A 1,153,433-nucleotide genomic window follows, 5' to 3' on the forward strand; every position below is an offset into this window, starting at 1 on the left:
GTCAGGAAGGGCTTTTAAATGTTCACTCATCAAGATTAACCCTTGAATAAATTCAGATTCATTTTAAACAATCTATTTGTCACCGTCCAGTACCCAAACTGATTTTTTTGCGTTTCCACTGAAATTGTATTTTTTTATCACTTTTTTGGCTTTTTATATTGATTACATCTCAGAAATGTTTTTTTCAACTTTTGTAAGGAAAGCGTTTTAAGAACCTGAAAACCTGTCATCTGTGATTGTTTCATAGATAGGTTAAAACTAACAAATTATTGTGCAGAGGCAAATTCTTCAAATCAATTAAAAGCAAGTTCTTCTTTATAAGCAAGTCATAAATTTCATCTCAAATTTTGGAATAATTAACTTTTAAGGTGATTTTTCTCTCACATAAGATAACTATGGTAAACTTGAGATTCCGTATGGGAGAGATCTCAGTAGACATTAGAAAACTGGGGATGTAAAATACCTTGGGATTCAACTGCTATGCACTTTCAGAGTTTATTTTCCAAGACACTATGTTTGTGTAAATAAGCCTAACACAATAGGTCAACTTTACAATCTACTTTCAATCAGTCTCAAAAACTAAACCAAACACTCTGTCGCTGTTGGCATGCAAATGAATGGTATTATTTTAAGGTACCAATAAACGTGAATGGATATTTGATTTGATAGCTGAAAGTTAAATGGTCAACAAATGATTTCAACTCTAACTTTTTCTCATTCTGCATTTTACATGGTAATGATTAAGGATACCTCTTGAGAATTATGGTTTTAAAATCATGTACTTATAACAAAAAGATTACACAGTTTACCCTGGTATTTTGCATCATATATAAGCAAATGTAGAGCCAGGCATTCTATACCCATTTTCCTAAGCACAATACATTCTATTACAAGCAGAGTATATTTAGCAAAATGTAAATGTCATTGGATATTATAAATAATTGGATTTCCAAGGTCTACAAAAGATAACAAACTCTAAACATTATTTAAGAGTAAAGTACCATGAAGTATGTAGATACTTTTAACCTGGGGTGGTCTCTGTAGGCGCTTGCATATTTTAAAAGCCAGTCTGATGAGCTAGCTACAGACCTAAAGGTTTTTCTAAGGGTGCTATAATATACCTTTGGAATCCTCTTTTACTTTCATCCAGAATTGAAATAACTAGAAAGTAAATAGCAGCTTTTATATGTGTTATCTAATGGTAGGGTTCCAGAAAAAGTAAATGTGATGCATTTAATTTTTATTACAAATATGTGGCTACACTCATGCAACTGAAATTCCACTTAAGATTGTGCAGAGCCTGTCCTAACCCTAGTAAGGAGCTGAGGCAATGTAAGACGTTACAACCATTTCATTAGGGCACAGAATTCACACCATGAAATCTTGATGCAGGGATAAAGGTTACGAATGTTAGTTACATACATATAGCTCTACACCAAGATTCATCTTCAGTGTTTACATGTCATCCTTCAGATAAGGTTAGGACCTTTTGAAGTCTGGGCCGGAATAATGAGCTCCTTTGGATTCCTCAGAAATGTGCTTTGGTTTATCCCTCCATCATCAATGTCATTGCTTATTCCCTTTAACTCCTTTCTATGTCCTTCTACCTTTCTCTCTAGTCTCTACAGAACATACAGATGATGTCCCCACAAAATGACTCTTCAAAATACTAACCATAGCCTCAGCTACCCCCATGTGGCTCTAGCCACTAGCAATGGAATGAAGGGTCTTTGGGACCAAATCACTCATTCACGTCATAAAATAAAACAAGAAGAGTTCTCAGGAGCAGGGTCACCATATAAGTTATCATCCAAACAGAACATTTTTTAAAAGTAAAAGAGTCTTCTATTAATAATCACAGACAACCAAGACTATTACAGACAAATCAGGACATCAAAGTCACCCTCCTTGGGAGGGATTTCTAGACTCCCTTAGAAAACGTGGAAATGGAAAAACAAAATTAAATAACAAAACTGACTTACCACCAACAGTGAACTAACGAGGAGCTTCAGTAAATGGAAGAGCTTTGGAACTAGCAATAATACCTATTGATTTTATTATATTTGATCTGAGAGGAGTGAGACTGCCAGTTTGAACAACCTTAGACAACATAGAAAACCAGGTAAGAAGGAAAATGGCAGCTCTGAAGGTATTGCCTGCCAGGTCAGATGTTTCTGTATAAAACCTTAACCCTTTGTGGTTAGTGTCACACACAGTAGTGAGGAAAAAAAAGGGGGAACTGAGTACTCATCAGGAGTTCCAGGCTCCCTAATGGTGGGTTCTGTCCCTGGTTCCCCAATTTTAACAGCAGAAGAGCAACTGGCCTCTGAAACAATTCTTCCCAGCATGTGGTCCAAGACTATCTGCTGCTGAATCACGAAGGGTATAGGGTATTTGTTAAAAGAGCAAATTCTAATGCCCCACCTTGTACTCCCAGTTTACCTAAAGTTTTACGTACTAAAATTTGAGTTTTAGAGTGGTTCTTTTTGGTCAGTGTTATTAAAACATTAGACATCTGTTTGGCACTTTTTACCATTTTTATCATAAGAACACAGTGTCTGCAATTAAAGTTTAAATTTATATAAAACGAAGCCATGACCTCATAGGCATAGTGTGCTACTTACATTTTTCAAACACATGTTGAAAACAAGCAAAAATTATACAAGTTTATTCTCTGCACCACTTAAAATTATCTCACATATTGTGGGACACAGTATTTACTAATGGCCTCGAGAATATCCATTCTTTCTTTTCTTCCTACCCAGGAAGACAGAAGATAAATATGGGAGCCTACCCTTCTCAGCCCCTAGGCAGTTATGTTAAGCCATGTGACAATTTCTGACCAAATAAATGTGAGCAGAAGTGACGTGTATCACATCTAGGCTGATGCAGTGAAATACTCGTAAGCAATTCTTCTGTCTCTCTCAAGTCCTGGAGGAGGCCTTACACTGAAATGGTGAAACTATGAGACTGAAGCATCTTGGATTATGAATCACCACACTGAGGACAGATGCCCTGGAAAGTTACCCTGACCTACAGCAAATTTAGTACAAGCAGGAACTAAACATATGTTAAACTATTTGGTTGATTTATTACCACAGCATACATAGTCTCTCTTAACTAACTGTACACACTTTACTTACTGTGATTTGGGAAACAGGTTCTTAGACAAACATAAAGCATCAGTAAGTCACTGATATTGTATTCCTTCCTATCTGTCACTAAAACTTATTTCAGCCAGAGAGAGATGCAGATAGTTGAGGGCTAAGTAAAAGGTAACATGATTCCCTATGTCACTTAGAATGGGAGGAGACATGCCCTTAGCTTTTCCAGTTGAACATTGCACACAAAAATGATGTTATGAACAATATAGGTGAACAAATAAGTACTACATCTCAAGAACATTATGATTAAAACTATTAACAACCAACATATCACAATAGCAATGATGATGATCCTTTTTAGAACTAAAGATAAACTTTCTCTACAATGGTCATGGCCTTTCAGGTTCACTAATCCTTCCTCTACTCCTGTTAGCCCTGCAATCTAGAGCATCTCAAATGCTCCACCAATACTGCCAGCTACTGCTGCCGCTGCCACATCACTGCTGATGGGTTTTACAACCAAGACTGTTGATGTGTTTATTGATCAGTCCATTCAGATGATGAACAGGATCTGTGAGGATTCCAGAAGTCTGGATTCACTATTTCTCACATTCAGTGATTCAAGAGGATGACGGAAAAGAGACAACTAAATTATTCCTGGTTTGTATGTAATTGAGAGTAGTTCAGAGAACGGCATCCTGTCAATCAGTACCAGCCAGGAGCCAATCCAGTCGCTTGCCTGATGCCATTCTGATGTCATCATTTAGATAGTTAATAATTCAATAAATTGGCCTTTTATTTTTCCATTTTTTTTGTATTAGTAAAAAAAAAAAGACAAAATTTGAGCAAAATTTACATTTTATAGAATTCTGAAGTTCTTTATTTCTGACTGACACTAGGTTTCCTCTAATTTTCTTTTAGGTCTTTGATAATAAGGAAAAGCAGAAGCATTGTGACCAGGTATCAGCTTTAATTGACTTTAATCAAAGAGCAGTGCTATTTCTCATGCCCTTTTAATGGCAAAATGAAATTATTATGTGTCATTAACTCTAGAAATCCTTTAATTTGTAGGTCCTGAGAGGTTTCCCTATATACTCTTCGTTATAGGCTATAGAGAATTCCTTAAAAAGGCAGCAATGCAATTAGTTATCTTAAAAAAATGTAAGAGAAACCTCCATAATACATTTTAATTTATTGGTTTATATGCCTGTTTTAACACATATTTGGGAGTTAATGGTGGCACTGATGGTGACCTGTTCTTAATACTTGATTAGTGTCCTCAACACCTAGCACTGCACTTCAAACTGTTTCCATTTCAATAGAATAAAAACAATTACTATAATAATAACAAAAATGTTCATTTGTTGTTTTCTGTATACTAGGCACTGTACAAGGCACATTCACATATAATCCAGTTTAATCCAGACAACAGCCCTACGCAATAGAAACCAATTTTACTGCCATTTACTCAGAAAAAGAATCTGGGACACAGATGTTAAGTAACTTTCCTGAGGTGAAGTACTGATAAGCAACAAATCTGCTCTCTTACACTCAGACTCCAGGGCCCGTGTTCCAATCATTACACTTGCCTTCTTGGAGAATATTATTTAGATAAGACTTTGTAATGACTCTTCCAAATTATTACACTAGCAGGAACTTATCTTTAATAAATGTTAGTAAGGAAATATACACAGTTTAACAATAAAAACCTTTCAAGGCAGTTCGTGCTTTAGTCGACAACCAGCCTCTATGACTGAGATTGAACTCACCAGATAAAGCCCTCCATCCCAGGTTGTGTCAGATGGCAGCGCATACTCTGTTCATTCCATTCCAGGCAATAGTGTCCAGCTGCACAAATTCTAGTGACTTGTTTCGTTGACTAGATACTGGCCCTTGTAAGCTGTTAGGTTTGACTGGAGTCTTCTGAGCTTGGTAATCAGGCACAACACTGGAGCTAAATACAGTAGGCAAAATTATTAAAGATTCAATTTCTAAGGGAACTAAGCAAGTAGGGTTTTTTCTATTAATAATTTTTATTCCATATTGAAAAGTACAATAGTTTTGTAACAAATAGATATTTTAAGAAAAACTGTCAGATAATAATAGTTACTCTTATTTGTGGAAATACATATACATATGTATGCATACGTATATACACACACACACACACACATTTCTAGTTATGGTTACAGGAGAAGAAAGAAGTTTCCAAGAAAGGATTTAGAGGTAGTAAATCACTTACCAATATAAACTGATGTTTAGATTATTTTGTCCAAAAGATTCCAACATTTTCAAACAACGTTACCACTAATGTACCCAAATGAAAAAAAACATTTCATAGTTCACTTAAGAAAGGGACTCAGTATGAGACCAATAATAAATGCCATAAACTGCAGTAAAGGAGTCATTCATCCACTGGCTTCTTTAATCTCATTCTAGAATTTAAGACCACCTGTATTTTTTGTCTTCCTGGCAAGAAGTGGTCTAAATTTTTCAAGGTCAGTTTCTAGATTATTTATTTTTTTAAAGAAAGAAGGAAGGAAAGGAAGGAGGCAGGGAAGGAAGGCAGGAGGAAAGTAAGTGATAATTCAATGTATTTTTTTTCAACTTTATTTCAAGTTTTGAATCCTCTTTCATTTTCTTTATGATCTCCATTGTTGTTTAACTACCACTGCTAAAGCCAGGCCCAAACCAGTTGGCATGGAGTAATTTATTCAATAAATATTTGAGAGTGTGATAGTTGCAAGGCACTCGTATAGCTTAAGCTATCTAGAAACCAAAGATTAGTTTCTTTCTGTTAATTTTTTGGATCATTTTTGTAGTTGTTCACTTTGACTCTACAGAGGACAAATGGCCAATACGTAAGCATAAAAGGAAGAAAACAATTGTATCCTATTATGAAAGAATAAAAGGAAGGATTTATATAAAGCCAATGCAATTAACCATTAGTCAGTTGGCAAGAAACTAAGCAAAAAGGCCAAATATTTTGCAATATTTTATAGTATCTTCAATTGTCAAACAGTTGGCAGATGGATATAAAATTTTATATATCACATAAAGCTGCCATCAACTAAATGAATGTTTCACATTAAAAGAAATGGAAACAAATACTAAAGTTGTGAAGAATCTGACAGAAAATCAGAATATTCAAAATAAATCACATTTTGGCTATGAAGGTGAATCTTAGACTTCAAAGGAATCACAATGACCAAAATAAAAACCTGGCAGAAGTCCTACAAAGCCTCTTTTCCCCCAAGGACTTCCTTTCCTTAACACCATTCCAAATAACTATATATGGAAGAGAGAAAACAATCCATAGAAAAAAGAACATGATCTTGAACCCACTGGTGAGATCCCAAAGATGAAACAAGAAATCTAAACTCATTTCATGTCACCTTTTGTTTAGCTTTACTACAATTTCCACAAATGGTTTGCCAAAATTATTATTGTGCATGAGCCAGATTTTAAAGAAGGCAGGATTTCAGGTATAGTGTCTTTTTATTTGAATCTGTTGTTTCATTATTGGAATTATTTTTGACGGGCAGTGTGAGTGGTTATTTTGTGTTACCAGGTAGTTCTGGCTTGTGATGTCCCAGTACATAACACTAGCACCATGTGGAGGCCAAGACTGGTACTACATGCTTTCAATTGTAAACGAAACCACAGTACAAGCCTACCCGTGCTCGCAGTTTGTTTACTATTACAAAATAAAGAACGTGCTTTATCTAATGATAATGTGACACTTTATATTCTGAGCATGGTCACTTTTCATGGCTGATAGAAGGGGTCTTGAGAGTTAAGGATAAATAATTTAAATGTTCTTTATACAACATTTAATTTAAAAAACACTAAGACTTCTGTTAAGAAACTATTTCTTAACAAGAGGCTTAGAATTTGAAGATATGACCATAAATGTGTCAGAAACAAAGGTATTAAATAGGAAAATATCTCCTGTGAAAACGTGTTGACGAAAATTTAGCAAACTCAGTTGAAAATTTAATAGTTTGGAGATCTCTAAATTTAATCATCCCTGATTTTATGACTACTGTGTCTTATAACTAAAGCATCTCTAATATTACTATTACTATGAGACAATGATATAATTGCATATAAATATTTCTTTATATAATCCCATGTTTATACTAGGTAATAAATAATGCAAAAATATGAACAGAAAATAACAAGTAAATCCCAACCTCACTCTATTTGCTTGCCAAAAAAAATCTAACCACATAAAACAAAGTCTTTCCCCAGAGACCTAAAGAGAAAGAATATTTCAAGCTAGAATTTTACTTTGTATTAGATACAAGTAAGAAATTAGCATGTTTTCAAGGATAAATTAGTGTATGTGCATTAGAGCTCCGCCTAAAATTAATTACAGGAGAATTTTAATAAATTGCTTAATGATCTGAAGATGGATCACTTATCATTGTTAAAGTGGTGTAAAAGTTGAACTTGAATAAAAACTATACACTTTGAATGAAATTTTAATAGCATGAAAAGCTAATTGGTGCATCATATCCTCACAATAACTTGATAAACTCTATCTAGGGCTAAAATACAAGAAACAACAATGTGTGTTGCAAATAAAGGAGGAAATAAAATTAAACATTTTGATTGATCTACATTTTAAAATTAAAAGTCTACCAATTATTTTCAATGAAGTAAGATTTACACCACTAAAAACATGGCATATCATCCATTTTTTTCCTGATTGCCTGATTGAAAATTATGCCAATTTGCTTGAATTCCAAGAATGCTGTTTCTTACAGTTTTTAACTATAACAATATTAACATCTATATAAGAGAAGAATTCAAATATAATTTTCCCCCAGACAAGTAAATCTTTCCCCTAGAATTTTCAGTTCACAATTCCTTGCAACAATTTAATCTTTTTTCTAGAAGATTAATAATACCTCTCTAAAAGATAATCCCCAATCTTATAGAAAAATATGGTAACATTTCCCATCTTAAAAGAAATCTCCCTCTGTCCTCACTAATCCTCCAACTAGGGACCCATTTCTGAGTTCCAACTTATAGTTAAATTCCTTCAAAATATTGGCTATAGTCTGTCTTCATGTGTTGGCCTCTCATTTTCTCTTGAATCCACTCTCTCAGTTTGAATTAGGTTTGGTTGCAGGTGGTAGAAAACTCAAAACAACAGCAGTTTAAATGTGACAAATTTTACTTCTCCTTTTTGTAAACACAGTCTGGGGGTAGGGCCAGGCCTGAAGTGGCAGAACAAGGAGTTAACTAATCCATAACTAATAGAAGCATTTTCTATCTTGTCGCTTATTCATCCTCAATAGGCGGACTCCATCTCACAGTCCAAGCTCCAACCATCACATCCTCTCTGCAGCCAAAAATAATTAGGAATTAATGAAGAAGGACGTGCCCTCTGCACTTAAGGACATTTGCTAAAAAACTTCGTATTCCTGACCTCTAAGTTTTTGAGTGCCATGGGATTCAAACCTACAACCTCATCTTTCCTCTACCTATGCTCACCCCCTCTGGTGGATTTGCAGCAGGTCAACCTGGCTAAGCTGAGCTCCCTTTCCCAGAACTCCCTTTCTTGCCTGTTTCTGTTTAGGTTGAGCCAAAGGGGAAACTTGGGAGATTTGGAGAGCAGAAGGGAAACAGCAGTCATTTTGTAACATACATATTTTCTTATATTTGCATCTACAACTACCCCACCTTCTTAGAAACCTCCTTCAGCTTTTGTCTCCTGGGACAGGTGTATGTGTTTAACTCCACCACCAAGGGCCCTGGCTTTTGCTGGACACCCACAACGTCAAGGTCAGAGGCAACAGCTGCTGACAGGGGTTTCAGCCTTTCCTCACTGAGTTCCAGTTCATACTTGTGGATTCCAGCTTGTAATTCCTCTCCAACTTTATATTCTTCTTCTCTTCTTACTGCCTGCCCTGTGTGCTTCAAAGTCCAGCATCAGACATGAGGACAACAGCTTTAAAGAGACTTATTAACCAGCTTCCACAAATGCATAAGGTTAAGTTTCTGGAACAAAGCCATCTATATGTTCTAGAGGTTTTCCTTCTTCCACTGTACATCCTCTGGTCCTCTCACCCAAGACCATGATTTTTCATAACATCTATGTGCTGGGTATCAAATTTACATCAATAAATCCAACCCCTCATTCCCTCCATGAGACTCAGACAGATTTGTATATCCAATTGTCTTCTAGAGATTTCCACTTGTATGTCTAATAAACATTCTTACCTTACCATGTTCAAATAGAACTGTTGGTTTCTACTTGCCTTTTGCCTCCTCAATCTGCAAACCTGCTTCTCCCAACCCAGTAAATGGAAATGTCTAGGTCCCTTTCCATCAATGCTTTTCTGCTCCATATCAGTTCGAATAAAAGTCAAATCCTTGTAGTGGTCTCTGAGGTCCATCTTGATCTGCCCCCTGCTGTGTTATCCACCTTAGGTATCATTCCTCTTCTCCCTCACCCCAGTGGAATCACAGTGAGTTCTCGGATAGTTTCCATCCTAGCTAAGCACACTCCCACTTCAGAGCCTTTGCATTTGCTGTTTTCCTCTGCCTATACAGCTTTCCCTTCAGAAATCCATATCTTACATTATAATAGCTCTAAATTTTTATTACAAGTCAAAAGCTAACAAGACATAATTACTAAGAAATAAATGCTGAACATAATTAATTTATAATGTATAATGCTAAACACCAATTTCTTGTATTTCAACTCTCTACACATTATCTATCGTTATATTTTTAAGTGGAAGGTTTTTTTCAGACCTATATTTAGAGTAAAAAGGCATGCTTTAAATCCTGCTTTAATACTATGTAGCTGGGTCCCCTTAACCAAAATATTTTTTCTGAGCATCATTTTCTAGCATCTATAATAGAGATAGTTATAATAAGTAAGCTTAAATAGAATAAGCATTTTGAAACTAATATGATTACTGTCAAAGTTTTAATATACAAACATTTCTATATTTTTCTATATTGTTTTTATATTAACATTGTATAGTAAAATATTTAAATAAGTTCCATTTCAATTTTGGGGGGTATGAAAAGATCTGCATGAAGGTCTATAAATATTGATATGTTAGTTTTTTTCCCTACCATTTGAATAATGGGTTAAATTTTAAGAACTATCTCTAATCAGGTACTTCTAGAAATAACATTACAAATGAAGAATTGATTTTTCAGGATTTAAATAACTTAACTCTTATGTGATTCCTAATGTTCCATGCATTCAGAGGCAGTGCTGTATATACCAATGTCTCCTGTGTACGGTTGAAGAGATGTGGGTACTAGGCAACCCTATACTTCTCCATTCCTACTAACGAAATGAATGACTTTGCAGAAAGACAATCTCATCTCTCAGAATAAAAGAGAGCTAATATCCTACAATCAATATAGGAATAGTCTTTAACACATTTCAACAAGGTCAGAATTTAACAGAGTATAAAATGCTTTTGAAAACTATGCTGAACAATTCAATCTGCAGAGCAAAATATTTTATAAAATATGTATCTTACAGTCATTTAATTCATTTTAGGGATATGTTTCTTTGTAAAAATAAGTTCATCCACAGATTTAAAAAAGAAAATCCATTATTTACATGTTGGGAAAATGATATTTCTTCTGACCAAATTTATACTCCTTGCTTAGGTGACATTACCCTTAAAAGCCTGGGCATATACTCATATCAATATATTCATCTCAATGTACTCATTTATTCCTTACTGAAGAATGTAAGAACAAATGAATGAAAGAAAATATATCAAATACTTCAAGTTAAAATAAGGTTATGTTTTATAATATGACATTATATTATAATAATATACTAATAATTAAAAATAAAGAAATTTTGGGGGTGATGGATATATTCACTATCTTGATTACAGTAATGGTTTCATGAGCATATACATGTGTCAAAACATCAAATCATATATATTTTCTTGTATGTCAATTATACCTCAATAAAGCAGTTTAAAATTAATAATTAAAATATTAGGTATACATTTTGGAAATTATAAAAATTTTTTAGAATATAATCATTCAAGGTGAGCCTAGTATAGAGAAATTTTGAAAAGAAAAACATCTTCAATCGTCATGCTCTGCTCTGAATATAAGATGATCATTTAAAACTATATTTGGCACTAACATAAACTCTTTACATAATAAAGATTTTGTCTAAAAAATATTTTTTGGTTCCTTCTGGCTGTGACCAAGACCTTGATTTGTCGAGAATAAAGCTTCAAAGCTCATCCCTTCCTCTCCCAACGGGATTCTTTGGGTTTCCCACCACTCTGGTCTAGAAGCTGAGACAGCAGCACAGACTGACCATGTTCAATCCCCATCCCTCCCAAAGGCAATAGTTCATTGTCCTTTTAAAAAGCTCTGCTATTTTGGAGCTTCTACCTTTCGAACTGACCACTCTCTCCCCATGGATGCCGCTACAACCTCATCATTACCTCCAATCTTTCATCAAAGACTATGGCACTAGCTCATGGCATTCAAATGACTTCACTATCAAATGAATGACTTGCCTAGCAGCCCTTTCAATTCCTTGACCTTCTAATCACTAATGATTTGCATCTCCCTAAGCAACAATCTCATGGCTACAACCTGGGTATTTTCACTACCAAATTGCTCGAGTTTCAAAAGCATTAATTTAGTAATCATCCGCTGAGCAAAAATTCCTCCACCCCAAGTTTAATTTCTCAATCCTTCCATTGCTAATCCTTCTGGCCTCTCAGGGACGAGAATTTTAGGTTTTGCACCAATAAGGTCTCTGCGGCAACTACTCAACTCCGCCTTTGTAATGCAAAAGAAGCTGTAGACAATATGTAAACAAATGGGCATGGCTCTGTTAGAAACAAAACTTTTTTTATGGACACAGAAGCTTGAATTTCTTACCATTTTAACATGCCTCAAAATATCCGCCTTTGATATTTTTTCAACCGTTTTACAATGTAAAATGCTTTTTTTTTTTTTAGCTGCGGGCTGTACAAAAACAGGGCCAGATTTGGCCACATCTCATCAGGACCTTTAGGTTACTAACATTTTGACTTCCAATTCATCAGCCCTCTAATGTCTTTATTTCCCTCTTTATCCTGCTTTGAACTAAGATTGCCTTATTTTAATAATGCTATTGCCAATAAGTTAACTCCGTAGTCCCTCTCTTTTATTCTTCTACCATCTGGCAAAACTCCAGCCTTGGATTAACTTGATTACCTGTTTTCTCCATGACTAAACCCAAGGTAGCTGGGCATTGCTGCAGGAAGTCATAGAAGGGTGGAAAGATGTTCCACTAAAGATACAAACATTACCTCAATTGGTCTCTCTATACTCTCTGGCAGTCTTCGGAGGTTTTACTGTTAAACTCAAGGTCCACTCTTCTCAGTACTTTCTTCCAAAGATTTTCTTCCCAAAAGTGTAATCAACACTTGCTTCAAATCTCTAGTTAGTCATAGCAGATTATCTGGATGTTTATTTCACAGAAAAAGCTGGAAATTTACTGCACATATGCTTTCCTTTTTGTCTGGTGAAATTAGATGTGGTGTCCTTCCTTCATCTGCCTTTAGCACATCCAGCTGTACATTGGACTCTGTCTCTTTCAACCTCATGAATTTTACATTATCAATTGTTCCTTCTCTCTCTCTTTCAATCGTTCTCAAGTGTTTAAATGTGCTCAAGTCTCTCCATCTTAAAGAAAGAAACACATACACATCAAACTACCTTCATAAACCTCATTCCCTCTACTAACTCTTCATCATTCTTTTTCTTGTTATAGCAATTATTTTAAGTCCCTTTTACTCTCTTTTTCTGTTCTTCATCTTTCTTTACAAATTGCTACCTATAGTCAGGCCACCCCTCCCATCACATCACCAAAGCTAAGTGATGTTCTCCATATCACTAAATCACTGCTCATTTCAACTCTCATTAAAAAAAAAAAAGAAGAAAATAAAAACAAAAAATTAAGCATATAAGAGACCAAGGTCATATAACTCTTATATCAAGATTTACCATGGGGTAATAAAGTCTTCCGGACTTCCCTGGTGGTGCAGTGGTTAAGAATCCGCCTGCCAATGCAGAGAACACGGGTTCGAGCCCTGGTCCGTGAAGATCCCACACGCCGCGGAGCAACTAAGCCCGTGCGCCACAACTACTGAGCCTGTGCTCTATAGTCCGCGAGCCACGACTACTGAAGCCTGCATGCCTAGAACCCGTGCTCCACAACAAGAGAAGCCACTGCAATGAGAAGCCCATGCACCGCAATGAAGAGTAAACCCCGCTCTCCGCAACTAGAGAAAGCCTGCATGCAACGAAGACCCAACTCAGCCAAAAATAAATAATAAATAAATTTATAAAAAATAAAAAAATTAAGTCTTCCAAGATTTACCACGGTCTCTAACCATTCCATTCTGTCCATTTACAGACCTACTTTCTCAATCACCTATTTTATAAACATTTAATTCTCAATGGAAGAATGCTCTGAGCATGTATTTTTAAAAAAATCATTATCAATATTCTTTTCAAACCATCCTTAGAAATAGTGACACATCACCATGGTTTTCTAGGTAAGTATATTATCTGAGGAACAATATTATCACAAACTCAAGGATTTAAAACAACACATTGTCTCACAGCTTCTGTGAGAGGAGTCTGGCATGGCTTCACTGGGTCTCAAAAGGCTGCAATCAAAGTTTCTGCCAGAGCTGAGGTCACATCTCAGATTCCATTAGGGAAGGATCCACTTCCAAATTCACTGTTGGCAGAATTCAGTTTCCTGCGACTGTAGGACCATGGCTTCAGTTTCTTACAGTCTGTCCCTGAGGGCTGCCCTCACTCCTAGAGATGCCCCCATAGGTTCTTGTCATAAGGGATTCCCCAACATAGTCACTAGCTTCCTCAAATTGAGCAAGGGAGAAAGAGACTCCAACAAGATGCGCAGTGCAATCTCATAAAACACAGTCACCTATAATATGGAAATGCACCCTGAGTCAAGAGAGGCACGCTATACTTAAAGGGAAACTTTCAATGTCCATTTCATATTATGTCAGTCACTTCCTATTTGACATCTTATTCTTTTTTTTTTTTTTTTTTTCTTTTTGCGGTATGCGGGCCTCTCACTGTTGTGGCCTCTCCCATTGCGGAGCACAGGCTCCGGATGTGCAGGCCCAGCGGCCATGGCTCACGGGCCCAGCCGCTCCGCGGCATATGGGATCCTCCCAGACCGGGGCACGAACCCGTATCCCCTGCATCGGCAGGCGGACTCTCAACCACTGCGCCACCAGGGAGGCCCTGACATCTTATTCTTAAACAGCTGTTTTGCAATAATTTATCACTTGAGAGGTACTTTCCATTTTAAAGTGTTCTCAATTAGTTATAAGTAATCTTTTGAAAAAAAGACAACACAATACAAAAGATCATTTCAAGACCTCATTGTGTTAAAAAAAACTAGTTTGGTCATACTCACTTTGGCTATTTCTATAATTTTGTTGAGACAATATCTCTGCAAAGCCAGTATGGTAGTCCAGGCAGTCTGCTGTTGTCTTTCATAGGTACACTCTAACCAAGTTGTGACTACAGTTACAGCTGGCCTAATAATTTGCTATTCGTATACATAAAATGACACTCTTGTAAAAGTATTTGTAATTGTACCTTGCACACCATTGTAGAGTGTTAGCTTACCCACTTACTGAAGGATATTTTATTAAAATATGATTTATCTATAAAGCAATCCTCACAAAATAAATCCCAAGAATAGCTTTATATTAAGGAACAAATTATGCATATGCATGCATGCACACAAACAGACACACTGTCTCTCAACAAACTCAGGGAATTCAAAGGAATACTTACAACGTGTTAGGTAAAAATAAATGCTTATACTTTGCTAATTCTATAAAATAATTACATTTTTGGAATTTAAATGATTACAATTTAATATTCTACTCTGGTTCTTTCCATCTCTAAGTTGGAAGACAATAAATTACTTTTATAATAAAAATATTATCATGAAATATGAGTGTGGTATTTTTCACTAATAACAATAAGTGAAGGAAAGTCAGAATTGCAAATGGTACAATTTTAGGCAAGAAGCCAACACAGCTACAAAATTCATTTCAGTGTTCTTGTATTTAATGTATTATCTTTGTCATCACATCACTATAAATAATTTTGTTAATTTCAAGCAGGAGGAACCATTCTATTCTCACTATTTACTTTTGTTTTTCTTCAGGCAGACATTGTACATTGAACATCTTAGCAGCATTTCAGTATGATCTCAATAACTTTTTGTCTTGAATTATGATTAGAGTAGGTTTGAAATTGCTTTCCTTTGTCTAGTTGTGTAGTACTTCTATTTTATATTTCAGAAACATATTCAGAAGAAGTAAGACTTTTCAAATATCTTAGGCCTACTTAAAAAAATGCTTTTCTATAGAGGCACTAACTTTACAATAAAAAAATATACTCAGGTGTCTTCCCTTCATATATCCAAGTGCCCACCCTTCCTTGAGGTGATTCCTCAATTGAGGCCCTTGTTCATCTTCTGAAATCTATAATTAGGTATGCCTGTAGCCCTTCTTATTTTAGATTTAACATGTTAAGCTGAGTAATTGTTACTCATTCTCCAAACTTTGAGTTATCCTTACTGTGTTTTCCACTGGTCTCTTAAGATACGAAGGCCTTATAAAATATCACAGCTTCATGCTAGAATATTAGGCTGCAATTTATTAACATGTAAAAGTATCATGAAATAGTATTAGGTTGGGAAATTGGAATACAAAATTGTACATGTTTGTATGTGTACAAAAATATCTTGCTAAACTGAGAGTTTAACAGCTTCTGTTCCTGAAGGAAATAGTTTCCATAACTTTAAATTTCTCCTTTATAATTTTCAATATATTCTGTAAGCATATGCTACATACATAACAAAGGACATTTTCTTTACATGACTGCCTTATTTTATTATTGTCTTTAATATAATTTGCAGATGTTTGAGACTAGAGCCATTCTATTTGCAACTCTATGTTTTGCTTCTCAAATATCCTATTACTTCTGCATAAAAAGTCATCTTATGGAAGATTACTGTGCCGTAGAATAGAGGTCACCAAATTATAGTACCATGGGCCAAGGCAGCCCACAGTGAGCTATGAATGATTTCACATTTATAAATGGTGGGGGAAAATATCAAAAGAAGAATAATATTTTGTGATACATGAAAACTAAATTAAATTAAAATTTCAGTGTTCATAAATACAGTATTACTGCAACACAACCATACGCATGTTTCCACATTATCTACGACTGCTCTTGCACTACAACTGCAGGATCGAGCAGTTGCAACAGAAACTAAATAGCCCACAAAGCCTAAAATGTATACAATGGGGTCATTTACAGAAAGTTTGCTAACCCTTGATCAAGATTTTGGCTTCTCAAATTTTATGTCATACAAATCACAAAGAGGATCTTCTTGAAGTACAGATTTTGATTCCGGGGGCTGAAACTCTTCCTTTTAAACACGTTCCAGGTGATGTTAATGCTGCTGGTCCATGAGTCATACTCTGAGTAGTAAAGCTCTGGATTACCACTCCAGTATAATATGTAAAATGTACTAGTTATATTAAAATTAAAAAAAAAAAGTTTCCAGGGCATTTTCCATTGTATTTATGCATGTGTGTGAGACCTCAGATCACCCTTTTATCAAAAATTAATACAGGGCTTCCCTGGTGGCGCAGTGGTTGAGAATCTGCCTGCCAATGCAGGGGACACAGGTTCGAGCCCTGGTCTGGGAAGATCCCACATGCCACGGAGCAACAAGGCCCGTGAGCTACAACTACTGAGCCTGCGCATCTGGAACTTGTACTCCACGACAAGAGAGGCCGTGACAGTGAGAGGCCCGCGCACCGCAATGAGGAGTTGCCCCGGCTCGCTGCAACTAGAGAAAGCCCACGCACAGAAACAAAGAGGCAACACAGCCAAAAATAAATAAATAAATAAAAGTTTAAAAAAATTAATACAAATGGATGTGGACACATTATAAGTAAGGATAGAGAAAAAGTTTAATAAAATAGTTACAGAGCATTGATGTACAGTAAACTTTTAATGAAAAATTTCTAAATGTTCTAGCATATATAAAGTATTCAATACACTGACATATTCCAGTAGATTGTATTTTCTAATATAGTAATTCACGTAATAATAGAAGAATTAAACATTCTACATTCCTACAAAGATATTAAAATGTTCAATTTTAATACAGTAGTAATAAGTGTGCATATAAAGTCTATCATAATTGTTAGGTTATAATTGCTTAGTTCTTTTCCCTTTTTTTCATAAAATTATCTCAAACTATGTTAAAAGTCACAAAGAAAATAGCTCTGGTAAGTTACTGTAAGTACTGGCTTACACCACAGAGATGGCCCTAAGCCTACATTTCTCAGTAGGGACAAAGTAGGCCATTGTGTTGGAAGAGCTTTCCCAGTGAGGAACTTAGGGGTTACAAGCTGTTGTGTGGAGTGTTCTCTGTTTGGATTCTCCCTTCTCTCTAAATTGCTTCCTTTCCCCTTAGGCTGGTGTGGCAAGGAAGAGTTTGTGATTACCTCTTCTTGGGAGGTCGCTTTGTCTTTGTAAGATCTAGTAAAACCAGGGAAAGGACACCTGGGGTGGCCAATTTATAGCACCTCTTCTCTAAATCTTAGGGAGAAATATTCTTTTACTTGGGTGGAGATTCTTTGCCTCTCTGTCAACAGGGAAAGGTGCTCCGAGGAACAAGATCAGGAAAAAGGCAGGTAAGCCTAATTTCTAGTCTAGACCTTATAGAGAAATAGTGGAATTCCCAGAGTATTTGGGGATTAAAGCCCCGGTAATAAAAGCAAATAAACACATAAATTTACATTTCCATCTACACGTAGTTTCATTCCTAGAAAATCTGGTACACTTAAAAACATGTCCCCCCAATTTTTTTGCCTATGTATAAAACAGAATGAGATTCTAGATTCAGATAATTATAAGTAAGTATTTCAAGTATATGAATGTTAAGCAAAATATTTCAAAGTTATGTGAGAAATTTTTTCTTGCGCCGAACTATTCTTGTACTGCAGTATGGCTATCATCCCTGGCTGTAGCGTCCCTCAATCACTGTGAAAACCAAAAATGCCTCCCCAAATCCCAAAAGTCCCCTGGTCATACAAAACCCCTTAAGGTTTGCTGCTATAGTGCAAAAAATCAGAATAACTAACGATGATGATGATAATAGTAAAACAGATTTTCAGGATACATTACCTTAATTCTTCCAGCAATGAGTTTATCTCTGCTATTTAAATTATGTACCCTTTTCAAAAGCACAAGACTGTACATTCAGTGTATTCCAGTCCAGTGCTTGGAGACCGCTTTTGGGATGATGGCGGAAAACAGCAACCTCACATTTCCTCCGACAATCCCGGAAAGAGATGAGGCGGCCACCGCAAGCAAGGAGATGCCGCAGGACCTGCGAAGCCCAGAGAGAACCTCGTCTTCGGAAGAGGACTGAGACGGGAAAGAACTGAGCAGATGAAAGTAGAAGACTTGGAAGCTGCCGTGAACTTCTAAGGAAAAGCCATGGAGCTCAATCCCGCCGCCAGCTACTTCTGTAACCGAGCTACAGCCCTGGGCCAACTCAGGAACTGCGGGCAACAGAATCCACAATAGACGGAACAGCTCCAAAGTCGGATCCGAAGTAGGACCCACAGTGTCAGCATCATCGACCGGCATGAATGACTGTCCACCCATCCCAGGGCCATCGTGTTCTTCCAAGCCGATTGGAAGCTTTACCGCATTTTGCCATTTTCTCCCGATGGACTGCCCAAGACAGAAAAAGAAAAAGAAATTGGGCTTGCACGTTAAAAATAAAAAAACTAATAATAATTTGAATATACTTAATATCAGCTTACCTACCTGTTCAATTCATTTCAGGTTAGCTTCTCCATCTTCTTTGCCTGTCTCATTCTGAGTCTGGTTAAAAGCTACTTTCCTTCATTCATTCAGCATCTACCAAGCATATGTCTGTGCCCAGCACAGTGATTAGTATTTTCTTAATGTGGTTTAGCCTTTAAATCAGAACAGAATTCTCTGATTATGTTACCTATGAGAGTGAAATTGAGCTCATTTTTCCTTAATGAGTATGTTCTAATTCTATAAATCTATCAATATCATTTTACAGTTAATTTCCACTAATTTTATGAAAATTATACATTTCATGCATCTAAAGTTCTTCTGCACAGGAAAATGCTTCACCTACTCTTGGTATCTGGTCTTATTCCTTTACATTTTAAGTAGATTTCTCTTTGAAGATCTGGTTTACATTTCTCCTAAACACAAGACACCTGAATGTGTAGCATAAGAAACCGATTATAATGCTTTCTTTATAGAATATTATATTTTCTGGGAAATAAGCCAGAGTCTGATCTAACTCATCTCTAGCACTTTTAGCTTTGAAAACTTTACCACGTACTGACTTGCAAAATCTTCTGCTAACAGTTATAAAATACATTCTTCCAAAATAAGTTGATTTCCGTTTAGATATATTTACTAACAACCCAATAGGACTATCTGTTAGGATAAGAAGAATTTTAAATCCTTTTTTTTCAAGTCCTAAATTGTGACCAAAGGCTTTTTTGAGAAATTACCATTTTTACTGAGTTTAATGCTTTTCCTCTTTTCTTTTTCCTCTATGTTAGAAAGTGCTAACAAATCAAAAGAGGCACAGTCCAAGAGTGGTTTCTAAATGGAGAGTTGGAGTACTTTTTGTCCTTTTTGTAATTTAGGAATGGGCTCCCAGGTTGATTCACAAGTCTAAAAACAGGGCAGAAGTTATTTTTTGCTTTTCTAAGGTGAAGCCACTTCAACAATTTCAAAAGCACTGTAAATGACTACCTTTGACAACCTGGAGGGCAAGGAGGTTCTCACAGCTCCGGAAATGGAAACAGCTGGACTGGTTAAGTGGTAATGAATCAGCCTGAGTCACAAGCCCACACCCAGATGGAAAAGGAAAACCCTGGGGGTTTTCGGGGATCCCTAAGGACTGGGATCCCCTAGGAGACCTATCATTGTGTCTGGACTGGTCCGGGTTTCAGAGAGTATTTCTAGCTCCTTTAGTTTTTGTTATGGTTCCCCATCCTATTCATCATAATTTATAGGATTCTTTATTTACATTTCTAATAAGTACTGGTGAGTATGAGTAATTGCAGAATAAATTAAAATATGCTCAGTAAACACTTGACATGACACACAGCCCCAGACATCAACCTTCTCATACCCTCCTTTAGTGTGGAGGAGCCCAGATATTTCTGGAGTCCCCAAAAGCAAGAGCACTTCATGTCTAACATTCAGGCAAGCGGATTTAATGAGATACAGCATATAGGATCTATAGTACTATTTCCCTGCCCACCTAACCCATTCTACTTAAAGCAATAGCTAACAATTACCAGTATTTACTCTGGCCAGAAATGCTACAAAACACTCTACTTGCTTGATCTCCTTTAATAGATCACAGCTACTCTGTGAAGTAGACATTGTTATTACACCCGTGGTCATGCATTGGGTATCTGGTGGAGCCAAAAGTGAACACAAGATCTTTGATCCTAGAGCATAAGCTCTTACCAATTATGATGGTTAAAAATGAATTGTATTTTCTTTTCTGGATAAATAATTTAAATTTTAAGAAGGAAGATACATAATCACTATGGAAGAGTCATAATCTATATAACAAGCATGTATTAAGAAAAAACTATACTCAAGCACTGTTTTAGTTACTAAAAAAAAACAACAGTGAATAAAAGACAAAGGACCTAAATAAATGAGTAAGTAGATTGTATTATGGTGGATAATAAATGCAATAAATAAAAAAAAAGGAAAGGAGCATGGATTATGGAGATATTAAAATTTAAATCCTGTGCTCAGTGATTATCTCCTGGGAAGGTGATAATTAAAGCTAATTAAAGACCTGAAGGAGGTAAGGGAATAAGTCCTTTTCTATCCTCAGGGACAAGTTCAAAGGCCCTGAGGAAAATATGATGAAGAAAGAAAGAGACAAAGGAGTTGAAAGAGTATGCAGAATGATCATAAGGACTGACCACAGAATGTAACTAGGATAAGGACGAGTGATAAAATGAAGGTGGGCTGTGAAGGACAAGAGATGGTAGGATCAAGGACTGTAGACCCTAGTGAGGCTGTAGGACTGTTGGAGTCCATACTGGACAGGTGATTAATCAACATAAACCATGGCTCCCTCATATCAAACGTTTATTAGAACATGCCCTAGCCAGAGTCCCTACTGGAGGCCAGTTCCTGGGACTCTCTTACATTCCATTTCCGTATTAGCTTTAGATAACCAAGATTCCTTAAAATGTTTAAGAACTGAATAGTTTTCCAATTATCTAGATATTAAAATCTCCAACACAATATTTGAGTACTTATAAGATTTGGCTATTTGGGATATATTTGAAAATTCGTGGACTAAAGTAGACCGTCCTTCATTAGCAGTCAAAACACATGTGGGCTATAAGTCATTGCATTATAAAAGGATTAAATAAAATGTATTAGTATAGAGATTTAAAGTTTCATAATTAATCCCATTCATTACTTTTTCACTTTTTTTTTTTTTTTTTTAGCGGTATGCAGGTCTCTCACTGTTGTGGCCTCTCCCGTTGCAGAGCACAGGCTCCGGACACGCAGGCTCAGCGGCCATGGCTCACGGGCCCAGCTGCTCCACGGCACGTGGGATCTTCCCGGACCAGGGCACGAACCCGTGTTCCCTGCATCGGCAGGTGGAGTCTCAACCACTGTGCCACCAGAGAAGCCCCCCATTCATTACTTTTTAAAATGGATTGAACCGATCTTCAATACTTAAAATCTTAATATTAGTCTAATGATTGGCAAATGTATATGCAAACATTTTACAAATATTACTTAATTCTTAAAATGTAGATTATGATAAAATTATACTTTCTTAGAGGATTTTTTTTAAAGAAGAGGAATATTACTAGCTGCAATTTTGGTCATACAAATTATTTCATTCCTCGATGTCATAAGTAAATGTGGCATTGCCAGTTTAAATAAAAATTCTACATGACAGATCCCCCTGTTTTGAGATTTGCCATTTGTTTGGAAAATACCTGGTAGTACCATTCTTCAGGGAGGTGACTTTATTTTCTGTAAACATTTGCATGCTCCATTCCCGAGCTTTTGAGTAAATATAAGTAGGTTTTCATTGCAAAAAAGTATGAGTGTACCCCAAAACATTTTTTACAATGCTAATTAATCATAATATAGAATTTGTATGGCCAGTATGCATTTTAATTTTTTAATTTATTTTATTTATTATTATTATTATTTTTTGTGGTACGCGGGCCTCTCACTGTTGTGGCCTCTCCCGTTGTGGCGCACAGGCTCCGGACGCGCAGGCTCAGCAGCCATGGCTCACGGGCCCAGCCGCTCCACGGCATGTGGGATCCTCCCAGTCAAGGGCATGAACCTGTGTCCCCCGCATCGGCAGGTGGACCCCCAACCACTGTGCCACCAAGGAAGCCAGTATGCATTTTTAAAACAATCACAGCTATTTATCATTGGCTAATATTTTACTCTTTTATTATTCTCTTATTGTCAAAATGATTTCCTTTCTCACCACCCTACCAGCTCATCGATGATGGAAGCATGTTTGAATAGCAGTACATATTCTCTATGTTGTGGCCATCCATCCCATGACACAGTTTCTAGAAATATTTCTCCATAAAGGTAGAGGTTATTCATATAAATTATTTATGATTTTTCAAATGTGGAAGAATTTAAAGCTTTTTTCCCTATTATTATGAAAGATAACAGAATATTTTATATTAATAGAATTGATGTCATATTGGGAGGATGGAGAAATTCACTTGTCCACCTCCACATATGTTCAAAATTGAGATGCCACACAGCTTACCTTTCCAAAATATGACCTTCCCAACCCATTGAGAGACTTGTCATTATGCCCATTTCTATTGCGTGTCTGAAGACACCTACCATAAAATATATATATACACATTACTTTTGAGGTTTAAGGTACTGACTCAGAAGCTTAAATTGTCACTATCCAATCATAAAAGCGGAAAAGTCATGGACAGAATAAACAATGATCAGGAAACGATCCTTTCCAATATGGAAAGGAAACGATATTGAGTAAGGGGAGTGGGCCTAAGGGAGATAGGTCCAGGTGAGGTGACAAAGGGACAGTATGCTGGCACTTTGTATCTATCAGTTGAAATACTCATTCATAAGAAGGAAAGGAAGACAACTTTTCCACTTTAACAATTAATCACACACTGATACTTATATTGCTTTTGATTAAAATACAGATAGCCTTTTCATTGTAAAAGATCTTGTTTTTGTTTTTTATTTTTTGAGATAAGATAATTATATAATACCTACAACAATAAATAAAAGTATAAGTAGAGGTTCAGTGATGTACATTTCTGGGACAACGTAAGTGATTTTTTTTTAAGGAAAAGATATGTTTTTAGGGAGGAGAACAACATGCAGGTTTGAGTTTATGAATCAGGAATGTAGTGCAAAGGCCAAGAAAACTTGATATTATGTATAAAAATGTTATTTCAGAGTTATTATGTTATCTACCAAAACAAAATGATTTAAGATGGACAAGAAAATACATGTTTTAAATGGGAGAATTTCCTTGTGTCTAGAGAATAAACTAGTTACATATATGTTTATCTGTATTATTGTATTATATTCCAAAATTATTATTATACTGTCATTCTTTAGAAGGCATCCTGGCTTAATAAATGACAAATGTATATCTGGCTTTACATCTCCACTGGGGTCAGTTCTTCAAGATAACATTTATTCTTTTCAAGTAAACTTGTAAACCTACACAGACACATTTATTATGTATATCAGCTCAATGATAATAAGGATGGGCCAGAAACTGTTGTAAGCAGTTTCCATGTATTAATGCATTATACAAACTTTCAGATGGATTCCATTATTATACTCATTTTACAGATGAGGAATGCAAGACAGAACCATCAAATATCTTGCTAAAGATTGCATAGAATAAGCAAGAAACTCAGCTGTTATTCACATGTGATATGAATATACTGTGTAGGTGCCAACACAGTGAGATGCCTCAGACAGTCCATTTCTAACAAGTCTAAAAACTGTCGGTTGGCTTTTCCTAATAGCTTCAGTGGGATGAAGCAGTAAAAGCCAGATTTTGGTGGGTTATGGAATGAAGTGAAAGTTAGAAAGTGAAGGCATTAATTTTCATAAAGTGACAGATAATAATAAAATTTACTGATTGCTAAAGGTATCAATCCCTGCTGGGAAAGGAAGTGGGGGATGGATCAGAGGTTGCCAAGAGGAAATAGGACATTTTTTTAAACTTAAAACACAAGTAGGAGTTTTTCTGAAAGATGAAAGGCTGGAGGCCAGGGCCAATGGGGGCTGAAGGAGTGGGCTGAACAGACACGGGGTTTAGAGTGGAAGGGAAGAAGGGAAGGATGAGGGTGGAGATCCAGGAAAGGGTAAGATTAGGGAGGCCTTGGACGGTCTGCCAAAAAGGTTTATCTTTATCCTGTATATAATAGGAGGCTTTTCTGGATTTGAAACAGAGGCGCAATATGTTTCGATTTGGGTTTTATATAAATCACTTTGGCAGCTTAGAAGAGAATGTATCTGAGAACGGGAGCCTTGGTATTAGAAGGTTGCTACAATGAACTAGGAAAAAGAAAATATGATTTTAAGGGAAGTGGCAACAGTGACTGGGAAAAGGAGACATAATTATAAACATGTAAAAAGTGAAAAGAGCAAGTTTTGGTCGCTATTTGGAGAAGAGAAAAAAGAGTAGGAGTCATCTGGTTTTCTTGGCTGGATTGTGGGTGCAAGTTGGCATCAAAAATAAGATAGAAAACACAACAGGAAGTGCAAAATGATGCACTGAATTTTAGGCAAGTTGCATTTGAGGTTCCTGTAGGACACACAGTGGAGATGTGAAGCAGAAAATGGGATGTGTTGGAATAGGCCAGGAAGCATGGACTGAAAAGTTGTTTGGCAGTTAGCAGTCTATGGATTCCAGGTAGAACCACAGATTGGAGCTGTGAGAATGGATGTGAATACTCAGCAAGAGAAAATTCGAGAACAGAAATTGGCTGAGGAAAAAACTCTGGAGAACAGTAACATTTAACTTTCAGAAAGAGGAAGAAGAGCCCAGGAGGGATAAAGAAAATATAAACCAAAGTTAAAGCATAGAGGATCCAAGGGAAGAAAGAGAATTTCAAGAAGGAAGTAGAAACTCACTTGAAATACACACTCTAAATAAAACCAGAAGCTTTGGCTTTGTCAATGAGGGTGTTGGGAGTGGTCATTGGTTTGCTTCATGGTGCAGTCACTGTCCTTAGACAGAGAAGCCAGATCATAGTTGTTTGAAGAGGGCGTGGTGGAAAGTTTAGGATCCCAAGAACCCCATCTTTCCCCAAGCGATTCTCACCTTGATCCTACCCTGTAGATGACTATCTCTAGTTTCTGCGGTGGAGGGGAGGGTCATGATTCCTATCACAACCAAAGCTTTTGAACTTAATATGCAAGATAACTTTAGGTTGTAAATGTAATGTGGTAATTTATCAATTGGTAGTAAATTATGATATTCTTAGAAACAGTTATCATTTAATAGAAAATTATGCATAGAATCACGCTCTGTAATTTCTACCACTAGGAGAGGAAAAATGTTAGACTATATACTTAATTGTAGGATTGCTTATTAATATAAAATATATAAACATATTAGAAAATAATTTCCACTATTTAAAAAAGGAAGGCTTATAATTTTGTTTTTGCTCCTTTACAATTTAAAGGAGGTGATTATGTCAGGTTCTACAATTTTTATTGTCTTAGAAATAACCAAATCTGTGCAACTGTCATTGTTGCACTCAATAATTGTCCACCTTTATTTTATAATCTGAGAACTATGAACATCTAAAGGCAGAAATCAAAATCTTTCAAGGATGGTTTTTATGGTTCCTATTAGGAAAACTTCCAGCTCAAAATTCAGCTTTCGGGGCTTCCCTGGTGGCGCAGTGGTTGAGAGTCCGCCTGCCGATGCAGGGGACACGGGTTCGTGCCCCGGTCCGGGAAGATGCCACATGCCGTGGAGCAGCGGGGCCCGTGAGCCATGGCTGCTGAGCCTGCGCGTCCGGAGCCTGTGCTCCACAACGGGAGAGGCCACAACAGTGAGAGGCCCACGTACCGCAAAAAATATATATATATATTAAAAAAAAAAAAATTCAGCTTTCTTGGGTCCTTAAACTAGCAGTGGAGACTGAGAGAAAGTCCAAGGGTAAGAAAACATTAGAGTGGGTTACTTAGTAAGGCTCTATGTTACATAACATCAATTTCCTTTTTAAAGAAAGGCTGTCAAGAACATGTAGCCCCTTGCCATCATTTTTAATAACTAGCAAACTGAATGCAAGTACACACATCTTCAAGGAAAGAGGAAAAATATAAAATCAAGGTGGCTATTTTAGCCAGAATTTCTTTCTATCTGATAAAAGATTTAGAAACTATAAATAATTATTTCACTGCTTCATTCTTTTACAAACAGTGTGAAGATTATCATTAAGAACAGTGGAGCACCTACTGACACTATTTAATATTGCAACAATATGTCATTGAATTAAAGAATTATATTTCAAAAAGTTTTCTACTTTTTCACAGATATTAGACTGTTAGGATGTGCTCATCTGTGCATTTTAAATAGATTTGGTGAGAATAATTGCCTGTTTGTGTATTTTCTCAAGGAAAAATTAAATTGGTCTTAGCTGTCGAATTATTTAAAATCCTAATTTTCACCACAGTGTGAGTTAGTGCCTATCTTCATAAAAATCTCAAGGACTTCTTTAAGAAATATAGGGAATCGGACTTTCTGCCATCATTCTGACTCCATTACTATTTGATTTCAAATTTCTGGGCATTTGACACATCTGAAATAAGAAATGGGGTGCGGAGTACTTGTTTGCTTAAATGACCGTGAGAAATGCGGTCACAAAGCACCCTGGGTTTTTATCTGATTCACAGGAAGGTGGGTGGCGGAAAAGAAGCAGGTGCTGAGGTGAGATGCTGGGGTGGGGCCCTGGGGGAGAGCGCCTGGACTGATAAGGTCTAGGACTGTGGGAATCTCCGCTGTGGTCTCAGCAGCTGTGCTCTGTACTGAAGGCCTGACAAGCTCCCTCCTTAGAAGGAATGGGTGGAATGTGGATTCTCCACTTTACCTTGGGCTGTGAAACCGCAGGGAGCTCTTTACCATTTTGAAGACCTCAGCCAGTGGAAGGCATTCGGGACTCATGGGGAGAGGGTCCAGGGCTCCCCCATAAATCATAGTGAGGACTGCACTTTTGCAATCTCAGTGATCACATAATCCTTGCATTATTTCAACATATATTTTAAAAATGAAAGCGAACAAACAACAAATTGAGGAATGGGGAGGAGGTAAAAGAGTACGTTATCTAAAAGCCTATCTTACAGACTTGGCATGGCCAGGTCTTTGAATCAGATTATGGTGTTGCACAAAATTGTGCTGTAATCTTTAAGCACATAAATAATATAAGCATGTCTAACATCTACTTAATTATTTGGAATGAAGAAAGCAAACTTAAAAGCATTACAGAATCACAGAATTGGCATGCACTGGGTACTTAATGAACTACATAAAGAAGATAATTTTACCTCTACAGGCTTCAGTTTCTTTATGTGAAAAATAAAGACATTTGACTAGATATTTAAAATTTTATTATTTCAAGTTCTTGATTTTAAAATTATAAGTATTGGTCTGTTTTAAATATCATAAGTTTGCTGCATAGCACAGGGAGATCAGCTCAGTGCTTTGCGACCACCTAGAGGGGTGGGATAGGGAGGGTGGGAGGGAGACGCAAGAGGGAGGGGATATGGGGCTATGTGTATACATAGAGTTGATTCACTTTTTTATATAGCAGAAACCAACACAATATTGTAAAGCAATTATACTCCAATAAAGATGTTAAAAATAAATAAATAAATATCATAAGCTTTGCATGATTCATAAATTGTCATTTTACCCTTTATTTTTCCAAGTATTGATAGAAAATCATTTATGATCAATGCCAAAAAAAAAAAAAAAACAGAGAGCTATTAAAAAATTAAGAAAACTTATAAACCCATCACCCTGAGAAATCTACAATAAACTTTTTTGTGTTTCTAAGTACAAACTTCTTGTTAAAAAAGTATATATAAAATTATAATAAAGTGGGATTATACTGTACATAAAACATGCTATTTTATTCATTTTTTGTCTTAAAATATATTGTGTATGTTTTCAATGACTATATTGGTTCTCTATTTTTAATGGCTGCATATTTTACTGCACGTACATTTTGTACATATCACTTATTTAAGAAATCATCTTAATGCTGATCAACATTATATATTGATAATATTCAACATTTCTATTGATGAACAATTCAGTTGTTTCTTTCTGCTATTGTTTATAATGTTTCAGTAGGTATATTTATACACTTCTTTGAATATTTCCCTAAAATAAATTCCAAGTAGAATTGTTATAACAAAGGGAATGTGACATAATTTGAAAGTTACTTTTAAATTAAAGAACACATTGAAAAATCTTGTACAATGTATAAAAATCATGATTAGTCATAATTTTGGTTAACATTTCATTGAACTTTCATTAAGTGATTTTTCTATGAATATATTTTTAACATGGCTGAAATTAAATACTTGGCAAGAATATATTCTGAAAGCAACAGTGTGTTTCCCACTCCACAGACAGGTTTGGAGAAAGGAAGAAGTCTTAAAACCCAAGCTATAAATTCTCCGGCCCTGGACTTCTCACAGGGCAATTAGCAGAGAGACATACACGGAGCAGGTCCCTCCTTCTGCACACTGGCTGCGGTGGCTGTGAAGAGCACTGGGGTGTTGCCCCTCTGAGCCCATATGAATTTGCTTCTCCCTCTTTTTCAAATGGTGTGAGTGATCCTAGACCATTTCAGTAGTCTAAAGTTATAGAATCCATCTAATTATTTTATAATTTTGATTGGTACCAACCTCGAAATGTCTACTTAGGTACAAATGAATGAAAACTGTTTTTAAACAACCTTTTATGAGACGCAATGCTCTGTACTTTAAATGCATTTTCATTAATCCACAAGAAGAGGACATTAGTGCCGTAATTTAGGTTTTGTCATGCCTGTGTAGAGATTAGCCAATTGAGGCAAAGGGTTGTTAAATAACATTCCCAAGTCAAAAAACTAGAAAACAGAGGACTGAAACTAGGTTTGAAGCATTTCTATTCATTATCCCATTATTTTTCTTAGATCATGTTTTATTTATAGCAGATACACTGAACATCATAAATTCATCTCAACACAAGAATCACTGAAGCTCATCATTGGTACCACAGGAGTAAGGAGAGTTACATTCTTACGCTTCACACACGTTTGTTTTGGTCTCATACTTGACCCTAAAAATAAGGTTTGGGGTAAATTCTGTTCCTTACCCTTTCTCCTACCAAACCTGGATGGATGAGTTCCTCTAACTTCTACTTCTCCCCTTCCCCAGTTCCCTGGTTTCTCAAATAAAGTAACATTACCTATCTCACTCTTATTTATTCAGTGATGTGGGGCTTTGGGGTTTTTTTGGGGTCACTTATTATGTAACTGATAAGCCCTTTCCCCTAAGAACCCAAAGCATATCTCAATATTATTAATGATCAATAAGATTTTTCTTAAAGTTGATGGGGGATTTGAGGAACTACTAAATAAGATTTTAATTTTGTTTTACAAAAGATGCATATATAAAATATATCTTCTATCATGTAAATCTTAATATTTTATGGAGCCTGTATATCCTCTCTGTGACACATGGATTAGTTACCCCTTTTTAAATAGTTGAGAGAAATGGAATCACAGAAGTCTATTACATGACTGCCCCAAGGATATTTAGAAAACCAGCTGCAAAACTGTAGTTTTGTTCAAATCAGCTACAATTAACACAAGGGAGTACTTAAAAAAAAATGAAGTCATAGAAGCTTTAAAAAAAAACCCAGCAGAACAGATTAAAACTACTTAATATACACTAAACAACCAATGAGGTTGTTTTATTTTCAACTAAGGGCGGATAGATATCTAAAAGCATGTTGAGTTTTCAGTCATAAAATACCCTTAGATAAATAAGATTCACACAAGGGATTAAATCTATTTAGTCCTGCTCAAGGTTATGGAGAAAGTATAATAAAGAAAGTGTAATAGAGAAAGACTTTGAGAAATCTACTTCAGTATGCCATTTTGATCTTTTTATCTTGATTGCTCTTTATGTCCTGATAGTTTACTTCTCAGCTTTAGTGCAGGTTAAAAAAAAGTTTGTCAGCCCTTACTTTGTGCTTGTCTGCTTGTTGTAATGAGGATTGTGTGTCTGTAATATTCATTCCACAGTGTACTGTGTATACTCTTTGTTTAAATGGTTAGTTCCAGAAATATTTAAGAAGCTTTCTCTACCTAAAGTAAACATTTTGAAGAGCCATTAAGGAGTTAGAGAGATGATGAGTGGTGTGTTTTGTGTTAAGCATAACTGTGGCTCAAAGGGTGAAATCTTTGCTACTGTTGTAAAAATAGTCTCAATTCCTCTTCATTAAACCAAATAATTTGGTTGCCTGAAAGTCTTAGACACCCATACCATCCAAACAGAAATCCAAGGACTGAGGCATGTGTGGCATTTGTTATTTGAATTCCTACACCTTTTGGTGCTAGAGTGCTAACTGGCAGGTAAATTGTGAAATGTAATCAAAGGCAAAGCTTAAAATCAGGTCATAAGTTGAAATATTTACAAGTTGATATAATATTAACAAATTCTTACTGAAATTTTTATGACATTTATTTAGCATAGAAGATAAATCAGTCTCATTCTGAATAACTAATACATGTAACAGATACTTCCATAAAAACCTGATCCCTTAATGTGACACGTTAATATTTGAAAAGTTTTTGAGTAAGGCCAAAAAAAAGAAATAGAAATATGTCATATACTAAAATACTTCAGATCAAGAACCAAATTAATTTAATAATGTTTTTTCAAGAAAAGATCTCTCTCTGTATATATACATGTATATGTGTGTGTAATATATGTGTATATATACAAAGAAAATGAAAAATAATTTATTTTTTATTTTTTATTTTTTTTAGTACAAACAGTTATATAATTGTCTTAAGCACAATTCATTTTAGGGCAATCTGTCTTAAGACTCAAACTTTCTTGACTCTTATTTCATGGCAGTGATCACTATGAAATTCTGGAAACATAAAAAAGAACATATTAAAAGTCAGTCTTATAAAATGGACTTTCCAAGTAATCTGGTAGTTCCATGATTCTAGAGATATCCAAATTTATATAATATACATTTGCATGTGTGTGTGTATACATGTCTAGAGAGAATTCAGTTGTACACTAAGTTTACATATGAACACTTCCAGAGTTTATGATTAGCTTTGGCAACTTTAAGGGTCTATTTAATCTAAAGAAAATAGCTGCTTATAAAAATCCATATTATACAGAAAGAATCTTGTATTGATATTAAAAAATATTATAAATATGTAATTTGGAATATAACACATATAAGTTGAAAATCAGTGTTAAGCTTTATAAATGTCAGGTAAATTTTTTTAAAAACATTTTTATTGGAGTATAATTGCTTTACAATGGTGTGTTAGTTTCTGCTTTATAACAAAGTGAATCAATTATACATATACATATATCCCCATATCTCTTCCCTCTTGTGTCTCCCTCCCTCCCACCCTCCTTATCCCACCCTTCTAGCTGGTCACAAACACCGAGCTGATCTCCCTGTGCTATGTGAATGTCAGGTAAATTTTAATTTATATTATTATTATTATTTACCAAAGCAACAACTTTCAACATATTCTTTGCCAGAGGAAATAAAGACAAATATCTAATTACAATGAAAGATTAATAGTAGGTAGTATAAAGATATTAATGCTATTACTTTATAAAAATCTCTAAATTCATTGACTGTAAGTTAAAATTACATACAGCCAAAAAATAACATAGCTGGTAATAGCATCACAATTTCTAACTACAGCATAAAATTACCAATTCCCACATGGCTGCAAAATTTCACACCATCACATGTTCCATATATATATATATATTTTTTTCAAATGACTGTAATGTATTGGGTATTTATTGTCACACTTCTGACCCTATTAAGGTAGAAATATATGGGAAGTTCTTAAAGCCCAGATTTTTCACTCAGCAAATAGAAATTACTCAGTTATATTAATGTCAATCTCAAAGTAATACAAATGGTACAACAGACCTAATTTTTTCTTAGGAGATTATATCTTGAAAATTTATATTATCCTGATAAAAAGTCAATTTAATTTCATCATTAGTTTAATAATATACTCATCAAATATTTTAGACATGTTACTTGAAATTCTCTGTGTGAATAAATGTTACCAAGAATCAGAAAATATGGGATTCAGTCTCAGTTCTGCCAGGAAGTTATTGTGCTACCTTTGTCAATCAACTACTCTTTCTCTACTTCACTGCCCTCATTTGTGTAAAAGATATTTTGGAGTAAATAATCCCTCAAGTCTCTGCCACCTCTAAAAATCTCAATCTACAAATGAGATGTGATTTCTACTCTTAAGGAGTTTATATAGTGTTGTAGGAGAGAAGACAGTAGTGTTCTAATCGTAGGGGAGGAAAACTGTTTTCCATTTATCCTTCTAGATTCTTGGCTAAGACACCCCCACCCCCAACCCTACCATAATAAAAGAGAGGTGAATGGGACAAAAACAAACAGAAGTTTAATAACATACATAGCTCCTGTATACCTAGGAGAGGCCTAGGAAAACTGAATTGCTCCCTGAATGGCCCAAGCTACCACTTAAATATCATCTCCAGGTAAAGACAAAAGAAGTTGGAGGTAGGGAGAGCCAGTTATGGGAGTTTGTCAGGCAAAGCACAGTAAACAAGGGTATAATTGTCATGCAGATTTAAGTCCAGGCCTTCTTCACTGATAAATCTCTAGAGATTTAGTCATTCTCCTCTTCCTGGTACAGAGAGGTCCGTTTGTGACCCTCGTAAATGGAGACTTCCCTATAAACATAAATGTCCCTTACAAATGAGTAACCTGCTCAGTTTTCAGAGCTTGTCCTGTGTCTGCTGTTTCTTAAAAATAACCAGCCTAAAATAATCCTTATGTCAAAAAGGTACATTTTGGGGTGGCAAATTCTGCTCCCCTTTATATTAGACCAAAAGTTCAGAGAATGGAGGCAGGGAGGTCAGTAGGTATAAGGGAAGTCTTTCTGGAGGAAGGAGCATTTGAAACTGAATATGAAAATTAGTAAGGAATTATATTTCAAATAAAGATGGGGAATAAATTATTTAAGGTGAAATGAAAGCAATGGGAGAAGGAATGAAACTTGGAAAGCTTACAGAACTTTCTGATTCATGACCCTTCATGTCTCAGTCATTTTTTCATATCAACTGTAGGTCAAAAGAAATTCATGACAGATCCATTTATTAGGTAGTTTAAGTCCAAACAAATTATAGTAGTAGTTCATATGGTATGCAACAAATATAAGTGTATTTCCCTTGAATATTTAAAAGACCTGACAATGCCTCTGAGAGTTTACTGCAGTGCCCCATGGTACCCTGAATCAGAGTTTGAGAGCCATGGTTATAGCATGTTTGGTTATAGTGTATTCTGGAAATGGCAAGAGGGCTTTCTACAGTGTGAGCTGCATGTAAAGACTGTAAAATCCTAATAAAAGCAGGGCCTACATGGTCTAGTCTATGGATTAGCATGTAAGCAAATCTAGAAATCAGAATAAAAAAATTTCCAATACACTATCCTCCTTTATCCAAGGTTTCACTTTCCATGGTTTCAGTTACCCATGGTCAACTGCTGTCTGAAAATATTAAATGAAAAACCAGAAATAATGCATAAATTGTAAATTATGCACTATTCTGAGTAGCATGAATGAAATCTCTCCCTGTCCCACTCCATCCCACCCAGGACATGAACTATCCTTGTCCACTGTATCCATGCTGTATATGCTGCCCACCTGTTAGTATAAGTAGTGATCAATACTACCCTCGATTTGGGGCATCCACTGGGGGTCTTGCAATGTACTCCTCTCAGATAAGGGGTCATTATTGTATTTAAATGCAACTTCTAAAGAAAGATTAAGAGATTCAGTTCATTACAAACAACAATGCTTCTCTGAACCTCCACCCAGCCCCCCACGCTCCCAGCTTTCTTTCCCTTAATCTTTTGTGCTAAATCTTTCTCTACACTCTCTGACCTCTAGTCTACCTCCAATACTCTCCACATTCTCAATTACAGAAAAATCCTGGAATGGGTTGGCAAAGCCAAAGCCATAGAAGAGGGAAGGGTCATAGACGTAACACGACAAACAAAAATTACAGTCTTGTTAGCGTGGAAGTAAGTGAAATACAGGTCTTATGCACATGTTAAACAAATCTTATCCCTGTTACATATTCTCCCATCTCATGAACCTCCATAAGCGGGCTCCAGTTTTAATTACCCTGTTTAGATACTCTTTCTATTTATGGTCTAATCCCATTCCATTTTTCCATATTTAACGTGATGCCTCTGGAGGTTCTTACTTGGTCTAAAAAATTTCCTTCTTACAAAGAAGGAATGTAAGAAGGGGTGCAGAATTTGCCACTCCCAGATTATATCTATGCAGCATAAGGTTTATTTTATTTTATTTTATTTATTTTATTTTTTTTTTTTGTGGTATGCGGGCCTCTCACTGTTGTGGCCTCCCCCGTTGTGGAGCACAGGCTCCGGATGCGCAGGCCCAGCGGCCATGGCTCACGGGCCCAGCCGCTCCGCGGCATATGGGATCCTCCCAGACCGGGGCACGAACCCGTATCCCCTGCATCGGCAGGCGGACTCTCAACCACTGCGCCACCAGGGAGGCCCCAAGGTTTATTTTAGACTGGTTATTTTTATGAAACTGCAGACACAGGAGAAGCTCTGAAAATTGGGTTAAAAGGGTGAAAGCTTTCCTTTGTAAGGTCCATTCACATTTATAAGAGAAATCTTCATTTGTGAGAGTGTCTCCCTCTCTGTGCCAGGAAGAGGAGGAGACCAAATCTCTAGAAACTTATCAGTGAAGAAGGCTTGGACTTAAATCTGCATGACAATTATACCCTTGTTGACTATGCTTTTCCTGGTAACTTCCCACATCTCCCCGTACATCTTTGGTTTTTAGCTGGAGATGATATTTAAGGTGGTGGCTTGGGCCATTCAGAGTTACGCAGTTTTTCTGGTCTCTCCATGTATACAGGAGGTATATACATCATTAGACTTGTTTTTTTTTTTTTCCTATCAATCTATCTTTTATTACGGGTGGGTCTCAGCCAAGAACCTAGAAGTGTAGGGCCTAAGTTATTTTTCCTCCCATACATGGGCTTCCCAAAAAATAAATGCCTCAATGTTAGAGTTTAAATATCATTTTTTCCCCTCCAATATCTTTTTTTTTTTTTAGCAGAAGGAGAAAAATAGTGTATACTGAGTTATTTTCCTCATAAAGTCAAATTACCATAAGATATTCCTTGAGGTCACAAGTAAGGAAATGCTGAGCCCACTCAAAGTTTTCAGCTCTCTAGGGATAAACACTGGATTTGGCCTACACTAATTATTGTTTGTAAAGCAGGAGCAGATGAGAGCACAATTGCTAAGAGGCACCCACCTGTTACCCTCTTCATCACATTGGAACTAAATGAGTGGGAACAGCCTCCCACTGTAGCTCTTGCCTTTCTTGGGGAGGGGTGGGGAGAGGGAGAAGGAGAGTTCTCTTGAACAATAATGCAAAATATATTTAATTCCAGTCACGAGGACCTTGCTTGTAGGACTATGCCTGAAGCATCTATTATCACTACCCACACTACCAGAGAGGCAGATCTTAGCTCCAGTATTTAGCCCTGATCATGGAGCAATATCATGGTAGTCATTCTCTTTCTTAATCCTTGTTGGACTGCATCCGTAGGCCTGCAGGCCTTGTAGTTGCCCAGCCACGAGACTGAAGAAAGAGTCTGGATACAGAGACAAAGACATCAATGGTTTATAAGATAGGGGACTTTACACATCTGAAGCAAAAGGTCCTGGAGCAACATCCCACCGAGGATGGCAGATGGTGGCAGGCAGAAGATGAAAGCAGTTTTTGCTACTCAGGGGAGAAGGAGGCTACCGTTTATAGAGGGAATTGACATCAGGTTGGCTCATTTGTTGCCAGGGAAACCAGCTGCTGGGCAGGGGGCAAGCACATAGACAGTTTCTGATTAAGCCCTATAATTCAGAGGACTGGATAGTCATGTGAGTGACCCGTCAAGCATAGCATGTACAGAAAGCAAGAAAACAGCCATCTTGAATGGCCTGACCATAGAGTCCTTATTAATTTCAACAATGATAGGAATTCAGAGTCCACTCAGTTTATATGGAGGGCCACTCCTATGGTCACACCTTAGACATCCTTCATAATTTTAAATATCTTTAATCTCATTCTCAAATATTTCATGTCCAAATGATACCTCCCAACTTCCTAGCTCCAAATTAGAACCAAATAAAACAATCTTTAGACCCTGCTCAGACATAGCTTTTATTAATCCTGCCATCTTTTTTTTTTTATTATTCCTTCTTCCATCACTTCTTTACTTTCCTCCTATTACAGCTTAAATTTCAGTCAATCCTTATCACTCTTTAGTATGCACACTCAATTCCCTTGAACTTCTCCCTTCCAAGCGTTTGCTCAACCAAACTACAATATTGGTTCATTCTACCCTTTGTCTAATCTTAGCCAATATGCACACAGTTGAACAAGGCTAGTGAAAAACACACAACCACTTTCAGTTTGCACTTTAAGCTCATGCCAAGAACTTGGAAGCTACCTGATGATCATGTTTTATTTCCCCAGTACATTCACTCTCCCAGTCTCCTGGACCAGTGGTTCACAAAGTTTGGTCCACAGTCTCCTAGAAGTCTCCATGACCTTTGCAAGGGGTCTGAGAAATCAAAATTATTCTCATAAAAATACATGTTGTTTGTCTGTTTCACCATGTTCTTCACATTAGCTCCAAAGATACAAAAGCAATAGAGGGTAAAATTGTTGGTGTCTTAGCACAGCTAAGGTACTGGCACCAAACTATCATAGAAGTCATCAACAAGCACTTTCATTTTAAAAAATAAGTTTCTTTTTCTTTTTTGCTGTACATGGGCCTCTCACTGTTGTGGCCTCTCCTATTGTGGAGCACAGGCTCCGGACGCGCAGGCTCAGCGGCCATTGCTCATGGGCCTAGCCGCTCCACGGAATGTGGGATTTTCCCGGACCGGGGCACGAACCTGCGTCCCCTGCATTGGCAGGTGGACTCTCAACCACTGCACAACCAGGGAAGCCCGTGTGGCTACCCCTTTTGAAACTGTAGCTGTCTCTGTCCCAATGTTTATTATTCTTGTTCACAGATCTATTTTTTCCCATAGCATTTACTAACATCTAGTGTACTATATCATCTGTTTTTACTTTTTATTATAAGTTTCACCATTCTAGAATGCAAGCCCTATGAGGGTAGGATTTTTTTATTTTTGTACACTGCTCTAACACATTACCTAGGGCAGGGCCAGGCAATGAATGGGACTCAGTGACTGGATGAACTGAATGAACATCCATGAGTGTCTATTCTAATAGGCCCTGTGCCAGACTCTGGAGACCAAATGATGAAAAGTATACAGACTCTAACTAAAGAGTTCAAATACAATGAGGAAAGAGAGGATATAGGGTATGTAGTAGGAAGATAATTGGACAAAATTGGTTTACCCTAAGTTACTATTTTTTATTCAAAGTTTCCCATTAACACTTGTATACTGCTTTCCTAAGTGACATCTGGTTTGACATAATAGCTTTATGGTAAAGAACTCTATAACTGTATTCCCAAGAACACTTATAACTATGTCTAATATATAGAATTGCGTTGATATACAGAATGTATAAGTTATTTCCAATAGAGTTCTTTATAGAAGAGTGAACTGACATTAGCACTATTTTTTTTTTTTTTTTTTGCGGTACGCAGGTCTCTCACTGCCGTGGCCTCTCCCGTTGCAGAGCACAGGCTCCAGAGGCGCAGGCTCAGCGGCCATGGCTCACGGGCCCAGCTGCTCCGCGGCACGTGGGATCCTCCCAGACAGGGGCACGAACTCATGTCCCCGCATCGGCAGGCGGACCCCCAACCACTGCGCCACCAGGGAAGCCCACATTAGCACTATTTTGATTAGAATGATGATATAATAAAAATAATAGAAATTTTAAAAAAAGAACTATAATGGTATAAAGTAGCTATTTGAAGCAGAAACTGAAGTACTAAATCTTCAGCATCCACCAGCCTAGTCCAAAATAATGAAATGTTCCTATTTGGAAACATAACTTGGTTGACACATTTAATCCTTCTTCTAACACATTACTCAAAATTATGTGTGAATTATATATGTAAAGCATAAATGACTTGGCTTAAGAATTTAAAATGTCATCCTCATTTTTTTTTTTTTTTACCTGCAATATGCTAACTGTGGGAACTACATTAGCTATAATGGCACTGTACGTGCTGAAGTGAGGCTGCCTTATAATAAGGATTTGAAGGAACCATATCTGGATGTGATACTGAAAATAATCATGTCTCTTACTAAATTCTTTATACAATAATAGAAAGAAATTGCTGAATACTGAAATGCATATGGATCAATCCAAGCAAAAACATGTTAGAGAAAGTTTTGTTAGATGAACAAAATAAATGGGGAGATTTTCCTTCTTGGCTAAAAGTTTACAGAGAATGGTAACAAATTGTAAGAAAGTTGGTAGTGATTTTCTATTTCTTTTCATTTATATAATGCAATTCAAGATGTGAAAATCTTTATAACTTTTCTGTATTTCCATGTAAAATATATTTTTAACTCTTGTTTTATAATAGCTCAGTATTTTAATTGGACTGTTTATCAGTTCTCACTTTGACTTCTTTTAAATTAAAATTTTAAATATATGTATGTGAGTTAAGTATTTAGTTTGTTCTTTGCTCTGGAGTTTGGAAAAAAATATCCTGAATCTGAAATTTAAACGTGTTTTTGGTTCACATTTGTAACCCAGAGGATCAAGGTCTGCTATTGATCACCTTTTACTTCTAATTACAAATGTATCTCCTGTGCCAAAGCTGTTGCAGAAGAAAATTGGAAAGTATCAAGTATTCCATGAAGTAGCTTGAATTTTTAGAGAAGGGAGAGGAATAAGAATTACCAGGAGGACTAGGCATTTCTTCCCATTGATTTCTCATCTTACCCACTGATGTTTGGAGGTTACTACATTGTTATTATGAATCAAGTGATTTTTTTCAGATTTTCTCTAATGAGAATATAAGTTTGATAATGAATGACTACACATGACTCCAATACTGTAGTAAATAAATACTGTAACATAAAAAGCATGAATTTATTTATTTTTGGCCATGCCGCATGGCATGAGGGATCCTAGTTCCCCAGCCAGGGATCGAACCCGTGCCCGCTGAAGTGGAAGCACGGAGTCTTAACCACTGGACCGCCAGGGAAATCCCAAAAGGTGTTAATTTATATTCAAATAAATAGAGTACTGCCCAAATCTCACATTTCTGTGTCCTTGCACATGCCAGCTCCTGACTGGACTATCCATTCCCACTTGTCTCACACCCCACTATCCTTTGTGTTTGTTTGTTTGTTTGTTTTTCACTGAAGCCAAAAGGGATATTTTATTAGAAGGATGCTGGAGTATTTTACAAAATGCAGGACTGCCAGGCCTGGCAGCAGGAATAAGAAAGCTATCAGTAACCCAGTAGTACTTGCTTTTCATTTCTTATCTCTGCTTCTCTCTGGGTATCATTTTTTTTTAAATCCATCTTCCCAGCCTGGCTTTCTCAGCCCTTACATAGAGATAACAGAGGATGGCAGATCCATAATTCCTAAATTTATATCCTTCAGTTCAAGTTATACCTATCTAGACTGATTAAGTCCAAATTCCTAATTCCTAGGAGAGAACATCTGGAGCAGTTTGGGTCAGGGGTTTATTTATGGTCTAGTCCATTGTGGCCAGCAGACAGGATCTAATAATAACAATATGCCTGTCAAGGACAAATCCCTGGTGGAGGGCGCGGGGAAGGAAAGGGCAATTCTCAGAATATACGGTAACTTTTACTTGGCTAACTTCCTATGCAACTATCAAGGTCTAATTTTTGTGTCATCTTTTCTGGTTAAATCCTTATATCCCCCTCACTCTCCCCACATCTGGGAATACATTCATAGTATTTAGTGCTACTTATCCAGCTCTCATCTTGTCTCTCTTACCCACTGCACAGACACGTTTTTCAACTTCATATCTCTAACCCTGCTTTGTATTAATTGTTCCATGGTAAGCACCTTGGAATTGTTTGTTGAATAAATCTACCAGTATATGAACAAAGATTCATACTTAACCATGGTTATTTGCTTACCTTCCCAGAATCCACAGCAGTCTCATAAGAAACATAAATGATTTGGAAATACAGAAAGTCTAGGATTTTTAAAGACATTGGATTCTATCCTCTCTCTTATTAGAAAAACAGCTTTACTGGGATACAATTTGTGTATGACCATTCACCCTTTTAAAGTGTACAATTCAATGGTTTTTAGTAAGTTCAGAGTTGTACCACCATCACCACAATTTTACAAAATTTTCATTACCTCTCAAAGAAACCCTGTCCTCATGAGCAATCACTCCTCATTTCCCTTCATTCTCTCAGTCCCAGACAACTACGAATGTACTTTCAGTCTCTATGAACTTAGCTATTTTGGAAGTTTCATGTAAGAAGAATAACACACTATGTGATCTTTTGTAACTGGCTACTTTCACATGGCATAATGTTTCCAAGGTTTATCCATGTTTGTAACGCGTATTAGTAATTCATTCCTTTTTACTGCCGAATCTTTTTCTATTATAGGGATATACTGTATTTTATTTTTTCATTCATCAGTTGATGAACATTTGGGTTGTCTCTACCTTTCGCTATTATGAATATTGATGCTATGAATATTCATGTGATTTTATTTTTCTCAGGAACCTGGAGGTGGAATTGCTGGATTATATGGTAACTCTATGTTTCACTTTTTGAAGAATGCCAGACTGTATGCCAAAGAGCTACATACACCATTGTATGCAAGGGTCCGAAGAGATATTTGTCCAAGGAAGAAATACAAATTGCCAAAAAGCACATGAAAAATACTCAACATCAGTATTCATTAGAGCAATGCAAATTAAAACCAAAATAAAATACCACTTTACATTAACTAAGATGGTCATTATTAAAAAAACAGAAAATTACAAGGGTTGACAAGGATGTGAAGGAATTAAAAGCCTCTCTTTATCTTTACAAACACTCACTCTTGCATTGTACTCCACATTTTGTGCTACCCAATGATGATATTTATGAATCTACTCAATGATCAGCTCTCCAGAGCTATCCATTGTACTGTCTTATTTATTATGACTTTTAAACTTTTGATATTAATTTTTTTAAAAAATAAATAAATGTATTTATTTATTTTTGACTGCATTGGGTCTTCGTTGCTGCACGTGGGCTTTTTCTAGTTGCAGCCAGTGGGGCTTACTGTTCTTTGTGGTGCTCGGGCTTCTTGTTGTAGAGCACGGGCTCTAGGCACGTGCACGGGCTTAGTTGCTCCGTGGCATGTGGGATCTTCCTGGACCAGGGCTCAAACCTGTGTCCCCTGGTTGGCAGGCAGATTCTTAACCACTGCACCACCAGGGAAGCCCCTGATGTTAATTTTAAAAGAATAATACCCATTAATGGTATAGATTGATAAGATGGTAAAGAAATACAAACATTATAGTATCATAATTTTTAAAAAAAATTTAAATTGTTTTTGAAGAAATAATACCTGTATTTGGTTAAAAAAAATAGCATACAGTCTAGAGTCCAAATAAGTTTCTTTATTTTCCTGACCACCAATCCCTCAATTACCCTCCTTACAAAAATTCTCTTCCAGTTTCTTGCTTTCCAAAAATTTTCAATCTCACAAGAATCTAAGTATATGTTAATCTCTTTTATAAAGTTTACACCAATAGTAGCATACTATTCAGTCTATACTGAACCATGCTTTTTTTTTTTTTTTTTTACACACACACACAAATATTTTTTTTCAAATACGGAGAGTACAAGATTTGCTATTCTTAGAAATTGTAAAGGTAATTGCAAATAAGACAGCAGATTTGACTATATTAAAAATTGTATATGAGAGGGGAAAAGATGCAGGATTTTAGAAATCAGCAAAACATTTGTGGTAAATGTTTTGCTTTTTTCATTAATTTATCTTGAGGATTATTCTATATTATTTCTACTTTATTCTTTATAATGGCTGTAAGATATTCTTATTTAAAAGTGTGCCATAAAAAACTTCACTGTAATTTCAGTACCATACCATGAGACCATTTAGTTGGTCCAGCTGGTCTATAAATATATTTCAATGGTTTTTATATATTCATCTTCCGTTCAGACCTATTGATATATATTTCCTTTGTATTTTTATCTTGTATTTTTCTTTATTAAACTATTTATTGTCTGATTTTCTACTTTTTTTTCTCAATGAGAATATACTGACACATCCCTTCCAGTAGGAGAGGAAGAAAATAATTTTTCTTTGTTTTCTCAAAAATATAGAATATAAGAAATAATTTAAATATATATGTAGATATATATCTATCCATATAAAAAAGTTTCTAAAAATAATAAGTTCATGTACACATGTTTGCAGCCTCAGACTTTTAAAAATTTAAGCTATACCTACCAACATTTTGCTTGTTTTTATATTCTTCCATAAATTCAACACATAAGAACTATTGGTCATCTACCAAAAACAGAACACTATGGACATTACTCAAAGAGATTACTTAAGGGGGAGAATAGGAGAAGGTGGTGGGTGGAATACTAGGGAACAATGACATTGAAGGACTGTTTTATGGGGAGAGGTGTAAGAAAATGAAAAGCCCACGAAACCCAGAGAGGAGAGTTTCAAGCAACTCCACCTTGGCCCAGTCTCCAGGTCACTGGAACTCACTGCCTTTTCACCTCAGGCAAAAGGCCACATTGCCTCTCGCGTGCCTAATCCTTCAGGTCATTAAATGTTCTTCCACAGTCTTTCCAGTCCCCTAGTGATGTAAAATCAACCCATCTTGAGTTTCATGACCTCAGTACACTGCTGGATGACTGGATAATTAATGTATTCAAGAAATTTGAACTGCTAGGTTAACGATATAACAGGTAATACTTTTATTATAACAACTGCATGCTCTCAGAGGAGCGCTAATGTCAGAAATCGTGCCCCTCAGCAGTTCCCTTGGCAGGAGGGTATAGCATGACCTCTCTCAAATTGGACCAAATAAGCAATGAGTAACTTCACTATATTATGTTCAAATTTCATATAATCTTTTGCTGTCTTCATGATGAAGATATTTCTCGATAAATTTATGTTGAATTAAAGTCTCTGCTAATACCAAGATGTTACAACTTGATATTTATAATTTGCAGCCTGATTTTCATATGTTTAGTATTGCAGTGCAGCGATACATAGCGGAAAATCCCTTTTTATGAGAACTCAAACATATGAACAAATTATTTAATTTACACCTAGAAAACTTTTCCCACGATATGATATTTTCCCATTAAATTCACTGGCCAAAGTATAAATACATGCCCATAAGTGTTTTGGTACTAAAAGGACAATTTCAGGATGTTATAAAGATGTTAATATAATTTTCTAAGAGTACTGTGGGAGAATAATCTCTCTTTCTTGCTCTTTCTTTTCTAAATTTGTGTTTAGAATGATTACAATGATTATTTCTATGAGAAGTAGAGTATATACTTTTTATCCTCCAAGCAATGATATCTATCACTGAAATCAGAGACCTTCTATTATTTAAAAAAATTTCTTAGAATTTTAAATTACAAACACCATAATGTGCTTTGTGACATAAGCGAAACATTACAATGTAAAAATGTATGTATGCAAGATGATCATCTCCACATTCCCCTACAGCTTCACACCCCAGATGCAGCCAGTGTGAGAAACCTGCTGTGACACTCTTCAACGCCTTTTTCCTTGTTCATTCAATGTTTATAGGTGTGTATACACATATAGAGAGGTGTTTGTTTATCTGACTTTTAAAATTAATAAATAATTATACTATATATCTTACTCTGCAATTGCTTAGTTTTAACTGACAATATGTCATGGATATTCCTACAATTCCGTATGAATATCGGCTATACTATACACAGGCGAAAGCAACTCAAAGAGAACGCACAAAGGCTATGAATTGGAAATACATGGAGAAACAAATGTAAACCCGAAGCATTGATAAACATGAAAAAAAATCTCAAAAAACAACAAAAAAAATCTCAAACTCACTGATAATAATGGAACTGCTTGTAATACTGGCAAGTATTTAAATGAATTAGGATGCCTGTAAAGAGGAAGATACAGAAAAAAGAGTAAATTATGTTCTTTAAAAATTGATCTGGCAATATCAAACTTATGTATTAAAAAGATACCAATTATCTATCTAATCATCTATCTATTTTTTAAAACTTTAATCCAGACATTCTATACATTATCTAACCTAAAGATATCTCTTCCATAAAAATGAAAGCATTGGTATTCAAAACTACAGGCACAAGATGTTCCTGTGAGGTGTTACTTCAGGACAGGGAGACATGTTACCTGAGAGGGACGAGGAAGGTAAAGGACAGAGTCAAGTAGAAGAAAAAAAAAAAGACTACCATAAAAGAGTAAGCATGTTATGATCACATTTATGTAAAATTATATTACATATATACATGTATTTCCATTAGTACTTTAGAAAAAAGTTATTAAGTTCCATATGAACCTAATATTTTATATTACCCAGGACAAGACTATCTTAAGTGATTCTTTAACATATCTGATTTTAACTAACTGAAAATGATTATAGTAAATATAAGTTTATGACTGCAGCTGACAGTGTCTTATTGGTGCATAATATCATATATAAAAGTTTTCCAAGGCTCACACAGTCAGGGTATTTACTGTTTCATTGGTGAAAATGAGTTCTGTCTGTTAGTTCCAGTAAATGAGAAACTGAAGCAAGTTTTTACTTAGGCTATTTTATTCAATAAAGTGAAATATTCTCAAGAGCAAACAGGAGATGTCTCTTAAATGTTTAAGGAAGATGAGAGTAATTAACTTAATAGGTGGAAGTATATTTTCTTTTCTTTTTTTTTTTTTTTTTTTTGGCCCCACACCACACAGCATGCAGGATCTTAGTTCCCCAACCAGGGATCAAACCTGTGCCCTCTGCAGTAGAAGTGCAAAGTCTTAACCACTGGACCGCCAGGGAAGTCCTAGAAGTATATTTTCATTTTCTTTCCCCTCAATTTTCCCCCAAGGAATGTCAATATATGTACTTTAAAGAAAACATGTAAAGAATCTATGCTTCTGAAAGTGTGATTGTATTTTAATTAAAAAAAATTTTGTATTAAGAATTTACTTTTTTAGAGCAGTTTTAGGTTCACAGCAAAATTGAGGGGACGGTATAGAGATTTCCCATATACTCCCTGCTCCCACACATGCATAGCCTACCCCATTATCAACATCCATCATCAGAGCAGTACATGTGTTGCAACTGATGAACTTACACTGACCCATCATAAACACCCAAGTCCATTGTTTACATTACGGAGTTGCATATCATAAGTAATAAACACATTTTCTCTACTCTTCTCTATTTCTAGGCAACCTCTGGTCCCTTAAGATCTCTTGCACTTTTTTTTCTGAGTGCGCTTGTGGGGCATTTCATGCATGCACATTTAAAACTGGCCTTCATCAACTGTGCCACTAGCATCCACTTACTGTGGGTAAGGGCTGATGTTCGTGTTTGCCGTGACCACTGTTGTGCCAGCCTCCCATTGCTTTGGATGCAGTTGCCCAAGTGCCACTACTATGTTACTGCTTCAGACTGGGTGCTAATGAAGAGACTGAGGTTACCCACCACAGGCTGGGGAAATATTCTGGAGTGTGTGCTCTAAGAATGCTGTGCTGTGTTACCCATGTGCCAAAGACACATGGCATTACTCATCACAGGAGGCTATGACTCTCAATGCTTTCTGTGAAACTTCCAGACAACTCACACTGATTTCTGTTTGAAAATAATTCTTGAACCTTTTAATTTATAGCTCATCTGACCTTAAAACGCAATATGCAAATCTGTGGGAGGCTTGGAATAGGATACAAACTAATGTGAATATCAGTGAGGTATATTCAGAATTTCTATTGCCTCCTAGGATACTGTAATCCATCGATCAAGTCTCCCAGACCCAGAGGTTCTCTGTTTCTGGTGAAAATTAAATTCACTGAGACAACCTGCATAGTTAAGCTCAAGCTTGGCCCCAGCTAATAGGGAATGGTAGCAACGTTTCTTTGTAAGAATCTGCTGCCTATAAAATACCCCAAGCCACACAGAAGGGTTTAAAGCTCTGAACAGAGACATTCTTATTACTTTGGGGTAACTTTGGGATTTATTGCCATAATGATTGCCTAGTATTTTACAAAAGGCAGATCCTGATTAAATTATTCTAAACTATATGTGCATTTTAATAGATGTTTTCACTGATGTCATAAATTTTAATATGATTTTGCCCATTTCTAGGGCAAGAAAATAGTTAACTTCCTACTGGAATGAGTTTTAAAATTGGTTATTACTTATTGGTAAATGAAATACTAAACGTTTTCTGAATATTTTAAAATTTACAAATTTTGAAATGGAAGTAGGAAATGGGTCATTTAAGAAACAAATAATATAAGATTAAATTACAGAGCATATTGAGGTAATACATGCTTTTAACTTTTCATATGAGTATTTTAAAGATTCTATTTTTCAGCCTTTTGGTTTACGACATCACAGAAACTTTCAATGAAATTAGAACCTTGTAATTCTACACAGGGTGCACTTTTTCACTGCATAATAAATATAAAACTGTGCCTGTAACTTGCGTCCTTTTGCAGTTCGGTGAGAGGAATAATTGTCCCAACAAAAACTTTAACTGCTTAAAGTATGGAACTGTTTAGGTTCGTTTTTGTAGGAGCAATAAAACTAATTGGGAAATTAAGCCAATGAAACTTACCACACACTCAGAGTTACAAATAATTTTGTTTAATGCTAATGTAAAGCCAAGCATTTGTTACCATGAAAAGACTATTTGTTGAACAGCCAATAAAGTTCAAAGAACTTGGGTTTTGCAGCCCAACACTTTCTCTATGGAGAAAGGTGTTTACTGCAAACTGCCTTCTCTTTTGCTAATTAGCACCTGCCAATGATTCAGAGTCACAATACCGCCCGACAAGCAAAGTGTTTGCTGAGAATTTATTTCTTCCTGATAAAATGGAAAAGGTTATACAAATTTTGTATTGTGTTTTTATTGAAAATGATCCAATGTGGCATTTTAAGTAATAGCATTTAATATGGAATATATAGTGGTTTAAAGGAAATGAGTTTCTCCTAAGTTTTTTCATTAATTAAAAAAAATTGATAAACTAAAATGTAAGCAGATGTTTTAGAAACATATGATTCTTTTCACAAAAATATTTATGAATGCATTGGTTTTTACGATGATATCAGTGAAAATGTTATAGCAGTGTGTTACGGTGTACCTAATTATCTGTAAATGTCAAGCAATTAGTATTGCAAGTGACTGTCTGCAATGAGATTTTCTTTTACCTGAGTCCTAAAAATTTCACACTTGTTCTCTCACAAAACAAATTTTTCTTTCATTTGGTTGACACTTTTTTGGGGGGAAGCCTGAGTTCATCATTATCATAATTATAGTAGGCAATATGTGTAATTCTACAGTTACAGAATAGCTGCGCTATGCAATAGTAAATCATAAATCATAATCATGTAAGAGTAGACTTTAATGCACATAACCATGTTTTTATAATATTTTAAATTATGGAATAATAAAATCTGTTTAATAGCGACTTATTATATAACAGGGTTCCACTGTCTTACAGCCACTTTGCACTGCTTTCAGTTTCCATTTCCTGTTTAATAGATGGCTGGATTTCAAATGGAAGAGAGTGACATTTAGGCGATTTTTTTTTTTTTTTCTTTTTGCGGTATGCGGGCCTCTCACTGTTGTGGCCCCTCCCGTTGCGGAGCACAGGCTCCGGATGCGCAGGCCCAGCGGCCATGGCTCACGGGCCCAGCCGCTCCGCGGCATATGGGATCCTCCCAGACCGGGGCACGAACCCGTATCCCCTGCATCGGCAGGCGGACTCTCAACCACTGCGCCACCAGGGAGGCCCCTAGGCGATTTAAAAAAAAAAAAAAGAGATATATAAATCTACCAGATGGAATCAACAAAGTTGGAAATTTCTGAAATTGTAGTAGTCCAAAGTATTGATTTATTTAAAAGAACTAAATTTAAAATTAAATGTATTTTCTTTCAAAAGACCTTGCTAAATTTGTCAGTTACATTGGTGTGTTTCAGTGACACTTTATCATGAACATAACAGCACATCAAATATCTCATAATCTATACTGTATGTTAAATATTTAACTCACATAATAAAGGGGGAATTTTTATTCAACTGTTAACCTATTAACAGAATATAGCCTATTTATTTGTTGTATAGCTTCACTAATTCTTTTTCTCTGATTTGGACATTCTGGTATATGTTCCTTCCTGCTTAGGAAATCTGCCAAATTTTGGGTGGTGATATAGAGAAATTATCAAATATACTCATGAAGCATTTCTCATGGGAGAAACCAAAAGTAAGTTGGCAGTGTTCCAAATGTAATTTTGATAGTTGTAATTATTTTTTCCAGACTTTCGTTGCAGCAAGAACAGGCTTTCCAGAAAACTGATCTGTCATATTTTGGAGTAAGCTTGGTACAGAGAGGATGTTGAAACTTCGAGTCATGTTAGTGTGGAATGTGTACGTTTAAATCCATGTAACTTGAAACCTATCCATATATTCAACATTTGGCTTCTGTTTTTTCATATTATGTATAGTAACTTTGTATTTCCACTTTTAGTGTTATTAAATATTAAAGCTATTAATAATAATTAACTCCTTAATATGAGTTAATTAATTTGTTCAATAAACATTTATTATCATGTATTATTTACCATGCTAAGCATTAGGAATATAAAAAGAAACCACAAACTCTACTGTCAAATGCTCACATACACTTTAGTAAAGAAAATAGATATTAAATAATTATGAAAAATCTATATGGTCGTTCATAATAAAGATACATACAAAGCAGGGTGCCTGAGTGGGAGAGAATAAACAAAGATATAGCCATGAGAAATAGCAAGGGGGTAGAGCGAACTGTATGATAACCCATACAGTTTGGTACCATATATCAGATGTAAGAAAAAAAATGTTTAAACAACTTTACTGAGATATAATTCATACACCTTATAATTTACCTATTTAAATTGTAAGATTGAATGGTTTTTAGTATATGTAGAGATTTATACAACTATCATCTCATTCTAATTTTAGAGCACTGAAAGATATACTTATTTAAAGATAATACAACACATAAATATTTGAAATTTAAATAATTTGCAATTTAGAAGAAATACCTGAATCACAGATTGGGCTAACTGCATAAAATCTCTATTGTGAATTACTTGGCATGTTTCAAAAACAACTATAAATGACACATAACTTGAAATTTATTCTCCTTTGGGTTAATACTGACTAGATAGACTGACTTAAAAGAAACAGTTTTCCAACTTTAGTAACATTCAATGTCACTTCTGATAAAAATGGAATAAAGTGAGGTAACAATAATTAAAATAAATTTTTACAGGTATACGTTTTCTGTGTTTTTTTTAGAAAAGAGATGAATTACTTATGAGATATGCAAAATAATATCAAATTCACTTCAGAAACAAAAGCACACCTCACTTAATGATCAGTTATTTATTGATTAATTAAAATATTTTATCACAACGTGTTCATATTCAAAATTCAAAGGAATTTTCTTTTGTATGTTATTCTGGCTTAATTTAGATGTTTCTGTGTTTGTTATATAAGTGCAAACTTTAAGTTTTACTGGTTTGGAGCACAGGTTTCACACACACACACACACACACACACACAAACATACACACACACAAAATATTCAATTTATTTTGTTTTACCAGTACCTTGTTGACCTGATGTAAAATGTAGTGGTACAAGCCCAGTATAGATACATTTTATTTCTATACTGTAGTCCAATACACACTTGGGAAACTATACCTAGGTCACATCAAACCCAACACACTGATGTAAATCCTACCCCCTCCGCCTTTTCTTTGAGAAGTGAAGTATAGGATTCAAGTTTGGAGGGAAACAGAAACTGAACTGTACTTTAGCTAAAATTGGTATAATTCAAAAATAACGTGAATTTGAAAAAAAATTTTTTGAGATTTGAATTGTCTTTTAATATATCACTCTTACATAATATATCACTTCATTCAAATTACATTTTGTTGAATGAGGAAATACAGATATAGCTATATTACTTGCATAGATTATCAAGTGACTCATCTAATGATTCATAAAATTTCTACTACTGGAAGGTCAAAGTGATCTTATAAGCCATCTGTTGTGTAGCATCTGGCTTGTCAGTTAAAACGGATTAACTAAAAAAAAGTATATAGTGCCAATAATTGTGTTGACATACTTAACTCAAAAATTTACATTTAGAATATGAAAAAGAAGCGAATATTTGTATAATTGAAAAACTGTACTTTAGGAAATTATTATAGTTATAGTGTTACTAAACATTTTAAGGAAGAACCACAGTAGATTCCTGAAATTTTCTTTGCTGTGAAATACATCAAACAATGGATTTTAGTAACACCTATATTAAAAATCATAGTTATTTTTCAGCAGCCCAAAACAATGAGAAAGTGATAGCATATGAATATTGCAAGGAGTCCTAAAACATATCTATTAATGCTTGTAGTCCATGCATACCTCTTTGGCAATTATTCATTCTACCTCTACTTGACTACTTTTAGTTGCAGGAACACCTCTGACTCGTAAAATGGTCTAATTTTTAAAATTTTGATTAGAAACATGCTCTAGTTTATCCATGATGGTTTAAAAATATGGTTCTGAGAACTAAACAAATTACTCCACATCACTCCCATGACTATGAATTTACTATCAATATTCACTATCATTACCACAACTTTTCTTACTGAATGTAGCACCAGGGAAAGGAAAATCTTGCTCTTAATTCTCAGTTGTGAACATTTTAATTAGTGTTTTTCAAGATATAATATACCTACTAAGGGTATTATGTAAGTGATCTTAGATGATTTATACAGTAATCTTCTATTAATAATCATGTGTTAATGGTCATATATATTAGAAAATAACTAACACAGTTTACTTGTCATTTCATAAACATTATTGTTTAGAATGAGATTAATGTAGGATTAATTTTAAGAAGTGAGTCAGTTTACAGAAAAAGATTGTTAGTACAGTTGATTCTCATATAAGGTGGTATATGAATAAATGAAATTTGGCATGATGGTTCTCTGCTTTTAATTGTAATCTACATGTGAGATAGAAATGCGTTATTTTTCTCTTCAAAGCAGTGAATGGTTGGAGCAGAGAATTTTTAATTTTCTATACAGGAACATCATTTCAGCCTTCTTTAACTTTTTACACAGTAATTTTCCAATGAGTTTTGCTGCCTCAGAAATTTGCAACACAGTATGAAAGCAAATTCTTCAGTGAAGAAAAAATCCTGACTAATAAAGAATTCTCTATGACCAAATCATAGTAGAATCTTTCTGTAAAGCATGAATTGGCAGTAAGTACCACAGAAGAAAGAATTTGGTGCAAAAATTTTAGAGGACGGAAAGAAGCTTCTAAAAGAAGCAACCCGCTCATCAAAATTAATTTATTTAATGATTCTTAAGGCAACAATTTATTTTTCTTGTTTCTGTTTAATATTGTTTTATTAGACTTTGGATGGTTGATCAATGAATATTTCTCCTTTGTTAAAAACCATGGTGTTTTTGAAAGATTATTCTCTTTATACAGATAATTGTCTCAAGTCATCAAGTCACATTAACTGTGAGAACTTCTTTGCCTTCTCTCTGCAACTAAGTGGAAATTAAAAGCTTAAATTGAAAGGAATTAGGTGTTTGGTAAAGTATCAATTTTATATTAAGCATGTAATTCTAGTGGCATGCATGTCTGAGAAACCAGCCCAGACCAAAACAACTGCCCAGCTCAGGCAACCCAATTACCCAACAAAACAATCAGGAGCTAAATAAACCGTGGTTGTTTTAATGCCCTGATTTGTGAAATGATTTGTTACTCCATAAAAGCTAACTACTACAAGACTTAAACTTAACCTGGTTGATTTCAGACCCTGAGAGTCAATTAAATGTCTGATCTGCTCAAGTGTCTGGAAGCAAGTGAAAGCCTTACAATATCTTAACTTGTACAAAATATAAACAAATAACACCCATTTATGATAAAAACTCTCCAGAAAGTGGGCATAGTGGAAACCTACCTCAACATAATAAAGGCCATATACGACAAACCCACAGCTAACATCATTCTTAACAGTGAAAAACTGAAAGCATTTCCTCTAAGATCAGGAACAAGACAAGGATGTCCACTCTTGCCATTTTTATTCAACATAGTTTTAGAAGTTCTAGCTATGGCAATTAGAGAATAAAAAGAAATAAAAGGAATCAAAATTAGTAAAGAAGAAGTAAAACTGTCACTGTTTCCAGATGACATGATACTATACATAGAAAATCCTAAAGACACTACTAGAAAACTACTAGAGCTCATCAATGGATTCAGTAAAGTGGCAGGATACAAAATTAATACACAGAAATCTCTTGCATTTTTATACACTAACAACAAAAGATCAGAAAGAGAAATTAAGGGGAAAAAATCCCATGTACCATTGCATCAAAAAGAATAAAATACCTAGGAATAAACCTACCTAAGAAGGCAAAAGACCAGTACTCAGAAAACTGTAAGGTCCTGATGAAAGAAGTCAAAGATGACACAAACATATGGAGAGATATACCATGTTCTTGGGCTGGAAGAATCAATATTGTCAAAATGACTATACTACCCTAAAACAATCTACAGATTCAATGTAATACCTATCAAATTACCAATGGCATTTTCCACAGAATTAGAATAAAAAATTTTACAATGTGTATGGAAACACAAAAGACCCTGAATAGTCAAAGCACTCTTGAGGAGGAAAAATGGAGCTGGAGGAATCAGACTCCCTGACTTCAGACTATACTGCAAAGTTACAGTAATCAAGACAGTATGATACTGGCACAAAAACAGAAATATAGATGAATGGAAGAGGATAGAACTTCCAGAGATAAATCCACGCACCTATGGTCAACTAGACTATGACAAAGGAGGCAAGAATATACAATGGAGAAAAGACAGCCTCTTCAATAAGTGGTGCTGGGAAAACTGGACAGCTATATATAAAACAATGAAATTAGAATACTCTCTAACACCATACGAAAAAATAAACTCAAATGGATTAAACACCTAAATGTAAGGCCAGATACCTTAAAACTCTTAGAGGAAAACATAGGCAGAACACACTCTGACATAAATTGCAGCAATATCTTTTTGGATCCACCTCCCAGAGTAATGAAAATAAAAACAAAAATAAACAAATGGGACCTAATTAAACTTAAAAGCTTTTGCACAGCAAAGGAAACCATAAACAAAATGAAAAGACAACCCACAGAATGGGAGAAAATATTTGCAAATGAAGTGACCAACAAGGGATTAATCTCCAAAATATACAAACAGCTCATGCAGCACAATATCAAAAAAACACACAAGCCAATCAAAAACTGGGCAGAAGATATGAATAGACATTTCTCTGAAGAAGACATACAGGTGGCCAAAAAGCACATGAAAAGATGTTCAACATCACTAATTATTAGAGAAATACAAATGAAAACTATAATGAGGTATCACCTCACACCAGTCAGAATGGCCATCACCAAAAAATCTACAAACAATAAATGTTGGAGAGGTTGGAGAGGGTATGGAGAAAGGGAAACCCTCCTACACTGTTTGTGAAAATGTAAATTGGTACAGCCACTATGTAGAACAGTATGGAAGTTCCTTAAAAAACTTAAACATAGAGCTACCATATGATCCAGCAATTACACTGGAGAAAACCATAATTTGAAAAGATATATGCACCCCAATGTTCACTGCAGCACTATTTACAATAGCCAGGACATGGAAGCAACCTAAATGTCCAATGATGGAGGAATGGATAAAGAAGATGTGGTACATATATACAATGGAATATTACTCAGCCATAAAAAAGAACAAAATAATATAATGCCATTTGCAGCAACATGGATGGACCTAGAGATTGTCATACTGAGTGATGTAAGTCAGACAGAGAAAGACAAATATCATATGATATAGCTTATATGTACAATTGAAAAAAATGATACAAATGAACTTATTTACAAAACAGAAATAGAGTCACAGATGTAGAAAACAAACATGGTTACCAGTGGGAAAGGGAGGAAGGAGGATAAACTGGGAGATTGGGATTGACATATACACACTACTATATATAAACTAGATAATTAATAAGGGCCTACTGTATAGCAGAGGGAACTCTACTCAATACTCTGTAATGATCTATATGGGAAAAGAATCTAAAAAAGAGTGGATATATGCATATATATATATAACTGATTGACTTTACTGTACACCTGAAACTAATACAACATTGTAAATCAACTATACTCCAATAAAATTTTTTTAAAAAACAACAAATGAGAGAAAAAGGTGTGATAACAAAAGAATAATGATGTAGCATCTGGATTTTTATTTTGCATTTTACTGTAGTTAGAAATAAGGATTGACTATATATAAAGCTAAAGGAGGATAACAGTGAATCTGTACAGAAATATAACTAAGTTCTATATTTACATTGCACCTAATTTAGGAAAACAGATCTATGATCATGAAAACCAGCAGTTATTGAAAGAAGATGGGGGACTTCCCTGGTGGTGCAGTGGTTAAGAATCCGCCTGCCAATGCAGAGGACATGGGTTCGAGCCCTGGTCCAGGAAGATCCCACATGCCACAGAGCAACTAAGCCCACGAGCCACATCTACTGAGCCAGTATGCCACAACTACTGAAGCCCGTGCACCTAGAGCCCGTGCTCTGCAACAAGAGAAGCCACCACAATGAGAAGCCCGCTCACCGCAATGAAGAGTAGCCCCCGCTCTCCAAAACTAGAGAAAGCTCACGCACAGCAACGAAGACCCAATGCAGCCAAAAATAAATTTAAAAAAGAAAAAAAGAAGATGGAGGCATTTTAAACCAATAATTCCATCGAGAAGAACATTACATAGAATAAGTTAATGGAAATTATAATAAGGAAGCACAATTTTTTTAGGGAAGAACTTTGACAGATAAATAAAGAGCTACTTACTTTCAGCAAGAAAAATATAGAATAAATCATATTCTTGCATCCTGATCTCAAGTAGTAGTGCTATTCTAAAAGTATATTATAAAAATAGAGAAATGGTAACCTTGAAATCACAGCAATTATTGATATTAATAACATAAGGAAAACAAACGATAATATTTCCACTGTTGGAAAATAAATTATGTCAGCATCTACCTTGAATATGTTTTTATTATTAGGTTGACATCTAATTTATATGAGGTTATATGGTAATTCTGCTTAGCAGTGTGAGAAAGTGTTATTATTTTACATTCACCTACAACGAGTATGCTAATTTTATCACATACTGATCTTTCTACTGTTGTGTAACAAGCCATCCTAAACAGTGGCTTAAAAGAATAACCACCAATTATTTTGTTTGCAAATCTGGGATTTGGACTCAGGTAGACAGTTTGCTCAGGGTCTCTCACTGGATTGCAGTCAGATAGTGGTAGGGGTCATCTCTGGATTCGTCATTCAGGTATCTGGTACTTGGGCTGGGAAGACACAAAGAGCTCTGTGGGTCTCTCTCTTTCTCTCTCTTCATGGGCTCCAGGCTCTGAATGCAGTCTTTCCACGTGGTGAGTGAAGGCTCTCAGAGCAGGTGTCTCCAGAGATGCCAGCCGCATTACATGGCCTTTTCAAACCGAGCCTCAGAAGCCACAGCATTACCATGTCCCTTGTGTTACATTCTACAGTATTTGAAAAGGCAGTTATAAAGCCCCACACAGTTTGGAGGGGAGGGGACATAAGTCCCAATTCTTGATGGAAGGGCTGTCAAAGAATCTGGGGAAATGTTTTTTAAACACTATAGATTTATTTTGTGTTTATTTTTAGTTTCTATACCTTTCCTTTTTGCCCTCTCCCACCTCCAATACGCACACCACAAATATACTTTGGGTTGTACAGATCAAAGGTCATGGGTTCATTTAAATTTATTGCTTTAACTGTGTGCAAAACTTTTTGGTATTGTTCTTCAGTGACTATTTAAAAGAATTACTTAACATACCTTTCTGGAATGGCACCTTTGTTATGTATGTCTTTGTTTTCATCAACATTTGTAAAAATAATTTTCTACCTTTACTTTCCAAATATTTTGTGAAATATAAGGAAGGCTACTTGGAAAAAATATTAAGTTGGAATATTTTCTTTTATAAATGTAGTGATTAAAAGAGGCAAGAGAAAATTAATATATTCTGTCCTAGTGAAAAGAACAGGGATATGTTTTACTCACAGAACAAAATCCTTACCTTTGTGTTGAATAAAGCTTGTCTAGTGTGAAAATGAAAATACAGCTATTTCCTTAAGTACATGATTATTATGACTGATTAGGTCAGTAATTTCAAGGCTTTTAGATCAGTGATTTCGAAGCTTTTTGAAGTATTGCTTTGATGTACTGTACTTCTAATATCTTCCACTGGCATTTTTCTCTTTATTTAAAATTAAAGAAATAATTTATGATTCGTATAATAAGGAATTGGTAAATAGAATAAAATGTTACTTAAATAGGGAGTTATTTTCAATTTTATCTTAAGCTTATGTTTGGTCAGTCAGTCTCTAGGAGATTATATTGAGGAAATAGTAATAAATCTTTCCTCCATTTTCTGGCATTCGTGTAGTTGCTTGCTAATGTAACTAAAATTTTGAAGACTCCAAGTAAATACTTTAGAAAGTGAGCATTTTTTAGTTAATTGTCAAACAAAGAGTGATCCTAACTTTCCTTGATCTAAGTCTTCGTTTGTATTAATAACCAGAGTGAGAGAAAAAAAAAGGATAGGGGGATTTTTTTTTTTTTTTTTTTTCGGTATGCGGGCCTCTCACTGCTGTGGCCTCTCCCGTTGCGGAGCACAGGCTCCGGACGCACAGGCTCAGTGGCCATGGCTCACGGGCCCAGCTACTCCGCGGCATGTGGGATCTTCCCAGACTGGGGCACGAACCCATGTCCCCTGCATCGGCAGGCGGACTCTCAACCACTGCGCCACCAGGGAAGCCCGGGGGGATTTTTTATACTTTCCCCATCCAGTCTAGAACTATGTGAACAGTTAATTACCAATATGTGAGTCAGGTTTTTTTTTTTTTTTTTACATCTTTATTGGAGTATAATTGCTTTACAATGCTGTGTTAGTTTCTGCTTTATAACAATGTGAATCAGCTCTACATATACATATACATAAATCCCCATATCTCCTTCCTCTTGTGTCTCCCTCCCACCCTCCCTATCCCACCCCTCTAAGTGGTCACAAAGCACCGAGCTGATCTCCCTGTGCTATGCTGCTGCTTCCCACTAGCTATCTGTTTTACATTTGGTAGTGTATATGTGTCCATGCCACTCTCTCACTTCGTCCCAGCTTACCCTTCCCCCTCCCTGTGTCCTCAAGTCCATTCTCTACATCTGACTCTTTATTCCTGTCTTACCCTTAGGTTCTTCAGAACTTTTTTTTTTTTTTTTTTTTTAGATTCCATATATATGTGTTAGCATACGGTATTTATTTTTCTCTTTCTGACTGACTTACTTCACTCTGTATGACAGTCTCTAGGTCCATCCACCTCACTACAAATAACTCAATTTCGTTTCTTTTTATGGCTGAGTAATATTCCATTGTATATATGTGCCACATCTTCTTTATCCATTAATCTCTGGATGGACACTTAGGTTGCTTCCATGTCCTGGCTATTGTAAATAAAGCTGCAGTGAACATTGTGGTACATGCCTCTTTTTGAATTATGGTTTACTCAGGGTATATGCCCAGTAGTGGGATTGCTGGGCCATATGGTAGTTGTACTTTTAGTTTTTTAAGGAAGCTCCATACTGTTCTCCATAGTGGCTGTATCAATTTACATTCCCATCAACAGTGCAGGAGGGTTTCCTTTTCTCCACACCCTCTCCAGCATTTATTGTTTCTAGATTTTTTGATGATGGCCATTCGAGTCAGGTATTTTTAATGAGAGAAAAAAATCCTTAAAGAACTTAGCTGAGAAAAGTACTTTGTACAAATGCAGTACTTTAGGGCTCTTAGGAAGAGGCAGTTTTGCCGTACCCATGAGTAAAATCCCACAAACAGTAAAGTCCCAGGAGCTTGAGTTTTCTCTACCTTGAACTTCCTGAGAGAATATTATTGACGTAGCTGGCTTCCGAGCCAGAAGCTGCTGGGTGAAAATAGAAAACTAAAACCAAACCATACCATGTCAGGCAGCCTCCCACTCTCACAGCATTTTTGCAGAGAGCTTCTTCTTTATTACCAGCTGTGTCCTTTGTAAACAGTATATATGGCTAGGGGTCGAGGGGGTTTCATTTGTTTCTTTGCCTTGCTTTTAATCTGTAGAAGGGATAGGTTTACAGTATATGGTTTCTTCCAGATCTAAGTTCAAGATTTCTTCTTCTGTAGGTAATAGAAAGTGGTGATCTACATGGCATTATCACCCCTTAGCTAACCTTCCTCCAAATTCAACCCAGTTTTCAATGCAACTTTTCCTGAAAAAGGAAACCCTGGAGAAAGTTCACCCTGAGGTAAGACTAAAAGGTGATTTGTGGTAGAAATAACTGAATCAAAGAATATTCATGCTTAGGTGGGCCCTGATAAAATTTCTTTATAATATCCCCAGTCATGTCAGAGAGACCCAATATTGAAAGAGACTAAAGAACAAGATAAATCAATAAATAAAAAGGCTAAAAGGACTCCTGATTTGCCTGGCTTTCTCAGCTTGTACTTCAGTTTTGCAAAAAGCTACCTTTAGGACTCAGCCAACTGCAGACCTGCACACATACACAGGTAAGCTAACTCAGGAACCCTACCACAATGACATCCAATTAATAACATGAAGGCTGGTGGGGCAAAACTTTATCGACAAGCACAAAGACCTCAATAGATGAATACATGTAGGGATATGAAGTGTAATAAATATATCAATTCTCCCTGTATTGATCTATAAAAATATAATGAAATTCTAATAAAAAAACCAAAAAAAGGGGCTTCCCTGGTGGCGCAGTGGTTGAGAATCTGCCTGCTAATGTAGGGGACATGGGTTCGAGCCCTGGTCTGGGAGGATCCCACATGCCGCAGAGCAACTGGGCCCGTGAGCCACAACTACTGAGCCTGTGCGTCTGGACCCTGTGCTCCGCAACAAGAGAGGCCGTGATAGTGAGACGCCCGCGCACCGCGATGAAGAGTGGCCCCCGCTTGCCACAACTAGAGAAAGCCCTCACACAGAAACGAAGACCCAACACAGCAAAAATTAATTAATTAATTAATTAACTCCTATCCTCAACATCTAAAAAAAAAAAAAATCAAAAAAAGACTCTGAAAAAGAATATATGTATATATATAACTAAATCACTTTGTTGTATACCTAAAACTAGCACAACATTGTAAATCAACTATACTTCAATAAAAAAATCAAAAATAAAATAAAAATAAATAAATAAAGAAAAAAGTCATTTTTAAATCCATATGGAATATTAAAGGTCCAAAATTAACTAAAATATTTTTAATGTAAAGAAAAATGGTGAAGGACACCATTCCAGATAACAACTTTGTTTATTTATGAGCATTTAGCAATGTCTAGTGAAGTTTCTACAGGTGCCTAGAATGCGGAGTACACAGCTCTAGGGGGCAGTGTTTACATAAATGGAAATGTAAATTGTAGCCCTTGGAGCTGTGTTTGTGGCAGGCCTGCACATATACCTCAAACTAGATTTTATATCTACAATTATTATAAATTATTTTAAATATTAAGTATTTAAAATAGAAATTTTTAATATTTTCAATATTGAACATTAAATATTTAATACTTAAATGTAATATTAATAGCTATAATAGTTAAATATTATATTTAATATGTATTAAAATATTATAATATGCCATATAAATATAAAATATTTATAATTATATACATAGAAACATATATATTTTTTAGAAAACATGACACAGGTACATACAAAGACAATTCCAGGAATGTTTATTGCAGCATCATTTATTAGAAAAAAAATGAATTTCTACCAGTAGAGAATTGATAAAAAATTTAAAAATAATTGTTCATAATATAAAACAGTATATAACATTTAAGAAGAACAAACTAAATTGCAATATATGTTCATCGGCAGATTTCAAAAACATAATTTTGAGTGAAAAAAGAAAACTGTAAAGATTTGTTTAGATAAAAATTTAAAACACACTAAATCATTCTATTTATTTATGGACATATACATAGGTAATAAAGGTATAAAAACATGTATCAAATGGATGTACACACATTTAGGATAGCAATTACCTTAAAAAGGAAAGAAAAGGTTTGGGGTAAGATAGTGGCTTTCACCAGAATCTGAAGCATTTCTTTTCAAACAATTATTTGAATAAAGTATGGCAAAACTTTTAATGTGTGTTAAGTTGCAAGACTGAGGGCATGAGTATTTTGTATTATTCTTATACTTCTGAGATATTTCATAATTAAATAAAATTTTTTTAAGTTGTAAGTTGTCGATTGTGACATTTCTTGCTGAAAATCAAGTAAGATGAAGAGGTGATGTTGACCACTGGCTTTCAACAGAGCCTGGTTTTCAAACTTCAGTGTCGTCAAGGACGTCTATAGGACAGGCTAAAACATAGACTGCTAGAACCCAGGCTTTCTGATTAAGTCTGAGAGTAGCTTCAGAATGTATATTTCCAACAAATTCCTTGGTGATATTGATATTGCTGGTCTGGGGACCACACTTTGAGAATCACTGGTGTAGGTTATAAGTGACATTGATAACAGCCTTTTCAAGAGTGAATGGAAGAGAGAATGCATGAGTATTTTCTTCTGAATTAATGAATAGTTTTTTTTTATGGTACCACTGTCAAAAACTAACTTAAATGAGGATAGAAAACCGTGTGGTCATTGCCTTAAATACTGTGTGTGTGTGTGTGTGTGTGTGTGTATATATATATATATATATATATATATATATATATATATATATATATTTATTTATTTATTTTGCGGTACGCGGGCCTCTCACTGCTGTGGCCTCTCCCGTTGAGGAGCACAGGCTCCAGATGCGCAGGCTCAGCGGCCATGGCCCACGGGCCCAGCTGCTCCGTGGCATGTGGGATCTTCCCGGACCGGGGTATGAACCCGTGTCCCCTGCATCGGCAGGCGGGCTCTCAACCACTGCGCCACCAGGGAAGCCCCCAAATATTGTATATTTTGAATATTAGAATCAGAATTTACTTATTATATTGAACAGAGTTGATACTGACAAATTATACCAATTACTTATCTCTTGATATGAAACGTTACCAAACAGGATTTTACAAACTTAATGTCATAATTTCAAAGGCATTCTGAAAAACAAGGTAACATATATGTATATACATATATACACATACATTTATTCATACACACATATATTTATAAAAATATATTGGCCTTCAAAATTAAAGTGGTATTCGACATTTAGGAAATTAATAGCAAATGGATATTTGATAAGCAATTTAAATAAGTCCTTTAAATTGAGATCCAAATTTCAATATCACATCAGTTTCAAATACTAAAAGTATTTTAGGATTATTTGCATTTAACTTGATAACTCTGGGCTATCTGTGTCCTTTGGGAATTTAATATGAATTAGAATTACTCTATGGCTTTCCAGCAAAATCCATTAAGGGAAATTAAGCCCAAAGAGATTCTCTTACATCTGACATTGCTTAATGTGCTTATAGTATTAAATGGACACTCTACAACTAAAGATTAATTTGTTATAAAGAACTCACTTTATAAAACTCACTTAAAAACTCACTTATGTGGGTTTGTCTTTTCTTGAAATTATTTTCATACCTAAAGCTCTTCATAATGAAGTAGAATAGAATTCATATACCTATTGATTTCTTTTTAATTGGAAGAGTTTTAATTGGGATTTCAAAGTAATTTTTTAAAGCGATTTTTTACTGAATTAACACTTTTTTCTCTAAAAATTTAGGTTAATAAGTTATTGTCACTTTCTGGCTATCCTTCCAATTTATGTCTTTTTATCGTATCAAAGAGGCAGTAACTACATAGAATGAATTTGAAACAATGGCTACGTTTGGCAAAGCATCAAAATTACCTGGGGGAACTTGTTAAAAATATAGATTTCCATATCACATCTCTAATTCTTATCAATTCTAATTCCCTATGTCTAAGGAAGGACCCAGCAGTGTGATTTTCATTCCAAAGTTGCATGGCTACCCTTGGAACTGATCTTTTCCTATAGAGAAACCTTAGGGAACACAAGGAGCCTTTGGGAACATGGCAAATATTTCAAGGAGGCCCTGACCTACACCAAGGACGCATGCTACTATTTTCTAATTGCTGAGGCCATGTGAAAGTTTCACTTTTGCTTATTCTGTGCCCTAATAAACTCCCAGCCCCTGCAGGACAAGAAAAATTTCTAAGAAGCAAGTCAGGCTTGAAAGTTTGTAACATCAAGGATAACACCACCTGTCTTCATAAAAACCAGTCTTGCTTCTCTATGTTTGCAGTTATGTTTCTCTTTTAGAAAAAGGGTTAAATACGTCTCCTTCCTCGCCTAAGGCAATACACCTGCTTGAATTTTTGTTACCAAAGCCTTGTATTCCTCATGCTTATAATCTCTTGACAGTTTCATTATTGCCATTGTCTCTTCAGGCTTAGTAGTAACACAGCTAATATTGTGTTCCCCACATACATTCTAGCTGCTTTGCCAGTTTTGGCTTTTCAAGACAAAAAGATGCAGAAATATGCAAGAAGACAATGGTTAGATGATCCAACAAATTGACTCTTTCCTGACTTCACTTTTAAACTAAGCCCAGAGCAAACCAAACGTATGAATGCATCTGTGTGGAGCTTCCCTAATGCTCTGTGCACATCTCAAGTCCTTGTACTATGTCATTTTTTAAAAATGATCTGGGTGTGTGTTTGCAGTCTAGGTTGGACAAAGACTCTTTGAAAGTACAGGCTGTCATCAACGTCAGAAACAACATCAGTGGTAGTATCATCGGGAAATTATTAGGTAATATTTGTTGAGTACTGAGTAATGTTTTACGTTATTTAGAAATAGGATGTCATTTAAAAATGTCCTTTACAAACAGGATGCCATTTAAATCCTTAAAACAAACGCTGCCATCAACGTTAGAAACAACATCAGTGGTAGTATCATCGGGAAACTATTAGGTAATATTTGTTGAGTACTGAGTAATGTTTTACGTTATTTAGAAATAGGATGTCATTTAAAAATGTCCTTTACAAATAGGATGCCATTTAAATCCTTAAAACAGACCTGTGGGATAGGTACTATTCTGCTTTATGTAGGCTCAGTTATTTCTCTCAGCAGCTATCTAAAATATAGATTAATATTATTCCCATTTTATTCCCATTCTATAGATGTGGAAAGGGAACTTCATAAAATGGTTTTAGAATCCCTTCTACTTCTGACCTGCCCTGGTTTATAAGTATAAATGCCGGAGATCACAATGTAAATAAATAATAGCACCATATTTGTCCTCTGGACCAAGCTCGATGCTGGCAACATGAAACCAGAATGTGTATTGGTAGACTATTTAATGTGTTAGGAGTGAATGGACTGTTGAGCAACAGTTTTATGGGTATACACCAGAACTACCCTTTTCTCTGCCTTGAAAATAATTTAGTTCCCTTTTAACCACAGTGTTGTCCTTTGATCTAGGGAGGGAGCCTGAGGGTAAAGAGGCACCAGGGCAGAACTCAGCACCTTCAGTGTCTGTGTTTGTGTAAACACACAGGAGAAAGACACACCATCAACAAAGGAAAACAGCCCCAGAGAAATATGTATGCTAAGGAATATTCAATCCATTTTGGATTCATTAATATGAATGCTTCTTCTGCCTCCACAGATTTGAGATATGACAAAGCCCAGAGCCCTTCTGCAAAGCATCTCTTCACTCCAATTAGTTTGCTATTTTTCTCTGAGGTCGCTGATATTTCTAAATGAGTTTTAGTTAGATGAATTACCTTCATACTTTGAGAACTATTGTGAATTCTGAGGGCCTTTGTGCAAAAGTTTAAAGATAAATAAAGTTTCGTCAATTGTGCAGTAGAAATGGGAAATATCCTAAGGGAACAGTAAGATAAACTTTGTTCTTGAGCTCTTCTTTTGCTCTCTCTCTCTGTCTTTATACGTTGCTCCACAATTCCATGGATATTATTCCCTAATGTTTTTAGAATACACTATTTTTTTAAAGCAGAATTACAGAACAACATTGCACTCATCCTCAGGTGGCATTTCTCACTCTACTTTCAAAATAAATGATGGAAACACACCCATCCATATTCTAATACAGTATTGTAAAGTTTGGTGGAGAGCATAAAAGTAAATAGTTAAGATTCCTTTTAATAACCATATTTTCAGCATTTTTTCCATGTACAGGACCAGTTTTAATATCGACTACTAATTCTCTCTGCTATCCACAACACGCACGAGCAGAGCGCTAGGACATGTAAAATATAGGCATCACACCTACCCACCTTCCATTATATTATTCATAAATTCTTAAGTCATTATATTCAATTTAGGTTCTACAGTTAAGGGAGCATGGGGAAGAAAATTTTTAAAAAACAGAGGAAATGAGGTAATTCAGGTTGCCTAGGAATATCGAAGGATAAATTTAGCAATGATTTTCAAGCACACAGAGACTGTGATCTCCATCTCCCCGGAGGTTAGAAAAGGAAAGAGGAGACCTACACCACAGCCTAAGAGGATTAAGTTGGATATATAATCATAGCAGGCCAGAGTGAAAAAGACTATAAGATCGTTTGGTGCATCGTCTCTCTTTCAGAGAGCAGGAAACTAAAGCCCACAGAGGGAGGCTCAGTGTGTAAAGTTATATTGTAGGCAGCAGGCTAAAACCTGTGGCCTTCGAGGACTCAGCCTCTTGTGAGTGAAGAAGGATAGATATGGGAATGGATTACCAACAGACAATGGGCTTTCCTTCTCAGAGTGACAAGATTTTACAAACAATCCAACAGACAAATTATCATCTTCATTGTTGCACTAATCGGCACAGAACATTTTCAATTATTTTCACATGGCCCCAGTAAAGGAAAAGAGATGACTTTATCTTTTTTCTCTTTGGGTGTAGATTTTTCTTTGGGTGATTCAGTCATTCAGCAAATATATCTTGAGCATAGATGCTTTGCTAAGGAAAACAATATAGTGGGCCTTCCCTGAGAAACACATAGCTGAGTACAGCGATTCCCAAAAAATGCTATGCGGATAAGGTGCCTGCTTCTTTATGAAAAATTTTAAGCGGTCTGGGAAGACAAAGTTGCGAGACTTTCACAGATCTAAATTCTTTAAAATATACATAGGTAGTCATTTCTACCTTTTTGCTGTTAAAATACCTTTTATTTCATTCATGAAATGATGCTAAGAAGTAAATTTGATGTTAGGATATTTTTATTACCTGATTTATTAAAGAAAAAAATATTGCTCATGAAATTAAAAATCTGGTCTAGTACAATGAGTCGGTAATTTTAACACTGAAAAATGTACTGTGATAAAGGTACTGGTATTGTAGAAAAGCAGAGGAACACTGTATTAGTATTAAATTTAGACACATTTGACAGAAAACAACACAACATTACAGGAGATGAAAGAAGTCTAGAGCTAGGAAGTACGGGGTAATAGGATGATTCCCTGTCTCTTTCCAGCTCACCGCTCTATCATCTTAAAGTTTGGTTTAAAACAACTGTTGAACTCTAACCGTTCCATTCAAAGAGAGAGGGAAAAAAAGAAACAGGTTTTTAATCTTTTTATCACAAACTTACACAAGATACTTCTCTCAGAAGTCCCAGTCAATACACTTCTTATATCTCACTGGCCAGAACTATGTTGACTCTTAGATACAAGAGTGTTTGGGGAATTGATCATTTTCACCTGGGCCAACTGCTGTCACAAACAAGACTGGGATTCTGTTAGATGGCAGCAAAAATCAATTAAGAGCATCTTATTTAGTTTTTAAGTATAATACAATAGTTTGAATAGGGAAAAGAGAAAGAAAAGGATTGGGGAATGACAGCAGTTAGCAAAGAAAGTTTATATATTATTATTTTCAAACACGGTTAAGTAACCTTTTTTTCTTTAGGAATGCTTTTCTTTTTCTGTATTTTTCTAGAAAAAAAAAATCTGATTTTTTTCCAAGTAAGGATGACTAGCAGGTGTTTCATATTCTGTACATGGATGAGGCTTAGAAATGCAGTTCTGTGTGTTCTGGAGTGAAATAAATGTTAGCTTTGGTAGAATTAATAGTTTCTCCTTCCTGCTGATGCCTCTTAAAAACAAATAAATTGTTAGCACAACATCAGTTAATGGTAACTTGTTTGAGGATCATTCTTTTTTTTTTTTTTTTTTTTGCGGTACTCGGGCCTCTCACTGCTGTGGCCTCTCCCGCTGCGGAGCACAGGCTCCAGACGCGCAGGCTCAGCGGCCATGGCTCATGGGCCCAGCCGCTCCGCGGCATGTGAGATCCTCCCGGAGCGGGGCACGAACCCGCATCCCCTGCATCGGCAGGCGGACTCCCAACCACTGCACCACCAGGGAAGCCCCCTTTTTTTTTTTTGATCATTCTATTTTTGCATATACTTAAGCAAAGTTCAACCTTTGCCTTTGTAATTAAAGAGCAAAGTTTTAGTAAACCCTTTTCCTGGTTTATTGTTAATAATTAAATTTAGTGTTTTAGTTAAAAAATGAACTCTCCTTCTTTTATTAAGTGTATGGTCTATAGACACATATTATTTTATTATACCACTTATGTTCTATTTAGAAGTCATGTTTTAAACTTGAAATTTCATTGATTTTAGCAATTTTCTATAGCTGTTGCAATGCCTGCTGAAAAGTAGATAGAAAACTCTTCTTCACTGTAGCAAAGCCACGATCCTTAGCAATATTTTCTTTCTGTCTTATAGTTCCATGTCCAGATTATGTAAAAGGTGTCACGAGTGAAAAATTTGTTCCAGAAATAAAATACTAATTTTACCGTAGACCGATTCTCAACTTCAAAGAGTTAGGGGTAAATATCTAAATTACTATTAAATATTCTCTGTTTTTTAGATTTGAAGTACTTAGGCACATTAATCTTCAAAATTTGATGAACAGTTTAAGTCACAAAACTTTTAAAATTTTGTAGGTGGAATACAGAATCAGGTTAATCCTCAAGTTTTTAATATGTTTCATAATTGTATCCATAACTAAAATTAGATAAAGAAAAATATTGATTGTTTTAATTTTCTGAGTTTCATGACTGACATGTGGAAGTGTTTAAACTCCACTTTTGTTTTGTCTAATTATTTGTTTTGAAAATCACAATTCAATTTAACCACAGTCAGGTAACCTAAGCTCACTGCAGTGGGATCTCCATATTAAAGTAGTTTGATATAGATGTTTCTGTTCTATTATAGCAATTACTATATATAATTTAATTCCAAGAAAAATGGTTCCTTCCTATTCAGTTCAAAGTAAGTGTGTACAGATATACCTGGGAGACATTACAGGTTTGTTTCCAGACCACTGTAATAAAGCGAGTCACACATGAATTTTTGTTTCCCAGTGCATATAAATAATGGTTCTACTATCCTGTAATCTAGTAAGTGTGCAATAGCATTATGTCTAAAGAAAAGTATACATCTTAATTAAAAAATCTTTTATTGCTAAAAAATGTTAACCATCATCTGAAGCTTCCAACTAGTCATAATCTTTTTGCAGTAATAACGTCAAGGATAACTGGTCACAGATCATAATAAAAAATGTAATAATAATGCAAGAGTTGGAAATATGATGAGAATTACCAAAATGTGACACAGAAACACAAAATGAGCAAATGCTGTTGGAAAAATGGCACCAACAGACTTGCACCACACAGGGTTGCTCCAAACCTTCTATTTGTAAAAAACTTAGGATTTGCGAAGTGCAATAAAGCAAACTGTGCTCAAAGGAGGTAAGCCTGGATGGCGTGTAGTGTTTATATATGTGTGTGTGTGTGTGTGTGGGTGTGGGTGTGTGGCAGGGAGGGAGTCCCCCACTTACTTTTTGATAGCCATAGTTCCAGTCTAGTAAATTGAAAATACTGTGTGGTAAACCTACAAAATCCAACTTTGATCTCCTTTTTGTGAGCCATCCGAATTACTCAGAAGGACAAAAACAACAGGGAAGAATGAGTCATTTCCTTTCATTTACAGTAAACTCAGCCTTTCTGGTTTTAGAAAGTGGCACACCTTGTCTTTCCTGCTTAGAAAACTACTGAAGTTTGTAATTCAGACCTGTGTTTGGGTTTCCTAGTCAACTTAAAGTTTACAAGTTAACGTCACGTGGAAAACCCATCTTATGGTAAAGTTACAGAAGGCACATTAATCATGAAGTGAATAAAATGAGCTTCTTATTAGGGAATTTGGGGGAGAAGAAAACCAATCAAAATATAAGGTTTATGACAAGTTTGACTATATAATTGTAATTCTCTTTAAGAATGACCTTTTCATAATTGCATTATCTGGTAAGAAGTTTGGCTTTGAAAATGTGGGCTTTTGAACAGCTTACAACAAATGAAAGACAAATTTCACTAGGTAATATATTTACAGGGTTCAAAAACAATAAACTGTAAAAAGATGAACAGTGAAAAAAGTCTTCCATTCATGCCCGTCTCCCAACTAGACATTAGCATTATCTACCCTACTCTTACCCATAACTGCTCTTATTAACTTCTTATGTATAATTCATAAGTCTATCCTTCCTGTTTAAGCACATACAAATAAGCATAAATATATATCATTTGCCCCCGCTCCCCCCCCTTTTTTTTTTTTTTTACAGAAAGTTTAGTATGTGTGTTATTTTAAAAACTATTTTTTCTCCTTAATATATCTTGGAGATTTTTCAACATCACTCTATTCATGGAACTTTTTTTTAAATTAAGGTATAATTGAAATACAGCACTATATTAGTTTCAGGTGCACAACATAATGATTCAATATTTGTATATATTGCAAAGTGATCACCATAATGTCTAGTTAAGATCTGCCACCACACATAGTTACAGAATTCTTTTCTTGTGATGAGAAATTTTAAGATCTACTCTCTTAGCAACTTTCAAATACGCAAGACAGTATTATTAACTCTGGTCACCATGCTGTACTTTACTTGTGGACCTTAATGCAAAGTCATTAAGTACATAAAGTAGCACTGTGGCTAGAGAGAAATGAATTAGGATAACTTCTGGGCCATACATAGATATGATCCTTAAATTATAACCCCTAGGAGAATAAAACTGTCTGTTATCTTTTTTTTTTTTTTTTTTTTTTTTTGTGCGGTACACGGGCCTCTCACTGCTGTGGCCTCTCCTGCTGCGGAGCACAGGCTCCGGACGTGCAGGCTCAGCGGCCATGGCTCATGGGCCCAGCCGCTCCATGGCATGTGGGATCTTCCCGGACCGGGGCACGAACCCGGGTCCCCTGAATTGGCAGGCGGACTCTCAACCACTGCGCCACCAGGGAAGCCCTGTCTGTTATCTTTGCATTTAACAAAATGTAATATATACATAGATTTTTCTCTAATATATAGATTTTTCTCTGATCTATATACATAGATTTTTAACCTGAAACCAATATTAATCTTAATTAGCTAATAATAAAATTATATGTTAAAGTTATTTAATTGTATCATAAATTTAATTTAAAACTAGATAACATTCTCTATTATTTTAAGGTACTTATAAAGGAAGAGAATGGGAAGGGATCGCATGGATACATCACACAGAATGGGAATCTCTGTACAGCTAAAACTAAAAATGGAGGGAATCAAAGTCTTCCTAATAAGAGTCTTCATTTAAAAGATAATCATTATTTAAATAATTCATTATTTTGTACTAATGCTTAATATGTTGTGTTTAATTTTTACCATGTGTATTGTTATAATTTTTAATGAAGAGGCAGAACTATAAGAAAGTTGTTATATGTTAATTCTTAAAGAATATACCTCCAGTTTTGCTGTTTAAGCTTAATTAAACCTATTGTTTTAAAAATTGTTTTTAAGCCATTCTAAAAGAGTAAATAAACATATCATTAAGTGTATAAAGACAAATTTCAGATACCAAACGAAGCTAAAAGTAAAGATTAGACCTCAAATTATTCAAATTGGAAAATATAAACCATTTGAAAGGCTGTTTAATAAAAACTAAATTAGGATTTTAAATAACCTTTTTTCCCTCACTCCACTTCTAAATATACCAAACACAGTTTGTGAATAATACAGAAAAGGTAAAGGGTATTTACTCTAAATGATCAGGTAGTTTCTTAGATGTTACATTTTGTTACATCTCGGTCCCCTCACCATACACACACACACACACACACACACACACACACACACACGCATACACATACACAGTGGTCATGAGGAGAGAGTGCTAAAAATTCTTCAGCCTCAAAAGAAAAAAAGAAGTTCCTCAAAAGTTAAACATGGCATTTACCATTTGATTCAGCAATTCTACTCATAGGTATATAGCCAAATAATTGAAAACAGGTACTCAGATACATGGACGCTCATGTTCATAGCAACTTTCTTAACAACAGCCAAAAAGTGGAAAAAGCCCAAGTGTCCATCAATGGATTAATGCATAAATACATTGTGATATACACATACAATGAAATATTCAGCATAAAAGGGAATGAACTACTGATACATGTACAGCATTGGATGAACCTTGAAAGCATTACACTACGTGAAAGAAGCCAGACACAAAAGGTCACATATAGTATGATTCCTTTTTTATGACATGTCCAAAGAATATAAATCCCTAGAGACAGAACACAGTTTGGTGGTTGCCAGGGGCTGGGGAGAGGAGAGAAGAAAATGGGGAGAAACTGCTTATGAGGTATGGGGTTTTATTTTGGAGTAATAGAAACGTTTTGGAACGAGATAGAGATGGAGAGTGTACAGCATCATAAATGTACTAAATATCACTAAATTGTTCATTTTAATAGACACTACCAAATGTAAAACTGATACCTAGTGGGAAGTAGCCGCATAGCACAGAGAGATCAGCTCAGTGCTTTGTGACCACCTAGAGGGGTGGGATAGGGAGGGTGGGAGGGAGGGAGATGCAAGAGGGAAGAGATATGAGGATATATGTATATATATATAGCTGATTCACTTTGTTATACAGCAGAAACTAACACACCGTTGTAAAGCAATTATACTCCAATACAGATGTTAAAAATAAATAAATATAATAAGTACAATAAAATGATTAAATTTTTGTTATGTGAATTTCACCTCAATAAATTAAAAAGTCAATTTTAGAATCTTGGCCACAGGTAAAATAAAGCTTACTGGTATGAAAATATATTTTACTTTTTTCTCATTTATAGTAAGCAAAAGGCTAGGCAACCAAATAAGTATACAGTTTTACACATTCCTTTATTAACTTTTATTTACTTTTTCCACCTAGTTCAAAGTAACGTAAAACACTGATAAGTTGCATACTAATTTGTAACTTATTAGCACCAAAATGCTTTTGATTTCAACACAGTGTTTTCTCACTTAATATTATGAATATCAGGAATTGATAAATATTGTTAATTTGTGTGGTAAAGGCCCTGACTGCATTTGTACTTGATACCAACCGGGTATTATTAGGTGTTTATAAGGTAGTTTTTAGAACAGATTTGAGAATATCTGTTCACTGAATTTAAAAATATATACATATCTCCTCTGTATAATATTTTAAAATGATATCTTATTTGAATTCATGGAAACAGAAGTTTTGTACATGAGCTGAGGAAGGTACAAACTGAGCATAATCATTTGGAGTGGGGGTAGGAGAAACGGCTTCTAACCTTTTATATGCCAGCCATAGTTGATTCATTTTCTTATTTCTGGACACGGCTTTTTTATATAAGAATAATCTTTTTCCAATTTATCAAAAATTTTCTAAGCTAGACCATATCCACTTTTTTTCATTATAATGAAGTTAATAAATCTATCAAAAAACAAGAAGAAATCACTTAATCACTGAAGTTACTAAAATCACTAAGTCAAACAATCTAAAGTAGTAAACCTCAAATTTAATTTTGTGAATTTGGGTAAAATTTTGCTATAGATATTGACTTATTAAAATTAAATATTGGAAGTTAATAGAAGTAGACACTTGAAAAAACAAACATGTTGAGACATCTGGGAAATAGCTGTTATTTTTCTGTGTTCTGGGTGTAAAAGAGGGTTGATAATTTGGGTATTGGAGACTGTCCTTGGTTTTCAATTAAATGTGTGTCAACATTCAGGCCCTCCTATAATGTACAGGATTTCAAATATAAAGCTATAATTTGGATCTCTTATGGTTCAGGAATCTGGAGAGAAATCATGTCTTGCTTCCCAAATCCCTAACATATAAAGGATTCTGGAAATTTCCCTATTTTACCCCCAGGGAATGTAATCAAGCCCGGTTTGGGGGCCTGAATTTTAAAACCTCATATGCAAGGTAAATATTCTTCATAAGGATCAGTTAGGACACTTAACGGTGAAACAAAATTTTTATCTCAGACTTTGACAATGTCTGGTTCAGCATTTTAAGTTCAACTAGCAGTGCAAGGAATTTATTTTTCCTGGAAAGATTAATACAGGTGAGAATGTGGTTTGCTGAATTAAATATTTCGCTTTGGCAAAGTAAGTGTTAGTTTTTAGCAACATTTTTTTCCTATTTTTATAATTTAATTTATTCACCTCATGTGGCTTCTTGACTATCTAATGGTATGGTTTGTGTGTATTAGACTAGCTGGCATATTATTCTAATTTATATACTATTCATGAATTTTATATACACCTACTTTATATTCTTATTCTTACACGTTATTTTATTAAAATAAGACTATTGCCTTCTCTTAAAATACCAGAAAATTTTGTCTCTAGAAAAATTTCCTACTATTCATTAATCTATGCTTAAATCTCTAGTAGCATATATTGGCTTCAAAATGCCATTCCAAAATTTGTTAACCAACATTGATTTATAAACTTTTAAGGAACTCAATTTTATCTAAGGGTAAAATTGTGTGATACTTAGATACTGACTTCTACAGGCCATTATCACATAAATGCAAGTAAAAGGGAGCAAGGACGGGGAGTGAAGCAGAGAGGGAAAGAATGGGAAAAGTTTTTCCACCTAGTTCAAAGTAAGGTGTAACACTGATAAGTTGCATACTAATTTGTAACTTATTAGCACCAAAATGCTTTTGATGTCAACATAAGTGTTTTCTCATTTAATATTATGAATATCAGGAATTGATAAATATTGTTAATTTGTGTGGTAAATGCCCTGATTGCATTTGTACTTGATACCAATTGGGTATTTTATAAGAATCATCTTTTTCTAATTTATCAAAAATTTTCTAAGCTAGACCATATCCACTTTTTCTACCCACAAAACAGAAAAGTCGTAAATATAAATATTCAAGTCCACAATTTTCCCATCTTCGTATGCTCTCTACTCTCATATTACAGTGACTGATTTTCCAGCAGACACTTCTAACCATAGCATTAAAACCATGTTCTCATGTGTATAATTAAGTTCTTCCTACTTTAAATAAATGCCTTTGGTGTTGTGAGACTTGACCTGGTCAGTGAAGTTAGACTTTTGTTCCAGAAGCAAGTCTATTTTTGAAAACCATCCAGCAGCCTGGCAGAGCCAGCAGCAAGCTTCCTTGCTTTTTTGAGGAAAACAAAACAAAACTCAACCAAAAGCTGACAAATATGCACAGCCCAATATAGGCTGCGGTCCTAAAGCAGTTAGTGTGTTGAATTACAGGACTCATTTTCCAGGGAGGAAATTCCAAACACCACCACTCAATATTGAGTACAAATGTACAATGAAGACTATCAGACAAAAAGTCTGTACTCTTGCACTGTTTCCACAAAATATAAGGAAAATTTTCTATATAAAATTTCTTCTCTGTGTTATATAAATAACTGGTATATGTAACTCATTACATCTATTTAAAATATGTTTTGCTCTTTGCTGTGAGTAAATTGCAGTCTCCTATTATATACCACTGGGTTGTTTATGTATTCTTTGTGAATTTTTACTTATTACCACCTTTTGTTGCTAAGAGTAGAGGTGAACCAGCATTGCAGTACACTGACCACTGTCATTAGCAATCAATGCAAGGCTGCTCTGGTTTCATTTTATCTCATTTTATTTGTCTCTTTCTCTCTGCTCCCCACTCTTATTCTACTTTCTACCTAGCCATTTTATTTGATATGTTTACTATATGTCCCTAAACTTAATAAATTACTAGATAATATTTGTTAAATTTCTGTTTCTTTAAAATTTACATGTTTATCTACCTTATTCATGCAACACTTTTTGAGATACGTTTATGCTGTTGTCTAGTATTTGGTTTCTTACTTTTACTATAGCACTGTATTCCATAGTATGCAACAATCCTCCAGTTTTTCCATTTCCCCAGTGATTTCCTCTAGGTAATTCCAACTCCCAGAGCCACAAATAATACCATGATAAACTTACTGAACAAGTGCCCATGTGATGCCATGTGAGAATTCTGCTTTCATTTTGATAACAGCACATTATTTATTTATTTTTAATATCTTTATTGGAGTATAATTGTTTTACAATTGTGTGTTAGTTTCTGCTTTATAACAAAGTGAATCAGCTATACATATACATATATCCCCATATCCCCTCCCTCTTGTATCTCCCTCCCACCCTCCCTATCCCACCCCTCTAGGTGGTCACAAAGCACTGAGCTGATCTCCCTGTGCTATGCGACTGCTTCCCACTAGCTATCTACTTTACATTTGGTAGTGTATATATGTCCATGCCACTCTCTCACTTTATCTCAGCTTACCCTTCCCTGTGTCCTCAAGTTCATTCTCTATGTCTGTGTCTTTATTCCTGTCCTGCCCCTAGGCTCTTCAGAACCAAATTATTTTTTATATTCCATATATGTGTGTTACCATACAGTATTTGTTTTTCTCTTTCTGACTTGCTTCACTCTGTATGACAGTCTCTAGGTCCATCCACCTCACTACAAATAACTCAATTTCATTTGATGAGAGCATATTAGATTTTAACTTGCTCCCCATATATATTTCAGAATTGCAAAAGACCAATAACTGCTGCATCCATATCATTCTTGCACCTTTGTGAAGAAGAGCATTTAACGTGACTCCTTGTTCCACCAGGGTATACTGGCAGTGTAGAGGCAGCTAATCTTTTTATTTCTCTGAACTGAGAAGAGACACATCTGGGTTTGATGTAGAGACTATCAGACATCACCCAGAGATCCTGGACTTCAAGGTGATGCCTATGACCAGATGCAAATTTGGACTGAGTGTAGTTTGCCTGTAGGAAGGAGAGTGGGCCAAATGACCAGAAGGGCAAACCGTGGTTACCATTAATACTGCTCATGAAATATTTCTGCCTCTCTGCCTTTGGGGCAAATAATGGAGTGGGACAGTGGAACAGAGTGACATCTGTCAGTTCTGGCCCAACTATTGAATTTTTGATGGGAGAACTCCTCCAAAACACTCTTTTTATCTGCCACATTGACCAGGAATAGTACAGATGGTATTTCTTGGTCATTCTGCATCCAGACATGAGGATAACACCCTCCACAAGTTCCATAATGGACACACAGTGTAAGAATAAATCAGCGCTGGTTTGAGATTTTGAAAGTATCTGTTACCAAAGCATTACCTTACCTAAAAGTGATACAACCATATATACCTAAGTAAGAGCACTAAATCATTGGGTATCCACACTCATAATTTTGCTAAAGACTGACAACTGTACTCCATAAATCCTTGCTAACACTTGATATTAACCTTTCCTAATTTTTGCCATTCTTTCATGTATAGGGTATAATGATTTTCTGCATTTTCTGTTAGGTTGATTCCTAAATACTTAAAAGTTTTTCACTGCCACTGTGAATTCTGCTATTATTAAAATCTCACATACGTTGTTGCTAGTCTAGAGGAAAGTTATTAATCTTTGTAAGTTGGTCTGGTACTGGTTGTCATTTCTTGGTACTCTTATTAATCATGTATGTTGGGGTGTTTTTAAGTAGGTGACTATGCAACAATAATGACAGTATTATCTCTCTCTTCCAATTAATAAATCTACCATTTTCTTATCTTGTAATATTAATGAGAAATTCTAATATCATACCAAACAGGTGTTCAGTTCCTGAATTTAATGTGAATGATGCCAAAGTTTTGCACGAAATGTAATGTTTGCTATGGGATGGCAGTTGCCTATATTCCCATTTTTCCAAATTTTCTTTAAATGAAACAACTTCAGTTTTATTGAAATACAGGTGACTCACAAATTATGTTCATTTCAGGTGTACTACATAGTGATTTGACAATTGTATCCATTATGAAATGGTATTTCATCATGATAAGCCTAGTAACCATCTGTCGCCATACAAAGTTATTACAATATTATTGACCACTTTCCTTATGCCATATACTACATTCTTATGGCTTATTTATTTTATAACTGGAGGTTTGTACCTTTTGATCCCCTTTACCTATTTCACCCCACCACCAGCCCCGTCCCCCCTGGCAACTGCCTGTTTGTTCTTTGTATCTATGAGTCTGTTTTCATTTTTTTGTTTGTTTGTTTTGTTTTTTAGATTTAACATATAAGATCAAATGGTATTTGTTTTTCTCTGTCTGACTTATTCTATTTAGCATAATATGCTCCAGATCCATCCATGTTGTCGCAAATGGCAAGATTTCTTTTCTTATGGCAGCATAATATTTTATTGTGCAACACGCTCCCCCTCTGATCTCTGGAGCTATGTGCTGTAGGGGTGCCCCCTATGTGGGCTGCATGCAACCTACTGTTGTGGTGGGGTTGACAACTGGTACACAAGCCTGGCCCCCTGCCTGGCTGGCTACGAGGCCATACTTGGTATAGTGGCTGTAGGCCTGCTGGATGGTGGGGTAGGCTTTCTGCATGGTTGGCTGCACAACTGGTGGGTGGGGCCAGGAGCCTGCAAGGCTGTCTGTATGGTTGGGGTGGGGGGGATACTCGCCTAGTACGTTTCTAAGCATAAATAGGAGACCTCCAAGATGGCAGAGAAGTAAGACGTGGAGGTCACCTTCCTCCCCATAAATACATCAGAAATACATCTACATGTGGAACAGCTCCTACACAACACCTACTGAACGCTGGCAGAAGACCTCAGACTTCCCAAAAGGCAAGAAAGTACCCATGTACCTGGGTAGGGCAAAAGAAAAAAGAATAAACAGAGACAAAAGAATAGGGATGGGACCTGCACCTCTGGGAGGGAGCTGTGAAGGAGGAAAGGTTTCCACACATGAGGGAGCCCCTTCACTGGCGGGGATGGGGCGTGGGTGGAGGGGAAGCTTCGGAGCCATGGAGGAGAGCGTAGCAACAGGGGTGCAGAGGGCAAAACAGAGAGATTCTCGCACAGAGGATCGGTGTCGACCTGCACTCACCAGCCCGAGAGGCTTGTCTGCTCACCCGCCGGGGCGGACGGGGCTGGGAGCTGAGGCTCGGGCTTCGGAGGTCAGATCCCAGGGAAGGACTGGGGTTGGCTGCGTGAACACAGCCTGAGCGGGTTAGTGTGCCACAGCTACCCAGGACAGCGCCCGGGAGAAAGCTGGACCTGCCAGAGAGGCAAGAGACCTTTGGGGGCACGTGAGGAGAGGGGATTCCTTCCCCGTGTGCCCAAAGAAGGCAGAGCACCGCCTAAATGAGCCCCAGAAATGGGCGCGAACCTCGGCTATCAGCTTGGACCCCAGAGATAGGCATGGACTGCTAATGCTGCTCCCACTGCCACCAAGAATCCTGTGCACAAGCACAGGTCACTAGCCACACCCCTTCAGGAGCCTGTGCAGCCCGCCACTGCCAGGGTCCTATGATCCAGGAACAACTTCCCTGGGAGAACACATGGTGTGCCTCAGGATGCTGCAACATCATGCTGGCCTCTGCTGCCTTAGGCTCACCCCACATTCCAATTATGACTACCGTGCCCCTCCCTCCCCCAACCTGTGTGAGCAAGAGAGCCCTACTCAGCTGCTGCTTTAACCCCCTCCTGTCTGGGTAGGGAACAGACTCCTGAGAGCAGCCTACATGCAGAGGCGGGACCCAAACCAAAGCTGAACCCCAGGAGCTGTGCGAAGAAAGAAGAGAAAGGGAAATCTCTCCCAGCAGCCTCAGGAGCAGCGGATTAAATCCCCACATGCAACTTGATAAACCCTGAATCTGAAAAATAACTGAACAGACAACGAATGTTCCCAAAATTGAGGCAGGGGACTTCAGGAGCAACTGTAGACCTGGGGCTTGCTTTCTGTGTCTAATTTGTTTCTGGTTTTATGCTTATCTTACTTTACTATTTAGAGCTTATTATCATTGGTGGATTTGTTTATGGGTTTGGCTGTTACCTTCCTCCTTATATATATACATTTATATATATACATATATATATATGTATATATATATATATTTTTCCTTTTTCTCTTTTTGTGACTGTGTATCTGTATGCTTCTTTGTTTGATTCTGTCTGTATAGGTTTGCTTTAACCATTTGTCTGAGGGTTCTGTCTGTCTGTTTATTTGTTTTTGTTTTTTTTTTTCTTTCTTCCTTTTCTTCTGAGCCATGTGGCTGGCAGGGTCTTAGTGCCCCGGCCAGGTGTCAGGCCTGAGCCTCTAAGGTAGGAGGACTGAGTCCAGGATATTGGGCCACCCAAAACCTCATGGCCCCACATAACATCAATGAGCAAGAGGTCTTCCAGAGATCTTTGTCTCAACACTAAGACTCACCTCCACCAACAGCCAGCAAGCTCCAGTGCTGCACACCCAATGCCAAACAACTAGTAAGACAGGAACACAACCCCATCCATTAGCAGAGAGGCTGCCTAAAATCATACCAAGTTCCCAGACACCCCAAAACACACCACTGGATGCAGCCCTGCCCACCAGAAGGAAAAGATACAGCCCCACCCACCAGAACACAGGCACTAGACCCCTCTACCAGGAAGCCTACACAAGCCACTGAACCAACCTCATCCACTGGGGCAGACACCCAAAATAATGGGAACTACTAACCTGCAGCCTGCAAAAAGGACACCCCAAATACAGTAAGTTAAACAAAATGAGAAAACAAAGAAATATGCAGCAGATGAATGAACAAGGTAAAAACACACCAGACCAAACAAATAAAGAGGAAATAGGCAGGGTGCCTGAAAAAGAATTCAGAGTAATGATAGTAAAGATGATCCAAAATCTCAGAAGTAAAATGGAGAAAATACAAGAAACATTTAACAAGGACCTAGAAGAACTAAAGAGCCAGCAAACAATGATGAAACACAATAAATGAAATTAAAAATACTCTGGAAGGAATCAATAGCAGAATACCTGAGGCAGAAGAATGGATAAGTGAAGTGGAAGATAAAATAGTGGAAATAACTACCACAGAGCAGAAAAAAGAATGAAAAGAATTGAGGACAGTCTCAGAGACCTCTGGGACAACATTAAACGCACAAACATTCAAATTATATGGGTCCCAGAAGAAGAGAAAAAGAAAGGGACTGAGAAAATATTTGAAGAGATTATAGTTGAAAACTTCCCTAATATGGGAAAGGAAATAGTCAATCAAGTCCAAGAAGCACACAGAGTCCCATACAGGATAAATCCAAGGAGAAACAGGACAAGAAAAATATTAACCAAACTATCAAAAATTAAATATAAAGAAAAAATATTAAAAGCAGCAAGGGAAAAGCAACAAATAACATACAAGGGAAACCCCATAAGGTTAACAGCTGATCTTTCAGCAGAAACTTTGTAAGCCAGAAGGGAGTGGCAGGACATATTTAAAGTGATGAAAGGGAAAAAGCTACAACCAAGATTACTCTACCCAGAAAGGATCTCATTCAGATTCAACAGAGAAATTAAAACCTTTACAGACAAGGAAACGGTAAGAGAATTCAGCACCACCGAACTAGCTTTACAACAAATGCTAAAGGAACTTCTTTAGGCAGAAAACACAAGAGAAGGAAAACACCTACAATAACAAACCCAAAACAATTAAGAAAATGGTAATAGGAATATACATATCGATAATTACCTTAAATATAAATGGATTACATGCTCCAACCAAAAGACATAGACTGGCTGAATGGATACAAAAACAAGACTCATATATATGCTGTCTACAAGAGACCCACTTCAGACCTAGGGACACATATAGACTGAAAGTGAGGGGATGGAAAAAGATATTCCATGAAAATGGAAATCAAAAGAAAGCTGGAGTAGCAATACTCATATCAGACAAAATAGACTTTAAAACAGACTATTACAAGAGACAAAGAAGGACATTACATAATGATCAAGGGATCAATCCAAGAAGAACATATAACAATTGTAAATATTTATGCACTCAACATAGGAGCACCTCAATACATAAGGCAAATGCTAAGAGCCATAAAAGGGGAAATTGACAGTAACAAAATCATCATAGGGCACTTTAACACTCCACTTTCACCAATGGACAGATCATCCAAAATGAAAATAAATAAGGAAACACAAGCTTTAAATGTTACATTAAACAAGGTGGACTTAATTGATATTTATAGGACATTCCATCCAAAAACAAAAGAACACACTTTCTTCTCAAGCGCTTATGGAACATTCTCCAGGATAGATCATATCCTGGGTCACAAATCAAGCCTTGGCAAATTTAAGAAAATTGAAATCGTATCATGTATCATTTCTGACCATAATACTGTAAGACTAGATATCAATTACAGGGGAAAAAAAACTAAAAAATACAAACACATGTAGGCTAAACAATACACTACTAATAACCAAGAGATCACTGAAGAAATCAAAGAGGAAATCAAAAAATACCTAGAAACGAATGACAATGAAAACATGATGACTCAAAATCTATGAGATGCAGCAAAAGCAAACTTCCAAGAGGGAAGTTTATAGCAATACAATCCTACCTCAAGAAATAAGAAACAGGGCCTCCCTGGTGGCGCAGTGGTTGAGAATCTGCCTGCCGATGCAGGGGATACGGGTTCGTGCCCCGGTCTGGGAGGATCCCATATGCCGCAGAGCGGCTGGGCCCGTGAGCCATGGCCACTGAGCCTGCGCGTCCGGAGCCTGTGCTCCGCAACAGGAGAGGCCACAACAGTGAGAGGCCCGCATACCGAAAAATAAAAAAAAAATAAAATAAAATAAAATAAAAAGAAATAAGAAACATCTCAAATAAACAACCTAAACTTAATCCTAAAGCAATTAGAGAAAGAAGAACAAAAAAACCCCAAAGTTAGCAGAAGGCAAGAAATAATAAAGATCAGATCAGAAATAAATGAAAAAGAAATGAAGGAAATGATAACAAAGATCAATAAAACTAAAAGTTTGTTCTTTGAGAAGATAAACAAAATTGATAAACCATTAGCCAGACTCATCAGGAAAAAAAGGGAGAAGATTCAAATCAACAGAATTAGAAATGAAAAAGGAGAAGTAACAACTGACACTGCAGAAATACAAGGGATCATGAGAGACTACTACAAGCAACTATATGCCAATAAAATGGACAACCTGGAAGAAAGGGACAAATTCTTAGAAAAGTACAACCTTCTGAGACTGAACCAGGAAGTAATAGAAAATATGAACAGAACAATCACAAGAACCGAAAGTGAAACTGTGATTAAAAATCTTCTAACAAATAAAAGCCCAGGGCCAGATGGCTTCCCAGGTGAATTCTATCAAACAGTTAGAGAAGAGCTAACACTTATCATTCTCAAACTCTTCCAAAATACACCAGAGGGAGGAACGCTCCCAAACTCATTCTATGAGGCCATCATCACCCTGATACCAAAACCAGACAATGATGTCACCAAAAAAGAAAACTACAGACCAATATCACTGATGAAAACAGATGCAAAAATCTTCAACAAAATACTAGCAAACAGAATCCAACAGCACATTAAAAGCATCATACACCATGATCAAATGGGGTTTATCCCAGGAATGCAAGGATTCTTCAATATATGCAAATCAATCAATGTGATACACCATATTAACAAACTGAAGGATAAACACCATATGATAACCTCAACAGATGCAGAAAAAGCTTCTGACAAAATTCAGCACCCACTTATGATAAAAACTCTCCAGAAAGTGGGCATAGAGGGAACCTACCTCTTTTAACCTACCATAACCTACCATAATAAAGGCCATATACCACAAACCCAAAGCAAACATCATTCTCAATGGTGAAAATGGTGAAAAACTGAAATCATTTCCTCTTAGGTCAGGAACAAGACAAGGATATCCACTTTCCCCACTATTATTAAACATAGTTTAATATTAACATATTATTATTAAACATAGTTTTGGAAGTTCTAGCCATGGTGATCAGAGAAGATAAAGAAATAAAAGGAATCCAAATTGGAAAAGAAGAAGTAAAACTGTCATTGTTTGCAGATGACATGATACTATACATAGAGAATCCTAAAGATGCTACCAGAAAACTACTAGAGCTAATCAATGAATTTGGTAAAATTGTAGGATATAAAATTAATGCACAGAAATCTCTTGCATTCCTATACACTAACAAGAAAAGATCAGAAAGAGAAATTTGGAAACAATCCCATTCACCACTGCAACAAAAAGAATAAAATACCTAAGAATAAACCTACCTAGGGAGGTAAAAGACCTGTACTCAGAAAACCATATGACGCCAATGAAAGAAATCAAAGATGAAACAAAAAGATGGAGAGATACACCATGTCCTTGGACTGGAAGAATCAATATTGTGAAAATGACTATACCACTGAAAGCAATCTACAGGTTCAATGCAATCCTTATCAAGCTCCCAATGGCATTTTTCACAGAACTAGAACAAAAAATTTTACAATTTCTATGGAAACACAAAAGACCCCAAATAGCCAAAGCAATCTTGAGAAAGAATAATGGAGCTGGAGGAATCAGGCTCCCTGACTTCAGACTATTCTACAAAGCTACAGTAATCAAGACAGTACGGTACTGGCACAAAAACAGAAATATAGATCAATGCAACAAGATAGAAAGCCCAGAGATAAACCTATGCACATGCGATCACCTTTTCTTTGACAAAGGAGGCAAGAATATACAATGGAGAAAAGACAGCCTCTTCAATAAGTAGTGTCAGGAAAACTGGATGGCTACATGTAAAAGAATGAAATTAGAACACTCCTTAACACCATACACAAAAAGAAACTCAAAGTGGATTAAAGACCTAAATGTGTAATGCCAGACACTATAAAACTCTCAGGGAAAACATAGGCAGAACATTCTATTACATAAAGTCACAGCAATATCTTTTTTGACCCATCTCCTAGAGAAATGGAAATAAAAAGAAAAATAAACAAATGGGACTAATGAAACTTAAAAGCTTTTGCACAGCAAATGAAACTACAAACAAGATGAAAAGACAACCCTCAGAATGGGAGAAAATATTTGCAAAAAGAGCAACTGACAAAGGATTAATCTCCAAAATATACAAGCAGCTCATGTACCTCAATATCAAAAAAACAAACAACTCAATCCAAAAATGGGCAGAAGACCCACATTTCTCTAAAAAAGTTATACAGATTGCCAACAAACACATGAAAGGATGCTCAACATCACTAATCATTAGAGAAATGCAAATAAAAACCACAATGAGGTATCACCTCACACCAGTCAGAATGGCCATCATCAAAAAATCTACAAACAATAAATGCTGGAGAGGGTGTGGAGAAAAGGGAACCCTGTTGCACTGCTGGTGGGAATGTAAATTGATACAGCCAGTATGGAGAACAGTATGGAGGTTCTTTAAAAAACTAAAAATAGAACTATCATATGACCCAGCAATCCCACTACTGGTCATATACCCTGAGAAAACCATAATTCAAAAACAGAAATGTAGTTCAATGTTCATTGCAGCACTATTTACAGTAGCCAAGACATGGAAGCAACCTACATGTCCATTGACAGATGAACGGATAAAGAAGATGTGGTACATAGATATAATCGAATATTACTCGGCCATAAAAAGAAATGAAATTGCATTATTTGTAGTGAGGGGGATGGACTTAGAGTCTGTCATACAGAGTGAAGTATGTCAGAAAGAGAAAAACAAATACCATATGCTAACACATATATATATGGAATCTAAAAAAAAAAGAAAAAAAGTTCTGATGAACCTAAGGGCAGGACAGGAATAAAGACACAGATGCAGAGAATGGACTTGAGGACATGGGGAGGGGGAAGGATAAGCTGGGACAAAATGAAAGAGTAACATTGACATATATACACTTCCAAATGTAAAATAGCTAGTGGGAAGCAGCTGCATAGCACAGGGAGATCAGCTTGGTGCTTTGTGACCACCTAGAGGGGTGGGATAGGGAGCATTGGAGGGAGAGAGATGCAAGACGGAGGGGATATGGGGATATATGTATACATACAGCTGACTAACTTTGTTATACAGTAGAAACTAACACACCCTAATCCAATATGATCTCATCTTGATCATTAATTACATCAGTAAGACCCTATTTCCAAATAAGGTCACATTCTGAGGTTGTGATATGACATGAATTTTGAGTTGACACTCTTTAACCCACTACAGGTATGGGAAAATACTTTATTGGTAAATATTATTGAGAAATCATATCCTCTGTTTCTAGACATTAAGAATATCTAAAGTTACTGAACCTATATTATGAGCCAGGCATTACTCATTCATATTTTAACTTTTTTAATACTCAGGAAAAACCCTAAGAAGTAGGCACTGATATTATTATCCCCAATTTACAGATGAGAAAACTGAAGAAAAGAGGAGTGAAATATCTTTTCCCAGTTATTAGAGCTGCTAAATGACACAGCTACATTTACTTGTAAATATTCTAAACAGAGGTCACATTCTTAAGCACCAACATATTGCCAAGGAGAAAAGAGAAGGGGAAAGAAATGAAAAGCAAATAACCCAACAGTTTTGTAGGACTAATATGCCCAGGTGCATGTGTTAGTAAGTTTAACCTTAGTAACTTAGGTTTCATCATTATAGCCCATTTTCCTGATAAAAGAATGACAGTTAAGAGATAGGAAGTTGTCCAAAGTTCCACAGCTGTGGCTGCTTTAAAGCTCACTCTGTTTCCCATGTATGTGGCCTTCAATGTTGTAGGGATAATGGATTTCAACAGCCTTCTCAGAATTAGTGTGTATATTTCCAGATGAATTAACTTCCAAATTTGTGAAAGCAATGTGCTGTGGAATTGATAGATCTCATTTCTCCTCAATTTATTAATGCTTAATCATATTCTTCAAATGTGTTTGGTCAGTAAATATTTTACATTAAATACTGTGGATGTAATGCCAGGATATTTAAGTGGGAAAGAACAATTAATATTTTATAGATAGTAGAGAAATATAAAATTAATAGAATTAAATGGATTTGGAAAAAATAAACATATATCTCATTTGAATATATTACTGAATATACCATATATATATAAATTTCCAAGGAATGAAGATATGCATGCCTAAATTATAAAACTTTAAAGTAATGATTTAATTTTGCAGCAGTACAAAAATGAATATGCTTTTGGGCCAATTTCTAGTTTCATTCCCCAAAACTTAAACTTGGAAGTAAGTGCTCAATGATATTCCCAGACTGACTATTTTAGAAACCAAATGGAAATCATGGAAGGCTAAAATCTGACTGACCTTTTATAATGAGATTTGTAGCAGGCGACACTGGAAAATAAAAAATGTTCAGCAATATTTGCTTTAAATCTCTCATGCCTCATAATTTTTTTAAACAAAAAGCAAAGCCCTAATTTTTATCAATCTGACAAGTTTTTGATTTACCATATATTTTATATCCAACTGGCACTTTTACCATACAACATATTATTCTGTCTTTGCATTCTTGGCTTTAAAACCATCTTATACATTTTGTGGAGAATGGTGTATTAATAGAAGCCATGCAATTAATTTGAAAAAAAATAGCCATTAATTTGGTTGAAAAATTCCTAAAGAATCATGCCAATCATTTATAAAAAGGAATAAATGAAAATAATTTTATAGAAGTTGAAAGAAAACAAAATAGAACTGCATATTTATAATTTCCACTTTAAATTGAACATTTATAAAAGGCTGCAAGTTTATGTCATATTCTCCTGAACAAAAAATGTGCTTTGCCATGTATCTAGTTTGAGATTCCAATGAAATGCTAATAATGGTGCATTCAGTATTATGGTCACTTATAGAAATAATAAAATTACTGAAAATCTTCAGGAGAAATTTCTATATAAACGATACTTTGTTCACAAAGAAGATTCTGACAAAATTACAATTCTTCTTTGTCATATGCCATTTAATCTGTTATTTACCATCTCTGAAACTACTTCTAAACTTCATTAGCAATGTTCCCCAATAGGGTCTATCAGCAAATTTGTAATGGGAAATACACACGGAGAAAAAATCTCTCAGTATTACATCATATGATCATTTATTAAATCAGTAAATATTTACTAAGCAGCTACTTGGGGTAGTTTTTTTTTTAAGCTATGCAATGGAGACGTTGTTTAGGGGAAAAAATAAAGGGAGACGGTCTTTGCCTCACTGCGGGCACATGATCACACAGGTTGAAAACATGTGGGAGTGGTATCCAAAAATTTTTGTTCACTAAGGATAGCATAAACAAGGAAGAGTTAGATCAGTAATTCAGGAATTCAAGTCAAAGGCCAAAGAACACTTGGCATTTAACTTGACATCTTCCACACAGGGTTGTTTTGCAGCGAGGGTTTTCATTATTTTCCCCTTTGTGAATGAGTATGTGCATCAACGAACAAATATTGACTCTTGCCCTTTTTTTTCCCTTAATGAGCATGATTAGCAACGATTATGTAAGGGAACAGATGCCCTTTCAATTAATATCAAATTTATAGATGCATGTCCTTATCCAAGCTTAATCCTAGTTTTTTTTTGCGGTAGGCGGGCCTCCACTGTTGTGGCCTCTCCCGCTGCGGAGCGCAGGCTCTGGACGCGCAGGCTCAGTGGCCATGGCTCACGGGCCCAGCCGCTCCGCGGCATGTGGGATCTTCCCGGACCGGGGCACGAACCCGAGTCCCCTGCATTGGCAGGTGGACTCTCAACCACTGCACCACCAGGGAAGCCCTCTAGTATATTTATAATAACCTAAATAGAAAAATCAGAGGTCGGATGAGTCAATATATGACACTATCAATACCTGTTAGAGGGGGACCAGGGAACCATGAATTTGCCTATTAAGCTTTGAACTCTGAGAGGGAAGTAAAATTTGCTTTTTTTTTTTTTTTTTTTTGCGGTATGTGGGCCTCTCACTGTTGTGGCCTCTCCCGTTGCGGAGCACAGGCTCCGGACGTGCAGGCTCAACGGCCATGGCTCATGGGCCCAGCCGCTCCATGGCATGTGGGATCTTCCCAGACTGGGGCACGAACCCGTGTCCCCTGCATCGGCAGGCGGACCCTCAACCACTGCGCCACCAGGGAAGCCCTAAATTTTGCTTTTGATATTGACTTATATGTCAAATTAGTGATATATTAATATTGATACTGTTTTTGTTCATGCATTTTCCAGGGAGAATTGTATGTTTTGAATTAATTATGCATGTTAAAATAAATCTGTAATTTAAGGGAGAATGTTTTCCTTCTATTATTTCACCTCCAGAGCTTTGTTCACTCTTTTCCTGATGTCTGCAGACCTGCGATTCTCACACACACACAATCACATTCAGTTTTGAAACCCCCCGACGTCCCTTTTCACTTCAAATTCATATCAGTACTTTAAGACACAGGTCAAATCATTAATCCCTCTTGCTACCTTTCACAATCCATCTAACACCTGAATTTCCATAGCAATCATTCTCTGTACAAATCATTTGGTTTAAAGACAGGGTTAAGTACACTATGCTGTGATTCTACATTAGACTCTCTGGAGACAGACTGCTTAGGTTCAAAACTGAGTCTTATTTTACTAAATATGACACCTGGAACAAATGACTTAAATTTTGGTTTCTTGGGAGGACAATATGAGATAAACATACAACCAAATGCCTAGAACATTAAAAAATGTTCAGTAAAGAGCAAATTTCCCGCCTTATTTTCCATTGTCTATCTTTCCTTTTCCTTTTCTTTTTTCTATTTTTATCCAAATATTTAATGCAATGATTTTTAAAAGTAGCATTAAAAGATTTTTAACAATAACACTAGAACAAAATGGTCCTTCTCTGTCCACATTCCAACTCACGCAGCTCATTCCTCTCCCCAAATGCAATCACTTGACGATATTCTAGTGATCAATGGCACATATTTGGGAGATTTGGCCAATATTACAGTAAGGTATTTGCTCATAGAACTATACAGGAATCACTCATTAATGCCAGACTTAATCACAAAATAGTCGTTACATGGTAAGTATTATTTAGTAATAAAATATAATGAAAATAATGTCATTATAATCAATAGATAAGATTAAAAATATTTACTAATACTATCATAGTACTTAAAGATTGTTTCTTTTTCTCTCATTCTCTAAAAAACTTATACTATAATTTTCAAATTTCATTAGAATTTTTATTCTGTGACTATTAAATTCCAAATATTTAAAATTTCTGGCTTTTTCTTCCTATTATATGTACTGTAACAGCAAGGTAATGAAAGGATATTCAAAGACTGTCTTATGTTGGGTTCTCTTGATTGCAGACTCTGAAGCAGAGTTTAGCCTATAGGAGGCTTATTAGGGAATTCCTTCTGGATTGATAACTTTGGAAGGGAAGAAGGGAGGGGACACAAGCTGAATTTGACAGAAGCAGAGGTTGTGCATCCACTGATGTGCCTTGGCTGATCCCATAGGGAGCCCTGGAACTAACACACTAGAGTTGTTCTGAGTTGGGCCAAGACTGTGAGTTTCTTCTACCTTCCACATCCAGGCTGACTGACGTACCCCCATAACAATCACTCATTGGATAAAGGCAGACTTGGAAGAAGCATAACCTTGGGCAAGTGGTACATTGCAGCTGAAGCAATCCTGAAGGAGCTTGCAGCTGAATGTGGTCCACTGACAGCACTCCCTGAAGCTCTGACAAGAAGTCTTTCTTTGAAAAGGATAGAGCCTCTCTTTGTCCATCGTAGTGGTCTATGTAAACTTTTGGAAAAACTATATTAGTTCAAGAAACATTTTCAGACAATGAGAAATATCTTGACAAGGTCTACTGAACATTTAATAAGAAATGCTGACAAGTGATAAAATTAATGGAATTTTTGTGAAATGTGTTTGTTATTTTTGAAGGTCATTATGTGATTAAGGAAATAGATTTTTAAATTTATGTATCTAGTTTATATAACAGCTAGAAATAAATATACCATAGAAGCCTAGTTGTTTAGATATTTGGGCAAGTTTAAGAATTTGTAGGGTAAAACATGAGATTGTGTGTTTGTCTTGACTTTTCAGAAAAGAATTTTAATTCTAGTTTTGTTAAATGATTACTCATGATTTATGGTTCAATGATTCTTCCAACAAGGTCACCAAAGGCTATTGTGGAGTTCTGCTTCTCCAATTTTTCAGGGAACATTGAAAGGCTTATAGCTGCAATTCACTACATCAATTGTATTTTTTGGTTCAGTGAATTGGAGACTATCAATCATATAGTTTTAGAACCAGAATTTAAAACTAAGGAGCGTGAAATAAAGTTTACAAGATGGTAGCCCACAAGCCAAATGTGGTTCACTGGCAAGTTCTGTTTGTACCACTTTGTTTTCATATAAATTATGAAGTAGTTGCTATAGACTGAATTAGTTGCTATTCTCTGCCCCGTTGCAGGACGAATTATACTTACTGCCTTCATAGACATTGGTCTTGGCCATGTGACTTTTTTAGTATGTGAAATGTTACTGATTTTGGCTTTTAGGACCACTGGATGCTTTGTCATATTCTCTTTGTCCTCTGCTGCAACTCAATCAGCCTCAAGAGAATATGACACGTAGCAGACATGCAGCACAGCTGCAGCAAAACTGTGATGCCATGTAGAATGGACAGGAAATAAACTTTGTTGCTGTAAGTCATTAGAATTTTCAAATTGTTCATTACTACAAAATAATCTTGCCTATCCTTTACAATTTGCCAACATTTATACATAAAAACTGTGATTTCTGATTTAACCAGAATATTTGACAATTTCAGTACTGAATATTGGTTGCTTCTTTAGGTAAACAGTGCATGATCCAGTTTACCAAGGTGCCCGTGAAGTTTTTGGTTACATATTAATATCTATCTCTGGTAGAAAATCATGTTTGCTGCTCTGACCTAAGTAAGACTTTTCCTGCCAATCCAACCACATTGCATATGACGTGAATTTAAGCTGTATGTGTGATAGCCCACGTAAGCAAACTGAAACCTAAGCCAAGGTCAATTCCTGCAAATGCCTCAAGGTTAGGAAGAACAGACACCTTGCTCCTCGCTCCTGTGGCTGGAGTGTTCTAACCATTTTCTGTTTGGCACTGCCTGACTAGAATTCATGTTTGCTCATACAAGCTTTTAAAAATTGTAATATGCCTCAGTTTATCTTTTAACAATATATAAATCACATGCATATACATACACTTACAGTCATCACAATATTACTGGCAACTCAAAGTATTTCCATTAATGTCAGAAATAAAACAACTATACTCATCACCAGTAATATGTAATATCTTGTTGGAAATATTAGCCAATTCACAAAGGAATAAAAAGAGTTATCTATACTGGAAAGGATGAGTCAAATTATTAAGGTTTACAGAAATGCAACTCACTACCAATTAATCTCCAAAGATTTAGTTAAATAATTATTAAAACTAATATGAGATGATTAATATATCTTATAAAAATATGCCAGAACCCATAGTTTTCTAATATATTCACAATACATACAGTAATACACTCTAATGGAAAAAAATTAATTTCCAAAGTAAACACTATAGAGTTCCTTGGGGAAAAATTAGAAGATGTGCAGGCCCTCTTTAGGAAATACTGTAAAATATCACTGAGAAAATTTAAATAACAGCTGAGATATGCTATGCTCTTAAGTGGAAAAGTTTAATATTATAAAAATAGGAATTACTATCAATTAATTTACATATTTAATACAATTGCAATCAAAATACAAATATTAATTTAAGGAACATGATATAATGATTGTAAAATTCTATCTAGACACTACAAGTATAAGAACAGCAAGGAAAATTATTGAGGGACAAAAAATTTTAACAAGTGTTAAAAGATAATATGGCCAAAATGAGTGTGGTACTATCTTAAAAGATAAAGAAAGGAATGAAACAAAAGAAAGGCCTGCAAAAACAGGGCAATTTACTGTGTGTTGCAGGTGAGAATTAAAAAAAAATAGGTGAAATGAATAGGTGTATTATGATTTTATAAACAGGGAGTCATGCCAGGAAGAAAGTAAAGGTTAGACTTAATAAAAATGTAAAAATGTAAAAATCATCAAAATTCTGTCAAAAAATACCATAAACACGATGAAAAGTAAAGAGCATTTTTACAAATCAATGAAAAGATGTACACCCCAAAAGAAACAGGGACAAAAAACATGGATTACTGTATCAGTCAAGAATCTTTCAGTGTTGATATCAAAAACCCAACACAATTGGCTCAAATAGAAAGAAGGATACATTTGTTCATTTAACTGGAAAACCTATGTAAAGCTAGATTCAACTGTTTAAGCTATAGCATCTGAACTCTTTTTCCACCTCTGAATTATGTTTTCCTATATATTGGCTTCATTTTCATACAAGCCCCTTTCTTCTGGTGGCAAGGGGACCATGGGCAGTTTCAGGGTTACATCCTACTTTCTCAGCTACCCCAAACAAGAAAGGAATCCCACCAGCAAAGTCTAAGATAAGCTTAAATTTGCTCTGATTGGGACATGTACTCCAGAATAAGTATAATCAGGAAGTCAGAGATGAGTTCTGTGATTGGTCATCCTTGGTCACATGAACCTTTTTATGTGCTATTAGCTCATCCAAGCCACACAGAATATGGCACAGAGATAATTTCTCATAGAAAATAAGTTCTGTTCCTGGAAAGTGAGGGGTAGGCCAGACTACAAAGAATTGATCCAAATTTGAATATGGACAAGAATGACAACTGAGTTGAAATTATCTTCACTTTGATTTATAAGCAGAACTAGGATAAAAAAATCTCAAAGGATGAAAGGAGCTCCCTCACGCCTCTGGAGTTCCTTGCAGAGGCATGCCTGAAGTTTTTATATAATACTACATGTGTGGCAAGCTGCCAATCAGAGTGACTGTGAGTTTCAGGTCCATTGCCAAAATTATATCGTTATCCTGTTACAGGAGACACGTCCGCACTCTTCGGTCTACCTACCACTATGTAAGGGAATTCTTGCTGCCCTAGGTTGACTTCTAGGGCTTGTGTCCTTGGTCTAAAGGTGGACTGGATGCTGGGCCTTAAATGTATATCATTTAATATACTTAAAGAGAAAAGTCACAAAAGCCAAAGAGAAAACCAACTATAAATAGATAAAAGACAACAACATGCACTAGTAATGAAATAATTGTAAACTAATGAAACATAGCAGGTATTCTTTACCTACCAGATTAGCAATGGTTTTACAATTTATACTATTCTAATTGGAAGGGGGCATGAAGAAATGCACACTTTAATATACTATTCAATATATTTTAAGTTGGTAATATTTCTACAAGGCAATCTGGTATCAATTTATCAAACTTTTAAAGATGCAGTTTTTTCTTAAAATAATATTTATTTCACTATTCTTTACTCTTGGAAAAAGTTATAGAAATATATACATATGTGGACATATAGAATACATGTATTATTTCAACAATCTAGTAATCAAAAGGAAAATTAAACATGGATATAATTAACACTTGATTGATCTACATTATATTTCCATGGCAGAGATGTTATTATTGTCTTAATTTTGAATCTCAGTCTTTCAATTTTTTTTTTTTTTTTTTTTTGGCAGAGCCAGCTGAAGCTTTATTCTGAAAAAGACACTTGAACTGGCTTTTAGTTGGGGGCGTGGGCAAGAGAGGGAGCCCCAGGCAGTTGACTCCCCCAGGGGTGTGCTAAGGACGGGACTGAGCCTCAGGTCTTTGGTTCCAGCACTCCCCTGCATAACTCCTTCTTGCAGGAGCAAGTGAGTGGGGAGGCTGGGAGGGATCTCAGGAGCCTTTCACTTAGGCAGGATGTCAGAGGACTCAGACACCAGCTTCCCATCACGGGTCTCAATCTTCTTCACAACCACAGCCTTGGAACTGCTATGGCTGAAGGAGCCAGAGCCCCCTCCAGAGCCCAAGCTGGACTGGTAGGAGCTCAAGCCGTAGTTGAGGCCAGGGGTCCCACAGGCTGAGGTGAGTCCACCTGAGTACCCGCTGATGGTCTTGGTGTGGATGCTCATCTTCTGCATCCCAGACTCCAGCCGGCTCTCCTCGCCCTCCAGCAGCTTGTGGTAGGTGGCGATCTCCACATCCAGGGCCAGCTTGACGTTCATCAGCTCCTGGTATTCGCGCAGCTGCCGTGCCATGTCCTGCCTGGCGGTTCTCAGAGCAGCCTCCAGCTCCACCAGCTTGGCCCGAGCATCCTTGATGGCCAGCTCCCCACCCTGCTCAGCATCAACAATGGCGGCCTCCAGGGAAGCCCTCTGGCCTTTGAGGCCCTCGATCTCAGCCTGGAGTCAGTTGATGTTCCGGTTCATCTCAGAAATCTTCGTGTGATGGAGGTCATCCCCGTGCTTCCCAGCCAAGGTCTGCAGCTCCTTGTACTTGATCTGGTACATGGTCTCAGCCTCAGCCTGGCTGCAGTTGGCGATCTCCTCATACTGGGCCTTTACCTTGGCGATGATGCCATCCAGGTCCAGAGAGCGGCTGTTGTCCATGGACAGGACCACGGAGGTGTCAGAAATCTGCAACTGCATTTCACGGATCTCCTCTTCATACAGTTGCCTGTAGATGTTGATCTCGTCAGTCAGCCCTTCCAGGCGGGACTCCATCTCTACTTTGTTCATCTAAGCTTTATCCACATCCTTCTTGATGATGACAAATTCATTCTCCATGTCTGTGCGCTTTTGGATGTCTTCCTCATACTTGGCCTTGAAGTCCTCCACCAGCCCTTGCATGTTGCCAAGCTCCACTTCCAGCTTCAGCTTCTCCTGGGCCAGGGTTTCCAGCTGTCGCCAGAGGTTGTTGATGTAGCTCTCAAACATGTTGCCTACGTTGCTCCGGGCTGTCTTCTGCTGCTGCAGGAGGTTCCATTTGGTCTCCAAAATCTTGTTCTGCTGTTCCAGGTGCCGTACCTTGTTGATGAAGGAGGCGAACTTGTTGTTCAGGGTCTTGATCTGCTCCTTCTCCTGGGTGTGCACAACCTGGATGTCGGGGTCCACCTCCAGCTTGAGGGGGCTCAGCAGGCTCTGGTTCACCATGACAGCTGTGATGTCCCCCAGACCTGGGGCCCCACTGTAACCTGCAGCCAGACTCATGCTGCTGCCCAGGCCGCCCTGGAAGCTGCTGCTGCTGCCCACCCGGGAGAAGGCCGAGGAGTTGATGCGGGCGCCCGGCCCACTGGTGTACGAGCAGCTGCTGAAGGACGGGGGGCCAGAGGTGGACACCCTGTAGGACTTCTGGGTCACCCTGATGGACATGGTGGAGGCTGGAGAGGAGGCGAGGAGGCCAAAGCACACAGAGACTCGAGGAGTTGTGAAGCTGCTCCTCAGTATTTCAAATTTTGATCATGGGTATTTAGAGTTCATTTTGGAGAATGAGTTTTTATCCCTAATTATATGTAGATTTTTGCAAAAACATTTTCTAAAGGGTCTTAATTTTTTTAAACTTAAAAATATGCACATCATTAGTTGATTATCCTCAATGTACTTTGAGAAAGGCTACATTGTCAAAATTTAAAAGATATATACTAAAAGAAGTGTATTGTTAGTGGACTTCTACATTCTGAAAAAGAGAGTGTCTGGGTAATATAATATCTTCTTGTTTATAAATTTATGAAGTGATATTGAAAATATAATTCATGTTCTGGCCTACAAAGTACTGAAATCATACATATTTTAATGAAACAAATATATTGTGTAATGTAGCCCATATATATTATTTGGTCCCTGCATAGTAAGCCCAAATCACCAATATTTTTTTAAAATATATTAACAGGCAAATGTAAATTACACTTATATCTATTATGGAAACACTAACTCATAAACCCATAAAATTACATAAATACTACCTTAACAGTTCATTTTGCATTAAAAAATTGATGATTAAATACAGATGACAGTTTAATCATAGGGTACTCAATTAACTGAGACAAAAAAGTGAAAAAATTAACATAGTCACAAAGCACTCTTTTAGTGGATACTTAAAATGGAAAATTGATAAATTTGAGATGAACAATTTTCTTTAAAACTAAAGTGAAATCTACATTATTTTATACCAAGTGAAGTTGCCTTTCATTCATTTTTCCATTAAAAAGAGTGAGTCTAAGAATCCTGTGACATAATTTAACTTTTTCTGGAAACATTAAAAAAAAATTCCTTTGTTTCTAGGAGGCCGAGGTATCTTCATATCAATTTTAGTCTAAAGTGAAATAAATTACTAAACAAAATTAATTTCTCCAATCCATGTTTTGAAGATCAGGTTATCATTAACTTGGAACAAAAGTAGTTTTAAGAATTTTCTTTCTCCTCTGCACAATTCCTGAAATGACAGTCTTCCGATTTAGGTATGATTGTAGGGTATGTTGTTACTTTTTGAACAGCCAGGAGGAAGTAGATTGAGTTGTTTGCCTTGACATTGCTTCTAGGTGGCAATCTGGCTGAATGATTACCGTGAATATTTACAAATACTACCACCCATACAGAGCAAACTTGCTGCTCCAAATATTGCTCTCCATGATCAAAAGACCACATTCTACTTATTGGTCATTATATTCTTACTCAGCTATGTTGTTATTTCACAGTGCCAGTTGAAACTCTTCCCTCACTAGACAAATGATTTCTTTCTCAAAAAAAAAAAAAATTGTTTTTGGAAGCCATTGGAATTAGCGTAAAATCTAGCTTTGAATGAAAAACTAGAATGACATCTAACTTTAAATTTCAGTTCAGGTCAGCAAAAAATTTTGAGACACCTGCTTTATACAAAAAATGATCTGCACTTATGAAGATTCAAAATAATTAGTGTCCTTGACTTCAAGATCTAGAACAGTGGCTCTCAACTACTCTTACTATAATAGGGAAGAACACATCTGACCCCATGCTGGATCTGTTTCTTTTACTTTAACCTTTGTGTTCCGTTGCCTGTGCTTAGCCATGCTGGCTCTGCACCTTTTGTAGAAGAATGTTGCCTACAGCCTGAAATATATAGGATAGCCTATTCTCGAGGCTCTGACCTTTAAAGGTATAACACTCTCATTCACATAGAGATAAAAAGTTGCAGAACAGAGAATAACATTTGTCCTGTTGGAGGTTTACAGGAACAACATGACCTACGTGGAGACATGCAAGAACAAAGGATTCTGACACCAAGAAGTTCACCACAAGCAACCATATCCCCTCCCCTTTTAGTATAAAAGAAGCCTGAATTCTAACTCAGGTAAGACGGTTCTCTAGGATATTAGTCTGCCTTCTTCTGGGTCTGCTGACTTTCAGAATAAAGTTGTTATTCCTTGCCCCAAAGACGCATCTCCCGATGTACTGGCCTGTGGTGAGGAGAGAATGCGTTTGGACTAGGTAACATTATCACTTCAGTGTTCCTTCCAAATGTGAGACACCCCTGCTTCTCAATGCAGCCATGCCCTTGTGGGAAGGGCATCTCAGAATTGCCAGAAGTACTGGAGGAATGAAGTAGAGCATGGCTGATTTTCCACCAATTTTCCCATTTGAAAGAGGCACAAATCCTCTAGCAATTGTAACATCTATTGAAAATTTATCATCCTCTGGTATTTTGTTAAGTACTTTAAAAAGGTTGTGTCTTTTAATAAGCACAACACACATAAACAATCTCTGAACTTAGGTACTAATATGAAATCAGTTTTCTCAGGAAACTGAGTCTTAACAAAGTTAATAGGTGATTCCTGTTACATTTCCCAAGATTTTGCTCAGTCCTCACTAGATTTACCCTCATATAGACAATCCTTCTATCATTTCAGGATAGTCATAAGCCCCAAAGAATCGGAAAGTAGATCCTGGACCCCTAAGTGGATGGAAAGGAAAGCCTATCACCAACTTCCCCACTCAAGTATTGCTAGAGAAATCTGTTCAATATTTCTCCCTGAATGAAGACAATGGAAAGGCACTCCTATATTGAATTCAAATAGTAATGGATCTGTATAAAGGGAGGTATAGTTCTATCCTATAATTCTATATTCTACCTTATATAGTTTCAATGATGACCAATTGATACTTGGTCACCAATTGATATAAAAACAAAGATACTTTAGCATACTAAGCGAAGTAAGTCAGAAAGACAAAGACACATACCATATGATATCGCTTATGTGTGGAATCTAAAATTTGACACAAATGAACTTATTTACAAAACAGAAACAGACTCACAGACATATTAGAAAACAAACTATGGGGGGTGAGGGATAAATGAGGAGTTTGGGATTAGCAAATACAAGCTACTATATATAAAATAGATAAACAACAAGGTCCTAATGTATAACACAGGGAACTATACTCAATATCCTGTAACAAACCATAGTGGAAAAGAATATGAGAAAGAATATGTATATATATGTATAACAAAATCACTTTGCTGTATACCAGACTAACACAACACTGTCAATCAACTATACATCAATTTAAAAAAAATACTTTAAATAATTATAGAAACATAGTGTTTTGTTATTATCACTCAATTGGCACCTCTAATGCATTGGCTTATTTTGCTAGTTTTGCTCCAACTAAACTGAAAAGTCCCAGGATGTTAGCTGGTATGTGAATTGTGCTGCATTGTAGCTCTTTGCTTTTGCATTGCAGCTCTATACTTTTAGCATAGTGCCTTATATTATAGGTTCACAGCTTTCATTTTCTGACTTATCATAGGAAACTTTAAATGTGTTTGGTGGCAAAATATCTTGAAAGCTAAATAAATGAGAGGAAATGTGAAGGAAAACTTTGACTTCAACTGTCACTATTATGAATACTGAGTCATATACAAAAATGTTCAAGGCAAGTCTCTGACATTGCCAAGGAAATAAATATAGTGTGAGCATAAAATTATTGCTGGTTTCTAAAGAATGACACCTTATTATAAAATTCATTTCTAAGTTAGAAAGTGAGCCTGTTTTGAATTTCTTTCTTGATGAGGTCTAAGAGACATCACTTGCTGGCAGAGCAGGGATTTATAAATGATTTGATCTCATCTCACTGCATAGTGACAAGGAGTTAGAAGTTAATTTTTATAGTGTAATTCAAAGCGTTTAATAATTTAATCAGAAGTCAATTTTCAATTTTCAGTAAGAATAAGACAAAAATAGACGTGGGTTTATAATTCTAAGCCCAACATCTCCTATAAAATTAATGATGTGATTTGATTTTTGAATACAGTTTAGACTACCAATTTAGCTTTGTACTAACAATCTACATCAAAGACTCATTCTAGTTGTGTCTGGGGGAGAAGGATGAAATAACTACTGTTTTTCCCTTTCAGAGTGATGGCTTCTCAGACTGTTTGAAACGTGACTATTAAAACTACCATGAAGAAAGTAAAAGAACATAATAAAATACAATACAGAAGCTTTGTGCTAAATAGTTTATTAGGTGAGAAGTCCAACAATAATGAATAACAGCTTATAAAAATATGTTAGGAAAATATATGATAGAAGAAATTCCCTAAGTATGTTCTTCAACAAATCTACTTTTGTCAATGAATTGGCTGAATAAACTGGCCAGCATGGATAATATATCTGTTGGTACTTTTTCATTGATTATGTTTATTATTTATGTAAGACATTAATATGTGCTATGAATTATGCCAGGGAAGGGCAATATGAAGGTAAGTTCACTTGTTTTTCAGGAGATATCCACAATTAAAGACAGACATAGCAAACATTTATAATAAAATAAAAGTGATATGTGGGACTTCCCTGGTGGTGCAGCAGTTAAGACTCTGCACTCCCAATGCAGGGGGCCCAGGTTCAATCCCTGGTCCAGGAATTAGAACTTGCATGCATACCTCAACTAAAAGTTCACATGCCACAACTAAGAATTCACATACCACAACTAAGGAGCCTGAAAGCTGCAAATAAGGAGCCCGCCTACCACAACTAAGACCTGATGCAACCAAGTAAATAAATATTTAAAAAAATTAAAACAATGGCAGTGAAATAAACTATAAAGTGCAAAAAATAAAAAAAAGTGATATGTAGCATGCACTGAGGAATGGAAGGAATAGCAGAAAAAACAACTAAACATGCCCCCCACCCCAGCCCTGCTGAGATGACTGAAAAATCTTCATTTACAAGAAGCCTTGAGAAATGAACAGAAAATTTCCAGAGAAATGAAATTAGGGAGTGATTCAAGGACTGTAGAAAAAATTGAGGTATATCAGTCAATAACAGGCAGTTTGAATCCTTACAGTCTATGTAACTAATTTGAAGGTGATGCCATAGTCAGTGAAAATTTATAGAATGTTTACAAACAAATACAGTCATACCTATAATATTACCCTGTGATTTTTGTTGATAATGTTTTAGAATGAAGAGATTATGTAGATTGAATAGAAATAGTAGCGATGGAAGAAATGGATCAATGATATATTTCATAGAATGCTAGCTACTCTAACCCATATATTCAATGATGTTTTATTTCTCATGGCTTCCTCTTGTGACTTCCCTATAAGGAGGGATTTGGAGGTGCTTCCATCTTGTACTACCTGTATCTTGAACACATGACCACAGATCACAGCCAAAAGGCAAAAGAGAACTACATGACACTCTCAGAAGAAATATTAACAGCCAGGTGTTCATCATTTTCTCATTTTCTCCCACTTTCCATTAAACAGAACTGTTCATGTGAAAGTTAACTGCAAAGGAGGCTTGCAGGTATAATCTTCCTATTTGCCAAGGAAGAGGAAACAGTTTTGATGAATATCTAACCATTTTCTAACACAGTCTAGTCTTCTGATCATTCAGTATCAAATTTACTTGTTTCTTTTCATATACAATCCTCCCCACAGGGGAAAAATCAAATGCTTTCCAGTAACTGCATTGAACTCAAAGTGCTGTACCTTTTGGTGAGGCGCAGTCCTCTCCAATAGTCCATAGATGACTTCTTTTGTATTAGAACCTATGAACCAAATAAACAAGTTCTTTAGCTACCTTCTCTCTCTCTGTCTGTATGTCTCACTCTCTCTCTCTCTCTCTCTCTCTCTCTCTCTCTAACACACACACACACACACTGCCCAATGCTGGAACATAGATTGTAATTTCTTAGTCAGAAAGAGAAAGAATAAAAGACAGTGGACTTGCCCATTACAGTTCTGAAATCCCGCTGAGAAGACTTTGTGAAGGTCCCCCACCTTGAGCATGGGGTGGAGGGTAGTACCTGGATTAAGATCCAATTCATTGCTCTAGGAGAAATTATTACATCTATTTTCTCCATGGCCCCTTGGTCCACCCATTTGGAGACCCCTCTTAATCCATTACTCTCCATGGTTACATTGGAAGTGAGTGTTAGAGAGAATACCTTTGGGGCTCTACAGCCTTCAAAGTTTGCTTCACGCTGATGGAAAATTGGGGGTTCAAGGTTTTATTATTATTACTCATTTGTTTAAACCTGAAACAGTCAAAGTCTTCTTTACTTCAAATTTGTGATTTTTGGCAATAAAATTCTCTCAAACCAGTAGACCACTGATTTGTTTTATTCTAATTTTACATGTACAAGTAATCACATATGCAAAGTTCATTTCCAGATGTAGTTCTCAAATATCTTTATTTTATTGCTTTTTACCAGCTTGTTTCTCCCTTAATTTAATTGGGACCACCTATCTAGGGTGGGAAGACTGTACATACACTTTATTGATTTTAGCCTTGATTTACATTATTCACTTGACACATTTTACTGGATCTTTGTTGTTCAGTGCTTTAAAAATACCACCACCAACTGCTCAGTATCTATAAGCAGCTACCTTTTCCAACTTTACAAGGCACAGAATTTCAGGACTCTATATTCTCTTTCATTTCTGCTTGCAAAATGCCCAATTTACTCCTGAGTTTCTCTCTTAAATGGTAATACCTTGTTGAAAGTAGTCAATAGTGTCCAAAACATAGTAATTCTGTGATATTTTTCCCCCAACCACATCCCCTAAAGTTTCTGACTGAATAGGCAAATAGCCTCATCTGCCTTTCAGTTTACTGCACACAACAGTTTTACCAAATGTTTGCCTCTACATAACAGGGATCATCATCTTTCTAAATTTCAATGTCATTTTCCTTGCTATCACCTGATCTCTAAATCTTTAACAAATATTTTAGGAACACTCATATAATGCCAATTTATGAATTAGGGTAGACTAAGTTATGCCACGGTTAAAAATAAAGCATGAAATCTTAGGAGTTTAGTAACAGTGAAGGTTTATGTCTCCCTTCTGTCACAGTCTGATGTGTATTGGGATTGATGTTCTTTGGCAATTTGCAGCTCTAAGTGTATGAAGTCATTCTGTGTGTTCAGGAAGAATTTGGTAAGCATCTAGCCAGTATATGCAACATAGTTCCTACTGTTTTTGTTTTTTGTTTTAAACATAACAAGAAGAATCTCAATATGTAGTCTGGAAAATACTTATTAAGGATTATTTAGTTAATTTAAAAGACTGGCCCCCTTTACCCCTCACACATTGTCATTAAAATAATGTCATTCTCCTTACATACTCAAGGTTTGTCCAAATTTAAAAAAAAATGCCATGAACCTATGGTCCACCTCTAGCTAGGACCTACTTCACATCTCCTTTACTTTCTGTGCAGCCAAGTTTCTGGAAAGAGTAGTCCACATCAGCGGTTCTCAAACTTTAATGTGTAAACAGATCAATTAAGGAGCATGGTAAAATGCAGATTCTGATTCAGTAAGACTGGGGAAGCACCAGAGATTCTAAATTTCTGTCTAACAAGTTCCCAGGTGATGCTGATGCTGGTCTGCAGGCCACACTGAGAAGTAGGTTTCTACACTCTAGTTTCACTGATGCTATTTCTGCTATTAGAACCAACATCCATTCTTTAATGGGATTCTGGGAATGGAAAACTGCCTGATTCTGTTCACTTATGTTCTTTGAGTAAGAGCACCTTTCTCCTGGAGGCCTCAAATAAATATAGCACAGCCTTATTTATCCTTTGTATGGAGATATATATGTACGTATCTCCATAAGAACAATGGCAAATAGCATATCAGTGCCAGGGTTTGGACTGGATGACTAACAAGCTTTATCTCAAGAAGAGGGGACCTCTGTGTATAAACAAGTGTGCTGAATAGCAAGTAAAGTTTTTCAACAAATGATGGAACCATCATTTTGCAAATCTTATCAACAAAGGTGGGTTAAATTCTTGAAGCCCTTGTGAACCTAAGGCAAGAACCACTTCTGCACATCTAGCTGAAGTTTTTAAGAAATTATCTCACCAAAAAAAAAAAAAAAAGTCATGCTCTTCCAATTTCCTAAAAATAAAACTTCTTCCCTGTTTTCCCCAGTAACATCAGTTTTCATTTCTTTCAACTTCCATCTTTCAGCATATCATTATGAGTACTTTGGTCTTACTGTTTAATTCATTCTCTTGCATTTGGGGGAAAAAGATTCCGCTCTTCTCCCTTCTGTGGAATTTCACAGATCACAATTTCTCCTATGGAGAAACCACGCCTGCCTAAGAGTTGATTCCTTAACCCCCTTGGTCCTTTTCCTTCATTGCAGAGAATAAATGATTTCATGGTAGCAGTATTCCCTATCCCGATTTGCCAGAACCAAAGCTAGTGCTGGACCACATTCACTGCCCAAGGTTTTGAGGAAAATGGGAGGACAATTTGAGGATGGTTTTTAGGTTTATCTCACTCCATCTGGACTCTGATATCTGAGAAATGTCAGGATAAGTTGTCCAATCAATCATGATTATGAAGATGAGATCTGAATTCCTGTCATTTCCATAGGATGGCAAGAGTCACCTGTACACAGTGTGATTTCTCACAACTTCAAGTCTGTAAGTTTTCTTCAGTGTAAGGCCTTAGAGATGTTTGCAGAAATTGGAGCGTCATTCTAGCTTCAAAACTACGTAAACTTTCTGGGTTCTGCTGCATATCCTAACCACCCTCAAAGTTCCAAATTTTGGCTCCTGGAATGGAGTTTCCAAGAATTTCTCAATTTTCTATTAGCAATTACTCTGCACCAGCAGTTGCAAATCCTGCTTACTTCTAAGATCCCAGGCAGATACCCAAGGATCTGATCTCTCCTGGTGGCACAGGGCAGAGAATCTGAACTAGCCCAAATGTAGTTGCACTTAAGTCTTCCTTTGACTACAAAGGACTCTGATTTTGTAAGAAATTGAATTTCTGGAGATGTGTAAAAACCAGTTCAGAGTTTGGTTTTACAAGGGATTTTTTAGATGTCTTCAGTCTAATGGACTCATCATTTCTAAGTGCTTTGGTATAATCTGTTCTCAAACATTACGTTTCCACCAATTTAGAAACTTCAACTTAGGTGTCATCCACAAAAGCCCTCTTTGGCTTTCTAATGCTCTTCTAAGAGTCATGATGACTTATTATTATTTGTTAATGAATCATATATTTTTCCAACAGATTCCCCTGGCTCCCCCAAAAAGACTGGAAATTGTAGTAAAAGTGTACCCTCAGTTTAGGTCTAAAATTATGATTTTAATCTTAGGCCCTAAATCCTAAAGGGTAACTCTCAAAAATGTAATAGTTATAAACAAAAGAGATTAAGTTTTTCAATATGAAAAAGAAACACTCTAACAAATAATTTGAAATAGTAAAATTCTTTACTAACTTGCCATACTACTTGGGTCTAAGAGAACACACTGAATTTTTTGATGTATGATTAGGTGTTCGTCAAAAATGAAAAGTCATAAGGTTTTTATTTTTAAATTTTAAAGTAGAGGGTTTTATTTTTCTTTTATGTTTTCACTTCTGATTTTTACTACTTAACTCATGTGACATACTTCATTACATCATTTTATAGTACAAGTAACTGAGAAGTGTATTCTGAGAGTATGAAAACTTTTAAACCAAGTTTTATTAGAGATCACAATATCCTTAGTGATCTTGAATCCTTGATAGGAAAGAAGAATCCATATTCTTTTATAATTGCAAAGTACATAGTCATTTTTTCAAATTCAGCCACATGTATCAATTTGTCTGCTAAAACTGAACTGAAAAGAATAGTGAGAAACCTCTCTTTTTAATATCTACTTTGCCAGATTAAAAACAACAGTGCTGAAATAGCACATTAGTTGCACAATTCTGAGGCTTTCTGTATCTATGAATTGAATGGCCAATATCAACAACATGGCATTAAACAAGACTTCCTTCCATACCAGTGAACTTAACATTGGGTTCTCTATATTACTATTCAATGAAAAGATACTGAAAATGATTTTCAATGGTCACATCTGCTGTACATTTAGAAGAATATTGATGTTGAAAGCTGCTTATTTCCTAGAGAAATACCTTTCACTGGGCAAGTGTAGGCATGGCCTGAGAGGCAATGTTAATATTATTCTTTCAAGTGTTTGTAACGTATATAAACATGACCTTTTATTGACTCATTTAAGACTCTTAGTGGAAATCTTATAGTTCATGTTACAATAACTGATCTTTAGGGATTCAAGTGGGCAATTACTCAGCTAAATAAAGGGATTGCTTTTCTAATCTGTTCTTGTAATATTTAGTTAACATGTTCAAAACAAAGAACATGGTGACACTATTTCTTGTTTCTTTTTCCTTATGAGTCATATGGGATTATCAATGAACTCATGCAGTGCCATTATAAACTGGATTCTAGAAACACATTATGTTAGAAGTTCTGTGCAAATCTTACAAATATGAAGCAGACAAAAAAATGTGGAAAATGGTATTTTACTATTCCAATTGGCAGAGCAAATTCTTCAAGACTCTGAGAGGGAACATATTTCCCCCATGATTTTAAATTTATAATTAAAAGCCATGCTTCCCCTTTTAGTCCAAGAAAACATAAAATACTCAATTTGAGAACAAAAGCATCATAGATATTCTTCATGTATATCTGAGAGACACATTCTGGGCACTTCAGGTATCATACTGAGTATGATTTTTTTTGTAATGAATATTGTGGAAGTATATCATAACTGTCACTGATTATCCAATATCAATGTAGAGATATCAGTTGAGTGTGAGGCTGGGAGTTTGGGGTTGTGATGCTAGAGTAGAACCCAATGAGAGCTTGCAACCCTTTTCTAACACTTGTTCAGAGGCACATACAACAAAATAGTTTCCTTTGGTAAACTCCAGACAGATGGTGACCAAGATGAAACATCAAAACAACAAGGGCACGTGAATATAAACAACTTGATTCCTGAGACGGGGTATTCACTCAGGATAATTCTGGAAAGTCTGAAAAGTGAGTATCATTGTGTTCTCTTTCAGTACTACAGACCCAGCGAGCCTACCTCCCATGTCCCTAGGGCTTGAGCATTCTTCTCTTTTTGTATGTGCTCTCGTGAGAACTATCTACTTACTCATGTGGTTTTCACTACTGTTTGTAAACTGATGACTTTCAAGCCTTTCTTCCAAGATTGACCCTTTCCTGAACTTCAAGCTAGGTCTTTTCTTTGGTGTCTCACCACACTTCAGAATCAATATGACCCAAACTGAATTCCTTATGCCCACTTCTGCTTGTCACCAAATCTAACACTTCCCAGCCACTCAGTTTCTGCCCCTCCTATAATCCCCAGCTCTGAGGGTAGCAAAGCCATCTACACAATCACTTAAGTATAAGTCCTAGAACTAATTCAGTGGGGAAAAATGTCCAAGGCCATAGACAAAAGAAATTTTAAGTGATTGTTGGTGTGAATAACAGGGATGTATTATATGTATATGCAACATGTTTAAAACTTATGGATAGAACAGAACTTCTAAACATATAATACAACATAGTAAGATAACAATTCTAAGCAGAGATTCTAAAGTTGACAAATATCAAACAAATACATGTAAATTCCCACCAAAGACTTGTTCTTGCAAGTCCTCACCCCAATAAAAACTCTACTGTTTGCCTCCCCAGGGCAGGGACTGATGGGCACTTGACCTTTTGGGCTAGACAGAAAGCCTTTAAGCGAGGCTTCTATCTTCAGAGAGGATTTTCTAAATCCTTCCTCTTCTCTTTTAGCATTTCAAGAACCAAGCCTGGAGGGCTCAGCTCAAAACATTCTTCCACATTATGGAAAAGCAACAACTGAATCTAAGGTTTTCTATTCTACCTTGGAAAATAGTCATTGGGATGGGGGAGGAAAATGGAGGGAGAGAGAGATAGGGAGTTCCATCCTCAGTGTTTAGAGTTTAAAATATTCAGGGATATTCAGTGTTCAAATCCATGTAGCCAAATTGTATTCTCTGGGCTTTCATGGGAATGAGGCATAAGGCCTAAGATTTAGGCCCAGTATCATGTATGCCTTGAGATCTGGGGAAAACGAAGAGGGATTTGACTGGCCTAACTACAAGTTCCCCTCCCCACTCTGCTCCTGTGGATAAGGCCCACTAGCCAAACAACCTCTTATCACAGTGACCAGGTACAGTTCCCACTCACCTCTGAGTAGTGGACTTCCATTCCCTGTAAGCTGCTGGAATTATTCACACACCAATCACTCTTCCATGGGAAATGGGGTACCACATCCTCCTGATGCTATAAAATCGGCCTCCCACAGCCCAGGGTGCAACCCCCATTGGCCCTGTGTGGTGTGACCTTCTCCTCCTCCAGGCTATGAGTACATATGACTTATCAACTGTGGTCCATCTCATCTGCCCAGGGTTGGGTGTCCTGTGTTCAGCCATCCCCATAACCCTCAGAAAAGAATCCCTTCCTCACCAACAGGATGAAGAGAAGGCAATTAAAATAGGGAAGTATGTTTAATATGTCTGGGGACTCCACAGGAATACAGGTTTCTGCCCTTTTTCCATTTAGGGTTTTGGAAAGTCATCTGTGCACCAAGAATGAACAAAGTATAAGCAGATAGGGTCCCGGGTGAACCAAGCATTGCTTTCTTGACATAAGAGAATCCATTTTTGGCCTAAGTCATGCTTGTCTTTGAACAGGTCTCAGTAATTAATGATCTTCAGGGAACAAAAGCATGCATGAACAAAGGACTGTTATCAGTCAAGAGAAGTAACAATAGCAAAGAAAACAGATCAGTTGTAATGACTCCCAGTTCTGTTTCAATGGTAAAGATTAGCCTGAAGCGCTCAACCACTAAATCAACTGGAGCCTAAGAGAGGCTGACGTTGACCTTTTCTGACCCTTGTAACTTCAAAATCAACCACAGCTTGGACTCTGTAGACCTTTGCCCCAATTTTATGCTGAACTCTGCTCTGCTCAAGCCCCTTCATGAATATGCATGTACCCTTAGTTTAAAACTTCCCCAATTTTGCTGTTGGAGGAGACCCTGCTTTGGGAAAGATCCCTGGTGTTCTTACTTGCTGCAAGTAATAAATCCTTCCTTCTCCCGCTCTTTGGCTTGGTTGTGTCTTCTGGCTCGACACTTACCAAGAGGTGAACTCAGGTCTTTGGGTAACAAAAGTAGCTCAGAGTGAACTTGGTGGCAGAGTGTGGTAAAATCAGAGAACCTTATATTGTTTATTTAGGCTGAATTCCTGGGTGGCATGCAAGGAAAAAAGGACTTGTGCCCTGCTCTCTCAGACCTCCTCGCCCCCAGTCTGGTTTCCTTGAACAAAGTGTGCCACAGTGATATTAGCATTTGCAATGTGTGCCATGACAAGAAAATCTGTGGTAGCACTGATTAGAGTGAGGAAGCATTTAAAAATGTTAGTTACTGTTTGTCAATATTATTACATTGTTTTCTATTATTTTTTTCTCTAAAATGTCTCTTTCTTGGACTTTCATGACACTACAACTGTAGTATGTTTCCTACTTTAAAAAATTCTCGTTTCCTGGCTTTTCCTCTTGTATATAATCCTTTTATAGAAGAGCGCATCATGGCTCCATCTTATGCTCTTTTCTCTTCCTCTACATGCTTTCCTTCCAGTCTTATTCACTCTAGTGGCTTCAATTACTATCACTGTAATGTTTCTCTCAAAGGAATATCTCTCTGGCCCAGATGGCTCTCCTGAGCTTCAGCCCATCAATCCACTGCCCACTGAACATACTCAGTTAGACATTTCACAGGCACATCAAATTGAGTATTCCTGTCTCTAAATAACCCTTTGCGTCCACACTACCACAATCCTTGCCCAACGCAAGAACATCTTCTTAAACTACTATATTAGCCACCTAACTGGTTTCCCTGAATCTACCTCCATTTGGTTCTCACATTATTTCCAGAATTTTTTGTTAAATATGCATATCTGTTCATATTATTCCCCAGCTTAAAACACTGGGATGTCTGCTTGCTGATACCTTTCAGCTGGATTAGCAAAACTTACAATGTCCTCCATTACCTGCCTCCTTCTCTCCCCTTACTTATTTCATGCTATCGACTTGTTTCTTCTCTTTCCTCCAGTTTTGCTTAGTTTGTTGAGCAGACTGTTTTCTCTCCTTCCAACCCTCTGGATACAACCTCCCCTCTTCTTCCCCATCATGAGTTACTTGAGTAATAGGTACTGCTCATTCAGGACTCAGATTAACTATCGATACTTAGAGAAGTCTTACTTTGATGCATCGGACTAAGTCAGGCTGCTCTGTTAAGCATTACCAAAGGCTTCTACACTACCTTTGTGAGACCATCTGTTACCTTTGATATTGTCTACTTTAGGGCTGTATTCTCTCCCTCTCATCTCAAGCTGTAAAATCACAAATCACAGGACAGAGACTATGTCCATCTTATATCCCTGATGTCTTGCCCATAGTTAAGTTTTTAGTATTTAATACTTAGTGAGTTATAATTGAAAAACTATGACATGCTCTATATAGAAGGGAAATGAAATGATCAATGTTGCAGATTTAGGAGTTCAGGGAAAAGACCACAGTAAAGTACCTGACAACAAAAGCAAAGAATCACTAGGAAGAGAGTGTCATAGGAGTAAAAGGCGGATCCACATTGGAAGGCACTTCTCTACCTTTTAGGTAAATCCAAATATTTTTAACTCATTCTGCAATCTCAGTTTCTTTTCTCTTCTTGATATTGTCCTTAGGAAAATAAATTTTGTAGGAGAAAAGGATGCAAAATGTCCCTGTTAACACGTTTCTCTGGTTTTCTTTACCTTTTTTAAGGTCTCCCTTTCCCCTCTTCTCCCCTTCCCTCCAGTCCTGTAAAGCCATTGAGTTAAGTTGCTCTCTCTCCTTGGTTTACCTATTTATTACTTGACAGCATTTACTGGGAAAAAATTTTTTTTGAGGTAGGGATGCCAGTTCTACGTTATGATGTGTACTCTATTATTCATTATTCATTTTAAATACAATTGGATGAAATATGTATTCACACTGAAAAGCAGAGAGTTAAAAAAATTTCAGCTTCCCCTTTGCTAACTTTTTAATGTACTATTTTCTCAATTCTAGAGTAGTGTTGCTATATTATGATACTTAATAATAAAGATATTTTTAATTGTTATTCATCAAATTTTTGAGCTTTATAATTTATAAGTATATAGTTTTTAAAATTTTTCACATTCTTTTAAAAATTAGATCTTCATAAAAATCAGGTGGGGTAAATAGTGCAAGAACTTAATAGCTATACAATATTTTCACAATACAGGATATATAATTTTCCAGGCCATACATGGATGTGAAAAGAACGTTTCTATTTTCTAAATTGGATATAGGGAAAAAAGCCTTATAAGCACAATAAACGCTCACACATACACAAACGTACCACACTAAGGCTCTCCTGATTATAAGTAGATAGTAATTCTCTATCTTGTAACAAGTTCCCAAACTGAAACAATATTATACATCCAAATCTTACTAAAGAATTTTGTGCTTAATGGAAATTTGGGGTGATACTTATATTTTTGCACATGTTATAAAATAAATTCAACTAAAATCATCTGTTTTCTCATTCAGAATTGCGAAAAGTATCTTTTTTCTTTGAGTAACTGAAAACAAGTAATCGGGGATCCTAAGCCATAACCATACAAGACTTTTTTTGAGCATGTAGTGTTTATCCCTTGAGATCCATAAGCCTCTACAAACTGTGTTTCATGTGCGTAAGTGCACTCTGAAAGAAAGGGGAATTTTAAAAATTCATGGAGTAGGTAAGTGCATTCCATGTTGAAAAATCACTGTTAGTACAGTGTGTGTGTTTTTTAAAGCACTTGGGCACTTGGGAAAAAAAACAACATTGGCTTTTAAGATTATTCTATACATAGAGCCATTTCCACCTAGAAGTTGAACATATGAAATAATCAGCGTTGTCTTTTTAATCTGTCAATATCACATTAAGAAAATAAAGAACACAGTGTATTACACATACCACAATAATTGAACCAAGTTTTCAGTTCTTCTTTATATTCCCTTTAAAGACCTTGTCCAACCTTTTATCAGTTGAAATGAAAACTGGATATTGTATTTTTAATTCCTTTGGAAAAAAGAAATGAGAACAAAATGGAAGAATAGAGGGAAAAGGAAAACAATCTATTGAGTCAGATTTAAGATTGATACAAATGTATTCATACTCAAAGCTCCTGACCTGATTTTGTAGTTCTAGTACAGCTCTTGGATGGTTATTCTTTCTATTATAGTCAATTTGTTATCTGTCTGATTCTTCTTTGCAAGCCAGGAATTTATTGTCTTCACACTTAGGCATTTGTACTATATAACATTGTCCTCAGCATGCAGATGCTTCTCAATAAATATTTGTTTGTACTGAACTCGGTTTATGGCCATTGCAGGTTTGGAGTTGTGGGATTCCCAACTTTTTGCTTCTCATATTGTGAGAGAAATAGAACGAGACTCTCCTATTCATCCCTTTAATCAAGGATTAATCAATGACTGTTGCCAAAAAAGAACACCTGCTTGACAGAGTGGTGATTTGGGTTAACTTAAAAATGTGAACAAAATATTTTTGGGGATTTTACCTTACGTTTAACAAAGGAACACAAGGAGAAGGCTGCTCATTTGCATACTTTCTTGATAGTATACATAATACAACACTGTTCTCTTTGGGTGATTAATACTAAAATACGTTATGAATTATGTCATTTTTTTAACATCTTTATTGGAGTATAATTGCTTCACAATGGTGTGTTAGTTTATGCTTTATAACAAAGTGAATCAGTTATACATATACATATATCCCCATATCTCTTCCCTCTTGCGTCTCCCTCCTTCCCACCCTCCCTATCCCACCCCTATAGGTGGTCACAAAGCACCGAGCTGATCTTCCTGTGCTATGCGGCTGCTTCCCACTAGCTATCTATTTTATGTCTGGTAGTGTATATATGTCCATGCCACTCTCTCACTTCGTCCCAGCTTACCCTTCCCCCTCCCCATGTCCTCAAGTCCATTCTCTAGTAGGTCTGTGTCTTTATTCCCGTCTTACCCCTAGGTTGTTCTTCATGACCTTTTTTTTTTCCCCCTTAGATTCCATATATATGTGTTAGCATACGGTATTTGTTTTTCTCTTTCTGACTTAACTTCACTCTGTATGACAGACTCTAGGGAACTATGTCATTTTTAAATCGAATTGACAGGTTAGTCGACTCAAATTTACTTTATATAATTTACTTTGATATTAGTAGAAAAAATAGAGTTTTAATAAAGACTACAATTTATATTTAAAGAGCTTTCATTATTTGCTAAATGCTTAATTTATCAATTTTATAAATATTTTAAACTTGTTATAGAAATATTTTTTAACATGTCATAAAACTTGGACATTTTAAAATCTTAAAACTCACATTGTTATCACTTAGAGTAAACTGATACTTGTGGTCTTTTCATTTTAACTCTAGTGCATTTTAAAACATATAATTATCTTTGCTACTCCTTTTGTTAACTTCAATTTTTACCAAATATGATATATTTAAATTACATTCAAATCTGGCCATGAAGTACATCAAGGTAAGGCTGGATGAAACTGAAAGATTTTAGGGTACTAAATTAGTTGCATATTTAGGTGTGACAACAAATATTTATATCATTGGTAGGGCACGAAGAATGTCATGAGAACGCTCTTCAAAACAGGCCAGAATGATTCATGACTCTCATAGGAAAATGCTACTGAAAATAGTAATTCACTTCTGGAAAGAGAGAAAATGAAGAAAAAAACAAGACAGTTTTTCCCTGTCTTTTTCATAGATTTTTCCGTGTTTTTAAGACATAGCTATAAAAGAGTGAGTGAGTTGAAAAGAACAAGCTAATTTTAAGAAAGAAAAAAAGGCATTCAGGCTGAAATATTTTTCAAAAGCTTTCTAATTTACATTCTTTTTCATTATTTGGTGACCTTCAGATGTAACTTGTAGAGAGAAATCTTGCAAAGAAGGGAAAGTAGTAACAGGAAATTACTACTATAATCCTTTAAAAGGTAATAGAATTGTATACTTTTGCAAGTAGCAATGTTGAGTTTTCACACAGCATTTCCTGCTGGGTCTATATTTTCTTTTTTTCTTCTTCCTTTCTTTCCTTCCTCCCCCTCACCCCACTTTCTTTCATGCTTATGAGCAATGCAGCATATGACAATTTCCACTCCACCTGTCCAGCTGCCTGTGGTGATATTGGCATCATAGGCTGCAGTTGTCCCCACCAACCGTGTTTAGACTGCAGGGACACACCTCAGAGCTGTCAGTGCCACATTCCACCAGCCCTGAAACCGCCAGAGATTTATACCACAACCTCGTCCCTGAAGCGTCACCCAGAGAGTAAAGTGCCAAAAGGCTTCCAGGTGTTTTTCTCTTTTCTATTCTTACCCATGTTTAGCCATCCATCGAGAATATACCATGAAGACGGGACCAGAAGAAATTTTGAACAGCAGATACAATTCTTTCACCCACACCAGCCCCATGTCCATGGCTCTTTACTGGAGGTTGGAATCTTCCTTCCTCTACTTCATAGTAAGTCTCACATTCCTTCATGCCAACTGAATCCTAGCAGACCTCAAGATAATCCTTTTGAGGCACACTGTGATCTCTGACACCTGTGATCATTAGTTTTGTCTTTCAAGCTGGGACTCCTACTAGAAGTTAAATAGTTAAACCTCTGTAACTGAAGGAGCAGGGTGTTTGAATACGATGTAAATCACCATTGCATTAATGAGAGTATGTCTCAGTTTTGACTCAATTTGCCTACTACCTTCTCCTTTTAAGATGATATCCTCTTCCTACCTATAGTTCATGATATTTCAGTAAATACACAAGTAGTAGAACAATCCTTCAGAAAAGAGGAAGATGCAAGACAGCTTCATACAGCTCCACACAGAGACAAATTGGTCCTAGAAAATGGTAACTAGCACTGGCATTTTTCAGACTATATTGGAAGTAGAAAACCTCAGATCTGTGTAAGTAAATGCAAAGATTCCTAGAACAATAAAAATCCAGGTGATGGAAACTTACAAATTAAATCGGAACTGAGAATGATTGTTTGTGGCTGGGTGGGAGGGTGGGAGCGTGTGGAGTGGTGTGTGTAGGGGAATGACTGAGGATTTTTTTTTTTTTTTTTTTTTTTTTTGCGGTACGCGGGCCTCTCACTGTCGTGGCCTCTTCCGTTGCGGAGCACAGGCTCTGGACGCGCAGGCTCAGCGGCCATGGCTCACGGGCCCAGCCGCTCCGTGGCATGTGGGATCTTCCCAGACCGGGACACGAACCCGTGTCCGCTGCATCGGCAGGCGGACTCTCAACCACTGCGCCACCAGGGAAGCCCTGGCTGAGGATTTTTTACAGCTAGTTTTAAAGGCTCCAGTAGAAAACAACTTTCTTTACATTCATCTAGCTAAGTATTCTGAATTTTCACTATTTCCTGAATTGGGAAGCATTGAAAATTTATGTGAGAATGATTTTATAATTTTTTTCTAGTTTGCATTATCTATATCTCTGTCTACATGAAAACTCTACAAAATATTGACTACTCTCTGAGTAAACTTGTACAAATATACATATACACATAATCTTGTTTTAGTTTTTGTAAAGTCCTGATTAAAGAAAACCTGTTCATATATTTTTACCTATTATAACCAAATATGGAACTTAACTAAAGATTATAGTCATGACTTTTAGGCACTAAGTAGCCTGAACAGGTAAATGAAACCATTTCCAGTGTTCTAAATTACTACACTGAACACACACTTGCTAACGTTTTCATATATTTAATGTTTCTTTCAATGGTATCAAATTACTGGATGGCGAAGGATATTTATGAAAGTAAGTCATATATCACATTAATAGTAGAAAGTGTAGCCTGTATTACCAAAATATTTTTTAAAAACCTTATTTATAATTCCCAACTCACATTTCTAGAGTACTGGAGACTAGTTTATAGAAGGTCTTTTGTTTGCTGAGAAGGAACAAATTTGATGTTTACAGTAAATATACTTTCAGGTATGTGAAGACAAGATTAAGTAAAGGAGAGAGGATCCAACTTTGTAGAAGCTGAGACAAAGCTAAGTTCTGTGTAAGAAATGGAGCAATGGAAAGCTATGATTGGTGTGGGATGCAATTCTGGACACAGGGGGCTAAAGCAAGTAAGCCTGGTGAAGACCAAAAAAAAAAAAAAAAAAAGTATGCTGAGGGCACTCAGAGGAAGCTGCAAGAGAAGAGCCCGAAAGAGAAGTAAGAGGGGGTGTTTGAAGGAGATGTGTGTACATGATGCAGTGATTGCACAATGTGTGTTTTCCCCACACGCAAGACACAATGGTAATAAGGATAGCTTATGCTCATGTAGCACAAATTATGTGCCGAGCCCTGTCCAAAGACTTCACATCTATTTAGTCATTTTAGTCATTAGTCACAATAAACCTATGAAATGAGTAAATTATTTCTATTTTACAGGTGAGGAAACTGAGGACGAAGAGGTTAAACGATTTGCCCAATGTCACTCAGCAAGTAAATTGCAGAGCTAGGATCCCAAACCAGGTTCTGAAATTAGTGTACTGCATTTTCTTTTGGGAAAAGAAGAAAATGGTTATGTGGTGCTACAAGGTTGGCATATCATATATCTCACGATGTAATTAGAGGCTGGTCTCCCAGCCAAGCATATCTTGGTGTTAAGTACATAATACAAAGGAAAGATTTACAGATGAGCTCTTTGTGTTTCAGTTGTTTAAGAAGTTTATTTCTGTGCCAAATGGTTTGCTGCCACCTCAAAAACAATCAGAACCTTGTTTCTTCTAAACAGCTCTAAACTTGCTTTCGGTTTCATTATGCTATGTCTCTGAAAAATTCAGAGTGTGTCGGAAACACGCACATATCTGAGGGGACACAACTTTTAGAGATTGCCAACTTAACGTAAAGTTGGCAACTGACCCTTCTTATTGTGTTCCACTGTATTATTAAATAAGCTTACAGTTGGTCATAAATGTATTGGGAACTAACTGTACTCAGTGCATATTAATTGCTACAATGTTTGTTTATAATCTGTGGCTTTATTAATTTTAATCATCACAATAGGTAGACATCTGAGATTGTTTTTCTTTTACAAAACCGTAATTAGCTCACTGTGCATAAATATGTATGTGCTCACATTTACTTGCTTACTTTCTCTGCAGGTAACAGAAAGTAATTATATTCAGTTCCCTGAAAATCCTCTCTCTCACAAACAAATATCACAGATACTTTTCTGGAAGATTGATCTCTTAAAAAATAAAAGTACACTATTGGATTTTACAAGTAGATATGAAATCCTAGGGTTAAGATTCCTGCAGTAGGTTTTTTTTTTTTCTTTTATCACCCCCTCCCCCCCATTTTCTATTAACTGCCTGGCTAAATACGATATGATTCAGAAAAGTGACTTTATTCACTATAATTCTCTTGGGAGACAGACTCTTTCAATACCTATCTGAGGGGAAGTGACCTGCCCAAGAGAAGGAACTCAGGAGGAACACCATTTTACGAGACACTGACTGCTGAATGGAGCCTATGTGATCTGTGATCGGATGGCAGATGTTGTGAATAAATCATTGGGAAGTCTACCATCAGCCACCTGAGTATTTTTCAGTTCCCACTGAATGGCCATAAATTAGGAGGAGTGCTGAAAAGTCTGTCGACAATGCCGCATGCCTGGAGTGACCAGGCTTTCATCTTTTCTTAGATAAACAAAATAAGGATCAACCTTAATATGATTAACAGTTTGAAGGGACTACTTTATTTCTTAACTTGGAAAATAAACGGAGGCTGCCTTTATCAAAACTTTATAATGTAAAGATCCTATGTCCCATAAAATTTTGTTATATATCAATCCCTTCATTCAAAATAATATTTAAATAACTAAGATCTACAGAATGAAATATCTTAAAACATCAAGTTAGTCTCAAACTAAATACAGGTAACATAGAAAAAAACAACATATATCCACAAAATGTAAGCTTTACATACAAATAAATAACACAGTCCAGTTTGTCAATTTTGCTACCTAATTCTAAGGGTTTCCAGGCCTTAGGTGCATTTCCATTATTTAACAGAAAAAAAAAAAAAAGGCATTCCTCCACCCTCTTATGACTATTAGAAGGTTGTTTTCAATTTTTATAGTTGAAGACACACCTGTGCTGCTACTCATGTAAGTAAATTTAATATATTAGTCATAAAATACCTCTGATAGTTGGAATTTGGTTCCCAAGAGATTACCGAAATACTAAGTTTCAGAATTTGTTTACCAGAAGTTGCTGCTGCTACTTTACCCCTCTCTGCTTGTCTTTTGCTCAGAGCCCCTAAACTTGTTCTAGTGGGATTAGCCTGAAAGTCCCAATAATGACTTTAAATTATAGGCCCAGGAGCAGAAAACTGTTTCAGCCATCAAATTCATTTAATATTGGCCTTGCTTCTGTTTAGTGTTATACTGCTCTTGAAAGCTGCCCTACCAATGAGCAATTCCCCCAGAGTCAGGAAGAAATGTCTGCTCTTTGGTTAACAAAATTTGCAATATTATTTTGTCAGTCTAGTTTCTATACTGTGACTTGTTTGGCATTGACCTTTCCTTCAACTCCCACGGCACTTTACTTATGGCTCTATTACAGCACTCACCTTATTTTGCCTTATATTATAGTTATATTTTTACTTATTCCACCATTAAGTGTTATGATCATAGAGGGAACACAGCATCTTTCTTTCTCTATAACTATCCCTCAGCATGAACTAAATGTCTGTTACTTTCCATTAACTCTTCTTTGGTGATGAGCTTAATCAGGAGAATTTCAGTTTTAGTAATTCATTCCTCTTCCTTTTTTTTGGTTCTGAGTGGATAGTTTCTTTTCTCTTACCATGTAATTACCCGATTCTCTAATTTTGAACCTAATACATTGTAAAGCACTTTGATCCAAGTTCACCCCAAGTTTTGTTTTTTTTTTTTTTTTTTTTTTTTGCAGTGTGTGGGCCTCTCACTGCTGTGGCCTCTCCCATTGCGGACCACAGGCTCCGGATGCGCAGGCTCAGCGGCCATGGCTCACGGGCCCAGCCGCTCCACAGCACGTGGGATCTTCCCGGACCGGGGCACGAACCCGTGTCCCCTGCATCGGCAGGCAGACTCTCAACCACTGCGCCACCAGGGAAGCCCGACCCCAAGTTTTATATACCAACTATGACATTCTGTTCCCAAACACGGTGGTGGTCTCATATCATATTGTTCCTGTTTTAGGTTGCTCTAACGTTTGTCCCAACAGTTTGTTACCCAAACAGGTTCATTTTATCTGAAGAACAGCAAGCCAAAACACTGAGACGCCGAGGTTTTAAGCAAAGAGAGGTTTTGGTTTTTTTTCCACAAGGCAACCAAGCAAGGAGACAGGAAAACAAGTCTTGGGTTAGCCTCCCTGAAGACAAGGGGCTAAGGGTACTTATGGGGTAAAGAATAAAGAATCAGGGTGGTCTGAGGCATGGGGAGTGTGGGGAAAAGAGATTAGACAAAGGTGCAATAATCGCAGGCATAACTAAGCTACAGGTCTCTGTATATTAAAACTTGGAGGCATTTAGCAGGATCTGAGCATGGAGTTCTTGGCCCTCAGACATCAAAAGGTCACCGAGCGGACATCTGCGCATGCCCAGGTGGAAGGTCGGTAGTCCTATACAGTCTTAACCAGCTCAACTCGAACTAGACACAACTGACTCCAAGTTCCTGGAAAACAACTTGGGCAAACATCTTATTGTAGGCACCGTGCTGTTTGGAGGACATGCAAGTCTTTTGCAGGAGCAAGGAAAACAATCTTGATTAGTGAAGGCAGGTGAAATGGATTTGACTAATGATTACCCACGGTTTCAAGTTTTGTGATAAGCATGGCTATGGATCATTGGACAAAACAAGGAAAATACCGCAGGCTCAAGAGGGCAGCAGAATCCTGATGCCTCACAGATGAGTGATGAGTAGCCCCTCAGTCATAAAAGCGGAGGACAGGTGCAGAATTTGCCCCAAAGACAGGCATCTTTGTTTCATAGAAAATTAAGAGAGTTCTGGGGTCTAATTTGGCTCTCACTAACTAAAGAATGATAAGATTAAATATGTGGTCTTTTTCATCTATAAAATGGAGATAGTAAAACATACCTCAAAAAACTGCTGTAAGTATTAAATCAGATAACAGTCATTCAACCCATTTACTGAGGTTCAGTCACATGGCAGGCTCTGGTCAAACCATGTCTGGACAACTGTGATAGATTTTGGGTTAAATCTGGGTCCAGCTGGATAGGACCAGAGGGGACAGTAGAGGAGGGTAAACATAACAGAGGAGCTATAGATTAGAGAACTGGAAATGTTAATCTTGTTAAAATAAATTGCATAAAAGGATGTGATAGCTGTCACATGGCTAGCTTCCAATTTTGGAAGCTAGACTGGAATACCTATCTCTGGTAAATAAATCATTCATGCTCAGAAATACCTTTATAATAATCAAGGAGTCTCCAAATAAAGCTCTGTGGTTAGGACTGGGTATCTAATCTATTTTTGATCTGCAGAAAGAATATGTTGGAAAATGAGTCATTTTTCAAGTACGACTTTACATATATATATATGTATACGTACACACACACACATATGCACACTCTGCAGTGTTTTTCAACACCAACAACCAATACTCCAATTCTCCAGACAAAATCTGGGTGTCCAACAATTCAATTCAGTTCTGACACTAACTACCTAGAATTTGTACAGACCCCATAGGTTAACGGCTCAGTCCCACAGGCTGCCCCAACTTGAGACACTAGTCACAAGTCCTGGGACTCTTGTACTTCTGATCAACTGGCTATTAATTGATATTCCCATGACTCCCTCCTCAGGTGCAAAAATTTGCTAGAATGGCTCACAGAGCTCAGTCAGTCACTTGACATATTATTACTATTTTATTATAAAGGATACACCTCAGGTACAGCTAATGGAAGAGATTCACAGAGCAAGGTATGGGGGAAGGGTATGGAGCTTCCATGCCTTTTCCCAGCATGCTACTCTCTCAGTACCTCTATGTGTTCACCAACCTGGAAGTTCTCCAAACCCCATCATTTAGGGGTTTTTAAAGAGGTTTCATCATGTAGGTATGATTGATTATTAACTCAATCTTCTGCCCTTTCTTATTTCTGGGGATTGAGAAGATGTGGCTGAAAGTTCTAGACTTCTAATCAAGGTTTGATCTGTCTGGTGACCAGCCCCCATCCTGAAGCTGTCTGTCTAGGAGCATGTTAGTGGGAAGTAGCCACATAGCACAGGGAGATCAGCTCGGTGCTTTGTGACCACCTAGAGGGGTGGGATGGGGAGGGTGGGAGGGAGACGCAAGCGGGAGGAGATATGGGGATATATGTATACATGTAGCTGATTCACTTTGTTATTAAGCAGAAACTAACACACCACTGTAAAGCAATTATCCTCCAATAAAGATGTTAAAAAAAAAAAGTCACCTCATTAAAACAAAAGATGCTCTTTTATCTCAGGAAGTTCCAAGGGATTTAATAGCTGTGTCAAGAACTAACGATAAAGACCAAATATATTTCTTATTATGCCACAGGTACACACACATACACACACACAGGTTATTCCATACGTATATATGTTGTCATTAGGATAGGTCTAAACACGTGTCTAACATTACATGTGACTGGCTTTCACCTGAACTACAGAAAATAAGAACACCAAGCCAGATTCATCAGTAAAGAGGCAGAGAACAAGGAAATTCTTGACAATATCTACAGAGGCAAATGTGGATGATTGTATTTTTCTAAATGATGCAACATTTCTCATCTCATCTCACTTGCTCTTCTTACAATGTAACTCTGATACTCCCTCCAGGAAGAGGTGTGTCTGTGTTCCCTCCTTTTAAACCTGGTAGGAGTTTTATGACTGTTCAACCAATAGAGTTAGTGAAAGTGATACTATGTGACTTCTGAGGTTAGGTCATAAAAATGTTATGGTTTCTATCTGGCTTGTTCTTTTTGGCATGCTTTCTCTGGGGAAGCCAGCCACCACACTGAGAGGCAGCTCAAACTAGCTTTTCTGGTGACACCACAAGGAGAAAAAGCCACCTAGAAAGGACCTGAGTCCTTTCTAGGATAGTCCTTTCTAGGATAGCCAGCATCAACAGATTTGCAGATAATTCTAACATCCAGCCTTTAGCACTTCCATTTGAGGCTTCAGACATTTTGGAGTACACACAAGTCATCCTTGCTGTGTGCTGTCAGAATCCCTGATCCATAGAGTCAGTAGGTATAATAAATGGTTATTTTATGCCACTAAGCTTGGGAGCCACTTTTTTAACACAGTTATATGTATTAATCAGGGTTCTCAAGAGAAACAGAACCAATAGGATATATAGAATGTGTACATACATATAAAATAAATATAAATAGGATATATATACATATATACACATATATTTAAAATAAATCTTCCTCTATTTATATAGCTCTATCTATCTATTTATCTATCTATTGAGGGGGACAGGGAGGGGAGATTTACTGTAGGAATTAACTCACACAGTTATAGAGAACAAGAAGTGCCACAGTCTGCCATCTGGAAACTGGAGAACCAAGAAAGCTGGTGATAAAATTTAGTTCAAGCTCAAAGTCCTGAGAACAAAGTAGGGACAGCTGGTATAAGTCCTTGAGTCCAAAAGCATAAGAACCAGGAGCTCTGATGGCCAAGGGCAGGGGAAGATGGAAGTTCCAGCTCAAGAAGAGGAAAAATTCACACTTACTCCACTTTTTCTATTATTCAGGCCTTCAGTGGATTGAATGAGGCCTGCCCACATCAGCGAGAGTGGATCTCCTTTACTTTGTTCACTGATTCAAAGGCTAATCTCTTTCAGAAACACCGTCACAGACACACAGAGAAATCATCTTTTATGGGCTATCCTGCCATCTCTTGGTTAACACATAAAATCACAAGTTCACCCCTATCAACTTGATGCCTATATGCATTTCCTTAAGCCATACATGGTCTCCAAATAAAGACAATAATAAAGTCATAATTCTATCTAACATGATACAACTCTCCTGCATACAGCAGAAAAAGCAAAAATCCTTTCCCTAGAAGAGGAGGTAAAGTCCTTGAATAATGTTTATTCTTCTCTTGATGTCCTATAACTTGAAATCCATGATGTAAAATTAACAATACTTAAAGATGCTATAAAGCCAATGTGTTATGTTACATAATAAAGGAGTAAAAGAGGAAAGAAGACAAAGATATTTGCCATACACACACACACACACACACACACAAACATATTCATTAAAAAAAGAAGGAAATGCTCAAGACAATTACAGTCCTTCTTACTGTAACTGGTCACATCCCTTGTGGATGGAGAGGAAAAGGGTCAGTGTAGAAATGGGAAATTTGTTTTCAGGGATGAAGATAGTTTATTTACGGTAATGGCAGAAAGGCAGAATATAAGGATACAGATGTAGAAAAGGGACAGATTTGGTGGTGAAAAATCTATGGAACTTCTGGTAGTTCAACATTCTCAATGAGAAAAGCATGATCATCAGCTGAGAATGGGAATGGAGAGGAAGCATACCAAGTTGTAACATGAGATGAATGATATAATGAAGTGCAAAAAAGGAAATAGAATTACCAGGCAGGAAAATGGCCTTCTCCAGGTTAAAGGTCACAGATTTAAAGTGAGATGACTTATCATTAATTGTGTGTTCTTCCATAGTCATGTTTAGCTGTGCCAGTACAGGCATGGAGAAAGAAAGAAGTTATATTTAACCAGGCTTGTAATTGTTTTGTCAATAGGGATGGTAGAACATGTTAATCTGAAACAAACAGACTGCCTCTTATTTCTTCAGCAAAGACGATTTATTCAGGATCAGCAGGAAATTGCAATTCAGGGTCTGCAACCATGGCGAGCCACGGGTTAATCCCCCCATGGCAAGGGAAGGAGAACAATTTTATAGAGAGAAAAAGGAAGTTGGAAAGGCTAAGTAAACAAGGAGTCCATTGCTTCCTATTGGCTGAGCCCTTGCCAGGAAAGAAGAGCTGTCTTTTTCCTTCCTGTTGGGCTCTGCTTCCTCACCAGGCATGAGAGCTCCCCCTTCTGGTCTCCCAACTCCGTTTAATTGAGATTTCTGTTTATTCATTTTTTTACAAACATGAGATGAGAGGGAGTTAAAAGTTTTCAAAAGGAAAAGATGATAAGGCTTAGTCATGGAGTAGAAACTGGATTAGAAGGCTAGAGCAGACATGAAGGGGGGTGAGGGAAAGTGAAATGGTGAGAGTGTCAATGAGTTGGAGACCTCGGTACTTTTGCAGTCAGGATATTAGGAGAAAAATGGAAAGAGGTGGTGGTCAAAAACTGGTAAAGCTTGGAATTAAAACTACAGAATGGGTACAGCTACTGGTAATTGCAAGCCTAGCTTATGACTGTTGAAGTAAGTGGCTGAAGTTGAATGAGGAAGATAATTTGGAGAGGAAAAGGTGAAGGGACTCAAAACCTGGAGAAATGAAAACAAAATCTATATGGATATTGAAACCACCTAGAAATGTAACGGAAGTCATTTTGGCATGAGTGATGCTGTATTAGTCACTGTTCTCCAGAGAAAACAGACCAATAGGATATACATATAAACATAGATACATAGATAGATAGATAGATAGAGAGACAGATAGATAGGGGTTTATTATGAGGGGTTGGTTCATGTAATTTACAGAGGCTGAGAAGTCTCATGATCTGCTTTCTGCAAGCTGGAAATGTAGGAAAGCTGGTGGTATAATTCATATCCAGTATACTTCAAACCTGGATTCCTGAGAACCAGGGGAGACAATGGTGTGTCAGTCTAAGCCCCGAGGCCTGAGAACTAGGAGTATGCCCAATGGTAGAAGAAAATGGATGTCCCAGCTCCAGCAGAGAGCAAATTTGCCCTTCTTCTGTCTTTGCCTTCTATTCAGGTCCTCAGTGGATTGAATAAAGGTAACCTTTACTCAGTCTACTGGTTCAGATGCAGATCTCTTTCTGAAACACCTTTACAGACACACCCAGAAATAATGTTTACCAACTACTTGTGCATCCCTCTGCTCACAGAAAATTAACCATCACAGACAGTAAGCCAGCAGTTAAAAAGGGATGTCGGGCTTCCCTGGTGGTGCAGTGGTTGAGAGTCCACCTGCCGATGCAGGGAATGCGGGTTCATGCCCCATTCCGGGAAGATCCCACGTGCCGCGGAGTGGCTGGGCCCGTGAGCCATGGCCGCTGAGCCTGCGCGTCCGGAGCCTGTGCTCCGCAACGGGAGAGGCCACGACAGTGAGAGGCCCACATACAGCAAAAAAAAAAAAAAAAAGGATGTCACCAAGAGATCCTTTGCTTCTAATGTTCCAGAGAAAAGGTGTGAACGTTTTTGTGTGAAAGGAAGAGAAGCTGTGTGTGTGTCTGGGGAGAGGTTGGCCAGCAGGGCTTTTGAAGAACTTAATTGTCTGATTTGTACATTAATGTGGCTTGTTGTCCACTAAACTCTGTGACCTTGTTTATTATGACCAGATTTGGAGTAAAAGCTACCAGACTCACAAATGCTTGAGCACATTAAAAAAAAAAAATTAATACTATTTTGGAGAATCTTGTGAAGCGGCTCTGTCCACATTTTGGTTGATATAGGAGTGAATGGAGACTAACAGAGAGAAGCAAGAGCTCAGGAGGTAGAGAAAACCAAGACAATATAAGCCTCCTATCAACTCAGAGAAAGTTTGGGGAGTGCTTTGGAGACAGCAGGTTGGGAATTTGGTGGGCTGTGAGTGCGGGATAGCCAAGGTTCCTTATCAAGCGGCAGGGACAGGCAGGTCCAGTGCTCTTCCTGTCTTTATCTCCATACATACATGCTACAGTTGACTTACAGCAGTGTTTCTTAACCTTTTTTTTTTTTTAAGCAGTCACTTCCTTAAGGAATCTTTGTAGTCAAAATGTTCCTAATTACCCGTCACCCCCACTCCATGAAACTGTAACACCACAGATATCTTGTAAGTCTGTTTATGTACTGTGGTCTTTTGGAGGGCCACAAACCACTACAGTATTTAAAAGTTTTACACTCTCCCCAAGAATCAATCCCCCTGTCCTGCCATGGGGGTGATATCAGCCCTATTGAGCTTGCATGATCTAGAGGTATAAATTTTCAGATACCGAATTTCTCTGTCAAGTGTTCTTTTTACTGCAATCATGTTTTCTTGCTCTAGGTAAACTTACTGCTTTCTAAAAAATTTATTTAGGGACATGTGTCCCTGTCACAAATCGCATCCTGCCATGTGACTTTTTTTCTTTATAGCTACCTCCAATGAGGATTTCCCAGTAGTTTTTCCAAAGCAATTTAATTCCTTATTAGAGCGGTTGATTCATGATCACTTAAGCAAGTTTCCACTTTTCCTTGAGGAACATGTTAAATGGCTTTGTATCATTATGGTCTAATCCTAAGTAATAAAACATGATCCAGGAACAGCTGGTTAAATGACTTGGCCTCCTGGTAGACCTTTCAACTTTTCTAGGACCATAAATCTGTGATCATTTGTAGCAAACGTTCTCTCCACTCACACCAGATGTAGGTGGAGGAACAGGGTGAAGATGAAGGAAGTGAAAATAAGGAAAATAATTGCATAACATTGGTCTCTTTCACAACTTGACTTTCCAAATTCTATGCACAATGTATCTTACCATTCTTTTGGTGTCACGGGTTAGGGGACAAATTTTTACCTGAACATCACAGGGTAGCTTTTATTTTAATGAATACAGTGAGATTGTTTTACGTACCCTTACACATTTCTGAGTCTTTGTATAAATATAAAACATATTACTTTGATCTTGGACTTTCCAGCCTCCAGAACGATGAAAAAATAAATTTCCTTTGTTTAAGCTACATTGGTATTTCGTTAAGGCAATCCTAACACATATATATGTATGTGTATATATATGTATATACAATATAACAATAGTTTATTGTATGACAATATATATAACATGTTTTATTATAAAGCGTGTTATAGATGTATACCTGTTAGGGCTTCCATAACAAAATACCACAGAGTGGGTGGCTTAAGTAACAGAAATTAATTTTCTCACCATTCTGAAGGCTGGAAAGTCCAAGATCAAGGTGTTGGCAGGTTTGGTTTCTCTGGAGGCCTCTCTCCTTGGCTCACAGGTGGCCATCTTCTCCCTTTGTCCTCACATGGCCTTTGCTCTATGTATGTACATCCCTGGTGTCTCCTTCTCTTCTTATAAAGACATCAGTCATATTGGATTAGGGCCCACCCTACGACCTCATTTAAACTTAATTACTTCCTTAAAGGCTCCATCTCCATATACAGTCAGGGGGTTAGGGCTTCAACACATTTCAGTCCATTGTATTTATTTATTTGAAACAATAGCACATCTAGTTACTATGAGTTTGGCTATGAATAAATGCCATTTAATGACTCTAAAAATGACAAAATGATAACCTCACATACAGGAATCATAATATCAATTTGTATCTGGAATATGCATCAAATACACACTAGACCATGTCTTATATTAATAGGACTATTGGAAAGATGCAGTGATATGAACTTACTAGTTGTCATATATTATTCTAATTTTCTAGGACGAAGAAGCATTTTCCCTAAGGTGAGCAGGGATCTTAGGAGTATAAGAGGAAGGCAAAAATTGGTGACACAAGTTGAACAGCTACGCATCTTCTCTCTGACTCCATTGTTTCCCTTCTGGTCAGAGATATTGGTGAAGAGAAGTATACATTTTTTCTGGATACTATCAGGGGAGTTGAATTTTAGGAAGTACTTGTAGTCACCTATTACTTATTTTAGCACTTGAACTTTCCTTTTTAAAAATCAGTGAACCCCAAGGGAATAATTTACTCCTGTGTTTCTCCTGTCTGAAACACTAAATACTTAAACAAAATGTCTGAATCACAGCAATATAGAGTGTTAAACCAATCCAGATGCTTAGATCTTTTTATATGTGATTTGACTTAAAATAAAGCTTAGGTAGCATAAATTTGGCCTTAAATTGTAGCTATACACACCATTATATATTGCCCCTGCTGCCTCGTTCTTACAAAATGGTATCTCACTACACACATTAAAACAAATTTTGCTTTTTTCTCCTCTAAACAACATCTTGAAATTACTTGCTTTTCAGTTCAGTATCTACAGATCTAACTCACGTTTTTAAAAATGTAATAGCTCCATAATATGGATATTAAATAATTTATTCAGTTTTTCTAATAATGGTCATTACTGTAATGGTCATTATTTAGAGTTTTTGTCACTCTAAATAATGATGCAATAAATACTATCATAATATATTCTTATTTACTGTTGTATTTATTTAGAAGGCAAAGTCTTACAAATAGGACTGCTTTGTCAAATGTGTGCATATTTCACATTTTACTAGAGCTGACAAATATCTTTATAAAAATATGTTAGCAAAGTTTGTACATACACCAGTGGTTTTTAAGTTTCTCAGTTTCTTCCACCCCACCATTTGATATTATCAATTGTTTCATGTGTTTTATTTTTTTCCACTTTGCAAATTTTTTAATTAAAAAATTTGTTGTGAGACATATCATACATATAAAAAGAATATATGATAAAAGTACAATTTATTTACTTACTTAAATTGAGGTATAATTGACATACAATATATTAATTTTAGATGTACAATATAGTGGTTGAACTTTTGTATACATTGTGAAATTGTCACCAAAATAAGCCTAGTTACCATCTGTCACCTTACAAAGTTAATATTCCGGACTATATTTCCTATGCTGTACATTACATCCCCATGTCTTGTTTATTTTCTATTTGAAAGTCTGTACCCTTTGACTAACAGCTCTACATTTCTTCCACTCCCTGCCTCTAACAACCATCATTCTATTCTCTATTTCTATGAGTTTGGCTTTTTTGGATTCCACATGTAAGGGTTGCCATACAGTGTTTGTCTTTCTCTGTGAGACTTATTTCATGAAGCATGATGCCCTCGAGGTCCATCCATGATGTTGTAAATGGCAGTATTACCTTCCTTCTCATGGCCGATTAACGAACATTCCATTGTATGTGTGTATGTATGTGTGTGTATATGTGTGTGTGTATGTATGTGTATATATATATATATATATATATATATATATATATGCCACATCTTCCTTATCCATTCATCCACTGACACTCACTTAGGTTGCTTCCATATCTTGGCTATTGTGAATAATGATGCAACTATTGTTTTAAAATTTGTCCATCTAATGGGTAAAATGTGATATCCAGTCACACTGGCATTTTCACTTCCTCCAGTTGTTTACTGGTTCATAGATTTGTTGTCCATTTTTACTTTTATCTTCTGTCAAAATCATTTGTCATAAACCTGTTTTCACATTAAATTTAAATGCAGCTTTTATTATGTAGTAAATGCATATTTGGATATGTTTATGTACTTTATTCTGTTCCAGCAACTTACTAGTGGTGTGTGGATATGTTTATATGTCTTCTAACACTGTTTTGATTACACAGCCATATAGCAAGTTTGAATGATTATGATTTAATGCTTATAAAAAAATAGGTTTCTACTGCCCAAATGTAGTGACAATGAAGTAATTATCTTATCTGGATGATTTATGAAAAATATGCTCATGTTGTAGCCTTAATTCTTAGGTAATTACTTTGTTCTTCCAGGTCTTCAATGCTGGTGATATACTCAGGATAAATGGGAAAATCCTTTCCTTCAATATTTAATATGATGGCATTGTGCAAACTGCCACAATTAATTTTTCAACTACAGTGTTATTCAATTTGAAGTAGGCTCACTTAGCTTAAAAAAATCCTTCTATTATAAAACAGAATAAATTTCTGTTTTAAAATTTAACTCAATTTGTGTAATACATAAATATGCATAACAAAATAAACTTTGAAAGCCAAAGATCCATTTCAGCTTGACAGAGAAAAGAACTTGCTTCCTTCCATGTACAGAACGGCTGTCATGTCAGAGGCACCTTGTCCTGGTGGGGAATTTGATGATGGCTTTAAAAACCTTGAAGTTTCCAAAGCAATTTAAATATGATCTTTAATGACTTTGGAGTGGATTAGCCCTTGACCTTTCTGTTCCCATGGTACTTTTCCCATCTAGCTTTGACATATGTAACAGAAAATTGTGCTCTTCAGATCACTTTGAAACTTCCAATTATGTCAAGGGGCTTAACTTGATTTTTGATTGACTTATAATGGCAAGAGTTGATATTTAAAGGGCATTACAGATGCAAATCAGTGCTCTCTGGGACTCTATCTTATTAGCTGTAATTCTGTTAACACTAAAAGGACACATTTAAAATAATAAAGTTGTGATATGATTTATGTTTATGTGATTTTAGAAAAAAATGTAATTGATTTCCAAAGGAGTCCAAATTATATTACTTGATATGATGTCTGTTCCTACGTTACTTTTTATCATTGCCCATTTACTTTTAAAATCTATACAAGAAGTCTAAAAAATACAGTGTACCATAAATGACATAACTTCAAAAGACAAAAATTTTATACATTATAATTTGGGGAAATGTAATTATAAGATAGAAAACACACTTTTCAAAATAAATAACAGGAAAACCATATGAAAACTTGATAACTGACAAATGAAGCTCTTATAAAACAGTGTTTCAAATGCAAATACAAGAGAAAGGAAGCAAATATGGAAAGTAAGTTGAGACATGGAAAAGAAATGTAGAAAATTCTAAGATGGTAAATATAATAGAAACAATTAAAATGGTCATTAAAGTACTCTGTGCTTTAAAAGAATAATGTCAGTTTTATATAAACATTGTTGAAGAGGGGAAAAGAAATTTTATATGTATATATATTTACTGAACTTTAAAAAAGAACTTTAATAATTTAATTGTTTATGTAGCTCTAAATAGGAAGAGAGTATAAACTATGAAAAACTCATATTAAGGGGCCTCCCTGGTGGCGCAGTGGTTAAGAGTCCACCTGCCGATGCAGGGGATACGGGTTAGTGCCCCGGTCTGGGAGGATTCCATATGCCGCGGAGCGGCTGGGCCCGTGAGCCATGGCCGCTGGGCCTGCGCATCCGGAGCCTGTGCTCCGCAACGGGAGAGGCCACAACAGTGAGAGGCCCGCATACCGCAAAAAGAAAAAAAAAAAAAAAACTCATATTAAGAATGTGTGATTTGAAGGTATTGATGGTGGACAGTATATTTTCATTCATGTTTATAACTGCTGAATATAATTCTAAATGAAACATTCTAAATGAAACACAAATTAGAAGGAAGATTTGCTTTCATTCCTGTGAATGAGGAATTTAGATTAAAAAAAAAAATCTAGTTATTTTAGCCAAGCATAAATCTGTTAGGTCATGGTGTTTTTTTTGGATTTTCATTCTTGTGTCCTAGCAATATTAAGCCTTTACCTCATTTATGGGATTTACAGTGAAGGTGTTAGACAAATGTATGACAATTTCTCCTAGTTCAAATTATACATTTATTTAAGTTCTCTACAAATTCTTTTTTTTTTTTTTTTTTTTTTTTTGCGGTATGCGGGCCTCTCACTGTTGTGGCCTCCCCCGTTGCGGAGCACAGGCTCCGGACGCGCAGGCTCCGGACGCGCAGGCTCAGCGGCCATGGCTCACGGGCCCAGCCGCTCCGCGGCATATGGGATCCTCCCAGACCGGGGCACGAACCCGTATCCCCTGCATCGGCAGGCGGACTCTCAACCACTTGCGCCACCAGGGAGGCCCCTACAAATTCTTGTATTCAAAGATAATAACTGATGTGGGTTGAATTATGTACTTCAAAAATTCAGATACTGAAGTCCTCAGAAGTACCTCAGAATGTGACCTTATTTGGAAATAGGTTTTTGTAGATATAATTATTTAAACTAGGATGAGGTCATATTGGAGTAGGGTGGGACCCTACTCCAGTATATAACTGGTATCCTTATAAAAGAATGCCACATGAAGAGACAGATATACACACAGGGAGAATGCCTGAGAACATACATAAAGATGGAAGCAGAGATTTGGGTGATGTTTCTACAAGCCAAGAACCATTAAAGATTTTCATCAAACCACCAAAAGCTAGGCAAAGAGGCATGGGATATATTCTTTCTCATAGTCCTCTGAAGAAACCAAGCCTGTTAACACCTTGATCTAGCCTTCTAGCCTCCAGAACTGTGAAATAATACATTTCTGTTGTTTAAGCCACCCATTTTGTGGTATTTTGTTACAGCAGTGCCAGCAAACTAACATACTAAGTGCCCATTAATCCTTCTTTTTCTATAATGCAGTTAAAACCAATAGAAATACATAGTACAGAGTAAATCAGTAAGCTTAGAGCAGAGCAAGTATGAGTTATAGTGCCAACGTGAGACAAGAAGACTAGTACAAGTTAAACAATTCAAGTGGATATTTACCAATAGATTTGCAAAAACGTAAATTAACCAATGACATGTGATAAATAAGGACCAATGCGGTGGTAAGAATTCCTTGTTCCTGTGTAATAGGGAAGAACAAATCTGACTCCATATTAGATCTGTTCTATTGCCTGTGCTCAGTCATGCTGGCTCTGCACCTTTTGTAAACGAATATTACCTATAGCCTGAAATATACAGAATAGCCTATTCTCAGGGCTCTGACCTTTAAGAGCCCATTCATACAGAGATAAAAAGTTAGAGAACAGAGAATAACATTTATTTTATTGGAGGCGTACAGGAACATCGTGACCTGGCCTACATGGACAGCTAAAAGAAAAAAGGATTTCGACACCAGGAAGTTTGCAACAACTAACCACGCCTCTCCCTCACCCTTCCTATAAGAGTGCTTCGCTGAAACCCTTCAAGGAGTTCAGGGGTTTTTTGGGTATGAGCCGCCTGTCTTCTTGTATGGCCCTGCAATAAACCTTTCTCTGCCCCAAATTCCGACGTTACAGTTTGTTTGGCCTCACTCTGCACTTGTGTTCAGTAACACCTGGGCTAATAATTAAAATTACATCAATTCCACAAATATACACCATTTCTTATTCTACTAGTATAATATATAGTTCTTTAGTTCATCCATAATCTATGTATCTTTCTTCAGATACCCTACTTATTTGCTGGCAATGATAAATTCTGCTAAAACTCAGCATATTGAATGTGTTACAGATATATTAGTCTAGCCTAAGACTTTAGGCGTACAAATAACTGTTGCAGTATGGAGTTTTTTTCACCCTGTCCCTTCTTTCTGCTACAACTCCTTGCTGGAAGAAGGGGCGTTTAGATAAGATGAGAAAGGAGAAGGAGACTAGTGGTATCATGAGCCATTAAAATTCCAACAAAAGCTATTGTAATTTACCTCACCTTAACCAACTCATGAGATTGATTAACATAGTCTGCAGAGTCTATTTGTTCACTGAGATTTACAATATGCTGAACTGTCTAGGTTACTAAGCTGTTCATTAAAATATCTGGCCATTTCTCCTAACCTGTAGAGCTATGTTCTTATTGAAAGTCAGGTGTTAACTTCTCAAGCCTGTTTATGCTAATTTTACTTGTTAACGTAATTATAGAATTCAGTTAATATTATGCAAACCAATGAAGTATGAATGCAAACAGAGTGAGAAAAAAAAAAAGATGTGGTTTCCACTAATGGAATGCTTTGGAAAATCTTAATAAGGACAAGCCAATCAAAAAATTGCTGTCAAACCTAGTAATGTTGAAACAACTGTTAAAAATTAGGAGAAAAAGTTTCAAAATCTAGAATTACTATTCACTCAGACAGCTTTAAGTATCCTTAAGTTCTAAGTCTCTTTAACAAATTTTTTTTTTTTTTTTTTTTTTTTTTTTTTTTTTTTTTTTTTTTGCGGTATGCGGGCCTCTCACTGTTGTGGCCTCCCCCGTTGCGGAGCACAGGCTCTGGACGCGCAGGCTCCGGACCCGCAGGCTCAGCGGCCATGGCTCACGGGCCCAGCCGCTCCGCGGCATATGGGATCCTCCCAGACCGGGGCACGAACCCGTATCCCCTGCATCGGCAGGCGGACTCTCAACCACTTGCGCCACCAGGGAGGCCCTCTTTAACAAATTTTGAAGTGAAAATCATAGATGATTATGGGTATGCTTTAATATAAAATACTCTGAAAAACTTCATTTAATGGACACGTATTCAAAAGAAGAGACCTGGGTCTATATCACAAAATTGGCGAATGAACACATATGTTTACTCTTTACATTAAAACAAGATGTATAGATTTTTTAAAATTCCACACTTAAACAAAATATTTTACTTAACCAAAGAAACTACTAGCTCTGATCTAGTCAGATAGGAGGATGTCAACAATTTCGTCTTCAATCGAAAATGATCTGCAATCCCCTTCTTTGCATTCACAGAAAATTGGATGGAGCCAAATGACTGAGAATCTGCATCTTGTTGGGAGGACTGAGAGATAAAAATGATAGAAATAAACATAAGTGGAGAAAGAAGAGGGCAGGAACTATGTAAAAGGAAACCTCTGCATGGACGGTAAAATTGCTGAAAGGCAAAACAAAAAACAAGCACTTTGCATTTCTTCTGAACTTTAGATGTTTTTGTAGTGAGATTCTAAAATGCACATTTTTATTTCTTTTGACTAAAACTCCCTGTCCACCTAAAGTTAAATGTTAAGGGCATAGGCTGTTACAAAGTAAAATTAATCTTATTTGGCGGAGAGACCAAAATGGACTGACCTCTGAGGTGAAGCACTGAGCAATACGTGATAGTTCTGAATGAGGACAGACAGGGTCTGGTTCAGAGCCCATGCTCTTAACCATTCTGCTCTGCTTCCTCATCAACAATGGCTTTCAGCTAAATGACACAATATTTAAATTGGCTAAAAGGTTGCACAGGTGATCATAATGTAAGATTTTTGTTTGTTTCTTTGTTTATATCCACAATGTAAATTTTTTGTTTTCATTTTGGAGGCTACAAAAGGCCTGAAGTTAGAGTACTCTGTTCGTAAGAATGAGGAAGAAAGGGAAGAAGGAACTGAATTGAGACTCTCTGAAAAAGAACTATAATTTGATTTGAAATGTTTTGGAAGAGAAATAAAATGAAAAATCACATCCCCAAAACATCCTTAAAGTGCTTTTAAATAAAGCTGTATTTTGAATATTTTATTTGCTTTGGCCAGCTGTGCTCAGATACCAAGAAATAGGTCTAAAGATTTGCTTCAATTTTCCCAGAGCGGAGGAGACAAAATACAGGTCTGGAGAGATAAAGTGCTACACAATTATGGAGCTTATTTCTATTACATTTGTACATCATTAATAGTGCCAAAATAATAGGGTCTCCCATTTGTCCCACAGGTCATTTAATGCTACATAGGTCTTTCACAGACCAGCTTATATTCTGAAATATTAAACTTATATCTTGTTGCAACATGACCTATCCCGTAAGCTTCTTAGATACACAGGACGATATGCGACTTTACAGGACAAATTGTTTCCTTCAGATAAGCATGTCTTATGGAAAATCACTATAATTATATTGTTTAGAAATACATTTTCAATATTTCCCAAACTAAGGACAAAGAAATATACAAAAACAGCAAGAATATTGTGGCATCATTCTACCTAAATTAGAATAGGCTATACTATATTGACCTTGAAACTCTGAGTCCACTAGAGAGTCAAATGAAATCAGGCACATGAATTGAAAGGAAAGCTCCATTTTTGTGAAATAATTTTTACCTTTTTAAAAGAGTCGTATTGTATTGAATTAATACAGGTTGACCAGTGAGAAACCTAACCAAAGGGCAGGTTGCAGTCATCCTGGAAAGAGAAAATCCTAACCTGAAACTTAGTTTGTTTAGATATTAGATATATTTTGAAAAATTTCCTGATTAATTTTCTGTGAAATGTGAGAAAAAGCAAATCAAGAAAACCCTAAGATTGTTAGTAACCAGAAGTATGAAGTTTGGGGGAAGATAATGTATTTAGTTTTGGACATGATGTTTGAGATGCTGCGATTAGACCTCCAAATAGAGATGTCAGATAGGCATTTGAATATATGAATTTGGAGTTTGAGAGAGAGAGAAAAACAGATATGGGTAGGAATATAAATTGGAAAATTCCTGGCATAAACATGGTATTTAAATCAGGAAATCTGACAGTATCACTAAAGGAATGAATATACACAGAAAAGAAAGGAGGAGCAAGCCTGAGACTGGGACACGCGAATATTAAGAGATTGAGATTGAGGAGAGGAGGAATTGACAAGGTTGTTCAGGGAGATGGAAAAGAAAACCAAAAGAAAGGTGCTCTGCAAGCCAAATGAAGAAAGGGTTCAAGAGGAGACATTGAGCAACAGTGTCAAATACTTCTCATAGGCCAAGTATGATAAGTACTAAGAATTGGCCATTGGACTTTGCGGAATGGAAGACATTGGTGATTTTGACTAGTTTCTATGGACCAAGGAGAGCAAAGCCCTCACTGAAGTGGGTTTAAGGAAATGGGAGGACAGGATTGGACAACTCTTCTAAAACCAAAGAAATTTAGTGGTAGGTGGTGGTAGAAGTGGAACAAGAGAAGGTTTTAAATTTTGTTTTGTTTTATTGTGTTTTCAGATGGTAGTGACCACAGTATATTTGAATGCTGATGAAAAGCATCCAGTAGATTACAAAGCACTGATGATTTAGGAGAAAAATCCTGGATTGTTGTTCTTGAGCAGATGAGAGGTGATGAGTCCCACATCACATGTGGAAGGATTAGCTTTAGACAGGAGCAAGAATAGTTCATTCATGGTTATATAGGCTTTTAACTCCTGATATTTCTGAAGTACAAATCAATACAAATCATCTGGTTCTTTGTAGACTTTTGTGCATATTTGAGTTTCTTCTCTGGTAGATTACAAGGATTTTCTTTAATGATTTGTTTTAACTTTAAAAATTTTGTTGGTATCTTTTACCTGTCATTATCCCTCTCTCCAATTCTATTTTTTCTTGTCAATTTTTAATCTACTATAATTTTCATGAGATTTACAGAGAGAGAGAGATTGGACGAATTTAAAAAAAGCATTCATAATAGTTGATCTTTTAATTTGTTATTTTGGACTGCCATAAGATGGTTTATCTTTTAAATAATAGAAGGTAGATGATTTCATATTTCATTTTTTCAATGTGTGTGATATTTTAGGCAGTGCATGAATAAATATTTTCATATTTACTACCTTTTTAAATGGATGTTAATCTTTACTACTTATGGCAAGTGACACTGTTTTTCATTTATCATTGTGATATACATTTCCTATTGTAAATAAATTTATGAGTCAAATAATGAGTTGACTTAAAATTTTAAAAGTAGCTAAATAGTACATGTGACATGTTGATATGGGAAAACTCATGAAGGTAGACTGCAAGTGATGTTAGTTTTGAAAACATATGTATTAGTGATGGTGGTTAATTCTATCTGTCAACTTGATTGGGCTAAGGGATGCTCAGATAGCTGGTAAAACATCATTTCTGGGTGTATCTGTGAGGATGTTTCTGGAAAAGATCATCATTTGAATCAATAAAGTGAATGAAGAAGATCTGCCCTTACCAATGTGGGCAGGCATCATCCAATCCATTGAGGGCTCAAATAGAGCAAAAGGATGGAGGAAGGATGGATTTAACCTCTCTTCTTAAACTGGGTTGTCCATCATCTCCTGTGTTTTGACATTAGAGCTCCTAGCCTCTGGACTCGGACTGAATTACACCACCTGGTTTCCTGGTTCTCCAGGTTGCAGGAAGCATACTGTTAAACTTCTAGGCCTTTATAACCTTATGAACCAATTTCTACAATAAATCTCCTCTTATATATAGCTATATATCATTTTGGGTTTGATTCTCTAGAGAACCCTGACTAAAACAGTATGCTTAGGCTATAAACACATTTCCTGCCCTGAAAACAATACCTTTTCCATGGACATCTCTCTGTTCCCTGGACACTAATAATAAGGTATACACAAAATGAAAGAAACAAATATTTGCTTCTCATGTTGTATAGCATGATCATCTTCATGCTACCATACAAAGTTGTTAATACTGATGCTAGCTATGAACCAAACACTTTGGTGTAAATAAGATCACCAATCTTTTCTCAAGCTGATTATCAACTAAGGAGGACATGCTAAAAATCAAACAGACTATTGGACATTTTACATGGAGGGAGGTGCAACAGATCCAGGGGAATATTAAGAACAGATGAGCTGAAAGAAATGCAGAAGGTAGAAGTGTTTTGTGGTAGCAATAGGGTTGGTGGTAGGAAAAGTGTAGATAGACTGGGAGTAAAGATGATAAGAGGAATGGTTAAAGTGGTCATGAATGAGCTTGGTTTATTTCAACATTTTTGTCAATATCAATACTGCCAGTAAACACTAATGTCAATTCATACATCTTGTGAACATGAATCCTGTATGTTATTTTATAGTCTAATTCTCTTATATAGGTGAATGAGGATGGCAGTTATTGGAAGTTATCTGTGCTTGTTTACCAGCTTTGCGTAAGCTCTCAGAAACTTAATTTTTAAGCACACATATTTCTAAGAAAATCTTTCAATTTAAAACAAGTATTTATAAAATTCTTTTTAATCAATTATATAACTTTCTTTATACTCCCCTATGATATTTCACTACTTAGTAATGACAATTGTGCAGCAGCATTTAAACCAAGTTGATAACATAATTTAACCAATTCACGTGGTGATGGTTTGAAGACATTAATTATTTAAGTAAAAGTAACAAAAATAAAGAGCTAAAGAAAATATTAATCAGGGAAAATGGGTGCCTGCAATTAAAGGTGATTTTCTATTCTCCATCATCTAAATTAATTACATTGCCTGAAATTTATGGAACATATTTCCTTGGCCCTTAGAGACACCTTATTAAGTTATCATGAATTATTTGGATTTTACAGTGTATTAAAATTACTTTATACATTTAAATATTTATAAGAAATAACCCCAAAAATTAAAACATCTTTTCAATTAAAATCTATTAGGCTTGCAATGCTGTCATTGGAAATTTAACTGATTAAATATTCATACTAGTATTAAACATTTATTGTGCAAAATTTGAAACAATATTAGGTGAATAACAAGACACAGTTTTGCTTTTTATTGAAGCACCTGATTGAACTACGATGTCTAAACAAGTTAAAATACTCAAAGGGAATCTTAGATTTAAAACGTCATGCTTTTGAAGTTACGTATTTTTACTCCCAAAAGGCTTACTCAAAACCCATGTTTCTCTTCAGATCATACAAATCTTGTGCCTTTTACAAAATGGCTTACTCACTACTCACTGCTCTTCTTTCCCCAGTTCCCATGTTTTTTTTCTATATTGCTTAAGAAATTGAACTTATTCTAAAACTGTAAACTAATTAGCAAAATCTATATTTTAAAATTATAAAATTAACATAAATTATAATAAAACAAGATATTAAATATTTATGTCTTTGTTAGACTAGGAAAGGATGGTTTATGTTTTTGTATTTTTACTCCCTAATGTCTGATCTGAGATAAATGATGCTGAGGATGTGAAAAAATACACAAAGTCTATGCTCAACTTATGAAAAAATTTTTGTTATTTAATTATTACAGAATAGTTCCAACACTGCCACTTCAACAATGTAAGTAAAAAGGAATAAAAAATAACAAATACTCAAAGGGACTTTTTGGCAGAGTTTCAAGGTCAATATTTTTTACTCTAAAAGACAATTTTCTTGGGAGAGGGTGTGGAGAAAAGGGAACCCTCTTGCACTGTTGGTGGGAATGTAAATTGATATAGCCACTATGGAGAACAGTATGGAGGTTCCTTAAAAAACTAAAAATAGAATTACCACATGACCCAGCAATCCCACTACTGGGCATATACCCTGAGAAAACCATAATTCAAAGAGAGACATGTACCACAATGTTCATTGCAGCTCTGTTTACAATAGCCAGGACATGGAAGCAACCTAAGTGTCCACCAACAGGTGAATGGATGAAGAAGTTGTGGTACATAGATACAATCAAATATCACTCAGTCATAAAAAGAAACAAAATTGAGTTATTTGTGGTGAGGGGGATGGACCTAGAGTCTGTCATACAGAGTGAAATATGTCAGAAATAGAAGAACAAATACCATATGCTAACACATACATATGGAATCTAAAAAAACAAAACAAAAAATGGTTCTGATGAACCTAGCGGCAGGACAGGAATAAAGACACAGAGGTAGAGAACGGACTTGAGGACACGGGGAGGGGAAGGGTAATCTGGGACGAAGTGAAAGAGTAGCACTGATAGATATACTACCAAATGTAAAATAGCTAGTGGGAACAGTTGCATAGCACAGGGAGATCAGCTCGGTGCTTTGTGACCACCTAGAGGGGTGGGATAGGGAGGGTGGTTGGGAGACGCAAGAGGGAGGGGAGATGGGGATATGTGTATACGTATAACTGATTCACTTTGTTATACAGCAGAAACTAACAGAGCATTGTAAAGCAATTATACTCCAATAAAGATGTTAAATAAATAAATAAAAGACAATTTTCTGGCATTAGAAAAGTAGTCAGAGTGATTTAAGTTGCAATATTACTACTAGAATCGCTCAATCTTATCACCAAGGGGGTGATAAGGGGAAACCTATGTGTTGTATTTGGCTTTCCTATTCTGTTTTAAACCTACTCTGATCAAATTTTCATCATCATCATGACAATGAAACTTCTCTTATAAAGGAAACCAGTGATCTTCATGTTATTAAATCCAACTGTCAATTCTCAGTCCTCATATGATTTGGCTGGCAGCCACAATGAACATTTAGTCACTCTACAGTACATTAAAAATGGCTATGAATTTCTTAACACTCCACTCAGAGTTGAGGTCTATGTCTCCTTCCCTACATGGGGGAGGTCATGTTGGTCCAGTTTCTGGACCCAGACCCTAAGGCACAGGCACTTTCTACTTCTTGTCTTGAAGAACACTTTCCATCTGGGAGCCCTAAGCCACCATGTAGTAAGTCTGATAACACTGAGACTGCCAGGTTGGAGATGCCATTTGTAAGTGCCCTGCAAGACCATCCCAGTTGAACTCAGCCTTCCAGACACCCCTGCTAAGAAGCCAGACATGTGAGGAAACTGTATTAGATCCTCCAGATAAGCCCTCCACCAGCTCAATACCACTGAGGATCTTAGTCAAGCTATGAAGAGCAAAACGATCACCTGCTTGAGCCCTGCCCAAATTTCTGACAACTGTAAGGTATATGTTAAAGTTGTGAAGTGAGTAAACCCTAAAGAGTTCTCATCACAAAGAGAAAAAAGTTTTTTTTTTTTTTTGTAGCTATATGAGAGGACGGGTGTAACTAAACTTACTGTGGTAATCATTTCACAATATATGTAGTCATGACATTATGCTGTATGCCTTAAAATTATACAGTGTTGCATATCAATTATATCTCAATAAAACCAGGGGAGAGAAAAGACTCAATATCTAACTGCCTACTCAACCTTCTAACCACAATTCCTATGGGCAAATCAAAGTGAGCACTTCCAAAACTTAACTACTGACCTTTCCTCAAAATTCTGCTTCTTGCCAGTATTTCATTGACCACAGGAAAAGCATATAACTAGGTACTTTCAAAGTAAAAGGTGTACTATATTGGATTACAGGCACACACTGAGCTGGAGGAACCTGGAATGTAGGGCCACCCTAGAAATCCATCCTTCAATACTCAGGTTAAAAGAAACAAGCAAACAAACCAACAAACAAGAAACCCTCCTTGGAGTCACCTCTGACTCCTATCTTTCTCTTATACAACCATCACCCAATTCTTCTCCAGCTATTACAGTCACTCATTTGTGCCAACTCTCCCAATTTCACTCAAAGTCAAAGCCAAAGTCCTTAATGTGACTTACAATACAACATATATTCTGGCTTCCTTCCCACCTCTACTGTGTTTCTGACTTTTCTTCCTCTCACTCAGGTTGCTCCAGCTGCCCTGGTTTCCTTGCTTTAGAGTCTATGTAGTGGCTCCTCCATTGCCTAGATCTCTAGATAGATATCTATCTTGGTTTGTGTTCTCAACAAACCAAGAGAGAGGTTTGTTGAGAGAGGTCTTGTTGCTCCATTGTCATCCTCTCAATGGGGAAAACTCTGACCACCCTGTTAACATTGCATGTGGTCCCTCAAAACCCCTCTTGACATTCCTCATCACCTTTTAACATGCTATACAATTTACTCATAGATTAATTTTATTTTATTATATCAGTCACCCCCTGATAAATGCAAGCTCTGTGCATTTGCCAATACACTTAATGTGCCCAAAGTGATCCCTCATATAGAGTAGATGCTAAATACTTATTTATAAATGAATGGATGGTATTTTACAGATTGTACACAGACCATAAGAATTGCAATGATCAAATTTAGGTATAGTGAGTAAGAGAGTTTAAAAATTATATTAGGATTCATTAATGTTTGAGCCAATATTGTTTGGGGTGTTTTTCTCCTGTAGTTAATGTTTTAATATGTATGAATGCTATTTACATTTTAAGCAACTTTTTTATTTTCTTTACATTTTAAGCAACATATGTATTTTCTTTAAGAAAGCTTTTTGATGTTTGTTTTTCTCACATACTTATTCTCTGGGCCTGAAATTATCAGTAATTCTTAGAGAAAAGTGAAAGATATGCAATCTGTTACATTATGCTTCCAGCTTGACAATTTTATTGGCTCTGTGATTTGCAGTCCTGTACATGTTTTGATATCTTTAAATCACACATTGAACCATTTTTGCCTTTACCATTTGATATAAAATTAAAAATAATTGTCTCAAATATAAGTTAGTTTTAAAAACATAAAACTGCTATATCTTTAAACAGAACCTTATCACTTATTTTGTGGTTGTGAATAAATGTTGTCCTGATCTCTCCCAACGTGATCAGGCTGTGATATGCCCTTATCATAGCACCACTGTTACTTCATAACAGATTGATTATCATATAAATTAATTTCTTAGTCATCATTTTAAATATAATCTTTTCTGAAAATATTTCTTGGCTCTGATTAAAATGTACTAGAGTCAGGTATTTACCCTGTGGAAGGCAAATTAATTATTCATCTTATAAAAGAGTGCAAATAATGTAGGCTTCACAACTGCTTTCTTTTTAATCCTTTAAAAAATTTATTTAAAAATAATGATGTTCATAAAATTTATTTTTTGGTGAAGTGTGGTTTTAAACGATTACTGAAGAGGTTATTAAAACTAATGAAGAAACAAATAATGTGGTATGTGTATATTTTTTTCTTATTATGTTACCCTTAATCAATCTTATTAAGAAATAAAACAATTCATTATTTATACTTTACAACAAAAAGGTAGCCAACTACGATCCTTTAGGTTAATTATATATTTTTGACTCTGATAGCAGTTTGTGCTTAACAAATTGAATTGATATTTCTAGCTTTCTGATGTTTTTTTTCCAACTAAACTGTAAACTTCCAAATACATAACCATTGAACACATTTAAAAAGTAAATACCTCGATTTATATACTATAGGTGCTCAAAAACATTAGTCAATACATGGAATTTTTATAATGTGTATGTTGGGAATCATAAAAATATACTTGCCAAAATGCCAAAAACCTAACAGAAAACACGTACACACAAATATATGTATAATCAAAAATTTCCCAAGATATGCTGAGTGATGGAAGCCTTACACAAAAGAGCATAAACTGTTATGATTCTAATTATATGTAGTTCTGTAACAGGCAGATTACTCTAAGGAAGGGAAAAGAAATTAGAACACTGGTTGTTTACTAAAGGGTAGGAATGAAGATTGAGTGGGACAGAGTATGAGGGAACTTTTGGATGGATGGCAATGTTTAATAGATAGTTGTATTACATAGCTGTGTGTATTTATCAAAACTTACAGAATGGTACAATTAACATTTGTGCAGTAAACTGTATGTAAATTTTACATCAAAGAGAAATGTTAGACAAATACTGAAAAATTTAGTTAATGATATGCATGCTGAAGTGTTTACGGTTATTTACTGTAGTATTGTTTTTGACTTATATAAATGTAAATTTTCATAATAAAGAAACCTGAAAAATGTGTATATTAATTTTTCAAATTGTTTCCTCAAAAATTTTTAATGGAATTATACTTTTCTTGCTTTAAATATTTGAAAAATCATGAGATATGTTGTGAAAGGTTTGATAAAATTCTACTAAGACTAGAATCTGATTACATAATTTTAGTGTTAGTTACATTTTTATATTATAAGCTTTCTCAGTCTCTATTCGTTAAGAAAATTGATTTGAGTCCTCAAATAGAATAAAAATGAATTACAATTTTTTTTGCTATGAATTACAACATAAGAAAAATAACTCTATTTCCTGTTAAAAAAACCTGTTATTTTTTGATTCTCTATCCCAGAAAATGCCATTGTATGCATTCCTAAAATTATAATATTTTGACCACAGTGTTTTATATAATTCTTGATTCTCATGTAAATAGCTGTCTTAGAGAATTCTCTTGAATCTCAGGGAAATATTGGTATAATATCTATATAAATAGAAAATACTAAGTATGAATTTGTTCTAACAGTTTTGACTTGATGCATTGATCTCTGATCAGAAACAATGCAGTGTACTAAGTTATTACTTTTGCACCAGTTTGTTGAAAGGCCATAGGGAGCATAGTAAGACTTTTAAATAACTAATCATTTGCCTTTAGAGTGAAAGGCAAATCAATGCAATAAACCAATGGTGGGGTCCAGAAGGATGATGTGATAGTTACTTTTATGTATCAACTTGGTTATGCTATGGGGTCTACTTGTTTGGCCATATACCAATCTAGATACTATTGTGAGGGTATTTTTTTAGATGTGATTAACATTTAAACCAGTAGACATTGAGTAAAGCAGTTTATACTGCATAATGTGGTGGGCCTCACTGGAGACCTGAGAAGGAAGTGATTCTGCCTGCAGACTGCCTTTGGACTTAAGAATGCAACATCAACTCTTGTTGGAACTTTGAATTGCCACCTCCCACTAGCACAAGGGCCAATTCCCTGAAATAAATCTCTCTTTCTCTCTATGTACACATCCTACTGATTCTGTTTCTCTGAAGATCTCTGACTAATACAGATGATGAAGGTCTAGAAAAAATGTGATGAAGGTAGCAGACTCGGTACTTTCTCAATGTCCTTTTTTTTTTTCCCCACAAACTTTACCTGCATTTCTCTGCATTAACTGTGAATGTGTAAATATTTTTCCATAAGGCAAAGCTCTCAAAAAATTGTATACAGTACAAGAAGCAATACAGACTAGTCTTTAAATACAGCCTTTGAACTGGAGATATGATAATTGAACACAGAATGTTTAAAAGGAATACTTTTTACATTCAACATTGGGTTGTAGTCCAGTAATGTAAAGAATGCAAACTGTCAGAGTCAGTTTGGGCTGCTGTAACAAAGTACCAAAGACTGGGTGACTTAAAAAAGAGAAACATTTCTCACAGTTCTAGGGGCTGGGAAGTCCAAGATCAAGGTGCCAGCCAGCATGGTCAGGTTCTGGTGACAAGCCTCTCTGGGTTATAGACTGGCTACATCTCTTTGTATTCTCACATGGCAGAAAGAGCAGAGAGAGAAAGCAAGCTCTCTGGTGATTCTTGTAAGGCACTAATCCCATTTATGAGGGCTCCACGCCCATATAATCCTAATTACCCCACAAAGAACTCAACTCCTAATACCATCATATCGAGGGGTATGAATTCTAGGGAGACACAAACATTCAGTCCAAAACATAGACTAAACAGTGAGATGAGAAGCTTTATTTAAGAAAGTATTAGATGTTTTTGTAAGTCATTAACTTTTCCTTGGGATTTACAGGAAAATTCTGTTTCAATGTGTGTATATGATAAGAAAATTTATATTTAGGCAAAACACTCAAATTCAATAAATCATCCATTCAATAACTCAGAGCAAGTTACTGTTACTGTCAAGTTACTGGGAGTTACTGTCAACTCTTGCCTCTTCCAATATCCAAATTTATGAAGTAAAAAGTTCCACCAATTTTATCCCCTAAATATTTCTTGAATATTTTCCCTCATCCCTTTCTCTATTACCACAATTCTTATTTAGACTTCCATCAGCTTCCACCTAGGTTATTTTAGCGGTCATTCTTTCTCTGCCTTTATTCTGGTCTTACATCTAGCTTCACAGAAGTGTTGTTTCTCATTACTCTGATCTTGGCCTCTTTTCTTCTATCAGCAGTATTCTATTTCTGCATCCTAAGAAGTAGGCATTTTTAGTATGAAATTTTCAACTGAATTAGAAGATAATTTTACGAATTGTGTTCTATGTGTCAGCCTAGCGTAGAATTAAAAGATGTGGGCTCTGGGATAAGAAAAGTATTTCAGTGCTGACTCTGACACTTAGTTGCCTGATCTAAATAGACTGGGCAAGATTCATAATTCCTTTAGGTCTCAGTTTCCTCATCTCTAAAATACAGATAATAAAAGCCCCTACTTCATGCTGTTGAGAGGACTACAAAAGGTAATGCGGTAAGGAATGAAGGTGCATATTTACTACAGTTCGTGACACAAGTAAGCATACAATAAATGCTAGGTGTTGTTATTTAATTGAGAATATAGAGAAGGATTTGCTCTCATAGATTATTTCAATTTTTAAAAATTTTACTTTAACCAATTTAAATGTGCTTTTATCAGAAATAATTTTTTTAAGTATGGCCATTCATGTTAACTCCTTAACCTACTAGAATGTAATTTATTTGTTCTTGCAAATGATTATTCATTTCTATGTCTTAGTCCAATACTTGTTTCCTTCTGATTCTTTCCTTGTAACATCTTTAGATAAATCTGTGAAAATTTTTCCTAGAAATTATTTTAAAATGATTTTAACTCACTTCTAAAATTTTTACTAGTAACAATAGACCTTAAAAGATGAAAATGCATAGTGAATAACTACATTTCTAGTAAAATCATCCAGCAAAATACTAGGTAATTTTATTTCATTTTGATGACTTAATCAGAAAATATGTCTTTAGACTTCTGGTTATTGATATACTTATTGAGTATGAACTTTTCAACAGTTTTTGTAGGATAACATTTAAATTTATAAAAGATGACTTTGGGCCTATTTCTCTTGTGAAGTCATTTGGGTGTACAATATACACATAGTTACACAGTTACAAAAGAACTCTAAAGAACAATTTTGAAAGAAAAATGACAATATTTCCTTCTGCTTTATTTATTCAGTGATATCAAAATTAAACTTAACATCAGGTAATATTTTTGGTTAAGAAAAAGAATTATGTTAAAAACAGGGAAAATCTGCGTGACTAAGCTTAGAACACTTATTTAGCATATAAGATGCCTTTATGTTCTGAATTTTGTTACTTGGTTTAAAACATTTTTAAAAATTTGACAATAGTATGAAAACTAATAATGTGAGAAATGGTGAATTACATAAAATAAAATATACCTTATTCTATAATTAAAAATTGGAGAATTAAAATTTGTAAGTTTAAGAAAATTACATTAAGTTTTTTAAAGTTGGGTTGTTAAAAGCAACGTGTCATGAAGTTATACAGTTTTTCAATTACTCAGCATTTAAAATAAACTAAAATTAATTCATGAGCAAACCTTATTTCAATTTCTAATTATTTATAAGAAATAAGAATACATTTTAACATGTTATATAGATAATATAGTTGTATAACTCATGCTAATAAAAGTTGTTAATAAATGTTAATCTAAATCTGATCTCTGAGTTATCCCAGACTATTTTATCCAGTAACCAATTTTGACCTTATAAAAGTTTGTCAACTCTAAATTTACTGGATGCCTTATTCTATTACTTAGCTATCATTTTGGTCTTTCATAAGAAACAGTTTTATTTTCTCTAGAGTATCCAAATTTCAACAAGTTGATTATATGCACCACAGGAAAGGAGAGCCTACAATTTGATGAAGAACATTTCTCACTTGGGAACAATATCGATGAACAGTATACATAGTAATGTTAATCCAGAACCATATGGTAAGAGGATTTTTTGTTAAATTTCATACTTAGAATAGAGAAAGGCCTCTCCCTGTATCTCAGAATGATTTATCAAAGCTCACAGCAGCCAAGCTACTTGTAATGTTTATTATATTTATACTATACCAGATGTTTTACTAGAAGAAAGATCCTTTGGTTGATTAATCATTTTTATTCACTTGAAGAATAAGATCAGCCCACTTTTGCATATAAGTTTTTAGTGTGGAAAATTGTCAAGTTTATGAGTTATGAATTTCTGTGTTATGAAAATCTGTGAACTTTGAAAAAAATCATTCAACTAGTTAGATACTACATTTTTCTACAGGGATATAATTATGATTAGTAAGTATTATTACCTTAAATATTTAACCCTTTTGCAATGTTTTATAGAATATGATACAATGACATGTTTTAAATTCATTTTCTTAATGATAATCAGACATTCAGTCAGCTTCATGCAAAATATGTTCTGATAATAACCAACAAACTTCAGACAGCCAGGAATATGGACATGTACATGGATTCAAAACATGGGGTTTGAAGTCAGAGTAACGTGGCTTCCTTCAGTTACTGTGTAACCTTAGACAAGTTTCTTAACATCTTGGAGCCTAATCTTCCTTATTTGTAAAGTAGGCATAGGCATAGCTCGTCATAATGTTTTCTCAATTAAATAAGGCATCATGTCAAAAGCCCAACACAGTAAACTAACTCAGTAAATTTGAGTTTCTTCTCCCTATCATTTGACTAGTAAGAGAAAAAAAAGCAAAAGGAAAACAAATCTCTGAGTATAAATAATTTTAGGTTACCTTATTCAGCATTACTCAGGATTGGGCCATTTTTCCCCTGTACACTCAAATTTTAATTGCATTCCCTACCTGGAACAAGCAAATTACAGTCACTTTAAACAATGCACTTGTTCAAAACCATTTCAAAAAGTACTTAAGCTAATTATTTTGCAGTCAGGCTCAGACCTTCGGGGTATGGTTGGCGTGTCTCATTATGTAGTTTTTGTCTATGGTTCTCTCTTTCTAGAAACCACACAACCTCAAAACTTGGATGTGGTGTTTCTACTCAGTCATGAATTACATAGGATGACCTATTCTCTACAATTTCTATAACATATAACATGGGAGAAGAGCTCAGATCCACCATTATTAATTAGCATTTATATCCTTGGTGTTTTGGAGAGACTGCAAACTCTTGAGAGACTCTGAGGTATGTATTAACATAGTTCCTTGCTTTTTTTTTAAGAAAAAATAAGATGAAAAGATATAATTCATATCCTTAAGGTACTACTCCTTATCTCTCACTCCCTGTTTCCATTTTTTTTTCTTTTTCTTGCTCAATTGAGTTGGATGCCAGATCCCATGATTCAGGATATATGTCACTGAGAAAGTCACCTAATTTAATGTTCCTTCTTCCTCATTTATAAAATGGAATTTATCATGATTGCCATTTATTGATTACCAACTATTTATTAAGCACTTGCCATATATTATCTCCTGTATCCTCACAAGAACACTTTTAGATAACTATTGTTATTCCCACTTTTCAATTAAAAAAACTGAAGTTTAGTGATTGCTCATGGTATGACTAGTAAATTGAAATTTAAACTCATTTGAGTCTAGTGCCAAATTTCTACTATGACTTTCCTTGTTATGCATTTTATTACTGAGATTTCAAGGGTTTTATTAAGAAAACTGAGATAGAAAATGCAAGATTTGATTTAATAATAACAGAATACACACTGTCCACAATAGGAAACTGGATGCCTAACTGAAAAAAAGGATCAGTCAGATTTTTCAGTGACTGAACTCACAGTTGACTAAGGTAAAGAAACATCTTGCACTTTTATCAGGGTTACATTATTTTATATAAATTTAGCACCTATTCTTCCTAATAATTTCTAAATACAGGGAGAAACTTGGGGAGTTTCTTCCCTTCAGCTTGAAAAGGTGCAAAAATCTCTCTCACATCCACATGATCGCCACACTTTCCTTTTTTGAGGCAGTATGTCCTCGGAAAGATCACATGGTTGGAGTCCGTCAAACGCGGTTACGCTCTCTGGATCTCAATTCCATCGTTTACAAAGTGGGGTAAGTAATCCTAGCTTGCAGGGTTGTATTTAGTATTCATTGTGGATTAGATAAATAGCAGTATGTAAAAGTGGTCACTATCACAGGTCCACAATTCTGAAATCCAAAATACTCTGAAAGTTATAGACTTTTTGTAATTCATTTGGCAACAATATTTAACCTGAATTGATATAAGGCTGCTTACAGAATGAATAATTTGTTTTCACTGCAAGCATTCAATGAGTTTAATTGTATATTGTAGCCCCAGACTCTAGAGGAAATATGACACAAGATACGGTATATGTGCCATTTAACTTTTTCAAATTTCCAAATCCTGAATTCCAAAAAACCACCTGGCCCTAAAGTTTTGGAAAAAGTATAAGGACATATTATTATTGTTACTAAATATAAATTAAATTCTAGACTAAAAGTTCTAGGTAAAATACGAAATGGCTATAAGTAGTAATAGTTATTAAGTTTTACACTGAACTTTCATCAAAACACTTTTGACTTGAAGTGACAAAATTATCCTTATAAGTGGCACTTGGTAAAATTAATATGACATTTTCAAAGATGAAGAAATTGAATTGTAGAAAGATATATTTAATTTAAGCAAAAATAAGGTAAAAATTAAGATCACAGTTGGGATCAAGAATACTTAATTTACTCCCTTTGTGTTGAGCTCCTTGATTAGATATCTTCCATTTTTAGCTCAAGTACTTCTGGAAATGATGAGTTTTACCAAAGAATCTCATTGCCAACAAGAAAATAGCAGCCCTTCTACCTTTTTTTTTTTTTTTTTTTTTTCCCTAGTTAAGGCACACAGCCTAAAATTTTTGGAGAGAAATGTTTTTACATGTCCTTTCTATTTGCAGTTTTTTCATACAAATTTGCTCTAGCACATGGTTTGGAAAATACATGATGTGAATATGTATATGTAAGAAAACAAACATACATGCAAATCTATACATCTATGCTTGTTAGATATCTAGTGGCTTCAAAATAAAATTCATGGCAAAAGTAGAAATTACTATGTTATCTTAACTACCACTATGGAATATTTATTGTTTAAATTATATGGCATTTTTTAAATACTTGCACATAATCATTTAGATACATTTTGAAGTCAAGCTTCATGTAGCAAATCTTGCTTTCGATTTTTTATGAACTCTACTCATTTTACTCTTAACTTTTAAAGAACAAAATTTGAGGCACTTGCTATTTTAACTTAGTTTCACTCCTTACTGAAATCTATGTCAATGGTAAAATAAAAGTTTTGCTCCTTTTTCTTATGCTAAAAAAATTTGCCTTTCCTGCCGCAGAATTGCTGTAGAATTGAAGAACCTTAAGGGCTGTGTTTTGTATCAGTATGGAGGACAGGAAAATGGAGTCATAATTTGGAATTTATATAGTTTCTCATCATCAGACTTCTTATCTTTGTATGGAGTATTATTTACTGTTCAGTTTTAATATATTATAACATCAAACAGCAAAAGATACATTGACATATCAAATATAAAGGGTATTTTAGAGTACTTACTCTATTGCTAAGTTCTTGGACTTGCCTAATGAAAGTTTTTTTAGTCTTGCTTACCCCTTATTTTGCGATTTGTTAGATTTTGTGGGTGTGTATGTGTTGCTTTTTAAAACTTGGCAGGCTTATGTACTCAGAGATGGAAGAATTAGATCACTGTGCAGTCTATTTTATTTTCCTTAAAGGTTTGCCATCATTTACTCTTTAGCTATGTTGACACATCGAGGAAAATGCTGTTATTAACAGTGTCACGTGTCTGGAGACTCTTCATTAATTGAAACCAATTTATTTTTAAATTTAAATGGAGCAGAAAAAGAATCCTGTGGCAAAAAATCTTTATATTAATGTAAGCCAATCTAGCAAAAGCTATTGTTTCATTCATTGCTAACTATATTTATAAAGCATCACTGAAAAAGTGTTGATTTGTAAGTTCACTTATTTCTTAGCCACTATCCTTGAAGACTTAAGGACTAGTGTGTCTAATGTGGGGATCAAAAACAGTCACCACATCCCATGGAGGCCTCTGTGTCATATTCCTTTGGGGCTCCACTGGTGCAACCAGCTCTGCTTGGTCAAAGTCACTGAGCTTCTTCATCTTAAAAAGGGAACACAGCCTCAGCTCCATTGCAAGAATTTAGATTCCAGATAAAAAGGAACTAAAAACATTCCTATATTTTGTTCCACCAAGTGCTATGCACAGAGTGACCATCTATTTTATTGATCACTTTATATATTATTATTTTTACCCACTGACATTTGAGCCCGCCTCAGTATGATAGTCTTATTAAATCAGAATCAGAACTGAACACTTTTTATAGCAATTTAAAAAGTTTCAGGGGAGTTGATAAGTGCTTTATTCTTATAAATTTTCTAAATTTGTGTTAATCTATGTGAAGGACTTTTTATTCTTTAGGAATTCTGAGTTATAATGCATCCATTCTCTGAGGGTAACAACTTATTATAAAAGGATGTTCACTGATGATTTTTCCAGAATGGAAAGATAATATGTCTGAAATCTTGATTTTTTTTTCTTTTCTATTATTTTCTGGGATGTCATTAGATTATCAGTACTCACTGAAAAATAGAAGTCAAATGAACAGATGCCTTCAGCAGTAAAATGAGTCTTTCTTTAGTGTCCTTGTGGATATGATTTTTATCTTTCTTTAATGGGAATTTAAATCTTCATATCTCAGTTTAAATTAAATTTAAACACTTTTAAAAGTTAGAAAGCTTAATTACCTATATTAGGGATTTTTATATTTAAATTACTTAATTCCTTTTACAGAGAACTTACATGCATGTCATTTCTTAAAAGAATACAGCCTGTGAGCTAATTACATGAATTAGATATTTATATTCATGGTTTCTTGGTGTCCAAATAGGATATTAGGTGAGAATTATTTTGAGGGTTTAGAAGACAGATACATAAGAAACAAATTAAAATTTAATGCCTCCATTCAGGTAGAGCAGAACCTGGCAAGCCTCTACATCTGCAGATGAACCAAAGGATTTAGGAAATCAGAACCCTATGTAGGAGAAAGAAATACAAACTTAGATGGTAATTATCTTGGAAGGTTTCCCTTGCTTCTACCAAAAAGTAAGGCTCTTTATCTAATTACAGAAGTGGAAAAGAATAAAAAGGAGAGAATTTGCAGTACATCGAGAACACTGTGGCAAGAGAAAAATAAAATTCCTGTCCCTTTGAAAAGCATTGAAAAAGTCGGGACATCATTTACTTACTAATTATAGCCAGTTAATATTGGTGACATACTGATTAGCAGAAGGCATCATCACAAGGTGTTCGATGCTATGTACTCCCACTGAGCTAATTAATGCACCTCCAGGCTTTAGCTATGGGCTCCATCTTCAACAGAAGGAAAGATCCAGGCCTTCATATCCTTTGATTCCTCAGTGCTCAAACACCTGAGTGAAAAGCTGAGCATTGAGATTGGGCAGAGTTGGCAGCACCTGTTACACATTCTCACATCCTCCTCCATTAAATATAATAGTTTTAGAAACTAAGTGTTAGAGTGACATTTGGCAACAGACCGTCAGTGCTGTCATTTGGGCGTTAAAATAATCAGCTGATTTTTCGAGTTTAATTAGCTTGCTTTTCCTCTTCTAATATCAATTGAAATTTGGAATTTAAGAAAAATTATAATTATGAGCCATGTTAACATCTGTCTGTTTTTCTCCTTGGTGAGCTGAGCTGTTGGAAGCGGTTTCATTGTTATAAATATACAATAACTTTCATTCCATGGAAAGTATGTATGTGTCATCTAAAATAATTTAATTATATTGGTGGTGCCATAAGATAGGAACTCTGATGTATCAGGTGACATACTGAGTGATTTCATGTGGGAGTCAAAATATAATCTTTTAAAATGAGATTTGTGCAGTGTTTGTTATTTCTAGGAAGGATGCAATGTTTAAGTAGGTGAGACAGAGATATGTCCACTGAGATCATTTTAGAATTAGCATACTTTGGTTTAGATTCCAGTTGCTCCACTCACTAAGCAAGGAAATTAATGTATTAATTTCCTTGTCTGTAAAATGGGAATGATAAATCAGAGGTTGTTTTGAGGATAACATTAGGTGCTGTATAGTACTTAACCCAATGGCTAACAAAGAGCAAGTACTCAATAGGGCTTTTAATGCTATAATATTAATGTGACGATACTAAATGTAATGTAAGTAAATAATGCACTCATGGTTAGTTATAATCAATACAATTATATAATATAAAATAATAGAGTGCATTAAATTAGTTAACATTTTTATTTTATAATGAATATGTCACATTCCTTTAAAATATATTAATTATAATATATATTTTAGAGTACCACATAATATACTATTAACATACTATAGTCATATAAGATAAAATCATATAAATTATATTTCATATTATATTAAAATTGGATTTTAAAAATTAAATGATATATACCAGCTTGTTTTTAGTGAAATTAAATAAATAAGAACAGATTGTAAAATAATGTAATGAATTTTTGTTTTTAACAAAGTATATAAGTTTGTTACATACCAAGTATCACATTACTGCTGGGAGTACAATGTAAATTTCAAACTGCTAATTTGGAACTTGGGGAACCTACAGGGGAAATAGGATATCTAAATTACAGAGGAACAAAATAAGGCATATTTTGGAACATCTTATTCTTTCTTCCAGCTAAAATTCTCTTAAACCCCAATTAAGAATCTGTCTTCAATGACCTCCACAAGCCCAGACGGAGACTGGCAGCTTGCTCTGAGGAATCTAATGTTCACTGTGAATTCAGCTACGAGGATGAACTGGGGCAAGAAAACACAGTCACAGCAAGATGGATGTTCCTCGAGATCATTTCTGTTCTGTGAATCAGGAATTTCCCTCTTCAGTGTTATTCTCTCAGTTTATATGAACCGTGTCTCTAAACTAGTTTGTATTATTTAGTTCACTGAGCTTTCTGACTTTCTTCTGAACTCACAGCTAACCTTTAAACGGCTACCAATGACTTCAATATTAAGCAGATCTGAAACATGAAGTGTTGGCAATTAATACATTAAAGTTCGTGTTGATCTGAGTTGGCACTGCTCTGGGCTCCTGGTATTTGTTAGGCGACATTGTCACAAGTCTTGGCATTTGGGCACAGTCGTCTGACCCATATTGATAGCACTTATGTTAGACAAAGAAAAATATAGAATATTTGATTCAGAATTTTCTTTTAGTAAAGTACGTAATTTTTTTGTAGTTTTTACTATAAAAATAACTTTCTTAGAAACCCGTTTGAAAAAAATTTAACAGTGATCAAATATATATCTGACGTTCTGGCCTAGTATCTGACTGGCAACTCCTCTACACAGCTGCTTGCTACCTAAGACACAGTTTATTAGATAGCTGCCCCTTCTTACCCACAGGAAATTAAGAAAATATCAAAATATTACTCCCAGAACACTATCCTATTTGTCAGTTACAAGTACCCTCCAAATTCAGGTTCAGTCAGCAAAGTGAATACAGGTAGTCGAAACCATGTGACTAGCTGAGATCTCTTCATGGATTTAGGTTTAGAAAAATAAAATTTGATTCAGGAAAGGGTAATAAGAAATCACTGAAAATTAAGAATCTCCGTATGGATGAGAATCAGTGCTGGGAGAGATTCCATTTGGTTGCTCAGCTCTGACCTGCAGTGAGTCTTTAGCACTTTGGCCAGTCCCCTGTGTCCTACCCTCTGTCCCCTGTACTGTATGGGACAGTACCACACTGTACTGTACTGTACCATCCTCAGCCAAGGAGAAGTGGTGAGCATAACCAGTAAAGTAGATAAAGAAAGCTCATAGTCTCAACAAAGATCTAATGAGAGTAATATCAATCACTGTATATGCCAAGCATTGTCCTAAACAGGCTATGATTTTTGTTATTCAGTAAGAAAAATAGTTTCTCTAATTTGACTGTTGTTAGCAACTATAATGTATAGAATCTGTTCTGTAGAAGCCCCAATCTCCTATTCCCTTAAACTCCTCGTAAGCATTGCTTATCAAAGAAGAAAACTCTTCAAAGTAGTAGCGTCAGTAAAACGAATATAACATAATAAAATGAATTACCAGTGTAAGGTTAAAGGGCATGAAAAGGTTAAATATCTATCTATCTATCTATCTAGTGCTTGTGAAGTGTTAAAAGCATAAGTTAAATATATATAACTTGTACATAAAAAATAAATTAAAATGTCAATTGCAAAGACAAATAATGAAATCTTTCAAGTTATTCAGAAATTTAGAGATTAAGTATATGTTGCCCATGGAAAATTTCCAAATATATAAAAAGTAAGCTATCTGACTATAAGGAGAAATGCTTCCATATGAGGATTTTGTTTGTTTGTTTATTTTTACTGATAGGGAATGAAGAACTAAATAAACCCTAAAACAGAGAAAAGATACAAGAAGCTTAATGCACAAAAAGGGAGATTTACATTGTTTTCTCTTCCAAAAGTAAGTCACCCCACTTGTGATTTTAAAGAGATCGCTAGTTGATAATCTTTTCATAACTGGATGCAACTGTCATAAAATAAAACTAAGGCAAAATATATTTTAACTTTTAAAATTGTAACATTCATTAAAATACAAAAAGATGACAATCTTCATGGAGTTTAGATGATGGAGAAATGACAGAATGTTTTCCTCCTTTGTGTGATTGTGATGTGATGCTGGGATTTGCTAACATAGATATTGTGATAAGTTAGTAAGATGTGTCCTTAAATGGAGAAGGTGAACAGCATCATAACTTGCAAACATTATGTGCAAGGCCCTTTTATTTTGATCTACTATCACAAGATAGTATGTTACTATCCCACATAAGCTTTCCTATGAAGAAGAGGTCAGCTGATCAAACAACATGAAGATTTTAGGCTGATTAGCAATGCAAATTAAAAAATAAATATCATCATAATAAAATCACCTCTTCAGGGTTTGATTACCACTAGCTCCAATCACACAATAAATAAGGTACATATACATGAACACATACGCACACACACAATTAGGAAACTTCCAAATAAGCAGGCAAAACCTAGATGACCAAAGGAAACCACTCTACTTTGAGAGCAAAATATCATTTTCACAATGGAGTTCTAAAACAATAATGAACTAAGTCAAGTATGGGCTAACTATATTTCAGGAAATAGCCACAACAAAATGAACAGTAATAGAACATAACTGATAGATCTAAAAATGACAGCAAAAATCATTCTGCTCATGAAAATCAATAATGAAATATATTTTATTTTCTATACACTGTGATGTTAATTTTACTGTATTGTATCTACTATACAATATGATTATATTATACCCTTTATTTCATTTTTCTTGCTTCTTCAATTAAAATTTTAACTTTTGGATCACAGGAATCATTTGTATATTCTTCTGTATTCTTCACATGAGCTAGACTTTAGCTGTATACCTAGTAACAAATATATATTTGTTGAATGAAATATGTACATAATGGTTCACCAAGCTATATATTACAGAGGAAATGAAACAAGTATATTGCTCCGATAAAGAAGCAAAAATGGTGCATCATTTGTTTTAGTAACCAGAGTAGTGTCATGTACACAGTCAGACAGCTTAAGAAACTAGTAATATTTATATAGCAACAGATTAGAATGTTTACTTCTAAATAAATGTCATAGCTGGAAACATCTATTTGAATCATAGATAATAATGCATGTTCTATATGTTGATATTCATAATAAATACATTGTAGCAATAAAGTTTGCCAAACCTGTAGCAGCATCAAACTGTAATGGTAATAAAAAAAATTTTCAAAGCTCTTTTAAAAGCATGCATGGCTCGTTACACCCTCGAGAATTGTTAACTGATATGAGTGAGTCATTATGGTAATTTGACAGATAGAAAAATAAAAGGCTCAAAGAGTTACAATAACTCCTGATGTCACACTAGAGACACTGAAAATACAGAGTACATTATTAGTGCGTTAAAGACTGTTTACTATATATACAAACCTCACATTTCTTTTGACCAGCTTCTCCTAGAAACTACTCTAATTAAGAAAAAGTTATATAGTGGTATTTATGAGATTTGTCTTTATTTTCATAACTGTTCTTCACGATCAAATATTTTATTCTTCATAGAAGTTTGAATATTTCAGGTTCCTTTAATTTTCTAACACTATATGCTGTGGTGACTTGAAAGCAGAGACAATGTCTGTGTTGTTCACCTCTGGATGCTCATCAGTTAGGATGGAGGCCAGGACACTGCAGACCCTTGACCAATAGTTATGAATTCACATATGTTAGCCTCAGCCACTGACTTTAACTTTCAGGAATACTACTTTTTAATATTAGCACTATTTTTGTAGTAATGATTCTTATCTACATGATTTTATTGTTTAGAGTCTAATTCCACTAGGACTGCCCATGTTTTGTGCTTGCATGCTTTCACCCAAGCCTTCTTCCTCTCTGAATAAATAAATTTTAGATGTTAAATGCTTAATAAAAGATATAAATAAAAGTAAATAAAATATTACCTTCAAAGTAATTAATATGTCTACCTTTTTCTTAGTTTAATAAACACTTTAGTAAAAGGGAGTTTAAACCTTTTTAAACTGTGTTATTTTATTCTGTTGCTAGAGTTGTTTAATTAATTATTAATACAAATGTATTTATAAGAAAAATGCTATATTCTCAATCTATTATCATTGGTATTGATAAGGATTTGGTAAAGTTAGTGTGACATTACCTCTTGTCCTGACAAAGAAATGTCCCTCCTACCCTGGAGATATTTAAATGTACCCTGAAAAAAAAGGCCTATTCAGTGTTTCCATGTTATCATCATAAATACCTACTTAAGTGTTTATAGTTATCAGCATTATGGAAATAGCCAAGAGGGCTAATTAGCTCAGTTGGAAAATATAAGTTCATAAAGATTGATATCTGCCTTTATAAACTAAATTTTAGCCATCAATACACTTCAGGGGGTGAGGTTCAAAAATGTATTGAACATTTGCCAGGCCACAACTGTCAACTATTTATATAGTATATTTTCTATCATAAAACTTGCTTTAGTTGCATCACACACCCTTTTAGTATGATTCCTGTCTTAGCAACTAGCACAGAGTGTATCTGGTGTAAAATGACCTATCTGCATATTTAGAGAAAACTTTAAAAGATTACCAACCTCAAATAAGAAAAGCAGTATAATGCTCTAAGAGTGGACTCTGAAGTTGGAGCACCCGGGTTTAAATCTCCCTCAGCCACACAATATCTTGTACGACACATTACCTAACAGCCATATGCCTCTGTCCCCTCATCTGTAAAACAGAGATAATAATAGTACCTAAATCTCAGGACTATTGTGACAAGTAAATGAATAAATACGTGTGAAGGTATCAGCCCGGTACATAAAGTGCTCTATGAATATTAGTCATTTTGATGGTTACTATGTTAATTCTTGATGATTTCAACGTGCAAAATGCACTTATGGATAGATAATCCTGCCAACACTTTGGCCTCTCTCAGTTGGCTGAATTCTTCTTCTGCAATAATCTTGTTTTCCAACCTATTTCAGCTGTATAGTCTCACAGTGATACTGCGTTCAATATGGTAGATACATGTGGCTATACATATTTAATTAAAATTAAAATTAGATACAATTTACAATTAAAATTTCATTCGTTGGTTGCACTAAACACATTTCTGTGCCTAATGGCCATTATATTGTACAGCTCAGATATAGAACATTTCTATCATCACAGAAAATTTCATTAACTAGTAGAGCTGTAGACCTTGAATTCAATAACTTTAATCCCTCCCCAAGCTCAACTGCATGCCTTGTGCGTTTATCAACACCTCCTATCTTTTCAGCTCACTCTCTGTTTTAATATGACTTGAACAATAGTTTCACTCTATCACTTCCTCTAATTCATCAATTCTCCAACTTTTAAATCTCAGAACACTTTACACTTCAAAAAATTACTGAGGATGCCAAAAAGCTTTTATTTATGTGGCTGTCTACTGCTTTTTGTTGAATCATAAACGAAAGTAAAAAATTAAAATTATTTAAAAGTTTATTAAAAATAGCAAAAATAGACTTATTTTATATAAACATAAATACACATTTTAGCATCAATTTCCACGTTGGGGAAATTACTATATTTCCCAAGCAAAAATAAACTTTAAGAGAAAAGTAGCACTGTTTTATATTTTGAAAATCTCTTTAACATCTAGCTAAAAGAAGGCAGATGGATTCTCCTCTGTTTCTTTAGTCAGTGCTTTGAGCTTCTATAAAACTCCACTGTAGATTTATGAGATAGTAAGAGTGAAAAAGGCAAGTAACATCTTAGTAGCATTATGAAAATAGTTAGGACTCCCTGAAAGGATGTTGGAGCACTTCCAGGGTTGCCCAGACCACACATTGACCACACTACCATTCTAGATGCTACCATCTTTTCCTTGTCCCTTACTCCATGAGGTCCTCTATCCCCTTTTACCCAGCTTACATACTCCTTTGTATATAAAATTAATTTTCTTGCCTAGATTTCTTTATCATACTAGTTTTAGCCACAGCTGTGGTTAAATACTTTTCTGCCCTATTCCACAGCTACATCTGTGAAGATGAAAGCTGGGGAAAAGTCACACAATCATGTGGACTGATCTCATTTCACGCCCTTTAACCTCAAAAGGATTCTCAGGGACTTCCCTGGTGGTCCAGTGGTAAAGAATCCCCCTTACAATGCAGGGGACTCGGGTTCGATCTCTGGTCAGGGAGCTAAGATCCCACGTGCCTCCGGGCAACTAAGCCCACACACCACAACTACTGAGCTCGCGCCCTCCACAAGAGAGCCGGTGTGCCGCGACTACAGAGCCCACATGCCCTGGAGCCTGCGCACCACAACTAGAGAGAGAAAATCCGCACGCAGCAATGAAAGATCACGCATGCCTCAATGAAGATCCTGCGTGCCGCAACTAAGACCCGACACAGCCAAACATAAGTAAAAAATAAATCTTCAAAAAAAAAAAAAAAAAAAAGGACTCCTAGTATTGCCGGACAACAATACTATGCATCATAAACTCTTAAATGTCTATCTCCTACTTTCTTCTTTAACCCTTAACCCCCCAAATCTCTTCCCTTATGCTTACTCTCAAACAACAACCTCCTACCTCGGTGAGGAAAGCAAGCATTCAGAGAAGATTCCACAGACCCCCACCAGCTTATGTGCCTCCTCCACATCTATCCTTTCATGCATGATCTCTGCTACTACCCAAGACTATGGAAGAGCACCCCACAAGTCTGTCTAAAGTCAATGCATCCATGGGAGCACAGATCCTATCCCCTCTCCTCTACCCCAGTAATTCTCCTCTTTCCCCTTGACATCACCAATACTCCCTCTTTATTGGATCATTCTCATCTCCATCCACACGAGCTGTAATTTCTTTATTTTAAAAGTTCTTTCTCTTGATCCCATTTACCTGTGAGCTACTATCCTGTTCATAGCAAAAATCTTCAAAAAGTCAAGTATAAGCCCTGTTTCCAAACTCCCTCTCCAATTCACTCTTAAACATACTCTAATCAAGCTTTCACTCCTACCTTCCTCAGAAACTGCTTCTGTCGGTTGCATCTAGGTTGCTAAATCCAATGGTTAATTTCCAGTTCTCCCTATAGTTGACTTATCAAAGTATGTGATACAATCGATTACCTTTCCCCTTGGTTGCACACCCTTTCTTGGCTTCCGGGACACTGCTCTCCTACACTCTTTCCTCAGCTTCTACTGGACATCTTCCTTTTGTTGTATGTAAATTCTCAGTCCTTCATCTTCTCTCCTCTATCTATACTTGTTATTTTGGCGATCTTATCTAGGTTTTAACATCACCTCCATGTTGGTATTTCCAAATTAAAATCTTCAATTCAAACCTCTCTGTTGAACACTAGATTCGTATACCCAAATGCCCTCTTCACATCTCCACTTAGAGATGTGAAGATACATAACTTCCATTAACATGTTCCAAATACAATTACTGATCTCTATCTACAGGCTTTCTCATCTCAGTAGTTAGCAAATTCATCCTTAGCAGTGCTTAGGGCCAAGTCCTTGGATCCTCATTGATGGCTTGCTTTCTCTTCATCTCTCCTGCAGTCCATCATCAAATCCTGTTAGCTCTGCTAAAATGTGGCTAGTGAGGCTGAGGAACTAAACTTTAAATGTTATTTATTTTTAATTAAGTTAAATTAATAGTTGCCTGTAGCTAGTGGATGCCATTGGATAGCACAGATCTAGACTAAAATAATAAACACTGTGTAAGTACTGGGAAAAACAACTGATAATAACAGTAAACATAAACAAAATAATGTAATACAGGAAAGAAGAATATAAACCAGTCAAGGCAAAGAGAATGCAACAGGATCCTTGAGTGCTAGATTCACTTATACATTGTAAGCAGTGCTTGGCACAGAATAACTACTTAGTATATACTGAGTGGATGTTACCATTAATTGTTTTATATGTTATGCTTTCAATTAGTAGACCAGAAGACAGGTTAACATTTTGCATGTTTTTTTGGTGATTTCTCTTTTATTTCTAATATTTTCAAATCCCAACACTTAATGTTTTATGTCACAACTCAGAAAAATAGCATCATCCTTAGTCATTATTCAGAAAAATGTTGGTGTTAGGTGGCTTTATGTCCCATATTAAGTGTTTTCTTAACATACAACCCTTTGCATAGAAATTGAGATGTTGTTTACATGATAAAGTTCTTTGCTGCTGACTCTTGGGACTGTAAATATCCACAGTCAGACAGAGAATGTACTCTCCATCTCTGGAGAAGGACTAAGTTTCTTTATACATTATTTAGATGATTTTAAGACTCTGGATACATTATAAATAAGTGCATTTTATCTAACAAAAATATTGTTGTCAGTGGAACTTATACTTCCTATGGCTGTGCCAATACATTTCTGTCTACTAATTAGAAGGAGCTATGCTTCCTGAAGTTTTCTGTTGGTTGAGCATGATGAGTTTTATTTGATTTTAAGGGATTTATGCCAGAATAAAAGCCATATATAAAAAAAGTACCTGTATTGCCTTGAAAACTTTAAGTTTTCCGACCACCTAAAATAAAAGAGAATAATAAATACCTAGGGGAGATTCTGTTACTTCATTCACTGATATAATTAATTCAGGGAAACACTCTTTGCCTCTGTGTGGTAGCATTAAGAACTGCTTTATAGGGACACACTTACAAATATCAGAACTATTAGGTGGCAAAATATGTATCTTTTACCAAAATAAAAATTTTTCAATAATGGTCTGTAATGATCCATGCTATAGAGTAATGTATATTAGGTGTTCTAGTGTGGTTTTTTCTTCTTTATTACTTTTTATCAAGCTTAGTTTCTTCCTACAGTTCCCTGCTTAAATTTGAATGATTAAAATTCAACATTGGGAAAAGGCTTAAAATTAGCATGTTTAAAATTCAACAAATTCTGGAGAAAATAGTCTATATCTTTAATTTTGTTTTACCTTTAGTCAAGCCTGTCCTCTTGGTTCTCTGGAAAAGTGACGATTCTGCTTTTTACATTACTGATCTAGTAATCACATCTACCTAATCTGTGTGTGTGCATGAATGTGTGTGTGAGTGTGTGTGTGTGTGTGTGTGTGTATTTATATCTACCTATCTCTGGCACTTTCTAAAGTCAAAAAAATCAATCCACAATGTGCTCTTTAACTGTATTCAATATCATATCCGTAATCATGGAAACAAAATGTGGATTATTCTCTCTTGGATAATAAACAGATACCACTTCTCTTAACATAAAATAAGAGCCTCCTACACATAAAATTTAAAGCCTCCTAAAAGTCTCAGCATGGACTATATCCTCTGGGTTGTAAATTATCCTTAATAAAATAAAGTTAACTTATATTGAGACCAAACCATGTTTTACTTTACAACATGCGAAACTCATCCCTCCTATGAGACAACAGTCTCCTCTTTCTTCTTGCTCCTTTATGACTCTTTAAAGATTATTTTTAAAGTTCTAATATATACAGGCTCATAGGATAATTTCACCTTTCCAACCCCATCACATTTAGTTAAAAACAATTTTTGATGCCAGTCTATAACCCACAGTAAATAACTTCATTACATTTCTAGAAGAAAATGGTCAAAACATAAGATTATGATCACATCATAATTGTGATCAGTGGATGAATTACTAGAATTGAAGGTGATGTGATCATGTTGCTAAGCTGACATAACATTTAAAAACTCGGAGTCCGGGGCTTCCCTGGTGGCGCAGTGGTTGAGAGTCCGCCTGCCGATGCAGGGGACACGGGTTCGTGCCCCGATCCCGGAAGATCCCACATGCCGCAGAGCGGCTGGGCCCGCGAGCCATGGCCGCGGAGCCTGTGTGTCCGGAGCCTGTGCTCCGCAACGGGAGAGGCCACAGCAGTGAGAGGCCCGCGTACAGCAAAAAAAAAAAAAAAAAAAAAAAAAAAAAAAAAAACTCGGAGTCCTTCCTTGCTTTGGAGCATAATCTATGCAGATGTGATTCTGCTTACACCCACACATGTTCATCTACTCACTCTTAGGAAATGTAGTCACTTCGGTCTTGTTTAGATTTATCTGCAGACGTTTTAAAAATATATTGCAGAACTTGAATATAACTTTAGTGTTTGTATAAAAAAACTGATACGATTTAAAAATAAGATTTTTATTTAAAAACATATGCTTAGGGCCTCCCTGGTGGCGCGGTGGTTGAGAGTCCGCCTGCCGATGCAGGGGATACGGGTTCGTGCCCCGGTCTGGGAGGATCCCATATGCCGCGGAGCGGCTGGGCCCGTGAGCCATGGCCGCTGAGCCTGCGCGTCCGGAGCCTGTGCTCCGCAACGGGAGAGGCCACAACAGTGAGAGGCCCACATAACGCAAAAAGGAAAACAAAAACAAAAAACAAAAAACATATGCTTATAAATCTAAATTGGAATTTACCGAAAATATCCTTATAAATTTCTAAAATATTATAATTCTATCACATAGTGAATTATGGAAACTTAGACACAAGTTGTATGCTATCTTTTAACCAAAATTGATCAAGGCAAATGAGAATAAGGCTAGGAGTGTTGGTTACAGCACTTCTAGAATTTCACATTCACTGTTGGATGCTCCTCTTAAAGTTGTGTCTATAAGCTAGAATGCATTAGAAGACAGTGACAGGGAAAATGAGGTGACTCCAAAGCAAATTAATTTATATATTCATTTCTTTATATACTTTCCCTGTGTTTCATCCCACAATTGTTTTGAGGTAGCATATATAGATATATGTAAGGTAGAAATTCAAATAGAATGAACTGTCAAGAGAAGGAGAAAAATGAAAACATGTAATGAGTCCATAGTAACATAAGCTTTAATGACCATGTAGGAAGTTGTGAACACATGGCCTCCTTTAGAGTTCTACAGTTGCCTAAAATTCACTTAAGAAATATGGTTATTAATCTGACCCACAATGTTCCAAAAGAAAAAAATGCATGCGTATTACTTAGGCTCTTCCTGGCACTGGGCCTCAGGGAAATGATTCATGTGGTTCTTTATACTGGGAACACTGAGGAATGTCGAAGGCAATGTCCTCAACAACATATCTCCAATAAATAAAGTAACAGTTTCCACATGGCACTTATGGTATCTAACCGTGTAAGCCCAGGACAGAATACTGTGAAAAGCTTCCTCCAAGGAGCCAAGACCATGTTACACACACAGAGAATTTTCTGCACTTTAACTTGATTCAGAGATAAAACCTAACTAGCAAAACCTGGATGACTTGAGACCAAGGCACTGGGTATGTTGAGGACATTTAGGCAGTGGGGAGAGAGGAGGCACTTGTGTGAGCTGTACAGCTGAGCATCTGTTTACTTGAACAAGTATGGGGCTAGGCTGTTTGCTTTTAATTCCACCTAGGCTACTTACTGCCTGTGTAACCTGAGCAAATAATCAAAACTCTCTGTGCTCGTTGAGTGCTTTATAAAATAAAGATGATGATCATGGTATCCCTACCTCATAAAACTGTTGTGAGAATCGAAGAAGTATATACAAGTGAAGTCCTGTGAAAGGGGCCTGGCAACCATCAAAGGCTACATAACTGTTAGGTCTTACTTTAGCCTCGAAGTTGAGAAGGGCTAATACAAGAAGAGATAGGCTTGTTCTGTTTGAGAAGTGGCATTAGAGAAATACAGTCAACCCTCAGTATTCAAGGACCTAGAATTTGCTAATTTGCCTACTTACTAAAATTTATTTGCAAACGCAAAATTAATACTAGGGATGTGCCCCTGTGGTTACTCACAGACATGGGCAGAGCAGCAAAAAATTTGAGTCACCTAATGTGCATGTTCCCAGCTGAGGCTGAACATAGCCAAGCTCTGCCTTGTTTCAGCATTCATGCTATCAACAAGTGTCCTTTTCACTATCTAGTTACTACCATGTTTTTCTTTCTATTTTTTTTTTTTTTTGCATTTCCGTGTTTTGCTGTTTAAAATTTGCAGCAACATGGATGGAACCGGAGATTATCATAGTAAGTGAAGTAACTCAGACAGAGAAAGACAAATATCATATAATATTGCTTATATGAGGAATCTTAAACAAAATGATACAAATTAACTTATTTACAAAACAGAAACAGACTCACAGACTTACAGAACAAATTTATGGTCACCAGGGGAAAGGGTGCAGGGGAGGAATAGATTGGGAGTTTGATATTGACATACATACTGTTATATTTAAAACAGATAACCAGGACTTCCCTGGTGGTACAGTGGTTAAGAATCCACCTGCCAATGCAGGGGACACAAGTTCGAGCCCTGGTCCAGGAAGATCCCACATGCCGCGGAGCAAATTAGTCCATGTGCCACAACTACTGAGCCTGTGTTCTAGAGCCAGAGAGCCACAACTACTGAGCCTGCATTCCACAACTACTGAAGCCCGCACACAGGTGTGCTGCATCAAGAGAGGCCACCACAATGAGAAGACCACACACTGCAACAAAGAGTAACCCCCACTGGCCACAACTAGAGAGAGCCTGCACGCGGAAACAAAGACCCAACACAGCCAAAAATAAATAAATAAATGAATTTGTATAAATAAATAAAATAAAATAAAATAGATAACCAACAAGGACCTACTGTATAGCACAGGGAACTCTGCTCAATATTCTGTAATAACCTAAAAGGGAAAAGAACTTGAAAAAGAATAGATATATGTATATGTATAACTGAATCACTTTACTGTACCCCTGACACTAACAAAACATTGTTAATCAGCTATACTCCAAAATAAAATAAATATTTTTAAAAATAAATGAATAAACAAAAAATAAAATGGTCCCCAAGGGTAGGTTGGAAATGCTGTCTGGTGTTCCTAAAGCAAGACGGCTGTAATGTGTACCTGGAAGAAACGCTGGCAAGAAGGACAAAAGAACAAAAGGGAGGTGACAAGAGTCTGGAGACTGAGCTGCTTTAAGAGTCAGTGTGTCCTTAGTTGTGACACTGAAACACATTAAATGACCACTTAACCCTAATCATACAGAGAGGAAGCAAATAGGATTCAGGATTCAGGCATGAATCTAATAGCTATGAGGAAAATTAAGACACATATAGAAAACAAGTATCTTTCTTTAGAGTAAAAATATTTGGGAATTATAAAATATTTAAGAATTTTGCTTTTTAAAAAATAATTTCTAGTTTGGACAAAATTACTGCTGTTTTTTGGTTGTTTTATTTTGCTTTTTTGTTGTTGTTGTCATTGGTGCTTAACTGATTTTTCAACTATTTGCTCTTACAGCTGCATTAGGGCAAGTTGGGTTTGCCTGATTTTATATGTAACTTCTATGATGTGACAAACTCTAAATTAACAAGGTTTTACTCAATGAGTTTTTATTTTCCTTAAGTAAATCAAATTGTACTTGCTATACTCATAACACCTTCTTATATATCTATCACCAGTTCTGTTGAGAAGGAAGAATTATCTGAATATGTAAATATTATAGCTCCACACCAGGTTGTAGGCCGATTTCCTGGTCTACAGCTTAAACAATGTATGCCCACGTGCCCACAGATGAGGAGGAGGGTGCTTCAACCTACTGTAATGACATTCTCTATGCTTCTAGTTACAAGGCTTTTTTAGAAAACACATTTTTTATAACTAAAAATTCCTATGGAGTTGCAAGATTGTTTGCTCAGTCTGAACGGCAGGAACTTCCCCTGAAATGAAATGTTATAAAAGAAGTAATTTAGGGTACAGAGTCAGAGAGATGATTTTTCTCTCCATAAGGAATACATTTCCTATCATTCAAAGGAAATGTTGACTCTTTATTTAAAGCTATCTCAAAATTGATTTATTTTTGAATTTATTTTTTCCTGCTGGCTTTGTAAAAAAAAAAAAAAAATTACAAACACTTTGTGGAAACCAGCCCAGCTCTGAATCAAGTTTAATTTCTTTTTAATGAACGATAAAAAAGTATTCCTGTGTCTTAGAAAAATGTTCTAGTATATACATACATACATACATATATATACATACATACATACATACATACATATATATATATGATTCTACCCGTGACCGAGTCATCCACCCGTGACCGAGTAGATACGAATCTATGATAAGATCAACTAGAATCATAAGCACTGACTCCCATCACTGGAGTCAAATGAATCAAAGTTTGCATTAAGGCCTAGGGTGAGGTACCACTGCTTTGTTGTACTTTTTGAACAAGAACTTCTCCTGATTGCTATTATATATATTTTTTATATATATATATAGTGTAGTTATATTTTAAGCCCATACCTCAGTTGACCTTGCCCAAATTGTCTTAGTTTCAATTCCTAGCACACTGAGGGAACTCCCCAAATAGCAATTTTCTATTCTACAATATTATCTGGGAAGACCTAGCCAGAGCAGGGCTGGCATGAGTAAACCACTGGCTTCCAAAGTCTATTTTCCTCATAAATCAGTAAAATGTAGTTGAATCTTCCAGCTTTTAGCATAACTGGGCCAAAGAAAGAGAAGACTCAAAGACTGCACAAGTCATCCACCCGTGACCGAGTAGATACGAATCTATGATAAGATCAACTAGAATCATAAGCACTGACTCCCATCACTGGAGTCAAATGAATCAAAGTTTGCATTAAGGCCTAGGGTGAGGTACCACTGCTTTGTTGTACTTTTTGAACAAGAACTTCTCCTGATTGCTATTATATAATTTTTTAGAAAGTCTAAAATTGAGAATCGATCCTGATTTTTATTCCTATATTTGGATAGAATAAGCTTTAGAGTTGAATTTTGTATAGTTTGGATTTAATCTTTTGAAAAATAAATTCTTTATTTGCTTGGCTACAATTGTCTTTGTTATCTTTAAAAGAGGTAAAACTGCAAGGTGACTAATGTGTTCTCTGAATCTGCCATTCCCTTAAATTTTATAAATACTTGATATATTTTATTGGTAATTAATCACTGCAATAAATGGATATTGTGAAAATGTATCCACGCTACACGTAATTCCTCAGGAAAAAAACAGGTAGTATTCACAGAAGTTAAGAAACTGAATAACAAAGCATACATCTTTTATTGTCACTACCCAGTTTTGAATCTAGAACACCGCCAATCCCTTATACCCAGCTGTGTATGCTTCTCAACTACATCCCACTGTCTCACCTTCAGACTCCACCATTATTCTGAATTTTGGGCTAATCATTTCTTTTCCTTTTTTTTCTGTTTAAATTATTTTATCACTTTACGTATGTATAGACAACCTATATGTGGTTAGATTTTGTTTGCTTTTGAGCTCAATAAAAATGTTATCATACTGCTGTAATTCATATCTTTCCTCAAATATATATTTCTAATATTATTCTGTTTTTGAATATAGGTATATTTCATTTATTTTCATTAATCATTTCAATAATGGCTATATAATACTTCGTTAGTTATATACCATGATTTGTTTATATATTGTCTTCTTCAAGGACATGTGAATTGTTTCCGGTTTTAGCTATTGCAGTATCCTGGCACATCTTGCAAGAGTAAAACACTGGGTTGTGGAAAGTGCTTATGTTTATCTCCACAAGGCAATGCTAAGCTATCTTTCAAAATGGTTGTATAATACACATACTTTCCAACTGTATAAAAGAGTTCCATTGATTCCCATGCACACAAGCCTTCAGCATCATCAGATATTTTGACTTTTGCTCATTTGGGGGAATAAATGGAAATGGTGATTAATTGCTGTCTGAACATGCACATTTCTAATCAATAGCAATCTTCCCATGTTTAAGATCTTTGATGTTTCCTTCTCAGTGAAATGCTTGTTCATGAGTTTTTAAAATAGACTTTATTTTTTAGAGCATTTTTAGGTTCACAGCAAAACTGAGGAGAAGGTACAAAGACTTCCGCATACTCCCCACCCCACACATGCACAGCCTCCCTCAGCATCAACGTCCTGCTGTTCGTGAATTTTGTGCACTTGTCTAGGGATTGGTATGGGTTCTTTCTGAAGTCATATATTTCAGAGTGTCTGGCTTGTCTTTTCATTGTTTTACAGTGTCTTTTGAAGAACATAAGTTCTTAATTGAATTTTGTGGCTTATCAATCTTTTCTTTTATGGTTATCACTTTTCTGTTTTGTTTGCAAAATCTTATTCTGTCCCAAGTCCATGTAAACGTCTTTCTATATGTTCTTAGAAAAGTTTTTCTACTTTTGCCTTTCACACAGGAAGCTTTAATCCACCTGGAACGCATTACTGTATACAATAACGTAAGGCTCTACTATAATGCTTTTTGATAGCAATAATATAGTCCAAGTTTAATGAGTATCTTAAATCCTCCCACTCAGAATAGAAGGGCTTTAATAAACTTTCATGGAGGTGGAAAGAATAAATGCAATGTCCTAAATGGGTCAATAGTGGGAATCAAGCAATCAAAATAAGTAAGATTTGGATACATAACCACAGTCACAGAGATCTTCAAAATAAAGGCCCTAAGTGCTAAACCAAGTGAATACCATGGAAAGAATGAGAGCCTGTACACACAAGGGCTCATACAAACTTCTGCTTGGCAGAGTTGTAGTGTGCTCTGGCTGCCTTTTATCCTTGATTGTGGATGTTTTCATCCCTGGCCTTCAAAATTCTAAGATTTATCTTAAAAGTGGTAAGTGCCTTGTACGTAATACTTAGTATATGTTTATCTAACTGAATTAAATTGCATGATATAACAAAATGAGGAATATGTGTTATACATCAGTAGATGATGGACAGGAAGGAAAGAAGAGAGAGAGGGAAGAAAGGGGAAGTGAAAGAAAGAGAATAAAAGACTCATTTTTCTAAGTCCTCTTCTCACACTGTCATTCAAAAAAGTTTTTTATTTTTCTTAAATTTTTGAGTAAGAAGGCTTTTCGTGGAAGAGTAGAGGAAAGAATCACATGACAAGAATTATTTGCAACTCCCAACTGGAATACATCTAGAGAATGCAGGGTGAGTGTGTAGCAGGGGCAAGGGAATTTAAGGACCAGAGAGGTAAAGGCATATCTCATGAGACACTGTAAGCTATTCTTCCTTCCCTTCCCTTTCTTTTTCCTTTCCCTTCCCTTCCTTTCCCTTTCCTTCCCTTCCCTCATTCTTTCTTTCTTTTTCTTTTTGGCACAAGAGAGCTGTCTTAAACAATTTCTGATTATCTTGGTGCTCCTTCCCTCCCATGCTCCCATGGGTTGTGAGACAACATTCTCTTGTTGCTTTTCTACCATTACCCATAATGTTTTTTTAATGACCTTTTTCTACCTTCAGAAAATGGAAATGGCTCGACAGTGAATGTTCCATGACTTCTAATGAATTCCTTCCCCCTTAGTACTGAAAGAAAGTTATCTGGAAAAAGAAACTCACTTACCCTAAGCAATTCTGTCATAAAATGTTACTCATTTGAACTGCTTACCAGTACTAAGATGCGTGTACCATTCAAGTGCATTATGACTAATGATGTAAAAGACCTAAAAACAATTGTAGTTGTTAGTGGTATTACCCAATCCTCGTGACACAAATACCATACTTAGATGTGCCTCTATACAAATTCACTTAAAAATTTTTAATCAAGTATTTTCACTGATGTATAACTAAGACATTTCCTTTTCATTATTCCATGGACTAATGCAAGCTTAGAAAATTAGAGCCCATGGAGAGTGAATATCGTATTTTCCTTATGTTTCTAATTGGAGTAGATGAGTGATATTAAAAAAAAAACTGTTGAAATTGAGAAAGCCTATTGCTCCTGTTGGTTAACAGAAACAAAGCTTTATTCTGTTAAGGTTCTCTGCCAGTTATACTCACACTGCTGCTTTGTACATGGAACTGAAAAAACATCCCATGAAGACACACTCCTTAGAGATATTTGAGGGTATTTCAGAATGCGGGAAAACTGTGGTTAAATGTCCATGAATACTGGTAGTGGTTCAAAATTAGATACATTTTGGAAAGTTCTCTATGTTTATCTTTAAAATATAGATGAAACTGAAAGGAAAGGCAATAAATCATAATGCAATATCACACTGAATAATAATTAGTTATTCCTTAGCTGTGGTATGCTCTTAAAATGACAAAAGGTTTGGGATACAATTATCTAGAATGGAAAAAATGAATATATAATGGCCTTCAGATAAAGGGGAGATGATTGAAATATGACCATTCTTGCTAAGAATAGGACAAGAAGGAATGAGTTAGGTTCCAGTAAAGTGGGGGGATAGAAGTAAAATGGAATGGGAGGTGTCTGGGAAAACTAAGTTTAACTGTTTCATCCATCAGGATTGTAAAACCAGTACATGTTTACATGCGTGAAAAGTTGAACTGGCTGGGCAACTGGAATGAAATGATGGTAAAGTTGTGCAGTCTGGGGCTCTTGTCATAGCCGAATAGACAAGAGATTATGCTCATCATGAACCATGAACAAAGAGCTTAATAAAATAAGAGTAGCTGGGTTTCCCTGGTGGCGCAGTGGTTGAGAGTCCGCCTGCCGATGCAGGGGACACGGGTTCGTGCCCCGGTCCGGGAAGATCCCACATGCCGCGGAGCAGCTGGGCCTGTGAGCCATGGCCGCTGAGCCTGTGCGTCCGGAGCCTGTGCTCCGCAACGGGCAAGGCCACAGCAGTGAGAGGCCCGCGTACCGCAAAAAAAAAAAAAAAAAAAAAAAAGTTGCTGGGAATGAAGCTGGGGCTTGCTTTGACTATCATTTTAATACATTCCTTACAGATCTATTTGTGTATCACTGTTGTTGAGCACAGTGCTAGGTATATAGGATAGATGCAACAAATACATTCTCACAAATATACATAAGACATTATATACAGCAGAAGAATTGAGACTTTCCTCCACCCCCGACAAACACACATTCCCTCAGGAGCCATGTTAGAAGAAAAACACTATCTAAATTGGGCTCATAGCCGAGCCATTTTTTGCTTGGTAGGATAGGAAAGCAGAAAAAAGTAGAGGCTGAGGGAGGAGAGAAAGGGAATTTTGGTAGGACGGGCCTGTGAAGAAGGAAGTCTGGGCAGAAGGAGAGAATGAGAACAAGATGGAAGTCATCAGCCTTAGGGATTAGAAATTGTAACAAGCAAGGGATGCCCAAGGAGGGTTTGGGGGAGGATTTGTTTGTGATATGTGATGACAATTGCCTCCACCTGCATATTCCCATGACTCATTCAGAGAAATCCACATTATCCTTTAATGCTTTGGGTGCTGAATTTCTGATTTTTTTCCCCTCAGATATAACCAAGTTGCTTAAAAGATCACAAGCAGCTTTTACTATGCCCCCCTCTTCTTCCTCTTCCCCTCAGAGCATGTCTTACATCTGTTCCCTGCTTGAGAAAATGCACAATTTGTTTCATTAAGGTAAAGGGAATCAACTAAATTTGCTACATAATTTTATAAACTTCTGTTCCTCCTAAAGATACAATATGGACTTCACGCTGATTAAAATATCTAAGTATAAAGACAAAAATATATATCATTATAGACAAGTAGAGTGACATATTTTGAATGGCCAACATAGAATTTAATACTTAACAAAATAATTTAATTGTTCTACTAAGTTCTACATTAAATATTTCATGTAATTCTGGAAAATGAGACCCTAAATATTTGTGAAATTTCATAATTTCTGAGATGCCATTTCCACTGCAAATAAAATGGTTCCAAATTCCATCTAGATTTTACAAGGTTTTGGAAAAATGTATCTCAAACTCTAGTTGCATGAAAATAAATTTACATAAGAAGTATGATTTGGCCATAAATGAAATGGCAAAATGAAGGAATCAGTCCTTAATACTCATAATTTAAAATATATATATAGATATATATACACACACATATATATATTTGGATATTGGTTGACATAGAATTTTCCAGTTTCAGGCTATACTATTGATTTCATGGCAAATGAGTATTTACAGTACAGAAAATTAGAGCTAGAGAAGTAATTCATAGTCTAGTAAATTAATAATTTTAATCAGCTTTTTGATTGATTACAACTGGTTCAGACATTCCTAACAGAAATCTTTACTTACATTTCTCTTTGTAAATTTTACAGTTAATTCTTCTGTTACATACAAATAGTTTAACAATCTGTCAGTTGGTAGCATCACTTGATTTAGAGAAAAACAAAATTGTTGGGATTTTTTTTTAGTCTATAGAATTGAAAACCTAAAAACACATTTTGCTTAGAATTTAAATTTATTGAGTTTATAAGGCAGTAGTAACTCTGAAAGGGTTTCATAGGATCATAGATGAACTGGATTTTCGTAGGTTAATTGCTGGTTAGTGGATAACTTAGGAGAGACCACTAATGTTATTCTGCTTTGAATGATCACTATTTTTAGGGGTCTAAATGACAAAGAGGTGCTGACACCTGAAATAGAAAAAATCAAGAAAGATGTAAAACTCAGTGTTACCTTTGTTCATTGAGAAGCTATTTTCTCGAATTCCACATTCATTCAGTAAACTATATTAGCATCTGTTATGCCCACAAACTATATTTGATGGTGAGATTAAAACCGTATTTTTTTTTTTTTTTGCGGTACGCGGGCCCATCACTGTTGTGGCCTCTCCACTGTTGAGGAGCACAGGCTCCGGACGCACAGGCTCAGTGGCCATGGCTCACGGGCCCAGCCGCTCCGCGGTATGTGGGATCTTCCCGGACCGGGGCACGAACCCATGTTCCCTGCATCGGCAGGCGGACTCTCAACCACTGTGCCATCAGGGAAGCCTGAAAACTGTATGTTCTTAAAACCACACAAGTAAGGAACGGTGTTGCTAAAGCAAAGCAATGCACACCTATAGAAAATTGCAATGTTTGCATCTTCTAATGCTCTCTCGCCCTCTCTCACTTCTCTAATTTTCCACTTTTGACCTGTGGAGAGCAGTTACAAACATAACTTGAAGTTGCTCTATTTATTAGCATTTGATCTGCTTTCTGAGAAACTTCAGGTATCAGAATGCTTACAGCTATAAATAAGAATACCCAACTAAAAGTGGCTAAAAGACAGAGATGTCCTTTACATATAACACAAAATCTGAAAGCATGGCATTTTTAGCTTGTTCCTTATGGTCCAAGATAGTTACCACAGTCAAAGGTGTCATATGGAGTGGAAAATATTCTCCATCTGTGTGTTCCTTTCTATTAGAAAGGGGGAATAACAACCCCAAATCCCAGACATCCTCTCAGGTTCTGTTTGTCTCTACTAGTTTATATGCCCATGCCCTAACTACACATTGCTGGGAAAGCAAGTAGCTAATATGTTCAGCTATTACAGTGGGAGGCTCTGCTGGAAAAAAAAAAAAAAAAAAGAAAGGAAGAAATAGGTGAGGATGTTGCTATATAGTAGGCAGACAACTTATACTTCTGCCAGCTATGTACAAGTGTCTATTTCCAGAGAGCCTCAACAATACTGTGAATTGTCAAATTTTAGATTTTCCTTTTCTGATAAATGAAAAATGGTATCACAGCATGATTTTAATTTGAAGTTTACTTATAATAAAAAGGTTGAACAAACGTATTACTTCACTGCTCCTCCAATGATGGAACAACTCTCTAATTAGGTTTTATTTGTTGTGAGTACTATCATAACTTCTCTAATTTTTAAAATTTAATTTTCTGAATAGGTGATGCATTAACATGGTTGAAAATTCAAAGTGTATAAAAAGGTATGTAGTAGATATTTTTCACTTAAGAGATCTTTCCATATAATATTTGTAGATTGTTTTATATAGCTTCATACAGAATATATAAAATATTTTCTCATTCTTTTGATTTACCATAATTTATCTAACTGGTCCTTTGTTGATAGACATTGAACTTTTTCCGATAATTTGCTATTTAGAAAATGATATACTATAATAAGAAAACACATTCATTTCACATACATGCAAATAAATCTGGATGAAATGTAGGATCAAATTTATATGCATTTGTATTTTCAAGAGACATTGCTTAATAGTCCACGGGGTTTGTAAAACAAAAAACTATACTTCCGCCCATAATATATGAGAGTGTGTGTTTCTCCACAGACTTGCAAACAAAGCATGTTGTTAGATGGCTTATGACATGAGGATACAATTTATATAATGAGGCTGGGTAAATTTTCCAAAGTTCTTTTCTGTGACTAATCTTGAATCATATGTCTTTTGGGCTGTATGTTTTTATTCTTACTCATTTTTATGAGCTTTTTATATATTGAGGAGATTAGTCCTTTTCTGTGAAACACATTACAAAGACTTTTTCTCAGTGTTTTGTTTGTATTTTGACTTTGTTAATGGTATAGTTACAGAAGTTATAATTATATGTAGCCAAATTAAATAAACTTTAATGGCCTTTTGGTATTTTGACTTTATTTATGATGCTTTTTGCTATGAAGAAGTTTTTATGCGAAAAAAAAAAAAAGATAAAAACTGAACTTAATTTGTTTCTTGAGTCCCCATTCTGCCTGACAGTGAAAACTCAGCTGCTGCATGCTAACTCAGTCAAGTCAGGATACCTCAGCTAATTCAGGCCTTTTCTTCTCCCTCAAGTCCCTAGTTTTAGGTTTAAGTTCTAGAAGGCTAACACACTGCCATATCTTTGTGGGCATGTCCTTGATTTGTATGTATACATATACACGTAAAAATCAATGGAGTTATCAATATTATGAGTTTTTCTCTTTTACTTGCCAAATGTTATTGTATGTAACAGGTTTTTATTTCATATAACTATTTTTTTTTTTTTTTTTTTTGCGGTACGTGGGCCTCTCACTGTTGTGGGCTCTCCCGTTGCAGAGCACAGGCTCCGGACGTGCAGGCTCAGTGGCCATGGCTCACGGGCCTAGCCGCTCCGTGGCATGTGGGACCTTCCCGGACTGGGGCACAAACCCACGTCCCCTGCATTGGCAGGTGGACTCTCAACCACTGTGCCACCAGGGAAGCCCTGATATAACCACTTTTATACTTTTTAAAAGGACAAAACATCTTGCTGACTTGTAACTGATACATACTAAAGTCACAGAAAGAAAGACTCGATGTAGAATTTTTGTGCAACATAAAATAAGCCACCAATTTGAATGTGTTTGATCTTATATGAACCTTATTTCATGGATATTCTGTACTACGTGCTATTTTGTTCAATGTTACTCTTAATTCACTCAGTTGTTCCCTGTCCCACCCCTTTTTTGACTCAGTCAGTTTATTAATATTTTATGTTAAGGGATAGCTTTTTCTAAAAGTAAGTATTGAAGGGATAATTGCCCACAGGTAATAAAATAAATGTCACATTGTCAATAAATAGGTTATTAGTGTGATTACCTCTTATTGAGTGCAGTTACACATGCCAGGTACTACATACACTTTGTATTCCTTAACTCCAACAACAATCCTCTACAGCAGGAATTAATATTATCCCACCTTATAGCTGAAGAAAGAAGAGACAGGGAGAGATTATGTTTCAAAAAAGTACTGCAAGCAAATGGAGGAACTGGGACTTGAACTCATGACGCCTGGTTCCAGATTCTGACCTCTTAACCACTATAAAATCCCATACTAAAGAGTAACTTGCTCAATCCCTGATGACTTTCCAGCAAGCATTTCTTATCCTAAGCCAGCCCAGCTGTGCTTCTTTCTTTAGTGTTTCATGAGATACCCCACATGAGCTTGCAGAAAATCCCCCTGAGACCTGCTTGAGCAGGTTTCAGTTACTTGCTATCAAACATGCTCTGATGAAGATGACAAGAAAGACTGCACCAAAGCCTGCTTGTCTCACTTGCCCTGCCCTCTTTAGAACGTAGTGCAATAAACAGGTACTCATACTGAGTTAGAGGCTTCCTTTGGGAAGAGAATATTTCACTCAGAACTAGAGGTCATGGGTACTTCTTTCATTTCCAAAAACCAGCACTGAGTCAACTGAGTGCTGTCTTCTGGGAAACAATATACATAGAATGAGATTTCTTTTTTTCCAAACTTCATATTGTTTCATTGCTGAGAATTGTGAGAGACCCGTAGGGCCTTCAACTGACACAAGAACACTGCCATTAGTGTTTAGAATAGAGGCTTTGTGCATGGGTCTAAATTGGATATGTCAATACTTCCCAGTGAGATCAGAATCTGGCTCAAGTTTCAAACCTTAGAGATCAGTTAGGTTTTGGCCCTGGTAACAAGTTTGTTTGATGTGCTTGAAGAAAGAACTATCATTGTTCGTCTATGCTTTTCTGCAAATGAAGACCAAATTGGTGGATGTGAGTTGACTCTGAGGTCCTAAAAGACCTGGGAGAAACCAATACATCAAAGATTGTGCCTATAAATTCATTATACTTAGAACACCTAGTCCAAGGCACAGTATCCCATTTAGATAAATGTAGGAGAAATAGGAACCTGGTTGTACTGAGATTGAAACGTCAAAAACAAATATGTTTTCTCAATTTAATTGATGTATATATGGCTATAGTAAAAAGAAATTTCTTATGATGTCTGTAAAAACTGAGGTATTGAATTTTGAACTGAGGTATCAAGTGCCAAGCAGCATGTTCTAAAGAAGAATTAAGGCAATGGCTATGAAGAAACGGCTCACACAGAAGGCACTCTTGCACCACAATTTAAAATAAACTTGTGAATGGGATTCCTGATATGAGAAAGAGCAGAGCCCACAGGGGCAATTCTGGAAGCCTGCATCAATAACCCAGAAGAAAACCCTGACTGAGAAGTGAGGATAAATATATGTAATAACTGTAGCTGGCCACATGTCTATGTGAGCCTCACTTCACTGAGTTTACCTGGGACATGGTTCCTGCCATTTAGAAACTTCTTCATATTGTATTTTCTGTCTCCCATCTGATTTTGGAGAACCTAAAATGACTTGGGTCCAAAAAATACAATTGATTTCTCTGTTTCTTTCCAAGATTCAGCACTCCATTAGATACCTCTTGAAAACAGAGTCCCCAGTCATTTCCATTGTAGGGACTGTTTGCTAGTAGCACCATACAATCGCCAGGACTCAGTAAATGTGCACTGAATTGATTTGATTAGCAGAACCATGTACTTAGAATGTCCCTCCAAATTGTAGCTTGACAAGCCACTATCTTGTCTTCATTTAAAAATAAATCTCACAGATTTCTCTTTCAGCTATGGTAGAAAAAAAGCTCTCAATTCCCCATCCATATCTCTCTCTCATTACAGATATTGACTTGGTGTGTCTATGGTTCTTCTCCAGCTAAGTATGCAGTCTTGAAAAGAACAATGCACCTTGTGGTACATTGTACATTCTGTAAATATTATTAATATTCTTTTTTAGGAAGAATGAATGAACTTATCTCACTATGTCCGTGAATTATTTATAAACTCCCAGAAAGGAGAGACTGGATCTTGGTAGCATTTTATGGTACATTATCACATACAGACAGTAACTAATTTTTGGTGACACTGAGGATTTGTATTATGGTAAAGTTTTTTTTCTTTTATTCTAACCTAGTGATTGTTTTTCTGCTTTAAATACATTTAAATTTTAAACTAATTGTAGACATGTTAATAGCATATTGACCACTCAATATGGAGTGTGATGAAACCTGTAATTTGTTTTCTGTATGTATTTTCCCTTAATTTCTAAATGCATGTATAATTTAAAGGAAAGTAACCCAGATGGTTTCATTCATTCATATTTAAATTGTGAAAATGTTCATTTAAGAGCTCTTTGACATTCAAGGAGACTTTTAACAGCCCAGTTAACCCTTTTTATCTCTAAACTAGGATTGCATTTTGCCAAGAATAAACAAAGACAAATGCCTAAAGGTTAGGGTTCAGCTAAAAATTCCAAATTCTCATATTTTCCCCCATGTGTTCTTAACAATTTAGAACAAAATCTCTTTTCTCCAGTACCAACTGGAGAAATGAGCAATTGGACAAAGAGCAATTGGAATGTGGTAAATGCCCTCTTTCTTTGACTCTATTCATCCACATCTAAAGATGTTATTCACTTATTTATCAACAGTATTTTATAGGTGATAATGCTTTGTACTACTGGAATAATGTTTTATTTTGGATACTGTCCTGACTGAAAAGAATATTTAATACTATAATTTTGTTTATTTTAATACAGTTCAAAGTCATTATTTTTATAGTTTTATTCCCATGGTACTAAGTGCCAAGTATAAAGAGAGAAATCCAGCTTAGTAGGGAAGACAGTCAACAAGAAGAAAATAGTAAAGATCTAACAGAGGTGAAGTACACTGTGCCATTAGATAAAGCAGGACATGTTAAGATCATAGACCCTTGACTAATTAATTACAAAGTATTAATCAAGATGTATTGCAAGATACAACATATGCATTCACTTTTCCTTTGCTTTTGCTTAATCCATTACTCATATTCCCGTCCTTATAGCTCACCAAGTGTTCATTATTCTTCTCTTTATTTTATTTTTTTTATTTATTTATTTTTTTGCGGTACGCGGGCCTCTCACTGCTGTGGCCTCTCCCGCTGCGGAGCACAGGCTCCGGACGCGCAGGCTCAGCAGCCATGACCCACGGGCCCAGCCGCTCCGCGGCATGTGGGATCCTCCCGGACCGGGGCACAAACCCGTGTCCCCTGCATCGGCAGGCAGACTCTCAACCACTGCGCCACCAGGGAAGCCCTCTTCTCTTTAAATTAGCCCAAGAGGGACTTCCCTTGTGGTGCAGTGCTTAAGAATCTGCCTGCCAACACAGGGGACACGGGTTTGATTCCTGGTCTGGGAAGATCCCACGTGCCACAGAGCAACTAAGCCTGCGAGCCACAACTACTGAGTCCATGTGCGGCAACTACCAAAGCCCACACGCTCTAGGGCCCGCATGCTGCAACTACCGAAGCCCGCACGCTTGGAGCCCGTGCTCCACAATAAGAGAAGCCACAGCAATGAGAAGCCTCTGCACCACAATGAAGAGTAGCCCCCACTCACCGCAACTAGAGAAAACCCGTGCGCAGCAATGTAGACCCACTGCAGCCAAAAAAATAAACAAAATTAAAAAAAAAAATTAGTCCAAGAAAGACAATGGCAGTACCAGAACTTGCATAGATATTGCTCTTGGTTAACAGATATATGCAATATTGTAGATGCATTGGTGCACAGGCATACCCATAACATGTCAAAATGTCAGTGGTATGACAGCCACTTCAGCTGTATGGGTATGAGGTTAGTATAGAGATAAAATGATATAGTTGTGTTGTCTTGTTGATGCCCACGGTCATTGCAAGCAATTAAATTATAAAATATACTCAAGGTAAGTGCATCTGATAAAAAAGTAGAATGACATATTAATAGGAAAAGCTGTTACTTTTTAAGTAATGGTAGGTTTGCAACATTACATAATAGCCGCCCAATTATGTAATGGATGGAGAGTATCAATCAAACCCCTCCATATATCATATCTAAAATTTATTCAGCAATAAGTTTTCATCCTTATTACCACAGTACTTCTGAGGCTTGTAATAAAATTTGACAACATTTAACTACGAACATAAGTGAAAAATATCATAAGTGGATATGACACAACTCTAATGTGACATTTTATAATCTACATTTTTCTTAAATGATTTTGACACGGTCCATTTTAAAAGCTATGCAAATTTTGAAAGTCTGTAACTGTTTGGAGTGGTACTAATAAGAGCACTGTTTCTAGTTACTCCCCTTTATAACAGTGCCAAAAATGGTATTTTTTTAAAAAAATAAGGCTTGTTTTCTAACATGTAAAATAATTATGCTTTTATATATAAAACATATATCTTACTATATAACTCCACATGTATGTTTGCTTCTACTATCAGAGAAATGGGAAATCACACTGCAGTTTACACTGGGTTTTGCTATTAAGAAAAACACAGTTGCAAATCACTGAGTTGAGCCTTCTTTTTTCCTTTCCCTTGTTTTATTTTCCTCTCCAATATTTTTAGTCTTTCGTAATTTACCCTGCAGGGTGTATTTTTTTCCAAGATAACACACCACGGCCTAACTCTCACAGAAAGCAGGTTTGTCCATACTTAGGAAGTTCAGTCCACTATGGGCTTAACTATGTGAGTGAAATGGTTCTCTTATGTGCATTAGCAGAACAGCCATCTTTTTTCATTTTTTTTCATCCATATGTTTCTACTCTACTTATATAAAGAGACTTGGAGTAGGGCAAGCATGCTGATCTCTGTGAACCTATATTTGGAACTCACCTATTAAGAAAAAGTGCCCTCACTGTGGAGACTAGTGCATGTTGGCACTTTCTCAACTACTCACTACCTAGCAACTTTATGATCAAAGAGGAAAGAGTCCCTATGGAGTTTTGAACTGAGAGTCCCAAAGTAGATTGATTCATTGTTCTAAGTGAAAATTTGTGATCCATCTCAAGATACATAGGTAACAGTAATTAAAATGAAATTTTTCTCATCTTAGTTTATCTGAGGCATTCAGACCAGAGACGGTACATCCCAACGTGAGAAAACTATACAGAAACATCAAATATAGGTGGGTGAAAACCTGTCTGAAAACTCTTAAACCTTTACCTATCTTTAGGGTATCAAACGTTCAGGATAGGAAAATCAGGGAAAAGAGTATCGAAAGGATTTGTAAAGAAAGCTATTGGTGTACTGTGAGCCCCACCACACTCTTCACCTCACGAACAGCTAGTGACAATGGCCTCAATAGAATTAGGTATGGACTCAATCAAGTGAGGAATATGGTGGTGGACCAACGTCGGGCATCTGACAGAAATGTATAAAGAGTGAGATGCAAGCTTGTTAAGTGCTACTGGATTAGCTGGCACGTGTGTGATGAAGGTCACTGATCACTTTGCCAAAGTGGTTTTAGTGTAGCATGGGGACAAAATCCTGGTAAAATTACATTGAAGTGGTACAGATTGGTGAGAAAGTATAGACAGTGAGTACAGACAAATGCCTAAGTGTGATTTTCTATAAGGGGTGCTGAGAAAATGGGGGAATGAGTTTTTGATTCTTTAATATGTGATCTCTTATGGTGTATTCATATTTTTATAGAAATGATCCAGTAGGGGGGAAAAAAGATTCAGGAGAGAGAGTATTGATTGCAGGAATAAAGTCTTTGGAATGCTAGATGAGATGGCTTTTGATAACCGCAGGGAGAATCTGTTCTTTGTAGGAGGAAAGAAGGTAGAGCTTCTAGGATCAAGTCCAAAATTCTGAAGCCAACTAGAAGACCTCAAATTATTTTGTCCTTATCACTAGCTTTATATATCCTATTATTTCTTTCATTATTTCCTCTGCAAAAATGCTGACTTCTTTTCATTTCTTCCATAGTCCCTCAGACAGAAGTGTAGGCTTCTAAAGTCTACACATATGATATCGTTCCCTCTACCTCAACTACTCTCTGTCATCCAAAAATACCTCCCCCACCTCTATTATTCTGTTCTGCTAATTCTAAGTTGTGTTTTAAAACTATACTTAAACATCACTTTTTAAATGATACTTTTCTTATCCTTAAAACTAGGTTGTAAGCTCGAGTTTTGCAAATACACAGCATTATTCTGTAACACGTACCTCACCTACACTTAGATGTTTGCGTTCCTTACTTCATTGTGAATTCCAGGTGGATAGTGGTTAGGGCTTTCTTTTGACACTGCTGTATCCTATGATGGCGGACACATAACAGATACTGAGTTTGATGACTGACCTCGCATGGTCAGTGTAAGGGAAATCCAACCCTTAGTTTATCTTGAAGTGAGTCTCTAAATCAGAAAGCTCTAGGAAACACACATTTAATATAAGGGAAAATAGTATACTAATGTCCATTAACACAAAATTTAAGGTGAGTAAGCAACTACTGTGCAGAGAACAGAGCAAGGCAGTAATGACACAGGGAAAGAGGTAGTACTGATAAAGTACTGATAAAGATCTGAAGCATCAGCTAAAGTTTGGCACAAAATTGGCTTAACGAGGAAATAAAGGCACCCAGTTCTCCAAGGGAAGAACACAAATTTCCCCACACTCTGTTTTCAATTCAGTCAAAATAACAGTGGTCTTTTCTTTTTTGTTAACCTGATCATGCTTCAGACTTATGCTCAATTTAGAGAACTTGATTACCCTTAAATATGGTTTGGCAATAGCCTTTTCCATCTTGCTCCCATTAACTGAGTATCTGCTTCATATTATTTTTTTCCAAATTTGTTTTTAGAAGTTGAATGCCAACCAATTCTCCAGTGTAAATATTAAGTTTTTGTTTCCCTTCTGTATTTCTGACATAGCTACCTATTTCAAATTGTCCTTGAGGAGTCATTAAGTGTTCAATCCACATTTTGTGCATATGATATATTTATTGAGAACGTCTTACACACCAGGCATTGTTCTTGGTATAGAGGAGAGTGCAAGGCCTTCACTCCCTACACAGTGACACAAGTAGGTATACAACTAGGTATAAAATACAGTGGAGGATGATTAGAACTATTGGAGGGTTGTAAGTGGTGTGCCTTTGGAGCACAGATAAAGGAAAAATAAACTGTCCCAAAAAACTGAACAGGCTCCATAGAGAACTTTTGAATGGAGCCTGTGGCCAGAGTAGTTAGCCAGGAGGGTAACCAAGCAGCAAGAAAGGCAATGGTTACCAGCCCAGAGGTATCAAAACGTGTTTGGATAAGTGACTTCTCAGGTGTGACAGGACCAGTATGTGTGTAAATGAGAAAGAGTGGGGATGAGAGGCAGAAAAAGGAAGCGAGGACCCAAGTGCACAGGACCTCCAATGGCTCCCTAACATGTACAACTTTATCTGTAAGTGACAGAGTATAATTCAAATTTAGACTTTGAACTGTAGCTGATTTGCAGTATTGGTTAAAATATTGGGAAAGAAAGAGCCTAGAGAGATGGCCATAGTCTAGGAAAGAAAGTGGACCAGAACTTTGGAGGGAAGTAATTCACATTCATTGATTCAGGCGCCTGGCACGGAGTTAGATGTTTTATAGAAAGCCAGAGTTAAGACCTGCAGCACTCTTACAAAGTAGGCATTTCTACTGAGAAGAGAACGTAATAAAAAGAAGATAATGATATTTACGTGCTCATTATCTAAGTGCTGTTCATGTGTGTTTTTTTTTTTTAATCTTCTCAGCAATGCAAATGGAGGCCCAAAGAGGAAACATAATTTGCACAAAGTTACATGGTTTGTAAGTGGCAGAATCAGGAATGCAAACTCAAAAGCATGGCTCCAGCAGCCTCCTTCCTTTAAAACCTATGCTTTGCTGCTTGATAAAAAGAAAGTTAAGTTACTGGGCATTGGGCTGTAGCGTTTTATGGGTTCACAGTGTACATGCTGCGGCCACTGTGAGTGACTGTAGGAGAAGGAATGGAGAGGGGAAACAGTGAACCAGGTAGAGTTCATTTAAAATGATTTTAATTTTTGCTATGAATTTGAAACATAGAATTTAAGAATTTCTAGCTTTATAATTTATCTTTTCACTAGCATGTGCAATGGTTAGGAGTATGGACTCCAGAGAGAGAATTCCTGGATTAAATTCTGGTTTTGTCAGTTACTAGCTGTGCGACCTTTGGGAAATTATTTAACTGCTCTGTGCCTGTTTCCTTTTCTGTAATTTAGGGATATCAAATGGTGCCTATTTCAATGTACTGGGGATTAAATGACAATATTGGTAAAGCATTTAGAACAGTGCCTTGATTATACCATAATTAGCACTACATAAATGTTCATGAGATAAAATGACAATAAAATATCCACCAAAAATCTCAATTACAGCAGTCAGTTTCATTAAATAAAATCTTAATTTAGAGCAAAATAACAAAAATTCTCTATGCACAGCCTTCACTAATGTACAACCTGCTGTGGGTGAAGGTGAAATTTATATCTTAATAAAGAGAGGGGGTATCCAAACAGAGGTAATTTCTCTGTTTTTTTGATTCTGAAATGACTTTTCCTTAGAGGGCCTAGGACTAATCTTCCTGCTTGCCTAAAATGTTTAACAAAGGTAAACATGATATAGAAATGCCTACTTTTGTAAATATTTACAGGCCTCTGATGAATTTCTGCAAACAACTTTCAAAGAATGAGTCTGAACTCCTCATTGGTACTGGATTGAACTTTGCGATAGATATAGATATAAGCCCGTCATTTTCTTTTTCTTAAACTGTAACTGAATAGAGTCAGACTGCTTTGCTAAAGATGGAAAATCTAGTAATTTTCATTTTATAAAATTCTTGAGCTTATCCCAATTTCAGCATCTTTGGAGAAATAATCATATACATGAAATAGCCTGATAGGATTTGAGTGGAAATTTTGTTCTGGAGTGTTTATCTTTAGACTTTGATTCAACCCAATTAACATCATAATCTCTATAATGTTTTTATTTATTTATTTTTATTTATTTTTTTTTCTATAATGTTTTTAGAGCTCATATCTAAATAACCAGATTTCGTGGTGAATACTTGCATTATGTTTGAGTGGTATATTTTTATAATCTATTGCCAAAATTAGTACAAATGCAGTGGATCAAGTATGAAGCAATCCTTGTTTTGTGTAGAATGATGGTGCAATTCATTGGAGAAAGCCTGTAGTCTTCTTACAAATTATTTGGAATGGTCCCCAATATTATAGATTTTTTTTTCCCCTCCTCAATGTGTTTCTCTTACAAAAGAGAGCTGACTTTGGATTGGTAAATAAATCATGAAAGAAAACCTTGGGTGGGTCCAAAGGAGTGCCAAAGCAGCTTACCAGAGGCCCTGAAAGGATGAGAAAAAGGACACTGAAAAAATTCCCCTGGGGACCTTTGATAAGCAGCCTACCCTTGTGCTGGAGAGGAATGCTTACCTACCTGGCTTATTTTCTCAAATTAGTGTCTGGTATCATGACTCCATCTAATACAAGCAGTTTATTGTTAGTAATTTCTGATTTTCTCTCCTGGCATAAAAAATTCTATCCAAATTCACCTATAGGTTAATAAATATGTCTTATGGCTTTTTTAAAGTAAATAAGATAGTATGTCAGGCAGAGATCAGATAATAGTTTTACAACATCCCCAAGAGGAGGTATCACTCTGATTTGCAATCACTCTTTAAAACCGAGTCTTAGTGTGAGTTGTATTATCTGCCGTTTAATTGAAATATATATATTTAGAGTGAAGCCGATACTCTTTCTACATATAATAAGATAGTTTTGCTTAAAATATTCTTAATTTTTGATATACAGTTAAAATATGCTTCTGCGAAAAATGCAGTATCTTTTGAGGATAGCTTTCGAATTGCTCCTGCCAATTCGAGTGTTAAAAGTTGCAGCCTGGGCCTCCCTGGTGGCGCAGTGATTGAGAGTCCGCCTGCCGATGCAGGGGATACGGGTTCGTACCCCGGTCTGGGAGGATCCCATATGCCGCGGAGCGGCTGGGCCCGTGAGCCATGGCCGCTGGGCCTGCGCATCCGGAGCCTGTGCTCCGCAACGGGAGAGGCCACAACAGTGAGAGGCCCCAAAAAAAAAAAAAAAAAAAAAGTTGCAGCCTTTGGTTAATTTCACACTGATGACTTCTGATTTTTCTTCCTTATCATAATCGAGATCATTTGTCATTTTCAAGTAAAATACTAAAAGATTTTATTTTCACTGTGGGGAAAGTTTGAGAGCTGTAATTATCATATGCAGATAGGAGAGGATAAAATATTCAATACAAAGAATTTATTACCTCCAGTCTTGACTGTTCTAGGGCAGGTGGATCCCAAAGAAGATCCCTCATTAGTAAAGTAGATCAATGGATGGGGCTGCATACAGCAAAAGCTGAGAGAGCCAAATTATCTTATAAGAAAGAAATGGTCAGAGAAAATATGGATGCAGATAAAAAGGGAGAACTCAGCCCAAGGTGGTGTTGGAAATGCTCCAAGAATAGTTAAATCTGCAAACAGAATGAGAGTATAGAAGAGATGTAGCAACTGTTTTGAGGAGTGGGATGTTGGGCAAAAAAAGAGTTTTAAAAAGGATTTTAAAGAAGTTTTGTTTTATATGTTCTCTAACTCTCCCTTTTATCCTATGAGCTCTTCAGAAAAATCTTCATTCTCCTTTTCTGATGTTGTTTTAAAATTTTTACTTGCTTGTAATAAGAATAAAAACATGTTCCTCCTTGTTTGTATTTTAAGGTATGACTTGAAAACAATGAAATTTACCACTTTTAAGAGTTGTGGGAGGAGGTGGTAGTGAACAAATGCCTGATGCCTCATTGCCTCAAGTTGGGATGACTCTGAAGGGCCACACCAACGCTAAAGCTGCCCGTGGGATCAGCTGAAGTACTGGAGCTGAACTGCAGTTCAGCTTCTTTCCCTCCTCAATCCTGCTTTCTTCCTTCACAGCCTTGCAGGAGAGGCCCAACATGTGTTCCCAAAAAACCTCTTGTACCCTAATCTCGACTGCATTTTGTTTCCAGGAAACCTGACTCAAGAGAGTTGGAGTTAGGAATGGCCTTGGAAGCCAACCCTGAAATGAAAATTGGCGTGTTGACTCACCTGTCAGCCAGGTGATAGTGAAGAAACTGCCTCTGATGGCCAGTAGAGTATCGAGAGCCCACAGTGTTCTCCAGTGAGGCAACTGTGAAAACCCTCCCTGGTGGTAAATGGGGACGGATGCCTGTGAAAGGAATATAAGCTCTGGTGGAATATTCCAAGCATTTGAGAGGGGAAAGTAGTAATTCCACTAAATATAAAATTGGGTATTTGCTGCTGGGAATTTTTGATGTATTAGATAAAAATGAAAAGCTAGAAGTGAATGATCACTAATTTAAGGTGAAATGTGAAAGAGTGCTTCTTTTGTTGCCCATAAAACGATTCCCATCATCTGCAGCTAGAGGGCAGAAAAAAAGATCAGACAGAGAGCTTAACCATAAGTATAGGAGGGTTCTAGAGAGGCTTGATTTCTCAACGCTGGCAAGTTTGCTACACCAAGATGAGGCACAGGTTGGGACAGAATAGAGACTGTGACCCAAGATTTGAGTTAGGGGCCATCTTCGTTTATGAGTCTGAGAGCTCTGAAACTCCAGATCTCCCTGAACCTGCAGAAGTAGCTCCGTCTCTTAAATATTAATATTTCCCCTTGCTTGCAGGCAATGCAGAGGCCTTTGCCTTGCAAGACATTATGTTCTGCCATTCAGAGTGCACCTTTCTTCCCTCCTTGGCCACAAGCACCATAGTTAGGGCCAAATATCAGCATAACCCAATTCAAGTAGTCTTGGACCTGTTAAGGGAGGAAAAGGAACATGTTCCAAAGAAGCTTCAGAGTCTAAGTAACATACAGACCAAAGAAAGATAAGAGAACATCTATGGTTGCAGGATCTAGAAGAGAGGCATAAATTTGGATAACACAGTTCTCCCATAATACGAGGTTTAGTATTTTGGCAGGAACCCCATGAGACAGTGCTAACAGACTATGAGGATGGCCTTGGAAGTTTGGAGAAAGTGATGACCTAAACTACATGCTAGAGGAAAGGCTAAGTCTTAGTTTGCTTGGGCTACTATTAAAAAACATCACAGACTGAGTGACTCAAACAGCAAACATTTATCTCTCACAGCTCTGGAAGGTGGATGCCCAAGATCAAGGTGAAGGCAGATTGATTTTTGGTGAGGCCCTCTTCCTGGCTTGCAGACAGCCACCTTCTTGCCATATCCTCACACAGCAGAGAGAGGAAGCTGTGGCATCTCTTCCTCTTCTTATAAGGGCACTAATCCCATTTTGAGGACTCCACCCTCATAACCTCACCCGAATCTCATTACCTCCCAAAGGCCCCACCTCCTTATAACATCACACTGGGAGTTAAAGTCTTGAACATATACATTTTGAGAGGACACAAACATTTAGTCCTTAACAGTCTCCCAAGGCTCAGACAGGTGTGTATGCTGCAATGGCTATACTAGGTAAGGCTGAAAAACCCATCAGCCAAGTATGTTCAGTGGGAGAGCCAAAGGACACCTTATTTATCAAAGCAGAAAGGAAAAGTGAGTCAAAATCATTGAGATGCTCCCTGGAGTTTGTCCTCTATAGGCTAGGCTCATCATAGAAAATGCTGATTCAGAACAAAGGTCCCTGAAAGTAATAAGGATCCTGAAATAATAGAGTCCAGCTGGTCCACTTAAAGCTCAGCATTCAGGAATTCGGGGCGGGGGGAGAAATTATCATGATGAGTATCAAGGTCTAAGTGGCAGCTGTGATCCTGACTTAAAGAGAGCTATTGAAAAAATAGAATACAATGTTCCGAGGCACAAGATAGTAGGGAAGCTAACAGGAATACTGCTTAATCAATAAAAACAAAACAACAACAACAACAAAAAACTGAAGACGGATGATGAGGAGGCTGAGGGCAGCACCCTTGCCAATGTCACATTCTCAGATTCCATTTTCAGATATGAGCTAGGTCTACAACTGGAATCCACTGATGGAGGGAGAGGCACCAGGTGCCCATAACAAAGAACTCTACAGTACAACTGCCAAGTGTGTATGGTAATAATATTTCTAGTGCTTTTCTAAAGAGACTCATGACCATCTACTTGGCAACTATGTACTGGGAGAGAGGAATACGGATTTTAGATCCAGGACACAGGGTATGAGTTGATACTGATAACCCAGGACCCAAAATGGCATCATGTTGCCACTGTGCAACAGGTGTGTGAGGACTTGGTAATGAATGAAGTCTGTGGCAAGGTCTGGCTTGCAATGTGTCCACTAGGCCCACAGAACCACCAGGTGATTTCCCCCCTGGCCCCTGCACTGCCCTGAGGCTCTGTATTCAGAACTAGAGGGAAGGTGGTCTTTTGAAGATTCAGCTGCAAGGCCAGTTTACAGAAGATACCCTGTGCCATTCTCCATGAGGACACAGTATACACACTGAATTAATGAATATTAGTTTGTACTCGAATACTAGGGTGAATGGGTACCAGAACAAAGGGATAGTAATGGTGTCACTCCCAATAGGGAAGCTGGGAAATTTGTGCTCTTCATTCCCTCAAATTTAGGCTCTGTGGGCCTAGACCAATTGGAGATGATTTTGCTGCCCCTGCTGGGGTGGGCTGGGGGGAGCATTTGGCAATGTCTATTTATATTTTTGGTTGTCACAACTGGAAAATGCTACTAGTGACTAGTAGCTAGAGGCCAGGGATGCTGCTAAATTTCCTGCATTGTACCAGAAAGTCCCCCACAACACAGTATCTGGCCCAAAATGTGAATAGTGCCAAGGCTGAGGAACGCTGATCTAGACATCCTGGCTCCCAGAGGGGCAAATGCTCCCACCATGAGACAGAGGAAGAGTTCTCTTGAACAGTAAGATGTGGTTGCCACCCATTCACTTCAGGATCTCATGCCCAAAGTAAAGCATACAAACGAAAGAAGCAACACTCCATCTGGAGTTACTGACCTGATCAGCACCAAGGGGCTCCTGTGGTACCACAGGACAGGGAGGGTTATCTTAGGCACTCAGGTGATCCAAGTGTATCTCTTGGTTCTCTGGTGACCAAATATGATGACAAATGAAAAAAATACAGCGGCCATGGCCTGAGAAGGATGTGGTGCCTGGGGGTTTAAGTCTGGATCACTTCACCAGGTATGCCTCATAGAGCAGCAGAGGTGCTGTCCACGGGAATGAGGGATCCAAAGGAAGGGGATGATGAGTTTTTAGATCAGCTGCAACAACAGATATTGTCATCCATTCTACAAACCTTAACTTTTAAGTTTCCCCAGGAAATGAGACAAGTCAGAATCCTGAGAAAGTTGTCCCCGGCAGGCTGAAATTACAAAAAGAAGCAATTGGATCTGAGAGAACAGTAGCAATCCTTTGATGCACTATCCTTAAGGTCCAAGGCACCTAATCTCCCAGCTGATAGGTCTTTAGCTGCTGAGGTCTCAAAGTTGCATCCACCCCAGGAATTGCTCCTTCTTATTAAGGCAGGGGTGGGTATACAAGGCCTGGCACCCTTGCCTCCACTCCAGACTACTCTCAAGGTAAACTGTGGCACAGTTGAAGTCACTTTTCTAACTGCATTGTAACACTTTCTCCCTCTGCCCAATTTTCCTCAGAAGTGGTGTTCCTAAGGGTGCTCTTCAGGGAAACTCTGAATAAAAATTTCCATCTCAGACTCCATTTGCAGGAACCCAATCTAAGTCAGAATCAAGGAAAAGATTCTACAAATTAAGATGAGAAAAAGAATGCCCTGAAAATGCACATGTAAGAGAAACATGTAAAAATAATTTAGTAGATAAAATGAAAGTTTTAAAAACTCATTTTCATTGTCAATAAAATAAAAAAAACATACTCAATACCAAATGTCACAATAAGCTGAACAAAGCAAGGCGTGATGGGCCTAAGAAAAGAAAGCAAATAAGCTAAATAGCAATAGCAGAATTAGCAATACCATCAATAATACTGAAAGCAAAATTCAACTGTTTTATACTTCACTGGTGATAGTAATAATATCAAAAAGCTTTGGAAGAATAACAAAAGTAGAAGATGAGAGATAAAAGTTATATGAGAGAAGATTAAAAATGTGTAAACCAAGTATGGACACCAAATTACAAAGAGTAATCACAAAGGGAAACCATAAATTAAAATATTTATGAAAAACTGGGATTAGAAGTTGAAGGAAGGAGTTTCAGGCAAAAAAGAAAATGTAGTCCCAGAGCTGAAAAGCATGTCACAGGATGTGCAAATAAATCAACTTAGAGAAGCTCAGAGAACGAAGAGGGACATGGTATAACATGAAGTTGAAGAATTAAACAAAGGAGAGAATCTGTAGGGCATATGAGCTGAATTAACTTGTTTAAACTTTGAGAGCAATGGAACTACCAAAGTCTGTGAGAAGGGAATAAATATGACAAGATTTTCCTTTAGAAAGATTTTTCTGGCTCTACAGGTATAGTGTGATCTAATTTTTTTTACATTTTATTGAAGAAAATTTTAAACATATATAACAGTAGATAGAAAAGTATAATGAGACCTCACATGTCCTTCATCCATCTTCAACAGTCATTAATTCATGGCCAATCTTGTTTCATTTCTATTCCCATTGCTCAACCTCCCATATTATTTTAAGATAAATTCCATATCATTTCATCAATAATATTTCAGTATATATTTCAAAAAATAAAAGGACCCTATTAAAAATACAGCCATAATGCTTTTGTCAGATCTAAAATTTAAAAATAATTACTTAAGGTATTATCAAAATTTTCTTTTAAAATGTATGCACATAAAAAGTAATGGAAGGGGGCTTCCCTGGTGGCACAGTGGTTGAGAATCTGCCTGCTAATGCAGAGGACACGGGTTCGAACCCTGGTCTGGGAAGATCTCACATGCCGTGGAGCAACTAGGCCCGTGAGCCACAACTACTGAGCCTGCGCGTCTGGAGCCTGTGCTCTGCAGCAAGAGAGACCGCGATAGTGAGAGGCCCGTGCACCGCGATGAAGAGTGGCCCCCGCTTGCCACAACTAGAGAAAGCCCTCGCACAGAAACGAAGACCCAACACAGCCAAAAAATAAATAAATAAATAAACAAATGTGGGTTTTAAAAAAAAAGGTTGGCCCAGTTTAAAAAAAAAAAAAAAAAAAGTAATGGAAGAATATCTGTAAAAATTTCATTGGGTGATAGGATTATGCCTTTATTTCTCTATTAATACTGTTTGAGTAAAATGATATGGAGTAATATTGAAACTAAACTATTAGATTTTTCAAATTCAACAGTACTTTGAAAATAAATAGATTAACATCTTACATTAAGAAACCTGGCACATGATGGGATTAGCTGCCCTGGAAATTCTGCCTCAGACCCAAGCCTACTCTGAAGTGCTGTGAGAAGACAGAAACAGGTAGGAGTGGTGAAGAAGAGCACTTTGAGACCGTCTTCTGGCATCACAGTGTCCACATGCTTCTAGAGCCTTGCTCTGAGAAGCTTTCTACCTTGGATTGAGGGGACAGTTGAAAAAAGAGGTGTCTCCTGATTGAGCACTGCATTCCCAAGCAGCCTTCTCCTTTAAAAGCCTAATTCTCAGGAGTGCTTAATTTGATGAGCTAACTACAAGGTTTAAGAGGAAATTACATATTAGAAAAATTAATTAGAAATCACACTCTGACTTACCCCGTTGAGTTCTTTACATTGTGTCTCATGGTTTGAGGTTTATAACTTTGCTATTCATTGGAATTAATAGAGGAATTAAAGAAGGAGAATCAGATTTCTATGGAAATTCCAATTTAATAAGTGAGGTACAGAGCCCAAGAATCTGGGTGTTAAGCCAGTTCCCTAGTTCCTTTCTATTCAAAGTGTAGTTCTTGGACAAGCAGCATGGGTATCACTGGGGAGTTCTGAAAAATGCTCAGAATCTCAGGCCCCAGTCTAAACCTTCTGAATTAGAATATGCATTTCGGGCTTCCCTGGTGGCGCAGTGGTTGAGAGTCTGCCTGCCGATGCAGGGGACGCGGGTTCGTGCCCCGGTCCGGGAGGATCCCGCATGCTGCGGACCAGCTGGGCCCGTGAGCCGTGGCCGCTGGGCCTGCGGGTCCGGAGCCTGTGCTCCACAACGGGAGGGGCCGCAGCGGTGAGAGGCCCGCATACCGCAAAAAAAAAAAAAAGAATATTCATTTTAGTAAGATCCCCACATATTTTGTATACACATTAAAATTGAGAAGCTCTGGTCTGTGTTGTCTAATAAACACCCAACTTTGTTAGTCTCATGATGGAAGTTCCAGGGAAGGCCTGACATCGTTTTTTTGTTATGATTTGGTTCATGTGCCTCAAACATATTTGGTCTATAAACTGTTTTATCAGTTTAACCAATTAACCAATGCATAATTAAATTTTGGGAACTGTTTACCAATACAAAAAAGTCTTAGCCCTAGAATGAACCCATGTGTCACAACCACAGAAGCAATAACTATTGTACACAATTCTTTATAGGATATTTATGACCATGTAAATATGGAACACATCAAGATATCCACAGAACTGCTTGACTGAACTAATGTGGAGAAGCTAAGCTACAACACAAAAAAAAACTGCTAGGACCTAACTCAAAGCAACATGTCTTAGCTCTGCTATATCTGGCAGTAGTAGCAGCAACTAAATCAAGCTGGTTGGAGGCTCTTTATAACACACAAATGTAAAAAGTTCAAGAAGCCAAAAGCAACTGACTTAGAATTTTCAGTAACAAACCCCTGTATAATCTACTCATGCTTATACTCTGTTTAAAGGAGTGTCATGTATCCCAAAATAGTACCAATACAATTAGCCCCATTTTCTATTACAAAAAAAATAAAAGAATAATAAGCAATAGAAATAGTATGATGGGACAAATTTCTTAAATCATTTCAATGGGAGCAAAATGTTGTTATTGCATGATTAAATCCTGGCATCTTTTAGGAGAATAATTAGCACAATCAGTCCAGATCTGATAACAACACCATAAAATCTGACAAATCACAGCTGGAATCCTGCTGGAAGGATGAAGACACAGGCTGAGAATCAAACTGCTTAAAGGTTTTGTTTGCATCATCAAAGGGTTTAAAGATGCATTGTCAGCTGATCTGGAAGTAAATCTGAGTCTTTTCATATCTCAGGCCATGCTCTTATATTCAAGTTTCCTAATTATTGGTGTCACATGATTTATTTACACAGAGGTAATTTAGTGTTGATTTGCTTCTCTGCCTCACACTAAGGAATCTACATTTCCCCAAGGGCAGAGGATATAAGTGAGCTGTGTGGCCCATTTCCTTATTGTTTAATGAGACCAGATTTCCTTTAAGCTCCTGGAGAAGCTGCTTTCCTCTGTTTGACTGGCCTGTAGCCATTACTGTGAGAACTGGGAGAGACTGAAGGGGTCATTGTGCCAGCACTTTGGCAGAAGATAAGGAACAGAGAGATGTGGAAACTATTTTCTGAGAAGTTCCCCTGTACCCTAGAAGAAGAGACAAATAGAGACATAGCAGTGTTGGTCAAGGGATGGTGTTAAGTAACACTTGAGTATGATATTCTTACACATCTGTTAATCACGGGCAAGAAAGACGCTTTCAACAGATAAGTACTATGACAAACAATATGTTTGCTTGATAAGAAATAGTAACAACCGGGTTTCCCTGGTGGTGCAGTGGTTGGGAGTCCGCCTGCTGATGCAGGGGGCGCGGGTTCATGCCCCGGTCCAGGAGGATCCCACGTGCCGTGGAGCGGCTGGGCCCGTGAGCCATGGCCGCTAAGCCTGCGCGTCCGGGGCCTGTGCTCCGCAATGGGAGAGGCCACAACAGTGAGAGGCCCGCGTACCACAAAAGAAAAAAAAAAAAGAAAGAAAAGAAATAGTTACATCCACATCTAATAGTTGAATGGGAAACAGTTATAAAAACAAAAAAATGGTTTCATGTTTCTTGAAGATAAAGTCTAACTTTTGAGAGGTTTTGCTGCTTTTTTAGTAGGAAACTATAAATTAGGGTAGCACACATGATCATGGATTTAACGCAGATAATAACTTCTAGTTAAAAACTAATGCTGGTGTATTGTTTATTATTGTAGAGTTTATGTAACTTCAGGTGGATTTTTCTCTGCAGTAACATCAAACATGATTTGTTAATTATATCAAATTACCAGATCTTACAGAAGAACTTGGATCTAATTGGTAAAGCAAAAACCCTCCAAATATATTTCCAGTCAGATAATCCTTGCTGCCTTCAAATAACTGCATACAAACACACATACATATGTATCTCCATGGTACATACAAATATACATGTAGACATGTTCTGGAGTATATATTTGCCCAGGAAAATACCTAGGACAAAACAAGACAAATATTAAGCTACCGCAGTGGTTTTCAATGTTGGATGCACATTGAGATCACCTGGACTGCTCTTACAATTATCCATGCTTGTGCCCCACCCATTCCAGACATGCTGATTTCACTGGCTTGGAGTACAGCCTAGGCACTGGGATTTTTTCAAAGTTTCACAGGTGATTCAAATATACACCTAAAAAATTAGCAGCTATTGAGCTAGTATGATTACTCAGTGCTTTTATTTTCCTTCCTTTGAACAAAGACACCAACCAGCCTTCTCTGTTTCACAGAACTTGTATCCCTCCTTCCAAAACAAGAGCTTCTGATCCCTTCTTGAAGACTTTTTCTCCTCTAAGACTGTCTTGACTGCAGTTTGAGTGAGGAAAGTCAGGGTAAAAAACACCATAGAATGTCGATGCATGAGTGACAGTGGTCTGTCTTGGTGATCACTGCACATGCAGTATCTCCAGGCGCCTAGACATATCAGCCACTTAAAAAATATTTATTGAATAAATAAATGAATGTATGTTGCTTCTATAGTTACTCTGGCTCCAATCTTGTCTCCCAAGAATCTCTATTTGTGGCCAGAATTCCAAGATCTTCTTCTATTTTTATCATGTCTTTTGCTATGTGTCTCAGTCTCTGTCATTGAAGAAGAGATTTTTGCAATGGCTGTCTTGCTAAAAATTTTCTCCCCCATCAGTTGGAAAAGCTCCAAATGCAGAGGACCGGACCTCTGTCTCATGGCTTACTGCTTTGAGGATGCGACAACTGGTAATTCCCCTAGTTTTTTGTTCATATTTATTTGGTAGTGCAAGCTGCGTTTGGCAGTAATGTCTCTTAAGTGTGGACAGTGCATGGTTTTCAGAGTTTTTTGACTGCATACAAGAGACAAAAGAAGGTTGCCTGTGATCATATAGCTAGATTATTCCATGTGAGTGATTCAGATAGAACTCCTAAATCACTTAGGGTCACTCAGCAGTCACTAGTAGCACCACTCCCTTGGTCTCGGGGTCACCAAAGCCTTTTGAAATTCCACAGTACCCAGCTCCAGTGTAACCGTCACTTAAAAGATGACAATGACAAAAAATGGCAAATCAACTATCTTTCTATTTTTGAATTAATCCCTAACATTCATGGTCCTAGATGTGACTTAATACACATATGCTATTTTGGAAAAGAGCACATATATTTAATGTTTTAAATACGTGCTGAGTTGACTCTCACAGTGTAAATCATGTTTTATCAGTGCACGTTTTATCAGTGCAGTAATTCTATTTTAACCATTATAAGCATTGCGTAAGTCAGATTATGTCTCAACTGACTCCAGTCTTCCAAAGGTTTATCATCATACTCAGAATATAACCTAAAATTCTTTATGTGACCTGCACAATCAGACACCTGACCACATCTCCAACCGTACTTTCTGCCACATTTCCCCTCGCTCAGGTAGTGTTAACTGTACAAGGTCACCTACTATTCCTTAATCATCCCAAGCAGGGTCTATGCTCAGGGTTTTTGCACTTGCTGTTTACAGTTCTAGAACTTTGTTCCCTTGAATAGCCAAATAGTTTACTTCATTTAATCCTCTTAAATATAACCTCATCATGGAGTCCTTTTTTGAACGTGTGTAAATTAGCACCTGTATCTGATACCCTCTACCCCCTTAATTACCTTGATTTACGTTTTCTTCTCTTACTTGTAACAATTTGACATCTTAAATATTCACTACTGACTCATGCTCCAACACACAAGCATGCACGCACACACATACACACAGAGGAATGTAAAAAACTCTAAGTTAAAGACTTTTTTTTCACTGTGGTATCCCATGTACTTATGAAATTACTAATTTATAGTATGCACCCAATAAATATTAATTAAAAGCACATGCAGAATGGCAATAGAAAATCACTAGAGATGATTTTTTTTTTTCTTTTTTTTTTTTTCTTTTTGCGGTATGTGGGCCTCTCACTGTTGTGGCCTCTCCCGTTGCGGAGCACAGGCTCCGGATGCGCAGGCCCAGCGGCCATGGCTCACGGGCCCAGCCGCTCCGCGGCATATGGGATCCTCCCAGACCGGGGCACGAACCCGTATCCCCTGCATCGGCAGGCGGACTCTTAACCACTTGCGCCACCAGGGAGGCCCACTAGAGATGATTTTTGAAGATGTAAATAAAATTGCCTTTGGAATCCATGTTTCTTGACATTCTAAATACTTTGGTCTTTCAGTTCAAGAACCTAATGATTAGATCAGTGAATATTATACACCTGACAGACTGAATGCCTGGTAGGTTTCCAGGTAGGTTTTTATGATAAATAATGATAAATGATTTTTGATGTACATGTAATGCACTTATTTGGAAAAATTACATATAAACAAACAATGTTTGTGGTATTTGACTTGTAAATTATGGTGTAAGGTCAAAAAAGATGAGTGAAATTTTCAATTGTAATTAGTATTTTATTTGCATTATCACAATATGTCACAAGTTAAAATACAGAGCAAGATATTTACATAGAAAAAAATCATGTGATGTGTTGAGGAAATTTATGTTGCAAAACTTTGCCAAGAGTTAATGAATGAAAGACTCTTGAGGAAGTGGGGGATATAAAGAGATCTTAGAGAAATGCCTGACTCTCAGGTAGCTTAAATATGTTTGTGGAGATAATACATGCATAGGCTGAGGAAATTACAGTGCAAGGTAGAAAGTGACAAATTAATGGTAGAGAAAGTTAAACTCTGAGCAGAGAAGACAGCTTGCAGTCAGAAGAGGCTTCATAGAGGAGGCAGGATAGCGTCTGTGTTGGCAATGAAATAGAAACAGTCTCCTAAACTACCCAAAATGAAAGCCAACTCAAGAAATTAATACCATGTTAACTATTCAAAGCTGAAATAGTTACAAAAAAGAATGAATATTATGACTAAAGCTTTCTACCCCAGCCAGGATCACATGTAAAACTCCAGGTGATTAATTGACTACCACAAAAGACATAATACATTCCTACTTACTCTAGACATGAAAAGTTACTGCTTGCACAGCTTCTTTTCTTTTGAAGAGGAACACATAACTTTAATGTTTTAAATGCCTGCTGAGTTGACTGTAACTCACAGGTATAAACCATGTTTCTTTCTAATGAACCCCCAAAAGTGATGACATATCCGAATAATGTGAACAAGCAGTTCTTTTAATGCTTACAATAGTGAATGGGTCTGAGAAATTTGCATTCCAGATCAAACTAGAAAGGGAACTAATGAAAAGCTGCAGGGATTCAGTGACATCAATATAACTTCGAATTTGATCCTTGTTATTCAAAGAATCTGAAAGTCACTTAGTATCAGGCTGTATTATGTTGCTATCTTTTTATTAAAATCCTCATGGATTACATAAATAGGACAGTTCTCTTTAGGAACTGCTTATTATATATCCACCTGAATCTATTTGCTGGGTGATTGCTACGCTACACTGTCTTTTTCACCTGCCTAATTTAGAAGTATTTCTTTTCTCTCTTTCCTCCTGCCTGTTCCAGCCTTCATTCAGCCCCAACTACACGTACCGGGACACACACACACCACACAAACATACACACACACACACCCTGTACATCACAGCAACAGATGAGCAAATAAGATTCTATCATCTTCCTTAAATAGAAATTAGCCTAAGTTCAGGCTCAGATTCCCATTAACCAGCGACAATCACGTTAGATACTGCACATAATGCTTCTCATGGAAATACGAACAAGCAGATATGAAATCATAAGGTGAAGTGGTCTCTGCTCATTCCCTTCAGGTTTCGAAAAGTATTTGTCCACAGCCGACTCCAAATGAACGATTTTGACAAGTTGTGTAATTTTTTTCTCCTGTCCTTCTCTTACTATCTTAAGTATAATTTGTAACAAATCTTCCTCATACCCCAAATCACAACAAACAAGTAGGGTCAGGAAAGAGTAAAAGTCTAACAAAGAAATACGAGATTAAATCTAACGAAAACTTTCATTTGAAAGACAAAAGGAGGTGCTGGCTTAAGATGGCGGTGGAGGTCTATCTCGAACTCACCGCCTTGCACGGACACACCGACTCTACCGCTACCTATGGCACAATTTCCTCTAAAATAAAACCTAAACGGGGGATGTGTGACAACTTCACACTGGGCACACAAGAAACACATCCCACTGACGCAGGTGAGAGAAGCCGGGCCACAAGCTCGCCGAAACCCCATATCCCTGGTGCAGCGACTCACAGTCAAGACCGAACTCAAGCCGGGAGTTACTCCCTGAGGAGCAAAGGCTTTGAACCCCGCGCCAGGCAGCCCCGCTTTGAAGACCTGCACCTGAGAGACAAGCCCCCCAAACATCTAGCTTTGCAAACCAAAGGGCCTTGTGTCCAAGAGACCCCCAGTCAGTGACAAGCTGAGCAGTGGCTTGCAAAGGGCCCAGCGCTCGTACTCACCCGCCTGAGGTCCAGCGCTGACGCAGCTACGACCAGACTTCCCGTGAAGCAGGCTCGTTTGCTGATATAGAAGCGGCCTGAGGGGCGGGCATCTGACTTAACTAGCACGTCCCGGAGCCGCTGGACGCCCTCCAGGGAGGACACTAGGGAGCGCCAGCCTTGGCCTCCCCCCTCCCCCCGGGTTGCTCTAGCCGCCAGACGCCATCATGTGGGGGTATTTTTGGTAGAAACCACCTCCTTCGCCCGTCTCCGCAGGTGCCTTGAATTTCTTTAAATTTAATTGATTAATTTCTTTAATAAATTCCAGGTGTTTTTCTCTTTTTTCCTCCACCCTCCACACCACCTGCAGGCACCCTTCCCCCCCACCCCGCCTCAGGACACATCTTCCGCAACTCCTCATCTGTGGGCACCTTAAAAGGTTTTGTTTTTAAATCGAGGCTTGTTTCTTCTCCTTCCGCCCTGCCCCCCTCCTGTGAGCGCCATCCTCGCCCTCTCCCGCTGCCATGCTCCAGAGGACATGTATCCCCAGAAGGGAGCTTTTATACACGTCTGGCCCCTGGCTTTTGCAGCTGCTTCCCAGGGGACACCCCTTAATGCCTGTCCCTAGCGGCCAGGGGAGCTTGTGTTCCTGGGGCCCATGGGAATGTAGCAATGTGAGAGGCAGGTCTTGGCAGGCTACCAGCCCCAGGACACTGTACAGGGGGCACACTGAAACACAGCCCAGTCTTTCTGTGCAAGAGGCCCATGTGCTTGTCTAGGCCTTGGCCTGAGGGGCAGGCTTCTTGTCTGGCACACACCTAGGGGCATACACAACTGCTCTCAGGAAACAGAAGCTGGTGGACACCATCTTTGTGATCTCCTTCTGCCTCACTCCAGCTTGCCGGTGTCTCCTCGAAAGGAGCTGATACCCTTGTCTGGTGCCTCAATTTTTGTGGCTGCCACCTGGGGACACCTTACCGTGGCCTGGCTCTGGTGGTAAAATTTCAGATTTGGGGGAGAACTAGCAAGGCCTTATATATGGACTCCAATGAAGACATTCAGATGTTACAAAATTATAGCATTTAATGTGTGAGGACTTTTGTTCAGGAGTTTCCAAACTGTCTTCCCCATATCCTAAAACATGTCTTAAAGATATTTCAGGAGCTTCCACTGGAGCCGAAGGCGGGGTGAGAGTGGCAGTGAAAAAGAAGCTCTCTGGACCCCAACTCTTGCTTCAGCCAGGAGAGACCCGTTTTATGACTTCTAAGATTAAGCTTTCCTGATGAATTTCATTCAAAGAAAAAATGTGTGTCAGTTTTGCATCTCCAGAAAGCATATACAAATATGGAACTAAGAGTGTAAGATATAGATTGGGCAAAACACCTGTGAAAGATGAAGGTGGAAGGAGCCGGAATAGATGGAATGAGATCTCTGAATCCTCAGAGATGCAGATGCCAAGATGGAATTTTAAATATCAGGACTTTATGGTGGAAATCCCTGTATGAAAGAAAACGGACAGGTGGCTGGAGAAGGCTGGGAGAGCCATCAGACCATAATGAAAGTCCTATCCTAAGGGAAGGAGAGAGGGAAGGTTGAATGGAAGACTCTCAGACAGCTGTGCAATCTTACAAGAGGGTCAGCAAGGTCTTCAGGGAGTTTGCAAGCTCAAGTTAGCCTTCAGAGGAATCCTGTGTCTACCAGGAATGGGCCTGCCTTAACATCTGTTAGTCATTGGCAGGAAACATCCCATGGAAAGTGTAGTCTCCTTGCAAACTTGGCAATGGATGTCAGAGCACAGCAGATGGAGCCCTTGGTCCATCATTCTCCCTGCAGTTGGAGATGTGTGAAGTACATTCTCATGGTTGCCACATGGGTGAGCTCCAGACCACAATGTTGATCTGATACCTGTGAAGAAAGAGAAGGAAGGGGAAAGGATTGAGGGGTAAGACCCTCAAACTACAGTAGAGCTCTGAGAAACTCCTGCTAGCCTGATGGAGAGACTGAGCAAAGGTTTCCTGGTAGAAGAAATTACCCTCCTAAGGCACAAATGGCACAGTTCTTAAACCCCCATTCTTCTCAGTCGCTGGCAGTAACCCAGGAAGAAAGTGGCCTTGGCATAAATACTACATCAGATTTTAAAGCTGCAGCAGTTGGGGCCTGTCAGCTAATTACATTCCTTGGAGAAAGTTTTCTCTTAAAGAAAGATCTGGGTGGTGCCCCTTCATGGCTGAAAAAGAATTTCATGAGCAAACACTGTTTGCAAATAATGTATCTAGTAATTACCTCATTTTATAGACTATGAGATTTAATGACTAAATGAAATGACATTCCAATGTCACATACTTAGTTGTTATACAGCTAAGACCCAAACCAAAATATCTTTATCTTCTACCTAGAATTATTTCTACCATACTTCCATGCATTAACAGAATCCAGTTCTACAATAGAGAAAATTACATTTCTCTCTTTTACTCTCACTAAAAAAGCTTCAAATAATTATAGGATGAAGAGAAATCACAATTTGACTTGCACCCTACCTTAATCTTTTACTTCCTTCTTTACAAATTTTAAAATTGAAAATAAAATTCTTAATCAGAAAGGACCTTAAGGTTAACAGGTAAGAATGGTTTCTTTTGGCTTGAGTTTTTTGTTTGTTTGCTTTTTAACGAAATTCTGTTTCATTGTAAATGAACAAATAAAATCATTTTTGGAATTAAATTGTCTGACCTGGTCTGAATAGTGAGTGAATGTACAGAGTAGTCCAACTTGTCTAATCAAAAGAACATCAAAGGACACTGCTCACTTCTTTGGATGTGCTCATTTTCATATATTTGAAGGTGCTTCGTTGACGAGACTTCTTGTTATCTGTTAACAAAAAGAGGGTCATAAAAAATCACTCATCGCCAGTCCATTGACCAGTGTGTGACTCTTCAAGCCGTGCTTCTGGAATTTGAAATCACGATTTTGTGAAAATACAGTTTTCTTTTTAACATTCAAGACAAATAAGTACAATGCTGAACTTTGCATGAAGCAAGTTCAAGAAATAAAATTAGGTTAAAAAGGTGAATTTTGGTGCTGCTATTTCTGTGATATTGAGTCTAGGAAGTTATAAAACTATGGTCTTTGTTCATATTTTCATCTTTTCTCTACATTTTTTTTTTAGTTGTCGAACAGTATACATGCTATTTGTTTATTAAGTTGAATTTCTTTTTGTGCATGCTAGGGAAATGTTTATAATTTATTGCCAAAACGTAAAATATCTTATCTCCCCTATGAGGGATTTTCTGACTGCACATTCAATGATGTCTTCTCAGTGCTTTCAGAAGAAAATAGAGTGAAACAAGTCAGCAACATAAACTAAAACTGCAATTAGCTATGTCAAAAGAGCCAGTTTTATAAAAGGATAATATACCATTTTTTTCTGATGTTAGAGTTCTGGCTTAACAATCTATATCATCAAACGGTAAGTATTAATAAAATACTGGGAGCTGTGCTACATAATATCATTTTGAGGAAGGGATTTAAGACTCCCTTTTGGCTCATGAAAGGCTTAATCACCAGGATCTCAGATCTCAAGTGAGCTTAGAGATCATCCAATTCAATTTCTTCCCTGTGCATCCCTCTAGAAAACAACCAATAAATTAGCAACTGCTTGGGTCAGGAACAACTCTAATTGTGAGACATCTTCATTGTATACGCTATGCCCATCTCTCCCATTGGTTTAATTTATTCTCTGAAAAGCAGCTCAAAACTGTTTCAATCCTTTTTTCCATGTGGTAGCACTTTAATATTATTGCCAGCTTTCATGCCTCTTGTCCTCATGCCTTAGCCACATAATTTTACTTAAATGTATACTAATATAACTTTCTTTTAAAATTAAATATTTTTGCTACTGTGGCTTTAAATGCAACCTGGCTTTCATTAAGAGCCTTGCCTAAAGGAAGAATGTTTGGAGAGTGGGTAGGAGTTTTTATTTCCTTGACTGCTTTAAAAAATGAGATTTGATGAGCATCAAAGAAGAAGGAGGAGTTTAGCTTCTTCAAATCCTTTGGATTCCAGGGTAAAGTCCCTGAGGAAATTGCAGGAGAAAAGGAAAGAAGAATGAGCTTCAAAAATAATGGAATCTGATAATTGGATTTAATTGGGTCACCTCCTTACTATCATCATAAGCTAATCTTGCATTTAGTGTTATTACAGATACCAGGTGAAATGAGACCACTTTTGTAGTGAACAAACTGAAAGTCTGTAAATTAGTAAAAAAAAAAAAAAAAAAAAAAAATTTAAGATGAAAAACTTGTTATTGTAGCTATTTTAAAAATTAGCTTATATTTTTGCTTGTATTCATCTTAGTTTCCATTATGTAAAAATCAGACTACATTAGGTAAAACCTAGTAATGGTGAATGGGATTTTACAATTCTAAGCAGAGGTAAAACTAAAACTATAATTTAACCTTTTAAATCTAAATGTTTTAATTATTTTAGATAATAAAATAGAGTCATATCTAAGTTCTACAGAAATTAAATTTACACTGGCATATATGAAATCTTCTAAAAGCCAAGATTCACTTTCAGTCGTGTTGGAATAATATCCCTTTACAAAATGACTCTTCAAAAATAGCTTCTAGGAAGCTGTATTTGGTTCCAGATACATAGGAACTTATGGTGAAGTTAGAAACATCATTTACAAATGTCTTTATGTACAAAGGAACAATATGGTATTCCGCCAAAGTGTATACTATACAAACTGCTCAAGATTTTTATTTTTTTTATTGTATGTTACCTTGTGGCAACGTTATTTTTAACCAGTTTTTGTGATAATGTTACTATTTAGCCCTTCAACCTAGTTAACTCTTAAAATTTATTAAGGTGCACAACAAAAGTGAGATTTTCTTTGTTATACTAGAGTTATTATGATTGTATATAAATTTGCAAAATCTACCGGAACAGCAAAAAAAGAATAAATGCTCAGATGAAGCAAAATTATTTTCTATATTATTATACCAGTTTCCTACTCCATAAATGCAAGCTTATTCCATTAAAATAGAAAAATTTGCACAAAATAAAGTAAAAAGCTTATTAAGCTGGAGATTGAAAATTTTGAATACATTCACTCCTAGAGCTGTGTATAACATTTCCTATTTTTATTTTGCTAGATTTCTCCTTCATCATATTCCTCTGGAAATAACACCCGGGCTTAAAATAAGGGAATCTGCCTCCTCCACCCATGTGGCTCTAATGGGGTCCAAAGTGCTGAATTCTGTTCTAAATTTTAAAGTGAGAATTTAACTCAGGCTTGGCCAATAAAATTATCTTATCTTTCACGCCACAGTTATTGGCACAGGGACCTGATAAAATATTGAGTTTTTAATATAAAATATTGGGAAAGGGAAAAACTTTCTTTCCTCCAGGATGACTACCTGAGCTGATGTAAGCCTGGATCTGTTGGAGGCCATGTACGCCCAGGGTACGAAGTAAGTCTTTCTGCAGAAGCAGAAGGAATGAGGGCCACTTACAGGGAGGAGTCTAGGAGACAGACAGATGAATGGCGACCTGAGGACACCATTTAAGCTTGGGGTTCTTTGATAAAACACCAATAAATCTCTTTTTCTTCTTGCTCAGGACAGGTTGACTTTTTTCTCTGTGTTGCAACTGCAGAATCCTCACAAATACAAGGTGCAAGGAAGTAACAGCCTGCAGAGGTACAGCAGTGCATGGTAACTCACTCTGCTGGAAAGTGTATAGTAAGATTGCAATGAGTAAAACAGTGAGGTGTGATGTTTTGGTAATAGAATTGACAAAGGAAACCAATGAAACAGAAGATATGATACGTAAAGGCTGTGTATGTATGCTCACATGTGCATCAGAGAGAGAGGGAGGAGGGGGAAGTGGAAATTGTCACATACTAATAGAGAATCAGTTGACTATTTACTTTCCTAAAATTTCTTGTTAAAAATTTGTTGTGGCTTCTTTATTATCTTCAGAATCCATACCACTATTGCTGCTACTATTGTTATTACTACTACTGCTACTACTAGTGACACTAGCTAACACTTAGTGAATTTTTTAAATATTCTGAAACATAAGTGCTAGGTCACTGATTTCTCAGGACAATTCTATCACGGAGGGACAATTGTTATCATACCCATTTTCCAGATAAGAAAACAGGGATAAATAACTTACTCCATGGGACACACATCAACTAAACGTTGGAGTTACGATTTGGATGAAGCTAGTCATGCTTCACGGTTATTAACAAATAACAAACAGTTATCCATGAAGACACCAGAAGCCCCTAAGTATTCTGGTGAATTCCAGGGGTAGAGGTACAGGGGTGTCACATTATGGTTATTGTCAAACATATTTTCATAGTGGCTACTTGTCTCTTTTTACAATGCACCTGCATCATATAGCTATTCCTCTGGTAAAATGTCTATAAATTCCTTATTATTGCCTCTCAACAGGGTTGAAAAGTATTTAATACAATAATTAATTACAATGGTAAATGTTTTAGGGGCCTTATGCAACCAAACTATATATGTAAATATATTTCAATTTGGCATACACATGCACACATATACTCTATTAAATAAATGTGTTTATGGCAAAATAAATTTTTAAATATATGGCCACTTCCCATGTAAATAATGTGATTCAGATGTGATAAATTAATAATGAATGCCAGTTTCTTCAAGAGTATTAGTTTCGGTGATTCAGGCTTCTGTAGCTAGAGCCGACCGACCGTGCCATCTGGTGTACAGAGTGGGTGCTGGCATGAACAGTGAGACAACAAACTCATGAACCCAGAAATCCATAGTCTCAGAATTCAATTAATTTTACTCATTACATTTACTTGATGAGATCAAACATCATGAAAGAATGTTAAGTGTTGGGGTTTTTTTGTTTTCTGTTTTCAGATAAGAACTGGAAGGTTTTAGCTGTCTTTAACAATAGAGGCATTGGTAATTACCTGTAGCCATGGTATTAGGTATTAACCCCTCTTTTCCTTCTTCCCTTCTCCCCATCTCGCACCACACACATGCATGTATGGTATCACCTCAAAACCTTGTCCACTGATAAGGCATTACAATTATTTGTTCAAGTGATTGTCCCGAAACATACCAAATGAAACGTTAAAAACAGCAGTAATAAACAGAAAGAACATTTGGTCTTCTTAAGAGGAAAATCATAGAGACATGTCCACTCTCACCACTTTTATTCAACATAGTTTTGGAAGTCCTACCTAATGGCAATCAGAGAAGAAAAAGAAATAAAAGGAATCCAAATTGGAAAAGAAGAAGTAAAACTGTCACTGTTTGCAGATGACCTGATACTATACATAGAAAATTCTAAAGACGCTACCAGAAAACTACTAGAGCTCATAAATTAATCTGGTAAATTTGCAGGATACAAAATTAATACACAGAAATCTCTTGCATTCCTATACACTAACAACAAAAGATCAGAAAGAGAAATTAAGGAAACAATCCCATTTACCATCACATCAAAAAGAATAAAGTATCTAAGAATAAACCTACTTAAGGAGGCAAAAGACCTGTACTCTGAAAACTATAAGATGCTGATCAAAGAAATCATAGATGACACAAACAGATGGAGAGATATACCATGTTCTTGGGTTGGAAGAATCAATATTGTCATAATGATACATTGACTATTAAGCTATATTTGGACTCGATAGATAATGACCAACTTCAGCATCATGAAATATTCTCCTAGACATTTTTCTCTCCAATCTTGATCGTAACTTAAACAAAATAATTGTCTAGAACAATGCAGACACTTGTCTGTTCCCTATCCCCCAATTTTCACCTCAAAATGCACACACAGTCTGCCTTACACTCTGAAAGCAAACTGTGTAGTCACTCATTTCCTGGGAAATAAAGCAAGGTTTAACAGACAGAGCATCAATACATTCTCTTTTTAAATACAGAAAATCTCTGCCGTTCTTTCAGCACCTTATAAAGTTATAACACATCATTCTATCAGAATAGCCTTTTCCCTTTTATTGCAGCAAGGGTGTCAGTCTCTAGAATGTCCTCTATAAAAACATTGGGTTAGGGGATATTTAATAAAATACCTAAGTTCTGCAGATAGGATGAGAGCAATTGTTGGTAGAAAAGAACAGGGCACAAAATAAGAGTGGGGATGAGGGTCAGGAAGAGAATATAGAAAAGGAAGAAAGGAACTAAGGTGAAAATGAAGGAGTAAATTCTCTCATTTCTCAAGCTGGCCTCAGTGTAGCTGACCGTGTGGTACCCTAGTTTAAGGAAGCTGCTCCATGCTCTGCCCTGTGTAATAAATTTGAGCCACACTTAGAATATTTGCTCTTAGGAACTCCTCTGCTTTTTGAGTTTTTAAGGCTCTTACTGTGTGCCTTTTTTTTTTGTTTTTTTCTTGCAGAAATAACTTTCTCCATGTTCTCTATGTGGTAAACTGTCACTAATGCTTTGAATCACAGCTCAGGTTTGGGAGTTATGCAACTCCCATTCGATGCCCTAAAGCACATGCATGTAACGGGTCCCCATGCCAGTTACAGTCGCATCACTTGGGAGCTTGCTAGAATATAAATGATTCAGATATACTAAATTAAAATCACATTGGACAAGATCTTCAGATTTGTATGTACATAAGAGTTTAAGAAACATTTGTATTATGTTTTAAAAATTTATGTACATAGAATCCCTTCCATTTTACTGTGAGCAACTTTTGGTAAAGTATTGTGATTTATTTATATTTGAATCAAAATCTCCCATCATTATATTTGTTCAATAAATATTTTACAAATAAAACAATATGACTAGTATGTAGCAAAGAAAAATTACTCTAAAGAATTCTAAATTTCAAATGCTGATCGAGAATTATTACCAATAGATACTTAATGAGTATATCTTATTACTTAAAATTTTCAAAGCAACTAGCAGTAACATCATTTTTCTAACATTTCTAATCAACTAAGACATATTAATCCTGATACGTTTATTAACTGTGAGAATAAAATTATTCCTTTGACTTTTCCAGGATAGACATTTTTTAAAATGAGGACTCTTTGGTAAGATTACACCTTAATCATAATTAGGATGACTGTCTCATAGCCTTCCTCTCTATAGCCAGGAGACAGCACTAAGAAAACCATACTTCAGCAATTGTCTACTATCTTGTTCTCTTAGGTCTGAGAAAGCATACTAAGCTCAGTTCAGAAAAAATAAATTACTACCTTTATTGTAAAGAAGCAGCTTGTAAATTATCAGAAAGTTAGAAAATCAATTTTCTTCCTTCTCATGGATTAAAATCATATTGTCTCTAAAAATTAGTATTTAATTTTCTTTTGGAAAAGATGTGTGTGCATTTGTGTGTGTGTGTGTTTGGTCCAACGACTATGCTCTGGATGGCTGAAATAATAAACAGATGTGCCTACACCTCCCATTGAAAGAGAAATCTTTAAATAAACCTGCTTTGGAAGGACTAAGCCCTTACTGGACTTTATGGTGAGATTAACAGCAGCCACATGCCCTAGACCTTGACATTCCAAGTTTCTAACATGATTTTACATGTTTTGCTGCAAACCAGCTCTTGTGCTACTTTTAAAGGAATGTCTCAGAAATGAGGAAATGCACTACTGGTGAAATGAAGTACAGGAGGATGGGCATAGGGTAAGACTAACCTTTTGGATAGAAGGGTTTTAAACAATGGGTGGAGTGCAGAATGCTAGAGATTAGGAAAATGTTTGAAGTTTACTTCTTTAAAAAATTGAAAGTTTAGAAATTGTAGTTTATATCATGTTTTGTAATCACACACCAATTTTTGTGGCCCATGAAATAAAAATATGGGACATATTTGATCTATTTTTAAAATATACTTCTAAAAGTAGGGAATAAAAATTTGTAAATAAAATTAATCCATACAAAACAAGGTAGAGTCACCTCTAAACTTTGATTCACATTATCTCTTGGCATAATAAATATCAAAGGAATTCCAAGAAATAAGTGTGCCAAGCTCAGTAATTTACTGTGTTCATTCATATATCTGATGAATTTGCACATTATATAAATAACATTGTACTTTACTTGTGTGAACTCTGTGCTGATTATCTAGCATCCCCACCATCACCTTGAAGTTTGAAAAATTTCAATCTTCCATCATAGTTGTCAAATTTTCAGCTAAGCATGACAGCATCAATGAATTCTCTTTATGCTCTGTTATTCTCTGCCTTTTTCACTTTTCACTTGGAAGAAACAAGCGCAGGTGTAGAAATAGACTCACAAAATTTCTAATAACTGTCAGCACATAATTAAATGGTCCAAATGTTAATGCCTGAGATTGCTGGTGAGTAAATTCAAATATTGTTTCCATTAAAAACAAATGTGAACATTTAGCATTTTGAGATAGAGTAAATAACAGAAAAATAATTAAAATATCTGAATTGTGGCCTTATTAAAATAATATTTGCTCAGCATCGCTAATTATTAGAGAAATGCAAATTAAAAGTACAATGAGTGTCACCTCATACTGGTCAGAATGGTCATCATAAAAAAATCTACAAACAATAAATGCTGGAGAGGGTGTGGAGAAAAGGGGACCCTCTTGCACTATTGGTGGGAATGTAAATTGGTGCAACCACTATGGAGAACAGTATGGAGGTTCCGTAAAAACTAAAAATAGAACTATCATATGATCCAGCAATCCCACTCCTGGGCATATATCTGGAGAAAATCACACTTCAAAAAGATATATGCACCCCAATGTTCATTGCAGCACTATTTACAATAGCCAGGACATGGAAGCAACCTAAATGTCCATCGATAGAGGAATGGATAAAGAAGATGTGGTACATATATACAATGGAATATTAGCCATAAAAAAGAACAAAATAATATAATGCCATTTGCAGCAACAATGGATGGACCTAGAGATTGTCATACTGAGTGAAGTAAGTCAGACAGAGAAAGACAAATATCATATGATATCACTTATATGTGGAATCTAAAAAAAAATGGTACAAATGAACCTATTTACAAAACAGAAATAGTCACAGATGTAGAAAAATTACTCACAGTTTCCAAGGGGGAAAGGAGAGGAGGGATAAATTGGGAGACTGGGATTGACATATACACACTACTATATATAAAATAGATAACTAATAAGAACCCACTAACTATAGAACAGGGAACTCTATTCAATACTCTGTAATGACCTAGATGGGAACAGAACCTAAAAAAGAAAAACAAATCCTCTCAGGAAAGATCTAACACATTTCTCTCAGAAAAGCTGTAACACATTTGATTTTAATGATATTGTAAATGATATTTACAGTTGTTTGTTGCTAGTATATAGAAACATATTGACCATGTATTGCATGCTCTTTCTAAATTCACTTATTAATACAAATATTTTATAGAGTCTTTTGAATTTTCTAGACATACTTATGTCACCTGCAATAAAATAATTTTACTTCTTTTTCTCCAGTATTTATAGCTTTAATTACCTTCTCTTTACTTCTCTTCTCTTCTCATTGGCAAGGGCTTTCAGTACAAAATTGAAAAGAAGTAGTGAGAGTGGATATCCTTATCTTTTTTTCCAGTCTGAAAGAGAAAGCATTATATAGTTCACCTTTTAGGATGATAGCTATAGATTCTTTGGTAGATAACCTTTATGAGATTAAAAAAGATCCTTTCAATTTCTAGTTTTTTTGAAAATGTTTATAATTAATGGTTGTTGAATTTTATTAAGTGCTTTTTCTGGAGATGATCATATCATTCTTCTTCCTTATTATTAACATAATAAATTATATTGATTGCCTGGGAAATGATAATTAATTTCAAATTCATGAAAAAACTCCTACTTAAAACATGGTGCTATATATACATGTGTGTGTGTGTATGAAGATAGGATTATAAGTGTTTTGTTTGTGGTTTTATATCTAAGTACATGGGAAATGTTATAATTTTCCATTCTTGCAATGGTCATACCACATATGACCATAATCACATTATGATTATGCTAGTTTCAAAAAAATTAACTGGGAGGTATTTCTTCCTTTTCTATTTTCTAGTATAGCTTGTATAAAAGTTACATCATTTATTCATTTAATGTTTTGAGAAGTTTAGCTGTGAAGACATCTGGGCCTGGAGTTTTCTTTTGGGAAAGGTTTCAAGTTATGATTTCAATTTCTTTTAAATTATTTTCTAGATTGCAATTTTTATATTCTATCCTCAAGTCCAACTAAAGTTAAGAATAATAGCATAGGCTTCCCTGGTGGTGCAGTGGTTGAGAGTCCGCCTGCCCATGCAGGGGACACGGGTTCGTGCCCCGGTCTGGGAAGATCCCACATGCCGCGGAGCGGCTGGGCCTGTGAGCCATGGCCGCTGAGCCTGCGCGTCCGGAGCCTGCGCTCCGCGGCGTGCGAGGCCACAGCAGAGAGGCCAGCGTACTGAAAAAAAAAAAAAAAAAAGAATAATAGCATAGAGTAGGTGTTGACAGGTGAAACTCAGGTAAACATAAAAACTCAGGGCATGTGGGAAGGGTATCACTTCATATAGAAGTTCAACTTATTGATGTTCAGAAAATATGGGGTGATATGGGGGACTCATGTTCCACTTACAATGAACATGAATTATACTTATGATTTTAAAAACAGTACATTTTATTAAGAAATGGAAAATGTTATGAAATGTCAACAAATTTTAGAAGTTTGAGGAAATTATTGATATGCTTTTCCAGATTATTTTTATATTTAAATGTAATGATTTAAATTCACCTGTGCTAAAAACTATCAGTTGTCAATATGCTTTCCTCCCTCTCTGTCCACACACACAAACAACCTACATATTTCACAAAGCTTAATAAATTTCTTTGCATTTGGTTTTAATTATGTCCCCTGATTGGCCCTTCCATGTCTGAAAATCAAGGATTTTCCTTTTGAAATAATTTAAACAATTTGTTTTATATTAAGTACATCTACCATAAGTTTGCTTGATTTTTCTTTGAAAGCAGTCATGCCTTTCTAATTTGAACTGGCCTGAGAGAGAGAGAGAGAAACATACTTACTTATTCTTTATTTATTGAGTCCAGAATTTTTACCAGGGTCATCCATGAAACAGTTCCATGTGCCACTGCTCAAAATAATACATTTTTATTAAATGACCTAGTTTCCTTGTAGTTGGTGATATGATATTAACTACCATTTTCCTAAAGCACGGTAAAGAATACAAAATTGAGTAATTATTTGTATTGGTATCCCTTTCCCAAACATACAATTAAGCCTTAAGAAAGTTATTTTTCCACTTTGTGTATTGCTTAGTATAGAAAATAGATTTTAAATGCTTTCTCTTGACTTCATTTATTTAACAATTTTTTTTATTAAGCACCTACTATATATTATATGCTGAGTTTTGTGATGTGATGAGGATTGGTAAATGTCTAATTACTCTCTTGGACTAAAATAATGCTAGGTGTTTATTTTTACACAACATGATTTAGCATACAACTCATCAGTTTTAAGTAAAGAATCCTAAATTATGTATTTCACATGTTAATCTATAAAAAGCCATAGGAGAATAATGTGCTAAATATTATTTTTGTGAGACAGAATTTTTATGACATAATTGCATCTAAGTATTTCATTAAGCATCTGATTAAATCATTAGGCAGATTTGTTTTTAATTTAATGTTCATTGGGTAGTATATTTCACAAAGAACTTTTAATACAAATAGATTCATCATCTCAGTTGAGCAGATAACCTTTTGCATTTTGCTTAAAACTCTTAGCCTAGTTTTAACTATAACTTCATCCTTAGAAAATATTAATAAGCTATTATCAAGTTTTAAAACATTGTTTAAGTCTAATATGGTTTTTGTACTTCAGAATCAATATTTTATCCACTAAATTGTAAGTTACTTTTATACTGGGCATATATCTTATTCTCCTTGGAACCCCTGACACCAAGAAAGGGTTAGACATTCAAGAAATATTAATTGAAGGAGTTAAAAATGTAATATACTTTCTTTTCTTTGTCATTAATTTGGAAATTAATGACAAAAAAATCATAATTTTGTAATGTCACCAATTAAAATCTATTCAATGGTGGAAAAAAAAAACTTGTAATGGGACATATTTAAAATAAACCAAATAACTTGGATGCACTTGTATTTAATTTCAGTGTAAACTTTCCCTATTGTGAATACTGAAAATCTATTACCTCATCTTCTACTTTCCAGTTGTCTTTTTGATCAGAAGCTGAGACTCCTTCCAGATTTTAGCTACTGAACAAGGGGACCTCATTTAGGGACTGTCTCATCAGAAAGTTAGTTCCAGGGAATCAAATCTCCCCTAAGTTTGTCCCTTCATGACAAACAATTTACATAAAGCAAGACTTTTCCATTTCTCACTTCTCCTTACTTAAATCTAAACCAAATGAAACCATCTTCTAATTAGAAAATGGAGACTGATACTTTCATTTTGTTCTAGTCAAGGCAATTTTAATTTCAAGGATTCATGAGTCACTTAAAGAAAGACTGAGTAGGGGGTTGTTACGTAAGAAAACAAGACTCAAGATACTTGGAGGAATGGACATAGGTAGAGACTGGTTTTACAGAACCTGGAAAGCTGTCAGAAACTGAACTTAACCTATGTCTCTCAGTTTTCAGGTCTCCAATTTCTGCCTCTCCCTGCTTATTTGCTATACTTTCCTGTTTCTGTCAGCAGAATGGCTTCCTCTGCTTATTTATCACCCTTAAATGACTCTAAGCTAGCAGCCTTTATCCCAAAATATATCATTTGGCTGGCATCCATTATTGGTTGATTACATTCTGTGTTCTTAAAATTCTTAAGAGAAATAATCTGATTGGCTCAATTCAGCCTATGAGTCCCTCCTCTACCTGTGAATTCTGTGTCTATCCTAATGTGACCAGTAATGTTCAGGGCTATGGATTTATGTGATACCAGGACAGCCAAATCCAGAAACTCTACATGGGATAAATGCTCTGCAATGGGCTATGAATGAGGCAGGCAAATATACCTACATGATTGGTACAATACTGTGTCAATTTAAAGAAAGCAGTTGCCAGTGTTCACTGCATGGTGGAATGTGAGGCTGTTTCCTTTCTTCTGTTTTTATTTTATTGCTCTCTGTTTAGAAGCTTTTCAAGGTAAGCTAATTTAGCACAACATTCAAATGGTTTTGAAATGATTATTTCTGTTTCACTTGTCTGCCTAGATTGCTTCTTTTTCCTCACTCATCTTTTTTCTCCATTTTCAAATGCCCACAACCTGAATGATGATGACATGAAAATAATTAAGAAATAATTATAAAAACAGATTTTAAAATGTAATATTTCTAAAGACTTTGTTTATATCTTTTCCTTGCTCTCATCCTCCAAATGGTGATGATACACAAACGGAGGCAGTATAACATGGTGGCCAATAGTACAGGCTCTGGAGTTAGAGACTATTTAGTTTCTTATTCTAGCTCCACCTCATTCAAGCATTATCATCTTGCACCACCTGCTTAACCCATGTAAATTGCTTAATACATATAGTTTACAACATATATTAGGCACATAGTAGGTGCTTAATAAATATCGACTATTACTACCACTATTAGTACTAGTGTTCATTACTACCATAACTGTTATTACACTACTACTACCAGTAGTAATAAATTATCTTTAAAGTTTATTAGTTCCTTAGAGTTTGCAAATTAAACATATTCATTCACAGTTTTGTGGCTTTTCTATGAAGAAGAATATGTACAATTTTAACTGAGCCTTGTCAATAACTTTCTGTAAACTTTATCTTTACTGAAGATTTGTCCATTGGGAAAATTCTATCTGCTAAACTGAGATGCACTCAACAATTTTTGCTCTGTTCATCACATGAAATTTGTCATTTTGGGGGCTATATCACTGCATTTACCATACAAATATTCCCTTCTAATGCTTCGTTCTAATCTTATTGACATTTTAGAATACATCAAGGCTTTTAAGGGAGTGGATTAAATTATCTAGCTTTTACTTTTTTACAACTTTCATTTTTATATAAATTATATTGTTTTCAATTGTCTTACAAAAGAATAAAAAGTAATTGAATATAACATTCAATTTGAATGAAAATTGTATTCTTTTATTGGTTAAATGTTTTACTGTAGCCTAGGAAATGAAGCTTCTCGATGGGTAAATTTCCAACATGAATTCTGCTATCAGAGGTCTATGTGGCTTATAGGTTCTACATTTTTGATTGTACCCATCATATTCTTAGGGAAAAGAAAGTACAAATGAAGCGAGGATATTGGACAATGTTTAAAAGAAAGCACACATCAATTTCTTTATAAAACCCGGGTGAAATATTATTAGAATAGTAGACATGAGTAAAATATGAATCAAGCATGCACATAAATTATAAATGCTGAACAATCTTTTCCATTGAGATAATTCATATTGTGGCAACCTTGATTTGCCTAAAATCTTGGTTTCATGTAAATGTTTATATCACAAGTGCAAATCAAGGGAAAGATCTTGTTTAAATTAGTGTTCCATTTGAGGATCCAAGACAGCTCAACTGCTGCAAAAGAACACTTTCTGGTGCCTCCCATCTTACTTCCAAGAATGGCATTCTTTACGCCTGTTCACTAAACTCTTTCCACGAAGGGCTCTTTCAGCATGGCAGCTGGTTTAGAGCCGTCATGACATTTAAATTCTTTAGCTAGCCATCCTTGGGAGGAGGATTATGAAACAGATGTACGGGAAACCTTATATTTACATGTGACATTAGTAATTCAAGTGGAGATGGTAGAGATTAGACTTTTCTTTCACCTTATAAAAGCCTAATGTTATGTAACTGAAATAATTATACATTGCTCCAAATAGATAAGATAAAATTCACCAGTTATAAATATTTGAATATTTCAAAATAATTGAAAACAAATAGCTGTTTTCTTTTACTCCAGCTAAATTATCTTTGTTTTTCTCTCTTTTTTTGCTTCTCTGGTCAGTAATGCTTGTATTATGAATTAAGTGTTTTTGACCAAAAAAAAAGCCACCCCAAAACCCAACTGTGTTTTTGTTGTTTCTGTTTTCACAGCAGAAATAATGCTTTTTGTTGCAAGTGAGTGATTTTAGAAACTAAGCAATTAATTGTTTTGATATCCCTGGTTCATTATAAATTTGATACTCTGGCAGAGTGTGCTCTTTATAATACTTTAAAGGAAAATGATAGTTATGTAAATCTACTATACTCTGTAAAAGTAAAATTAAATAGAATGTAATGAAACTATACTTACATGGCACTCAACTTATTTACAAAAAAGGGAGACTATCATATTTGCATTTGCACTGCCACACATAACAGAAAGCACATTTCAGATACATCTTTAGGACGGTAAGTACCAGAGCCTACTATTGGTTAGGAGTTGTCTTTTAATTGGAGGCTCAGAGGACAAGAAACATGGCTAAGAGAAAGGGTATAAGGGCTATTTTCAGAAAATGGGAATCAAGTTATTAACTTGATTACTCATTCAATGTGTCTTTGCAAAACACCATGCTAAGTTCTACTGGATATAGAGGGAGTAAAACAAAGCAAGTAAAACAGTATGCCTTCCTTTAAGTCATTTGAATTATAGAAGAGAGAATGCCCATTTGCATGATTAGTGTAAAGGACTGTACTGAGATGAGTTATGAGAAACATTTTGAGTAATGAGTTAAGCTGAAAACTGGAAGCCTGAGTCCCACGTTGCTGCAGTATGAGCTGCTCTGAAATTTCATGTCAGGAGCAAGTCTAGAAAGACTGCCAGATGGTGGGGTAACTTTTCAATTCCATCCCTGGGTCAAAGTGGTGACCAGATGTAACAGATCTGAAAGAAGGCATTTAAGCCGATAGAAAGGGATTTTTAAACACACACACACACACACATACACACACAAATAACACTTTTACTCTGGGTGTTTCAGGGAGGCTAGAATTCTGGTGTGTCTTTAGTAAGCCATGACCATTGTGTCTATTTTCCAAGTAAAGTCTTTAAAAATTAAAGGGATTAATATTAAGAGGGCTACTAGTTGCATACTTATGTTAACAAAAATTATAGAACTCTATTTATTTTTAAAACACTGTAGCAGGGCTTCCCTGGTGGTGCAGTGGCTGAGAATCTGCCTGCTAATGCAGGGGACACGGGTTCAAGCCCTAGCCTGGGAGGATCCCACACACCACGGAGCAACTAGGCCTGTGAGCCACAACTACTGAGCCTGTGTGTCTGGAGCCTGTGCTCCGAAACAAGAGAGGCCGCGATAGTGAGAGGCCCATGCACCGCGATGAAGAGTGGCCCCCGCTTGCCACAACTAGAGAAAGCCCATGCACAGAAACGAAGACCCAACACAGCCAAAATAAATAAATAAATAAATAAACTCCTATCCCCAACATCTAAAAAAAAAACCACTAACATACTAGCTTGATTATTAATCGAGTCAGTGACAGTCAGTCTTGATGTGTCAGTACCAATGACCTCGAATCAAACTCCTCATTATAGTATAAAAACATCCAGAAGATTTTTCTCCCAAATCCCCATCCCCTTTTGAGGCACTTGCTCCTTGACCTCTCAGTCTCCTGTGTGGACTTTGCTCTCTAGTTCTCACGTCACATCCATAAATAGCCTTCTCCCTGTTAACCTGCTAGTCATGCAAACCAATACATTCTGTGATAACCTTCCTCTGAAGCACGTGGTCTGAATATCTGAATAGTCCTCTGGAAATAAAACAGTGAGATCTTAAATCAGTGAAAACACACATACTTTTAATTCATTACTGCGCTCATAAGAAAACTAGGAAATTTTTAGGGACAAATGAAATAAAACAATCAACTAAAACAACAATAATAAAAATAATAAAAAGAAAATGAAGAAGAAAATAGAAACCAAAATGAATAAATGTTCAAATAAGAGTTTACATCTGCAGTAAAGGAATTTTTATCAGATATACTTAAGGAAGAGGAAAAAGGACCTGAGAGGCAAAAAGGAATAATGGGCAAAGAAACAAGTAAATCCATAAGTAAACTGAAATATATATTGTCTATATAATAACAGTATAGCCTAATTATATATTTAACAAGATATACAAATAATATTCTGTATAACAGTAACATATAAATCAGTAAATGAGAGATCAGAATTAAAGTGTTCTAAGTACCTTGTATTATTTGGTAGGGGCTTGAGATATTGAATCACTTTAGAAAACTGTTAAGTTAAATATATGGGATAAAATTTCAAAGTATTTCTAGTCAAAGGGAGATTAAAAGGAAGAAACAATCAGTATGCCAAAAAAGTAAAATACAAGAAAAATGGAAACAGAAAAGTGACACATTAAGAATGGTAAATAATGGTGGTAGAAATAAAGTAAAATAAAAATGGTAGAAATGAGTCCAAATGTGTCAGTTATCACAGTAGATGTAACAGGCTAAGCTTGACAGAAGATAGAGGTTATCAGATAGAATAATGAAGTAAAATCCATCTGTGTGTATAATACCTGTATAAGCATAGTATCGAGATGCAGAAACATATTCAGTGGCAAAACTATGAAGTAATTAGTCACTGTCAGAGTATAGGACATTCTAAGGACAGCTGTCCACAAGCCAGTGCCATGAAAATGGTAGTGAAGTTGCAGTGGGAGAGATCAGGTTGAGAGTAAAATCTATTTATGTGTGTTCTGGGAGACGTACAACTAAATTCAATAATTGTACCTTGTTTCAATCATGATTTAGATAAACCAACTGTAAAGAGACACAGTTTAGGCAATAAGGGGAAATTTGAACAGGAGAATAATGGTAAAGTCAGTTTGAGTTGGATAAGTTAAGTTTTGAGGTCTGCATTTCAGAAGGTTCAAGGGTTGGTTGAGAAATGGAGTTTATGCATTTAGGGTACAAGTTTTGCAAAGTTACAGTCTGCATTTTCAGTGAAAGACAAAGGGATCATAACCCACAAGGTTAACTATTTCATGTAATTGGTGTGTACATCTGAAACATTTTATATGTTTCTTTGACTCTGTGTTGTTGGCTTAATTCTATATGGGTTCTGAATCAATGTAATATAGTAAATTTCTTTAATATTAAAATGAAAATGTATAATCTAGTCTACTACTACATAAAAATCAACTATCCCAATATATTTCCTCCATTATAGAGTTATTTTAATGTCATAAAATACAAGCAGAAAGCCTTGATTTTATAAAACTCCACCACCAACACATTGTGTCCTTAAGGGCTCCCTCCTTACCCACAGATTAAATCACCACCATTCATTACAACTTTCCTCCCATCCCTTGTTCTGGGTGTGTTTCCAGGCTGGATTCCAGGATCCAGCACACTCTTCCTGCATATCACTAAACCTTAAATCTGCTTCCTGACTTTTCCTTTGGGTTTGACATTTAACATTTTGAGAACTCATTTATGTCTCCACATGACACTCCACCTTTATTTTACTCTTTGTGTTTGCATCATGCAAAACTCAACCCCAATTATAGCTACCATAATGCTCTGGTCTCAGGTTCCCAGACCAGATAAGGGCCCAGATATTTACTCGTCCAGTGGAAGAGACTGTGCATCTATCTTGGAAGAACGGAATTCTAAGTCTATTCTATACTATGATCAGTCCTTCCAGACATATTATTACAACACTCATATATCATGACCAGACGGTCAAATATGTGCGACGTGTGATTAAACAAAATTAATATTGACCATGCAAGGGAACATACAGGTGAATACTGGGTTTTTGCTATATCTGTGACATGAATCAAGTCTCTTTACCTTTCTGGGACTTTTCTTTTTCTTACTTATTTATAAAGTTTGTTAATACTAGGTTTTTTCTAAGATTCCTGCCTATTGTATCTTGCTTCTGTATCTTTCTTCACGATGCGTCCTATGTCTGGAAGCTTTTCCTGAGTGGTCAGTACTGTCAAACTGACAACCACATTTGTGTTCCAGCAGCACCTATGTTATGACTCTTTTACAATGACTACAACGTTGTCATTGTTTTGTCTCTTACTGAACTGAAAGTCTCTGATCCATCTTTATTTTCTCCGTGTTCATCATGGTGTCAACACCTAACGTGCATTCATTAAATATTTATTGCAAGTATGAATGCCTAAAAAATTATAAAGAATATTTTTTTATAATTTGTATCATTATGTTTGTATCATTATGTAGTATAGTTTTTTTGGGTTTTTTTTAACTGTGCTGTCTTGACCCAGTTTTGAGGCCCTGATTTGAGGTCGATCAATTTTTTTTCTTGAGCAGCTAATCAAGTTCGTATCCAACTGAGCACTTCCCTTACTAGGCTCTCACACTCCAAGCCACAGTGCATCAGCCCTAATCACTCCAAGGCTAGGTAAGTGACTGGAGACAGCCTCTAGGCCTAGGATCCCACAAAATCATTCAGGTTAGCCGATCTTCAGGGAACCTGAGAAATCTTGCTAACCCCACCCTGCTAGCCATACCTAAGCTGCCTCTTACAGCTCCAGTTTGCTGTAACTCTTCCCCTGGGTACAACCCCCTGTTGGCCTTACCTGGCAGCCTTCTCTAGTTTGGAGCTGTAAGTAACAACAAATTCTGCCTTCCATCTTTCCAAGTGTTAGTGCGTTGTGATATCCTGCCATCAGAAGAATCTTTAAGTCTTATAAAGCACATGACAACCCTTACCTAAAAGCTATGTGCATCACATAAAAACAATTCAATTAACATTTACATTCAGGACTCTAGATAAGAAGTGCTCCTTAGCATTTGGGAACAAAAAAATTCATAATCAAAAACCTTGAAATAACTGCCCTGAAGTGGACAAAGAAAATGTTGCCAACTATCACTTTTTGCTAGCTTTCAAACCCCTGAAAAGAAGAAGTTATGCCTTATTCCCCGCTTATATGCCTCACATATACCTAGGTGAATAATAGGAACATAAAGACAATTACCAACAGATTGAGCTCAGGACAAATCATAAATCTTTTTTAGATTGGCCTTTCCAAGGAAATAATTCTTAGTCTTATATTTTTTCTGTGTGAACAATATAGTAGAATCTAATTATGTTAATTTAATGTGGTCTTAATAGACTAAATAACATAGATAAAATAGATCAAATAACAGAATATACCTACAATCAAATTCAGACATAAATTGTATGTTATTTTAAACTAAGCTGGCTGCAACGAGTGTTCTTTTTTTGCAGTTTACAGAATCTGCTGAATTTACTGTATAGGTTGTATTGTCCTTACATTTTGGCAGAAACATAAGAGAAAACATATTTTCCTCACTGCCCCTCACACCCTTTGATTGGAAGGTTCCACTACTCTATTTGTACATTTTCCAATATACTTCTTATAGCATCCATATGCTAGCTTTTTATGCCTATTAATGCTTTCTTTACTCTGGGCACCCTTCCAAACACACTACTTTGAAATATGGAACTCCTTATTTAGTTATATAGCCAATATCTAAAAACCTCAACTAAGAAAAGATTTCCACCAGAATTTCTGAAGGTACTGCTAAGATCAATCAAGGCAGCCACTCAATAAGTGTGGAAAAGAATCTTATAAGAGCTCAGGAAACCACCTCATAAAGCCTCTACCGAGAACACATCAGAAGACAGAGACTACAAACCACCAGAAGGGAAAACTGTAGCCTAACTCCACAGCAACAGATGGAGAAGAAACGCTATTGATTTAATATATGGGACAGCTCTATACCCCACTGTAGCCCTCTGAAATACAGGGATGGAATAGAAATGTAAACTTCCTTCTCTAAGATATGGAAGATAACCCATAGATTATTCAGACACTTTTGCTCAAGAAAGGCTCATGGCTAAGAGGAACTTGTATATAAGCTTTCAGAAAAAGTATAGACATGAAGCAAAAATACACTTTGGATGGGGATAAGTGATGCTGCTTCTTTTCCAGATGTCTGCCTATTTTCCTTGCCAGAAATTTTAAAGATTTGTATAAAATTTTCCTTAAAATGCTTACCAATGCTCTGTGAAAGAAAGAGCAAGGCACATAATGACTTCATCTCAGAGTGAATCGTAATGAACAAGATACTGCATCATTAGAAAATATGAGTCTAGAGAAAGCAGAGACCAGGGCTCTCTGGACAATGGCAAAGCCTCTGCTAACATGAGTAGAGGCTTTTGATCCAATTGTAAGTTTTCTCCTTTGTAATGATGACGTTCCATCTCCAGCATTCAGGAGGTAAACATTTTAAAGTAACTGGTTGTGTCACTTGGAAATCAAATCCCAGAGATGCTGGCTGGAAGCCAAAGAGTTACTCCCAGATACACAAGGAAGTGGTTGCAGCATATAATTAGGTTAATGCTGGACTACACTCTGCTTTTAATGAGTTGGCAACTCCAGTGACTGCTGTGCTTTAAGTAGGTTGGTGCCTGGGAGGAAAATATACCTTATGGGACTTAGCAGGAGACAAGCCCCAGAAAGCAATTGAAGGGCTAGGATTTCACAAACCTTTCAAATAATGGAATCATAGAGCAGAAAGGTTGTCTGTTTGGGTTCCTGACACTACATAGGTTTTAAGTTTGAAAGGTAAAATCCAGTCTACATTTTCATTTAGGTCTCCAAAAAAGGAGGCTCCATCTTCTTCTTTGGCAAATGTTTTAAGGTATATCAAAAAGTTCTTCCATATGACTCCTCAAAATCTCTTTGTTGTAGTTAAGCCCCAGTAAATTTTTTTCTCATAACATCCTTTCATATACACACGTATGATTCCTACATATTAACTCAAAATATCTGTATGTCTTTTATTTAGAGTCACTATGTCTGAAACTGTTAATTATTTTTCCGTGGTTTAAAATCGATCATAATTCTATAAATTCCAAATTCTAACAACATGGAAAGTATTACCATGGTTCTTGGATTTCCTGTTAAAGTTCTGGTCACTTGCAATAAACAATAAATTCTGGTTTATTTGACACTTTTGTTAATTGAAAGATACTATGAGGGGCATGAAATACACATATTACTCAATGTTAAATGATTAAGTTACTTAAAATCAAATTTGGCTGAAAGTGAGAAGAAAAAAATTAACTTACAGAAGGAGTTTCTGCTATATAAGACGAAATGCTGATTTTTTAATGTAAAGGAATACAACATTATTATTTAATTTTATTATTAAACCTATAGAAACATAGTTTCTAAAGTTTTCCATTATAATTCAAGAACATAAATTTTTCAAAAATTTAAACTTCTATAATTGCCTGAGTCATATGCTAATACTAAAATATTAAACAGGCAATCACTTTCAAACAGTACATTTAATAATATAGCTAAGATTTTTTTGCACTGTAGAATGTAATTCAGGGAAATATTTTTCAGTAGCATGTTTTCCAGAAGGAATTTTAAACCAAGGAGTCATACTTGAGAAAAATCTCAAGAATATACTGACCTGAAATGCTCAAAATGGTTGGACAAACTATAGTAATCATTTGACCAGTTTTTGTTTAATATATTAGCCTTCACAGACAGAAAAGTAAAAGGAATCTTCCTCTTAAATCTTTCTTATAATTTTATCATTATCAACTTTTGATGAGAAAGAACAAAGTAAGCTATGGGTGCATACTTTTGCACTTTTTTTGTTTCTTCAAACATTACATTCTTTAACATGTTGATATCCAAGTTGATTTATCAAAGATTGTATGGATATGACTTTGGATTTTTTCTTCCTACTGAATTTTTATGTCTATTTTGGCATTGTGCTTTCAATTTATCATCATGGGAAGAATAACCAAATAGGTTTAGGGGTTTTTTTTCTTGAAATGATAATGGCCTAAATTAAATGAAGTAACTAAAAATTAAATACTATTATTAAAAAATTAAATACTGTTTGTTTGATGTTATAAATGTTAAAATACAAACAATTCTATAATGATTAAAACAACTTTATAATTTCTATAGTTTTGTTTTTTATATTATTTGTATGTCATAAAAATCTATTACCTTAAAAGGATATATTTTTCCTCAAATGACCTAGTTAACACATTCAGTCTTTAAATATTTCTGTGATTTCTTATCTATTTGAAACTTTTCATGACTTTTGTTTATGCATGTGAATATCTTTCAAAATCATCAATTGTTGTAGACTTTTACTTAAACAAAGATAATGTGCACTTCTGTATGTGTGTGTGTTCAGAAAAATATTGATATCTTGAAATGAGGTATTCTTAGAGAAATTCTAGCCACATTTTAATAGACTGACCAGGGGCTACATATTTGGTCTGTAGTGCAAACAGTGAAAAAAACAGATTTCACTTATTTTCTAGAGTAGTCCAAGCATGCCAACTATAGTGACCTTGTCTGCCTGGTTTGGTTTGGTTTTCTTTTTTCCTTTCTTCCTCCCTCCCTCTCTCCCTCCTTTCCTTCCCTCCTCCCTTCCTTCCTTCCTGTGGTCCTTGTCCCAGGAGACAGGGAGGACGAGTTACAGCCCCTCAAACACTGCTCAGATTTGAGCCAGTTTACAGACCCAGAACCTCTTGAACAAAGGGGAGGCCAGGTCCCCTTGAGGAAGAATCTGGCTACACTGCCAAAATTTATACTGTTAGTCTTTCACCCAGCCTTCCAAAAAGGGAACTGCAGAATTTTCCACCTTGACTGGCACTGGTGAAAAAGAAATAAGCAGATTTGGGGGGATTTCTGGACATTGGCTCTGAATTGACACTAATCCCAGGAGACCCCAAAAGTTACTATGTCTCACCAATAGAAGTAGGGACTTACGGAGGTTAGGCGATCAATGGAGATTTAACTTGGGTCTGTCTCAAGGTGCTTCAGTGGGTCTGCAAACCCACTGTCTACTCATTTCTCCAGTTCTGGAATAGACATACTCAGAAACTAGCAGAATCCCCATGTTGGTTCCCTAATCTGTGGAGTAAGGGCTATTATGATAGGAAAGGCCAGGTGGAAGCCACTAGAATTGCCCTACCTAGGAAAATAGTAAGCCAAAAGCAATACCACATTCATGGAGGGATTGCAGAGATTAGTGCCATCATCAGTGACTTGATGAAAGCAGGGGAGGTGATTCCTACCACATCCCCATTCAACCCACCTATTTGGCTTTTGCAGAAAATGTATCTTGTTAGAATGACAGTGGATTATCATAAGTTTAATCAGGTGTTAACACCCACTGCAAATCTATCAGATTTTATTTCATTGCTTGAGCAAATTAACACATCCCCTGGTATGTGGTATGCAGCTGTTGACTGAGCAAATGCTTTTTGCTCTATGTCTACTGGTATAGACCACCCTTGCCTTCAGCTGGCAAGGCCAGCAAAATACCCTCACTGTCCTATCTCAGAAGTGTATCGACTCTCCAGCTTGATGTTATAATTTAGTTCACATTAGGGATCTTGATTGCCTTTCCCTTCCACAAGAAATCACATTAATTACATTGATGATATTATACTGATCGGACATTGTGAGCAAGAAATAGCAACTACTCTAGACTTATTGGTAAGACATTTGTGTGTCAGAGGGTGGGAAATAAATTAAACAAAAAATTAGTGACCTCTACTTCAGTGAAATTTCCAGGTGTCCAGCGGTATGAGGCATGTCAAGATATCCCTTCTGAGTTAAAGGATAAATTGCTGCATCTGGCTCCTCCTGCAACCAAAAAGAGGCATAATGCCTAGTGGGCCTCTGCATTTGGAGGCAACATATTCCTCGTTTACATGTGCGACTCTGACCCATTTACTGAGTAACAAAAGCTGCTAGTTTTGAGTAGAGCCCAATATGAGAGAAGCTCTGTAACAAGTCCAGGCTGTTGTGCAAGCTGTTCTGTCATTTGGGCCAGATCCAGTGGCTCCTGAAGTGTCAGAGGCAGGGATGCTGTTTGGAACTTTTAATAGGGCCCTATCGGTGAACCACAGCAAAGACCCTGATGATTTTGGAGCAATGCCCTGCCCTTCTTGTGGATAACTATTCTTCTTTCGGAAACTACTTTTGGCTTGCTATTAGGCCTTAGAAGAGATCAAGCTACCATGCGACTTGAGCTTCCCATGATGAACTGGCCATGTCTGACTCCCCAAGCTATAAAGGTGGGTGTGCATGGCAGTGGCACTCCATCATCAAATGGAAGTGTTATATGTAAGACTGGGTTGTAAGAACACAACTTAGTTACATAAGAAAGTGGCCCAGATGCCCATGCTTCCCGCTCCTGCTATATTACTTTTTCTCTCCCAGTCTGCATCTATGTCATCATGGGGAGTCCCCTATGATCACTAGACTGAGGAAGAGAAACCTCAGTCTTGGTTTACATCTTGTTCTGGGAGATAATGTAGACATCACCCGGAAGTGTAAATCTGTAGCACTACAGTTCTTTCTGGGACATCCCTGAAGGGCAATGGTAAAGCGAAATCCATGCAGTGAGCAGGACTTTAATTTAAGCACTGCACTTGCTTGCTTAGTTTGTTTGGAAGGAGAAATGGCCAGATGTGTGAGTGTATACCAATTCATGGCTGTGGCCAGGGAGTTGGCTGAATGGGGAGGGACTTGAGAGTAGTATGACTGGAAAATTAGCGATAAGGAAGTCTGAGGAAAAGGTCTGTGGACAGACCTTTCTGAATGGGCAGAAAATATGAAGATATTTGAGTCCCACGTAAGGAGGATTTTAATAATGAAGTGGATCTGATGACCCAGTTTGTGGATATGAATCAGCTTCCTTCCTGAGCCACTCCTGTCATTCCCCAATGGGCTCATGAACAAAGTAGTGATGGTGGCAAGGAGAGAGGTTATACGTGGGCTCAACAGCATGGACTTCTACTCACCAAGGCCAATCTGTCTACTGCCACTGCAAAGTGCCCAGTCTGCCAAAAACAGAGATCAACACTGGCCCCAATATGGCACTGGTCCTCAGGGTCACTGGACTGCTACCTCGTGATAGATTGATAACGTTGGACTGCTAATCATCATGGAAAGGATAGCATTTTGTTCTCACTGGAAGCCACACTTCTGTGGATATGGATTTGCCTTCTTTGCATGAAATGCTTCTTCCAAAACTACCATCCATGGATTTAGGAAATGTCTTATCCACCATATAGTATTCCACACAGCATTGCTTCTGATCAAGGAACTCACATCACTGCAAATTAAGTGCAACAGTAGACCCTATGTTCATGGAAGCCATTGGGCTTACCATGTTCCCCATCATCCTGAAGCAGCTGACTTAACAGAATAGTGGAATAGCCTCTTGAACATTCAATTACGGTGCCAGATAGGTGGCAATATCTTTCAGGACTGGGTCAGTGCTCTCCAGAAGGCTGTATATGTTCTAAATCAGCTACCAATAATGGTGCTGTTTGATTCCCACAGCCAGAAATCAAAGGGTGGAAGGGAGTGACACCACTCACTATTCAAGCTGGTGGTCCATTAGCAAAACTTCTTTTTCCTATTCCTGATACCTCATGGTCTGCTGGTCTAGAGGTCTTAGTGTCAAAAGGAAGTATGCTTCTATCAGGAGGTTCAAAAATGATTCCACTGAACTGGAATTTAAGACTGTCTCCCAGTCACTTTTTGCTCCTCCAGCCTCTGAGTCTACGGGCAAAGAAGGCAGTTAGTGCACGTGTGCCGAGGATACTGATCCTGATTGCCAAGGGGGAAAACTGGACTGCTGCTCCACAGTGGAGATAAGAAAGAGTAGGTCTGAAATACAGGAGATCCCTTAGGTGTTTCTTAGCATTACTACACCCTGTCATTACAGTCAATGGACAGCTACAACTATCCAATTCATGAAGGACTGCTAATAGCCCAGACCCTCCAGGAATAAAGGTTTGGGTCACCACACTAGGCAAAAAAACACAACCAGCTTAGGTGTTTGTTTGGGGTAAAAAGAATACAGAATAAATAGTGGAAGAAGGTAGTTATAAATACTAGCTATAATGTCTCCATAGTTTTGCCTTTTCCAGAATGTCATAAAGTGGGAACCACACAGTATGTAGCCTTTTCAAATTGGCTTCTCTTACCTCGTAACATGCATTTAACATTCCTCCATGTCTTTTTGTGGCTTGAGAGCTCACTTCTTTTTAGCCTTTGTCTGGATGTACCACAGTCGATTTATCCATCACCTACTGAAAGACATCTTGGTTGTTTCAAAGTTTTGGCAATTAAAAACATTCATGGGGCTTCCCTGGTGGCGCAGTGGTTGAGAGTCCGCCTGCCGATGCAGGGGCCACGGGTTCGTGCCCCAGTCCGGGAGGATCCCACATGCGGCGGAGCGGCTGGGCCTGTGAGCCATGGCCGCTGAGCCTGCGCATCCGGAGCCTGTGCTCCACAATGGGAGAGGCCACAACAGTGAGAGGCCCGCATACCGCAAAAAAAAAAAAAAAAAAAAAACATTCATGAGCGGGTTTTTGTATCAATATAGTTCTCAACGCCTTTGGGTAAATACCAAGAAACAGGATTGCTGGGCCATATGGTAAGATTTACCTGGAGATAAATCCCACAATATTGTGGCAGCCCCTATGACTAGGTCCCGCAGAATTTTTAACTCTCAGACTTGTCTACATGAGCCTTCAGCAATTCATCAGTTAGAGTTCAGGTTTTCATACCCGGGCACTGGTTTCTGTTGCAGAGACTCACAGGTCTCTGATCTAGTGATGAGCTGAGACTCCCTGTATTTATTTGCCTGTCTCTTCAATCTTGAAGGCAGCAGTTTGCCATGTGTCCTGCTCTTTCTTCTGGATCCATGTAGAGTTGGTGACTTTTTAGTCTGCTCAGCTTTTCACTTGTTAGGATAAAGTGGTGACTTCCAAGCTCCTTACATGCAGAAACAGAAATCTTCATTTTTTTTGAAATACTGAAAAAAGAGTTTCAGTTATACATTTTGAGGCAAAATATGTTTGCCTTCAGTGGTCAAGATGAAAACTGATGTTCTACAAAAAATGAAAACTTTATATGAAGTATTGAATTAGAGTTGAATATGGTTCATTTTTGTATGAGCACTTGGAAAGCATTAAAGCGAAAAAAAATGTAACTAATCTAAAAAATTATTAAGATTAATAGAAGTTATGAGAGCGTATATAATACTGGTCCAAATAAGTAAACCAGAAACCAATTATTACTCATAGCTGTAGATTTTGCATCATGTAATAAATCTTAATCATTGATAATTACTGTGTCCTACTGCTACAAGGGAAAACCCTCTGCATGATTTTTTTGACCATTGTATCACCAGAAAAGTAGCATGATTGTAACCTACCTATGAATAATATTCACAGTCTGTTATATGACAATGTTACTTTTAAGACCTGCAAGCATTCCATAAAAACATCACTAAATACACAGAATATGTGCCATGAGCAGCTCCTAACCTTGATGTCATTAAAGAAAAAAGCTATTGCCATAGTACCAGAAATATTGCTTTGGTATTTTTCCACAATTACAAGTTTTCTCTTTGGTTTATCTTAAACACATTTGACAACTTGGATTTTTGTCTAAAGAGAAAAGTCTGCTCCTTATTATAAAGTGTAAATGTATTTTTGAAGATTTGAGAGTGAAACTAGAACATAAACGATATGCAAAAAATGTATTTAAAGGTTGATAAAGCGTAAGTGTGTTATTTTAATTGCAATTTGGAAAGATGGTTTGGAATGCTTAATTAAACAAGAGAGAAATTACAGATTCTTGACTTGGATATATTTGAAGTGTACCTTCTTTTGTCACTTTAAAATGTATTTATTAGAACCTGAGAGAAAATTCAGATAAAAATGAAATATGAAACAAAATGATAGGGATGCACAACATCAATAGAAGTCATTCTGATAATTAGAAGTGAATTATAACAAAAATTTTTAGATCAACAGTAAAAGCAGTAATGTAAGAGGAAGAGTGTAAGTAATGAATAGGCTCCTTGATTATATGATGATCACGTTATTGAAGAGACATGAATCATATGGACACATTTGAACATACCTTAGATGAAAATAATATAAAACCTATAATACACTACTATAATGAGGGTAGACTCCTGCAATATTACGGCTTATGTGGGAAGAAACTTGATAGTTTTTTTTCCCCCAATTTGACAACAATCTTAAAAACTTACATGATATTAAGTGATAACAAGTTGTGAGGCTGAAATTGTCCCAACAGAAGTATATTTTCTATTATCTCTAGTAAATCCTATTAGAAACTATTGTTCAATTAAGAGGTAATCAAAATGTATTCAACCAAAAATGTAAGAAAAAAGTGTTATTAAACATGTGTCAGACAATTAAAACCTGCACAACAAAACTTTCTAGACTTTCTTGCTAAGGTGGATTTAGACAATAGGATTGCTTTAGATTACTTATTGGCTGACCAAGAAGGAGTCTCTGCCGTAGAGAATAACTTTTGCTGTACCTGGCTCAAAACCTCTGGTATTGTAGCAAATACAAGAAGTTAACAAACAAGGCACTTGGCTAACACAGCTTAATCCCCCTTCAGGTACATGCTTTGACTTATTTGATACTGACTAGTTTGGTTCATGGGGGCCCTGGCTACAGAGTATACTTCAATCTCTTGGTGTTATCCTTCTAATAGTCATCATTGGAGTCTCCTTGTTGTGCTATGCTTGCTCAGAGGTCTTAATTGCCTCTTCACAGTCATCAACGTTACCTCAGATGGTCTCACTGTTCTTAGAGAAACAGAAACGAGATGAACCAAAAGATAAACAGCAAAAATAATTCCTCCAGACCTGACCCCATAACCTGAGAGTTTCACAATGAGACAGGAACAGCTTAACTATGATGGTGACTGGGAGTAGGGTTGATACCAAATTGTTGGTCAATCTCTCACATATGAAAGGATGAGCAAACAGGGGGAATTGTTAAATTAGCTAAACAAGGAGGCCACCAATTCCATGATGGCTTGTGTAAGCAAACCAAAATCTAAGCGTGTAAATGCCTCAAGGTTACAAAATCAAAACACTCAGGAAAACCAATCACAAAGAGCACTCTAGGCATTGTACTCTAGCCAGTCAATAATTTCCTTTCTCTGCTTCCACTTTCTCTTTCTAACTTGTTCCCTTGGCTCCAGAGGTTTAAGGACCTCTGGTTTGGTGCTGCCTGGTTCAAATCAATTTTCACTCAAACTCTTAAAATTAAAAAAAAAAGTGTGTCTGACAGTTAATTAATAAAACCGAAGTTTACTGGATTTTATAATGTTTGTATTATTGCAGCTTTAAAAACTAATTTATTTGTGATTTCTTTCTGATTCTAAATATTCATTTTCTTAATTTTATACATATAATTTTTTGATTTTTTTAAAAAAGAGGATCCCCAAAGTGTACAAGCTTCAGGACTCCAATGAATCTGTACTGCAGATGGTGTTCAATGCCTGTATTATATTACCTTAAAGGATTCTATTGTGAGTAAACAGGAATTTACTATATATGATAGTTCTATTTTTGTATTTAGCTTTGGCATAAGATTGACTCCAAGTAGTTTTCCTCTCCATTAAAATACAAAATAATCTTTTAAATTGCTCTGTGTATTTTCTGTTTGTTTGTTTTACTTTTTGCTTCTAAATTCAATATTTAGTTCTTATAGGGAACTTGCTTTTGTTTATAAAGTAACATTTTTTCTAATTTATTAGTATAAGCAGCAATCCTTTTCTGCTTTTCATGATGCCATTACCTCTGTGTAATATGAGACTATGAGAGAAACCTTTTAAATCAAGGATTACAGAATAAATGTTAGCTTTATAAAGTCAGTTTTATATAATCTGCTCAGCAATGTTACTGAGACACAGATCAGAACATTTATTATTAACTCAATAGACACATTCCTCATAGCACCCTTTAATATGAATGAGATTAAAACCTATTTTAACCTGCCATAAACAGAGCATCTTCTTTACATTTCCTATGCCAAAAAATGTATTTATAAAATACCAATCTATATAACTGCACATATTTTACCAAAGAGTATATGCTTTCTTTACCTCAAAATGTCTCACTACTATTCTTCTGTAAATATTTGTTGAATATATATTCTTTATATATAAAAATATGGGACTAGTTATTTCCCTAGTCACTGCAACAAATTACCAAAAGTTTCCTATTGTCACTGCAACAAATTACCAAAAGTCTGTGGCTTAAAATAACACCCATATATTATCTCTCAATTTCAGTGGGTTGGAAGTCCAGGCACTGTATAGTTCAGCTGCTTCTTTGTACTGGGTTTCACAGGGCAACTTCAAGGTGTCAGCAAGACTGTTCCTTCACAGAGGGTCTAGTAATGAATCCACATCCAAACTTATTCAGGTTTGGCAGATTGCATAACATTTGTGTTGTTTTACACTTTATCAAATTTCTAAAATGTCTGACAGTAGAAAATGGCTGGATTCTCCTATCTGCCTCTGAAATAATCCACTATACACTTATGTACTAACTAGAGTGAAAGGCAAATAACACGTTGTTGTTATTATTATTATTTTGATCTTGTGGATCCCCTGAATGGGGCTCGGGGTTCCCCAGGAGTTCACAGTAAACATTTTGGGAACCACTGTTCTAGTGGAACAATAGAAAAAATTATGTAACAGAGTGACAAACAAGGAAGAGAGTGATAGAAAGTGTTCATTTGTAACTAAGTACCCAGATTATCATGTTACGGAGGGCATCATTCTCAATGTTAAATTGTCCTTCCCAGTTCCGGGCATGAGAGGAAAGGATAATAAACTCAAGCATGTATTTTAATTTACTTTAGAGTAAGTTTAATAAATTCTAATTTCTTAACAAGTAGTTGTGTGAGGAAATGCATCAAGATTTCATTTCTTTGATCTTTAGCCACTTATTGTTTAGGTTTCTGACGTATAGTTTGGAGATACTGATGCTTTAGGCTCTTATACTTGTTTAAAACCATTGTTTCTCACAAAATTCATAATAACAGGAGTCAGGTTTTCCATTAGTGGCTGGTTCAAGCTGCCACCTACCATCTACTTATAATAAGGTTTGGCATAATTTTCTTTGAGAAACCTTAGGATCATTTTTTTTTATAATTTTATAATTATGTTTTTCATAATTTTCTTTGAGAAATAAGTTTTTCATAATTTTCTTTGAGAAACCTTAGGATCATTTCCTTTTCCTCTGCATTAACAAAGGAAAGAAACTGGGTGACTGGACATGATATTTTAGTGGGTGTGTATGTTAAATAATTTTCTTCATGATCATTGACAAAATGGTCTCTTCCCTAAGCTCTGTTAGTCAGAGTCCAGTTAGAGTATTTAGTTCCTGAATATGATTCCCTAAATTCTTTTTTTTTTTTTTTTTTTTTTTTTTTGCTGTACGCAGGCCTCTCACTGCTGTGGCCTCTCCCGCCGCCGAGCACAGGCTCTGGACGTGCAGGCTCAGCGGCCATGGCTCACGGGCCCAGCAGCTCCGCGGCACATGGGATCTTCCCGGACCGGGGCACGAACCCGTGTCCCCTGCATCGGCAGGCGGACTCTCAACCACTGCACCATCAGGGAAGCCCTGATTCCCTAAATTCTAAGGGGAAAAAAATGGATTTAAAAAATTTGATGCCCATATGCATTCTATTCCAGTGTTTTTGCACCCATATTACTTTGCCAGGCTTTGTACTTCACACTTTCTTTTATCTTCAGCTGTAAGAATTTGTGTTGTGAATTATTTATTTACCTGAGCTAACACCAGAATTCTGTGTTTTATTGAATGTTTTATAAACTAGAAAATTTGGAGTTGCCTAGCATCCTTTGCAAATCATTAAAAAAAAAATGATGCTCTCATTCAGAGCAGATGGGAAAAGAGCAACATTTACGAAGAAATGTGCATGATGTTGGACAAAATACGTTCCAAAAATAAAAATATCAATTACTCTTTCGACGTTACAAGAAACTCCTTCCCCCATGCATTTTCATGGATTCATCAGTCATTTACTTATTAAGAGCTATCAGTCCTGGATCAGGCACCGGGCTGAGCACTGAGATTACATTTGTGAGAAGACATACAATTAGGTCTTGCTACCTTAACCTTGATGAAAGAATACCAAGCTGGTAGAATTCAATCTAAATCTAGCCTAAAGACATCCTAAAACAGAGTGCTTTGTTCTTATTAGTTTTCTTAAGATTTTAATTTTCTACATCAGTTTTAGTTTAACAGCAATATTGAGAGAAAGGTAGGTATATATTTCCCATATATCCCTGACCCAAAACACACATAGCCTCCTCCATTTTTACATCCTCCACCAAGGTGGTACATTTGTTGCAATTGATGTACCTATACTGATACATCATTATCACCTGAAGTCCATAGTTTACACGAGAATTGACTCTTGGGGCTGTATATTCTATGGGTTTGGACAAATATATAATTTCATATATCCATAGTATCATATTGCATAGTTCCACTGCCCTAAAAATCCTGTGTCCTCCACTTTTGCATCCCTCCTCTCCACCCCCCAACCCCTGGAAACCACTGTTCTTTTTACTGTCTCAGTAATTTTGCCTTTTCCAGAATGTCATATATTCGGAATCACACAGTATATAGCCTTTCCAGATTGGCTTCTTTCACTTACTATTAGTATTTAAGCTTCTTCCATGTATTTTCAGGGCTTGATACCTCATTTCTTTTTAGCACTGAATAATATTCTACTGTCTAAATATACTCTAGTTTACTCGTTCAGCTACTGCAAGATATCTTGGCTGTTACCAAGTTTTGGCAATTATAAATAAAACTACCATAAACACCTGAGTACAGGCTTTTATGTAGACATAAAATTTCAGTTCCTTAAAGTAAATTCCAAGTAGCACAATTGCTGGTTTGTATGGTAAGACTACATTTAGTTTTGTAAGACCCCACTAAACTGTCTTCCAAAGTGAATGTACCATTTTGCATCCCCACCAGCAATGAATGAGAGTTCCTGTTGCTCCGCATCCTTGTCAGCATTTGGTGTTGTCAGTTTTCCAGATTTTAGCCATTCTAATAGGTGTGTAGTGGTTTCTTACTGTAGTTTTTATGTGCATTTTCCTGATGTTATATGTTGTGGAGCATTTTTCAATACACATTTAGCCATCTGTATATCTTCTTTGGTGAGGTGTCTGTTAAAGTCTTTGGTCTATGTTTTAATTGGGTTGTTTGTATTCTTATTGTTGAGTTTTAAGTGTTCTTTGGGGAACAGTCCTTTATCAGATATATCATTTGCAAATATTTTCTCCCAGTAGGTGGTTTATCTATTTTATTCTCTTGACATTGTCTTTTACAGAGCAGAAGTTTTTAATTTTAATGATAGTAACTTGAAGTAGGTACGGTAGTATCAGTCTTCCAACTTTGTCATTCTCTAAGATTATGTTGGCTATCTGGGCCTTTTGCCTCTCCATACAAAATTTAGAATCGGTTTGTTGATGTCCATAAAATAACTTTCTGGGATTTTGATTGGGATTGTATTGAATCTATAGATCAAGTTGAAGAACTGACATCTTGAGAATAATGATTCTTGCCTACCCAGTTTTGTTTTTGTTGTTGTTTGTTTTTTTAATTTAAGTACCCATAGGTGGGGATGGTCTCTTTCTTTCACTTAAAGTGTGTTCTCTGGACCAGCAGCATCAGCTAGGTACTTGTTAGAAATGCAGAATCTAATAGACCACATCACTGTGGAAATGTGTTTGGGGAGATCAAAATTGTCAGGGAGCAATTTGTGAGCAGCATGTTGGGTCTAATCCTGGAAGAAAATTTGAAAGAGGCCAGGGAACATCAATAACAAAGGCAGTGGGATCTTGTAGGATCTTGAAGAAGTTCATTTTTCTTTTGCTCAGTGCTCATATAATTGATACAATTATGAGGATTTCCATAAGTTATTATTTCTTTTTACTGGTGAGATTATGTTCTTGTAGTGAGACGAAGACTGAATTATTATATATTTGTGAAACCCTTCTACTGGTAATACAATGGGTTTCCTCTTACTTCTTTGTTATTTTGCAAAACCTGTACAATTGCTACATAACATTTTAGATGTTGTGTACATGAATTAGTATTTCAGGATGTCTCTAGACAACTATTTTAGCTTTGAGTTCTTTTTCGGATTTGAGATTCTAGTTTCATACACTCACATGCCTCAAATTTTTAAAACAAAGCAAAAGCAACAAAGACAACCATCTTTATTCCACAAAATATAAATGAGAAGATTGAAGCTTCCTAGAAATGAAGGAGTAAGTAGTATTTGACAATAAAGCAAGTTTCCCCTTAACTGTTCTCTATCTCAAAATCCCGTTCGTTCCCTTTATCATGTTCACTAAATACACAATTCTTTTAATTATTTTCTTTTTAAAAATTTGTCTTTCTTACTAGAATGCATATTAGAAGAGGTTTTGTAATCTTTCTACTTTATTCATAATTCTATCCTGGGCTTAGCTCATGGTAGACACTTAACTATGCCTATACAAGGCATTGAGTTTAATGCTTTAAAAATAAAACTTATTAATATTTACCACTAGAGGGCATTTTCCTTCCACTTAAAAATACTAATTCTAGTCCTTTTTTTTTTTTAAACTAGAGGGACTGAGTACACTTTATTAAGTTGCAAGGATAAAATATTTCAATCAATCTATCATCTCAAATTATTAAGATCTCAAAGTCTTTATGGCACATATTATATTAAAATACATATTTTAAGCATCCATGATCTATAGTTAAACTAGTTAGAATTTAAAACATTAATCCAACAAACTGTTCAGGATTTCAAACTTAGATGAACATACCAATATACACACATACATATGTAATACACATACAGGATTATGTAAAATATTTCAGTGATATAAAACAGACATAATGGCCAAAAACCATGCATCTCACAGTATTTGATAAGATTTGATAAGAGATAAATCATTTTGAAGTTAAAAATAACATCTTTTTCCATAGAAGAGGACAAAACAAAGTACCTGGTTATAACGAGGCTGTCCTTCAACTGGAGTGGCTGTTTGAATTCTCCTGGAAGCAGACGCTGAGATGGAGTGAGCCTGCAAACAAGTTGTTCATTAGGGAATGCCGCTGGGATTAACCTGTGTCAGGGAGGGTAAGCAAGCAGGATTGGGAAGAGATGGAATTCATGCTGGAAGGCTGACTTCTGTCAACCTTACAAGTTGCTCTGGGGCCAAGGTGGCCCATTAGAGTGGTACAAAATTAGGCAGAAATAGCAGGTCTTGATATTCCTGTATCCACCTCTCATTGGATGTTAGCCATGGGGGAACTGGAGCCATTGGAAGAGTAAGAAAGTGCAGCTGAGGAATCAATCCCTAAAGAGGCTGGAAGCTAAAGTTTGGGATAACAAGCCCTTCTTTGAAGGAAGATCTGGGAAGTGCTAGGCTATGTTGATCACAGCTAAATTTTATGGAGAATTTATGTGAACCGCTAGTTAAGTGAGGACTCTAGAACTGTTAAATGTAGTTGGGAACAAAGTACATTTTGTAGACCAAGTAGAATTATTTCAATGTAATGATTCAAATAAAGATTAAAATATGGATGTTTAAAGCATACTGTTTAAAGTATAGGTCAGGGGCTTCCCTGTTGGCGCAGTGGTTGAGAGTCTGCCTGCCGATGCAGGGGACACGGTCCCCTGGTCCGGGAAGATCCCACATGCCGCGGAGCAACTGGGCCCGTGAGCTACAACTACTGAGCCTGCGCGTCTGGAGCCTGTGCTCCGCAACAAGAGAGGCCGCGACAGTGAGAGGCCCCCGCACCGCGATGAAGAGTGGCCCCCGCTCGCCGCAACTAGACAGAGCCCTCCCTCAGAAACGAAGACCCAACACAGCCAAAAATAAATAAATTAATTAATTTAAAAAAAAAAGTATAGGTCAGAAGTTGAGAGAAAGGTGCAAACTTACCTCGCATGAGTGATGTCTTAAGTGGAACAAAGAAATAATTGCAATAATTTAACATTAATAAAGCTATTATGCTTTTTTATTATTTGATACATGCTTGCTATAATTCTAAATGTTGACATTAATGTCTTGAGCAGAGAACATTATGTTTTAACTATCAAGAGTTTCCAAATTATATAATAGCTAATTTACCTGAAGGTATTTACAAGAAGGGGGCTTCCCTGGGGGCACAGTGGTTGGGAGTCCGCCTGCCGATGCAGGGGACACGGGTTCGTGCCCCGGTCCGGCAGGATCCCACGTGCCAGGGAGCGGCTGGGCCCGTGGGCCATGGTCGCTGGGCCTGCGCGTCCGGAGCCTGTGCTCCGCGGTGGGAGGGGCCGCGGCGGTGAGAGGCCCGTGTACCGCAAAAAAAAAAAAAAAGAAAGAAAAAATTAGATAGGGGGAAATAACACTCAACCCTAAAACTAGAACTTCTCTGTTAATGTTCTCTGTCAAAAGATACTCCTTTGTCCTTTTTCCTCCTTCTTCCCACTTTACTTCTTAGAGTGTATTTTTACTTCATTTTATGCAGTTGAGAGTGGGATAAAATCCTGAGGAGGAAATGATATGTTCAACAGTTCTGTAATTCAGCTTCAAAGAAATGAAAATTCTTTATTTAATAACATTCTTTCCTAACAAGTTCAAGAAAAGCCTTCCCTATGTTCTCAGTCTCTTTCACCAGAAGATGGCACTCTTGCTCCTCGCCAGGGAATCTGGAGGCTTTGCACATCTTCAGGAGTATCAGTCACAGATATCCCCTTGAAAGCAGTATAATAAAGCAGGCGCCTTCAGCCTGTTTATCTGAACCGACTGAGATTCTTTATGTGCAGGTGCAGCTAATCCTTTCAAGATGTAATGAAGCTCAATAAATCCTCTTTTGCAATATCGTCACTGGTCTTTGAGGCTGATTTTGCTTTCTGTGAGAAGGCAAGTGCAGAACAGTTCTGCATAATGCCGTATGTTTAAGCAATAAGGAGACTGCTCCATTGTCTCATGTCAGGCTGCCTGGGACACAATTTCCTTTATCCTGTTCTCAAAATTAGCTGACGAGAGCAAGTTCCCCAGGTGAGCACAAGTTCCCCAGATTTTTTTTTTCTGAAGTAGGTGACCAAAGAACCATGCCTCCACTAGCTGTTATTCTCAACCATATGTGCTGGGAAATTCACCGGGGCACAACATATTATCTGTCTGTATTTCTACACTGTTTCTTATTAGTAGAACAAAGTACTTACCTGCTATTCATTTCCTTTTTAGTGACTGTATAAATACCGAAGCTATACACTGGCAACTTTCAGAGTTATTATAAATATTAGAATCACTAGCATTCAAGTTTATACACATATATACAGGTAAGTTGTTACAGCACTTCTTTCTTTATGTAATACAACATAACTCACCTTTTGGATTGGATATCCAGTAACCATCATTCCAAGTTAGCATTCTTTTGGTCATTTCTTAGGAAATCTCAAATTCTCAGGTGCAGTTAATTAGAAATACTACTGCTGCTTGGCTCTTTCTGTGAGAAATAGCACACATAATAAAGAAACAGGACTTCTCTAAATTATTCTTATCTTGAGCACATTACAGTAATATCATCTGATAAGCTATGGGTCTTAGCCCTTCACTCTTCAGAAAACCAGTAGCTGCTAATGAGAGTGGATGAAAAGCAAATGCAGAAGCCTGCTACTTGTGACAATTATTTAGTGTTGTGATCTTTCTCCTTTAATATTCTTCAGCTTTCCTACTGACATTTCATTGATACTAAAACATGCTACCAGTGACTGGACAAAGAGCTAGATCTAGAAATGACATGTTGTTTGTATCCCGTTATCCCTCACTGTGACCATATGCTAGTTGTCAAAGGGTTAACTGAAAAAAATACATTCTCTCCACAGCAACCAGAAAGATCTTTTAAAATCCTCAATCAGGGGCTTCCCTGGTGGCACAGTGGTTTAGAGTCCGCCTGCCGATGCAGGGGATACGGGTTCGTGCCCCGGTCTGGGAAGATCCCACATGCCGCGGAGCGGCTGGGCCCGTGAGCCATGGCCGCTGGGCCTGTGCGTCCGGAGCCTGTGCTCCGCAATGGGGGAGGCCACAGCAGTGAGAGGCCCACGTACAGCAAAAAAACAAAAAAACAAAAAAAATCCTCAATCAGATTGAGTCCATTTTCTGCTTATTTTAAGATTTTCCAACATTTTCAAATTGCACTTGAAATTAAAATCTATATAATTCCTTATGTTACATGCCTTTTGATTTCCTCTGTAACCTGGTCTCCTACCTTTCTGCCCTCAGCCCATGGAACTCTAGCTGCACTGGCCTAATTTTGGTTTCTGGAAGGCAGCACGCTTTTTACGGCCTTAGAATCTTTGCTGTGGCCATGTCTTCTATCTTGAGCATTATTACTATCATTTGTTGGTGGTTTGCTCTTTATTCTCATTTCAATCCCAGAATCAATGTCATTCATTGACTTTCCGTCACACCGTTGTCTTTTTAATTCTACATCTACAGAGGATCACTGCTGTATTAGTTTCCTGCAGCGACCACAACAAATCACCACAAACCAGGTGTTACATTCTGAAGACTGGAGGTTGAAACAACGGTGCTGGAGGGGCTGTGCTCCCTATGAGGCTGTGTGTGTGTTGGGGGGGGAGTTACTTCCTCTCCTCTTCCAGCTTCTGGTGGCTCCTGGCATTCCTTGCCTTGTGGAAGCACAACTCCCAATCTCGGCCTCCCGCCATCTTCACATGGCTTTCTTCTCTCTGTGCCTCTCTGTACCCTCTCCTCTTTTTATAAGGACACCAGTTATTTGATTTAGGGCCCAATCCAAACAGTGTGACCTGTGCAAAAGCCCTGTCTTCAAATGAGGTCACACTCTGAGTTTCTGGGTAGACATGGATTTTGCTGTGGGAGGGTACTGTTTAACCCACTGTACTCAGTTTGATATTTTTATTGATCTATGTATTAATTTCTTTATGGTCTTCTTCATCCCACCTACCACTAGAATGCCATCTCCCTGAGACAAGAAACGTTGTCTATACATTTATGTGTCATACTGACACAAAAGAGGAATTCAGTCAATCCTTATTTTTAACAAATGAACGAGAAAGTGCTTCCAATAATTACAGCTGAGGCCCTCAAACATTTGAGGCATATGACTAATTCCTTTTGTTCTGATTCCATGCTAAATGAAAATCTTCCTCTGCATGCTTTTCTATCTCATTCACAACTACATTTCTCGTTGAAAATTAATAAATTGTCCATTTTCTTTCCGAATTGCATTTTCTAGTCTGGAGACAGCATCCCTGAGTACACTGGATCTTGAAATCTGGCAGATCATGTTTCTGAGCAGGTAAGAACCAGACACTGGACCTTGTTGAATACAAGCAGGTAATTCTACTTTACGCGGCCTTTGTTTGGTTAATCTCTAGGAAATCCCTTGGAGATACCCTAACTCAACACAGCCTCCCTTTATTCAAACCTCTCTCTCCCCCAATAATAGTCAGTGGTAACAGAGGAAAACTAGCAGAGGATAAAGATAATATCATAAATCCTAAAAGGATCTTTGAATATCATAATAGGCATCATAGACATGTAATCTCTCTTTTAACTCTATGAAGGTGCATATGTGTTTTAAATTCCTGTTACGGCTGCCCTATCACAAAAGATTTCATCTTTAGCTGCACATTAATATCACTTGGGGAACTTTTAAAAAAAACCCTAACCCCCAGGTAGCACCTTGGACCAAGTACACCATAATATCTGACCCTCAGATATTGAGGCCTCAACACATTTTAAAGCGATTCCAATGCAGCAGTGGTTGATAATCACTGCTCTATCTGATCGTTTTTCTCTGGTTTAAGTTCCCCTGATTGTTGTTTCTCTTTCCTGTGGCTGGTTCTCCTAAGGTGTCTTGTGATCTCTGCAAATGGTCTTATCTGTAGTTCAGCTTCCCTTTCAGGTCTTTGGCTCTTTTAGTTTATGAAGTCTATCTGAGGGTACAACACTCAAACTACAACTGGCTCTTTTACTACTCAGTTTTCAGTGACTCTGGTAGAAGGGCAAGATTAGCCTTATATAGAGGTGTTTCTGTCCTTTTATTTTGGGCTTTTTTCCCCCCAATTTTTCTCTAGCATTGCCAGCTGCCTAGCTCCTTGTCTTCTGTATCCAACCTGCAAGTCCACCTTGAGATAAACACTAATGTTACAGCTTATCTTGGTGGAGAGGGATGTGTCATATGCGATGGCAGAGGGACAGGAAATGTGCTTGAGCTGGCAGATAGACTATCCTTAGTGGTACCCTAATTTATCATACTACAGTTGTTTCAGCTCCCTCCCACTCCAGGCATCCACCATGAAATTTCTGTGGCTTTGCTCCTGTCAGGTTTTAAAAATCATACTCTTCCAAAAGTTTATTGAGCTCACATTCTTCTATTTGATCAAAATTTGTCTCCTTTCAGTCTGTCAGGAATAACTCACTTTTGATCTTCTGAAACTTACCTTATTTCTGAGTATGGTTCTACATTTATGCAATTAAAAACATATATATGCAGTTCTAGGGTGCAATGTGAGGGTAGAAGACTATAGTGTGTGCTCACTAGGCCTTTTTGTCCAATGCTGTGGTATATTACATTACATACACTTGATACTATATCTATACAAGCACCACATTTCTCATTCATACTCAAAGATGGCACTGTTGATTTTAATATACTTGATAAGAAAATTTAACATGTTTCTAGTAGTACATTAACTACAAATCAATCAGTTAAACATCTACTGAGTACTTTCTACTATAAGTTTGGAACTAAGCTAGAAGCTGTGGATATAAAGATCAATAGAGGATTTTTTCCTCTCAAAAAGCTCAACATCTGGCTAAGATGCCGGTCAGATAAAAATATGGAGAATATCTCTATACAGATATATAATATAATGAGTGCTAGAATAGAAGTACATAAGGAAGTTTTTCTGAAGGTAAGAAAAAGATTAAATAAAATAAATAATATGACCTACGCCTTTGAAGAATCAAGATTCAATAGTTGCCTTTGCTTTTTTGACTTTGTGTTCATTGTCAATTTCCTCTGTGTTCCTCATCTGAGTTCAGGGACTCTCTTACTGGGAGGATAGTGGTGCTTTGGTTAAGGGTTTGTGTTTGAGTCTCTTGGCTTCTTATGGTTATGGTTATCTGAGCACACAAGGCCTTGATGCTGGTTTTTCATTCTTTACACATCTGCTGTTGACTTCAGCTCTTTGTCTTGTGAGCTGTGTGAAATCTTGCTTAAAATATGTCGCTCTATCTTAGCTCAGTGTCAGACTACCCTGCCTGTTGCCTTTGTTTTGCTGGAGACAAATCTGTGTGGCAGGTGCGTTTCTGAAGCAACTTTATTATATTTTTATCTGCCTGGGTTCACTATTATATGATTTTAGAAACCATTCTGTTACTGGTATTCTTCATAAACACTTGGACCAAAATAGCCTGAGTAAAGAATCTTAATTAGATAGAGCTAAAATGGGTTTTCCTGAGCCAGATCTTATTGAAGAAACCTGTTTGTGTTTTCTCATCTGTGGCATAGATTTCTAATGCTTCTATTGTTTATGAGAAGAAAAATACATTTTAAAAGATTGTTACAATTTAATTATATAAAAGCATTAAGTTGAAGTTCCCTTATATATCTTTTAGATAATTTAGGGTATTCATTAGATAGCAACTTTTGGAAAAATGGAAATTATTCACATAACATCATTGTAGATTGATGTGTTTTTAATGACATTTTACATCTTTCTAAAAATTGTATTTGATCATCTATAATACTTCTGAGATTATTTTCTGCATATTTTTACACAAATATTTTAATATTCTTCCATTTTCCTGTTATATCATTTTTTTGCTTTCAATATACTGCATTAAAGGTAATAAAACCTTAAGGCAATAACACCTATTGAATTAATTAGAAAGTACTGATAAAACTGAGAGATGGTTGAGGTATTGTGAATTGAAATTTATCCACATAGTTTAATTCCAGGTTCAGCTTTTGCCCAAGTATTTCAGATAGTTGATATTTTTGTTATGTAGCTGACTCCAGATGTATAACTGGGTAGCTTTCAGAGTTGAGTTACTTAGCAATGAATAAGAAGACAATATCTTTTAAATAAAACAAGCTTTAAATACTTCGGAGAAAAATTCACTATATTTAAAACATAATTTTGTTGTATCCTAATGGGAAAGTCTTATTTTAAAAAAGTTTGATTTTACTCTTTTTAAAGTTACTCCTCAGTTTTAAAATATTAGGTGCTATAATAATATGTAATTAAGATTAATAGTCTTCTCATTTCAAAAGTAGAGGAATTAAAGTTCTTTTTAAATGTACTTCTCATTTGAAACCACAGTCATTTGGAGAATTCATGCAATATCAGCTTTCTCAATTAACAAAGAATTTAGGGAATCAATTCAAATAAAAAAAATATAATATTCAATTCCGCTGGGATTTCAGAGTTAAGAGATAGCGGCAGAAAAGAGCTATTGTTAAGAAAATGTTCCTGCATAAGTAGATTATCCACATTTCTCCACGTTAATCTATCCCATGTATTCATTGGATTTTATATTACTTCCTTTCCCCTATCCAACCAGGTTTTATTCTCTATAGCTCATGAGAAAGTTTAGAAAGAAAAGCATACTTTCTCATGGTATGTTTTCTAACAAGTAAGGCTTTAGAGGCTAAAGAAATAATTCTGGGGTGTAGGTTTAATTATTCGGCATTTGGTAGTGCACTTATTCACTTGTTTATTTTGGTTCTCCATTAGTGAAGGATTATAATTTTGTGATTTATGGCACCTTCTTACCTTCTAATAAAAATAGGTGAATTTACTGCATGAACTAAGTTTGTGTATGGAATCTACACATGTCAAACACCTTGACTCTATTCATGTAATTAGAACCTCAAATAGTATTAGTTAAGTTCTATCAACTGACACTGATTGAAACTACCATAGATTTATCATGTGTCATTCCCCCCACCCCGAGTTTTTTAATTTGAAGAAGGACAGATGAGATCCAAACTGAGTGGTGCCAGTTCCCACTTGATTCTATGTTCATGGCACAAAATATGCAAGTGAAAGCTCTTATATGGTTGGACAACAGGAATCCATTTAAATGGAAGGATTTGAAGGGTCAGTTAGCTGAGAATTTCTATTATGATAACTTATGGAGAAGTTTTTTTCGTATTAAAGGATTTCTGTGTGGTATTCCAGTTTAACGTATTCACACATTTTCTGGCACATTAGAAACACTCAACATTTGGTGAATTAATGAACTATGGTGTATATTATAATCAAAACTTAATTATTAATAATGATAAAAGGGAGGGGACATCGTGCAAATAGTGCACTATCAAATAATATAATCAGTTTTAGTACTTGTAAAACATTTTTATTCTCCAAGTTACATCTGCCCTTCTGAGTACTTTTGCCACTTCAGTTTGTATATTAAAGCCACATGGAAAAGACTAATTTCTAGCCACAGCTGTGGAACTGCCTGGTTAACCATTATGGCTTTCACATATACACTGACCTATTTCCCGTGTTACAAAGCTATTGCCATCACTAGTCAGGCTGATTCAAATTATTAGCTGAAATCTCTTTGACTCCTTCATATCTTTTGTTTTCAATTGTAAATTGTCAAGTACCATTCTTGAAGGGGAAGAAGGAATAACATGTCTTTATTTCCATCCTTTATGATGTATTTAGGTCCAGCCAACCCCACTTATCTAACCACCTACCAGAACATCACTAACTTCTTGCCTTCAGTTTCCATAACATTTATAATATATTGTGCATAATTTTGTGAACTGATACTTTCCGCCATTTACTATATACAAGATACAGTGACTCACATATTAAATACTTTTTTTTTTTTAGTGTTAGCATGGTATATTTTTCTCCATTCATTTATTTTTATTTTATTTTTTTTTATTTTTTATTTTTTGCTTTATAACAAATTTAATCAGTTATACATATACATATGTTCCCATATCCCCTCCCTTTTGCATCTCCCTCCCCCCCTCCCTATCCCACCCCTCCAGGCGGTCACAAAGCACCGAGCTGATCTACCTGTGCTATGCGGCTGCTTCCCACTAGCTATCTACCTTACGTTTGGTAGTGTATATATGTCCATGCCGCTCTTTCACTTTGTCACAGCTTACCCTTCCCCCTCCCCATATCCTCAAGTCCATTCTCTAGTAGGTCTGTGTCTGTATTCCTGTCTTACCCCTATGTTCTTCATGACATTTTTTTTTCTTAAATTCCATATATATGTGTCAGCATAGAGTATTTGTCTTTCTCTTTCTGACTTACTTCACTCTGTATGACAGACTCTAGGTCCATCCACCTCATTACAAATGGCTCAATTTCATTTCTTTTTATGGCTGAGTAATATTTCATTGTATATATGTGCCATATCTTCTTTATCCATTCATCTGATGATGGACACTTAGGTTGTTTCCATCTCTGGGCTATTGTAAATAGGGCTGCTATGAACATTTTGGTACATGTCTCTTTTTGAATTATGGTTTTCTCAGGGTATATGCCCAGTAGTGGGATTGCTGGGTCATATGGTAGTTCTATTTGTAGTTTTTTAAGGAACCTCCATACCGTTCTCCATAGTGGCTGTACCAATTCACATTCCCACCAGCAGTGCAAGAGTGTTCCTTTTTTTCCACACCCTCTCCAGCATTTATTGTTTGTAGATTTTTTGATGATGGCCATTCTGACTGGTGTGAGATGATATCTCATTGTAGTTTTGATTTGCATTTCTCTAATGAGTAAAGATGTTGAGCATCCTTTCATGTGTTTGTTGGCAGTCTGTATAACTTCTGTGGAGAAATGTCTATTTAGGTCTTCTGCCCATTTTTGGATTGGGTTGTTTGTTTTTTTGTTATTGAGCTGCATGAGCTGCTTATAAATTTTGGAGATTAATCCTTTGTCAGTTGCTTCATTTGCAAATATTTTCTCCCATTCTGAGGGTTGTCTTTTGGTCTTGTTTATGGTTTCCTTTGCTGTGAAAAAGCTTTGAAGTTTCATTAGGTCCCATGTGTTTATTTTTGTCTTTATTTCCATTTCTCTAGGAGGTGGGTCAAAAAGGATCTTGCTGTGATTTATGTCATAGAGTGTTCTGCCTATGTTTTCCTCTAAGAGTTTGATAGTGTCTGGCCTTACATTTAGGTCTTTAATCCATTTTGAGCTTATTTTTGTGTATGGTGTTAGGGAGTGATCTAATCTCATACTTTTACATGTCCCTATCCAGTTTTCCCAGCACCACTTATTGAAGAGGCTGTCCTTTCTCCACTGTACATTCCTGCCTCCTTTATCAAAGATAAGGTGACCATATGTCCGTGGGTTTATCTCTGGGCTTTCTATCCTGTTCCATTGATCTATCTTTCTGTTTTTGTGCCAGTACCATACTGTCTTGATTACTGTAGCTTAGTAGTATAGTCTGAAGTCAGGGAGCCTGATTACTCCAGCTCCATTTTTCGTTCTCAAGATTGCTTTGGCTATTCGGGGTCTTTTGTGTTTCCATACAAATTGTGAAATTTTTTGCTCTAGTTCTGTGAAAAATGTCAGTGGTAGTTTGATAGGGATTGCATTGAATCTGTAGATTGCTTTGGGTAGTAGAGTCATTTTCACAATGTTGATTCTTCCAATCCAAGAACATGGTACATCTCTCCATCTATTTGTATCATCTTTAATTTCTTTCATCAGTGTCTTATAATTTTCTGCATACAGGTCTTTTGTCTCCTTAGGTAGGTTTATTCCTAGATATTTTATTCTTTTTGTTGCAATGGTAAATGGGAGTGTTTCCTTGATTTCACTTTCAGATTTTTCATCATTAGTATATAGGAATGCCAGAGATTTCTGTGCATTAGTTTTGTACCCTGCAACTCTACCAAATTCATTGATTAGCTCTAGTAGTTTTCTGGTAGCATCTTTAGGATTCTCTATGTATAGTATCATGTCATCTGCAAACAGTGACAGCTTTACTTCTTCTTTTCCAATTTGGATTCCTTGTATTTCCTTTTCTTCTCTGATTGCTGTGGCTAAAACTTCCAAAACTATGTTGAATAAGAGTGGTGAGAGTGGGCAGCCTTGTCTTGTTCCTGATCTTAGTGGAAATGGTTTCAGTTTTTCAACATTGAGGACGATGCTGGCTGTGGGTTTGTCATATATGGCCTTTATTATGTTGAGGAAAGTTCCCTCTATGCCTACTTTCTGCAGGGTTTTTATCATAAATGGGTGTTGAATTTTGTTGAAAGCTTTCTCTGCATCTATTGAGATGATCATATGGTTTTTCTCCTTCAATTTGTTAATATGGTGTATCACGTTGATTGATTTGTGTATATTGAAGAATCCTTGCATTCCTGGAATAAACCCCACTTGATCATGGTGTATGATCCTTTAAATACATTTTTTTAAATCTTATGGAAACCCAGTAGAACTCTATTGTTATTCCCATTTAGCAAGGATAAGTAGCTTGCTAGTAAATAACAAAGCCACACTATATCTTTCATTTAGCAAATAGTTACTAAACACTTACTATGTACAAAATACTTTGCTTGGTGCTAAAGAAAATTGTGAGCTACTAGATACCAAAGATCTAATTGTTTAATGTTGCATTGTCTGTTTCACAAACTGAATTGTAAGAGCCTTCAGTATAGCAATTTTGTCTTTTTTTACCTCTAAATATTCAGCACCTAGGACCATGCTTGGCATACATTAGTGCTCATCAAATAGTTACTGAATGAATGAATGAATGAAAGAAAAATGTTTTCTTGGAGTGGTGATAAGTGAATCAGGGGTATAGAAGCAGACATCATGTGCAGAAGCCATTCCTTCCCCAGGAATGCCAGCCCAATCCCAAAAGAAGAGAGAATAATTACTTTACAATCTCCTTTCCATGCTCATTATCTAATTTCATCACTTGGGTTTTTCAGAAAGACTAGATTAACTTGAGATTCCTTCAAATTTTCCCAAAATGCTAGAGGTGGAAGGCAAAAATCTCACAATGAGAGGGTTTTGCAACTGCATAACATCTGGGAATTACTGCAGTATGATCTCTAAGAAGCTTTTACTTCATGTAAGGAAACCACACAGGAGTGGGTCTCCAGGGAAGATGGCAGGTGCAGGTTGGCTAAAATCATGGAACTTTTGTTAAGTTTCTGTGCTCATCTGGACTCACGTAATGTTACATTCTTCAAGATAATGACACACTGAAATGTCTTTGATTTGAAAAATAAAATGTCAAAAACAAAAGTTGCCAAGAAATTCAGATTGAGACATTTTATCATGTGAAAATGGCCTTTGCAAAATCCCTGGATACTCATATCCTGAGAAGTCTTTTCTTGAAAAGTTGACAGCCTCTTAGTGCCTGTTGGTGCTTTCCCCCAGCATGAACCCATTCTCAAGATTGAACTCTTCCTAAGTATGTTTTTAAAAGTGAACACACTTAGCTAAATATAAATTGTGCGTAACATCAGTTATGTGAAGGAAATTAGTAATCTAAACACCTAGGATCTTTCTACATAAAAATATAACAATTATTAAGGAGGGATTAATAGGTATGAAGTCATAGAAGCTACTAGTGGGAAAGTTGAAAAAGCAGAAAGTTACCAAGCTGAAATATTTATTCCTCAAATTTCAGAAATATGTACACAAAAACATTTTATATGGGTAAATTTGTACAAATATTTAAGTTACCGTGGAGAAATACTTATGTTAACTTCATACACCATAGAGACAGTGATAATTAGTATGAAAAGCAATCTATAATGAGACATGAACTCTAACATCAAAGCCTTCCACTATTTGTCCATTTCTCTGTATAACGGGGTTAAGAATGCTGAATCTCCCTGAGAGAGCGAAGTTGTTCCAGAATTAGTTCTGAGATTCTTTTTTTAACAATGTGATCTATGAATTGCAGTAGTATGTAAATAACTTGTTTTCTTAATATGTTTGTAGCTTTCTATTATATATTTCAGTATCAACTCTTATCTCAATTATAGGTTATAACCCCCCCCAGAAGTCAGATTTATATCTTGTGTCTATCACATAATAAAGACTTGATAAATATTTTTCAGGTGTATAAATAAGATACTTCAATCTTTTCTGGTCTTTCTGAGTGCAGTGTCAATCCTTCCATAATGTAATATTATGAGTTTTTACGTACTGTAAGCGTGTGATAAATATCTGTCATATGCATTTGTTTCTGATTAATAGAGCTCAAAGGTAACACAATCAGAGTATGGTCATGGTATGAATGTATTATAGAAGACAGGATTTTTCTAAAAAGTTGGCTCGGATTATAACCATAATCCAAGGGCCTCAGTATCCACAATTATGAGCAAAAATAAAGAGGTCTCTCATGGAAAGAGAAAGTGGAAGTAAAGTGAACTTTGTAGGCAGACAGAAGAGGCAGTAATCTGGATGAGATTTGGGGCAGAGCCTTCCTGCACCTCGAATACTTCCCTTTTAATATTTAATATTGTCACTTAGATTTTTGTAATTCCCTCACATATAGCATTTATCTTATGTTACTATGTACAACCTGGGAGGTTGAGTCACATTTTCAAATCTTTTTGGAACAGTTCTAGGATATTTATTTGTAGCATATCCTAAGGTGCTTACTTGGTTTACCTTCTTTCCTCTGTAATCAATGGAAGGAGTTTGAAGAAAGATTTGGAGGCCTCCTTTCACCTTCTCCTCTAAAAACTACACTCCTAGAAGTGAGGGAGAAGAGTTGCATTTGAGTACTCGCATGTGAGACAGAAGAAAGAGTTTGTCACAAACCTTCATCTTGCCTGAAGTGTGTTTGGGTTTAAATTAAAACTCTTTTAAAAGAGATTATTGAGGAAAATTTTTTTTAAAGTATGTGTAGATGTATTTCTTCTATTGTTCAAGTCTATGAGACATACCAGGAGCTAGTATATGACAGCAGTAGCAAGATTGGGGTACTAGAGGATTGGGGATGGCAACAGTGAGTGGCACCAGGGACTGTTGTGGTTTCCCAGGGCGAGTGTCTGGGGCTGGATGTGTGAATATCTGCAAAGATGAGCTCAAAGGAGTTTAGGTAAGAGTTTGATAGTCAGCTTGGGCTGAGTGCAGACGTGTATAGTAGAGGCTTGGAGTTGGGCTGGATGTAGAACAGCAGCAGGCACTGAAGGTGGGTTGCAGCAGGGGCACCAGTCACAGCTTGATGGACAAGGCTTTATAGGAGGAACCTACGACTGTGAGGTGCTGTATTTTATTTTTCCAAATGAATTGCCTGTAAATTTGGTGATAAATTGTGGGGCCATTGAATTTCTCCTTACTCAAGTGTACACTCCTAGTGAAAGTGGAGCTATAACCTATTCTATTAGCTAATGGTGTATAAAATGCAAAGATGGGGAAAGTGGATAGGTGCTTGAGACCTAAACACTGTAGATTCCCAACAAGCAATTTAAGCTTTGAAAATAAGAGTTCTACAGGTTACCTTCTTTAAAATTTGAATAAATAGAGAGAAGGTTATTAGTCAGTTTGGATATGTTTGAACTGACACACACACACACACACACAAGCACATACACACAGCTCTTTAGAACCTAGATAAAACAACCCAAAACTTGAGAATCTGTATTTCCAGCTAGACAAGCAGCTCCCTGAATCAATCCTTTAATCATGTCGTTTCTCAGATTAACCCAAATTCTAAAATTATCTTCCTGTAGCTTCACTGTAAATTTCCTTTTGAGAATTTAGATTTCCTAAAGGAAAGAAGGTTAAGTTAGCTCCCTATCCACCTTCTTTTCCACTTCTCTTCCTACTTCCACTTTCTGGTATCTCCTTTGACCTCTCACCCACATGTAGCTATTGCTTTTGCTTGGGGAGATATACTTTTTCTCTGAAAGTGGTCAGAGTCCTCTAACCTTGTCCTATGTGGTCCTCTCTTCAGCCCTAAAGTGGAAAGGACAATGAGCCTCCTGGAAAGTGTAGTTCTTCTAATTTGCCAATACTTCTGACTAATTAAAACCTTGAGCACTTTACATAACATTTATATGTTATAAGTGGCCACTATTCTATGGTGATCAGCACCGGAACTGACCAATAAAAAACATGGATTGTTCACTGTACCTGGCCAAGGAAACAACTCCTAAAGGTTCAAGGAAACTGTCACAAATGTAACTTAGGACAACACATTTGCCAAAGTGACCTGAGACTGGAGTAGGTTATTAGCTATCAATGGAGATTTGGGGTTTTAAATTCTTTAACACTGGGTTTTGGCTAATGACATAGCTGTTGATGCTATATGAGATTTTATCCAAGGGTTACCCTTTTATGTTAAAAATATAAAAATATAACCTGCTGTTAAGTCATATCAAGAAGCTGATACTCAGCTGTACAAAATGCAATGCTTATGTTTCATGACTCTGGGACTGTAAACTAGCACCTCTTTGGTAGTGACTTCATTTTGTCCTTACAACTGTTCAAAAACTGCTTTGGAAACATTCCTGTACCTCAAATTGCCCCCAGGCTCCATTCCCATTGCTCCCAATTTATCCTTTTTTACCCAACAAAAATCTAGAAGTCTGTGTTACACATTAGCAAATCAGCAGTGTTTTAAGATGATTTACAGAGAGCTTAAGAGAAAACTGTACTTTTTAAACTCCATGACCGGAAACTCCCTTGAGCTTTAATTTAAAGTCCCCACTTCCTGAAATCTCATTGACATAAAACATCCAATACTTCAGTCCTAAATGTTTTTTTTTTTTTGGAAGTGATTTTTAATAGGCTCACACACTGCTGCTAATCAATAAACTATTTTCATAGAAAAAATAGCATAGAGACTTTCTCTTAAGGACAGACATTCTTTCCTTAAGAATGTATAGATCTGTGACAATGGGTAGTCCAACAAGAAGTTCAAGGGCTGCTTTAAACAGATAGTATCTGCTGCTTTGACATGCAACAGTGAGTGTAACATAAATAATATAATTCTCTCACAATCCTACTAGAATTTGCCAGGAAAGATTATCGGGGTGAATTCAACCTTACAAAAACATTTGTGATTGTACAACTAACGGTAGAGATCGGTAATTTTTGCTGGCAGTGAACTGGCAAAGTTGCTGAAACCTTTGTAAATATCATCTGGTACTTAAACAATGCACACATGGATTTTATTTATGATGCTTTTCAATAACCCTGAACTTTGGGATCAGTTGGTTGTAGTGTAAAAGGCAGTAGTAGACCACCCAAGATGAAGTGAAAAATAAATCTTGGAAATATATGGCATGTACACATGCGTACACTATTAAAGCTGGTTATGCTTTTAAGTATTAGCTCTACACACACTACTGGGATTTAATGGCACCAAAATATTCTACGGAAATAGCCTTTGATCACTATTTTGCTAAATTGCATATTTAATTTTAAGAAGTCTTTCTGTTGGTAATCTGAGTAGTTCTATTTATAGGAAGTATTTAAAGTACTGTATTTTCTTCATAGAATTTAAATACTATAAGATTAATGGGAAGAAATGGTGGAGAAATTCAAGAAGTCACTCATACTGCTGCCAAATTTCAGGAAGCCTAATGCTGAAATATTCCAGGAAAATTTGTACCTTCGTTATCCTAGGGAATCTAAAGGAAACGAGATGACGATATTATCTATAAAGTATACACTCTCATTGCATTACACTCCCTCTCCTAAGAATGTTACTCAGAAACTAGATAAAACTATTTATACAGTTGAAGTTTTGCATACTTTTTTTAAACTAAAAAACAAAACAAAAAAAACAAACTAAACAAACACAGGGAGCAACACTTTAAAAAATCTGAATAGTAGAAATATCTTCCAAGTAAGATTCTCCCACCTCCAATTTAGCCTCTATCGATAGGTAAATATTACTTAAAATACAACAAGTTTCTGTCAATTTCCACCACAGTTATTCTTGAAATATGTAACAGTTCCTCTTAAATAGTGGAATAAGTAATTTTTACCTGATATCCCAGGGATGAGACATATTGGTGACTGGTCTCAGGCCCCTGGAGCCCATAGACCCTGGAAGCAGATTAGCCTTCGTAGGACAAAGACAGGATAAAGCCTGTGTGGAGCCACTGGGCCAGTGAAGTCTTGAGAAGTCAGCCATGAAATACAGGAAAAGCGAGCTAAATGTGTGTGCCTGAAAGAGAATGAGATCCAAATCTATAGAAATGAGTCAGAGTACTGCTGATCAAACACGACCTGGGGATTGAGCTAAAATGCTAGTTCGGATTCAGTAGGTCTGGGGAGTATCTTAGGTATCTGTAGTTTCATAAGCTCCCAGGTGATGCCAATGCTGGTAGTCCACACTTTGACCATGTGTTTTGAGTAGCTGGACTTAGTGAATGATTGACCAAAGTAGACAAGTTAAATACAGATGGAGACCACATAGGACTGGGATCCCCAGAAGGATAAGAAGAGAAAGTAGATAGGAACCCAAGCATTCGCACTCTTAATAAAAGAGATGATACTGGTGTTCCTGTATGCTTTTACTTCCTTTGAAGATCCATGCACTTTCTTCCCTTGCCTTCCCAGCTCCCATTCTCTCTTGCATCACACTCTCACAACATTTGAAATTTCTCCTCCTTATACTCTTAAAATTTCTTATTTTGGAGCAGTATCTTCCCATCCCTTAATGTTATGTTAAATATGTTAAGTCATCATGTGGTCAATAAATGAAAGCTGAGAATACAAGGTAAGCGGTGTTGTATTCAGTGCAAGGCATTTAAACATAGCAGGACTGATCAGATACTGAGAAACACAGAGCCTGGAGAGATGTCCAGAGAGTAGACCTAAACTTAAGCATAAAAGAAATTCTAGACTTGAGGACATGGGGAGGGGGAAGGGTAAGCTGGGATGAAGTGAGAGAGTGGCATGGACATATATACACTACCAAATGTAAAATAGCTAGCTAGTGGGAAGCAGCCGCATAGCACAGGGAGATCAGCTCGGTGGTTTGTGACCACCTAGAGGGGTGGGATAGGGAGGGAGAAGCAAGAGGGAGGGGATATGGGGATATATGTATACATATAGCTGATTCACTTTGTTATACAGCAGAAACTAACACACCATTGTAAGGCAATTATGCGCCAATAAAGATGTTAAAAATAAATAAAATAAAATAATAAAAAATAAAATACTTGTTTTGCAATTTATAACTCCAAAAAAAAAAAGGAAGTCTAGTTTTCTCTGAAAGTCATCTTCAGTTCTACCATGAATATATATACTGCCCATTGAGTTTTGAACTTACTGCTTTTTTCATTTAGGGACAGTATAAAACACTTTTTTACAGTCCTTATTCTTTTCCCCCTTCCAGCTTGTCTAATATATACAGTAGTCTTTTCTAGGGACCAGCCCAAATGTTCTCTTGAAGTTCATATGAATAGAATGATTCTACTTCAAAGCCTACACTGTTATTTCAACCCTTTATGCTGCTTTTTATCAATTTCCAAGATAGAGTTGAAGGAGGACAGTGCTTCAAACAAAAAGCAGCTCTTTAAGAAGAATTACCAAACAACTGAACCCGATCAGTGTCCACACTTTCGGAACTTTTATCCGTTCCTATCAGACCTCGAGGCCCGTCAGATGCTTCTGAGAACCTCATGTTAGTGGGCCTCTGGACCACATCACAGCGTGGTCTTATTTTTGCCTAACAGTTCCTCTGTGGCTTTGCCTCCCACAGTACATGTGGTTTACTTATGTTCATCCTTAGCTTGGCAGGGTTTCGAGGTCTCACGTCTCTTTTCATCTCTACTTTCTAAAGGGAGTAATTTTGCACAATTATCTTTGGATGTGCGAACTATGGTAGTGCTCTCTTTCATGTGTTCTTTAGAGACTATAAGTAAATGCCTGTTCTTGTATTTTAAATTATATCTTACTACAAGAAATATAATTTCTTCTATACAATGTATTTTCTAACTCTGATTCTATTTTTGAAAGTTCTTTATCAGCACATGTGATTGCTCAGACCACATCTCAAGGATTTTTCATATATAGAGGCACACAATGCAATATGGTTTATTTATTTGAGCCTATATAAAAAGAATTATTTTGTTTTCTGGAAGAGGGTTCATGAAATAATGTATAGAGAAATGTCTTCTTTCCAAGCTTGAAAATGCTAACTGTGGAAACTGTATATAATATATATATATATATATACACACACACACAAGTGATTACTTAGTACAGAACAATTGGGTAATTCACCTTTAGAATACATCTTTTGCGATGATGATGGCAGACAGACAGTAGCCCTAAAAATTGGGAATTAAAAGTTGACCTAGATGGAAACTAAGATAAATCTGGTGTATCTTAATTTAATGAGGTTTTACAAGAGGATGAAAGTCAAACATATAAATTATTTATTTTTAATTGAGAGTCCCTTAGAATATCTTTTGAGAATTCTTATTCAAAAAGGCAAGTAGAAAACTGCTCAAATGAATAGTATAAATGAGAGAAATTATTGTTATTGTTATAATTATTACATTAGAATGGAAGAGGCAGAAACTGTAAGTACAAGAAACCAAGAAAAGAAGTGGAGGGATGAATGACTAGAGAGGGTGGCATTAGACATAATCAAGGGCATTTTTAAATTCTTTTATTTAACAAGGAAGAGTGTAATTATTTTTTTATCATTGTCAGGACAGAAATAGAGAAAAGTGAATAAATGTCAGTGTTAGCAGTAAGTGTCATATATCAATGTTAATTATTACCCCAACTCTATGAATAAGCTATCACCTCTTTTATACTGATGAATAAAACTGAGGAATTATCTATTTTATAGATAGGAGCACTGAGGCCTAGGGAAGTATTGATTAAAAAAAAAAAGTCCAGGGCCTCCCTGGTGGCGCAAGTGGTTGAGAGTCCGCCTGCCGATGCAGGGGATACGGGTTCGTGCCCCGGTCTGGGAGGATCCCATATGCCGCGGAGCGGCTGGGCCCGTGAGCCTGCGCGTCCGGAGCCTGCGCGTCCGGAGCCTGTGCTCCGCAACGGGGGAGGCCACAACAGTGAGAGGCCCGCATACCGCAAAAAAAAAAAAAAAAAGTCCAAAGACACCCACCAAGTAAAGGAGAAGACCCGGCCTCTAAAGCCCCTTGATTATCTATTTTGCCTTATGAAAAAGGCGTTCCCTGCTTCCTTAGTCAACTCAGATCCTGTCCCCTCCTTCATCTTCTAAAACTTTTGGACATCATAATCTTTCTTTGTTTCTGTACAGCATGGTATCTTAAATAATATTTACAATAACTACTTATCTTTCTAGAAACACAAGTAATCAGGAATTGTACTTGGGTTAGAACTCTATTTCTATAGCTTTTGGTTGTGTGAGTTGGGTAATTATAATAGTTATCTAACCACTCTGTGCCAGAGTTTCTTTATTGATTAAATAGGGATAAAATATAGGGTTTGTGGAGCTGTTGTGTTAATTATATAAAGCAATACAAATAAAGCACTTAGTAAAGAAAACAGTATGTTATAAACACTTAATATCACTATTGCTAGTACTACTGTATCTATGACTACTACTTTTAATATTAGTTATTTCTGATGCTGTATAATATTCACCAGGTAATAAATTTAACCTTCTTCCTGAACCAAATACAGTAAAAATAATTTCAACAAACATACACTTAGAATCAAAAGTAATGCAAAGAAAATGAGCAATGTTTCTGAAATTGGTAGATGCCAACAATGCAACATAGAGGTACCATCTTTAGTCAGTATCTAAATTCAAGTAGAATTTATTAAATGGTATGTGAAGATCTGTATTAATTTGTTGACATTTACCAGCAATTCAGACCATTGCATATAAAATATTTGAGGACTTAACAAAATTCATTCTTTTTTAGAAATTCAAAGGTGCAAACCCCCTAAAAATTGATGTGCAGTAGTAAACAAATCCTAAAGTGCAAAAGATGTTTAATTTTTGACACAAAACTGTCTAAAAAAGTGTAAGCCACTCTGGACTTAGTGATTAACAAAACAATCAAAACATTAAGAACTGGGCTACACAAATAACATGGATTTTAAAAAACTGTATTTACTTGAGATCTAATTCTTCAGTGAGGTTTACAAAGAGAGGATGGAAGTTGAATCTTCAAAATTACCCAAACTGTGATGACTTGAACACATTTATGAAAACTTTTGCTTAGGTACTGTATAAATAAACACTGTGTCTACAAGTATAATGTTTAGATTAAGGGAAATAAAATACATTCTTTTTGTTATAGAAGAAAAACCTTGACAGTATAATATAATGGTGGGGTGGATTTGACGGATTCAAGATGTGACTTTTTAAAAAAATTTTCTTTTTTTTGTTTTAAAAAAGTAGGAGTCTTTTCCTGTCAAGTATGTGTGCTAACTTCACCTGCATCATTGTTTAGCTGTGAAGTACTCTATCTAGTGCATCCACAGAACAAATACAGGCTTCCTATTTCAATGCTATCTTTAGTGAAGTCTTTTTTGTGAGGCTCCTTGCTAATTAGCTAGGCAATGTTGGACCCTGTGACCTAGCAGTCTAGTATTAGATGGGTGAGTTAATGCTGAAGGTAGGTGAAATATATAAGAAAGAGAGGGGCCAACCTGATGAAGCTATCTTCTCTCAGCCATTCATCTGTGGAATTCCAAATTTCAGCTGACCTGTGGTCACTTGAACTAGCAAAGAGATTATGGCATAAAGATTAATTTGAAGGTGATCATGGGAACACAGGCCAGTGCTATGACTCCAGCTGAGTAAAGACAAAAGAGGTCAACGTTAAGAGGGAAGATAGGTAGGGAGAGCGAAGGGTGGGTAGGGTGTATAAAGAAGCAGACTGAATGACACCATGTGCCAGTGATGAGAATATGAGCTACAAATAGAGGACAAAAAACCAAAATCCAGTAAAAACCAAACAAATTGAACTATTTTAACTCATAATAGTGGGACATTTTACTTTTCTTTATGAATTCCATGCTCTTTCCATTTGGAATACTTGTTCTCAAAATAAAAGCATTTTTCATAACTTTCTTCCAATCTCCTTATTCCTTCTGCCCAGACTGACTTCTTTTACTTCATCTGGGCAAATCTGTCTTATATTTCATTTCATAGCTTGTGTCACTTCTTTTCTGAAGCTTTCCATGATCTCTCTCACCAAATTAATTCTTCCCTCCTCTTTGATCCCATAACACTTTTAAAAAAACCCAAAAATCTGAAGTATATTTGTTTACAATATTGTGTTAGTTTCAGGTGTACAGCAAAGTGATTCATTTTTATATATATATTTCAGATTCTTTTCCATTATAGGTTATCACAAGATGTTGAATATAATTCTTTGTGTTATACAGAGAATCCTTGTTGCTTATCAATTTTATATATAGTAGTGTCTGTTAATTCCATACTCCTAATTTATCCCTCTTCCCCCCTCCATTTCCCCTTTGGTAACCGTAAGTTTGTTTTTGAAGTCTGTGAGTCTGTTTCCGTTCTGTAAATAAATTCATTTGTATTATTTTTAGATTCCACATATAAGTGGTATAACACTTGTCTTTTCTGTTTGATTTACTTCACTTAGAATGATAACCTCTAGGTCCATTCATGTTGCTGCAAATGACATTATTTCATTCTTTGTTATGGCTAATATTCCATTGTGTGTGTGTGTGGGTGTGTATGCCATATCTTCTTAAACCAATCGTCTGTTGATGGGCACTTGGGTTATTTCCATGTCTTGGCTATTGTAAATAGTGCTACTATGAACACTGGGGTGCACGTATCTTTTCGAATTAGAGTTTTCATCTTTTCTGGATATATGCCCAGAAGTGGGATTACTGGATTATATAGTAACTCTATTTTTAGTTTTGTAAGGAACCTCCATACTGTTCTCCATAGTGGCTGCACCAATTTACATTCCCACCAATAGTGCAGGAGGGTTCCCTTTTCCCCATACGCTCTCCAGCATTATTTTTAGACTTTTTGATGATGGCCATTCTGACTCATGTGAGGTGATACCTCATTGTGGTTTTGATTTGTATTTCTCTAATAATTAGCGATGTTGAGCATCTTTTCATGTGCCTGTTGACCATCTCTATGTCTTCTTTGGAGAAATATCTACTTAAGTCTTCTGCCCTTTTTTTTCAGGGTGGGGGCGGTACGTGGGCATCTCACTGTTGTGGCCTCTCCCGTTGCAGAGCACAGGCTCCAGACGCACAGGCTCAGCAGCCATGGCTCACAGGCCCAGCTGCTCCACGGCATGTGGGATCTTCCCGGACCGGGGCATGAACCTGTGTCCCCTGCATTGGTAGGCAGACTCTCAACCACTGCGCCACCAGGGAAGCCCATCTGCCCATTTTTTGATTGTTTGCTCTTCCAATATTGAGTTGTATGAGCTGTTTGTATGTTTTGGCTATTAACCCATTGTTAGTCACATTGTTTGCAAATATTTTCTTCCATTCCATAGGTTTTCATTTTGTTGATGGTTTCCTTTGCTGTGCAAAAGCTACTAAGTTTGATTAGGTTCCGACTGTTTATTTTTGCTTTTAATTCTTTTGCCTTGGGAGACTGATCTAAGAAAACATTGCTATAATTTATGTCAGAGAATGTTTTGCTTATGTTCTCTTCTAGGAGTTTTATGGTGTCATGTCTTATATTTAGGTCTTTAAACCATTTTGAGTTTATTTTTGTATACAGTGTGAGGGAGTGTTCTAGAAAAGGAAATAAAAGGTGTCCAAATTGGAAAGGAAGAGGTAAAACTGTCGTTATATGCAGATGACATGATACTCTATACAGAAAACCTTAAACACCACACATTAAAAACTATTAGAATTAATAAATGAATTTAGCAAGGTAGCAGGATACAAGATTAATATACAGAAATCTGTTGCATTTCTTTATACTAACAATTAATATGAGAAAGTAAAACAATCCCATTTAAAATTCAGGTCAAAAAATAAAATACCTAGGAATAAACCTAACCAAGGAGCTGAAAGACCTACATGCTGAGAACTATAAAACATTGATAATGGAAACCGACAATGATTCAAAGAAATGGAGAGATATCCCATGCTCTTGGATTGGAAGATTAATATTGTTAAAATGGCCATACTACCTTAAGCAATCTACAGATTTAATGTGATCCCTATCAAATTACCCATGACATTTTTCACGGAACTGCAACAAATAATCCTAAAACTTATATGGAACCACAAAAGACCCAGAATTGCAAAAGCAATCCTGAGGAAAACAAAGCTGGAGGAATAACCCTCTCAGACTTCAGACAACACTACAAAGCTACAGTAATCAGAACAGCATGGTATTGGCACAAAAACAGACATGTAGATCAATGGAACAGAATAGATAGCCCAAGAATAAATCCACACACCTATGATTAATCTTCAAAAAAGGAGGCAAGAATATGCAATGGAGAAAAGACAGTCTCTTCAGCAAATGGTGTTGGGAAAGCTGGCCAGCCCCAGAGCACTTTTATTATGAGTTTGCATTTGGCACTCATCACAGTGTAACCTGATTCTTTCCTGCAACAATATTAAGAGATCCTTCCCTGTGTCAGTCATCATGCTAGACACTGAGGGCAGAGATAAATTAGATACAAACCCTGCCCTCAAGGAGCTCACAGTCTAGAAAAGGTGACAGGGCTGTAAACAAAGAAGTTACACTCTTGTGATAAGTGTGGCAATAAAAATTGTATACAAGGCACAGATTCAGTGCAGAGAAGATGGTTAGTTCAATGTAAGAATGGGAGGATCTGGAAAGCTTGGCCAGATAAGACGATGGTAAGTCATATTACAATCTGTTTTCTTTATTTCATTGGGAGCTCTTGAGGACAAGGGTTATGCCACATTCATGTTAGCGTCCTAATCACCCACCAGTGCTTAGCACATAGCAGGTAGACAAGACCTATTAGTAGAATTTAATAGAAAGGGTAGGAATCCAGTTCTCAATAACAAAATGTCGAAAGCCCAAGTAGGAGAGCTTTGGAGTTGGTGAGCATGTCCACATGCTGGGAGTGTGGTTTACCCCAATTTCACAGAGTCAGAAGTTCCTCTGAACAGGACCTATCCTGATCTCTCCCTGTATACTTCTTTATTATCAGCTGGGTCTTGGTGCTCCAGCTGGGTGTCAGGTCTGTGCTTCTGAGGTGAGAGAGCCGAGTTCAGGACACTGGTCCACCAGAGACCTCCTGGTTCCAAGTAATATCAAATGGCGAAAGCTCTCAAAGAGATGTCCATCTCAATGCTAAGACGCAGCTCCACTCAACGACCAGCAAGCTACAGTGCTGGACACCCTATGCCAAACAACTAGCAAGACAGGAACACAACCCCACCCATTAGCAGAGAGGCTGCCTAAAATCATAATAAGTTCACAGACACTCCAAAACACACCACCAGATGTGGTCCTGCCCATTAGAAAGACAAGATACAGCCTTATCCACCAGAAAACAGGCACCAGTCACCTTCACCAGGAAGCCTACAAAACCCACTGAACCAATCTTACCCTCTGGGGGCAGACACCAAAAACAACAGGAACTATGAACCTGCAACCTGCGAAAAGGAGACCCCAAACACAGTAAGTGAAGCAAAATGAGAAGACAGAGAAACACACAGCAGATGAAGGAGCAAGGTAAAAACCCAGCAGACCAAACAAATGAAGAGGAAATAGGCAGTCTACCCGAAAAGGAATTCAGAGTAATGATAGTAAAGATGATCCAAAATCTAGGAAATAGAATAGAGAAAATACAGGAAATGTTTAGCAAGGACCTAGAAGAACTAAAGAGCAAAAAAACAATGATGAACAACACAATAAATGAAATTAAAAATTCTCTAGAAGGAAACAATAGCAGAATAACTGAGAAAGAACGGATAAGTGACCTGGAAGATAAAATAGTGGAAAAAAATAACTCAGCAGAATAAAGAAAAAAGAATGAAAAGAATTGAGGACAGTCTCAGATACCTCTGGGACAACATTAAATGGACCAACATTCGAATTATAGGGGTCCCAGAAGAAGAAGACAAAAAGAAAGGGACTGAGAAAATATCCGAAGAGATTATAGTTGAAAACTTCCCTAATATGGGAAAGGAAATAGTCGATCAAGTCCAGGAAGCGCAAAAAGTCCCATGCACAATAAATCCAAGGAGAAACATGCCAAGACATATTAATCAAACTATCAAAAATTAAATACAAAGAAAAAATATTAAAAGCAGCAAGGGAAAAGCAACAAATAACATACAAGGGAATCCCCATAAGGTTAACAGCTGATCTATCAGCAGAAACTCTGCGAGAAGGGAGTGGCAGGACATATTTAAAGTGATGAAAGGGAAAAAGCTACAAACAAGATAACTCTACTCAGCAAGGATCTCCTTCAGATTAAACGGAGAAATTAAAACCTGTATAGACAAGCAAAAGCTAAGAGAATTCAGCACCACCAGACCAGGTCTACAACAAATGCTAAGGGAACTTCTCTAGGCAGGAAACACAAGAGAAGGAAAAGACCTACAATAACAAACTAAAAACAATTAAGAAAATGGTAACAGGAACATACATATTGATAACTACCTTAAATGTAAATGGATTAAATGCTCCAACCAAAAGACATAGACTGGCTGAATGGATACAAAAACAAGACCCGTATATATGCTGTCTACAAGAGACCCACTTCAGACCTAGGGACACATACAAACTAAAAGTGAGGGGATGGAAAAAGATATTCCATGCAAATAGAAATCAAAAGAAAGCTGGAGTAGCAATTCTCATATCAGACAAAATAGACTTTAAAATAAAGACGATTACAAGAGACAAAGAAGGACACTACATAATGATCAAGGGATCAATCCAGAATGAAGATATAATCATTGTAAATATTTATGCACCCAACACAGGAGCACCTCAATACATCAGGCAAATGCGAACAGCCATAAAAGGGGAAATTGACAGAAACACAATCATAGTAGGGGACTTTAACACCCCACTTTCACCAATGGACAGATCATCCAAAATGAAAATAAATAAATAAACACAAGCTTTAAATGATACATTAAACAAGATGGACTTAATTGATATTTATAGAACATTCCATCCAAAAACAACAGAATACACATTCTTCTCAAATGCTCATGGAACATTCTCAAGTATAGATCATATCTTGGGTCACAAATCAAGCCTTGGTAAATTTAAGAAAACTGGAATCATATCAAGTATCTTTCCCAACCACAATGCTATGAGATTAGATATCCATTACAGGAAAAAATCTGTAAAAAAATACAAACACATGGAGGCTAAACAATACACTACTAAATAACCAAGAGATCACTGAAGAAATCAAAGAGGAAATAAAAAAATACCTAGAAACAAATGACAATGAAAACATGATGACCCAAAACCTACGGGATGCAGCAAAAGCAGTTCTAAGAGGGAAGTTCATAGCATTACAATCCTACCTCAAGAATCATCTCAAATAGACAACCTAACCTTACAGCTAAAGCAATTAGAGAAAGAAGAACAAAAAACCCTTCAAAGTTAGCAGAAGGAAAGAAATCATAAAGATAAGATCAGAAATCAGTGAAAAAGAAATGAAGGAAACAATAGCAAAGATCAATAAAACTAAAAGCTGGTTCTTTGAGAGGATAAACAAAATTGATAAACCATTAGCCAGATTCATCAAGAAAAAAAGGGAGAAGACTCAAATCAATAGAATTAGAAATGAAAAAGGAGAAGTAACAACTGACACTGCAGAAATACAAAGGATCATGAGACATTACTACAAGCAACTATATGCCAACAAAATGGACAACCTGGAAGAAATCGACAAATTCTAAGAAAAGCACAACGTTCTGAGACTGAACTGGGAAGAAACAGAAAGTATAAACAGACCAATCACAAGCACTGAAATTGATACTGTGATTAAAAATCTTCCAACAAACAAAAGCCCAGGACCAGATGGCTTCACAGGTGAATTCTATCAAACATTTAGAGAAGAGCTAACACCTATATTCTCAAACTCTTCCAAAATACAGCAAAGGGAGGAACACTCCCAAACTCATTCTACGAGGCCACCATCACCCTGATACAAAAACCAAACATGTCTCAAAAAAGGAAAACTACAGAACAATATCACAGATGAACATAGATGCAAAAATATTCAACAAAATACTAGCAAACAGAATCCAACAGCACATTAAAAGGATCATACACCATAATCAAGTGGGGGTTATCCTAGGAATGCAAGGGTTCTTCAATATACGCAAATCAATCAATGTGATACACCATGTTAACAAAATGAAGGAAAAAAACCATATGATCATCTCAATAGATGCAGAAAAAGCTTTTGACAAAATTCAACACCCATTTATGATAAAAACTCTCCAGAAAGTGAGCATAGAGAGAACCTACCTCAACGTATTAAAGGCCATATACAACAAACACAAACCAAACGTCAGTCTCAATGGTGGAAAACTGAAATCATTTCCTCTAAGATCAGGAACAAGACAAGGATGTCCACTCTCACCACTATTATTCAACATAGTTTTGGAGGTCCTAGCCATGGCGATCAGAGAAGAAAAAGAAATACAAACTGGAAAAGAAGAAGTAAAGCTCTCACTGTTTGCAGATGACATGATCATATACATAGAGAATCCTAAAGATGTTACCAGAAAACTACTAGAGCTAATCAATGAATCTGGTTGCAGGATACAAAATTAATGCACAGAAATCTCTTCCATTCCTATACACTAATATTGAAAAACCTGAAAGAGAAATTAAGGAAACTCTCCCATTTACCACTGCAACAAAAAGAATAAAATACCTAGGAATAAACTTACCTAAGGACACAAAAGATCTGTATGCAGAAAACTATAAGACACTGATTAATTTCTTTAGAAGTTAAAGATGATACAAACAGATGGAAAGACATACCATGTTCTTGGATTGGAAGAATGAACACTGTGAAAATGACTATTCTACCCAAAGCAATCTACTGATTCAGTGCATCCCTATCAAACTACCAATGGCATTTTTCACAGAAGTAGAACAAAAAATCTTAAAATTTGTATGGAGACACAGAAGACCCCGAATAGCCAAAGAAATCTTGAGAAAGAAAAACGGAGCTGGAGGAATCAGGCTCCCAGCCTTCAGACTATAATACAAAGCTACAGTAATCAAGACAATATGGCTCTGGCACAAAAACAGAAATATAGATCAATGCAACAGGATGGAAAGCTCAGAGATAAACACACACACATACGGTCACCTTATTTTTTATAAAGGAGGCAAGAATATACAATGGAGAAAAGACAGCCTCTTAAATAAATGGTGCTGGGAAAACTGGACAGCTACATGTAAAAGAATGAAATTAGAACACTCCCTTACAGCATACACAAAAATAAACTCAAAACGGTTTAAAGACCTAAATGTAAGGCCAGACACTATAAAACTCTTAGAGGAAAACATAGACAGAACACTCTATGACATCAATCACAGCAAGATCCTTTTTGAGCCACCAATTAGAATAATGGAAATAAAAACAAAAATAGACAAATGGGACCTAATGAAACTTAAAAGTTTTTGCACAGCAAAGGAAACCATAAACAAGACGAAAAGACAACCCTCAGGACTTCCCTGGTGGTGCAGTGGTTGAGAGTCTGCCTGCCGACGCAGGGGACACGGGTTCGTGCCCCGGTCCGGGAGGATCCCACATGCCACGGAGTGGCTGGGCCCGTGTGCCATGGCTGCTGAGCCTGCGCGTCCAGAGCCTGTGCTCTGCAACGGGAGAGGCCACAACAGTGAGAGGTCCGCGTACCACAAAAAAAAAAAAAAAAAAAAAAAGACAACCATCAGAATGGGAGAAAATATTTGCAAATGAAGCAACTTACAAAGGATTAATCTCCAAAATTTAGCTCATATGTATCAGGAAACCAAACAGTTCATGTAGCTCATACATGTCAGGAAACCAAATAACCCAATCCAAAAATGGGCAGAAGACCCAAATAGACATTTCTCCAAAGAAGATATATAGATTGCCAACAAACACATGAAAGGATGCTCAACATCACTAATAATTAGAGAAACGCAAATAAAAACTACAATGAGGTATCACCTCACACCAGTCAGAATGGCCATTATCAAAAAATCTACAAACAATAAATGCTGGAAAGGGTGTGGAGAAAAGGGAACACTCTTGCACTGTTGGTGGGAATGTAAGTTGATACAGCCACTATGGAGAACAGTACAGAGGTTCCTTAAAAAAATAAAAATAGAACTACCATACGACCCAGCAATCCCACTGCTGGGCATATACCCTGAGAAAACTATAATTCAAAAAGAGTCATGTACCACATGTTCACTGCAGCTCTATTTACAATAGCCAGGACATGGAAGCAACCTAAGTGCCCATCAACAGATGAATGGATAAAGAAGATGTGGCACATAGATACAATGGAATATTACTCAGCCGTAAAAAGAAACGAAATTGAGTTATTTGTAGTGAAGTGGATGGACCTAGAGTCTGTTATACAGAGTGAAGTAAGTCAGAAAGAGAAAAACAAATACTGTATGCTAACACAAATACATGGAATCTAAAAAAAAAAAAAAAGGTTCTGAAGAACCTAGGGGCAGGACAGGAATAAAAATGCAGCAGTAGAAAATGGACTTGAGGACATAGGGAGGGGGAAGTGTAAGCTGGGATGAAGTGAGAGAGTGGCATGGACATATATACACTGCCAAATGTAAAAGAGATAGCTAGTGGAAAGCAGCCACATACCACAGGGAGATCAGCTCAGTGCTTTGTGACCACCTAGAGGGGTGGGATAGGGAGGGAGGGTGGGAGATGCAAGAGGGAAGAGATATGGGGACATATGTATATGTATAACTGATTCACTTTGTTATAAAGCAGAAAGTAACACACCATTGTAAAGCAATTATACTCCAAAAAAGATGTTAAAAAATAAAATAAAAGCCCAAATCCTTTATATTCAAAATCCTTTTTTTTTTTTTTTTAGTTTAGTTTGATTTGGTACCTCTGCCTCTGCCTGTGTGTGCTTGCATGTTTGAAATGAAAACCAAGCTGTCTTCTTTGGTCAGGTTGACTGTGAAAATGGCCATACTATATGAGGCACCATTTCTGTAGCTTCTTTCTCTCTTTCATGTATAGGTCCTCTTAGTATATTAACTTTAAAAAGTATGTTTATTTAATTACTTTAATTAAAGTAATTAAATTATTGTTTAATTAAAAAATTGTCACAAATCAAACTAATAGGATTTTGCAGACTTTTCGAAAAATGTTTTCTTCTTTATGGAAACATGTATTTTGCAAACATTAACATTGACTTTAAATAATTATTACAAACAAAATTAAAATAAAAAGCATGATGTCTTTGGTATTAGGCCAATTTATCTCTAACACATTTTAACATTGATGTTGAATCCAATTTGTTACGTGTGTCTTTGAAACCATGAAACCTGATAGATTTCCATTAAAGTGAACACAGATTGTGTTTAAAAAATGAATTCATAAAACAAAGATTTCAAAATGTTTCACTAACCACTCCATATTAATAAAATGCTTACTTATGACCTTCAGGATAGGCAATTTCAGTAACAATTATCAGGCGTCTTTGTAGATCCAGAATGAAACCAAACTGATTATGATAATGATACACTATAGAATTTCATCCCCACATTTGCTTTTTAAGTATGGCACAAAATAACAGTATTTAATTTAAAGGGCATTAAATTCACATCATCTCCATAAGTATAGAGCCCAGTTTACAGATGACTACAATGAAGAAATCTGCTAGCAACCTGACTTTGCTTCTCAACCTTTTCTAAACTTATGTGTCTTGACACTATACGCTACATGGAATAGTAAAGACATCTGAATTCAAATATTTTGAAGAAATGTGTATTTAGCAACTGAATACATGCTAAAAGGAATAATTTACAGCAGCAGTTTCATTACATTTTTCTCTCCAGTTTTCTAGTTCCCATCTGAAATGCAATGATAAATACAGATATGGAACATATTTACTACCTGGCAAAAAACATGCTGATTGAATGGGCACACAGCTTCTGCCCTTAAATAGCACATAAGCCACCTTGTTACCTATGTGGGAAAATCTTGCATTTTAGGATGATGTTGAACACACTGAAATGGAGTACCTATAAAAAGTTGCATTTTACACTGTCCTTCCTCTTCTTTTCAAAATTATGTACATCTCTTTTGCCTAATGTGTAGGTAGCAAAAATATTAAACACATACCATTGAAAATCACTAAATAATACATAAAATGTAGCAGTAAGTGTACATTTACATTTTGCGTTTGATTTCAAATGGGCCATAATTTCTCTGCTGTGCTGTACCTTTTCCCTATTTTAAGATTGCTGTAATAATCTGTTCAAGGTCACATGAGTCTCTTAACAAAGTTTCAACTCTGATGATACATGCATAAGCCAAAGTCTATTGGAACTGAATTAAATGGGACATTAATTACTTTTTGTGCAAACTGCCCACCTCAGTACACATTGGCAGAAGATTATGACTATAATAAGACTTATTTACCTGCATGTTATATCTATAATTTTCTTCGAAAACTCAGACCTGATGATTTATAAAGACATGTCAGTGGATTTGCTTTTGTTTCTGTTAGTTGAAATCTACACATTCTCTCTATGGGTATTTCATAATGCTAAACAAAATGCATTCAGATATTGGAAGGCACCCCTGAAGTTATACAATCTCTACCCCTTCAAATCCTTTATTTTTGAGGATTAATTAGAAATGATACTTCTGTTATTGCAAATAAATGTTTCAGTTGCAAATTTAGAATAAAATGCAACACTGAATTTTAGTAAAGATAATCTATGAGAAATTTTTAAATGACCTATTTTTGGAGCACTCTTGGTTCTTTGATTTATATCTCAAACATTTTTTTTTTCCTCTACAGGAGTCTGTCCTTCAAATAATTTAAAATTCAGCTACGATTTGAGGATGTACTTCTAAAAGTAACACTGTATTAATCATTGGAGCCTAAAATTGAATGTAGAATATTTTTAGGCTCCCATTTGAAACAAACGTCAAAAAATCATTTATTCAAAGTAATCATTAAAACTGAAACATGAGCTTCCATCTGTGAAATATTTCAGCTGATAGAGAATTTTTAAAGAATTCACTATAGTCTGAGGTGAGAAATTAATGCTGAGTTAATTAGAATCCCAAGACAGCTAGAGTTAGAATTTCAATGCTGCTTTCATTAATTAGCAATAAGATGTTTCCTTTGCATTTTTGTGCGTGACGAAGGACCCAGAGAGGGATTCTTGGAAAGATGAGTGCAGTGCAAAAGAAACTGCATTGCAATGCTGAAGGTCTTACACATCTTGAAGTCAATGATTCTCAAAGGATCGTCTTAGGACAATGAAGCAGGCAAGCCCTTAATTAATAATCTTTTATCTTATTTTATAAGTTGTTGCAGGAGACAAAGAGCTTTACATGTTTTAAGTGTGAGCCATGTCCTGGAAAATAGTTTGTATAAAAGTCACTCCCACTGACCTGAAAAGAGTCATGTGTTCCTTAGACAGATAATTGTCTTAAACAAGGTGAGATAAGGGGCAGCTGATAAAAATGTAAACAGAGTTGGGAAATTTGCTTTTAGGAGGTTGTTCTGAGTATTACTGATCTCCCTCTTCTCAAAAAAATTAAGTGACAGATAAAATTCCAAATGGAGTCACGAGAGAGAGTTTTTATGTCTCAAATATCAGGCAGGAATACAAGCGCAGAATTAAGACATTTTCTATTAACATTAAATTAAACCAATGCTTACTAGTTGCATGAAATATGCAGTTCCTTTTCTCTTTGTTGATCCATTAGGTACAAGAAAATGCATTTACAAATCTATTTCTTTCTTCTCTTTTTTTTCCAGTTAAATGCTCTGTTTTTCTAAGAACATTATGCAGGTTCTAATTAATTTAGATAATATTTGAAGAAGGGAAAGTGTTTTTTTTTTAAATTCCTCAGAGAAATAAAGCATAATTTATATCCAGATTTTAGGAATTAGTTGTTAATGATGTATATATGTTTCTAGGACAATATTGGTTATTCCTCTTGCAAAACTGAAAACGTTTTAAAAAAAGCAGCACACAATTGGAGTTTTTAAAAACAAAAACTACATAGCACAATAATTGTAAGACAAAAACCTACTCTAGCTTAGAAAAGAGCTAATTTTTTCTGCATATTTGTCATGGTACATTTAAATTATAGTTTTAATAAAATACATCTTTAGATCAAAGCTGGAAGAAGACATCAGTAGTAGATCAGTGTATTCCATTTTTCTTCTGGATGATGGATGGTTTATGTTTTTCATATTTCCACAGACCGTTTAATTCAGTATCATTTTACTCCTCCTGTATGTATAAACACGAGTGCTGGTAGACAAAAAATATCCTTGAATCCAACAGTGTTTTGGAATATTCATCAGCTTAGTAAATCCATGCAGTTTAAAACTTCTAGTTCAATAAAATGGCTTTGCTGATGCAGTTTTTCTTCTTTAGATGGCAACATGGCAAATGACATTTTTATTTCTCAGGCAGAGAAGAAAGCGAAACCTGTATAGTGAAATCTCATAGGAAATATTAAGTCACTAGTGTGAACATCTGCATTCACCTGACCTCTAAAAGTGTTGGTATTAGGAAGAAAGCCTGTTAGTAAAGTTACTCATGGACTTAACTTATAATTGGTGGAATTCAGGTGCACTTCCCACCATTGTAAACATCCACATAATGCCATGAAAAAAGTTCATGTATATTGCATTTTTTCCAGTTATTGTCTAGGCAAGTTTCTACTTGTTTGAGGTTTCTAGAGGTAATGCAGCTCAGACACTCCTGGGTGCCCTCTCAAATTCGTGGGTCCTCCTGTTTCTACCTTTCTTATTTTCCTGTAAGTGCTTCCATTTGTTACTGTTCCCTTGAGTATGTCCTGGCCTTTGCCGTCGCTGTTTTCGGTCCCTTTTCCAAACTTGTTCGCAGAACTCATCCATTGTGTTCAGATTGGGGTGGTTGATTAGTTGCATGAAGTCTCTGTACCAGACCTTCTGGCTAGGTGTCATGCTGTTGGAAATTTCTTTGGTCTTAGAGCCATCTCCATCATCATCTTTATGAAGAAGTTCTTCCAAATGCTCTGTGTCGATGACTTCCAGGGTCACTTTAAGAAGGGTTTGCATGAATCCGTGTTCCACAGCATGACAGAGGTAATTGCCTGAATCCTTGCGCTGCAGACTACGCAATAGAAGGCCTTGTTCGGTCCTGATGATATGATCATCCACTCTGATCTAGCAAAAGAAAAGATGTAGTAAAATCATACATATTTACAAGAAATATAGGCTCCAAACTCTGTCTCAGCAAAAATTTAGGCTGTGTACTGAGACACATTTTCATAGTTAATAAAATTTCTAGTTTAAGAGAAATGACAGCATTTTCCTATCAGGGAAAAGAGTTATAAATTTCTTCCAATTATTTTTAAGAAGTATTGCAAAATATTGCTGTCTATTGTCTTAATAGAATTTCTCATAATAATTTAAAGTGATCAAGATAATGGGATGAAAGGACAAAGATATACTTTATAAATTTGAAATAAGCTATATAAATATAGGAGAAAGTTAACATTGAATATTGTAATTGGAAATACAGAAACATGATACTAGAAAACAATGCATTAGAATAATAAGGTTTGAAAAATAGAAGAAGTTCAGCAGTTGAGCAACCAGAAAAAACACGGGATTGCATGCTTACTTAGTTATTCAGTTTCCTAAGTCTTAGATGTGACATGAAGATAGGCTATTTAATGTCTAATCTCACTTTTATTTTGAATACAGTTTACAAAAGAGATCTCTGAAAGCCAAAGCTGGTAATATATAAAATCAACCTTAACATTTATATGATGTGATTACATGTTTGAAGACTGCTTCAACTGTCAAAAGAGATAACGGAAGGACTTTTACTTCCACATTCAGATTATGTTTGTAAAATTGTCTGCACACTGTACATTCACAAATCACCTACATACTATGGTTACCCTATTTAATGCTTTTTAAAAAGTTTTAAAGGCTCAGAGTCCTCACTGAGATTTTCTATGTATATATTTTTTAAAATTTTACAGAGGAATAAATGGATCCATTGAGTAGGAAGATTTGTGTAAAACTACATGCACAGTTCACATCAGAGTTCATAACTGGACCTCAGATCCTTTATCCAAAATCTACTACTCCTTTCCCTTAACTGCCCCTTCCCATTTGAGAAGGAAGTTAATGGAGAAAGGAAAACATGTTTGGAGAGAATTAATTGAACAAAAGTTAAAATTAGTAGAAGGATTAGATTTTTTTCTTGTATACGTAGATAACATAATTGTTTTGTAGATAACTCCAGGAAGAAAAAAGAAGTCTAAAATATATCCGCAAACAGCTTCTGAGACAAAACTCTTACCAGTTCACCTTTGTTTCTCTAATTCCTATCACAAAACCTGTCATAAAATCAGCCTTCAATTAATACTTGTTTAATGAATGAGTACTGGTATGTTAAGAAAAGAATAAATATTCACAGTACTTTTTTTCCCCTCTCAAGTCAACCATGCTGGGATCTCTTAACGGCATATGTCATATAGAATTAATCCAGTCAGTTTCTTTCCTATACCTCTTCTTTTCGCTCTTCATTTCGCCTCTGGAATTGCCAATAGACCAGAGCTCGCTGTGATTTTGGACTGCATTCCAGGAACGTGCTACTATTTTCTACTCCATAGATGATTCTTTCTTCAAAGCTGTGGCCATGGTGATTATCTGGCCGGTGATGAGGAAATGAAATGAGAAAATGTTAGAGAAGTAAACTCAACTTTCCAAAGTATTTATTCAGAAATTCAGGAGATGAATTTGTTGCCAAGTTGGAAGTCTTTTCCAATTTGATTGAAGATGGCAGAAATGACAAGGTTTCAGAATTCAAGTGTCTACTGAATAGACTAATTATTTCGGTATGGGTTATATAAAGCATATACAGAGATTTGTCTACCAGAAAATAGCATTACATTAACAAAATCAGTCATGTGTGCAGTATAACTATACATTTATATGCCATGATAATACTCTCCAAGATATTATTTTCATTGTAAAACTCTATGCCCTGACTAATGGTGCCAGTGAATTTCTGCCACAATTCTCCAGCAGAAAAGTTATTCGATTGGGTTTTTGGAAATAAGAGTCCATTTCTGAGAACTTAATTTTGCCTTTTTGTGTTTGTTTTTCATCTGTAAAATTAAATTTACCAGCCAGTAATATTTATCTAGTATTTTACAGAAGGTAGAGTTCAGGAAGTTTATACTCCCCACCAACAACCCTTAAATAATCCACAAGTTTGATCTGAAGATCAATTGGTGTGAAATGTTTGGGATGGTTCAGAAGAAAGATGCACAATTATAATGCAATGTGGTTTCAATTGTCCTTATTTTAAAATGACACATCTTTTATTATTTTCAAGAATTAGGCTAAAGAATATGGCAAGAGTATATAATAAAATGCAGCAATAGAAATTCTGTTTCCTGATTAAGTTTCTATTATTTTACCCTTTATGTAACCTCCTTCAATGTGGTAAATGAAACACAGTTAAGATCAAAAGTACACCACGGGGCGTCTAGGTAAAACTCATTTAGAGAAAAAAAACTCCTTATTTTGTTTAATCCTGTTTCCATTATGACATCCTGTACAATCTGGAACTCATTAAATTAATTTAGAAAATAATAAATATATTTTCACATGCATAGAAGGCTGACAGTGTAGACAGATGAAAAATTTTTGTTTTCTTCTTCAAACTCAGCTAGATTTTTAATTAAAAAAATGTTTCCCCCTTTTTTTGCATCACTTTGACAGTTTTACTCTTGTTATAACTATCTGAGTACTTCTGTCTGTCATAGACAGTATGATTTGCTCTAAGTTTAAAGCTTTCCAAAATCCTGCTTCCATCCAATTCCCGTACACAGCCTATGGCCATCATCTCCTATTCTCACCCTACCTATAGTCAACCTTCTGCCTGCATTTGCTATCTCCAGGGATGTCAATCCCAGTGTTTTTTCCTTTATTATTCTAGGTGTGAAACAAAACTCTTCTAATACTGGGAAGTATCTGTCTTTTTATTTAAAAGATCAATACTCTAGAAATAATAAAAAACAGGAAATGAGTGAAATGTAAAGAAACAATATTTAACTGATTCCAAGTCACAGTTTATTTCATGTTGGAAATATGTATATCTGTGTGTCAATATATACATACACTATAGTAGTGTTTTTCTTTTCCCTCTGAAATTATTAGTGTATCTTTGATTGAATAGATATGGCACATGTTGCTGTGCTAGTTTGCAAGACATCTGCTTCCTTGGATAGAGATGAATTGAGTGTCTATGTCCAACACGAGCTGGAAGATCTGCGATTCAGGAGCTACCATGAATAATTAGAATGCCTTGTCACAGAGGTCTTTAGAGTTTACATAAAATGCATTTTTTTCTGCTAATGGTTCTGCAGTTTAAACTTCTTTTGATTTAGAAATTATTTTACTTGTAATATTATGGAACCTTAAAAAAGGTGGAACTCTTCAATATGTAACAACATAGATGAAACTTGAAGACATGCTAAGTGAAATAAGCCAGTCACAGAAAAACAAATAGTGCATGATTCCACTTAGATGAAGTATTTAAAGTAGTAAATACTCGTAGAAGCAGATAGTAGAATGGTGGTTGCTAGGGGTGGGGGGAAAGGGGAATGGGGAGTTGCTAGTCAATGGGTATAACATTTTAGTTATGCAAGATAAATGAGATCTTGAGATCTGCTATACAACATTATGCCTACAGTGAACAATACTTCAAATTTTATTAAGAGGGTGGATTTCATGTTGTGTTCTGACTCCAATAAAATAAAAATATAAAAAAATATTTAATTAAAAAAAGAAATCCTATTACTTTTTGGAAGTAACTTTTCATTCAATATCTACATATTACTGAATCATCAGATATATGACAGCATGATAACACAGAAGAAAATCAGCTGGATCTAGAGACAAACAGTATGGTTATCCACCAGTATCTTCTGTCTTGCCAGCCATGCCTCTCAGGTCTAGTTTTCTTGTAGAAATTTATGATAATACTTGACTTGTCTCTCATCTAATTTGTCCAAGTTACTATAGATATCTATAGAAATCTAAGGTATAAATAAGTTATTGTTCTCAAACATAGAGATCTGTATAAATCCTTCAGTACATTAGTTGATACACAGATAAGAAAAGCAATGTAACTTGTATAATAAGAAATAATAGAGCTTAATATAAATGAAATTATTAGGTACATTGTCAAAGAAGTCACTGTTTGTATTCTCAATTAAATTAATCATTCTAACTGATCCATAGAGAGCTTTCTGTCACCTCTAGAGTCTTGGGAAATCTGCTTAGTTTTTAGCTTCTCTCCAAGATCTCTGGTGACTGCAAATGTTTCCCAAAGCCCATTAAAGAAAAGAATTCTCTTAGTAGTAAATGTTTCTTGAATTTAAGAAATATTCATCTGTTACTTATCTATAGTAGAATCTAATACATTTATACCAAGTTGTTTTTGGTTTAATATAGCAATAGGCCATGGACTTCAAGAAATATCACGACATTCAGATACTTTCCCACCTGAATAAGATAAGAAGCACAACTGGTGAATTTGGTTCATTGTCTTGGTGCCTTAATAACTACTCTTGCCAATACCTTAAGGATTCATTCCCCTCTAAGTTGGCCCTTTCTTTCTCTCCTTTGTCGAAACTGAAAGCAAAATAAAATCTTCTAGTTAGTAAGCAGTGAAGCTAAAAGTCCTGTCATATTAACTATCAGTCTTAGTATGCAGAGGTACTACTCTCTTTCTTTGGTTTGAGAGTCTCCTACTGTATGTTCTGTTAGATTCTGCGACCATTGCCAAAAAATGGAAAAAACTAAATATCTTCTGAATACACTTGTTTCTCCTAATTCCTCTGCAGTAAAATGTTTCTATCAGCAACTTTTAATTTAGGACCAGAACTTTCATTTAAAGTGGCCTCAGCCAAGCATTCATATATTTGGGTGCTTTGATGTCACACACTGTAAACATTTTTTTCTGTTAATTTCTCCACACCTGACACCTTATAAACAGATACTCAATAAATATCTTAGTTAATTTTTAATTTTAAATTTATTTTTATACAGTTCTTACCAGTTACACTCCATTTACAGTTATTACCAAATATTGGCTATATTCCCCATGTTGTACAATATATCCTTCAGCCGATCTTACACCCAATAGACTACTGGAAGGCACTCAGTAAATATCCATTCCCTTTTCTGACCCTTCTATCCCAACCACTTGAGTAAATTTTGTACAACATAGGAAACATTAGGGGTCTAATAACAATATGTTTTTCTCTCTCTTCTTCTCTCCCTCCTTTCTTCCCCCCCATGCTCCTTTACCCCCATCTCTGTCTCGTTCTTCCCCTTTCTCTCAAAATTTTTTTTTAACAAACAGGAACAACATTTTGATTCTTGACTTCTAAACTTATTAGATTTTCAATTTTTTTGGATGCCAAATACACTATCATTTTGACTGTTATTAAAGCAAACAGCTCTGCATAGAAATGGTGGGATAGAATATAGCTGCATTGTAAGTATTTTTCAGAGCATATACTGTTGAACTCATAAATACACAATATAAATCAAAAGCTCACCTGAGAAAACATTGTTGATTAAAGATTTCCTGAAGGACATGAAATCTTGCACATACAGATAAATCTAATCTAAAATCTCTCTCTGGATTATAGTTGAACCAAGAGCAGTTTACATGAAACACATTGTGTTAATCCCATGATATAACTGATTTTATTGAATCCTGTTGAGTGGGGTCCCTCTTATCTATGTTGAGGGAACCCATAAGCAATACTCTACGGATTCGCTCACTGTGTTTATGTCCCAATGTTGCTGACTATGGTGTTCATCTTTGGGAAATTTTTCTAATGTTAGTTTTTAGGAATTATTGAGATTCGCTTGAACAACTGAATTTTTAAATGAACTTTGTGACTCACCACTTGATCATATTTCTCCCCCCACATTGGCTGAAAAAACCCATTCGACAAATTTATGTCTTACCCTTATAACTTCTTAGTAAATATGTTCTTGTCACATGTCTGGCTTTGTTCTCTGTCAGTATATCTGCTTTGCCTGTGTGACATTATTGCTGCCTTTATCCTATCTTTGCTTTTAATCAAACAATTGCAAATTGTCTGAAATATATTAGGTCACTTATCAATTACAGATAGCATATACTTTTTATAATCCCCTTAAATATTTTTTGTTATTAAAATATATCTACATACAAATAATAGTACATTGCCTGGATACAGAGGTAGTCATAAATATGTGAGGTGATATTATTGTTATTGCTGTTCTTGTGATAGTTTCAACTGTTTATTCAAAAATTAAAATCCTTTACTGAGAAGCCCTAATAAGACAAATTATGAACTCCTTCCCAGCATCAATTCTGCTCTCTCATCTGTATCAAAAAAAAGTACTGCTTCTATGCTTTCAAAAAATCTCTTTTTACATGTATCTTTAGAGCACATGTAGTCTTGTTACAATTTTTTATTAATCTGATTATCTCCCTCATACTTTGCGTTCCACAATTTGGGCACAAGGTAAGTCGTAAACCCTTAGCTGATGTTTGCTAAATGGCAAATCCAGGTAACAATTTACTCTGCATTTAAAAGCTGAAATCTCATGTAACTTTGACATTTTCAAGACACAGTTATCATAATTACCTAAATGATTAAGAGTTTAATCAATTAAAAATGGCATAGGGTTTATAACCCTCATTATGACAGAATACATTATTGCACTGTAAACATTTCAAGTCTTCTAAATTTGTTAAGTTTTATAATGTTAAAAGAGTTGACTTGAGATATGGTAGAAGATGATGATGACTAATCAAGTGTACTCCAAAATCAAAAATTTCAAATATGGGATAATAAGAGAAAGATATTTGAGAAATTATATGAATGTATTCTCATATCTCCAGGGACACCTATATCTCTAAACGATGTCTATGCCAATAAGTAATTTTTCCAGAAAGAAAGCAATCTCATTGTAATCAATTTAAAACTACTTTTCATACTTAGAAAGCAATGATTTTGAATACAAACTTTTGTCATGAATATTACTAGTAGACAAGAACGGTGAGTTGTTAAATTGGCATAATGAATTCTTATGGGTTGAAGTGAATAGTTAGAGCAAAATAATTGAGAACATTAAAATTATTTTTAAAGCATCACAGTGTGTTTGGATAACACATATTACAATATGTTGCAGCTGTTAATGACAAGAAATAATGTTTTTAAGGAAGCAATCTTCAATTAACGATTTCCTTTTTCAGTGGGATAATTTATGAAAATGAAATGAGGCTAATAAGGCAGAAAGAATGGGAGGAAAGAAAGAAGTTAAATAAATTGCTTCCTTTTGTAACAACAAAAAGTCAAGATATCCATCATTTGGCCAGAAATATCACGTTGCTAAAGGCCTTATTTAGTATTTGATTCTCTTCCAATATAGCAGAAACAGAAGGCATCACATTTCAGCTTTCCATTTATTTCACTCTCCATTTTAACCCCATAAACGTCTCCCAAGATTGAAATGCTAATAATGTAAAAAATCTTAGAAAATTTGATTTCATGTAGAAAAGACAGAGATAGGTGAGGTAGTGAACCATATATGATTTCAACTATTTGATCTCTGCTGTCATTTTTGATATTCTCCCCCTTTAGGTTATTAAAACGCTGAATTTCATAAATAATGAAACAAGTTGGGAGAGGGAAAATAGTTGCAAATTATTTTAAATATTTAGCAAATTCAATTAGTTGCCAAACTACATAAAGAGAAATCTAATTCTACTTGTTTTCATCACACTGTAATTTTAATAATTTACACTGTAAATATTTTCCCAATATTATTCAATGTAAAAGGTCAAGCAAAGGAGGAAAGGAAATGTTGTCCACCAACTCATGGTGACACAGAAAGCTGGAGATATGCACTTCTTATTATAAACAACATTACTTAGATTTTTCTTACTGGATTCTAGATTATTTTCTCCAGAAATACAACAGGTACTTTATCAATAGAAAAGACTCCAGTTTGACTTCAAGTGGATGAATAATAAATATCTCCTAAAGCAGCAGTAGCTGAAAAGGCATTTCATGGATGAATCAATAACTCTTGGGAAGCTATAAAATATTTAAAAATAAAAAAAGAAGACAAAAGTTTCATTCATCCTTAACATTCATCCTTGACATTCATGTGTATTTTGGGCCTGACTGAATACTAAGATGGTTAACAAATGATTTAATAATCTCATACTGTAGTGCACTTAACACAAATTTACAGCTATATAACAGAGGTACTAGTTGTTTATTCATCAAAATAATGCTTAGTATAATATTTCTCCAGTGTTTTGTGTGATGCTTATACCAGCTACTTTCTCAGTAAATGTTTGTTGCATGTGAGTTTGCATGCATACATGTGCCTAGAAATGTGTGCATATGTATTAAAGTCCATATGCTCAATATATCTATTTCTCAAGTGCAAAAAAGACTCAATTAATGAAACCTTAGAGAAAATTTAAACTTATAATTTATCAAATGGCTAAAATAAGTTTAAATTTTAAACTATTTTGTTTTATGCCCTAAATTAAGATCTGTCTCTGGTGCTGGGAAATAATTATTAACCAGAATACAACACTTCGAATTTTACAATTCAAGGAGTTTCCAGCTTTCCTTGAATTCACAGATACCTGTGGATTTGTGTTTAAATGCTCTTATCAGTGTATAGATAGGTAGATGGATAAACAGAGAGATATGACTAGGATATTTTAATTTTATTGTTCATAGGTAATTATTGTAGAGAGAATCGCTAGTATCTTATTTTTAAGGTATATATTGATTTAAAATACAAAAATTAAATTGACATGTTTTGAAGTTAACTATGAAGCCATTTTAATAACGTGCTTAATAATCTTGGGATATCAGAGGCTTCAATGCTTCTTAGTATAGGGAGGGCTGAAACTCAATTATTTTAAAAAGCAACACCAATATGAAGATATCTACTGTACTGTATAGTCTATATTAAATGTCTGATATGTTTTATTTTCATGACTTTATAGCAAATTCTTTACCAAGAAAACACATATAATTTATATGGCAGAGTAGAATTACCATGGGAATTTACACCTTTAAAAATAAGGAAACATGAACTTTAATGTTCAATTTACGTTTTCCCAAGAGATATGATAGATGATGGAAAAGACCCATTTGCTGAAGTAGAAACCTTCCATAAACAATAATAAAAATACCATCTTGTATTTTATTTAATGTTTTCCTTATAACTTTTGGAATTAAAAAAATACAGCATGTTTAAGAACTTTTCATTTACAATAGTTAAATTATAGGTGTATAAACAGTTGGGTGATCTCTGATGACATATTTAAAAGCTTTAATAAGGAACAATGATAGCACAAAATATTTTAAACCTCTTATTCTTCTTATTCAGGATGTGTGTGCAGGTCTCGCATACATTTACTATGAATAAATGGATTATTGGCCTAACGTAATGTCAGAAGACTACTGTGGTGATGATTGATTTTCTCCAGTGAAAACAGTTTCAAAAAAGGTTTACAAAAGTTATGGAAGACACTACTATAATAATTTCATTCTAGGATGCATGCTTCTTTATATTTTAACATCTCTGGTATCAGAATGTCTTACAGTTGTTCTCCGAGTTGAAGTTGCTTTCTTCCAGAAATAATTTGTTCTTACTTCTTCCAGACACGTGAGACCCTACTAAGTTGATAGCTCCTTAAATTAAAGTTTTGTCTGAAGATTTTAGTCCACCCCGTTGGTGTGAATTCAGAAATTAAACCTTCATGAGGACCACCTTTGTGGTTCAAGGAGTAAAACAGGCAAATTTCTTTGTTATCTTCTTTCGGTTGGGAATTTATTTCTCCTTTGTGCCAATACTGAAACATATTGCGTTCTGGCTTGATGCTGGGACCATATATTAGGTTGTCCATTTGGGGCAGTTTTTCTATATAAGCAGTACATAAAATAATGGTGCATCTTACATTCAGTGACGTCTTAGACTTCATACAATTTGGTAATTTATTAAAGTTAGGGATTTTTTTTTTAGGACTGACATCAGCTCATCTATCAAATCTTGAGGCTTCTCTTGGGGCCAAATGCTCAGACTCATAGTTGGATTTTCTACATGTATAAAAGAAGCTAAAGCACAGACCAGATTAGCATTGCTCCAAAATACTAAATTTACAGCTCTGCACACCATAAAGATGACACTGCCAGAGATATTTTATGAAATTTTGGAACAATTTTGGAATGATTTCATTTAAATTATGCCAACCAAGACATAAATTGAGATGAACTAGTTGTGGAGATAATGAAGAAGGTTGAATTCTGCCAACATTTTACTGTGGGTTGTTGGAAAGGAAATGCATGTATGTAAAACAGCCAAGAGAACTATTACAAAGTGAAATTCAATGATGGCATTAATGTAGAAGTTAGGACGTAAAATATTTCAAAGATGCAAAAATCTAAGATGTTAATTTTCAAAAATTGTTACTTCTGGTATAGCTTTTTCCTTTCTGGACATGTAGATCATAGTACAGCTTGTTTAGTAAAGAAGGAAGAATGAGAGGTAGTTTAAAGGTAAATTGACTCAACCACTTATGCTCTTGAATGCAAAGTCAGAGAAGCTCCAATTCTGTGCACAACAGTTATTTTAAGAAAGGGAACATACTGGCGGTTTCTCATTAGCATTGTGCATGAGTGAATGGGAAGACAAGAAGATCTGCTAGCAGATATATTTAGGGTTTTATATGGAAATTTCCCAAGGCAAAAGGCTACCAGTGACGGGGGAGAGTGTGCTGGACCAAGGGGAAGTGGAGCTGGATTCTTCTGTTTCACCCAGTCCAGCTCACCATTAGTGCTGCCTTTACAAGACAGCGAACAGAGCACTGAGTAAGTGTTAAAGGTTTCATCGAGAGTGAAATGTCTTCCACCTTAATTCTGAGTTATTTTATACAGTCCCTCTATTAAAACCTCAAGGGATGTAAAATATAGAGTTTTACAGAATATGTTTACCATTACAGCTGGAACTGATGGTCCTGAAGTGTATAATTGGCTTCAGGTTGCTTAGCAGTTTCTGTGAAAACATCTCATATCTTTATATGTTTCCATATGAGCACATATATTTTATTCAATGTGAGATGGGACATTAGCAAGGCAACATACATGATTTAACAGGGCTGAGCTCTGGATTACTGCCCATTTTACTTTCAAAGATTGACATCACCTATTCCAAGATAATTCAATGATTCCTAATGGTAAGACTCAGTCTGACCATATGGGAATGCCTGACTTAGTTTCCAAACATTTGAAATTTACTGTAATCTATGGTGTGTATTTTTTATGTCTGGTCAATTAGCAAGACAAGCAGACAAGGAATAAAGAGGCCTTAAAAAAAGGAATGTTTTTACTACTGCAGAGCTTCTTGAACTATTTTACCATTTCCTCCCATATATCACAAGCATCTACTTGGGGTTGTTTTTATACACATACACAGACTCAGTAACATTGAAACACAGCAATTATTTTTCCTCCCTACAGTATGTATTCCAACTGAAGAATCAGGAGAAAAAATTTATTCACATTCATTTTACTTTCTACAGCTAAGCAATTCTATATTCCCAAAGTTTATAAGGTTGCACCACTTTAATTTCATCAAAACATAACTTTAAAATCTGAAGCACTCTCCAAAGCCCATTCATTCAACTGTTAATAATATTTATTTATCCACAGCCTCACTTAAAAAAAATGACTTCAGTCAACTTTTCCTTGTATATATGTACACTCACAATTGCAGCATATATATCACTTTGAAAAAACACTAATTGGGTCTATGAAGGGACTGAATTGCTAAAAAAATGGATGTATTAATAAGATATATATATATATATATATATATATTTCTCTAGCGATCTTCAAAACATAGCACGGTATCCTACATAAAGTGGTTTGCAACTATAATTTATTAGTTAATTGGTTTATGATATTTCTTAAAGATTCTACTTCTGAATACAATGGTATTAATAACAATGTATGACAAATCATTTTCACAATAAATAACGGATGCTATTTAGATCAAATTTCCATTGAGAAACAAAAGTATGTAAGTATTATGCTATAGCTTGAAATATTTAGATCATTCATTCAACAAATATTTATTAAATATCTACAATATTCACAATATTGCATCTGTTACAGACCTAGAGATTAAAAAGTGAGCAAAATAGCAAGGTCCATATTGACATGGAGATTAAATCTGATTGGAAATGAGCTCTACTTACATCATCTTGTTTCTTTTACTTCTAGTTAGTATCATTAGCCTCTCTATATCTAAGCAAATATACTCTTTAATAAAAGGAATTAATATTTCATAATGCTGTATTGTTGAAAAGCTGCTGATTATAATTCAATATTTCTACATGAAATAAATGGAAAACTAGTGAATATTTTGTTGTCCAATTGAAATATGCCATCCGAAAAATTAAATGAGGATGTGTCAACAATGCACTAAATCCATATAAAGACAAAAACTTATATGCTCCAATCTAGTGGTTTTTTTTATAATGAGAGTGATAACAGACAGGAAAGCAAATAATAGATAAGGAAATTGTGCAAGCAAAATGAATTCAAAATATAGGCCCAATTTGTGGCTACCCGTCTCCTGGTATTGGCATCCCCCAAACAACCGTGCGGACATTCATGAATCACATACCAGTACATATAGGATACACACAGGGACTTTCAGAAAGTCAACTACGTTTTGGAATGTTGCTGGGTGCTATTCGTGCAGTGTGTTTTCTTTCTTAACATTCATGAACCATGAATGTTCTACACACAGAATTAGTAAATCAAATCCAAGTAAATGATAAAAAATAGTATACCTGCTTTTAAGATTAATGTAAAACGCACCAAAAAAGTTAAAGGATAATTACGTTCAATTACATGTAAAATGTTTAATTTGATATTTTAGCCATTTTTAACTGAGATGTTCGTTAGCACTGATGTCATTGCTGAGTTTTCCCAGCAGGGGGAAGCATAGCCTAATTATTGTTTTTGTAAAGGGTTGAAGTGGGGATGGGGGGGATGAGCTATACTACAATTTGACTGCGTTTTAAATGAAGACTGGCTGATATTGCATCATTAAATAAGCAACTTGACATTAAATAGGCATTGACATCTTTTAGGAAGCATAAAATGAACTTGGTCCAAAATCCCCAGTTCAAGGCACTATCCTAGTAAATCAGAGTGAAGACATCCAAACTATCTTCTACTTGAGTAGGATACCCAGGAATAATATACTGGGTCTGTATTATGAGCATACTAATGAGTAATTTGCATGGCTTATTTTAAGGCTGCACTTTCTTCTTTGATATATTTAAATGAATATATTTGCTGCCTACTACTCTCCGGTTGCTACCACATACAAAAGCATGCACTTAAACTTGACTCCTTTTGGTTAACATGAGAAAACTGGGCGTTAAGTCTCATAAGGGTCTAACATCCTGAATTTTATCATACCTAAATAATAATAAAACATAATTCAGTGCTTTGTGTTCACTGGAATTTTCTTTCTACAAGATTTTCTTTCTCTTCAGTTGCACTTCTCTAAGTATTCTGGCAGAGGTGTATAACTTGCATACATGTGTGCGTATATGCATTATTGCTTATGGTTCTACCCTGGTGTTAGCAAGTTGAAAGATTAAAAATGCTATAACTTACCATGGTGTTGTAAGTCTGAACAGTGAGTCAGTGGATCTCCATTTCTTATATCTTGTCGTCTTGTGCGTCTAAAACAATTATATTTTAAAAATATTACTGTATCTCTATTCCCTCTTGGGAATTTGTCATAAGAACTGAGAAGAGTCAAAAGACCCTGGAAGTTTATCAGAAGAGATGCATCTACATCTGCCTAAAAGATTTTTTAAAAGCAGCTCATTATACCTATAACAGCAGTCTGCAAGATGATAAAAATGGAAAATAGTATATAAATGTACTAACAATACACAAAAAGTCTTTCAAAGTATTGATAACAGAAAATTCATGGTTTCTTTTTGCTACTGAATGTCAGTCAGTAAGAATCTAACATCTAGAATATCTAAAATTCTTAATATCTTAAATTCTGAGGAAAAAGCACAAAATATAGAAGAGCAACCCATTTATTCAATGAATAGAATTAAACTTTTCCTAATCTCTAATGAGGGAGTAAGCTTGAAAATTAAAACTCACATGAATGTTCTCCTTCTCTTAATACTTAACACATAATTCCTTAAATAGACTTTTGTTAAATTATAGTATTAAGACTATGAATTCTATTTGTAAGTTAGTCTTTAATTTTTCTTTTTGGTTGCTATACCAACTTTTTTTTATAAAACATTTCTTTTATGATTACATAGTTTTGATTGCAAAGCAATTTACCTGCGAAGTGAATAAAAGGACAAAAACAACAAATACCGTGGAGCAAGGCTCCTCCTTTTATCAGAGGAAGGTGAGAGAGAAGACGAACTTACCTCTAAAAGAAAAGCTAAATTTGCTATAGAACTCGAAATTAATTTCTCCTGCATTCTACTGCTCAGATCATGTTACTTACAGTGCATTCTGGGAGTCCTCTCTCTACACTTGGCTACTGGTTGACTGGGAGGAAGGAGGTTGGCTCCAGCCATTGTGGTGCCAACTAGATGTGTAGTTGGAGTAGAAGGCTAAAACTGGAGATTGGTTCTGTGTGACTGGCTCGAAAAGACTGGGGACACTTGCCCATCTGTTTTCTGCATCTATTTTAATGGGTATTGTCTTGCTGCAAAGTTAGTTACCATCCTTGAAAAGAGCTCTCACAAAGGCCACTGAGAACTGCAAACATGGAATTTGTTACTGTATTCATAAATTTAGAAGTCCCAGGTATTTATAGATTTCTATTTGTAGAATTGGTGAGACTATCAAACAGATGTTACACATTTCAAAATTGAGCCAACAAGGGAATTTGTGAAACACGAACCACAAAGCATTTGGGAAGGCATTTTTTACTGCCATTGAAGCTTTTGAAAAATGCCGTCACAAAGAATATATAAATTGTGAGGCCTCTAAACATCCTTTTCAAAGACACATGAAATTGAATTAAGTAAAATCTGCAAGGCACAACAAAAATGTGTTAATGATAATTCCTTCAATCTTGGATTCTAGGTATGCAATAAACATGTTTCAAATGTATAATAACATCCAGCTTTTTAATTTATTATAGATGTAGTTATGATCTTATTTTTATCTTCTTTCTCATTAAGAAAAGCTTAAAATTCAAATGGATTATTACTAAATTAGGCAATGTTATACATTTTCACATGGAAAGGAAATAATACCCATTTTTAGTTCAAACATGAATTCCACACTTTCAAGCAACATTAAAAGCCCTTTAGAGCTAACTGATTTTAAGAAGCATAAAACCTTATTCTTAATTAATTTAATTTTATTGCTGTGAAAACAGCATATTCCTATCTATTAAATTATCCATGGTTTCTCTGATCAATAACACATTATCTCCACACTAAGTTCTTGTTTTAAATTTAAACTGCCAACAAAGTCAATAGGTATATGAAAGTAATACTAACATGTTGTCTTAATTCTGAATATTGAAGGCTTAAGAAAATTGCATATTTATTAAATGGAATAAGCTAATACTACGTTTATATTTAATATTAACAAGGTAACTGTGTTTTAATCCATATGGACTGACTATAAGAAAGATTTAAGTTGTAGATGATATAACACTACAGTCAATATTATCTAGTGTGTAATCAAAATATTTAAGTAGATATTAGGGTTATTTCTTTTAGGTAATATTTTTCCAAAACCTTTAAAATGACCCGTGTTGTAGAACACATCTCATTAGCAATGAAAAAAGCCACGTTCTTACCTTCTTGTAAAACATTAGCTAAGATAAAAAAACAAAACAAATTTTACTGCTCCTATAATGCATTGGCTTAATAATGTTAATTTCTATTAAATGTTTCAATATGTTCATGTGCATACTGTTAATCTTTAGGTTTATATTAGCAAGTATTGTATATTACTTCACCTATTATTGCTTGTTTCTTAAATACTGGTGAATATCAAGGGGGGAAGGTAGCCATAAGTGAGTAGTAGAGAATACGTTGAAATGACTATTTTGTCAAATTAAGAAAGTGTTTTTGTTTTTTAAAACAAAAGTAAACCAAGTTTGTGTACAACGTTTAGGAGGTGTCTAAGAGTTCCCTGAAGTATAACACCTCATTTTATTCATCAGAAAAAAGATGATGTATTTATATGAAGAAGTTGTTCCAAAAATGGAATCAGATAAGATGAATATGAAACACTGTGTTTATTTCTAATATTCCTCCTACCTCTTTGCAGTAGGAAAATAGCGAGAACATGAAGAGCCATCCCAGGCACAGTAAGGGTCTCGGGCAAGGCAGCACTCTGCACAGGCTTTCCCGTAAATATCACATCTGTGTAAAGGGAGCTGTGTGACTCCCACAGTAGAGCCAATATATAGTTGTTGCTGTGGAAAGAGTTTACTGTTATGACAAAAACTACCTTGTTTTTCAAATCTTTTTATTAAAAACAACAACAAAAAATGTTCCAGCTTAGCAAAGATACGTTTATATTTGTAGGTTTAAAAACATTCCACTATTGGTAGTTTCTTCAAAGGCCTGGCAGGAAATGTGACCATTTAAAATAGAGCAAGATCAAAATCTAAATAGTTGACTGAAACAGGTGTAATTTATAAGTGTAAAACCAAAGGAAGATAAAGGAAGACAGCAATAGTTGTATGTCAATTAAATCTCATAAAAATAAAAAATTTTAGACAGTAAGACACTGAGCAATGTAAAGTTCAAACCTTCAGTTTTTGCTCTTAGGTTGCTTTTTAAATTTCTACTGTTTATAACTTTGATTAATCAGATTATCTACACTGCCAAGTATTCTGATTGGTCTTGAGGCAGGGATCTTTTGCTTTTGACTCTTGGGTGCCCTATTGCATTGCCTGTGATGCAGTCTGCCCTCCTATAAGAAGGGAAAGTGTGACGTTTTGGCACTTGCATTGGTAAGACGTTTTGCTTAACGCTAGCTAAATGTCTTGCCTTTGCACCACCTCCAGGAAGATTACTTTAATCAAAAGTACTCAATTACTTCTCATTCGAAAAATCATCAGATAGGGGAATCAAGTACACTCTGGCTGGTGCAGTGGACTTGAACAAAAAACTCAGGTGTTGTGGGAAAAAGTGGGGTACTGGGCATCAACATACCTGGATCCTAGGTCTTCCCTGACACTAACTCTCTTGTGATCTTGGGCCTTTCACATAATTTTTCTAAGACTTAACTTCCTTATTCATAAAATGAGCATGTTTAACTAGATCTTTAAAGTATGCATCTAGATAAAACGTCTATGCTGCCACTATCTTCAGTGAATTTGAAATTATCAAAGGAGCCAGAATTGGGGGGGAAAAGCTTTCTAACAGCAATTACTTCAGCATTTCAATACAAGTTAAAAAATACCTTTAACAAAGTTGAACCAATATAGCATACCGGTTGCAAATTTATGTAAATACAAAATGACATACAAATAAGACTGTTTTGTGATTTTTCTACATTTTACTGTAATTGGTGTCATAGCTCCCTTTCTTGCTCTAGATGATTGAATAATTATAATAAAACATTAAATAAAAGTTGTGAAAATACTGAAACTTGACAGTACATATGAAAAAGACCTCAAAAGTGTATTTTAATTTTCCACTATATAAATGAAAGTAAGTTACAGAAAAGCCAGTCTCTGAACCATGGTGTGCTCTTTTACTATAACAAATTGTCTAACAGGCAGCAATGGATATAATTAAAACTGCATTTCCAAAAGGCTCTCAAAGATGGGACTACATATGTAAATAAATGTTTAAATGAAGATATAAGTAACTATTAGAATCTATGAAATTATTGAGGGTATAAGGAGTACTTTTAGAAAGTAATTATATGCTGAAAGCTAACCAACTTACTTATATCTTAATATAAGAAAGGGAAAAAAAAGGGGGAAGAAATAATACAATAAAAACTAAATTATTATGGAGGCAGATACACTGATTGCTTATTCCATTTCAGTAAGTGAAGAATATTTATAGTACATGAACATAGTATAGTATAGTATATAGAATATACAGTATATAGAATATAGAATATATTACAGAAAATCAACTTCTTACTATATTCACCTTGTATTATTATATTGAAAGATGCTACAAACCATGGCAAATTAAGAAATGGTAGTTAAAGTCTCTGGGAGGAAAAGATGAAGTATTATTAAGTATTTTGGTTGAGAGAAAATTATATTGATTTGTACCCCTCTTAAAGCATCTATAGAACCTGCATGTGATAACAGCTGATCATAATTTGAAAAATATTAACAGGGAACTTAACTAATGGAAAGAAATTCATTATTCTTTTTTTTTCCCTCCTATTCTTTCTCTCTTCCAAAAGCACCTTTAAAAAAAAAAAAACATCGATTGTATTGAAGGCAAGCAATCTCAATATGATAAAAAAGGAAACAAACATAATGTTTAAACAACAATTAAATTAGTTAAAATGGGGTAGCAGTATCTAGAAGCATGGTTGGCATTGGTGAATACAGACATGCCAAACCATATACTGTGGTCATAACTATTTAAAAAGCTACTGACCAAGCTGGTTATACCTAAGAAAAAGATTTCTATGTTTGGCCAATAACTTTTAAGAAGCATGAATGAAATTCATACTTATAGATTTCTGTAAGAATATGGTATTGAGTAGTAAAGGAGTTGTTATCCAAATGATAATATCTAAATCTGTCAGATCCCTTTAGGAGAGTATCAGAGAAATAATACATGAGAAGAATATGAAACCAAAAATATGGCAACTGAAATTATTGTAATGAAAACCTAAAGTGTGATAAAATGCCCCAAATTAAATACAATTCAATGTAGTTTATATTTAACGATTATTCTGCAGTACTATTAATGATTTTCACAATGAATTATGCTATTTAAATGAAATATGGGGGACGCTTGCAGGCACCATTGAGCATAATCCAGTCACCAGCAAATAACCTGACATGTTTTTTCTGCCCAATTTAACATCACCACAGGCTTTCTCACTAACCTCCTTAACAAGTTGTGGTTCATAAGCAGGAGATGAGTCCATTTAACCAGAAAATTAGTTGCAACACTGCTTGTCCCTCTTGAAACTACTGCCTCACTTTAAAAATTTCCATGAGCATAAATGAAATTGAGTCACATCTGAATGAAATCAAACTCCAGCCACATCTGAATGGAAATCAAACTCCATCTCATGTTGTGAAAATTTTCCAGTAATGGAAAATGAAGGCTAGGGACACTTTCTTTTAACATAGTATTTTAGGTTGATAAATTGTTTGTGTTTGTTTTTTGGTGAAATGTGTTGCATTTAATAGGCAATTCTTAAGGTAGGTTTAAACACGTTAAAACAGAAAGAAATGTTTTACAAAACTAGATGCAATGTAATTAATGCTGACAAAGAAGTCTAGCAGAAAATAAATAAATAATTTAAAAAATCATTACAGGAAAGAATATCCTGGTCTAGCTACTATCCTGGAAATCCCCGGATTTCCTTGCCAACATTTGACAATTTTTAGATTACAAGAAAAGGTGAACACACACTTATGAAGTGTAAGATGACAGTATCAGGTCAATAATATCTGCACTTTGGATTTCTCTAAATAACTTGGAGATTATCAATCTATTTTGATATGAATGTGTGGAAAGGATATATACTAAGTTTCAGTGGCACAGTATTTTAGCATACTGTATGAGGAATAATGTATGGTCAGAGATAAAACACGTAAACAGTTAAGAAATAAGATTCACCAAATCATTCTCAGATTCAATAATTTTGTATGTAAGTTTTCATACAAAACTTGTATGTAAGTTTACAGTGAGTAAAGGGCTCCCTACTCCTTCCTAGCTTTTTTTTCTAGGTTATTTAATAATTAATTTCAACTCAGGATCCAAGCCATTTTTTTCTTTTTAGTTACCTTTGATATACTGGATAGAAAGGCTAGGTAACATTTATGTGGAAAAGGTAATTCATTAGAAGTTAAAATTATATTTGTTTTGCCCATATCATTTAGCATTTAGAAGTCATTTGTGTTTCTTAAGAGTCTTGCCAAAGCATTCATTCAACGTGAATGAAAAGACTATTAACACGCTGCCCTTAACCTTTGAATACACGGAGTTTAATAACATCATTTGGCAGCGACCATTTTGCTGCTTCCCTTTTATATTTAGCCAAACTAAATGTTTTCTCTAGCACACAATACTACTGAAAAAGTAAAATTAACTTTTAAGTAAAAATCCTCCAAAAATATATAGTCCAGTGCATAATTTTATTAGCCTATATAATGTATTTTGTTTATACATACAAATTAAATTATAAATTTATTTATATTCTGAAATATTCACCAATGCTATTTTAAAGGATAGATAGATGAAAATAATTACTGAGTAAATTATATTATAATGACCAAAAAAGAAATGCTATAAATGAAAATTTACAACAAATAGTGATCTAAGAAATATATTTATAGGACATATATGAGACTGGTCAAAAGCATGAGGGCAATGAAAATTATCTTTAGTTTCCTACTAGTTATTGTTAAGAATTTTTTCTCTTGTTTTTTTGAACAATTGTTAATAAATCCATAAAATCTGATGGAACATATTTATCTATTTGAAACATAAAATTAACAAAATATAGAATATTGTATATACTGTAATATATAATGATAGTACCTGCTTAGTGGAAAGCTCCATTGCTGAAATAGCAGTTGGTTCCTAAAGAAGAAAAACAAAATGTGGTTTGGTCAATTAGAAAAGTCATAAAATACCAACATAAATTTCAGAAAGATAACTTCAGTGCCTGTAAGAAGCACTATAATTGGGAAATAAGACATGTAAAAGAAATTGTACAGACAAGTGTTGTACGTATGGAGCAGACAATAAGTGCATCCTCCAGTTAATGACCATCAGGAACATACCCATGAATCAGGTTGGGTTTATTGCCCACTGTGCATGGGAGGCTCAGTAAGACAGGGATGGAAAGGACTTATATGTTTTGGGCTTGTGTTAGGTGATTTAAGGAAGGGTTCCAGGAAGTAGGGCTTTGCTTTGCATTGGATGCTGTCAAAAAGCAGAGGTAATTCTATGATTAGGTATCTTCATAAGTCTTATTTAGGAGGGAAAAACAGAGTGAAGCTAAAGTAGTGATAGGTAAATTAGCAATCACTCACTAGGGCAGGGTGGGGAGATATTTGGTCATTTTTATGGTTTGGACAACGTTTACATTCTTTCCTGTGTTCAGATATTCAGACATGATTACAGAATGGTCTTGCTTTTTTTTTTTTTTTTTGATTCATAATGGTCTGAGAATGGCCCCATCTGATGTTGGGGATCTGTAAAAATTTGTATGTTCAACTGGAGAACACCACCATGGCATAGGTGAGACTGTCAGGCCAGCTCCTAATAGTGCCAAGGATGAGCTGAGAGTACTGGGCTGGTTTCCAGCTGTCAAGAACTGTGAGAGCTCAGTTGGGATGAGACTATTTCTTTATTATTAAAATGACTAAGACCTACAAAGGCCTACACTTCAGGTCTCTGCTGGAGAACATAATCTCTTTAATTTCTATCAACAGGCTAATCTAGAGCAGTCATGACTAGGGAAGTAATAATCACCAATACACTTTGCTAAAGGGTTCTGCTAAAGCTTATCAAACATATGTAGGTTGCATAAATAAAGGCTGTTCTTTGATGAACTTAGACCACCAAAAGGCTATTCACCTGAATGCATTCGCTTATACTCTTAGATTCACTTTCATTTAACTGTGCACCATCCTATGTCTCATCAATGACAAACATAACTCTAAGAAGAGATGGCTGGGGGGTTTCAGAGACAGCTGATGACAAAGAGGCTTAGGTGGGAAGAACAAAATCCTAAAAGGTCTCTCTGTGTAGGTGACTGAAGTTAAGCCCTGAAGAAAGGGTAAAGAGTTGCACTCTGGGGTCAAATGTATGGGTTCAAATAGCAGTACCACAAACTTGGCCAGAAGTGTGATATTAGGTGTGGTATAGAATTTCTTTCTAATTTAGTTTTCTCATCTGAAAAATGAGTACAATGGTACCTTCCTCATAGGATTGCTGAGACGATTAAATGAATTAATGAATATAAAATACTTTACAAATGTGCTTATCACATAGTGTTTATTCAAATCTCTCCTCTCTTCCACATGCACAACATACACTCAACACAGGTGCAAACACACACACTCCCATATCCTTTCCTTGCTTTACTTTTTCTCTTGAGTGCTTATCACTATCTAGAAATACACATATATGACATCTATGTATATGTATGATTTATATATGACATTTATCTTGAGTCATATAGGTATAGGAGGTGAGTTTCCTCCTATACCTCAAAGCTCTTATCTGAAAGTAGGGAGTAGGAGTAAGGAACTAAGGATTGAGAGGAGGGAGGAAAAGTCAATAAAATGTAGGTCATGTAAGTCACCACTGAGACAAAATCTGAGGATAGTAGACAATGACTCTCAAAACTATCCACTGAGGCTTGTACCAAGAAAAGTTTTATATATATATAAATATGGAAATATTTCATTATGCTTTGGATGCCCACAGGGTTTTTAAATCTCCCACACCCTCAGTTGTGACTCTTGCTTGCCCTTTTGCCTGTCAGGGAAGTGCTGGGGCAAAAACTGAAAGACACACAGTGGGAATTAGAGGTAAGGTTGACACCTCTAATTTATGAATTTTATATTTTTATACAGCAGGTTCTTATTAGTCATCCATTTTATACACATCAGTGTATACACGTCAATCTCAATCACCCAATTCATCACACCCCCACCCCCAGCCCCGCTGCTTTTCCCCCTTGGTGTCCATACGTTTGTTCTCTACGTCTCTGTCTCAATTTCTGCCCTGCAAACCGGTTCATCTGTACCATTTTTCCACGTTACACATATATGCACTAATATACGATATTTGTTTTTCTCTTTCTGACTTACTTCACTCTGTATGACAGTCTCTAGATTTATCCATGTCTCTACAAATGATCCAATTTAATTCCTTTTTATGGCTAATATTCCATTGTATATATGTACCACATCTTCTTTATCCATTCATCTGTCTATGGGCATTTAGGTCGCTTCCATGACCTGGCTATTGTAAATAGTGCTGCAATGAACACTGGGGTGCATGTGTCTTTTGAACTATGGTTTTCTCTGGGTATATGCCCAGTAGTGGGATGGCTGGGTCATATGGTAATTCAATTTTTAGTTTTTTAAGGAGCCTCCATACTGTTCTCCATAGTGGCTGTATCAATTTACATTCCCACCAACAGTGCAAGAGGGTTCCCTTTTCTCCAAGCCCTCTCCAGCATTTGTTGTTTGTAGATTTTCTGATGATGCCCATTCTAACTGGTGTGAGGTGATACCTCACTGTAGTTTTGATTTGCATTTCTGTAATAATTGGTGATGTTGAGCAGCTTTTAATGTGCTTCTTGGCCATCTGTATGTCTTCTTTGGAGAAATGTCTATTTAGGTCTTCTGCCCATTTTTGCACTGGGTTGTTTCTTTAATATTGAATGGCATGAGCTGTTTATATATTTTGGAGATTAACTCTTTGTCTGTTGATTCGTTTGCAAATATTTTCTCCCATTCTGAGGGTTGTCTTTTCATCTTGTTTACGCTTTCCTTTGCTGTGCAAAAGCTTTTAAGTTTCATTAGGTCCCATTTGTTTATTTTTGTTTTGATTTTCATTACTCTAGGAGGTGGATCAAAAAAGATCTTGCTGTGATTTATGTCAAAGAATGTTCTTCCTGTGTTTTCCTCTAAGAGTTTTACAGTGTCCGGTCTTACATTTAGGTCTCTAATCAATCTTGAGTTTATTTTTGTGTATGGTGTTAGGGAATGTTCTAATTTCATTCTTTTACATGTAGCTGTCCAGTTTTCCCAGCACCACTTATTGAAGAGACTGTTTTTCTCCATTGTATATCGCTGCCTCCTTTGTCATAGATTAGTTGACCATAGGTGTGTGGGTTTATCTCTGGGCTTTCTATCCTGTTCATTGATCTATATTTCTGTTTCTGTGCCACTACCATGTTGTTTTGATTACTGTAGCTTTGTAGTATAGTCTGAAGTCAGGAAGTCTGATTCCTCCAGCACCATTTCTTTTCCTCAAGACTACTTTGGCTATTTGGGGTATTTTGTGTCTCCATACAAATTTTAAGATTTTTGTTCTGGTTCTGTAAAACATGCCATGGGTAATCTAATAGGGATTGCACTGAATCTGTAGATTGCTTTGGGTAGTCATGTCATTTTCACAATATTGATTCTTCCAATCCAAGAACATGGTATATCTCTCCATCTGTTGGTATCATCTATAATTTCTTTCAACAGTGTCTTATAGTTTCTGCATACAGGTCTTTTGTCTCCTTAGGTAAGCTTATTCGTAGGTATTTTATTCTTTTTGTTGCAATGGTAAATGGGAGTGTTTCCTTAATTTCTCTTTCAGATTTTTCAGCATTAATGTAGAGGAATGCAAGAGATTTCTGTTCATTCATTTTGTATCCTGCAACTTTACCAAATTCATTGATTAGCTCTAATAGCTTTCTGGTGGCATCTTTAGGATTCTCTATGTATAGTATCATGTCATCTGCAAACAGTGACAGTTTTACTTCTTACCAATTTGTATTCTTTTTATTTCTTTTTCTCCTCTGATTGCCGTGGCTAGGACTTCCAAAACTATGTTGAATAATGGTGGTGAGAGTGGACATCCTTCTCTTGTTCCTGATCTTAGAGGAAATGATTTCAGTTTTCCACCACTGAGAATGTTGTTTGCTGTGGGTTTGTTGTACATGGCCTTTATTATGTTGAGGTAGTTTACCTCTATGCCCACTTTCTGGAGAGTTTTTATCATAAATGGGTATTGAATTTTGTCAAAAGCTTTTTCTGCATCTATTGAGATGATCATATGGTTTTTATTCTTCAATTTGTTAATATGGTGTATCACATTGATTGATTTATGTATACTGAAGAATCCTTGCATCCTTGGGATAAATCCCACTTGATCATGGTGTATGATCCTTTTAATGTGTTATTGGATTCTGTTTGCTAGTATTTTGTTGAGGATTTCTGCATCTATATTCATGAATGATATTGGTTTGTAATTTTCTTTTTTTGTAGTATCTTTGGTTTCGGTATCAGGGTGATGGTGGCCTCAGAATAAATTTGGGAGTGTTCCTTCCTGTGCTTTTTAAATTTTATTTATTTATTTATTTATTTTTGGCCGTGTTGGGTCTTTGTTTCAGTGCATGGGCTTTCTCTAGTTGTGGCGAGCGGGGGCCACTCTTCATCACGGTGCTCAGGCCTCTCACTGTCACAGCCTCTCTTGTTGTGGAGCACAAACTCCAGACGCGCAGGCTCAGTAGTTGTGGCTCACGGGCCTAGCTGCTCCGTGGCATGTGGGATCTTCCCAGACCAGGGCTCGATCCCATGTCCCCTGCATTGGCAGGCAGATTCTCAGCCACTGCGCCACCAGGGAAGCCCCCAGTGCAATTTTTTGGAAGAGTTTGAGAACGATGGGTGTTAGCTCTTCTCTAAATGTTTTAGAGAATTCACCTGTGAAGCCATCTAGTCCTGGACTTTTGTTTGTTGGAAGAATTTTAATCACAGTTTCAATTTCATTACTTGTGATTGGTATGTTCATATTTTCTATTTCTTCCTGGTTCAGTCTTGGAAGGTTATACCTAAGAATTTGTCCATTTCTTCCAGGTTGTCCATTTTATTGGCATAGAGTTGCTTGTAGTAGTCTCTTAGGATGCTTTGTATTTCAGCCATGTCCATTGTAACTTCTTTTTCATTTCTAATTTTATTCAGTCCTCTCCCTCTTTTTCTTGATGAGTCTAATGGTTTATCAATTTTGTTTATCTTCTTAAAGAATGAGCTTTTAGTTTTATTGATTCTTGCTATCGTTTTGTTTCTATTTCATTTATTTCTGCTCTGATCTTTCTGATTTCTTTCCTTCTGCTAATGGGTTTTGTTTGTTCTTCTTTCTCTAGTTCCTCTAGGTGTAAGGTTAGATTGTTTGAGATGTTTCTTGTTTCTTTAGGTAGGCTTGTATAGCCATAAACGTCGCTCTTAGAACTGCTTTTGCTTCATCCCATAGCTTTTGGATCGTTGTGTTTTCACTGTCATTTGTCTCTAGGTATTTTTTCATTTCCTCTTTGATGGCTTCAGTGATCTCTTGGTTATTTAGTAACGTATTGTTGAGCCTCCATGTGTTTTGTGTTTTTTACGTTTTTTCCCATGTAATTGATTTCTACTCTCATAGTGTTGTGGTCAGAAAAGATGCTTGATATGATTTCAGTTTTCTTAAACTTACTGTGGCTTGATTTGTGACCCAAGATGTGATCTATCCTGGAGAATATTCCATGTGCACTTGAGAAGTGTAATCTGCTGTTTTTGGATGGAATGTACTATAAATATCAATTAAATCTATCTGGTCTATTGTGTCATTTAAAGCTTCCGTTTCCTTATTTTCATTTTAGATGATCTGTCCACTGGTGTAAGTGAGGTGCTAAAGTCCCCCACTATTATTGTGTTACTGTCGATTTCCTCTTTTATAGCTGTTAGCATTTGCCTTATGTATTGAGGTGTTCCTATGTTGGGTGCATAGACATTTATAATTGTTATATCTTCTTCTTGGATTGATCCCTTGATCACTATGTAGTGTACTTCCTTGTCTCTTGTAACATTCTTTATTTTAAACTCTATTTTATCTGATATGAGTATTGCTACTCCAGCTTTTATTGATTTCCATTTGCATGGAATATCTTTTTCCATCCCCTCACTTTCAGTCTGAATGTGTCCCTAGGTCTGAAGTGGGTCTCTTGTAGACAGCATACAGATGGGTCTCGTTTTTGTATCCATTCAGCAAGGCTGTGTCTTTTGGTTGGAGCATTTAATCCATTCACGTTTTAGGTAATTATCTATATGATGTTCCTATTACCATTTTCTTAATTGTTTTGGGTTTGTTTTTGTGCGTCTTTTTCTTCTCGTGTTTCCCACATAGAGAAATTCCTTTAGCATTTGTTGTAGAGCTGGTTTGGTGGTGCTGAATTCTCTTTGCTTTTGCTTGTCTATAAAGCTTTTGATTTCTCCATTGAATCTGAGTGAGATCCTTGCTGGATAGAGTAATCTTGGTTGTAGGTTCTTCCATCACTTTAAGTATATCATGCCACTCCCTTCTGGCTTGTAGAGTTTCTGCTGAGAAATCAGCTGTTAACCTTATGGGAGTTCCCTTGTATGTTACTTGTGATTTTCCCCCTGGTTGCTTTTAATAATTTTTCTTTGTCTTTAAATTTTGCCAATTTGGTTACTTTGTGTCTCGGTGTGTTTCTCCTTGGGTTTATCCTGCCTGGGACTCTCTGTACTTCCTGGACTTGGGTGGCTATTTCCTTTCTCATGTTAGGGAAGTTTTCGACTATAATCTCTTCAAATATTTTCTTGGGTCCTTTCTCTCTCTCTTCTCCTTCTGGGATCCCTATAATGTAAATGTTGTTGTGTTTAATGTTGTCTCAGAGGTCTCTTAGGCTGTCTTCATTTCTTTTCATTCTTTTTTCTCTATTCTGTTCTGCAGCAGTGAATCCCAACATTCGGTCTTCCAGGTCACTTATCCTTTCTTCTGCCTCAGTTATTCTGCTATTGATTCCTTCTAGTGTATTTATCATTTCAGTTATTGCATTGTTCATCTCTGTTTGTCCTTTAATTCTTCTAGGTCTTTGTTAAACATTTCTTGCATCTTCTCGGTCTTTGCCTCCATTCTTTTTCCAAGGTCCTGGATCATCTTCACTATCACTATTCTGAAGTCTTTTTCTGGAAGTTTGCCTATCTCCACTTCATTTAGTTGTGTTTATGGGGTTTTATCTTGTTCCTTCATCTGGTGCATAGCCCTCTGCGTTTTCATCTTATCTTTCTGTGAATGTGGTTTTTGTTCCACAGGCTGCAGGACTGTAGTTCTTGCTTCTGCTGTCTGCCCTCTGGTTCATGAGGCTATCTAAGAGGCTTGCTCAAGTTTCCTGATGGGAGGGACTGGTGGTGGGTAGAGCGGGCTGTTGCTTTGGTGGGCAGAGCTCAGTAAAACTTTAATCCACTTGACTGCTGATGGGTGGGGCTGGGTCCCCTCCCTGTTGGTTGTTTGGCCTGAGGTGACCCAACACTGGAGCCTACCCAGGCTCTTTGGTGGGGCTAATGGTGGACTCTGGGAGGGCTCATGCCAAGGAGTACTTCCCAGAACTTGTGCTGCTTGTGTCCTTGTCCTCACAGTGAGACACAGCCACCCCCACGCCTCTGCAGGAGACCCTCCAACACTAGCAGGTAGGTCTGGTTCAGTCTCCTATGGGGTCACGGCTCCTTCCCTTGGGTCCTGATGCACACAGTACTTTGTGTGTGCCCTCCAAGAGTAGAGTCTCTGTTTTCCCTTGTCCTGTCAGAGTCCTGCAATGAAATCCCGCTAGCCTTCAAAGTCTCATTCTCTAGGAATTCCTCTTCCCATTGCCAGACCCCGAGGTTGGGAAGCCTGACTTGGGGCTCAGAACCTTCACTCCTGTGGGTGGACTTCTGTGGTCTAAGTGTTCTCCAGTTTGTGAGTCACCCACCCAGCAGTTATGGGATTTGATTTTATTGTGATTGCACCCCTCCTACCGTCTCATTGTGGCTTCTCCTTTGTCTTTGGATGTGGGGTATCTGTTTTGGTGAGTTCCAGTGTCTTCCTGTCGATGATTGTTCAGCAGTTAGGTGTGATTCTGGTGTTCTTGCAAGAGGGAGTAAGAGCACGCCCTTCTACTCCGTCATCTTGAACCAATCTCTCATATGTTTTCTTAATTGTTTAACTTCCCCTGGCCCCAGCCCTCCTTACCCCTCTACCGCCCGACACAGTAATTTAGGCATGGGATTTTGGGCTGTTTCGTGCACTGCCACATACCTAGGATTGTTGCTCCTACAGTTCACCCTTGAACAAAAGGGTTTGAACTTTGTGGATCCACTTAGACGTGGATTTTTTTCAATTGTAAATACTACAGTACTACACCATCAGCGCTGGATGAATCTGTGGATGCAAAACCACAGATATGGAGGGCCAACTGTCAAGTTATACTCAGATTTTCCCCTGCCTGGAGGGTTGGTGCACCTAACCCCCAAGTTGTTCAAAGGTTAAGTGTAATTTGCAAGTTGTATGTTAAATAATGAATGAGTGAAAGAATGAAGAAATGAATTCCCTACCATTTTCCCCTTTCTCTCCTATCTCTTTTACTCTCCCCATTATACTCTGTTCCTTCAACTGAATTTGTATATGAGATGAAGGAGGCCATCCTTTAAAAGAAGTTTTTCCTTAATCCTTTAAAGTTAGCTGTAATTTCTTTGAAAATAATCTGAATATTCTATACTCACCATCTTTACTTCTTCATGTCCCATTCAGTGCCTTTCATCCCTCAGCCCACTGAGTCTAGCCCTTACTCTAGAGAGGTGGCCTACGATTCTCAGAAAGAGAAATCACTGATGCTGAATGGAAGCTTTCAGTCTATTATTATTGCTGGACTTCTTGTTTGATATGGCACTATTGACCACTCATTTCTTCTTGACTGCTTCCTCCTTTAGATTTCATTATGTCTTGAAACTCTTTATTGACTATTCTTAGCCTTTTTCAGTCTTTTCTATCTCCAGCCATTCCTCATATATTTGCCTTGCCTTGCTGACTCCTTTCCACTCTTCTTTGGGTGCCACATTATGTTCCTGGTGGGCTTATCCACTCTTGTGGCTTTAATTACCCCCTGAGTACTGCAGAATTGCAAATTTCCACTTTGAACCCTGACATCTAAGCTGAGCACAGAACTTTGTTAACAAATTTAAGACAACCTGCCTGAGACACAAATGAGACAAATGATTTAGAATGTAAATTAATTTGATGGGATAAGTTAGAGATTTCCCATAATTTCCCATTTTCAGAGTTTAATGATATTAAAAATAATTTTCTATAGGAACTGTCAATCATAAAGACAACTATGATGAAAGAAATATCTACCAATTTTCTCTATACAGAAATAAGATCTTTGGAATTTAGTAGCATCAAATCACAAAAACCAAGGGGCCAATTCATCATAGACTTTTAGTTTCAAAAGATAAAATTGACTATTGTATTTAGGTTTACGTAATATTGGAAAAAGTGAACCCGCAGAATTTAAAAGAGTTAGGAAAATATTCCATAGCAGCTTCTTCCATTCCAAGAGTTTCACAGGATAAATGGTTATGTGGTTATGTAAGCAGCTAACTTCATAGGGACTTTCATGAAATAAGTTTTATAGCCAAGGTACAAGGAAAGTACTTTTTAGAGAATCAACTGCTAGTATAATTAAAATGAAAGTTAACTATGTCTCAGTTCTTTTAAAAACTTCAGTGAAACTATATAAAAGTGAAGCTGGTGAATTTTCAGACATTTCACATTCACTGACAATACAAAAAATTAAATGTCTGTAAGGTAGATGGAAATGATCACTTCATACATAAATTGTAAAACAAAACAAACCCTAATACACAAGAAACTCCACTGTGCCATATTATAATTTTAATGTTCTTCAATTAAGATCCTAGAATCTCTTAATTAAAAGAAACTTATTTTTCAGACCAGGAAATTAGTAGCAGTTTGGAATAGGATGTGCTATATGCTGCCTGTGGTTGAATTTTAATAGACAATATATTAAGATGACATCCATTTAAATATGCTATATTTTTTTCTGAGCCCTAGTTGATGATGAAGATAACTTTCATTTAAAACAGATGTAGCTTCTTAAGCATTTTCATGAAACTGGTTTCAAGTGCAAATTTAACTGGAGTTCAAGTAAAAATGAAATTAAAAACTTAGCATCTTTTCAAGATTTTCTATGACTCTAATTTGCTATACATTTTTTTCAGATATTTTAATCTAGTCCTTATTAAACTTGCACACTTGCAGAGCTTTTCAACCTGCTGATCCCAGGAGAATCTGACAGAGCTCCCTGGATGCTACGCATGCTGATGCTCCTTTAGAATGAGTTAATAGACTAGATTTTGGAAAGCATCAATTATGATTTACATTTGAATGAAAATTAAACTCTTTCATTTATTTGCTCAGCTGTTCATGGAATATTGCATAAATTGGGTTTAAAATGCATGCATTATCAATGTAACTGCCTTGCAATCCTTTGCAGTCAATAGGACTATAAATAAAACCCACTGTACTAAATGCATTGCGACTTAACACCCCACTGTCTCAAAAATAAAACCCTCTTTGGACTGGAAAAAGAAATCTCAAAGTGAGTAAAGTAAAAATCAGCATACGTCTGGTTTTCATACCTTTTGAATATTTTTTTTAACAAGGTATAGGTGTAGAATTTTCAAGCATTTATTTAAAATGAGATTTTCATTTGTATAACTAGTTAACAATAGCTACAATTTACCAGTAATCTTCATTAAAAAAAAAAACAAAAAAATTATGAAATGAAGAAGTGGAGGCTCAACTGACTTTAACCAACTTGTTTGGAATCACATAGTAAATGAGATTCAAACACAAATTTATGGTTACAAGTAATATTTGGAATCAGGTTTGTGTCTTAGTACTTTGATACCATTTTGAATATATAATGGCTATTTAAAGTCATTTCTAGAGTCCTATACCAAGGCCAATTTTATCTCACATCTTCTTACCTACAAAAATTTTACTCTAAAATGGAAATTTTATTACTGAGGAGTATTTTTCTTTCTATACTCTGATCGGGATTTGATTTCACCCAGAAAAAAAAGTATCTTAGATGTAACTGGAACCACTGGAATGTTCTGTGATTAGCCAGGGTGTTTTCCTAAAACCAACCTCAAGATGGCAATGCACATAGTACTGGCTTTAATTCCAGATTTTATATGAGGTTTGGTTATTCAGTCTAGCAAAGACACATAATGAACATGGTCTCCTGGAGATGATATTATGGTAAAATTAACTGGTTGGTTGACATTAAATGTCTTTCTTTTTAAAATCCAAGAGTATCAGATACCACCAGGACCCTAAATCTGTTCCTTGTCTATTTACCTTGTCAAAGTACCACAGTGCTCAAGTTAACCCTTTTAAATTTTATGTTAAATGGAATGACTTGCAAGGCTCAAATAAAAATACAGAAACTGTAACATTTCTCTGCTTGTTTCAGTGTATATAGAAATTGCTTTAATGTGTTTTTTGTCCTCCTTCTGCAAAATTAAACAAAGTTTGACAGTGAAATATTCCAATTGCTAGACCACAATATATGTATGAACTTTGCCTGATAAAATAGAATGTTGAAAGAAAATATTTCTCTAAACTCTGCCCAAATACGTTTTGTCTACTTGGGTGCCAAAGAAATAACAATGACAACAATGCATAGCACAGAATATGGAAGGAAAATGGAACATTTATCTCTGGAAGATGTGTCTCACGTTGCAAACAATCAGTTAACAAAATTATAAACTCATAAACAATCATTTCCATGAAAGCACAATATTACGTATTTATACCTAATTGTTAAAAACTGAATAAAGAACCTCTCTCATGATATATTAAAAAACCACAAAAAAGTCATTCAATAGTTATCATAGGTATAATTCGGCTGTATATTTCTCTGGAAACTGCAAAACACTAACAAAATCTAACAGACATTAAATATTTGTGTTGGCAAGACGGTTGGCTTCCAACCTCTCAAGATTTTGTTAAAAGTCGTTTAATAGATCAGCTTAAAGTAATATTTTTAAACTAAAATTTGATTTACTATTAAGAAACATAGATAAGATGTGAAACGTAAACTTAAAATCCCAGAGATGTAGGGAATGAAAATTAGGTAGAACACAGTATTACTGCAAAATTATACATATTCTGATTCATAAAATCCTGGAAAATAATTAAATAATAGATAAAAAAGAACCTTATTTTTTAAAATGGCATGACATAATGATATACAATTCTACAAGATAAAACTTAATTGTACTAAAAGATAATAAATTAAGTACTTGAAACTATGAAGGATAACATGGAAGAGTCTCTAAGCTCCACAAGGTCAGGGACCATGTTTATAGTGTTCATCTCTGAATCACCAGAATTTAGCATTGTGCCAGGACCATGGTAGACACGTTTGTTTACAGTTGGATTAGTAAATGGAACTTGTTATAATCATATACTATAACTGAAGGGGAATATGCAAAGGAACCATGACAAATTCAAAAGTAAAAGATTCTGGAAATAGTTAAGAAATTCTTAATAATATTTTAGTACTCCTGTAACTTCATTTGCTACAGTGGTGGTAATATAGATTTCCAAAAATACAGAATTGGTAAATTTTTTTTTCTACTAGAATAATATGGGATATAATCAGCAGGATAACTTTTTGCTGTCATCGGTTTATCTTCCTCATACTCTGGCACCTCACTTTAAGCGGGGTCTCCCTAAGAAGACCTTAAACTTTTTAATTTCTCACTTTTCATTTTTGCATAAATACTGATTCCTTTATTCATTTAATAAATGTAGGTTGAAAACTCACTTTAGGCTCTGGAGACACAACAGTGGACACAAGACAGCAATATATGTATCTGTCCCTCAGTGCCCATAATTTGTTTGCTAGACCTAGATGGGCTCTGTATTACTGACAGTCTATTTGCATAATTGTATTTTTGAATTTGTAAGTATCAATGTGTAAATAATGAAATGGGACTTGGTGAAAGATAGGGATTAGTCATCATTCTACACCAGACAAGTAAGGTCCAAGTGCCTGATTTTAAAAATCATACTAGAATTATGATGATTGTGTTATTTTAAGACTTAAACCAAGGATTAGTAGAGAAGGCTACTGAGAATGTGGCTTATATTCAGTATAGACAAACTAAAACAAGTAAAATTATATTGACAATAAGATTCTGAGCACAGGAGCTGGCACTGTCCTGGATGTTCTACATACAGTGTCTCTAATTCTTCTAGCTTTCTTGTGAGGTAGGTATTATTTTTCCTACTAGGGAAGCCCAGAGGGACTATATGGGTTCCAAACAGAACTGCCATGTAGCTATGACTGAAGAACCTAAGCCCTTCCCATTAGAACATTGTTTAGTTATTACAAGATGTCTGTGTCATGATGTACCAGTTATCTGTTTCAAAGCTAATCATAATTTTACTTGAATCAATATATATATTAAAAGCTTGCCATATTTTACTTTATTTTCTCTTCAAAGTATTACTGAATAGTGAGCAAGAGCTCTATTGTGTTAAACTGGTCTAGAAGTATGGGGCTAAAAGAAGTCTTGGGAAGACTTTCCTTACAATCAAAATATTTAATCAACTGAAAACTTTAATCCATCCACTTCATGTTATAGATAAAGTGTCTGAGATTTCTGGAGACTAAATGAGATAATTTTAAATTGTGAGACTAGATCCAATATCTTCTCATTTTCTGTCCATGAAATTCTTCTAATTCCAGTTATTTTGCAGTTATAAATGTCTCAGATTTTTGCCTCCTTTTTTATCAAAAACTGAAATAACACCTTTGATAGGCATCTATTTCTCTGTTGTATTTCATAAATGATTTATATCAAGGTGTGCTTCAATTCAAACTCTTCCTCCTAGCTGGCTTTCTAAAAGGAACAACAGAACACTGTGGTGTATGCTACATTACTTCAGTTTTCCTCCCTCACTTCAATCCATATACTGCTGCCTCTACCCCCAATCCTATATAAACCTACTTGGGCCATCAGTGATTCAGGACAAAAAGACAACTAACTATCTGTACTCTTCTTAATTGTGTAGACTAGGAATTCATAACAGATTTTCCACAAGTGATATAAAAACCTCAGAAACTTTTTTTTGCTAACAAATGATTTCTTTAGGAAAATATGATAAAACAATTTACAAATAAGCTAAAAAATTATTGAAATGTCTTCATTCCGTTATCATTCTGAATGTATTTCCTTTAATACATTCATGGAAGTTACCTATCATCCCAGTTATACCATTAAGTGTGAAAGAGGGGATTTGGAGGGTAGGAGGCACACAGGGTTTGTTCATTGAGGTAACTTATATAAATAATATAAAATGTAAATCATATAATTTATCACTGAGAAAACAAAGTATGAGCCAAGGATATATTTCTTTACATTTTTTTATTTAACTAGCATTGAAAGTTTCAAGGTTTATTTTGACTAGTGTCTGGCTTTCTAATTGACAAGCTAATTAGAAGGGTATGCTAGACTGCTTGTCCATACCAAGTTCACTGTGCAGTTGTCCTGGGGGAAAGACATACAAGGGAACTTGTTGACACTTGAAATTAAGCAGCACTCACCCGAAAAACTGTCATTTCTTCCAGCAGAACTTCTTCTAAATCATGCCAAGTCTCCTTAGGAATTGAAACTACTTTAAGAACGGTTCCAACATCTTTGAAAGAAAGTGGAGAAGACCACAACTTAAATAGATCTGAACAGAGTTTAGTGTTAATGAATGAAATCAGTATTTGACCAGAAAGAACATTTTGACGTCAGCATTTTAGAATTTATTTTATTGTTACAGCATTAGTAATATATACAAATGCATTTCATGAAACTAGATAAAGTATAAACATAGCTATGGAATAAAAACAGTTGAATTTTTAGAAATATCTGAAGCTTTGGAGATGATTTTATCCTAAACCTGGGTAAATAAAAAATATATATATATAATAATCACTAGGTTGGATTATTTGTATTTTTAATCTCAACTATCAGGTGTCTCAAAAACAAAACAAAACTAAACTAAAAATAATACCAGTTTGACAGTGTTGAGGTTTCTCAAAAAAACTAAAAATAGAACTAGCATTTGACCCAGGAATTTCACTCCAGGGTATATAGCCAAAAACAAACAAACAAACAAACAAAACCCCCAAAACACTAATTCAAAAAGATACATGTACTCCAATGTTCCTAGCAGCACTATTTACAACTGCTATCAACAGATGAATGGATAAAGAAGATGTGGTACATGTATATACAATGGACTACTACTCAGCCATAAAAGAGAAAGAAATGTTGCCATTTATAGCAACTTGGGTGGACTTGGAGGGCATTATACTAAGTAAAATAAGTCAGACAGAAATACAAACACTGTACGATATCTGTTATATATGGAATCTAAAAAGTCAACAAATTAGTGACTATAACAAAAAAAGAAGCTGACTCACAGATACAGAGAACAAAATGAGTGGTTACCAGTGGGGAGGCAGAAGGGGGAGGGGCAATATAGGGATAGGGGAAAAAAAGGGTTATTATATGAAATCATCTGTGTGAAACTTTTGAAAATTGTAAAGCACTATAAAATTAATTTAAAGAATCTTTCATTCTATAACAAAATAAACTAAAAAAAGAAAAAATTACCATCTTGACATTACAGGTTTTTCCCATTTTTGTTATGCAACCAGGAACTACTATGAATACTTCATATATAAGCAAAATGGAAGGAATGTTGTCAAGCAACAAAAGTAGTAGACACTCAGAGCCTGGCTGCTCATCTTCTTCCCACGAGGAAGACTTTGGTAGTTAGAGGCCCCTAACAACAGCTCAATGACCATTACCTGATAAATCACAATAATCTGATTTCTCAAAGTAAACACCTTGGATTACTTATTACAGTGGTTTTTCAACAACTGGCTAATCAATTTTGGTTAGCAAAGTGGTTTAATTATGCTGTTCAATCAACTTCAGAGTACTAAAAAATTTTTAAATTCAGAACCAAGGAAAACTGTTAAAATGAATGCATTTTATAGAGATTTAAAGCACTGTTCATTCATTGTTAAAAGAGACAAATTGTTTTAATGATAAGAGCTGGCACTTTTACTCTAAGTTGGGTTAAGAAGCTACTATTTTCCAGTATTTACAGATGGGTTCCTATTCTTGATAGAATAAAGAACAGGGATTTATTAAATTCAAAAATTTGACTCTTCAACATACCATTTCTGATCAGTTGATCAATTATTTTTAGCTTCAACTGGCTCATTTTAATCAAATTAAACAGTCTAATTATTCAAGAAGAAAATCTTACCAGTAAAGTTACACCAGAAAAATAATTCAATGTATTCATACCACAGATAACCATTTTCAGGGGATCAATATGATGTGCTATATGAGACCAAGAAAGGTTGCTAGTGTATCCCTTGTAAAGTCAAAAAAAAAAAAATCCCTCTTTTAAGCAGATCCTTCTGTTTACAGGACCTTAGACTACTCATAACACCAAAGATTAAAGGTAAATTAGGTTAATATACTCAGTGCCTCTGATCAGTCTCCAATACCCCAAAATAACTTTATGTGTTCCAGATCAAGTTTTACTGAGTAGTATTTCAAACAATTTCACACAAATTGAATCAGATTACTCAACTAGGATCAATGTGTAACTTACTTAAAAGATAAAATTACTGTAATCAATTTACTTTGTTGACAGATGACCCTGTTCTGTGCTGACCGATAGCCATCCACATCATCAGACATTCAACGTGCTCATGAAATTGGTTCCTTTAAAGACGGCTTGCGGCCAAGGAGAACTGAAAATTCATGATTAGGTTTCTTTGGTCAAATAGCCGGAAGCAAGTTTTTGTTGCATTGACAATGAGTGGGGGACTTCTCAACATGTTTAGGCCAGAGGTGAAGAAAAAGGTAATTGTGACATTACTGAACAAGTTTAATTACTCTGGAGATCTAATTATAATTTGACATTAGTGATAAACTAATATTTATTGAAGAGAAATCCTATCATCTTATAATTTCTCAAGATATTTATAACCAGAAGTTGACACTTGCAATTCATTGACTTTTATTGAACTCCAGGTCTCCCTGGGATTCTGTTATTTGATAGAGAAACTTTCTCACTCATAAAAGCAGACTGTAATGTATTGCTCAGAACCAGACACTTACACTTGATAACGTAAGTATTTCACAATTTTGTTATAAAACTTTAAGTCTTTAAAGCACTTACTGCGCAGTTGCCATTCCCCTGTACTTAATGCAATTTCTTTCTCTGTTCTCACCAAGGGAAAATAAATGTTATTATACAGGTTCCAGTGGAGCACTCACTCTGTTTCCCATTGATTTATTTCAGTTAACAACGTTAATGGAGACTAGGAATTTATTACCTTGGAATCTGACCCTAAGTAGCAAGTTTCAGATTTGTAACTGGTGCTTTTAAAATAGTATTATTAAAGAGAGTAGGGAAAAAATAAAATAATACGTCATAATAGCAATGGAATTCATCCTGAAAATATACCTATAAAATGTTTGTTTCTAATCATGGAATTGGTAAAAATACGTCATTAAATGTCTATAGAAATGTTTAAAATGTATCTGACGATTCATGGAATTGGTAAAAATACATCATTAAATGTCTATAGAAATGTCTAAAATGTATCTGACGATTCCTTAGGTCCACTTTGTTGGTTTTCTGATAAAGTTTTGTTTTGCTTTGTTTTGTTTCTCATTGTATGGTAAAAACACTTAAATTTTGTTGCCAAAATTTATTTTCTGGAAGATTTGCACTCTATGATAATTTTAAAGTTCAGATAATTTTGCGTCAATATATTCTAGAACTTTTATTGAATGTCTTGGGATTTGAGCAATGCATTTTTGTCCTGAAAAGCCACTGTTCAGTCAAGAGTTATGATTCAATTACAGACATTGATTGTTCACCTAATCAATAGCTTTACCTGATTACATTTATCAACTGTTGATTGAAAAGGAAATTTAATTTAAATTAATAAATATATGTCAACTTGCCTAAAAAACTAACACATTGGAATGGGAGAATGTTCAGGTTTTTTAGTCATTTGTTAGAGGTTAACTATACCTTGAGAGTGACTATAAAGTCTTCCTTCAGTTCTTAGTATACTTAATTAGTTAGATGCAATATTCTGGAAGAACATTTAGAGCTGAAGTTAAAACATTTACCTGTTCCAATAAACATGACATCATACTGGCCATCTTCTGCATCCACTCGATCTACTACAATTTGTGTAAACTGGTAATTTACATCTGTTTTGATCATTATCGGCCGGTTATTAATAGGAAACACTGGATTGTACATGGCTGGATGACTTCTGGCAAATGTTATAACATCATCAGGAAGGTCTTTTGTAGACTCAAATCCACCAAATGTTTTACTGGGACACTATTAAGATAAAGAAAATATTATCTTTTGATTAAAATATAGTGAATAGGATTTTAATTTATATAACATATGGCCTCAATGAACTAGGAATCTAAATCTGTAATTTTTAAGTAACTGTTAGACTAAAAAACAAAATAATTTTACTTAAATTAGTAGATGTTATAATATACATTTTCTAAACATATTTTAAGTCTCGATGGGATGTCATCATTTCTTACCAAAAACTGCAAATGCATCTAATGAATTCAGTGTACAGGAGAAGTCTGATGACTCTATTAGTGACAACACCATATACTTTATGTTTAAATGAAGTATTTGAAATAATGAGTGGAATATGTTATAACTAAAGGCTATTAATCATTAGATTAGAGAAAATCAAAATTTTTCTTGAATGCATTTCATTTTTCCCTATGGTATTATGCTAAAATATAAATGCTCTCTTCAAACTAAAAGACAATATAAACTATTCTTTATTGCTTTATTTTTAACATAACCCTGAAAAAGTACCACAAAAAGGACCAAAAGTATTATTTCTTTAATAATTACAGTAATTCTAGGGATAAGGAGATGTGTTATTCAAGGTGTTTAACAACTTGCATGGCACAGAAACTGACCAATCAGAATGGACCAAGCAGAACAGATGATGGCCATAGGGAGAGCCAGACAGGATGCTGTGCTGTACACTGTCATAATATCACCTCTGGATTTAAATGCTCCACGTAAGGCAATAAAACAAAAACAAGAAAATTCAGATTTTACTGTCTCTTTTCACTGCATTTAATTATGTGGTGGAAGCATTCAGAGTACAGTATCTCCAGTCTCTTGCTTTTTGTCTTACACTTAACTAATTTCTTCCATTTAATGTAAGTTTGAGAGCTGAAAGGCAGTTGAGTGGTTCTTGATCTAACAAGAGGCTTAGAAGGTGAAATCAATTGTCTCTGCCATTACCTTAACACAGATCATTAATAATTCATGAGAAATGAAATAAAGCTATTTTGAAACGGGAAGAGTATCTCTTTATGAATATATATGTATGTAGTATACAGATACACACACAATAATACACTAATACAACAGTTAAGGGATTTAGGGAATTACTTTTTATTTAAGTAAATTAAAAAATTATTTAATGTTATAGACATATCAAATAGCTGTATAAACTCCTAGAAGAAATGATATAACATATTTTATAACATTAATTTTTTTTGCTTTTCTACCACCATTTAAAAACTACTTGCAAAAATTTAGAAATGATTGAAAATAAAGAGATTTATTTTAGAATTTTATCTTACAATTTGTCTCACTTTCTTGCCTTACTTTTATTTTTGTATTTAGTATTACTTAAGCTGTAGGTTTTTCTTTAAAAATAAAGAAAATGCCCTTCTATTGACACACTGCTTGAAGGCCTCTTAATATGTTTTTCTCCAGTAGTGTTGATGGAACTACATATTCTCAGCTGCCTCCTTTTGGGATTAATAGATTGATCTAAGTGAATTTTATTCACAGGAGCAAGGTGTTGCCTCCTCTTGGCAGCCCCTCCCTAATTCCTAGCTTAGGCAGTGCTTTCTGTCTCCTGCCTCCAGCACTTGGTTCACACTGCTGACTTAATGGACCATGTCATAACAACACAACTCTCTATGAACAATGGGTGAGAATTCAGGCTCTAGAATCAAACTGCCTGGAATGAATCTTGGCTCCTCTCTTTGCCTCAGAGTCTTCATCTGTGAAATGGGAACAATTATTGGGCTAATGTATATACTATTTTATATATATATACACACACACACACACACACACATACATATACATATGTATGTATGCATAAATCTGTTAAAACAGGCTTCTTATAATCAATGGATAGTCTATCTTGTTCATTTTTTCTTCTGAAAGCCTATTTAGATTTTTTACCTACAAGCTCCATCAGCTAGAAGTAATCTTTATGAAATGCTCATAAATAAGTTTAGCAAAAAATTTTACAGAAAATAAAGATTAAAAACATCCTTTGCCTAATAAACTCAACTAAAAACATCATTTACTTGAATTTAACAATAAAACTGACATGAAATTAAAATAATGGTTAAACGTAAAGAACAAGTTTTTTCATCATATGAAATTATTTCCTTAAAGATTCTTAGGGTTATCACCTTCTAGAGAAATGGAAATAAAAATGAAAATAAACAAATGGGACCTAATGAAACTTAAAAGCTTTTGCACAGCAAAGGAAACCATAAACAACACAAAAAGACAACCCTCAGAATGGGAGAAAATATTTGCAAATGAAGCAACTGACAAAGGATTAATCTCCAAAGTTTACAAGCAGCTCATGCAGCTCAATATCAAAAAAAACAAACAACCCAATTCAAAAATGGGCAGAAGATCTAACCAGACATTTCTCCAAAGAAGATATACAGATTGCCAACAAACACATGAAAGGATGCTCAACATCACTAATCATTAGAGAAATGCAAATGAAAACTACAGTGAGGTATCACCTCACACCAGTCAGAATGGCCATCATCAAAAAATCTACAAACAATAAATGCTGGAGAGCGTGTGGAGAAAAGGGAACCCTCTTGCACTGTTGGTGGGAATGTAAATAGATACAGCCACTATGGAGAACAGTATGGAGGTTCCTTAAAAAACTAAAAATAGAACTACCATAGGGCCCAGCAATCCCAATACTGGGCATATACCCTGAGAAGACCATATTTCAAAAAGAGTCATGTACCACAATGTTCACTGCAGCTCTATTTACAATAGCCAGGACATGGAAGCAACCTAAGTGTCCATCAACAGATGAATGGATAAAGAAGATGTGGCACATATATACAATGGAATATTACTCAGCCATAAAAAGAAAGGAAATTGAGTTATTTGTAGTGAGGTGGATGGACCTAGAGTCTGTCACACAGAATAAAGTAAGTCAGAAAAACAAATGCCGTATGCTAACACACCATTGTAAAGCAATTATACTCCAATCAAGATGTTAAAAAAAAAAATTCTTAGGGTTAGGAAATGTTGCACTGGATGGTTCCATCCACATATTCTAGAACATCTGATGTCATATTCACTCACTTTCTACCTTATCAGTCTATTCTTTTTTTCTCCCTACTTTAAATTGCAGACTTAAAGCTGATTTTATTTTGAGCTCTGTCCACCTTTTTATAAGCCTGAATGTGCACAACATTGCTGGAAGGAGAGAGGTCAGCGATAGTAGACAGCATCTATTAATACACCTAGGCCCTTTCCATGAGGTTTTTGTTTGTTTCTTCCTTGCATATCTTCTTTACCTATTTGAGAGATGTGTCTCACTTCCACAGGAAGATAATATTGATTTAAATTTGTTTCCTCCTATTTAATGTGCAATTCTTGAGACTTTGCCACAATCAGAGAGAGCAAGTCTATGTGTATCCTAATTGTTTCAACTCTCCATGAAAGCCATTTTTACTATATCTCTTTCAGAAAAGAAGATAAATAAGGCTACCTGCTCAGTTTCTATTTCTCATAAATTATTGGTATTAACTACTGGTAAGCGTTGAACTTAAGCATTGATGGCTGTGAGGAACATGTCTTTAAATGTGGAATTTCATGGTTATCAGAGAAAAATCCTTGCCTTTCTTTCATTTATAGTCTTGGAATTTTTCTTTTACATTATCTAAATTTAATATGTATATAGCTGCTTTTTTTTTAATCTTCAGCATAAATTTATTCATTTCCTATCTTAAACACCTAGGCCACTTACAGTTCCTGGTCGTGGGTAGGGGACTCTTCCTTGATAAGGCACCCACTGGTAGTTGGGACCATCCCTGTGAGCATATGGACCCAGGAACACCCTTCTCACATCACTCATGCTATACATGCACACGGCTGACCCCTTGAAGATGTTACTAAAAAAGACAGACAGAACAAAAACAGACTTTCATCTTTACACAATGACAGAGCTATTTATACTGAGTTTTTAGATTTCAGATAGCAATTATCAATACTTGAACATAAATTCTCAAATAGTGTTTGGGATTCTTTAAGTCACATGTTTATATATATTTTAATAGTACACAAGAGAGCAAAATTATGATTGCTCAAAATTAGAAGGCATGGATGAAAACACCTTTAGTACTCATAGAACATATACATATTCATTTCATAAATAGACAATATACGATATAAATATATACATTCATATCATATGTAAACAGTGATAGGGAAAACATACATACAAAATCTAAAAGGTAATGATTAATTCTGATATCAGATAAAATAAAAATATGAACTTTGGTATTATGTTAAGACTTAAGCATCATTGCTGAAACCAGGAAATGTTTAAACAAGAAAGAATGTTTAAGAACTAATTTTATAAACTGAAACTGGTGCAGAGGATGAATAGTCAGTGTTATAACTTTTAACTCCCAAACCAACAAAAGTATTTGATCAAGTAACAGAGCTCGATTTGTGTGAAGGCATTTAAAATCATGTCTTTCCAACACAGAAAATCATTTTAAGTTAATAGCTATTACACCCTAGCAAAAGTGGAGTATTATAGCAATTATCCCCATCATTTTGTTGGACAAAAAAAATCAGATAATTGAAGCAAATTGGAAGTTTACCATGAGATGCCACTATTTCCCATTTTATTTTGCTTATATAAATACAGCTTGAGGGATTTATTTATACAAAGATATAAAACAGTTGTGCACATTTAAAATATAGAATGTATACCTTTTAATCAATCTCTACCCATAGAAAATTACATAAAAATTAGACCAAATGAAAAACATGTGTAATAAGAGTTTATTATTGAAAACTGCTGCGTCTAGACAATGTCTGGTAGAGTGCAAGCTTCATGAGGGAAGGAAGCATGCCTGGCTTCTTTTCTGTAACATAAATTACATATCGCATGGTACTTGACACACAGTTAATTTCAGTAAATACTTATAGAATTTAACAACAATATTTTCATAATGGAGTAAGTAGCAAATTAATACATATTTGACACATCATAGTAGTTTGTAATGTTTATGTGTCCCTTTTTCATTGTTATACACTTTGCTTATCTATTGATGGAACCCATCATCATCAAAAGATCTTTTTAGGATTTACAGCTGTTAAGACTAACTCATATGACAACAATCTCGCTGAAGCAGACAGGTGAAATTATTTTACCCACTAAGCCAGTGATTCTCAAAGTGTGGTTCCTAGACCAACAGCGTGGGCATCACCTGGGAATGGTAGAAATGCGTTCTTAGGCCCTACCTCTTCCTACTGAATCAGAGACTCTGAGGGCGGGGCCTAGCTTCTGTATTTTAACAGGCTCTCTGAGCGATTCTGACGCAAGCGTAAGACTGAAAACTGCTGTACTAAACAATGAGGAAGCAGAAGAAATTGATTAATATTTGTTTACTTTGAGCCTCCCACATTCTTTTTTTTTTTTTTTTGGTACACGGGCCTCTCACTGTTGTGGCCTCTCCCGTTGTGAAGCACAGGCTCCAGACATGCAGGCTCAGCAGCCATGGCTCACGGGCCCAGCTGCTCCACGGCATGTGGGATCCTCCCGGACCGGGGCACGAACCCGTGTCCCCTGCATCGGCAGGCGGACTCTCAACCACTGCGCCACCAGGGAAGCCCAAACCTCCCACATTCTTTAGCGGTCATTCTGTTTTTATACCAAAGGGGAGAAATATTTAGGTATGGGAAATTGCATCTGGTTTTACTAATATAGTTTTCCTAATTTTTACATGTTATTTTAAAAATTAAGTAAAAATGTCCAATCAGTTTGTAATGGCTTTAATATTTACAGAAAAAAATCAGTGTTTGGACATTGTAGTTAATCTTTCTTTATGCTATCACAGTCCCTTGTAGCACTTTTCCTGACTTTTGATTTTAAATTATTTTTCTTTTAAACATTTATACATATCCAAATGCATATCCCTCTTTATATGCATTTAAATATATGTTTCTTTTAGCTATTTCAGGTAATGTAAACTTTATGCTGAATGTAATAGTCAGGAAATAATTACTGCTTGACTGACAGCAAGAGCTTTGAGGCAGATGGGGAATGATGAAAGGAGGAGGGGGGAGAGGGGGAAGAAGGAGGAGGAGAGAGAGAGTGTGAGAGAGGAAGAGGGTTAGGGACAAAGAAGAAGAGAAAGGAGAGGGGAGGGAAAAAGATTTTTCACCCTTAGTTTATATATCACTACAAACTTTTAACAAAACTCAGAGCTCTATGTTTATAATATTTTACATTTCACTCAAATTTTTAAAGTCAAAGCTATACATAGGGCATGGCATACATTTTTCATCATTAAATTTATAGTAGTGAATTCTTTGCTAAAATTTATGTAAAAAATGATTTAGGTCATGACTTATTTCAGGCACCCAAGGATGCACAAGAGCTCAAAGGTTTAGCTGACGTTGTTCTTTCAAAAATATTTTCACAAATTATGGACACTTGGAAAGCATCTAAAGGACACGAATTTTCTATGATAATAAGAGAGCAAAGTGTTATTTACCTGGAAGTTGTAAACACTCCATATACAATTGGATTTTTAGGATCTTTAGAATTCATTAGGAATACATCCTCTGTTTTAAAACAAAATTGGAGAAAGTTGCATTTTTGAAGGTAATGGCAAAGTTTGAATATTTTCTATATGACATCATCAGCTACTTACGCAATTCATCAAAATGAGTGTCAATGCCATTTGGACCTGGCACTGAACAAATAAGACGAGATTTGAGGAATGTTGTCCATTTATTCACCAGACTTCTGTGGCCCCCGAAGTCATTCTGAAAGGAGAGAATAATGGTTTTAGAAATTGTGCATGCAAATGATAATTTCAAATATCTTATCTTCTCATATCTTGAGACAGATACAAAACACAATTCCTCGTTTTTCAAATTGAGAAATGAATTTTAAATGACTAGATACAAGTAACTACGCTTTCTTATTATATTTTTGGTGAAATCTATTCACTCCAACCTTGTTCAAGGAATGAGTTACAGTAAATATGCCTTAGCATTAAAAAGTCACTGTACTTTTTCCATTCTGTTACCACTTGGCAATGAACGATATTACTCTTGTGTTTGTTTTGGTTTGCTTTTAGTCTCTCTTTCTTATGTAAGTTTTCCTTAAGATTTTACTCACCTCAGTAGGCTGGTTCACACAGGTAAGCACATTGGCACATAGTAGGCACTTAATGAGTATTTACTGAATGAAAGAATAACTGCATGCCTTATAACCCATACTGAAAATACACCACAAACAAAAGCATGCTAGTATCAAATATTTTTATAAGCTCAGTTGACGCAATGCTGACTACAAACAGCATGCTGAAAAAACATTTGCATAAATCTTAATAAAGAAAACTCATTCTAGAGCAAAAATTTTGAAAAAGTATCTTCTCACTGAAAATGAAACTTAACTGTAACCTGATGTAGCAATAAATTCTATTATGATGGTATGGATTCACCAGTAACTTATAGTCTTATAAAATAATATTTATGTGCATATGTTTGAAGGAAAATAACTTTTTCTTCAAAAATATAACACTGATTTATATTTTGTTTATACGATTTTATTTAGTATAAAGATTTTTTTAACCCTTGTAAGTACTGCTTTTAAATATGCCTTATATTTTGTGGAGAAAAGATTCTCATATATTGCATATATCATTTACATGTTTCCAGAGCATTAAAACTTTTAATTTTCCAGTAATTTAATATACTACAGATAAATAATTAGATCATGATTGGGATAGGAAAGAGGATACCCCTGCCCCCAAGACAGGGAGTTTTAAAATTTCATGATTATTTTTTAAAAAGAAATAATTTCATTTTAAGACAGTAACTGGATTTGGCCTTGTGATTTTTCTTGAGATGAAAGGTGCTTTAATATATAATAAGTTAGCTTCATTTATATTTCATATATACTGTACTATATAGAGCATAAGCATAGTATTATCATATTTTCACACTGATACTAATTAATCCATAAGTATTTACTGACCAATTTTTTATTCTATATATCTAAAATTATAATACATATCACATCTGAATTTGTGCCACACAGTATATGAAAGTTCAGAGCTTCAAAATTATGTGTGTGTGCACATATGTGTATACAGGATGCTATAATCAATTCATAAGAACAAGCTTTAACACTTGTCTCTTTTATATTCATACTTGAGTTATTTCCAACAAAAAATATTCATTGAAAACTTATACATTGTAGGAACCTATGCTAGGTCTGAGAATACAAAAATTATATTTTCCCATGTAATATGAAAAAAATTATTTCTCTAGAATTTCAAACTAATATTATTTAATGTAATTGTGAAATAACACCTCACAACCTGTACCTCTATGTTTGACTATGAAGTTATTCATAAGCAACTATAATATGTTTTCAATCTTTTTTTGCTATTTAAATATTTATAGTGATCAGTCAAGCTTTTTAGCCATATTTTTCATTATATCTGTACAAAGGTGGAAAAGGAAAAAACTGCGATTGGACAATGATACCCTCCTCATTTTTTTCTTTACCTCACCTTGCATATCTGACCTATTCTAGCGTGAGTGGCTTTTCCAGTGTGTTCTCCATCTATCGCATTTTCACGGAAGAAAAAATACACTTTGTCATCTTCAGGGTTGTCACTTTCTGGGATGAGGTGGGCACTAATGAACCTTGGATCTGAGAGACAAATTATAGCATATATATTAATTCACAGTTGGGTAAATAAGACCATTCATTACAGTCCATTTTCAATTTTCTCTTAACCCCTTTGTGACATATTTCAAGACCTAATCTCTCTTTAGTTCACTCTTTTTCAGTAGATGTGAACTGCTCTTTATGTATTTTAAAGTATGTTACAAATCACCTTATGTCTCAAAAATAATTTTTTTTCCGTAAAGTTAGGAGTACGTACAGAAATCCTCCATGTGACCATATAGTGCAGATGCATTATTGGATATTAAAACATTTTGCAAAGTGTAAGGGCTATCAAATATTACTTATTGTCATCACTACTGTTATTCTTTCTTTCAAGCATAAAATAATTTAAATCAAACTACCAATTGGTCTATTCCATTTTCCAGCAAAAACTAGGTGGGAGGGGAGAGATGAGATTCATAGAAAGCAAAAGAAATTTTCTCAAGTTGTACCCCATCTCATTAAATGGCATTGTCATTTATGAAGTACTCAAGCCCCAAACAGTGGAGTTACCCTTGAGTTCTCTGAGTCTCCACGTAACAGTGTGTACCTCTGATATGTCAGTTCAGACATATCTAAACCCTCCTATATCTTTTCAAATCACACACTATAAAATGCAAACTCCTTCCAGTGACCAGAAGTCATTTACCATCTGGTCCCTGCTACCGCACATGACTTTTCTTCTTCCTACCCTTCCCTTCCCTAACTTACTCTTAGCCAGACATACCAAACCCCTTCCTGGTTCTCAAACAGGTCAAGCACTCTCAGTACTGCCTCAGATTTTTCCTCACTGTGTAACTCTCTGCCCTCATATATTCTAATGACAGGATTCTTATTTTTACTCAGGTCTTTGTTCAAAGTATTATGTTATTAAAGACATCTTTGTTGACTACCCTAATTTAAAGTGCTGAAAGCCTAACTCCTACTCACATGCATTACTTTTCTTCCTAACATTATGAAACACCTGCTATGCTACATCTCTCTGTTTCTTTGTCTCTCTTTAATCTTCATTTACTTATTGTCTGTCTCCCTCTCCATCCCAGTGAATATCAGTTCGATGAGAACAAGGACTTGGCATGTTTTGTTTGATGCTATGATCCTAGAGCTTAAAACACTGTGGGCATTCAATGAATATCTGTGCAAGAAGACAAGGAAAGAGAAAAGGAAAAAACAAGACTGCCTAGATTATGCAGAAGGTGTATTTGTGATGTCTAGAGTCCCACTTGAAAACATACTTCCGTAAGTACCTGGCTTCATATGGCTGTGGGCTCATATAATCTATTTAACAATATGCATTGCTTCACGGCTTTAACAATGTAACATACTAAGAAGCTGAGTTTGTTTCACTGAAAGCACTTAGGATGGTTGCAGGTATTTAATTTCTGACAATAACCTACTTTTACTCCCATGGTGTATTATGTTATCAAGTTAACAATGAAATACACACACCTAGGTCAGCACCATACTTAAGATACCAGGAAAGGGATCAGAATATTGAAACCAGCTTTATCCATCTTATTTAGTCCTAACCTTTTCACCTGTGAATAATCATGTTGTCATGTGTACTACACTTGTAACTTTCCTTTAGCATTTGCTCTGGGACCATGTACTTAGTATATTTCACAGGGCTACACTCCATTATCTTTTTCAGGCAAATTATACAGACCCTGTAAGTAATGGGAAACATATGAAAAATTACCTATTCATATATAAAGTTCAGTATGCCAGTGGAATAAGGGAAGGAGAATAAAACCTCAAAATTTGGAATCAGGACTAGAATTTTTAATAATACATTACTTCAACTTTAAAAAATGTTGCAAAGGTGGTTTTTCTTCATAAATTTCTACTTAATCATATTCATAAACATATTTGTATACATGTTTTTGTCTCCTGAAGAATGGTGAGTGGATTAATGTGACAATAGTATGAATTATGTTACAAACCCAATAATTACCACCCCAATGATGAAGTCAGATATCTAGGTTCAGAAATTCAGCATGTGCATGTATGTGTGCGTGCATGTGCATGCAGATACATAGCACAGACCTACACGTGACAGAACTCAGTTCAATCACTTACAACTTTTGTGGCATTTTAGCAAGACTCTTCTTACCTCTCAGATCTCAGTTGTCTAATTTTCAAATTGGGTTTATTTCATGTTAAGTTCAATTCACCTTGTGTCATAAACAGTTCACATACAAACAAGTATTTTAAACTTAAATAGTACATGTGAAACAACTCTGTAAAATATTAACAAATATACTATGTTGTTATGATGATGATACTAAAAGGAAGCCTCAATCACATGTTAAGTTCTCATTATAAGATCTCATTATAATCCAGCTGCAGAATTAAAGTGAAAAATCATACTTTCTTCTGCTTTAATGCTGAAAAAATGGAGAAGTCGCTTTAATACTACCTACCATATTAAGGAAGTTGTTCATATAAACACTTGAATAACTTAAAGGATTTCAAGTAATTAAATCCAACTACCTTTTATTTGATCACAAATACATACAAGGCACTATGTAGAAAACAAAATGAATATATATCCCTTGTTTTCAGAAAGCTACAATCTAGCAAAAGTGATGTTAGAAGCATACAAATGACAACAAAGCAAACAATATTTTATACCTATAGATATTCTCTTAAGTTAGTATTTGGGCATGAAAAAAGGAGTTATCAAGCATCATGCTTCCATCTCCAAAATATGTGAAGATAATTATCATCTTACAAATGTGGACTCTAGTAGGAAATAATTCAAACAAGTTATCACGTACATTAATTGTTAAAAGGGTCTTCAATTCTAGTCTCTCCTTTAGTATCTGATACTACAGACACAGAAGGTGTGGTAGGTGAATTAACAGTTTGACATAGCTTCAGATACAGACAAAAAGTACCATTAGGCATAGAAAACAAAAGCCAAATATATCAAAAGAGTAAAAGAGATTATCAAAGAAAAACAATGTTTACTTGTCTTCAAGAAATTTAGGTTATATCTTATACTTGAAAAAACATTCACTCTAATTTCAAAATAAATTAGGTCTTTAGTTGATGTCTTCCAAAAATTTAAAGAAGCCATTCTTCTAATATTTCAAATTTAGAAAATCTTTTTTTTTTTTTTTGGCCAAAATCTCTGCTCACTGTTCATTTTCTACTTATGCTCCAAAGTCTGCCTCTCCCTTCCTTGCCCATCTTATTCTCTCAGTCTATTCCCCTCCCCTCTGGTGAATTCCCCTCTTTATCACATGAACATTCTAACCAGTCATTCTAATTGTCTTCATTATCACCCTAGAACCTCTTGGCCTCCTAAACCTCCACTTACCTGCCTATGAAATCCCAGAACTTTTTTTTCCTTTGCTACCATACCTAAGCCAGGATGGAGAAAACCATATAATTGTAGTAAATGGATTTGCCATAAATTCAAGTTATTTATCCTCAACAAGAATTCTAGTGTTGCTAAGTAATTATTTCATTTACTTTTAGTGGCTCACCTTAGACTTATTATCAGCTACTGTTTAAAATCATTCTAATTGTCTTCACAACAACTAATGTGCCATCTCTCAATCTACCCACCAAAGATGGACTTTCTAATTTGTTATACTGCTGAGACCAAGGCCATTCAGTAAGAACTCCCTCCTTTTGCTTCCTTCACACCCCCCACAATTGTTCTTTTCGTCCTTTTGTGGAAGAATTATTTCCCTTCCATTATATATATAAGGCCTCTCTCTATTTGCTCTCAATCTAATAATCCACAGAATGTTGCTCCAATAAGCAATCTCTATTCTTCATGTAATCACTTACATTTATATTTTCATTTATCAAATATCTCTTAATCATTTACTCTATGCCCTGAATTGTGGAAGATTAGGGGATATTGTGATGAAATGTTTTCTGCCTACATGATGCTATCTGTGAGGGAATACTAACAGTTAAACAGAGCAATTATCAAATTGCACATAACAAGCAAAAATGAGTTTGGAACGAATGCAGTGAGAAATAAAAGGGACAACTGATCTTGCTTTGAAGGAATTAGGGAAAGTATTTCTCAGAAGATATGACATGTAATTCGAGACCTGAAGAATAAGAGTTTCCCAGGTAGAAGAAACACAGGTGCAAGGTCACAGAAACAACAGAGAATGTTGTGCAACAGGAGAGAGAGGTGGTCAGAGAGGATGACAGAAAGTTAAGCAGAGGTCAGCAGAAGGACGTTTATTGTTCAGGAGTTTATTGTCCTAATGGCTAAAAGGGAAACCAATGAAGTATTTTAAACCTAGTAATGACATTACCAGGTTTCTATTTTAAGAAATATTATTAAGAAAATATTATTAATATAATATTATTTATAAATATAAATAATATAAAATATATAAAAAATATTATTTAAGAAATATCTATTACTGGCTGCTGTAGGAAAAAAAATATATACTGAGGCAAGAATGAAGGCAGGAAGATTACTTAGAAGACCGGTGAGAAATGACAGTGATGTGGACTTGTATGACAGAGGAGACATATGCAGAGATTATGGGAAAGTAGAACCAATGGATTACGTTCACTGATAAGAAGTTGAATGTGAGAAGCAGTAAGAAAAATCATGGTAAAATTAAAGGAAAGACCAATTTAAACAACTGGTGGGATAGGAATCATTTATCAAGAAGGAACACTTGAGGAAGAATAGATACGAGATGTGGAAGGAAGACTAGCTCAGTTTAGTGCATCTTTAGAGGCAGATGCTTGTGAAGTTATACCTTAGATCAGGAAATACAAGAGCTTGGAGAGGGAGGAACCAAGATGGCGGAGTAGAAGGATGTGCTCTCACTCCCTCTTGCGAGAACACCAGAATCACAACTAGCTGCTGGACGATCATTGACAGAAAGACACTGGAACTCAACAAAAAAGATACCCCACATCCAAAGACAAAGGAGAAGCCACAATGAGATGGTAGGAGGGGTGCAATCACAGTAAAATCAAATCCCATAACTGGTGGGTGGGTGAATCACAGACTGGAGAACACTTAGACCACAGAAGTCCACCCACTGGAGTGAAGGTTCTGAGCCCCACGTCAGGCTTCCCAACTTGGGAGTCTGGCAACGGGAGGAGGAATTCCTAGAGAATCAGACTCTGAAGTCTAGTGGGATTTGATTGCAGGACTTCAACAGGATGGGGGGAAACAGAGACTCCACTCTTGGAGGGCACACACAAAGTAGTGTGCACATCAGGACCTAGGGGAAGGAGCAGTGACCCCAGGGGAGACTGAACCAGACCTACCTGCTAGTGTTGGAGGGTCTCTTGCAGAGGCAGGAGGTGGCTGTGGCTCACCGTGGGGACAAGGACACTGGCAGCACAAGTTCTGGGAAGTACTCCTTGGCATGAGCCCTCCCAGAGTCTGCCATTATCCCCATAAAGAGCCCAGGTAGGCTCCAGTGCTGGGTTGCCTCAGACCAAACAACCAACAGGGAGGGAACCCAGACCCACCCATCAGCAGTCAAGCGGATTCAAGTTTTACTGAGCTCTGCCCACCAGAGCAACAGTCAGATCTACCCACCACCAGTCCCTCCCATCAGGAAACTTGCACAAGCCTCTTAGATAGCCTCATGAACCAGAGGACAAACAGCAGAAGCAAGGAGAACTACAATCCTGCAGCCTGTGGAACGAAAACCACATTCACAGAAAGATAGACAAGATGAGAAGGCAGAGAGCTATGTACCAGATGAAGGAACAAGACAAAACCCCATAAAAACAACTAAATGAAGTGGAGATAGGCAACCTTCCAGAAAAAGAATTCAGAATAATGATAGTGAAGATGATTCAGGACCTCAGAAAAAGAATGGAGGCAAAGACCGAGAAGATGCAAGAAATGTTTAACAAAGACCTAGAAGAATTAAAGAACGGACAAACAGAGATGAACAATGCAATAACTGAAATGATAAATACACTAGAAGGAATCAATAGCAGAATAACTGAGGCAGAAGAATGGGTAAGTGACCTGGAAGACAGAATGGTGGAATTCACTGCTGCAGAACAGAATAAAGAAAAAAGAATGAAAAGAAATGAAGACAGCCAAAGAGACCTCTGGGACAACATTAAATGCAACAACATTTGCATTATGGGCCTGTCAGAAGGAGAAGAGAGAGAGAAAGGACCCAAGAAAATATTTGAAGAGATTATAGTCAAAAACTTCCCTAACATGGGAAAGGAAATAGCCACCCAAGTCCAGGAAGTGCAGAGAGTCCCATACAGGAGAAACCCAAGGAGAAACACACCGAGACACACAGTAATCAAACTGGCAAAAATTAAAAACAAAGAAAAATTATTGAAAGCAGCAAGGGAAAAATGACAAATAACATACAAGGGAACTCCCATAAGGTTAACAGCTGATTTCTCAGCAGAAACTCTACAAGCCAGAAGGGAGTGGCATGATATACTTAAAGTGATGGAAGAACCTACAACCAAGATTACTCTATCCAGCAAGGAGCTCATTCAGATTCCACGGAGAAATCAAAAGCTTTACAGACAAGCAAAAGCAAAGAGAATTCAGCACCACCAAACCAGCTCTACAACAAATGCTAAAGGAATTTCTCTACGTAGGAAACACAAGAGAAGAAAAGGACCTACAAAAACAAACCTAAAACTATCAAGAAAATGATCATAGGAACATACATATAGATAATTACCTAAAACGTGAATGGATTAAATGCTCCAACCAAAAGACACAGCCTTGCTGAATGGATACAAAAATAAGACCCATATACATGGTGTCTACAAGAGACCCACTTCAGACCTAGGGACACATACAGACTGAGAGTGAGGGGATGGAAAAAGATACTCCATGCAAATGGAAATCAAAAGAAAGCTGGAGTAGCAGTATCAGATAAAGTAGACTTTAAAATAAAGAATGTTACAAAAGACAAGGAGGGACACTACCTAATGATCAAGGAATCAATCCACGAAGAAGATATAACAATTTTAAATATATATGCACCCAACATAGGAGCACCTCAATACATAAGGCAACTGCTAAGAACTATAAAAGAAGAAATCGACAATAACACAGTAATAGTGGGGAACTTTAACACCTCACTTACACCAATGGACAGATCATCCAAAATGAAAAAAAATAAGGAAACAGAAGCTTTAAATGACACAATAGACCAGATAGATTTAATTGATACTTATAGGACATTCCATCCAAAAACAGCAGATTACACTTTCTTCTCAAGTGCACACAGAATATTCTCCAGGATAGTTCACATCTTGGGTCACAAATCAAGCCACAGTAAATTTAAGAAAATCAAAATCATATCAAGCATCTTTTCTGAACACAACACTATGAGATTAGAAATAAATTACAGGGGAAAAAATGTAAAAAACACAAAACATGGATGCTCAACAATACGTTACTAAATAACCAAGAGATCACTGAAGACACCAAAAAGGAAATCAAAAGATACCTAGAGACAAATGACAGTGAAAACACGATGATCCAAAACCTATGGGATGCAGCAAAAGCAGTTCAAGAGGGAAGGTTATAGCTATAGAAGCCTACCTAAAGAAACAAGAAACATCTCAAATAAACAATCTAACCTTACACCTAAAGTAACTAGAGAAAGAAGAACAAACAAAACCCAAGGTTAGCAGAAGGAAAGAAATCAGAAAGATCAGAGCAGAAATAAATGAAATAGAAACAAAGAAAACAACAGCAAAGATCAATAAAACTAAAAGCTGGTTCTCTGAGAAGATAAACAAAATTGATAAACCATTAGTCAGACTCATCAAGAAAGAGGAAGAGGACTCAAATCAATAAAATTAGAAATGAAAAAGGAGAAGTTACAACGGACACGGCAGAAATGCAAAGCATCCTAAAAGACTACTACAAGCAAATCTATGCCAATAAAATGGACAACCTGGAAGAAATGGACAAGTTCTTAGAAAGGTATAACCTTCCAAGACTGAAACAGGAAGAAACAGAAAATATGAACAGATCGATCACAAGTAATGAAATGGAAATTGTGATTAAAAATCTTCCAACAAACAAAAGTCCAGGACCAGATGGCTTCACAGGTGAATTCTATTAAACATTTAGAGAAGAGCTAACACCCATCCTTCTCAAGCTCTTCCAAAAAACTGCGGAGGAAGGAACACTCCCAAACTCATTCTATGAGGCCACCATCACCCTGATATCAAAACCAGACAAAGATACTACAAAAAAAGAAATTACAGACCAATATCACTGATGAATATAGATGCAAAAATCCTCAACAAGATACTAGCAAACAGAATTCAACAACATATTAAAAGGATTATACACCATGATCAAGTGGGATTTATCCCAGGATGCAAGGATTCAATATACGTAAATCAATCAATGTGATAAACCATACTAACAAATGGAAGAATAAAAACCATATGATCATCCTAACAGAGGCAGAAAAAGCTTCTGACAAAATTCAACACCCATTTATCATAAAAACTCTCCAGAAAGTGGGCATAGAGGGAACCTACCTCAACATAATAAAGGCCATATAGGAAAAAACCACAGGAAACATCATTCTCAATGGTGAAAAACTGAAAGCACTTCCACTAAGATCAGGAACAAGACAAGGATGTCCACTCTCACCACTATTATTCAACATAGTTTTGGGAGTCCTAGCCATGGCAATCAGAGACGAACAAGAAATAAGAGGAATGCAGGCTGGAAAAGAAGAAGTAAAACTGTCACTCTTTGCAGATGACATGATACTATACATAGAGAATCCTAAAGATGCCACCAGAAAACTATTAGAGCTAATCAATGAATTTGGTAAAGTTGCAGGATACAAAATTAATGCACAGAAGTCTCTTGCATTCCTATACACTAATGATGAAAAATCTGAAAGAGAAATTAAGGAAACACTCCGATTTACCATTGCAACAAAAAGAATAAAATACCTAGGAATAAACCTACCTAAGGAGACAAAAGACCTGTATGCAGAAAACTATAAGACACTGATGAAAGGAATTAAAGATGATACAAACAGATGGAGAGATATACCATGTTCTTGGATTGGAAGAATCAATATTGTGAAAATGACTATACTACCCAAAGCAATCTGTGATTCAATGCAATCCCTATCAAATTACCAATGGCATTTTTTATGGAAGTAGAACAAAAAATCTTAAAATTTATATGGAGACACAAAAGACCCCGAATAGCCAAAGCAATCTTGAGAAAGAAAAACGGAGCTGGAGGAATCAGGCTCGCTGACTTCAGATTGTACTAGAAAGCTACAGTAATCAAGACAATGTGGTATTGGCACAAAAACAGAAACACAGATCCATGGAACAAGATAGAAAGCCCAGAGATAAACCCACGCCATCTATGGTCAACTAATGTATGAAAAAGGAGGCAAGGATATACAATGGAGAAAAGAGAGTCTCTTCAATAAGTGGTGCTGGGAAAACTGGAGAGCTACGTGTAAAAGAATGAAATAAGAACACTCCTTAACACCATACACAAAAGTAAACTGAAGATGGATTAGAGACCTAAATGTAAGACTGGACACTATAAAACTCTTAGAGGAAAACATAGGAAGAAAACTCTTTGACATAAATCACAGCAAGATCTTTTTTGACCCACCTCCTAGAGTAATGGAAATAAAAACAAAAATAAAGAAATGGGACCTAATGAAACTTAAAAGTTTTTGTATAGCAAAGGAAACCATAAACAAGATGAAAAGACAACACTCAGAATGGGAGAAAAGGCAACCCTCAGAATGGGATTGCAAAGGAATCAACGGACAAAGGATTAATCTCCAAAATATATAAAGAGCTCATGCAGCTCAATATTAAAAAAACAAACAACCCAATCCAAAAATGGGCAGAAGACCTAAATGGACATTTCTGCAAAGAAGACATACAGATGGCCAAAAGGCACATCAAAAGCTTCTCAACATCACTAATTATTAGAGAAATGCAAATCAAAACTACAATGAGGTATCACCTCACACCAGTTAGAATGGGCATCATCAGAAAATTTACAAACAACGAATGCTGGAGAGGGTGTGGAGAAAAGGGAACCCTCTTGCACTGTTGGTAGGAATGTAAATTGATACAGCCACTATGGAGAACAGTATGGAGGTTCCTTAAAAAACTAAAAATAGAACTACCATATGATCCAGCAATCCCACTACTGGGCATATACTCTGAGAATACCATAATTCAAAAAGAGACATGTTCCACAATGTTCATTGCAGCACTATTTACAATATCCAGGATATGGAAGCAACCTAGGTGTCCATCAACATATGAACGGATAAAGAAGATGTGGTATATATATATACAATGGAATATTACTCAGCCATAAAAAGGAAAGAAATTGGGTCATTTGTTGAGACATGGATGGATCTAGAGACTGTCATACAGAGTGAAGTAAGTCAGAAAGAGAAAAACAAATATCGTATTTTAGTGCATATATGTGGAACGTAGAAAAATGGTACAGATGAACTGGTTTGCAGGGCAGAAATTGAGACACAGATGTAGAGAACAAATGTATGGACACCAAGGGGGGGAAAGCAGCGGGGGGTTGTGGGGGTGGGGGGATGAATTGGGAGATTGGGATTGACATGTATACACTGTGTGTATAAAATTGATGACTAATAAGGACCTGCTGTATAAAAAAAAGTAAAGAAAATGCAAAAATTAAAAAAAAGAGCTTAGAAAAGAAAAGAGGCCTATAGTTGAAGCTATTTTAAAGTAAAGTCAATGGGGGTGATTAGGAGGGTATAGAATAAAAAGATAAAAGAGGATAGAATGGAGTCCTGAGAAAAGTGATGAAAAGCAGGAAGAAATCTAGCAACTGGGGAGCTGTAAAATGAACGGAAGAAGGCAATCTTTTGTTGAATTTTCAATATTTTAAATCTTTTTATCCTGAGAAAGAAAAAGAAAACCAGAAAACTTCCACGGACACTCCATGGAATCTATTGTGGTTTCTTGCACCCAGTAAGCCAAAGAACTTCTTGGGACAGTACATATACTTCCTGCCCCAGTTACCACTTGCTTCTCAACACTTTGCTGTCTATAGATTTTGGCAACTTTCACCATTGGTAGTGTTCTTAATGAGAAACAATAGAAACCACCAAATCAGAAAATTGGTAATCATCCTCCTTTGGTTGTCTTTAGCCACTGACACAATGAAATATTCAGATCTTCCCCCAAATTTTTATTGCTTCTCTGGTTTGTGGCTTTTTTGTCTCTGAGCCTGAATTGTTAATAATCAAATCTTCATAATTTCCTTTAGGACTCTCTTTTCCTAAATCCCTAAATATAGACATTCCTTAAATTTTGCGGGGGCACTTTTATTTCTTTCTACTCCTATAAATAAAGTCATCTCCTAGTATTGCTACCAATATTTTAATATTCTTAATTTTCTTTATTTTTAAAGTTTTTTTTCTTTGGGGATTTATACACTTATAATGCTTGAATATCACCAAACTATATAAACCTTTCTTTTCTTCCTACATCCAATTCTGCACTTCAAAATTTTGGCAAAAATTTTCTACTTAGATATCTCACTGCAACTTTAATTCATCATGCCTAGCAAAGAACTTGTCAACTTTTCCTTAAAAACTGTTTCTGCTCTTACCGTTCCATTTTGGTTAATGTCGAGAGCAGCACACAGATATAAAATGTTTTTACCTTACATTGCCCCCATCTCCTGCAGGACTTCTGTTCTCTACTCTAAATTTATTATCAAACTTATACCTGCTATTGTTTTCACTTCTTCTCTCTGTTTTTTTTTTTTTTTTTTGCGGTATGTGGGCCTCTCACTGTTGTGGCCTCTCCCGTTGCGGAGCACAGGCTCCGGATGCGCAGGCCCAGCGGCCATGGCTCACGGGCCCAGCCGCTCCGCGGCATATGGGATCCTCCGAGACCGGGGCACGAACCCGTATCCCCTGCATCGGCAGGCGGACTCTCAACCACTGCGCCACCAGGGAGGCCCCTTCTCTCTGTTTTATAGTCTTAAATTTGCCAGCACAATTCTTATTCTTTTCACTTAACAGTTATATTTTGGAAATCATCTAACTGGTCTTCCACATGTATTATCTATTTCTTCTAAGCCATCATCCATGCATTGCTACAGAAATAAATACAAATGCATCTACACCATATATTTTCTAGAACAGATTTCAAGTGTCATAGGATATGACAAAGTAGCATAAATTAAGATGTGGCAAGCAGAAAGGCCAATAGGGCTGATATTACTCTGGGTCAGTAACAGGGCTAAAAGGAGATACTACATTCATCAATACACCTGCTTAAGATGGGCCACGGTTTTGGTTCAGAACTTTCTAGCACAAGAGGAAAGTAAGAAACCTTGTCAGTTTCATTATTCACACTGTCTCTGATATAGAAAATAAACTAAGGGCAATCCACATCATCCACCAACTAACCTTGACTTACCTTCCAGTAGAACTGACCACAGTTTCCCTTCTTTAGCCCCTTAGTGAACCTGCATATCATTCTAGAAGACAACACATCTACCATCTTCACAGGCATTTATCTCACAGAACATGGAGGAAAGTTTGCTTCTACCTCTTCTATATCACTTAATTCTTTTTCTATTGTGTTCATCTTCATTTTTGTTATGATAGGCATTTGTCCTATATTTCTCCCTCTCTTACGTTCAGCTTCTATATATACTAAACATTTATTTTGAATCTATCTCACTGCAGCTACCCAAATGTAGGCCCTTATCTCTTCTCTCCTGGCAGCCACATTCAACGTTTTCCCTGCTTCTGGCCTCACCTTCTCCAAACCACCTTGTATGGTCTACCACCCTTTAACATACAAACCGTTCCCTGGCACCTGGTGCATATTCCTCAATCAGAATCCATAAAACTCTATTTAATAATTTGTTTTCTTTCCCCTCTATTCTTGTAAGCTGATCTCTCTATATTTTCCTAGTTCTTCCAGTATAAGTATCATTTCTGAAATAGAACATCACTCCTAAATAAATGAATTAATTAATAAACGAATGAATTTGCTGAACTAAAATGTGTAATTTTTTTTTTTTTAAAGAATCACATTTTCTTGCTTTTTGACATAGTTCATTGAAGCTTTGGGGATGAACAGAACTCATCATAGCCTTAACAAAGGTTCCTGGTTAAAGAAATGCTTAGACATGCTTCTCTAAATTGCAACTATTTCTAAGAGTTATTATGCAATAGTGGGTTTTCAGAATGTTCTTCTGAAATGTTATAAATGTTCTTTGAACTTGGAAGAAGCTTTTCTTTTTCTGATTGCATCCTTTTGTATTAGGTAATTAATGCAGTAAAAAAAGATTATCTGTTTGCAATTTTTCAAAATTAGATTTCATCAATTAGATTAAAATATCAGAAAGCATGTCTCTCCTTTTTATGAAGCTAAGAACAATGCATATGTTAGGGGTCAGAGATTACCACTGTCCTGAGAAGCTTCAAGCAATTCAATAACTTGCTGTGTGATCAAAAACTCCGCATGGAAAAGTTTTACCAAAATTCATTCAGATTGACCTACTTTATTAGTTTTCCTTAGGAATCTAAGAAAATTCATGGTATTCACAAAGGAAGTTATTCTACTTCCAGTTACTCCCAGCAAATGGCAAGCAGCAATGAAAAACCCAAACCCACTAGTTACTTTTTCTTTTAAAATTTGTGTTCTGTAACCCATTAAATCAGAGATTGTCTATTTCCAGTCCTCAGATAAAATTCCTGATTTCAATATGGCCCAAGTCCATTGAAACTAACAGACACATATTTACAGATTTTTTAATAATGTAAACAGTTACAATGCCCCTAGATACCTCTCCACATTGCAACCCTGTACAGTTCTCTACTTTGTAAAGTTCACAGAATCCCAAGTGACAATGATTTAACAAAATCTTTGACCTTGTACAATTTGAAAATATTTCTTGCAATGTGAAGCAGGAAGTAGATGTGGATGTGTATTCATAGCTGAACATCAAAAGAAAAGGGCAAAATCCATTTAAGCAAGATCAAAGTGCATTAATCTTGCCAGTACACAACTGCAATGTAAACACTACAAAGGGTAAATAGAGTGGGAAAGATTCTCTCATCTGGACAGCTTAAATGGTATACCTTTGGGGAAGAAACTTTGTCTTTACAGGTACTGTGCTACTTTTGCAATGCCCCTGAGCACAGGGTAGAAGCTGAACAAAGAACCATATTTAATACTCTTGGGCCAATGCTATCATGCGAAGCATGGCATCTTTAATCATAATAGCAATAAATGGTGAGTAAATACACTTCTCTTTTCTTTCCCCCTTTATCTCTGTTACTACCCCCTTGACATTCTTCTACACCTCATCCCACAGATGGCATTTCTTGCCAAAGTCCCGTTTGGGCACCACCTGCTACTTGTAACAGTACCACTCTGTCGAAATATTTTTAGCACCTGCAAATTAAACTGTCCTTCAGGTGCAATCTCACACTTAATGAAAATGACACGCTGGCACAGGACATACGGCTGCCTTTATGATTCATTTGGCAGCTTGAGCTTATTTAAATAATGAACACATTTTGCTGCTCTCAGCATTAGGATCAATCGGATTCACTAGTATGGCAAAATTCTGACCAGCATTTGACTGGACTTCTCCCTTCCACCGACAATCCCCAAAGAACAAAAACATCCAACTAAAATTGTAGAAATATTTTTTCTGAAAATGAATCAAATCTACTGGATGATTAATTAAGGCTTTTGGAGTACCTATAAATTTAAAAGGTAGGACATATATTAGTTTTCTAGTTCATCTGGATAGAGGATGGAATTAATGATTATAAACTCTCTTGTGCAACTTTAAGAGGAATAGTTAGTTTCACACCATGAAACATTTAGACAATCCTCTTGTAAAGCATGTTAGGGGGTTCTAGACCAGAACAGAAGGAAAAAAACCCCACTGCAGAACAGCCCTAATTATCTAACTCTGTGAATCAATCCTAACACCACCTATGAGAGGAAAGGAAGGCTTGAAAATTCACACAGTTCACAAAAAAACATATACATTCGTGTTCTCGTCACACTTAAAAGGTGATTTCACTGACATTATAACTATGTAGGAAGGAAAATCCTTACTAAATATATACCTTGAATTAACAACATAAAAATAAACAAATTCTTACTTCATTGTACATATATAAAAACTTCTGTGATAGGAGTCAAAGAAAACTTGATAGAAACGAGGCTTCTCCCACTCACTAGACTTGTAACTTCAAAAAATTAATTAACGTCAACTAGCCTCAGTTTCTTTATCTGTCAGAAGCCCATGTCTCTGAGGGGTGCTGGGAGAATTACATTAGAAAATATATATACATCTACACCTACATATACACATATGTCTGTCTGTCTGTCTATCTATCATCTCCCTCCCTATCTATACCACTATATCACAGGGCTTCAAAATTGCTAGCTGTTATTATTTTAGAACACTGTTTATAAAACTTTGAGAAATATCCTATGTAAATATATGTTTTTTTTTTTTTTTTTTTTTTTGGTGGTACACAGGCCTCTCACTATTGTGGTCTCTCCTGTTGCGAAGCACAGGCTCCAGACACGCAGGCACGAACCGGGGCACGAACCGGGGCACGAACCCGTGTCCCCTGCATCGGCAAGCGGACTCTCAACCACTGCGCCACCAGGGAAGCCCTAAATATATGTTTTAAAGTTAATGGTGGGAATTCCCTGGCGGTCCAGTGGCTAAGACTCCATGCTTCCACTGCTGGGGGCCCGGGTTCGATCCCTGGTCAGGGAACTAAGATCCTGCAAGCTGCGTGGTGCCACCAAAAAAAACCCAAAAAAACAAAAAGGGAAAAAAAATAGTTAATCATAACAGAAACTTAGATTGCTAATGAAAGCAAGCTGAATCAGAAGCCAGCTGATAAGAAAGCTATAAACCTGTTAAAGACAACTGAGAAGAACAAAGACCAATTGTATTATGTAAATCATATAACTTCATTTTTACAATTAAAAACAATATTTCCAGTATCACAGCCTTAGACTTCAAAATACTTACAAGTTGCTGATGGGGAAAAATCCTCACCAGATGAAGGCCAGTGCACCAGGATGGCAACCATAGTAACTAGTTTCTTCCCCTTTCAGCTTTGATGCAACATAAGGGGGAAAAAAGGCCCCGAAGAATCAGAAGACCATGAATGGGAACTTCCAGCACATTGGGAATGCAGGGAATGCAGCATAAGGTCATCTCACATTCTTAGCTAACAGCCTAAGCATAATGGATATATCATTTTTGGCTGTGGAATAGAAAAACCTCTGGCTGCCAAGGAACAGGCCTGGAAAAACTTTTGATGCTTAGCTGGCTGGGAAACTATGAACAGCTCTTGGGATAGTTTAACCCGAAGAAAGGTTCAGAATGAATCATGCCAGGAAAGAGAGAAGGGCTGATTAGAATGGAAGATGAGCACAAATGGTAAGTGAAAATAAAAAGTACTGTTTATTTTGCCCCTTCCTTGTCCTTCTTATACATTATTTTAAGCCACACTCATCCCAGAAAGAAACTCTGACATTAAGACTCAACAAATGCTCAAAATGCAAACTAGAAACTGGCAAAGCTAGGATGTGAACAAGAGCTGAGTTTTTCTACTGCATCAAGCAGCATCAAATATTTATACCTATGTATTCTGTAATTTTTGTAATATGTCTCTAGGTTGCATATACACATACACTATTTGATTATTATTTACTATTTTAATAAAGAGATCAGCTTTTAACTTTAATAAAAAATTAGTGGAAAACCTTGATGCTTTCTACCACTTCAGACTCCTTTAAAAGGCATTCAAGGTCTTCACTATCCAGTGCCCCCCTGTATAATTCTAGGCTCACCTCCCATTGCATTTCCCTCTGTATCGTCCTCTCTTATCACTCTGGATTCTCAGAACTTTCATTCTTTCATGCAAATTCTCTATGAAGAATCATGCCAAGTTTTCAAGATCCTTTTCAATGATTTTCCAAAAGTACTTTCTTTAAATTCTTCCAGTGGAAATCTGTCTTCTGGGTTTCCACAATATTTTGTTTAGACTTCAATTAAAGTAGTTATATCGTCTCACCTGCCCTGAATTATTCTTTACGATATAGGATGTTTCTTCACAAAGTTCTTTTGAGGCAGGGCTTTGTCATTTATCTTCAAATCTTTTCTGCTTCTTAAGATAGTACATTACCCTTTAAAGTCTAACTCAACTCAACTGAACATTACCTATTTACATAACTGTCTTACAGTTTGTAAACTGCCTTCACATAGGTGATGGCAGAGTAACTGCACAGAGGTTTAGGTTACGGGGCTTTTGCAGCATTCAGCTAAGCTCTATCACTTACTAACTGTGTGACCCTGAGCAAATTATTTAACATATCTGTGTCTCATCATAAGGTGAGAATATGGAGATGTTATAAGTATCAAATGACCTAATAGAGTTAAAACACATGGACGTAGAACAACAATAACTGTCATTATTTTCCCATGGTTCGTTACCTCTGCTTCATTGTTTATCCATGTGCTGTTCATCAGAAATCATTTAAGAAGAAGTAAACAAAAGTATCTTTTTAAAAAACTAGGAGTGGAAGATAAAGGGCAGAAACAAAGGGCAAATAAAGAGCCCCTTTTTTCACGTCAGGTGGCCATAATGCAAGAGAAGGTCAAAATGAGTCAAAAACTAAAAACATCAGCAGCCGCATTGTTCTTCATACCGACTGAGATAAAGACACATGGACTTAAAATATTCAAAAGGAGGTTTGATTCTCAATGCTGGGGCTTGCCTAGCCAAGCAAGACTAGATGTGCTGCAACATTTATAGGTGCTTTCCTTGTATATTTTCCTTGTATTAACAAATGTATACCATGAGTGTACTCATCATGTTTGCATTATTTAAATGATTATTGTTTTTAATTACATTATATATAAGTAAGATTACATGGGTGTGTATAATCATTATGAGGTAATTAAAATTATTTTGATTGTTAAAAGAATTTTTTAAAGTAGAGAAAGGAATCCCTCAAGAACATATCACTCCCATGGTTGCTGCCTCTCCCTTTCCTATAATTTTTTTTCCAACTTAATCAATTTGATCCCCCAATTCCCAGGATACTCTATGCTTGAGCAGCACTTTTTGGCTGACTTTTGACCGTGTTCATATAGTACTGCACATTTAGCTCCACAGAATAACTATCTCCATCATTTCCACACCTGCTCCATCTGGAATCTCATTTTTCTCAATGCCATACTATTTCTTTCTCCTTACTCTCCATCAACATTCTATCAACCATCAAGTTTTATTTCCATCTTTCTCCTAAATATCTTTTATGTCTGTTTTTATTATTCATGTCTTAGTTTAGGTCCTTAAAGTTTTCCCACACTTTAATAGCTTTCTGAGTTTCTTGTTATCAGTCTTACCTTCCTACATTTTTTCTTCTACGTAATACCAAAAGTGACTTCATCAACATTCAGTTTGTTTATGCCAATCCACTGTGTTTTTGTTTGTTTTTTAAAAACTTTTTAATAGATCTTTATTGGAGTATAATTACTTCACAATACTGTGTTAGTTGATGTTGCACAACAAAGCGAATCAGCCATATGCATACACATGTCCCCATAACCCCTCCCTCTTGAGCCTCCCTCCCACCCTCCCTATCCCATCCCTCTAGGTCACTGCAAAGCACTGAGCCCATCTCCCTGTACTATGCAGCTGCTTCCCACGAGCCAACTATTTTACATTCGGTAGTGATTATCTATGTCAATGCTACTTTCACTTCGCCCCAGCTTTGCCCTCCCACCCCATGTCCTCAAGTCCATTTTCTATGTCTATCCCTTTATTCCTGCCCTACAACTACGGTCATCAGTACCATTATATATATATATTTTTGGATTCCATATATATGCATTAGCATACCGTATTTGTTGCATTCTCTTTCTGACTTACTTCACTCTGCATGACAGACTCTAGGTCCATCCACCTCACTACAAATAACTGTTTCATTTCTCTTTATGGCTGAGTAACATTCCATTGTATATATGTGCCACATCTTCTTTATCCATTCATCTGTTGACGGACATTTAGGTTGGTTCCATGTGCTGGCTATTGTAAATAGTGCTGCAATGAACACTGGTATGTGTCTCTCTCTTTTTTTTTTTTTTTTTGCAGTATGTGGGCCTCTCACTGTTGTGGCCTCTCCTGTTGCAGAGCACAGGCTCTGGACGCGCAGGCCCAGTGGCCATGGCTCACGGGCCCAGCCACTCCATGGCATGTGGGATCCTCCCAGAGCGGGGCACGAACCCGTGTCCCCTGCATCGGCAGGTGGACCCTCAACCACTGTGCCACCAGGGAAGCCTGGTATTTTTTCTTTGAATTTAATTTTTGATAGTTTGATTAATATATGTCTTGGTATGTTTTTCCTAGGGTTCATCCTGTATGGGACTGTCTGTGCTTTCTGGACTTGACTATTTCCTTTCCCGTGTTAGGGAAGTTTTCAACTATAATCTCTTCAAATATTTTCTCAGACCCTTTCTTTTTCTCTTCTTCTTCTGGGACCCCCTATAATTCGAATATTGGTGCGTTTAGTGTTGTCCCAGAGGTCTCTGATATTGTCTTCAATTCTCTTCATTCTTTTATCTTTATTCTGCTCCTTGGCAGTTATTTCCACCATTTTGTCTTCCAGCTCACTTATTCATTCTTCTGCCTCAGTTATTCTGTTATTGATTCCTTCTAGTGTATTTTTCATTTCAGTTATTGTGTTGTTCATCTCTGTTTGTTCTTTAGTTCTTCTAGATCTTGTTAAACATTTCTTATATTCCCTCAATCTGTGCCTCCATTCTATTTCCAAGATTCTGGATCATCTTTACTATCATAACTCTGAATTCTTTTTCTGGTAGATCCCCTATTTTCTCTTCATTTTTTTGGTCTTGTAGGTTTTTACCTTGCTCCTTCATTTGTGACATATTTTTTTGTGGTCTTTTTAAAAAAATTTTTTTTTTAATGAGTGGGATTGTGTTCCTGTCTTACTGGTTGTTTGGCCTGAGGCTTCCAACACTGGGGTTTGTAGGCTATTTGGCAGAGTTGGGTCTTGGTGCTGAGATGAGGAACTCTGTGAGACCCCCCTCCAATGAATATTCCTTGGGGTCTGAGGTTCTCTGTTAGTCCAGTGGTTTGGACTTGGAGCTCCCACCACAGGAGCTCTGGCCTGACCCCAGGCTTGTGAACCAAGATCCTGCAAGCCACCTGGGAGCCCAGTAGGCTTCCTGGGCTTGAGTGGGGCAATCGCCCTCCACTCCTCTCCCGCTCTTCCTGGATGGCTCTTCCCGCTTGCCTCTCCTGATCTCCCCAGCCTCCCTCCTATGCCCTCAAGGACCCATGCGGTCTGGAGGGATCTTGGAGGTCAGGGGACTGGCCTGGGAGCTCAGCAGGCTCTTCGGGTCCGAGTGGGTGGGGCAATCACCCTCCGCTTCTGTTCCGCTCCTCCTGGGGGGCCCCTCCCACCTGCCTCTCCTGATTTCCCCAGCCTCAGGGGCACCGATCCTGTCTGGCCTCCACTTCTCCTCCCCCCCCTTCAGTCCCCCTACATCCTACTGGTGTTCCTCCCGTCTCCTTGGGTGTCAGAGTCCCCCAAACGTGGCCAGCAGGCACCTTGGTTGTGGGGAGACCCTAACTCCGCGTCTTCCCACACCACCATCTTGACTCCTCCTCTCCCAATCCATTGTTTAACATTCTCCTTCATACAGTTTTGGTTGGAATATAAATTGGTCTGGCAGTTTCTTATAAAACCAAACGTATATCTACCCTACGATCCAGCCATTCCACTAATTGCTATTTAATTGAGAGACCTGAAAGCTTATGGCCACAACTGGACTTGAACAAGAATGGCTACAGCAGCTTTTTTAAGCTGAGGTGCATATCAACAGGAGAACAGATAACACAATGTGGTGTAGCCATACAGTTAAATACTTCTCAGAAATAAAAAGAAACAAATTACTGATAGATGCAATGACATGGATGAATTTCAAAAACATTTAAACAAAGGAGCATCTATTGTATAATTCCATTTATGTGAGTTTCTAGAATAGGCAAGAGTAATCTATTGTGGAAAATTCATAACAGTGGATTCCTCTGGGAACAAGGTGTAGGGATCGATTAGGAAAGGGCAGGAGAAAACTTCCTGAGGTGTTTCTGACCTTGACTGGCATTTGGGGTACAGGAGTATATCATTTGTCACAACTCAGTGAATACTACACTTAAGATTAGTGCATTTCATTGTATATAAATTTCATCTGAATAGAAAAAATACACAAATATTGAACTCATATCATTGTTAATCATGAGAATGGTGTGATGGTGTCTGAAATCTACTTTGAATTCATAAAAAAAGATGGTTGATGGATGAAGAGGAATGGATGGATAGATATGTGATAAATTATAGAAAATTATAAATTTGTAGAATATAGATTGAGGACCAATATGTATCACTGTCAAATTCTTTCATCTTACCTGAATTTGAAATTTTTCATAGAAAAATAATTTAAAAATACTTCTATGCCTCCTGAAACAACAAGTAGTTATGTTTTTACTAACTTTCAGCTAAGGTGAGCTAAGGCACGTGTAAGGATTAAGACAAATTAAGAAAATACAGCCTGTAAATTACTATAGGTGGTGAATAAAAACATTTACTTTTTTTCTTTACTAATACTTATCTTTATGGCTTAGTCTTACATTCAAACTGCAGCAAAATAGAGAAATTCAAACAATATAACTGAGTCTGAGCTCCAAACATCACTTAGATTTTCATAGAGAAGCAAATTTGATCTGATAAAATCTTCAATGTATGGTTGATTTTCTATATCTAGATAGCATGTTATGTTCTTTTTACTTAAATATTATGGTTTTTAACATCTTGTATTCAAATAGGAACTTTTTCATATTGTAATTGTCTACATGCTGTAGAACTATGTTTGGAAAGTAAATTGGTAATAAATATTTAGTTTGTGGGTTTTTTTTAAGAAAATACATATTGCTGTATTTTGGTTTTGTCTTTGTCTTGCTGATTGATTTATTTCTATCATGTATATCTTACAATCATTTCTCTATTTTGGTGAATTTCTCAAATTACAGAAATATAGTGTTGTGCACAAAGTAGGTTTTAAGAAGAGTGACTGGAATATTAATCTAATTTAAACCAAATGGATCTATCATGAGTTCATATGACTATTTGTCATCATTACTTATGATTTGATACTTATCTACTAAAATGTGGTCTATTTCCACTCTCTTATCTTGTAAGATGTGGTCTTTTTTATTGATTGCTTGTAAGAGTTCTTCAATATTTAAATATGGGAATGATATAATTATGTGCTTTATTCATTGTATATTAGAGTGCCTTTTTCCACTGCAGATTTTGAGAGTTGTATGGTGATGTCCTTTCATTTACAAGTACAATGTATAATGATTTATAGGTCTGTGTTTTATCATGATAAATATACATTAGAAATATTTTGATATAATACTTTAGATTTAATACAGTTACCTCAACTATAATATTTGTAGGCATTTCTATAATTTTGGACTATTTATTACTTCTTAAATGCAGGAAGCTGAAATATTTATAAGTGATTCCTTGAATTAGGTTCTAAACAAGTAAGTTCATACCCATCCATCATCATAAACTGTCCTTTTATCATTTACATTATGTTTTTAAATTATGTTAAGTATAAACTACTGTATGAACAGACTAGATGATTTGTTATTTGAGAAAATCAGAGGAATTTCATGAAGGAAATAATTTCATAGAAGAATTTTTCATTACCTCATAATGGTTATACATGCATATACACACACATATAATGCACATATTCTTGAGGTAATAATTTGGATATTGATTTTGATTATACTTAAACCTTAAGGACTCAATACAGATTTTTTTCCCAATGGATTTCTATAAAATTGAAAAGGTTTGGGAAAAAGAGAATTTTAAAAAATATTTTTTCATTACAGGAGAGGTCAACATTAAATGGAATATGTATAATGTAAACGCTGCTCTCTAAAAAAATACCATGCTATCAATAGAGTCCATGTTCATAAAGTAATTACAATATTTTTTCATACAATACAAACTAAAAATAAATTTTGAACTTGGATGAGGAAAACCAAGGCAGCACACTTCCATTTCCTACATCCAAAGAAAATAAAACTTTCTGTTTAGAAAAGTCATTGCTCCATGATAAAAAGTAATTTGTATGATCTTACTTAATCGATGACTTCACACTAAAACTTTCCCATAAAGAGAAAACTGGTAGTGGTTCAAGAAACATGGTGTTTCCTAACTCACCTCATTTTAAATTAGAGCACGTTTTTCTTCCCTTTGCCAGAAAGTTCATCACATTTTTTTACACAGCGAACTTACTCTACTTTATTAAACGAGATGAAAAAGTGCATTTAAGTGAATGTGATTTATTTTTTAAAAGTTTCAGTGCTTGAGCAAGGAGCTAAATAAAAAAAAGTAAAACCCACACCAGAGATATAGTACAGGAGTGATTTAAATTCTCTTAGAAGGAAGAAAAACATAGCAGTAACTCCTTTCAACTCTTTCTCCAATCTGCAGTCATATCTCACTCATTTGGTAACATTTAAAATAAGAGGAATGATGTACGTTTAAGAGACATTTCATAGAAATAAATACATCTTTTGAAAAACATTTATATAAAGAGAATGAGAACACAATTCTCAGATTATGAGAAAATATTTGCAAAAGACATCTGATAAAAGACTGTTATCCAGGAGACAAAGAACTCTTAAAATTCAATAAGAAAACAAACAACTGAATTAAAAAATGGGCTGAAGACTTTAATAGACATCTCACTAAAGAAGATATGCGGAAGGCAAATAAGCACTGAAAGATCTCCACATCACATGTCATTAGGAAAATGCAAATTAAAATGAGATACCACTACACATCTATTAGAATGGCCAAAATCCAGAACACTGACAATACTAAATGCTGGCAAGGATTTGGAGCAGTGGGAACTCTCATTTATTGGTGGTGGGAATTCCAAATGACACAGCCACTATGGAAGACAGTTTGGTGGTTTTTACAAAACTAAACATACTCTTACCATATGGCCCAACAACTGTGCTCCTTGGTATTTACCCAAAGGAGTTATAAAGTTATATACACATAAAAACCTACCCATGATGTTTATAGCAGCTTTATTCAAAGTTGCTAAAACTTGGAAGCAAACAAAATGTGCTTCAGTAGGTGAATCCAGACAATGGAATATTATTCAGAGCTAAAAAGAAATGACCCTATCAAGCCATGAAAAGACATGGAGGAAACTTAAATGCTTATTAGTAAGTGAAAGAAGCCCATGTGAAAAAGGTTACACACTGTATGGTGTGATTTCAACAACATGACATTCTGGAAAAGGCAAAACTATGGAGACAGTAAAAAGATCAGGGGTTGTTGGGATTAAGGGGAAGAAAAGAATGAATAGGTGGAGCACAGAGGATTTTTGGGTCAGTGGCTACACTGACAAACTTTGTATGATACTATAATAGATCATACAAAGTATATATATGTCATTATACATTGATCCAAACACCAAGAGTGAACCCTAATATAAACTACAGACTTTGGGTGATAATGATGCATCAGTGTAGGTACATCAACTGTAACAAATGTACACTCTGGTGGGGGATGTTGATAATGGGGAAGCTAAGCATGTGTGGGAGTAGGGCTATGTGGAAAATCTCTATCCCTTTCATTCATTTTTACTGTAAACCTAACTAAAAGTGCTCTAAAATACAAGGCTTATTATTTTCAAATAATTATAATAACATATTACCCTAAATTAACAGTATTCTTCTATGCATTAAGAACTCTAACTGCAGTTCAATCCTTTCCTATCATGTTAAGAACACTTTTTTCTACTCTTAGCTAACATATTTTAATTAGTCAGAAAAAGTCATTTATTTTTCAACCTTAAAAAGGTAACATATATTTTATTTTTAAAATATTAAGGTAATGAATTAAGAGGTTTCCTACTTACTGAATCATCCTTGCAACACTAGAATTGATTTCATGCATTTATTTGAAATATCTGGATACTCATAAATGTATTTGTTTTCTAGTTTTCCTTTTGTTTGATGTTATTATTGGTGATACTATAGATCCAGATGACTTGAATGGCTTGAAAGCCTTTTTATCTTTGTCTATGCTCTCAGACATTTCTTAGAGGTTTCATACAATTATCTCACCCACATATTTTATACATGATTCAAAGTTAAACTGATAGATTGAAATCTTGCCAACAAATGAACAAAACCACTTAAGCAACACAAAAATAAAAGCAAATATGTAATACCAATTTATTTCTTTTAAATTCTCTTAAAATTCAGGTGGTATACTCAATTTTTTTCTCTCTGAAAAGTAGTTCAGAATCTACAGATGGCAAAACTGGTATTTGTGAATTCTAGTAACAGTTGTATTCAGAAAAAAGCCAATTTTATACAATCATAAAATTTACTTTGCCAAAATATTTCTGAATATGTAATCACACAAAAAAATTTTACTCTGTGAAATAAAAAGTCAATTTTGTAAGTGCAATGGAAAAAGTTTCATCTTGCTATCTGCCCATTTCCTAGGACTTGGTTACAGCTCAAGCTCTTTTTCAAAGACTGCATTGACTGGGAGGCTTTTCCTCTGTAGTTAGGCCCTTGAATTCTAGGGAAAGGAAATATCTATGACAATGTGCCCTGATTCTTAAAATAAAATAATGATTTAGGGACCAGGGAGTATTTAGGTCAATTTTTACTTGACACAGACCTTGGCAACTTTTTAATGAGTGTTATTATAGGTAGAAACTAATTATCTTGATTGCAAAACTAGCAAAGCTTCAGCATTTATTTCTATCATTCCCTGATCAGAAAGTGTTCTAAAAATGCCGGAAATATAGCATCTCTTCAAAGAAGAAAAACATGTTCAACTGTGATATAATTAGCAGTTTCTATGGCTTTTGTTCTTAAGAGACAATAATAGTTTTGATTCTTGAAAATGTCTAATTATGTGGGGAAGGAAATTCAAGGCAGAAAAGAAGATAATTTACAGCATAATTTTCGAAGTAATTAGAATTTGCAGAAAACAATTCTTATTACACACTGTTTAATCTTCAAGATTTTATTATCCCTTAAGAAATAATAATTCAAATTTAACATTAGCTACCATTTTTTGTACTTTCCTAATCTCACTGTATTGAAAACAACTTATTGTTACTTTAATAAAACAACCTGAACTTATTTTGAGATTTTTTTTTTTAGGATTACATCTATATGAACTGGAGACTATTGAGTTTTTTAACATTGGAAGTGCTCTATTATATGTATAAAATTATATCACATCCCTATAATTTAAAATTTAAGGTTGCAATACAAAATTTAAAGTTGTAACATAAAATGTATAATTTTTGGTCTTATATTTGAATTTTACCTGTATCTTTGCACTAAGAATCTATCTAGTTTTTCTTTACTGGATGCTTTGGACAAAAAGATATTTACATGGAAATAATAGTTATCACATATTTTAAATACTATGATGCTGTTTTATCATCCAGTTTATTATTTAAAATAAAACATTATTAGTCCTAGTCTAGTTCAAGTGTAAAACAGTTGATTCATATTAATCTATTCTGAAAACAACTTTTTTTTTAACTACCTGAGGCTTTTTGAACCTATAAGTCACCATCTCTACCACTATTTAAAAAAAATTCTTAACATTTAACAGGACATGTAGTTGTGGGAGATTTTATGGCCTATTATAAAGGTGCTAGCAGTTGTACTAACTTAACACTGTCCGCGCAGAATGAGTCAAGCAGAGTAAGATGGGTCTTACTAGCCTTTCATAGAGATCTTATCAGTTACTGTTGCTTAAAATTCCAACCAACCTGTTCAAAGGATACACTAAGGTAGTGTTTATAATTCCCCAATTAAAATGGAAGCAAAAGTTACTGATTTAAGAAGGCCAATATTAGAATAATTTCAAAGTCTGAAGTAGACCACATCACAGTAAACTGAGTCTAAATAATGAACACACACATACACACACACCACACAAACATTCTTGCATACTAATGTCAATTTAGTTGAGATATAAGATAGTCCACTCACAGAATGGAACAAAACTGTTCTGTCGCTATGTTTCTTCTTTTACAATCAAAGATGTACTATGTTTTGGTAGTTTAGCCTAGTCCTCAGTTTTAACATAGGATTAGAGTGCAGACTCTGATTAAGTAGGTCTGGGTGGGCTCTGAGATTCTGCCTTTCTAACAAATTCCCAGCAGATGCATATGCTGCGAGTTCCATGGCCAAACTCCTGGTAATAAGGGTTTATACCAGCTAAGCTTTCAATGATTTGAGCTATGCATAAATAATATAATCCATTCTGTGAACCATTGTTGGACAGAATCCTTTAACTGTGGCAAATCTTGGCTTTTTAAAAAGTATGCACCTGTATTTTCTAAAGTCTATAACTTGGGAGGAGCTTCAAGATGGTGGAAGTGTAAGACGCGGAGATCACCTTCCTCCCCACAAATACATAATACACCTACATGTGGAACAACTCCTACAGAACACCCACTGAACGCTGGCAGAAGACCTCAGAGTTCCCAAAAGGCAAGAAACTCCCCCACGTACCTGGGTAGGGCAAAAGGAAAAAGAAAAAACAGAGACAAAAGAATAGGGACGGGACCTGCACCAGTGGGAGGAAGCTGTGAAGGAGGAAAGGTTTCCACACACTAGGAAGCCCCTTCCTGGGCAGAGACTAGGGGTGGCGGAGGGGGGGAAACTTTGGAGCTGCGGGGGAGAGCGCAGCCACCGGGGTGCGGAGGGCAAAACAGAGAGATTCCCGCACAGAGGATCTGTGTGACCAGCACTCACCAGCCCAAGAGGCTTGTCTGCTCACCTGCCGGGGCGGGCGGGGCTGGGAGCTGAGGCTCGGGCCTTGGTCGGATCCCAGGGAGAGGACTGGGGTTGGCAGCATGAACACAGCCTGAAGGGGACTAGTGTGCCACGGCTGGCCGGGAGGGAGTCCGGGAAAAAGTCTGGACCTGCCGAAGAGGCAAGAGACTTTTTCTTCCCTCTTTGTTTCCTGGTGTGAGAGAAGAGGGCATTAAGAGTGCTGCTTAAAGGAGCCCCAGACGGGCACGAGCTGCGGCTATCAGCGCGGACCCCAGAGACAGGGAATGAGATGCTAAGGCTGCTGCTGCCGCCACCAAGAAGCCTGTGTGCGAGCACAGGTCACTCTCCACACCTCCCTTCCGGGGAGCCTGTGCAGCCCGCCACTGCCAGGGTCCCGGGATCCAGGGACAACTTCCCCGGGAGAACGCACGGCACGCCTCAGGGTGGTGCAACGTCATACCGGCCTCTGCCGCCACAGGCTCGCCCCGCACTCCATGCCCCTCCCTCCCCACGGCCTAACTGAGCCAGAGCCCGCCAATCAGCTGCTCCTTTAACCCCGTCCTGTCTGAGCAAAGAACAGATGCCCTCAGGCGAACTACACGCAGCGGCAGGGCCAAACCGAAAGCTGAACCCCGGGAGCTGTGCGAACAAAGAAGAGAAAGGAAAATTTCTCCCAGCAGCCTCAGGAGCAGAGGATTAAATCTCCACAATCAACGTGATGTACCCTGCATATGTGGAATGCCTGAATGGACAATGAATCATCCCAAATTGAGGAGGTGGACTTTGGCAGCCAAGATATATATATCTTTTTCCCTTTTTCTCTTTTGTGTGTGTATGTGTATGCTTCTGTGTGTGATTTTCTCTGTATAGCTTTGCTTTTACCATTTGTCCTAGGGTTCTGTCTGTTTTTGTTTTACTTAAAAAAATTTTTTTCTTAATAATTATTTTTTATTTTAATAACTTTTATTTTACTTTATTTTAATTTAATTTATATTATTTTATCTTCTTTCTTTCTTTCTATTCTTTCTCCCTCTTATTCTGAGCTGTGGGGATGAAAGGCTCTTGGTGCTCCAGCCAGGCATCAGGGCTGTGCCTCTGAGGTGGGAGAGCCAAGTTCAGGACACTGGTCTACAAGAGACCTCCCAGCTCCATGTAATATCAAACGGCAAAAATCTCCCAGAGATCTCCATCAACGCTAAGACCCAGCTCCACTAAACGACCAGCAAGCTACAGTGCTGGACACCCTATGCCAAACAACTAGCAAGACAGGAACACAACCCCATCCATTAGCAGAGAGGCTGCCTAAAATCATAATAAGGCCACAGACACCCCAAAACAGAGCACCATACATAGACCTGCCCACCAGGAAGACAAGATCCAGCCTCATCCACCAGAACACAGGCACTAGTCCCCTCCACCAGGAAGCCTACACAACCCACTGAAACAACTTCAGTCACTGGGGACAGACACCAAAAACAACGGGAACTACGAACCTGCAGCCTGCGAAAAGGTGACCCCAAACACAGTAAGTTAAGCAAAATGAGAAGACAGAAAAACACACAGCAGATGAAGGAGCAAGGCAAACACCCACCAGACCTAACAAATGAAGAGGAAATAGGCAGTCTACCTGAAAAAGAATTCAGAATAATGATAGTAAAGAGGATCCAAAATCTTGGAAATAGAAAGGAGAAAATACAAGAAACGTTTGACAAGGACCTAGAGGAACTAAAGATGAAACAAGCAATGATGAACAACACAATAAATGAAATTAAAAATTCTCTAGAAGGGATCAATAGAAGAATAACTGAGGCAGAAGAATGGATAAGTGACCTGGAAGATAAAATAGTGGAAATATTTACTGCAGAGCAGAATAAAAAAAAAAGAATGAAAAGAATTGAGGACAGTCTCAGACACCTCTGGGACAACATTAAATGCACCAACATTCGAATTATAGCTGTCCCAGAAGAAGAAGAGAAAAAGAAAGGGGCTGAGAAAATATTTGAAGAGATTATAGTTGAAAACTTCCCTAATATGGGAAAGGAAATAGTTAGTCAAGTCCAGTAAGCACAGAGAGTCCCATACAGGATAAATCCAAGGAGAAACATGCCAAGACACATATTAATCAAACTATCAAAAATTAAACACAAAGAAAAAATATTAAAAGCAGGAAGGGAAAAACAACAAATAACACACAAGGGAATCCCCATAAGGTTAACAGCTGATGTTTCAGCAGAAACTCTGCAAGCCAGAAGGGAGTGGCAGGACATATTTAAAGTGATGAAGGAGAAAAACCTACAACCAAGATTACTCTACCCAGCAAGAATCTCATTCAGATTTGATGGGGAAATTTAAAACCTATACAAACAAGCAAAAGCTAAGAGAATTCAGCACCAACAAACCAGCTTCACAACAAATGCTAAAGGAACTTCTCTAGGCAGGAAACACAAGAGAAGGAAAAGACCTACAATAACAAACCCAAAACAATTACGAAAATGGTAATAGGAATATACATATTGATAACTACCTTAAATGTAAATGGATTAAATGCTCCCACCAAAAGACACAGACTGGCTGAATGGATACAAAAACAAGACCTGTATATATGCTGTCTACACGAGACACACTTCAGATTTAGGGACACATACAGACTGAAAGTGAGGGGATGGAAAAAGATATTCCATGCAAATGGAAATCAAAAGAAAGCTGCAGTAGCAATTCTCATATCAGACAAAATAGACTTTAAAATAAAGACTATTACAAGAAACAAAGAAGGACACTACATAATGATCAAGGGATCGATCCAAGAAGAAAATATAACAATTGTAAATATTTATGCACCCAACACAGGAGCACCTCAATACATAAGGCAAATACTAACAGCCATAAAAGGGAAAATAGACAGTAACACAATCATAGTAAGGGACTTTATAACACCCCACTTTCACCAATGGATGGATCATCAAAAATGAAAATAAATAAGGAAACACAAGCTTTAAATGATATGTTAAACAAGATGGACTTAATTGATATTTATAGGACTTTCCATCCAAAAACAATAGAATACACATTCTTCTCAAATGCTCATGGAACATTCTCCAGGATAGATAATATCTTGGGTCACAAATCAAGCCTTGGTAAATTTAAGAAAACTGAAATCGTATCAAGTAACTTTTCAGACCACAACGTTATGAAACTAGATATCAATTACAGGAAAAAATCTGTAAAAAATACAAACACATGCAGGCTAAACAATACACTACTAAATAACCAAGAGATCACTGAAGAAATCAAAGAGAAAATAAAAAAATACCCAGAAACAAATGACAATGAAAACATGATGATCCAAAACCTATGGGATGCAGCAAAAGCAGTTCTAAGAGGGAAGGTTATAGCAATACAATCCTACCTTAAGACACAAAAAACAGCTCAAATGAACAGTCTAACCGTACACCTAAAGCAATTACAAAAAGAAGAACAAAAAGCCCCAAAGTTAGCAGAAGGCAAGAAATCATAAAGATCAGATCAGAAATAAATGAAAAAGAAATGAAGGAAATGATAGCAAAGTTCAGTGAAACTAAAAGCTGGTTCTTTGAGAAGATAAACAAAATTGATAAACCATTAGCCAGACTCATCAAGAAAAATAGGGAGAAGACTCAAATCAATAGAATTAGAAATGAAAAAGGAGAAGTAACAACTGACACTGCAGAAATACAAAGGATCATGAGAGACTACTACAAGCAACTCTATGCCAATAAAATGGACGACCTGGAGGAACTGGACAAATTCTTAGAAATGCAAAACCTTCTGAGACTGAACCAGGAAGAAATAGAAAATATGAACAAACCAATCACAAGCACTGAAATTGAAACTGTGATTAAAAATCTTCCAACAAACAAAAGCCCAGGACCAGATGGCTTCCCGGGCAAATTCTATCAAACATTTAGAGAAGAGCTAACACCTATCCTTCTCAAACTCTTCCAAAATATAGCAGAGGGAGGAACACTCCCAAACTCATTCTCTGAGGCCACCATCACTCTGATACCAAAACCAAAGATGTCAGAAAGAAAGGAAACTACAGGCCAATATCACTGATGAACATAGATAAAAAAATCCTCAACAAAATACTAGCAAACAGAATCCAATAGCACATTAAAAGGATCATACACCATGATCAAGTGGGGTTTACCCCAGGAATGCAAGGATTCTCCAATTTATGCAAATCAATCAATGTGATACACCATACTAACAAATTGAAGGAGAAAAAGCATGATCATCTCAATAGATGCAGAGAAAGCTTTCGACAAAATTCAACACCCATTTATGATAAAAACCCTCCAGAAAGTAGGCATAGAGGGAACTTTCCTCAACATAATAAAGGCCATATATGACAAACCCACAGCCAACATCGTCCTCAATGGTGAAAAACTGAAACCATTTCCACTAAGATAGGAACAAGACAAGGTTGCCCACTCTCACCACTGTAATTCAACATACTTTTGGAAGTTTTAGCCACAGCAATCAGAGAAGAAAAAGAAATAAAAGGAATCCAAATTGGAAAAGAAGAAGTATAGCTGTCACTGTTTGCAGATAACATGACACTATACATAGAGAATCCTAAAGATGCCACCAGAAAACTACTAGAGCTAATCAATGAATTTGGTAAAGTAGCAGGATACAAAATTAATGCACAGAAATCTCTAGCATTCCTATACACTAATGATGAAAAATCTCAAAGTAAAATTAAGAAAACACTCCCATTTACCATTGCAACAAAAAGAATAAAATATCTAGGAATAAACCTACCTAAGGAGACAGAAGACCTGTATGCAGAAAATTATAAGACACTCATGAAAGAAATTAGAGATGATACAAATAGATGGAGAGGTATACCATGTTTTTGGATTGGAAGAATCAACATTGTGAAAATGACTCTACTACCCAAAGCAATCTACAGATTCAATGCAATCCCTAACAAACTACCACTGGCATTTTTCACAGAACTAGAACAAAAATTTTCACCATTAGTATGGAAACACAGAAGACCCCGAATAGCCAAAGCAATCTTGAGAAAGAAAAACGGAGCTGGAGGAATCAGGCTCCCTGACTTCAGACTATCCTACAAAGCTACAGTAATCAAGACAGTATGGTACTGGCAGAAAAACATAAAGATAGATCAATGGAACAGGATAGAAAGCCCAGAGATAAACCCACGCACATATGGTCACCTTATCTTTGACAAAGGAGGTATGACTATACAGTGGAGAAAAGACAGCCTCTTCAATAACTGGTGCTGGGAAAACTGGACAGTTACATTTAGAAGTATGAAGTTAGAACACTCCGTAACACCATACACAAAAAGAAACTCAAAATGGATTAAAGACCTAAATGTAAGGCCAGATACTATCAAACTCTTAGAGGAAAACAAAGGAAGAACACTCTATGACATAAATCACAGCAAGACCCTTTTTGACCCACCTCCTAGAGAAATGGAAATAAAAACAAAAATAAACAAATGGGACCTAATGAAACTTAAAAGCTTTTGCACAGCAAAGGAAACCGTAAACAAGACGAAAAGACAACCCTCAGAATGGGAGAAAGTATTTGCAAAGGAATCAACGGACAAAGGGTTAATCTCCAAAATATATAAAGAGCTCAATATTAAAAAACAAACAACCCAATCCAAAAATGGGCAGAAGACCTAAATAGACATTTCTCCAAAGAAGACATACAGATGGCCAAGAAGCACATGAAAAGATGCTCAACATCACTAATTATTAGAGAAATGCAAATCAAAACTACAATGAGGTATCACCTCACACCAGTTAGAATGGGCATCATCAGAAAATCTACAAACAACAAATGCTGGAGAGGGTGTGGAGAAAAGGGAACCCTCTTGCACTTTTGGTGGGAAGGTAAATTGATACAGCCACTATGGAGAACAGTACGGAGGTTCCTTAACAAACTAAAAATAGGGCTTCCCCGGTGGCGCAGTGGTTGAGAGTCTGCCTGCCGATGCAGGGGACATGGGTTCGTGCCCCGGTCTGGGAAGATCCCACATGCTGTGAAGAGGCTAGGCCCATGAGCTGTGGCCGCTGAGCCTGCGCGTCCGGAGCCTGTGCTCCGCAACGGAAGAGGCCACAACAGTGAGAGAGGCCCGCGTACCGCAAAAAAAAAACAAAAAACAAAAAAACACCTAAAGATAGAACTACCATACGACCCATCAATCCCACTACCGGGCATATGCCCTGAGAAAACCATAATTCAAAAAGAGACATGCACCAAAATGTTCATTTCAGCTCTATTTACAATAGCCAGGACATGGAAGCAACCTAAGTGTCCATCGACAGATGAACTGATAAAGAAGATGTGACACATGTATACAATGGACTATTACTGAGCCATAAAAAGAAACGAAATTGAGTTATTTGTAGTGAGGTGGATGGACCTAGAGTCTGTCATACAGAGTGAAGTAAGTCAGAAAGGGAAAAACAAATACCATATGCTAACACATATATATGGAATCTAAGAAAAAAAAAGAGGTCATTAAGAACCTAGGGGCAAGACAGGAATAAAGACACAGACCTACGAGAGAATGGACTTGAGGATATGTGGAGGGGGAAGCGGAAAAAAAAAAAAACCCAAAAACCAAAGTCTAAAACTTGATAAAAATTTCCTACATGAAAAAGCTTTAGCAAAGAACAGAAACATGCAAGTTTTAGTAATGGTAAATAGTAAAATGAACATGTTAGAAAGAGAACAGAGAGTCAGAAGGTATGAATTTCATCTCAGTTTTCACTGGATACAAGGTTACTTCTGACCTCTTGCAGATTACTTAAATTTTATTTCTTGCAGTTTTCTATTTCACAGGTTTTTTTGGGAGGCTGAAATGATCTTATAGGAAGCACTTTGAAGAATATAAAACACTATACAAACATAGGATTTCAGTTGTGCATGATTATTTTAATTTCTTTATGTAAAAAACATCAATTTCTCAAATTATTGCTTTAATTATTAAATCTTTCAAATATCCTGGGTAATAACACTAAATGTCAAGCATTTGCAGTGTGGTGGATGCAATTTAAAATTGGTGCTAATGCTTAATTCAATTTGTGGTTTCTGTTCACTGCAAGCATTCCATTTCCTTTTCCTTTTTTTTTCTTGCAACTTTTCCCTATTGTTTCTGCTTTAATAATGCTTATATATTTTGAGGGCTAATATAGAGTTGTTTCCATAGATACCTACTCAAGACTAATAAAGGTATTTTCTAAACCAATTTGATACTTTCAACTTCGTTTTTAATAAATACAGGGTTTGTTTCCCTTTACTTCAGTAACACTAAGAAATGGTTTCTAATGTCTTTAATATAGACTAAGTTAGTTTAACTTTCTAGTGGACCTACGATTTCTACATTTTTCCATGGAATAAGTTATTAAACTATAAATACCACCATTGTCTGAGCCACACTCTGAGCCTTACATAATTACATGTTATTGGAATAAATTTCTTAGACCATATAATAAGAAATGTTTACATATATTAGTTTGAAACATCGAGAGAAAGATTTCCTCATCTTTTTAAATAATATTCCTCCATTTTTTACTGTGACGCCCCCCACTAAAATGTTTACAGAGCAGCTGTAAAGAGAAAGGCAGAGGGCCTCCCTGGTGGCGCAAGTGGTTGAGAGTCCGCCTGCCGATGCAGGGGATACGGGTTCGTGCCCCGGTCTGGGAGGATCCCATATGCCGCGGAGCGGCTGGGCCCGTGGGCCATGGCCGCTGAGCCTGCGCGTCCGGAGCCTGCGCGTCTGGAGCCTGTGCTCCGCAACGGGGGAGGCCACAGCAGTGAGAGGCCCGCATACCGCAAAAAAAAAAAAAAAAAAAAAAAAGAGAAAGGCAGGTAAAAGTATGACAACAACACAATTTATAGATTTATATAATAAAACCCAAAGAAACTGAAAATTACACTTTGTGTTTAATGATAGAAAAGAAAGGCAGTATAACTATTGATATGTAAAAATTCTATAGCAAATAGTATGTTAAATCCATGAAGACAATAAATTTACCTAAGAAAACTGTTCAGAACATGCATTTTTAAGCTCTTATTCAATAATCAAATTAGAAATTAAAATTTTAAAACAAATTAAATGATTTTACTCTTAGAAAACGGGTCAAGAACCATGATTGTTGCTAATGATTAATTCGTAATTTTTTATGTATGTCTTTTAAAGCTCAGAGACCAGTTGAAGTGACCTTATTTACTTACTGGACAGAAGCCCAGAACATCTAGAATTTCTAGAACATCTAGAAGCATTTAGAACTTCTGCTAAAATACTTGAATATAAAAGAAAATTGTTTCTAGTTTCTCTCCACTCCTTAACTAATTCTCTCTCACCACCAATCTTTTTTTGGTCTCATTATTTTCGAGATGACCTCCCTTCTTAAAAATTTATTTATAATTAGAAATGTATGCCATTAAAATAATACCTTCTAAAAATCTATAGTCATATTACATACAGTTTTTCTGATTCCAAAAGATTCCCATCCTTTTCCTCAAAACTTAAAAAAAGGGTGTTTCCAATTTCTTGGATTTTGAACTGTCTTATATACATATTCTCTAACAGAAGACCGCAGATATATGGACAAAAAATAGCCTCCCTCATAAGCTGTCAAATCATTTTATAGTAAAAACTTCAGACAGTCAGTGGTTCTGATACTCAAAGCCTGAAAATCAACTGAATCAAAAAATTCATGTTTCACTGAAAGAAAAATGGATAGTACCTTCTCTCTTACATTATGAGTTAAACAATGTTTTTAAGATATTAAGACTTCTTGGACATATATGCATATAATCCCATAGATGTGCTAAGACTTCCAGGGTTTTCCATTGATAAAGAGTTCTATTAGTATTATCCTGGAGGGCAGGGATCTCTCTTACTCAGCTGTTTCTTATAATAGTTCTTGGTACCTAGAGAGCACTTAATGATAATTCTTGGTACCTAGAGAGTGCTTAATGTGTACAGAAAATGGAAGTTGGCCAGAATAATGTTAGTAGCTAGCAAACGTAGCTAACTATTCATTGTGTTAATATCAGTTATCTAGGAGCACTTCCAGTAGAACTGTAGGGTACAGAGGAAAGAGTAGCATTCTACGTTAGTAACTGTGTTGACTGATATACTTAAGTTATATACAGAGAAACAGAAAACACTGCTGAATGAGATGAGAAGGGACTAGGCTTGGGGAAACTAAAAATGCTCATTAAAAACCAGAAAATAAATACATTGTAAATAGTAATTAAATTTGACAGTTTAGTTCACCTAAAAGTGATCTATTCTTAACTTCTCATTAATAACGTTGCTATTTTACCTTTATCATATTACATGGAATTTCACTGTTTTTACTGGTCAGATATAAAATGGCCCAGGAATTAATATATGTTCAATAATATTTTGTAATGTTCTGAGACTGTAAAAATTATTTAATATGTATCACATCTAACTTACATTATAAACTTCAGGGTTAGACTTTTAGATACGAGGCAATGGTATAGTTTAAGGATTTTAATTTCAGTTTGTGATGTCATAAATTTTCTTATAGTAACAGATGTTATTACTATGGTTAAGTGATAATGACAGAATCTATTCAGGAAGTTATTATTAACCATTAGGAATTACTCTTTTCTTTTCTCCCTTTATTCCTCCATAATTATAATCTTTCTTTTCTGACTCCATACGAATAGTGGATAGATATGTTTTTTAGAAACTTTTCTTTCCTTTTAATGATAACCTATGTTTTCCCATCCTAGAAAATATGTAATAGTTACAAGTAATCAAGCTTAATAGCAATGACATACTCAGCTTCCTTAGTTGTATTAAAGTGTATTAAAGTTAGTTTCATTTTGCTATTCTTAACAGAATATTCTTTACTAACATATTAATGACATCTATTGCTAACAAAGTGTGATCCTTCCGAGGACAAAGAGTTTGGGAATTCATGAGTAGCTAACAGGCAGAATTGACTAATGGAGTTGCAGCACATTTATACAAAATCGAGATGACAAAATTAGTCAAAACTATTAAATTTAGTAGAGATTTTGCATATCTTTATGACATGGCTGCCCTCTTTTTTGGCGCTGCCTCTGCTCTATCACTACCAAATGACCTCAGCATTGTAGGACATTAAAACTGATGCTCTAACGGTCTGCCATTCTTATTCTATTTCCTGCTGTCAAATTCCTAGCTCCAGCCTGTCTTTTCAACTGCCTTCTACAGGTTGCTCTTACTCAGGAATTAGAAACAAACCAGAAAGAGAGTAAAGGTAGTTCCAGTTTGGAAAAAAGTGGAAAATCAGTTCACATTTTAAGATTCATTAACATACAATCATCTCAAGGGCTTTCACATCCAGTTATACTACAATTTTCTTAATCTAGGCACTGATTGGTTGATCAGAGTTGGCTGTATATTTACCTTGATATTTATAAAGAATGTGATTTTCCCTTTTATTTAAAGGAAATCAACAGAAGTAACAACAGGGAGGTCAGTCATCAGCTTTCTTATGGCAAACAGCAATATTCCACTACTTCAATAATTTCTCTTCCGTCAAAATATTTAATATGATTACTGCAAATACATAAAAGTCATTGATCAAAGATGTTCTGTACCTTATTGGTTCATCCTAGCCTTATAAGCCCAAATTTTATAATTTGAATTATTAGTATGACTAGATGTCCCTTTAGTTCATCCCCAAATGAGTAAGGTTTTGTGGTAATTTCTATATTTTGTTTCCTATTTTCAGAATACTGTCATTTGTTTGACTTAGATTACTTTCTTGTCCTGCAAAACGTGAGTATAATTTGTTCATTCATTCTTAAATGTGTTTAGAAAACACACTGATAAATAAACTCTATAGGTGTTAAGCAATTAAGTGGCAGTAATCATTTGATATCAGTCTTGGCATTAATAACTTTCAGGATCACTGAGATTCAAGTTTACTAAATTGTAAATGGGTCAAAACACAACATACAAGCCCCCAAATACAGCTCTGTACTGTCTGTCACTTCAATCCTATTGTATGCTAAGCAGAAGAAGGCAATGTGGGTTTCAAAGGGAAAGCTAAATTGGCTATCACGAATTTCCCACACACATTCAGGTGAGGATTTTAAATGTACAAAAAGGGATGGTTCTCTTTGATATTGAAACTCTAACATTTTTAAAATTAGTAATTATGGCTGAGTAATATTCTATTGTATATATGTACCACATCTTCTTTATCCATAAGTCAGAGAAAGACAAATACCATATGATATCACTTATATGTGGAATCTAAAAAAATGGTACAAATGAACTTATTTACAAAACAGAAATAGAGTCACAGACGTAGAAAACAAACTTATGGTTACCAAGGGGGAAGGCGGGGAGGGATAAATTGGGAGACTGGGATTGACACATTACTATATGTAAAATAGATAACTAATAAGAACCTACTGTAAAGCACAGGGAAGTCTACTAAATACCCTGTAATGACCATTATGGGAAAATAATCTAAAAAAGGGGATATATATATGTATATAACTGATTCACTTTGCTGTACAGCAGGAACTAACACCACATTTTAAATCAACTATACTCCAATAAAAATTAATTTTTTAAAAAAAGAAAGTAAAACTATTAGTAATTAAATGAGGCAAAAGATTATTTACACTTATATGAATTTAGACAAATTTATAAACATATTGAAGAGACACATTTTTGATGAATCCCTTATGCTAACAGCCTACATGAAATGCCAAAATAGTTATGATTTAGTAAATCATCACAAAATAAAAATTATACTTCTAATGAATAAAAAATTTATACTTATCAATTTACAAAATTACTACTACTAATGAACTATAGTTTTCAAATGCATATCTTTATTTTTGTATAAATATATTTTAAAATAATAATATTACCATATGTAAAATGTTATAGTGTTTAAAATGCAGAATTTATGTGTTGATCCAAAAGTGCCACAGGAAGTTGACAGATTGCTGAAAGGAAGGTGGGGGAGGCCGGGGTGGGAAGTGAAGGTATGTGATTTTCTCTTGTCTAGTTACTTAAAACATATAGTGACACAAACAATTTTAAGTTAAAAATATTTCTTTTAAGGGCATCTAAACACATGCAAATCTTCTTTACTAATATTACCAGGAAAATATTTTAAAGACTCTTCTTCTGCATAACATTTTATAATTTATGTTTAGTTGATATATGAAGTTTAGAGCATTTCAGTGTCATATGTAAGTAACTTAGTATATATCTAAACTTAGGGAAAAAAATCCTTTTTCCCTTTCTTGAAGCAAAAGAGAGTAGTAGATCTATTTTATCAAAATGTACTCACATCGTTAGACAAGAAATCCTGTATGTATAGACTCGGTCTAAGGAAAGGGCATAGATTACTATCACTTCACCTTGTCTTGTTTTCCTTAAGCCATTTTCATTGCTTTCCTAGAAATACATGGCTGTTCAGTTAAGTGAGACTGTACATTCTACTACATCTTTAGTGAGTTGACATATTTAGGTATTTTTATTTTTCTATTATTTAATATTCTTACATAATGCTATGGAATAAGCTAATATCAACCGAGTTGTTTTGTTTTGTTTTTGGTAAGAATAGTCTCTTTTCCAAGTGCTTTATAGAAATTTACTTATGCATAATTCTCATAACAATCCAATAGGGAGGAACGATTATCGTTTCCACTTGAAAAAAGGGACGTTGAGCACAGGTAGCTTACAGTAGATGTCTCCAGCTGCTCAGTTAGTGCCCAAGTCAGGTGGTCAAGTTCCATAGACTCCATGCTCTTAACCACCACCCCAAAGGTTACAGACGACGTCTTCATATGAAAAAAATTAAAAGCTAAGCTGTGATACGGCAGGATAAATGAATATCCTAGGTGCAACAATGCAGTCAATGTTTTTTTTTAAGTTATATTGGAAAAAAAGAATTAACCTAATCATTTATTTATTTAAGTGGTAAGTATTGTACTTAATAGAGCTAAAATAATACTTAGGAAAACACATTTTATTGAAATTTACCCTTGGTTCACCATTTCATTGTTTCATCTGCAAATTTTGTTAAGCCCAATTTGACTAAAAAGTTTATATACTATTTTAATACTAAAGACAAATATTTTATATATTTTTGATGTATTAAGTGCCCATATATTGACAATAATCAATTAAATAAGACAAAACAAAATAGCCTGAGAAGAGATTAAGAGAGGCAAACAACCTTCAGGCTGGTTCTTTGTATTAATTCTCCAAATGTGCACTGTGTTCTATGTATAGAGCTGGTATGCAAACGCCAGCAGCAACCACAGTTATAATGAGCATCTACCATATTATTAGACACTGTTCTTAGTACTTTATGAGGACTGTCTCATGCATCTTCAGAAAAACAGTGTATTAGTTATTAACCCTATTTTACAAATCATAAATGGGTGATGAAAATAAGTAACATAAATTACCCCCAAGTCACGAGGGTGGTAGATGGAGGACCTGGGACACAAACTCAGGCCATCTGACCCCAGAGCCTGCAAAGCAGATTCACTGAAGTTTCTTATTTGGCATATCCTAGATTGCAAGGCAAAGTGGTAGGCCCTGTGATAAATCGAAACATGCATATATGTGCTCTTGGGATTCAAAGGTGGGAAAGATTAAAATCCATAGAGAGAACGGTACGGTTAAATGAAAATGATAGTAAATTTAAGGGCAACCCACCCTATTTGAGTCTGTTAGTGTTTAATATTGGAGAGGTCATTTAGGATTGCATGACAAAGAACGTGACAGGCAGCAAAATCTGGATTCAATTCACTTGTAAATTTAGAGATATAAATGATTTTTGAACGGGAAGGTATTGTGATAGCCATCAGAGCTGTATTTAGGGAGACATCTGCCAGTGGTATCTAACAAAGGAAGAGTATATATGGCTTATTGTGTTAGGTAATCTTACAAAATGAAGCATAAACAATAATTTATTGACTAAAATTTTAATCATCAAAAACTGTATGCAGAATTTTTTCGTCCTAAGATTGCAGACATCATTCCTTGGCACGGTTACCTAATTTGATATTTGCAAAAGTAGATAGCAGAATATGTATTATCATGAGCCAACATCTCTCTTTGACTCAGGATTAATTTTATTGGGCATGTGAGGATTACACCTGAGAAAGCAGCTGAGGTAAATATATCAACAAAAATTTTATCAACATAAAAAGGCAGGTTACTTCATAACAGTTTTTCATTTAGATGTTATCATATTAGCCTTTGAGACAAATTTAATTAAAACCTTCCCATCTGAAAACTTCTGAAATTTTCTACTGTGAAAGTATTTGTGTCAAACCTACATTTAATAATATTGTAAACTTATTCCTTCTACTCAGAGGGATTAGAACAATGTAACAAGTGGTTTTTTTTGGGGAGGGTTGTTTTATTTGGTCAGAACTGTCCATGCTATTAAAATTGAATGGCATTGCTTGCCATCATTCAGCTTTATCTGGCTAAAATCCTTTAATTCCCCCACCCCTGCTGTTGGGAGCTCCAGGCTCATCACACTTAACCTCTGCCTAGGTTTCTCAGAAAAGAATTTGTTTCAGTCCATTCATGGTTTCAATAGTCGAGCAAGCCACACGCAACTGCACACTGGTCTTTTACCCTGAGCACACTAATCTGATTGTTTTTCCCCTCTACAAACTCTGGGTCAACAATCAAGCTGCCGCCAGAAACTAATTAATTTGCAAACAGGCTTCTGTTTTCACAGAGGGAAAGCTTTTGAGAGCCATGTCAGAGAGGCCAGTCACACCATGGTTACACGCATTGTCATGGCATCCACTCCTCAGGGTAAATCTCTTGCTTGATGTCACTGCACACATGAACCCAGATTACTCAGTCAGCAGTAAATCCCTACTGAGGCCCACCAAGCTCTGAATGTAGTGACTCTAGAAGAGGAAATTGGTATAGACAGGCTCTGTATTCATTAAGCTGATGGTGAGATGAGAGAAAAATAATGTTAAGAATCAAGAGAAAAAAGAGAGCTGGCTGTAATTTAAAGAATTTTCCAAGATATTGTCTCACTTTTACACATTTTCATAAATTTTAATTTAAAAAGTAGAATTTTCTTTAGTAAATGTAATCATACCCTTAAATATTATTTTCTACTCTCACCATTCAACTATAAATTCTGAAATAAGTGGTTCAAAATTTGTGATTAATGTGCCATACTTGAGGGTTGTACTTTTTAGCCCATCATTAAAAAATGTTAAAATAGCATATCCTAACAATTTTATTCAGCTACATTTTCTCAGAGGCCTGAAAAAAAAATCATCTTCCAAACATTGCCACTAATGAGTTTATTTTTATTCCGAAGTTTTATTCATTTTTTTTTCTCATAAGTGCAAAGTAATTTAAAACAAAACTGGTTAAAAGTGATTATGGTCCTTAGATAAAATGTGACACAGAAAAGAGGTCCTCAGAAAAGAAGAGCAAGTAAAGGTATATTTTGGTAACTTTTCTCTTTATGAGAAAAGGGCATATTTAGTGAGTGTATTAAATTTATCATTTAGAGAGTAGAATAATTTCATGGTACGTATTTTTTGAAAAAAATGTATTTCTGGCAGGTGGGCATTCTTGATCAGCATGAAAGTTTTTCTTGGTAATAGATTCATAAGGAAAAAACCATAACTAATAGGTTGTGTTTAGATATAGTTATGGATACTTATTTTAAACTATTACATATCCATGTTTCAGCATGATTTCACCAAAAATACAAACATTTTTATTTGTGACTCTATGCACTGATACTTCAGAATTGTTAACTAATTAATACAGAATGTAATTCATAGAATATGTAATTCAAAAGTTAAAAAAGACTCTATCTTTGTTGCTTCTTTCATAGAGGATGTTTGTGGTTGCTCTTGTTGTTTCAACTGAATGGTCACTCAACATCTATAATACTCATCTGCTCATGTAACCACAGAGTAAGGCTTCCAGAGGGCTTTTTTCCTCAAGGTCAGCAAAATATTACTAACTTAAGTCAGAGAAATAGTTCAAAATGCCATCATTAATAGGTCTGACATTATGACAAACTAGATGATTAATTTTATTTATTAAAAAAATCCAGTTAGATACTCTGATACAGTTCATGCCTTTAAAGATGGTAGAATTAAAATAGTATATCAAAAGAGTTATATAAGTGATTTAAGATTAGATATCTGGTACCATGCAGTATTAATTTGTGCTCTCAGAATTTATTTGTGGTTACATTTCTTGGTTCTATTTTCAAAAAAATATATCTTGTGGAGAAATTTGAATCTTTAGAGAACGTGAAATATCCTAGTGCATGACCACAGAGGAAGCTATGCTGATTCCAATAAGGGCAAGCCATCCTGGTATGAGTGTTACAAGTGAGAGGAAGTGGAATGATGACTCGCATACCATTTCAATTACAGGAAAAAAAGCAAGTGAGTTGGTCTATCCACAGGCACAATCCTTTTAGGAAATTCCACTAAAAGAAAACAGGTCTTCCTGAAATGAGTAGGAAGGTCTCACACTCTGGGCACTGTAATTAGGTCTGTTTGTGTGCACCGGGCCTTGGCTCTCTCAAGGATCCATGTGGTTTCATGTATTAAACCCAGCTCTGACTGCCCTTTCACCCTGACTCAAATATAATCACTCACAGAATGAGTCTGACAAAGCTTACTAAGCATGCTCCACCCAATGGAAGTGGGATAAAGGATACAGAAAAAACTCACATTTATTAAGTGCTTACTACATGCCAATCACTTGCTTAGTACTCTATATGCATTATCATGCAGTCGATTTTTTCACAACTCTAAGAGGTAGGTAGTATTATAAACCCATGAATAGGTACAAGGTCAAGGTAAAACAGTGACTCACTCTAAAGACTGTAGTCTTTCCTTCTATTATATAGCATTCCAATGTTAGTCCAAGACATAAATAAACAATGTTAGAAATAGTGTCCATCAAATAGAAAAATAAATGTGGGTTAGCTATCCATCTGCTCTAATGAATGACTAATATGTACAAGAACTAGGTGATACTTACACAATAAATGATAAGAAATCATTACTATAACAGCAGGGTAAACTTGGTTTTTTACTATGAATATACAGAGAGAAATTTTACCTAATTTTTACACTGTTAGTAAACCAAAACTAGAAATGAAGTTTAAAGTTATATAGTATCAAGAGAATTTATGAAGCAAAAAGAGAAAAACAGTGAATTTTGGCACATCAGGTCAAACTCATACCAGTACATTTTCTGGAATCAAAAGTTGTTCTAACATCTAGCAATCTTAAACTAAGGGCTAGTGTAAAGGATGATTTTTAAAAAGCAGTTATGGAAAAAATCAATAGATTCCACCTCTCAGGTTTCTTCATCTAAAAGTTTGTTACTTAATTCCTAATGTTTCCTGGTAAAATGAAACTGAATTTAAGCCTTTATTGCTACTATAATAAAAATGTAAACTTTAGTAGTTATGAAAATAGTGAAATTCCATAAAAATTGAGACATTTCAAGATCCAATTCTACACAACAGTTTTGTTTTTTATTTTTGTTTAGCAAGAACACAAATTGAAAGTCATCTGAAATAGGCCAACTAATTCTTCCAAAATAACTGAATTGGCTTGAATTGATTTGATAAAAGTAAAGTAAGTCCTGTGCCAAAATTAATTTCAATAGCCCAGAAGACCTTTCAAAAAGTACCTTGCAAAGTAATTTATTACTTCTGGCAGCACAACTGATTGTGTAGTCTATGCTGATGCCTCAAAATTCACTTATTTTATGCATGCATGTGTAAACATTATGTTTCCAATTCTGTTCTTCAGTGGTGTTTAATTTCATGAGGCTTGTGAATCACACAGAGCCTTGGTTCAATCTCATATGTGTCTGCATCCTCCATCTTGCCGTAGTTCTGGTTTCTGCACCCTGTCAAATGTAACCTTTGTGCTAATTTGGCAAAATCAGTTCTCACGTTTAGTGCTGAGAGACTGATAACTGAATTCTCAAATGAACTACACATTTGCAGAGATGAAGTACAGAGCTGCGGACAATGACTGTTTTCCCACAGTGTAAATTCTTCAGACTCAGCTGTCAACATGTGAGTGTGTAGCACAAAAGCAGCTTTAACCTGATGACTTTTTTCCTACAAGGCCATGAAAATGAAATGGATACTATACTCTCCTTTATGTTTTTCCATCTTCTAATGAGATTTTCTTTCTCATGGACAGTGAAAGCCTGTATGCCCTTTAGAGTTCTTAGTAGATCAAAGTCTCATTCTTGCTGAACAAAAAAACAAACATTTTCCCCTTCTACATAAATATTTCCATTTGAGAGTAGACCAGATAGCCACATTGAAAGAGGTTTTTTCCTACTAATTTTGAGTCCATACAAAGCCTAGGTTTAATAATTAACAGTGGATATTCCAAAACTGTCCTCTGGGATTTCAGAGTTTGGGTCTTCAATGGCTTTTCAAGAGAGCCTTACCGTGATCTCAGCTCAGCATTTTTCTTTTCCTTAGTGAGGCTTCTAATTTCTCAGATGGTCTCCTGGGCACCATTCTACCTCCTCTACCCCCAGAGGTGGGTATTTGACTATATGTCCAGTCCCTTTTGATTGCCACAGTGTTTGTACTCAATCATGAATTATTTTAGGCATCATCTGCATTTAAAGAACAGCAACTGGGAAGTAATGTCAAACTTATGAGAAAATTGGGAGAGCAGGAAATGCAGGAAACTGAGAGAACAGACCCTTTTAAAGAGAAAGGGCTAGTTAAGTGACAAATACCACAGGAGAGGTTGTCTAAATGGAGACTGATAAAAAAAAAATAGGAAGTCATTAGTGGAGGAGCAGTTTCATGGGATCAAAATCAGGTTGAAAATGGCTAAATCTGGTGAAAATGCTGAGAAAACAAGTTCCTAACCAGGCTATGGACTTAGATATCTAGGGACTTCGTGGTACACCATGATTAAAGGGAGAGTATGGATAGGGTAGACAAACATGTTTGCAGGTCAGGGAAGAAATCAGTGGTGGAGAAGAGATAAAAACAGCAAAAACAGTAAATTGGGTAAATTTATGAAAAAAAATCAATGCAAGTAAGAGCAAAAGCAGTAGGGTCAAAGGTGGAAGTTAAGGGGCACATCATTTTCACTAATACATGAAAAACAACAGGACAATCAGAAATGTTGTTACAGGAGGAATGAAATGCTGATTGAGGTAATCTGAGGTATGTTTTATGATTTAAATAGTCATTTTAGAATTGGGATATAGAAGAACAAAGACACACAGCTCATGGTCGCCTGAAATTTCAGCAAGGTTTTAGAGCATATTGTGATTGTTCTCTAACAAACCAGTGAAAGACAGAGGTGAAATGAATTTTGGGTACCCCCCAGAAGTGCAGGAGAAGGAAGTGTGGCAGAAGTTCAAAGAGTGAGATAATCAAGCATCTTATTGAGTACATAGATGGACTGTAAGCCATGAGCTTCGTCCTTATTAATGAGGCATGTAAAACCAAAGGAGAGTTCATGAATGCAAGATTAGGGACTGGGAGGCTTTATTTTATAGGACTGAAGGCAGATATAAATGGAGACCATTATTTAATAATAAAAAATAACCATGAAAATATGGTGGGGATGATTATAAAAAATCTTTGATGAATACATAAATGAACAATCCAAAAAAAAAACGCTCTACATGGAACACTTATATAAGGATTATTTGGTTCAAAATCTGAATGAAAATAGTATTTATTTATTTTTGGCATATAAATTTTATAATTTTCTTCTATGGTAAATTTATTTATGTATTAAAAAGAAAAAGAGAATTAAAAAAGTATCTGCCTTGCAAACTATTATATATTGAATGGATAAGCAACAAAGTTCTACTGCATAGCACAGGGAACTATGTTCAATATCCTGTGATAAACCATAATGGAAAATAATATGAAAAGGAATGTGTGTGTGTATATATATATATATATATATATATATATATATATATATATGTAAAATTGAATCAGTTTGGTGTACAGTAGAAATTAAAACAACATTGTAAATCAACTTTACTTCAATAAAATAAATTTTTTAAAAAAGTATCTGCTTCATCAAGTATGACACTAGTGACTAAAGGTCAAGAAACTGGGTTCTTGCCCCAAATGTACTATTGGGTTAGATGTAATCTTAGATAAAATATTAGTGTTAATTTCCCAACCTATAAAACGGGAGAAAGAATTTTAGGAAGCTTAAAGGAGAATCAAATGAAATGATACAAAGTCCTTTCAAAAACATGTTCAAGGTAATGCTTTTAGCACAACAATTTTTTCAAACATTTAATAACTTATGCTCTCAAGGCCACATGAGAGGTGTGGAGGAAAAAAAATACTACATCATGAGATTTGTTGTGGTGTCCCTGAAAGACAAGACTGGTAAGTCATCTTATCTTTTTCCATTACCTCCCTTCCGTAGCTCCAGCCCAGATCTATTTCTTTCCATAGTTAACTACTGAGAAACTTTAGTTTTGGCACAAAACAAATATTTTCTTAAATTTTTAATCTCTCTTTTATCTTTTTGCCCCACTTTCTCACACACACAGCCATGAAGTCACCACCATGAGTTTATCTGCACACTAAATCTCAACTCATGCTGTTTGCACCATATAAGGAAAGCTCTCTACTGACTTACTATAGATGCCCGTGTTTTGTGCTGCACTCTGGCACGCACCACCTACCATTGAGCCATCTGGAATCGTGCTGCTCTGTCCTGATTGGGTGGTGGTGCCCAAGAGTTCGGAAGATAGCAAAGTCTCGCCCCATAAAATCAGCTGCCGTTCCAGAGTATAATTCTCCATCTGTGTTGTGACAAAATAAAACCACATACACATACTTTAATTCAATTGAGGCAAGAGAAACAAAACACACAAAATACATGTTAAGACCACGCTAATGCTCTCTGCATCATTATGCAAAACTATGTATGTTTATTCTGTGTCTTTGTTGAAGGGAGTATCTCACTATTCATTTAGCACTAACTTTGAGAAACTGAGTAAAGTATGATTCAGCGCACATTATTAAAACATGAACTTTTATATTTTCTATTATGACCAAAGACAAAGTACAAAACACAAAATATATGCATCACATTGTCTGCTTTTATATGTTTCAAACTACTATGGTTCTAATATCTTTATTTTTTAGGGTAAAGTCTCATTGCAAAATCTTGCTTATAGTTTTGATTTTAATGGAAATTAAATTTCTAATATACTTCCTTTTTGGTGAGATCTAAATTAATGAGATTTTGCTATAATTTAGAGAAAACTAATATTTTCCTTGCCAAAAATTTTTCTTGACTTTCATTTTTTAGTATATCAAGTGGGAAAAATGTTCTAACTTGGTATGAGCTATCACACAATCTAAAAACAAGTCCACCACATAGTTTCAGATATAACAGAAATGTGTTTGAAGAAGGGGGTATTTTGATAAACACAGGCCATAATCACTACAGCTCAAGATTCTGTTGTGCTTTGACTCATTTCTACTTAAGTTGAATTAACTCTAGGTCAGAGTTTAATAATGGGAGAATCATAATCAGAAGGCTGGAATAGAAAGGAAAAAGAAATAAGGAGAAAGAGAAGTTAATATTTACTGAATACCATTTGTGCTTGCAGGGTAGTCAGGTGCTGGCCTGACACTTTCCAATTATCTCATTTAGTTCTGTCAACAACCCCATGATGTAAATGTTATCCCTATTTTACAGCTCAAGAAACCCAAGATTGCTCAGATAATGACTAGGCAAGTCAAGGTGAAAGTTCAAACCCAGGCCTGTTTAACCCAAGCCTCTTATACTAAATATATACCATACCACTGTTCAATAAACTGAAGTTTGTAAAAATGACATTTTCTTTCCTTTAAACAAAAGGTGCCTCATATTATTCCATCCAGAAAATGCATTATTGCCTGCTTGCTTACAGTGAATTATCAGCAAAACAAAACAACAATAAATGTAACATTTTCTCCAAATAATCTACCATAATGACAGTAAAACTTATTATCTTGTTGATTATTTGGATACACTAACGTTTCTGAATTCACTGACTCGAAAAATACTTAGAAAACAAAGTAGGCATACATAAATTATAACTTAAAACATTTGTATACCACTATAATTTCCAAAGGACTTTCTTGTGTATCAATCAGAAACTTTCTGTGCATCTTCAGTTATCAATACCTTTGGGAAAATCTAATTAGTCTGATCCTTTATGTGATATCTTTGTTCACACCCACAATTCTCACTTGCAAATAAAGGGCTTTGAAACGAAAATAGACATTTTCAGTGGTCCAAACTAAATTAATTCCTCTGGGAGAACCTCTGGTTCTCTGATATGTTTGAAGGTACCAAGCTTTGGAAAACTTCCAAAGCAGTGCAGAATACCTACATAGACAGAATCACTGAGAAATGCCAAGTTATAACTTTAAATATTAATAGAAAGACACCTTATCTTAGAGACTGAGTTTTTAAAAACTGATCACTTATTTTGAATTGTTGTGAATCAAGACAAACAAAAGTGATGGTTTGACAATGTATTAAATACAAATTACTAGCTAAATGGATGGTACTCATATGACACCATAAATTGCCATATTATGCTATCTTTGGGATTCATCTTGTCTTGTCTTTACTTAATTAAATATCAAGTTACTCAAATCTGAGTTGCTCTCACCATAATATGCTACGATAATGTTCTATATGCCCACAAGGTAAAGAAATAACCCTTTTCAAAAGGCACAAAAACACTATGAACAAGCTATCTATAAGTTTCAAAGGTACTTTGAAACACTTTAATGCATATGGTCTACTTAATTTTAACCTATATCCAATCACTGTAACATTTTTATTAAGGTTGACACCTTATCTTTTTTACAAATAATTTATTGATAGAAGTGATGAATTTTTAAACTTCAGGTGAATCAGAGAATGTTAGTTAAAAACATGTTGTGAAAGCAGCCTAAAATGTTCATGTCAATTTCCAATACTTTGATGTTGGAACACCTGTCTGTCATAGGGTGACCTGTATCCTCTTTACCTTGAAAAATCAAAAGTATTAAATTACTAGTTGAACCTCATTGCCCCCTCAACCACGTTAGGTGATGAAAATCATGAAAGGTGAAAACAGAACAACCAAAAGGTGAAAACTGAGCAATTTCATATCAGACTGTGGCCAGACAATGCCTAACAGTAAGTATAATCAGAAATGGAAGAGTAAAGAATATCATCAGTTAATTGTTTTTTTCATTTAGCTTTTTCAGTGTGAGTAAAATTCATAATTACGGTTGCTATTATATGTAAACTCTATTCCAGATAGAGTTGAAATGACAAAAACTGTAACCAAATAAACATTATTTGGATATTGATAGGTATTTGTTTCTCATATTCATTTGTTTAGCTGTTTTATAACTTATGACTCTTTTTTGATCCATTCCCACGAGGAAGGCAAAAAACAATATAAATGAAGGCAAAGGCAGAAACGCTGATTTCCTTTCTCTTTTGACAGCAGATAAGTAGGTCACTCAGAGAATGTAGAAGAGTTAGAAGAGTTCATCAGTAGAAGAGCTAGTGACTGAACTTATTACTAAAGACAATTTTTATTATAAAGAGTTGACTTAGAAACCAAAGGAAGGTTGTAGTTAAGGCACCAGTTGCCTCCAGTCATAGGAAATTACCTCCTACTCAAATATTATTTTTAGCAAGAGTCAACATGATATCTATGAGCTGGAGGGCACTAGATGATTAGGTGGGCATGAGGGCACATTCTCATGATGTCAATGCTCAATATCACTAACTGTTCCTTTACACCAGGCCTTAGATCAGATTTTCTGCTCAGATATCTATAAGATTCTTATCCAGGATGACTCCTCCAGAAATTGTATGACGTATTTTTTATTTGGGCCAACTGTATAGGTGGTAGAATATCCTACTCTCGCATTCTCTTTAAGCAGATATATAATATCAACTCAGACTATACTTCATTTAATGTAATTGTGTATTCTACCCTGTATTAAAGACTTATTACATTCTTTGACTATCTGAAATGATCTGACAATTTCTGAGTTTAGGGCTTCCCTGGTGGCACAATGGTTAAGAATCCTCCTGCCAATGCAGGGGACACAGGTTTGAGCCCTGGTCTGGGAAGATCAGACATGCCACGGAGCAACTAAGCCCGTGCGCCACAAATATTGAGCCTGCACTCTAGAGCCTGTGAGCCACGACTACTGAGCCCATGTGCCACAACTACTGAAGCCCGCACGCCTAGAGCCCATGCTCTGCAACAAGAGAAGCCACTGCAATGAGAAGCCCGCGCACCACAACGAAGAGTAGCCCCCACTCGCCGTGACTAGAGAAAGCCTTCACATAGCAACGAAGACCCAACACAGCCAGAAATAAATAAAATAAATTTATTAAAATATATATATATATATATATATCTGCGTTTAAGCAATTTACATACCTTAGTTGGCTTATATTTAGAGAACAAATTTTTTTTTATATTCTTAAAAAAGCCCACTTGCCAAACTTCTTTTGTATGTTCGAGGGCATTTATGAAGTTATCAAATTATGCGTGTTAATTTTCCAATTTTATGACCGTAAGTATAGGTAAATGTTAGCTTACAATGATTCAAATTGCATTATGGCTAAGATACATACTTTTGGGTTTTCCCATATATACTAAGTTCCTAGTGAAAGAAAATATATCTGTCCAATTTTATTAAATTGATGGTAGAATAATATACACAAGGAATTGTTATATACATCAAAAAGTGGTTGCGGATACTCTGTCCAACAAAGTTGTTAAGTCTTTCTACAAAAATACCATATAGGCAGTTTGATGTCTCAAAAATAATACATCAGACTGAGATAAATTAGTGCTGACAGATGTAACTAACAAGCTAAAAATTGTCAAATATGAAAGTTGCTCTTTCATATTTGAGTACAGTGCCATTCTTTCTGAACTGTAAGCTTTCTTAACTGTATCTAAGGAAAGCATTCTTTACTGAGATGAACAAAAAGTTTAGTGAACTGCATTTCTACCATGGCAGCGTTACCTGAGAAGCATGTGTTAAAAACAGAAGTTCATATGTACTCTGTACTTTCTGTTCACAGCTCAAAATGAAGTAAAAATGTGGCTTAGATCAGTTAATGTATTGGATTACAATTCCTAAAAAGGGTGTGGTGAGAAGAAACAGAAGGTGGAAAAAAAATTCCTGATGAAATCACAGCATTACTAACACAGGTATAAAGTGTATCATGGATGTGAGCAAAAATCAAACAAACCTAAAGACCAAGTCATTATGTTGTTAACACCTTAAGCAAATTCCACTCACAGCGTAGCAGAGTAATTAGAAACAGAGGGAAAAAAATATGTCTCTCAAACACACACACACACACACACCCCCGACATGGCATGGATGAAAGCTACTTCTTGAGAGTGGAGGGGTATGGGAATACTTTTACATTTTCACATTTGTTAAGCAACCTTTTCTGTAACAATAAATATACTGGCTTTGTTAATACTGTACTTTTTAAACTAATATTTTTTGAGTAGTTGTAAATGATACAAAATTAAAAATGTAAAATTTATACATTACCAAATCTCTCTCCTAGCCTCCATACAGAAAACCACTATTACCAGTACCTCTTTTTTCAGTTTCTACTTCCAAATATATGCCAGAAATATGTATGCACCCAAATGTAGTATGCTATTACATTGTCTTATTTAGTTCTCACAACAAACTAGTGGAATTTGCATAGCCATGCCATTTTACATACACAGAAACTGAAGCTCAGAGAGGTTCAAATAATTTTCTCAATTATAGTTAATTAATTTGGGGAGTACCTTTAACACCAAGTGAGAGCGTATTCTAATGTCAAATTATGTTCTTTCCTGAGGCATGGCCGAATTATAGCATAGTTATAAAGAAGCAAGTAACCTCAATAAAGGAAGTCACAGCTTTTGAATTAAAATGGTGCTGCAAATATTTTGAGGGATTTTACCAGGTCTAGTATGGCCTGCTCATTTTTCTGTATCTTGCTATTCAACTGATCCAGAAATTAACTTAAGTTGGCTTTAATAATCTCCTCTGTCAATAAGCACTAAATATCTCTGAAAATTATTCCATTACTTTACAGTACTGGCTAGGTGAGATCTGGACTTTCATTTAAAAGCTGTTTTCTCTGAAATGCCTACCGTTCTTTTCTAGCCATACATCCTCTCCTTGACTCATGCAACTTCCCTCATCCTCTTTTCCTTTTCACAAACCTATACAACTGTTTCAAGGAAGTTCTAATATAAAACCCAAACTGCGGCGTTTCATATTCTTTGTGGACATTGTGTGGTTGCACACCGTATGAACTATGTAATACTTAGTTGTCATCATTCTTTCTCAGTGGAATATTAAAACAAATAAGCAAATCCCTACTGAGAAACATACCACAAAATAAAGCTGCTCTAGGTACACTTTTACATACTGCTTTTTTGAGGAATATCTATCTTTTTTTGTTTAGTATGCAATTTAAATAAGTATAGCCTGCAGGTTCAAACAAGATAGGACTCCTCCCCTTTGTTTAAGACAGTTTTCAAATTTCTGTGTGTGCACTTAAGGAAGTCATCCACACGTAATCACTAGGCCATCTGTGAATAGGAAAATTATAAGTGTGTTACATTTGCTGCATTCCTTCAGGTCTTAAACTTTTGTTAAAGTGCTCCATAAATGGATCAAATGGACTGAAACTGTCTACATTTCCAAAGCAATAGAGGAGATAATTCATGCTGTAATGGTTTTATTCTTAATAGTAAAAGGATCAGAGAAACAGCGATAAAGTAAACACTAGAGAATACTGGAAAGAATATATTTTCAAGTTAATGCTGTAATCAGTATGACTAGAGTCTTAGTTTGTTGAATAGAAAAAAAGACTATTTTTTAAAATAAAAAGGCTAAACTTTATGAAATTATTACATGTCAAATAACAGCCCAAATTTACCTTTTAAAAGCCTAGATGTATTATTCAAAATTTTATTAGAAAGTTTTCCCCTGAAAAGTTTCACTTATTTTTCTTTTGTGTTATCAAATAATTACTTTCTATATTTTATAAAAAAGAAAACAAAAGGAAAAAGAAAAGGAAACAAAAAGCTACATAATTTCTACATGATTATATAAAAACATATATTCAGGAGTAAGGTAATGACCCAGAATCTTCTGTACTTTAGGTTGCTAGCATACTCAAAAGTTAAAACAAGAAAACAAAAAAAGAAAAAGAAAAATTGTTTAATAATATATCACTTTTTGTGTATTATTTAATCCCAGTCCAGAAGTGGTTTAAAGAATGTGGAAAGAATTCTCTATTTTTCAATACAAACTTAAGTTTTCTCCTTCTGCCTACTTCTATCTTCCTCTTTCTATCCTTTTGAGCTATGGCTAAGCATTCACCACATATCTTCAATGTTGAAGTAAAAGAAGAAGAAAACTAGAAAGGAAGATGGCTAAAGAAAAGGGCACAGGAAATACATAAAATGTTTTGTTAGATTAAAAAAAGAAGACGAAGCAGCCCTAAAGTCAGAAAAGATGAATACAGAAGGACTTTGTCAACTCAAGGTGACACAAGGGGTCTCTGTCAGTTGTACTACCATTTAGTTGGATTGTGCTGATTAAGCTGACCAAATGCTGAGAGTGTGACAAATCTTGGGACTACAATTAACAACCTCGAGTGAATCTCATTCTTTCCTCTGACCTGTCAAAATTCCCCCTTGAAACGCCTCTTCCCCAAAAATGAAAATCAAAACCATATTTTTACAAAACAAAAATTGTAAAGTTCTAAGGGGATGTATAGTGATTGAGCAGCCAATTTTAAAGATACTATTAAACCATTCTGATTAAAAAGAATCATAGACTAGATAGTACAATAATCAAATCAGCATTTAGTGTTTCTTCTTCATTTTCAAAATATTTGAAAATATCTCAACTGACATACTCCTAAAATATTTTATGATTAATAATGAAAAATCTTGGTATATAACAAGGAACATGCAATCTGGCTATTATCTATAGAAAATTCACTGTTTAGCTGACTGTTGACTGAGTACCTATTAAAAGAGATGCCGTCAGCAGTTTAGGGTCATATGGGCTCTTCCCACGGCCATTTTCAAAATGTGAGTCTTCCAGCTTAAAAATGTTGTCCTGTAGAAAAGAAAAAGAATAATTCAATTTATTTATAATAAAAAGTATTTTTAACATGCCAGTTAATCAGAGAGAGGTTGAGTATTCTTCTGCACTATCAAGGTGTATTATTATTTGTGTAAACTTTAGAGATGACAGAATAACTTAAGGGGGATAAAACCTAGCTATTACTAGACAAATATCTATTTAGCTTGGTGATTTTTAGTAGCATTTAGCATGTTGCAAGTAATAGTGTATAAGTGAACTCTAAAGGACAAGCACGCTATGATGAGTGATCATTTTATCACATAGGTATGCTAAGAGCTACCCTAATGGCTCTTGAAAGAATGTTAAATTTAAACAAATAACTCCTTTACTTCCTTCACATAGAGAAAAAATAACAACACATATATTAGATGTCTGCAAGAAGATACGCTATCTCACTTTTCTGTATGTACTTTCCAGAAGGAAATAGTCACAGCAGTCACGTCCTCCACTCTGTCATTCCTACAACTTTGATGCTTACAAGCTCCTCAAGCATTTTAAAATTACTCACCTTGTAAGGTGGAAGGTACCTGAAACTATCCTTATCAATTTCTCTAGGTGGGAAATATCAAACTGTTTATTAAGATGGGTGTGCCTGGAGTTAGTGTCCTTAGGACAACAAGCACAGAGGTGACACATTTTTATCAAAGGGAAGTCTGCTCAGTTGAGGCTCAAGCACCCAGAAACTTAAGTGAACATTTGACTATGGTAGAAAGTATGCCAGAAAGCATTGCAACAAAATCCTTAAGAAGGAGATAACTCATGCCTAAGACACTGTCCTCAGAATGTGAGGCTTCTATATGACAGTGGAGTAAACTGGGGGATTTCTGAGCATTCTTTTCAGAACCAAGTGCTCTGGAAATTAATTAGGTCAGAATATGTATGCATTTTCCAGTAGCACATTAACTTGTCCACAGACTGAAATAAAATGCCTTTTTTGGCAATTTCTCTACTATTCACATAAAAGCATTTTCTATATTCTTAGGAGAGTAAATGGTGTTCATTTTATGGCCAATATGGGTCACTTTATTTAACATTTAATATCTCTGATGGAGCTAATGGCAGAGTTTCAAATTATGACTCTTAAAATTCATTTGAGTTAGGGAAGAAGAGTGAAAAAGGAAGTAAACCAAAAATGTTCTCCATCTTTACTACTGTAAGTAAGAATTACCAAGTCTCCTGTTTCCTTGCATTGATTCTGTACTTGGTAAATAGCTATCCCCTAGCAATGATGGTTCTTTAGCTGAATTCTAAACTTTACACTGTGAAAAATTTACGGGGTTTCTCAGAATTGTGCTAAGTTGGAGTAGGAAGGGCAATGAGTCAGGAGGCAGGCCCAGTGGGGCCAATGATTAGCTCTGGTTCTTTGGTGGCCAATTAATATCTCTGAGCCTTTGGTTTCTAAAAGTTAATGTTGATAAGGATATTTAATCTCAAATGTTTATTGTGAGGGTTAAAGAACTGAAGTAAAGTATTTTTAAAGCAGCAAAATAAAAAACAGACACTATTTTTATTCTATTAATACTGCTCATATTACTACTACAACAAGAATATGAAAATTTAACACAAGTTGTTACCATTGTTGTAAAATTTCCTACCAGAACTTGAAAGAAATATTACTTTAAAACAGTTACATAAGTCACCAAATTATAAACTTATTTACAAATACACATCTGTCATAGACACTTGAATATTAAAATTACAATATGAAATTTATTGCCATACACTAAGAAGCATAGAATAAATCTTAATATTTAGGTATATTTTGATAAAAATTAGGAAACAATCCAAAATAAATATGCTCAGTAGATGATATACACTCTACTGCCACAATGATAGAAAATATTAAAATTTGTCTATGTGATTAGTCCTCACAGGTTACAGGAAGCATCAAGGAGAAGTGGTAGTGTGGCTGAAAATATTGTTATCAACATTAGTATACATTTCTTGTCCTCATAAGACATTTTACAATACTGACAAAGATAGAGGAGCCATCTGTCAAAGTGTGAGACACTTGATGTCTGGGATCATGTATCCACGTTAGTAAGACAATGCCGAGGTATATGAGAAGTACTTGCAACCTCGTGTTTAACATTTGATTTACAAGGTAAAGGATTAAACTTCATAGGAAGAGAGGTTAAGCATGTCAGTTACAGTTTAAGAGAAGATGAAAAACTATCCTTTGTCATGGTGTCAGGTAATGTGTTCAAAGCTGGCCTTTTTCCTTTCTGTCTTTTTTCCTTTAAATGGAACTCTTGCCCAAATTTCTGGGTTTCTACAGTGTAATTATTCTATATTCTTATAGGATTCTACTGAAGGGTAAAAGATTGAATTTCCTTTCCAGCCTAGTGATATGGGGCCTGGAATAAATATAATTTGCTTTCTGAATAGGGAAGTAAAAGATATTTCTTACATAGAAATGTTTGTCGTGTAAAATTCATACCTGTTACACATAGTAATGCAGTCTAAGGCTGTTGAAATCAGACAGAAATGGATACTATCCCTGGCTGTGCCTTTTATTATCTGGGCCTCAGGCAATCCCTAAACCCTTCTGAAACTCAGTCATCTATAAAAGGAGGATAGGAAAATCTCATAGGGTTGATTGGGAATATTTACTGCAATAATGTACATAAAACAATACTTAGTATGCCCTCAAAAATATTAATTTATTTTTTCATTGTTTACAGTTACCAAAATAAGATCATTCTTTCCTATACTGATTAATATCTCTCACGCTACAGTGGAAATGCCTGCCTATATATTCATCAGTAGAAATTAAGACATATGTTTAAAAATATGTAAATACTTTGGACTCCCAAAATGCACTGAAAATTGTTCATTTCTACAGCTAGACCACAGTCCAGTTCAAAAGCTTTTCTGACAAAAAAAAAACATTAAATATAATGTGTATAGGAAGCAACCTAAGTGTCCATTGACAGATGAATGGATAAAGAAAATGTGGCACATATATACAATGGACTATTACTCCGCCATAAAAAGAAACAAAACTGAGTTATTTGTAGTGAGGTGGATGGACCTAAAGACTGTCATACAGAGTGAAGTCAGAAAGAGAAAAACAAATACCATATGCTAACACATATACATGAAATCTAAAAAAAAAAAAAAAAAAAAAAAAAAGGTTCTGAAGCACCTAGGGGCAGGACAGGAATAAAGACGCAGCCGTAGAGAATGGACTTGAGGACATGGGGAGGGGGAAGGGTAAGCTGGGAGGAAGAGAGAGAGTGGCATGGACATATATATATACACTACCAAATGGAAAATACATAGCTAGTGGGAAGCAGCCGCACAGCACAGGGAGATCAGCTCCGTGCTTTGTGTCCACCTAGAGGAGTGGGATAGGGAGGGTGGGAGGGAGACGCAAGAGGAAGGAGATATGGGGATATATGTGTATGTATAGCTGATTCACTGTTATACAACAGAAACTAACACACCATCGTAAAGCAATTATACTCCAATAAAGATGTTAAAAAATATATAATATGTATAAAAATTCTCAATTAAAAAAGGCTACCCTTTTAATACGTCTGATGAACTTAATGTGATTGAGAGACACCAATATTGCTGTTTCTGTTATCTTGTGCACGAGACCTATTAGATGTGTGAAAATACTGACCCCTTGGAAAAGAAGTCTGTGTTAATATAATTGAACATTCTATTTGTCATACGTAGCATATCACGTAGACAACTGTCTGGCTGTACTTGGAAGACTTTTTGAAATCTGATTGCTACTCAATGATTTTCTGTTTTAAAGAGTGTTAAACAGATCACATATGCAAGTAATAAGACCAAAAATCTTAAGACCAATGTATACAATTAAACCACATAGCTTATATTCTTACTTGGGCTGAAATACTTTTCATTTTTAGTAATACATGAACAGAAATCTAGCTGCATGGATTCTAATTGCTTTAGCAGATACTGTGAGCATATCATATAAGTTATTATGCCATATTTTATTACATGATTGCATCAGTTTACAGCAACTATTTTTAGCTTTCAAGACCACTCTATCCCCTTTGTCTTCTGGATTTCCTGAATGTTATTAGACTGTGGTGAGGTAAGACATTAGAGGAAATAATAACTGTGCTAATGTCTAATCCAAAGTTTTATAAATTATAAACCAGTGGTGACATCATGGCAATAAATTTCCTAAATCTCAATCTTGTCCAAGTAATAAATTTAGGGAACAAAGCTGCAATTTTAGTTGTTTTATTTAATGATTAAAACATAAACGATGTTTGTAAAAAAGAAATGAAAAGAAAAGAAAATTCTATGTATATGTGATAGAATAACCATTTTGGGTGGGAAACTATATAAACTTAATCAAACCCAACACTTGGACAGTATTTTAAAACATATATTATTAATTTTTTTTCAAATTGCTCTTTCCCCTCTCCTGCTCTTTACAAAGATACTTTGTTTGCCAGTTCTAATGAATTATCAAGTATTCCTTGGTCACACCATATTTTTCTCATCTCTGCCTGAACTATCCCCAGCTCACCCGTCCTCAACCCCAGGGTGAACTTCCTTTCCTTTAAGACTAAATTCAAAAGTTACTTCCTAGGAGAAGTCTTCAGAGCTTCCTGGATATATAGTTTATTAGTTTCCTTTGTGCATATCCTAATTAACAATAGTACACAAGCAATGACAATACTGGGTAAAACTACTGGCTTCAGCAATGAAGGGACGTAATAGGATCTCATAGGAAATACTATGACATACTATATTTCACCCAAAGGAGATCCACTTGTGGATAAAATTCATCCGGATTTACTTCTCTTAAAAAGGTGACTCTAGATCTATGCTGTGCAATTCTAATAGCCATGAGGTACATGTAGCAATTTAAATTAATTAAAATTAAAAATCCAATTTCTCAGTCACACTAGCTACATTTTAAGTGTTTAATAGTCACATGAGACTTGTGAATACAATATTGCACAGATGCAAACATTTCCACTGTCACAGAAGTTCTATTGGTCAACACAGCTCTAGATCCTATTCCCTTAGCAGCAAAGAGCAGAACTGAAAATTAGAGGCCCTCTAGGGAAAGAAAATTTGTCCTCAGACCACAATCACAGTAGAAAAAGTTAATGAAATCTACAAGGAAAGATTATAGTAAAATCACTAGTTTTTAATTTTTATTAGCTAGGGATTACCCTAAGTAACTTTTAATGGCAGGACAGATGAACAAATACATGTCCTGTATTTTTTTTTATATGCCATCCTTCTTCCATTCAAATTACTTTTCCCTAACTATGCAGGCAAAAATTCTACTCATTGTTTAAAGCTTAAGTCATAATACCAGTCCATTAAATGTTCACTAATTTTCCCCAGCAGAAAAAATATTTTCTCCCTGAAACTTGTATAGAAATCTATTCATAATCTCTTTGTGCCATTTGTTACCTTCAACCTTGCTATTCAATAATGCACATTTTTCTTTTCTTCCTATTAAATACTTTTTTTGTTTCGTTTTGTTTTTTGTTTTTTTGCAGTACGTGGGCCTCTCACCGTTGTGGCCTCTCCCGTTGCGGAGCACAGGCTCCGGACGCGCAGGCTCAGCGGCCATGGCTCATGGGCCCAGCCACTCCGCGGCATGTGGGATCTTCCCAGATCGGGGCACGAACCCGTGTCCCCTGCATCGGCAGGCGGACTCTCAACCACTGCGCCACCAGGGAAGCCCCCTATTAAATACTTTTGAGGCGAGGGAAAAATCTGATTCATTATATTTCTCCCAAATACTAAGACAGAACTTTTCACTGAGTTAAAGCTCAATGAAAGAAAGAATGAATAAATGAGTGACCGTGTGACTGAGTAGAAGAGGCACTAGAGAAAAACTATATCCAAGGAATAGCAAAGGCATTGCCCTGGACTCTAGGAGCTAATACTTCAAGGATATGACACAGATATGAACACAATTGTGCACAGAGGCCAGACTACAAGATTCAAATATTAAACCTAGCTTTAAAGTGAGTTTTAAGATACATGATAATCTTTAACTTTTTAGTGTTGTATGTGTCACTATTAATAGATTATTGATACTTGTTATACACTTGAAATACAAGTTTACTCTTAATATAAAAGATAAAAAAATTTAATGACAAAGAGCATAACGTTACAAGCCCTTTGCTTTTACATCCCTGTTCCTCTTTAACTTTCATTGGACCTTGTAGTTCATCAGTTATTATTAATATTAAGCTTGTTAATAAATATTACTCCTTTCAATAGAGCCATTTTATTAAGGGAAACGTTATCAAAATTGTCCTTTGTGGAAATTCAAAAATCTTTCTTATCAATGTAATAGCTCCATAATTCCAGGATAACTGTTGTACCTGACCATTTTTTACTTACAGAAATTACTCCATGTATCTCTGGGATGTTGGCTAGTGGAACATCAAACTGGAGAAGCTGTTTGGGCTTTTGCCAAATACAATTTTCTACTTATAAAATATATATAATTTCTTATCGGGATTTGCACTTCTATATTTATTTTAGAAACTTTCTAATTTATATGTTTTCTGAAACACTATATAAGTATTAATATGTACAGTAAATTTATATTGATCTGTGACTATGTAAGAATTATGTTTGGAATATGAACGTGAAAGGTTTAATTATTTAATTCAATGAGCAAGATATTACAATAAAAATTACATAATAATAATAACATTGCATACATATGCTATTACAATGTTTATAAAGTATTTGGTAGCTACTTCACTTAACATTGAACACATACTAAGTGTTAATAATGTCCTAAGAGTTCATCTATGTTTCTTCACTTAATCTTCAAACAACCCTACTATTATTGTGCCAGTTTTACAGATGAGAAGCAGAGACATTTTCCATTTAATACTCAAAGTCATAAAGACAATAAATGATGGAGTAAGAATTTGATAACAGAACTCTTTCCAAATCCATGTTTTTAACCACTATATAAAAAAGTGGGCTTACCATAAATATTACGTGAAAAAAAAAAACTGCGTGAGATGTACCCTATGATAGTAGAAACTGGAAACTACAGGAGTTCAAAGTGGGGATAGATAATTCTATGTTTCAGCATATAAAGAAAAGCTTTATTTGATTTAGTCCTTTAAAAATGTATTTTGATGGGAGGTGAGTGTATCTGGGAGTACGCATGTGTGTGTTTGTGTGTTCATTGGTTATGGGTGCAGAGGGCCAGAGGAGCTCATAGAGAGAGGGCAGAGGAAAGCACAGATGCAGGTTAGTCCATCTAGACGAAACAGCATGAACAAAATCCCCTCAAAATAGATATAATTCATATGATAAGTAACATAAAGTTGAGTTTAGACAATGAAGACTGTATACATATATTAAGAGATAAGGTGGATAAATAAATTTGAAATCAAACTGTGGATAGTTTTCTGTGCTAGAATAAGCAATTTAGCATGCATTCATGACACACTGATAATTTTAGCTGGAGAACAACAGCATCAAAGAGGTGCAATGTTATGATGAATCTGACAGTGACGCATAGGATGATTTAAAGATACATGAGCCTTGTGACAGGAAAAGACCTATTGCCATAGCCTGGGGAGGGGAGAATTAGCTCTTCTTACACATTACGGCAGTTTAAAGGAATTTTTTATGTTGTGTGTTATGATGGTCAAGTCATTTAGCTTCTTTGTATTTCACGTTTCTTGACTTCAGTTGCATCAGAATTCCCTTAAATATTCCAGTGAAGCTACGGATTCTGTTCCAGAAAATTAAAGCTAAGCATACATATGTTTTATAAGCAATCTTTAGGGTTTATTGACTTTATGTAGTCATGGCAAGTTTCCAAATCGGCTATTCTACAAAGACCTTTCCATTTCTAACTTGGTATGATTCTCTAATCCTATCCCTCTGAATTTGGACATTTGCTTCTGTTGTTCTTTGGCTCTGTCCTTGAACATAATACAGGGATTATCCAGACTTTTAAAACCCATTTTTGTTTTCATTCTCTACATACTATTATTTGGTATTCATTTATTTTTATAAATTCAGCTATTGAACTTCAGCCCCAATTCCTCTGCTATTCTAATCATTCAAACTTGGTTTCCTGGCCTGTATGAAATCTTCCATTTTTCCATGGTTATTTCAAAATTGAGAGCTATTAAGAGGCCTTGGCTCTTCAAAAGAATATAAAAGCAATTACAAATAATAAACTTCATAAAAATTAGACTGTCAGAAAGAGTTATTTAACAATATACATTGTGGGAAGATACAAAAGAAATGTAACCCTGGTATCTGTCACTGAGGGCTGGGAAATTTAAAAAGTAGTGCTATGTGAATAAAGCAAGTATAATTTTCTGCCCTAATTATAATATATTAGCCCTGTCTTTGATTTCACTATGATTGCAGCCATACTACATTAGAATTTTATTTTTCTCTACAATTTAATAAAACATTGCTGCAAGTAAATGACTGACTGCTAATTGAAAAAGAATCTCAGTGAAAGATAAGCTCAAGGAAAAGCTATATACTTGTAAGGATTTTTAGAACTGAGTATACTAATACCTTCTTCTCATATTATTGATAATTAATATTTTTGAGTAGTTTTAGCTGTACGATAATTACAAGATTTGGTTTTAAATCCCAAATGTAGTCATTTGATGCTAAAATGTTTAGAATCAATAATTACAATTATGCTTATTTAATAATTGCCAATAGTTTTCAAATATACACTTTGGAAAGTAAATTTTTCTCAGCAAAAGCCAATTATATGATAATTGTTTTGACAAAAATGTATTTTATCTATTAAATTAAATAAAAATATTCCAGTTATATAAAATATAGTCCAATTTAATATTCATGACATGTGATCCCTTTCTAGTTACATCTATGCAGACTTTTTTCACTGAATATAATTTCTGTTCCTGAGGAATTCTGAGGATCCAAAATAGAAAGAAGGATAATATCATCAGGGTACACAACATTTCTATAAAGTTTATCTCTAGATTAAATGTAAGTAGGAATGGTTAAAGTCATTGATTTCAATTTCTATAGTCTGTTCAAGCATTGCTTTAGTAAAGCGGAAATCTTACCTCTAAAATTTGTCTCCAGAGATTATATGGCTTTTCTGTGACCCAGATTTTTTGTTGTTGTTATTTGAATTTGAAGGTAGATGTGGTCAAAAATATTATTAATAATTATAAAATCTAGATTATATAACCCCTTGTGCCAATTACTGATTGTAAGCTCTAAAACAATTTTCAAAAAGCTCTTTGATGTGTCAACATTCTTATCTATGAAAATACTCCACATAATTGAAATGAAAATACTCCACATAATTGCCTCAAGGATTCAGTGAGATACATGAATTAACATAGGAGAGCATACTTAAACCATATAGAAATTTAGTTCATTATAATTTTAATTATCCTAAATTCACTATTAGTGGTACATCTTTATTATGATAGCATGTTGATAACTCATTATCTATGATAATGTAATAGCTAATATGTGTTAAGCAAATATTAGCCAAGCACACTCTCCTAAGTGCTTTATAGGTATTTACTTTGTTATCATTACAATACCCCTTGAAGTACATAGTGTGATAACACTAATTTTACAGATGAAGTAACAAAGACTGAGAAAAAATGACTTGCCTAAGGTCACATAGTATATAGCAGAGTCAGGTAAACAATTTACATAACCAGTAATAAATGGAGAGATTCTAAAAATCTTATTTTTTGTGTTTGATTTGCACACCATGTTACTTTATAAATACACATCATACATAAAGTGTTATAATAATATCTCTTAACTCAACTGTGTTTTCCTTGTATTTCAAGCATACGTTAGGTCCTGAATTAATCTTAACTGAATTGACCATGACAGAAAACACTGTATTTAATATAGTCCCCACATTATTCTCTAATACAGTAAAGAAAAGTAGAAAAAAACTAACATAATTCTAACTTTATTTGCAGAAAAATATATGAAATTACTTTCATTCCAAGTTTGTGAGAAATTAGTATCACTTTATTCATTGTCCACCCAGTAACAGCATACACTTCTTACAGCTGGATTAAATAGGATTTCCCTCTAAATTTAAGGGATCTGAATTTATCTGGGTTCCTCAAACAAACATCAATGACATAATTCATCTGCTTTTTGTCATCATTAAAATTAATGGTATAAACCAAGGAAAACAGAAAGCATATGTGTTCATACTTCATGCAGATTATGTTTTTAATAGGAGCTTAATTTGAGTTTATGCAGATATCTCATACCTGTCATGGTTTAATCATTCAGCTATGAATGCCTGTTAACTCCCAAGGTATATAACAATGAAAGGGAAAATTTTATATTGGCTAGAATGAGAAATTCCAGAACATGAACAATTTACTCTAAAATATTTCGCCCCAGTGAGACCTGGTGAAGTGAGGTCAGTCAAAGAGCAAATCAAAAGTCTCCAAAAAGTAAAATAATGGAACAATTCACTTGATCTTTCCATGTGCATTTTAAGTCTTCTATGTCCAAAACATAGTTATTTTGTATTTGCCATCTTATAATTTCACAAAGCATCAGTGTTTTTTATCCTAAACTGTGAAAGTACAGCTATTATTTTTAACCACTTCTTTTTATAAATGTGTTTGTCACATCCATGATTAGACACCACTGGGAAATTTTATTGACCTAAATGTAAATATGTCAATAGAAAGCAGCATATGCTCTGAAAGAAGTATTGGAATCTACTCATATGGTTTCTTTACATTTCAAGATTTTTTCATAGATACCATCTGGGAAGCAATGAGGCCAAAAGAACTAACATTTTATTTATACCAAGCTTTGTTTTAACAAAGCTTTGTCATTCAAGTGTTGTTATAATCATATGACATAAATATATGATTTTCTTTTAGCAAATTAGCAAAGATTACAAAAATAATTTTTATTTTTGGCAAAGGTATTTTAGGAAAGAGACAATCCTGTCAATTCTTGGGAAGAACATAAATTTTAAAGAATAATTTGGGAATTAGAAAGCTCTTTAAAAATGTCCATATACTTTAACTTGATTATTTTACTTTTGGAAAAATATACAAATGAAAATAAAAACTTAAAAATTAAAGCGAGAAGAGGTTCACCATGGTATTTAGAAGACTGAAAAAAAATTTAAATGCCAATAAGAGGAGGGTAGTAAACTATGACCTATCTACAAAATATATGATACAGATATTAAAATAAATGTTTATATTAAATATGTTATAATATCTAGAATTAATACCTTTGTTAAGTCATTGTGGAAGCAATATGTAGTAATACAACAATTATGTAAGATACATGGAAAAAAAACTTGAAGAAAATTCATCAAAATATTGAATATCTAGTTTGTTATTTAGATATTTTTTCTATATATATTGTTTTTATCTACTTTTAATATTGTATACAATGATCATGCAGCCCATGTATTAAAAACAACCCCCCCCCCAAAACTCCAGGGCTACTATATCTTAAGTAAACTTTCAAATTGGCAGTGCATGAACTGAATCTGGCCCAGAGACATGCTTTATTTAGTTGACATGTGGTTTTGAAATCTTTAATATGAAAGCCTTTTCATGAGATTTAGAACTTTTCATAGGACAATTCAACGTTTCCGTTGCTCCCCATTTTTTGTGTGTTTCCATTTTCATCTTTTTATGTCACCTGCATGGTACCGTAGGTATTTAAGTTTGCAACCCCTATAAAGCATTGTGAATTACTTAATTACCAAAAACTACATTGCATTATCATCTTATTGTCTCCATTTTTCAGATTTACTTCAAATAAAGTTTAGCAATTAATCATGGTTATACACAGAAGTTAATGGGAACTTCAAAGTGATTTGAAATTCAAATTGTCATAGTATCATAAATCTCCATAGCTCTTCACTCATTCTTTTTATATAATTAAATAAATCTATACATGCACTGCTGTTTAACAATGTCTGTTTTATTTAGAAAAAATTAACTGCTCCAAATATTTATATCTAAATTAATTAACCAGAATTCATAAGGCTTGATCTTTAAGGCTGTGTGGTTAACTATTGCAAAATACAGGCAGAGTAGTCCTTAGAGAAGTATCCAGATAGTGGGTGGCTTCTTTTGCTTTCAAATTAATGACGAGGAAGACATTCTATATCACATGTTGAGTTGACTTTTGGGTCATTATTTCTAATCTACTATAGTGAACATTTGTATTATTTATAAATGTATCTCTCTCACTGGTAGAAGTCAGTTTCTGGCTATAAAGCAAGATTTTTTTTGTTATCAAATAAGCAATCATAATTACACAACCTAGAACAAATCAAGCATTTTTACTTGGTTTATTTTTATTTATTTATTTTTTATGACTAACTTATTACTTTCCAGACAATGCAAGAACCTTAGAATATATCATATCCATTTATTGCTGCTTCCTCTGGCTGGTGAGCAATACATTTTTATTCCATTTTTCATGGATAGGTGCATCTGTCTTTCACAGCCCCTGGTTTTATGCAAGGAACTCAGCTCCAAAATTCTGCTTGCATGGGTCTGAGGCTGTGCACCCTGTCCTCTCTGTGTTTCTTAAGAATTTCTAATTATATAAATTTCATATTATAATTTCATTTAAGAACTACATTTTGTTACAGCTGTCTTTTATAAAATTTGATAAGCTGTATGGCAGTTTTCTTGGACTGTTTTTCCCAACTAGAAAATTCCTAACCAGGAATTCCATGTGGATTCCTAAACCAATTGTTTTAGGAAATGATCTTTTACCTAAAAAATAACCTCATTTTGTCTTCAGTTACTGTTGAGGCTTTCTACCACATTCTAGAACCTGGGCTAATTTTATAACACAGATCTTTTTTAAGCTTTCTGTGTCCATCTTATTATCTTGTCCTGACGTCTATGATAAGTCTCTACTGTGAATCTTTCATTGTATCTGTAATTCACATATACACAGATTTCAAGAAGTTCCCTCTTCAGTAAGACTTCTATGCTACCTTCTTGTATAAAAATGTACTTCCTTCCTGTACATTCACATCTGCCCTGGTAGGTCCGATAGCTGGAATCACTATATCATACTGATCCTTTCCTACCATCTAAAATGCTAGACCCTCAATTTCTGTCAAATATTCCAATCATCGTTGTATTACTTACTCTTCTACCACCGGTAAAGATCATTTTCACCACTGGTAAAAAGCATCCTTTTCTAGCCTGAAATCTAAAAGCCACTATTAGGTTGCTACAAGAACATCAATCACACTACTTTAGAAATACATCTTCTTAAGGAATATTTCTTATCTATCTACCTATATGAGTTTTCTATTGCTATGCAACAAATTACCACAAACTTAGTGGCTTAAAACAACACCTCTTATAGCCCAGTTTCTGTGGGTCAGAAGTCTGGGCAAAGTTTAGCAGGAACCTCTGCTCGAGATCTCATAAGGCTGAAATCAAGATGTCAGCTGGGGCTGCAGTGTCTTCTGATGCTCAGGGTCTTCTTCCAAGCTCATTCAGTTTTTGCCAGAATTTAGCTCCTTATAGCTAAAGAACTCATAGTTACTACCATCTTCTTTGAAGCCAGGGGAACTCACTTTTCTCTACTTGGTTTATTAACTAGAATGTTTGCTGTTGAAAATCATACCTTACACCTAAAATTACCATTTGCATGGACTGGACATTTATGCCATTGTAGATGACATTTTCAATTACAGAAAACATAATAAGTCATCATTATAAATTATTTTAAGAGTAGTTGAAAGCTCAATTAGTATCTTGCTCAGCTTGTTGATGCCCATTTATTACTCTTAAAATAATATATTTTAATCCTTGTCATTAAGAACTGTAAAATTCTAGGTGTGGAGAGAATAGTAACACATAAAGACCGAGAGTAGTATAAAATTGAATACTGTAAGATATGACATATATTCCTACATACTTTGTAGTATACAAATTCAAAATGAAGAGATGTTTTTAATAAGTTGAAGAAAGCACATGATACATTTGTGGCATAATTAGAAGAATGAACCAACTTGAACAATGAACTGGGAATAACAGGAAAGAAAAATTTAGCAAAATTGTATTTTCTAAGTGTCTTGGCATTGTTAATTTTTTTAAAATTGTCAATATTTTCCAAACCTATGTTTGATCAATATTGATGTGTAATATACATAATTACAGTTAGAAAGCCCCTAAACATATACATATGTTTATATATATGTATATACATATATATACAAAAGGAAAAACCGGAAATATGCAGATAGCATAACAAAGTTACGCTAGACTACTATTTATATGGATATGTAGTTATAAATATGAATGCATATATGTACATATAAACACATTTGCATATATTCTATATATTTGATCTCATATATTATATATTACATATAAATATATATATATAACTTAATATTATATATATTTGAAGGTACTTCTTAACCATGATACTGGGTTTACAATTTTTTAAACATACAGATGTACACAAACTATATTGTATATTTTAAAGGTTAAGAGAACAAAACACTTTTTTCCATTTTTAATTATGAGATTGACTAAAGGTTCTCTGTTTTAATTTCTGCTCTCTTCCTTGTTTTTTCTTTCTAACACTGAGAGCAAGATTGAGGATGGCTTGCCACATGATGGTAGGAGAAAAGTACTTAAAAAAGGAGTCTACCTTTTGGGGTAGCTTTTCAGTTTGCCTTGCAGTTTTGGTTTCATGTTGCTTCCTTAAAATTATTTTATCATCATCTTAATTATCCATGCTACTGCTGTATGCCAACAGTAATGAATAGCACTAGCCCATTGTTAATGCCCATTTATTACTCTTAAAAAATATATTTTAAGCCCTGTCATTAAGAACTGTAAAATTTTAGATGTGGAGAGAATAGTAACACATAAAGACTGAGAGCAGTATGAAATAAATACTAAATACTAGCAGTATAAAATAAAATAAATACTAGTAGTATAAAATTGAATACTGTAAGTTATGACATATATTCCTACATACTTTGTAGTATACAAATTCAAAATGAAGAGATGTATAGAGAGGCAAGAAGTATATGCTCTTGAAAGACTAGGATATATTACATATGTTTCATTCATTTTCAAATTATGAATTATTTATTTGGGCTGAATTCTAGATACAAAGCTATATAACAAGGATGAGCAGCAGGAAGGGGAAAGTGGAAAGAACTCAAGATGATAACAATAGAGTGTAAAAGATAATGAAAATGGCAGTCGGTACACTGTGGAGTGGAAATTTAGGTAATTTCTAATATTATTGTCATCACTGAAGAATCCTGTATTACTAAATAAAGGAAAGACTATTTGAAAAAGAAATACTTTTTTTGGTCATCTTTATTTTTAATCTTGCATACAAGTGGTGTTCCTTAATTTAAAAAGAAAAGGTTATACGTTATACTATATTAAATATTGTAAGAATTTAGTCCTGAGGTCCTTTTTAAGATATGACCAAGGAAAATCTAGGAGCATCTTGATTATAAAAAATTCTACAGGTAAAGTCCATAGTGGTATTAGCTTTTGAGCTCAAGGAATTCCTGTATCAACCAGTTATGAAGTCTAACAAGAAATTCAAGCCCTCCAAAACCTGCACATGGATAGAAAAACTAAATTTTGGCTGTATTAAAACACTGCAGGTGGCATGCTCTCAGAGTAGTCATCCATACCTAAAAGTACATAGTCAAATCTTGTCTGAAGTGTACAGGATCATTTAAATAACATATAAATGCCAATTGCTAGTGCTATTCATTACTGTGTCATTATAGTTATATTCAAAAGAGAGGTTTCATCCTTAAAATTTGATATTAGAATTTAATCAGTAGGATACAACGTCACAGAAACATATAAAAACATTTATAAAGAATGTCAAAATGCAAAGGAGGTCCAAATTTGACTGAAATCTAATCACTTAAAATTATTTTGGTAAATAAACCAATTTCTGATAAGATTTTCTATATTTATATAGAAGGGCATTAAATTATGATTACCTTATAAGAGATAGTTCACCATATCTATTTACTGTATGTATATTTTTACTGATATTTACTAATATAATCAACTAAATACAAATGTAATTAACTAAATAATAATTTGAAACTACATTTATTTAAAAATACATACTTTTTTAGTATTGTATGTAATAAATGTAAATAAAACCAAAACGTTGACTGACTCAAATAAGGGATAACCATGGCCTCTAGATAGTCTAGATTTATTAATATTACTATTTTATGCAATCTATCAAAATAAATAAAAACACTGAAGTTCAGAGAGATTAACTGATTATTTAGTATCTCAGTTTTAGAACCTTTCCACCAAATAATTCTGCCTCTTTCCATGGTCACCTTTGTGTGTTACTGTTACAACATTTATTCTTAAATCCATAGTTAATTCTGTAAAAGACATTATTCTATATACAAGCTACATTTCAAGTGCCATTACTAATTATCTTATGTTTATTTTTGTTGGCCTGTTTCAAGTCCAGATTTCTCCTTGGCTGAGCATCAGTGATCATACAAGTGGTGGGTATATAGTAGGCTTAGAACCACCAACCATTTCAATGAAATTTCATTTGGTTACACATTTAATGGCTTGATTTCTGAGTCAGATTTAATTTTATAGACTCATTCACAGTTTTGCCACAGTTCTTAATTTCTTTATCTCTTTCAAGTCCCTAAGTGTTATTTATTTATTTATTTTGATGCTTTAAAATGCTTAAAAAAAAATTACCGTAAAGACCAGGAAAATGATGACCTGGTTATTGTTTCAAGGCAGTTTTTGAAATTATTGTACATATTTTGAATAAATGATCAAGTAGCTATAAGATAAATGATATTTATACTATATTTGAAAATAATCCTAAAATTAGGTTAGATAATAAAATAACACAGTAGGGAAATTATGTCTGATTAATGAATTGTAATTCTGTACATGTTTCTTTATAAATTTTCACTCAGAAAATCTGAAACACTAAAGGGACCAATCAGCTCTCTGGATAGTTGAATTGAGACAGTGAGTTGAGAATAAATGTATAAAAATTCAGATGAAATTGCTTACGGCACGATCTGGTTATTCCAATTTTCCATAAATCATAAAATAATCCCCTAAACCCATTTTGCTTAGAATGCCTCATAGCTAATTTGGAATATCAAGGATATGGGGGCAAAATTCATTTAGTATCTTAAATAGTTAGCAGTACAACTGTTGCTTATCTATGTGGTATTATAAAAAAGTCCTCCCAAAAGAGGCAAGATACTTTTTTTTAGAGAGTTATTTTGTGGTTTTTAAACATTTCTGGAATTTGAGCATAGTCTCCTATCATTGAAATTTATGCTCCCAGATATGGAATGTATTAGAAATCTAGCTCCTCCTTATTTGAAGACACTCAAATTTTGCTAATGCCAAGGTAAATGGCAAGGAAAAATGTAAAACTAGGCAGCTTTCCAGCTGGTTAATGAAAAGCCACAGCACCCATTTGCTTCATATATCCCATATCTTAAGTCAAAATTTCTGAATATGAGCAAAATAAAGTAGGAATCTGTCCTCAACAGTAGGTGAATTACTTTTGTCTTTATAGATACAGACTGTCCAATCTTCTGGAAACCTGCTTGTGAGGTTTTCACTATTCACTGATATTATACATTGTCAAAGACAATGCCATTAGGAAAAATAAAGTTACAGTATGTTGAAACCTAAAAATGCCTATGAAATGTGATGCCTAACCATGTGGGTTTCTCAAGGGATGTTAAGAATAAAGGATAAGAATATGTCAGTATTAGTGAGGGAGGATGCTACATGTGGATTTTTTTTTTTTTTTTTTTTTTTTTTGCTAACTGCACGAATGGACTGTATTGAAGTTTAGGAGGAGCAAAGGGAGGATGAGAGGGGGTGTCTAGGAAATGAGAACAAAGATGTAGGAGGATATCACATTACAAAGAGCATAGATATAGGAGGATATCACATTACACAGAGCATAGATGTAGGAGGATATCACATTACACAGAGCTTTGAAACTGATCATAAACTCTTAGACACTGTTCTGGGGGGGAAAAAGTAACTGGTGGGCTGAGATGAGGGCAGTGAGTGAACACAGATGGAAATGGAAAACTGCTGCAAGATCAAGAAAGGAGAAAATACGATAGGAACTAAGTTGAGGAATATTCTGAATCATGTGCTAAAGTTATAAACTGTAGCACAATTGGAAAATTTGAAAACTAGAATTTTTTGTAGGTAAAATTCCAATAACATTTAACAGAGAAAAAATAATTAGAAAACATGAAATAAATTTGTTGAGCTATTTACACCATAAAATTAATTTTATTTTAAGTATACCCTTATATTACTCTAACTTTTTGTATCTTCTCTAACCTTTTAAAAGTAAATGAAGCCATCCTCTATTTTGTATCCCCTTTGCATTTTTAAAAATAAAAGAGGCAAAATGGAAAAGACACATATGAGTGGATTATCATGAAGACATGACTGTTGTGAGTCCGAAGCTTTGACACATACAATATTTTGGAAGACGGAAGTACAACTGAACCTTGAATGTATAATCAAACCAGACTGCTCACCTTCCACTAAGTTTTTGGTTTTATTTTCCCCATCTTGTTGTTGTTTGGCACTTTATAATTGCTTCAGTGCCCAAACATAGGTGCCACACAGAATCAGGGAAGAGGCCAGAGCAATGCTGTTTTTACTGTTTTCCTACCCCTAGAGCTATTATAAATTGTAGGTGCTCTGTGTGATCACTTTGCAGAACCAAAGGGTGAACATCAAAGCCTGCTGGTATTGATGTGGCTACTACAATTACTATTACCACAGTCCCCTTTGCCTGCCCTCTCTCTGATACTAGCATTAAATTACAGCAGCACAAGTTGAGAACATAGGAAGATGTGAGTCCTGTGCCGGCTACTTTCACAGTCTCTGGGATTAGAGCACCTGGGTTTGAGCCCAGGCTCTGCTGCTCTGTAGTTGTGTGACTCTGACTTTCACCTAAGGCTGTTTTCTCCTATGTGACTAGACCATATAAACTCTTTGCTATTAGATTTATTATTGTTATTTTCAAATCATATTTATATTCCCCACAAACTTGCTAGGAGGCAGATATTATTTTATTCACTTGACAGTTAAGGAGAATGCCTATGCTCCAGGGGGTACAACTAATAATTAACAGAGCTGGAATTCACAATAATTGTGTTCATGGCCAAGGTATTATGGTAGAAGATAGGCTTAACTGTTCAGGTATTGCTACATGAAATGTGCGATTGTAAAAATTCATACCAAAAAAGTTGTGGTTTGTATACTGAGAAAAATTCCTGGGAACAAGGAACTATTATTTCTAATCTTGTTCTACCACAAGTTGTCTTAACTTGTTTCTTCACATGTTCAAAATGATAACCAGGGGCCTGTGTAACAAATGATAGACCTGAGAAAAAGAGATAAGTTTTGTTTTTTCCCAAGGATTAATTGGGAAATATATTTTAAACACATAAAGATAAATTTGGCTGGCTGCATAATTTGTTTTTCTTGTTGACTGACACTGCCTTGAATTTGATTCCTTTCACATATTCCAAATTTCACATGTAAACTGTTTTATTCTTATCCCTTGTTCTCAACGATCCCTTCCACATTAACATTTTGTTCTGAATTCCATTCCCACTCTTCTACTTACAGGGCCATTAACGCCAATGACTTTCTTGTTTCAACTCCCCTGGAGTGTTCCCAAGGCTTTTTGTTGTTGTTGTTCCTTGGCATTTTCATTCACTATGGAAATTCTGAGTGCCTATTACAAGGTAAGGTTTTCTGTTTTGACTCTGTTCTGTGTTTGTTCTACCCCTGTCTATTTCCTCTTTCTTCATCATTTCTTATGTAGCTTCACCAAAAGTACTTTCATTAAAGTTTAGTCTTTGGCTTTTTTATATTTTATTTCCCCTTAATCATCACTCAAAACTTCACTGTCACGACTCCCTCGTCTACATTTTACTCCTTTTTTCCCTTCAGCTTAATATCTGCCTAAGTGACATACTGCGTGGATGTCTCATCCAAATCATAACCTCGATAGAGTGGAAACCAAGCACTGTAAGTTCTCTCTTAACACCAGGATCCTATAATCAAGCCAATTCTCCTAATGATGTTCCAACTCTTATCAATGAAATCATCATTATTACACATGTTCAAAGCCCAGAACATACTTTCGTTTATCAGTTTCATGTATTCTTTACTAACTATCAATTATCAATTTGTTTATCCTTTAACCAAAAAAGCTCTTATATTTTTTTCTTCTACCTTTACCGTTAAAGTGTTGGCTATGCAATAATCTAACTGGTCTTCCACATGTATTATCTATTTCTCCTAAGCCATCATCCACGCAGTGCTACAGAAATAAATACAAATGCATTTACACCATATATTTTCCAGAACAGATTTCGAGTGTCATAGGATATGACAAAGTAGCATAAATTAAGATGTGGCAAGCAGAAAGGCCAATAGGGCTGATATTACTCTGGGTCAGTAACAGGGCTAAAAGGAGATACTACATTCATCAATACACCTGCTTAAGATGGGCCACGGTTTTGATTCAGAACTTTCTAGCACAAGAGGAAAGTCGGAAACTTTATCAGTTTCATTATTCACACCGTCTCTGATATAGAAAATAAACTAAGGGCAATCCACATCATCCACCAACTAACCTTGACTTACTTTCCAGTAGGACCACAGTTTCCCTTCTTTAGCCCCTTAGTGAACCTGCATATCATTCTAGAAGACAACACATCTACCATCTTCACAGGCATTTATCTCACAGAACATGGAGGAAAGTTTGCTTCTACCTCTTCTATATCACTTAATTCTTTTTCTATTGTGTTCATCTTCATTTTTGTTATGATAGGCATTTGTCCTATATTTCTCCCTCTCTTACCTTCAGCTTCTATATATACTAAACATTTATTTTGAATCTATCTCACTGCAGCTACCCAAATGTAGGCCCTTATCTCTTCTCTCCTGGCAGCCACATTCAACGTTTTCCCTGCTTCTGGCCTCACCTTCTCCAAACCACCTTGTATGGTCTACCACCCTTTAACATACAAACCGTTCCCTGGCACCTGGTGCATATTCCTCAATCAGAATCCATAAAACTCTATTTAATAATTTGTTTTCTTTCCCCTCTATTCTTGTAAGCTGATCTCTCTATATTTTCCTAGTTCTTCCAGTATAAGTATAATTTCTGAAACAGAACATCACTCCTAAATAAATGAATGAATAAACGAATGAATTTGCTGAACTAAAATGTGTAATTTTTTTTTTTTTTTAAAGAATCACATTTTCTTGCTTTTTGACATAGTTCATTGAAGTTTTGGGGATGAAAAGAACTCATCATAGCCTTAACAAAGGTTCCTGGTTAAAGAAATGCTTAGACATGCTTCTTTAAATTGCAACTATTTCTAAGAGTTATTATGAAATAGTGGGTTTTCAGAATGTTCTTCTGAAATGCTATAAATGTTCTTTGAACTTGGAAGAAGCTTTTCTTTTTCTGATTGCATCCTTTTGTATTAGGTAATTAATGCAGTAAAAAAAGATAATCTGTTTGCAGTTTTTCAAAATTAGATTTCATCAATAGGATTAAAATATCAAGATTAGATTTCTGCTTAGCTTCCTAGATTTCTTTGATGCTCTGTCCCTTTTTATCCAATTGCATTATCACATGCTCCACTAGCCCTTTAAAGCTGTATAAAACCTGCTTTCTTCATATTAATTTCCCATTCAGCCATCCTCAGTAGCTTTCTTTTTCGTATATATAACTTTCTTTCAAGATTCCTCATAATTTGGCCTAATCCTAAGGTCCAACACTCTATTTCTTCTTATTTTCTAATATGCAAAATGGCTTATTCAGCATATTTTCTTACCCCCACTCCATACCCCAAAATAGTGCATCTGCTATTAATTTCATGACTTTTGTTTTTCTGGTTTCCTTTTGTAGTGAAAATATTTACCTTGTTCTATCCTTTTATCCAAACTCTTGCAGGCCATTATCAGAATTCACTTTCAAGTAACTTACCACAGCTACTGTAATAGGAGGTTATAGTAGTTATAAAGACCCGGGTTCAAAACGTGATCTGGAATTCCCTAGATCAATGAACCCCTCTAATTCCCATTCTTCTCATTATAACATGGAAATAAATTCCATCTGCCTAGTTCGACTGTTGGAGTGATGAACTAAGATAACTACTTGGCACAGTGTTTGGACATGTAATCATTAATTTTCAATGATCCTACCTCATGCCAGGAGCTGTGGTTGCAAAGCTAGATAAGACAGACACTGTGGTTGCAAAGCTAGATAAGACAGACACAGTAGCAGTGTTCTGGCGTTTATAGTGTTATAGGGGATACAGACATTAAACATATGTCTGTATTCCCTATTTATATATGTATGTATATATGTATACACACACATATACAATATATATGCAATTTTAATGTATGTTTCTAAAGACAATATATTAAAAATACAAGGGTGACTTTACTTAGGTGGGGACTGGGAATGAAGTAGCCAGAGAAGGCTTCCCTTAGAGACGGGCATCTCAGTGGAGATCTGGGAGATAAACAGAAGTTATACAGAAAAGTGTTCAGGAGTAACTCAAAATAGTAGTTTATTATTATTGTTTTACTGGTAGCACTGTTATTACTATCCTCTTGAAATCTTTCATGAACACTTCATTACCACTGACCTCTGTTCTCTGAAAATCTACTGCATTGTATTATATTCTTTTACTAGCATTTGCCTTCCTCTACGTTTCTGCATTTTGTCTTAATCTTGTTCCTCTGTGCCTTGCAAGGTCCTTCCCATTTTCTGAAATGTCTCTATTCTTGTCTTGACCTGCTTTGGAACTAGCTTAAAGATTCTTAGGCAAAACTAGATACTCCAAAATAGGGGCTTCCATGACACCTTCTACATAACTGTATATAACTGGCCATTGTTGTATGTTAAAAATGATTTCTTTCCCAAATGCCCTTGCAGTCCTGAGGACAGAAAACATGTTAAATTTATCTTTCAACTATATAAATCCATGAAGTTGGTATCATCATAAAATGAGCACCAAAAAACTGTCTGTTGAAAATATGTTTTTTGACTTTGACAATTTTATGTCATGTCTCTAAGTAAATTCTAAGTTATTTAAGGCAGGATTCCTTAGTTCAATTTTATTTACCACTATCATACTATGGCACAAGTGGTATTCTGTGAGTTTTATGCTGACTGATTATGAAGACATTTTTCATATCTATTTAAAGATAATAGAATATTTTATTATCCTTTGACTATAAAATTTGACATACTTAGAAAAATGATATGAAATGCACCATCCTACTCATTTTTCCCAACTTCCTGTCCAACAAGATGAAAACCACTATAATACGAAATATTAGCTTGAGAATTTAAAAGTAAATAAGATAGAATTATTCTTTTGCTGGTGAGAAGTCTTCGTTGCTGCTCTAAATGTTCTTACATGCTACTTATTTTTTTCAGGATTTCAAACAATGGAAAGGGTTTTTTTTAAGTTATTTAAAGTTATTTGCATAGTTTTTGAGCTTATACTAAGAGTAAAAGAGGCACTGAAGTAATAATTCTCCTAAGACCCAATGATGAGTCAATTTAGAGCTTTTAGGGGAAAAAAATACCATTTGGTGAAAAATTATATGTAAACACTCATCTCAAGCACCACTTTGCAACACGTTTTCCTAGTAGTGCAAAATACTTCCCCTTAAATAGGAACAGAAATCTCAAGACCTCAGTTCAGCTATCAGTTTGGTACTCCACTGGCAGAAGAATATGTGCTACACATGTTGCTATTAGTATAACTGGTACAAATTTTGCCTTTTTAAAAATAAATCAAGTCCTTATTGATTGTAAATTCTTCAACAAGAATATTTTTAACTTCATATATACAAATCTATAAAAACTTGTCAACTATTGATATTTTGACATATACCAGACTGCAAATATTATTTCATAGATAAAAATAGAGGTTAAAATTACTGATTTAGTGCAATTATAGTTTTAAAGATAACCATTTAACAGTCTGTAACCTTCAATCACTTCATAGAAATGATACATATCTAAATCACATAAAGTTATAATTTCAAAATACCTATATATCTGATGAAACATAGTCATTCCTTCAAAGTAGTTATTAACATTTCTTATGGTAAATTCATTATAGGGCTCATTTTACAAATGAGTACTTTTTTAGAAATAATTATGCAGCTTCTAAAGGGTGGTATATATATTTATATATATTTATCTTATACATAAAACTATTATAATACAAACTCATAGTTTAAGTATACTGGGTATTACTTTAAATACCTAGATTTATGAAGTAGCAAGGAAACCTTCTGTGTTATCAAACTAAGTTTTAAAGGTTATGAAATGTACTGATGATGCAAAATTGCTGTATAAGCTTGAAATATTTAACAGATATATAGAGACTAAATAAATAAGACATTTAAAACATTCATTCTTAGGACAATATATTTGTAAAGCTCATTATTATAATATTAGGAAGGATTTGAAGTTAGATCTGTCCTATTATAAGAAATAAACAAGAGAATTATGTTTGTGAATATTTGAAAGATTTTGAAGTTTGATCTCATATATTCTCTGGGTAATAAAATAATACCAATATTATAAAAGACTGTTTTTACTTTTTAGATTACAGTGGAGGTGTGAGTGCACGCACTTCTTGGATTTAAAATTTGATTTGGAAAGAACTTGGTAAGAACTTTAAAAGTAAAACCATGGAAGTTCAGGGGATAAGTCAGTTGGACTATCTCATAGGAAAAAATCAACATGTGTGTTTAATAAAAACTTAGGAATTTGACAATCAGAGTACTAACGGTTGCTAAATCTATTCTTGAAACATGTATGCTTTAACATCTGCTCCTTAAACAATGGACAGGTAACACAATGTTTGCAGATGATTTGCCTAAATATGCGCAGAAATAGCCTATAGCATGGCAATAGCATGTTTTCTCTGCAAGGAGGAAAGATTTAACCCAAATGCAAAGAAAAGGAATCACACAACACAGAGTTGAACAAATAAATGCAAAATAGAATTTAAGCTTACACCTAGAAGCCAAGAAAATAAATCGAAGTGGGACTGAATGCACGATATTAACTGATTGTTTTCCTATTAAAAATAAGAATATTTAAAGTTGATACTTTTAATGTCATAATAATTATGCTACTAGTGGTTATTCATTTTTAACTTAACAAATGTCTGAAGTATGTCACACTGTGTGCTGTAGAAAACTGTGTAGACTGATAAAAAGAGTATGCTTTTACACAAAATGTTTTATATTTCAGATCTAATCTGAATAAAAAAACTCCAAACTGAAAGTACACACCTATCATCAGAGTGTTGGGCCGGGGAAATGGGAGGAGAATTAGAATAAGTAGTATTTACTGGTACAATTCAGAATCTATTAGGCAGAATGCCTTACTAGGTAAAACACATTTGATCACAATATCCCTTTGAGGTAAAATGATAAAATTAAACCTTAATCTAGCTAACACTATGGTTAATCCAAAGTGGTTTCTAAAAAGTCAGTCAGGCTTAGGGAAAACTGCTTTACTTTGACTCCATGTTTTGGGCAATATCTTCATACTTTCCTCACAATGAATATCCAGAAATTTATTGATCTATTAATAACTAAGAAGAGTCTGTCATTTTCAGTTTGTCAAAAATAGGCAGTGATTTTTATTATAATGTTCTTTTTTTCTAACCTGCCAAACATTACAGAATTCTGAGATGATTTCTCTAGAATTTAAATCAGTATATTATGAACACAATTAAATGCCATAATATTACAATGTCTCATTTTTCCCAAGAGATAGACATGTAGGCCACATTTTTTCATAACTTTGTACACTCTGCTAAATTCTAAAGTTGGAATTCTTGTCAACCCACGGTCTACTCTCTGAGAATATTAGTGAATTAATGTTTTACAGATGCCAGATACATGCTGCTCACAAAGAGGAAAAAAAAGGCATTTAAGGAGAGTCAAGGGAATCTTGCTGCCTGTCAACTGGGAACCTCTGAAATACCTGATCGTTAAGCAGGTTGTGTCGCCTCCTGCCAATTACATCCTGATGGGGGGAGATGAAAGGCAATTCTCTGACCAAAATAGAATTTGCCTTTATCCTCAGAGAGCTTTAATTCGAAACTCAAACAATGGAGCGTAGTTTTCTGGTAATGCTACCTTCAGTTATTATCTTTTTAATGTTAGTGTGAACGTATTTCTGCCTTTTTAATGTTAGTGTGAATATATTTCTGCCTTTGCCCTCCCCTTGTCCCTTTGGCCCTCTCACCTTAAAACTCCCACTTCCCTACACTGCCAGGAAAAGCTGCTGCTGAACATTACATTGCTAAATATATTTATTGCTTCCTCTGTGTTAGTCTTCAGGACAGAAATGTAGACGTCAACATAAACGTTATGTTACATTACAAGTGACAGCACTCACAGAATCGTAAGTGTCATACTTGATTCAGAGCACTGAAATCTGCAAAGAATTTCTATTCTATTTTAAACAAAGGGCCCAAAATAAAAATTAATAGATATGGTATTATCATTACTGTTATTATGCAATAAATTCCACTGTTAGCTCAACCTATTTTAACAAAATGGATTTGGAGGCATATTACTTCAATCCTTTCTTCTCTTAGGCCCCCTTCCCTCCTTTAAGTTTAGTCATGTGTATCCTTCATCTACTTCTTTTCTGACTTGCTACATAAGGGCCCTGACAGCAGAATAACTTTCAACTGCAGATCAAATGTTACAGTGAAAATTGTACTTAAATCTGTTCTCTGCTTAGGGTCTTATGCGTATGAGAGATAAAACAATTATACCAATGACAAAAAGAATCCAAAGTGCTAAAATTTCAGCATACTTGTATGTTAATTGATATGGATTATTCCTGACATGAAAATGGGGATATATGTCAAATTTATAAAATGGCTTGTATTAAAATATGGAGTACCCACATTTTAAAAAAGAGACTATTTGGTGTTATTCAAGGGTTCAAACTGGCTGGGGATCTTTATTTCAGGTCCTCATTCTGATCTACACCCTGTGGCTTTTTGCACAAAAGAATCACAATTGTTAATCACAGTTAACCCTTGAGAGATGAAGAAATTACCCTTAGCAGTTCAGAGTTTATAATGTGAATCCTTCCTGCAAATATATATCCTAGTTCAGATAAATTTCTCTAATCCCTATTATAGGACTTAACACAATATATGCATCTATTTATTTGTCTGCCTTTTCACCTGTGTTGCTATGACAGCACATATAATAGTAGTATTATCTACAATACAAGAGAAGTGATGGAAACTTGCTCTAAGAAAGTAATGCTTGAGTTGGGAATCAGAAGGATGAGGTTGATTTATTAAAGCAAATATCCAAGGGATCCAAGGAATAGGCACAATAAGTGCAAAGACCTAAAAGAAAAGAGACAGGGAATTAAAGGAACCAGAAAAAGAAAAGGAAGTCCAGAATGTTAGTAGAGGGTAAGGGGATAAAGGTCCAGAAAAGGATTCCGAGATAGAAAGGACCAAGACCAAAAAGTAGATTTTCCTAGTTGCTATCTTTAAACAGAGGCGATAGGCTACTGTTTGCTTCCTGAGAAGATTGATCTGGCTTCAGTGTGATAACCTGATTGGACAGGCCAAGTGGTGAGCAGCAGGCAGGGGGCAGGATCTGAGTTAACAGCATTGTTGCACCAAGTAGAACTGTAGTCATGGTGACCTTTACACAACTTGTCTGGTGTCCAGCAGAAGAGTCCACTTAGTCTATTACCTACAGGCATGATCTTAGAGGCAAATATCTTTCTTTTCATATTTCCTAAATACTTTCTCACACATCTAAGATCATGGCTTCTTGTCATTTTTGCCCATGATTCACTTTCTCTAACCTCAAACATGGCTTCCTTCCCTGAACTTAAATGTGTACATTTTCAATAGTTTTCTTTTTACTTTATTATTATTTTAAAGAAACTATGGCCAGTTCAAACTTAAGGCTCTTATGTCATTATTTTTCAAAGTTAAGGCTCTGATGTCATTATTTTTAGCTGCTCATATTTCAGAATATTCTTATGCATATAATGATGGGTGTGCCCAGGAGAGAATGTCACATAGGTACATGTCATCTGCCAGACATAAGGTTGGGAACGGCTGGTGTAACAGTCAGAATCCTAGAAAATACTAAATCACATGATAGCAGAATCTATACTTATAACAGCATATGATGCCAATCATAAAAAAGAAAAACCATCACCACCACCCTTTGGGATACAAAAACTCACAAGCCTAAAAGTCGCCCAAATTTACAGAGTACCGATAAAATATTTTTGCTTTGGATAGTTGCAACAGTTGAATGATGGACAACGCCTAGGCAAATTCTATCCCTATAGAATTGATCCATTTCAAAACACCCACTTTTCCCACAACTTCCTTAAGTTAAATGAAAAACAGACTAAAATTTATATTTACAAATATATTTTCAGGCAGTTTAAACTGACATTCCTTATATTACACCTTCACATTTTTGTCTAAGATGTTGTCATCACTATGGTTATAAACACACACATATATAATAATATATAATATATAGTTTTATATATAAAAGTTATATACATATGTAATATATATATATTTCCTATTGAAAACATTTGTAGAGAACTCACTACAGGAATTATAAATACTTTACATATAAATCAAACTGCATTTAGTTTAATATCTTTTTTCTAAATCAGACTTTCTTTGGATCTATTGAAGTCTATGACTATAAATTTGTTTCTGCATTCTTTTTCTTCTCTCATGCTCTATGTCAACACTCAGCTGGTCTCCACCCTGTTCATTAAACCCTTTTTCTAACAGACGCTGCTTTTTTTCCCCCTTTTACTCTTTCATGTCGTCCAGGAGAGATCAAAGAGTTTAGTCGTTCTTGTCCATTGTATGCAGAGGTGTGTGGGTGAAATTTTGCATGATTCTGGTGTTCACAGTGTTCAGGTTGCCTTCCTAATGTTTCAATTATTTTCTTTGATAATATTTGATACATGTTGACTGTTTCAACTAATAGAAATCATCTTTAATCTAGCTACCTTAATGAGAATAAAGGAAAATAGTATGAAGTATTGAAACAACATTCAAATTTTATCTATTTTGAAGAAACAAATGACTCATTTTGAATAAGGAAATATTATTTTGTAAAAGAAATCATACAATTTTTCCCTGACATTACATTATATAGTTTATAATCAGACCATGAATGCATGGAGAAATAAAGTAAAACTATATTTTAAAAGTAATTATCTAATGTTATTTACTTATTCACTTTATTTTAATAAAACTTATACACAGTTTGATGTAAATGAAAAATTGTGCCTTTAACGTCCTTTTCCATGTTTGATAGTGAGAGTGAAGGCAGTGTAGTGCAATGGAAAGAACTCTGAATTGGCTGTCAGGAGAGCTGAGTTTAAGTTCAGCTTTTACCACTAAGTAGCCATGGGATTTGAGAATACTATTTAAGCAATCTGAGTTTAAATTTCCTATATTATGAAATGAAGGATAGGAATTAGAGGAGCTATGCAGTAACTGTAAGATATAGTATTTTATAAACATATATTTTTAAGCAAAAATTCATGGAAACTGTGGTCACAGGTTAACTCTGGACACACCATTTCTTAAAAAGATATCAAAAAAAAAGTAAGATATCAAACATTGCTGAGCTTTCTGCTTAGGATGGTATTGGGCTTCAGTAGTCCTGTGTATATCAAATCTTCCAACCTAATTTTTTGTACTAAAATCTTCCAGATCAAAATATTTTTCTTAGCAGCACAGGTGAAAAGTACTTTTCATTTCTTTCTTAGGACCTTATTAAAAATTTCAGACTCTGAGTAGCATAAGGTAGAAAAGTGAATGGGATTACATTTTTGTCATCCATGTGGCAAACACATCATTTCATTTTGTTTTCTCATTTTACCTTAAGTTGATTTTAATCAAGAGACTGGAGGGCTTCTCTGGTGGCGCAGTGGTTGAGAATCCACCTGCCAATGCAGGGGACACGGGTTCGAGCCCTGGTCCAGGAAGATCCCACACACCGCGGAGCAACTAAGCCTGTGCACCACAACTACTGAAGCCTGCACACCTAGAGCCTGTGCTCTGCAACAGAAGAAGCCACGGCAATGAGAAGCGTGCACACCGCAGCAAAGAGTATCCCCTGCTCTCTGCAACTAGAGAAAAGCCCACGCGTAGCAATGAAGACCGAACGCAGCCAAAAGTAAATAAATAAAACAAATAAATTTATTTTTTAAAAAAGGAGGGCTTCCCTGGTGGCGCAGTGGTTGAGAGTCCGCCTGCCAATGGAGGGGACACGGGTTCGTGCCCCGGTCCAGGAAGATCCCACATGCCACGGAGCGGCTGGGCCCGTGAGCCATGGCTGCTGAGCCTGTGTGTCCGGAGCCTATGCTCCACAACGGGAGAGGCCACAACAGTGAGAGGCCCGCGTACCGCAAAGAAAAAAAAAAAAAAAGAAAAGGAGACTGGAAGCTATTGATTGCCTCTGATGAATTTATGAACAAAGGGGTGTCAGTTCACATCTAGTTTTCTGGTCGTTTGTATGGCAAAAATGGAAATATTTTGCTTATCAATGGCATAATATTTTTCTATTCCTCTGTCAGATAACTTATTACATCTTATTCTAGAAAAAAATTCATATATGTCTAAGAGACTGTGCAATCTTAGCATGAACGTTTAAAAATTCCATACTGTTGTTAGGAAAAATTTGCAAAAATGTGATGTAGTGTTAAGGTAGTACCTAGGACTGCCATCTAGCATGACATAATAATACAGAGAATAGGTGTTCCTCCCTGCAAATCTTCCATTTGCCTCCAAGATTTAGGCCAGCAAAGGGCAAGTCGATACAGGACACTAAACATCCATCTTTTCCAGGTTAATTTAAATATGTGGTACAACAGCTATTAAATGCCAACAAAATATAAATCAAAAGAAGAAAAGTTTGCCAGGATAAAAGCACTTAAAAGGAGCTTGAACCCTGGCATGTATACAAAACCCCATTTGCAACACTAGAAATATCCAGACTTTTAGCCTCTGTATAAAGCTCTGTGGTAATCTCAAGTGAGGTAACTTGTTAAAACAGAAGCTAGTCTTGTAGTTCTTCATCATCACCTACTTTTTAAAGTATATATCCATATTGCATATTAGATAGGTATTTATTTATCACAAGAGAAATCCTGAGGTATAAAAATGTTGAGGAGACCAGTTTAATGTCATTTCAGTGGCAGCAAAAGTCACACAATGAATCAGTGACAGACCTGTGAATTGATTTTAGATCCCATTTGACTCCCTTTTTAACCACTCAGCAATTCCTGAGATTGCTTTCAGTGGCCGGAGATGCACAATCGAATTAAAACGGCAGACTGGAAAAATAAAATAAAATAAAAATGGAAAGTAGTCATTCTATGTGGTTTGATTTCTGACAATCTGAAACAATATATTTCCTGCATGTAAACATACAAATCTCAAAACTGTACTCAGGTACTAATATAAAATTTTCTATCATTTCTATAGGAATGGATTGAAATTACTAAAGTATCTGAGTAAAATAGGCAAAGATAGAAATAATTGTGTTAAGTGAAAGCTGAAAGCCTATGTCATTCAATTTTTGAGGCAATGATTAAAAGATGTCCTTTCACATAAATATATATTTATCCAAATACATTTATTCTAGCTGGAAACTCTAAAGACTCATAAGTACAAAATTAATTTTGAGTAAAAATGTAGCTTTTTAAAAAATATGTTAATATTTCAATATCTTCACAGACAGAGATAGCTTGATAAGGTCTATTTACATTAAGGAAAATGAAATAAAGACTATACCAATTTTCTGTTATTTGATAATTTGTGTGCCATGTAAAATTAAGTGTTTTCTGTTTATTAGATAATCTAAAATTCTATGTATAGTAATATCCAGATTCTTCTGTCTTCCTGAAATATTTATTACGTGATCAAAATATTGAGAAATAGTAAAAGGGCATGTTTCATTGCTAAACTTACTTTGAGAATTGGGAAACATTAATTTTTAAAATATTTTAAGAAATCTATTTCAAATATATTTCTATATGTTAATGCTACAGATTCTGGTTATCCTTTTTGCGTAAAAAAGAGTCACAACTCCTGGGCTTCCCTGGTGGCACAATGCTTAAGAATCCGTCAGCCAATGAAGGGGGCATGGGTTCAAGCCCTGGTCCGAGAAGATCCCACATGCCGTGGAGCAACTAAGCCCATGCGCCACAACTACTGAGCCTGCGCTCCAGAGCCTGTGAGCCACAACTACTGAGCCCACGTGCCACAACTACTGAAGCCCACGTGCCTAGAGCCTGTGCTCCACAAGAGAAGCCACCGCAATGAGAAGCCCACACACCGTAACGAAGAGTAGCCCCTGCTCACCGCAACTAGAGAAAGCCCGCACACAGCAGTGAAGACCCAACACAGCCAAAAATAAATAAATAAATTTAAAAAAAAATAAAATAAGAATCACAACTCTCTTTGATTGTAAAACATATTTGAACTCTCCTGTGTGTCTAAGTGGAAATACCAGTAGGCAGGTTTTGTTTATTTTTGTTCAACACCTTTCTTACACAGAGAGGGAATCAGTAGAAACAGAAAGTAACTGTTTTGTGGGTATCCAAGCACTTCTTTTATTGAACCATGACTTTCAGATTATATTATTATCATATCCTTTTAAAGTACGTCATGAATTTGCCACTGCCATTTTACCAAGTTGACAGTCACTGTCACATTTTCAGCACCAAGAACTTAATGCTTCTTTTAAGTAGGTTCCTACTAATGCAAGTTGTAATTCATTTTACTTGAAATTCACTATTTTGAGAGTGTTTACACCTGAGTATCAATGAACACATAGTGCATGTTATTGAATATGGCAGGATTTCCTTCTTTTTTAAGGCCTAATCATATTTCATTGCATCTGACACATTTTCTTTACCCATTCATCTGCTGATGGACATGTAGGCTGTTTCCCTATCTTAACTATTGTGAATATTGTTGCAATGAACCTGAAGGATATTATGCTAGGTAAAATAAGCCAGGCACAGAAGGGCAAATGCTACATGATTCCAGATATGTGAGGAATCTAAAACAGTCAAACTCACAGAATCAGAGAACAGAATGGTCGCTGTCAGGACTTGGAGGTGGGGAAAATGGGGAGTTGCTGCTCAATGGGTATAAAGTTTCAGTTATACAAGATGAGTAAGTTCTAGCGATCAGCTGCACAACACTGTGCCTGTAAACAGTACAGAATTGTGCACCTAAAAAGTTGTCAGGACAGCAGATCTTGTGTTAAGTATCCTCACCACAGTAAAAAAAAAAACTAACAAAAAAACGCACATGGGACAGCATCCTACCAATGAGCATGCTACAATATTGGTACAATATGAGACTAATATTGATGCCACTAGGAAGGTTGTATGTTATTGATGGTATGACAACAAATTTACTAGTTGTGTGATGATAGGTAGATTGTTGACTCTCTCTGAGACATAGTTCCCTAAAATGAAAAATGGAGATAACACCTGCATCACAGGGTTATAAATACAAAATGCTATAATAGTCATAAAAGCATCAAATATGTCAACGATGAGTCATGAATAGTAATAAAATTAATGAAAAAATCATGGAGAGTAGTTACAGCAGGATGGAAATTGGGCAGAATAACAAGGGATACATTGGATACATCATCTGCATAAAAGTTTCACAAAATCAGTAAAAGCTATAACCTAATAATGAAATTAAAATTAAAGCATGGATTTTTTTTCATTTAAAAATTACTATTTCTAAGTACAATATATCTTGGGTTTTTTTTGTTTAGTTATTTGTGTTTTCTTATTTTTATTTTTTAAACGAAGTATGTTTGAATTGCTTTCACATATGCATTACACAAAATAGCATTCTCTGGATTTACAAGTGTGGAGAAACCATGTTTTTGTGATTCACTGTGGGCGAGAAATTCACATAACTTTGCATATGGTAGCTTAATGTTTTATGCACAGTATAAATTCAGCTTATTTGTAGACTTAGGAGTGAAAATTGAGTGTGCATAAGCCACAGTATGCTACAAAACATGTTTATCTAATTGTCCCCAGACAATTGGGAAACCATCTTTTCACTGGGGAGTTTAAAAAGTATCATCATGTCAGTGTACGTCATCTAGTGGTTTATGAAATTTAGATGTTATTTTCTTATTGTTTGTTATGAGAACTTTAAACAGTACTATCTTTCCCTCATTATCAGTCCAGGTTCTCATCATGTGACACTACTCAACTTTTGCCATAATCTCAACATAGATGTACCTATATGTCTATTCTCCCCTCCACACACGGATTTACACCAAAAACATGCTTCAGAACCAATCATAGCAATACTAGTAGTTTCTTCCTAAAATCTTGTATAGCTCTTGGCTAGCTTCCCTAAACTCAACTTGATCCTAATTTTCCAGCCTCATTTTTGAAAATCAGTGTACTAGATGCACACTGGGGTATTTGCCATTTCCCCAGTGGACTTTAATGTCTCTGTTTTTCTATTCTATCCTTCTAGGCTTACTAATGGATCCTCCACAACCATCAATACTTCACCCATTTTTCAAAACTCAGCTTAAATGTGATGGCCTTTCTTCACTTCATCAAGTGTTCCCTTATTTACAGTCATCACCTTGTTCAAACTAGGCACACGTTAAGTATTTTTGGAATATAAAATAAATACATGAGAAAATCTCTGACTTAATCCCCTAAATCAGAATTAGTGATTTTTTTTTTTTTTTTTTTTTTTTTTTTTTTGCGGTACGCTGGCCTCTCACTGTTGTGGCCTCTCCTGTTGCAGAGCACAGGCTCCGGATGCACAGGCTCAGCGGCCATGGCTCACGGGCCCAGCCGCTCCGCAGCATATGGGATCTTCCCGGACCGGGGCATGAACCCGTGTCCCCTAGATTGGCAGGAGGACTCTCAACCACTGCGCCACCAGGGAAGCCCAGAATTAGTGATTTTAACCCTTCTCTTGCTCTGTACCGGGCTGGTACTTCCTTTTAAAGGAGCAGGTTCTCCACTCAGACATAAACCAATGAATAGCAAGATTGCCTCAGGCCCATTATAAAATACCTATGAAACCCTTAATTATTCATCAGTACAGTGAGGATGTGAAGAGTGCCTACCTCATCAGATTTTGTGAACACTGAGTAAGGTAATACATTCAAAGCAGCCAGTACAGAGCATAATTATTGCTTAGTAAATACTAGTTGTTTGGAGTATAGTTGTTATCATTACTGATGTTTCATCATGTTGAAGTTACATACTTATGTATACGTTAAATCTTTGAGGGCAGACATTTGTGTTTAAGTTCCTCACCATTATTGTGAGAACCTTGCTTAGGAAAAATGTTTCTTATATTTTTATTAAAGTCAATTTTATCTCTATTGAATATAAATTGCTTCTGAATACAAATTGCTTCCAAGATCACTTGGGCATTGATTGTAGCAGTTGAACAGAATTGCAGCTACAAAGCTGAAGAGCCCTAGATATAAATGTTAAGCCTCCATTATCTCCTAGTATTCCCCAAATCTATTTAATAAATAAAACCTTTATTCCAGAACTTCTGGTTTTCTCATTATGTCTTTCCTTTTCACTTCAGTGCTATATGCTCATCACCTCACGCTGATTCACAGCACCAGCCTTTGCTCTTTCTATTTCCCCAGCTTGCATCACGTCCAAATTGACTACATTGGTAAGCCTGGAGCAGCTGAGAGCCATGAGGAACCTAGACCAGAGGCCATTACACTAGATCAAGGGGAGTGTCCTCAGATGTGAAAAACAGGTGACACTATCTGCTTAAAAGCTACCCCAAGGTATCTTCTTACTGTGCCACCAGTTACCTTACATAGCATATTTTCTAATAGTAACTAAAATTATAAAGCTAAATATAGGTTCTTCCTGGTTAAAATTAAGTACCAACAAAACTAGAAAGCAAATACAATTGAAATTAGCAACAGCAAAGCAAAGGGACAATAATATCTTTGTGTATCTTGAAAAGTAAATACCTTCTTGCAATATGAACATGGTTCTAGTGACCAGAAGCTAGTCTTTGAAGCTAGCAGTTCTACCTTCCTTTGTGCTCTGGGGTAATTTACTTTTCTCTTTTTGAACCACAGCAAGATCTTCCTTCACATAGCCCACTCTGACCTCATTTTGGCCTTTACTTGGCAGGAAGACAGTGTTTGCATATCAACTCAACCTTTGTTTCCTTCTTATTAGCCCAAGAAAATTAAAGGTATATCCTTGGCACTCACATGCTTATAAGCCTTAAGCAAACAAGAGCACTAAAATCTTAAGATTTTACATGATTATGAGGTAGTTATCCAAATAATTTAGAATGGACTTGTATCATTTCCTCAGGTTATCATCAAAGTGAACAATCATGATTTAAAACAAATCTACAAGATAGCTTGCTGAGGCCTATTTGAAACACACTCCAAGAGGAGGTAAACATATTCTGATTTGTGGAAATTCAGTCTAAATTTATTTTGGTATTTTCCTCAAGTTTCAAATATATTAAACTAATGCCTTCCTTCTCACCTATATATCCAAGCTGTATTTCCACTACCTTAAACTTTGGTTCCAAATGAAGTAATTTAGGCAAGAAGACAAAGAGATAAAGGAAGAAAAACAGAACTAGAGTTCAAGGGCAAAGAAAGGGTCATGAAGAGGAAGAACAAAAGAGAAGATGAAAACAGCCCAAACAGGTGAGCAGGCAATGGGGTTTAGCACTACTCTTTGTGTTTTTTGAAAAATATAATATTGATAACAAACAAATTACAGCTTTTATAAACAGAAACTTCCTTTTAAAATAGATTATATAGGGAATGAGTGCAAAGCAATCAATCAAAAAGGGCACAGTAAGAGAAAGATTTAAGTTGGAGTACACACCTCCAGTGACAGATTAGCTCCAGGAAATATAAAGTCTTTGATCCAAACTAGCTACTAGTAGTTATGAAGAAAAGAAAAATATATATTGGTTAATGTGCTGTTTATGATTTAGTCCTTATGTCTGTATTGATTGTGAATGAAGATGTCACTCAGAAATTGAGTACTACGGATAACATAGTCTTTTAATAAGTAATTGATAATGACATCACTGCACCAATACGGCCTTAAGAAAACTGTTTAATTTTGTTCAAATTCTTTTTCTGGCATTAGGTGAACCAGATCTGACAAAACATGAAACTAAATACCCTGCAAGTTAAGAACTGAATGCTAACATTTCTATTTTTTCTGTCATTGTTCTTAGGAATAAAAAGTGATGAAATACTATGAGGGGGGAAAAAAGAAAATGTTTTACAATTGAGCCAAATAAGTGTAGAGGGTAAAAGTGTATTAATCTCATAACTATGGTGTTTTCATACCCTATATTTAGAGCAAACCAGTCAAAATGTAAAATGGTGATTTGCAATCTTTTAAATAGGGTATAGGAGGTGCTGGTTTGGATTTCTGGTTCTCTCTCTCTCTTTCACCATTTGTGATTTTTTTTTTTCCTAAACTTGTTTCTAATCATAACTTAGGTCCCCCTACTACCTCACTTGGCTACTAGTTCTGTTGATTTTGAGAAACAGCCTCACTGATAATATCTAGAGTTTAGAATGTGAATAGCTCACAAGAAATACACTGGTGAGCTGTTAAGGTCACAGAATTTATGAACTGTGATTCTTTTTCTCAAATATAAACAGCAAAGCATTTAAAAATTTCATCTGCAATATAAACGGTGGTATTGTTTATTCAGCATGGTAACTTGTACGGTCCACCTTCCAACATGATTCAAGTATTGAAAGATTAGGGAAGAAAAACCTGGAAACCATAATGGTCTTGCTCTAACCACGCTTGGCTCAGGTTGAGAGTGCAAATGAGAGACACCCACCTCTGGTGGAAATGATGAAGCTGAGAAGAAATCACCAAGGAATCCTGACTTTTCCCACCTAACCTACTAACATTAAGTGGGAGAAGTCAGACTCCAAGACACGATCTAAGAAAGATGGAATGGTGTAACCAACCCCAAAACAACGCCTCATTGCTTTACCAAGATATCTAAATTTCTTAGCTTTAGCATTTCCTCTTAGAAATAAACTTGTACTCTATTGGACTCAATGACATAATACACTGAGAGAGATAACTCAATTAGAAAAAGTTAGATTAGATGTATAAATTAGCTACCACTTAAGTAGTATTTGGCCCTGGAGACTGTTACTAAGAGCATGTGATTAAAAGTTTTACATAAAAGCAAACTCTTATTCTTGGTGGAAGAGAAGAACCAGACAAAACATTTTATTTTACATCTTGATATATTAGTTGTCATTGTAGAAATGACCTTAGAGATAGCCATTAAGCTTCACTGCATTTCTTAATGTCCCTTTGGTTCTATCATAAATTGAGATGATGACATTATGAGAGTATTTATAGAGTTAATATTTTCCAGCTCTCATCTGGGTCCATCTTTCTTTAGATTTCCTTCCCAGTATAAGGAGGAGGCCCGTTTAGAATTTGAGAAAACATCCAGACACTTCTTCGAAAAGCTATACTCCTCCTAAATTCATACATTTTTTTTTATTAACAGATGTAAATTGGAAAGGGAAATACCATATACTATAAGCCTTTTGGGAATATTCTGTCTCGTAAGGATGACTTACACTTTTCATTTGAATGGCATGGATGCTGAAAGCTTAAACACAAAACTCATCTGTACTCTAGCTCTGAATCATTCCTTCCGTGAACTCTGCATGCATTTTAATAATAAACACACACATACGTATAGAGCATGTGACCTCACTGGCAGTTATCTGCGATGTCAAGTACTACTGGAGGATAACCAAGAATTGACTGACACATCTTATAGAACTGGAGTTAATTAATAGGTCTACCAATTCCCAATTGTACTACAGGAAACACAAACACAAAATCTGCTTAATACAGCAATAAATGACATACCGTGTGTGGTCATAAGGCATTCACTATACAGCAAGAGTAGTTTTGGAATACAGTATTCAGGAGTTTAAATATTGCTATTAAAATGCTAGAAGAGCAAAACTGGGTCTATTTTCATAATTAGAAGGCTAAACAAGGTTTGTTTTTTTTTTTTTTTGCAAACTGTTCATCATTATTTAAAAGGAATTGCTAATTTCCTCGTATAAGATCTGAAGCTATTAAATGATGAAGGGAGTCTTGCTTTGTTTCAAAAGTGATGTCGTTACTTCTGTGGCATCCAGCCATCTAGAATGGTAAGTCCATAATTTCTAACAATGGATTTCAACAATCTTGGGGACTCAATGTTAAGACAAAGAGTTATTTTAAAGGAAGAGCACTGCAAAGAAAAAACTGGATGTTAAAATGTCCATGAAGTCATGATAAAAGCAAAAAGCAAAATGTCTTTTTTGTATGATAAAATTATTTGTAATATTTTAAGGCTGGACAGAAGTTTAAAAAGTAAACTATTTCATTATTTTATGTAGAATGGGGCAGGAACAGCAAAGTATACATGCTATTTTTCAACCAGAATATAGGAGAAATATTTGTCTTGGTTCTCTCTGAAAATCCATCCTTGTAAATAAAAGTTACTAAATTCAAACTTCATAAGACCTTATGAACTCTTATCCAACAATCCTGGCCTCAGTACTGATTGTTATTTTATTTCTTATTCTTCCAATCTTTCCATTACCAACATTATTTTCCTAACGGCATGAAGCACATATTGTCTCTTTTTTCTCAACTTCAAAAACAGCATAACTGTTTAAATCCGAGTGTAGTATTTTTAGTACCAATATAGATCAATTTAAAGCAGATTCTTTCTTAGGGCAGCTTAAGCATTGAAAATTAAATTTTATGTTGTCTAGACAAGCCATCGTGATAATATCTTTTCCAGAATTTCCTAGATTGACTGTCTAGACTGCTCCAAATTCCCCCAGGTAATTGCATAATCATTTTCCCTCTGACCCCCTAAACAGTCTGGAACAGTATCTCCCCATGTATAGTTGCCATGCAAATCAAGATCACTGAGCTTCTGAAGGAGGACTTCTCTCAAAGGTTCTGAGTTTTAGGATTTCAGGAAAATACTTGTACGTCAATATCCCACCTTAAGGAGATTGGATAGGAAGCTTTATTTATTTCAGTGGAGGAAATGGCCTCCTTCATTTTCCCGGGTAAATGGCCTGGCTCCAGAAGCTGTATCTCTGCATCCCCCCACCCATCCATAAAGCAGCAATAAAGTAGTTGATGAGATGAGAAGGAAGGAGCTTTGCTAAAGAGCAACTTCAAAAAGAAAAAAAACAAAACAAAATTACATTTTGGGGAAAATGGTAAAAATACAGGAACAATATATGATATGTTAATTTAAATGGCCACCAAGATCATCTAAGCTTCAAATTTAAAAATGGAGGAAATTAAGCTAAGTACAGAATGACCTGGCAGCAATGAGAGCCCAGTGCAGTAACATACAACCTCTGATGAATGAGGTACATTTAACAGCAAGGTGATAATTATCACCATAAAACCTGAAACCCCTTTCAGCCTGAGATACATATTTCTATTTTAAAAATAATAATCCACATTTTTTTTCAGTATCTACTACCTATTAGACAACGTTAAACTCTTACAACAACTGTATGAGGTAGAGACCATTCTCATTACCACTTTCTAGAGTAGAAACAAAGACACAAAGAAAGTTAGTAGCTTGCTCCTTATCAAGCATCCAGTACTGAACTGAGGTTGGACCAAAGCCCTGCAGTGTGAGGCCAGGTGACCTGACTTTAACAATGATGGGATTAGAACTCCCTGAGTTTCTACAGCAAAAAATGTCAGTGGGTCACGCCCTGCTGGGAGGGTTGGAAGGCAGTTGGAGGTAGTAAGTCAATTTCTCATTTGAAACATGTGGACACTGCGAATCACAGAGGTTTGTTTTGTTTTTACATATTATGAGACAGAGTCTCAGAGAGGTTAAGTAATTTTTCCAGTGTTCCACAGCCAGTAAGTTGTCGAACATGATCAGAAGCCAGATCTGTCCCTAAAGCCCATGTCTTTTCCACCAACCTGTGCTTGGAGCTCAGCTGTCCGGACCCCACTGTCTTATACAGCATGATGCCTGGCAGATGTAAAAAGTGCAATACGACATGGGGAAAGTTCTCCAGAGCTGTCTCCAGTAAACAGAGAAGTGAGACCCAATTTTAGGGTGCCTGACTATAGGAAATAGCTGAGAAGGAAAGAAAGAGGGAAAGATTTATCCAGAAGTTACTGAAAAGTTAAGTATGCAAAGTCTCCAGGACCGTGTGCAGGAAATTATTCCTAATTTCATCAGTATGAAACAAGTAGTTTAAGTGGAACTGCCCTTCCTTAAAGTTAATTTTTACTTAAAACTCTTGGGTATGTCAGCAAGAACAGTATGCATACTTGTGAAGGAAGGAAGAAGGATGCAGTGGGAGAAGAGGCTGATGAGGGCAAATGTCTATGCCGGTGAGACCTTGGTAAAGGGTTTTTATCTTCCCAGGATCATCAGGAAAGTCATAATAACTGTGTTCAGTCTAGAAACCACATAGCCTCGAAGGTGTCTTCTCATACAAAGAAGGCACAACACAAACTGTTTTGATTTCTAGGTCTTTGGGTTGAAAGAACATATTTGTAACACTTTTGTACCCATTAAGAAAATATAGAGAAAGGCTGTAGAGTTTAAGTTATAAAGAAGTGGCTAACATGTAAATTATAATTTATCTTTAGGATTCCAGAAATATTGTGGGAACAAATTCTTTATCTGTTGAGTATTTCTAAATTCCAGTTTGAAAGAAAATTCTGTCACAAATGATTTTCTCACCACATGAACACTTTTGTTCTTCTTAGGATTTTGTGCCAAAAATTATAAAAGGGCTTATAATTTAAGGCTATTGATAAATCCAATTCATGGAACTGCTTTCCTACTAGTAACGTTTCCTTTAAATACATTCCTAATTGCAAGTTGTACTTAAATTTACCTAACTTTAATTTCCTCACTAAATTTTCTCACTAAAACATCTTGTAGGAGTAATAGACAAATAAACATTTTTTTCCTTTTTTATACTGACAAAATAAGAGCCCAAAATATAAAAGCAAAGCCTAGCTAAGCAAGAACATAAATGTGAGTAATTTAGGTCACACATGAGATCAGATCATTGTGCACATGTATGGCATCCTTTCTTAATCCCTGGGCAGAAGAAAACAACTGCGGTGGCAGACACTTCTGGCTAAGGATGGAAATGGAGGGGAAAGCTGGCAACATACAAATGAAGGAGAAAACAGTACACATTCAGCCTGCTGACATCTGCTGCACATGCAAAATGGATTGGATTCTGTAATCCAGAGCGAAAGCAAATGCTTTCTTCCGTCCTTCCTCCTGTTCCACAGTTATTGTTAACTGATGGTCTCATTCTTTTTGCATTCACAGATTAAAATTAATAACGGCATCTGAATTCGAAGTAGGTCCCAATGAATAGCAACTAGAAGCTAAATGAACTGAAGAAATTAGTAATGAAGCATTTAAATAGGAAGGGGTCATGGACAAACACCGTTTTTTAAAAGCCAGCTTTACCTCAGGATGATGTCCAATTTCAACGTAGGTGCAAACTGGATGAAAAGCCCCTGTTCCACAGGCGTACAAGTGAGTCTGATTATAAGCCTTAAGCACCTTGATGAAATTAGCACATTCTTTCTGTAAAACAAAAGGAAAACCAGTGAGTTCTAGTGGTCAGCATGGCTGAAGTATCCTCTAGGGTGCTAGGCGTGTTTGAACAGATTTCTTCTGTGTCCTTTCACATAATTTTTAGGGCTTATTATTCTATTGTTTGCTCACATTATTACATGAAATACAGAAGGTGTTCGCTTGCATTATTACATGAAATATAGAAGTTCTTATTTTTTGGGGGGCAAAATACAATATTCTCTTTAATGTTTTTATTAAAACTATAATTTATTTATACAAAAGTGGAATAAAGTTATAGATAACCAATTATCATATGTGACTTTTCTAGAAATGAGGGAAACAGCAAATTATATGGCTAATTAATGAATTATTTAAATCATAACAATGGTGAAAATTTCAAAAGTCAGCTCTGAGTTTAATTTTGGAAAAGTAAATCAAAAATAAAAGATAATACAACCTTCTATTAAATATGAATTTGAAACATCATTAGTAACTCATAATGATGGGTAACTGACTTTGAACTTCAGTAGTGCTTCTTACTAGTGAGCTTTATAGACCCTAAAAAGACAAAACCACCTTCTCTTGAAAAAGTCGTTTAACCCCCAAAGACAATTTGGGTATAAGATGAGATAGAGAAGGTGTTAGAGTGTGGGATGTCTAGAGGCTGAAGGGTCTTTATTAGAGTGGCTATAATTAATAAATATTTTCATGCAGTTCACGTACATCCTAAACCCATACGTGCATCCCCTGCCCAATGAGTCATGGATCCCCCAGGTAAAAAAACAGTTACTTATAAGAGGGAATTATAGTCATATCTTATTATTATTTATAGAAGTTTAGACATTCCTGCCATTTTATTACCCAAATAAAATGTCACCTAAGAGATAAATGGACAGAGCTCTTTATATTTTTTCTATATACTCTATTATATCTATAGATCCTGTGAAAGAAAATGTAGTTCTACAAACAAATAGGAATCTTAGCCTTTTGTTCCTGTTAAGGAAAGATTTAGGGGAAAAAATCAGACAGTCAAAATATAAACTAGATAATTTTATTGCCAAAGAAATCCAGAGCAGAAAAGACATAATTTTTGCCAACTGTTTTTAAATAGATGAGTCCATATCAATACTGTAAAAATAAAACAATGAAAAGAGAAATTCAAACTATCAAAATATTTTCAAATAAAATGTTATGGTCTATTAACCATACAGAAAATCTTAAAAATTAAATAGAAATTTTAAGTGGAAAATATGAGTTTGTCATGGAATATACAATACCTATTTTTTAATATCCAATTGAGTATTCATATGGTAAATAATAATTACATTGAAAATTATTGTTATTGATCATAGACTTTCTTATACAGTTTTGTGTTTTTGCCTATTAAACATTTATAAATAAGAGCCAAATATGTAACTAAAAATGCAGATGAAGATCAAAAGCAGACTATACTGCAAGTAATGCTGGCAAACATAACGGTGGATTGGGTTTGTCCTTGCGCCTCTAAGTGTGTAACACTCCCAAAGTCACTCTCTACATGCGACTCTTCAAGTAAAAGCTCAGAATACATTTAGACTTATGTAGTCCGTTGGTGTTTATAACTGAGGTGTTACAATTATTTAAGTACATTTCCACATGATACTTGTATTCTGTGATTGTAGCTGATGATTTTTATATTAACTTTATTGCCTCCATAAAATAAAGAGCAGACCAAATCTGAGAAGAGTAATTGTTATGTAAATTCAAATACTTGCTTTCCATCATCACTGATTTTTCTAGGATGACACCTGAGGATGACCTATAAACATATCATCCCAAAGGTGAATTACATCTTTTTAAGGAAAAATATGAAACTTGCCAGTTACGACTCCTCATGCTTTCTTATCATATGCTGAGTAGTTTAGAGGAGTAACTAAAATACACATCTAATTTCTCCCACTGTTTTGCTACTTAGATCCTGAATCCTTCTTTTGTCTAGCAAGGTATTATAACATAGAAAATTAAACACTGAAATCAACTGATTTTGCAAGTTTCTATGTAGAAAAATTTCCTAGCTTAAAGAGTACATGCATCTTATCCATGTACCACTTTCAACACGCTACACCTTAGACATAACCTTAGATAAGCTCAGATATAACCTAACTTCCAAGACTTTTAGTCACAAACTCCCCATTCTGTAGCAGTTTCTCCTCCTTCCCCAAGAGGATAGGGCATGGATTCTTGGGCAGAGGAAAGAGGCTGTGGACAGGGAAACATCTGATAAACTCATTTACAAGTAAGACATTCATGAGTCTTACCCAAAGGCCTTACCTTGTAGTCTTAAGAAAATGCAGTCCTTTGGAAATAAGTCATTTTCAGGAAAATGTTTTATGGCACCTCTTTCTTTGAAACATGTAGGTGGTCACATACTCTGCTCTTACGTACAGACAGCTATCCATGACTATGGACTCAATATTATAGCATTCAAGATTATAAACAACCAGTTCCAGCACCATATGTTGAAATTAAGAAACTGGATGTGCACATACATATTGGTAAGCAAACGGATATTCTAATAAAGAGTAGTGGCACACTCAGATGGATGTATCATTCATTTTAGAAAAGAACAGGGTTTTAGTTTGCCCACAGTCATACCTATAAAGATATGCAGGCAATTTAAAATACAAACCCAATTTCTCTAATCTCATTACTAACACCTAAGGGCATCCTAGAAATTTGAGAATAGACCCTAGTTCTCTGCAATAAAGGAAAAAAAAGGAAGGAAATATTTCATGAGCAAAGATACTTGTGCATACAAATGAAGGCTATGTCACTTCTGCAACTGTTATGAATTCTAAGATTATAGAATCTGTGGGTTCTTATCTCATAGATTGGGTAACTGATTAGCAATAATTATTGACTGAAAAATTCTCAGGATTCTTGAGAACTAGGGAACTGAGCCACACTGAATATCCTAATTTTATTTTGTTCTCTATTAACTGTCAAAGAAGCACCACTCTAATATGACAACTATTCCTCTACAGAGCTGCTGGAAAAAATCACAGGACTATAGTTGTGAAACCTGGAAAAGGGTTCTACTGAGAATGTTGATAAGGATTCTATCTGTCCTACAAAGCAGCCAGACCCAGCCTACTGGCCTGAGGCCTGGAATGATTTTCCCAGTGAACTTTCCCAGGTGGCAGCAGGTTGTACTGTCTCTGTGCCTCAGGGCTAGCTCAACATTATTTTGAAGTGAAGATTGATGCAAATAGAATGGAGAGAAATTTCTGGGGTTTAGAGAGTATGTTAAGACACTTGAACTGAAACAAAGAAATTGAATGAAATACTTTCAAAATTGGTTTAAAATAGCTGCAAGGAAACTCATCAATAACAATTTAGGAAGAAACAGTGAATTAAAAGAACTGCACAGAGAAGAACCCAAAACTTGAAAGAGACATTGTGAGTAATAACTGTTCTTTAAATAGAAAACCTACATAAAAGAGTATCAATCCCTGTCATTCATTTGCCTTCATTCTCCAGCTTGTTGCTGCCAAGGTTTTTGAGTGTTCCAAAACGGGATATTCATTTTATTTGGAAGCAGCCTGGACATTCCTCTAAAAAAAAAAGGAAGCATGGCAGAAAAAGGAAACACACTTCACACATTTCTGCTCTAGGGAGACAGAAGAAGAGTGTTTCTGACCTTTGCTTGAACCATGACGATTCTTAAAACTCAGAATGTAATGTACTTTTTGGCATTCAACTACTGCACTGCTTTGCTCAGCACTGGTGGATTTACAACGTAATAAAGAGAATGTAATCAGTTGAAAATGAATTCATTTTTCAAACCTGGATCCTTTTTGGAATTTAAGTTGATACACACAGACAAGTTTAGCCACGAGTTGGCTTCCCAAGAGTCAGGCAACCACAGTGACCTCTTATTTTACTGAAATGTACTCCAGAACAACAGCATTATAAATTGTTAACTTAGCCTAGTAGTCAAAGTAAAGGCAGTTATAAACCAGCAAACCTAAGGCCACACGTGACGAGCGATGATTCATCATCCTTAGTGACAAACCATTTACACTTATTTTTTAAGAGTTTCTAGCGCCTTCAGGTCAAATGTAGAGAGGAATTACACACAGAGATATTAGCCTGGAAAAATAACTTAGAAAGAAAATGTCTACCCCCAGAAAAGGATATAGAAGCCAAATGCACAGTGATTCAAAAACAAACATTACAAATATGCAGCACTGATTAGACTGTGTTACAAAGACTTTTCCCGGACAGTTACAAAAATAAAGTCCATCCATCTGTCAAAACAACTGCTCCATGCATGAAAATTAAAACAGAATAGAGGTGTTTTTAACTAACTTCTGATAATTACACTTTCTATAAAAGAATGTAATTTACCTCCAATTCCAATTACCTCCTTGCATGTTCTTAAATTATGGATGGAGCAGTGAAATTTTACTCTAAATAAAAGAAGAGAAAAGAGGAGAGAAGGCTGTGAAGATGAACAATCTATATTTAACTATATTCAGTTCATGATTAAATCAAACAACTTGTTCTAGTTCAAATATAAATCAGCTCAACATTAATGGATATAGTACAACATTGCCTCAGGTCAGTGAACATTCATTTAAAAAGGAAAAAAGTCTCTATCCCATCAGCAATTTATGTTGAAATATTTTAATGTATAATGTAGCAGCTGGGAAAGCAAAGGAAGCCTTTTCCTATCATGGTGGGTGGATGCATTTCTGCATGAAAATCCATTAATAAGCTTAATTCCTGAAGTTAATCTGTTGACTTTCTTTTTCTCTGGTCAATTTATTTGGCAAGCTGGCTGAATAGGAGAATCTTCGTGCCAAAGCAGTAATCCGTGAGATTGTTCCCATCAATCACTTCATCCCTCTCTGTATTTAAGCTGTTCCATGCTTACCTAGCAATAATGTTTTGTCTTTTTTTCTTTTAACACTGTGCTATTACAGCTGTGATCAGATCATCCATAATCATGTCTTCCTAATACCTCAGCATTCACTAAAGGATGTCAGAAATCTCTTCTTCAAAGAGGCATGTCTAATAGAACTGACTTAACTGTGTCCTATTTATAGTCTTAGCCATCTAATGTTGAATTTGTGACTTGGAACTTTTTAATATCCACCTGATGAAATAGTGAGTAGCCTGTTCTGTCCATCTGGGGAGACATTTTCCCCTTCCTTTTTAAGAAGAATGATGGTATAATCAAACCAATGGACCTTTCCACTTCAATGTTTTGTTTTGTTTTGATTTCAGAGATTTTTTTTTTTTTTTTTTCTTTTTGCGGTATGTGGGCCTCTCACTGTTGTGGCCTCTCCCGTTGCGGAGCACAGGCTCCGGATGCGCAGGCCCAGCGGCCATGGCTCACGGGCCCAGCCGCTCCGCGGCATATGGGATCCTCCCAGACCGGGGCACGAACCCGTATCCCCTGCATCGGCAGGCGGACTCTTAACCACTTGCGCCACCAGGGAGGCCCCAGAGAATTTTTTTAAACATACTGATTCAACTAGGACAACTAAGATGGCATTACTTCATGGCTAGTTATTTAAGTATCTGAGTCTATTCATATTACTTGAAGTATATCATCTTCAAATCCATGACAATTAGAAAATAAATTCTAACTTGGTTTCAACGATGTGATAGACTAAATGAAGACTCCTGCCCAAGGATACCAAAACATTTTACTTAAATGCTCATTTCAATTAAGCATCCCATTTGACTGGTTTTTCACCTCTGGATTGACTATCTGTTTTGAAGTTCTAGAAATTCTGATTAAGATTCTATAAACATGTTTCTTTCAAATTACTTGAAACCTTCAAACATGGTCAAAATTATATGCCTAAGCACTACAGACCATGGTATTAGCAAAAGTTAGCCAATGTGATTCTCTTCTACTATTTAAAGGAGCTTTGAGCAATTTCACTTTGAAATGTCATATGGACCAGAGAAGTTGATAATGTCTACTTTTGGCTTATATTTTATTTTACATTGTGCTATCGATCTAATTAATTATTACATTTGTACCACTCACTGGAGTTATTTGACTGTGGGTGGTCCATACAATATGTACTTAGCATAACCTTTCTTCATCTCATATTCAAATGAATGCAAACAATTGTAAAATACTACGCGAAACCAACCTGAATATTTTTTCCTGCCAGATCAGAACTATTATGTAGTCAAAAACCTTACTCTGATTTCAATAATGACATTCTGTGGTTTCCAATATTATGCAAGGTTGTTGAATACTTAGTGCTCATGCCTTAAAGCAACTAAGTCAATGGTTTACACCAAGTAGGTAGATTTACAATCTAAAGAGATTTATTGTGGACAGAATTAGCTGGCATATTAATTCTCACATATATGCATTTATCATGAATGAATTTAATACTCAAATAAGGGAGATGAATTGCATCTTTAATCACATATGAGATGTAGCTTTAAGGAAGGAGAAAAAAAAATGAAATCCAGATTTTAGAGGAATGTTTTTTTTTTTTTTTTTTTTGCGGTACGTGGGCCTCTCACTGTTGTGGCCTCTCCCGTTGCAGAGCACAGGCTCAGCGGCCATGGCTCACGGGCCCAGCCGCTCTGGGGCACGAACCGGTGTCCCCTGCATCGGCAGGCGGACTCTCAACCACTGCGCCACCAGGGAAGCCCTAGAGAAATGCTTTCTTAAAATTCATATATACCTCTTTTCTACCCTCTGCCTTGTTAATATCAAAAGTAAAAAAATTTTGGTTGAAATCCTTAATGTCCAAAGTACTAAATGTTATTATATAATTAATTAATAATATAAAATGTTCTCTTAGCATATATTCTAATAAATGGAGGCTCTTTAACCATTTACAATAATCCATTTACACATATACTCCATATTTATAATATATGTGGATTACACACACATTTATATGTATATATATTATGTATACACATATATTAATTTTAGAAATAACTTCTGAATACAGTTAAAAGTTTAAACTTTAGAATTTAAAAATTAGTTTATATTCATTAATATTTAATGAAAATGTTACTTATTCTTAGGTATGTATTTACATTTGAAAAGGTATTCTTGAAGAATTTAAGAAAAACATAGAATAAAAGTAATAAAATCAAAATGATAAAACAGAAATACCATGAAGGTAGTTACCTATACTAATCTGATGCTTTAAAAGTCAGTCAGACAGGGGTTAGAATTATTAAAGCATCATTTTCCATTTGCTATGTGACTACAAGAAAGTTACTTAGGACTTCTGAGCCTCAGTTTCTTCAACTAAAATTGGTATTAATGACATATGCGTGTAAAGTACATAGTATGATGCCTAGCACTTATTAACGGAAGAGTAACATCTTATTCTTTAAATAATCAATCATTTATTGGTTAGAATATTTTCACGTCCACTTAACTCTCACACCATTCCACACACTGTGCCATAACTTGGGCAAGAAGTCTATTATGAATTGTTCATTTCTTCTTAAGTACAGTTAAAAGAGGTTAAGCCCATAATTGGTGGTAATGAGAGGTGGATTTAATAAAACTGGTTTTGAATATTAATCTGTGCTCATTCCTGTTACAAAGGCGAGTTATATTTTGTTCATTAGAATTTTCAAAAAATTCCAGTCCTCCAACAGTAAGGACTATAAATTATAAACTTATAATCACTCTTTTTATCAAAGTGGTAGATGGTATGAATCATTGTCACAGTCAAACAGCAAGTACAGCAACTGTTTCTCAATAGCTGTGGCAGAATTGTGGTGTATCATTTAGGTAAGCTGGAACTACATCCTTTGAAAGGAAATGTGTATCTTATAACCAAAAAGGAGTTACATAAATGAGTTAATAAAAGAAATGATTTAGAATAATACCTAGTATACATAGTAAGCTTCAATAGATGTTAGCTATCATTATTCCTAGTATTCTTTGAATATTGAATTTAAACTGTTACCAGTTTGCCTGTTATTTACCTCCAAACTGAAATAAACATACACACATGAATGCACATGAAAATTTGAATGCTCATTTCTGTGACATTTAATAAGAAGTCTTTCACTTGCTCTCATCAGGAAGCAGTTGTCTATAAAGTATCATCAAATTTCATCATGGAATCATACTTAAAAATGAATAAAGTGACCAGAGTCTTTCATTTGTGAGGTCATCTAGGGTGCCCACAAAAACTTATAATCAATATTTTCAGGAGCAGTAAAGGGTCTATGATTCTGCTCTACTTGTAAGATAACCAGCTACCCTGACAGTTTTGCAGATGCTGGCAGAAGATATACAGCTCCTGAATCAGAGATAAATGACTTTATTATTTACAGAAATATCAGTAGTCAAAGTATCAGCATTTCTCATGCCAGTTACCCAAGCACCAATTCCCACTGGGCAGTGAGAAGAGGGCCCTGGGTTGAGGGAACCTGAACAGTTTATATACTAGGCATAAGCATCCTGGCCATTACATTTTGAGGAAGATGTTATGTTCATTGTACTTGCAGGTGAGCATAACTGACCTTTGCTCTGAGGGAGACACTGTCTCTACTTCTCAAGGTTATTTTAAAAGTATCCTTTTGCTTAAGAGCGCCTCTGTTCATCAGATGTACAGAAGTGTGAGAGATCCATGAAAAATTATCTCCAAACAATTAAACATCAGGGTTTTGAGATTTAATGAAACCTTATGATTTTTATAGAATCAGAAGGTAATTCTAATTATCCATTTAGAGTTTTAACATGCCTTGAAGTCCCTAAAATAAAATTTAAAAAATTAAGTTGATGTCAACTTTGACCTTTGAAAAAGTAAATGAAATTCAAGGACTAACACACATTTTAGACTGTACTGCAATTTCAGATGAATGTGTAGCTTCAAATTCTCAGTTGCATTCACTTGGCAAAAATTAGTGTTGTTGAGGTCCTGCAATTTGAGTCATGATAAATTTGACAGGCATGTAATAATATATATGTTAAAAATGAATAACAACTAAGGATAAAAATATAAAAATAAATCTCTCAAGAACTGCAAAAATGTCCCAAAATTCAGGTGCAAGATATTGCACTTTGAAATGTATCCAACAAGAGCAATTTTATGAGAATCTGGTTCTTTTTGTTCATCTCAGATGGTTGAAATTTTGATTTCCAACGATGTTCAAAATATTTCTAATAGTCATACGGTTGCCATTTGGTTTTACTGAAACTTAGTACAAAGAGAGATGGTTTAGTAGGATAAACAAAGAAGATTCAGAGAGCTATTGATTCGAAACAGATTCTTTTACCAGCTTAGCATGTATTCAGTTTTCATTTGCAAAACAGGGTCAAGGAAGTTAATCCCTCAATAGAAATGTTATTGTGAATACAAAGTGGATTTTAAGCACCAGAAAAATATCAAAAATAAAAGTAAATGCAGCTAATAGCAGTCAGAATAGAGATATCTGGATTGCATTTATGTCCTTATTGAGGGTATCTGTACAATAATATATATCATGTAATTTTTTTTCAAATTACAACTCTCAAGTAACAACAATGGAAAAGTTCATGAGCATTTCACTCCTCTAATATAAAAATATCATAACAATGTAAATGTTTAGAACTTACAACACCAAGAAAAGAAGGCAACGGTAGTATATATATCCTGCATATTCACTTCTGGAAAAAAATACGTTTAGAGTAATCTTATTGTCAGAAATGCCATTATCAGCAGCCTAAGGCACATTTGTATTCTCTCTCTCTTTTTCTGTCCATCTATGTATATATGAAGAAAGAGAGAGACTATACATGTCTTAGGCTGTAGATTCCCTCTTACCACAAAGTCCTTTTATTGTGGACTAGTTGCTCAAATCCCAGCAGCTGATTTAATATATATGTATGATGCAAAATTGAGCTGTGAGAAATGATGGTTTGTATCTTCCCAGCTGCCTGGGAGAATGGGGAATACTTTCTGTATAATGCTACACTTAGTGACACAGGAACTATGTAGGTTCCATCAAGTGGCATATCCTGACTTGCCGGGTGGCTGTACCATGTTGACCATCTTAACCGGACTTAAAAATGACCTACTCTCAAGATACATAAAAACAACAAGTGTCTTTGTCCTGCTTTTCCTATTGTATTCTTGCATCTGAATCTAATACCAAGAAGACAGCACTTCCTCCCAGATGGTTTGTTTAAAGGAGATTTACTTGCAGAGGACATTTAGAGAAAACACTAAAACCAGTAGGAAAAGGGTAAACTTGGGTTCTAGAAACCACGGAGAGCACTCAAGCAGGTTGTTAGTTTACTTTTCTATAAATGTTCAGGTCAGTTCCTATTTTGGTTACAATTCTATGTTGAAGTCCTGATGGCTGCAAAAAACACTCAAGGCCTCATTCATGTGGTTTTGAGCATCACAAGAGGTCTTTGAAAGGAATTATTGTCCATCGGTCACAGCTGAATATTATTTATTCAAGAGACAGTGCAGAATTTCCTTCAAACTGTCCATGTATCACTTCACAAATATGGTGTTGAATGAAAATTTTAAAAAAAACCAAAAAAACCTCTTTACCCTTAATCTTTCTTTTTAAGTGGTTATTTAAGAAGTTTTTGGTAAAAATACTAATTCTATTTTTTATATTTATCAAGGAAGAAATGTTACAATCCCAATAAATCAACTATTTGCTATTTTCTAAAATCATATATTAAGAAAGAAAAAAAATGCATCTGTATGTTAAAGTCCAAGCATAACCAATAAATGCCATGTATCCTATTTAAATTAGTTATGTAAATTGAGATACATAAGTGAGGTCTCCTGAAAAGTAAAATAAATTTTAATAAAATTTGTGCATTTCAAATGCACAAAATGTATTTTGCATAACAGTCAATGAAAAGCAATATTAAAGGAATGAGATGGGTTACCAGAAAAATAGTACAAAATATATTTTATTATTTAAATATACTTTAGTATTTGGTGTTTAGTGTTAAGAGCTAAAGGAAAAATACATTTTTCTTTGAACTAAAATATATGGAAATTGTTGTTTTCCCTTCATTAAATAAGTGTTAACAAAGAAAAATAAAAATTCACAATGACTGAATTGATTTAATGTAGAATGTAGAGGAGTAACAAAAGCATGAGCATTTTATCAGGTTACATTAATTAGCTGGCTTAAGATCTGTATGACTAATATTTCCATACTGTTAAACTTTGAAAAATTTACATCTTTCAGTGCACACATAATTATCTATCTCTGACATAATATATAAGATGTAATTTATAAGTTTTCAGAATCCTTATTAAAAGGTGTTATGAAATAATGAGGTGCCATTAATACCCTGTATCAGACTTAGCAAACACCGTATGTTTTAGCTCCTTTTAATTTAGTTCTATCAAACCCATAAGCATTTTCAGTACGCCTGAAAAATATAATAAAGTTGCTTTTCTTAGAGAGGAAACCTCTGAGGTCATGATTAAGGTTATTCACAGGGCACTGTGGGGATCTTGACTTTATTGCAGCTGCTGAAATAACTGTGTTTGGGCTATCACCAGAATCCCTGTGTTCAGTATTAATAGCGGAGCAGGAGTGGGAGAGGAGGGAAGAGGAGGGAAGGGGAGGGAAGGGGAGGGGAGTGGAGGGGAGGGAAGGGAAGGGGAGGGGAGGGGAGGGGAGGGAAGGGAAGGGGAGGGGAGGGGAGGGAAGGGGAGGGGAGGGAAGGGAAGAGAAGGGGAGGGGAGGGAAGGAAGGGAAGAGAAGGGGAGGGGAGGGAAGGAAGGGGAGGGAAGGAAGGGGAGGGGAGGGGAGGGGAGGGGAGGGAAGAAAGGGGAGGGGAGGGGAGGGGAGGGGAGGGGAGGGGAGGGGAGGGGAGGGGAAGGAAAGGGAGAGGAAGAGGGAGAGGAGCAGGGGAGGCAAGGCGAGAGGCATAGAAGATAAGGGAAATGTACTGAGGTGAATTTTGGAAACCACAAACACAAAAGAATATCTGCTATGTTAGCAACTGAAATATGCTCAGTACTTGGCTCAGTGCTTTTTACAAAATCCAGATAAGTTGCCAGATAAGTATGGTTATTATCTTCAGTGTTCAGATGGAACTGAATTCAGAACAGTTCCACACTACAGTGGCCATGTTCATTAGAGAGGACCAAACAAATTTCATTAATGATGTTTTCACTTAGAAATTGTCTAAGCAACTCTGTTACAGATACTAATAGTTAATTTTGTATCATGCATTACAGTCTATGTAATAATTTCATTTGTGATTGAGTCTTACAAGAATGTCACGAGCTGTTTATTATTACATCCACACACTTAAAAAGATCAGAATAGGTAAGGTATTTATTTATTTGAATCTCTACTGCTTATTATCTGTGTGTTAATAGCTAAGTTCAAATCCATACATGCCACACAACACCAAAAACTTCAGCAGAGGCACAAAAATTTTGATCTTGACTTCTAGCATAGTACTCAAAATGTTCCAAAGTTTTTGAATGAAACAATTCTGAATGAATATGCTGAATCATTATATTTCTTAAGAAAACGGTGGTAATGATACCCACTTGACAAAATTATTGTTAAAACTACATATATAAAATACTATTTAAATTATCAAAGTACTTGGCACAGGATAGAATTCTCAGTAATTCTAAGTTTCCATGTCTTCACCTGTTATACTTTAACAGAAAGAGAAAAAAAAAATCTGTTTTTAAAAGTCACAGCTGTATACAGGTAAAACCTCCATTTCTCTCCATCCTTAGTTATTATCACACTGAAGTCTTTCAACGTAATTTGTTAATGGTAAATATAGCATTTTGATGTTAATAAATTTTTGTGTATTCAGTCATATTTTTTGCCTACATTTATGCAATATTACCTACTTCTAAATAATGTTCACAAAATCTATTGAACTTCTTTCTCACAACTGCAAAATGTATAATGTCCCATTTAATGGATAAGATACTAAAACCCCCCAAAAGTTAAGGTACTTACTCAAGTAAAATTAATGAGTCAGTGGGGAATCAACATAAAATTCTTGACTTCTTTGGACTCCTACTTCATTTTTCTTTCTATTTACTCCTTTTCAATCATCCCAACCTATGTGTTAACTTGGGTAGTATAAGATTTGATAGAACAGAATTTTTTGTCCACTTTCACATAATCAGAAAAATGTTTACTGTACTATGGTTTAATGTGACTTGTAATCACTATTTAAATTGAAATTTTTAAGGATGAATTTCCCATGTTTGCTGATATGTATTAATCATGGATGGGAGATACCTGTGCTTTGTGCTCCTTTATCTGCCTTCACCTGTAGCCAACTCTGCTACCAGATTGAGACATTCTTTTCCATGAACTCCGATTTCACTTCTAAATCCTTCTAAACCTACACATCATCTTAGGCAGCTGCCACCAATCAATCAGATTGTCCCTTGAAAATATCTATATGTCTATATACATACATACAAGTTGATTTATGTCTTTATGCACATAGAATAAATTTCTTCTAAATGCTAATAATATAGAGACAAAACTTTTAAACTTATTTCCTTGTGTTTGGGATCCAAAAATATCTGATAAGACATAAAATAGTACAAATTATATTTAAAATCCTGAATTCATGTTAACTTATTGATTTAAATGATTATAACTGCCTTTCATGATCTGTGCAGATTCTTGGCTATACTTCAAACCAGCGGCCCACCTAATTTTACTGACAAAGTTTACCTCAGGAAAAATGGCCTCTACCTACTAACAGTGGTAAAACCAGTGTAGGGACTGCTTGCCATTCACTCATCTTTTGTCCGCAGTACCCAGGACAATGTTTGTTGCATAGTCATTTCTCAATCCATATTTATTTAAGGAATAAGTGCATGAAGTGTGAGAAAGGAGGAGGGAAGGGAAGAGAGAAGTTCTAAGGGAGGAAGGAGAAAAAAGAAGAAATGTAAGAAGGAAAGAAGGGGAAAGGAAAAGAAAGAAAACGCATAAAATGAAATGGAAAGGAGGGGAATTTAATCATGATGACTCAGAAGAAGAAAAATTTCAATTCATTCAAAAGGAATTCAAGAGGAATTAACATGAAAACAAATCTGCACAAATAAGTTGACTTATTGAGTATAAGTACATACGCTAAAAATGTTAATTACCTTTTGTGTATATAAATCATCAAAAGGAACACATTTTTGCTTTATTCAGGTGTATTGTCATTTTCTACCCACTTGCTTTACATAAGATTTTCAATGCTTTACATAAAAATGTCAATATTCAAAATCAAATATCATTAATTTGTTTCTAAGTCCAGAAGCAAAGAATGGTGTTTAATATAACACTGAGCAAAAATGATGATAGAGAAATGCCTTATGCAATTACTAAAATAACTTAGTAGATTGATACTTACCAGGATATCTTTTCCAGCCCACTTGCATTCATCCCTTCTGGTGTAAGACACTGGCCACACAATCTAAGGGCAGAGAAGAAACATTATTTTCTGCCAATTAAGCTTTCTAAGAGATCCAACCTTATAGTCTGTTAGAACAAGTGGAGCAACTGAGATAAAGAAAGTTCCATAAAGCATTATGTGGCAGGAACCTCTTAGTTTAGACTTTGCAGTGGCATCAGTTAATTGGCATGAACTTAACATCTTTCACTCTCTGTCTACCCATTAGGCTTTGCTGTATAAATGAAAGTTGAGCAACACAGAAATTTATGTAGTCAGTAGATGTAAGCAGTGTGTAATGTAAAGAATTGTAAGGCATGTTGGGAAAGGGAGATCATCCTGAGACCACGTGAGAATCTAGTGAAGAGAGATAGAAATAAGCATAGAATGTGGCTTGCAGTCTTCTAAATGAATTGGTCTTTATCATAAAATAGTGATTTGGAAATTCTGACATCAGGTGCTCTGGATCCATTTCTGTCATTCAAATCTCAGCATGACATGCTAGAATGAGCAACTGACAGGGTCAGAAAAACCCATTTTAGAAAGGAATTTTTGGGGGGACATGGAAAATAGGTAAGAGTAGCACTACATAATTTCAGGAGATAAAGGAGGAAATGAGGAAGCAAATAGATAGCTCTAAAAAAAAAAATCACCTTCCCCACTGTGGGCAAAACTCAGACTAACTGTGTAATAACTGTATTTTCATCCCTGATATTTGGTCTTCATCTTTCCAGAGGTTCCTGTATTGTCTGAATACAGTGACAGTGGTAGATAAATCAGGTGACAGTGGTAGATAAATCAAGGCATGACTCATGGCTTAGAGGATCGTAGATGCATTTCCCTCAATAATATTAATTCAAATACCCTTATCTAAATTTTAATATAAAATTTTCCAGTCCCCTGAGCGATTCCCATGACTCCTATCTGTACTGGAGTAGAGCACTTTGAATTTTTTTTATTCCTCTTTCTTTTCTGGTAACATTAGTTAATTTCAGGGGAAAAAAAAGTCATATGTAAAAGAAAAATCCAGAGATGATGGCAGTTAATCATCCATCTCTGCTAGAAAGCTTTTAGTCTCGAAATGACTGATTATCATTCATTTGGGAACCTCTAGATAATTCAGTATAAATGGTCATAAACTTGGGCAAAGGCTGTGATAGTCAATCTAGGGAATTAAAAAGCAAAATATAACACATTTATAAACAAGAATTTAGGACATATTGAAATAACCTATGATGACATGGCAAATGCATTTCAGGTCCATATCACAATAAAAAGCCCTAAAAATTTTTGGACATACATTTATTTTTACCATTTGAAGCTCTTAATTTATGTATTCTTTTCCTTTTCATGTACTTTTCTTTTCGTGTGTGTCTATGTATGTAAAGTAAAACATACACAGGAGGATCAAATATAAATTTTCTCTGGGACACAAAAATAATATATAGAAGAGCTAAGATTTATTGACTGTATATTCAGCTTTCCAGCTAGATTGTGCAAAACTCACAGATTATTAAAACAGATAACTTTTTAAATTGAAAAGGGCAGGTTGTTTTCTCATAGTCTCCTAGCTCTTGATTATCAGCATTGACACAACATGGGCCTCATTCTGTGATTTCTCTCTTATAACAAATATTAATAAAAAGTAATTTTGCTAACATTCATGCTAAATTCTCTCATATTTAGAGGGGTGTATACTCCCAACTTGTTACAGATCAGGGTAAAAAAATATTAGCTTAAAAATCTGGCATGAGTAAAATAAATTCTGGTGTAGAAAGTGCTCTTTTGGAAAGCAATTTAATGAGACTAACTATAAGTCAATGGAACAAATATATAAATTGTCCTTCCAATAGCATCTATTTCCATGAAGAATAATTCCTACCTTTTGGTTAGATTTGTTAACTTGTTGATATGTTTTCTTCTTGCTCAAAAACTTCTTAGTTAACAGTGCCTAAATTTCTTACCCTCATATTCAGAGTACTTCATGATCTATTTTAGACTTTCCCTTCTTTATGCTTCTATACATCTACCCATGGTAGCTCTTCTTACTCATTATTGAATAAGCATTTATGCCTTAAGGAGACTGAGCCCTTTACCAAGGCCAAGAATCTTTTCATGGTCCTTCCAAGCCTGAGACTGTGTTTTTGTCTCTAACAGGGATTGGCCTAGTATTTACCTTTATGCTCATACATCTTTAGTATTATCTTGTAAGTTCCTCAAGAATTATTGATGACATACCCTAATGCCCCCTATAGAGTTTATCACAGTAGTAGATGCTTAGGAAAAAGTTGTTGAATAACATTACATATAGGTTAAAAATAGACAATATAGACAAACAGATATAATCCTTAAGTAAACTGTATTTACCCTTAGAAAGAGTGTGATATAATTAAAATTAAATAATATGTTGAAACAAATGCTTTAGAATTAGAAATATGTCTTCCATTATTAGAATAATGATTTGAATCAAGAGCCTATAAGAAGAACACTGTGACACTGGGCAAGTCACCTTTTATTTAACACATTATTTCAGTATATATTTATTACAAGTGATGCATCCTGGGCATACAAACGTCTCTAGGATTTTTCTTACCTATAAAATAGTAGGTTGTTTATATGACAATTTAGTTCTTTTCAATCTTAGAGCCAACTGAATATATAAACCAAATTAAGAATATTTATTCAGAAAAAATGTTGAATACATTAAACATATATCCTGAGGTGAGATGTGCTCAAATATTTTCTATTTATAGATACACAGATATATACAATAGATACATAGATATAATAAGTATATACATATATTCATATATATGGATTTCATAAAATGATGAAATGTCTATAAACACTGAAAATTTGAACTGATATAACCTCCTATTATTAAAATATGTAGTTTTCCTAATCATCTTAGATTTTTCATTCATTTTATAAAGGATGATTGTCTTTCACTAAAACAACAAAAACTTGCTTATTTTTTGACCTTTACAAAAGATGCTAAGATAAATATTTTTATCATTTCAGAAAAAACAATGGATAATCAGTTTTCTTAGATAATATAGATAACCTTAGGGATATTGTTAATCTGATGAGGCTTCAAAATCTAATATATTGAAAAATCAAAAAAAGAAATATCCAAGGTGATTTTTAAATATTATATCTTAATTCCAAAATATATCATTAAGGGCATTGCCATTTTATTTGACTATATGTTATGAATCAAATCTCTTAATATATAGTCAGAATTTTAATGTTTGGGTAATAGAAGAAAAGTAAAAGTCTTAGATTTAGCGGTATACTCTATTAGAGATATGAATCAGCCCTGAAATTAAATCTTCACTTTATCCCAAAACATTCTCCAACCAGAAAAAAAGCTTTTTACAATTCTGCTACTTTCTAAAAATAACTGTCCAATATGTTACAGTTTATAAGAAATTGAGGCACATGACTTTAAAACCCTGAGTGTTAAGAAGCAGCAAAACTAATACATATATATATATATATATATACACACACACTAAAGTGTATGCACCCTAAAAAGCATGTTATATTATCACTCTTGGGAAAGCTGTTGCATAAAGATCTTTGTTCCTCAGAGAACTGACAGGAAATACCGACTGAAAAAAAAATGTTTGACTTAGAATACAGCATATAGACTCAGTAGCACAATTTCCACTCATCTGTCAACCCATATTTTCCAAACTGTATAGCTTATTAATTAAATAATCCAGAAACACAATAAAGTATATTAAAAATACTGATAGAAGGTTAGTGTCTAAATGTCCATATTTGCAAAAACCTGACACTGAAAACTGATCTTTGTGATCAGGGTTTGGCCAACTTTTTTGTTTAAAAGGCCAGATAGTAAATATTTTAGGCTTTGTGATCCAGATGATTTCTATCACAACTACTCAGCTCTGCCATTGTAGAATGAAAGCAGATATAGACAATATGTAAATGAATGAGAGTGCCTGTGTTCTAATAAACTTTCCAAACTCAGGGGACATTCAGATGAGGCATGTGTATGATGACTGATGAACTCTGCAAGTGCTGGCAATACAGAGAGATATATAAATTATATATAAATATATATACCTAGTACATGAAGTCAATTATGATATATTTCTATAATGCTTTAGGTATTTAATTTTATGCAGGAAAAATGGCACAACTGTGGAAGAATAAGCTAAAGTTAGTATTTCTTATAATGATCACTGAAAATACTACAGTTTCCTCCCTGATAGTGTTGATGGTTTACTGCATCCATTGATTTGTGATAGTCAGATCAGTGCACTATTTTTATTTGTGTCTGAAAAGATAAAATATTTAAACAATTTTTTTCAGTTGTCACACTGTTAAATAGCTAGAAAATTCTATATAACTTGAATTGTTTCAAAAGAATTATAGTACATATATGAGAATAAAGATACCTTTTGAAAATCCTTGATATTAACCAGGTTGAATGAAAATATGTGATCCTTTGCTCCAACATACAGCCTACTCCGTTCCTCATCCAAAAGGAAGGTATGATAACTGGAGCTGTTGGCCAAGCCATTGAAAGTGATCACATTGTTGGATTCCAACATTTCTGCAAGGTAACAAAGCAAGACATTGGGTGTTAATGTGAGGTCCTATATGAGCACAGACTATTGGTACATGGTAATGTGGCTACTGCCTGCTGTAGTTACCAATCAGTGGTTATTCTTTGTGGTTAAAAAATATACAGGACTTCTTTACATTTCATTGAAGTGGGAGTTATACTCCCATTAGTTTGCTGATTTCATATTCAAGACCACACACTCCTACAGAAGAAAGGAGAAAATACCTTGTCCAAACAATTGGGCTGGTACAATCTCTGCATGTAGTAATAGATTACAATGGTCACTTTGTATACAAAATGTCTTTAACTTTACTAAGATTTGTTCAAGTGGTTTCATTTGCTCCAAGTCATTGCTAGAAGGATAAACATAGGGGCCAACAGAGCAGAGGTAGTGTGGGGAAAACATTGTTTAACCTCCTAGGTTGTTTGAGGCCTCTTTTTATTTACGTCTTTTTGAGCATTAAATCATTAACTTCACCATCTAAATCCTTTGCAATATTTTGTAACTGACATATGTAATAGATAAACTGAGTTAGGCTTTTATGAAAACACTGAATTAAATAAATTTTACTATATGACCCCAATTTTTCAGTTTGTTATTGATTTCCAATTTGCTTTTGCTGTGAACAGGCAAATACTGAACTTTTTTAGACCTACACCTTAAGTGAGAAAAACATCTTCAGATAGAAATAACAGTAAGTCCACCTTTGCACTAGAGAGGTAAGTGCTGATCATCACCAAAGAGGTTTTCTTTATCTGCTTCAATTGAAGTTAGGTTTATATATATATACATACACACATACCACCACAACCCATCTCTCATGGGAAAGAAATGTTGAGGAGTCTCCAGAAATGTGTCCTGAATCAATGATTAAGATTTTTACCATGCACACATAGAACCTTTTCATCAGCCTCCATAAAATGTAGAATGTGCCTTCCAAGGAGAGAAGCCAAAATAAAGACCCTTCCTCTTCAATGTCCCAGCCCTATCCCAGGACATTAGTCATTTGAAAGTTGCCTGCTTTATTTCTCTTATTGCCTTTTCCATCTTATCAAAAATATTATTTTAATAGAGAATAAAGTTCAAACTCCTTAACTTAGCCTTCAAGGTCAGATCAACACCATTTGCGTTTAGACCCCACCTCAGTACTCTTTCTCGTGTCCACAACCCTCCAGGAAAACGTGCTCTGTGGGCATCCGCTTATTAGCCTTTCCTGCCATTGTTCCGGACACCTACAACTGTATGCCACCTAGAGAAAACAGTATCACTCTTCCAAGCTAGTTCAAATGCGATCCCTAAGAATTCTCATAGAATTAATTTCTTGTAATATTTTGCTTGAATTATTCATAATCTGCATCACACTGTCAATTATTACAATCACTCCTATAAATGACTTACCTACCAGAATTAACATTCCCTCACGTAAGGAGATATGTAGTTAATAGCTCATCATCCACAACTCACATGGTTTCTTTTCCATATTAGCAGGCCATAAATATTAAACTGAATGCTTGCCTATCTATCTACCTACCTACCTACCCATCTTACACACAGAATTACAAGAATTAATTGTTAATAAATTGTTAAAAGATGCTTTTCTAATTTCTTCATGAGAAACAGTACAATACTGGGCTTATCTTATTCTCTACCTCTGACCAAAAAAAAAAAAAAAAAGAAAGGAAGGAAGGAAGAATAGAAGGAAGTAGGGAAGGAAGAAATAGATCAAGGGAGTTTCATTCATGCAAGTCACAGAAATAAATGAGAGCTGTTAGTCTCCAGAGAGAAAGAACAGAGAATCCACCACATGATATCTGAATGTAAATGCCATTCCTCTCACGAAATGATTGTAAAGGATCAATGCTACAGAGAGTCAACGTAAGACTGATATTTCAGGCACCCTGAGCTGTGTGAGGATGGAAAGGGCTATTACCAGAGACAGGGGCTGTATCACTGGATATATTCATGCATTCACTGAATGGTTGTATAAAGAGATCTGTTTAACAAATAGACTAGATTAACCTTCACTCTTCTTTCCAATTCTAAATGCTATAACCCTACCCTAATACCAGAGAGACTAAACTATAGGTAGCTAGGCAAACTAAAAAAATTTAAAAAGCCAGCTGAGTTTAAACCAAGAAAATTACATAGAGATATTAATAATTGGGAGGGTCATTTAAGAGACACAAGGATTGATTTTAATTTGAAATGCACAGAAACCATGTAAGAGAGGCCTAAGCATAATGTGGAAGAAGTTATAGGAAGACAACTACTACAGCCATAGAACATGGAGTCCAGTTATAGGTGAAAACACAAGCACCACCTCAGTACGTACAAGGTGTGTAAACTAGCATGAGTTCCTTACACTACCTGGGCCTCGAGTTCTGGAAGATGGGGTTAATAATAAATCTCCCAAGAGTTATTATGAAGGTGAAATTAGATAATTCATAAAAAATTACTGCAATAGTTTGCATAGTAAACACTCAGTTAAAGATTACCTGTTTGTATAAGTAGAGGTTAAATATTAATATGTTTGATCTTCTTGACTACAAGTAGGAAATTAGGGTCCAGATGGAGCTGAATGAAAAAAGTACTTTTCTACTATCTTACCAAGTGTGCTAACTTGTTAACATCAGTAATTTTGTATGGTGAAGGGATAAATAAGAAGAGAACTATGCTCCTTGATTTACATTAATATTAAATGTAATGTTCATATTAAGAACAGTATTCTTTTTTTGTTTGCCAGTTTCTGTACGCTGAACTTTAAATAGCAAAAATAATGACTTTCTATATCACAATTTTAAACAATGAAAATATTCATACAATTGAAAATATGTTACAGGTTGAGTTCAGGGAGAATTATTGGTTTAGGTACCGACAACTTCGAGAAAGTCTTTAGTCATTTACATGTGAAATCATTCTAGAAACAAACTACACTTTAAAAAATGTTACTGCTGGATCATTTCATTAAACAAAAAGGCAATTTTTCCTGGAGTACAGGTTAGCAGCTATTCTACATTCCTTTCAAATGTACTTAATTTTGCCTCATCATTCCTTTTGCTGCTATTTCTTTAGATGTTCCTCTGTATCAGGGACTTTACACATTGCTTTGTAACTGAGAGAGGAGCCTTTTTGAGATCTTGGCAGTCAACCAGGGCAAATTCTGGATTGCTTAGATTATCTCACCACTTTTCAGGGTGAAAAAACCTAGGTTAAAATCAGAGATTTTTTTCTCGAAGTCTAGATTTCACATTTTTAAATATTGTTTTCCTTTATGATTTTTAACTTAAATGTATAATTTTATTTTCCCTATATGTAGACATGTTCAGCTGCAATTGATATTAAATAACTTCAACTTTGACTTTACTCCTTTAGAGTCAAAGAATTTTAGGTGTTTCTTTTCAGCTTCTGTTATGTAAATCTTACCATTACACAAATTGGTATTGGAACTAAAATTAATATTCAGTAATATGAGATGTTTAATACTCCACTACTTTCTTACATCTTGCCTATGTTCACATTTAGTCAAACAACAACAAATGTTATTTTAGAAAAACCTAAATTTCTATAGAATCAGCTTGACTTTGGTGAATCCTAGTAGACTAAAGCATACAAAGGCACTAATTCTTCTTGGGTGCAATTCAGTTTTTCCCTTGTTGAGACATTACTTCAACTTCTACATGCCGTGTCAACTATAGAGAAAAGTAAATGTAGGACTGTAATCAAAAGTGCCATTTCAGACAAGCACTCTTAATGAACTATGTATTCTTAAATTTGAAAGATAATTAAGCAAACATTTGGTTTATTCCAGATTCACCAAATGATTTAGTGTTTCTATAATTTGCTTAATGACAAAATGAAAGATAAAGTGGTCACAAGGCCAAGCAAATAGTTTGTGTTCAATAAATGCTACCTATTATCACCATTATTATTATGACAGGCTATAAGACAATGAAGACAGTAAGCATAAGTGTATAGATGTTCTGGAAGGGAAAATCAATTCATATAATTTCAAGCAGCACTGTTTTCAATTATAAATAGATTGCATTCTCTTGTGATGTAATACTAAAAAATCTTATGAATCTTATGACATTCAAGACACAAATAAAGTGCATTTGATAGATTTTTTAAATCTAATATCATGCAGCAAAAGGAGAAAAGAAATTTTAATTGATCTGTTCTTTAATCAGAATATCCTATCAAATAATCATGGGAGAAGAACTGTGATTCTTTTCTAATGAGTCAATTGTCATTTTCATCATACTTATTTATTTATAAATTTTCAGATTTGCCTTTTCCCCCTCAATTCATCAGGATCTCTAATGTAGCTCTATCTGAATAAAGAAAAAGGAAAAGACATTGTTAGCAGTCACTATCAGTATGTTATTTAAGATAGTGAAAATTATTTTATAAGTTAATGCTCTTCTTGTATATTTAATATATGAAAAGAAAAAAAGGTGACAAAATTTACATCAAAATCACATATGTAGATTCAGCTCTACATAAGAAAGTTGTATAGTTCCTGTGGTATCCTGATTATCTTTAGGATAAGCACAGATTTATACAGATGATTATATTACAATGATCGAATCAGATTTCAAAAAGGCAATAAAGTCAATACTGCTTTCTAGAAAGCAAGACCGCCCAGAACTAGACTTTTTCATAGTTGGATAGAGAACTGCTGTACACTTGACCTCAAATCCAAACAACAGCCATCCTGTTCTTTATATTTCTGACTTCCATGACATTTCTATTTCTATTTCTCTCCTCCTTCCTTTCTTCCTCCCTTCAATACCCTCCCTTCTCTAAGTTTTATAGCATGAAAGGTAATAGGACCCCACCAGTTGCTGGACTCTACTGAATTGCCTGTATTCAATGATGGCTTTAGGCTTATGTCCTTTTTCCATGACTTGAACTTTGTCCTTTTCATAGAACAAAGATCCTATTTAAAGTAGTCAAAGTTTGGGTCTATATGATGCCAAAATATTTTGACTAAATGATAATCACATCTAGATATTTGTAAATATTGGAAAGTTCATCAAGGTCCCCAAATTTTGAGATTCTGTATTTCATCGCTTCCTAGATTACTATTTAAATTTCCAAAACCAAAATAAGGGCTGAAAGGAAAGGTTGCACTATAAAAACAAAGCAACAAAACAAGTGCTATTTACTATCATTATCATTTCATACTTAATCAGCAAAAAGTTTAGAAAGGACCAAAAAACACATATAAAGAATAATTTTTAGAGATTAATAAAGTTATATTGTGGGAAAATTCACCTTATTTTTCTGACTTTATTTTGTTCATTGACGACTAGTTTTTTAACCTTCTTACACGGAAGTGTAAGAGGACATGAATAAAAACCAGTAGACAGAAGAGAAAATACAAAGGAAATAAGTTTTCAGTGCCTACTATGTGCCAAAAAAAACTGCTGAATGATTTATTAGTATATTTATGTAAGGCCCACAACAACAGTTAGAGGTGGAAATTTTCATTTCCATTTTTTCTCATGAAGAAATTGACTCAGATAGATATTGGGAATATCCTAGGTCATAAAGCTTGTGAGATGTAGAGTCAAGATTCTAATTCCTGACACCAGAGGCCAGGCTCTGTCCTCCTCTGCACTACCTCTAAGAAGGTTGAATTTTTGAGAATACTAAGGAATGATCATTGAAAAGAAAAAGTGAGAAATATAAGAATATACTTTTGAGAACACTAAGAACTGATTGTTGAGAAGTTTGGTTACCTCTCACTATCACATAATTCACCTTAGTTAAGAGTTTCTTAAATACTTACATTATTTTATTTGCTCTGTACTTGGTCTTTTTATACAATAATAACTCTGTGTATAATCTTATCCACAACTATGGCTTTCGTCACTAGCAGTATTTTGACGTCTCATACGTATGTCTTCAAAGATAGATTTTCCCCCCAAAAGCCAAACAAAGGCTTACTAGTAACCTCTATTTACATATTGCACAAATATCTCAGAGTCTGCAGGAATTGATCAGAACTCACTCCCTTTTCTTTTTTCCATTTACATCATCACCTTTCTGTACATTTTTAAATTGGTTTCAAGTATCACTAATCCAAAGAATTGTACAAACCAGAGCCTCATCACCCAGAGACCCATTCCATCACTTCAGTTCTATTCAACACTATAATTTCTCCTGTAACTTGCTTTTGCTTATATCCTCACTGCCACTGTCATAGTTCAATTCCTTATCATTTCTTCCCTTGATTATTGTAATTATCTTCTAACAGAACTTCCTTTCTAGGTTTATTCCAACAAGCCATGTTATGCACTGCCTCCAGAATAATCTTTCTACAAAACAAATATCCCAGGTACGATGTAATTAGTAACTAAAATGTAACAAATCACAAACCTTCCATCCATAAATCCTTTATTACATAAACAAGCTGTAGGAGTCTATATGGCTATAAAATTACTGGAAAATGTCCATTAAAAGCAGAAGTACAGCTAAAGTAAAAAAGCAGCAGCAACATCATAACAAACACTTATATGCCAAGTACTGTTCTAATAACACACACATGCTCAATATTTATTGTATGTGCATTATCCTTCTACTAAAGGAAATCACTGTAGGTAAACTACAGTGAAGGCAGGAGTAGAAGGTGTGAACCCCAGACTACTCCACAGTGTCTTTGATGGAGTTTCACAAGACACACACCAATCGCCAAAATATGAAAGAATAAAGAATATATTTTCCTAGAAGAAAATATATTAAAAATTTTGAAGCTTGTTTTCAAGTCAAAACTACAATTGTATACTCCAACAGTGAGAGAGTGAACTCCTCCAGCTCACTCTCTGTCAGGAGATAAAAAGTTGACCAAAATGCAATTGAAAAGCATAGGAAAGAGGAATTGACAGAGAAGAGAGGATTGAGTCTTGTTGCCAAAGTTCCAAACTAAGTAATAACAAAATCAAATTTTCATTGAAAGAGATGAAATTGACTGGGAAGATAACAAGAATAAAAGATAGGAAATAAAATCTAAAAATAAACATATCTGCAGATTGAAATGTCACCATCTTCCAGGAAAATCTAATCTTACAGAGGATCAGTTATAGAACTTCCTAAATAAAGGAAGAATATATTTGGAATCCATGAATAAAAAGCCAGTCACCTATTGAAGGAAAGTTATCAGGTGGGCTTTATCCTTATTGAAAGCAAGATTACTTGCCAGAAAACAAAAAAGGAATTTGTGCAAATACCCAACTGAAAACATATGTGACTCAATAAGTTTATACCCAGCAAGAAAGAGAGGCAATATCAGACATTCTGAAACTTGCTAGGTTTAAGGATACAGACCACCCACCCATTCAAGAAAATACAGCGATAACAACTTCTTAGTAATATATTCATTCAAACAAGGAATGGGTCAAACTTAAAAGCACAGATATTATATCACTTGCCTCTTTAAAACCTGCCTAGAAATTTCCAACATATCATTTGAGCCCTTTGTATTTTCCACATGTTTTGGGGCTCGTTCACCAGTAGATTGTGTTTGTGTATGTACCTATATATAACGACTTATAAATACATATATTTACACACACACACATGCATGGGTAGAATTGTTTCCAGTTACCTCAATGGTCCGCTACCTATAGTTACCACAGCTTAGAATGTGGTCTATCTCCCAATGGTTTCCGTGTTCACTTACTGTGTGAACCTACTCAGATTTCATGATCTAGGTTAAGCCTCTCCTGTGAATTCTCCAGCCTTCTAAGGGACAGTATATCATGCCTTCTTTTGTGAAATAGTACCATGTAATAATGTAGGTTAATCACTGCTTTATCTTTTTGGATCCCTTTCTAGAGTTAAAATATGCTGCTTTTACCTATATTTGTATTCCTAGCCCTAGAACCTTTTCCTGGTATATACCTAGTCTTGGCACATAGAAGCAAGTGTCTCAATAAATAGTATTTGAAACACCTTTTTAAAAAAAATACAGCAAAAACTCAGAAAAAGTAAATGTAATAACATCTAGGAATAAGTAAATGTTGTGATATGTATTATATGTCAGACTATAGACTAGATTTTCTAATTATATATTACATTCAAATAACCAATAAAATTATGCCATCTAAACCCTAAATTATTTATAATGTGGCTATAAAATGGCTATTTTAAAAAATTCTATGTGTTAAGCACTCCTATAGTCATTTTATATATAATAATCATATGAATAAAGTTTTTCAGAGTTTTGTTTAGTAACATTAAACACAGAAATTATTGCAATAGCAATAGTTTATTGCTATAGTTTATAGCAATAGTTTAACTGGTCCCTTATCTTCAGTTCCTCTCAATTTTAACATATTGTTCAAGGCATTATTATAAAAATTGACCAGAGCCAATTTCAAAAATGTAATGTTTTTATTTTTAAAAAGAGCACCTACACCCACCACTATCACCTTCGCTCAGTCTCCCTAAAAAAGTCACAGTCCCTAATCTTCCTTTGCTACCTTGTTCTATGCCTATTTCTATAAGCTCCCACAATTCTATCAGAAATGGCCAGTTTACTCTTCTCTAAATCTAGCCTCCCCCCTCTTGCTTCTAGTTTATTTTCCATGTTCTCATGCTTCAAGGTACAGTTAGAAGCCATCTCTCCTATGAAAGCCTTGAGAATTAGTAGGTATTACTTCCCTCCTCTGCTGCCCCACACACTTTGACCATTACACACATGAATGCATTATTAACTGCATGCCATTTATCTGCATGGGCATTAGACTATGTGTTTAGTTCTTTTAGATATAAAGTTACCACAGTGGCATATGGGTCTAATTATCTGTAGAGGAAATGATTAACTAGATAATTAATTATTGAATTTGAGATCTAGAAGGATCTTTAGATTGTAGTCTGATTGCCTCCATTTGCAAAAGAGCATGAGTGACTCTACCATTAACAGTTGCAGAGGCCAGGTTTAAATTCAGGTCTCCTAGCTCTCAGTTCAATGCTCTTTCTAAATAAATTTCTAAAAAATTGTGACTTTAATTTTTTCTCCTTATTTTTGCTGCCTGATCACTGATGGCAGTAAGTTTAGGGCACAAGCATATAATCAAAAAAAAAAAAAAAAGTTGGAAACGATTTACAAAATAACTAATGCATAATGTTAATTTTTACTTCTTGGAAGAATAACAATGAAAGTTTAAATGTCATTATTACATAAATCAACTAAATGTTTCAATGTGGACAAAAATTATTAATACAAACATATATTTTAACTGATCACTCATTTCTGTGCGAGATGATTAGTAAAAATTTAGAATTGAAATGTAGATACTTCTTTTACAATTCAAATCAGTTTAATTTGGTGCTTTAAGTGATGGGCTAGTGATCTAGGATTAAGGTTTGTTTCCAGATTCTGTCTTTTGTCTTATTTGTAAAGCTCCTTTACAGGCAGGTTTCCATCATCAATCAGTTCACCAGCAACTGTGCATTAATTGCCTATGAGTGGTAAGCATTGTATCATTAGCGAAGTAAAAAAAAAAAAAAGGACGCTTATCTGATTAATATAATCGAAAGTTTGATTTTTCAGGCAGTCTTGGTCATTCCATTTACATACATCACAGCATATGTTTCAGTGTGTTCTTCAAATAACTAGCATTTCCCCACATGGCTAAAAGAAAGCAAACTTATTCTGATACTTACAAATTGAATATTTCATTTCTCCAGTAACAAAACTGTGTAAAATATTCACATATGGAGAATTAAATAGTTATAAATCATTTAGTCACCCATTATCTGTTGCATATGCCCACTATAAGAATTTTTTAAAAACTGGTTAAGGATGATTTATTTGAATTGCCTTAATGCTGAGCAAATGATCTTTTACTGAAGAAATAAATTGAGTATTTAATCAGTATTTTTCCATTATTTCCATCCCAAAACACATTTATGGGAGCAAAAAAAGTTTTCCTTAATCACTGACAAAAACTGATATGTCCAAGCGTGAACTTACTAGAGAACATATGTAATTCAGTGTTTGTGGGTGTCCCTTTGTAACTGAGACAAGAATCTATTTAATTCTTAAAGCTGGGAGGGAGAGAGAAGGTCACAAGGAAGTCCAGGAGATGATGTGAATATTCCCAAGGATAAATCAAGTAACCAAATCCAAGAGGCAGCTGTATGTGGCTGGGGATAGGAATTACCTAAACCCCAGATTTGGCTGACAAAGGTGTTTACTGTATGCTTACTGAATGAATGAATGGATGGATTTCCAATTAGGTGGATAAAATGGATATGTTTATCATGTATAATAGTGCATATGGGTTAGATAACTCATAATTTATCCTGCTGCCCTTACTACTCCTAGTCTCTTCATTCTCTAAACTACATAGTATCTGAGTGCCACAAACAAATGCAATTTAAGTTTGTCAGTTGAAAAATAGAAGTTGTTCACCTGAGATTTTTTTTAATAGTCTTTTTTGGGGGATGGGGGAGGGAGGGCATTCACTTGTCATGTCCCACCTCTATAACTAGAATGAATACATTTTGATCATGAAGGCTTCAGGCTTACTTATAAAAGGATTTTGTTGGAATCAGATTTCCCTGCAGAGGGGTAGGAGGGAGATGAGAGAGGATGGTGCTGAAAATCAATGAACTCAAAGAGTCTCTAGATGAAACCACACAATGTGTTCTGGGGACATTCTAATCTTAGTGACAATAATATCCTATTTATGATGGAACTCCACAAGTATTTTTCCCCTAATAATGTATTTAATTTTGAAGTGAACACATTTCAGAACTAATTAAGCAATGGAAGTCAGATGCCCTAATGAAATTAGTTCATAACAATTCATTGACATTATATAATTTTTCTACATACATAAATGAAAAGGGGGTAAATAGGATTATTATGTAGATAATTTGGGAAAAATTAAGTTTTCCTATATTCTGCTCTGCCAAAATAATTTTTTTGTAAAGTTATCTGATAGTATTACTTCTAAAATTAATTTTGTATAGAAACAAAATAATTTAAGAATTTTACCTTATACATAAAATGAGACAAGTTTAAATTATTCTATTCTCTTTTCCAAAAACATTCTACTGTAAATGTATTCCAAGATTGGGTCGTGTTTAGAACTGTTCTGGGATTGAAATTAAATATAATGTGAGCCAGGTTTGGTTTAAGAGCCCAAAGGACAACTAAGTGATTCCCTAGGACGAAGCTAAAAATCCAGCTTGTTTGTGGAAAATCCTTGCTCTCCCAGGGCCCATTAAATCAAGCACATCTCTGGGCTGGACAGGACAGCAGACACTAAAGATTCTCTAGACCAATACAGGACACAGAGACGTTTATCCCCACAAGATAAACATCTAATTCAGAACCAGATTTACCTCTTTTTCAAGAGTAGGCAAAAAAAAAAAAAAAAAAAAAAAAAAAAAAACCCAGCTTAAGTTCTTTTTAAACTTCCTTCTATACTTCATCAAGAAATGTGGTTGTTTTCCTTTCAAAAAAGCAGCAAAAGAAAAACCAAAACAAAGCACTAATAACAATGTTAGAATGATAAGTAATAAACCTCGTTTAGAGCGAAACATGATCTCCCTTTAATCCCTGCTGGCCACAATACACACTCAAAATTAGACGCTCCCATTAGTCTGAATGCAGAGAATAACAGGGGTAAAATTTGCCTTTAGACCTGCAGGGAGAGAAAGTGTGTGTTAGTGCTATTCAGTCCTAATAAAACCCTCGGAGTAGTTCAATGTGAGCAACTAGAGTCCTTTAACATTATCTAAGGTCACTGATATCTTAATACTTAATACTTTCATTTTCCTGATACTTGTTTATTTTGTAAATAGTTAATAGATTATCTTTGTGGATCATGTCTTTATAACAATATTGTTATCACTAAACTTCGGATTAAATAATAGAAAGTAATTTTATATACTTAAAATTGGAACATATTTATTTCTTCAAAGACACATATTTTAACTTTCTATTCAAATTAATCAATTGTTATGAAAATAGCAACTTATGTACTTCCACCTCACAAAACTTGCTTTAAAAGTTGAGGTTATGTATTTGGCTGTGTCCCTAAGCAGCAATGCATTTTTAACAAGATTTCCAAGGTTTTTAAAATTTATTTTAATTTTATATTAATGTTGTAAGGGTGTTATTTAAAACAGGCACTTGTTTCTTATTAGGCTAAATGCCACTGCTGATAAAACTCAAAAAGTGGTAGAAACTAGTATAATTACAAAATTGAGAAAGATTTTCTAGTTTTTCCCAATGTAACTGTTGCTTTACCATTTCTAAGTACTCTATAAGAAGAAATTACTTCTCCTTAAAAAAATCAAGAAATTAGTTTAAAAGTTCATAGTTGAGTTTGTTTGATGAACATAATGACTTCCACCTCATTTAGTAAATCAGAATCTAAAAAATGCTACACTTGGTCCTCTTGATAGGCTCTGGAGTTTATCAGCCCTGCTTTGACACTTCATTAGCTGTCAAGAACCAGTAAGTGATATTATGAAAGTCTTGATTCAGGTAGTTGAAAATGCTCTTATTGCAAAAGGAGCAATCAACAGACTTTAAGTCAAAAGAGGCTCTATCAGGAAAGGCACATCATCCACATCCGTACAGTTGGTTATCATCCTTGCAGACATCAGAGAGAGAGAGCGTTTGAACTATCAGTAGTTGACTTGTAACATTCAGAAAAAGTACACACACTGATTTAATATACATTACAGCAGAGTTATCACTGACCTTAGAACTCTTACCTTATACTCATGTGAGGACAAAATGGGGATTAAAAAAATGCCTATTTTTTTCCCAAAAGAAAGACCATAAAAAATAAAAACGTGCATGTTTTAATCTCTGCTTAAATGGATTCTTATACTTGGCCTTATACTATTTTTGTGGCCAATCTTTTCTTAAATGTATTTTTTGGTTAATTAATTCTATCATGAACTTCCTCTTTAAATACTCTAGTTGACGTTCAAAATAATACTGTAGTGAAATTTAATTTTAATCATAAAGTCTTTTATTTTCTTTCTACCTTCTACTATATTTCTTATGATTAGTAAACAGAAAACTAAACAGGAAAAGCATGTAGGTATAAAATCTTAAGTATCCCAGACAAAAGTTAGAAAATATTTTCTGTGACGTTTACTTGACATTATCTATATATTAAGAACTGTTGATCCTGTCTCTTTGCCTAATGAAAGCAAACATACATGTAGATGAATGAATGAATGATGCTATAGTGGTAAATTTCTATAAAACAACAGTTTCTTCTGATGCTTCATGGAATAAAGGATTCCATGAGAAAACGAGCTTGAGAGAATACTACATATATCATTATATTATACTTCAAATTAAGACATTGAAGACTTTTGCAGGTAAGGAAATTTGCTTAAGGAAACTCTATTAAACCCAATGTTTGCCTACCTTGTATGACACTGAGTCTTTTTTTTTTCCTTTTAATATAAAAGCATTCTTTTTCAAGGAATATTCAGGGAGATGCTATCATATTAATGGCAGAAATTGATTATTAAAAATATAACATGAATAAATAATGGGATGTTAAAATATTTGGGAAAAAGTTTGGGGGGAATTTTCTTGAAATCATAGACATTATCTACCTAGGCTAATTATTCTGAAAACTGAGTACAGACCAATTCCTCTTTGTGCACTAGTGTTGTCTTCAATTCCTTTAATTATTGGAGAGTAACAGTACTGTAATAACAATACCCCATGTTTTCCGTAGATTCCTTAGTATAATTTTAACTTGTAAAAAAATATACATTTCCAAATTTAAAAAAAAAGGATCTATTTAAGTAGAACACTGAGAAAGGCCATAAAATTAGTGAAACACATACTTAACAAATATTTAATATCGAATTCAGCTAAAATTGATTAATAGCCATTGTCTGAATAAAAAATTTGGATGATTTCCCAGAATTTAAATCATACGTCTAGAATTGAAAAATAAAACAAACTCACTTTGTTTTGTTTCAATAGACCATTTTTTTGTTTTTGTTTCTTGGTTTTAAAATATATCTATATCTGTACATTTCAGTCAACTCATTTGTTTGTAAAATGGTATATTTTTTAAAAACTTTGTATGTATTGTAATATATATCAGGCACCCATATATATATATGTGTGTGTATATATATATATATGTGTATGTATATATATATATATATACACACACACACATATATATATATATATATATAGTCAATTCTCTGATATATATAATCGGACTTAGGGCAGGAAAGGCGTCCATATGTCCTGGTGGGAGGGTGGGGAGTCTTCCTGGAGGTGGCCCAGTGGGTGAGGGTAGCTGCTCTCATGTATTCAGGCCAGCTGGGTCCTCATGGCCACTCATAGGGCTGTAGCCACAGGCTGGCGTGTAGCCATCAGCTGACACCTCTGTCTTGTGATGCTTTTCTGGGTGAGTAGAATCTCTGGGGGGACCTCGAACAGGCATTTAGATGAGTGATGACAAATTCTGGGCACATATGTAGCCATTCCTCCCTCCTGCACCCACTGCATTCAGGATCCTCCTGCCAGGCAGGCCTTTCTGAAGGATGAGCATCATCCCTGCCAGCCAGGTGGGAAAGTGAGCCTCATGGGCAGCATGAGCTGATAGCCAGACCCCAAGCTAAGAGGACAGTGCCCGCTCTCAAAGGCAGGCAGGGGTCCGGTCAGGCCTAAAACTCACATTTGGGTGGTACTTCCTGCCCAGCTCCTGCTCTCGGCCCCTTCAGACACAGACCAAATTCTGGGACCCCTAATCCTAACTATGAGGGTGCTAGCTGGCTTCCTTGAAATGCTCTTTAAATAGAGTGTTGCTCCTGGCACGATAAGGATTTGCTGTACAAAATCTCCAGTGAGGCTTGCGCAGGGCGAAGCTTCCAAATCCCTAAGCACTTTGTCAGCACCTACTGTGTGCCCAACCGGGCATCTCCCCAGCCGGGCCCCAGGTCAACCTACCTGTTTCCCTTCCGCGCGCCCTGTGCAGTGGCTTTGCAGGTCCTGTGAGTCAGGGATCTCCACCAGGCCAGGCCCCGGAGCCATGGGTGCAGCATGACAGCGCATGGGGCTCCATCTGGGACCAGCTGCGAAGGCTGAATTATCGACCAGTAAATTGCCTGGGGCTCTCTGACGGGGTCCTTTTGTCCCCAGAAAGAGACCCACGCCAGTACAGAGACTAATCTACTTTCTTTTCCCCACACCACAATCCGCCAGCCTATGCCCACAGCTGTGCCAGTTTAACAGAAACTAAGGCAGATGCCACAGAAGCAAATCCGCAGAACCTGCAGCCGCCAGACAGGGCCAAGATGGCGACAGACAACCGCCCTGAACCGGCTCCAATCTGACAACGAGGGCCGCGCCTGCGCAGACAAGACCCAAAGGATTGGAAGGTTTCCTTTGCTTCCTTACCACCCTGAGACCTCCGCTCAAATGGGGGACCTGCACTTTGCTAGGTACAATTAGTGCCTGCCATGTGCAAAGGACTGCACATGCTCCAGCTATTTCTGTAAGTCTTCTCCCCTTAACGCTTTTTTTTTTTTTTTTCTTTTGTGGTACGTGGGCCTCTCACTGCTGTGGCCTCTCCCGCCGCGGAGAACAGGCTCCGGACGCGCAGGCTCAGCGGCCATGGCTCACGGGCCCAGTCGCTCTGCGGCACGAACCCCTGTCTCCTGCATCTGCAGGCGGACTCTCAACCACTGCACCACCAGGGAAGCCCCCCTTTCCGCAATTCTGATGGCATACCCACCCCTTAAAAGTTTCCCGCCTCCATCCCCTTCGCAGAAGGGGTCTTTCTCCCTTCCCATACCTTGATCAACAAATAAAATTTCTGCTCTGCCGAACCTGGTCTCCTTAAATTGGCGTGAGCAGCACCAGGCAAGGAAAGGACCCAGCTGGCGTCCACCCAATCCCAGGGGGTTGGTGTACGGTCAGCCACTCAAGATGACTGTCCTCTTGCTGTTTGTACATCCACTCTGGACCAGTCCCTGCTTCATCTGCACCCTACTCACATGAACGTGCCTGCCCCATGCCCTTTAGGCCAGAACAGCTCCACCTGCTAGTTTATTAAAGGGAAACATCTGCCCTTGTGATGCTCGTTAACCTGAGGGGCTGTGAGGGACGTGCCCCAGCTCCTGGTTTCCCTGGTAACTGATGAGCCAACCCGATGTCAATTCCCTCTGTAAATGGTAGCCTCCTCCCCCTGGTAGAGAAAACTGTAGACATGTCCTGCCTGCCCTCTGCTGTAAATAGTGGAGTGTCGCTCCAGAACTTCTTTTGCTTAAGATCCCCTGTCCAAACGGATGTATATGTATGACTGATTCACTTTGTTATAAAGCAGAAACTAATTTTAAAAAAATTTAAAAAAAAAAGATCCCCTGTCCAATAAATTGATGTCTCTGTCACTGTCTCTGGGTTTCTTCTTCGGTCTGGAGGCTGGGCAACTACAGGCTTGCAGGCCTGTGGGGTGCGGCTCAGCAGTCGGTAACTATCTTCGCTATAGGAAACACAACTTATAAGGATCTGAAACTGGGGGGGAGGAGTAATGTTTCTGTTTTTAAACATTATTTTTTGTTAAAATGATAATATATCCCTGTAAAAATATTAAACAATAAGAGTGGTATTTAAAAAAGGAGGGGTAGGGTGAGCGTGGGTGGGGTGTGCTGAGATTCAGAGAATGGTGGAATCAAGCCCAACTCCCCTACTCCCATAGTTGGGAAGACACTTCTCAGTGAAAGTCAAATATGATCTTGGGGGATCTCTGAAGTTCTACAGAGCTGGCAGGGGAAAACAACCTACACTTTTTTAAAACTAAGTGGACATAATAATAGAAAATGTTTATTCACCTAATAAGAGGGATTCAAAATACTCAAAGCAAAAATTGACAGAACTACACAAAGAAATATTTTTATATTCAGAGATATCAACAATCCTTTTCAAATAATTGATAGTATATATATATATATATATATATATATCAGCAACGTTACAGAAAACTTAAACGACATTGTCAACCATTTTGACCTAGTTGACATTTGTAGAACCCTCCACCAAACAAGAATACAATATACATTCATTTCAAGTAAACATGAAATACAAGATAGCCCCTATCCTGGGCCATAAGTCATGTCTCAATAAATGTAAATAATTCAAGTCATAAAGTATATACTCTGACTGAAATGTATTTTTTTGTTATTGATTTATTTCAAGGAAAATTATACTTTCGTGCTGAAGCAGCAAATCTGAAAGGCTTGAGTCCAAACATCCACCTCTCTTGGAGAGTTGTGGAATCCTTAAAATGACAGTAGCTAGTTTAATTCCACTTGTGTGTAAGACATTACATTTTACTAAAGCAGCTGTTTTTCATGGAATATGTCCAGGTTTTCTCCTCAGGATATAAACCAGTGACCTCATACTTCCAACTCAAGACCTATCTATCAACACTCTTTCCCATGCAACATTTTCCTTATGCAGGATTCTTCCTATGGTTGGATCAGTATATCCAAGGCTACAAAAAATAGTGTCTCTCTTAATTAGACTCAAATGTTCTCAATTCCCATTAGATTTTCATAGCTTTTTTTTTTTTAAGTTACTCCAAAGTTTCTGGGAGAATCTGAATATATTTTAGCTTTCATCAACTCTATGCCTTCCCAGTCCAGAGCTTCTACATTTTACGAAGCTGATGTACTCTGGGCAGGTGTGCCTTGTTCTTCCCAAACAACCTGACAAAAACACTGGACCTCAAGTAGGCCATCTTTTTCACTTTGGGAATTTCTCTAGGGTAGGGGATTAGAAATTGTGTCAACTTGTATCAAATATTGCCTTGAGGGGTTACCAAATACAGACTTCTTGGCTTCATTATTGTTTTGTCTTTACACGCATTAGGCTATTTTAATTATGTAGGGGAGAATGAGGAAAGTCAAAATCAAAATGTTTTAAATATACTTCTACTCTAACTTATCCAGTAAAACAGCTTTTAAAGCATATATTCTATTTGCTGATAAGATCTGAGATTTTGGTAAAGTTACATTAATAACATTGTTCTTATATTTAAGCAACATAATATCATATTATTTTCAAATGTATCTAGATTAACTGTAGAGTTAAGGAAGATTCAGAAAGCTTAGGTTTTGTTCTGAATACCATATTTAATGCTACAGCTGATTTATGATGGAACTTATGCCTTGCCAAAATTTGTTCTATGTCTTTCTTTGTCCCTGTTAGACCACATTAAAATACCTGCCCCTAAATATTTCTCAGTCAAACTTAAGAAAAATAATGATGTAATGTCTGAATATCTTTAAGCCCTTTTCTTTCTGAAGACATTATGATTCCAATTTTTTTAAGATTTTTATACAATTTTCCCAGGTGGAATTTTGTAAATTATAACTAAAACTTTTTTTTGTATTTTTTCTTCTCAGTTTTTGGTATCATCCTCTGGAATCAAAGGTTACCAATACTTACATGATGCACCAGGAAGAAAAAAGAAATGACGAGGTTTATACTCTGTGACTTCCTTGGGTGATGAAAATATGCCATTTTTGCTCATGCTATGACAACTACTTAGTTATTTGGATTTAGCTCCTGTTTGAAGTCTCCACCTGTGAGCCTTATAGCAGAAAAATACTCTTTCCAAAACTTTCCTCATGACAGGTAATCATAAACCCCTGAAAATGTAACACAAGAAAATGCTATTGGGAGAACTATAACAGCATTCATTCTTGGTCATTCTGTGACTTGAAAGTACCTTCAAAATAATCTATTAGAAAAAAAAGATTTAGATTAATGTTGCATAATTAGTGAGCCACAGAAAAAGATAGTTTTATCATTTCACTTAGTATTTATTGCCTGGATTGTCTGTGAAGGAATTATTTGTAAAATACACATTCCATTTGTATGTATGTGGCATGTTTCTGTGGGAAAGTCTGTATGTATATAAGTCTGTATACAGTGAAGATACACATGTCAAAAAGACATGAAATGTATGTGGGAATATTATGTTTTTCACCAGCTGTGTATTCTATCCATAGGCTTTTCCCCCTATATATTTATTTGAATGGAAGTCCTAGTCCTCCATCCTGACTCATAAAATGTTAATCCTTTGAAGAATGTCTCTATTTCTTTTGTTAAAGGAACTCTGTATAACATTATCAAGCCCAAATCTTTACTGTAACTAAGCTTTCCACCAAACGGTGGATAAGCAGACTTGAAATGTCTATTACGCATGCCAGCACTGATTTAAAATACTTGTATGCAACGCTTTTTTTTTTAATTTCTGAAAAATTAGCAATCAGCAGTGTAATTTTCAAGATTAGTACATTTTGAGCAAGTGACTGAATGCTCTATCAATTGCAACACTACCTGGAACATATGAATGGACCAAAATGTACTCTTTTGAATGGTATTAGAAGGGATGCTGATCATTAACATTCCTTTGAGTATTAAAATCTTCTATTTTGCCTTCACACTGGTACCTCTAATTCTCCAAAATCCTTATATCATTATTTTACAATATATATATGTTTACGTGCAAAAATGCAGGTATAACTATTAGCTATCAGTTGTTTTCCAAATATCTACATCTGTTGAAATAACATACTTGATTATTAAAAGACGACTAACATCTGTAGGGATCTCAAAAGTCTTGTGTTTAGGACCTGTTGACTGGTAATTTGAGAACTCACATAAAAGGTTTTGTTGATAACCACACACTGACTAATATCTAAAAAGGTTAAGGGGATTGTGGAGTGCAGATGTGCTAGGAAAAAGTTAAAAGGTGGGTTTTGAATTCTTACCTACTTTAATGAAGTGAGTGTGTGTGTGTGTGTGTGTGTGTGTGAAAATAGCACTAGGAGTCCTTTCTGAGGATCTAGGGCTACGAGCTAGTTCCAGCAATTTTAATATTGTGACTAAGATATCTTTGAGATTTTAACTACTAGGGAAATTGATAGAAATTGACAATAAAAATACCTAGAAACAAATGATAATGAAAATGCAATGACCCAAAAACCTATGGGCCACAGCAGAAGCTGTTCTAAAAGGGAAGTTTATAGCAATGCAATCCTGCCTTAAGAAACAAGAAACTTCTCAAATAAACAACCTAACATTACACCTAAAGCAATTACAGAAAGAAGAACAAAAAAAAAAAAACAAAGTTAGCAGAAGGAAAGAAATCATAAAGATCAGATCAGAAATAAATGAAAAAGAAATGAAGGAAACGATAGCAAAGATCAATAAAACTAAAACCTGGTTCTTTGAGAAGATAAACAAAATTGATAAACCATTAGCCAGACTCATCAAGAAAAACAGGGAGAAGACTCAAATCAATAGAACTAGAAATGAAAAAGGAGAAGTAAAAACTGACACTGCAGAAATACAAAGGATCATGAGAGATTACTACAAGCAACTCTTTGCCAATAAAATGGACAACCTGGAAGAAATGGACAAATTCTTAGAAATGCACAACCTTCCGAGACTGAGCCAGGAAGAAATAGAAAATATGAACAGACCAATCACAAGCACTGAAATTGAAACTGTGATTTAAAATCTTCCAACAAACAAAAGCCCAGGACCAGATGGCTTCACAGGCGAATTCTATCAAACATTTAGAGAAGAGCTAACACCTATCCTTCTCAAACTCTTCCAAAATATAGCAGAGGGAGGAACACTCCCAAACTCATTCTCTGAGGCCACCATCACTCTGATACCAAAACCAGACAAAAATGTCACAAAGAAAGAAAACTACAGGCCAATATCACTGATGAACATAGATGCAAAAATCCTCAATAAAATACTAGCAAACAGAATCCAACAGCACATTAAAAGGATCATACACTATGATCAAGTGGGGTTTATCCCAGGAATGCAAGGATTCTTCAATATATGCAAATCAATCAATGAGATATACCATATTAACAAACTGAAGGAGAAAAGCCATATGATCATCTCAATAGATGCAGAGAAAGCTTCTGACAAAATTCAACACCCATTTATGATAAAAACCCTCCAGAAAGTAGGCATAGAAGGAACTTTCCTCAAGATAATATAGGCCATATATGACAAACCCACAGCCAACATCATCCTCAATGGTGAAAAACTGAAACCATTTTCACTAACATCAGGAACAAGACAAGTTGCCCAATCTCACCACTATTATTCAACAGAGCTTTGGAAGTTTTCCCCACAGCAATCAGAGAAGAAAAAGATATAAAAGGAATCCAAATTGGAAAAGAAGAAGTAAAGCTGTCACTGTTTGTAGATGACATGATACTATACATAGAGAATCCTAAAGATACTACCAGAAAACTACTAGAGCTAATCAATGAATTTGGTAAAGTAGCAGGATGCAAAATTAATGCACAGAAACCTCTTGCATTCCTATACACTAATGATGAAAAATCTGAAAGTGAAATTAAGAAAACACTCCCATTTACCATTGCAACAAAAAGAATAAAATATCTAGGAATAAACCTATCTAAGGAGACAGAAGACCTGTATGCAGAAAATTATAAGACACTCATGAAAGAATTTAGAGATGATACAACTAGATAGAGAGATATACCATGTTCTTGGATTGGAAGTATCAACATTGTGAAAATGACTCTACTACCCAAAGCAATCTACAGATTCAATGCAATCCCTATCAAACTACCACTGGCATTTTTCACAGAACTAGAACAAAAAATACCACAATTTGTATGGAAACACAAAACACCCTGTAGAGGCAAATCAATCTTGAGAAAGAAAAACGGAGTTGGAGGAATCAGGCTCCCTGACTTCAGACTATACTACAAAGCTACAGTAATCAAGACAGTATGGTTCTGGCACAAAAACAGAAATATAGATCAATGGAACAGGATAGAAAGCCCAGAGATAAACCCACACACATATGGTCACCTTATCTTTGATAAAGGAGGCAAGAATATACAGCGGAGAAAAGACAGCCTCTTTAATAAGTGGTGCTGGGAAAACTGGACAGCTACATGTAAAAGAATGAAATTAGAACACTCCCCAACACCATACGCAAAAAATAAACTCAAAATGGATTAAAGACCTAAAGGTAAGGCCAGACACTATCAAACTCTTAGAGGAAAACATAGGCAGAAAACACTATGACATAAATCACAGCAACATCCTTTTTGACCCACCTCCTAGAGAAATGGAAATAAAAACAAAACTAAACAAATGGGACCTAAGGAAACTTAAAAGCTTTTGCACAGCAAAGGAAACCATAAACAAGACGAAAAGACAACCCTTAGAATTGGAGAAAATATTTGCAAATGAAGCAACTGACAAAGGATTAATCTCCAAAACATACAAGCAACTCATGCAGCTCAATATCAAAAAAAAACGAACAACCCTATCCAAAAATGGGCAGAAGACCTAAATAGACATTTCTCCAAAGAAGATATACAGATTGCCAACAAACACATGAAAGAATGCTCAGCACCATTAATCATTAGAGAAATGCAAATCAAAGCTACCATGAGATACCATCTCACACCGGTCAGAATGGCCATCATCAAAAAATCTGGAAATAATAAATGCTGGAGAGGGTGTGGAGAAAAGGGAACACTCTTGCACTGCTGGTGGGAGATAGATACAGCCACTATGGAGAACAGTATGGAGGTTCCTTAAAAAACTAAAAATAGAATTACCATATGACCCAGCAATCCCACTACTGGTCATATACCCTGATCAAACCATAATTCAGAAAGAGTCATGTACCAAAATGTTCATTGCAGCTCTATTTACAATAGCCAGGACATGGAAGCAACCTAAGTGTCTATCAACAGATGAATGGATAAAAAGATGTGGCACATATATACAATGGAATATTACTCATCCATAAAAGGAAACAAAATTGAGTTGTTCACAGTGAGGTGGATGGACCTAGAGTCTGTCATACAGAGTGCAGTAAGCCAGAAAGAGAAAAACAAATACCGTATGCTAACACATATATATGGAATCTAAAAAAACCAAAAACCAAAAACGTGGTCAGAAGAACCTTGGAGCAAGATGGGAATAAAGACACAGAGCTACCAGAGAACGGCCTTGAGGACACAGGGAGGGGGAAGGGTAAGCTGGGACAAAGGGAGAGAGTGGCATGGACATATATACACTACCAGATGTAAAATAGTTAGCTAGTGGGAAGCAGCCGCATAGCACAGGGAGATCAGCTCGGTGCTTTGTGACCACCTAGCGGGGTGGGATAAGGAGGGTGGGAGGGAGGGAGAAGCAAGAGGGAAGAGATATGGGGACATATGTATATGTATAACTGATTCACTCTGTTATAAAGCAGAAACTAACAAACCATTGTAAAGCAATTATACTCCAATAAAAATGTTTTAAAAAATGAAATAAAATAAAGATGGCTTCACTCAAAAAAAACAAAGAAATTGACAAGAGTATTATGAAACACAGTTGTTTGCGATTTGCTATCCAAATCGAGAAAGTCACAGTCAATTCTACCCTTAAATACATCTCAAACAACCACACATCTTTCAACGGCCACCACTACCACCCTAGTTGAAGTACTCTTCTCTCTTACCTTGACTAATACAACAGAATTCCAAATAAGTCTGACTCCACTCTTCAATGCATTGGACACAGAATAATCAATGGAGGATCCTCTTCAAATCTGGACCATATCATGCAACTCCTTTGCTCAAGTCCCTGCCATGTTAGGCCCAATATCTTATTAACTCCTCCCTCCCTTGTCACACTTAGAACTATAGTGCTCTTTTGTCTGAGGTCTTTAGCAGATGTTATAACTTTGGTCTGGAATATTCTAATCCCTCCTTCCCCTTCTACTTGGCTAACCTGAATTTTGATTTCAATTTAAATGCCTTCCCTGATGTGAGAATCTACGATAGGTCTCATTATTATATTTTTCATAATATTCTTTTGCCTCATAGCATTTGTCATAGGGTGAAAGTCTATATGTTTACTTTTGCTATACTTTAGTTTACTATCTCTCTCCCCGACTAAACAGTAAGTGTCATTTGAGCAGCACCATATATGTTTGTGCCTCCTTGCAACTCTTCTATGTAACACAGTGCATGTAGCACAGAGTAGGTGCTCAAAAAATATTGATTGAATAAATTATGAATAAAAAATTATATACAATTCCATTGCTAGTAGTTATTCCATTGATCATTGCATATTGTTGTGATACCCTGAATTTTACCTGTTTTTCTACAATTTTTAATATTATGGTCTCTATAGAATGTAGTAATTCTACAAGATCACAGTAAGGTAGAAAATTATACATATTAGTTTCTATAGATGACAAGTGACTCCAAAATTTGTGTAACAAGTCACAGTTCAATCTTAAACTAAATTTTATGGATTAATTTTTAAAGCTTGCCTCTGTAAGAGTTTGCAATTTTAAAAACAAGCTTCCTTTGACTTGCTGGACCTGGTAGGCAATGACCTTTTGCATTATAAATAACTTAAAATGTTTTGCTTTCTCATTTTTTCTTTTTTTCTTCAAAGAAAGGGACTGTATCTTTTGCCTGCCTTCCCCTCTTTACAGAAACCCATTAGGATAATCTGTCAGTGAGCATAGTAAACAGCAACTTCACGTTGTTTACCAAGGTCTTAAAGGTACAATATTCATAAATTCTAATTTATATTTTAGTGCTTGATACAGTTATGGTAGTACTGAAGGACTGTTTCTACACCCACTGAAGTAGTGAATCCATCTGAGACTGCTACACCCTACACTAGGAGCAAATTAAAAAAAAAAAAAAAGTCTTTTGCAGTACATTTGTTATTTTACACTAATTTAAAAGAAACAGGGTGATGTTTTTCGGAAGCACTCATCTTAACAAATGTATTCTTCCCTAGCAAATATTACATGCAGATCCTGTTAAATAGTAAAACATTAGATGCAAAACTCCTCCATGAAGCTCTATCACTCTACCTCTGCTATATTTCCCAGGGAGTTGACATAGTAATAGTGGGGGAAATAAAATTAGAACACCACATCTCTTCACACAGGTTAGAGAAAAGCATTCCAACATTAAGGCAATTTTCAGTTTGAGAAGTGTGTTACCTAGTGATACTGTAACTCAATCACAGAATACACTGTCAAAAATATTGTTAGGCTCTTTTAGCTCTTGATGTATGTAATCTAAGCATTAATGCTTCTAGTAATTTGAGGGCTGGAAAGACCCAATTTTACCATTAGCTGTAGATAATGACTTTCATGCAAGCTGGGTGTGGACAACTGTGTCCTAATGGGTTTAATATTGTGACTTTCATAATTTGGACATTTTGCTGTTCGAAAGCCAGAAAAGAAACACTGCAACCATAAGAACAAGAGTCCCACAATGGAAAGCATCAATTTTCACACATTAAAGTATAAAAATAAGCATAAAAATCTTAAGTTGATCCTCAAAATATGATTGATTTGTTATGCAATTTTATTCTGAAATAATTTATGGCTTTTTAAAACCTCAGGAGACAGCTATGGGGTCTTAGTAAAATAAAATAAAATCTGAGGTACTCTAAACTTAGATTAAAATATATTCTTAAGGAGTAGAGTGATCTCATTTATTCTCACTGACAAAATTGCACCCAATATTGGTGCTGAAATATTTTTAACCATGGACCATATTGAGGGGTAGAAAAATTAATATTTATTTAGTAATATCCTGTGTTAGGGGCTCTTTCACACTCTTTATATACATTATCCTTATAATAAATTCGTGAGGTAGGCAGTGTTGTTTCAGATTTACAGATGAGAACACTAATGTTCAAAGAAGTAAAGAAAGGAGGCTAAGACCTCAGAACTAGCAAGTGTCAAGGCTGTCTGAATTTAAAGTCCTCACAGGCCCCTTATCACAACTATTCTTTCTGCTTACTTCAACAGAATTATCTACCAGAAATAGGACAAAAGATTGTTCTTTGGCAACCTTCTGAGTAGAAGAAGAGAATGCTTTTCATTAAAGTATTTTTTAATTCAATCCAGAAATTAAAATGTGAACACACGATCTTTGCACTACAAACGTGACTTACAGCACAAATCATACCAAGCACGCTCATGGGACCCTAAGAGTCCCGACTTTACTACACTAGGAAAACCAGTCATTGAAGGTTTTTACTAAACTATAAAAGTAGCTGGCAAGCCCATGAAATAGGTGGTTTAAAGTGATGTGTGAAATGATTTCACTGTATCGTGTATATCTTTCCCTGCTTCGGAGGTTGTAGAAGTACCTTGATTTATGGAGAGAACTGCTAGATCTCTATAGTCTAATTTTGGAACTGGTGTAGAGAAGATGCAGGACAGGCAGGCTCATTCACATGTGAAATACTTTTGCATATTGACTTTACTTAAGATCAAAACCAAATAGATATTTAACATGTTGACAAGCCAATTGTCAAAAAAGAGAATATGAATAGTATATTCTTTTCTAAATGCCTTAGAAGAATTAATATTTAAATTCATTTAATGCTACTAATGTTTCATTTTTCTAGCACATTCATATAAGCTTATCATTAAAAATAGCAACAATATACCCCAAAACTGCTTTGCTCAGTACTCATTTTAATCCTGACCCTAATTCAGGTCCTGAGAGTTTAGCCTGCTTAAGTATACAGCATTTAACATATGGTCTTATTGGATTTACTCTGAATAAAATGTTTATATTTTGAGTTTCATATTGCTGACAGAACAAGAACATTCAGCTTCATGTCGTGCATACTGGATACTATAAATATAATATTTTAATAACTGATTTCTGTAGTAGTGTGCAGAAGCTCCTGTATACATGGAGTTTTCTCCAAAATGTCATTTCTTGAGTTCATTTTTCTCTAATAAGGAAGAGTCACTATAGGAAGAGTGAGATGCTGTTATTATCTGTGAGTGGCTAGTAGTATTAGTGCCATATGTATACTCTAGTAGGATTTTACAAATGTAGATGTGAGGAGGGCAAGAAAGCATGGGGGAAGTGAAGCAGAGTGCCCCACTGGAGCCAAACATGAGATCCAAACTCGGCTACATTCCAGGAATTGGAGTTGGGGACCCCTCATATGTTTTAGGACCTGGGAAGAGGGAGACAAGAGAGAGAAATTTCATAACAAATCTCAGGGATAAAAACTGAATATGATTCTAAGTGTGGTAAATGGTCTTCAAATTGTCTTTTGGCCCATATTCTTCTGGACTGGAATTGAGTTTTTAGAAAAAGAGAGGTTTAAGGAAAATTTGAGAGATGTGTTTCATTTAAAATGTTCTTCAGAATCCAGGTAGAAGCTTTACTCCTTCTATAGCAGAATGTTAGGTTGGGAGGGAACCATTACTATCAACTTACCTACAAACAACCAAAGTGCTTCGGCACCTCAAGGTCTTAGAGATAATCCCTTGCTAAGGAGTTAAAAAAAGAAAAAAGTTCTCAGTACTGGGTGGCTTAGCAAAGTTGTAGCTATGTCTACCCATTGCCACAAGAACCAAGGAGAATAGAGCTGCACAGCTAAGTAATAGCATTTCCTGGCTGATAGTTCAAGCTAACTGGATTAGATTTGTTACTGAAATGAAGGGAGACAGACTCGGAATTCCTATTAATACTTAGGGAGAGAGCTGCTACGCGGAGGCTGAGATCTTGCATTAGAAATTATGTACCAAAGTCAAAAACTACTAGTGATTAATTAATGTAATTGCTTGGTGAGTCCTTTAGAAATTCAGATTCTGAGTACTTGGCAAGATGAGGACCATTAACCTTTATTTTATAGGTAAGCAAAGAGAGGCTATTAATGATAAAGTAGCTTGTCAAAAACCACACAAGTTGTTGGAAGGGTGTTTTAACCTAAAGTTGTTGATTCCAAAATCCAAGCTCTGCTGTATTTATATGCTTTGTATAGAATTATGTTAAATCCTATAAATTATATGTAGAGGTATAAACTTATGACTTCAAGTTATGCATATGTGTATGTTATATATGTTATACATATATATGTATGTATATACATATGTGTACTATGTTATACACATATATCTTTTAAAGCACATTAAAGAAGCAATACAATGAGTAGATGGTGAGAACGTATATATATATATATATATATATATATATATATATATATATATATATATATATACCAATGGGCAAAAAAACACTAACTGTCCTTATTTTATATGAGCATTTTTTGATTAGCCTTATAATTTTCAGGGCAAGAAAAGTTAAAATGATGAACTTTGGTGACTCCAAATTCAGCTTAAATAATGTTGAAGATTCTGATATCAGAGATGCATGGAAATACTTCAAACAAAGTATTTTCATAAAATGAGACTGGAAAACAGCATCATCCCTCAATTAACATATTTTTATATGTAATTTTAAATAAGTGACACTCAGTTAATAAAATTAATAGTATAAGTATATATTTTTCTATATCCCTAAATTTTATAAATTCCTGTTGACCAATATTTGAGAGGAACTTTATCTGTAAATTTTAAATATCTATTTGTTTAATCACCTTCTAATTGAATCATCTTTTCCAATGGCCTGTATTTATGCTTTTGAAAAAAATTATTTTATATGGAAAAATGGCAATTAATTTCATATAATGCTATTTTAACGAGATGTTAAATCAGAAAACCAAGGCAAAATACTTGTAAAAGATACTTGAATGAAGCTTGGGAACTATTTCTTGTAATTCTGCTTATATACTAATTCACTGATAAATCTATTGCCATGACTTAATCTTAATTGTTATTAAAATAGAACAAAATTCCTAGAATATATTTGATATTTTTATCTCTACATTCTTACACAATTGTGAAAATTAGAATTGTATTTAGACAATGTTCAGGGGCTAAGTAAACAGTCCTCTTTTGTGCTTTACCCAAGAAAGGATCATCTTGTATATTTGTTGATAATACCTGATAACTACAACTGCTTCAATTTGTGTCATTTTTATAGAGACCAAGTAGTCTCATATTAGCATATTCAGTCCTAGCAATGACCCTATTTGGTCGATTCTATTATTATTCCTAATTTATAGTGAGAAAACTTATAAATAACTTGTATGTAGTAAATAACTTGAGAACAGAATATGGGCAGCTTGGTTTAACAATCTTTGCTCTTGTTCATTGGACTGCACTGTCTTTATACCTTGAAACAATAAATCAAGAAAATAGTTCTTAATTCTTAACACATGCCTAATTCCCATGGCTTTAGGCCCAGGTGACAAAGAATCCTCCTTTTAATATATTTTAAATATATATTCATATCAAGACCCTCCAGTTTAGTCTATATTTGTAGTAAACATGAGTATATGTGATATGTGATTATATAAAATATGGAAGATGAAAAGTGTTAGGACAAGAAGAATAAGATGGGTAGTAGCAATGTTAAGAATGGGCAATATATTCTGTGAACTTTTTTGGTCTATTTTATTACTGTATCCCTAGTGCCTAGAACAGTGCCTATCATGTAGTAGGTACCCCACAATTTTTTGCTGAGTGAACAAATACTGCAAAAGCAATTTGGATTTCCTGGATCATGGGAGTGACTGACAGAACAAAATGATGTGATAATGAAAAGGCAGGCAGATTTGAAAACATAATGCATCTTGTAAGACATGGTAAGAAATAAAGAATGTATCTGGATGATGAAGGGGAATCATCAAAGAGAAAAAAAAAAAATAGAAGGGGAGGAGACCCAATCAGGATTGAACTGTGGAAAGGCCATAGGAAGCACATGTAGTCCTCAAGCTACCTATGGGACATGTGGTGGGGTGTCCAGGTGGCACTCAAATTTGGATTTAAATCATTAAAACTGTGTTCACCACACCCAAAGCCTCCCTTTGAATAATAGGAACAGTAGTTTGCTGTCATGCTTTATATCATGCAGCCACAATTTAATGGATTAGAGATCTCTGCCTGCGCCAAAGTCTGTACTTGATATGCCTCTGACATGCCTGGCACGCTAACTCTTTTCAGTAGGAACATTTTGTTATCGAATCTTGAAAGAAAAGATTAAATGTACTCTCCTTGGGAGTTTGAATACTAGAGACACGGAGAAGTGAGTATGGCAAACACCCAGACACATAGAGAGAAGGCTGTAAGAAGAACTCATGACAATAAAAGTCATGAAACAACAAAACTATGAGGTGGAGAGTAAAGAAGAATCTGTAAGCAGTATTAATAGAACAAGACAGAGAGAAATGACAATCATCTGGTGCAGATTTTTCTGCCATTTAGTTTGAGAACTGCCAATGTCTTCATTTCAAGCTTAACATCACTCCAAGAAGGTAAAAATAAAAGTTACCATAATATCCCTTCTCAAACACAAGTGGAAGAAGCAAATAAAAATATAGCTCTTGAAAAAGAACTATACACATTGAGATTATTTGTTGAAATGGCTTAATTTTGCATTGCAGTGATGATTGCAATGTTTTGAAGCTGAATGAAATAGAGAAGTGGGCCACAGGCTAAACCAACAACTAGTGGTTGTAAGTTATTAGAGGAAATAGGTCACAGAGTTCAGTCATATTTATTTGACTACATTTACTATTTTCACTCCCGTAGATTATACAATCATATCTCACTCAATAAGTAAGGTGTTACTTAATAACAAAGTCACCATGGTTTAAGGTCAAAGATAATTCATATGTAAGTGGAATAAAATTCTGGAATTCCACGTTCCAGGCTGATACTCAATTAGAAAACACTGTTTTTGAAAAAGGACAATGAAGAATAAACCAAGAGGTAGTAAGACAAAATATCTGTCTCCTGGGTTGTTTTCTCCTCCATTCGAATGACTTTTACTAGAATCAAATTAAGTTAATGTGCATATTCCCTCCTTTTACTCGTTTAGTGTATGGTGTATTTACAAACTCTTCTGTTGGCAGCCCACGTGCTGACACAGCAATCTATGTTCTCTTTTGTTTTCGTTTCTAACACTTACAAAACAGCTAAGCTTCTGCAGTATCATTAATAAAGATAACAACAATATTACAAATATACATGTGTATTAAAAGGAAAGAAGAGACTTTCTCAAACAACTGACAGAAGAAATACACGTATGCTGAAGCAAATAACAGTATCACATTGTGGTAAACAAAGAGGGAAATGAATGATGGCTACCAAGTTATGGAAATCATATCCTTTATTAAATTAACTTATATTTCATAAGCAAATTAGATGATTTACAAAATGGATTTTATTTCAGAACATGACGAGAAGCAATTAGGATACCTAACATAACACCTACTAATTCACAAAATATATGAGCCTTTCTGCCATTTGAGTTAATCTTTTAATATACATTTTAAAGATTAACTTCATTATCTTAATTTGTCAGATAAAGGTTTAAACTTCTTTCCTACTTGGCTTTAATATGTAATTTTAATTTCTTGAGGGTTCAAGTTTATATTGAACTATATAAACTAAAGCAGTGGTCCCAAATCTGACCATACATTAATATCAACTGACATGCTTTAAAAAATATTGAGACTGTTATTACTGATCCTGTGTTGAGCTCAGGCATCATTAATATATTTTTAATCAGTCTCACCAGGTGATTCTAATGTGTAGTCAGTGTTTCAAACGCCAAATTGTCCTCAAATACTTTAAGTATTGTGATAAAAATAACAAGTATTGTAAATTGTAAATAACATTCCTATTAAATAAAAACACTTCTCAATGTGGAAAAGAAAATAGGGGCATTAAGTTTTTCCACTACTTATGTTGTCTATGAAAATAATGAACCATCATAAAATGTTGAGAAAACTTTATGTAGATACAAGCCCTGGGCCCTAGTCCTCTCCCTGCTGCAAATCTTCAAGAGCAAAAGCCAGTGAATTATCTTAGGATTCAATTTTATAGTTAATAAAATTAATAAATTGGCTTACAGCATGTCTAGTATCATTGGATTACCGTTGTAAAGGTTGGGCATTGCAGATAATCATTATCATTGATGTATCTATTAAATGCTCTTCTTTGTAATCCTTGTTTACTGGAGTAAAATATAAATGGCTGTGAAGGATTTTTAAATTAATTATAATTAGCTTATTGCTCTTTAATATAAATTATTGTAATTTCTATTCTTCAGATATCGGAACTAAGATTCATAAATTTAAGAAAGGAGATATTTTCCAGAATTTTCTTCTTTGCTTTAAAAAAACAAAAGACCATCTTTTGCTTTTTTCTATTGCTAGGTCACAATGAATAGTCTATAATCAATCACAAAAAGAATGACACTTTCTTGGGAAGTAACATTAAATAATGCCAACACGAAGTGCAATGTTGTTAATACACATAATAGAGATGAAATCAATTTAAAAAATGAGATACTATTTATTAAAAATGACCATAACTGGTAACAATTCCTTTGTATGAATATTTAAAGCTTTTCTGTAGAGAAGATATCATTCGTCTCATTAAATAGCTTCATATTTAACAGTTATTAAGACCTAAAGCTCTATTTTTCTTGCAGGCTACTTTTATAAGTGCCTGTAACTAATGAGAGTTCCAGTAAGAAAAGTAAAAAAAAAATTTTTTTAAGAAAAATGCAAAGAAAGAAAATGACAAATATAAGTGTCACCAAGCACTCTGCAATTTCAGTTTTCAGGTTGCAAAGATGAATGAGACATCAGATGAAAACAGCTTTGTTAACACAGCCCTGACATAAGTTATGGAAGGCGGACACATCTTGGTACTCTCAGTTACGCTGACTCACTGCCTTGTAATGATAAAACATTTTTATATATGTACTGTTTGACATCTTTCTCATCTTCCTACTTATAAAAACATTTCATTTAAAAGTTAAAAGGACTTTGTGTAATATATAAAGTGCACACAAGTAAAGTATATATAGAGCGCAACTTCTGCAATTTCTCAAGGTGCTTAGCATTGCAGTGACTTCTAAAATGGAATTTATGAGTCTTTTACTGTGTTTTTTTATGCTAATAAGCTACACAATAGCAAATGCTGTGACAATTTTGGATTATTAGAAAATGTCATCAGACTTTTTCCTGCTCTTTGCTGTATTTATATTTGTGACAATCATATGAGATTAATTTGATATGTGTGTAAAAAACTTTATATGGCATTTTCAAATGGAATAGAGCAGCTGAAACTTATTTGAGGATTTTCTGAGTATTGTGATAGACTTATCTTCAGCGACATACTTATATATATGTTAAAATCTCTGATAAGAGTTTCAGACTTCCTTGCATTTAAAAATTTAGTTATCTACTCTCCTTGGATGTGTACAATTGATCCTCATGAAAAGCTCTTGCTGCATGGATTTCCAAGCTGAAAGCAGACAGTGTATGGCTTTATGTTTGCCAAGTATTGCCAACTTAAAATCTTGACTGTTGAAACAATAACATTTTGGCTGCTTTTATAACACTCATTTAATGTTTACAGTTTAGTAAATGTGCATTTTTATAAACAGAGGGCTTACCTAATTAAACTGGACCAGTGTAAGAACTAGGTCAATGTATTGTGAACAAAATAATCCCAATATGGTTGGGTTATGGAACAGCTCAATTTTGCTCATTGAGTTCTATCGATTTTTGGCAGAGAGAAAAGAAAGAAAGAACAGATGGTGAAAGAAAGAAATTGAGCTGCCGGGTGATGGAATACACTATCACACTGAATTATAAAGAACGGTGCTCCAATCTCCTGAATAGTTATGGTGCTCCAATCTCCTGAATAGTTATTTCAATTAGAGTATAAAATCAACAAATACTGCTTATTTCTGAAGCAAGAAAAAAAATTCAACAAAAATGAATATAGAGTTCAGTTTCAAGTTTTGATGATCCTGTGTGAAAATATGACATCACAAGAAGGGGAAAGGTTTTTTCTGCAGTTGGCTCAATGAAACAGAAAAATTATATATATTTTTTTGGGCTGGAGAGTGGGAAGAGATTTGCACTTACTCATTGACAATTTGAGTGTGCAGATCTGAGGGATTTATACTACTTTCAAAGAGGTGAAGCTTTTTTATATATGTAAATCACATGTAAATATGTAAATTAACACCTTTGCCAAAGATTAGAAAGTGTTCTAACTTTAAATACACAAAATCACTAGAAAAATTCATTCTTTTCAAAATAATAACATAGAGATATTACTTGGTCATTAATTATTAATTAATGGCCAATTAATTTAATGTTGATATTGGTATACCCTTCAATTGTTTTCTATTGTTTTCTAATATAAATCTAGATAAATAATATCTTAAATAGCTAAACAGTGGCAAAGTGTAAGATTTGTAGAAAACAAAAAAACCAAAAATATTAATGAACAAAATAAAATTATTATACTTTTTTTGATTTAAAAAAGTATCATATTAAGAGAGAACCAAATTAGTTTAATACTAAACATTCTAAATGTTTTTAACCAAATATTATATTTTATCCTGCTTATATGGAAACATGATTATTTTTACTTTCCTCCATTTGCTGTACCATGAGGATAATAATGTAAGCCACCAGGCTCCTTCAAACAAGAATAAAAAAGAAAGAGCAGCTATTAAGTTACATGTTCAGCAGTAGAGGAAGGAAGCTAAATGATCAAAAGCAAGATTTCACTGCATTTTTTCAAATCTCAAACACACTATTTTAAGTTTTGAATCAGAATTTGTCAATGTTTTGTGAGTTTACCAACTAATATATTCATTTGGTATACCTCCATATTGACAGGGTATTTGGCCTATTTTTGTCATATCATCTTTTAAGGTACCATTACTAATCATAGAAAAGTAAGAGACTTCCACTGAACAATTTGAACTATATTTAAAAACTCTTATAAAATTGCTATTTATTTATTGGAAATATGTAATCAAATCCATTTACTATCATGGAGAAACCCAGCATGACCCAAATTCTCAACTCAGCTGCATGGATGATGGTGCCATACACTGAGGGTGGAAGATAAGAGAAGGACTCTGAGAAAGAAGAGGACCTGATGAGCACAAGTTGTCATTTAAAGTCAAGTTGGTACATTCAGAAGGACAGACCCAGGATACAAAGAGATATTTGGATCTGAAATTCACAAGCAGAAATATGAAACAGAAATCAAACCCTGAGGTACAGAAATACTGAGATAATGCATAATTGGTCCCTTTACTAATTCTTTATAAATTTCCAGGTTCATGATAGTCAAGGCAAGCACTTTATTACAATTAAGTATTCCAGCTGTTCATCTGAACAACACTGGAAACATGTTTTTGAAGTGAAAGAGCTAAATAAAAAACAAAAACATAACCTGTGGTGTTTACAGTTGACACTTTGTTGTTATCTCTAAACAGAAGAACTTATCACTTACTGTAAAACTAGAGAAGGCACATTATCTAAATACCATTTTTCTCTTTCTTCTTAAAAGATTGGTGAGTCTCTTAACATTTCATAAATCTGCCCACTTCATTAATTCTGAGAGGTAATGCCTCCAATAAAGTATCTGCAGTAGAATGTGGCAATTGACTCCACTCTGTGATTTCATTCATTTGTCAAAAATGTTGCCAAAATTTAGGAATCTTTATATGAACCAGGTTCAACATGCCAGCAATGCTGGGGCAATATTTGGATGTTAGGAAAGGATTTATGTTTTAGAGAGTAAATCTTGTGGAATGCAGAGGTTTTGCATTATTTCAGCTTCAACCAGGCATATTATAGAAGTTTCATTTGAGTTTGCTTAAAATTTTCTTGAAATCTGAAATAATGGTTTGTATGCTGAAACATCTTGAACATCAAAAAAAAAAGAGGCTAGAACTGTTTGCTATTGCAAAAATTACTTTATATATATATATATATATATATATATATATATTTTTTTTTTTTGAGGTACGCGGGCCTCTCACTGTTGTGGCCTCTCCCCTTGCGGAGCATGGGCTCTGGACACACAGGCTCAGCGGCCGTGGCTCACGGGCCCAGCCGCTCCGCAGCATGTGGGATCTTCCTGGACCGGGGCACGAACCCATGTCCCCTGCATCGGCAGGCTGACTCTCAATCACTGCGCCACCAGGGAAGCCCTATATTATCTTTTTTATTTCAGTAAACTTAATTACATAATGGTACATGATTAGCTACGCATTAAGGGAAAACTATGCATTATGATTCACTTCTAAAAAAATGAAAGATTTTATGGAAATCTACATCATTTTCGAAATAAAGATACAGAATGAATGAATATCTATGATGGGAGTAAGTCTTCTTATGGGACTAAGTGTTCATTTTTATAAGTAGTGCATATGCTTAGAAAAAAAGATTTCATTTTTTCCCAAGGATTTTAGGTATTAGGGTGTGTTTTGAGTTAGAAGAAGATGAACAATCTCTGGTTAACTTCTTGGAAATGTAGTAGTCTCTGAAATGTTTCACCCCTCAAGCCGAGCAGCAATAATTTATATCAAGAATTTTAATATGGGGCTTCCCTGGTGGCGCAGTGGTTGAGAGTCCGCCTTCCGATGCAGAGGACACGGGTTCGTGCCCCGGTCCGGGAAGATCCCACATGCCGCGGAGTGGCTAGGCCCGTGAGCCATGGCCGCTGAGCCTGCACATCCGGAGCCTGTGCTCCACGACGGGAGAGGCCCGTGTACCGCGAAAAAAGAAACGTGCTCAAGTTCACAAGGCTAGAAAGATCGTGAGCCTAAGATTCAAACCTGGGTCTATTTGACAACAAAATCTATGTTCTTCTAGTTAAATCACCTGCTATAAAAAAAAATACAAAAACTGTGAGGTTTTCTATACAATAGCCTATCTTATAAAAAAAAAAAAGAATTTTAATATGATCCAGCAATTTCACTACTTGGTATTTACCCAAAAGACTTCAAAAATGTAAGTCCACACAAAGACCTGCACTCAGATGGTTATAGCTGTTTTATTCACAATTGATGAAACTTGGAAGCAATCAAGATGTCCTTCAGTGCATGAGTGGATAAATAAACTGTGGTATATCCATAGTATTCAATTCACTTTGTTATAAAGCAGAAGCTAACGCACCATTGTAGAGCAGTTATACTCCAATAAAGATGTTGAAAATAAATAAATGAATGAATTATCAAGCCATGAAAAGACCTTAAATACATATTACTAAGTGAAAGAAGCCAATCTGAGAAGGCTGCAAACTGTATGATTCCAACTATATGATATTCCAGAAAAGCAAAATTATGGAGATTAAAAAGATCAGTGATTGCCAGGGGTTAGGGAGGAGGGAAAGATGAATAGTCAGAGCAGAGAATTTAGGACAACAAAACCATTCTGTATGATACTATAATGATGGATATGTGCATTTGTCAAAACCCATAAAATTGTAAAAAAATTAAAAAAAAAGAATTTTAGGACTCTGTGATTGTGACATTGTTATTTTTAAGCCACTTTTTGGATCATAATGATCACGTAAAATTGCACGGTTGTAGCCTTTGAGTAGTGTTCTGTTTTTTCAATCACCTGGAATCAGATCTTCTTCAATGGAGAGCCAATGATTAAAAATAATCATTTCATTTATATGAGGTATCTAAAATAGTTGAATTCATAGAATCAAGGAGTGGAATGGGTGGTTACCAGAGGTTAGGGGAGGGAGAAATGGGAGGTTACAAATCAACTGGCATAAAGTTTCAGTTAAGCAAAATAAATAAGCTCTAGAGAGTTGCTATACAACATTATACCTGTAATCAACAATAATGTATTATACGCTTAAAACTTATTAAGAGGGTAAATTTCATGTTAGGTGTCCTTACCAAAATAAAAAAAAAATGTAAAGGCTTTGGTATAAGACAGACATGAAAATTTTGTTTTCCCTTCTACTTGTTGTACTTTGGGCCTTGGTTTCCTCATCCATAAAAGGATGGAAAATGTCCACTGATTAGAATGGCTGTAATGATTACATGACATGGTTTACCCAAAAATCTTAGTACCATTTCTAGCCAATAATAAATATTCATTAAGTAGTGATTGTTGATATTAATTTTATCATCACCATTATTTACTTCTAACATAAGGAGTTATTTATTTTAAGTAACTTTAAAAACAATTGCTTTAGAGCTAACATTATTTCAAATATCAGGATACATCAATGTTGGGGAATGCCAATCAACCTCAGTAAAAAGGAATACGAAGGTTGATCTCAAACCAGCACCTCACTGTATTACTTATGCCAGTTGAGTATCCGTGTATCAGCTCCCCTTTGCTTTAGAAGCATGAGGGTTCACCACTTGGAGGTACATGGGCAAGTTTAGTAATCAGCATTCTGTGTTAGTTGGGACCCTGCTGCTAGGGTTGAAAGTTAGAATTTTCTTGAGAGTAAATTCCACTCCTTTCTTTCAGAGTCATCTGGATGACTTAAGGGCAGAGCATGAAACCAACAGATAAATGGTTTTCGTTATCTAAATGATAGCTAACAAATGTTTTGATTAGAAACTTACATCAGTCTTTTTACTTTTTCTCTATATTATTATATCCATCGTTTTGAATAAAACAGTCTGATAAACATTCCATCAAGTAGATGTACATACTATTAAAAGCTGGATATGTGAATCCTAAATGTCTGGAAATAGGCATCAGAGCAGACTCTACGTGAACCTTGCTTGCCCCACAAAAGAATGTTCTGAAGTTTTATAGCAGTTTTTATTTATGGTCACAGTGATTCTCCAACACTAACAAGCATTAAATTTTCACAGCACTCTTATCACTTTATTTGGCATGGAAATGGTAAATCTGTGACAGCCTAAATAGGCAATTATGAATTAAAACAATATTTTTTTCTAAGAACGATTCTTTCTATTTAGTTGCTCCCTTTTTAATACATGCAATATCTTATTTCGTTGAATTTATAAATTATTTAGGATGCAGTTCTTATATTTCAGTAGATACAAATCTTGGTACTAAATGCACATTAAGAGGTTATTGTGCAGTGTGTTGCAAATTGCTGAAAGCCATTTAAATAAAGGCCCCAATTAGTATGAATACTAAGAACTTTGAAAAAAGGAGCAGACAAATCATAAAATTATTATCCAGACTGGAATAAAGATCAGAGGGGTGTAAATATGTTTTCTATTGGAATTTCTACCACAAATGGTTCTCTCTTCCTGTGTTTAATGGAAAACATACCATGAGTTTATATATACCTAACAAAAAGAAAAATAAATCATCTACTATCTTCTAAGATGTATGAGCTTATTTATTTGTGAAAGATGGCATGGCAAACCACTAAGGTGCCAGATTACTACCCATAAGAGTTTGGAACAGTGGCTTAAGAAGAACTCTTTTTCTCCAAAGATAACAGTAGAAAAATCAATATTTGTAGACCAAGCAAACAGCTGGTATTCCTATGCTTAATCTAAGACTGAAGAGTAGTGTTTAAGAATGCTTATTTCTTTAAGCATTTAAAAGAAGTTTCCAACCTGACAAAGAACAATACTAGTATTTCCTATTCACTCGCATTTCCTAGCCTCTCTGACAATGTTTGTGAAACGAAAGTAACGACTTTGATTTACTTTGGCAAATAATTCAAATAATTTAGTCTGGAGTCATCTTTCCTAGTAACATGCGTTAAGTTTAGAGTGTGCAACATTCAATTCCAGTAGTGAAGATAACTGACTCTGGAAATTGGAAACAACAGCGCCATCTAAGCCTTATTCATTGTTGCATAATAATGTCTAGCCTTGGGCCATAATATTGGACAACTTCAGTAGTGCTATCGAGTTCTTGAAAATATTTTTGGAACTGTCCTCTATTATTAGGAATACACAGGGAAAAAGTTAAGAAAATGTTACTTCAAAAAAGTTAAAAGAAAATGATGAAACATGTGCATTCAAATAAAGCTCATTCTTCTGTATGAGTTAAGAGAAAATAGTTAATCGAGCTATAATCCAATGGCATGGCTTTAGAATTGTGGTATCAGAACTAAAGGGCATACAACACACAGCCTTTACTGTGTATAGCTGTTATGCTTCATAAAGGATATTTTGATCCATAACCTATCAGAAGGCACATTATAAAAAATAATCTACTCGTAGGTTACCTGTCTTTACTTCCCCTTGATAGGTCATGCATTTTATTCTTTTAAATGATTATGACATAATATCATCCCAGTTATTTAGCTATAGCACCTGCCCATTATTGTCACATAAGGTAAAACTCTCTGTTCTTTTCCTGAACTAAAAAGAATCACAGATTGTTAGGCACAAGTTCAATAACAAGGGAAATATAATGAGATTATGAAAACAAGCTATTGTTTAGTAACAACACATTTTATAAGTTTTGTTCTATATATGATATTTATTATGTTCACTTTTTATAAATCACTTAGAAAAGATTCCACTTAGTGATCATGGTTAAACAATTCAATATTCTTTACAAAACTTTAAATAATTTTGAGAGTTAGAGTTGTTTCCTGTCTCAAATGAATGAGAGATATAAGAAAAAGTAAAGCATTAACCAATAAAATTTTAAGTAGTTTCCTCTTCCCCAATCCCACCTCACAGCATCTATTTCCTCCCCCTGATTCCACTTGTCTGATTTTATTGACTTGTAGACTTTTAACTGTCTTGATAAACTTCTGGATAGATCATTACATCAAACAACTCTATTGTTAGCTATAACTGCTGAGATATCTAGACATCTTGCTCTTTCAATTCTCTTCTATTTTATACATCTTGATGTAGTCATTGCTTATCAATCTTTTCAGAAGACAGAGAGAAAATAGAAAACCAGTCACAATAATTAGCACCTACATCAACAAGGGTAGCCATATTTACTGAAATGATTTATTTAAACCAATGTTTAATACAATAGAGGGAAAAGGCAGTCAAACAAATTATTTCCCCTCCAAATACAGCTTACGTTTTTACCTAATTGCTCACAGCACTATCTCAACTCTCGACTTATCTTACTTGTACCCATCTTTGACTTCTCAGCTCTCATCTCAATCCTTTGTAAAGAATGCCTTCTCTGATTCTCCATTACACTTATTATCTTTCTACACTTTTATCACTTGACCTGATACCTCATTTTATGAGCCATTCCTACATTTTCTATCAAAATGCAATATTACTGGGCACTCACCATGCCAACTGCTTTGCTAGTACTCCATGTGTATCATCCATGATACATTTTAAAAGGGTACCAGCTAAACCTCATGTAATCTACAAAAGAATCCAAAAGGGTAGATCTTTTATTATCCCCATCTTTTCAACAAACACTGAGTTTTAGTGGGGCATATTGTCCAAGGTCACAGAGTCAAGTGCCAGATTTGAGCCCCAAATTCCTGATTACTAACACCATGTTCTTAACTACTATGTCCTACCGATTCTAAGTAGATTATTGTTCTGGACTTGGTACCATGAACCTAAAATGTACTTAAACATATGAATTAAAAATAATGACGGGAACTTCCCTGGTGGCGCAGTGGTTGGGAGTCTGCCTGCCGATGCAGGGGACACAGGTTCGTGCCCCCGTCCGGGAAGATCCCACATGCCGCGGAGCGGCTGGGCCCGTGAACCATGGCCGCTGAGCCTGCGCGTCCGGAGCCTGTGCTCCGCAACGGGAGAGGCCACAACAGTGAGAGGCCCACGTATAGCAAAAACAAACAAACAAACAAAATGATGTTGACATATTTTATGGTATATTTAAACATTTCCATTGGAAATTGAAGGATAAAAGACTGAATAGGTACTAAATACCTCTTTTGTGTCACGTATCGTGTGCTCAGAGAAATCAAGTTAACTGCCCATGATTATTCAATTAGTACCTGAACATACCTCATATGATTTTTTATAATATGGTTAAGCAAACTAATATACTAAACACTTCATGAACTACCCTTAATACTTTCTCTTCTGTTTATTGTTTATTTACTTCCATCGCCTAGAATGTTTTCTGTTCTTCCTCTCTCCTCCACACCTGCCAAAAGGCTCTTTGAGGCCCACCTCAAATTCTTCTTCTCACAAGAGGACTTTCCTGATCCATGGCCTCTGTGATATCTTAATTTTCCGAATTCTCACAGTCCTTTGTTAGGATACATTACTCTTTGCACATTTGTGTCACAATGGGTGTTTTAACAAACTCTTCCCCTTGGGGCAGGATTCACGTTACCTTTGTACATATTCCACAATGTATAGTGTACTTCACTGCATACCGTATTAGTATGAGGGATGATCAAAGATTGTAAAGAATCACTGATCATTGACATACTCAGATTTTCAGAACTGGCTCCCATTGCCTCACTATCTGCTACCTCTTTCCATAAAGATTAAATTAATTTTCATTAATGTTGTGGCTCCTTAGATAAGCTATACACATTAATGCCTCATGTCTCCAGACTGTGCTTCTACCAGAAAGGCCTTCCCCATTCTTCCTTGGAAAATTTTCTTCATCCTTATATGTCTAGCTTAATTTTCACTCCCTGTAAAACATATTTTCTCTATGCTCAATAGCATACTGCAGCATAATTAACAAGCCACTGTCACCTCTAAATTTCATAGCATTTGTTTTATATCTAACTGATGGACCAATTTGCCTTATTGTTGGGTGGTATACTTTCTCGAGCACTATGTTGTGAGGTTCTTGAGAAAAGGGATTAACCCTATATGATTTTCTTTTCATAGTAATCATTATAATGATTGGTGCATAGTTATACTTAGTAAATTTTTGTCCATTTGAAATGAGTTTGTTTTAAAAGAACATTTTCTGGATGAGAAAAAGAATACTATTTAAAGAAGCAAGAGCATAATAGCATGGACATATGTACTGAGTAATCAGAGTTACAGTAAAACCCTAGACCAAACTGCAACAACAGCAACAACACATGGGCACATGCATCTGAGTTGAAGAATTTGTCTTTCTTTTAGGACTGTTCATATCCAGCAGCTGAGTCAATGTTTCTCCATTCCTGGTCATTCTCCCTCTCCTCACATTCCTCTACTATTGCTCTAGGAAATAAACTCCAAATGACAACTGGCATTTGTCTAGTAGACTGAGGAATTAATTCTATTTTGTAAAACTTCCATATTTTTAAAAATTAGCCCAATGATATACTAAACCCTAATTAATCTGGGTTGATATAGGAGGGTAGGATTCTTCTGCATGGGGACTGTGTCTTTTATCTCTGTCCCATCTGTCAGAGATCCTGTACCAGAATATGCCTGCTGAATGAAATATGGCATGTAGAGCCATTCTATATTGGTGAATTTTATTTAAATATTTAGTATAATGATTGTTTCTTGGTTCTCTCAAGTACATATGTTAGAATGAGTTTTGTTTGTTTTACTATGAGTAAATTGGGGATATAACAGACCTGATTTCAGTCTAATAAAATATGATCTTTTTTTTTCATTGAAAAGATGATAAATTAATGTTTAAATATTCATCTTTGATTTATTTTATTTTACTTTCTTTCCCTCTACTAGTTATGTGTGTGTGTCTAATACTACTTTGAATTCCTGTTATTTTAATATCCAGTTTTATATAGAGCAGATGGTAAAAAATATTTTAAAAGAGGCACAGCACCATCATATTGAGACTAAGAGTTTCATTGTTTTGAATTTAAAGAAAGGAAAACATTTATTTTTATTATATCTGTTTCCTTTGCCGGGAGATTTGATTCAGGTTTATATGTTCAAAATGTACAAAATGTTACGAAGCATAGGAATACATATATACACACATATATATAAATATAAAAAGTATATTATCGGCAAAAACCAAATTGATATAATGTTAACAGAAAAAGGGGGGCATTAATATTAATACAGGGCAACTGGAGTTAATCTAAAATGCAACCCTTGGCAAAAAAGTAGTTTTTTAGAGATAGAATGATGTAATTTTGTCTAACTACAGCTATTTACATTTTAATAATTACTTAAGGCAAAAAATATTTGCCTTTAAATGTTGTGTCCTAAAAATAATGTAACAGCACAAAGTAGCACTATATTTTACATTTATTGTACTTTACTAAGAAAACACTAGCAGTTTTAAGAATTCATCGCTGATTATTTTTACATTTAAGTTACTATTAAAAGGCGAGTAGCTCTTTGTGATGTGGTTATAATTTATAACCACAGACAGTCTAAGTTTTTAAGCTAAAACTATGCCTCACCTTCACATATCATTTACATATACTGATTGCTTCCACATGTCTGGCATAAGGTAAAAGGGCTTATGAGCATTGTAATATTGCTAAAGCCACAAAGAAATAAAATTCATCTTTGTCTAGAGTACCTCAGAAACTTATTCATGCTGGTGCATAAAGTGTTTTCCAAAGGAATTCTGTCTTACAGAAGAGTCCTTTAAAAGCCAGCTGTGGTTAGTGTCACCTCCCCTCCTGACAACGTCTAGATTTCCCAGTCTGGATTCCCAGTGTCTTCTGTTAGACAAAAGCCCCTTTAAGTGGCTCCCAACGTGTTCTTCATTCTATTTACTAGCTTCAGACTGCAAGTTTATTTTCTCAAATGACTGCATATCCTTTTTCCTGCAAGTGGGTTATTCGCCATCACAGGAGGTTCATAGAATTGGTCTGAAAGACTCAGACTTCATATCTACAATGTTTCATTCAGACTCGGGGACATATTAAACGGGAATATTGTGTTAATTCCTCTGTGGATTCAATACTTTTTAAGTTGACATGATGGATGTTGTGTCTTCATGGACCAAGTCATAACAAAATAATATTCAAGGCAACCATTACACCATTTGACAGGATATGCTATAAGTACAGGAGCTAATAAAACTAGTCATTTCCTGGTTATTTTTACTGAATATTAAATGGCTGACATTGGTTCATGTTGAAAACACAAACTGGAACTTATAATCTGCGAGATGCAGGCAACTCTTTTCTTAAGAAACAGGTGCTCCCTTGCTCAGTCTAGCTCACTAAGTATTGAGAGCCAGAACACCTAAAAATCATGGCTGCTTTCATCCCCATAATTAGTGTTTTTTAAATTAATTAATTAATTTATTTATTTATTGGCTGTGTTGGGTCTTCGTTGCTGCACATGGGCTTTCTCTAGTTGCGGCGAGCGGGGGCTACCCTTCGTCGAGGTGTGCGGGCTTCTCATTGCGGTGGTTTCCCTTGTTGCGCAGCATGGGCCCTAGAGCATGCAGGCTTCAGTAGTTGTGGCACGTGGGCTCAGTAGTTGTGCCTCGTGGGCTCTAGAGCACAGGCTCAGTAGTTGTGGTGCACGGGTTTAGTTGCTCCATGGCATGTGGGATCTTCCCAGACCAGGGATCCAACCGGTGTCCCCTGCATTGGCAGGCAGATTCTTAACCACTGCGACACCAGGGAAGTCCCCCTGTGGTCAGTATCATGTATACTCTCATCCATAGTCCACACTTAAAACTGTGACAAGCAACAAGTCAACACCAAGACATTTAAGGGCACTTATGTAGGACTGAAAGGCTGAATGTTAGACTCAGCTTTTTAAATTTTTTTACAACTGTTTACTTGCAACACTAGCTTTTCACAAAGGGTTCTCCTGTATTCACTGACCAGCCGACACTGACAAACTTCATGTTTTCAAAGATTTGCACTATTATGCTACGTGTCTCTGAAAGAAGCACATTACAAATATAATAACTGTGATTTTCTTTGTATTATTAGCATTTATTAATTTGGTTCACAAAATAAGCGTAATAGCTAGAGAATGCATGCATGCATACCCACTCTGAATGAGCAAAACACTGTAACCTAGAACCTATGCAGTTATTAATCTGCCATAAGGAATTAATAGTTAATGAATCTCTTCCATGTACCAAGCACTGACTGAACACCTTACACGTGTATTGTCAATATCCCAGTAAGAGCTACTGTAAAGTAACTATTCTCCCCATGTTAGAGAAGAGCAACCTGAGGCTAAAATACATGCCAGAGTCCTAACACCTAGAAAATGCCAGAGTCAATTCACTGCTTTCTTTGCTATGCTTAGATTCCTCTTGTATTGGTGAAATTTTTGTTCCAACAGCTGAATTCAAAAAGGCCACTAATTTTCAAAAGGCCAGCAAATAGGTACCTGAACTCTGTAAACACAGCACGACTTACTATTCAGTAATACAAAATAATGACAACACATATGATCAAATATATATAATTTTAATTGAATATGTTCTATCATTTTGTATACTCCAAGAATGTGAAATTTTATTCTTTAGTAAATGTGAAAAGGCAGTAAATCTGCTATTAACTCTATACAGAAAACTAATTTGTATGAAAAAGATGGTGTAATATGTACAATGGAGAATCTATTTGGGAGACTATGACCCTTATTGTATGCTGCTTGCGGTACAGTTCAATATTCTGGACTGAGACCTGTACTAAAGAAACCAATCACTATAACATTTCTCATTTCACTCCCTTATATGGCATCTGCTTAGAATAGACTAAACAGATTCTTTCAGCATTAATGTGCAGAGGTTTATATAGATGGGAACAGAAGTACTGTTATAGAGTAGACAGTTTTTTTCCAATTTGACAGCTAAAGAGCAAAGCCAATCAGATAAGTAGTCATCTCGTTTCTGATGAAACAGTAGGCACAACGAACACTGTGCCTTGCTAAGTGATTTCATGCGTGCCAGAAAGAAACTATTTGTTTGAGTCACTGGGTCTTATTTTGTTGTTATGCTAGAAATCTTTCTCAAGAATCTGTCTAGATTAGGGGGTTGAATGATAGAGAATGGATGTCTGCTCTGTTAGAGTGAGCAGAGGGAACCTTAATTCTGTTCTGAATAAGCACCTTGGGAAGCAAGAGAAGGCTGAGACCCTATTGAACATGAAAAACATGCAGTGAAAGTAAGAAAACTCCATGGCTCCAGGTCAGCATGTGAGAGCCCAACAGGGAATCTGAGTCTTAGGAGTAGCTGCTCTGAGTACAGCTTCTAATTTTATCTAGTTAGAATCAAATGCAAAGGAGTGAATCTCTGCTTTCCAGCCCAGGAGAAAACAAAAAAATTCATCGAAAGAATGATGAACTCATATAATATGGTGATCGGGGGGAAAAAAAAGTCACCTTTGATATCTTGCTTTGCCTAAATAGTGACTTTGTGACAGAGTAAAATGCATGTATCATTCCTCATCAGAAGTTTTACATGTATAGTCTGCCATAAACTTAAGAATATTTGAAGGAATTAGTACATAATGTAGAATATTTTTAGGTAGCACTATATCCTAAATGACACTCAACTGTTGGAATTTACAATTTTACATGAAATCATGAATATCTGCAGTTTTTCTTAAGTATAACTTATATTTTTCTGGACATGTGAAAATATATGCTCTATGTAGATAAGGTGAGCTACATGCCCACATATGAAGTCTCTGTACCCCAGGATAACAAGGTCATTACGTGAAGCTTAACCTGAGTTATAAGTCTTGTTACAGAATCTTGCTTCTGCATCTCAGATGATGCCTCAGTAATTCAGAACTGAAGCCCTACTCCCAGGATTCAGGATGCCTAAAGCATTGCTTTGCACGTGCCACTCACTTATAAACTTAAAAAAATTTCATCATCTATTACTCTAATCTAAATTTTAAATCCTGTAAACTCTGTTTCAGAGTTCCCTACCATTTATCAGTACTTGAACTGCTTCTGTAGCCTTCAATTATTTTTCTTCCAATCAAATATTTCACTACTTGATTTTACAAACCTTTAAACTGGGCTATGTTTTGTTCTCAAATCCATTGTTTGTATGGTCTCAACTCTGCCCCTTAGCCCTCTCACCTGGAATGGTTACCAGCCACCTCCTCACTTATTCCTTCAATCACTTCATTCAAGGAGTATTGAGTAAGGCTCTGTCATGCACAAGACTCTGTACTTGACTGAGAATATAAGATAGATGAAGAGCAGGTGTGATCTTATAAAGTTGACAGTCTGTGTTTTCTCCCCTTCCGAATGCTAAGTTTCTTCAGGACAGGTGCCATATTATGTTTCCTACCTATGTTTCTCTGCCTCTTCAAAAGCCTTGCCAAAGGGGATACTCAAGTCGATGTCTGTTTGAGAGGACAGTGTCAGTACACAATTGAGAGGGTGGGAGGACATGCAGCAGCAAGGTCACAGGTGTGATGTGAAGGGAGTACTACATTGGGGCATGGTTGGGCTGTAAGGTGAAGAGAGGTTCATTTTCCAGATACTATCAATTGTTGTATAATACTCCTAGTTGCCGAAAATTGAAAACTTATTGTTCTCGAATTCTCCAGATCCTCCCTACGCACGATCATTCACCAAACCCAATTTTTCTATACGTTCAATGTGTCTCATTTCCAGCATTTCTTTCTCATTTCAGTGATCATGATCCTTATTCCGGCATTAATTTCCTCATAGCTGAACCATGGCAGGCCCTCCAAATAGCTCCTCTGTGCCCTAGACTACTTTAGGTTAGTCATCCTTCTAGGTAAAACTAAGGAGTTTGGCTTTAATCAGTAGGAACTTTTTTAAAAAGAAAGGCATAATTAGATGTGAATTTCAGAAAGAGTTGTAGCCAGTAATGACAAAAGAAGAGATAATTATAGGCGACTGCTGTCATAGCAGGGCAAGTAATGATAAGAGCCTGACTTAACCTGGAGGAGAGAAGAGGAAAGATTTGAGGGATGAACTCAAGAGGGAGAATCCACAGCACGTTGAGACTGGTTAGATATGGGGAGAGTCAGCAAGGGGAAGGCAAAGATGCTAGTGGTCTGAACAATTAGGACAAAATGACAACAATCCCTGAAACTGGGAACAAAGAGAATAAACAAGTTTGTAGAGAGGACTGTGAGTATAGTTTTGAACAAACAAATTGAGTTGGGGTTCCCTGTGACAGATCCAAGTGTAGATTTTCTGTGGCCTTTGCTATGTAGAAGGGGTACATGCAAAAGCCCCCAGCTTACCCAGCAAATCGTTCCCAGAACCTGTAGCATCTGGGAAAGTCATTTTCCCAAGCAGGGGCATGGGCAGACTGGGAAGAGTTCCCTGGGCAACCCTGGCTCATGCTCTCCAGCTGTCAGCTTACTGCTGTGCCTTCCTACCCCGTCATCAGTTGTGGGACACTTCTACATCTCAAGCGTCAAGAAGACTAATTTGTTTGTCCTTTAATCAGCACATTTGATGGATGTAAAGTTGAGACATTTAGACTAAAATATATGAGCACCACACTCTCTGTTCTAGGCACGATGTCTAGCTTTAGGTGCATGTGTGTAGAAGAGAGCCCTTAGAGAAAAGTTAAAGTGGCAAAGTTACCTAATTAAGAAATTGCCATTTAATTTCTGTAGATTAATCTGCTAAAAATGAAAGCTTCCTAGCCTCTTCCCAAGAGAGACGGAAAGACTTTTAATTTTTGAGGCCTAGAGACTTTTTCTATACCCACAGGGGAAAATTAACAGATTTTGTTTTCCAAATGATAGACTTAGAGGAGATCTATTTGGATAGGATAAGAAGGTATGGGTCGAAGACTTTGTACTTCCAGAGAAAAGGGGTAGAGGAGGGTGGCCAGGATCAGTTAAAAAGATCATTTATTTCAATCTGGAAAGATGAAAGTCTAGTGTAATAGCAGGACCTGCTCACACACTACATTCTGGAGGTGGAAGGACCTGAGAGGACCTGCGTGCTTTTAGAGGAAAGACACTACATGACTTGGAGCCAAGATGCTGAGAAGTCTTAATGGAAGGGCTACTGAAAGAGGCAATTTGGTAACTTCCCAGAGCGCTAGTGCCTAAGAGAGAGCAGAGAACTTGGCTAGGCAGCAGCACTGCACAGTAGAAGATGCTCTGGTAAGGTCAACCACTAAAGGGCAGAAAATCATGGCCAGTCCTGAACCACTCAAGACCTGCCATTGAGCAAAGGGAGAGACAGTCTCCCATGACCTTTTGCCTCAGTCTGTGTTCTAGTGATTGGCATTCCATTTTCCATAATTCTCAAACATGATGTGATTTAGAAAAATAATGAGTTGAATGTAACTTTTCTTGTATTTGTTATGGATACACACACATATGAACTATGTATAAACCCATTGATTTGTGTAGCTCTTCATCTATATATAATTCTGCAAGTACAAGGGATTATTCTATTATGACCAAAATTCCAGAAGTAACTTTTTGCAGTTTGTGTTGCAAAATACCACGAACCTACAACTTTGTCTAATATGTTATGAACTGTTCCAAGATTTTACTAGCCTGTTTGTTCTGAAACTAAGTTTCCTTCTTAAGTGAGCCAGAGGAACATCCTGAATGATACAAAAGTGCTAAGCAAGTTAAAACATATGTAATATATGACTTTGCATTTAAAGACGTGGCACATAACAGGAATTCACAGTTAAAGGGACATTTTAATACTTGATGATCATCATATAGATGATATGGGTGTCTTCACATGAAAAACAAATATGATTTATAAAATAGCAGTTGCTCTTTTCAAAATTGTTGGTGGATTGGTTACAGAAATAATAGAGCAAAACAGAAAAAAATAGGAATTAACTAGGAGAACAAGAAGAAACATGCATTCTAAACCAGTATATTTTATAATTTCAAGGAACAATAGTCACAGTGTTTTTTATATTGGATAACAAGACTCAACTTTCCTCTTTTCTCCATTGGTTGGAAAGAAGCTTGTCTCATATACTTTACAGATAAATCTCAAAGGAGAGATGGAGTAAGCCCAAATGACCACTGTGACCACTGTGGAAAAGTCTTTCAAGGATGTGCCACTTGTCCGTCTTGCTCTCATTTTCAGTCAAACATAGACAAACACCTGTTAACTAGATGACATTCCTAGCCTGACATACTGCAACTTTAAGTTCCCCTTGTTAAAGGACACACGTGTTTCCATATCACATTTGAATGCATAAAAATATATATATAACTGTATTATTACATACTTCATAAAATATATTGCTTTTGTAAAAAAAATACCACCAAAATATTTTTTGATAGTGGTAATTGTCACTTTTTTCTATTTCTGCCTTCTCACATACTTCTTGTCTTTCAAGGCCCACCTTCCTTAAGCCTTATTTTACAAAATTCCCTGAAGTCTTTTGGTAGATGTGATACCATCTTCCTCAGAAGTCCCATTAGATATTCACTTTATTTATCCAAGAATCTACTTATTTATGAAGAAATCTGCCACTTGCCTTTCATGGTTTTATGTGTTTGTCTTACATATAAAATACAAGTAAGAAATGCTTATTATTTACCATAACTTATTTTTGCAAATAGTTGAAGTTTGCATGGCTAATGAAAACCTAGGTTCATTTAAACTAATTCTTAAAGGATGATTACAACAGAGCAGAGTGTATTCTCTTGAAATTTCAAATTTGAAGGTAAAAATTCAAATTTCTGCACATATTATAAAGACTCACAAATGCTTGTATAGTTTTGATTTGACCTCAGGCATAAAGAACTTGGTTTTGGCTTTCCCCAAATATATTCCGTAAGGGTTTGGATTAGGACTTAATCATTTTTAAACACCATGAATAACTATGATTTGTATGTAATAGCACTCTAGGTAGCTGTATTATTTCCTTTCCTATTGATACTTCTACCTTGTCACAAGACTAACATATGTTTTATAAGACTGTAAAGTCAACCATTGTACATTAATTTATATTCTAGATATCAATTATAGATCTATAAGTGGACTAAGGAAAGTAGCCTACTGTTCTCTCTCATCCTCTCAATTATATAAGATTGGGATCTTAAACAACAAACTCAACATATATATATATATATATATATATATATATATATATATTTTTTTTTTTTTTTTGCGGTACACGGGCCTCTCACTGTTGTGGCCTCTCCCGTTGTGGAGCACAGGCTCCAGACGTGCAAGCTCAGCGGCCATGGCTCACGGGCCCAGCCGCTCCACGGCATGTGGGATCTTCCCGGACTGGGGCACGAACCCGTGTCCCCTGCATCAGCAGGTGGACTCTCAACCACTGCGCCACCAGGGAAGCCCTCAACATATATTTTGCACATCACACTTCAACAAAGATTCCTGTGGCTCTTTCTTATCACATCTACTCTCCTGGGCAGGTGGGGTTTGGGAGCAAAGGCTGAGGATGGAAGCAGGTGGTTGTCCCAGGCCATAGAGCACAGAGCCAAAGTAAGACAGAGGCTTACTTGGAGATGAAAAGCAAGGGGCAATGAGTAACTGCTGCTCTTGATAAGTGGAATCAAGGGTAAGAAGCAGCAAGGAAAGCTCTGCAACACTAATCTTAGCAAGTTGTCAGAGAGCAAAGCCAGGATTCTCCCCAAAGTGTGGACAATGAAATCTAGTCAATTTAAACTTTTAAACGATTGTATTTTCAACTTTGTTTGGTAGGACTGGTTTGTTCCACACAAAAATCCAGATACAGTAAGAGTGATGAAGAGACAGTATGTGTTTAGCCACTATTTGATTTTAGAATCGTCTCACTCACTTTCTTTTCTTGTTGTGTGTACTGAGATACAATAATAAGGAAACTCAGCGTATTTGTTGAAAGGAATGAAATAATTTCTCTCCTAGAGTCTTCTAACATGCATTTATTGTTATATATTTTCCATCTCCTACTTGCAGGCAAACAAAGGTGACCCAGACACTTTCTGATTCAGTGCTGGAATAGGCTTGGCTCAGAGGAGACTATTTGTGGAGATACCAGTGCCCTTTGCGTGCATCTAAATGCCTCCACTGATATCCTCCTACCTTAGCATTTAGAACTGACTTTACTTTCTCTACCACATTATAATGTACTATTCACTTATAATGAATTGATTTATTACAGATTTGCATTAATTTTGTACTCACTTATAAACAGGTATAATTTGCGTTTAAAAACAAGGTGTTAGCATACGGAAGCAGCCGCATAGCACAGGGAGATCAGCTCAGTGCTTTGTGACCGCATGGAGGGGTGGTATAGGGAGGGTGGGAGGGAGGGAGACACAAGAGGGAAGAGATATGGGAACATATGTATATGTATAACTGATTCACTTTGTTATAAAGCAGAAACTAACACACCATTGTAAAGCAATTATACTCCAATAAAGATGTAAAAAAAAAAAGAAAAAACAAGGTGTATCCAATGAAGCACAAGTTCATTCAATGAGTGACTGTGCTAGCCTTTGAGATAATACCAATGAAAAAGCATACAATCTAGCCTTAGAACCTCACAATCTGACACAACAAAGATGATCCACATAAGTAGTTTTCTGGACTAAAGAACTCATTGGACATATTCAATAGAACTACACTTCATTTAGTTTGCTGATGAAGACTCAAGTGGGTGATGTTATATTTTATCCAAAGACATGTTTATGATTGCAGTAACAAATTAAGTTACTGTAAAGTTTTGGTCAACATTGTTTCCCACGGCACATCTCTTCAAGCAAAGGAAACCTGGAAATGTAGTTTTAATGACTCATTCAAGAGACGACAAGACTCCCTAAATTCGTGGTCCCTTTCAGTTTTACTCTAAGCTTGTAGAAAATACTAAGACCAATTCATTCTTCATATTTATTCAACAGAATTTTATTTTTACTTATCTTTATTCCCTAATTCAAGTATAAATTGTATATCCTCTTATCCTGGGTTTGACAGAGTCCAGCTTTGTTACTGTCTGGAAATAGTGTGCAAATTCTCTATTTATACTGATGTTTATGTTTTGGCAATAGAAGGAGATAGTAACTGAAGACATTTAGACTTCTTTGTGTCAGATAGAATTTATTGGTTCTTTGGTATGTTTAATTGTGATAATAATTTTAAATAACCTACAAATCTAAAGGAGTCATTCTTTTAAAAATATACCAAATGTAATTTTCTAAACATTATTTTACCTTCTCAACTAGCCACTCTCCAATTATAAATGATGGTGATAATGTGCCACAGGCAGGCTGCCTCGCTCCTGTTAAGTGCACTTTATGATTCAGGCTTAAAATAATTATATATGTATTATTTATTCATATCCACAGGACATTGTCCTTCCATCACTCCGACTGTCTGTTACTACTACTTCACTCATTATTTTGTTTACATTTTATAGACCAATTGCACATGTAAATTCTCATTTAAGTTAAATTACATTATTTATTTAATTTTGGTTACAACAATCTACCTTTTGAGGGTCAGAAGGTACCAATAAATGCAAAGAGCACATCAAATTCTGTAGCAAATTCCATTTTAACTAATGCTTCTGCTTTGTGCTTGTTACGTATCCTGACTCTCGTGCCAGTTTTTCCAAGCTTGACCTCCACACACTACTCTGTGTGTATTTATCCTAGCAGCCTTCCCATTTCCAAACTAATGAAAGAACTGTCTCAAATTGCTAGTGCCACCTATTAGTGGAAGCATAGAACTGCAAATCATGGTAGTTCCTTTAAACAGCACCTTAGAAGTCATGAAGGGTAAAATCCATCCCAAGATTCACACTGGTTCTAACTTATGTTTACAACTGCTGGTCTTTTTAAAATCAGCTTTCACCGCATGAACTAAGATACTGTCATGAGTTTTGGAGATTTTACTTAGAGCTTTGCATTAATGGATCATTTTATCATAGGTTTTTCTTTTCATGAAGGTTTGATAAGTGCCATGTCTTCATCAATTAATATGTAACTCTCTATGCTATAATATCATGACTTTGTAAATGAATGCTATAGATAACGATCAGTTAAAAATTTATTTCAGTACTGGAAGATTTTTAAAAACTCAAGTATAAATTCTATTTAAAATAGTCCTGACTTTAGATTTCACAGTTCTCCAAAATGATGTAAAGGTGTGTGTGATATTTTGATCTTGGGAACAGTGATACGTAGGTGTACCACTGAAGTTTAAATGAGAGAAACTGGGATAAGAAGTTAAACCACACACTTCCTTACAGCTGACTTTAAGTTCTTGATAACTTTATAAGTTACTTAAAGCTCACATCTCAAATACAATTATATATTCACACTAAACAGAAATACATTATGCTCTGAAACCAACACTTTAACTTTTATTTTGTTACTAGGATCATATGCAATCATACTGATGGATTCCAATTAAATTTATTCCTGAAAAATCCTTTAATAGCATTAATTCTTCAATATAGAATTTAAATATAATAGACTGAAAATCACAACATATTTTAAATCATGTTTGATTGATGTATGATAATGAAAAAAAGAAAACAAAGAAAAATTAGTTATCACAGATCTATACCTCTATTTAGTTGCCTAAATATTTAGGCATTTCATATCACTGACAATAGTGGAGTCTAGGAAACAATTTATATGAAGAGAAATAACAACCTAAAAAAGTTAGAATTGGAAAATTCATCTCTTCAGTATTCAGGTTTCCTTAAGCTATTAAAGACTGCACATCATTATCAAAAGTTGGTGGGTTATCTTACATGGGGTGGTTTTGTGGTCTCAGTCATTTTCTTACTTGCCAAAGTCTGCACTGATAAGTTATTATTTCAAAGGCCAATCTGGTTGGCAGCTCCAAACAGAGAAGCCTCAAACTGGGGACTTTCACTAGCTCTCATTTGATCTGACCCGCACTGGATCGCAAGATGTGATACTGTGCATTTCGTTTTATTTTGTTTTTTATTATTTTGCCTGGATATACTTGTCAAGTAGATAAATAAAAAGTTCTTGTTTTCAGCATGCTCAAATCGAAGACTTCAGAACCAAAATATGATTTTTTAAGTTAATAGAATTTGGGAAGAAAAGGCCATGCTAAATAAGAATCAGCAAATAAGAGATCTGATGCCATATATGCAGTGACTACTGGAGATAAGGTATTGCAAAGAATTTATAATGTCTTTGCTCTGTGAAAATATATATGTTATTACCCTACTTTTCAAAGACACATTCCATTTTAGCTATGAGGAGATTTCCAGTATAAGACAAATTCCATTTTATATTATTATTTGAATACTTGAGATATTCATGAAGACTTTTCATGAGACTCAAAAGATCATGCCTGGGGCTTCCCTGGTGGCGCAGTGGTTAAGAATCTGCCTGCCAGTGCAGGGAACACGGGTTCGAGCCCTGGTCCGGGAAGATCCCACATGCCGTGGAGCAACTAAGCCCGTGCGCCACAACTATTGAGACTGCTCTCTAGAGCCCGCGAGCCACAACTACTGAGCCTGCATGCCACAACTACTGAAGCCCGTGCGCCTAGAGCCCGTGCTCTGCAACAAGAGAAGCCACTGCAATGAGAAGCCCGCGCACCACAACAAAGAGTAGTCCCTACTCGCTGCAACTAGAGGAAGCCCACGCACAGCAGTGAAGACCCAATGCAGCCAAAGATAAAAAAATAAATATTAAAAAACTATATCATGTCTGCTATAATATACATATGCAATTTAGCATATGACTCTTTAAAACCAATAACAATTTTATTTGTAAAGTATTTTATTATAATTTACCACCTGTAGATTGCCAAGATTGTTTTTATTAACTCTAAAATATTAACATAAATTTTGTCCTTCATGTATATTCACCTATTCATATATGTGTGAATATGTAAATATATGTTGGTGCTTTGGCAGACTAATGAAAATCCCAGAAAAGTCAACAAGTTTAATTAGTAAATCATTATTCATACAAATTAAATTTTGAAGTGGTCATAATATATTGAATAATGGCAAATAAAAAAGGTTTTGCAAGTTTTAATTCATAATTTTTAATTAAACATTATCATCTATCAAAAAGATATGTCTGAGAATTTTGATTTAACTAATAATCTCATTCTTACAATAATTAAACAATTTGACTCTGGAAGAAAAACAAAACACAAAAACCTTTACAAAGTATGAAAAGAAAGCCTCTGAAATGTCTACCATTTATTTAAGGGCTGTTTACTAAGTCCTCCCTATGAAGGTAAAGTTAAAGGCACTGATTTAATCTTTGGATTCACATGGTCACCGTCACATTCAGACTTGCATGTGTCTTTGATTTCTACTAAAACTGAAGCACACAATGTCCTGGAAAAGCTCATTACACTGAGTGATGGAATGTTTGTCATTTGTTTAAAACCCCAGACCTAATTTATTTCCTTGTGACTTCCATAGGTTTTTCTGAAGTCTTCACTGTACCACACATTCCAAAAGGAAGATTTTATGATAATCTGGTATTTCATGAGAAAAGTGAAATTTGACTAGTTTTGTCAGGCAAATAAACAGTTATTCATCAATTTCAAAAAGAAGCATTACAACATTTAGCTATATTACATGAATTTAAGGAAGGGAAAAGTATCTCTGAGTGAGTGTTTCTTGAGGATAATTTGTATGTGACTGCTGAGATTTACAGAGTTCTCACATTTGCTTCCCCCGCAAGGATTCTAAATCAGATTGGTTCAGAGGAAAAGCCAGCCTACCCCATTTTTCGAATATTATCACTTCTCCAGATGGTCCTGAAAACACCTATTCAATTCCTGTTCCTAGAAAGTAAAGAGGTACCTTATTAGATATGTATGTATATCCACTACAAAGGCTGCCTTCTTGTTCTTACTTCTCTTTCTTTCTCATTTAACATATCAAATCTCTTTTATCTCCTACCAGGCAAAATGACAAGTAGAAAGTAAGCACAGTGATTGCCTGAAACTTCATCTTGGCAACGTGAGCAATGAGAGGGTTAATGGTGGATCTTTGAAAACAAGTGACCATGGGAAATTAGGGTTGGCAGGGATTTAACTCTTCATGAATCATGCTGGAATATTTTTAAGGGCAAAGCAGTGGATGTTTTAACTGTGTTTGACATCTAATTAAGGAGGAAAAAGAAGTATCTAAAAAAAAAATTCTCTATTACAGCTTAGAAACAAAGTAGTGACAATTGGCTACCAGGCAGTTGCTTTGGAAAAACATGTGTACACGTAGAGACAAAAAGGTAATGACAGACCAATAAAATGACAGAAGAAAAATTGCTTGGGCCATCCCTATTATTCTTTTTGCTGTTCATTTCACAGCTTGTTTTACCAAATTGCCAAGCTCTAGGTATATCAATAGAATTGTTATGTAGCTGTAGGACAGTTTTTGGTTTAAAGGAAAGCAGAATAATTCTAATGGATACCATTGTTAAAAAGAACTCATAGAGACAGTTTCAAATATATACATCTTGTCAATATATACAACTCACTTCATTAGACAAGTTTAAAGCATGTGTATATAACAAAGGGCTATTCTAATTAAATGCTATCTTTTAATATGTAGAAAGAACTGGTGCCTCTGCTATTAATGGAGAGTAATCCATTACCATGCAAATAGAATTCTTGCAAAATAAATAAGTATAATTCTCAATTCCTACTGATTTTGCAATTTATTTAGCACTTAGACAAGTATCTCCAAATATAGTAGATTTAAAAAATGCATGTCATGTTTCAAACTTACTCCAAAATTATAGCATATAGCTATTCACATCTTCATGAAGTAAACTCGTATGTAAAACTTACTCATGAGGAATATAAACTTGAAGAAAGTGGACGATTAACCTAAGAATCATTGGATGAAGTACTCTCAAAGAGTAAAAATAGAAAACAAAAACTGATGAAAACACAGATACCATAATATCATATACCAGGAAAATAATTTAAAGACAGTTACTATATAAAGACACAATTGGGATTTAGTTAAATATTTAATGGGTGCCATATGATTATTTTTAAAAACCTTATATAATGAGTACAGTTGCAATTCTGCTTGCTAATGTTTAAAATTCATTCTCATTTTAATAACCAAAAAATTACACCAAAAAATATATATTTTCCAATTCAATGTATTTTATCTAAGTACTAAATACAAACAAACACATTTAGTAGGTGTTTAATTTTCTAATCCAAAGTGTGAAAAATTACATCTATCTTTCCTATTTTGTGGTTCTCATTCACACTAGAGTACTCAGAAAGAGATGTTCCCCATCATGTGAAAATTAAAGAATATCTTTTCTGGCATAAGAGCAATGTATAGTAGACAGACATCTCTACAGATAGATGCAATAATTTTCTTTCACATTATAGGCTAAAAATGAAATATAATCGAAGTTTCTTATTGCCCCACCCCCAACTGTAGAAATTTGAGAATCATAAGAAAGCAACACCCTAGGGAGTAAAACTACTTGAGTTAAAACAGTTTAATCTTCAACTCCATTTTAATAATACCTCAGTTATATAAATATTCTCTTCCATTAAAAGTTATATATATCATGTTGGAATCCATATTAGCATGATATTATACATCTATCTATAAAATCTATCTAAACAAATATAGAACAAATATTTTCTTTAAAATCCTCATTAAAAAACAGGCATACACATTAAGATGTAACCAGACCGATCATGTGATAAGGCTTTTTTTTTCTTCTTAAATTTATACTTTTTTTGAAAAGAAGTTCACACAGCTAGCTGTACAACTAGAAAGTAGTATCTCTTCAGTTCTCACTGAAGTACATATAGAATCAAATAACATTACATTTCAAAGGCTTTAGCTTTGCACCAATTAGCCAAATACACAGTCTTTTGTACAATCATAACACACTGTGGAAAAACTAGTCTGTTCTCTCCAGTTTATATTCTCTTGGCAAACCATGATCTACTGCTTATGTTAAGCATCTGATTGTCAGATTTGAACAAACTGAATATTCATGATGACAATTAACCATTTACTGTCTAAAACTAAGAAAATACAATTTATCATAATAATTATTATAGGTGAGGCACTCACATCTACAAAGAGACCATTGTTGCAATAGTGGTTTTTAAAAATATTTTAATACGAGTAGAGTCAGAAAAATTATCAGGATATATGATCACATATATAGATCAGCATTTACCAGGCATTCAGCTTTTCTCTGCAAATGTGATTAAATGTTCTTTGTTTGCATTTAAATTGTCATATATCCAAAAGAAGCCATGCTTTTATAAAAAAGTGTTTCAATCATCTCCAAAAGACATACACGATCACAAAGGTTTCCCAGGTTAAACTAAAGGTTTTACGGTTTAGGTTGGGAGGGAGTTCAAGGAATGAAAAGGCAGGGGGCAGGGGGGCATTAGAAAGCTAGCCAAATAAAAGGAAAAGAAAAACTTACCTTTGTAGGATAATTTCAGCCTTGGCACATTGTTCTTCCCATTTTGATAGTTTGCTCTTGCTGTAAGTAATACTCCCCAGAAAAGACAGACAATCCTAGCGAACCAGCCCATGCTGCAGACGCTGTGGGTCCTATGCTGCTTCAGTCTCGGGTCCTGTATTGTGCGGCCACAGAAGTTCAAACAATCTGGAAACTGGAGGTAACAGGTGATTTAGGTCAGTTTCATTCATAAATGCAGACAATCAAGACCTCCAGGCAACACTAACACCTCTTCTTCTGTAACAGTCACTGAAGCCCAGAAACTTCAAACCCTCCAAAAAAAAAAAAAAAAAAATCGAGCCAGGCACCGGATAATGAGGCACAACTGTTGTGTGGAAAGAAAAAAAAAATCAACAAGGGCTGCAGCAGTGGTGCTTAAGAAGCAGTTCCTTTTATCTAGACTCTTCTGATAGCTGGCGGACTCTAATCCTGCTGCCTGCTTCATTCGGCTCCGGGGAAGCAGAATGAAAGGGGAACAGAGAGAGCGAGAGAAAGAGAGAGAGCGAGAGAGAGAGAGGAACCGTGAGCAGCGCGGACTTTTCCTGTACACATGTAGGGAGAGATGACACAAGATCCCACAGACAGGTTTTCCCAACACTCACTAGACTGGCTGACAATGGGAGAACAGGCGAGCTCAGCCCACTCCTCTTCCCTCCTGTCACACAACACATGCAAAAAACATCTCGTAGAGATTAGAGCCGGCAGCAGAACACTCCAGCGTGCCTGTGAAAGGCATGTAGCTATAAATTTACTTCCCAAGGCAAGCGTTGCTTTATAGCCATTTTTAGGTGCAATTTTGATGAAAAAAATCTGAATTCTGCTACCTACATAATTTCCAACTCATGCTCATTATATAATTCTGCTTGGACTTGTGCGTTGTATGTTATACGTATGTTTATGCTTATATACGTATATGGATACGCATATATATGTCTGTCCTTTTCATCAATATAACTTTAACCACTGGAGGTTTTAAAGCCTTGTTAGCAATCATTCCCTCCTCCCAACAAACCCCCTCGGATCAACCACCCCCTTCCCCCGCCCCACTGCAATTTCAGCGAAGAAATTCCTAGTAAAGCCCATTTCAACAATCAGCTCAAGACAAATATAGGTCCACTGAGAATTATAAATTACAACAGGGGATTCTCAAAAGGACACTCAGAATTTAAAAACATGTATGGTTTTCCAGCTCCTGGAATGCTCTGGCTAACGTTTTTAATGCATCACATCTCATTAATTAAAGCCACTTCCCTAGTTTTGGTTTAAAGGGCAGAGGAAGATGACAAAGTTCACAAAAGTCCCTGCTGGGCGTCAAGGACCAACATAAAGAGAATATCTCTGTGTCTTCATGAGCTGGTGAAGGGCTACTAAATTTTCTGTGGACATATATGCATGTATTCAGGCAGTCATACAAACACCATTAATTCTTTTCTAAACAGGCATGTTGTCTGAGGTGTTTAAATTTCCTTTCGTATTTTCTTTCAATTTTTCTCAAAGCTGATATCCTTATGGGTTTTTGTTTTGTTTTGTTTTGTTTTTTGAGGAAGAGTGTATGAAGATCAACAGGACAGAACTTTCCCTTCTTTACTCCCAACTCTCTCTACTCTGCACCCTCCCCCCAACTCCACATACAGCACACATTAGAAATTTGGAGGAGAGAGCTCTATTTCAGTAATACGGAAATTTCTTGGCTGAAAGGAGAGGGTGAGTCTTACAATTAAAAACATGAACACTTATTGAAAGTGGTTTAGTATTCTTATAAAATATGACCTAAGCATTGTCACTACAGCTTTCATTACTTAATGTCTATAGACCAATAGAGAAAGAGCAACTCCCTCTCTCCCTCTCTCCCTCCCTCTCTCCCTCTGTGTGTGTGTGTGTGTGTGTGTGTGTGGGCACGTGTTTGTGTGAGTGTAGGTGGACGAGGAGGAAGAGAATGAAGAGGATTTAAAGGGGGGGGGGGAATGGGGGAGGGGGAGGAGGGATTCTCTTTCTACTTCACTAGATTGATTCATCAAACAGACCCTATTGTATTTGTCAGTTTCCGTCAGCCTATTGATCAGTCAGTATTGTTAAGAAAATAAAATCCAAAAATAATGTTGATTTTACTGATTCCCACACTTGTTATCCTGAGCACTTTTCACGCTCTAGGCAATGGATTAAGGCTGCGAATGACAAGAGGCTTGTCTGTCTTCCATGGATTACTCTCTATAGACATTCATTCTGCAGAGGAATTCATGTCACTTTGGGATTATTTAGAAAACTGGACTAATGAATCATCCTATTGAAATACCACATATGATTAAATACTTTAAATACTTGTACCATTTTCATTAATATATATTGTAAATATTTATTTTTCTCCAGCTCTTGTTACCTAGACTAGGAGAGCAAGTTTATATTTGTCAAAACTAAACAGGATAAGCAAATTTAGAAATGTATCCATTTCACTTGCATAATGTCTAATCCTGAAACATTTTGATGTTGTCTAGGAAAAATAAAAGGTTGTAGGTAAAATTCAGATAAAAGAGGGTCAGAATTGACTCCATGGAGAAGAAAGATATTCAATCTGGAGTTTGAACCACAAAATCATGACAGAATTACTTTATTTTGTAAAATAAATAACTTAATGTTGAAGCCTGGAATTTGGTAGCACTGACACCCCATGTTTATATACACATAAAAATTTTTAAAACTTTAATATACTTACTTACATTTGACATTTTTCTTACCCTCTAAAATTTTTATGATCTTTGGGTCTTTTCAAACAATTGAAAGTTTAGTGAATTCACATTTATATTTACTTATTTGTAGTTTTTTTAATTAAAAAAATGTGAGAATAGGAAATTCTTTACGTAAACATAACTGTTCTAGACTGATTAAATTATAAATAGTAGAAAAGTGTGACCACAGATAGAATTTTTTTAATTGTGGAAGGAAAGAAAGAGAGAGAGGGAGGGAGGGAGGGGGGAAGAGAGGAAGGAAGGAAGGAAGGAACTACTTCCTGAAAAATTCTTACCAAAGTATTTGTAATATTATATTTCTACTGCTTTCTCAATTTACTTTGGTCAGGGTTAAATAAAGTTATTTTCAATGTTTTTCTTATACACCCAAACATGTGAGGGATAACCAAGGTTAAACCTATTTCTGAATTGAGGTAAATGCAAAGTTGAGGTGGACTTGGGTGGATGTCATCAGAATCTATCAAAATCCGCATGTGTGAAATGTGAATTTTGATTCACCTCCCAAGGAACATCGCTCCCTACTCTGAGAATCTGTGACCTCAGCCCTGACACAGTCAAGCCTGCTGTATTGGCCACATTAACCGTTGATTTTACTGCATCATTTACATTTTTAAAAGTCATACATAGTATATTGACCTTTTAACATTGAGTTTTTTTAAGGTAAAAGTGAAAAATCTTATTTTGCAGTATCAAAGCAGTATCTCTAAAAGCAGTATCTCTATTTTCAATTATTTTCTAACCCACGATCTACATCATATGCTATAATTTACTTGCAACTGAGTTTATAATATCTTCTTAAATTTCAGGTTTTCAGATGTGATTAAGTCCTGCTACAGAGTCAAATTTAAGCAGGTGTTTAATATGATGATCATGCTGTTGTATATATTTCTGTCAAATAAATCAGTAGTTTTTAATCTCACCTCACTCCATATTGAGATGGATTACAGAGACTTCCAAGTATAAAACTCTTGACAGGCAGTTTTCTGGGTGGCGTGCTTGATTTTCTAGAGAAACAACTCTTCCAACTTCACAACAGTTTGGTTAACTCTTCTTTTTCAGTAAAGACCAGTACAGTCAAAGAAGATACATGTTACAGCAATTCTCCATTGGAAATGTATTTTTGATCTTTTCATATGTTAGCTAAAACTGTGTACATTTTTTAAATGTCCACTTTCTATAATTTGTTATTTATTAATGAAACAAACTGGGATGGCAATAAACATTGCAGTTTAATAGCAGAAATTGTTCTAATTTGTGAGATGGTATTCCAAGTGCTTCCCCAGGTTATAGACAGCCTGAAACTTTCTGTGAGCAGTAGGTAAAAACACTTGCTATATTTGTGCATAAAAGAATATAAGGAGAAACACAGTTTAGATATATTTAAGAGATTGAGTGGATTAAGTGTACTTGATGTTATGATGCACTTCATTAAACATACCTGCCTCTCCCTGCAATCCCACTCCACCCCCGTTTCACTATGGTTAGATAAACACCCCCAAAGGGTGTACCAGCCACAAAAGTAGATGACCTCTTTAAGAGAAATTATGAAGTTAAGAATTTCAAAAGGAGTTGGTTAACCAGCTCTCCTAACAAGCAACACCAAGAAGGAAACCAATACTAAAAAACAAACACAGGGCCTCCCTGGTGGCACAGTGGTTGAGAGTCCGCCTGCCGATGCAGGGGATACGGGTTCGTGCCCCGGTCTGGGAGGATCCCATGTGCCGCGGAGCGGCTGGGCCCGTGAGCCATGGCCGCTGGGCCTGCGCGTCCGGAGCCTGTGCTCCGCAACGGGAGAGGCCACAGCAGTGAGAGGCCCGCATACCGCAAAAAGAAAAAAATAAATAAAATAAAATAAAAAACAAACACAAATTTCCATACTCTTGCCAAGGTGTTATTCAATTGAGTCATGTAAAAAAAATCTATATTAGTTTCCATTCAACATCTGCTATCTCCCTTTTTTTCCTTCAAGAGAATGCTTCATTAGTATATGAGAAAGGCCTATGATAACAGAATTACAGCAAATATCAGAGTAGAACATTTGCCCTTGCTCTGACATCTCATGCTGGAAATTCATTTTTAATGAGGGTTTTTCTGGTACAGGGAAGTTGAATTTTTTTTTTTTTCTAAAAAAGGATTGTGTGGGTGAAAACATTCTTTAGAAGATCAAAAGACATCTTATTAATTGGGAAAACGAAATAGTTGATGTACTATTCATTCTAGCCAAAAAATGGTAGTTATTTAAGAACTATTGCCATAGTCACTGAGAATGGGGGGGTGGGTGGTAGCAGGTTAAAAGCAATATTTAAGAAATTAAGTTAAACTTTTTAAAAAATCTGACCCCTGTGAATGCTTTTGGGACAAGCAATGCGTGAAAGCATGAGTTGAGAGGAAGGATTGGTAAAAAGCAGAGGGAATTCAATCTCTAGGGAAGCATTAACTCTTCTCTTTCCCTCTTACCCACCCATGAACAGCGATCTCAGCAAAATAAGCTAGCCCCTCCTCAGAACTGAACTTGCAACAGTTTAAGAAAAAAACGTTTTATGTCTTCTCTTGTGACATCAGTGTTCATCATGAGATTTAAGGTAAATAGGGACTCAAGATAAAAGCCTTTTTGTTTTTCAAATGAATTAACATGATAGATGTTAAATCAATGCAGGGGTGCAGAAACTGGCCAGTCACATTAGCTGTGGCTCTAGATTTTAAGAAAAATTTAAACCATTAAGGGGTATCAGAAATTACAGGGGAAGTTCATTAGCAGTAAGGTGAGGCGGTAGCTTCCCTTTCCTTGAGAATTTGATTCGAAGGGCCAGCAGGTGAATTTTTTTAAGTTTGTGGGGGGGAACCAAAGAGAGTGACAAAAAAGGGATGCATAAAATTTTATGTTTAGTGTCTGTGTAGCCAAAAGTGGCTAAAATCCAGTTATAGGAACAGGATTTACCATTTCCACAGTCTCTCTTTTCTTTCGACTTTTAAAATCGATCGTATTTTTCAACATTTCAAAATGTTTTAAACATGGGACTTTTCCTTTTTCACCTAGTTAAGCCATGTAATCACTACAGCTTCTTTATTAGACTATCTGATAAGTGAATGCAGTTTTCCAGAATATTAATCTATTGCAATAATTAAACACTGAAAATACCAGAATACCTGTTTGGGTTTTTTGTTATTGTGGTGGTTGTTTTGTTTTGTTTTTAAGTGAGAGTGTCTCCACCTCAACTCAAATGGAACAAGAAAGTTTTCAAGTGAGACAAAAATCCCATTGTTAATACTGATCAGTACAGGCTAGGCAGTGAGGAGGAAAAAATGAGGCGTCCCTGGAATACAAATGAAATGAGCAGGTTGGCTGTTGAGTGTTTCAGGACATGAAGTTATTAGTTATTTGCTTTCAGCAAAGGTATAGCACACAGTTTCTCACTGAATAAACAAATAAGCAGATCTGTACTAAACAAAACAAAGTGAAGAAACTAGGCAGTATTGTTTAAAGGACTACTTTCCATCTGACTCAGGCAAAGTGGATGCATACAGTTTCCCTCTGTTACCACTGAAAAGAATGTTGCACCTCAGATGTAGGTTTACTAAAATCTGTATGTTCTAAGAAGCAGCCTATTTTCTTTTCTTAAAAATGTTTTTAAAGAGTTTGAAATTGATTACAATAGGTAACAGAAGTGCTGAAGCCTAGAATTAAAGCTCCTTAAAAGTGTTTATTATAATGGCAAAACCAACTGTTTGGCGGATGGTGACTCAAAAACTACAGTGCATTCTGCTTTTCAAGGGCACAGATTTCTCCAAATTGCAAGAGTTAGGAAGAAAGGACTTCAATTATTTTCTTCCCTATTCTGTATTGTTTCAAGTGTTAAATATCATTTGGTCTAGTCTATGCTCTCCATTTTTTTCTTTTGTGATGTGGGGTTGGTGTTAGAATTAGACGCCAGGTTTCATTTCACTGCCTTAGTTACAGAAGCAGCTGTCACCTTATGGGAGAGATTAGGAAACTCCTTGTTTATTAGTTAGCAGTTATTATTTACAAGTGATTTATGAAGAAAATTCAAGTCTCCACCATTTTTCCTCAGGGCATATTCAAAGAATAAGTCTCTTTGCAAATCAATCAACATAAATTCATTTTCTCATGCCGTGTTGATAAGAGAAAATAACATCCAATATGCTCAGCCTTGAATCTTCTTAAATTACAGATCTAAGTTGAAAATGGTTTGACTTGAGGAGGTAAATGGCAATCTGATTAGTCTCTTGCTTGTTTGTTCAAAGTTGATGAATAACTTTAGTAACTTAAAGCACTTGAAAGGCCCTCAAATATCTAATAGACAGAATATTATAAAACACCCTTTGTGGCATAAAAATAATGTCCACTACAACAAATAGTATTCTCACACAGTTTTTAACTCTATTATCTCAAAGTTTAGCAATTAACTGTAATAATGTGCTGATGATACATAAGAAAAAGCCCACTAATTTTTGAACTTAAAATTTTAAAAGTGTAATCCTTGCTGTGTAATTTTGTAGAAACAACATTTGATGTTTTTTGATACAATCAGATAGTTTGGTGGTCTTGTTTTGACATATTAAATAATTACTGCCAATTTAATAATTATTTAATTAATAAATAATTTACTGCCAATAATTACTGTGAAACCTATTTCAATTCCGTTAAGCTAAAATAAAAACACTTAGAGAAATAAGAAAACTAAATTTGAGTGAATCAAACTAAATATGGTCATCTGTTTCTTGGGCTGTCAACGTGAGTTTGTAGGTGTTTGCTACTGTGTGTAACCCAGCACACCTTATTTGGTTCCAGAGATGCAATTTTAGATACGTATACTCTTTCTTTACTCTTAAATCCAGTCACATGTGAAACCATTTTACTTTATTTCTTGAATTGTTTCTTTTATATTTACCCATTTATTCAGCAAGATTTTGAGAATTGCCTAGGTGTCAGTCATTGTGTCTTGTAAAACAAATTACAAGTTTTTTGAGAATTAGTGATATATAGTCCTGATAACCAATGCCAATTTAGCTTTAAAAAAATTTTTTTCTACCATAAAGATAAAAAACATCTACAAAGCTTTCTGTACCCATTTTGGTCTAGGGAGAGAGATTTATTTATTCATTCATTCATTCATTTATTTATTTACTTACTTACTTATAATACATCTCTCCTGCTCTTTTCTTTTCATCAAATCCTGTACCTGTTTTCATTCTGTCTAGTAATATTTTCTCTATTGCTGTGGAAGACCCTACCTGATGACAGATTGTCTATGTATTTTGCTGGATTACTCCTGATTATAGGCTATTGTAGTCCCCTAAAGTTAATATGCCTATATCAGGATTTTGCATTAGGGACTCAGGATATAAGATTGCTTTTTAAAAAAAAAAAGGTGTGCATACTTTTTTCACAATGTTTTGTGAGTCTTCTAGAAGCTCTCTCCCCTATGATTCTGTGGTGCTAGGTGCATATATCTAGTTTAGCTCTTATTACTTTATATTATAATAAATTTCCTCAACAGACTCTAATCTCAAAGAGAACAGAAACTTTTTCTCATTATTTTATTTTCAGTGCTCAGCATAATCTCTGGCACAGAGTAAAGTTTAACCTATTAATTAATGGATTAATTAATTAATTAAAGGGGCAGGGGAAATATATGTTAGATAGGCCCAGAAATCTCACAATTTGAATAAATAGTTTGGTAGAAATAGCTTTTTTGCAGGTACAATTATACTAGTTTTCCACACTCTTATACTAAACATGGATTGGAGTGTAGACAGTAACATTGATAGAGTTCTAATTTGTTCATTTAAAATGCTGCTAAAGTAACCACATTATAGTCCACAAAATAAAATATGTTTGGTCTTTTCTTCAAAGCATGGAAAATTATTTTTGTTATTATTATTTTTTATTCAATTATAGATTTCTTTTCAGATTAAAGACCTCTCTTCAGATTTCTTATAGCCTGCAAATTATTACAGTACGTTGCTAATATGGACATCAATCAAAATGAACATTCTACAGTATTACCAAATATATAGTGTTTTCAAATGGCAATAAGTTCTTATTTTTTTATTTTAAAAATTGAGTGGTGTTTATAAAACTCCCGGAAAGAAAGCTACCACAATTGTGAAAATGCATATATTATATGAGACAGGACACCTGGGTTTAAATCACAAGATCACAATTTGTAGCAATATAATTGGCTACAAATGAGATTGGGCATCTCCCAGCTTCCCAACGGCTGTTAGGACCAAACCAGTTATCATATCTGACACTGCCCGGTAAAAGGACATTCAGAGAGCCAGTGTTCCTAGGCAGAGTCTCCACCTTCACAGAGCATGGAGCCAGACTCTGCAGTCAGAGTTTGACCAAACCTCTGGACATCAGAATTGAATACGGGGGGCCAGGGTATCGTGTAAATATTGTTGGTAAAAAACAGTGATTCTAAAATGCCCTTTTGCAGACAGAAAAGACAACCCTTTGAGAATCATTGCAAATGTTAGATGAAAAAGAGGAAGGGAGAACATAGGCTACTATTACTTCCGTGTGTTGAAAAGTTGTCCTTTAAGTATCACATGTTCGATTTTAAATGCACCAAATTTACATATCAGGTGCAGGAGGTTTGATCACAAAGAATAAGATAGCTAAATGGGAATATGAAGAGTAGAGAAGGCAGCAGCAAGTGGAGAAGCCCTGTCTTAGACTAACAAGCATGAAGTTGCCTTCGCTAATCAGCCCTGCAACCCTAGGCAGCTGCAAATTGAAGGAGAGTGGCATTTCACATCTTAACGAACTGCCAGTGACTCACTTGGCTAGATGTGGTTTTGAGATCTTCCACCTTTCACAGCTTACACAGTATAGAAAGAGTTGTATCTTTTATGGTAACTCAAGCCTTAAATTAGTAGAGGACCCACTATTAGCACTAAATCCTCAACCTGCAAGTGGTTTTTTAAATAACCTAAGTTGCAAGCTTCATGAATCAGTATTTACATTTCAGAGCAAATTTTTTCCCCAGATAAGTGTCATACTTAACTTTAGGAAGCAGAGAAGTTTAGGTCAACAGATGAAACACCTGTACAACTATTACGGGAATATTTCCTACTACTATTTGTATTTTAAGTCATTATGTCTCATAGGTCAACAGCACTATTTAGTATTTTAACTGTTCGAATTGTTTTTCATGCTGTTTTCAGAACACTAGGGAATCTTGATTGGCTGGTAAATAAGTTAATTTTCCATTCCAGTGGAATGTTTTACTATAATAGCTTCGACAGAAACATTTCCCCTTTACCTTTATTATTACTGTTAAAATACACTGGCAGAAACAGGACAATGATTAACGTTATACCACTATCTTTGAACAGTTTCTTAAATCTACAAATGGATACCCCCAAAATATCATTTAGAGTCACAAATTGTTATGGATATATTAAACTACAAAATAAGTCCATTTTCATATTTATTTTTGTTATAATTGCCAGATTTCAAAACATTATGAAATATGAAAATACAATTGTCACAATCTGAATAGAATTACAATTTCTATTTTTGCATAATTATCAGTCCATGGCAAAACTTTCTAGATTCACTGGACATAAGTTTTAGGATATGCTAAGCAGATTTTAAAGAAAGACTCATGTTTTATAAACCTATATGGAATTTAAAAGATCTGTCCAGTGTATTCCCTCAAAAAATGCTGTTTCAAATGTATTTAGCAGCATTTTCAAATGTGCATTCAAAAAATGTAGGAAGCCACTTAGACTCCCACTAAATTGAGTCTATCAGAAAGTGGTTCAAATGTCACTAATTGTTTTATAGGAATAATCATATTGTAGCTTTAAACAAACTTAAGCTTTAGTCTACTTTAAGACTGGAGTGCCCGGATGAAAATAAAGACCCTTTTGCTGAAATAGAGACGACTGAGTTACATTTAACAAGATGCAGGATGTGGCACTTGAGGGACCTAACACTGGCGGGCTGCGCGCCACCCCAGCAGCTAGATCACGTTTCCTTTGCCTCAAACGATTTCAGAATAATTTCATAAAAATGACATGATTGACACTCTAGCTTTCTTCCCATTCTGATTTATTTAAATGTTAATATCTCTGCAATGCATTGATACCTTAAAAGTATTAGAAAAGAAATAGAAATAAGCCAGCAATTTTAATTGGGTAAATTTTATTATACAAATTAAGACGACCTTTTATTTACTCTAAAGGTTTTCCCTAATTGCTCTTACTTTTCTAATTTTCTGTGCATGTTTTCATTAAATGGGCTTTGGGATACTTTCCACAGTCCTTTCCGTCAAGTATAAAAATGAGTGACTGGGTACTGTAACAAATATGGGTAAGATATCTTTTTCTATATACATTATGTAAACATAACATTATAGTAAGTGTCCCCTTCCCTAGTTCATTCTACCTCTAATTTGGTTAGTCCCCTCTTTAAATTCAATTCCCTACAAAGTCTTCCAAAATAAATTATTTTAACTCTAGTCAGCCCAACACTCATTATGCATTATGAGCTAAATCTCTATACATATGTATTGTGTTTGGGGCATGTTTTTATGTATTCATTCTGTCAGTGAAGTGCACAAATCATGAATATATTTGTCTTCAACAGCACTTTAATTACAGGACAACTTCAATGGTGATGGTCCTATGGCCTATTTCCTGTGAAGTTCCTAGTGCAGTTCTTTTCCCACAATGGGTCCTCCATAAATGTAAGTGAATGACTTCCTGACTATTGTCAAGGATGCCGAGAGAATGAAGGATGGTGTCGGCAGCAAGAGACAAAGCTGGCTGTCAAAACTGTTATATTCAGACGAACAGCAAAAAGTTGAAAGAGATCTGAAAGTTTTCGGAAGCACTCTGCCCATTTTGTCAAAAACTGTTTCAAAGAATTTTATGTATCCTGAACTCATGGAGATTGGCTTGAAAAACAAATCCCAGAACTCAAGAAACTGGTCAATGACTAATTTGCTTTATTAAGAAAGAAAACAGAGTAAAAAATATGGTAGTTTAAAAATGATATTTACCTGAAGAGATTACTATGTTCTAGTGTGGGATATGCAGAAAAGTATTTTGTAGTAGGTTGATGAAATATCCTTAAATAATAGAATTTCATTAGGTATAGGTTTGACACAAATGGCTTTCATCTTGCCCAGTTCTCTGACCCATAAGCTAAATATATCAGCTATTATAACATTTAAGAGGTAAGCCTTCTTCCTGTGTAAGTAGGTGTGGGAAAAATGTGTCGCCCTTTTCCTGGGAGGTCAGTGGGGTGCTGGTGGGTGAGGCAGGTTTCCATTCAATGGTTCTGAACTAAAGAAGTACTGCTATGAGAGAATAAGGCTGGGTACACATGTAAGGAGGGCCTTAAAACAGTGAGACCGCGAGGAGTTTGAGGTTAAGTGAACACCTTTTCTACCAAGATTTTAAAGCAGTGTAGTCTTATGTATTTTATATATGCATGCATGTATACAGGTAAACCTGTGTATATACATGTTTATGTATATATACATTTACACACACATATATACACACACTGAATGTAATTCAACAGAAATTTATTGAATTTCTGTGCCAGGCATTCTGTGCTAAAACTGTAAAAATTCAAAGACAAATGAACGCATTCCTTACCATGAAGGATTTGCAATTGGATTGGAGAGGCAACGTTAAGACTAGCCTTTTAGAAATATACACCTACAATCTCCTAGATGCCATTCAATTATAAACTTTAAAACACAGACAAAAGATAATTCCTCTCATTTTTTAGAAGTACTTAGCTATGCTGAGGTAGTTTTCAATAATGTGTAATAAAATATTTTTCTTCTTTCTCGAATGATACAAACTCATGCGTGATTTCTGGCATGTTAAGTACAAGTGGAACAGTTGGCTTTGACCCATATCCTTATTCTGAAGAATTACTACTCTCAGATGTTAGTCTTGGAAAAAGTGATAAAGGCTATTCTCAGAAATCAGACTCAAGATATAGAAAACTGCAGCTTTCTGATTAGTGCATTTTAAATGGGTCTAAAGGTAAATACTGTCACCTGAGTCTCATTACAAGCAATGGATACCATGTATATTAAATGCTCTAAAAGTAATGTTCAACTTCTAAGTAGTATGTTTTATACAACTAATTGGCTAGTGGCTTACACACCTTGATTCAATTTTAAATATCAAAGAATTTTCTTTGTGACTAATATTTGCGTTTTAAAATTATTTTTCTTCTGAGTATTTTATTTCGTGTTTACTGGAGATGAAATGCACTTTTCAGACCTCTATTTAGTTACTTATACCTGGAAAGAATCTAGAATGAAACAGGAAAGCAGAGATGCACATTCTGTAACACCTTCTCATTGATTCTATTAATTTTAGAGATGAGCCTTGTACATTCCTCAGTGGTCCAAGTAGGAATGACAACAACAAGAACACTCCACTGTTTAACTATTCCACATAGTGGGGTGTGCGTGCGTGTGTGTGTGTTGCAGGGGAGCTGTGTGTAGGCTCACATCTGACCCAAGTACATGGATTACAATTTTAAATAGCAAGTAAGGAGGCAGTAGAGTGTGATGAGAGAAATCCAACCTGAGTCCTAGCTCCGGCTTGGGCACTAACGAGTTATGTGTTATTAGATAATGAATTTCTTGGGGCCTCCTCTAAAAATGAGTTACCTGGACGAGATACACTCCACCCCTGGCTCATTCTAGTGCTGAAAATCCTATATCCTAAAGTATATTTCCAAGCCATAGTATGATATTTATCACTTAGATGTTTAGCAATATTTAATTATTTTAGTTAGAAATAAAAATTTAATAATTCATTTTGCTCCATATAAAACTGTAATTTCACTTGGGGAATAGAACAAAATTGTTATATAACACTGTGTCATTAAAATATTTGAAAATATCTATGATGGTCCCAATGTCAAATTATTACTTTATTAAATAGAACTCAGTTATAACATACCTACTATACTAGTTTCTGAAGTAGGTATTTAGGATAAAATCAGTTATGTCATTCTGATGTTAAATGTAATTGGCATGATGCAGAAGAATTTGGCTGAAGTTAAGGTTTTTGGAGAATGTTTACTGTTCCTATCATTTGAGGAAGAAAAGTTAAATTTCTTCTTCAGAGAGGGTTAATAGAGACTATAATGCACATGTTCAATTTATATTCTTCTCATTTGGTTACATTAAGATGTGCATTTAATAGAAGGGAAAACACTACTAATGATGATAATTTTAGCTTTGCTTATTATTTCAATGGCTATTTATCAGTCATTTTCAGATACTGAACTAGTTGCTATGGGGAAGAAAGGAAATGAATTAAATGTGATTCCTGCCCTTGAGAAGGTCCCAATCTAGTGAGGGAAAGTTACAGCAAAAGAAGATACAAACACAAAATGCTAACTGCTCAGATAGAGCAGATGACAGGCATTTAGCCCAGCTGGGACATTATAGAGGCTTCCTGTGGGAGATGGTGCCTGCGGCCGGGTCTTAAATGATAAGTAAGAGCAGGTGAAGAAAGATGAGGAGGTCATGCCAGGGCTTCAAGCAAAACACAAAGCCACACAGACCTACTAGAGAATGGACTTGAGGATATGGGAAGGGGGAAGGGTAAGCTGGGACAAAGTGAGAGAGTGGCATGGACATATATACACTACCAAACGTAAAATAGATAGCTAGTGGGAAGCAGCCGCATAGCACAGGGAGATCAGCTCGGTGCTTTGTGACCACCTAGAGGGGTGGGATAGGGAGGGTGGGAGGGAGACTGCAAGAGGGAGGAGATACGGGGATATATGCATATGTATAGCTGATTCACTTTGTTATACAGCAGAAACTAACACAACATTGTAAAGCAATTATACCCCAATAAAGAGGTAAAAACAAAAAAAAACAAAAAACACAAAGCCACAAAATAGGAAAGCATGTGTGAGTGCAGGAAGTGGGAGCAATTTTGCCATTAAAAGGATGTAAATAGCAAAGAGAAGAGGGAGGAGAAATCGTCAGGGGCCAAACGAAAAACGTGTCTATAGAGTCACGCTTGTAATTCTAATATAGGTGATGAAAAGACACAGAGGACATCCAAGAGGATAAAGCCATTGATAAAAGATTTGCTTTTTAGGTAAATGAGCCTCGTTGCAGTGGGAAGGATGTAATGGCTAGCAACAAACCTGAAGGTAGGACGGCCAAGTAGGTTTCTCTTGTAACAGCCTAGATCAGAGGTGACAAGGCACCTAATTATGGGAGTAGATCATGAAAAGGCGAGAGAAATGGCAAAAGGGAGATACAAACAGGCATGCTTTGATGCTTTCCTAATGAAAGATTTGACAAGCAGAAGGATGGTGAAGTGGAATTTTCCATTTCCTGTGCTTTTATTACAATATTGTAAATGTTGTATTGTAAATAATGCAATTATTTACAATGATTCCCATGCTTATGGCATGGATGAATAGCACTATTAACTGAAACCAGCAAGAGAAGAAGATGAACAGATATGTTTGAGGAAAAAGAACAGTGTTCAATTGTGCACTTATTGGTTTTGGGAAGATTACTAAGTATATATTTTAGGTACACATAAGCAGTTTGGTAAATTAGTTGAAAGCTTGCACATCAGAGACAAAGATTAGGGTTTATCTAGAAATTAGGGTCAATATAGAGAGAAAAACTGGGCTGAGGAGAGAACCATGGATGGCAGTAAGGAACAGGCAAAAGAGGAGAACCCCAAACAGGGGAATGTGACAACTAAGCATGGAAGGATAGGAAAAACAACAACACGAATACCCAGGTAGAAACTCTTTAAGGAAGTCAGCCAAATGTGAGAGAGGGATGTGGAAGCTGGCCTATGCAAGTCCTATTTGAATAGGTAGTTTTAAAATCATTCTTACTCCTTACAAGAACTGATTCAGACGTGGGAACAGAAGCCAGATTGCAGTGGGTTTTGTGAAGACCAATTACAAGAGAAATAGGTAATAATTAGTTGATTTTGGCTAATCAGCTTTCTCCCTTTCTCAAATATAAAACGACATTTAAAAATTCTTTACCTTCCTAGAATCCTGAATTCACAATGAGATTTTAAACATCTACTCTGCAAATGGAAACTATTTAGAACACATAACAGTCTTCATTTATCATCACCACATTGGGGAATTTGATTCCCTTTTCTTTCAAATAATTTGGTTTAATTTATTTCTTTATTTTTCCCCAAGTGTTATTACAGGCTCCTCATAGAAGTTGATTCACTGATCACAATGTAATATTATGTCCTTAGCTTTTATTGTAGGATGATATAACAAATGATCTCAGGAGGAATACTCTTCCAACATCTGCAAAACCACTATTCATTATATGAGTCAACATCTCAAAGAACGATACACATGATAAATTCCTCCCAGGATTTAATGCCAGGAAGTCTTTCTCTGATGAAGAACTGATATATTCCTTTTATCAGTACGTGGGAACTTATTTCTTTTCAACCTTGGTTGATGGGAAGTTTAAAATGAAATTTAATGCTCACGTGTAGAAACCAGCTATTTCTAGTTTCCTGGTTAGTTCCTGGAGGGCATCTTTTCTATTCTTTTTGAGTTTTCTTCTTCTGTACTATTTTAATCATATGTGTATGTCCATGTATATGTCTATTTACTGAAGTCCTCTTAAAACGTTATTAAAATAAGGAGTTCAATGAACAACAACAATAAAAATCATAGTAATAAAGTATTTGGTCAGCATTTTATTCCATTTTCTCTTCATTCCTTTTGAAGGTTTCTTTTCCCTCCCACACAAACCCACGTTAGAAGAAAAGCATATTTTTGGTATTATTTTAATTAAAGATAAACTTCTCGATGAGTATTTAAAATCAATCATTTCCTTTTTTTCATATACTTAATTTCAAGAAAAGCAATACAATAGAATTTAATTCTGGCTTGAAGGACATTATTAATTTACTACACTTCTCTTATTTTTAATTATATAATCCTTAAGCCTAGTACAAATATCCGTGGTGATTTTTCCTACAGGACATTTAACTACACTTAGAACCACTTGAGACTGTAACCTAATTCTAACCAATTGTATGACCTTCTCTTCTAATAGAATACTTCTGGTGGGCTGCCCTTCTGCCTCATTTTCCTTCAACAGAATTTCCTAAGAACAGTGTGAAGAGTGGCAGGTACAAATAAAGGAATACAAATACTGAAACAACGAATACCATTTATGGAATGTTTACAGTTCGAGTGTAGGCATGAGAATTGTAGAAGGGGATTTGATATGAGAACTAGCAAAACCTGCCTTTTAATTTTTTTTTTTACAAGAAATACCCAAATATACTTCATAAGATAAATCCCTTCCCATCCTCATGACCCATCTCAAATGCCACTTTTTCTTTGAACACTTCCATAAAGCTCTAGACAGTTATCAGTGCCCTTTTTTGGATTCCTGACACACTCTGTTCTTAACGATTTTAATGGAATCTCAAAATACATTGTAATGATTTCTTTAAAGTTCAGCTTCCTTCCTCTCTTCACAGAGAGGAATTATACCTTATTTGCCTTATAACCTAAGCAGTGAGCACTAAGCTCTCAAAAAAGGCTGGTTTTGAAAGCTAAAATGCATGAAGGAAGGAAGGAAGGAACGAGGCAGACATATGGGTTGAAAACTGAAGAGTAATGAGGCACTGCTCTGGAATTTAAATATTTCACTTTCTGGATAGTCAGGATGATTATAGAATTGGTGATAACATTTCTACTGATGGCATGAGGTAGCAAGAATAAGAGTCCTAGTAAGAATGTAAGAAGCTGGGAAAATAAACCTGTCTCTTACGAAGTCAATATTAAATCAACACAGTGCCCTGGAGTTGTGACGCAGAATTACCCTTCAAATATCATCTAACTCCCAGAACAAAAAAAGCTTGAATTGAACCTGCCTGACACTATTTGCAGAGTGAGCATAAGAAGGTGCACATCACAAGGAGGTAGAATGACCATGAAGGCACCAAGAGAAAAGACCCCAAGCCAACTCGTGGCAGTGCACAGCACTTACATTTCCCCTGGATTTTCATTTTTTGAAAAGGGGAGATTGTCCCAACACCATCATGAAAACAGATGCATCCAGCTATGCCCTCAACATGATGTTCTTCAACAACAATCTTCTTTACCTTTTTCTGGCTCCAAGCAGTATGCTTACAAGGAGAGAATGTGACTGTCATGAAAATATGAGCATTATGGGTTTTGTGACATTTATGTTTCTTATTGTACCTTGATAATAAATATTCTGATTGATTACACAGTAATAACATGGATTGCTTCTTGATTGTCCACAGTAAGTCAGATGTGCTTGTCACCATCTGACATATAATATATTTTAATTGTATGGATTTTGATTGTCTTCTCCCTTTTAGAAAATATTCCCCATGCCTAGTCTGTTTTATTCTATATCCCCAACACCTAGAATAATACCTGGTACATGGTAAGTGTTACTAATTAGTTACTGAATGAATGAATTTGTAACACATCCAGAAGTATAGCTATGAAAAGCTAATGGACTCAGTTTTTTCATTCACTCTGAAAGAAATATATTTTTTCTATGCCATATAGAAAACATACAATATTTTATAATAGGGCTGATAAGACTGTGGTGTCAGTTTTTAAAAATATATTGTTATTACTACTACTTTAAACCTACAGATGAACTATTAAATACTAATATTCATTGAGCAAATACTTACTGATAATCATCCTTTTTGTCCTTTATTTAAAAGTGACTCTGGTAGTAAAAGATAATCTAACCTTCAAGTTTTCTTATAGACATAAGAGCAGTTGGAAAAGTAGCTCGTTGTATTAAGGATTTAAGAATCTATGGTAAATATATTTTTAAAATATTTTTTCAAACTCTGACCCCTTCTCAAGTTTAAATTATACTGACATTTTTTGTCAGATGAAAACAGCACAACAGAAGACTAAACTCAAATTATGCCACTGAGAATAAAAAAGAAACTGTGTAATAGCCATTGCCTCTGAGTCATGTTAGGCAGAATGACAAATGGACGATAATACACGTAATGACATGGCAGTCTTTGGCTTTGCACAGAGGTCCATAAATATTTTGCACATGCTTGGAATACATGGACGTCCAGTTGACAGACTCTCCAAGAAAATTCTAAAGTTAGATACCAGATCTAAATTGGTATCAGGAATTTAATAAAAAGGGATGTACTCGGAGGCTTTTAGTTCATCACACAAAGTGGTCTTCATTGTGTTTTATTTGGCATTGTCATGTTTGGAAAAACAGAGTACACAGAACTGAACATTAAGGCAGTGATTCTCTTTCCCCCCATATTGCAATCATTTTGATTAGCAGTGGATATGCGATTTGTGTTAATTGTGCCAAAACAGCAGCAGCATGAATGCTAAATTATTCACCATGTTCACAAACTGACAAATGGGGCAAATAGCCAACTATTCAAAATAATTGCAAAAAGATTGGCACAGCTGTAATGTGTTTTCAGTGTGTATTCCGTATCCTCCTGAAACCAATATTCAATGTAGTGAAACGAAGGCTTCTCTTTGATAGACTCAGAAGAATTCAGATTTCATTCATAAATACTCCAAGTAAAAATTAATTTATTTGTACTATAATTTTCTCCTCTCTAATAATTTAAAAATACCAAAATATATCCGGATAAGGAGAAGTTAGCAATAAAAAGTGAACTGTCAAATATATATTGATGATGTGTTGAGATGTGCTTTGTCTCCTATCATTAAAAGAGAACAAAGTTATCATTTCTAAATTGCAGGACTATTTTTATGGTAATGAACACACTTGTAAAAAATTCAAGTATGTAAGAAATTTAGCTTCCATTCTAAATTTTATGTTATAATAATATTGCTTGCTAGTTCTACCATGTGCTACAGTATGTAAATGCAATACTTTTTAAAAAGCTGAGGAAGGGGAGGTGCCAAGGAGGGAAACAGAGAAGGGAAGGAGAGAGAGAATAAGGAAGAAATTAAACAAGGTAAGGTTTAAAATCTCTCTTTTTACATATCTTCCCCTGGGAGCTTAGATCTGCCCCTTATCTTTTTTAAGTACTCATTCTTCTTGCCAGTAAGAATAGATTTATGAATAAATTCACATCTAATTTTATGATTTTGAACGGAGCTTCTAATTTCCATACTTGCTAATAGTCAGTTACTATTATTTAATATAAATAACTTCAATATATTTCCCATTCATATGGGCTATGCAAATAGCCTAAAATTAAAAATACTAAAATATTTTTAAAATTATTTTTATACAGAACTTTTGAAATTTGCTGAAGATTTTATAGCCCTATACTGGTTAATAATAAAGGAATATTTGAATGATGATGAATATTTATTTAATGATGATGGAAAATGAAGAGGGATTTTTATGCAGTAAATTTTCATGAAAGAGTGATCTCAAAAAGGAATTTAAATTTAATCTTAGAGAAATGTTAATAATGAAAAATATTTTCTATAAACTAATATGATAAGATTATGCTTTTACCTCAAAAATATAAACATGACATTTACAGGCAAATTTACCTTAATCCCAAATCTGATATTTAAATATATAAAATATTTATATATTTTTATTAAAGTTGCTGTCTCCATGTATGCATATTATTATTATTATTATTATTATTGATGTTTGTGTCATGCTATAGTAATAATTGTACATTTCAGAGGAGCAATATATCAGATTTCTGCTTTATCTCAGAGTGTTAATAAATTGAGATAAACATAGTTCATTAAATAAGCTCAGATAGTTGTACATATATTTTTGAAGCTTCAAAATATAACAAAGATTTTTTTTCCTGCATCAGGTTAGGAAAAAACATTTTTCTCACACAATGTTAATTTATTGCATTTATTTTTATATAAAAATGTCCAGGTGTCATTTAATGTATAATATCATTTTTACTTGAGAAAAACTTTTCTGAAATGTATTTTTATGACAGAGATATAGATAAACTGTGTATTTCAGAATACCATCAGGAAAAAATATTTTCAGAAAGTAAACTGAAACATGGTTTTTAACTATTAGCTGCCTCTTCCTTCAGGAGAATTACAGTTGACCTTAGTCTTAGTCATATGATTTGTTTTGACAATGAAAAATGAACAATACTGCTGCAACCTCTGAACAGCAGCTTTCAGGACCATTCTATGGTCCTACCGTGTCTCTTTCTCTCTACCATGTCTCAGAGGAGGTTGCTACTTCAACTTGTAACCCAAGTTGAAGACTTGGATCAGAGGCAGAGGCAGCTCACATAAAGGTATAAAGTGAGCAAGAAATAAATCTTTTGAGATTTGGGGTTGTGTATTACAGAAGCATTTTTAAGCCTAAGATGACTGATATATTGTTACTTGCCATCTTGCCCTACCTGAGGATCACCTTATAGTTCTTAAGGCCTATTTTTACATTATTTCCATTCAAAGTCCTCATAGTTTGAAATATTTATGTTATGACTCCTAGATCTTTGTTCCTCACTGAGATTTTTCTAATATTGAGTAGAAAATTTAGGATGCTTTATCATAAAAGAAGAGTTGTGTTCCAACAACTAAGTTGTATCTATTACTTCCATCTCAAAACCTAAATAAAGAGAATTAGTATTCTTAGACCTGGTAAAATTTGTATGGGATTATATGATCATGCCTTCTGCATTTGAATGAGTTAAGGATTACTATTAAGTAATCAATAGTTCTCTTGCTTTCTAATTCAAAATGATGTATACTAGAGATAAAGTCTAGGAAAAACTAGTTAACTTTAAGGAGAGGAAGTCATTTAACATTTTATAAACTTGAGACTATATAATTTCTAGATATTTTTAGAAATATCCAATTGAATATTAAAAACCCCAAATCTACTAATTATTTTGTGGCCTTAATGAAATCATTCAATTTGAATTTATACTAATCATCTGGCCTTCAGTAAATCATGGAGATGAATTATTTAATTTCTTAAAAAGAAATAAGGCAAAATGAAAAAGAAATGAAGCATTGGTGATGTTTAGGGATTCAAACAGTATAGAGTAATACAATTGCCACTTTAGGTATGATCTCACTTTCCTATGACTTATTCCTTTAAGTTTCATGACTGAAGAACCAACTCTATTTTAAGTGGTGAAGAAATACTATATTTTGTATTTAACCTCCTTATCATATTACTCTGCACCCACCTATCTTCAATGACGTTTGTCATGCCTCCCTGTCTTACGATCCCAACAATTAATGACATATTCAAAATAAGATAGGATTTACTTACAAAAGAACTATTTACAAATATGTTGGTATAGGGCTTCCCTGGTGTCGCAGTGGTTGAGAATCCGCCTGCCGATGCAGGGGACACAGGTTTGTGTCCCGGTCCGGGAAGATCCCACATGCCATGGAGAGGCTGGGCCCGTGAGCCATGGCCACTGAGCCTGCGCATCCGGAGCCTGTGCTCCGCAACGGTAGAGGCCACAACAGTGAGAGGCCCGTGTACCGCAAAAAAAAAAAAAAAAAAAAAAAAAAAAAAAGTTGGTATAGAGGACCCACAAAGTACTCAATGCTCCACTCAAAGAGGCTGACTCTACATAATTTGTTCCCTTTGTGTTCTACTAGTGGGTCCACACTACTAACAGAAGACTGAAAACCAGTGAGGGTGATATTCGATTAAGATTATCTTCAATGGAAAGTAAAAGTACTTTCACTAAAGATATTTAAGTAACTATTTCTTGCCTCTAAATTCTATATTCTCAACTACTTCCTAATAAAATGAATTAATTACGTAGGGCCTGGCAAGAAATAAGAAGTCTTTTCTGATGTCTGGTAGAATGGCCCTAAAACTAGTCATCAATGTGGTATAAAGAGCGTTTGTGAATGGATGTTGAAGGTGTATAGGGATACTATGAAAGTTCTAAGCATATTAGCCATAGTTCCCAAAAAAGCACTCACAGACCTAGCCACGGAACTTCCTTTGTCATGCATGTCCATACTATGAAGCTCTGCCATGATGATAGGATTCACTAGTGTTACTTACTAATACAGTGTAGTCATTTCTGTCAAAATTCATTTTTATTGTTCTGAGAAACTTCTCAAGATAACAAGATATATGTCAAGAAAAAAGAACTGTAAGTTATTGATTCTGATACTTAGGTTCTTTATAGTTCAATGATAAAGTGATCAAAAAAATTAAACTTAGATATGTAAAGGGAGTTCGATTTCAAGTTTTGTACCTGTGACACTAAGTATAACCTCTAACTATGAATATCACATCATACTTCCATATCTTCTTATACTTATGGATAAAGTAGAAGGGCATATCACCAATAATAAATACTTAGATGCAAATCAGGTTACCAAGACTTTTCGTATGCACAACGAAATAAAATATGTATGTCCAGACACATGAGAATAGATCCAAGTAGGACAATGCATCAGTTGTAATATAATGAGCAGACAGGATAGGATGTCAGGAAAAAAATTAAAATCTCATATTGCCTTTGGCAATTTGGCATAACTGAAAGGGTTGGAAATGACAATTGCTGACAAAGCAACCTACAAGTAATTAGTTTTACTTTTATTTCAAAATTTAATATGAACTGTGAACACAGGATAGATTTTCCCAAAGAATAATGTAAAAATTTTATATAAGTAACAGTCATTTTTTAAAAAATGCATCATATTTAGTTTTAGTATAGAAAGGTTTATTGATTCTAAATTAATATTTTCATCCTTATTCATTTCCCCACTAAATCATTCTTTAAGCACATAATACCTACCATGTGTGACACCTGTGCTAGGGCAATGATTTTCAAAATTGGCTGTGCATTGGTATCACTGGAGAAACTTGTTCAAAAAACAAATATGTAGAAATCACTCTAAACTTTCTGATTCAGGATTCAAAGGTATGGGGCATAATCATCTGCGTTTTCAATAAATTTTTCAGATGATTCTTTTTTTTTTTTTTTTTTATCAGTACGCAGGCCTCTCACTGTTGTGGCCTCTCCCGTTGTGGAGCACAGGCTCCGGACGCGCAGGCTCAGCGGCCATGGCTCACAGGCCCAGCCACTCGGCAGCATGTGGAATCTTCCCAGACCAGGGCACGAACCCGTGTCCCCTGCATTGGCAGGAGGACTCTCAACCACTGCGCCACCAGGGAAGCCCCAGATGATTCTTATGCCAGAGATATACATCACATAAATTGAAAATGTTTCTGAAAATAAATATTATCATAACAGAATCTTCATGCATTATGCAACAAGTATTTTACAGCAGACTCCTTCAGCTTGGCAGCCTAGGAAGCAGGCATATTGTAGTAAGAGATATGCACCTTCATTAACGTTGAGAAGTAAAGACAGGGGAGGGAAAATAGAATGCTAACAATAAGAAAACTATCATAGTCACAGCAAACAATGATTTCAGAAGTGCAGTAGGAAGAAAACCCTTTGGAGTATTAAAGAAAACTCGTTTGTCATTTTTATATACATAGGGATGTGTGTGTGTCTGTGTGTGTATACACTTGTCCAGCTAACACTGATCTGTAAACTGTTCCCCTTGTTGATTAACACAGAGGTTAACCCACTGAGGGAGTTCAAATCGTACTACTAATCTGTTTCCAAATATCATAGCACCTTCATATTTTCAAGGAAAATAAACTCCTTTGATGGGACTACATATAATTACATCACAAAAACAAAAATTGAAGTTACCTAGGTTTCAAAATTCAATTCAACATGTAGTGTGTTTCCATATGTAAGAGACAGCCAATTAGAATACGGGTTTTAAAAACCAAATAACACAGGCTCTGAAGGGGAACACTTTAAATCTATGTGAAAAGTTAAGCCTTTGCCATATGAAACCAATAGGGGAAAAAAAGATAATAAAATTAACATGACCTCTAGAGAATTTCAGATATTATGAACTTTAGAGCAGATAAGATCATATCCTAGATTAGAAATAAAGTAAAAATTTTATCTTAACTAGACCCAGTTAAGGTTAACCAGTAGAAAATTTTGAGACCTGTAGGACATTCTTCTAATGAAATAAATGTCCAGGTATACATAAAGCTAATTATAAGAATGAAATCTTGCCAAAAACAAGGATCAATATGTGGATAAAAGTACATAGCCAAGAAATATCTTAACAGGCTTCAATAGAAATATATAAAAAGTAAAAGCAGGTAACAGAAAAGTTTATAAAAAGTAAAAGCAGATAACAGAAAAGTTTACCACAACTGTACATTTGTTCAGATGTTAACCATAACAAAATGGATGGTAATTTTCTCCTATACTTTTGCCCATTTTTAACTCAATCACTCATTTGAAGACAACATTTACCTTCTGTTCTTTATGTCTATCCAACATTAATTTAAAGGTGACTAATACCAAAAGATAGAGGAGAGCATAAATGTGATCTATGTAAGAGGTGATGACCCTAAACCAATTATTCTTGCTTTTTCTATCTGAAGGTTTAACTCAAAATACATGGGTTCTGCATACTGCTATTTTGCTACTTTGTAAATTGTACAAAAATTTTAAAATTTCAAGTATTGCAGTACTAATTGTATTCTCTTTATGACAGAAAGGAATTTTAGGTGATTTTTACAACCACTCGAATTCTCCAGACTTAATTATTTATAAAAAGTTGTCTGGTAAATATACCAAAGAGCAAAAGATTACTTAATCTTTTGGTCTATTTAGGTTTTAAAAAAACAAGCAACATCATGATGAATGAGCATTGACACAGAGCTAAAACGTTCCCATGAAAATATACATTATGAACTCTACACAGTCCATTAAACAAGACAAAGTCCATTCCATACTAGTCCCTTCTTAAGTAGTTGCAAGTATTGAGAAAAAGAGATTTAGGACACCTTGAGCCCCCTTTCAAGTACCACTAATGAAATAAATAGTATCTGTTGTCACATCGCTCACGGGGCAGTAGATGTGACTTCATGCTTACTCATTTGTCACTCTCCAACAGAATAATGTGTCTCTTAATACACAGACCTTTTCCCAACAGCTGGTAACTACTCAAGTAGAAGTTAATTGAGTCATTGGTTTCCCCTTGAATCTGTGAATGTTTGGGGATTGTGAGCCATCAATACTGCATGTAATAAGGTAATAGTCCAATTCCTATTATGAAAATAAATGAGCCTGCTTTATATTCTACTCAGGTATATGTACCGGAACTATAAGTCATTAGAAGGAAGAAAGTGGAGAAGAGAAGAATCCGGAAGTATAGAATGAGAATGAGTGTCTTGTAGGCCTAAAAGGAAATATTTAAAAATAGTATTTCTTGTGCTTCATGGAAAAGTTCAAATTATTTTTTCTGATTTATAGTCACTGATTTACAATCAGTGACTTCTAATTTTATACCTTATCATTCTCAGTTTCAGATTTAATGTAATTCTTGAAAAGCATCATACATATTGTGAGGAGAGATAAGCCATGATCAGCAGATCTGGGTTTGAGCTGATAGCTCTGTACAATGTGTAAAACACATAATTATTTAATTAAACACTTTATCATGTTTCGCACATTGTGCTTGATCTCGATATGGCACAGGCTTTTCTTCTGAGAAACTAGAAGAATACATTGAAAGTGGTAGTAAGAAATTAAAAATCTCCAGACAACTTTATCTATTTGGAAAGAGGAATTTTACTTTGGAGTGACCCGTAAGAAAGTAACGAAGCAGGTCTTTAAGGTTTGTTGTTCTACTTTTAATGGACTATCCCTTTCACAACCAGCAAACACTGAACACAGAAGGGGTGTCAGGGCTTCCTTTAAGAGAAGTGAAGCTCTGTTTACAAACTAGAGAGATCAGCTTCAAGGACTCAGAGACACGCAACTTATTCAGTGTGTCTGCCTGCACCAATCATGTGCCTCACCCTCCAAACAGAACTTGCAGGGCCAGGGGTGAACTTCCTGTATCATCTCACGGAAGGGAGGACAGACGCTCACGCCATGTGTGCTCTACTCTGCAGAGAAGCATGGAAGGAACCTGCCTCTCACGATGTAGGCCCAACAGTATAGAATTCTAGGCAGCTGAAGTGGGTAACAGAGGAAAGTGGGAAGAATAAGATAACTTGCTGTCTGCTTTACAAGCAGCTGCATGAAGATTAATGGGCTAATTTCTGAGAAGCACTTAAACAGCCATGGATGCCAAGTTTAAGCAATATTATTTATTAGTTGGCTATGTGGTAAATTTCCCCTGAGAACACAACTGAAAGCCATATAAAAGTGTATCTTCTTATTCAATTTAAATACACATTTTGCATATAAGGTAGATTTTAGTTGCACAAGAGCATTTGGAAAGATAATAAATCACCTTAAAGTAAGTCTAAGGGTGAAACGATATGTCTCCAAATATTTAAGAATATTCAGTATTCAAAGGGTAGCAGATTAGAAATTAACCATTGAATGAGACATTCTGTTGTCTCTATCCCTAGAGGACAGGATTCAGGACAGGGAACATAAGTTCAGAATGGTGCTGTTGGGAACAGGAAAGGTGGCAGAAATCACACATATTGCCATGGACCCCCCTATAAGAAAGTCTTTAAGGAAAATGTTTTTAAACGTACAAGCTGAGCCCATAAAGCTTTACTGAAAACAGGGGCTGGGAGAACTCAGACTTGCAAACGTTCCATAAAATTTTTGAAGCACTTTAAAAAGTTGTCTACAATAAAGTTCCAAGACATAGCTTACAAGAATAAGTATTCATGCAGTAAAAATCACATCTCTAACTTTTTCAGTGTAGCTTATTGCCCACTAGAGTAACCAAGATTTTTTGATATATTATTATTATTTAAAATAAGTGTGATTTTTAAAGTACCACCCCAGGGTTGAGTTAAGATTTACAGTCAATATCATGGTGGTGATATCATTTTCCAATTAAAAGCAAAGACTCAAACACAATCATTCTGCATAGTATATTTATAGCTATGTACTATAATAAATATCTGATACTCTCTCCACAGTAACCAATATTTGAAGCTAAAAGAAAGCAAGGTGATTTGGACATAAGGTTCTTAAAAACATCTAGTACAAATTACAAATCATTCTATTCCTAATGCTGTGGCATTTGGGAAATAAAGATTTATAGTCAGTTATCAATGCCTATAATTATAGAAATGTCATTAAAATCCTCTTTGCATTAAATATGCCTCACAGATTCAACTCATTATTTAATGCTTGAGTTTTATTCTTCCTAGGACAGAAGGGCAATGGAAATGAGAGCAGCTTTCCTGTATAAGGTTAATCTGTGAATGACAGATGAGTGCTTTAAAATGAACTACACTGGTTATAATTTACACAGGCCTTGGTAAAAAAAAAAAAAAAACAAAGTTTTCTCCATTCAGGTGTTTTTTTTTAAGGAGAAGATTCAACAGCACAGAAGAAAACACAAGTGATTGCTGCACAAAGTCTTTCTCGAGAGAGATTAAAGAGTTCATCCAATATCATTGCACCACCAGGGTATTTTCTTTTTTTCTTTTTTTTTTTTTTTTTGCGGTGCACGGGCCTCTCACTGTTGTGGCCTCTCCCATTGCGGAGCACAGGCTCCGGACGCGCAGGCTCAGCAGCCATGGCTCACGGGCCCAGCCGCTCCGCGGCATGTGGGATCTTCCCGGACCGGGGCACGAACCTGCGTCCCCTGCATCGGCAGGCAGACTCTCAACCGCTGCGCCACTAGGGAAGCCCAGTACCCTGACTCTTAACACTATAATACATGTGTTGTACATAACTTACTTTTGACATTTTTAGAATTGTCTTTCATATCACATTTTTGGGTTTTTTTGTCACTTGTAACTAGCACCATAGAGACTCACACTAAAAACGGTTGGTCCAACTCATGTTTACCAAGTTACAAAGTTGCTTTAAAATTATGGGTTAAACAAACACATGAAAGAATGCTCAACATCATTAATCATTAGAGAAATGCAAATCAAAACTACAATGAGATATCATCTCACACCAGTCAGAATGGCCATCATCAAGAAATCTAGAAACAATAAATGCTGGAGAGGGTGTGGAGAAAAGGGAACACTCTTGCACTGCTGGTGGGAATGTGAATTGGTACAGCCACTATGGAGAACAGTATGGAGGTTCCTTAAAAAACTAAAAATAGAACTACCATATGATCCAGCAATCCCACTACTAGGCATATACCCTGAGAAAACCATAATTCAAAAAGAGACATGTACCAAAATGTTCATTGCAGCTCTATTCACAATAGCCTGGAGCTGGAAACAACCTAAGTGTCCATCATCGGATGAATGGATAAAGAAGATGTGGCACATATATACAATGGAATATTACTCAGCCATAAAAAGAAACGAAACTGAGCTATTTGTAATGAGGTGGATAGACCTAGAGTCTGTCATACAGAGTGAAGTAAGTCAGAAAGAGAAAGACAAATACCGTATGCTAACACATATATATGGAATATAAGAAAAAAAAATGTCATGAAGAACCTAGGGGTAAAACGGGAATAAAGACACAGACCTACTTGAGAATGGACTTGAGGATATGGGGAGGGGGAAGGGTAAGCTGTGACAAAGCGAAAGAGAGGCATGGACATATATACACTACCAAACGTAGGCTAGATAGATAGTGGGAAGCAGCCGCAGAGCACAGGGAGATCAGCTCGGTGCTTTGTGACTGCCTGGAGGGGAGGGATGGGGAGGGTGGGAGGGAGGGAGATGCATGAGGGAGGGGATGTGGGAACAGATGTATATGTATGACTGATTCACTTTGTTATAAAGCAGAAACTAATAAAAAAAATGGAAAAAAAAATTATGGGTTAAATTTGGCAAAAAAAGGTATTGTATTTTTATAAAGTGAAAAGCAGTAGCATTTTCACTTGATAATAAGCCCAAATAATTCAAACATTTATTGGCCATAGACAACTGGAAAGCATTTTTAAAGTTTAATATTACAAAAATCACAAATGTAATTCACAAAAAGTACTCCCTATGAATAATTTTCTTTTATACATAGAATTAGTGAAACAGCAGTTACTAGAGTCTCATAGATATAACATACTCTTTTTCTTTCCAGTTTTGTTATCAATCCAATTTAATCTTGGATTGCTGGTTAAGTACAACATGTACATATTCAGTAGAATACGGTTTCCCAGATAAATCCTTAGAAAATATTTCTTAATTCTGGTGACTACCATATAACAAAGTTTTGTGGCTACTGTAATTTTTTAATATCTTCAAGTCCTATGTTTCTAGGATTATATCAGTGTTAGTCCCTAATTGAAGGTTTCTTGTAGCATGGAGACAAAATCATAAAATTTTGCCTTGAATTTTGCAATGTAACATCACTGACCTCTAGCCCCTAAAGTATGCCATTAGAATGAAGTCACATTAACTCATTTCTGTGACTTCTGCTGTAACTCCCTTCTCTCACTTTCCTTTAGTTCTTTTCTTTCCAGTCAACAAACATGCTCAGTTTCCTCATCTTATGGAAAGAAAAAATAAACAAATAACAGCAATAAATAAATAAAGAACAAATGCCCCATTCTCAGACGCTACCCTTTTGCTATGAAGCAATCTCCATTTCCCTTTACAGCCAACCTTCTCAGAAGAGGAGTCAACTGCGACTATCTCCAATCTCACCCTCACTCATTACTCAGCTCTCTGCAGCGAACAAAATGCTCTAAGTAGGTCACTAACAATGTCCTAATTATCCAGTTATCATCTTATTTCAAATGTCTGGCATTTGATACTCTTGATCAATTGAAATTCCTGCTTGAAACCTCTCCTTCTGTGTTTTTCATCACAGAGCCCTCTGAACTCTCCTACGTCACAGGTCTATAACCCATCCCCCAACCCCCATCATCTTTGTTGACTCAATCACCTCCTCATATCCTCGTTCTTTATCAAAGTTTTATCCCTGTGTCTCTCTCTTTTTAGCCTAACCATTTTTTAAATGACATTTCCCCTCATGACCTCATTAATGATAAGCTATCATTATCATAGCTTCAACAATTATGTATATTCTGATATTTTCCAAATCAATATATCTTTGACCTAAGACTCTCTTCAAACCCCAAAACTCAAATTTCTATGTGATTTGGAGACACAGCCCCATAGATATCTTCTATCGAACTCAACTTCAACAGAGACAAAGTTAAAAATCACTTCTCTTTCATTTGTACTTTTCTCTAATGCATATAATAATCCTGAAATCTCAAAGTCAACCATGTCTTTTTGGTTATCTTAGCTCTTGCATCTTCCAGTATTTTTTACCTAGTCAATCACCATATTCTTCTGATTTCACAGTCTAACCTTGCCTTGTCTGGTTCTGCTCCTATCCCTCCTACCACTGGCTCGGTTTGGTGCTCACCATCTTTTGCTTATACTTTTACAATAATCTCAAAACTTATAGACTTGATTATACAGTTATCTAATTAAAAACAAAACTCTTTAATATTATTCGCATACACAAAGCCTTTCAAAGCCTTCTCTTTCCTTAGCGTTCTAAAAAAGGCTTTTAATAATCTAGCTACTTGTCAGTGTTTCTAACTTTATTTTCTATTTTCTCTCTGTTAGTGGTCTCTCCTGGTTATTCCAGTGTATTTACAATTTACCCCAAATCTTAGAGTATCACAGTGAAATATATATGCACAATCGAATCCTTTGACTGGATTGCTATGCTGCTCTTTTTCTGTCTGGGAAGTCCTAATTATATTTTAAAAATCTCTTCACCCAGAACTTCTTCTCTGAGGCCATTCCTGAATCTTACAGATAGAGTGAATCATCACACCAACCCTGGTGCATACAACATATACTTATTTGTACATATCTCACTGTACTGAAATGATTCATTTACACATATTATTTTCCAAATTATCCTTTGGCCTTTGTGACCACAGGAAATGTGTCTTAGTTGCCTTAATACCTCAGTTCTAAGCACAAGGTCTGGATCATAGTAAACAGCAAATAACTATGTGTCTACCCATAGGGTATGAGTATAGGAAAAAGAAGGAGATAGATCATAATCTCATAATAATATATAATGTAGACCAGGAATAAGAATCCATGAGTTTAGACAAAGAGACCATGAGTCACCATCAAAAGGAAGACAGTCAGAAGGAAGAGAAGCTTTTATAGGATCATTTATCTGGGAGTAGAAATAATAAACAAAGTGGTACCAGCATCCTAAAACTCTAAGATAGGTTGAGATTGCATCTTCCCCATTTAGTTTTTTAAAAGAGCCCTATTACACTATTTAAATGTTAACTGACATGTCATACCAGTTATCTATAGGAAAGTTTCCAGTGTTGCACAGCTACAAAAAAAATGTCCTGGGAAGAATGAGAAAACTTCTGAGTCCAGAAAGGACTGGAAAGTCTGAATCCTGTGAGATAAATTAGCACCCTGAGGACATCAGTCTATCCTTGCTAAGCAGAAGCATGCACTTTAATGGGGGAGTGTAGGGGAGAGGAGACAAAGCCAAGGCCAAGCTGCGTAGGAAATCACTTCAGAGCCTGAAAAGTGACCCTCTCACCTTGGAAAATAGAAAAATACCCTCCCCACAGGGGATATAATGGAATTCTTAGCCTTGGTTCTTACTAGAGAAGAAAGACAAAGAGAAAGAAAAGCATTGAAAACAAAAGGATGTAAATATATATATACATATGTATATACATATATATTTAAATATATTAAATTAAATACTAATTAAAAGAAAGCTGGTATAGTTTATTAATATTTGACAAAGTAGTAAAACTCATCACTTAAGATGTTCCACAAAATAGTTCAATAAATATAGTATTTTTTTAATGCCTGCAACTAAAAGCACAGTTTCAAAATATAGAAAGCAAAAATATCCAGTTTTCCAAACAGAAATGTAAAAATCCGTAGTCAGAATAACAGATTTGTACACATCTCTCAGTGATATATTGTTCATTCAGACACATACATACACACACACACAAATCAGTAAGACATAGAAGATTTGAACAACAAAAGTAACAAGCTTGTAGAGACCAATTATCCCTTTGCAAGTAGGAGCCATGTCCCTTCTTTCTTAATTGCCCTACGCTTTTTTTTTTAACATCTTTATTGGAGTATAATTGCTTTACAATGGTGTGTTAGTTACTGCTTTATAACAAAATGAATCAGCTATACAGGTACATATATCCCCATATCTCTTCCCTCTTGCGTCTCCCTCCCTCCCACCCTCCCTATCCCACCCTTGTAGGTGGTCACATAGCACCGAGCTGATCTCCCTGTGCTATGTGGCTGCTTCCCACTAGCTAGCTATTTTACATTTGGTAGTGTGTATATGTCCATGCCACTCTCTCACTTTGTCCCAGCTTACCCTTCCCCCTCCCCGTATCCTCAAGTCCATTCTCTAGTGCCCTACTGTTGACATGCTCTTTTCTTCATTTTGACCCCAGCACCTAGGGAAACTACATTCAATTGCACAGAACTTGTCTGAGAGACAAATGTTCCTTCCAATTTTTCCCTTCTAAGTTTCTTTCAAAAGTCAGTTGATGTTTGTATTTTCATCCATTTTCTTGAAATGCTTCCAAGTTCTGTTTAAATGCAAAAGAATGCTTTGTACAAACACAGATTCACATTTCACAAACATTTAGTCATCTTTGCTGTTCTAGGTGCTTTCCCTTCTGAGCACCACCTCAGATTCTTTTTTTTTTTTTTTTTTTTTTTGCGGTACGCGGGCCTCTCACTGTTGTGGCCTCTCCCGTTGCGGAGCACAGGCTCCGGACGCGCAGGCTCAGCAGCCATGGCTCATGGGCCCAGCCACTCCACAGCATGTGGGATCTTCCCGGACCGGGACACGAACCCGTGTCCCCTGCATCGGCAGGCGGACTCAACCACTGCACCACCAGGGAAGCCCCCCACCTCAGATACTTTCCAGGAGTCTGAACCAAGGGTCAGCTTTTTCCTTAGGACAGCCTCTGCGGCTTTTGATATTATCAAATCCCTTCCCAGTAGGCATTGAGTAACAAAGAATTAATTTAATGAAGAATATTGTTTTAGACTTAGCAAAATGACAAATGATTAAGTTGGAATTGATTTTAGAATTGTTCTATTTTTTTTTCAGTTTATCTCGGTAACTTTGTAAGGTTTCCATACCTCATTTGCTGACCTAAAGATTTGGTCTGACCAAAGTTAACCGTCAGGGCAACATGGAATTTCTCAATCATACAACATTTTCTTCAGTTTAATTAATCTATTCTCCTTTATTGTTGATACAGTCATTGGTCAAGAACAAAACTTTTCTTGCATACATTTATTCGTCTGTGTAAAAACCATGTTCCTGGTGAATACTCTTGCAAAACAGAAATGCTCTTAAACATGTTTTAAACCCCAAACCCATCTGCTTCTGGGTGTTTGACTTTTGCTACTGATTGAACCTCTCTGTATGTAATTTTCTCATTAAAAAAACACAAGGAAAACAGTATTTACTTCATAGGGTCTTATATTCTGTGTGGTAAAATTTCATAGACAAATTCACAAGTATGAAATTTTTGCACATGACAAAAAAAAGGACTTCTTGTCAATAAATATGATATAAATTAATGGGGGAATTTTCACATAAAAGATAATTTAGAAGTAAGCCAGGAACATCTAAAAGCCTTGAGAAATATTTCAATCACAGAAAGATATATACAACATCTAAAAGCCTTGAGAAATATTTCAATCACAGAAAGATATATACAACAATACCTTAATGCTGTCTCATTCCCTGAACACTTGTAGTAAGCAGAGTAGATTTTTCTATTTTCTCTTAGATTTACTTACATTACACTAAATCAAGAAGTAAAACATTTTTAAAATAATATATTTTGCTGTATTTTCTAAGTCACCTGATGGTCTGTCTGGGGAAATTCTGCCCTGCAGAGGCACAACAGTACATTTGGTGAAGTTTGGCCCCAGTAGGAACGCAGCATTGTGTTTGCATGCATAAGATATTTAATAAATATAAAATATTGTAGGTATCAAGTACTCTGTACTAAAAAATGTCTCATTTCATAATGTATTATAGAAGCATAGCTACTGGTCTTGCTTGTTCATCTATTTGTTTTAGTGGTGACTTTATTGCCATAATGCAGCATAAGAAATCAATAAAAAGCTGAACAAAAGGTAAATACATTGATTTGGGGAAGGTTGTGGCGATAATCAAACCATTTCGTTTCCATTCTCTGGACACTGCTCAACTGGAATTGCTTTCTAGATATTTTAGAGAAAAAAAATCCTATGATCTAAACTCTTTCTAGAACAGTGTCTCCAAGTCCTCACCTGAACTGAAATTCAGCCTAACCCTGATAATTCTACCTCCCCTGAAAACCTCTCCAACACTCATACCCATGAATGCACAAGGAGGGGCCAGTGTTCTCCTTACTCCTCACTGCTGTATTGAGACCATTGTCCTGTCATCATTTATCACTAACTGCTCCGTTTATGATGCCTGTGCCACTCAGTTGTGATATATATCTCAGACTTCATGGGGGTCTTCTCTTTTCGCCATTGACTTAAACCTACTTTGATCATTATGTTCTTTGATTACTCTTCTCTGGTCTGGTTCTCAACATTCAAGTTAATGAGCCTTTTAACTATACTCTCATAGGGCCTAGATCTCTTCAGTTCCAAACGATCTTCATTTTTATTAGACACATGCATTTCTTTATCCAAACGTGTCTTGTTCTTATGAGCTTTATCCCTTCCAATTCACACCCATCCCTCACTGCATTCTTACCCCTTTTAGATGTATTAGCCAGCAGTTCCATCATTAAGTTCACATATCTGTAGATTTGCCCCTTACTCATTCTGACCTTCTACTTGCCCTGTGTGCCATTTCAGTTTTCAAATCTAGGACAATCTATTGCTTTTTTGTTCCTGAGTGCTGAGTATTGCTGAAAAGGGTCAAGTAATGGAAAGTAATGGTATCCATTACAAACAAATGCTAATTAACAGTTAATATGCTGATGTTATGCTGTCCTTTTAGTCTACATTTGACATATGGGAAAACTTTACTTCAACTTGCCTAGAGTGGAACGTGATGAAAACATTCTGGAGAAGCATTTGGTAAGCTATATGAAAATGATTTAAAAATGTATAATATTCAAAACAGGAATGCCATTATTAGCACTTATTCAAAGGCGATTATTAAGACAAGTGCAAAAATATGTATGTTATTTTCTGTACATAATGAATTTGTTAAATAAATTATTTTACATAAGTATAGTGGACTAGCATGCATCCATTAAATGCATTTTATATTAATAAGGCAATATCTTTACTATATTATGGAATGGAATGAAATATAAACTGGCATATTATTGATACATGCAATCATATATGTGAGTATATATCTAATATTATATGCAATCATATATATGTGTCTTGTGTTATATGTAACTACATACAAGTTTGGAAAAAATGTTTGCTAAATTATTAATCATTGATTTTTTGAAATTTTGCACGATTTTGATACTTTTTTCTTTATTTCTTTATTTTCTTCTTCATACTTTTTGGTGTTATGTGAAATTTCTGCATGAATATATATTACTGTCGTAAGAAAAATAACAATTAAACTACATTAATTTTGAGGAAAATAGTAGTTAGATATAATTGTTTTAATTCCTCATCTCCCTTTTGTCTCTAAACAAAATGGAATCTAGTTCCTTGACCCCAACCATTTTACTAAAACGGTGCTTGTAAAGATTAATCACCAAGGAACTAATCATCAAATCCACTGATCCTTATTCTTGAACAACAATCTGAGGCATCTGACATGGTTGAGTATGATATCTTTATTAACAGCATGGCTACTTTAAACCACATTTTATACCATTGCATCTTAAGATCTTTCACCAGCTTATTCCACTTGTCCCAAAGTACATTTTCTAGGTCCCGTGTTCACAGTGCATTCCATTTCACACTACGTATCTTCACTAATTGACTTCCCTCCCACAACTTCAAACATCACCCTTATTGGATGATTCTACAATTATTTTCTTAACATCAAAGCTACACACCTAACAGCCTTCTGTTTACTGCACAAAACAAGCCTGAAGTTACATTCAACTTCACCTGAGTAGATGAAAATTCATTAGTTTCCCTTCCAAATTTTCATGCTCCTATGCCTTCACTTTTAAATGCATCACTATCCTCTCCTTTGCTTGGACTTAAAACTCCAGACTTCTTGAACTTACTGTTCCTCACACCTCATAGCTAGTCACGTATCTGTATTGATTATGTGCCTCCCACATATTTGTCAGTGGGAAAGTGAAGTAAGGTTTTGGATGAGGTGTCATTTAACTTTCTTTCCTTCAGTCAAATAATCATTAGCATTAAGTTGCTGCAGTTCTGATCATGATGACCTCCTTTTGCAATCACAAGTTATACTCTAGGACCCACAAATCAATAGCCACATTCTCCTAAAGTACCTGAATATCTCCATTGATGACATTAATATGACCGAGAAAAGGAGTTTGGCATTCACTTGGAATACAGGTAATTATTAGTTTTTCACTATTCTCTTGATTGTTATGAGACAATAGACTGAAGTCTATTGTCTTTAGTCACTATGGTGTACTATGGTGTACTAAAATTAAAACAGCACTGAGACTCATATACGATCAATTCATAGAAACATGCTTCAGAGATGTTTTTTTAAAAAGTTCTATGGCAATGCAGATGAGAGTGGGAATTATTGCTGATCTAAGTGCTATCAGAAAACTCATCTATAAAATAAAAGATAGTATCACAGGTCACTAGGTGGACTAATAGCAAGGCTATATGGAAAATACTGAGGAAGCCAGATTTGGTGGAGCATTGGTTATTTTGGGGGAATAGTAGATGAAGAGTACCTCAGAGGGATGTTGATTGCATTTTCAGTTGAACTTGACTACAGGACAGTGGGTAATCTATAGTAGCCATAGTAAAAGTCTACACCACAGAAGACAGATAAGAGCAGGTACTAAAATTCTAGAAGAAATAAACAGGAAATGATTTGCCAGGTATCAGTGACCAATGTTTCTCTGAAAGCTGATTACTGAGAAAAGGAGCAACCATTTTACAGACAACTACCTATAAATTAAAAATATATATACTCATAATTATTAAAATATCAATGTATATTCTACTTATATGTCTATGCTGTAATGAAGGGAAATGAAATACTAGCTAAACAGAAACACAGGCCAAATTGGGGTCTTATGTCTTCAAATTGCATATTCAAATATAGTTCAACTAATGTTAAAACAATTCCTCTACAGTCAGAAGACCTTGAAGCTCTGTGCTTTCTGGCAATCAGAGTTTCAGTAAGTTCTAGTAACAAGACTATGTCAGAGACTAAGTGGTGTGGTTTTCGAATCAAGTGACAAGGGTTTAACACTGGCCCACAACTTACTATATGTGTGACCTAAAAGGCAAGAAATCAGGGTTCCAGCTTTCCATCACTCCTAATTGGCTATATCATAAAAAATGAGTCAATAATCATCTTTTTATTTTGGATTTCTCATCAGTTTAACAGGTGTAGCCTGATTACCTCAGCTCTGGGGAAGGATAAGCAAGCATCATTTTCCTCTTTGGTGGAAAAATAAGACATCTAAAATAACGTGATTCGTATTGGAAAACATGAAATACTGGACCACGTACTACTTCAATAGTAAAATCTTGTTAAAAGTCAGAAGGAACGTGTAGTGAAGTGAGTTTTTTAGTGGAGCAATAACTGAGTTGAATATAAACCTACCAGAGAGATCAGCCAAGATGGCAGATTAGAAAGAGCCTGAGTTCACTTCCTCTCACGGGCTGACCCAAATTACAACTATTTACAGAACACCTCTAGATGAAAAAGACTGAAGCCTCAGAAAAGACCTTATACGACTAAAGATATAAAGGACCCATACTCCCAGGTGGGTGATCCACAAATGAGAGAATAATTACAATTGCAGTGTTTTCTCCACAAGGAGCAAGGCGTGTAAGCCCCACATCAGGCTCCCCAGCACAGGGCTCTTGTTCTGGGAAGACAAGCTGCTAGAACATTTGGCTTTGAAAGCCACCAGGTCTTACTTTCAGGAGACCTAGCGTGCTGTGGGAAATAGACTCTACTCCTAAATGGCACACACAAAATTTCACATGATCTAAGACTCAGGGCAGAAGCAGGAATTTGAAAGGAGCCTGGGTTAGATCTACCTGTTGACCTTGGAGAGTCTCCTGGAGAAGCAGGAGGCAATTAGAGCTCACTCATGGGGACACAGACACTGGAGACAGCCATTTATGGCAGCTTGTTCTATCACATGGACACTGGTACAGGCAAGGACCATTTTGGAATCCTCCTTCTAGCTTATTAGCCTCAGGACTTAGTCCTGCCCATACTCACTATTCCATAAGCAACCAAATTGAGAATTCTCAGGGCAAGCAACTAATTGGGTGGGGACACATCCCCACCTACCAGTAGCAGACTGCCTTAAGACCCCCTGTGCCCACAGCTGTGCTCAGAAAGAGCCCTGCCTACAAGAGGACCCAGGACCAGGCTCCATACATCAGCACATGGGCACTAGAGCCAGAACCCCACAGGGCCCGGCAGCCAGACACCCTGGAACCCAGCTCCACTGAGCAGTTGCAGGAATTAAGGCCCGAATTCCTGGCCCTAGTTACCAGCAAGTCTACTCTAGCCTTAGGACCAGCCTCACACAGCAGTGAGTGAACATCAGCCCCAGGAAAACTGTAGCCTCCCAGCCTGTGGATGTAGCTCACCCATGAGCAGGCCAGAACCAGTCCTGGGTCTGGCTGGGCCTTGGCCATGCCCACCAGCAAGCCAACACAAGCTTCAGGACATCCTGGACTCCATAGCCAACTGTGATGTGAATGAGCACCACCCACCAGTGGTCCTATACAAGCTCCAGGACACCTACGCCCTGCAGCCAGACCCCAGGATCCAGCTCTGACTGCCAGTGGACCAGCACTAGGCCCAGGTCCTGGCTTTCCACCCACTGGTGGGTAGAAATCAGCTTTGGGATCTCCTGGACCCTGACACGACCCACTAGTGAGCCAGCACTAGCCCACGGCCCCACAGGTTCTGAAGCTAGCTGCCTCATGACCCAGCCACACCAAGCAGTGGCCAGCAGCCTCTGCACAAGGCAGGACCTGGAAACCAACTAGACCAGGGGCCACATAAGCTTACCAGACTTCCCACAGGAGGTAGCCTGCCATAACAGAAGGACCTAAGAAGACCACATAGGGGGCACTTGTAGAGAATATATCTCTAGATATAAAAACAAAGCCTGTGTATATGCTACCTAAAATAAACTCACTTCAGATCTAATGACACACACAAACTGAATGTGAGGGGATGGAAAAAGTTATTCCATGCAAATGGAAATCAAAAGAAAGCCAGAGTAGTAATACTTATATCAGACAAAATGGAATTTAAAACAAAGACTGACTGTTATGCAAGTCAAAGAAGGACATTACATAATGATCAAGGGATTAAACCAAGAAGAGATATAACAATTATAAATATATATGCACTCAAAGTAGGACCATCTAAGCACACAAAGAATGTATTAACAGACATAAAGGGAGAAACTGACAGTAACACAATAATAGTAGGGGACTTTAAAACCTCAATTTTGTCAATGGACAGATCATCAAGACAGAACGTCATTAAGGAAACCATGGCCTTAAATAATACATTAGACCAGATAGACTTGATATATAGAGAACATTTCATCCAAAAGCATCAGAATACACATTCTTTTCAAGTGCACATGGAAAATTCTCCAGGATAGATCACATGATAAGTCACAAAACAAGCCTTGGTAAATTTAAGAAAACTGCAATTATATCAAGCATATATATCAAGCATACTACGAGACTAGAAATCAACTACAAGAACAAAACTGCAAAAAACACAAACATGTGGAGGTTATATAATATGCTACTAAACAACCAAGGGATCATGAAGAAATCAAGAGGAAATTAAAAAATACCTGGAGAAAAATGAAAACAAAGACACAATGATCCAAAATCTATGGGACTCAGCAAAAGCAGTTCTAAGAGGGAAGTTTCTAGTGATACAGGCTTACATCAGGAAACAGGAAAAAATCTCAAACAAACAACCTAAACTCACAACTAAAGGAACTAGAAAAAGAAAAACAAACAAAACCCAAAGTTAGTAGAAGAAAAGATATAAAGATGAGAGCAGAAATAAATGAAATGGTAATACCGTCCTTCCCCACGAAAAAGAAAAATCTCAAATAAACAAACTAACCTACCACCTAAACAATATCCTACTCAAAAAGCAATGGGTCAATAATTAAATCAAAGAAAAAATCAGAAGATATCTCAAGATAAATGAAAATGAAAACAAAATCTTACAAAAATCTATAGTATACAGCAAAAGCAGTTCTAAGAGAGAAGTTCATAGCAATACAGGCCTTCCTTAAGAAACAAGAAAAAATGTCAATTAATCAACCTAACCTACCACCTAAAAAATTAGAAAAAGAAGACAAAACAAAACCTAAATTCAGCAGAAGGAAGGAAATAATAAAGGTCAGGGAGGAAATAAATAAAATAGAGATAAAAAATAGAAAAGATCAGTAAACACCAGAGCTGGTTTATTTGAAAAGATAAACAAAATAGACAAAACTCTAGCCAGGCTCACCAAGAAGAAAAGAGAGAGGACCCAAATAAACAAAATAAGAAATGAAAGAGGAGAAATAACAACAAATAACAAACAAATACAAAAAACAATAAGAGAATACTATGAACAGTTATATGCCAACAAATTGGACAACCTAGAAGAAATGGACAAGTTTTTAGAAACATACAGCCTACCAAAATTGACTTAAGAAGAAACAACTTGAACAGGCTGATAATCAGAAGTAAAACAGAATCTGTAAAAAAAAAAAAAAAAAAAGAAAGAAAAAAAAATCCCTGCAAACAAAAGTCCAGGACTGGACAGCTTCTTTGGGGAATTCTATTAAACATACAAAGAAGAAATTATACCTATCCTTCTCAAACTATTCCAAAAGATTGAATAGGAGGGACCACTACCAAATTCATTCAATGAAGCCACCATCACCCTGATACCAAAACTAAACAAAGGCACTACCAAAAAAGAAAATTACAGCCCAATATCTTTGCATCCATATTCAATAGATGCAAAAATTCTCAACAAATATTAGCAAACTGAATACCACAAGACATAAAGAGTATTGTACACTGTAATCAAGTTAGATTCATTCCAGTGTAGCAAGGACAGTTCAACATATGCAAATCAATCAATGTGATACACCACATTAACAACAGAAAGGACAAAAATTACATGATCATCTCAATAGACACAGAAAAAGCACTGGATAAAATTAAACATCGATTCATGATAAAAACTCTCACCAAAGTGGAACATATCCCAACATAATAAAAGCCATTTATGGGGAGGAGGAATAAATCAGAAGCCTGGGATGAACACACACACACTAATATATATAAGGTAGATAACCAACAAGGACCTAATGTATAGGACCTACTCAATGTTCTGTGATAACACATATGAGAAAAGACTCTAAAAAAGAATGAATATATATACATGTATAACTGAATCACTTTGCTGTACACCCGAAACTAACACAATATTGTAAATCAACTATACTCCAATAAAAGTTTAAAAAAAGAGAAAAGAAAAATAAAAGCCATTTATGACAAACTCAGGGGCAACATAATACTCAAGGGTGGAAAGCTGAAAGACTTCTCACTAAATTCAGGAACAAGACAAGGATGCCCACTCTCACCACTTCTATTCAACACAGTATTTAAAGTCCAAGCCACAGTAATCAGAAGAGAAAAAAGGAATAAAAGGTATCCAAATTGGAAAGAAAAAGGTAAAATATCACTATTTGCATATGACATGATACTCTATATAGAGAACCCTAAAGAATCCATACAAAAACTATTAGAACTAATAGATGCATACAGCAAGACAGCAGGATACAATATTAATATATAGAAATTTTATTACATTTCTAACAATGAAATATCAGAAAGAGAAAGTTTAAAAAATGCTATATAAAATCATTTCAAAAAAATATCTAAGAATAAACCTAACTAAGGAGATGAAAGACCTATATGCTGAAAAATATAAAACATTGATAAAGGAAATTGAAGATGGGTTAAAGAAATGGAAAGCTATCCAATGCTCTTGGATTGGAAGAATTAATATTGTTAAAATGTCCATACTACCCAAAGTGATGTACAGACTTAATGCATTCCTTATCAAAATATCCATGACATTTTTCACAGAACTAAAACAAATAACACTAAAATTTATATGGAACCATGAAAGACCTAGAATTGCCAAAGCAATCCTGAGGAAAAAGAACAGAGCTGGAGGCATAACCCTTCCAGACTTCAGACAAAACAACGGTAATCAAGACAGCATGATTCTGGCACAAAAACAGACATATAGATCAACAGAGAGCCCAGAAATAAACCCACACACTTACAGTCAATTAATCCATTGACAACAGGGGGGAAGAATATACAACACAGAAAAGACTGTCTCTTCAATTGGTGTTGTGAAAGCTGGACAGCTACATGTAAATCAATGAAATTACAACACTCACTCATACCATATGCAATAATAAACTCAAAATGACACAATAAAACTCCTAGAAGAGAACATAGGCAGAAGATTCATGGACATAAATTGCATCAATATTTTCTTAGATCAGTCTCCCAAGGCAAAAGAAATAAAAGCAAATCAAACTGAAAAGCTTTTGCATAGCAAAGGAAACCATAAACAAAACAAAACAAAATTAAAAGACAACATACAGAATGGGAGAAAATATTTGCAAACAATGCATCTGACAAGGGGTTAGTATCCAAAATATACAAACAGCTCATACAGCTCAATATTGGAAATTATAAAAAGAAAACTCAATCAAAAAATGGGCAGAAGACCCTAACCCTAACCTAAATGTAAGACCTGAAACCGTAAATCTCCTAGGGGAGAACATAGGCAGAAGACTCTTTCACATATATCATAGTAATATTTTTTTGGATCTGTCTCCTAAGACAAAAGAAATAAAAACAAAAAGAAACAAATGGGACCTAATTAAACTGAAAAGCCTTTTGCACAGCAAAGGAAACAATCAATAAAATGAAAAGACAACCTTTGGAGTGGGAGAAAATATTTGCAAATGATGTGACTAATAAGGGGTTAATATCCAAAATACACAAACAGTACATACAGCTCAATACCAAGAAGACAAACAACCCAGTCAAAAAATGGGCAGAAGACCCAAATAGACATTTTTCCAAGTAATACATACAGATGGCCAACAGGCACAAGAAAAGATGCTCCACATTGCTAATTATTAAAGAAATGCAAATGAAAACCACAATGAGGTATCATCTCACACTGGTCAGAATGGCTATTACCAAAAAGTCTACAAATAATAAATGCTGGAGAAATGGGAATCCTAAACTGTTGGAGGAAATGTAAATTGGTACAGCCACTATGGAAAGCAGTATAGAGATTCCTTAAAAAACTAAAAATAGAGCTACCATATGATCCAGCAATTCCATTCCTGGCATATATCCAGAAAAGATGAAAACTCTAATTTGAAAAGATATATGCACCCCAATGTTCATAGCAGCATTATTTACAATAGCCAAGATGTGGATACAACCCAAGTACCCATCAATAGACGATTGGTTCAAGAAGATGTGGTATATGTACACAATGGAATATTACTCAGCCATTAAAAAGAATGAAATATTGTCATTTGCAACATGATGGACCTGAAGGGTATTATGCTTAGTGAAATAAGTCAGGCAAAGACAAATACTGTATGTTATCACAGGTGGAATCTAAAAAATAAAACAAACTATTGAATATAACAAAATAGAAATAGACTTACAGATATAGAGAACAAATCAGTGGGGAAAGGGAAGGAGGGAGGGGCAAGACAGGGGTAGAGGCTTAAGAGGTACAAACTACTGTGTATAAAATAAACATGTTACAAGGATATATTGCACAGCACAGGGAATAGAGCCAATATTTTACAATAAACATATGTGGAATATAATCTATAAAAATTTTGAATTACTATGCCATACACCTGATACTAATGTAATATTTTAAATCAACTATACCTCAATAAAAAATAAATAGTTTAAATAAAAACAGAAAACAAACCTTATATCTTTACTTTGTAGTATCCTGATGAAGCAAAATACTTCCAATGAATCACATTCTAATATATTTGAAATTATTATATGAAATCTGAATAATATAAATGCTTTAAAGCATATTTTAAAAGAGCATCTGAAATATAATAGCTGCTTTTGTATAAAAAATTTTTAAATCAACTAGTCATATTACGCTGAGTAAAATTAACAAATCAGTATGAACTGTGTTTGGTTAAAAACATACTATCGGATTGGACAACAGCAGTAAGCATACTTCTCATTTTGGATTATACATTAGTAGTTTCTGATATATATCAATATACCTATTTCTAGATATATAGATCTATATATTTATATGTATCACTTATCTATTTGCCAATCTATATAAGTATATTAGTAGTTATTAATATAGCAATCAACCTTAACATCTTGTGATTTTTAGACTGGTTAGCTTTGTAACAATGCCTCTGTATCACACCTCTGATAAAGTGTTATGATCAGCATACTATTCAAAGCAAAAAACTGCAGAATCAAATACATATAAGTGAACACTTCAAACTTAAACACTTTTAACCCTCTCCTCCATTTAATTTGTATTTATGTATCTCAGTCAGCTGCCTCAAGTCCCTTGATTTGGGGAAAGGAGGGGTGGTTGCTTATGAATAGGTTACTTGTAATCATTCACGTGTCATATTTAAAACCTTAATTTTTTACAAGTAAAATAGAAATGCGAAGTTTTTCTATGCTAATTTTGTTTTCCTAAAAATTTTAAGTGTTTCTCTCCATAAATAAACCTGCTTGCAAAAGTGTATATATTGTCATTTCTCTACTTTGACTCTATCTGTGAAAATTACAACGATTTAAAGCCATGTTTCAAATCCAAGAACTTTAGGAATGTAGACCAAGAAAAGTGTACTATAACAGTAATAGTAAAATAAGATTTTTTTTTCAATTTTAATGAAAGATTTCAGAGTAGTGTGCAAGATTCCATAATTGTGAAACTACACAATTTGCCTTAGGCAAAACAAAAAAATATATTAATAGTTTATTAAGTATCTACTTAATGAAAAGTTTAATTATAATTATAAATTATTTTTCAATCTATAAAACATTAGACATTTTATCTAAAAAAATTGAACAAAAATTTTTTGCAAATAAACTAACTCCTTTGTCCACAGCCAGTTGCACCCACTAAACACTTTATAAGTAATGCTTTTTATGTAGCCATGTGGCATATTCATTTTACACTCAAACATCAAAGAAAAATGGAACACACGAGTAATATTTTTTAAAAGATCTGAACTGTTATTTGATGAAATAATTACTCAAAGAACAAGTTTTGAGAACTTTTATAATGAATTCATTTCTTAAAGCATCTGGTTATCTTTCTGACTAAAAATGCAATGCCAATTATATTTTATAGGTAGCAATTTCTTTTTATAGTCTACAAATTGGATCATAAAAGGAAAACAACTGTGGTTAGAGTATTTTTTACGTATTTTGAGGAATATAATGAGATCTGAGGCACTAAATGCGAGTTTGAATTAAAGACAAAACCACATTACTGAGTTTAATCATTTTTGGATGCCATCTTTGGATGAAGTTGCTTCCACAAAGGACAGAGTTTCATACACAATCACTACTTCTATCATGAGTCTAGGTAAAGACTATTGTGATTTTAAAAAAATGATAGCAGTTATAAAAAAATTTACCACATCCAAGTAAATATTAAGGTTTGATATAATATAGTAGAATAGTTATTTTTTCTATAATTTTATAGGCAGAACCCACATTTTCTTCCAGCATTATTAGTCTGTATAATGAGTGATTTAATCAAAATCAGAATGTATAAACTATAATTTTAAAATATCGTATATATTCTTAAGTGCTTTAAATCACCATTTTCCACCTAAATGAACTAGATATTCAGGATCCTAAAATGAACAGTAATATTTTTTGTAAATATTATCAGAAAAACCCCAAGGCTAGTCTAGATATATCAGATTCAAATGCAGAGCAAGGGTCGGAGAATTATCAGAGGACTGAAAAAATATAGAAGTGAACATTTCACTTATAAATGGTTTTTAAAAGATGATTGTAGTAGGCTAAATAATGGCCACCAAAAGATATCAGGTCTCAATCTCTGGAACCTGTATATGTTACCTTAAGTGTAAACTTTTTGCAGATGTGATTAAGCTAAGGCTCTTGAGATGAGATTTCCTGTGTTATCCCAGGTGGGCCCTAAATGCCATTGCAAGTGACCTTTTAAGAGAGAGGTAGAGGGCCTCCCTGGTGGCGCAAGTGGTTGAGAGTCCGCCTGCCGATGCAGGGGATACGGGTTCGTGCCCCGGTCTGGGAGGATCCCATATGCTGCGGAGCGGCTGGGCCCGTGAGCCATGGCCGCTGAGCCTGCGCGTCCGGAGCCTGCGCATCCGGAGCCTGTGCTCCGCAACGGGGGAGGCCACAACAGTGAGAGGCCCGCATACCGCAAAAAAAAAAAAAAAAAGAGAGAGGTAGAGGGAGATGGAGCAAAGGGCCATGAGCCAAGGAAGACAACTCCAGAAACTGGAAAAGGCAAGGAATGTATTCTCTCCTATAGCCTCTAGAATGAGCATGGCCCTGCCGACCTTGATTTCAGCCCAGTGACTTGACTACATAAAATTTTAAACTTATTTATGCCAAAAATAAAATTCAAACTGTTACTCTTGTTTTGTTACAGATATAACATAGGATTAATAATATATATAATAACAAATAACTAACAAATTACTAACACCCTAGATTATAGCAAAGCTATCTCTAAAATGAGAAATCAAGGGACCATATAATACACACGTATATTTAATGTTTAAACTGAAAAGCAATCAAATAAAAGTGAGCTGATACATTTTTCCCCTAAAGTGACAAAAAGCCAAAACCCTGTTTATTTTTTTTTCAGTTTAAAGGAGGGTGTGATAAATTAAGCACTAGCATACTCTTCCTGCAGGAGAAACTATACCATCCTAGAAAACGGCTTGATATGTATATATGTATAAGAACTAAAAGTATGTATTGCATTTGACCCTGTAATTTAACTACTAAAAATTAGTCTTTGGGAAGTCATCAGAATGAGTTATTTATGGAAGTGCCATTTTCAGCAGAAAATGGTTGAAAACAATGCAAATATTTAATGATCAGAGAACAGATTACTACAAAATGATACAGTACAATATGATGATATGATTACATACCATGATTTTTATGTATAATTAATGACGTCAGAAATGCTTTTTTAGTGGTAGAATTTGGTGAAATATGAATGTTGAAGAAAAAACTAAAATATCAAACTGCACACAGCGTATGAAAAAAATTGCGGCAAGTAAAACAAGCCAACAAAATAGTATGAGAATGTTTACTTAAAAAGTAAACCTAGAAAGCCTTATTCTAAAATTTTAAGGTAATAAATTCTGTGTATAGCTATATAAATGAATTAATTTTCTTATTTTTAATTTCTAGTGGTTCTACATTGAGGTTTTTTGGGCTTCAGAAAATTTAAATATAAGTATTTTAACTTTTCAGAAAAAAGTTATATAGCATTTGCTCAGATATCCACCATCAATGTTAAACCAACATCAGCATATTGATATATTTGTTCCTGGTCTCTCCATTATATTTTACATTTTAGAAAAATGAAAAAAGTAACAGTATAAAAAACTAACAAATCTCTCTCTCTCCTTCTGTTTTTAGAGTTACCTGATATCCCAAAGTTGGTGTAAATAACACTTGTATTTGGAAAAAAAGTTATCCAATTTTTAACCAAAATAAATTTCAGTAACAAAACCCTTCAGTTAAGAAGAGCTCAGTCAATAAAGAGTGATCAAAATTTCCAACCTACAACAAAACATTTTGACTGGCCAGTAAAAAGAGGAAGAAGAGAAGGGAAATATCTGCAAGATATCAGCTGTTCTGCCTCCAAAATTCTTTGAATAAACTCAGTGAACCACCACACTCATGACCATTACATCCACCACCACAAAACTACTCCCACCAGGTAGCTGTCGAGAAGAGAGTGCTGCTATTCAGGCAGCATGAGTCTTAGAAGAACTTAAAACTACAGATGTTGTCGACTCAGTGTTTAGAAGGTAAAATATGTGTTGAGTTTAAATTATTTCTTCAAGGCATGATTTATGTTCTGGATTACATCAGCACAAATTGACTAGGCTCTTTTTACAGTTGAAAAATAATGATGCACTGAACTACTTTCTGCTTTGTGTTGGGCAGAATAAAGCAGTCATTCCCCTGTCACCCACCATCCAATAGATAGATAGATAGATAGATAGATAGATAGATAGGTACCATACATACTGCCTGCCTTTATCACTTCAAGATAGAAACTGGAATCTGTGGTCTCTTTTCTAGTAATGACAGATGTGACTAACTCTTAAGGCATATAATTAATCTTAGTTTTCTCATGTATACTTTTTCCCACCAATCCTCTGCTTTCACTTCAAATATTGTCTAGCGTGTCCTTTAAAAAGCCTGTTAATATTTTATGTGATGGAAAATTACTGAAAGAAAATTAAAAAGTACTTCAAGTTCTTGACCACACCATTCTGACAAATGAAGAATCACGAATGCTTTCTGCAGCACTCATGCGTATGTGTGGCATGCTCCAGCAAGCAAACACTTCACAGCAACAAAAGGGAACCATGAAGGGTATACCCTTTGGCTGGGAGATTGTGGCATGTGGTCAAGAAAATATTTTACTGTAAACTGAATACTTGTCTTTCTTGAGAGTCAGCAGATATGCACTGAGGTTCCTCTAAGAATCTGTCTCTACTTATTTGGCCCAAAGATAAAAACTGCATTCTTTGGCCCAGTTATCTATAAGAGTTAACATATTTTTTCAGACACGTTTCAATAAACAGCATGTCAATGACTGTTTATTGTGCTAAAAGGTTTTCTTTAGGCATACCACCTAAAAAACTCCACTCTTTGATGTCTTCTTTTCTTTTTAAATTACACAGTGTGGGTTGGGAGGTTCTCCATCTAGGAGACACAACAAAAAGGCTCTTTAAGCCCTTTAATACCTCACTGTTCCCACTCTAAGGGAGTGTAGGGCTTCAAGGAACAAAAAAAGAACTGCTCCTCAGAATGACTGATCCTTCTCTGGTGGCATGATCTGGGTCAGAGCAAGGCCACATTTGGCGGAACATCTGTGATCCAAGCTCTAACCTCATGTGGAACAGAAAACCTGGGTGTGTCCATACTTGGCAAACCAGTGCAATAGTTCATGCAGCTCAGTTTCTTCCCCTCCCTGTTTCAGAGGAATAAAGTGCTTCTCTATACCTTGCTGGATGCCAGGCCTCTGGTTCCTTAAGGGAGTCATGTTCCCAAAGCCCACCTCCCCCAATCCTTCAGCCCCTGCACTTGAAGACTGCCCAGGATCTAGAGAATATCTGAAAGGGTCATTCTTCAAATCCATACTTCCTCTTTTATTAATCCTCTACTGAAACTCTTTTCAATTAACCTACAGCAGGGGAGTATTTGTTCTTAGAATAGCAATGAAGACCAAGCTGGAAAAGGAATTTAGTAAGAAAAGGACTTGCGTTGGTCACAGTCCAAATTGTTTTTAACTTATTTTTGCCAACATATGCAGATACAATCAACTCATCCAGGTCTCCTCTTCCCCATGGTAGCAGGTTAAGATATTTTTTCAGACACACAGATTCAGTAAGTAGTATAACTATTGATTATAGTGCTAAAAACTTATTCTTTAACAATACCACCAAAATATTTTTTATTAGAGATAAAGTATTCCATGATACTTAAAGAGACATGATTCCAGTTTTGATGTACTGTAATGTATGGAATTAGTGGTGAATTGGAGTCTAGTTCCAACTCTTAGTAAACGTGGTCTTAGGCAAGTCACATAATCTGAGTTTTGTTTTGGTTTCCTTTTTTTTTCATTAGTCAAATGTCCTTCTGCCTTATAAAGCTATTTTAGAAGTCAAGTGCGATAATAAATATTGAAATGATTTGTATAAAATAAAGTAGGTTATGCTTGCGTAATGCTCTCAGGGAGGAAAAACAGTTACATCCATGTCTTTTGACTCTGTGACTGTTTTTTTTTCTAACTGACCATACTCAAACAAACATAAAGATTATTATCGCATTTCAAGAAACTTGATTGTTTTTCCTGCCTAATCGAAAATTATAGACTTCAAAAGTCCTTACACACCCTCTTGCAAAAAGAGAATTCTTATGATCAGTTACTGGCTGGATATATACATACTATTCTGGTGTGATTTTTAGTGAAAAAAAAATAGTGTGTGGAGGCATACAATTAAGCATAAAAGGCAATTTCTTATGTATCATTTGTTACTTAAAAATATACAAAAATTTACATTTTTATACTTTTTTGGGTCTCTGGATTAAAAACAAACAAACAAAAATAAATCAACATTATTTAACTGTTTAATTGCTTCCATTTTGTTTGCGAAACTTAACCTCAGTTTAACCTTTGTGGCTACTGTGCAAGTCAAAATCAAATGACTTAGACGATCTCAGCCCCAGAATAATAAACTCTTTGGGGGCTCTAAGCCTCTTTACCTTTAACAGGGGGAACTGAACAGTCTTCAACTTGTTTGTGTTCGTTGATTGATAATGAACAGTTTCTCTGTCTACATCTGTGTAAGACTATGTGAGGTCTGCTTTAGCCTGCTGGGAGTTGAGTGGACGGAGAAGCAATCACAGTGGGTTTAAAAAATCGTTCTAAAGATGACATTTGGGAGGCAAATATTTTGGCCCTACGCCAATGTTTTTTTTTTCTTCTAACTCTAAAACAAGCTTGGCACTTTACATTTTCATTTTAATCTGTTTTCACAATTCAATATAAGTTGACAGTCCACTATTCCTTAAATAAAGGAAACTTTCTTCAAGTGGCTACCTTTACCAATAGATTACCTAAAAATATATATATATAATGAAGGAAAAATTCCAGAGTTACAGTATTTTATTCTGATTTCATCACTCGCTACAAAACCCATTAGGAATCAACTCTCATCAGTTATGGAATATTTAATTTTTACTTTTGTTTTCTGTTCAATTTGGCAACAATGCCCATGTCTAGCAGGTAGGTAATCTCCTGAAGAGTTAACTATTTCTTATTAAATGGAGATGAGATAGCAGTGATAAAATTCATAAAGATTACTCTTCCTATAGGGTTTTTCTTACCATAAGAACTTCACAGTATAAATAGGTTTAAATATAACCCCTGCCTTTTAAAGCATTTATGCAGCAAGAGAAATTTTGTCAAAACTCAACATAGTATAGCTCTGATAACACTATTGATTTCTTTATTCTGTGCAACTGGCTACCTTTAATCCTATCAGTGTTATGGTGTCATGGGTTTTCAGGAACATTGGTTAAAATGAAAAGTATCATTTGCTGATCCAAGGTGCTATGCTTTGGTAAATGATCAGGAAAGCAGCTGGGTTGGTATTTCTGACTGAGAAACAGCAGGTTAGAAGCCAGGAGGACTGATTTACATGATTGGGAGCCAAAAGTCTGCTTCCAAGTGGACAGGAGGACTTGAAGCCAGTGCACATGGTCAGAAGAACTGCCTCCAGGATAAGCTGTGGATTCTCATTTTTCCTTAAGTGAGGACATCTATGCTTAATTGAAGACAGAGAGACCATTTTCGAGCTAGAAGGCTGACTCAAGTAAACTATATTTCTTTACAGCTTGAAAGGCTATCCATGGAGCAGAGTTCCCACAGAAACCATGCTACACGGCTAGTGACTGTGACCCAGTACTCTTTACACAGAACGTATTATTACATGACTCATCCAGCCTCACCACATACTGGGCTTCCCCTGAGCAACAAAAGCAGTTTTATCCGCAGATCAACTGTTAGGATTTCCTGGGTCTCTGAATCTACAGGCTTCCTGTAAGAATTAGGAGTTCTCTAACCTAGAACAGCAAGAGAACCTAAAACAACAAGAGAACACAGGCTTTTTTTTTTTCCCACTTGAAGTAGCTGCTCTACTTATATAAGAGGGTTAATAAAACCAAGAATGTGATTCCATGTCCACAAAACCAAATAAACCAATTGCAGAGAACATATCATATACCTATTCCTAGTACTGAGACTAGAGAAATTTATTTTTAGGATCCTGAGAAATTTGATGTCACACATTCTTACAATAAATAAAACCATAAGAATAATATGGTTTTTAAAAACAATATTCTATGATTCAAGAAAAGTTAATAGGAGGTCAAAATGATGTGCAACTGTTTGAATATGCACATCAATTTAAAAAAAAAAAAGGACTCTTCTTGAGTATGTGTTAGAGGGGATGGAAAGCAAATGCTCCACACTATCCCCTTCCCTGAATGTCATTTTTCTCTGGAGAAATGTTGGTAAGTATTGAGCAAGAATAAGATCAGTCTTAGACCACTTGACTGTTACTAGGTGGGCAGTGATTCTGTGGTGCTGCTAAAATGTAGTATCACATAAGTTAAAAGTCAGCCATGCAAGATAGGCTTGATAATCATTTATGAAAGATGAAAGATGGAAAAGCCATTCATACTCAAATACAAGAATACTAACCTCCATAGAAAGGCAAACCACAGGATAACACAGGAGGAATAAGATTTCCTTTCCAGATGTGATATTGAGTCTGCTGCAGCATATACAATAAAATGGGCTATACATGTAAGATCTGTTGTTGAAAGTGAAATCTCCTTCATAAGTTATGAACCTGTCAGAAATATTACTGTTTACTAAGACATTTCCATAATTCTCAAAAAATATTTATCATTTATGAAAACCAAATTTCCCTGTACATATATATTTAGAAAACAAGTCTTCACCTGTAGAGTAATTCAGGATGACATACAAACATTAAGAGCCTCTGTTATACAGTGAAGAATCAAGATATATTAGATGATATAATATAAAATACTTTATTTTACTCTCCTGTTCATTTACAGAAAGTGCATTATATAAACTCATCAATTTAAAATGTTAAAAGTGTGAACTTAGGTAAAGTTGAATAAAAGAGCCTTACTCTGAAAGCTTTAGTAAATATTTCCTTTGTGCTTAAGTAACAAAATTATGCTTTCTACAGAGGTCAATGTTCTTCTGAATGCAAGTTCTGATAAAGAGTATTACATGACTTTTTATAATATTAAATCACACAGTAAATATTTACTGAGCACCTACTGTGAGGGGGTTGGAGATACAAGTGTAGCAAGACAGATTTAGTCCCAGCCCTCATAGGGTTTCTAGTCTAGTGGAAAGAAAGTTCAAAAGACAAAGTGTATGACAATAGTTGCAAAGTGTCTGTTAGATTAAGTGAAATAGTTATCACTTATTTTCAACTTTAATGAGATCAATTACATAGAGATAAACAGTGTGCAGAATAGATATAGATATACAATTTATGTGTTATATATGTAAGTATATTATACATTATAGTTAGATATAGATGTGTAATGTGTTATTACACATGTATGGATTGTATATGCTTTACATATTAATACATGTATGTATACATCTACATATATATGTGGATATTTATCTGTGAAAGGAAGAAGAGAAAAAGGGGAGAAGAGCTAGAGAGGAGGGTGGGAAGAGAGAAGTTTTAGGTGGAAGACATCTTATTGAAAAATCATGATAATGGGCCTCCCTGGTGGCGCAGTGGTTAAGAGTCCGCCTGCCGATGCAGGGGATACGGGTTCGTGCCCCGGTCTGGGAGGATCCCATATGCCGCGGAGCGGCTGGGCCCGTGAGCCATGGCCACTGGGCCTGCGCATCCGGAGCCTGTGCTCCGCAACGGGAGAGGCCACAACAGTGAGAGGCCCGCATACCGCAAAAAGAAAAAAAAAAAATCATGATAAGAATTATCTAGTATAGAAGTAAGAGCTGAAGCTACAGGAGTGAAGAAATAAGACAGAGTGAGAGCTCCAAGAAGGAAATAGAGAATGAGGTCCAGAACACAAGTGGAATAGGAGGAAGAAAACATCTTCTTCTGTATTGAGAGAGAATACAAAAATTATAAGTGATGAGACAGCCACATTTATTCATCAGGTGGCAAAAGTTGGGATAGTTCTCATTTGGTGGTTATTTTCCCCATTGCAATTGGTGGCTAAGTTATCTCTCAGAGGACGGGATGGAGGAAGGGAAGGCTGAAAGTGAGAAAGATAAATATATCCTGACATGATTGCTGTGGAAAACTTCAGAGAGAGGTGATGAGGAAGACTAAGAATCAGTGGGCTGCGTCAGGGCCCAGTTGGTGCTCGTCATCATGTGTACCATTAAATAAATTTCACCGTTTTGTCATTTTTCTCTAGTACTTCTGGTGGAAGCATGAAGATGACAGGTGATACAAATGATCCAAGAAAGATGCAAAGAAGTTCAGTTAGCCTGCAGAAGTGATGCATTACAATACTAAATTCTAAACTAAACAAGGAAGATTGTAAAGAAATGAAAAAAGTGATAACAATTGAGAAACATCAGGCTATTGGATGTGTGGATGAGACGAATAACTGAACTGCTTAACTAGGAATAGCTGAATGAGAGTGCCAAAGGAAGGAGGCTGTGATAGATTGAGTTGCCTCAATCTTTTATTCCAAACCCCTCATGGTGATGACAAGGCACAGATGTGACTATTAGATTTAGTCACTGAGGTTGAGTCAAGTGGAGATGAGACCAAGGAAATGAGAGGGCAAGTTGTCAGTTGAGTAAAAATAATGACACTGAATTTGCATAAGAAAGCAAGAATATCTGGACAGGGAAAAAAACACTTGAGTTGGGTCCTGAAGTTTTCAGCAAATAACAAGAAATGATTTGAAGATCTGTGAAGCTAAGTAGGATGAAAAATGAAGGGAGATAGAGCTGAGTGCATAGCCTAAAATTAGATGGGCTTTTACCTAAGAGTTGAGGTGCAATGGCTTAGGGACTTCTTTGAGAATTGAAATCAGAGGACAACGAACCATAACACTCCAAAGTAAATTTTAAATAACATGACATTCATGAAAATCCTTACTCCTAGATATCTCTTCTTCAAACATTTTTAAACATTTTTATGTACTCTGACAATTGCAAAGTGCACACAGTTTAAGTGCCAGGTGACAAATCTTTACATACCATGTAACCACCACCCAGTCAAGATAGAAAAGATCACCAACACCCCAGAAGCTTGTCTTCTGCTCCTTCCTAGTCATTGCACACCCATCTGAACAGGTAATTACTAATTAGGCTTTTATCATCATGGATTAGCTTTATCTATTTTACATGCCACTATCAACAGCTTGGCCATGTCTGTTGGCCTACATATGTGTACCAAAGACATTTATAGGAGGTTCATGACAGCACTATTTCTAATATTCTTCTTCAAATTTTAATGAAGTAAAATTTGGCAAGTACTTCATCTATGAAGCTTGTGTGTTTTGTCAAGTTCTATTTTTGATGGCTGGAGACAAAGTCCAAGTGAAAGATAGAATTAAGATGAGGTTCCAGGGCTTCCCTGGTGGCGCAGAGGTTGAGAGTCCGCCTGCCGATGCAGGGGGTGCAGGTTCGTGCCCCGATCAGGGAAGATCCCGCATGCCGCGGAGTGGCTGGGCCCGTGAGCCATGGCCGCTGAGCCTGCGCGTCCGGAGCCTGTGCTCCACAACGGGAGAGGCCACAACAGTGAGAGGCCCGCATACAGCAAAAAAAAAAAAAAAAGATGAGGTTCCAAAGCTTGAACTTGAAAGTAGATAACCATCATGGAATGAAGTACCCGGGAACATTAAGAATCTGGCTTGAGCAGGCCTTGGCTCGAAAGTGAAAAATAATATAACAAATAGAAATAACAGTGAATATTTTTGAACACTGATCATAATAAGAGCAGTCTTTTAATACCTGAGTATATACTACCTCGTCACAAACATTCTGTATGATTGGTATTCGTTTACCCCATGTTATAGATGACTATACAGAGGCATAAGGAAGTGAAATTGTGGTAAGTTTGTGCCTGTCTCCACGTAGGTTTTCCAGTCAGGCTGTCTGCACTCAAAGACAACTCTCTCTCAAGGCCATCCTTCCACACTGAGCCTTGACCCTCTCACAAAGACTGTAGAATTCCAACCAGAAACGTACGGGAACACATCTGCTACACCACAGCAACTCTGTTGAAACCTGAAACCTGAAGAATTAATCAAATTTATAGTCCTTGGTGAATATCTCTGGAGTCTACATTCTCCTTTTTCTTTGGTCTAACCTAGAAAACTTCAGAGGTTTATCTCCCCTGTGTCCTTGTTGTATTTCCATTGATTGCAAAACTCCTATGATTTTATTCCGAGTTCACGTTCATCATCAGCCTCATTAGGAGAACTGATACTGCTAATGAGAAAAGGAAAGATGGCATAGAGATTAGTAGCTATACCCTTTCAAAAATAAGAACAGAAAATTCTGCAACACTGCACTGATGTTTTCTGATCCTTTGAACAATTGCCAACTGGTAAAACAGGCAAGACTTCAAACTGTAATGTCTCTTTTTTTATTGTGATGACAGATGAATCCATTCTGCTTCTATCACTTTTTATTCAACTTTATTGAGTATCTAGAAATTTATAATCCTTTCCCAAAGTACAAGAATAAAATGCAACATGCAGTTAGCATTTGGAGTTTTTAGAACACAATGTGGGTGATGGGGGTGATGATGATGTGATGATAGCAACATCACATCCAGACTTAAGCCTCTGTATGGTTGGTTTTGCACATGTGCAGTCCCGTTATCTGTATAAATATATATACAAAATGTAAAGAAAAAACTACAAAAGTGACTTTCTTTGACAAGAAATGACATGCTAAGGTTAACTTGAAGAATATTGCTTTGTCATATTTAGGACTCAATAAATGGTACCATGAATTTGTGAAATGAAGTTATTTCATGTGGCTACCCTATATGCCTTATAATACTAAAAGTTATATCATTATCTGAAAATAATGATTTAACTTTAACTCTTTTATTTCTGAAGGATGAAATATACTCTTAAAGCCCTGTTAAAATTCATTATAATTGATCACTGCTCTGAGACCTACGCATCTTTTGGACATTTTTTAACCTATGATTTCCATCATGATTTTATCTAAAAAGTATTTTTTAAAGGCAAATAAGGAAAACAAAAGCCTAGTAAATGTAAGCATCTGTTTGAAAGTACTCTAGTTAATTACAGTAATAAACATGATGAGAGGTACTGGGTTTGTGGAACAAAGGGAGCCTACCACACACTCAGAGCAGCATCGAAGGGGTTACTCTTTAGCATATTGTACAATGGAATGGAAAATACACACTGGCTCTCAAGTTCAAAGGGCTGGAGGGAACTTTGCTAACTTTATCCCCTTTAGTCACAAACTGTGAGATGGCATATGGTTAACATCCTTTTTTTGGTGTTATTTTTAAACTTGTTTATGAGACATAAATAAAAATATTCTGAACCCTATGATGACTTTTCTCGCTGAATGGAAACTCCTCCGGTTGTGATGGGCCAGGGAGCACCTCTCCCAATTTGCCTATCTGACAATTTTTCTCTTCACTGGAGAAGCAGGAATGGATGCTGGAGAAACCAAAATCAAAAAGGGTAATATGTTTTATTCTTGCTCTTCTCATTTCCCCTCTGACTTTTCCCATGGCATAGGTAGTCCAGACACAGAGAGCTAACATAGTTGAAAGGGGGATTTAGAAAACTGTCAAAATCATTTGGGGAAAGAGAGTGTCTCCACAGTTTTCCATGAATCAAATGATAACAAGGGAATATCATTTTCTAACTTAATTTCTGACTCTGTAACAGCTAGAGGTTTGGTTTTCCTAAATCACACAAGACTTTTTTAAGGAAAAAAAAAGGCAAAGGAAGTAATAAATGTCAAACACTCATCAAAAACAGGCTGGTCACTTTAATTTTTTTTTAATTTTATTTTAGTCTCAACTGGAGTTCTTTGAACTTGTAACAAGTAACCCATCTGCAGTTCAAATCTACTGTAAAGCTGGTTTGCCATGCTACCTGTTTTAAAACTTACACCTTTCCCCCCAGGACATTAGGAAACTGGGGCCAGCCATAATACATTCTGAAATATAGACCTCAGTTCTCTTTAATTTTCCTCAGTATGTATTTAGAATTTCATACAACATAATCAGGTAACATTTAAAGTATTAAGATGTATAAACATGTGGGCACTGGCATAACACTCAAGTCATTTGTTTTAGGACAAGAATGTGTACCTGCTCTGAAACAGTAATCCTCACAGGGGATGGCCAGGGCCTCCCAGTAGAAATTAGAGCCTGCTGTGATTTTCCCTAATCTGATTCATCAGCAGTGTGTACATTAGCTCTCCATAAATGAAACTGAAAAGCAATAAATACCCCAAACAAAATTTTATAAAGACATATTTTTGCTAGTGTTTAATCACGGCAAAAATGGTTGTGTTTATATTCATAAACATAAAGAGCATGGTTTGGATAGAATAAGTGTCACTACTCAAATAATAAACCAGTGAAAGAAAAACATGTGGAACAAAATCAGATAAAACATGATGAAAATTTCTTGTCCTATTTTAGACATGTTAAATAGAATGGTATTTCACTTCTTGTGTTCATAACTTTCCTGTGATCATTTAAAAGCAGTTGCAAATACTCATACTTTATCTGCTATGAGAGAGAACCACTTCTCACTTTAAAGCTCTGAGATCAAGTCTTTATGTTCAGTGCTTTGTTCTCTGCCTTTCTTCGGACACCACTTTCTTATGTAACATCAGAGTATGACAGGTTCCACCTCCTTCATCATGTAGACTCACATCCAGCACTTCATTTACTTAGTTTGTTCTTTCCTAAGGGGTCAGTCGATGGATGAGAACTTCAGGTTTCCTTAAGAGCTAGTCTTCTAGTTATAAGCTCCTATATCCAAAGGTCACACGCTGCCCTTGCTTAGTTGTGATTACTTTGTTACATTCACCTCAATTCCTGTGTACAATGGGTTTTCATAGATGGATGAATGTTTAGTAATGTGTGGTTTCTACTGAACTCTTGAGGAACTCTTTTCCACGGTGTGAAAGTTCAGAGGAAAGAGAAAATGTGATATGGAAATCCCCAGAAACAGTTATATGCTGTATTTTGAGAAGATAATTCTACGCTTTTCAATATAATTCTTTCAACCTTGTGGAAAAAACAAAACAAACAAACAAACAAACAAAAACCCAGAGACAATCCATGCTTGGTTTCTGTAGGATTTTACATATTTTTAGACTGGTAGGAATAATCTCTCCTGTTTCATTTTTCTTACCATCTGATATTTGAATAATAATATTTTAAATACTTCTGGTGACAATGAATATTTGCCTAGTGTGCTTTTCACAGAGCCCTAGAAACAGTCTGCCAATATTTATTTATTAATCAGTGCTACTTCACTGCTCCAAGAGACAATGAATAAATGGTGCACGCAAAATTACAACCTAGGCGTCCTCACTTCTAGTCATAAATTCCAACCACAAAACCTCATTCTTCTTTTTTAAGGTATTGCTACAGGAAACTAGTCTTATTCCAAAGGCAAAACTCTAGGGGTTATCTAAACCAGAAGGGATGATTATTTTTTTCTTTTCTGAGCTGTGGCTTTGCCATCTGTTATATTTCCCTTGTTGCCCAGAATTGGTTTCTATGACCAAGAAACTAAAGTTCTGGCAGAGAAATAGGATATCTTATGATGATCTGACATTTTAGAGACCGGTATGTTTAAACTACTTCAATTTTGAGATACCTGTATTTTATATATTTTCATATAAATTAGTTTTTCCAAGGAGATTAAAATAAAGCATTGGAACATTTAAAAACCACATTGTATTTTGAACTAATCAATGATGATTATCAACAACTTTTTGCTCTCAGTTTATACCACAGAAGATAGATTAGGCAGAATACTATTTTCCTATTAATTCTAGGTAGCTTATATAATTTTTTGAGACAGTTTATTTCTTATGTCCTTTATCTGGATACCAGCATCAGGATAAATTACCACCAAGGAGATGAGTAAATTTTCTACTCTACCTCACTCACTCTGAGAATGGAAATTGGTTCTCTAAAGCCTTGGAGGATTGACTTCTCAGGTGAAAGATATTTAAGGTATATATATTTGTTTATGTGTGTTGTTGGGAGGGGTGGGGAAGGATCTGGTGAAGGGTTTGGGGAAAGTGTGACCTGAATATGCTACTGAGAAAAAAAAAAAGAGCATGAAAATGAACAACTATTATTTAATTTTCCTACAATAAATCCTAGGTACTTATTTTAGAAAAGAAAACAGAAATATTTATGGTGCTGAGAAAGAAGTAGAATCTTTCCTTGCTAAGATCAAATGTTACCCAAGAGGAGATACAGATGCCATAAATTAGTTAGTTAGGAGAAGACATTAGTTACGAGAAGACATTAAAGGAAGATGCAAGCAAAGAACTGGGAGATTAGCCCAGTAAAATAGGAAGTGGAACACTTGGAAGTATACTATGCCATAAATCTAGGGCAAGGCCTACTGCTGTTTCTGGTGGAAAGGCAGTGGTTTAGAGCAAGGGCCACTGAGGATACCAGCAAGAGTTCTTGATGCTCTATGTCATTATTGGCCTAAATTTTTTTCAAAGACATTTTCTATATTTCATTGCATCTACAGCAAATAGAATGGTGCCTAAGATTTTGCTCTTAGTCAGTAAATACATGTTAAGTGAACACGTGAATGAATGAATAAAATGATATGAGAATGACTGAAACTTTTAAACCTAGCATATGGTTAAGAGCTTTATGCGGGAACAATATAAATAAAATATCACTTTCTCCATAATAACAATAATACTCACATATGTTTAATAAATAATCTGTACTAGACACTATAATGGGTACAGCAAGATACTACTAATACTCCTTATAACTCTCACAGCCATTCATTAAACTGAATACCGTTATCTTCTTTTAACAGGGGAGATCTTTTCACAAATATACAGCGTCCTTTGAACTAATAACGTCTATAAAAGCAAGTTTATATGTTTTTGGCCTTGTCTGTGAGGACTTTGTACATTTACATCTCTAAGTTTAATCCTACTTTGATCCCATTACTGTTTTACATCAATTATGAAACCAGGGCAAGTATATCTTTTATGTATCGGCCATCACACCTCTCAGGATTGCTATATTTTCAATACATAATCATACTAATGTATGAATTCAATAAAACATATTCAACATTTTGAAAAGATGGTAACTCTTCTACATGAGATTACTTCCCATAAGAGGAAGAGTTAAGGAAATCTATATCCATATCCATAACTATAGTTATACCTATAAATTGATCTATAAGTATATGGGTGATGAAACAATTTTTTTACAAATATAACCAAAAGAAACATTTACATTTAAACTGATTTTTAATTCACCATTACTAGCCTGAATGTATGGCAAGCATCTAAATGCTTTTTTTTTTTTTTCCTGTTTATGTTCCATCAGTCTTACAGGTCAGATAAGTATTTCACAAAGTGTAGACTAAGAGCTTGTGGAAACTCTTCCAGAGTTTATTCAGAGTGTCAAGGTCAAGCTTACAGAGAGAGTAGATGTCTCATGGATGATCCATGGGAAGAGGAAAACATGTGTTTGATTTGTGGAGGAAGTGGAAGGGGTTGTCTTTAAGAAGCTGTAATGTTAGGTATAAATTAGAAATTTATAGGTCTTTTAAAATGTGGCTTAATTAAAAATAAATTATGGCAATTATATGCTTTAGCATATGGAAAGTTTTCATTTACTTATGGTATCTTTCCTTTTTATAAGCCCTTGTGCAATATATTTTCCCATTGACTCAATTTTTAAATAAATTCCCAAATTCTAAAATATATTTCTTTATACAGTTCTCTGATGGAATTTGGGCTTCTAATCTTGTGGACCACAACCAGGCATGTGCAGGCAGGAGCACTCAAGGTCTGGAAGTCCTAGTCAGTCTCACTTGGAAAATACTGTAGGTAGTGCAGAGCACAAGGTCAGGAGTGCTTGCCTCAGAACTAGAAAATCCCCATCTTCTAGAACTTATATAATTTTAATGTTGGCAACAGGACACATGCTATCTTTTTCTCAGCTTGTCTTTGCATTACTTTTCGTTTCCCTCATTGGGATATTTTATAGTGTATGTCCCTCTGTGTCTATGAAATGGGTTTAATAGAAGTATCTAACACATAGTTTGTTATAGGATTAAATTACTATTAAATTATATATATTTATATATGAAGCATTTGTAGCATGTCTGGTACGCAGTCAATGCTGTATAAGTGTTTGCTGTTATCATTCTCTATCTTTCTCTCACTTGCTTGCTCACATGCACACATTACCTTTAATAGCTATCTCTAGAAATGATGTTCCATACTCAATATTTCCTGCATCAGTCTGTACAGTATTTAAAAGCAGGAGATCTATCCTACATCTCTCCAGTGTTTATTGAAAAGAAAGTGCATATTAGATATACATGACAATCGTCATCATGACTCTTGATCCCAAACGGAAATAACACATCTTAATATGAATTGTACTAATAATTAGTGAACTTTTTCTTTAAAGTGTCAGAACCAACAGTTGAATAATGGGAAAAAAATGTATTCTGGCATACCTGAAACTGTTAAATGTAAAACACAGCGTAAACTAATTTCTATTTAAGTGAAATTTGTAAACAAATTATGAATGAGTCAGCATTGTCACTGCTTCCATCAAAGAAAGACGTGGATGATTGATCCTCCATTACTGTTTATGACATTATTTTTTCTTTTTCTTGTATTAATTCAGTCTTATTTTTGTTTAATCAGATAATGGATATTTTACATGCTCATCAGTCTGTCTTCCTGCCAATACAAGTTTACAAATATCTTCTCATCTCCTCACATAGATGGAATACTTTAGAAAATTCAACATGATCATTCCAGTATGTGTTAGGAGAGAATGTAAATATTTGAGGAAAATAAATAGTAACCTGAAGCAGACTACTTGGGGGGCCTACAACAATATGGGTAACTCTTTCCCTCAGTTCTTTTTAATTTTGTTGAATATTTATGTATTTTGCTTCTGGCTAAGCATGGCAGTAGAAGAGCCAAAGTTCTATAAGAAAAATTACTCCTGTGGCTTTTTTTTCTGGCTCCTGTAACAGCAATAAATTCAGGGTTACCTGATATATTAAGATAACATATTTTTATTAGATTTCTAACCCAGTTTTGGATCCATGTGGTTCAGATAAACTGCATTCATGTACACAGATCTGAGATGCTCATCGAATCCAAACTGATCTCTAGTGCAATGAAGCATTATTCATCCTGAGAATGAGCCACATCCATGACTAAAAAACAAAATTTAGCTTTTAATTTGGAGGGGAGAGGGTTTGGGAGCTCTTTCCCACTCTGCTTAGGCCAAGATACACTCCTTCTTCTAGATTTTTGCTTGGCTCTGCAGTAAAACTTAAGATGGCAAGTCACTGTCTCTTGTAAGTTGTCCTGGGTCACAGTATCTCAATGTTGACTAGTTTGTTCTCAGATTCGTGTAAGAGTTGAAGTTGTCCAAACTTCTCGCCCACTTTTCTGAACCAGGTTTCTGGCATGGTCTCTATTTTGAGTTCCTGTCCCAGTCATCAGACTACCTGCCCCTTTTCCCTAGCAACCTAAGGTTCTGCTGATGTCTGAACCCAATAGCACCTATTTCCAATCCCAGACTAGCCTATGTCATAGTTGAAGACTTCTATTTGAGTTTTGTTTTGAAGTTTTCAAAACTTCAAGTAAGGTTCAGAAAGTTAATGAACTACACCAGGAATGAGGGCTAATAAACAGTAAAGCTGAGTTTATAGTCACATCTAATCATATTGATTACAAAGCTCATGCACATATTCTCTAAGCTATTGTTTTTGCTTTAGCTTGTGTCTCTTTTTCTGTGAACACAAAAAGACAGTCTTCTGAACCTGATCCCAGAATGGAAACTTGCAACCATGGAGTGGCCCCTTAGACACTGTCTAATGCCTCATTGAAGAAGCAGTACTTAACATAAATTCATTGCAACTGTGTTCTGCTCTTTCCTTTGGGTATTCAAAGGGTTGGACTACTCTGTTAGGAAATAATGTGAATGAACAAGAACTAAATACTTACATTCTACTATGTCTGCCAGGCCTGCCTGACTATTTGAAAATCTCCCTTTACATACCTGTGTCTGCACTACTCAGTTCAACCTAGTAGACAAAACTAATAACAGGTCCCATCCTTGCCACCTCCCCAGTCACCTTGCCTCCCCAAACTCTGACCACTTTGCCTCCTCTAAACAAGCATTCTTGCTTAGATGAAGCCCACCATATGTTTTAGTGCATAAGTGACATAATTGATATATGGACTATATATAATAAACAGTAAAAGCATTGCTACAAAATTATTAGGATCACAGCATGGATGATTTCTCTTCAATGCTGGACTAAGAATTTGGACATACTTTAGTAAGAAATAAGGGTACACTGACCATTTATGGATAGGTCAAAGTGGTGTTTTAGAAAACTTTTTCTACTAGTATCACAGTAGCAGAAAAACAAGAGGCCACTTCAACATTAGAGAGTATAGGTGGGAATGGATATGAGAAAGTGACTTTGAAAATTAAACAGCTTTGGAGTGAATCTGTAACTACAGAATATGAATTCATTATCTTTTGGCAAATTTGGGGAATTTACAGTTTTGAGTTAAAATTTAAAAAAAGAAAGACTTATGAGTCATCTAGTGAGAAAAAGGTACTACCTAAACTTGCAATGAAAGTGGAGGCCAAATACAACTCAAAAAATGTAAAAACATAATTGAAAAGAAACTTGAAGTGCCAACTGGCACACAAATGGGAGGAAATTGCTCGAGCTGGTGAGCGAGAAAATAGGAATGATGAATTAGCTGAGGTTTGGTCACCGCAGGACTTGTTAGAACATTTCGAGAATGTTGTGAATGTTATATATAAGAGCTTATTAAGAATATTTACAACCTTATATATAAGCATTACCTAATCATTGATGTGTCTATCAAATCACAGTTACAGGTTGTTTATCATACACATTGAAATAATAGAGATTATAAGTGAAATATAGACAAATTTATGCAAGTCACTTCATATTACATAATTTTATTTTCAATATATTGGGTAAAAATACCTGTCAAGTGAATTTCACCAATTTCAGAGAAGATATGACATCTTTTAAAATACTTACACATTTAAATATATCATTTTAAAAATATGTTTTCAAGACTCTCTTATCTCTATCCAACTTCCCTACAAATGTGCATGTGCACACAAAATATACAATTATCAACTTCAATGGGAGGAATTATTAATTTTATTTTTTAATTCTAAGAACCTAGTTCTTTTGCCTAACACTGGGTAAATTTGTTAGAATATAGTAATAAACTACATCCCTTACCTAATCCCAAAAAAGTATAAATATTGTTTGTAAGCAACAGTTCATGGGTCTTTAAAAATGGAACTTTTTCCTCTAAGTATCTCCTGATAGGAAGACCTATACTTAAAAATACATACACTTTTACTTGCAAGTCCTTAATAAAAAAAGAAGGTATTATAATGTTACAATTAACAAGATGACCTTTATTTATTTATTTTTATTTAAGTATAGTTGATTTACAATAGTATATTAGTTTCAGGTGTACAGCATACAGTGATGCCATATCTTTGCAGATTATACCCCATTACAGGTTGCAATTCCCTGTGCTATACAGTATATCCTTGTTGCTTAAACAAAATGATCTTTAGCTTTGTGACTGTGACTGCACAGAACAGTTTGAAAGTTAAAGCTAAGATAAAAGTGATTCAGTGGTCATTTAAATGTCTGAAATATTTAACAAAATCACCAAATATTCTTTAACATACACACATACAAACACACAGGTGGACTAATTATCCAAATTAAATCAACATTTTTTTAAGTCATAGCCATGAAGTGCAAGTTGTAATTTTAAGGCAGAAAACGCTTTTTTTCTTTTCTAAAACATATCATGTGCTTGCTAATATTTCTCATGGTTAACAGCCTGACTGGTGTGTAAATTTCTATTTTTGTTTGTAAACTGTCTGACTCTTTTATAGCAATACATATGCAAAATGCAAACTGTATGTGAACTTCATTGGGGCAGCTATAAAATTAAAAATGGTGATTATGTAACTCTATTACTTGGTTTCTATTTTCTAACCATTATTGAAGGGAATAATTGAATTCATTATACATAAAAACTTCTATGCATTCAACTCAGCAGAGAACCAGGGCTTTTGGACACTCCTTCCTTATTAGTATCCTGTTTATTTGGGGAGGCTGTATATTATTGTAATGTGGTCCTCTGGATATAGTACCTTTCTTTATGGACATGGTGATTTGTCTATAACGTTTAAGTGATACCAGCCTACCCAACTGAGTGAAACAGAGTTTTCCCTTGAGAGATATGTATATCTATCTATCTATCTCTACCTATCATCTATCTATCTAAAGATAGATGATATATGCATACATATATCATCTATCTATCTATCTATATATATATATATATGCTCAGTATATATATATACGCTGAGACAGAGAACTCTGCTTTTCCCTTTGAGTCCCAAGCTAGGATGAGGCTGATTGCAATGTCTGCCCTCACACCTCCCACTTAGTGGAATACATGATCTTCAGTAGAGGAGTGAAGCCAAGATGAGCCCAGATGAAAATGAAAGAGAAAGGCTCAGTATTTGACTGCCTGCTTCGTTAAACCTGAGACAAACCTCTATCCCTGTCCTTTCCAGTATTTTACCTCTTTCTTTAGGTTAAGTTAAATTCAGTTTCTGTAACTTTCATCCAAAGAGTTTCCTTGACTTTCTTAGCTAGAGGGGCCCTCACTATCAGAGTCATGAACAACTGACAGCCCTCTATTACTCTACCCTTTCGCTCCTCTCTAGATAGAATGTCAGAATGGAAGCAAAGGGGTTATTATTATAGGCTTAACCTAAATGTGTTCTGATTTACTTTAAAGAAAATCATTTGCAAAGTTTGCTCCTTTAACAAATATCAGATTACTTGAAATTCGCCTCCAGCTAATTATGACCCATCAGTATATCCACACCACTCGTGAGAATTGCAACTCCAGCTCAAGAAAAACGAATGGTTCTAATTTGCTGCTCACACATATGGCTGATCAATGAGCAACTTCACAGTGCCTCCTCTTGCTAACAAAATAAACCTTACTGTACAGCTAGTAGAAGGCTTTTCTTGCTCTTACAATTCCTTCCTTCCTTCCTCTCTCCCTCCCTCCCTCCCTTCCTTCCTCCCTCCCTTCCTTCCTCCTGTCCTTCCTTCTTTTCTCTCTCCTCTTAGAAACATTTTCTTCTTTCTTCTGGCATCCTGGATCAATAAATAGCCTGAAATTGTCAACTGGCTAAAAACAGTACACACACACACACACACACACACACACATTCGGGATTATATAGCAATTCTTATTATCCCAGAACACTGTTCCTAATATATATTATTTGGTTTAATTGTTGTAGTTAAAATTCTACTTATTTGATACATACATTTTAAAACATATTTTAAGAAAACCTAAGAAGTGAAACATAGCTTTGAAGTAGTTTATCCTTGGACACAGTACTCATGTCATTAGTTCATATAACCCTGATCAAAACTGGGCCAGAGAGAGGCATTTAAACTGAAGGAGGTGGAAATTTTATGATATTGGCCTTTTCAGCATCATAGAGATTTTAGAGCTTCCAGGGACTTAGGAGATAATATAGTCAATTTCTCCAATTTTAAGGATAATTGAATTTAACCAAGAGAGGTTAAGGGAATTACATAAAATAAAACAGCTAATTGATCGCAGAGCACAGATTAAAATCGGGGTCACCTATCTCACAAGTCAAGCATTTTGCTTCTGGAACACGTTCTATGTTAGTCTAAAATAATGTTAAGGAGATAAGCATTTTATTAATATTATTATTAATTGAAGTTTGCACAGACAACTATTCATGCAGCATTTTACTTTCTTAAAAAGCACTTGGTCTTTTAGTTCACTGCTATTTAACTCCATGGCAGAAGTTACTTTTGGCTAAAATATTTACTTTGGTACCTTCGGAAATATGCATGTTTTTCTTTATGAGTATATAAACACATTATAGTTATCATTTTATAATAAAAATTAACTTTTTAAAAAGGCATAATTTACCTTCTGAAAATAAGAATAAAGCCTTTTCCTTATAATGAATTCATATTGTTTCAAAACAAAAACAATTTTTCTCCCCTACAAAACTTGTTGAGCAAGTGTGGTTTAAAGCAGGAACATTTAGATGGAGAGTATGATTTGGTATCCCCCTGAGGTGAGACCAATTTTCAAAGGATTAAGCTTGGAAATCTTTCTCAAATGATTTACCTGCTTGTCTGACTGGCCATGAGAGTCAAGGTGGTACTAAGTCTTGTTTTACTTGTCAGCCTGGGTGGGCTTAATTCTGTGAACCAGGTATAGAAACTTTTGTAAATTATTTTCTTTTAAAAATTTGCTCTTAGCATGATGGAAAATAAAGACTGAAACATCTTTGTGCTAAATGCAAACACCTGTGTGCCTTGCAGAATCTCTGTGGCATATACCCCATATCAGACTTTTATTTGACCTGTTGTGAGAGAGGATACAAGTGAACGGGGCGACCAAGGGAAGACGACAAAACTGAGAAATAAATCCCCTCCCCCTGGTTACTCCCAGCAAGTTTGAATAGCTCTGACTGTTCTTTAGGATCTAGTTTGCTGTTTATTGGCCTTGGGTCATAGGCTTTCTTTTTTCTATTCTTATATACATGCATCTTTTACTGTAGCTTGCTTTCTTGTTTCGTAACTCTCAGGGATACATTAGGATTGTGTTATTTCTTAGAGGAATAATCAATAGTTGCAAATATTAAATTTTAAAATAGTCTCTAACAGAAAACTTAAAAAAAATAAATAGAAGCACAATTTGTAGACAGAAATTGTGTTTCATGAGCCCTATCAACAGGGTAATCTCTAGAAAATGGAACGTTTCAGGTAGATTATTTCTCTTAATCCCTGGGGCTGCCTAGTTTACCTGGTGACTATGTTGGGATTTTTCATTAGTAGGACCTGATTTCATTCATATCTCTGAAGCAATTTCCTACTGGACAAATTTAAGGATCATTAACTTTTGTCAGAAATATATATTGTGGACAATATCATCTTTCTTCCTAACCTCATTCTGATTTCCTTTCTCCTCTTTCTCTCTATTTTTTATTTACCTCCTATGAAGTATACTAATTTCAAAGACCCAAATATACACCCATTTAAAATGCTAAGATAATGGGACTTCCCTGGTGGTGTAGTGGTTAAGAATCCACCTGCCATACAGGTTCGAACCCTGGTCCAGGACGATCCCACATTCCGCGGAGCAACTAAGCCCGTGCACCACAACTACTGAGCCTGCACTCTAGAGCTCGCGAGGCACAACTACTGAAGCCCGTGCCCCTAGAGCCCGTGCTCTGCAACCAGAGAAGCCACCGCAATGAGAAGCCCACACACCGCAACAAAGAGTAGCCGCCGCTCACCACAACTAGAGAAGGCCCGCACGCAGCAACAAAAACCCAACGCAGCCAAAAATAAATTAATTAATTAAATTTAAAAAAAATTTAAATGCTAAGATAATGGACCCACAAGACAAAAGTGGTTCATCAGTTTTCAACTCTAGTCAGAACTGCTTCTCTCGAGTCAGAATTACAACTTCTGGACAATCATATTCACTAAATCGTGAAGAGAAACACAAATGTGAATAAAGGAAAAATCAGATGATCAGCCTTACAGAAACATTTCATCTGGTTCTGAGTATTATTATAAACTCCTTGTGTCATATGTCCATGTAATTCTGATACTTGAGTGGATACTAACAAACATAATCACAAGCAAACTTACAAGCCATTGACTGTCCTTAATTTTACAACTAGGACCTGCACCTTTAACCTTAACCATGAAAGATACAGGAGGGTCTGATGGAGTGGGCACAAATCTGTCAACAGTCTTCAAAGGTCACGTCCCACTGGAACCCAGTCAGAAAATCGTCCTCGGAAATTCAGAAACACATGCTACCAAAAATGTGGACATTATGATTATAGTAACATGCTTCCCATAATTCAGTCTTTGTCTTTGATGTGATATAATAACATGTCATACCTCATTGCACTCCTTTCAATTACTAAATGCAATTACTTAGTCTGTTTACTTGTCATTGCCTTTCTCACCAGTTTACAAACTTCTTTAAGACAGGTACCATGTATGTCCTGCTGATAGATACACCCAGAGTGTCTAGCACCTTGGCTGGCACATTTGGATACTTGATGGAATGAATGAACAAAAAAAAAACTAAAATGAAACCTTCTATTAGCTTGGTAAAAGTGATCTCATAGTTTATATCAATAGGGCCATTACAATTAATTACAGAACAAGACTTAAAATCAAAGATAATATAGAACTTGTGAAAAGAAAGGAAGATGTAAAGTAATTTCATATGCACCTGTTGCAGATTTTACAAAATTTGAATTTTTTTTGATGACAGTTAAGGATATAATACTTCTAGATGCTTGCCTCTCTACTAGTTTGTTAATCCAATTATTTTAAATTGTTTATTATTAGATAATGGCCTATTTATATTCATTATTAGCAGTAATTAATACCAGATTCAGCTGAAAAATAGCAGTAATTAAGTAAAAATATTTGTTTTTCAGTTTAAATATATTAAATAATTTTGGCTAAAAGAACTTGGTTCTGAAGAACTAGGCAACAAAATAAGATTGTATTGGTAATGACATCTTGGAACAGTTTAAAATATCATTTTCTTTAACCAATACTATTGGCTTTACTTTATTCCTCAAGCCGAATCACTTATATTGATAGTAAATGAGACTAGATTACAAAGTCCAGTGCTGAAAGATATTTTCCCACACTTCCACCAAGTTAACCATTGTACAGGCTGGTCAGGTTACACCATTATCTCTGAGCATCTGGAAAACCTATACTATTTGGTCCCTAAACACCAACAAGAAATTCTTTAGGGAATTTTCTGTTTTTACAGATCAGCTTTTTCTGTTCACCTTAAGAAATAAATAACTTTAGCTGAAACTTAAATGCAATTTTTTTCCAATAGTATATTTTACCATCTAAACAGTAACAATGATGATTTTCTACATTGTACCACTGAGGGTATATCTACCTCATTTCAGAAATATGCAGTTTGATTAAAATAAATAATTAAATACACACATACATACATATTAATACATATTTTTATTATACCCTGGCATTTATAGAATCACAAGTTTCACATCTGAGAACAGTTCAATATTATTTGTCAGGTTTCTTGTTAACCAAGTCTTTCGCTAAAGCGTTGATGTAGGAGTGAAAATAACACTGCTATTTCAGACACAGAGGAAGGCTCAAATAACTGAGCAATGGAAATCTAAATTCAACTAAAATATTTTGAAATGCTGTTCCAATACTATCTTTGATTGTTTTGAAACTTAGCTATTCATATAAAGCCCAACAGCATGCTAGTAATAGTAGTACATCAGCCACATGCGTCCAGCCCAGCAATTCCCAAAATGTTTTCTGTAGGACACTAGTTTCTAGAATATTAATAGATGCCACTCACAGTAAAGTTTCTAAAATTTAAGATGCTTAGGTAATGGTGGAATGAACAAAGTTGAACAACTAATTTAGCTCCTGCAAGACCATTAAGACTATTAACTCTAAGGCCATTAAGTATGTGAATGTGCAATGTGAATTTTAGGACAGTAATAAAATGTGAATGTTTTCCTATGTTTATCTGAATGTTGTACCTTTTTCCCAAGGCATATTGGAAAAACTAGTGTTCCAAGGAACACACTTGAGAAAAGTTGCCCACATCTAAACCTTCATTGTGTGAAAAATACCAAAGTCTCTTGTAGTGCTGGGGACGCTGAGAAAGCAATTGCTTATGCCTGGACATTCTCTAAGTAGAATACACACACCTGTAATTTAAATGTTTGACGGCATTCTCTGCCAAACGTCTGCTAGGTTTTGGCAGGCTTTGTGTCCTGCTCCAATTTCTTCCTCCATAACGAAGAGTTATATTTAACAAGTAACTTTATATTTCTTTGATTTCCACATTTCAGGGGCATTTAATCCATTTAATTGCTGGTTCAGTTGACCCCTCCCCAAATGCCTTGCCGGTTTCATTATACGGGCACTCAAATACCATCTCATTCTCTAGAATCATCCTATTCCCTTCAGCTTAAACTAAAAAAATATATATATATATATATCGACGTGGAATGGAAGACTACACCTATGTAAGTCTTATTTTCTTAATAAAGACTCGTAGAGTGCCAAAAGATTTTCAGAGATCATATAAGCATCCATTTATTTAGGGTACTGTCCATTTTTAACCATCTAAATTTTATCTTTTACTTTATCTGCTCAAATATAAAATTTTCCATTTACAGGTATCTTTAACTTACCCCAGGTGCACCATGAGTGGATGAGCCACTTTGCAGTTTGCAAATTTGCCTTCAAAGCTCACAGGCCACTCTCACTCAACTTGGTTAAGTTGCTGCCTCCCGTTGATTCTGCCTTTCCTTGGGTCAGTAAACAACCCGCTATGCAGGAAAGACCTTTGAAATTCCTAACAATTATTTCTCCCTCTTCCCACAATTAGGGAGGAGAAAGAAGAAAGAGAGGAGAAAAAAATACACAGCTCTGCTTAGACTGTCACTTTGCATCAGTCTGAGAGGGAACACATATTCCTGGCCTGAAAGAGGCTGCCGAGAAAAATTAAGCATGGGACTAAGAGTGAACCTGGGAAACATTCCAGCTTCTCGCAAGCCATGTCTTCACAGTGTGGTCTCCAATGTAACAAAAATAAATAGATAAATAGATTTCTACCAGTATATATGATCATTCATCTTAAAATTAGGCACATGTACTATTTGCTGTACTTATACATTACATACATTAGAAGACACTCAAAAGACAAATTTTGAGTGCACGTGATAAACAGGGTGACCTAATGACTTCTTTTCCAAACAGAGCCTCTTCTGAGAGCAAAAGGTGGTGCTATTTATAATTATATTGAGACAAGTGTTATGAATTGGAACTCTCCTAGGCAAAGCTGCCTGTAGAAAACACCTAACGAAGATTAAATTAAAAATATTTCAAATGTCTTACTAATTATAATGGCTTTTTACTATTACCAGGTAATATCTCAAAGTACAATATACTCTGGGGGCTAAATTCACCATTAATCTTAGGGGTGTTAATCTATATTTCAAGTGGATATTTTGATAACTTTAGAGGTTTTTCCTCACTGCTTAGTAAGTCTGATTATATCATCATTTTTTTTTCTACTTATATTTGAGACTAAAGAAGACTTTCTGTGAGAATTAGAATGGTTAGCTCTGGCACTTTTCTGTTTTGTTTTCTTTTATTTGAAAAAATTCATTTGCAAAACTATTTTACAGTCTTCATTTTGTTACTTAATTAATACCAGGAAACATAAGAGACAATAAAACTCATGAATCCATTTAACAGGCAAAGATAACAGGCACAGTACTTGTTCCCTTTGCAGAACTTCAACTCTTACCTCAGGTTACCAGACATTAATGACATGAGATAATCTGACATTTGGACAAAATAAAGGCTCTAATGTGGATACAATATTAAATATATGTGAAGCTTAATTTACTTTGGACTTCTAAAATGTAAAGTAATGTAAATGATAGATCTAATCTTTCTGCACTCCAGTAGCATGTATCTTTATCTTCTGAACTCCTTGGGATGTACACACCTAACGTTAGAGCTGGTTATCTAGACCAGCATTTCTCCAGCTGTCATGTACATAAAACTACCTGAAGTTCTTAAGAAAATGCAGATTTTAATTTAGCTGGTCTCCAGTGCAGCCCAGGATTCTGCATTTCTACCAGCTTTTTAAGTGTTGCTTGTCTAAGGACCACACTTTAAGTAACCAGAACCCTAGACCTGTTCTGCTTAGTACACTAACCACTGCCACATATGGCTATTGAGCAGTTAATGTGTGGTTAATCTAAGTTGAGACTTACTGTCAATGTAAAATACACACCAGATTTCAAAGGAGTACGAAAAAAGAATGTAAAATATTTTATTAATAATTTTAAAACTGATATGTCAAAATAATTTTGATCCTTATGATATATAAATTTCATTTAATGTAGAGTAGGGATACATTACTAATTTTTAATGTGATTACTAGAAAATTTAAAATTATTTGTGTGGCTCACATTATATTTACTTTGGTTGCTGCTGTTCAAGATCAGAGAACAATGTCCTGATTACGTAAAGTGGTAGTGAAAACATTCACTGTGTGCCTCGATTAATATTTCCAAATTTGCCTTCTGCCATTCCCCATCCCATAATCTAAGTTTCAGCTATATGGTGCTACTGGATATTCACTCAATATTTATTCTTTCATTTATTTATTAAATAAATATTTATTGAGTGTCTACACTGAAGCAGGTAACACTAGTAGGTATAGGGGTGTAAAAAAGATAGATGTGGCCCAGCTTCATTAGACACACTATCTCTGATTAATGCTTCTCTTTTCATAAAAAGAAAAACTGCTTTTATTCCTTACATCCCTCTCTTTTTTTTTTTTTTTTTTTTTTTTTTGCGGTATGCGGGCCTCTCACTGTTGTGGCCTCCCCCGTCGCGGAGCACAGGCTCCGGACGCGCAGGCTCCGGACGCGCAGGCTCAGCGGCCATGGCTCACGGGCCCAGCCGCTCCGCGGCATATGGGATCCTCCCAGACCGGGGCACGAACCCGTATCCCCTGCATCGGCAGGCGGACTCTCAACCACTTGCGCCACCAGGGAGGCCCCCCTCTCTTTTTTGAAGGTACCTGCTGGCTCCTTAATCTATACTTCTATAGTGTTTTGTATATATTTCACAAAAAGCATTTCCTTATATTATGCTTAATATATATTTTATTAACTGTATGTTTTCCCACATATATGTTATTAATTGAGTCTTTGATGGTATGATTTAATCACCATTTAATTGTCCATTAAAAGTACAAATTCCAGCACATAGTAGGTGCTTACTAAAGTAATTTTTGAGTGGACTCATTATTTCACAAGATGGTAAAAATAAATTAAACATCAATCACTTCCACTATCTAATTTAATTTTAAAAATTATTGATTATTTTAATTTGATTGCCATTTGGCATGGTTCACTCCAGCCCTCTTTCTATTATTACAGATGTCTTAGGCAGTAATGTACTATCAAGCTCAGCAGATTTAGAATCAATTCAGCAAAATTTGAGCCATACTTGATGATCTTATTTGACTTTAAGCAATTCATTAATTCTTTCTGAATAAGGGTATCCTCATTAGTAAAGTGGATTTTTAATTACTATTGCATGTTTTTGTTGAAAAGATTGAAAGATTCAATTTACGAAAGAGTGCCCAGTTTATAGCAGTCCCTCAATAAATACGAAATCTAACTAGCTAAGTCTTAGTCATCTTATTTTCTTTTTAGTAAGTAAATGTAAAATAATGTTTGGTGGATAAAGCATCAGACAACTTACATGTTCTGAGTAAAATGTATGACTTTACCTTTACCTAAATGTGCTGCTTTGCAAGTAGTCCCATTTCCCTCTCAATCATTTTAGGCATAAAATGAGGGGACGAGACAAAACGACATCCTTCCATCGTCTCAAAGTCACTGAATATTAGGAGATGACAAGGAAGCCTTAAAAAACAATATCAGCAAAAACAAAGGCTTTTTAATACTTGCCTTTCTTTTTCTTCTTCCCTCAATCTAGTTTCAGTCTAAAAGTCATTGCACAGGCATGACGAATGATAGGTTAAAGTTGAATCTATTTTATAGATCCAATGGACGTTAAAAGGATAATAAAAGAATACTATGGAAAAGTCTGTGCCCACAAATTTTGTAATCTAGATGAGATGAACCAATTCCTTCAAAGACATAATTTACCAAAACTCACATGAGAAGAAATAGACAATATGAATAGGCCTGTATTAAAGAATTTTAATCAATAATTAATAATCTTCCAAAACAGAAAGCACAAGACCCAGATGGATTCACTTATGAATTCTACCGAACAGTTGAAAGAGAATTACACCAATTCTCTATAATCTTTTTTAAAGGATAGAAGCAGGGAGAATATTTCCTAAGTCATTCTATGAGGTCAGCATTTCCCTAATAACACAACCAAAGATGTTACAAGAAATAAAAACTACAGATCAATATCTCTCATAAACGTAGATGTAAAATTCTTTTAAAAAGTATTAGAAAATCAAATCCTATAATGTATAAAATGAATTACACACCACAATCAAGTGAGATTTATCCCAGGTATGCAAGGCTGCATCAACATTCGGAAATCAAGTAATGTAATCAATCATATCAACAGGCTAAAGAAGAAAAAAATAACACGATCAAATCAATATATGCAGAAAAAGCATCTGACAAAATCCAACATTCATTCATGATAAAAAAAAAAACACTCAGTAAATTAGGGATAGAGAAGACCTTCCTCAACTTGGTAAAGAATATCTTAAAAAAACCCTATAGTTAACATCATGCTTAATAGTGAAAAACTCAAAGCCTTGTCTATGTAACAAATTCAAAAGAGAAAAAAAAAAAACCTCCTGGAACTAATAAGTTATTATAGCAAGGTTGCAGGATATAAGGTTAAAATACAAAAGTCAACTGCTTTCTTTTATAGCAATGAACAAGTGGAATTTGAGATGCCATTCACATTAGCACCCCAAAAATAAAATACTTATATATAAGTAATAAAATATCTATAAGAAGTATATGAGGAAACCTACAAAAGTCTGATGAACAAAATCAAACAACTAAATGGAGAAATATTCCATGTTTATGGATAGGTAGACTCAATATTGTCAAGATATCAGTTGATCTATTGATTCAATGCAATCCCAATCAAAATCCCAGCAAGTTATCATACTAATAGTGACAAATCAATTCAATAGTTTACACAGAGATCCACAATATCCAATACAATATTAAAGGATAATAACAAAGTTGGAAGTCTGACACCACCTGACTGCAAGACTACAGTCTTAAAGCTACAGTAATCAGAACAGTGTGCTATTGGTGAAAAAAATAGACAAATAGATCAATGGAACAGAAGAAAGAGGAAGCCCAGAAATAGAACCCCACCTCATAGATATACTCAACTGATCTTTGATAAAGGGGGAAAGGCATTACAATGGAGAAAAGACAGTCTTTTAAACAAATGGTGCTAGAACAACTGAACTGAACATCCACATGCAAAAAATGAATCTAGACACAGATTTGTACTCTTCACAAAAATTAACTCAAAATGGACTACAAACTTAAATGTAAAATTCAAAGTATGAAACTCCTAAAAAATAACATAGGAGAAAACTTAGATGACTTTGATTATGTCTATGACTTTTTAGATAAAACGCTAAAGTCAGAATCCATGTGAGTAAACTATGGACTTTGGGTGATTATGATGTGTCAATACAGGTTCATCAATTGTAACAAATGGCCCACTCTGGTGGGGAAATGTTGATAATGGGAGAGGCTATGCATATGTGAGGGTAGGGGGTACATGGGAAATCTCTGTACCGTACCATCAATTTTGCTTTAAACCTAAACTTCTCTAAAAAATTAAAGTCTTAAAAAATTGGATTTATTAGCATGAAGTCATAGTTTAATATATAGATATAAGTATAGTTACAGATGTAGATGAAAAGTTCTGTATGTGCATGTGTGTAAGTGTAAACACATATATTTCCTAGCTCTGTCCACTGAGAGGGCCTATGAGAAGCAAAATCCCAATAATAAAAAGCACATGTGCCACTCCGATCTTGGTTTCTACATGGTATTTTCCTATGAAAGGAACCAGGGTTTCCTGAAGAAATGGCTAATTTCTGTGCTGCGACAACTCCAAGATGATTCTAGAACATTGTGTGTACCAGATAGTAACGAAGTACTCAAAGAATGATCTAGACATGTCAAAATGATAAAGGATCTAGCTTAAAGGACTCTTGCTGATCAACTCTGAACAATTATAGTAATGGTTATAACACACTGAATAAAATTGGAATTCTTTAGTTCGCACTGATATAAACAAATAAATAAATGAATTATGAGAAGAAAAATCTCTCCCTTACAGTAGAGTATCAAATAATAAATGCATTGTGATAAATGAAATTAGAAAATAATCATCAGGAATCATCAAAGTAATAATACAGGTAAGAAATATCAAGTTTCTAAAATTAATGAATGACACAAAATTGTAAATCAACCATACTTAAATTTAAAAAATAAAAGATAAAAAATAAAATAAAATTAATGAATGAAGTGGAAAAAGAAACAGGATATTTATTTAATCTCAAAATAGCTCCCTGAAAAATACTTAATAATTACAAAGAGAAAAAAGAAATGCAACTTTCTAGTGGAAAAACGTGGCAGTGACCACCTTAATCAAATTATCAAAGGCAATATGACCGTAATGAGACACAAATATCATAGGCAAACTGACAGGACACAGTGAGGACACAGAATGACTCCTGTGCATTCCTGACAAAAATGCATAACCTTATAGGTATATTCCTAGGTATGACCTTGAGGAAACACTGGACAATACTGCACGGACGGACATTCTACAAAATGAATGCCTTGTAATCTTCAACCATGTTAAGGTTGTAAAGGTCAAGGAAAGACTGAAGAACTGTTCTTTTTGAAGGAGACGAGAATGATGTGACCCCTGAGTGCAAGGCACCAGGCTGGATTGTATTCAGTTGTGATAATTGCCTGGGCAGTTGTCAAACCAAATGGTGGTAAAGGATACATGGGAGTTCTTTGTACCATTCTTGACATTTTTTTGTAACCTTGAATTTTTTCCAAATAAAATTGTGTTTAATAAAAAGGATGAGGCTTCCCTGGTGGCGCAGTGGTTGAGAGTCCGCCTGCCGATGCAGGGGACGCGGGTTCATGTCCCGGTCTGGGAAGATCCCACATGCCGCAGAGCGGCTGGGCCCGTGAGCCATGGTCGCTGAGCATGTGCGTCCGGAGCCTGTGCTCTGCAACGGGAGAGGCCACAACAGTGAAAGGCCCGTGTACCGCAAAAAAATAATAATAATAAAAATAAAAAAATAAAAAGGATGAAAGCAAACAAAGCAGAACAAATTTTTTTTTTTTTTTTTTTTTTTTTTTGCGGTATGCGGGCCTCTCACTGCTGTGGCCTCTCCCGTTGCAGAGCGCAGGCTCAGCAGCCATGGCTCACGGGCCCAGCCGCTCCGCGGCATGTGGGATCCTCCCGGACCGGGGCATGAACCCATGTCCCCTGCATCGGCAGGCGGACTCTCAACCACTGCGCCACCAGGGAAGCCCAGAACAAATATTTTTATATGAAACAATAGAAGATAAATGAAAATTTTTTTGCAGTTAGTCAAACGCATCATAATTTGAAGCCAGTGTGCACGGGAAATGTGTGATACTGGCCTGCTATATGCATGGTCTTTGTGGTTTATAATATTTCTCTTCTGTATCTGGACAAGTACTGTCATATTTATGTAACTTATTCCTAATAAAAATCACCTCAGTATTGTCTGATCTCCCAGTCTATTTAGATATTATTCAGTATATATCTCCACAGCATTCTGTATATACCTCCATCGGCATGAATCACATGGCCCCTTGAGCTCAAAATATGAGCTCCTTGGTTGTAGGAAGCTTAATGTGAAAGATCACTATACCACTGCAATGTGTGGCAGAGTTAAAGTTACATTATGTCCATATTATGAATTATGTGTTTTCCAATCACTGTAACTCTTTGTCCCATTTAATCGTTTTTTTGTTGAAATGCCTATATAGAAATATTAAAATTGCATTGTCACTTTTCTTCTAATTTTAATGACTTGATAGAGTTTCACCCATCGTTTGGATTTTCATGTTTCTGTTAAAATTTTAAAAATCTTCATGATACCAAATTTTAGGCATTTGATCTTTCAAATGGTATATCACTGAAACTTGTTTTTTCCCCTAAGTGAGAGAATGTATCTTTTAAGATGGAATTTTCCCAGTTTACTACCATAACAGATGTACTTCTTCTTTGTCCTTTTCTTTAATTTCATGTGTCCTTGACATCTATATTTTTGTTATATTGACTGTGTTCAATTTGATTTTAAATTTACTGCTATGTAAGAGGATGCATGTCATGTTTAAAATTTGCCAGTGATTGCTCTTAAGTTTTTCAAAAGCATTTTTCAAGCCACTAGCATTTTCTCTAATTGTTGAGATCAAAGATTTATTACTTGGAAAACTCAATTCTGATATAAGGATTATATTCTCTTTGCCTCCTTACTTCTCCACTACTGTAAGAGCTGGACCAAGCAGGGTGAGATTAGCGTAACAATCATCCATAGAAAAAGTCTGTGGTGCTAAAAGGAAAGGCCAGCAGCCCTAGGAAGACCACCTGAAGAAAAGAATGGGCAGCCTGGGGAAACTGCTGAGCGTGATTCATTGCTAAGTCCCAGGGAGTCACCTGGCAGCTCTGTGGAAGTTAGATCTGGTGTTAGTGTGTTGATAATTAAGTGGGCATCACACATGAGCTGTACTTAGATAGGATTAGAAAGGGATCACCGAGCTTCCCTGGTGGCGCAGTGGTTGAGAGTCCGCCTGCCGGTGCAAGGGACACGGGTTCGTGCCCCAGTCCGGGAAGATCCCACATGCCGTGGAGCGGCTGGGCCCGTGAACCATAGCCGCTGAGCCTGTGCGTCTGGAGCCTGTGCTCCGCAACGGGAGAGGCCACAACAGTGAGAGGACCGCGTACCACAAAAAAAAAAAAAAAAAAAAAAAGAAAAGAAAGAAGGGATGACCTACACCTCTCTCCAAGAAAAAAAGGGGAAAACAGTTTAGATCATCAACAGAAGCCTGGGTTTCTCTCATTCCAATTGTATTCTCACCTTGTTGCAACTTGAAATTATTATCATTTCTCATAGGTTTTGATGTTAAACAATATAATGTGGTGTTTAAAAGAACAGACTTTGTAGCCACATTCACTAGGTTCAAATCCAACTCTTGTTCGCTAGCTATGCAAACTTGAGTATTTTACTTAATTTCCCTACCTCAATTTCTTCAGCTGCAAAATGGGAATAATTTATGGATAATAATAAAATATTAGCAAAGATAAACTGAGTCAATACATATGACTATACTGGGTTGACATAGTAAGAATTCAATAAATGTTCACTGTTATTATTACAATGTTTTTTGATAGTGTTGAGACATTTTCTTTATCTTTCATATCTTCATGGATATTTAAGGAAAGAGAGAAGGTAGCCATTCGGCTGCCATCCAGAAGCTATGTGGAAGTGGGATTTCTTTATCGTCCATTTTAAATGATCTCTTTCACATTCAAAATCATCTGAGCCCTTGATGGCACGAAACTTGCTTTGCCAAAGGTGACACACAGAAATCCCTGTCCATAACCGTATCAGCTCATCATCCTTAACTGGAATAAATCTACCACTTTCAACCAACTTCACAGTAAATTCACATTTTTCCACCACTGCTGGACTCTCAAAGCTGACTTACAATACTTTTATTTATCCTCAATTTCCTAGTGGGTTTTTTTTTTGCATTTCCTTTTGTGGCTATTACAAAATATTTCTATTCTCCTTAAACTTGCCACATCATTTCTCAAAACTCCAGAATGCTACCAGCCAAAAGCTTTTTAAATGAATTCATTTTTAGGTTAGTGATTAAATTGATATTATCTATTTGTATCGCCTTCATGATTTTTCTTATCATCCTTATAATTTCTTGAAATTTCATGCTACCACTATTGACTTTCCCCCATTATCTATTAATAAACACAATTAACTCTTTCTTATCCTAAAACATCTTCTGTCATCTCTCTGTCCTTAAAGTTTAGAAACCTCTTCTTTCATCCTTTTTTGCAGACTTATCTATTCAGATAACTTAAATCAGTGTTTTCTAAGGGAAAAAATGTTTGCATTTCTATATAGTAACAGCTGTGCTCTCTCGCTTTCTCTTTTAAAAAATTTTTTTAAAACTATCATAATGAAATAAATTTTAGAAATAATTATATAAATAAAATAGTAAAATTATGTAAGGTATTTAATAGTTTAACGTGAATTGTTAATCTTCCAAAATTGTGTATGTGTGTAAGTTTCATGTGTTATAATGGGTAGCTTGCCTTGCAAACCTACTTAATCTTTCAAACCTTAAATCTTTGTACTCCTAACACCCAAGATTATCAAAACATACATGCTGACCTTTTCCATGATACATTCAAACACAGACACGTGCATGCATTAAACTGTGTGCTGGTAATTCTGAACGAATGTATCAAGCTGAATCTGGTCAAAACTAAGCTCATCTTTCTCTTCAATTTTTAAAATTTTAACTATTACTTTTAATGTCATCTTTCCAGGCTTAAAATTCCAGAAAATACTCAAAATAATCTGTAATTCCTTCCTTGTGCTGTAATTTACTAAGTGAAAGGTTAAAAGGGCCTAAAGAAAAGTAATAGCAGTGAAAATAAAATAATAAAATTATAGAAAAATATAATATTTTAGAGAAGAATATAGAAAATTTGGCAACTGACTGGATATGGTAGAAAACTATCACTATTCTAGATTGGGAGAGGAAATTTTGCTACAGTGTATAGAAAATATTTAAATAAGAGTGTTATGATTAATATCACTTCCAAAAATGAGCATTATTTTCTTTTTTAAAATCCAGATGGTTGCATTATACAAGGAAAGCAGATTACTGATTTATAATAAAGTCTAAATTTAAGAGAAATTGAGCACCTCCATTATCTTCTAAAGTAAATGCCATGTGTACCTGTCTCTGAGCAGGTGTTTACTTCAAGAGCTGGCTGACACTGATGAGTAGGAAGAGCAAAGGGGCTATCTATTAAGGAAATATTTAACCTGGTTCTCCTGATTTTCAAAGACTAGCTTCTCTTACCCTTCTCTATGTATTGCAGTCTCCTTTCTCTCAAGAATTATGACTCAGGAATTATCTGAAAATTAGATTCTGAGATACTGAAACATAGAAGAGCAGATGCAGCCCTAAATCTATCCTAGTTGACAATATCACCATCTAAGATCGTTAGACTTTACCTACAAAATTTCAGAGTGAGAGCAGACAAGGCTAGGTAGATGGTCAACCTTAGGATGTAAAAATCTGCTTCATTTCCTTACACTCATCAAAAACTAAAATGACTCTTGAACTTCAACTTGAGCATCCTATGCTGTAAAGAGTATTGAACAATTCAAACAGAAGTTTGGATCACCTTTAATCACTGTGTCTTATGAATGGAATGACTTTTTCAAAGTTATTAATAACAAAGGTCATGAGGAAGGAGAATATGCTTATTTTTTAATCTCCCTATCAAAACACTTTTTCCCTTTTTCTAGATGATATTTCTCTTTTGATTGATGGGACGGTTAAGTTTCTGGGAATAAAAGCCAAACAAACATATCATACAGAAGTTTTCTTTAGGCACTCAAATTCAAGTCCTATTTAACACAGTGGGGTCACCAAAACTCGAGTAAAGCTTTTGCCAATGTTTGTGTTTTCTTGTCATTAGATGAAAATCAAAGTCATGTGGACACCCACAGGGAAAACAGCAGGTCTCAATGTGTGCTTGGCGGGGCACATTTTATGATTTATTCTCTTGTACTCTTTTATGTTTGACAATGTAACTACAGCTTCATTTTATTTTATTATTTGTGTTGTAATGGTGGAGGTCCTAAGAAATTTTCTCCCACTTTACATATACCGTTTATCTGCGGTTGCCAGGTGGTTTCAGAGAAGAAAAACAAACTTCCCTCTGCAATGAGTCTACTTCCCTTACTGTTTAAATACAGAAGACAGTGGAGCAGGTGCCTGAAAACCTGAGGGAAGACATGAATCAAAAGGCAAATCCAAAGAATTTTGACTTCATGCTCTACTAAAAGCCTTTCCAGGGCTTCCCTGGTGGCGCAGTGGTTCAGGGTCCGCCTGCCGATGCAGGGGACACGGGTTCGTGCCCCGGTCCGGGAAGATCCCACATGCCACGGAGAGGCTGGGCCCGTGAACCATGGCCGCTGAGCCTGCGCGTCCGGAGCCTGTGCTCCGCAACGGGAGAGGCCACAACAGTGAGAGGCCCGCATAGAGCAGAAAAAAAAAAAAAAAAAAAAAAAAAAAAGCCTTTCCAGGAAATGAAAGCAATACAGGTATAACAAAGGTATACAAGAAAAAATTATGTATGTTCATATGCATGCATACAAACATCCACACACGATGGAATTCCTAGAAAATGTGGTTATGGCAAGAGGAAGTAATAAACCCAAATCATTTAATAGTAAAGTTATATTTCTTTTCAACTAAATATTAAGATGTAAAGGCTGGTGATGTCAAACATTTTAACCAACAAATATAAAGGCTAGCCTAAAAACCTTTATTATTATTATTTATCTTTTGAGAATTTCATTGAATATTTTGTTCATTTTTCATTTAACTAGCAAGATGGTTCTCACAAAAGAAGCTGCATACAAAGAGAGATTTTCTCTGGTAACAGGCAACTTGTTGGGAAAGAAAAAAAAATAGCTGTTTACATTAGCAAGAGCATAGCCCTCAGTAAATATGTATAAACTATAATGATTGAAATTCCATTCAAGTCTTGGCATGTTAAATTTTGTTTAAAACATTTTAATTCACCTCCTCCCCCATCTCAGCTAAAACACTGCAGAGCAGCGGATTTTTTTACTTTAAGAGGAAAAAAAGGAAATAAATACAAGGCACTGCAACGTAGTAGTGGTGGCTTTGGTTTGACACTCATCCAAATCAAACTCTCATTCACATTTTGAAGTCTCATTGAATTCAGTGCCAGACAGTGAGGGAATGTAGAACAGATAGAAAGTAAAGCAGCTAAAGGAAGGAGTGGGCTTAGAATTTCATTTTGGTATATTTATTACCTCGCTTTTCTAAAAAAAAAATTACTCAAGGACGGCTGAAAACTTTTATCGAAAGTTATAGACTCTGGTTAAAAAATAAATAACAAATATGACTCTCTAGGAAAGTAAAAAGAAAACAGTATTTAAAGCTCTCCATTTACAACCTTTAGTTTGACAGGATTCTTATATTATTAGATAATGGTAGCTAACATTTCTTGAAAAAACTGTTACTACTTCAACTCATTTCCTCAGAATAGCTCCGTGATACAGAAACTATTGTTTCTTCCCATTCTGTAGGAACAGGCCTTAGAGAATTTGAGCAAAAGTTTATCAAAATAGCAGATAGAATTCAAAGAAATAGCCAGCCCTCGAAGGCAGGCAACTTTTGAACTCTACTGCTACTCTCCCTTTGCACTGAAGACTGATTCTTTAATGCTATGCTCTGCTGTTTTAGGCTCCTGACTATGTTTTACATGCTTCAACTTTTTAAATGCAAGGAATTACATTTGCACTACTTAAGAATGCAATAATAATGTATTTCCAAGGTTCTTAATATTTGACGCAACTCATATCATCAATAATTATATTTAATATTTAAAAGAAATAAGTTATACATTGTATCTATACTTACACAATTTTTAGAAAATATAAGTATTTTCTCTAAGACACACAAACACAGAGCAAAGAAGTTCCTTAAGCATTTAACTCAGCATCTACTGAAATTAGTGGGATAATTCAATTAAAAAATGACTGACCCTGACTACATACCAGGCACCATCCCAGGTTCTGCTCCATCTAAGTTACACCAGAGTCAAGGTCTTTTTATCCCTCAATGAATATAATAACTCAATAAAGTTCGCATTATCTTACTTTGTTATGAATAACCAAACTTGCCATGTTCTCTTAATTTTTCATGCCAAATCATCTAAAGCCTAGAATCATAGCATTTTTAAAGCTGAAAAGGATCATCTATTTTGCTTTTCCAATGTATCATCATCTCTCTTTTTCTTTCATCATTCTCTTAATCCAAACTCCACTCAGAAAATGTATTTTCAAATTCATTCTGCCAAATAATATCACTGGAAGAGTGTTCCTCTTCTACCAGGCCTGATTCTTTTCTGTTCTTCATTGCTTTTCCCTAGCTTATTTGGTTTCTGAAAACCCATAACCTGCTATATCTGTTATTATTATTATTATCTTGCTTTACTTTAAGGTGACATTCCATTTGATTCAAATGTGAAGTCTTCTTTTCCATTTTTCAATAATTTCAGAAAAGCATGTCTTTGAGAAGTCTTTCTAATTGGATTATTTTTCTAAGAATGAATTGTGAGGCACTGTCAGTTCCAGTCACCATTTTAACCAAAGCTCTTACTTCTCAAATAATGCAAATCTTCATCTTATTTACTAAATGTTTACGACAATTTCTTCAATGTGTTTATTTTAATCCTTGTCTATGTATATCTTTACCTTGAAAAGTAGGCCAAAAACAATTTTTTTCAGATTTATGATTATGTATATTAAATGGAGGCAAGTTTGGAAAAACTAGTACCTGCGGTATTCTGTCCAGTGCGCCGTTGTGTAAGCCAGCTACAGCAAACGCTTCAAATGTTCTTTGTTCGCAACAGGCTTGCCATAATATCTGCAGGCTCAGAGTGTGCCTCTGCAGTTTGCCTTAAATAGAAAGTCATTATAGGACACTGAGAGTGAGTACTTAACTAGATTAATTATATTAAACTCATGACACTATACAAAAACTATAACAAGGATCAATGCTGGCTTTAGAAACATGAGAAGGAAAGAAAAATTTATCTTCTGTATTCCAGTATTTCTCTTTGAGAATCATCACCCCCTCCACACATAAATGCAATGTGGAGTCTTATTTTTCTATACTTCAGGCAATGGAAACTTCCATCTTGATCATTATAAAAATGTAATACACAAAGTATTATCTATTCATTTAGAGATAATTTTTATTTTTCAAATTTTTTTCTTTATAGGTTATTATAAAATATAGTTCCCTGGGCTATACAGTAGGTCCTTGTTGATTATCTATTTTATAAATAGTAGTGTGTATATGTTAATCCCAAATTTAGGTCATCTAATACACCCAATAAGAGGCACCTAGGAGATCATTTCTATTATTTAAAAATAGGGGGGCTTCCCTGGTGGCGCAGTGGTTGAGAGTCCACCTGCCGATGCAGGGGGCGTGGGTTCGTGCCCCGGTCCGGGAAGATCCCACATGCCGCGAAGCGGCTGGGCTAGTGAGCTATGGCCGCTGAGCCTGTGCGTCCGGAGCCTGTGCTCCACAACGGGAGAGGCCACAACAGTGAGAGGCCCGCGTGCCGCAAAAATAAAAAAATTTAAAAAAATAAAAATAGGACTAACCCACTTATTTTATGAATAAAACAATAGTGTCACAAAATATTAAAGAATATGCCTGCATCCATGGCTAATTCAGAATCCAAAGATCTCTTCTCTGAGCTCAATACCCTTGGAGAAGGATTACCATTTGTAATAATTTCAGCATAGCTCATTCCATTCACTATATTTTTTAGATTGTTCTATAAGCTAAAATGTTATTCTTCCTATTTATCTATTATGTCTAAGGAGCCAGGGAGTATTCCAAGTATTCCCTGGTGGATTTATACAGCTGAAACTTCATCTTCCTTTCATGTGATAGCCTTCAAATTGCCTCTTTTCCCCAATTTTCCAAGTGAGTTTTTTTTTCCCCATATGGCATGGTGAGTCCCCTAAACATGGCAACAGTTCTCTTCTGAATTAAGTCCTTTTTTTAAAAATTAATTATCCATTTGGAATTTGAACATAATTCTTTGGAAGTATTAAATGGGACTGTCACCATCCTTATTATATGTACTAAACTATTTCAAGTTAGTATGTTACCTCTACTAATTTAGAGATTAATATTTAACTGTGGATTAGATGAATGTTCCTTTTTGAAAGGATTTTGCATGAGCAGATTGAGGAATGATTTGGTACAGGAAACCCTTTTATATGCCCCTATAATCTTAAAGAGTATTGTTTGCTAATCATTGTAATTGTATTCCTTTTTCCTAGAACAGGTCAGGCAGCAGAATGAAACCTGATGTTCCTGATAAATTTGGTTATTAACTATAAACACATTATCTATCTTAAATAAAGGAAGAAAAAAGGACTTCAAAGGGTTCAGGCCATTTACCAGATATTATTCCAACTAGTGCCAAGGAATTAATGACAAATTATTCTCAATAAATTTCTTTCTGTGTGATGCATTACACCGGATGGTTGTTCATACCATCTCATTACATATCATATCAAATTTAAAGAGCTAGAAAATGGAAAGTTTCATATAACTAACATTACTAATATTCCTTTGTTTAAAGTATAAAACAGAATTTATTAATTTATACTATATGGATTTACATTTCAAATTATTTTACCTGCCTTTAATATTTTATTCATTGTTCCTACACATAACTTTTGCAAGCAACAGTGAAGAAACCTATTGAGCATAAGAATCTAAGGATTATCGGTAAGGTTTCTCATATTCAAATTTTGTTGTAAATTCATTTGACCGAATTCTTTTTCATTCTTTGTTGCCAACTAATTTGTATGGCCTGTAAGAAAAGCTAAACAACTTAAATACTTGTTAATGCTCTTACATTTTGATATGAAATTATAATCTTTAAAATAGTGAACATTTCCAACTTGGAATTTGTATTGTCATGTTCTTTCAAGATACACAGTCAGGTAGTCTTATGCAATAAAATTTTAAACATAAGAAAGTGTCATCCAGACATATAATACAGGATGATTTCCTTCTCATAAGTTGCTTAGTCTTTATTTGTTATTGGGCTGACATTACTGACATCTGACACTGTTCATTCTTCAGTTTAAAAGTGAAAAGCTTCTTAGGAAGAAAAGCCTCTCTCATCCACTTTAATTCCCTAAAGAGTTTATTCCTTTGGGAAAAATAATTGTATGCAGCACCTGTGGTGCAAGTGCTAAGGAACTATCAAGCAAAACCCAGCCACAGCTGTGCTGTAATCACTGAAGTGTGCCCAGTGCATAATGGCACATTAGGTAGGCATTGATCTCTGCCAGTTTATGAGGTCTCTTACAGAATCAGGTATACTTTTGCACTGAAGCCCATGGAGCAGAAATCACTACTTCTGAACTAATCCATTTTCAAATTACTACCCCATTGTGACTGATGACCTCACTACAAATCCGCTTATCTGCCTCCAAACACTCAAAGCAAAGGCGAAGCAATTGTTATTTTCCTTTATTTTCTACTCTTTACAAAAAGCTGTTCTCGCCATTCCTAGTCACCTTTAGTGTCACTGCAACTGTGATGATAAGCATGACAAATGTCAAATGGTGCCTAATTGTCAGTGCTTATTTGGAAGGTAAAATGGGAAAGTAGAATATGTGCTTAGTATGATATATGGTTTAACTAAGATTTGATATAGAAATCGCTGCTATAAATTATAGCTAATTTCATGAATGTATTTAAATAATTTATTCAGATTGCGGTATAATGATGCCTGACTTAAAAAAAATGTCTATCACTACGATATGCAGGGTTTTCTTGATGAAAACCCTGGGTCCCGTTTAATTACCTGAGTAGATATAACTTAAAATACTTGAGATCCTTTATTCTGAAAATGAAGGAGATGCTCAAGAGTTTACTTTCTTGAAGGCAATATCATATAAAAATGCGCAGGAAGCATAAAACATACAAATCAGAAATATTCCTAATTTCTTCTCAGCAAACTTTATCACAGAAGACAGAATTTGTCACTTTGTGATCCACAAAATTTGGTAGGTGCAAAAGTGTGTAAATAAATATTGTATAAAAGTCACAAGAGGTAGAATATTGAGATACTACAAACTACTATGTATAAAATAAATAGCTACAAAGATATATTGTACAGCACTGGGAATATAGCCAATATCTTATAATAAGTATAACTGGTGTTTAACCTTTAAAAATCATGAATCACTATGTTATACACCTGAAACTTATGTGACTCTATACTTCAATAATAAATAAATAAAATTTTTAAAAAGGATGTATATAAGTGATATGAAGTTGCATCTATTTCTATTAGAAAATTGGAATTAGCCATAACAAAGACCTTTGGATGTATTTTTAAAGTCAAATATTAGTGTATGTTTTGTAGGTTATTTTGTTGTGAAAAATATCTTCTCTGGTTCTCTGAAAGTTTTTTCATGTGGACCAGATAGTACAGAAATAATCGGTGAATATATTAATGTATGTATGTGAGTATTCATTTACATATTTCTTGAAGCAAATTATATACAAGTAGTAATTTGAAAACAGTTCTAGCAGAATTGCAGAATGTCTGTTTACAGATGCATTGGACAAAGCAGTAGTTTAAAAATCTCAGGCTTGGCAGGGTGATGGATGAGGCAGAAAAATAATTATTTCCATGTCTATAATTAAAGCACATATTTTTGAATGTTTCCATCTCAAACATAATCAAAATTCAAACATCTGGGCCAATCACTGCTGTGAAGCATCATCCTCGCGGTTTTATGCACAGTGCCTTGAGCAGTGGACTGACAAAATTACTTATTCAGACCCAAGTCAGGAGCACTTCAGTTTCATGAAAGAATATCTTCTCAAAGGAGCTGGAGTTGCTTTCTCACAATTGCATGTTGATTTATGTAGATATGTCAGGGCTTCTTTCTGAACATTAATCAATGGTGTTTCTTACATTTCATGTATGGACTATTCGTGTATGTACAATAACACATTTATAAAGTGTTATTGTACAATACTACCTACTCCAACCTATTAGTAGGTGGGATGAAAGATAGAAAAATAATTCAAAAATTAGTGTAAAAAACCCTAACGATTTTATTTTGGTTTATAATATTTTAATTTTAGAAGTAATATTATTAATCTCTTGATTACCTGTACAAATGAATGGGCAAAAGCCACAGGTCTATAAATTACAAACAATTAATAATCCAAAAAAATATTTCAAGTGCATTCATCTCACTATTTTCCAGAATATCTATGTTTTGTTATAATAAATATTTTCAAACAAAATCAACATGTGTTCACCTCAACTAGTGAAAATATAAGAAGCTATGAAAGGGGAAAATTTTACATTAAATCACCTATATTAACTCCCTTCCTCATGCCCCAGACTGCCAAGATCAGCACCAGCCTCTTCCACAGCTTTCTTCACACTAATGAACACATACATATGCATATGTATATGTATATACATATATCATATCGATTGAGTTCTATGTAATCTGTTTTACAAAAAGCATCACAACATAAACATTGTTCAGCAAAAACGGTTTTTCATGAAACATACACCAATGAATAGGCCTCCAGTCAAATGCATAGATCTGACCCGTGCTGTTAATTAACGTGTAATAGTCAATAGTCCAGATTAAAACCGCATTACTTAACTCTTCCCCACTAGTGAACGTTTGGATACTCTTGGAGGAGTTTTCACTTTTGTCCTTGTTGATCTGCCCTACTTGTTTGTTAGCTGTTATTTTATTAAAATATATGCATTTTCATTTTAGTACCTATTTCTTGATCAGTTTTCATGAATTCATGGCCATTTGGATTCTCTCCAGTAATGAGTGAGCCTACTTCCTGGAACCCTAGAAATCACTGACTTGATTTCTTCTTTTTAATTTTCACCAACTTGATGGAAGAAAAATGGCATCTCATTACTGCTATAGTTGGCAGGTTCCAACTAGTAAGCTTTAGCATCCTTTCATATGCTTGCTGAACATTATAGTCTAGTCTGATATAATTTCCTATTTATATGCTGTGGCCAGTTTTATATTAGGTTATTTGCCTATATTTATCACCATAATTAAATAAATTAAATTCCTATATTCTTCTCATGGGAGTTATATGAAGGCTAAGCAAATACTGAGAAGTGGGCACCCTGCCATCTTAGCACTTACCATATTTTAATGAAAATTTTACTATATTGCTCCCGTGATGACATTCCTCTGATTATAGGGCACTTATTTTTATTCCTCTTTTACCAATGATTTATCATAATACCTGAATGCTCTAAATATTCAGGAAATGAATGCTGAACTGGTAAAATGGTGAGAAAAGTACATCTTCAATTAAATTGCCAGATACTTGAGGGAAAGAATCACATCTTGTATTTATGTGTCCCCAAGAGAAATCTGTTCACACAATACCTCTGAATTAATTGGTTACTCAATCTTTCTTTTCCAGCTTTATTTGATATAACTGACAAATAACATTGGGTAAGTTTAAGGTTTGCAACATGATGATTTGATACACATATGTATAGTGAAATGGTTGTCACAGTAAAGCTAGTTAACACAGCCCTCACCTCACATTACTCTGTGTGTGTGTGTGTGTGTGTGTGTGTGAACATTTAAGATCTACTCTCAGCAACTTTCAAGTACACGATAAAGTACTGTTAACTATAGACACCATGCTGCACATTAGATCCACGGAACTTTACTCATCTTGTAACTGGAAGTTTGTATCCTTTAACCAAATTCTCCTCACCTCCTCCACCCCCAATCCCTAGCAATCACCAATCTACTTTGTTTCAGCTTCTTACAATCCACATATAAGTGAGATCACACAGTATTTGTCTGTCTGTGTCTGACTTATTTCACTTTTGGTTGCTCAGTCTTGAAACTCTTTTCCCTACCTTCAGAGTTTCTTCCTGGAGTTAAGAATAGTTCAACTTCAGGTTTACATCTGTGAATGGAGAATGCTAGGGGCCCTTCTCCTCTCACTGCTGTGTGTAGGACCTTTGTATAATATTCATTTTTTAATGTTAATTTTTCTTAGCTTCTTTGCTTTTTGTATCATGTTCAGTCCATTCAAACTTGGCAACTGAGGACTGCATGGAATTTCAACTAACACATCTCAGATGTGCATGATCGCAGCCTGTGGGATATGAAAGGATTTAATTTAGAAGGCACCTCCATCCAACTTCAGAGTCTAGACTAGAATTGCTCTAGAATTTATCTATAAGACAATGGTCTCTTGATTCAAAAGACATTAATCAAAATGCTGACAGTATCATTTTGTTGTTAAATGAGTGGCATTAGGTTTGTTATTTTTGTTGGATATTCTTACATTAAGTGACCAGGCTATAGAGGTAAAGATTTTACTTCATTCACGAAACATGAATGGTATCATTTATTTTTTGCTTGAGGCACAACTTTTCTAAAGAACACAATTCTTAAGGAGGGAAATAACTAAAATGAAGTCCACATGTTTGCAATAGAAAAAGTGTGTTTATAGCTTTCAAAAATTTGTCTTCTATATCTACACTTTCTATTGACTCTGGTTATTTGGGACAAATCATTGTGCTTTTCTCTCCTCACTTCTTTCATTCTTACACCTAAAAGAATTCTGCAGAATAATTTTTAAAAATTCTTCCTGTTCTAACTTTGTTTTCTTTGGTAAAATGAAGCAACTAGTAAGTAAAGAATTATAATTAATTCCTTCTGATACTCAAGCCAAAGTTTTAGACATCTTTTTTTGTTTGTTTGTTTATTTTTTTTACTATATAGTGTACCCCTTCTTGGTTGCACTTAAATTTAAGTTATAATCAAGGATTTTTATTATGATTTTGAAAATAAGTCAACAATACATTTAGGATAACTTTGCAAAAGCTTATGATATAATAGTCATTATCATGGTTTGGATTTGATAATTAAAACATGTCCATAAATCCATAAGTGAAAGCCACTTTCATAGGTATTCTCATATTTTACTGAAAGCACTAAGAAACCATGATAATAATTAAGCAAAATATATAATGTTTAAATATAAGCTCAACTAATCAGATAATAAATATATTAACGGAGCAACTACTAGTGAATAAAACAGTAAATAGAGAATCACAATCACTAACTTAATAGAAAATATAACATATAAAAGATAGCATTGAACAAGAAGTTTTAAGCATGACAAGACTGTAAAACATGAAGGCTTTTCTTATGGAAGTAGTATTGAGCCGAAATGTGAAAGTTTATACGGAGTTAGCTAGATGAATGGATGAGATTGAAATGAGGCATTTTGGCAGACCAACTGATAAAACCATTTCATGTAGTTTCTTCAAAACAGCCACTTCAACATGTGTATCTTCTTTTTAATTATGAATTCGAGCATGACACTCATCCACTAGTTTAAAAATTGGATGAGATTCATGGTAAGGGATGGATATGTTTTGCATATTACCTGGTAATAGCAATGTGTTTCAATCCATTTGATATCATTGTTTCCTTACCAACTGAATCTATGGCAGAATGGCAGTCTACATAGCAAGTTATAGTTGTCGTTGTGTAGAGGAACTTCTTGACTGCTTAACAGGGAAATTTGGGGTGTTCTTAAATAATCGTAGAATGCAACTGATTTTTCTATTGATGTGACAGATCTTAGATATCCTGGGAATATTTTATGATTAAGCATGCTTTTATTTTATTCATCTTTGTATCCCCATACTCCTTTTGATAGCTTTTTAATCACTATACAAGGAGAATTTAGTATTGTGAGTATTGTTGGGTGAAAAATCTTTTAAATGCCGTCATTTAAAAAAATGTATTTTCACTTCAAAATTCCCAACTCCCCCCCCCACAAAAAAAATCACAATTTGACAACGTATTTACAGCTTTAACACCATTTCAAATCATGTCAGTTGTTATATTACTCAGTAAGATGGCTTTCTGAATACCATTTGATATACATTTTTGAGATTTTTAATAATATTTATAAAAGCACTACTTAAAATACAGACTGTCAAATAATTTCATCTGAACGTCTCTGCTTTTCTGATTACAAATTAATTCTGTTTTGGTCTGAATTTTTTAGACTTCACTTTTAGAAACAAAACATAATTGTGCTTGACAAAGAAAGTTCAAGGAACTTGTGACCACATGTTTAGAATGATGTGGGACAAAGTTCCTCAAAAACTTGAGGATCTGAGCCATAATGTTTATAGTGTTGACTAAAATTAATTGTTCCAGAAACTCCATTCATAATAACTAATCTACATGGATCTATGTACAACAGTCTATAAATTCAACTAATGTTAATACCAGTTTCTTTTTGCTTATTTCTTCACTTTTTCTTATTTTCAGTTCTGGCTAACTGCTGTTGGTTGAGGTTTCACTAAAGAAGAGTGGAGTGGGATAGTTTCCACAGCAACTGTCTCAGACCTCAGGCAAATCTCTGATGACTCTGGGTAGTACTTCCAGACATAACTTGTTTCAAAGTCCAGTTGTGTCCCAACAGGGATACAGTTTTGATGAAACCCAGATGAGCTGTAACTGTATTTTAGTCTATACTCTCACTTAAGCTATAGTCAATTATCTATGGTAATAGGAGAACAGAAAAAACATGAGTAATGAAATCTGCAGATAATCTCTAAGCATCATTTTAGCCAATAATTTCCAATCCCTCCTCTACTGAATCTCTTAGTAAAATTTCTTAGTATGTATTAGAATGGAGACATGTGAGTTTTCTTCTTTTCATATAGTAAAGGTGCCAATAAGTTATAAAATTATTCTCAAGATATGGCCACAAGGGAGGAAAGTGTAATTAATCATTGGTCTAGATATCTGTTCCTGAGAAACTTAGGAAATTCTTCTGCCTATCAAACCTCTGGAAACACATCACCATCATCCATAATCATATTTAAGTTTATAAACTATTTACACAATATCTGATTATTTGTTAAGAATATAATATGAATTCCAATTAAACCAGGAAGATTAAACATACAAATCCATCTCTTCTCCCTCCCTTAGCCCAAGTAGAGGTATAAGAGAGTTAACAAACAAGGAAACAGAAGTATATTCATCCACTAGGACCAAGAGAATGATAAAAATGATCACAGCAATATAAGACTTTAAGGAAATTTGAGGATAAGAAATTTGAATAAACTAGACAAAGTGGAGTTAGAAGACCTCTGAAGAAAAGCAAACCCACTCACTCTAAGGAAACTGGGAGATGATGAGCGCTCAAAGGCATACCTTACCAGGATAAAAATCAGGAGATCAACATTTCCCCCATTTTGCTCCCAAAATATCAATGACCAATTTCAGTATTTTCCTTCTGCCAACTACTGGAGAAATTAAAGAGCACTAGAGAAAGTACCCCACATATCATCATTTGGTGGTCCACTGCGAAAAGACTGATTTGCTTACCTTTCAATACAAAGTGCAATCTAATGATCCACAAAATATACTCTAATCCCTCCCACCCCGATCCTACCCATACAATGTTTCCAAAAATGGTTTGATATCTTACCAATGTACAGCTCAGAATTACCTGACTAAAGAGGAAATCTGACAACATGAATGGAAAACAAAAACCCTCAAAATAGAAACTGAAAGAACTAGGAGAAAACAAAAATGATGAAAGACATGAAGAACATCTCAAAACTATAATGAACATTTTCCAGAAATAAGAAAATATATTTAATTTATTAAAAATAAATAAGTAAACAAACAAGACTATAAGAAAAAAGAAATTGAGAACCAAAAAAGAGCTCTTAGCATTTAATACTATGATAACTGGAATAGGAACTATAATACAATGGTCGGAAGACAAAACCAGGAAAAATTCCCACAAAGTATGACAGCAAGAACACAAAATGGAGGAATATAGGTTAAAGAAAATTAATGGATCAATTAAAGCTGTCAAATATCAGGTTTTTAGGGCTAACAAAATGAAAAGACAGAAAACTCAGGGAAGAAATACATATTATATATTATATATAATTTCTTATATATATTTCACAGATTTCTCTCTATATATATTGATAATTACTTTATACATGTATATCAATCTATCTGTATCTATCTGTATTTATATATCTATATATAGATATAAAGGTATAAAGATCTTTATATATATCAAGAGAATTTCCCATAACTGAAGGGCATTAGTCTTCAGATTAAAAGGGTCTGCTTAGTGCTTAGTGCAATTATCACAAAATAAAACAAATCCCAAATCTGACATAACTACATGTCAGAATATCAGGGACAAATGTAAGATCCTAAAAGCTTTTCTTTTTCTGGTGGGAAATAGGGAGGATATATGTGACAAAACAACAGAAATCAGAAAGCATTAAATGCTCAACTTCAGCATTAATTAAACAAATGACTTGAAAATAAATAGATGCAAATATTAAGCACAGGAATGCTGGGTTGACCATGTTAATATCATCTAAAGTAGACATCAAGGCAAAAGCATCACCAAACATAAGAAGAAACAGTACATAATGATGAAAGGGGCAATTCAGCAGGAAGACATACTGAGCATCAATGTGTACGAGCTTATAAAAGAACCATAAAGTACAAGAAGCAATAATTGACAGAACTAAAGGAAGAGAAGAAAATTAAAATTGACTAATCATAGTAAGGGATTTTATTAGAATCACTAGACAAAAATAGATCAGTAAACACATAGTGAATCTAAAATGCAGTATGAAACACATACAGTGGGCCTTAAGACAATTCTCAGTAGATTTTAAATGATTGATATCAGAGTATGTTCTCTGGCCACAATGAAATTAAACATCAATAATAATGAGAGATCTAAAGAAACACAAGTTGATTTATAAATTCAACAAAATTCTAATTAAAATTTCAGGAGGCTTTCTTTTGGGGGGGGATGTTTTATGGGAAAGCAAACTACCTAGAAGAACCAAAGAAATTTTAAAATTCGAAATATAGCTGAGTTGGTCATCTGATAAAATTTAATTTTAAGACTACAAAAATCGGGCTTCCCTGGTGGGACAGTGGTTAAGAACCCGCCTGCCAATGCAAGGGACATGGGTTCGAGCCCTGGTCCAGGAAGATCTCACGTGCCACGGAGCAACCAAGCCCATGCCCCACAACTGCTGAGCCTGTGCTCTAGGGCCCATGAGCCACAACTACTGGGCCTGCAGGCCACAATACTGAAGCCTGCACACCTAGAGCCCATGCTCCACAACAAGTGAAGCCACCGCAATGAGAAGCCCACGCACCGCAACGAAGAGTAGTCCCCCCTCGCCACAGCTAGAGAAAGCACATGTGCAGCAATGAAGACCCAATGCAGCCAAAAATAGATAAATAAAATAAATAAAATTTTAAAAAAAGAATACAAAAATCAAGACAGTGTGTTATTGGCAAAAGGGTAGACAATGGAGAAAATCAGACAATCCAGAAATAGGCTACTGTTTTTTGATGAATTTCCTAAGATAAGTCAATGGAGAAAAACATGTCTTTTCAGCATATAGAACAACTAGACGTTGACATGGAATAAAAGATTAATTTTGACATTTACTTACACTACATGCAAAAATTGACCCAAAATGGGTCATAGTCCTTCAAAACTAAACAAGTAAAACCCTTAGAAGAAATACTGGAGAAAAAAATGTAACCTTGGTATAAGCAAGATTTAATATCCAACAATCATGAAAGAAGAAAAAAATGATATATTGCACTTGATCCCTACTAAAATTTTTGCTATTCAAAAGAAACTTAAGGAAATGAAAAAGAAATTTATAAAGTGAAGGAAAATATTCACAAAACATATATATCTACAAAAGGACTTATATCTAGATTATATAAATGCTCTTAGAACTCAAAAGTTATTAATAAGACAAAATGCCAATTTAAAAATTTAGCAAAATATTTCAATGGACATATTAGAAAAGAAGGTATACAGATGGCAAATAAACAAATTAAAAGATGTTCAATATCATTAGTTATGAGGGAAATGCAAATTAAAGCCCCACTGAAATACTATTCCATATACATGAAAATGGCTAAAATTTAAAAACCGACAACATGAAGTTTTGTAAGGATGCAGAGCAGGGATCAGCAAACTTTTTGTTTAAAGGACGAGATAGTAAATATTTTAAGCTTTGAGGGCCATGTGGTTTTTGTCACAATTACTTAATTCTGCTTTTGTAGTATGAAAGCAGCTCATTCATAAACAAATGAGTGTGGCTATGTTCCACTACAACATTTTTTTTTTTTGCTTTAAATAGTATATGTATTTTAAAGAAATTAGAAGAAATTTACAATCATCCAGATATTTACCGAATTTTGATGCTATTTATTTTCTCCTAAAGTGCCAAATTTCTATCTGGTATCATTTCTGTTCAATCTGAAGGACTTTCTTTTAGCAATCCTTGAAGTACAGGTCTGCCAACAATGAATTCTCTTACTTATCTTTTATTTCAAAATATCTTCATTTTGCCTCCTACATTACAGAATATTTTCATTGTATATAGAATTCTGGGTTGAAATTTATTTTTTAACATCTTTATTGGAATACAATTGCTTTACAATGGTGTGTTAGTTTCTGCTTTATAACAAAGTGAATCAGTTATACATATACATATGTCCCCATAACTCTTCCCTCTTGCATCTCCCTCCCTCCCAACCTCCCTATCCCACCTCTCTAGGTGGTCACAAAGCACCAAGCTGATCTCCATGTGGTATGCAGCTGCTTCCCACTAGCTATCTGTTTTACATTTGGTAGTGCATATATGTCCATGCCACTCTCTCACTTTGTTCTAGCTTACCCTTCCCCCTCCCCATATCCTCAAGTCCATTCCCTAGTAGGTCTGTGTCTTTATTCCCATCTTGCCCCTAGGTTCTTCAGAACTTTAAAAAAAATTTTTTTATTCCATATATGTGTGTTAGCATACAGTATTTATTTTTCTCTTTCTGACTTACTTCACTCTGTATGACAGACTCTAGGTCCATCCACCTCACTACAAATAACAATTTCGTTTCTTTTTATGGCTGAGTAATATTCCACTGTATATATGTGCCACATCTTTATCCATTCATCTGTCAATGGACACTTAGGTTGCTTCCATGTCCTGGCTATTGTAAATCGAGCTGCAATGAACATTGTGGTACATGACTCTTTTTGAATTATGGTTTTCTCAGGGTATATGTCCAGTAGTGGGATTGCTGAGTTGTATGGTAGTCCTATTTTTAGTTTTTTAAGGAAGCTCCATACTGTTCTCCATAGTGGTTGTATAAATTTACGTTCCCACCAACAGTGCAAGAGGGTTCTCTTTTCTCCACACCCTCTCCTCCACTGCAACTTTATAAGTACAGCTGAATTTGGCTCAAGAACTATAGTTTGCAGACCCATGACACAGAGCAATGGGAATCTCATATGCTGATCAGGTGAGTACCAAATGGTACAACCACTCTGGAAAACTATTTGTCATTTCTTAAAAAATTAAACATACACCTACCAAATAACTCTGATATTCCAATCCTCCATATTTTCCCAGGAGAAATGAAAACACAGTCCACACAAAGGCTTGCACACAAATGCTCAGAGAAAATGAATTAAGAAAAGTCAAAAGTTAAAGACAACTAAATATCCACCATCAAGTGAATAAACAAATGTGTATCCATTCAATGGAATACTGTCCAGCAATAAAAATAAATGAACTCCGGACACAAACAAGTAAATCTCTAAACCATTATGCTAAGTAAAAAAAAAATACACACAAATATGTATACTTATTTCGTATAAAATGCAAACTAATGCATAGTACGAAAAAAGTAAAAGGTCACAAGGAATCTTGTCAGGGCAGAGAAATACTCTATACCTTGCTTGTGCGGGTGGTTTCATGGGTGTACAGCAATGTCAAAACTCATAGAATTGAGCCCTCTAAACCAGGTGCAGTTTCTATTACCTAAATTATCCCCTCAGTAAAGTTAGTAAGGGAAAAATAAACTGACAGAGAGCCTTCACCCAAAGAAGTTGTACACATCTCAAAGAGTTTAACAGAGACAAATGTTCTATGCAACATTTTGCCATATATATATGCATATAGGCAAATATTTATATATATATAGACATATATTTATATATATATATGAAGACACATATATAGAGACATATATTTAACCAGCCATAAAATTCCATTCCCCCAAAAGGGTTGTTCCTTGAGGTAGTGTAGTACATATGTCTTTCTCTTATTACCCAATCTTTTTTGCTCAATTATTTCCACCCACTGACAGACTTCTCTTTGTGAAAGAAGAGAATGTCACCTCTTTATTTTGTTCACACAAATATCAATTGCAGTTGAAGACAATGCTGATAAATAATGGAAACTGTCAACAGACAATCCCAAAATGAATAAGGAAGAAAATCCAGCAAAAGCAGTATTTTGGAAGCAAGATATGATGATATAAAGAAAAGAACTGTAGAATGAGAGCTTGGAGTTTACATTCTTAGTCTCTGTAATTTGTATTTAATTTTTCTTGGCCTTGGTTTCCTTATGTAAACAATAAAATGATCTCCTAAGTCCCTGCAGGCTCAGAAATTCTGTGGACCTAAAATCACTTAGCACAGATTATCAAAGACTGAAGAAAAAAAAATCACAGTTTAGGGAAAGAAGGAATTATTAGCCAGAAAAATAAATGACTCAGTCTGAATCTGAAGCAGACTTTGTGCAAACATGCAGACAATGAAGTTTTTTAAAGAGGTAGGTAACATTCCTCTCCTACTCATGGCCACTCTGATCCCACCCTCACTGAGTGCAGAGGAAGGTAGGCATGTACTAGATTCCCTCAGGAGGAAAGTCATGCCTCTAAGCATTCCTTCTGACTCTGTAGTCACTAATACGTAGCCAGGGTAATGAGGTAAGAGCTTCCTAGTTGCCCAGGTCACCAAGATTCTTGTCACTACAACTAAGCAGGAGCTCAGTTCCAGGATGATTTTCTTAGCTCACCTTTCTCTTCTTCTTTAAAAAATGTCTCAGGACTTCTCTGATAAGAAAAAAATATTTTAATTCCTTGAAAAATCTTAGAAGTGAATATTGAATATTATTCAATATTAAATATTGAGATATTATTCAATATTAAATATTGAAATACTAATATGCTATAAGCTAAGAGAACTTATTCAACAATCAAAATTAAATAACAGCTAAATTAATACAGGAACATTTTGAGTTATTCATCATTTTTAAAAAGCCTTTATCTATTAAATATTGACATCCCTTAGAGAATTTTAAATGTTTTAAATGGTTTTGTTTTAACTCAATTCACCAGCAACTTATTTATATAAAAAGGTTCATACTCTTTCCTTCAGTCACTCACTAAATAAATATTGTCTGTTCCTTAAATTGGTGGGAGGGGGGAGGCATATAGAATAAAAAATATTTTTTACCTTAAAAAAGCTTACGATCTAGAGTAGAAAAATGACATACTTAAATATCCATGAAAAAAGTAGAACTCTTTTGAAAGATAAGGTAAATTAAAAAGTACTTTGTAAAGTATTTAAAAAGAAAGGGAAAACTATACTGTACATTTCAAAATTCAAGTTTTAAAATAAATCATAAAGTGTTTCAAAATATGTAAAAAATGTAAGCAAAAAAAAATGTAAGCAAGTAAAATTAGGTATTGTCAGTCCCAACATAAAAATGAGAAAATTAGATAAAAGCAAGGTAATTTTCTCAAGGCCACAACTTGCAAATTCAGCTTGCAAATCCATAACTATGTGAGTCTGGAATATAATTTCATTCTAGTATATGAGAACTTCCTACGAAACAGATCAAAGTTATTCAGTAGTCATAAGAGAATGAACTGTGAAAGGAATAACAAATTATATATACTACTCTTAATCTTCTTAGAATTCTGAATTGTATCTTCTTCTTCCTTCTTATCCACACCTTTTTGATTTTTCTTTTTTAGTTAATGTAGAATTTTATCTCGTATTCCTCTCTTCCAAAGTCAGCACATCTTTTTCTTAACTACAGTCTCTTTTAATTGCCTTCTACTTTTTTTATGGACACTTAAAATTTTTTTCATGAGCTTCCTAGTAAGGTATTTGTATATATTCAATCTGGAATTTGTTTAGAATCAAACTTATATGAAGCTATGCCTAGGAAACAGTCTATATTTGCAGAACTGTTTTCAGATTCAGGAGAGGAAAAAAATGCCATGTATCTTGGCATTCCCTAAGCAAATAAGCCATTAAATACTAGAATTAGCAGGACAAAAAAAAATACACTGATTGTCTACTCTTTAAAATAATTATTTATATTAAATATTTTAAATAAATTTACATGCAGATATTCTCCTTCAGGTTGCTTCTGTTTAAAAAAGAAAAAATAAAAAGGAGAAAATAAGGGATAAAGTAGCACTGTCACTGAAATGGATATTGGTAAAAAACAGGTCTCAGGCCTCCCACTTTGGGATGGCCAGATCGCATTTTCCAACAAACTGATATTTATCTACCCTAATTTGTATTTGTATCACTCAAAGCCTAGAGTCGTAAGTTCAATTCTGCAAACAGTTCTATTAGATGCAATACCTGGAAGTAAGTTTCATCAGATTTTTGGTGAATTTACTACTCTTTTATAAATATTCATGAGTTGACAACCAGTCACTGTCTCATTTCAATCCAACGTATACATTGTTAATTGCATTCAGTGATTTAAGACTCATCCATATGGACTGCTAATGTTTTTACAAATTAATTTTGAAAAACTGGCTTGTCAAGTATACATTAAAGATGATGATGGCAATGACATAGAAATCAAGTCTATATATGACTTTGGCCTTCATAAATTTGGGACAGATTTTAATTAGGACCCAGGAAATTTACTTTGTGAACGACGCCTCCTTTATTTGTGTCCTATAAGGCAATTGTAATGGGAAGATCTGAAGGTTCTTATTTGCTGAAAAAGAAAGCAAATGTTTACTGTTTATGTACATGACGCACTAATGGAAAATATCGTCCAGGAAATTAGTTTTGTGGAAGGCTAAAAATTAATCTAGCCAAAAATGAATATGTATACATATGCATACAGATGTTGACATGCATGTATATATGCATACGTATGTATTAGAGAACTGGCAATACAAAAGCCATATTTTGAAGTCTTTATTGCCCTACCAATACTAAAGATATGAGATATATCTCCTATAAAAACTTAAAAATCCATATTGACTTGATATTAACTTTAACAGTTCCAATGTACACCTCAAGTCAGTGAGTTTCCACCTTATGTGGTAAATGATTTGAATATATAAGTGAAGCTTCCATATAGCAATTATAATATAAATACTTTTCATAAAATTATTTTTCTTAATACTAAATATGAAAAAAAACCTAGGGAAAAAAACAGTTGTTCACATTAAATAGAAATAATCATCTAGTTAAATCCAAAGGGATTCAATAAAATTGGATAATCTTTAGTCTTACTAAAATAAAAATTAAACTAAAACTGATAAGTGAAGTTTATTTTACTCAAAGACCCATAAGGGAAAAAAACACAATTTTTTTCCCTTACCAATCCCATACACTACTCAGATGTTTAGTGTATGTTTTCACTCCTTTGTTCATTTCTTCTAATAGCAATATATATAATACAGTGGGAATGGTAAGCCTAATGCTGGTAAATTTTCTTCCTACTTCATACCATGAAATGAGTCTCGAGCAACAATTACAGTTAAAGAGGGTTTTTTAAAAAGTAATATGTAGGGCTTCCCTGGTGGCGCAGTGGTTGAGAGTCCGCCTGCCGATGCAGGGGACACGGGTTCGTGCCCCGATCCCGGAAGATCCCACATGCCGCGGAGCGGCTGGGCCCGCGAGCCATGGCCGCGGAGCCTGTGTGTCCGGAGCCTGTGCTCCGCAACGGGAGACGCCACAGCAGTGAGAGGCCCGCATACAGCAAAAAAAAAAAAAAAAAAAAAAGTAATATGTATACATTCAGATTTCCTAACCATATTTTATTTTAAAGGTAATATTTCAGTCTCTCACATCTGAGGTCAAACTTAAGACAGCATAACACATTAAAAACTGACTCCTTCTTCTGTATTTGGCACTTAAACTTTTGCATGGCTTCGAGTTGATAATAACCGTATGTGGTCCAGGAAATGTAGAAGGGGCAGGCTAGCCAAAGGATCTTTCTGGATGGCAATCTGCCCACACACCATCTACCTCTGCTCTGTGGCTCCCAGGGAACATGGAAAACCCAGTCTAATTCCGAAGTATAGCAAACTTTTTAAAAAAAGAAAAAAAAAGAAAGAAAGAAGAGCAAAATAGTAGCAATCCAGATCCTGACATTTTAAAGTGGTAATGTGGCTTCCCTAAACACTATTTTTTTTTAATGTTGGAGCCCTCTCATATAACCAAATCATTCCACAGAAGACTATACAAGTGAAAACAGAAAGTGCCCTTAATTTTTAGAAATTACCTTCTAAATTATGTGCCAAAGAAATGTACTAGTAAATCTAAGTTTTCACCAAAACTTATTAACATACAAACATGTGCCTATTTTCAAATCTCTTACCTCTTTCCAGGAAGAATTCTTAATTCCTGAGCTACATTTGTTCAGTCCAACTGTTTAAGTACCCGGACACAATAAGTACCCTATAAAAATAAACAAGGTCATTCTTAGAATTCAATGTAAATAAAGCAATTAGCTGTTAATTAATAGGTGCTTAAAAGTCAGTATAAATTTTTTTCAAACCACTTTAATTCCTTGCACTGGAAAATGTAATGTAAGAAGGGAAAAGGTATTATGGGAGGCAGACACTGAATTTGACAACCTTTTCACTCTGGCTCCTTCAAACAAATGACGATTTGTAATCACTAATTGGATTTGAGATACTTTGAAATAATTCACTATTTAGTCTCTGACTCTGCTAAAGAATACCTGATTTATTTGAGAGTTAGTTGAAACTCTAACACGCTCTATTGATTTGTCCCTAATGCTATGATGTCATTAACATTTTTCACTACTGATGATGAAAGGCTCAAAGTGACAACGCAGCTAAGAAGTAATTTCATGGCACTGCTAGCAAGTAACAGGATTTCATTTTAACAAAAGCTTTTTCTTTTTTCCCAAATAAAGAAAATATGGCATATATGTAAAGTAAATATAATTTTAAATAACTGAATCTTTTTAAATATGAAATTTAAAATATGCTTTGAATAGTTTTATTTTACTAAAATAGATGCTTCGTAACATTAGTGTTTCGCTATTTCATATTTGAATAAATAATAAAAACAATGTAGAAAACAAAATAAAGACAATTCAAATCTGGGCCAAAAACCTAATATTATCTCAAAAAAAAGGAATGTAATGGAGATTCATTAGCTAAGTATTAGTCTTATTAAACAATCTTAATCTTATTTGTCAAAAAAACTACAGCAATACAGAAGTAGTGTTCTCACAGTTATTTCCAATCCTGTTTCTTTTACTGTACATTTTTGGGAAATATAGACGATTTCTATAATAATATTTTTTCAGAAATGGAGAACACATTATCCCACATGCTTCTTTGGATCCCTTACTATGTGATGGTATTAGGGATAACTTAAGAGTTGATTTAAGCAAAGGATTTATGATAGGTATATAGATAAAAAACAGAAAATTTACTACCCTAAATATATATGCACACATTGAAACTCAAATGTCAATACCATGTTCAATATTCCTTGTACACATACATTACAAGGTGGTGAAATTGTTTCACGGTGGAAAATGAGATCTTTGCAGGAGAGGATTCAAGTAACTGAGAGACTAGTGGTTTTGAAGAGTCATCTCTTTGAATGTTAAAATTATCATACTGTATGGCAAGGAAGAAGTTGGAGAGAGTAACAGTAAGCTAAAGCTAAAATCTTAAAAGAAGAGGGGAAGTGACCAAAGGTTGGTGGAAGACTTCTACAAAGAGGAGTATCAGGTGATACCTACCAATGTCATGAGATGACATGAGATGACAGCTAGGGAATTTAGTGAGGAAGCAGGAGACTGCACTGGAAGTGACACTGAGGAACAACAGAACATTACCCTCCCTCCAATCCCAGTGATTTAAGTGATGTGACAGGAATATAGCACTCTCTGGAAAGCGGGCATGAGAAGCAGTGTCATCAGGGAAGAACCAGGCTTCATTTAGAGACAAGAAGAAAATACACATAAGCAGTTGAAAATAAAGAGGCCTGGTTGGTGAGTTCCAGAGAGCATAGTGAAAGAGCACCAGGAAACAGACAGAACTTGAGGATGAGAATTAGAGCCTTGAGAATCAGGAATGACTTGAAAGTTCTGGTTACTGACATAACAGGAAAAAACAGGCATGAAAAGTCAAATCCTCATTTTCCCAAGACAGACCACAAGGATGAGGCTGTGCATGTCAGTGAGGGCAAAGGGATGGTTGTGAGGTTTTGTCAGGCGTGTTCAGGACTTTAGGGTGACCACTTGACCCTTGATAATAGTGCTGTGTGATACAGCAAATGATGTGTGAATTCCTCTTGATTTCGGATGGACACCTTTAGACTAACATAGGGGGAGTCTTTCTTCCATGACCTCCATCAGTAATGGCCTGTACGTGAGGAACGTATACCACGTGTGGGCTTCGCTTTGACTTGTGCAGAAGAAATTCTAATGGCCAGTCTAGAGGTCAACTTACTTTGAGGGCATTGCCAGTCTCTTGAGCCCAGCTGATGGTGGCCATACCTACCATGTGGTTGAATATTCTGCATATGAACACTTAAAGGCCTGCAGAGGGGTGGGTCAGAATATTTCAGCATTCTGATCTCCTGAATTTCACTACTGGAAGCCTCAAGAAAGGGAAGTTTTGCTCCAAATATAAGGTCTTCTGCTTTTTATGTCTGTGAATTTTCTCTTATCCCGATGTTACAAAAGTTTTAACTATTTCGTGAAGAGCTTCATAAACTTTAACTGGACTGATTGTTCATAAACCATAGACATTTTTTATTAATTCAATAAATATTTATTGAGTATGTACTATGTGCCAGACAGTATTTTAGGCAGTAGTGACAAATAATTAAAGTGCCTGGCCTTAAGGCACTTAAATTTTATACAAACAATAAGCCAAATAACATACAAACTTGTAATACAATGTCAGGCAATGTTATGTGCTATAAAACAAAAGGATAGAAGGTGGGTGGGTATTAATTTGCTTGGGATGGTCAGGGAAGTCCTCTCTGAGTTGGTGACATTTTACCTTAGGTCTGAAGGAGGAAACCATATGCATATCTTGGGAAAGAGTATTTACGACCAAAGGAGCAATAAATACAAAGGTCCTGAGGCCAGACTGTGCACTGATTTCTCCAGAAAAGGCAATAAAGTCAGTGACTAACGAGTGAGGAAGGACTGACTTGAAGGAAATGGAGAGGCAAAATATAATATGGTTATAACTGTAAATAAATTTGAACTGGTAAAACAATGTACTATAAAAACTGGTAAAATCTAGGCCACAAACACAATTTTCTAGTTAATAACAATACAGTGGTCAAATCAAAATATTGTAAAACAAAACAAACAACCAAAAAAAGAAAAAACCCAACTGCAGATAAAGTAATTAAAATTGCTTACTTACACAATGGAAGTTTTATTACTTCATTTATCTCTATATCAAACTGACCACCATGGAACCATCATGTTGGTCAAAAAAATTTACTCTAACACATAAGATATTGTTTAAACTATGATTAAATACTTGTTTGACAGAATGAAAATGTGCCTCTTCTCTGATAAAATAGAGAAGCTTCTGGCACAGGTGAGATTTTCCACATATCTTTGGGAAGATTATATGAGCCAAGTAAGTACCTGCAGATACAGAATAGTGGATCCAACCTGACAGTTCTTTTTTTCATTCACACCATGTAATTTTTCAATAAATTATCTGTCAGAAGGGGTTCCATTAGTGTCAGGTAAACATTTCTAACCAGCATACTTTCAACTTGTTCTAAAATGATAGTAACAAGTAAAACTTAAATGGGAAACTCCTATTGCAAAGAGATTGTAACTCTTTATCTTATCTATTTCTTTTCTTTGATCCTGGTGTTCTCCTGGAAACTCTAAGGAAGTTGTGACATTGACAAATCTTATGTCTGCTAGTTCCTACCTGGATGTACTAAGAACAAATGTAACGTTTTACTTTCTGTGGTTCTTGTTTTCATTAAGCAATGATTTACTAGGAGTCAGCTGAATTAAAACTTGCATTGGTCATTTTCTTTAAAAATAACATAGCAAATTTATTGCAAAGACTTAAAACTTGCTTTATATTTCTAGAAAAGTTCTTTCCAAATTTAATCCCTCTCTTTCCATTTTTCTCCTTTCCTTTTTCCATCTCTCCTTCTCTTTCTCAAAAGTGGATGAAAAGATGAAGTAATTTGGGAAATAGGTATGAAAACATTTAAAACTAATCAATTGAAATTTAATTTCATTTATGATGTAGAATTCAAAGTGATTTTGATTAGAATTAGTAGATATATTCCAAATAACTTAAAGATATGTGTTGTCTGTTCTGAATGTTTAAATTGTTCTAAACTGTGTAAATTTAAGTAACTTCAAAGATTATTATGTTTAATTATACAAATTCCATATTTTACTTATTTATTAATACATTAAAATACTTATTAAATTTATCCAAGTACTACCCTGGTTGGCACAGTGGTTGAGAATATGCCTGCCAATGCAGGGGACATGGGTTCGAGCCCTGGCCTGGGAAGATCCCACGTGCTGTGGAGCAACTAAGACGGGCACCACAACTACTGAGCCCCTGTGCCACAACTACTGAGCCCCTGTGCCACAACTACTGAAGCCCACGTGCCTAGAGCCTGTGCTCCACAACAAGAGAAGCCACCGCAATGAGAAAACGTGCACCGCAAAGAAGAGTAGCCCCCGCTCACTGCAACTAGAGAAAGCCTGCGTGCAGCAACAAAGACCCAACACAGCCAAAAATAAATAAATAAAATTTATTAAAAAAAAAATTGTATCCAGTATGTCAGGCCATGTTTTAGGTGTAAAATTAAATTAGGCATGCAGCTAAAATATAACCTCTGGGAAAGAAGGACTTGCTTTTTATTTGTCACTATATCCCCAGTTAATAGAACAATGTCTGGTAGAGAGTAGTGTTCAAATAGAGATGAACTTATTTGCAAAGCAGAAATAGAGACACTGATGTAGAGAACAAACTTATGGATACCAAGCGGGGGAGGGGGAGTAGGATGAATTGGGAGATTGGGATTGACATATATACACTACTATGTATAAAACAGATAACTAATGAGAACCTACTGTATAGCACAGGGAACTCTACTCAGTGCTCTGTGGCGACCTAAATGGGAAGGAAATCTAAAAAAGAGGGGATATATGTATACGTATAAGTGATTGATTTTGATGTACAACAGAAACTAACACATTGTAAAGCAACTATACTCCAATAAAAATTAATTTAAAAAACCAACAAATATAAACAATGAATATGTATTTTAAGTGAATGTATATATTTGAATGAATGTATATATTTGAGTCAATGACAGAATATATGCTCCTGTCTTCCATCTTTTATTTTACTGAGAGACAACTAAGTTAATGATGAAGTTCAATATGATGAATATAATGATGGTCATATGTACTGAATGCTTAGGAAACAGAGATAAAAATCTGAGTCAGACTATAGGGGTGTTCAGGGCTCCAAGTCTCTGAACAGAGGATTAAAGACACACAGTCAAGATTTAGAGTATACATATCTGGGGCTGATATATCATTAAGAAATATAGCAAATTGCTCAGGGAAGACACATACATCTTTCAAGGTCCTAGATTATGTAAGTTGTGAAAAATTGAATGACTTCTAAAATATGAAAAAAGATGCAAATTATAAATTAAGAAATGTTCAAATAAATTCCTGTTAAATGTAGACTCTCAGCCTTATTTTTTTAATTAGTTTCTGCTTTATAACAAAGTGAATCAGTCATACATATACATCTGTTCCCACATCCCTTCCCTCATGCATCTCCCTCCCTCCCACCCTCCCCATCCCACCCCTCCAGGCTCTCAGCCTTATTAATTATTAAACTGAAAGCTTTTTTATATTTAAGATTCTTTTACTCTGCGAGTATCCCTAAATATGCATAAAAATTGTTAGAAAAAAATCATAGAAAATGATAATGAAAGGGCACATTTATAAAGACTTTTCAAATTTTTAAAACAAAAGCAAATGCTAAATGAGGAACAAAGGTAGAATTAATATATTTGAAGTAATATGAAGTGAGGCATCTGAAACAAAAAAATGACATGTGGGGCTTCACACGACCTAAAACAGGTCGTATTACCCAGTCTTTCACTGGCTGAAGATAAATATAATTTGATCAAAATATTTGCACGGCATCTATCCTTTCAGTAAACAAATTCTAAATCCCAAAGTGTCATTGATTATCTCACGTTTAGAATAGAGACCTGAAGCTAAAAACTTTTTTATTTTTATTTTTCAGTGAGAATACGAAGTAACAGAAAATTAGCATATTTGCCCTTAGTTTAATACCCTCCAGAATAATTGTTACCTTAAATAAACTGCTTAGTGTCTTTTCAGGTGACTTTAAATCAGCCTGGACAAATTACTTGGGACAGTTTTAGATCATTAAAAGGTGATGAAGAGAGCCCCAGTGGTAACAGATAATTCCTAAAAGCTTTTAAATAATTACACTGAAAACAATTTTCTCCCAATAAAATAAATTCTATGAACTATTATAAAACTAATCACCTACAGCTTAAATACTTGAGTTTGCTCATATTAATAATTCTATCTTGGGCCTCCCTGGTGGCGCAGTGGTTAAGAGTCCGCCTGCCGATGCAGGGGATACGGGTTCGTGCCCCGGTCTGGGAGGATCCCATATGCCGCTGAGCGGCTGGGCCCGTGAGCCATGGCCGCTGGGCCTGCGCATCCGGAGCCTGTGCTCCGCAACGGGAGAGGCCACAACAGTGAGAGGCCCGCATACCGCAAAAAAAGAAAAAAAAAAAAAAAAAATTATATCTTGTAAACTTTTACTCACATATATCTCCTAATATATATATATATATATAATTTACATTAATATGCACTGTATAAAATTATATATAACACATATTCACAACACATATGCATATGCAAGCACGTGTGTGTTTACTCATATACACACACATACACCAACTCTCCTTGGAGAATCCTTAGCTGATTTGTACATACTTTGCAATGTTTTAATTAAACTTTAAACTTAAATCATCTAACGGCTTAGTACCACCACAATTTCCGTACTCCCTATTTCCATCTGAATATATGTGATCACCTATTCTAAATATACATAATCCCTTATTCTGGATATATATGATTCCTTACAAGACTTTGAATTTTTCTATTATTTCTTAATCATAGTTACAAACATGACTGGTACATTTTTTTGAAGCTTTCTGATGTTTGCAACACCTCCTATTGTAAAGTTGTTTGCAAAGTAGATTTATTATTTTTCTCTTTGAAACATTGTGAATAACATATCAGACTTCTTTAATCACACTGGCCACTTGCCTCTAATTAAGTCATGCACTGTTATTTATCATTATTTTTTCAGAGTATCAGCTCCGATACATTTAAATGCTTATTTTCTTTGAAGTTCTATTGCCATACAAATCAAAAGAATCCAATTTTGAGAGTAAAACAGTAAAAATTAGGAGGAGAATGAAACTGTAAGTCTATAAATCTTTTCACTTATTTATTTTGCAATTCTGTAAAAACAAAAATATTGATTCATAGTTATTTGGGAATAAATCAAATTAATTACTTATTGTCCTCTTCTGTGGTCTCAAATATTTTAACAATAGGTTTCATCCTGTAAATTACCTGTTAAGAAACTTTTTTTCTTTCCTCTTAGCTTGAATGCTACCATATTCAGTTTTACAATTAAAGTAATAGAAAAAATCATGCTTGTTGAGTGAGTTTGTGATAGAAAGGTCTAGAAGTGTATGCTGTGTCTCCAGATGTGCGCTTATGGTGAGTGAAGAGAGATAATCATTTCTGTAAATATGACACCCAAATTTTCTACCCTTCTCAAGTTCATTCTAGACCTGGCCCTTGTCCTAAAACATTTTGATAGTCTTAAACCCCCCTTAAAATTTACTCAGTGAATACATCTAGTTTTATAATTAAAGAGGTAAAATTTTAATTAAGACAAAGAGTGTTATAAATCTATCATCTTATTCCTTGGAAACATTAGGGAAATAAAAATTATAGACAAACATTTAGGTATCTTATATACTGCATATTACAAAGCACTCCATTTTTTCACCAATGAGTATCTAACATTCCATTAGTGAAGCTAATGTATTATATTATATAATATTGCATAAGTGAATTATATCTATATCATGCTAATCTTACTAACAAATCAAACATTTATATGCAGCATCAGCGTTATTAGCTCCATTAGGGGAAAAAACATAATTATCTAAAAATGTCAAGCAACTAACATATTAGTATACTGAGTAACATAACTTTAAGATAAATGTTTAAGATTGCATTATTGTGAAAATATTTACATCCCCTCTCCACTGTGTCCCTACGAATGAGGAAGATTATACTTCCTACTCCTTTGATGTCAGTCTTGGTGATGTAACTTGATTTGGCAAATAGAATGTGAGTGACAGTGCCAGGGCCTATTTCTTTTTTTTTATTTTTTGCTGTACGCGGGCCTCTCACTGTTGTGGTCTCTCCCGTCGCGGAGCACAGGCTCTGGACGCTCAGGCTCAGCGGCCATGGCACACGGGCCCAGCCACTCCGCGGCATGTGGGATCTTCCCAGACTGGGGCACGAACTCGTGTCCCCTGCATCAGCAGGCGGACTCTCAACCACTGCGCCACCAGGGAAGCCCCGCCAGGGCCTATTTCTGAGCAGAAGTTGCAGGACCATGGCATGGTTCTGCCATCACTATTTTTCCTGGGATATAAGCTAATTCTTAAGTCTGGGTACAAAATAATAGAGCAGAGCTGAAACCATCACACAAAATATATATAATGTGAATGGTATTTTAAAAAGCTTTATTCTTACTGAGATCAAGCCATAGTTGGTGAGAAAATTTTATTGGAGGTTGGAAAGATGGTGACCCATATAATGCTACAGAGCAATATTTGGCAAAATTGTAAACTGCAATAACTTGGGGAGCATATAATGTTTTAAATTAGCTGTGGCTTCAAGTTGCTGTCATTATTCAGTTGGTACTGGCCAGTTTGTAAGGAGAATCAAAAAAAAAAAATAGAGGGAATCTAGAAATTTCAGGCCTTACACCACTGAAAGATGAAACTGCTTCTTTTCATTATTTAGTAAAAGAAAAACTGTGAAAAGCTTTAAGTCACAAAAGATAATTTCAACACAGCCTCTTAGCAAAGAGCAAATCGAGAGTGTAACTTTCACTCCCTTTGTTAAAATCTCTGCTGATTAAAAAAAAAAGAAAACAAACAAACAAAAATCCTCTGATTAAGGTAGCAGCCAGCAAATACTTTCCTTTGGAAACAATGGCTCAGAGAAAATAGAATAAAGGATACAAGTCTTCTAGAATCCCAGTAAGCTCAAGGTACCAGAGTTTAGATGGGTATCATGGGTGTAGCTCTTGGTACATGATTGTGAATAAAATAAAATACTATTAGTAAAAAGCCTACTATGTTTTGAGAAAGTTGTACTGCCAAATGAACCATCAGCCCAGAATAAAAGAGACTGTGAGTGTTCAAGATTTAAGATAAACTTCAGGCCTACCAAATTTCTATTGGTAGTAAAATCAGGCTAAGATATTACTTAGCCTGATAGTAGGGGGATTGGGGGGATATTCCACAATGCCCTCTTCAGATAATGCCAAGGAGGGAGTGTAATAGAAAAGATCTGCCAGAGGGCAGAACTAAGAGCCATGGAGATAATAGGGTCCACAACTGCAGACAGGCATCAAACCTGGGGACCATCAGGGAACATTCGCCATAACCAGGAAAGGGGCATTTCCACTATCATTTCAGATTTGCTATAATCTACATGGTGACTGCTTTGTGTCTCACTTCTTCCCCTTTCTGTTTAAAAGTGTCCACCACAGTATATTAGAACTGTGTATTTGTGTGGTGCCGGACGAAGGGGGAGGCATAGAGTATATAAATTATCCTTTTTAGTTCCTGGTTCTCCAGATTAAGATCCTCATCTGGGCTATCATGAGGTTCTAGACTTTTGAGTCTGACACTGTGATTAGATGGGTTTTTTTGTGCATGTAGGAGAGGAACATGAATATACGTGACCAGACTTTGGTAGGTTGTATTATTGTCAAGATATGTGCTGCTGCTCTCAGCTGGGCCAGTCACTGCAAGAGGATTAGACTTCTAGCACCATCGACTTTACATGTGGTCATATGACTTGCTTTGTACAATGACGTGTGACTGCAAGTAACGTGCAGAAGCTTTAAAAGCCAGCTCATGGTTCTGCCGTTGTCCTTGTCCTTCTGCTATGAGATAAGCATGCCTCAGATAGGGCCTGCTTCTTTATTTTAGAATAATGAAGCAGAGCCTAAACTGTCCCATGATGGCCATATGACATGTGTAATATATAAACTTTGTTGTCATAAAGCCACCTAGATGTTGAGATCATTTGTTACCATAGTACAACTCAGTGTAGCCTCACTCACTGAATAATACAATAGAAAGTGCCCAGAAGCAAACGGTGTAGAGAAAACACCATGTCGGAGACAATAGTCACTTTTGCTCAGCCAAGCAATGTCTGCTTCAGAAAGAATTCACTTTATGCCCTGTCTGCCTTAGTACAGCAGGAATTCCAGGGGATTGGCTGACAAGACTTGGTCAGAGAGCTATTATTCTGAGTAAAAGCTGATTTTCCCTGAGTATAAAAAGAAGAAAAGAATGTTGTAACAGTAATGGAGAAAGTGGTTTGATTTGTTTTAATCTCATAATAAATCCTTCACAGTGCTGTAGAATTATGAAGAATAAGTAAATAATAAACTAACTGAAAATAATATTATCTGGAGAAGTTTTTGTTTGTTGTGAATAATTTTCTACTAATTGTTCTAGCTGGTGGGATTGGATGGGTAAGTCATTCATTTCCAAATAGGGAGTCAACCTTACCAGAATAAAACTGCAGGAGACTCCAAAGCATCGTATCAAGCTGAAATTTTAAGATATATCACTTTAATTAGTAAATTTGTCAGCTCAGTGAACAGGTAAGATATGCAAATGTAATCTGTTAGGCTGGAGAGAGTATGAACTATTTTCCTCTAGATATTTTTAACTTTTGAAGAACTTGGTATGTTAATGATACGACACTGAAGACAACAGCCCTGGGGAAGAAAGACCCCAAGAAATGAAAGTCTAGACACTTTCTACTCTCCTTGGATGATCGGCATAATAATAATAGGTACAATTGTGACCTCTGTTTTTAAGATACCAGCTATGGTTATTGTAATCAAATTAAAGAATAGAAACAAATAATGAGAAATCATCTAAATTGCCTTTGTTAAAACTAGTCTTGTCATAGTTTATCTCCTTCTTAAATAGTTACGTAAGCAATTTTTGGTGACTGAAGTTTTTCTTACATTTCATCCTTAACATGAACCAATAACACATAAAAACAACCAGACAACATTGAAAGTAATAAGCAGCTATATATTCTTGTCATAAATAAGTAAGTTTAGCAAATGTTTCGGGTTTATGGTTACGAACTCCTTCAAAAATTTCATATAAAAACTTACTTTAATTACATTCAAATAGCTTACTCTGATACCTATATCGTATGATATTAAGACATTTTGCTAGTGATTTTTGAATATAAAGTTACCAAAAATCTGATTATTCATGTCTAAATATATTCATTGGTTAAAACTGTAGGGACTACTCCATCTTAGTTATTTTTGTATTACTAATTTTCTTTCTTTTTATAATTTTGGGTCCTTTTCCTCTAACTTTATATTTTTCCTTTTATTATTTAGTTTAAAAAGTTCTCCCTGTTTTCATACTAAACATTTTTCAAACCATCTTCTTACATATTTTTTTCAGTTCCATTTGAAAGAAATTAACTGAGTTAAAATTGTTCGAATTAAAAGGACCACTGCCTTAAGTTCTATGTACCATTTTAAACTATCAGTATCACTGTAACCAAATTAAAACCAAAATTACCACTGTTATAAAGAAGTTTTACCAGGCAAATCAGTTAATAATTTCAAATAATAATAATTTAAATCAAACTTGGAAAAAAGATTTATTTAACAACATAAAGAATGTAGGTACACAAAGCAAAAATCCACTAATTTACATACAAAAAAACTCCTTTGTTTTTGCATCACACAGAGTACATTACTACTGTACTATCCCAGTCCCTAATAAGATAAAAGAGGTATTCTATGTCTATATATTAAAAGTATACTTGGAAACATTGAGAGACAGAGAGAAAATGAGTTACCATTTCAGAGCTCCCGTGAGTCTTCTTTTCCTATTGTTTGCTGATGATTTTTGACCAAGGAGATTTTTCGTTTTCAAGAATCACATTCTTTTACTTTCTTTTAAAATTATAATCCAGTAGCAGAAAATTTTCACCAGTGGTCAAATAAAATAAGGGACAGGGAGAGGCATGCGGTGCCCACAATCAAGCTGATTAAACTCTGCAGGATCTGCAGTTTGTCAAAAACCATTTTGCTGCCTCACATTTTCTAAAAATGGAAAACGTGAAGCTTTCACAAGTAACGGGCTCCAAATAAACCAGTACGCCCAGCACAAAGCTCGTGACACCAGCAAAAATTTTTTTTTCACACATTAGGAAGTTCTACTAGCAGCAGGTACCCATCATCCTAATAGGACACTTCTCCATATTAATGTGAGAGTCAGCTTTTGGACCCTAAAATCTCTTTCCATCCCTCAGGCTGCATTTGTCCCAAAGAAGAATTAGTCACATGTAGCCTTGAGGGACTTTTATACAAAACTTGTGGAAGTAATGTACAGATTTTTTGGAAGGGAAAAAGACAAAACAAAACTGGGTCACTGATGGTGATAAAACAGTAAACCTAAGAATGCACTATTACTTCTTTCTCATTTAATTTCCTACTTTTACCCTTATTTTCTAGAGATAAGAGTGCTGTGTATAGAAAATTAAATATGGGCTACATGACAGTTATCCATGATATTATGTATTCACTGACAGCATACTCTATCACAATTCATTTATTTTTGCTTCTCACCCTATCTAGGTGTTAAAGGTAATAGATTAATACATTTTCTTTTTTTTTTTTTTGGCATAGAGCTTTTTTTTTTCTCTTTTATTTTTAACTTATATTTTAACAAAGTTTGTCTTTACCTAAATATCACTATTTCTTCAGTTTAAAAATGCAAAAAGAAAAACAAATATAATCTTACTATTCTATAGGTATTATTTTTCATTTTTCTTGGCATATGCTCTTCCTATTCTAAAATTCGCAGTACATTTCACATTCACTATACTTGACTACTCCTTGTCTCAACATATTTCATCAGTTATTATGGTCGCAGAGTTGCCAATAAATTATTTAACTGAAATATCTGTACTCTGGCGGACAGCATTTCTTGGGACAAAATCCATGAAAATGCAACTACTTCAGAAAGTCCTGAAACTGTACAATTGTATTAAAAATTCCTGGCTTCTAAAAAAACTTTGAAACAAATATCATTTGAAAAGATATATTTGTTTCTTAAAAATCAATTGATCTAGAGATATTTACTATATTTTTATACAGTAAAAGATGCAAAGCATGAATGGTGAAATAAGCAAAACAAGTTGTTTGTCACATAGCTTTTAGGTCATATCTGAGCCTTCTTTTCCTGTTCATTAAAATAAACAGGTGATAACTAATACTTGAGCATTTAATATGAAAGTGATATGGTAGCATTAAAAGTGACTGGTAGTAGGGCTTCCCTGGTGGCGCAGCGGTTGAGAGTCCGCCTGCCGATGCAGGGGACATGGGTTCGTGCCCCAGTCCGGGAAAATCCCACATGCCGCGGAGCGACTGGGCCCGTGAGCCATGGCCACTGAGCCTGCGCGTCCGGAGCCTGTGCTCCGCAACGGGAGAGGCCACAACAGTAAGAGGCCCGCATACACACACACACAAAAAAAAAAAAAAAAAAAAAAAAAAGTGACTGGTAGCATTAAAAAATATGGATTTTTTAATATTTAGTCCCATTCTTTCTTTAACTATTAAATATTAATACTAAATTGATAATCACCAACTGTTAAGAAAAAATGACTTATCATAATTTTGAAACAGTTTAAATAAGGAAATTGTCCACAGATCTGTCTTTAGCATTTATTGTGTGAATAAATGATTTCTTTATTTTTGTACCCATTAAGATATGTAAAATAGAACAAATTGGTCAGTTGGCATAAAACAATTTCTATGTACCACTGCATTGCTCAATAACATCTTTTATATAGCCACCTTTACCACACCTATGTTTTTTTTTTGAGATTTTTTTTTATTAGTTTCTGCTTTATAACAAAGTGAATCAGTCATACATATACATCTGTTCCCACATCCCTTCCCTCATGCCTCTCCCTCCCTCCCACCCTCCCCATCCCACCCCTCCAGGCGGTCACAAAGCACCGAGCTGATCTCCCTGTGCTATGCGGCTGCTTCCCACTATTTATCTACCTTACGTTTGGTAGTGTATATATGTCCACGCCTCTCTTTCACTTTGTCACAGCTTACCCTTCCCCTTCCCCATATCCTCAAGTCCATTCTCAAGTAGGTCTGTGTCTTTATTCCCGTTTTACCCCTAGGTTCTTCATGACATTTTTTTTTTTAATTCCGTATATATGTGTTAGCATACGGTATTTGTCTTTCTCTTTCTGACTTACTTCACTCTGTATGACAGACTCTAGGTCTATCCACCTCATTACAAATAGCTCAGTTTCATTTCTTTTTATGGCTGAGTAATATTCCACTGTATATATGTGCCACATCTTCTTTATCCATTCATCCGATGATGGACACTTAGGTTGTTTCCAGCTCCGGGCTATTGTGAATAGAGCTGCAATGAACATTTTGGTACATGTCTCTTTTTGAATTATGGTTTTCTCAGGGTATATGCCCAGTAGTGGGATTGCTGGGTCATATGGTAGTTCTATTTTTAGTTTTTTAAGGAACCTCCATACTGTTCTCTATAGTGGCTGTAACAATTCACATTCCCACCAGCAGTGCAAGAGTGTTCCCTTTTCTCCACACCCTCTCCAGCATTTATTGTTTCTAGATTTCTTGATGATGGCCATTCTGACTGCTGTGAGATGATATCTCATTGTAGTTTTGATTTGCATTTCTCTAATGATTAATGATGTTGAGCATTCTTTCATGTGTTTGTTGGCAGTCTGTATATCTTCTTTGGAGAAATGCCTATTTACGTCTTCTGCCCATTTTTGGATTGGGTTGTTTGTTTTTTTGCTATTGAGCTGCATGAGCTGTTTATAAATTTTGGAGATTAATCCTTTGTCAGTTGCTTCATTTGCAAATATTTTCTCCCATTCTGAGGGTTGTCTTTTGGTCTTGTTTATGGTTTCCTTTGCTGTGCCAAAGCTTTGACGTTTCATTAGGTCCCATTTGTTTATCTTTGTTTTTATTTCCATTTCTCTAGGAGGTGGGTCCAAAAGGATCTTGCTGTGATTTATGTCATAGAGTGTTCTACCTATGTTTTCCTCTAAGAGTTTGATCGTTTCTGGCCTTACATTTAAGTCTTTAATCCATTTTGAACTTATTTTTGTGTATGCTGTTAGGGAATGATCTAATCTCATACTTTTACATGTCCCTGTCCAGTTTTCCCAGCACCACATATTGAAGAGGCTGTCCTTTCTCCACTGTACATTCCTGCCTCCTTTATCAAAGATAAGTTGGCCATACGTGCGTGGGTTCATCTCTGGGCTTTCTATCCTGTTCCACTGATCTATCTTTCTGTTTTTATGCCAGTACCACACTGTCTTAATTACTGTAGCTTTGTAGTATAGTCTGAAGTCAGGGAGCCTGAATCCTCCAGCTCCCTTTTTTGTTCTCAAGATTGCTTTGGCTATTTGGGGTCTTTTGTGTTTCCAAACAAATTTTGAAATTTTTTGTTCTAGTTCTGTGAAAAATGCCAGTGGTAGTTTGATAGGGATTGCATTGAATCTGTAGATTGCTTTGGGTAGTAGAGTCATTTTCACAATATTGATTCTTCCAATCCAGGAGCATGGTATATCTCTCCATCTATTTGTATCATCTTTAATTTCTTTCATCAGTGTCTTATAATTTTCTGCATACAGGTCTTTTGTCTCCTTAGGTAGGTTTATTCCTAGATATTTTATTCTTTTTGTTGCAATGGTAAATGGGAGTGTTTTCTTAATTTCACTTTCAGATTTTTCATCATTAGTGTACAGGAATGCCAGAGATTTCTGTACATTAATTTTGTATCCTGCTACTTTACCAAATTCATTGATTAGCTCTAGTAGTTTTTCGGTAGTATCTTTAGGATTCTCTATGTATAGTATCATGTCATCTGCAAACAGTGACAGCTTTACTTCCTCTTTTCCAATTTGGATTCCTTTTCTTCTCTGATTGCTGTGGCTAAAACTTCCAAAACTATGTTGAATAAGAGTGGTGAGAGTGGGCAGCCTTGTCTTGTTCCTGATCTTAGTGGAAATGGTTTCAGTTTTTCACCATTGAGGACAATGTTGGCTGTGGGTTTGTCATATATGGCCTTTATTATGTTGAGGAAAGTTCCCTCTATGCCTACTTTCTGCAGGGTTTTTATCAGAAATGGGTGTTGAATTTTGTCAAAAGCTTTCTCTGCATCTATTGAGATGATCATATGGTTTTTCTCCTTCAATTTGTTAATATGGTGTATCACATTGATGGATTTGCGTATATTGAAGAATCCTTGCATTCCTGGAATAAACCACACTTGATCATGGTGTATGATCCTTTTAATGTGCTGTTGGATTCTGTTTGCTAGTATTTTGTTGAGGATTTTTGCATCTATGTTCATCAGTGATATTGGCCTGTAGTTTTCTTTCTTTGTGACATCCTTGCCTGGTTTTGGTATCAAGGTGATGGTGGCCTCGTAGAATGAGTTTGGGAGTGTTCCTTCCTCTGATATTGTTTGGAAGATTTTGAGAAGGATGGGTGTTAGCTCTTCTCTAAATGTTTGATAGAATTCGCCTGTGAAGCCATCTGGTCCTGGGCTTTTGTTTGTTGGAAGATTTTTAATCACAGTTTCAATTTCAGTGCTTGTGATTGGTCTATTCATATTTTCTATTTCTTCCTGAGTCAGTCTTGGCAGGTTGTGCATTTCTAAGAATTTGTCCATTTCTTCCAGGTTGTCCATTTTATTGGCAACGAGTTGCTTGTAGTAATCTCTCATGATCTTTTGTATTTCTGCAGTGTCAGTTGTTACTTCTCCTTTTTCATTTCTAATTCTATTGATTTGAGTCTTCTCCCTTCTTTTCTTGATGAGTCTGGCTAATGGTTTGTCAATTTTGTTTATCTTCTCAAAGAACCAGCTTTTAGTTTGGTTGATCTTTGCTATCGTTTCCTTCATTTCTTTTTCATTTATTTCTGATCTGATCTTTATGATTTCTTTCCTTCTGCTAACTTTGGGGGTTCTTTGTTCTTCTTTCTCTAATTGCTTTAGGTGCAGGGTCTGGTTGTTTACTCGAAATGTTTCCTGTTTCTTAAGGTGGGACTGTATTGCTATAAACTTCCCCCTTAGAACTGCTTTTGCTGCGTCCCATAGGTTTTGGGTCATCGTGTCTCCATTGTCATTTGTTTCTAGGTATTTTTTAATTTCCTCTTTGATTTCTTCAGTGATCACTTCGTTATTGAGTAGTGTATTGTTTAGCCTCCATATGCTTGTATTTTTTACAGATCTTTTCCTGTAATTGATGTCTAGTCTCATAGCATTGTGGTCGGAAAAGATACTTGATACAATTTCAATTTCTTAAATTTACCAAGGCTTGATTTGTGACCCAAGATATGATCTATCCTGGAGAATGTTCCATGAGCACTTGAGAAAAATGTGTATTCTGTTGTTTTTGGATGGAATGTCCTATAAATATCAACTAAGTCCATCTTGTTTAATGTATCATTTAAAGCTTGTGTTTCCTTATTTATTTTCATTTTGGATGATCTGTCCATTGGTGAAAGTGGGGTGTTAAAGTCCCCTACTATGATTGTGTTACTGTCGATTTCCCCTTTTATGGCTGTTAGTATTTGCCTTATGTATTGAGTTGCTCCTATGTTGGGTGCATAAATATTTACAATTGTTATATCTTCTTCTTGGATTGATCCCTTGATCATTATATAGTGTCCTTCTTTGTCTCTTCTAATAGTCTTTATTTTAAAGTCTATTTTGTCTGATATAAGAATTGCTACTCCAGCTTTCTTTTGATTTCCATTTGCATGGAATATCTTTTTCCATCCCCTTACTTTCAATCTGTATGTGTCTCTAGGTCTGAAGTGGGTCTCTTGTAGACAGCATATATATGGGTCTTGTTTTTGTATCCATTCAGCCAGTCTGTGTCTTTTGGTGGGAGCATTTAGTCCATTTACATTTAAGGTAATTATTGATATGTATGTTCCTATTCCCATTTCCTTAATTGCTTTGGGTTCGTTATTGTAGGTATATTCCTTTTGCTGTGTTTCTTGCCTAGAGAAGTTCCTTTAGCATTTGTTGTAAAGCTGCTTTGGTGGTGCTGAACTCTCTCAGCTTTTGCTTGTTTGTAAACATTTTAATTTCTCCATCAAATCTGAATGAGATCCTTGCTGGATAGAGTAATCTTGGTTGCAGGTTTCTCTCCTTCATCACTTTAATTATGTCCTGCCACTCTCTTCTGGCTTGTAGAGTTTCTGCTGAGAGATCAGCTGTTAACCTGATGTGGATTCCCTTGTGTGTTGTTGTTTTTGCCTTGCTGCTTTTAATATGATTTCTTTGTGTTTAATTTTTGACAGTTTGATTAATATGTGTCTTGGTGTATTTCTCCTTGGATTTATTCTGTATGGGACTCTCTGTGCCTCCTGGACTTGATTAACTATTTCCTTTCCCATATTGGGGAAGTTTTCAACTATAATCTCTTCAAATATTTTCTCAGTCCCTTTCTTTTTCTCTTCTTCTTCTGGAACCCCTATAATTCGAAGGTTGGTGTGTTTAATGTTGTCCCAGAGGTCTCTGAGACTGTCCTCTGTTCTTTTCATTCTTTTTTCTTTGTTTTGCTCTGCATCAGTTATTTCCACTATTTTATCGTCCACCTCACTTATCCGTTCTTCTGCCTCAGTTATTCTGCTATTGATCCCATCTAGAGTATTTTTCATTTCATTTATTGTGTTGTTAATCGATGGTTGATTCATCTTTAGTTCTTCTAGGTCCTTGTTAACTGTTTCTTGCATTTTGTCTATTCTATTTCCAAGATTTTGGATCTTGGAGATAGAATCTTGGATCAGCTTTACTATCATTATTCTGAATTCTTTTTCAGGTAGACTGCCTATTACCTCTTCATTTGTTAGGTCTGGTAGGTTTTTATCTTGCTCCTTCACCTGCTGTGTGTTTTTCTGTCTTCTCATTTTGCTTATGTTACTGTGTTTGGCGTCTCCTTTTTGCAGGCTGCAGGTTCATAGTTCCCGTTGTTTTTGGTGTCTGACCCCAGTGGCTAAGGTTGTTTCAGTAGGTTGTGTAGGCTTCCTGGTGGGGGGGACTAATGCCTGTGTTCTGGTGGTTGAGGCTCGATCTTGTCTTTCTGGTGGACAGGTCCACGTCTGGTGGTGTGTTTTGGGGTGCCTATGGCCTTATTATGTTTTTAGGTAGCCTCTCTGCTAATGGGTGGGGTTGTGTTCCTGCCTTGCTAGTTGCTTGGCATAGGGTGACCAGCACTGTAGCTTGCTGGTCCTTGACTGAAGCTGGGTGCTGGTGTTGGGATGGAGATCTCTGGGAGATTTTCGCTGCTTGATATTATGTGGAGCTGGGAGGTCTCTTGTGGACCCGTGTCCTGAAGTTGGCTCTCCCACTTCAGAGGCACAGCACTGACTCCTGGCTGCAGCACCAAGAGCCTTTCATCCACCCAGCTCAGAATAACAGGGAGAAAAAGTAGAAAGAAAGAATTAGTAGAAGAAAGAAAGAGAGAGGGAAAGAAAGGAAGAAGGGAAGAAAGGAAGGAAGGACAGAAGAAAGAAAGGAGGGAGGGAGGGAGGAAGGATGGAAAGAAAGAAGGAAAGAAAGGAGGGAGGGAGGGAGGAATGAAAGCAAAAGGAAGAGTGAATGGAAGAAGGGAGGGAGGGAGGGAGGAAGGAAAGAAAGAAAGAAAGACAGGAGGGAGGGAGGGAGGAAGGAAAGAAAAAGAAAGTGGAAAGAAAAAGGGTGGGAGGGAGGGAGGGAGGAAAGAAAAAGAAAGAAGGAAAGGAGGAGCTGAGGGAGGGAGGGAGGAAGGGAAGGTAGGAAAAAAAGAAAGAGCAGGTAAAGTAAAATAGAATAAAGTATGAAATATAGTAGCGTTATTAAAATTAGAAAGTAATTATTGAAAAAAAAACGGACCGATAGAACCCTGGGACATATGGTGGAAGCAAAGCTATACAGAGAGAATCTTACACCCAAGATTACACATACACATTCACAAAAAGAGAGCAGGGGGAAAAATCAAAAATCTTGCTCTCCAAGTCCACCTCCTCAATTTGGGATAATTCGTTGTAAAAAGAGGAAAAGGGCAAGAAGTCTGAAATCTTGCTCTCTAAGTCCACCTCCTTAATTTGGAATAATTGTAAAAAGAGGAAAAGGGGGAAAAGTCTTAAATCTTGTCCTCAAAGTCCACTTCCTCAATTTGGGATGATTCGCTGTCCATTCATGCACTCCACAGACGCAGGGCACATCAAATGGACCGTGGAGCTTTAATCCGCTGCCTCCAAGGCTGCAAAGAGAGATTTCCCTGTCTCTGCTCTCACAGCTCCCGGGTCTCAGCCTTGGACCTGGCCCCGCCTCTGCGCGTAGGTCGCCGGAGGGCGTCCGTTCTTCGCTCAGACAGGACGGGTTTAAAGGAGCCGCTGATTCGGGGGCTCTGGCTCACTCAGGCAGAGGGGAGGGAGGGGCGCGCAGTGTGGGGCGGGCCTGCGGCGGCAGAGGCTGGCATGACGTGGCAGCAGCCCGTGGCGCTCCGTGCGCTTTCCCGGGAAAGCCGTCCCTGGGTCTCGGGACCCCGGCAGTGGCGGGGTGCACAGGCCCCCCGGAAGGCGGGGCGGACAGTGACCTGCGCTCGCACCCAGGCCCCGCGGCGGCGGCGGCAGCGGCGGCGGCGGCCCACGCCCGTCTCCGAGGTCCGCGCCTTACCCGTGGCTCGCGCCTGTCTCCGGCGCTTCCCCAAGCAGCCCTCTTAATGCCCTCTCCTCGCGCACCAGGAAACAAAAGGGAAAAAAGTCTCTTGCCTCTTCGGCAGCTCCAGACCATTTCCCCGGACTCCCTCCGGGCTAGCCGTGGTGCACTAACCCCTTCAGGCTCTCTTCCTGCCGCCAGCCCCAGTCCTCTCCCTGCGCTCCGACTGAAAGCTGATACCCGAGCCTCAGCTCCCAGCCCCGCCCGCCCCGGCGGCCGAGCAGACAAGCCTCTCGGGCTGGTGTGTGCCTGAGGGCACCGGTCCTCTGTGCGGGAATCTCTCCGCTTTGCCCTCCGCACCCCTGTTGCTGTGCTCTCCTCCGCTACTCCGAAGCTTTCCCCCTCCGCCACCTGCAGTCTCCGCCCGTGAAGGGGCTTGTAGTGTGTAGAAACCTTCCCTCCTTCATGGCTCCCTCCCACTGGTGCAGGTCCCGTCCCTATCCTATTGTCTCTGTTTATTCTTTTTTTCTTTTGCCCTACCCAGGTATGTGGGGAGTTTCTTGCCTTTTGGGGGGTCTGAGGTCTTCTGTCAGCGTTCAGTAGGTGTTCTGCAGAAATTGTTCCACGTGTAGATGAATTTCTGATGTATCTGTGGGGAGGAAGGTGATCTCCGCGTCTTACTCTTCCGCCATCTTCCTACCACACCTATATGTGAATTATGTGATAGGATACAATACCACGAGACTTGCTTGAAATCTATCCACTTAGAAATCACTATACTTTTAGGTATGGTCTTGGGAATGCATTGCTTTAAATATATTTATGTAAATGATTATCACAGATGTTACATACTCACCAGATAATGCAAGTAAGAGGTTGAATAAAATATTAACCCTAATTTCAAGGGATTTCAAGTCTCCATCTACAAAACAGAGGCTGACTAGTATAGTAATTTACCATGCATCAGCCAGAGGTCAGGAGAACAGTAGCTACTATTACTGGCCATTTAGTATAATCCAAATACTGTTCAAAGCACTTTATACCAATTAGCTATTTTAATTCAGTCAACATTTCAGTCAGGTAGTTTAAATTCACTTTACAGGTTAAAAAAAAATGGGAGAGAGAAAGCTTAATGACTATGGATAATTAGTGACAGAACTGAGATTATACAACCTGATGGCAAAGACAGTTCTTAGGCTCTGTGGCTTTTAGCATCTATATTTTGGCCAGGGGCATTTAGTGGGAAAAGGAAAGCTAGAAGGGTAAATAGAACACAGAGTGCTCAGCTCATGTGATGTTAGGCCCTGACGAAGTGCTTGGCAATTTTTGCAAAAAATACACATCTAGTAGGTTTTTCTGAGGAGAAGTAAGTAGAGGCACAATGAGCTGGAAGGGGACAGCAAGTAAAGAAGCAGATGGTGTCAAAAACATACTTCACTGACATAACCATTTCCTAAACCTCATGGAAATAGATTACTGAGAATCCCAAAGCCTCTTATCCAGGGGCTCCTAGACCACCAAGAATCTGTTGTAAAATTCAGGTGATCAATGAACTTGAATTGGAAAAAAAAATATTTTTACTAACTTATAACTGAAATTTAGCATCTCCTTCATTTATGAAGGTAGGTATCAAAGCATAGTGGTTTATTAGTAATACCTATAATGATATCACCAACAGGGATCAGATATTTTCATATAACATTACATTTCTTTCAGAAGTCTTAGAATGTAATTTATAGTCATCATCCCTTTCAAATTGTGGTATTATTCCACAATTCCACTATATCCTCTTGTTTAATGCTTTAATTTAAAGCTACTATTACTAAATCAAAAATTTGTTCTTTTCAAGATTCTTATAATTTTTTCAATATAATTGTTTTTCTTTGTAATACTATAGACTTTATTTGCTGCATTTAAAGACATCATTTCTTGAAGCAGTTCATGGACTCCAACAGGCTGCCAAAAATGTGAAAAATAGTTATGGCTTTCTCAGGGTATATGCCCAGTAGTGGGATTGCTGGGTCATACGGTAGTTCTATTTTTAGTTTTTTAAGGAACCTCCATACTGTTCTCCATAGTGGCTGTACCAATTTACATTCCCACCAACAGTGCAAGAGGGTTCCCTTTTCTCCACACCCTCTCCAGCATTTATTGTTTCTAGATTTTTTGAGGATGGCCATTCTGACTGGTGTGAGGTGCTACCTCATTTTAGTTTTCATTTGCATTTCTCTAATGATTAATGATGTTGAGCATTCTTTCATGTGTTTGTTGGTAAACCATAATACAAAAAGAGTCATGTACCACAATGTTCAGTGCAGCATTATTTACAATAGTCAGGACGTGGAAGTAACCTAAGTGTCCATCGACAGATGAATGGATAAAGAAGATGAGGCACATATATACAATGGAATATTAGCCATAAAAGAAACAAAGTTGAGTTATTTGTAGTGAGGTGGATGGATCTAGAGTCTGTCATACAGAGTGAACTAAGGCAGAAAGAGAAAACAAATACCGTATGCTAACACACATATATGGAATAAAAAAAAAAAGTTCTGAAGAACCTAGGGGCAAAATGGGAATAAAGACACAGACCTACTAGGGAATGGACTTGAGGATATGGGGAGGGGGAAGGGTAAGCTGGGACAAAGTGAGAGAGTGGCATGGACATATATACACTACCAAATGTAAAATAGATAGCTAGTGGGAAGCAGCCGCATAGCACGGGGAGATCAGCTCAGTGGTTGGGGACCACCTAGAGGGGTGGAAGAGGGAGGGTGGGAGGGAGACGCTAGAGGGAGGAGATATGGGGATATATGTATGTATACAGCTGATTCACTTTGTTATAAAGCAGAATCTAACATACCATTGTAAAGTAATTATATTCCAATAAAGATGTTTAAAAAAAGTATTAGTATTTGGGGGTTGGTGATTGTGGGAGATTTTCATTTTTCTATTGCATATTTGTGTAATACTGAATTGTTTACCATGAGTATGTACAGGTATTACTTTTGTAATTAGAAAACAAGAGAAAAAGAGGGGTGGGAGGGGGTATTACCGCCAGATTCTGAAGGAAAGGCCAGTAAAAGGGAATTATAAAATACTAAAAAAAAAAAAAAAAGATGTGAAACATAGTAAATCTCTCTAGAAGGTGAAACCAAATCAAGTTCCCGGTTGGCAGCAAAGACCTCAATTGAACCACTTCTCTGTTACTGTGTCTGACATCATTCCCACCTCGATTCTCCTTCTTCTTTCCTGGGACCAAGTTATAATTATGATTATAGAATCACTGATATCCCAACCCCATATCAAGACTACTTGGTAACGGGTGTTATACCTTTAGTCCTAACAATACTTAACAGGTGACATACATTTAAATTCTCCTGCTGCTATCAGAGAATGATAAGTTGTCTCTGAGACTTATGATGTATTACTGTTTTTGTCTGCTATTTATAGAGTTTATACTTTGTATACAGTAAAAATGTTATACTCCTTCTGGTACACTAAAAAAGTTGCTAAGATTTAGCAAGAATTCCTCCCAAGCAGGATTGCTAAAAGTATGTTAAACCAATCAAAGAAGTTGTTTCTTATTGCTAGCAATATTTTAAAATTTATATTGCTAGCATCAGCTACTTATTAAATGCATGTACTTGGATATATGGAATTATTTATAAAAGGTTAAAAGGAAATATGCTCCACTTGCAGAAATAATCAGTTAAGGGATTTCTTATTAAGTCATTTGCTTCATAAAAGGCAAACCTATTACACATTAGAAGTAAATTAGATATGTTTTTTGTATGTAAGTTATTGTATTAACTATATTTTTAAAAGAATTTTCTGTGACCTATGATTTTTTTTTTTTTTCGGTACGCGGGCCTTTCACTGTTGTGGCCTCTCCCGTTGCAGAGCACAGGCTCCGGACGCGCAGGCTCAGCGGCCATGGCTCACGGGCCTAGCCGCTCCACGGCATGTGGGATCTTCCCGGACCGGGGCACGAACCCCTGTCCCCTGCGTCGGCAGGCGGACTCCCAACCACTGCACCACCAGGGAAGCCCAAAGTCATGAATTCTTAAGAGAGCTTGATTCCCTCTTCTGAAGACACAATTCACGGTGGTACGGTTGGTAAAGTTTGCTAATATTCATTTTAGCAAGGCTCTTAATCTACATGTTCTTTTGGCACTAATCACTACATAATCAAACATGCCAAGTATGATAGACAGACCACCTTCAGCTAAAGCAGAACATAAGTATATTCGCTTCTAAAAAAGAAAACATTTCTCTAATGAGAAGAAATCATGTCATTTCCTGAGTGGACGTTCACAAGGGGGTACCTGCAGCATGCAATGAGTAAAAAAGTGTAAAGTTCGGGGAAAAATGTGGAAAGAACTCTGCAGAAGGAGTATAAATGAAAAATACTTCCATGCTTCTATGCTAAATATGATCCTTTCTTACAATGAACTATAGTTCTTTAAAACGTGGAAAGCTTATTTTCTGATTATATTTTGTCATAAATCATATAGACAGATGTGTGCCTTAGTCATGCCTCATGGTTGATTAACATCATTCAAGGTTTATGCAACACAGGCTAGGAATTTTATTCTTTAATTTTATTTCTTTAATTTTATTCTTTAATTCAACATTTAATTTCTTTGGTATTATAACAGACAAAAAACCCAATATCCTATGCATTTTTTCTTTGTTATAGCACATCTGTACAATAAAAATATTTATGTCAAATATTTTTATTTTAAATGTGACTTTAAAATCATGCATAAGTCTGTTTATTCTCTTCCAGAGAGTAGTACATTTTAGTTCTTTAAAATGTAGTTTAAAATAAATTGTTTTAAAGTTTTCAATTATGTATTACCTTTCCTAACTCTTTTGAAAACTGGTAAATCAACACAATGTCAAAATGTGTAAATAAATATAACTTATCTGAAGAACTCTTATTTACCAGTATGATGGTTGAACCCACTTGCATTCCTGGCACCATGAGTCAAGGATTTCTTTAATTACAGGGTGTATGAAGACTTTTCAAATGTTGTTGAGCTGCAGCAGCCTGACTTAGGTGGGTGGGATAAATCTGTAGGGTGGTTTCTTACAAAAGTAAACTCTGTAGGACGATAATAATCTACTGGGGTTTCCAATCAAACTTTGTTCATTAGTGCTAGTCAGAGCTGGTACACTGAGAAGATTAACATGAGATTACTCAATATTTCTATTAGGTAGAGTTCACATTTGACATTGGTCATGGATATAAAGTTAATGCTGAATTGACTTTAGAATTCAAACCCTATAGCTATCTGCCAGCTCCAATGAATGAACAAAAACAAGATTGTTGTAGAGCAAAAAGAAAAGAACATATGGTTGAAACAAAGCAAATGCTGTTTTTGGCTGATAGATAAATGGCAAAATGTTGATTGTATATACATTGGCCATCGTATTTTACCAAATGAAGGTTTTAGATAACAAAATATGTAATTTTTAAATCTTTAACAAAATTTTTCAAAATAATTCCTGAATTCATTTCTTCAAAGAGACTGAAATTTATTATAAGGTGTGTAGTCTTAAAATCATCCTCTATTCTTATGAAAAGTACAGTAGTTCCCCCTTATTTTCAGGGGATATGCTCCAAGACCCCCAGTGGATGCCTGAAATGTGGATAGTAGTGAAACTTAAAAACAATATGCTTTTTCCTATACATATATATGATAAGCTTTAATTTGTAAATTAGGCACAGTAAGAGATTAAAAACTATAACTAATAATAAAATAGAACTATAACAATATATTGAAATAAAAGTTATTTGAATGTGTTCTTTCTCGCTCTCTCTCGCTCTCTCAAAATATCTTGTTTTACAAACTTAATTCCGTTTTCATCTTAACTAAGCACTTATCATGTACTGTGGCCATTACTTTTGCAGTTTGAGGTGGGACAGCAAAATTAGCACAAATTTCTTTTTCCTTCTTCACAATTTCACAGATAGAAGATTCATTCTTACTGTAGACCTTAGCAATCTCAGCATATGATTTTTTTTCTTTCCTTATTAAGTCAAGAAATTTCTCCTTTTCACTTAAAGGAAGCACTTGACAGCTTTCCTTTGGCATATCTGAATTGCCAGCATCACTACCCTTGCGCTTTGGGGCCATTATTAAGTAAAATAAGGGTTACTTGAACACAAGCACTGCCGTATCTCAGCCGTGATAACGGAGGTGCCTACTAAATGCCCAAGGGATGGGATATGATGAACACAGGGATGGAGCAGGAGAGTGTAAGTTTTCATCACACTACTAAGAACAGCAGGTAATTTAAAACTAATGAATTGTTTACTTCTGAAATTTTTCATTTAATATTTTTGGGCAGTGGTTGACCATGGATGCTGAAAGTGTGGAAAGGGAAACCACAGATAAGGGGAGACAACTGTACATATTAAAATATGTCTAGTTAAATAGACTGCAATATCAGTGAAAATGGTAAGAAGAGTCACAATATCCCTGAGTACATTATAATTATAAACCACAAATCTAAAATATGACACAAATGGGGACTTCCCTAGTGGCGCAGTGGATAAGAATCTACCTGCCAATGCAGGGGACACGGGTTCGATCCCTGGTCCGGGAAGATTCCACATGCCATGGGGCAGCTGGGCCCCTGCGCCACAACTACTGAGCCTGTGCTCTGGAGCCCGCGAGCCACAACTACTGAAGCCCATGCACCTAGAGCCTATGCTCTGCAACAAGAGAGGCCACCACAGTGGGAGGCCCACGCACCGCAGCAAAGAGTAGCCCCTGCTCACCACAACTAGAGAGAGCCTGCACACAGCAATGGAGACCCAATGCAACCAAAAATAAATAAATAAAATAAATAAATTTATAAAATATGACACAAATGAACTTACCTACAGAACAGAAACAGACTCACCAACATAGAGAACAGACTTCTGGTTGCCAAGGGGGAGGGAAGGTGAAGGAGGGATGGATTGGGAATTTGGGATTAGCAGATGCAAACTATTATATATAGGAGGGATAAATAACAAGGTCCTACTGCATAGCACAAGGAACTATATTCAATATCCTGTGATAAACCATAAGGGAAAAGAATATGTAAATGAATGTATATATATGTATAACTGAATCATTTTGCTGTACAGCAGAAATTGACACATTGTAAATCAACTATAGTTTAATAAAATAAATTAAAAAATAATTATCAACCACAAAAATAATTTCAAAGATAATGTTTTCAACATTAAATAGATATTTACTGTTTGATAAAATGTATAAGACATGTACTGAGTGTTGTAGGTAACACTAACAGTAAGTAGATGTAATCAACCCCTTCCTTCAAAGAGCTTATATTTGAGTGGAAAGAAAAAACACATTCACTGCATAATAAAGAGTATGAAAAGGAGTGCCACACCTAATGTAATAAATAGTTTATATGCAATCATTTATATTTGTCCTTATTTTTATAATAGGCCTAACACACCTACAACAAAAGAATATATGTGTGTGCATACATATATCATATAGTATATGTATATTATATATATCTTTTAAACAAATATTCAGTTTATGTCAACTATGGGGCAGGCACAGCTCTAGACTTTGGAGTCTAGATGGAAAAATGGACAGGGAAAGTCCTTGCCCTATGAAACTTGTATTCTAGGGAAAGGAGAGAGACAATAAATAAATGAAGAAATAAATTAAATTATATTAAAAAACCACAAACTACCAAAGTGGGGAAAAAGAGAGAAAGGGTGGTGAGAGGCGCTATTTTAGATTGAAGGGTCAGAACAAACTTCTCTAATGAGGTCACATTTGCATAACGATCTGAATTAAGGGAGCAAGTCAGCCACAGGATATCTATGAGAAGAGCCTGAGGCATCAGAGATTCAAAATATCCAGGTGAAGTATAATATTTTAGAAACAGCAAGGAAGCGTGTGTGGCTGCAGTGGCCTGAGAGAGGGACATGGTGGGAGATGAAATCAGAGAGGTACGAGGGAGCTTGAACATGAAGAACCTTGTGAACTTTGAAGGACTCAACAGGCCATGGGAGATTTGCCAATAATTGGAAGGTTTTGAGCAAAGGAGTGATATGATCTGGCATATTTTAAAAGGACCACTCTGGCAACTCAGCAGAGTAGAGGTGATTAGAGCTGCCTGTGCAATCGTGGTGATCATTTAGACAGCTTTTCAGTAGTTCAGAGGAGAGATATGCAAGGGCATTCATAGTGGTAATGGTTAAATAAAGGTTTCTGGCTAAATTCTAAATTGGCTAATTCTATAATTTGAGAAAAAAATATTATAAATTAAATGTAAGTGTTTTTAAACCATAAAAAAGCAAAGGTTTTCTTAAATTATTTGCTTTTGACTTATTTCAGGTTGGGATAATATAAGTAAAGTCCATAGTCATTCTATAGTTGATAGAAAAATATGGAGTAATTCGTTTTTACTTTGTAAAAAAGTAATTGCATTGTGAAAAAATAGGATTTTTCAATGATATGTGTCTATTAAATGTTTTTATGTATATCTTTGAGTTTAAAATAATTTTGGAGGCTGTGATAGGCCCACTTAAGTACAATAGTCTGAAATGTGCAAAATCTGCCAATGAATTGATCTCTGCCCTCGATAGATTTACATTATTTCCGGGGAGGTGAACATTTATATATGAGAGAATTTGAAAAGACCTTTCAAGGTAAAATTCATAACATAACTTAATTCTAAGCCATTAGGTATGTTCAGTGGCAGTTAGGAAGCAAGTGGTCAGTTTTAACTGGAACAATCAGGGAAGACTTCACGTAAATGTAGCGGTTGTGATGCGTAGTGGGAGAAAAGGAGAGAGAAAGGGAAGGAGGGAGAAAGAAAAGCAGGCAGGCAAAGGAAGTGGGGAACTACTGAGCTCTCGAGGTATGCGAAGAATTATACTAGGATTGTTCATATACAGTCAAGGTAGTATCAAAGAGCATGCGTCATTCCTAACAGACAGCATGAGAGCATGTAAAAATATTCTTGAATCCTGTAAGATTAGAATAATTCTATATAAGATACCTTTTAAAAATCTATGAAGCTACTAGTTGTACATTAGAACTATCATTTTACAGATATGAGTTTATTTTTTCAAAGCTGCATTGTTTTGAACTAGTTCCAGCTTCATAACTTTCACGCTGCTAGCTAATGTAAGAATGTAGCATTTAATCACAGATTTCAAGCCTAAAAGCATGCAAATACAGCAAACTTCAGTATAGAAAAGCAGCTATGGTACATGGTCTTTTTGATGAATGGATAGCCCTCAAGGCTATTTTCCTTTTTGCAAGGTCTTTTAGCCTGTGATAAAATTCAAAATTGGATTAAGGGCAACAACATAATATTTGTATGCATTTGACACGAAATAAATAAAACACAAAGATAATTTATAGCATTTTTGAATTTGTTGGGATGATGGTTGATAGATTATAGTTTTGAGTTTTATGAATCAAATCTTTAATTTATGGGTGGCTCCATTTATTTTTAAATAGCCTGTTTTTATTGGATTGCAGATAATTCCCTTTGTAAAAATAAGTGTTTTTGTAAATTATAAAGAAATAAAAGGGCCATTATAATCTTTAGGAACATTACTCAGAGAACCAGAAAAGAGTCAAGTGCGTAAGGAATGGAAATAATAGAAACCAGTTATTTTCTATGGCAGTCTATGTGGAAAAATATTTTAGTGTCCCCATCTTTACACTTCAAAAACTCATTTGCACCGTCACAAGAGAGTTGGGCAACCATAAATAAACATTAATGACCCCCTTAACACCATATCCTAGAGGCATTTCTGGCATATAATAAATGCTTAGTTCTTGGAAGAAAGAGAGAGAAAGGAGAAAGCAAAGGGGGCAAAGAGGGAGGGAGAGAGAAAGGAAATGGATGGCAATTTTCAGAATAAGGAGCTTTTATATATGAAAAGTTTCTATCTTTATGAAAGATGAAACATTACTTGTTTTACATAAAATCTTTGAAGGTTTCTTTTCAGATGAGATGTATCTTTATCCACACTGAATCAATTGATTATAGCTGATCTATTTAAACAATCTATGGCAAGTTTATAGAGAGCAAAAATACCCTTTATTGAACTGACTTTTCTTCATTTTGACCCATTTGCTTTTTTTTTTTGTTCATCCAACAGATATTTACTAAGCATGTAGGCACTCTACTAGACACAGGAAACACAGGTATAAATAGCATGTGGTTCCAGCCCTAAAGAAACTCAAAATCCCATAGGAGGTAAGTATGTAAATTCATTAGGGAGAGAAGTAGAAAAACGTAACTAAACCAAAGACACAGAGGTAGTACGGGGTGAATAATTCCAACTCAGGCTCACAGATTTCCTGGAGGAAGTAATTTTAACCTGGGATTTTTTATCAGATTGTTCCAGGCACATGGGGATATAGCAAAGTAGGGTCAGATTCAACGAGGACATTCCAGGCAGAGGTAAGAATATGTATATAGGCATGGAGGCAGTAAAACATTTAATATTCAAGGAATTACATCTAGCTTTGTGTGTCAAAAGATATTTTAATGCAACAAGTAGGCAAAATATGGAGTTTGAGAAGTTGTCATGGCAAAAGAGTTGAGGAATATTGTAATCAGAGGAGAAACATAAATGTAGCAGAATTTTAGGAAGAACATTCTCCCAGAAACCTAGAAGAGAAACTGATATCAGATCAGGCGACTATTAAAACAGACAAAGTGGACAACAATGAGAATCTGAAATAAGATTGGGACCATGGTTTTGTTTACCAAACCTCTATAAAATATACTGTTATCCTATATTTCTCTAAACGACAATCATTAATGTCAATGATATATAAAATGTTTTAGTAAAAAATGAGAGAATACAGTGTATAATTCCAAAAGTTATGTTATTTTATTTCACATATTTGCACTTCTCTCTGTATGCCTTCACATGGGTCCTTTGTGGCCCTTTAATGAATTACTGTCTTACCCTACAATAATTGTATGGTATTATTTTTCTGGCAAATTTAGGGCTTGTACTTGATGGTTTAATTGATATGCCCCAAATATGATTTATTCAATTATAGAGATTTTGAGCCAATCACAGTGATTAAGAATGAAATGCTCCACATTCTTACCTAATGGCCAAGTATAAAGGTGTGATATGGAAAAAAAAAAAAAAAGATTCCCATAAGAAGTAAGTCAAGTAAAAGAAACATGAGATCAGTTATATTCAATTTATTTTATGGCATCAATGGTTCATATTAAGCAGAAATAAATATTTTATGCCCTGCATATATGTTCCGTTGTTCAATTTTGTGGTTGATCTATTAAAAATACAGTTAATTGGGAATAAAAATGAGTCTAAAAAATCTTTTATGATATTAATATGATTTAGGTCATTTCTTAAATATTTTATAGTATAACTCACAAAATAAGGAAGACAATAATCTCTATATCAAAAATAAAGAAAATGGATGAGATCAATGACTTTTTAAATGTACCTACTGAACAATGAGAGAACCTAATATCAAAACTTTGAAACAATTTTTTAAAAACTAATGAAGACAATATATAACAAAACATTAAAGAATAAGATCTATGATTTTTCAGTGTTCCCAATGAATATCATCTGTTCAGGTAAGTATCCTAAGCAGACATTTTGAAGACAGTGACAGAGTTTGTGAGGAGGTAAAATGAGAAAAGCATGTCCCCTTTCATCTGTTTTACCATTGAAAGAATATTACCTAATTTATTTTTCCTTTACCACCCAAAACAGTCATCTGCCATTGACTGCACTACTAATTTTCCACAACTTTTTCCCCCTTATGGTACATGGGGCATGGTAGGGGTAATTCAATTTATTTATTGCACACTTAAATGATTAGGTATTTTAGAATTTTACAAGCACAGTTTTTCATCCAACTCTTCCATGAGCTCATGCTAACAACCATAATGGTCTTTCTTTTATACTCTGAAATAAGAATGGTTTGGATTTTATTAAATCAAAGAGAATCAATAAGAATAGGAATGGACTTTGTCCTATATCTATCTCTTTGATATCCATACCTGAAGGTAGTTAGCCGAAGCATTCAAAATATAAACTGATGAGTCCGTGTCATGGAAAGAGAGACTGTTAGGTTTTGTACATCAAATTCTATATCTCAGGTTTCACCTTTGAATACCATGAATATGTAGAGTGGAGTTTCAAGCAGTCAATACCTGTGACAGACATAGTTTTCTGTTTGGAACTATTGATTGCTTTTCTGAATAATCTCCAAATCTCACTTTGCAGTCATTCAGCTTGGTGTTCAAAAAGACAGATATTAGGAACTTTGAGGTATCAAAAAATAGAAGTATCAAGATGATTAAGAAATTTGCCAGGGGTATTTGGAAGAATTTTTTGGCTTCCTTCTCAAGTTCTTGTAGCTCGAAATCAAGGTTTGATATTTTATGACAAGAGCCTTCCCCTTAAACAAAAGGTGCTTTTCTGCCTTTAATCCCAACCAACACTTTTAAAATAAAGTTTGAAAATAGAAGATTCAGGTGACTCTAGTTTTCATTAACTGTTTTAAATTCACTTAATTTTTAACTGGAGTTGTCATTGCCCCCTGTCTGTAATGTACTGAACTTGTTCTTTATTACTAGCAGTTTGTGGTTTTATATGCTTCTAACTAATCATTGTTCACTATACCAAGAGAATCAGATTTCCAACTATGGTTTGATGTCATTGTGTATGTACAGGACGTCCACAGGTGCCTGGAAGGCCAAAAAGGAAAAGAAGGAAACCAGCCAAGATTAAAGTTGCATAGATCCAGATGTTGCTGCTGCTGTTTGAAAAAAAATCACATTTTAGAGTTCGGCATTTCAGTCTTACAGTTGGCAAGTAATAAGAGGGAATGAAGTCTGTGTGTGTGCATGCATGCTCCTTTAGTGGCAGAAAAAGGAGAAATGAAAGGAAGGGGAGTCCAATCTGCTGAAATAAAATAGGAATGTGGAAAAGAGCCTATTCAAACCCAATGGCAATGAGGTATTTTCTGTTATTAACAAAATGTTCTGACACATTCGGAAGAATACAATTTGCCTGAATGAAGTATAGAACGAAGAATGTAATTGAAATCTCTGACTCCTACTAATATCTTTACAGCTCATTCACAAAATTATCATAAGCAGGATTCAGTTGTCTTTCTTTTTCACTCAGTAACTTGTTTTTACCATTACTCATTACTCCTTTACCAGTACTCTTTCAGAGACAGTTCCAACAAAGGATCCAAAGACTTACATAGCTCACTGAATCATGCAACATGCTAATGTGAGTATTGGTGTGGCATTATGAGTTTTACAAGTGGCTCATACCAGATGTTTCCATCAGGATATTACAAATAAACCCAACATTCTAAATCCCAGTGACTCATTTCCAAAAAAAGACACTATATCCGCTGCACATTAAAATGTGATCGACATGATTGTAAATAATTACAAATTCTTATTCACGGAAATGTAATTACCTTCTTTTATTTTTTTTCACAGTACTCAGATGCACTGCCAATGAAGGGATGTATCAATACTTAATTCTAGTCTAGGCTGTCCTGGACAGCAGTCTGTCGAAATGTAAATGTCTAAATAAGTAAAGGTCTATTAATTCCTAAATTCGCTATATTAGATCCTGGGCCAAAGTGGGAGTCAGCTTTCAAAGTAATGGCTAAAATTAAGACAAGATCAGTGGGAATTGTCTTAATATGAAGAAACTAATCTTTTGGTTTTTCAGTGGCAACTCAGTATAATTAAAGGAATATAAACAACATATGGCTGTATATATAATAAATATAATACATTGATAAATTGAAATATTTGTCTATTTTCATATGCTCTACTAATGAAATAGGTGTTGATATGCTTTGAGATATAGATAGATAGATGGATAGACAGACAGGTAGCTAGACAGATGTGTGTTTCATAGAAAAAACTTGTAGCAGAAAAAATATTTAAAGTGATTACTATATACTAGCTTTTACTTCAGAGTAAATATTCATAGTTCTTGAGCATAGTTAAAGATTGAGTAACTTTATAAAGTTTGCTACACCCAAAGAGATTATTTTCAAATGTCTCTACTCACAGCAGGCATGTTGTCAATACAACAATTTAACATCATAGGGTTACGAATCACTGTATTATTTAAGATATGAAAGAGAAATAATGCAATCTCATTTTTTTAAAAGTCATGATTCAGTCTAAGACTGCTGCCTTGAAGACTGTTTCAGGCTTGCTTTAGGGTGTCCGTTAATTACCTCTTTATTTAGCTCCATTAACACGATTTTTGAGACAAAAATCCAGCTTTGATGGAAAGTTTCTTATGTAAAATAGGAAATGGCAATAGTGCCTACATACTGCAAGTGAGTGTCAATTTAGAAATACCTGGTAAAATCACCATCTTCCAAAGTTCTCAGTTGGAGCTACAATCAACGTCCTCATCACAAACGCATTTACAGCCTCCCTTGATTGTCCCTACTTTGGTGTTTAGCTTCCATCAGATTGTAGAAATGCAACACAAGAAAATGACTCTCTACTGGCTATAAGCAACTTCAGTAACACTGTAACTTGAAAATGATGATGTTTCAGATTTCCCACAATGACTCTATACTCCTCATTTATACTCTTATATACTTTTAACCTCCTCATTTGTCTCTTTATCAAAATTCTCAGAACTCACAGAAGAAATTAAAACAAGCAAAAAAAATAATAACTAGGAAACTAGTTGCCTCTAATTCATAGAAAGCAACCAAAACATTCTCATAACTATTTCAAAATTTCAAACCCTTCCGACTTGCCATGAAAAACCCCCCCTCCAAAAAAAAAAAAAAAAAAAAAACTGCTGGTGAAAAAAATATTGCTCCAAGGCTAGAAAGTCAGAAGATATAGTTTGGTACATGTGCTAATTTGAAATATTTTAGAGAAAGGAAATGTTCAAAGGCATAATGCCAATGAGTAGTGACATTTTTCTCTTTTGTTTTCAGTTTGTGACTTTTATCCGAGACATATGCTATATGTGAATACAGAGACTAAGTAAGTATCTGTTAGAAGTTAAATGAATTTGAAGGCTTGGGGCATCAAGGAAGCTATTTTTAAAATTTAAATGGAAACAATTTTCAAATTTCCCATATTACATTGTGTTCTACTGCCAGAAATTTAAACTATGTACTGGAATGAAGTAATTTTCAGATTCTGGACTGTGTTATCTACAGTATTTAACAGATTTTGGTATATACCTAAAGTCCACCAAGTATAATGGAAAAAAAAAAAGTGAATATCCATGACTGACTTTTCTTCCAATTGATTAAATACCAAGAACAAAGTTTACTATTAAAAGTTAATTAACTAAAAGGTAGAAAGTAATCAAAGACAAGACTAAACCTACTATTAATTTCTGTCTACATGACTCCAAATTATGGATTGGTCTTTTCTAGGAGTAAATATTTTGGAAATGCAAATTTGTTTGCCATTTTTACATTTACTATTCTATAAATTTTATTTTTATAAATTTATTAATATATTATACATGAAATAGATTTCAAAGTAAGGTCAGAAGTATTTTACAATTAATTCTAGAGAAAATTTAACCTAATTTTTACCTGAGATCATGCTTTATGGGTGAAAAAAATTTCCAGAAAACTAAAATTTATTTATAATTTATAATAAAATAAAAACTAAAGTAAATAAGATAGACAATTAAAATAAATGGTTTATAAAACATTAAATTTATTTTATTTTGCCTTTTTGGGGTGAAAATGTTTTTAAAATGTATTACCAATTTCTAATATTGGGTATATAATTCCTATTATAAGTACTTTCAAATGTCCTTACTGACTCAGATTCACCCATATAAACTTCAATTACAAGACTTGAAATAATTTGCGTCTATTCTATGAGATGGGGAGGAAAAATTCTCTAAATTCCTATGATTCCTGAGTAATTCTTTTCTCCCCATTATAAACTTATTATTAATATTGGTTGCATGTAGAACCTAAGATAATAGGCTTATAAAATGTATATAGCTACATTTTTACATAATTGTAATTGTTTTTGATATGATGGGCTACTCCCCTTTCATAAGAAAATACATGAGTTTTATGTCTTTATTCCTCAGATCTTTTGCATGTATATTTTGACTATGAAGGTTTACTCCCTGCTAAGAGATATTTTTACATTGGCATATAGAAGTTATAATTGTGGAAGATAATAATTTATTAGATCAATTGAGAAACTGTATATATAATATTATCTATAATATATATAATATATTATCTATAATATCTATAATATATATAATATTATCTATCTATCAATCAATTCACCTATCACACATACACACACACACACAGACAGACACTGTTTATTCCCTGCTGGAAGGTAAAGATTATGTGATTCACATTTTCTTAGTATATTCAAACATATTACCTTTAAATAACAGATATTTATGAACTATGGAGCCATGAATTTAAGAAAGAAATTATTATAGCCCGCAGTAAGAATTCAAACATGACCCCAAATAATGAATATACTAATTACTGTTATTTGTTTGTGTGTTTACTGATATCTCAACTCTCAGAAGTGGTTTAAGCAGCAAAGTCTAATTAAAGTACAATGTGAGCCATTATTTAATTTTAAATTTCCTAGTAATCACATTAAAAAAGTAAAAAAAATTAAGTGAAATTAATTTAATAATACATTTTATTACCTATTGTAACAAAAATATTATTATTATTTCGTGCCATCAATATGTAATCAACATAAAATTATTGGGATATTTTACATTCTTTCTTTCCTATTAGGTCTTCAAAATCTGCAAAACTGAACTCAGACTAGCACAACTGAAGAACTCAGTTGCCAAACAAGGCTACTGGCTATCCATCCTGTTGAACAACACAGGTCTACAGTGCGGCTAAAATTTACTAACAGACTAACAGCATGATCTTCTTCAAGAAATATCAGAACTTTTTCTTCCTAGATACCATATTTAGAAGAATATAAGCAGGCAACTGTCACATTTAACTATCACAATGACTATAGAAACAAGCCCTATATGAGTGCAATTAAGGGGAAACTTTTCAAAACAGAGGGAGTAATTAAGTAGAAAATGTGTAGTTAAATCCACACAAAAAAGTTGGATGGAAAGATCCTTTTACAAACAGAAGAACACCAAACAAAAAGGAAAGAGGAGGGGAGGAAACTCAACATAGGCAAAAATTACCATATTTACTGAATAGAAGGCCAGTTTAGCTCTGGAAAACTTTTTCTTTTTTCCTCCCAGAGAGAATGGCCACACGCCAACAGATACATGCCTAAAATAGAGTATATACCATGGTAACCATAGTAATGAGTAGATGGAACTAAAAAAAGCTGGTCTTGGGTGAGCAGATGTTCAGTCAAAGCCAGAATGAAAACATGAACTGCATTTCACAACCTCCATTTTACCTCCATACAGTAGGACAGTGTTCTATGAGCCTGTGGGAGAAATGCATCTAAGGAGGAGAGACCAGCCACCAGGGAGGCCTTGCCATCTACACAGCACACAAACGGGTTCCATTAGGAGAACGCACTAGGGAGAAAGGTCCCCTAGCAGGCCTATTAAATGATGATAAATGTTACCATTAGATATGTACACAAACACACACTTACTGAGTAGTGTGTCTTACAGTTGTTTAAAATAATCAGTCCAAATTAAATTATGAAAAATCTATTTACCATCTCAATTTTCTTCAGGAAGCCTAGCTTAGATACAATTTTTCTAAGAACAGCATAGTTGTTATCTCTATTATGTCAACACCTTTTCTAGACTTAAAGTTATCTTTGTAATAGAAATGGGTTGGTGTTTCTAGTTAAGAACAAGATGTGTTATGTAGATGGCCTGGGTTTGAATTCTGGCTCACGAGGTGACAGGACAAGTAACTGACACTTCTTAAGCCTCAGTTCACTCACTTTCAAAAGGGGATAAATTGTGCCACTTCCCAGATTATTATGTGGATTAAGAAATGAAAGGTGACTGGTACATAATTAGCAATGGATACATTTCAGTTATTTTATTGTTATCCAATTCAATGAATTATTTTTATGCCATATGTGATTTAATTCCAAAATAGCTGTCAAGAAAAATACTGAAACTATGTTTTATTGTCTAGCACATTTTTGTTGATACATGTGTGCACAAACACAAAAAAATACACAGACCTTTGCCTGCATCTATATCTATATATTTCATCCCTTAAAACAGGTATTTTAAAGAGAAAACAAAGAAGCCACACTCAGAGAAGACAGGTAGCTCTCATCTTTCCCCAGATGCCAATGGACCAATACTCCATGTGTGCCACACTTTGCTGCATTCATCTGGCAGTGTTTCAAAACCATATCCTAAGCCACAGAAGCCTACTAAGGCCAAGCAGCATTGAGTCATAATTAGCTCAAGATGAAAGTTCACTGAGGAATGGATTCAAATTCAATTTAATATAAAAAGGCTTTAGAGGGAGGGATCATTGTGTGCAGATCTGAATGAAGAAAGCTTGCATTCTTGATCATTGGAAACTCCTTAATAAAGAATCTCCCTAGATCCATAAATGCCTCGTGCAGCTGGGGTTTGATGTCATACTTCTCACTACATTTAGTGTGGGAAAGGAGGGTTGGCACATGTTCCTCCTGATCTACATGTAGCATCCAAAACAGTCTCAAAGAAAGAAAGAAATTAAAAAACAAACAAAAACCAAAAACGGTAGAAAGTTTTTGAACAATGAATTTCAGGAAGCAGTGAGATGTCTGGGAGGGGTACATTTCAAGCAGAAGTTGAAGATAAATCTCACTGTTCCAGAAATATTGAATCTTATCAAAACTTTATTTATGAAGATATTCATCACAATCTTATATATATTTATGTGTATATAATACACACATGTGTGTATATATATAGGTATATATATGTTTATATACACATACACATATATGTACGTATATATATATATAAAAAACAGTGGAAAATATTCTACTTATCCCAATAGAGGTTGATTAAATAAATATAATATGAATGAAAAGTAAATGCTTACAAAATATGACTGTGTAAAAGACATCCATTAAGAACACTATAGTAGGGCTTCCCTGGTGGCGAAGTGGTTGAGAGTCCGCCTGCTGATGCAGGGGACGTGGGTTCGTGCCCCGGTCTGGGAAGATTCCACATGCCGCAGAGTGGCTGGGCCCGTGAGCCATGGCCGCTCAGCCTGCACGTCCGGAGCCTGTGCTCCGCAAAGGGAGAGGTCACAACAGTGAGAGGCCTGCGTACCGCACACACACACACACAAAAAGAAAACTATAGTAGCACAAATCTGTTTAAACTATAACTAAAGTTTAGGCGGAGGAGGACGTTAAACCCTAAATTAAATAACTGTTTAGAATTATGCCCCCCTCCCAAATTTTAACACTGTACCTGTGCCTTACATTAGAATACGCAGTAAGAGTTGATCATTACAATGTTGATGTCTTTTGTATTTTATAAATTGAAAATCATGATGCCTAAGAGCTTAAACACACATTAGCCTGAATTCGCATTTAAATTATTCTTAGACTTCACTTATTTCTAACTCCAGGATTATTCTTTTGCCTCTAAGGATGAATGTTTGAAAAAACTGGACGTTTAAACACAGAGATTGGGCATAAATTAATATAATGGCGCTAAAATGGCAGAGATGGGGACTCAGCTTGCCCAGGTCCACAAGAAAAAACCTTTAAATGCCAGCTTCTGTGTGTGTCCATTCAACTGAATAAAGTCAGTTAGAAGCTGAAAGAATAGAAGAGCAATTCACAAATGTTCAGTTTTCTACAGCCTTAAAAAGCAAAGGGAAAGAAGATTTAAGGTATTAACTGAATTTATTGTGATCTTTTTTGGGAACAAGAGAACTGCAAGGCAAATCTAGTATTTAACGTTTGGAAGAAAAACATGTTTTAAGTTATTTTCATCAGATGTGGGGTTTTACTTGAATTTGCTCTTTGTTTTTATATGGTATAGCTCAGATGTCTGTGGTAGTTTCCATTCTCAATGTTGGGGTATATATATATATCCTATATATTGGGTTGCTGGTAATAATTTGGTGCCAGGAGTTGCTTTAGACTTTTCAAGAATTAACTGTTCAAATGGTGCTCCCTTGAAAAATTACAAATCAGAGATGGGGTACTAACTGAACCAATGTAATTGCACTTTATTCGGTGTGGGTTTGTGTGTTGAAAAACTATATAATCCTAACAAAAGTAGATCATCTGGGGACTAATGAAGGCACAATAAGGGCGATCAGACTCTCCCTGCAAGGTCAATTAGAGACTGCTTGTACAATTTCCCTCTTGCCTAATGGCCTTAATATAACCACATACTTTTATTATTGCTTTAAAGTTATTGAACATATGTAATCTGTGTATCTGCCTTTGTGGGTCCTTTCAGTCGTTCTACTCGAGGCAGCTGCACTTGAAGCTTAAGGGTTTGCAGCTGTTAGAAGCTATATGAGGAACGTGAGGTTTTGGCACTTGTTTTCACAGTTCCTACTGTGTAGAAGTTTGGCAAGAACTATGGAAAGGGTTTGGTGACAAAGTATGTTTGTAAAACTTTTCCCCATAGTTGTGGTTCTGAGCACAAGAGGTATGGAGTCAAAGAATATAAGGGTGGTTATTTTGATTGGGGTATTTTGGTCCCATTCATACAGCAATGAGGGCAAAATATTGTGCAATGCTGTTTAAATTTTGTTTTTTCTTTGAGAAGTACAGCAAAGAGGAAAATGTTGTGAAGTTGGTCTGAAAGTGTTCCATCTTCTCAATTTCGACGGCAGTTTTCAAAGCTTTCACATGATAATTTACACCAATGGCATCTTTAAAGAACATATTAAGGGTAGTATTCTTGAAAAAAATTTCAACATTCATAAATGAACTATTTCACCTACAGGCATTAATTTTTGGGAAAAAGTAATTCCAGTACTCAAATCATCACTTAGGATATATATTCCATATCATTTTAGAGAGGAAAAAAACGCAGGGAGGATTTTTTAATTCAATGGATTGTAACTTTGTCTAGAAAACATATTTTCAAAAATTACCATGATGTGATATAATAAATTTATTTTTAAATTATTTAAATCTTATAAAGAAAAATAAATACTTACTTCATATACTTCTATAATTCCTGTACAGGAGATTATTAAAGTGAATTGTTTAAATGTGTATTTAATTGAATATTATATGAATGTAATTATAAGCTATGAATTCTCAATGCTCTGAAGAGGCAATGTGAGAAAGTGACATTTTCCTAGGTAAATTAAAAATAATATATTAAAATTTATTAATAATTCAATGAAAATCTGTTCCTTGATTGAGAATAACATTTGTAGTTGAAGAATATTTTTTAAGCCTAGCAATTTTATATCCTAGTTACGACACTCAATTTAGCCATAGGTTTATACTAAGTTCAAGATGGATTTATGTAGATGTACTTAAAAAGATATACATGAATTAGAAATATTTGTGTCAGGTTAACTATAATATTAATAAATTTATAACTGGCTCGGAATTTCTGGTGGAAGTGTATCAGAATTTTTTCTTTTTGTAGAAAACACTTAAATTTTTTATTGACAGTTGAATGATGTATAAAAAGAAAAGAGTAAAATTGTTTTTATAAATATTTTCCATAAAAAAATAAAATGTAAAAGTGAAATTAGAATTCTTCGGATAGTCAAAGTTTCTTAGCTTAATCTTTACAGTGGTTATATCTCCATGTACAAAGTAAAACAGAGAAGTGAGGCAATTTCAAAAGAATAAAAGGATCACTTGAAAAAATATGAATCTAATTATTAGAATAATCTGATCAGTAAAGTCTCCATTTAACTTCATGTAGACATGAATTACCACAATATCAACTACATGATAAACACATACTCGTTGCTCTCCCTGCAGTTAATGTGATTATGTATCTAACTTTGATATACTTATCTAGCACCCACTTATTAAGCAATTTCTAAATGCGCGATATAAAGATTTAAATATTGCTTTCAAATAGTGGACTGTATGTTTTATCAATCTTCAAAGATTATCTCAAGGCAACATTATATCTTCTACTTTTTTAGAAAACACCATTTAAATTCCAAATCATCTAAAGGAGGCAAGAACATACAGTGGAAAAAAGACAGCCTCTTCAATAAGTTGTGCTGGGAAAACTGGACAGGTACATGTAAAAGTATGAGATTCGATCACTCCCTAACACCATACACAAAAATAAACTCAAAATGGATTAAAGACCTAAATGTAAGGCCAGACACTATCAAACTCTTAGGGGAAAACATAGTCAGAACACCCTATGGCATAAATCACAGCAAGATCCTTTTTGACCTACCTCCTAGAGAAATGGAAATAAAAACAAAACTAAACAAATGGGACCTAATGAAACTTCAAAGCTTTTGCACAGCAAAGGAAACCATGAACAAGACCAAAAGACAACCCTCAGAATGGGAGAAAATATTTGCAAATGAAGCAACGGACAAAGGATTTATCTCCAAGATTTACAAGCAGCTCATGCAGCTCAATAACAAAAAAACAAACAACCTAATCGAAAAATGGGCAGAAGACCTAAATAGACATTTCTCCAAAGAAGATATACAGATTGCCAACAAACACATGAAAGAATGCTCAACATCATTAATCATTAGAGAAATGCAAATCAAAACTACAATGAGATATCATCTCACACCAGTCAGAATGGCCATCATCAAAAAATCTAGAAACAATAAATGCTGGAGAGGGTGTGGAGAAAAGGGAACCCTCTTGCACTGTTGGTGGGAATGTAAATTGATACAGCCACTATGGAGAACAGGATGGAGGCTCCTTAAAAAACTAAAAATAGAACTACCATACGACCCAGCAATCCCACTACTGGGCATATACCCTGAGAAAACCATAATTCAAAAAGAGTCATGTACCAAAATGTTCATTGCAGCTCTATTTACAATAGCCAGGACATGGAAGCAACCTAAGTGTCCATCATCAGATGAATGGATAAAGAAGATGTGGCACATATATACAACGGAATATTACTCAGTCATAAAAAGAAACGAAATTGAGTTATTTGTAGTGAGGTGGATGGACCTAGAGTCTGTCATACAGAGTGAACTAAGTCAGAAAGAGAAAAACAAATACTGTATGCTAACACATATATATGGAATCTAAGGGGGAAAAAAAGAAAAGAAAAGGTCATGAAGAACCTAGGGGTAAGATGGGAATAAAGACACAGACCTACTAGAGCATGGACTTGAGGATATAGGGAGGGGGAAGGGTAAGCTGTGACAAAGTGAGAGAGTGGCATGGACATAGATACACTACCAAATGTAAAATAGATAGCTAGTGGGAAGTAGCCGCATAGCACAGGGAGATCAGCTAGGTGGTTTGTGACCACCTAGAGGGGTGGGATAGGGAGGGTGGGAGGGAGGAAGACGCAAGGGGGAAGAGGTATGGGAACATATGTATATGTACAACTGATTCACTTTGTTATAAAGCAGAAACTAACACACCATTGTAAAGCAATTATACTCCAATAAAGATGTTAAAAATAAATAAATAAAAGAAAATGTAATAAAAATGGAAATAAATAAATAAATTCCAAATCATCCAAGATATTTCTTCTGAATTAAAAAGTGTAAAGCACGAACGAGTTGCCTACATGGCTATAATTCTCACACCAGTTCATGAATCTAGGTGCTTGAAACCTAGGAGTCATTATTTACTCTTTCTCACTCCACATTCATTCCATCAACGGGTCCTGCTCTAAGTTTCTCCATCTCCACTGATAACATCCATCCAAGCCTTCATCATCTTAAACCTGGATGACTGAAACAGCCTCCTTTTTCTCCCATTAACTCTAGCTGTTCTTCAATGTAGTCTTCTCAATGCTTGACACTACAATGATTTTTTAAAATTATAATTCTGGACATGCCATCTATATACCCCAGCTCCTCTCCCCTTCAAGGACTTGAAAGTAGCAGTATAACTCTAGAGACCACTCTTTTAATGAATAATTTCTATTGTCATTTTGGAAGATTATGCTCCCTTACACCTTAGAATCTTTGTCCACAATGCATTTCCTACTTTCCCACCCCCAAACAAATGGACTTCTACTCCTTCTTTACATGTCATTTATGATTCACCACCTAAAGAAGCCTTGCCTAAACCCTCAAGTCAGATTCATTTGTTCTTTGCTGCTATAGAAACTTTTTTACATCTCTTTGGAATTCATGTCAAAGTTTGTAAATGCATTTTTGTGATAACTTATTTAACATCTACACTGTGAATGCCATGAGCACAAGAACACTGTCTCCTTGAATAAATAAATGGAAAATTAAGAAAATTTTTTAAAATGTAGAAAGAATACAGGCCTTCAAATTCTATTTTTCAACTAAATAAATATTTCAGGGAAAATAAGAGATCTTTAAATGCAAGGAAAAGGAGGCTTTTAGGCATATGTATGTAAATACACAATTTAATATTTGTCAATGGACTTAATTGTAAATTTTCCAAATCTCTTGAATGAATACACAGTCTAGTGAGGTTGGTAAAAATGGTTATAAATAATTAGTTACTAATACAATTCTTCTAACTGAGAAGGAATAATAAGAATAACATATACTTAGCACTTCCCAAGTGCCAGACACCATGTTATATGTTTTGAAAGGTATACTCTCATTTAATTCTCACAAACATGTGAAATAGGCACTACTGATACTATCTAAATTCACTTACGTGAGTACTCTAAATTTAGGATTAGAGCATTTTGGTAAACTTTGCAGGAATGTATAGCTAAGGAATTAAAACATCTGAACTCTGGAGCCCACAAATTTAACCACCAGATTAGACTATTCTTGAGGAGGGAGAGGTAGAGAGAGATGAAGCTGGAATTATAAACCTGAGTCACATTTGTGAAGAATGTTTGATACCATGTTTAAATTTCAGCTTTGTCCTCCAGGCAATGGAAAACACTGGAAGGTCTGTAAGGAGAGGGATTATATGATCCAAGGTAATTTTTAGAAAGATTTCTATGGCAAAACATATGGAAAATTAATGAAGGTGGATTGATTAAATTGCCTATGACTACATTAAATTGCCTATAACTGAGCTAGGCAACTAGGATGCTTAAAAGTAATTTAATTCAGTCTTACTCAAATGAAATCCTCCAGAGTGACTATTGAATCCTACCTCATCCTCTGCCAAATACTGATTCGCTAAGGAAACACTTGTCTACTGAGGATAATCTGGCATTGAGAGGTAGCTGATGTGCTTATGGGACAACCAAGTGGAGATGTCAAAAAAAGATAACAGTATGAATCAGGAAAGGAGGAGTCACTCAAGATACAAATAGAAAATTAAAAGTCTAAACATAGAAATTATTTAAGGAAACAACCTGACTTTATGATTTTAACACTTCTTCAAAGAATTCATTAGAATCTATTTGAATATGGATATTCCTGACATTAAAATTTGCTCAAATGGAAATGTTTGTCAATCTACTCAATATGGATTTTTTTTTAATTTTTTTATTTTTTTGCGGTACGCGGGCCTCTCACTGTTGTGGCCTCTTCCGTTGCGGAGCACAGGCTCCGGACGCGCAGGCTCAGCGGCCATGGCTCATGGGCCCAGCCGCTCCGCGGCATATGGGATCCTCCCAGACCGGGGCACGAACCCGTATCCCCTGCATCGGCAGGCGGACTCTCAACCACTGCGCCACCAGGGAGGCCCCTCAATATGGATTTTTTACAATACTTCCAATATTATGGAAGGTAAAGACTAAGATTTCTGGCCAATGTGTAATAACAGGAACCAGATCGACCCTTCTGCCTTAAACAATGAACATAGAACAATGGTGTGAAGACATTGAACAAAAGGTGGTGCAGGACTGGGGTCCCTCAGAGAAGGGAAATTAACAAAACGAGCCCTACAATTGCATCAGCTTGTTTCTTGGAAGCAGTATCCTGACTTCAGGGCAGAGAGGGTTAAAAGATTCAAGTATAAGACAAACTTCTTATTGAGTTGAGGATACAGAGAACCAAGCTCTGAAAAACCAAGGCAGTTAGACTTTGCTGACCTGAGTCCTGGAGAGAATTCTCCACAGAGGATGAGAGACCTTTGTATATCTGCAGAGGGGTCTCTTCAATCTTTGGGGAACTACTGATTTCATGTGTGAGAGTAGACTATTCTAGGAAGGAGAAAGAACCACTTTATAAAGATTAGGCAGAAAAATAATCTGCAGGTAAAGGATCATAGGTCATGCTTCCACTCTCCATCATAGAAAGACCTAGTAGGGCATAAAGCATCAGTTAATATCCTTCGACTTATTCAAAATTAAAAGGCTAAACTAAACTAAAACACTGGGAGAAAGTATGTTCACAACATATATCTGAAAAAGAACTTGCATCCTGAATATATAAAGAATTTCTGCAACTCAATAATATTAAGACAACCCTATTTAAACAATGTTCACAATATATGCATAGACATTTTACCAAAGAATAAATGCAAATAGCAAATAAGCACAAGAAAAGAGGCTTAGCACTATTAGTCATTAGGGAAAAGCAAAATATCAACACAATGGGATTCCTCTACACACTATTTTTTGGCTACCATTAAAAATACTGATAGAACCAAGTATCGATAAGGATGTGGAATTTGCATGTGTTATTTGTGAGAATGCAACATTGTATAGCCACTTTAGCAAAGAGATCAGATTGGCAGTTTCTTATAAATTTAAACACATAGCTTACCATACAATCCAGCAGTCTAAGTGCTACGTATTTACCCAAAAAAATTGAAAACGTGTAACTACACAAAGATGTGCATTCAAAACTCATAGCTTTATTATTAATAATATTAACATTATTATCATAATATTAAAACTAAAAAACAAAACAAATTTCCATCAACTAGCGACTAGATAAATTATGGTATACCCGTACAGTGAAAAACTACTTAAGAATCAAATGGAACAGACTACATGCAACAAGAATGACTCTTAAAAGAATTCATAAGTAGAGGAAACCAGCCACAACAGGATATATTCTCTATGAGGATACTTTTATGAAATTCTAGAAAATGTAAAGCTTTAGATTCATAAAGCAGATAAGTGATTTTAAGTGGCCAGAGGTGAAATGAGGGAACTGACTGCCAAGGGGCATAAGGGAACTTTGAGGGTGATGGCAATGTTCATATCACAATTATAGTGGTGGCTAGATGATTGTATGCATTTGTCAAAACTCATCAAACTTACACTTAAAATTGGTAAATTTTCTTATATGTACATTATAATCCAATGAAGCTGATTTTAAAATTAATGTGAATGTTGACAGCAGAGGAGTCTCAACATGTGAGAGGCAGGGCAAATATGGGAATTTTTCACATTTCACTTAATTTTGCTGTGGACCTTAAACTGCTCTAAAAAAACTAAAATCTATTTTTTTAAAAGTCAACTAAAGATTAGAGGGGAAGATGGCGGAGGAGTAAGACGCAGAGATCACCTTCCTCCCCACAGATGTACCAGAAATACATCTACACGTGGAACAACTCCTACAGAACACCTACTGAACGCTGGCAGAAGACCTCAGACCTCTCAAAAGGCAAGAAACTCCCCCACGTACCTGGGTAGGGCAAAAGAAAACAGAATAAACAGAGACAAAAGAATAGGGACGGGACCTGCACCAATGGGACAGAGCTGTGAAGGAGGAAAGGTTTCCACACACTAAAAGCCCCTTCACGGGCGGAGACTGCGGGTGGCGGAGCGGGGAAGCTTCGGGGCCGCGGAGGAGAGCGCAGCCACAGGGGTGCGGAGGGCAAAGTGGAGAGATTCCCGAACAGAGGACCGGTGCTGACCGGCACTCACCAGCCCGAGAGGCTTGTCTGCTTACCTGTCGGGGCGGGCGGGGCTGGGAGCTGAAGCTAGGGCTTCGGTCGGAGCGCAGGGAGAGGACTGGGGTTGGCGGCGTGAACACAGCCTGAAGGGGGCTAGTGCGCCACAGCTAGCCGGGAGGGAGTCCGGGGAAAAGTCTGGACCTGCCGAAGAGGCAAGAGACTTTTTCTTCCCTCTTTGTTTCCTGGTGTGAGAGGAGAGGGGATTAAGAGCGTTGCTTAAAGGAGCTCCAGAGACGGGCGCGAGCCGTGGCTAAAAGCGCGGACCCCAGAGATGGGCAGGAGACGATAAGGCTGCTGCTGCCGCCACCAAGAAGCCCGTGTGCGAGTGCAGGTCACTGTCCACGCCCCCCTTCTGGGGAGCCTGTGCGGCCCGCCACTGCCAGGGTTCCGGGATCCAGGGACAATTTACCCGAGAGAATGCACGGCGTGCCTCACCCTGGTGTGTCACGCTGGCTTCTGCCGCCGCAGGCTCGCCTCGCATCCGTGCCCCTCCCTCCCCATGGCCTGAGGGAGCCAGAGCCCGCCAATCAGCTGCTCCTTTAACCCCGTCCTGTCTGAGTGAAGAAAAGATGCCCTCCGGTGACCTACACACAGAGGCGGGGCCAAATCCAAAGCTGAGCCCCGAGAGCTGTGCGAAATAAGAAGAGAAAGGGAAATCTCTCCCAGCAGGCTCAGAAGCAGCGGATTAAAGCTCCACAATCAACTTGATGTACCCTGCATCTGTGGAATACATGAATAGACAATGAATCATCCAAAATAGAGGAGCCGTGTGGATGAAAGGCTCTTGGTGCTGCAGCCAGGAGTCACTGCTGTGCCTCTAAGGTGCGACAGCCAACTTCAAGACACTGGTCCACAAGACACCTCCCAGCTCCACGTAATACCAAATGGCAAAAATCTCCCAGAGATCTCCATCTCAACGTCAAGACCCAGCTTCACTCAACGACCAGCAAGCTACAGTGCTGGACACCCTATGCCAAACAACTAGCAAGACAGGAACACAACCCCACCCATTATCAGAGAGGTGGCCTAAAATCACAATAAATCCACAGACACCCCCAAAACACACCACCAGACGTGGATCTGCCCACCAGAAAGACAAGATCCAGCCACATCCATCAGAACACAGGCACTAGTCCCCTTCACCAGGAAGCCTACACAACCCACTGAACCAACCTTAGCCACTGGGGACAGGCACCAAAAACAACAGGAACTACGAACCTGCAGCCTGCAAAACGGAGACCCCAAACATAGTAAGTTAAGCAAAATGAGAAGACAGAAAAACACACAGCAGATGAAGGAGCAAGATAAAAACCCACCAGACCTAACACATGAAAAGGAAATAGGCAGTCTACCTGAAAAAGAATTCAGAATAATGACAGTAAAGATGATCCAAAATCTTGGAAATACAATAGACAAAATGCAAGAAACATTTAACAATGACCTAGAAGAACTAAGGATGAAACAAGCAACTATGTACAGCACAATAAATGAAATTAAAAATACTCTAGATGGGATCAATAGCAGAATAACTGAGGCAGAAGAGCGGATAAGTGACCTGGAAGATAAAATAGTGGAAATAACTACTGCAGAGCAGAATAAAGAAAAAAGAATGAAAACAACTGAAGACAGTCTCAGAGACCTCTCGGACAACATTCAATGCACCAACATTTGAATTATAGGGGTTCCAGAAGAAGAAGAGAAAAAGAAAGGGACTGAGAAAATATTTGAAGAGATTATAGTTGAAAATTTCCCTAATATGGGAAAGGAAATAGTGCATCAAGTCCAGGAAGCACAGAGAGTCCCATACAGGATAAATCCAAGGAGAAATACACCAAGACACGTATTAATCAAACTGTCAAAATTAAATACAAAGAAAACATATTAAAAGCAACAAGGGAAAAACAACAAATAACACACAAGGGAATCCCCATAAGGTTAACAGCTGATCTTTCAGCAGAAACTGCAAGCCAGAAGGGACTGGCAGGACATATTTAAAGTGATGAAGGAGAAAAACCTGCAACCAAGATTACTCTACCCAGCAAGGATCTCATTCAGATTTGATGGAGAAACTAAAACTTTTACAGACAAGCAAAAGCTGAGAGAGTACAGCACCACCAAACCAGCTTTACAACAAATGCTAAAGGAACTTCTCTAGGCAAGAAACACAAGAGAAGGAAAAGACCTACAAAAACAAACCCAAACAATTAAGAAAATGGGAATAGGAACATACATATCGATAATTACCTTAAATGTAAATGGACTAAATGCTCCCACCAAAAGACACAGATTGGCTGAATGGATACAAAAACAAGACCCATATATATGCTGTCTAAAAGAGACCCACTTCAGACCTACAGACACATACAGACTGAAAGTGCATGGAAAAAGATATTCCATGCAAATGGAAACCAAAGGAAAGCTGGAATAGCAATTCTCATATCAGACAAAATAGACTTTAAAATAAAGACTACTAGAAGAGACAAAGAAGGACACTACATAATGATCAAGGGATCAATCCAAGAAGAAGATATAACAATAGTAACTATGCACCCAACATAGGAGCACCTCAATATATAAGGCAAATCCTAAGAGCCATAAAAGGGGAAATCAACAGTAACACATTCATAGTAGGGGACTTTAACACCTCATTTTCACCAATGGACAGAGCATCCAAAATGAAAATAAATAAGCAAACACAAGCTTTAAATGACACATTAAACAAGATGGACTTGATACTTATAGGACGTTCCATCCAAAAACAACAGAATACACATTTTTCTCAAGCACTCATGGAACATTCTCCAGGATAGATCATATCTTGGGTCACAAATCAAGCCTTGGTAAATTTAAGAAAGTTGAAATTGTATCAAGTATCTTTTCTGACCACAACACTATGAGACTAGACACCAATTACAGGAAAAGATCTGTAAAAAATACAAACACATGGAGGTTAAACAATACACTACTTAATAACGAAGTGGTCACTGAAGAAACCAAAGAGGAAATCAAAAAATACCTAGAAACAAATGACAATGGAGGCATGATGAACCAAAACCTATGGGATGAAGCAAAAGCAGTTCTAAGAGGGAAGTTTATAGCAATACAATCCCACCTTAAGAAACAGGAAACATCTCGAATAAATAACCTAACCTAGCACCTAAAACAATTAGAGAAAGAAGAAAAAAAAACACAAAGTTAACAGAAGGAAAGAAATCATAAAAATTAGATCATAAATAAATGAAAAAGAAATGAAGGAAATGATAGCAAAGATCAATAAAACTAAAACCTGGTTCTTTGAGAAGATAAACAAAATTGATAAACCATTAGCCAGACTCATCAAGAAGAGAAGGGAGAAGACTCAAATCAATAGAATTAGAAATGAAAAAGGAGAAGTAACAACTGACACTGCAGAAATACAAAAGATCATGAGATATTACTACAAGCAACTCGTTGCCAATAAAATGGACAACATGGAAGAAATGGACAAATTCTTAGAAATGCACAACCTGCCAAGACTGAATCAGGAAGAAATAGAAAATGTGAACAGACCAATCACAAGCACTGAAATTGAAACTGTGATAAAAAATCTTCCAACAAACAAAAGCCCAGGACCAGATGGCTTCACAGGCGAATTCTATCAAGCATTTAGAGAAGAGCTAACACCTATCATTCTCAAACTCTTCCAAATTATAGCAGAGGGAGGAACACTCCCAAACTCATTCTACGAGGCCACCATCACCTTGATACCAAAACCAGACAAGGATGTCACAAAGAAAGAAAACTACAGGCCAATATCACTGATGAACATAGATGCAAAAATCCTCAACAAAATACTAGCAAACAGAATCCAACAGCACATTAAAAGGATCATACACCATGATCAAGTGTGGTTTATTCCAGGAATGCAAGGATTCTTCACTATACGCAAATCAATCAACGTGATACACCATATTAACAAATTGAAGGAGAAAAACCATATAATCATCTCAATAGATGCAGAGAAAGCTTTCAACAAAATTCAACACCCATTCATGATAAAAACCATGCAAAAAGTAGGCATAGAGGGAACTTTCCTCAATGTAATAAAGGCCATATATGACAAACCCACAGCCAACATCGTCCTCAATGGTGAAAAACTCAAAGCATTTCCACTAAGATCAGGAAGAAGACGAGGTTGCCCACTCTCACCACTCTTATTCAACATAGTTTTGGAAGTTTTAGCCACAGCAATCAGAGAAGAAAAGGAAATAAAAGGAATCCAAATTGGAAAAGAAGAAGTAAAGCTGTCACTGTTTGCAGACGACATGATACTATACATAGAGAATCCTAAAGATGCTACCAGAAAACTACTAGAGCTAATCAATGAATTTGGTAAAGTAGCAGGATACAAAATTAATGCACAGAAATCTCTGGCATTCCTATACACTAATGAAGAAAAATCTGAAAGTGAAATCAAGAAAACACTCCCATTTACCACTGCAACAAAAAGAATAAAATATCTAGGAATAAACCTACCTAAGGAGACAGAAGACCTGTATGCAGAAAATTATGACACTCATGAAAGAAATTAAAGATGATACAAATAGATGGAAAGATATACCATGTTCTTGGATTGGAAGAATCAACATTGTGAAAATGAGTCTACTACCCAAAGCAATCTACAGATTCAATGCAATCCCTATCAAACTACCACTGGCATTTTTCACAGAACTAGAACAAAAAATTTCACAATTTGTATGGAACCACAAAAGACCCCGAATAGCCAAAGCAATCTTGAGAACGAAAAATGGAGCTGGAGGAATCAGGCTCCCTGACTTCAGACTATACTACAAAGCTACAGTAATGAAGACAGTATGGTACTGGCACAAAAACAGAAATATAGATCAATGGAACAGGATAGAAAGCCCAGAGATAAACCCACGCACATATGGTCACCTTATCTTTGATAAAGCAGGCAGGAATGTACAGTGGAGAAAGGACAGCCTCTTCAATAAGTGGTGCTGGGAAAACGGGACAGGTACATGTAAAAGTATGATTCGATCACTCCCTAACACCATACACAAAAATAAGCTCAAAATGGATTAAAGACCTAAATGTAAGGCCAGACACTATCAAACTCTTAGGGGAAAACATAGTCAGAACACTCTATGACATAAATCACAGCAAGATCCTTTTTGACCCACCTCCTAGAGAAATAGAAATAAAAACAAAACTAAACAAGTGGGACCTAATGAAACTTCAAAGCTTTTGCACAGCAAAGGAAACCATAAACAAGACCATAAGACAACCCTCAGAATGGGAGAAAATATTTGCAAATGAAGCAACTGACAGAGGATTAATCTCCAAAATTTTTAAGCAGCTCATGCAGCTCAATAACAAAAAAACAAAACACCCAATCCAAAAATGGGCGGAAGACCTAAATAAACATTTCTCCAAAGAAGATATACAGACTGCCAACAAACACATGAAAGAATGCTCAACATCATTAATCATTAGAGAAATACAAATCAAAACTACAATGAGATATCAAGTCACACCAGTCAAAATTGCCATCATCAAATAATCTAGAAACAATAAATGCTGGAGAGGGTGTGGAGAAAAGGGAACCCTCTTGCACTGTTGGTGGGAATGTGAATTGGTACAGCCACTATGGAGAACAGTATGGAGTTTCCTTAAAAAACTACAAATAAAACTACCATATGACCCAGCAATCCCACTACTGGGCATATACCCTGAGAAAACCATAATTCAAAAAGAGTCATGTACCAAAATGTTCATTGCAGCTCTGTTTACAATAGGCAGGACATGGAAGCAACCTAAGTGTCCATCATCGGATGAATGGATAAAGAAGATGTGGCACATATATACAATGGAATATTACTCAACTATAAAATGAAACGAAATTGAGCTATTTGTAATGAGGTGGATAGACCTAGAATCTGTCACACAGAGTGAAGTAAGTCAGAAAGAGAAAGACAAATACCGTATGCTAACACATATATATGGAATTTATGAGAAAAAAAATGTCATGAAGAACCTAGGAGTGAGACAGGAATAAAGACACAGACCTACTAGAGCATGGACTTGAGGATATGGGGAGGGGGAAGGGTAAGCTGTGACAAAGCGAGAGAGAGGCATGGACATATATACACTACCAAAAGTAAAATAGATAGCTAGTGGGAAGCAGCCACATAGCACAGGGAGATCATCTAGGTGGTTTGTGACCACCTAGAGTGGTGGGATAGGGAGGGTGGGAGGGAGGAAGATGCAAGGGGGAAGAGATATGGGAACATATGTATATGTATAACTGATTCACTTTGTTATAAAGCAGAAACTAACACACCATTTTAAAGCAATTATACTCTAATAAAGATGTAAAAAAAAGAGTCAACAAAAAATACTGATATAGGCAAGACACTCTTGAAATACAGGGTTAAGTTAAAGGGGATTTGTCTTAGCAGATACAAAAAAATAATTCTAAAGATATGACAATTAATGTGATTTTGGCACATGAACAAACTGGACCAACAGACCAGAATAAAAGAATCCTTAAACAGATCCATGTACACACAGACATTTGAACAATGACAGACCGGCACTGCAGATCACTGGGTATGGATGAACTAACTGTGCAATAAAAACTGCTTAGGAGACAAAAATGAAAAAAAAAAAAAAATACTGATGAAAAGTAAATTTTATCATAAAAAATTAATGTAGCTTTGCTGAAGTCTTAACTAGCACTAGTATTATAAAAGAATAGATAAAATTTACAGGATTTATAATTAAGATGATTGTTTTTGTGGGGCTATTTATGAGAGAAAATACTAAATATTTGTGAATATACATTTGACATAAAAATTAGCTTTTCCACATAGATAACAAAATGTAATTTCACTGAAAATTATCTGGGATTTCTGTGTTCTTCTTTGACTAAGGAAATTATACCTCTAAAAATAATAATTTAAAATCTCTGAATGTATATTCTGAGATTTCAGTTGACTACTTTCTACAGAAAAATGATCAAAACATCACAATGAATCTAATAGTTATAATGTTGAGTAAAAGCCAGACTCCAAAAGTAAATACTATATGTTTCCATTTATATAAATTTCAATTAGAGGAAACACTAATATATAGTGAAAAAAGTCAGAATGTTAGTTTTACTTGAGGGACTATTTTCTGGAAACTGACATGAAAGAATCCCATATTTTTATCTCAGTGGTGGTCACATGAGTTTGTGTGTATCAAGTTATTTAATTTATCAAGCTGTGTAATTGAGTGGTTCACTTATCCATGTGGTTTGTACTTACTTTCTGAGGGGTTTTTTTCTGTATTGGAGTCATATAATCTACTTAATATTTTTCTGAAAGTCTATTAATTCCCCGTGGCTTCTTGTTCTTCATTTACTCCCTTAGTGAATGAGACTTTATAGTTTTAACTCTTTTTCCTTTTCCCTTCCTTCAGCACCTTCATCTTTCCTTCCCATATCTTCTCTTTTTCTCAACAAATATTTTTTAAACCCCTACAATGTCCCAAAATGGACGAGGTGCTTGGGATACAAATGAACTGTAAAAATAGTATGGTCCTACTCTCATGAAGATTAAATTCTAGGAAAGGAGACTAATATTGGTTTTTTAAAAATTCAAGTCAATGGAAGAATGATAAATATCTCTGAAAAACATATAATATAGAGATTTGAAGTAGGCAGTAAGGTCAGAAAAGGTTTTCCTGAACAAGCAAACATAGGAAGATGAAGAGGGGAGGAAGATATTCGCTGCAGAATGGGCAACATCTGGACAGATATTGTGGCTGGAGGGAAATTGTAAGTATGAGGGAATAGGCTTCCCTCCACTTCAATGTGGATCCACCAGAACCATAGGTCCTTTGTTTACCCATGGCCTCCATGTTAATAAACCCAACAGTATATTTTCAAACATTATCTTATCTGATATCTTAACAGCATTAGAATTTATTGATAATTTCTCATAGAATTTGTTCCAGGTTCTCCTTTCTTTTTCCACTATAATCTCTAGATATTCTCATATTCATCTATGATTTCAATGAGTAACTATGTAAAGATTTTTTAACAATGTGATCTCTAGGCAAGGCTGGTCCTCTGAGCTCCAGATTTATGTATCTTTCTCCCTTCTTCACATCTCCAGGGAATATCAATATCTCCTAATTAGAAATAACATTCTTGCTGCCCTAAGTAACCCCAAACTGACCTAACTACTAGTGTTCCCTATTTCAGTGTTACATCTGTTCTGTCACAAAAGCCAGACACTTAGAATTTAACCTTGACATCTCTTTCTTCTTTATGTTCCTCATCAAATATATTTCCATGATCTTTCAGTTAATCTATGCCAATCTCTATTTCATTGATCACTAAAATATCCCTCTTATCATTGTATACTTCCTTTTTTTCATTCCCCTAGTCCTTGTTCATATCACATCATCTCCATCATCACTGTGCTCTAACATACTTGTCCACAGCTTCTCATCACTGATGTATTATAGAGCCTGAACAAGTGCTTTGCAAGAGGTTGGGAGTGAGGCAATATTACCTCTTAATCATACATAAAGCAGTAAATTTTCACTGAAAACAATCAATACATTTAATTTTTAACAGAACACAGTTTTATGTGTTTAGTAACTTCACTTTTTTAAAACCAGAATAATATTTTCTTTGTGATTGGACATGCATGGGGTGAAAGTCATAAACCAGTGGCCCAAATTACACGTACACGGACATTGCTACTGTGTTCCTTGTGTTCTGCATTTCCCCCGTATTGAAGACATGTTTACTACTAACAATGGATATTTTCACTTTTATTTTTCATTTATCTTATTTAAAAATACAGTGTCTTCTATACCATATTAAAATCTAAATTTAGAATTCTTAAAAGCATCACCAATAAGGCTGCTTGGTAACCAAAGAATGTTTCAGAGCACAATCATGCCAATAATACATAAATCCTTAATTATCATGTTTGTTATTTTATTTTCATCACTTGTATTTCCCAACTGTTTTTATCTCTCAATTATTGTTTCCAAAACATTTCAAGTAACCTTTGAAATGTAGTCAACTTGATCTGTCATGACACTTGGCGTTCCTGAAGAATTTTTAGTAATTGAACAGAGTGAAGACAAGATGAGTTGTGTACATTTTGTGATCCCTCTTGGAAACCAGACAGAAAATTAGTACTGTAAATACAAAGTTATATGAAAGCATGTGTGCAAGCACACACACACATACACACATACACACACACATATACCTTAAAGTAACACATTAGAAAACATTTTTTGGATAGTCAGGCATTAGGAGCTTGTATAGGGTAAATATTTATTCACAGTACTTATATAAAGTCAATGTCAACATTGTTAATGATTTAGATGGCCTTCAAAATGCCTTCCCATCCTTCTCATAAATAATGCCCATATCCTCATTTACACATGGACTTAGACCTTGCTTACTCTCCTCTAGTAATATCATATCTTGAATAAGCCTCTGAAAGATAGCTCCCCAAATACACAATTCATTTTTCCAAATATATATTGCAGTAGGAATTGAGTTTTCTGATCTTTAAATTGAGTTTTCTGATCTTTAAGCCTAGCATGATAGCCTTTGCCTCTCCATTTCAGAATATAGAAAGAGAACTTCAAAAATTCAACTAGATTTCTTCCTCTAATAAGGCAAGAAACTGCTTGGTCATGTTGATAGCATACTAAGGGCCAAGACTGAGGATGGATTGTGGAATGTTTCAGGGACATGGTTATGTAACACGGCTATAGTGTGAGAAGAAAAGGAGGATACATTTCTGTAACAATATGCTACTGCATCCTGGAACACATCTGAAACTATTAGAAAGTAAGCAGATCAGAGTCATACTGCCATATCCTTCTTTTAGATTCATTACATCCTCAAATAGGTATTGAAATCAAATAAGGGGAGACTGATATTTCACTTATGGGAAGTTAATGGGTAAGAAAGTTTGGGTTGGTAAACACAAGCATCAAATTAAACTGTAACAACTTTATACTATATAGTATATTATATACCTACATACATGCACATACAAATACATAAACATATATCCTCTTTTATTTTTTTAATTAAATAGAGTTGTTTGGAAAATTTGTTCATCAATTGTACCAGTTCTCAGAATATCCTTAAACAAAATAGAAAAGTAATCCAGAAATAACAAGTTTCATTACAAGAAACTCTTCTCTATGAGATAAATTATTTCTTTGTATATCTTCCAGATGCCTAATATATTTTTGTGATCCTACATAACATATATAGTTGATATAAAGATACAGATGGGTAAAGCATAGTTCAACATAGGTGAGTGAATTAATATGAAATATGGAAGAAAAGTGTTTCATTTTCTTTGTCATATTAGAGTAGAAACTGACATGCTATGCTATTTATAGAATTGAAATAAAATTTTGAAATGTTGCTTTTTTTCCATAGTATATTTTTCAGAGAGAGTAAGTAAAGCCTCAATGATCACAACATTAAAATGTCATAAAACATGGAATCTAACCTAAGAAGTAGTTTTTTGCCTGTGAGCTTTTAGGTCCATATTGTTTATTGATTTTATCCTATTTTCAAACCATATGTTAAGTTACAAATACTGAAATTGCTTCATTAAATCACATTTTTCTTCTTTTATGTGTCAGTTACCTATTAAGAACATATGTTATCTCAACACAGTAATGCTTACTCTCAAGTCATATACTATAAGCTTAATGCTCTGAAAAAATAGAGAAATAAAAATGTCACCATGTTCTAGATGAAAATAAAATTTCTTCAAAATGATATTATAAACATTTAAAATTTAAAGCAAAACTTATAATGATGCAATAACAAATCCACAGAGTTCTTGGACATAAAGGGATATACTAAAGAGCATTGGCAATGTATTTCTCTCCATATGAAGTCATTGTGTAATATTTACCTGATCTACACAGCTAAGAAAACTTAGACCAGAGATTTGTGTTCATCGCAACCACTTACTTAAGTGGTAAGATGGCTCTGAACTTACTCTTTTAATAAACAAACCATTTCTCATTTCCTTTTTTATACAAGAGAAATAAAGCATTTAAAATAGATTTTACTATTAACTGTAAGAAGGTATGTATCTATACCATTATTCTACCCATTCAATTTCCACTTCCCTCCCATTTATATTCCTTTCCCTATATCCCCCATTAAGATGCCAGCATTTTGGATAGAGTTTCTTTTAAGAGATTTTTCTAAAACAACATATTCATTTGCAACAGCAAATGAACATTAAATCACACACACAATAGGTTTTATCCTGCCAAACATAGATACAAAACAGTACTGTTGGAATGTTTCTGCCTTTGGGGTGGGGTGGGGGAAACTATTCTTTCAATTATATCATTTTTTAAAAAGTGCTTCTCTAAAACAGAAGAATTTGGTCCTAGTCCTTTAAGACGTGATTCTTTATAAATGTATTTTCTGAGTCCATGTGTTTCGTATGCACCACCACGAGAAACAAATAGTTGTATAGTTAGAATTTGGTAGGGAAATGGAGAAGATAAATATAACTTAGAATTACTAAATTCAGGTCATTCCTCCAAAAATGATGTGAAAATATGCCCTTATTATTCTTTGTATCATAGCAAATTTTAGTCTTCCCACCAAGTCATGAAATCAATTTATCCACCACCGTAACTTCATGAGAATGAAATACAGCATCTGCACACCAGACCTTCATGGCTGACTGAGGATAACGCAGATCATTTCCAGTTAAGATTCTCAAGGAAATTAAGTATACAGAATGGAATTCCCTAAATTAGAATGTCCACAATATGAAGGCAGAAACAACTGTTTTGACCAGAAACCAAGTCTCTAGGGTTTCACAAGTTCAGTATAACAAAAGCAAAGCTGCTTCTGGTCAATTTCTCAGCCATTTTATAGGATATAATGCTTTCATTCATTCAATAAACTAAAATTTAACCTATATTCAAGTATAGAAATGTACCACACTTATATATATGTTGATTCTGTAATAAATGGATAATCTGAACCTACATAAATGTTTTATAAAAAGCTTGAATTTACTAAGTCAACAACTAACTTTTAAATTACTCTCACCAGTAATCTCTTATTACACTCTTCTTTTTTGGTATTTTTTTTTATCTGATTAAGGGTTCATATTATTTCCACTTGGAAAAACTTCTGTCTGCTGAATCTAGACAATCAAAACTAAGGAGTAAATTGAAGAAAGCTAAAAAATATATGATCCCAAGTTAACGTGCTTTAAGGCAAAAGAGCAGGAATAAAAGACAAGTTTGTAAACACTTGAGAATGTAATTTCCTAATGTATATTCCCTGATCAATAAAATGTTAATGAAGAACCTGGTCTGTCTGAAGTGCCCATGGCTCTTCATAATGGTATAACTGGAAATAAATGGGAATATCCTAGAATGAAAAGAAAATAGCTTAGAAAAAGTCTTCAGAAATGGTTTTAATAAGAAATGGCAGTGCCATACAAATTTTTGCTACATTTCTGATTCATGAATTGTGTTTTACAGACCTTATTTACCTACTGTGCACAATAAATGATATATCTATGAATATTAAAAATATATTCTTCTTTTGAAAATTATTTTAGTGTTTTAAAAGTATTAAGGATTCGGATCATGTTGATGTTACAGTGTATGCAATATAATGAGTTTACTTTGTCCTTTTAAAAAGATAATTTAGAGGTAAGATAGCCATTTACTTATTGTACCTCAATGCTAATTAACTATACTTCTAATAAGTGCTTATAATCAAATTCAAAATTTCAATTAACTTATTCACTTGAGTTTAATTCCAAGAGTATAAACAGCACTCTATTCTCAACCTAGTCCATATTATAAGAAAATGGCCTGGAATTTATAGGTTAATCTTAAATACCTCTTTAAACATAAGAGTTTCAGAAATATGTTTTTTAATTATAACCAGTGATTTAGTAGAAGCCTATTAAATGAATGTAAATTGAATTCCATAAAGTAAAAGTAAATCACTATGAAATCAAGACCTTTACAACATGCATTTTAATGAGAAAAATACGCAGTTTGGAAAGTTTGCAATTTTTTTTTTAATATATATAAAGTAAGTTTTGCACCTGCAAGAAATTCTAACTATAAAAGGATGTCATTTGGGTCACTTAGTCTAACTTCTTTATGTATTTTGATTTTTGAAATGTCCTCAGTTTAAGTAAATACAAATAACAGAATTACTTTATTATGAAACATGGTTTTAATATGATTAAACATTTAGTTCTGATAAGTCTGCACAATGGTATTTAAGTTTTTTATGATGTTGGAAAAATGATTGATTCTGAAATTCCAGGTATGGATTTCACAAAGCAGCTTAATTCTGATTAAGTCTATCTGAGAACCACACAGGTAAATTATGACACCTTTTTCTCTATTCATGTTGACAAATTAAAGCCTAAATAGACTCACAACTTCAGAATCCTTGCTCTGCTAGATTTGGGGGGTATTACATTGAAAGACATTATAATTACAAAAGTACTAGCATATTTTTCACTTGCCCAAATTTACTTGGAGCAGGTCAGAATGAAATCTAGAACATATAGTTTATTATGCAGGTTTTGCTAATGTGCATAGAATTCTTAAATTATCTAAACTTCAAAGGGGAATAAACACCCTTTGGGGCCAACTATTCTTATCTACAGCTCTTTAAAACAAATCTACAAGTTTAAATAACTCCTTAAAAATTCTGTTAGCAAAGACTAAAATCTACCTTGAATTTTTAAAATGTAGAGCTATAAATATCTTTTTAAAAATTTTATTATCAGGAACTGAAAGTTTAATATTTGTTTTTTTGTATTTCATCTTTCACTTGAATGCTTGAAAACGTTTTATAACTTCATATGCTTATTACAGATTTCATTGTGAGAGATGTTTTCAACAGGCCATATTAACCTGTATAGGTATACTTAACTTTTGCTATAAAACTGTGACAAGTCAGAAGGGAAACAATATAGGAATGAGGCAAAACAGGGTATTCTAGATTGGTTGTCATCTACTCAGTAGTAATGGAATGAAATTAAATCGTTCAAAACAAAATTAGAACTGGGTCGTCTTCATTCTTTCCCACATCAAATGTAATTGACAATAAATTCTGAGACATGAGGACACGCGGTCAACAAATGTGCAGTCTATCAAATGAAGGAAGAAAAGAAGGATGAAAGGGAGGGAAAACAACACAAGAGTTATAACTATGCATAACAATGTCAAGAAGGGCAAAAAAAGATTTTTGAGATATTATTTCAGTATAGTATACTGGCTAATAGTATACTATTAGCCAGATACAAAGATGATAGAAAAGACATGTAACTTTAGGAAACAGGAAACTTTTTCACAAGCAATATAAGAAATTAACTAGGAAGTTAATTAGGAAGAAATTTATTTAATCATCTCAGAGAGCATGGGGTAGTTTTACAAAGAGAAAATCAATGTAATTTCCTTTCTTGGCAGGGTGGCCAAGCCACAAAGGCAGAAAGAAAATGCAAGATCTCAAATCTCCTACAGAAAACTTAGTAGATTTGGCAGGAACCAAGATTTTTTTTTTCCATAGAAGGTGGGTTTAATTAATTTTGTATAATTCTTAAAGATCTTATGCTCTGATTTTTGGGTGGTTTATAACTAATTGACTTTCAAAGGCTGGTGTTAATTACTGTTAATTGGTTCCTGGTGGATATCAGAAACGAAAAAAATAAAAGTAAAAAAAACTAAAAAATAAGCAGGAGCTCTTGAAGCAAGTAATGACTACATCTTGGGGAAAAAGTAAACTGTTTTTCAGAATATCTTAAGTAGTCACCAGGTAGAACCACAGTGGCTCAGAGTTCTACTGGAGATTATGATCCAAAGGAGAGATGACTAAATTTGGAGCATGTTCTTGCTGAGAGAGCTTGTTTTGAAGGAGTATAGCTAAATGGACTTGAGAAACTTCTAAAATTTGAAAGAAAGAATATTTATATTGAATTGCAGAAATTATACATAATTGAAACCAGTGGTTATAATATTCCTAAGTGGTAGATAGGAACAAATGAAAATAACAAAACACAAAAATAAAAATGTAGAGGTATCACAAAATAGAGGAGATTCTACCACTAGAGCAATGGATCTATGCATATATGCAAATAAATACATTTATTTTTACTAAGCATGGGAATTATGTCTTTTTAATATGAAGCAATTGTTTATATTCAAAGGCAAAAAATAAGTGGACATCACACTAACATAGAATAGGAGAGTGAAGAAAAAGCTTTTGATTACTAATGATGCCATGATAATGATGAGTCTCATGACATAGAACAGGAAGCTAAGCCATCTGGAAAAGTGCACTGTACAGCAAGGAGAATCCTCAGAAAACTTCCTATTGCTCAATCATGTGGATATAAATGACATCATCTTGGGAGTCAGAGAAGCATCTTTAGGGTTAGGACTGGGAGGTTAACTGAAGAACTTGGGAGAAGATGGTGCATCTTTCATTCCTTCATTCCTACAAGTGAATTGGAAGGTGAACGTGGCTCTAGGCTCTCCCTTCTTCCATTTCTATGATAGTTTTATAACTTCTTGAAAATAGTTTGTCTATTTTTTTGTTTGTTTTTTAATGATGTTCATGTAGTTTGGGATTCTTTATTTACTGGTTAAGAATTGGAAGTCTGAAGACACTCTCTGAGATAAATATCCTTCCTTCACCACTGAATAACTGGGTGATTTCAAATAAGTTATTTAATCTCTCCAAGACTCAGTTACCATATTCATAATATGGCAATAAAAATAGTACTTACCTCAAAATGATGATGAGAGAATTAAAGCACAGAATTCTCAATTCCAACCACATAATAAATGCTTTAAAAAGTTAATTTTATTACCACTATTACAGGCTTTTATAGGTCCATCCACAACATTAGAAGTCATATTGAGCACTTGTTCTGAAAATATCAGAAAGATCCAGGAACTATTTGACAGAGCTGTTTAACAATGAATATGATGGTGACCAAGGGCAAATATATCATTGTGAGATCATCCTTATCAAACTTTCTAATGTCACCTTTCAAAACACCAGTTATGGTGTTTTATGAAAATTCACACCCTTGAAGTTTGACATGGCCCAACACATATGGAATCCCTTTCTATATTTTTAATAGAATTCTGTTAACTATTAGTATGTACATACTTCCACAGAACTGTAGTATTTTCCCTGGTAATTTTACATTTCCATCAACTAACTTTGATATAGTTATCTACCTTTTTTTTAACATTAAGGGTGCACATCACAATGTGACACAATAAAGATGAAAATGTAATTCAAGCAACAAACATGAAGTAATTGTTCAAGTACATGAAAATGGGTTAATTAAAATAAACTATCCCATAAATGAATGTTAGCTGAGACAAACTAATCAATTCAGTAATACCTGAACACATTTTAAAAATGTAACAATTAAGACTATCATGAGAGGTCTGTGAAAAATCAAATACCTATATTCAAACTTTATATATTATATGTACACAAATTTGCTTCCTGTGTGTTTTCTCAGAAGCAATCAATCTGTCTGCAGACCCTGCAATGGTAACCCACCAAGTGTTGTAGGAGCTCTCTTTGAAAACCGAGGACTGAACTGTGGACTATTCCAGAGACCGAGCACACAGAGACCCACACTGCCTGCAGGAAATAGACACTCATTCATTCATCTAGGTAGGGAAACATGCTGCAGATCAAATGGATGAGGAAAAGAATGGAAAAGAATGGGAAAGCTACAAATCAAACAGCGGTGTGGAAGGGTACCATGGAGCAACAGCTGGAGGAAGGAAATGGATGACGTGTCCTGACACAGATCACCAAGCTGCCTCAGAAGCCAAACAAAGTAGCAATGGGAGAGTCAGTCTATAGACATATGCTGAAACTCTCTTTCAGCAAAGTCACATCATCTGACAAGTTCCTGACACACCTTATTGAAAATTCCATCCGTCATAGATAAAGGAAATGAATTATTTGGGAAATGACTACTTTGGTTCTAATTCTAACCAACAAAGAATTGATTCACTAAGTGAGAGAAATAGGAATCCTGAGAGAAAACAGTTCAGTGGCCTAAAATTCCATGATAGCCCAGATGGGACTGGTTTCTCACTTTTCACTATTGGACATTTGGAAATACATGTCTATGTCCCAAAGGCAGCATTGATGGGAAATTTGCTTCCAGTTTTTTCCCAGTTCTTTAAAAGAAAGTTTTAACAGCTTTATTTAGATCTAACTTCAGTCATTTCTAAAATGTGAATAGATGTAGATTTTTAAATTGGCCTCATTAAACATACAATTTTGCAATCTTTTCGCATTCAGTTTTATAACATAAACATGTTTCCATTTAATCAATGTGATTAAACTAATTTGAGTGGCTACATAATAATAAACCTTATGGTTTAGAGAACTTTGTGACTTACTTTCACACATCTTCTAGTCCTGCTTAATTATGGAGCAACCAAACTGCTTTTGTGACATTGTTATGAATCCCAACTCCTGGTATGGATATGATTGATTTAGGACAATGGTTCTAAGAATGTGAGCTAGAGACCCCTAAGTTTCCTCAGTAAGTTTTCAGGGGCTTTGCAAAGTCAAAACTACTTTCAGAATAATATGAAGATCTAATCTGCCTCTTTTGCTCTCATTTTCTGGTAAGCATACAGTGCAGTTTTCCAGAGGCTACAGATGGGGCTGTCACCACAAATTGAATACAGATGCAGATATGAGAACCCATCTATTAAGGCACATATTAAGGAAATGTACAAAAATATAAAACAATGCTACATTCTAATCGGTTTTGGAGATTCATTTTCATTCAAATATGTATCTGTGTTAACATATGATTATTTTCTTACAATTTAAAATAAAGTAATAAATACATATTTTTAATGTCCTTGTTTTAATTTCTATTACAGTACATATTTACAGATATAAACAAAATTTTTAGGGTCTTCAATAATTAAAGAAATATAAAGAGGTCCTGAAACCAATAGTTTTGTATGGTAACATAACCCTTTTTCATGTTCCCTAAAAACTCTTTGTCTTAATTTTAAGTTTGCACATGACTATTGGTTAAACAAAAAGGAAATATTGAAAAAAAATGATATTTATGTGTCTAATGAAAACTTAATTTTGTGTTATCAAGTACTTACTTCTTTCCTTACAAATTCTTTGTCATTTAAGCTTAGAAATCCATGGCCTTTTTGGGATTTAAGCTATTTATTTATTTTTCTAATATTTTAATTATTTGAATTTTTTATATTTAATTATTTTAGCCACAAAAAAGTATACTGTTGTGTGGAATAAGAAACAAAGTATTTTATAACCTGAGATGTATTTTCTTGTGTGCCACAAGAATTTAAGTATATCTTTCTAAAGAGCAAAATCCAATATTCTATTAACATTACTGTGCTATTGGTTCCTGGGGGGCTTTTGGTGTGGTTTTTTTTGGGTGGGTTTTTGTTTTTGAGTAGAAATTATGGATCAGAGGCAAAATTCATTATTGAAGAAGGAAAAAAGAAAGAAGCAAGAGTAATTTTTGCAACGAAAAGAAGTTAGTAAATTCTGAGTAGACCGTTCAGGTCAGGCAGGTCCTGAGGACACAAAGAGACCTTGAAAAGGGAGAGGAAAGAAAAAAACAACAGAACAAGGGGGAAGAAAAAAGAGGTGGAACAGTAGAATTGTTTGCATTCTTTTAACCACAAGAATGAGGGCAGTTACAAACACAGAGTGCCTTCAACCAAGGAGAGTTAGAATCCTTGATCAAAACTGAGCTGTGTACTGTCAGCAATAGGATCTCGCCTTACCATTACCTTCTGGTTATGACACTACAAAGTGAATAAAAACATACGACAATTATATAATAATAATAATTAGGAGTAGAGATGGAGGTGAAAGAGTCAGTTCAACCCTGCAGGGAGAATCGAGGGATGTTTGGGTGGGGTTTGTGCTACAGGAAAATAAATGACATGACAAGGAGGAATTATACCTGAATTCCCTTTATCCTGCATGCTGGAGAGAACATTGTCTTACACAGTCTACTGAAATAATCATGCTTGGAAGGGAACGCTCACATATTTAGAGTTTGGAAGTAGAGAATGATTACTCTTTTGGTGCCTTTATGGTTCAGAATAGTCCAAGTATGAGAGCACTTTGTGCTCTCTGCACTTATTACAGCTATGCCCATTCTTGTCTCTTGAAAAAGAGACAAGAGTTTAAATAACTTGCTCCAAGGTCCACAGCTCATATGGGGTGAATCTGGACTTCAAACCCTTATCTCTTAGACTCCAAAAATTATTCCCTAACCTGTCTCTCACTTTTCGAAAGACTCTTCCTTCCCAAACTAAATTCAATTATACCTCATACTCTATTATTGTCATTTGTTCCATTGATATGCTCATTTATGTTGGTAACAACACTTTTACTGTGGTGTCTTCTAGTTATCCCTTATTACTCACCATTTTAACATTTTGCTATGTTCTTACCTTTGGAAACAACTTCAGAATTACTCTTAAGATATTCCTAAATGAATTATATATTTAACATATTTATTTTTATAACCAGAACCAGATACTACTCTAGGATACTGAGACCCATATACATATTATAAGATGATATTTCTCTAAGAATTTAATAAGTAATTCTAAGAGATTGTGAATAGATAGTACACCTGTGATCAGAAACATGAATTTAGCTTATATTTGAAATACTTTATCTTGAATGAGATAAAATTATAGTATTAGAATTATAATTATATTTGAGTAATTATAACATGGTTAGAAAATTTAACAGAATTAGGGACACTACTGTTCAACTAAATTATTTGAGCATTATATTTACCAGGAAAAATAAAATAAAGGCTTTCCACTACTTTTGAAAGCTCACATTGAAACTACCATAGACAGATAAATCTTTGTTCAAAAAAATAAAAAATGATTATTTTTTTAATTGATGAGTTTGTGAAAACAGAAGAGAGATATCCTTCTCCTTGGTTTATGATATCTCTCATGCCCCCATGTCCAGATGGAGAAGTCAAAGACCTTCTTTTTCTTTAAGTACTGATTTCATTGTACCCTATGATCTAATTTTATCAATTAGGCAGAGGAGTACATTGTAATGCCACAACAATGAAAATTTGCTTCATCATATATTTATTAAGAAGCTAGTAGGTGCCACAGACCTGAAGTAGGCCTGCATTTAATTTTGAATAAAGCAAAACTCTATTATCCTCTTATAAATCTGACAGTCTAGTGGAGAAATATAAGCATTAAACAATTCCCAGTGGGAAAAGGGGTATAAAAATGTGTTATTAACATGTAACTTATGAGGACATGCTCAATATTCATTTACTAATACAGTGAATTACTCATTTTTATTAATCTGCTATAACCAATTACTTTTCTGAGCAAACCACCATACTAGAAAATGTGTCTTTGCTGTCCAAATCTCACTTTGCCTTGTAGGACTCTGTAGGTTACAACCATGCTTCATGCCCAATCAAGCAAGAATATAGAACACACATTTGTTTCTGTCTTAATAGATGAGCACTCCAAGGCAGAATGACTTCAGGCTCCCTCAAGAGATACACTTGGTTCATCATAAACAACAACTGAAAGGGCTTTTGTGTTCAATGAAAATCCACATGTCATTTTCTACGTATTGTAAGATGACAGGCATACTGGCAGGTAATTGTTATTCTAAAACTATTTTAAAAAGATGATTCAAATTTTTATTTTCTTGGTCATGTAGGATTTCTCACTGTGCTTTCATTTAATGATGGCAGAAACTTACTAAGAGTTTGTTAAGTGGGCCAATGTTTTAAACAATTTACATATAGTTCATTTAATCTTCAAAAGACAACACAAAACAAAACAAAACAAAACTTATAAGGTGGGCTCATCTCATTCCAAGTTTAGTTTTTGTGCAAATTGAAAACCTAAGAATTTAAGTAACTTGTCCTAGGTCTTTACAATAACTCTATGAAATACTCTGTGAATCTACTAATCCTGCTCTTCTCTATTTCTCCCTGTTCAAACACATCTATGAAGGATATACAAAATGATTGACAGCAAACTCCATCTAGAAACGGGGTAGAGTGTGAGTAAAAGACTTTTTCTGCTAATAAACAAATGTATAGGCTATGTATGGAATTACCAGTTATGGGGATGTCTCCATAATTTAGTCTAGTTACTTAATTTTCCATCTAAAGAAACAGACTAATAAATTCTATTTGGTTTATTTTAAGTTACATACAATTGCCCTTAAAAAGAAGTGTTCCTAAACTAAGCCTATAAACTCTCCAAAATAATCTACATAATGTGTTTATGTCTTTAAGAATTCTAAAATAAATTTAAAGCAGTAAGGTATATGCATAAATAAAACACATCTTTTTTATAATATAACTGCTAAACAATAGTTTTGCTAAAAATTTCTCTGGATTTTCAAAGGACAGATTTGCTATAGATTACCCCAAAGATGGTATTCTAGTCTAGCTCTCTGCAGCTATTGTAGTTACTTCAGAGAAAAAAGACTAGATTTGAATTAAGGTTTAACAAGAATCTGAGCTTTTGATACAACCTGTGGAGGAAAAACAACATCCCAGACAGGAAAAATGGAGTGGGGAAAAAAAACATATAGATGAGAAGACAAGGGATACATCTGGAATAATGAGTAGACCTATGTGTATACAGGTAGAGCGACATCGGCTGGAAATACAGGCTGAAATCCAAGTACGAAATATAAAGATTAAGCTAAAGAGATTGGACTTAATTCTTTGGGAGCAATATGATTTCCCTTAGCCAAATCTACAAACTTGTTTATTTAAAAGGATCTCTAAGAAATCTTAGGTTTATAAAATATTAGACCTTGTATCAACAAATATGTAGTAATTTTACACGTACTCTATAGAAAGTACTACAAATAAAAACATGACTGAGACAGAGTTAATGCTCCCAAGGACATTCTGATTTAGTTGACTAAATAAGGAATCATGATGTAATGCTATAGGTGCTGTGAAAAATTAAACACATAAAGTGTTTAAGCTTATAAATAGTACACCATAATATTTTTTAAAAATATAGTATAGGGCTTCCCTGGTGGCACAGTGGTTGGGAGTCTGCCTGCCGATGCAGGGGACACAGGTTCGTGCCCCGGTCCGGGAAGATCCCACATGCCGCGGAGTGGCTGGGCCCGTGAGCCATGGCCGCTGAGCCTGCGCGTCCGGAGCCTATGCTCTGCAACGGGAGAGGCCACAACAGTGAGAGGCCCACGTACTGCCAAAATATATATATATATATATATATATATATATATATATATATATATATATATATATAGTATAAACCTCAAAATGTCTATTTTTTTGTTACAACTTCAAGAATAGAATGAAAATTCATTTATTGTATTTTTAGTGAATCTTGCTCACCAAAATAGAGTTTCTGACTAGGACCCAGTACTTTCTCATTATATGTAATCTTTTCCTTTCTTTCTTTCTTTCTTTCTTTCTTTTTTTTTTTTTTTTGCAACCCAACAGAGGTGACTTGTATGTCAAACCTAGGCAGTTATTTTGTGGACCACTTAAATATTACATCACTGTGTCAGAATTTTGATTTGGATTTATTAGTTTTACATTTTGCTGTTTGGAGAGGCGTCTCAAAGTCACATCATACTTTCACAACCTTGTTACAAAATGAAAATCCAGAGATTTTATAGTTGAAGATTTGTTTTATTTCTCAAAACACTGAATCCAATCTTATCTCAGAGATATATAGCCAAATGATAATAATAGAAAGTATTTTCTACTGAAAAAATGTGTTAATTAGAATACTTTTTAGAATATTATATTAAACATTTAGGTAAGGTGTTTATTTTTGCTCAAGTTTATTTTTGCTTTACATTGATCTTACCTTGGTTATTATATCATATATATGTATACTTTCTCTCTATCTCTGTCTCTCTCTGCATTTGTGTGTACATTTGTGTCTACACAGTAACTGGATTTTATCTTGATGATGTATCTTTAGTTTAGATTTTCTTTCAAATATACATCCATCCTTGAAACTGAAGATATCACTAAGTACAATGTTAATTCATCTCATTTAGAATTATATTATTGTTGTTCTGACTGAAAACAATAAACCCATTTTGCCAAAATTGCATCCCAATGGAAATCAATAATTATAGAGATGAACACATAAAACACACAAACCTATGTTTGGAGTCCAAGCAAAACCTCAAACCAGCTTGGAGCCAGACATTTTACAAGTTTAATATGTCTGCAAGCTTTTTTTAAAAATGTATTTTAATATCCTGTATCTATATAGACTTATTTCTAGGGGATTTTTACCAAATATGCATTATCATCTTTCTTTGAAACCAAATAGAAGAATTATTTTTAGTCATGTGCAGGAATTAATAATAGTGTGCTGTTGAAAATGATTTTTGGTTCTTAAAGTATTTTGTTAATCAGTTTCATGACACCAAGTGACAAGAACAAAGACAAATAATATTTATCACTGTTTCATGAAGAGAAACTGAGATGCAGAGTGTTTATGAGATTTAAAAGAAGCTGAAGACCTGGGATAAAAGAAAGGCCTCGTCTTTGGATGTTTAGAACAGGCAATCTTTTTAAGAAACATCATATCAAACACCCTAATTCTGCAAACTAGAAAGGACGTGTATGTTTCTTATCTAGGTATTTGAAAATATTTATTTATTCAAAATAAATTAATTGAACATATATTATATACCAAATGGTAACCTAGGTGTTGTGAATAAAATGGCAAACAAAACAAAGGCTCTGCACTCACAGATACGTCATTCTTTTATGTGGTGACAGATAATAAACAAATGACCAAGTAAATATAAAATATAATGTTAGGTAGTAATAAGTGTCATAATGTCAAAATGGTGTGAGTGGATATTGAGTGATGGGGTTATACATTTTGAGGCTGGTCAGGGAAGGTTTCTCTAAGGATATGGTGATGTGTGATGAGAGGTGAAGCATGAGTAATGCTCATATCTGTAATGAAACATTCTTTATCATGGTCAAGGAACAGCAAGTAGGTCAGCCTTGTTCAAGTGGAAAGAACAGGAGGAGGAGTGGTCAGACAAAACATGAAAGTCATAAGTATGAGCCTGGAATTTACTTTAAACTGCAAGTGTTCCATTGGCATGTTTGGACAATGAAATTATCATATCGACATTTAAAATGATAATTCTGGCTGCTGTGGGGAGACTAAAGTATAGAGGCAAAAGTGAAAGCAGTGAATCCAGTTGAGGTGAGAGATGATGGCTTCTGGACAGAAGAATGAGAGGTAGAAGTATTGAGGAATGCAATATTTAATTTGTATAGAAAAGCTATACAGTTATATGTCAGTACCAAACATTAGTATTTCAAAAGCAAATAGCTGTTTCCTGAGTTCCTGCTGTTCAGAGGATATGATGGGACACTAGTGGTTATAAGAAATTATAATACTTCCTTCCCTCGAGTAATAGATAGTATTTTACTAGTCATCTAACATTGTTTTTCATTTTCCATAAGTTGGGAATATATACGTGTGTGGAAAAAGAATAGCAATGTAAATCAAAGAATACGTTATTAAATACTTTATAAAAATTTGCAATTTACAAAAACAGCCCATTTTGTAACATTCATTATATTAGTCAATTATATCTTTATTAATAGAAAACACATCAAATTTTTTTACTAATTAGTAAATTACTAATTTTCTACTAATGAAAATTAGTAATATAGATATTACTTTTTTAGATGACAGTGGAATAGTCATGGGCTAGGATGATGCAGAAATGCCACCAGGTAGAGGCTAGACCTGTTATTCAAAGGATGTAGGATGCATAATCTTTGGTCAAGTTGTGTAGCCATCCCAGATGGGAAAGAAAACTATGAAAATAAAGATGAGAACGTTACTGTCTGTGGAATTGTGGGTGGAATGAACAGGGTTGTCTGATTGAAGCAGAGAATCTTATTGACAGAAGTAGAAGATAACCCCTCGGAAAGGTAGGTTGTAGCCAGAGTCTTAGTAACATGGAATGGAAACTTAAGGAACTAGTTAGTAACTTACTCTGCAGGCAAAGGAAGGCATTGCAGATTTTGAATATAAGCATGAAATGATGAAAGATGTGTTTAAAAACATATGAGGATTAAATGTGATAACATATGCAAACTACAATTCATACTCTTCAGCTCCACACTGTGGTATTCATGTTCCATAGCTCCAGAGCCTCATTAGGGAATCAGGAATGTGCATATACATATGCCAATACCTTATATTATTAATGTATAAGTTGTCTCCATATTTATATAGTTTAACAGATACCTTCTTAAATAAAATATGGAATAATTATGGAAACCATAGATGAATTATAATTTCCAGCAAATCTTAGAGTAGCTAGGCTTTAAATACAATTAAAAATATTAAAAACATACAATCTTTTTTTTTTTGCGGTATGTGGGCCTCTCACTGTTGTGGCCTCTCCCGTTGCAGAGCACAGGCTCCGGACGCGCAGGCTCAGCGGCCATGGCTCACGGGCCCAGCCGCTCCGCGGCATGTGGGATCTTCCCGGACCGGGGCACGAACCCATGTCCCCTGCATCGGCAGGTGGACTCTCAACCACTGCGCCACCAGGGAAGCCCCCAAACAATCTTGTTTGCTCTGTTTAACTATTTTAGCCATGGATCAACCCTCATTTACTTCATTCTATTAATTCTCCATTTCAATTTGTAAGTGTAAACATTTGCCCTTTCAAGGTTTTTAATATGCATTGTTTTATTTACACCTCAAAAATACTTTTACAATATATATTTTTATTTTCATTTTATAGAGGAGGAAACTGAAATTCATGGAGATGAAGTTGTAAGGTGAAATTTTTTTAGTAACAAAAGATGAGGGGACATACAAAGATGATTACATAAACCACAAACTAATAGAGCATGCTCCCCAGCCACAGGTAGAGCTTTCCAGGGCCCTAGGGCTCTCCATGATAACAAAAGCTATGGATGGTACTACCTAACCAGATAGAAGATGGATATAGATGATGGATAGATAGATAGATAGACAGATAGGAACACAGACATATATATATATATATATATATATATATATACACACACACACACACAGAGATGACAGATGGATAGATAACATATACGTGCAACCTATGTACCACATATACATATATGTGTATATATTGATTTCATTTGATGGGTCCTGTTGTACACACATACACGTACATGCACACATGTACACAGACACACATACATACACACAAACATCTATATATATAGGATTCCTCTCTTGCCATTCTCATGGAGAACCATACACCAGATCACATAAGTAATTATTGGCAGAACCTCCTTCCAGTAACACTTCCTCCTTTATTGTCTTGTTTCCTCAGAAACTTGTTATAGTATCAGATATACCTATCTGTACCAGCATGCCAATGGTTACTACTGGACAATGTGTAACGTGTCTCAGAGATTTTATCTATAGTATATAATATGGGAGAGGTAGACAGATGAGACATTTAGAACAAGTAGGATTTGAGGTTACATTAATAATATCCAGATTTGTAATTATCTTTATTTTCAACCCTGATGCAGAATACTATGATATTTTTTCAAAATAATCCTATGACATAAAAATTTAAATTTTCATGTGAAACTAGATGATTTATTTAGGTCTTCATTATTGAGACCATAGTGTCAAACAATGCAAGAAAATAAAATATTAAAACATGTTAATTAAATACATTTAACTACTTATATCAAGACAAGCCCTATCACTCACAGAAACTGAAAAACAATTAATGTCCTGTATATTTGAATTTGGAAAAATGAGAAGACACTTAATTGGACTTTCTGCTTTGCTTTTAGATCATTTGAAGACTTTGGCTTTAAGAATATAAAGATATTAAAAATTTCCTGAAGACTGTTTTAGGTTCCACCTAGAGTCAAACACAAAGAGTCATAGGACTCTTAGACAGGGCCTGCTAAAGGGCCTCTTCTTGATGAATACTTCCCGTTGTTACTTAAGATTGTTTCATTGATGTATTTTTAAATATTCTGAAAAGCCAAGCAAGCAAACAAGCAAAAATCTTTCATATTTGAACTTTTATCAAAACCTGAACTTTCGGGCTTCCCTGGTGGCACAGTGGTTGAGAGTCCGCCTGCCGATGCAGGAGACACGGGTTCGTGCCCCGGTCCGGGAAGATCCCACATGCTGCGGAGTGGCTGGGCCCGTGAGCCATGGCCGCTGAACCTGCGCGTCCAGAGCCTGGGCTCCACAACAGGAGAGGCCACAACAGTGAGAGGCCCGCGTACTGTAAAAACAAAACAAACAAACAAACAAAAAAACCCTGAACTTTCTTAGTGAGCTGGTTTAAAAAAAAAAAAAGGCAAAAAAGAACACATCTCTCCTACTGCCAGTGAACTCTTGTACGACACCTTGGAAGCATTACTGATCTCTCTCAGGCATCACTAACCTCTTTGTTCTCTCATCACCAGCCACTCAGAACTCTATTATCTTCCTTACTTCTTCCCAAACTGGATGTTCAGAGATTATTTCCACTATTTTTGTATGTAAATTTGGCTCATGACTTTTCTCTCTCAGTTGTCTTATCTTTTTAGACAAAATATGTTCACCCTTTCAGCTGCTTTAGACATTTCTGGCTTTCTATCTTCGGTTATTCTCCTGGGCTATGATTCCCTCCTTCAATTTCCTCTTAACTCACTGTGAGTGAGTAATAGTCACCTTAGGATCAGGTTCCCCAGCAATCAAGCTATTTTTCTTACAGACGATTACTCTCAAATGCTCTTCTCAAACTTTCAGACTTGATTTTTTGGCACTGGTTGAATAGGAATTCCGGATTCTACAGTTTTCATGCTTATATGACACTGCAGCCGCAGATTTGGAGGCTGTGGCATGAGGTTGAGTGGGTGGTGGAAATAGTGGCGACTAGTTTAATGAGTCACTCGCTGAGAGGTTTTAGTGCCGAAAACTGAACCCAGAGAGACGCACAAGAGGATCTTAAAGAACATGAGCAATATCATTTCCTAAGAAGAAAACACCTGATCAAAACCCAAGAAGTCGGCAGCATCTCCTCTCTCCCTCAGGAACTCGGAAAGTTTCACTGTATCCCATGATCAAGTGGTTAAGAATATAAGTTAATAATTTAGTTTGAAACTACAACGCGGTTTTAAATAAAATGCAATTGTTTTGTTGGTAGGTCACATTAGTGGCCCCAGTTCTCCCTCTCTTCTTATCCTCATGCTTTTTTCCACATGACTTTGCAGTTTTTTCCTCCACAAAAAGGGCTGATTATATTTCCATCCGTAGGCTATGAGTTTGGTCATGAGACTTGCTTTGGCCAATAGAATGGAGTGAAGGTAATAGTGTGCCATTTCTAAGCCTAGGAAATATTATGTACTTCCATTTACTCTCTTGTTCTTCTGCCATTGCTATAAGAAGGACATGCCTGGGCTAACTCACTGGTCCCAGAAGGATAATGAGAAATGTGTGGAACAGAGCTGTCCTGATGAGCTGCCCCAACACAGCCCAGATTAGATCAGTGACCTGAGCCAACCTGCAGAAACTAGTGTGAACTTACATTAGATAAACCCCAGCTGACTGAATGGACAGTTGTTTTGAGGCACTGAATCTACAGTGCTTGTTATGCCATAACAGTTATTCAGTACACACTGAATAGTCTGTCGTATAAGTACAGAATTATTTACTTACAAGCTTGCCTAAGTTTCTGCTTCATCATAATTATATGAATATATTTTAACTAGATATCTCTTAGAAAATATCTGCAATCATTATAAAAAAATACAAGCGATAACCCTTTATTATGGAATCCAATAACAGACATTTGCTCAAAAAATAATATCAGCCTAGACTTATCCTGAACTAAATTTATATTTTTCATCACACAGTAATTTATCAATAATATTAATTTCCAGAATCATGCTTTTGAAGTTCTGGCAAAGCCCTACATTTGTCTCTGAATCTCCAAATGCTGACAGTATATCATGGTAGTTAAGAACAGAATTGACCATAAAATCAAATACTGGAATGGTAGTTATCAGGGACTGGGCGGAGAGTGAAACACAGAGTTATTAATCAACAGGCATAAATTTCTGTTAAGTAAGATGAATAAGCTCTACAGATCTGCTTTATGACACTGTACCTTTGGTCAACAATGCATTATACGCTTAAACTGTGTTAGGAGGATAAATCTCATGTTAAGTGCTCTTACCTCAATTAAGAAGACAAAAAGAGAGTAGAATTGAAATCATACAATCATGGATATAAGCCCAAGTGTGCTACTCATTGGCTATTTGCCCTTGGAAAGTAATTAAGATTTTTCTGAGTTTCAGTTTTTTATTGCAAAGGTAAATATTAATAATGGTATTTAATTATTTTTATAATACATATACAGAACTTAGCCTACTATCTGGCAAATAAAAATGAGCGTTATAACTTTCAAAGAAAGTTTAAATTACGTTTATTAATATTGTAACATTTATCCTTATTTTCTATTATATCTTTTAAAAAAGTAGTTGTTGAAAATATGCCGTGAGATGAGATTGGCTTAAGGGGTGGAGAAGGTCAGCAAGGGAGTCCTCAATGTTGAAGAAAGGGACCACCTGAAAGAGTTACTGAAAAGGCATGGTCGAGAAGATATGGCGTGACAGCAGGGGGAGAGTAATGGATCTCAGGCAACATCTCATGGGCAGTAGCCCAAAGGAGAAAAACAGTGGGAATAGAGAATGAAATTCATATAAACTTTAAGACACTACCTTTTCAGTAGTGACAAAAAATCAGTAATGGATTTGTGAAAGGCAATATGTACCAAAAATGTTAATGTGTTTAACCTTTGCCCAACAATTCCATCCTAAAGAATTCATCCAAAGAATAAAAATACATAGGTATGCAAAGACATTTATATAAAGATGTCCATTGCAGCACTGCTAATATCAATAATAGTCGAGATGGAAAGTGCATGTTTATCCAAAAAGGAATATTTAAGTAAGTTATAGAAATAAACACTATGCACATAAAGATGCATATATATTAAACACGTGTATATTTAATACATATATATTTTATGAATATATGTGTATTATATATGTACATATACACACATTTTATATATATATACCTATTATATATATTCAGTGACAACATGTACATTTCCCATAATATATTGTTAAAGAAAAACTTAAAAACAGCATTTAATATGGTCTCATCTGTGGGACATAGTATTTATGCCTACATGTGTGTGTCTGTATGTGTACACCTGTACGATGTTTAATGTTTAAGAGGGCAATTAACAACCTGTTTAAAACTATCTCTGGTTTATAAGCATTTAGCATATTTTATCATTTTTATATTTGTCTCTATAATTAGGCTAAAATAATCTTCTTGACCTGTTATTACCAGAAAAAAACATAATAAACAATTTAAAATATATTTAGGAGTATTAGAATTATATGTAAAAGCTGAAAAGGTAAGCACCCAGTAATATAATTGGCCTAATGGATTGGTAACAGGAGTTTATCTAGCCATGTGATACTAGATATATTTCGTGGGAGTAATTGTTTTCAGAGTATATGTTTTCTGATGTACAGGGAATCAGAGAGCTTTACTTATGTTGGTGAGATGGATGCAACTGGACCAACCATTCTGCCATAGTATCTACATATGACAGAATTATGTGTACTATGGTTTTGTCTGCAATCTTGAGGAGAGATGTGAATGCTTGAAACATGGCATAGTACTTTAAAAGAGGCAGTTTCTGGAGGAAAATAACACTATCGAGGACATTAAGTGTGACAAGTACCAAGTTCTATTGTTTAATTAAGATAACTTACTCATCCCTCTAATAACCCCACAGCTTCCATTGATTGAAAATTTCCTCATTATCAGAGCTATATGGAGAGTTGTGGGCATTACTTCACTTTATCTAACTTCCAGCCCAGAGTGGTTGATACTCTCATCCCTGGTCTCTTCTACCCAAACTCAGAGACAGAACTTTCTGACATGCAAAGACATCTTGGGACAGTAGGAAGAGGTTTCCATCCAAAATAGGGCCCTAATTAAACTCTAGCTATGACTCACCAAATGGTCTCCTCTAGGATGGTGGTGACTCCCATTCTTAGTGGTGAATCTCTTCCAGCTACCACTGATCAAAAGGCATTTACCTGAACATAGCCATGTTTCCAGTTATAGGTGGTGATTTCTTAGGGAATGGAATTCACACAAATCCTCTCAGGCTCATCTGACCACGTACCCCAAAGCCCTCCCCCATTGGTCCAGAACAGGGTTCCTCTCCTTGGGAACGTCCCATTGATGGCAATTTCACTATCACACAGTGATAAGAGCAGATGATACAACACTTCATCATAGGCAAAAATAAAATCTCATTTCCCAATATTTATTGGTAAATAGAGTTGTCCATAATATCATGTTACCCGCAATCTAATTTTTTGATATTCAAAACAATCTTAAGTTTCTTCTTTTTACAAATAAACTAAAGAATGCATATCCTATCAATTTAAATATAAAATACTTTTTATATACTTTACAGTATCCTTACTTAAAAACCGAAAATTGGAAAGATTATAAATGAATGTACATTTATTCATTTGTTCTTATGAATACAAAAATTAACACCCATGACCATATTTTCATGCATTTGTACCAAGTTTTAATAAACTGGAAGAAACCTTAAGGTTTATAATAATTAGGAGTTAGTTTATAATTCATGGAGTTAATTTATAGCTATAGGTTAATGTCACCAGAGCTTGTCTAATACAATTAAGTACATACATACAAGATGAAGTGTGTGTTTATGGGAAAAATATTGTCATCATGAAAAATTATTTTTAAGATTGAACTGTCTCTACTGATTCTGTACAAGAGTGAAATTCCAAAGAACTGAGGAAGCTACTCATGAGAGATTCTGTTCAACACTCACACTACTGGATTCATCTACCAAACATATGAACATAATTGTATCTACTTATAAGAACAAAGCTTCTACTTGAGGAAATGATCTGGTCTTGAAAAATATCTCGCAAATCACCAGCTTATTCCATAACTAAAATGAGACGACAAGACTGAAGCAGGAAAAAACAAAAACAAAAAACTAAGCTCCATGCTCATCAAAATCAATATGAGAAGACCCATCCAATTTTTGTAACCAACAAACTTCAGAGTATTGGTGGCTTTTCTCTTCATATTTTACTGCTACAGTACTTGCCAACTAGGGACAATTTCTAACAAATAAGACAAAAACACTGGCAGCATGATTCACACACAATTGCTAAAAACATAAATTAGATTTGTTTGGCAACTAATTTGTGGCTATTCTGATACAAATGCTAACAATGTAAATGAAAGTTATGGTTTCAAAATGAGACTGAGTTTGGTACATTAGACTTTGGAAAAATTGTTTCAATGAATTATAAGGCATTATGAGAAATTCCATCACAGGTTTTATGTGAATTCAGAATATTGAATCCAGCATATATTCCCAAAGAAATGAGATTGATCTTCTGCAACGTATTTCAAGTATATACTTTATCACACAATATCATAAAAGTTGGGACAGTAGATGAAAATAAAAGGATATATCCCTGGATTGAAAAAAAAAGATTTAAATGATTAATTTTATTACTGTAAATGATTTTGAGCAATAAAAATATACACTGTTCCAGATGAACTGGAAGACACAAAAGAAAGATAAAGTTAAATCATACTTGTGATATGTTTATAGTCTAGTCTGGCAGCAGAAGCAAAATGGACAAAATCTTTAGATAGCAATTCAGGGTTCTATTGTATGATATGGGATACAGGTACCACAGTTCAAGAGTGGAAATTAGAGTGAATGGAGTAACAGAGGCCACACTCTGAATTTGTCTGCACTTTGGCTAGGCAGTGGAAGCAAGAGGCTGCTTTGATAGAGATCATGAGCAAACTGAGCAAGATGTAATGGATTTACCAAGGAAAATTAATAAAATTTGGTACCTGAAAACAACACACATTTATTATCTTCTATAGTTCTATAGGTCAGAAGTTTGACAACTGGGACTAACTGCAAAGCTCAGTTCCTTACTGGATGCCCTAGTGGAGAATTCTCTTGACTTTTCCAGCTTCTAAAGGTCTCTCTCTGGTTCTTGCTAAAAGACCCCTACATTTTAGAATGAGCAACAGGGAACTGAATCCTCATCTGGCCATCTCTCTCTGACCATAGGTGGGAAAGGTCCTCTGCTTTTAAGAACTCATGTGATTAGATTAGATTATATTCAGGATGATCTCCCCATCACAAAGCCCCTAAATTTAATCAAAGCAGCAAAGTCTTCTTACCAAGTAAGGTAATATATTCACAGGTTCTAAAGATTAGGGTGTGGACCTCTTTGGGAGTCATTATTTTCTTAGCACGTCATCGGCATGGGATGGGATAATCTCCCTTTGTTTCTTTCTTAAAGATTTCTAACTTTTAATATGTTGTTTATTAAACTTTACATTAGACTAAGCATCCAATAAACAGAGGCTGATCCTAATTTGAGTATGAAGTTTGGGAACATGGTAAAGGTGGAGAGGGAAAAAAAGGACCTCAATTTTAATCATTTTTCTAATTTGCTGCAGGTTACTCATGATGTTCACCTGGAGAACTTAAGCCCATTACCATAAGAATATTTCATCTTGGAGCCCCTACTTCATGCAAATAAGAGTATACAACAGCCTTGGTGATAGTTGTTTACAGGCAGGACAAGAGGTGGGCTGCTCTTGTGCTGCCTCCAGTCATCAAGATTCCCTCAAGAACAGGCATAGATACCTTTTGCAAAACAGTCTAATTCAGACAGCTTCCTCTGGCACTCATTTAGACCTCAAATACACACAGACTTAAATGTTCAACAAACTACTAAAAGCATTCAATTTCTGCCTACCACCCTCTCCTATTCCCTTGGTCACACCTGTCTCACAAAATTCCCCTCTTTGATCTTCCATTTACTAACCTACATTTGGGTTCTTTGTCCTAAATGCTGTAATCTGCAAAACCAACACTGTCCAGTTTGACCCCTCTTTTCTTATCCAAGCTAGAATTCTGATAGAAGAAAGTAAGGAGACACCCATAACAAGCAAAAGTTAAACCTGATTCTTAATAGGAAATACAATTGATTGAATATTTTGAGGTTATTCTATGCGGGGTCTTAAACATTGGACAGAGAATTTTGTCTTGATGAAATAACCCAATGTGAATAAGGATGTTTCAGGGATAAATTGATATTTTAGGAAGATTATTTAGATATATCTGCTAAAAGAAAAACAAAAACACAAAGTGGGGCGATGCAGATAAGAGACCAGGTGTGATATTTATTTATTAGTTGAGGAACTCAAGATGATATCAATTTAAAGAAACATTGGCTTGATTCAGAAAGTTACAAAAAATTTTAAGGTGGCATTTCTCTTTTCAAAATTCGTATGCTATTTTTAATTAAACTACAGACTTTAGATTCTGGTTATGATGTGTGTGTGTGTGTGTGTGTATGTGTAATGGAAACAGTCTAAAGAAAATTCTCAGAGGGATGAATGAGTAATAATTTTACCATTTTAGATTTTGTTTGGTATTATAGTTAGTCACAGTTAGTTTAACTGTGCACAAATATCCTATATCACAAAAGTTAACTCTTTTAAGAAGATGCATTCTTGATCACAGTGAAATATAAGGGAAAACTGAAATCATTTTCCTTATAATTGAGGAAATGCATATAAAGTGAGCCAGAATCATTTCCTAGGACATCTATTAAACATTTTTGTCATTACATATTTTATTTTATTTTATTTTATTTTATTATTTTTTTTGCGGTATGCGGGCCTCTCACTGTTGTGGCCTCCCCCGTTGCGGAGCACAGGCTCCGGACGCACAGGCTCCGGACGCGCAGGCTCAGCGGCCATGGCTCACGGGCCCAGCCGCTCCGCGGCATATGGGATCCTCCCAGACCGGGGCACGAACCCGTATCCCCTGCATCGGCAGGCGGACTCTCAACCACTTGCGCCACCAGGGAGGCCCTGTCATTACATATTTTAAAAAAGAATTCTCTCTAAAGTTTTAGTATAAGAATATATGAATAATAATAGTTTAAAAATCCTTGTTCTGGAAAGCTCTTACTTTGAACAATGAACTGGAAAAATTCAAGTTCTATTTATAATACATATTTAAGAAACGAAAAAAATGAACAATCGATGTATATTAGGCCAATGTACTTCTCTGCTAGAGAATATTAAATAAATGGGATAAAATATAATTGAATATTCCCACTACACATTAGCTAATTTTTATACTTTACTGGATGGAAAATTCAAAAAGGGGGTATTGGTTACACAGATAAAATGTAACAACTGTTAACTCATCCTTAACCAGAAAGAAAGTTCCAAAGTCCAGTTAATTTGGAAAAAGAAAAATTCTTAGTTCATTTGCAACAATACACTGCTATATTAACATTTTCTTAAATTCACTTTTGACAGTTTACTTCAAATTTACAGCTATACCAACTTACACTAGGAAAAGGGAGAATTTAACCATTGATGCACATTATTCCAGTCCTTAAGTTCTACTGTTTAATACAAGTAGGAGTCTAATTATAATTTATTCAAATGAGCCATATACTGTGATCAAACGTATCAGATTGCCATTCAAACTTCTGTGGTACAGGTAAAATTATAACTCATTCATTGACCAAAACAGTGGGAAAAATCTAATAAGTTAATTATTTTGTGCAATTCAATGCATTTGTGGAAAGTTTGTTACTAATATGAGTGAGGTCAAAAGATTTCTATATCTAAACCTGCTTTACTTTTGATCAATTTAGAGAAAAATGTTGATAAATGTATGGTCTTACTGACCTAGTTTATTGAGCTCTTTAAACTTTAGGAAAAATAACTGCACTTTTAAGTGCTTAATATGAGACACTATCATGAATTATTTGAGATAAGTCTTCCCTTTTGCCTGGACCTCACAGAGATTTGGCTAAAGAACAGGACAACTCCCTTCCATGTCAGTCATTTTAACATGTTTTCAAAGCTCATTAATCATTTCTTGGAGGGTACTTCTAGGACACAACTGTCTCAATTACAAATAGGGTCATGTGAAACTTAATGAGTCCTTTAAATAACTCATTGGTTCCTTGTTCCAATTATTTTTGCTAAGATGTTAAGGCAGAGATCAATCTTCTATGACATTGAGAAATTTAAAATAATTATCATCTGCAGGTTTCACACTATTTTTGATTTTTATTATGTGTTAAATTTTATTTTAGGCCTATGTATCACAGAACCCTAGCCATAGAAAATAATCCCAACACTGTGACTTCAGAAGAGAAGAGAGATCGATTTCATCATTATTATAATATGTAAGAATGAAAATGAACAAACATAAGTCTGTTTAAAATGTTAATTAAACATCACTTCAGTCTGAAACCAGAAAGCAGTATGTCTCTCCAAATTTTACATTAAATGCTGTAGTAGTAGTATTTAGACAAGAAAGGTGAGGTTATGTAGAAGTTAAATAAAGAACCTCAGAGGCCTAACACAGCAAAAGTCCATTTCTCATTCCCACAAATGCACTGTGGATCCCATAACATCCCAAGACCACTATTCTCTATACAGCAACTCAGGGATCCAGGCTGCTTCAATCATGTGACCATTATCTCAACACAAGTATTTGTTGTTGCCAAGCTAGGAAGAGAGAGAGAGATTGGAAAATCAAATATGAGCCAAACTCTCTTGGACTGAAAGTTTTATGTGTCACTTCTATTCACCTTTCATTGACCAGATCAGTTTTCATAGTTCTTGGCTCCACTTAGCCTCTGGAGCAAGGGAATATAGAAGACTAATGGAATATGTGGGAAGTATTATTTGAGGACTGTTTCCATCACCCAATATCCTTTGTTCCCATTAATGTACAAAGAAATACAGCCAACTACTCTCCAAATGAGACAACTCAAAGGTCCAATCCAGTCTCTGCTTGTGGATCACTCAGACCTCTGGCTGATATTTGAGTCTCTTTATCAGGTTCTGGTGTCAGTACTTTTAAATGATACATATAAACTAAAAAGACAAGTTTAGGCAGCCTCTCCATATACATACATACACGTACATGAACACTCAATAATAAATGATAATAAAAAATACTACTAATAATGGTGGAACAGAAACAGAACAGATACTAGTTAGAAAGGAGAAGACTGAGACATACCTCAGTCACTGGCACATAGATATTTCGGCCCCCATGAGCAGGCATTGAGAGAAGTCCTAAACTGGTGTTGGGGAACGTTCGTCCATTGGGTCTAGATCCTTTGGGGAGCCTCCAGAAAGTCCATTATTCTCTGTAACTCATGGCTTCATCTTTAAGGATGCTTTTTTCCCCCATTATCCTTGTTCCCATTGGATATGGATTTGGGGGAATATCCTCTACTTGTAATCTAAGGAGTTTTCTGAGCCAGCTTTCTGCTCATAGAAGTTTGGGAATTTCAAGTCATTTAAAGCCTTTAAGTTTTGTTTGTTTGTTTTTGTTTTGTTTTGTTTTTTGTCCAAACTCATAGTTCCTTACCAAAGAACTTTAAATAAATCCAGTAAGCTTCATTCTAATCTTCTTCTTGTACCCAGACTATACCCAGTTCTTTTCTATTTTATACCTCTCTACTCTTCCATTTCATTATTCATCCTCTCTATATAACAGGGTTACACAAAAGCTGTTTGAATTTCTGGGCAAAGCCACCCTCCTAATCTGACCTTTGCCCTGAATCATTTTACCAAATTATTGACTGTCACTTTCTTAACCTGTTCTTTGCTTTGAGGCAATTTAATCAGTTGGAAATATATCACCAGACATTTATCTGTAAAGACTTTTGTACTCTTATCATTTATGAGCAATTGTTTTACCAACACCGAAAGACTGTATTAGACTTTCTCTACCCATTTCATCTCTGCTTACGAAGTAGCCAGTTCTATTCTGAACACATTTATTACTTAATATACCTTGCTGAATAGAGTTAATAGCAATTCACACATGTTATTAACATCCTGCTTCCAACCAGAGTCCCAACTTTGTTAGGCACATGAACTGCTGCTGCTCACATTATTCTGATGCTTTGCTACTGTATGAAATAAATCTCTATCTTTCAAAAACCTCTAATATCAGTTCTCTCTCTGTTCGTCCATCACTGGATCACTAGGTCAATGCCAAATATATTAGGTTTTTAAAGATATCATCTCACTTCTGTTACCAACTTCTACAATAACCAGGATAGGCTAGCTAAGACAGACAAGCTAGGTAGGATAGATTAGATAGACAGAAACAATGCTCACATCTCAGTGCTCAGTACAACAAAGGCTTACTTCTGGTTCATTCTGAATTCAATGCACATTTGAGCAATTCTTTGGACACTGTTTGCCTTGCAGCAAGGCAGTAACCCATGCTGTTTTGATGTTTTAGGTTCACAACACAAGGCCTTCTAGGTACACAGCAGAGCAAGAGAGAAAATGAAGAATGGTGCCTGAGATATCCACTATCTTAGCCTAAAAATAATTCACATGACACTTCTTCTTGCACTTTATTCTCCAAAAATAGTCTTGTGGTTCAAAATAATTGTAATAGAACATAGGAACGTAGGGAAGACAATAGAATATTTGGTGACTATTACTCTATGCCACAAGAGAGGAAACCTCCTGCATCTTTGTAGAGAGAAGACTATAAATATATTGACCTATTTAATAAAAGAAGTTTCTGTAACTAACACTATCTCAAATGAAAATTTTAACAAGCTGTATATTTTAAAGCTTAGGACTGTAGTTTCTTTTTTAGATAATTCTGGTTTATTAGCTCTGTGATTTTGGGTCCAGAGAGGTTAAATGAGATAATTTATATAAAAATACCAGACATCGGGCTTCCCTGGTGGTGCAGTGGTTGAGAGTCCGCCTGCCGATGAAGGGGACACGGGTTCGTGCCCCGGTCCAGGAAGATCCCACATGCCACGGAGCGGCTGGGCCCATGAGCCATGGCCACTGAGCCTGCGCGTCCGGAGCCTGTGCTCCGCAAAGGGAGAGACCACAACAGTGAGAGGCCCGTGTACCGCAAAAAACACACACACAAAAAAAACAGACATCTATGAAGTATTTGATGGTTATTAGCTTTAATTGGGAAACACAATCTATCTGCATTTTTCCATACAAATAATATAGATAATTAATTCACAATTTCCTGCTAAAATTAAAAAACATATTAGTTAACTTGCCAGAGAAATCTAATTTTATTGTTACTGGAAAAAAATAAAGCCAGCACTTGAGGACTTCAAATTTAACTGGCTTCCCCAGAATTAATTTTAAATGGTCTGAAAATTACAATATGTGGTGTGACACTCTTCTAAATAAATTAATAAATTAGAGGAAGAGGGATGGTGATGAAGAGTTGAAAAGGTTAGGAAAAGGACAGATTAGATTTAATGACTAAAAATATTTAATTTTGTCTTGGACAAAACCTAACACTAATTAGTGTTAATTAATAGACACACATGCCACCACCATCTTAATTTAATACCTGCAATATTATTCTGTTTGATCTCTTTTCTTTGAAAACCGTTGGCTAAATGATACAGATACAGAGAATTCTGCCCTAATCAGAGAAAATGAGTTTTGACTTTGAATCTGATCTGTAGTCTGGCTCTTTTATAGCTGTCCTGATTTCTAAAGAAACAGATCTCTTTAAAAAAGAACCTGTTAGAATGTAGACATGTTTGACATATTAAAACTCTACATTTGTTTGATCTTACCAAACAATTTGAATGTGTATCAGAAAGCTCGCATCTGCCGCAACAGTCATGTTTACAGTCGTTTTAATGATACCATTTGATGCCGTTCTTCAGGTGTTGCTATTCTAGGCTGTTATATAAAAACCACATGAGATAGGTTTACCACCTGTGGGCAGTGGAAGTGACCTATTTACAGGAATCATGGTAAATACAGATAGAAGATAGAACTCAATTTATTTCCTATGTTAAAATATCACCTTAAAAACAAAGGATATTTTGTGGTAGAATATACTTTTACCCTAAACCAGAAAAGAAAAAAAAAAAAAAGGAACAGACTTCTTTCTGATCTCAAAACATTTGAATTTCAGTGTCTCTGGAAAAGTCTGTTAGTTGACAGGTAGGTTCTTAGCTCACGTAAGAAACTTGAGTTTAAAAAGCTTTTCCAAAACATTTACCTGGTTCTTAAGCTGTCTTGGATTTAGATGTTTTTAGAGAAGTTGGTAGTTAAGTAACCATAACTTTATTGCTTCTCTACTTCTCTCTAAAAGGGGTGGAAATTGTTGTGTGCTTTTTGAAGACTGAAAGAATTACAGGATAACTCCTCTTGAATCTGTACTGTTTTTAAGCACATTTTCTTTCATTTTTGGGGGCCAGGGATTGAGAGTACTGTTGATTACACTTAAAACCATTATTAAATGAATCCCAGAGTTTTTTTTTGTTTAATTTTCAATATCTTAATTTTATACAGCTCTCTAGATTTCCAGATGACCAGACTGTAACAATCAACAGGATTCTTAGTAATTCTTCATACAACTCTATATAACAATGTGAAATACAAAGGAAAACTGAATATTCTTTTATTTATTAAATAATTTCTATGGGTCTGAAATTATACTAAGACCTAGGAATGAAAGCACAAATGATAGAAACATAAATAAGTTTGCTAGTAGCTAGTAGGTTATTAGAGTGATGTTGTATCTGAGGAAATTTTAGCTTCTGATAACAGTCTCAGAAACACTTTCCCTAAAACTCTGTTGTACGATCCTAGGAAAACTTCCTGACTGCTTAGCTTTCCCCAAGGGCTGTGTAGAAACAAAGCTTCATTAATATGATTAGGAAAATAAAAGTGTGAAATTTAGTTGGAATATTTACTTACTGTTATGAAAATAGGTAGTAATCTAGGTTATCAAAGTCAAAATTTCTTTTTATAATTACAGAGGAACAAATTACAAGGAACAATTTATGAAAAGGAGATATTATGAGGAGGAAGAAAAAAGAGCAAGGGCCCATTTCTATGTCTCACATCATGAGGATTAGAAATGTTGGTGGTGAAGTTCTCTGCAAACAAAGCTTCTTTCTGTCAGGTACCAATCAAATGAAGAAAAAAAATAGTAGGTGTTTTCTTGATTAGATGAAATAGAATCAAAGCTTGTTTTGGCTTTGACATTCTAGGTATACTGGAATTGCTTCACTTAGGTAGAAAATTGCTAGAGTGAAGCTAACCTCCCTGTATCTCTCCCCACTTGTCAATGGGATGCACTCTCTGATTTCCCTATCTACTATTTGTAGGAGGGAGGCCTCTTTTGTGGGTCTGAAGTAGGTAGTGATGCGCCCTGAGAGTGCATTTGACTTTCCTGTCTACTTAGCTTTTATGGTTTCATTTCCCCCTTTTGATTTTCAAGTATGTAATTGTGTAACTCAATGGTACACGCCTGGCTTCTGAGTAGCCTAGCCCAGGCTGGTAAGAAAACAATTTGCAAATCTCTGAAGGTTTGCAACATTAATACATCAAATTTAATAAAACTGTACAGAGATCCTAAACATACCTGCTGAATACTGATTGGAGATACCCTTCCTAGGCATAACATAATATCCATTATTTAGCTGAGGAATTCTACTTAGAAACATTAAAGTAGTTATCACGGTACAGAAAAATTGTGTACTTGAATGAAAATGTATTCCACCTATTTTTTTGCCACTGTATACTGACAGTAAGTTTCTAAAACTTATGACTAAACTTACACAGAATGAGGATGAAGGAATGTTTATGCATGAAACAGGACAGATATAACTGTAGGCATATAAAACAAAAGAGAGAGAGAGAGAGAAATTATAGCCTGCAAAATATTTAGAATACATTCGAGGGCACTCAAAAATTTATAGAATTGAACATTGCCTATGCAAGTTGAGATTAAAAGAATATATGTAATTTCCTAACCCTTTTGTCCATCTCGTTCTATATGTTGACCTATTAAACTCAGTTGGGCATGGTTATTTTGTAACCAAAGTAACAGCCACAAGTGTCTTCTACCTAAAGTAAAAAATAAATAAAAATAGGGCCTCCCTGGTGGCGCAGTGGTTAAGAGTCCGCCTGCCGATGCAGGGGATACGGGTTCGTGCCCCGGTCTGGGAGGATCCCATATGCCGCGGAGCGGCTGGGCCCGTGAGCCATGGCCGCTGGGCCTGCGCATCCGGAGCCTGTGCTCCGCAACGGGAGAGGCCACAACAGTGAGAGGCCCGCATACAGCAAAAAGAAAAAAATAAATAAATAAAAATAACAATAATATAGATGATGGTGTTTCTGAGACACTTTGTATTTATAAAGCAAGTGCAGCCACTGGTTGTCTTCAAGTTCTATTGAGATCTGTACAGGTCCTTCCAATCCCAATGCCAATGTGGTAGGAATCCTCCCTCACATCTGGCAGTACAAGATTTTTTTTTACCTATACTTCGAATATATTGAGTTAACTGAAAAAAGCTGGAGGTGTCCAAGAATTATTATGATTGTAACAGCTGAGAACCAATTCATAGGTCAATTTTAATGATATTGAGAGTATTAACTCCTTTACTATATGTAATAAGAAATGGTCTTTCTGGTCACAAATATAGTCTGTGAGAATATTATCCAGTTTTCCTCTGTTTTCTGTATCTTTTCTCCCTTAAGTGCTACTTTACTCAGCATACTTAGTAATTAAAGTCACAATTAACGAGACATTCTAATGCAGAGGTATCACATCATCTGTAAGATTCCCAAGCCATCAATGAGTGCCAATACATATCCTCAACAGAGGAGAATTGGGTTGATGCCAGTGCCTCTAAATGTGGTATTGTTTGGTAATAGGGTGAAGAATAGCCAGAAATGAACAATTCCTGCTCTTTAGAGATTGTTCTTAAGCTTTGGTGAAACATTTCCTCAAACTGTTTCCTGAACTACTTTGGGATGTAGACAACATAGTAACAGAGGTTGAACTGCTGGTGAATGAGTAGTTAAAACTCAGAATGCTGGCCTGTGTTCAGTTACTCTTTGAGGCTAGACACTCTCTGCCTGTGGCTTACAATCCAGGCTGACTGAGAGTCCATCCTCATAATTCACAGCTTGGCACGACTAGAAGAGCTAACTTCTGTATGCCAACTTGAAGCTAGTATAACTGCCAGCATGGAAACATCAGTCTCATTAGGAGGTATGATAAGGAGGTGCCTCAGACTCTCCCCAGCACCTTTCATTAAGGGGACACACTCTCTAGCAAAGACCCAATTGCAAGTTATGTCTACCTAGCCTAGCTTAAATATTATGTTTAAGCTATTTGGGCCATAGATACAGGAGCATGGAATTGATTAAAAAGTAAGTAAATTAGAAGTCCAATGCGCTCTCCATTGCACCATGGAGCCACCTTAAAAGCAAATAAATTAGAACCTACTAAAATTTGAGGGAAATACACTAGCAGTAAAATAGGAAATCTAGCTAGGAAACATCTGTGGGAATCCCTGGGCCTCCGAAGTGGCATCAAAGAGAGATGCTAAAGCAGTGGATCCTCCGGAAGGAGCAGCCAATTCAGATATGGATGGGAAGGATAATAATGAGGAAAGATGCTCTCTTGGTGATAGAACTAAAGATTTTGGAATAGAAGTGGGGACAGAATGATTGGCTAATCAGGAAACTTACTTCACTGCCAGGATAGGATTTCCTGCCATTACTAAATAGCAGGGTAAGATATATGCTCTCAATAGCAATTATTGTGTGTTTCCAATTGTTCACACTTAAAATGAAAAAAAACTAAGTTATAGCATTTCTTCTTGTATATTGTACGTGTTAAAGGCAATACCTTCTGTTTTAACTCAGTCTCTGGATCATGAGTAGTCACATCTAAACTTTCAGAGGGTATGCATGTCACCCATTTATCTTAGGAAAGGAGCCATATGTAATAAATGGTAAATGGATGAACCTTCCTTTGTGGTAGACGTGAGCATCTTCCATGTGAAATGAGTATGGATGTTGAAGAGCCAGTAGAGGAACTACTGCAGATACCATTAGTTTGCTTCCCTCAATCCATTCCCAACTTTATTCCCCCAATGGATTCCCAGCAGATTCTCATTCTTATAGTCTTCTTGAAGCAAGAAATAGTCATGTGGCCTAGTTCTGACCAAAGTAACCTAAGAAGAATTTTATTGGTGTCTTGTTCAAAAGATAATTTGCTGCAAAGAAGTAAAAGAAAATAGCTTGCTGGCATCTCTCCTTCCCCTTTGCTTGTGCCTTACTAATGTGATTCTTAGAGTTATGGAAACCATCTTTAGCCAAGACACAAGAATGATTAGGACAAATAATCAGCATACTAAAAATTAGAAAGAAAATAGGTGAGTTTTATAGTTCTTTAATCACTGAATCATTCATGAAACAATCTACCTCTAGACAGCTTTTAAATAAACAATATATGATATATTGTGTGGTCACTGTTGGTCAGGTATTTTGTTACTTGCAGTTTAATGCATTTTTAACTGATAGATGCTGACAGATCATTAAGTCAACCTTACCCCAATGTTCACCATGTGATTTGGAAAATCAAGAATTTATAGAATGTCACTGTAAGAAAAATTTTCATATAAAATCAACAGGATGTAGCATTCTGTATGTTTGCTAATCTTTGAAGAACAGTTAAGGTAAAAGTGGGATGTTATTTCTGAGGTATAATTCTGAGGAACTTAGTTCTCTAGAGGCTGATTTCATAAATATGTTATATCAACATTCATTTGTGTTTTGTATGAGTTCTAACAAAGAGCCCAGTATCAGTAGGAGTCATAGTTGAGAGATGATTGAAACAACAAATAAAAATTTTAAAAACTAAAATCTACACATTTGACACATACAAAAAAATGTTAACATATAATAACAAGAAAAGGCATATGTAATTGAAGTTTTGAAAATAGGATTTTCAATGCAAGAATTAGACAAAACTAAATGGACCTCCCAATAAAAAATAAATAAGAAATAAGTATCTTTTTATTTGATTTTACATTTTACAAATAAAATGTAGCAGGTATCTTTTTCAATGTCTTTCTGTAGTGAAAATGAATTTAAAAATCCATAGAGGCTAAAAGGAGTGAAAATGGAAGCCTAGGAATTAGGTGTGCTTAAAAGCCAGTTTTTACCCTACATTGATGCACCAAACACAGGGGACTTTAGGTTTCTATTTTGATGACTGTTCAGGGTATGCAAGACACAAGATAAAGCCCTGGGTATGCTTAAAGTAGAGTATATGATAGGAGATTGCTCTATAAAGCTGGGTTCCCAAAGGATTACACCTGCAATAAACTCACAGAAGGGACAGTAAATAAACTTCCTTATGTCACTAGTATTGTGTGAGGGGAAAACGATATGCTTTGAGAATTCATAACCATAATTTGGTCTTCATGCAGATTTTCTCAACTTTACACAATTTAGTTGGAAGGGGACACCCCCAGGCAACTGACACAAGTGTAGAATCTACACTAGTAAATCTTAACTTCAATTTCAAACTCTTATACACAGACAAAACCCAAGAAACTCATAGGGGGAAAATGTACCACGAGTTGAAAACTAACAGAAGTATACTTGCAGAGATATCATATATTAGCTGTATAAGAAATTAATTTAAATATTTATGTTTCATATATTTCAGAAAATAGAAACATGAAAATCTGAGTGAAGATCAAGAGACTTTAAAATGTCTGTGAATATTTAAAAAGGAATCTAAACAAAGTTTTAGAAATGGAAAAAAGTAAAGTAAAAAAATTCAGTGAATCAAGGTGGAAGAAGAACTGGAAGACAGACTAAAGAAAATATTCATGAGGCAATCCACAGAGAGGAGTTAAAATATCAAATAGTGGTTATGAGACATAGAAAGTAAATTGGGGAAGGCTGATATAAGTCTAATTGAAATTCCAGAATAGAAAGAATAGAAGAAGAGTTAAAAGGCAGTATTTGATATGAAAATTTTAAAGTTATGAATTTTGAGATATAATTATGAAATTATGAATATAAATTTACAGAATAAATTAAATAAATCTAATGTTTTATCCTGGAAGAGCTAGAAATTACTACCAGGGTAAATGAAAAAAGGATCTGGGCAAGATACAGTATAGCAATAAAATATATTATAGAATAGTACTATAATCATAATTATAGTACTATAAAAGAGTAATAGAACCTCAGGGACAAAAAGAAAATTTTAGAAATGACAAGAAAGATAAACCCTTTGCTAAAAAATGAGAGTAGACAGGTAACAACCATGGAAGTTAGAGGCACTGTAATAACTTCAATATGTTGAGAGAAAATAAGCATTATAATTTATAATTCCATATCTAGCACTACTATCTTTCAGGAACCAAGGTGTAATAAATATTTGTTTTCAGTAAAACCAAAAGGGAAGGAATTTACCTGCCAACTGACTCTCATTAAGCAAACTTCCAAAGGGTGAAACATATGCAGCTGGGAAGCATTCCTGGTTGAAGCTTTGACATGTAAGAAGAAATCATGAGAATAAGAAAGTTTTCTTTCTTTTCTATCTTTATACTCTTTATTTTACTTTCTTGCCTTAGAGGAATTATATAGGACCCAAACTTTAATCCCTGATTTCCTTATTGAGATAGTATTTACCTCATCAGGTATGAAATAAGGATAAATTCTTAGCAGGATAACAAGTAGTCAATAAGCCTTTAGTACGTGTTAACTTTTGATGATGCCTGTGTATCACTGTCAAATATAAGTTAACAAAAGGTGTATGTTTTCTTTTTTGTTCTGTGTGCAAACAGTTGTATAATGGCAACATGACATATATATTCTCTTGCAAAGAAAACACAAAAATGTAATGGTTATTGTTCCAGATTTTCAAAATCTCGATGATTGGGCTTCCCTGGTGGCGCAGTGGTTGAGAGTCTTCCTGTCGTTGCAGGGGACACAGGTTCGTGCCCCAGTCCGGGAAGATCCCACATGCCGCGGAGCAGCTGGGCCCGTGAGCCATGGCTGCTGAGCCTGTGCGTCCAGAGCCTGTGCTCCGCAACGGGAGAGGCCACAACAGTGAGAGGCCCGCGTACCGCAAAAAAACAAACAAACAAAAAACCAAAAAAACTTCGATGATTTACATTTCCAAGTTGATAATAGAAGGTTTTTAAAATTTATTTATTTTTTGTTTTTGTTTTTTTGGCCCAGCATGTGGGATCCTAGTTCCCTGACCAGGGATAGAACCCATGCCCTCCAGCCCTCTCTATGCACTGGAAACGCTGTGTCTCAACCACTGGATTGCCGGGGAAGTCCCTAGAAGTTTTTAAAGGCATACCAAAAGAGCAAGTCAGGAAATCAAAACTGTACAAAGCTACAGCTTTGCTCATAATATCAAATAATAATCTACTTCATCCTATTGTTATTTCACGTGTCCAGCTCTAATTAAAATTGTGATATACAGAAAAGGCAAATGTGTGAAAAGTATCAGTCACCTGCTTAATAAACATTTATCAAATGTTTATTTTACATAGAAACTTCTAGCATTTCCATGAAAATACTCTGTAACCTTGGCCATAGCACTCTCCATGAATTCCTTCCCCTTATATTTTATACATATGTAGGCACAAGGAACTTTTAACATGTAATGTGGCATTGTGGAGAGAAGTCAGACAAAACCCCCTAGGTCAGTAGTTATGAAAAACTTAGTTAACCGCTATGGAACTTCATTTCCTGATATGTAAATTGACAGAATGAGATACTATTTCTGGTAGAGTGGCACCCAGCCCAGGGGGTTTTGTGATAATTAAATGAGATAAATCATGCAAAGCTGATAAATCTGGGCATGGCACATGGGAAACAAAAATATTATTTCCCCTTTGCACCTGCATGCCAGGCATTGTGCTAGGTGATCCATGTCTTACTCAATTTACTTTTTCAAAGGACTGAGGCAGTTATTTTGAAAAGTAAAAATAAGCAAACTAACAAAACAACTAAAAGACATGTTGAGTGATGATCCATGTTTGATTCCTCGCTCTCAACTTTCAAGCATGTATATAATTTAGCTGCTTCCTCACTTTCCTATCCAACTGGTCTTTTAAGACTCTAAGATTGAGTTTAATCCCACTCTTTCTTATTGAAAATAATAATAACTACCATTTATTGTGTTCCTGCAATTTCCCAGAACCTATAACAGGAGCTTTATGCTGTTTCATTGAACATAAAGGAGTCTGGTGGCTTTTTCTCACTTTTGTCCTGATTAATATCATGGTGGCATGTGACATTTCTGACCATATACTTCTTAGAAAAGTGTTTTCTCTCAATTTCAGAAGTATCAAACATTTCAAGCACATCACCCTCCTCTGGCAATGTAGCCTTTAAAATCACAGTTACAGGATACTTCAATGTTCTATTTTGCTTCTGCATCCCCCTAATATCTGTCACACTAAGTCTGCCACACTATACAAATCCCAGTGTCACCTTTCCCATCAGACCCTTTTGTGTTACTTCTTTGGCATGTTACAACTGCCCAGATATTTTCATATCAAAACTTGAAGATAGTAACTTTGACATTATTAACATTTAACTTAGCATTTACCAGAGAATCATAGCTGAAAATTGCTCACTTCCCTGAAACACATTTACTTATCCATGTATATAAAACATTTATTTTTAAATCCTTCTTGAATTAAAAGAAAAAAAATCTAACTTATTTGTGATTGATTTAATTGTTTCCAAATGAGAAGGAGAAAGCAAATGTGTTTTCTGAATTGCTGACATTTTTGGACCAAATAAGTTAGGTGAGAAAAACTATGCTATAATGGCATATGATTTGCAGAAGCAAGTACTTTTAAAATTAGTTTAGATACAAACTATAAAAATTGTGTCCTAATTTAATGTATCAGGGAATTATGTAATGGTTTCCAAGTTTCTTCTATTGTGAGGTATAAAATACAGGAGTATTAATATCATTAAAGAAATGTAAATATTACACTTATTCTCTCAAAAGTTTTGATTTTTTTCTGTTGGAAAGAATGATTAATATAGATCACATTATGAAGTAGCATAGTTATATGATAATTGATCTTAAAGACAATTTTCCTACTGGGGAAGTCAAATTAAATGAATATCACAAGACAGTTAAATATTTCTGTGGTCCTGTACAAGAATCAACAAAAGTAAATTAATGTTATCTTCTTGTATTATATGATCAATTGTTTGCTGTTCAAGGGAAAACAGAAATTCACATGAATCACTGTGTTTTCATAAAATATACATGCATATAACTCGTATATATATGAACCATGCACAACATATTTTTCCTTACAAGTAGTGATTGTGGTTACTCATCAGAGAGCATTTTTCTTCTATAATCTTAAAAAGTCATTCTTTTAATGTCAACCCATGCCTATATGGTTATGTATTATACTATTAAGTGAACAACCTGGATTTAATTCCCAGTCCAGATTGCACACTCCCCAGGCTACTTTGTTCAACACCTGTAAAGAAGAAAATTACTAACGCTACATGAAAGCACTTATCTTAGTTTTAAGGAAAGGTGCTAGTTTCCAATAAAGGAATAAAGTGTTATTTTGCTTTGTTTTCTGTTGGAAATATAGTTGTGGCCTTTCAGCAGGAGATATAAAACTATCCCACAAAGGGTTTCCTTCCCAGTGTATCCAATGCTCTGTGCATTACCACATGTTTTTCTCATAAAGAAAAGAAAAATGCAGGTATTACAGATTCTAATTATATGTTTCTACAAACTGAATTAACACGGAAATAGCAAATTGCTTGGGGGAGCATTTAACCCCATGCCTTTAAAGCATTCAAAAGTATTTGTGTTTCTCCACATTTGGACTCTGAAAAGGCATCTGACAATTTTCCCAGGATATCTGCACCTACAGGACTAACATTATATTCACACAGTGACAACTATTAGATAGAACTTCTCCCAGATTTTCTTGAGGGGTTGTAACTTTTCATTGTCCCCAAATCTTAAGGTTTAAGATAGAAGTATATGGACTGCAGTTAAGTCAGTGTATTCAAAAACTTTTGAATGCATGTGAATTTGTGTGTCTGTATGTGGGTATGTATTTAGGAGAAAAAGCTAACCATATTTCAGAAGCATCAACAGAGGCCGAGAGATGGCCTTCTTCCCTGAGTGATACTTGATTTCTGGAATAGGAGAAAATTGGTAGCAGACTAGTTGGAGTCTGTTTTATAATGTTGTAAGATGATTGTAACTATGAATATCTATTTTAACAACTAAACATATTTAAGAGACAAAATAGAAAACATAGTCACGCAAGCAGAAACTTGAGTAGGACATATTAAGACATTTTATTGTCAGGAATAATTGATCTTGGAGAGATATTAGAATGCTAGTCCTTGCTTACTTCCTAATTATGATGAAAGTAATTCATTCCACTATGGTGTTTCCAAAATACCAGTCAAATCAGTCTTTTATATTAAACACAGTTGAAAAAAATGTGTTTAATATAAAGACTACTAACATAGACTACTAACATAAATACATCTATATCTTAAAATATTGATATTTGGGTATGATGATATAGTCTTGAATTCTACTTTTAAAACAAGTGGGATTAAATGGGATGGGCTCAAATTTATTAACCTTTTAAAAATTAAGTCTATGTAAAAATTCTATTGAAAAATCATGTTTTTCCCTACATACATTGATAAAGTTTCTGGTGTTATTTATTTATTTATTTTGTCATGTCAACATGAAACAGCTGGATTAAGAAAGTATTTCACATTCAGATTTATCTTCTTTCTTCTTTCTTTTAACAAGAAGTCATGGACCACCTGTAAACTGGATCTTGATGGATTAAATAAAAAGTTGTGAAGTTGAATCCTGGTAACATACTGGAGTCTATAAAATAGACACCTGTATCTCTCTCCCCATTATTCCATTCTCTTGTAATTCTTCCCTAATTCCAATGTGCACTTATTTAAAATACATGATTTCTACAACATTTTTCACCTTCTTTCCTAAGAAACCCATTGTGACTTTTCTTATTGTGCTCGGCAAACTTTGAACTCCTAGATGCTATTTAAGATAGCTCAAAATGAATGCCTTCGTGAGGCTACAAAGCAAAGTAGCTAGAAAGCCTACTGATGAAAAGGTCAGTCGGGAGGCAGTGCTAACCACATACATGGATCATGTAAGAGGCTACAGGAAGTCACAGGTTTTTAAGGAGTGAGGATCAAGCAGGGTCAAGATTGGTTACAGCCAATTGCATGGCTGTATTCTTCTCTAGTCATCCCCAGCTGAATCTCTAATCATGACCTACACAATCAGTGCCAAAGCACTAAAGAGTGGAACTGTATTGTTCCATGGTGTGTGCTTAGCAAAAAAGGTGGAATTTAATACTTAGTCACAGTTTGCAAACAATGTGGTTGAACCACCTGAAGGGTCACATTTTTACATTCTGAGGCAATTTATTTGTAATGGTACCTGTCAGTCAGAAATTCCCCCAAAGCTCTTTCATTACTAGACATGACTTTGATACAGAAATGGTTCAAAGTAAGAGGCAAATAAAGTAAGAGCTAGATCATTTACAAAGAAACATCACCACATTCCTTTTATCCTTTCCTGATGAGCAATCTTTGTAGTTGTGCTGTAAGTGGTGTAAAGATTAGGCTGGATGGGTTATTTTAAAAGCAAGCCTTTTTATTTGTCTATGAGGAATTTTGAAAGTTTCTAAACCAGCTCCATGACTTCTTCAATTTTAACTCAAAATAAAAACAGAAGCAAACACTATGGTTGACACCTTCCCAGGCAGTCATACTCCATATAGGAACAATTCAAAGTATAAAAAGCTTTAAAAACAGTGCCCTGCATAAGGATGTTGCACAGCTTTCTGCCAACACAGATACACACATGCACGTGCGCGCACACACACACACACACACGCAAGTGCACTTACATTTCTAATACACCGAAGCAAACTTCCATTCCTGATTTTCAAACATTACTTTTCTATCCTTGGAAAGAAATGTCACTTTTTACAAACAGATAAAATATTTTAATAGTTTTCATTTAATTAATTTGCCATACATGATCCTGGAATTATTACTCTTTTGTATATTCCTTTCTTTCTACTGCAGACTTCCAATTAGGAACTTACTGTTTATAACTAATACATTTATGACATCACAGAATGTATTACCATATGTATAGAATAATGTTGCTATTGCCACATCCTCTCTAAATGAATGTCTTTAAGAATGAAAGTCACATTTTCCAAGGATTTTATGTGGGCCATTTTAAAACAATGAACAAAGGATTTAAGGCAAGAAACAGAACATACAGGAGAAAGCAAGTCCATCAAATGAAATTGCATATGTAGAGAGGAAAAATCTTAAAGCAGCCTAGATTTTATTCCCACTATTCCTTTGTTTTATACAGTAATTTTTAAACATTAAAAATTCTAAATCACATTATGGGAAGGACAATGTAATGCAGTAAAAATAGCTAACATTTAAAAATCATTATCACATTCTAGGAAATATGATCTGTGCTTTACATGTAGCATCACAATTAATCCTCAATACAACCCTGTGAAGTAGATATTATTTTTCCAAATTTAGCACGTGCTGAAAAGTAGGCTCATACTGTTTCACTATGAATTCCAGATCCCTGATTGCTCTCTTAATTGATATATTGAGTTTTAGAATGGTATTAATGGCTTAACCCCTGCATTGTTAACCTGAGTAACTTCTTTGACACCAGTTTATAAAGTAAGGTGTGATACTTGTTTACTTGTTTTATATCTTTAAAAATAGTTTTATACTCAAGTGTTTACCTTTTGTGTGTGTGTGTGTGTGTGTGTGTGTGTGTGTGTGTGGTACGCGGGCGGGCCTCTCACTGTTGTGGCCTCTCCCGTTGCGGAGCACAAGCTCCGGACGCGCAGGCTCAGCGGCCATGGCTCACGGGCACAGCTGCTCCGCGGCATGTGGGATCCTTCCAGACTGGGGCACGAACCCGTGTCCCCCGCATCGGCAGGCGGACTCTCAACCACTGCGCCACCAGGGAAGACCCAAGTGTTTGCCATTTTTTGAAATTTGGATATACATGCACTTAGATATACATGCACATTTGTATGTATATCTGACTCCAATCCTGAGCTCCTTTAACCATTCTATTGCTCATAAACACTGACATTTTAATATTAAAGAATTAGTTTTGCAAATACCAGTGTAATATTAGCCCAAGCAAGAATCATCAGAACATGCGAAATCACTGACTAAAATGCTTTTGGAGAATGTGATCTTTACATAGTCTCAGAGTAACACCTCAAAGATAGCTTGATAAATATGTGCAGTGAAATGTAACATTACAATAGAGAAATCCCAACAGAAATCAACTTAATCACCATGTGATCAAACTTAGCATTTTCAAAAAAGAGACAAACTATCATTAAGTGAATCTGATATAATAAGATGTACACAACATCACCTGTAGTATTCTTGCCAAAGTTGCTTAACCTTAATTTAATCATGACTAAAAGACAAATCCAAATGGTGGAACATTCTATAACACAATTAGGCTGCATTCTTTTTTTAAAAAAGTCAATATTATGAGAAACAAAAGCAACAGGATGAAATGGAAAGGCTATTCTTCCACATTAAACGAAACTAGGACATGCAAAACAATTACAATGTAGGATCCTTGATTAAATCCTGGATCAAGATAAATAAACAAAGAACAATAAAGAACACTACTGAAACACTATGGGAAATTTGAATAAGAACTGTATATTAGATAAGACTGTTGTTAAAGTGTAACTTTCAAAAAGTTAAAAGCATGATTCACAAATATAAAGTCAAAGATTTTATTTAGCCTATCAATTAATGAGTCAGTAAAATGTTAAAGTTAGACCAAAGATTATATCAGGAACAAGGTTTCTATAGGCAAATTAATAAGGGACTAGTAAAATAACAGTGCTGGGTTAGATATAAAACTAGGACAATATACTATAGCTGTCAGGGTTATCTTTTTGAAAATAGATAGAAATTATTCATCTGTGCAAACAAAATCGACAAGTTAACTTCTGCTATTTTATAAACCCTAAGTGTTAAAATAGACTAGTTGATAGAAAATTTACCAAATTTACCATTTAGTACTATTGAGTACCAAAGGAAACTCAGAAATCTCTTTTGCCTATTTACAAGTTTCAGAATTTTTTCTGATGTTGTATCAAAGTTAAAGTTCTTGGGCTTCCCTGGTGGCGCAGTGGTTGAGTCCGCCTGCCGATGCAGGGGACGCGGGTTCGTGCCCCGGTCCGGGAAGATCCCACATGCCGCGGAGCGGCTGGGCCCCTGGGCCATGGCCGCTGGGCCTGCACGTCCGGAGCCTGTGCTCTGCGGCGGGAGGGGCCGCAGCAGTAAGAGGCCCGCGTACCGCAGGAAGAAAAAAAAAAGTTAAAGTTCCTGGGTGTGATAACAAAATTCCCATTTATGTGGAAGAATATCCTAGCTTTTAGAATATGTATGCTGAAATATTTTGGAATTGTGTTTCGTAATGTCTGTGATTACTTTCAAATGATTCAGAGAAAAATATTGCTCAGGGATAGCAGAAAGCAAATGTGGCAATACTGTTAATACCTGATGAATCTAGTTGATGTGTTATATAGGTGTTAATTTTGCTAATCTGCCAACTTCTCCACAGGTTGTAATTTTAAAAATAAGCTGTTTGGAGACATGAAGAATGAGATATTTGGCTTGCTTTGGCAATTTTTCTTATTTAAATTTTAAATGATATCAGTTTGGGACTTCCCTGGTGGCACAATGATTAAGAATCTGCCTGCCAATGCAGGGGACATGGGTTCAAGCCCTGGTCCAGGAAGATCCCACATGCTGTGGGGCAACTAAGCCTGTGCACCACAACTATTGAGCCTGCGCTCTAGAGCCCGTGGGCCACAACTACTGAAGCCCACGCACCTAGAGCCCGTGCTCCGCAACAAGAGAAGCCACCGCAATGAGAAGCCCCAGCTCGCCACAACTAGAGAAAGCCCGTGCGCAGCAACGAAGCCCCAACACAGCCAAAAATAAATTAATTAATTAAAAAGTAAATAAATCAAAATTAAAATGAAAACATAAAAAAATAAAAATAAAAACAAATGATATCAGTTTGCTTGTACATGTGCCCTGGTTTTCTAGCCATTGGAAGCAGTATAGCTTGGAGTATAGGCTCTCAAGTGAGAGTTTGTTAGCAGGTTTCAAATATCAAAATTGCTGTTTATGAACTGTGTATCATTGGACAATTTAAGTATACTCTGCTTACTTTTCTCAGCTGAGTGATGGGATACAGCATCCAAATTACCTAGCATATATTTCATACTCAATAAATGCTATCTAATTTAATAGTGTTACATTTTATATCTTTAGTAATTTATACTAATAGTTTCTATTTGGTTAACTAAACTCGTAGGAGTTCTTTTAAAGCATAACGTGGGCCTAATTCTTCAAGCCTCAAAAGATATATCCAAGTAATCCAGATTTGTTTGTACTGACTTAAGAAAACCTTCCATACCTTTTGTTATTGGCAGGACGTATATGAACTCATTTTGTTGTTGCTGGCTATCTCTTGCTGATAAGAATCTCTAAAAGGAAGTTATAGTCACATGGATTTAATTCATAAATACAAAGCTTTAAAGTTGGGAAAAAATATTTCAAACATGGAGCTTTGGGTTTAAAACAAGGTAGACGGGAGTTATCTGAATTAGACTATCAACTTTGAATTAGATACCAGATTGGAAAAGTTATAGTAACTGGAGATGCAAAAAAATAAAAATGTTCTCAAGTTTTTTTCCTTTAATTTGAAATTAGACGGGTATAATTTAAAACAATATTTGGAGAAAGGCTTTGGTGAAAGACAAACTTTCAAAGGGGAAAATGATGCAGAGGCTTTTTGTTTATTCTTAATCCATCAGGAGAAACAGCTCTGATATAGCAGACTAATTAGAAGAAAAAATCTGTTCCAAGAAGGAATAAAATTCAGTTCTTGGCTTCTTCATTAAGGTCCCTATGGTACTTGCAATTTTTAAGGTAAAATCCTTTGAAAAATCCTAATTTGCATGATTATTATAACTGGCTATAGTATTTTTAAACTTAACTTCTGTGCTGAACTTCTTTTTAATTTGGCTGCATTACAAATAGATACTTCAATCATGAATAAAGATTATTTTACCTATACTGTGATTTAATAGTGTTCTACTTTATTACAAATAAACATTTCAAACCTATTTCAGATATGCTGTACTCATTACAAGACTCACTACAAAATGTAAATTTATGATAAATATGGATAGCTAAAATGTTGTTTGGTCTAGAACTCAAAAGGTGATGAAAACCTTCCTTTAGATTTTAAGTTAATGAATATTTTTGAGTAAAATATTACTTACACGACAGAATATAGGAATATTCACTTTAAAGTTTCCGAAAAATGAATTGATATAGATGGGTTTTAAATTGATTTCCTCACGACAAAAATTCTATGACTAGTTTATGTTTCCATTACAAAATTCTGTTTTATTTCAGTTATAAACATTTATAAAATTTTTATTCAAAATTTTAAATTTTATAGTGATTTAACAATACCACGGACAACATTGCTACTGCTTGCATTTAAATGATGTCAATTATAATAACAAATTGCAATTTTAAAATGTCATATTCCTTTCAAACTTTTAATTGGATATTGCTCTTAATAATCAGTTATGTCCAGGCATCAACTTAGAAATGAGTATTACAATAACCTAATCTAAACTAGTTTATAGGTAAGAATACTGTAGTAGTTATTGAGTTTTGGGTTTATAACTCCACTTCTTATTTGCTATGTGATTTAAAAGGCAAATGCAAAAAATAGTTACATCTACTATTGGGCACACAATATATACAATTATAATGTGTGCCACTAACATAAGGGGAAGTGGAGAACTCCATAGGAGTAGAACTTTGTATGGTATTGAAGCTAAATTTGCTATCAGTAAAAACTAGATTGTTATAAATTTAGGGTTTATAATGTTAATTGTAATCCCCATGGTAACTAAAGAAATATAGCTCTAAAGAGCCAGCATTCAAACTCGGCAGTCTACTCTCTGGTCTGTGCTCTTGATCATGTTATGCTACCGCTCAGTGTAAAAAGGGATTTGAATTATTCATTCATTCACTGAGAAATTATGTATATTGACCATCTAACAAAAATTAATGTAATAGATTCTGGCATTATAATGCAAATGAAGTATTAAACTTGCCTTCCAATAGATCATAGTAACCATTATAATATGTTCATTCATTGTAACACAATACAGGAATTTGTAAAAAAAACAAAACAGTTTATATACAATAAGTACAGCATAAAAGGAGACGTGCTTGCAGTGTTGGTGCTCTGAGAACACTATGGAAAAACTTACAGGTATTATACTTGAATATGAGTGTGTCACTAAGTGACTGTAAGTTTCATGTGGTCTTTGGCACCTCTTTGACCATACTTCCTATCCCTCTTCCTCTACAGCCACACTGATTTCCCTGCTGTTTCTTGAAAACACGAAGCACATACCGGCTTGAAATCTTTGTATTTGCTATTCCTTTAGCATAAGCACAATCCCTGTATATAACCTTGAGTCTTCCTACCTCATGTATGTCATTTCACCAAAGAGGTAGTCTCTAGCCACCCTGTAAAAAAAGAATTACATTCTTCCCCAGACATTTCCTACTTCAGTTTATTACCTACACCTTTATTTACCTTCTGTCATAGCAGTTTGAATATCTATCATCTATGTATCTATGTATATATCTATCTACCTCTGTATCTTTATTTGATCCTTGTCTTTGTTTCCTCAGGTGAATATAAGCTCCATGAGAGCAAATATTTTATCTGTTTTATTCACTATTGTATATCTAGGTCCTAGAAAAATATCAGGTTCATGGTTGGCCTTCAGTAAGTATTTGTTGATTGATCTGGTCAATGAAACACACAAATTTATAATTTTTCTTACATCTAAGAAATTAACAAACAAACCTAACAGTGCACTAACTAACTATGTAGTTATAAGATTAATAGGGACTTAAATATTCACTCAATCTGCTATTTTGCCTTTAGGTTAATCTTCTTTTTTTTTTTTTTTTTTTACAGTTTAAAAGAAGAAAATGTTCACAACACCACTCTTCTGCATTCCCAGTGTTAACTCATGAAATCATAGGATTCTTACTGATCTAACTTCAAAATATCTCCTAATGAGCTTTAACATTATTTCCCTTCTTGACTGTTAGAGATAAACTCATTATTATACTTGTTGCAATAACTTTTGATATTAAACTTGATGCCTTCTGGCATAAATCTTTACATTTTCAAATAAATATTTTAGCTTTTATTCAAACCATTTTTTCTTACTCTTCTGAAAGACTATGACTTTATTGTTTACACACACTATTCTACATCTTAAAATATTTTTAACACAATAAAATAAAATATTGGCTGATCAACAAACAACCATATTTTAGGTGCCTTCTCTCTGATCTAGACTGAGGAGACTGACCCTGGAAAGATGTGAGGACATTCACTACCAAAGGATCAGGCTTCTAAGTGAGGATTCTACCATCTGATAAAAATGGAAACCATGTTAGAGGGATTCTGAGTTTTAAGTTCTTCAACTATTGCAATTAATGCCATTCTGCTTCTCTATCTTTCTAGGGACAGAAGCTGTAATAATTCTACATGAATAGCTATGTTTACTTGCCCAGCCCCTCCAACTGCCTCCAAAATATATATAAATTATATGATATAATATTTATAAATGATAAATATTATAATTGAATATCATTGAATGATATCATATGAATGATATTTATACATTATTTTTTTGCCTATATCATTATTTTTTAAAAAATCAAAAATGGCTATGTCTAAGAATTTCAATTGCTTAAAACAAAGTCTTCATTGAAAAAAATTTTAGTTCTGGATGGAAGGGGACACAGGACAGATCTCTCATTCAGGAATGTCCTACCCAGTAAGATGTGCAAAATAAAAGACATATTAAAGAAAGAAAAGACAGTCAAAACCTTTACATCATCTTAATTTGCTGTTGGCAATGATGTTGGAAGGAGAAAAGTGAGGCAGGGAAATGAACAAGGACTGTTTCCTTCTGAATACAACTTATGAGAACACCAGTAAACAGCAACCACCATAAAAATACCATAGACACCATAATATGCTTTCAGGACCTTTATGCTATTGTAAATGTTACTCTCAAGTTGTAGAGAGAGCAAGTTAAAGTACAAATTAAATTTTACACTAAGTAAATGTCTCCCTCAAAATGTTGAGAAGCATGGATTTATTACTCCATCAATCTAAATGGAATATAGACCCAACTGGGGAGGTTATGTCTTTGACAATTCATTTCATTAAAATATAATAATCCTTCCTTTCCAGTTTTTAATAATTTTATTACTCCAGAGGACTGTAATTATGACACAATACATTCAAAGGAAAATATGAATATTTCAACAGCTTTTAGTTATTCTGAAAATAATTCAAATGAAATGTGCTTGATTTTAGGTAAGCAAAAATAATAAAAAGAAATTATAATATAATATATATATATATATTTTATCCAAACAATATAGTTAACCAAGATACTTTCCAAGAAGAGAGACATTTTGCATAGGAACTATAAAATTTCTATAATTCTAAAAGAACAGACAGTAACTTTTTCTATGCAAACATGATAAAGAATAGGTAAAATTTCATATATAATGGATAACAATTAAAATTATTACAAATTCCAATTGTTATTAGCAGGATATAAAAATGATTAGTTTAGGCGTGTGCATTTCTAATTAAGTAGATTATTATTATTCAATCATATTGATGTGAAAAATAAGTATTTCTAAACTTTCATATGTAAAATAGTAATCAGACTCCTTATCTGATGATTTTTTAAAGAAACAGGGTTTATGGAATGTATTCCTGGGAAACAGATCAGCTGGAAGTGTCAGGTGTTGGTGGATGACTCTGGTTCAAGGTACAGATCATTCGTCTCAAAGCCTTCCATATTTGTCATACATACACACAGATGTTCTCATGTGTGTGTGTGTGTGTGTGTGTGTGTGCATGTGTTTTACTGTGTTTAAGTCAACATTTCATTTTGGCAAAGTGTATAATATTTTCAAGATATTTATGGAGGGTAAAGGTCTAAAAACCTTATATATATAGAGTTTGGTCCATCAATATCAGTTTCCCAAAGAGTCAGATGATCTAATGGAATTTAACACTTATAGCTACTAGGTGCAGCTATTTAGAGTATTAATTTCTCCTAATAATCTGGCTGCCCTCAATATCTTACACAAAGTGCAGCCAGCCCTAATTAGAGGACATCTGGGGAAAATAACTTTTTGAAATTTTATTTAAATTTTGTGAGTACAGGAAAACTAAATGCATTTAAAATTGCCTTTTCTGCCCATAAGTACCTGAGGGAAAATTTAGATCCAATAATTATGATTCACTGACATCTAATGCATCAGATAATGTTTTATGTGCTATTTAACATTCACTAAGTCTTAGGAGTCTATTCACTTTTTAAAGCTTTTCTTTTCTGAACCAATGCCATATTTTGCCAAGCTGAGGATATAACTAGTTTTCAAAAAGCTTACACTCACTTTAGAGTCATAATTCACTAAATTTGAATTGAATTAAATGAAGAAAGCCTTTTGTTATCATTTACTTAAGCTAGTACATAGAAAAAATGGGATATATTCCAAAAAATTTACAGAAAATTAAAAATCAGAGTTTGAATAGCAATGCTACCTAAATGTGGTGACAAGATTGGGTTTATTAATTATTTTTCTAAGAATTTAATCTAAGCAATACAGAATAATAGATGAGATTTACATGTACCCTGCCTTCAAAGAGCATACAGTTGAGTAGCAGAGGAATACACATAAGCAAATGCCTATAATACATTATAAGTGAACTGACAGAACTACATGAATGAAGAAAAAGAAAAAGAATTCAGAGGAATGATAGTAAAGATGATCCAAAATCTTTTGGAAATAGAATGGAAAAATATAAGAAATGTTTAATAAGGACCTAGAAGAACTAAAGAGCAAACAAACAATGATGAACAACACAATAAATGAAATTTTAAAATCTCTAGAAGGAATCAAGAGCAGAATAACTGAGGCAGAAGAATGGATAAATGACCTGGAAGATAAAATAGGGGAAATAACCACCACAGAGCAGAATAAAGAAAAAAGAATGAAAAGAATTGAAGACAATATCAGAGACCTCTGGGACAACACTGAATGCACCAACATTTGAATTATAGGAGTCGCAGAAGAAGAGAAAAAGAATGGGTCTGAGAAAATATTTGAAGTGATTATAGTTGAAAACTTGCCTAACATGGGAAAGGAAATAGTCAATCAAGTCCAGGAAGCACAGAGAGTCCCATACAGGATAAAACCAAGGACAAACATGCCAAGAAACATATTAATCAAACTATCAAAAATTAATTACAAAGAAAAAATATTAAAAGCAACAAGGGAAAAGCAAGAACTAATATACAAGGGAATCCCCATAAAGTTAACAGCTGATCTTTCAACAGGAATTCTGCAACCCAGAAGGGAGTGGCAGGATATATTTAAAGTGATGAAAGGGAAAAAACTACAACCAAGATTACCCAGTGAGGATCTCTTTCAGATGCAATGGGGAAATTAAAATCATTACAGACAAGCAAACTAAGAGAATTCAGCACCACTAAACCAGCTTTACAACATATGCTGAAGGAACTTCTCTACCCAGGAAACACAAGAGAAGGAAAAGACCTACAATAACATCCCAAAACAATTAAGAAAATGGTAATAGGAACATACATATGGATAATTACCTTAAATGTAAATGGATGAAAAGCTTCAACCAAAAGACAGACTGGCTGAATGGATAAAAAAACAAGACCCGTATATATGCTGTCTATAAGAGGCCCATTTCAGCCATAGGGACACATACAGACTGAAAGTGAGGAGATGGAAAACATATTCCATGCAAATGGAAATCAAAAGAAACCTGGAGTAGCAATTCTCATATCAGACAAAATAGACTTAAAAAAAAAAAGACTACTAGAAGAGACAAAGAAGGACACTACATAATGATCAAGGAATCAATCCAAGAAGAAGATATAACAATTGTAAATATTTATGCATCCAACATAGGAGCACCACAATATATAAGGCAAAGGCTAACAGCCATAACAGGAAATCAACAGTAACACAAACATGGGAGGGGACTTGAACAGCCCACTTTCACCAATGAACAGATCATCCAAAATGAAACTAAATAAGGAAACACAAGCTTTAAATGATACATTAAACAAGATGGACTTAATTGATATTTATAGGACATTCCATCCAAAAACAACAGAATACACTTTCTTATCAACTTCTCACGGAACATTCTCCAGGATAGACCATATCTTGGGTCACAAAACAAGCTTTAGTAAATTTAAGAAAATTGAAATTTTAACAAGTATCTTTTCCAACCACAATGCTATAACACTAGATATCAATTACAGGGAAAAAAAACTGTAAAAAATACAAATACATGGAGGCTAAACAATACACTACTAAATAACAAAGAGATCACTGAAGAAATTGAAGAAGAAATCAAAAAATACCTAGAAACAAATGACAATGAAAACACGACAGCCCGTAACCGATGGGATGCAGCAAAAGCAGTTCTAAGAGGGAAGGTTAGAGCGCTACAATCCTAACTCAAGAAACAAGAAAAATCTCAAAAAAAAAAAAAAAAAAAACCCCTAACCTTACCCCTAAAGCAATTAGGGAAAAAATAACAAAAAAACCTTGCAAGTTAACAGAAGGAAAGAAATCATAAAGATCAGATCAAAAATAAATGAAAAAGAAATGAAGGAAACAACAGGAAAGATCAATAAAACTAAAAGCTGGTTCTTTGAGAATATAAAGAAAATTGATAAACAATCAGCCAGGCTCATCAAGAAAAAAAGGGAGAAGAGTCAAATCAACAGAATTAGAAATGAAAAAGGAGAAGTAACAACTGACACTGCAGAAATACAAAAGATCATGAGAGATTACTACAAGCAACTCGTTGCCAATAAAATGGACAAACTGGAAGAAATGGACAAACTCTTAGAAATGCACAACCTTCCGAGACTGAATCAGGAAGAAATAGAAAATATGAACAGACCAATCACAAGCACTGAAATTGAAACTGTGATTAAAAATCTTCCAACAAACAAAAGCTCAGGACCAGATGGCTTCACAGGCGAGTTCTATCAAACATTTAGAGAAGAGCCAACACCTATCCTTCTCAAACTCTTCCAAAATAGAGCAGAGGGAGGGACACTCCCAAACTCATTCTATAGGCCACCATCACCCTGATACCAAAACCAGACAAAGATGTTACCAAAAAAGAAAACTACAGGACAAGATCACTGATGAACACAGATGCCAAAATCCTCAACAAAATACTAGCAAACAGAATCCAACAGCACATTAAAAGGACCATACACCATGATCAAGTGGGGTTTATTCCAGGAATGCAAGGGTTCTTCAATATATGCAAATTAATCAATGTCATACACCATATTAACAAACTGAAGGATAAAAACCATATGATAATGTCAATAGATGCAGAAAAAGCTTTCAACAAAATTCAACACCCATTTATGATAAAAACTCTCCAGAAAGTAGGCATAGAGAGAACCTACCTCAACATAATAAAGGACATATATGACACACCCACAACCAACATCGTTCTCAACAGTAAAAAACTGAAACTGTTTCCTCTAAGATCAGGAACAAGACAAGGTTACCCACTCTCACTGCTATTATTCAACATAGTTTCAGAGGTTTTAGCCAGAACAGTAAGAGAAGAAAAATAATTAATAGAAATCCAAATCAGAAAAGAAGAAGTAAAACTGTCACTGTTTGCAGATGACATGATACTATACACAGAGAGTCCTGAAGATGCTACCAGAAAACTACTAGAGCTAATCAATGAATTTGGTAAAGTAGCAGGATAAAAAATTAACGCACAGAAATCTCTTGCATTCCTATACACTAACAACAAAAGATTGGAAACAGAAATTAAGGAAACACTCCCATTTACCACTGCAACAAAAAGAATAAAATACCTAGGAATAAACCTACCTAAGGAGACCAAAGACCAGTATGCAGAAAACTATAAGACAATGGTGAAAGAAATTAAAGATGATACAAACAGATGGAGAGATATACCATGTTCTTGGATTGGAAGAAGCAACACTGTGAAAATGACTATACTACCCAAAGCAATCTACAGGTTTAATGCAATCCCTATCAAATTACCAATGGAATTTTTCACAGAACTAGAACAAGAAATTTAACAATTTGTATGGAAACACAAAAGACCCCGAATAGCCAAAGCATTCTTGAGAAAGAAAAACAGAGCTGGAGGAATCTGGCTCCCTGACTTCAGACTATACTACAAAGCTACTGTAATCAAGACAGTACGGTACTGGCACAAATACAGAAATATAGATCAATGGAACAGGATAGAAAACCCAGAGATAAACCCACACACATATGTTTACCTTATCTTTGATAAAGGAGGCAAGAATATTCAGTGGAGAAAAGACAGCCCCTTCAATAATTGGTGTAGGGAAAACTGGACAGCTACATGTAAAAGAATGAAATTAGAACACTCCTTAACACCATACACAAAAAATAAACTCAATATGCATTAAAGACCTAAATGTAAGGCTAGACACCATCAAACTCTTAGAGGAAAATATAGGCAGAACACTCTATGACATAAATCACAGCAAGATCCTTTTTGACCCACCTCCTAGAGAAATGGAAATAAAAACAAAACAAAACAAAACAAAAAAGTGGCACCTAATGAAACTTAAAAGGTTTGGCACAGCAAAGGAAACCATAAACAAGACAAAAAGACAACCCTCAGAATGGGAGAAAATATTTGCAAACAAAGCAACTGACAAAGGATTAAACTCCAAAATATACAAGCAGATCATGTATATCCATATCAAAAAACAAACAACCCAATCCAAAAATGGGCAGAAGACCTAAATAGACATTTCTCCAAAGATATACAGATTGCCAACAAATATATGAAAGGATGCTCAACATCACTAATCAACAGAGAAATGCAAATCAAAACTATCATGAGGTATCACCTCACACTAGTCAGAATGGCCATCATCAAAATATCTACAAACAGTAAATGCTGGAGAGGGTGTGGAGAAAAGGGAACCCTCCTGCACTGTTGGTGGGAATGTAAATTGATACAGCCACTATGGAGAACAGTATGGAGGTTCCTTAAAAAACTAAAAATAGAACTACCATATAACACAGCAATCCCACTACTGGTCATATATCCAGAGAAAACTCTAATTCAAAAAGTGACATGTGCTACAATGTTCATTATAGCACTATTTACAATAGCCAGGATATGGAAGCAACCTAAGTGTCTATTGACAGATGTATGGATAAAGAAGATGTGGCACATGTATACAATGGAATATTACTCAGCCATAAAAAGAAACAAAGTTGAGTTATTTGTAGTGAGGTGGATGGACCGAGAGCCTGTCATACAGAGTGAAGTAAGTCAGAAAGAGAAAAACAAATACTGTATGTTAACACATATAATATATGGAATCTAAAAAAAAAAAAATTGTTCTGGCAAACTTAGGGACAGGACAGGAATAAAGACACAGACATTGAGAATGGACTTGAGGATGCGGGGAGGGGGAAGGGTAAGCTGGGACGAAGTGAGAGAGTGGCATTGACATATATACACTACCAAATGTAAAATAGGTAGTGGGAAGCAGCCACATAGCACAGGGAGACCAGTTCGGTGCTTTGTGACCACCTAGAGGAAAAAGGAGGGTTGGAGGGAGACTCAAGAGGGAGGGGATATGAGTATATATGTATATGTGTAGCTGATTCACTTTGTTATACAGCAGCAACTAACACAACAATGTAAAGCAATTGTACTCCAATAAAGATGTTAAAAAAAATTGATGTAACAGGTTGTATTTTCCAAACCCAGCTACAATATCCCATCTGACATTTTCTTCTCAAAATGTGACTTTTCCACTCTTTCTGTCATCAAAAATTAAGTCTATACTCCCATCTGTTGAATCTTGTCTGGCTTGTAACTACAGCTGAGGTAACACTATGTGACATCCAAGGCTAGGTCATTAAGGTTAAGTGGTATGGCTTCCACCTGGTATTCTTGGGACACTTGCCTTTGGAGTCCTGAGCCATTATGTAAACAGAATGAATTTCTTGAAGTCATGATGCTATGAGCAGTTCTCAACTACTGTGGGGAAACCGCACGATGAGGCTCTTGGACTACAGAGAGAGTGAGGGAGGGGCAGCTTCAGCACTCCACTGTGCTAGCTTCTGCCACCATTTAACTGCATAAAAGACCTCATCCAGAAGTGCCCGGCCAAGCACTTCCCAAATTTCTGATCCAGGGAGTCAAGATATCAATATACCAAGATGTGATATATAGGTCAAGCAGGACTTTGAATGAATTTTATAGATGAGAAAAAAGGTGTGAAATCACTTTTTTAGGTGAAATCATTTTACCTAAGCTGTCATGTTAGGAAGCTAGAAAAAGAAGAGTAAATTATATCCAAATTAAGTAGAAGTAAGAAAAAAAATAAAAGGAAAAATCAATGAATCAAAATCTGACAAATCAAAAAGTCTAATGTTAATAAAATCAGTTACATAATGAACATGCAATAAAATTATTAAACCTTTAGCTAGACTGATCAAAAAAAGAGGAAAATCACAAATAATAAATAAGAGGACTGAAAGAAGGGACATCACTATGGATCATACACAGAAAAAAGGGACTGTAAGAAGATTTAGTGAACACTGTTATGCTAATACATTTGCAACTTGGATGAAATAGGTGAATTCCTTGTAAAGTATAATTTACCAAAACTGACAAAAGAAGGAATGAAAAACGTTGAAAAGACCAATACAACTAAAGTAACTGAATTAATTATAAAATGCTTTCCACAAAGAAAACTCCAGGCTCAGATGGATACACCAGTGAATATTTTCTAACAATGAAGGAAGAAATAATATCTATCTTGTATAAACTCTTTCATAAAATAAAAGACTGACCACAACCAAATTTATTTTATGAGGCCAACATTCCTGATATTAAAACCTGACAAGGACAGAAAAAAAAATTGCCCATAGACTGATCTCATGAACATAGAAAACACCCAAGAAAAGTGTAGCAAATCTAATGTAGCAACATGTAAAAAGGTATATGCAACCTGACCAACTCTATTATGCAAAGTTGTACAACGTTCAAAAATCAACTGATGCAGTTTACCAATTAACAAAATAAAAGAAGAAAATTTTATGATCATCTCCATAGAGGCTGAAAAAAGCTTTTGACAAAATACAATCCTCATTTTTAATCAAAACTTTCCACAAATTATGGTGAGAAGCAATGTTTCTTAATATTATAGACCACCTGTGAAAATCCTATAATTAACATCAAAATAGTGGGGAAGCATGGACTATTTATCCTCTGTGATTAGGAACAATAAAAAGATGTCCACTCTTTCCACATCTATTCATTATCATCACCATCATCATCAACCATTCACCATCAACATTTTACTGGAAGTTTTAGCCAAAGAAAAAGGCAAGAAGGAAACAATAATAGCATAAAAAATGGGAAAAAGAAGAAGAAAAACCATTTTTATTTTCATAAAATATGATTGTGTAATTAGAAAACTTTATGGAAGCTTCAAAAAAGAACTACTAAACTATTACATAAAGTTAGCATAAGTGACAGGATTCATGTTTAATATACAAATATCAACTGTAATTATATATACTAGGAAAAACTCATTTAAAAACAAATTATTAAAAGTTATCACAATAATAATATAAAAATATTTAGCAATCAATTAAGGCTGTCAAATCTTCTTTACTAAAAACTACCAAAGAGCTGCTGAAAAAATGAAAGGAGATCTAAATGAACTGAGAGATTCAGTATCGTTAAAATATCCATTCTCATCAAATTGAGCTATAGATTCAGTACAAACTCAATCAAAATCTTAGCCATCTTTTTTGAAGAAATAGGCAAGTTAACTGTAAAATTTATATAAAAGTGCGAAGAATCAAAACTAGAATCTAAAAGAGAGGAACACTTTTGAAGTACTTCAACAACCTGATTATGTAAAGTTGTGCTCATCAACACAGTGTGGTAATGGTACAATGATTTATATGTATATCACTGGAAGATAAAAGAGAGTTTCAGCATAAGGTTCACAAGTATACTTCAACTGGTTTTCAACCAAGACACCAGGAGAGTTCAATGTGGAAAGGAAAGTCTGTTTAATAAACTGTGCTGAAACAGGTAAATTTATGTGGAAAAAAATGAACCATGACCCTTACCTCACATCATACAAAATAAATAATTCAAAATCTAGGATAAACCTAAATATAAAAGCTAGAAACATAAAAGCCAATATGAAAACTTAGGAAGGTATATTTGCAAATTTGAGGCATTCAAATATTTTTTAGATGGGACACAACATACATGAACCATAAAAAGAAAATTCATAACCTGCACTTTATCAAAACTAGAAACTTCTGTTCATCAAAAAATGCCATTTAAAAATAAGGACTAGGCAAGCCATATACTGGGAGGAAAATATTTAAAATACAAATATCTCACAAAATATTCTTATCCAATACAAATATGTATATATAAATTCCAAGGAATAAACTAAAGACAAACAACTCAATAAAAATGAGCAAATTACTTGAAGTACCACTTCGTAAAAGAAAATACAAGATTAACCAATGCACATGTCAAGTAATGCTTAACATTGTAAGTCATCAGGGAAATGCAAATTAAAATCACAATGAGATACATCCACCAAAAGGGCTAAAATTTAGAAGACTGGCAATATCAAATACTGATGAGGATGTGGAACAAACAAAAGTACCATAATACTAATGAAGATGCAAAACGGCACATACACTTCGGAAAAGCGTTTGGCTGTTTCTTAGAAATATAAACATACATTTTACCTATGATGTAGCAATTTCATTCCTGTGTATTTAAGCAAGAGAAAGGAAAGCATATGTCTACCAAAAGGTTTGCACAAGAACGTTCATAGCATCATTATTCATAATTGCCCTATACTGGAAACATTCCATGACGATTAACAGGAGAATGAATAAACGTCATTGTGGTATATGTGTAAAATAGAATACCAAAAAGAAAAAAGAAAGAAAAAAAACTGCATAAATAAATAAATAAATATTAAATACAAAATAAATAGCTGTAGAATGAATACAGCCTGTAAAAATCTCAAAAACACAATGAGAACAAAGGACAAGATATAAAATAATATATATTATATGATTCCATTTATGTAATGTCCAAGACCTGGCAAAGCTAATCTATGGTAATTAAAAATCAGAAAGTAGATGTCTCTGGCAGAGTGATGAGGTGGGGAAAATTAATAGGACAGAGCGCTGAGAGGACTATCCGTACTTCCAAAGGTGATGGAATGTGTAATATATTTTGGGGATAGCTGTTACACATGGATACACAAATATCAAAATTCACTGAACTTTATACTTAATATCTGTACTGTTTTGGGGTTCTTAATATTTATTTTAAATGTAAAGGTAGGTTAAAAGTAAAGGATTGGAAGAAATATACCTTACAAACATTAAGCATAAGAGAGATAGAATGGATATATCAGTATCAAAGACTTCAAGAAAAGCAGTATTATCAAAAAGAAAGAGGAATATTTATTATAAAAAATAATTAATTGAGAACACATAACAATCCTAAGTGTGAATGCACCTAATAATAAAGCTTCAAAATATATTAGGCAATTTCTAACAGAACTATACACATAAAATGAAATATGACTTAACACAACAAGAATAAACTACTGATACATGAAATAACATGGATGAATCTCAGATGCATTACCAGAATCAAAAGGATACGTGCTTTACAATTTCATTTATAGGACATTCTGGAAAAGGCAAAATCATAAGGACAGAAAACAGATCAGTGGTTGCCAGGGACTGGGTGTGGAGGGAGGGTTTGACTACAAAGAGGCATGGGAGAATTTGGGGGGATGATTGTACTGATTTATATCTTGATTGAGGTAATGTTTCCACAAATGTATACATCTGCCAAAACTTGTAGAACTGTACACTAACAAAACAGGAAATTAATCTGGGTAATGTAGTCCCCAGATTGATCAAGTTGACAAGAAAATTATCCATCACACCAATAAGACTCAGGTTGAAGAAAAAGGACTCTGCCCACTGTGCAGCCATGGCAGGGATGGCCAGGACTTCACACTTGCCACCTGCCCAAGAGAGGAGCAGGCAAGGACCCAGATAGAGGCACAGGACAGTTCTGTGGGAAACCTGTGCATTTTAGTGCATGAAATTATAACACAATTAAAATAAATACAGAGAACAGGGTAGGGGAATGGAGAAAGCAAGTGTTGACCACACTTCAAGGAATTGTGCTCTATAGGGATAGAGAAATAGAGCAGAAAGTGCAGAAAGAAAATATGCCATGAATGTTTACTTTTTTCTTTCTTTCTTTTTAAAGACAGAGAAACACCAGTATAATGTGTGTTGTATTATGATAGAAAAAAATCCAATAAAGAGAGAAAGACGATAGAAGGAGCAGAGAACGATTTCTTTGAGTAGATGAGAAAACAAGGAAATCAAAGCTCCATTGGAAGGTTTGGACTTTGCTGATAGCACTGACAAGTCCATGTACAGCTACAGCCAAGCATTTGGTGGAGATGAGCACAATGCAACTGGTTGACTAGATACGGTGTGGAAGCTTTTGGAAGTCATCTATCTGTTGCTTCAGTTTTCTAAGTGAATAAATGCAAGGTCCTCAACTGCCAGTGAAGATGGGGGAGGAAGTACCAGAGGTTTAATTTAGAGAGGAGAAGGGGTAAAATAGTGTTCTAGGATAGGAGGAGAGTGAATGACTCACACAATTTAATGTGACTTCTAGGAAGCATGAAGGACTTACTTGAGGTTAGTGACCATCAATTTAAAGAGGGACCAGTCAGCATGGATGTGGTTCTCTCTACTTCTGTTCAGCTGGATGGGTTCAGGGATGGAGTAGGTGAAAAATCAGTTTTAATCATGGTTGCCAAGCAAGTAAAAGTGAAAGGTGAGAAAGGGAATCTAGAGCTTGTAGAAGATTGGGATTATAATGACTGACCATAGAATTTAATCTGGAATATAACCTTTAAGGCATTGTGAGATTCATTTTACATATGAAGAGAAAAAGTGGTGGTTACATTTTCAGTCATTCTACCTTCAGTTATATTTAAAAGACTATGTCTAGGTTGCCATTTAAAGATTTCCTTTTAACCAATAATTCTAAAAATATCAAAGATATTTTCAAACAGTGAAATGTATATTGAGTCATCAGAAAAAACATAGATCTTAACATTATTAATCCTAAATAAGGTAAAATTTGTATAGCACTTGACATTTTCTACCACAGTTTCATACATTATCATCTCACATTTTCTTAACAAACTGTGAAGCAGATGGAACAGCTATTATCATTTTTACTTTACAAGTAAGAAACCTGAGTACCTATCTACCCACCTACCTAGTCACAATGATTTAAGCACTTTGCTAATCATAGTGTAGTTTATAACCTCTAACGTTACAATTAATTATTTCAGCATAATGGAGGAGAGAAAGAGGATGAATACCTCTCAGCTAATTATTTACATTTTTAATGTTACAGTCTTTAAGAATATCTTAACATTCATTCTTATTGACCACTTTAAAGAGTTATTAGAAGTAACGAAAAATCAAAATTCTCCAAAAGGCTTTGGAGTCAGACAACGGTTCGAGTCCCTGTTCAGACACTTAACTGCCAGGAAACCTTAGAGGAGTGATTCAATTAAGTTACAACTTCCTCTTTTGTAAAATAGGTATAAAAAATTTACCCCAGAGCTTTGTGCTATTTAAATATGATGTCGTATGAAAAGTTTATATCATATCTAGCATGTTTTCACCCATCTGTAAATAGTAGTTATAATTTTAAAATACTTTATATATTTATAATATGCTTATAGACACATTTATAAACATATAAACATTTATAAACATATAAACATGTTTATAAATAATACTCAAACATACTTTTTAGTAGTAACTTTGCTAGTTAAATAAGTAATTGTTCAGTTAAAATACATAATTAACACTTGTTTACCTTTATTGTAAAAAAATTTATACACACACACAAAAACAACTGGGTATAAGAAAACACTGCTTCATGTGCAAATATTCCCTCTCTTGCCTTAGGTGACCACTTTGAAGATTCTTTTTCTTTTTCTTTTTTTGAATTTTCTTTTTTTGTTTTTTTATACAGCAGATACTTTTTTTTTAACATCTTTATTGGAGTATAATTGATTTACAATGGTGTGTTAGTTTCTGCTTTATAACAAAGTGAATCAGTTATACATATACTTATGTTCCCATATGTCTTCACTCTTCCATCTCCCTCCCTCCCACCCTCCCTATCCCACCCCCTAGGTGGTCACAAAGCACCAAGCTGATCTCCCTGTGCTATGCGGCTGCTTCCCACTAGCTATCTATTTTACGTTTGGTAGTGTATATATGTCCATGCCACTCTCTCACTTTGTCCCAGCTTACCCTTCCCCCTTCCCTTATCCTCAAGTCCATTCTCTAGTAGGTCTGCATCTTTATTCCTATCTTCCCCCTAGGTTCTTTTGACCACTTTTTTTTGTCTTTTCTTTTTAGATTCCATAAATATGTATTAGCATACGGTATTTGTTTTTCTCTTTCTGACATACTTCACTCTGTATGACAGTCTCTAGGTCCATCCACCTCACTACAAATAACTCAGTTTCGTTCCTTTTAATGGCTGAGTAATATTCCATTGTATATATGTGCCACATCTTCTTTATCCATTCATCTACCGATGGGCACTTAGGTTGCTTCCATGTCCTGGCTATTGTAAATAGAGATGCAATGAACATTTTGGTACATGACGCTTTTTGAATTACGGTTTTCTCAGGGTATATGCCAGTAGTCGGATTGCTGGGTCGTATGGTAGTTCTATTTGTAGTTTTTTAAGGAAACTCCATACTGTTCTCCATAGTGGCTGTATCAATTTACATTCCCACAAAAAGAGCAAGAGGGTTCCCTTTTCTCCACACCCTCTCCAGCATTTATTGTTTGTAGATTTTTTGATGATGGCCATTCTGACTGGTATGAGATGATATCTCATTGTAGTTTTGATGTGCATTTCACTAATGATTAATGATGTTGAGCATTCTTTCATGTGTTTGTTGGCAATCTGTATATCTTCTTTGGAGAAATGTCTATTTAGATCTTCTGCCCATTTTTGGACTGAGTTGTTTGTTTTCTTTTTGATATTGAGCTGCATGAGTTGCTTGTATGTTTTGGAGATTAATCCTTTTTCAGTTGCTTCATTTGCCAATATTTTCTCCCATTCTGAGGGTTGTCTTTCTGTGTTGTTTATGGTTTCCTTTGCTGTGCAAAAGCTTTTATATTTCATTAGGTACTATTTATTTATTTTTGTTTTTATTTCCATTTCTCCAGGAGGTGGGCCAAAAAGGATCTTGCTGTGATTTATGTCATAGAGAGTTCTGCCTATGTTTTCCTCTAAGAGTTTTGCAGTGACTGGCCTTATATTTAAGTCTTTAATCCATTTTGAGTTTATTTTTGTGTATGGTGTTAGGGAGTGTTCTAATTTCATTCTTTTACATGTAGCTGTCCAGTTGTCCCAGCACAACTTATTGAAGAGGCTGCCCTTTCTCCACTGTATATGCTTGCCTCCTTTATCAAAGATAAGGTGACCATATGTGCATGGGTTTACCTCTGGGCTTTCTATCCTGTTCCATTGATCTATATTTCTGTTTTTGTGCCAGTACCATACTGTCTTCATTACTGTAGCTTTGTGGTATAGTCTGAAGTCAGGGAGCCTGGTTCCTCCAGCTCCATTTTTCGTTCTCAAGATTGCTTTGGCTATTCGGGGTCTTTTGTGTTTCCATACAAATTGTGAATTTTTTTGTTCTAGTTCTGTGAAAAATGCCAGTTGTAGTTTGATAGGGATTGCATTGAACCTGTAGATTGCTTTGGGTAGTAGAGTCATTTTCAAAATGTTGATTCTTCCAATCCAAGAACATGGTATATCTTGCCATCTATTTGTATCACCTTTAATTTCTTTCATGAGTGTCTTATAATTTTCTTCATACAGGTCCTTGGTCACTTTAGGTAGGTTTATTCCTAGATATTGTATTCTTTTTGTTGCAATGGTAAATGGAAGTGTTTTCTTAATTTCACTTTCAGATTTTTCATCATTACTGTATAGTAATGCAAGAGATTTCTGTGCATTAATTTTGCATCCTGCAACTTTACCAAATTCATTGATTAGCTCTAGTAGTTTTCTGGTAGCATCTTTAGGATTCTCTATGTATAGTATCATGTCATCTGCAAATAGTGACAGCTTTACTTCTTCTTATCCAATTTGGATTCCTTTTATTTCCTTTTCTTCTCTGATTGCTGTGGCTAAAACTTCCAAAACTATGTTGAATAATAGCAGTGAGAGTGGGCAACCTTGCCTTGTTCCTTATCTTAGCAGAAATGGTTTCAATTTTTCACCATTGAGGACAATATTAGCTGTGGATTTGTCATATATGGCCTTTATTATGTTGAGGAAATTTCCCTCTCTGCCTACTCTCTATAGGGTTTTTATCATAAATTTGTGTTGAATTTTGTCAAAAGCTCTTTCTGCATCTATTGAGAAGATCGTGTTTTTTCTCACTCATTTGTTAATATGGTGTATCATGTTGATTGATTTGCGTATATTGAAGCATCCTTGCATTCCTGGGGTAAACCCCACTTGATCATGGTGTATGATCCTTTTAATGTGCTGTTGGATTCTGTTTGCTAGTATTTTATTGAGGATTTTTGCATCTATGTTCATCAGTGATATTGGCCTGTAGTTTTCTTTCTTTGTGACATCTTTGTCTGGTTTTGGTATCAGAGTGATGGTGGCCTCGTAGAATCAGCTTGGGAGTGTCCCTCCCTCTGCTATATTTTGGAAGAGTTTGAGAAGGACAGGTGTTGGCTCTTCTCTCAATGTTTGATAGAATTTGCCAGTGAAGCCATCTGGTCCTGGGCTTTTGTTTGTTGGACGATTTTTAATCACAGTTTCAATTTCAGTGCGTGTGATTGCTCTGTTTATATTTTCTATTTCTTCCTGGTTCAGTCTCAGAAGGTTGTGCATTTCTGAGAATTTGTCCATTTCTTCCAGGTTGTCCATTTTTTTGGCATATAGTAGCTTGTAGTAATCTCTCATGATCCTTTGTATTTCTGCAGAGTCAGTTGTTGCTTCTTCTTTTTCATTTCTAATTCTATAGACTTGATGTTCTCCCTTTTTTTTTTTTTTTTGTTTTTGTTTATTTTTGGTATGCGGGCCTCTCACTGTTGTGGCCTCTCCCATTGTGGAGAACAGGCTCTGGACGCACAGGCTTAGTGGCCATGGCTCACGGGCCCAGCCGCTCTGTGGCATGTGGGATCTTCCCAGACCAGGGCATGAACCCAAGTCCTCCGCATTGGCAGGTGGATTCTCAACCACTGTGCCACCAGGGAAGCCCCTTCTCCCTTTTTTCTTGATGAGTCTGGCTAATGGTTTATCAATTTTGTTTATCTTCTCAAAGAACCAGCTTTTAGTCTTATTGATCTTTGCTATCGTTTTCTTCATTTCTGTTTCATTTATTTCTTATCTGATCTTTACGGTTTCTTTCCTTCTGCTAACTTTGGGGTTTTTTTGTTCTTCTTTCTCTAATTGCTTTAGGTGTAAGGTTAGACTGTTTATTTGAGATGTTTCTTGTTTCTTAAGGTAGGATTGTATTGCTATAAACTTCCCTCTTAGAACTGCTTTTGCTTCATCCCATAGGTTTTGGGTCATTGTGTCTCCATTGTCATTTGTTTCTAGGTATTTTTTGATTTCCTCTTTGATTTCTTCAGTGATCTCTTGGTTATTAAGTAGTGTGTTGTTTAACCTCCATGTCTTTGTATTTCTTACAGATTTTTCCTGTAATTGATATCTAGTCTCATAGCATTGTGGTCAGAAAAGATACTTGATATGATTTCAATTTTCTTAAATTTACCAAGCCTTGATTTGTGACCCAAGGTATGATCTGTCCTGGAGAATGTTCCATGAGCACTTGAGAAGAATGTGTATTCTGTTGTTTTTGGATGGAATGTCCTATAAATATCAATTAAGTCCATCGTGTTTAATGTGTCATTTAAAGTCTGTGTTTCCTTATTTATTTTCATTTTGGATGATCTGTCCATTGGTGAATGTGGGATGTTAAAGTCCACTACTATGATTGTGTTAACTGTGAATTTCCCCTTTTATGTCTATTAGTATTTGCATTATGTATTGAGGTGCTCCTATGTTGGGTGCATAAATATTTACAATTGTTATATATTCTTCTTGTGTTGATTCCTTGATCATTATGTAGTGTCCTTGTCTCTTGTAATAATCTTTGTTTTGCTTTTTTTGTTGTTGTTGTTTTTCCTGGGACACGTGGGCCTCTCACTCTATGGTCTCTCCCATCGCGGAGCACAGGCTCCAGATGCGCAGGCCCAGCGGCCGTGGCTCACAGGCACAGCCGCTCTGTGGCATGTGGGATCCTCCTGGACTGGGGCATGAACCCGTATCCCCTGCATCGGCAGGCTGACTCCCAACCACTGCGCCACCACGGAAGCCCTAGTCTTTGTTTTAAAGTCTATTTTGTCTGATATGAGAATTGCTATTCCAGCTTTGTTTTGATTTCCATTTGCATGGAATATCTTTTTCCATCCCCTCACTTTCAGTCTGTATGTGTCCCTAAGTCTAAAGTGGGTCTCTTGTAGACAGCATATATACGAGTTTTGTTTTTGTATCCATTCAGCCAGTCTATGTCTTTTGGCTGGAGCATTTAATCCATTTACTTTTAAGGTAATTTTTTTTTTTTTTTTTTTTTTTTTTTTTGGTACACGGGCCTCTCACTGTTGTGGCCTCTCCCATTGCAGAGCACAGGCTCTGGACGCACAGGCCCAGCTGCCATGGCTCACGAGCCCAGCTGCTCCACAGCATGTGGGATCTTCCCGGACCGGGGCACGAACCCACGTCTCCTGAACTGGCAGGTGGACTCCCAACCACTGTGCCACCAGGGAAGCCCCTTAAGGTAATTTTTGATATGTATGTTCCTATTACCATTTTCTTAATTGTTTTGGGTTTATTATTGTAGGTCTTTTCCTTCTCTTGTGTTTCCTGTCTAGAGAAGTTCCTTTAGTGTTTGTTGTAAAGCTGGTTTGGTGGTGCTGAATTCTCTTAGCTTTTGCTTGTCTGTAAAGGTTTCAATTTCTTCATCAAATCTGAATGAAATACTTGCTGGGTAGAGTAATCTTGGTTGTAGGTTTTTCTCCTTCATCACTTCAAATATGTCCTGCCACTCCCTTCTGGCTTTCAGAGTTTCTGCTGAAAGATCAGCTGTTAACCTTATGGGGATTCCCTGATGTGTTATTTGTTGTTTTTCCCTTCCTGCTTTTAATATTCTTTTCTGTATTTAATTTTTGATAGTTTGATTAGTATGTGTTTTGGCATGTTTGTCCTTGGTTTTATCCTGTATGGGACTCTCTGTTCTTCCTGGACTTGATTAACTATTTCCTTTCCCATATAAGGGAAGTTTTCAACTATAATCTCTTCAACTATTTTCTCAGTCCCTTTCTTTTTCCCTTCTTTTTCTGGGACCCCTATAATTCGAATGTTGGTGTGTTTAATGTTGCCCCAGAGGTCTCTGAGACTGTCCTCAATTCTTTTCATTCTTTTTTCTTTATTCTGCTCTTCAGTAGTTATTTCCACTATTTTATCTTCCAGGTCACTTATCCATTCTTCTCCCTCAGTTATTCTGCTCTTGACCCCTTCTAGAGAATTTTTAATTTCATTTATTGTGTCGTTCATCACTGTTTGCTTGCTCTTTACTTCTTGTAGGTCCTTGTTAAATGTTTCTTGTATTTTCTCCTTTCTCTTTCCAAGATTCTGGATCATCTTTACTATCATTATTCTGAATTCTTTTTCAGTTAGACTGCCTATTTCTTCTTCATTTGTTAGGTCTGGTGGATTTTTGCCTTGCTCCTTCCTCTGTCTTCTCATTTTGCTTAACTTACTGTGTTTGGGGTCTCCTTTTTGCATGCTGCATTTTCATAGTTTCTGTTGTTTTTGGTGTCTGTGCCAGTGGCTAAGGTTTGTTCAGTGGGTTGTGTAGACTTCCTGGTGGAAAGGACTAGTGCCTGTGTTCCGGTGGATGAGGCTGGATCTTGTCTTTCCGGTGGGCAGGTCCACGCCTGGTGGTGTGTTTTGTGGTGTCTGTGGCCTTATGATTTTAGGCAGCCTCTCTGCTAATGGGTGGGGCTGTGTTCCTCTCTTGCTAGTTGTTTGGCATAGGGTGTCCAGCACTGTAGCTTGCTGGTCGTTGAGTGGAGCTGGGTCTTGGCATTGAGATACAGAGCTCTGGGAGATTTTCGCTGTTTGATATCACGTGGAGCTGGGAGGTCTCTTGTGGACCAGTGTCCTGAACTTGGGTCTCTCACCTCAGTGGCACAGCCCTGATGCTTGGCTGGAGCACCAAGAGCCTGTCCTCCACACGGCCAGGTACGTGGGGAGTTTTTTGCCTTTTGGGAGGTCTGAGGTCTTCTGCCAGCATGCAGTAGGTGTTCTGTAGGTGTTGTTCCACATGTAGATGTATTTCTGAGGTATTTGTGGGGAAGAAGTTTATCTTCGCGTCTTACTCTTCCGCCATGTTGAAGCTCCTCCCCTGAAGAGATTCTTGGAAAACTTTATCCTTTACTTTTTACACCAGTGTGGTTGAATTTTCATACCTTCTTCAATTTTTTTTTAAACTAACAACCTATATTGGAGAGCTTTATTTTCTAAAACCAATCATATTCCTTTTTAACAGGTTTAAAGAATTCCAATACATGAAAATATTCTAATATTTCTAGCATCTGTGTTGGTAAGCATTTGCTGTTTGTTGCTTGCTTTTCAATACTCAAAAAAATACTTTCATGAATACACTGGTACATATATTTTTGCTGACTGATTAGAGTATATACTTAAGATAAATTCTCAGAAGCAAAATTGCTGGGTTAAAAAATATGTGCAACACACATAACATTTCTCCTCGACCAATGTAGAAACTTTCTTGCTTTCCTCTGGAATGCAAAATATCCCCGTTGGGTGATATTTAAAGTCACATCCATGGGTAATCAAAGTCATAGGGAAAAGCCCCTGTTGTCAATTTTGAATCATTGTGGAACAAATTTGCCCTGCTATCACAAATAACTCTTAAATTGACTACAGATGGTTATAGCCCTAAATTATTGTTGAATAGATGAAACTAAATCATTAACCTAAGATTCAGACTACTCTTACCAGTGATAGTAGTGATTTTTACAGAGCATATACATACACAATAGATGAATGTATGCTTTATATAGAGATGAATATTTAATGCAGAAGCAGCTAAGGTCTTCTGTTTATTAAGTCTCCAGAATCCCCGAAATCTGGCACTACTTTACGAAGTGACATGGTTTGAAAATTTAAAGCAAATTCATGACAGCAAATTTGCCTTGGCAAAACTCCTTTGAAAATAATTGATGACCCAGTTGTATGCTGAGTTCTTATTTCATAAACAGCTTATTGGAAATATAAACTAATATATATTTTTTAATGCACATTATCCCTCTAACTTTCTCTCTTCCAAGTTTTAGGCTACTGAGAAGGAGTTGGAAATCTTGGGTTTTTAATTTTTTTTCCTTTTTGGTCCACATAACTGTATGTAGTATCACTATATTTTTCTAAAATAAAGGAACAGTTACATGGGTGAAATTTGCAATCTCTGTTCCTCTTCTTAATATTCCTAATCTCTAAATAAATTTAGTAATATTTGTTTAAATTGACATTTGCAAATCTACCTAAAATTTTTTACCTTTTTATTTGTTTAAATCTATCTTTAACTTCTGTTTTTTTACTGTCTGATTTGAGACTGAATAAGAAGACTCATAGCTTAAAAGTTCAATGTTTGGCAAAACAGAACAAGCACTTACTAAGTAAACTCAAGATTGTTATGTTAAGGAAAGATTTTAAAAAAACAGTGACTAAAATAATTGAGTTTCTAACAAAAACTCACTAGGATGTTACTTTGTATTAGTTATCTGCCATACGACTTAATTTATGAACAATGAACAAGAAGGTCATGGGGACCAATATGGAGAAATGAATCTTACTGTTTGAGAGTTGATGATGTCTACAATCCAGATAAGTACCATACACCTTGTGAATATGTTGTGGCCATTTGAAAGTATTTGCATGTTATCTCCAGAAGCATTCATAAAGATAGTGTGTGGTAGCATGTTTGATAATATAAATCTGATTTTCTCCTGGCCCAGGTAAATTTCCTGATAATTTCTATTCCATTACTTTACTTCTTCTCTAAACCTAGTGATTTCTTTTTTAATTGACCCTTAGCATGAAACATAAATAATGTTGTTATTATTCATTAAGAATTAGTTTTAGGACTTCCCTCGTGGCGCAGTGGTTGAGAGTCTGCCTGCCGATGCAGCGGACACGGGTTTATGTCCCGGTCTGGCGGGATCCCGCATGCCATGGAGTGGCTGGGCTCGTGAGCCATGACCGCTGAGCCTGGGCGTCCGGAGCCTGTGCTCCACAACGGGAGAGGCCACAACAGTGAGAGGCCCCGAACCGCAAAAAAAAAAAAAAAAAAGAATTAGTTTTAAAAGCCCTTAGGGCCTCCCTGGTGTCGCAGTGGTTGAGAGTCCGCCTGCCGATGCAGGGGATACGGGTTCGTGCCCCGGTCCAGGAGGATCCCATATGCCGCGGAGCGGCTGGGCCCGTGAGCCATGGCCGCTGAGCCTGCGCATCCGGAGCCTGTGCTCCACAACGGGAGAGGCCACAACAGTGAGAGGCCCGCGTACCGCAAAAAAATAAATAAAAATAAAAGCCCTTAAAAGCCAAAATATGTAGTAGGACACTCACAGGGCAACTATGCATTTTGCCCCTGGCGCTGTTCCATGGAGCGTTGCTGATGAAAGGCTTGTAGAAAGCAGCAACCATTCACCTACTTGTTTTCCCTATAGCAGCATGATGGATGCAAACTTCATCTGTCACTGACCACAGGTGTCATTTTTCTTTTTCATTTGCAACTTGCCTGAACTAGGTATACTAGGTCACTTGTCATTCTCTATGACCATTTGTAAAAGTAAACAAGGGTCTTTTTTTTTGTAAGTAAATCTGTAAAAACTGTTGAAGTCACTTTAATCTCTTAACAATCTCTTCTTGTTAACTTTGGAAGTTTGCATGGTAACATCCTAATAGATTTGTAGCAGATCATTTTACAAGTGATAGGTTAACACTTTTATGCTAACCTTGTCCAAATCTCCCCAATTTCTGCCTTATCTTTATCAAAGACAAAGGAATCTGGAGAGAAGATAAAAGTTGTACCCTTACACATACTGAACACCTGCTGTTATGCAAATTAAATGGTGAGAAGCCTGGAAAGAGATAACTTCTAAATCTGGTTTCAGAGAATATTATGGTCAGTGAGACTTTGTTTCAGTTTGAATGACAGGTAGACCTCATTCTAATCCACACAATGCAATACTACAGTTTACTGTGCAAGGTCAGGAAATGGCATATAACGGAGCCACCTGGAAGAAATACTCCCCGTCTTCCCCTAAAGGCCACACTCTCTGTATTACATAGTCTTCTATTGTTTACATTGTCTCAGTAAGGAGTAATCTGGAATTTATCAAGAAGAGCTGTTTGCCTTTCTTTGTAAAGAAAAAAAAAATGTATAAGAGTACATTTGCCAATATGCCAAAGAAAGCTGCTGGGCAAGGATCACATCAATGAATCAAACCTGACCTGATTAGAGGACTTAATTCCAGTTACATTTTTTTTTTCTTTTAGAAGAGGGAGCAAACAATACTTGTCCTTCTTGATACTATAGTGACACTATAAAGCAAGATAAAGAAAACTGTATCAAAAAGAGAAGTAGTTGTATTGAAGCAATTATTATGATTATTAGAGCAATGAAAAATGCATCTACAATACATGTGCACCAATAACTTGACTTAATTCTTTTTAAAGTTTACCTCAACTCTCTCTTTTGCATATATTTAACAGGTTAATGGTCCTGAACTTTTTCTGAAAAAGAGTAAAGCAAAAAAAAGCATACTTGTAAAAAACATAAAGGAATTGTGAAGTCTTACTGTAGTTTGGGGAATAACTTCTGCCTTTATTCTGTGTTACAACTGGGTTTTACTTACAGATTATGTCAAGTGCCATTACACTAAAACTTCAAAGTGTTTACTCTGTGAAATAGTAAGACATATATCAGCCAAGATAAGTTTCTGTTTGATATTGGCCTGAAAGGTACTAACTATAAGGTGATAGTTTAGTTTTCTTTTCCATCATCTCTTTGTTACGCATTCATTGATTGTATACACTTTACTGTTACATCATTCTTTTAAATGAATATGTGTGTTTAAAGGAGGTAAGTGACCACTTGTTTTACTTTTGGAATTCTGGGGACTGACAGCTCCAGTTATTACAGCAAGTTGAATGTTCCTAAAATAATAACATTAATTATAATTTTTAAACTCATCATATCAATGACAGCATGAATATATTAAGTTATTTATAGCATGATTACACTGAAAAAATAGAAAAATTTCACTAGTAATTATCAGGTATTACTGTCTATTCACATTATATTTATGATGTCTTGGGTCTTGTGCAAAACATCAACAATACAAAAACACCCAAAATGAAAAAAAAAAAAAAATCCTTACCCTGCTTAACAGAAATATTTGACTCTGATTTTTTCCTGCCATCTGGTGGCAAGATCAAAACTCAGACAAAATATATTCAACCATATAAACAATGTACTCTTATTTTAAATTTTTTACCACTGTCAAACAAAGTACACTAAAATTAATTTTATATGATCCCAGTAATGGATTCAATAAATCCAGTAATTATATGTGTAAACCAAATCATGTTATTTTAATTATATTAACAACTAGCACCTAGAAAATTAACATGATCTTTGAAACTATAACATAAATACTGTAATACAGTAAAAATAAAAATCTCAAAACTAACAGTTTACTTTTAGTAGCTTTGGGGGAATCTTCAAGATGGCAGAGGTGTAAGACATAGAGATCACCTTCCTCCCCACAAATACAACAAAAATACATCTACATATGGAACAACTCCTATAGAACACCTACTGAATGCTGGCAGAAGACCTCAGACTTCCCAAAAGGAAAGAAACTCCCCACGTACCTGGTTGGGGCAAAAGAAAAAAGAAAAAAACAGAGACAAAAGAATAGGGATGGGACCTGCACCTTGGGGAGGGAGCTGTGAAAGAGGAAAAGTTTCCACACACTAGGAAGCCCCTTCACTGGTGGAAATGGGGGATGGGCGGTGGGGGGAAGCTTTGGAGCCACGGAGGAGAGCACAGCAACAGGGGTGCAGAGAACAAAGCGGAGAGATTCCCGCTCAGAGGATTGGTACCAACCAGCACTCACCAGCCTGAGAAGCTTGTCTGCTCACCCGCCAGAGCGGGCAAGGGCTGGATCTGAGGCTCGGGCTTCGGAGGTCGGATCCCAGGGAGAGGACTCGGGTTGGTTGCGTGAACACAGCCTGAAGGGAGCTACTGTACCACAGCTAGCCGGGAGGGACTCTGGGAGAAAGTCTGGACCTGCCTAAGAGGCAAGACACCATTGTTTTGGGGTGCACAAGGAGAGGGGATTCCCTCCCTGTCTGCCCACAGAAGGAAGAGCATCACCTAAATGAGCTCCAGAGACGGGCGCAAGGAACGGCAATCGGCTTGGACACCAGAGATGGGCATGAAATGCTGACACTGCTGCCACAGCCACCAAAAAGCCTATGGGCAAGCAAAGGTCACTATCCACACCCCACTCCCTGGGAGCCTGTGCAGCCTGCCACTGCCAGGGTCCTGTGATCCAGGGACCACTTCCCCAGGAGAACACACGGTGAGCCTCAGGCTGTTGCAATGTCATGCTGGCCTCTGCTGCTGCAGGCTGGCCTCACATTCCAATTATAAATACTGTATTCCTCCCTCCCCACACCCGGCATGAATGAGCCAGAGCCCTCTAATCAACTGCTGCTTTAACCCGGTCCTGTATGGGCAGGAACAGATGCCTGAGGGCGACCTGCATGCGGGGGGAGGGGGGCAAAACCAAAGCTGAACCCCAGGATCTGTGTGAACAAAGAACAGAAAGGGAAATCTCTCCCAGCAGCCTCAGGAACAGCAAATTAAATCCCCACAATCAACTTGATGCAAACTGCATCTGTGGAATACCTGAACAGAAAACGAATCATCTCAAAATTGAGGTGGTGGACTTGGGGTTTGTTGTCTGCAACTGATAAGATTTTGATTGCTATGTTTATCTTACTATAGTTTTTAGCACTTGTTACCATTGGTAGATTTGTTTACTGATTGGTTGCTCTCTCATCTTTTTTTTATTTTTATTTTTTAATTTTAATAATTAGCTTTTAAATTTTCTTTCTTTCTTTTTCTCCCGTTTCTTCTGAGCCGTGTGGCTGACACAGTCTTGGTGCTCTGGCTGGGTGTCAGGTGTGAGCCTCTGAGGTAAGAGAAGCAAGTTCAGGACATTGGACCACCAGAGACCTCCTGGCCCCATGTAATATCAATCAGCGAGAGCTCCCCCAGAGAACTTTGTCTCATGCTAAGACCCAGCTCCACCCAACAGCCAGCAGACTCCAGTGCTGGATGCCCCATGCCAAACTACTAGAAAGACAGGAACAACCCCACTCTTTAGGAGAGGCTGCCTAAGATCATACTAAGTTCACAGACACCCCAAAACACACCACCAGACGTGGCCCTGCCAAGCAGAAAGACAAGATGCAGCCCCACCCACCAGAACAATGGTACCAGTCCCCTTCAACAGGAAGTCTAAACAAGCCACTGAACCAACTTCACCCACTGGGGGCAGACACCAAAAACAACAGGAACTACCAACTGGCAACCTGTGAAAAGGAAACCACAAACACAGTAATTTAAACAAACGAGAAGACATAGAAATATGCAGTAGGTTAAGGGGCAAGGTAAAAACCCACCAGACCAAACAAATGAAGAGGAAATAGGCAGTTTACATGAAAAAGAATTCAGAGTAATGACAGTAAAGATGATCCAAAATCTTTTGGAAATAGAATGGAGAAAACATAAGAAATGTTTAACAAGGAACTAGAAGAACTAAAGAGCAAACAAACAATGATGAACAACACAATAAATGAAATTTAAAAATCTCTAGAAGGAATCAAGAGCAGAATAACTGAGGCAGAAGAATGGATAAATGACCTGGAAGATAAAATAGGGGAAATAACTACCACAGAGCAGAATAAAGAAAAAAGAATGAAAAGAATTGAGGACAATATCAGAGACCTCTGTGACAACACTGAATGCACTAACATTCTAATAATGGGAGTCAAAGAAGAAGAGAAAAAGAATGGGTCTTAGAAAATACTTGAAGTGATTATACTTGAAAACTTTCCCAACATGGGAAAAGAAATAGTCAATCAAGTCCAGGAAGCACAGAGAGTCCCATACAGGATAAAACCAAGGACAAACACGCCATGACACATATTAATCAAACTATCAAAAATTAAATACAAAGAAAAAATATTAGGAGCAGTGAGGGAAAAATAACAAATAACATACAAGGGAATCCCCATAAAGTTAACAGCTGATCTTTCAGCAGAAACTCTGCAAGCCAGAAGGGAGTGGAAGGACATACTTAAAGTGATAAAAGGAAAAAACCTACAAACAAGATTATTCTACCCAAAAGGATCTCATTCAGATTCGATGGAGAAATTAAAACCTTTACAGACAAGCAAAAGTTAAGAGAATTCAGTGCCAAAAGACCAGCTTTAGAACAAATGCTAAAGGAACTTCTCTACCCAGGAAACACAAGAGAAGGAAAAGACCTACAATAACAAACCCAAAACAATTAAGAAAATGGTAATAGGAACATACATATGGATAATTACCTTAAATGTAAATGGATGAAAAGCTTCAACCAAAAGACATAGACCGGCTGAATGGATACAAAAACAAGACCCATATATATGCTGTCTACAAGAGTCCAACTTCAGACCTAGAGACATATGCAGACTGAAAATGACAGGATGGAAAAAGATATTCCATGCAAATGGAGATCAAAAGAAACCTGGAGTAGCAATTCTCATATCAAGCAAAATAGACTTTAAAATGAAGACTACTAGAAGAGACAAAGAAGGACACTACACAATGATCAAGGGATCAATCCAAGAAGAAGATATAACAATTGTAAATATTTATGCTCCCAAAATAGGAGCACGGCAATATATAAGGCAAATGCTAACAGCCATAAAAGAGGAAATCAACAGTAACACAGTCATAGTAGGGGACGTTAACACCCCACTTTCAATAATGGACAGATATTCTAAAAGGAAAATAAATAAGGAAACACAGGCTTTAAATGACACATTAAACAAGATGGACTTAATCGATATTTATAGAACATTCCATCAAAAAACAACAGAATACACTTTCTTCTCAACTGCTCATGGAACATTCTTCAGGATAGATCATATCTTGGGTCACAAATCAAGCTTTGGTAAATTTAAGAAAATTGAAATTGTATCAAGTATCTTTTCTGACCACAATGTTGTAACACTAGATATCAATTACAGGAAAAAAAACTGTAAAAAATACAAACACATGGAAGCTAAACAATATGCTACTAAAGAACCAAGAGATCACTGAAGAAATCAAAGGGGAAATGAAAATATACCTAGCAACAAATGACAATAAAAACACGATGACCCATAACCTATGGGATGCAGCAAAAGCAGTTCTAAGAGGGAAGTTTATAGCAATACAATCCTACCTCACGAAAACAAGAAAAATCTCAAATAAAAAACCTAAGCTTACACCTAAAGCAGTTAGAGGAATAAGAACAAAAACCCCCGCAAAGTTAACAGAAGGAAATAAATCATAAAGATCAGATCAGAAAAAGTGAAAAGAAATGAAGGAAATGATAGCAAAGATCAAGAAAACTAAAACCTGGTTCCTTGAGAAGATAAACAAAATTGATAAAGCATTACCCAGGCTCATGAAGGAAAAAAGGGAGAAGAGTCAAATCAACAGAATTAGAAATGAAAAAGAAGTAACAATTGACACTGCAGAAATACAAAGGATCTTAAGAGATTACTACAAGTGAATATGCCAATAAAATGGACAACCTGGAAGAGATGGACAAACTCTTAGGAATGCACAACCTTCCAAGAGTGAACCAGGAAGAAATAGAAAATATAAACAGACCAATCACAAGCACTGAAATTGAAACTGTGATTAAAAATCTTCCAACAAACAAAAGCTCAGGACCAGATGGCTTCACAGGCGAGTTCTATCAAACATTTAGAGAAGAGCCAACACCTATCCTTCTCAAACTCTTCCAAAATAGAGCAGAGGGAGGGACACTCCCAAACTCATTCTATAGGCCACCATCACCCTGATACTAAAACCAGACAAAGATGTTACAAAGAGCAAAAACTACAGGCCAACATCACTGATGAACATAGATGCAAAAATCCTCAACAAAATACTAGCAAACAAAATCCAAGAGAACATTAAAAGGATCATACACCATGATCAAGTGGGGTTTACCCCAGGAATGCAAGGATTCTTCAATATATGCACATCAATCAATGTAATACACCATATTAACAAACTGAAGGATAAAAACCATATGATAATCTCAATAGATGCAGAAAAAGCTTTCAACAAAATTCAACACCCATTTATGATAAAAACTCTCCAGAAAGTAGGCATAGAGAGAATCTACCTCAACATAATAAAGGCCATATATGGCACACCCACAGCCAACATCGTTCTCAACAGTAAAAAACTGAAAGCATTTCCACTAAGATCAGGAATAAGACAAGGTTACCCACTCTCACTGCTATTATTCAACATAGTTTTGGAAGTTTTAGCCATAGCAGTCAGAGAAGAAAAAGAATTAATAGGAATCCAATCGGAAAATAAGAAGTAAAACTGTCACTGTTTGCAGACGACATGATACTGTACATAGAGAATCCTAAAGATGCTACCAGAAAACTACTAGAGTTAATCAATGAATGTGGTAAAGTAGCAGGATAAAAAATTAATGCACAGAAATCTCTTGCATTCCTATACACTAACAACAAAAGATCAAAGAGAGAAATTAAGGAAACACTCCCATTTACCATTGCAACAAAAAGAATAAAATACCTCAGAAAAACCTACCTAAGGAGACCAAAGACCAGTATGCAGAAAACTATAGGACAATGGTGAAAGAAATTAAAGACGATACAAACAGATGGAGAGATATACCACGTTCTTGGACTGGAAGAAGCAACACTGTGAAAATGACTATACTACCCAAAGCAATCTATAGGTTCAATGCAATCCCTATCAAATTACCAATGGCATTTTTCACAGAACTGGAACAAGAAATTTCACAATTTGTATGGAAACACAAAAGACCCCGAATAGCCCAAGCAATCTTGAGAAAGAAAAACAGAGCTGGAGAAATCAGGCTCCCTGACTTCAGACTATACTACAAAGCTACAGTAATCAACACAGTATGGTACTGGCACAAAAACAGAAACATTGATCAATGGAACAGGATGGAAAACCCAGAGATAAACCCATACACATATGTTTACCTTATCTTTGATAAAGGAGGCAAGAATATATAATGGAGAAAAGACAGCCTCTTCAATAAATGGTACTGGGATAACTGGACAGTTACATGTAAAAGAATGAAATTAGAACACTCCCTAACACCAAGCACAAAAATAAACTCAAAACGGATTAAAGACCTAAATATAAGGGCAGTCACTGTAAAACTCTTAGAGGAAAATTTAGGCAGAACTCTCTATGACATAAATCACAGAAAGATCCTTTTTGACCCACCTCCCAGAGAAATGGAAATAAAAACAAAAATAAACAAGTGGTACCTAATGAAACTTAAAAGCTTTTGCACAGCAAAGGAAACCATAAACAACACCAAAAGACAACCCTCAGAATGGGAGAAAATATTTGCAAATGAACCAACTGAAATAGGATTAATCTCCAAAATATACAAGCAGATCATGCAGCTCAATATCCAAAAAACAAACAACCCAATCCAAAAATGGGCAGAAGACCTAAATAGATATTTCTCCAAAGAAGACATACAGATGGCCAACAAACACATGAAAGAATGCTCAACATCACTAATCACTGGAGAAATGCAAATCAAAACTACAACGAGGTATCACCTCACACAGGTCAGAATGGCCATCATCAAAAAATCTAGAAACAATAAATTCTGGAGAGGGTGTGGAGAAATGGGAACCCTCTTGCACTGTTGATGGGAATGTAAATTGATAAAGCCACTATGGAGAACAGTATGGAGGTTCGTTAGAAAACTAAAAATAGAACTACCATATGACCCAGCAATCCCACTACTGGGCATATTCCTTAAGAAAACCATAATTCAAAAAGCATCATGTACCAAAATGTTCATTGCAGCTCTATTTACAATAGCCAGGAGATGGAAGCAACCTAAGTGTCCATCATTGGATGAATGGATAAAGAAGATGTGGCACATGTATACAATGGAATATTACTCAGCCATAAAAAGAAATGAAATTGAGTTATTTGTACTGAGGTGGATGGACCTAGAGTCTGTCATACATAGTGCAGTAAGTCAGAAAGAGAAAAACAAGTACCATATGTCTATACGTATATATGGAATCTAAAAGGAAAAGAGTTCTGAGGAACCTAGGGACACGACAGGAATAAATACGCAGATGTAGAGAATAGACTTTAGGACATGGCAAGGGGAAAGGTAAGCTGGGACGAAGTGAGAGTGTGGCATTGACATATATACACTACCAAATGTAAAATAGATAGTTAGTGGGAAGCGGCCATATAGCAGAGGGTGATCAGCTCGGTGCTTTGTGACCACCTAGAGGGGTGGGATAGGGAGGGTGGGAAGGAGATGCAAGAGGGAGGAGATATGGGGATATATGTATACATATAGCTGATTCACTTTGTTATACAGCAGAAACTAACACAAAACTGTAAAGCAATTATACTTCAATAAACATGTTAAAAAAAAACAGAGGGAGGGGATATGGGGATATATGTATACATATAGCTGATTCACCTCATTATACACCAGAAAGTAACACAGTATTGTAAAACAATTAGACTCTAATAAAGATGTTAAAAAAAATGATCAGTTTACCTGGTATCACATTTGTATGTCAATAGTAATTCTCATTTTACCGCATTGAATATTTACCACAAATTAGTGGACAGTGTGGTTACTGTATTAATTCCTTTTGATAGAGAATTAAATTTGATTAAAATGTGGAAGATATTTTTAAAGTAAGAGTATGGTAGAAATATGAGAACTCTCATTCTTAATTTTTTAAATGAATTTGTTGAGTGGGGATGAATATGTCTTTCTGAAGATGTTTAAAAGTTCCAACAGGAAGTTCAAGATAAAAATAAATGTAATTTTATACAAACATCAGATAGGTTAAATAATTTGAATACATTCCTTTCAAATGAGAGTATAAAATTTATCTTATAACATTCTTTTTTTTTACTTTAAAAGAACTACTTCATTTAATATTTTACATCTTATTGAACAAATATATTTGAAATAACATATGATAATTTAATACTTCTACATGGTCAACAGATGCTTGAATAATAACAGATTTTTATAACGACTTTACAATAACTTAAAAGGTGTAAGAGATAGTGTCATATACTAAATGTTGAGTTCAGTAAAGAGATATGAGTTAGTGACAGCAACAGTTAATAAACTCATTTCCCCACTTGAGGACATATTTTTTAGAGAGATAATCTCTGAAATTTCATTCTGGGCAATTTCTCCTTACAGTTTGGTCTGAGGCATCTTAACAGTATATTTGTATGTAATTAAAAAAAATACTCTTACGTTTACTACTTAAAGTTTAGAACTAAGTTTTAATAATTAAAAAAAGTTATAACTATAAGCAAGCTAAAAAAGTTATAAATTGTATTTTTCTGAATTTCAAGACTAAACCATCTCTTCTTTTTTTGTATATAGGAGAAGGATTAGAAAAAAAGATTTAACCAATGTTATAACCAAAATATACTACAACTTTCATTCTTTTTTTTTTTTTTTATTTTTCATTTTATTTTTTTTTTTGCGGTATGCGGGCCTCTCACTGCTGTGGCCTCTCCCGTTGCGGAGCACAGGCTCCGGACGCGCAGGCCCAGCGGCCACGGCTCACGGGCCCAGCTGCTCCGCGGCATATGGGATCCTCCCAGACCGGGGCACGAACCCGTATCCCCTGCATCGGCAGGCGGACTCTCAACCACTTGCGCCACCAGGGAGGCCCTACAACTTTCATTCTAATGAATATTGTTTCTTATCTAGTTGACAATAGGCAATGGCTGAAATAGCTTGTGAGACAGCTGAATGCTGAGTCATGCAGGTCATATGGATACATGTTCCGTCTACACAGCATAAGCTGAAGTGGAAATTTGGCAGCTCTCCAATGTATGTGCTCCTTGACAATTCAGTCCTTAAAGTAGATTTAACACTTGTGAATGAGATGCCTAAATGTAAGGATGTTTGAGATGATATTCTAAAATTATTTCATGCACTTCACAGCTTGTTAAATTCTCCTATGGGGAGGAAAATACTTAAAAAGCAGAAAATAACCCCCTTTCTTGTTTCTAATCACCAATGCTTATAAAGATATGCCTGTAAAAGTAAATTAGATACTCAGACATCTAGGATTTTTGAGTCAAGTCAACTTGGGAGCTGGAAGATGGATAAAGTCTTAATATGGTAGAATCTATTATTCCATTTTGAATGCCCAAAGAAAACTCTAGAGTTGGAGTTCTACATTAATACAGGAGTCACCCATCAACTTTTGAGTATTTATGTGCCATACACTGCAATTAAGTAAATGACTAAGGAGGTACCATTGTCTGTTAACCATTTACCTTTGAATTGGCTAGATATAAAATAATAAAAATTCTACCATGTAAAACTAAGAGTCTAATGTCAACCAACTAGAAAGATTTAAATTTTACAAATATTGGGTGTTTAATAAACATTAATATATTGATATATGTAACTGCATAGTTGTGTTTTGTAGAGTAAAGCTTTTAAAAAACTCATTGAGTAAAATTTTCAATTAAAAAACAAAAATCTGAATTTTTTTTCATACAACTTAAAGAAATAACCACAGTATATTTGGCTTTATTTACATTTAATATCTGTATTGTCACTTCAGTGCTTTGTAGGGGTGCACAAACAAACAGATCCCCATTTGTACCATGTTAGAAAGATTTATTTAATCTTTAATCAATTTTGTAATTTAAATCTTATACCCACTATGATGATAAAAACCTGAGGCAAATGGACCCTAAGTGACTTGGCTAATGTCAGCTATAAGGAATAAAACCAGGACACTCAAACTCAGGTCTTCAGACACCAACTATACTGATTCGTACATCTTACATAAATAGACATGAATTTTGGTATCAAAAATAAGTGGGTCTCAATCTCATTCATAACTGAACACCTAATACCATTGAATAAATCTGATGAACAAATGCTACCTCCACTATGAAATATCAGGAAGGATGGAGAATAGAAAAGTGGCAATTTTCCAGCTTTTCCTGCATCATTTATTCCTTAAGCACAGAATATACCCTTTTTCCATTACATACAAATGCATTCCACATCTATGTAGATATGTATGACAATTTTCAAACTTCAGTTCTGCAGCTTCTCTTTTCTATCACGGGTGATCAAGATTTGAGTACAAGGTAAAATCTAGGGAAGTTGCTGATATTAGTTAATGGACCTCAGAGATAGTGAAATACTTAATATTTCGAGGAGGAATATTTGTCTTTTTTTAGTATCTATGAAAAACCAAAAGTAGTACTTATTTTACAAAATTTCAAGTAATTTGAATATGTAAAAATTTTTATTGAATTTTTTTTGCAATAATCTTTAAAAAATAAAGCTAAAAAACATTTTGTTTAAATGAGTCATTTCTTCTAGATAAAGAAACAATCTCAAGTGTTCCTATTTGATTGACTGATTAATATATTATAAATGTAAGTTAATATCACAAACTGCTGAACATCCATTTGAGGTGTTCTGACTTGAGAATATAAATATATTTGATTATAAATATAAAAAAAAACATGATTAACTAGTTCTCAATTTCTTCTCAAATATATTAATCAATCATTAGGAGAAAACACAACTATTGAGCAAAAAAAATCCACTTATGTTATATACTGATAGGAAATAAACAGATAAATAAATACATACGTATGTATGAAATGCAATGAGGGAATCATCTTGGTGAGTAACCTGGGCCTAAGTGTACTTGACTTTTAGTCCAAGACTTCCACTGACTGATGTTGAAAGATGACAATTTAAATTATATGAATAATTATTCATCTTCGAAACACAGAAGAATTTCATGCACAGGAAGATTCTGAGTTTGTAAAATAAGAAAGCAATACCTCACATTTACACCGAGAGAGTGATTTTCCTTTTGCAGCTTTTTAGTAAAAGGAACATGTCTTAATTGTTCATTTAACATATGAAGCAGTTTTTATTTTGTCCCTCTCCAAAGAGAAGAAATGAATACTTAAAAAACATTTTACTTAATTATTATTTAACATATTGGTGCCATTAATTTAGAGAAAAAGGTTATTAGTCAAGGCAGTTCTTTGTTGCTATGTAAATCATAGAAACAAATAAATCGGATGAACATTTACTTTTTAATTTTGATTATATTTTCTAAAATATTCTAACAGAATCATTCATTTTTCAATTTATATACTGCGATTGCCCACATGGGAGCTTAGAATTCTTGCATTTTGCCTTGCATTTCCCTGAGGAAAGAGCCTATCCTGTGGGCTTCATGGTTATAAGAGTCCTCCCACCTCTCTGCAGGTTATCCTTCAGGTTTCACATTTTGACTTGACATGTTCTAGCTCTTACTATTCCTTGGAGTGTTTAGCACTAATACCATCACCCTCTCAGCACCTGCTTTTTTATTTAATCCATATATATATATATATATATATATATATATATATATATATATAATTTCATCTTTGCTCTCTATAAAAATCCTCTAAAGACCCATTACATTTTGAACATGTGACTCACTGTTGTGTTGCAGAAAGTTGCTGTGATTTCAGGGGAAAATGGTCACGTAAGATGTTAAATTAGTTGCAGTTAAAAACACATACTCAGGGCTTCCCTGGTGGCACAGAGGTTGAGAGTCCGCCTGCCGATGCAGGGGACATGGGTTCGTGCCCCGGTCTGGGAAGATCCCACATGCCGCGGAGCGGCTGGGCCCGTGAGCCATGGCCGCTGAGCCTGCGCATCCGGAGCCTGTGCTCCGCAATGGGAGAGGCCACAACAGTGAGAGGCCCGCGTACCGCAAAAAAAAACCCCACATACTCATATTTCTAAACATTCTGTGTGAAGTATTGAAAAAGAGAGTGCAGCTACTGAACCATTAAGAGCAAGAATTCACAGTGGATCTGTTGATATAAAAGAAATTCTCCGCAGTATGCTGATCATTACACTTCATTTGTGCTTTATTTCCTTATAATAAAACATTGTAATGATGAGTTGCAATGTCCTAAAACTCTTCCTTAAAAACTCAAGTAGTTTTTCAAACAAACAAATAAAACGTAACTTCAGTAACCTTTGTAGCAGGTGGCCAATAACTAATTTCAACCCTAATCAAGATGAAAGTAGATATGATTCAAGATAATGGTGTGGGGAGAAACAATGCCAGCAGAGGAACAGAAAGAAAGACAGGATCTGAATTAAGAATTTCCTAAAGATTTCCTTGACACTCTGACAAATAATCTTTGCATTCAATACTGTTTTCTAATTTCCTCATGTAACTCTAATAATCTTAAGGAAATAAAATTTTCTCCAAATTATTTAATAAAATTTAAATCTCTGTTACACATAACTTTTCAGAGGCATTAGAGAGGGTTTTCATCAACTCAACAATGCTAGGAATTCTAATTTTCAAAATATTAAGAATCCTCGGCTTAGAGTTTTTAAAATTAATTTAAAGAAATGTGTTATAATCACAGATGCAGATTGAAAGGCAATAAAGTAATGGGATAGAAGTTTGGCTTTGTTTTCTTAACAGATTAAGAAACTAGTAATACAGTGCTATCTTTGTATCAGAACTTAAGTTTTAGAACATTTTTCCAAAAATATGATGCACAGAAAGCTATAATTTTCTAATCAATGATCAGAAAAAATAAAAATGAGGAGGAATAATAACAGCAATAATCATTTGGGATGAATTTCATGCAACTTGCAAGCTATCCTGCATCTATTTTTCTTCCATCTAGCTATGAAGCAAAGAATATAAATTCATTTACCCTCAAATCTAGCCATTCGGTAAAATTGAGGTAAATAATTATTTGCAACTTAAAGGTCTCATAGCCTTTGCACTGTTCCAAGTCCACTTGTTGATTCAATTACTAGCAATTTGAATTATAATATGCTGTCCCATTTGATCAGTGTTTTACTGTTTACCCAAAGCTTTATTATATGCTACCTAATTTAAGACACAAAACCGTGGCTGGGCATGGATTATTTTCCCCATTCAAGAATAAGAAAGCTAAGGCTCAAAAAGGGTGTATATGTAGGAAGTGGAGAAGCCAGGGCTTTAGTTTCCTGGTTTCAGGTGTTATTTGTGACTCTGCAACTAACACCCAAATATATCAAAGTACAAAACTGAGTCACATAAGCTTCATTGCAGCACCTACACTCATTCAGATTGCCTTACATTTCAAAGTAAGAGAATTCCCAAGACGTGCAATTGAAAAGCAGGTTTATTTATTCCTATACTTTAAAAATACTTTTCTTTTTGTAAAATTATTTTAGCATCCTAAATAGAACCTTAAAATTCATAGAGAATATGTCATTTTTCTTATTTAAGAAAGCATAATGGACTTCAAGTATACTTCATTCTAAATGCTATGCAATAGACACGATGTTCTATACATGAGATGTGAAATGAATTGCAGATTAAATGTGTTGATAAATGTTCTTAGCAGTCTCCAGCTGCCTTATGTTTCAGTCATGTACATCCTTAGAATTCGGTTCTTATGTTCAATATGTTTAAACATTCAAACAGCGCAAAATTTCAAGAATCTCCACTAAATGTCCTGCTGTGTCACACCAGGAGTGACACAATAAAAGTGTATGAGGAAGACAGGATTTAACTTTTGCTAAATTATAATGTTGCCCCTTGCAAAGAGCACATTTTTGGTGGATAATTTTCCATCATGAATATGTATTTTTGATGCACAGACATTTGGGAAGCTCTTTTTTACAGCTGCCTTCACTTCTTTTAAATAAGGCAAACTTTGGATGCATAATTTAGGGTACTTATGCATGAAAAGATAATATTTTGTGTATTATAATGAAGCATAGGCCATGAACAAATAATGGAGATATGTGCCTTCTCTCCATCATCTCTTAAATTTTGTATAGACCTTTTGGGCCCAAAATAAACAGAGACATTCTGAGAAGGGTTAAATCTACTTTAGAATACATTACTATTGATGTGTAGCTAATTTGAGTACCATTAGGTTGGAGTCAATTCAAATGGAAGAAAACTAAACCACACAGAGGAAGTGAACTTATTTCATGTTTATAAAAAACAAATTTATGATTAATTTTGTTCTTCTTTGATTTTAATTTCTCATTTATCTCTGTGTTGTTCATTTCTTGCACAATTTATAAGTTTACAATCTCACCAAGACCATTGTTTCAATAACAGGATTTGGAGGTTTGAAAATTCGACTGCCTTAGCAATATTGTTAAAATTTTGTGATGTTCAGTCATTTGGACATTTCTTTGGATACTGAGTTGCCTTTTAAGTGAGTCTTTATTTTTTTAAAGTACTGGTGATAGTCAATATACCTTAATTATTTCTCTGTCTCCACGAGTATATAATGCTTCTTATATGACTAGCACCTTAGAATTTATAAAGCATTTTCCCATATAGTATTAAGCATTGACATATTACATATTGAATAATTTTTTTTCCTCATAAAAATATACCTTATTACTGAAGCATTCTGAGGAATTAATAAAAGACGTATGGCCTGATTTTGAGCTTATATTACATTTTCAGGATACCACTGCTGCAATATTGTATAGTGCAGCATATAATTCAGGGAGTCATGTTAATCAAGCAAGAAGAAATGACAGAATTTTACATATAGCAACTGTGACTTCTGGAGTCCTCCCAAGGAATTTTATGTAAAGAAGCCAAAGTACCCCTGAAAGAATGTAAGGAACTAATTTTCCATGATCACTGATACTGACACTAGCTCTACAGTATCATTAAAGACTCTTATTGTTGAAATTAGAATAGCTATGGTCTGTTCTTTTGTCTGGCTGGCTTCCTTTAAGTCAGATTTATTCTTCCTCACAGTCTGGCATTCTTAATTTGTCATGTTCCTCAGACCTCTATTTTGAGTGGATCTGTAATAATAATGGTGTCTTCCAAGACAGAAGCAAGTTACTATGTGTGGATGCCTACTCCACATTAATAGAAGAGTTTATGTTTGTAGCATACAATCAGAGTGGACTCAAGGTAAAAAGGACAAAAGGGCTCTAGAGAAAAAATGGTTGAGAAAGAGTCTTCCTTGTAAGTTTACATAACAACTATTCAATTCACAACCTCTCAATTAAAATTGGCGTCTTCATCTCTTTCCAGAGACAAAAGAAGTGTCCCTGAGCAATTCTACCTAGGCTATTAACCTTGTTGCTTTTGTTTTCAAACGTCCTCTCTATACTAGCTTTTCCTCTTCCCTATAGTTTGAACTTTCCTCCATTTTAATACATTTTTTTCCATCAATATTCCAGTCTCTACAAGTTCCACTCACTCTCTCCTTTCAGACATCAACCTTTCTGAAATAGTAGTTTAACCCTTTGTTTTCCATTTTTAACTTCATTCATTCCTCACACACAGAATCTGCGTTCTGCCTGTATCAGTGTGAGGCAATACTTCTTGAAAAATTTACCAGCATATTCAAATCTTATAACCACTTCAAAAATTTTAAACTATTTAACCTCAGAAGCATTAGACTTCATTGACGCCTATTCCTTAAAACTTTATCTTCTGAACCTTTTCATTGCATACTCCTCAGTGTTACAATTGGCTGAGGTTCCATCCATAATTTTCTGCTTGGAATGATGTTTCCTCTGTTTGTGTTGAACACCTGTTCAACATCTGAGAACCACATCAAACTGAACCTATATAAAACCTTCTCTTCCTTACTCTATGCTCCCATAAAATATTGCACTTACCTGTACTAATATATATTACAATATAACAATACACCTATTTCCTCTATAGAGTATGTATGTCCCTGTTACTCTTCCAGGGACTAAGGTCAGTATCTGATATACAGTAAACATTAATGGATAATTAATTAATTAATAGCAAGTCCTGCACGTGGCTGGTGAGCTAGAAACTTTAATCTTCCTTTAATATCATTTTCCATTAAGATATTCATATTCCTAGTTTTCCTTATCTTTAAACTCTAATAGAAGAAATGCAACTGAAATTCTTTCTGAGTTAAGATGACACAGATTAACACAAATAACCGTCTCCACTGATTGAGCTCTTAACCTCACAACCACCCTGACCATAAACCCAATGTTATCCCTATTTTTCGCTTTGAAAAGGACCAGAAAAGTTATGGGCCTGAGGTTACACAGTAAATGAGTGGCAGAGTACAGAGTGGGACTCAAATCTCTCTCTCCAAAGTTGTATACTAAAGTTATAATGGAGAGAAGATAGAGAAAACATGTTGCCCTGAGGAGTGGACATTTAAGTTGATTTCTGAAGAATTTTATCTTATCAGAGTCTGCCATGAGAAGAGAGGGGTAAGAACATTTAGAAAGGCAGTAGAATCACTACAATGGTCTAAGTCAAAATAGCATGTTTGATAGGTTTAAGAATAAAAGTCGTGAATGAGGGGGTCTCATAAAGTGAGATAATGCCAAAGAAGTATGCAGGTATAAATCATTTAGGGTCTTAAGATCCATGGTAAAAATTTGCTTTTTCCCCCCCTAATTGTGATAAGAATTCATAAGAAGGTTTTAAATGGAGTGGTGATATGATCTTTCATTTTGAAAAGATCACTGTAATTGGTGCATAAAGATTAGACTATAGGGACTTCCCTGGTGGTGCAGTGGTTAAGAATCCACCTGCTAATGCACGGGACACGGGTTCGAGCCCTGGCAGGGGAAGATCCCACATGCCACGGAACAACTATGCCCGTGAGTCACAACTACTGAGCCCATGTGCCACAACTACTGAAGTCCACGCACCTAGAGTCCGTGCTCCACAACAAGCCACCACAATGAGAAGACTGCACACTGCAATGAAGAATAGACCTCGCTCCCTGCAACTAGAGAAAGCCCACATGCAGCAATGAAGATCCAACGCAGGCAAAAAGAAAAAAAAAAAAGATTAGACTATAGAGAAAAGATCAAAAATGGGGAAATTTACTTAAGAATGATACATTAAAAAGACTCATTTAGTTGCTTTTGAAGCATAAAGGTAGGGGAAGACATTTTATTATATAATCTATATATTTTTAAGTTTTGAAATCAGACAAAGACAAATATCATATGATATTGCTTATATGTGGAATCTAAAAAAATGGTATAAATGAACTTATTTACAAAACAGAAATAGAGTCACACATGTAGAAAAACGTATGGTTACCAAGGGGGAAAGGGAGGGAGGGATAAATTGGGAGATTGGAATTGACATATACACACTACTATATATAAAATAGATAACTAATAAGAACTTACTGTAAAGCACAGTGAACTCTACTCTGTAGAGTAGTGAAAAATACTCTCTAATGACCTATATGAGAAAAGAATCTAAAAGACTGGATATAGGTATATGTATACCTGATTCACTTTGCTGTACAGCAGAAACTAACACAACAATGTAAATCAACTGTACTCTAATAAAGATTAATTTAAAAATGTTTGAAGCAGGAGCATGCATTCCTATTAACAAAAGAAACAGAGCATTGAAGTAGGAAGAGTCGTTTCAAAGCCATTTGATTATATTGAAGTTTTCTCTTAAGTTTTAACAGGGACCTGAGCTACGTGAGGAGCAGATGTAGAGACCCACAGAGTATCCTATAAAAGTCATCTACTGTATGGTTCTAAGAGATAAAGAGACTTAAGTTTTGACCCTACCATTACTGAATTCTATAATTATACTTAAGTGCATCTGGAATGTGTACAACTTTAAACAAATCACCTAAATTCTTTTATTATCAGTTCCTTGTATATATATATATATTTTTTTTTTTTTTTGCGGTATGTGGGCCTCTCACTGTTGTGGCCTCCCCCGTTGCGGAGCACAGGCTCCGGACGCGCAGGCTCCGGACGCGCAGGCTCCGGACGCGCAGGCTCAGCGGCCATGGCTCACGGGCCCAGCCGCTCCGCGGCATATGGGATCCTCCCAGACCGGGGCACGAACCCGTATCCCCTGCATCGGCAGGCGGACTCTCAACCACTTGCGCCACCAGGGAGGCCCAGTTCCTTGTATATTAATGGGAAGACGATGGGGCAAGGGAAGGGGAAACGGGGAGCTGGTGCTCAACGGCTATAATGCTTAGGTTATGAAAGATGAATCAGTTCTAGAAGTCTGCTGTACAACATAGTGTCTATAGTTAACAGTTCAGCACTATTGACATAAAATTTTGTTAAGAGGGTAAATCTCAAGTTAAGTGTTCTTACCGCAAAATAAACATACAGAAAACAAAAAAAAGGGTTGAAGGAAACTTTTGAAAGTGATAAGTATGTTTCTTACCTCGAGTGTTGTGACGGTTTAATAGGTGGTGTGTGCATATTCCAAACTCATCACATTATATGCATTAAATGTCGTCTTGTGATTTTTTTGGTAATATCAGTTATACCTCAATAAAGCACAAAAAATATGGGAAGATCATACAAGATCAGTGACTTTCAAGTTGTTCCTGTTAGTCCTGAAGGAATGGAGGTGTCTTCAAATTGGGTGAAGGTTGACTGTCCAGGGAAGGACCTCCTCATGTCCCCCTCCCCAATTAATTGGCTCCATATTTTTTGGTCTTATGTGTTAGACTTGTAATATTTCACTTGAATGAAGCTAAAACATACTGAAAATCATTGCAAAATTATCTCTGAGACTACTCTCAGATACAGTATCATATGATCTACCATTGACTTTCTTTTCTCCTTTTATAGATATTATTCATAGGTGTTCTTATGCATGCTATTACTACCTAAATAAATATAATTTTCATTTTTTATTTCTAATATAGCCTTGACTCATGCTCATGGATGAGTTCCAACTGCAGATGTCTATCTGAAGCTCTCAGAAAGATCCCAAACTCAAGATACTAAAAATAAAATACGGATCCCTCTTCACTCATTTCTTATCGCTCAAGTCAGAAAACCAGAAAAGTCATATAATCCTCATTTTTCACATTCCATTATATGTTCCTGAGTCCTATATTCTACCTCCTAAATATCTACCAAATCTACTCCATCCACTTGGCCTACTGCCTTCATTACAAGCATTAAGGTTTCTTTTAGAAGATATTAAATAGTTTCTTAAATGACCTCCTTGAATTTCTTCTTCCTCTCCCAGCACATTTGTCCAAACCTCAGATCCAAACTATCTCGAAACTATCTGATCATATTGCTCTCCTAATGGCTTCCCAGTTTATCCAGGACACACTTCATAGCCTGGCATAGCTGCTCACACCACAAAAAATAATCACTCACTGTGTACCAACTGGTGCTTTAATGTTAAACTGGTATGTGAAACAAGTTTGCTTGTGACATCAAAATGAGACTTCACTTTTGTCTCCTGTTCAAAAGCACTGTCTGTGAAGGTTATATCTTCCTGTCTATGAAAGAAAACTCTGACAAGCCCATGAATTCTCTGCCCTTTCTTAAATAAAAGATAGCTCTTTGATCACCGTAGGTCACAAAACACAGCCTCCATTTAGACTTAGAATATACATCTCCATTTAAGATGAGCCTGACTTAGCAACAGATCTTATTCCAACTGCCAGCTCAGGTCAGCCTCAGGCTGGAGGGCTGGATGGAACCTTGGATCTGGAAGATTGTAGAAGCTGACTGCTTTTACTGGAGTGCCTATGTGAGTGATTCAGATGTCCTTAGCTGGGACCCTCTCACCTGAAGCTCCCCTCTCTAGGTTTGAGGTGATGCAGGTAGTACCACTTCACCACCTATTCCCGTTAGAATGGATGCCCAGATGTTGGCAACTACTCTTTTTAACATAATTTCTTCATAAACCCTCCTCCTTTCTCTTTGCACTCAGCTAATAAACAGTCTTAAAGTGTAAGTGATTTTAAAGGATTACCAGTGCTCAGAAATTCCCTTTAAAAATCTACATGTGATGATTTGGCACCTCAATTAACAATTTTGCATTTTTCAGTTTTTGTCATGTAGTTGAAGTTTCAATTTTAGTATGAGTTATTTAATTTACTCCTTAGAATAATTCTATAAGGGAGAAATCTAATCACCTTTGTGCACATGTGGAAACTGACATTAAGAGGTATTAAATACATTTTTTTAAGATGTAGACCATATAATGACTAAGTCAGAAATCCATCCCAGGCATTGGACTCTGGGTCCATGACGCTGAACACTTAACTACACAGACTTTCATGAAATTTCTTTTATGATCTGGCCTCTATCTACTTTTAAAGCCACTTTCACATTTTCAGTGCATTCCAACATCATTGAACTTCTAAGAACTCTTTTTCAGTTACCACCCTTTCCTCACCTCCTGCCTTCATGTGGCCTTTACCAGAAATGGCCCTCTCCTTTCCTTCCTTTGATGGTGATTACATACTGAACTCTTATTCAAGACAGCTGCTTTCTTAACCTCACCAAAAGGCTTACATGCTTCCTTCAACATGACTGTGAATAAAAGTTTTATAGTATGGGCTTCCCTGGTGGTGCAGTGGTTGAGAGTCCGCCTGCCGATGCAGGGGACACGGGTTCGTGCTCTGGTCCGGGAAGATCCCACATGCCGTGGAGCGGCGGGTCCCGTGAGCCATAGCTGCTGGCCTGCACGTCCGGAGCCTGTACTCCGCAATGGGAGAGGCCACAGCAGTGAGAGGCCCACGTACCGCAAAAAAAAAAAAAAAAAAATATTATTATAGTAATATTTTCTATTCTTTAATAGTCTGTTTACATTTCTGTCTCTCCTGCTAAAACTTTGAGGCCAAAGCAGATAGAGACTATATTCATCAAGTCCTAAAGGAAATGTTTGTTAAATGAATAAATGATAGACTCAATAAGCTACCAGTGGTGAGATGAAATTCTTGCTAAGAATTCTGAGAGAAGAGCAAATCTTTGTAAATGATCTAGCCCAACAAACTCATTTAAGAGTCAGGAAAATTTAGGGCCACAGAGGAAAAGTTACCTATTGGAGGCACCCAATACTGTATTTTAAATTTGGAACTCTCTCTTCTCCACATCTTGGGAGTTTTTGCATTCCTTATTTGTACAAAGCTTTCAGCAAGATCATGTGGCACAAAGCCAGCATGCAGAACCCTTACCCCCGTCTTTCTAAGACCTAGCAGATGTGACCAGGCTGCGCCAGGACCACCTGGGAGTCATTCCTAAGCGGCAAGGCTGTCACACTTATGTAAAGGTTATAACTTCAATCCACAGCAGGTGCTTAGTTTACTGCATTTAAGGTCATTACAAAGGCACTTTGCTAGGTTCTTAGACGCAATGAAACTTGGATCTTCATTTAATGCTCATATCACAGTAACAGTGTTAACCGGGATTGCTCTCTCTCTTTGTTTTTATCACCTATTTAAGTCAGTGGTTTTCTGTTATCTATAACTTTTATAGGGAGTCCTTTCCAGGGATAATGTATAAATTATGAATGAGTAAAGGAATGAACAAATGCATGTTACCAGTTAAGATGAATGATTTAAAAATAAAAATTAGTAAGAGAGGGAGAGAGATTGCTGCTTATCATCATGTTCAATAAAGGCTGGTGCTAGATTAAAGAGTCTGGTTCCAAAGTTTTTCTGATAAAGATTTATGACCACTGGATTCACATCAAGAGTAGTTTTTGTTTTCTTTTTTAAAAAACTGTCTCTCTGAGGTAAAATACTCTCATTTTTGAAAATGCTTAGTGTTGAATTTTGCTTGTTTTTCAAATTTTGATCATGATAACACTGAGATATATATATACATCAATGATATATATCAGTATACACACACATATATATACACATACACACACACATATATAAAAGCATAGACAATTTTCTTTTTTTCATTTTAATTCAGGAAAAGTAAATAAAATGGTTAAAATTGATTTTTTTTTCTTTTTTGCAGTACACAGGCCTCTCACTGCTGTGGCCTCTCCTGCTGCGGAGCACAGGCTCCAGATGCACAGGCTCAGGGGCCATGGCTCATGGGCCCAGCCGCTCTGCGGCATGTGGGATCTTCCCAGACCGGGGCACAAACCCGTGTCCCCTGTATCAGCAGGCGGACTCTCAACCACTGTGTCACCAGGGAAGCCCTTGAAATTTTTACTAAACATTTTTGACCTGGAGAGGTAGAGAAATGATTATTTCTTTTAAAAAATAGAAATAGGCTGACCTGAAGAGCATACAACATGTGATTTAAAAGTAATGTTCATGGTTTATGTATTGATATTTTGAATAATAAATTTTCTATCCCTCTCTAGGAAAAGAAAAAGTGTGGCTGTATATATGAATGATGTAATATTACTTCCTGTCTTTGGGAGACCTTTGCTCTTGTTAGTGCTGTTATACCATTCGACTGTAACCCCGTAATCTTTAAAGAATGTTTTTGGTCATGGGCCTTCACCTTCCAGTGATTTCATCCAGATACAGTTTCCATAGGCTTTACCGGTTTAAACAAAAGAAAAAAGTAGACCATCTGAACAAAATAAAATGTCACCATTAAATTGGTTTTTGTAGCTTAAGGTAGAGTGTAATGATATTTTTCCAGCAGCTGCTTTCAGTTGGATTTAAAGTTTAGGAAAAGCTTTACATATGATACAAAATAATAAAGTACAGGTTGCCTTACTTCTTTCTTTTGTATCTCAGAACATAAGGAAACTTTTTGTGCTTTTACATGGTAACTGATGATCATTAAAAAAATATTTGGTTGTTGTTAACCTAAATCATGGCCCATATGTGCTACATGGGGTATATCTGAAAGTGCTTTTGAAAAAAGTAAAAGCATTCTTCTAATAAATATGGCTGTAACTTGGGTCAATTTGTATGACTTCTCACATACAATTGATTCCTTTTATATAGTAGTTTAATTTTTTATGGAAAATGAGATGTCTTAGTGATAAATCTGTTGTTATTACCAAGAGGCAAGCAGTTCTTCCATATAATCATGGTAATTAATTTTATTTCCCAACCATGCTGATATTTGTTATATTCATGAAAAATACAGACTTTAGAAAAATATGAACTTAAAAATAATCAGAAATAATGGTTATCTGTGCTATTAATCTTTTCAAAAAATTGTTAATGAAATAAAAAGAGTAAAATGAAACAAAAACATTTAATAGTTAAACAAAAATTAAAGCAGAAAATCTTTCATTACATTTTAGATTAGCATGGTGAGAAATATATACCAGTTACTAAATTTACTGTTAGATAATCTAATAAAGAATGGGAAGAAGAGAAAAAAAATCATTAGGAGATTCCGTAAGTGCTTGGAATTCCTGTATTGTTATAATTTATAAAGAGTTCATAAATCCTCTATTGTTTCTGTTATCAGAAATTTCAAGGTCAAAATTAAATAACGAGAAGTGCTTTTCTTGTAAACAATGCCCTTAATAATACTCATTTTTCTTTTCCTTTAATTTGGTCAAATTTGTGTTCCTAATCAAAAATACGTTTTATTCTATATTAGAACTAGGTTGTGTGATAAAGTATTTGAGGAGATGTAAATGACCCTGTAGTCAGTAGGAGACAGTAACAATTGTGAAAATACTGTTAAAATTTTTTTTTTTAAAGAATAAATTAAAAAAAAAAAACCACTATGGAAGGTGAGAAGATGGAAGAATGCAGACTGGGCCTTGGCAGGTGGGTCTCCCCTTGCCATGACCCAGTGATTTAATGTAAGGAAAAAGCATGATGAATTCAAAGATGAGACTGTCAGTTCATGCTAAACACCTGAGGCTTATATACAGATAATAGCTAAGTTACATACTTATGTATGGTATATAGCAAGGTTTATACACAAATCCCAGAGCTCCTTCTCCAATTATCTTTTAATTTTTTAACACTTCTTATTTAGCAATATTCCTTAGCGTAAACTCTAGAAAGAATGCTCTAGGAATAAAAGTAGGCCTGTCCCAACCTTGTCCCCATTCACCCATTTGGCTGCCTGAGTGAGATTTGAATTCTTTCTCCTTCAAGACTGTACTTGATATATATATATTTTTATAATTGGATTTCATATATAAAATTATTTGGGTCAGAGGGAAAAATAGATTATGATTCTTTACTGGCTAGCAAGCAGTAAAGATAGGAACACTGAGAGCAGACAGAGGAAGAAAAAAAAAGAGAGATGTCCCTAGTTTAACAGACCTTCCAACAAGCAAGTAGAAAGACTAAAATGGGGAATCATGATATTTTAATCATTTATTCCAGCAAAAACTCTGAAGTTCAAAACCAGCAATACACAAAAAAAGAAAGTATTCTTAAGCCAGAAAGACACTGGGATTAAATCATTTTCCCTGTCTTTTGTGATATTTCTTTCCTGTCCTGAGCCATAACGTACTAATGCTTGTGAGTGGCCTTGCAGGCGAAATGATATTAAACTGTGTGTGTGTGTGTGTGTGTGTGTGTGTGTGTGTTATCCCCAGCAGAATTTCTTTTTAGCAATCAGGGTGACTGCTTGACACAATATCATTTTAAAAGACTAACATTTTTCTGACTCACCATATTTATATCTCCTTTAATAAACAGATATATAAAGCTTTAAAACAGTGCAAGGAAATCCCTAAAGGAGGATCTTTAGGTGTCTTTTTCTGTGTAAGATTTTTAATAAAATGTTGAAATTGTTGCTTAATGTCAATATATCTTATTTTTCGTGGCACAGAGGAATAAATAGATGTGGGAAGAATCAAAAGACCTTGACATCTATAGTGATGTCAAAAAAGCAAAGCTTAGATTTGTAGGACAATAATTCTAGTCTTTCGAGAGAGATAAAAATAGATTGTGTTAGCAACCTATCCCAATGGCTTTATATCCTCATGGGAGAGAGAGAGAATGAAAGCGTTATGAAACCTAGACCTGGAATTGCTAGAGTGCAACAAAATCCCCAATTCCCCCAGCCAAAAAGAGACAGTCTAAACCATCCATACTTCTGTGCATGTTTTTTTTTTCCTGGTTTCTAGGGAAACATGCTTTTAAACCTAAGGCTGACTTGGGAAATCCTTTTTTAGACCTCTTGTTCCAATAAAAATGTGATGCTTCTAATTGTGAACAACACATTAGGAATAGTGGTCCTGCAAATCATCTGACTCTCAATTTTTTTTTTCCCCTCAGTAGCTTAGGTTAATGCCCAGGACTATTTATAATTGCACTGACTTGACACTGATTGCTAACTAAATTTAATAGAGTTTTAAGAGACTAACTCAATGAACAGTAGTAGATAGCTCTGGGGATTACTTAACCTCAAATTGAGTGCCCAGTCTATAATAAAATAATATATATGGCCATTAATAGAAAAAAAGGATTTGTGAATATTTGTGTGCTTATATGTCCATATAAATAATATCAAGAGAAATGGTAACATTTTTCATGAATTGAGGAAAAGTTAGCTGAGAGTCAGGAGCTACAAAGAAAAACATGAGGTGCATTGTCCTATTCCCCTATTCCAACACGTTTCAGGAATAGGCAGAAATTTGAGGTAGGCTTTGGACATCAATGGGACATGGATCTGGGGTAAGGAGGACTTAAAGTAAACATCTAGACATTAAAGGCAAAGAAATCTTAGTCAACATCTTAATTAATCGAGAAATAGCTTAAAACTCATTGCATTTTTTTTTTTTTTTTTTTTTTTTTTTGCGGTACGTGGGCCTCTCACCGTTGTGGCCTCTCCCGTTGCGGAGCACAGGCTCCGGACGCGCAGGCCCAGTGGCCATGGCTCACGGGCCCAGCCGCTCTGCGGCATGTAGGATCTTCCCGGACCGGGGCACGAACCCGTGTCCCCTGCATCGGCAGGCAGACTCTCAACCACTGCGCCACCAAGGAAGCCCTCATTGCATTTTTACTGGTCATAAAGCTGCTGACGTTCGTTCTATTGTTTGTTTGTTTGTTTGTTTTGCGGTACGCAGGCCTCTCACTGCTGTGGCCTCTCCCATTGCGGAGCACAGGCTCCGGACGCGCAGGCCCAGAGGCCATGGCTCACGGGCCCAGCCGCTCTGCGGCATGTGGGATTCTCCCGGACCGGGGCACAAACCCATGTCCCCTGCATTGGGAGGCAGACTCTCAACCACTGCGCCACCAGGGAAGCCCTGTTCTATTTTTTAATCTATAGTTTGCTTGTCTTTTACCCCATCACATTCTCCAGCCTTCTTCAGGTAAAACATGCCCCCCATTTTTACCAGATAAGACACTCAATGTTTGTCAAATTACAAAATACCTCTAAATATTTTAGAGCTAAAGAAAGATCTTTTAAAAACAGACTCATGCCAAGCACGATCACATAATTTAGTAAGGGGTAAATCAGTATTCTGCTCTTAAACTTTTACAACATACTTCACCATATTATGTTAGGGGAACGTAAACTCACTAAACCAAGGCTACAGATAATAGCAATAGGTTTTAACAATGGAAAAAGGGAAATCTCATACATAGTGAAACACTGACATTAAAGAAGTAAAGTACTACTCCCTCCCCAAAATGGCAGATAATAGAATTAACAACAGCTTTCAAAATTGCTGTCAGTTTAGAGCGACGCGCATATTGTTGGTAACACTCCAGAGTGGCAGTAAGAAGGGTATTGTATATTGTATATCGGTGTTACAAAACTGGACTTTGGGGTTAGACAGGTCTGGGTCTGAATCACAGCTCTGCCACTAACTCTAGATATGAACCTAAATAATTTACTTAATTTCTTTGAATCACCATATATGTTTTCTTCATAGAGATATTGCTTCGATTTAATAATAAAAACAGACATACACACACAAACACACACGATTGTGTTAACAACCTATATACAGAGTTAGGCAGGGTACCCAATACCTACTTATTAAATATGTTTCCTCACTCTTACTCCCTCTGAAGTTTTAACATTAATTTCTGTGTCTAATCACTTTATTTTCCATAATTTTAACTTATAAAGGAATAAGATTATAGAAACAAAAGAAATGGGAAAGATTAAAATGCCATCCATGAATACATCTTAGTATTCCATATTTAAGTCGAATATAATACACGTTTTAATTACCATGAGAATGGATGGATGGATAAAAATATCCAATCAGACAGTGAAGAAACTAAAAAAGAATTTAAAATCATAAATAAGAGCCCTAACACTATGGGTATTATCTTAAACATTGGTTCTAAGAGGAAATTTTTAAATAAAAAAATTAAAAAGACAAATATAATTCAAAACACTATACTGAGGCAGGAATGAGTCATAGTTCTATCTTCCGTACCTTTACTGAAGCAAAAGTTCAGATGCCTGAGACACACACAGGTCTGGATCTTGTTGGAGACCCGGATCAGTTCAAAACCCTACAAGGCTGTGTATGTTCCATCATCGCAACAATGACTCTCAGTCTCATTTGCTAGGATTTTCCCACCTCCTAACTCTTTCACTTTCTTTATCTCCCGGCCTTGGAAAAAGACAGTTTCTTTCAGCTTTCTCTGACTATGATATAATAATGAAAATGATATGATTAGAGAACATAAATGAGCTAAACCTGAAATTTCCTTGCTAAGGGAAACAGTCTTCGCATAGTTTAAACGAAAAAAATGGATTAAAGATGCAAATTGTGGGGCCTCCCTGGTGGCGCAAGTGGTTGAGAGTCCGCCTGCCGATGCAGGGGATGCGGGTTCGTGCCCCGGTCTGGGAGGATCCCATGTGCCGCGGGGCGGCTGGGCCCGTGAGCCATGGCCGCTGAGCCTGTGCGTCCGGAGCCTGCGCGTCCGGAGCCTGTGCTCCGCAGCGGGGGAGGCCACAGCAGTGAGAGGCCCGCATACCGCAAGGGAAAGAAAAAAAAAAAAAAAAAAAAAAAAAAAAAAAAGATGCAAATTGTGTGTATGACAAAATTAGCACCAGGTAGAAACTGCACCTAGAATAGGGGCTTCCTGTATGGCGAAGGTGGTCATTGAGACAAGTGAACCTAAAGTTAGTTCTTTCAAAAAGGTAGGTTGTTTCCCAGATAGTGAAAGGACTACAGGAAACACAGGTGAGAAATTCTGCTTCCTGCTTGGATTGTACAGAATTCTGGGGACGGGAGGGCGGGTAGATTTCCTCATCTGATAGTTCTGCAGAGGACTGCTCTTTTTTTTCTGGAGAAATATTTGCAAACATTTTGAAATGAGTACAACTATTCCCCCATGTAGAAGCTTTTACACTTGATATTTTAATTCTCTAGGTGGGTATAATAAGGAATATGACTTTTTTCCTCCTCAGGAGTGTGAGAACTGGTGCATCCAGAACCCAAAGGAGAGAAGAGAACTGAATTATTACTATTTGGCACTTACACAGTGTGTTTCCTCTGAAGAGTGTGAAGCACATCATAAAATGCTAATTAATAGCTAGTGTTCTTCAGTAAATCCCTAGAGACAGCAAGTGCAGGTGATGATCCTTACACCCTCACGTCTACCCTGGGGGAAAAAGCCCCATCCACAGTAAAAACTGAGAAAAAGTACAAAGGACCAGTGGGTATGAATGTTTGTATTGGGTCAGAAGAATTGTCCCTCTACTTAAGGGGATCAGAGAGCTTTGGAGAAATGTGAGAAGTTTAAAAAAAAAGTGAAAAGGAACTGGAAAAAGAAGCAAAATCTTTAAAGGTACAAGAGAAGAAAATAGAGAGGATGAGGAAGAAACAGTGAAGCATCTGTGACATCATGTTTCTTCCAGAAGGCCTCAGATGGGCTAAAGGTGCCAGAGTTCTCACCCCCAGCCGCAGAAGTGCTAGGTCCCAGGAGTGCTGGAGCTGGGATGTGGAGGGGTGCATACGGCCCCTTTCACACTCCCTGGTGAAAGTGTATTTTGACAATACGCAGTCAATCTGAAATTCCCCTGCAATGATGAGTTTTTAGGGAGGCAGAATCTGTTTTTGCAGTTGGTTTGTTTTTTAGGTCTGCTTGTGTGTTTGTTTGTTCATTTGGTGTGAGGGTGTGAGTGAATGTTATGAGTGGTTATGCTGTTTCTTCTCATTGGTTTTAGGGTGATGGTGGTGTGTTGACTTGCTGTCTTAAGACTGAAAAACCAATATGAAACAGATACCATTTTTCTTAAATTCCTTTCTGCTAAACATCTGAACAAATCTCAAGTGAGGAAAATGCAATCGTCACACAGATGTTGAAACAGAATTTATTGGGTTGGGCAGGACACTCTGACCTAACTCTTACACACAACATAAGATCAAAATGGATTTCAAGAACAGTCTTTAAGGAAGAAAATTCACATAACATGCAACCTGGTGGTTTAATTAGGAAGTAGGAGGCATCCCTATTTACTTTTTGCTCAATCTTTTGTAAGTAATTAGACCTGAGCAAATATTTTGTTAACTGATAGGTGATGTGCACAGAAATATGGATTTACTTATAAAACTCCTGATTACCTGGGCACTCACTCCTGTTCGCACATGAAACACTAGGGTCAAAGCAAGATAGTTCTCCTCCCTATCCCTCCCTATAGAATAGTCTCTGCCCTAGCAGTTTCCTCTAAAATGTTTCAGCATTAATCTTATGGGCTCCTTTGTTCTTCTGGTAAGATTTATCTCTAGTTTTAATACAAATCTAGGTTAAAATTCATTTTGGAGAAACATGCAAATAAAGCCAGATATACACAAAAAAGACAATATTCATGGTAGCAATTTTTGATTTCACAAAAGTTTTATATTTCCTTAGAAATTATGGATAAGGTGAAGAAAGTTAAAGAATCTTTTAACTATGTCTCAGTTGTCCAAATGTAGAGCTAACAACCACTAGAATGATAAACTTTGAAGTTAGCTTTATTAAATTAGACTGACAGTGCTTAATTGGAAGAATTAAATAATTTATTCAGCAAATAATATGAATATTTAATATTATTATTAAATAATATTATTAAAATGCAAGGCATTCATGTGCCCAAGTGAAAAGATAAAAATAATAAACAAATATAAAAATTCTGTCTTTTACTAATACTGGATATATTACTTTGCTATTTAAATATTTAGCTATTAAAATAAATTATTAGAATCTTTTATTTCTCATGCAGACTAATAAATAGCCAAAAAGTGACATAGTTAAAGTAGAAAAACGTAGAAAAGAATTTGCATTTTATGTAGTCGAGACTCTTTAAATTGCCCCTGAGAATCCAGTGTAAGACACTAACTTGCACAATATCCAGATGTTTAGTTTCTACTTAATAGTGTTATCATAAATTTAAGCTTTTCTTGTAACTTGGGTACAATTCTTAACCAAGTTCTGTAGGAAGAAAAATTAAGAGCATTTTAATCAGTTTTCCAGTATTCAGCCTCTACCATAGCATTTAATATTCATATTAAAGGAAAGATACTTGTATTACTAGTTGCTCTACCACAAGTAAAAGGCAGCATAGAACAGTATCTGCCACATGTTTGAAAAAGAAAATAATTTAAAAATACATCCTAAATACATTTACAGCACTGTCTTGACAACAGAATGACATATAATAATCTTGAAGTAATGGAGTTCCTCAAGTAATGTTACTCAGATGAATAAATGTGTACATTGGAAAGGCATTCAGCAAAGATGAAGGACAGAAATTTACTTCCATTTATTTGCTCAAATTCTGAGCCAAATCTACATATATGTTTTATCACTTTGTGTGAAAAGAATGTTAACGTATACAGATATGTCTAAGCTATTTTCCCATGTATATAGTGATGTGGGAATATGGAATCTACTAAATAAAAAGCAAAACAGTTCATTTGTATGGTCTTAGGATCTTTATCCCTCTAAGAGCATCCTCAGGGCCATGAATGAACAAATGACAAAAATGCTTAGAGAGTGAAATGAACATATGGAGAGTAATTTCTGTGAAAGCTATTGATTAATTCTCAAAACACATGGTCAATATTGGATTTGGTTTGCCTTTGTGGAGCTCCTTCTGCCTGGACTCTCTTGCCAAGTTCCCCTCTCATTATCACCTTCTTTCTCAGTTAGGTAACTGTATATTCCAAGTGAACAGCTAACCAGTTGATGGTGAGGTAACATCTTTCTAGAGCTGAAGTAATAGTGTTACACTGGTTTGTTTTTCCAATGAGATTTCACATTTGTTAAAACATACCTTGAAATGCAGTTGTAAAGGAGACCCTCCCCTGCACTCAGTTGCTCACACCTTCTAGTATCAGTTTCCCCTGGGACTTGGAGCAAAACTGAACACTTTGGCAAGTCTAAAACTAATCAGTCCATTAGTATCAGGTTACCTTCCTGGATACAGCAAGGTGTTCTTTCTGCCTCTTCCACACCCGGCCACTAAGATGTATTATGTTCAGAACACAAGGAAAACGTCACTGACTTACTGTTTTCCCACCAAAGATTGAGGTTGTAAAACATAATTGCATATAAAATTACTCAGAAAACATTTTGCAACTTTATAATGTTATTCTACTACATTTATAGGTTGTGAATATAGGTCTTGGTGAAAACAAAACCATGATATAAAACAAACACAATAAACTGGAATACATTACTTAATATGACATTTTGTTTCTTTCCAATAACATATAATTATTATTCTATATAGTTTTTATGAAACACCCAAAAGAGAAAATGTAAATTTTGTAGACTACAAAGGATTATGAATATGGGTGCTATTATTTCAATAAAATTTGTTATGCCTATAGACAAAAAACCTTACAAGAACAAATCTAAAGTGTTATGTTTAAAGAAGGAAATTCCATTTATCCTTCTCTGTTATTACCTGAAATTGGATAGAAAGTATTTCAGGCAGTCACTATTCTTAAAGTAATTGGTTATTTCTCCATGTCTGGAATTAATATTACATAAGATTTTAGCAACAACTATAGGAAAAGTTTATTTTTCATAAATTTGTGGGGTTAATTAGAAAGTGATATGTGATACTTTTATGATTATCAACTTTATAAATTGTTCTGTTAAAAAAAACATTGTCTTTTCTTTTTCTTATCAAATATATCCTAACATGCTCCTCAAAATAATTTTCCAATTTTGTATCTTTCTTGGAACACCTGGAAAATTAATTAGTATCTACACAAAGAAATGGAGTCAAATGTTCTCTTTCAAAATACATTTTTATAGCCACTCACAGAACAATGAAAACATTCTACTAAGATTCTTTTTCATGCTAAAAAATGCATTCAGTGGGGTCTGCTTTGGGGGATTGTAAGGGGAGAAACCTGGGGTGCTTTAAGGTTAATGGACAGTGATTAAGGTTAATGGCTGAGTGCTTAAGGTTAAGTGCTGTATTTACATAGCTGCCAATTCTCTTAAAAAAAAATCTTCATGTCTATCAATCAGTTCCAGCTAATAGCCAATTAAACAGCAAATGAGGTATAGAGACTGAAGGTAAAGACCCTTCAATCTGTATTTACAGGGTGGAATTACCAAGTCTCAACCAAGAAGTATTTATTGAACACCTACTTTGTCATGGCTGTGTTGCACACGAGGAGCTAGAAGCCATGGCCCCTGTGTCCAAGAAGCTTATCATCTAGTAGGGAATGGAACTAGGTATGAAAATATCTCAGTACAGGGAGCTATCAAATAAATGACACAGGTAATTCACATTATAGAATTCAGATCAGGGAAAGATACTACCTACCTCAAGATTTCATAGAACAGGGAAGGATGTTTATATTATGCCTTAAAATTAATGGTTTTCAAAGTACTTCATTCTTAAAAAAGTATACAACCTCAAACAGTGTGAACATATATCAATGACACCGTATACCATGTATATTGCCCAGCCATAGTTTAACCATTGAGTGCGTCAACAATTTATCACCAATATTAATAAATAAGAAGTTCTATAGATGAAAATACTCCTTGTGAAACCGAGCAGGACCCTGGGGGGCCCTCCTGGGTACAAATGCCTTTCCTTGTCCACAGTTTCTTGTCTGTAAGAAAGAGGTTTCAGCCTCCCAGACCATCCCTGAGTTTCAAAAGGTCAGATTCAAATGGTTTCTAAATAGGAAGTAAGGGAATGCAAAAACAAAAGAGGAGCATTCAAGAAACAATAGTGCAAAGATTAAAGCAGCATCCTGGTTCCTCCTCAAGGAATACAAATAACAATATCTTTGAGTTCTCCTGCAGGAACTAAGGCCCCGCCCAGGTGGAGGATGGTAACTTCAGGCTGAGCACAAGATTCCTGGAACACCTCCCTGTTACACCGACCAATCAGAAGAAAGTCACACACTGCAGCCCTCAGCCCAAATTGTGCCTATAAAATAACGCTTCCCTGAAAACCATCAGGGAGGTCGTGTCTTTTGAGCACGAACTTGCTTGGCCCTGCAATAAACCTTTCTCTGCTCCAAACTCTGGTGTTTCAGTTTATTTGCCCCACTGTGCGTTAGACACACAAACTTGGATTTGGCAGCACTCTGCAGTTCTTTTTCACATGCAAACTCTAAGGATCAATTTAAAGCAAGGACAACAATAACAACAAAAATAGCTAGAGCAAAAGGACATTAGCACACTAACTTAGAATTCAGTGTAAACTTACTTATACTAGGCACATGTGAAAAGTTTAGGGTCATGTAAGGCTCTGAGGTATCCGGCAGTTATCCAAGGTAAACTGCATCACTAACGCACTAATGACAACATGATTAATTACATAAATGAAGTTTACTAAAACAAGGTTAATGTTCATCTCTACAGTAGCCACTGGGAAGGTGGAGCAGCCTCACTTTCACTCAATTAGCAACATTTGCTCAGGGCTGTTTGTATTTCATTTGCCATTTTTTCCCTCCCCCTGAATTTCCTACTGATTTTGGAAGGTATGCTAGGGATGGAGGATGTGGGGATTAGGGGCTAAGGAGGAACACCTGGAATGGTAGAAAAGGTGAAAAATAGACTCATATGCAACACATAGTCATTAAAAGTAAATTTAAAGATGTCCCTTAAAGAATATTTTCATTCAGCAAGTGTCTTCCATTGGCTTCCATAAGTGTACTCAAAATGCTCTGAACTTAGCCCAGCCCATAGTCCTTTCTGAAAAAAATAGCTGGAGTGAATTCTTAAACACTGATGAACATGTTGTAGGACCTCAAAAGATATCATCTGCTCATTACACTTCTTCCTTCCTGCCACATTCACATCATCCCCCTAAGGCAGGCTTACCACGTGTGTGGCCACATACAATGTTACTGCTGTGGCCACAACTGATGTACCATGGATGGGCCCTATTGGCCTCTTCCCATGGCAGAAGTGTTCCTCCAGAACTAGTGACCTGAGCTGTGGAAGCAATTCCATGGTTATCTTATGGAAAGCCTTATTTATATTAAGCAGCTACATAATTGACTCTGAGTTTTAGTCCTTTCAAATGTAGTCTTTACCTTTCCAATTTAGTCTGATACAAAGGACACAAAATTCCCTCTGAAGTTTTAATTAATGAATCTAGACCCTTCAAAATGTTGGTGTGTAGGTGTGAATAGTTTTTAAGGTTTACAGAGAGGGCAGAAATGCTTAAAATGTTTTAGAAGAAAAATCAAAACAACAAATGATAGCAGGTCTCTGTGCAATAACTAAAACCATAAAATGCAGTATGCTTTTGTAGACAGAATGGAAATATGAAATACTAGTTCTTGAATTAACCTTCTCAAACCTCACATTATCCACGCTTTCCCTTTCTTCATGACAATTTGATCTTTTACAAACCGTCTAGCTCTAATCTCCCAGAAACCTGATAAAAATGAGAATTACTAGAAAAATTTACCTATGGTAAAAATGAGCCTTGACTGCTACACTGAATCGGGACTGGGAATGAATACCTGATAGGAAGCCTATTGTTGGATTTCCCTGAGTATGGTGACTATTTTCACTGGGCAGGTCCCTTGTGGAAACCCTAGAAGCTGTCCCTCTACAGCTCCAATAGATATTCCTACAGGGAAGGAAGCTTTCAAACCAGGGTGCTTCCTCTCCCTGTGTCCTTTTGAGCTTCTCTGCTTGCTCCTGAGCTGTTGGCCAGCTGAAAGGACTGCCTCAGTGGAGCCCCAGAGGCTGCCCTGCTGGCAGTCTTTTATTCCTCCTGGTCCTAGCTCTTTCTGAGTAAGCTGGCGCCAGCATTGGCCAATGGTGGTCTTGTGAGTCTGGTTGTTTAGGAGAGTCTAAAAAGACTCCAAGTGGGCAATACATCACCCAAGTCATACTAACAGAAAAAAAAAAAAAATCTGGGTTTTGTCATAATAAAAAAGAAAAGTTTGCAATTTTCAAAATGGACAATTTTTTTAAAATGTTAATAATAATATATAAAACCCCTTGTATTCCACCTACAAGACCTGTGTAATGCTGTTGGTAGCCATAGTCATTGTTTAAGGTTACATATTAAATAATATAAAAATGCAGTGTTCATACAGCTGCAGAGAAGAGCAAAGGATTAACATAAATATTCAAAACTCTAAAACAGCCAAGGTAAGCCAGGAAACAAATATGAAATTCATAAGTTTTTTTCTTGTGTGTGCAACAAAAGTTTGTGATATTGGTTTTTAAATTATAGATTATAGTTCTTTAAACAAAATAAAAATCCTTTTATATTTCATAAGGCAATTGCTGTGGACTAGGTAATAGAAATCACGCTAATAAGAGGGTTTTATCACACATCCACATATTCACTTTCACACACAAACTACATACACAAAGAGCAAGTTATATATCACATTATTATAACACAAATTAATGAATGTACCTAAAAATATGATGTAGAGATGAAGTTTTATATAGAATATATATTATTTTTCACATGATAAAACCATCTATAGCATTTCCATTCTTATAAAAGCACTAAGGTAAAATGCTTTCCCCAAAGAAATGGTGTTATGTGACATCATACTCATTTCTTATATTTTCTTGAATCAGAATATGATGGTGATACTAATGTTTCTGTCAGGATGACTCTTACCATATATACAGTGTGTATGTTCATCCTTGAGGTTCATAATATATTGAAATTGTTTGAGTCTCTAATTCCAAGGGACTGGAACCATAATAAAAAAGTTTCTGTTCCAACCTACACTGCCTGTGGGCATCTTGGCATGTCTGTATACATTTACTGATTCAATATTATACTAGTCACTTGAAAACATTTTTATTGGTGTAATGTTATTCATAAAACTGAGAAAATAAAACACATCACTCATCTGTAAAATGGAAATTAGAAATCTACTTTTGCCTATCAATATGAAGATTAAATGCAATAATGTAAACCATAGGACATAGTCACTGAATTAATATCTCTTCTCTATATTCACCCATATATATTTACTTTTATACCTTAAGGAAAAGGGAAATGTTTGCACACAAGCTAATCTTACTCAAATATTCATTTTGTATAAATTAAATATTTGGTCACAATATTTGTTGTGGTAAAATATGCATCTAATATTATTTAAGTGAAAAACATGTAAGTGTTACTGCACTATCTTATGGAGTAGCTGAGAGCAAAGATGACAATACATGTCAATGTTTTATGTGAATTTTAAGACATTCTCCATAGTATTAACAATACTCCTCCTCTTCACTATGTGTCAAACCAATGTTGCCTGTGATAGGATGGATAAATTAAACTTAATTCAAGGATTCAATATTGTAGACTCACCTTCAAAAGGTTAAGATTTTTGGTTTCCATTATTAACTTTCTTTCATTTCTTAAATTATTCAAAATGGGACAAGGAAGGGACTCTTCAAGAAATGGCAATAATCAGATACAAATCCTTCATTAAGTTGACAAATTGGGAAAACGTTTGAGAAGTGTCTGTTTGGTCCAAGAAATAATTATTTATGTAAACTCATTGTTAAGTGGAACTCAGGCTCAGATAAAGGTTTTCTGGTTAAACATCATTGACATATATTTTAATCTAAGGGAGAAAATATGTGTTATGCTTTATGTGATATAACAAATTACATCCAACATATAGTCCTGCACTACATGCAAAACCCTTTAAAAGCCTGGCAAGAGTCTTGTGTGAAGCCTCATATATATGACTTGTGCCTTCTCCTATTTTTTTCTATCTTATATATTTTCAAAGTTCTTCCTGGTAACTTTACAAAGAGCTTTGCAAAGTTCTTTCATGTGTAAATAATTACCAAAATGTCACATAATGCACATTCTCCACATTCGGAAAATGAGCTAGTAATTGTCAAAAAGAGGACCTGAACACCAGTGTTTTTATTTCATTTTCAGTGCTTCACTTATGGGGAATTTTAGATTTGTAATTCAGTCAAATGTAAGTATACACGTTTATATATATATAATTAATAGTATAGGCTTTAGGGAAAATAAATTCTAGAGTGACTGAAAATACTATTTATTGGGAAAATGATTATCATGTGAAACTGAAGCATATCTACATATCTGGCCAGGTCAAAACCTCAAACTTTTAATGGAAATACAGACAGAACACTGATCATTCCTTTCTGCTACTCATCCAAATTTGAATGTACAATATTAAGGAATAAAACAAAATGAAGCTGACTGCTAATTAGATGCCTCTGAATTCTTGATTTAGTCACACCTGCAACTTTTACTTTGAACATAGAACCATGATAAAGTGTACTTCATAAAAAAATTAAAAATTCATATCCTGCTCAAAATAGGTTATAGGTTTCAATGGGTCTAAAATGAAAAGAATATTTACTGCTAAGAAGGGGGAGAAACCAAGAACTCTTGGATATTGGTTACAGAAATAGATCCAAGTTGGCCAGGAGTCTGACAGGCATAGGAAAACTGGGAACAAGAACCCTTCATACAAAGGAAGGACCATGAGTTGAGTTGTGGTTGATTGCTGGCTTGGGATTCAGGATGTATGAAGCTGTAGAAATGAGCAGAGACAGCCAACCACCAGATATGGGTGGAGCCGTCCACAGCACAACGTATAACCTAGAGTGTTCCCAATATTTCCCTGCAACATGAGCCAGTAGTACCCAGCATCAGAATTAATTGCAGATTGGGGCCCTGGTGGAAGGTTTGGAATGGGTCAAGTAAGGAGTTGGGCAAGGGGGGATGGGAAGACTCTTCCACTTAATATGAGCCTATGAAAAAACAAGAAGTAGCTTCTGGTTAATTCAAAAAGGATTTATGTGGATAAGATTAGCTTCAAGGAGCTAGCCTGTTGAATCTCTTTGAGTAATGATAGTGATAGAGGAAGTCTTTGACCACTGTTTTTAAAGTAATCATCCTCAGGGTATTTAGAACTTTTAGATCCTGTCACCATAGATTGATTCTTCTAGGATCTTAAGATTAGTTTGAAAAAATTACTTGTTTTCTTTTTTGTCTTCTTTTGTGTAAGGAATAGTCTATGGTTTTATACATGCCAACCACTTTTAAATATCTTTTTCAAATATCTTTCATCGAAACCAAAAGGATATTTGAGAATTATAGTAACATATCTACCCACTTTTTCAGAAAAAAATGGGTTGAGGTTGCTAAAATTTTAAAGGAGTTTCCTCATGTTCATTTCATTTGCCTTGCATAAATCTGCTTGTGTTTATAAAAGTAACTGATGTCTTGGCTTAAAAATTTGATAATATGGACTTGAAAAAACCAAACTCCTTTTAAACTGAATATTCTGTCTATTAGGGAGCGAATACACAAGCCCATAATGATAAAAGTTATGTTATGAAATAGAAGCGGTTTTATCACAAATATTTTGGTTTTGATCTCTCTACAAAGAAATATTCTCAATTATATTGATGAACGTCCATCTTAGGGAGAAAGTGTTTCAGCAGATAGAGAAAACACAGATGTAGGTCTTAGGAAAATCTGTATTTGAAATGAAATTTCTCAAATAGGTGATTTCCAGGCTATGTCTACATGACAGAAAAGAAAAAAAAAATCCACAGATAAGGAAAAGTCCAATTAGCATTCAAATTTAAAAAAAATAAATATCCAGGTGGTCCTACTAAATAACTGAGGCCTAAAAATCTTTGAGGGTGAATAATTGACAGCTCGTTTTCTTCACTGTCTTAGAGGTGGGAATGTGTTTTGGTGACTCTCATTGGGAGGCCACTGCGATAAGAGTCACCCCATTGTGATAAAGTCAGCAGTGGCTTGGTTGGAAATACCCTCAGGAGACAAACTCTTCTCAGAGACTCAATATTAATAGGAATGGAAATTTGGCAACTGTGTGAGGGTGGAAGGATCAGTTCTTCCCCAAATGTCTGGGGTGTAACTGCAACTCCTTCTTTACCTGCAATAAAACTCTGAAAAGTAGTAGAATCTATAAGTGCTGAATGATGATGTAACTTGAAGTGACATCATACTCACTGGCATTTAACTATTTATGTTTTGTTTGATTGGATGTTCTATCTATGTCCATTTATGAATGCCTTTCATTCAAGTAGTACTGATAAAGTGATCAGAGATGAAGTTAAATGTACTGATGATGAAGTCACTTGTTAAGAGAAGTGAAGTCCAGTGGTTGGAGGAGATATCTGTCCTCAGGGAAAGTTAATTTGAGCCCAAGTTCCACTACCTACTAGCTGTGTGACATTGGGCAAGCCCCTCAACCACTCTGCTTTTACATTTATAAATGGGAACAGAAATAGTACTTACTTCATTGGGCTCTAAGGACTAAATAAATAATGGGTACAACATGCTCAGTGCAGTGTCTGGTTCCTTGAGGATTCCCAACAAATATTATTCATTAGTACCCTATCTGGAAATAGGTGGCTTCCAATTCAGAGCAAAAATGTAACCCTGAATAGAAGATAACCTGGAAGATATAGCTATGGTCATTGATAAAGTGGGAGAACATCTAGGACACATTGTGTGCCCATTATAGAGTTGACTACACTGTTTCCTCCTTGAGTGGCCATTGAAATTGGACTATATTTTTTCCTATACTTTCTATATTGATATGTAATATAGTCCTTTACTGTAAGTGAAAATGGAGTTATAAAATCCTGTAACTGCTGATTTAGGGTTAAAAAAATAAAAGTTATTTAAAAGAGAATATCCCTTAGAATAAGTAGATATATTCCTGTGATTGCTAAAAATTTTCCTACAAGTATATGGAAATTTTCAAGTATAATAAATATAGTACATATACTTACATTGTTTGTATTACTTAATTACTCAGCACAATCTTATTTGAAAACACGCACAGATAAAGCCACAGGGACACAAAACACATAGATCAATGAAAAGACAAAGCAACTTAATTAAGGACCATCTAATTTGTGAATTGCATAAATTTTAACATGATATTTACTAGCAAAATATAGTTCCAGTTAAAAAATATTCTTTTTTAAATTTTAAGTTGGACTTAATCATAATGCTTTCAAGCACAAGTTTTTATTGGAAACTTAGTTGTAACTAAGCAACCATTACAAATTTTAGATAACTAGATTACTTCTCTGAGGATGTCACTAGGTTTATAATTACTGGCTTCAACTCCATTTAGCTATATTCTTCAATGAATTTTACCACTGGTGGTACAAAATTATCTGCATAAGTTACCTATGTATATTCACTTTCTAGCATATAGGTAGCATTTATGCATAATACATCTTAGGTAAAAATATCAAACCCTTCCTCTGTCACTCCATCTTCACCCCCACAATGCCTCTTAAAGTTTTTTAAATTAACTGAAACTTAAGCAAAGGTTATATATTCTAACTATTTAGATAAAGAGTAAAATTCTCATTCATCATCCTTATGCCCTCAATAATTGGCTTGACTGACTTTTTCACTTAATTACTATTTTTTTAATGAACCAAAGATACTAACCAATGCGTTGCTATCATATAAAATCAACCATAAGGTGTTTAAAAAGTGCAGTGTAGTGCCACTTGATTTTTATTACACTTTGAAAGGCAAATGAAGTAAATCAAGAAGAAACAAATCCAAATGTAGTGCTGAAGTGAGGTCCAGCCTTTCAAACTGGCTTCCTATTAATCACAGGGCTGACCTTTTCATTAAGGGGCAGTTGTTGGAGTCATTGACACGGTTACAGCATTCACATGTGTGAACTGTACTCTGTGGTATTCATGTTCTGGGGAAGGCACAGTGAAATTAGATTCTCTCCCTGTAGGGGGTAGACATTGACCGCTATTCAATACCAACAATTGTCGGTTAAAGTATTTCATGAAGGATGACTTTTAAACTGTGTTTACTCCGCCATCAGTAATGTCAAATGCAATTCTTAAAGAAATATACTGAACTAGCAGTAATTAATTAAACCTCTCATAGCAGCAACTTTATCCAAGCTAAATCATTTCTGAATATACACAAAGGAGTCATCAGGATTCTACCGTCATGGCTAAACCATCAATTTCAATGTGTCCATCTATAATAGTTAGAAAACAAAAACAAAACATCAGCCAGTGGGGAATTATTTAAACAATGCAACAGTATTTTATCTAATTTCACCTATGTAGCCTATATATGTGAATCGTCTTTTGGGATGACAATGCATTCCAGACTAATTTTTCAAATAAAAATTGCCTAAATTAAGGAAAAAAGATAAAACCTCAAAAGGCTACAAACAGATACGATGTGCTGACAGTTTTTATTGCATTCTCTTTTAACATGATCATCTTTGTGCAATATTTGAAGGATTGAATTTGGGAATCATAACTGGAATCTTTGTCAGGGCATATGTCCCATGTGCTTATTTCCTACATGGAATATCATGCATTCGAACAGCAAACACATTCTTTCACATTGGCTGACATTCCACCTGAAAAGGTCCACCACAGTTAGCTTGTTAACACAATTCAGGATATATGGTGTAGTAGTTAAAAGACTCCCCATAGCCAAGTAAAAATCAGAGTAGGGGGCTCAAGGAACAGGGCTGTACTTAGATCAAATCTGAGCTTCAAGTTCAAACATAGTTTAATGGTGAATCTAAAGTTGTAAATGCAAAGTAAACGCAATGTGAAGGCTGCTTGAAACCAAGCATGAAAGACCAAAAAGTCAAAACTGAGATTTCCTACATCTGGTTTTAATCTTTTCTTATGCTATTAGACAAATGACCTTTTGTTTTGTTTTGTTTGTTTTAAAAATTCATTATCATTGTCATGGCTACTCCAACCTAATACTGTTTTTAGAATTTTTAAGATCACTTCTTTGGTAAGGGACTGAGCTATAGAACAGATTTAAGCAAAAATTATAAGCACTTTTCCCCCATTAAAGTATGATTAGTGATGTAACAGTACAGTTATGTGTAAAAGTTGAAATCCATTTTCAGGAAGAGTATGTGCTTCCTAAAGAATTTTTTTTGCTATTCTCAGAACTGTGAGAAAACACTTGCCACCATCATTTTTTGACAGAAATAAAGGACATTTCACCCAGAAAGAGTGGGTAATATGCTAGGCTACAGGACTGAATTAGCAATATTATTAGCACCACATTTTAGTTCCGAGACCTTCTGAATGAGCAAGTTACTCGTGGAGTCTAAGCTTCAGTGACAGTGCCAAGGCACTGGTGAAAAACGAAACCAGAGGAAATCCACAGGGTTATCAACACAGGTTTTATGCTAGTTCATTTTTTGCACAGTCTTTAGAGGATTCCCTGAGAGTAAGCATCCTTAACTAATTCCCAAGAAAAAGAAGGAAAGATAAATTTTCCACTTACTGCATTTGCTGTCCTTTGTCCACACGTTGAAGTTAAAGGGTGGTTCTGCTGTTCTTACCTAGCTCCAGGTTGCCCTCCAGATTAGGCATAACTGTGAGCGGCAAGAAGCATGTTGACTTTGTAACTGTACGAGGAACAGCCCATCGCACTGCTGCTGAAGAGCCAGTCAGGACAAAGTGCTAAACTTCAGCCTGAGAGAGCACAACATCTATTACCCCTGAGGCTCTACCATTTCACCTACACCTGGGCGGATCTATCAAGCTTCATCTGTATTAGAGCTATTTGACTCTGTGGTTTAAGAGGAGGAGAAAAAAAAAAAAAGAGGCTTGCCGTTGTCACACTTGTTTCCTATTAAAGAGCCTTATGGTGGATTGAGTAATTGTGTACGAAGGTAGTCTGGCTGGCAGATGTGTGCAGCCCCAGCGGAGCACTAGATTCAAGGCAGATGGGTTGTACCAGGGCGCAAACAACATTGAGAGAGAGAGAGGCGTGATTAAAACAGCAGGCCTCTATTTTATAGTGCTGGAAGTGGGGTAGCATTAAAGCTCCTGGGAATCGGAGTTCCCCAAATGGCACTGCTCCATAGCATGGTAAACAATAAATTCAATAAAAAAGAAAGATGTTCAAGCAACGAAAGTTATAGAGATATTTATAATATTCACTTTAACTATTAACGAAGGATTAAATGAAGCACCCTTCCCCCCACACCCTAACTGAACTTAATTAAAACTACTCAATCATGGGTCGTAGTGGGTTATTGATAGTGTTAAGGTAATGGCTTTGAAACAGATCCCTCATTCTGCTACATAAGCCATGGTTATCTTTTTAATCTGAACTAAATTGCTTTAAGGAGATTTACACTGTCAGACAGATTGACATTCTACAAGTGGGCATTTTTTAAAGATGTGACTGAAGCCAGTTGTTAGAAAAATGTCCTCTTGCAGGTGTGATACATACCACATATTATCTCAGGCAACTTAACCCATGGAAACTTTAGGACTTTCTTGTTTTTTTCAATTAATTAATTAACTTTTTTTTTTTCTTTTTTGGCTTCACTGGGTCTTCATTGTTGTGCGTGGGCTTTCTCTAGTTGCAGCGAGCTGGGGCTACTCTTTATTGCGGTGTGTGGGCTTCTCCTTGCGGTGGCTTCTCGTTGCAGAGCATGGGCTCTAGGTGCACAGGCTTCAGTAGTTGCGGCACGTGGGCTCAGTAGTTGTGGCTTGCAGGCTCTAGAGTGCAGGCTCAGCAGTTGTGGTGCACAGGCTTCGTTGCTCCACGGCATGTGGGATCTTCCTGGACCAGGGCTCGAACCCGTGTCCCCTGTATTGGCAGGTGGGTTCTTTTTTTTTTCCCACACACACTGTATTTTATTTTTACAAGAGATAAATAAACGGACACCAAGCATTGTAAATGGATGACCACAGCAAAAGCAACAATGATTGCAATTATGAAACACACTCACACTATGTCATAATATTGACATTCAGTCCAGTAATCCTCCACTGTAACAGCTCCTTTACTTTGCAGTGAAAATTGATTTGTATATCTTTTGCCTCTGAGTCCTTGTGGGATTTTTTTTTAATTCAAACAGAAAGACACAAAACTTATAATAATCCTCATCAGTTCATTCAGTCCCATGTAAGCAGGTGGGTTCTTAACCACTGCGCCACCAGGGAAGTCCCGAAACTTTAGGGCTTTCTATGTTACCACTCTTTGAGGATAAAAAATGTATAAGTAACTAAAATAAATATAATTAACTTTCACAGATCTGAACAGTTTGACCTATTTTCTTATACTGTTGAGAGCTACTTTCCTATATCATATATTGCATAACTATTATTATTAATAATGATGATGGTGATAATTGAACAGTTACTACAGGCCAGAAACCATGCAAAGAACTCTCCACGCATCATCTCTTCTGTCCTACAAGGACACCTTTTTAAAAATTTTTTAACAGATGAGGAAAAGAGTTGGAGAGGTTACTCTATCCAAGGTCACACATTTCTTATGATTTGGAAGCAGGATTCCATTGGATTGGACTCTAGAATCCTCACTCTTCACTATGTTGGACAGTCTCTATGCAGAATAATGTTTATCCTGCACAAAATAAAATGATTATTATTGATTTCTTTTACAGGAAAATTGAAAATAAACTCTTATTTCTCTGGGTAGTTATAATTTAGAATTAAATACTCTAGCTTTGTGTGTCCAAATGAATAATAGAAATATCACCCAGCCCACTGATAGAAGTTCTGCTAATGGTTTTAAGGATCAATGAAGTTAAGAATTGCCTAAAGGACTTCCCTGGTGGCGCAGTGGTTAAGAATCCTCCTACCAATGCAGGGAACACGAGTTCGAGCCCTGGTCCAGGAAGATCCCACATGCCGCAGAGCAACTAAGCCCGTGTGCCACAACTACTGAAGCCTACGCTCTAGAGCTCGTGAGCCACAACTGCTGAAGCCACGTGCCACAACTACTGAAGCCCAGGCGCTTAGAGCCCGTGCTCCGCAACAAGAGAAGCCATCGCAATGAGAAGCCCGTGCACCGCAACGTAGAGTAGCCCCGGCTCGATGCAACTAGAGAAAGCCCGCGCGCATCAACGAAGACCCAACGCAGCCAAAGATAAATAAATAAATTTATTTAAAAAAAAAAAGAATTGCCTAAGAACATATAGTCTACAAATACTTTACTGGCATTTTAAAATAATTAAAATCACTTGAGCAAATGTCTCTTAGTGTCTCAAATTGGTTTATAGCAAATCAGTGGAAGAAGGAAAAGGATTGAAAATTAAGAATTTCAATAAATAAATAGATAAAATTTTAATTCTCTATCATTCCATCCAAAACAAGAGAATAAGAATAAATATGCTTCAAAATGCAAGAATAAATTTGAGGAAAGTATTAAAAGATGATGGAGAAATATATGGTGTGGTAAAAATGGGGAGAGAGTACTGAGAAAATGATAAAAACAAACAAAGAGTTGAGATAATAATACTGGAGAAAAAACAGGCTGTGATTTAAATGTAACCCAAGGGGCCAGTGCAACTTGAAGAGGCCTAAATGCTTCACAACTACTGTTTGTGTATTGCTGCAATATGAGGAGAGGGCCTTTTAAACAATGTCTGGTCATTTTAGAGTGTGTGTTTGTGTGTGAGTGTGTGTATATATGTAAGAGGGTTTGGACATCTTAAAGACATTACAAGCATACATGGATATTCAAGTAACAGAAAATAAACTGGTAAAGTACAGAATTATCTGTAGAAATAGTGTATAGAAGAGCAATTAATCTTAATTTTCTTTAACTGGATTTCAGTAAATTAGATTAAAGTTTATCTGTGATGACCTGAAATCTCTTTCATGAACTTCAGCCAAAGGTTAGGATTTTCAGATTTCAAAATTTTTCATTGGAAAAACAAACAAAACTTCTACATTTTCATGGTTTCATATAAAATGTCATGAATATTTTCACAATGATTTTTTTTCTATATGGCTAAAAATGGGACATACTGGAAATGTCTCAGGAAACAATGTCCTGAGGAGTTTCCAGTCTAACTTATACACCAAAGTTTGGGTATGATTTGGAGAAGCATACATAGTTTACTTTGATTTATTTCTAGGTTTTTTTTTTCCACAACCCATCACATAAGCCTGTTCTCAAGAGAGTCCTTAATATTAATACCAAATGTTATCTAACTTATGAACAAATGATCCAATGCTTGCTATTTTTTGTTTCTTTTTTTTTCCATTGGGTTTATCACCATCCCATCTACACACAATCCTCACTTTAGTTACCTCTCTGATAGTGACTATGGTTGTGATATCTGTGAAGTTGTTATTAATAAGATTCATTCAATAAATTCCAAATGTGATCTGCCATTTCCAATTCAATATCAAAATATTTTTTTAAAAACTAGGTATAAATTTTTCTGTTTGATATATTCAACCATTTAAAATATTTGAATTGAATTGTCATTGAAACCAATTCATGGCTTTTTTAATTATCTTGTTCAAGATTTGATTCTTTTTTTAAACATGTGTCTCACCTGGATCAAGATTTTAAAGCACAAATGGTAAATAATCTGAGTTCCAAAATGCTTATTTCTGAGTTTAAGGTAATTAAAAAAACCCTTGTGCTGATTCCTAGCAGCTAGTCGGAATTTCTGAAAAAACTGCTTCAACTCTAAAATGTAAATACACTTTATATGAATGTTTTCAAAAATATTTCATATCCTTCTATTTTTCTACCCCATGATTTCAATATTGGGCCTTGTTAACCTAAGAAGATAAAACACATGGAGCTCATTAAAGCACAGGATCCACACTGTCTCTTCTACACAGAAGTGTTTTTTTTTTTTCCCAGTGTGGTTTAGGTGGGTGCAATTATATGTAAGGCAAAGATGGTACAGAAAGTTTTATGTTTTTGTTGATTCATCAGCTCTAGAAGATGAGAAAGGTGGGTTTTTTTTTTTTTTTGGTTTTTGCTAACTCATCAATTCTAAAATATGTCATGTATTAGGCAGGAAAAGAAGTGTATGTCTCAAACCATTAGTATTCTATTAACTTTATACCATTATTATAATGGTATAGAATAAAATATCAGTAGGATAGGATGCATAGAATTAGAGCAGAGGAAATGTTTCTATGAGCAGATGTGAAAAAAGTATATGGTGGTTTGTCAATTGGATGTGAATAATCAAGAATTCAATAAATAATTGGGGGCAGCTCTTTTTATGAGATGAGGCATGATTTGTAGAATTCTATGACACAAAGTATTTCCAACACTAGTCATCTTCTTCCTCTTAGATCTTAAAATATCTTCCTTAAAATATGCTTCTGACCAAGGTCAAGAACAGTCCCACCAAAAATTCTACTGTAGTAAAAATGCTGGTGATCTAGAGGGAGGGTAAAATTTACTCTCCAGAGTATTTTCTTAATTTGTTCTCTTTCTTTTGGTTTAATTCAGGACGTTTGCTAGTTGTTACTGTCAGGCTGGTATAATACCTTCTTCAAAGGACAGAAGAGTTTTCTTGGGGAATATAAATAGTCTGGGGTGTCAAAAATGGTACAAGACTCATCACATTGGCTGAAGATCTATACAATAAATCCCCTAAGGAGGTGAAACCAAGGAAAGTTATTCTGGAAAAAACATACACCTGGGTAAGGGCAAAATTAGGCAAAGATTGGAAGTAGCGAACAGAAGGGCAGAAGGAAATTTAAATTAAAGGAAAGAGATATAAAAAAGTTGTTCTACCAACCCTATAATTTTACTTAGGCTAATGCTAGAAAATATGCAAGTTAATTGGAGAATATTTGTGATTTGGTTAATCCAAATGCTAAAAAATCTAGAATAAAAAATGATAAGTTTTACCATTCTTCAAGATTTCTCAGGCAATTTTTATTTCAGCTAAACAAATAATAGATATTTCTTATAAGCTATCACGGATTAGACTTTATAAAGAAGCAAAGCAAGACCTAGCATCTGACCCCAAGGCATTTTACAAACTATTGGGGATGAAAATATACACACACAATAAATTAAATGACATTTTATGATCAGAAAGAACGATACAGACAATAAATTTAACACACGGTCAGAAAAATGAGAGCTCAGTGTGCGTTGCGTGAATGCTGAAGTAGGCAAGGATATTGCGCAGTTCAGAAATGATGACAAAAACAGTCTGTCAAATAGAGGGTTTGAATTGGGGAATCAAGGAGAATGTCTGCGAGGGGCAAGATTGTGTAGAGCAAAGAAACATTGTTGGAAGTTTTCTGGTAAGTGCCTGGCATGATAAATATGTCTTGGAGGGCTTCCCTGGTGGCGCAGTGGTTGAGAGTCCGCCTGCCGATGCAGGGGATACGGGTTCGTGCCCCGGTCTGGGAAGATCCCACATGCCGTGGAGCGGCTGGGCCCGTGAGCCATGGCCGCTGAGTCTGCGCGTCCGGAGCCTGTGCTCCACAACAGGAGAGGCCACAACAGTGAGAGGCCCGCGTATCGCAAAAAAAAAAAAAAAAAAAAAAAGTTTTGGAAAGATTAATTGGAAGGCATTAGAAAAAGGCAAGAGAGCCTTTGAGTCTGCTGCAATAACTCAGGCACTGACCTACATTTCTCATTCGATCATCACTTTTCTGAGTAGGACTATCCCTGCAGACTGACATACTCTAGTCCTCCTTACATTCCATTCCCATTTCTACCCCTATGTTCATGCCATGTGCTTGTGGTTCAGTGGAAAGTGCTGAAATTTAAAAAACTCTTTGACTTAAATCCCTATTCCATTATTTAATAGTAACTTAACTTCCCCAAAGCTCATCCAAAAAAAAAAAAAAAAAAAAGGATTTCCAAGCCCTGTGTGTAAATGTTAAGTATGATGAGATCACTAACTGGAGCTTAATGCAATGGAAAGAATATAAAATTAACATGGTTAATCAATTCCCTTGTCTGCATCCTCAATTTCTAACATCATGAACGGATTCTACTACAGATATCACAAATATTTTTCAAATGTTTGTATATATTAGTATTTCTCAAAGTATTTCTCAGAAACATAGAAAACCTATTGACTTTAATTTTTTAGGACTAACAAATGGACTTGCTTAGTGATAATAGTATTAAAAAAAAACCCACTAGAATTCAAAAGAAATTTCAAAGCTAGAAGCAACAAAACTTTGTAACTAATTAGAGATGAAGGAAGAGACTGAGTGAAAATTAACCCTGCAAATAACAGTGGGTTAAACAAAATCAATATTTATTCAATATTTCTTCTTTGCCAAAAATAAGAGAAATCCAGAAATAGCATTCCAAGTTACATGGCATCATTTTTCAAACAATTTGACTACCCAGAATCTTTCTTTTTGCTCTCTCATTCTTGGCTAATAGATTTCATTTTCAAGGTCAGAAAATACCTGCTGGAATTCTAATCATTGTTTTTGGTGGTGACCTGAAGGAAGGTAGGAAGGGTAAAAAAAGGACCCATACCTTTTAAAGGTATGTTTGGCCCCTTTTAAAGGGTAAATCCAGAAGGGCCCACCCTGCAAACTTTGCTTATATAGTGGCTTCACAGCTGTGAGGAAAGGTTTCTGTAGTCATTTCAACTACCTGGAGTATATATCAGGAGTCTATTACTGAGAATAGCAGGTGAATACTTTAAATGGGAAACTGAAATCTCTTCCTTACCAACTGAATTAAGGAATGGTATTTTGAAAAAGCAGAAATATTCAGGGAAGAACCACTTTAAGACTTTAAAAATGACTGAATGAGGGCCTCCCTGGTGGCGCAGTGGTTGGGAGTCCGCCTGCCGATGCAGGGGACGCGGGTTCGTGCCCTGGTCCAGGAGGATCCCACGTGCCGCGGAGCGGCTGGGCCCGTGAGCCATGGCCGCTGGGCCTGCGCGTCCGGAGCCTGTGCTCCGCAACGGGAGAGGCCGCAACAGTGGGAGGCCCGCGTGCCGAAAAAAAAAAAAAAAAAAAAAAAAAATGACTGAATGAACAGTGAATTAGAATTAGGATGTTATATTTATGAAGTTGCTGAAAAAGAAGTGAGCAAGTCATCTATGTAGTGAGCAAGTAGTAAAGCAAATTAAGAATATCTAGTTAATGAAACTAGATCAATCAAGTCAAGGAATTTCCAGACTCAATTTAGAACTGTATCCTTTTAATAATACTCTACACAAATTATATAACTAGACATTTTAATAATTAGATATGCTTTAATATATATACATATAGACACATATATATGTATCCACCTTTGTATATACATATATGCATATCAATATTAAACAAAATATTGATTAGATTAAATTTTAAAAATTTTAGGATTCTGTCCAATATCACCTATATGACATTTATTTGACTGTATCAATCAATTCTATAAAAAAAATCAATTTCAAAAACTTGTATTACACAACCTGGTGTTTGTTTTTAAGGAATACATTATCTAACAAGATATTTTATTAAGACACTTCTCTCAAGTATTTTGCAACTCAGAGAGCTGAAAGGTTATATTATATGATTTGCTGATATTTTCTTTTATCCTATGCATTGTTTTTCACTTTGATAATTGTGTCCTTTAATGCACAAAATTTTTAATTTTGATGTAATCCAATTTATTTATCTTTTTCTCTTGTTACCTGGGTGTTTAGTGCCATATCCAAGGAAATGCCAAATCCAATGTCATAAAGCTTTTCTCCTATGTTGTCTTCTAGGAGTTTTATAGATTTAGCCATTACATATGGGTTTTTGATCCATTGGGGTTTAATTTTTGAATATGGTTTTGGATAAGGGTTCAACTTGTTTTCTTTACATGTAGATATTTAGTTTTCCCAACACCAGTTGTTGAAAAGACTTTACTTCCCCCATTGAATGATCTTGACACCTTTGTTGAAAATCATTTGATGATATATGTGAGGGTTTATTTCTGGGTTCACCATTGGTCTATGTCTGTTTTTAAACCAGTATATGCTGTTTTGACTACTGTGGCTTTGTAAAAGCTTTTTTTTTTTTTTTTTTTTTTTGTGGTACGCGGGCCTCTCACTGCTGTGGCCTCTCCCATTGCGGAGCACAGGCTCCGGACACGCAGGCTCAGCGGCCATGGCTCACGGGCCCAGCCGCTCCACGGCATGTGGGATCTTCCCGGACCGGGGCACGAACCCACACCCCCTGCATCGGCAGGCGGACCACTGCGCCACCAGGGAAGCCCTGTAAAAGCTTTTAAAAGTAGAAAATGTGAGACCACCAACTTTGTTCTTTTACAGGATTGTTTTGGTATCTAAAGCCCCTTGAAATTCCATATGAATTTTAGGATTGATTTTTTTATTGCTGCAAAAAATCATTGGAATTTTGATACAGATTGCATAAGATCTGTCAATTGCTTTGGGCAGTATTGACATATTAACAATATTAAGTTTTCTAAACCATGAACTTAAAATGGGTTTCCATTTATCAGTGTCTAATTTCTTTCAGCAACGTTTTGTAGCTTTCAGCATCCAAATATTTTGTCTTCTTGCTGAAGTTTATTCCTAAATATTTTCTTTTGATGTTATTATAAATTAAATGGGAAAATATGTTTTTAAGAGTAATTATTACAGAAGTTGTTGAAGACCCTGATATTCTCTCTTCTTCTCAGTCCTATACTCCTCTTCTCTTACCAAAATCAATACTTATGATGAATTTGGTATTTGTAGCCTTAAAATGCAATAGTATTAATTTATTAATTATATACATTGGGTTTTGAAGTTTACTTGTTAATACTCAGTATTGCACTTTCCAGATTTATTGATGTTGATATGAATACATTGAGTTCATTATTTAATCACTGTTATAAAGTTTCACATGTGACTCATATAATTTATATATTCATTTTTGTATTAGTATTTATTTAAATTTTTCCAGTTTTTGACTCTTGTAACTGAGTGCTTACTTTGTGTCAGCTTTTTTAGCACTTGTAATGGGCTGGATAGGTTCCCCCAAAACTCATGTTCACCAGGAACCTCGCAATGTAAACTTATTTGGGCATAAAGCCTGAGCAATATAATGATAAGAATCTTGAAATAAGATTATCCTGAATCTAGGGTAGGTCCTAAATCCAATGACTGATGCCCTTATAAGAAGAAGAAAGGATACAGAGAGACACAGAGGAGAATGCCATGTAAAGAAAGAGGCAAAGATTAATGACGTTTTTACATGCCAGAGAATGTCAAAGATAGCTGGGAACCACCAGAAACTAGGAGAAAAGTATGGACCAGATTCTCCCTCCAAGCCTATGGAAGGAACAAATACTGACAACACCTTAATTTCGGACCTCTGGCCTCCAGAATTGTGAGGAAATACGCAATTTCTTACAACTGTGAGAAAATTTCTGTTGTTTTTAGCCACGAAGATTATTGTAACTGGTTACAGCAGCCCTAGGAAACGAATAGACTACTCTATAGGAAGTAACTCATTTATTCCTCATAACAACTCTGTGAAGCGTTACTATTCTTACCTAATCTTATAAATGAGGAAACTGAGGCTACAAGATATAAAAGTCATACAGTTGGAAAGTGATACAGACAGATAATAACACTCCAGATCATTAGAAACATGTCACCTTGCCTCTTAATCTTGGCTAATTTTAGTAATTATACAAAATATAGCTGGACCTGAGAGGACTGACAACCAAGAATGATTGCTAAAGCTCTACCTCCTACCTTATACACATTAGAAAAAGATTGATAACTGTATTTCCATGCTTCAAGAATATTTCCCTAAGCTTATATAAAGAAACTGTTTTCTGTCACCAAGGTATAAAACTTGTCACATGATTTGTGGAAATTTACTACAGCACATTTTTTTTTTTTTTTTTCCCGGTACGCGGGCCTCTCACTGTTGTGGCCTCTCCCGTTGCGGAGCACAGGCTCCGGACGCTCAGGCTCAGCAGCCATGGCCCACGGGCCCAGCCGCTCCGCGGCATGTGGGATCTTCCCGGACCGGGGCACGAACCCGTATCCCCTGCATCGGCAGGCGGACTCTCAACCACTGCGCCACCAGGGAAGCCCCTACAGCACATTTTGATGATGATTATTTAGACACTGCTTTTTAAAGAGGACTGAAAAAAAACTAAAGCAAATGCTAAAAATCTTTTAGGCAGGAAGTATCAGAGGAGTGAAAGCTGGTTTTCATTGTTCAAATAATCATTCTACAATACTTCTAACATTTCACAGTGGCATGTTACATGCACGTTATATTTATGTGACGGAAAAGTACAAGGCAGTACAACCTATTTAGTAAATCCAGATTTTCATAGAGCAATAATCAAGAACAAAATCTTTATTACAGTATGTATTTTGATCCAATCATAAACTCTTGCTAATAAATTTGTAGGAAATGCATCTAAGTTTCCTCACATGTTCACCTTAGCAATAACATGTTTATAAAAAATGAATTGTTTGTCAGTACCTTAGATTACCCATAAATCTGAGTTTTTTTCCCTCTATTTTCTTTTGCAGAAAGTCTTGATAATTCAAGTTCTTACACTCTTTAGCACTTTTAAACATGGACTGAATAGTTAGTATGTGCTAAATATTTTAGTATCAAAGCCCATGTAAATTTTATCTTGTACTCTTTTGGTGCTTAGGAAGTGAAAGTAACTTTTTCCTCCAAGGTGGTTCTTTAAATTTAGAAATCATTATGCATACTTTTACGTATCCTTCTACTTTCCCTTATTAATGAATCTCAAAAACTACCATTACGCTGCCAAAGGGCAGCGTTTAATTGGTGCTATGTACACAGCATTTCTATAAATTTTCCTTGTTCTCTCTCCTCTCTCAGCTCCTTAAATTCATTTGTAACATAGGAAAATACAGTTAGAAATATATACCTTTGTATACTCTTACACTGTCAATCAAATAATTCTCCACCACAGATTTTTTTTATTGAGTATCTACTATATGCAAATCTACTATGTTCAGTGTGGTGAATATAAGTTGAAACATTATTAACACTATTCATAAAAGAATTATATTACACTTAAATTATTAGTATATATATATTTTAAATTGTCCTTTAATTGGTTTTCTGACTTTATAAGCATATTAGGTAATATCTTTGTGTCTCTTTTTTGCTTTTCAGTGCTGATGATTATCAATCATGCTAATAGTAATATTCTTTATTTTTAGTTTTATTAAAGCACACTTATATTTATACATTGTGTTCAACGCTCTATTTTTGGTTTAATTAGTTATTGCAAAGGATCCAAAGAGGTTACTAAGAAATCATAGGCAAAGGTACAATTCATCAGTAGTAAACATCAAGAGATGATTATAATATTATAGAGAATGTATATAACAAGTTGCAAGTGCCAACAAGATTGTTCTTCATGAGAATACGTAAAGAAGTGAATAGTGACTATTACATTGGTAAAGATGAACAGAATTGTAAAATAATAATACTGCTAATAAAAGCATATTCTAAGTTACTAGCAAATGTTATTATAAAATAATGTTGGTGATTATGGAGATGCTGCATTGGTAAACATGCTTGCTTATCAGGGTGCTAAGCATGAATTGAGCTTTAAATACTGCAGAGTAAAAGCAAACAAGAAGTTTCTGAATGCCATATTAAGAAGTTAATTTTATTTTGAGTGGCAATTGGAAGCCACTTAAGGTTCCTTAGACTGGGAATCATAAAATAACATAATATTTGACAAGATATTTCCCTCTGAGAGCATCACAAGAGTTTAGAGGTAAGATGATCATAAGTTAAATTTTTTTCCCAGTAGTTTAGCCAGAGGTGGTGCTGGCTTGACCTGAGGCTCTAAGTATAACAACAGAGCAAAGGAAAATTCCAAGTAGTAGTATGATGAACAGGACTTGGTAATTATGCAAATACAGGGGACAGAGAGTACAGATACAAAGGAGGCTTGAATATAAATGGAGCCTGTTCACAACAAAACAAGAGTGACCAACTAGCCGTCTAATCATGGTGTTTATGAAAGGCCACACAGCAGAGTTGATTATGCAAAAATATAATTCTCCATAGACAAAAGAGATTCAACTTCTAAACAGAGTCATTCACTTTTCCGCATTATTTTATTGAAGCAGAAGGCAAAATACTTTTCCTAAACACTTTTTTTGCTGCTCTGTTACTTTGTGCAAACAACTGTCAGTAGGCCGAATGGCTGTCTATACCCAGAGAAAGATTACTGATGAGTAAGTGTCAGCCTGGGGAGACATAACAAGTGATGTTTTAAAGGGGTCACCTTGGGTTCCAGGGCTGCTTAAGTGTTTCTTCAATGACCTGGAAAATGGAATAGTGAATAGGCTCATCAAATTTGTAGATGAGTTCAATCTTCTGAAGAGAATAAAGACAGGGATGCTCATGGAAGACAGATTCAGTGTTCAAAATGAACTTAGCAAATTAGAAAAGCAGTGAGAAATGAACTGAACAGAGTTCAGATGGTCAAATTCAAGGTAGTGCAACAGAAGACCGAGACCCAACCTAAAAAGATGCACAACAGTGATATCTTTATGATAACAAGAGGAAAGGTGATTTGAAATAGTATTGGAAATACTCCCTATAGCAATTCCATGCCAAAAAGAGTGGGGAATGATACCTGTATGCCAGCAGGACACAGGAGAAAACACTCACCACATTCTAGTACTTTCTATGAATTAAATCTAGGGGCCAAAAATATTCACACAAAATTTTTCTATTTAGCACTTCAACAACAGTTAGATATATACTAGATAGACTTCTTTGTGTTGTTTCAATATAACATAACAAATGGAAATAATGGGAAACAAGTCTAGCTTAAAGAATTAGGATCAATCAATTTAGAAAACAAAAAGCAACTACATTCACACACACACAAAAGACTGCTGATTCTTGAATATGAAAAATTTCTTAATCACATCATTTTCAATATTAAATCATTCAACATTCATTGAAGAAAAAACAGCTAAATACCAACTATGCATGGTACTATGGTAGGTATTTGGTATGTAGTAGTGTATAAAAGAGAATCACTGACTTCCAGGAGCCTATAGCCTAAGGCAGGAGTTAGATACTAAATATCTTAGGCTTTAAATATAATATTATACGGTTCCCGTTGCAACTAGTCAACTCTGCTGTTGCAGCACAAAAGTAGCCATAGATAACACCGAAACAAGCGAGTGTGGCTGTCTTTCCATAAACATTTGTTTACAAAAGCAGGCAGTGGGCCAAATTTGGTCCATGAGCCATAGTTTATCGACCCCTGTGGCTAGTGGATACAATAGGTGTTAAACAAGTAAAATGTGATATGAATACATATAGGGTGTCACATGAGAAAATACCCAGAGATGAGCAAGAAGACTACTTGAGCATTGGTAAGGGTTAGAGTTCAGAAGGTTTCACTTAGAAACTGACATTTCAGATGAGAGCTGGAGAATGATTTATTGTTGGCTAGTCCACACCTAGGAAACAGTGAGCACAATGGCTCTGGGGCAGAAAAGTGTGCAGGTGATACCCTAGAAAAGGCCAGGCAGCAACAGATATCAGAACACCTATTGTGTACTGGCCCTGTTCTAAGTGAGGGAAATGGATGGTAAAGGAGGAAAAGTCACTACTCCAGGGTAATATATTCCAATGGAATGAGGCAGTTTAAAAAAAATTATAAGCACATAAATGACTCAAAGATTTCAGATAGTGAGAAGTGCTGTGAAGAAAATAAAACCAGTTGATATGATAGTATGATCTGGAGGGAATGGAGTCATGGAAGGAGTCAGTGAGTGTGTGGCATTTGATCTGAATGTGAAGGAGACAGCCTTGAAAACACCGGAGGATAGTTCCAGCCTGAGGAAAGAGCAAACGCCAGGTCTCAGAGGTTGGACTAAGACTGGTAGGTGGTAGGGCCAGAAAGATGGGTTAGGTGGCCAGAGTGTCTCATGGATGCTGGTGACATTTATTGTGAAAAACAAGACGAAGGGAGGAGCCAAACTAGGAGAAAATGTCATGAGTTGTATTTGCTTATAAGTTTGAGTTGCTTCTTAGGCATCTGAACCAGGATTTCCAGTATGGAGTTGAATACATGAGACTATGGCTCAGACCTTAGTAAGAGGCTAGGGATGGAAAGATAGATTTGTGAGGGAGTCATTAACACGTAGAAAATCAGTGTGCTTGGACGTAGTGGGGAACTTTAAAAAGTAAACAGAGTGGCATGAGGCAGGGCCTTGCAGACCACGTTAAACAGGTTGTATTGTAGCAAATGTAATTATGAAGCAATTGTAGGATTCCTGTCCCCACCTGCCACCCCAACAACCAGGGCCTGAGACACTTTTTCTCCTTTCTAATGCAAAGTCCCTTTTTAAAAAGTCACATGATTTTTAAGCAGGGGAGAATGACAAAATTCAAATTACAGTTGAGCTTCATTATTTGAGATCCCTCATTATTTGTAGGTTCTGTCTTTTCTACTCACTAAAGTCTATTTGTAACTCCCAAGTCAATGTTGTGGTACTTTCCTGGTCATCTGCAGACATGCACAAAGCAGTGAAAATGTGAGCCTCCAGATGTGCACTTTCTCAGCTTGAACAAGATGATGCTTTGCCTACTTATTTCAGCTCTCGTCCCATAAATAAGTGTCCTTCTTGGGGTCCATTCAGTGCCACATTTTCCACATATTTCTGCTTTATCTTCCTGATTTTGCTGTTTAAAATAGCCCCCAAGCATAGTGTCAATTGCTGGCTAGTGTTCCTAAGCCCAAAAAGTTGTGATGTGCCTTAAGGAGAAAATACATGTGTCAGATAAGCTCTGTTCAAGCATGAGTTATAGTGCTGTTGGCTGTGAATTCAATGTTAATGATTCAACAATATGTATTATATAAAGTGTCTTTAACAGGGCTTCCCTGGTGGCGCAGTGGTTGAGAGTCCGCCTTTCAATGCAGGGGACGCGGGTTCGTGGAGCGGCTGGGCCCGTGAGCCATGGCCGCTGAGCCTGCGCGTCCGGAGCCTGTGCTCCGCAACGGGAGAGGCCCCAACAGTGAGAGGCCAGCGTACCGCAAAAATAAACAAACAAACAAACAAACAAATAAATAAATAAAGTGTCTTTAACAGAAATACACCTAAAGCAGGATTATGTGTTGCTCAGGTGATGACAATTTTGTAACCAGAAGTTCATAGGAACCTAAGCCTGTATTTCCCCTAGGAATAATGGTTCAGTATTCATTAATTCAGCATTTGTAATGACTTTATAGAAAAGAACTATCATGAATAACAAGAATTGACTGTATGCCTCCAAAAGGCTGCACTGAATTACATTATGAGACAGTTGGGTTTATTATAAGGATGCTTTTCCTGTAGTTGTATAAAACATTGGCAGAACTTCTTTGGCAAATGGTATATATATATATATATATATATATATATATATATATATATATATATATATACACACACACACACACACACACACACACATATGTATGTATATATAAAACAATTTCAACCAGTAATTGAGAAATTTTAGCCCTCAGATTATATATAGCAGTTATTTTATTTTATTTGCCTTAGATAAAATGTAAAGTGAAGTTTCAGTTGGCTTTTTCTACTCTGCCCTTGAAACCAACTGATGCAATTATGTGCATATGTGAGACCAAAGCCAAATGCTTAGCACAGTGTGTGACAAATACTCCTCCCTCTAATAAGTCTTAGCTGCTGCTGCTCTTGCTGCTGCTGTTCCAAGTGCCCTGTGTGAAAACACCCTATTTAAACCTTGAGACGATATTCCCAAGGGACTAAGGTGACAACACTAAACGTATTAAACAGGATATGTTCCCTAAAGGTAGGTGTGACCAGGACAGTCTCTGCTCATGCCTGTCCTTCCAGCCAGTGTCCTCTTCTGTGGGTGGCCCCAGATGGTTCAATTAATTATACGCACATGCAACCCAGAGATATTTTGTAAATAAAAATAGAGGATATGGATTTACTGGTGCAGCAGAGCCACCACTTAGCCTTGGAAGCAGTTAGACAAAGGGCCAAGGAATTGGGGAGTGTTCCAGGCTAGTGTGTTCTAAGCAGGAACCAAGTAGGTGATGGCTGAAATAAGTGTCAAAGAGATGTTGGAACTAAAAGTCAGGGAGAGTTAGAAGTTGTTAGAGCTAGGGTTGTTAGGGTGTTGGGAGACATAGAACAGGAAGCCTGAGATTATGATGGCTCCATGGGAAAAAGGAGGTAATGAGAAGCCTGCAGGAAGAGAGGTTTAGAGAAAGTTAGCAAATCACAAAAGGTAAAAAGCAAATTTTTTTTAAACACACACACACACACACACACACACACAAGGGTAGAGTCATGGAGATACAATGGAAACTGGAGGGAACTAAGTAAATGTAAGCATCAAATGTTGGTTTCATTCCCTCTCTCCATTTCCTGCTGTCCCCTACTTTTCCTTCATGACCTCTATTACTTCAGGAGCCTAGTCTTCAGAACTTGAGCTTACAATTATCTATTCCATTCTCCTTTCTTAAACTGACATTTTCTTCTGATTCCAAAGCCAAGTGCTTTTAATTTAATGCAGTATTCTGTTACAAATTTATATACATTGCTCTAAAAATATGAATCAATAACTGAGTTATAAATTGTCACAAAACACATTCAAATTCAAGCAACTCCTTTTGAATTTTCATTTTAAATGGAAAGACTTATATTGCACGTAGCATTTAACACTGCATTTCCCAATATTTTTCAAAGAGCATTGTTACTCTACTGCATATTCCATTATATATATAATGATGGAATATGGGAGGAAAAAGCAATCTTTCCTCATCTTTCGAGAATGATGAAATAAGTTTCAAAAACAATTGTGAGTTTTGTTTATGACAGCATGCAGTTCTCCAGGGACTTGAATCTTTTCAGTATGTCTTAGACTCAGTGAAGGTAGAATAGAATCACATTTCCAGAAGGTTACCTAGTATTATAAAAGGCTCTTGCTAAATCTCAAGTGATCTGCAGTAACATTCTACCTCGCTGTTGCTATAGCTTCCCACATATAAGTGTATATAAGCTGTTTGAAAGTCTTCTAAAGTGAACTTCAACTGACAATACATCATTGGTACATCTGTCCCATTAAAAGAAAAATAAATAAATAATGTATTTTGCCAGTGAGTCTCAAAATCCTAACCTAGATTTTAGTTTTTCTATTTTGAAAATGAAAAATGATTGCAAAGGGGGCTAAATTAATCTAAGAGCCTTTAAAATTTAATTTAAAATATCAAACCTTTCAATAATGTTTACCTGTCTAAAATAAGCAAAACATCAATTAAGCAGTTTTTAAGTGGAAAGATGGAGAGGAATACCACGAATCCTAGGAAATATACTCAGAATCTGGAAACTCATAAAAATGTTATAATCTTATCTAGAATATTCATGTGTTTTCATATTTGATATATATGCTTCCAAAAAGAAAAATTATCAACAAGAATGGGGGAAAAACCACTTTCTAGTAACATTAAATGTTTCTTGTTCAGAATCTCAAAAATACCACCACAAATACAAGTTGATCTCAAACTAAGAGCTTAGTCTGTGTGAAATATTCCGTCTCACAATCAGTTATAGAGTGCAGCTTTTTAGTGCCTTTTCTCTCACTTAAAACGTGTTAGTTAGTAGTCAGACACTAGCTTCAGGGGAATGATATGCAGCGTTAAAGGATTGTTTTCAATGTCTTCTCTGTTTCCTGCTCAAGAACATATTAGAAACTGTAAATAAGACACAGATCATGTAAATTCCTTTCTAGCAGACCTTATTTTCTCCTTACAGCACACTGAATGTCTATAACACAGCAGCTAATCAATTCTGGCAATTCAGTCAGCAGATGTACTAATAAGTAAACTAATCCAGATGTTCTTTGTTAAATGATGATACATCCAAATAGCTAATTGTATTTTAAATTAAATTTTTATTTTTTATGAACATACTTCCAAGTGTATTTTATTTTATTTTATTATTAGTTTCTGCTTTATAACAAAGTGAATCAGTCATACATATACATCTGTTCCTACATCCCTCCCCTCATGCATCTCCCTCCCTCCCACCCTCCCCATCCCACCCCTCCAGGCGGTCACAAAGCACCGAGCTGATCTCCCTGTGCTCTGCGGCTGCTCCCCACTATCTATCGACCTTACGTTTGGTAGTGTATATATGTCCATGCCTCTCTTTCGCTTTGTCACAGCTTACCCTTCCCCCTCCCCATATCCTCAAGTCCATTCTCAAGTAGGTCTGTGTCTTTATTCCCGTTTTACCCCTAGGTTCTTCATGACATTTTTTTAAATTCCATATATATGTGTTAGCATATGGTATTTGTCTTTCTCTTTCTGACTTACTTCACTCTGTATGACAGACTCTAGGTCTATCCACCTCATTACAAATAGCTCAGTTTCGTTTCTTTTTATGGCTGAGTAATATTCCATTGTATATATGTGCCACATCTTCTTTATCCATTCATCCGATGATGGACACTTAGGTTGTTTCCATCTCCGGGCAATTGTGAATAGAGCTGCTATGAACATTTTGGTACATGTCTCTTTTTGAATTATGGTTTTCTCAGGGTATATGCCCAGTAGTGGGATTGCTGGGTCATATGGTAGTTCTATTTGTAGTTTTTTAAGGAACCTCCGTACTGTTCTCCATAGTGGCTGTACCAATTCACATTCCCACCAGCAGTGCAAGAGTGTTCCCTTTTCTCCACACCCTCTCCAGTATTTATTGTTTCTAGATTTCTTGATGATGGCCATTCTGACTGGTGTGAGATGATATCTCATTGTAGTTTTGATTTGCATTTCTCTAATGATTAATGATGTTGAGCATTCTTTCATGTGTTTGTTGGCAGTCTGTATATCTTCTTTGGAGAAATGCCTATTTAAGCTCATGCAGCTCAATAGCAAAAAAACAAACAACCCAATCCAAAAATGGGCAGAAGACTTAAATAGGCATTTCTCCAAGTGTATTTTAAAGTTTATGAGGTGGTCATTTCAGAATTTTGGAGTTTATCTATTGTCCCTATCAAAAAATAGAACAAATGAAGTATGAAGTGGGAATTCACCTAGAAGCATATTGCTCAAAGAAATTCCTTGAGACATAGTTGTAGCCTTAAGGAGCCTTTCCCTGTTGCCTATAGTGTTTCCCCCAGTTAAATATTGCCTCAGTGCTATGGGCACACCAGCATTTTCATGGTTTCTGATATCTGGGATCTGGTATCTGCTTCTGTCACAGCTCTATTTATTTCTTCTCTGTGTCTTGCAACTTAGGAAGAAATTCTATTTTATGAAAAATACTTGTCCTACCCTTGGGAGCCCCAGAAAGAAAAGAAGCAAGGGGTTGAGATGGCCTGTAGCATAGTGTTTATGGCAGTATCCAACGAGCAAGATTTTGTATGTCTACGTATGGTGCAAGTCTTGTTTTAATTCAACCCTTGGGACATCGATCCGATAATGTTGCCAAAATACACTCTTCGAAGTTCAGAGATAATAGAGTCTGAGGAAAGAACACTTCCAAGGTTTCAACTTATAGGTGGCTTAATTTTTCTCCATATTTTACACACATGCCGATTTAAATATACGTCATAGGATTTGTGACTTTATTTTATGATCAAGTCTCAATTCTGATGTGATAAGTAGACATCTGCTTACCTTTTAGTGATAGTATTAAATTATTTCTTTACTAGGAGTATTTTTCCTTCGTTTACATTGCATCCAAATACACGTGACATCTGTTCTTCTGTTTAGGTGTTTGAACTTTTTCAAACACAGGTACACATTTATTTTTTTTTTAAGATGAATGCTTCTTATTCACAGTGAAATATGAAATGTCCAAACATATTGTAATCTCCCATCAGAACTATTGCTTTCTCTGGATCTGTTTCAGGGGTTTTTGGCCCAAGCATAGAGAGGTGTCCACTGATTTTACAAGCCAAGCCTGACATATGTTTTTTTCAGAACTCAAGAATGGAATAAAGAAAGTTTTTTTTTAATATTTAGGTCAAAGTAATGCTCAGGGGAAGAGCAAGTGTGTTCAATAAATCTGCATTACACCTGATGCTGGAGGGTCTATACCAAGGTTTCATTTTGTGTTTTTCTAGATCAGGGTGTTATATATTACTATGAGTAAATCACGTATTTGTCTTTCTCTTTTTATATTGGATGACTGTAAACAGAGGAGCAGCATAGGTCAATGCAGTCCCATTAAAAGCCAAACAATGTACAAGCTTTTTGCTTTTTGTTTTTTCTCTTTCACAGTCATGTACTCAAAAGGAAGTGACAAGAAAACAACTAAAAGTGACTTTGTAGCATTTTTTACCATAATGTCCTTAGTTTACCTCTGAGCTTGAAAGAGGTAAATAATCATTTAAAATTATATTTCCCAGACTTGTCACTTCTTATTAAAAACCTAAAGAAACTAGATACAGACATTTTTCTTATAACTCAGATAGCTTCTCAGCTTAAATCTAATAGTACCAGAATTTTTAATTCAAATAAAATGGATGTAATTTCATTACAAGCTTACTGGAAGTCATTCACACAACTATTCACATAGATGAAATAATATGGTATTTAAACAGAGCCACATCTGTAGACTGGATAATGGCAAATTTAATATTCTTTGTCTTACTAACAGTTATAGCCTAAAATAGTTTATCTAGGCACTACCCACCAATGTCAGCAATTCATTTCTGAAAATCTGAAGTTCTGTGTGAAAATGATTACTGGAAGCCCATTCCCTACTATTTCAATGGGACAAATTATGATATATTTATTGCTCATCAATCTCAAATCTTTAACCAATTTCTAAAATGACTATAGTATATAAGTAGTGAACTACCATGCTAGAATGTAATATTTTTAATGCATATAAAGTGCTTTTTATTTTTTAAATTAATATTTATTGGAGTACAGTTGCTTTACAATGTTGTGTTATTCTTGCTGTATAGTGAAGTGAATCAGCTATGTGTATATACATATATCCCCTCATTTTTAGATTTCCTTCCCATTTAGATCACCACAGAGCACTAAGTAGAGTTCCCTGTGCTATACAGTAGGTTCTCATTAGTTACCTATTTTATACATAGTAGTGTATATATGTCAGTCCCAGTCTCCCAATTCATCCCACCGCCCCTTGGTAACCATAAGTTTGTTCTCTACATCTGTGACTCTATTTTTGCTTCGCAAATAAGTTCATCTCTACCATTTTTCTAGATTCTGCATATAAGTGATATCATACAATATTTGTTTTTCTCTTTCTGACTTACTTCACTCTGTATGACAGTCTCTAGGTCTATCCACGTCTCTGTAAATGGCACATCTTCATTTCTTTTTATGGCTGAGTAATATTCCATTGTATATATGTACCACATCTTTAGGATGTGATATGTTTTAAAACGTTAGTTTCTGATTAACAAAAGAATGATATGGATTGTTTAAAAATAAGCAGTAAATGCAGTACACTGTACTGTTTGCACACCTTACAAAACACATTCATTTATGATACAACCTGTCAACTACAATGACATGACATTTGTAGAAAAAAATGCAGACGATAATCCACAATTAAAAAGACACTACATGATTGTTCTGGTTATCTCTTATAGCCTAACAAGTGGCTTAAAAACATATCACTCTATTTCACAATTCTGTTGGTTGGTTGGGCTCAGCTGGGTAGTTGTAGCTTAGGGTTCCCGTGCAAATGCAGTTAGATGGCAGCTGTCATTATAGTTACTGAAAGGTGAAACTGGACTGGATTTCCAAGATTGTTCATGTACATAGCTGGCAGTTGGTGCTGGCTATTAATAGGACAGGAGCCGAATGGGACTGTCCCCTGGAGCACCCACACATGGTCTCTCCATGGCCTTCTCACACACAGCATAGTGGCTGACTTCAGACATGAGACACTACAAGAACAAGCATTGCAAGAGGCCCAGGCAGAATTTATACTTTAGCCCTCAGAAACCTCAAAACATTATTTCTCTAGTATTCTCTTAGTTACAAGTGAAGCACTAAAACCAGCTCAAATTAAAGGGGGAGCAGATGCTACCTCTTTGTATCAGGTGCAGTACGTACACACAGGAAGTGAAGTAATTGACACTGATCATATTTGAATATCACGAAATTTGGCAAACTACAGCGCCGAGATAAAACCCATCGTGCCACCTGAGTTGGGCGGGGTTAGGTAATTGTGACAGGGAATATATTTACTATCTATGGTATTTATAATTAGACACAGGTTGCTGACCCCTTCTTCCATAGAAATTTCCAGGAGTAAACTATTGCTAGCTTAAGTGGGGTCCTGAAACTTGGAAACAAGTTGAGAAATAACGTGGGAAAGGAGTACAGCAGAAATTGTCACTTGGTGTGAAACATGATGGTGTGGGTGACTTGGATGAAAGAGGGACAATTTTAGGTAAACTATTAGATTCAGGGGATCTAACTGAGATTTTCCATCATTTTCATGCTGCTGTTGGCATTGCTGAACAAGGTTTTGAACCATTTTAAGGGACCTAGCAAAGGCCTTTGAATTTTAAAATCAATGCAAAATAGAGCTTTGCTTACACTTCTGTTTTTGTTTTATGTTTGGAGATCTCTGAATGGTGTTAATGAGAGACATCAGACCACTTTCAAAGAAAGACTACTCATGATACATTCGAGGATGATGCTTTTGTTGCATAATCCATACTTCTTTAAGTTGATGTCCAGTGTTTTCCCTGACTGCTCTTCCAGGTTTTTACCACTGTGGTCTTCTTCAGACTACTATTGCCATTTCTCTGGGTGAAACCTAAAAGCTCTTGTTATCATTTTCTTTGATCTCCTCCAAGCCATTGCAAATGCAACATTTTCCCCCTTGGCATCAACCACATTTTCAAAGCTTTTGAAATTGGCCACAAACCGAGGAATTCATTTGTTCCATATACTGTTCCTCATTTGTAGAAAACTCTCTGCCATGAGTCACCAGTAAACTCTAATGCTTTTTTTTTTTAGTGTAAATTTTTTTCCAAAGATCTTTCAGTGAAGCTTCCTGGTTGGCATTCATACCCTACTTAGACTACATATTGCACAGGCAAATGAACATAATAGGTCATAAAGGATGCAATACCCACCTATTCCGTGGGTTGAAACAGTGGACTTTGGAAGGAAGAAAACAACTTGAATGTTGTCACCATGTTACAACACTGCGTGAATGTCCAAGAACATTGTTGATATTGTGTAAAGTCTCCTTTGTGAGATTTTGTTTGGGTATATTCTCCTTTGTGAAGCATGTCAATTAGCATTGTATACAATCCACAAAAACCTTGTCATCAACCAGTATTGATGTTGAAACTCTAGACAGCTGGTGATGTTCTTTTGAGCATTTCTTGAGGGCATAGAGGTTTACAGAAGGATCACTAGAAAGGGTTTGAACTTAACCCCCAGCAGTTAAGTCAGCCTCCCCTAGAGGCTTTGTGATCAGATGCTTTCTTCTGCTGCTGTAAGATAAATGCTGAGAAAGGTATGCACTCCAAAACCGAACTTTTTTTTTTTTTTTACACCAAACAATTACTCAGTGGTATAGCCTCCCTCATCAATAATTTTTCTTTTATGGTAAATGAAACAGGAATATGGCATCCACCTCACTGTTAGGGGCAGCTGCTTTCCCTGTTGTTTTGATAATAAGGAGTATGGTTTGAAGACGTAGCAAAATTCAGGGCTTAACACATTTAATAGTTTATCCTTCAACAACAGCCTTTACCTTTAGCTTCTCAAATATGTTATTCACTTCTCCTTGATCAACATAGTACAGAATCAAGCCCTGATCACTGGGACTTAACGTCCACTTTTCCAGGTTTACCCAAATCTTTTCTAACATAAAATGGTGTATTTTTTGTCCCACTACATATATTACTCCCAAAATGCTTTATGACTTTTTGCTTAATTTTTTTCACTATTTGTTATTATAGTACATATGGTGGTGACTTATGAGAATTGAAAAGTGAGAAGCATGCACTTGAAGTCTTTGGTGGCTCTCCGTTTTCAGTGTTATTTTCACTTTTCCTTCTACTGTAAGTGTTCTTTTCACATGGTTTATTTATTTCCCCACACTTTTCTTCAAAGCTCTCTCAGACTTTTAAAGATGATTTATATTAATAACATGAGGCAAAAACAAGGGCTGAGTATAAGTAGGCATTAACAAAACTAGCTCAGTATATCTGTACAAGGAGAGAAAATAATGACACTAAGTGTGATCCCATGATGATCCTCTTAGTGGCAGCAACATTTGATAGTCACATCCCCTGTACCAGCACTCAGAATGCTTTTTAAAACATTTACCTGTGATTTTGCTAATCTACAGTTATATGTGGAATGTAACATGAGACTTCCCCTTCATATAATTTTGGAAAAATCTTTAAGTTTGAAGATATATATGTTTTTCCTCAATAAGTATCAGTAGAAAGCTACATCAAAGGTACATTTATGTTTTAAGGAATTCTGATATTAAAAACTAGTTAGCGTTCTATCAGGAGAGTGTTAGCTGAAGACAGGATTTATATGATATGCCTAAATACAGTTTTAATGAACAGATAAAGTGTTTATGAAGAAATACTTCAGGTAATAACTTACAAAACTATATATAACCCTCTTTATTCAATAAATATCCCCTGCTACACTCACTAAAATGATTTTGAAAAGAGAGATGTAGGCTTCGTTACAGACAGAATGAAAAGCATATGCAAAAATATATCTAATTATGCCAGTAATATCTGAGGCTGAAAGTCAAGAAAGCCAGAGTAATTTCTTGTTTTTATCAATCAAGCATTTTTTTGCAGTACGCGGGCCTCTCACTGTTGTGGCCTCTCCCGTTGCGGAGCACAGGCTCTGGATGCGCAGGCCCAGCGTCCATGGCTCACGGGCCCAGCCGCTCCGTGGCATGTGGGATCTTCCCGAACCGGGGCATGAACCCGTGTTCCCTGCACCGGCAGGCGGACTCTCAACCACTGCGCCACCAGGGAAGCCCTCAATCAAGCATTTTAATAAAAACTGTGGTAAATACCACTAGCTGTCCACCAAATTCCATTCCACGGTAATAGAAGTAGAGTCAGGCACATGACTGGACTACCTTCCCCAATCTCCTTGAAGGTGGATGTGGCCAAGTTCTTCCAATAGCACAAAAGTCTGGGCTTATAATAAGGGCCTATGTGCCTCTTTCACCCTGAATTTCCCTTTCGGCTGACTGGAGGTGGCAGGTGACATGGTCCTAGGAAAAGGCAGAGCCTGAGAGTCATTGCATTACCACATGAAAGAGAGCTGCCATGCAACTAGGAATGTCTATTTTTGATCATTATGTGTACAGGAAATAAACTGCTTGGTTGTTATTGCAGTTTAGCCTACACTAACTGTTACAAAAGCAAGTTAACATATGGAAGTTTTTGTGCAAAAATTTCAGCTTGTATATGTTTGGCTTTTTCACTGAGAAAGTAAGAATTTAAACAAATTCAGTCATTTAAAGAATTAGAACTTGTGTATAACCTCCAAATGTGCTAATTGATTTTATATTTTTATTTTGGTTTCTTCCCTGAGAGTCTTTAACATATGGTATGCTCGCTAAATTTTCTGTCATTCCTTTTTATTTTATTCTATACTTGGTTTGTGTGAAGTTCTTCCTTACACAGAAACTATAAAACTATAAAAACAGGGCCATGTCATGTATGTTTTTTTTTTTTTTTTTTGCGGTATGCGGGCCTCTCACTGTTGTGGCCTCCCCCGTTGCGGAGCACAGGCTCCGGACGCGCAGGCTCCGGACGCGCAGGCTCAGCGGCCATGGCTCACGGGCCCAGCCGCTCCGCGGCATATGGGATCCTCCCAGACCGGGGCACGAACCCGTATCCCCTGCATCGGCAGGCGGACTCTCAACCACTTGCGCCACCAGGGAGGCCCTCATGTATGTTTTATATTGGTCCTTTCCACCTGATGTATTCTAGACACATGGTAGGTTCATAACAGATGGTTATTTGGTGGAGTTAAGAACTTTTGTCTTTTCTACCATGATTCCTTCACAATATAATTATTGCTCTTTGCCCATAAAGTGATAATATAGGGAAAAAATCACATTCATCTCAGGCATTAAAGGTGCATAATTTTCATGTTTTTGCTTTTTTACCTTGGAAATGAAGACTTTAATAATTTTTTAAGAACTCATCATGACACTAATTTATCTTGGAGTCACTTTGAGCTATTTAAGTTTTTTTTTCCTTTGGTAGTTAAAGCAGGAGGTAAAAAGGTCCAAGTGTGATTTCCAATCATCACCACATATTGTGTTATTTTAAATTACTTTATAATCAATCATTCATCATCATAAAATTGAAACAAAATTAATTATGAAGACTATTATATCAGTACAATAAATTATTAAATTCTTATTTTCTTAACACAGTACTTTAAAAATAAGCTACTTTCAGAATATGTTACAAATAAATTGAATAGAAACTAAGTAACTTCATTTAGGCAACGGTTTTCATTCTAAACATAAATGGTATTATAGACAAACACAGACTTTGAATGCATGTATAATGGAATAAAAATGTATTTGTAAATAACCCAGGTTAACAACGTCATTTAAAATAATGATATATCATCAACCAATGAAGGTGCAGTGGAAAAAATCCAATAATGTTCTTAGTTTCTTTGTTATTTTGTTTGTTATAATGTACTTCTCCACAGGTATTAGTAATTATTACCTGGACAGAACAAGAACATATTTGTTGTTAATTTTTATGTAGTTAAACCACTAATTGAATAAACACATTTTAAAAAATAAACTGAATAATGTGTGTTTGTCCCCAAAGTACTGATTTCATTAGTGGTTTACATTTTTTTGTTTGTTTTTTACTTGTTTTAAGGCTACAATTAGAAACATGCTTCTATAATAAAACACTGCCTGGGGTATTGTGTAACTAAAAATAAACAACAATAATTACTAGGAGTTCTTTCCCTATGTCACCAAGCACTGCAGTCGGGGTTACTAGTAATATTAATGACTTATACGAGCATAGTAGCTTAGAGCAAACTTGCATTTTGCCGAGTCATTTTTCATGTCAGTTTTGGCATTCTATTGTGTCAAATGGTAGAACATTTTAAGTGATGTCTTAAAAACAAATCAACAAAATTAAAAAAGAAACAGACAAGAAAGAACTAGACAGTTTGTCAAACATTCAGATGCCAAGAATCCTTTCCAGCAATCAATCTCCCTCCTTTGTTAGAAAAAAAATATCCAGAAGGAGGGACATTAGTTTTTTTGAAGCACTTTTCAACACCTGAAGTTATGCTAGCAATTCTTGCTAAAGTTAATGGAAAATTATTATGTTCCCTAGCACAGTCTTAGATCTTCTGTCCTTGGATCCCTCTCTCATGACACTTAATTAAAGCCAATAGGTCTACAGTGATGACTGGCATTTTCTTTGGGGAAGTTTGTAGGGAATTTGAGACAATAATCCCTTGTTTACAAGTAGGTGATGCAAAGCGATGCCTATGTTACCAAAGAACCAGTAACTATGGTATTCTTGTCATTTATCTTACTTGTACCACATTCATATTTCCTGTTTCACCCTCTAAGTCATGAATAATATTGTGGACTCTAAGTAATATGCCATGCATATTTCCTCCGTACTATTTATGTACTGTTACTATTCAATATCTACAGACATATGAAAACATTCTAGTAGAATAGTTGGCTCTGGCATCATTTTCCAATGTTTAGGACATTTATTGTACAGAATCTTTCTTATTCATAGAGAAAGAGTATTCAGCTATTTACATTGCCCTTAGGTTTACTCCAATACAACTTGCAGGTATAATTTTTGTGTGTGTGAGTGGGGGGAGATAATAAATTTCCACCTTATTATTCACTTTAAAAATTATGTTAACATGCAATGAGGGCAAAGGGAAAAATGTTAAGGGCATGACAGTCTCTTTTTTATTTTATTTTTTTACAAAATAGTTTGCTACAAAAACAGCTTAGGATTTCTTTGCATTACTTTTGAGGCATTGCCTTATATTAGAATTATTATGTTCCCAGGAATTAATCATATATGTTATGTATTAACTCTGGAAAAGTAGCATCACAATTTTTGAAGGATCCACAGTTAAGGTAGGCTTTATAGGCTTTGTGGAGATTAAGATGTGGAAATTCAGTCTGAGTGGTTAAAGTCACTGAGGTGCCACTTTCATACAGGTGGCTAAAAAGAGAGCAGGTGATTTTTCCTCAAAGGATTGTATGTTTTCTGTATTTAATGTGTCTCAATTCTGCAAAGTTATTTTATTCTCTTCTAAATATAAAAGCTTATGACCTAAGTCTGAGCAAGATTGAGAAAGAAAATCTAAACAGAAAGAGATACTAAATATCTTTTGTATACAAAAAGTAATTGTAGGGCTTCCCTGGTGGCGCAGTGGTTAAGAATCTGCCTGCCAATGAAGGGGACACAGGTTCGAGCTCTGGTCTGGGAAGATCCCACATGCCACAGAGCAACTAAGCCCGTGCGCCACAACTACTGAAGCCCACGTGCCTAGAGCCTGTGCTCTGCAACAAGAGAAGCCACCTCAATGAGAAGCCTGCGCACTGCAACGAAAAGTAGCCCCCACTCGCCGCAACTAGAGAAAGCCCACGTGTAGCAACAAAGACCCAACACAGCCAAAATCAAAAATAAATAAATTTTAAAAAAAGTAATTGTAGACTTAATATGAACAGCTATTATGATTTTTAAAATTTATCATTAGTAGATTTTTAAATAGTTTATCTTTTCCAACACTTATGAACATTCCCCCAAAATTGAGTCACACTGTTTATATGCAAGAGGACAATATTTCCCTTTGACCCTAGTATGTTCACACTTGAGAATGAATATAAAGGAACTAAGTGAGTAAAGTATGTGATATAGATTCAAAGTAATAGTTATAAGGATTTTATCATGTTATTATTCATGATAGGAAAAAGCTGTCAACATCCTAAATGTGAATAATGGCTAAATAATCAGTAAAGTATTATTTGGTCACTACAGTGGTGTTGTACATATTTATTTACATAGAAAGATGTTTTTATAATATCAAGCAAATAAAATACTATAAAATCGTATGTGGCGTATAATCTTACTTTTTATGAAATATACATGAATATGAGAATTTCTGGAAAAACATAAAACCTGTTAATTAAAAAAGTAACAATCAGATGTCAAACACTAGAGATAACAACCCTGCTATAAAACTTGATTTTCAGATAGTGTATACTTGCTTCACCATTTTTCTAAATTCTATTTTTGGAGGAGGAATGCTTGGTAGTTAAATGCAAAGTGCTTTAACTTCTATGGGGTGTTAAGGTTGAATTAACAAAATATTTATACATGTTCATGAGCCACAGCCTTTATCTCTTCTCTAACTAAAAAACTGCATGACGCCAGTAGAAAGACTGTAGATAAATGTGGCTTTAAGTAAGCAGTTCTTGGCGTGTAAAGAGCAACAAATAAAATCAGAAACTCAACAAAGAGGTCATGCACAGCACTGAAAACTTCTTCAGAGTAAACATCTACTTATATGGGCCTTTTTACTTCATTGTGGGTTTGTTCCTGTGATTAGAAAACTCTTTGCCAAGATTTATTAAAAAAAAAAAAAAAAGAAACCTTGAAAAGAATGTTGAAGCTATATTTAGCTCAAAGAATACCTCTTTCTCAGGTCTGCTTCATTAACCATGGTTTCCTTATTAGACATAGGAAGTTGTGTTTGTAGTTGCCTTAAATTTTGTCATGCAAGTCACTTGAGTTTAAGGAGGAAAATGGTCTTGAAAGATTTTAAAAATTGGAACTGAACCCTTGAAGGTTCTCCTCTTCCGTTGGAGTGAGGCGTAGTTGGGCCCTAAGTCCTGAAGAGGCAGGCAGGCCGGCCTGGCAGGCCCTAGGAAAGGCAGTGACACTCAGCCCCTCCAACACTGTGCCCTGCTGGAGAAAGCACTGAACTGTCCTGCTTCTCAAGCCCCACTCTCTGATGTGCCTTTTGCACCCCTTTCATTAGGACAGTTATTCCCTTCTTATCTGGGAACCCCCTTTTCTTTCTCTTCCCCAGCCCCTCCTGGCACTCAGCCACCTGCCCATCAGTGTCCCTTCCTCTCCCATCTTCCCACTCAGTGCCAGCCAGCTGGCTGGTTTTGTACAATACTGGGTTGGCAGACAATTATTTTTTTTTCTTGTAATTTAAACAGGCCCAGCCTTGTTGTTCTACCTAACAGACACAAGTTAATGTTATAGGTTTTAAACGATTAAATGTGTAGACTATGAAAAAAAAAAGAGAAAGGAAAAAGAAGGTAATCTTGCCATTCGAGACAACATGGATGGACCTTGAGGGCATTATGCTAAGTGAAATAAGTTAGACAGAAAAGGACAAATACCATATGATCTCACATGTGGAATCTTAAAAACAAAAAGAAACAAAACTCATAGATACAGAGAACAGATTTGTGGTTGCCTGAGACAGGGTTTTGTGGGGTGGTATGAAATGGGTGAAAGTGGTCAAAAGATACAAACTTCCAGTTATAAAAAATAGGAGTCATGGGGATGTAATGTACAGCCTGGTGACTAGTTAATAATACTGTGTTGTATATTGGAAAGTTGCTAAGAGAATAAATCTTAAAAGTTCTCATCACAAGAAAAAGAACTGTGACTATGCGTGGTGATGAATGTTAGCTAGAGTTATTGTAATCATTTCACAATATATGCAGATATTCAATTACTTACACCTCAGTTTAAGGTCATACACCTTAAACTAATATAATGTTATATGCCAGTTATATTTCAATTTTTTTAAAAGAGAAGGCAGGAGACAGAATTTTTCTTCTCATGATGGGACAAACTTATGCCACACTCCACAGACTTATTCCAGAGATATTTCTAGCTTACAGTGTATGAATGCTGAATTCTCAACTATTAGAACTTGAGCATATAGTACTCTGGAGGTTTGGTGAATCATTTTAGCTCGTGTGGAAATATTTGTAGCTGAAATCTAAGTAAAAAAGTAAAGTGGTCTAAAATATTAAACTCACATGAAAAATGGTTTTTACCTTAAACATTCTTTTGGCCTTTTGTATATCACATACAGGTTATAACTGTTGCCTACATGCTTATAGATAGGAAGTAAATAACCTAGGATATCAGCACAGGAAACAAAATTGTGATAACATACATGAGAAACATGGTTGCTTTTTCCATTTGAGAAGTTATTATTTCAAAGCATCGAATTAAATATTTCCTTGGGGTAAGAAATATGGAGAGAGCATTGAAAATTGTGTGAAGGCAATTTTGGTGGGCAAACACCTTATTCGTAACTATAAAGTATAGCAAAGAAATGAGCAAAATGTGTATGTGAGCCTGATGGATATAACTTTTATTTTATTTTATCCTCACACCTGTATAAAACATTGTTATAGGGGCTTCCCTGGGGGTGCAGTGGTTGAGAGTCCGCCTGCCAATACAGGGGACACGGGTTCGTGCCCTGGTCCGGGAAGATCCCACATGCCGCGGAGCGGCTGGGCCCGTGAGCCATGGCCACTGAGCCTGCGCGTCCGGAGCCTGTGCTCCGCAATGGGAGAGGCCACAACAGTGAGAGGCCCATGTACCGCCATAAAAACAAAACAAAACAAAACAAAAAAAAACATTGTTATAGTTCAAGGTATCGGTGTGAATATTCATGTCACTCCAGCCACTAGGGAATGTTAAGATTAATAATGCATGTCAAATAAGAGAAGCAAACATTACGGCTCCAGGTGTGAATATGTTTGCCTTGTTCTAGCTTTAGTTCAATATTTTTCCTCTCTCTGTCAATTAAATTTTTCTTACAGGAGACAATCTTTTATTCCACTGTTGAGATGAGTTTCTAAGATTTTACTCCAAGCAGAATAGTGCCATTAAGAAAACTCCAATTTTTGTGGGATTTTTTTTTGGAAATAGATTAATTTTTTTTAAAAAATAGAAAAGCCTCATGTTTAATATGCTACACTTGACCTGAGATAAAAATCTTGGATTTGTTTTTAAAGGTGGCATTTTCCTCTGACCTGCAGCGTTTATGACCCAAGAATATATTTGCTTCCTTCATCACTGCTGTGGGGTTATCACGTGTAACTGGCTTGAACAAATGGAAAGTACATTATTATTACACACCCATCTCTGAGTCCAGATGAGAAACAAGACAATTGGACCATAAGTGTCATCATTAGCTTGATTTTATATATGCACATATATTAAATGTGTGTTTAGTGTACGTATTTGGCAATAAGTCAAAAAATAATCTCCTAGCATCTTTAATAACACTTATTTAAGCAAAATATGGCATGAAGAAGTAAAGTGATCCAGAATTCTGAGTAATCCCAGCCACAGTTCACTAGAATTTTCAGTAGTTATTGAAGCCTATGAATGTTTCTAGCTTTTCTTTGAGTCCCTCTGAAAACAGGTCTGTCCTTGAGGTGTCAGATTAACACTCCACTCAGAAGACAAATTGTTCGTGGGCACAGTGGACATATGAGAGCCATTAGATAGTGTGCTCTGCATTCTTGAAAAATGAAAAATTCTAGGCAACATTACATTTTATAAATGCAAGATGTTTATTATTACAGTACCAGCAATAAATGTTTAGAAACTGGAGAGGGTTCACAATGGTTCTGACTAGGAACATATGCCTATCGAGTTCATTGGAAGCGGAGCCATTGATTTTTGGCATTAAACAAAGGGTCTGGAAGCTATTATGCATTTAGGCTTCTATGGGTATTTAATTATATCAATAGGAGAACACAAGTTCTGTTGTGTGCCTAGTGATGAATGTCTGCATTTATTCATGTTACTATGCATGATAGACGAGTTTAAAACAGATGCTCTAACTTTCTTGCAATTTCACCAAATTATTTAAATCATTTTCTTTGAAAATTTAGAGGATGCCTTCATGAACATCATTGAAGAAACCTTGCCCATGGAATCTCTTTACAGATTTCCCTCAGGACAGTGTGTAAATTAACACACACACACAAACAAAAACCTGCATATAAATATTTCCATGTCTTTATGTAAACTGATAAATGCTATTCTATTGCTCTTACCCTTATGCACTTTCCCAGCTCTGTCATATTTCTGCCTTGAAATGTTGCCTGTTTGGATTTGTGATTACTACTGCTTATTTTATATTTGCCACTGCATAATCAGACGTCATTTAATGCTGCAATCCAAAGCCTGTTGTCTGGCAGCTTTCTTCCAATGTAACTGCACTTAAGATATTGACTGAAGACCTATTCTTTTGCATAAGTTGATTTTACATACAGAGTAAAAATCTTTTTTTTTTCTTTTTAAGAAATACTTATTTATTTTTGGTTGCCTTGGGTCTTCGTTGCTATGTGCCGGCTTTGTTTTAGTTGTGGTGGGCGGGGGCTACACTTCGTTGCGGTGCACGGGCTTCTCATTGCAGTGGCTTCTCCTGTTGTGGAGCACGGGCTCTAGGCACATGGGCTTCAGTAATTGTGGCTTGCGGGCTCAGTAGTTGTGGCTTGCGGGCTCTAGAGTGCGGGCTCAGCAGTTGTGGCGCACGGGCTTAGTTGCTCCGCGGCATGTGGGATCTTCCCGGACCAGGGATGGAACCCGTGTCCCCTGCATTGGCAGGCGGATTCTTAACCACTGTGCCACCAGGGAAACCCCCAGAATCAAAATCTTTTAAGGAAATTCATTCCTTGTGAAAATAAGATAAATAGATTTTATATTTAAAACAACACTTTGCCCAGCATCTAGAACATTAGAATAAATGACTTGTATGTCATAAAGATGCAATAAATATATATCTAATGAAGGAATAAATGAGGTTAAGGAAGGCTCCAAACAAATGGGGGAAAACAAGACCAAAAAACAAACAACAGTTGAAACTGGTACAGTGTTCGAAGGCAGAATGAAATTCTATTTATCAGTAAAGGTAACCTGGTTTAAAATTCCAGAATTGTCTCTAAACAAATGCTGTAATAAGTCTTCAAAAAAATGGAGGAATTTTTTAGAAGCTACCTATCTGTTGGAATTTAGAAAATCTTTCTGGTTCCTTTCTCTGTCCTCTTTGATTTGGCTCTAGTAGGGACCTATGGTTAAGGAACCTCAATGTATTCCAGCTGTACTGAGTTCAAAGTCTTTTTATTAAGGTCAGAAACTAAAAGTTTTCAAATCACTAGGTAGTATTATTGACTCACGATAACCAAATGTATGCAAGTCAGATTCATTCAAAAACACTACTTTTTAAATTAACTGAAGTGAGAATTTGGTGGTAAGTTGGTCATTCAAGGTTTCTATTTTTTCTACCATATTCTTAAAGAGACTTACTTAAAGGCTTACTTTTACACAAAATCAAGAATATTAAGAAAGACCTAAGCTATAATGAATTTTGGTTACCATAATGAATACAAGTAAAAACATATATATACTTAAAAGATTTAAATACACAAAGTAGTTGAGATAGGCCCAACTCTATGTTAGAGTGTTTTCTGCAAGTTTATTGTATCTGTACACAGAAGCCTCTGAATCTTATATGAAATCAAAGATCAGTGACAACAGTGTTTAAAGTGTCCAAATGCTTATACGAGTGGACACCAAATGTCACAGATCTTACTTTCTATTTAGAATAATTGTATTGATAATTCAGAGAACAGTTTATAGGATAAAACCCACGGAACATGAAGCCGTATCTTTTCAAAACAACTTCACCGGGCTTCCTTGGTGGCACAGTGGTTGAGAGTCCTCCTGCCAATGCAGGGGACATGGGTTCGTGCCCCGGTCTGGGAAGATCCCACGTGCTGCAGAGCAGCTGGGCCCATGAGCCACGGCCGCTGAGCCTGCGCGTCCAACAACTTCACCTTATTTACAAAAATCTTTTAATATTTAACTTTTTATTATTAATAAAATACTTATTACAAATCAAATAATTATTAAAAGATGGCTTTGATTAACATACAATGAAATCAAAATGTAGGATCTTAAAAGATATTTTATCTCTGTGAGGGTATATTTATGAAGTGCCATCACAATTATAAAGTACACAGATGTTTACTTACCAAAAATAAAAGGTCGTCTCTCCCATATAGTGTTCTTCACTATAGGGATCTTCTGTCTCCAGCGTCATCTTTACAAAGCATGGTCTTGTTCTTCTTGTAACTTATCTCTCACAATTTTGTTAAGTTTAAGCACCAAACTTATTTTTTTATTTTTTATTTTTTGCAGTACGCGGGCCTCTCACTGTTGCGGCCTCTCCCGTTGCGGAGTACAGGCTCTGGATGCGCAGGCTCAGCGGCCATGGCTCATGGGCCCAGCCGCTCTGCAGCATGTGGGATCCTCCCGGACCGGGGCAGGAACCCGTGTCCCCTGCATCGGCAGGTGGACTCTCAATCACTGAGCCACCAGGGAAGCCCTAAGCACCAAACTTAAATCAGAATTTTACTGATTACATTTCAAGTTGGTTATCATCTAAATGCATTGGAAAAGGTGGGAGTTGGGTCTTTGGATATGGAGAGAAGAGAAGGAAGGTAAATTAATTTCATAAAAAATACACAAATCTAAATGTTAGCTTGGTGGCCTCCCGATTATAGCTGGAAGGACACATTAAGCTGCTCTAGGTTTCTCAGTCACTAGAGAACATACCCTACTTGCTGTAATTGTCTCATTTATGTCCCCTCCCCCCTTTTCTACTCATATTCTAGATTAAAAGAATAGGACATCAGTAGAGACACATAATTCTCCACCTTGTGTACAAATTGCAATATCCTGGAGAGCTTTAAAAAAGATAGAGTGGGTCCTAACCCCAGAGATTCTCTAATTGGCATGGGGGTGATCCCTGTGTAGCCAAGGTTGAGAACTGAAGGCCTGTCTGTCCTTCTGGACACATTTCTCTAAAACACAAACAAAAGAGGAATAAAAAGAAGACAGGAATACTTCCATTGGATTTGTTGCCTAATTTCTGTGGATACAGCCTGAAATTTGCTTTAAGATTTTATATACATAAACTGCAACATATTCCTTCACACATTCTTTCACGCAAACACGACTTAAGGCATCATTGACAGTCACTGTGTGAGGCACTAAAATATAAAAATGAGGGTTTCCCTCCCTCTAGGATCTGTGTGGAGAGTACTGAAGGAAATATATAAACAAGATTGATTATGCATTGACTGAGAATAATAATGGTGTTAACATAGTACAGGGAATCTCATCGGGGAAGACAGTAGGCAATGAATACTTCACAGATGCTAAAATACTTCCAGTACATGTGTGAGGATAAGTTTGGAAGTTGGGACTTCAATGACTTGATGCTCTGAGTTCTCAGAAAGGGGACATATTGATAGCATGTGCAAAAGAATGAGGTTTGAAATACTCAGGTAATTTCAGGGGTAATGAATTGTGGGTATGTGTGTGTGTATGTGTGTGCGTGCCTTAAATCCTTTTGAGATTTTCTAGAAAATTTGGATTTCAGTTTGCCTGGTCTCTAAGGTCTTATTACTGTGATTTTTTAAAATAAAAGATCAAATGTTAGAATAAGTAAATGGACAAATAAATAAGTAAAATATGTAATTCTTCCCTATATCATTTTGATTTAAGTAAGATATTTGTCCTTTGAACTGTTTTATTGGCCTTTTAGTTAGACATGCCAGGAACTATTGGTAGGATTTAGCCTTCCAAGTAAAGTTACATTTTTTTCAAACCTCTGAATCACTTCTAATCAATAGGTGAAACTAGTCATTATCCATTAGGCATTTTGCTCTACCCAAATATTCCTTATTTTTTGTGGCTTTTGATGCATACTCTATTTGTTCTATTTGCACTTTCTTATTCCTGCCTCCATGATAGGGAATATCTTGGTAGAATGAAACCAAGACAGACTCTGAATTCAGATTTAGCAATAGCAATGAAGTGCTCATTTCTAAAACAATCATAATTATATAATTTAGACAATTACTTTAAAATGAAAAAATAATGTATATAAAGTACCTAGCAATATGAGTACTATAAATTAGATCTCCTCCATTGTGTAGGCTACCAGAAAAATCTCTTCTAGAAAGCAGTTATTATCTGTCCTCTAGAGGCTCTAAGTGGGTAGAATTTTGTTGTGGTCTCACTTAATATTTCTTAACACTAGGAACCTGGTAAAAGAAAAAGTAAGTCTGGATCATTTCAAATGGCAAAGTAGTCAGCAAAACTGAAATTGAAATTCAAATTGAATCTTCAAAGTTACATCAGTGTAAAAAAATCATATCACATTTGTGTATTCATTCCTGTTTTTTCCCTATTCTAATGACTTAAGTAAAAGTTAAAATTCTGAATCTAGTACGATGGAATCAATGATGAATTTACATGTACAAGTCAGAGGCAGTTGAGGAAGCTCAGAAAAGTTTTAAAAGTTTAACAAAAATTAGGAACACTTTAAAAAATTAAATAGTGTGACTTTGTACTTAAGTTTAGACCACAGTAAATATCATTGTTCAAGTTCAGAAAATTTTTCCACATAGGTGGTACGAAAATTGTAAAGAGAAGGTACTTTGCCAGTGTTATAAGCATACATATGCCCACATGAGAAAAAAAGTGAAGGAAACAGAAGGGCAAAGGGGAGTACCAAAACTAGGTCATTACTAATGGGTTAGAAACCAGATGATGGATACTTTCAAATACTGCATAATTATTCATTGAAACCATCAAGCTCTCTAATTACTTTAATAAATTTTATATCTATTTTCTCCCTTGATACATTTTTCCCACTCTGAATGACAGTACTAGAACACATTAAAGAAAATTTTTTAAGTCAAAAACAAATGAAATAGCCCTTTTCTTTCTTTTGTAATCATTCCTTCCATGGTATTCTAGGAGTTTAGATAACTCATTTTACACCTATCCATTATTTAGTACGCCTCAGGCAAGATAAATTTTTTTTTTTTTTTTAAGATGTCTATGGTAGAAGAAAATCAGAAGTGGTTTTCAACGACTTCTTAATATTACTGGCTTTTTATGTACTAGTGCTGGTGCCTCTAAAGTACGAATTTGACAGTTCCATTATTGTCATTTCAACTTCATGTTAAGAATTTTATCATTTAATTGTTTGTTTATGGTGTAATGAAGTCTTAGCAAGTATTTTTTAATAGCTCTGACACCTTATTTCTGATGAGACAAATACTCTTTTTTTTTTTTTTTTTTTTTTTTTTGCGGTACGCGGGCCTCTCACTGTTGTGGCCTCTCCCGTTGCAGAGCCCAGGCTCCGGACGTGCAGCCTCAGCGGCCATGGTTCACGGGCCCAGCCGCTCCGCGGCATGTGGGATCCTCCCGGACCGGGGCACGAACCCGTGTCCCCTGCATCGGCAGGCAGACTCTCAACCACTGCGCCACCAGGGAAGCCCAACAAATACTCTTTTTAATTGCTTGGCTTGGCTTAATTAGGTTCCCTTCTGCAACTAATTCCATTATTTCAATAAGTATATCTAATAGTAAACTCCATGGGAATATAAAATAATATTTATTATAGTAGGAGGAGGAGGAGGAGGAAAAGTAATAGCAGCAGTCACTAACATTATTTGTTTGCAATATTCTTTATTCCATCCTACCTACTTCCTGTGTATCACCTAATCCTATGACTAAATGCCCATTTCAAAGATGAAGTAACTGAAGCTTATAGAAAGATTTCATAGCTTACCCAACATAACCCAGCAAGTAAGTGGCAATGTCAGTTTGGATATTAATGCTATTACTCATTTAGATATATAAATTAATTTTTGCTTTTTTTTAGTCTATAACTTAGTGAGAGAAATCATTCACTCTATTGGCAACAGCAACCTCTTTGGGGGAACTATTACTGAATATTTTTCTTCCTGTTAGTGTACGAGCCATTTATTCAGACCCTCACTAGACTATGACCATGAAACCGAATCATCCTTTTTTTACCTATAGTATTTCAATGTAGTATTCCACCTGAGGGGAGTTTAGCTCTGCTCTCCTGTCATCCAAAATATCAACCTTGGCTTCCTTTTCCACTTCCTAACAGCAGTGGAACTCAGAAGGGTTCCCTTGGGAACGGAATGTTCTACAGCTAATGTACCACATGCTGACTACTTGAGGAATGGGCTGCCTCTGCATGCTGCTGGGTTGTCCTGTTGATGCCACGGCAGCATCCTGTGCTAAGGTGATTGCCTTCTCAGTTCCACGGGGAGAGGCCATACCACAGTTTCTGGAAGTGGGATTTTCCTACTGTTTATAATCTTGGGAAAAGGTTAATTACAGTCTGGAATACTATAGGTCTCTGATTTGAGGAGAGGAGGGATACACTCTATCTGGATGCAGTAAGAGACTGGGTCCACACTCTGAGGAGGGGGAGAGTTCTGGATCTCTTCTAATAATAGGGGTGGGCTAGCATAATGAGACAGAAACAAATAAACCAAGAGTGGTGAGAAAAGTGAGTGGTAATAGTTATATTTAATTATAGGTGACAGCATGATAAATCAATACTGTTTGGGACTCTTTGCCAAAAAGATTATTGAGTATCCTTTCCATGAGGTGCTGGGTGTTATCGAATTGACCCTCCACAGATCTGATTCTATGGGTGTGTGTGACTATCTACTGACTAGGCTATTTTACAGCTCTGCGGGGTGAGATTAACTGGTAGAAAACTGATAACACTGTAAATGATTCTTGCCTGAAAACCATGCAAATAATTCCTGTCTATAGCAGCACAAATTAATTTTGTTTGATTGAGATACAATTGATCTGCACCAGGTGGAAAAGATAACTCCAAATGTAGCTAGTATTCTGTGAGGAATCACCAGAGTGAGAGGACCCACTAGCAGAGGTTACATGTGGACAGGCCAAAACCAGATGGGTGAGAGAGGTGAGTTTCAGAACATATTCCAAACCAGCAAGACCCAAAAAGGACCCAAGTTGGCCATGAGGTGTTGGGGGAAACAATGGTCCTCAAGCAACACTTTTTTTTTTTTTTTTTTTTGGCGGTACGCGGGCCTCTCACTGTTGTGGCCTCTCCGTTGCGGAGCACAGGCTCCGGAGGCACTGGCCCAGCGGCCATGGCTCACGGGCCCAGCCACTACGCGGCACGTGGGATCTTCCCGGATCAGGGCACGAACCCGTGTCCCCTGCATCGGCAGGCGGACTCTCAACCACTGCGCCACCAGGGAAGCCCATCAATACCTTTGATATGCATTAATTTTATATTTGTATGAAAATCATGCCTTTTAATGTTTTGAAAATTATACTTTGGCACCACATTATAGCAAGATGGGACTATCCTTTGTCACCAATGCTTTGTTTGTTACAAAATAATCAATACTGTACGTAATTTATTATTGTCAAGCTCTATTAGTTTCCTGTGGCTGCTGTAACAAATTATCACAAACTGTGTGGCTTAAAACATCAGAAATGTGTCCTCTCACAGCTCTGGAGACCAGAAATCTTAAATCAGTATTATTGGACCATAAATAAGGTGTTGGTAGAATCACACTCTCTCCAGAGGCTCTAGGGGAGAATCTGTTTCTTGCTTCTTTCATTAATTTAATCACATTTGCAAAGACCCCTTTTCCATATAAGGTAACATTTACAGGTTCCATCTATTAGAACCTTATAAACTTGGAAGGTGCTATTCAGCCTACTACAGGACCCATTTTCTATTAAATTATAGAAAAACTATAATGGGCTACATATTAAACCAAAATCCTCATCCAATATCTTTTAAGTACAACACAGTAACACACTTTGCATAAGAGATAGACTACTAATGTGAGGATATAAAATACATAAAACATTACTTTCTAATCACTAAACAATATAGTCATAAAAATAGTTGCTTTATATTTCATGACATGTTCACTCTTGGTTCCAGCAACATTTCCTTTACTGATTCTCAGAGCATCCTTCGAGACATCTACATGAGATTCCAAGTTCTACCCATTGTATTTGGAATGTAACACTAGGCTTTTTTTGAATATATTTTTGGTTGTTTACCATGTTTTATTGAGGAGATGAAAATTATTTTTTCTAATATAGTTTTCAGGTAAAAATATTAAGTGAGATATAGATTTATGTCCATTAAAAACAAGAAGCATTCTACTAGGTTATATTCACCAGGAATATATTCTCTGGGGCATGCCTGTAATGAGAATATTGTATTCCCAGAGCTGGGCTCTAACTGAGTCATAATGGATCATATCATAAATGGGTGAGAGAAGAGAAACAAATTCTCCTTAGAGAGAAAGAATGATTCCCAAATAAACAGATGACCATTGTGACCAGACTGTATATTTTATATCTACCAAATTGGACTTGTGAATTTTTAAACCATTTAAAAAAAGAAGCCAAAGGACAACAGTGTCAGAGTCTATACAAGTACTGATCTACCTTACATTCAACTCAATTGTTCTCTGCTTCCTAAGTTTTTTATTTGTTTGTTTTTGTTTTCACACAGAGACAGACTATTTTGACAGGTAAGATTCAAGTTGTCTTCCTTCTTAAAAATTTAGCATTCTAATTTTATACATCAGTCTCTTGTGATGTAAGTAAGCCAATGTAATAAACTTTGGAGGCTAACAATTGTGAATTTCTGATTCTGGAAGATACTTTCTTCAAAATATAGCTAAAATTTAATTTCCTTCATTTTCTGTACTACCACTCTGGGCCAAGCTATCTTTTTCTGCCTGATTTGCTACAGTAGTCTTCTATGCAGTCTCTGATTCCACTCATGCTCCTCTGCAATATACTTCCCACACAGAATGCTCATTTAAACATGTAAATCATATCGTGCTGATTTATCAACTTCAAACTCTCTAATTTCGGGATACAACTCAAAATTTTACCTTGACTCTAGGAGACATGCCTCCAGCTATTTTTCTCACCTCATCTCTTTCTTCTCATTCTCCATCTCATTACCTGCCGGACGCATTAACCTTCTCTCTGTTCATCAAATATGTGGTGCTTATTCCGCCCCCCTAGAGTTTTCTGTGTCTTGAGCTGCAATTCCCCAGACAGAAGCATAGCTTTTCTGTAGCATGCGGGGCTCAGCCAAGGCAGGCTTGTTGTGATGGTTCAGTGTGAAGCAGCCTCCCAACCTCCATCACTTTTGAATGCCTCTGCTTTATTTTCTTCCGAGGGCTTTTCATCCTCAGAAATGATTTTATTTATTCACTTGTTTATAAGCTGTCAGTACCACAAAAACACGTGCTGCTTTTATTCATAGGGTTGAGGATAATTTAACTTATATTAATAAGTTAATAATTTAACTTAAAAATCAGTAACTTTCCTTTTAAGAAGGGCCTTCTTCCTGTCTTAGTTTTAAACACCATCTCATCAGTGTGTCTCTGAGGTTGGGTAAAGGCATTTCTTAAGGATCAGACACAGGTATCCAAGGCCACCCTACAGGTAGATATGTGGTTTCTCCAGGATATGAAATCCTGAGGTGTGTCCACATTGACAGTGTACTGAACTGCTCCAGGGACTCTATCCTCTCTTTCAACTGGCACACACAAAAATGGTACACTGGTACACACACACACACACACACACACACACACACACACACATTCATCCTTTAGGTCTAGGAATTGTTGGGTAGAGCCTAAGATGTCTAAGAAGGGTGTCTACAGTCATGACAAAACTCTTCTGTTTATTCCAGTGTGCAATACAAACAACAAACATAATTTTTTATGTGCCATGATATTTAAAGAATATTGAGAAGCACAGCACAGACTCTACTGGATTTGCACTTTGCTCTCCATTCCTGGTACAGAAGACATACTCCAGTGTTCCCCTGACTCCTCAATATCCTGGACTCTCTCTTGCTGTATCAACATCCCTCTGGTGCTGATCCAAAATTTATCTCAGGCAGGAAGTCTTGCCTAATTTACCACATAGATTCTCATTCCTCTTGGTGAACTTCTTTCTTCATATATTTAGGTTATTCCTTAATTAATTCACTTATGCACAAAATTCCTTTATGAAATTCTCTCTAATGATTAGTAAAATTTAAGAAGGCCTTATCATTTCAGAGCTGGCCTATCATAGCTAAGATCGTTTCTAAAGAAAGAAGAAACCACTATGTTGCCTTCAGCCTCTGTACATTGTAAGTGTTCCAGAACTTAAGACACAAATTAAAAAAAAGAAAAAGCATCCAAGGAAGGTGAGGGGAAGGGTCTGGCCACCAGGGAGGGCTTGAGCCTATAGCTAGATAGGAGGAAGATACCAAGAGTCTAAGAGGACCAGAGAAAGGCCTCACTTGGAGTTTAATCTCTGTGTTATAACCCCTATAATAAAGATTTGGCACAAAAGTATTTTATGGGGTTGCAAATTCATTATGAATGGAAATATTTCTGTAGATGTCCCCTGTATCCTGATGCTTTGAGGAAACTATGTGGAAGTAGTTGTCATGTCTAATAAAAAAATCACAATTGTTCACTGCCTACTGCAATTTATATATTCTTTGAATTATGTTATTGGCATTAATAGTGCATTTTTAAAGAGTAAAGATGAGTAAAGTTAGTGGTTTGGGGTATATGATACAAAATAGAAGAGTCAGTAGACTCCATTTGATAAGGGAATACATATAGGAGATATTAAAAGAAGCAAAATAAAAATATAAACAAAGAACAAAAGATAATTTGAAACAAATTATAAGTGGCGTTTATTTCTTTTGTGTCTCATGTCAGGGACATCAACATCAGTGACCTAGATTATTTTAAGTTGTCCAGATTGTTAAACTCACTTTGATTTTTTCTGATACAAGTGACAATTATGTTGAAACACCGCTCTACACACAGAGGGTTCCCAGCTTCTGTGAATATTCCCTGGATTTTGTGAGGGGCTTAAGGTTTGCCTGGTCATCTCTGGTTGCTATTTACCTCTTCCCACCAAAATCCTCTTCCCTCAAGTTTTTCCACCTGTGATTCTTCCTGTCTCTTCTCTCCTGTCACCCAAAATAGAGCATTGTCCCCCTTCTACAGAGCTCTTGAGAAGGAGACATTTACTGAAGATTGGGAGGTAGTGGAATGACAGCCAGTCCATGGTCCATGAAGAATGAGTGTTGCAGCTCTGAACAGCAGTTAATTTAAATTAGAATTCTAGACATCCCTCTTTAAAAACAAATGAGGTCAGTTCTACAACTGAAAAACATTCACTCTTCCAACTTCTCCTGTAGCTTCAGAGCCATCTCTTCTTTGAATTCACGATATCCCACACATATTTCTTAGTGGAAAATTTACTCTCTGTTTCATTTTCTTTTTCACTTTTGGCCAGTTTCTCTCGTCTAGGCAAATCGTGAATGCTGAATTTTCACATATTAAATGGCCCCTCTGGGTAATTTGCTAAACAAGTGAGTATACCTTCTCAGAGGAATCCTCCAATCAGCTATTAAAATAATACTTTTTCTGTCCTACTACTCTCTCTTTTTAATTTTTGAAATTATTTAATATATTTGATAGAAGCTCTTTTAAAAGCTGTGATGATGCATGAATCTTCATAATATAAAGTGAGTGCTTTTTTTTTTTTTAATTCTCCTAAGTCAGTAGGAAAAAAGTATTAGGTCAGAACTTAGTAACCAGATCCTAGTTCACCTTCTGAACCTAGAGGCCCTGCTTCTATCTTGGCAGAAAGCAAGTCAAACAAAGAGAGCCCAGAGTTGCTACAAGGGACCAGTTTCTTCTTTCCCAAATGAGATGAGACATAGGAAAAATCTATGGTAATTGTAATCAACAGCCAAATTAGGCAGAATGAGTTAGGTAAACTCAGTCTAGCCCAGCCAACACTTGAGTTGATAAATGTCAATTTTCAGCCAGGCTGTTTTTAAAGAGCTTGCACTCCCTATGAAAATATTCTGGTGGTATTAAGGGGGTAGATCTTACCCTAAAGGGGGGTAGCTCAGAAGACTTAACAAAGAACCCAAACATCAAATGAAAGGGCCCTTCAAAGTTTGAGGATTTATAAAGTAGCTTTCCAGGCTGAGGCAACAGTACGCTTAAATGCATTTCCTTTACTCTTCTTGAGTTTCTCAGTGTTGAGCTATTCAATCTTTCATGCTTTGTATTGTAAATACAATTGTAAAATATTTCACATTTTAGTCTACCAATCTCAAACAGGTATGTTAGATATGCCAGAATGGGTGTCACGTCGGCTAAAACACTTCAATATGAGTAAAGTAACCCCATTCTGTGGTTCTCTGACCTTTCCATTTCACTTGTCAGTATAATTTCAAAAATAATTATTAATTTGTATACAGTTACTGACTTTTGTATACTGGATAAATAAGAAGTTAAAAATAAGAATAAAAACAACAGCGATACGACCTCTAAGCATAATCATTTCACAAAGGAAAGGGCATTTTAATCACAAAAAAAATGTAGAAAGTGTTCTTAAGGAAAGAATTAAAAAGTCATTAAAATAAATTTAGCTTTATAAATTTTCTTATATCATCTTTTAGCTTTCGTTTGGTCCAGACCCAGCAAGATTTCTTCACAGACTGGCTCCAAAATACAGAGTGTTGGTAATACTGAAGTAGCCTTTCTGTAACTTGCCAGCTTTATTCTCACCATTTTTCTCACTATAGTTACCCGGTAGAAACTTATTTCTTCAAGCACATAGGTCTGCATAATTTTAAGTCTCCTTCTGGTTTTCATTTACTTATAACATTAAACTACCACTGACTTAAAAGTGTTCAGCATAAAACCCAATTTGTGCTTTTATTCATTTACAACAGATGGGGTCACAGTGAAAAGGGGGGAGCAGATTATAGTTTCCCTTTTTTGTAGCCCCTTTATTAAAATCACTTGCAACATTTTTATAAGGATCACACTTTTTTCTAAGACATGATTCTTATAAAGGATGCACTCTTCATTTTAGAACAGTTTGGTAAGTAGTAAACCTGGGCTCTCAAAGTCTCTATAAAAAATATATGGCCAAAATGACCTTCATCTTAACCACAATACCCATACCTAATAGTTTTCCAAACATGCAGAAGCCCTAAGCAGAATTAAATTCCAATAACATATGCTAAAGTTACAACTACTGACAATGAATGTTGCCAGTCCTAAACAAACCAAGAGCTACTGCTTACCAGGGTAGGAAATGGGATAAGAATGATATATTACTCTTTTTAACTGCAGATATACTGTCAGTCTGCCAAAGCACTGGTACTTAAAATTCTTTATAAAATTATGCTTCTGGGAAAATTAGTAATTATCACCTATAATAAACATATCTTTTTTTCAGTTTTGATTATAATTTGAAGGAAAGACTCAAGAAAAAGGCTATGAAAGAGAGGGGTAAAAAAGAATGGATATGAAACAAATTAAAATTTTCCTTGACTTATGATGGAATTACACCCCAATAAACCCATCGTAAGTAGAAAATATCCTTAAGTTGAAAATGTATTTAATACACCTAACTTACCAAACATCATAGCTTACCCTAGCCTACCTTAAATGTGCTCAGAATACTTACATTAGCCTACAGTTGGGCAAAATTATCTAACACAAAGCCTATTTTACAATAAAGTGTTGAATATCTCATGTAATTGAACACTGTACTGAAAGTGAAAAACAGAATGGTTGTACCGATACAGAATGGCTGTAAGTGTATCGGTTATTTCTTCTCACCATTGTACGGCTGACCAGGAGCAGTGGCTCACTTCTGCTGCCCAGCATCATACTACAAAACACAACCTCGGGAAAAGATCCAAATTCGGAGTATGGTGTCTACTGAATGCATATCACTTTCACATCATCGTAAAGTGGAAAAATAGTAAGTCAAACCATTGTTAAGTCTGGAAACATCTGTAGTAAATAATAATATTAGTAAAGAAAAAATATCGAAAGAAGGACTTGTAGAAAAGGAATGCACACCTTCTCTCTCCCCCAGAAAAGACATGCTTTTTTGGTACTTATGTTACTGGACGATGCAAAATTCTTATCAACTATTCTCATACTTTGTCATTTAGCATACACTATTCAGAATATACTATGGCAACATACTGTCCTGGTCTAAAAAGGTAATGTATAGTCTGCATCACTGAATATGTCTTCATAATCACAATTGGGTTAAAATACTTTAAAAAATCAATTAGCAGTGATGGTGGTCTTTTCACTACTAACATAAAAGATTAAAAATGTATTTTTATCTTTTGTAAATAAAAGTACAGGCAGAAATAAAATCCCATTTTTATCACTAGTTATGTCCCATAGGAACAATTACAAAACTATAAGCTTTTAAGTGGCAAGTGGTAGAAATAAACTAACTTCAGGAAAACTAGTCTTTAAAAAGTGATTTGAGAATGGACTTGAGGATATAGGGAGGGGGAAGGGTAAGCTGTGACAAAGCAAGAGAGAGAGTCATGGACATATATACACTACCAAATGTAAGGTAGATAGCTAGTGGGAAGCAGCCGCATAGCACAGGGAGATCAGATCGGTGCTTTGTGACTGCCTGGAGGGGTGGGATAGGGAGGGTGGGAGGGAGGGAGACGCAAGAGGGAAGGGATATGGGAACAGATGTATATATATAACTGATTCACTTTGTTATAAAGCAGAAACTAACACAACATTGTGAAGCAATTATACTCCAATAAAGTTGTAAAAAAAAAAAGTGATTGGAGAAATTTTAGATATTTTAATTATAAAAGAATAAGTGATAAAGATTTTCATTTTAATGCAATTAGGTTTGTATTATTGATTTCAAATGATCCTTTCAAAAAATAGAGTATTAACATTCTCAAATATAACAAAAGATATAGGAAATAATTTTAAAGATTATAATTATATTTTACATTCAGATATAAGAGAAATAACACTGGCTTTAGGGTAAAAAATTAAATTTGTGTTGTATTTCTAAAATAAAATAACCATGTATTCATATTGAGCCAGTAAATATCCATTGTAGAAAGTTAGAAAGTAAATGCAACAGCAACAAAATTAACATTCTCCCAATCCAAAACATAAGTAGTATATTGACTTCCAGATCTTGAGATCTTACTGTACATAGTCTTTTGGGATTACATTTTATCACCATTTATCACCATTTCCCCATTTCTGTACTACACATTTATCTCCATTTTTTCCCATTTCTGTTGTACTTTCTATCTCTTTAGTACACAGGTTATATTTAAATTATCTTAATTGAACCCCAAATTATTTAAATCAGTACCTAATTTCAGATAAAGCATTGCTTCTGGTTTTGTTGTCTTTAAAATCTCCTTTCATTTTTATTTAATGTTTCTTAAACCTCTTGTATCATGTTTGCCTACCCCTTCACTCTTTTGAAAACTTTTTATAACTGAAAATTTCTAGCATTTATAAAATAGGAAAATAGGGTAACTCTCCATGTATTCATCAGCTAACTTCAACAATTAACTCAGGCCAATTCTGTTTTATCCATATCCCCAAAGACATACTTGCTCTGCCCAAACAAAACTGAATGATTTTTGTCTGAATATTAGTATATAATTTCATCCACAAAGATGTTTGTTAGTTTTAGAAGTTTAGTGGGTTTTTTTATTCTGTAAAATTTATTGTTTCCACATTAAAAGATTTGAGGGGGAATTTTTTTTTTAACCACATGATGATCCTACACAGCTGCCCAGAGTAGGACACCAACATAAGTCTTTAACATGCCATATGAGTTCTGAATAAATAAAAGCTACAAAGCCCAAGTTATATACAAATACCTTAGGCAATAATGTTTACAAACCTATGTACGATACAACAAATGTAAACAGTAAATGCAGCATGAGAGTAATCAAAGGATGCACAGGGACAACCACTTACGGTTGTCAGTCTGCCCCCCAGGAGCTGCACATCAATCAGAGAAGAAAAAGAAATAAGAGGAATTCAATTTGGAAAAGAAGTAAAACTATCACTGTTTGCAGATGGCATGATGCTATACCAGGAAATCCTAGAGACACTACCAGAAAACAGCTAGAGCTCATCAATGAATTCAGTAAAGTTGCAGGATACAAAATTAATATGCATAAATCTGTTGCATTTCTATACAGTAACAATGAAATATCAGAAAGAGAAATTAAGGAAACAATCCCATTTACGATCACATCAAAAAGAATGAAACACCTAGGAATAAACCTACCTAAGGAGGCAATAGACCTATACTCCAAAGACAGTAAGACGTTGATGAAAGAACTTGAAGATGACACAAACAGATGGAAAGATGTACTGTGTTCTTTGACTGGAAGAATCAAAATTGTTAAAATGACGATACTACCTGAGGCAATCTACAGATTCAATGCAATCCCTATCAAATTACCAATGGCATTTTTCACAGAACTTGAACAAAATTTTTTTTAATTTATAGGGCACTTGGAATAATTCCACTCTTTACGTCTATACCATCAATTTAGTGCATAGTTTCATTTGTCTCAATTTGCTTTCAGGTTTTAGGAATTGTTATTTTTCTGGTTTTAACTTTGATTTACAATTATTCAGAATATTTACATGGTTTTGATTTACAATTATTCAGAATAGTTACATGGTTCTAGAATAAAACCTACAAAACAAAGCATATTCAGAGTTCTCAGTTATGTCCTCTTCATTATCCTCTCTCCTATTCCTTTAAGTATCCATATGCTTTTTAACTTTAAAATTATTTTTCCAAATTTTAACCTAAGTTATATACATATGTATATATTGAGTCAACATGTGTTGCTTATATTTTAACATATTACTACTTAACATTTTGCTTTATACTGTTCCCGTCTTAGGTAAACAATAGTACATTATACCCACTTTTCTTCACCTAGCTTTATTTAACAATAAAGACTGGAGAAAAATCCTTAATTGTTTATAAACATATTCTTTTTGTCATGTTAGTATTACCTATAACTCTATTGCATTGCTTTATTGTGTGTATTTAAAAACTTCATGGCCCATATTGATGTATATTTGTTTTCTTCCCAGGCTTTATTATTCAGATATTGCTGCCATACATAGCCTTGTACAAAACATTTTATCTTTTGTATTTTTGTCAGTGTGTCTCTGGGATATGTTCTTAGAAGTAGGGTTACTGGGTCACAGGACAAATGCATAGATATTGTTGGACATTATTAAATTTCTTTCCAAAGTGGATCTAACATTTTGCATTTCCATGTTTTATTCATCTTTACCCACAGAGGATATTGCCAAACTTTTGGATTTTAGCCAATTCAATATATGAGAACTGGGATCTCAGGGAAGTTTTAATTTGCAGTTTTTTATTATGAGCAAAGCAGAACATCTTTTTATATTTTTAAGGGCATGTATATTTCTATTCTCTTTGAGCTGTCTGTATATCTTGTCCATTTTTCTAGAGTGTTGGGGTTTTTCTTTATTTTTAGATCTTAATATATTTATTATACTACCTTTTATCTATAGTATAAATTGCATTTGTGATGCTGGAGGTGTTGGTTTTTTTGTTTTTCGGATTATTTTTTTGCTTTTCTTTACACTTTTATTTAGACAAATCTATTGATTTATCCACATTTTCCATTATTTTGTCCATAAATCAAGTCATAGTTTGGACAGTTTTCTCCACTCTGGATTTGTTGCAAAATTCACCTTTGTTTTCTTCTAGCACTGGTATATTCATATTTTTAAACATTTTGAATCTCTAATCCATTTAGAAGTTATCCTGGTATATGATGTGAGGACTAATCCAAATTTAGTTTTTTCTACATTGCTCTCATTACACAATCTCACTTATTAAAAAGTTGTATCTTTTCCTCCCTGATTTGAGATGCCATTTTTATCTTATACTAGTATTGTGTTCTTAATTTGGACTATTTCCAGATTTCCTACTATGAGGTACGTTCTTCTTTTTTTTTTTTTTTTTTTTTGCGGTATGCGGGCCTCTCACTGTTGTGGCCTCTCTCATTGCGGAGCACAGGCTCCGGACGCGCAGGCTTAGTGGCCATGGCTCACGGGCCTAGCCTCTCCGCGGCATGTGGGCTCTTCCCGGACCGGGGCACGAACCCGTGTCCCCTGCATCGGCAGGCGGACTCTCAACCACTGCACCACCAGGGAAGCCCTTTATTTTTTAATTTTAAATTTTTTTCTTTTATTGAAGTATAGTTGCTGTACAATATTATATGTTACATGTGTACAATATAGTGCTTCACAATTTTTAAAGGTTATACTCCATTTATAGTTATTATTACAAAATATTGGCTATATTCCCCATGCTGTACAATAATCAAGTTTTGATAAATAATTCTTAAACAAAATTTGATTCATTTTTAATGAGATTCATGGGTTTTTCATCTAATTATTCTATGCAGACATTGATTAATATAACTTGTTTTTAGAATCATCTAGGATTCAGCCCCAATCTTACTCCTCTTTTTTATTTTTATAAATGTTAGCAGCAAGCAACATATTTCATATTTCAAAAATAAATAAATAAATGGAATGAATGTTATTCTTGCATAGATAGATCATTCAATTATTTAAACTCCTGTGTTGTATGCCAAAATTATATTGTGATCCTTTACCAAAATTACTTTTAATGATTTATTAGCTGACAACTCAATTAAGTTCTCTTTCAATTTCGTTGAAAGCAAACACTGGAAACCACTTGAATTATAAAAGCATTTGTTACCCAGTTATAAAAGTCATGCACATCTTCAACTTTTGAAAAGTCTAAAAATAGGCTTTACTAAGACCTATCGAGTTTCTTAATTTTTGTACAACAGTTTGATAATAAAGGAGGTTTCTCAGGCAATGGTTTGTTTCATTGTTTCTTTGGTTCACCAGGGATTTTTACACATAGGTTCAAATATAGCATAGCAAGATTCAAGAAGAGTGAGAGTAAGTAGGAGATGGTGATGGGGAAGGTAGTCAGAAAAGGGAACTGGCACAGCATCTTGACTGCAAGTGTGTTCTCAGGTAAATAATTTTAGCAAAGAGTATTTATGAAAGTTGAGAATTGGAGCTGGAAAGTGACTTCCTTAACACTATCCATGCCTGCCTCTCCCTCAGAAAGTGTGTTTTCCAGGGGAAAATGTCTCTCAGTTTGAAGAGCACTACCATAGGTCATAACAAAGTCATGAACTGTGCCTCTCAAAGTTAAAAAAAAAATGTTGATAGAAGAGATGCTGAAAGGTTTCAAGAAACCGATTTAGCAGCTAACGCTTCAACTGGTCTGTATCACTGCTCTCCTTGATCTTCTGGAAGCTTGTAAGCTCTCTTTCCTGAAAAGACTCTATAAGTAGTCAGCTGGAACCTATTGTTCCTTAGATTAACATAGTTTGATCCACATAACATGCCTTGACCATGAAAAGATTCTCAAGTTTAAGGGTCACACTCCTCACTGAGACTTGACCCTTAGCTTATTACAGTTGTGGCAAGTAGACCTCATGAAGCACCAGAGAGATGAAATAAACTTTAGTAAATATCATCTTCAGTATTAATATAGTAGGTATCAGGGCCTTTATATACTAAGTATTAATGCCTTAATACAGTGCTTTAAAATACCACAGTATGCTTATGCATACTTATACATTATGATACATGATATTTAATAAATTACTTGACATATTATACATTAGTGACTAAGGGACACCATGTACAATTCTACCTAATTTTTTGTGTTTTGAGGAGTTTTTTGGCAAGCTGAACTGTGGCCTTCTCTTTGAACAGTTTCTATTACTTCCAACTCAAACTACTTAAAAGGCAATCAGGAAAGCGTTGGTAGTAAAATGACATATGCTTGTCAAAGTACTTAAAATGCCATGGTGTTAGATGAGATTTGATAAATAAGACAGAGATGGAAAAATGAATAGAAACTGTGTGGATGCTATGTATGACAAGAGTATTTTATTCAATTACAGGATTTAATAATATTTTGATTTAAGGTTAGAAAAAATTCAAATATTTTCAATTTGGGATTCATTGACAAATATGAATTCTTTTTGATTTTTCATTTTTCCCCTAAAAATAAGTAGTGACTCATCATAGTGTATTCAAGGGACCATTTGTACATTTAATAGCTCTATTTAATCAGAAACATTCAGACTGTTTCCTTGAAATTACACATGGGTGTAAATGCTAATGGAAAATGTTCCTGGCAAGGTAATTTTGGAGCTTGCCAAACCCCAGATATCTTAGGTATGCTTGAAGATGTTATAATGAACAAAACATACTACCAAGTCACTGAAACTTAGAGTTATATGTCAGGAAAGAAGACAAAATACCAAATATGTTGCCATGCTTTCACTAAACCAAAGCCAATCTCGTGTGTTTGAATTTAGACTGAAGTCTTCTCCCATGTTAAGTTCAGCTATGAGATATATTAGTGTGATTAAACAAATTTAAGTTCCAATAGGATTTGTCATCAGTTGCTTATAATCATCTCTTAAGTGGAATCGTGCATTCATTTTTGGAAGATTTCCATTAAAGGACACAACAGCACTTAGTGAGTTGTCTAAACTTTATATTGGGGGTTGAATTTCCTACCAGTGATTCCTGGAAGTTTTTTACTTAGAAATAAATTAGTAAAAACACATCACATGTTTTTTTTGCAGAAACTTTCAAAGCCTTATTATTATGTCCTTTATAATAGACCACAGGACAGAGCAACTCCCCTACTTTCACATAATACCCTGCTGTTCAAGATGTTACATATAAACAAATGAGCAATAGTTCCTTTTCTACATGACCTAAGACTAGCTTTTTTCCTCCTTCACTTTATTCCTTAAAGCCTACACCTTGGATAATGTGTCTTCTGGATGAATTAAGGTTAGACATGTATTTTATCCCATACTTCAAGCCCAGTATAGCTTATGTGTATATGAGGAATTTTACTTCTAACTTGAGAACAACCACACGCCATCATACGTTATACATTATATAAAGCTGGTTGGGAGAGGGCTGCAGAATGTACGAAAACTACTTGATGAATATTTTGTTTTTAGTCTGCTTAAATTTGAGCTTCTAAACTCAGATAATGTGAATTCTTTCTTGGGATTCATTCCCAAGAAAAGGGAATTAGTAAAAGAATTTTGGCATCCAGGTAAGAGGACAGAGTAATAAAGAGGTGAGTAAAGGTAACAGAATGCAGTGCATTTGGATTTAGAAATATCAAAAAGGCTGGGCCACAAGTGGAAAAACCATTGGAATTCCATGAGTGCAAATGTTTTAAGAAGACAAGCATTTTAATTAGCCTGGATGGGAAACTCAGCATGAGGCTAATAGTTGGTTTGATGTTTAGAGTCATTATACTGGACTGTGTCGGTAGGATTACACAATACTATTGTGATAACACAAATGTTAAACAAATCACCTACCTCAGAATTTCCTAAATAGTGCCTTACAGCTTTTGGAGAGAATTTTTTTTTTTTTAATATCATAGTATTTTCCTTTCTTGGATTCCCTAATGAAGTTAGCAGTCTTTATACTTAGCAGGAAATCTGGACTGATCATTTGAGGCCTGTTTTCTTTATCCATTGTGGAGTACGGGTTTACTTTTGGACCCCTAATAAATCATGATCTAACATCTAAGAAACAGACTTATTGCCACATTGCTAAATCACGGAAAGAAAAAAACAGTATAAATGGTTGGTTTTGTCTTTCACTTATAGGACAGTAATGAACCAAGAAGTGATATTCTATAGTAATGATACACTAGACTGTATTAATGATATGTTAGTGCCCCAGTCTTATTATGTGGGGTTAGTAATGGTTTTGTATTTGAAAATGTTAAGCCCGGACTTGTTTGTAGCTCACCAAGGAATACGACCATATGCGATGCTTTTCTATTTCAGGCAATGCCCCCACTGCTGGATAGATTGCTGTTGACAGCTTTTGACCAGAGGGAGCCATTAGATTTTGCTGGCTAGCAAACAATTGCAGCTTTGATATGAGCTACAAGGTAAAGATGAAAAGGAATACCAATGCAAAAAAATATGCTAGCTTTGTGTGGTCTCTAGACCCTTCTTGTGCAAATGAAAAATTATTTAGATGTAAAAACTAACAAAAGAAAAACAAAGAGGAAAAAAAATCACAAACGTTTCAAGATTAGACAGGTAAGATGAAGACTGAAAGAGACCTGGAAGAAACATAGTGGAAACTTCATACCACTAAAAAAGAATTCAATGGAATAATTTGAAGATAGCAAATATTTTTCAACTGATGCTGTTGGAGAGCAGTTCAAAAATAGTTTCTGTATTTGGAAATACATTGATTTTGTTCCTAACGATGTCATCTTAGGACAGCAGTTGTATCTTATATGTAGTGATGCAAGGACACATTTAACTGACCAAGCTTATAGGTAAATGAATGCTGTCAAAGAACAAGATAACAAGAAATGTTTGCACTATTTAGACTTTGCTGAATATAAGCTAAATCAGTAGACTGTTAGTTTGAAAACATTGCTTGGACTAGTAAAAAAGACACAGACTGGCAAATTTAGGATTCCATGGATCCTATAATTATTATTATTATTATTATTATTATTTTTGCTGTACGCGGGCCTCTCACTGCTGTGGCCCCTCCCGTTGCGGAGCACAGGCTCCGGACACACAGGCTCCGCGGCCATGGCTCGCGGGCCCAGCCGCTCCGCGGCATGTGGGATCCTCCGGGATCGGGGCACGAACCCGTGTCCCCTGCATCGGCAGGCGGACTCTCAACCACTGCGCCACCAGGGAGGCCCCTATAATTATTTTTAAAAAGCAAACTTAAAACCTTATGTAGATAAACACACCTTCCTTTGACAGAAAATAATTGTACTTAGATTCTCAAGTGAATTTTATATAGAAAAGGTAAAAATACTGACTGGGATGCAGTGCTCTGTGTACTGAAATTTTCATGAACTGACAGTAAATAGTCAGTAATCTATGGGTTAAACTTTGAATTACAAAGGTTTCAATATCCTAAAAACAAATAAAATGTTACTTTCCTTTACTGGGTAAAGTAGTGCAATATTCATCTATAAAAAGTCCTTGGAAGTAGAGTTGGTAAAATTTGTCAAAGTACTAATACACCATTTATTTTAATTTTGTTTTTAACTGTATGAATATTAGAATCACCATTTTTTTCCTCTGGATATTTTGGTCAATATCCATCTAATATGGAGAGAGTCGAAGCCAATTTATTAAACAGAATATATTTAGTTTAATTTTAGTATATTAGCTAAAAATGTATAATTTTACAATTATATACTGCTTTCACAGATGGGCATCTTTTATAAATGCACACCCACTTTCTTTTAGAACAAACTCATGTTAAATATCCCCCTCCCCGACATTTCTCATGCAAGATTTCTGAAACAACATTAGGCTGTTGATGTGTTTAGTACCCTCTTCAGGTAAAACTAATAGTTTCTTTTGAAAATAAAAATATGATTGTGTTACAATTGTCATGATGATAACTAAAATAGATCTTCATCCCTGAATCTAAAGGCACTATTCAGTAATCTGCATAGGTGAGAAAATGTAATTTCCTTTACAATAATGTGGAGCCAAACAGTAACCACTTCCTAATTCAGGTCTGGAAGCTTGCCTCAGCTGACACTCTTCTTCCAAATTTGAGGTCTGTGAAAGTTCTGGCTGTCCAGCAAGTAGAACTACAAGCACATGATTTCATCCTAATAGACATATTTAGTTTTTAGTTTTTCAGAGTTTTTCTACTTTGCTTCTATTTTCCCATCTGCTAAAAGAGAATAATAAAACTTAACATATGGATTATTGAGAGGGTTATAAACTGCTTTGTACAGTGTTAGGCACATGGTAAGTGCCTGAGAAATGTTAACTAATTTTATGATGACTATTGTTTTTACCTATTTTTAGCACTCAGAGTTCTTGTCATAATATTAAAAAGCAAATAATTGAATTTAAAATCAATTAATCCTCAGTGGAATTTTATGAAAAAATAAGTGATTAAATGTTTTTAAACATCATGATGTTTTTCTTCTTGGCTGCCAGGTACCTAATTGCAACTCTTTCTCTTTTCTCTAAAAATATCTTTAAAATGTCAAAGTCTTATGAAGATGTATATTATCATAAATAGTAAATTATTAATATTCTCCAAAAGAAACATTCATAATCTCTTACAGTATCATGAATATTGTTAGAAATGTGACAAGTGGATTTTAAAAATTACAACTAAAGACCAATCAAAACTATTTGAAACTCAATACATAAGAGAACTCACATATTATAAGAGTGATTTTGAAAAGAGATACTTTTGAAAAGTGAGAAGTAAACATTCCCATTTTAGAGAATACTAAAAGAAGAAGTAAGTGATACATTATATTAGACAATATATGTTGGTCATTACTTAGTTTTATATCTATTTGGGCGTTTAAAAATCTCTCTCCACATTGGTGTCTAAAGTCTTGATTTCTAGCCAGTCTGAAAGCCATACTTCAAAAACTTCTTCTCTGGGCTTCCCTGGTGGCGCAGTGGTTGAGAGTCTGCCTGCCGGTGCAGGGGGCACGGGTTCGTGCCCCGGTCTGGGAAGATCCCACATGCTGCGGAGCGGCTAGGCCCATGAGCCATGGCCGCTGAGCCTGCGCGTCCGGAGGCTGTGCTCCACAACGGGAGAGGCCACAACAGTGAGGGGCCCGCGTACCAAAAAAAAAAAAACAAAAAAAACTTCTTCTCCTTAACACTTCACATGCTGTCTATCCTGATGATTCTACTTCAAACTATTTCTTAAATTGGTCCATTTCTCTCTGTCTACATTACTCTCATCTGTTGCCTGGACAAGAGCAACAGTCTTCAATTTACTGTCTCCTGGTTTCTTCTTGACCCTTTTAATCTAGTCTTCTCATGAAAGAACAAAATTATAAAACACAAACCTGATTTCAATATGTCCCTGTCTAAAAATCATTCAATTGGTTTCCTATTTCTCTTAATAAAATAAATAGCCCTTTCCACAGTCACCTTCACTCAGATCCCTTTAATCTTTCACTCCACTCAAGCTAAGCTGGCCTCCTTTCTATCCCTAGAAATGTCCAAACTATTTCCTTTTCCAGAGCTTTAATATCTGCCCTTTTCTTTGTCTGGAAAGCTCCTTTGCCAACCATGCCTCTGGAAATTTCTATTTAAATAATTAAAGTCTCAGCTTAAAAGTTAGGGCCTTAGAGGGGACTGTCTTAACCAAACAATATAAATTATATCCTTTCTGTTATTCAGTCTTGTAGACTCAATTTATTATTTTTCTTCTTAGCATGTATTTACTTTTTCTTGTATTATTCATTTTACAGTGAAATTGGTAAAACAAACAGAATAATAAAGTACATAGTAAAGTACACAATAGTGTACCAACAACTGATATCATCTGTCTTGAATATTCTACCCAATTTTCTCGAATATGTTGTAATAGGAAAAAAAGAATTATAAAATCAGCATTCTTAGTAGGGTACTTGTTTTCATCCCCTGTAGCAGTGTATAGGGCTATTCCATTCTCCTAATCCTTGCTAGCACTGGGCAGTCTGATGAGTGAAAAATGTAGTCTCCTACTTGTAATCTGCTTCTCACTGTTTGCCAGTTTCTTAGGGAAATTTTTCCCCATTTTTACTGCCCCCCAAAATGTCCTCGTTCTTCTTTTATGACTTGCCTTCATAACATTTAGTTTCTTTTTGTGTTTTGCTTTGTCTTATTTTATTGTTTCATTACAAATTTAGAACCATCCTTGTCTCTCTGGAATAAATCCAACTTGATCATGGTATACTTTCTTTTTTGTATATTGCTGGATTCAGTTTGCTAATATTTTGTTGAGGATTTTTACATCTATATTCACCAAAGATACTTACCTGTAATTTTCTTTTTTGATAGTGTTTTTGTCTGGTTTTGGTATAGGGTAATTGTGGCCTCATGGAATGAATTTGGGAGTGTTCCCTCCTCTTCAATTTTTTTGGAATAGTTTGAGCAGCATAGATATTGGCTCTTCATTATATGTTTGGTATAATTCCACAGTGAGGCCATTTGGTTCTGGACTTCTGTTTGCTGGGAGTTTTTTGTTTGTTTGTTTTTATTACAAATTTAATTCCACTACTAGTGATGGGTCTGTTCAAATTGTCTATTTCTTTTTGACTCAGTCTTGGCGAGTTTTATGTTTCTAAAATTTTCCATTTATTCTATGTTGTCCAATTTGTTGGCATATAGCTGTTCATGGTATTCTTTTATGATTTTTTTCTATCTCTATGGTATCAGTTGTTATTTTTCCTCCTTTATTTCTTACTCTGCTTTTTGGGGTTCTCTCTTTTTTCTTCTTGATGAGCCTGGCTAAAGGTTTGTCGATTTTGCTTATCTTTTCAAAAAACCAGCTCTGAGTTTCAGTGATTTTTTCTATTGTTTTTTAGTTCTATTTTGTTTATTTCCCCTCTGATCTTTATTATTTCCTTCCTTCTGCTGTCTTTGGGCTTTGTTTGTTCTTTTTCTAACTCCCTTAGGTGCTAGGTTAGGTTATTTAGTCGAGATTTTTCTTGCTTCTTGAGGAAGGCCTATATCACTATAAACTTCCCTCTTGCTTTGTAGCATCCCAAATATTTTGGAAATTTGTGTTTCCATTTTTATTTGTGTCAAGGCATTTTCTGATTTCCTCTTTGATTTCATCACTGACCCATTGGTTTTTTACTAGCATGTTGTTTAGTCTCTGTTTGTCTGTTCTTTTCCAATTTTTCTTTCTGTAATCAATTTCTAGTTTCATACAGTTGTGTTCAGAAAAAAATGCTTGATATAATTTCTATTCTCTTAAATTCAGGGTGATATTTTTCGTGGCCTAGCGTGTGATCCATCCTGGAGAACATTCCATGTGCTCTTTTTTTTTCTTTTTTTTCCCCTCATCTTCTTACTTTACCATCTTTACCCTTCCTCCCTTATATAGCCTTTATAAATGACTTATAAAATGCCTTGTGCAGACAAAACATGAAAAAGAAAATCTAAATGTCCATAAACTGATGAAAGTATAAACAAAATGTAGTATATCCATACAATTAAATATTATTCAGCCATGAAAAGAAATGAAGTTCTGATACATGCTACAACATGAATGATCCCTCAAAACATTATGTTATGTGAAAGAAGTCAGACACAACAACCACATATTGTATGATTCCATATAAATAAAATTTTCAGGATAGATTTCATTTTTTTCCTATTGTCTGAAACAGTTTGTAAAAGTCATTATTTACTTCTTGAAGGTTTGATTTTAAAAATACACTTTAAAATCAACTGTGTCTAAGATATTTTTGAGGGGTAGACATTTACTTACTTATTACACTTTTGAAATGCTTATTGGCTTATGCAAGTTTTATTTTTCACCATGAGACAATTTTGGTAGTAAATATATATTTCAGAAGATTGTCTACTTAGTTCAAGTTTTTAAATGTACTGGATTTGTTCATTATATTTTATATTATTATATAATATACATAATATTTATATTATATTTTAATAGGTTCTATATCTTTGCATCAAATCTTTTAGTTATTTTGTTCAAGACCACAGCCAGCCCGTGACCGTGATGGATTCAAGTCCAACCCACATTGGAATCTACCCACCAGCCAAGGTAGTAAATTTGTCTGTTTATTTTCCTTATTTCCAAAGTTTCCTGAATGTTGTACCACCTTTGCCATTTTTGATATATCCATGTAGCATTTGTATATATATATATATTTTTTTTACTTAAGCAATGAGTAGTCAGGGTATTTTCAGGATAATCAAGGTCATTTCAAGCATTTTGAGAGGAAGTAGCCTTAAGGAGTCAAAATTGAGACTTTATACAGTGAAAAGAACTGGAGGAATGAAAGTCAGGAAGACACCTTTCAAGGAATCTGGGAATAAAGAGTCTGAGGAAGTTAGAAACAATGGCTGATCTACCTACAGTTGGGGATTCTCAGAAAACCTGGGACCAATTTTCAGGCTGCTGTAAACATATGCCTATGGCCCAGCCTACAGATGTTACCAGATGACAATGGCTTTTCCTTCTTTGCCTTCTAAATTTTGCATGAGTACTTCCCATGACTGGATCTGAACTAGAAACCTGCAGGCAAGGGAGTCAGGGAAATGTGGTTCCCCAGATTTCCTCCTCTGTCGCACAGGGAAGAGCTTAGAAGGGCAGCAACAGAACTGAGTATCCGGCACAAAGGGGCTTGCTTTTAAAATAAATCTGGTGGTTGAGGGAGGCAAACTAAGGAAAACAGCTAGAAGATTCCAAGATAAAAGTATCAGAACCATTATTAGATGGTAAAGACTCGATGTTCCATAGCAGGCCTGGGTCTGGTACCCCAGGTTGCAGGAGTCTGACAAGAATGGTGGAGGGACCTGGGACGTCTGTCATTGTGCCTGTAAGAAGGGACTCCATCACTGAGGGGAAAGATTGGACAACACTTGGGGGTACAAAAGGATGAAAAATTAGAGTTAGGGTGTTAAAAACTGAGCTAGGAATATGAGGATGAGGGATTTTGGGTGAGGTAGGGCTGCAACACCGGAAGGATTCATGAGGCTGAAAGGAAGAAAAAGCTCCAAAAAGAAGAAGAGAGATATAGGCTGAGACTGTGTGGCAGCCAGGCTAGTCACAGGACTGGGGCTTTCTTAAGGGTGCAGTAGTTCAGGGAAGGGGTACAAAGGCAATGTAGGGTGGTCATTGATATCTAAAGGGGAGTGCAGGAAGGATGAAGTGATGCTTGCTAAGGACTAACCCAGAGCTAGGAACTGGGGATAGGTTTGAGGAACAGTCTAATAATGTGACCTCAAGGTCTCCAAATGAGCAGAGAGAAAGGGATAAACGGGCAGAGAAAAGAGTCTGTGTGGCATGAGTTTCTACCAGACCGTTCTGTGCATGTTGTTTCTTGAGACTATATGGTCAATATCTTGGGTTCAGTGTTCCATGAGTGTGCCTAGACCTACAGTCCCTGACACAGCTTAGGTAATATGTGTCATGCACTCAGGGAGAGAGAGACTTGCCTAAGGAGTAATGGTAGAACCAAGACATACACACACACACACACACACACTCCCACTCCCACTCCCACCCCACCCAAAGATAAACACCTATTCTCAGCAACAGTAGCAATTTGAATCCAAAAAGAATAAGAGAAATATTTTCTAAATGGCCTCACAATGTGCAAGGCTCCTCTCTCTGGGGCAATGTTTCATTTTGGCAGTCAGGTCAGAAGAGTGTCAGTTCCTTTTCTTTATCAATGAGTTCAGAGTGAACCTTTCAGGCCTGTCCAGAATAAAAAAGGAGTTGAAAACTGAGAGGTTGTTTATCCACTCTCTCAGCTACCAAAAGATGGGGCCAGAATTTTGACATGACTCTCCACACAGGATAAACTGGAATCATGGCTCAGGATTATCATTTTCCTCACTTCCTGACCCGGGGGCAGGGGAGGAAGGAGCACAAGGAGTATTTTTAAGCTACTTATTCTTTGGGTTACATTAGATTAGAGCAATAATTCAAAGGCCTGTCATATTAATAGGGTAGCTTAAACAAATACATGTGGTATACCTGATAGTTGATTTCTAATTTATATGCATCAAGCAGTTGCCAGTGTTCTATATGCTACTGCACATAAATTACCCCACAAAGTCTATTCATTTCTTTTTCAACAAGCAGTGATTGAATGTACTACGTTCCAGGAATATGTTAGGGACCGAGGTTACAAAAACATGTCAGATGTAGTGTTTGCCCTCAAGGAATATTCTAATAAAGGATATAGGCATGTAACTAATGATTATAGTGTCATAAGTGCCAAGATTAGTGTATGATATGGAAGATATCCAATTACAGAAAAGTATCTAAATAAGATGAGAGATTAAAGGAAATTTTCCTGACAAGATAAAATATTTCAGTTATACATAATAAATGAAGGGATCAATAGGAAATGTATAGTACAAAAGTTCACAAAGTTATTAGGTAAAGAGATTAATGACTATTGGGGAAACTGAGAACTGTTCTTATCACTAAATCATGAAGTAACTATATTTTATTTTATATAAAATTAGTTCATCTTGATGACTTAGTTTTTTGCAGCAAGAATGCTAATTGTCTCTAAATGTACCTTGTCTTTTTCTGTAGTAATGGACCTTATTTTTATTTTATTTTTTTTTATTTTTTTTTTGCGGTACGCGGGCCTCTCACCGCTGAGGCCCCTCCCGCCGCGGAGCACAGGCTCCGGACGCGCAGGCTCAGCGGCCATGGCCCACGGGCCCAGCCGCTCCGCGGCATGTGGGATCCCCCCAGACCGGGGCACGAACCCGTGTCCCCTGCATCGGCAGGCGGACTCTCAACCACTGCGCCACCAGGGAAGCCCCTGGACCTTATTTTTAGATAGGCACAAGGCACCTAGCATAAAGCTTGCAGCTAAGACTAGTCTGTGATTAAGTCATGGACCATATGATAAAAGCAGCAGAAATGACCTTATAAAACAGTAAGATGTCCTTCTCCATCCCTTCCTCCTTCCAGGTGGCAGGAATACAGACATGGTGGCCAGAGCTGGAGCAACCTTCCTGGACAATGCAGTGAAAACTGCAAGCTGGGATTAGCAAAAGAAAACATAGGAGCCCACATCCTGACCCCACAGAAGACCACTTTACCCTTGGTTCTGCCTCCTATCTAGATACAAATTTAGAAGAAAGATATTCAGTTTTCCCTACAAATCATAAAGCTCATATTACAAAATTGAATAAATTTACTCAGTTTCCAAGATAGATTTTCTATATTTGTCACTAAACATGCAAAAGGTAATGTATTTAAAAAACTAAGGCATATGAAATAATATATATAGTAATTATGTACATGAAATAAAAATATAAAGAGACAAAAATCTAACAGCAGACATAAACAGACATAAATTTGTGAAAATATAAACTAAATAATGATTTTTAAGATTTCTTTTTAAATAGCCAGATGTTCAATTTTATATAATTCTACTCTCAACTGACTTAAGACTTCTCTTATTATTAAGTCAGCACCTAATAAAGAGTAGGAACTTTTTCCTAAAAAATATAGGTAGTCATATAATTTCCAAGCTGGAATGGACCTGAGATTAAACCCCATCCAATCTATTTAGTTAATTGATAAAGAAACTATTGCTCAGAGAATTAATAAAAATACACACGTAGCAAGTTCATCACAGTTAGAATTGGAATTAGATTTAGTTATCCTAGTGATCAATATAGTAATAGTTCCACTACATCTCATGCATGAAGAGCATCTTATACTTCCATTTGATAGAAAAGTAGATAACATGTTTAAGTGTGGCTAGGTAACACCCCTGACACTCAGTAGAGAACAAAGTCACTATGCAGAATGAGGGTTCCAACTCATAGTTTATTGCACTCAATGTATCAGCTGGCCCAGCATCCTTAATCTGGAGATGGTTATTGTAGCTTTATGAACCACCTGGAATTGAATTGCTAAAATGTTTACACGTACATTTTTCTGATGAATAGAGTCCAATAGTTTTTGTTAGATTTTCGAAGTGGTCAGTGATCTAAAAAGACTGAGACCCAATTGTCAAATGCCCTGACTATTCTCTGAAGCAATGCTCCTTCTCACCACCTGATGCAGTCTTCTTCCCTTAGAGAGTTTTTTCCTCTGGAGGACAGATGTGTATTTTAAGGAATCATGTCACAGTTTGGAAAGAAGGATATGATTCAGGAGACGGAAAACAAGAATACCCATAATTACTCTGGAATAATTGTCCAATTCAGTAAAACAGTAAAGAAAAATGAGGATTTTTGGATGGCTTGGATAAAGCAGTTGAGATGAGGAGGTAATAGCTAAGAAGATAACATGCAGTCCTGGTTTATTAATCCCAAGAATGGGGCAGTCAGAGGAGGATGCCCTGAATCCCTTCCCTCCTTAACATTTAGCAAAACGAAGTGAACAGGAGATCACACCTTTATGAAAATCCCTTAAGAAGCTCATCTTATTCCACCATGAACTTATTCTCTGGGCATAGGGATGGCTTTGGAGCTGGCTGAAATTCTCAAATGAAATTAAGTGTTCCTGAGACTGTCAAAAACACCAGTCATGCCACACATCTCACACTCTTAACTAAGAACAATTCAGCACAGTTAGGGGCCTTCATCTAAATAGAGTTTCAGTATAAAGTAAACATGGTCAATGAATTCCCCTCCTTCCCTTGGAGAGGTCACGTTCAAGGTTCACTGCCAGTGCAAGATGGGAAGGCCTGGCCTGTGCCCACCTGCTAAGAATTAAACAGTCAGCTGTAGTCTCTTGTGCAATCAATGCCTGGTCGTTAATGGGAGGCCCTGAATTCATCACCAGAAACTGACATGCTCATAAGCCATTTATAAATTTGTGTTAATTTCTACATCTTGGAATTACTCTAACTTAAATATAACTGTCACAAAATGTGAGAAAAGTCTCAGGCAAATAGATGCACGCATTGCTTTGGGTAATCAAGTTTACCAAGCAGGTTTTATTGTGCTCTTCTCAGCATGGGTGCTTAGTGTCTAAAGCCCTACCACATGTTGTAACAATAAAGTTATTGCTTATTGACCAGATCAAGTTGACAACAGACAAACGCTGCCATGAGTTATTTCAGGCTGGATTACAATCCTCTCCCTGGTAACCAATTAGTGTGTCTAGTAAATAGTGTTCAATAATGTTCAGGATAGCAAAGTTATGGAGAAATGCACTCAGAAATCAACAAGCACCACCACCACAAAAACAAAACAAAAACAGGGGAGAAAGCCAATGTGTGGAGAAATACACAGAAAAAAATAAACAAATCATGAAAGTACACATTTTCCACAAGGGGAAAAATATTTACACTTTTTTTTAAGGCATGAATAATTCTATACAACACCATGTTTTTTATTAAAACCTAACCTTAGAAGTAGTACTGGACTATTCTTAGGGATGGATGGGCATTCATCACCCTCCTCTTTGATGGAAGGTGTTGATACGTTTTTGGTGGTAGCTTAGCTACATCCTTCTTTAACTTCTTCAGAAGTTTTAGATGAACACCATTTGAACTTAGTGATTTATGGCCACTTAATTTTTCATATTTTTTCAATCAAGTCTTTGTTTTGATTTCTCTGACAGTTCTTCACCTTCCTTCTCTGCACAAAGTAACTCTAGGGTAGACACTTCTTTATCATTCTGGAGGGAAGTCTAGGCACAAAGCAACCATTCAATTCCTTTGCATTATTTGCAATCTCTTCGGATCGTTTCATTCCCAACATAACAGTGTAATAGACCAAGTTAGTCTCCAGGAGATTTTGCATTTCTGGCATACTTATCTCAAGGGGATTGTTTTATGTTGCATTTGGAGATGACTTTGATTTTTGTTTGTCTGTTTGACATTATCCCTAAAAGTCAGTATTGGAGGCTTTTATCACCTATCTTGCATCCTGACCAACCGCCCACATCTTATCATTTTATTTTTCTTTTCTCAGTGTTCATTAATCTCTAATAGTGTATCCTCAAGCAGATTCTATGCTGTTTCTACAGATTTTAATTTTCTACCTTTTCTCTTTGGAAACTTCTGACTAGTCTCTTCTTTTTTTCCCATTAACTTTTCTTTTGAAAATATGAGTACCCACAGGTTTTCCTTTGGTATAATGTTCTCTATGAAAATGTCAAACTTGATTATGTCATTGCTACTGCTAATTTTTAATTTCTTATCTTTTATTCTCAGGCCAATGACTCAGAAGTGACAGAAGCTCTCTGAGTACCCAAATACTGCTCTTGTAAAAAAAAAAAAATTATTATCCAACAGTGACACAAATGTCATGACTTAAATTTTTAACAATGTACAAATCTCAGTATGGGTTACGCCACCTCTTAAAACGTGCCACTTGTGTCAGAGTAGCAAGAATAACAAGTTTCTCAGTCCATCAAGTCTATCAACCCTGCCCCCCACCCCATGTTCTGTCCAACAGGCTTCTGCTGTAATGCAAAGCTTATGTCCTGTATTTCAGTATGATAAATCAATCAAAATGAAACATAGGTTTCTTATTAACATATGCCAATCACTCTTTGGTAATCTACCAACACTTATGTATAGGAACCACAGTTTACCCTTCTTTATGTAAATAAAACAATGTGTTTTCCTCACTTTTCTAACCATTTCAGTATAACACCTAGTGGCAGACAAACCAAACTGCATGGTGGTGAACCCATTCTTATTCCTTCCAGATTGAATGCATCTAACCGAATAGCTTTGTATTACCACAGATTCTCTTTTGCAAGAAGCCATGGAAGAAACGTTGAATTCCTAGTATAACTGAAAAACATACAAATCTTTCAGCAAAACTTAAAAGCATCTTTTTAAAAAAAATCACAAATCCAATACACACTTGGCTGTTACTAGGGAAATTTTCTCTGAACTTGGATCTCAGAACAGCTTATAGTCATCTATTTTTCTTACAATAACATTCAAATGTCCAGATACTTTGCAGACCTTATTATCAGTATTTCCTAAGCACCCGCAGTAGACAGAATGTACGCTGCCATCTGTATTCATCTGGTAATATTAGCACCTAAATTCAGATTCAGAGTATCCCACCCTTGGAGGGAAATTAGGCCTCTTATCATAAAACAAGCTGTAGAAAAATGAGTTGAATTTCACTGTCCCCGCTCCCACTGCCAAATTCATAAGTTGAAGCCCTAATGCCTACTACCTCAAAATATAGCTTTATTTGGAAACAGAATTGTTGCAATATAATTAATTAAGATGAGGTCATGCTAGAATAGGATGGGCCCCTAATGCAATAAGACTGGTATCCTTATAAAAGGGGAAATTTAGACACAGAGTCATGCATACAGGCAGAATGCCATGTGAAAACTGGAGTTATGCTGTCACAAGCTAAGGAACTACTAAAAGCTAGGATAGAAGCCTGGAACAGATCCTTCTCTAGTGCTTTCAGACGGAACATGGCCTTGTCGACATGTTGATCTGGGGGCTAGATTTCTAGCCTCCAGAAGTGAGACAATAAAAATAAATTTCTGTTGTCTAAGCCACTAAGCTTATGATACTGTATTATGGCCTTCACAGCAAATTAATGCAACAAAATTCAGTTTAGTTCATTATTATCAAATAATGAATTGGGTAAATGTATTTGGTGAGCAAAGAAAAGAGACATTTACAGAAGAATTTGAAGGATTTTTATTTTAAAACTGGAGTGTGAAATTTCCCTAATTTTAAGGTAAATATCAGCCTTGCTCTTCAGTATTTCCATCGCATTTGTTACACATCTATGTTAACAGTGCTTCATCACAGCTTGATCATTTGTCTGCAGATCTGTCTCTATCTTGAAACTGATATCTCACAAGGCTAGGACCAAGTATATATTGTTTATCTCAGAATTCATTAATAGTACATGACATGTAGTACATGTTTAGAAAATGTCTTCAAAGAATGGTGAAACTAGATTTGCCACAATATTTTAGAATTTTATCCAGATTGTTCTGTTAAGTAAAGTTTTCACTCAAAATAGTTATTGGTCCTTAACCAAGACACATGAAACAGTTCAATAGACTGGACTCTGACCATATCTTTTCTCAACATCATAACTAAAGAGGAGATGCACTGTCTTTTTTAAAGTGTCCTTGGAGACCAAATATACAGATGATAAAGTGGACTAAAAAGAGGGAAGAGACAGAAAACAGTCCCTGGCCTCAGAGCTAGATTTCTATTTTTAGATTTGTTGTCTGTTTCTCAGAACCTAGTATTAAGAGAAGTATAAAAATATAGCCATGTGTTAACCTCTGTTCTAGGCCCAGATTGTCGTGCCTGGCTAAGGATGGAAGTGTGCAAGCTGAAACACACATCTTAATGTGAACCAGACGTGGTAGGGGATTCACCACTGTATCCTGCCAGGTACTCAAGCCTTCCAGATACTCCACTGTCTTTTGATGATCTGCTTGTAAATTTTTTCAGCCTCTGAAACTGAGGCCAAGTTTCTCCTCCTCCCCCTTCTGACCTCCACTCTGTCCCATCTGCATTGGGCAATCTGACACAAGCTACTACGGTTCAGTCTCACTTTCATTTTGCTGCATCTGTTTCACCGTATAACCCAGATTTCTGTGTTTCCAAGCGCAGCCTGGTAACTTGACTCCTGTTCCTGATAGATAATTCAGTTTTATTTTTCTGACTCCGGATCTTAACCTACCTCCAGTTATCTAAGACACAGCAGTTTACTGTCACTGTGGAAAGACAGATTCCTGATTTCTATCCCCTGCTTTTCATCCCGAAAGATGTGTTCCCCCAGGTAACTGTGCTATCAACATGAACTACTATGGGCAGTTTCCTGTATATCAAGTGAAAAGAAATTAAGCGTTTATAAACACAGTATTTCTCAATCTCATTAGTTTATAACATATATTGGGTATATTCTTAAAGTAGAGCTGAATAAGTACAAAATTGTTTTCTTTGTACGGAAATTATTCTTGTAGATTCTTAGTGATTTTCAGCAATTTTCCATAGGATGTACATTATTTAGAAAAATCTGCATATTTTGTTTTCACTGTCATTACTTCCCATTATCCCAAAAATATCTGATATAGTTACAATGGAAATGGAAAGCTGAAGGATTTTAGATTAAGTGAAATTTAGAGCTCTATTTTGTTGGGCCAAAAAAATGTTTTTAAAATGTATTTGTCCTTAAGATGTAAAACCAGTGTATCTTCTACCCCACCTCCCTCCACCTAAAATAAAAACAAAACCAAATACCGTGAATTTCCAACTCATCTTGGAAAAAAACCCCCAACAACATAATGGCCACATTATGTTTATATTCCCATATGAATTGAGCTCTGGTGTGGTTTCTTTAGCTTGCCACAGTCCTCACCACTCTCTATTGATAGTCCTACCAAGCTCATTTCACTGAGCAGAGATAGCTATTTGCTCCCGCATGAATTTTTCTTTTCTTTCTTTTTTTTTTTTTTTTTTTTGGTACGTGGGCCTCTCACTGTTGTGGCCTCTCCTGTTGCGGAGCACAGGCTCCAGACGCACAGGCTCAGCGGCCATGGCTCACGGGACCAGCTGCTCCGCGGCATGTGGGATCCCCCCCGACTGGGGCACGATCCCGCGTCCCCTGCATCGGCAGGCGGACCCTCAAACACTGCGCCACCAGGGAAGCCCTACTGCATGAATTTTGATGTGTCATGCAAATGATTTTATGTCCTAAATCCTACATCCTACTGAAAAAAAAAATTCAACGGTAGAAATATACTTATTGTCAAGTACAACTTCCATGTGACCTGACCTATTCAGTACAGTTACACATGTCCCAGATTGTAGGCTTTCCTAAAATAAAGAACTTTGACCCTATGAATTCAGGCTTTTTGTTCAATAAAGAAAACCCTCAATTACATTATCTTGTTTGGTACCAAAAATGCTTTGATCCTTTTAAGGGTATTTATTACAAAATAAAGCAGGGTGAGAGTCTTTTGACAGACATGAGGCTTTGTATAAAAATTTCAAGTATCTTGGAGGCTTACTTGGCGTGAAATTATTGGTATAAAATGTTTTAGATCTGATCCACTTCACCTTTCTGGCTTTGATTTTTAGCTTTTTCATTTACTAGCTGTGTATGTGTGGACAAATCTCTATCTCTATGCATCTCAATTTCTTAATTTGTCACATTAACTCTAAAGTTTCATTTAGGATCTCTAAAGACCCACTGAGGTCTTCAGAAAACTTCAGTTGTCATAATTAGCACATTAGAAATTCTACAAATATTTACAGTAGAAAAATTTTATAAAATAATTGAAAAATATTGAATCCATTTTTGTTTTATATGTGGAATACTGAATTATTTTTTAAAATAAATACATATTCATCAAAATATGTTCAATTTCACTTGGAATTTCACCTTAGAATCCTTATTCCAAATATCTAAACTTTTAAATTTATTAAAATGCAATACAGCTGTCTGAGACCTCACTTATACGTGAACCTCAAAGAAAAAAATGTGAAATCATAGAAACAGAGAGTAGAAAAGTGGTTGCTAGGGGCAAGGGATGCGGGAAATAGGGAAAGGGTGGTAAAACAGTATAAACTTTCAGTTATAAGATGAGTACGTCTGAAGATCTAATGTATAACATGATGACTATAGTTGATAACAATGTATTGTATAATGGAAACTTGCAAAGAGAGTAGAACATAAATGTTCTCACCATAAAAAAAAAAAAGGAGGTAAGCATGTGAGTTGGTAGATGTGCTTATAAAGTCAATGCGAGGAATTCTTTCACAATGTATATGTATATCACGAGATCACATTGTACTTTAAATATCTTACAATTTTATCCGTCAATTATACCTCAATAAAGCTGAAAAAAAGCCCCCTCACCCCCAGTGTAGGTAGTGAAAGTCTGAAAGAAAAACTTACCTCCACCAGGATGGGCAATATCCACTCCCCACCTAGGACCCTAACTTAGCTGATTGCACCACATCTTCTCAGTATCTTAAACTAGAGTCACAGACTTAGTTTAGCTTCCTCTCCCTCCCTGACACTGAGACACCCAACCAATCCTGTGATTTGTAAATTACTCACACCCAGACCTGCCCAACCTGCATTCTCCTAACCAGCCACCTGTCCAGGTCTTGTCCCCTTAAAACTGTGTTACATTGTCTTCAGAGTGGTATTCCTCCAACATGTGTTTCGTTACTTCTTTTTCCTTCATAAAACCATTGTTCTTCTTTTCAGCAATGTAAACACAGTATATGTATCATCATGGTTAAAAGCACAGGACTTGGTGAAGGTGGCAAGCCAGGGCTTCTATCACTGCTCTAACAATTGTTAGCTATTTAGTCTCAGGCAGAAGCTGAACATGCATGAATATGCATGAAAGGTAGGGTCTATTTAAAACATCACTGGGGAAAAGACTATCTACATTTTAGATGTGACCACAGAAGGCAAAATTAGGACCTACTGATGGATATGATTGGGATATGCATATTTCAGCACAATACACTGAAGAATCCTCACTCAAACAAACTGAGAATGGAATTTAATGTTTTATGAAAAATTATTTCTCCATTTCTAAATGTATTGAAATAGAGGGAAAAAGGACCACACGTTAAAGAAGGAAATTTAAATATCAGGTAGGAAAGAAGTGAAGTTGCATAAGGAAATAGCGAAGGATGTTTCCAGTATGAGATTTTCAGTTTCTGTGGTTTAAGCTTAATTGAATTGACTTAAATTAAATTCTAGTTCAAGTATACCTTATGCTTAAATTTCAGGACTATTTTCATTTATAGAACCAAAGTTTAGTTTACTAAATGTTAAACTTTTTATCACATAGGTATACATTATAAAATAGTTCTCTTAGACTTAAAATTATCATACTTAGAGATATATGAGTATGTTTAACACTATGCTGAGTGTTTTGAGAAAATTTAAGTACATGTTGTGGGAATCTATTCACTCACAGACACTCATGCACACATACAACAGATTTTGTGAAAATTCTGCCCAAATATCTATTGTTCTGTTTTCCCTTGTTGTCCCCAAATACTGACAAATTCAAAGATCATTTTCTGCTTTGAAATGGATAAATTATATACCAAAAGAACTGAATTATTAATCTCAGAGTTTCTATGCTTCAGATATTATTTATAGAAAAGTTTAATTTTGATAATTTTTTTCTGTATCTATTTAAATCAATTCCTTTCTTGCCCTTGAGAGATTTTTTTTACAAGTAATTCCTTTGTTTCTTTTAAGCCCGGATGAAAAGAGATAAATTACTGCAAACACTGATGGCCTTTTTAATGATGTGAATACCTGTCCATGGGATTAAGTTCAGACCACCAACCAATTTCCTATAAGCCATCAAGTAACATCATGTGTTAGCAATTTTCAGTCTCTTTTTATATGGTTTGGATTCAAATGGTAACCTAGAGGTGAAAGGTCTGATTTAAAAAAAACAACTCCCCTGAGCCATCCAACCTTTATAATTTTCTGAATTTAAGTTAATTATATCATTTGAGTTTAATGAAATTATCAACATGTTCACCTTCATTTCAAAATAACACTTTCCCTGTTCATATTAGAATCAATCTTTTAATGTTTACCTTGTTATAAAGAAATCTAAAGAGGACAAAGTGTTCTGCCTAATGTACTCTATTATTTGATTTGGGAATGAAGGTACATTTAGGATTTAATGAGGGCAATACTTTTAATACTTTTTTTCAGGGTAAAAACACATTTTGTTGTGTTGTCTTGGAGTTTCTATATGAAATTTGCTCACTGGTTAAATGTTTCATTGTAGTATTACTTTTTGATCTAAGCTTTATTAATTTTTATTTCAATAACATTTATAAAATGAAGGGAATTTTTAGCATTAAATAGTTTAATATATTGACCATTGTATCTTCTAATCCATACAAATATACAGTTGATCTAAAATGAACAGTTCTTTATTCTAAACTTTCATAAATGAGCAACGTTTTGAACTTAGATCCTAAAAAGTGAAGATCAGTTTATGACTATTACTGGTTTCATACTTCATGTATTATTAGCATTTTTGTGAAGGCTTAATGGCTTAACTTTATGACTTTAGTCACTTTTTGTGTCACCTTTTTTATAGGTTGCCTTCTTTTGCCATTTAAAAATTTATTTGTTGAATATTTAAGAAAATTTTACATGAAATATTAATGGAATATGAAATAACAGTGATAAATATGAATAACACAGAGTAATTTTAATATATTTTTCTTTTCCAGATAATGCCAGATATAGTAATTCATTGAGAAAATATGTACTGCAAAAGGAAATAATAAATAGGCTATGTGATTTTTAATAATCCAATTAATGAAGAGGAGTGAAATACATGAACATATCTGAAAAAAAATTTTTATTGACAATTAGATACAATATACATTGGTGGAGATACTACTAAACTTATAAAACATTTCTCAAGAAGGACATCCATGACTATCTCATCATGGGAATAAAAATACTGTGAATTGAAAAAAAACATTTCTATTTTAATAATAAAAAAACTATAGTCAACCATGATCAATTGTAATCATTCTCTTCTATTGATGTGAAGGTGATCTGTATAAACGTGAAGCTTTTAAATATTTACATTTTGTTCTTTTTTTTGGTTTGAAATATTCCTTAAAACTCAACATTGTATTTATAATTTTATTTATTTTATTTTACTTAAAGGAGAATCCCAAGATTTTTTAAGCTCCACAAAACTTGGATCCCCTCCTATGTTCAAAGTAATACTATTGAAGAAAATATTTTAAATCCACTCATCTTTGCTAGGTATTTCTATAGTCATAAATGTCTTCCACTTTGTCTCTAGGCCAGATTTCCCTCAAGACCCAGGTTTATACTCTAACCTTTACTACATATCTTTATAGTTGTATCATATTAAATCATTAGGCACTAAAAGACTTCAACTCAACTGGCATACTTTGTTCTACTTGATCAATTTTTAAAAATTGGTGCATTCACCATTATTTTAGACAAAGTTCCAAATTGCAGAGAAATAGAAATATGGAAATGTGTAGATATTAAGTTGTTCTCGGCAGAATAATTATTTTAAACTGTATGAAATATTTTTGACTTCTATGAATTGCATAAAAGATGCATATTCCATAAGTAGTTTTAGTATCTTATACTCATGTTTGCTTCCAACTGGAATAATTAAAAAAAAAAAACTTACTAAACCATCCATCTGTTGAACATATTAAGTTGGTGATTTAATTTTCTCTTATTCCTGTTTTGATTTGTTTTTATTTTTTCTTAAATAAAAACTATATTACTTTTCTCCAATTCAAATCTGAAAAGTAATTATAACGCTACATATTTGCATTGCATCTAATATGTCATTCCCTATTCTCAGCTTGTAACATGTTTTATTCCTTCAAGAGCACTATTATTTAAGTACCAATATTACAATCACTTTACAGTTGAAGAGAATGAGGCTTGCTGAGAGTCATGTAACTGGTAAGCAGCAGAGCAAAGAATTTTTACACAGGCAATATATTTCTGGAATTCATGCCCTTAACCAACTTCACATACTCAAAAATACTTATTTTTCAAGAAAGTTTCATTCCAAATTATATATATTTATATATACATAATAACACATTATATATATATTTAAAATATCATTTTTTAATCCTTAACTCTTAATAAATATCAAGAACACATTAAATATATTGGTGTTAGAGTCAAATTACAATTTGGAAAAAATCCATTCCACATACCACCAGCACCTTCATTTTTTCCTCCCCAAATGCTAAAATAGACACATCTATTTTTTTTACTAGTTAGGAAATAAATGAACCCAAAGGCAAACAAAAAATCATAGTTCAAGGAAGATTTAATAGTTGGCAGATTTTGAGACTGACCTGTGAATCTTGATGGGAATCAAAGTACACAGGTATGACAAGTACCAAGAATTTGAAATGTTTCCTGAGTTTACTTGTTGATTTTCCAACACCTATACCTCAAGCTCCCCTGAGGTTTGAGAAATGGAAGCATGACAAGAGTCATTAAAGAGTGACTGATGAGTGGAATGGAATGCAGTGTAAACTACAGTGTAGTTGTGACTACCTTTTCCCAGTTCTTCACCTTTAATGTGGTTAACCAGTAATTTGAAAGTACCCTGCTCAATTCTAGTCTATATATAGAGTTTCCTTTCATTTGGGAATGAATGGACTGTGGGTGTCATGCCACAGCCATTATACAAATCCTTTGCTGTATTTTTACTTGTCATTTTTAGAGAGTGTAATTTAAGAAGTGAAGTTGATGTTTCTTCTTTTTTCTTTCCCTCCATAAGACTAAACTTAGGAGCTGAACCTAAGAGAGCACAGGTTTCTTAATACAAACATACTCTTACAACTAATGAGGAAGTAGTTTTTCACATTCTCTGCGATGTAGATAAAAAGTAAAATAAGAAACTAGATAATTTAATAAGGAAATATAAAAATTAGATGAATCAAAGATAAGATAAATAATAAAGGAAGAATAATTAGTTAACGAACTTGGGGAGAGGGAAACTACCAAAGATACTGAAAGTTTCAGACAGACACAAGGAAAAGAAAATCATAAGGCAAAGGCAAAATATGATGTTCATATTATATTCATATTAAATGGGAAAAGAATGACCTCAATAATATAGCTGAAACTGGGGAGGAGACAGATAAGTTTAATGACTAATAATACAAACAAAAAACACAACATATTAATGAATACTGTAGAGAAAGAAACAAAACTAACGTAATTTTATGTTCTAGTTTTTCTTTATTTGGAAAAACAGCTGTGGTAGTCCTAATATGCTAGACTCAAGGAATAAAATGGCATGGTGGATAAGACAAAGTCTGTGATAACAGGAGCTTATATTTTAGTAGTGAGAGAGGCAATAAGCAAATACACAAACAGAAAAGAAAATGATAGCAGCTAATGACTAGTACTTTGAGAGAAATGAAATAGGGTAAGAAGACACAAAGTGTTGTGCAGAGGATTTTAAGGGCAGGGAGTGTTGGCAGCTATTTTGCAATTACAGTCTAGGTAGGTATTCAGAAGATGGAACATTTGAGCAGAGTAAAATGATGACCAGGAGATGATCTTGGGGAGGAAATTTCCATCAAAGGGATGTCTCAATTTGTACTCAGGTTCTGAAATTCAATAATAGGTTTATTATAGATCTCATAATCCAGAGGATTAAACATTAGTTAAACATTACAAAGGCACAGAATCAGAGGAATAATGTCACAGAGCCGTCGGTTGAAGAATATAAGTATAAAAGGCTGACAGTAATGAAGCAAACTTTTAACCCTAGATATAATGCTGGAATTCACAGAGAAATTGGCAATTTAGATAAGTCCTCTAGATTTTTCTTTGGTCAGATGCCAGGCAGTGGTACCTTTAAATAAAAATTGAAATAAAACCTGGTAAATGCTATTCCACATATTTTAAAAGGATTCAAGGTCCCCTGCCTCTTCCATAATGAATAATAATAATAAGGCAAATTGAGCCTAACCTAGAAGAATAGACAAACAAATTAAAGTACTTTGATATGCTAAATGCAATGATACCAAATATACACACAGGTATACACAATGATACCAAATATAAAGCACATTGTAGGGGTTCCTAAACTACCCCAAAGAGGGTTTTATAAAGGTATCAGTGGGAAAGTGCTATTGGATCAATGAAGAGTTGCTGCAATTTTCAGGTAAAATATGAGGATAGGAGAATTAGGGTTGAAGCACAGAGAAATGATTAGAGAAACATCAAGGTGGGAAAAATGTTGATTATCTGTCAGAACTTGGAGAAAGGGACAAATCAATGACGACTACCAGAATTTGAGTATGGTGGCCATTAATTTAGATGGCCTCTACAGGACTAGAAAAACATTGAAGCAAGAAGGTGGGAAATGAGTTGGGCATGCCACCCAAGGCCTGTTCCATTAATTTTAGATTTAATTATCCAGTGTAAGTAGATCAGCAAGGGACCCAGGGGAGAAGGAGTTAATGTACATGCCCAACGTCTTCTGAGTTGCTATCTAGCTACATGTTTTGCACACTAATAGGTTTTAACGCTGCTACTTCCTCATATTTCTGCTCTCTTGATATTTACTCAGTGATATTAATTATGATTTCACATGAGACTAAGAAATAATAGAATATAATTATACCTTTTTTGGTAAGAAAAGATATCTAGCTAGAGGCAGTTGAATACAGAAACCTGAAAATCAGGGAGAAGATACAAATTTGGGAGTCATCAGCATACGGGTCAGCGGTGAAATCATATATGTGCATGACATAACACAAAGAGAGTATAAAGAGTAACAAAAGCAATTAACTTAGAGAAAGGTACCCAAAAAGGAGACTAAAAAGCAACAGGGACAGAGGATAAATAAAATCACATGCATTCAATAATCCAATCAATTATATAATTCTGCAGTTCCTAGACAGCAAGTCAGCGATGTCAGAATTATATTTAGGTCATGCATTGTTAGTTAAATTTTTTGACATATTTGTCATTTAGTCATTTCAAGTAAAACCCAAATTCTCTAAATGCTAATATTTTCTGTTTCTGGTAATACTCGAGTACCATGGAAATGACTTTAATATATTTTAAACACAAATTTTTAAAAAGAAAACAATTATGTAAATATTTACATAGAAACCCTATCAATACTTGTGTGTGTAAGGACACTTCTGGTTACAAGAGGCAAAAAAAATCGATAAATACTGGAATATATTGGCTCAGACACAAAACTCCAGGGATAATTTAGGCATAGCTGAATCTAGGAATGCATTATAATCAAATATTACAAAACATGCCCCATCTCTCTGCTCAGTTTTACTCTATGACAGTTTCATGCTCAAGAAGTTTGTCTCCTTGCCATCATCAGATAGAGTTTGGATTATACTTATACCTAGCAATGCCAGAGAAAAGTTCATAGCATCCTTTTCCAAGATTTATATCAATATTTTAAAAGGAAATTGGATCTTTTATTTCATATGCACAATGAACCTGAGAAAGGGTAGCCAGGTGATTATAGGCTCTATCAGGTGGAAGAAGGGGCTGCTCTTCTTAGAGAAAAAGATGCAAAGAAAAGTATGCCAGGAAGATGAAAATAACAATACCCACTGCACTGCAGTACCATATTTTAGGTAAAAGGCTCAAACATCAACATTTGAAAGATTTTGTGACCCATAAAACTATGTCTTTTTCATATAAGAAAGAATAGTGTCCTTTTACTCCCTACTATTGCTTAGAAGAGTTCATAGTTCAAATCAAAATAATTAACTACTACTATATGCTTCATCACCCGACATACAGAGAACTCAAGAGTTCTAATGAAGGATTGGAATTGCTCTGTTTTGAATTTGTTAACTATTTGTTTAACCTGTGCTGTCAGAAGTACTATAAATCTATCTTGGATAATTGTGTGTGCCTTTTTCTTTTGCTAGATACCCTTGAATGTCACAAGGGACTATCTTTCCTTCACAAATGGCTAATTTTTCTTAAATTATACATTTAGATTGAAAGATAAGGAAATGGCATAAAATATCAGGAAATCCACCCAGGAAGGAAAGCCAAAAATAACACACCTGTAAAAGTAAAGAATATAACCATTATGCCAGTGGAATATCAATTTAAAACATAAGTAATTATAATCTCAATTGACTATTTTTAAAGCATTTTTTACTTAAGCATATGAAAGCAATGCTAAATCTCATTCTTTTTTCTGAAAGCTATCTCTGGTTTAAGAAAAGATTTACATATTTCACATAAAAGCAATTTTACTGCTGCATTCATTCATCATTCAATAGATATTTGATGACCAACTATAATGTGCCAACTATATGCAGATATGAAACAGAGTCCCCCTAAAACTGAGTTCCTCTGCTGAGTTTATGATCAACCTCTCTATCCAAAATGTTATTCCCTTTCTTGTCCAACATCTGTTCTTCTCAAGATTGAGCAGTATCAAAGAAAAGGGGGGATTGAAACCACATATAAGTCCCTGTGTCCCTGTCCTTTGAAGTAAAATGCTTTTGCTTTAGTCTCCCAAGCCTCCCCTGTGCCTTAAAAGGCTGGCTCAAGAGTAAATGACTAGGAAATGTGAAGATCTAGATACAAAGAATAGCTGTTGGGCCAGGAAACTTGCAACAAGTTAGACTACAATGCAGCCATATAGCAGAGTCACTGAACTCCCAGTTCCCTGAAAGATATAGATAAAGGTATAACACAAATTCCTAAGTTGTTTTTACAGGAAGCAAGAAGTAGACCCCCACCAGATGAAAGCTGCTGACCACACACAAGCATGTAGACCCCAGACCAGGTGAAACCACAAGATTGGTGATGCTCAAAACTTCACCTTGATGCCAACTAATCTGAGAACTGTGCACTCATGCACCATGCAGTCCCCTCCCTCACGCTGCCTTTAAAATCTTTGTCTCCTAACCGGCAACTTGGAGATGGTCTTAGGACATTAGTCTACCATCTTCCCAGGTTGCTGGGCTCCTGAATAAAACAACTTTTCCTTTTCCACCAACACTTGTGTCTAGATTATCAGCCTTTCAAGTGGCAAGCAGTCGAACTTGGCTTTGTTACCAGTCCCACCCTGTTACAGAGAGACGAAGTACCTACCTCATTGACTGTATATGGTAAATAAAGTGTTAAACAAATTTTGGTTTGGATATAGGATATGAAGGAAAGAGGAAGTGAGAATGCCTGCTAGGCCTTTGACTTAACACAATGAGGAATGACAGTGCCATTCACTGAGATGGGGAAGAAAAGCAGTTTGAGGCGATATGTGGTGGGGGAAATTCCTACTTTGGACAATTTGACATACCTGTAACATAGCCACATGGAAGCATCACATAGTCACTTGCATACAGAGACCTAGGCTCAAGAAAGAAGTTAAGGTCTAGAGATACACATTTGGAAGTCAAAGATAGATAGATGGTATCTAAAGTCATGAGATTGGATGAGATTCTGTGGGGAATGTGTGAAGATAGAGAAGAAGAAATAGCTACGAATGAGCCTTGAGGCACTTGAGATTTTAGAGATATGGAAGAGAAGAAGAAATAGCTACAAAGATTATGAAAACATAGCTATGAGGCAGAAACACAATTTAGGGGTCAAATGGTGAAAAAATTTCAAGGTGGATGCAAGTAAATTAATAGTTGCTGAGAAGTCAAGTAAGATGAGGACTGAGAATCTGGCGATTTGGTAACTACTAGTAACCTCAGAAAGACAAGTTTCATTACAATTATTAAGAAAAAGAAAGAATGAAAGCTGAGGAAATAGACAAAGAGACAACTGATCATTGCTTCAGAGTGCTACTATAAAGAGAAGTAGGATAAAAGGGTAGTAACTAGAGAATGTGGGTTCCAGGGGAAGCTTTTAAATTATGGTTGTATGCTGATGGGGATAATCCAGGAAAGAGTGAAAATTTGATTATGTCTGATTATGTCTCAGAAACAAAATGGAGACTTTAGAAGACAAAGCCTGGGCACCTAAATGATGAGACCTGCAAAGCTGTGGAGGGATTACTCTTCCTATGTTTCAGGAAGGAAAAGAAGAGGAAGAAAAACCTGATATGTAACTATAGACACAAGTGATTTTGTAGATTTTCTTCTTCTTCTTCATCAGGGATATTATAAGGAAGGGCTTTAATGAGACTGACGGATGGAGAAACTTGTTGACAATCTGAACAGAGAGAAAGTGTGAAGTAGTTCAAGAGACTGATAGGGTAATGCTGGGGCCCAGGAAGAAAGAAAGAACCTCACAGGAAGTGCTAAGAGGATGAGTGTGTTAATTCATAATACATTTAAACAACAACCATAAGGAATGATCCTGATTCTATTGAATAAACAACTGAGATATGGCTGCAGTGCATTCTATGACTTAGACTGGGGTGCACATTCTTGATTCAGTAGAGAGTTTGGGGTAGAAAGTTATGCAAGTTATAGCAAATATCTAGATAGTGAGAGTACAGTAAACAACTCATCTCTGCATTTTCACCAGAGCAATGTTTGTAATAATGCAACATTAGAAGAGAATAAATGTTATCAGTAAGTATACAGATTTTTTAATGTAGCAAAGTAATATGCTGAAATGAAAGAACTAGAACTACATAGATGGAAAGACATTTGATCTTGCTGATAAATAAGGAAATGCAAATTACAACAAGAAGAAGATCCCATTTCATACCTTGAAATTTGTTAAAAATAAAAATGCCACAATATTAACTTTTGCAAGGATTTGGGAAAACTCTCATTCTCTGCTACTAGAAATATAATAAGCACAATCACTTTGGAGACCACTTTGACAATATCAAGTAAAATTGGAAGTGTCCAAATCCTCTAATACAGAAATCTCACTTCTAGGAATGTACCTTAGAAAAACTCTTATCAGCTTCACTACATGTTCACAGCTAAGTACAAAAAACAAACAAACAAAAAATTCAAATGTATATTAGTAGGAAAATGGATATATCATGATATTGTTCTAAGTTAGAGTGCTCTGAAGAGATTAAAATAAATGAACAAACTATATAGACAATATGGAGTATGACAATAGGGAAGACAATTTGAGTGCAGAAGGAAGATTTGGTTTGTAGATTTGATAATGGGAAAATGATGATCCTTTTAATTTATTTTCTTAATGAATTCAAAGAAGCTAAAATAGGGTGGAGGAAGGAAGAGGAATTTGGAGGTTTGAAAAAGAGGAAAGGTGTAAAGTAGTCTTCAGAAAAGGAAATAAAGTTCGCTAGAGAAATCTAGTACTGACAATCAGAGTTGTAATCATTACATGCTTTCATCATTTCAGCACCAATAATCATTTAAGTGATATAACTGAAAGTTATTTATATGCACAAGTTTATGCTGATAAGAATTCTTCAAAACTGCTAGAGGTGATTAGCCAAAATAAAATGTGGCTATCCAAAATTTATTAAAAAAAAAAAAAGCTCCTAAATCCATACAGCCACATTTGCTCAATAGCTACATGTAACTCGTGGCTAGCTTTTTGAACAGCACAGATACAACATTTCCATCACCAAAGAACACTCCATTGGACAGCCTTTGTGTAGATCAGTGATTGGCAAAATTTTTCTGTAATAGACCAAAGACTAAATATTTTAGCGTCTGCAGGCCATATGGTCTCTGCAGCAACTACTCAACTCTGCTGTTGCAGTGTGGAAGCAGCTATAGACAACTTGTAAATGAATGTATGTGACTGTGTTCCAATAAAACTTTATTTACAAAAACAGTCAGAAGGGCAAGATTTGGCAGGAGGGTTATATGTGCTTATTTCTCATCTGGATCATTTTTATATAAATAAGATCCATCTACCCAAAGGCAAGCAATATCGAGAAATGTCTGTCATATGCAGCAAAAGAGGTTTTCCAAGAGAAAGGTTAATAATTACTGATGTAATAGAGTGAATTGTATTGACATGAAGGAAACTGTTTTGCTCATAACCTAGAGCACTGAAATCAATATGCGGCTGCAATAACCCATGCTTTCTTTGTGTTTACTTCTATTAAATCTTCCTTCTAAAGTGTCCAACTTTATTTTAAACACATTCTGTGGTGATCAGATATATATTTTTTAGTTGCCTGTTAGAAAGTAACATAGAACATGTTAAAACTGACATCTTTGTATTTCAATTTTGGCTTATTATTGTCAAATTTAAACAAAGAGGCATCTGCCTAACTCTGAAAGACAGGAGTTTACAAATAAAACGTTACTGGAAGTAGAGGGCTCCTTAGCCACTATTTTAATGGAATTGTCATTCTGCCAGAATGCCTCACTGGGGTCTATTAAAACTCCACTACACAGAACACTGGGCCCCTCCAAAGCCCTATAATTTTCAGGGCTTTGCAGTGGTTTTGTGGTGTGTATTTACAGGGTGAGACTTTTCCCCTGGGTTAAGCTATGTTTTCTCTCATCTCTCTGCCTCTCTAAATACACAGGCAAGCCCTATTTGAAGCGCTAACTTAAAAATTCTTTAATTTTTCTGAATTTTTAAGACAGTGAAGTGGATGATGGTATAATTCTATGGTTTCATAATTTTTAGTTTTATATATTCTTTCTCTCTAGCTCATTCTACTTTGTTCTCATGTAGAACTATATACTGTACATATACAGTATTTTTAACTATTGTTTAATTTTCAAACAAATAATTAAGAAAAAATTTCAAAGCCAAATTTGATTTCCTTTACTAACCTTCGTGAGTTAACTTCTGATAGATGAAATCCTATAATCTTCCATAATTTAAGTCATATTTATAAGTGACAATTTTACTTAGATAATTTTTTCTAGGCTATATGAAATAATTCAATGGCTAAAGCAGAAAGATATAGAAAAAGAAAAATATAATCTATTAGAGAAAGATTTCTGAAACATAATTTCCCTGTCCATGTTCTAATATTTATATTAACCCAGATACCATTGATAATCTGTATGCAATAAACATGAAAAAACATGTAATCTAGTCTAACTGAAAAAATCTAAAAGTATAAATTTTATAACAAGAATATGACTGAAAACTAAAAGCATGAATTTCCCAGTGTTCACACAGGTTATCTTTTATTAACTTACTTTTATTATTTTAATAAAAGATTGTCTAATTTGATAGCATAATCTATTAGAAGACTTAAAATACATATAATTGTTTTATAAGATTTAAGGATTCTTTTGATGGCAGTGCACAACACAGTGACGCTCAGAGAGATGAAAGGGAGAGCTCTTTGTTATTTATAGCTCCAAACCAGAGAAGGCTGCCACACAGGGCCACACAGTGGATTGTACCTGGGGTCAGTGTAGCAGCAAGCTGGAGCTCTAGAGGGCAGCTTCCATGTGGCAAGTGGGATGAGGTTAGCCATGTTTTGTGCGGATTGGCTAATCTGAATAATTTCACAAGCTCTGAGGAATAGGATCTGTATCTAGCTACCTGGTACCTGGGTCCGGGCAATGAGGGTGGGTGCATGGTGGATGGGAGAAATGACAGCCCAATAAGAGAAGTGTTTGGGGTGTGGATTTATTCAGCTGCTCAAGAAGAGAAAACTGACCAGGTCTCTAGCTAAGGCCTCAAAAACAAGACAAAACAAAAATATATTCCAACTGATGTCTTGACATCCGTTTTGAACTGAATTATTTGGGTTATTCAGCTCAAATAGTAGAGGAGAATTCCAGACAGTAGGGCATATGTAGCCCTATACTCTCTAGCAACTATTTTATTATGAGAGTAAAAAGGAAGAAAACAAGTGGAAGTATAAGGAATCCTCATAGGCCAGCCTTAACTAAGTTTCCCATTTATATGGCATTAGGCAAGAAAATAGATCTGCAATATCTGAGGTTTCTAATAATGTCTTGGTGAAGCTAAAAATTTGTTAAAGGTATAAGTTATATTTTCATGACAATAATATCTTGGTATATTCCTTGAGTGAGGGCAGCAGGTCCAGCAGTTATGTTGTTGAAGAGTATGAACAGATAGTTCATAAGGTACATGTAAACATTAGGGCAACCTAGGAGAAAGAGACAGCTGTGGCAGTCATGGTCAGAGACACAGTTTGAGACGCTGTGGTGCAAGGCTGGAGTGGGAGAATAAGAGAAGGCTCTGGGAAGTGAGGAGGGTCACTCATGTGAGGAGGTCTCCTCATAGGGTCAAGGGGTGGACCCATATGAGGCAGTTGGCTTCTGGGGAAATCAGTAATCTCCATTAATTTTTAAAATGGCATAGATAGTAGTGACCTCTACAAGACTTCCTTTTAGGCATGGGAGTATAGAACAGTATGTTTGGGCAGAGAGCAGACAACATGGGCTATGGAAACAGTGAGTTCAGGAAATATAATAGAATCCCTAATAACAAAGAAAGAAAAGCAATAAATGTCCCATATTCAATATTTTAGCGTCTTAGGAAAGGCAGTTTGTGGGCACCAGTGAGGCAGTGGTCTTAGTGTCCATGGTAAACTCACCTGCAGTGAGCTCCTGGCCAGAGAGGTGTCAGCTAGGTTGTAGAACTAGGGTATCCTTCCCAAGTGGATACACACTTGGGCAAGATGGGTCATGCTTTTGTGGCTCTAGGCTCTAGGCTGGGCCACTTAAAGCATATATATATTACATATAATGTGTATATATATGTGTATATGTATATTTATATAATTCATTTTTGGGAAGAGGCACTGTGTATACTTGGGGCAGGGGTGTTCTTTTTACACGGATTATATTTATAAATTTCTTCCTCTAGAGATCTTCAGTTCAGCATTATCAGGGTTAAGAAACTCCTCCATGGCAATGGTTGTATGTTTTAAGGACTCCAGATCTGGCTTAAGTTGGGTTTGAATTAGCCTTCTGGCTGGGCCATAGGGGTACTGTGGGTAATTCCCCTAAAACCCTGAAGGTCATGCTTTTTGTTCCAACAGAGCCATGAGCAGCAGAGTGGTGCAGCAGTAGAGCACTGGATCCACAACCCAGAGATGGTTGGATTGAAACAACCATCTGATATAGCTCTGAATTTCCCTCTGCTATGACACTGCTTTTTCCCTTCAAAGCTGCCAGTCTCTTCCTAATACATACCCCCCAAACCCAACACACACACACATACACACACACACACACACACACACACAAGCTCACTCTTATTTTTCTTTCTGTTTTGGGGGATTCTAGCTGCCATTCTCACCTCTCTTCTCTTTCCTATAACTCATAGAACTGCCCTTTAGGTGGCTACAGGAAACAGGGCAGGGAGTCTCAGTGGCCTGTCAGGCATCTCTCCTCCCAGATCTTCCCAGTCCATCTAGGAGGGAACCAGGTTTGCATTTAAGAGATACAGCAGCCTGTCCTTGGGCCTGTTAGCCCCTTTGTTTGAGTAACTGGGTCTTTTGGCTGGTGTTTGGGAGGCTCAGGGATAAAGTATGCATTCCCTTATTCCCTTTGAATTAAACATTGGACCACTGTCTTCATGAGTGCAATCCATGTTACTCTTGGGGGTCTAGGGAGTGTGAAGATTCCTGGTGACAGCAGCAAGCAAAGAAGACTAATGAGTCAGCTACCCCCACCTGGGCAATACTGACATCAAGACAGGAGTGTCATTTTGATAATTATTTTACTATTATAAGTAGTATAGCACAATAATTAATTGTTACATAATGATATAATGATTAATTGATTACAATTATGGTGATGGTTACAGACTCTGTGACTATAAGAAAAACTAGCATATTGTACAGTTTTAAGAAAAGCAAAAGCAGCAGATTAATATCTGATGAAGTAGGCTTAAGAGTAAAAAAAAAAATTACCAGAGATAATGAGAGAGATTGCATAATGCTAAAAGGGCCAATCCATAAAAAGTCGCAGTGATCCTAAAGATATATGTATCAAACAACAGAGGTGCAAAATAGGTGAAGCAAACTGATAGAACTGAGATGATAAATAGACAAATTGACAAATACAGTTGGAGACTTCAACACCCTTCTCTCAATAGTTGATGAAACAGCTATCCACAAGATAGGCAAGGATATTAAAAAAGTCAACAGTACCATTCATCAGCAGGATCAAATCAACCTTCACAGAACAATTCACCTGAAAACAGCAGAATACCCATTCTTTTCCATCACCCACAGAATGTATGTCAATATAGACCATATCCTGGACCATAAAGCACATATCAACAGTTTAAAAGGACAAAAATCACTGTGTGTTTTCTGACCGCAATGGAATTAAAGGAAAAATCAATAACAATTCATTTCCACTGATATGCAAATATCTACAAAGTAGCTAACCGTTACATGAATGTGGAAATCTTGTTTGATATTTTAACTATCTGAACCCATAATTAATTTTATATAAATACAATGTAAAAAAGTCAAAATAACAACCAAAAACAACAAAAGTCTTTGCATCCCGTTACTAGGTTTTCATCTTCAAAATGAGTAGTATACTTGTCTAGATAAGACTACGGTATAGTGAAAATTACAGACTTGGAGATGTCACTCAAGGCTCTTAGAAGCTGTGTGATATTGGATAAGTTATTTAATCTCTCTCACACTTAGCTGCTTCTGTATAAAAACAAAGAACATAACTACATTCCAACATTGTGCAAAATCAATGAATTAATGTATGTAAACTCACTATATAGTACATTAATCCTATAAAGCAACATAATAAACATTGTTCCTTTTTCATTCTACAGTTATAGTTTCTCACAAACCACAAGCACAATACCAAGAAATAATGTTTTCAGCTAAAATATAACCTGGGAAAATATTTTGTAGGCTTCATGTACTGTTTCCAAATAAATTTATAACGTATGATAAAAACCAGAAAAATTGCCCAAGGTCATAAACTAAATATTTAGTTTCATTACATTAAAATAAAACAATTAAGGTTTTAGACACTGTATTTTACATAAGCTGTATTAACAGTGTGTAAAATAGAATTTTGTAATTTGGGGAAACTGGAATATGGTTATCAGACACTTCCCATCAGTTTAATAGTCGCATCCCTCTCTTCCACTCGCATCTTTAGAGATTTATTATCTAGGAAAAATTTACTAAGCCAAGCGAAATTATACATTGGTAATGGAATTATTTATTTTAATAATTGTATGGGCAGTCATAGAATAAAGTTTAACATGCACTGCACAAAGTAAAAAAAAAAAATTCTTAAAAAATCATTGTGGAGCAGAGTCTTCTTGAAGTTCAAGGAGAGAGAGTGAGCTTATATCTAAATACGTGAAGTTCAATAAAACACTCCATAATGTAAGTCCCGTTTCAAATAGCTTTTAAACTAATAGAACTTTAAAGGACAGAGACACAGAGAGCATTCTAGATGATGTCAATATTGCAAGCAAATACAAATTTCAGAATATATGTCCTGGGTTGATAAATAGGACAGTTTGATAGATTAGAGGTTATTAGCATGGGAGTAGTGAATGATATCCTGAAGATTTGGGTATTATGCAAATTTAGTAGTCTATGATGTACAAATACACTCTACCTCTCTCCTTTTTTAAGTCTGTTTTCTTTGGGTTAGTATTGTGTGCTTAATAATATCAACTTGAGGCATGGTGAATCTTACTTGAAGAGATAAGAGTCTGAGAACAGATACAGGGGTTAGGAAGAAAGTTTAAAAGTATAGATGGCAGCTATTATAACTTTAATAAATTGTCATACATATCAGTGGAAGAGAGAGCAACTTTAAACTTTATTTAGTAGACCGTATCTATAGAATTTAGCAACTGATTACAGTATTAGGAGGTAAAGCTAGGGAGAATTCAAAGTGTTTGGTCTGGAAAATGATAAACTAAGGCTGGTGGTGACATTATGGATGCTAGAGACACATAAAGGGTGAAAGTGCCAAGTAAGCACTTAAAATGCAGAGAATGGAATTTAGCATCAAACTCCAGGCTAGAGAGGGTGATAATGTGGTCATCTGAATAGAACTAGAGACGGAGGAGACATTTCAATTGTAGCAAGAAAGAGATAAAGATTAATCTTTTAAGAAAAAACATCCTTGAGGGAGAAAGAGATAAAACAGAACAAGAAAGAAGGATCACCAATTAAATGCTAAGTAAGTAAGGGAAGTGATAACAGTATGTATGTGGGAGGGGTGGCAAAGAAGAAAGCCTCACCTACTGAGGGTATAAGGAGAAAAAGGATGAGAAAAAAATAAGATATTAACAATCATTGCTGTAAATGATGATGGATTTGTCACCAAGTCTTTCAAGTGTCCTAAACAAAGGATGAAATTGCTTTGTGTTGATTATTTCTTTTTGGCCAACAAATGTAATTCTGGAACTTCTACCACCTGATAATTAAGCCATTTTTTATCTCTTTTCTTTCTAAAATGTAAAAACAAAATGTTCCACAAGAAGATAATCTTAAAGTGCAGAGAGCTTGGCATCAAGAAACTGGAGAACTGATGAGATAGATGTATTTTGATGAGAAGAGTATGTTAGGGATGAGGTGGGGCTTTTCCAGAAAGTCCTCCATGTGTACTCTAGGAAATTTTGGATTCTCACAACAGAGGGAAGGAAGAACATACAGTGAGTGTTGAGACTATTACAAGTCAAATGTAGTTCGTTTTGCAAACTTGCTTATCTTATCATAATGTTTGTCTATGGACAGTTTTAGTGTTATGCCAAGTAATTTATGTATAATACACACTTCAGCTTAAGTTTATTAAACAAAAGGTAACTAGTTTTTTGGTTTTTATACAGTTTTCAACATAATGTTTGATAACTCCCTGGGCAACTATGAGTCCTTTTAGAAAAGAAAAATGTGGAAGAGTAAAATTACTTGTTTATTTTGTACTCTTAACATTTAGGCATAGGTTTCTAAGTTGTGAAAAACAATAGAGAAGGGTTTCCAACAACCTAGAAACATTTAGAAAGACATTTATGTTTATATATATAATGCACATATATTTACACACATGTATACATATATATACAAACCACTGCACATATATATTTAATGAGTAAAGAATAATAGGTTTTAGTTTAAAAAAAAGCTACATAATGTATATAACAAATGTATATGTATTATGTATATGTGTGTATACACCCACACATTCATTCACTTAAAAACTAATATTTGAGCCACTTCTCTGAAAATCTGTAAATATTTTTATAGGCAGATGAATTTCAGGATTTCTAACTAGGTTTTGATCATTAAATCGTCCTTTAGGAATGGTTTATGGAACAAGAAATATGTAGTGGGAGATTAGCTTTTCCAACACACTAAGAATCTTTTCAATTAAGATATTTGTTTGTAAAATCAAAACGGAATGGTATTCATTTCCTGTAGTGAAGGTTTTTGTTCTCCTACAGGCTGCCAATCACTTTATTTCCATTCCACTGCTGCTGGCTTAATGTTTTCCTCACCAACACATCTAATAAGATCTGGCTTGACTTTTGGTTGGTAACAAGCGTGACTGAGAATCAGGACTAAAAAAACTATTTATATGTATATTTAAAGATTCTCTCCTGCTTGTCTTTTCTGGTTATTATTCTACTTACTGTTCAGGCAAATGTAAAATTAAGTACCTTGAATTGCAACAAAATGTGTTTTGTTATGAGAGCCTAATAAACAAATTTTCCCAAATTAATACTGGTTACATTGCATAGATTGTTTCAAATTAAATAAAATTTATAAAATTTTAGGAAAATAAGATATCTAAAATATTTAGAAAAATAGGTAAAGTCAAACACTCTACTATAGAAATTTGATATATGGGTGAGAGGAAGATGTAGATGGATATGTAGACTGTGTAAAAAGTGGACTATCTAAAAATTACTTCCAAGATTACTTAAGTGGAAAAAAAGGAATGCTTATAACTCTCATTCTCATTATTCTTTAGATAATTGAGAAAAACTAATAGGAATGTTATTGGTTTCTGTATATTGCTATTGGCATATTCTATCTTTTATTTCCCAAATTCTCTAGCCCTGTAAACTAACAACTTCATCTTTGACTGCTTTTTCAATTTTCTCAACAATCACATCTATTTTGTATTAAATCACCAGAAAGCCATTTAAATATGCAACAATAGTTTAGTTTATTAATAACCTAAAACCTTAGAATGTTACTTTAACAAAATTTGCTAGTGAGTGAAATTCAGCACAAAATAAATCAATATCTGATTCTCTCAGTAAACATTTACTGAAATCTTCTATAGGCCAAGGCTGTTCTTAGTGTTAGGGATAAAAGATAAACAAGAGACATTTCTTAAAGGCCAGGAACACAGGTATATAGAGGGAGTGGGGTTTTTTTTTAACATCTTTATTGGAGTATAATTGCTTTGCAATGGTGTGTTAGTTTCTGCTTTATAACAAAGTGAATCAGTTATATATATACGTATATCCCCATATCTCCTCCCTCTTGTGTCTCCCTCCCACCCTCCCTATCCCACCGCTCTAGGTGGTCACAAAGCACCCAGCTGATCTCCCTGTGCTATGTGGCTGCTTCCCACTAGCTATCTATTTTACATTTGGTAGAGGCAGGACAGGAATAAAGATGCAGACATAGAGAATGGACTTGAGGACACGGGAAGGGGGAAGGGTAAGCTCGGATGAAGTGAGAGGGAGTGTTTTTAAAAGAGGCCAATCGTTTTGTTTTTGTTCAGAAAGATTACTCATCTCAAACACAAATAATTGGACTAGAAGTGGACCCTTGACTTAAGATGGGCCAAGGAGACTCTCTCTCCTAGAAACTTGAAATGAGTGGGTAGAATATATTGATTTGGGAACCTAGACCACCATTTTGGGTGATCGTTATGTATATGTCATGTGTCATATGCAAAAAGATTATAAAGCATATATTAAAAGAGCAGTGGAGGGCTTCCCTGGTGGCACAGTGGTTGAGAGTCCGCCTGCCGATGCAGGGGACACGGGTTCGTGCCCCTGACTGGGAAGATCCCACATGCCACGGAGCGGCTGGGCCCATGAGCCATGGCCGCTGAGCCTGCGCATCTGGAGCCTGTGCTCTGCAATTGGAGAGGCCACAACAGTGAGAGGCCCGAAAATAGAGCAGTGGAGGGCAAAGGCAATAAGGGAACAGAAAGAAAGAAAAAAATGCATTGCTTTCTGTTTTCTTATTCTTACGTGACCCAGGTAATTGTAGCTGTAACTGAGTTCTGTGAGATTCCATTCTAGCTTTCTTTAACAGCGAGAAAGGGAGAGGGAGAAGAAAGGAGAGGAGGAGGAGAAAACAACAAGAAAAATGTCTATACAACCACAGAGAACTCCAAGAAGGGTAAACAACCACAAAAATAACAATCATAACAATTAACAATTATTAAGCCCCTAACTCTGCCAGGGTTTGTTCAAATTTACATGTGTTAAGTAATTTAATCATCAATATAAACATATGGGGTAATTACTATTATCCCTATTATACAAATGAGTAAACTAAGGTACAGAGACCTTTAACTTGCCCAAGGTTACTGTCTACAACATGAAAGAGTTGTGAGCTGATCTCTGGCAAAAAACATAAAACAGCCTCATGTGTTTGGAGTGCAAGTTTAAAAATGCAAACTGGATTGAACTCATTTGTTCCGGTTAAAAACAGAAGACGAATTTTGAGCTCCTGGGAAAACCTAATGAGAAAGAAGTGGTCAAGAAAGAAGCAAGTGAGAAGTGAAAGATTACAGCAAAGCAAAAAGAGCCAAGAAAAATCTTCCTGGTGGAGGAGAGATTTAAAGAAATTTTCAATAATAGAAATTTCAAACAGGGATTGTAAATTTGTTTTGTAGTGCAATATAAACTATCCCCTGGCACTTCAGTGTTATCCATTAGACTTCTGAAGTTTTGTGTAAGACAGACAATGTATCTATTTGTGTGTGTCAGGGGAGAGGGCAACGGAGAAGAGGTAGGAATTCAAGTTTGCATCAATATGGTAACTTCCTAGTGTTATCTGGTCTCTTCTCCATCTCTCCACTCTAGGGAATCTTTTGAAACCAAGGACAGCTTGGACTTCCTCTGGTCTTGGAAGTGAGAAGTTTGGTTAAATTTTCTTGGATTTGAAGAGGTAGGATTCCTAAGTTTTTATCTGGGTTTCATTGATATAATGCCTTTTTTGCTTGAATGTCTTTGAATGAGTTCTCTTCTTTTACACCAGACAAGCGCACTTCATTGGACAATGTGAGCAGTCACCTAGAATTGTTACAAATGTTAGTTCTGATTTTAACCAGATAATCATTAGTGCAGAGGATCTATTAATTCGGATTAAGGATTATGACATAGTATCATAAATGTCATAATAGGCTTACACATACAATACTATGATGGTAAAGAGGAGACACAACTAAGTCATTTTGAAGTGTGATGATCAGCAAGTGCTTTTATGGAAAGGTGACCCATAATTGACTCTGAATGGGTAACTTTTAGATGAGCCAATTGACTGGCAAAATAATGCGTTAAAGCCACACAGATGTAAAAGAACTTAAAATATTTGAGAGATTCCTAATGATTAGGTGTAGATTTAACTCCAGGTTTCTTTGTGAATATCTGGAAATTAGATTAGAAATGACTTTATTTGCTTAAATGAGGAATATTTTATAGACAAGAGGAAACAACCAAAATATTTAAATCCTATGAAAGGCAAGTTCATGATTAGAAAATCCACAGTATTGATCATTATGGGCAATACTATGAGGAAAGGAGACAGATTAGGGACTGTTATAGAAGAGAGGATACATTTTAAAATTAATAATTAAATTATTATAGGTAGTGATTAAATAAAATTAATACAACTTAATGAATTTTGGTACAGAATATGTAACTGCAGGTACAAATGGCAAATGATGGAAAGGAGTGAGACTACTGGATGAAACTCCTAGGTTTCTGGCTTGGGTGACTGGCCTCTTGGTGTTTTCTTTCAATGAGATGGAAAGTAAGATGAGTTTGTTGAGGGTGGTGGGATGCTGAATTCCATTTAAAAATATTCTAAAGCGATAGTCAATAGCAACAGAAAATGATCCTGATGATAAGAAGAGGTAAAAACAGATGTTTGTGAGCCATAAGCATAAGAGCAGTAGTTGAAACCATCAAGAATCAAATTGGTCAGAGTACGTAGTTTGAGAAGAGAATAGGGATTGCCAGAAAACTACTGTCTTGTGAAGGAGAGGAAAAACAAAAGGAGTTAGAGCCAGAATAACAATAGAAAGCCAGAGAGAGAATTGCTACAGAAGCCAAAGAAGGAGAGGGTTGATGAAGAGGAAGGGCTGTAACAAATTAAAAGTAAAAGTTGTAAAATGTCAAATTTAACAATTAACTATTATTATAATATTATAAATTATTATTAACGATTCTTATTATTTAACAATTAACTATTAGGTTGACACAAGGCTGTTTAGAGCTTGTCACGTGTCTGGCTTGATGCGAACCTCTGGGGGTAGGGTGGTAGAGGCATGTTCCTTGCATTTGTGGATTTGACTGTCCAGTGGAAGAGACGAATAATCAATAAATCAGCAGACGAAGATTATAATTAAGGTGGTAGGAATTGGTCTGTTTGGGGTACTATTTTACCTTAGAAATGAAAGAGGAGCTAACCGGGGGGAGACACATGCCAGGACGGTGGAAAGACTTCAGAGAAGAAAGAGGTTGGCATGTTTTCAGAAACATGAAAAAGAATCCACGCAGCTGCAGCGATAATGCTGGAGGAGATAGCAAGGCCAAGCCATGTTTAGTTTAAGACTGAAGAGAGTCAATCTTGCAACATTTCATTAAAAATGAAGAAAAGGGCACTTCTACTAAGGTATCAGACTCTTAAAATTTAAAGATCCTGAAAGAAATTGGTGGAAATGGATACATCCTATTAAAAATATTGACAATAAAATGATTAATTACTTGCACTCGGTGTATGTATTATCCTGCTGTCTATTTCAACACCTTCTCCTTCTTCTTCCCCTGTGAAATGCTTCTTCGAAGAAGGTGATTCTTGTATGACCTGCATTGGAAACTGCCTACTGGCCAAAAGTCAGGTTCATGGCCTAAGGTGAATCAACTGAAGTGTTTTCCTGATTATTTTTCAAACTCGGTCGGTACACAAGTCTATAAGAATACCACATCTTTACACCTAACCAGCAGAGCCGGAAAAGAGATGAAGTGGTGGGAGGCGGTGGGGGGGGGGTTCCTTAAGATTTTCAAGTCTTTGTAGCCAATCATCAGTGAGACCTCTGCCTGACTCAGAGTTTGCCTGTTTGACCTGATAAATTCATCTTTTTGTTTGTTTTAATTTTTTGAATTTTGGTATCTGGAAACTCTACTGTACTGATTCAAATGATGAACACATTTTTTGAGGAGTTTGGAAATGAAAATGAAAACTTAGTTGGCATCAATTACACAAAGCTTAGAATCATTGAGTATGATGCGGATAACATCAATTTAGTTGCATAATTTGCCTTGGAGAGTGCTGTTGTTATTACAACAGGAATGGAAAGAGAATGAAGAAGTCCATAGTCGGCTTTGACATTCAGAATCAGACTAGGCAGCAGAGATGAGCAGAGAACCAGCCAGAGATGAGCCTTACTTTCCTCAGAGCTATAAGGTCTGGAAACCTCCACACAGCCATGCATCTTAGAAGGAGGGAAGGGGAGAAACAATCCCTTAGGAACTGGAACTTTACACTGCCTGACAGCTTAACTGAGAATGACTAAGTTACTCTTATCGACAAGTTTAGAGATATCCATTACCTAAAAAGTAGGTGGTTTGTGAGCAAGATTACAATATAGAAAATTTTTTTTTTAAATACAACTTTTTTGTCCATGTGAGTGCAAATGTGTGACCCTTCCAAACTAGCAATAAAAGGAAAAAAAGATAGCTTTATTAAAGAATCACCAATGAGGTGCTCAATTTAATAGATATTTAATAATGTCCAGCTGTTAACCATATGCCCCCACCACTATTGCCCACCTGCTGGCAGAAAGTTTTTATTGTTTTTAATTAAAAGTATCATTTTTTCATCCTTACTTCTGAAATAAACATGCCATCCCATGACAACTCATTTTATCAAACGTTTATAACATTCATAAATGGATATGCTTTGATCTGGCAAGTCCCCTATCTCTAGTAAAATCTCACATTCAGTTTTATTAAGTACCCTTGTGACATAGCTTTTTATAAATGCCATGAGATAAAAATCTGAGCATCATTTGGGTTCAGTGTCATTGCTGTAAGAGAGGTAGAATGCAGGACTTGAGTTTATTAAAATTATAAGAGGAATTAATAGCATCAAGAGATCATCAAAGCTTCTGTGATTGTGCAAAGACTATAAACTTCCCATGCCTAATAGTTTGGGATTTTCTGTTTCTTCCTCTCTTTTTTGTCTCCTAAAAATATGCCAAAAAGATGACCATTTAGAGTATTAGTTGTATATATTCCCACTGAAGAAGCATTCTTTCTTTCTCTGATGTGAACTGTCATTATTTGGAGACAAAGTTGAACCATGGATTATTCTTTAGGAAAAATAAAATCTTTCATCCAATGGAAACATTTCACGGACACTGGTTTTCTGAGCTACGTTTCACGTTCCAGACAATGTGGTTTTCTGAGCTACATTTCATGTTCCAAGCAATGTCAGTTTAAGACCTGTATTTCTGAACTTTTAAAAATTTGTACTACTAAGCATTTCTTGGTACTTCTGGAAGACTTTCATGGTTAGATGCTCCAGAAAGAGGACTGGAGTAAAATAGTAAAGCTGAAAATGGCATGCTAAGCAGGAAGTGTTCCTCATCTACCTTTCTGGTCTAAGTAAAAGTTAAATAACACTGTGAAGGGAAATTCTGGACAATACAAAAGCATAACAATTGATCAGTATGTTTTGTTAAGGGGAGCTTGAAAATTCTTTTTTTTTTTTTTTTTTTGGTCACATTTAAATTCAAAAGATAAAATCACTGCTGCAATTCAGTGCTAAATTTGAGTTCACAATTTAAAATGTGCCTTAAGATTGCCCAGGATGAAAGGCAACTTGCAAACTGTGTGCTAGTAACTACAGCTTTGTTGTTGTATTTGCTACATTAACGAGTTAGGTCACCAGAGAAGCAATTTATAATAGCTAAATATTCTTTGTTATTTACAAAAGAAAATTTCAAAGAGCGATAACAATCACCTTTACTAACTCTTCTTTATTTACAGAGGATAAACAATATAAATCTGAGCAAAATTTTCAGGTAGAGCTGCCTAAAAAATGAAGAAATAATAAGTCAGTTTAAATACTAGAATTCATTAGGACTGCAATCTTATCTAAGTCCATTTTGTGGTACTGAAACTCCTGATTTGGAATGATTTAGCTATGATTTTTACTGAAATATAACATTTTACTCTTCCTCATGGCACTGTTGAAAAAAAATTCAGAACATTTAGAATCACTTGAAAAACTTTCAAATACTTCACTCTTTTTTGGTATTATTAAAAAATACTGAAGGTGCCCGCTTCCCAGGAAATGAATTTCTGGAGCCCCAAATTAAGTTAATACTGTAAGTAAAAGTAAACTGAAATATATTCCATGTAAATCTATCTGCCTTTATGATTACTGTTAATATGTGGATAGGAATGTTCCTAAAGATTAAAGACTCATGCCCTGAGTGTAATTCATGGTTGCAGTGCCATAATTTGCAAAGAGTTTAATTAGCCAATGCACAGTTCTAATATTTAGGACTCTTTTCTGAACACGTTCTACATATGAAATACATTAAAAATTGAGTTGCTGTCAGTCCCCCTTCCAGATTGGCTGGGACCATTAATGCAGTCCATCAACTCACCAGCAGACCATTACTTTCTCAGCAGCGTTCCCTGTGGACTTGCATTGCTCACTTTGAACATATTGCTTTAATAAGAGAATTATTTCAGAAAGCTTGAGTTATCTCAGGCCTGGGAAGAAGCACTTCAGGACCTGACAAAGTGCTTTCTATAGTAAATCGTTTTGGAGATCATAGAGCGAAATGTATATTTGGCTTCATTTACATAAAAACATCCAGCACAGCTTTTCACAAATTAACACAAATTTGATAGAATATTGAATGATATATGACTAAATTCTTCCATTTCTAGGATTCCAGATGTGTTTTTTATGTCGGTTGATTTACTTTTTGATTAGTTGTTAGAACTTAAGACATCTGTTGCCATTGTGTAGTGTAGAATATTTTAATGGTATTACTAAATGCCGTGTATTTATCAGTGCCTAATCATGGTGTCTAGTGCTAACGCAACTCCCTGGTTAGACTTTTCTACACGGATGTGGAACACTAGATTGCTGACCGTGAAATTCTGCAAAAGCAGCATTTATGAAAAGCAATTTCTTATTCGAATTTAGGTAGGAAACAATGTGATAAAACCATAGAGAAAACAATTCAGAGAGTTTCATGATTTTATTTGATTCTTTATTACAGCAGTTCTGATTATACATGTTTTCTGTAATTGCACCGTATGTTTAAGAAACTTAATTTCACTATTAATGATTACACCAGATCTCTCAGCTTTCTCTGAAGTTCAGGGAAGTAAGTCATAGTATGCCCAGTGTCTCATAGCAAATCAAGATGGAACTAATGTAAATCAGACTCTGATTAGAAAGATAATCATATAGCTATCACTGAATAAACAGTATATACTCTTCCTTATTATTATATTATTATTTAATTTTGATGGAATGCATGTCTGTTGAGGGAATTTAGAGTATTTACTACCATTCCAGGGTCAATTCTCTTTAACTATTTATAAGAAAGGCTACAAGAAGATGAGGGGATAACATGATGAACAACCAGTGACCTGGTAAATTTCAGACATCAAAATACTATGGCTCAAATGAAATAATGCATGACACTTTTATTCTACATATGTAGGATTCACATTGTCCACAGTCCCCTATACTTTTTTAGGCCATAAATACTTTTATTAAACACATGCATACTGAGAGGAGGAACCAAAAGTATTCCCTCTGGGCTATGGCCCTCAGTTAGACCTAGACTTAGACCTTTATGGTCAAAATGCTATGGGAATGAGTGAACATCAAGATTCTTTTGCTAAACTCTCTTTGTTTTCAGCTATATACAGATAATTTGACACTGTTTTAGATGAATGGAAGAATATTCTCTTATCAAAGGAAATGGAAACAAAGTAGGGATAGAATAAGGATTCATATCTTTAGCAAATCTTTGAAGTCAAAAAGAACTTTGACCAAATTCTGAATTCACCATTTCCTAGTTATGTGACCTTTGGCAAGTTGCTTAGCAAATTTGTGCCTCTGCTTTTCAGTAAAATGTGGAAATAAAGATGACTACTTTATAGTAGTTGGTGAAAGAATTAAATGATATGATGAACTTAAATGTGTTCAGCCTAGAGTTCACACATACCAAGCACTTAGTAAACTACAGTTATTTCTACTATTGGTGGTGGTGATTTGTTGTTGTTATTATTAGTATTATTACTATTATTATCATTGTTTATCCTCTTCTCTGATAATTATGTAGAGTTTTCATTACGAACCAAAATATCCTTATGAAAGAACTAAAGCAGAGGCATACTTCTTACTCAAAAGAATATCTCATCATCAACAGTGAAATGCCTATTATTGTCACTCTGTAGCCTTTTAATGTAACATATAAAATAAATCCACCTAAGAGTTCAATTTATTCTATCACATGGAATATACTTTGTGATTAATTAATACTGGTGTATCCAACAGGCAGCAGATGATTGGGGCCTAACAGAAGTGTGAACTCTGGAGGTATAAGTAAATTGAATTAGAATGCACAATGAAAATAGATTCATTAAGTTCTAACAATAATTTTCAAAGTAAATGAAATAAGGTGTTTACTGAATCTCCAGCCAATATATCTGAGTTTTTTTATAGAAATAAGGAGGAAATAGAAAGGCATAATTTAGGGCATGTGCCTACTGAGTCTGTACGCTCCTTAAGAAGCTCATAGCAAGTTCCTATAAACTACTACCCAGACATAGCATACGAACAAGACTGTATCACACACACACACTTCATCTTCTAAAGAAGCCTTTATTGTTGTTTTGTTTCATTTTTTTGTTTGTTTTTTAACTGGGTGCTGTGCTACTCCCAACAAAATCAGAGTTTCATTTTTAAGTAAGAAAGATAGAATGAATATTGGGTAGGCAGCAGAAGTCCTTGCTACAGTGGGGAAAATAATAATTAACAAAATATGATTAATATAAAAATCTGCTCTATAAAATAGGTTAACACAAGAAGGGAAGAGGCAAGCAGTATAACTCTGAAGATGACAAATTTCAATTCTAGTTAATTACAAAGTAACTTGGGAAACAGCACAGAACTTCATCAGTAATTGAATCATATAGTTTATCAATACTCATCAGTTTTGCTAGATATAATAAAGTTCTAATTTTAAAGTCCTTTAAAAATGGCTAAAGTAATACATGTCAGATCACTGAAAACTCCAGGAAAGACTAAAATGAAAAGAAAAATATATTTATAACCTCACTACAAGAAGATAACCAAAGTTAAGATTTTTGTATATACCCTTTTAGTTATTTTTCAAGTTGACACGCACGTGCATGTACATACACATAGTTTATAAATATAACTACTTATTTTATCTTTTTTTCATAAAAATGTAAAAAAGTGTCCACATTACTACTTTTTTCTGTATGACTTTAATGCTACAGCATATGCAACTTGAAAGTGATAGAAGACATTGAAAATTTATAGGAGGATATAATTTCTTATTAAAAAGCTCTATTGTAAAGAAGAAGATCATAAAGAACCAAGTACTTACTGACATTATAGTCCAAGAATTTCAATGGCGTTTTTCATTTAAAAATTCATAGTTTCTACAAAATCAGGGACATAGAGAATGGACTGGTAGCCAAGGGGGAGAGAGGTGGGAGAGGGTAGGAGTTGGAGTTTGGGATTAGCAGATGCAAACAGGTATATATAGAATGGATAAAAAACAAGGTCCTACTATATAGCACAGAGAACTATATTCAATATCCTGTGATAAACCATAATGGAAAAGAATATGAAAAATAATGTATATATGTATAAATGAGTCACTTTGCTGTACAGCAGTAAGTAACAAAACATTGTAATTCAACTATACTTCAATAAAAATAGATTAAAAAATTCATAGTTTCTGAATGAATTTTATTTTTTCCAACATTATTTATGAACATTGGACTTACAAAACAGACACAGACATACACATACACATAGTAAGGGAAAACAAAACAAGTTATCCAAACTCAATTTTTCTTATTCCATCCCAAATGAACTTTTCTCTGTGTACCCTATGTATGTCAACAGAACTACAATATTTCCAGTAACTGAAGTTAATGTCACAGTCTGTGGAGAGAACTGTTTCAGAGTGGTGTGTACTCCAGCAGCTATATTCCAACAACCCCCACCATGACTATGTTGTACACATGAACCTTGGGTTATCTTATGTGCCATTTTCTAATCTATAAAATGAAGATAATAGCCTTTACCTCATTGATGCTTTGGAGAGTTGAATGAGATAATAGGTAAAGAATTTAGAACACTGCCCATTACTGCAAGTCTCTTTTAGTCACATATAGGCAATAACAAATCTTATTATGCAACATCAGTTGTATCTATGTCATAATCTTTGTTCTCACTACAACTAATAAAGTCCACATATTTATTATCTTGCATTATGTCATAATCTTCGTTCTCACTACAACTAATAAAGTGCACATATTTATTATGTTGCATTTCAACCAGCCTCACAACTTCCAATTTTCCCTTTTTCAGAACAATTAGATTAATGTTCTTAAAGCAAACCTCTGATAAGCTTACTTTGTTGCCCCAAATCAGTAAATCAAACAACATATGTACAAGATCTAAATGAGGAAGACTACAAAAGTCTGATGAACAAAATAAAAAAAATAACAATAAAGACATGTTTCACGTTCATGAATAGGAAGGTTCAATCTTGTCAACAGTTCAGTTCTTCCCAACTTAATCTACAGATTTAATGCAATCACAGTCTAATTTTATGGATATCAACAAACTGATTCTAAAGCTTATACGGAGAGACAAAAGGCTCAGAATAGTCAAAACAATATTGAAGCTGAAGAAAAAAAGTTGAGGGTTGACACTACCCACTGCAAGCTATAGTAATTAAGACACTGTGGTATTGGTGAAAGAATAGACAAATAGATCAATGGAACAGAACAGAGAGAAAAATAGACCCCCGTGTAAAGAGTCAGCTGATCTTTGACAAAGGAGCAAAGACAATACAATGGAACAAAGATAGTCTCTTCAATAAATGGTGCTGGAACAACTGCATATCCACATGCAAAAAAATGAATCTAGCTATAGACCTTCACAAAAATTAAATTAAAATGGATCACAGACCTATACATAAAACACAAAAATATAAGATCAGAAGATACTATAGGAGAAAATCTGGATGACCTTGGGTATGGTGATGTCTTTTTACATAAACACCAAAGGCACAGTCTGTGAAAGAAATAAGGGCTAAGGAAGACTTTGTTAAAATTTGAAACTTCTGCTCTCCAAAAGTCGGTGTCAAGAGAATTAGAAGACAGGCAACAAGCTGGGAGGAAATATTTGTCAGAGACACATCTGATAAAGAACTGTTATCCAAAAACATAAGGAACTCTTAAAGTTTAATAGTAACTAAACAACCCAATTAAAACATGGTTCAAAGACCTTAAAAGACATCTCACCAAAGAAGATAAAGATGACAAATAAGCAAATGAAAAGGTGTGCACATAAGTCATCAGGAAATGCAAATTAAATAACAATGAGATACCATTATACACCTATTAGAAGGGCCAAAATCTGGAACAGTGACAACACCAAATGCTGGTAAGAATGTGAAGAAATAGGAACTGTCATTTGCTGGTGGGAATGTAAAATGATACAGCTGCTTTGGAAGAAAGTTTGGTGGTCTCTTACAAAATTAAACATATTCTAACCATATGATCTAGCAGTCACACTCTTTAGTATTTACCCAAAGGAGCTGAAAACTTACATCCACCCATAAATTTGTACACGGATGTTTACAGCAGTTTTACACATAATTGTTAAAACTTGGGAGCAACTAAGATGTTCTTCAGTGGGTGAATGGGTATATAAACTATGGTACATCCAGACAATGCAATATTATTCAGAACTAAAATGAAATGAGCTACCAAGCCATAAAAAGACATGGAGAAACCTTACATGCAGTGAAGAAGTGAAAGAAATCAATATGAAAAGGTTACATAGTGTATCGTTTCAACTATATGACATTTTGAAAAAGGCAAAACTATGAAGGTGGTAAAAAGATTAGTGGTTGCCAGGGGTTGAGTGGGAGCAGAAATTAATGGGTAGAGAACAGAGGATTGGGGGGACAGTGAAACTCTTCTGTATGATATCATAATGATGCATTCTGTATTCTGTATGATACCATAATGATGGATACATTTGTCCAAATCTATAGAATGCACAATACCACGAGTGAACTTTAATGAAAACTATGGACTTTGGATGATTATGATATATCAGTGTAAGTTCATCCTTGGTAAAAAAAAAAAAAAAAATGTACCATTCTGGTGAGTGATATTGATAACGGTGGAGGCTATGAATGTGTGGGAAAGGGTTATATGGGAAATTCAGTACCTTCCCCTCAATTTTGCTGTGAATCTTAAACTGTTCTAAAAAAATAAAGTCAATTTTTTAAAAAGTTGATAAGAATTACCCATTAACAATTAATGAAAGGCCACTTGACATTCTAAATCTTCCACAATATGGCTCAAACTTACTGTACAACTTTGTATCTTTTTGCTTCAATTTTTCATTCTTATACAGACAAACTGTAATATTTTCTCTGAATTGTTCTCTTTACTCATGTACTTTTCCCCATTGGATATCATTTTTTCACATTGTCACATATTTAAGTCCTACCTAATTCTTCAAGGCTCAACTCAAATTATACTTCCTCCATAAAGGCTTTTCTTACCTTTCAGTCATAAGCAATCTCTTCTGGCCTTGAAACCTAGTGTTTTATTTGTACCTCTTACACGAGTCATTGCTTTTTACATCCTTCTGCAAGTTATATCATCCATTTATGATTCCTGTCTATTTTGAGAATGAAAAAAATCTTTTGAGTTGGAATTACATATTTATTTTTTGTTTTCATAGTATTCATAACTTATATATACGGTGGTTACTCAATAAAATGTGATTGACCCAATACATTAGAAATTATATATCCATGTACATTTTAAAGTCCCAGAATTGCTAAAGAGAGAAAAACGATGATGTGGTAAACATTACTTCATAATTTAACATCCTATCCTATGATTTTATGGATGCATCTCATAATTTTTAAGAAATGAGTAGGTTTCTGGAAATTTACAGCTAATTAGAGATTTTAGGAATCACCTATTTCAACTTACTCTTACAATAGATGAAGCCATTGAGGTTCAGAAACGTTAAGGCACTTGCAAACACATTTTTACTTGCAAGGAGAACCTGGCACCAGAAATCTCATGTCTGACACCCAGTCTACTGAACTTTCCACTAGTTGTCAGTCTTATTTTCCTGTGTGGTCCAACTCAGAGTTGGATATTTAATGAAATGCTTTCTTTTTCTTTTTTTTTAATTTGGAGGTATATTTTATCTATATTTTCAAGAGTACAATAAATTAGATTTAGTAAATATGTTGAGTTATGCAAACGTAACACTATTTGGGTTTTCATTCATATAAATAGAATCATATCATATTCGATCTCTTATGACTGACATTTCACCTAGTGTGTTTTTGAGTTTTGTCCATGTTGTAGCATTTATCAGAAGTTGGTTCCTTCTTATTGATGACTAATATCTCATTATATGGGATATTATATTATAACATGATAATTAATTAATAATTATATACAACATTTTGTCTATTTCTTCATCAGGTGATGAAGATTTAGGTTGCTTTGATTTTGTCTATTATGAATAATGCTTCTATGAATGCTTCCATATGCAAGTTTTTTGTGTGGACCTGTGCCCATTTCTCTTGGGTAGACATCTAAGGGTGGAATGCATGAGTTGTATGATAAATTTATGATTAACTTTTTTTTTTTTTTTTGGCCACGTTGGGTCTCCATTGCTGTGCATGGGTTTCCTCTAGTTGCAGTGACTGGGGGCTACTCTTTGTTGCAGTGAGAGGGCTTCTCATTGTGGTGGCTTCTCTTTGTTGCAGAGCATGGGCTCTAGGTGTGCGGACTTCAGCAGTTGTGGCTCGCGGGTTCTAGAGTGCAGGCTCAGTATTTGTGGCACACGGGCTTAGTTGCTCCACATCATGTGGGATCTTCCTGGCTCAGGGCTTGAACCCGTGTCCCCTGCACTGCAGGCAGATTCTTAACCACTGCACCACCAGGGAAGCCCCTATAATTAACTTTAAAGAAACTGCCAAACTGATTTCCAAGGCAGCTCTGCAACTTTACCTTCCCATAGCAAAATATGAGAGTTCCTGTTTCTCTGATCCTCAACAACTTTTGTTAATATCTGTCTTTTTATTTTAGCCATAACAGTGGGTATAAAATGGTATCTCATTGTGATTTTAAATTTAATTTCTCTAGTGATTAATAATGTTGAATATATTTTCGTATACTTACTGGATATTTATTTATCTTTCTTGGTGACTATTTAAATCAGTTGTCTATTTTTTCATTTTTAAAATATTTTTATTACTAAGTGGCTTATTCTTTTTTATTCTAGATACAAGTAGGTATCAGACCTTTGTTTTTTAAATATTTTCTTTTAGCTTATTGGTGGTTATTATATTTTCATAATGCTGTCTTTTGATGTACACACATTTTGAATATCAATTATTTATTTATTTATTTTACCATGCTTTTGGTATTGTATCTTAAGAAAATTTTGCCTAGTCCAAGGTGTGAAAGATATTCTCCGATGTTTTCTTCCAAAAAATTTATAGTTTTAGCTCTTGCATGTTAACCTATGATACATTTTTAGTTAACTTCTGTTTTTGGTATGAGGCAAGGGTCAAAGTTTATCTATTGCCTGTGAATCTTCAATTGTTGAAAAGACTCTTTTTTTTCATTGAATTACTTTCACACCTTTGTTGAAAAGCAATTGACCATAAATGTTAGAGTTTATATCTGGACTCTCAACTCTATTCTATTGATCTCTATGTGCTGTGCATCCTTATGCAAAAGGAGATTATATGTGTGTACATATGTCCGTATATATAGTATAATTTATACTATAGTATAGTAAATAGTATATATATATAATAGTATATAAAATGTTAAATAAAATACTATATGTATATATCCTGTATATATAACTTTATGTAAGCTTTGATATCTGGAAATAAATGTCCTCTAAACTTGTTTTTTTTTTTTTTGAAAAATTTCCTGGTGATTTTAGGTCTTTTGGATTTTCTAAATTTTAGAATCAGCTTATTAATTTTTGCAAAGGAAAAACGCATGTTGTAACTTTGGTAAGGATTAAATTAAATGTATTGGTTAATTGGAAGAATTACCATCTTAACAATATTAAATCTTCCATGTCATGAACAAGGAATATGTTTCCACTTATTTAGATCTTCTTTAATTTCTTTCAATAATGTTTTTGAGTTGCAGTGTACTAGTTTCAGGATTGTTTTTTAAAATTTATTCCTAACTATTTTATTCTTTTTGATGACATTGTGAATGGAATTGCATTCTTGGTTTTATTTTTGGATTGTTCATCACTTGTATGCAATTGCAATTTGTGTATATATCAATTGTATAAAATGCAATTGGGCAAGGTGGCGGACAGTGTGTAACTAAAGATATAAATGTACAGTCAAAGGTTCCCTCTTACTCGAGGAAAGCGTCAAGTATGAAAGGCAGAGACCAGAGAAAATAGCAAGAAAGGACTCAAATTACAGAGACAGTGCAGGCAGGTGAAGAAAACAAGAACCTCAAACACCCAACTTATTTATATCCTCAAGAAAAAAGAAGATGCTGTAGTAAAATAAAAAAAAATTCAAAAAAAAAAGAGAAAAGAAGATACTATATTCATGTAAAATAAGAACAAGATGTAGAGGGAAAAGAAAAAAAAGAAATATGCAGCAAACAGAAAAGAGCTCATAGGAATTAACATTTTAATAGAAGAGTTAGAAGATGAAGCTGAGGAAATCTCCCAGAAAATAGAGCTAAAGACAAGAGATGTAAATGCAAGAGGAAAAAGAAAACAGATCAAAGAGAATTAGACAATCAGTCTAGCAAGGCCAGTATCTAAATAATAGGCATATAAGAAAGAGAACAGAAAAAAATCAAAGGAAGATTACTGTAAGAAAACTTCCCAGGGGCTTCCCTGGTGGCACAGTGGTTAAGAATCTACCTTCCAATTCAGTGGACACGGGTTCAATCCCTGGTCCAGGAGGATCCCAGATGCCGCAGAGCAACTGGGTCCGTGCACCAAAACTGCTGAGCCTGCGCTCTAGAGCCTGCAAGCCACAACTGCTGAGCCTGCGTGCTGCAACTGCTGAGGCCTGCATGCCTGGAGCCCATGCTCCACAATAAGAGAGGCCACCGCAGTAAGAGGCCCATGAACCGCAATGGGGAGTAGTCCCTGCTCGCCGCAGCTGGAAGGGGCCTGCACTCAGCAATGAAGACCCAATGCAGCCAAGAATAAAGAAATAAAATAAATAAATTTATTAAAAAAAAGAAAACTTCCCAGAACTGAAGGACATACATCTCTAAATGTAAAAGTCTTAGCAATTATCAGTTCATACAGTTAAAAAGAAAACAAAAAAAAAACCCTACTCCAAGATACATTATTGTAAAATTTCAGAACACATAAAGAGAAGCTTCTGGAAGCTTCCTTAGGGGGATATATAGGTGACTGTGAAAGACTGCAGATCAGAATGGTGCCAGGCTTAAGAGAAGATGATGAGGAAAGGCCTTCAAAATTCTGATGGAACATACTTTCCTGTCTGGAATTCTATACTGAGCCAGACTCAGTTATTAAGTATGAGTAAATGAAGATATTTTTAGACAATGCAAGGAATTTTTTTAAAAAGTGTACTTCCCATGCCCCCTTCTCAGGAAGCTACTGGAGGAAATACCCCCACTAAAAAGAGAAAATCAAGAAAGGAAGAAGTGAGATCAAGGAATCAGGGGGTCCAACATGAAGAGTGACAAGAGAAGTCCCAGGATAAGTTAAAGGGAAATTCCATGACCATAGTTTTGTACCAGACCTAGAGAGCAAGAAGTCTTAATTTGAACTTGATGGAGGATTGTATGAAGTATATTTTTAAGAAAGAAATTAAAGGACTTCGCTGGTGATGCAGTGGTTAGGAATCTGCCTGCCAAAGCAGGGGACATGGGTTCAATCCCTGGTCTGGGAAGATCCCACATGCTACAGAGCAGCTAAGCCCGTGCGCCACAACTACTGAGCCTGTGCTCTAGAGCCTGCATGCCACAACTACTGAGCCTGCATGACACAACTACTGAAGCCCACACACCTAGGGCCCATGCTCTGCAACAAGAGAAGCCACTGCAGTGAGAGGCCCGTGCACCATGGTGAGGAGTGGCCCCCGCTCGCCGTTGATGGAAGGGGCCTGTGCACAGCAACAAAGATCCAACGCAGCCAAAAAAAAAAAAAAAAAAAAGGAAATTAAAACAGAGATTTACCTGTTATATTTGAACATGTTGAGAAGAAAGTTAACACTTTGGTAGCAATTTGCAGATGAATTAACCGTAGTTACACAGAAAACTAAGCAAATGCAAAAATGCAGTTATTAACTAGAAGGAAAACAAGGTCATACAAAAAAGCAAACAGTAATCATGATGTACTTTTGGCTCACCTGTGAATATTATTTACAGCCATAGTAATAATATAAACACTAACAATTGATTCAACCAAAAATGATGATGGGAAGATGTAACATACCTAAATCATTATCTTTTAATAGGAAGTCAATTTTTTTCCTAAAGGGAAAAATTTTTAAATAATTTCTACTATATAGAAGAAATAGTGAAAAAATACCAGAAGAAACAGCTAAAAAGACTTGAAAGTATTTGCCTTAGGAATGTGAAAAATGGGTACAGGGCAAGTGACATCTGTTTTTCTTGTAAAACTTTTTGACTTTTAAAACAGTGTGCAGGTGTGTCTGATTAAAAAGATTCATTTTAAAAAGGTGTCCCTCACAAACTGCTTTCTGTACAGAATATGCACATTTCTCAGGCATTCTGCCATTTGGGGTTGTAAAGTCAGCAGAATGCTACTCGAGGAGGCGACGATTTCTAGCAATAGCAGTGGTTGATGTTACCCCTATTTATAAATATTCATTTTGTTGTAGTGTTAACAAATGGAGATTTTAAATACACGAAAGATTAAAATATATTGCATTTCAACATTAAAAAATGCAATTCAGTTTTGTATATATTGATCTTTTATCCTGTGAACTTTTCGAACTTGTTTACCAGTTCTAATAGATTTGGGGAGATTCCTTACAATTTTTATCAATATAGACAGAATTGTGTCATCATGAATAAAGAAATCTTACTTCTTTCTTTTCAACCTAGAGGGCTGTATTTCTTTTTCTTATCTGGTTTCACTCTTTAGAAACTCCAGAACAACGTTGAATAAAAGTGGTGTAAGTGGCATCCTTGCCTTTTTCCTGATCTAAAAGGGAAAGCATCTGCTCTTTTATAATTATGATGTTAACTGTAGGTTTTTATAAGTGATTTTTACCAGGCTGTTTTTATTGAGAGCTTTTTTTATCATAAATGTTTGTCAAATGCTTTTTCTGTATCTATTGATAAGTTTACATGATTTTTGCCCTTTATTCTATTAATATGATGTATTATATTAATTGATTTTTGATGTTAAACCTTACATTGCTGGAATAATCCCACGTGGTCATAGTGTAAACGTTTCTATATGTTGTTGGATTTGATTTGTTAATATTTTATTGTATGAAATAGTTTCTTTAAAAAATTATTCAAATGTTTTTTGAATGGTGATGTGTATGTTAATCTAAATCCTAGATTAGATTTGTTGCTTAAACTAATTGTTAATAATGAAGAGATATACCTTATGCTACAAGTATAGTGTGGAATGGTGACTGTAAGGGGGGACAAACTTCCGACATCAATTTAAATGCCTCTGGGGAATCTCACACTATAGTCATTATTAGTTCAAGACTACTGCCATCCGAGAGCAAGTAAAACAAGGAACATGGACTTTTTCTCACTAAACTCAGTCTCAAACCCCAACCCCTTGCTTGTGAACTCTCTCCAACTCTTGCAGGGATACTAAATCTCATCTTTGATCATACTAAATATTTCACTTTTTGTCATCTCCCGTCTCATTCATTCCATCAGATAGCTTCTGGCTCTATCGTGGCTCCTTTGCTTGCTAGTGTCAGTATCTCTAGATCTATTCCTAAGATTAGCTTATTTTTCCTCTTGCTTTTAAGTATCCTAGACCCACTGGTTCATCCTTTCTAACTTTTAAAATTCTGACTTATTGGACAAACTCTCTACATAAAGTTGACTGCAATCATTGCAAAGTTACATTTTTTATTTGTCTACTTTTCTTCCCTGTTGAATTGAAGCTGGCTTTGTGATTTGCTTTGTCTCATAGGATGTGGCAGAATTAACACTGTCCAACTTTCAGATCGTAGGATTTAAGAGTTGTTACAGATTCCCTTCTTGCTCTTTTGGAAGCCTGAGACTACCGTGCTGGTAAAAAGCACAGAGTGCTGGAGGATACAAAGCATATGGATGAGAATTGGGGCAACCTAGTTGACATGCAACACCAAAGGCTAGCATTGATGCCAGGTTAAACCCTCTAACCAATCACGCTTTCAGATAACTACAACTGCATGAGTGATCCTAAGTGACATTAGCAGAAGAAATGCCCAGACTGCCAATCCAAAACATTATGAGCAATGATAAGTCTATAGTTGTTTTAAGTCACTGAGGTTTGGGGTAGTTTGTTATACAATAATAGATAACTGATACACTAACAATCAAGGTTATTTATCCATCACCCTTCTTTGATTCATCATAGTAATTTTAATTGGTATCTTTATAAATTTTTTAAAGCCATCAGATACTTCTGTTTCTGTGAAACTCCTCTTTGACTCAATCCATGCAATTTTAAGATTTTTTTTCCTATTAATCAGTAAGTCCTGTTAAGTTTTTAACCTACAACTTCCTCTATGTACACATTTATTCTAGCAATTTAAAGCCAAACATATTCTTTCCTGATCTATCCAGTAGAGTTAATAGCCCCTTCTCTGCAATTCCTCTCCTTTGTATATGCTTCTCTGTTTGTATTGTTCAATCTCCACTGCAACTTTAGGAGTTTGCTTGTCTATCTTTCTTTTTGACTACATGCTTCTTGTGGTCAGAGATTGTATCTTGTTGACCTAAGTATCCTAAGTAATCACACTCTGCCTGGCACATATCCAGAACCCAATAAATGTTTAATGAATTTTTTATAAATGACATATTAATGGAGTCAGTGATGAATGATGTAAAGGAATGCCTGAGTCCTTTATTTTAAAAAATCTCTTTAGTTTGTTAGTTCTCTTCCATTTCTACTTCTAACATATCCAGAAACATATACCAAGAGATGTGCCATCTTTTATTATGTGTTTTCATGTATGTTTCTTTTTCTTCTCCAAATAGATTTTAACCTCCTGGGTTGTAGAAACATAACTAATACTATGGTATATTTCCTGGAGACAAGTGATATGGACAATGACTCCCTGCTTCCATGTATTTGATTGTTTTAATTTCTCTACTTAATACTCATAAAGCATGTGAAACTTTAAATCCTCATAGTTAAATATTGTTGGATTTGAAAACTTCCTGATACATGGCATTACTGAAAACACCATAGCTTGTTACAGAAAAAGGCTGGAAATTTCAGGAATAAGTACTAATAACATTCTTGCTGGCTAAGACTCCCAAATTTAACTCTTGATTGCAACAAGTCTCCAATCCCCATTCATCAATGTTAGTGAAGTTTTAATTTTTAAGTAAGAAATTTGTTAACTACCAAAACTTTACACCTTGTTTCTGTTATTCAGTTAACTCAGTTGTTAAAATCATGGCAGTTATTTCTGATCCAAGGATGCTTTATTCTGGCCAGGAAAATATGTTTCTTTTGCAGAGGGATTCATCACTTGTACTAGAAAAACAATTCAGGCCATGTCCTCATGGTCATGGGTCAAAAGCCTCAGTGTCACACAGGGAAAATGACAAACTTTATTCTTGTTTAGATATTTTTAAGTCTCTAGACTAAGATATATATATATATATATATATATATATATATATATATTCAAACTAAGCTCTCTATACTACTAAGTTTCCATTGTGTAGCATGCAGGGTTATTTGAATAATATAACATAACTATATATATTTACATCTTTCTGGGGGAGTGGATTAATGTACAAAACTAATAAAGTCCTTCAATGCTTTTCATTTTTAACTTAATCGCTTAATATCATATATTTTTCTATATTATGAAAGTGTACTCATGAGATTAGTTGCATAATTAACAACTCCATTTATTGTACTTGTGACTGCTGTTTTATTGCTCCAGTAGAGACAAACAGTAATTAGAACAATTACTGCATTAAATTACATTCAGTCTCTCAAGGTTTACCATATATTCTCTAAAAATATAATGAGAAACCAAAAGCTTTTTATTCTTTGTATAATTGCTAAAAAAAATCCTGTTAAGTAATTTTGTTTTGGGAAATTCTCTATGCAACTGTTTAAGAAGTAGATTTGCCAAAGTTTATAACTTACTTTAGTGGATAGAGACTGAAATCTTGCTGACTTCAATATCTTTTAAAAATAGTACTCTTACAAATATGATTTGATGTGAAAAAAATGATACATCGTTATCTGATTCCTGTGTAAAAGTGTGTGTGTGTGTGTGTGTGTGTGTGTTGAAGAATGAATGTTGGTAGAAAAGTGGGTGACAACCCAAAGGGACTTTTGCTGAAACATTAAGAAATTACTTCAGAGTTCTCCCAAGGCAACTACTTTACCCATTCACCTTTTGTCATCTTTCTATAAGCACTGACTGCCCTTTTGGATAAGAAACATTTGGCTGGATTCACAAAAGTTTCAGTGAGTCAGAAAGAAGTCAGAAAACATTTGCAACTTGTAAAAGTCATGTGATTCAAAGCAACCACATCTTTGTAGTCAATATGCAAACTGGACCACGTTCAATTCACTGTACCACTATTTATTTAGACAGATACCCTGTAATGGTATTCAGTATTCAAGCAAAATTAAAGAGTACACAGAAAGGAGTCTGTCTGAACATTGACATTTAAATAAATAAACAAATAAATAGTGACAGCGTTTAACCAGCAAAGGGTAATACTATATTAAACAAATGACATGTCTTCAGGAATCTTTCTTTTTAAATAAAAAGAAAATGCTGACTCACAGAGATATGAAGGTTTGTATTAATTGAATGCTCAAATAATTATTTGAAATTGCCCAGCATTATAAATATTATAAAATTACAGAATTTCTTATATTTCACGGGGCAATTAACTATACGGGAAACTCTGGACTAGATTAACACATCTTCTAAGCATTCATAAGGAAAATATATATTCTTCCTTGCAGTTAACTCTAGTATGAATCAAATCACTATGCAATTGGTAGTCACTACTTCTGATTCTTAGTTTACTAAGCCAGACTGCTCTCCCTGAACAGATATTCAATCCCCTGAAATCCTTCTCTGCATAAGTCAGACTCACTAAGTCCAAGTAACAAACATACAAATGCCAGGAAAAGAATTTTGTAGATTTCAAGGAATGAAAATTTACACTGAAATCCATTGTTAGAATCACTGTGGAGTGCAATTCTATTATTAGAGCTCCTGCCAGTTTCAATACATGTGTATCTATGGCTTGGGGTGCTCCAGAAATTATGGTAGTTAAGATGTCTTAGTTGGTCCTAAGGAGGAAAAGAGTAAGCAGATTTGCTGAATTTATATCTTCTGTTCTAATGCTCTATTCTCTCCCTAGATATCAAGCACACATTTTTCTTATTAAAGATGTTTTGGGAGGGTAGGTCATCGTATTCCTGTCAAGATCACCCCTTGTCATGAGTCAGAATCATCCAGCTAATCTCTAGTGATTTCCTGCAAGCACACTACTTCACTAGAAAAGATCTTTACATTAATTTTTAACCCCAATGTTTCTCCTCTGAACAGAAAATACTTGAGAAACATTAAAAATGAGTATGATCTGGTGATGTGGAATGAATTAGAAATTAAACACAGGACGTTTCGTATGATGTGTGTTTCCTTCAATCCAAAAGTGGCATTAAAAATATTCATATTTCACTGCCAACTTTAATATTAAATGCTAAAACCATGAAATTTTCAGTGAACTTAACCTGATCCTGTGGCTGTATAGACATAAGGCAGGTTAAAAAGCTATTAGTCATTAACAATCTGCCATGATGATTAGATTCTTGTAACATAAATTCACAGTAAAGTCAGCCTACTTACTTCATACCTTGTTTCCCAGATGAGGAAGTGAAAGAGCACATATACATACTCTGTAACCCAATATGTGAAACATTAGGGAGTTTTGAGAAATTCCTTTTTTCCCCAAGTGTGTTCTCTTATTTTATATGTCTGAAAAGGGTTGCAAGACAGAGAGTTGTGATGAAAGCATCCAAGATTTCTCAGGAAAAATATCAGTGTAAGAGAGAGGAAAATAATATACAGTGTTCTGTGTAAAATGCCAACTTTCCTGAAAATAAATAATCTAAAGCACAATGTTTCATATATTTTAAGTTGTTATTATGTTTTCCTTGTTATTAGAAATTAGAAAAGCAGTATAATAACTGTAACCATTATGGAATAAAAACTAAAGTTTTTTATACTTTGTTTATAATTGCACATTTTTACACTATTTTTAATATAATTTATTATTCTGGAATTAGAATAATGTTATTTAGATTTTTGTAAAATTATTTTTCTTTACTTATGGTCATAACATTTTAATATTTTGATCAACTACTTGATCCAGATCAAATAAAAGCTTTGTGTATTTATGATTCATAAATAGCTATTATGTAGAAAGTTTTCAGAGAATAATTTCCCTCAACACATTAAAAAAAAATTTCGGATAGCCTTCCAAATAAAATCTATCACATAAATGATTCTTTGCTTTCTCAACATGATATTCTTAGCACCTAGCACAGTACCTGTCACATATTTGTGGCTCCTTAAGTATGTGATGAATAAATAAATGACTACTGTCTTCAAACCCAGCTATGTCAATCTTTTAAAGGTTCAAACTCTTCTGTAATGGAATATTTAGTTTCACTACAAACACTTTGTTATACTTGAATCTAAAGAAAAACAGCACCATAGAAATTCTAGGTCAGAGGGGAAAAACATTAGAGGACAGGGTTTTTTTGGGGGGGGGTTGGGGGGAGCACAAAATTATGCATTAAATGCAAGAGACATAGATATTTATAGTTTGCAAAAAGGATCAGACATATCAGTTGAATAACAAATTGTATAAGTGATGTCAGAGTCCCAAGAAACAAAACAAATGAGCCAAACATTCTATACTAAATCTATCTAAGGAAGGTCATAAAATAGAGTCTAATTATTCTTAGGTATTAGACGGATTCATTCTAGCATGTCTTTACTTTTCCCAGTTTGCTTGATCTTCTATTCTCATTTTTATTATGACAGTTCTTTTATTTTCCAACAACTTTTTATATCTTACTAATTTTTTGCACATAACTATGATTTTTAAAGAGACAATCTGTTTTGTAAATAATACCTTAAATATTGTTTATCAGTTTTGTTTTATAATTTCAAAAGAAATAAAAATATTTTATTTTTATTTTATGTTTAGGTAGGATTGTGTTACTAGCAGTACAATTTGAAACAGTGTTTATCGAGAAACAAATAATACATGAAAAAGTAATTATAAAGCAAGCAAACAAATGAAATAATTAGGAAGTTAATTCCCTATATACCTTTCATTATGTCATGACACAACTTTGTTACTAGTTTTTCCTCAGCAGCTAATTATTATTCATTGATTCAATTTTCATGTTTTATTGAGTTAAAAAATAATAAATCTTACAATATATACTCATCTCTCCACAAACCTGTACTTTTAAGGAAATGTTAGTACATCATTGGCTGTAACAAATAGAGAACCCTAAATCTTTTAATCCCATCGAACAAACAGAATACAACAATTCCACATAAGGTGGCTCCAAAAATATCTGTTCCACCATGTATAATCTGGTTGACTTAATATAAGAAGTCAAAAATACCTCAGAATTATAACAATTATTTTTCTTCCATCAAAAAAAATCCTTCTGATTTTCCTTTGAAAATATAAATAGCTATAAAATTTGATCCTATCAAAATATGATCCAATTTATATTTCTACTTAGAAATATATTCTTTAATATTTATATGATCAACACTTTAAGAATAAAATTAGACTCAATAATCAAAAACACCAAAATAGCACTAAAGTATGGAGAAGGCAGCTGCTTCTTAATCACAAAATTCAAAATTCAATAAATGTTGGTAGCAAATGTACATAAATAAAAAGCCATCCAAACTTAAACTTCATATCATCAGAGAACTATCTAGTTTTTTCTCTCTGAAAAGATAAAATTAATACTTCTAAATATCTGAGGACAAAATTAACCATGTAGAAAACAGCAAAATGAGTCATAGTCACTTCAACATTCCATCGCACAAATCTCTCTGCATGCATATTAGGAACATCAGAGGCTGCATCACTTTCCATTTATTCTGAATCAGTAAGAACTTACCAGCCCATTTAAAATTTTTGAATTCATAGTAGCCCAACCAAATACATACAGGTACTTGATTTTTCTGGGTGAGCGCTTTGTTTACACATACTATAATTTTTGTGTATCCTACAACTAACTACAGCTTCCTGGCAGAGCTCCTTTGGAGTTCACTATGCTACAAACGGGAAAGTTTTTCCTATCTTATCACAGTCACGTTCCTGTTTATGCACAAAAGTAATTTGCAGCTCTATGGATCTGATGAGAGGGGCTCCTTAGGATGTCTCAGATATTTCCCTTGAATAATATTAAATGTTTCAAATGAACACAAATAAAACTCCAGAGTACAGTCAAGTTTATCCAACAAATAAAATCTGAGGTGCTGAACTTAGTTCCTTCTTACTTGTAAATATGTTGGAAGGTAGTTTAGGGATAAGTCTAAGTCCTTCAAAGTATGAGTTATCATATATTGAACATGTATACCATACACTTGTCAGTCATTATGCTATGTACTTTACATGTAGTGCTTCATTTATTCCTCCCATTATCCTAAAAGTTAGGGTCCATGATCATCTCTGCCTTGCATATGAAAAAACTGAAGTTCAGGGAGAATAATTACCTCTGCCATTAATGGCAGAGCTGAGATTCAAACCCAGATCTGTATGACTCCAGAGTTCTAGTTGAGGTCTTTATAAAAATGTCTTTCTTTTTGCATTAAAAAAACTTTATTTAAATAAAGACAACATCAAAAAAGTACATTTAGATGTGTTTTGACAAATGTATATGCCTATATAACCGTTATCATAAATCAAGATACAAAACATTTCCATCATTTCATGAAATTGTCTTGTATACCTTTTCAATCAATTATCCCCCTATGCCCAGCCCCAAACAACCACTGACTTTTCCATTACTATAGTTTTATATTTTATGGTTTAATATAAATAGAATCCCACATTATGAACTTTTCTGTGTCTTGTTTATCCCTCGGCATAATATTTTTAATATTCACCTATGCTGTGGTGTATGTCAGAGTGTATGTTTATATCAGCTGTTGACTATATTAGTATGATTTATTTTTATTGCTAAATACTTCTCTGTTGTAACTACAGATATATATAAAATTTGCTCAGTCATTTATCTATTGATGAACCTTTGGGTTATTTCCAGGTTTTGGCTACTATGAATAAAGTTGCTATGAACATTGATATCAAGTCTTTGTGTGGATATATATATAAAATTTTTCCAGGATTCCCTGGTGGCACAGTGGTTGAGAGTCTGCCTGGCGATTCAGGGGATGGGGGTTCGTGCCCCGGTCCAGGAAGATCCCACATGCCGTGGAGTGGCTGGGCCTGTGAGCCATGGCCGCTGAGCCTGCGCGTCCGGAGCCTGTGCTCTGCAACGGGAGAGGCCACAACAGTGAGAGGCCCGCGTACCACAAAAAAAAAAAAAAAAAAAAAAAAAAAAATTCCTAGTAAATACACAGAAGTAGAATTTTTTGGTCATATGATAATTGTATTTTTAACTTTATGACACTGCAAATGGTTTTAATTCTCATTTCCCTAATGACCAATGAGGTTGAACATCTTTTCATGTGCTAATTAGCCTTTGCATTGTAATTCTTCCTTAGTGAAGTGTAAGTTCAAACTTTTTGCCAAAATTTTCATTGGGTAGTTTATCTTCCTACTATTAAACTGCAGAGGTTTTGTATATTTTTGGATATAGTCCCATATCATATGTATATATGCATATATATGTAAATATTGTGAATTTATTATTTTTTTCTAATTCAGAAAAAAATTAGCCCTTACTTATTTCCACAATTTTTTCCCATTCTTTTTTTTTTTTAAATAAATTTATTTATTTATTTTTGACTGCGTTGGGTCTTCATTGCTGTGTAGGCTTTCTCTAGTTGTGGTGAGTGGGGGTTACTCTTCATTGTGGTGCGTGGTCATCTCATCGTGGTGGCTTCTGTTGTTGCAGAGCATGTGCTCTAGGGCACACGGGCTTCAGTAGTTGTGGCACGCAGGCTCTAGAGCGCAGGTTCAGTAGTTGTGGCGCATGGGCTTAGTTGCTCAGTGGCATGTGGGATCTTCCCGGACCAGGCTTCGAACCCGTGTCCCCTGCATTGGCAGGCAGATTCTTAACCACTGTGCCACCAGGGAAGCCCTTCCATTCTTTTTTAACTTTATGTGCTGCAATTATATATTTGTTAGGTAGCTTAATATTATCCCACCTGTCATAAGGGTATTTTTTTTCAGTCTTTTATCTCTCTGTACTTCATTTTAAATAGTTTCCAGTCCCGTGTCTTCAAGTCCACTTATATTCTTCTTCTACAATATCTAATATGATATTAATCCTACACAATTTTATATTTAGAATTATTTTTCCTACATAAAATTTCTATTTAGTTATTTTTTACATCTTTCATTCTCTCATTTTGTTCATGTTGCCCTTTAAATACTTGTTTATATTTAAAATGACTATTTACCACTTCTTCTGATTTTTCTATGATTGCCTTTATTTCTGTTTCGATATGAATCACATTCTCCTGCCTTTTGGAAATTCTAGTAACTTTGGGTAGTGTGTTAGGCATTGTTTTATAATGTCAATTGTCTGGATTTTATTATCTTTCATTATAGAGAAATGAGCTTTGCTTTGGCAGATATCTAAGTTATTTTCTAATTGATCCTTTGAGGACCTGTTTTTAAGCTTAGAGAAGGTTTAATGTAACTTTCATTTGAAAGATGACACATCTCAACTATTAAGGCATGACTTAGGGTCTTCACTGAGTACTAAGTAGTCTCTGAGGGTTCTCCAATATCTCGGGACAACTCAAATATCTTCACACCTTTTGTGAGCACTTAAGATTTTTCTGGTACAAAACTCCTGTCATATTTTGCCTTGCCTTATGACATTTCAGTCTCCAAATGAGGATGTTAATAGCAAAGACTCAAGGTGTCCAAAAGTAGATTTCAAAAGCCCTTTTTTTCTGCATGTATCCCTTCTTTCTGAAAATATACCTTGCAATTTACAGCCACATAAGACTCACCAAATTCTAATCTTCACCTTCTGCACTGTTTAAATTCCTCTATTCTGCACCTATAATTTAGGAGTTGGGTCTAGGAGGAAAGCCAGGGAGGTTGTAGGACTCACCTAATTTGTTTTCTTTCTCATAAAGATCAGATTTTTGCTGTCTCTTGTCCAAAGTCTTAAAAGAGTTGTCTCATATATTTTCTCACATGTTCTAGTTGTTTATAGCAGGAGGTTAAGTCTATTTCTTATTACTCTATCATGTCTAGAAGTGAAAGTCTAACTGAGACTTTACTCAGTTTATTCTGGACCCTACACTCTTATCTTCTCTTTGCTGCTTTTATTGTCACTTGATTTCCCTGTAGGTGCACCCTGAGCCTGTGACAAATTAAAATTTCAAGCCTTTTCCATGTGAAGTGATCACAAATCAAATTTTTAACCTATATTTGTATATGATACATATATATTTATATAATTTGTATATAAAATTCAAATATGGATCTTTGCATTTCCTGCTGCTGAGTGAACACTTATCCATCTTGATTTTACTACCCATTATATAAACTGTCACTATGATTGTTTTTCATTTGCAAATGCAATTAGAATTGGTATTTTTTTTCTTTTTCTTATAGGTAAAAATGTTGAATCATACAAAACTAAACACATCAGCTTCATTAAAAAACATCACCCAGTTTGGAATCCACCATACAAATTCTTCAGGTTATTCAATCATTATCTCTTCCAAAATTCAGACACATTTATCTCCCTTATCCATAAGGATGTCATGAGATCTTTGACAACTACTATTGCCTATGTATTGAGCAATCATTTGACCTAGGACTCTAATAACACAGTCAAAAAAGGAAACGAGGCTTGTTTGACATGGCTTGTTCCTAGTGAATTCATGCTGGCTTCTAGCATTCTCAACATTCCTAAGACCACATAAACCATATGCTTAGGAACCTAGTAAAGAATCTAGGATGGCTTAGGCATTTTTGAATTTTACTCTGGTTTTCAGTTTGAAAACTGAGGTATTTACTACCTCTGCTTAATTTCCATTTATCTTAAATTCTCAGAAAATACCAGGAGTGATTTTGCTAATGTAACCATAATGAATTTTGGCCTACAATATAATTTTCCTGGACCTAGAAGACTTGAATATTTTTAATTAAAGGGATTGTAATAGCTCTCTTTTTGCCTGTTCTATAAGGTCTGAGTTTTTTTTTTAATTTATAAATGTTAACTGAATGATCTCTTACATTAGGAATTAAGAAGCAAAATTTGATTGTCCTTACCCTCATAAAACTCACAGTTCAATAAGGAAAACATATAAAAAATATTCAGATAAAATACGTAAAATAACAAATGTGATGTCTTAAGGAAAACAGTCATATAGTGTTGCAAGATCAGGAGAACCTAGGTGTATTTGGGTATTTAGACAGGGACTCCCTAAGCAAGATTTTAATAACCAGTAGCAATAAACAAGCAAGGTAGCCAGTGATGATAAAGAGGCTAGCAGTCTAAGCAAAGGAAACAATTTAAGCAAAGAAACAGAAAAAAAAAAAAAAAGGTTTATTTGCTTGGTTTTACAGCCCTGTGTATCCAGCAATATTTCTCACTAGCTGCCATTTCCTCTCCACTCCTCATTTACACTACAATAGGAGCTCGTTTTATCCTGCTGAGTAACTAGCCCTTAGAACAGTGGCTGGTATGGTAGTCACTCAACAAATATTTGTTGACTGACTGAATAAATCAAAGAATGAAGAAAGAATGATTAAAACAAAATTATTATTCACTTTTCACATATTTACCAAATTTATTCTTACCACGATTTGCTGTTCAGGTTGCTTCCCCTGTGGAATATAAAATTTTACCTTTTCTTCATTATCAGCACCTTACTTGCATGCTCCAAGTCAAACACCCATCTGCAAATCCCTTTATTTTGCTCTACTCTTGGTTAGTCTTTCCTCCTCTGAAATCCCATTGCATCATAGTATATGCAATGTCATTTATTATGTCATTATAGGTGGCCTTTACTACTAACTGTTTGATTTCCATTTATTTATCCACACACCCTTTGTTCATTAAAGTACCTAGCCTAAAGCTTTACCTAAAACATGTCCACAAACAGTTTCATATCACAACACATTAATTCTTGAAACAATGAGTGCTATGTACCTGTCTCAAACTTCTCTCATGTGTCATTAAGCAATGTGCTTAGTACACTGATATATTTTAAAATATTATTCATGGTTAACTTATTAAAGTTGTACTCATTTCATATGTAAGAGGGCTGTATTGAGAAATTAGATTCAAGATGAAATCAGAACAGTGAGGATTAAGGAAATCCATATTCTAGATACAAAACATATATATCACCAACTGCCAAGGAGCCAGATTGAAGGTTAAGACAGTGGGGCAGAGACTAGACAAGAACTCAAAACAACAAACAAGACATAGCACTGTAAAAGAAATTTGGTTTCTTACCCTGCATCTGATGAGGTATACTTAATGGGATCTAGGGAATAGTTAGTAGAGGGTCAGGAAAATAACTTAATTCAATATGTACCAAATGTCACTTATTTTATATAATGAATCTCATTCAGTTCTCACAAATCCAATGAAGTAAATGTTGTCATCTTTGTTTTATAAATAAATGTCCTTACAGACTATTGGTATATTTGTACAATATATATGTATATTGTCCAAAAGAAAAGACTGAAATACAACTAAAAATTCTTGGTATAAGTCTTCAATACTGTTTACATGAAATAACCAACATAGCAGGTAAATGTTGCTGTTTTGTTTCTGTTGTTGTTGTCTGGTGGTACCTGTTAAAATACCTTAGAAGTTGAATTGCTAAACATTAGGCATTATATGTATGCAATGCATTTTTATGAATGTTGAGATATTGGTAATAAATGCTCTGGAAATGTTCCAGGATAGTGCTAATTCAGCCAAACATTATGAGAAAATTTCAAAACTACTATTATTCATTTGTTCATCTTTGGTGTTATCCTTGAACCCCTTGTGGAGGAAGACCTTGGCAATAACTTATAAGCTTCAACTGCCTTTTCTTTTCCACTCTCAGTGTTGCTTTGACAACTTAATTTACTTAAGGGGCTATCAACTTTACCAGCAGATCAAGAATATGCCCCAGGGATTTCCCTGGTGGCGCAGTGGTTAAGAATCCGCCTGTCAATGCAGGGGACATAGGTTCAAGCCCTGGTCCGGGAAGATCCCATACGCCACGGAGCAGCTAAGCCCGTGCACCACAGCTACTGAGCCTGCACTCTAGAGCCCATGAGCCACAACTACTGAAGCCTGCATGCTCTAGGGCCCGTGCTCCACAGCAAGAGAAGCCACCACAATGGGAAGCCCGCGCACCATAATGAAGAGTAGCCCGGCTCGCCACAACTACACAAAGCCTGTGCACAGCAACGAAGACCCAATGCAGCCAAAAATAAATAAATAAATTTATATATATAAAAAAAAGAATATGCCCTAGATAAACAACATATTATATTTATTCTCTAGGTTTTCACCAGAGAATATAACCTTGAACTTTCTGATACCAAACTCTTACCAAAGCATATTTGTAGCAACTGGCATTTATGTAGGTTTGCCATAAGACTATGGAATATATTCATAAACAGAGGAAAAATTTTCTTTTTTTTTCTTTTTACATCTTTATTGGAGTACAATTGCTTTACAATCGTGTGTTAGTTTCTGCTTTATAACAAAGTGAATCAGTTATACATATACATATGTTCCCATATCTCTTCCCTCTTGCATCTCCCTCTCTCCCACCCTCCTGTCTAGGTGGTCACAGAGCACGGAGCTGATCTCCCTGTGCTATGCGGCTGCTTCCCACTAGCTATCTATTTTACGTTTGGTAGTGTATATATGTCCATGCCACTCTCTCACTTTGTCACAGCTTACCCTTCCCCCTCCCCATATCCTCAAGTCCATTCTCTAGTAGGTCTGTGTCTTTATTCCCGTCTTACCCCGAGGTTCTTCATGACATGTTTTTTTTTTTCTTAGATTCCATATATATGTGTTAGCATACAGTATTTGACTTTCTCTTCCTAACTTACTTCACTATGTATGACAGACTCTAGGTCCATCCACCTCACTACAAATAACTCAATTTCATTACTTTTTATGGCTGAGTAATATTCCATTGTATATATGTGCCACATCTTCTTTATCTATTCATCTCTTGATGGACACTTAGGTTGCTTCCATGTCCTGGCTATTGTAAACAGAGCTGCAATGAACACTGTGGTACATGACTCCTTTTTGAATTATGGTTTTCTCAGTGTATATAACCAGTAGTGGGATTGCTGGGTCGTATGGTAGTTCTCTTTTTAGTTTTTTAAGGAACCTCCACAATGTTCTCCATAGTGGCTCTATCAATTTACATTCCCACCAACAGTGCAAGAGGGTTCCCTTTTCTCCACACCCTCTCCAGCATTTATTATTTGTAGATTTTTTGATGATGGCCATTCTGACTGGTGTGAGGTGATACCACATTGTAGTTTTTTTTTTTTTTTTTTTTTTTTTTTTGCGGTATGCGGGCCTCTCACTGTTGTGGCCTCCCCCGTTGCGGAGCACAGGCTCCGGACGCGCAGGCTCCGGACGCGCAGGCTCAGCGGCCATGGCTCACGGGCCCAGCCGCTCCGTGGCATATGGGATCCTCCCAGACCGGGGCACGAACCCGTATCCCCTGCATCGGCAGGCGGACTCTCAACCACTTGCGCCACCAGGGAGGCCCCACATTGTAGTTTTGATTTGCGTTTTTCTAATGATTAGTGATGTTGAGCATCCTTTCATGTATGTGTTGGCAATATGTATATCTTCTTTGAGAAGTGTCTATTTAGGTCTTCTGCCCAGTTTTGGGATTGGGTTGTTTGTGTTTTTAATACTGAGCTCTGCATGAGCTGCTTGTAAATTTTGGAGATTAATCCTTTGTCCGTTGCTTCATTGGCAAATATTTTCTCCCATTCTGAGGGTTGTCTTTTTGTCTTATGTTTTCCTTTGCTGTGCAAAAGCTTTTAAGTTTCCATAGGTCCCATTTGTTTATTTTTGTTTTTATGTCCATATCTCTAGGAGGTGGGTCAAAAAGGATCTTGCTGTGATTTATGTCATAGAGTGTTCTGCCTATATTTTCCCCTAAGAGTTGTATAGTGTCTGGCCTAACATTTAGGCCTGTAATCCATTTTGAGTTTATTTTTGTGTATGGTGTTAGGGAGTGTTCTAATTTCATACTTTTACATGTACCTGTCCAGTTTTCCCAGCACCATTTATTGAAGAGGCTGTCTTTTCTCCATTGTGTATTCCTCCCTCCTTTATCAAAGATAAGGTGACCATATGTGCATGGATTTAACTCTGGGCTTTGTATCCTCTTCCATTAATCTATATTTCTGTTTTCATACCAGTACCATACTGCCTTGATTACTGTAACTTTGTAGTATAGTCTGAAGTCAGGGAGCCTGATTATTCCAGCTCCATTTTTCTTTCTCAAAATTGCTTTGGCTATTCAGGGTCTTTTGTGTTTCCATACAAACTGTGAAATTTTTTTGTTCTAGTTCTGTGAAAAATGCCATTGGTAGATTGATAGGGATTGCATTGAATCTGTAGATTGCTTTGGGTAGTAGAGTCATTTTCACAATGTTGCTTCTTCCAATCCAAGAACATGTTATATCTCTCCATCTGTTTATATCATCTTTAATTTCTTTCATCAGTGTCTTATAGTTTTCTGCATACAGGTCTTTTGTCTCCTTAGGTAGGTTTATTCCTAGGTATTTTGTTCTTTTTGTTGAAATGGTAAATGGGAGAGTTTCCATAATTTCCCTTTCAGATTTTTCATCATTAGTGTATAGGAATGCAAGAGATTTCTGTGCATTACTTTTGTATCCTGCTACTTTACCAAATTCATTGATTACCTCCAGTAGTTTTCTGGTCGCATCTTTAGGATCCTCTATATATAGTGTCATGTCATCTGCAAACAGTAACAGCTTTACTACTTCTTTTCTGATTTGAATTTTTTTTATTTCTTTATAGTCTCTGATTGCTGTGGCTAAAACTTCCAAAACTACATTGGATAATAGTGGTGAGAGTGGATAACCTTGTCTTGTTCCTGATCTTGGAGGAAATGGTTTCAGTTTTTCACCATTGAGAACGATGTTGTTTGTGGGTTTGTCATATATGTCCTTTATTATGTTGAGGAAAGTTCTATCTATGCCTACTTTCTGGAGGGTTTTTATCATAAATCGGTGTTGAATTTTGCCAAAAGCTTTTTCTGCATCTATTGAGGTGATCATATCATTTTTATTATTGTGTTTGTTAATATGGTGTATCACATTGATTGATTTGTGTATATTGAATAATCCTTGCATTCCTGGGATAAACCCCACTTGATCATGGTGTATGATCCTTTTAAGGTGCTGTTGCTATTGGATTCTGTTTGCTTGTATTTTGTTGATGATTTTTGCATCTATATTCATCAGTGATATTGGCCAGTATTTTTCTTTCATTGTGACATCTTTGTCTGATTTTGGTATCAGGGTGATGGTGGTCTCATAGAATGAGTTTGGGAGTGTTTCTCCCTCTGCTATATTTTGGAAGAGTTTGAAAAAGATAGGTGTTAGCTCTTCTCTAAATGTTTGGTAGAATTCGCCTGTGAAGTCATCTGGTCCTGAGCTTTTGTTTGTTGGAAGATTTTTAATCACAGTCTCAATTTCAGTGATTGAGATTGGTCTCTTTATATTTTCTATTTCTTCCTGGTTCAGTCTTGGAAGGTTGTGCTTTTCTAAGAATTTGTCCCTTTTTTCCAGGTTGTCCATTTTATTGGCATATAGTTGCTTGTAGTAGTCTCTCATGATCCTTTGTATTTCCACAGTGTCAGTTGTTACTTCTTTTTCATTTCTAGATCTGTTGATTTGAGTATTCTCCCTTTTTTTCTTGATGAGTCTGGCTAATGGTCTATCAATTTTGTTTATCTTCTCAAAGAACCAACTTATAGTTTTATTGATCTTTGCTATCATTTTCTTCAATTCTTTTTCATTTATTTCTGATCTGATCTTTATGATTTCTTTCCTTCTGCTAACTTAGGGGATTTTTTGTTCTTTTTTCTCTACTTGCTAGAGGCATAAGGTTAGATTGTTTGAGATGTTTCTTGTTTATTGAGGTAGGATTGAATTGTTATAAACTTCCCTCTTAGAACTGCTTTTGCTGCATCCCATAGGTTTTGCATCATCATATTTTCATTGTCATTTGTCTCTAGGTATTTTTTTAAATTTCCTCTTTGATTTCTTCTGTGATCTCTTGGTTATTTAGTAGTGTATTGTTTAGCCTCCATGTATTTGTATTTTTTTACAGATTTTTTCCTGTAATTGTTATCTAGTCTCATAACATTGTGGTCAGAAGAGATACTTGATACGACTTCAATATTCTTAAATTTACCAAAGTTTCATTTGTGACCCAGGATATGATCTATCCTGGAGAATATTCCATGAGCCCTTGAGAAGAAATTGTATTATATTGTTTTTGGATGGAATGTCCTATAAATATCAATTAAGTCCATCTTGTTTAATGTATCATTTAAAGCTTGTGTTTCCTTATTTATTTTCATTTGGGATGATCTGTCCGTTGGTGAAAGTGAGGTGTTAAAGTCCTCTACTATGATTGTGTTACTGTCAATTTCCCCTTTTATGGCTGTTAGGATTTGCCTTATGTATTGAGGTGCTCCTATGTTGGGTGCATAAATATTTGCAATTGTTATGTCTTCTTCTTGGATTGATTCCTTGATCATTATGCAGCAAAAATAAATCCACTGTACTATTAAAAAAAAAAAAAAGGACAGACAGAACCCTAGGACAAATGGTAAAAGCAAAGTTATACAGACAAAAGTACACAAAGAAGCATACACATACACAGTCACAAAAAGAGGAAAAAGGAAAAAAAATATATCTATATATAAAAAAAGGAAGAGAAAAACGAAATCAATAAACAAATCTATGAATGATAATAAACTCTAAATACTAAACTAAGATAAACATATGACCAAAAACAAATTAGGTGCAGAAAGTAAACCTCAAGTCTACAGTTGCTCCGAAAGTCCACCACCTCAATTTTGGGATGTTTCGTTGTCTTCTCGGGTATTCCAGAGATGCAGCATACATCAAGTTAACTGTTGAGATTTAATCCGCTACTCCTGAGGCTGCTGGGAGAAATTTCCCTTTCTCTTTATTTGTTTGCACAGCGCTTGGGGTTCAGCCTTGGATTTGGCCCCACCTCTGCGTGTAGTTTGCCTTAGGGTGTCTGTTCTTTGCCCAGACAGGATGGGGTTAAAGGAGCAGCTGATTAGGGGGCTCTGGGTCACTCAGGCCAGGGGGAGGGAGGGGCATGGAGTGCGGGGCGAGCCTGTGGTGGCAGAGGCTGGTGTGACGTTGTAACAGACTGAGGCGCACTGTGCGTTCTGCCGGGGAAGTTGTCCCTGGATCATGGGACCCTGGCAGTGGCGGAGTGCACAGGCTCCCGGGAGCGGAGGGGTGGATAGTGACCTGAGATTGCACACAGGCTTCTTGGTGGCTGCAGCAGCAACCTTAGCGTTTCATGCCCGTCTCTGGTGTCCGTGCTGATAGCCGTGGCTCCCTCCTGTCGCTGGAGCTCGTTTAGGTAGTGCTCTGAATCCCCTGTCCTCGCACACCCCAAAACAATGGTCTCCTGCCTCTTAGGCAGGTCGAGAATTTTCCCCGGACTCCCTCCCAGCTAGCTGTGGTGCACTAACCCCCTCCAGGCTGTGTTCACTCAGCCATCCCCAGTCCTCTTCCTGGGGCCTGAACTCCAAAGCCCGAGCCTCGGCTCCCAGCCTCCACCGGCCCTGGTGGGTGAGCAGAGAAGCCTCTCAGGATGGTGAGTGCTGGTCAGCACCGATCCTCTGTGTGGGAATCTCTCTGCTTTGTTCTCTGCACCCCTGTTGCTGTGCTCTCTCCATGGCTCTGAAGCGTCCTCCCCCCTACCCACCCCCTGTCTCTGCCAGTGAAGGGGCTTCCTAGTGTGTGGAAACTTTTCCTCCTTCACATCTCCCTCCCAGATGTGCAGGTCCTGTTCCTATTTTTTGTCTCTGTGTTTTCTTTTTTCTTTTGCCCTACCCAGGTACGTGGGGAGTTTCTTGCATTTTGGGAAGTCTGAGGTCTTCTGCCAGCGTTCAGTAGGTGTTCTGTAGGAGCTGTTCCACATGTAGATGTATTTCTGATGTATTTGTGGGGAGGAAGGTGATCTCCATTTCTTACTCCTCTGCCATCTTGAAGGTCTCTCCCTTCTTGGTTTTATCTCCTGGGAAACTCCAACCAAATTTATGACTCAACATACTTACCGTTTTATCCTGACTTTAATATATTATTATGCCCTTATTTTTCCACAACTAAACTCCTTTGGCTATATCACCAGGTATCACTATATATTTGCAGTAACCACTTAAATCTATTTTAGTGAGCCAGACTAAATATTATACTATTATCAATCCAACAAACACAATATTTTGCACTAATTTCTTATAATTTCTTATCTACATTGCATTTTGTTATCTCCTCTGTTGTGACTGTCTTGAAACTTAGAATCATGTCTTATTTTTGTTTGTTTATTTTCATGTCTTCTTCTTCGTGAACAGAATAGTAAATATTTTCATGGCCAAAATATTTAGGAAATACATGCTGAACATGAAGGGAACAAGAGAATACATATTTGAAAGTTGTGTTTAAGGCAGTGCTAAGAAAATGTCTCACAACCATGGAAGCCTTCATTTCCCTGAGGAAGTGCTTTTTATGGAGAGATGTACCTTTTCACATAACAAATCAATTGAATAATATTTTACACAGATGTATCACATTTCCTGGGGAACAAATCAATACCAATAACTACTTTACAGAACTGGATCCTGAAACACCAAGTTTTGTGACACACCCTAACTCACCCAGCAGGCATACTGCAAATCTGGCAACATGATTCACTTTGAAATGAAAATGTTAAAACGTTGTCTATATCTAAACAACCAGATTTGATGCTTTTCAAGGATTAGAGTACTATCCATCTGTGGGGAATACTGAAGAAGATAACGGTGATGAAAACTTGACAACAACATGACACATGAAAGGAAATTCCCACTATGATGGGTGAGGTGAAAGCCACATCTGTTATTAACGTTAAACAGGAATAAGGCCACACGATAAGAAGTGGTCCAAGGAAATGTAAACTGAATTGCTATTTTGATTTTCCTTTTTTATTTATCAGCACTTTATATTAATAGATGGACAATTACTGAATTAATAGATGGACAATTACACAAATATTGTAAGCATGAGAATATTTGCAATTTTACAGATAGAGTTCTTAATAAAACAGCTGATAATAGCGCATTTTAGTTCTTTTTTCACAACTATAAAGGATAACTTTTATACCTAATGACACATTTCATATTAATTTTAGAATTATGAAGAGCTTAGATGTTTAAGAAATGTACATTTTTATAATTATTCTATCAGATTTTTTCCCCATTTCTGTGTGTACTACGTGCTCATTAAACAGTGGTAACTGGACAGAATATGTGGGCTCTGCCAGTTTGCTGTGGTTATAGTTCAGATAGAGAACTCCAGTTGGAAAAAGAAATGATCCCCCCAGTACCCACCCTTTTCTTTCAGAGATTCAGGCTTAAATTCTAACTCAATCTTGGTCATTTCAGTGTCCTTAAAAATTTGCAATTTCTTGGAATGTGTACTAACCATTTCCCAGAATTTTGGTTACTGAGGGTATACAGACCACATATATTTGAAATTGCCTATCAAGTTGCATCTTCTCCAGAACAATTCTTTACCACATTTACTTTTTTTTTGTCCCCATACAAACTTTGATGCTGAGCATGTTTGATGGTGTACAGTAATTCAGATAGAATGATCTCCTGTACTTGCCCTGGGGAGGCATGTGTTGTGACATTAAAAAATCTAGTGACCAGTTTGCATCAGACTGAGTCCATCTACCATTCAATTAAATGACTAATTATGCATGGAATTAGAATGATTATGAGGATGCAGTTTTAAAGAGTGAATCATATGTTGCTTAACTACACAGAAATTGTTAGCAAATGCTAATTGATTAATCGATTAGAACACTAATTTTGTTTAGAACATGAGAACTCTATAGAGTTTTTGAGGAAGTGGATTTTTTTTTCTTTCCTATTTGGCTATCATCCATAACTTACAGCATGCTAGTGATTTGACTGCATATATCTTCTTTATTTCCTGACTGAGTTGTGGCTTTTCTGAAATAGGAATGAAGTGAAAGATGAGGGCAATGACTTTCTTACTTCTTCAGTTTTTTAGTAGATAGAATAACTACCTCACAATGAGTAGTTTTAGTTAAGATTAAATGGGCTTTTAATTTCTCTTTTAGAATTTAGAGGTAATGACTATAGTTAAACTTCAGTGAAGCAACTTTGATCTCTGTGTACCACAGATGCTCAATGAAGATCAAAATTTATGCTGGAGGAGAATATGGAAACCCTCAAATAACAGAACAATACTCAAAGGAAGAAAATTCTTCTATAAGACAAAAAGGAATGAGGGATCAACTGTAGACATTTTAACTAATGTTTAGCTCTTCCTTAAAATTGACTATCATATTGTCATCTCAGCCATCTGTTTGTCTTTTTGGTTGTTCATTGTGAACAGTAAAAGAAGTATGTGGATTGTGACAACAATGGAAGTTTAGATCATCCCTTAATGAAATTTAGAATAGTTAAAACTGAACTGAGCCAGTGAAATATATTTGGATGAGTGTGGTTTGGCACCACATAGATTTTCATTTAAATTGATGCTGCTTTGCCAAATTCTCATTAGGTGAATAAGGGGCAAAATCTATTAGTATTTCTAATTCCTAATTTCGTTATCTCTAAAAAAAATAATGCCTATATCACTGAGTTATGGGGAGAATTTAATGATATAAAATATGTAAAGTCATAACACATAACAGGCACTTAGTAAACAGTAGTTGTTACAGTGGCAGTAATAATATCTGTAGGTTTGAGACGACACAAGGCATATGTGACAGAAAAATTACATAAACATTAATTCCAGGTGACTAGACATAAACTCAGAAAATTATGACTGGAATTAAAGCTGAATTTTGATTAAAGAAAAAAAATGTTAACTAAAGTTTATTATCCCATTATCTGTACTGCAATTCTGAAAACAAAGGCTTTGTCTAATGGGGAGGACACCTTGACCCATGAACCTAAAGTACAGTCTGTATCATAGAAATACTTCTGTAGTGTTGACAAACACATCTGGCTATCATAACATGTAACATATGCATATTATATAACTTTTTCAGTCACTGATGTAATCTAACATGCCATGTTTTGATTCCATGTTCACTAAGCAATCCTCTAACTATAATTTGGTATTCTACGTATTTTGCCTTTTCAGCAAACTTACATCTGTCTTGACCAATACTTGTTATTAATTAATGAACTATCCTAGTTATGAATCAGATGCTATAAATTTGGTTAATAGGAGCCAGATATTTTGAGTCTGATCATTCTGAATCACTGAATCCAAGAATCTGGAGCCACAAAGCTTGGACCATTATTAATTTTTAACCAAGGTCATGCCTTTCTGTTGGACACACTGGAGCAGTGATTGTTTATGCTTGTAAAACACACAAAAGTCTTACTAATACCTAGTCTTTCTGAAAAAAGAGTCCTTTGATTTTTTGGAAAATGCTCACATAACAATAATTGTATGTTTAGTTTTCATTGATTTAAAAAATAAGTATGATAAAAAGTAATTAGGAATTTAAATACTAGTTAGTAACTTTGGTAGTTATCAGGGCTATTAAGAAATGTTTTCTCTTCCTTCTTAACATCTGGTAGGACGCTTCTCCATTCCTTTTGAAATTAAACCTGACAATGTGCCTTACTTTATCCAATAAGACACGAGCATAAGCAACATGTTTTACTTCTGGGCAGAAGCTTTCAGAACATGTACATGAATTGTTGTCTTCCCTTTACATGATTTGATGATGATGGAAGCATGTGCCAAGATGGAGCATCCATCATTGTGGGCTCATTAATGATTACGATGAGCCTCTAGACGCCCCTCTCTCCCTGCTGTCACTCCTTGGTTATATAACATGAGCAATCAATTTGAATTAAAACACTGATATTTGGGGTTACTTGTTACTGTGACATAACCAAGCCTATTTTGAGTTACATGACAACTAACTGCACACTGTTGAGAAATAGTATTTTATAAGTCAAGACATCATATTTTTCCAACTATAAATATCCAATGACTTATCATTGTATCAATTCTTAGCTCCCTTGCTATTATACTTTTTTTTTTTTTTTTTTTTTTTGTGGTACACGGGCCTCTCACTTTTGTGGCCTCTCCCGTTGCGGAGCGCAGGGTCCAGACGCACAGGCTCAGCGGCCATGGCTCACGGGCCCAGCCCCTCTGCGGCATGTGGGATCTTCCCGGACCGGGGCACGAACCCGTGTCCCCTGCATTGGCAGGCGGACTCTCAACCACTGCACCACCAGGGAAGCCCTATTATACTTCTGAACTACCAGGAATCCATAGATAATATAAGTACTGTTTTGTCTCACTGAACATCCCAAACCATAACTGTTAATATTGTGAAATCTCAAACAGTGAACATACACATTTCTATACCTAATACTCAAGTATTTTGCGGGACGTGTTGTTCCTGATATAGAGAAAGATGAAATCTTACTCTTTAGAAAGAGTCTCAACAAATAGACACTCCTAGGCTTGTCCCTAGTTCTTGTTCATCTAAGAGTAAAGCCAATTATTCAGTTTAGTTCACATTCATTCAACACATTCTTTGCTTTACACTTAGTGCTTTTGTGCATTAACCCAGTTAATCATTACTAAAACCCTATAAGGTTGTGCAGGGAAGAAATTGAGAAATACCAAGTTTAAAATGTACCCCTGGGTATGCAAATAAAAGATGACTGAGGAGCTGCCTCTTAGCTATCCTGCATTATCTATCAAAAACATTTGTTCAGGTCATTCTAATTCATATCTCAACATAATCATTAACTGATCACAAATCCACTGTATTTTAACATGTGATTTGGTCTAAATGTTATCTTATAAATTAGCAATTAAAAATATCAAACATCTCATTGGGCAGCATAGGGAATATCATCACTGGTACTGTAATAGCCTTGTATGGGGATAAATGGTTACTGACTTACTGTGGTGATCATTTCATAATATATTTAAATGCTGAATCACTATTTTGTACTCCTGAAACTAACAGAATGTTGAACATCAACTATATTTCAATTAAAAAATATCAAAATATCAAAACAAAATCTAAATTTTTTAATGTTTTAAATTTGATTAATTGTATTTGAATAAATCCATTATGTTTATACAGACACACGTACCACAGGGATAAAAAAAGTATAGGAGAGACAGAGCAATGTGCTTAGTGCCTCTGTGTATGTGTATCTTAATAGGGCTCCAAAACTGAGTTTGACAGCACAACCTAGTCAGTAAACTCAGAAGCCTGTAGAAAAGAAATGTCAGCTATTGAGCTGTCCCCCAATGTGGTGCATTGCAGTGAAGCTGCTGATATGATGATTTATTAAACAGCATGTTGCCATTCACTAAAGACAATACCCATAGGTTCAAATGGGGAACCATTAAAGGAGGAGCTTTATCCATTTTCCAGTTGGAAATCAGCACAAAGCTCATTTTTCTATCAGCATGCTCCTTAACAGGAAAATAAACTTATCAAGAGTTGAAAAGAACTAACAGAAAACAAGCAGAACAAAATGTTAACTATTTTCTTCATGAATGCCATGTAATAAATAGATTAATACATTCAAAAATAATAACCACACAATAAAGTTTTAATATTGACCAAAGAAAATAGCTGAAGAAATGTTTTGATAGACAGTAAAATAAAATGTTATTTTAGATTGTCCTTTGAATAAGAAAACATGTTTTAATATAAAACTTGATTTTACTGGCAATTTGAAACAAGTTTGAAATGAGTTTTTTGTTCGAACCATTTTATTAGTTCTCTCTGCTTTTGTATTTTCACCTAAAATATACTTAATCAACTATTGGCTAAATGATAGTGTGTAACAGATTGTACAGTATTCTCTATGATATGTATCCATATGGGAAATTATCTACATACCTGTATATATAAATTAAAGCAATTTCACTTTAATTTTCTTAGAATAAGACAGTATAATAAAAAGAAAAATATAACCTTGTTAGGTTTGGTAGACATGGATTTTAAAAGGCTTAAATACTTTTAAGACATTTCCTTCTTAATCAAAGAAATATGTGAATGTATTAATGGAATATTTCTTATAATGAAGACTCTTTAATCAATAAAAATATAGCAGGCCATTGGAGCAACAATATGAAGCCTCTTAATTTAAATTATTCAGGATACAGGGAGTAAAAACTGGAGAACCATATGAGTGAAACATAAGATCTGAACTTCCTGAATGATTCACTTAGGGCAATAACAGGCTATCAATAAAAAGCTATGAACTCTCTCAACCATATGTAAAAAATAAATAAAATGCTGCACACACAGCTAAATCTCATGTTGCAAATTCTTTTTATATCCATGTTTAAATATTAAGTTCTAAAAAGAATACCCAAGAGAACTGTGGATAAGGGCTGGTGAACTATGGTCAAAGAAATGTATGGAATGCCTGGAAAGAGCTTATTTTATTAAGCTCTGAGATAACTAAAGATTTCAAGAGAACGGTTAGAGTCCTCTAATTTCTGGGCCCGAAGCCTGTTCTGCAGGAGCAATCTGTATGCATTTGTTTATTCTAAATGCTAAAAGTCCTGACTTTAAGCTTATACAATGAATCTCACTCTGGAAATTGTTCAGGCAACTGCAAGAATCAAGCATTGTGAAGAGAAAGCTAAGATGAACGGGAAATTATATCCAAAGCATCTGCTCTCAGTGTTGCTCTGATTGGTCACAAAGGCATGAGCAAGTCATGCAAGCACTCTCAATTCTCATGGAAAATCATGCAGGTAGGGTGCATTTTTCCTCAAAAGAGTAGTGTACTAAATTTTTAAATAGTCAATGAATTGAAGAGAATTTTATAGAGGGCATGATGCAAAAACATCTGTTCATTCTGGCTTTTATATCTTGTACACATTCAATTTTAAACAGGCTGATCATAGTAGGTGTATCAGTTAACTATGGCCACAAGGGTGCTAAGTACAAACAATCACAGAAACCTCACTGACGTACAACCATAAAGATTTTTTAGCACACAAATCTGGTGGCCAGCTATGGAATGGTGCTCTAGGCTGGGCCAGGTGGGATAACTTGGCTCTTCTCCATGTGTTTGTCATTCTTCTCCTGGGACCAGTGGACCAGCCTGGACGTATCCTCTCATCTTTGCAGCAGGAGTGACAAAGGGCAGGTCTGATATTGCAAGTGTTTTTCAAGCAGGAACAGTCTTGTAATATTCCACGGGTAATTTATATGGCAAAGGCCAAAAGTCAAGGAGGCAGGAAAAGTACACGTCTCTTGTGGAGATGAGATGGGGAGAGAGAGAAAGCAGATATATCTAATCTGTAATCTACCACAGAAAGCCTCCCTGAAAATCTCTAATTTAAACAAAGATCTGATGGAGCTAAGGAAACAAGCTATGCTTATATTGAAGGAAGAACATTTTCTGGCAGTAGTAACACCAAAGAGCAAATATAAGGAATTGGAGCACATCTAAGGAGCCAAAAACAAAAACAGGGTGATTGTGAAGCAGAATGTAGGAGAAGGGGTCAGATAGGTAGTAAAAGACTAGACTGTATGCCACATTTTGTTGATTGTATGGAGTTTGGCATTTACTCTGTGATGAAAAGTTACTGGAGGCTTTTAGACAGAAGAATGACAGTATGCAAAAACACTTCCAAACGATCACCATGGCTACTGTTTTTTATTTATTTATTTTTTTTTCGGTACGCGGGCCTCTCACTGTTGTGGCCTCTCCCGTTGCAGAGCACAGGCTACGGACGTGCAGGCTTAGCAGCCATGGCTCACGGGCCCAGCCGCTCCACGGCATGTAGGATCTTCCCAGACAGGGGCACGAACCCGTGTCGCCTGCATCGGCAGGTGGACTCTCAACCACTGCGCCACCAGGAAAGCCCTGGCTACTGTTTTGAGGACAGCATTTAGCAGGAATATCTGAAAGCAGTGAGACAGGTAGGAGACCAATACAGAGCTCTGACCAAAAGCAGAACATTGGAAAAGATGACTAGAGTTGGATTTAGTAATTTAGTCATTCTTCCTGTCTACAAATATTCTGGTCACCTACTATGTGCCAGGAACTGCATGTAGCTTATATCTAGTGGATGTATTTTGAAGGTGGGACCTATAGAATTTGCTAGTGAATCTCTAACAAGAGTCATTTTCATTAAAACAAAATACAGAAACTTGACAATTCAGGAGAGGAAAAGGTATCTCCAGATTTGGTGGGCAACAGATCGAGGAGCTTAAATGTGTTTAGCTATTGGATCAGTTGCCACACCGAATCTCGAGGTTTAGCTATTGGATCAGTTGCCACACGGAATCTCGAGGTTCCTCTCTCTTTTAAATCTTGGAGGTTCTGTGTTTTGTTTTAACAAGGAAAGACTTCTTCCTTTTCAAACAAGGGAAAATAAGAATAGTAATGATATAGGGAATATTGTATTGAATCTGTACTTTCTTAAGCTAATAGTAAAATGTAAATATTGAGCAAAAGAAGAGAAGTATGAGAATGATATAAAACTGCATTAACTATTCTATGCATTTAATTCAATTTTAAAGCTCCACTTGCTTTCTATTGCATATAAGACAGCAGAAAAAGGATTGAAGTGCTGACAGCTAGTCAACCGAATAACACAGGGCATATTCCACAATAGAACACATCCCTCCAAATGACCCATAAGAAATAGAAATGGACCATATACATACTAAGTATATTAAGGCAACAGCCTCATAGAAGGTTTAACGTAGGGATGTGGCAGAAAAGCGTAGAGTAGAAACTGAAACCAGCTCTTTGAGGTGGTAGCTTTTGAACTTCTCCAATACATTCCTCTCTTATGTTACATGGTATGCATGAGGGGGTCATTTCATACAGTTGACAAGTCAAGTGATAATAAGTGGAGATGAGCTGGAACTGAAGCCTGTGACATGTCTTCCAGCATAAAGTGCCAAAACACACATGGGGAATCCAACCTGAGTAGCTAAAAAGAACAGATCCTATATATGGAATTATACTTGCTCTTCAAGCTCTCCAAATCCTGTTAATAACACTTAAGTCTTGGAGGATTATTCTGTCTATTAACACTACTTCTGCCTTCATCTGATAACTTCCAATGAATATACTGAAGATACATATGTTAAATATTTGATTGTTGCCGTCAAGTATTAGCAGTATTGCTTTTGAAGAAATTGCTCAAACTTCAGTACCAGTGAGATTATTTTCTTCCTATGTACTCTATGAGGCAGTAATTATTTTCTTCTTTGATATTATCTAGAAACACATGAAAATACATGTACATTCTTATTATGAAAATAAGTAAGACTTTAAGGAAACTTCTTTAAGGTAGAGGAAAATTTAAAGAAGGCTGCAGTACAGCAATTTTATATCCTACTGCTCTTAAAAACTCTGAACTTGGATGGTCCAGAAGTATTTTTAATCTTTATCAACTATTCACATAGTACAGTTAATTAGCTCAGAAATGTGAAAACTGTTTGTTACGGAGGGTATTAGAAATAGCTTTTTGAGGAATCAAGTTTATAGTTGGTAAATATGACATAAAGTTATTGTTATTTATTGATGCTTATAATATTTTGAAAAAATCTTGGTGTTTTTACAATTAATGTCTTAAATTTACTATTTTATTACATTCCCACAGCAGCTAGGGAGAGAGAGAGAAATAGAGAGAAAGAGAGAGAGAGAAGATAATATTTCTCTCATTTTATATTTAAGAAAATAAGGAGAGTAAAAGTTTAAATGACTTACCCCCAAATTACCCCGAGTCATGGTAAGAATGTCTCCTATTTCTATGATGTCAAACTGTCTGTGAAAATTAGATCACTGATTCATTTTTGCTTGGTATGGCTGAAAACAAGCTCAATCCTTTAAATATCTTTTGATAGTGGAACTTCAATTTTTCAAATCTGGTTTGAGCTTTGAAGCCCTCCAATGTTAATATACAAAAGAAGAAAATCAGAAACTGCTCAGTGTGAAATATCTCAAAGTGTAAAATAGATTCTGTTTCCTGCAATATGAAGGATTATGTGTTAAGTGAAATCAGTCCATGTACAGCATACTTAACACACCAGATTTTCACTCAGTTTCTAAAACAAAAGTTGTCATCCATAAACAAAAGCATGTGATGTGTCCCCCAAACAGCTCATTCAACATTCTAATTACAATTCTACTCACTTAGCTTATATTCAGTTCAATAAACATTTGAGTGACTATTTTATGCCAGGCATCAGAAACACTTTTAATGGACTTAGAGTCTAGTGAGGGAGGCTGACAACAAAATAGAAATTTTCGATGAGAAGTGCTAAATTAGAAGTTTGCGTAGGTAGCTAGCTCTAGGTTAACACTTAGAGGATGGACCGTCAGCCTCTGGTTTATTTAGAGGGTAAATGTCTTTCTAAATCGGTACACTCTGGAATCTGGACTACCAACGGAAAAAAAGTAAGCTAATTTAAATTCATTTACCCATTTCTAAGATAATGTCAAAAAAATCTGAATTTTCTTCACATAGAGGTGACAATTTTTTAAACACATGAGAGTTCTCATCTAATTTTGTGACTTTTCATTTTTGTAGATAAATATATTAAAGATGAATATATTTTGCAATACTGCTTATAAAAAGGTTCCATTGAAAATAAAAAATAATATTTACATATGAAAGGAGAAAAGACAGTACAGAAATAAGAACTTTTTTTCATATAGTTTTCACCAGTCATATTTATTTCAGTTAAAAATTCTGATGGTGTTTTAATGGGTAAGAAAGCATAAGCTAATGTAAATACTTTATATCATCATTGATAGCCAAACTTAGCACTCTTTTTTTTTTTTTTTTTTTTTTTTTTTTTTCTTTTTGCGGTATGTGGGCCTCTCACTGTTGTGGCCTCTCCCGTTGCGGAGCACAGGCTCCGGATGCGCAGGCCCAGCGGCCATGGCTCACGGGCCCAGCCGCTCCGCGGCATATGGGATCCTCCCAGACCGGGGCACGAACCCGTATCCCCTGCATCGGCAGGCGGACTCTTAACCACTGCGCCACCAGGGAGGCCCAGCACTCTTTTTTAATATGGAAAGATGATAGTTACATAACATTGCTTGGATTCTTTTAAGCATTTCTACATAAAGTAGAATAGGTTACATCAAATTCAATTTAAGACAAAAAACTATTTTATCAAGAATACTGGAGAGAAAAAATCCTCAACATTAGTTTAAAAGAAAGGACATTTTTTCTTTTGTCAATGATTTAAGAATGAACACTTCAGAGGATATTTTTTAGAAAATATGACCCATAATGTTTGAAGTTAGAATAAAGATTTTCAATAAATAAGCTAGAATATTAACCATTTACTCCACTAAATGTATCCCTTTCCTCATCATAATAATTAGGAATATTTAATGTAAACATACATTTCTACTCTTGTATTTAGATTTTTTAGAATTATTTTCAAAAATACTTAAACATTTGTGAACACAAAAACCATAAGCCCAAAATGGAAATGGGCTAAAAGACATTATTATTTTCAACATGTAGTACCTTGATTCCTCACTGTTCTGGAGTCTTCCAAGCTATATAACTAATATGGCTAGATTTTAAGTTTCTTGATATGATTCATTTTATTACAAGACACCTAGCAAGATATATTAGTTAAATATCCCTCTTCCAACCATATTACATGTTTGATTTTTCATAGATTGCAAAATTACTTTTCAAGAAATGTATATCAATCAAATATATTTTTTAAAGTGTGGCACTTTTATGGGTATATATGACTGCCTTACTGCTTAGAATTGCTCAGTATTTTATTTTCCTAATTCACATTTCAATGGGTAAACTTACTGATTTTTGGCATTTATTGTCAATGGTCCTCTGAAAAAGAGTAAAAAGGTGTAAACAATCCATTTGGTATAACTTAGCATGATTAACATTTTTAAATTGTCAGATTTTATAGCACCTTAGTACTTACCAAATATTTGCAATTACTACCTAAAAACTTAATTTTTCTTGGGAAGTTGTTGAGATATTACCATACTTCATTGAAAAATATGACATTATTAATTGTCAAATTCATTATTTTTGATGTACTATTACAAAAGAAAAATATATTGCCTATTAAGCCATAATAAAAGTCTATAACATTTTAAATGTTAAGATGCATCTTGATTCCAAAGTTGGTAAAAAAGGAAAAGAAACGTAAATTATGGATTTGATGAAATACAGTAATAATAAAACACTATAACAAAGAATGGTTAACTTCTTCCTAGGTTACATTTTCTTGTCTCCATTGTAGTTAATTACAGTCATATGACTGAGTTCCTAATAGCAAGCAGCAGTGACATATTATATTTAAGGGCCTAGTTCCAAAAGCCCTGCTGTGAAATCATTCATGTTTTCCCCTCTCCTGCCTATAGGATGTGGATACTCAGGCAAGCTTGGAAGTCATGTGTAGAAGACTGTTAAATTGGGACTCAGAATGTCAGCATGAAACATAACATCCTCTCCCTCAGCCAAACAGGAAGACCAGTACCAACTGATGCTTGAGAGAGAACACAGCTCTTATTGGGTTAAGTCACTGGATTTGAAGGTGCATCTGTTAAACAGCTATTATACTAATTATTATAATTATTCCATATATTTATACTCTAAAGCCTTAAAGCACCTTAATGTCATATTACTTGATCTGAAAATGCAAGATTCAATTTTAAGAGTCTGAAAAGCAGGAACCATTCAACTTCTCTCAAAGTGCTAATTAACTAATGATGGAATTGGAGAAATTTCAACAAATACATATTAATGCCTATGGCATGCAAAATAATGGAACTGGGTGTTATAAGAGTATACAACTACATCTAGGAAAATGGAAGTTCAATTGCAATCATAATGTAGCCTACTTACAAGTGTGCATGAAATGATTAAAACAACAATAGCAATAAACAAACAAACAAAAGTCTCTAGCAGTTACGGCCAGGAAGAATATCTGATAGAGTGTTACATGAAAATATGAAAGAAATGTTTATTAAAGTCTGTAGTTTTTGGGAGAGAGGAGAGGAGAGAAGGGAGAAGGAGAAGGTAAGGTGGGGAGGAGCAGGTAAGAGATACAGTTTTCCACTTGACCCTTTTGCAGATATAGACTTCATATAATCAAATGCTTAGCTTTACACACTAAAAACATGTTTTAACTTTCCTTATCCGAATTGATATGTTCATGAAACTCTTCAGTGTGAGGTAGAATATTACTATCTCATAAGACACATATGCTATACTGACCAGTTTGCTGCCATAGAAAAAATAATTAAAATCTTTTTAAATAATAGGGGCAGCATTTAAAATATATTACAGCTTCCTTTCTCCCACTACAAAAGAGGTAGGACAGGTTTTCCCAAATAGTTTGCTAGTCAATTTTGGACAGTTTGAAATGCAAGTGTGAGTCTCCTTAGTTTCTTTTAACCATAAGGACCTGTGAACTAGTGATTAGGAAGAAAGATGTCATTAATGAAGTACTTAAACATTGAAACTATGAACACTGCAGAAAGAAAATGAGAAGCCCTGCAATTAGTACTTCAAAAATGTGAACTCAAAAAAAAAAAAAAAATGTGAAGTGACCTAGGATATACCTATGTAACATGTGGATCACACCAGTCAGAATGTTCTAAGTTGTGCTACAGTAACAAATACCTCTTATATTTCAAAGGCTCAAAACAACAAACATAGATTTCTGGCTCACATCATGCCTCTCTCCCCCTGACTGGCTGGACGTTCAGGTCTGTGTCATCATGCCCCCCACCCCACCATCACCTCCCCAAGCAATAAAAGTCACTCTCTGGAATAATGGCAGAAAGAGAGTGTGGCAAAAGAGAGTGTGGCAAAACAAGTTCTTAAAGCTTCACCTGAAAGTGATACATATAATTTGTAGTCATATTTCATCAGCTAGGACCAGTTACAAGTCTTAAATTCCATTGTTTATTAGCTATATGATCTAGGAAGACCTGCTTAAACATTCCTGTGGTTAAAGATTATAACAGTACCCACCTCATAGAGTTGTGATGAGGGTTAAATGAACTAAGCCACATAAAGTGTTTAGTATAGTACATGGCACATTATAAAAATGTAACGATACCAACAAGACCAACCAAAGAGTAACCAAATTGTGGAATATGTTATTACCTCTTTAGACCACATATTTTCTTATCTGCAATTCCACCTTGTTGAACATTACCTTTATTTTCCAAAAAGAAGCAAAGTGGGAAGCGCTCAAGGTTTGTGAAAGCTAGAGAAAACAAGATCTCATGTGAAGAGATTCTCTTGAAAAACCCCCTACAGTAAACTAACACTGCTCGACTCTAAATGGCTTGGCTTTCCTCAATAGCCCTTTTCTCTTTTTGAATAATAGAAGTTTCCTCATCCTCACTTGCAAATTCAGCAGTTGGTCACCCTAGAATTGATCTATGTGGATATTTTCTTTTTTCCTGTAGCACCATGTCTTCCCAGAATGTATCTGTCCCATTCTACCTATTGTCTAGACTGACTAGTTCACAAACAATCCTAGGTCTTTTCAAACTTGTCTTCTTTGTTTTCATTCTTACCAGTCTGCTCCCATGTTCTACAAAACAAGTTAACACACAAAAAAAGGCTTGCAGATGAAATATCAGAAAGAGAAATCAAGGAAACAATCCCATTTACCATAGCTTCAAAAAGAATAAAGTACCTAGGAATAAACCTACCTAAGGAGACAAAAGACCTCTACTCTGAAAACTATAAGACACTGATGAAAGCAATCAGAGATGATACAAATGGAAGGATATACCATGTTCTTGGATTGGAAGAATTAATATTGTCAAAATGACCATACTACCCAGGCAATCTACAGATTCAATGGAATCCCTATTAAATTACCGATGACATTTTTCACAGAAAGAACTAGAACAAAAAAAATCTAAAATTTGTGGAAACACAAAAGACCCCAAATAACCAAAGCAATCCTGAGAAAGAAAAAGGGAGCTGGAGGAATCAGGTTCCCTAACCTCAGACTATACTACAAAGCTACATTCATCAAAACAGTATGGTACTGGCACAACAACGGAAATATAGGTCAATGCAACAGGATAGCAAGCCCAGAGATAAACTCACACACCTATGGTCAACTAATCTGCAACAAAGAAGGTAAGACTATGCAATGAATAAAAAAGACTCTTTTCAATAAGTGGTGCTGGGAAAGCTGAATGACTACATGTTAAAAAATAAAATTAGAACACTCTCTAATACCATACAGAAAGATAAACTCAAAATGGATTAAAGACCTAAATGTAAGGCCAGACACTATAAAACTCTTAGAGGAAAACACAGGCAGAACACTCTGACATAACTTACAGCACTATCTTTTTTGATCCACCTCCTAGAGTAATGGAAATAAAAACAAAAATAAACATATGGGACCTAATTAAACTTAAAAGCTTCTGCACTGTGAAGCAAACCATAAACAAAATGCAAAGAAAACCCACAGAATGGAAGAAAATATTTGCAGATGAAGCGACCAACAAGGGATTAATCTCCAAAATATACAAATAGCTCATGCAGCTCCATATCGAAAAAACCCGAATAACTCAATCAAAAATTGGGTGGAAGTTCTAAATAGACATTTCTCCAAAGAAGACATAGAGATGGCCAAAAAGCACATGAAAAGATGCTCAACATCACTAATTATCAGAGAAATGCAAATCAAAACTAGAATGAGGTATCATCTCACACTGGTCAGAATGGTCATCATCAGAAAGTCTACAAACAAAAATGCTGGAGAGGGTGTGGAGAAAAGAGAACCCTCCTACACTGTTGGTGGGAATGTAAATTGGTACAACCATTATGGAGAACAGTATGGAGGTTCCTTAAAAATCTAAAAATAAAACTACCATATGATCCAACAATCCCATTCCTGGGCATATATCCAGAGAAAACTCTAATTTGAAAAGATACATACACCCCAGTGTTCACTGAAGCACTGTTTACAATAGCCAAGACATGGAAGCAACCTAAATGTCCATTGACAGATAAATGGATAAAGAAGATGTGGTACTTGTACACAATGGAATATTACTCAGACATAAAAAGAATGAAATAATGTCATTTGCAGCAACATCGATGGACCTAGAAATTATCATACTAAGTAAGGTAAGTCAGACAGAAAAAGACAAATATATGATATTGCTTATATGTGGAATCTAAAAAAATGATACAAATGAACCTATTTACAAAAGAGAAATAGTGTCGTAGATGTAGAAAACAAACTTATGGTTACCAGGGGGGAAAGGAGAGGGAGGGATAAATTGGGAGATTGGGACTGACATACACACACTACTATATATAAAATAGATAACTAATAAGGACTTATTGTATAGCACAGGGGACTCTACTCAATACTCAATAATTATCTATATGGGAAAAGAATCTTAAAAAGAGTGGATATATGCATATATATAACTGAATCACTTTGCTGTACAGCAGAAACTAACACAACATTGTAAATCAACTACTCCAATAAATTAAAAAAAAAAAGGGCTTGTGGTGTGGTAGCAGAGTTTGAAATGGCTGCAAAATGATCTCTGAAATCTTGTTTTAGCACAGAAATTCATTCTGGCCAAACAAAAGTAACAATGATTCATATTAGTAGTACTACAGTGTAAGAAAAATAGGGCATTTCTCCACCCCCAGCAGTTACTCATATCCTAAATTCCACTTGTCTCTGTGCTCTGCAGAGAGCAAGAGTTAAACGCAGATTATGGGTAATCTGAAACTCCTTCCTTTCCCACCTGCTTCCTGCCATGTCCTCTTAACCTTCAACACTTGCTGGCTCACTCCAAGTTTGAACTTCTTTACTCTAAATAGAGCAGCACTTCTGCTCATCAGTCTATTCATGTAACCTTTATTCATTCACTCCTCCACCTCAAGCCACTTTAGAACTTCCTTCTTACAACTCCAGTTTTGTATGCTCTTACCCTCATCCTCACAGCAGATGACCCTGTCCTGCATTTTTCTGAGACTGTTTCAACTTGTCCACTTAGATCTTATCTAGATGAGAAATGTGTTTTTCAAACTATAGTGTGGTATACATGTAGTTTTAGTTTTATTAACAACATTCTTCCTTAATTATGATAGCACTTTCATGTATTTCGGTTTTATTTTCATTCTGTAAAGAAAACTAGAAAACTAGAAATTCAGGTATTTCTGTGTCAGAAAACAAAGTACGATCACATGTTCTTTAGAACACGATAATTTGAGGTGAAAGAGAAAAAGAATCTAAGTAGTCTGCCTATAAACTATATTCTCTTTTTTAAAAAAAAATTTATTAAAGCATCATCTTTAAAGATGATTTAGGAATAAAGACAACTTGCATAAAAATTATCTCATGCCGTACTCTACACCTTTTGATTTTCATTCAGAAACGCTGAATAGAAAGCCCATTTGAATGACATAACTGTAAAGGAAACATTTTGATTTAATTTAACGTATTTTCTATAATCTCTGCATTTGAGCAGTTTTACTTAAAAATTAAAGAGTACAATTCCATGAGTGGGACAACAGTGGCAATTTGGGATCTAGCAAATTAGACTTATTTACTATTAAGTAAATTACTACTTGTAATAGAGGTGCCTCAATATCCCTTTCAGTGAAATTTTGTTTAAAAGATATTTTTTGATCCTCTGTTTCATGTTTAATTTAAACTAATTGAACTTAAAATGTCAACACTAATTTAAAAATGTCAACACTAATCAAGACAACATCTGAAGGTGTCAGCTTTCCTTCGTTTATCTCCTGTCCCTAGAAGGTACAGAGCCATCAAGTGAAAAACTCCAGGTAATGAATGCTTTTGTCATTTGTTAAATGTGATTAGAATGCAGTTGCACAGGCATGAATGTTGTTTCAAGCTGCCAATGACACCTGTATTTTTTTTTTAAGAAATAAAATAAATATTACAAGCCTTACCTTTACTGTAGGACTGTACGTGAGAGTTCATGTAGTTTGCTTCTGCACACAGCACACAGTGGTATTTTAAATATTTGATTCATTGAATATGTCATATTGGGCACATTCCATTGTTACCTAGAACTCCACTGCAGCCTTTTCAATTCACAGACTAGGGCATTTAAGTAATCAATAATTTTTATTCCACTTTCTTCATCTTACAGTATAAGGAAAAGAATTAGTAAAGGCGATAAATGTCTTTGTATACAAATTTATTCATCTGTAAAAAGGATTTTGCTCCACTTTGAAATTTTATTAGAGAAATGTCTTAATGTTATAAGTGAAGTAACACCTTTAAGAATGGAGAGTTTAGGAATTTTTCCAATTGAATTATTCGTGTTATAAGAACACCAAAGTGACATAAAATTATAAGGAGATTATGTATTTACTTTTCTAAGATGAGTTCTGCAGAAAACCAAATTAATCAAAAGCAAAGAAATTGTTTTAAGTATAATTCCCTAGATTAATCTTTTTTTGAAGCAGAGAATAACACTGTATATTATATATAAATGATGTTGGCAATGATGTAAAGGCTGAGAGAAGGCTAATACATAATACTTACTAAGATGCAACTAATATTCATTTACCAAGTCACTAATAATAAAACACTGCCTGAATTTCAGAGCAAGAAAAATATTTGAGATCATGTTGTTTATTACCCTTATCTTACACACAATTATATTCAGTCCTGGAAAGTTTAAATCATTTGCTTCAAATTCATCAACTAAGTTTAAGAGAGCCTAAGTAATATTCAGACATTCTCTGATGTAGGCCAGTATTATTCCCAATCAACTATTTTATTACACTTTGAGATTTGATTATCATTACTTTTAGTAGAAGTAGCTAATACTTTCTGAGTGTTAGCAATGTGCTAGACCTTTGCTTAGATCTTTATGTGAATCAGACTTTGAAATAATGCCAATTATTACTCTCATGTTCAGGTTAGTTAACAGAGGCAAAAACTTATTAAGTAACTTGTCCAGAATCATTTGAATAAGTGGCAGAGTATTCCTACAAGTTTTGAAATTGTTTTCCACTGTATCTGATTTTATCCTTAGAGCAGTCCTATTGTATATATAGAGCTGGAACGGCAATATCAAATTTTACATATGAAGAAGCCAAGTTTTCAAGAAGCTAACTTACTTATCAAAGGTCATAAATCTAGTAAGTCACAAATATGAGTTGAGCCAAAGTCTCCAGCACTTGGGCTCTTGCTCTTTGTATCGTATCACATCATGGTGTTTTAGATATGTAGATATTATGAGATAAGAATTATTAAGTCATGTTCTTATTGTTAGTTTGCTAATGCTATGGCAAAGAGCTAAATTAAGTTTTAGATTTCAATTAAAATTCTTTTTCAAATTAGTATAAGGAGCAATTAAAGGTAAATGCCTATTCAAAATAAAAAAGTATAAACAAGGGTTCATTTCCCCTTTCTAAAGATCAGTATACTATAGGTCTGTATAATAGCTATATTTATATATCAAAATCCTAGCAGGCTTTTTTTTTAGGTAGATACTGATCCTAAAATTTATATGGAAATTCAGAGGTCTTAGAATAGCCAAAATCATATTTAAAAAAAAAAAACAAAGTTGGAGGACTTACACTATCTGATTTCAAAACTTATTATAAAACTACAAAAATCAAGGCAATGTGGTATTGAGACCTTAGTTCAGTGCTTGGTACATAATAGGTACTCCCTAGATATTTGTCAAATAGGTATATAAATAAAAACAAATGAATACCATTGATTAAATGCTAGGTGACTAACAAAATCCAAACATGATCAATTTGTTCTTGATTACTAGATTATTAATGAAATCCTCTACAGGAAATCTATGTAATTGACTAATATTTCTCTTAACTTGAAGTTTAGAATCAAAGTGCAATAAGAGAATAAACAACCATTTTCTCTATAGTCCAGAACACAACGCTTTTTCTTTAAAATGGTTTGCACTTAAAAAAAAAAAAGACAATGAGGGTATTGGCCTCAGGATTGGTATACAAATCAATAACACAGAATTGGAAATTTAAAAATAAATCCTTACATTTATGGTCAATTGATTTATGACAAAGGTGCCAAGAGTATTCAGTGGGGAAAAGCGTTGTCTCTTATACCAAATGGTGCTTGAGCAGTTGGATATCTGCATGCAAAAAATGAACTTAGATCTTTACATCACAACATTCCCCAAAATGAAGTTAAAATGTATCATAGACCTAAATTTAAGAGCTAAAACTATAAAACTTCCAGAAGAAAAATATATGAAAAAATCTCTGTGACTATTTGGGTTAGGCAAACTGTTCTTAGATACAACAATAAAGGCACAATCTATAGAAGAAAATAATAAGATTTCATTAAAAATAAAAACTTTGGGTATAAAAGATCCATTAAGAAAAAGACTAATCACAAAGAGAAAATAATCTCAAATTATATATTTGATAAAATACTTGTATACAAGATGTATTTAAAACAAAACAAAAAGAAAAACTTCTTACAACTAATTTATCAGAAGACAAATAACTGAATTTTTAAAAATTGGTAAAGGACTTAAACAGACATTTCACAAAAAAAGATATGTGAATGGCTAATAAGAACATGAAAAAATGTACATCATTAGTTATAAGTAAAATGAAAGTTAAAACCCCTACACACAAACTTGAGTGGCTATAATTAAAAGGCCAACAATGGCAAGTGGTTGGTGAGGACGTGGAGAAATGGTTGAACTGATGTGGAGGAACAGTTAGGTAGTTTCTTCAAAAGTTAAAGATAAACTTATATACGACCCACTAATTCCCAAGAAAAGGTGATGTACCATGCGGCTGGAGATGGGGAAAAGGATTGATAGTAAAAAGGATTAAAGGAATCTTTGGAGGGATGAAATGTTCCAAAATCGGTTGTGGTGATTCACAATTCTATAAATTAACTGAAAATTATTGAATTATACATTTACAATGGATGGATTTTATGATATATACAAATTATACTTCAAAAAAGTTGTAAAAAGCAACATAATTTTTCATTACAATGACCTAAAAAAAAGAACATTATGCAAATAAGAATTACATTTATTCCATAGTAGATAATTTATACCAGTATGATTTTGGGAGGAGGGGCAGGGACATGGTGTTTCTACGGGGGCACAGCAGAAGGGAATGATATTAGATGATAGCACTGAGATTGTGGTGAATTACAAAATGCTTTCTTATCCTTCCCCTCTTCTAGCTGACCTCCTTTTTCTGTTGCTATCTTTCACACATCTTGTTATACAAGAAGCAAAGCACAGGTCAAGGGATGTCACTTTATATTTTTAAATAGAGGGGCCTAAATGGTTAACCTTTGCATAGGCATTTGAACTTATTCTTGACAAATAAGTCAATCAAGATGAGAAAGTTATGTGAGCAGATGCGTATCAGCATTAAAAAAACAAAACAAAACTGTTGTTATGTCATACTGATCAATATTTTTAAAAAGTTACTGACATATAAAGGTTTATGCTTGTTTGACATTTCTGTTATTCTGTAATGAGTTACAGAATATTTGAGATACACATTATTATAAATTATATAAAAGATTTGAAATATCTTAGACATAAAGCTTAAACCTTTAAGTATTAGATATAATATTCCATATGAAAAAGATAGAAAATAATAATTGTTTTGTCTCTAAATACTTCAATAAAATTCCTTTAAGTTTCATTATTAAAAACTATGAAAGGGACTTTAAAAAGATGAACTTTAAAATTAAGGAAATCAAAACAGAAATATAATACAAAGAATAATAAAATCTAAAAGCTTGTTCTTCAAAAATACCAGTAAAATAAATGCAGATAATCCTCTTCAAGTTCTAATAAAGTCAACAGAGAGAGAAAATATATACAAAATTTTTAAAAACACCAAAACATAAAGAAGAGACTTTAAAAAAATTGAGATTGCCACGTTACTAGGTAATGAACCTGAAACACAGGGAAAACATATGACTTTGTAGCAAAGAAGAAATGACCAAAATCGGCCCAAGAGGAAGTAAAAAACTTCAATCTAGGAAGTACTAAAAAAAAGAAATGAGGAATAATTCAAAGCACTATCACTGAAAAAAAAAGGCATTTAACCTTTAAAAAACAGATAATCGCCGTTATTGAAATTTTCCCAGGCCTAGAAAAAGTTTCTCATTTTATTTTATAACATCAGCATGACTTTTATAACAAAACACAACATGAAACACCAAAAAGACGCTTACAGAACAATCCCCCTAATGAATATGTATGCAAAATTCTGAGAAATTTGTTAACCAAGTTTAAAGTTGTGAAGCAACAAAACTCCATATCAAAAGAAGTGTTAAGTAAAGACAAAAAAGACATAATCTAATCCATTCTGATAAGCCCTTCAAGAGAAAGGTTGTGTATAAATGAACATTAATTTGTACATTGGGGCTTCCAATTAAAGGAAATGCACCGTAACAATGGGATAAAATAAGATTGGAAAAAATTTAAGAAAACAAATCAGTGGCATTCTAACAATGTAATCCGTATTAAACATCTTTCTCTAGACCTCAGGAACTGTGGTACTGAAAACCACTAAAACATAAGAAATATCTCTGACCACAGTGTTGATTTGTCCTTACTAAGCTAGGATCAAACATGTCTAGGCAAAGAATCCCTGAACCACCCTGACTGCTTCTATGTGGAAATATTTTCTTCCTTTAAACACCTAGAATCTTCTTTAGCCTCATTTTCCCTATCAACCTTCAAACACATATACTAGCAATCAGTTTATTCACTGACTATAAGTATAGTAACTGAACACCTGGCTATTTATTCAAAGCTATATGCATTTTCATCTTTTGTATCTTGAACATCTTTTTAATAGTGTGGAATGAACAACTATATCCATTGCTATAGGAATATGTTCAAATACCAGGAAACCAGTAGGGAGAGATTATCTAAAGGAAGTTTCTCATTTTTTTCTTAAAAAAAAAAAATCTCCAAATTACACTCCACAATTAAGATCAAACTTGTAATTACAACTTCTTTAGCCCTTTTTATGTGGTTTAGTGTTTGGTGCATAGAAGAATAGGAGGGAAGGCAATAAAAATGAAGATTGATTTTAATTCCCTCCTACTTCTCTAAAGGAAAAACTAGCTAAACCTGTTTTAGAATGTAGAGGCTTTTTCTCAGTAAAGACCAAGAGAAAAACTACAGCCTTAAATCTGATCTTCACTGTAACCACTGTCCATGTGATAGGCATGCGGAAGGTAAACATAAGATACTGGCTCTGCACTGATAGAATTTAGTTTAGTGAAGGAGGTATTCATTTAAACAGAAGTGGTAGGTGTTTCCATAGAAGTGTATACTCAAAATGTTAGACAAAAAAAAGGGTGCTTAGTGCCACTGTGGTGCAGAAAGGAAAGGTTTCCCAGAGGAAAAGATGGTTGTGTTGAACCTTGAAGGAAGGGGAGGATTTGAGCCCCTGGAAAGCATGTATTGCAACATGGACAAAGTCCAAAGAGGAAGTCAAACGGCATCTGACTATTTATAGGCGGGCTCTGCCTTCTTGTTCTTTGCCTTGTGTTGCCTACTGTTAAATACATAGGATCCTTCCTTTAAAAGAATGTGGTCCTGCAGCGTGTGGTTTTAATCCATTAATATAAAATTCAGGCCAGGGTGGGGATAAGTGTGGGCGTGCTGGTGTCTGTTCGCGTAAAAGATGCCTTCTGCTTTAGCGAGTATGTGCTTTTAAAAGGATTTGGAAATAGTCCAATCTTTTTTGCTGAGTGTTGTCTGCATAGAGAATTAGGAAAGACAGTGTTGGTCCTGCTAGATTTTATCGTAATCTTCACATGGATCCTTTTATTACTTAATGTTCTTTAGGAATGGGCCAGAAAGGGATGCCAGAGTGGGTTTTTTCCTCTCTTTTCTTTTATTGGACTGCTCATATATACAATACACTTACAAACAGCAGGTTTCAATCTATCTCTTTGAAAGAGTGACCTTAAAAGTGACTGTGCTTTTAAATTAGATGCTCTGCTTGTAAGAGGGACCTAATATTTGTGTGTGTGTGTGTGTGTGTGTGTGTGTGTGTGTGTGTGTAATCTCCAAGCCTCTGCAGGTGGAATGCTGCACGAGAGTTCTATAGGGCTAAAGGTTAGGTTTTAAATATTAGTTAAATATGAAGCTCTATTTCAGGGATTTTTCAAAAAACCTGTGCAGTTGCAAATATCGGTCAATAAATTGTTGCAACTAGAAAACTGAACCCAAATTTAATTTCAGATAGATTTTTGATGATTTTCACAAGCAATTTAACTATGTAGAGTAATGATAATATGCTAACATTTTCCAAAAATGACAGGTAAATGTTTGCACCTGGTTGTCTTTTCTCCTCCCAAGGATCATATATTCGTACAAAATGTTTCCTGATTTGAAAATGCCTGCACATATCTAAAGGATAGATTGTGGCCTTTAGTAACATAATGAGTTCTTTAGGATTTACTTCATATAATCTCATCTTTTCCCTTTTGTACTCTGCATACTTAACACTCACATGCTAATATTAGCACCAATGCCTTAGGCCTAAATAGCAATAATTACTGGATGACATACCGGCTTCTATTTAAGTTGACAACTCAATAACTTGACATATGCATTACATCTCTATTACACTGGAATCTAAATGGCACTTTATAAAGCATTCCTTTTATATTTAGTTCACTGACTGATCAGACTAGAGCTTATGCTCATCATGCGTCTATTAAAGACTAGTGGATGTGTCATTATTTCTAAGACCTTGCCAGTGTTAGATAATGGAATCATGGAAAGCTGTGTTTACAGAGAAATGTTGGGGTTTTGATAATATGTGTTTCTTGGACAAGAAAACGTCAAAGACATTTTTACAGTTTTTTAACAGGTAGTATAAATGGTTCTTCTAAGTAGAAAATGTCATACCTGAGAAATTCAGTCTGCAGTATAAGATACATATTTTTTTTTCTCACAGATGTTTATGTTTTAGGAAGTTTTGTTATGGCAGCATTTCAATTATCAATATGTAGAGCATAATAAGTATAAAACATGTATATCTGTTTTTTTGTTTTGTTTTGTTTTGTTTTTGCGGTACGTGGGCCTCTCACTGCTGTGGCCTCTCCCGTTGCGGATCACAGGCTCCGGACGTGCAGGCTCAGCGGCCATGGCTCACGGGCCCAGCCACTCCGCACGCATGTGGGATCTTCCCAGACCGGGGCACGAACCCGTGTCCCCTGCATTGGCAGGTGGACTCTCAACCACTGCGCCACCAGGGAAGCCTGTATATCTGTTTTTGTTATCTAAACCTCACACAGTTTGGAATATTTCAATGCATTCTACAATACAATATAAATGGAGTTTAAAATATGAACATTGTTTCTCCCCTTCACTCCTCTCCTATCTTTAATCCTCTCTTCACCTGAACGCTCCTCATTTCTCTTCTTTTGCCTCCAAAAGACATTAGGCTGCGGTAGTAATGAAGGCAGGCATAGGGTTTATGTGGAGTGAGTGAGGCAGTGAGTGTGGGCAGAGGTGGCCAGTAATGACAGCCCATGCAGACAGAGACTGTGTGTCAGAGTGAAGTGGTGAAGGCAGCCTTCAAGTCCTGGGAGAGTAGCCACACATAGGGGATTTAGCACATATGTAAATATATTAAGGATATTGGAAATTAAGTTTCTCGATGACAGAAAATGAAGGTACAAACATTAGAAGATTTTGACACTGGAACATCACATAAATAATGAAATTATCAACTTCTAAGTACCACTCTCCACTAAAAAGCACCAGACACTGTTAGAGAAATAGCTGATTTTAGTACTGGGGAAGAAACAAGTATAATATGAGCCAGAAATATCTTGTTGAGATAGTAAGGAACAAATCAAAGAAAAATGGGAGCATAATAAAAAGATGTATAAGCCAGTTTTAAGGGGTCCCATTGGCCAAATAGAGATGAATCTAACCATTTATTTAGATAATGATATTAACAGACTGAATATAAGAGGAATCAATGAATACATACCGATATAAATAAGCAAATCCATAAATAAATGGGAAGTAGTACAAGTAGAAGTAACGAAGACCCACAATCTGATGCTCTTCTAGCCACGATTCATTCAAGCAAGAAACATCAATGACTGCTAAAACTAGAAGATGACAGTGGGATGAGGAACCAGATATTTATTTCAACTTACCTCCACATATAATTCTTATTAATTACAAAGTAAAAAGAGTGAAGAAAACTGGCTGATACCATCTTAATTATGTGAACAAAGTTAACACAACACAAATATTAGGACAAAAAATATCATGTACTACGTGATAGGATGCGCAAAAACAAAAGCACAGTATCATTTGCCTGATATTTCTTCTTAAAAAAAGTATAATCTGGCTCTCCTCATGAGAAAACATCAGACAGATCCAAATTGAGAAATAACCTACAAAATGACAGGCTGAAATCTTGAAAAATATGAAGGTTATGAAATCAAAGGAAGATTGAGGAAGGTTCCTGGATGAAGCAGATTAGAAAGATATGACAATTGGGTACATGTATAATCTTTAACTGGATGCTTTTAATATAAAGGACATGACTGAAATGAAACTTAGAAAGGTTCTGTGTGTGAATGGTACACAGGTGTTTTTTGCATTCTTCTTGCTACTTTTCAGGAAGTTTGAAATTATTTCAAAATAAAATTAATGTTTTGAATATGAAAAAATATTTCTTCATATTTCTTTCTAAATGCTTTCAAAAAATAATTTTATTGAAGCAGAATTGATATACAAAAAACCCTGCACATACTTATTGTATACCATTTGATGAATTTGGACATATAATATACATCCATGAAACTATTATCACCATCAAGTTAGTAAATATATCATCACCTCCAAAAGTTTCCTCCTGTCCCAGTTTTGTGTAGGCATGTGTGTTAAGAATACTTAACATGAAATCTATCCACTTAACAAATTTTTAAGTGAACATTACAGTATTGTTCAGTATAAATGCATTTTTTGGGAGAGATATTTTTAACCTGTTTCGTTTGGGTGATATGCAACTTAGGTTTTGCCTAATTTCCAGCATATGCTCACATAGAAACTTCCCATGACATACTAATAGAGATATAAGATCAGCAACTATGGGAGGAGTGCTTTTGAACTTCCCTTTTATTTCCTTTGACCCGGACACCTGCATCCTGGATGGTATCTTTCTAAGTTCGTCATGACAGTGCAATAGGAAACGGCCATCTTATCAAACTTCCTGGAAATCCTTCTTTCCCAAGGAAAACAAGAACAAACCTCACTTAAGCAAACGTTCCCTTCACAGTGCTTCGCTCAGTGTCCTCCAAAAGTGAATTTGTTAACAGATACCCTGAAGAGATGGTAGTTTTGTGGCGAAAGATGACACTATATCCATATTTATTAACTGCCCTTCAAACAGAGTAGCAATTTCCCTTGAGACTGTGCTCTCACAAACAACAAAATATAACGTCCAATGCTTCATATAAGACATGTCATTAACTGCAGAAAACTGCAGAACTATCTATCATGTGGTCTGCCTACAGTGTCCTATTTTTTTTTTTTTTTTTTTTTTGCTGATGCCAAATGAACACACAATTTCCCAGAAGCAAATAAATGAACACCACAAAGAATGAGTACAGAACACAGTTCATGTACTTCTTCGAAAGGAAGAAGGAAGCAGGATGAGGCCAAAGAGAAAAAAAAGGGCTGAAGGGCACAGTAGGGCAAAATGATGCAGGAGGAGTGATGGGCCTTTGGAAGCATTTATGAATCAATCACCAAAGCAGATCAGATACAACATTTATCTGTTCTGACAGTATTTATTGACCAGTAAAACAGTCAACGAATAGTCTGAAAATTATCAAAATGTATCTAAATGACAGAGGCCAAAAGATCATCCATTTCCCTGAAAAGCTTTATGGGAATATTGTTTCATTAATTTAAATTCATATTAATTCCACATATCCATATGTGAGTGCCTACTATTCCCAAAATACTGTAAGAAATAGTGAAGCATATACGAGGATGAATATGGTATAACCTCTGACATCAGAAAGCTGAAAGTCTAGGAGACGGCATTACTCTGGTACAAGGCAGAATATGATACATTCCTTTGGGTTTTGGTTGCTGCTCTTTGGAGTCAAATATTTCCAAGAAAATGACACAGGAAGTCATTGTAAAACTTGATCAAATCTGTACATGTTTGCAAGAAAAAAAAAAGGGGGGGGACTAAAAAGGACCTGAGGGGATAACAGATAAGTTTGGGTGGGGACTACAGAGGATCCCCATGGTAGGGTCAAAAATGTCTCTTTCCATGGTAGGCTGGGAAGGATTATTAAGGTCAAGCATCAGAATCAGAGGGTCCCCAAGTCTGAAAGCAACTGTGGAGTTATGGTTTGCAAGGAGAATGGGAGAGAAACAGTACGTGGAAGAGAAAGTGGGCAGAATCAAGGGGGAAAAAAAATCCTGCCTACTTCAGTGTCTGCCTAAGGCCAGCCCTGATATCACATCTGTTACATTCACAGAGCTGATAAGGGAACACAGACCTCCTCCATCCCTCACACTCCTTGCTCACATGCTGCCCGACGCCATCAATGCCTTAACAAAGCTCTGTTGTTCAGGCCAGCATTTTCCTTCCCTCCTCATGGTTTTATTTTATTATTGTTATTATTATTTGGGTTTATATGTGTTACTTGCTATACACTCAGCAGTGTAAGTTGGTATTTGGATTTCACGTGTCTCTGGAGAGCACTTGCTCAGCACAAAGGAAAGTGAGAAGAAAACCTATGTAACATTTTCTGTCAAAAAGCCTCCCTGCTCAAAGCTTAGACTCACCTGGAAAGAGACCTGCTTACAAAAATATATGGAATTTCCAATATTATGATTCACACAGTCTGTGTTAGAAGAATAAATAACAACCTAGAGCAGGAAATATATTTTTCTCTTGATATTTGCAGTGATTTTTTAATGGCTTTCTCTGGGCACTTGGTTTATTAACTATAACTCTTAAAAGCAGAGATAATTTTTAGAAAAAATGAATCATGGGCAAAAATGTAATGAAAAGAAAATTATATAAGGCTTTGAAGTGCCAAAAAAATAGCAAAACCAGCAGAGGTTGTTTGTGAAAATATAACTATAATATCCTGAATTTGATCATAACAAATCTGCACAATCCTCCTTTTGAGTAAGCCAGGAAAATTTTAACTCTAGGAAGGCTTTGGGAAAAAGAAATTGTTCATTAAAGGGTACTCAGGTTAATGTTTATTCCTTACCCTCTCCTTTCCCAAAAGTCATCCATTTTTAAGTTGGTTTGAAGCAGTTTGCACGTTATCATTAGTAATAGTTACCACTGTTGAGTGATAATTATTCTATCTGGCATTATGTAAAAGGTTTTACTACATATGAATTACCATGATATATCTTCAAGCAGCCTCAAATGCATATGTGTACCAACTGTGAGAAATACTTTGTTCAACTACAGAAGAGTGTAAAACAGTCTGGGAAACAGTTGTTTTGAAAAACTGTTTTAAGGAATTTGAGCAAATTATTTCTGTTTTTAGCAATGTTAAACTTAACCACTTTTCCAGATATCTTCTCTTGATTAAAATTTGAGGGCAATCATAAGGTTTTAAGACTATATGGTTTAAATAAAAAAAGACTATAACTGCTTTCCATAGAATAGATATAGAATGTACGATGATTTCTCCTAGAAAATATGAGCTTCCACTATATTTCCTATATTCTCTTCACATGATCCATACTTGTCATTTTATTTTAAAATGACATCAATGTATAATATATGTATACATTATACATTGTATAACACATACAGGAGTTCTAGAACTTTGTACACTGGACATTTCTTTAAGTGTTCTATATTGGGTATTTCATTAAACGCATACCTATATACTTGCATACTATATAAATAAACATATAATATTATATGCTTAATTAATATGTCTATATAATATTATATGTGTTTATATATGTATATATATATAATTTCTTTTAGAATATTAAATATATTAATCCATAATCTATCAGCTTCCAGCGTTGCTGCCAAAAATTCAGAGGACATGTTGATTCTTGATTCTTTATATATATGTCAATTTTGCTCTCTTTGGAGGTATATGGAATTGTGTCTTTGTTCCCTATTATTCCAAAATTTTACCATGATGTGCACAGGTGGAGGTCTATTTTCATTCACTGTGCTGGAATCTGATGAGGTCTTTAAATCTGAAAACACATCCTTCAGTTACTGGAAATTTTCTTAAAAGACTTATTTGATGATTTCTTTTCCTCTGTTTTTATCTGTTCTGTTCTTATAGCACTATTACTATTTGGATTTTGCACTGTTTTGAATGCTCCTCTTATTCTCTTTTCTTATCTGAATATCCCTTTTAAATAGTATCCTGTTGTTAATTCATAGTCCTTTATATCTCTGGGGAAAGACTTCTTGAGCATGCAATCTTTTTACCTCAATTTGCTAACATAAAAATGGGCTTTGGGCCTGGACACTTCCTTTCCAAGAAATAAAAGGTCTCCCCAGCCTAGGTTGGGCTTATTGCCTGTGGGAATATCTTTCCCTGGTTCATACTTAAGGTGTATTCCTTTGTTCTGCTTAAGTACATGCATCAGTGGCCCTCATGAAGACCCTCAGTTTTCTATATTTTAGACTACACAGAGGAGAGGTTGAAGTGCTTTTATGGGAGCACCAAGTGGGTTGTGTAGATCTCTACCACCCATGTGGGCTGCAGATGCTTTATCTGTACCGCCAGAGTCTGTTGTGCATGTCACCTGTTCTCAGTGACCTCAAATCATGCTCTAGTCTCTCCAAACTGGATGGCACCCTTTGGCCACTCAGTGAATGAGGTTACAAAATCTTTCTAAGGATACCAATGATGTTTACTTTTTGAAATTTACATTTCCCTATGTACTTTGTTTCCTCTGTTAGTTTATTTGTTCTGTTCACTAAATTCCATCTTGAAGAAATTTCTCAGATATCTGTTCATCATTAGTTGTCTACTTATATTCAAGAGTAGGGGACTAAGATGTTGTTTGGAAGTTCTGAGCATGTGTGTATGCGTGGTCAACTGTGGGTTTCACTGAAAAATGATGGGACTGGGCCATTTTCATTGGAAAATCCCTATGTCAGGATCTTTATGTTTTGCCATTTGGCATGGTCAGATTCTGCACACTCTTCAGTCTTCTGCCTGAGAACTAAGAGAAAGAAGATGGCTGAGCAGAGGATATGTCTCAGCCTTTTCTATAAATATACATACATTTAGTTAGGGCTTCACATTCAACTGTACCTAGCATGTACCAGTTCAGAGATCTTCTGCTTTATTCTCTCTAGAAAACAAGCCTCCATTCTCCTGTCAGGATGGGACTATAACTTGGCTACTTACAGTAGGGTAAAAAATTGCGGCAATTACATGCTTTATAAACAGGCTTTTAACCAATCTTTCCTCTGTTAACACCCTCTCTCTAATTCAACTGACATCTAGAGATACCTAATGACACCAATTCCTGAGCTTTGAGGGATTTTGCAGTACAAACTGGATTTGACCTGTTCTTTCTCACTGTTGCTTTAAGATTCAGCTTTCTTGAGTCTGTTATGTCAGTTTCCCGCACCCCATGCAGTGGAAACGCAGAGTCATAACCACTGGACCACCAGGGAAGCTCCCTTTTTTTCTTCTCTTGTGTTCATTCCATTCTTGTGAATCTAGACCTCTGTTGTCATGTTAGTGGGGTTTTATGAGGGAGTGAAATTAATATATATATGCAATCCACCATTACCTGAGATTTTACAGCTATCCATTTTGTGATGAACATTTCAGAGTCAAATTATATATTCTGTCATTTTTTAAATCGGGTGTCAAAATCATAATAACAGTGACACTAACATCTGAATGAAATTTTTAGTTCATCTTTGACTGGAGGTTATTAGCAGATGTGTCCACCTTATGACATATGTTGTACTATCAACACATATATGGCACAATGAACTGTGCAGAGGGAGTGGCCTATAGTAGGGTAGAAGGATGAACTGATTTGAAACCAGAGTAGGAATGCCAGCGGGCATTACATTTATTTGGGTTCAGTCAAGAAAACACTGCCACTTTCAGGATTTGGAGAACAGAGGGTATAATATAGGAATCAGGTCTCAAAGGAATGTTAGAAGAATTGGAGGAGCAAAGGTTAAGGAACAGCAGCTGGAACATCAGGGAAAGAACTACTGATGATCTCAGCTTGAGGCAAAAAATTGGGTAGTTCTTAAAAGCTTATAGAAAAACGACTTCACTTCTCAAGAATATCTGAAAAGCACCTATTAATTCTCTCATTGTGCCATAGTGAAGTGGGTGATTCTCAAGTACAGCCCAAGAACCTCCTGTGAATGTGCGGCCACCTCCATAATACAACTCTCCAGCATATTTCTCCTCTTCTGCCTTTCAAGTTGTACTTGTGTGCCTTTTACTGGCTAACTACAAATGTGAACCACAGAGAGAAGGGGATTCTTGTCTGAGTGCAAAGGGAAACTTGGAAGGGGTGTTAGTAAAGTTGAATCAGCAACAGATGATCCACCTACAACATAAAAATATTGTATCTATTCAATCAAGTCCTGTGTTATGGACTTATTTGCAATGGTATTGGTGGGAATTTACAATGACAGGACATACCTAGAGGGCAGATAGACTGAGGAAAGCTGAGTGAAGGTGAGGATATAAACGAAAATATTTCCCTCACGTACCAGGTTCCATGTAACGTATTAAGTATAACTACATTTTAATGTTAGTTTTGAGGACTACAGCAAAACAAACAAAAGCCAACTACTACCAGCAATCTGAAGTGCCAAAAAAAAAAAAAAAGGACTATTAAGAAAGGAAAAAGTAAAAATGAGCAGCCATCTTACCTCCAGAATATGGCCTAATACTCACCACTAAGCCATGCAATTCTCCCATTGAGCAAAAATGAGCTCACAGAATACCAACTTCAGACAAGATTACTTTGACTCCATGACAAAGTGAGACAAAACAAGACCAGTCCACTATTTTGCCAAAGCCCAGGCAAAAACAAGGTCACTGTGCCAATCACAAAATACCAGATACCCCCTTCTTTTGGCTAAAATGAGTAACTTTTCACTCCTTACCAGTCATAGTTTTATCCTCATCCTAGCCTCTTCTCCCTACAAATAAAATGCATTGAAATGCTAATCATAATACTGTCCCACTTTCTCCCAGCATCCAATTTACAGCACCAGCCCCCTCACTGCTGTTTCCTTAAGCCCTCCCCTAAATCACCCACAAAAAGCCCCCAAATTTCTATAACAGATTCTTTCTAACACCCTCTATTTTGACACTACATGATTACTCATTGTAACAGTTAACGTGTCAACCTGGCTAGGTGCCCAGTTATTTGGCCAAACACCAGTCTATAGCTGTTACCCTGAAGCTATTTAAGATATTACTAACAATTTGGGATTTCCGTGGTGTTGCAGTGGTTAAGAATCTGCCTGCCAATGCAGGGGACACTGGTTCGGTCCCTGGTCGGGGAAGATCCCACATGCCGCAGAGCAACTAAGCCCATGCGCCACAACTACTGAGTCTGCGCTCTAGAGCCCGCGAGCCACAACTACTCAACTCCATGTGCCTAGAGCCTGTGCTCTGCAACAAGAGAAGCCACTGCAATGAGAAGCCCGTGAACCACAACGAAGAGTAGCCCCCTGCTCGCCTCAACTGGAGAAAGCCCGCATGCAGCAAATAAATAAATACATATAAATAAAAATTAATTAATTAATTGATTAAAAAAAGATATTACTAACATTTAAATCTGTACACTTTGAGTAAAGCAGATTACCCTCTATAATGAGGGTGGGCCTTGTCCCATGATGTTCTCTCTGCTGTAATAAACTCAATGTGTTTAATTATATAGGTGTGTTCCTGGTAGTCTTTCTCTGAAGACTGTTGACCCTGTCCTGTCCTGCATGAGTTCTCGCATGTAGCCAAAAGAAAAAAGGGAAGGATATCCTGCATTTCTATTTAAGAAAATAAACTGGAAAATCAGGGCATTTTTTCTCTTAGTTTTTTTATTTTCTCTTTCATAAAAAGAGAGTACTGAATATTTGAGAACTACACCCAATCTGTAATGTTTTACACATTCAGTGAAGACTTTCAAACACATTTCAAGTATCAAATCTATTTAAATATATCATTTTAAAGAAGGTTGTGTCAAATGTTGGTTACTTTCAGTTAATAAAATATTCATTAGCTATTTTCATTTTGTCAAGTCTAATGAAAATATTGTTAAATAGATAAATAGCGATGCTAAAAGTACCTCCCACAGAATTACAGATTTCTCTGCAAGATTTGTGCTTTTTCCTCTTAAAACATCAGCAACATTACAGGAATAGCACAACTTACTGAATTTTGTTTATTGTATTTCCTATGACCTGGACATCATTTTTTTTTCCCTTTACTTGTACTTCCTGTACCAGAATTTGGACAGTTTGTAATTTTCCACTCTTTCACAGCACATGAAAAAAAAAATTTATGAGGCTCTTGAGTGTTAAGTCTTGTGACGAAAATCAGTCCTAATGGGAAATTGGTGAGTTCATTTACAAACAGGAAACCATTAAGCAAATTCTGTGTTTTAAGAAATCCCATTTGGTCATATGTTAGTGACCAGGCTAGTGATTAAATCACCTTTACATAACCCTCGGGAAAAAAAAAATGCTTTTATACATACATGGCTCAGTGCCCTACACCCCAGGCTATGATCTTATCAGCCCTTGCAAGGACAGATATGATCTACATTTGGATGGAAACATTCCAAGAAAAACCCAGGTGCTATAGGAAGTGATATGGGTGATACAGTAGGTGGTGATCTTTCCTCTGAGTCAGTTCTGGACCAATTACCCAGCATGGGGCAAGGGTGCAGCAGTGTCGATTGACGACTTGTCACAAAACGTAGTTCTCTATGGTGCAGTTTCTTATAGTTGAACGAAACATTTTTTTAAAATGCCAATATATTTTGTCTCCCAGGCAAATTTTTATAAAAAATTATATCTTGTGCTTTTGCTTATTTCTCCATATTTAAAGAATTTTAGCTGTGAGTACTATTAAGGATCTCAAAGGATTCTTAGGGATCATTTGACCCAAGCCTTAATTTTATAATTAAGAAAGAGATTATTTACATGAGTTGCAGAATTGGGACTTGGACCGGGTTTTCTGACATCTAGTTTTGCTAATCTTACTCTTGCTATTTCTCTTTTATTTTACACTCTCTCCTGTGATCTTAACAATTTATTTCTTTTTAGTTCATAACAAATGTTTTGTAGTCAATGAATAAATAAAAAACACTCTTAAGTTCTTCAAAATTAAGTACTACCCGAATATTGTTTTTTTCTTTGTCTTTTTTTAAAAATTTAGCAGACACATAACAAGCATATACTAGATTTTTTTGTGAACTTCAGTTCTAATAGTATCACCAATGATTTCCAAACATTTATTGAATTCCTAAGAAAAAATATAACTGTTCTCATGCACTTTGGTAGCCTTATTTATTGAATCATTGGTTTCTTCTTTTAAGGAAAATCTACAGTAAGTGAATTTTAACATTGAGATTTCTATTAAAGAACAATAAAGATGTCTAGGAAGAGATAAATAATTAATCATGCGTTGGTTTTATATACAAAATCGTGATATTGTAATAAATATTAGGACAAGTTGGAAAATAATGCCACTGACCAGCTGCTACTGATTGGATAAAAAAAAGCAAGGAAAGAAATTTCATCACTGAAACTATGGAGAGATGCTATATTCAATCAAGATTAGAAAGCAATTCAGTCATTGTGTACACAGTTGTCAGGAAAGAGGACAGAAGTGATGGACTTCCTTACTATTAACAAGCAAAGACTTGCTTTTATTCCAATATGATAGAAGTAAGTGAATGGTACACTGACTATAGCTGAAAGCATTTTCATCTATCCCAAACTTTGAGAAAGTCTGACACACCCATACATCTTATTTACTTAAAGCAAACAGTCAAATGGATTATTTTAAACTATTTCTCTGTAAATTACCTAGCTTCTTTATAAATCACCCATAACTCTCAGTGCTTATGTCATTTCCTTGTTTGTTCCAACTCAAATAAGAGTTTCTGCATATTTCCAAATCTCCATCTCAGCAACCTATGGCTCTGGGTCCCTGATTTCATCTCTGACTAGTACTGTTGTTTTTTTGAATCTTGCTATGTTCAGTGGTCTCTGGCTCGATTTTAGGTACCCAGGAAGCATCAGCTACAAGACTTCTGGTCTTGTCAACCTCAATCCCTGAGCCCAGTCAATGGTTAGTATACAGCCCACCTCAAAATGTGCCTGAACTTGGCTTTGTGTATTTGGCTCCTTGATTACCATTCTGCAAAACTGGTCTAGTTTCTACGGGCCAAACAACAATATGGCAGAAACGCAGAGACAGGCAATTTTTGAAAGTCCTTTAAAGTGATAAGTGGTTTACTTAACGATATGTATTAGATAATAAGAGAAAGAATCCAGAGATTTGGATTTGGTATCCATACCTATGTTAGGTAGCATCTTACCTTGAAACAGTATTTCACATTACAGCAGAAACATCTTAACTTGGATGACTAAATTCTACTTAAATAAAGCCTCTTTTTCAGTATAGTTTTTCAGAGATATTATTAGTCACTTTTAATAAAAATAACCTGCACATTTCCTTACCATTCCTGGGATTGCCCACAGAAATTTTATATTAGAATAAGAATTAGAAGTAATTTATATCTAATCTATTCATTGAAGATCTGGGTTAAACAATGTATGAGGAATAGAAGAAAAACTATATTCAAAAGACAAGTTGGTAACACTGAAACCTATAAGGAAGGTAGGTCACTGCAAAAGTGGTGAGAGATGGTAAAAGTGAATGAGTGAGAGCCTTAAAAAGGCACAATTCTGAAGCTCGCCATTGTCTTATCTTTCTGAGAGATAGGATACTGAGATACTGAGAGATAGGATATTGAGATACTGAGAGATAGGATTGCACGATGGTTATATCCACAATCTCTGGACTTAATTCATGGCTTCACCACGTGTTAGTTATGTGATTCTGAGTTCCCATAAAGTTAGCTTTCTTAAATGTGAATGGGGTAAAAGTAGTATTGAATTCTTAGAGATGTTATGAGGATTAATAAATAAATACAGAATAAGCACTGAATAAACACTAATAACCATGACAATGGTTACTGTCAGTGGTTAATACCCATTACAATAACTTTATTGTACAACAGCATATTTGACACTGATGATTTTGCCATACTTTTTGTGGCCATATTTCTATAAACCACATACATAGGCTTCAAAACCAGAACAAATAACAGATTCTCCATATCTCATTATAGAAAAAAATATATCTTACAGTCTATAGATCTAAACACATTAATTTCATTGTAAATAAACTTATGACACAAAATTAGCATTATTTTCAACATTTCAAAATGTCCCATGTATATTATTTATAAGAATTAAGTATACTTAATTACAATGAAAAACAAAGATGACTCTATAGTTTCTCTAAGTACTCCAATTTTTACATCTCCAGTCATATTCCTTCTCTCTACAATTATTATAAAGTGATCAAATTTTAAATATCTTATATCTACTATATTTTTTATGAAAATGGAGCCATAATCGAAAAAAAATTAGGTGATTAAGTTGCCAATAAATATTTAGCTCTGATTAAATAAAAGTAGACTCTTTTGCCATGACCCACTGGAGTTTGGAATACTTTTTATAACTGCATCTGTACCAAATCATGAAGAAATATTACAGAGACATTTGCTCTCTTGATGAGCAGTTATAACTCCCATTAAAAGGAATGGAAAATACATCTGCAAATCCTGTCTCTTTACCAGATCTCAGTGCCAAACAACTAGATGTGTTCTGGTGATAACGTTCCACGTGGAAGAAAAAAATAAGCCTCATATTTGGAAATCATCTGATCAGAAAAAAGTTCTATTGTTTTATATTTTTATAAATAAACAAAGGTTGAGACTGTGTCAAAAAAACATTTTCCTCCTAAGCACACCAAGATATGTCCTTCTATAAAACAGGGGATTTATTGTAACCATTTTTTTCCTAATAATTCTAAATAGCACCATAATTAGTCTCAGAAGAAGTGGACTTTCTCAAGAAACTGAAACGTTAATCTTGGATATCATCTATTATATTAAAAATTTTCTTCTAGGAATATTTTGTATATTATTAAGTAGTTGCATTATTTATTCAATTATATTTTTCATCTGAGCTTAGAGGATTATATTGGTCTTGAATGTAGATATAATTACTTATTATATATATATTGATAATTACCACATATATATTACCATAATATATACATTACTTAGAAGGAACTTTATACATATGAAGCTACTGAGATTCAGAAAGTTTAAGTGATTTGGCCAAGGTGATAGAGTCAAAAAAAGGATTCAAATTTTTACAGTTACTTGTAAATATAAAAACTGTAAAAAACCAGCTCTGAATAGCAGAGCATCTTCTGGTGTTTTACTATGCAACGGATAAGCTTGAATAATATTTCCTACAACAAGTTCCAAAAGTGGCAACGAAGTAGGGAGCCTCAACGGGGTCCTCAATGCTGCTCTGCCATATTTCTGATACATTAATCAGCACGTTTCTCACATTTCAGTTTCAATTTACTTTTCTAATAATCTCTAATACTTCCATCCTAAAAAACACAGTCAACAAACCAAAAAACCAAAAAAAACCCAGGTTAAAAAATGAACAAAAGATTAAAAACTAAAAACCAAACAAACACTTTTCCAATTCCACATTCTCCCTCATTGTCTTGTTTCTTGCCTCTTTTTCACAAACATCCTTGTCTCTGGTGCCTTGCCTCCCGTTCACTTGCCATCTTCAGAACAAAAGTTCCCTCGCCCCTAACACTCTAGTCAATGGGTTTTATTGATTGATATTGCTATACCGATTGAACGTCTAACAATATTTTTATTGAACTTCAGCCCACAACATCACTTGACATGTTTGATCATCTTCCAAGTCTCTTACTTGATTTCTATTATAGCACACTACTAATTTCCTCCAGCTACTCATGTTTCTTTTTTTATCTGTCTTTCTTTGAAAGGTGGGTACACATCAGTGTCCTTTCCTATACTCTATTCACTGGTTGAACAGTCTCACCTATTTTATGATCTTAATTTTCACCTATATTCAAACAGATGTTGAAAGCCCAGGATGTCCAAAAATCTAATATACTCTTAGATATTCTATAAGTCAACATCTCCAAATCTGAACATATTGTCCTAAATCAAGAAACTACCTCTCCTTTTGTTTGTTCATTCTATGATTCTCTCCATCCATCCAACTGTTAAAACGACCTCTTCATCTTTATGAATCACTAAATACATGCATTGTATATCTCCTACTAATCTCTTCACTCCTGAATTCCACCCTCCTTGCCACTAATCTACTTCATGTATTCTTGCACCAAGATTATTTCTAAATTCCTCACATTTTTCTTGTTTCATCTTCACATTTTTTTGCACATGCCAATAAGAGTTTCTTTTTTAACAGATTCAAATTGAATTATACCATTTCTCTTCATGAGATACTCCACTGGCTTCCCATTATTCAACACATAAAATCCAAATTCTTTAATAGGAGACACCTGACACTGCTTATCTGGCTCCCCATATTCTCTCCAGCTTCATCTTCTTCACCATCCTGTAACCCAACCTCCTACTTTAAGTTTTATACATTTTAAATAACTATCACTAATCCTGACACTAGATTTCTGCTCACCTTTGCACATTGTCTCTTATCCTAGAATGTTTTTTCCACTGCCATCCCCTCTTTGCTCCCAGTCATCCCTCATATGCATAAATCCTACTCATTTTAATCATTCTTTTTCTGGTCAGCTTACATATTCCTATCTCTGGAAGCCTTCTCTGCTCAACCCCCAAATCTACAATTCTAAATTTAAAAATACTCTCATGTGTCCCCATAGCACCCTCTGCTTTCTGCTTCCCATGATTGTATCTCAACAGAGAAAATATAATAATTTCCTAATTACTTGTCTTTATTCCTCACTAGACCATAAGTTCCAAGAGGGTAGACACTTACTGTCTCTTTCACTGTTGTATCTCCAGTGTAGCAAAAAGCCCAGGGCACAGAAGCCAATGGATAAATGTCTGTTTTATGCATCCATGAAAATAACAAAGCATATAACCATGTTTCACTAATTATAAAATCCATTTCCATCTACCATAATCCTGATAAAAGCCTGAATAACTTATTCCATTTAAACATTATTTTATTTCTATGAATTAAAGATGCATCATTATGGAAGAAGGAATGGATTACAATAAGTAAAAAGAAAAATATGGGGACATCCTCTTTATTTATCACAGGTGTGTTCTAAGAAGTGAGGTCATTCCAGAATCTAAGCATAAATTCAGTTACCAACCAGGAAGTAAAAGTATAATTTGTAAATAATTCTGGAGTGCTTGTAAACATCTTTCTTTGCTGATTCTCCAAGTAATTTTATAGTTTAAATATGGCAAGTTTTTAGGAAAACATTTGGATTCTCTGTTCTAACTTATTTGACCATGCATCTGTATTTGATAACTTCATCAGTTTGATTCTGAAAAGAGGGATTTTGGCTCCTGCAACAGTTGATATATTGTCAAATGTTGAATTTACAATTTGTTTTGCATATCATTTAATGAATTCTCAACTAATTTAATCCAAAATAAATGTTAAGCATACAAATTTTAAAGATTTAAGATTTCTATTACTAAAAATAAAACCCAATGTCAGTAAGAAACTTTGCTATGAGGTATTACATCATCTATTATATGTTATTTATATTGTATTGATTAGTATAAGGGAAAATGAACATCCATTCCACACTTACCAGTAGAATCAAAGTTTCTGAATGCAGCAATGAATAAGAGCTTACAGAGAATGAAATACTGAAGAGACAAAGGAAGAACGAATAACATAATGAAACTACTAAAACAGAATATCAGAATTCATACATTAATATGTTCTTAGTTAATAGCAGTGATTATTGAAAATTTGATTCAGAAAATGATACTATTACAATCTGAAATATTAAATTTTGGAATGCCAACTACATCATTCACAAAACCTAAAATGGTTAGAGTTGCATTCTAAAGTATTATGATATAATATACAGAGGATACAGAATCTGTGGCAAGTTAAGCCCATATGGTTTCTCTGAAGTTTAGATCAATTTAGATTTTTCTGGTCAACTTTATACTGTGGCAATCTTAATCTTTAAAAAATTGGAAAAAAATGCTAAAATGTTAGAACACAAAGACATTACAAACTAAGCAATGAATAATGCTTGGAAGTATTGACAGCACATCCATTTTTAAGAAATTTTGCTACAAAATTTCAAAATGTGTTTAAAATTCTAAGGGGAAGTATTAGTTCAGGAGTAAAAATAACAGTATATTCTTAACATTTTATTCACCCATTCCACAGGTGTTCACTTAGCACCTACAAATCAAAATATGTAGAGTAGAAGATACTAAGACAAATAAGAAAGAACACTGGACTTTAAGAAACTCAAAGGCTCTCTCAAAGGACAGATATCTAGCAGGTAAGAAGACAAATTGAGAAGCAAGAAGAACTACAACCCTGTAGCCTGTAGAAAAAAAAAAAAACACATTCACAGAAAGACAAGATGAAAAGGCAGAGGGCTATGTACCAGATGAAGGAACAAGATAAAACAACAGAAAAATAACTAAGTGAAATGGAGATAGGCAATCTTCCAGAAAAGAATTCAGAATAATGATAGTGAAGATGATCTAGGACCTCGGAAAAAAAATGGAGGCAAGATCGAGAAGATGCAAAAAATGATTAACAAAGATCTAGAAGAATTAAAGAACAAACAAACAGAGATGAACAATACAATAACTAAAATGAAAAATACACTAGAAGGAATCAATAGCAGAATAACTGAGGCAGAAGAACGGATAAGTGACCTAGAAGACAGAATGGTGGAATTCACTGCTGTGGAACAGAATAAAGAAAAAAGAATGAAAAGAAATGAAGACAACCTAAGAGACCTCTGGGGCAAAATTAAATGCAACAACATTCACATTACAGGGGTCCCAGAAGGAGAAGAGAGAGAGAAAGGACCCGAGAAAACATTTGAAGAGATTATAGTCGAAAACTTCCCTAACATGGGAAAGAAAATAGCCAGCCAAGTCCAGGAAGCACAGAGAGTCCCATACAGGATAAACCCAAGGAGAAACATGCCCAGACACATAGTAATCAAATTGACAAAAATTAAAGACAAAGAAAAATTATTGAAAGCAGCAAGGGAAAAATGGCAAGTAACATACAAGGGAACTCCAATAAGGTTAACAGCTGATTTCTCAGCAGAACTTCTACAAGCCAGAAGGAGTGCCATGATATATTTAAAGTGATGGAAGAACCTACAACCAAGATTACTCTACCCGGCAAGGATCTCATTCAGATTCGACGGAGAACTCAAAAGCTTTACAGACAAGCAAAAGCGAAGAGAATTCAGCACCACCAAACGAGCTCTAAAACAAATGCTAAAGGAACTGCGCTAAGTGGGAAACATAAGAGAAGAAAATGACCTACAAAAACGAACCCAGAACAATTAAGAAAATGGTCATAGGAACATACATATCGATAATTACCTTAAACGTGAATGGATTAAATGCTCCAACCAAAAGACACTGCCTTGCTGAATGGATACAGAAACAAGACCCATATATATGCTGTCTAAAAGAGACCCACTTCAGACCTAGGGACACATACAGACTGAAAGTGAGGGGATGGAAAAACATATTCCATGCAAATGGAAGTCAAAAGAAAGCTGGAGTAGCAATACTCATATCAGATAAAATAGATTTTAAAATAAAGAATGTTACAAGAGACAAAGAAGGACACTACATAATGATCAAGGGATCAATCCAAGAAGAAGATATAACACTTGTAAATATTTATGCATCCAACATAGGAGCACCTCAATACATAAGGCACCTGATAACAGCTCTAAAAGAGGAAATCGACAGTAACACAATAATAGTGGGGGACTTTAACACCTCACTTATACCAATGGACAGATCATCCAAACAGAAAATTAATATGGAAACACAAGCTTTAAATGAAACAATAGACCAGATAGATTTAATTGATATTTATAGGACATTCCATCCAAAAACAGCAGATTACACTTTCTTCTCAATGCACAAGGAACATTCTCTAGGATAGATCACATCTTGGGTCACAAATCAAGCCTCAGTAAATTTAAGAAAATTGAAATCATATCAAGTATCTTTTCTGACCACAACACTATGAGATTAGGAATCAATTACAGGGAAAAAAAACGTAAAAATCACAAACACATGGAGGCTAAAAAATATGTTACTAAATAATCAAGAGATCACTGAAGAAGTCAAAGAGGAAATTAAAAAATACCTAGAGACAAATGACAATGAAAACACGACAATCCAAAACCTATGGGATGCAGCAAAAGCATTTCTAGGAGGGAAGTTTATAGCAATACAATCCTACCTCAAGAAACAAGAAAAATCTCAAAGAAACAACCTAACCTTACACCTAAAGGAACTAGAGAAAGAAGAACAAACAAAACCCAAAGTTAGCAGAAGGAAAGAAATCATACAGATCAGAGCAGAAATAAATGAAATACAAACAAAGAAAACAATAGCGAAGATCAATAAAACTAAAAGCTGGTTGATTGAGAAGATAAACAAAATTGATAAACCATTTGCCACACTCATCAAAAAAAAAGAGGGAGAGGACTCAAGTCAATAAAATTAGAAATGAAAAAGGAGAAGCTAAAACAGACACCACAGAAATACAAAGCATCCCAAGAGACTACTACAAGCAATTCTATGCCAGTAAAATGGACAACCTGGAAGAAATAGACAAATTCTTAGAAAGGTGTAATCTTCCAAGACTGAGCCAGGAAGAAACAGAAAATATGAACAGATCAATCACAAGTAATGAAATTCAAACTGTGATTAAAAATCTTCCAACAAACAGAAGTCCAGGACCAGATGGCTTCACAGGAGAATTCTATCAAACATTTAGAGAAGAGCTAACACTCATCCTTCTCAGACTTTTCCAAAAAATTGCAGAGGAAGGAAAACTCCCAAACTCATTCTACAAGGCTACCATCACCCTGATACCAAAACCAGACAAAGACACTACAAAAAAAGAAAATTACAGACCAATATCAGTGATGAATATAGATGCAAAAATCCTCAACAAAATACTAGCAAACAAAATCCAACAACACATTAAAAGGATCATACAACATGATCAAGTGGGATTTATCCCAGAGATGCAAGGATTCTTCAATATATGCAAATCAATCAATGTGATACACCGTATTAACAAACTGAAGAATAAAAACCATATGATCATCTCAATAGATGCAGAGAAAGCTTTCGACAAAATTCAACACCCATTTATGAAAAAAACTCTCCAGATACTGGGCATAGAGGGAACCTACTTTAACATAATAAAGGCCATATATGACAAACACACAGCAAACATCTTTCTCAATGGTGAAAAACTGAAAGCATTTCCTCTAAGATCAGGAACAAGACAAGGATGTCCACTCTCACCACTATTATTCAACATAGTTTTGGAAGTCCTAGCCATAGCAATTAGAGAAGAAAGAGATATAAAAGGAATACAAATTGGAAAAGAAGAAGTAAAACTGTCACTGTTTGCAGATGACATGATACTATACATAGAGAATCCTAAAGATGCCACGAGGAAACTACTAGTGCTTATCAATGAATTTGGTAAAGTTGCAGGATACAAAATGTATGCACATAAATCTTTTGCATTCCTATACACTAATGATGAAATATCTGAAAGAGAAATTAAGGAAACACTCCCACCTACCATTGCAACAAAAAGAATAAAATACCTAGGAATAAACGTACCTAGGTAGACAAAAGACCTGTTTGCAGAAAACTATATGACAGTGATGAAAAAACTTAAACATGATACCAACAGATGGAGAGATATACCATGTTCTTGGATTGGAAGAATCAATATTGTGAAAATGACTATACTACACAAAGCAATCTACAGAATCAATGAAATCCCTATCAAATTACCACTGGCATTTTTTACAGAACTAGAACAAATAATCTTAAAATTTGTATGGAGACACAAAAGACCCCAAATAGCCAAAGCAGTCTTGAGGGTAAGAAACGGAGCTGGGGGAATCAGACTCCCTGACTTCAGACTATACTACAAAGCTACAGTAACCAAGACAATATGGTATTGGCACAAAAACAGAAATATAGATCAATGGAACAGGAGAGAGAGCCCAGAGATAAACCCATGCACCTATGGTCAACTAATCTATGACAAAGGAGGCAAGGATATATGGTGGAGAAAAGACAGTCTCTTCAAATAAGTGGTGCTGGGAAAACTGGAGAGCTACATGTAAAAGAAAGAATGAAATTAGAACACTACCTAACACCATACACAAAAATAAACTCCAAATGGATTAGAGAACTAAATGTAAGACCGGGCACTATAAAACTCTTAGAGGAAAACATAGGAAGAACACTCCTTGACATAAATCACACCAAGATATTTTTTGAACCACCTGCTAGAGTAATGGAAATAAAGACAAAAATAAACAAATGGGACCTAATGAAACTTCAAAACTTTTGCACAGCAAAGGAAACCATAAAGAAGACGAAAAGACAACCCTCAGAATGGGAGAAAATATTTGCAAATGAATCATCAAAGGATTAATCTCCAAAATATACAAACAGCTCATGCAGCTCAATATTAAAAAAACAAACAACCCAATCCAAAAATGGGCAGAAGACCTAAATAGACATTTCTCCAAAGAAGACATACAAATGGCCAAGAAGCACATGAAAAGCTGCTCAACATCATTAATTATTAGAGAAATGCAAATCAAAACTACAATGAGGTATCACCTCACACCAGTTAGAATGGGCATCATCAGAAAATCTACAAGCAACAAATGCTGGAGAGGGTGTGGAGAAAATGGAACCCTCTTGCACTGTTGGTGGGAATGTAAATTGATACAGCCACTATAGAGAACAGTACAGAGGTTCCTTAAAGAACTAAAAGTAGAATTACCATATGACCCAGCAATCCCACTACTGGACATATACCCAGAGAAAACCATAATTCCAAAAGACACAGGCACCCCAATGATCATTGCAGCATTATTTACAATAGCCAGGTCATGGAAGCAACCTAAATGCCCATTGACAGATGAATGGATAAAGAAGATGCGCTATATATATACAATGGAATATTACTCGGCCATAAAAAGGAACAAAATTGGGTCATTTGTAGAGATGTGGATGCATCTAGAGACTGTCATACAGAGTGAAGTAAGTCAGCAAGAGAAAAACAAATATCGTATATTAACACACGTATGTGGAACCTAGAAAATGGTGCAGATGAACCAGCTTGCAGTTGAGAAATTGAGACACAGAAGTAGAGAAAAAATGTATGGACACCAAGGGAGGAAAGTGGCGGGGGCTGGGGGTTGTTGTGGGATGAATTGGGAGACTGGGATTGACATGTATACACTGATGTGTATAAAATGGATGACTGATAAGAAAAAATAAATAAACATTAAAAAAAAGAAGACAAATTGATGTATACAGTCTCCACTTTTTGTTTTGTTTTAACTGATATATTTAAAATTTGAACAGGTTTGAGCAAAATTCCTAAAAACTGACATTTTTAACTTATTTTTTTCTAAAAGGAAATATCTTTACAAGATCTTATTGTATGATTTATTTGAAGTAAAACTATTAAAATATTTTTTTAAAAATTTAGTCATCTCTGTTTTATATGTGGTGCAATTAGAAAGCCAGAGCAGAATTATTCTTTTTATACTACCTCCTGTCAATTTTCCCCTATTTTGTCATCATTAAAGCTAGATTTAAAACAGTTTACAAAGTAAACCCAGTTCAAAGTGGTTGTATAGGCTTAAAAATTAGTTTGATCTGGTGTTTGAGGTTCTAAAACTTTTAGGGGACTCACTCGGTCTATCTAATAAAGTTTGTACTTAACAGTTCATGTGAATTGGAAGAGAATCATTATTTTTAACTGTCCTCATTTCAAACTGTCAATGTAATTGGAATTGGTGATAGAATAGGGAGAACTATTTATCCAGACTCAGAAATATGGGTTATTGATTTGAGAGAGAGAGACAGATAGTTGTTACTGTGTGAAAAGTTTTATTTTGAATAAAGTAAGAATTATAAGAACCTGTGTCTATACACTTCAATTTATGTAAGTATTACTTCATTATTTTATGATATCTTTATTTCCCTAAGGTAGAGATCCATACTTTTGTTTCCTTTATTTTACAGGTGGAGGAACAGGCCCAGAGTTTAAGTAATTTGATCATGGTCATGAAAAATGCTTGGGTTAAACTTGTTAATTCAGGTACAGGATTTTGCTTTGGATAATTTGTCTGAATTCAACCTTCACACTCAATTAATGAATGACCTTAGAGATTGAAATTACTTTCCCTAAGAATTTTGAAAGTATTTTCCCATTGTTCTCTGTCTTCCAGATGTGCCACTTAGAATCATGATCCTTTTTTATATTCCCAAGCACCTCCTCTCCACATTTTTTTTCCTTTTTCTTATTGTTCCTGGATTTGGAATTACACTATGATAACTTAGAATGATTCTTCTTTTCATTTATTGTGTTAAATATTTAGCGAGGCTCTTCAATTTAACTCATGGCATTTAGTAGCGGGACCTTTTCCCATAATTCCCTCTCCAGTCTCTCTTTTCTCTTTATAGGTGTCATATTACTAGAATAGCAAAACACCTCTCCTTATCAATGTTTTTTAAACTTTCTGAGATATTTGTTAAATTTTCTTACTGATTTTCCCCCCTTCTCTCTCTCTCCTCACTGGAATTTTTAAATTTCTAAAGACTCATTTTTGTTCTCTGGATAATCCACTACCATACTATACTGTTTCTGGTTCATGTCTTTCTGAAGATATTTTTGAAGTGTTTTTCTTTTTTGCAATCTCTTTTGTTTTCTATGGTTGACTTTCTTACCCTTTTGCTTTATTATATTTTATCTCTGATTTTCACCTTAGAGGCATCTATAAAATTTCCTTTGAGCCATCATTGTCTTTAGTGAGGCAGTACAAATTGAGTTGATGATTTATTTGCCTAACTAGGTCTTGCTGACCAGAAGCCTTCCCTATAGGAGAGTACCTAGTATTTTGTTGCAGCCTCTCAAATATCTATATCTCTGATTTTTTTAAATAACGTGTTTCCCCAGAAAAATCCTCCAGAGTTACTTTGTAGGTATTTGCCTGGCCCACACATTCTAAGAGTATGTTGGTTAAATAGAGTTTTATCTTTTGTGTACAGACAATCCCTCTATTTTCAGTCCAGCATATCAGCCCTGCCCTCACCATTGTTTGATGCCTCTGACTTAACGATGTCCCAGAATGAAAAACTTCAGACTACTGGAGAAGGACAGTTGTGTGGCTGATCTGGGTAGCAGATGAGATTTGGGTACCTAAATCCTCATTACATAAAATTTCACCCATCCTCCTTTCTGTGACGCACAGCAATCCATCTTCAAAATCTTCTGTTTTCAATTCCTGAGCCATCAGAAATTTGAAGCAAAATCAGAGAGTCTTTGATTGCTCACCTCTCCCCCTGTCAACTGAAGGAGGATAGTTTCATCAAAAAATTACAGTTAATAAGTAGGCAAAATGAGCCTGGAAGCCAGGCTACTAAAACCTAGCAGATACTTGCCCCTACCCTACCTCAAGACCGCTAGCTTCTTCAGTAGGATTCACATAACAAGTAGACCAATTCTAAAAAACACACCACTAGATTCAGATTATCATAAGTTATTCTCTGTTGACAAAGTGATTTTTCTCTGGAGTGCCACCTTTCAGAAAAATGTAAAAACTGTATCATTATCAATATTATTTACTCAACATTCAGTTACTCTGACAAGAGGAAAGCATATGAAATATACAGATATGAAGCAAATTAAGTAAATATGGTTTCTGCCTTCCAGAAACTAAACTTAAAATATACCTAAACCCATCATGTACATACTTTCTAAAGCCCCAAAAAAACAAAAATCTGTGTTTTAAAAATTCTAGACATTTTTGTAGTGGGTACTGAGTAGCTGGAAGAAAGTCAGCATTTAAATCCTAATAGTAATTGTTTGAGTCAGCATCATATAACATGTTGCAGCTTTGGAATCTAACAGAGCACAGTAAAAACTGAAATCATGCCACACTTTTTTGAATCTGTAAAATGAAGTTGATAAAAAAGACAACCAAAATTGTGGGAATTATGAAAACATATGTCCTGTGCCTAATGTTTTCTGGCATATAGCTAGTGCTTTGTTAATGTAGGGTGGCATTATTTTATTCATTCAACAAATATCTCTTCTTCAACTATTATGCGTCAGGCTCTGTGTTTTATGCTAGGGAAAAAAATGGGAAATAAGCAAGCTAGGATCTGTGTCTAATGGGATTTCTAGCAGAAGAATCAATTCCTTTGATTGTTAATTTATCATTTTATTTTGTGCTCTTTGCTGGGAATATGGTGCTGGATAAGAGAAACAGCGTTCTTTTTCTACTGGAGAGATATTAAACATAAAATTATAGGACCATAATAGGAAATTCAAATATAAGTCCAGTATTTAAAGTAGGGATTTGGTACTAGAGTTTAGGAAAGGATTCCTTGGGAAATGATATTTACACTGGGAAATGTGAATAAGATAAATAGGCATTAGGTAAGTGAAGGAGATGGCAACACAGTTCTAGAAGAGCGCAGGCAAGACAAGTAAAAGCCCTACTGAGAGAAGAAGCATGGTGCTTCAAAGAAAGCACTGGCATCACTGGAGTCACTGGAGTACAGTGTCACTGGAGTGTAGAGGGAGAATGACTTGATATAGAAATGGAGCAAGAGCCAGATCATGAAGAAAAATGTACACCATGTTAAGCACTTTGAATTTTGCTCTAAAAATAATGCATAGTTCTTGAAAGATGTTCAGAGAGGACTGACATGATTCAATTTGCATTTTAAGATTATTCTGTCTGCTGAGGGGAAAATAAATTAGAGGAAGCAAAACATGGATGCAGGGAGACACATTGGGAAGTAATTGTAATGTCTCAGGCAAAATAGGTAACCTGGAATGGGTAATGTCAGTTATAACAGAATACAAGTTCTATGAGTTAGAAAGTAAATTGTATGTAGGCAAGGAAAGATATTTCACCTTGACTTAAAACAGTGAAGCCTTCTGACTAAATTTGGGCTTGAAAGGACTACTTTTACTAGTGGGATCTATCTAGGTCCTACTGATTATCATGGGGTACATATTAGTTTGGATGCCATCCTCCTTTTCCTTTTAAGACCACCCCCTCAAAATCCTTTGGGGAAATTGCCTCACTCTAATTTTGCGAAGTCATTGGATTTTAAGCAACATGCTGTGCCTTTGCTAACCAAGGGATAGGAGAACTGGACTATCTTCTTGGATTTTGACTTTTTAGAATACTCAATAAAAGGAGGAGAAAGTTTGGCTACTGATTTTTCTCAGTAGTAACTGCCTGATAAAACTACCAATTAACTTCCTCCACTAGTAGCCTTAAGACTGCCCTGGTTCCAGCTCACTCCAAATCTGGTTCCTCATTATTACTTTAAATTTTCAGAGCTGTTTCATGTGTTTACAATAAGCTCTCATTTTGCTAAAGCCAGCCAGAGACTGTTTCTATTGATTGCAACCGAAGTAACTCAGCAGATGTGTACTAAGTGATGAATACCATGTAGACAAAACTCAAGGACCCCCAGATAAAAATGCTGAAGATCTCGCTTCAGTGCAATGGTTCTTAACTTTTTGTGGATGTACGATGGCCATGGATCTTCTTCCTATAAAAATTTATTTATGCACAAAAACGTGATACCTTGCATAAAATTTCAGGGAGTTCATGAACCCCCTGAATCCCTTCCTTGGAACCCCTAGGTGTCGATGGAGCCCAAATTAAGAACACCTGTCCAAATATACAATTTTCTCCTCAAAGTGGTAAAAGACTAAGATATGTTTCACATTTATTCAATTTTGAACTCGCCTTCACAAAGTAGGTGATGTAGAATGTGAATGAAACCATGAAACAACAATTGACCTAAAGCACAATAGTTTTAGGAGCACTTTTCATTTCAAAGGAGAATTTTAAAAAGAATTATTAGTAACATCTTTCTCTTTCTCCTTGGGAAATATTTGAAGTACTTGGCTTTATTTTACATGATGTGCGTGTACATTTCACCTGAAAGAGAAATTATTCACACTGCCTAGGATTATATAAAGGTCTTAACAGCAAAAAGTTGAATGTACTTAGAAACTACATGTAAAATATTGAGTGTTTGTAGAAATCTCTGTAAACATTATCTTCCACATTGAGTATTTTAAGTATAAATGTGTTTTAGTGCCATTGTATTGGAGAAAAAAAATATCACAGAAGAGAAAATTCCAGATCTAATTTTCCTGTGCAGCTTGATTTCAAAATTGGCACTCAAATCTATTAGTCATCAATAGAGCAATTCCTGACTTCTTGGTGTAGTAACACTATTATTGCTATAATTTTGAGACACCACACATTGCATTAAAGTACTTAAAACTTGGGCATTTATAAATTAAAATAAATAATTTGGAGACTTTGGGGAAAATGAGGGGAATATTTTCCATTTTTTTGGAAAATTGGAGAAAACGTAGCAAAATATAGGTGTCAATTATTGTGTTACTGATTTAATTTGGAGAAAGTTTTCTCAACCAATATGCCTGTCACAAAACCAAACTGATAATCAACTGTGATCTCACCTGCAGATTTTCTGTGACATTTCATTGTTTTATTTACAAAATTGCTATGAACAAATTTTTAAAAAAATCCAAGTATCTCAAAACTATGTTTGTTTGTTAAATATCAAATACATTTGATATTTATATAAATGTATAGATATATAAATAAAATATATTTAATTATGTATTCATATTTACTGAATTAAATACATTAGATTTAAGCATTCTGACAGAGATAGGCATCACCATATGTTTAAAATGCATCTCAGTTTTGAAGATCATGAAAGTTGTCAATGTTGTAATTCTATCACATACCTAAAATAAATATGTGAAATGCATTTCATTAGACATGCAACATATGCAGCCAATGGAAAATAAAGATTGTTTCCGTATGGGGCTTCGTATTCTGACTTCCTTCAAAAAGATAACTCAAACGAAACAGATTAGGATCATTTTACAGCCTAGATGGTAGCATTTGGATTTGAAACAGAAAAAAAAAGAAAAAAAGAAAAGGAACTGATTATTGAAGTGACTACATTACTGCCATTGTAATTTGCACAAGGGATGTGAACGCTTTGATGCCTAAGATTCTAAACTTACTGTTTGAAAAGCTAAATGAAAATCAGGTTAATTATCTCTCAGTCTGTGTAATTCAGATGTGTCTGGTCTTTCTACATAAAAGATGTGCTGATCAGGGGTGATGATCTGCAGGATATCAGAACATCTCAGATTAATTTTCTTTTCAGTTAAACGAAACTGTTTTCCAGAGATTCAAAATCTTGCAAATTAGCCCCTCCAGAGTCTGGGAAAAGCTTGTAAAGTTTTTTTTTTTTGCTTTTTTTTCTCTTCACCTGTTTGAATTGAGAATGAGAAGCAAGTGTGAAAGTGCTTTAATATTTCAAATGTGAAAATCAGGACTTTGATAAAAAAGAAAATCTAATCTAGATACACAGAACTGAAACATGGTTAAAGGTATAATATCTTATTTCGAGTAGATCTTGGACAAAAAATAAAGTCCTACATATAGCCTAAGAACATGAAAAACTATGAAAAGTAAGATATTTAATACCTAAGCAATAGGCAGGCATTCTTAAATTTAATAGTTCTTCTCTAAGGATTCTTTATTCTGTTGTTCCAAAGAAAAAGCCCTATCATTTTTCCAATAGACTTATTCCATATTTCATGAAGCTCTATATTTCCATTGTGCTGTTTTTAATTATGGGCATGGTCTCAGCTCTAGTTTGGGATTTCAGGAAATTGCACAAGTAATTGTCATCACAGACACAGCTTAATTTCTTGTGTAGTGATGACACAACGATTTGCCCAAGGCCAAACTAAAGCAGAAAAGTCTTTAATAAAATGATGGGTGGCTTATCTACAACTTGATGGTTCACTATAATAAGATTAGAGAATATAAAAAGTGGAAATTTAAGTTTACATTGAGCTTCAAAACCTTAATGCAACTGATTGCTTGAGAATTATTCAACATTATTATGATGAAATAAGCCTATATTAACACCCTCCCTCACACATGTGAACTTTATTTTTTGAAGAAAGTAGTTATTACACAGGCAAAAATACAGGAAGAAAGTATAGGTAAAAGCAAGAAAATGAAAATTAATATCTAGGGACTTATGATTTTTTTCACATTTGGAAATCAGAGACACTTGTTTCAAGTGCTGCTCTGTCACTGTTTAGTCGAAAAAATCTTGATAAATTTATGAACTTTGGATTCTCAACAACATCAATCTTGCAAGGTTCTCAGGATTAAAAATAAGATTAAAGGGAGAAAAAGACAGGTTTGTAAGATATTTGGTATACCTATCACCTATTAGGAACACAATAAATGACAGCTATTAAATGTCTATCAGAAATTGTTTAATATAGGTTTTTTTGTTTGTTTGATTGTTTTTGGTTTTGGTTTTTTCTTTGCAGTACGCAGGCCTCTCACCGTTGTGGCCTCTCCCGTTGCGGAGCACAGGCTCCGGACATGCAGGCTCAGTGGCCATGGCTCATGGGCCCAGCTGCTCCACGGCATGTGGGATCCTCCCGGACTGGGGCACGAACCCGTGTCCCCTACATCAGCAGACAGACTCTCAACCACTGTGCCACCAGGGAAGCCCTCATGTAGGTTTTTTTTTTTTTTTTTTTTTTTTTTTGCTGTATGCGGGCCTCTCACTGTTGTGGCCTCCCCCGTTGCGGAGCACAGGCTCCGGACGCGCAGGCTCCGGACGCGCAGGCTCAGCGGCCATGGCTCACGGGCCCAGCCGCTCCGCGGCATATGGGATCCTCCCAGACCGGGGCACGAACCCGTATCCCCTGCATCGGCAGGCGGACTCTCAACCACTTGCGCCACCAGGGAGGCCCCCTCATGTAGGTTTTTGAGCCATGCTTACACTTAGCAGAATTTAGTGTCCTGAGACTGTTAAAATTAGAAGATCCAAAGTGCGATTTCTCAGAAATAAAATACTTAATTATAAAATGTTCAACAATCTAATATGTTTTAGGGATAATGAGAAAATTGTGTTCTTTAAACAGAAACTAATTCTACTGTTTTATCATGTAACTCCAGCTCTTTCTTTTTTCTTCAATGTCCTAACTCCTGAATTTCATTCCAATGTACATTTTGGAAACCTGAATAATGTTCACTGACTTCTTTTAAATCAAGTCACATAGATTAAAACAAATTTACAAAGGACAGACAAAAAACAACTGGGGAGAATACTCATCAAAATCTTATGTTAGAAAGTAGAAAGCACTTAAAAATATTACAGAGAGAGAGTTTTTGAAAGTTGAAGCTTATACAAAGAAATGTCCACTAAGAGATTTTTGAAATCTAAAAGAATTATAGTCTTCAAAAAAAGGTTGGAAGGTAATTTATTTCACCTTCCTACCTTAAAGCAGAACTTCCTCTAAACAATACATGGCTATCTTCCCTGTTTTAAAAGAGCTCCAAGTAGAAAAATTCCACCATTTCAATAGACAGCTAGTTATAAAATATGATAAACTTCAGTCCATTTGTTAAATGCTCTGACATGACAAAGCGACATTACTGTTTCTCCCTAAATGGAGTGCGAATCTGTTAAAATTTTGAGGCTTACCAAATTACACTGTTTTGCTAGATATTTGCATTGAAATTAATAGACACTTAGTAAGTTAGTTATGAATAATGATATTCTACCTTTTAGGAAGCACTTGGTTGTTGATTGCATGTGGGGGTATGGTAGGGGGGAGGTATAATAAAAGATGTAATTGTTTTTAATATAGCTTTAGAGGAGGAGGCAGTTAGGATGAGTCAGTTTTGAAGACATTAATTCTGAATACCATCCAAGAGGGGATGTTCCCTAAACAGTTATATATAGTCTGAAACTCAGAAGAGAGGACTGGGTTAATGATTACAATTTGGGAGCAGTCAGCATACAAATGACAATTAAAGTCATTGCAATTAGTTAGAACACAAAGAACTAACGTGAGTAAGTTTGAGAGCTGAGGCGCCAGACTCCTGAAAACAAAGGAGAATGAGAAGGAACTTCAAGAGAGGTAGAACCAAAACTAGAAGAGTTTAGTATCTGAGAAGGCAAGGAGGAGAATGTTCCAAGATGGAAGGAATAGTCAAGTGCATTGGAGGCAGTTGAGAGGCAAGTAAGGTAATGAGTGAGTTTCTACTGGAAATTATTGGTAAACACATCAAAATCAGTTTTATGGGAAAGTTTGGGGTTTGGGGCAGAAGACGGTTGAGAAGTGAATAGGAGGTAAAAGGAGGAGAGTAAATCTACTACTACAGAAAAGATTTTAGTAGAAGATACGTAATAAAGGATGACAGAGTAAGAAACTGGGAGAGGATGTGGTCCCAAGGGAACCTGGATAAATGGCCTATACCAAAAGGAGCAATATTTCCTCCAAGATTTAACATTATCAGCTGAGAATGAGAGAGGAAGATGGGTCACCTCAGAAAACGGAAGACAGAAGTGGCTAGAAAAATATTACTTAAGATGTCTTGTAAGCTATGAGGAACATGTTAAGGTTGATAATAATGTGTTTACATTGATGTATTCTGATGGCTAATCAGTCTTTCCCAGCTGTTTTCTGATAGCATGTAGAAAGAAAATGTTTTGATTTAAAATTTTAGGAATTAGGATTTTGTTATGCCAGATTAGGTATTTGTGAACCCCAGGCTTGAAGGTGAAGAGGATGTAGCAAGAGCCCAGTGGATAGGGAGAAACTGAACAGGACAAGGGATCATAAGTACAAGTGAGATGGAATATTATTAACAGTGAAAGATGATCAAGGAAGCTGAAGTTTGTGGCCAGAGAGTGGGCTTATATGTACACATACATTTACATAATTGGGATCATGCTTAATACAGGGTTTGTACCTTGGTACTAAAAATTCTTTGAACATAATTCAGTGGCTGACGTATCTACCATGTGGATGTATTTAACCATTTACCCTTTGTGGTTTCTCCCAGTGTTTAAAATTCTAAATAATGCTGTGATGAACATTCTTGTACATAAATTTAAGAGCCACTGAAAGCAAAAAGACAATTGCTCTTGTTCTCAGTAACTAAATGCTTTGCTTTCCCAGTATCCAAACCCCCAGGCAAAGGAAAGTAAGGGAAATCTAACAGAGTCAACATCAAATCCTGGTAGATTTTCATCTTAAATATTAATTTTTATAATGCTAACACTTTTAGTATGGTAGTGAATAAGATTTATATATCGATTATTCTTGATTACATAATATGTTTGGTCTGATCACTACATTTGGCCTGATTACTTATGTACGTGCTGCAAGGACATTAATTTACTATAGAGTTCTCCTACAGTTTACTTTGCAAATCTAGAGATATACAATACTCAACACTTACTAAGGTCACAGGATTAATACTGTCTTGATAACTCATTTAAAAATTTTCATTTTGAACTTTAGAAAGCCGATCTAAATTACTATGCAGAGTCTAGGAAAACAAGATCTACAAATTTTCTCCAACTTGATTTCACCTGCTGTACTCATATATTTGGGTAAATTCCTCTCTTCACAAGGTTCCCCAAATTGAGTAGGTTCCTGGAATACTAGGCAGTGACCTTTGTTACCATCTGTAAAGTTGAGACCCAGTAAAGTCTGATAACAGACCAGATTTCCTGGGATGACTTTGTAGACATTGACTTCATAAGTAAAACCACCTTTGTTCCATAAAAAGTGGCTTGTCAAACCTTTTAAAATGGCATTGTTCTCAAATGTGACACTCCCATCAATTTGCTCAAAAACATCCTGGTAAAAAGGAAGACAGATTCTTATTAACCTAGACAAATAACTATTTTTCCATGAAAAGTGACTTAATAAGAGTTTCTGAACTCTAGGGGAATCAGTGAGTATCTGATAGTTTAAAATGTTTTATTTTATTTCACAAAAGCAGAGTTTATGAATTAATAAGAAAAGTGGAAGAAGAAAGAAAAAGGTCTTTTTCATAGAACCAGAAGATATAACATTAAGACAATATTAACATTATCCCAAACAAAAAAACATAATAATTTCACTCATGAATTAATTCACTATTATAAAATTAATCTTTGTTCTGATGCATTTGGTTCAGCAGTTTGCTTTCATGAAGCTGTCTGTTTCTAGATAAAAAGGGTCCTCAGCCATGAAAATAAACAAAACTGAGTTATTTGTAGTGAGGTGGACGGACCTAGAGTCTGTCATACGTAGTGAAGTAAGTCAGAAAGGGAAAAACAAATACCATATGCTAACACATATATATGGAATCTAAAAAAAAAAAAAAGGTTCTGACGAACCTAGGGGCAGGACAGGAACAAAGACATAGAGAATGGACTTGAGGACATGGGGAGGGGTAAGGGTAAGCTGGGACGAAGTGAGAGAGCAGCATTGACATATATACACTACCAAATGTAAAACAGCTAGCTAGTGGGAAGCAGCTGCATCGCACAGAGTGATCAGCTCAGTGCTTTGTGACCACCTAGATGGGGGGGATGGGGAGGGTGGGAGGGAGACGCAAGAGGGAGTGGATAGGGGGATATATGTATATGTATAGCTGATTCACTTTGTTATACAGCAGAAACTAACACAACATTGTAAAGCAATTATACTCCAATAAAGATGTTTAAAAAATGATAAAAGAAAAAAAAGGGTCCTGGAAATCTGGCCTCAGTCCACTGGTAAGAGTCTGAAAGTTGTCTAAGAGATGCGTGCTCAGAAACCTGTACCCATGGAGTCTCATGGAAACCTGTATCCAAGAGTCTGTTCTTTGAGGTGTTAATAGTTTAGAGCACCTTTCACAATCCTTTTCCATCAGGCTCTGAGACCATAGTTTTTTTGTGGAAGACAGAAATTCTGTCATATAGCATGTGTAGCATATGGCAGAGCTTTCAGGAAAGTATCAGAATAAAACTGAAACTATCTGTAGATGACAAAGATTTAATAGCTATGGGTGATTTACTACCGGTAATTTTTCAGTATGAAAGGTCTGATGAGGAATTATAATAAGAATAATGCAACAAGAAATTTTTATCATTAGAATAACAATAACAGATCAGAGATTGTATGTAAGAATTAAAATGGTCAGCTCTGAAAATTGTTGGATGAATGCAAAATCATTGTTATAATTATTAATATGAACTGATTCAATAAAATGACTATTTTGTGTAGCTATCAATAGTTTCTATTTATCCATGTATATATTTACTTATTGAATGATAGTTTATGTTTAGGTAAAAGAATAGAAGCGATCTAAGTCATGATTTCTGGTATTGTATCATTTGGTTCTCTTCCTGAGGTTGCCACATCTATAAGGTCTTAGTTATTACTTTAATTAACACCATGTCACATATATGACAGTGTTGTAAGAGGTATGCTAAAATTCTACTGGTTTTAAAAAGTCAATTCAGTAAAGAAAAAAAGGATGTACTTTCGCCTATAAGGTTCTCATCTTCCCTAAACCAGCCCAACACAATAATTTAGATTACAATCACTAAGTCTTACATTCTTAAAATCAATGGAACAGAAAAGATATGGAAGATTTTAAACTTCATTTTCATTAGTCAGTTATCTTCGAATTAGTCCTACATAACATTTATTTGATTTTTTAAATTATTAATTAAATTAATTACAGTTTAAGACTTCATTTTTTTAAGAGCAGTTTTAAGTTCACAGCAAAATTGAGGGGAAGGTACAGAGACTGCCCTTATATTCCCTTCCCCTACACTTGCGTCACCTCCCGCATTACCAACCTCACTCACCAGAACGGTACACTTTTCACTGAAGAGGAACCTCCACTGACACAGCAAAATCACACAAAGTCCATAGATTATATTATAGTTCACTCTTGGTGTTGCACATTCTATGGATTTGGACAAATGTATAATGGCATATATCCATCATTATAATATCATACAGAGTATTTTCACTGTCCTAAAAATTCTGTTTTCTTTTTATTCATCTTTCTTTCCCCCTTAACCCCAGCCCGGGCAAACATTGATCTTTTTATTGTCTCCACAGTTTTGTCTTTTCCAGAATGTTATATAGTTGGAAACATACAGTAGGTTGTCTATTCAGATGGGCTTCTTTCACTTAGTAATATGAATTTAAGTTTCCACCATGTCTTTTCATGGCTTAATAGCTCATTCTTTTTAGTGCTGAATACTATTTCATTGTCCAGATGTACCAGAGTATATGTACCATTCACCCACTGAAGGACATCTCAGTTGCTTCCAAGTTTTGGCAATGAATGAAGCTCCTATAAATAACCATGTGCCAGTTTTGGTGTGGATATAAGTTTTCACCTCCTTTGGGTAAATACCAAAGGTAATGATTACTGGATCATATGGTTAATAGAATATTTAATTTTATAAGAAACTGCCAAACTGTCTTCCAAGGTGGCTGCACCATTTTGCATTCTCACCAGCAATGAATGAGAATTCCTGTTGCTTCACATCCTCACCAGCATTTGGTGTTGTCATTTTTCTAGGTTTTGGCCATATTTATAGCTATATGATAGTATCTCATTGTTGTTTTAATTTGCACTTCCCTGATGACATATGATGTTGAACATCCTTTCATATGCTTATTTTCCATGTGTATATTTCCTTGATGAGGTGTCTGTTAAGGTCCTTGGCCCATTTTTTAATTAGGTTATTTTCTTATTGTTAAGTTATAAAAGACCTTTGTATATTCTAGATAACAAACCTTTATCAGATATGCACTATTTTAAGATTAGTAAAATATATCAATTTTTATTCCTTTTTATTTTCTTATATCTTTCATTTACCAAGAAAAAGATTAAAATAAAAAATAGATATCCTTTGAAAAGAATCAATTCAAACATTTATTTGGAAGACAGTCTGTAAAAATGCAATTACCACTGAACCAGTAGGAGCTCAAAAATTTGGAGTTTAAAAAGACCTTTATATTATTGAATCACTGACTTGATCCCCACCCCTGGAAGATGAGCAAAGGAATGCTGATCAACCATCTAACTCTGAGATGTTAATTTAGCACAATTCCAGGAACTCATCAATTGTATAGACAAGCCATCCTATCAAAAAAGAGTATTTTTCTTTGAAAACATCTATGGGATTATTGATTTTTGAACATGTTGAGATCATAGTGTAGAGGCATAGAGCTTCATACATTTTTGATTATGTAAAGGACATGTTTCATAACTAAAATTGGAGAGTTTGGAAACTATCTTTCTTGAAACATGAGTCTGAACAAAGTCTGATATTAAACGCAAAGGTGTCTTTGATGTTTATGAATCCACACTTTTTTATTCAATAATTTGCTCATTGTTGTTATCTAAATTTTATATTTCATAAAAATAAATTCCACAGAAACTCCATGATTCAGGTTGCCTGAATGCACCTGCATGAAGATAGACACATAGGCACAAGTGCCAGGTTACACAGGAAACACTGAACTGTATAGTTTAATCATCAAAAGATTAGACAGAAAAAGTGAACTAGAAACACTTTAAAATTTGATTAAAATTTTAAATCCAGCAGTATTTATGATTTTATGTCAGTCTATCATCACAGAGTAAAGGAATATGAGATTTGTTTAATGAAGTCAAGAATTAGAAAAGGCAATTACCAGCAAACAAACAAACAAAAGCTCTCCAGAACAAAACATAAAGTAGACAGTACAGTGCCTGGCCAAAAGCAGGTGCTAAATGACTGGTAGTGGCATTATTATTATTACCCCACCCAATTAAGGACCTAAAAATGCCTTGGTTCCTATAAAAACCAAGGGAAAAAAAAGGGAACTTTTGCTAGCAGCAGTTCTTTGTTGAATTTGGATGCCTCTTTTCACACTCAAATCCTTGGTGAAAGCATTACTCATAATATACTAATTTACATGGCTTATAAAGCAGACTGATCCCCAAATCGCCTTTTGTCCAGTGTCAGATGGAATATGCTGAAGTAATTTACAAAGACTAATAATAGTTTTCATATTTAAGCATCAACCAATGTGTGACTCTGTGCTGTACTGGATTCTTCAGATATCCAAGGGTAAGTAGATTTAATAAAATAAAAATTAATACTTATTTGCTACAATGTAAATATACTATATATTAGTAAAATTCTTGATTCTTTATACAATTGTATAAAACGCTTAACAGCAGAAAGGCATGTGTTTTCATTATTTCCAAATTATCATTATTCATTTATTCTCTACTAATGAAATATCAATATTTACCCTCAGTCTTATTGATATTTTTTATATTCCTAATGTAGCAGCATTTTTGTAGACAAAATTCAATGATTAGTAAAGTAAATGTTTCAAATAATCAAGAGAAAGTAATATAACTTCTTTCCCAATGGGTGTTATGAACATTTATGATTAAATATTGGTGACCATTTGAAATTTTAGCTTTCCAGGCAAAGAGAAATAAGAATTTCCATTAATGGGGTCTACTAAATTCCACAGATATTTTCACCACATTCAAAGTAATTCTGGAGAGATAAACCAGCCCTGTTCATTGATGGTAAATTATTCAAGTAATTGTCAAACGATTGTTGTGTGGCAAGCCCACAGTACATTTTGCCAACTATCTGGTTTCTTCCTCTATTTATGGCTATAAATAGTTTAAGGAAATTTAATCCATATGTTTCTGATTCATTTACACTAACTTATGTTGTTTTAAAGAAACATACAAATTCATGTAGGTTTTTTAGGTCTTCATTTTTGAGAACTAAAAATCCATATTTTCTCAGCTATAAATTAATTCAAGAAAAATTTAAATATTTTAGACTTGGCATAAGACATTTTCTGTCCTTGAAATTCCCAGTAATTAGGTAGTTTGCTTTTCCTTCTGTTCCTAAAAGCCAACCTACTTAGTGCCCTCTGAAGATTGAGTTTGGACTGCTGCTTCATAAAAAAATAAAAAATCTGGAAGGATTTAGGCCTATCCTAAAGTAGGTATAAATTAAGAAATGAAGGTATTAAGCTACATGAGAAAATGAGAGCATACTACCTTTTTTCTAATTTTAAATAACATAATTTTTATTTACATAGAAAATATGTTTTCCCAATGTGAATAATTATTTGGATTCACAGTCTTACATCATAACTTATCTGGCCATTTCATCCTACATGTTGTGATGCCAAAGGATGAGGAAGTATGAAGACTATTCTGCAAAAAGAGGTTAAAGAAGGAGCTATAAGAGGCAAACACAGCTAAAGAAAGACCTACAGGTAATACCCACCATGCAAACTCATGAATTCAGTAATTATAAAGTGTGAATTATAAAATGGAGAACTGTGTAGAGATAAACATTTAAAAGTCTCACACAGATGTGGACAAAATAGTCTAATTATTACTGTGGTGTGATATGTGAAACTTAAAAAAAGGACGACCATAAACCTTAATTCATTTATTCATGTTTTCTTTAAATGTATACTTTAAAGTCCCCATTAAGTTACAAACATATATTCGTTTAAAAAACCGAATATGATTCACTCCCTCTCTGTAAGGAAAACATAATCTGGCAGGAATAAAAACAAAAAAATTCCAATTTTTTTATACTCTTAATTGTATAACGAAAAATAGTAATAGTAAGATAACTCCTTTGTGGCTGAAAGGAATTATTTTCACTGAAAGGGTTAATTTTAATTTCAATATTTCCCTGCTGAATTTGCCAAAAATGATGTCAATTAATACTTTATATATGAATAGAATTTTAGGTGTAAGCATTTATCTGGTAGGAAATAATCAGTTTCACTTGACTTTCTAAGTAGTCTTCAGTGACCTTTAGTTATCCAGATGGAATTGAGCATCAAGATGCTTTTCTATTTCATGGGATAATGAGCAGTTAGTTAAATGAGCTGTAAAGTACATAGTAATTGTGCCAGAACAAATTTTATTCTTTAATGACTACTGATATAGTGAAATTATTCATCATTTCTCCTCTTATCCCACTCAATTTAAGACTTTGTCAGTTCAAGAAAGAAATTTAATAGTGACGTGAACAAAGATAACTTGGGTTTTTTTTTTTTTTTTTTCAATTTGTGAACATTACTGCACTGAACCCATCTGGAGATCTGAAGGGTACAATATTTTACAGCACAGTAATGTCCCTGTAACTTTATGCAAAGCTGAGAGACCTGCGATGTCCAGCATGGCAAACACTAGCCATATGTGGCTATTATAAATTAAATCGAAAATTCAGCTTCTCTTTCATATTAGATGCATTTCAAGTGCATTTCTAGGATCAGAATTTTCAAATTGCCTACACTGCTGCCTCCACCTAAAAACACATTCAAATTTTGAATCCCATGACTCACTTGTTGGTTGAATCAGTCTGCCCAGAAGACATGTTGAAGTTCTAAACACCAGTACTTGTCGTATTTGGAAACAGGTTCTTTGCAGACATAATCAAGTTAAGATGAGGTCATACTAGATTAGAGTGGGCCTTAAACCCTATGCCTGATATCCTGATATCCTTAAAAAATGGGGGTATTTTGGACACAAGCAGATCAGAGACACAGAGTGAAGATGGCTGTGTGAAGACAAAGGCTGAAATGTGGGTTCTGCTGCCACAAGCCAAGGAATTTCAAGGACTGCCGGCAATCACCAGTAGTTAGAAGTAACAAGGAAGGTTCTTCCTTAGAGCCCTCTTGGTTTTAGACTTCTAGCTTCCAGAACTATGAGAGAATAAATGTCTGTTCCTGTAAGCTATGAGTTTGTGGTAATTTGCAAGTGCAGCCCTAGGAAACTAACAGATAACTCTGATAGTTTATAAATACTAGTCCATTGAGAATCAATTGTGAAAGCCTAAAAGCAACAAGGTTTGACCCATAAAGGCTCACTATCTATGGAACATGCCTAACTAGTATTATTTTCTTCACCAGCCCTAACAGCCCTTCTGTCCTTAGAGATGACGTAAGGTGGATAGAGCGTGACCTTGTTTCTGTTCATGGTCATCATTGGTATACTACTGCAATGTAATAAATTCAGTGAATAGTAAAAATCTTAATGAAATTAACTTAATTGACCTGAATTTGATACTACCTTAATATCTTTATTATTTCCATTTCTGTGTGCCTCACAGATTTGGAAGCATTTTAATATACATGTTCATTTGATCCTCACCAGAACCATGTGAAGCTGGCTAGATTGAACTCATAAAAAAAATTATAAAGGGCTTCCTTGGTGGCGCAGTGGTTGAGAGTCCGCCTGCCGATGCAGGGGACACGGGTTCGTGCCCCGGTCCGGGAAGATCCCACATGCCGCAGAGCGGCTGGGCCCGTGAGCCATGGCCGCTGAGCCTGTGCGTCCGGAGCCTATACTCCGCAACGGGAGAGGCCACAACAGTGGGAGGCCCACATAGTGCAAAAAAAAAAAAAAAAAAAAATATATATATATATATATATATATATATGTATTCCTTAAGGACAGGAGCAGTGTTTTATACTTCTCTCTATTTTCAGTGAAAGACATTAAGTACTAAGAAAATGTTTTCTTTTGTTTTGAATGAATCTCCATTTCCCAAACAGAGAAGTAGACTTTGAGAAGCTAGGTCTGTAAGGGCAGACATGAATTTTGGACTCTGCTTACCTGACTCTATTTTATTTTTCTGTTTATTTTTACGTTCCCATACTGCATTTGGGAGTTAAAGTGGTAATCTCTCATTAGGAATAGGCCATTTCTGCCATGAATGCATGGATATTAAAAACACCTTAGCTTGTCCCTCATTCATTTCCAAAATTTCCTGATGCAATGTAAGGTGAAAAGATCCACCAATTTGAATAAATTAAGAAAGTGTTTTGAGCACAATATCTCCAACTCTCCTTTAAAAGATCCACCTATACAGAGTGGGGGTGGGAGAGGCAGCGAAGACTAGACTTTCACTTCGATTTGCTTTTATAAATTTCTAGAATTTATAATTTTTTTTGTTTTTGTTTTGTAAATGTGTCACACTCATAACCTTATTTGAGCTGCAAATTAGTTCCTTCAAATAGGAAGGCTCAGAAAAATTAAGTAATTTTCTTGGACTCATATAGCCAAATGGCAGATCTAGAAAATGACAAAATTACTAAATAGCAAAACATTTCTTGTCTTTAGTGAAGCCAAGGCCTACTTTGGAACTGAGGGCAGAACCAATGTTCAACATCTATATGCTATTATATTATCCCTGTGGCCTGGGGTCTAGGTGATTTCCTCCAAGTCCACCCTAATACCCAACTCATAATAACCTCTTGGACTCTTAATGCAGATCTGGGTTGATAAAACTTCACTAATTTAACAACAAACATCTCTGCAGATATCTGCTATATTGTAACCTATATGAAAAGTGAAAAACATTTAAAAAAAGGGGGGGGGGCTTCCCTGGTGGCGCAGTGGTTAAGAATCCACCTGCCAATGCAGGGGACACAGGTTTGAGCCCTGTTCTGGGAAGATCTCACATGCCACAGAGCAACTAAGCCCATGCACCACAACTACTGAGCCTGAGCTCTAGAGCCCACGAGCCACAACTACTGAAGCCCATGTGCCACAACTACTGAAGCCCATGTACCACAACTACTGAAGCCCGCGCATTTAGAGCCTGTGCTCCGCAACGAGAAGCCACCGCAATGAGAAGCTCTCGAACCGCAAAGAAGAGTAGTCCCCGCTCGCCACAACTAGAGAAAGCCCACGTGCAGCAATGGAAGACCCAACGCAGCCAGAAAATAAGTAAATAAATAAAATAAATCTATTAAAAAAATCTCTGGTGTTTGGGACCTAAGTAAATTCAAAACTGAGCAAAATAAAGTTCCCTTAAATTAGATAATCCCGTGCAATGGTGATTAAGTAACAAAAAGGATTTTTTTTTTTTTAAGTACAACAAATAATTTATCCAATAAGGGCAAGAATTATTATTCTGGGCATCTCTACAACCCAGTGTTCATCAGGATATGATCAAATAATCCATAATTTCTTTATTTGCCTGAGAGATTTCCTACCCTAATAGCAATCTCATAAAGGGCCTAAGTGCATATTCTATGCAATATAATTTCACATAAAACTGAAGCAAAGTGATCTTATTACAACAGTGCATGGCAAATGGTAGGCTTTCTCTAGACATAAAATAAATAGAAAAAGAAATTGATGAAAAAGTTGGAATTCAGAGTTATTTGGAGTCTGTATTTCCATGCACCTTTAGATGTGATGTTATTTCGACTAGATGTTAGTATCCTCCAGGAACTTTCAGGTGCTTTGGCTAATTAGCTCCGGAACCATCATAAAATAAGGCACCAAGAAAGAATATGCTCAGACTCAAAACTAAATGCCCCAAATTCAAAACAGTTTACTATGCCAGAATGACTTACAAATAAAAGTTCAGTTTTATAAGGCGACATAAAAGATTGTTACTTAAGAGGCAAACTCATCTAGAAAGCTTTATTGCCTCCATATTTATTATGGAATTAGTCCATTCATGTTTGCACCAGGTCAGTTCACTGAAGGGAACCTGCATGTTATCCAAATCAGACTGAGTAGTATAAATCGAGAATCCCAAATGGAGAACTAAGCACACTTCAAAAAGCCAGCCATATGGACTGTGTTTCTGAATGGTTTTACTTAAGTCATTAAGACTAGCCAAAAAAAAAAAAAAAAAAAAAAAATCAACCAAGGCTATTTTTCCTACTAGTTTGTGGGTAATCTAGAAAGAAAAAATATTTTTGCTAAAATATAAAAATAAGTGCTTTTGTTTCAAAATAAAGAACTTTTCAGGAAGAGCTCTTGCTCTCTTTCCTCTCATTGTTCCTCATAAAATTACATTAAATATATTTGGAAAAAAAGGTCAGAGAAAACATGCTAAGGTACTGATTCTTAGATATCTGGAAAGCTTTGAGTTTATTCTTAAGACAGTACAGTTTTGTTGATCAATTCTTACTGACTTCAAATTTAAGAATGCATTCTCTATGTGATTGAACATGAAAAAAGCTGCTTTCTTGGACAAATAAGTTCTCATTATAAGGGGGAAAAAGATCAGGTTAGCAATTCAGAAAAACTGAATTTGGATACTTTCTCCACCTTTTATTAATAATTTGAAAAACCATAGAATTCATTATCATCAACTCTGAATCAGGGAATATGATGACCATAAGCCAAGTGAAGGTTAAATGTTAGAGAATCAAATGAGATGATGTTTGTGAACAACATTTAAATATCTAAATTGCATTAATATGAGATATTTTTATTAATGGATATATTTAATTATAAATTATACAGCAAAGTTCGATACCATTTTTAGCTTTCTGAGAAAATGTAAATTTCTAGCCAACAGTAGTATCTTTCTTGTAATTCGATAATACCTAAAGTATATCATGAATACATTAATAACATATAACATATTAATACTTGTATTATCATAAATATTATTAATTCTAATATTGTGCAATAACTTAATATAATATCTAAATTGTGTGACTGATACATTGACATATGTACATTACATACATAATGACATCATTAATACATAATAACTATTACTCCATTCATGTATATGTATATGTAGATACACACACATATATATATCTGTGAATAAACACATCTCCATCTATACGTTTCATTTTTAATTAAGAGACCCAAGTAGGATCAAGAGGTCACATCTATATGATAAAAAATCTATTTTTATAAGAAATTTATGTATATGATAAAAAGATGTTCCCTATAAAATTTCATCCTAAAAGTGAGTTTCAAATAAATATATTTCTTCTTAATAAATTTCTCTTAAATTTTTTTTGAATAACTTTAACATCTCATGAATGAGAAGACAGGGTGACAAAATTAAATCATCATTCTCCAGAGTATTAAGATAAAGTAAGAGGGGAATATGTTTCCCTCTACTCTCAGGTTCACATGCTACTTTATCTTTCATATGCCTTTGATACCCATCTCTCCATTATTTATTTTCTTTTGCCATTATTTTATTGACAAGAAATTTTAGGAGTTTCAACTTCCCTTTAACAATATTTTTTACTTATGTTAACTTATAAAATAGAGCTTAGCTTTCAGTCATATCATGAAGTATTTTATGTCTATGTATACTTGAAAGCCCAGTAATTTATTTTTCTCTGTCTGCTGTGTGCTACTGCAAGCCTGGAATCTGACCCATAACTTCAACTCAAGACCCCACTCACCTATCACTTTTTGAAATGCTTAACCAAACACTCTTAACTAGTCAAAAGTCAGATATAGGAGAGTCTCCTACTGGGCAACCTCAGTGCTGCGTGGCTCATTGACAGCTGGTGAGAAGGCTCTTGTTAAGCATGTCTGATTTGCCCTGGTTTATGTCTCCTGTTTTACTGGAAAAGACGTCAGCAGGTCACTGGTTGGGACTTCACAGCTGAGCACTAAAGATGTGAAGTGTAAACGATGATTAAGTGCCTGCACAATTCTCAGATTTCCAAAGCTCCAGCTTCACAGGTGTTCAAATTGCAGCTGGAACTAAGGTCTTATTTTTATCAAAAGTTAGGTGTCTATTTTAATTGTGGAAAGCAGAAGGTATTGACTGAAGTACACTGGTTTTGTTGACTGGTACTCATGTAGAGAAAGCTAGTAAGTTGATCAAAATGTTTTATAGACCATCTTCTGGACCCAGGTAAAAGGTAAAGTAAATGGTATCTTGGAATCTTGCCTTAAACAGATTAATAACACTAATTTACCTATGTCATTCTGTAGCATGCCGAGCAGTGTAAAGAATGGTGAAGGAAATGAACACCTTTGTTCAATGATTTAGAGAACTACTCAAGATGCTTCATTCAGAATGGACATTTTTTTAAAAATTTGCCTGTTTTGAACTTTTTTTTTAACAGAGAACAGGAGTATTTATTTATTTATTTATTTTTAAATCTATTTATTTATTTTGGGCCGTGTTGGGTCTTCGTTTCTGTGTGAGGGCTTTCTCTAGTTGTGGCAAGCGGGGGCCACTCTTCATCGCGATGTGCGGGCCTCTCACTATCGTGGCCTCTCTTGTTGCAGAGCACAGGCTCCAGACGCGCAGGCTCAGTAGTTGTGGCTCACGGGCCTAGTTGCTCTGCAGCATGTGGGATCTTCCCAGACCAGGGTTCGAACCCATGTCCCCTGCATTAGCAGGCAGATTCTCAACCACTGTGCCACCAGGGAAGCCCCCAGAATGGACTTTTGATGGTCATTTTCAAGCACTTTGAAGACCTGTCTGTGGAACAGAGAGGCATTTTGTTTTTCTTTGTATAATTCTAGAGGGCAGTGTCACGGCTAGAAAGTGAAGGTTACAGGGCAGCAGGTTTCAATTCAAAATAAGGACAAAATTCCTAGCCACTGCAACTTACAAAAATTTTAACTAGAGTTGATAAAGTCTCCTTTACTGGAAATGTTCAAGGAGCAGTGAACATTTTCTACAGTGGTTGCAGTGGCAATTCCCACATAGAATGGAATTTTGGATTAAATGAGATTTATGATCTTTTTGATGCTAAGGTTTAATGATTCTAAGATCAAATGAGGTTTGAGCATACAAAGGGAATTCATCTTAAGCCAAATGCCACTGTCTTTGGTTTGGTAAACTAGAAAGAATGCAGGTTTTGAAGTTCAAAAACCAGGAGTTAAATTCTAGTATCTATTTACCGGTTACTTTGGCAAATCACTTAAATGCCATTATAGCTTCCTCATCTCTAAAGAGGATTATGCAATGTTATTATGGGAATTAAATTAATGGAAAACCCCAAACACTGTGTCTGGCATTCACAAATATATTCAACAAAGCTAACTAGCATTACTACTATCATCACATATGTTTAGATATTTGATATGACTTTCAATGCACCACTACACATGAAATGTATCTCATGCAGCCGGTGTGTGTGTGTGTGTGTGTGTGTGTGTGTGTGTGTGTGTGTGTGTGTGTGTGTGTGTGTGTGTGTGTAATATTAAATGGATCTGCCTATCTTTCTCTTACCTCCACCATTAAATCCAAGTTCTGGCTAGGCTATGCTGGCAATACTGTAACAGTCTAACTTTTTAGACTCTTCCTTTTTCCCGCAAGCTTGTTTGAATCTTTCAGCCAAATTACATATCAAGCTCCATAATGTAATTTCTTTTTAAAATCTTCACAGCTGATTCATACTTTGAGTATGAAAAAAAACACTAAATTGATATTAGATAATTATGTTACCTTGAAGATTAAACCCAACTGCTTAAACACACAGTAATGGATCCTTCTTGTGTTTACCCTTAACAAGGAATCTCTTTTGCAGCTACACTACCTGTTTTGTTCTTTTTTCCATTCACAGTGAGTATGCATGTTTGCTTCCCCTCCATTAGTCCTCTGTTTGCAGTCCTGAAGTTTTTGCTACACCATTCAGTTACTATGAGGACTACCTTCTTTTATTCACTCAGCCAGGTCCTCTCATTCCATTAATACTTTCTTTCCCCAAAACAAAGGTTTTCCAAGGAGACTTTCTAGATGAATACTAAACCCACAGCTCACCATGCTTATGAGTTGATGTATATTTTGTTTTATTGAATTTATATCTACTGTTTGATATCTGCATAGCTTCCCCAGAAACTTTTAATTTATGCTCTATATTCCCTATAATTCCTATTATTGGGGTATGCATGCAATAAACACTGAACACATACATGAGCCCAAGTCTTTTAAATTTTTACTAACCTTTTTATTTGTGAGAAGCAAGTAGTCTTACAATTCACTAAAGGATTAGAAAATTTGAATCTATTTTAAAAAGCAATTATGAATAAATGAAGTTGGTAGGAAAATTTGTTAACTGGGAATGTAATGAAATATGAACTTACAAATGTATGTACGTATGTGTGTATCTGAAAAAAAAAGTGATCCTTCATATTATATAGAAAAAACATATATGCATCATAAACATTAGCTTTTAGGTCTTTCTTAGGTAAAAAGCAAAAATTATTTCGTACATGTTATAGATGGTGTTTGAGGGTAAAATGATACTCCTGCCTAGAGAAAAAAATCAGATGTCTTTCTTATCTTAAACTAAATTTGGGGTTAATTTTTGACATCCACTTAACTAGAAGTTCAGGGAAAATTAATTATTTAGATAAATTATAAGTCAGAAAACTTTGAGTTGAATATATGACATTGTCCATAGAATTACTATAATTAGTAAAAAAAAGTATGTGTACAAGAAAAACTACTGTGTTAGGCAGACTAATAGCACCCCATAGATGTCTACGCCCTAATCTTCTGGACCTGTATATATGTTAGTTTATATTACTAAAGCAACTTTGCAGATATGACTACGTTAAGGAACTTAAGATGGGTAAAGTAGCCTGTATCATCTAGGTGTCCCAATGTAATCACAGGGTTCTCTAAAGAGTTAGAGAAGGATATGTGGTGATGAAAGCAGGTCAGAGTGATGTGATATAGATGTGAAGATGCTAGGCTGCTGGCTTTGAAGATGGAAAAAGGATGCATGAAGCAATGAACACAGCCACCTCTGGGGGCTAGAAAAGGCAAAGAAGAAACAGGTTCTTCCCTAGAGCTCTATTGACACCTTGATTCCCAGTAAAACCTATTTCAGATTTCTGACATCTGGAATAGTAAGATAAAGAATTCCTGTTGTCTTAAGTCACTAAGTTTGTGGTCACTTATTACAGAAGCAATAGGGAACTAGTACAAACACTAATTAATGATTTTGTTTCAATCATTAGCTCCTGTGCATAAGGAAAGTATAGAAATGAAGCCATCTATGGTTCTGTTTCTGTGATGAGATTTGCCCATGTAGAAAATTGTCAGGAATTTAGAAGAAAAAGATAAAGTGGGAAATCTGTGCATCTCTTTCAGAAAGTTGTAGCAGGGGATGGCTTTATAAGCATGTGACCTGCGGTGTCATACAGGGCCCCATGATTAGAAAGGCCCCTTGCTTACTTTAACACTATGCTGTCACATCTCAAAATCCTGAACAATTTTTTAATAAAGTGTCCTGCATTTTTATTTTGCACTGAGCCCTACAAATTACATAGTCAACCCCGGCAGTAGCCTTACTGTTTAGAGTTCTTTTAATACTCTCTTAACTCAGAAAGACAAGAGTTACAGCAAACAGCTAAAAGGAGGAGGAGGAGGAGGGAGAGGTGACAGACATCAGGGAGAAGAAAAAAAGCAAAGCTATGCTATAGCTCCCCAAATTTTTCTGTACATGTAATCTTCCCTCCTCTTCCAAATCTTTATATCAGAGTTTATATAAGAGGTAAGCATGATAGCCCTATCATGGTCACTTTCTACCTAGTGGTGTTAAGAAAATGAAAAGTACTTCTCCACCTTTAATTCAATATATGTTTGTTGGACTGTAGAATTATATAAGACAGTTAAAAAGCTCCAAAAAAAAAAACCAAAAAAAAACAAAACCTGTAGAACTATCAGGTAGCAAGTAGACTGATACACTTATGGCCACAAAATGCCATCCTAAAAAAAATCATTAGAAAATTTGAATTAATGAAAAATCTATAAAAATCAATCAATCACAACTAAATAAAATCAGTAGAAAAAATTAAACTTGATACTTGTATAACTATACATTACAAAACCACATCATCATCATCAAACACTTTCATACCCAACTCCACCCTGTTACTTCATAAAACATTCTTGATTTCCGAAATCCTAAACCATACTGACCCTTTCTATAAACAAAGACTAATACTCATTACCCTTTTGATGGAATCCATAATTCAAATGGAATATTAAAGTCAACTAGTCAAGAAAAGGTTCTACGTACAGTATAACAATGTACATATATATATTCAAAAATCATGTATGTATCCATTAAGTGCCATTTATTATATTTGTTGTATACTTAAGTGTAAATTTAAGTCAATAAAGAAAAACATTCCTTTAGAATAACTTCTCAGAAGTTGTGTAATCGCTGCTTTATTTTAGAAGAGAAGGTGTACAATAGAAACCACAAAAGTACAAGTTGCTAATATTTGTAATTAACTTCACTGACATTATTAATAAAGCCAGTTTTTAAATCAAATAATAATAAAAGGAAAATATTGTATTTGGCTTAGCCTAATACATAGCTGATATTTCGAAGTATTGCCTTTGAAAACAGCATGTTGTAACCAGAAAATCATTGAATTTAGGGGGAAAAAACGATCTGGGTTTGATAGCAAACCCTGTGTGGCTTTGGGCAAGTCACTTTATATCTCTGGCTATTAATTTGTTTTCATCCACAAACAAGAAGTCTGGACCAAATCACTTCCAAGGTGGGTGGATCCCAACTCATTTCAATATTGCTTCTAAAGGAATTTTCCAGAGAGGAAGTTGTTGCTACTATGACTGGTTTAAGAGTAAATAATGTTCTTTAAAAATGTGTTATCAAGTTTCAAGAATGTTAAAAACTTCTCTGATGATTTAATCCAAAATCATTCCTACAGCAAAATTCATAAATAATAAATATTATCTTATTAATCCATATTTTAGTTTAGCTGGGTCTCAGATCAAGTTAGTTCCTCAGGGAATGTAGTCTTCTTTATAAAAGAAGGTGATGAGATGTAATCTTCAAGAAATTAAATTGTAAAAACAATCTCGGTATTGTACATGCAAATATAAATCTGTTATTGCCTTTCCGTATCTATCACAACACATTTTAAATTGTGCTGATCTTGTATGCGAGTAGCCGTCTTATTAGAAATTGTGGCTGTATGTGCTAATGTCTCCCCGGATTTCTTGGGAGTTTGCTATCTAACCATCAAAGCAATAGAAATGAATCATGATTACTGCAAGGCTTTGAAGAACAAAGAAAAGTCAGAGCATTTTAGAGGTTCTAGATGTCTGAGGCATTGACAGTTTGCACAATACACATGAATGGGTTTCTCTTTAGATCATTTAAAATAGCTTCAATATGTTTATTAGGAAGGTAAAATATTTTCCACCTTCTTGTGTTTGTTGCAACTAACAAAATGTGAATCATTTGTGCATGTGTGTGTTCTCTAGGCATTTTTTTGTTTGTTTCAACATTTGTTAAAATGTAACCTTGCTTAAAAAATAGAATATAATAATTTCAAAGACTAGAAGAAAGCTTAAATTTTTGAAAATTTGCATAGGAATTACCAATCACCGAAATAATTCCGAACAAACATTTAAAACTAGTTCCTCCTTAATGTATCTCCTACGTTTAAATTCTCTTAAAGTTTTTATATTCACAGGTTATTATACACATAAAATGTGTCATTTATAGAGTACAGGCCCTTATAAACCTTTAGGTTCTTTAGCTTTTTTTGTTGTTGTTGTTATACTTTTGTCTATTTAAAGTACATTTTAAAGTAAAGTCCAATTTACTTTAGTGAAAAGAAAAAAAAAGAGTAAATAATGAATCGTGAAAGTGAGATTCTTGCTTTTTGAATTCTATTACCTTTTGAATGAGAAAAAATGTTAACATTTCTCAAGTTCTGAAATGATCTAAAGAAAATGCTCTAAAATGTAAGATCCATAGAGACACCTGTGATGTTATAAATTTAGACTCAAGTTTGCACAAATCAAATTGTTATCTTATAAATATAGCAATAAGTAAAAAGTTGCTATTCCATTAAAATTAATTTCCCATTAAACATTGAGAATAGTTTAATCACTTGCTTTTTCATATTAATGTAGGCTTAGTCTAAATATCATCATCATTGTGCTGTCAGAAATCTAGTGTCAAATTGACTGTCATATATTTTTTTCTAACCACAGGCAGGAAGGATATTTCTAAATGAACTGTATACAGCCTCATCTTAAATAAAATGTCTTCTTTCTGACTATTTAAAACAACTCTTAGGAAAATGTTTATTTGACTTTAAGAAGTAGTTTACAATCTCCCACTTAATAAAGCTCATACATTTTAACCTGTCATTCAAGAGCCTACACAACCTGGTGCCAACCTATCTTTAGAGCTTTATCTCCTCTGATCCACTTTGACACATCCCAAGCTGCTAAACTATTTATTTTCCTAAATATGTTTTGTGTTTTCCTGCTTACCTGTCTTGCTTAAGTTATTCTTTCTGCTTTGAACGTCTTCCAAGTTTTCTTTGCATTTCCAAAGTCTCACCTACTTCAAGGCTCAGATCCAGGGCTGGGTCATTATCAAAAACATCCAGACCCTGGTCTCGCCTATATCCCCATCTTCCCTTGCCACATCAGTGTCCAATTAGCTCCCTTTCTTCTGCAATTCTAAAACTCTCTTTTTCATATGCCTAAGATTAATTAGCACATCCAAATATATATTGTACTAAGGAAATTTGTATACACTTAGTTCTCTTATAAGGTTGAAAGATTCCATATTTCAGGCCAGAAACCGTATTTTTTTAGCTGTTTGTAATCCCCATATCATCAAGCATGTTGTCATTTGAGAATGTGCACACATGCAAAATAACACCTGAATGAGTATGTAATTAGTAAGAAGGGAAGGGAGAGTGTCCTATTGCTTTCATTATAATTGCTAACATGGATAGTCTTTTAACATCATGGTTCAATTATAATTGCTTATACAGTCTTAAATTATCCAATATAACTGTTTTTAGTCAGTCTTGAGAAGATTTTATACCATCGTAAGAAATAGTCAGTTAAAAAACTCCACTCTTTGAAACTTTTACAATCCTAGAGGACAAGTCATCACTCTTTAACCCGCCCCCATCCCCGACTTAACCCAAGGCTGTAATAATGTTTTATTATTTATAAAGAGATTTATATTTCCAAAGCACTTAAGAGCTATTAATTTGTTAAGCCAAACAACATACAGTAGAACAAGGTGAGTGTGATTAAATGCATTTGGCAGATAAGAAAACAGCAGTAATGAGAAAGTGGTCTTTTCATAGCCAGCAGCAGTCTGGAGTTTCTTTGAGTGCTAGAACTGTACTTTTTCCACTGTAAAAACAACCAAACAATGGACCTGCCCTTATTTACTTTATTGTCAATTATTCTTCATTTCCACAGCCAAACAGTTAGGGGCAAATCCTATGTTAATGATGTTTAGTTTAAATATATGACTAATTGTAACGTTTTAAAATTTTGCTGTTACAATTATTGAGGTAAGAGTACTATTCTCTGCTTTTAGTTTAAATCTGTGGAAATACTGATTAATAATCAAGCATTATAATTCCTTAAATACTACTGAAAAAGTAATAGTAGCTGGATAAATAAAATGAGATCTACAACTCCATTTTATGGCATTTGTCATTTATACTGGGTTGAAAAACAACCTTTCCAAAAGATTTCTGATTTCTATTTGTTAACTCTAAAATTATGAGGAAATACACGTACATATATGATAAAAATGTCATCTCTAAAATATAATATGCATTTGTCTTCAGACATATAAATCTTACCATAGATAACTTTTCCCACCAAAGTTTTAGTTCCCTACTTGTCAATGCAAAATTGATTTGAAAGTAGATTTTCTCCTCTTATGCTCAAGGTTGTGATTTGGGGCGACATGATAATAAATTATTTGAAGTTATTTTCTCTCTAGTCCTGGACCAAACAAATCTCTAAAGAAATTGTCTGTCTCCACTCAGTATCTCAGGAATGTAATGTTATTTTATCCCAGCGGGGATGAGGGTTTTTCACCTTTATTTACGGCTGGCATTTTTATGCTTTTGACTCAGGCAACCACTTTCTCACTGTGAAGCCATTTATTTCCTGAGAGAGGTTAAGGTAATTTACTATTGTTGAATACATTTATTGCTCACTCTGATGCAAAGAGTTAGACACATGACTCCTGTTAGTGTCAATCCTAGGGGTCCACATGTAAAAATCAGGACTTTGCATAAAAAGCATCAGCTTCCTTTGATGCAAAACCTTAAAAGTGTTTGCAATATGCCAATATACTCAAGCACACATGAACTACAAGTGGAAATTCAGAACTCTGGGAAGAAGGTAGAACCAATTATAGAATTTCGATACCAAGTGGTCACCTGCATGAAGAAGGATCTGGATTGGCTGTTGAACCTACACATTTTAAACCTTCTGTTAATTCTTACTTTCAACTTATTATGTAGATGTAACAAAAACACTAAGGTTTATAATAAATTAGCAATTAGAATATATATATTTGAGCTAAATTGCTCATACCATTTAAGCGAATTTCTTTGCAATTCCATGCATCATTTTCCTGTTAGTATAACTTCAGTCATTTTCACACAGTCATAAAAGAACTTACCAACACTTGGAACATTACCGCTGAACTAGAGTGTCTAAGAAAACAACTTTCTCTGAAATGACTAATACAGGCACCTCTGGGTAAAAAAGACTCATCCTCCAAAGCAACCAACACAGGTTAAACTTTTAAATGTCTTTAATCCACTCTCCTTTCAAGTATCTGGAGGGAAGTAAGAGTGCAAGGGTCAAACCTACATCTGAGTTTAATTACAAGACACTGTATTGGGATACCACTTGAGACCTTTTTTCCTTCAAGTTACAGCATATGTTATGCTTAAAGGTGGAAAGGCTATTTTCTCCCTTCACATCACTGAAAATCCAGACCTCTCGCCTCACTTAGGTACTTTGATGTTTTCACTGGGCTTGGGGCTACTAGAGGAATTGATTTAAGGGAGACTTCTGTTTTAACATCATGATTTCTCTAAATGGCAAAATAATTGACAAATGGCTGGCTCAAATGAAGTCTTTTATAAGAGACATAAAACAATGCCAATTTTTCCAATCATAAAAATGATAGTACAATTCTTCATAATTCTGTCTCTAAAATGTTAAAGAAAGTAAATTTAAATTAATGGACACATGCAAATTCACTGTTTACAGCATAGGTATGCATATATATATACATATATATATATATACATGCAAGTATATGTATATATTCCTACGTACATATATGTGTATATATGCTTTATAAATAGAAAGTACATAAACTGTGCAAGTATCTTGAAACTGCATATGCTGCTTAGTGACTTTAGTGTTTAACAGCTGCTTTTGTTACACAGTAAAATCCATGAGGCACTAATCACTAAAGATTACCTCTAGGTAAAGTAATAATAACACTCTGACCTATGTAGTTAGCCTTTCCACTCACTTGTACCACACAGTGATTTTTTTTTTAATGCAAGGTGGGAATGAAACCGAGCATCTGGGGAGCATTCCTGCCCCATCCTGATAAGACTTTCCTTCCACCCGCTACGCACTAAAGCACATTGAACTGAGGTTTAAATATACCAACCCGTCCCTTGTCCTTCACTGTCTATAGTATGGAAGTACAGGGCACTGATTCCTTTCCAAATAAATTCCCAACTATATGGTAATTGACTCCAAATAAAATAAGCTACTAAAAAAGAAGCTCTTTCCTACCCTCTCCCTGCAATGGCTAAACAAGTTCCAAAACTTAGTCTCAGACAGAGAAACAATCACACAAACATAATCAAATGTATGTACATAGAAACTGATTTATGTACTGGATTTTTTCTATGTTTCTTTCTTTTATTTTATTTTATTTTATTATTTTTTTTTTTTCTTTTTGCGGTATGCGGGCCTCTCACTGTTGTGGCCTCTCCCGCTGCGGAGCACAGGCTCCGGATGCGCAGGCCCAGCGGCCATGGCTCACGGGCCCAGCCGCTCCGCGGCATATGGGATCCTCCCAGACCGGGGCACGAACCCGTATCCCCTGCATCGGCAGGCGGACTCTTAACCACTGCGCCACCAGGGAGGCCCCTTTCTTTTATTTTAAATAAATACTTTATTTTAGAATAGATTTAGACTTACAGAAAAAAATTACAAAGCTAATACAGAGAATTCCTGGGCATTCTACAAGCAGTTTCTCCTGTTGCATCTTAAATTGGCATAGAACATCTGTTACAATTAATGACCCAATATTGATAAACTCTTATTAGCTAAAGCTCATACTCTATCCAGATTTCTTAGTTTTTAACTTAATGCTTGTTTTCTATTCCAGGATTTCCTCTATAATATCATATTGTGTTTAGTTATTATGTCTCCTTAGGCTTCTCTTGGCTGTAACATTTTCTCAGACTTTGATATTTTGAGGGGTACTGGTTAGGTATTTTGTAGAATGTACCTCAGTTGGGATTTGTGTAATGTTCTCATGATTAGACTGAGGTTATGGGTTTGAGGAGGAAGACCACAGGGGTAAAACACCATTCTCACCAAATCATACTAAGGGTACATACTATCAACATGACTTATCACTTACCTTGACTTCGATCACCTGGCAGAGGGAGTGCTTGTCAAGTTTCTGTTGTGTAAAGTTACTCTTTTCCCCTCTTTCTACATTGTACTCTTTGGAGGAAGTCACCATGTACAGCCTGCACCTAATGAGTAGGAAGTTAATACTCCAGCTCTCTGCGGACAGAGTATCTACATATATTTTTTGAAATTTTTCTGCATGAAATATTTTTATTCTCTCTTATTTATTTATTCAATCATTCACTTACATTAGTATGGACATATGTATGTTAATTTTATATTTTGGATTATAATCTGGTACCACTTTATTTACTTTGTTGCTAAAATTCTTTCAACTTTAGTCATTGAAAATTCTTTTAGATAGCTTCTGTGTCCCTTTCACATACATTATATATATTATATATTATGTAATATATGTATATGTATACATATATATATGTCAAAGGGACACAAAAGCTATCTAAAAGAAAATATATGTGTTGTTTGTGTGTGTGTGTATGTGTATACACACTTAACTCCTGGCACTAGACAATACTTCAGGAGGTTCAACTTGTAGATTTCCTTCCCCTAGAATCAGACATTCATCCAAGGAAGCCTGGTTTCTTTCATTGGAATGTGGCATTAGAAACCAAAATTAGCCACTTGGTGAGGATTTGCTTGGAGTCAGGAAATTTAGATACATAAATAATGAAATCTTGAGAAAATCACACATTATCTGTTTTTCTGTTACTTATATTGAAATAAGATATTCTACTTTACCTCCAGTTTAAAAGTGATACAGCCATTTCCAAATATCACAAAGCATAAACGATAGTCTGTTGCATTAAACATATTTAATACTCACAAGGTAAAGGTAGAGAACATTTTCTGAAATCATATGTATGCAAATTAGCATGTTCTTATGACCATTTTAATCTTTCATCATGGTTTTTTTCTTAGTTTCTTGTTATGATGGAAATGAAACTCCTTGATGGAACTTCTTGATTTATGTGAGGAGAAGCAAAAATTAATTTTTTAGAATGCTGCATGAGTGATGATTTTAAATTGAAAATACTTTGAAATTTTCAATAATCAGGCAACCATTAAGGAACTGAAAATCATTTCAGGGTATGTTATAAATAATTTAAAGTTACCATTTTCATGTCTATATTTTTTAAAGAGATAAATTGCCACCACCATCATCATCATTATCAATTCTACAGAGAAACTGCACTGGTTTGAAAATGTCCTGTTTACCATTGAGCACAGCAGGAAGACAGGGAAAGAATAATATACAAAGATGAAATTATCTTTTTCAACAAAGTCTTCTCCACTGGAATCCTGTTTCCTGTCCTCATCCCAATTTATCTTTCCTAACCTCTTTTTTATTTATTATAATAAAATCCCCCTTTCACATAGAACTTCAAGTGGTATACCAACATAATCCTGCCTAGGGTTGATATAATGTGTGATTTGCATTGAAGTAGAAAATCTTCTGAGTAACATATCTTCTTTCCCCAGCCCTAATTTTGTTACTATTGAGTTGGGAAGGATTTAAGAATAACTCAAACATATGTATTTTGTTTAGATCTTTTCTATTCTTCTTATTATTTGATCTTAGTGTCTATGAGGTTATTTAAAATTTTTACAGAGGCCCTTTTCCATATGAAGAAACAAAATATCAGAGTTACAAAGTAATTTCCTTAGAACTTTAAGTAGTATTAGTGATAATTTTAAAAGTGAGTTCTCCTCTAGGGTGGGATGGGGAGGGGGACAATGACATATGTACGACAGGAAATATTGCAGTTCTTGGGTATGAGAAAGAAGGAGAAACTTCCTTTGCTCTCAGAGTTGACCCAAGAAGAAGGAAGAGGTGGCTAAATCTGGGACAGCTTAAGTATGAGACTGGAAAATAATCAAGATTTGCCCAGACTAGTTGGGGAAGAGAAGTACTAGAATAAGTGGTGGTTCATGCAAGAGACAGAATACTTTGGAGAAAATGGTGTGTGCATGTAAACTAAAAAGTTTTCCTTTACTAAAGTAGCTTTGAAATTGGAAATCTAGTGCAGTGATGAATGAAGTATTAGCATAACACATGCTTATCCTCCATGTGGAAAACCACAGCCTAATCACAGACTACAGTGATACACTAGGTCACCAAAATATTTTTGTTCCATAACCAGGGCTACTGAAGCACCAGATCACCAGGCATGAGTAATGGCTCATGTTTTGGTCCACATTATCCAATGATGTGACAAGAACCATACAAGCAAAACTGGATCACCTGTGTTACAGTACATATATGTACTATACACAGGTAATATAAATTTTCATTTGTTTAAAGAAATGCCTCCGAAATCAAACTAATATGTCAATTTACATCTCAGAAGTACAATAAATTTCCATGCTAGGCATCTATATTAAGGTAAAACTTTATCCTTCAAGACAGTATTATTTAAAAGAGAAATAAAACAGATATTGGAGAGTGAAAACTTCATATACCTAGAATACACCACAGTGTGTGTAGATAGAAATAGATTTGTTAATTCAGTATGAAGTTTATAATCTTTTTGAGTCACTGAAAACATATTTTTCTTCACTGTATCACTGTTTTAATTCTAGCAACAGTTGTACCTTCCCAGGTGCATGAATTTCAGTTTAATCGATTCAAGTTTTTCAGAGTCATTATCATTCATTCTATCAAAAGAGTAATGTTAATATGAGTTCAACACTAGAGAAAGTCACTTTAACTTTTTGTTAGAGAAGAAAATGATTAGTTTTGATTCTCATTAATTAAGTTATGAAAAGTGAAATGTTGGAGAGGGTGTGGAGAAAAGGGAACACTCATAAACTGCTGGTGGGAATGTAAATTGGTGTAGCCACTATGGAAAACAGTGTGGAGATTCCTCAAAAAATTAAGAATAGAGCTATCATATGACTCACCTTTTTCACTTCTGGGTAATTATCTGAAGAAAATAAAAACACTAACTCAAAAAGATAGATGCACCCCCATGCTCATTGCAGCATTATTTACAATAGCTGAAATGTGAAAACAACTTAAGTGTCCATCAATGGATTAATGAATAAGGAAGATATACACACACAGATACACACACAGACACATACACACACTATGGCATACTACTCAGCCATACAAAAGAATGAAATCTTGCCATTTGTGACAACATGGATGGACCTTGAGACTATTATGCTAAGTGAAATAAGTCAGACAGAAAAGGAAAAATACCATATGATTTCAATTATATGTGGAAACAAACAAAATAAAGCAAACAAACAAAATAAAACAAAATCAACTTCATAGATACGGAGAGCAGATCAGTGGTTACCAGAAGGGAAGAGGCTTCGTAGCAAAATGCATGAAGAGGGTCAAGTATATTGCAATAGATGGTAACTAGGTTTGTGGTGGTGATCACTTTGTAGTATATACAGATGTTGAATTTTAATGCTGTACAACTGAAACATATAATAAAAAATATATGAAAGCTGATTTTTTTCTGTGGTAGTAGTGTCATTATTATTGGCAAATTTAAAACTGGATCTCCTAAAATAATTAGTTTTTACTTGAAAAATCTCTCAAAAAATATACTCAACCAAATATATATATTGAGCATCATGTTAAGCACTGCCAAGAACACAGAGGTCAATGAAGCATCACGATTATTCACAAGGAGATTTAGACTAACAGGATTGGAAAATGCAAAAAACTCGATCACAAGAGTGAATGTAGGTATAATCAGAGAAGAACTTGGAGGAAAATCTCAGGATTTGGAGCCAGAACACTGTGAAGTCCAAGCCCTACCAGTCAGTAGCTTTGTGATCATGCAGTCATTAAGGGTCTTTGAATTTCAGTTTACTCATTTGTAGAATGGGACTTTTTATGAGGAATCAAGGGAATACTGTTTATAAAGTGCAACATAAATTGCAAAATGCTGCAAAAATGCAAGTTGATAGGGTTTCAAAAGATGGGTGGAATGACTTTATTCATTTGTTATAATGAGGGATATATTCTCTCTTCACAGATGTTTACCAATGTGCTAAGGAAGTGGTGCTGGAGGTTGGATGAATTCTACCTCCAGAAAACAAGAACAAAAAAAAAAAAGAAAGGAAGAAACAGCAGGGGAAAGGCATAGAGATTGTTGAATTCAGGTTGTGTTTGACCAACATGGAGGGATTATATTTGTCCACAGAATGTGGATCATGGATATAGGACTAGTGGGAAATCAGCTTGAAAAACAGGGTAAGATCTTAATGCTAGAAGGTGAAAGGTGTGGTAATGTGAATGCCATTTTAAATATAATAGTTAACAGTGAAATGATTTATTAAGTAGTGACAGGATTTGTCGTGAATGAACGGAAGACACACCTGATGGCAGCCCAAAGGATGGATTGGAGTTTAGAGCAATTAGAGGGTGGAAGTGGAATCTGGGTGAGTTTGAACTCGAGTAGGAACAGTATGAATAGAACAGTGACAGAGTAAGTGATCCTGATGATGCTGAAATGAAAATCATTAGCTAAGGCCTCACTCCAGACCCCTAGCATCTGTATTTAGTTATCAAATAAAATTTCCAATTCATAATCCTAAAGGCATCTCAAACTCAATAATTGTTTTCATTATCCCCTCTAAATTTGCTTTTCTTCCTTACAGCCACTAATAGTGCCCACACCTAAATTATTCATTGCTCATCCCCACACATTTTGAGGCTATTTCCTATTTTGACGAAAGTCATCTGCAATCTACTCAGCTTTCTTAGTCAGAAATATTGAAGTCTTCCATAATGACTTCCTCTCCATTATTTCTTATATCCAGTAATTTGCCAAGTCTGGTCAATTCTCCATGTCTTTGCCATCTGTCCCTCTCCTCCCCTTTAGGCCACTGTCTTAAATTTAGACCTTCATTATCCCTCTCCTACATTACTGCAAATATTTTCTTGTCATCACTTCTTCTTCAAAAATTCCTTCGTAATTCACTGCCTTTTAAATGTCTATACTTATTTTAGAATCAGCTTGTTAATTTATGCAAAAAATATCCTGCTGAGCTTTTAAATTTTTAATAGAATTGCATTACATCTATAGATTAATTTGAAAACGAATTGACATGATGTAATATTGAGTTTTCCAATCTATTAACATGGATTTTTACCCTTTTATTTAAGTCTTCTTTAAATTGTCTCAGTGATTCCTAGTTTTCAGTGTAAAGGTTTTTCACATACTTTGTTAGGTATTCCTAAAATGAATTGTTTTTATGTTATTGTGAATTTTATTGTTCATTTATTTCATTTTCTATTTTGTATATTGATATTGAATCTAGCAACTTTGATAAGTGCATAAAGAATAGTACATTACAGCAATAGGAGTGATTATTTACATCTACATGTGACTATTGGATGAGTCTCACAAATGCATTTTGAATAAAAGCAGGTAGACTAAACAATGCTAATGGCATGATTTCATTTATAAGAAGTACAAAGACAGGTGAAACAAATACCTGCTGTAAAATGTCAGGATACTGTTTGCTTTTGGGGGGATAACCACTGAAAGAGTTTACAAAAGGACTTACGAACTACTGTTCTGTTTATTCATCTGGATACTGGTTACATGGATGTGTGCAGTAAGTGAAGAGTCAGCTGTACATTTATGTGTACTGTTTTGTATATTAGATTTTGTTGAAAAGTTAGCAAAATTAAAAGAATAAAGATGAGTTTCACTTCTAGTTTACTTTTACTACTTACCATACTTCGCGGTTAAGCCTTATACACAATATAGGGAGTGAAAATGGGAAGAAATAATGATGGGTGCTCAGAGAGGTACAAACCCTGAGGGTGTTTTTTGCATATTTGTACATTATTCCTCAGAAATGCCCCACCTATGACATCTTTTCATGTTTCATTGCTGGAACAACTTGGCTGTAGTTGAGTTCTTTATGAATTCTAAATACTTTTTGACTGCTAAGTCTCTGGGGAGAAGCTAGGATGGAGCTGCACTAAAAACCTGTTTGCTTTAAAAGTGACAGTCACAATAGCCAGAGTAGGTCAGAGACAAGGCACTGCTTATTGGTGACAACACTGCTAAGTAGAGGTAACACCACATGAAAACAGGTTGAAATTAATGTGAAAATATTAACATACTAAATTCCAGTGTAACTTAGGCATTCAGATGCCTTGTACTCTGAAAGTATGATATGTATTTATCTCCTAGTAACTGCCATTAAAAGCATGCTAAATAGCCATAGAATACACATTAAAAATTCCATGTTTCAGACTGCACTTTTTTAGCCTAAAAGATGGTACAAAATTATGCAAATGTACTTTTGTTCTATATATTCATTTTTCATCTTCACTTAGTAAATACACCAGTGTATTGCATTATGAAAAGGTTAGGTGTTTAATAATAAAAATGCCTTCCAGCAATGTCTCAATGATTCAATCTGATTATTACAAGAATGTTTTTCAACATCTTTAGGTTTTATCCATATATATTTAGTGAGGCTACAGAATTCATCTAAACCATACCAAAGTACATGTCTCCATCAATTTTAGTTCTGCTTTTAATGGATTTCCAGACTTGTTAAGAGATCTTAACAAAATTATGCCCAAACAAAATAAATACACTTTTTCTCTCCAATTATAGCCTTAAGAGCTTATGTTAACTGTAAATAAATATATACTGATGCCTAACTTGCACTGTACCAATTTAAATAGAAACTCCTAGCAGGAAAAACAAACATCCAAAATAAGTCAATTTTATCCAACCCTTGTGATTAAGAGAGCAATATATATTGTAGATGTGCATATTCTTAGAAATTTGAATTTGAGATTTTTAAATGTAAATTAACTGCAAAGAAACATGCAACCAAATTTGAAAGCTGTCCTTGAGCTCAGCATAATCATTTTATACCTTAGCTAAGTCTTTATGCTTTGGAGGCCCTTTAGAAGTATTAAGGGTGTTTATTTTCAAATTTTTTACAATTCCATCAAAAAATAAAGTTGATATAAAATGGCTAAAGATTAAATAATATGTGATGAGAATTCAAAAATATGAAATCTGTGTATTTTAAAGCAATGAAACTGTGAAAAATAAAATGGTAAATCAATATAAACACTGGTGAGAATTTTCTAGAGAACAAATATGAACACAAATAACAAGACATACACCTGGCTTTCCTTTTTTGTCTTCTTTGACTATTGCAAGTAAAAATTATCTTATCAGTTTGGCAAAGTAATGATGACAATAAAGGCTCAGTTGTCTGCTAAAATAATAAGTAATTTTTCCAGATTTAGCATTTTCTATAAAGTTGTAATACTTTAATAGCTGTGAAATGTCACTGCTGAAAAATGATCTGGAATACCTGCTCAACAGATAATTTTTTAAGCAAGTCAAATCAATTAGAACAGAGTGAGTCAAATTGTTACTGCTTTTACCTTTAAAGAGATATGAACTATATATTTTCCTTTAATATGAATTGTCCTTAGTTAAGAAATTTAAACTGTCAAAAAATTATTTTCAATAGAACTCTGTAGGCCAAGATAAAATTATAATATTTTAAAAGAAAGATAAAGTCTTTTACGTTTAGCAATTATTACTATGTAGAAATGATTTCACACCATCTTATCTGTTGATCACTCAACAAAAGGGAGCTGGTCAGGGTGAAATCCATCTCATCTCAAGTAAGCCAACTCACAAAATGTACATGCCAGGTCAGAAAATGCAGAATAAATACAAAGTAGACCTCTGAGACTTCTTTGAAAGAAGTTTGAAAGAACTTGCTTTGAAAAAAGTAACTTGTCCTGTCTGGCTGAGTAATCAATGTTTCACTTGAAAAATCAACTCCCTGTTTGATGGGTTGACTAAAGAAGTGGCCAAAAATTCAAACTAACATTTTCATAAAAGGCATGGATGTCCTTACTCTGTCCTATCTCATCTAGCTCCCTTTTATCCTCCCATCTAGAGGAAATTACTTACTTTCATTTGGACACATTAAAGTTGATCTTAAAAAAAAAAAAGAAATCTACAAATCAGCACAAAACCATTAAGAATATAAAATAAACGTACTGTTGCTTGTAAACAGCCTAAGTTATAAGAAAATGAAGAAATGCAAAGTACTGAACACCACTAACTGCCCTTAACCATTTTTTATAAATTTTTCTCTTAAATTCAAGAGTCATCTAGGAATTCATTTCTAATTTCCACATAATTAAGTTGTGGCCAGTTATTTCTAATATTTGAATTTCGTTAGAGAATGTGGCCTCTAACTTTTAAAATTTAATCAACGTTTTACAAAATTAAACTTTTATTTACAATCAGATACATTATTATTTGTTATAAACATCTACAGACATACAGTTTATATTTGAAGGATAAAAATTTATCTTTTTATATAATTTTATTTAATTGAGCCTGTTAATTATTCAGTGTTGATGTCAAAAATAACTCTGGGGAGTCATGAGTTCTGATAATGTGAGCCAGTACACAATATAACAAACATACCATGGCACCTTAAAGGCCTACATTTTTTATTTAATAACACATTCCCAAGTTATGAGTTACTCAAGGGAGCTACATAGAGTCCTTAAGGACATACTCCCTTCACTAGTAAACCTGAACTCAGTCTCAATTAAATAATTAATAAGTACACTTTTGAATTAAATCACTCTATCTCCAAATCTCTATGAAATGTAATTGTACTGATGTTTTTATTCCAATATTCATTGAAACACATGTTTTAGCAATGTATTTATCTGATCCAAGGTCTGGTTTTAGTAATCTTCATATGCTGCATTTAATTGAGCTACATTTTCAGCATAAGGCTATTATATTAAAGTTATATGGGACAAAAACTACATCTTCACATTTTTCTAGAGAGTAATACACATTTATAAATATTTTAATAATTGTTTTACCTGGAAATGGCAATGTGAGTATTAGAGTGTAGAGCATTGAAACCTGTGAAGATTAGCCCCAGAAACAGAGAGAAGAACATGAGAAGGCCAAGGAATCTATCTGAGGGGTCCACAGCTCTGACTCTTTGATAGAACTCAATGATCTAGCAACATGATCTGCGTTATCTGGTTGATTGCCATTTCTTATGGCTACTGAGCTCCCTTAGAAATCTCTTTCTTTCCTTGTTGAGTCTTATTCTGGTTTTGGAGTCCCACTACCTCAAATGTTGAAAGATAAAGTAGTCTTTGTTCCTAAGGTGTGGCCGCAGGGAGGCTACCAGTCTACTTCAGAGGTATTAAGAAGCATTTGGGCTCCTTGTATCACTACCCCTTTCTAGTTCTCAGGACTAGAGAAGATTCCACCCACCATTAAGATCCTCTTTATCTTTCTTGGATGTGAGGGAACCCTCTTAATCACAAGAGACTTACGTGGACCTTGCCCATGAGCATCTATGAACCTACCACGTTCTGATTTCATTTCAGGGCTGTACAATGTGGTGACTAAACTCTGGACCAGCCTATCAGTACCCCAAGAAATCCAAAGGCTTCATTCCCACTCAATTACCTGCCAGCTCCAGCAGCAGCTTGTCTCTAAAGAAGCAGATACATTGGAGTTAGGGGTAGAGGAAGAGCAACAGGCACCCCAAAAGACATCTTCCCAGAAACCTCCCTTCATTAATTTTAGAACAATTTTTCTAAGATAACTGATGTATGATAAATCTAGTTTTGTGGTCCATCATACTTACAGACTTGTTACAAATAAATTTCAGGCCACAAGTCATATTCATCAAAGAGCTCTTGAAATAGATTTACTAATTTTTTAGTTAGACATCAGGCTATCCAAAAGGTGAGCTTAAAGCAGTTATTATAAAGCAATTTAAAATTTCTAAATGAAAAATACTAACAACTGAAGGGAGTGGGATTTTTTTAGTACAAAGGAAGGTTCCATTATTTATTTCCAGGTAAAACCACTCAAAAAGGGATATAGGACATGAAGAAATCAAAGAAAACATTTTGTTTAACGCTTACACATGATTTTAGCAGGTGCAGACAAGCCCTGAGCACAGAATACCAGACCTTGACCTTGAACAAAGCTTAGCATGTGTGTGCCAGTAATAGGCTACGGCACACCCTGAGAGAATGCAAGCAGATGCAGCTGAAGCAAGGATTCAGTTATAGGGAAAAGAGGATCGATCTGTAAAGGCCTTTTAGGTGTTAGCAAGCAAAGCATTATTTGCTGCTTTTAAATTTGCAAGTAATTGAATTCAGTATCCATTCAGAGAATTAGAAGGGTCTATATTTAAATTCTTCATGACAAAGGGGAAATGGTAATTAACATATTTTGAAATTTTTGGAGGTAGAGAAAGAAGCCACAAATAAGACCCTCTGACTGTGGCTATCACTATAGTAAGTTGCTAAACTGCCTAAGAAAACAACAAATTCTATTATCTGAGAACTGAAGATTTATGTATGCATAAATGGTTATTTTCCCCTGATATGGTAAATAAACAGTGCCAAGTTTTTCTCAACTCAACCTTGGTTCTCTGTTAGTGGATTTTGGACAACTATCATAAACAATCAAGCATCCTGGTGAGACCAAACACAGGAATATATTCTGTATCTGCATTTCTTCATCCAGCAAGCATGTAACTCTTACTATGGTCTTTGTTAACAGTTCTGGGAACAGAACATGATTTTGCCAACTACAACCACTATTCAGAGCAGAATTGGCTTGTTTTCTAACTTTGGTAGGGGTTGGGCCAGTGCTGTGATAATCACGAATGTCCTATCAAATCTGTGACTCTTTAAACATAAAGCTCAAAAGAGAGTTAGAGTTGAACAAACATAACTTCTGAGTTCCTGAAGGAACTATACTTGTTTGAGTTACAGACAGCCCAGGTTGCTGCTAAAGGAATTCCAGTGTAGGTGACCTGAGATCCTGATTAGTGAACTACAGCTGGTTATTGACTGAACTGTGTCTCTCCCCCACCTCATTCATGCATTGAAGTTCAAACCCCAGTACCTCAGAAAATGACCATACAGGGTCTTTACAGGGGTAATTAAGTTAAAATTAGGTCATTAAGGTGGGATTAATCCAACATGACAGGTGTACTTATAAGGGGAAATTTGGACACAGACATGTATGGAGGGAAGATGATTTGAAGACATGGGAGAAAAGCACCAACAACAAGCCAAGTGGAGAGGCTTGGAATAGATCCTTCCCTCATGGCCCTTAGAAGGAACCAATTCTACTAACACCTTGATCTCAAACTTCTAGCCTCCAGGACTGCAAAAAAATAAATTTCTGTTGTTTGAGCCACCAGTCTATGGTACCTTTTTATGGTAGCCTTAGCAAACTAATATACGGCCATTGACCTAGTTTCCTTTTAGTGGAACAAATATATCAAAAATTCTGTGCAAAGTATATTTGGTCTCTTTTGACCTTCCTTTGTGCTTGACCAGTCAGAGGCAGAGTTCAGTTTTTCCTCTCAGCAAACTTAAAGTTTCCCTCAAGTGAGTTGTTTTGTGTCCTCCTCTGGAAGCAGGGTATAGAAAACCCATTTTTCTCTAATTTGCAGATGTATTTTCCCAGCAAAATTAGTGCCGTTTTAGTTCTTCACCTCTTGATTCTTTTGTTATATTTTTCAGTTGTTTCAGAAATTAGGTGGAGAAGAGAGGTGCTATTTATTGGCCCCCATAAGGGCTCCAAAATTATGCCTAGATAATAATGAAAGTTTGTGTGATGATCACAAATTCTTTTTATGTTTTTCAAACTTCCAGAACCAATTCTTTCTCTACCTTGCCCAATTCCCTGACACACGCCCTGTTCTAGTTGAGAAGGCCTTGATAAACAGCAGTTAGGGATATCACCCTGATTAACCGTGCCCTAGAGTTGTTATTGTTTCCAAGACTTTCTTTTGATGTGTATTGCAGCAGGAACAGATGAACAAACCACATTTGGAACTGTTAAACTATTTCTCAGAATATTTTTCAAAATTTTAAAAACCAAAATGCATTCTCATAAACACTTTTCCCATTAAAGCAGTGTGTGTTGTAATGCAAACACTCCCCATATGGTTCTGATTCATTTACACTTCACCCATCAAAAAGTTGTTTGGGGAAAAAAAATACTTGATTGCCCAGTAAATTGTTTTGATCTTTTTATTTTAAAAACAGGATACTTATCCAAAGTAAACAAAATTCAAAGTGGACAGTTGATGTCTAAATTCTATTCTGTTGTTCTAAGCTTCAGTGTTCCATACTCAAACATTCACATTACCATTTCTAAGCCAAACAATTACTAAAATATTTACAAATGCACATGGCTCTCTAGAAAAATGTTAACATGTTGTCCTATATAACTCTGATATATACTGAAAATTTAGCTCATTAAAATGCAGCACTATGAAGGCCTTGGGTCAGATAAACACATTGCTAAAACATATGTCAATGAATATTGGAATAAAACATTGGTTGTACTAGATTATATAGAGATTTAGAATGAAATCATGGTAATTTAGTCCAAAATTGCACTTATTTTGTACTTGAGACTGAGCTCAGGTTTTTTAGTGGGTCAAGTATTCCACAAGGACTTTATTTAACTTCCTTGAATAACTCATAACTTGGGAATGAAAATGTAACTGAATTAGAAATGTATTTTACAAGCAAACTTTGAAAGATAATCAAAACTGGATATTAAAGTATATATCCAGAATTCATAATGATTTTAATACATTTCTGAATTTGATGTGTTCTAACGAAGGCAGCCTCATTAACTTTGTGAGTTATCACCTTGTCATCACTGTAATATTTCATGGAAGATTCAAGTTACAAGTTAGTTGTTCTAACATAAGTTTTAATATTTAATCATAATTAAATAAGCTTATGAGTATATAACTATCAACTTTTAGTTATAAATCGAATCATTTATGTATCAATTATATATGTTGAAATAATTCATAATATTAAGATAATTACCATGGTACAGGCATATTACTAGTGGGTTATTAAAATTTTTGATATTCAGTTTGTTAAACATTATATTCCTCCAGATTGTTTTTATCTATAAAGTAAGAACACTCAAAAAATGAAATAGAAGTTGATGAATAAAAATTATATCCTCAGCTAACAAGGAATCAGTGATATTCCATAAAATATGCCTATAAAATATTTGCCTTTCAACAGATTTTTACCATAAAATAATTCTAAAATAATTGTTAGGATAGCTATGAACTGTTGAGTGACTTTACATATATTATTTTCAATCCTCACAATTATCTTACATTTTTAAAATGCTGTCTTCATAGTTTAAATAAGGAAACAGGTTTAGAGAGGCAGCATGACTTTTAAAACTAGTGAGAAACCAGGTTACATTTAAACTAAGTCTGACTTGTTCTAATGAATGAGTTTTTGCACTGCAATTCTTTCTCTCAAATCTCTTAAGAAGAGTTTGTGATGTTTTGTCTTGCAGAAATTACTGCATATTTTAAAGACTTATTCATGACTAAAATTTACTAACATAAAAGTCTTTGTAAATATTGAATCAAAAATATGATATTTTTCTTTAAAGGTCTAGTTCTAGATTTACTTATTATTAATGTATAATAAGAACTAACAAAATATAGCTCACGGATCAAATCCAGTCTTTTGCCTTGTTTTTGCATAGGCTGTGAACTATATTTAAAATGACTGAAAAATGAAAAATAATATTTCATGACAATGAAACTTATATAAAATTTAAATTTCAGTGTCCATAAATAATGTTTGATTAGAACACAGCTACATTTATTTGTTTATTGTCCATGTTAGCAAGAAAGACTGTGTGACATGCAAAATCTAAAATATTTACTATCTGGCCCTTTACAGAAAGGTTTGCTGACTCATGATATATAATAATAAAATAATAGCTGCAAATCACAATTTAAATAATGTGAATTAAGGTATTTTCTTATTATATATGGTAAAAATAAAGTTGCAGAGAATGGATTATAGTTGTCCCTAGGTATTTGCAGGGAATGGTTTTAGTATGAATTCTATGGTTGGTTGAATCCACAGATGTGGGACCTGTGGATGCTGAGTGCCAAAGGTAATTGGAAGAAAATGGTTATTAAGCCAAAACATAACTATATTGGTCTCTAAGTCAACATGTTATATGTTATTTAAATTAGTTGTATCACATACTGCTTTACAATATTATAACTTTCGATTGTCAGATGTTATTATGTGACATCATTGGTAGAGTGGGTAGTTTCATGAAGAAAACTACTAATTTGGAGACCCCAAAAATGAAAATACTTTAGATTTTCTATAGTAAAAATGCCTTGCCCCCACATAAGGGAGTTGTAGGAAAAGAAAGTTGTCCTTAAAAAGATTTGCAATGTCTGACATGACTTAGGTTGTACAGATAAAGTTATATGTGGGAAATCAACTATAAATCAAATATGCAAAATTCATGGGAAAAATATAAAAGAACTGCATAGCAAATATTCCAGTTAGAAAATAAACACTGTAGACTTATATTGCTCTTTTATTGTGTAAAATATGAGTTATAGCACTAGGTCATCTTGCAAAAATGAAAATAATTTATTTTAATAGAAAGTATTTTTTGGTCAAAACCGTATGCACACCAGCTCCACAGCCCCTTTTGATTACAATGATACACTACCATACAAATAATGGATACAGTATAATAGTATGAAAATGTCAACTTTTACCCTTTAACTTTTATTTAGAAACCACAAACATTTAGAGTCAAAATGTATGACCTGATATAAAAATCTGCTGTTGTGATTTATCTAAAAGCCTGGGATAAGGAAAACTTACAAAGCTAATAGTATCAAAGTACAATGGAATATCTTAACTTTATTTCCTAGGGCTACCTGTGTCTAACACAGGAATCTATAGAGAGAGGAAATATGCATATTTCAATTAATTGATGTATTAAGACCATTCACATTTAAAGCAGAACCCACCTGGACCCTTGCCACTTAAAAAAGAAGTTCAGTTTAAAAAAACAAAACACAAAAACCTACAAGCAAATAGAAACATATACCATGCTTATGTATTGGAAGAATTAATATTGTTAAAATGACCATACTACCCAAGGCAATTTACAGATAATGCAATCTCTAACAAAATACTAATAACATTTTTCACAGAACTAGAACAAATGTTCTAAAATTTGCATGGAAACACAAAAGATCCAGAATAACCAAAACAATCTTGAGAAAGAAGAACAAAGCTGGAAGTATCATGCTCCTTGATTTCTAACTATACTACAAAGTTATAGTAATCAAAACATTACGGTACTGGCACAAAAGCATATACATAGATCAATGGAACAGAATGCCCAGATATGAACCCACACTTATATTGGTAAACAATCTATGACAAAAGAGGCAAGAATATACAATGGGGAAAAGATAGCCTCTTCAGTAAATGATGTTGTGAAAACCGGACAGCTACATGCAAAAGAATCACACTGTACTACTTTCTCACACCACATACAAAAATAAACTCAAAATGGGTTAATGACTTAAATGTAAGACTGAAACGGTAAAATTCTAGACGAAACATAGGTAGCATGCTCATTGACAGAATACATTTTTTTTTTCTTAAGTCTTCTTGGACAAGGGAAACAAATGCAAAAATAAATAAATGGGACTACATCAAACTAAAAATCTTTCTCACAACAAAGGAAACTACCAACAAAACAAAAAGGTCACTTTCTGAGTGGTAGAAGATATTTGCAAACTATATATCTGATAAGGGGTTAATATCCAAATTATACAAAGAATTCATACAACTCAACATAAAAAAATAAGCAACCTGATTAAAAAATGAGCAAAGAACTGAAATAGACATATTTACAAAGAAGACATACAGATGGCCAACAGGCACATGAAAAGATGCTCAACATCACTAATGTTGAGTGGTGGTTAGGCACCACCACTGTGGTAGTGCGGTGGTTAGGCATCAGAGAAGTAAGTGTTCTATAATCTTACGATTAAATCTCAGTCTTTTAGTGGACCTGTGACCCTGTACTGTGACAGTCACAGTGTTTCCAAACTTTCCCCTTCCTCTTAGGTGAGACAGAAAGGCTAGAGGGGTGTGGAATTAGGGAAATGCTCTTCCTCCAGCAGTAAAGGATAAAGCACTGGCAAAGTCTTCTACAGAAGAGTTTTTTTTTTTTTTTTTAGAGAGAGAGAATATTCTGGGTATATTTCACAATGATTGCTCTTCCCCTTCTCCCTCTCTCTCTCTTTTTTTTTTTTTTTTTTGCGGTACGCGGGCCTCTCACTGTTGTGGCCTCTCCCGTTGCGGAGCACAGGCTCCTGACGCGCAGGCTCAGTGGCCATGGCTCACGGGCCCAGCCGCTCCACGGCATGTGGGATCTTCCCGGACCGGGGCATGAACCCGTGTCCTCTGTATCGGCAGGCGGACTCTCAACCACTGCACCACCAGGGAAGCCCTTCCCCTTCTCTTGACAGAGTCAAAAGGGGAAACTTTCTTGACACTTTACTATGAAAAACTAGTGGGGTTCCTGGAGACAAACCCACAAAAGGATGCTGACCCCCACCACCACCTCAGACTACAGGCCCTGGCATTTCTCAGTGTCTCAGATTTTAAGAAATCATCAAAATTAAAATTTAAATGTTCCTATCAGTTGGTGGCTCCAGTAGATTCTGCTCCAAGTAAACAGATCCCAGTTGCGACTCTCTGTGTTCAAATGTCTCTTCACATTTGGGGGTGGCAATTTGCCTGGCCAACGTAGTTCTCTGACAGGTTCAGGAAAAGTCACTGATGTCCAGTTGGTTGAGCATTTTCTTGTTCTAGGGACGGGAGTGACCATTCCAAGACTTTTACATTTTGAAGCTGAAACCGAAACTGATTTATTTTTAATGGCAGGTAAATTGATCAGGTTTTCCATAAGTGACCCAATTTACTGAGTCTTCTTGGTTAGATTCATGAATTTTTTTGTTCTTCTTCCAAATCTAAGCATTTGAAAATCACAGAATATGAAATATAAAAATATGAAAATCAGAGAGAGCAAAGATCATCTCCTATGTGCTGCTAATTCTACTTCAAAAGTTATAAAGCAGGAGTGTGTCTTGCCTTGCCCTTTCAAATATATAAAAATATCTTCAAAAAGGTTTCATAATCTGGATAGGTAACTGATAGCTTTTGCAAGTAGAAATAATTACAAATGTTAACAAGTGATAAAGTGTGCTCAAAGTGAAAAAGTCTCTGCATTTCTTTCACTCTAGCAGCCAAGAGAAAATTAATAGTATTTTAAGTTTCTACTAGAGTCTCTTGATGAATATCAAAGGGGATACAAATAATTGTTTACAGCATAAGTCCATATAATCCTGTTTCTGTCCATCTATTTCTTATTCTTCCGCATTTCTTAAATCTACCTCACACATTTTTTAGCTTAAAAAAAATAACCTACTCTTTCAAAGTCTTCCATCAAGCTCTGTCTTTTTGCCCCCTCTTCATTTCTTCCTTTGCTTTATGTCTCTTTTACACCTTAGTCCTATTCAGTAATTTTTTACAATAAAAGTAATTTTAGTCTTCCAATTCTATTTCTTCCAGTTCTTGGGGTAGCAAGGAGCAGAGAGACAATATTGATACACTATATATCTTTGTCTCCATTGCATATTTACCAAGTTTTTCCCCCCCCAAAATCATTGCTTTAATTTTTAATCATAACATTCATTAAAGAAGTCAATTATCTTCCTTAAATAGCAAGGATACAATTTTACTATTATGAATCAACAAATAATATTCCAGTGACAATATCACAAGTTACATAATAAAAATCACAGTTCAAATTGACAATACTGTTATACCAATGCAATAAGTCAATTCTCCTAGTAACAAGGGGTACTTTTGAGGGACCTCATCTTGACAGGCCAGTCAGGAGGAATGTAGCTCAACCAAAACAATTCACAGAAACTATAAGATGTTCTCTCATAGATAAATGATACAAGAGAGGAATCTTTCTTGCATTTTTCAATATAAAATTGACAATGTATTTTTTGTTTATCTTATATCTTTTGCTCTGGCTTCTTAGATCTATATCCTTTGTTTTCCCCAAACTATAGGCTCATGCCCTCCAAATTTCTCCTATAGTCTGACAGAAGCAGATGTATGACAATTTCCTCTGACTTGTTGGCATACATCTGTCCCTGCCCCATCTCTATGCTAATTCTCCTTTTCTCCTTGAGATTCAGTGAGCCATGGACAACTACATAGTCCTTAAATAGATCTTCAATACACTATACATTTTTTTTCCAGTCCCCAGGGTTGAGTTGCTGCTTACATTTTCTTTCTATAGTACCACATTGGTACTCCTTTTCCTTCAGACTTAGAATTCTTCCCTGACATCCCACGAATCTGAATCTTTGGTGTCCTGTTTGACTTTGGCCAGTTCCTTTTTCTGGAAATAGAAATAGCTCTTAGGCAAGTGGCATCATTTTTTTTTTTTTTTTTGGCTGCATAGGGACTTCATTGTGGCATGTGGGAGCTTTTGTTTGTTGCAGCGCGCAGGCTCTTCATTGTGGCGCTTGGGCTTCTCTCTAGTTGTGGTGCGCGTGCTTCTCTCTAGTTGTGGCATGCGGGTTTTCTCTCTCTACTTGTGGCACGCAGGATTCAGAGTACGTGGGCTCTGTAGTTTGTGGCACACGGTCTCTCTAGTTGAGGGGCACAGGCTCAGTAGTTGTAGTAGGTGGGCTTAGTTGCCCCGCAGCATGTGGGATCTTAGTTCCCTGACCAGGGATCAAACCTGTGTCCCCTGCATTGGAAAGTGGATTCTTTACCACTGGACCACCAGGGAAGTCCCTGGCAAGTGGCATCTTGCCAGCTTTCTGTATATTTACTTTGACTCACCTCCAGGTTGAGAAGTCTAAGTTCCTGAAACTCCATCATGCTTTGGGCTGTGATAGTAATTGCTTCTACAATGCCCATTTTGCTGCACTCCACCGTCTTAGGCAAAATTCTTTTATTGCTAGAGGTAAATTTGAAGTTCTTTTACAAATTTTGATTCTACTCAAAAACCTGTGCAATCATTTCGATTGTCTTCTTTAACTTTCTTTATCAATGCTTAGCTTTGTTTGCTTCTTCTCATATCTAAAACATATGGATTATCTTCAAGCATTACAGCCAATAATACACACTTAGTGTTTTCATCACCAAGTATAACCGTATACAGCTTGATATCAGGTTGCTGTTAAAACTCCAATTTAAAGAATTGATATCTAAAAGAATATTATCTAAGAACATTCTATTATATCATTTGTACAGGTATTCTAAATTCTATTTCTCAAGCAAGTTATGTGACCAGAAGCTATGCACCTGGAAGCCATTAACTCCTCTTGCAATATAATACATCAACGATCTATATTTTAGTGTTATGGTCTCAGGTTTTATTGAAAGTCAGTATAGAAAACAGTCACAAAAAACAATATTTTGGGGCTTCCCTGGTGGCTCAGTGGTTGAGAGTCCGCCTGCCAATGCAGGGGACACGGGTTCATTGCCCCAGTCCGGGAAGATCCCACATGCCACGGAGCAGCTAGGCCCATGAGCCATGGCCACTGGGCCTGCGCGTCCAGAGCCTGTGCTCCGCAACGGGAGAGGCCACAACAGTGAGAGGCCTGCGTACCACAAAAAAATCCCAAAAAACCCCACAATATTTTGTATCTTCTTTAAAAGCATTCTAAGATTTATTTAAACTAATAATTATTGGAAGTCTGGCAAGAAACAGATACTGCTTAGGCATCAGTGACACAAAATAGATAAATAAAGCTAATTCTTTATCTTCAAGGCATCTATAGCCAAATAATTTGGGGAGGGGAGGAAGGAGAGGAGACAAGGTATGTAAAAAAAATAGGTATGTTACATAATCTCCCTTTAATGACATTCTACATGCTAAATGAATTTTATTAAACTAATAATACATTAAATAAATGTATTAAATTCATGACAAAAATGCTGCCTTTCATTTAATAATGAGAAATTTATGCTCTCTGCCATTGATTAGTTATCAGAAAATAAAATTTAATTGTAAACTCAAGCTAGGATATTTATTGACCACAGTGATAGAAAGGTTTGAGTTCCTCTCCATATACATTTCCCAGGTATTATACATAATCTTATTATATATAGGGTAAAACACATATTTTTAAATCATAAAGAGCCAAAATAGATTTCAAAAATATGTGTTCATAAGTTTTATTTTTAATATAATAAATTGCCCATTTTAAAATATACATAAGTTGAAATTATGGGTTATATATATGTTACAGATGTAATAAGACACAATTTGCATATCAGATAAAATATAGTAAATTTTTGATAAATCATCTTACTATACTTTAAAATTAATCAAACATCATTTGATATTAATTCACAATGGTACTTTTCAACCATGTTTTATAATTTTTATTCATTTAAGAAATTTTCCAATTAAAAGTACTTCATGAACTAACTTAGATGTTCCAGATATCACAGATATCTTTTTATTACAGATTCAGATTTACATATCATTGTAATCATTATACTTGTTTCCAAACTCATGTAGTCAATAGGCATCCAGGAAAAACACACACACACACACACACACATACACACATTGGAACAAACTTTAAGAACTACCTCACCTTTTTTTTTTTTTTTTTTTAGAGACAGCACTTAAGTTCTGCTCTCTTAGAAAATTTTAATTATATAATACAGTATAGTCAATGGTAGTCACCATATTATACATTAGATCCTCACACTTCATGCATCTTATAACTGAAAGTGAATATTGTTTCACCAGCCTCTCCCTATTTCCCCCACCCCCAGTCCCTGGCAAACACCATTCTACTGTTTCTATGTGTTTGAACTTTTCCTTTTAGATCCCACATAAAAATGATACCATACAGTATTTGTCTTTCTGCCTTGCTTATTTCATTTACCATAATGCCCTTTGGGTTCATCCATATTGTCACAAATATCAGAATTTCCTTCTTTTTTAAGGCTTTATAATATTATTTATATATTTCACAACTTCTCTATACATTCAACTGTCAATGGACTCTTAGGTTGTTTGCATACCTTGGTTCTAGTGAATAATACTGCACTGAACACAGAAATGAAGACATCTCTTTGAAAACCTGATTTCATTTCCTTTGGATGTATATCCAGAAGTGGAATTGCTGGGTCATACAGTAGTTTGATTTTTAATTTTTTGAGGAACCTCCAATACTTTTTTCCCTAGATGCTGCACCAATTTACATCTCCACCAACAGTGTGCTGGGTTCCCTTTTCTCTACATCCTCACCAACATTTGTTTATCTCTCATCTTTTTGATAACAGACATCCTAGCAGGTGTGAGGTGATACCTCATTGTGCTTTTGATTTGCATTTGCCTAATGATTAGTGATGCTGAGCACATTTCCATGTACCTGTTGGCCATTTGTATGTCTTGGAAAAAAAAATCTATTCAGGTTCTTTGCCTATTTTGTGAGTTGCTTGTTTTTTTTAGTGAATTGTATGAATTTCTTGTATATTTTGGATATTAACCACTTTCACATCTGTGGATTGCAAATATTTTCTCTAATTGCGTAAGCTGTCTTTTCATTTTGTTGATTGTTTCCTTTGCTGTGAGTAAAACAGCATGAGTAAAACCCTGACTCATGAAAATTTTAACTATGTCAGTTATCAAATATCTATGTTCTGTTCATTCATTTTTAAAGTGGGCATTATGTAGATATCATAAACATATTTCATAAATATAAAGTTATAATAAGTGAGGTAAGCATAATATTGGACAAGAAAAATGATGAGCAAAAAATTACTTTTCCTCCCAATCTTCAAACCTTTTACTTTTGCTAGTGAAAAATAATATTGCCTCACTAGCCCCTCCTAATAGAGAAACAAAGAAGCAATTTACAATTCCCTTAAAGAGAGTGTAATGAAGAACCAAGGTATATTTAAAGGTTTGGGATTTATTTAATAATGTATTTCCTTTGCATCTTACCATATTTAAAAACCACAAGAAGAATATTTTGCTTAGTATATACTGAAATATTAAAATACTATCAAGCTCTGCTTAAGACAGAAAATTGTGCAAACTCTAAAGAAAATGGATAATTTATTACTGCATTTATTCATTCTATTATACAATGTATTTACTCATATGTGATCATGGATTCTCTAGGATTCCCCTAGCTTCAGGAGAGAAAGCATGGATATGTGGTGATCTTAAGGCCTACAGATTAATTTATCAACAACAGAAAATTAATTAAATAAAGTATTATATATACACTGGAAATCTATATAGCTATTAAGGACTATGTTATATGAGCATACTAATTGACATTATGTTATATAAGTATATTAATTGACATTTAAAGTACCACATGCATAATAAAATGATAAAAGCAGATTACAAAACATGCACACAATATAGGATTTTTGTTTATTTACATAAAAAGTATATATGAATAAACCCAAGGTAGTGATGTATTCAGAAACCAATCCATAGGATCACCTGCGATTCTAATTTAAAATGTAGTCCTGAGCCCTGATTCACACTTGCTAGATAATTATGTTAAGGCTGAAGCCCAGAAAATTTCATCTTAAGTTTTTCTATATTTTACACTCACAATACTTCAAGTACACAAATTTAGGAAATGAAGAAATAGATTTCAAGAAAGTTCATAATTTTTTTTGTTTCTAATTAAATAGATATGTGATAGTGACAATATTGAGTACCTGAATGTTTAAGCCAATTTTTAAATTTTAAGTAAGGTGTTCTTTTTAATTCTTTTATTTGTAAGAAGTCCAGAGATGTACTGATATATTTTTAAGTGAAAAATGAGTTTTTTTATAAAGTGGTAAAATATATAGAAGTATAATAACCTACAAGTGAAGCCAATCTAACAATATTGTATAAACTCTGCCTTCTTTTTAACCATAAAATATCTCTTGTACAAACCATATTTCAAATACCCATTAACACACACAAACACACACAACACACACACACAGTTAGTTTTACTCTCTTAGTTGTATCACATTTTATCAATTTTACATGAAGTGAGACTGATAGCTTTACAATAGCTCCCTTGCCTGTATGAAATCAGTGAATTAAGCAACGTTTTTAACTGTAAAAAAAAAATTAAATCTCTTAAATCACAACTTAATAGCCATTTTCACTAATAACAAGTATTAATTACCTCCTAGCTTAATGAAAATTAATTGCTATTCTGCCTTGACAATTACATTGTGATCGATCAAGTTTAAAGGACCTGCAAGGTTCATGTGCTGTAATTCTATTGCAATCCATTAAATCTGCAGCAGATGATAACCTTTAACTTATTCACATATTAAGGAATTCTAATGGCAGCTCTGGATGTCACTGTTTATATAACAAGTGATACATCAAATTGCCTCATTCTCTTAGCTCAATTAATGCGGTTTGTCTTTACTGATATGGGACATTTCCAATTCTACTACAGTGCCTTCGTAACTAAAGCATTTACATTACTTTTTAAATTCAAACAACCAAAAATGATTAAGGAAAAATAATGCAGGTTTACAATAGCATTAGAATTGTGAAAAATAGAAAAATAAACACAATAAAATATGTATAAGACCTATGTTATGAAAACTACAAAACATTTCAGGAAAACTTAAAGATGGCCTAAATAACTGAAGAGATATATAATTGGTCAAAGATTGGAAGACTAGATACTATTAGGATATCGATTTTCCCCAAATTGATTTATAGATTCTACATGATCCCAAATATAATCTCTGCAAGTAGGTTTACAGAAATTGACAAAATAAGTCTAAAATTTATATGGAAAAATAAAGGATGTAGAATAGCCAAAACAACTTAGAAAAAGAATAGCTTTTTCTACAGGACTATCACTATCTAATTTCAAGATTTATTGTAAAATGACAGTAATCAAGACAGCATGGTATTGGCATAAAGATAAACATACAGATAAATGAAACAATATAGAAAGTCTAAAAATAAACCTACCCATATGTAGCCACTTTGTTTTTGGCAAAGATGCCAAGGTAATTCAATTAGGTGAACATTATTTTTTTTCAAGAAATGGTAATAAAATGAGTGGATACTCATATAGAAGAATCAATGTATCCCTTTTCTGATGCCACCACAAAAATTAACTTGAAGTACATATATAGAGCTAACCAAAGGTGGCATGTGTGTGTGTGTGTGTGTGTGTGTGTGTGTGTGTGTGTGTGTGTATAATGAGATAAAGCAAATGTGGCAAAATGTTAAAATGAGTGACTCCAAATGAAGGTATAAGGGATAGGCACTATATAGTTTTTTCACTTTCCTGTATCTTTAAAAGTTTCAAACTAAAAATTTTGAGAAAATCTGAGTCAAATACTAAAAATATTAACATTAAAAATAAAATGATTAACAGAAAGAAATATTTAATAACGTGGCTAATTTTCTTAGCTTTAACATTTAAATGCTGCATTCATGAAGAGTCTGATTGTTTTAATCAGTACCTAATACACAAATTGTTGCTCAAATAAATTACCCTTGTTCTTTGCTATGGGGATATATAGCTTGTTTATATACAACCTCATAGATAGGTCACACTCTATAAACTTCAAACAGGCCTAAGTAGCTGTAACTTCTTATCTCTTCATAACCATGAATGTGCTGAGAAGAAAACTTCAATAGGTTTGAAATTAAGACAGTCCTCATCCCCATTCAGATTCTGAGATTAGTATATCAGACTAAATCCCATGACATTCTAGAACATTCTCTTGCAGTCTTGCCAGAGATAAAGCCATTTATTACTCAGTAAAAATTTATCTGTCTTCATTTTAATCACAAAGCAATACCCTTCTTTTCTGTTATTGTCTTTCATCTCAGAAACTCAAAATGTTTTAAGAAAGACACAGTAGTATTTTCCATTACAAAGAAAAGAGAAAGGAGTTAGAGATGGGCTTACTCTATTTCAGTGTCTCCCACAAGGCCTGACACAAATGCTAGAGAACTCAGCAATCTCAGTTTCTCAGAAGTGGTGCAAAGTTACCCTTGCTGAATATAATGCCCGCTGGGTTAGTATTCACATTTCAGTAAAGTTTCTCTTAAGTTTATTTTTCTGTAAAGCCAAACACAAATCTGTCTTTAACAAGGGCATTATGTTTTTCAAAAGTGGGCTTTTAAACATTGATATGAGAACTGTGATACAAATGTTAAGGCACACATTAAGGGAAAAGGTACCTGGGAAAAATACGAGGGAAAAAATAAATAGGTAACAGTGTGCCCAGTAATCTCCAAATCAAAGCTGTCCACTTAGAGATGATCATTATGTTTCATGAAATGATGAACAGAAAACTCCAAAGTGGAAGTAAATTGTATGCGGAGCCATTTGAAACCTTTGAAATATAGGCCATCTGAAATTGTAAAGGGGTATGTTTCTAAAATTCCTTTGTAAATCATTTGTTAAGAACTCAGAAGGAATTTCCCCACTGAAGGTATATTATTCATGATGTCTTACAGGTTAGGTTTCAGAGCAAGACCACAAAAACCTGCTACGCCCCAAGTGAACCTAAAATGTGGTAAAACCGACTACCTTTTCCTCTGCCACTAGAGCACACTCAGTCCCTCTAAGGCTTCTTTTACAGTTAATGCAGGGAACAGTGGAAAACCATGCCTGAAAAAAGAATACCATGCCCTATAAACTGGCTCCAGGGTCAGATGGACCTTTATGTCAGGAATATCTGCTGTGAACTGAAAAGGTAAATATCCCAGGTCCAGTTTCCACACAGGCCTGTTTTCTGGGTTATGGTTCTCAGCCAAAATGCAGGAAAATCCAGGCAAAGGAGAGTCAAGGCCTGTGCCCAGGAAGAAACCATCCTCATGTTATTAGTATCTACATTCCGTCCTCCTCCCAAATCTTTGTAATATTGCATGACTCACTGGTGTTCTTTTTTTTCCGAAGTGGCCTTATCTTTGATAATTTTTAATTATCAACAGTAATTACAAATTATCATAATATACAAATTAACAGCAATGATTAATATTCTAAATCATTAATTATAACAATTATTAATAATGTACAAACTTTTATTAACAACACTAGAAACCTTTTATTGAGCACCTACACATACCAAGTACTTAACTCGTTTACTTCTCATCCTCCTAATAACACTTAAAAGGAGAATCCATTAACCCCAAAGGGCAGAGGAGGAAACAGATGTTCACAGAGATTAAAACTGTAACCTTAGTCTTTCATCAACAGATATTCACAGAGATTAAAACTATAAACTTAGTATTTCATCTCTAAACTGGTAGAGTTGGATTGCAATTTAACTCCTCCGACCTAAACTACTTCATTCATTCATTCAACAATTGTTTGTTGAGGGCCTATTAAATGGCATGCAGGTTCTGAGAGTGATTTATCTTTAAGAGGCAAACGTGCTTTAGGGGATTTAGTGTGGCCAGAAATAGAGGGGAGTAAATCAAGGGGAGAAATAGGAACAGAAAGAAATGAGAGCATATAGGATGGAGGAAGAGGAATAATAGGATAAAGTTGTAATTTAGAGAAATCGAACAAGAGACAATTGTTAAGTTTTTATAACGGATATTGATATAATTATATATTACATATAGTTTATATATTACATATATGTTTATATAGTCACTTTCATTTTCTGATGATATATCCCATACCAGATATTATAGGTTTTTACAGTTGAGCTCCACTTGCTTTTAATAATAAGCTCACTTCTCTGACAGAGCATCAACCAGGAAAAAAATGAGAGTGTATATGTTTACACTATTTCATCTTTCCAAAAATGTGAAGAGTAGGCTGCTAGTCATGTAAATATAGAGTGGTATAAAAATAATAACTTTATATGAGATAAGAAGCTGAACTTCTGACTAAAATTGAGATATAAAGGAAAATGATAAATATGGAATTTTTTCAGATTTTAATGTGATGGTGGTATACAAATGGAAGTTTCATGAGGAAGAAAAATATTTCTGCCAATATACGAGTAAAGTTTAGGATGATGTGTAGCTGAGAAATATGCACTGATTTAGAAAAGACAGAAAAATAGGCTACTATTACATGGTATGAAAAATAGGCTAGGCTACTATTACACAAGGAACAAAACTGTAACAGTGGCCACAGAACTAGGAATGGAAATATTTTCTGTCCACTTGCCAGTTATTAAAAAGAATCTGGTGAATATTCATAGAAAATTAGGGATATAGGGAATTCTCAGTCACAATATGAATACCACATTGCTAATATTTGCTGGCATCATGATAATTTCTACAACCTTTGTTTTAAGAGTTCTCAGGTGCAAAGAGTGGTCATTTTTCCCTAGGTATGATATGAGCTCCAGCCAAGTGAACGGTAATTACTTGCAAGCCCTCCATGCCTATCCCAACCCTTTGTGTCAGTGATATTTCCAATATGCAAGTTATACACGTATAAGACTTACAGTTCTACAGGGTCATTTTTTTAATTGAAGTATAGTTGATTTACAATATTGTGTCAGTTTCAGGTATAAAGCATAGGGATTCAGTTATTTTTTTCTGATTATATTCCACTATAGGTTATTAGAAGATATTGAAAATAATTCCATGTGCTATACAGTAAATCCTTGTTGCTTATCTATTTTATATATAGTAGTTTGTACCTGTTAATCTCATACTCCTAATCTGTCCCTCCTCCATTACCTCTTCCCTACAGTAACCATAATTTTGGTTTCTATGTCTGTGAGTCTGTTTCTGTTATGTGTATAGATTCATTTTAACTATTTTTTAGATTCCACATATAAGTGATATAATATATCATATAATATTTGTCTTTGTCTGACTTCACTAGGTATAATATTCTCTAAGTCCATTCATGTTGCTATAAATAGCAATATGTCATTCTTTTTATAGCTGAGTAATATTCCATTGCATATATATATATATATATATATATATATATATATATATATATTACATCTTCTTAAGCCAATCATCTGTGAATAGGCACTTGGGTTGTTTCCATGTCTATTTACTACTGTAAATAGTGCTGTTATGAACTCCTGGTGCATGTATCTTTTTGAATTAGAGTTTTCATTTTTTCTGGATTTATACCCAGGAGTGGGATTGTTAGATCATATGGTAGCGATGTTGAGCATCTTCTCATTTCCATGTTGGCCATCTTATGCCTTCTTTGGAAAAAATGTCTATTTAGGTCTTCTGCTCATTTTTTTTTTTTTTTTTTTTTTGTGGTATGCGGGCCTCTCACTGTTGTGGCCTCTCCTGTTGCGGAGCACAGGCTTCGGACGTGCAGGCTCAGCAGCCATGGCTCATGGGCCTAGCCACTCCGTGGCATGTGGGATCTTCCTGGACCGGGGCACAAACCGGTGTTCCCTGCATCAGCAGGAGGACTCTCAACCACTGCGCCACCAGGGAAGCCCTCTTCTGCTCATTTCTTGATTGGGCTGTATGTTTTTTTGATATTGAGTTGTATGAGATGGTTGTATATTTTGGATAGTAACCCCTTGCCATTTGCATCATCTGCAAATATTTTCTCCTGTTCCGTAGGTTGTCTTTGCATTTTGTGGATGGTTTCCTTTGCTGTGCAAAAGCTTTTAAGTTTGATTAGGCCCCATTTGTTTATTTTTGCTTTTATTTCTTTTGCCTTGGGAGACTGACATAAGAAAATATTGCTACAAGTTGTGTGAGAGAATGTTTTGCCTATGTTCTCTTCTAGGAGTTTTATGGTGTCAAGTCTTATATTTAGGTATTTAAACCATTTTCAGCTTATTTTTGTGTATGGTGTGAGGGAATGTTCTGATTTCATTGATTTACACGTAGCTGTCCAGCTTTCCCAATATCACTTGCTGAAGATACTGTCTTTTCCATTGTATATCCTAGCCTCCTGTGTCATACATTGACAGTAGGTGCATGGGTTTACTTCTGGGCTCTCTATTCTGTTCCATTGATCTATATGTCTGTTTCTGTGCCAATACCATGCTGTATTGATTACTGTAGCTTTGTAGTAAAATCTAAAGTCTGGAAGGGTTATACCTCCAGCTTTGTTCTTTTTGCTGAGGAATGCTTTGTCAATTCTGGATCTTTTGTGGTTCCATATGAATTTTAGGATTATTTGTTCAAGTTCTGTGAAAAATGTCATGGGCAATTTGATAAGGTTCACATTAAAACTGTAGATTGCTTTGGGTAGTATGGTCATTTTAACAACATTAATTCTTCCAAAACAAGAGCATGAGAGCTTTCCATTTCTTTGAATCACTGTCAGTTTCCTTTATCAATTTTTTTTTTTTTTTTTTTTTTTTTTTTTTTGCTGTACGCGGGCCTCTCACTGCTGTGGCCTCTCCCGTTGCGGAGCACAGGCTCCGGACACACAGGCTCCGCGGCCATGGCTCGCGGGCCCAGCCGCTCCGCGGCATGTGGGATCTTCCGGGATCGGGGCACGAACCCGTGTCCCCTGCATCGGCAGGCGGACTCTCAACCACTGCGCCACCAGGGAAGCCCAATTTTTTTGCTTTTTTAATTCGGTTGCACTGGGTCTTTGTTGCGGCAGGTGGGCTCCTTAGTTGCAGCTCATAGGCTCCTTAGTTGTGGCTCACCAGCTTCTTAGTTGTGGCACATGGGCTCCTTAGTTGCGGTAGGTGGGCTCCTTTTATTTTTGTTTTGGTTGTGGCTCATGGGCTCCTTAGTTGTGGCATGAGAACTCTTAGTTGCGGCATGCTTGTGGGATCTAGTTCCCTGACCAGGGATAAAACACAGGCCCCCTGTATTGGGAGCACTGAGTCTTAACCACTACGCCACCAGGGAAGTCCCTATCAATGTTTTACAGTTCTCAGTGTGTAAGTCTTTCACTTCCTTGGTAATGTTTAGTCCTAGGTATTTTATTTCTTTGGATACAATATTAAAAGCAATTGTTTTCTTACTTTCTCTTTTTGATACTTAATTGTTAGTGTAAAGAAACAACATATTTCTGTATAGTAGGCTTGTATCCTGCTACATTATTGAATTTGTTTATTCTAATACTTTTTGTTTGGAGCTTTTATGGTTTTCTATATAGAGTATCATGTCATTTTCACACAATGACAGTTTTACATCTTCCCTTCTTATTTGGATACATTTTATTTATTTTTCTTGTGTGATCACTGTGACTAGGACTTCCAATAATATGTTGAATAAAAGTAATGAGAGTAGGCATTTTTGTCTTGTTCCATATTTTAGTGGGAAGGCTTTCCGCTTTTCATTGTTGAGTATTATGTTGGCTGTGGGTTTGCCATAAATAGTTTTTATTATGTTGAGATAAGTTCCCTCTATATCCATTTTGGTGAGAGTTTTTATCATGAATGGATATTGAATTTTATCAAATGCTTTTTCTGCATCTATTGAGATAATGATGTGGTTTACTCCTTTGGTTGATATGGCGTGGTATATCACATCAATTGATTTGCATATGTTGAACCATCCTTGTGACAATGAGATGAATACCATTTCATCATGGTATCTGATTCTTTTTACATGATGTTGGATTCTGCTTGCTAATATTTTATTGAGGAGTTTTGAATCTAAATTCATCAAAGATACTGGCCTGTAATTTTCTTTTTTGTAGTGTCTTTGGTTTTGGTATCAGGGTGATGATGGCTTCATAGAATGTCTTTGGGGGTGTTCCCTCCTCTTTGATCTTTTGGAGGAGTTTGAGAAGGATCATCATAAGTTCTTCTTTGTATGTTTGGTAGAATTCTTCATTGAAGCCATGTGGTTCTGGACTTTTGTTTGCAGGGGAGTTTTTATTACAGATTCTTTTTCACTTCTAGTGATTGGTCTGTTCAAATTATTTCTATTTCTTCTCGATTCAGTTTTGGTGGGCTGAAAGTTTCTAGAAGCTTTTCCATTTCTTCTAGGTTGCCCAATTTGTTGGCATATAACTGGTCATAGAATTCTCTTATAATTTTTTGTATTTCTGCACTATTGCTTGTTATTTTTCCTCTTTCATTTCTTATTTTGCTTAGTTGGGTCCTCTCTCTTTTCTTCTTGGTGAGCCTGACCAGAAGTTTATAGATTTTGTTCATCCCTTCAAAAAACCAGACCTTGGTTTTATTGATTTTTTTCTATTGTGTTTTGTTTTTTTGTTTGTTTGTTTTGTTTTGTTTTTGCAGTACGCGGGCCTCTCACTGTTGTGGCCTCTCCCGTTGTGGAGCACAGGCTCTGGACGCAGAGGCCCAGCGGCCATGGCTCACGAGCCCAGCCGCTCCGCGGCACGTGTGATCTTCCCAGACCGGGGCACGAACCCGTGTCCCCTGCATCGGCAGGCGGACTCTCAACCATTGCGCCACCACGGAAGCCCTATTTTTTTTTTTAAAGCTCTATTTTATTTACTTCCTCTCTGATATTTATTATTTCCTTGCTTCTGCTGACTTTAGGTTTTGTTCTTCTTTTTCTAATTCTTTTAGGTGGTAAGTTAGGTTGTTTATTTGACATTTTTCTTGTTTTTTTGAGGAAGGCCTGCATCTCTATGAACTTCTCTCTTAGGACTGCTTTTGCTATATCCCATAGATTTTGTATGGTTGTGTTTTCATTGTCATTTGTCTCAAGGCATTTTAAAATTTCCTCTGTGATTTTGTTACTGAGCCACTGGTTTTTTAGTAGCATGTTGTTTAGTATCCATTAATCTTTTTTATTTTTTTTTCCTTTCTCCTTCTGTGGTTGATTTCTAGTTCATGCTATTGTGGTCAGAAAATATGCTTGAAATAATTTCTATCCTCTTAAATTTTTTGAGGCTGGTTTTGTGCTGTACTATGTCGTCTTCCTAGAGAATGTTCCATGTGTGCTTGAAAAGAATGTGTATTCTGGTTTTTTCGGATGTCATATCCTGAAGATATCAATTAAGCCTAACTGGTCTATTGTGTCATTTAGGATCTCTGTTGCCTTACTGGTTTTCTATCTGGAAGAACTGTCCATTGATGTCAGTGGGGTGTTAAAGTCTCCTACTATTATTGTATTCCCATCAACTTCTACCTTTATTTCTGTTAGTATTTGTTTTATATATTTAGGTACTCCTACATTGGGTGCATATATGTTACCAAGTGTAATATCCTCTTCTTGTAGTGATCCTTTTAACATTGTATAGAGTCCTTCTTTATCTTTCTTTATGACCTTTGTTTTTTTTTGTTTTGTTTTTTTTTTTTGCGGCACGTGGGCCTCTCACCGCTGTGGCCTCTCCCGTTGCGGAGCACAGGCTCCGGATGCGCAGGCTCAGCAGCCATGGCTCACGGGCCCAGCCGCTCTGTGACATGTGGGATCTTCCCAGACTGGGGCACGAACCCGTGTCCCCTGCATCGGCAGGCGGACTCTCAACCACTGTGCCACCAGGGAAGCCCTATGACCTTTGTTTTAATGTCTATTTTGTCTAATATTAGTATTGCCACCTCGGCTTTCTTGTCATTTCCATCTGTATGAAATATCTTTGTCCATCCCCTCACCTTTAATCTAAGTGTGTCCTTTGCCTTAAGGTGGGTCTTTTGTAGGCAGCATATTGTAGATTCTTCTTTTGTTATCCAGTTTGCCACTCTATGTCTTTTGATCAGAGCGTTTAGTCTACTGACATTTAAGGTAAGTATTGATAGGTTTGTATTTCTTGCCATCTTAAACTTTGTTTCCCAGTTGATTTTGTATTTCTTCTTTGTTCCTTTCTTTTTATTTTTCCTTTTGTGGTTTGATGGTTTTCTTTTGTACTGTGCTTGAATTCTTCTCTTTTTGGTTCTCTAAATGTATTGTATTTTTTAGATTTGTGGTTATCCTGGTTTTCAGGTATGTTAATCCATTAATATACCTACTTGCTTTCCACTGGTAATAATATAAGCTCAAACACATTCTAAAAAATCTATATTTTCTTACTTCCTCACCCACATTTTGATTTTCATGTCCTATTTTACATTTTCATGTTTATCCTTTTGCTGTTCATTGCAGTTAAAATCTCTTTCACAAATTAAAAAAAAAATCTATGTACTGGCTTATTTAAGTGATCTATAATCTTTTCATATATTTGCTTTTCCTATTGTGATTTTCCCTTTCCTATAGATTCTTGTTTCTCTTCTATTTAGAGAAGACCTTTCAATATTGCTTTTACGGTAGGTTTACTATTGCTATATTAGTTTAGTTTTTGCTTGTCAGAGAAATTCTTTATCTCTCCTTGTATTCCAAATGATAATCTTGCTGGGCAGAGTATACTAAGTTGCAGGTTTTTCACTGTCAGGACTTTCAATATATCTTGCCACTTCCTTCTGAGCTGTAGAGAAATCAGCTACTAGCCCTAATTTCTGTAGAGAAATCAGCTACTAGCCTTAAGGGGGCTCTCTTGTGACTAACTATTTTTCTCTTGTTGCCTTAAGAATCCTCTCATCATCTTTAACTTATGCCATTTGAATCATGATGTGTTTTGGTGTGGGTCAGGTTTCATATCGTTTGGGGCCCTCTGTGCTCCCTGCACCTGGATACCTGTTTCCTTCTTTAGGTTTGGGTATTTTAGTTTTCAGCCATAATTTTTCCAAATACCTTTTGATCTCCCTCTCTCTCTCTTCTTCTGGAACCCCTATTATGCATAGGTTGGCAGGTTTCATATTATCCCATAGACCTCATATATTGCTTTCATTTTTTTCATTTGCCTTTATGTCTGCTGTTCTGATTGGGTGATTTCCATTATTCTTTTTTCCAAATCACTTATTCCTTGTGTGTCATTCAGTTTGCTATTCATTGCTTCTAGATTGGTTTTTATCACTGCAATTTATTTGTCTCTTTTTGATTGGTTCATCTTTATAGTTTCTAGTTCCTTATTATAGTGATCTGCATTTCTATCAATAATCTTTCTTAGTTCATTTAGCATTTTTATTATCTCCTTTTTGAACTTGGGGTCTAGTAGAATGTTAAGGTCTGTTTCATTATTTGTTCTTTCAGGGGATTTCTTTTGTTCTTTTAATTGGGAGTACTTCCTCTGCCTTTTCACTTTAGTTAAATTTGTCTCTATGAATTTAGGAGAAACAGTTATCTACCATGGTCTTGAAGGGGTGTATTTATGTTGGAGCATTCCTGTGTAGACTATGCATGTCCAACAGTTTTGGTGCAAGGGCTGGTTTTTATATGGATGCCATCCACGTCTTTCCTCTGAGTGTGCTGGTCATTATCCCCTTAATAGGGGGTGTAGTTGGTGTTGTATTGTCTAGAGCATATGCTGAAAGTGAGGCGGAGCTTCCTCTGTTCTGTGGCTGTTACTGCCCTGTTGGGGTGGGGTCTGCTCCCCAGTTGTTGGAGTAGAAGCCCTGAGGTTCAAGCTTGATCAGGCTCCTTTGCCGTTGAGTGTGTTCCCTGCCCCAAAGGAGGTGTTTGCTGAAGGAATTGAGGCCCATGCAGTCACAGCGGGCCTATATCCCACCTGTGTGGGCATCCAGGGTTCCATTCAGAAGCAGCCCAAAGTTGCATCCCTTTCTCTGTTGTGTTTGTCCCAGATCTAGTGCAAGGCTGTGGTGTGGAATAGGCTGAGGCTGGGTGTCGGGGCACTGTGGCTGCAGGAATTGAGGTGGTTGTGCTGCTGCCTGAGATCTGGGCTGTCTCTGTGGCAGACTTCTTTCAGGACTTGTCTGCCTGAGATCAAGTGCTAAGCTGTGGTGTGGAGCAGACGGAGCCAAGACACTCTCCCTGGGAAATGAACTGCTGTGTACTCCTGCCCAGGGCTTGTCTGCTCAAGATTCAAGGCTTAGTCTCTGTGTGTTCTTGTGGCACCACCTGGTGTGCTCTGACAGTGGTCTCCACGGCTCCACCCAGATCTCACCCCAGGCACCCTTGGTCTGTCTCTGTATAGATAGATCAAATCTTTGCCTAATCTCACACCAGGCTGTGGTGTGTAGTGAGCAGGGCCCCTTCGGATTGGGAAATGTGGTGAGGTGGCAGCCACCAGTGCAAGGCTCTCTCTTCCCTGACTGTTAGCAAGCCTGCATGCACACACTCTAGAGGGTCAATTTTTAACACCTACATTTCCTGCCTGAATTCTGAAACAAGTAAGGTAAATGAATTGGAAGAAGAAAAATAAAACTATCAGTTTTATTACTGATGGAGCAGATACAGACCATGGCTTATGTGTGCAGCATCCTAAGCCTTAGGTGCTGATCTCATCTGCATCCAAAATATTGGATAGACTCATCAGTACAGTCACAGGCAGAGCAGCAAAACAATAGGTCTTGCCTCGCAGCCTTTACCTCCAAGCTTACCACATGGCTCTATCGACACTGAAAGATGTATCCCAGAATGCAGTGGGTAAGAAAGGGAGTAGCAAAGCAAGCCCAGTTCCTACTTCCAAAGCCACCTGCCAGTTAAGTTACTCCTTTACTCCTGGGAAGTCACAAATGGGAGCAGAGAGAGATCAAGAGAGCTGCCCTACCGGATATACCTTTGAATACAAGGAATAATCAGGACTAGGAATTACTATCTTCTCAAAAGAAAGCAACATTGAATAGTAGTCAAGCATGGGCATAGTGATTTACCATCAATGAATGAAAAGTGCTAATCTTTCTACTCATTCAGAAAACATTTAAGGAATATCTGCTTTCTGTTAGTACCATGCTAGCATCTGAAATACAAAGCGTATAAAATATAGCTTCTAATCTCAAATAGTTTACATTCTATAACTATGCAATATATTCAAAATAAAATCTCAGAAATAATTTGAGGTATGCAATACAAATTAGAGTTCTACACCACACTGTTAGAATCTTTGAATCTGACTTAAATTATGAAATCAATGAGATAATATCTACATCAAATTTTATAGACAAAACATAATCTTGAAAAACAATAAGCTACCTTAAATTCAACCAACTTCAATAATTCAGTTCTTATCAGATGTCTTACATTCTCAATTCTTTCAAGATCAAAACTTCTAACTTTCTGTATTTATAAAATTCTGGGGGTTTTTTTGTTTCCCTCCCAGACATATGATGCCTCCCTATCACTGCTAACACTCCATTTATTTAACATTAACATTTTATGAGTTCTATAAAAGTGAAGAAGAATCATGTTTTGTTCCACTATTCTCTCAAAGATGGACTTCATTAAAACATGATTCTGTGGGTCTTTGCCAAGCAACTAAGATAAAGATAAAGTAGTATAACAAGAACCTTCTGGTTCTTTCAGTAACAATCACCAATCAATAGGATTATGCTAAATTTCATGCTATAGCAGGTCATATTTTATCAAGTTTCCACTGCATTTACAATGAACAATAGCTCACTATGTAGATCCCTTTATTAACTCTCATAGTAGTTGTTTAGGTCTGGAAACTTTCCAACACGAAACTTTTAATGTCAATGTTGAAAATATCAAAATATTAGAAAAACAAAATAAGATTATTTTCATGAAACTTCCAAAATATGTTAAAAGTATATATTCTTAAAAATAAAAAGGTTATGTTGTATAAATAAATATTTGTACATAATAGAAATACAAATAGCTAATATTTATTCAGTGCTAAGAAACACTGGGTCTATGGTCTTATGTATATTACCCCATATGTTAACTTCATTATGGCCCTTTGAAATAGTTACTATTATCTCTGTTTCATGCATAAAGAAATTAATATAAAGGAAACAAAATTTAGCCAAAACTGAAGTATTTAAGTAATTGCTCCAAATCACAGCTAATAAGTATGAACAGTGTTGGATATGAACTAGGATCTGGAGGACTCCAGGCCCAGACTCTTAAAGTATTCTGCTTTCAATAATCCAACCGAATGAGTGTACATATTTATATAAAGTTTCTCACACGCTGTTAAATGCCAATATAAATAAAATGTTTATATAACATACATTATATTACTATATAATAAAAGTATATAAATTATAGATATTTATTATAAATAACTAAATTATAAATAACTTACCTTATTTATAGACATGCTTATAGATGTAGATGGATTTGAAATTATGAATCTCTGTACAGATTTTTAGATACTCAGATTATACCAGATGACTACTTATTCCATATAAATCCAAGTAACCTCACTGATATAAATTAAAAGCTTAATACTTCACATATTTATACTAGCAAAATCAAAACATACTTGAAAGAAATTATATCATAATACGTATATACACGTATATACGTGTCTTCTATAGTAACATGACTAATGAATTAAGTAGATCAGACCTTACCATGAAGTTGATTCTGTAGAAACTGGCATGTACTGTGAAGATATAAATTATATATTCCTTTAAAATATGAATTATAAAATAAATATGTCGTATAGATTTGTTTTAATTCCCAATGGAAAAGCAGACAAAGGTTATAAATCCCTGCCCTTATTTGAGTTCTTTTGGCTTTAATAGCTCATGAACAGAATCATCTGGAGAGCTTATTAAACTACAGACCACCAGACCCAACTTCTTGTGTTTCTGATTCAATAGGTCTAGAATGGGTCTGAGAATTTGCACGTTTAGCCCATTCCCAGGTGATGCTAATGGTGTTGGTTCAGGGACCACATTTTGAGAAATACTCTTAAGAACCTCAAAGTATAAAATCAAATTTTAACCTCTCCACTTATCCTCATCATGCAGATCAAATCTTGGGTACCAACTGCTTTGTGAGGATGTGGACAAGTGAGGAACATGTCCATCAGTAAGTGGTTTAAGTTGTTCCTGAGACTCCCAATATATTTGAATCACCTGAGGAGCTTCTAATAATTCAGACCCCATCCAAAACTAATTAAAGCGGAATCTCTGGGTATGGAATTCAGGCACTAGTAATACTAAATCATCCCATGTGATTCCAATGTGCACCCAAGATTGAGAATAACCGATACAGTGGTAAGAAAAATCAAGAAATGCCCATACCCAGTGATGGCAAGCAGCAGCCTACATATTACAGATCACAAGGACATGAAAATTGTCAATCTTAGGTCAGTCACTATGTATTGTTTTTCTATCAAATATATAAATGTTTACAGTTATTTACAACTATATAATCAATACTGAAGTGGTCTTTCATAAATACAAACTATATTTATAATATAATTATGGTTTAATAATTACAGTCAAAAACTCATGTTGCAGCCTTTAATAGAAATTAAGTGAATATGACAATTAAAATGGGGATGATTCTGATTAAAAGATTCTGTCTGTAAAGGAAATTCAGTCACACAGAGATAAAGTGAGAAGTTTCCTGAAGAGGATGTAAGAAAATGTATAAAATTATTCTTAATCTACTCCTGATCCTTATTACTAAGCATCCTTTAATATATTAATTAGTTGTTCTCATGCTTCTATTCTTTGGGATAGAAATCAATAAATTTAAACATGCAGATTTTGATAGACTTTTCTCGCTAAATTTTTTTCAAATGTATATTCATATTGATATCTGCAGTTTTCTAATTAAGTGAACATTTCTTACATATCAAAAATAGTATTAGTTATGGCCAATAAAACCTTAATAATGTGATATGTCTCACTGAAAAACTGTATTATCAAGTAGTTTATTCACAAGACCTTTTCAGTATGTGTTATACAATTGTTCACTCAGAGTTGAGAAAATACTTTTAAAATGTTAAGTATCATCTGTTAAAAACAATTTTTCTCTCCTGGGATTATATTAATGATAATATCTTTTATTTTTAATCAAGTAATTCATACAGTATTAAAGACATTATTGCTCTAAGAGATTTATTAATTGCATTTTACAGTAATGTTATATTTTTGCCTTAGAAACATAAAATAAATGAAAATTAACAGAACGCTAAATTGAATAACATCAGTATTCAACATATTTTGTTGAATTACTACTATGAACAAAGTGCTGTAAAAGCAGTGAATAATTATGGTGAGATAACCTAAAAACAGGGGTTGGCAAACTGTAAGGCAAGATACTAAATACTTTAGGCCTTGTAAGGGCACTTACAGTCTCTGTCATATTCTTCTTCTCCTTCTTTATTTTCAACAACCATTTGCAAACATAAAAAATTTATTGGCTTAGAAGCTATATCAAAACAGACTATGAGCTGGATTTGGCTCATGATCTGTACGTTGTTGACCTGTGACCTTAAATGCTTTTAGAGTATATTACAATTATTACCACTGTGGTTTTTGAACCAAGGTTTGAGTAATACCATCTGCAAATGTGCAAACACATTTAGAGAACATTCATGAAAGTGACCAAGAACTGAAAATGGTTACAAATCTGCATAATTAATCCAGAATTGTGGAAACCGATGATTCAGAAACACTGAGTTATACAATAGTAACACTAGTAGAATAAGCACAGAGGACACCTAAAATAGAGGCATCTGTGCATGATTTACTTTAGTTTTAGCCATAAAATTCAATATCATTTGCAAGAATCCGAATTATGAGGCGAAGAATAAAAAAGCACAGACTTCTAATAATGAAGTGTCACCCACAGAAGAGGAAAATAAATGCAAGTATTACATATACTTGAATAAGGACAATATTCGGTAACATAGGATGTAATTTATTTGTCCATGAATCTATATCCAAAAGCATATGCATAGTTTTATTTTTAAAAAGCATATATAATTATTCCTATTTTTATGCTGGAAACATTCCTCATACCCTCAAAATATACATCCTTAAAATACAAGTTTTTATTATTTGAGATAGTTTAAATTATACTATACTGATAACACTATAAACATAGTTTATGTATTTGATAGTATTTCATGAATAATGCTCTGGTTAGGCCAGTTAAAAAATTGCTTAACTACCTTTAAAAACTTTTTTGTTGTTGTTGTTATTCTTTGGAACACTTTTGAGAAAGCAGTCATACGACATATATACACTCGTGTGTGTGTGTGTGTGTGTGTGTATATATATTTATACATATATATATATATATATAACATCCATTCATATAAGAATCACTGAGCTTGAAATAGAATATTTTTCTTAAAAGACTGTTTTTACTTTTGCCTGCAAGCTTCAGTACTCATTATTAGTCTTCCATCTCAGGGAGAAAAAAAAAATTGTATGAAAAGAACCATTTCAAGACCAATTGACTTTACTGCCTACATACCAATTCTGCAGAATTCTTTGGGAAATGAGGCAGAAGGAAGCTGTTGAGAAAGCACAGTAGGAATCCATCTAGGAAAAAAAATTAATATGAACTAAATAACATCATCTCGGTACCTTACAGAAGGCTGTGAAGACATAGGAAAGAGTGACTATGTATTAATCGAAAAAAACAAGCCAGGAAGTACACATTTGCAATTTATGAGACAGTTTATATTATGCACAAATAAATAATGTATGATATGTAACCTTATTATTATGAAGTCTTTTGATATATACATATATAAATTTTAAATACATTAAAATACTTACATGTATAAAAATTGCTATTTTTTGCCTTTGAAATATTTCCTAATCACTTTAGCTCTGTTCTTCAGGTTGTTTAATTGGAGAAATTCATCTTATTGCTGGTTAAAAATGAGCAGTAACCATGGTTTAGTGTTTGGAACTTACTGGATTAGTGTCTTACTGAAACTCCAGGGGGTAGCCATTGTGGATCAGTTAGAGCACCACTAAAGAAGGGGGAACAAATTCTGTGCCCACCAAATATTCTGCAGTTAAGAACAGTTCTTTTACAAAGGGATTAACTAGCGTGGTGTTGAGGCACTAGAGCCACAAAGGTGATGAAGAGGAAGAAAATGCAGTTGTGCATGTAAGCATTGAATACCTATTCCTAACTCCTGCTATGCAGGAATTGTCAGCTCATGCTCCCCATAGGTCTACTTTCATAAATCATACACCTAAATGGCAAAATAATGTATTTTAAATGTTAACGTGAATCATTTTCTCTCCTTTTTATTGTCAAATACACATTACCCAACACCTTCACTGAAGAAATATTAAGTCAGTTTTCAGGCTTCCACAGCAGTGGGCTCACAGGACTTCAACAATGGCCCCTGTTTGGTGAAATTGCTACTTTGACTAATTACTTCCATCGTGCTGTCACTTGTTAATTATTTGAACAAACACTTAAGTGTCTGCTGTTTTGTTTGCTACAATCTGTGGAGAAATATTTAAATATTTTCTTACTCTCAAGGTTTGGGGAGAAAGACATGTAAAGCACAAAGATAAGGGTTGCTATAATAGAAGGATGCAAGACAGGCATTGAAGGCATAATGTATTAGTAAATTTTACCCACTTAGAGTAGTACAGATTTCAGAGAGAAGATAATGCTTCAGAATAATCTTTAAAAATTATTTTAAAGAACACAACAGTGTAAATCAACTATACTTCAATAAAAATCATTCAATAAAAATACATTAAAAGACAGAATGGAAGAAAGATTAAAGTTTAAAAGTATCAGATGATTAATATATTTGACTAATAAGAAACATTAGATTATATGAAGATTTTTTCACCTGTTCTCATATCTTGCTTTTCTAGTAATGAAAGTCATTTCCAATAAATATAATTAGTATTAGGAAAAGAGCACAGACTTTTAAATATTACAAAAACTATCATTAAAGTTTACTTACCAGAAAACCACAATAAATACAGTGAATTACATATTTCTAATTCCAATGTGCTGGAACAAAATTTATTTTAATATAGGACATATACTGAAGGTAGTCTAAGGGATTTATTCTTCCAACGCTAAAATGTATCAAAACTCAGAGGCTGCTTGCATAATATATTTGTACTCTAAAATATTTATCAATATTAGATAAAATTGTTTCATGGAAGAGAGAAAAACAATTTCTCCAGTTTAGAGTAAGGGACATATAAAATAATTGTACGAAAAAAGTCATCCTGCTCCCAAAGCAAAAGCCCTCTTAACCTACAAAAAGTGACAATGGGACAAATTGGTAACAAATCAGTTATCTAACAAAAAACTTACATTTTCTGATATAAGCCTTTTTTCACTGTTCATTCTCCATTCAGGTAAAGTGGGTGGCTGAAATCTATTCAGCTGGCAGTAAGAGGAAAGTAAGTCTGACACATGTTTTATATGTACCTATCATATTGGAAAAAATAAAGAATTTATATTATGAAAATGAACTTCTGACTCATATTTGTACTTGCAGAAAAAAATGGAAAACTTAGCCTTAATGTTTATGTATCATTTCACATAACACATAACCATCAATGAAAGGAATGCTGTGTGACCTTTCTTGAATTAATACTCTCAAATACTAAATTCTCAAATTCTGCTTTATTTGAAATAGAACAAATATGTTCTGTATTTACTATTCATCTGCACAGAAATACAGGGCAGACTGTGATAAATTAGGGTGGCAACTGAGAATGAGAAATGTTTCAAGAATTGTGTCAGATGCAAAGGTTAATATTGGCTTTATCTTTAAATTTCCTCTTTTTAATATGCTGAACAGCCAGGAACTGATTATGTGCATGTCATCAAAATATTTTTCTCCTCTATCAAAAATTGTTGTCTACAATCTTTCCAAGAATTCAATAAATCCATCAATTAAAAACAAAAGTGTTTTTAAGTTTTGCAGGAGAGAAACACATTAAGAAACATTACTGTGAATTTCATGAAGTATTTGTACTTCTTCATGTACTAACCTAAGGTTTATTTTTCAAATTTGTAAGGCTCTATTACAAGTATGCTTTTAAGTATACTATTAGAGATACAAACTATGATAAGAAGATACTTCCCTCTTTGTACTTCAATAGAATCTTTCATATTTTTATAAAATTGATTAAAAAATAACAACATATACCTGGTATTGAAATACTATGAGTTTCTTTCTGAGTCAGTTCCCATCAAAGTGTCCACTTTTTTCAGATTGAAGAACCGCTACATGAAAATGCAAACAGTATGTTTGAAATGAGCTGATCCACTTCATTGTCTCCTGAAAGCTTACATGTATTTTTGGAATGTGGACACTGATGTGATTAACTGTTTTTTATGTTAATTCCCAGAATTCATATCCTCTTACATTTTTTCCACAGAAATATCATCATTTTGTGATTTTGTAGAAAGTATGCCATAACATTTTTTCTCTCAGAGATAAAAAATAATTAAGCTAAGTAAAAAATGGCACATTCTTACTGGTGCATCATAATGTCAACACGTTATAAAACACATTTGGAATTCTGGCCTTCTCTTCCAAACTGTAAGTTACAACTTCATGAAACTTAGTTATAGTAGTTATTATATATATAATGCTTTCTCTAAAATCCTCGAAGTCAATGATTACTATTCAAACTAAAAAGGGTACAATGAGGTAATTTAAATTATTAAGTATCTTACTGATTTGTGAAAAGTAATGGTTTTATATTTGGAAACATATTTTTAAAAAATCAATTAGATCAAGAATAAACTGATAGCACTAGAAGTATTTGGTAAATAAGTATCAGTGAAAAATCCCAGAACAAAAGTCTCCCAAAACTGTTGTAAATACATTTTCTGTGTAAAATTATACAATCATCAGGCTTTGTTTTTAGTTGTCCAGTCCTACCTTTTCCATATCTTTCAATATAAAGCCACCAATAGAAAATCACTGATTTCAGAGTCCCTACTCCAAATAAAGTAAATATAGAGACTATTTAAATCAAATGATCTCTGAAGTATTGTCATTTTAAGTTATACCTTAATTGTGTAATTAAAGATTGTTGCCTCTTATTACCAGAATATGAGATTAGTTTAGAAAAGATTTGCTCTTCAGTCTAAATTTATAGCTATTGCCATAATAATACTGTATAATAAACCACCTGCAAAACTCAATGGCTTATCGAGCATTTATTCTCCCAGGCTGAGAATCTATAGTATGAGGTCTTCCCGATCTTCAGCATAGAATCTCTGCTTCAGGCTGCAGTAATGAGACAGCTCTTCTTCTCACTGCATTATCATTGAATTGGTTCTGCCCCACGTGACTCTCATTCTCTTCCTCATAGCAGTTAACTAGCCAGAGCATGTTCTCCTCAAGGTAACAGAAAAAGTGCATGAGAGACCATAGCCTACTCCGTTAAGTGCTTTTAAACCCCTGCTTGCACGCTGACTACTCACATCCTATTAGTTAAAGAAAGACATGGCTAAGCCTAGAGTCAAGGAGCAGAAAAATAAACTGTGCCCTTAGTAAGAGGATTGGAAAGTTATATGACAAACAGCATGGATACACACATGAAGAATTTTGTCAGTAGTATAATCTACCAACACATTATTGGAGGACATTACCTCAACCTATATTTAAATTCAGCTATAATTCTGAAGATACCTCTCCTTGCTCATAAAGGCATAGATATTATGAATGGATTTATCAAAACATACAGGTACTCCATTTTATTATTAACATCTTTATTGGAGTATAATTGCTTTACAATGGTATGTCAGTTTCTACTTTATAACAAAGTAAATCAGTTATACATATACATATGTCCCCATATCTCTTCCCTCTTGCTCCTCCCTCCCTCCCACCCTCCCTATCCCACCCCTCTAGGTGGTCACAAAGCACCCAGCTGATCTCCCTGTGCTATGCGGCTGCTTCCCACTAGCTATCTATTTTACGTTTGGTAGTATATATATGTCCACGCCACTCTCTTTCTCCCAGCTTACCCTTCACCCACCCCATATCCTCAAGTCCATTATCTAGTAGGTCTTCATCTTTATTCCCATCTTGCCCCTAGGTTCTTCTGACCATTTTCTTTTCTTTTTTTCCTTTTAGATTCCATATATATGTGTTAGCATATGGTACTTGTTTTTCCCTTTCACTTACTTCACTCTGTATGACAGTCTCTAGGTCCATCCACCTCACTACAAATAACTCAGTTTCGTTTCTTTTTACGGCTGAGTAATATTCGATTGTATATATGTACCACAACTTCTTTATCCATTCATCTGTTGATGGACACATAGGTTGCTTCCATGTCCTGGCTATTGTAAATAGAGCTGCAATGAACATTTTGGTACATGACTCTTTTTGAACTATGGTTTTCTCACAGTATATGCCCAGTAGTGGGATTGCTGGGTCGTATGGTAGTTCTATTTTTACTTTTTAAAGGAACCTCCATACTGTTCTCCATAGTGGCTCTATCAATTTACATTCCCACGAACAGTGCAAGAGGGTTCCCTTTCCTCCACACCCTCCCCAGCATTTATTGTTTCTAGATCTTTTGATGTTGGCCATTCTGACTGGTGTGAGATGATATCTCATTGTAGTTTTTATTTATTTATTTTTTTTTTTTGCAGTAGGCGGGCCTCTCACTGTTGTGGCCTCTCCCGTTGCGGAGCATAGGCTCTGGACGCGCAGGCTCAGCAGCCATGGCTCACGGGCCCAGCCTCTTCACGGCATGTGGGATCCTCCCGGACCAGGGCACAAACCCATGTCCCCTGCATTGGCAGGCAGTCTCTCAACCACTGCGCCACCAGGGAAGCCCTCATTGTACTTTTGATTTGCATTTCTCTAATGATTAATGATGTTGAGCATTCTTTCATGTGTTTGTTGGCAATCTGTATATCTTCTTTAGAGAAATGTCTATTTAGGTCTTCTGCCCATTTTTGGACTGAGTTGTTTGTTTTTTTTGATATTGAGCTGCATGAGTTGCTTGTATGTTTTGGAGATTAATCCTTTTTCAGTTGCTTCCTTTGCAAATATTTTGTCCCATTCTGAGGGTTGTCTTTTTGTGTTTATGGTTTCCTTTGCTGTGCAAAAGCTTTTATGTTTCATTAGGTACCATTAGTTTATTTTTGTTTTTATTTCCATTTCTCAAGGAGGTGGGCCAAAAAGGATCTTGCTGTGATTTATGTCATAGAGAGTTCTGCCTACGTTTTCCTCTAAGAGTTTTAGTGACTGGCCTTATATTTAAGTCTTTAATCCATTTTGAGTTTATTTTTGTGTATGGTGTTAGGGAGTGTTCTAATTTCATTCTTTTACATGTAGTTGTCCAGTTTTCCCAGCACCACTTATTGAAGAGGCTGTCTTTTCTCCACTGTATATTCTTGCCTCCTTTATCAAAGATAAGGTGACCATATGTGTATGGGTTTATCTCTGGGCTTTCTATGCTGTTCCATTGATCTATATTTCTGTTTTTGTGCCAGTATCATACTGTCTTGATTACTGTAGCTTTGTAGTATAGTCTGAAGTCAGGGAGCCTGATTCCTCCAGCTCCGTTTTTCATTCTCAAGATTGCTTTGGCTATTCGGGGTCTTTTGTGTTTCCATAAAAATTGTGAAAGTTTTGTTCTAGTTCTGTGAAAAATGCCAGTAGTAGTTTGATAGGGATTGTATTGAATCTGTAGATTGTTTTGGGTAGTAGAGTCATTTTCTCAATGTTGATTCTTCCAATCCAACAACCTGTTATATGTCTCCATCTATTTGTATCATCTTTAATTTCTTTCATCAGTGTCTTATAATTTTCTGCATACAGGTCTTTTGTTTCCTTAGGTAGGTTTATTCATAGATATTATATTCTTTTTGTTGCAGTGGTAAATGGGAGTGTTTTCTTAATTTCACTTTCAGATTTTTCATCATTGGTGTATAGGAATGCACGAGATTTCTGTGCATTAATTTTGTATCCTGCTACTTTACCAAATTCATTGATTGGCTCTAGTAGTTTTCTGGTAGCTTCTGTAGGATTCTCTATGTATAGTATCATGTCATCTGCAAACAGTGACAGCTTTACTTCTTCGTTTCCAATTAGGATCCCTTTTATTTCTTTTTCTTCTCTGATTGCTGTGGCTAAAACTTCCAAAACTATGCTGAATGATAGTGGTGAGAGTAACCTTGTCTTGTTCCTGATCTTAGTGGAAATGGTTTCAGTTTTTCACCATTGAGGACAATGTTGGTGGTGGGTGTGTCATATATGGCCTTTATTATGTGGAGGAAAGTTCCCCCTATGCTTACTTTCTGGAGGATTTTTATCATAAATGGGTGTTGAATTTTGTTGAAAGCTTTCTCTGCATCTATTGAGATGATAATATGGTTTATCTCCAATTTGTTAATATGGTATATCATGTTGATTGATCTGCATATATTGAAGAATCCTTGCATTCCTGGGATTAAATCCCACTTGATCATAATGTACGATCCTTTTAGTGTGCTGTTCGATTTTGTTTGCTAGTATCTTGTTCAGGATTTTTCATCTATGTTCATCAGTGATACTGGCCTATGGTTTTCTTTTTTTGTAACATCCTTGCCTGGTTTTGGTAGCAGGGTGATGGTGGCCTCGTAGGATGAGTTTGGGAGTGTTCCTCCCTCTGCTATATTTTGGAAGAGTTTGAGAAGGATAGGTGTTAGCTCTTCTCTAAATGTTTGACAGAATTCACTTGTGAAGCCATCTGGTCCTGGGCTTTTGTTTGTTGGAACATTTTTAATCACAGTTTCAATTTCAGTGCTTGTGACTGGTCTGTTCATATTTTCTATTTCTTCCTGGTTCAGTCTCGGAAGGTTGTGCATTTCCAAGAATTTGTCCACTTCTTCCAAGTTGTCCATTTTATTGGCATATAGTTGCTTGTAGTAATCTCTCATGATCCTTTGTATTTCAGCAGTGTCAGTTGTTACTTCTCCCTTTTCATTTCTAACTCTATTGATTTGAGTCTTCTCCCTTTTTTTCTTGATAAGTGTGACTAATTGTTATTGAATTTTATCTCCTCAAAGAACCAGCTTTAGTCTTATTGATCTTTGCTATCATTTCCTTCATTTCTTTTTCATTTATTTCTTATCTGATCTTTATGATTTTTTTCCTTCTGCTAACTTTGGGTTTTTTTTGTTGTTGTTTTGTTTTTTGTGGTATGTGGGCCTCTCACTGTTGTGGCCTCTCCCGTTGCGGAGCACAGGCTCTGGACACACAGGCCCAGCGGCCATGGCTCACGGGCCCAGCCGCTCCGCGGCACGTGGGATCTTCCCAGACCGGGGCACGAACCCGTTTCCCCTTCATCGGCAGGCGTACTCTCAACCACTGCGCCGCCAGGGAAGCCCCAACTTTGGGGGTTTTTTTGTACTTCTTTCTCTAATTGCTTTAGGTGTAAGGTTAGACTGTTTATTTGAGATGTTTCTTGTTTCTTAAGGTAGGCTTTTATAGCTATAAACTTCCCTCTTAGGACTGCTTTTGCTTCATCCCATAGGTTTTGGGTCATTGTGTTTTCATTGTCATTTGTCTCTAGGTATTTTTTGATTTCCTCTTTGATTTCTTCAGTGAGCTCTTGGTTATTACGTAGTGTGTTGTTTAGCCTCCTTGTGTTTGTATTTCTTACGGATATTTTCCTGTAATTGATATCTAGTCTCATAGCATTGTGTTCAGAAAAGATACTTGATATGATTTCAATTTTCTTAAATTTACCAAGGCTTGATTTGTGACCCAAGTGATGATCTATCGTGGAGAATGTTCCATGAGCACCTGAGAAGAATGTGTATTCTGTTGTTTTTGGATGGAATGTCCTATAAATATCAATTAAGTCTACCTTGTTTAATGTATCATTTAAAGCTTGTGTTTCCTTACTTATTTTCATTTTGGATGATCTCTCCATTGGTGAAAGTGGGGTGTTAAAGTTCCCTACTATGATTGTGTTACTGTCGATTTCCCCTTTTATGGCTGTTAGTATTTGCCTTATGTATTGAGAGGCTCCTGTGTTGGGTGTATAAATATTTACAATTGTTATATCTTCTTCGTGGATTGATCCCTTGATCATTAGGTAGTGTGCTTCTTTGTCTCTTGTAACAGTCTTTGTTTTAAAGTCTATTTTGTCTGATATGAGAACTGCTACTCCAGCTTTCTTTTGATTTCCATTTGCATGGAATATGTTTTTCCATCCCCTCACTTTCAGTCTGTATGTGTCCCTAGGTCTGAAGTGGGTCTCTTGTAGACAGTATATTTACGGGTCTTGTTTTTGTATCTATTCAGCCAGTCTGTGTCTTTTGGCTGGAGCATTTAATCCATTTACATTTAAGGTAATTATCAATATGTATGTTCCTATTCCCATTTTCTTAATTGTTTTGGGTTCTTTATTGTAGGTCTTTTCCTTCTTTTGTGTTTCCTGCCAAGAGAAGTTCCTTCAGCATTTGTTGTAAAGCTGGTTTGGTGGTGCTTAATTGTCTTAGCTTTTGCTAGTCTGTAAATCTTTTAATTTCTCCATCAAATCTGAATGAGAGCCTTGCTGGGTAGAGTAATCTTGGTTGTAGGTTTTTGTCCTTCATCACTTTAAATATGTCCTGCTACTCTCTTCTGGCTTACAGAGTTTCTGCTGAAAGATCAGCTGTTAAACTTATGGGGATTCCCTTATGTGTTACTTGCTGTTTTTCCCTTGCTGCTTTTAATATTTGTTCTTTGTATTTAATTTTTGATAGTTTGATTAATATGTGTCTTGGCATGTTTCTCCTTGGTTTTATCCTGTATGGGACTCTCTGTGCTTCCTGGACTTGATTAACTGTTTCCTTTCCCATAAAAGGGAAGTTTTCAACTATAATCTCTTCAAATATTTTCTCAGTCCCTTTCTTTTTCTCTTCTTCTTCTGGGACCCCTATAATTAGAATATTGGTGCATTTAATGTTGTCCCAGAGGTTTCTGAGACTGTCCTCTATTCTTTTCATTCTTTTTTCTTCACTCTGCTCTGCAGTAGTTATTTCCACTATTTTATCTTCCAGGTCACTTATCCGTTCTTCTGACTCAGTTATTCTGTTATTGATCCCTTCTAGAGAATACTTAATCTAATTTATTGTATTGTTCATTTATTGTATTGTTCATTTATTGTATTGTTCAATTTTTAATGAACATTGTTAATGGTGTTCTTCTAGGTCCTTGTTAAATGTTTCTTGTATTTTCTCCATTCTATTTCCAAGATTTTGGATCATCTTTACTATCATTATTCTGAATTCTTTTTCAGGTAGACTGCCTATTTACTCTTCATTTGTTAGGTCTGGTGGGTTTTTGCCTTGATTCTTCATCTGCTGTATGTTTCTCTGTCTTCTCATTTTACTTAACTTCTTGTGTTTGGGGTCTGCTTTTCACAGCCTGCAGGTTCATAGTTTCCATTGTTTTTGGTGTCTTTTTCCAGTGGCTAAGGTTGTTTCAGTGCATTGTGTAGGCTTCCTGGTGGAGGGGACTAGTGCCTGTGTTCTGGTGGATGAGGCTGGATCTTGTCTTTCTGGTGGGCAGGTCCAAGTCTGGTGGTGTGTTTTGGGTGTATGTGGCCTTATTATGATTTTAGGCAGCCTCTTTGCTAATGGATGGGGTTGTGTCCCTGTCTTGCTAGTTGTTTGTCATAGGGTGTCCTGCACTGTAGCTTGCTGGTTGTTGAGTGGAGCTGGGTCTTGGCATTGATCTGGAGATCTCTGGGAGATTTTCGCTGTTTGACATTATGGGAAGCTACTCCATTTTTAAAGTATTTACTTAAATTTTAAACTAAAGCCATTGTAAAAGATGAAAGATTTGAGCATATTTGTTATTATAGATTATTTTAAAATAAAAAGAATAAAGATACATATTTCATTTTAATCATCTTTCATAAATACCTTTTTAGAAGTCTATCTTAGAAAATTATTGCCTCAGTACAGACTAAATATCATTATTTGACTAGGAAAAAATTCTAATTTATGGTCTCTTCTACCCACCTTCTATTAATCATATTTCTTTTTTCTTTTCTCAGTTTTGAAACAGTAATGTCTTATTTCCAATTCCTCTTTTTTCCCGGATTCAGTGACCTGTGAGTTCTACTTAAATCAGTGGTTCTGAAACACTATTACATATTAGCATCACCTGAGGAACTTTACAATTTTAAAAAACACTAATGCCCAAGATACAACCCCAGAAATTCTGATTTAATTGGATCGGGTGGGGCTTGAGCATTATTTTTCTTTAAAAATCTCCTGGGTAATTCTAATGACTTGCCAGGACTGAGAACCAATGATTTAAACTCACATCCAGTGTATACAACTATAAATCTTATGGTTGCAAGTACACAATGACTTCAAAAGAATTGTCAAACTAAATAAGAGAGGGAATGTAATACCTTATGCATCTGAATTGTCCAGTTCAACTTGACCTCTCTGATCTCTTTGTTCTTTGTAGATATCATTCTTAGTGTTATCTCATGAATACATAATGTCTGCAAGCAATTTCTGTGGTGGGGGCCACATACGTCTTTATTCATATTCAATAAAAAGAGGACATCCTTTTCCCTCAGTTATTGAAGAAAGTACTCTACTTCATTTAAATCATATGCCCTTCTCTAAGTCAATCACTGTGGTCAAAACCATGAAATTATGTTAGTTGATTCAGGCCTAAATCTTACATCTTAAGGAGTTGAGAGTAAAAATAGCCTCCCCTATTTACAGGTGAACAAAATAGCATTATAGAGAATGATCTAAGAACAGAAATCAATCAGTTCTTTATATTCACATTTGTAATTAATAGGAGGTAGCATTTATCTGTTACATATTGTGACATATAATTTATATTATATAAGCACATCATTCTAAATAGGGAAACACAATAATGTCAGATAGTATGTAACAATTATAAATTGCTGCAGTACCGAAGTGTTAACACTACTCAATAACATAAAAAAGAAGTCCAACAAAATTAATTTGCCTCTCTGGCTATTAGTAAAATACATGTATTCAGAAAACTCATAAAAAGGAAAAAAGCTCTTCAGAACCATTTTCTGACCCTTTCCAACTACTAATTACAGCTGGTAGCATATGCAGTTTAAAATAGCCCCCAAATGACTGTTGATTGACTGTTTTAATAGAATTCCCAAAGTTAAAGTAATCAAGAAAAAAAAAATCAGAGTTTGGTATGCATGCTCTTTAATAATGTGCAAAATTGTCAGCTTTCAAATTGTTTTAGTACATGAATCTAAATTTTAAAAACTTTACATAATTCTGTTGGTCAGTTATAAATTCCACAAACTGATTTAAAGAGAATGTAAATGTATGAATAATCAGGATACAAGTGTCCAATAAACTGATTAGAGTCCATTGTTCCCAGCATGAAAACATAATATAATTATTTCAATTGATTTAAGGTAGAATTCATTCACACAGGTCTAGAAATATTATAGTTATTGTTTTTATATAAGTTTACATATTACATAGGGTGATCTTCTTATATAGATATGCCGCGTTATGTATTTTCAGTGGTCATCTTAAGTTAAAATAATCTCTTCAGTAAGGAAATAAAAATTATGTTTATTTAATAATGTTGACTCTAGGAAGTGATAAGTAAGTGATATGTTAAAAATCGGACACATTTATGAATATTTTAAAATTAATCATTTTAAAATTAAACTTTATTCTATAATTTTTAAAACTTCAAACAATTCACTTACTTCAAACAATGAGAAAATAAATATATTCATACATTATATTTCTGAATATTTAGTTAGAAGTGGATTTCTAGTTTATTTTCCTAATCAAAGGTTTAAACTTTTAATAAGTATTAAGATAATTAATTGGTTATGAGAACTCTGAAAAACAGCAGAAATGGTAATTAAATACAAAAATAAAGTCAAATGTATTACAAGACTGAAATGAAACTGTAAGGTGATGGAGAGAACAAAATAAGGGGGGGGGGGGACAGAGAGAACTAGTCCAAAGCAGCAGAGTGTGGGAGAACATAGGTTCTTATACATTTTAAAATTTCAGAGGTAGAAAGTTCAGCAACTGTTTATAACGTCTGAAACCTGAATTCAACTACTTTCAACTATATGCTATTTTTCAAAATTTGATAATTAGATTCATTAAGTGATAAGTCTGGAAATATGATTGTTAATGGTGTTCATTCACTACACATATTTATCCAGTGCCTACGATGTGCCAGAGTCTCTTCTAGGCACTGTGGATACAGTGTTGAAAAATTGAAAACACATAAAAAATATCTTACCTTCCGGAGCTTATATTATAGTGAGAGTCTGACAAAAACAAAATTAAGTAAGTTCTATGGTATATTATATATGATAAGTATTAGCAGAAAAGTTAAGCATTGGAGAGATACACAAGATATTTGGAAAAAGGTAGGTGCTGAAAAGTTTTATGGCAAGGCCTGGGAGATGCAGTCGTAAGAATGAGACCCTGGTTCCATTAAATTAGTGCCTGTGTAAGAAGAGACACCAGGGAGCTTGCTCATGCTCTCTCTGCAATGTGAACACACAGTGAGAAGGCAATCATCTGCAAGCCAGGAAGAGATTTTTCACCAGGAATTGAATTGGCTGGCACCCTGATCTTGGACTTCTAAGCCTCCAAACTGAGACATAAATTGCTGTTTTTTCATCCACCCAGTCTGTGGTATTTTGTTATGACAGCCTGAGCATCCAACAGGGCACATCATCCCTGTGGTGGGAGTGGGCCTGGTGAACTTATGTTTGTGGAACAAAAACCCTTTTTGATTAGATGTGTGATTAGATCTGTGAGGACAAAAGGTACAGTAGTGGGAGATGAGTTCAGAGAGGTAATTGAGGGCTGATCACATAGGTCTTTGTGGGTCATAGGAAAGATTTATCTTTCACTTTGAGCAAAATGGGACATCAAGGAGTGTTTTAAGCACAGTGGCATAGTCTTTAAATATTTAGTAGAGTTCTCTAATATAACTACCTGGCTTGAAGATTTCTCTTTTGGGTGATTTTTATATACAAATTCAATTTTTAAAATAATTATAGGGTTATTCAAACTACTTATTTCATATTAGGTGAGCCGTGATAGTTTATACTTTTTGAGGACTCAGTTCATTTCTTCCAAAGTGTGTGATTTATGTGTGTAGAGTTGTTCAGAATATTTACTTATCCTTTTGTTGTCTGCAATGTCTGTAATGATACCCCTATTTTATTCCTGAGATTAGTAATTATAATTTCTCTTTTTTCTCTGTTCATCTTGGTAGGGTTCTGTCAATCATAACTGTGATCTTCTCAATGATCTAGCTTTTTGTTTCACTGATTTTCTCTATTTTTTTTTCTGTTTCAATTTCACTATAAATTTCTGTTTATTCACTATTTCCTACCTTCTGCTTGATTTGGGATTACTTTGTTCTTCTTTTCTTATTTCTTGAGTTGCGAGGTAACATTATTGTTTGGGACTTTTTCTCTTTTCTAATGTAGCATTTTAGTGCTATGAATTTCCCTCTTGGCACTATTTTAGCTGCATCTCACAGATTTTGAAATAATATTGTATTATTATTTTACTCTGTTCAATACACTTTTTAAAGGCTTTATTTTTTTAAGCAGTTTCAGATTTATAACAACATTGAAAGGAAGGTACAGAGATCTCCCATATGTCTCATGCCCACAAACTTCCAGAGACTCCCCATTATCAACATCAATCACCAGAATGGTACCTTTTTTTTTTTTACCAAGCGTAAGCTTACACTAATATATCATAATTACCCAAAGTCCATAGTTTACTTTATGGTTCACTCTTGATATTATACTTTCAATGGGTTTGGACAAATGTATGTTCAATATATTATTAAATTTCCCTTGAGACTATCTTTTTAATTCATGGGTTAATTAGAAGTGTGTTGTTTAGTTTCTAAGTGCTTGGAAATTTTCCTCATCTTTTGCTATCAAGTTTTAGATTGATTACACTGTGGCCAGAGAACATGCTCTGTATGATTTATTTTCTTTTAAATCTGCAGAAGTTTGTTTTATGGCTCAGGATATGGTATATCTTGATCTATATTCCCAGGACATTGGAAAAGAATGTGTATGTTCTTCTGTTCTTGGTTGGAGTGCTCTATAAATATCAATTAGATCTTATTGGTTAATGGTGGTATTAATTTCTTACATAGGCTTTCAGTCTCCAACTAGAACTGTGGATTTGTCCATTTATTTTCAGTGCTATCAGTTTGTGCTTCACATTATTTTCCAGCTCCAATTATTTTTTTCTTTTTTTTTTTTTTTTTTGGTGTATACACATTTAGGATTTCTATGTCATTGTGGTAGATTAATCCTTTTATTGTTATGCAAAGTCCCTTGCTGTTCCTGGTAATTTCCTTTGCTCTAACATCAACTTTATATGATATTAATATAGCTATTGTTGCTTTCTTTTGATTAATTTTTGCATGGTATACTTTTTCCATCTTTTTACTTTCAAGCCACATATATAATTTGAAGTGAACTTCTTACAGACAGCAAACAGTTTGATAGGGTTTTTCAATCCACTCTACCAATCTATTGTTTAGTTGGTATATTTAGCCATTAAAATTCAAAGTAATACTGTTATGTTTTGGCTTAATTCTGTCATTTAATTTTTTTGTTTTCTGTTTTTTTCTGCTCTTCGTTTCTATTTTCTTTTATTTCTTTACTGGGGCTTACTGGAACACATTTTAGAGGTCCACTTTGAAGAAAACATAGTGCTTTGGAGTGTATCTCTTCATAGAGTTTTTTGCTGTTTGTTTTTTAGTAGTTGCCCTAGCTATAATACTATATATACATAAGTTATCAAACTCTACCAGTGACTCTATTTTACTAGTTCAAGTGAAGTATAGAAACCTTGTCTCCCCTCATGTACCTTCTTTCCTTTCCCCATTTATAATACATTTGTCATAAATATTTTCTCTATACCCATGGAGAACCATATTAGATACTTATAATTATTGCTTCAACCATTAAACATAATTTGGAAAGCCCAAGAGAAGTTTTTATTTATTATATTTAGCCATATTTTTATTTATGTATTTTCCTTCCTTCCTGATCTTCCCAGATTCCTTCTTTTATAATTTTAATCCTGTTCAGAGAACTTCCTTTAGTAATTCTTTTAGAGGAGCTCTGCTAGATATAAATTCTCTTCATTTTCTTTCATATAATAATCTCTTGATTTCCCCCTTCATTCATGAGGAACATTTTCACTGGATATGGAATTCTGGGTTGAGAATAATTTTATTTCAGCACTTAAAAAATACAGTAGCACTGCCCTCTGTCCTCTTAGTTTTATAATGAGCTGTCTATAGTTATTTAAATTGTTTTTCCACTGTAAGTGAGGTTTTATTTCTCTCTGGATGCTTTCAAGATTTTTGTTTCTTAGTCTTCAGAGGTTTACTATAATGTTTCTTGACATAGATTTCATTGGGCTTATCCCAGTTGCAATTTTCTAAGCTTCTTCAATCTGTACTTTTATCATTTTTGAAAAAAAAATTGGAAAATTTCAGCAATTATTTCTTTAAATACTTTATCATCCTGATATACTTTATCCTTTCTTTCTGTGATGTCGGTGACTCAAATATTAGATCTTTGGTTTTAATCTCACATGTCCCTGAGGCTCTGCACCAGGCAGAGGGAACCAACAGTCAGAATCCAAGAACACTAGAAGGTAAAACTGTATCTTTCTCTGGTCCTTCTCTTCCTGCCCACCTTTCCATCCTTGGGAAACCAAAAGCAGCAGAATGGGTTCTGGGAAAGGAGGATGTGGAAAAAGAAGAGCAAAAGAACAATTGAGGTATACCTTCCTCATAGCTGAAATGAAAAGGAGTCAGGACTGAGCTGCTCTAAATTTGATGTATGATGGAAGTTTTCATTTACATAATAATGGAATTTTTAAAAATTAAAAATCAGAAAAAAACCCCTGAGAAATTGAATATAACACAAACAGACAGAAAGATATACCATGCTTTGGATTGGAAAAATCAATAGTGTTAAAATGACCATACTACCCAAGGCAGTCTACAGACTCAATGCAATCCCTATCAAATTACCAATGGCATTTTTCACAGAGCTAGAACAAATAATTGTAAAATTTGTATAAAAAATAAAAGCCAAAACAATCTTGAGAAAGAAGAATGGAGCTGGAGGAATCATGATCCCTGACTTAAGACTATACCACAAAGCTAGAATGATCAAAGCAGTATGGCACTGGCACATAAACAGAAACATAGACCAATGGAACTGGATAGAAAGCCCAGAAATAAATCCACATACTATGGTCAGTTAATCTAGAGCAAAGGAGAAAAGAATATACAATGGAGAAAAAAAGACAATCTCTTCAGTAAGTGGTGCTGGGAAAACTGGAAAGCTACATGTAAAAAATGAACTTAGAACATTTCTAACTATATATAAAAATTAACTCAAAATGGATTAAAGACCTAAATGTAAGACAGGATAGTATAAAAGTCCTAGTGGAAAACATAAGCATAACACTCTTTGACAAAAATCACAGCAATATTTTTTGGATCCATCTCCTAGTGTAATGGAAATAAAAGCAAAAATAAACAAACGGGACCTAATTAAACTTAAGAGTTTCTGCACAGCAAAGGAAACCATAAACAAAATGAAAAGAGAACCTACAAAATGGGAGAAAACATTTGCAAATGAAGTGACTGACTACAAGGGATTAATTTCCAAAATATACAAATAGCTCATACAACTCAATATCAGAAAAACAAATGATCCAATAAAAAAATGGGCAGAAGACCTAAATAGACATTTCTCCAAAGAAGACATACAGATGTCCAAAAAGCACATAAAGATATGCTCAATGTCATTAATTATTAGAGAAATAAAAATCAAAACTACAATGAGGTATCACCTCACACCACTCAGAAGGGCCATCATCAAAAAGTCTACAAATAATAAATGCTGGAGAGGATGTGGAGAAATGGGAACACTCCTACACTGTTGATGGGAATGTAAATTGGTGCAGCCACTATGGAGAATAGTATGGAGATTCCTTAAAAAACTAAAAACAGAGTTACCATATGATCCTGCAATCCTGATCTTGGGCCTATATCCAGAAAATACAAAAACTCTAATTCAAAAAGATACTTGTACCCCAATATTCATAGCAGCACTATTTACAATAGCCAAGACATAGAAGCAACCTAAATGTCCATGGACATATGAATGGTTAAAGAAGATGTGGTACATATATACAATGGAATATTACTCAGCCATAAAAAGGAATGAAATTGGGTCATTTGCAGAGATGTGGATGGATCTAAAGACTGTCATACAGAGTGAAGTAAGTCAGAAAGAGAAAAATAAATATCGTATATTAATACATATATGTGGAATCTAGAAAAATGGTACAGATGAACTGGTTTGGAAGGCAGAAATAGAGACACAGATGTAGAGAACAAAGGTATGGAAACCACGGGGGGAAAGTGGCAGGGGGCTGGGGTTTTGGTAGGATGAATTGGGAGATTGGGATTGACATATATACACTAATATGTATAAAAGAGATAACTAATAAGAACCTGCTGTATAAAAAATAAATAAATAAAACAAAATTCAAAATTTCAAAAAAAAAACAAAAAAAAAGAAAACAAAAGATGTGGTATGTATGTGTGTCTATATATATATATATATATATATATATAAAACTCAGCCATAAAAAAGAATGAATTAATGCCACTTGCAGCAACATAGATGGACCTAGAGATTATCATACTAAGTGGAGTGAGACAGAGAAAGACAAATATCATATATGACATATGTGGAATCTAAAAAAATGATACAAATGAACTTATTTACAAAACAGAAATAGACTCAGAGACATAGAAAACAAACTTATGGTTATCAAAGGGGAAAGCGGGGGGAAGGGATAAATTAGGAGTTTGGGATTAAAAATTACATGCTACTGTATATAAAATAGATAAACAACGAGGACCCACTGTATAGCACAGGGCTATATTCAGTATCTTGTAATGACCTATAATGGAAAAGAATCTGAAAATATATATATATATTATATATAAATGTATGATTCACTTTGTCATACACCTGAAACTAAGACAACATTGTAAATCAATTATTTTAGAGAAAAAAATTCAGGCTATTAACAATTGAAACTATCTGAAAACCTGTGAGATCTAACAGATAAAAAGAGAGATTCTAGATTTTCTTCTATGGGGAAACACTGAAAGGAAAAGAAAAAAAAAAGTATTTCCCAGTTATACTCTCTCAAGTTCAAACCTTTTTATGATGGATATATTAGTAACATATGGGTCTTTTATATGTAAATAAATACCATCTTTATTTCCCCATTAAAGCAATCAGTACGTTAATTTAGAGCATCATGCTGTGTATAAACAATCTGAGCAATTTTAGGTCACTCCCTGTCATGACGATGCTCTCTCTCCATCCCTTCCTAGCTCACGCTGACACTAAAAAAGGCAATTCCCTCATTTCGGAAGAAAGTTCATCAATGGAGAATCTTTCTCCATAGCAAAAGAAATATACATTTCCCCATGCCCCAAACTGCTCCAAACTCACACTACATACTTTTAGTGTATGTTGAAATATATGCTGCAAATTCCAAAACTGCCCTAGGGGAAACTATGAATACAATTATAAACGGAAGAAATAAAGGGTTTTTTCCCCATTCAAAACTGCAGCAACAAATCTCAGAGGGTAATTTTTTCCAGAGTTGGGGAAGGCTTGAATCTTTACAGTGGAAAAAGAAGACCTGCAGACCAAAGATTTTACTGGGTGAAGCAGTGCATGGAAAGAATCTACTGCAATATACAAAAAAACAGTAAAAAAAAAAAAAAAAGATATCTTGATGTAGCAGAAGTTAGCAATCAAAATAAGGTTCGGTGATGATTTGCGTGATTTGAGGAATGCAGCTGCCCATCCTGCCAACAAACCCAAGAAAGGTAGCCCAGCTGTTTCCAACGAAGAACTGCAACAATGGGAATTCTGTTCTTTGCGAGACATGAGGATTAGCTGCCAATGATCCCAGTTGTGTGTAGGACCACACACAATTCAAACAGAAACCCAAAGTACAGCATTTGCATGTCTTGATATTTGTAAAAGTCTGAACTAATCCCTTAATATAATACACCATTTGCAAAATAATTATGGAGAAGTATGACTCCAGAGTCTTTTTAGAAAGATGACTTCAGAAATGTTCACTGGTCCCTACTCTAAGTTGTTTAAATAGATGCCCATTTCATTATCTAAACTGATTAAAAATATTTTGCATTGTTTTCCCCAAATATATGTTTAGAAGTAAAAATGATAGGAACGACTGCTTTGATTGATGACAGTCCACATGTGTGCCCATCTCATTCTTCATTATATGCTCAGCCTTTACTTTGAGCAGTCACTTTTCCTCTCTCATTCCTATTTAGAAAATAAAATGTGGTTCTACTTTGATTAATAATGTACCTTTGTAGAGAAGAAAATGTGTTGAATTTTGGAAAAAAAGCAAATGACTCAATAGAAAAATGGAAAATTATCAATGCTAAAAAGAGAACAGTGCTGATCTTTGATTTGTTATATATAGTGTTTCCATGGTTGTCCATGACCCATGGGAGAAAGTTCAAGCCTTTTCAGGGCATAAACATACTCATTCCCACATCTCACCTTCAATCACATCTCCAGCTGCTACCTGCTTTGCCCCCTATAATCTGAATGAAAAAGTTACTTTTCACTTTTCCAAAATTGTTATTTTTTAACTTCTCTGTCTTGTCAAATGCAATGTCCTTTGCCAGTAATAAATCTACCTAGCAAACCTCTGCTAATTTTTTTAAGATCCAGCTCAAATTTCACTTTAAGTAAGCCTTTCTTGAGCAATTTCATGGAGAGGTCCTGTGCCATCCCTTATGTTTTTACATACTTTTATAATGGTCTTATCACACTGTATTATAACATATTGTTTATGAGAGCATCTGTCTTCAGTGGATTGAGAGTTCTTTGAAAACTGGGGTTTGTCATATTAATATCTATATTCCTTAGGATTGAATGTTTGGTATATGATAGACATGAAGTAAATATTTCTTGTATTTATGAAAAAATTAATATGCCAGTGAGTCCATTTTTTATGTCTCGGCACTAAACATAAGGTGCTGTCTCTAAGCCTAAGCCTCCCCTCCACTGCCCTGTGAACAGGACTGAAGCAAAAGATAGTCATGCCTTTTAACTGACTTAGCCCCTAACCAAGCATGAAAAGGTATCAGCTAAGGTGAACTGTTCCAGGGCATCCCAATGTTCCACTGTCCACAAGTGCTTGTAACAATGTCCTACCCCCCCAAAAAAGTAAACTGCTACACAAAACCCGAGACCCATGTTGAAAGAAAAAGAGAATTTTTTTTTTTTTTTTGTAGAGACTACTATAAGCCATGGATAAATAGTCTAAAAGTATGTTACTACTGGCCCTTTTTTTCAACGTCTTATTCCTTTTATGTAAATGTTACATTTTTATTGTATCAGGAAAAATAATACAGAAATATGGACAGAAACATGCCCCCTGTACACATTTAATTCTACCTTCTAAAGTAACCAGGATTATCAATTTGGTATCTATCCTTCCACATATATATATGTGTATATACACACACACACATATATTTGTGTGTATGTGTGCAAGTGTGCACGTGCCCTTGGGATATACTGTTCTTTTTTTTATCATATTGAGATCCAACATTATTATGCATCCTTCTTTTTTAGATTTAACTTTTCTCTTCCTTTTCCATTTTTTACCAAAGTCTGAAATATTGTCAGGACTAGAAATCCTCGAGGGCAATGTTTGAGGACTTTCTTCTTCCTTCACTAAACACTGAATGTGACATATTTTGCCCCACTGTACAGTCCTTCAGTCAACTAGGAAATCAAATAGGATTATAATTTCTGTACTTCAAAGGACGCCGTTTTACACAATAACAACTTACAACACCCAGACAAGTCTGATTAGGTTGTCTCTCTCTCTCTCTCCTCCACACACCGCCCCCATCCCTCTCCCTGTCCTTCGCTCTCCCTCTATCTCCTTCCATCTCCCTCTCTCTCCTCTCAGGCACACGCAAAACTCACACAGGCCCACCAAGAGGTGGAAGCAATGCCTCTATTCTGTTTTTCATTCAATGCCTATTTTCAATTTTTTTTTTCAAGAGTATTTCTGTTTGAGGTTTTTATTTAGTGAAGCATAACTTACTAACTCATCCAACACAGGGACCATGATGTAGCATGTTACCCCTATCAAGTGATATTTTGTACACTGTAGATGCCAAATAAATATTTTTTGGAATGAATGAATGGGTGAATTTCACACTACATCTATCCATTTTGCCTTTCTTTACAGATTATGAAGTCCATGGTATTTGGATAAATCTACATTTTCTTCTTTTGATGATGGTCATTGCTTAAAATACTTCTAACCAAACTCCATTTTAATGTCATTTGAAACCATATAATTTACAATAGAAATTTAAGTTTTACTCTGGAATTTTGTCAGGAAGAACTTTATGAATATTTGTATTTGACACAAATTTTAAGATAACAATCAAGAGGAAGAACAGCAAGTGGAAATTGCAGATCGATGGTGGTGGCAATGACAGTAGGACAATAGAAGTATTTCTTCACTGAAGCAGAAATATACAGGCTTGAAAAATGTTTATTTTCAGTTTTTGCTTAGTCTTCTCATTTTGCCTGATTATACTCTTTCATGGTTTTCCTTTCTTTATATCTATTTTGTCTTTTACTGTTATGTATACTCTAACATGCTTCATTCTGCTTTTACAATCATTCTGCTTTCTACTGATTTTTATTCCTCCTCAATTATATACAAGATTTTTAAAAATAATAGCAAGTTGAACCATTACCTAATACCCATTTTCATAACATAATATACATGTCTATTATTTTCTCTCTTTTAATGTGTACCTACATCTTTGTAATCCAACTAAAGGTGGAGCACATAGTAGAGAACACAAAGAGATTTACTCCTTTTTCTAAAATTTCATTTTATAGCTAAGGAAACAGACCCCCAAAAGCCAAATGTCTCATGGATAGTTACATAGCCAATTTGAGCAGATTCTGACATAGAGACATGTCTACTGACATTCAGTCTGTGTTCTTTCCACTACACTTCATTATCTTTCAAATAAAATCAGTATTTTTCCAGGTTTTTAATTTGGTGCCATGGCTTAAGTTGGTATTAATATTAAATGTTTATTATAAAAAGAAAATAAATGAATACCATTTTATGAAAAGTAGAATGCAAGGTAATAAATAGTTCCACCTTATGCATGTCTAAGAAGAAAAAATATAACCTATGATATCTATAGCTTCATATTTTACAAAGTAGTAAACCCAACATTTAATAACTTCAAATGATATTTTTAAACTGACAGACTAATACTAACATGTTTCTCATAGAATTTCTAAATTATGCCCACAAAATAATAACAGCTCTTGTTGAACATGAAGGAAAGTAATGGTATACTTTAAACATGTCCTCATAACCTACAATGGAAAGAACCACACACATACAGTAACAGTTTTAAATTAATTCCCAGAGGTGCATTAAAAGTATTTTTATTAGATAAAGATTCCAAACATTGGCACAAAAGAGAAGTCAACTATAAAAAATAGACAAAGTTTGTTATAATTACCACTGGCAGCTTTGGTATCATCTAAATATTCTAAATAAACTAAAAGAAGTGATTTATTTTATCATCTACTGTACTGACAAGTATGCCGGTGATTCTATTCTAAATAATTTTTCCAATGGTATGACTTACCCTGTATAAACACTTATGTGCTTCCATGACCTCTCCTGCAAAACTACCTAGGTTTACTGGAATAGTTAGCAGGGCTGTTGGTATCTTAAGAAGAAAGAAATGTCATAGCAGAAAATTGTTTAAATTATAAGAATTAATTAAAAAAATAGTTGTAAAACTTCAGGAAGAACTTGATTACCACTTTAAACTCTAAGAAACGGAATCAAGTTCTTGTTGAAATTTGACACATACACACATATACACACATATGTATATATGAACATGCATATATGTGTGTATAAATAGGACAGCGGTCCCCGACAGTAGCCTTACAGTTTAGCAAAGACTTTACACCAAGCCACCATTTCCTTCTACTGTGCTGTGCCCTGCTTTTTTGTAACATCCGCAATGCTTTAAACTTTGTCAGCAACTGTTTTGACCTTGCCCTTTACCTTTTAAATCATAGCATGCACACAAAAACTAGTAAGAACTACCACAAACCAGAATTTGTTTTCTCATGCTTTAAAAAATTAAAATGACTTACATTATACACAAGTAAAGTACAGGTTTTAGTGTACGGATATTTGATATTAATTAGTTCACAGAAAACTGTGGCAAGAAATATTTGCCAGAAAGAGGAAATATGGAAGGGCATAAATTATTGATAAATATATATTGTAACCTCCTGCAGACACTCCAGTGTCTTTTTCTGATTCAACAGTAATAAAATTTCTGCTACTAGCCTACAAAATATTTTGATAGGAATTTCTTGCAATTTATTAATTTATATGGTTTTATGATAGGTTCAAGAAAGTTTCATTGCTGTATATATTTATTTGAGCATTTTAAAACATGGAGTACAAAATATTTATTATAGATACTCAGCAACTCCCTCTGAATTAAAAATAACATGGTAGTTTTTATGCACTATAGTATAAACATGTTTCTACATGTAAAGCAAATGTTTCTGAAAACATTTTTTTAAAAGAAGAGAGTGATAGTTCTAAGTACATTAAGTTTCTTCATTAAGTTACTTAGGAGAGGTACCCCAATAATTTGACAGGCTGGCAAAATCAAAGTTCAAACTCTTAGAGGAAAACATAGGCAGAACACTCTATGACATAAATCACAGCAAGATCCTTTTTGACCCACCTCCTAGAGAAATGGAAATAAAGACAAAAATAAACACATGGGACCTAATGAAACTTCAAAGCTTTTGCACAGCAAAGGAAACCATAAACAAGACCAAAAGACAACCCTCAGAATGGGAGAAAATATTTGCAAATGAAGCAACTGACAAAGGATTAATCTCCAAAATTTATAAGCAGCTCATGCAGCTCAATAACAAAAAAACAAACAACCCAATCCAAAAATGGGCAGAAGACCTAAATAGACATTTCTCCACAGAAGATATACAGACTGCCAACAAACACATGAAAGGATGCTCAACATCTTTACTCATCAGAGAAATGCAAATCAAAACTACAATGAGATATCATCTCACACCAGTCAGAATGGCCATCATCAAGAAATCTAGAAACAATAAATGCTGGAGGGGGTGTGGAAAAAAGGGAACACTCTTGCACTGCTGGTGGGAATGTGAATTGGTACAGCCACTATGGAGAACAGTATGGAGGTTCCTTAAAAAACTACAAATAGAACTACCATATGACCCAGCAATCCCACTACTGGGCATATACCCTGAGAAAACCATAATTCAAAAAGAGACATGTACTAAAATGTTCATAGCAGCCCTATTTACAATAGCCCGGAGATGCAAACAACCTAAGTGTCCATCATCGGATGAATGGGTAAAGAAGATGTGGCACATATATACAATGGAATATTACTCAGCCATAAAAAGAAATGAAATTGAGCTATTTGTAATGAGGTGGATGGACCTAGAGTCTGTCATACAGAGTGAAGTAAGTCAGAAAGAGAAAGACAAATACTGTATGCTGACACATATATATGGAATTTAAGAAAAAAAAATGTCATGAAGAACACAGGGGTAAGACAGGAATAAAGACACAGACCTACTAGAGAATGGACTTGAGGATATGGGGAGGGGGAAGGGTAAGCTGTGACAAAGTGAAAGAGCGGCATGGACATATATACACTACCAAACGTAAGGTAGATAGCTAGTGGGAAGCAGCCGCATAGCACAGGGAGATCAGCTCGGTGCTTTGTGACCGCCTGGAGGGGTGGGATAGGGAGGGTGGGAGGGAGACGCAAAAGGGAGGGGATATGGGAACATATGTATATGTATAACTGATTTAATTTGTTATAAAGCAAAAAATAAAAAAAATCACACACACACACACACAAAAAAAAGTTCAATGCTCTTCAAATTGATGTTTACATCCTTTGTGAATGGGACATGGTACTTGTTTGCTGGAAAGCTGCTAAGTTTGGAGTTGAGGTGAAAGCAGTAGAAACATTCATTGATTTGAGTTCTGAAATCTGAACTCACATTCTGAAATCTGACGACATATGTCACATACCATTTCCAATTCATAATACTACTAGTAATAGCTACCACTTAGTTTTTGTACCTGCTGATCACCATGTTAATTGCTCCTGTGGGAAATGTAACTACAGGGCTCATAAACCCCCAATTGTAGTGTTTATTAAGAGAAAAATATGGGGGAAAGCATTAAAGCCACTAAAATATAAACTGAATTGAAAAAAGGCTAAAATATGTGATTGTCTTAGAACACGTGAAGAATAAAAATAATTCAGTTAATTCAATCAATTAATTCCCAGTATTAATGGGGGAAATTTCCATCAGTAGAGGGATGGTGAAGCAGCCTTTCCAAGTGTCCTAGCTAGCTGTCTTTTCAGTTTTGCTCTAAAGATTTTGGCTCCTCACAATGAGAACTATCTTTTCATATTGCGGTTTCCATTCATGTGAGGTTGCAATTATTAGTTAAATGACAAATATTCAGAGAGTAAATTCTTCCGATTAAAGATCTAAAATAGTCAAGCTATATATGAATTTTTGAACTTACAATAATAAAATCTATTATCCTTTTGCATTGAAAATTACAAAGAACTTTCAGGCCCATCAAATACAGAATCATAAATACTAAAATGATTATTCTTGAAGTCCAAATGTATGATAATCATTCCTTTGTCTAAAAAGAATCATAAATTGTTCAGATGCAAACATGCTGTTTAAATTCCATTGTATAATATATGGGTTTCTACATGACTCTCAGAGATTCTATGTGTGCCTTAGATGATAGAAATAAGAAACCGAAAATATCCACCCTTTAATTCTTTATTATTAATCTATTTCCCAAAGAAAAACTAATATAAATTCTTAAATATCTAGAGTCTTGTGAGGAAACAATCACTGTTTTGAGAAGGTGGCTTTATACGTAGAACAGCTCATTTTCTCTCCAATTCTAGACGGCAGTAATCATTAAAGCATGCAGAAGCTATTGGAATCTTATACAATGGTAAGTACACACATATTCCTTATATATACTTATCTATAACCAATTTACATTATTCTATTATGGATCACTTTCTAAAATTCTCAGACCACCAAAATAATTCCACATATTTTTCACTCAGCAATGGTTTTTTCAACAATGACTAGCTGGTATGTATTATGCTTGGTTAAGAATTCCCTTCTGTCTTTATTCTTCATATTTTGGCAACTAAGCTTTACTAGTTGACATATGGAATTTACAATCAAAACTAGCTCAAGTGAGCTCTTTCAGTGAACATTAACAAACAATAATGAAATCCAAGAAGTACAAAAAACATCTCAGACTCTTTTTTTCTTTTTTAGAAAACTTTCAAAATACAGGGTTTAATGTGATTATAATTGTTCTACTACCATAAATGAAATTAATTTACAGACAATAACAATTTCCAGAGAAAAACATCAGGGATGAAAGAAATACTAACATTGACATACAATGATTTCCATACTGGATGGTAAGACAGTTAAAATCACTGCTACTATGTTAGTGCTTACATTCCAGTTTTATACAACAGAGGAGGAGTTACTTGTTTCAAACTTGAATGGTGATATAATCTTTTTGTTTTTCATGAATATCCACCATATAAAGACCAATGAATTGGTTGATTTTTATCAGGCCACTGAACTCACTACAGCTAAAATACACATGTATACACAAACATTCACTTATACTCATGAAACTGTTATATTGTGACACAGAGAGAGAGAGAGAGCACAAGCTATGTGTTTAACTACTTATATTTGGAAACACTACACATTAGAATAGAATAAGACCTCAGATTCATGCTTCTTAAACACATTTACCTCATTTGATTTGGAAAATTTTTAGCAATGATAGAAAAATTAATTTCTTCAGTATGCGATCCACACATAACAACAAGCCATATACTGAGAGGAAATATTTGGAAAACACACTTCTGAGAGAGAACTTGTATCCAAACTATGCAAAAAGAACTCTTAAAATTTATCAGTAAGAAAACTAGCATACCAATTAAAACATGAGCAAAAAATCTGAGTACCAATGATGAGACACAATGGCAAATAAGCATATGAAAAGATGATCAATATGGTTTTTCATTAAGGAATTGCAAATTAAAACAATTATGTGATACCTCTACACACCAATTAAAATTGCTAAAGTCTAAGAAACTGGCAATTTCAAATGCTGGCAAGGACATGGAGCAGCAAGAATTCTCATTTAGGTCTGGTGAGAATGAAAAATGGCACAATCCACTCTGGAAAGTAGTTTGGGAGTTTCCTACAGAGCTAAACATAATCTTATCATATGATTCAATAATTGTGCTTCTGGGTATTTAACCAAATGATTTGAAAATGTATATCTACACAAAACCCCACACATTAATGTGTATAACAGCTTTATTTACAATTTCCCCAAATTGGAAGAAACAAAGATCTTTCTCAATAGATGAATGGATAAACAAACTATGCTATATGTATAAAATGGAATATTATTTACCAATAAAAGTAAATGAGCTATCAAGTAATGAACACAATGTAGATGACCCTTAAATTTCTATTGCTAATTGAAAGAAGTCAGACTGAAAAAACTACATACTCTATGGTTTCAATTATACGAATTTCTGAAAAGGGAAACACTAAAAAGAGACACTAAAAAGATCAGTAAATGTCAAGAATTCTGGAGAAGAGGGGGCACTAGCTAGATGAAACACAGGGAATGTTTCAGGATGGTGAAACTATTCTCTATAACACTGTAATTGTGGATAACAACACTGTGCATTTGTCAAAATCAAATGAACTTTAAAGAACAAGGAACCTTAATGTAAACAAATTTAAAAAAACAGGAGGCTGGGTGTATCTCAGGATGAAATGCAGAGTGTGACAAAACCACCTAACTGTCTTACAAACAACCTCACGGAAGGAATATGAAAGACAGCTGCTGACGTAAGTAACCTTGGAAATGAAGGGAGTCTTTAAGGCTGAAAGAAAAAAAAAACAGACCGTATTCTAGTTGATAAAGTTGTTTACCACAGGGGTATGGGTTAGAAATGCTTATACTGTTTTATACATATATAAAAAATATATATAAATGTATATGTATTTATATATAACAGTATTATTTTATATTATGTATGTAACATATTATGTTATGTATTATATTATATTATATATTATATTATATACTATCAATTCCATTTGGAAGAATGTTATAGAATCCAGGGTCTCTATAATAAAATAATCATAATGTCTGAGATATAATCTAAAATTACTCAATATATGAAGAAACAAGATGTGTCCCAGTATAAAGAGAAAAGACTCAGATGTTGGAATTAGTAAACATTAACTTTAAAACAGTTATTTTAATTATGCTCAATGAAGCAAAGAAAAGCATGCTTCTATGAATAAAAAGTATGAAATCTCAACAGAGAAATGGAAACTATAAAAAAGAACTAATGGGGCTTCCCTGGTGGTGCAGTGGTTGAGAGTCCGCCTGCCCATGCAGGGGACACGGGTTCGTGCCCTGGTCCGGGACGATCCCACATGCCACGGAGCGGCTAGGCCCATGAGCCATGGCCACTGAGCCTGCGTGTCCGGAGCCTGTGCTCCGCAACGGGAGAGTCCACAGCAGTGAGAGGCCCACGTACCGCAAAAAAAAAAAAAGAACTAATGGAAATTCTAGAACTAAAAAGTAAAATATACAAAGTCAGTGAAGACACAGATTATCTGAACAACTGTACCAATTACCTTCTTCGAATTGTTATGTGGAGGAAAAGCAAACTCAACAACTGCAGAATACACATTATTTTAAAGTGAACATGATTAATTCACCAAAATTGATCATACGTTGGCTCATAAAACAATTTTCAATAAATTTAAGAGAACTACAATCAAAATAATTATATTATGTAGTTACAATTAAATTAAGTTAGCAATCAGTCACACTAACATATTTTAGAAGATAGTAAATTTATAAAATGAAATAATACACTTCTAATTAATTCATGTGTCAAAAATACCACTAAGGCAATTAGAAAATACTATGAGCTGAGTGATACTAAAAATTAACATATCAAAATTTGTGGGATATAACTAAATAGTGTTTAGAGGGAAATTTATTGCTTTAAATGCTTATATTAAAAAAAGAATAGTCTGAAAGGATATAGAATGTGTAGGTCAGAAATAAGACCAATTAGAAGACTTTGCAATAATATAGGTTAGATGTTGGTCGCTTGGGAGAGAAATGTAACGATGGAGGCAGTTAAGAGTTGGATCAGAATCTAGAGATACATGTTGAAGGTAGACCAGAATTGGTTGAGGAATTTGATGTGTAGTGTGAGATAATGTGAGAGCAGGGATGACTCCAGGTGTTTTGTTCTCCCATATAAATGTGATACGTTAAAGGTATGCTCAATTTAATGTATAGAAAGAGACATGTCTTGAAAATCATTGAACATATGGCTAATGACATACTAAAATAACTAAAAATAAAATATATTACAAGGTTACAGTTGCTGTCAGCCAACATAGAGAGGATTATGGCCAAAGCAGGCTTGAGGGAAAGTAGTGGCTCACTTTTGGAGAGGTCAAGTTGGAGATGCTAGCTTAAGATCAAAGTGGAGATATCATGAAGTCAGTTTGACATAGAGGTCTGGAAATAATAGAAGTACTAGGTAGGGATGTCCACTTTGGAATTTTCAGCACACATATTGCAGTTTAAGGCAAGAGACTAAATAAAGTCACCAAGCTACGAATAAAGATGGGGTGGCAGGGGAGAGCAAAGGCTGGGACTGAGCCCTCCAATGTTTAGAAGGTTAGGGAGAGAAGGAAGAACCAGAAAAGGAGGGTGAGAAGGAGCAACCAGAGATGTGGGAGGAAAACCAGGAGAATTATGGTGTCTTGAAAGCTGAGTGAACACTGTTTCAAGGAGGAGAGTGTGGTCAACATTCTCAAATTTATTAATTTGAAGTTGGAGTTTCAGGTGTCAAGAAATATGGCTAAATGAGAGTAAATGGAAGTAAAAGTGAACAGTAAATGTATATAAATGTTAATTGTATACAACTACAGGGCTCCAAAGTTAACCAGTTTGGTTGAATGTGTTTTGAAATTCAGTTGTTACAAACTAATGGAAACAAGCTTGCATATTTTTTAATTTTTAACTTTTTAGTTGAAAATAATTATAAAGAACATCATATATCCATTACTCAGATTTGCCTACTTTTAACATCATATTCCATTTTCTTTATGATTTGCTGTATACATATATATGTAAATAAATTTAGAGGAGTGAATAAAACTATATCCATTTGCTTTTTGGTTGAATTAACTTTGAATAAACATCTCAATAATTAAATTTTAATGATTTTAAACTCTAAATCACATTTTTGGCATACTTTTTAGTTGACATGTTCTAAGAATTGATATAGATGAGCATCAAAAGGACATTGTTTTACAGATTTTTTTAACTCAAAAAAAATCTACAAAAAACTCTAGTTATGGTGCTACTTTGCACCATAACTAGAAATATAAAAAATTTGGGTGACCTGATTTTGCTAGGATAATAAAAACAGAACTTTTTTACCACAGCATTTTCCATAAAGGTCTTTTTCTAGCAATGTATTAAAAAAAAGTGGAGGGGAAGTTAGGTGTTATATGTCCTAAAAAATATGCTCTTGTCTAGGGGGTTATGAGACAACTTCATGATTAGGAATCTAGAACTTTACAAATTTTAAAATATAATAGGTTTTAATATATTAGTAAAAGTCATTTCACATTTTTGCATTTTCCTTTGGCACACAAAGGACTAAAACTAATCTTGGAAAATACATTCATTTATATGTTTATAAATTCATATTTTAATAACAGTTTTGGTGAATTAATCATGTTCTACAATGAAATACGAGGCTAAATATATCTTACCATGTTTTGGAACAAATATATAGCCACAATTTTACTATTCTGACAAATTTTTTCACACTGAATTTATTTTAAAATTCTTAAATAACCAATTATTTGATTTTTGATATATGTATGCACACACATATATATGTATCTGTGACACATGCAACATAATCTGAAGAACTGGAAATTACCAAATATAGGATATAAAAATCTTAATTTCTTGAAAGACTGTTTCAAATCTTTATTTCCCTTTGAATGTAGCCCAAGCCTCAGTACTTTCATCTAAGAAGAAAATATCGTGTCAAATTGTATTACAAAATAAAATTTTACAAGTCCTATAAATAATTCCAAGTTTTACCCAATTTTAATTCCCCACAGCTCCAGCCCCACAAGAAACTCATACACTTATTTAAAACAAATTATAGGGCCTCCCTGGTGGCGCAAGTGGTTGAGAGTCCGCCTGCCGATGCAGGGGATACGGGTTCGTGCCCCGGTCTGGGAGGATCCCATATGCCGCGGGGCGGCTGGGCCCGTGAGCCATGGCCGCTGAGCCTGCGCGTCCGGAGCCTGTGCTCCGCAACGGGGGAGGCCACGACAGTGAGAGGCCCGCATACCGCAAAAAAAATAAATAAATAAATAAATAAATAATAAAAAAAAATAAAACAAATTATAATTCAAGAGGAATAAATTATTCAAAATAATAGATGTAAAGAAATTTTCTAGAATCTTGTGGAATAATAGGGTTAGCTAGATAAATCATGTACCTGTATTTAGCTTAGTTTAAATTTGAAACAATTTTAAAAATAGCTGTTACAGAATTTATAGTGAAAGATGCACCTCAAGAATTGCAAGCATGGGGCTTCCCTGGTGGCGCAGTGGTTGAGAGTCCGCCTGCCAATGCAGGGGACACGGGTTCGTGCTCCGGTCCGGGAAGATCCCACATGCCGCGGGGCGGCTGGGCCCGTGAGCCATAGCCACTGAGCCTGTGCGTCTGGAGCCTGTGCTCCGCGACGGGAGAGGCCACAGCAGTGAGAGGCCCGCGTACCGCAAAAAAAGAATTGCAAGCAAAGGTTAATCTTAGTTGCTCTGTCTAAACTGTGCTTTGGTGTCCTATTTAGCATTTTTAAATAAGCGAGATTTATCACCTCTGGTCTAACTGTCATTTTCAGGGTGAATCCCCTCCAGCTATCTAGACATTTCTAAGTGGTTTCAATTTGCATTTAACCATTTTCTCATTTAGAAATAGAAGTACAAGAGCTATTATTTTCTTCACAATATAAAGTCTAATTATATGATTAAATGATTATACCCTACAAAAATTTTAAAGGCCCAAATATGAAAAACCTGTATTCAGAGCATCAATTTCAGTAAGCATATTTCCGTTTCATGTATAAAATGCTCTTTTAAGAAATGCAACAGCATAACTCTGGATGCTACTAGAATTTTATTACCATCTTTAAGATAAAGTAGTGGCCTAAAAGTCAGATAAGATTCCTATAATATCTAATTCTACAAATATACCAGTCTGGAAGAATACACTTTATTCTTCAATTTATATACTAGATTATATACTCCAAGGACAAAAAGTCATATTGCTGTACGTTTACAAACTTTTGAATTATTGAAATATATTTTCAAAGATGGTTGAAGGGCAAAAAGGAAATTTTCTGGTTTTACTACAAAAATAGAGGAAGGATCACTGCTTTTCCAATCAAACTAAATGGCACAGAAGGGAAAATATCTCAGGCAAGAGAGACTATCTGAAGAAACGGCTCCCTGATTAGAGTCAGTAGTGATAAATCAGTCATACAAGGTTCTCTAGTGCAGCTCCCTGGTTTAGTCAAACAAATGGAAACCCCACTAGACTTAAAGTAGTAGCAAACAGTACAGTGAAAAGGAATTCTGTAATCCACAGAGGTTAAGGTGTATGTGATTACTTTATTTCTTTTTTCTAAAGCTTTTTTTTTTTTTTTTTTTTTTTTTGCGGTTCGCGGGCCTCTCACTGTTGTGGCCTCTCCCGTTGCGGAGCACAGGCTCCGGACGCACAGGCCCAGCAGCCATGGCTCACAGGCCCAGCCGCTCCACAGCATGTGGGATCCTCCCGGACCGGGGCACGAACCTGCGTCCCCTGCATCAGCAGGCGGACTCGCAAACACTGCACCACCAGGGAAGCCCCTAAAGCTTTTTAAAAGATAGTTTCTTCCCAGAAGTTTTCAACAAAGGACTAGTAGTTCATTCAAACACACCTCAATATTTGATTTTAACTATTTGTAAATTTATTGTTTTTAATATAAGTGATTGGCAGCACAAATCCTCATTCTTTGAAGTTTTACCAACAGAACCCAAAGGATCTTCTAACAAGAAACATAGAGTTTACCACAGAAAAACTTTTGGCTAGCCTTAAAAAAAAATCAGGCCATGTGTACATATACAAATGGAAATTGAAATTCAGGAAATTATCCAGTTAGTTCATATATCATCCATTTTTAATTGCATAACAAATTTCATATTTTATTTTGTGTATAGATGGGCAAGGAAGAAAAAAAATGAGAGAAAAGAAAAAACTGTTTTCATCAGTTTGAGATAATTTTTTTGTGAGAAATTAGATATAGCTAAATTTATAGCTATTTCTCATTATGAAATATAGGCAAAAATGGCATTACTTGATTTTGATATTATAATAAAATGCTTAGTATTACAAACTAAGCGCTATGATTTGCCCTTGTTTTAACTTCTCACTGATTTATAGCTATCCATTAACAAGTCTGAAATTGTTGCCTCCAGAGAAACGTCTACCTATCAAAGCAGTGTTGCAGAAGACACTCCTCTACACGAGGGATGACAGAAGACCCTTCCCACTCAGTTGGCTACACAGAACCCACAATTTCCACCATCGTCCTCACTGTTGACCCATATTCTTAAGGAGACATGTTCAACTTCACTGAAAAAGAATTATGTTTCCCAAGTGAAATAAAACCTTGAGAGAAATTTAGTTACAGTATTTACACATTAGAAAGTACAGCTTTAAAAGCTGTAGAAGTAAGCTAGAATGGGAAAAAGAGAAATAAAGGGAAAAATGAGCTCACAGGCAGCTCTGGCCCATCAAAGACAGAACAAGAAAACTGGGCATTGTAGGTAAAAGTGGTAGGATTATTAAAGGAGAAAATTCACATTGAGATAAACTTTTTCTTCTTCACAATGGCTGGAGTTTGCATTTGACTGTATGGAGTGAGTGAATTCATGACTGAGTAGACCTGATGGATGACTGTGTATTACTAGATGGAAATAATCGTTACTTAGTATAGACTATGCTCCCCCAGGCTGCAGTGACCTCAGCATTGTGCAATTTAAAGTAAGTAACTTAACCGGGCTTCCCTGGTGGCGCAGTGGTTGAGAGTCCACCTGACGATGTAGGGAACGCGGGTTCGTGCCCCGGTCGGGGAGGATCCCCCATGCCGCGGAGCGGCTGGGCCTGTGAGCCATGGCCGCTGAGCCTGTACGTCCGGAGCCTGTGCTCCGCAACGGGAGAGGCCACAACAGTGAGAGGCCCACGTACTGCAAAAAAAATAATAAGAATAATGAATAAATAAAAATAAAGTAACTTCACTAATTTAAACTTACATAAATCTTGAATTGTACTAAAAAAAAATTCTCATTCCAAGTTATTTGCTCCCCTTCCCTGTAAGAGGTTTATCCATTTCCTCAAATTGGATGTACTTGCACTGCCTTCTCTTGGAAGGAGAATTCTTTCCAGCACCATGGAAAGGTTGTGCAAGACACTCACTTTGGTCAATAAAATATGAGCCTAACTAACATATGCCCGGTTTGAAGAGAAGTTTTTTTTTTACACGGATCTCTCACTGTTGTGGCCTCTCCCGTTGCGGAGCACAGGCTCTGGATGCACAGGCTCAGCGGCCATGGCTCACGGGCCCAGCCGCTCCGCGGTATGTGGGATCCTCCAGGACCGGGACACGAACCCGCGTCCTCTGCATCGGCAGGTGGACTCCCAACCACCGCGCCACCAGGGAAGCCCTGAAGAGAAGTTTTAAGAACCGTTGACAGGTCTTTCTACTAAATCTCATGTTGTTGGTTTTTTTGTTTGTTTTTGTTTTTCATTCTCTGTTATGAGAATAATATGTCCCAAATAGAAGGTGGATTTTCAGCTTGGATTCTGAAATGAAGGCACAAGGAATAGAGTCTCACACAACACCCACAAGCTGCAGTCAGATATGACTTTAGTGTTGTAAGCCTCAAAAATTTTGGAATTGCTTGTCACCACCATATAACCAAGCAATAGTTTCCAATGCAGAGTAGATTCATCTGTTCGGTAAGAGGTTGGATTAATTGACCTTTATTATTTCACTTCTACAAATCTATTATTCTAATATATTTACATGGAAATAACCAATATAGAGGATTATCACAGGTTATTATTTTTAGCAAAAATGCCAGTGGTAATTTATGTACAGGAATAAGACAAGTCTTTAGGATAAGTTAAAAAAAATGGGACTCCGCTCATTTTTGGCAATAGTATGTGTATAAATCGTAAGATAATAAGCAAATAAAATATGCGTAGAATCTCTTAGCTTTCAAAAAATTATTTTTTACAGCTAGTCACAGTCTTGTGAAAGCCACAAAAGAGTTATGAATTGTGTTCCATTTTTCATATAAATGAATGGACTTTCTTTTCCCTTGTTCTTCATGGGAGGAATTTCTGGGAATTAGGAGGGTTTAGAAGGCAAGGGAATAAGATTTTTAGCTGCCAGTTTTATTACTGTAGGTAATATGTCATAGTATTCATGTCACCAATAAAGAACAAATAAAGACATTTTAATTGTATTTATATACATAATGTAATGGTTTGTTTTTGACAAGGATTTTTAAAGTGTTTCCAAGAACTGCCTGAAAGGTCTTTTTTTCTAGGTCTTATAGGCCAGTTCTTCTCAAACTTTAATGAGAGCCACAGATCACACTTTAAGTAGCAAGGTTATAGGTAACAGGTTAGAAAAGGCATGTTAATTCAGTTAAAGTTCTGCATCAGTTAGAGAAATAATTCATTCAATTTCAGCTTGCAATTGGAATCAAGGAAGCAAACAATGCAAGCTAGAAAATAGAAACAACAAACAAAAACTAAATTTTCCCTTCTTTTGTTGGAAAAACTAGTACACCTACATACTTTAACATGTTACTTCAAAGACAAATCTCAGAGCTAATTTAAATGTTTTATATTTTTAAATAAGCTGTAAAAGGATCTATTCTTCATAAACACATAGAATTGATAATTATTTAATAAAATCCACATGAATAAATGGCTTCATTTTTTCCTCTTAATTGCACTTGTATAACATAATGGAGAATGAAATAAATTTTATAAACAAGTCATGACAACCCCCCCACACAAATTCCTTTCTCCCCCATCAGTGATCTGGATGTTCTAGATAAAACTGGTTCGTGATGCAAATCACTCAGGTAATTCCTCACACTTTATATTTGATTCAGTAACTCCCCTTTAACTACTAAAGACCAACTGCTTAGCCATGCTTTCAACCCCTAAGTGATCTGTTACCCCACACTTCCAGCAGAAGTGGGGTTACCAGGAGGTAAATGAAGCTTGGTTTCAGGGCCCCTTTGGCTTGGGTTCTTTCTCTGACCCTAGAGAAGAACACTAGTTTTGTATCCACATGGTCACATGTTATTTGAAAAGTTGCAAAACTAAAATATTTTAATGACAATTGGTTAAGACAGCTATGTTTTTCTGTTCTGACTTTCCCTCCAACCGACTTTTGATCAAGTCCGATGGCAGTTGAGTAGCCAAAGGCATTTTCTATTTGTGAAATCCCATTCTTCTTTTAAAAAGCATTCCCTACACTCCTCATGCCCCAAGTTAAAATGAACATGTCTTTCTTAGAATAACCTCTATAGTTGTTCGTTTACAGATTTCCTCTAACAGACAATATTATGTTTTCTCTGAAGAAAATATCTCAGTGTAATGAACCATTTTATTCTTTGTAGCACCTAGTAGAGTAACTACTGCACATTATTAGATACTTGATAGATATTTACCTTAAAAAAGGAAATATTAAATTAAAAACATTGAAAAAGGAAATAATAAATATATATTCATAGTTTTGATTCTGCCAGCAACCTGAATTAACTTGGAATATCATTCCCTAGCTGAGTGTTAAGATGACAGTGCAGCCAGCTCACACCTTGATTTAAGCCTTGTGAGATCCTGAGCAGAGAACCCAGTTAAGATATACTGGACTCCTAACCCTGGGGAGCTCTGAAATAATAAGTTACCTCACACCTAAGTTTGTGTACTTTGTTAGACAGCATAGAAAAGTAATAGAAAATGTACTCTTATTTCACAGAGCTGTCCAATTTGATACAGTTGACTATTCCCTCATCCATAATAAACTTTTTTTTTAAACTTGGTTTCTGTGTCACCAAACTCTCTTGTTTTTCTTCTTACCTCCTTGGCTATTTCTTCTCAATCTACGTGGTTGAATCTTCCTTTCCTTTCATGACTTTTAATATTGGAGTATCCCAGGCACAATACTGGGATACTCCAATATTATCACACCCAGTTTCATAAAAAAAAAAAAAAAGACAAAACTCTATGTATGGCCATGACTCCACAAGTTGTATCTCTTCCCTGCCTCTGTCCCCTCCATAACCTATTTTCCAAACAGCATCTATAGGAGTCCTTTTAAAAAGGAAGTTGGATTATGCTACTCCTATACTCAAAACTTTCAATAGCTACCAATTTCATCCAAAAGCCAAAGTTCTTACAGTGGCACACAGTATGCTCTGTGATGTATGCCCATGATAGTACTATGGCCCCATCATCTCCAACTCTTCTAAAGTGAACTCTTGCTCACTTTACCTGGCCACAAAGCTCCTTGCTATTCCTCACAGATGTCAGGTGCACTCTTATCTTAGGGTTGTTACCTTGACTGGTTCCTCGGGTTGGAAGACTCTTCCACCAGAGAGACACATGGCAAATTCCCATATCTCCTTTAAGTTTTTGCTCAAAGATGACTTTCTCTATATGCCTAACTGGACCACCATATTTTTAATTACAACAAGGTTCCCTGCATCCTCTGGCACTGCCCAGTCTCCTTTAACCTACTCTGTTTTGTTAAGCCATACCAGTTATTAACTGCTGGCATCCATACTCATTTATAGTGTTTAATGTTTATTGTCTGTCTTCTCACATTTGAATGTGAGTTCTATATGGCAGAGATTCATATTATGTTTGTTTAGTAGTCTGTAGAGTATTTCCAGGCACAGAGAAGATACTCAAAAAATATTTGTGGAATAATATCAATTTAGCAAATCATAAGGTTGAGTAGATTTCATTACAGATATAGAGAATAAACTAGTAGTTACCAATGAAGGACACAAGGGAGGGGCAAATTAGGGATATGAGATTAATAGATACAAACTTCATGTATAAAATAGATAAGCAACAAGGATATATTGTATAGCACAGGGAATTATAGCCATTAGCTTGTAATAACTTTTAATGGAGTACAATCTGTAAAAATACTGAGTCACTATGCTGTACAACTGAAACTAATATAATATTGTAAATCAACTATACTTCAACCAAAAAAAGGAGAAAAAAGTGGGAAACAAAAGAAAGGCATTCTAGGTAAAATAAATAATTTGTGCAGATGGAAACACATAGAGATAAAAAAGAATGTCGTATTAAGCAAATCATAAGTTTTAAGTGACCAGAATGTCAGGATGTGAGACTAGAAAATTAGACTGTATTGTTATCTGAAGGACCCTAAGGAGTCTGGACTCTAACCTAGGAGGGAATTGAAAGACCAGTGGATCGTCTATTGGATGACATAGCAATTTTCCCTGGGACTGCTGGCTTCCTCTCCTCAGGGGATGAGCTACCCATTTCTCAACTTCTCTAAAAATCTATTGACCCAATCAGCACAGGCTTCCAGCAACAAGATACTTGCTTTAAATCCCCTAAGTTCAGATGATTTTATTTCTCACTCACATACCTTGCTCATACCATGTCAGAGTTTGAGGGAGTAGACAGTATTCAATTCTGAATTTGCTGATACATTTGAATATCTGATAAGTAAGATATACCTAATCAATATGTGTTAAATAAATTATTCCATGATGTGCTGTTTGGACATCAGGCTGTAAATGTCTAGTAAAAAAATGAGTACATAATACTGGAGTTCTGAAGTAGAATATAAACTTGGCATCTTTTTGATTCTATGGATGTAAAAGATATTTTTCCAACTCTATCAAGGTATGATTAATAAAAAATGTATATATTTAGGATGTACAATATGATTTTTTTTAATTTTAGATGTACACCATGATGACTTAATATACACATACAATGCGAAAAAAATCACAACCAAGTTCACTAACACATCCATTGCCTCTTACATAGTTTTCTACCTTGTGGCAAGAGCACTTAAGATCTACTCTCTTAGCAAATTTTAAGTAAATATACAGTGTTATTAACTATAGTCATCATGAATAAGTTCTGGAGACTTAATGTACAGCATGGTTAAAGACATTTGAAGGGAGAGTTAGGTGGAAAGACAAGCAAAAATAGAGTGATATCAAGACTGAGAGAATGAATGGTGGGAACGAATCTTCAAAAGGACAGTGAGAAAGTCAAATCAAGAGATGAGAGAAAGACCAGACAACAATGGCGTTCTGGAACTAAGAGGAGGTTTCCAGAAGGAGAGAATGGTGGTTATACAACAAAGCTATTATAGCAGCTGAATGAAATAGACGTTGAATATTTTATTACCTCTGCCACTGAGGATGCCATTGGTAATTATTGTAGTGTACATTCCCCAGGAATCAGAAATCAGAAGTCTGAGATTTGCTTGCAAAAAGATTATTGGAGAGTACTATGGAAAAAATACCCATAAGGGGTGAGGGAATCAGGATTGAACAAAGGGAGACAATGAACTATAATGTGATTACAGATGGAATTTGAGGGAATCCTGAAAATGGGATGACCTTTCATAGTTACCCACCTTGAAGCAAGGGAGCCTGGTGTTTAATACCAGCCCCTCCATCTATTTGTCACAGAGATAGGATGCTTCTGAGAAGATATAATGTTGGGACCAGATGGCTCTTAGCTCTCTTTGATGGCGGGCAATTCCTCTTAGTGAGAGGGGGCTTACTAAAGTGTTCTCTGTTGCCAGTAAGAGTATCTCTGCCTCCAGAAGCTGGGAGAATGAATGCCTTAGACATGAAGGGGAGATCTGGGTGATGCACTAGAGCGTCCTACCACCAAAGTGTTTTTGCAAAATTTGCCTCACATCAGAATCTCTTGGAAGACTTTTTAAAACAAAAATTCCTGGGCCCAATCTGATTCAGAAACAGATCTTGGGTAGGTCCTGCAAATTTTTATTTTCACAATGTCCCGGGTGATGCTGACATATTGCTGTTTTGAGAACCAAACATTGAGAAACAACGTACTACAGTAATAATTGTAAGCATATTAGTGAAGTAGTGGAATCAGAGGCCAAAGAGTAAGAGGTTGATGAGTGAATGAGCGGTTTAAATATATCTATATTTATATCTGTCTATTTTTAACTATATCTTTAACTACATGAAGATAATTTTTTTCAAGAAACAATGAAAAAGAAAAAATAAGGGAAATAGCATGATTGAGACAGATTTTTAAATTTTTTTCCTTTAATATTGAAAAGAGCATTTAATGTGATAAAGTCATGTCACAAAGGAACTCTTTAGTCCTCACTTCAATCTCAAATCTGTTCTTAGTTAAGCTCCTAAGTAAATGGTACCACCCAGCTGCTCAAGTGGAAAGTATTCGTCATCTTTGATTATCCTCTCTCCAGTTCCTTCTAGTTATCCCACCATTGAATTATGCAGGATATACCTCAAAACATATTTCAAATCAATTGACTTCCCTCCATCTGTCCTGCTACCACCACCATGATATAGTCACCACAGTTCTCACATAGATTAGTGCAATATCTTCCTAAGCATTCCTTAGTTTCTACTCTTGCCCTCACAACTCATTCTCCTACCTCTCATTGCAGTGGCTTCTCTTGCTGTGGAGCACGGGCTCTAGGCACGCGGGCTTCAGTAGTTGTGGTGCATGGGCTTAGTTGCTCCGCAGCATGTGGGATCTTCCCGAGCCAGGGCTCAAACCCGTGTCCCCTGCACTGACAGGTAGATTCTTAACCACTGCACCACCAGGGAAGTTCCAACTGCTTTTGATCTTTTCTGCAACTATAATAATTTCTTTCTTGCCTCAAAGCATTGATTCCTGCTTCTTCTTCTGCCCAGAATTTCTTTCTGCCTATATTGAGTTGTACTGGGAATTTACTAGTAGGACTCTGTGATTTAGCTATAAGATCTATATGCTAACTTCACAATAAAAGCAAATATAAATTATCAAAACCTGGTAAGTAGTAATAATTGATGGGCTCACAAAATGAAACATGCTAAACAGGACGCCAGCTTTTGTTTATTTTATTTCTGCTCTCTGCAGGCTTAAATATTTTTCTTGGCCCACGAGATGACTCAAGCATGCAGATATAAATGGATGAAAAGAGGAATATGGAAAGAAAGGAAAGAGTAAAGGAAGAGGTAAGCAGGTTTGAGGGAGCACTATCAGACCAGCTCACCATCTGGTAGCTGGCCCAGCATCTGCTTGTAAGAGAACCTAAGTGGGGGGCTTCCCTGGCGGCGCAGTCGTTGAGAGTCTGCCTGCCAATGCAGGGGACACGGGTTCATGCCCTGGTCCGGGAGGATCCCACGTGCCACGGAGCGGCTAGGCCCGTGAGCCATGGCCGCTGAGCCTGCGCGTCCAGAGCCTGTGCTCTGCAACAGGAGAGGCCACAACAGTAAGAGGTCCACATACTGCAAAAAATAAAAAAAATTAAAAAAAAAAAGAGAGAGAACCTAAGTGGGGCCATCAAAAGCTGAGAGAATAGATATGATGGTATTTTCATATGCAGATCAGAGTCTATGATAATATGATTTTGTTATAAAAATGCATCTTATCAGGGCTAGACTTGTGTTATGAAAAAAAATTGTTCCACCCTACTTCATGATCATGTGAAATATTTCTAAAGGGCCTGACCACCAGCACATCTGTCCTCTTGCTGGCTTTTAGATCAGTAGATCAGAATGTAATAAATCCTTCAAGACTAAAGTATGCTGGGTTAATCTATGGCAATTCAGTGTGTCATCATAGAATATAAGTTTACTAACATATTATGGGCCTCTTCTGAGGTTAAGGAAAACTGGATTCCTTCAAGTCATCATCCAGAGAAAGATTTATTCTTGGTACAGTGAAACTTCTGTGACTGCACTTTTCTTAGCCATAATCATTCAAGTTTACTTTTATAATGCTTTTATATTTCCCAATTTTGAAAAGCTTACATGATGATGGATCAGCTAATTTAATTTTTTACCTTTTATTACATACTGGGAAAAAACAAGCTTCCAAAGCAACTTCTTCAAAAGCAGAGCATTTATTTCAAAGACTAGAAATAAATAATAAAATCAGTGACCCTTGTGTTAAAAGTATGTGGTAATGATAAATTTTGATATTGTTAATGAGCCACATGTTAAGATCTAATAGTTTTAGTCAGAAATTTATTTTCCTTCCAGACTTGGATTAGATACAGACTATATATATTAGACATTTTGAAGATGTTGGTTATTAAAAACATAAAGTTGGTAATAAATTAACTGTACAGTAATAAGAATATTTTATTTTGGTAACATTATTGTAAGAATTTTTCTGTAGTATATAAGAGGTAGATAAGAAATTTCACTATAGGTCATTTGATATGAATTAAATATAAATTAAAAATTGACTTTACTGTACTTAATTTTATTTTTTAGATTGCCAGGATAGTCTGGAAAATGGCACCATTAGAGCATGAAGAGGAAATATACTTTAAATCTTTTCCAAAGATACATGTGCAAAATATTACTTATTCTGTATTAATCAGAAATCATATGAAGGGTTTAATCACACTACTTACTAGTAGCTTAGCATTCACTGAACAAGTGGACTTTCACGTCTACCATCTGATCAGCAAATTTTAAACTGAATAATTCAAGATAAAATAACAAAAGAAACACACAACTCTCTAAATTTGGAGAACATTTCCCAGAGAAACTTTCAGCAGTGTCAGAAGCTTCCCTGGTGATTCTTGTGCAATGATTACTCTATAGTGGCAATTTACAAGTACTTTTTTCCTTTTTAACTTTTTTGAGATGTATCCCCATAAAAAAGATGCACATATAATGTTTAAATAACAATAATTAAATACTCATCCCTCCAAGAGTTTCAGGAAAAAATAGCAATGATTTAAAGCCCCAGGTATTGCTTCCTAAATGCATCTTCCACTGTCTCCTAGTCTCTACACTGACTTTGCCTTCTTCATCAGTCTTTTTCTTTCCTTTATTCACAATAGCCTTAGCAATTTTTTTTATTAATTTTTATTGCAGTATAGTTGCTTTACAATATTGTGTTAGCTTCTACTGCACAGAAAAATGAATCAGCCATACATATACATATATCCCCTCCCTTTTGGATTTCCCTCCCATTTAGGTCACCACAGTGCATTAAGTAGAGTTCCCTGTGCTATACAGTATATTCCCATCTGCTGTCTATTTTATACATAGTATCAATAGTGTATATGTGTCAACCCCAATCTCCCAATTCCTCCCACTCCCCCTTTCCCCCTTGGTATCCATATATTTGTTCTCTACGTCTGCGTCTCTATTTCTTCTTTGCAAATAAGGTCATCTATACCATTTTTCTAGATTCCACATATATGTGTTAATATACAATATTTATTTTTCTCTTTCTGACTTACTTCACTCTGTATGACACTCTCTAGGTCCATCCACGTCTCTACAAATGACCCAATTTCATTCCTTTATGGCTGAGTAATATGCCATTTTATATATGTACCACATCTTTTTTTCAATGTGAAATGTTTAATGTCAAAGAGGGTATACAGCATAGGTGTTATATGATTTATATGTAAAATTATAAATCCAAAGCCCTCCAGAGTTCCTAACCATCAATTTGGGAACATGACTCTAGTCTAGTCTAATCACTTAGTTTTGAGTTGCTCTGGCATTATAGTATAATATTTATTTTGCTCTATCTATAAAAGGTATCAACCATTTGAGAAGACAGTCTCTTTATAGTAAAATCCAAAGTGGGATGTCAGATTCTGCTTCATATGGGAGATGCATCTTCCAAACACTGTATGTGTGCACAGATCAGAATATCCCACAACTAACCAAGAAAATAAATTAAACTCAAAGGTCTACTTAGTGCTCTCAGAGTTTTTAATCTGCCTTTGGAAAAACAACACTAAGCCACTCTACTTTTGGCAACTTTCTGTAATGGAATTTTCTCTTATAAGAGGCAGTCACAGATCATGAAAAAAGTAAAGTGCTTGAACAATTAATTTCATAGTAATCTTGTGCTGACTAGAACGAAAGAGAGAGGGTAGACAATCTTTATAAAGAAGAACTCTATAAATTTTTTTTTTTTTTTTTTCCTGCGGTATGCGGGCCTCTCACTGTTGTGGCCTCCCCCGTTGCGGAGCACAGGCTCCGGACGCGCAGGCTCAGCGGCCATGGCTCACGGGCCCAGCCGCTCCGCGGCATATGGGATCCTCCCAGACCGGGGCACGAACCCGTATCCCCTGCATCGGCAGGCGGACTCTCAACCACTTGCGCCACCAGGGAGGCCCAGAACTCTATAAATTAACAACTAATATATAATAAACTTATTGTCTAGAATATACCTATACATGTAAAATTTAGAACTATGCAAATGTCCCCCTATTTTTTACTAAACCAATAACTATTGGACAAACTTTTCCTTTATAATCTTGTCTGAATTTTGCATGAGCTTGCCTAAGTCTTCATTGTATTAATTTCATAGTTACAGGTTAACTTGGAAGAAGCAGACTACATTGATGTTTTAACTCTTAACTCCTTGCCCCATCTAGTTCACCTACAGCAAATAGAGATGGTTTCCAGTAAGCTGGAAGCTTCTCCCTTAAGTACCTATGTCTCTCTTTTCTCTGCACCTGGGAACTGTGAGAACAACTCCTTAAACCAACAGGGTCGTGAGGACAGTGAATAAGTGCCCAGCTTTCTTCCTTCTTCCCTTCCCTCCCCTCCCCTTTCCACACCCCAGTGGGATGATTCTAAGGCAAGTTCTACAGGGCTTCTTACAGAGTCCCCAGCAGGGCTGGGCTCCAGTTGCCCTCACTAATAATCCATTGATTACATGCTCTTTATTATCATATCTCTCTTATAGGTCTTACTTTTCCCTATTCCATTGTAATCATTCCCAGGAGCACCCTCTTCCCAATAATTTGTACTTGTAACTAAGCCCCTGTCTTAGTGTCTGCTTTTGGAAGTACTCAAACTAAGACATCATTCTTAGTTGGTTTTCGTCACCAACACCACCACTCCTACCACTGCCAGTCCCACCAACATCACTGCAATCATGATCATCATTATCATCATAAGTAATACTGATTAAACTCTTCCTGTGTATCAAACATGATTCTAAATATTTGACATTTATTAATACATTTAGGCCTCTCTAAAAACTCTTGACACAGCTATTTCTTTTATCATTCTTAAAGACGAGAAAAACCAAAGCACGTAGCAATTAAATATCTAGCTTAAGTTCTGACACAGGAATTTGCACTGAAGTATTATAGTATACCAATTTAAGCTTTTCTTTCTTTGTGAGAATATACGTGTAGTTTTTAAAACCATGACTTTTTCCTTAAGTGACACTCATGTACACATTTTCTTTAATTTTCACAGCTAGACCCGCTCTGGTATTCACTCAAAGGAACCCAAACAAGCATTTCTGCCATACATTTGCAACACTCCAAGTTCATGTGTGCACAAGTCCTATAAGATTTGGGGATGACAGGTGTTTCCTGAAATGACCAGTCACACTTTATACATTGGTCTGATAAGCAAATCACTCAGGAGAAGAAACACAACTTGAATGTACTTATCAGATCCTAGATTTCAAAAATTTATAATAAGACACCAAGTAGGTCTTGATAGGTCACATATGCTTCTCATTTGGTAAATTTATTAAAATGCCTATATTTTAAAGTAATGGCATGGCAGAAATAGAGATTGTTTTCTATTCTTGGACAAACCTTTAACTTCTTGAACAGCATCAAGGATAAAGCACACCATCAATAAGTAATAAATAGCTATCAGTGACACAGTATCCATGCATTTAGTACTATTAAAATGTTAAGATTTATAGTAATACATGTAAAATCTGTACATATATATATAAGCAGGTACATGAATTATAATCTTAAGGATACATTTTATTCTATCAATACAAAATGCTATTGCTGTCTTTTTTCCTTCTATCCCTCCCTTCAAATGACAATCTTTGTTACATTTGAAAAGCCATTAAAAACAAATACATTTTAAAAATGTTAAGATGAGAACCAGATTTATTGAAAAGGCACAGATTCTTATATTGTTCAGAGCACATATAATGATGTTTTGAAATTAAGGCAAGCTAAGACAGCAAAAAATGTCATGGTTTGAGGCATTAAGTCATGATGTTCACATGTATATTTGGTGGTTTATATGATGCCAAAATGAATGTTCACTGTCAGGGAGATTTGTGAAGTGATATATAAACTTTGGCTTTGCTTCTCTGTGAAAATTTTAACTTTCCCATATGGAAAAATGTGTTAAAGTATATATTTCCACATCTTTAAATCTATATTTTTTTTCTTCAACTACCAAATATTTTAAGAACTTATATGTATCACAAAGATAAAAAGTGATTTAGGGGTGCTAAAGAAATAGCTAATTTATTCCGTATACTCTGAATCTTCCAACAGATGGCATATTTTCAGTAAATAACACCTAAATTATAATGTCTCAGATGATCAACACCTGATAATTGGTGGCTAGACACATTTGTATTTAAAACATGGAATTCTACATCTAGATAAGGCAATATCTTTAAACTTTTATAACTTTTCCTTTTTGTAATTTTTATTGTAATAAATAATTTATATAAAGTTATATGAATTATCCTTATGAATGTAAGGTACCTTCATTTGTATATTTATATTTAATGGATTTAATATCTAGACAAAATATCTTTCATTAGGCTTTTTATTGCCACCATTTGCTTAGACTTAAATGGTAAATATGATAGAGATTGGATTTACTTAATAATGAAATAGTTTAATTTATTTAACCTACTGAATATTTATATTTTAATCTTGAATTGATCAACATTGATATCTTGGATTTCTTCCCAACTCTGTTATAACAATTTTTTTTCTAACATAGTAATCGATATCCAAAACTTGCCATGATATAAAATGAATATTTAAAAGAGTTATCTTCTACATGAACGTATAATGTAGTCAAAGACTTACATGAAATACCATATTACATAATATCAAAATTAGAGTTGATTTTGAAATTACGAAACTACCTAGTTCATCTCACTGCCAATGAGAAGGATTAGGTCCTATTTTGGGTTCTTGGACCCAACTTCCCAATTTCCAGCCTATGGAAGGTGTGCGTGTGGGGGAGGGTGTTTCCCCACACATCCAAACAAGCTCTGACACCTGTTTGGTGTCCTACAATTCAACTTTATTCTGACCATATCTTCCAGGAGATAACATCAGATTGCACTGGTTGAGAGCTCAGTCCCACAAGACTGCATGCCCCTCTCCCCTCCCCTGCAGATGCCACAAGCAAGCCCAGGTTGTTACCTGTACTTTTGACCCACTGGTTATAAATCAGAGGTTCCCACAACCCTCTCCTTGGGTTAGATTAATTTGCTAGAGTGGCTCACAGAACTCAGAGAAATATTTTACATACTGGATTACTGGTTCATTATAAAAGGAACAGCCAGATGGAAGAAATGCATAGGGCAAGGTATGAGGAAAGAGCACGGAGCTTCCATGCCCTTTCCAAGCACACTACTCTTCCCTAATCCCCACATGTTCACCAACCCTGAAGCTCTCCAAACCCCGTCCTTCTGGGGTTTTATGGAGGCTTCATTACGTAGGCATGATTGATTAACTCATTGGCCATCGATGATTGATTCAGTCTCTAGCCTCTCACCCTTGTAAATTCCAATCCCCTAATCACTTGGTTGTTCTCCTGGCAACCAGCCCCCAACTTTTGGTGCAATCCAAAGTAACCTTCTAAACACCACAAAAGATACCTTTGTGGCTCTCATCAATTAGCAAATTCTAAGGGTTTTAGGAACTCTGTGCCAGAAATGGGGACTAGATCAAGTACATGTTTTTTATTATGAATCACAATATCAATTTCCAAATCAAGACAAGCAGTTAAGAAACTATTTTCAAAGCAAAAATATTAGATAAGATACCTTAGCAATAAGGGGCAATATCTATATTTCATTTCTTTCACTTCTTCCCCACTGGACTAAAGTTTGAAATAAAACTAATTTTTGTCATGTTTGTACATTTAAAAATGTACTTTTTTGTAATGTGTGCATGTATTTTTAATTATAGCTAAAAATATAGCTTTGCATTTAGAACAAAAAGAAACATTTTAAGTTAACTTTTTTTAAGGCAAAGAGATTAGATACTAACATTAATTTGAAAAGTGAAGATTGTTTTCTGAAATGTGGGTATTTTGATTTTTTGTTTTGCTTTGTTTTGTTGTGAGCAGGGAGGAGATAGTTTTCCCAAGAACACCTAAAGTTATGGCTGTCCCTTGTCATCGTAGCCTCTTCACGGCAACAGAGCAGTAATAAGCAAAGAGAGGAGTTTTTACAGTGGCAGGGGTATTGGATCCTGATTATCATGAGAAGATAGGGCTGCCAAATCCAGACAAGGACAACACATGAAATGTGTTATTAACCATTATGGAAAAGTTCATTATATGTCTACATATCATTTATCTACTTATCTAACTCCCTCAATTTATCTGTAGCTATCAAGGTATCCATCTATAAGCATTAAAGTGGTAAACCTACTGCAAGGTCCTCTGCTTCTCCGATCAGAATCTTTGTGAAGTTTTGTGCAAGTCGAGAATAATGTCAGAAAGAGCAAAAACACAGCTTAGCTTTTCTCTAATGTTACAAGTTATAGAATCTAAAACTAAGGGCTAAGTCCTTGATTTTTTTTCTTTAATTAATAAAGCACTATTTATGCTAGTTTCAATTATGGAATAATCCAATATACTGTGATCCAAATAGTCCTTTAATAGTACATAGTCAGTGGCTTTAGATTTAAAAGCAAGCATGTTTTAGCTTTGAGAGCTCCTACTTTTTTAAAATGTTTGGAATATCTGGAGAGATTTTTTGCTTAAATTTGTTATCTATGCCATTCCTACTGCTCCCTTGTTTTATATGCAGGGAAAAAGTATATAAGTTTTACCCAAAAGAAATAGTACAATTCGTGGATTTAGTTGTAAGCCTGTAACTTGCACAATATTTTTTGGATAGTATCCATCAAATATTGACTATTTTGAGATAACGCTGAAAAATAACACTTAAATCTGATGAATGCTTCGTTTAATATTTCTATTCATTTGTTTATTTTTTGCTTATAAACTGTTTGATCCATATTTATAAGCTTTAAAAGAGACATTATAAATAGTTATATTGAATTTTTTATATGTTCATTTATTTTTTCAAAAAGTATATGTTTATGCAATATGAAATATCTAGGTTGAAAGGATATAGCAATGACTTAGGATTTTTAGTCACAGAGAAGTTATCATGTGGGAAAAACTAATATTTAACAAGCCATAATGCAGTATGAAAAATGCTGTAACACCAATGACAAATATCTAAATTTAATAAAATGAGTCTTAAATGAGTCTTTCTTGAAACCCGTAAGAGTATGTAGGAAGAGAAGTATAGAGAAACTTTCAGAAAATGATATATATAAAATAATGTATATAATTTATACAAAGCAATTATTTATATAGTCAATACATTTTTAGTTAGGGTATATACTTGTTCATTTGTTACCTACCAGACTCTCCAGAAAACTTCTATGCCACCCTCATTATTTCTGAAGTTAATTTCCAATTTAAGCTGAGGCTTGTTAGGTCTTCTTTTTTGTAATCTCCCAAGCCAAGAACCATATAAACTTTTCAAGCAGGGTTTACATATATGATTTTTTATTTAAATTTCTATTTTTTGAGAACTTTAAATTTTAAAAAAGTTTTGCTTTGAAGAAGTCATCTGTTCCTATTGTTTATTTGTCATATAAATTCCTAATCCTTTATAAGAACTGTTTGCATTGGCAATAATTAGGCTCTATCAAATGGAGAGTTGAAAGATGGAAGAACTTGGCAGTGTGCTGATTGCCTCAAAATGCCCCAAGTTAGTTTTGAATGCTTTGCATATAGAAATATTTTCAATACAACTTGTAAACAATTTTTCTCTGAACTGTGCCCACTGCAATACGTAGAGAAAAAGGGGTCTAGCAAATATGAACATGAAATATGAACCAAAAAAGCTGGATTGGAAATCTGGTGTAAATAACAAGCCCTGGAATTCCATAACTGTCTATGAATTCACTGCCTAGATCATTATGCAGGTTAATTTTTGGATATCTGATCCCTCAATCTCTCTGTGGTTTTTGAACACTGTCAAGGAATTCACAAACTGAAAATAAACATGTAGCTCAGGCAGCATTTTCTAATGCCTATATTTTACCTATCCCTCCTTAAGCACACTATTTTAGTTGCTCGTATTCCAAGCTAATGTCTATCTTAAAAGTAGAATATAAATAGAGTATTTCAAAACATTAGACCATAAAAGGTAGTTAAAGGTAAAAGAGCGTTGCTAAGAGAGAAGAAATGTCTACAATACGTAGCCTTTGTGTACAAAAAAATGTCATATTTTCTTCTTATGGACCTTTCAAGAGAGTGAGTTATTTGAAGTTTATATAAGTGAAATAAATGAAAAATGATGTATAAAAACCCCAAAAAGTTAATCTGTGTGATTTTTATCAGTTTACTCAGAATTTACTGGAAAATATCTGATGTTTCAGAAACATTATGAAAGCTACCTCCTTGAAATGGGAAATCATATTTTTAGAGCAATAAATTGAACTTGAATGTTAAGTATTAAATTCACTTAAATACTTAGAACTTATACCCTGAGTTTTCATATCCTAAGTAAAATTTGTATTTGAATTGAATAATAAATATGTATAAACAAATGGAATTTCAAATACCATTTTCATGAACATAATCTAGGGAACATAAAGCCCATAAATATTATTTAGGTGTCTTTTACACATCCAGCAGATATTAGTAGGTAGTATAACACATAGATAGAGCAAAGGAAATATAGAACAAAATTATTTTAAAAAATTAACAAAACTGAGCAATTCATAACCGTGTCAACCCATGGTTTGAAAATCACTTGGCACAAATGTGGTGACACTCAATCAGGCACTAAATGATATTGTAGGAGGAAAAGTATAATTTAAGCATATAAATTAATTCATCCAAATATTACTTACTAGCTCTTTCTTATTCTTTCAATTCCATTGACATGATTCTTTTTGTATGGTTTTCTTTCCACCAACCTATCTGGTTCAATTTCATAGTCATTACAGAAATGCTAATACACCTTTCTCAGTCCAATTCAACCCACATTTACCAAACATTATTTATGCCATATAATTTGCTAGAGTTTGGGAGCATAAGAAGTCAACCCCATTACTGTGAAGAGAGACAATCACAGAAGTTCAATTTTTTGTTGTCTTTACTATGATAAAGTTATACAGAGAATGATGGGATTGTTCTGGGGGAATCAATGAGTTGAATATGAAAGCAAATGTAAAAGCAGGATAAGAAATAACTGGAGGATGACCGTTTTGACTAGAGGAAACATTTGGGAAGGCACAGAGCTATGAAACATCATCTGATAAAGCAAATGCATGATATTTAAGGCAAGGAGTCATAGAAGATGAGCTAGAGGGATAGGCATTTCTTATTGACTTGGGTTATATCCTGTACGTGCTGGGAACGCAATGGATATTTTCAGCAGGCCAGTGACAGGATCAAATTTGTGTTAAATGAATCCTTCTGCCCCAATGTAGATGATTGGCTTGATTTAGGTAAGACTTCAGGCAAGGAGACAAGTTGTGTGGTTATTGAAAGGGACAAGGCATGAAATGATGAGAGCTTAAATTTGGTCCATGGGTAAAGAGACACAGGCAATGAGGCCTACTGGAGAAATATCAAGACTCTATGATTGATTAGAGGTGAATGTGAGAGCAAAATTTTGAAATAAGAGCTGAAGTTTTGAGATTCTCTTAGTGAATGTGACATAAACTGAGATAAGAAATACTGATGGGAAAGGGTGTAAAGAAAGATGAATATTTTAAGTTTCACTGGCTTATAGCATATCCAAAAAGAGGTACACAGAAACAATGACATGATTCAGAAGCTCTGTAGTCATGTTTATGTGGAATCAAACGTATAAATGAGATAGAGGGCTGGAAGAATGAGAGAAACCATACATATATAAAAGAAAATTGGTGGAGGAAAGAGACCTGAGTAGCTCCACTGTTTGACTGAACAGACCAGGACAGGATTGTTCCACTGATTCTAGAGTAGTAAGTTTTAAAAAGGAGGAAGTCATCAATAGTGTACAAAGCAACTGTGATATCCAGTAAGATAAGAATTGAACAGTGTCAAGAGAATATTGTTTTGGACTTTGGGAGGCATTTCAGGGAAGAGCAGAAGCCAGATAAAGGTGAGCTGAGGTGTGGATGCAAGATGATAAGGGAAAGACAGTGAGTATGGACTAAAACAACGCTTGGCTGAAAAGGAAGAGTGGCAATGAGAAGTAGCTCAAAACTTAAAATGAAACTCCTCTGACATGTTTTCTCTGCCTGTCCTCCCTCTTTCTACCCTTTGACAAAAGGTTTTCTAATACTCTGCTCTGTTGATCATAAGCAATTTCAGAATTGAAAGTGAAACATTCTTAAAATCATTCCTAGGTCTTGAAGTGCTCTGGGAAAAAGTAAGTTATCCAATTTGTAATTTAAGGGAATTCTTAACCAGTAAACAAACAAAAACACAACTACTTTTTATAATACTGGGGTTTTGTTACATAAAGGACTTTAAAATGTTTAAGAAGTGATTAAAAATGCTTTACTTTGCAAAATCGTCCCTTCTATTTCCATTATTTTCACGTTAAAGCTTTTTTGAGAATTATCTCAGGAAAAAAAAAAATCACTAGAGAATACCCAAATACAAAAGAATACAAAATTGAATACAAAATGGAAATAAAATATCCAGCAAGCATTAATGCCTTTAAGACAACAGTATCTGCAGCTTGGTACTTTGTGTCCACCTAGAGGGGTGGGAAAGGGAGGGTAGGAGGGAGACACAAGAGGGAGGAGATATGGGGATATATGTATATGTATAGCTGATTCACTTTGTTATATAGCAGAAACTAACACACCATTGTAAAGCAATTATACTCCAATAAAGATGTTTAAAAAAAAAAGACAATGGTATCTGGAATTCCATGGGAGTATAAATATAAGAAAAGAAAATAGTTATGGTTTAATAACTCATCCAGTTGCATCACTTCCAGACATGCACTCTCCACCTCATGTATGCATACAATGTAGCAGCTTGAACAATTTATTATTTAGGCCAACTTTCAAATAGGAATTCAATTTGTATTGTGAGTCTATGATTGCAAATAGGAGTCCTCTTAATTCCCAAAGGAAAGAATCATATGAAGGCACAAAGTAGCCTAAGAAACTTGATTGTACTTTCATATTTACTATGTCCTATAAAAATCATTGAGTATGCCAAAATAAAATCATTATGGAGAAAATTTGGTAACAAACAGAAAAAATGCATATGTATAAGAAATTTGACCCAGCAATTCCACTTTCTATTTCCATATTTTTGCATTGGAAAAAATATGGATGTATCCATAACCAGGCTCTTCATTTTAGCAGTATTTGTAAACATTTTTTTAAAAACAAGAAAGAAAAAAGAAACCCAAAGGTAGCTGCTAATATAAACTATGGAACATTCACACTATAGAGTCTATTATGCTATAAACAATGAAGAAAATCTCTCTATGCTGCCATGGAGTGATCTCCAAAACATACTGTTCAGTGAAAATAGCAAAGTACAGAAAAGTATATATACTTTTCCACTGCTTATCAAAGAAAGGGCGGGGGGGTGATTTAAATATATATATACATACATGCACACATATACACACATACACAATGAATAAATCTATGAACATATTTTCTTATACGTAAAAGTGGAAGAAAAATATACATTTTAAAATATTTACCTACAGAAGAGAGAGGAAACCAGGTGTGGCGTGTTGGAATTGTTAGATTCCAATTAGATTATTAGGTTTCTCTGAATAGACCTTGTTTTATAACTATGATTTTAGAACCATGTAAATATTTTTGCATAGTTAAAAAATAAAATTTAATTTAGAAAAGGCAATTCTTAAAAACATTGGAAAGGAAAGGACAATGTGAAATTTTACGTTCCTCTCTCTACCAGGCACCACAGTTAGAAATCGGGAAGAAATGACTGTGGTGAGAATTCTCACCTTTTGCCAACTTCTGCTACTTTTCTCAGGATCCAGTTTTCGGGCGCTGGAGTGAGTGGGGTGTGCTAGCAGTTCTCATCCTGGTCACTAGAAGCCAGAGGAGAGGAAAAATAGTTTGACCTTCACCCTTTATAGTGAGTGCTTGACTGAGACCTTTTTTGCTATAGGGCACCTCATAAAAGGATAAGTTTATCTAGGTTAGAAGTTCTCCACCGTGGCCGCTGTAGTCAAGATTATCTTTAGTAAGGTTAACCTACTTGTTCAGCCTTAAAACAAAATGTTACTCACTTGAGGCCTCACCTTGGGCCCAGTCCAGTTTAAGCTGAACCCAGTCAGCTCCCAGACCCGGTCCGACTTCTGAGTTGGAACCGGTCCTTCCCCAGACCTGGTCCGGCTTCCGAGTAGAAACCGGTCCTTCCCCAGACCTGGTCCGGCTTCTGAGTCGGAACCGGTCCTTCCCCAGACGTGGTCCGGCTTCCGAGTCGGAAGCAGTTCATGCCCAGACCCGGTCTGGTTTCCGGGTCAAAAGTTCATCCCCGGACCCAGGCTGGGTTCTGAGTCTGTCCCAGTTCAACTCTGGCCAGTTTCTCAACCCATCCCGGAAAAAGAAGTGCTCAAAGAAAGTCTGAAAGCTCATAACACAAACGCTGCAGAGCTAAGATCCGGGGACTCGCCCACCACCTCCGGAGGCAGCGAGCTCGCGGGACTTAGCAGGTACCTCTGCCTGGTTACTCAGTGCTCCTAGGGGCTGGGGCGGCAGTGGGCCGGGCGGCTGGGCGGGGTCTCCTGCGGTTCCCTCTCCTGACACCAGGCCTGTTCAAAGATAAACTGAGGCGTTTTAAGAGTTTGTGTAGGGCTTCCCTGGTGGCGCAGTGGTCCCGCTTGCTGATGCAGGGGACGCGGGTGCGTGCTCTGGTCCGGGAGGATCCCACGTGCCGCGGAGTGGCTGGGCTCGTGAGCCGTGGCCGCTGAGCCTGCGCGTCCCGAGCCTGTGCTCCGCAACGGGAGAGACCACAGCAGTGAGAGGCCCGCGTACCGAAAAAAAAAAAAAAAAAAAAAAAAAAAAAAAAAAAGTTTATGTGTGTAAAATTGGATTCCAATTGGGCAGTATCAAGTCAAATAGAAAAAAAGGAGTTCTGAGGACCTATACAACATGAAAGACTTTTATAAGCAGAAGGGAGAGGGAGCAAGAAAGTTCTATTAGGCAAAAAAAAAAAAAGCAGTTGGTTATTGCAAGTTGACTTTCCCTTAGGGAACTGCGTGGATCTGTCAGGCAGATTGCTTAATTAGTGCTGATCAGGTGATTCCTGGTTGACTGGTTTAAGATTCATTTCGGGGAAAGATGAAACTAATTAAGTTTCAGTTTTGTGATGTGGCACTTAGCATAAGTGACTTCATTTGGGTCCTGCTGTCTTGTTTTTAACAGGAGATATTAATTGTATTCTGACTCAAACTGTGAAAAGTAATGAGACATTCAGGAAAACCTTTTGGATATTTGGTGATATTGAAGAAATATTGATATTCTTATTTTGGGTCTGGTAACAGTACTGTGATTTTATCTTGGAAAAGAGTCTGTCTTTTCAGATATTAATTGAAATTCAAATAAATGATATTATGTCTGGAATTTGTGTTAATATAATGAACAGGGAGGAATAGGTAGGGATACATTTGAAATGATCTTGGTCATGAGTTGATAATTGAGTGATAAAATGTGTGATGGGTAAATGAGAGTTCATTATACTGTCTTCTCTAGTTTAACCTGCTTTTGAAATTTTCTATAATGAAAAATTTAAAAATTTAAAATAGTTTTTGAATTGTTGAATGGAATTTCAACATTGAATGAACTTCAATGGAATGTAACTTACTCAAATTAGAATCAATTGATACATAAATAAACATTACAGAAATAAGTTGGAAGAAACATTCAACTCTCTGACAGCAGTTAGGAGAAAAAAATACAAAGGAAATCTTACTTTTTTATACTTAGCCTGAACTAATTTATCTCTAACTCAAATTTTTTATTCCCAAATAAATGTAAGATTTAATTCAAACAACAGGTGTTTTTTTTTTAATTAATTAATTAATTTTGGCTGCGTTGGGTCTTTGTTGCTGCCCATGGGCTTTCTCTGGTTGTGGCTAGCGAGGGCTACTCTTCGTTGCGGTGCATGGGCTTCTCGTTGCAGTGGTTTCTTTTGTTGTGGAGCACGGGCTCTAGGCGCACGGGCTTCAGTAGTTGCAGCACGTGGGCTCAGTAGTTGTGGCGCACGGGCTTAGTTGCTCCGCCGTATATGGGATCTTCCCGGACCAGGGCTTGAACCCATGTACCCTGTGTTGGCAGGCTGATTCTTAACCACTGTGCCACCAGGGAAGCCCAAGCAACAGGTTTTTGATTGAATGTTTCTAAACTTTCCCTCAACTTAGCAAAAACAGTTCTTATTTAGATATGGTTTTAGTAATCTCAATCTATCAATGGGGTAGAATGTATCATTTTTTCAATTAATAAGGGAGTGTTATAATCCATGTGACTATTTTCAGTTAGTTTAAATTTTTTTAAAATATATATTAAATGGAAAAATTTACATGTTGAGAAAAACAATACATCTTCTATGTTACAAAATTTATGGTGTGTTTTGTGTGTGTGTATTTCAAAGATTATAACTTAATTATAAATGATAGTTATATTATGTGGAGGTTTTATATCTCAGTCTCTAGAATGGTAAAAATATTAATTTTTGCCAAATACAATATATGTAATTTAAAAAATATTTATGTATTTTATCATATAAGTTTTCAAAATAGTTACAGAAGACAGATGTTGCTTCAGGCTAACTTAAAAGCATAATATTGTCGTGATTACAAATAATGTTCTATATGAGTCTGTATAGCTAAACATAAGAGGTTTTGTTTTAATTATTACTTTTAAAGTTATGCTTTTCTTTTTTTGATAAAAAGTGGAGCAGTTCACTGCTTTCAGTTAGTAGGTAGAAAGCTGGTAAAAAAAAACAAATATGACTGATACTTGCCTTTCTGAAAAAAGACCTTACATTGCAGTTGAAGGGCTGAAAGTAACCAAACAGTGCCTTGAGAGAACACAGAGTTGCTGTCTTTGAAAAATGATGCCATACTCCTAGGAAGTGTGTCACTCAAGATGGGATTTCCAAGTAGGGGAAACCAGTAATTTCTCTTACGTTGAGACATAGAATCCCCCAATTTTTCTTTAAAAGGATGTAGAAGGCATTTAAGTAAATAAATAAATAAAAAGTGGGCACATTATTTAGTACTGCTTTGAAACAAGTATGTTCCTGTAAACATTGGTCTCTATTAATACGACTCAGTATAAGCTTCCCATTTATACACATGTATTCTATATCTTTCTACCTCTATTGACAGATTTTTTAATCATTTCACATAAAGGTCTTGTCTTAATTAACTAAAATTTTTTTGAAATAAGCAAGTATTTCATATTAGATACTAAGTTTCTAAACATTAATATTTAGCTGGGTATTGTACAAATGAATTCGGTGTTATCTATGAGCTTAAAAAATTATCTTGAGGAATTTGTTTGCGGTTACCAAAAGAGTGAATTTTCACTGCCTTACTTATTGTATTTTACTTAAATCACTGGTAGTTCTTATTTGCATTCCGAAGGCTACTGAACATTTCCCTAAAAATAGTATCTATCACTTGTTTGCATACAGCCTTCTATATGTAAACTATTAAAAACAAGAACTAAGAAATATGTCCCTTTCCCCTTGGGTTGCCACTTCAAAAATAAAGGCTTAGAGTTCACACATAAGAAAGAAGTATTTATTGACTACTTACGTGCCAGACATAGTTAAGGTTTTTTTTTATAAAAAGACGATGAAACAGAGTGTTCTCAAGGAGCATACTCTCTTGTTAGCAAGTAACAGACAAGTAAATAATATCACTAAAATAGGCTATAATTAGTGCCAAGAAAGCAGGAATCAAAGTCATAGGAGTATAGTTCACGTGGGGCTTCATGGAAGAAATAAATAACCAGCCTGAGGCTTAGATAATTAGCGGTAATTAACCCATCAAATGTGTGTGGACTAAGGGGAGGCCTGGGGAAGTTGGTTTAGTTGGAACAGAGAGGTGGAGATGAAGGGAAAGAAAAGGCTGAGTGATACGGACATAGACAAGAGGGGTTCTGGGTTCAGGGAAGCACAGATTGTACCTAAGGGTTTGAAATGTGAAGTTCAAGAGGGAAAGTGTAGCTTGCCTATATGGAGAAGAAGAAAGCTTCTACAACATGGTCTTGACTTTACGTCTCTTCAAGACAACAAAGAATTACTGAGTGGTTTTTAAAGGAATGAAGTCATTTAGCTTGCATTGTTTATTTGTTAAAACCCGATCCAACTCTGTGAGGTTTTTCTTTAAAAAAAAGAATGCACTATAATTTTAAGAGTAAAAATTGGGCTGCAGTATAACAGAAAGTTCAAGGGTTTTGAGTCCTATTAACCCATCCACACTCAGCTTAAAATCCTGTGATGTTTTTAGCACTTTAACTCTACAAAATAGAATGAGATATGGGAAACTTGGGGGCCAATAATCCTATATGCTAGAAACTTTATGAATACAATACCTGGGAAAGGAATAAATTACAAGAACAATCATTTAACTCACAAATCAGTAAGGGTCTTTGAAGGGACCCTATCTCTTTTTACTAGAAGTCTGTCTGAACTAGACGTTCTCTACCTCATTTTCCAGCATGAGCTTCCCACCTATGTTCACGGTTGATTTCATCTTCATTCCTAATTTAACCTGTTCACAGTGTAGTATTTTCATACCCTTTTCTTATGCCATCCCATCAACAAACATTTCCCCCTAAGTTACAAATAACAAAATGCATGTGCTCACATACATGCATACACACACACACACACACACACACACAAGTATACAAATAAATAAAATCCCAAAACACTGTTACTTTTCACTAAGTGCCGAATTTCTCATAGTTATGCTTTATGCTTCTTAATCTCTCACAGTCTGACTCTCACTGCCATTATTCATTACAGAAGACACAGAGAAAAATGATTTTGTAAGTGTATTCCTCCTTTACCTTTCGGTCACATGTGCTGCTCATATTTGCACGCTTGAAATCATCTATAACGTTTTCATTGACCTCTCATTTAATCAATCACATATGGAGTATACCTTCAGAGCTAGTATGATAGAATTTCATAGCTTTTGTCAGGAACTCGTCAAGGTCACCCCTCTAATTTGCTAGGATGTCAAAGAGGAATAGTTGGTTGAGAATAGTTGGTTCCAGAAGAAAGGAATTTTCTAAGTGATTACCTAAGGAAGAGATCAGTGAGGGCTACTTCTGGGCATTTTGGTCAGAACATTCAGTGATAGAATTACTTGCTGGATAGATGATCATTGAAATTGCTTTCTTAAGAAATAATTGAATGTGACTGTATGGTACTTCTCCCTGGACCATAAAAGTATGTGTGTGTGTGTGTGTGTGTGTGTGTGTGTGTGTAGTTTCTGTTCACATTGAACATCTTCTTTTCTCCCTCTTTGTCTGCTCCTCATCACTCTTATGATAGAGCCTCTGAATTCTCTGGAGGATCTTTGTCTTTGAAGTCAATCAATTCCCTTATATCATTATGTTTTCTTATTGATTAAATAAGATTTTCTTAGAGACTAGGGTAAAGATTTTGTAGGCATGATGATAAGATTTTATCCAGCTCCCCAAACTTCCTGAATCTTACCCTGAAAATCATCCAAACTTCCCAAGGGAATAAACAATATGAATGCAGAGAACACTTGTAATCAAGGCACTTCTTCATTAACATAAGAGTCAGCCTCTCCCACTCTGCAATTCAATGTTCTCTGATAACAGACGAATTGCTGGTGCATTTCTTTTGGTTTAAAGCTTAGGTGGAAACTCCAACACTATCCCCTTCCCCCTCCAACCATCACCTACCCAAATCTCATATCAAGAGATTAACTGAAAAGATTAATTTTGCTTTTGTAACAAAACTCAAGATGTTCTTAGCCCTGTGCTACTGCTAATGTTGACCTTTCCCAAGTCTGTGTCTTCAAAAGATTCAGTAAGAACACACGACATCTGCCATGTAGCTTCCTTCCTAAATGTTGCTGATTATAATTTCTGATAAAACAACCTCCATTGTGGTTGTTTTATCAGAAATTATACCGAAGTCTCTGGGTGAAAACCAGGCACAGGCATGTGTGAAGAGGGAGGATCCTGTCCTAAATTATCCTTCCCAGCAGCGGCTTGGAAGAGACCATAAATATGGGCAGAGGCCTTGGTTCTGAGTCCTGCTTTGCTTGCTTACTACAGACAGCGGGCAGTATACAGGTGTTAGCTTTGAGGCACAGTAAGATTGCTCATTAGAGAAGAGTCATCACTGTAATCAACGAATTCACCAACTCCTATCTGACTGAAGAATGTTAGGGAAAAAGTATAGAAGCATGGAGAGATGAGGAATGAGGTCTACTACCTCTAGATGTTTCACATGCTGTGTGTTACATGAGAAGGTGTATATAAACAGGATGATAATGAAACTGCTATGTTTGAGATCAAATAATATTGAATACTGACATTTTCATGGGATTCAATCTCAAGTGATCATAAGTGGATTCTATTTATAGGAATGATTAATGCAATGTGAGAATGAATAGGAAGCTCTCTGGAGAGACTCCAGCTGGTTGGGAGATGTAACCACCTAGTTTGCCTGGAAACCAGGAATTGGTCCTGTAATCTTGATAGGGACCAGAGAGTGGTCTACTGGCTATGTGTTTTATAAAATTTTAAGATTGTTTTGTTGGAAGGACACAATACAGTGACACTGGGATAGATGAAAGGCAGAACTCTTTGTTACTTGCAGCTCTGAAAGAGAGAAGGCTACAGTTGTGGATTCACAAAGGGGGTGGCACCCAGGACAGGAGAGCAGCAAGCTGGAGCTGTAGGGGCAGTTTATGTATGGCAAGTAAGGTGGGGTTAGCTAGGTTTTGTGGGTTCTCTGTGGATTGGCTAATTTGAATAATTTTGCACATTCAAGCGGGTTGTCTCTAGTTCCTGCTACCTGTTCCTGGGGTGATTAGGGCAGATGCATAGTGGCCCAAAGTGTGAGAGCCAGAAAGGGAAGGGTCTGGTGTGGACTTAATACTGCTCAAGAAGGGAAATGGGCCTCTAGTCAGGGCCTTAAAACTGGATCAAGACAGCATTAAAACCAACAAACTGTATTGCACTATGAAAGTAGGCAAACACTTAGGAACAGATAAGTCTAATACACAAGGTTAAATTATGCCAAAATATAACATACTGTTGGAAGGTAAAGGTGCAGCACCCATCAAAACAAGTTATGGGTGGAGATAAGTGAAGCCTTTTTGGAGAAGTTAATTCTCTTCGTGAGTTTTGAAACATGAGAAATTGTTTGGACAGGAAAGAAAGGAGTGAATGGGGAAACAGCACTCCTGTCAAGGGGAACAATATGAATTTAGACAAAAAGCTGGAAAAGACAATTTGGTATTTGGGTATTTTAATTACAAAATGTCCAATTCCAGTGGGATACGTTTGAAACTCAACAACAGCCTGTACCTTCGTTTCTGTCCTCCACCCTCCACAGTTCTTCCACAGGGGCCTGACTGGCTAATCTCTGTAACTTTAGACAGGACAGCAAGGTTTACTTTGGCATTTTCTAATGGGCTCCATGCACCTATTGAGTTCACGTAGGGCAGTGGCTAGAGCATCAGAAAATTCCATAAAGATGGTGAAAATAAGGGAAATGACTTTTTTGATAGATTTTTAATACTTAGAAGCCAGTTTGATTGAAGGTTAGCATGTTGGTCAACCATCATTTGTTCATCCTATGGATAGTTATGGTATTTTCCCACTTATCTCCATTATTCAGGTAAAACACCAATCTAATAATAATAACAACAACAATAATAATAGCAATAGCATGTACACCTATGAAGTGTTTACTCTGAACCAAGCCCTAGGCTGTTTAATAATCCTTATCTCTTGGCCTCGTAAAGCAACGTAAAATGACCACTGCCACCCACCACCACATCTAGTTGACATAATTTTCAAATATGTCACTTAAAATTGGCATAACTCATACTAGATACGTATACATGCCTGTTTCTAAGTTAGAGGACATATTCCCTTAAATTTTAGCACTCAAAGTCCATTTTTTCTTCAAAACTTCATTTAATGTTAGATTGCATTGCGGTCTGAAATCCCCAATAAAGTTTAGTAGAGTAATGTAGTGAGGTTCAGACTTAAAGGTAAATCTTTTTGTAAAAAGCTTAAGTGTAGTTGGTCTGCCTCAGTCTCAGACCCACTGCTGCCAGTTATACAGGAGAATAAAGTATATCTCTCCGACTTCTTTTTTTTCGAATTTTTAAATTTATTGAAGTATAGTTGATTTACAGTGTTATGCCAATCTCTGCGGTACAGCCAAGTGACTCAGTTATACACATATAGACATTCTTTTTTATATTCTTTTCCACTATGGTGTATGACAGGATATTGAATATAGTTGAATATAGTTCCCTGTGCTATACATTAGGACCTTGTTTATCAATTCTAAAGGTAATAGTTTGCATCTACCAACCCCAAACTCCCAGTCCATCCCTCTCCCTTTCTCTCTCCCCCATGGCAACCGCAAGTCTGTTCTCTATGTCTATGAGTCTGTTTCTATTTTGTAGATAGGTTCATGTTTGTGCCATAAGTTTATGCCATATTTCAGATTCCACATCGAAGTGATATCATGTGGTATTTGTCTTTCTCTTTCTGACTTCACTTAGTATGATAATCTCTAGTTGCATCCATATTGCTCCAAATGACATTATTTCCTTCTTTTTATGGCTGAGTAGTATTCCACTGTATATATGTACCACATCTTCTTTATCTATTCATCTGCTTGTGGACATGTAGGTTGTTTCCATGTTTTGGCTATTGCGAATAGTGCTACTATGAACATAGGGGTGCATGTGTCTTTTTGAATTATAGTTTTGTCCAGGTATATTCCCAGGAGTGGGATTGCTGGATTGTATGGTAATTCTATTTTTAGTTTTCTGAGGAATCTCCATATTGTTTTCCATAGTGGCTGTACCCTCTCTGACTTCTTTTACAGCCTTCCTTGAATGCCAGGGCTTCCCTCACAATTCTATCTAAAATTGCACCTTCCCTCTCTCCCCAACCATCTTTCACTCTTTACCATCTTGTCTGGCTCTATTTTTTCTTCAGAGTGCCTATTGTTACTTGACATATTTTATAATTACTTGTTTATCATCTAACTCCCCTCTCAAGAATATCCCCAGTGCTTAGAACAGTGGTGTTATACGGTAGGTGCTCAGTAAATGTGTGTTGAATATATTAATCAAAATAATATATTGGTTATTTGTAAAATATACTGTTTTTAAATATACAGAAAACACTGCTAATAAATGTACAAAACTTGAAGAAAATAAGTTAATAAACTACCAGTTTTAGAACATTCCCTGTATTAGAAAAAAAGTTTATAAGCAAATTATTTATTATAACATGGTTTCTCCTTTAATTACTAACTAGCTTAGTAAAACTATTTCTGGTCATCTGATCTTCTTAAATGCAGAAATTATGGCAAGAGCTTTAAAGCCCTTCAGTAAATTGCCTGAATGCTCTCCCCATGCAGTAGATGGCATAAATGAAAAATACTGATAAGTATAAATCTCTTTTTGAACTCAGTAATTATTGTCTGTATATTAATTTTTTTCCATACCGGTTGATACAAAATTCTAGAATGATAATAACTAACTAGACTGCAACTCCCCACCTGCCCTTAATTGATTTTATCTCAGCTGAGATACTCTGAAGGAAATTATTGATATGTAGTTTAGACTTTTAGGTTCCATTTTGCTTTGACAATATCAGATCTCCCAAACCAAAAAGTTAGTTATATGTCAACCAAGCATGCTTTTGTCAAAAGTATTGACCTTTTCAAATAGACTCACAAATAGACTCACAGAGAGAATAAACTAATGGTTACCAGTGGGGAGAAGGAAGGGAGGAGGGGCAAGATAGAGGTAAGGAGTTAAGAGATACAAACTACTATGTATAAGATAATTTGTTTAATCTTTGATTAAAAAGTTATTTTTAATCAACCCCTTAACTGCTACACAGAGTCACGTTATGTATCTGAGTATTTTTGTTAGATATGTAGTAACAGTTTAAATGTTATGTAAGCCTCAAATAATCTAAGATTTTTCCACATCTCCAAATAAATGACATTATTTGAAACAGATACTGGGAAAATTTTTTTATCTCACTAATCATCATTGTTCTACAGAATTATGGTAGTAAAAATACAGTTTACAATAATATAAATGTGCAAAATGATTTTAATGAGAAGAGAGTATTGTGTGGTTCTGTAAATCTAGTTTTTTGCTCATTTTAATCAGTGCATAGTAGGGCAAGAAAGCCCCCATCAAGAAGTAGGAAATAAGAGACAAAGGATTTCATTTGGAAAGTTAAACTCTAAATTCAGCACATTATATGTAAGGCCAGGGATGACATTGTATGAAGATAGAATCACTTGCAAGAAAAACCTGACATCAAATGGATTAAAAAATTAACTTTGCTGGAAAAAAAAAGTGTGCCAACTGAATTTTGTCAGAAATGTATACAGAAAAAAAAAGGAGAGTTTTGGCAGCAGCCATCTATCATTATGCAAGAAAGAGATTGCTCTGAACCAAAAACTTAACCCCTCTTATAGAATGAGAAAGTGAAATCTACTGAGAAAATGGATACATCTGTCTATTTTAGCCTGTGGGCATTAAATATTCAAATCATATAACTATTCCTCCACCCTGTCCCCACCACTCAGACACCAGTTCTGATCCTATTGTCAACCAGCAATCTTCTGATAATGGTCTCCTCATGTAGCTTGCGTGAAGGAAATGTGCTATGACAGTTATATTTCTATTGTAAAAAAATAAATTGACATTGTAGCTTATATATGTCGCTTTTGATTTTAATCAACATGAGTCAGCCTTTTCAAGTTTGATCAACTTGATACAATGAAGTGTACCAAGAATTTGTCCTTATAATGCAGAAGACCAGGTCACCATGTCCTACACTATTATTAAATAAGTATTGTAAATGTCCCTTAGCAAGCAGTGTCTCTCTTTAACAAACTAGGGATCTCCTTTTCACATCATTAAGATCAAGTCTACAAATCCTACAGTACCATACTACAAATAATTGTAAACTTCCAAGGAAATATGTTTTCTAACTTTGAAAAATCTTGATACATTTCTAGATCATTGCATTATAGACTATATTATGGACTCAAAATGTTTCTGGGGGCCTCCCTGGTGGCGCAAGTGGTTGAGAGTCCGCCTGCCGATGCAGGGGATACGGGTTCGTGCCCCGGTCTGGGAGGATCCCATATGCCGCGGAGCGGCTGGGCCCGTGAGCCATGGCCGCTGAGCCTGCGCGTCCGGAGCCTGCGCGTCCGGAGCCTGTGCTCCGCAACGGGGGAGGCCACAACAGTGAGAGGCCCGCATACTGCAAAAAAAAAAAAAAAAAAAAAAAAAATGTTTCTGTAGTTTATCTTTTTTCCCTTACTAGAGAGTAAGCTTTTGCTTTCCCTTATTTAAAAATTGAGTATTATACATAAAGGAGAATTTTTTAAGTCTGTATAGATGTAAAGAAATTTACACGTTTTTCTAATTCCTTCTTTATAGAACTCTATTATGATTCTAAGGTATCTTTTGGGAATTCTATTTCTATTATTTCTTTCAAGATTTCGCTTCAAGCACCTGCATCCCAGGAGGACATACACATGAGAAATCTCAGGGCCTTACATAATTGCCTCTGAATAACCCTTAAATTAGTTCTTAATCAAAAGCAGGAATCTTTCCATGTAAAGGGTCAACCCTGTTAAATAAAGACTGAATTTTGTAGTATCTTGATTCTAGTCATAGTGCACATGGTAATGCCTAGTTCTGCTCTTCACTAGTAATTTAAAATCCTTCAATCAACAGATAGCAAGACAAATGTTTAAATAAGCCTTTAATGCTTTTAGGCTTGTATCTATGCATTCATGTTTCCTACTCCTACTCTACCTCCAACTAATCTAGTAATTAAATATGGAACAAGAAAAAAACAATTTAGTAGGGCTTCCCTGGTGGCACAGTGGTTGAGAGTCCGCCTGCCGATGCAGGGGACATGGGTTCGTGCCCCGGTCCGGGAAGATCACACATGCCGCGGAGCGGCTGGGCCCGTGAGCCATGGCCGCTGAGCCTGCGCGTCTGGAGCCTGTGCTCCACAACAGGAGAGGCCACAACAGTGAGAGGCCCGCATACCGCAAAAAAAAAAAAAAAAAAAAAAAACAAAAAACAATTTAGTAATAAAATCAACACCTTACACATTTGGAGCAATATAAGTCACGTGTTTATATATATTTATTCTACAAGCACTATGTCTAACTGCTGGACACTGATAAATCAGATTGCAAACTGGTAACAGGTAGAATATATACACATAGAACAAGGCACATAGAAATAGGTATTTGCCTACAGAGAATAATTTGATTTAAATTCACTTGAAACAATATTTAGTTGAATATTTCTTTCACACTAAAAATATGCTAGATTAAAAACTGCAGAGTACTAGGATAAAAAATTGAGGGTTATACAATTCATTAGAGAACTGACCCATGCTATTATGAAAACATAACAGTGTTCTGATCACAATTCCAATTTGTGGGGGAGGGAGGTTTCCCCCACACCACCAAGCAATGCTCTAATATCAGCTGAGTGTCCAAGAATTCAACTCACTTCTGACACTATCTACCCTGAGATAGCATCCGATTCCACAGATAAGGATTCAGTCATACAAGACTGTCCCCACCCCGCCCCCAATTCAGACACCATTAGAAAGCCCAGGTTGTCACTTGTACTTTTGACCAACTATTAGCTGTAAGTCAAGACCCCCCTCCCTAGGTTCAATTAGTTTGCTAGAGTGGCTCACAGAACTCAGAAAATGTTTTACTTACTGGATTGACCAGTTTCTTATGAAAAGATATCTCAGGAACAGCCAAATGGAAGAGGTGCATAGGACAAAGTATGGGGAAAGGATGAGGAGTTTCCATACCCTTCCAGGTGCCCCAGTCTCTCCAAATCCCCACAAGTTCACATCGTTCATTACATAGGCATGATTTTTATATGTATGTACTTATTTTTAATCATTCACCATGTTAAATATATGGAAACTAGTTTGAACTGATAGGGAAAGAATTCGTTTTGAGTCATGATGATAAATTAATTAATCAATAATTACATTACATAGGCATGATTGATTCAGCCTCTAGCTTCCCCGGAAATCAGATGTGGGACTGACAGTTCCAACCCTCTATTCATGATTGTTTCTCCTGACAACCAGCTCCCATCCTTAGGTGCTTTCCAAAAGTCACCTCATTAACATAAACCCATTCGTGGTGGGAAGGGGCTTGTTATGAATAACAAGACACCCAGTTTACGTTTATGTCGCTGAAGGTATTTCTAGAACTGAGGACAAGAGGCTAAATATTATAACAAAAGGTACTCCCATTGCTCTTTTTGCTCAGGAAATTCCAAAAGTTTGGGGAACCATGGAGGAAGACCAAATATGGATAAGAAATATATACTGGTTATATATCAAATGTATATTATAAATCACAATATCATAAAATATAGCCCAACTTTGGTGATGGAACAAAGTGGAACTTAATAAGTCTATCTCCCCAGCAATGATGGAACAGGTGGTAGTGAAAGGAGATAGAATTTGGGAAAAAATTCCCAGAAATGAGTTGGCTCTTCAATCATTAGATTGTCAACAAACAGTGGCATTCCAAGCCAAGGCAACAGCATATACGAAGGCATTTGAAGTATACAATGTGCAAGCTTTGTATCCTGGGAAAACCATCCTGCTTAATGTCTTTGTGATGCTGTTTTAATCAGAGGTTGACTTTGAAGATATGAAAGGAAACATGGTTTAAGTAGGATCAGGAAAACTATTATTCTCTTCAATTCAGAAATTATCAATTCACTATCACATGACAGTCACTCAGGCACTGGAAATACATTGTCCATTTATTAAAGTCAGAGATAGAGCATTAGTAACCGTCACTAGGTCTGACATATAGAGGATGCTTAAAGAATATATGTTAGATAAGTCATGGTTTCTGACTTCTAGAGTTTTATAGTCAGGCAGGGTAAATAGACATACAAAAGAATCACAGTGTTGTATCTCACACATAAAAATGAAATAAATACAGGGTACCTAAGAAAGTCAAATGTTTGTATGTCCTGCTAAGATACTTGGATTTTGTGCTTTGGGCATTGGGGTGCCTTGACAGGTTTTTAAAGCAGAGTATCAAGGTGATCATATTTGTGTCCTAAAAAGAAAAGCTTTGTTGGGGGACTTCCCTTGTGGTCCAGCGGTTAAGACTCCATGCTCCCAGTGCAGGGGGCCCGGGTTCAATCCCTGGTCGGGGAACTAGATCCCGCTGCAACTAAGAGCCTGTATGCTGCAACTAAAGATCCTGCATGCAGCAACGAAGATCCCGCATGCTGCAACTAAGACCAAGCACAGCCAAATAAATAAACGAATATTAAAAAAAAAAGAAAGAAAGAAAGAAAAGAAAAGCATTGTTGATTATGAAGGATGGATTGTATATATGGGAATGAGAACCTGGAATGGGAAATTTATCAGATGGCTTTGGTAATAGTCTGGATCACCATTACTAAGGACCTGATACAAGAGGGTGGCAGTCAAGACTAATGTGAAAAAACTGATAAGGAAACATATAGGTGAAATAATTGGTAAAATGGCCTTTAGTACAATGGTAAAGGGGAAATAAGGAGTTAAGGATGAATACTGGGCTTCCAATTTGGTGACTAGGCAGATGCCAACATCATAATATGGAAAAAAGCAACAGAAAAATGTTGAGTTCATGTTTTAGAAATGTGACCAATAAGGCAACTGGAAAGTAGCACAGTGTTGAAAAACAGAGACTCTGGTTTGGCTTCTTACTAGCTTTGTGACTTAAGCAACCTTTATGTGTTAGTCAAGGTCTCCAGAAAAGCAGAACCACTAGGAGGAATGTCTAAGTCACAGAGCCAGTAAGAAGTAGAACTAGGATTTAAAGCCAAGCAGCCTAACCTCATAGGAAATTTATTATGAGGAAATGGCTCACAAAGTTATGGAAGTTGAGAAGTCCTGTGATCTGCTGTCTGCGAGCCGGAGACCCAGGAAAGCCAGTGGTATAATTCAGTCTGAGTTCAAACGCCTGAGAATCAGGAGAGCCAATGGTATAAATTCCAGCCCAGGGGCAGGAAAGACCCATGTCCCAGCTCAAGCAGGCAGGAAGGAGATGAATCTACTCTTTCTCCTCTTTTTGTTCTATTCAGGCCCCAGTGGACTGGATAACGCCCACTGACATTGGAAAGGGCAGTCTGCATATTGCCCACCACACTGGGGAGGACAGTCTACCTTACTGAGTCCACCAATTCAAATGCTAATCTTGTCCAAAAACACACTCAGACACATCCAGAAAAAAATGTGTGATCTGGGCACCTTGTGGTTCAGTCAAGTTAACATAAAAAATTAACCGTCACACCTTCTGTACCTCAAAGTCATCATCTATAAAATGGTGATAATAATCGTACCTCAAAAATCGCTGTGGGAATTTAGTGATTTAATATTCTTAGAGCACTTAGTTCAGTGTTTGGTCCATAATGGAAGCACTATGTAATTGTTAGCTTACGGTGAAACTCAAAAGTAAAGCTGAGGCTCAAAAATACAGATTTTTGAAGTCACCTGCATATGTATTGTGGTTAAAGCCATGGCAGTATGGAAGGGATGGCTCAAGATGAATGTCCAGCATGGCAATACAAGCTGTCCGCAGGTAATACCCTAAATGCAAAGAAAAGGAAGTAAAGAAGGTTGATTTGAAGAAGTATTCAAATGAATCAGAGTGAAAAAGGAGAGACTGGAGTCTCATAGGCCACCGAAGACAGACAAGAGTTTCAAGAAGGAAGGTTTGACGACCCTTATTAAAAACTTGAAGAGTATATGGCAGAGTAACTGAACTGAAAATAGGTCAATAAGGCTTTGGTTTCCAAAGATGAAAAACCATTTCAAAAAACAGGTCAGGGCTCTGGTTCCAGCTCTCTCTTTGTCTCATGGTCCCACCTTCCTTCTCTTGGCTTCATTATCAGGCATGTAGCAAAGAAGCCAAATCAGTGCTAAGAGTTCCTTAAAGACACAGCAACATCCAGAGATAAGAAAGGGTGTTTTCTCTTTTTGAAATAAGTAACTCCTTGCCCAGAAGTGTTCCCTCCAGCAGATTTTCCTCCTGACTTGTTGCAAAATCATTTGCAAAGAGAATCAGGCACCCCAAGCTTAGATAAATGTGGCTTCTCCCCTGATGTTGAAGGTGCTACTAGTTTTCCCTGAATCAAATGGCTATGAGGCAGAAAAGACTGCATGATTACAACTAGGGTTATTTAGGAAAGAAGATGTAGAAAGGATGCACATTCAATAGACAAGTCTTCTGGATCACTGAATCTCACAAATTTAATATGCAAAAAAGCCACCTGAAGATCCTGATAAAGTGAAAATTTGGAATCAGTGAAGTCTGTAGGAGACTTTTGAACATAGACAGTTCTAACAGTCTCCTAGGTGGTGCCAATAATGCTGGTCCAGGGACAAAAATTTGAGTAGGAAGGTGTGAGAGTGGTCATTATGCACTTACTTTGAATTTGGCCTTCATTGGTATTTGAAATACAAAGTATAATTAATCATAGTCTCTGTCCTCAAGGGGATCAAGACTAGTGAGGTATTTATAGTCTAATGATCAAGACTAATGAGGGATTTATAGTCTAATGATAGTCTAGATTTCTAGCATAAAAAAACAAAAACATATAAAGATACCAAAACAATCCTGAAATTAGAAATATAATTATACATAAAAACTTCAATGTAAAGTAAGTTAATATTTTTTAACCTTATGGATTACATGCTAATTCCAATCACTTTGCAAAGATCTTTTAAGGCATTAACTCATTTATTCCTATAGTTAATATATGTGATATGGAGGTGAGCAATATATTTTATCTCTATATCTTTAGGTATGGAAGTAGAGAAAGCACATTTTTTTCAGTTATAATTTATATCCTGTCTATTCGCCAATCTATTTGAATTTACTTATGAAATTATTTCTGAATTCCTTGGATATTTTGTGGCAAGCATGGACCTCATTATAACAACAAAATAGTAGGTCTGCATATTCACTTCTTTAAGGCTTCACAATGTAAGAATAAGTTTTGTGTTAGTCCCGGTCCTCTGAGAAGCAGATGCCAAAACAATTAAATGAGAAAGAAGGCTCATAAGCCTGTGAAAGAAAATGGGAGAAAGCTAAGGGTACAATCATTAGACCATGATACAAATCTGACTCCTAGGAAAAGAAAGCAGAAAAAGAAGGAAAGGAGGCAAGTCATAGGGAGTGAGTGAGTGAGTGCAGAGACATCTCAGACTGCCATGCAATCAATTCTAAGAAAAGTTAGGCAAGGCAGCTAGTGAGTCCATAAGGCAAAATCTCTCATCAGAGGAGTTCCGCGTCTCTGAGGAACATGCCTGCCTTGGTATCCCTGCCATGCTCAGTCATTGGCAAAGAAAAGCCTGAGGAAAGCCCAATGGCACAAGCAGCTGTATGAATTTCAAAGCTCATTCTGGGCCATCAGACTCTTAAACTCCCTGCAGCTGGAGATCTGAGAGGCAAGTGGGAGAATGCTAACGGCCATCCTAGTTATGTCAACTATACAGTGTCATTTGCAGATCTAGTCCAGCCAAGCCAAATTTTGTACCTTTAAATTTGTTCCATTCAACTATAAGCACAAAATGACAATTGATCTACAGGTGCTGTCAGCATATGCTTCTTGTCATCTTAAAAGCAGTTCCAATTTGTCTTATTGCATAAGCTAAACAATTAGAATTAAGATCCCAGCATGTGTGAGCCTTCTGGAGGCCTTGCAGAATTCTTACACTCCTGTGGATAGTAAGACTGGGCATACAAAAGGACACATTTCAGCACATTCAGGAAAGCCGTAACATGCAAACTTGTCACTATAGCTACTTACCACTGAATTCTGTTACTTAATGCAGCACATTAAGAAAAACATAGGAAAAAACTAAATGTTGAAAATAACATCTAGAAGACTCTCAAGGTGTTGCATGATGCACAGACCAAGTACTGGGGACAATATGAAAATTATAATATTCAATCTTCTTTTATAGATGAAATCTTGAAATTTAAACGTACCACAGATATAGTCTATGATTTCATTGTCAGTTTCTTTAGCGATACTTACTACTTTCCTTTTATAGGAATTTATATATTAAAAAGCCAATAGAGGGCTTCCCTGGTGGCACAGTGGTTGAGAGTCCCCCTGCCAATGCAGGGGACACGGGTTCGTGCCCGGTCCGGGAGGATCCCACATGCCGCGGAGCGGCTAGGCCCGTGAGCCATGGCTGCTGAGCCTGTGCGTCCGGAGCCTGTGCTCCGCAACGGGAGAGGCCACAACAGTGAGAGGCCCGCATACCACAAAAAAAAAAGCCAAGACAGGATCACCAAAAATTTTGTAGTCTCTTGAATTTCAGTCCCTATTGTGATTTCAGTGGTGTGCTCATCCAACAAAAGAGAGAGCAAAATGCTTAAAAGTTATGAAACATCAATCTATACATGGAAGAAGAGAATAATTTAGCAAAGCATCAAGACTTGGCTTTAAAGTACTGCAACTGTCAAGTGTTGAGGAAAAGATAATAGTGCCTGGTGCCCTACATTCAGGAATGGGGGTGTTCTGCAATCAAGACTTCTGGCCAACCACAAGTCAGCAACAATTTTTCAAATAGTGATTAGTTTTGAAAATGTATTCTGCAGTAGTGAATCAAAGAATAAATCTTATTTGTGCATCAATGCAGGACAAACTTTTGGTTTGTCATCACACAAGTTGTATTACAAAACTAATCAGTTCCACAAAAAATGGGGTACACACTGATTCGGTCAGTTTCTTTCACAGCTGCATAGTATTTCTAGAAATGTAAAGTACGATGAATCTGGATAAATAAATAAAATTTCAATATTTTTTCTTGAAATAAATGCTTGTAATTCTATAAGAAAAGAATTACAAGCATTTTAACTGCTTGTAAAATATTTACATAGTGCTTCCTGATGATTAATAGATTTAATAAAGAGCTTCTAGTTTCATAGCATAGTTGAATAAAGCCAATTTAAAAAGTTAATGGAAAAGATCCCAAGTCTTAATTAATATTTTTTAAAAGCCTAGTTTAAAAATTGAATTTAGTTTGTTAAAATTTCACAAGCAAAACATTTTACAAATCTTTGCAAAAACAAAAATATAGTTTAGAATTTAAAACAGTAAATTTATGCTTCAGAAATTGCAAGGTGCTGTAGAAATATGTTACTATTAAAAACTACTGTATTCCCCAAATTATTAATGCAAATACAGTATACCAGAACATTGGGGTATATTCAAAGATTGCTCTTAGGAACTTGAAAACCTCTCATAATTGTTATTAAAGGGAAAATTGATGTGCTATAGAACATAATACTTTAGAAAATTGCTTGTAAATATTAAAAGAAGCCTGTGCAGTCAATTTATTTGTCATAAATTGGAAGAGGCAGTCTCAGATGCTTTTGAGCTTACCTTATTGCTCCTTAAATTCAGAGCAATTAAAAAAAAATTAACAGGAATGCTTGATGGTTGAAAACTATCTGTGACAAACACAATTGAATTTTAAACTATTTCAGATAAAAGTGGCAGAAGGGATTATCTCTACTCTTTTAGATTAAAAACATTTTGTTTAAGGTCTCTTAGACAAGGACTAATTTGAACCTTTTTTTTTTTTTTTTTTTTCCTTTTTTGCGGTATGCGGGCCTCTCACTGTTGTGGCCTCTCCCGTTGCGGAGCACAGGCTCCGGATGCGCAGGCCCAGCGGCCATGGCTCACGGGCCCAGCCGCTCCGCGGCATATGGGATCCTCCCAGACCGGTGCACGAACCCGTATCCCCTGCATCGGCAGGCGGACTCTCAACCACTGCGCCACCAGGGAGGCCCTGAACCTTTTTTTTTTAACTCTTTAAAAAGTTGGTAAGCAGAAGCAGTGCTAGTACAGAAGTATGAATGAGTGCTCATCATTTCCCCCTCCCTTCTAAGGAAAATGTGAAACAGGTTTGCAGAAGAAAATAGCACACTGCTCCCTTGAAGGCAAATTTTCATTCCAGTTTTACTAGATCTTAACTACAGTCTGCAAAATCTACTTCTGATGTTTTATGCTAAGCACATCTTTTGTTAGTAGCTAGAGGATAAGCATGCTCATTTTTTTAGAAGTTATATAAATGGAAAAGAGTGGTATTATGCAAAGGATTCTATAAGTATCACTCATAATAAATCAGTGCTATTTAGTCCATGTAAGCATATTCAAGAAGAGTTTTTCTCTGATCCACAAAACAGATTTCTACAAATTATTTCACACTAAGGGATGTGACTCTCTCTTACAGATTAAAAACAGAACACAGAAGTTCAGTTTTCAAAAATCAGGTATTTATACTTTATAAAAAATATGTAAATTAGATCAACCAAAATAAAGAAAATTCCTTCTCCTAAATTTCATTATTTGTGATTGTGTTTAACAAAGAGAGATAATGAAATGTAATTCCAAAAAAAAAAGTGACATTACTTGCTCTAAATATTACATAGAACCAACTCAGAAAAGTTGGTTTATGTAATAGAGTTGGCTAACTTTTCTTTGATAGTAAATTCAAGTAAAATTAAGGTAGGTGTGTGTGTGTGTGTGTGTGTGTGTGTGTGTGTGTGTGTGTATTACCATTCAATATATTTGTCAGCTCCAGAGCATTGAGGAGGGCTGGACAGGCTCTCCATACCCAACAGATGCCACTATTGTAAGCCTCTTTAGAAAGTGCCATTTAAATTTAGAACCAAAAGATAACAAATAGGTAGATACATGGGAGGAATAAGGTGTTGTGAAGAGAATTATTCTAGGCAGAGGAGAGAGAACTAGCAAAAGGCCCAGAAGCAGGAAAATTATTGCACTTCCAAGTTTGAGGAAATGAATGAATGGCAATGTGGCTAAACAGTGACCTTCAAAATTCTTGACTCTGACCTACAGCAAAGTTAACTTTATATTGCCACTTAATACACATGCAACCACACACATCCATAAATATAACCTGAAAGAGTTTTATGAAACATTTTTTCTTACTACATGTTATAATACGCTTTGATCTTTGCTTTAATTATTTTCTTCTTCTCTCTCTCTCAAATACAGATGAAGGCCATAAATTGACTTCACTCTGTACTAATTGGTCACCTTGCAGTTTGTAAAACAGGGTAGAAGAGAGTATGGTAGAGACTGGTTAGGATGATAATGGCAGCCAAGATAAGCAGGTCCCAGAGAGGGTGAGGTGTGTAGGCCAGTAAAAAGGATCTGCTTAATGAGCTAGAGTGACAGATTCAGCAAATAAATGAATACATTGGAATTTCAGATAAACAGTGAATAGCTTTTATTATAAGACGTCTCATCAATACTTGTACTACAGTAATACAATACTTATACTTAACATGTAACACCCTGCATTTTATCTGGCAATTGTAATCTAAGGGTGATGGAAAACCATTAAAAGATAGTAATCTAGAGTGGTAAATGGAGAGATAAATGATCTGATTTCCTTTAATATCCCTCCAGTTGCCACGGGAAGAGAGGCAGAGAGAGGACCCTAGGATCATGAACTCTAGAATATTGGTTTAATGTAATTTAAGACAGGGAATTTCAGCCATATTCCAAGTCTCGGAGCAAAAAAAGGGTTAACTGAACTAAGTTAGCCTATCATATGCTAACATTATACATGCTTTAAATTTTAGTTTTATTTCTCAAAATAACATCAGTTAAAATGTTATCCAGATAATAAGTGCAAACTTTTACAATTCTTCTACTGAAAGAACACGGTATTTTTTTTCTTTTTAAGAAAAATTTTATCATGCTCCACTGATGGGAGCCTCAGCATGCTTCCAGGTCCCTGGGAACTGAGAGTTTAGAGGCTTGGATATGGTTTCAATTCCAAAGAGAGGAAAATGGACCCTGGCTGCTAATCCCCACTGGCCTCCATAGCACAGCCTGTGCTGTTGCCTCAGTGCATAGCCCTTGAGTTTTGGGGGGAAACTTTAGAATAGAATTTTTCATGCGGTGACATGTTTCCACAGATAAATCATATAATGGTGTCCTGATTTAAGTGCCTTTCCTTAAGTTTTGTTATAAAATATTAACAGGAACTTATTTAGTGTCACGGCTCCTTAGAAAATAGTAAGTCTAATATAGTTGTCTCTACCCCAGTAAGGCAAACAGTCACTTAAAAATTTGTTTCACTTTTTAATTTTCCGTAATTGTTTTAAAAAATAATTTCTTAGAATCATACTCCTAGAGCAGTGATAGCCCATGTCTTTAATGACTTAACATTTTAATTTAAAATGTCATATTGTTTCAATACCCCTTCAACTAGATTCTGGAAATCTAACTCTCTAATTTAGAGAGACTTAGTTTCCCTGCATAATTGTCCATGAAATCACTAGGATTCCTCAGCATCCCTTAAAAGGAACAGGCTAAAGCACTTAAGCCCTATGAAATAAGTTAAGCAGAGAAAATCTTTTGTTCTTTAAAAGTTAACAAGCATCAGCGGAAATAGCACAGGACAATCTTTGGGGCCAGCAAAGAAATATGTGGAGGACAGCTTATTCAAATATCAAACTTAATTCTAACATTAGCCACTCCGATTAAGTTGTAATCTGAAAAGATAATGCCCATTTGCATTAAATATAACAAAGGAGTCCCAAGTAACACAGTAGATGATAGATTTCTCCTCCTGTAACTATAATAGTCCATGGATTAGCCAATATCAAGTCTGCTTTTGATCTTGGCATTTTACAGGAACACAATAAATGCATTATATATAGAAGTTCATTTGAGTCACAAGCTATTTCCATATGTCTATTATGCTTTAACAGACATAGCTACAATAGGATTTTTCCACATTAAATTGAAGCCACCTTTCATTTCACTAAGCATTTAGAAGAATTTAGATTTCTTTAGAATTAGAGCATTATAATTACGTGCCTACCCTCTCTCAGCAATTTTCTATTTAACGTGAATCCAATTATACCTTTTTCTTTCCCAAATATTAATAAAACCTCATATTAATCAATAAGAAGAGTTTTCATCATTATTTATAGCTGTAGGAAGTTGCCATAACTTGTAGTGAAGATTACATTTCCAATTATTGAAACCAGTTCCTGGTTTTAAGTCAGTTCAGGGGTCTCTAAAATCATGTCAAATTAGATAACCTAAACTAAAAATACACAGGTCACACTCATCAAATATCATTAAGAATCCCATGCAGTATGATATAATTCAGTTTGCTCCAATATAAATGGTCATATTTTCATAATCTGAAGGTACCAGAATTCTTTCTTTATTCAAGTATTGAGGTACTTTAAATTTGTTTTTAGATCTGAATATTTTTAATCCAATCCATAATCAGCATATGATTTTAGTTTTTGCTGTATAAAATAGCTATAATTACAACGATTAGGCCAACAGGAATGCTTTAGTAATTCATGAAGGTTAAAAAAGTTTAAAAGATCTACTTTCAGTGGATCATGGATTAGCACAACTATTTACCCACTCATTAACTAGGTTTTAATCCCTATAGTCCATTTTGGAAAGATGTTTATTGTTAATGCTACTTTTAATAATCTAGCAGCCTTGGTAATGTGGTGGAAAACTGACTTGTTGTTCTTATATCCTTTCCATTTTGTTTTCGACAATATAAGAGAGAATATTTAGAGATCAGTAATTTCCCTCAAATTTTCTTCATATGCATATGAAAATTATGGCAAGTCTTCTTAGTTTTGTTGAGTAAAGTGCACTTCATATATAACCTTCAGAATTATTTTTCATGTCAAATCATCTATGTGACACTTCCCTCACACATATGCCATCATGTATTACATGATATAATTCAATACGTGATGGCTTCCATTTATAGATTACATTTAGTAGATGAATACATTAATGGATTAATAGACTATCTAAACCTCCCAGTTAAGTATGCCAGATACTACCTCTTTGGAATACAAAGCTTTACCTCTTGAAATCTACCATCGATAGCAATACTATAAACCCTGTAAATATATTAGCAACCTTGGCAACTAAAATTACAACACAGTTGAGAGCCTTCATGTCAGTACTTATAATGTGAAACAATGGAATGGAAATCTAAATGGTCCACAATTAGAAATTATGGCACAAATTAAATACGACATGGAAAGAAGTTAAAAAGCAAGCTACAAATAGGTCTGTGTCTTTATTCCTGTTTTACCCCTAGGTTCTTCATGACATTTTTTTTTTCTTAAATTCCATATATTTTTGTTAGCATATGGGGAGGGGGAAGAGTAAGCTGTGACAAAGTGAGAGAGAGGCATGGACATATATACACTGCCAAACGTAAGGTAGATAGCTAGTGGGAAGCAGCCGCATAGCACAGGGAGATCAGATACCGCCTGGAGGGGTGGGATAGGGAGGGTGGGAGGGAGGGAGATGCAAGAGGGAAGGGACATGGGAACAGATGTATATGTATAACTGATTCACTTTTTTATAAAGCAGAAACTAACACACCATTGTGAAGCAATTATACTCAATAAAGTTGTAAAAAAAAAAAAGCAAGCTACAAAACAGTATTTGTAAAATGAAACTTTGTTGTGGGGAAGCCTATATGTCTTTGTCTAAAAATATAAACACAAAACTATTTAAAACTGATGATCTCTAAGTAAATTATGAACCCCTTAATGTTTTTTTTGTGTTTCCTAGTTATATTTCTATGATGGTTATATATTATCTTAGTAAAGTTTTTAAAAAGTCAATACAAGGCGCTTTTATAAAAAGTTATTTTGTAGCTATAAAATGCTGTCTGTGCCAGTAAAATTTTACCAAGGAATATTAAATATCATGCCTTCGTAATCCTAGCACCTTAACGTGTGTGTTCCTTTCTCTCCCTAAGGATAATATAAATTAATGCTCCTATACATATATTGCATCTTCTGCTTAGAACATCATATTCATTAATATGAGTCCCAGCCATTCAGTGTTGTCAATTTGTCTACCTCATTTAATACAATGTGATGAATTTGTAAGGCAGCCCTTCCTCAAGTCCCAATTTCAAGAAAAAGAAAATTTATAACAATACTATATTAATCATGGTTGGCTTAAATAAAGAAATTAAGCTTCTTTTAAAGGTACTAAATATGGTTTTTCCCATTAAAAGCTATTGTATAAGTAGTTACTTGTGCACAAATTCTCTCATGATATTTAGCACTATTAATATGCAACATATTTAAATCAGAAAGTGTGTTTTAGGAACAAATATTTTAGACTAATTTTCAGAAAACTTGAATTACAATTCTTACCTTGAAATAAGGAGATGGATTTTCTGAGTAAGTGGCCTTCACCTTTCCAAGAATTAGCTCTATACTTGGAACGTGAGAAGTCTCACATATTTATAAAATTTTTGTTATAAGAGTATAGTTTTTCTTCATCCACTAATTACTTTAAATTTTTCATATTAGTTTTAATGTACTCTGCCATAATTGGTGGCCCAACTTTTGTAGTTGTTCTCAGGTAAGCCATATATTTTTATCTTTTCTGTTTTTTGGCAAATAGGTTATTTCACTTATAATCTTTTTTATTAATGAATATATTTTATTATTTTTCATTTGGTTTATTTATTTATTTTTTTACCAATCCTTTTAGAATAGCTTATTTTTACAGTACTCAGAAATATTATATCATATACGTTGTTACAGAGAACTAGGAAATGTAGATAATTCATGAATTATGTTAACTGTAAAGATAGGAGCACTGCCTCTGTCTCCAGTTTGTTTCTGAACAATATTTTTCTTACATCACCTAAGAGGGATCAACATTGAGGATATTAAAGTTAATTTTAATATTTGTACTTGTTTTCCTAAAAGCCATATAATAGAATTTAAATTTTACTAATATGCCCAGGAAAAGGTCAAACTTCAAAATTCAAAGCGTTGTTTCTATTGAATATGTATTGTTTTCTCACCATTGTAAAGTCAAAAAAATCATTATTCGAGCCATCATAAGTACGGGACCATCTGTAGTCTAATTCCTAGCACATAGATATGCTCAATAAATATTTTTATAAGTAAACAAAATTTAAAAAAAATAAATTTTACTAATATGACCATATTTTTACTTTATAATACATTTGTTAATTTTTAGCAGGAGTACCAGATTCTCCAGTAACAATAGACAAAACAGGTGAGCATAGTTTCCTTTCCACAACATATGTATTAACTTTTTAAAAGTACTATATGTAGGCTTAATAATATGTGGACATTTTTGTTTCAGAATAAAATCCATTCATACCTTTTTTAAGATACTAAATTCTCAAGTTAACCTGTGTCTTAAGAACACCAAAATGGAGTTTATATGACTTAAAACATGGCTCAGCCTCATTTTAAAATAAAGACATCTTTCAAAAAAAAAAAAAAAAAAGAAACACAGAGGGGAGTCAGCATTGGTAATGCTGAAAGGTCTCCCTTCAAACATACAATGAATTTAAAGCAAATGGCAATAATATGTTAGGACAAAACATGCATGAAAAAGAAAGGAAACAGCAGGAAATGAAGAATTTAAGACATTTCATACAGTTATGCTAGCCCATCAGAAAAAGGAGGAAGTATTGTCAGGTTATATATATGTACATGCTTTCCACATTGTAGGTTTGGGAGTAATAAAACATAAACAGACATTAGTCCTTTTGAAGGGAATGGTTCTTGTATGAAGCAAACTTTAACACACTCCTGAAGGGTACAAAAGTAGACTTGGATATGAAGATTTGTCATGCCATTCAACTGGAAGAACCAAAATCATATAGATGTCAATTTTCTTTGATAATTTATGAATTGAAAATAGACTCCTATGAAAAACAAACAGGTATTTTTATGGAAGTAGACAAATAGATTCTGGTGCTCTTATACGAAAAACATACAAGCCAGAACAGCAGGGAGAAAGCTGAAAAGAAATAAGATAGGACTAATCTTACCAGATATTATACTATATCATAAAGCCTAAAAAATTAGTAGTATTGGGATGTGAAAAGACAGGAAATGAAACAAAAAAACCCAGAAATACTACCATGCACATTTGGTAACTGAGAATATGTTAAAGGCAGCCCTTCAATTTACTGAGCTAACGATGGACATTTTAATAAATGGTGTTGGGTCAAATGAGTACAATTCATAAAAAAAAAATCAGGTTAGACTCATGCCTCACACCATACACCAGCATAAACTACAAAAGGACTAGAGGTCTAAATGCTTAAAAAATAATCTGTAAAGTCTCTATTAATTTTGAAGTAGGAGACGCCTCTGTAAAACCAAAAACATCCAAAACAGAAAACAGTATCATCAAGGTCAAAAGACAAATGACAGTTTAAAAACCATTAGGTGGGGGCCTCCCTGGTGGCGCAGTGGTTAAGAGTCCGCCTGCCGATGCAGGGGATACGGGTTCGTGCCCCGGTCTGGGAGGATCCCATATGCCGCGGAGCGGCTGGGCCCGTGAGCCATGGCCGCTGGGCCTGCGCATCCGGAGCCTGTGCTCCGCAACGGGAGAGGCCACAACAGTGAGAGGCCCACATACCGCAAAAAAAAGAAAAAAAAAAAAAAAAAAACCATTAGGTGGACAGTAGATGAGCAACTGGACATTTATGTAGTACCAAAGTATCACTGCACATGTTACTTTCATGTTGTACAGGGAAGCACAAAACAGTGCTGTGGATCATTAGTCATTACTGCAACTTAGTGGTCAAACTCAGCGTTCATAATGGTGGTTCACACATACATTAAGAGCCTCCTGGGCTGATAAAATATGAAGTCCACAACATCATCTTGAATGCATTCTGGAAAGAAAAAAATAACAAATCCAAGCTTTCAGATTCACATGCACATTTACAGAATGTATAGGGGATAGAGAAATAAGTTATAAGATACCTCAAAGAAACAGTCAGACAAATCAAGACATCATTCATCAGGAAAGCCAGCCTAATCTCTTTAAGGAGTCTTTGAAATGAAAACTAAACCAAACAAATAACAACAACAAAAAAATCTGTTCTGGATTAAAAGAGACGTAAAGGACATAATAGGTAAATGCAGTAAATGAGTCTGGATTGAATCCTGGCTTAGCCAAACCAACTACTAAGGATAGTTTAGGTAAATTTGGAGAAACCCAAATCTACTGATAAGATGAATGTATATTCACATGAAAAAAGCAATTGTTAATGAAAATTAACACATGGCAGTTTGATCTCATTTCATGCACATGTAGTATGTATGCACATAGGTAGAAGATCTAAATATGTTTAAAATTCTTTGAGGTTATCAGTAAAGTTTTAAAAGTGGAAATATCAGTGTGGTCATAATAACAGAGTTTACTTTTTTACTTTTGCTTGTTTTTTTTCTATTTTTCTACAATAAATATACACAGCTTTTATAATAATAAAAGGTTGTTTTTAATGTCTAAAAAATGATTGGTTCTGTAACATTAATAACACTCCTTTTAAACACAGTGTTATCTTTCTTGGTCATCCACCTAAAGAAATATATAGGTATCTTCAACATGTGATTCTCCAAATTCTCCTTATTTCACAAGATATACTTATGTATTTTTTAAATTTAATTTTTATTTTATATTGGAGTATATTTGATTTACAATGTTATGTTAGTTTCAGGTGTACAACTAAGTGATTCAGTTATACATATATCCATTTTTATTCAGATTCTTTTCCCATATAGGTTATTGTAGAATATTGTAGAGTTCCCTGTGCTATACCATAGGTTCTTATTGATTATCTATTTTATATATAATAGTGTGTATATATTAATTCCAAACTCCTAGTTTATCCCACCCCCCATGTTTCTCCTTTGGTAACCATAAGTTTGTTTTTTGTAGTCTGTGAATCTGTTTTATAAGTTATAAATAACTTAATTTGTATCATTTTTTTTAAGATTCCACATGTAAGTAATATTATATGACATTTGTCTTTGTCTGACTTACTTCACTTAGTATGATAATCTCTAGGTCCATCCATGTTGCTGCAAATGGCATTATTTCATTCTTTTTTATGGCTGAATAATATTTCATTATACACACACACACACACACACACACACACACCACATCTTTATCCATTGCTCTGTTGATGGACATTTAGGTTGCTTTCATGTCTTGGCTATTGTAAATAGTGCTGCAATGAACATTGGGGTGTGTGTATTTTTTGAATTATGGTTTTCTCTGTATATATGCCCAGGTGTATGTTTTTTTATAAGTTCTTGAAATCAGAAGAAGAGCATATATAAAAGTAGATTCAAAACACTAAGCACATTTTATGGGAGAGTTGACTTTCCATCTGTATAATGACAATTTCAGCAGGGCTGCTCAAGCTTTTTTGATTCTATTCTCCTATTGATTATTCAGACTTTAATAAGTTAGGGTGAAGAAATGATTATTTTAGACTCCTTTGAAGTACTTTGTCCTGCTTTACTGGACTTCCTGATTTTGTGAGCAGTTTTATTTTCTTCCAGGACTTGGGTCGTATAGTTTGCCCTCATAAATATTTAAATAAGCATTATCAGTATTATTCACATATATTTAATAACGACCCTTCAGGAAAGTGGAACTGCTGCCACCTATAAAAGCTAATTGACACCTTTTGATGGATATGGTTTTGAGAGGAGCTGTAAAGAGCAGAGTAGGAGGCTGACAGCTGCAGTAAAGCGAACATAACTCCATCCCAGGGAAGACCAGTGATTGCAACTGGAGTGACAGTCTCCAGGTGGTTTCATTTATCTCTCTGATACCTTTCAAATACTTCTCTAGCAAAATGCCTTGAGCAAAACACACACGTTTCCAGGTGAAGTCTTATTAAAAGAATACTGTAGAGGTGTGTAGAACTCCTTCAGGAAACAGTTCCAAAAATTCATATTTGTAAGAAAGTAGTTTAATCATTTCCCTTCTAAAAGTTTACTTCCAACAACTTCTGCTAATCTTGTGTGGTCTTGACCACTCACCATCTGTCAAACATTCAGGATCAAAAGGAAATTCTCTTTAATCGTGACTTCTGCTCCAAACTAAGAATAAACAGATTACAAGACTCAATTTTAAGCTTCAATCCTAATGGAAATAAAATTGATAGAACAGAATTACCAGGATTATTTTCATTTGTTAAATGTAATCTTATTGAAACAGAAATCTCCCTGTGAAAACACTGATGGGGTATAGTGGGTGTTTCCTCATGCCTCCCCAAAATGTACTCCAGTAGTAGCCAAGAATAAAAAATAAACTCACCAGGAAAAGAAAAGAAAGAAAAAATACACTTTCTCTCTATTGAAATAAAAGGATTCACAATCAGATCGCATGATAATTGTCCACAGATATAACAAAGAACAGATACCGGAGACCACTCACTGAACTTCTCTCTCCGTTTTCCTATGGTTGTGCTCTATTCAGTGTGTGTTTTGCAGCTGTAGCTGCAACAATCTGGGGAAAGCTGGAAGGAGATATTAAAGAACCCAAAGAAGAAAAAGAGAAGGTGGATAGAGAAGGATTGTTTCTGTTTTGAATTAATAGAAAAACTAGCAGAGGACCATTTCCCCCACCTGTATCTATATCAGTGCCATTTATTCCAATGTGGAACTAATTTGAACTGATGTACACAGAGGGAAAGAAGGAGAAGAAAATAAACTAAGACCAGGCTTTTAAAATAATCTATCCAAGTTTACTCACTTAAAAATGTGAAAAACAAAACCATGTAACTAGAGCATCACTGCCACCCTTTTCCCCCTTATCTCATACTTCATTTGCCATCTGTGCTATGTGTTTTGCCTCCTTTTTCCCCTCTTAATTCATTATCTTATCTGCTTTTTTCCGGTTCCCTGACCCTATGAACGGGTGGTCTGTTTCATGTTCCTAGACACAATATTCCTGCTCAAATTTGATGGGCAACATAAGGTTTCTGTATTCAAATACCATTTTATGCTCTGTTCCACACTTCTCATCCTTAGGATCATTAGTCACAGTATGTGTTCCATGCTGTGCCCAGAATGTCTCAGCTGATAATGACATACTCAAAGAGAATTTTGAATCTCTGTTTTACTAACAAAGTATCAATATCCCACACAGTTTGTCCCTTGTGATTCTCCTCATTCTGAAGCTTAAGTCTTAACATACAGACAACATTTACCTCTTTAGAATTCCCAAAGTGTATTTTGGTCAACTGACAGTTTTGCAGGGTTAACAAATAGAAAAAGCCAATTTTTTAAAGCTTGACGTTAACAATGAAACATCTTTAAATAAGCTACAATTTTTTAATATATTATTTCAAGCTGATTCAGTTTTAATCTTGAATGTCATCCATGGACTGACAATATAAAAATTTGAAGAAAGAAGAAATTATCATAATTAAGTGTTGGGATTGAATGAAAATTCTTTTAGCGGTACAAGTCATTAATTTTTATAACAACAATCAGAAAAGATTGTAAGACAGCCTCAGAGGGAAAAAAAATCTAACATTATCTGAACTTGATATCTACTGAAGTATATATAAGATTGCCATAGATTTTTATGAAGACTTTACAAAAATCCTAATAGAATGAATGTTGGTATGTTGAAATCTGAAGGAAGGAATATGAAAATTACCAATAGTGGAAGTAAATTAAAATTCATAAATTCTACCACAATTTTACATTCTAGCTTACCAGAAATGCTCTTTTCTTAAAATTTTTATTTTATATTAGCTTACAGTTGATTTACAATGTTGTGTTAGTTTCAGATGTATAGCAAAGTGATTCAGTTATACATGTACATATATCTATTCTTTTTCAGATCCCTTTCCCATTTAGGTTATTACAGAATATTGAGTAGAGTTCCCTGTGCTATACAGTAATTCCTTGTTGATTATCTATTTTATATATATATATATAGTAGCATGTATATGTGAGTGCCAAATTCCTAATTTATCCCTCCCTTCTGAGTTTGTTTTTGTAGTCTGTGAGTCTGTTTCTGTTTGGTAAATAATTTCATTTGTATCATTTTTTTAGATTCCACTTATAAGTGATACCATATGATATTTGTCTTTGTCCGACTTACTTCACTTAGTATGATAGTCTCTAGGACTGCTCTTTTAATTATCTGTGCTCTGCTTGGCCTCCAGCCATTTCTTGTACTTAGACAATAGGCAATGTGTTAATTAAGTCTACAAAATATCCCCCTAATGAATCGTGCCTCCTGATATTCATACCGTTGGGTAGGCCCCTCCTACACTGAATCTGCTCTGACCCTAAGATTGACCAAAAGATTGTGGCATAAATAATGATGCATGAGTTCAAGACTAGCTTTCAAGCCTTGAAACTCTTAAATACTGGACTCCAGGAATACTCACTTATCACAATAGCCATGTAAAAAGTCTAACAAACTAAGACCACCATGCTATGAGAATACTCAGGTTAGCCAGGTAAAGAGGCCATATGGAGATGGCCATAGCCACCACAGCCCAGCTGTCAGACATGTGTGTAAAGGAATCATCTTGCATATTCCAGCTCTAGCAGGTCTCAAAGGGAAAAACAACAACTAAAACTGCAAATGTATGGCCCTACTTAAGCTATCCCAGCCATCTCCAGCCATTTGACCTACCCTAGATAGGGCCCCACTGATGAGCTATCCCTCCTATGGCCTACCTGAATTCCTAACCCACAGAATTTCAGTCATATTTAATGGTTGTCCGTGTATACCATGAATTATTGGGGTAATTCATTATGCAGCAGTAAATAACTGGGATAGAGTTTGGTTCCTAGATTCAGGATAAATGCATGAAAAAAATATAAAATATATGACGTTAGCTTTCACACGAGGCAGTGGGCAGAAGCTAAAGGACAGTAAGGAAATGGTTATTATAAGCTGGAAAGGACTCAAGGAGTCTGCTGATGTGAGCTTGAAGGACGGTGAAGAAAAGGCACCAATTATATGCTGACAGAAGAGTTGCAGAAATTGTTATCTGTGGTAATGTGAAAAATAGAAAGGGATTATAATGATCTTGTGGATAATTAAGGAGATTTCAACACCAAATATTGAAAGTTCTACATTGATTCTTTTAGTTGTATATAATATGGAAGAGAAAGATGCCTTAAAGAAAAAGTAGTTCTGGGGCTTCCCTGGTGGCGCAGTGGTTGGAGAGTCCGCCTGCTGATGCAGGGGACGCAGGTTCGTGCCCCGGTCCGGGAAGGTCCCACATGCCGTGGAGCGGCTGGGCCCGTGAGCCATGGCCACTGAGCCTGCGCGTCCGGAGCCTGTGCTCCGCAACGGGAGAGGCCACAACAGTGAGAGGCCCGCGTACCGCAAAAAACCCAAAAACCAAAAATCAAAAAAACTTTGGCTCTGCAGAAAATACTATTAAGGGGATGAAAAGACAAGCCACAGACTGGGAAGCAATATTTGCAAATCACATATCTGATAAAAGACTTGTATCCAGAATATATAAAGAAGTCTTAAAACTCAACAATAGGAAAACAAACAAAGCAATTTAAGAAACGGACAAAAGATCTGAACAGATTTCACCAAAGATGTATGAGGCACCAATATATGAAAATATGCTATACGTATATCCTTGGTGAGATAGACAACTATTATAAGCAAAAAAAAAAAAAAGAAAAAGTAGTTCTGTTTTTTAACATAATTTAGAGGACATATATAGGAACCAGGAATTGCTGGATTCCAAAATAAAAATCTTTCTTCTCCCCAGCAAAATATTCTCAAAGTAAGAAATGGGCAAAGATAAAATCCAAACTGAGAAGGTTAAGTTCTTTATTAAGATAAAAAATGATGCCCCATAGAAAATTTCTGCTCTTCAAAAGACTTAAGGCTCTTAAAGACATACCTTATTGAATCTTCTGTTAAATAATAGGGCTCCTAAGAATTTTAAGGGAATTGTTCCTCAACAGCCTGACATAGGGCCCAAGATAGAGAATAACCTTTCTGAAGGACATTTGAGGCTGTGGCTTTTGTTTTTGTAGTAAACTATATTATTAACAGGAAGCTCAGAGTTTTTAATAGAATGATATTCAAACAGGCATTGCCTGTTTGACTAAAAGCCACAAAGCCAATACAAAATAAAAAGGTACTTCCTGGAGAGAGAGATGACCAACAAAGACCCCAGGAATTTCAGTCATCCCAGCCCAGGTACCACACAGATGAGTGGAAAAAGTTTTCAGAAGTCACCACCCGCAGTCTCCATCTAGCTACAACCTAATTTTGTGAGCAATTCAAAGTAGGAATCACCCAGCCTGTCATCACCAGAAATTATCTGCCTCGCTCATACCTCTTGATGGCACTACATGTGCTTTTCTAACTTGGTGGATATTGTGCAATAGCATTTAAGATTATCTTTGTCTTCCCTGTTTTTGATTCTTTGTTTAAAAAAAAGTTACTTTATAACATAACTAAGTAATTTACATCATTCCAGAAGATCATAGCTACTCATATCAAATGAGCTAATCCAAAATAATTTCGGCCATATGATTTCTAAAGTTGGAGAGCATCAAAATCTCCCATTTTGGCACATATATTTCAAATTTTTCTTTTCATATAATCTATTTTAATTTCATCATGAATTGAAGTTTTTGGAATTTGAGTTGAGAATTTTAGCCTGTATATTTTCTTGATCTAGTTATAAAATTTACCTTAAAAACTTGAGAAAAGTATAGGTAAAGGCAAAACTGCCAGTCTGTATACAGGTAGAGTCAATATAGGACGTTATGTGCTAACAGACTTAAAGTCATGTTAGCTTGATTATACATGAAATTTTAAGTGCAAAGACAATTGAATGTTTTGGTAAATTTTTACACAGTAAATTTATTTTTCAAATGGAACCAATCTTAGAGCACAGTGTATTCTAACACAGATTAAAGATATCCCTGGTATACATTACAAAATTTTATTTTCCTAGTCTTTAAAGTCCAGGCTCTTTCTTTTCTTCAAATCATGCTTATTTTGAAGATACTCATAAACAACTTCGATAGTTTATAAATACCTGAAATACATTTGATAGTTCAGTTTGCAAGCCAAGACTGTTGGTTTTATGAATAGAAAAACTTTATTATATGGCATTAGCTAGTTCTCCTTAAATATTTATTGAGCATTTGGGGTTATAGACTTCATGATGAAAACCTTTGAGCTCTTTCTTGAAGTGGAAAAAGATTTGCATTATATAAAATGCAAAACAAATCAAGTTTCTCTTTAATACTGACCTAAATCAGAACTAGTGACTTCCAATATCACTTTCCTGTGATCCAAGATTGAATTAGGAAGAGTAACAGTGTACTGATCATAGGTATGTTTGTTATAAAATACTCTATTTAATTTATGTATGCTTTGAGTCCAAGTAAATGTTTTGTATTCATTTTTTAGTTTTCTGTCCATTCCAGTACAAAGACTTTAATTGGAAATTACTAAATTGTCACAAAATCTGAGAGTTGGAAGAGGCAATACTGTTATATAAGCTTACACACTCAGTGCAGGCTTGTAATTGCAATGCACCTGCATCCCATCATTCAGAGATATCTTGCAAGCCGTGGCCCTCAGCATCAGCATCTCCTCCCTGTTCTACTCAAAGACTTCAAGCTAAATAGTTTCATACATCATGAGCAATAATGTACTTCATATAAATGATCTTCAAAAGGATCAAGTTTCCCTGATTTAAGATTATTTACCCTTCCCATTTTAAAACCAGGATGTTTGAGAGATTTGATAAAATTCACATTGTCTTCTTGTAGTGCCTAAAATTAGGAAGGTGGATTAGAAGTTGCTTTAAAGGTATAAAAATGTTATAATACTAAAATTGTAATTTAGAAATTCAAGCTGCTGTATGAATAATGAATGGAGGAATGAATGGAGGAAAAAGATAACTGACTCATCATATGTCTTCCCTTCTCTTTTCCCTTCCCTCCACTCGATTTTTCCCATAATTATGTTTTTATTCATTTCTCTTTTTTTTTTTTTGGCGGTATGCGGGCCTCTCACTCTTGTGGCCTCTCCCGTTGCGGAGCACAGGCTCCGGACGTGCAGGTTCAGCGGCCATGGCTCACGGGCCCAGCCGCTCTGCGGCACGTGGGATCTTCCCGTACCAGGGCACGAACCCGCGTCTCCTGCATCGGCAGGCGGACTCTCAACCACTGCGCCACCAGGGAAGCCCCCATTTCTCATTTTTTAATTCACCTCTTCCTTCTGCTACCTATCTTAATCTATTCTCATTCTATATCTCCTATACATATCAGGCACCCGACTGTATCAGACACATGATGAAACAACATAAGTCCAAGTTAATGAACTCTCAGAGAAGTTCCTGATCAATAAGGCTTGAAAGTAGCTAGGTAGTAATTGCATTTTCTACCCTCTCACTTATTTCAGAACACAAATTAAAAAGAAAAAGGACAGAAGAATGTTTAAATATCACTTTGTTTTCCTAAGGAACTGTTTTTAATGACTGTAATGTTATAATGCTTTTGGGACAATTATCAGTGAATGTTCTATGGTAATTACATTTATTCTAACATAGAAGCAAGTGTGTCCAAAATATTAATTATTTCACAAAAGCAAGTCACAATCACAAAGTGACAATGATTCTGAATATTGTTTACACATTACCCTCCCCTTAAGAAAACTCCCACTTGAAGGTAAAATTAATCAACAGAAATTAAATAGTATCAGTCAGGATTAGTATTCTAATAATGTGTCCACAAGAAAAGATATATTAAGAAAAATACTTATATATTTGAAGGGTTAAGAAAAATAACCCAATCACATGTACTTAATTTAAAATCACCCAGATTGCTTCTTTCTAATTGATAATGGCATCTTTCTGTAGCTCCAGAAACATCAAGTGTTAGTGTGATCATTTTCAAAATACCTTCAACAAGGAACTAGGGGTTTAGAATGAGCTCATATTTATCACTTCAAACTCTATCACACATCAATAGACATAGCAAATGCACAATATTAATTTCAGTCTAACAGTTTACATAAAAATTAAGACAAAAATGCATCATCTGACCATAGTTTATTATTTCTAACAATTTGCTCTTAGGCTAGCCAAGTAAATTCACTTCTTTACCAGTATTATGTCATTGATATTTGCATAGACAGTTACATTGTTTAGTTAATCTCTCCAAATTACATTGTAATATTTTATCATGAATTGAATCATCGGCCTCTTAATAATTTCCATGGCTCCTGTACATGTCCTTCACAATTTGTCAACATCAATAAGAATAGCACTCAGTAGTTTACACATGGCCTTACCCTGCTTTCATAAGTAGATTGTCACCCACCTCCCATGAATTCATAGACTGAATAAACATGGCATCAAATATGCGGAACTTATGTTTCTCTTAATATATAATCTACTAGCTATCATTGTCTTTTCACAATCAGACTTTGATCATCATCACTTTTTTTCAGCATATAGTATTCAAACTATATGTGTTTTAGAAGCTAATTATATTATTTTTTCTCTGTTACTCCATATTTGTCAGTTTGCTTCTCCTGATAATGTAAAAGAAAAAAAGTTGGTTTTTAGAAACTAGAAATGTTAATGTTAAATGAAATTCTGAAAGGCTCATAATAAAGATCAAATATACTACAAAAAATGCTAACTCTTGCTTGTTAATATAATATTCACTAAATGTTGAACTTTCAAACTTTTCCAATATCATTTTTTAAAACAGAGTAAAACATTGCTACTCAAACAATAAAACATAATGCATGACATTTATTTTAAACTAAAACTATCTTAATTTTCCCACTAGATCATTACTTTACTGAAAAGGTAAACTAGTAAAATTTTACTTTTTGCTCCATAAAGATAAATTGTGACATATACCGCAAGAAAAATATTACAACAAAGCTCTGCTATAATTTCAAATTCATACACATGGCAGGTTCACACTGATAAACCTCGTGGACTTTTCTTGCATTCTTTCCTTTTCTCAGAATGTTTTCCACCATTCACCACCTACCATCATCTGTCAAACTATTGATTCTCCAAGGTTAGTTCAAATGTCACTTTCTCCGTGAAGTTTTCTCCAATTCTCATCAGAATGAATTACACTTATGACTTGATGGCACTTTGATATAATTACTTAGAAACATATTATTCTCCTCTATTAGAATATGAATTCTGTCAATACAGAGACTGTATCTTACTTGTTCTATTGGCCCATAACAGCGAGCACAAATATTTAGTCATCTGGTTTCTCCATACATTGCTCATATATTGCTGGAACAACAGCTTTGGGCAGAGTAATATGGATTTAAGTAACCAGCCTAAGAATCAAAAAGGTAAGAGTCCATTTAGAGGGCCAGTAGCTTTGGGGACTAAGTGACCCCAAGTCTCTCCTAAACCAATAGCTATGTTAGAATAAGAATATGAAATATTAATATGTAATAATTAATGGATTTTTTTTTGTTTGTCCCCAATAACCATTTCCATTTAAGCCATGAGATTTGGTATCACCTTTTTCCCTAAAGTAACATTTGGACCTGAATAAGTGGTTGGTGTTGGGAAAATGCCATTTTATGGCCAAAGTGGAAAAAAGACAAATTACTGACTTTCTGTTTCAAAAGCATTGCCCACAGGTTCAATTGGTATACCAAAAAATATGTGTAGTTGTCCTTTTCAGCAAAAATGATATTCTCATATTTAGCGTACAGTGGGTTTCTTTTTTTAAAAAAAGAATCAAAATGATAATCTGCTTCAGATAAATGAAGGCTTTATATTTCACCAATTAATCTTTGCATACTTTAGACAGAATAGCCAAAAAATATCTTTTTTGAGCTGCCATGTCTTTCACAAAGTGACCATTGAACTGAATATAGTTACAGTAATTTCTTATATTTTATTTGAACACTACCCAAGGAATAGTATATTATTTAGTAATTACAGGTATTATTAGATAAAGAAAGAGACTCCCGAGAGTGTTAACACCAGATTTAGAGATATTATTTCAAATAATTACAGTTAAGTCTATGTGATCAAGCTCACTGTACAGTCATATCATATTTAAAGGGATGCTACTCTCTACCCCAATTATCTTTTTGCTTTTCTGGAAACTGAACATACATAGCCTCCTTAGTTTCTATGGAAAGTGTGTTTATTTGAACAATTTATTATGAATTTTTTAGCAAATATGACCTTAAAAATATCTATAATATGTAAACCATACTTGACTTACATTATCTTCCTAATAGATTATCACAAGTTTGTCAGGAAAAGTGAGTAACATAAATAAATTTTTGGCGTTTTAAAACTGTGGTCAGATAAAATTCTAATCCCCAAATTATTTTACTATAATTTTTTCATTTAAAAATGATTGTCAATACTAGTAAAGCAAATGCAAATAATAAATTTTCTTAACTGTAACCCCTACTCATTTGGTACAAGACAATTCAAACAATTCAAAAATTGTGTGAAACGTTCATAATTTTTCAATAATAGTCTAACGGTATGGTTTCATGATAAATTCAGGGACTGTGCAGCAGGACACATATCTAAATCTTGGAGGCCAGTAATATACATACTGCTTTGTGTATAAAATGTGTTCATTCCATTTTAATTGGGAAAAGAGCAGCCCAATTTTATGAGGGTTATATCTGAATCAATGAGATGTTCAGTCATGTTAAGAAGTCAAAAAAAATTAAAGTTCTACTGTTTCTGAATTTGAAACCTACCATAACACTGTACTTTAGCTCTTAAATGTGTGGTAGCCTGAAAGTGTGATTTTTTTTTAATCCATGAGAAATTACCAGAATAGCAAAGGATTTGTTACAAAGAGATTTTTCCTTTTACTTTTTTTTTTATTATCTTGTCGCCTAAATAGCAACAACATGAACATACAGAATACAAGAAAAACTGACATTGTGTTTCTCAACGGGCATGCAAATGTTAGAAAGGAAACAATGAGTGTGTTTAGAAATGTTTGGAAAGGGCAGACAGGGATGGACTGGAAGTGATTTAATGATTTATAAGATTAAAGTGATCTGAAGAGTTTAATAATATGATTCAGGAGTGGAATTCAATAATAATATGCCTGATCTTGCTCAGATGTCCTGTCTTGCATTTCTTGACATTAAACAATCTTTAGCTTCTCCACTGTAAAATCATAAATGTTTGGTTACCCAAACGATTTTTCCAAATTCCCCAGGCTTTCTACTATCCAATTATTTTACAGTGCAGTATCTTGAATATCTTAATGGCATAACTGGCACAGATTCTTTTCTACATTAGCACAGGATCTTCAAACACCTTTGTCACAACAGCAAGACCAGGGAGACAATTAAAGTAAATATTTTTCAAAAATGTTTGAAGTAAAATAACTTTGTGTTATTCTTTATATAAACTGATCTATTTATGGCGTCCCAGTGAATAGAAGGAATGTGCATTGAATGTAGCAAAGCAAGCTACTGTCAAGAACAAAAATGTGCTTGTACAAGTGTTGTATTTTCAGCAAAAAACTTTAGATAAAAATGATGTATTTCTTCTTATTTAAATACATTAGGATCCCCACTCCCCATGCATAAGTTCGTGCATGCATGTGCACACATACACACACACACACACACACACTCAAACACTAATCAAAAGCAAACATTATCTATCACTATAGAACACTGCAATGGTGACTGTTCATTTTGACTACCCACCCCTGGTGTCTTAGGTTGCCATTCACATGGACTCTACTCTTATTTTTTGGCTAGAAACCACATTTTTTACTTCTACTAATCTTCTGGTTATATTCAGCTTGTCAACTGCTTTATATTGTGAGGAATGGTGCCTGATAAAGCTTGATGCTGTATCAGGCAAAGCTGTAATTACTGTAATAGATTCAGGCTTCAAAATTGCTTTACTATGGCAAATCATATTCAAGAAAAGGTTTTCTATATGTTCTGTGAAAGTAGATGACTATGTATCCCACTGTATTTACAAAAACCTAGTCTTTTTCACAATTGACAGTTAAAGAATAATCTGCTCACTTTGTAAAATTGTCTGTGATTAAAAATTAAATGAAAGGGCTTCCCTGGTGGCGCAGTAGTTGAGAGTCCATCTGCCGATGCAGGGGACACGGGTTCATGCCCCAGTCCGGGAAGATCCCACATGCCACGGAGCGGCTGGGCCCGTGAGCCATGGCCGCTGAGCCTGCGTGTCCGGAGCCTGTGCTCTGCAATGGGAGAGGCCACAGCAGTGAGAGGTCCGCGTACCACAAAAAAAAAAAAATTAAATGAAAAACATACTTCTGGCCTTATATTTCTATAGAACAGTGATGCTTCAGGTGTAAAAGCAATTATAGTTTCATGTTTACCTTATTTTTTTCTTCTTTGCTTCTATAAGTCACAAATTTTAAAGGGTATATTTGTTTCTGCTTTTGTTTGTTTTGTTTTGCTTTTATGGCATGAATGGTCATCTTCTTTACAGACTCATTAAATAATATATCCAAGATTTCCCATTAAGTTTTTTAGATGTATATTTATTCAGGTTCTCTCCTATGACTAAATTTCAGAATCCATAATTGATAAATCATGATTGATGAATCCAATTAAATATATATCAAACAATTAATAAATTCAACTATATGTAACTCAAACACACACCTAAGCAAACATATATGATAAACTAAGTGAAAAAGATACTTGCAACACATCATAAACAAAGAGGTAATTTCTACTCTATATAAAGAATCCCTAAAAATAAATAAGGCCAAAAGAAAAATGGAAGATGATTATGAACCTCTAGTTACTATCACAGTGCCCAGCATATAGCAAGATCAATAAATGTTTTATGAAGAGATAGGTGAATAAATGACTATTCAGGCAATTGTCCAAAGATTTCAATTAAAAGCTTCACTTTTGGGCTTCCCTGGTGGCGCAGTGGTTGAGAGTCCGCCTGCCAATGCAGGGGACACGGGTTCGTGCCCTGGTCTGGGAGGATCCTATATGCCGCGGAGCGGCTGGGCCCGTGAGCCATGGCCGCTGAGCCTACGCATCCGGAGCCTGTGCTCTGCAACCGGAGAGGCCACAACAGTGAGAGGCCTGTGTGCCGCAAAAACAAAACAAACAAACAAAAAAAAAACTTCACTTTTTCTGTAAATTACCAGTAAAGAGATTGCATAAAGATTATATATTTATATATGCTTATATATATTACGTAAAATCTGTGTTTTTAAAGTTATTGAGTATAGTCCCCTGTGCTATACAGTAGGTCTTTGTTGTTTGCCTATTTTACATATAGTAGTATGTATATGTTAGTTCCAAACTCCTAATTTATCTCTTCTCTCCCCCTCCCGCACTGTCCCTTTGGTAACCATAAGTTTTTTTTCTATGTCTGTGAGTCTGTTTCTAGTTTGTAAATAAGTTCATTTGTGTAATTTTTAGATTCCACATATAAGTGATATCATATGATATTTGTCTTTCTTTGCCTGACTTACTTCACTTAGTATGATAATTTCTAGGTCCATCCATGTTGCTGCAAATGGCATTATTTCATTCCTTTTTTATGGCTGAGTAATATTCCATAGTAAATACATATACCACATTTATACATTCTTTATATATTCATCTGTTGATGGACATTTAAGTTGCTTCCATGTCTTTGCTATTGTAAGTAGTGCTACTATGAATATTGGGGTGCATGTATCTTTCTGAATTGGAGCTTTCTCTGGATATATGCCCAGGAGTGCCATATGATGACTCTAACTTTAGTTTTTAAGTAACCTCCATACTGTTCTCCATAGTGGCTGTACTGATTTACATTCCCACCAACAGTGGAGGGTTCCTTTTTCTTCACACACTCTCTAGCATTTATTATTTGTAGACTAGAGCTCATCAATGAATTCAGTAAAGTAGCTGGATACAGAATTAATACACAGAAGTCTGTTGCATTTCTATACACTAACAGCGAAATATCAGAGAAATGAAGAAAACATTACCAATTACCATTACATCAAAAATAATAAAATACCTGGGAAAAAACCTACTTAAGGAGGCAAAAGACCTATACCCCGAAAACTATAAGATACTTATGCAAGAAATTGAAGACAGCACAAACAGATGGAAAGGTATACCGTGTTCTTGGATCAGAGGAATCAATCCTGTTAAGATGACCATACTAGCCAAGGCAATCTACAGATTCAGTGCAATCCCTATCAAAATGCCAATAGCATTTTTCACAGAACTAGAACAAAACAATGCAAAATTTGTATGGAAACACAGAAGACCCAGAATAGCCAAAACAATCTTGATAAAGAAGAATGGAGCTGGAGAAATCAAGCTCCCTGACTTCAGACGATATTACAACTACAGTAATCAAAACAGTATGGTACTGGCACAAAAACAGACACATAGATCAATGGAACAGAATAGAGAGCCCAGAAATAAACCCACACACTTATGGTCAATTAGTCTACAACAAAGGAGACAAGAATATACAATGGAGAAAAGACAGTCACTTCAATAAGTGGTGCCAGGAAAACTGGACAGTTACATGTAAAAGAATGAAATTAGAACATTCTCTGACACCATGTACAAAAATAAACTCAAAAGGGATTAAAGACCTAAATGTAAGGCCGGATACTATAAAACTTTTAGAGAAAAACATAGGCAGAACACTCTTTGACATAAATTGCAGCAATATTTTTTTGGATTCATCTCTTAGAGTAATGGAAATAAAAACAAAAATAAACAAATGGGCCCTAATTAAACTTAAAACCTTTTGCAGAGCAAAGGAATCATAAACAAAATGAAAAGACAACCTATGGACTGGAAGAAAATATTTGCAAACAATGCTACCAACAAGGGATTAGTTTCTAAAATATACAGACAGTTCATACAGCTTAATATCAAAAAAACAAACAACCCAATCAAAAAATGGACAGGAGACCTAAATAGACATTTCTCCAAAGAAGACATACAGATTACCAACAGGCACGTGAAAAGATGCTCAAGACTGCTAATTATTAGAGAAATGAAAATTAAATCCACAATAAGGTATCACCTCACACCAGTCAGAATGGCCATCATTAAAAAGTCTACAAATAAAATATGTATTTTATTTATATATAGAACAGTTATATATTTGTTATATATAAAATATATATTAAATTATAGATTAAAATAGATATTATATATTATATATATAATATATGTGTTCATTTATAGATATAAATATATGTATGTTTATATAGATATACATCTTTTCCCTTTATATTGTCCTGTAAAGAAGAGGATAGAAGTTTACTAAAAAAGACCGATAGATTGGTGTTTAAGTTATAGATTACATTATCTCACTTTAGGTTAAGTTATAGTTCTACTTCTGCTTGTTACATAGGAAAAAAGATAAAAACATGATAGGTGGTAATAGATGATAGATAAACAGATGTAGACTGAATTCTTTTTCTTCAGTCTTCACCTGCCTCATTCAGCCAGATGACTTTGCAGTGCACTAAAATGAGTAGAGTATAATTTTCCATTTCATTGATGTTGGGCTTTGCCCATGGGACTTCATTTGATAAACAGAATATTAAGGGGCATGACTTAAACAGAGGTCTTAAACAAGCTTGAATGGTTTGGCTCAAGTGGCTTAGCCTGAGTAGCTGCCTTTCCAAAACTATGTAGAAACACATGAAGCACGCCTGAACCCAACCTGCAGCCTCAAGCTGGAACCTAGCATGTAGCTGGTCTGCAGAACCATGAGCAAAAATTCAAATCTTGTTATTATAAGCCATCAAATTTTGGAGGGTTTTGCTGTGAAACATTATTTCTGTGTTAGCTGACCAATAAAAAATAGAATCAGAAGTAGAATGGTGCCATCAACAAAACTCCAAAATATGTGCTAATAGCAAACTTCACAATTGGGTAGTGAGTGTTGAAGAAACTGTTATAGGGGACTGAGAACATGATAACACACCTTTTATCATAGCAACATATTTGGTAAAACTGCCATCTGTGGTAACCTGGAAGTCAGAAAATGTACCCAAAGAACTGGTACTGGGCAAGTTGTGATGCAGAATGTTGATACCATGAGTGGGTTTTGCTAGCTGCATGTATATGGTATGTTACCACAAAAGAGATGAGCTCAGGAAAAAACTGGCCAGTTTGCAAGCAGAATTTAAAGGTACTATGGGAATCCCCCTTCCCAAGGAGCCTACTTTTCCAGATAGCTATAGAGTAGACAGCATTAAGCTGAGAGAGTCATGGAGGAGAGGAAGCAAAGAAAGAGCTTATTCTTGAGAACTAGTTCTAAGGAAGAACTTCTGGCGTGATTACTCATGAGAAACAGACCAGAAGCCTAAGAAATTTTTGAATAAAGTGTATTCCAAAGAAACCACAATCTTGGATTTCAAAGTCGTTTGATAATTTGAAACTTAAAACAAACATTGGGTGCCCAAATTTAAGGAATCAGGATTCCCGCTGTGAAATTTGTACAGTACCCAAGAAGGAATACTTACCAAACCCACTTCAGGTGTTCCCATGAAGAACAGTAAGAAAGAAAGAATCTCCTAGAAAATGAACAGCAGTCATGGAAAACAATGGACAATGGAATTAATCCCTGAGAGCAAAATCTGTATTTTATCCAAGTCCTTTTCCCCACTACCAACAAGAGCAAAATCACAGTGTAACTGATTATTATCTATATTCTTCAACATCTGAGTAATAGTCACTTATATATGCCGTATCTTCGAAACTAATACTGTAAACTGTGGGTAAGATAAGGAGTTAGGGACTTTCAAATGCTACAAATAAAATTTTATTCATGTCAAGTTCTCTATGTTTAATTACATTTCTCATATCTATAATTTTCAGTCTAATTTAAAGTAAGCATGTAAAGGAAAACAATGTTATTTACTAAGTAGAAAGTCTAAGTAAACCTTTATTCCTGAGGAAGATACAAGATTTCTTTATCTAATAGCCTTCTAGAATCTACAGGTATTATAATGTGTACAGATTTTGTTACTGGAATAAATATATAAAATATTTATATTTCCTAGTTTCAGAATTAACTTGGGTTTGCTAGTTAGAAAGGCTGACTCAAATATTCATACATGGCTTTGAAATAAAAAGTTAATAGACTTCATTTATAATTCTTTTTAAAAAGCAGTTTAATTTATTAATTATTATACAGAGACTTAAAGACAAGGTATTCAACAGAATGTTAATTGTCTTTTTTTTGATGTTTTCTTTCATACATACTAATTTGTATCTCAATAGCTTTTTTCCTTTAGAATTTCTATGGCTTTTTTTTGTTACACTAAATAGACTCAAATGATGTTGTTTTTGTATCTACTTATGTCAAAAATAGTCTCACGACAGATATAAAAGTCAAAGAATTTTGCATAATAGTCCATGAGAGAAAAGGGTGTTTCCATTTTAGCCTGGAGAAAATTGATTTGAATGAAGTCCAGTTTTTTTCAAACTGTATTCAACTACATTGATTCCCTCTACCTTAAATAAAATCTTACCCTTTCTTTCTCAGTGTCCTAGACATTTACATAGACTGTTTTATAATGCTGATTAAACTCAATGCTCGCTAAATACTGTGGGAATTAAAAGTCCATGAAATCTCATTTTAACTTTTATTTGTTTTGTGTGTGGGGAAAAGGGGGGTGTCTAAATGTCCTATTCTGTGCCCATACACACGACTGGGTGACTGACATTTTTAAAAAAAAGTCATTTCTTTGGGTAACTTTGAGATTCCTTCCTCGAATGTTTTCATATCAGGCAAAGGGGATGTGAATTTCTATGCTGATAATAAAGTGCTAAGTGTAAAGTACCTTTTGCTCCATAGAAGGACACTACATTTGGGTCTTCACTAAGTAGAGAATATCTATCAGTAATGAACAAAATGAGAATACTTCTATAAATATTGTTAATACTGAGTAGCTAGTGACATATTATTTTATCATTCTCTCCTTGGAATAAATATATTTGAACCTCAGGCAAGTAAGCTTCAATAAAGGTTGTTGAAATTTTGTGCTCAAAAGCTAAGTTATAGTAAAAAGACATGGAAATCTTTTAAATGATTAGAGAGTAAATGTTATGAACAGAAGGGAAAAATATATATGGTCTTATAATTTCTTATTTTCAATGTAATCTTTTCTGATAAGTCATATGCTTTAAAAAATTTTTAAATAATGCTTTGAAATGTATTGCAAGATGAAAAAACATCTGCCATCTGTACTATTTCATTCAAATTCATACAGTTTTCTTCTTTGGAATATGTAGAGAAATGTGCATCCCGTGTTAAACTATTTTATTGGTCCTGGGGTTGAAAACACACCATCTGCAATATTTTCCTTAAAAATGATTAGAGAGATGTTTTAGTCTCAATTTGGGAACGTTTAATGTTTACCCAACTACTGATGTGATTTATCTCCAATGGTTATCAATAGAGCCTGGACCAATTGACACTGTGTACATGACAGTGAAAGAATAATTGACAACTATGATAACCCTTGAAAAGAACTATCTTCTCTGGTTGTGTGGTCTTGCATTTGTCATTTGGACTTGCTAACAATGTTTATAGTCTGTAATTATGAATCTTCCACTGGTTTGAGTTTTCAAATAGAAAATAGATGGGAAAACACCCCTTCCCCTTTTAAAGAAGTTACTCTTGTTTTCTTTCTGTTTCGAATGTAATTCATATTCTCTGTTTATGTGAGTATATATAGAAATAAATAATTTGTTGGTAAGACTTAATGTAATCATTTGCTTATTTACTGCATTTAATTGTCTATAAATTTAGAATTAAGCATATTGAATTATAAAATTTACTTTTCAAATTGTTTAGAAAGTCAAAGGAGATTGAATGGTCTGAAAAACTGTATATCTATATGGCAATAATACACAACACTGACAAGTAATATTCTTAAATTTTAGAATTTGTACTTAAGTAAGATCTTTTAGTTTACAGTTTTTTCATTATGGTATAAAATGGCAAAGACAGTGCTATAAGGCAAAAATATAGCTGTTCGTCTGTAATACACCAGAATGAAGTAAGAATACTCCTGCACTAATGTGCTTGGGTTTGTGGAGGAATACCAGGAATAATTCAAGAAATGTACTAGAAAGAGTTACAAATCATCTTCCTATAGAGTAACACTGATATAATTTGAAGAAAAATAGAAAAATATTCCATTAGATAATTTTCTATGCATGAAAACCTTCTCATAGAAGGAGGTTTGTATTAGTCAGCTCAAGCCACCATAACAAAATACCATAGATTGGGTGACTTAACAGAAATTTATTTCTCACAGTTCTGGAGCCTGGAAAGTCCAAGGTCAAGGTGCCTGCTAATTTGGTTCCTGGTGACAGCTTTGTTCCTGGCTTGCAGGCAGCTAGCTGTCTTCTCACTAAGTCCTCACATGAAAGAGAGCAACAGCTCTAGTCTCTCTTCCTCTTCTTTTTTTTCTTTTTTTCCAGATTTATTGAGATGTAATTGGTATATAACATTGTTTAAGTTTAACACATGTGTACAACATATTGCAAAATGATTACCACCATAGCTTTAGCTAATACCTACATCACATCATATAATTACCATTTCTTTTGTGGTAAAAAAAAATTTAAGACTTTCTCTCTTAGCAGCTTTCAAATATATAATATAGCATTATCAACTATAATTACTATGCTGTATATTAAACCCCTAAAACTTATTCATCTTATACTGGAAGTTTGTGTTCTTTGACCAACATATCCTCTTCCCCTTTCATCCCTATCCCCAGTCCCTGGTAACTACCATACTAGTCTCTCTTTCTACAAGTTTGACTTTTGTAGATTCCACATGTATGTAATATCATAGAGTACTTGTCTTTCTCTGTCTAAACTTATTTTACTTAGCATAATGCCCTCTAGGTCTATCCATGTTGTCACACGTGGCAGGATTTCCTTCTTTTGTAAGGCTGATTAATATTTCATGATATATAATATTATTGACTTTATGTAGTAATATAATTATATGTATAATCTCAGTTTTTAATCAGTTCATTCATTGACAGATGCTTTGGTTGTTTCCATATTTTGGCTATTATGAATAATGCTGCAATGAACATGGGAATATATCCTGTTTTCATTTCCTTTTTATATATAACCAGAAGTGGGACTGCTGGAGCATATAATTGTTCTAGTTTTAATTTTTTGAGGAACCGCTATACTGTTTTCCTTAGTGGCTATACCAGTTTACATTCCCATCTCTTCCTCTTCTTATAAGGACGCTAATCCCATCATGGGGGCTTTAGCCTCATAAGCAAATCTAAACTTAATTACCTCCAAAATGTTGTACCTACAAATACCGTCACATTGGGAGTTAGGGCTTTAACATAAGAATTTTGGAGAGCACAAACATTCAGTGCATAACAGAGTCGAAAGTTATTACTTGATTTTAAATGCTCTATTTTTCTAAATTATTTGTTATTGGAATATTGAAAAGTACCAACATAACAAGCTGATAAAAGTTAAAACATTTTGGAGATTTTGGGTTTGGGAAAAACAGCATGAATCCCAAGCTTGAAGATGCCATAGAGAGATTAGGAAGGTTAGTGGATCTCAGTGCCATGCTTAACAACACCCTTCAGCACTGGGGAAAACGATTAGGGTGACCAAAGGTGCTTTGGAGGTGGTGTGGGAGGACCTTCAGCCAACAGTAAAGGGGAACAGGGTTTCAGACATAAGTGCTATTTTATTTCCTTTTATCTACTCCTAATTTGCCCTGGGAAGAGTAGAAACATACATTAAATCCAATATGAAAGAAAAAAGGAAAAGTGATATAAATTCAAAAGTAATCACATATGTTTAAGTTAAAATAACAAAGATATTACTGTAAACTCAGAGTAGAAAATTTTGCCAGGGCAGAAGCAAAAAGAACTACAGTCCTTCAGCCTGTGGAACTACATTCACAGAAATATAGACAAAATGAAAAGGCAGAGGACTATGTACCAGATGAAGGAACAAGATAAAACACCAGAACAACAACTAAATGAAGTGGAGATAGACAACCTTCCAGAAAACGAATTCAAAATAATGATAGTGAAGATGATCCAGGACCTTGGAAAGAGAATGGAGGCAAAGATCAACAAGATGCAAGAAATGTTTGACAAAGACCTAGAATAAATAAAGAACAAACAAACAGAGATGAACAATACAGTAACTGAAATTAAAAATGCACTAGAAGGAATCAATAGCAGAATAACTGAGACAGAAGAATGGATAAGTGACCTGGAAGACAGAATGGTGGAAATCACTCCTGTGGAACAGAATAAAGAAAAAAGAATGGAAAGAAATGAAGACAGCCTAAGAGACATCTGGGACAACATTAATGCACCAACATTTGCATTATAAGGGTCCAAGATGGAGCAGAGAGAGAGAGAAAGAACCCGAGAAAATGTTTGAAGAGATTATAGTCGAAAACTTCCCTAACATGGGAAAGGAAATAGCCACCCAAGTCCAGGAAGCGCAGAGAGTCCCATACAGGATAAACCAAGGAGAAACACGTCGAGGCACATAGTAATCAAACTGACAAAGATTAAAGACAAATTATTAAAAGCAACAAGAAAAAAACAACAAATAACATACAAGGGAACTCCCATAAGGTTAACAGCTGATTTCTCAGCAGAAACTCTACAAGACAGAAGGGAATGCCATGATATATTGAAAGTGATGAAAGGGAAGAACCTACAATCAAGATTACTCTACCCAGCAAGGATCACATTCAGATTCAACAGAGAAATCAAAACCTTTACAGACAAGCAAAACCTAAGAGAATTCAGCACCACCAAACCAGCTCTACAACAAATGCTAAAGGAACTTCTCTAAGTGGGAAACACAAGAGAAGAAAAGGACCTAAAAACAAACTCAAAACAATTAAGAAAATGGTAATAGGGACATACATACTGACAATTACCTTAAATGTGCATGGATTAAATGCTCCAACCAAAAGAAACAGGCTCGCTAAATGGATACAAAAACAAGACCCATATATATGCTGTCTACAAGAGACCCACTTCAGACCTAGGGACACACACAGACTGAAAGTGAGGGGGTGGAAAAAGATATTCCATGCCAATGGAAATCAAAAGAAAGCTGGAGTAGCAATACTCATATCAGATACAATAGACTTTAAAGAATGTTACAAGAGACAAGGAAGGACACTACATAAGGATCAAGGGATCAATCCAAGAAGAAGATAAAACAATTATAAATATATATGCACCCAACATAGGAGCACTTCAATGCATAAGCTATAAAAGAGAAAATCAACAGTAGCACAATAATAGTAGGGAACGTTAACACCACGCTTACACCAATGGACAGATCATCCAGACAAAATTAATAAGGAAACACAAGCTTTAAATGACACAATAGACCAGACAGATTTAATTGATATTTATAGGACACTCCATCCCCAAACAGCATATTACACTTTCTTCTCAAGTGCACATGGAACATTCTCCAGGATAGATCACATCTTGGGTCACAAACCAAGCCTCAGTAAATTTAAGAAAACTGAAATCATATCAAGCATCTTTACTGACCAGAACACTGTGAGGTTAGAAATAAGTTACAGGGAAAAAACGTAAAAAACACAAACACATGGGGGCTAAACAATACATTACTAAATAACCAAGAGACCCCTGAAAAAATCAGAGGAAATCAAAAAATACCTAGAGGCAAATGACAATAAAAATATGATGATACAAAACCTATGGGATGCAGCAAAAGCAGTTCTACGAGGGAAGTTTATATCAATACAATCCTACCTCAAGAAACAAGAAAAATCTCAAATAAACAATCTAAGCTTACACCTAAAGGAACTAGAGAAAGAAGAACAGACAAAACCCAAAGTTAGTAGAAGGAAAGAAACCATAAAGATGAGAGCAGAAATAAATAGAAACAAAGAAAACAATAGCAAAGATTGATACTACTAAAAGCTGGTTCTTTGAGAAGATAAACAAAATTGATAAACCTTTAGCCAGACCCATCAAGAAAAAGAGGGAGAGGACTATAATCAATAAAATTAGAAATGAAAAATAAGAAGTTACAGTGGACACTGCAGAAATACAAAGCATCCTTAGAGACTACTGCAGGCATCTCTCTGCCAATAAATTGGACAACCTGGAAGAAATGGACAAATTCTTAGAAAGGTATAACCTTCCAAGACTGAACCAGGAAGAAATAGAAAATATGAACAGACTAATCACAAGTAATGAAATTGAAACTGTGATTAAAAATCTTCCAACAACCAAAAGTCCAGGAACAAATGCCTTCACAGGTGAATTTGATCAAACATTTAGAGAAGAGCTAACACACATCCTTCTCAAACTCTTCCAAAAATTTGCAGAGGGAGGAACACTCCCAAACTCATTCTACGAGGCCACCATCACCCTGATACCAAAACCTGACAAAGAAACTACAGAAAAAGAAAATTACAGACCAATATCACTGATGAAAATAGATGCAAAAATCCTCAATAAAATACTAGCAAACAGAATCCAACAACACATTAAGGGTATCATACACCATGGACAAGTGGGATTTATCCCACAGATGCAAGGATTCTTCAATATATGCAAATCAATCAGTGTGATACACCATATTAACAAATTGAAGAATAAAAACCATATGATCATCTCAATAGATGCAGAAAAAGCTTTTGACAGAATTCAGTACCCATTTATGATAAAAACTCTCCAGAAAGTGGGCATAGAGGGAATCTACCTCAACATAATAAAGGCCATATACAACAAACCCACAGCAAACATCATTCTCAGTGATGACTAAAAAAACTGAAAGCATTTCCTCTAAGATCAGGAAGAAGACAAGGATGTCCACTCTCACCACTATTATTCAACATAGTTTTGGAAGTCCTAGCCGTGGCAATCAGAGAAGAAAAAGAAATAAAAGGAATACAAATTGGAAAAGAAGAAGTAAAACTGTCACTGTTTGCAGATGACATGATACTATACATAGAGAATCCTAAAGATGCCATCAGAAAACTACTAGAGTTAATCAGTGAATTTGGTAAAGTTGCAAGATACAAAATTCATGCACAGAAATCTCTTACATTCCTATACACTAACAATGAAAGATCAGAAAGAGAAATTAAGGAAACAATCCCATTCACCACTGCAACAAAAAGAATAAAATACCTAGGAATAAACCTACCTAAGGACATAAAAGAGCTGTACTCAGAAAACTATAAGACACTGATGAAAGAAGTCAAAGATGACACAAACAGATGGAGAGATAGACCATGTTCTTGGATTGGAAGAATCAATATTGTAAAAATGACTATACTACCCAAAGCAATCTACAGATTCAATGCAATCCCTATCAAATTACTACTGGCATGTTTTACAGAACTAGAGCAAAAAATCTTAAAATTTGTATGGAAGCACAAAAGATCCCAAATAGCCAAAGCAGTCTTGAGGGAAGAAAACAGAGCTGGAGGAATCAGACTCCCTGACTTCAGACTATACAAAAGCTACAGTAATGAAGGCAGTATGGTACTGGCACAAAAACAGAAATATAGATCAATGTAACAGGATAGAAAACCCAGAGATATACCCACGCACTTATAGTCAACTAATCTAGACAAAGGAGGCAAGTATATACAATGGAGAAAAGACAGTCTCTTCAATGAGTGGTGCTGGGAAAACTGTACAGCTACATGTAAAAGAATGAAATGAGAACACTCCCTAACACCATACACAAAAATAAACTCAAAATGGATTAAAGACCTAAGTGTAAGACCAGACACTATAAAACTCTTAGAGGAAAACATAAGAAGAACACTGTTTGACATAAAGCACAGCAAGATCTTTTTTGACCCACATCCTAGAGTAATGGAAATGAAAACAAAAATAAAGAAATGCAACCTAATGAAACTTAAAAGCTTTTTCACAGCAAAGGAAACTATAAACAAGATGAAAAGACAACCCTCAGGATGGGAGAAAATATTTGCAAATGAATAAACAGACAAAGGATTAATCTCCAAAGTATATAAACAGCTCATGCAGCTCAATAGCAAAAAAAACAAACAACCCAATCAAAAAATGGGCAGAAGACCTAAAGAGACATTTCTCCAAAGAAGACATACAGATAGCCAAGAGGCAGATGAAAAGCTGCTCAACATCACTAATTGTTAGAGAAATGCAAATCAAAACTACAATGAGGTATCACCTCACACCAGTTAGAATGGGCATCTTCAGAAAATCTACAAACAACAAATGCTGGAGAGGGTGTGGAGAAAAGGGAATCCTCGTACACTATTGGTGGGAATGTAAATTGATACCGCTACTATGGAGAACAGTATGGAGGTTTCTTAAATATCTAAAAATAGAATTACCATATGACCCAGCAATCCCACTACTGGGCATATACCCTGAGAAACCATAATTCAAAAAGACACATGCACCCCAGTGTTCATTGCAGCACTATTTACAATAGCCAGGTCATGGAAGCAACCTAAATGCCCATCGACATATGAATTGATAAAGAAGAAGTGGTACCTATATACAGTGGAATATTACTCAGCCATAAAAAGAAACAAAATTGGGTCATTTGGAGAGACGTGGATGGATGTAGAGACTGTCATACAGAGTGAAGTAAGTCAGAAAGAGGAAAACAGATATCATATATTAATGCATATCTGTGGGATCTAGAAAAATGGTATAGTTGAACTGGTTTGGAAGGCAGAAATAGAGACACAGATGTAGAGAACAAACATATGGACACCATGGGGGGAAAGTGGCAGGGGGCTGGGGTGGTGGTAGGATGAATTGGGAAATTGTGATTGACATATATGCACCAATATGTATAAAATAGATAACTAATAAAAAATGTAGTAGAAAAAAAAAGAAAAATTTGCCAGAATTCAGGGTATCCAAGCATGTTCACCTTTAGATATAACATAGAGAAACTTTCACACAGGTCTATACAGAAACATAGACAAGGATGCTTATCTTACTGGTGTTTGTAGAAGAAAAGGACCATCTGGGTTGCTATGACCAGGGGAATAGGAGAATCAAGATTGTTATATATATATGCCTGGATACCACTGCGAAATTCAGAGTCAAGGTATGTGACTTATGTACATCAACATTACAGATCTCAAAATATAATATTTTCCATGAAAAATAGTAAGAAACACATGTATAATTTATGCAAAGTAAACAGATACAATACATTTTATACATTACAAAAACTCTAAATAAACATGTAGAGAGCAGATTGCAAGAATGTTCATTTAATACATTAATATAGGTGTCTGAAATGGGTGGAGAAGTGGAAAATTGTTTTTTAAGAAGAATATAACCAAGATACCAAAAGCAGTACAGTTAGATTGTCCTCAGTGATTTGCTCTTCATTATTAGTAATTTTGAGGGGAAATTGAAAAGGAGAAGTCCCTTGCAGATTAGAAATTTATTTTAATTATCTCTTTTTTAGTCAAGTATCGCCACAATAAGGATGTGAAACAAACCTCTGCAAAATCTCAGGAGCTTGCAGGAAGAGCATTTATTTTTTCCACTCACAGGTTTGCAATTTGAATAGGGTGGCCCTGCATCAGGTAATGTATCAGCTCAGGTTGAGTCCAGGCTTCACACTAGTTTTCTTTCAGCCCACAGGTCTCTAGATGCTCCTTGCACCTGCAGTTCTCCAGGGCATGTTCATATCATGATATATCAATGGAATACAAGAGGCAAAGCCATTCCACACAAATACTTTAAAGGTCCGTGCCACGCAAACACTTTAAAGATCCTTGCTTGCATCACATTCTAGTAAAATTTCTTTAGCTAAAGCTGGTTATGTGGTCATGTTCAATATTAGTGGTATGAGAACATATATCCCTTTATTCTAAAGACATGGAAGATCCTATGGCAGAAGGAGAGTGGAGAATTGGGGGGAGAATCCAATCTACCACTGCAAAATTCACTCTCCCTGTCCCAACTCCCAGATTCTCATCCAGTCACAACATTGGGCTTGAAGTCCAGGATCTAATGATTTACCTCAGATCCAGATGAGGATCCTCTTGATCAGAAGACCTATGAACTAAAAAGACAACTAAACTGTCCTCTACACACCACTGGCACAAGAAAGTACTGTGATAAACACTCCCATGTAAAAGGTGGTGGTGGGGCACGGGTGTGGAATGAGAGCCATATAGTAGCTATCATTCCACAGCAGTTCTGAAATTCTGGAGGCCAAATGTTGCAAGGTTCACGTAACTTGTGGGGAGGGTATATCCCTTCATCAGGCCCTTATCTACCTCCTGTGGTAGTTCCTCAGTCCAGTTTTCTCCAGGATTGTTGCTTTACCACATGGCATGTCCTTCTTTGATGTCATTCACCTTGGTCATATCTGAAAAGGGCATTGAAGAACAAAATCTTGGTGGCTGAGTAGCTTCCTGAGTTCACTTCGTGCTTACATAAAGTTACAGTTCTAAAGGTATTCTTATATCTTGAATTTTAAAGTATTTTGTTGCCAATGGAGTTCACAAATTCTATAGGTATTCTGTATTTATGATTCATAACCAGTAAGTCTTTTTGATCAGTATGTTTTCCTCTAGACTTATTTACTAAGGCTTTGGACATATCTGGCTTCTGCACACCATGTGCTCAATCTTTTTAGGATTGATTGCTTTGTTTTAACTCATAGCATCTACAAGGTACTACCTTAATCATTTCATAGGGCTAACAAAGGTGCCAGCCACATCCTTGAGTAGATCATGCCCTGGGGCTTTGTCTTAATGGTTACACCCTTGATTTGGTCTTTGTTTTGAAGCTGTGTTTTAACAGCATTGGTTTCTTTTTTCAAAGAAAACAGTTTACGGAGGGTTATTCTCAGTGGGCTCAAAATCTGCTGGTTTCTTCGAGCTCTTACGGAAAACTTTTTCCTTGCAAATAGTGGATCTTCAGTTTTCCAACCTAGGATAGGTTTTTTTTTTTTTTTTTTTTTTTACATTTGCAACTTGACCACTGCACCCATTAGTTTTTGTTTAGTTTGAGACCTTCTTCAAGGTACCAATTTCAGTATAAGTTAGGCATGAGGTACCTGAAAAGATTCCCTTAATTTGTTAGAAATGAATTTCAATTTAAGAACCAGGAACTTATCTTGACCTTCAGTCCAGTGGCTAAATCTACTGCTTTCTTTACACGCTCTAACATAGAACAATTCTAAATTTAGATGTGGTAGAATGACCTTAAAATATCAGAAAGCCAAACAAGCACATGAAAAAAATGCTTATCACTAATCACTAGAGAAATGCAAATCAAAACCACAATGAGATGCCACCTATTAGTATAACTATTATCAAAAACCAGAAAATAACAGGAGTTGGTGAGGATGTGGATAAACTAGAACACTTGTTCTATGTTAGTGGTAACATGATACAGCCAGTATGGAAAACAGTATGGCAATTCCTCAAAAAGTTAAACTTTTTGCATGATCCAGCAATTCCACTACTGGGTATATACCCAGAAGAATAGAAAGCAGGGTCTTGAACAGATATTTGCATACCATTGTTCATAACAGAGTTATTCACAATAGCTGAAAGGTGGAAACCACCCAAATGTCCATTGACAGATGAATAAACCAACCGTGTCATACACATACAATGGAATATTATTCACTATTAAAAAGATATATGTAACAACATGGATGAACCTTGAAGACATTATGCTAAGTGAAATAGCCAGACACACTAGGACAAATATTGTACGATTCTATTTTTATAAGATACCTAGAGTAGTCAGATTCCTAGAGACAGAAAGTTAAAGGGTGTTTTTCAGGGGCTGGGAGGCAGAGAGAATGGGGAGTTATTGTTTAATGGGTACAGAGTTGCAGTTTGGGATGTTGAAAAGATTCTAAAAATGGATTGTAGTGATGACTGCACAACAATGCGAATGTAGTTAATACCATTGAACTGTACACTTAAAAATGGTTTAGGGCTTCCCTGCTGGCACGGTGGTTGACAGTCCGCCTGCCGATGCAGGGGACACGGTTCGTGCCCCGGTCCGGGAAGTTCCCACATGCCGCAGAGCCGCTGGGCCCGTGAGCCATGGCCACTGAGCCTGCGCGTCCGGAGCCTGTGCTCCACAACGGGAGAGGCCACAGCAGTGAGAGGCCCGCGTACCGCAAAAAAAAAAAAAAAAAAAATGGTTTAAATGGTAGGTTTTATGTACATTTTACCACAATAAAAATTATTTTTAAATATCAGGAGGCCTGCAACAGCAAATCTAAAGGGCCAGTAATGTGAACCAGCATATGTGGAACTGAGGTACTTTGAAAAAAGAACACCTTCCTGAGGAGGGAGAGAGAAAACATCTGTAAAGTGTGGAAGTGAGAGAGAAATATTAGCTCCTGAATAGTGTGTCACTAAAGTGATTCCTAAATTCAGCTCCCATTGACTTGTATCTGAGTCTTGACAGGGGAGGAAGTGTAACTATACATTTTATAGAATCCAAGACAGTTATTCTTGGGAGTGTTATGAGACCCCCTTCCTAACAGGAAGTTGGGTAGGATCTGAAAGAATCTATAATTCTCACAGTTCTGCAGTTGGGCTTGAACTTTTTTTATTATGATTGTGAAAGAAATACCAGTTACACAAGCTGTTCACATTCTAACTGTATGAGAGTTGTCGTCAGTCGTACAATACCTTCAAATTTCAAATGGAGGGGTAAACAAGAATGGAAATGAACCTTCCTGAAACTGCTGGTAAGTGCAGAATTACCGGCTCCATTCTCTCATGACACCAGTAATTTCCACCTGGGATCCGTAAATTGATTCTTCTCTCCATCTATAAATCTGGCAGAAAGTTATAATTGTAATGTTTTAACAGAGACAACATAAAATGTTCCTCTCTGAATTACAAGTGCTTTTAGGCCAACTGCTGGAGGCAAATGCACTCCTTGCATCAACAAGTCAGTGAAAGTTGATTGAAAGAGGAATAAAGCTGAGAGATTCTCTCAGTGATAACTGTAACAGCTGTCTTTTTTTTTTTTTTTTTTTTTTTTTTTTTTTTGCGGTATGCGGGCCTCTCACTGTTGTGGCCTCCCCCGTCGCGGAGCACAGGCTCCGGACGCGCAGGCTCCGGACGCGCAGGCTCAGCGGCCATGGCTCACGGGCCCAGCCGCTCCGCGGCATATGGGATCCTCCCAGACCGGGGCACGAACCCGTATCCCCTGCATCGGCAGGCGGACTCTCAACCACTTGCGCCACCAGGGAGGCCCAACAGCTGTCTTAAAGGGCTAACTGCTAAGAATTATGAGAAGTAATGAAGCAGTAGCAAATCTTATGTTTGGTGTTGAGTCCTTGACAAGATAATTATATCTTACTTGCTGATATTTTAATCACAGTACTGGAGAACACCCAGTGAAACCAAAAAGAAAGAATCATGAAGACATCTGTGTCTGTATGTGTCCATGTTTTTCACCTGTAATGGTATATATAATAATCTTTTTAGAGAAAGGTGTAGTAGCCAATGAAAATGTACAGTAGCTAATATATCTTTTGCCTCCATCTTCTTTTAAAACCATTTACTGTGTTACTATTTTCACTAGTATCATTATAAAAACAGTGAAATAAAATTTAAGCTGCCAAAGACATAGGACATACAGTGTAATAGAAATAATCTATTCTTTAGGTAACTTAGTCACAAATCTTATGTTATTTTTACTGTAAATACACACAATATGATGAATGTTAAATTGCTCATGACCAATAGATTTCACATGTATCCAGCTTCTCTTGAATTCATGGAAAAATAGACCACAAAAGTCACTGTAAATTAAAAATATTAAAAATTGCCTATAATGTGTTCGTTGAACAAATATTTTGCTGGTAACTGCAGCTAAACTCAAAATCTGCTCAGATTCTGCGGGCACTTAATGATGGAGTCAGCTCCTAATAACGAATCTACTTTAGCAGATTTTTCTAATGGAATCCTTCCTCCAGGATGGAAAAAAGAGAAATTGGAAAGGGCTCTCTATTTGCATAGGAATAACTAACAATGCATTTTCAAACCAATTTTCTATCATTTATTATTCAAGATAGCATGAAACTCCTGTAACTAAAATCAATGGTATTTTATGAAAACTTTTATTTTTTTAATTTCTAAACTTCAGGCCTACAAATAAAACTCTCCTAAGAATAACCTATCAAGATTTCAGCAAAAGAACATATTATAATAGCAATGGACAGTGCTACTCCTATTTATATTTTTCTTGCCCTTATTCAAATTGTATCCCCAGTGTCTTTTTCTGTACCTCTTATATGGTTGCCAAAAGGTTAACAAAGGCTATCTGGACTACATTTTTCCCAAATACAACACAATCGTAAGCTTAGCATATAGCTCTTTGGCCATATTTTCTTTAAGTAAAACCCAGTTCAGCTTCATGGTGTGATTTTTAATACTGTCTCTCCATTATATAATAATATGGTCTCATCAATTATATGATTAATATTATATTCTTGTTTACTACTGTTTCTAAATCCAGTAGCTTGCCATAGTAAAAAAAAAATTAATCTTAACTATAGCTTTATTTCTTATTTCCATGTACCATTTAATAGACATCCTTAATTTTTCCAGTTGAGAGTGAACTTCTGTTACCTCTGCTGTCTTTAATTCAACCCAGATTTATTAATTATTGAGTGCATTCCTTATTTTTTAACATACATTAAAATTTGTTGGAGTATTTGAGGAAAAAACTAGATAATTTTAATGAAAAAATACTTAAATGATAGAATATACAGCTTGTACTAATTAATCAACTTCTTTTAGATAAGACTTTGAAATAAATGGGACAAAATCAAGGTGGTTTTTTTTTTTTTTTTTTTTTTTTTTTTTTTTTTTTTTTTTTTTTTGCGGTACGCGGGCCTCTCACTGTTGTGGCCTCCCCCGTTGCGGAGCACAGGCTCCGGATGCGCAGGCCCAGCGGCCATGGCTCACGGGCCCAGCCGCTCCGCGGCATATGGGATCCTCCCAGACCGGGGCACGAACCCGTATCCCCTGCATCGGCAGGCAGACTCTTAACCACTGCGCCACCAGGGAGGCCCAAAATCAAGGTATTTTTAACTGCTTTAATATTGCTTTTGAAAATCTTGAGGTTCCTATAATATCATCTGGACCCAGAAAATTTAATTCAAATTCAATTTCCCATTGGGTACAACTATTTTTTAATGAATCTTTATTATATGGTCCCATGGTTGATTTGTACCCTCCTCCTGTTAAATGATGCAACATGCTTTGAATCTGAGATATTATTCTCATTCCTGAGATGTAGAACCAACTAGCCACAGGTGTCAACCATGTGAGTTGCTGAAAGAAAGGCCATGAGGATTGTGGTGCATAGAAAGTATGTTCATCTTAAAGTGAAGCTGGGCACTATTTGTACATTCAAGGTATTTTTACTAGTAGCCTTTGAACTATTTAAGCAGGTGCCTACGTAAAATTTTGGTCTGTGGAACAGATGTGTATCTATGTATGCCTAACAAATCATAAAAACCTAAAGGTTTATAAAGGGATAAGAGGTGTGACCAAGAGTAGGGCTCGGTGTGAGTTCATAGGATAACTTAACTATGAAGTTGACACATATAGAGAGACACACTAAAGATAACATTTCCTTCCCTCTAAAGAGATACTTAAATGTTTCCATCTCCTTTGGGCTTGGTGAGATGTATGTAGCCCCGTGCTAGATTATTTTCAGGTGGTATGGAGTTTTCATGAAATGAGTGGTGTGTAAGTGGAATTTAGAAGTCAATTGTTCTCTTGTTAGAAAAATAAAAATAAATTAAAATTAAAATCTGATAACACAGAGGATTCATTCCACATCATTCCACAGAATATAGTGTTTCAAATGAAATTCAGTATGAGGGACATTTAAGTTTGCTCTTGAAAATTATAGTTTCTTTTAAAAATAAAATTACTTCTATGAGATGAAATCCAATTTTAGAAGGCTATAGTTTTTGTACTAACATTATTGGCATGTGAAATGCATAATTATGAATTTGAATTGCTTCAGAATCATACTAAGTTACTAAAAATAATTTATGAAATGCAGTTTATTGAGTACATACTGTAAAAGAAGGTATATATATTAGAACACAGGAATTATTTGAAATTCTTTAAAGCGGAATAAACATGTTGTTAAGCAAATATGATCTAAATACACAAAAAAGAGCCAATACAAGAAATATTTTTTACTAAACTAATTGGTAATTAGCATAGAATAATGGGATCCATTCTAAAATTATAGGTTAGGACAGGAAGTTAAAATGATAAATGTAATATTTATGTACATAAGAGCACTTCTTTTCAAACCTGTGTGGAATAATTGAGATAAACTTACTAATATCCAGCACAAAAATACGGAGCACTCAGAACCTCATGAACATGTTACATGTGTGAAGATATTACACATTTTGATATTTTAGGAATTATTTACAATCTTTGAAGTTTCTTTGAAGAATATCTTCTTTCAGATATTCAACAAAATATAAAGCAGGATTCTAGAAGTGTAACACTACTTTGAGTCTAGTTTGAGCCCACATAGTTTGTTGGTTTGCTTCTCTTATAAACATAAGATGTTTGAATTATGTGTAGAATTTGTATGAGCATCTCTGTGTGCAAAGTGTAATATTGGACAATCTGCTAAATGATATAAGGAGTTTTCAAAAGGTGAACTTAAGCTCACACTCAGTTTCAACAGTCAGTGAGGAAAATGCTTTCCACATGGCTTTCAACATGCCACAATCTAGTTCTCTGCTTTGAAGATCATTCTCAGTGGCAGAGAGGGAAGACACCAAGGGCAGAGTGATTTTAGGTCCACATCTGCCGGCAGCAGGAAAAGATATTCATACTCTGCGCTTGTAGCAACAAGATTCTCGATCCACAGTTCAGTCTTTCTGATGCCTTACGTGCTGAATATTGTTTCCATTTTAGTCAATTTCAATCAAGTTTTTGAACATAGTTTTGTTAACCTGCAATGTTTACCAAGAAACAGTTGGGGAAATTGTAATGCTAATTGGAATAGCAAGGTTTATCTGGATATTTAATTCTCAGTCTCATATTGAAGGCAAGTGTTTAATGCTCTAGCTATCTTTCACACAGGGTCAAACCTATAGAAAATTTACAAAGACAACCTCACCAAACTTCAGTTTCCACAAATCTGAGAAATGGGATTGAGGTAAAGATTAAATCAGATGATGCATGTAAAATACCTGGCACATGTGTGTGGTTAACCAATGTAAGGTTTTAAATATTTTTGTCATCATCATTTTTTTTAAGTTGGAGGTCTACCTTCACTTCATAATTCAAAATTAGAGTAGGCAACACATTTAAATGGTTTTAAAATGAAGATTAACAAAGAATATACATTGGAGATTCTTCATTCCTCCCTCTTTCCAGTCAGTTGGTTCCCTGTCAGGAGAAACTCAACAGTTCCTTCTGTATCCTTCCAGAGATGTTTTGCATATATGCAGGTAAATATAAAAGTATTATTTACTTTTATACATGTTGCTGTATAGTATGCCTAACACATTTCTGCACCCGCTTATTATTAGAATTATTATTCAGTATGTTTTCTCTCTCTTTATTCAACCTCCTTGGAACTGACCACTTGTTCAAGGATAGTTAGCCTTACGGGCTATCTCTGGGTCAGGCAAGCTCCTACCTTGCCTCCTCTTCTGATATGCACATGAGGAGTTTTTCATTCCTATCCTAATATTTCCCACAATCTTCTTTCCCTTTCCCTGGAATAAAGACTATTCTAAGGAAAACTTTGGTAAATAAATCGTTCCATCATATTTTTATACTCAACTAATAGTGAATATTCATTTCAACAAAATGAGTCTACTTTGGTTTTCTCTCTTCCCTGATATGTAACAGACGATCAGAAAAGAAAAGCCCAATAAACAAACTTTTTCAGTCTAAGAATTAGGACTTCGTAAATATGTGAAAAGTAATATGGGGGACTGGAACACAGTGGTTGTGAGTCCTAGTTTTTCTAAGTGTCTGCCAATTCAGTCAACTCATTTTCCTCCTCTGTGTGTCCACAATATTATCTCTAAAATAAGGGCATTAAGCCAAGTGGTTTCTAAGTTCCTCAGCATTAACGTGATGGGTCTAATTTATATCTGCAAAGACCTTTTTGCTATCATCACACAATACAAATGTCAACAGAAACATGGAGAAATAATGAGAATTTTAATAAATCTAAGACATTTTGAAGCAAACTGGTATCAGTTACTCCCAATTTTCTGAAGAATGAGGCTTTATGCTTTGGGTTGAATGGTTGGCATCCCCAGTTTTTACTGTAGGAATATGCTAAATAGGTGCTTTAAAACCATTACTTTATTAACTTTTTAAGGGAAACTTCAAAAGTAGAATTTAATTTCTTTGAATTGTTTACAATTGGTATAAAATATCCTATGGAAATAAAATTCAAACACGAAAAGGAATGATAAGAGAATTTAAAGGGAATGCAATGAAAATAAAATGTAAGTGAACATTTAAAATATTAGGGTCTATTCCCATACCCACCCTCCCAGAAATATGTGCAGTGGTAGATGTTCTTAGTGTCCCTTGCAAATCCCCTTCACTGGCCAGAACACCCATCCCCCACCTGCCGTGAGTGTTGGCTGCTGAAGTTTGCCAACTTTCACCTAGTCCATGGGTCAATGAACACGTGAGGATTCTGCCAGTTGCTAAGTGTATTTATTCCAACAAAGAATTCCAGAACTGAATTAAAAGAAAAAAAAACCCACCTGGGGTGGGTTTGTGGACCCACTGGACCCACTCTGAGATGGACCTGAGGCAAACCTCCATTGATCATCTAGATTCCATCAAAGCCCTACTCACACTACTGGGCCAGAGTTGGTGTTCGGTGTCTCCAGGAATTAGGGTCAGTTCAGAGTCAGTGCTCAGTAATCCATGAATAGTTTGTGTAGTCCCCCTTCCCAAATTCAGAGTCACTCTGAAAAGTGGCCACAAATTCTTTGAAGAAGGAGGAAGATTTATGGTATATTTTTGGCAGTGTAGCAGGGTCCTTCCTCGGGGGGTCTTGCCCTCCCACACACTCTAGGAGTTCTGAGTCTGTGAACTGGGTCAAGTATAGGAACTGGTGGAGGGATTAAAACTCCCTATTTTGGTAATTCGAGTCAGACCTCTATTAACATTAACCAGATTTAGAAGTCTTTTAAATAGGTAAATCAAATAAGATTTTTGTAGAATGCCATCTCTTTCAGTTTTAGGGAAACCAGGGCCAATTAGCCAAAGGCAAAAACCTTAGCTGGTAAAACCATTTTAATTACTGCCTTTACTGTGATGCCCATTACAGTAACCACAGTCACCTTTTCTCGGTGATTAAGCACCACTGGTTGGCTTCTGCTATCCCAGGTACACATCACCCACATTGAATTCAAGGAGTCCAGTTCAATGGCATTCTGAATGTATTCCCAGCCAGTGGAGAACGACCTCCACAGAACTCTTCTAGGATGCCAGGACTCTCGTCAAAAAAGCATTCCTAAAAAGCATTGTAGAGAGAGTGTCCTCTAGACTCTCCCAGGAGGTATATTAAGAGGATGGTTGAGCAGACCTTAAATGATAAATCTCCTGTAGGATTGCAGTCTCTGTGAGCTTTTACATGCCTTCCTCTACAGTATACCAAGGTTGGTTGGTTGAGGAGCACATTTGACTTTCACTGGGTGATCATGACTTGGAAGCAGGGGCATAAACTGGGAAGCTGGCAGTCATTGACCAAGTCCTGTCTGTTTGCCTTTCCTGCTGATCACTCAGATTATGAGAAAGGGTTCTATTGTTATATACGATCTGGCCACTATCCATTTGTGTATCCACTTTCTCAATATAAAAATAGTTACAGGTTTGTTCAGTAACAATTTGGCCAAAATACTACTTTCCTCCATATCGTATACCACTAAGCAGGTGAATTGTGCACACAAAACTTTGCACATTGCAGAGAGATCACCACCTCCCACCTTTTCATAATGCAGTCTTCTTAGAAAGTGGCTTCGTAAACTAAAATAAATGTGAGGCTAATAACAATTCAAATTTTTTTTAATCTTTTGTTTTATATTGGAGTATAGCAGATTAACAATGTTGTGATAGTTTCAGGTGCACAGCAAATCGACTCAACCATACACAATTCAAATATTATTGATTGTTAAAACAAAGTTCCCAGTGTTACTGCATTAAGTGAAACATCCTTAGGGTTTTAAGTTGATAATTGATAGATGGTTTTATTTTGGAAATGTTTGATTGATAGAAAATGACTCCAACCCTTCAGGCCTGTGCAGGAGTTCAAATCACTGGCTCTCAAATTCTGTTGTGCTTTTTTTCATTATTCCTTGTCATTCCATCTGGCAAAAACCTGCATCATGCCTCTTCATTTTCTGCATACTACATCAATAATGTGTTTATCATCCATGCAGAGATGCATAGGCTTATTACTTTGTCACTGAGGACGTTTTATTTTTTAATTGTTGATTTTTTGAAGTCAGAATAACTGTCAATGAATGTCATACTTGTCATTGTGCCAAGGTATATAATGAGAAATAAAATATTGTCAGTTTATGATAATCTCCTAAGTATGCTGAGTATATTAAATTAAATATAAATTAGTTTAACAGTTTGTCCTTAATCTAGCAAGAAGATTCATATATACTTTCAATAGTATAATATGCAGAAAGAAATTTTTTAAATGACAGCTTTCTGATGGTTTATTGATTCTATTTTTGGAGGTTTTTTTGTGACATAACAAACTAATTGTGTGCTTTTGTGACTTATAAAAAACATGTAGTGAATGGTGATGACATTTTGCATGTATCTTTATTTATTTAAAATTAATTTATTTCTGGCTGCGTTGGGTCTTCGTTGCTGCACGCGGGCTTTCTCTAGTTGTGGCGAGCAGGGGCTACTCTTCATTGCTGTGCATGAGCTTCTCATTGCGGTAGCTTCTCTTGTTGCAGAGCACAGGCTCTTGGCGTGCGGGCTTCAGTAGTTGTGGCACGCAGGCTCAGTAGTTGTGGCACACAGGCTTAGTTGCTCCACGGCATGTGGGATCTTCCCAGACCAAGGATCAAACCCATGTCCCCTCCA

At 35.4% G+C, this 1,153,433-nt stretch overlaps 2 protein-coding genes and 1 long non-coding RNA gene across 6 annotated transcripts; 1 reads left to right on the top strand and 2 right to left on the bottom strand.

The window, feature by feature from the left end:
- Nucleotides 1-94,114: 94,114 nt before the first annotated feature.
- On the bottom strand, nt 94,115-95,593 carry LOC132495866 (keratin, type II cytoskeletal 8-like). Its single transcript, XM_060107785.1, is given in 1 exon segment — nt 94,115-95,593. A coding segment is annotated over 1 exon segment (1,464 nt). The 5' UTR covers nt 95,579-95,593.
- Nucleotides 95,594-270,808: 175,215 nt separating this feature from the next.
- Nucleotides 270,809-781,820, bottom strand: SEMA3A (semaphorin 3A). 4 transcript variants are annotated; one of them, XM_060107640.1, is made up of 20 exons: nt 781,444-781,820; nt 607,073-607,152; nt 588,283-588,404; nt 500,698-500,890; nt 440,579-440,736; nt 436,113-436,175; nt 421,643-421,762; nt 378,786-378,879; nt 371,382-371,501; nt 322,477-322,619; nt 320,602-320,716; nt 320,443-320,512; nt 317,679-317,823; nt 313,717-313,936; nt 310,098-310,189; nt 295,448-295,489; nt 291,002-291,159; nt 288,354-288,421; nt 276,113-276,255; nt 270,809-274,755 (listed from the first exon to the last, which is right to left on the bottom strand). In XM_060107640.1, the coding sequence occupies exons 4-20, from the start codon at nt 500,807-500,809 to the stop codon at nt 274,300-274,302; spliced, it is 2,319 nt and encodes a 772-aa protein (XP_059963623.1). In that variant the 5' UTR covers nt 500,810-500,890; nt 588,283-588,404; nt 607,073-607,152; nt 781,444-781,820; the 3' UTR covers nt 270,809-274,299. The 4 variants fall into 4 exon arrangements, with proteins under 4 accessions (XP_059963623.1, XP_059963624.1, XP_059963626.1 ...); XM_060107641.1 differs by lacking the exon at nt 588,283-588,404; XM_060107643.1 differs by lacking the exons at nt 588,283-588,404; nt 607,073-607,152.
- LOC132495713 (uncharacterized) lies at nt 339,035-409,073 on the top strand. Its single transcript, XR_009533331.1, has 6 exons — nt 339,035-339,096; nt 361,399-361,445; nt 398,586-398,704; nt 403,618-403,680; nt 404,917-405,157; nt 408,954-409,073. It is a non-coding gene; the product is annotated as an uncharacterized LOC132495713 (long non-coding RNA).
- Nucleotides 781,821-1,153,433: the final 371,613 nt, after the last annotated feature.

The sequence above is a fragment of the Mesoplodon densirostris genome, chromosome 9 (genome assembly GCF_025265405.1).
Source record: "Mesoplodon densirostris isolate mMesDen1 chromosome 9, mMesDen1 primary haplotype, whole genome shotgun sequence".
Classification (NCBI taxonomy): Eukaryota; Metazoa; Chordata; class Mammalia; order Artiodactyla; family Ziphiidae; genus Mesoplodon; species Mesoplodon densirostris.

Excerpts from the sequence above, each read along its gene's own strand:
- SEMA3A (XM_060107643.1), bottom strand. The coding sequence starts at position 500,809 with ATGGGCTGGTTCGCTAGGATTGTCTGTCTTTTCTGGGGAGTATTACTT. Across the intron at positions 440,737-500,697 it reads GCTGAAATTATCCTACAAAG|AAATGTTGGAATCCAACAAT; the intron begins GTAAGTTTTTCT and ends GTTACCTTGCAG. Across the intron at positions 320,717-322,476 it reads GAATAGGTCAGATATGCAAG|AATGACTTCGGGGGCCACAG; the intron begins GTGAGGTAAAGA and ends CTCTCCTTTCAG.